Genomic DNA, 1,153,433 nt, shown 5'->3' with positions numbered 1-1,153,433 from the left:
AACTTTCTCCAGATGGTCAGAAATTGTAATTTTTTTATGTTTAATTTTTTGACTGTAAATGACTATTGCATGTGAATTATTACTTTTGCAACTAAAATAAGTGTGTTTAGAGTCATTTAAATGCCTGAAATTGGTCGAAATAGAAGCTTTTGAGTAGGAGAAAAAGTCTGTAAAAATGGCAATTTTGGTCACATTGAGGCGTTAAAAAGTGGTTAGTCAACATGAGGCTCAATCTAAATGACATTTTGAATGAATTTTTCTACAGTCCAAAAAATCCATTTTGTGATAAAAAACGGTGACCCGTGACCTGTCGAACTTTCTCCAGATGGTCGGAAATTGTAATTTTTTTATGTTTGTTTTTTTGACTGTAAATGACTATTGCATGTGAATTATCACTTTTGTAACTAAAATAAGTGTGTTTAGAGTCTTTTAAATGCCTGAAATTGTTCGAAATAGAAGCTTTTTAGTAGGAGAAAAAGTCTGTAAAAATGGCAATTTTGGTCACATGGAGGCTTTAAAAAGTAGTTATTCAACATGAGGCTCAATCCAAATGACATTTTGAATGAATTTTTCTACAGTCCAAAAAAATAATTTTCTGATGAAAAACGATGACCTGTCGAACTTTCTCCAGATGGTCAGAAATTGTAATTTTTTGACTGTAAATTACTATTGCATGTGAATTATCACTTTTGGAACTAAAATAAGTGTGTTTAGAGTCATTTTAATGCCTGAAATTTGTCGAAACAGAAGCTTTTGAGTAGGATAAAAAGTCTGTAAAAATGGCAATTTTGGTCAAATTGGGGCTTTAAAAAGTAGTTATTCAACATGAGGCTCAATCCAAATGACATTTTGAATACATTTTTCTACAGTCCAAAAAATCAATTTTCTGATGAAAAACAGTTCCCGTGACCTGTCGAACTTTCTCCAGATGGTCAGAAATTGTAATTTTTTTATGTTTAATTTTTGGACTGTAAATGACTATTGCATGTGAATTATCACTTTTGGAACAAAAAGAAGTGTGTTTAGTCATATTAATGCCTGAAATTGGTCAAAATAGAAGCTTCGGAGTAGGAGAAAAAGTCTGTAAAAATGGCAATTTTGGTCACATTGAGGCTTTAAAAAGTAGTTATTCAACATGAGGCACAATCCAAATGACATTTTGAATACATTTTTCTACAGTCCAAAAAAAACAATTTTCGGATGAAAAATGATGACCGTGACCTGTCGAACTTTCTCCAGATGGTCAGAAATTGTAATTTTTTTATGTTTAATTTTTTGACTGTAAATGACTATTGCATGTTAATTATCACTTTTGGAACTAAAATAAGTGTGTTTAGAGTCATTTAATTACCTGAAATTGGTCGAAACAGAAGCTTTTGAGTAGGAGAAAAAGTCTGTAAAAATGGCAATTTTGGTCAAATTGGGGCTTTAAAAAGTAGTTATTCAACATGAGACACAATCCAAATGACATTTTGAATACATTTTTCTAAAGTCAAAAAAATCAATTTTCTGATGAAAAACAGTGTCCCGTGACCTGTCGAACATTCTCCAGATGGTCAGAATTGGTAATTTTTTATTGTTTAAGTTTTTGACTGTAAATTACTATTACATGTCAATTATCACTTTTGTAACTAAAATAAGTGTGTTTAGAGTCATTTTAATGCCTGAAATTGGTAGAAATAGAAGCTTTTCAGTAGGAGAAAAAGTCTGTAAAAATGGCAATTTTGGTCACATTGAGGCTTTAAAAAGTAGTTATTCAACATGAGTCTCAATCCAAATGACATTTTGAATACATTTTTCTAAAGTCCAAAAAAACTATTTTCTGATGAAAAACGATCACCCGTGACCTGTCGAACTTTCTCCAGATGGTCAGAAATTGTAATTTTTTTATGTATAATTTTTTGACTGTAAAGGACTATTGCATGTGAATTATCACTTTTGTAACTAAAATAAGTGTGTTTAGAGTCATTTTAATGCCTGAAATTGGTCGAAATAGAAGCTTTTGAGTAGGATAAAAAGTCTGTAAAAATGGCAATTTTTGTCACATTGAGGCGTTAAAAAGTGGTTAGTCAACATGAGGCTCAATCCAAATGACATTTTGAATGAATTTTTCTACAGTCCAAAAAAATAATTTTCTGATAAAAAACGATGACCTGTCGAACTTTCTCCAGATGGTCAGAAATTGTAATTTTTTTAACTTTAATTTTTTGACTGTAAATGACTATTGCATGTGAATTATCACTTTTGGACCTAAAAGAAGTGTGTTTAAAATCATATTAATGCCTGAAATTGGTCAAAATAGAAGCTTCTGAGTAGGAGAAAAAGTCTGTAAAAATGGCAATTTTGGTCACATTGAGGCTTTAAAAAGTAGTTATTCAACATGAGGCACAATCCAAATGACATTTTGAATACATTTTTCTACAGTCCAAAAAAAACAATTTTCGGATGAAAAATGATGACCCGTGACCTGTCGAACATTCTCCAGATGGTCAGAATTGGTAATTTTTTATTGTTTAAGTTTTTGACTGTAATTGACTATTATATGTGAATTATCACTTTTGTAACTAAAATAAGTGTGTTTAGAGTCATTTTAATGCCTGAAATTGGTAGAAATAGAAGATTTTGAGTAGGAGAAAAAGTCTGTAAAAATGGCAATTTTGGTCACATTGAGGCTTTAAAAAGTAGTTATTCAACATGAGTCTCAATCCAAATGATATTTTGAATACATTTTTCTACAGTCCAAAAAATCCATTTTCTGATGAAAAACGGTGACCCGTGACCTGTCGAACTTTCTCCAGATGGTCAGAAATTGTAATTTTTTTATGTTTCATTTTTTGACTGTAAATGACTATTGCATGTGAATTATCACTTTTGTAACTAAAATAAGTTTGTTTAGAGTCATTTAAATGCCTGAAATTGGTCGAAATAGAAGCTTTTGAGTAGGAGAAAAAGTCTGTAAAAATGGCAATTTTGGTCAAATTGGGGCTTTAAAAAGTAGTTATTCAACATGAGGCTCAATCCAAATGACATTTTGAATGAATTTTTCTACAGTCCAAAAAATCCATTTTCTGATGAAAACAGTGACCCGTGACCTGTCGAACTTTCTCCAGATGGTCAGAAATTGTAATTTTTTTATGTATAATTTTTTGACTGTAAAGGACTATTGCATGTGAATTATCACTTTTGTAACTAAAATAAGTGTGTTTAGAGTCATTTTAATGCCTGAAATTGGTCGAAATAGAAGCTTTTGAGTAGGATAAAAAGTCTGTAAAAATGGCAATTTTTGTCACATTGAGGCGTTAAAAAGTGGTTAGTCAACATGAGGCTCAATCCAAATGACATTTTGAATGAATTTTTCTACAGTCCCAAAAAATAATTTTCTGATAAAAAACGATGACCTGTCGAACTTTCTCCAGATGGTCAGAAATTGTAATTTTTTTAACTTTAATTTTTTGACTGTAAATGACTATTGCATGTGAATTATCACTTTTGGACCTAAAAGAAGTGTGTTTAAAATCATATTAATGCCTGAAATTGGTCAAAATAGAAGCTTCTGAGTAGGAGAAAAAGTCTGTAAAAATGGCAATTTTGGTCACATTGAGGCTTTAAAAAGTAGTTATTCAACATGAGGCACAATCCAAATGACATTTTGAATACATTTTTCTACAGTCCAAAAAAAACAATTTTCGGATGAAAAATGATGACCCGTGACCTGTCGAACATTCTCCAGATGGTCAGAATTGGTAATTTTTTATTGTTTAAGTTTTTGACTGTAATTGACTATTATATGTGAATTATCACTTTTGTAACTAAAATAAGTGTGTTTAGAGTCATTTTAATGCCTGAAATTGGTAGAAATAGAAGATTTTGAGTAGGAGAAAAAGTCTGTAAAAATGGCAATTTTGGTCACATTGAGGCTTTAAAAAGTAGTTATTCAACATGAGTCTCAATCCAAATGATATTTTGAATACATTTTTCTACAGTCCAAAAAATCCATTTTCTGATGAAAAACGGTGACCCGTGACCTGTCGAACTTTCTCCAGATGGTCAGAAATTGTAATTTTTTTATGTTTCATTTTTTGACTGTAAATGACTATTGCATGTGAATTATCACTTTTGTAACTAAAATAAGTTTGTTTAGAGTCATTTAAATGCCTGAAATTGGTCGAAATAGAAGCTTTTGAGTAGGAGAAAAAGTCTGTAAAAATGGCAATTTTGGTCAAATTGGGGCTTTAAAAAGTAGTTATTCAACATGAGGCTCAATCCAAATGACATTTTGAATGAATTTTTCTACAGTCCAAAAAATCCATTTTCTGATGAAAACAGTGACCCGTGACCTGTCGAACTTTCTCCAGATGGTCAGAAATTGTAATTTTTTTATGTTTGATTTTTTGACTGTAAATGACTATTGCATGTGAATTATCACTTTTGTAGCTAAAATAAGTGTGTTTAGAGTCATTTTAATGCCTGAAATTTGTCGAAATAGAAGCTTTTGAGTAGGATAAAAAGTCTGTAAAAATGGCAATTTTGGTCAAATTGGGGCTTTAAAAAGTAGTTATTCAACATGAGGCTCAATCCAAATGACATTTTGAATACATTTTTCTACAGTCCAAAAAATCAATTTTCTGATGAAAAACAGTTCCCGTGACCTGTCGAACTTTCTCCAGATGGTCAGAAATTGTAATTTTTTTATGTTTAATTTTTGGACTGTAAATGACTATTGCATGTGAATTATCACTTTTGGAACAAAAAGAAGTGTGTTTAGTCATATTAATGCCTGAAATTGGTCAAAATAGAAGCTTCTGAGTAGGAGAAAAAGTCTGTAAAAATGGCAATTTTGGTCACATTGAGGCTTTAAAAAGTAGTTATTCAACATGAGGCACAATCCAAATGACATTTTGAATACATTTTTCTACAGTCCAAAAAAAACAATTTTCGGATGAAAAATGATGACCGTGACCTGTCGAACATTCTCCAGATGGTCAGAATTGGTAATTTTTTATTGTTTAAGTTTTTGACTGTAAATGACTATTGCATGTTAATTATCACTTTTGGAACTAAAATAAGTGTGTTTAGAGTCATTTATTTGCCTGAAATTGGTCGAAATAGAAGCTTTTGAGTAGGAGAAAAAGTCTGTAAAAATGGCAATTTTGGTCAAATTGGGGCTTTAAAAAGTAGTTATTTAACATGAGACACAATCCAAATGACATTTTGAATACATTTTTCTACAGTCCAAAAAATCAATTTTCTGATGAAAAACAGTGTCCCGTGACCTGTTGAACATTCTCCAGATGGTCAGAATTGGTAATTTTTTATTTATTTAAGTTTTTGACTGTAAATGACTATTACATGTCAATTATCACTTTTGTAACTAAAATAAGTGTGTTTAGAGTCATTTTAATGCCTGAAATTGGTAGAAATAGAAGCTTTTGAGTAGGAGAAAAAGTCTGTAAAAATGGCAATTTTGGTCACATGGAGGCTTTAAAAAGTAGTTATTCAACATGAGGCTCAATCCAAATGACATTTTGAATACATTTTTCTAAAGTCCAAAAAAACTATTTTCTGATGAAAAACGATCACCCGTGACCTGTCGAACTTTCCCCAGATGGTCAGAAATTGTAATTTTTTTATGTATAATTTTTTGACTGTAAATGACTATTGCATGTGAATTATCACTTTTGTAACTAAAATAAGTGTGTTTAGAGTCATTTTAATGCCTGAAATTTGTCAAAATAGAAGCTTTTGAGTAGGATAAAAAGTCTGTAAAAATGGCAATTTTGGTCACATTGAGGCGTTAAAAAGTGGTTAGTCAACATGAGGCTCAATCCAAATGACATTTTGAATGAATTTTTCTACAGTCCAAAAAAAAAATTTCTGATGAAAAACGATGACCTGTCGAACTTTCTCCAGATGGTCGGAAATTGTAATTTTTTTAACTTTAATTTTTTGACTGTAAATGACTATTGCATGTGAATTATCACTTTTGGAACTAAAATAAGTGTGTTTTAGAGTCATTTTAATGCCTGAAATTTGTCGAAATAGAAGCTTTTGAGTAGGATAAAAAGTCTGTAAAAATGGCAATTTTGGTCAAATTGGGGCTTTAAAAAGTAGTTATTCAACATGAGGCTGAATCCAAATGACATTTTGAATACATTTTTCTACAGTCCAAAAAATCAATTTTCTGATGAAAAACAGTTCCCGTGACCTGTCGAACTTTCTCCAGATGGTCAGAAATTTTAATTTTTTTATGTTTAATTTTTGGACTGTAAATGACTATTGCATGTGAATTATCACTTTTGGAACTAAAAGAAGTGTGTTTAGTCATATTAATGCCTGAAATTGGTCAAAATAGAAGCTTCTGAGTAGGAGAAAAAGTCTGTAAAAATGGCAATTTTGGTCACATTGAGGCTTTAAAAAGTAGTTATTCAACATGAGGCACAATCCAAATGACATTTTGAATTCATTTTTCTACAGTCCAAAAAAAACAATTTTCGGATGAAAAATGATGACCGTGACCTGTCGAACATTCTCCAGATGGTCAGAAATTGTAATTTTTTTTATATTTAATTTTTTGACTGTAAATGACTATTGCATGTTAATTATCACTTTTGGAACTAAAAAAGGTTTGTTTAGAATCATTTAAATGCCTGAAATTGGTCGAAATAGAAGCTTTTGAGTAGGAGAAAAAGTCTGTAAAAATGGCAATTTTGGTCACATTGAGGAGGTAAAAAGTGGTTAGTCAACATGAGGCTCAATCCAAATGACATTTTGAATGAATTTTGCTACAGTCCAAAAAATCAATTTTGTGATAAAAAACGGTGACCCGTGACCTGTCGAACTTTCTCCAGATGGTCGGAAATTGTAATTTTTTTATGTTTCATTTTTTGACTGTAAATGACTATTGCATGTGAATTATCACTTTTGTAACTAAAATAAGTGTGTTTAGAGTCTTTTAAATGCATGAAATTGTTCGAAATAGAAGCTTTTTAGTAGGAGAAAAAGTCTGTAAAAATGGCAATTTTGGTCACATGGAGGCTTTAAAAAGTAGTTATTCAACATGAGGCTCAATCCAAATGACATTTTGAATACATTTTTCTAAAGTCCAAAAAAACAATTTTCTGATGAAAAACGATCACCCGTGACCTGTCGAACTTTCTCCAGATGGTCAGAATTGGTAATTTTTTATTGTTTAAGTTTTTGACTGTAAATGACTATTACATGTGAATTATCACTTTTGTAACTAAAATAAGTGTGTTTAGAGTCTTTTTAATGCCTGAAATTGGTAGAAATAGAAGCTTCTGAGTAGGAGAAAAAGTCTGTAAAAATGGCAATTTTGGTCACATTGAGGCTTTAAAAAGTAGTTATTCAACATGAGTCTCAATCCAAATGATATTTTGAATACATTTTTCTACAGTCCAAAAAATCAATTTTCTGATGAAAAACGGTGACCCGTGACCTGTCGAACTTTCTCAAGATGGTCAGAAATTGTAATTTTTTTAACTTTAATTTTTTGACTGTTAATGACTATTGCATGTGAATTATCACTTTTGGAACTAAAATAAGTGTGTTTAGAGTCTTTTAATTGCCTGAAATTGGTCGAAATAGAAGCTTTTGAGTAGGAGAAAAAGTCTGTAAAAATGGCAATTTTGGTCAAATTGGGGCTTTAAAAAGTAGTTATTCAACATGAGACACAATCCAAATGACATTTTGAATACATTTTTCTAAAGTCAAGAAATCAATTTTCTGATGAAAAACAGTGTCCCGTGACCTGTCGAACATTCTCCAGATGGTCAGAATTGGTAATTTTTTATTGTTTAAGTTTTTGACTGTAAATGACTATTACATGTCAATTATCACTTTTGTAACTAAAATAAGTGTGTTTAGAGTCATTTTAATGCCTGAAATTGGTAGAAATAGAAGCTTTGAGTAGGAGAAAAAGTCTGTAAAAATGGCAATTTTGGTCACATTGAGGCTTTAAAAAGTAGTTATTCAACAAGAGTCTCAATCCAAATGATATTTTGAATACATTTTTCTACAGTCCAAAAAATCCATTTTCTGATGAAAAACGGTGACCCGTGACCTGTCGAACTTTCTCCAGATGGTCAGAAATTGTAATTTTTTTATATTTAATTTTTTGACTGTAAATGACTATTGCATGTTAATTATCACTTTTGGAACTAAAATAAGTTTGTTTAGAGTCATTTAAATGCCTGAAATTGGTCGAAATAGAAGCTTTTGAGTAGGAGAAAAAGTCTGTAAAAATGGCAATTTTGGTCACATTGAGGCGTTAAAAAGTGGTTAGTCAACATGAGGCTCAATCCAAATGACATTTTGAATGAATTTTTCTACAGTCCAAAAAATCCATTTTGTGATAAAAAGCGGTGACCTGTGACCTGTCGAACTTTCTCCAGATGGTCGGAAATTGTAATTTTTTTATGTTTGATTTTTTGACTGTAAATGACTATTGCATGTGAATTATCACTTTTGTAACTAAAATAAGTGTGTTTAGAGTCTTTTAAATGCCTGAAATTGTTCGAAATAGAAGCTTTTTAGTAGGAGAAAAAGTCTGTAAAAATGGCAATTTTGGTCACATGGAGGCTTTAAAAAGTAGTTATTCAACATGAGGCTCAATCCAAATGACATTTTGAATACATTTTTCTAAAGTCCAAAAAAACTATTTTCTGATGAAAAACGATCACCCGTGACCTGTCGAACTTTCTCCAGATGGTCAGAAATTGTGATTTTGTTATGTATAATTTTTTGACTGTAAATGACTATTGCATGTGAATTATCACTTTTGTAACTAAAATAAGTGTGTTTACAGTCTTTTAAATGCCTGAAATTGTTCAAAATAGAAGCTTTTTAGTAGGAGAAAAAGTCTGTAAAAATGGCAATTTTGGTCAAATTGGGGCTTTAAAAAGTAGTTATTCAACATGAGGCTCAAGCCAAATGACATTTTGAATACATTTTTCTACAGTCCAAAAAATCAATTTTCTGATGAAAAACAGTTCCCGTGACCTGTCGAACTTTCTCCAGAAGGTCAGAAATTGTAATTTTTTTATGTTTAATTTTTGGACTGTAAATGACTATTGCATGTGAATTATCACTTTTGGAACTAAAAGAAGTGTGTTTAGAGTCATATTAATGCCTGAAATTGGTCAAAATAGAAGCTTCTGAATAGGAGAAAAAGTCTGTAAAAATGGCAATTTTGGTCACATGGAGGCTTTAAAAAGTAGTTATTTAACATGAGGCTCAATCCAAATGACATTTTGAATAAATTTTTCTAAAGTCCAAAAAAACTATTTTCTGATGAAAAACGATCACCCGTGACCTGTCGAACTTTCTCCAGATGGTCAGAAATTGTAATTTTTTTATGTTTAATTTTTTGACTGTAAATGACTATTGCATGTGAATTATCAATTTTGTAACTAAAATAAGTGTGTTTAGAGTCTTTTAAATGCCTGAAATTGTTCAAAATAGAAGCTTTTTAGTAGGAGAAAAAGTCTGTAAAAATGGCAATTTTGGTCACATAGAGGCTTTAAAAAGTAGTAATTCAAGATGAGTCTCAATCCAAATGACATTTTGAATGAATTTTACTACAGTCCAAAAAAACTATTTTCTGATGAAAAACGATGATTTGTGACCTGTCGAACTTTCTCCAGATGGTCAGAAATTGTAATTTTTTTAAGTTTAATTTTTTGACTGTAAATGACTATTGCATGTGAATTATCACTTTTGGAACTAAAATAAGTTTGTTTAGAGTCATTTAAATGCCAGAAATTGGTCGAAATAGAAGCTTTTGAGTAGGAGAAAACGTCTGTAAAAATGGCTATTTTGTTCAAATTGGGGCTTTAAAAAGTAGTTATTCAACATGAGGCTCAATCCAAATGACATTTTGAATACGTTTTTTTACAGTCCAAAAAATCCATTTTCTGATGAAAAACGGTGACCCGTGACCATTCGAACTTTCTCCAGATGGTCAGAAATTGTAATTTTTTTATGTTAATTTTTTGACTGTAAATGACTATTGCATGTGAATTATCACTTTTGTAACTAAAATAAGTGTGTTTAGAGTCATTTAAATGCCTGAAATTGGTCGAAATAGATGCTTTTGAGTAGTAGAAAAAGTCTGTAAAAATGGCAATTTTGGTCAAATTGGGGCTTTAAAAAGTAGTTATTCAACATGAGACACAATCCAAATGACATTTTAAATACATTTTTCTACAGTCCAAAAAATCAATTTTCTTATGAAAAACGGTGACCCGTGACCTGTCGAACTTTCTCCAGATTGTCGGAAATTGTAATTTTTTTATGTTTAATTTTTTGACTGTAAATGACTATTGCATGTGAATTAGAACTCTTGGAACTAAAATAAGTGTGTTTAGAGTCATTTTAATGCCTGAAATTGGTCGAAATAGAAGCTTCTGAGTAGGAGAAAAAGTCTGTAAAAATGGCAATTTTGGTCACATTGAGGCTTTAAAAAATAGTTATTCAACATGAGGCACAATCCAAATGACATTTTGAATACATTTTTCTACAGTCCTACAAAACAATTTTCTGATGAAAAACAATGACCCGTGACCTGTCGAACTTTCTCCAGATGGTCAGAAATTGTAATTTTTTTCTGTTTAATTTTTTGACTGTAAATGACTATTGCATGTGAATTATCACTTTTGTAACTAAAATAAGTGTGTTTACAGTCTTTTAAATGCCTGAAATTGTTCAAAATAGAAGCTTTTTAGTAGGAGAAAAAGTCTGTAAAAATGGCAATTTTGGTCAAATTGGGGCTTTAAAAAGTAGTTATTCAACATGAGGCTCAAGCCAAATGACATTTTGAATACATTTTTCTACAGTCCAAAAAATCTATTTTTTGATGAAAAACAGTTCCCGTGACCTGTCGAACTTTCTCCAGATGGTCAGAAATTGTAATTTTTTTATGTTTAATTTTTTGACTGTAAATGACTATTGCATGTGAATTAGAACTCTTGGAACTAAAATAAGTGTGTTTAGAGTCATTTTAATGCCTGAATATGGTCGAAATAGAAGGTTCTCAGTAGGAGAAAAATTCTCTAAAAATGGCAATTTTGGGCACATTGAGGCGTTAAAAAGTGGTTAGTCAACATGAGGCTCAATCCAAATGACATTTTGAATGAATTTTTCTACAGTCCAAAAAAACAATTTTCTGATGAAAAACGATGACCCGTGACCTGTCGAACTTTCTCCAGATGGTCAGAAATTGTAATTTTTTTTACTTTCATTTTTTGACTGTAATTGACTATCGCATGTGAATTATCACTTTTGGAACTAAAATAAGTGTGTTTAGAGTCATTTTAATGCCTGAAATTTGTCGAAATAGAAGCTTCTGAGTAGGAGAAAAAGTCCGTAAAAATGGCAATTTTGGTCACATTGAGGCTTTAAAAAGTAGTTATTCAACATGAGTCTCAATCCAAATGACATTTTGAATACATTTTTCTACAGTTCAAAAAATCCATTTTCTGATGAAAAACGGTGACCCGTGACCTGTCGAACTTTCTCCAGATGGTCAGAAATTGTAATTTTTTTATGTTTAATTTTTTGACTGTAAATGACTATTGCATGTTAATTATCACTTTTGGAACTAAAGTAAGTTTGTTTAGAGTCATTTAAATGCCAGAAATTGGTCGAAATAGAAGCTTTTGAGTAGGAGAAAAAGTCTGTAAAAATGTCAATTTTGGTCAAATAGAGGCTTTAAAAAGTAGTTATTCAACATGAGTCTCAATCCAAATGACATTTTGAATACATTTTTCTAAATTCCCAAAAAACAATTTACTGATGAAAAACGATCACCCGTGACCTGTCGAACTTTCTCCAGATGGTCAGAAATTGCAATTTTTTTATGTTTAATTTTTTGACTGTAAATGACTATTGCATGTTAATTATCACTTTTGGAACTAAAGTAAGTTTGTTTAGAGTCATTTAAATGCCAGAAATTGGTCGAATTAGAAGCTTTTGAGTAGGAGAAAAAGTCTGTAAAAATGTCAATTTTGGTCAAATAGAGGCTTTAAAAAGTAGTTATTCAACATGAGTCTCAATCCAAATGACATTTTGAATACATTTTTCTAAAGTCCAAAAAAAACAATTTTCTGATGAAAAACAATGACCCGTGACCTGTCGAACTTTCTCCAGATGGTCAGAAATTGTAATATTTTTCTGTTTAATTTTTTGACTGTAAATGACTATTGCAAGTGAATTAGAACTCTTGGAACTAAAATAAGTGTGTTTAGAGTCATTTTAATGCCTGAAATTGGTCGAAATAGAAGGTTCTCAGTAGGAGAAAAAGTCTCTAAAAATGGCAATTTTGGTCACATGGAGGCTTTAAAAAGTAGTTATTCAACATGAGTCTCAATCCAAATGATATTTTGAATACATTTTTCTAAAGTCCAAAAAAACTATTTTCTGATGAAAAACGATCACCCGTGACCTGTCGAACTTTCTCCAGATGGTCAGAAATTGTAATTTTTTTATGTATAATTTTTTGACTGTAAAGGACTATTGCATGTGAATTATCACTTTTGTAACTAAAATAAGTGTGTTTAGAGTCATTTTAATGCCTGAAATTTGTCGAAATAGAAGCTTTTGAGTAGGATAAAAAGTCTGTAAAAATGGCAATTTTGGTCACATTGAGGCGTTAAAAAGTGGTTAGTCAACATGAGGCTCAATCCAAATGACATTTTGAATGAATTTTTCTACAGTCCAAAAAAATAATTTTCTGACAAAAAACGATGACCTGTCGAACTTTCTCCAGATGGTCAGAAATTGTAATTTTTTTAACTTTAATTTTTTGACTGTAAATGACTATTGCATGTGAATTATCACTTTTGGAACTAAAAGAAGTGTGTTTAAAATCATATTAATGCCTGAAATTGGTCAAAATAGAAGCTTCTGAGTAGGAGAAAAAGTCTGTAAAAATGGCAATTTTGGTCACATTGAGGCTTTAAAAAGTAGTTATTCAACATGAGGCACAATCCAAATGACATTTTGAATACATTTTTCTACAGTCCAAAAAAAACAATTTTCGGATGAAAAATGATGACCCGTGACCTGTCGAACATTCTCCAGATGGTCAGAATTGGTAATTTTTTATTGTTTAAGTTTTTGACTGTAATTGACTATTATATGTGAATTATCACTTTTGTAACTAAAATAAGTGTGTTTAGAGTCATTTTAATGCCTGAAATTGGTAGAAATAGAAGATTTTGAGTAGGAGAAAAAGTCTGTAAAAATGGCAATTTTGGTCACATTGAGGCTTTAAAAAGTAGTTATTCAACATGAGTCTCAATCCAAATGATATTTTGAATACATTTTTCTACAGTCCAAAAAATCCATTTTCTGATGAAAAACGGTGACCCGTGACCTGTCGAACTTTCTCCAGATGGTCAGAAATTGTAATTTTTTTATGTTTCATTTTTTGACTGTAAATGACTATTGCATGTGAATTATCACTTTTGTAACTAAAATAGGTTTGTTTAGAGTCATTTAAATGCCTGAAATTGGTCGAAATAGAAGCTTTTGAGTAGGAGAAAAAGTCTGTAAAAATGGCAATTTTGGTCAAATTGGGGCTTTAAAAAGTAGTTATTCAACATGAGGCTCAATCCAAATGACATTTTGAATGAATTTTTCTACAGTCCAAAAAATCCATTTTCTGATGAAAACAGTGACCCGTGACCTGTCGAACTTTCTCCAGATGGTCAGAAATTGTAATTTTTTTATGTTTGATTTTTTGACTGTAAATGACTATTGCATGTGAATTATCACTTTTGTAGCTAAAATAAGTGTGTTTAGAGTCATTTTAATGCCTGAAATTTGTCGAAATAGAAGCTTTTGAGTAGGATAAAAAGTCTGTAAAAAAGGCAATTTTGGTCACATTGAGGCGTTAAAAAGTGGTTAGTCAACATGAGGCTCAATCCAAATGACATTTTGAATGAATTTTTCTACAGTCCAAAAAAATAATTTTCTGATGAAAAACGATGACCTGTCGAACTTTCTCCAGATGGTCAGAAATTGTAATTTTTTTAACTTTCATTTTTTGACTGTAAATGACTATTGCATGTGAATTATCACTTTTGGAACTAAAATAAGTGTGTTTAGAGTCATTTTAATGCCTGAAATTTGTCGAAACAGAAGCTTTTGAGTAGGATAAAAAGTCTGTAAAAATGGCAATTTTGGTCAAATTGGGGATTTAAAAAGTAGTTATTCAACATGAGGCTCAATCCAAATGACATTTTGAATACATTTTTCTACAGTCCAAAAAATCAATTTTCTGATGAAAAACAGTTCCCGTGACCTGTCGAACTTTCTCCAGATGGTCAGAAATTGTAATTTTTTTATGTTTAATTTTTGGACTGTAAATGACTATTGCATGTGAATTATCACTTTTGGAACAAAAAGAAGTGTGTTTAGTCATATTAATGGCTGAAATTGGTCAAAATAGAAGCTTCTGAGTAGGAGAAAAAGTCTGTAAAAATGGCAATTTTGGTCACATTGAGGCTTTAAAAAGTAGTTATTCAACATGAGGCACAATCCAAATGACATTTTGAATACATTTTTCTACAGTCCAAAAAAAACAATTTTCGGATGAAAAATGATGACCGTGACCTGTCGAACATTCTCCAGATGGTCAGAATTGGTAATTTTTTATTGTTTAAGTTTTTGACTGTAAATGACTATTGCATGTTAATTATCACTTTTGGAACTAAAATAAGTGTGTTTAGAGTCATTTATTTGCCTGAAATTGGTCGAAATAGAAGCTTTTGAGTAGGAGAAAAAGTCTGTAAAAATGGCAATTTTGGTCAAATTGGGGCTTTAAAAAGTAGTTATTCAACATGAGACACAATCCAAATGACATTTTGAATACATTTTTCTACAGTCCAAAAAATCAATTTTCTGATGAAAAACAGTGTCCCGTGACCTGTTGAACATTCTCCAGATGGTCAGAAATTGTAATTTTTTTAACTTTCATTTTTTGACTGTAAATGACTATTGCATGTGAATTATCACTTTTGGAACTAAAATAAGTGTGTTTAGAGTCATTTTAATGCCTGAAATTTGTCGAAACAGAAGCTTTTGAGTAGGATAAAAAGTCTGTAAAAATGGCAATTTTGGTCAAATTGGGGATTTAAAAAGTAGTTATTCAACATGAGGCTCAATCCAAATGACATTTTGAATACATTTTTCTACAGTCCAAAAAATCAATTTTCTGATGAAAAACAGTTCCCGTGACCTGTCGAACTTTCTCCAGATGGTCAGAAATTGTAATTTTTTTATGTTTAATTTTTGGACTGTAAATGACTATTGCATGTGAATTATCACTTTTGGAACAAAAAGAAGTGTGTTTAGTCATATTAATGGCTGAAATTGGTCAAAATAGAAGCTTCTGAGTAGGAGAAAAAGTCTGTAAAAATGGCAATTTTGGTCACATTGAGGCTTTAAAAAGTAGTTATTCAACATGAGGCACAATCCAAATGACATTTTGAATACATTTTTCTACAGTCCAAAAAAAACAATTTTCGGATGAAAAATGATGACCGTGACCTGTCGAACATTCTCCAGATGGTCAGAATTGGTAATTTTTTATTGTTTAAGTTTTTGACTGTAAATGACTATTGCATGTTAATTATCACTTTTGGAACTAAAATAAGTGTGTTTAGAGTCATTTATTTGCCTGAAATTGGTCGAAATAGAAGCTTTTGAGTAGGAGAAAAAGTCTGTAAAAATGGCAATTTTGGTCAAATTGGGGCGTTTAAAAGTAGTTATTCAACATGAGACACAATCCAAATGACATTTTGAATACATTTTTCTACAGTCCAAAAAATCAATTTTCTGATGAAAAACAGTGTCCCGTGACCTGTTGAACATTCTCCAGATGGTCAGAATTGGTAATTTTTTATTGTTTAAGTTTTTGACTGTAAATGACTATTACATGTCAATTATCACTTTTGTAACTAAAATAAGTGTGTTTAGAGTCATTTTAATGCCTGAAATTGGTAGAAATAGAAGCTTTTGAGTAGGAGAAAAAGTCTGTAAAAATGGCAATTTTGGTCACATGGAGGCTTTAAAAAGTAGTTATTTAACATGAGGCTCAATCCAAATGACATTTTGAATAAATTTTTCTAAAGTCCAAAAAAACTATTTTCTGATGAAAAACGATCACCCGTGACCTGTCGAACTTTCTCCAGATGGTCAGAAATTGTAATTTTTTTATGTTTAATTTTTTGACTGTAAATGACTATTGCATGTGAATTATCAATTTTGTAACTAAAATAAGTGTGTTTAGAGTCTTTTAAATGCCTGAAATTGTTCAAAATAGAAGCTTTTTAGTAGGAGAAAAAGTCTGTAAAAATGGCAATTTTGGTCACATAGAGGCTTTAAAAAGTAGTAATTCAAGATGAGTCTCAATCCAAATGACATTTTGAATGAATTTTACTACAGTCCAAAAAAACTATTTTCTGATGAAAAACGATGATTTGTGACCTGTCGAACTTTCTCCAGATGGTCAGAAATTGTAATTTTTTTAAGTTTAATTTTTTGACTGTAAATGACTATTGCATGTGAATTATCACTTTTGGAACTAAAATAAGTTTGTTTAGAGTCATTTAAATGCCTGAAATTGGTCGAAATAGATGCTTTTGAGTAGTAGAAAAAGTCTGTAAAAATGGCAATTTTGGTCAAATTGGGGCTTTAAAAAGTAGTTATTCAACATGAGACACAATCCAAATGACATTTTAAATACATTTTTCTACAGTCCAAAAAATCAATTTTCTTATGAAAAACGGTGACCCGTGACCTGTCGAACTTTCTCCAGATTGTCGGAAATTGTAATTTTTTTATGTTTAATTTTTTGACTGTAAATGACTATTGCATGTGAATTAGAACTCTTGGAACTAAAATAAGTGTGTTTAGAGTCATTTTAATGCCTGAAATTGGTCGAAATAGAAGCTTCTGAGTAGGAGAAAAAGTCTGTAAAAATGGCAATTTTGGTCACATTGAGGCTTTAAAAAATAGTTATTCAACATGAGGCACAATCCAAATGACATTTTGAATACATTTTTCTACAGTCCTACAAAACAATTTTCTGATGAAAAACAATGACCCGTGACCTGTCGAACTTTCTCCAGATGGTCAGAAATTGTAATTTTTTTCTGTTTAATTTTTTGACTGTAAATGACTATTGCATGTGAATTATCACTTTTGTAACTAAAATAAGTGTGTTTACAGTCTTTTAAATGCCTGAAATTGTTCAAAATAGAAGCTTTTTAGTAGGAGAAAAAGTCTGTAAAAATGGCAATTTTGGTCAAATTGGGGCTTTAAAAAGTAGTTATTCAACATGAGGCTCAAGCCAAATGACATTTTGAATACATTTTTCTACAGTCCAAAAAATCTATTTTCTGATGAAAAACAGTTCCCGTGACCTGTCGAACTTTCTCCAGATGGTCAGAAATTGTAATTTTTTTATGTTTAATTTTTTGACTGTAAATGACTATTGCATGTGAATTAGAACTCTTGGAACTAAAATAAGTGTGTTTAGAGTCATTTTAATGCCTGAATATGGTCGAAATAGAAGGTTCTCAGTAGGAGAAAAATTCTCTAAAAATGGCAATTTTGGGCACATTGAGGCGTTAAAAAGTGGTTAGTCAACATGAGGCTCAATCCAAATGACATTTTGAATGAATTTTTCTACAGTCCAAAAAAACAATTTTCTGATGAAAAACGATGACCCGTGACCTGTCGAACTTTCTCCAGATGGTCAGAAATTGTAATTTTTTTTACTTTCATTTTTTGACTGTAATTGACTATCGCATGTGAATTATCACTTTTGGAACTAAAATAAGTGTGTTTAGAGTCATTTTAATGCCTGAAATTTGTCGAAATAGAAGCTTCTGAGTAGGAGAAAAAGTCCGTAAAAATGGCAATTTTGGTCACATTGAGGCTTTAAAAAGTAGTTATTCAACATGAGTCTCAATCCAAATGACATTTTGAATACATTTTTCTACAGTCCAAAAAATCCATTTTCTGATGAAAAACGGTGACCCGTGACCTGTCGAACTTTCTCCAGATGGTCAGAAATTGTAATTTTTTTATGTTTAATTTTTTGACTGTAAATGACTATTGCATGTTAATTATCACTTTTGGAACTAAAGTAAGTTTGTTTAGAGTCATTTAAATGCCAGAAATTGGTCGAAATAGAAGCTTTTGAGTAGGAGAAAAAGTCTGTAAAAATGTCAATTTTGGTCAAATAGAGGCTTTAAAAAGTAGTTATTCAACATGAGTCTCAATCCAAATGACATTTTGAATACATTTTTCTAAATTCCCAAAAAACAATTTACTGATGAAAAACGATCACCCGTGACCTGTCGAACTTTCTCCAGATGGTCAGAAATTGCAATTTTTTTATGTTTAATTTTTTGACTGTAAATGACTATTGCATGTTAATTATCACTTTTGGAACTAAAGTAAGTTTGTTTAGAGTCATTTAAATGCCAGAAATTGGTCGAATTAGAAGCTTTTGAGTAGGAGAAAAAGTCTGTAAAAATGTCAATTTTGGTCAAATAGAGGCTTTAAAAAGTAGTTATTCAACATGAGTCTCAATCCAAATGACATTTTGAATACATTTTTCTAAAGTCCAAAAAAAACAATTTTCTGATGAAAAACAATGACCCGTGACCTGTCGAACTTTCTCCAGATGGTCAGAAATTGTAATATTTTTCTGTTTAATTTTTTGACTGTAAATGACTATTGCAAGTGAATTAGAACTCTTGGAACTAAAATAAGTGTGTTTAGAGTCATTTTAATGCCTGAAATTGGTCGAAATAGAAGGTTCTCAGTAGGAGAAAAAGTCTCTAAAAATGGCAATTTTGGTCACATGGAGGCTTTAAAAAGTAGTTATTCAACATGAGTCTCAATCCAAATGATATTTTGAATACATTTTTCTAAAGTCCAAAAAAACTATTTTCTGATGAAAAACGATCACCCGTGACCTGTCGAACTTTCTCCAGATGGTCAGAAATTGTAATTTTTTTATGTATAATTTTTTGACTGTAAAGGACTATTGCATGTGAATTATCACTTTTGTAACTAAAATAAGTGTGTTTAGAGTCATTTTAATGCCTGAAATTTGTCGAAATAGAAGCTTTTGAGTAGGATAAAAAGTCTGTAAAAATGGCAATTTTGGTCACATTGAGGCGTTAAAAAGTGGTTAGTCAACATGAGGCTCAATCCAAATGACATTTTGAATGAATTTTTCTACAGTCCAAAAAAATAATTTTCTGACAAAAAACGATGACCTGTCGAACTTTCTCCAGATGGTCAGAAATTGTAATTTTTTTAACTTTAATTTTTTGACTGTAAATGACTATTGCATGTGAATTATCACTTTTGGAACTAAAAGAAGTGTGTTTAAAATCATATTAATGCCTGAAATTGGTCAAAATAGAAGCTTCTGAGTAGGAGAAAAAGTCTGTAAAAATGGCAATTTTGGTCACATTGAGGCTTTAAAAAGTAGTTATTCAACATGAGGCACAATCCAAATGACATTTTGAATACATTTTTCTACAGTCCAAAAAAAACAATTTTCGGATGAAAAATGATGACCCGTGACCTGTCGAACATTCTCCAGATGGTCAGAATTGGTAATTTTTTATTGTTTAAGTTTTTGACTGTAATTGACTATTATATGTGAATTATCACTTTTGTAACTAAAATAAGTGTGTTTAGAGTCATTTTAATGCCTGAAATTGGTAGAAATAGAAGATTTTGAGTAGGAGAAAAAGTCTGTAAAAATGGCAATTTTGGTCACATTGAGGCTTTAAAAAGTAGTTATTCAACATGAGTCTCAATCCAAATGATATTTTGAATACATTTTTCTACAGTCCAAAAAATCCATTTTCTGATGAAAAACGGTGACCCGTGACCTGTCGAACTTTCTCCAGATGGTCAGAAATTGTAATTTTTTTATGTTTCATTTTTTGACTGTAAATGACTATTGCATGTGAATTATCACTTTTGTAACTAAAATAGGTTTGTTTAGAGTCATTTAAATGCCTGAAATTGGTCGAAATAGAAGCTTTTGAGTAGGAGAAAAAGTCTGTAAAAATGGCAATTTTGGTCAAATTGGGGCTTTAAAAAGTAGTTATTCAACATGAGGCTCAATCCAAATGACATTTTGAATGAATTTTTCTACAGTCCAAAAAATCCATTTTCTGATGAAAACAGTGACCCGTGACCTGTCGAACTTTCTCCAGATGGTCAGAAATTGTAATTTTTTTATGTTTGATTTTTTGACTGTAAATGACTATTGCATGTGAATTATCACTTTTGTAGCTAAAATAAGTGTGTTTAGAGTCATTTTAATGCCTGAAATTTGTCGAAATAGAAGCTTTTGAGTAGGATAAAAAGTCTGTAAAAAAGGCAATTTTGGTCACATTGAGGCGTTAAAAAGTGGTTAGTCAACATGAGGCTCAATCCAAATGACATTTTGAATGAATTTTTCTACAGTCCAAAAAAATAATTTTCTGATGAAAAACGATGACCTGTCGAACTTTCTCCAGATGGTCAGAAATTGTAATTTTTTTAACTTTCATTTTTTGACTGTAAATGACTATTGCATGTGAATTATCACTTTTGGAACTAAAATAAGTGTGTTTAGAGTCATTTTAATGCCTGAAATTTGTCGAAACAGAAGCTTTTGAGTAGGATAAAAAGTCTGTAAAAATGGCAATTTTGGTCAAATTGGGGATTTAAAAAGTAGTTATTCAACATGAGGCTCAATGCAAATGACATTTTGAATACATTTTTCTACAGTCCAAAAAATCAATTTTCTGATGAAAAACAGTTCCCGTGACCTGTCGAACTTTCTCCAGATGGTCAGAAATTGTAATTTTTTTATGTTTAATTTTTGGACTGTAAATGACTATTGCATGTGAATTATCACTTTTGGAACAAAAAGAAGTGTGTTTAGTCATATTAATGGCTGAAATTGGTCAAAATAGAAGCTTCTGAGTAGGAGAAAAAGTCTGTAAAAATGGCAATTTTGGTCACATTGAGGCTTTAAAAAGTAGTTATTCAACATGAGGCACAATCCAAATGACATTTTGAATACATTTTTCTACAGTCCAAAAAAAACAATTTTCGGATGAAAAATGATGACCGTGACCTGTCGAACATTCTCCAGATGGTCAGAATTGGTAATTTTTTATTGTTTAAGTTTTTGACTGTAAATGACTATTGCATGTTAATTATCACTTTTGGAACTAAAATAAGTGTGTTTAGAGTCATTTATTTGCCTGAAATTGGTCGAAATAGAAGCTTTTGAGTAGGAGAAAAAGTCTGTAAAAATGGCAATTTTGGTCAAATTGGGGCGTTTAAAAGTAGTTATTCAACATGAGACACAATCCAAATGACATTTTGAATACATTTTTCTACAGTCCAAAAAATCAATTTTCTGATGAAAAACAGTGTCCCGTGACCTGTTGAACATTCTCCAGATGGTCAGAATTGGTAATTTTTTATTGTTTAAGTTTTTGACTGTAAATGACTATTACATGTCAATTATCACTTTTGTAACTAAAATAAGTGTGTTTAGAGTCATTTTAATGCCTGAAATTGGTAGAAATAGAAGCTTTTGAGTAGGAGAAAAAGTCTGTAAAAATGGCAATTTTGGTCACATGGAGGCTTTAAAAAGTAGTTATTTAACATGAGGCTCAATCCAAATGACATTTTGAATAAATTTTTCTAAAGTCCAAAAAAACTATTTTCTGATGAAAAACGATCACCCGTGACCTGTCGAACTTTCTCCAGATGGTCAGAAATTGTAATTTTTTTATGTTTAATTTTTTGACTGTAAATGACTATTGCATGTGAATTATCAATTTTGTAACTAAAATAAGTGTGTTTAGAGTCTTTTAAATGCCTGAAATTGTTCAAAATAGAAGCTTTTTAGTAGGAGAAAAAGTCTGTAAAAATGGCAATTTTGGTCACATAGAGGCTTTAAAAAGTAGTAATTCAAGATGAGTCTCAATCCAAATGACATTTTGAATGAATTTTACTACAGTCCAAAAAAACTATTTTCTGATGAAAAACGATGATTTGTGACCTGTCGAACTTTCTCCAGATGGTCAGAAATTGTAATTTTTTTAAGTTTAATTTTTTGACTGTAAATGACTATTGCATGTGAATTATCACTTTTGGAACTAAAATAAGTTTGTTTAGAGTCATTTAAATGCCTGAAATTGGTCGAAATAGATGCTTTTGAGTAGTAGAAAAAGTCTGTAAAAATGGCAATTTTGGTCAAATTGGGGCTTTAAAAAGTAGTTATTCAACATGAGACACAATCCAAATGACATTTTAAATACATTTTTCTACAGTCCAAAAAATCAATTTTCTTATGAAAAACGGTGACCCGTGACCTGTCGAACTTTCTCCAGATTGTCGGAAATTGTAATTTTTTTATGTTTAATTTTTTGACTGTAAATGACTATTGCATGTGAATTAGAACTCTTGGAACTAAAATAAGTGTGTTTAGAGTCATTTTAATGCCTGAAATTGGTCGAAATAGAAGCTTCTGAGTAGGAGAAAAAGTCTGTAAAAATGGCAATTTTGGTCACATTGAGGCTTTAAAAAATAGTTATTCAACATGAGGCACAATCCAAATGACATTTTGAATACATTTTTCTACAGTCCTACAAAACAATTTTCTGATGAAAAACAATGACCCGTGACCTGTCGAACTTTCTCCAGATGGTCAGAAATTGTAATTTTTTTCTGTTTAATTTTTTGACTGTAAATGACTATTGCATGTGAATTATCACTTTTGTAACTAAAATAAGTGTGTTTACAGTCTTTTAAATGCCTGAAATTGTTCAAAATAGAAGCTTTTTAGTAGGAGAAAAAGTCTGTAAAAATGGCAATTTTGGTCAAATTGGGGCTTTAAAAAGTAGTTATTCAACATGAGGCTCAAGCCAAATGACATTTTGAATACATTTTTCTACAGTCCAAAAAATCTATTTTCTGATGAAAAACAGTTCCCGTGACCTGTCGAACTTTCTCCAGATGGTCAGAAATTGTAATTTTTTTATGTTTAATTTTTTGACTGTAAATGACTATTGCATGTGAATTAGAACTCTTGGAACTAAAATAAGTGTGTTTAGAGTCATTTTAATGCCTGAATATGGTCGAAATAGAAGGTTCTCAGTAGGAGAAAAATTCTCTAAAAATGGCAATTTTGGGCACATTGAGGCGTTAAAAAGTGGTTAGTCAACATGAGGCTCAATCCAAATGACATTTTGAATGAATTTTTCTACAGTCCAAAAAAACAATTTTCTGATGAAAAACGATGACCCGTGACCTGTCGAACTTTCTCCAGATGGTCAGAAATTGTAATTTTTTTTACTTTCATTTTTTGACTGTAATTGACTATTGCATGTGAATTATCACTTTTGGAACTAAAATAAGTGTGTTTAGAGTCATTTTAATGCCTGAAATTTGTCGAAATAGAAGCTTCTGAGTAGGAGAAAAAGTCCGTAAAAATGGCAATTTTGGTCACATTGAGGCTTTAAAAAGTAGTTATTCAACATGAGTCTCAATCCAAATGACATTTTGAATACATTTTTCTACAGTCCAAAAAATCCATTTTCTGATGAAAAACGGTGACCCGTGACCTGTCGAACTTTCTCCAGATGGTCAGAAATTGTAATTTTTTTATGTTTAATTTTTTGACTGTAAATGACTATTGCATGTTAATTATCACTTTTGGAACTAAAGTAAGTTTGTTTAGAGTCATTTAAATGCCAGAAATTGGTCGAAATAGAAGCTTTTGAGTAGGAGAAAAAGTCTGTAAAAATGTCAATTTTGGTCAAATAGAGGCTTTAAAAAGTAGTTATTCAACATGAGTCTCAATCCAAATGACATTTTGAATACATTTTTCTAAATTCCCAAAAAACAATTTACTGATGAAAAACGATCACCCGTGACCTGTCGAACTTTCTCCAGATGGTCAGAAATTGCAATTTTTTTATGTTTAATTTTTTGACTGTAAATGACTATTGCATGTTAATTATCACTTTTGGAACTAAAGTAAGTTTGTTTAGAGTCATTTAAATGCCAGAAATTGGTCGAATTAGAAGCTTTTGAGTAGGAGAAAAAGTCTGTAAAAATGTCAATTTTGGTCAAATAGAGGCTTTAAAAAGTAGTTATTCAACATGAGTCTCAATCCAAATGACATTTTGAATACATTTTTCTAAAGTCCAAAAAAAACAATTTTCTGATGAAAAACAATGACCCGTGACCTGTCGAACTTTCTCCAGATGGTCAGAAATTGTAATATTTTTCTGTTTAATTTTTTGACTGTAAATGACTATTGCAAGTGAATTAGAACTCTTGGAACTAAAATAAGTGTGTTTAGAGTCATTTTAATGCCTGAAATTGGTCGAAATAGAAGGTTCTCAGTAGGAGAAAAAGTCTCTAAAAATGGCAATTTTGGTCACATGGAGGCTTTAAAAAGTAGTTATTCAACATGAGTCTCAATCCAAATGATATTTTGAATACATTTTTCTAAAGTCCAAAAAAACTATTTTCTGATGAAAAACGATCACCCGTGACCTGTCGAACTTTCTCCAGATGGTCAGAAATTGTAATTTTTTTATGTATAATTTTTTGACTGTAAAGGACTATTGCATGTGAATTATCACTTTTGTAACTAAAATAAGTGTGTTTAGAGTCATTTTAATGCCTGAAATTTGTCGAAATAGAAGCTTTTGAGTAGGATAAAAAGTCTGTAAAAATGGCAATTTTGGTCACATTGAGGCGTTAAAAAGTGGTTAGTCAACATGAGGCTCAATCCAAATGACATTTTGAATGAATTTTTCTACAGTCCAAAAAAATAATTTTCTGATAAAAAACGATGACCTGTCGAACTTTTTCCAGATGGTCAGAAATTGTAATTTTTTTAACTTTAATTTTTTGACTGTAAATGACTATTGCATGTGAATTATCACTTTTGGAACTAAAAGAAGTGTGTTTAAAATCATATTAATGCCTGAAATTGGTCAAAATAGAAGCTTCTGAGTAGGAGAAAAAGTCTGTAAAAATGGCAATTTTGGTCATATTGAGGCTTTAAAAAGTAGTTATTCAACATGAGGCACAATCCAAATGACATTTTGAATACATTTTTCTACAGTCCAAAAAAAACAATTTTCGGATGAAAAATGATGACCCGTGACCTGTCGAACATTCTCCAGATGGTCAGAATTGGTAATTTTTTATTGTTTAAGTTTTTGACTGTAATTGACTATTATATGTGAATTATCACTTTTGTAACTAAAATAAGTGTGTTTAGAGTCATTTTAATGCCTGAAATTGGTAGAAATAGAAGATTTTGAGTAGGAGAAAAAGTCTGTAAAAATGGCAATTTTGGTCACATTGAGGCTTTAAAAAGTAGTTATTCAACATGAGTCTCAATCCAAATGATATTTTGAATACATTTTTCTACAGTCCAAAAAATCCATTTTCTGATGAAAAACGGTGACCCGTGACCTGTCGAACTTTCTCCAGATGGTCAGAAATTGTAATTTTTTTATGTTTCATTTTTTGACTGTAAATGACTATTGCATGTGAATTATCACTTTTGTAACTAAAATAAGTTTGTTTAGAGTCATTTAAATGCCTGAAATTGGTCGAAATAGAAGCTTTTGAGTAGGAGAAAAAGTCTGTAAAAATGGCAATTTTGGTCAAATTGGGGCTTTAAAAAGTAGTTATTCAACATGAGGCTCAATCCAAATGACATTTTGAATGAATTTTTCTACAGTCCAAAAAATCCATTTTCTGATGAAAACAGTGACCCGTGACCTGTCGAACTTTCTCCAGATGGTCAGAAATTGTAATTTTTTTATGTTTGATTTTCTGACTGTAAATGACTATTGCATGTGAATTATCACTTTTGTAGCTAAAATAAGTGTGTTTAGAGTCATTTTAATGCCTGAAATTTGTCGAAATAGAAGCTTTTGAGTAGGATAAAAAGTCTGTAAAAAAGGCAATTTTGGTCACATTGAGGCGTTAAAAAGTGGTTAGTCAACATGAGGCTCAATCCAAATGACATTTTGAATGAATTTTTCTACAGTCCAAAAAAATAATTTTCTGATGAAAAACGATGACCTGTCGAACTTTCTCCAGATGGTCAGAAATTGTAATTTTTTTAACTTTCATTTTTTGACTGTAAATGACTATTGCATGTGAATTATCACTTTTGGAACTAAAATAAGTGTGTTTAGAGTCATTTTAATGCCTGAAATTTGTCGAAACAGAAGCTTTTGAGTAGGATAAAAAGTCTGTAAAAATGGCAATTTTGGTCAAATTGGGGATTTAAAAAGTAGTTATTCAACATGAGGCTCAATCCAAATGACATTTTGAATACATTTTTCTACAGTCCAAAAAATCAATTTTCTGATGAAAAACAGTTCCCGTGACCTGTCGAACTTTCTCCAGATGGTCAGAAATTGTAATTTTTTTATGTTTAATTTTTGGACTGTAAATGACTATTGCATGTGAATTATCACTTTTGGAACAAAAAGAAGTGTGTTTAGTCATATTAATGGCTGAAATTGGTCAAAATAGAAGCTTCTGAGTAGGAGAAAAAGTCTGTAAAAATGGCAATTTTGGTCACATTGAGGCTTTAAAAAGTAGTTATTCAACATGAGGCACAATCCAAATGACATTTTGAATACATTTTTCTACAGTCCAAAAAAAACAATTTTCGGATGAAAAATGATGACCGTGACCTGTCGAACATTCTCCAGATGGTCAGAATTGGTAATTTTTTATTGTTTAAGTTTTTGACTGTAAATGACTATTGCATGTTAATTATCACTTTTGGAACTAAAATAAGTGTGTTTAGAGTCATTTATTTGCCTGAAATTGGTCGAAATAGAAGCTTTTGAGTAGGAGAAAAAGTCTGTAAAAATGGCAATTTTGGTCAAATTGGGGCTTTAAAAAGTAGTTATTCAACATGAGACACAATCCAAATGACATTTTGAATACATTTTTCTACAGTCCAAAAAATCAATTTTCTGATGAAAAACAGTGTCCCGTGACCTGTTGAACATTCTCCAGATGGTCAGAATTGGTAATTTTTTATTGTTTAAGTTTTTGACTGTAAATGACTATTACATGTCAATTATCACTTTTGTAACTAAAATAAGTGTGTTTAGAGTCATTTTAATGCCTGAAATTGGTAGAAATAGAAGCTTTTGAGTAGGAGAAAAAGTCTGTAAAAATGGCAATTTTGGTCACATGGAGGCTTTAAAAAGTAGTTATTTAACATGAGGCTCAATCCAAATGACATTTTGAATAAATTTTTCTAAAGTCCAAAAAACTATTTTCTGATGAAAAACGATCACCCGTGACCTGTCGAACTTTCTCCAGATGGTCAGAAATTGTAATTTTTTTATGTTTAATTTTTTGACTGTAAATGACTATTGCATGTGAATTATCAATTTTGTAACTAAAATAAGTGTGTTTAGAGTCTTTTAAATGCCTGAAATTGTTCAAAATAGAAGCTTTTTAGTAGGAGAAAAAGTCTGTAAAAATGGCAATTTTGGTCACATAGAGGCTTTAAAAAGTAGTAATTCAAGATGAGTCTCAATCCAAATGATATTTTGAATGAATTTTACTACAGTCCAAAAAAACTATTTTCTGATGAAAAACGATGATTTGTGACCTGTCGAACTTTCTCCAGATGGTCAGAAATTGTAATTTTTTTATGTTTAATTTTTTGACTGTAAATGACTATTGCATGTGAATTAGAACTCTTGGAACTAAAATAAGTGTGTTTAGAGTCATTTTAATGCCTGAATATGGTCGAAATAGAAGGTTCTCAGTAGGAGAAAAATTCTCTAAAAATGGCAATTTTGGGCACATTGAGGCGTTAAAAAGTGGTTAGTCAACATGAGGCTCAATCCAAATGACATTTTGAATGAATTTTTCTACAGTCCAAAAAAACAATTTTCTGATGAAAAACGATGACCCGTGACCTGTCGAACTTTCTCCAGATGGTCAGAAATTGTAATTTTTTTTACTTTCATTTTTTGACTGTAATTGACTATCGCATGTGAATTATCACTTTTGGAACTAAAATAAGTGTGTTTAGAGTCATTTTAATGCCTGAAATTTGTCGAAATAGAAGCTTCTGAGTAGGAGAAAAAGTCCGTAAAAATGGCAATTTTGGTCACATTGAGGCTTTAAAAAGTAGTTATTCAACATGAGTCTCAATCCAAATGACATTTTGAATACATTTTTCTACAGTCCAAAAAATCCATTTTCTGATGAAAAACGGTGACCCGTGACCTGTCGAACTTTCTCCAGATGGTCAGAAATTGTAATTTTTTTATGTTTAATTTTTTGACTGTAAATGACTATTGCATGTGAATTATCACTTTTGGAACTAAAATAAGTTTGTTTAGAGTCATTTAAATGCCAGAAATTGGTCGAAATAGAAGCTTTTGAGTAGGAGAAAACGTCTGTAAAAATGGCTATTTTGTTCAAATTGGGGCTTTAAAAAGTAGTTATTCAACATGAGGCTCAATCCAAATGACATTTTGAATACGTTTTTCTACAGTCCAAAAAATCCATTTTCTGATGAAAAACGGTGACCCGTGACCATTCGAACTTTCTCCAGATGGTCAGAAATTGTAATTTTTTTATGTTAATTTTTTGACTGTAAATGACTATTGCATGTGAATTATCACTTTTGTAACTAAAATAAGTGTGTTTAGAGTCATTTAAATGCCTGAAATTGGTCGAAATAGATGCTTTTGAGTAGTAGAAAAAGTCTGTAAAAATGGCAATTTTGGTCAAATTGGGGCTTTAAAAAGTAGTTATTCAACATGAGACACAATCCAAATGACATTTTAAATACATTTTTCTACAGTCCAAAAAATCAATTTTCTTATGAAAAACGGTGACCCGTGACCTGTCGAACTTTCTCCAGATTGTCGGAAATTGTAATTTTTTTATGTTTAATTTTTTGACTGTAAATGACTATTGCATGTGAATTAGAACTCTTGGAACTAAAATAAGTGTGTTTAGAGTCATTTTAATGCCTGAAATTGGTCGAAATAGAAGCTTCTGAGTAGGAGAAAAAGTCTGTAAAAATGGCAATTTTGGTCACATTGAGGCTTTAAAAAATAGTTATTAAACATGAGGCACAATCCAAATGACATTTTGAATACATTTTTCTACAGTCCTACAAAACAATTTTCTGATGAAAAACAATGACCCGTGACCTGTCGAACTTTCTCCAGATGGTCAGAAATTGTAATTTTTTTCTGTTTAATTTTTTGACTGTAAATGACTATTGCATGTGAATTATCACTTTTGTAACTAAAATAAGTATGTTTACAGTCTTTTAAATGCCTGAAATTGTTCAAAATAGAAGCTTTTTAGTAGGAGAAAAAGTCTGTAAAAATGGCAATTTTGGTCAAATTGGGGCTTTAAAAAGTAGTTATTCAACATGAGGCTCAAGCCAAATGACATTTTGAATACATTTTTCTACAGTCCAAAAAATCTATTTTCTGATGAAAAACAGTTCCCGTGACCTGTCGAACTTTCTCCAGATGGTCAGAAATTGTAATTTTTTTATGTTTAATTTTTTGACGGTAAATGACTATTGCATGTGAATTAGAACTCTTGGAACTAAAATAAGTGTGTTTAGAGTCATTTTAATGCCTGAATATGGTCGAAATAGAAGGTTCTCAGTAGGAGAAAAATTCTCTAAAAATGGCAATTTTGGGCACATTGAGGCGTTAAAAAGTGGTTAGTCAACATGAGGCTCAATCCAAATGACATTTTGAATGAATTTTTCTACAGTCCAAAAAAACAATTTTCTGATGAAAAACGATGACCCGTGACCTGTCGAACTTTCTCCAGATGGTCAGAAATTGTAATTTTTTTTACTTTCATTTTTTGACTGTAATTGACTATTGCATGTGAATTATCACTTTTGGAACTAAAATAAGTGTGTTTAGAGTCATTTTAATGCCTGAAATTTATTTGTCGAAATAGAAGCTTCTGAGTAGGAGAAAAAGTCCGTAAAAATGGCAATTTTGGTCACATTGAGGCTTTAAAAAGTAGTTATTCAACATGAGTCTCAATCCAAATGACATTTTGAATACATTTTTCTACAGTCCAAAAAATCCATTTTCTGATGAAAAACGGTGACCCGTGACCTGTCGAACTTTCTCCAGATGGTCAGAAATTGTAATTTTTTTATGTTTAATTTTTTGACTGTAAATGACTATTGCATGTTAATTATCACTTTTGGAACTAAAGTAAGTTTGTTTAGAGTCATTTAAATGCCAGAAATTGGTCGAAATAGAAGCTTTTGAGTAGGAGAAAAAGTCTGTAAAAATGTCAATTTTGGTCAAATAGAGGCTTTAAAAAGTAGTTATTCAACATGAGTCTCAATCCAAATGACATTTTGAATACATTTTTCTAAATTCCCAAAAAACAATTTACTGATGAAAAACGATCACCCGTGACCTGTCGAACTTTCTCCAGATGGTCAGAAATTGCAATTTTTTTATGTTTAATTTTTTGACTGTAAATGACTATTGCATGTTAATTATCACTTTTGGAACTAAAGTAAGTTTGTTTAGAGTCATTTAAATGCCAGAAATTGGTCGAATTAGAAGCTTTTGAGTAGGAGAAAAAGTCTGTAAAAATGTCAATTTTGGTCAAATAGAGGCTTTAAAAAGTAGTTATTCAACATGAGTCTCAATCCAAATGACATTTTGAATACATTTTTCTAAAGTCCAAAAAAAACAATTTTCTGATGAAAAACAATGACCCGTGACCTGTCGAACTTTCTCCAGATGGTCAGAAATTGTAATATTTTTCTGTTTAATTTTTTGACTGTAAATGACTATTGCAAGTGAATTAGAACTCTTGGAACTAAAATAAGTGTGTTTAGAGTCATTTTAATGCCTGAAATTGGTCGAAATAGAAGGTTCTCAGTAGGAGAAAAAGTCTCTAAAAATGGCAATTTTGGTCACATGGAGGCTTTAAAAAGTAGTTATTCAACATGAGTCTCAATCCAAATGATATTTTGAATACATTTTTCTAAAGTCCAAAAAAACTATTTTCTGATGAAAAACGATCACCCGTGACCTGTCGAACTTTCTCCAGATGGTCAGAAATTGTAATTTTTTTATGTATAATTTTTTGACTGTAAAGGACTATTGCATGTGAATTATCACTTTTGTAACTAAAATAAGTGTGTTTAGAGTCATTTTAATGCCTGAAATTTGTCGAAATAGAAGCTTTTTAGGATAAAAAGTCTGTAAAAATGGCAATTTTGGTCACATTGAGGCGTTAAAAAGTGGTTAGTCAACATGAGGCTCAATCCAAATGACATTTTGAATGAATTTTTCTACAGTCCAAAAAAATAATTTTCTGATAAAAATCGATGACCTGTCGAACTTTCTCCAGATGGTCAGAAATTGTAATTTTTTTAACTTTAATTTTTTGACTGTAAATGACTATTGCATGTGAATTATCACTTTTGGAACTAAAAGAAGTGTGTTTAAAATCATATTAATGCCTGAAATTGGTCAAAATAGAAGCTTCTGAGTAGGAGAAAAAGTCTGTAAAAATGGCAATTTTGGTCACATTGAGGCTTTAAAAAGTAGTTATTCAACATGAGGCACAATCCAAATGACATTTTGAATACATTTTTCTACAGTCCAAAAAAAACAATTTTCGGATGAAAAATGATGACCCGTGACCTGTCGAACATTCTCCAGATGGTCTGAATTGGTAATTTTTTATTGTTTAAGTTTTTGACTGTAATTGACTATTATATGTGAATTATCACTTTTGTAACTAAAATAAGTGTGTTTAGAGTCATTTTAATGCCTGAAATTGGTAGAAATAGAAGATTTTGAGTAGGAGAAAAAGTCTGTAAAAATGGCAATTTTGGTCACATTGAGGCTTTAAAAAGTAGTTATTCAACATGAGTCTCAATCCAAATGATATTTTGAATACATTTTTCTACAGTCCAAAAAAACCATTTTCTGATGAAAAACGGTGACCCGTGACCTGTCGAACTTTCTCCAGATGGTCAGAAATTGTAATTTTTTTATGTTTCATTTTTTGACTGTAAATGACTATTGCATGTGAATTATCACTTTTGTAACTAAAATAAGTTTGTTTAGAGTCATTTAAATGCCTGAAATTGGTCGAAATAGAAGCTTTTGAGTAGGAGAAAAAGTCTGTAAAAATGGCAATTTTGGTCAAATTGGGGCTTTAAAAAGTAGTTATTCAACATGAGGCTCAATCCAAATGACATTTTGAATGAATTTTTCTACAGTCCAAAAAATCCATTTTCTGATGAAAACAGTGACCCGTGACCTGTCGAACTTTCTCCAGATGGTCAGAAATTGTAATTTTTTTATGTTTGATTTTTTGACTGTAAATGACTATTGCATGTGAATTATCACTTTTGTAGCTAAAATAAGTGTGTTTAGAGTCATTTTAATGCCTGAAATTTGTCGAAATAGAAGCTTTTGAGTAGGATAAAAAGTCTGTAAAAAAGGCAATTTTGGTCACATTGAGGCGTTAAAAAGTGGTTAGTCAACATGAGGCTCAATCCAAATGACATTTTGAATGAATTTTTCTACAGTCCAAAAAAATAATTTTCTGATGAAAAACGTTGACCTGTCGAACTTTCTCCAGGTGGTCAGAAATTGTAATTTTTTTAACTTTCATTTTTTGACTGTAAATGACTATTGCATGTGAATTATCACTTTTGGAACTAAAATAAGTGTGTTTAGAGTCATTTTAATGCCTGAAATTTGTCGAAACAGAAGCTTTTGAGTAGGATAAAAAGTCTGTAAAAATGGCAATTTTGGTCAAATTGGGGCTTTAAAAAGTAGTTATTCAACATGAGGCTCAATCCAAATGACATTTTGAATACATTTTTCTACAGCCCAAAAAATCAATTTTCTGATGAAAAACAGTTCCCGTGACCTGTCGAACTTTCTCCAGATGGTCAGAAATTGTAATTTTTTTATGTTTAATTTTTGGACTGTAAATGACTATTGCATGTGAATTATCACTTTTGGAACAAAAAGAAGTGTGTTTAGTCATATTAATGCCTGAAATTGGTCAAAATAGAAGCTTCTGAGTAGGAGAAAAAGTCTGTAAAAATGGCAATTTTGGTCACATTGAGGCTTTAAAAAGTAGTTATTCAACATGAGGCACAATCCAAATGACATTTTGAATACATTTTTCTACAGTCCAAAAAAAACAATTTTCGGATCAAAAATGATGACCGTGACCTGTCGAACATTCTCCAGATGGTCAGAATTGGTAATTTTTTATTGTTTAAGTTTTTGACTGTAAATGACTATTGCATGTTAATTATCACTTTTGGAACTAAAATAAGTGTGTTTAGAGTCATTTATTTGCCTGAAATTGGTCGAAATAGAAGCTTTTGAGTAGGAGAAAAAGTCTGTAAAAATGGCAATTTTGGTCAAATTGGGGCTTTAAAAAGTAGTTATTCAACATGAGACACAATCCAAATGACATTTTGAATACATTTTTCTACAGTCCAAAAAATCAATTTTCTGATGAAAAACAGTGTCCCGTGACCTGTTGAACATTCTCCAGATGGTCAGAATTGGTAATTTTTTATTGTTTAAGTTTTTGACTGTAAATGACTATTACATGTCAATTATCACTTTTGTAACTAAAATAAGTGTGTTTAGAGTCATTTTAATGCCTGAAATTGGTAGAAATAGAAGCTTTTGAGTAGGAGAAAAAGTCTGTAAAAATGGCAATTTTGGTCACATGGAGGCTTTAAAAAGTAGTTATTTAACATGAGGCTCAATCCAAATGACATTTTGAATAAATTTTTCTAAAGTCCAAAAAAACTATTTTCTGATGAAAAACGATCACCCGTGACCTGTCGAACTTTCTCCAGATGGTCAGAAATTGTAATTTTTTTATGTTTAATTTTTTGACTGTAAATGACTATTGCATGTGAATTATCAATTTTGTAACTAAAATAAGTGTGTTTAGAGTCTTTTAAATGCCTGAAATTGTTCAAAATAGAAGCTTTTTAGTAGGAGAAAAAGTCTGTAAAAATGGCAATTTTGGTCACATAGAGGCTTTAAAAAGTAGTAATTCAAGATGAGTCTCAATCCAAATGACATTTTGAATGAATTTTACTACAGTCCAAAAAAACTATTTTCTGATGAAAAACGATGATTTGTGACCTGTCGAACTTTCTCCAGATGGTCAGAAATTGTAATTTTTTTAAGTTTAATTTTTTGACTGTAAATGACTATTGCATGTGAATTATCACTTTTGGAACTAAAATAAGTTTGTTTAGAGTCATTTAAATGCCAGAAATTGGTCGAAATAGAAGCTTTTGAGTAGGAGAAAACGTCTGTAAAAATGGCTATTTTGTTCAAATTGGGGCTTTAAAAAGTAGTTATTCAACATGAGGCTCAATCCAAATGACATTTTGAATACGTTTTTCTACAGTCCAAAAAATCCATTTTCTGATGAAAAACGGTGACCCGTGACCATTCGAACTTTCTCCAGATGGTCAGAAATTGTAATTTTTTTATGTTAATTTTTTGACTGTAAATGACTATTGCATGTGAATTATCACTTTTGTAACTAAAATAAGTGTGTTTAGAGTCATTTAAATGCCTGAAATTGGTCGAAATAGATGCTTTTGAGTAGTAGAAAAAGTCTGTAAAAATGGCAATTTTGGTCAAATTGGGGCTTTAAAAAGTAGTTATTCAACATGAGACACAATCCAAATGACATTTTAAATACATTTTTCTACAGTCCAAAAAATCAATTTTCTTATGAAAAACGGTGACCCGTGACCTGTCGAACTTTCTCCAGATTGTCGGAAATTGTAATTTTTTTATGTTTAATTTTTTGACTGTAAATGACTATTGCATGTGAATTAGAACTCTTGGAACTAAAATAAGTGTGTTTAGAGTCATTTTAATGCCTGAAATTGGTCGAAATAGAAGCTTCTGAGTAGGAGAAAAAGTCTGTAAAAATGGCAATTTTGGTCACATTGAGGCTTTAAAAAATAGTTATTCAACATGAGGCACAATCCAAATGACATTTTGAATACATTTTTCTACAGTCCTACAAAACAATTTTCTGATGAAAAACAATGACCCGTGACCTGTCGAACTTTCTCCAGATGGTCAGAAATTGTAATTTTTTTCTGTTTAATTTTTTGACTGTAAATGACTATTGCATGTGAATTATCACTTTTGTAACTAAAATAAGTGTGTTTACAGTCTTTTAAATGCCTGAAATTGTTCAAAATAGAAGCTTTTTAGTAGGAGAAAAAGTCTGTAAAAATGGCAATTTTGGTCAAATTGGGGCTTTAAAAAGTAGTTATTCAACATGAGGCTCAAGCCAAATGACATTTTGAATACATTTTTCTACAGTCCAAAAAATCTATTTTCTGATGAAAAACAGTTCCCGTGACCTGTCGAACTTTCTCCAGATGGTCAGAAATTGTAATTTTTTTATGTTTAATTTTTTGACTGTAAATGACTATTGCATGTGAATTAGAACTCTTGGAACTAAAATAAGTGTGTTTAGAGTCATTTTAATGCCTGAATATGGTCGAAATAGAAGGTTCTCAGTAGGAGAAAAATTCTCTAAAAATGGCAATTTTGGGCACATTGAGGCGTTAAAAAGTGGTTAGTCAACATGAGGCTCAATCCAAATGACATTTTGAATGAATTTTTCTACAGTCCAAAAAAACAATTTTCTGATGAAAAACAATGACCCGTGACCTGTCGAACTTTCTCCAGATGGTCAGAAATTGTAATTTTTTTTACTTTCATTTTTTGACTGTAATTGACTATTGCATGTGAATTATCACTTTTGGAACTAAAATAAGTGTGTTTAGAGTCATTTTAATGCCTGAAATTTGTCGAAATAGAAGCTTCTGAGTAGGAGAAAAAGTCCGTAAAAATGGCAATTTTGGTCACATTGAGGCTTTAAAAAGTAGTTATTCAACATGAGTCTCAATCCAAATGACATTTTGAATACATTTTTCTACAGTCCAAAAAATCCATTTTCTGATGAAAAACGGTGAGCCGTGACCTGTCGAACTTTCTCCAGATGGTCAGAAATTGTAATTTTTTTATGTTTAATTTTTTGACTGTAAATGACTATTGCATGTTAATTATCACTTTTGGAACTAAAGTAAGTTTGTTTAGAGTCATTTAAATGCCAGAAATTGGTCGAAATAGAAGCTTTTGAGTAGGAGAAAAAGTCTGTAAAAATGTCAATTTTGGTCAAATAGAGGCTTTAAAAAGTAGTTATTCAACATGAGTCTCAATCCAAATGACATTTTGAATACATTTTTCTAAATTCCCAAAAAACAATTTACTCATGAAAAACGATCACCCGTGACCTGTCGAACTTTCTCCAGATGGTCAGAAATTGCAATTTTTTTATGTTTAATTTTTTGACTGTAAATGACTATTGCATGTTAATTATCACTTTTGGAACTAAAGTAAGTTTGTTTAGAGTCATTTAAATGCCAGAAATTGGTTGAATTAGAAGCTTTTGAGTAGGAGAAAAAGTCTGTAAAAATGTCAATTTTGGTCAAATAGAGGCTTTAAAAAGTAGTTATTCAACATGAGTCTCAATCCAAATGACATTTTGAATACATTTTTCTAAAGTCCAAAAAAAACAATTTTCTGATGAAAAACAATGACCCGTGACCTGTCGAACTTTCTCCAGATGGTCAGAAATTGTAATATTTTTCTGTTTAATTTTTTGACTGTAAATGACTATTGCAAGTGAATTAGAACTCTTGGAACTAAAATAAGTGTGTTTAGAGTCATTTTAATGCCTGAAATTGGTCGAAATAGAAGGTTCTCAGTAGGAGAAAAAGTCTCTAAAAATGGCAATTTTGGTCACATGGAGGCTTTAAAAAGTAGTTATTCAACATGAGTCTCAATCCAAATGATATTTTGAATACATTTTTCTAAAGTCCAAAAAAACTATTTTCTGATGAAAAACGATCACCCGTGACCTGTCGAACTTTCTCCAGATGGTCAGAAATTGTAATTTTTTTATGTATAATTTTTTGACTGTAAAGGACTATTGCATGTGAATTATCACTTTTGTAACTAAAATAAATGTGTTTAGAGTCATTTTAATGCCTGAAATTTGTCGAAATAGAAGCTTTTGTGTAGGATAAAAAGTCTGTAAAAATGGCAATTTTGGTCACATTGAGGCGTTAAAAAGTGGTTAGTCAACATGAGGCTCAATCCAAATGACATTTTGAATGAATTTTTCTACAGTCCAAAAAAATAATTTTCTGATAAAAAACGATGACCTGTCGAACTTTCTCCAGATGGTCAGAAATTGTAATTTTTTTAACTTTAATTTTTTGACTGTAAATGACTATTGCATGTGAATTATCACTTTTGGAACTAAAAGAAGTGTGTTTAAAATCATATTAATGCCTGAAATTGGTCAAAATAGAAGCTTCTGAGTAGGAGAAAAAGTCTGTAAAAATGGCAATTTTGGTCACATTGAGGATTTAAAAAGTAGTTATTCAACATGAGGCACAATCCAAATGACATTTTGAATACATTTTTCTACAGTCCAAAAAAAACAATTTTCGGATGAAAAATGATGACCCGTGACCTGTCGAACATTCTCCAGATGGTCAGAATTGGTAATTTTTTATTGTTTAAGTTTTTGACTGTAATTGACTATTATATGTGAATTATCACTTTTGTAACTAAAATAAGTGTGTTTAGAGTCATTTTAATGCCTGAAATTGGTAGAAATAGAAGATTTTGAGTAGGAGAAAAAGTCTGTAAAAATGGCAATTTTGGTCACATTGAGGCTTTAAAAAGTAGTTATTCAACATGAGTCTCAATCCAAATGATATTTTGAATACATTTTTCTACAGTCCAAAAAATCCATTTTCTGATGAAAAACGGTGACCCGTGACCTGTCGAACTTTCTCCAGATGGTCAGAAATTGTAATTTTTTTATGTTTCATTTTTTGACTGTAAATGACTATTGCATGTGAATTATCACTTTTGTAACTAAAATAAGTTTGTTTAGAGTCATTTAAATGCCTGAAATTGGTCGAAATAGAAGCTTTTGAGTAGGAGAAAAAGTCTGTAAAAATGGCAATTTTGGTCAAATTGGGGCTTTAAAAAGTAGTTATTCAACATGAGTCTCAATCCAAATGACATTTTGAATACATTTTTCTACAGTTTAAAAAATCCATTTTCTGATGAAAACAGTGACCCGTGACCTGTCGAACTTTCTCCAGATGGTCAGAAATTGTAATTTTTTTACGTTTAATTTTTTGACTGTAAATGACTATTGCATGTTAATTATCACTTTTGGAACTAAAATAAGTTTGTTTAGAGTCATTTAAATGCCAGAAATTGGTCGAAATAGAAGCTTTTGAGTAGGAGAAAACGTCTGTAAAAATGGCTTTTTCGGTCAAATTGGGGCTTTAAAAAGTAGTTATTCAACATGAGGCTCAATCCAAATGACATTTTGAATACGTTTTTCTACAGTCCAAAAAATCCATTTTCTGATGAAAAACGGTGACCCGTGACCATTCGAACTTTCTCCAGATGGTCAGAAATTGTAATTTTTTTATGTTAATTTTTTGACTGTAAATGACTATTGCATGTGAATTATCACTTTTGTAACTAAAATAAGTGTGTTTAGAGTCATTTAAATGCCTGAAATTGGTCGAAATAGATGCTTTTGAGTAGTAGAAAAAGTCTGTAAAAATGGCAATTTTGGTCAAATTGGGGCTTTAAAAAGTAGTTATTCAACATGAGACACAATCCAAATGACATTTTAAATACATTTTTCTACAGTCCAAAAAATCAATTTTCTTATGAAAAACGGTGACCCGTGACCTGTCGAACTTTCTCCAGATTGTCGGAAATTGTAATTTTTTTATGTTTAATTTTTTGACTGTAAATGACTATTGCATGTGAATTAGAACTCTTGGAACTAAAATAAGTGTGTTTAGAGTCATTTTAATGCCTGAAATTGGTCGAAATAGAAGCTTCTCAGTAGGAGAAAAAGTCTGTAAAAATGGCAATTTTGGTCACATTGAGGCTTTAAAAAATAGTTATTCAACATGAGGCACAATCCAAATGACATTTTGAATACATTTTTCTACAGTCCTACAAAACAATTTTCTGATGAAAAACAATGACCCGTGACCTGTCGAACTTTCTCCAGATGGTCAGAAATTGTAATTTTTTTCTGTTTAATTTTTTGACTGTAAATGACTATTGCATGTGAATTATCACTTTTGTAACTAAAATAAGTGTGTTTACAGTCTTTTAAATGCCTGAAATTGTTCAAAATAGAAGCTTTTTAGTAGGAGAAAAAGTCTGTAAAAATGGCAATTTTGGTCAAATTGGGGCTTTAAAAAGTAGTTATTCAACATGAGGCTCAAGCCAAATGACATTTTGAATACATTTTTCTACAGTCCAAAAAATCTATTTTCTGATGAAAAACAGTTCCCGTGACCTGTCGAACTTTCTCCAGATGGTCAGAAATTGTAATTTTTTTATGTTTAATTTTTTGACTGTAAATGACTATTGCATGTGAATTAGAACTCTTGGAACTAAAATAAGTGTGTTTAGAGTCATTTTAATGCCTGAATATGGTCGAAATAGAAGGTTCTCAGTAGGAGAAAAATTCTCTAAAAATGGCAATTTTGGGCACATTGAGGCGTTAAAAAGTGGTTAGTCAACATGAGGCTCAATCCAAATGACATTTTGAATGAATTTTTCTACAGTCCAAAAAAACAATTTTCTGATGAAAAACGATGACCCGTGACCTGTCGAACTTTCTCCAGATGGTCAGAAATTGTAATTTTTTTTACTTTCATTTTTTGACTGTAATTGACTATTGCATGTGAATTATCACTTTTGGAACTAAAATAAGTGTGTTTAGAGTCATTTTAATGCCTGAAATTTGTCGAAATAGAAGCTTCTGAGTAGGAGAAAAAGTCCGTAAAAATGGCAATTTTGGTCACATTGAGGCTTTAAAAAGTAGTTATTCAACATGAGTCTCAATCCAAATGACATTTTGAATACATTTTTCTACAGTCCAAAAAATCCATTTTCTGATGAAAAACGGTGACCCGTGACCTGTCGAACTTTCTCCAGATGGTCAGAAATTGTAATTTTTTTATGTTTAATTTTTTGACTGTAAATGACTATTGCATGTTAATTATCACTTTTGGAACTAAAGTAAGTTTGTTTAGAGTCATTTAAATGCCAGAAATTGGTCGAAATAGAAGCTTTTGAGTAGGAGAAAAAGTCTGTAAAAATGTCAATTTTGGTCAAATAGAGGCTTTAAAAAGTAGTTATTCAACATGAGTCTCAATCCAAATGACATTTTGAATACATTTTTCTAAATTCCCAAAAAACAATTTACTGATGAAAAACGATCACCCGTGACCTGTCGAACTTTCTCCAGATGGTCAGAAATTGCAATTTTTTTATGTTTAATTTTTTGACTGTAAATGACTATTGCATGTTAATTATCACTTTTGGAACTAAAGTAAGTTTGTTTAGAGTCATTTAAATGCCAGAAATTGGTCGAATTAGAAGCTTTTGAGTAGGAGAAAAAGTCTGTAAAAATGTCAATTTTGGTCAAATAGAGGCTTTAAAAAGTAGTTATTCAACATGAGTCTCAATCCAAATGACATTTTGAATACATTTTTCTAAAGTCCAAAAAAAACAATTTTCTGATGAAAAACAATGACCCGTGACCTGTCGAACTTTCTCCAGATGGTCAGAAATTGTAATATTTTTCTGTTTAATTTTTTGACTGTAAATGACTATTGCAAGTGAATTAGAACTCTTGGAACTAAAATAAGTGTGTTTAGAGTCATTTTAATGCCTGAAATTGGTCGAAATAGAAGGTTCTCAGTAGGAGAAAAAGTCTCTAAAAATGGCAATTTTGGTCACATGGAGGCTTTAAAAAGTAGTTATTCAACATGAGTCTCAATCCAAATGATATTTTGAATACATTTTTCTAAAGTCCAAAAAAACTATTTTCTGATGAAAAACGATCACCCGTGACCTGTCGAACTTTCTCGAGATGGTCAGAAATTGTAATTTTTTTATGTATAATTTTTTGACTGTAAAGGACTATTGCATGTGAATTATCACTTTTGTAACTAAAATAAGTGTGTTTAGAGTCATTTTAATGCCTGAAATTTGTCGAAATAGAAGCTTTTGAGTAGGATAAAAAGACTGTAAAAATGGCAATTTTGGTCACACTGAGGCTTTAAAAAGTAGTTATTCAACATGAGACACAATCCAAATGACATTTTGAATACATTTTTCTAAAGTAAAAAAAATCAATTTTCTGATGAAAAACAGTGTCCCGTGACCTGTTGAACATGCTCCAGATGGTCAGAATTGGTAATTTTTTATTGTTTAAGTTTTTGACTGTAAATGACTATTGTATGTGAATTATCACTTTTGTAACTAAAATAAGTGTGTTTAGAGTCTTTTTAATGCCTGAAATTGGTAGAAATAGAAGCTTCTGAGTAGGAGAAAAAGTCTGTAAAAATGGCAATTTTGGTCACATTGAGGCGTTAAAAAGTGGTTAGTCAACATGAGGCTCAATCCAAATGACATTTTGAATGAATTTTTCTACAGTCCAAAAAAATAATTTTCTGATAAAAAACGATGACCTGTCGAACTTTCTCCAGATGGTCAGAAATTGTAATTTTTTTAACTTTAATTTTTTGACTGTAAATGACTATTGCATGTGAATTATCACTTTTGGAACTAAAAGAAGTGTGTTTCAAATCATATTAATGCCTGAAATTGGTCAAAATAGAAGCTTCTGAGTAGGAGAAAAAGTCTGTAAAAATGGCAATTTTGGTCACATTGAGGATTTAAAAAGTAGTTATTCAACATGAGGCACAATCCAAATGACATTTTGAATACATTTTTCTACAGTCCAAAAAAAACAATTTTCGGATGAAAAATGATGACCCGTGACCTGTCGAACATTCTCCAGATGGTCAGAATTGGTAATTTTTTATTGTTTAAGTTTTTGACTGTAATTGACTATTATATGTGAATTATCACTTTTGTAACTAAAATAAGTGTGTTTAGAGTCATTTTAATGCCTGAAATTGGTAGAAATAGAAGATTTTGAGTAGGAGAAAAAGTCTGTAAAAATGGCAATTTTGGTCACATTGAGGCTTTAAAAAGTAGTTATTCAACATGAGTCTCAATCCAAATGATATTTTGAATACATTTTTCTACAGTCCAAAAAATCCATTTTCTGATGAAAAACGGTGACCCGTGACCTGTCGAACTTTCTCCAGATGGTCAGAAATTGTAATTTTTTTATGTTTCATTTTTTGACTGTAAATGACTATTGCATGTGAATTATCACTTTTGTAACTAAAATAAGTTTGTTTAGAGTCATTTAAATGCCTGAAATTGGTCGAAATAGAAGCTTTTGAGTAGGAGAAAAAGTCTGTAAAAATGGCAATTTTGGTCAAATTGGGGCTTTAAAAAGTAGTTATTCAACATGAGTCTCAATCCAAATGACATTTTGAATACATTTTTCTACAGTTTAAAAAATCCATTTTCTGATGAAAACAGTGACCCGTGACCTGTCGAACTTTCTCCAGATGGTCAGAAATTGTAATTTTTTTACGTTTAATTTTTTGACTGTAAATGACTATTGCATGTTAATTATCACTTTTGGAACTAAAATAAGTTTGTTTAGAGTCATTTAAATGCCAGAAATTGGTCGAAATAGAAGCTTTTGAGTAGGAGAAAACGTCTGTAAAAATGGCTTTTTCGGTCAAATTGGGGCTTTAAAAAGTAGTTATTCAACATGAGGCTCAATCCAAATGACATTTTGAATACGTTTTTCTACAGTCCAAAAAATCCATTTTCTGATGAAAAACGGTGACCCGTGACCATTCGAACTTTCTCCAGATGGTCAGAAATTGTAATTTTTTTATGTTAATTTTTTGACTGTAAATGACTATTGCATGTGAATTATCACTTTTGTAACTAAAATAAGTGTGTTTAGAGTCATTTAAATGCCTGAAATTGGTCGAAATAGATGCTTTTGAGTAGTAGAAAAAGTCTGTAAAAATGGCAATTTTGGTCAAATTGGGGCTTTAAAAAGTAGTTATTCAACATGAGACACAATCCAAATGACATTTTAAATACATTTTTCTACAGTCCAAAAAATCAATTTTCTTATGAAAAACGGTGACCCGTGACCTGTCGAACTTTCTCCAGATTGTCGGAAATTGTAATTTTTTTATGTTTAATTTTTTGACTGTAAATGACTATTGCATGTGAATTAGAACTCTTGGAACTAAAATAAGTGTGTTTAGAGTCATTTTAATGCCTGAAATTGGTCGAAATAGAAGCTTCTCAGTAGGAGAAAAAGTCTGTAAAGATGGCAATTTTGGTCACATTGAGGCTTTAAAAAATAGTTATTCAACATGAGGCACAATCCAAATGACATTTTGAATACATTTTTCTACAGTCCTACAAAACAATTTTCTGATGAAAAACAATGACCCGTGACCTGTCGAACTTTCTCCAGATGGTCAGAAATTGTAATTTTTTTCTGTTTAATTTTTTGACTGTAAATGACTATTGCATGTGAATTATCACTTTTGTAACTAAAATAAGTGTGTTTACAGTCTTTTAAATGCCTGAAATTGTTCAAAATAGAAGCTTTTTAGTAGGAGAAAAAGTCTGTAAAAATGGCAATTTTGGTCAAATTGGGGCTTTAAAAAGTAGTTATTCAACATGAGGCTCAAGCCAAATGACATTTTGAATACATTTTTCTACAGTCCAAAAAATCTATTTTCTGATGAAAAACAGTTCCCGTGACCTGTCGAACTTTCTCCAGATGGTCAGAAATTGTAATTTTTTTATGTTTAATTTTTTGACTGTAAATGACTATTGCATGTGAATTAGAACTCTTGGAACTAAAATAAGTGTGTTTAGAGTCATTTTAATGCCTGAATATGGTCGAAATAGAAGGTTCTCAGTAGGAGAAAAATTCTCTAAAAATGGCAATTTTGGGCACATTGAGGCGTTAAAAAGTGGTTAGTCAACATGAGGCTCAATCCAAATGACATTTTGAATGAATTTTTCTACAGTCCAAAAAAACAATTTTCTGATGAAAAACGATGACCCGTGACCTGTCGAACTTTCTCCAGATGGTCAGAAATTGTAATTTTTTTTACTTTCATTTTTTGACTGTAATTGACTATTGCATGTGAATTATCACTTTTGGAACTAAAATAAGTGTGTTTAGAGTCATTTTAATGCCTGAAATTTGTCGAAATAGAAGCTTCTGAGTAGGAGAAAAAGTCCGTAAAAATGGCAATTTTGGTCACATTGAGGCTTTAAAAAGTAGTTATTCAACATGAGTCTCAATCCAAATGACATTTTGAATACATTTTTCTACAGTCCAAAAAATCCATTTTCTGATGAAAAACGGTGACCCGTGACCTGTCGAACTTTCTCCAGATGGTCAGAAATTGTAATTTTTTTATGTTTAATTTTTTGACTGTAAATGACTATTGCATGTTAATTATCACTTTTGGAACTAAAGTAAGTTTGTTTAGAGTCATTTAAATGCCAGAAATTGGTCGAAATAGAAGCTTTTGAGTAGGAGAAAAAGTCTGTAAAAATGTCAATTTTGGTCAAATAGAGGCTTTAAAAAGTAGTTATTCAACATGAGTCTCAATCCAAATGACATTTTGAATACATTTTTCTAAAGTCCAAAAAAAACAATTTTCTGATGAAAAACAATGACCCGTGACCTGTCGAACTTTCTCCAGATGGTCAGAAATTGTAATATTTTTCTGTTTAATTTTTTGACTGTAAATGACTATTGCAAGTGAATTAGAACTCTTGGAACTAAAATAAGTGTGTTTAGAGTCATTTTAATGCCTGAAATTGGTCGAAATAGAAGGTTCTCAGTAGGAGAAAAAGTCTCTAAAAATGGCAATTTTGGTCACATGGAGGCTTTAAAAAGTAGTTATTCAACATGAGTCTCAATCCAAATGATATTTTGAATACATTTTTCTAAAGTCCAAAAAAACTATTTTCTGATGAAAAACGATCACCCGTGACCTGTCGAACTTTCTCCAGATGGTCAGAAATTGTAATTTTTTTATGTATAATTTTTTGACTGTAAAGGACTATTGCATGTGAATTATCACTTTTGTAACTAAAATAAGTGTGTTTAGAGTCATTTTAATGCCTGAAATTTGTCGAAATAGAAGCTTTTGAGTAGGATAAAAAGTCTGTAAAAATGGCAATTTTGGTCACATTGAGGCGTTAAAAAGTGGTTAGTCAACATGAGGCTCAATCCAAATGACATTTTGAATGAATTTTTCTACAGTCCAAAAAAATAATTTTCTGATAAAAAACGATGACCTGTCGAACTTTCTCCAGATGGTCAGAAATTGTAATTTTTTTAACTTTAATTTTTTGACTGTAAATGACTATTGCATGTGAATTATCACTTTTGGAACTAAAAGAAGTGTGTTTAAAATCATATTAATGCCTGAAATTGGTCAAAATAGAAGCTTCTGAGTAGGAGAAAAAGTCTGTAAAAATGGCAATTTTGGTCACATTGAGGCTTTAAAAAGTAGTTATTCAACATGAGTCTCAATCCAAATGATATTTTGAATACATTTTTCTACAGTCCAAAAAATCCATTTTCTGATGAAAAACGGTGACCCGTGACCTGTCGAACTTTCTCCAGATGGTCAGAATTGGTAATTTTTTATTGTTTAAGTTTTTGACTGTAATTGACTATTATATGTGAATTATCACTTTTGTAACTAAAATAAGTGTGTTTAGAGTCATTTTAATGCCTGAAATTGGTAGAAATAGAAGATTTTGAGTAGGAGAAAAAGTCTGTAAAAATGGCAATTTTGGTCACATTGAGGCTTTAAAAAGTAGTTATTCAACATGAGTCTCAATCCAAATGATATTTTGAATACATTTTTCTACAGTCCAAAAAATCCATTTTCTGATGAAAAACGGTGACCCGTGACCTGTCGAACTTTCTCCAGATGGTCAGAAATTGTAATTTTTTTATGTTTCATTTTTTGACTGTAAATGACTATTGCATGTGAATTATCACTTTTGTAACTAAAATAAGTTTGTTTAGAGTCATTTAAATGCCTGAAATTGGTCGAAATAGAAGCTTTTGAGTAGGAGAAAAAGTCTGTAAAAATGGCAATTTTGGTCAAATTGGGGCTTTAAAAAGTAGTTATTCAACATGAGGCTCAATCCAAATGACATTTTGAATGAATTTTTCTACAGTCCAAAAAATCCATTTTCTGATGAAAACAGTGACCCGTGACCTGTCGAACTTTCTCCAGATGGTCAGAAATTGTAATTTTTTTATGTTTGATTTTTTGACTGTAAATGACTATTGCATGTGAATTATCACTTTTGTAGCTAAAATAAGTGTGTTTAGAGTCATTTTAATGCCTGAAATTTGTCGAAATAGAAGCTTTTGAGTAGGATAAAAAGTCTGTAAAAAAGCCAATTTTGGTCACATTGAGGCGTTAAAAAGTGGTTAGTCAACATGAGGCTCAATCCAAATGACATTTTGAATGAATTTTTCTACAGTCCAAAAAAATAATTTTCTGATGAAAAACGATGACCTGTCGAACTTTCTCCAGATGGTCAGAAATTGTAATTTTTTTAACTTTCATTTTTTGACTGTAAATGACTATTGCATGTGAATTATCACTTTTGGAACTAAAATAAGTGTGTTTAGAGTCATTTTAATGCCTGAAATTTGTCGAAACAGAAGCTTTTGAGTAGGATAAAAAGTCTGTAAAAATGGCAATTTTGGTCAAATTGGGGCTTTAAAAAGTAGTTATTCAACATGAGGCTCAATCCAAATGACATTTTGAATACATTTTTCTACAGTCCAAAAAATAAATTTTCTGATAAAAACAGTTCCCGTGACCTGTCGAACTTTCTCCAGATGGTCAGAAATTGTAATTTTTTTATGTTTAATTTTTGGACTGTAAATGACTATTGCATGTGAATTATCACTTTTGGAACAAAAAGAAGTGTGTTTAGTCATATTAATGCCTGAAATTGGTCAAAATAGAAGCTTCTGAGTAGGAGAAAAAGTCTGTAAAAATGGCAATTTTGGTCACATTGAGGCTTTAAAAAGTAGTTATTCAACATGAGGCACAATCCAAATGACATTTTGAATACATTTTTCTACAGTCCAAAAAAAACAATTTTCGGATGAAAAATGATGACCGTGACCTGTCGAACATTCTCCAGATGGTCAGAATTGGTAATTTTTTATTGTTTAAGTTTTTGACTGTAAATGACTATTGCATGTTAATTATCACTTTTGGAACTAAAATAAGTGTGTTTAGAGTCATTTATTTGCTTGAAATTGGTCGAAATAGAAGCTTTTGAGTAGGAGAAAAAGTCTGTAAAAATGGCAATTTTGGTCAAATTGGGGCTTTAAAAAGTAGTTATTCAACATGAGACACAATCTAAATGACATTTTGAATACATTTTTCTACAGTCCAAAAAATCAATTTTCTGATGAAAAACAGTGTCCCGTGACCTGTTGAACATTCTCCAGATGGTCAGAATTGGTAATTTTTTATTGTTTAAGTTTTTGACTGTAAATGACTATTGCATGTTAATTATCACTTTTGGAACTAAAATAAGTGTGTTTAGAGTCATTTATTTGCCTGAAATTGGTCGAAATAGAAGCTTTTGAGTAGGAGAAAAAGTCTGTAAAAATGGCAATTTTGGTCAAATTGGGGCTTTAAAAAGTAGTTATTCAACATGAGACACAATCCAAATGACATTTTGAATACATTTTTCTACAGTCCAAAAAATCAGTTTTCTGATGAAAAACAGTGTCCCGTGACCTGTTGAACATTCTCCAGATGGTCAGAATTGGTAATTTTTTATTGTTTAAGTTTTTGACTGTAAATGACTATTACATGTCAATTATCACTTTTGTAACTAAAATAAGTGTGTTTAGAGTCATTTTAATGCCTGAAATTGGTAGAAATAGAAGCTTTTGAGTAGGAGAAAAAGTCTGTAAAAATGGCAATTTTGGTCACATGGAGGCTTTAAAAAGTAGTTATTCAACATGAGGCTCAATCCAAATGACATTTTGAATACATTTTTCTAAAGTCCAAAAAAACTATTTTCTGATGAAAAACGATCACCCGTGACCTGTCGAACTTTCCCCAGATGGTCAGAAATTGTAATTTTTTTATGTATAATTTTTTGACTGTAAATGACTATTGCATGTGAATTATCACTTTTGTAACTAAAATAAGTGTGTTTAGAGTCATTTTAATGCCTGAAATTTGTCGAAATAGAAGCTTTTGAGTAGGATAAAAAGTCTGTAAAAATGGCAATTTTGGTCACATTGAGGCGTTAAAAAGTGGTTAGTCAACATGAGGCTCAATCCAAATGACATTTTGAATGAATTTTTCTACAGTCCAAAAAAAAATTTTCTGATGAAAAACGATGACCTGTCGAACTTTCTCCAGATGGTCGGAAATTGTAATTTTTTTAACTTTAATTTTTTGACTGTAAATGACTATTGCATGTGAATTATCACTTTTGGATCTAAAATAAGTGTGTTTAGAGTCATTTTAATGCCTGAAATTTGTCGAAATAGAAGCTTTTGAGTAGGATAAAAAGTCTGTAAAAATGGCAATTTTGGTCAAATTGGGGCTTTAAAAAGTAGTTATTCAACATGAGGCTCAATCCAAATGACATTTTGAATACATTTTTCTACAGTCCAAAAAATCAATTTTCTGATGAAAAACAGTTCCCGTGACCTGTCGAACTTTCTCCAGATGGTCAGAAATTTTAATTTTTTTATGTTTAATTTTTGGACTGTAAATGACTATTGCATGTTAATTATCACTTTTGGAACTAAAAAAGGTTTGTTTAGAATCATTTAAATGCCTGAAATTGGTCGAAATAGAAGCTTTTGAGTAGGAGAAAAAGTCTGTAAAAATGGCAATTTTGGTCACATTGAGGAGGTAAAAAGTGGTTAGTCAACATGAGGCTCAATCCAAATGACATTTTGAATGAATTTTGCTACAGTCCAAAAAATCAATTTTGTGATAAAAAACGGTGACCCGTGACCTGTCGAACTTTCTCCAGATGGTCGGAAATTGTAATTTTTTTATGTTTCATTTTTTGACTGTAAATGACTATTGCATGTGAATTATCACTTTTGTAACTAAAATAAGTGTGTTTAGAGTCTTTTAAATGCATGAAATTGTTCGAAATAGAAGCTTTTTAGTAGGAGAAAAAGTCTGTAAAAATGGCAATTTTGGTCACATGGAGGCTTTAAAAAGTAGTTATTCAACATGAGGCTCAATCCAAATGACATTTTGAATACATTTTTCTAAAGTCCAAAAAAACAATTTTCTGATGAAAAACGATCACCCGTGACCTGTCGAACTTTCTCCAGATGGTCAGAATTGGTAATTTTTTATTGTTTAAGTTTTTGACTGTAAATGACTATTACATGTGAATTATCACTTTTGTAACTAAAATAAGTGTGTTTAGAGTCTTTTTAATGCCTGAAATTGGTAGAAATAGAAGCTTCTGAGTAGGAGAAAAAGTCTGTAAAAATGGCAATTTTGGTCACATTGAGGCTTTAAAAAGTAGTTATTCAACATGAGTCTCAATCCAAATGATATTTTGAATACATTTTTCTAAAGTCAAAAAAATCAATTTTCTGATGAAAAACAGTGTCCCGTGACCTGTCGAACATTCTCCAGATGGTCAGAATTGGTAATTTTTTATTGTTTAAGTTTTTGACTGTAAATGACTATTACATGTCAATTATCACTTTTGTAACTAAAATAAGTGTGTTTAGAGTCATTTTAATGCCTGAAATTGGTAGAAATAGAAGCTTTGAGTAGGAGAAAAAGTCTGTAAAAATGGCAATTTTGGTCACATTGAGGCTTTAAAAAGTAGTTATTCAACAAGAGTCTCAATCCAAATGATATTTTGAATACATTTTTCTACAGTCCAAAAAATCCATTTTCTGATGAAAAACGGTGACCCGTGACCTGTCGAACTTTCTCCAGATGGTCAGAAATTGTAATTTTTTTATATTTAATTTTTTGACTGTAAATGACTATTGCATGTTAATTATCACTTTTGGAACTAAAATAAGTTTGTTTAGAGTCTTTTAAATGCCTGAAATTGTTCAAAATAGAAGCTTTTTAGTAGGAGAAAAAGTCTGTAAAAATGGCAATTTTGGTCACATAGAGGCTTTAAAAAGTAGTAATTCAAGATGAGTCTCAATCCAAATGACATTTTGAATGAATTTTACTACAGTCCAAAAAAACTATTTTCTGATGAAAAACGATGATTTGTGACCTGTCGAACTTTCTCCAGATGGTCAGAAATTGTAATTTTTTTAAGTTTAATTTTTTGACTGTAAATGACTATTGCATGTGAATTATCACTTTTGGAACTAAAATAAGTTTGTTTAGAGTCATTTAAATGCCAGAAATTGGTCGAAATAGAAGCTTTTGAGTAGGAGAAAACGTCTGTAAAAATGGCTATTTTGTTCAAATTGGGGCTTTAAAAAGTAGTTATTCAACATGAGGCTCAATCCAAATGACATTTTGAATACGTTTTTCTACAGTCCAAAAAATCCATTTTCTGATGAAAAACGGTGACCCGTGACCATTCGAACTTTCTCCAGATGGTCAGAAATTGTAATTTTTTTATGTTAATTTTTTGACTGTAAATGACTATTGCATGTGAATTATCACTTTTGTAACTAAAATAAGTGTGTTTAGAGTCATTTAAATGCCTGAAATTGGTCGAAATAGATGCTTTTGAGTAGTAGAAAAAGTCTGTAAAAATGGCAATTTTGGTCAAATTGGGGCTTTAAAAAGTAGTTATTCAACATGAGTCTCAATCCAAATGACATTTTGAATACATTTTTCTACAGTTTAAAAAATCCATTTTCTGATGAAAAATGGTGACCCGTGACCTGTCGAACTTTCTCCAGATGGTCAGAAATTGTAATTTTTTTACGTTTAATTTTTTGACTGTAAATGACTATTGCATGTTAATTATCACTTTTGGAACTAAAATAAGTTTGTTTAGAGTCATTTAAATGCCAGAAATTGGTCGAAATAGAAGCTTTTGAGTAGGAGAAAACGTCTGTAAAAATGGCTTTTTCGGTCAAATTGGGGCTTTAAAAAGTAGTTATTCAACATGAGGCTCAATCCAAATGACATTTTGAATACGTTTTTCTACAGTCCAAAAAATCCATTTTCTGATGAAAAGCGGTGACCCGTGATCATTCGAACTTTCTCCAGATGGTCAGAAATTGTAATTTTTTTATGTTAATTTTTTGACTGTAAATGACTATTGCATGTGAATTATCACTTATGTAACTAAAATAAGTGTGTTTAGAGTCATTTAAATGCCTGAAATTGGTCGAAATAGATGCTTTTGAGTAGTAGAAAAAGTCTGTAAAAATGGCAATTTTGGTCACATTGGGGCTTTAAAAAGTAGTTATTCAACATGAGACACAATCCAAATGACATTTTAAATACATTTTTCTACAGTCCAAAAAATCAATTTTCTTATGAAAAACGGTGACCCTTGACCTGTCGAACTTTTTCCAGATTGTCGGAAATTGTAATTTTTTTATGTTTAATTTTTTGACTGTAAATGACTATTGCATGTGAATTAGAACTCTTGGAACTAAAATAAGTGTGTTTAGAGTCATTTTAATGCCTGAATATGGTCGAAATAGAAGGTTCTCAGTAGGAGAAAAATTCTCTAAAAATGGCAATTTTGGGCACATTGAGGCGTTAAAAAGTGGTTAGTCAACATGAGGCTCAATCCAAATGACATTTTGAATGAATTTTTCTACAGTCCAAAAAAACAATTTTCTGATGAAAAACGATGACCCGTGACCTGTGGAACTTTCTCCAGATGGTCAGAAATTGTAATTTTTTTTACTTTCATTTTTTGACTGTAATTGACTATTGCATGTGAATTATCACTTTTGGAACTAAAATAAGTGTGTTTAGAGTCATTTTAATGCCTGAAATTTGTCGAAATAGAAGCTTCTGAGTAGGAGAAAAAGTCCGTAAAAATGGCAATTTTGGTCACATTGAGGCTTTAAAAAGTAGTTATTCAACATGAGTCTCAATCCAAATGACATTTTGAATACATTTTTCTACAGTCCAAAAAATCCATTTTCTGATGAAAAACGGTGACCCGTGACCTGTCGAACTTTCTCCAGATGGTCAGAAATTGTAATTTTTTTATGTTTAATTTTTTGACTGTAAATGACTATTGCATGTTAATTATCACTTTTGGAACTAAAGTAAGTTTGTTTAGAGTCATTTAAATGCCAGAAATTGGTCGAAATAGAAGCTTTTGAGTAGGAGAAAAAGTCTGTAAAAATGTCAATTTTGGTCAAATAGAGGCTTTAAAAAGTAGTTATTCAACATGAGTCTCAATCCAAATGACATTTTGAATACATTTTTCTAAATTCCCAAAAAACAATTTACTGATGAAAAACGATCACCCGTGACCTGTCGAACTTTCTCCAGATGGTCAGAAATTGCAATTTTTTTATGTTTAATTTTTTGACTGTAAATGACTATTGCATGTTAATTATCACTTTTGGAACTAAAGTAAGTTTGTTTAGAGTCATTTAAATGCCAGAAATTGGTCGAATTAGAAGCTTTTGAGTAGGAGAAAAAGTCTGTAAAAATGTCAATTTTGGTCAAATAGAGGCTTTAAAAAGTAGTTATTCAACATGAGTCTCAATCCAAATGACATTTTGAATACATTTTTCTAAAGTCCAAAAAAACAATTTTCTGATGAAAAACGATCACCCGTGACCTGTCGAACTTTCTCCAGATGGTCAGAATTGGTAATTTTTTATTGTTTAAGTTTTTGACTGTAAATGACTATTACATGTGAATTATCACTTTTGTAACTAAAATAAGTGTGTTTAGAGTCTTTTTAATGCCTGAAATTGGTAGAAATAGAAGCTTCTGAGTAGGAGAAAAAGTCTGTAAAAATGGCAATTTTGGTCACATTGAGGCTTTAAAAAGTAGTTATTCAACATGAGTCTCAATCCAAATGATATTTTGAATACATTTTTCTAAAGTCAAAAAAATCAATTTTCTGATGAAAAACAGTGTCCCGTGACCTGTCGAACATTCTCCAGATGGTCAGAATTGGTAATTTTTTATTGTTTAAGTTTTTGACTGTAAATGACTATTACATGTCAATTATCACTTTTGTAACTAAAATAAGTGTGTTTAGAGTCATTTTAATGCCTGAAATTGGTAGAAATAGAAGCTTTGAGTAGGAGAAAAAGTCTGTAAAAATGGCAATTTTGGTCACATTGAGGCTTTAAAAAGTAGTTATTCAACAAGAGTCTCAATCCAAATGATATTTTGAATACATTTTTCTACAGTCCAAAAAATCCATTTTCTGATGAAAAACGGTGACCCGTGACCTGTCGAACTTTCTCCAGATGGTCAGAAATTGTAATTTTTTTATATTTAATTTTTTGACTGTAAATGACTATTGCATGTTAATTATCACTTTTGGAACTAAAATAAGTTTGTTTAGAGTCTTTTAAATGCCTGAAATTGTTCAAAATAGAAGCTTTTTAGTAGGAGAAAAAGTCTGTAAAAATGGCAATTTTGGTCACATAGAGGCTTTAAAAAGTAGTAATTCAAGATGAGTCTCAATCCAAATGACATTTTGAATGAATTTTACTACAGTCCAAAAAAACTATTTTCTGATGAAAAACGATGATTTGTGACCTGTCGAACTTTCTCCAGATGGTCAGAAATTGTAATTTTTTTAAGTTTAATTTTTTGACTGTAAATGACTATTGCATGTGAATTATCACTTTTGGAACTAAAATAAGTTTGTTTAGAGTCATTTAAATGCCAGAAATTGGTCGAAATAGAAGCTTTTGAGTAGGAGAAAACGTCTGTAAAAATGGCTATTTTGTTCAAATTGGGGCTTTAAAAAGTAGTTATTCAACATGAGGCTCAATCCAAATGACATTTTGAATACGTTTTTCTACAGTCCAAAAAATCCATTTTCTGATGAAAAACGGTGACCCGTGACCATTCGAACTTTCTCCAGATGGTCAGAAATTGTAATTTTTTTATGTTAATTTTTTGACTGTAAATGACTATTGCATGTGAATTATCACTTTTGTAACTAAAATAAGTGTGTTTAGAGTCATTTAAATGCCTGAAATTGGTCGAAATAGATGCTTTTGAGTAGTAGAAAAAGTCTGTAAAAATGGCAATTTTGGTCAAATTGGGGCTTTAAAAAGTAGTTATTCAACATGAGTCTCAATCCAAATGACATTTTGAATACATTTTTCTACAGTTTAAAAAATCCATTTTCTGATGAAAAATGGTGACCCGTGACCTGTCGAACTTTCTCCAGATGGTCAGAAATTGTAATTTTTTTACGTTTAATTTTTTGACTGTAAATGACTATTGCATGTTAATTATCACTTTTGGAACTAAAATAAGTTTGTTTAGAGTCATTTAAATGCCAGAAATTGGTCGAAATAGAAGCTTTTGAGTAGGAGAAAACGTCTGTAAAAATGGCTTTTTCGGTCAAATTGGGGCTTTAAAAAGTAGTTATTCAACATGAGGCTCAATCCAAATGACATTTTGAATACGTTTTTCTACAGTCCAAAAAATCCATTTTCTGATGAAAAGCGGTGACCCGTGATCATTCGAACTTTCTCCAGATGGTCAGAAATTGTAATTTTTTTATGTTAATTTTTTGACTGTAAATGACTATTGCATGTGAATTATCACTTATGTAACTAAAATAAGTGTGTTTAGAGTCATTTAAATGCCTGAAATTGGTCGAAATAGATGCTTTTGAGTAGTAGAAAAAGTCTGTAAAAATGGCAATTTTGGTCACATTGGGGCTTTAAAAAGTAGTTATTCAACATGAGACACAATCCAAATGACATTTTAAATACATTTTTCTACAGTCCAAAAAATCAATTTTCTTATGAAAAACGGTGACCCTTGACCTGTCGAACTTTTTCCAGATTGTCGGAAATTGTAATTTTTTTATGTTTAATTTTTTGACTGTAAATGACTATTGCATGTGAATTAGAACTCTTGGAACTAAAATAAGTGTGTTTAGAGTCATTTTAATGCCTGAATATGGTCGAAATAGAAGGTTCTCAGTAGGAGAAAAATTCTCTAAAAATGGCAATTTTGGGCACATTGAGGCGTTAAAAAGTGGTTAGTCAACATGAGGCTCAATCCAAATGACATTTTGAATGAATTTTTCTACAGTCCAAAAAAACAATTTTCTGATGAAAAACGATGACCCGTGACCTGTGGAACTTTCTCCAGATGGTCAGAAATTGTAATTTTTTTTACTTTCATTTTTTGACTGTAATTGACTATTGCATGTGAATTATCACTTTTGGAACTAAAATAAGTGTGTTTAGAGTCATTTTAATGCCTGAAATTTGTCGAAATAGAAGCTTCTGAGTAGGAGAAAAAGTCCGTAAAAATGGCAATTTTGGTCACATTGAGGCTTTAAAAAGTAGTTATTCAACATGAGTCTCAATCCAAATGACATTTTGAATACATTTTTCTACAGTCCAAAAAATCCATTTTCTGATGAAAAACGGTGACCCGTGACCTGTCGAACTTTCTCCAGATGGTCAGAAATTGTAATTTTTTTATGTTTAATTTTTTGACTGTAAATGACTATTGCATGTTAATTATCACTTTTGGAACTAAAGTAAGTTTGTTTAGAGTCATTTAAATGCCAGAAATTGGTCGAAATAGAAGCTTTTGAGTAGGAGAAAAAGTCTGTAAAAATGTCAATTTTGGTCAAATAGAGGCTTTAAAAAGTAGTTATTCAACATGAGTCTCAATCCAAATGACATTTTGAATACATTTTTCTAAATTCCCAAAAAACAATTTACTGATGAAAAACGATCACCCGTGACCTGTCGAACTTTCTCCAGATGGTCAGAAATTGCAATTTTTTTATGTTTAATTTTTTGACTGTAAATGACTATTGCATGTTAATTATCACTTTTGGAACTAAAGTAAGTTTGTTTAGAGTCATTTAAATGCCAGAAATTGGTCGAATTAGAAGCTTTTGAGTAGGAGAAAAAGTCTGTAAAAATGTCAATTTTGGTCAAATAGAGGCTTTAAAAAGTAGTTATTCAACATGAGTCTCAATCCAAATGACATTTTGAATACATTTTTCTAAAGTCCAAAAAAAACAATTTTCTGATGAAAAACAATGACCCGTGACCTGTCGAACTTTCTCCAGATGGTCAGAAATCGTAATTTTTTTTACTTTCATTTTTCGACTGTAAATGACTATTGCATGTGAATTATCACTTTTGGAACTAAAATAAGTGTGTTTAGAGTCATTTTAATGCCTGAAATTTGTCGAAATAGAAGCTTCTGAGTAGGAGAAAAAGTCCGTAAAAATGGCAATTTTGGTCACATTGAGGCTTTAAAAAGTAGTTATTCAACATGAGTCTCAATCCAAATGACATTTTGAATACATTTTTCTACAGTCCAAAAAATCCATTTTCTGATGAAAAACGGTGACCCGTGACCTGTCGAACTTTCTCCAGATGGTCAGAAATTGTAATTTTTTTATGTTTAATTTTTTGACTGTAAATGACTATTGCATGTTAATTATCACTTTTGGAACTAAAGTAAGTTTGTTTAGAGTCATTTAAATGCCAGAAATTGGTCAAAATAGAAGCTTTTGAGTAGGAGAAAAAGTCTGTAAAAATGTCAATTTTGGTCAAATAGAGGCTTTAAAAAGTAGTTATTCAACATGAGTCTCAATCCAAATGACATTTTGAATACATTTTTCTAAAGTCCCAAAAAACAATTTACTGATGAAAAACGATCACCCGTGACCTGTCGAACTTTCTCCAGATGGTCAGAAATTGCAATTTTTTTATGTTTAATTTTTTGACTGTAAATGACTATTGCATGTTAATTATCACTTTAGGAACTAAAGTAAGTTTGTTTAGAGTCATTTAAATGCCAGAAATTGGTCGAAATAGAAGCTTTTGAGTAGGAGAAAAAGTCTGTAAAAATGTCAATTTTGGTCAAATAGAGGCTTTAAAAAGTAGTTATTCAACATGAGTCTCAATCCAAATGACATTTTGAATACATTTTTCTAAAGTCCCAAAAAACAATTTTCTGATGAAAAACGATCACCCGTGACCTGTCGAACTTTCTCCAGATGGTCAGAAATTGCAATTTTTTTATGTTTAATTTTTTGACTGTAAATGACTATTGCATGTTAATTATCACTTTTGGAACTAAAATAAGTTTGTTTAGAGTCATTTAAATGCCAGAAATTGGTCGAAATAGAAGCTTTTGAGTAGGAGAAATAGTCTGTAAAAATGTCAATTTTGGTCAAATAGAGGCTTTAAAAAGTAGTTATTCAACATGAGTCTCAATCCAAATGACATTTTGAATACATTTTTCTAAAGTCCCAAAAAACTATTTTCTGATGAAAAACGATCACCCGTGACCTGTCGAACTTTCTCCAGATGGTCAGAAATTGTAATATTTTTATGTCTAATTTTTTGACTGTAAATGACTATTGCATGTGAATTAGAACTCTTGGAACAAAAATAAGTGTGTTTATAGTCATTTAAATACCTGTAATTGTTCGAAATAGAAGCTTTTGAGTAGGAGAAAAAGTCTGTAAAAATGGCAATTTTGGTCACATAGAGGCTTTAAAAAGTAGTAATTCAACATGAGTCTCAATCCAAATGACATTTTGAATGAATTTTACTACAGTCCAAAAAAACAATTTTCTGATGAAAAACGATGACCTGTCGAACTTTCTCCAGATGGTCAGAAATTGTAATTTTTTTAACTTTAATTTTTTGACTGTAAATGACTCTTGCATGTGAATTAGAAGTCTTGGAACTAGAAATAAGTGTGTTAAGAGTCATTTTAATGCCTGAAATTTGTCGAAATAGAAGCTTTTAAATAGGATAAAAAGTCTGTAAAAATGGCAATTTTGGTCACATTGAGGCTTTAAAAAATTAGTTATTCAACATGAGGCACAATCCAAATGACATTTTGAATACATTTTTCTACAGTACTAAAAAACAATTTTCTGATGAAAAACGATTACCCGTGACCTGTCGAACTTTCTCCAGATGGTCAGAAATTGTAATTTTTTTAAGTTACATTTTTTGACTGTAAATGACTATTGCATGTGAAATATCACTTTTGGAACTAAAATAAGTGTGTTTAGAGTCATTTAATGCCTGAAATTGGTTGAAATAGAAGCTTCTGAGTAGAAGAAAAAGTCTGTAAAAATGGCAATTTTGGTCAAATTGGGGCTTTAAAAAGTAGTTATTCAACATGAGACACAATCCAAATGACATTTTGAATACATTTTTCTAAAGTCCAAAAAATCAATTTTCTGATGAAGAACAGTGTCCCGTGACCTGTCGAACATTCTCCAGATGGTCAGAATTGGTAATTTTTTATTGTGTAAGTTTTTGACTGTAAATGACTATTGCATGTGAATTATCACTTTTGTAACTAAAATAAGTGTATTTAGAGTCATTTAAATGCCTGAAATTGGTTGAAATAGAAGCTTTTGAGTAGGAGAAAAAGTCTGTAAAAATGGCAGTTTTGGTCACATTGAGGCTTTAAAAAGCAGTAATTCAACATGAGTCTCAATCCAAATGACATTTTGTATACATTTTTCTACAGTCCAAAAAATCAATTTTCTAATGAAAAACAGTTCCCGTGACCTGTCGAACTTTCTCCAGATGGTCAGAAATTGTAATTTTTTTATGTTTAATTTTTTGACTGTCAATGACTATTGCATGTGAATTATCACTTTTGTAACTAAAATGTGTGTTTAGAGTCTTTTTAATGCCTGAAATTGGCAGAAATAGAAGGTTCTGATTAGGAGAAAAAGTCTGTAAAAATGGCAATTTTGGTCACATTGAGGCGTTAAAAAGTGGTTAGTCAACATGAGGCTCAATCCAAATGACATTTTGAATGAATTTTTCTACAGTCCAAAAAAACAATTTTCTGATGAAAAACGATGACCCGTGACCTGTCGAACTTTCTCCAGATGGTCAGAAATTGTAATTTTTTTTACTTTAATTTTTTTACTGTAAATGACTATTGCATGTGAATTATCACTTTTGTAACTAAAATAAGTGTGTTTAGAGTCATTTTAATGCCTGAAATTTGTCGAAATAGAAGCTCCTGAGTAGGAGAAAAAGTCTGTAAAAATGGCAATTTTGGTCACATTGAGGCTTTAAAAAGTAGTTATTCAACATGAGTCTCAATCCAAATGACATTTTGAATACATTTTTCTAAAGTCCCAAAAAACAATTTTCTGATGAAAAATGATCACCCGTGACCTGTCGAACTTTCTCCAGATGGTCAGAAATTGTAATTTTTTTATGTTTGATTTTTTGACTGTTAATGACTATTGCATGTGAATTAGAATTCTTGGAACAAAAATAAGTGTGTTTAGAGTCATTTAAATGCCTGTAATTGTTTGAAATAGAAGCTTCTGAGTAGGAGAAAAAGTCTGTAAAAATGGCAATTTTGGTCACATAGAGGCTTTAAAAAGTAGTATTTCAACATGAGTCTCAATCCAAATGACATTTTGAATGAATTTTACTACAGTCCAAAAAAACAATTTTCTGATGAAAAACGATGACCTGTCGAACTTTCTCCAGATGGTTAGAAATTGCTATTTTTTTAACTTTAATTTTTTGACTGTAAATGACTATTGCATGTGAATTATCACTTTTGGAACTAAAATAAGTTTGTTTAGAGTCATTTAAATGCCTGAAATTGGTCGAAATAGAAGCTTTTGAGTAGGATAAAAAGACTGTAAAAATGGAAATTTTGGACAAATTTTGGCTTTAAAAAGTAGTTATTCAACATGAGGCTTAATCCAAATGACATTTTGAATACATTTTTCTACAGTCCACAAAATCCATTTTCTGATGAAAAACAGTTCCCGTGACCTGTCGAACTTTCTCCAGATGGTCAGAAATTGTAATTTTTTTATGTTTAATTTTTGACTGTAAATGACTATTGCATGTTAATTATCACTTTTGGAACTAAAATAAGTTTGTTTAGAGTCATTTAAATGCCAGAAATTGGTCGAAATAGAAGCTTTTGAGCAGGAGAAAAAGTCTGTAAAAATGGCTATTTTGGTCAAATTGGGGCTTTAAAAAGTAGTTATTCAACATGAGGCTCAATCCAAAAGACATTTTGAATACTTTTTTCTACAGTCCAAAAAATCAATTTTCTGATGAAAAACGGTGACCCGTGACCTGTCGAACTTTCTCCAGATGGTCAGAAATTGTAATTTTTTTATGTTTAATTTTTTGACTGTCAATGACTATTGCATGTGAATTATCACTTTTGTAACCAAAATAAGTGTGTTTAGAGTCTTTTAAATGCCTGAAATTGTTCGAAATAGAAGCTTTTTAGTAGGAGAAAAAGTCTGTAAAAATGGCAATTTTGGTCACATGGAGGATTTAAAAAGTAGGTATTTAACATGAGGCTCAATCCAAATGACATTTTGAATACATTTGTCTAAAGTCAACAAAATCAATTTTCTGATGAAAAACAATGACCCGTGACCTGTCGAACTTTCTCCAGATGGTCAGAAATTGTAATTTTTTTAATTTTAATTTTTTGACTGTAAACGACTATTAGATGTGAATTAGAACTCTTGGAACAAAAATAGGTGTGTTTAGAGTCATTTAAATGCCTGTAATTGGTCGAAATAGAAGCTTCTGAGTAGGAGAAAAAGTCTGTAAAAATGTCAATTTTGGTCAAATAGAGGCTTTAAAAAGTAGTAATTCAACATGAGTCTCAATCCAAATGACATTTTGAATAAATTTTTCTAAAGTCCAAAAAAACAATTTTCTGATGAAAAACGATCACCCGTGACGTGTCAAACTTTCTCCAGATGGTCAGAAATTGTAAGTTTTTTATGTTTAATTTTTTGACTGTAAATGACTATTGCATGTGAATTATCACTTTTGTAACTAAAATAAGTGTGTTTAGAGTCTTTTAAATGCCTGAAATTGTTCAAAATAGAAGCTTTTTAGTAGGAGAAGAAGTCTGTAAAAATTGCAATTTTGGTCACATGGAGGCTTTAAAAAGTAGTAATTCAACACGAGTCGCAATCCAAATGACATTTTGAATGAATTTTTCTACAGTCCAAAAAAACTATTTTCTGATGAAAAATGATGATTCGTGACCTGTCGAACTTTCTCCAGATGGTCAGAAATTGTAATTTTTTTAAGTTTAAATTTTTTGACTGTAAATGACTATTGCATGTGAATTATCACTTTTGGAACTAAAATAATTGTGTTTAGAGTCATTTAATTGCCTGAAATTGGTCGAAATAGAAGCTTTTTGAGTAGGAGAAAAAGTCTGTAAAAATGGCAACTTTAGTCAAATTGGGGCTTTAAAAAGAAGTTATTCAACATGAGGCACAATCCAAATTACATTTTGAATACATTTTTCTAAAGTCAAAAAAATCTATTCTCTGATGAAAAACAGTGTCCCGTGACCTGTCGAACATTCTCCAGATGGTCAGAATTGGTAATTTTTTATTGTTTATGTTTTTGACTGTAAATGACTATTGCATGTTAATTATCACTTTTGGAACTAAAATAAGTGTGTTTAGAGTCATTTAATTGCCTGAAATTGGTCGAAATAGAAGCTTTTGAGTAGGAGAAAAAGTCTGTAAAAATGGCAATTTTGGTCAAATTGGGGCTTTAAAAAGTAGTTATTCAACATGAGTCTCAATCCAAATGATATTTTGAATACATTTTTCTACAGTCCAAAAAATCCATTTTCTGATGGAAAACGGTGACCCGTGACCTGTCGAACTTTGTCCAGATGGTCAGAAATTGTACTTTTTTTATGTTTAATTTTTTGACTGTAAATGACTATTGCATGTGAATTATCACTTTTGTAACTAAAATAAGTGTGTTTAGAGTCTTTTAAATGCCTGAAATTGTTCGAAATAGAAGCTTTTTAGTAGGAGATAAAGTCTGTAAAAATGGCAATTTTGGTCACATGGAGGCTTTAAAAAGTAGTTATTCAACATGAGGCTCAATCCAAATGACATTTTGAATAAATTTTTCTAAAGTCCAAAAAAACAATTTTCTGATGAAAAACGATCACCCGTGACCTGTCGAACTTTCTCCAGATGGTCAGAAATTGTAATTTTTTTATGTTGAATTTTTTGACTGTAAATGACTATTGCATGTGAATTAGAACTCTTGGAAAAAAAATAAGTGTGTTTAGAGTCTTTTAAATGCCTGAAATTGTTCGAAATAGAAGCTTTTTAGTAGGAGATAAAGTCTGTAAAAATGGCAATTTTGGTCACATAGAGGCTTTAAAAAGTAGTAATTCAACATGAGTCTCAATCCAAATGACATTTTGAATGAATTTTTCTACAGTCCAAAAAACAATTTTCTGATGAAAAACGATGACCTGTCGAACTTTCTCCAGATGGTCAGAAATTGTCATTTTTTTAACTTTAATTTTTTGACTGTAAATGACTATTGCATGTGAATTATCACTTTTGGAACTAAAATAAGTGTGTGTAGAGTCATTTTAATGCCTGAAATTTGACGAAATAGAAGCTTTTGAGTAGGATAAAAAGTCTGTAAAAATGGCAATTTTGGTCAAATTGGGGCTTAAAAAAGTAGTTATTCAACATGAGGCTCAATCCAAATGACATTTTGAATACATTTTTCTACAGTCCGAAAAATCAAATTTCTGATGAAAAACAGTTCCCGTGATCTGTCGAACTTTCTCCAGATGGTCAGAAATTGTAATTTTTTTATGTTTAATTTTTGGACTGTAAATGACTATTGCATGTGAATTATCACTTTTGGAACTAAAAGAAGTGTGTTTAGAGTCATATAATGCCTGAAATTGGTCAAAATAGAAGCTTCTGAGTAGGAGAAAAAGTCTGTAAAAATGGCAATTTTGGTCACATTGAGGCTTTAAAAAGTAGTTATTCAACATGAGGCACAATCCAAATGACATTTTGAATACATTTTTCTAAAGTCCAAAAAATCAATTTTCCGATGAAAAACAGTGTCCCGTGACCTGTCGAACATTCTCCAGATGGTCAGAATTGGTAATTTTTTATTGTTTAAGTTTTTGACTGTAAATGACTATTGCATGTTAATTATCACTTTTGGAACTAAAATAAGTGTGTTTAGAGTCATTTAATTGCCTGAAATTGGTCGAAATAGAAGCTTTTGAGTAGGAGAAAAAGTCTGTAAAAATGGCAATTTTGGTCAAATTGGGGCTTTAAAAAGTAGTTATTCAACATGAGGCTCAATCCAAATGACATTTTGAATACATTTTTCTACAGTCCACAAAATCCATTTTCTGATGGAAAACGGTGACCCGTGACCTGTCGAACTTTCTCCAGATGGTCAGAAATTGTAATTTTTTTATGTTTAATTTTTTGACTGTAAATGACTATTGCATGTGAATTAGAACTCTTGGAACAAAAATAAGTGTGTTTAGAGTCTTTTAAATGCCTGAAATTGTTCGAAATAGAAGCTTCTGAGTAGGAGAAAAAGTCTGTAAAAATGGCAATTTTGGTCACATAGAGGCTTTAAAAAGTAGTAATTCAACATGAGTCTCAATCCAAATGACATTTTGAATGAATTTTTCTACAGTCCAAAAAAACTATTTTCTGATGAAAAACGATGACCTGTCGAACTTTCTCCAGATGGTCAGAAATTGTCATTTTTTTAACTTTAATTTTTTGACTTTAAATGACAATTGCATGTGAATTATCACTTTTGGAACTAAAATAAGTGTGTTTAGAGTCATTTTAATGCCTGAAATTTGTCGAAATAGAAGCTTTTGAGTAGGATAAAAAGTCTGTAAAAATGGCAATTTTGGTCAAATTGGGGCTTTAAAAAGTAGTTATTCAACATGAGACACAATCCAAATGACATTTTTAATACATTTTTCTGCAGTCCAAAAAATCAATTTTCTGATGAAAAACGGTGACCCGTGACCTGTCGAACTTTCTCCAGATGGTCAGAAATTGTAATTTTTTTTATGTTTAATTTTTTGACTGTAAATGACTATTGCATGTGAATTAGAACTCTTGGAACTAAAATAAGTGTGTTTAAAGTCATTTTAATGCCTGAAATTGGTCGAAATAGAAGCTTCTGAGTAGGAGAAAAAGTCTGTAAAAATGGCAATTTTGGTCACATTGAGGCTTTAAAAAGTAGGTGTTTCACATGAGTCTCAATCCAAATGAAATTTTGAATACATTTTTCTACAGTCCAAAAAATCAATTTTCTGATGAAAAACGGTGACCCGTGACCTGTCGAACTTTCTCCAGATGGTCAGAAATTGTAAGTTTTTTTAGGTTTAAGTTTTTTTGACTGTAAATGACTATTGCATGTGAATCATCACTTTTGTAACTAAAATAAGTGTGTTTAGAGTCTTTTTAATGCCTGAAATTGGTAGAAATAGAAGCTTCTGAGTAGGAGAAAAAGTCTGTAAAAATGGCAATTTTGGTCACATTGAGACGTTAAAAAGTGGTTAGTCAACATGAGGCTCAATCCAAATGACATTTTGAAAGAATTTTTCTACATTCCAAAAAATCCATTTTCTGATGAAAACGGTGACCCGTGACCTGTCGAACTTTCTCCAGATGGTCAGAAATTGTAATTTTTTTATGTTTAATTCTTTGACTGTAAATTACTATTGCATGTGAATTATCACTTCGGCAACTAAAATAAGTGTGTTTAGAGTCATTTTAATGCCTGAAATTGGTCGAAATAGAAGCTTCTGAGTAGGATAAAAAGTCTGTAAAAATGGCAGTTTTGGTCACATTGAGGCTTTAAAAAGTAGTAATTCAACATGAGTCTCAATCCAAATGACATTTTGTATACATTTTTCTATAGTCCAAAAAATCCATTTTCTGATGAAAATTGGTGACCCGTGACCTGTCGAACTTACTCCAGATGGTCAGAAATTGTAATTTTTTTATGTTTAAGTTTTTGACTGTAAATGACTATTGCTTGTTAATTATCACTTTTGGAACTAAAATAAGTGTGTTTAGAGTCATTTAAATGCCTGAAATTGGTTGAAATAGAAGCTTCTGAGTAGGAGAAAAAGTCTGTAAAAATGGCAATTTTGGTCACATTGAGGCGTTAAAAAGTGGTTAGTCAACATGAGGCTCAATCCAAATGACATTTTGAATGAATTTTTTTACAGTCCAAAAAAACAATTTTCTGATGAAAAACAATGACCCGTGACCTGTCGAACTTTCACCAGATGGTCAGAAATTGTAATTTTTTTATGTTTAATTTTTTGACTGTAAATGACTATTGCATGTGAATTAGAACTCTTTGAACAAAAATAAGTGTGTTTAGAGTCATTTAAATGCCTGTAATTGGTCGAAATAGAAGCTTCCGAGTATGAGAAAAAGTCTGTAAAAATGGCAGTTTTGGTCACATTGAGGCTTTAAAAAGTAGTAATTCAACATGAGTCTCAATCCAAATGACATTTTGTATACATTTTTCTATAGTCCAAAAAATCCATTTTCTGATGAAAAACGGTGACCCGTGACCAGTCGAACTTTTTCCAGATGGTCAGAAATTGTAATTTTTTAATGTTTAATTTTTTGACTGTAAATGACTATTGCATGTTAATTATCACTTTTGGAACTAAAATAAGTGTGTTTAGAGTCATTTAAATGCCTATAATTGGTCGAAATAGATGCTTTTGAGTAGGAGAAAAAGACTGTAAAAATGGCAATTTTGGTCAAATTGGGGCTTTAAAAAGTTGCTATTCAACATGAGACACAATCCAAATGACATTTTGAATACATTTTTCTACATTCCAAAAAATCAATTATCTGATGAAAAACGGTGACCCGTGACCTGTCGAACATTCTCCAGACGGTCAGAATTGGTAATTTTTTATTGTTTAAGTTTTTGACTGTAAATGACTATTGCATGTTAATTATCACTTTTGGAACTAAAATAAGTGTGTTTAGAGTCATTTAATTGCCTGAAATTGGTCGAAATAGAAGCTTTTGAGTAGGAGAAAAAGTCTGTAAAAATGGCAATTTTGGTCAAATTGGGGCTTTAAAAAATAGTTATTCAATATGAGACACAATCCAAATGACATTTTCAATACATTTTTCTAAAGTAAAAAAAATCAATTTTCTGATGCAAAACGGTGACCCGTGACCTGTCGAACTTTCTCCAGATGGTCAGAAATTGTAATTTTTTTATGTTTAATTTTTTACTGTAAATGACTATTGCATGTTAATTATCACTTTTGGAACTAAAATAAGTTTGTTTAGAGTCATTTAAATGCCTGAAATTGGTCGAAATAGAAGCTTTTGAGTAGGAGAAAAAGTCTGTAAAAATGGCAATTTTGGTCAAATTGGGGCTTTAAAAAGTAGTTATTCAACATGAGGCTCAATCCAAATGACATGTTGAATACATTTTTCTACAGTCCACAAAATCCATTTTCTGATGGAAAACGGTGACCCGTGACCTGTCGAACTTTCTCCAGATGGTCAGAAATTGTAATTTTTTTATGTTTAATTTTTTGACTGTAAATGACTATTGCATGTGAATTAGAACTCTTGGAACAAAAACAAGTGTGTTTAGAGTCATTTAAATGCCTGTAATTGGTCGAAATAGAAGCTTCTGAGTAGGAGAAAAAGTCTGTAAAAATGGCAATTTTGGTCACATAGAGGCTTTAAAAAGTAGTAATTCAACATGAGTCTCAATCCAAATGGCATTTTGAATGAATTTTTCTACAGTCCAAAAAAACAATTTTCTGATGAAAAACGATGACCTGTCGAACTTTCTCCAGATGGTCAGAAATTTTCATTTTTTTTACTTTAATTTTTTGACTGTAAATGACTATTGCATGTGAATTATCACTTTTGGAACTAAAATAAGTGTGTTTAGAGTCTTTTTAATGCCTGAAATCGGCAGAAATAGAAGCTTCTCAGTAGGAGAAAAAGTCTGTAAAAATGGCAATTTTGTTCAAATTGGGGCTTTAAAAAGTAGTTATTCAACATGAGGCTCAATCCAAATGACATTTTGAATACATTTTTCTACAGTCCAAAAAATCAATTTTCTGATGAAAAACAGTTCCCGTGACCTGTCGAACATTCTCCAGATGGTCAGAATTGGTAATTTTTTATTGTTTAAGTTTTTTACTGTAAATGACTATTGTATGTGAATTATCACTTTTGTAACTAAAATAAGTATGTTTAGAGTCTTTTTAATGCCTGAAGTTGGTAGAAATAGAAGCTTCTGAGTAGGAGAAAAAGTCTGTAAAAATGGCAATTTTGGTCACATTGAGGCGTTAAAAAGTGGTTCGTCAACATGAGGCTCAATCCAAATGACATTTTGAATGAATTTTTCTACAGTCCAAAAAAACAATTTTCTGATGAAAAACAATGACCAGTGACCTGTGAAACTTTCACCAGATGGACAGAAATTGTAATTTTTTTATGTTTGATTTTTTGACTGTAAATGACTATTGCATGTGAATTATCACTTTTGTAACTAAAATAGGTGTGTTTAGAGTCTTTTAAATGCCTGAAATTGTTCGAAATAGAAGCTTTTTAGTAGGAGAAAAAGTCTGCAAAAATGGCAATTTTGGTCACATGGAGGCTTTAAAAAGAAGTTATTCAACATGAGGCTCAATCCAAATGACATTTTGAATACATTTTTCTAAAGTCCAAATAAACAATTTTCTGATGAAAAACGATGATTCGTGACCTGTCGAACTTTCTCCAGATGGTCAGAAATTGTAATTTTTTAAAGTTACATTTTTTGACTGTAAATGACTATTGCATGTGAATTATCACTTTTGGAACTAAAATAAGTGTGTTTAGAGTCATTTTAATGCCTGAAATTGGTCAAAATAGAAGCTTCTGAGTAGGAGAAAAAGACTGTAAAATTGCAATTTTGGTCACATTGAGGCTTTAAAAAGTAGTTATTCAACATGAGACACAATCCAAATGACATTTTGAATAAATTTTTCTAAAGTCAAAAAAATAAATTTTCTAATGAAAAACAGTGTCCCGTGACCTGTCGAACATTCACCAGATGGTCAGAATTGGTAATTTTTTATTGTTTACGTTTTTGACTGTAAATGACTATTGCATGTGAATTATCAATTTTGTAACTAAAATAAGTGTGTTTAGAGTCTTTTAAATGCCTGAAATTGTTCAAAATAGAAGCTTTTTAGTAGGAGAAGAAGTCTGTAAAAATTGCAATTTTGGTCACATGGAGGCTTTAAAAAGTAGTAATTCAACATGAGTCTCAATCCAAATGACATTTTGAATGAATTTTTCTACAGTCCAAAAAAACTATTTTCTGATGAAAAACGATGATTCGTGACCTGTCGAACTTTCTCCAGATGGTCATGAATTGTAATTTTTTTAAGTTAAATTTTTTGACTGTAAATGACTATTGCATGTGAATGATCACTTTTGGAACTAAAATAATTGTGTTTAGAGTCATTTTAATGCCTGAAATTGGTCAAAATAGAAGTTTCTGAGTAGTAGAAAAAGACTGTAAAAATTGCAATTTTGGTCACATTGAGGCTTTAAAAAGTAGTTATTCAACATGAGACACAATCCAAATGACATTTTGAATACATTTTTCTAAAGTCAAAAAAATAAATTTTCTGATGAAAAACAGTGTCCCGTGACCTGTCGAACATTCTCCAGATGGTCAGAATTGGTAATTTTTTATTGTTTAAGTTTTTTACTGTAAATGACTATTGTATGTGAATTATCACTTTTGTAACTAAAATAAGTGTGTTTAGAGTCTTTTTAATGCCTGAAATTGGTAGAAATAGAAGGTTCTGAGTAGGAGAAAAAGTATGCAAAAATGGCAATTTTGGTCACATTGAGGCGTTAAAAAGTGGTTAGTCAACATGAGGCTCAATCCAAATGACATTTTGAATGAATTTTTCTACAGTCCAAAAAAACAATTTTCTGATGAAAAACAATGACCAGTGACCTGTGAAACTTTCACCAGATGGTCAGAAATTGTAATTTTTTTATGTTTGATTTTTTGACTGTAAATGACAATTGCATGTGAATTATCACTTTTGTAACTAAAATAAGTGTGTTTAGAGTCTTTTAAATGCCTGAAATTGTTCGAAATAGAAGCTTTTTAGTAGGAGAAAAAGTCTGCAAAAATGGCACTTTTGGTCACATGGAGGCTTTAAAAAGAAGTTATTCAACATGAGGCTCAATCCAAATGACATTTTGAATAAATTTTTCTAAAGTCCAAAAAAAAAAATTTCTGATGAAAAACGATCACCCGTGACCTGTCGAACTTTCTCCGGATGGTCAGAAATTGTAATTTTTTTATGTTTAATTTTTTGACTGTAAATGACTATTGCATGTGAATTATCACTTTTGTAACTAAAATAAGTGTGTTTAGAGTCTTTTAAATGCCTGAAATTGTTCAAAATAGAAGCTTTTTAGTAGGAGAAAAAGTCTGTAAAAATGGCAATTTTGGTCAAATAGAGGCTTTAAAAAGTAGTAATTCAACATGAGTCTCAATCCAAATGACATTTTGAATTAATTTTTCTACAGTCCAAAAAAACAATTTTCTGATGAAAAACGATGACCCGTGACCTGTCGAACTTTCTCCAGATGGTCAGAAATTGTAATTTTTTTTACTTTATTTTTTGACTGTAAATGACTATTGCATGTGAATTATCACTTTTGGAACTAAAATAGGTGCGTTTAGAGTCATTTTAATGCCTGAAATTTGTCGAAATAGAAGCTTTTGAGTAGGATAAAAAATATGTAAAAATGGCAATTTTGGTCAAATTGGGGCTTTAAAAAGTAGTTATTCAACAAGAGGCTCAATCCAAATGCCATTTTGAAAACATTTTTCTACAGTCCAAAAAATGAATTTTCTGTTGAAAAACAATGACCTGTGACCTGTCAAACTTTCTCCAGATGTTCAGAAATTGTAATTTTTTAAAGTTAAATTTTTTGACTGTAAATGACTATTGCATGTGAATTATCACTTTTGGAACTAAAATAAGTGTGTTTAGAGTCATTTTAATGCCTGAAATTGGTCAAAATAGAAGCTTCTGAGTAGGAGAAAAAGACTGTAAAATTGCAATTTTGGTCACATTGAGGCTTTAAAAAGTAGTTATTCAACATGAGACACAATCCAAATGACATTTTGAATACATTTTTCTAAAGTCAAAAAAATAAATTTTCTAATGAAAAACAGTGTCCCGTGACCTGTCGAACATTCACCAGATGGTCAGAATTGGTAATTTTTTATTGTTTACGTTTTTGACTGTAAATGACTATTGCATGTGAATTATCAATTTTGTAACTAAAATAAGTGTGTTTAGAGTCTTTTAAATACCTGAAATTGTTCAAAATAGAAGCTTTTTAGTAGGAGAAGAAGTCTGTAAAAATTACAATTTTGGTCACATGGAGGCTTTAAAAAGTAGTAATTCAACATGAGTCTCAATCCAAATGACATTTTGAATGAATTTTTCTACAGTCCAAAAAAACTATTTTCTGATGAAAAACGATGATTCGTGACCTGTCGAACTTTCTCCAGATGGTCAGAAATTGTAATTTTTTTAAGTTTAATTTTTTGACTGTAAATGACTATTGCATGTGAATTATCACTTTTGGAACTAAAATAATTGTGTTTAGAGTCATTTTAATGCCTGAAATTGGTCAAAATAGAAGTTTCTGAGTAGTAGAAAAAGACTGTAAAAATTGCAATTTTGGTCACATTGAGGCTTTAAAAAGTAGTTATTCAAAATGAGACACAATCCAAATGACATTTTGAATACATTTTTCTAAAGTCAAAAAAATAAATTTTCTGATGTAAAACAGTGTCCCGTGACCTGTCGAACATTCTCCAGATGGTCAGAATTGGTAATTTTTTATTGTTTAAGTTTTTGACTGTAAATGACTATTGTATGTGAATTATCACTTTTGTAACTAAAATAAGTGTGTTTAGAGTCTTTTTAATGCCTGAAATTGGTAGAAATAGAAGGTTCTGAGTAGGAGAAAAAGTATGCAAAAATGGCAATTTTTGTCACATTGAGGCGTTAAAAAGTGGTTAGTCAACATGAGGCTCAATCCAAATGACATTTTGAATGAATTTTTCTACAGTCCAAAAAAACAATTTTCTGATGAAAAACAATGACCAGTGGAGTGACCTGTGAAACTTTCACCAGATGGTCAGAAATTGTAATTTTTTTATGTTCGATTTTTTGACTGTAAATGACAATTGCATGTGAATTATCACTTTTGTAACTAAAATAAGTGTGTTTAGAGTCATTTAAATGCCTGAAATTGGTCGAAATAGAAGCTTTTCAGTCGGAGAAAAAGTCTGTAAAAATGGCAATTTTGGTCACATTGAGGCGTTAAAAAGTAGTTATTCAACATGAGTCTCAATCCAAATGACATTTTGAATGAATTTTTCTACAGTCCAAAAAAACAATTTTCTGATGAAAAACGATGACCCGTGACCTGTCGAACTTTCTCCAGATGGTCAGAAATTGTAATTTTTTTAACTTTATTTTTTGACTGTAAATGACTATTGCATGTGAATTATCACTTTTGGAACTAAAATAGGTGCGTTTAGAGTCATTTTAATGCCTGAAATTTGTCGAAATAGAAGCTTTTGAGTAGGATAAAAAATCTGTAAAAATGGCAACTTTGGTCAAATTGGGGATTTAAAAAGTAGTTATTCAACAAGAGGCTCAATCCAAATGACATTTTGAAAACATTTTTCTACAGTCCAAAAAATCCATTTTCTGATGAAAAACGGTGACCCGTGACCTGTCGAACTTTCTCCAGATGGTCAGAAATTGTAATTTTTTATGTTTAATTTTTTGACTGTAAATGACTTTTGCATGTGAATTATCACTTTTGGAACTAAAATGAATGTGTTTAGAGTCATTTTAATGCCTGAAATTGGTCGAAATAGAAGCTTCTGAGTAGGAGAATAAGTCTGTGAAAATGACAATTTCGGTCACAATGAGGCTTTAAAAAGTAGTTATTCAACATGAGGCACAATCCAAATGACATTTTGAATACATTTTTCTACAGTCCAAAAAATCCATTTTCTGATGAAAAACGGTGACCCGTGACCTGTCGAACTTTCTCCAGATGGTCAGAAATTGTAATTTTTTTACGTTTAATTTTTTGACTGTAAATTACTATTGCATGTTAAATATCACTTTTGGAACTAAAATAAGTGTGTTTAGAGTCATTTTAATGCATGAAATTGGTCAAAATAGAAGCTTCTGAGTAGGATAAAAAGTCTGTAAAAATGGCAGTTTTGGTCACATTGAGGCTTTAAAAAGTAGTAATTCAACATAAGTCTCAATCCAAATGACATTTTGTATACATTTTTCTATAGTCCCAAAAATCAATTTTCTGATGAAAAACGGTGACCCGTGACCTGTCGAACTTTTTTCAGATGGTCAGAAATTGTAATTTTTTTATGTTTAATTTTTTGACTGTAAATGACTATTGCATGTTAATCATCACTTTTGGAACTAAAATAAGTGTGTTTAGAGTCTTTTTAATGCCTGAAATTGGCAGAAATAGAAGCTTCTGAGTAGGAGAAAAAGTCTGTAAAAATTGGCAATTTTGGTCACATTGAGGCTTTAAAAAGTAGTTATTTTACATGAGTCTCAATCCAAATGACATTTAGAATACATTTTTCTACAGTCCAAAAAATCAATTTTCTGATGAAAAACAGTTCCCGTGACCTGTCGAAATTTCTCCAGATGGTCAGAAATTGTAATTTGTGTATGTTTAATTTTTTGACTGTAAATGACTATTGCATGTGAATTATCACTTTTGGAACTAAAATAAGTGTGTTTAGAGTCTTTTTAATGCCTGAAATTGGCAGAAATAGAAGCTTCTCAGTAGGAGAAAAAGTCTGTAAAAATAGCAATTTTGGTCACATTGAGGCGTTAAAAAGTGGTTAGTCAACATGAGGCTCAATCCAAATGACATTTTGAATGAATTTTTCTACAGTCCAAAAAAACAATTTTCTGATGAAAAACAATGACCCGTGACCTGTCGAACTTTCACCAGATGGTCAGAAATTGTAATTTTTTTATGTTTAATTTTTTGACTGTAAATGACTATTGCATGTGAATTAGAACTCTTGGAACAAAAATAAGTGTGTTTAGAGTCATTTCAATGCCTGTAATTGGTCGAAATTGAAGCTTCCGAGTATGAGAAAAAGTCTGTAAAAATGGCAGTTTTGGTCACATTGAGGCTTTAAAAAGTAGTAATTCAACATGAGTCTCAATCCAAATGACATTTTGTATACATTTTTCTATAAACCAAAAAATCCATTTTCTGATGAAAAACGGTGACCCGTGACTTATCGAACTTTCTCCAGATGGTCAGAAATTGTAATTTTTTTATGTTCAATTTTTTGACTGTAAATGACTATTGCATGTTAATTATCACTTTTGGAACTAAAATAAGTTTGTTTAGAGTCATTTAAATGCCTGAAATTGGTCGAAATAGAAGCTTTTGAGTAGGAGAAAAAGTCTGTAAAAATGGCAATTTTGGTCAAATTGGGGCTTTAAAAAGTAGTTATTCAACATGAGGCTCAATCCAAATGACATTTTGAATACATTTTTCTAAAGTAAAAAAAATCTATTTTCTGATGAAAAACAGTGTCCCGTGACCTGTCGAACATGCTCCAGATGGTCAGAATTGGTAATTTTTTATTGTTTAAGTTTTTGACTGTAAATGACTATTGTATGTGAATTATCACTTTTGTAACTAAAATAAGTGTGTTTAGAGTCTTTTTAATGCCTGAAATTGGTAGAAATAGAAGCTTCTGAGTAGGAGAAAAAGTCTGTAAAAATGGCAATTTTGGTCACATTGAGACGTTAAAAAGTGGTTAGTCAACATGAGGCTCAATCCAAATGACATTTTGAATGAATTTTTCTACATTCCAAAAAATCCATTTTCTGATGAAAAATGGTGACCCGTGACCTGTCGAACTTTCTCCAGATGGTCAGAAATTGTAATTTTTTTATGTTTGATTTGTTGACTGTAAATGACTATTGCATGTGAATTATCACTTTTGCAACTAAAATAAGTGTGTTTAGAATCTTTTAAATGCCTGAAATTGTTCGAAATAGAAGCTTTTTAGTAGGAGAAAAAGTCTGCAAAAATGGCAATTTTGGTCACATTGAGGCTTTAAAAAGTAGTTATTCAACATGAGACTTAATCCAAATGACATTTTGAATACATTTTTCTAAAGTCAAAAAAATAAATTTTCTAATGAAAAACAGTGTCCCGTGACCTGTCGAACATTCACCAGATGGTCAGAATTGGTAATTTTTTATTGTTTACGTTTTTGACTGTAAATGACTATTGCATGTGAATTATCAATTTTGTAACTAAAATAAGTGTGTTTAGAGTCTTTTAAATGCCTGAAATTGTTCAAAATAGAAGTTTCTGAGTAGTAGAAAAAGACTGTAAAAATTGCAATTTTGGTCACATTGAGGCTTTAAAAAGTAGTTATTCAACATGAGACACAATCCAAATGATGAAAAACGATGATTCGTGACCTGTCGAACTTTCTCCAGATGGTCAGAAATTGTAATTTTTTTAAGTTTAATTTTTTGACTGTAAATGACTATTGCATGTGAATTATCACTTTTGGAACTAAAATAATTGTGTTTAGAGTCATTTTAATGCCTGAAATTGGTCAAAATAGAAGTTTCTGAGTAGTAGAAAAAGACTGTAAAAATTGCAATTTTGGTCACATTGAGGCTTTAAAAAGTAGTTATTCAACATGAGACACAATCCAAATGACATTTTGAATACATTTTTCTAAAATCAAAAAAATAAATTTTCTGATGAAAAACAGTGTCCCGTGACCTGTCGAACATTCTCCAGATGGTCAGAATTGGTAATTTTTTATTGTTTAAGTTTTTGACTGTAAATGACTATTGTATGTGAATTATCACTTTTGTAACTAAAATAAGTGTGTTTAGAGTCTTTTTAATGCCTGAAATTGGTAGAAATAGAAGGTTCTGAGTAGGAGAAAAAGTATGCAAAAATGGCAATTTTTGTCACATTGAGGCGTTAAAAAGTGGTTAGTCAACATGAGGCTCAATCCAAATGACATTTTGAATGAATTTTTCTACAGTCCAAAAAAACAATTTTCTGATGAAAAACAATGACCAGTGGAGTGACCTGTGAAACTTTCACCAGATGGTCAGAAATTGTAATTTTTTTATGTTCGATTTTTTGACTGTAAATGACAATTGCATGTGAATTATCACTTTTGTAACTAAAATAAGTGTGTTTAGAGTCTTTTAAATGCCTGAAATTGTTCGAAATAGAAGCTTTTTAGTAGGAGAAAAAGTCTGCAAAAATGGCAATTTTGGTCACATGGAGGCTTTAAAAAGAAGTTATTCAACATGAGGCTCAATCCAAATGACATTTTGAATAAATTTTTCTAAAGTCCAAAAAAACAATTTTCTGATGAAAAACGATCACCCGTGACCTGTCGAACTTTCTCCAGATGGTCAGAAATTGTAATTTTTTTATGTTTAATTTTTTGACTGTAAATGACTATTGCATGTGAATTATCACTTTTGTAACTAAAATAAGTGTGTTTAGAGTCTTTTAAATGCCTGAAATTGTTCAAAATAGAAGCTTTTTAGTAGGAGAAAAAGTCTGTAAAAATGGCAATTTTGGTCAAATAGAGGCTTTAAAAAGTAGTAATTCAACATGAGTCTCAATCCAAATGACATTTTGAATGAATTTTTCTACAGTCCAAAAAAACAATTTTCTGATGAAAAACGATGACCCGTGACCTGTCGAACTTTCTCCAGATGGTCAGAAATTGTAATTTTTTTAACTTTATTTTTTGACTGTAAATGACTATTGCATGTGAATTATCACTTTTGGAACTAAAATAGGTGCGTTTAGAGTCATTTTAATGCCTGAAATTTGTCGAAATAGAAGCTTTTGAGTAGGATAAAAAATATGTAAAAATGGCAATTTTGGTCAAATTGGGGCTTTAAAAAGTAGTTATTCAACAAGAGGCTCAATCCAAATGCCATTTTGAAAACATTTTTCTACAGTCCAAAAAATGAATTTTCTGTTGAAAAACAATGACCTGTGACCTGTCAAACTTTCTCCAGATGTTCAGAAATTGTAATTTTTTAATGTTTAATTATTTGACTGTAAATGACTATTGCATGTGAATTATCACTTTTGGAACTAAAATAAGTTTGTTTAGAGTCATTTTAATACCTGAAATTTGTCAAAATAGAAGCTTTTGAGTAGGATAAAAAATCTGTAAAAATGGCAACTTTGGTCAAATTGGGGCTTTAAAAAGTAGGTATTCAACAAGAGGCTCAATCCAAATGACATTTTGAAAACATTTTTCTACAGTCCAAAAAATCCATTTTCTGATGAAAAACGGTGACCCGTGACCTGTCGAACTTTCTCCAGATGGTCAGAAATTGTAATTTTTTATGTTTAATTTTTGGACTGTAAATGACTTTTGCATGTGAATTATCACTTTTGGAACTAAAATAAATGTGTTTAGAGTCATTTTAATGCCTGAAATTGGTCGAAATAGAAGCTTCTGAGTAGGAGAATAAGTCTGTGAAAATGGCAATTTCGGTCACAATGAGGCTTTAAAAAGTATTTATTCAACATGAGGCACAATCCAAATGACATTTTGAATACATTTTTCTACAGTCCAAAAAATCCATTTTCTGATGAAAAACGGTGACCCGTGACCTGTCGAACTTTCTCCAGATGGTCAGAAATTGTAATTTTTTTACGTTTAATTTTTTGACTGTAAATTACTATTGCATGTTAAATATCACTTTTGGAACTAAAATAAGTGTGTTTAGAGTCATTTTAATGCATGAAATTGGTCAAAATAGAAGCTTCTGAGTAGGATAAAAAGTCTGTAAAAATGGCAGTTTTGGTCACATTGAGGCTTTAAAAAGTAGTAATTCAACATAAGTCTCAATCCAAATGACATTTTGTATACATTTTTCTATAGTCCCAAAAATCAATTTTCTGATGAAAAACGGTGACCCGTGACCTGTCGAACTTTTTTCAGATGGTCAGAAATTGTAATTTTTTTATGTTTAATTTTTTGACTGTAAATGACTATTGCATGTTAATCATCACTTTTGGAACTAAAATAAGTGTGTTTAGAGTCTTTTTAATGCCTGAAATTGGCAGAAATCGAAGCTTCTGATTAGGAGAAAAAGTCTGTAAAAATTGGCAATTTTGGTCACATTGAGGCTTTAAAAAGTAGTTATTTTACATGAGTCTCAATCCAAATGACATTTAGAATACATTTTTCTACAGTCCAAAAAATCAATTTTCTGATGAAAAACAGTTCCCGTGACCTGTCGAAATTTCTCCAGATGGTCAGAAATTGTAATTTGTGTATGTTTAATTTTTTGACTGTAAATGACTATTGCATGTGAATTATCACTTTTGGAACTAAAATAAGTGTGTTTAGAGTCTTTTTAATGCCTAAAATTGGCAGAAATAGAAGCTTCTCAGTAGGAGAAAAAGTCTGTAAAAATAGCAATTTTGGTCACATTGAGGCGTTAAAAAGTGGTTAGTCAACATGAGGCTCAATCCAAATGACATTTTGAATGAATTTTTCTACAGTCCAAAAAAACAATTTTCTGATGAAAAACAATGACCCGTGACCTGTCGAACTTTCACCAGATGGTCAGAAATTGTAATTTTTTTATGTTTAATTTTTTGACTGTAAATGACTATTGCATGTGAATTAGAACTCTTGGAACAAAAATAAGTGTGTTTAGAGTCATTTCAATGCCTGTAATTGGTCGAAATTGAAGCTTCCGAGTATGAGAAAAAGTCTGTAAAAATGGCAGTTTTGGTCACATTGAGGCTTTAAAAAGTAGTAATTCAACATGAGTCTCAATCCAAATGACATTTTGTATACATTTTTCTATAAACCAAAAAATCCATTTTCTGATGAAAAACGGTGACCCGTGACTTATCGAACTTTCTCCAGATGGTCAGAAATTGTAATTTTTTTATGTTCAATTTTTTGACTGTAAATGACTAATGCATGTTAATTATCACTTTTGGAACTAAAATAAGTTTGTTTAGAGTCATTTAAATGCCTGAAATTGGTCGAAATAGAAGCTTTTGAGTAGGAGAAAAAGTCTGTAAAAATGGCAATTTTGGTCAAATTGGGGCTTTAAAAAGTAGTTATTCAACATGAGGCTCAATCCAAATGACATTTTGAATACATTTTTCTAAAGTAAAAAAAATCTATTTTCTGATGAAAAACAGTGTCCCGTGACCTGTCGAACATGCTCCAGATGGTCAGAATTGGTAATTTTTTATTGTTTAAGTTTTTGACTGTAAATGACTATTGTATGTGAATTATCACTTTTGTAACTAAAATAAGTGTGTTTAGAGTCTTTTTAATGCCTGAAATTGGTAGAAATAGAAGCTTCTGAGTAGGAGAAAAAGTCTGTAAAAATGGCAATTTTGGTCACATTGAGACGTTAAAAAGTGGTTAGTCAACATGAGGCTCAATCCAAATGACATTTTGAATGAATTTTTCTACATTCCAAAAAATCCATTTTCTGATGAAAAATGGTGACCCGTGACCTGTCGAACTTTCTCCAGATGGTCAGAAATTGTAATTTTTTTATGTTTGATTTTTTGACTGTAAATGACTATTGCATGTGAATTATCACTTTTGCAACTAAAATAAGTGTGTTTAGAATCTTTTAAATGCCTGAAATTGTTCGAAATAGAAGCTTTTTAGTAGGAGAAAAAGTCTGCAAAAATGGCAATTTTGGTCACATTGAGGCTTTAAAAAGTAGTTATTCAACATGAGACTTAATCCAAATGACATTTTGAATACATTTTTCTAAAGTCAAAAAAATAAATTTTCTAATGAAAAACAGTGTCCCGTGACCTGTCGAACATTCACCAGATGGTCAGAATTGGTAATTTTTTATTGTTTACGTTTTTGACTGTAAATGACTATTGCATGTGAATTATCAATTTTGTAACTAAAATAAGTGTGTTTAGAGTCTTTTAAATGCCTGAAATTGTTCAAAATAGAAGTTTCTGAGTAGTAGAAAAAGACTGTAAAAATTGCAATTTTGGTCACATTGAGGCTTTAAAAAGTAGTTATTCAACATGAGACACAATCCAAATGATGAAAAACGATGATTCGTGACCTGTCGAACTTTCTCCAGATGGTCAGAAATTGTAATTTTTTTAAGTTTAATTTTTTGACTGTAAATGACTATTGCATGTGAATTATCACTTTTGGAACTAAAATAATTGTGTTTAGAGTCATTTTAATGCCTGAAATTGGTCAAAATAGAAGTTTCTGAGTAGTAGAAAAAGACTGTAAAAATTGCAATTTTGGTCACATTGAGGCTTTAAAAAGTAGTTATTCAACATGAGACACAATCCAAATGACATTTTGAATACATTTTTCTAAAATCAAAAAAATAAATTTTCTGATGAAAAACAGTGTCCCGTGACCTGTCGAACATTCTCCAGATGGTCAGAATTGGTAATTTTTTATTGTTTAAGTTTTTGACTGTAAATGACTATTGTATGTGAATTATCACTTTTGTAACTAAAATAAGTGTGTTTAGAGTCTTTTTAATGCCTGAAATTGGTAGAAATAGAAGGTTCTGAGTAGGAGAAAAAGTATGCAAAAATGGCAATTTTTGTCACATTGAGGCGTTAAAAAGTGGTTAGTCAACATGAGGCTCAATCCAAATGACATTTTGAATGAATTTTTCTACAGTCCAAAAAAACAATTTTCTGATGAAAAACAATGACCAGTGGAGTGACCTGTGAAACTTTCACCAGATGGTCAGAAATTGTAATTTTTTTATGTTCGATTTTTTGACTGTAAATGACAATTGCATGTGAATTATCACTTTTGTAACTAAAATAAGTGTGTTTAGAGTCTTTTAAATGCCTGAAATTGTTCAAAATAGAAGCTTTTTAGTAGGAGAAGAAGTCTGTAAAAATTGCAATTTTGGTCACATGGAGGCTTTAAAAAGTAGTAATTCAACATGAGTCTCAATCCAAATGACATTTTGAATGAATTTTTCTACAGTCCAAAAAAACTATTTTCTGATGAAAAACGATGATTCGTGACCTGTCGAACTTTCTCCAGATGGTCAGAAATTGTAATTTTTTTATGTTTAATTTTTTGACTGTAAATGACTATTGCATGTGAATTATCACTTTTGTAACTAAAATAAGTGTGTTTAGAGTCTTTTAAATGCCTGAAATTGTTCAAAATAGAAGCTTTTTAGTAGGAGAAAAAGTCTGTAAAAATGGCAATTTTGGTCAAATAGAGGCTTTAAAAAGTAGTAATTCAACATGAGTCTCAATCCAAATGACATTTTGAATGAATTTTTCTACAGTCCAAAAAAACAATTTTCTGATGAAAAACGATGACCCGTGACCTGTCGAACTTTCTCCAGATGGTCAGAAATTGTAATTTTTTTAACTTTATTTTTTGACTGTAAATGACTATTGCATGTGAATTATCACTTTTGGAACTAAAATAGGTGCGTTTAGAGTCATTTTAATGCCTGAAATTTGTCGAAATAGAAGCTTTTGAGTAGGATAAAAAATATGTAAAAATGGCAATTTTGGTCAAATTGGGGCTTTAAAAAGTAGTTATTCAACAAGAGGCTCAATCCAAATGCCATTTTGAAAACATTTTTCTACAGTCCAAAAAATGAATTTTCTGTTGAAAAACAATGACCTGTGACCTGTCAAACTTTCTCCAGATGTTCAGAAATTGTAATTTTTTAATGTTTAATTATTTGACTGTAAATGACTATTGCATGTGAATTATCACTTTTGGAACTAAAATAAGTTTGTTTAGAGTCATTTTAATACCTGAAATTTGTCAAAATAGAAGCTTTTGAGTAGGATAAAAAATCTGTAAAAATGGCAACTTTGGTCAAATTGGGGCTTTAAAAAGTAGTTATTCAACAAGAGGCTCAATCCAAATGACATTTTGAAAACATTTTTCTACAGTCCAAAAAATCCATTTTCTGATGAAAAACGGTGACCCGTGACCTGTCGAACTTTCTCCAGATGGTCAGAAATTGTAATTTTTTATGTTTAATTTTTGGACTGTAAATGACTTTTGCATGTGAATTATCACTTTTGGAACTAAAATAAATGTGTTTAGAGTCATTTTAATGCCTGAAATTGGTCGAAATAGAAGCTTCTGAGTAGGATAAAAAATCTGTAAAAATGGCAACTTTGGTCAAATTGGGGCTTTAAAAAGTAGTTATTCAACATGAGGCACAATCCAAATGACATTTTGAATACATTTTTCTACAGTCCAAAAAATCCATTTTCTGATGAAAAACGGTGACCCGTGACCTGTCGAACTTTCTCCAGATGGTCAGAAATTGTAATTTTTTTACGTTTAATTTTTTGACTGTAAATTACTATTGCATGTTAAATATCACTTTTGGAACTAAAATAAGTGTGTTTAGAGTCATTTTAATGCATGAAATTGGTCAAAATAGAAGCTTCTGAGTAGGATAAAAAGTCTGTAAAAATGGCAGTTTTGGTCACATTGAGGCTTTAAAAAGTAGTAATTCAACATAAGTCTCAATCCAAATGACATTTTGTATACATTTTTCTATAGTCCCAAAAATCAATTTTCTGATGAAAAACGGTGACCCGTGACCTGTCGAACTTTTTTCAGATGGTCAGAAATTGTAATTTTTTTATGTTTAATTTTTTGACTGTAAATGACTATTGCATGTTAATCATCACTTTTGGAACTAAAATAAGTGTGTTTAGAGTCTTTTTAATGCCTGAAATTGGCAGAAATAGAAGCTTCTGAGTAGGAGAAAAAGTCTGTAAAAATTGGCAATTTTGGTCACATTGAGGCTTTAAAAAGTAGTTATTTTACATGAGTCTCAATCCAAATGACATTTAGAATACATTTTTCTACAGTCCAAAAAATCAATTTTCTGATGAAAAACAGTTCCCGTGACCTGTCGAAATTTCTCCAGATGGTCAGAAATTGTAATTTGTGTATGTTTAATTTTTTGACTGTAAATGACTATTGCATGTGAATTATCACTTTTGGAACTAAAATAAGTGTGTTTAGAGTCTTTTTAATGCCTAAAATTGGCAGAAATAGAAGCTTCTCAGTAGGAGAAAAAGTCTGTAAAAATAGCAATTTTGGTCACATTGAGGCGTTAAAAAGTGGTTAGTCAACATGAGGCTCAATCCAAATGACATTTTGAATGAATTTTTCTACAGTCCAAAAAAACAATTTTCTGATGAAAAACAATGACCCGTGACCTGTCGAACTTTCACCAGATGGTCAGAAATTGTAATTTTTTTATGTTTAATTTTTTGACTGTAAATGACTATTGCATGTGAATTAGAACTCTTGGAACAAAAATAAGTGTGTTTAGAGTCATTTCAATGCCTGTAATTGGTCGAAATTGAAGCTTCCGAGTATGAGAAAAAGTCTGTAAAAATGGCAGTTTTGGTCACATTGAGGCTTTAAAAAGTAGTAATTCAACATGAGTCTCAATCCAAATGACATTTTGTATACATTTTTCTATAAACCAAAAAATCCATTTTCTGATGAAAAACGGTGACCCGTGACTTATCGAACTTTCTCCAGATGGTCAGAAATTGTAATTTTTTTAAGTTTAATTTTTTGACTGTAAATGACTATTGCATGTGAATTATCACTTTTGGAACTAAAATAATTGTGTTTAGAGTCATTTTAATGCCTGAAATTGGTCAAAATAGAAGTTTCTGAGTAGTAGAAAAAGACTGTAAAAATTGCAATTTTGGTCACATTGAGGCTTTAAAAAGTAGTTATTCAACATGAGGCTCAATCCAAATGACATTTTGAATACATTTTTCTAAAGTCAAAAAAATAAATTTTCTAATGAAAAACAGTGTCCCGTGACCTGTCGAACATTCACCAGATGGTCAGAATTGGTAATTTTTTATTGTTTACGTTTTTGACTGTAAATGACTATTGCATGTGAATTATCAATTTTGTAACTAAAATAAGTGTGTTTAGAGTCTTTTAAATGCCTGAAATTGTTCAAAATAGAAGCTTTTTAGTAGGAGAAGAAGTCTGTAAAAATTGCAATTTTGGTCACATGGAGGCTTTAAAAAGTAGTAATTCAACATGAGTCTCAATCCAAATGACATTTTGAATGAATTTTTCTACAGTCCAAAAAAACTATTTTCTGATGAAAAACGATGATTCGTGACCTGTCGAACTTTCTCCAGATGGTCAGAAATTGTAATTTTTTTAAGTTTAATTTTTTGACTGTAAATGACTATTGCATGTGAATTATCACTTTTGGAACTAAAATAATTGTGTTTAGAGTCATTTTAATGCCTGAAATTGGTCAAAATAGAAGTTTCTGAGTAGTAGAAAAAGACTGTAAAAATTGCAATTTTGGTCACATTGAGGCTTTAAAAAGTAGTTATTCAACATGAGACACAATCCAAATGACATTTTGAATACATTTTTCTAAAGTCAAAAAAATAAATTTTCTGATGAAAAACAGTGTCCCGTGACCTGTCGAACATTCTCCAGATGGTCAGAATTGGTAATTTTTTATTGTTTAAGTTTTTGACTGTAAATGACTATTGTATGTGAATTATCACTTTTGTAACTAAAATAAGTGTGTTTAGAGTCTTTTTAATGCCTGAAATTGGTAGAAATAGAAGGTTCTGAGTAGGAGAAAAAGTATGCAAAAATGGCAATTTTTGTCACATTGAGGCGTTAAAAAGTGGTTAGTCAACATGAGGCTCAATCCAAATGACATTTTGAATGAATTTTTCTACAGTCCAAAAAAACAATTTTCTGATGAAAAACAATGACCAGTGGAGTGACCTGTGAAACTTTCACCAGATGGTCAGAAATTGTAATTTTTTTATGTTCGATTTTTTGACTGTAAATGACAATTGCATGTGAATTATCACTTTTGTAACTAAAATAAGTGTGTTTAGAGTCTTTTAAATGCCTGAAATTGTTCGAAATAGAAGCTTTTTAGTAGGAGAAAAAGTCTGCAAAAATGGCAATTTTGGTCAAATGGAGGCTTTAAAAAGAAGTTATTCAACATGAGGCTCAATCCAAATGACATTTTGAATAAAGTTTTCTAAAGTCCAAAAAAACAATTTTCTGATGAAAAACGATCACCCGTGACCTGTCGAACTTTCTCCAGATGGTCAGAAATTGTAATTTTTTTATGTTTAATTTTTTGACTGTAAATGACTATTGCATGTGAATTATCACTTTTGTAACTAAAATAAGTGTGTTTAGAGTCTTTTAAATGCCTGAAATTGTTCAAAATAGAAGCTTTTTAGTAGGAGAAAAAGTCTGTAAAAATGGCAATTTTGGTCAAATAGAGGCTTTAAAAAGTAGTAATTCAACATGAGTCTCAATCCAAATGACATTTTGAATGAATTTTTCTACAGTCCAAAAAAACAATTTTCTGATGAAAAACGATGACCCGTGACCTGTCGAACTTTCTCCAGATGGTCAGAAATTGTAATTTTTTTAACTTTATTTTTTTACTGTAAATGACTATTGCATGTGAATTATCACTTTTGGAACTAAAATAGGTGCGTTTAGAGTCATTTTAATGCCTGAAATTTGTCGAAATAGAAGCTTTTGAGTAGGATGAAAAATATGTAAAAATGGCAATTTTGGTCAAATTGGGGCTTTAAAAAGTAGTTATTCAACAAGAGGCTCAATCCAAATGCCATTTTGAAAACATTTTTCTACAGTCCAAAAAATGAATTTTCTGTTGAAAAACAATGACCTGTGACCTGTCAAACTTTCTCCAGATGTTCAGAAATTGTAATTTTTTAATGTTTAATTATTTGACTGTAAATGACTATTGCATGTGAATTATCACTTTTGGAACTAAAATAAGTTTGTTTAGAGTCATTTTAACACCTGAAATTTGTCAAAATAGAAGCTTTTGAGTAGGATAAAAAATCTGTAAAAATGGCAACTTTGGTCAAATTGGGGCTTTAAAAAGTAGTTATTCAACAAGAGGCTCAATCCAAATGACATTTTGAAAACATTTTTCTACAGTCCAAAAAATCCATTTTCTGATGAAAAACGGTGACCCGTGACCTGTCGAACTTTCTCCAGATGGTCAGAAATTGTAATTTTTTATATTTAATTTTTTGACTGTAAATGACTTTTGCATGTGAATTATCACTTTTGGAACTAAAATAAATGTGTTTAGAGTCATTTTAATGCCTGAAATTGGTCGAAATAGAAGCTTCTGAGTAGGAGAATAAGTCTGTGAAAATGGCAATTTCGGTCACAATGAGGCTTTAAAAAACTAGTTATTCAACATGAGGCACAATCCAAATGACATTTTGAATACATTTTTCTACAGTCCAAAAAATCCATTTTCTGATGAAAAACGGTGACCCGTGACCTGTCGAACTTTCTCCAGATGGTCAGAAATTGTAATTTTTTTACGTTTAATTTTTTGACTGTAAATTACTATTGCATGTTAAATATCACTTTTGGAACTAAAATAAGTGTGTTTGAGTCATTTTAATGCATGAAATTGGTCAAAATAGAAGCTTCTGAGTAGGATAAAAAGTCTGTAAAAATGGCAGTTTTGGTCACATTGAGGCTTTAAAAAGTAGTAATTCAACATAAGTCTCAATCCAAATGACATTTTGTATACATTTTTCTATAGTCCCAAAAATCAATTTTCTGATAAAAAACGGTGACCCGTGACCTGTCGAACTTTTTTCAGATGGTCAGAAATTGTAATTTTTTTATGTTTAATTTTTTGACTGTAAATGACTATTGCATGTTAATCATCACTTTTGGAACTAAAATAAGTGTGTTTAGAGTCTTTTTAATGCCTGAAATTGGCAGAAATAGAAGCTTCTGAGTAGGAGAAAAAGTCTGTAAAAATGGCAATTTTGGTCACATTGAGGCTTTAAAAAGTAGTTATTTTACATGAGTCTCAATCCAAATGACATTTAGAATACATTTTTCTACAGTCCAAAAAATCAATTTTCTGATGAAAAACAGTTCCCGTGACCTGTCGAAATTTCTCCAGATGGTCAGAAATTGTAATTTGTGTATGTTTAATTTTTTGACTGTAAATGACTATTGCATGTGAATTATCACTTTTGGAACTAAAATAAGTGTGTTTAGAGTCTTTTTAATGCCTGAAATTGGCAGAAATAGAAGCTTCTCAGTAGGAGAAAAAGTCTGTAAAAATAGCAATTTTGGTCACATTGAGGCGTTAAAAAGTGGTTAGTCAACATGAGGCTCAATCCAAATGACATTTTGAATGAATTTTTCTACAGTCCAAAAAAACAATTTTCTGATGAAAAACAATGACCCGTGACCTGTCGAACTTTCACCAGATGGTCAGAAATTGTAATTTTTTTATGTTTAATTTTTTGACTGTAAATGACTATTACATGTGAATTAGAACTCTTGGAACAAAAATAAGTGTGTTTAGAGTCATTTAAATGCCTGTAATTGGTCGAAATTGAAGCTTCCGAGTATGAGAAAAAGTCTGTAAAAATGGCAGTTTTGGTCACATTGAGGCTTTAAAAAGTAGTAATTCAACATGAGTCTCAATCCAAATGACATTTTGTATACATTTTTCTATAAACCAAAAAATCCATTTTCTGATGAAAAACGGTGACCCGTGACTTATCGAACTTTCTCCAGATGGTCAGAAATTGTAAATTTTTTTATGTTCAATTTTTTGACTGTAAATGACTATTGCATGTTAATTATCACTTTTGGAACTAAAATACGTTTGTTTAGAGTCATTTAAATGCCTGAAATTGGTCGAAATAGAAGCTTTTGAGTAGGAGAAAAAGTCTGTAAAAATGGCAATTTTGGTCAAATTGGGGCTTTAAAAAGTAGTTATTCAACATGAGGCTCAATCCAAATGACATTTTGAATACATTTTTCTAAAGTAAAAAAAATCTATTTTCTGATGAAAAACAGTGTCCCGTGACCTGTCGAACATGCTCCAGATGGTCAGAATTGGTAATTTTTTATTGTTTAAGTTTTTGACTGTAAATGACTATTGTATGTGAATTATCACTTTTGGAACTAAAATAAGTGTGTTTAGAGTCTTTTTAATGCCTGAAATTGGTAGAAATAGAAGCTTCTGAGTAGGAGAAAAAGTCTGTAAAAATGGCAATTTTGGTCACATTGAGACATTAAAAAGTGGTTAGTCAACATGAGGCTCAATCCAAATGACATTTTGAATGAATTTTTCTACATTCCAAAAAATCCATTTTCTGATGAAAAATGGTGACAAGTGACCTGTCGAACTTTCTCCAGATGGTCAGAAATTGTAATTTTTTTATGTTTGATTTTTTGACTGTAAATGACTATTGCATGTGAATTATCACTTTTGCAACTAAAATAAGTGTGTTTAGAATCTTTTAAATGCCTGAAATTGTTCGAAATAGAAGCTTTTTAGTAGGAGAAAAAGTCTGCAAAAATGGCAATTTTGGTCACATTGAGGCTTTAAAAAGTAGTTATTCAACATGAGACACAATCCAAATGACATTTTGAATACATTTTTCTAAAGTCAAAAAAATAAATTTTCTAATGAAAAACAGTGTCCCGTGACCTGTCGAACATTCACCAGATGGGCAGAATTGGTAATTTTTTATTGTTTACGTTTTTGACTGTAAATGACTATTGCATGTGAATTATCAATTTTGTAACTAAAATAAGTGTGTTTAGAGTCTTTTAAATGCCTGAAATTGTTCAAAATAGAAGCTTTTTAGTAGGAGAAGAAGTCTGTAAAAATTGCAATTTTGGTCACATGGAGGCTTTAAAAAGTAGTAATTCAACATGAGTCTCAATCCAAATGACATTTTGAATGAATTTTTCTACAGTCCAAAAAAACTATTTTCTGATGAAAAACGATGATTCGTGACCTGTCGAACTTTCTCCAGATGGTCAGAAATTGTAATTTTTTTAAGTTTAATTTTTTGACTGTAAATGACTATTGCATGTGAATTATCACTTTTGGAACTAAAATAATTGTGTTTAGAGTCATTTTAATGCCTGAAATTGGTCAAAATAGAAGTTTCTGAGTAGTAGAAAAAGACTGTAAAAATTGCAATTTTGGTCACATTGAGGCTTTAAAAAGTAGTTATTCAACATGAGACACAATCCAAATGACATTTTGAATACATTTTTCTAAAGTCAAAAAAATAAATTTTCTGATGAAAAACAGTGTCCCGTGACCTGTCGAACATTCTCCAGATGGTCAGAATTGGTAATTTTTTATTGTTTAAGTTTTTGACTGTAAATGACTATTGTATGTGAATTATCACTTTTGTAACTAAAATAAGTGTGTTTAGAGTCTTTTTAATGCCTGAAATTGGTAGAAATAGAAGGTTCTGAGTAGGAGAAAAAGTATGCAAAAATGGCAATTTTTGTCACATGGAGGCTTTAAAAAGTAGTAATTCAACATGAGTCTCAATCCAAATGACATTTTGAATGAATTTTTCTACAGTCCAAAAAAACTATTTTCTGATGAAAAACGATGATTCGTGACCTGTCGAACTTTCTCCAGATGGTCAGAAATTGTAATTTTTTTAAGTTTAATTTTTTGACTGTAAATGACTATTGCATGTGAATTATCACTTTTGGAACTAAAATAATTGTGTTTAGAGTCATTTTAATGCCTGAAATTGGTCAAAATAGAAGTTTCTGAGTAGTAGAAAAAGACTGTAAAAATTGCAATTTTGGTCACATTGAGGCTTTAAAAAGTAGTTATTCAACATGAGACACAATCCAAATGACATTTTGAATACATTTTTCTAAAGTCAAAAAAATAAATTTTCTGATGAAAAACAGTGTCCCGTGACCTGTCGAACATTCTCCAGATGGTCAGAATTGGTAATTTTTTATTGTTTAAGTTTTTGACTGTAAATGACTATTGTATGTGAATTATCACTTTTGTAACTAAAATAAGTGTGTTTAGAGTCTTTTTAATGCCTGAAATTGGTAGAAATAGAAGGTTCTGAGTAGGAGAAAAAGTATGCAAAAATGGCAATTTTTGTCACATTGAGGCGTTAAAAAGTGGTTAGTCAACATGAGGCTCAATCTAAATGACATTTTGAATGAATTTTTCTAAACTCCAAAAAAACAATTTTCTGATGAAAAACGATCACCCGTGACCTGTCGAACTTTCTCCAGATGGTCAGAAATTGTAATTTTTTTATGTTTAATTTTTTGACTGTAAATGACTATTGCATGTGAATTATCACTTTTGTAACTAAAATAAGTGTGTTTAGAGTCTTTTAAATGCCTGAAATTGTTCAAAATAGAAGCTTTTTAGTAGGAGAAAAAGTCTGTAAAAATGGCAATTTTGGTCAAATAGAGGCTTTAAAAAGTAGTAATTCAACATGAGTCTCAATCCAAATGACATTTTGAATGAATTTTCTACAGTCCAAAAAAACAATTTTCTGATGAAAAACGATGACCCGTGACCTGGCGAACTTTCTCCAGATGGTCAGAAATTGTAATTTTTTTAACTTTATTTTTTGACTGTAAATGACTATTGCATGTGAATAATCACTTTTGGAACTAAAATAGGTGCGTTTAGAGTAATTTTAATGCCTGAAATTTGTCGAAATAGAAGCTTTTGAGTAGGATAAAAAATCTGTAAAATTGGCAATTTTGGTCAAATTGGGGCTTTAAAAAGTAGTTATTCAACAAGAGGCTCAATCCAAATGCCATTTTGAAAACATTTTTCTACAGTCCAAAAAATGAATTTTCTGTTGAAAAACAATGACCTGTGACCTGTCAAACTTTCTCCAGATGTTCAGAAATTGTAATTTTTTAATGTTTAATTATTTGACTGTAAATGACTATTGCATGTGAATTATCACTTTTGGAACTAAAATAAGTTTGTTTAGAGTCATTTTAATACTTGAAATTTGTCAAAATAGAAGCTTTTGAGTAGGATAAAAAATCTGTAAAAATGGCAACTTTGGTCAAATTGGGGCTTTAAAAAGTAGTTATTCAACAAGAGGCTCAATCCAAATGACATTTTGAAAACATTTTTCTACAGTCCAAAAAATCCATTTTCTGATGAAAAACGGTGACCCGTGACCTGTCGAACTTTCTCCAGATGGTCAGAAATTGTAATTTTTTATGTTTAATTTTTTGACTGTAAATGACTTTTGCATGTGAATTATCACTTTTGGAACTAAAATAAATGTGTTTAGAGTCATTTTAATGCCTGAAATTGGTCGAAATAGAAGCTTCTGAGTAGGAGAATAAGTCTGTGAAAATGGCAATTTCGGTCACAATGAGGCTTTAAAAAATAGTTATTCAACATGAGGCACAATCCAAATGACATTTTGAATACATTTTTCTACAGTCCAAAAAATCCATTTTCTGATGAAAAACGGTGACCCGTGACCTGTCGAACTTTCTCCAGATGGTCAGAAATTGTAATTTTTTTACGTTTAATTTTTTGACTGTAAATTACTATTGCATGTTAAATATCACTTTTGGAACTAAATAAGTGTGTTTAGAGTCATTTTAATGCATGAAATTGGTCAAAATAGAAGCTTCTGAGTAGGATAAAAAGTCTGTAAAAATGGCAGTTTTGGTCACATTGAGGCTTTAAAAAGTAGTAATTCAACATAAGTCTCAATCCAAATGACATTTTGTATACATTTTTCTATAGTCCCAAAAATCAATTTTCTGATGAAAAACGGTGACCCGTGACCTGTCGAACTTTTTTCAGATGGTCAGAAATTGTAATTTTTTTATGTTTAATTTTTTGACTGTAAATGACTATTGCATGTGAATTATCACTTTTGTAACTAAAATAAGTGTGTTTAGAGTCTTTTAAATGCCTGAAATTGTTCAAAATAGAAGCTTTTTAGTAGGAGAAAAAGTCTGTAAAAATGGCAATTCTGGTCAAATAGTGGCTTTAAAAAGTAGTAATTCAACATGAGTCTCAATCCAAATGACATTTTGAATGAATTTTTCTACAGTCCAAAAAAACAATTTTCTGATGAAAAACGATGACCCGTGACCTGTCGAACTTTCTCCAGATGGTCAGAAATTGTAATTTTTTTAACTTTATTTTTTGACTGTAAATGACTATTGCATGTGAATTATCACTTTTGGAACTAAAATAGGTGCGTTTAGAGTCATTTTAATGCCTGAAATTTGTCGAAATAGAAGCTTTTGAGTAGGATAAAAAATATGTAAAAATGGCAATTTTGGTCAAATTGGGGCTTTAAAAAGTAGTTATTCAACAAGAGGCTCAATCCAAATGCCATTTTGAAAACATTTTTCTACAGTCCAAAAAATGAATTTTCTGTTGAAAAACAATGACCTGTGACCTGTCAAACTTTCTCCAGATGTTCAGAAATTGTAATTTTTTAAAGTTAAATTTTTTGACTGTAAATGACTATTGCATGTGAATTATCACTTTTGGAACTAAAATAAGTGTGTTTAGAGTCATTTTAATGCCTGAAATTGGTCAAAATAGAAGCTTCTGAGTAGGAGAAAAAGACTGTAAAATTGCAATTTTGGTCACATTGAGGCTTTAAAAAGTAGTTATTCAACATGAAACACAATCCAAATGACATTTTGAATACATTTTTCTAAAGTCAAAAAAATAAATTTTCTAATGAAAAACAGTGTCCCGTGACCTGTCGAACATTCACCAGATGGTCAGAATTGGTAATTTTTTATTGTTTACGTTTTTGACTGTAAATGACTATTGCATGTGAATTATCAATTTTGTAACTAAAATAAGTGTGTTTAGAGTCTTTTAAATGCCTGAAATTGTTCAAAATAGAAGCTTTTTAGTAGGAGAAGAAGTCTGTAAAAATTGCAATTCTGGTCACATGGAGGCTTTAAAAAATAGTAATTCAACATGAGTCTCAATCCAAATGACATTTTGAATGAATTTTTCTACAGTCCAAAAAAACTATTTTCTGATGAAAAACGATGATTCGTGACCTGTCGAACTTTCTCCAGATGGTCAGAAATTGTAATTTTTTTAAGTTTAATTTTTTGACTGTAAATGACTATTGCATGTGAATTATCACTTTTGGAACTAAAATAATTGTGTTTAGAGTCATTTTAATGCCTGAAATTGGTCAAAATAGAAGTTTCTGAGTAGTAGAAAAAGACTGTAAAAATTGCAATTTTGGTCACATTGAGGCTTTAAAAAGTAGTTATTCAACATGAGACACAATCCAAATGACATTTTGAATACATTTTTCTAAAGTCAAAAAAATAAATTTTCTGATGAAAAACAGTGTCCCGTGACCTGTCGAACATTCTCCAGATGGTCAGAATTGGTAATTTTTTATTGTTTAAGTTTTTGACTGTAAATGACTATTGTATGTGAATTATCACTTTTGTAACTAAAATAAGTGTGTTTAGAGTCTTTTTAATGCCTGAAATTGGTAGAAATAGAAGGTTCTGAGTAGGAGAAAAAGTATGCAAAAATGGCAATTTTGGTCACATTGAGGCGTTAAAAAGTGGTTAGTCAACATGAGGCTCAATCCAAATGACATTTTGAATGAATTTTTCTACAGTCCAAAAAAACAATTTTCTGATGAAATACAATGACCAGTGACCTGTGAAACTTTCACCAGATGGTCAGAAATTGTAATTTTTTTATGTTTGATTTTTTGACTGTAAATGACAATTGCATGTGAATTATCACTTTTGTAACTAAAATAAGTGTGTTTAGAGTCTTTTAAATGCCTGAAATTGTTCGAAATAGAAGCTTTTTAGTAGGAGAAAAAGTCTGCAAAAATGGCAATTTTGGTCACATGGAGGCTTTAAAAAGAAGTTATTCAACATGAGGCTCAATCCAAATGACATTTTGAATAAATTTTTCTAAAGTCCAAAAAAACAATTTTCTGATGAAAAACGATCACCCGTGATCTGTCGAACTTTCTCCAGATGGTCAGAAATTGTAATTTTTTTATGTTTAATTTTTTGACTGTAAATGACTATTGCATGTGAATTATCACTTTTGTAACTAAAATAAGTGTGTTTAGAGTCTTTTAAATGCCTGAAATTGTTCAAAATTGAAGCTTTTTAGTAGGAGAAAAAGTCTGTAAAAATGGCAATTTTGGTCAAATAGAGGCTTTAAAAAGTAGTAATTCAACATGAGTCTCAATCCAAATGACATTTTGAATGAATTTTTCTACAGTCCAAAAAAACAATTTTCTGATGAAAAACGATGACCCGTGACCTGTCGAACTTTCTCCAGATGGTCAGAAATTGTAATTTTTTTAACTTTATTTTTTGACTGTAAATGACTATTGCATGTGAATTATCACTTTTGGAACTAAAATAGGTGCGTTTAGAGTCATTTTAATGCCTGAAATTTGTCGAAATAGAAGCTTTTGAGTAGGATAAAAAATCTGTAAAAATGGCAATTTTGGTCAAATTGGGGCTTTAAAAAGTAGTTATTCAACAAGAGGCTCAATCCAAATGCCATTTTGAAAACATTTTTCTACAGTCCAAAAAATGAATTTTCTGTTGAAAAACAATGACCTGTGACCTGTCAAACTTTCTCCAGATGTTCAGAAATTGTAATTTTTTAATGTTTAATTATTTAACTGTAAATGACTATTGCATGTGAATTATCACTTTTGGAACTAAAATAAGTTTGTTTAGAGTCATTTTAATACCTGAAATTTGTCAAAATAGAAGCTTTTGAGTAGGATAAAAAATCTGTAAAAATGGCAACTTTGGTCAAATTGGGGCTTTAAAAAGTAGTTATTCAACAAGAGGCTCAATCCAAATGACATTTTGAAAACATTTTTCTACAGTCCAAAAAATCCATTTTCTGATGAAAAACGGTGACCCGTGACCTGTCGAACTTTCTCCAGATGGTCAGAAATTGTAATTTTTTTACGTTTAATTTTTTGACTGTAAATTACTATTGCATGTTAAATATCACTCTTGGAACTAAAATAAGTGTGTTTAGAGTCATTTTAATGCATGAAATTGGTCAAAATAGAAGCTTCTGAGTAGGATAAAAAGTCTGTAAAAATGGCAGTTTTGGTCACATTGAGGCTTTAAAAAGTAGTAATTCAACATAAGTCTCAATCCAAATGACATTTTGTATACATTTTTCTATAGTCCCAAAAATCAATTTTCTGATGAAAAACGGTGACCCGTGACCTGTCGAACTTTTTTCAGATGGTCAGAAATTGTAATTTTTTTATGTTTAATTTTTTGACTGTAAATGACTATTGCATGTTAATCATCACTTTTGGAACTAAAATAAGTGTGTTTAGAGTCTTTTTAATGCCTGAAATTGGCAGAAATAGAAGCTTCTGAGTAGGAGAAAAAGTCTGTAAAAATGGCAATTTTGGTCACATTGAGGCTTTAAAAAGTAGTTATTTTACATGAGTCTCAATCCAAATGACATTTAGAATACATTTTTCTACAGTCCAAAAAATAAATTTTCTGATGAAAAACAGTTCCCGTGACCTGTCGAAATTTCTCCAGATGGTCAGAAATTGTAATTTTTGTATGTTTAATTTTTTGACTGTAAATGACTATTGCATGTGAATTATCACTTTTGGAACTAAAATAAGTGTGTTTAGAGTCTTTTTAATGCCTGAAATTGGCAGAAATAGAAGCTTCTCAGTAGGAGAAAAAGTCTGTAAAAATAGCAATTTTGGTCACATTGAGGCATTAAAAAGGGGTTAGTCAACATGAGGCTCAATCCAAATGACATTTTGAATGAATTTTTCTACAGTCCAAAAAAACAATTTTCTGATGAAAAACAATGACCCGTGACCTGTCGAACTTTCACCAGATGGTCAGAAATTGTAATTTTTTTATGTTTAATTTTTTGACTGTAAATGACTATTGCATGTGAATTAGAACTTTTGGAACAAAAATAAGTGTGTTTAGAGTCATTTAAATGCCTGTAATTGGTCGAAATTGAAGCTTCCGAGTATGAGAAAAAGTCTGTAAAAATGGCAGTTTTGGTCACATTGAGGCTTTAAAAAGTAGTAATTCAACATGAGTCTCAATCCAAATGACATTTTGTATACATTTTTCTATAAACCAAAAAATCCATTTTCTGATGAAAAACGGTGACCCGTGACTTGTCGAACTTTCTCCAGATGGTCAGAAATTGTAATTTTTTTATGTTCAATTTTTTGACTGTAAATGACTATTGCATGTTAATTATCACTTTTGGGACTAAAATAAGTTTGTTTAGAGTCATTTAAATGCCTGAAATTGGTCGAAATAGAAGCTTTTGAGTAGGAGAAAAAGTCTGTAAAAATGGCAATTTTGGTCAAATTGGGGCTTTAAAAAGTAGTTATTCAACATGAGGCTCAATCCAAATGACATTTTGAATACATTTTTCTAAAGTAAAAAAAATCTATTTTCTGATGAAAAACAGTGTCCCGTGACCTGTCGAACATGCTCCAGATGGTCAGAATTGGTAATTTTTTATTGTTTAAGTTTTTGACTGTAAATGACTATTGTATGTGAATTATCACTTTTGTAACTAAAATAAGTGTGTTTAGAGTCATTTTAATGCCTGAAATTGGTAGAAATAGAAGCTTCTGAGAAGGAGAAAAAGTCTGTAAAAATGGCAATTTTGGTCAAATAGAGGCTTTAAAAAGTAGTAATTCAACATGAGTCTCAATCCACATGACATTTTGAAGGAATTTTTCTACAGTCCAAAAAAACAATTTTCTGATGAAAAACGATGACCCGTGACCTGTCGAACTTTCTCCAGATGGTCAGAAATTGTAATTTTTTTAACTTTATTTTTTGACTGTAAATGACTATTGCATGTGAATTATCACTTTTGTAACTAAAATAGGTGCGTTTAGAGTCATTTTAATGTCTGAAATTTGTCGAAATAGAAGCTTTTGAGTAGGATAAAAAATCTGTAAAAATGGCAATTTTGGTCAAATTGGGGCTTTAAAAAGTAGTTATTCAACAAGAGGCTCAATCCAAATGACATTTTGAAAACATTTTTCTACAGTCCAAAAAATCAATTTTCTGTTGAAAAACGATGACCTGTGACCTGTCAAACTTTCTCCAGATGTTCAGAAATTGTAATTTTTTAATGTTTAATTATTTGACTGTAAATGACTATTGCATGTGAATTATCACTTTTGGAACTAAAATAAGTTTGTTTAGAGTCATTTTAATACCTGAAATTTATCGAAATAGAAGCTTTTGAGTAGGATAACAAATCTGTAAAAATGGCAATTTTGGTCAAATTGGGGCTTTAAAAAGTAGTTATTCAACAAGAGGCTCAATCCAAATGAAATTTTGAAAACATTTTTCTACAGTCCAAAAAATCAATTTTCTGATGAAAAACGGTGACCCGTGACCTGTCGAACTTTCTCCAGATGGTCAGGAATTGTAATTTTTTATGTTTAATTTTTTGACTGTAAATGACTTTTGCATGTGAATTATCACTTTTGGAACTAAAATAAGTGTGTTTAGAGTCATTTTAATGCCTGAAATTGGTCGAAATAGAAGCTTCTGAGTAGGAGAAAGAGTCTGTAAAAATGGCAGTTTTGGTCACAATGAGGCTTTAAAAAATAGTTATTCAACATGAGGCACAATCCAAATGACATTTTGAATACATTTTTCTACAGTCCAAAAAATCCATTTTCTGATGAAAAACGGTGACGCGTGACCTGTCGAACTTTCTCCAGATGGTCAGAAATTGTAATTTTTTTACGTTAAATTTTTTGACTGTAAACGACTATTGCATGTTAATTATCACTTTTGGAACTAAAATAAGTGTGTTTAGAGTCATTTAACTGCCTGAAATTGGTCGAAATAGAAGCTTCTGAGTAGGAGAAAAAGTCTGTAAAAATGGCAATTTTGGTCACATTGAGGCTTTAAAAAGTGGGTATTTTACATTAGTCTCAATCCAAATGACATTTTGAATACATTTTTCTACAGTCCAAAAAATCAATTTTCTGATGAAAAACAGTTCCCGTGACCTGTCGAAATTTCTCCAGATGGTCAGAAATTGTAATTTTTTTATGTTTAATTTTTTGACTGTAAATGACTATTGCATGTGAATTATCACTTTTGGAACTAAAATAAGTGTGTTTAGAGTCTTTTTAATGCCTGAAATTGGCAGAAATAGAAGCTTCTCAGTAGGAGAAAAAGTTTGTAAAAATAGCAATTTTGGTCACATTGGGGCGTTAAAAAGTGTTTAGTCAACATGAGGCTCAATCCAAATGACATTTTGAATGAATTTTTCTACAGTCCAAAAAATCCATTTTCTGATGAAAAACGGTGACCCGTGACCTGTCGAACTTTCTCCAGATGGTCAGAAATTGTAATTTTTTTATGTTTCATTTTTTGACTGTAAATGACTATTGCATGTTAATTATCACTTTTGGAACTAAAATAAGTGTGTTTAGAGTCATTTAAATGCCTGTAATTGGTCGAAATAGAAGCTTCCGAGTATGAGAAAAAGTCTGTAAAAATGGCAGTTTTGGTCACATTGAGGCTTTAAAAAGTAGTAATTCAACATGAGTCTCAATCCAAATGGCATTTTGTATACATTTTTCTATAGTCCAAAAAATCCATTTTCTGATGAAAAACGGTGACCCGTGACCTGTCGAACTTTCTCCAGATGGTCAGAAATTGTAATTTTTTTATGTTTTATTTTTTTACTGTAAATGACTATTGCATGTTAATTATCACTTTTGGAACTAAAATAAGTGTGTTTAGAGTCATTTAAATGCCTGAAATTGGTCGAAATATATGCTTTTGAGTAGGAGAAAAAGTCTGTAAAAATGGCAATTTTGGTCAAATTGGGGCTTTAAAAAGTAGTTATTCAACATGAGACACAATCCAAATGACATTTTGAATACATTTTTCTAAAGTAAAAAAAATCTATTTTCTGATGAAAAACAGTGTCCCGTGACCTGTCTAACATGCTCCAGATGGTCAGAATTGGTAATTTTTTATTGTTTAAGTTTTTGACTGTAAATGACTATTGTATGTGAATTATCACTTTTGTAACTAAAATAAGTGTGTTTAGAGTCTTTTTAATGCCTGAAATTGGTAGAAATAGAAGCTTCCGAGTATGAGAAAAAGTCTGTAAAAATGGCAGTTTTGGTCACATTGAGGCTTTAAAAAGTAGTAATTCAACATGAGTCTCAATACAAATGACATTTTGAAGGAATTTTTCTACAGTCCAAAAAAACAATTTTATGATGAAAACCGCTGACCCGTTACCTGTCGAACTTTCTCCAGATGGTCAGAAATTGTAATTTTTTTAACTTTATTTTTTGACTGTAAATGACTATTGCATGTGAATTATCACTTTTGGAACTAAAATAGGTGCGTTTAGAGTCATTTTAATGCCTGAAATTGGTTGAAATAGAAGCTTTTGAGTAGGAGAAAAAGTCTGTAAAAATGGCAATTTTGGTCAAATTGGGGCTTTAAAAAGTAGTTATTCAACATGAGGCTCAATCCAAATGACATTTTGAATACATTTTTCTAAAGTAAAAAAAATCTATTTTCTGATGAAAAACAGTGTCCCGTGACCTGTCGAACATGCTCCAGATGGTCAGAATTGGTAATTTTTTATTGTTTAAGTTTTTGACTGTAAATGACTATTGTATGTGAATTATCACTTTTGTAACTAAAATAAGTGTGTTTAGAATTTTTTAAATGCCTGAAATTGTTCGAAATAGAAGCTTTTTAGTAGGAGAAAAAGTCTGCAAAAATAGCAATTTTGGTCACATTGAGACGTTAAAAAGTGGTTAGTCAACATGAGGCTCAATCCAAATGACATTTTGAATGAATTTTTCTACAGTCCAAAAAATCCATTTTCTGATGAAAAATGGTGACCCGTGACCTGTCGAACTTTCTCCAGATGGTCAGAAATTGTAATTTTTTTATGTTTGATTTTTTGACTGTAAATGCCTATTGCATGTGAATTATCACTTTTGTAACTAAAATAAGTGTGTAGAGAATTTTTTAAATGCCTGAAATTGTTCGAAATAGAAGCTTTTTAGTAGGAGAAAAAGTCTGCAAAAATGGCAATTTTGGTCACATGGAGGCTATAAAAAGAAGTTATTCAACATGAGGCTCAATCCAAATGACATTTTGAAAACATTTTTCTACAGTCCAAAAAATCCATTTTCTGTTGAAAAACGATGACCTGTGACCTGTCAAACTTTCTCCAGATGTTCAGAAATTATAATTTTTTAATGTTTAATTATTTGACTGTAAATGACTATTGGATGTGAATTATCACTTTTGGAACTAAAATAAGTTTGTTTAGAGTCATGTTAATACCTGAAATTTGTCGAAATAGAAGCTTTTGAGTAGGATAAAAAATCTGTAAAAATGGCAATTTTGGTCAAATTGGGGCTTTAAAAAGTAGTTATTCAACAAGAGGCTCAATCCAAATGACATTTTGAAAACATTTTTCTACAGTCCAAAAAATCCATTTTCTGATGAAAAACAGTGACCCGTGACCTGTCGAACTTTCTCCAGATGGTCAGAAATTGTAATTTTTTATGTGTAATTTTTTGACTGTAAATTACTATTGCATGTTAATTATCACTTCTGGAACTAAAATAAGTGTGTTTAGAGTCATTTTAATGCCTGAAATTGATCGAAATAGAAGCTTCTGAGTAGGAGAATAAGTCTGTGAAAATGGCAATTTCGGTCACAATGAGGCTTTAAAAAATAGTTATTCAACATGAGGCACAATCCAAATGACATTTTGAATACATTTTTCTACAGTCCAAAAAATCAATTTTCTGATGAAAAACGGTGACCCGTGACCTGTTGAACTTTCTCCAGATGGTCAGAAATTGTAATTTTTTTACGTTAAATTTTTTGACAGTAAATTACTATTGCATGTTAATTATCACTTCTGGAACTAAAATAAGTGTGTTTAGAGTCATTTTAATGCCTGAAATTGGTCGAAATAGAAGCTTCTGAGTAGGATAAAAAGTCCGTAAAAATGGCAGTTTTGGTCACATTGAGGCTTTAAAAAGTAGTAATTCAACATGAGTCTCAATCCAAATGACATTTTGTATACATTTTTCTATAGTCCAAAAAATCAATTTTCTGATGAAAAACGGTGACCCGTGACCTGTCGAACTTTCTCCAGATGGTCAGAAATTGTAATTTTTTTACGTTAAATTTTTTGACTGTAAATGACTATTGCATGTTAATTATCACTTTTGGAACTAAAATAAGTGTGTTTAGAGTCATTTTAATGCCTGAAATTGGTCGAAATAGAAGCTTCTGAGTAGGAGAAAGAGTCTGTAAAAATGGCAGTTTTGGTCACAATGAGGCTTTAAAAAATAGTTATTCAACATGAGGCACAAACCAAATGACATTTTGAATGAATTTTTCTACAGTCCAAAAAAACTATTTTCTGATGAAAAACGATGATTCGTGACCTGTCGAACTTTCTCCAGATGGTCAGAAATTGTAATTTTTTTAAGGCATTAAAATAATGCCTGAAATTGGTCGAAATAGAAGCTTCTGAGTAGGAGAATAAGTCTGTGAAAATGGCAATTTCGGTCACAATGATGCTTTAAAAAATAGTTATTCAACATGAGGCACAATCCAAATGACATTTTGAATACATTTTTCTACAGTCCAAAAAATCCATTTTCTGATGAAAAACAGTGACGCGTGACCTGTCGAACTTTCTCCAGATGGTCAGAAATTGTAATTTTTTTACGTTAAATTTTTCTACAGTCCTACAAAACAATTTTCTGATGAAAAACAATGACCCGTGACCTGTCGAACTTTCTCCAGATGGTCAGAAATTGTAATTTTTTTATGTTTCATTTTTTGACTGTAAATGACTATTGCATGTGAATTATCACTTTTATAACTAAAATAAGTGTGTTTAGAGTCTTTTAAATGCCTGAAATTGTTCAAAATAGAAGCTTTTTAGTAGGAGAAAAAGTCTGTAAAAATGGCAATTTTGGTCACATGGAGGCTTTAAAAAGTAGTCATTAAACATGAGTCTCAATCCAAATGAAATTTTGAAAGAATTTTACTACAGTCCAAAAAAACTATTTTCTGATGAAAAACGATGATTCGTGACCTGCCGAACTTTCTCCAGATGGTCAGAAATTGTAATTTTTTTAAGTTTAATTTTTTGACTGTAAATGACTATTGCATGTGAATTATCACTTTTGGAACTAAAATAAGTGTGTTTAGAGTCATTTTAATGCCTGAAATTGGTCGAAATAGAAGCTTCTGAGTAGGAGAAAGAGTCTGTAAAAATGGCAGTTTTGGTCACAATGAGGCTTTAAAAAATAGTTATTCAACATGAGGCACAATCCAAATGACATTTTGAATACATTTTTCTACAGTCCAAAAAATCCATTTTCTGATGAAAAACGGTGACCCGTGACCTGTCGAACTTTCTCCAGATGGTCAGAAATTGTAATTTTTTTATGTTTAATTTTTTGACTGTAAATGACTATTGCATGTGAATTATCACTTTTGGAACTAAAATAAGTGTGTTTAGAGTCTTTTTAATGCCTGAAATTGGCAGAAATAGAAGCTTCTCAGTAGGAGAAAAAGTCTGTAAAAATAGCAATTTTGGTCACATTGAGGCGTTAAAAAGTGTTTAGTCAACATGAGGCTCAATCCAAATGACATTTTGAATGATTTTTTCTACAGTCCAAAAAAACAATTTTCTGATGAAAAACAATGACCCGTGACCTGTCGAACTTTCACCAGATGGTCAGAAATTGTAATTTTTTTATGTTTAAGTTTTTGACTGTAAATGACTATTGCATGTTAATTATCACTTTTGGAACTAAAATAAGTGTGTTTAGAGTCATTTTAATGCCTGAAATTGGTCGAAATAGAAGCTTCTGAGTAGGAGAATAAGTCTGTGAAAATGGCAATTTCGGTCACAATGATGCTTTAAAAAATAGTTATTCAACATGAGGCACAATCCAAATGACATTTTGAATACATTTTTCTACAGTCCAAAAAATCCATTTTCTGATGAAAAACGGTGACGCGTGACCTGTCGAACTTTCTCCAGATGGTCAGAAATTGTAATTTTTTATTGCTTACGTTTTTGACTGTAAATGACTATTGCATGTGAATTATCACTTTTGTAACTAAAATAGGTGTTAGAGTCTTTTAAATGCCTGAAATTGTTCAAAATAGAAGCTTTTTAGTAGGAGAAGAAGTCTGTAAAAATTGCAATTTTGGTCACATGGAGGCTTTAAAAAGTAGTAATTCAACATGAGTCTCAATCCAAATGACATTTTGAATGAATTTTTCTACAGTCCAAAAAAACTATTTTCTGATGAAAAATGATGATTCGTGACCTGTCGAACTTTCTCCAGATGGTCAGAAATTGTAATTTTTTTAAGTTTAATTTTTTGTCTGTAAATGACTATTGCATGTGAATTATCACTTTTGGAACTAAAATAATTGTGTTTAGAGTCATTTTAATGCCTGAAATTGGTCAAAATAGAAGCTTCTGAGTAGGAGAAAAAGACTGTAAAAATGGCAATTTTTGTCACATTGAGGCTTTAAAAAATAGTTATTCAACATGAGGCACAATCCAAATGACATTTTGAATACATTTTTCTACAGTCCTACAAAACAATTTTCTGATGAAAAACAATGACCCGTGACCTGTCGAACTTTCTCCAGATGGTCAGAAATTGTAATTTTTTTATGTTTCATTTTTTGACTTTAAATGACTATTGCATGTGAATTATCACTTTTATAACTAAAATAAGTGTGTTTAAAGTCTTTTAAATGCCTGAAATTGTTCAAAATAGAAGCTTTTTAGTAGGAGAAAAAGTCTGTAAAAATGGTAATTTTGGTCACATGGAGGCTTTAAAAAGTAGTCATTAAACATGAGTCTCAATCCAAATGAAATTTTGAATGAATTTTACTACAGTCCAAAAAAACTATTTTCTGATGAAAAACGATGATTCGTGACCTGCCGAACTTTCTCCAGATGGTCAGAAATTGTAATTTTTTTAAGTTTAATTTTTTGACTGTAAATGACTATTGCATGTGAATTATCACTTTTGGAACTAAAATAAGTGTGTTTAGAGTCATTTTAATGCCTGAAAATGGTCAAAATAGAAGCTTCTGAGTAGGAGAAAAAGACTGTGAAAATGGCAATTTCGGTCACAATGAGGCTTTAAAAAGTAGTTATTCAACATGAGACACAATCCAAATGACATTTTGAATACATTTTTCTAAAGTAAAAAAAATCCATTTTCTGATGAAAAACGGTGACGCGTGACCTGTCGAACTTTCTCCAGATGGTCAGAAATTGTAATTTTTTTACGTTAAATTTTTTGACTGTAAATTACTATTGCATGTTAATTATCACTTTTGGAACTAAAATAAGTGTGTTTAGAGTCATTTTATTGCCTGAAATTGGTCGAAATAGAAGCTTCTGAGTAGGAGAAAGAGTCTGTAAAAATGGCAGTTTTGGTCACAATGAGGCTTTAAAAAATAGTTATTCAACATGAGGCACAATCCAAATGACATTTTGATTACATTTTTCTACAGTCCAAAAAATCAATTTTCTGATGAAAAACGGTGACGCGTGACCTGTCGAACTTTCTCCAGATGGTCAGAAATTGTGATTTTTTTACGTTAAATTTTTTGACTGTAAACGACTATTGCATGTTAATTATCACTTTTGGAACTAAAATAAGTGTGTTTAGAGTCTTTTTAATGCCTGAAATTGGCAGAAATAGAAGCTTCTCAGTAGGAGAAAAAGTCTGTAAAAATAGCAATTTTGGTCACATTGAGGCGTTAAAAAGTGTTTAGACAACATGAGGCTCAATCCAAATGACATTTTGAATGAATTTTTCTACAGTCCAAAAAATCCATTTTCTGATGAAAAACGGTGACCCGTGACCTGTCGAACTTTCTCCAGATGGTCAGAAATTGTAATTTTTTTATGTTTAATTTTTGGACTGTAAATGACTATTGCATGTTAATTATCACTTTTGGAACTAAAATAAGTGTGTTTAGAGTCATTTTAATGCCTGAAATTGGTCGAAATAGAAGCTTCTGAGTAGGAGAAAGAGTCTGTAAAAATGGCAGTTTTGGTCACAATGAGGCTTTAAAAAATAGTTATTCAACATGAGGCACAATCCAAATGACATTTTGAATACATTTTTCTACAGTCCAAAAAATCCATTTTCTGATGAAAAACGGTGACACGTGACCTGTCGAACTTTCTCCAGATGGTCAGAAATTGTAATTTTTTTACGTTAAATTTTTTGACTGTAAACGACTATTGCATGTTAATTATCACTTTTGGAACTAAAATAAGTGTGTTTAGAGTCTTTTAATGCCTGAAATTGGCAGAAATAGAAGCTTCTCAGTAGGAGAAAAAGTCTGTAAAAATAGCAATTTTTGTCACATTGAGGCGTTAAAAAGTGTTTAGTCAACATGAGGCTCAATCCAAATGACATTTTGAATGAATTTTTCTACAGTCCAAAAAATCCATTTTCTGATGAAAAACGGTGACCCGTGACCTGTCGAACTTTCTCCAGATGGTCAGAAATTGTAATTTTTTTACGTTAAATTTTTTGACAGTAAATTACTATTGCATGTTAATTATCACTTCTGGAACTAAAATAAGTGTGTTTAGAGTCATTTTAATGCCTGAAATTGGTCGAAATAGAAGCTTCTGAGTAGGATAAAAAGTCCGTAAAAATGGCAGTTTTGGTCACATTGAGGCTTTAAAAAGTAGTAATTCAACATGAGTCTTAATCCAAATGACATTTTGTATACATTTTTCTATAGTCCAAAAAATCAATTTTCTGATGAAAAACGGTGACCCGTGACCTGTCGAACTTTCTCCAGATGGTCAGAAATTGTAATTTTTTTATGTTTAATTTTTTGACTGTAAATGACTATTGCATGTGAATTTTCACTTTTGGAACTAAAATAAGTGTGTTTAGAGTCTTTTTAATGCCTGAAATTGGCAGAAATAGAAGCTTCTCAGTAGGAGAAAAAGTCTGTAAAAATAGCAATTTTGGTCACATTGAGGCGTTAAAAAGTGTTTAGTCAACATGAGGCTCAATCCAAATGACATTTTGAATGAGTTTTTCTACAGTCCAAAAAAACAATTTTCTGATGAAAAACAATGACCCGTGACCTGTCGAACATTCTCCAGATGGTCAGAATTGGTAATTTTTTATTGTTTAAGTTTTTGACTGTAAATGACTATTGCATGTGAATTCTCACTTTTGTAACTAAAATAAGTGTGTTTAGAGTAATTTTAATGCCTGAAATTGGTAGAAATAGAAGCTTCTGAGTAGGAGAAAAAGTCTGTAAAAATGGCAATTTTGGTCAAATTGGGGCTTTAAAAAGTAGTTATTCAACATGAGGCTCAATCCAAATGACATTTTGAATACATTTTTCTACAGTCCACAAAATCCATTTTCTGATGGAAAACGGTGACCCGTGACCTGTCGAACTTTCTCCAGATGGTCAGAAATTGTAATTTTTTTATGTTTAATTTTTTGACTGTAAATGACTATTGCATGTGAATTAGAACTCTTGGAACAAAAATAAGTGTGTTTAGAGTCTTTTAAATGCCAGAAATTGGTCGAAATAGAAGCTTTTGAGTAGGAGAAAAAGTCTGTAAAAATGGCTATTTTGGTCAAATTGGGGCTTTAAAAAGTAGTTATTCAACATGAGGCTCAATCCAAATGACATTTTGAATACATTTTTCTACAGTCCAAAAAATCCATTTTCTGATGAAAAACGGTGACCCGTGATCTGTCGAACTTTCTCCAGATGGTCAGAAATTGTAATTTTTTTATGTTCAATTTTTTGACTGTAAATGACTATTGCATGTTAATTATCACTTTTGGAACTAAAATAAGTTTGTTTAGAGTCATTTAAATGCCTGAAATTGGTCGAAATAGAAGCTTTTGAGTAGGAGAAAAAGTCTGTAAAAATGGCAATTTTGGTCAAATTGGGGCTTTAAAAAGTAGTTATTCAACATGAGACACAATCCAAATGAGATTTTGAATGAATTTTTCTACAGTCCAAAAAAACTATTTTCTGATGAAAAACGATGATTCGTGACCTGTCGAACTTTCTCCAGATGGTCAGAATTGGTAATTTTTTATTGCTTACGTTTTTGACTGTAAATGACTATTGCATGTGAATTATCACTTTTGTAACTAAAATAGGTGTTAGAGTCTTTTAAATGCCTGAAATTGTTCAAAATAGAAGCTTTTTAGTAGGAGAAGAAGTCTGTAAAAATTGCAATTTTGGTCACATGGAGGTTTTAAAAAGTAGTAATTCAACATGAGTCTCAATCCAAATGACATTTTGAATGAATTTTTCTACAGTCCAAAAAAACTATTTTCTGATGAAAAACGATGATTCGTGACCTGTCGAACTTTCTCCAGATGGTCAGAAATTGTAATTTTTTTAAGTTTAATTTTTTGTCTGTAAATGACTATGCATGTGAATTATCACTTTTGGAACTAAAATAATTGTGTTTAGAGTCATGTTAATGCCTGAAATTGGTCGAAATAGAAGCTTCTCAGTAGGAGAAAAAGTCTGTAAAAATGGCAATTTTGGTCACATTGAGGCTTTAAAAAGTAGTTATTTTACATGAGTCTCAATCCAAATGACATTTTGAATACATTTTTCTACAGTCCTACAAAACAATTTTCTGATGAAAAACAATGACCCGTGACCTGTCGAACTTTCTCCAGATGGTCAGAAATTGTAATTTTTTATGTTTAATTTTTTGACTGTAAATGACTATTGCATGTGAATTATCACTTTTATAACTAAAATAAGTGTGTTTAGAGTCTTTTAAATCCCTGAAATTGTTCAAAATAGAAGCTTTTTAGTAGGAGAAAAAGTCTGTAAAAATGGCAATTTTGGTCACATGGAGGCTTTAAAAAGTAGTCATTAAACATGAGTCTCAATCCAAATGAAATTTTGAATGAATTTTACTACAGTCCAAAAAAACTATTTTCTGATGAAAAACGATGATTCGTGACCTGTCGAACTTTCTCCAGATGGTCAGAAATTGTAATTTTTTTAAGTTTAATTTTTTGACTGTAAATGACTATTGCATGTGAATTATCACTTTTGGAACTAAAATAAGTGTGTTTAGAGTCATTTTAATGCCTGAAAATGGTCAAAATAGAAGCTTCTGAGTAGGAGAAAAAGACTGTAAAATTGCAATTTTAGTCACATTGAGGCTTTAAAAAGTAGTTATTCAACATGAGACACAATCCAAATGACATTTTGAATACATTTTTCTAAAGTAAAAAAAATCTATTTTCTGATGAAAAACAGTGTCCTGTGACCTGTTGAACATGCTCCAGATGGTCAGAATTGGTAATTTTTTATTGTTTGATTTTTTGACTGTAAATGACTATTGCATGTGAATTATCACTTTTGTAACTAAAATAAGTGTGTTTAGAGTCATTTTAATGCCTGAAATTGGTAGAAATAGAAGCTTCTGAGAAGGAGAAAAAGTCTGTAAAAATGGCAATTTTGGTCAAATAGAGGCTTTAATCCACATGACATTTTGAAGGAATTTTTCTACAGTCCAAAAAAACAATTTTCTGATGAAAAACGATGACCCGTGACCTGTCGAACTTTCTCCAGATGGTCAGAAATTGTAATTTTTTTAACTTTATTTTTTGACTGTAAATGACTATTGCATGTGAATTATCACTTTTGGAACTAAAATAAGTTTGTTTAGAGTCATTTTAATACCTGAAATTTGTCGAAATAGAAGCTTTTGAGTAGGATAAAAAATCTGTAAAAATGGCAATTTTGGTCAAATTGGGGCTTTAAAAATTCAACAAGAGGCTCAACAAGAGGCTCAATCCAAATGAAATTTTGAAAACCTTTTTCTACAGTCCAAAAAATCCATTTTCTGATGAAAAACGGTGACCCGTGACCTGTCGAACTTTCTCCAGATGGTCAGAAATTGTAATTTTTTATGTTTAATTTTTGGACTGTAAATGACTTTTGCATGTGAATTATCACTTTTGGAACTAAAATAAGTGTGTTTAGAGTCATTTTAATGCCTGAAATTGGTCGAAATAGAAGCTTCTGAGTAGGAGAATAAGTCTGTGAAAATGGCAATTTCGGTCACAATGAGGCTTTAAAAAATAGTTATTCAACATGAGGCACAATCCAAATGACATTTTGAATACATTTTTCTACAGTCCAAAAAATCCATTTTCTGATGAAAAACGGTGACGCGTGACCTGTCGAACTTTCTCCAGATGGTCAGAAATTGTAATTTTTTTACGTTAAATCTTTTGACTGTAAATTACTATTGCATGTTAATTATCACTTTTGGAACTAAAATAAGTGTGTTTAGAGTCATTTTAATGCCTGAAATTGGTCGAAATAGAAGCTTCTGAGTAGGAGAAAGAGTCTGTAAAAATGGCAGTTAAGTCACAATGAGGCTTTAAAAAATAGTTATTCAACATGAGGCACAATCCAAATGACATTTTGAATACATTTTTCTACAGTCCAAAAAATCCATTTTCTGATGAAAAACGGTGACGCGTGACCTGTCGAACTTTCTCCAGATGGTCAGAAATTGTAATTTTTTTACGTTAAATTTTTTGACAGTAAATTACTATTGCATGTTAATTATCACTTCTGGAACTAAAATAAGTGTGTTTAGAGTCATTTTAATGCCTGAAATTGGTCGAATTAGAAGCTTCTGAGTAGGATAAAAAGTCCGTAAAAATGGCAGTTTTGGTCACATTGAGGCTTTAAAAAGTAGTAATTCAACATGAGTCTTAATCCAAATGACATTTTGTATACATTTTTCTATAGTCCAAAAAATCAATTTTCTGATGAAAAACGGTGACCCGTGACCTGTCGAACTTTCTCCAGATGGTCAGAAATTGTAATTTTTTTATGTTTAATTTTTTGACTGTAAATGACTATTGCATGTGAATTTTCACTTTTGGAACTAAAATAAGTGTGTTTAGAGTCTTTTTAATGCCTGAAATTGGCAGAAATAGAAGCTTCTCAGTAGGAGAAAAAGTCTGTAAAAATAGCAATTTTGGTCACATTGAGGCGTTAAAAAGTGTTTAGTCAACATGAGGCTCAATCCAAATGACATTTTGAATGAGTTTTTCTACAGTCCAAAAAAACAATTTTCTGATGAAAAACAATGACCCGTGACCTGTCGAACATTCTCCAGATGGTCAGAATTGGTAATTTTTTATTGTTTAAGTTTTTGACTGTAAATGACTATTGCATGTGAATTCTCACTTTTGTAACTAAAATAAGTGTGTTTAGAGTAATTTTAATGCCTGAAATTGGTAGAAATAGAAGCTTCTGAGTAGGAGAAAAAGTCTGTAAAAATGGCAATTTTGGTCAAATTGGGGCTTTAAAAAGTAGTTATTCAACATGAGGCTCAATCCAAATGACATTTTGAATACATTTTTCTACAGTCCACAAAATCCATTTTCTGATGGAAAACGGTGACCCGTGACCTGTCGAACTTTCTCCAGATGGTCAGAAATTGTAATTTTTTTATGTTCAATTTTTTGACTGTAAATGACTATTGCATGTTAATTATCACTTTTGGAACTAAAATAAGTTTGTTTAGAGTCTTTTAAATGCCAGAAATTGGTCGAAATAGAAGCTTTTGAGTAGGAGAAAAAGTCTGTAAAAATGGCAATTTTGGTCAAATTGGGGCTTTAAAAAGTAGTTATTCAACATGAGACACAATCCAAATGAGATTTTGAATGAATTTTTCTACAGTCCAAAAAAACTATTTTCTGATGAAAAACGATGATTCGTGACCTGTCGAACTTTCTCCAGATGGTCAGAATTGGTAATTTTTTATTGCTTACGTTTTTGACTGTAAATGACTATTGCATGTGAATTATCACTTTTGTAACTAAAATAGGTGTTAGAGTCTTTTAAATGCCTGAAATTGTTCAAAATAGAAGCTTTTTAGTAGGAGAAGAAGTCTGTAAAAATTGCAATTTTGGTCACATGGAGGTTTTAAAAAGTAGTAATTCAACATGAGTCTCAATCCAAATGACATTTTGAATGAATTTTTCTACAGTCCAAAAAAACTATTTTCTGATGAAAAACGATGATTCGTGACCTGTCGAACTTTCTCCAGATGGTCAGAAATTGTAATTTTTTTAAGTTTAATTTTTTGTCTGTAAATGACTATTGCATGTGAAATATCACTTTTGGAACTAAAATAATTGTGTTTAGAGTCATTTTAATGCCTGAAATTGGTCAAAATAGAAGCTTCTGAGTAGGAGAAAAAGACTGTAAAAATGGCAATTTTTGTCACATTGAGGCTTTAAAAAATAGTTATTCAACATGAGGCACAATCCAAATGACATTTTGAATACATTTTTCTACAGTCCTACAAAACAATTTTCTGATGAAAAACAATGACCCGTGACCTGTCGAACTTTCTCCAGATGGTCAGAAATTGTAATTTATTTAAGTTTAATTTTTTGACTGTAAATGACTATGCATATGAATTATCACTTTTGGAACTAAAATAATTGTGTTTAGAGTCATGTTAATGCCTGAAATTGGTCGAAATAGAAGCTTCTCAGTAGGAGAAAAAGTCTGTAAAAATGGCAATTTTGGTCACATTGAGGCTTTAAAAAGTAGTTATTTTACATGAGTCTCAATCCAAATGACATTTTGAATACATTTTTCTACAGTCCTACAAAACAATTTTCTGATGAAAAACAATGACCCGTGACCTGTCGAACTTTCTCCAGATGGTCAGAAATTGTAATTTTTTTATGTTTAATTTTTTGACTGTAAATGACTATTGCATGTGAATTATCACTTTTATAACTAAAATAAGTGTGTTTAGAGTCTTTTAAATGCCTGAAATTGTTCAAAATAGAAGCTTTTTAGTAGGAGAAAAAGTCTGTAAAAATGGCAATTTTGGTCACATGGAGGCTTTAAAAAGTAGTCATTAAACATGAGTCTCAATCCAAATGAAATTTTGAATGAATTTTACTACAGTCCAAAAAAACTATTTTCTGATGAAAAACGATGATTCGTGACCTGTCGAACTTTCTCCAGATGGTCAGAAATTGTAATTTTTTTAAGTTTAATTTTTTGACTGTAAATGACTATTGCATGTGAATTATCACTTTTGGAACTAAAATAAGTGTGTTTAGAGTCATTTTAATGCCTGAAAATGGTCAAAATAGAAGCTTCTGAGTAGGAGAAAAAGACTGTAAAATTGCAATTTTAGTCACATTGAGGCTTTAAAAAGTAGTTATTCAACATGAGACACAATCCAAATGACATTTTGAATACATTTTTCTAAAGTAAAAAAAATCTATTTTCTGATGAAAAACAGTGTCCCGTGACCTGTTGAACATGCTCCAGATGGTCAGAATTGGTAATTTTTTATTGTTTGATTTTTTGACTGTAAATGACTATTGCATGTGAATTATCACTTTTGTAACTAAAATAAGTGTGTTTAGAGTCATTTTAATGCCTGAAATTGGTAGAAATAGAAGCTTCTGAGAAGGAGAAAAAGTCTGTAAAAATGGCAATTTTGGTCAAATAGAGGCTTTAATCCACATGACATTTTGAAGGAATTTTTCTACAGTCCAAAAAAACAATTTTCTGATGAAAAACGATGACCCGTGACCTGTCGAACTTTCTCCAGATGGTCAGAAATTGTAATTTTTTTAACTTTATTTTTTGACTGTAAATGACTATTGCATGTGAATTATCACTTTTGTAACTAAAATAGGAGCGTTTAGAGTCATTTTAATGTCTGAAATTTGTCGAAATAGAAGCTTTTGAGTAGGATAAAAAATCTGTAAAAATGGCAATTTTGGTCAAATTGGGGCTTTAAAAAGTAGTTATTCAACAAGAGGCTCAATCCAAATGACATTTTGAAAACATTTTTCTACAGTCCAAAAAATCAATTTTCTGTTGAAAAACGATGACCTGTGACCTGTCAAACTTTCTCCAGATGTTCAGAAATTGTAATTTTTTAATGTTTAATTATTTGACTGTAAATTACTATTGCATGTGAATTATCACTTTTGGAACTAAAATAAGTTTGTTTAGAGTCATTTTAATACCTGAAATTTGTCGAAATAGAAGCTTTTGAGTAGGATAAAAAATCTGTAAAAATGGCAATTTTGGTCAAATTGGGGCTTTAAAAATTCAACAAGAGGCTCAACAAGAGGCTCAATCCAAATGAAATTTTGAAAACCTTTTTCTACAGTCCAAAAAATCCATTTTCTGATGAAAAACGGTGACCCGTGACCTGTCGAACTTTCTCCAGATGGTCAGAAATTGTAATTTTTTATGTTTAATTTTTTGACTGTAAATGACTATTGCATGTGAATTATCACTTTTGTAACTAAAATAAGTGTGTTTAGAGTCTTTTAAATGCCTGAAATTGTTCAAAATAGAAGCTTTTTAGTAGGAGAAAAAGTCTGTAAAAATGGCAATTTTGGTCAAATAGAGGCTTTAAAAAGTAGTAATTCAACATGAGTCTCAATCCAAATGACATTTTGAATGAATTTTTCTACAGTCCAAAAAAACAATTTTCTGATGAAAAACGATGACCCGTGACCTGTCGAACTTTCTCCAGATGGTCAGAAATTGTAATTTTTTTAACTTTATTTTTTTACTGTAAATGACTATTGCATGTGAATTATCACTTTTGGAACTAAAATAGGTGCGTTTAGAGTCATTTTAATGCCTGAAATTTGTCGAAATAGAAGCTTTTGAGTAGGATGAAAAATATGTAAAAATGGCAATTTTGGTCAAATTGGGGCTTTAAAAAGTAGTTATTCAACAAGAGGCTCAATCCAAATGCCATTTTAAAAACATTTTTCTACAGTCCAAAAAATGAATTTTCTGTTGAAAAACAATGACCTGTGACCTGTCAAACTTTCTCCAGATGTTCAGAAATTGTAATTTTTTAATGTTTAATTATTTGACTGTAAATGACTATTGCATGTGAATTATCACTTTTGGAACTAAAATAAGTTTGTTTAGAGTCATTTTAACACCTGAAATTTGTCAAAATAGAAGCTTTTGAGTAGGATAAAAAATCTGTAAAAATGGCAACTTTGGTCAAATTGGGGCTTTAAAAAGTAGTTATTCAACAAGAGGCTCAATCCAAATGACATTTTGAAAACATTTTTCTACAGTCCAAAAAATCCATTTTCTGATGAAAAACGGTGACCCGTGACCTGTCGAACTTTCTCCAGATGGTCAGAAATTGTAATTTTTTATATTTAATTTTTTGACTGTAAATGACTTTTGCATGTGAATTATCACTTTTGGAACTAAAATAAATGTGTTTAGAGTCATTTTAATGCCTGAAATTGGTCGAAATAGAAGCTTCTGAGTAGGAGAATAAGTCTGTGAAAATGGCAATTTCGGTCACAATGAGGCTTTAAAAAACTAGTTATTCAACATGAGGCACAATCCAAATGACATTTTGAATACATTTTTCTACAGTCCAAAAAATCCATTTTCTGATGAAAAACGGTGACCCGTGACCTGTCGAACTTTCTCCAGATGGTCAGAAATTGTAATTTTTTTACGTTTAATTTTTTGACTGTAAATTACTATTGCATGTTAAATATCACTTTTGGAACTAAAATAAGTGTGTTTGAGTCATTTTAATGCATGAAATTGGTCAAAATAGAAGCTTCTGAGTAGGATAAAAAGTCTGTAAAAATGGCAGTTTTGGTCACATTGAGGCTTTAAAAAGTAGTAATTCAACATAAGTCTCAATCCAAATGACATTTTGTATACATTTTTCTATAGTCCCAAAAATCAATTTTCTGATAAAAAACGGTGACCCGTGACCTGTCGAACTTTTTTCAGATGGTCAGAAATTGTAATTTTTTTATGTTTAATTTTTTGACTGTAAATGACTATTGCATGTTAATCATCACTTTTGGAACTAAAATAAGTGTGTTTAGAGTCTTTTTAATGCCTGAAATTGGCAGAAATAGAAGCTTCTGAGTAGGAGAAAAAGTCTGTAAAAATGGCAATTTTGGTCACATTGAGGCTTTAAAAAGTAGTTATTTTACATGAGTCTCAATCCAAATGACATTTAGAATACATTTTTCTACAGTCCAAAAAATCAATTTTCTGATGAAAAACAGTTCCCGTGACCTGTCGAAATTTCTCCAGATGGTCAGAAATTGTAATTTGTGTATGTTTAATTTTTTGACTGTAAATGACTATTGCATGTGAATTATCACTTTTGGAACTAAAATAAGTGTGTTTAGAGTCTTTTTAATGCCTAAAATTGGCAGAAATAGAAGCTTCTCAGTAGGAGAAAAAGTCTGTAAAAATAGCAATTTTGGTCACATTGAGGCGTTAAAAAGTGGTTAGTCAACATGAGGCTCAATCCAAATGACATTTTGAATGAATTTTTCTACAGTCCAAAAAAACAATTTTCTGATGAAAAACAATGACCCGTGACCTGTCGAACTTTCACCAGATGGTCAGAAATTGTAATTTTTTTATGTTTAATTTTTTGACTGTAAATGACTATTGCATGTGAATTAGAACTCTTGGAACAAAAATAAGTGTGTTTAGAGTCATTTAAATGCCTGTAATTGGTCGAAATTGAAGCTTCCGAGTATGAGAAAAAGTCTGTAAAAATGGCAGTTTTGGTCACATTGAGGCTTTAAAAAGTAGTAATTCAACATGAGTCTCAATCCAAATGACATTTTGTATACATTTTTCTATAAACCAAAAAATCCATTTTCTGATGAAAAACGGTGACCCGTGACTTATCGAACTTTCTCCAGATGGTCAGAAATTGTAATTTTTTTATGTTCAATTTTTTGACTGTAAATGACTATTGCATGTTAATTATCACTTTTGGAACTAAAATACGTTTGTTTAGAGTCATTTAAATGCCTGAAATTGGTCGAAATAGAAGCTTTTGAGTAGGAGAAAAAGTCTGTAAAAATGGCAATTTTGGTCAAATTGGGGCTTTAAAAAGTAGTTATTCAACATGAGGCTCAATCCAAATGACATTTTGAATACATTTTTCTAAAGTAAAAAAAATCTATTTTCTGATGAAAAACAGTGTCCCGTGACCTGTCGAACATGCTCCAGATGGTCAGAATTGGTAATTTTTTATTGTTTAAGTTTTTGACTGTAAATGACTATTGTATGTGAATTATCACTTTTGGAACTAAAATAAGTGTGTTTAGAGTCTTTTTAATGCCTGAAATTGGTAGAAATAGAAGCTTCTGAGTAGGAGAAAAAGTCTGTAAAAATGGCAATTTTGGTCACATTGAGACATTAAAAAGTGGTTAGTCAACATGAGGCTCAATCCAAATGACATTTTGAATGAATTTTTCTACATTCCAAAAAATCCATTTTCTGATGAAAAATGGTGACAAGTGACCTGTCGAACTTTCTCCAGATGGTCAGAAATTGTAATTTTTTTATGTTTGATTTTTTGACTGTAAATGACTATTGCATGTGAATTATCACTTTTGCAACTAAAATAAGTGTGTTTAGAATCTTTTAAATGCCTGAAATTGTTCGAAATAGAAGCTTTTTAGTAGGAGAAAAAGTCTGCAAAAATGGCAATTTTGGTCACATTGAGGCTTTAAAAAGTAGTTATTCAACATGAGACACAATCCAAATGACATTTTGAATACATTTTTCTAAAGTCAAAAAAATAAATTTTCTAATGAAAAACAGTGTCCCGTGACCTGTCGAACATTCACCAGATGGTCAGAATTGGTAATTTTTTATTGTTTACGTTTTTGACTGTAAATGACTATTGCATGTGAATTATCAATTTTGTAACTAAAATAAGTGTGTTTAGAGTCTTTTAAATGCCTGAAATTGTTCAAAATAGAAGCTTTTTAGTAGGAGAAGAAGTCTGTAAAAATTGCAATTTTGGTCACATGGAGGCTTTAAAAAGTAGTAATTCAACATGAGTCTCAATCCAAATGACATTTTGAATGAATTTTTCTACAGTCCAAAAAAACTATTTTCTGATGAAAAACGATGATTCGTGACCTGTCGAACTTTCTCCAGATGGTCAGAAATTGTAATTTTTTTAAGTTTAATTTTTTGACTGTAAATGACTATTGCATGTGAATTATCACTTTTGGAACTAAAATAATTGTGTTTAGAGTCATTTTAATGCCTGAAATTGGTCAAAATAGAAGTTTCTGAGTAGTAGAAAAAGACTGTAAAAATTGCAATTTTGGTCACATTGAGGCTTTAAAAAGTAGTTATTCAACATGAGACACAATCCAAATGACATTTTGAATACATTTTTCTAAAGTCAAAAAAATAAATTTTCTGATGAAAAACAGTGTCCCGTGACCTGTCGAACATTCTCCAGATGGTCAGAATTGGTAATTTTTTATTGTTTAAGTTTTTGACTGTAAATGACTATTGTATGTGAATTATCACTTTTGTAACTAAAATAAGTGTGTTTAGAGTCTTTTTAATGCCTGAAATTGGTAGAAATAGAAGGTTCTGAGTAGGAGAAAAAGTATGCAAAAATGGCAATTTTTGTCACATGGAGGCTTTAAAAAGTAGTAATTCAACATGAGTCTCAATCCAAATGACATTTTGAATGAATTTTTCTACAGTCCAAAAAAACTATTTTCTGATGAAAAACGATGATTCGTGACCTGTCGAACTTTCTCCAGATGGTCAGAAATTGTAATTTTTTTAAGTTTAATTTTTTGACTGTAAATGACTATTGCATGTGAATTATCACTTTTGGAACTAAAATAATTGTGTTTAGTGTCATTTTAATGCCTGAAATTGGTCAAAATAGAAGTTTCTGAGTAGTAGAAAAAGACTGTAAAAATTGCAATTTTGGTCACATTGAGGCTTTAAAAAGTAGTTATTCAACATGAGACACAATCCAAATGACATTTTGAATACATTTTTCTAAAGTCAAAAAAATAAATTTTCTGATGAAAAACAGTGTCCCGTGACCTGTCGAACATTCTCCAGATGGTCAGAATTGGTAATTTTTTATTGTTTAAGTTTTTGACTGTAAATGACTATTGTATGTGAATTATCACTTTTGTAACTAAAATAAGTGTGTTTAGAGTCTTTTTAATGCCTGAAATTGGTAGAAATAGAAGGTTCTGAGTAGGAGAAAAAGTATGCAAAAATGGCAATTTTTGTCACATTGAGGCGTTAAAAAGTGGTTAGTCAACATGAGGCTCAATCTAAATGACATTTTGAATGAATTGTTCTAAACTCCAAAAAAACAATTTTCTGATGAAAAACGATCACCCGTGACCTGTCGAACTTTCTCCAGATGGTCAGAAATTGTAATTTTTTTATGTTTAATTTTTTGACTGTAAATGACTATTGCATGTGAATTATCACTTTTGTAACTAAAATAAGTGTGTTTAGAGTCTTTTAAATGCCTGAAATTGTTCAAAATAGAAGCTTTTTAGTAGGAGAAAAAGTCTGTAAAAATGGCAATTTTGGTCAAATAGAGGCTTTAAAAAGTAGTAATTCAACATGAGTCTCAATCCAAATGACATTTTGAATGAATTTTCTACAGTCCAAAAAAACAATTTTCTGATGAAAAACGATGACCCGTGACCTGGCGAACTTTCTCCAGATGGTCAGAAATTGTAATTTTTTTAACTTTATTTTTTGACTGTAAATGACTATTGCATGTGAATAATCACTTTTGGAACTAAAATAGGTGCGTTTAGAGTAATTTTAATGCCTGAAATTTGTCGAAATAGAAGCTTTTGAGTAGGATAAAAAATCTGTAAAATTGGCAATTTTGGTCAAATTGGGGCTTTAAAAAGTAGTTATTCAACAAGAGGCTCAATCCAAATGCCATTTTGAAAACATTTTTCTACAGTCCAAAAAATGAATTTTCTGTTGAAAAACAATGACCTGTGACCTGTCAAACTTTCTCCAGATGTTCAGAAATTGTAATTTTTTAATGTTTAATTATTTGACTGTAAATGACTATTGCATGTGAATTATCACTTTTGGAACTAAAATAAGTTTGTTTAGAGTCATTTTAATACCTGAAATTTGTCAAAATAGAAGCTTTTGAGTAGGATAAAAAATCTGTAAAAATGGCAACTTTGGTCAAATTGGGGCTTTAAAAAGTAGTTATTCAACAAGAGGCTCAATCCAAATGACATTTTGAAAACATTTTTCTACAGTCCAAAAAATCCATTTTCTGATGAAAAACGGTGACCCGTGACCTGTCGAACTTTCTCCAGATGGTCAGAAATTGTAATTTTTTATGTTTAATTTTTTGACTGTAAATGACTTTTGCATGTGAATTATCACTTTTGGAACTAAAATAAATGTGTTTAGAGTCATTTTAATGCCTGAAATTGGTCGAAATAGAAGCTTCTGAGTAGGAGAATAAGTCTGTGAAAATGGCAATTTCGGTCACAATGAGGCTTTAAAAAATAGTTATTCAACATGAGGCACAATCCAAATGACATTTTGAATACATTTTTCTACAGTCCAAAAAATCCATTTTCTGATGAAAAACGGTGACCCGTGACCTGTCGAACTTTCTCCAGATGGTCAGAAATTGTAATTTTTTTACGTTTAATTTTTTGACTGTAAATTACTATTGCATGTTAAATATCACTTTTGGAACTAAAATAAGTGTGTTTAGAGTCATTTTAATGCATGAAATTGGTCAAAATAGAAGCTTCTGAGTAGGATAAAAAGTCTGTAAAAATGGCAGTTTTGGTCACATTGAGGCTTTAAAAAGTAGTAATTCAACATAAGTCTCAATCCAAATGACATTTTGTATACATTTTTCTATAGTCCCAAAAATCAATTTTCTGATGAAAAACGGTGACCCGTGACCTGTCGAACTTTTTTCAGATGGTCAGAAATTGTAATTTTTTTATGTTTAATTTTTTGACTGTAAATGACTATTGCATGTGAATTATCACTTTTGTAACTAAAATAAGTGTGTTTAGAGTCTTTTAAATGCCTGAAATTGTTCAAAATAGAAGCTTTTTAGTAGGAGAAAAAGTCTGTAAAAATGGCAATTCTGGTCAAATAGAGGCTTTAAAAAGTAGTAATTCAACATGAGTCTCAATCCAAATGACATTTTGAATGAATTTTTCTACAGTCCAAAAAAACAATTTTCTGATGAAAAACGATGACCCGTGACCTGTCGAACTTTCTCCAGATGGTCAGAAATTGTAATTTTTTTAACTTTATTTTTTGACTGTAAATGACTATTGCATGTGAATTATCACTTTTGGAACTAAAATAGGTGCGTTTAGAGTCATTTTAATGCCTGAAATTTGTCGAAATAGAAGCTTTTGAGTAGGATAAAAAATATGTAAAAATGGCAATTTTGGTCAAATTGGGGCTTTAAAAAGTAGTTATTCAACAAGAGGCTCAATCCAAATGCCATTTTGAAAACATTTTTCTACAGTCCAAAAAATGAATTTTCTGTTGAAAAACAATGACCTGTGACCTGTCAAACTTTCTCCAGATGTTCAGAAATTGTAATTTTTTAAAGTTAAATTTTTTGACTGTAAATGACTATTGCATGTGAATTATCACTTTTGGAACTAAAATAAGTGTGTTTAGAGTCATTTTAATGCCTGAAATTGGTCAAAATAGAAGCTTCTGAGTAGGAGAAAAAGACTGTAAAATTGCAATTTTGGTCACATTGAGGCTTTAAAAAGTAGTTATTCAACATGAAACACAATCCAAATGACATTTTGAATACATTTTTCTAAAGTCAAAAAAATAAATTTTCTAATGAAAAACAGTGTCCCGTGACCTGTCGAACATTCACCAGATGGTCAGAATTGGTAATTTTTTATTGTTTACGTTTTTGACTGTAAATGACTATTGCATGTGAATTATCAATTTTGTAACTAAAATAAGTGTGTTTAGAGTCTTTTAAATGCCTGAAATTGTTCAAAATAGAAGCTTTTTAGTAGGAGAAGAAGTCTGTAAAAATTGCAATTCTGGTCACATGGAGGCTTTAAAAAATAGTAATTCAACATGAGTCTCAATCCAAATGACATTTTGAATGAATTTTTCTACAGTCCAAAAAAACTATTTTCTGATGAAAAACGATGATTCGTGACCTGTCGAACTTTCTCCAGATGGTCAGAAATTGTAATTTTTTTAAGTTTAATTTTTTGACTGTAAATGACTATTGCATGTGAATTATCACTTTTGGAACTAAAATAATTGTGTTTAGAGTCATTTTAATGCCTGAAATTGGTCAAAATAGAAGTTTCTGAGTAGTAGAAAAAGACTGTAAAAATTGCAATTTTGGTCACATTGAGGCTTTAAAAAGTAGTTATTCAACATGAGACACAATCCAAATGACATTTTGAATACATTTTTCTAAAGTCAAAAAAATAAATTTTCTGATGAAAAACAGTGTCCCGTGACCTGTCGAACATTCTCCAGATGGTCAGAATTGGTAATTTTTTATTGTTTAAGTTTTTGACTGTAAATGACTATTGTATGTGAATTATCACTTTTGTAACTAAAATAAGTGTGTTTAGAGTCTTTTTAATGCCTGAAATTGGTAGAAATAGAAGGTTCTGAGTAGGAGAAAAAGTATGCAAAAATGGCAATTTTGGTCACATTGAGGCGTTAAAAAGTGGTTAGTCAACATGAGGCTCAATCCAAATGACATTTTGAATGAATTTTTCTACAGTCCAAAAAAACAATTTTCTGATGAAATACAATGACCAGTGACCTGTGAAACTTTCACCAGATGGTCAGAAATTGTAATTTTTTTATGTTTGATTTTTTGACTGTAAATGACAATTGCATGTGAATTATCACTTTTGTAACTAAAATAAGTGTGTTTAGAGTCTTTTAAATGCCTGAAATTGTTCGAAATAGAAGCTTTTTAGTAGGAGAAAAAGTCTGCAAAAATGGCAATTTTGGTCACATGGAGGCTTTAAAAAGAAGTTATTCAACATGAGGCTCAATCCAAATGACATTTTGAATAAATTTTTCTAAAGTCCAAAAAAACAATTTTCTGATGAAAAACGATCACCCGTGATCTGTCGAACTTTCTCCAGATGGTCAGAAATTGTAATTTTTTTATGTTTAATTTTTTGACTGTAAATGACTATTGCATGTGAATTATCACTTTTGTAACTAAAATAAGTGTGTTTAGAGTCTTTTAAATGCCTGAAATTGTTCAAAATTGAAGCTTTTTAGTAGGAGAAAAAGTCTGTAAAAATGGCAATTTTGGTCAAATAGAGGCTTTAAAAAGTAGTAATTCAACATGAGTCTCAATCCAAATGACATTTTGAATGAATTTTTCTACAGTCCAAAAAAACAATTTTCTGATGAAAAACGATGACCCGTGACCTGTCGAACTTTCTCCAGATGGTCAGAAATTGTAATTTTTTTAACTTTATTTTTTGACTGTAAATGACTATTGCATGTGAATTATCACTTTTGGAACTAAAATAGGTGCGTTTAGAGTCATTTTAATGCCTGAAATTTGTCGAAATAGAAGCTTTTGAGTAGGATAAAAAATCTGTAAAAATGGCAATTTTGGTCAAATTGGGGCTTTAAAAAGTAGTTATTCAACAAGAGGCTCAATCCAAATGCCATTTTGAAAACATTTTTCTACAGTCCAAAAAATGAATTTTCTGTTGAAAAACAATGACCTGTGACCTGTCAAACTTTCTCCAGATGTTCAGAAATTGTAATTTTTTAATGTTTAATTATTTGACTGTAAATGACTATTGCATGTGAATTATCACTTTTGGAACTAAAATAAGTTTGTTTAGAGTCATTTTAATACCTGAAATTTGTCAAAATAGAAGCTTTTGAGTAGGATAAAAAATCTGTAAAAATGGCAACTTTGGTCAAATTGGGGCTTTAAAAAGTAGTTATTCAACAAGAGGCTCAATCCAAATGACATTTTGAAAACATTTTTCTACAGTCCAAAAAATCCATTTTCTGATGAAAAACGGTGACCCGTGACCTGTCGAACTTTCTCCAGATGGTCAGAAATTGTAATTTTTTTACGTTTAATTTTTTGACTGTAAATTACTATTGCATGTTAAATATCACTCTTGGAACTAAAATAAGTGTGTTTAGAGTCATTTTAATGCATGAAATTGGTCAAAATAGAAGCTTCTGAGTAGGATAAAAAGTCTGTAAAAATGGCAGTTTTGGTCACATTGAGGCTTTAAAAAGTAGTAATTCAACATAAGTCTCAATCCAAATGACATTTTGTATACATTTTTCTATAGTCCCAAAAATCAATTTTCTGATGAAAAACGGTGACCCGTGACCTGTCGAACTTTTTTCAGATGGTCAGAAATTGTAATTTTTTTATGTTTAATTTTTTTACTGTAAATGACTATTGCATGTTAATCATCACTTTTGGAACTAAAATAAGTGTGTTTAGAGTCTTTTTAATGCCTGAAATTGGCAGAAATAGAAGCTTCTGAGTAGGAGAAAAAGTCTGTAAAAATGGCAATTTTGGTCACATTGAGGCTTTAAAAAGTAGTTATTTTACATGAGTCTCAATCCAAATGACATTTAGAATACATTTTTCTACAGTCCAAAAAATAAATTTTCTGATGAAAAACAGTTCCCGTGACCTGTCGAAATTTCTCCAGATGGTCAGAAATTGTAATTTTTGTATGTTTAATTTTTTGACTGTAAATGACTATTGCATGTGAATTATCACTTTTGGAACTAAAATAAGTGTGTTTAGAGTCTTTTTAATGCCTGAAATTGGCAGAAATAGAAGCTTCTCAGTAGGAGAAAAAGTCTGTAAAAATAGCAATTTTGGTCACATTGAGGCATTAAAAAGGGGTTAGTCAACATGAGGCTCAATCCAAATGACATTTTGAATGAATTTTTCTACAGTCCAAAAAAACAATTTTCTGATGAAAAACAATGACCCGTGACCTGTCGAACTTTCACCAGATGGTCAGAAATTGTAATTTTTTTATGTTTAATTTTTTGACTGTAAATGACTATTGCATGTGAATTAGAACTTTTGGAACAAAAATAAGTGTGTTTAGAGTCATTTAAATGCCTGTAATTGGTCGAAATTGAAGCTTCCGAGTATGAGAAAAAGTCTGTAAAAATGGCAGTTTTGGTCACATTGAGGCTTTAAAAAGTAGTAATTCAACATGAGTCTCAATCCAAATGACATTTTGTATACATTTTTCTATAAACCAAAAAATCCATTTTCTGATGAAAAACGGTGACCCGTGACTTGTCGAACTTTCTCCAGATGGTCAGAAATTGTAATTTTTTTATGTTCAATTTTTTGACTGTAAATGACTATTGCATGTTAATTATCACTTTTGGGACTAAAATAAGTTTGTTTAGAGTCATTTAAATGCCTGAAATTGGTCGAAATAGAAGCTTTTGAGTAGGAGAAAAAGTCTGTAAAAATGGCAATTTTGGTCAAATTGGGGCTTTAAAAAGTAGTTATTCAACATGAGGCTCAATCCAAATGACATTTTGAATACATTTTTCTAAAGTAAAAAAAATCTATTTTCTGATGAAAAACAGTGTCCCGTGACCTGTCGAACATGCTCCAGATGGTCAGAATTGGTAATTTTTTATTGTTTAAGTTTTTGACTGTAAATGACTATTGTATGTGAATTATCACTTTTGTAACTAAAATAAGTGTGTTTAGAGTCATTTTAATGCCTGAAATTGGTAGAAATAGAAGCTTCTGAGAAGGAGAAAAAGTCTGTAAAAATGGCAATTTTGGTCAAATAGAGGCTTTAAAAAGTAGTAATTCAACATGAGTCTCAATCCACATGACATTTTGAAGGAATTTTTCTACAGTCCAAAAAAACAATTTTCTGATGAAAAACGATGACCCGTGACCTGTCGAACTTTCTCCAGATGGTCAGAAATTGTAATTTTTTTAACTTTATTTTTTGACTGTAAATGACTATTGCATGTGAATTATCACTTTTGTAACTAAAATAGGTGCGTTTAGAGTCATTTTAATGTCTGAAATTTGTCGAAATAGAAGCTTTTGAGTAGGATAAAAAATCTGTAAAAATGGCAATTTTGGTCAAATTGGGGCTTTAAAAAGTAGTTATTCAACAAGAGGCTCAATCCAAATGACATTTTGAAAACATTTTTCTACAGTCCAAAAAATCAATTTTCTGTTGAAAAACGATGACCTGTGACCTGTCAAACTTTCTCCAGATGTTCAGAAATTGTAATTTTTTAATGTTTAATTATTTGACTGTAAATGACTATTGCATGTGAATTATCACTTTTGGAACTAAAATAAGTTTGTTTAGAGTCATTTTAATACCTGAAATTTATCGAAATAGAAGCTTTTGAGTAGGATAACAAATCTGTAAAAATGGCAATTTTGGTCAAATTGGGGCTTTAAAAAGTAGTTATTCAACAAGAGGCTCAATCCAAATGAAATTTTGAAAACATTTTTCTACAGTCCAAAAAATCAATTTTCTGATGAAAAACGGTGACCCGTGACCTGTCGAACTTTCTCCAGATGGTCAGGAATTGTAATTTTTTATGTTTAATTTTTTGACTGTAAATGACTTTTGCATGTGAATTATCACTTTTGGAACTAAAATAAGTGTGTTTAGAGTCATTTTAATGCCTGAAATTGGTCGAAATAGAAGCTTCTGAGTAGGAGAAAGAGTCTGTAAAAATGGCAGTTTTGGTCACAATGAGGCTTTAAAAAATAGTTATTCAACATGAGGCACAATCCAAATGACATTTTGAATACATTTTTCTACAGTCCAAAAAATCCATTTTCTGATGAAAAACGGTGACGCGTGACCTGTCGAACTTTCTCCAGATGGTCAGAAATTGTAATTTTTTTACGTTAAATTTTTTGACTGTAAACGACTATTGCATGTTAATTATCACTTTTGGAACTAAAATAAGTGTGTTTAGAGTCATTTAACTGCCTGAAATTGGTCGAAATAGAAGCTTCTGAGTAGGAGAAAAAGTCTGTAAAAATGGCAATTTTGGTCACATTGAGGCTTTAAAAAGTGGGTATTTTACATTAGTCTCAATCCAAATGACATTTTGAATACATTTTTCTACAGTCCAAAAATCAATTTTCTGATGAAAAACAGTTCCCGTGACCTGTCGAAATTTCTCCAGATGGTCAGAAATTGTAATTTTTTTATGTTTAATTTTTTGACTGTAAATGACTATTGCATGTGAATTATCACTTTTGGAACTAAAATAAGTGTGTTTAGAGTCTTTTTAATGCCTGAAATTGGCAGAAATAGAAGCTTCTCAGTAGGAGAAAAAGTTTGTAAAAATAGCAATTTTGGTCACATTGGGGCGTTAAAAAGTGTTTAGTCAACATGAGGCTCAATCCAAATGACATTTTGAATGAATTTTTCTACAGTCCAAAAAATCCATTTTCTGATGAAAAACGGTGACCCGTGACCTGTCGAACTTTCTCCAGATGGTCAGAAATTGTAATTTTTTTATGTTTCATTTTTTGACTGTAAATGACTATTGCATGTTAATTATCACTTTTGGAACTAAAATAAGTGTGTTTAGAGTCATTTAAATGCCTGTAATTGGTCGAAATAGAAGCTTCCGAGTATGAGAAAAAGTCTGTAAAAATGGCAGTTTTGGTCACATTGAGGCTTTAAAAAGTAGTAATTCAACATGAGTCTCAATCCAAATGGCATTTTGTATACATTTTTCTATAGTCCAAAAAATCCATTTTCTGATGAAAAACGGTGACCCGTGACCTGTCGAACTTTCTCCAGATGGTCAGAAATTGTAATTTTTTTATGTTTTATTTTTTGACTGTAAATGACTATTGCATGTTAATTATCACTTTTGGAACTAAAATAAGTGTGTTTAGAGTCATTTACATGCCTGAAATTGGTCGAAATATATGCTTTTGAGTAGGAGAAAAAGTCTGTAAAAATGGCAATTTTGGTCAAATTGGGGCTTTAAAAAGTAGTTATTCAACATGAGACACAATCCAAATGACATTTTGAATACATTTTTCTAAAGTAAAAAAAATCTATTTTCTGATGAAAAACAGTGTCCCGTGACCTGTCGAACATGCTCCAGATGGTCAGAATTGGTAATTTTTTATTGTTTAAGTTTTTGACTGTAAATGACTATTGTATGTGAATTATCACTTTTGTAACTAAAATAAGTGTGTTTAGAGTCTTTTTAATGCCTGAAATTGGTAGAAATAGAAGCTTCCGAGTATGAGAAAAAGTCTGTAAAAATGGCAGTTTTGGTCACATTGAGGCTTTAAAAAGTAGTAATTCAACATGAGTCTCAATACAAATGACATTTTGAAGGAATTTTTCTACAGTCCAAAAAAACAATTTTATGATGAAAACCGCTGACCCGTTACCTGTCGAACTTTCTCCAGATGGTCAGAAATTGTAATTTTTTTAACTTTATTTTTTGACTGTAAATGACTATTGCATGTGAATTATCACTTTTGGAACTAAAATAGGTGCGTTTAGAGTCATTTTAATGCCTGAAATTGGTTGAAATAGAAGCTTTTGAGTAGAAGAAAAAGTCTGTAAAAATGGCAATTTTGGTCAAATTGGGGCTTTAAAAAGTAGTTATTCAACATGAGGCTCAATCCAAATGACATTTTGAATACATTTTTCTAAAGTAAAAAAAATCTATTTTCTGATGAAAAACAGTGTCCCGTGACCTGTCGAACATGCTCCAGATGGTCAGAATTGGTAATTTTTTATTGTTTAAGTTTTTGACTGTAAATGACTATTGTATGTGAATTATCACTTTTGTAACTAAAATAAGTGTGTTTAGAATTTTTTAAATGCCTGAAATTGTTCGAAATAGAAGCTTTTTAGTAGGAGAAAAAGTCTGCAAAAATAGCAATTTTGGTCACATTGAGACGTTAAAAAGTGGTTAGTCAACATGAGGCTCAATCCAAATGACATTTTGAATGAATTTTTCTACAGTCCAAAAAATCCATTTTCTGATGAAAAATGGTGACCCGTGACCTGTCGAACTTTCTCCAGATGGTCAAAAATTGTAATTTTTTTATGTTTGATTTTTTGACTGTAAATGCCTATTGCATGTGAATTATCACTTTTGTAACTAAAATAAGTGTGTTGAGAATTTTTTAAATGCCTGAAATTGTTCGAAATAGAAGCTTTTTAGTAGGAGAAAAAGTCTGCAAAAATGGCAATTTTGGTCACATGGAGGCTATAAAAAGAAGTTATTCAACATGAGGCTCAATCCAAATGACATTTTGAAAACATTTTTCTACAGTCCAAAAAATCAATTTTCTGTTGAAAAACGATGACCTGTGACCTGTCAAACTTTCTCCAGATGTTCAGAAATTGTAATTTTTTAATGTTTAATTATTTGACTGTAAATGACTATTGCATGTGAATTATCACTTTTGGAACTAAAATAAGTTTGTTTAGAGTCATTTTAATACCTGAAATTTGTCGAAATAGAAGCTTTTGAGTAGGATAAAAAATCTGTAAAAATGGCAATTTTGGTCAAATTGGGGCTTTAAAAAGTAGTTATTCAACAAGAGGCTCAATCCAAATGAAATTTTGAAAACATTTTTCTACAGTCCAAAAAATCCATTTTCTGATGAAAAACGGTGACCCGTGACCTGTCGAACTTTCTCCAGATGGTCAGGAATTGTAATTTTTTATGGTTAATTTTTTGACTGTAAATGACTTTTGCATGTGAATTATCACTTTTGGAACTAAAATAAGTGTGTTTAGAGTCATTTTAATGCCTGAAATTGGTCGAAATAGAAGCTTCTGAGTAGGAGAATAAGTCTGTGAAAATGGCAATTTCGGTCACAATGAGGCTTTAAAAAATAGTTATTCAACATGAGGCACAATCCAAATGACATTTTGAATACATTTTTCTACAGTCCAAAAAATCCATTTTCTGATGAAAAACGGTGACGCGTGACCTGTCGAACTTTCTCCAGATGGTCAGAAATTGTAATTTTTTTACGTTAAATTTTTTGACTGTAAATTACTATTGCATGTTAATTATCACTTTTGGAACTAAAATAAGTGTGTTTAGAGTCATTTTAATGCCTGAAATTGGTCGAAATAGAAGCTTCTGAGTAGGAGAAAGAGTCTGTAAAAATGGCAGTTTTGGTCACAATGAGGCTTTAAAAAATAGTTATTCAACATGAGGCACAATCCAAATGACATTTTGAATACATTTTTCTACAGTCCAAAAAATCCATTTTCTGATGAAAAACGGTGACGCGTGACCTGTCGAACTTTCTCCAGATGGTCAGAAATCGTAATTTTTTTACGTTAAATTTTTTGACTGTAAACGACTATTGCATGTTAATTATCACTTTTGGAACTAAAATAAGTGTGTTTAGAGTCATTTAACTGCCTGAAATTGGTCGAAATAGAAGCTTCTGAGTAGGAGAAAAAGTCTGTAAAAATGGCAATTTTGGTCACATTGAGGCTTTAAAAAGTGGGTATTTTACATTAGTCTCAATCCAAATGACATTTTGAATACATTTTTCTACAGTCCAAAAAATCAATTTTCTGATGAAAAACAGTTCCCGTGACCTGTCGAAATTTCTCCAGATGGTCAGAAATTGTAATTTTTTTATGTTTAATTTTTTGACTGTAAATGACTATTGCATGTGAATTATCACTTTTGGAACTAAAATAAGTGTGTTTAGAGTCTTTTTAATGCCTGAAATTGGCAGAAATAGAAGCTTCTCAGTAGGAGAAAAAGTCTGTAAAAATAGCAATTTTGGTCACATTGGGGCGTTAAAAAGTGTTTAGTCAACATGAGGCTCAATCCAAATGACATTTTGAATGAATTTTTCTACAGTCCAAAAAATCCATTTTCTGATGAAAAACGGTGACCCGTGACCTGTCGAACTTTCTCCAGATGGTCAGAAATTGTAATTTTTTTATGTTTCATTTTTTGACTGTAAATGACTATTGCATGTTAATTATCACTTTTGGAACTAAAATAAGTGTGTTTAGAGTCATTTAAATGCCTGTAATTGGTCGAAATAGAAGCTTCCGAGTATGAGAAAAAGTCTGTAAAAATGGCAGTTTTGGTCACATTGAGGCTTTAAAAAGTAGTAATTCAACATGAGTCTCAATCCAAATGGCATTTTGTATACATTTTTCTATAGTCCAAAAAATCCATTTTCTGATGAAAAACGGTGACCCGTGACCTGTCGAACTTTCTCCAGATGGTCAGAAATTGTAATTTTTTTATGTTTTATTTTTTTACTGTAAATGACTATTGCATGTTAATTATCACTTTTGGAACTAAAATAAGTGTGTTTAGAGTCATTTAAATGCCTGAAATTGGTCGAAATATATGCTTTTGAGTAGGAGAAAAAGTCTGTAAAAATGGCAATTTTGGTCAAATTGGGGCTTTAAAAAGTAGTTATTCAACATGAGACACAATCCAAATGACATTTTGAATACATTTTTCTAAAGTAAAAAAAATCTATTTTCTGATGAAAAACAGTGTCCCGTGACCTGTCGAACATGCTCCAGATGGTCAGAATTGGTAATTTTTGATTGTTTAAGTTTTTGACTGTAAATGACTATTGTATGTGAATTATCACTTTTGTAACTAAAATAAGTGTGTTTAGAGTCTTTTTAATGCCTGAAATTGGTAGAAATAGAAGCTTCCGAGTATGAGAAAAAGTCTGTAAAAATGGCAGTTTTGGTCACATTGAGGCTTTAAAAAGTAGTAATTCAACATGAGTCTCAATACAAATGACATTTTGAAGGAATTTTTCTACAGTCCAAAAAAACAATTTTATGATGAAAACCGCTGACCCGTTACCTGTCGAACTTTCTCCAGATGGTCAGAAATTGTAATTTTTTTAACTTTATTTTTTGACTGTAAATGACTATTGCATGTGAATTATCACTTTTGGAACTAAAATAGGTGCGTTTAGAGTCATTTTAATGCCTGAAATTGGTTGAAATAGAAGCTTTTGAGTAGGAGAAAAAGTCTGTAAAAATGGCAATTTTGGTCAAATTGGGGCTTTAAAAAGTAGTTATTCAACATGAGGCTCAATCCAAATGACATTTTGAATACATTTTTCTAAAGTAAAAAAAATCTATTTTCTGATGAAAAACAGTGTCCCGTGACCTGTCGAACATGCTCCAGATGGTCAGAATTGGTAATTTTTTATTGTTTAAGTTTTTGACTGTAAATGACTATTGTATGTGAATTATCACTTTTGTAACTAAAATAAGTGTGTTTAGAATTTTTTAAATGCCTGAAATTGTTCGAAATAGAAGCTTTTTAGTAGGAGAAAAAGTCTGCAAAAATAGCAATTTTGGTCACATTGAGACGTTAAAAAGTGGTTAGTCAACATGAGGCTCAATCCAAATGACATTTTGAATGAATTTTTCTACAGTCCAAAAAATCCATTTTCTGATGAAAAATGGTGACCCGTGACCTGTCGAACTTTCTCCAGATGGTCAGAAATTGTAATTTTTTTATGTTTGATTTTTTGACTGTAAATGCCTATTGCATGTGAATTATCACTTTTGTAACTAAAATAAGTGTGTAGAGAATTTTTTAAATGCCTGAAATTGTTCGAAATAGAAGCTTTTTAGTAGGAGAAAAAGTCTGCAAAAATGGCAATTTTGGTCACATGGAGGCTATAAAAAGAAGTTATTCAACATGAGGCTCAATCCAAATGACATTTTGAAAACATTTTTCTACAGTCCAAAAAATCCATTTTCTGTTGAAAAACGATGACCTGTGACCTGTCAAACTTTCTCCAGATGTTCAGAAATTATAATTTTTTAATGTTTAATTATTTGACTGTAAATGACTATTGGATGTGAATTATCACTTTTGGAACTAAAATAAGTTTGTTTAGAGTCATGTTAATACCTGAAATTTGTCGAAATAGAAGCTTTTGAGTAGGATAAAAAATCTGTAAAAATGGCAATTTTGGTCAAATTGGGGCTTTAAAAAGTAGTTATTCAACAAGAGGCTCAATCCAAATGACATTTTGAAAACATTTTTCTACAGTCCAAAAAATCCATTTTCTGATGAAAAACAGTGACCCGTGACCTGTCGAACTTTCTCCAGATGGTCAGAAATTGTAATTTTTTATGTGTAATTTTTTGACTGTAAATTACTATTGCATGTTAATTATCACTTCTGGAACTAAAATAAGTGTGTTTAGAGTCATTTTAATGCCTGAAATTGATCGAAATAGAAGCTTCTGAGTAGGAGAATAAGTCTGTGAAAATGGCAATTTCGGTCACAATGAGGCTTTAAAAAATAGTTATTCAACATGAGGCACAATCCAAATGACATTTTGAATACATTTTTCTACAGTCCAAAAAATCAATTTTCTGATGAAAAACGGTGACCCGTGACCTGTTGAACTTTCTCCAGATGGTCAGAAATTGTAATTTTTTTACGTTAAATTTTTTGACAGTAAATTACTATTGCATGTTAATTATCACTTCTGGAACTAAAATAAGTGTGTTTAGAGTCATTTTAATGCCTGAAATTGGTCGAAATAGAAGCTTCTGAGTAGGATAAAAAGTCCGTAAAAATGGCAGTTTTGGTCACATTGAGGCTTTAAAAAGTAGTAATTCAACATGAGTCTCAATCCAAATGACATTTTGTATACATTTTTCTATAGTCCAAAAAATCAATTTTCTGATGAAAAACGGTGACCCGTGACCTGTCGAACTTTCTCCAGATGGTCAGAAATTGTAATTTTTTTACGTTAAATTTTTTGACTGTAAATGACTATTGCATGTTAATTATCACTTTTGGAACTAAAATAAGTGTGTTTAGAGTCATTTTAATGCCTGAAATTGGTCGAAATAGAAGCTTCTGAGTAGGAGAAAGAGTCTGTAAAAATGGCAGTTTTGGTCACAATGAGGCTTTAAAAAATAGTTATTCAACATGAGGCACAAACCAAATGACATTTTGAATGAATTTTTCTACAGTCCAAAAAAACTATTTTCTGATGAAAAACGATGATTCGTGACCTGTCGAACTTTCTCCAGATGGTCAGAAATTGTAATTTTTTTAAGGCATTAAAATAATGCCTGAAATTGGTCGAAATAGAAGCTTCTGAGTAGGAGAATAAGTCTGTGAAAATGGCAATTTCGGTCACAATGATGCTTTAAAAAATAGTTATTCAACATGAGGCACAATCCAAATGACATTTTGAATACATTTTTCTACAGTCCAAAAAATCCATTTTCTGATGAAAAACAGTGACGCGTGACCTGTCGAACTTTCTCCAGATGGTCAGAAATTGTAATTTTTTTACGTTAAATTTTTCTACAGTCCTACAAAACAATTTTCTGATGAAAAACAATGACCCGTGACCTGTCGAACTTTCTCCAGATGGTCAGAAATTGTAATTTTTTTATGTTTCATTTTTTGACTGTAAATGACTATTGCATGTGAATTATCACTTTTATAACTAAAATAAGTGTGTTTAGAGTCTTTTAAATGCCTGAAATTGTTCAAAATAGAAGCTTTTTAGTAGGAGAAAAAGTCTGTAAAAATGGCAATTTTGGTCACATGGAGGCTTTAAAAAGTAGTCATTAAACATGAGTCTCAATCCAAATGAAATTTTGAAAGAATTTTACTACAGTCCAAAAAAACTATTTTCTGATGAAAAACGATGATTCGTGACCTGCCGAACTTTCTCCAGATGGTCAGAAATTGTAATTTTTTTAAGTTTAATTTTTTGACTGTAAATGACTATTGCATGTGAATTATCACTTTTGGAACTAAAATAAGTGTGTTTAGAGTCATTTTAATGCCTGAAATTGGTCGAAATAGAAGCTTCTGAGTAGGAGAAAGAGTCTGTAAAAATGGCAGTTTTGGTCACAATGAGGCTTTAAAAAATAGTTATTCAACATGAGGCACAATCCAAATGACATTTTGAATACATTTTTCTACAGTCCAAAAAATCCATTTTCTGATGAAAAACGGTGACCCGTGACCTGTCGAACTTTCTCCAGATGGTCAGAAATTGTAATTTTTTTATGTTTAATTTTTTGACTGTAAATGACTATTGCATGTGAATTATCACTTTTGGAACTAAAATAAGTGTGTTTAGAGTCTTTTTAATGCCTGAAATTGGCAGAAATAGAAGCTTCTCAGTAGGAGAAAAAGTCTGTAAAAATAGCAATTTTGGTCACATTGAGGCGTTAAAAAGTGTTTAGTCAACATGAGGCTCAATCCAAATGACATTTTGAATGATTTTTTCTACAGTCCAAAAAAACAATTTTCTGATGAAAAACAATGACCCGTGACCTGTCGAACTTTCACCAGATGGTCAGAAATTGTAATTTTTTTATGTTTAAGTTTTTGACTGTAAATGACTATTGCATGTTAATTATCACTTTTGGAACTAAAATAAGTGTGTTTAGAGTCATTTTAATGCCTGAAATTGGTCGAAATAGAAGCTTCTGAGTAGGAAATAAGTCTGTGAAAATGGCAATTTCGGTCACAATGATGCTTTAAAAAATAGTTATTCAACATGAGGCACAATCCAAATGACATTTTGAATACATTTTTCTACAGTCCAAAAAATCCATTTTCTGATGAAAAACGGTGACGCGTGACCTGTCGAACTTTCTCCAGATGGTCAGAAATTGTAATTTTTTATTGCTTACGTTTTTGACTGTAAATGACTATTGCATGTGAATTATCACTTTTGTAACTAAAATAGGTGTTAGAGTCTTTTAAATGCCTGAAATTGTTCAAAATAGAAGCTTTTTAGTAGGAGAAGAAGTCTGTAAAAATTGCAATTTTGGTCACATGGAGGCTTTAAAAAGTAGTAATTCAACATGAGTCTCAATCCAAATGACATTTTGAATGAATTTTTCTACAGTCCAAAAAAACTATTTTCTGATGAAAAATGATGATTCGTGACCTGTCGAACTTTCTCCAGATGGTCAGAAATTGTAATTTTTTTAAGTTTAATTTTTTGTCTGTAAATGACTATTGCATGTGAATTATCACTTTTGGAACTAAAATAATTGTGTTTAGAGTCATTTTAATGCCTGAAATTGGTCAAAATAGAAGCTTCTGAGTAGGAGAAAAAGACTGTAAAAATGGCAATTTTTGTCACATTGAGGCTTTAAAAAATAGTTATTCAACATGAGGCACAATCCAAATGACATTTTGAATACATTTTTCTACAGTCCTACAAAACAATTTTCTGATGAAAAACAATGACCCGTGACCTGTCGAACTTTCTCCAGATGGTCAGAAATTGTAATTTTTTTATGTTTCATTTTTTGACTGTAAATGACTATTGCATGTGAATTATCACTTTTATAACTAAAATAAGTGTGTTTAAAGTCTTTTAAATGCCTGAAATTGTTCAAAATAGAAGCTTTTTAGTAGGAGAAAAAGTCTGTAAAAATGGTAATTTTGGTCACATGGAGGCTTTAAAAAGTAGTCATTAAACATGAGTCTCAATCCAAATGAAATTTTGAATGAATTTTACTACAGTCCAAAAAAACTATTTTCTGATGAAAAACGATGATTCGTGACCTGCCGAACTTTCTCCAGATGGTCAGAAATTGTAATTTTTTTAAGTTTAATTTTTTGACTGTAAATGACTATTGCATGTGAATTATCACTTTTGGAACTAAAATAAGTGTGTTTAGAGTCATTTTAATGCCTGAAAATGGTCAAAATAGAAGCTTCTGAGTAGGAGAAAAAGACTGTGAAAATGGCAATTTCGGTCACAATGAGGCTTTAAAAAGTAGTTATTCAACATGAGACACAATCCAAATGACATTTTGAATACATTTTTCTAAAGTAAAAAAAATCCATTTTCTGATGAAAAACGGTGACGCGTGACCTGTCGAACTTTCTCCAGATGGTCAGAAATTGTAATTTTTTTACGTTAAATTTTTTGACTGTAAATTACTATTGCATGTTAATTATCACTTTTGGAACTAAAATAAGTGTGTTTAGAGTCATTTTAATGCCTGAAATTGGTCGAAATAGAAGCTTCTGAGTAGGAGAAAGAGTCTGTAAAAATGGCAGTTTTGGTCACAATGAGGCTTTAAAAAATAGTTATTCAACATGAGGCACAATCCAAATGACATTTTGATTACATTTTTCTACAGTCCAAAAAATCAATTTTCTGATGAAAAACGGTGACGCGTGACCTGTCGAACTTTCTCCAGATGGTCAGAAATTGTAATTTTTTTACGTTAAATTTTTTGACTGTAAACGACTATTGCATGTTAATTATCACTTTTGGAACTAAAATAAGTGTGTTTAGAGTCTTTTTAATGCCTGAAATTGGCAGAAATAGAAGCTTCTCAGTAGGAGAAAAAGTCTGTAAAAATAGCAATTTTGGTCACATTGAGGCGTTAAAAAGTGTTTAGACAACATGAGGCTCAATCCAAATGACATTTTGAATGAATTTTTCTACAGTCCAAAAAATCCATTTTCTGATGAAAAACGGTGACCCGTGACCTGTCGAACTTTCTCCAGATGGTCAGAAATTGTAATTTTTTTATGTTTAATTTTTGGACTGTAAATGACTATTGCATGTTAATTATCACTTTTGGAACTAAAATAAGTGTGTTTAGAGTCATTTTAATGCCTGAAATTGGTCGAAATAGAAGCTTCTGAGTAGGAGAAAGAGTCTGTAAAAATGGCAGTTTTGGTCACAATGAGGCTTTAAAAAATAGTTATTCAACATGAGGCACAATCCAAATGACATTTTGAATACATTTTTCTACAGTCCAAAAAATCCATTTTCTGATGAAAAACGGTGACGCGTGACCTGTCGAACTTTCTCCAGATGGTCAGAAATTGTAATTTTTTTACGTTAAATTTTTTGACTGTAAACGACTATTGCATGTTAATTATCACTTTTGGAACTAAAATAAGTGTGTTTAGAGTCTTTTAATGCCTGAAATTGGCAGAAATAGAAGCTTCTCAGTAGGAGAAAAAGTCTGTAAAAATAGCAATTTTTGTCACATTGAGGCGTTAAAAAGTGTTTAGTCAACATGAGGCTCAATCCAAATGACATTTTGAATGAATTTTTCTACAGTCCAAAAAATCCATTTTCTGATGAAAAACGGTGACCCGTGACCTGTCGAACTTTCTCCAGATGGTCAGAAATTGTAATTTTTTTACGTTAAATTTTTTGACAGTAAATTACTATTGCATGTTAATTATCACTTCTGGAACTAAAATAAGTGTGTTTAGAGTCATTTTAATGCCTGAAATTGGTCGAAATAGAAGCTTCTGAGTAGGATAAAAAGTCCGTAAAAATGGCAGTTTTGGTCACATTGAGGCTTTAAAAAGTAGTAATTCAACATGAGTCTTAATCCAAATGACATTTTGTATACATTTTTCTATAGTCCAAAAAATCAATTTTCTGATGAAAAACGGTGACCCGTGACCTGTCGAACTTTCTCCAGATGGTCAGAAATTGTAATTTTTTTATGTTTAATTTTTTGACTGTAAATGACTATTGCATGTGAATTTTCACTTTTGGAACTAAAATAAGTGTGTTTAGAGTCTTTTTAATGCCTGAAATTGGCAGAAATAGAAGCTTCTCAGTAGGAGAAAAAGTCTGTAAAAATAGCAATTTTGGTCACATTGAGGCGTTAAAAAGTGTTTAGTCAACATGAGGCTCAATCCAAATGACATTTTGAATGAGTTTTTCTACAGTCCAAAAAAACAATTTTCTGATGAAAAACAATGACCCGTGACCTGTCGAACATTCTCCAGATGGTCAGAATTGGTAATTTTTTATTGTTTAAGTTTTTGACTGTAAATGACTATTGCATGTGAATTCTCACTTTTGTAACTAAAATAAGTGTGTTTAGAGTAATTTTAATGCCTGAAATTGGTAGAAATAGAAGCTTCTGAGTAGGAGAAAAAGTCTGTAAAAATGGCAATTTTGGTCAAATTGGGGCTTTAAAAAGTAGTTATTCAACATGAGGCTCAATCCAAATGACATTTTGAATACATTTTTCTACAGTCCACAAAATCCATTTTCTGATGGAAAACGGTGACCCGTGACCTGTCGAACTTTCTCCAGATGGTCAGAAATTGTAATTTTTTTATGTTTAATTTTTTGACTGTAAATGACTATTGCATGTGAATTAGAACTCTTGGAACAAAAATAAGTGTGTTTAGAGTCTTTTAAATGCCAGAAATTGGTCGAAATAGAAGCTTTTGAGTAGGAGAAAAAGTCTGTAAAAATGGCTATTTTGGTCAAATTGGGGCTTTAAAAAGTAGTTATTCAACATGAGGCTCAATCCAAATGACATTTTGAATACATTTTTCTACAGTCCAAAAAATCCATTTTCTGATGAAAAACGGTGACCCGTGATCTGTCGAACTTTCTCCAGATGGTCAGAAATTGTAATTTTTTTATGTTCAATTTTTTGACTGTAAATGACTATTGCATGTTAATTATCACTTTTGGAACTAAAATAAGTTTGTTTAGAGTCATTTAAATGCCTGAAATTGGTCGAAATAGAAGCTTTTGAGTAGGAGAAAAAGTCTGTAAAAATGGCAATTTTGGTCAAATTGGGGCTTTAAAAAGTAGTTATTCAACATGAGACACAATCCAAATGAGATTTTGAATGAATTTTTCTACAGTCCAAAAAAACTATTTTCTGATGAAAAACGATGATTCGTGACCTGTCGAACTTTCTCCAGATGGTCAGAATTGGTAATTTTTTATTGCTTACGTTTTTGACTGTAAATGACTATTGCATGTGAATTATCACTTTTGTAACTAAAATAGGTGTTAGAGTCTTTTAAATGCCTGAAATTGTTCAAAATAGAAGCTTTTTAGTAGGAGAAGAAGTCTGTAAAAATTGCAATTTTGGTCACATGGAGGTTTTAAAAAGTAGTAATTCAACATGAGTCTCAATCCAAATGACATTTTGAATGAATTTTTCTACAGTCCAAAAAAACTATTTTCTGATGAAAAACGATGATTCGTGACCTGTCGAACTTTCTCCAGATGGTCAGAAATTGTAATTTTTTTAAGTTTAATTTTTTGTCTGTAAATGACTATGCATGTGAATTATCACTTTTGGAACTAAAATAATTGTGTTTAGAGTCATGTTAATGCCTGAAATTGGTCGAAATAGAAGCTTCTCAGTAGGAGAAAAAGTCTGTAAAAATGGCAATTTTGGTCACATTGAGGCTTTAAAAAGTAGTTATTTTACATGAGTCTCAATCCAAATGACATTTTGAATACATTTTTCTACAGTCCTACAAAACAATTTTCTGATGAAAAACAATGACCCGTGACCTGTCGAACTTTCTCCAGATGGTCAGAAATTGTAATTTTTTATGTTTAATTTTTTGACTGTAAATGACTATTGCATGTGAATTATCACTTTTATAACTAAAATAAGTGTGTTTAGAGTCTTTTAAATGCCTGAAATTGTTCAAAATAGAAGCTTTTTAGTAGGAGAAAAAGTCTGTAAAAATGGCAATTTTGGTCACATGGAGGCTTTAAAAAGTAGTCATTAAACATGAGTCTCAATCCAAATGAAATTTTGAATGAATTTTACTACAGTCCAAAAAAACTATTTTCTGATGAAAAACGATGATTCGTGACCTGTCGAACTTTCTCCAGATGGTCAGAAATTGTAATTTTTTTAAGTTTAATTTTTTGACTGTAAATGACTATTGCATGTGAATTATCACTTTTGGAACTAAAATAAGTGTGTTTAGAGTCATTTTAATGCCTGAAAATGGTCAAAATAGAAGCTTCTGAGTAGGAGAAAAAGACTGTAAAATTGCAATTTTAGTCACATTGAGGCTTTAAAAAGTAGTTATTCAACATGAGACACAATCCAAATGACATTTTGAATACATTTTTCTAAAGTAAAAAAAATCTATTTTCTGATGAAAAACAGTGTCCTGTGACCTGTTGAACATGCTCCAGATGGTCAGAATTGGTAATTTTTTATTGTTTGATTTTTTGACTGTAAATGACTATTGCATGTGAATTATCACTTTTGTAACTAAAATAAGTGTGTTTAGAGTCATTTTAATGCCTGAAATTGGTAGAAATAGAAGCTTCTGAGAAGGAGAAAAAGTCTGTAAAAATGGCAATTTTGGTCAAATAGAGGCTTTAATCCACATGACATTTTGAAGGAATTTTTCTACAGTCCAAAAAAACAATTTTCTGATGAAAAACGATGACCCGTGACCTGTCGAACTTTCTCCAGATGGTCAGAAATTGTAATTTTTTTAACTTTATTTTTTGACTGTAAATGACTATTGCATGTGAATTATCACTTTTGGAACTAAAATAAGTTTGTTTAGAGTCATTTTAATACCTGAAATTTGTCGAAATAGAAGCTTTTGAGTAGGATAAAAAATCTGTAAAAATGGCAATTTTGGTCAAATTGGGGCTTTAAAAATTCAACAAGAGGCTCAACAAGAGGCTCAATCCAAATGAAATTTTGAAAACCTTTTTCTACAGTCCAAAAAATCCATTTTCTGATGAAAAACGGTGACCCGTGACCTGTCGAACTTTCTCCAGATGGTCAGAAATTGTAATTTTTTATGTTTAATTTTTGGACTGTAAATGACTTTTGCATGTGAATTATCACTTTTGGAACTAAAATAAGTGTGTTTAGAGTCATTTTAATGCCTGAAATTGGTCGAAATAGAAGCTTCTGAGTAGGAGAATAAGTCTGTGAAAATGGCAATTTCGGTCACAATGAGGCTTTAAAAAATAGTTATTCAACATGAGGCACAATCCAAATGACATTTTGAATACATTTTTCTACAGTCCAAAAAATCCATTTTCTGATGAAAAACGGTGACGCGTGACCTGTCGAACTTTCTCCAGATGGTCAGAAATTGTAATTTTTTTACGTTAAATCTTTTGACTGTAAATTACTATTGCATGTTAATTATCACTTTTGGAACTAAAATAAGTGTGTTTAGAGTCATTTTAATGCCTGAAATTGGTCGAAATAGAAGCTTCTGAGTAGGAGAAAGAGTCTGTAAAAATGGCAGTTAAGTCACAATGAGGCTTTAAAAAATAGTTATTCAACATGAGGCACAATCCAAATGACATTTTGAATACATTTTTCTACAGTCCAAAAAATCCATTTTCTGATGAAAAACGGTGACGCGTGACCTGTCGAACTTTCTCCAGATGGTCAGAAATTGTAATTTTTTTACGTTAAATTTTTTGACAGTAAATTACTATTGCATGTTAATTATCACTTCTGGAACTAAAATAAGTGTGTTTAGAGTCATTTTAATGCCTGAAATTGGTCGAATTAGAAGCTTCTGAGTAGGATAAAAAGTCCGTAAAAATGGCAGTTTTGGTCACATTGAGGCTTTAAAAAGTAGTAATTCAACATGAGTCTTAATCCAAATGACATTTTGTATACATTTTTCTATAGTCCAAAAAATCAATTTTCTGATGAAAAACGGTGACCCGTGACCTGTCGAACTTTCTCCAGATGGTCAGAAATTGTAATTTTTTTATGTTTAATTTTTTGACTGTAAATGACTATTGCATGTGAATTTTCACTTTTGGAACTAAAATAAGTGTGTTTAGAGTCTTTTTAATGCCTGAAATTGGCAGAAATAGAAGCTTCTCAGTAGGAGAAAAAGTCTGTAAAAATAGCAATTTTGGTCACATTGAGGCGTTAAAAAGTGTTTAGTCAACATGAGGCTCAATCCAAATGACATTTTGAATGAGTTTTTCTACAGTCCAAAAAAACAATTTTCTGATGAAAAACAATGACCCGTGACCTGTCGAACATTCTCCAGATGGTCAGAATTGGTAATTTTTTATTGTTTAAGTTTTTGACTGTAAATGACTATTGCATGTGAATTCTCACTTTTGTAACTAAAATAAGTGTGTTTAGAGTAATTTTAATGCCTGAAATTGGTAGAAATAGAAGCTTCTGAGTAGGAGAAAAAGTCTGTAAAAATGGCAATTTTGGTCAAATTGGGGCTTTAAAAAGTAGTTATTCAACATGAGGCTCAATCCAAATGACATTTTGAATACATTTTTCTACAGTCCACAAAATCCATTTTCTGATGGAAAACGGTGACCCGTGACCTGTCGAACTTTCTCCAGATGGTCAGAAATTGTAATTTTTTTATGTTCAATTTTTTGACTGTAAATGACTATTGCATGTTAATTATCACTTTTGGAACTAAAATAAGTTTGTTTAGAGTCTTTTAAATGCCAGAAATTGGTCGAAATAGAAGCTTTTGAGTAGGAGAAAAAGTCTGTAAAAATGGCAATTTTGGTCAAATTGGGGCTTTAAAAAGTAGTTATTCAACATGAGACACAATCCAAATGAGATTTTGAATGAATTTTTCTACAGTCCAAAAAAACTATTTTCTGATGAAAAACGATGATTCGTGACCTGTCGAACTTTCTCCAGATGGTCAGAATTGGTAATTTTTTATTGCTTACGTTTTTGACTGTAAATGACTATTGCATGTGAATTATCACTTTTGTAACTAAAATAGGTGTTAGAGTCTTTTAAATGCCTGAAATTGTTCAAAATAGAAGCTTTTTAGTAGGAGAAGAAGTCTGTAAAAATTGCAATTTTGGTCACATGGAGGTTTTAAAAAGTAGTAATTCAACATGAGTCTCAATCCAAATGACATTTTGAATGAATTTTTCTACAGTCCAAAAAAACTATTTTCTGATGAAAAACGATGATTCGTGACCTGTCGAACTTTCTCCAGATGGTCAGAAATTGTAATTTTTTTAAGTTTAATTTTTTGTCTGTAAATGACTATTGCATGTGAAATATCACTTTTGGAACTAAAATAATTGTGTTTAGAGTCATTTTAATGCCTGAAATTGGTCAAAATAGAAGCTTCTGAGTAGGAGAAAAAGACTGTAAAAATGGCAATTTTTGTCACATTGAGGCTTTAAAAAATAGTTATTCAACATGAGGCACAATCCAAATGACATTTTGAATACATTTTTCTACAGTCCTACAAAACAATTTTCTGATGAAAAACAATGACCCGTGACCTGTCGAACTTTCTCCAGATGGTCAGAAATTGTAATTTTTTTAAGTTTAATTTTTTGACTGTAAATGACTATGCATATGAATTATCACTTTTGGAACTAAAATAATTGTGTTTAGAGTCATGTTAATGCCTGAAATTGGTCGAAATAGAAGCTTCTCAGTAGGAGAAAAAGTCTGTAAAAATGGCAATTTTGGTCACATTGAGGCTTTAAAAAGTAGTTATTTTACATGAGTCTCAATCCAAATGACATTTTGAATACATTTTTCTACAGTCCTACAAAACAATTTTCTGATGAAAAACAATGACCCGTGACCTGTCGAACTTTCTCCAGATGGTCAGAAATTGTAATTTTTTTATGTTTAATTTTTTGACTGTAAATGACTATTGCATGTGAATTATCACTTTTATAACTAAAATAAGTGTGTTTAGAGTCTTTTAAATGCCTGAAATTGTTCAAAATAGAAGCTTTTTAGTAGGAGAAAAAGTCTGTAAAAATGGCAATTTTGGTCACATGGAGGCTTTAAAAAGTAGTCATTAAACATGAGTCTCAATCCAAATGAAATTTTGAATGAATTTTACTACAGTCCAAAAAAACTATTTTCTGATGAAAAACGATGATTCGTGACCTGTCGAACTTTCTCCAGATGGTCAGAAATTGTAATTTTTTTAAGTTTAATTTTTTGACTGTAAATGACTATTGCATGTGAATTATCACTTTTGGAACTAAAATAAGTGTGTTTAGAGTAGGCCTGGGCAAAAATTTCGTTCCGTTCGCGGAAATTGCGATAATTTGACATTTTTGCGTTCCGCGGAGAGCGCGAAAATGTCAAAAATTCCGGTTTCCGCAGCTTGGCGATAATTTGTTTCTTGCTCGCGCTGTAAAATGATACATTCTCGCGCGCGCGCGATCGCCTTACCTGAATCCCTGCGTTCGCCGACAAGTTTTCTTGATCCGGTCGCGTTCTCCATGAGATGTTGTATTGTTTTTAGCCATTTGCGCTGTCTCGCGACAGTTCGCGCCCGCAGTGACGTCATGCGTCGCGCGATCACGTCTTTCTTCTCGCGATCATGCACCGCGAGAACAACTCAAAACAAGATGGCCGCGCCCGCAAGCAACCACATGGGTAAGTTGGCGACCCGCAACCATGCAGAAAATCTCGCGAACATGCCGGAAAAAACCTTCCGCATCTTCGCGATATTTCTGCTTGTTTGCGATAATTTTAAACATTCTCGCGATAATTTGCGAAGGTTAATTCCGCAAATTCCGCCCACCCCTAGTTTAGAGTCATTTTAATGCCTGAAAATGGTCAAAATAGAAGCTTCTGAGTAGGAGAAAAAGACTGTAAAATTGCAATTTTAGTCACATTGAGGCTTTAAAAAGTAGTTATTCAACATGAGACACAATCCAAATGACATTTTGAATACATTTTTCTAAAGTAAAAAAAATCTATTTTCTGATGAAAAACAGTGTCCCGTGACCTGTTGAACATGCTCCAGATGGTCAGAATTGGTAATTTTTTATTGTTTGATTTTTTGACTGTAAATGACTATTGCATGTGAATTATCACTTTTGTAACTAAAATAAGTGTGTTTAGAGTCATTTTAATGCCTGAAATTGGTAGAAATAGAAGCTTCTGAGAAGGAGAAAAAGTCTGTAAAAATGGCAATTTTGGTCAAATAGAGGCTTTAATCCACATGACATTTTGAAGGAATTTTTCTACAGTCCAAAAAAACAATTTTCTGATGAAAAACGATGACCCGTGACCTGTCGAACTTTCTCCAGATGGTCAGAAATTGTAATTTTTTTAACTTTATTTTTTGACTGTAAATGACTATTGCATGTGAATTATCACTTTTGTAACTAAAATAGGAGCGTTTAGAGTCATTTTAATGTCTGAAATTTGTCGAAATAGAAGCTTTTGAGTAGGATAAAAAATCTGTAAAAATGGCAATTTTGGTCAAATTGGGGCTTTAAAAAGTAGTTATTCAACAAGAGGCTCAATCCAAATGACATTTTGAAAACATTTTTCTACAGTCCAAAAAATCAATTTTCTGTTGAAAAACGATGACCTGTGACCTGTCAAACTTTCTCCAGATGTTCAGAAATTGTAATTTTTTAATGTTTAATTATTTGACTGTAAATTACTATTGCATGTGAATTATCACTTTTGGAACTAAAATAAGTTTGTTTAGAGTCATTTTAATACCTGAAATTTGTCGAAATAGAAGCTTTTGAGTAGGATAAAAAATCTGTAAAAATGGCAATTTTGGTCAAATTGGGGCTTTAAAAATTCAACAAGAGGCTCAACAAGAGGCTCAATCCAAATGAAATTTTGAAAACCTTTTTCTACAGTCCAAAAAATCCATTTTCTGATGAAAAACGGTGACCCGTGACCTGTCGAACTTTCTCCAGATGGTCAGAAATTGTAATTTTTTATGTTTAATTTTTTGACTGTAAATGACTTTTGCATGTGAATTATCACTTTTGGAACTAAAATAAGTGTGTTTAGAGTCATTTTAATGCCTGAAATTGGTCGAAATAGAAGCTTCTGAGTAGGAGAATAAGTCTGTGAAAATGGCAATTTCGGTCACAATGAGGCTTTAAAAAATAGTTATTCAACATGAGGCACAATCCAAATGACATTTTGAATACATTTTTCTACAGTCCAAAAAATCTATTTTCTGATGAAAAACGGTGACGCGTGACCTGTCGAACTTTCTCCAGATGGTCAGAAATTGTAATTTTTTTACGTTAAATTTTTTGACTGTAAATTACTATTGCATGTTAATTATCACTTTTGGAACTAAAATAAGTGTATTTAGAGTCATTTTAATGCCTGAAATTGGTCGAAATAGAAGCTTCTGAGTAGGAGAAAGAGTCTGTAAAAATGGCAGTTTTGGTCACAATGAGGCTTTAAAAAATAGTTATTCAACATGAGGCACAATCCAAATGACATTTTGAATACATTTTTCTACAGTCCAAAAAATCCATTTTCTGATGAAAAACGGTGACGCGTGACCTGTCGAACTTTCTCCAGATGGTCAGAAATTGTAATTTTTTTACGTTAAATTTTTTGACTGTAAACGACTATTGCATGTTAATTATCACTTTTGGAACTAAAATAAGTGTGTTTAGAGTCATTTAACTGCCTGAAATTTGTCGAAATAGAAGCTTCTGAGTAGGAGAAAAAGTCTGTAAAAATGGCAATTTTGGTCACATTGAGGCTTTAAAAAGTGGGTATTTTACATTAGTCTCAATCCAAATGACATTTTGAATACATTTTTCTACAGTCCAAAAGATCCATTTTCTGATGAAAAACAGTTCCCGTGACCTGTCGAAATTTCTCCAGATGGTCAGAAATTGTAATTTTTTTATGTTTAATTTTTTGACTGTAAATGACTATTGCATGTGAATTATCACTTTTGGAACTAAAATAAGTGTGTTTAGAGTCTTTTTAATGCCTGAAATTGGCAGAAATAGAAGCTTCTCAGTAGGAGAAAAAGTCTGTAAAAATAGCAATTTTGGTCACATTGAGGCGTTAAAAAGTGTTTAGTCAACATGAGGCTCAATCCAAATGACATTTTGAATGAATTTTTCTACAGTCCAAAAAATCCATTTTCTGATGAAAAACGGTGACCCGTGACCTGTCGAACTTTCTCCAGATGGTCAGAAATTGTAATTTTTTTATGTTTCATTTTTTGACTGTAAATGACTATTGCATGTTAATTATCACTTTTGGAACTAAAATAAGTGTGTTTAGAGTCATTTAAATGCCTGTAATTGGTCGAAATAGAAGCTTCCGAGTATGAGAAAAAGTCTGTAAAAATGGCAGTTTTGGTCACATTGAGACTTTAAAAAGTAGTAATTCAACATGAGTCTCAATCCAAATGGCATTTTGTATACATTTTTCTATAGTCCAAAAAATCCATTTTCTGATGAAAAACGGTGACCCGTGACCTGTCGAACTTTCTCCAGATGGTCAGAAATTGTAATTTTTTGATGTTTTATTTTTTGACTGTAAATGACTATTGCATGTTAATTATCACTTTTGGAACTAAAATAAGTGTGTTTAGAGTCATTTAAATGCCTGAAATTGGTCGAAATATATGCTTTTGAGTAGGAGAAAAAGTCTGTAAAAATGGCAATTTTGGTCAAATTGGGGCTTTAAAAAGTAGTTATTCAACATAAGACACAATCCAAATGACATTTTGAATACATTTTTCTAAAGTAAAAAAAATCTATTTTCTGATGAAAAACAGTGTCCCGTGACCTGTCGAACATGCTCCAGATGGTCAGAATTGGTAATTTTTTATTGTTTAAGTTTTTGACTGTAAATGACTATTGTATGTGAATTATCACTTTTGGAACTAAAATAAGTTTGTTTAGAGTCATTTAAATGCCAGAAATTGGTCGAAATAGAAGCTTTTGAGTAGGAGAAAAAGTCTGTAAAAATGGCAATTTTGGTCACATTGAGGCTTTAAAAATTAGTTATTCAACATGAGGCACAATCCAAATGACATTTTGAATACATTTTTCTACAGTCCTACAAAACAATTTTCTGATGAAAAACAATGACCCGTGACCTGTCGAACTTTCTCCAGATGGTCAGAAATTGTAATTTTTTTAACTTTATTTTTTGACTGTAAATGACTATTGCATGTGAATTATCACTTTTGTAACTAAAATAGGAGCGTTTAGAGTCATTTTAATGTCTGAAATTTGTCGAAATAGAAGCTTTTGAGTAGGATAAAAAATCTGTAAAAATGGCAATTTTGGTCAAATTGGGGCTTTAAAAAGTAGTTATTCAACAAGAGGCTCAATCCAAATGACATTTTGAAAACATTTTTCTACAGTCCAAAAAATCAATTTTCTGTTGAAAAACGATGACCTGTGACCTGTCAAACTTTCTCCAGATGTTCAGAAATTGTAATTTTTTAATGTTTAATTATTTGACTGTAAATTACTATTGCATGTGAATTATCACTTTTGGAACTAAAATAAGTTTGTTTAGAGTCATTTTAATACCTGAAATTTGTCGAAATAGAAGCTTTTGAGTAGGATAAAAAATCTGTAAAAATGGCAATTTTGGTCAAATTGGGGCTTTAAAAATTCAACAAGAGGCTCAACAAGAGGCTCAATCCAAATGAAATTTTGAAAACCTTTTTCTACAGTCCAAAAAATCCATTTTCTGATGAAAAACGGTGACCCGTGACCTGTCGAACTTTCTCCAGATGGTCAGAAATTGTAATTTTTTATGTTTAATTTTTTGACTGTAAATGACTTTTGCATGTGAATTATCACTTTTGGAACTAAAATAAGTGTGTTTAGAGTCATTTTAATGCCTGAAATTGGTCGAAATAGAAGCTTCTGAGTAGGAGAATAAGTCTGTGAAAATGGCAATTTCGGTCACAATGAGGCTTTAAAAAATAGTTATTCAACATGAGGCACAATCCAAATGACATTTTGAATACATTTTTCTACAGTCCAAAAAATCTATTTTCTGATGAAAAACGGTGACGCGTGACCTGTCGAACTTTCTCCAGATGGTCAGAAATTGTAATTTTTTTACGTTAAATTTTTTGACTGTAAATTACTATTGCATGTTAATTATCACTTTTGGAACTAAAATAAGTGTATTTAGAGTCATTTTAATGCCTGAAATTGGTCGAAATAGAAGCTTCTGAGTAGGAGAAAGAGTCTGTAAAAATGGCAGTTTTGGTCACAATGAGGCTTTAAAAAATAGTTATTCAACATGAGGCACAATCCAAATGACATTTTGAATACATTTTTCTACAGTCCAAAAAATCCATTTTCTGATGAAAAACGGTGACGCGTGACCTGTCGAACTTTCTCCAGATGGTCAGAAATTGTAATTTTTTTACGTTAAATTTTTTGACTGTAAACGACTATTGCATGTTAATTATCACTTTTGGAACTAAAATAAGTGTGTTTAGAGTCATTTAACTGCCTGAAATTTGTCGAAATAGAAGCTTCTGAGTAGGAGAAAAAGTCTGTAAAAATGGCAATTTTGGTCACATTGAGGCTTTAAAAAGTGGGTATTTTACATTAGTCTCAATCCAAATGACATTTTGAATACATTTTTCTACAGTCCAAAAGATCCATTTTCTGATGAAAAACAGTTCCCGTGACCTGTCGAAATTTCTCCAGATGGTCAGAAATTGTAATTTTTTTATGTTTAATTTTTTGACTGTAAATGACTATTGCATGTGAATTATCACTTTTGGAACTAAAATAAGTGTGTTTAGAGTCTTTTTAATGCCTGAAATTGGCAGAAATAGAAGCTTCTCAGTAGGAGAAAAAGTCTGTAAAAATAGCAATTTTGGTCACATTGAGGCGTTAAAAAGTGTTTAGTCAACATGAGGCTCAATCCAAATGACATTTTGAATGAATTTTTCTACAGTCCAAAAAATCCATTTTCTGATGAAAAACGGTGACCCGTGACCTGTCGAACTTTCTCCAGATGGTCAGAAATTGTAATTTTTTTATGTTTCATTTTTTGACTGTAAATGACTATTGCATGTTAATTATCACTTTTGGAACTAAAATAAGTGTGTTTAGAGTCATTTAAATGCCTGTAATTGGTCGAAATAGAAGCTTCCGAGTATGAGAAAAAGTCTGTAAAAATGGCAGTTTTGGTCACATTGAGACTTTAAAAAGTAGTAATTCAACATGAGTCTCAATCCACATGGCATTTTGTATACATTTTTCTATAGTCCAAAAAATCCATTTTCTGATGAAAAACGGTGACCCGTGACCTGTCGAACTTTCTCCAGATGGTCAGAAATTGTAATTTTTTGATGTTTTATTTTTTGACTGTAAATGACTATTGCATGTTAATTATCACTTTTGGAACTAAAATAAGTGTGTTTAGAGTCATTTAAATGCCTGAAATTGGTCGAAATATATGCTTTTGAGTAGGAGAAAAAGTCTGTAAAAATGGCAATTTTGGTCAAATTGGGGCTTTAAAAAGTAGTTATTCAACATAAGACACAATCCAAATGACATTTTGAATACATTTTTCTAAAGTAAAAAAAATCTATTTTCTGATGAAAAACAGTGTCCCGTGACCTGTCGAACATGCTCCAGATGGTCAGAATTGGTAATTTTTTATTGTTTAAGTTTTTGACTGTAAATGACTATTGTATGTGAATTATCACTTTTGGAACTAAAATAAGTTTGTTTAGAGTCATTTAAATGCCAGAAATTGGTCGAAATAGAAGCTTTTGAGTAGGAGAAAAAGTCTGTAAAAATGGCAATTTTGGTCACATTGAGGCTTTAAAAATTAGTTATTCAACATGAGGCACAATCCAAATGACATTTTGAATACATTTTTCTACAGTCCTACAAAACAATTTTCTGATGAAAAACAATGACCCGTGACCTGTCGAACTTTCTCCAGATGGTCAGAAATTGTAATTTTTTTAAGTTTAATTTTTTGACTGTAAATGACTATGCATGTGAATTATCACTTTTGGAACTAAAATAATTGTGTTTAGAGTCATTTTAATGCCTGAAATTGGTCGAAATAGAAGCTTCTGAGTAGGAGAAAAAGTCTGTAAAAATGGCAATTTTGGTCACATTGAGGCTTTAAAAAGTAGTTATTTTACATGAGTCTCAATCCAAATGACATTTTGAATACATTTTTCTACTGTCCAAAAAATCAATTTTCTAATGAAAAACAGTTCCCTTGACCTGTCGAAATTTCTCCAGATGGTCAGAAATTGTAATTTTTTTAAGTTTAATTTTTTGACTGTAAATGACTATGCATGTGAATTATCACTTTTGGAACTAAAATAAGTGTGTTTAGAGTCTTTTTAATGCCTGAAATTGGTAGAAATAGAAGCTTCTGAGTAGGAGAAAAAGTCTGTAAAAATGGCAATTTTGGTCACATTGGGGCTTTAAAAAGTTGTTATTCAACATCAGGCTCAATCCAAATGACATTTTGAATACATTTTTCTACAGTCCAAAAAATCTATTTCCTGATGAAAAACGGTGATCCGTGACCTGTCGAACTTTCTCCAGATGTTCTGAAATTGTAATTTTTTTATGTTTGATTTTTTGACTGTAAATGACTATTGCATGTTAATTATCACTTTTGGAACTAAAATAAGTGTGTTTAGAGTCTTTTAAATGCCTGGAATTGTTCGAAATAGAAGCTTTTTAGTAGGAGAAAAAGTCTGCAAAAATGGCAATTTTGGTCACATGGAGGTTTAAAAAGAAGTTATTCAACATGAGGCTCAATCCAAATGACATTTTGAATAAATTTTTCTAAAGTCCAAAAAAACAATTTTCTGATGAAAAACGATCACCCGTGACCTGTCGAACTTTCTCCAGATGGTCAGAAATTGTAATTTTTTTATGTTTAATTTTTTGACTGTAAATGACTATTGCATGTGAATTATCACTTTTGTAACTAAAATAAGTGTGTTTAGAGTTTTTTAAATGCCTGAAATTGTTCAAAATAGAAGCTTTTTAGTAGGAGAAAAAGTCTGTAAAAATGGCAATTTTGGTCACATGGAGGCTTTAAAAAGTAGTAATTCAACATGAGTCTCAATCCAAATGAAATTTTGAATGAATTTTACTACAGTCCAAAAAAACTATTTTCTGATGAAAAACGATGATTCGTGACCTGTCGAACTTTCTCCAGATGGTCAGAAATTGTAATTTTTTTAAGTTTAATTTTTTGACTGTAAATGACTATTGCATGTGAATTATCACTTTTGGAACTAAAATAAGTGTGTTTAGAGTCATTTTAATGCCTGAAATTGGTCAAAATAGAAGCTTCTGAGTAGGAGAAAAAGACTGTAAAATTGCAATTTTGGTCACATTGAGGCTTTAAAAAGTAGTTATTTAACATGAGACACAATCCAAATGACATTTTGAATACATTTTTCTAAAGTAAAAAAAATAAATTTTCTAATGAAAAACATTGTCCCGTGACCTGTCGAACATTCTCCAGATGGTCAGAATTGGTAATTTTTTATTGTTTACGTTTTTGACTCTAAATGACTATTGCATGTGAATTATCACTTTTGTAACTAAAATAAGTGTGTTTAGAGTCATTTTAATGCCTGAAATTGGTAGAAATAGAAGCTTCTGAGTAGGAGAAAAAGTCTGTAAAATTGCAATTTTGGTCACATTGAGGCTTTAAAAAATAGTTATTCAACATGAGGCACAATCCAAATGACATTTTGAATACATTTTTCTACAATCCTACAAAACAATTTTCTGATGAAAAACAATGACCCGTGACCTGTCGAACTTTCACCAGATGGTCAGAAATTGTAATTTTTTTATGTTTAATTTTTTTAATGTAAATGACTATTGCATGTGAATTAGAACTCTTGGAACAAAAATAAGTGTGTTTAGAGTCATTTAAATGCCTGTAATTGGTCGAAATAGAAGCTTCCAATACGAGAAAAAGTCTGTAAAAATGGCAGTTTTGGTCACATTGAGGCTTTAAAAATTAGTAATTCAACATGAGTCTCAATCCAAATGACATTTTGTATACATTTTTCTATAGTCCAAAAAATCAATTTTCTGATGAAAAACGGTGACCCGTGACCTGTCGAACTTTCTCCAGATGGTCAGAATTGGTAATTTTTTATTGTTTACGTTTTTGACTCTAAAGAACTATTGCATGTGAATTATCACTTTTGTAACTAAAATAAGTGTGTTTAGAGTCATTTTAATGCCTGAAATTGGTCGAAATAGATGCTTTTAAGTAGGAGAAAAAGTCTGTAAAAATGGTAATTTTGGTCAAATTGGGGCTTTAAAAAGTAGTTATTCAACATGAGACACAATCCAAATGACATTTTGAAAACATTTTTCTACAGTCCTAAAAAACAATTTTCTGATGAAAAACAATGACCCGTGACCTGTCGAACTTTCTCCAGATGGTCAGAAATTGTAATTGTTTTATGTTTAACTTTTTGACTGTAAATGACTATTGCATGTGAATTAGAACTCTTGGAACTAAAATAAGTGTGTTTAGAGTCATTTTAATGCCTGAAATTGGTCGAAATAGAAGCTTCTGAGTAGGAGAAAAAGTCTGTAAAAATGGCAATTTTGGTCACATTGAAGCTTTAAAAATAGTTATTCAACATGAGGCACAATCCAAATGACATTTTGAATACATTTTTCTACAGTCCTACAAAACAATTTTCTGATGAAAAACAATGACCCGTGACCTGTCGAACTTTCTCCAGATGGTCAGAAATTGTAATTTTTTTAAGTTTAATTTTTTGACTGTAAATGACTATGCATGTGAATTATCACTTTTGGAACTAAAATAAGTGTGTTTAGAGTCATTTTAATGCCTGAAATTGGTCGAAATAGAAGCTTTTGAGTAGGAGAAAAAGTCTGTAAAAATGGCAATTTTGGTCACATTGAGGCTTTAAAAAGTAGTTATTTTACATGAGTCTCAATCCAAATGACATTTTGAATACATTTTTCTACAGTCCAAAAAATCCATTTTCTAATGAAAAACAGTTCCCGTGACCTGTCAAAATTTCTCCAGATGGTCAGAAATTGTAATTTTTTTACGTTTAATTTTTTGACTGTAAATGACTATTCCATGTTAATTATCACTTTTGGAACTAAAATACGTTTGTTTAGAATCATTTAAATGCCAGAAATTGGTCGAAATAGAAGCTTTTGAGTAGGAGAAAAAGTCTGTAAAAATGGCAATTTTGGTCACATTGAGGCTTTAAAAAGTAGTTATTTTACATGAGTCTCAATCCAAATGACATTTTGAATACATTTTTCTACAGTCCAAAAAATCAATTTTCTGATGAAAAACGGTGACCCGTGACCTGTCAAACTTTCTCCAGATGGTCAGAAATTGCAATTTTTTTATGTTTGATTTTTTGACTGTAAATGACTATTGCATGTGAATTATCACTTTTGTAACTAAAATAAGTGTGTTTAGAGTCTTTTAAATGCCTGAAATTGTTCGAAATAGAAGCTTTTTAGTAGTAGAAAAAGTCTGTAAAAATGGCAATTTTGGTCACATGGAGGCTTTAAAAAGTAGTTATTCAACATGAGGCTCAATCCAAATGACATTTTGAATACATTTTTCTAAAGTCCAAAAAAACAATTTTCTGATGAAAAACGGTGACCCGTGACCTGTCGAATTTTCTCCAGATGGTCAGAAATTGTAATTTTTTTATGTTTAATTTTTTGACTTTAAATGACTATTGCATGTAAATTATCACTTTTGTAACTAAAATGTGTGTTTAGAGTCTTTTTAATGCCTGAAATTTGCAGAAATAGAAGGTTCTCAGTAGGAGAAAAAGTCTGTAAAAATGGCAATTTTGGTCACATTGAGGCGTTAAAAAGTGGTTAGTCAACATGAGGCTCAATCCAAATGACATTTTGAATGAATTTTTCTACAGTCCAAAAAAACTATTTTCTGATGAAAAACGATGACCTGTGACCTGTCGAACTGATGGTCAGAAATTGTAATTTTTTTAAGTTTAATTTTTTGAATGTAAATGACTATTGCATGTGAATTAGAACTCTTGGAACAAAAATAAGTGTGTTTAGAGTCATTTAAATGCCTGTAATTGGTCGAAATAGAAGCTTCCGAGTACGAGAAAAAGTCTGTAAAAATGCCAGTTTTGGTCACATTGAGGCTTTAAAAATTAGTAATTCAACATGAGTCTCAATCCAAATGACATTTTGTATACATATTTCTATAGTCCAAAAAATCCATTTTCTGATGAAAAACGGTGACCCGTGACCTGTCGAACTTTCTCCAGATGGTCAGAAATTGCAATTTTTTTATGTTTAATTTTTTGACTGTAAATGACTATTGCATGTTAATTATCACTTTTGGAACTAAAATAAGTGTGTTTAGAGTCATTTAAATGCCTGAAATTGGTCGAAATAGATGCTTTTGAGTAGGAGAAAAAGTCTGTAAAAATGGTAATTTTGGTCAAATTGGGGCTTTAAAAAGTAGTTATTCAACATGAGACACAATCCAAATGACATTTTGAATACATTTTTCTACAGTCCAAAAAATCCATTTTCTGATGAAAAACGGTGACCCGTGACCTGTCGAACTTTCTCCAGATGGTCAGAAATTGTAATTTTTTTATGTTTAATTTTTTGACTGTAAATGACTATTGCATGTGAATTAGAACTCTTGGAACTAAAATAAGTGTGTTTAGAGTCATTTTAATGCCTGAAATTGGTCGAAATAGAAGCTTCTGAGTAAGAGAAAAAGTCTGTAAAAATGGCAATTTTGATCACATTGAGGCGGTAAAAAGTGGTTAGTCAACATGAGGCTCAATCCAAATGACATTTTGAATGAATTTTTCTACAGTCCAAAAAATCAATTTTCTGATGAAAAACGGTGACCCGCGACCTGTCGAACTTTCTCCAGATGGTCAGAAATTGTAATTTTTTTAGGTTTAAGTTTTTTGACTGTAAATGACCATTGCATGTGAATTATCACTTTTGTAACTAAAATAAGTGTGTTTAGAGTCTTTTTAATGCCTGAAATTGGTAGAAATAGAAGCTTCTGAGTAGGAGAAAAAGTCTGTAAAAATGGCAATTTTGGTCACATTGAGGCGGTAAAAAGTGGTTAGTCAACATGAGGCTCAATCCAAATGACATTTTGAATGAATTTTTCTACAGTCCAAAAAATCAATTTTCTGATGAAAAACGGTGACCCGTGACCTGTCGAACTTTCTCCAGATGGTCAGAAATTGTAATTTTTTTAGGTTTAAGTTTTTTGACTGTAAATGACCATTGCATGTGAATTATCACTTTTGTAACTAAAATAATTGTATTTAGAGTGATTTTAATGCATGAAATTGGTCAAAATAGAAGCTTCTGAGTAGGAGAAAAAGACTGTAAAAATGGCAATTTTGGTCAAATTGGGGCTTTAAAAAGTAGTTATTCAACATGAGACACAATCCAAATGACATTTTCAATACATTTTTCTAAAGTCAAAAAAATTAATTTTCTGATGAAAAACAGTGTCCCGTGACCTGTCGAACTTTCTCCAGATGGTCAGAAATTGTAAATTTTTTATGTTTAATTTTTTGACTGTAAATGACTATTGCATGTGAATTAGAACTCTTGGAACTAAAATAAGTGTGATTAGAGTCATTTTAATGCCTGAAATTGGTCGAAATAGAAGCTTCTGAGTAGGAGAAAAAGTCTGTAAAAATGGCAATTTTGGTCACATTGAGGCTTTAAAAAATAGTTATTCAACATGAGGCACAATCCAAATGACATTTTGAATACATTTTTCTACAGTCCAAAAAATCCATTTTCTGATGAAAAACGGTGACCCGTGACCTGTCGAACTTTCTCCAGATGGTCAGAAATTGTAATTTTTTTACGTTTAATTTTTTTACTGTAAATGACTATTGCATGTGAATTATCACTTTTGGACCTAAAATAAGTGTGTTTAGAGTCATTTTAATGCCTGAAATTGGTCGAAATAGAAGCTTCTGAGTAGGAGAAAAAGTCTGTAAAAATGGCAATTTTGGTCACATTGAGGCTTTAAAAAGTAGTTATTTTACATGAGTCTCAATCCAAATGACATTTTGAATACATTTTTCTACAGTCCAAAAAATCCATTTTCTGATGAAAAACGGTGACCCGTGACCAGTCGAACTTTCTCCAGATGGTCAGAAATTGTAATTTTTTGATGTTTAATTTTTTGACTGTAAATGACTATTGCATGTTAATTATCACTTTTGGAACTAAAATAAGTGTGTTTAGAGTCATTTAAATGCCTATAATTGGTCGAAATAGATGCTTTTGAGTAGGAGAAAAAGTCTGTAAAAATGGTATTTTTGGTCAAATTGGGACTTTAAAAAGTAGTTATTCAACATGAGACACAATCCAAATGACATTTTGAATACATTTTTCTACAGTCCCAAAAATCCATTTTCTGTTGAAAAACGGTGACCCGTGACCTGACGAGCTTTCTCCAGATGGTCAGAAATTGTAATTTTTTTATGTTTAATTTTTTGACTGTAAATGACTATTGCATGTGAATTAGAACTCTTGGAACTAAAATAAGTGTGTTTAGAGTCATTTTAATGCCTGAAATTGGTCGAAATAGAAGCTTCTGAGGAGGAGAAAAAGTCTGTAAAAATGGCAATTTTGGTCACATTGGGGCTTTAAAAAGTAGTTATTCAACATGAGGCTCAATCCAAATGACATTTTAAATATATTTTTCTACAGTCCAAAAAATCAATTTTCTGCTGAAAAACGGTGACCCGAGACCTGTCGAACTTTCAACAGATTCAGAAATTGGAATTATTTATGTTTAATTTTTTGACTGTAAATGACTATTGCATGTGAATTTTGACTTTTGGAACTAAAATAAGTGTGTTTAGAGTCATTTGAATGCCTGAAATTGGTCGAAATAGAAGCTTCTGAGTAGGAGAAAAAGTCTGTAAAAATGGCAATTTTGGTCACATTGAGGCTTTAAAAAGTAGTTATTCAACATGAGGCACAATCCAAATGACATTTTGAATACATTTTTCTACAGTCCAAAAAAAACAATTTTCGGATGAAAAATGATGACCCGTGACCTGTCGAACATTCTCCAGATGGTCAGAAATTGTAATTTTTTTATGTTTAATTTTTGGACTGTAAATGACTATTGCATGTTAATTATCACTTTTGGAACTAAAATAAGTGTGTTTAGAGTAATTTAATTGCCTGAAATTGGTCGAAATAGAAGCTTTTGAGTAGGAGAAAAAGTCTGTAAAAATGGCAATTTTGGTCAAATTGGGGCTTTAAAAAGTAGTTATTCAACAAGAGACACAATCCAAATGACATTTTCAATACATTTTTCTAAAGTCAAAAAAATTTTCTGATGAAAAACAGTGTCCCGTGACCTGTTGAACATTCTCAAGATGGTCAGAATTGGTAATTTTTTATTGTTTAAGTTTTTGACTGTAAATGACTATTGCATGTGAATTCTCACTTTTGTAACTAAAATAAGTGTGTTTAGAGTCATTTTAATGCCTGAAATTGGTAGAAGTAGAAGCTTCTGAGTAGGAGAAAAAGTCTGTAAAAATGGCAATTTTGGTCACATTGAGGCTTTAAAAAGTAGTTATTCAACATGAGTCTCAATCCAAATGACATTTTGAATACATTTTTCTACAGTCCAAAAAATCAATTTTCTGATGAAAAACGGTGACCCGTGACCTGTCAAACTTTCTCCAGATGGTCAGAAATTGCAATTTTTTTATGTTTGATTTTTTGACTGTAAATGACTATTGCATGTGAATTATCACTTTTGTAACTAAAATAAGTGTGTTTAGAGTCTTTTAAATGCCTGAAATTGTTCGAAATAGAAGCTTTTTAGTAGTAGAAAAAGTCTGTAAAAATGGCAATTTTGGTCACATGGAGGCTTTAAAAAGTAGTTATTCAACATGAGGCTCAATCCAAATGACATTTTGAATACATTTTTCTAAAGTCCAAAAAAACAATTTTCTGATGAAAAACGATCACCCGTGACCTGTCGAATTTTCTCCAGATGGTCAGAAATTGTAATTTTTTTATGTTTAATTTTTTGACTTTAAATGACTATTGCATGTAAATTATCACTTTTGTAACTAAAATGTGTGTTTAGAGTCTTTTTAATGCCTGAAATTTGCAGAAATAGAAGGTTCTCAGTAGGAGAAAAAGTCTGTAAAAATGGCAATTTTGGTCACATTGAGGCGTTAAAAAGTGGTTAGTCAACATGAGGCTCAATCCAAATGACATTTTGAATGAATTTTTCTACAGTCCAAAAAAACTATTTTCTGATGAAAAACGATCACCCGTGACCTGTCGAATTTTCTCCAGATGGTCAGAAATTGTAATTTTTTTATGTTTAATTTTTTGACTTTAAATGACTATTGCATGTGAATTATCACTTTTGTAACTAAAATGTGTGTTTAGAGTCTTTTTAATGCCTGAAATTTGCAGAAATAGAAGGTTCTCAGTAGGAGAAAAAGTCTGTAAAAATGGCAATTTTGGTCACATTGAGGCGTTAAAAAGTGGTTAGTCAACATGAGGCTCAATCCAAGTGACATTTTGAATGAATTTTTCTACAGTCCAAAAAAACAATTTTCTGATGAAAAACGATGACCTGTGACCTGTCGAACGGATGGTCAGAAATTGTAATTTTTTTAAGTTTAATTTTTTGAATGTAAATGACTATTGCATGTGAATTAGAACTCTTGGAACAAAAATAAGTGTGTTTAGAGTAATTTAAATGCCTGTAATTGGTCGAAATAGAAGTTTCCGAGTACGAGAAAAAGTCTGTAAAAATGGCAGTTTTGGTCACATTGAGGCTTTAAAAATTAGTAATTCAACATGAGTCTCAATCCAAATGACATTTTGTATACATATTTCTATAGTCCAAAAAATCCATTTTCTGATGAAAAACGGTGACCCGTGAACTGTCGAACTTTCTCCAGATGGTCAGAAATTGCAATTTTTTTATGTTTAATTTTTTGACTGTAAATGACTATTGCATGTGAATTAGAACTCTTGGAACTAAAATAAGTGTGTTTAGAGTCATTTTAATGCCTGAAATTGGTCGAAATAGAAGCTTCTGAGTAGGAGAAAAAGTCTGTAAAAATGGCAATTTTGGTCACATTGAGGCTTTAAAAAGTAGTTATTCAACATGAGGCACAATCCAAATGACATTTTGAATATATTTTTCTACAGTCCAAAAAAAACAATTTTCGGATGAAAAATGATGACCCGTGACCTGTCGAACATTCTCCAGATGGTCAGAAATTGTAATTTTTTTATGTTTAATTTTTGGACTGTAAATGACTATTGCATGTTAATTATCACTTTTGGAACTAAAATAAGTGTGTTTAGAGAAATTTAATTGCCTGAAATTGGTCGAAATAGAAGCTTTTGAGTAGGAGAAAAAGTCTGTAAAAATGGCAATTTTGGTCAAATTGGGGCTTTAAAAAGTAGTTATTCAACAAGAGACACAATCCAAATGATATTTTCAATACATTTTTCTAAAGTCAAAAAAATCAATTTTCTGATGAAAAACAGTGTCCCGTGACCTGTTGAACATTCTCAAGATGGTCAGAATTGGTAATTTTTTATTGTTTAAGTTTTTGACTGTAAATGACTATTGCATGTGAATTCTCACTTTTGTAACTAAAATAAGTGTGTTTAGAGTCATTTTAATGCCTGAAATTGGTAGAAGTAGAAGCTTCTGAGTAGGAGAAAATGTCTGTAAAAATGGCAATTTTGGTCACATTGAGGCTTTAAAAAGTAGTTATTCAACATGAGTCTCAATCCAAATGACATTTTGAATACATTTTTCTACAGTCCAAAAAATCAATTTTCTGATGAAAATCGGTGACCCGTGACCTGTCGAACTTTCTCCAGATGGTCAGAAATTGTAATTTTTTTATGTTTAATTTTTTGACTGTAAATGGCTATTGCATGTGAATTAGAACTCTTGGAACAAAAATAAGTGTGTTTAGAGTCATTTAGATGCCTGTAATTGGTTGAAATAGAAGCTTCTGAGTAGGAGAAAAAGTCTGTAAAAATGGCAATTTTGGTCACATAGAGGCTTTAAAAAGTAGTAATTCAACATGGGTCTCAATCCAAATGACATTTTGAATGAATTTTTCTACACTCTAAAAAAACAATTTTCTGATGAAAAACGATAACCCGTGACCTGTCGAACTTTCTCCAGATGGTCAGAAATTGTAATTTTTTTTACTTTAATTTTTTGACTGTAAATGACTATGCATGTGAATTATCACTTTTGGAACTAAAATAAGTTTGTTTAGAGTCATTTTAATACCTGAAATTTGTCAAAATAGAAGCTTTTGAGTAGGAAAAAAAATCTGTAAAAATGGCAATTTTGGTCAAATTGGGGCTTTAAAAAGTAGTTATTCAACAAGAGGCTCAATCCAAATGACAATTTGAAAACATTTTTCTACAGTCCAAAAAATCAATTTTCTGATGAAAAATGGTGACCCGTGATCTGTCGAACTTTCTCCAGATGGTCAGAAATTGTAATTTTGTTATGTTTAATTTTTTGACTGTAAATGACTATTGCATGTGAATTCTTACTTTTGTAACTAAAATAAGTGTGTTTAGAGTCATTTTAATGCCTGAAATTGGTGAAAGTAGAAGCTTCTGAGTAGGAGAAAAAGTCTGTAAAAATGGCAATTTTGGTCACATTGAGGCTTTAAAAAGTAGTTATTCAACATGAGTCTCAATCCAAATGACATTTTGAATACATTTTTCTACAGTCCAAAAAATCCATTTTCTGATGAAAAACGGTGACCTGTGACCTGTCGAACTTTCTCCAGATGGTCAGAAATTGTAATTTTTTTATGTTTAATTTTTGGACTGTAAATGACTATTGCATGTGAATTATCACTTTTGGAACTAAAAGAAGTGTGTTTAGAGTCATATTAATGCCTGAAACTGGTCGAAATAGAAGCTTCTGAGTAGGAGAAAAAGTCTATAAAAATGGCAATTTTGGTCACATTGAGGCTTTAAAAAGTAGTTATTCAACATGAGACACAATCCAAATGACATTTTGAATACATTTTTCTAAAGTCAAAAAAATCTATTTTCTGATGAAAAACAGTGTCCCGTGACCTGTCGAACATTCTCCAGATGGTCAGAATTGGTAATTTTTTATTGTTTAAGTTTTTGACTGTAAATTACTATTGTATGTGAATTATTACTTTTGAAACTAAAATAGGTGTGTTTAGAGTCTTTTTAATGCCTGAAATTGGTAGAAATAGAAGCTTCTGAGTAGGAGAGAAAGTCTGTAAAAATGGGAATTTTGGTCACATTGAGGCGTTAAAAAGTGGTTAGTCAACATGAGGCTCAATCCAAATGACATTTTGAATGAATTTTTCTACAGTCCAAAAAAACAATTTTCTGATGAAAAACGATGACCAGTGACCTGTGAAACTTTTACCAGATGGTCAGAAATTGTAATTTTTTTATGTTTAATTTTTTGACTGTAAATGACTATTGCATGTGAATTGGAACTCATGGAACAAAAATAAGTGTGTTTAGAGTCATTTAAATGCCTGTAATTAGTCGAAATAGAAGCTTCTGAGTAGGAGAAAAAGTCTGTAAAAATGGCAATTTTGGTCACATAGAGGCTTTAAAAAGTAGTAATTCAACATGAGTCTCAATCCAAATGACATTTTGAATGAATTTTTCTACACTCCAAAAAAACAATTTTCTGATGAAAAACGATGACCCGTGACCTGTCGAACTTTCTCCAGATGGTCAGAAATTGTAATTTTTTTTACTTTAATTTTTTGACTGTAAATGACTATTGCATGTGAATTATCACTTTTGGAACTAAAATAAGTGTGTTTAGAGTCATTTAAATGCCTGAAATTGGTCGAAATAGATGCTTTTGAGTAGGAGAAAAAGTCTGTAAAAATGGTAATTTTGGTCAAATTGAGGCTTTAAAAAGTAGTTATTCAACATGAGACACAATCCAAATGACATTTTGAATACATTTTTCTACAGTCCAAAAAATCCATTTTCTGATGAAAAACGATGACCAGTGACCTGTGAAACTTTTACCAGATGGTCAGAAATTGTAATTTTTTTATGTTGAATTTTTGGACTGTAAATGACTATTGCATGTGAATTAGAACTCTTGGAACAAAAATAAGTGTGTTTAGAGTCATTTAAATGCCTGTAATTGGTTGAAATAGAAGCTTCTGAGTAGGAGAAAAAGTCTGTAAAAATGGCAATTTTGGTCACATAGAGGCTTTAAAAAGTAGTAATTCAACATGAGTCTCAATCCAAATGACATTTTGAATGAATTTTTCTACACTCCAAAAAAACAATTTTCTGATGAAAAACGATGACCCGTGACCTGTCGAACTTTCTCCAGATGGTCAGAAATTGTAATTTTTTTTACTTTAATTTTTTGACTGTAAATGACTATTGCATGTGAATTATCACTTTTGGAACTAAAATAAGTTTGTTTAGAGTCATTTAAATGCCTGAAATTGGTCGAAATAGATGCTTTTGAGTAGGAGAAAAAGTCTGTAAAAATGGTAATTTTGGTCAAATTGGGGCTTTAAAAAGTAGTTATTCAACATGAGACACAATCCAAATGACATTTTGAATACATTTTTCTACAGTCCAAAAAATCCATTTTCTGTTGAAAAACGGTGACCCGTGACCTGACGAACTTTCTCCAGATGGTCAGAAATTGTAATTTTTTTATCTTTAATTTTTTGACTGTAAATGACTATTGCATGTGAATTAGAACTCTTGGAACTAAAATAAGTGTGTTTAGAGTCATTTCAATGCCTGAAATTGGTCGAAATAGAAGCTTCTGAGTAGGAGAAAAAGTCTGTAAAAATGGTAATTTTGGTCACATTGAGGCTTTAAAAAGTAGTTATTCAACATGAGGCACAATCCAAATGACATTTTGAATACATTTTTCTACAGTCCAAAAAAAACAATTTTCGGATGAAAAATGATGACCCGTGACCTGTCGAACATTCTCCAGATGGTCAGAATTGGTCATTTTTTATTGTTTAAGTTTTTGACTGTAAATGACTATTGCATGTGAATTCTTACTTTTGTAACTAAAATAAGTGTGTTTAGAGTGATTTTAATGCCTGAAATTGGTGAAAGTAGAAGCTTCTGAGTAGGAGAAAAAGTCTGTAAAAATGGCAATTTTGGTCACATTGAGGCTTTAAAAAGTAGTTATTCAACATGAGGCTCAATCCAAATGACATTTTGAATACATTTTTCTACAGTCCAAAAAATCCATTTTCTGATGAAAAACGGTGACCTGTGACCTGTCGAACTTTCTCCAGATGGTCAGGAATTGTAATTTTTTTATGTTTAATTTTTTGACTGTAAATGGCTATTGCATGTTAATTATCACTTTTGGAACTAAAATAAGTTTGTTTAGAGTCATTTAAATGCCTGAAATTGGTCGAAATAGAAGCTTTTGAGTAGGAGAAAAAGTCTGTAAAAATGGCAATTTTGGTCAAATTGGGGCTTTAAAAAGTAGTTATTCAACATGAGGCTCAATCCAAATGACATTTTGAATAAATTTATCTAAAGTCCAAAAAAACAATTTTCTGATGAAAAACGATCACCCGTGACGTGTCAAACTTTCTCCAGATGGTCAGAAATTGTAATTTTTTTATGTTTAATTTTTTGACTGTAAATGACTATTGCATGTGAATTATCACTTTTGTAACTAAAATAAGTGTGTTTAGAGTCTTTTAAATGCCTGAAATTGTTCAAAATAGAAGCTTTTTAGTAGGAGAAGAAGTCTGTAAAAATTGCAATTTTGGTCACATGGAGGCTTTAAAAAGTAGTAATTCAACACGAGTCGCAATCCAAATAACATTTTGAATGAATTTTTCTACAGTCCAAAAAAACTATTTTCTGATGAAAAATGATGATTCGTGACCTGTCGAACTTTCTCCAGATGGTCAGAAATTGTAATTTTTTTAAGTTTAATTTTTTGACTGTAAATGACTATTGCATGTGAATTATCACTTTTGGAACTAAAATAATTGTGTTTAGAGTCATTTTAATGCCTGAAATTGGTCGAAATAGATGCTTTTGAGTAGGAGAAAAAGTCTGTAAAAATGGCAATTTTGGTCAAATTGGGGCTTTAAAAAGTAGTTATTCAACATGAGGCTCAATCCAAATGACATTTTGAAAACATTTTTCTACAGTCCAAAAAATCAATTTTCTGTTGAAAAACCATGACCTGTGACCTGTCAAACTTTCTCCAGATATTCAGAAATTGTAATTTTTTAATGTTTAATTATTTGACTGTAAATGACTATTGCATGTGAAGTATCACTTTTGGAACTAAAATAGGTGCGTTTAGAGTCATTTTAATGCCTGAAATTTGTCGAAATAGAAGCTTTTGAGTAGGATAAAAAATCTGTAAAAATGGCAATTTTGGTCAAATTGGGGCTTTAAAAAGTAGTTATTCAACAAGAGGCTCAATCCAAATGACATTTTGAAAACATTTTTCTACAGTCCAAAAAATCAATTTTCTGTTGAAAAATGATGACCTGTGACCTGTCAAACTTTCTCCAGATGTTCAGAAATTGTAATTTTTTAATGTTTAATTATTTGACTGTAAATGACTATTGCGTGTGAATTATCACTTTTGGAACTAAAATAAGTTTGTTTAGAGTAATTTTAATGCCTGAAATTTGTCGAAATAGAAGCTTTTGAGTAGGATAAAAAATCTGTAAAAATGGCAATTTTGGTCAAATTGGGGCTTTAAAAAGTAGTTATTCAACAAGAGGCTCAATCCAAATGACATTTTGAAAACATTTTTTTACAGTCCAAAAAATCCATTTTCTGATGAAAAACGGTGACCCGTGTCCTGTCGAACTTTCTCCAGATGGTCAGAAATTGTAATTTTTTTATGTTTAATTCTTTGACTGTAAATTACTATTGCATGTTAATTATCACTTTTGGAACTAAAATAAGTGTGTTTAGAGTCATTTTAATGCCTGAAATTGGTCGAAATAGAAGCTTCTGAGTAGGATAAAAAGTCTTTAAAAATGGCAGTTTTGGTCACATTGAGGCTTTCAAAAGTAGTAATTCAACATGAGTCTCAATCCAAATGACATTTTGTATACATTTTTCTATAGTCCAAAAAATCCATTTTCTGATGAAAATTGGTGATCCGTGACCTGTCGAACTTACTCCAGATGGTCAGAAATTGTAATTTTTTTATGTTTAATTTTTTGACTGTAAATGACTATTGCATGTTAATTATCACTTTCTAACGAAAAAAAGTGTGTTTAGAGTCATTTAAATGCCTGAAATTGGTCGAAATAGAAGCTTCTGAGTAGGAGAAAAAGTCTGTAAAAATGGCAATTTTGGTCACATTGAGGCTTTAAAAAGTAGTTATTTTACATGAGTCTCAATCCAAATGACATTTTGAATACATTTTTCTACAGTCCAAAAAATCAATTTTCTGATGAAAAACAGTTCCCGTGACCTGTCGGAATTTCTCCAGATGGTCAGAAATTGTAATTTTTTTATGTTTAATTTTTTGACTGTAAATGACTATTGCATGTGAATTATCACTTTTGGAACTAAAATAAGTGTGTTTAGAGTCTTTTTAATGCCTGAAATTGGCAGAAATAGAAGCTTCTCAGTAGGAGAAAAAGTCTGTAAACATGGCAATTTTGGTCACATTAATGCGTTAAAAAGTGGTTAGTCAACATGAGGCTCAATCCAAATGACATTTTGAATGAATTTTTCTACAGTTCAAAAAAACAATTTTCTGATGAAAAACAATGACTCGTGACCTGTCGAACTTTCACTAGATGGTCAGAAATTGTAATTTTTTTATGTTTAATTTTTTGACTGTAAATGACTATTGCATGTGAATTAGAACTCTTGGAACAAAAATAAGTGTGTTTAGAGTCATTTAAATGCCTGTAATTGGTCGAAATAGAAGCTTCCGAGTATCAGAAAAAGTCTGTAAAAATGGCAGTTTTGGTCACATTGAGGCTTTAAAAAGTAGTAATTCAACATGAGTCTCAATCCAAATGACATTTTGTATACATTTTTCTATAGTCCAAAAAATCCATTTTCTGATGAAAAACGGTGACCTGTGACCTGTCGAACTTTCTCCAGATGGTCAGAAATTGTAATTTTTTTATGTTTAAGTTTTTTGACTGTAAATGACTATTGCATGTTAATTATCACTTTTGGAACTAAAATAAGTGTGTTTAGAGTCATTTAAATGCCTGAAATTGGTCGAAATAGATGCTTTTGAGTAGGAGAAAAAGTCTGTAAAAATGGCAATTTTGTCAAATTGGGGCTTTAAAAAGTAGCTATTCAACATGAGACACAATCCAAATGACATTTTGAATACATTTTTCTACAGTCCAAAAAATCTATTTTCTGATGAAAAACGGTGACCCGTGACCTGTCGAACTTTCTCCAGATGGTCAGAAATTGTAATTTTTGTTATGTTTAATTTTTTGACTGTAAATGACTATTGCATGTGAATTATCACTTTTGGAACTAAAATAAGTGTGTTTAGAGTCTTTTTAATACCTGAAATTGGCAGAAATAGAAGCTTCTCAGTAGGAGAAAAAGTCTGTAAACATGGCAATTTTGGTCACATTAATGCGTTAAAAAGTGGTTAGTCAACATGAGGCTTAATCCAAATGACATTTTGAATGAAATTTTCTACAGTCCAAAAAAACAATTTTCTGATGAAAAACAATGACCCGTGACCTGTCGAACTTTCACCAGATGGTCAGAAATTGTAATTTTTTTATGTTTAATTTTTTGACTGTAAATGACTATTGCATGTGAATTAGAACTCTTGGAACAAAAATAAGTGTGTTTAGAGTCATTTAAATGCCTGTAATTGGTCGAAATAGAAGCTTCCGAGTATGAGAAAAAGTCTGTAAAAATGGCAGTTTTGGTCAAATTGAGGCTTTAAAAAGTAGTAATTCAACATGAGTCTCAATCCAAATGACATTTTGTATACATTTTTCTATAGTCCAAAAAATCCATTTTCTGATGAAAAACGGTGACCTGTGACCTGTCGAACTTTCTCCAGATGGTCAGAAATTGTAATTTTTTTATGTTTAAGTTTTTTTTACTGTAAATGACTATTGCATGTTAATTATCACTTTTGGAACTAAAATAAGTGTGTTTAGAGTCATTTAAATGCCTGTAATTGGTCGAAATAGATGCTTTTGAGTAGGAGAAAAAGTCTGTAAAATGGCAATTTTGGTCAAATTGGGGCTTTAAAAAGTAGCTATTCAACATGAGACACAATCCAAATGACATTTTGAATAAATTTTTCTACAGTCCAAAAAATCTATTTTCTGATGAAAAACGGTGACCCGTGACCTGTCGAACTTTCTCAAGATGGTCAGAAATTGTAATTTTTTTATGTTTAAGTTTTTTGACTGTAAATGACTATTGCATGTGAATTATCACTTTTGGAACTAAAATAAGTGTGTTTAGAGTCATTTGAATGCCTGAAATGGGTCGAAATAGAAGCTTCTGATTAGGAGAAAAAGTCTGTAAAAATGTCAATTTTGGTCACATTGAGGCTTTAAAAAGTAGTTATTCAACATGAGGCACAATCCAAATGACATTTTGAATACATTTTTCTACAGTCCAAAAAAAACATTTTTCGGATGAAAAATGATGACCCGTGACCTGTCGAACATTCTACAGAGGGTCAGATTGGTAATTTTTTATTGTTTAAGTTTTTGACTGTAAATGACTATTGCATGTTAATTATCACTTTTGGAACTAAAATAAGTGTGTTTAGAGTCATTTAATTGCCTCAAATTGGTCGAAATAGAAGCTTTTGAGTAGGAGAAAAAGTCTGTAAAAATGGCAATTTTGGTCAAATTGGGGCTTTAAAAAGTAGTTATTCAACATGAGACACAATCCAAATGACATTTTTAATACATTTTTCTAAAGTCAAAAAAATCAATTTTCTGATGAAAAACAGTGTCCCGTGACCTGTCGAACATTCTCCAGATGGTCAGAATTGGTAATTTTTTATTGTTTAAGTTTTTGACTGTAAATGACTATTGCATGTGAATTCTCACTTTTGTAACTAAAATAAGTGCGTTTAGAGTCATTTTAATGCCTGAAATTGGTAGAAATAGAAACTTCTGAGTAGGAGAAAATGTCTGTAAAAATGGCAATTTTGGTCACATTGAGGCTTTAAAAAGTAGTTATTCAACATGAGTCTCAATCCAAATGAAATTTTGAATACATTTTTCTACAGTCCAAAAAATCCATTTTCTGATGAAAAGCAGTTCCCGTGACCTGTCGAAATTTCTCCAGATGGTCAGAAATTGTAATTTTTTTATGTTTAATTTTTTGACTGTAAATGACTATTGCATGTGAATTATCACTTTTGGAACTAAAATAAGTGTGTTTAGAGTCATTTAATTGCCTCAAATTGGTCGAAATAGAAGCTTTTGAGTAGGAGAAAAAGTCTGTAAAAATGGCAATTTTGGTCAAATTGGGGCTTTAAAAAGTAGTTATTCAACATGAGACACAATCCAAATGACATTTTTAATACATTTTTCTAAAGTCAAAAAAATCAATTTTCTGATGAAAAACAGTGTCCCGTGACCTGTCGAACATTCTCCAGATGGTCAGAATTGGTAATTTTTTATTGTTTAAGTTTTTGACTGTAAATGACTATTGCATGTGAATTCTCACTTTTGTAACTAAAATAAGTGCGTTTAGAGTCATTTTAATGCCTGAAATTGGTAGAAATAGAAACTTCTGAGTAGGAGAAAATGTCTGTAAAAATGGCAATTTTGGTCACATTGAGGCTTTAAAAAGTAGTTATTCAACATGAGTCTCAATCCAAATGAAATTTTGAATACATTTTTCTACAGTCCAAAAAATCCATTTTCTGATGAAAAGCAGTGTCCCGTGACCTGTCGAAATTTCTCCAGATGGTCAGAAATTGTAATTTTTTTATGTTTAATTTTTGGACTGTAAATGACTATTGCATGTTAATTATCACTTTTGGAACTAAAATAAGTGTGTTTAGAGAAATTTAATTGCCTGAAATTGGTCGAAATAGAAGCTTTTGAGTAGGAGAAAAAGTCTGTAAAAATGGCAATTTTGGTCAAATTGGGGCTTTAAAAAGTAGTTATTCAACAAGAGACACAATCCAAATGATATTTTCAATACATTTTTCTAAAGTCAAAAAAATCAATTTTCTGATGAAAAACAGTGTCCCGTGACCTGTTGAACATTCTCAAGATGGTCAGAATTGGTAATTTTTTATTGTTTAAGTTTTTGACTGTAAATGACTATTGCATGTGAATTCTCACTTTTGTAACTAAAATAAGTGTGTTTAGAGTCATTTTAATGCCTGAAATTGGTAGAAGTAGAAGCTTCTGAGTAGGAGAAAAAGTCTGTAAAAATGGCAATTTTGGTCACATTGAGGCTTTAAAAAGTAGTTATTCAACATGAGTCTCAATCCAAATGACATTTTGAATATATTTTTCTACAGTCCAAAAAATCAATTTTCTGATGAAAAACGGTGACCCGTGACCTGTCGAACTTTCTCCAGATGGTCAGAAATTGTAATTTTTTTATGTTTAATTTTTTGACTGTAAATGGCTATTGCATGTGAATTAGAACTCTTGGAACAAAAAAAAGTGTGTTTAGAGTCATTTAGATGCCTGTAATTGGTTGAAATAGAAGCTTCTGAGTAGGAGAAAAAGTCTGTAAAAATGGCAATTTTGGTCACATAGAGGCTTTAAAAAGTAGTAATTCAACATGGGTCTCAATCCAAATGACATTTTGAATGAATTTTTCTACACTCCAAAAAAACAATTTTCTGATGAAAAACGATAACCCGTGACCTGTCGAACTTTCTCCAGATGGTCAGAAATTGTAATTTTTTTTACTTTAATTTTTTGACTGTAAATGACTATGCATGTGAATTATCACTTTTGGAACTAAAATAAGTTTGTTTAGAGTCATTTTAATACCTGAAATTTGTCAAAATAGAAGCTTTTGAGTAGGAAAAAAAATCTGTAAAAATGGCAATTTTGGTCAAATTGGGGCTTTAAAAAGTAGTTATTCAACAAGAGGCTCAATCCAAATGACAATTTGAAAACATTTTTCTACAGTCCAAAAAATCAATTTTCTGATGAAAAATGGTGACCCGTGATCTGTCGAACTTTCTCCAGATGGTCAGAAATTGTAATTTTGTTATGTTTAATTTTTTGACTGTAAATGACTATTGCATGTGAATTCTTACTTTTGTAACTAAAATAAGTGTGTTTAGAGTCATTTTAATGCCTGAAATTGGTGAAAGTAGAAGCTTCTGAGTAGGAGAAAAAGTCTGTAAAAATGGCAATTTTGGTCACATTGAGGCTTTAAAAAGTAGTTATTCAACATGAGTCTCAATCCAAATGACATTTTGAATACATTTTTCTACAGTCCAAAAAATCCATTTTCTGATGAAAAACGGTGACCTGTGACCTGTCGAACTTTCTCCAGATGGTCAGAAATTGTAATTTTTTTATGTTTAATTTTTGGACTGTAAATGACTATTGCATGTGAATTATCACTTTTGGAACTAAAAGAAGTGTGTTTAGAGTCATATTAATGCCTGAAACTGGTCGAAATAGAAGCTTCTGAGTAGGAGAAAAAGTCTATAAAAATGGCAATTTTGGTCACATTGAGGCTTTAAAAAGTAGTTATTCAACATGAGACACAATCCAAATGACATTTTGAATACATTTTTCTAAAGTCAAAAAAATCTATTTTCTGATGAAAAACAGTGTCCCGTGACCTGTCGAACATTCTCCAGATGGTCAGAATTGGTAATTTTTTATTGTTTAAGTTTTTGACTGTAAATTGCTATTGTATGTGAATTATCACTTTTGTAACTAAAATAGGTGTGTTTAGAGTCTTTTTAATGCCTGAAATTGGTAGAAATAGAAGCTTCTGAGTAGGAGAGAAAGTCTGTAAAAATGGGAATTTTGGTCACATTGAGGCGTTAAAAAGTGGTTAGTCAACATGAGGCTCAATCCAAATGACATTTTGAATGAATTTTTCTACAGTCCAAAAAAACAATTTTCTGATGAAAAACGATGACCAGTGACCTGTGAAACTTTTACCAGATGGTCAGAAATTGTAATTTTTTTATGTTTAATTTTTTGACTGTAAATGACTATTGCATGTGAATTGGAACTCATGGAACAAAAATAAGTGTGTTTAGAGTCATTTAAATGCCTGTAATTAGTCGAAATAGAAGCTTCTGAGTAGGAGAAAAAGTCTGTAAAAATGGCAATTTTGGTCACATAGAGGCTTTAAAAAGTAGTAATTCAACATGAGTCTCAATCCAAATGACATTTTGAATGAATTTTTCTACACTCCAAAAAAACAATTTTCTGATGAAAAACGATGACCCGTGACCTGTCGAACTTTCTCCAGATGGTCAGAAATTGTAATTTTTTTTACTTTAATTTTTTGACTGTAAATGACTATTGCATGTGAATTATCACTTTTGGAACTAAAATAAGTGTGTTTAGAGTCATTTAAATGCCTGAAATTGGTCGAAATAGATGCTTTTGAGTAGGAGAAAAAGTCTGTAAAAATGGTAATTTTGGTCAAATTGAGGCTTTAAAAAGTAGTTATTCAACATGAGACACAATCCAAATGACATTTTGAATACATTTTTCTACAGTCCAAAAAATCCATTTTCTGATGAAAAACGATGACCAGTGACCTGTGAAACTTTTACCAGATGGTCAGAAATTGTAATTTTTTTATGTTGAATTTTTGGACTGTAAATGACTATTGCATGTGAATTAGAACTCTTGGAACAAAAATAAGTGTGTTTAGAGTCATTTAAATGCCTGTAATTGGTTGAAATAGAAGCTTCTGAGTAGGAGAAAAAGTCTGTAAAAATGGCAATTTTGGTCACATAGAGGCTTTAAAAAGTAGTAATTCAACATGAGTCTCAATCCAAATGACATTTTGAATGAATTTTTCTACACTCCAAAAAAACAATTTTCTGATGAAAAACGATGACCCGTGACCTGTCGAACTTTCTCCAGATGGTCAGAAATTGTAATTTTTTTTACTTTAATTTTTTGACTGTAAATGACTATTGCATGTGAATTATCACTTTTGGAACTAAAATAAGTTTGTTTAGAGTCATTTAAATGCCTGAAATTGGTCGAAATAGATGCTTTTGAGTAGGAGAAAAAGTCTGTAAAAATGGTAATTTTGGTCAAATTGGGGCTTTAAAAAGTAGTTATTCAACATGAGACACAATCCAAATGACATTTTGAATACATTTTTCTACAGTCCAAAAAATCCATTTTCTGTTGAAAAACGGTGACCCGTGACCTGACGAACTTTCTCCAGATGGTCAGAAATTGTAATTTTTTTATCTTTAATTTTTTGACTGTAAATGACTATTGCATGTGAATTAGAACTCTTGGAACTAAAATAAGTGTGTTTAGAGTCATTTCAATGCCTGAAATTGGTCGAAATAGAAGCTTCTGAGTAGGAGAAAAAGTCTGTAAAAATGGTAATTTTGGTCACATTGAGGCTTTAAAAAGTAGTTATTCAACATGAGGCACAATCCAAATGACATTTTGAATACATTTTTCTACAGTCCAAAAAAAACAATTTTCGGATGAAAAATGATGACCCGTGACCTGTCGAACATTCTCCAGATGGTCAGAATTGGTCATTTTTTATTGTTTAAGTTTTTGACTGTAAATGACTATTGCATGTGAATTCTTACTTTTGTAACTAAAATAAGTGTGTTTAGAGTGATTTTAATGCCTGAAATTGGTGAAAGTAGAAGCTTCTGAGTAGGAGAAAAAGTCTGTAAAAATGGCAATTTTGGTCACATTGAGGCTTTAAAAAGTAGTTATTCAACATGAGGCTCAATCCAAATGACATTTTGAATACATTTTTCTACAGTCCAAAAAATCCATTTTCTGATGAAAAACGGTGACCTGTGACCTGTCGAACTTTCTCCAGATGGTCAGGAATTGTAATTTTTTTATGTTTAATTTTTTGACTGTAAATGGCTATTGCATGTTAATTATCACTTTTGGAACTAAAATAAGTTTGTTTAGAGTCATTTAAATGCCTGAAATTGGTCGAAATAGAAGCTTTTGAGTAGGAGAAAAAGTCTGTAAAAATGGCAATTTTGGTCAAATTGGGGCTTTAAAAAGTAGTTATTCAACATGAGGCTCAATCCAAATGACATTTTGAATAAATTTATCTAAAGTCCAAAAAAACAATTTTCTGATGAAAAACGATCACCCGTGACGTGTCAAACTTTCTCCAGATGGTCAGAAATTGTAATTTTTTTATGTTTAATTTTTTGACTGTAAATGACTATTGCATGTGAATTATCACTTTTGTAACTAAAATAAGTGTGTTTAGAGTCTTTTAAATGCCTGAAATTGTTCAAAATAGAAGCTTTTTAGTAGGAGAAGAAGTCTGTAAAAATTGCAATTTTGGTCACATGGAGGCTTTAAAAAGTAGTAATTCAACACGAGTCGCAATCCAAATAACATTTTGAATGAATTTTTCTACAGTCCAAAAAAACTATTTTCTGATGAAAAATGATGATTCGTGACCTGTCGAACTTTCTCCAGATGGTCAGAAATTGTAATTTTTTTAAGTTTAATTTTTTGACTGTAAATGACTATTGCATGTGAATTATCACTTTTGGAACTAAAATAATTGTGTTTAGAGTCATTTTAATGCCTGAAATTGGTCGAAATAGATGCTTTTGAGTAGGAGAAAAAGTCTGTAAAAATGGCAATTTTGGTCAAATTGGGGCTTTAAAAAGTAGTTATTCAACATGAGGCTCAATCCAAATGACATTTTGAAAACATTTTTCTACAGTCCAAAAAATCAATTTTCTGTTGAAAAACCATGACATGTGACCTGTCAAACTTTCTCCAGATATTCAGAAATTGTAATTTTTTAATGTTTAATTATTTGACTGTAAATGACTATTGCATGTGAAGTATCACTTTTGGAACTAAAATAGGTGCGTTTAGAGTCATTTTAATGCCTGAAATTTGTCGAAATAGAAGCTTTTGAGTAGGATAAAAAATCTGTAAAAATGGCAATTTTGGTCAAATTGGGGCTTTAAAAAGTAGTTATTCAACAAGAGGCTCAATCCAAATGACATTTTGAAAACATTTTTCTACAGTCCAAAAAATCAATTTTCTGTTGAAAAATGATGACCTGTGACCTGTCAAACTTTCTCCAGATGTTCAGAAATTGTAATTTTTTAATGTTTAATTATTTGACTGTAAATGACTATTGCTTGTGAATTATCACTTTTGGAACTAAAATAAGTTTGTTTAGAGTCATTTTAATGCCTGAAATTTGTCGAAATAGAAGCTTTTGAGTAGGATAAAAAATCTGTAAAAATGGCAATTTTGGTCAAATTGGGGCTTTAAAAAGTAGTTATTCAACAAGAGGCTCAATCCAAATGACATTTTGAAAACATTTTTTTACAGTCCAAAAAATCCATTTTCTGATGAAAAACGGTGACCCGTGTCCTGTCGAACTTTCTCCAGATGGTCAGAAATTGTAATTTTTTTATGTTTAATTCTTTGACTGTAAATTACTATTGCATGTTAATTATCACTTTTGGAACTAAAATAAGTGTGTTTAGAGTCATTTTAATGCCTGAAATTGGTCGAAATAGAAGCTTCTGAGTAGGATAAAAAGTCTTTAAAAATGGCAGTTTTGGTCACATTGAGGCTTTCAAAAGTAGTAATTCAACATGAGTCTCAATCCAAATGACATTTTGTATACATTTTTCTATAGTCCAAAAAATCCATTTTCTGATGAAAATTGGTGATCCGTGACCTGTCGAACTTACTCCAGATGGTCAGAAATTGTAATTTTTTTATGTGTAATTTTTTGACTGTAAATGACTATTGCATGTTAATTATCACTTTTGGAACGAAAAAAAGTGTGTTTAGAGTCATTTAAATGCCTGAAATTGGTCAAAATAGAAGCTTCTGAGTAGGAGAAAAAGTCTGTAAAAATGGCAATTTTGGTCACATTGAGGCTTTAAAAAGTAGTTATTTTACATGAGTCTCAATCCAAATGACATTTTGAATACATTTTTCTACAGTCCAAAAAATCAATTTTCTGATGAAAAACAGTTCCCGTGACCTGTCGGAATTTCTCCAGATGGTCAGAAATTGTAATTTTTTTATGTTTAATTTTTTGACTGTAAATGACTATTGCATGTGAATTATCACTTTTGGAACTAAAATAAGTGTGTTTAGAGTCTTTTTAATGCCTGAAATTGGCAGAAATAGAAGCTTCTCAGTAGGAGAAAAAGTCTGTAAACATGGCAATTTTGGTCACATTAATGCGTTAAAAAGTGGTTAGTCAACATGAGGCTCAATCCAAATGACATTTTGAATGAATTTTTCTACAGTTCAAAAAAACAATTTTCTGATGAAAAACAATGACCCGTGACCTGTCGAACTTTCACTAGATGGTCAGAAATTGTAATTTTTTTATGTTTAATTTTTTTACTGTAAATGACTATTGCATGTGAATTAGAACTCTTGGAACAAAAATAAGTGTGTTTAGAGTCATTTAAATGCCTGTAATTGGTCGAAATAGAAGCTTCCGAGTATGAGAAAAAGTCTGTAAAAATGGCAGTTTTGGTCACATTGAGGCTTTAAAAAGTAGTAATTCAACATGAGTCTCAATCCAAATGACATTTTGTATACATTTTTCTATAGTCCAAAAAATCCATTTTCTGATGAAAAACGGTGACCTGTGACCTGTCGAACTTTCTCCAGATGGTCAGAAATTGTAATTTTTTTATGTTTAAGTTTTTTGACTGTAAATGACTATTGCATGTTAATTATCACTTTTGGAACTAAAATAAGTGTGTTTAGAGTCATTTAAATGCCTGAAATTGGTCGAAATAGATGCTTTTGAGTAGGAGAAAAAGTCTGTAAAAATGGCAATTTTGGTCAAATTGGGGCTTTAAAAAGTAGCTATTCAACATGAGACACAATCCAAATGACATTTTGAATACATTTTTCTACAGTCCAAAAAATCTATTTTCTGATGAAAAACGGTGACCCGTGACCTGTCGAACTTTCTCCAGATGGTCAGAAATTGTAATTTTTGTTATGTTTAATTTTTTGACTGTAAATGACTATTGCATGTGAATTATCACTTTTGGAACTAAAATAAGTGTGTTTAGAGTCTTTTTAATGCCTGAAATTGGCAGAAATAGAAGCTTCTCAGTAGGAGAAAAAGTCTGTAAACATGGCAATTTTGGTCACATTAATGCGTTAAAAAGTGGTTAGTCAACATGAGGCTTAATCCAAATGACATTTTGAATGAAATTTTCTACAGTCCAAAAAAACAATTTTCTGATGAAAAACAATGACCCGTGACCTGTCGAACTTTCACCAGATGGTCAGAAATTGTAATTTTTTTATGTTTAATTTTTTGACTGTAAATGACTATTGCATGTGAATTAGAACTCTTGGAACAAAAATAAGTGTGTTTAGAGTCATTTAAATGCCTGTAATTGGTCGAAATAGAAGCTTCCGAGTATGAGAAAAAGTCTGTAAAAATGGCAGTTTTGGTCAAATTGAGGCTTTAAAAAGTAGTAATTCAACATGAGTCTCAATCCAAATGACATTTTGTATACATTTTTCTATAGTCCAAAAAATCCATTTTCTGATGAAAAACGGTGACCTGTGACCTGTCGAACTTTCTCCAGATGGTCAGAAATTGTAATTTTTTTATGTTTAAGTTTTTTTTACTGTAAATGACTATTGCATGTTAATTATCACTTTTGGAACTAAAATAAGTGTGTTTAGAGTCATTTAAATGCCTGTAATTGGTCGAAATAGATGCTTTTGAGTAGGAGAAAAAGTCTGTAAAATGGCAATTTTGGTCAAATTGGGGCTTTAAAAAGTAGCTATTCAACATGAGACACAATCCAAATGACATTTTGAATAAATTTTTGTACAGTCCAAAAAATCTATTTTCTGATGAAAAAAGGTGACCCGTGACCTGTCGAACTTTCTCAAGATGGTCAGAAATTGTAATTTTTTTATGTTTAAGTTTTTTGACTGTAAATGACTATTGCATGTGAATTATCACTTTTGGAACTAAAATAAGTGTGTTTAGAGTCATTTGAATGCCTGAAATGGGTCGAAATAGAAGCTTCTGATTAGGAGAAAAAGTCTGTAAAAATGTCAATTTTGGTCACATTGAGGCTTTAAAAAGTAGTTATTCAACATGAGGCACAATCCAAATGACATTTTGAATACATTTTTCTACAGTCCAAAAAAAACATTTTTCGGATGAAAAATGATGACCCGTGACCTGTCGAACATTCTACAGAGGGTCAGATTGGTAATTTTTTATTGTTTAAGTTTTTGACTGTAAATGACTATTGCATGTTAATTATCACTTTTGGAACTAAAATAAGTGTGTTTAGAGTCATTTAATTGCCTCAAATTGGTCGAAATAGAAGCTTTTGAGTAGGAGAAAAAGTCTGTAAAAATGGCAATTTTGGTCAAATTGGGGCTTTAAAAAGTAGTTATTCAACATGAGACACAATCCAAATGACATTTTTAATACATTTTTCTAAAGTCAAAAAAATCAATTTTCTGATGAAAAACAGTGTCCCGTGACCTGTCGAACATTCTCCAGATGGTCAGAATTGGTAATTTTTTATTGTTTAAGTTTTTGACTGTAAATGACTATTGCATGTGAATTCTCACTTTTGTAACTAAAATAAGTGCGTTTAGAGTCATTTTAATGCCTGAAATTGGTAGAAATAGAAACTTCTGAGTAGGAGAAAATGTCTGTAAAAATGGCAATTTTGGTCACATTGAGGCTTTAAAAAGTAGTTATTCAACATGAGTCTCAATCCAAATGAAATTTTGAATACATTTTTCTACAGTCCAAAAAATCCATTTTCTGATGAAAAGCAGTTCCCGTGACCTGTCGAAATTTCTCCAGATGGTCAGAAATTGTAATTTTTTTATGTTTAATTTTTTGACTGTAAATGACTATTGCATGTGAATTATCACTTTTGGAACTAAAATAAGTGTGTTTAGAGTCATTTAATTGCCTCAAATTGGTCGAAATAGAAGCTTTTGAGTAGGAGAAAAAGTCTGTAAAAATGGCAATTTTGGTCAAATTGGGGCTTTAAAAAGTAGTTATTCAACATGAGACACAATCCAAATGACATTTTTAATACATTTTTCTAAAGTCAAAAAAATCAATTTTCTGATGAAAAACAGTGTCCCGTGACCTGTCGAACATTCTCCAGATGGTCAGAATTGGTAATTTTTTATTGTTTAAGTTTTTGACTGTAAATGACTATTGCATGTGAATTCTCACTTTTGTAACTAAAATAAGTGCGTTTAGAGTCATTTTAATGCCTGAAATTGGTAGAAATAGAAACTTCTGAGTAGGAGAAAATGTCTGTAAAAATGGCAATTTTGGTCACATTGAGGCTTTAAAAAGTAGTTATTCAACATGAGTCTCAATCCAAATGAAATTTTGAATACATTTTTCTACAGTCCAAAAAATCCATTTTCTGATGAAAAGCAGTTCCCGTGACCTGTCGAAATTTCTCCAGATGGTCAGAAATTGTAATTTTTTTATGTTTAATTTTTTGACTGTAAATGACTATTGCATGTGAATTATCACTTTTGGAACTAAAATAAGTGTGTTTAGAGTCATTTAATTGCCTCAAATTGGTCGAAATAGAAGCTTTTGAGTAGGAGAAAAAGTCTGTAAAAATGGCAATTTTGCTCAAATTGGGGCTTTAAAAAGTAGTTATTCAACATGAGACACAATCCAAATGACATTTTTAATACATTTTTCTAAAGTCAAAAAAATCAATTTTCTGATGAAAAACAGTGTCCCGTGACCTGTCGAACATTCTCCAGATGGTCAGAATTGGTAATTTTTTATTGTTTAAGTTTTTGACTGTAAATGACTATTGCATGTGAATTCTCACTTTTGTAACTAAAATAAGTGCGTTTAGAGTCATTTTAATGCCTGAAATTGGTAGAAATAGAAACTTCTGAGTAGGAGAAAATGTCTGTAAAAATGGCAATTTTGGTCACATTGAGGCTTTAAAAAGTAGTTATTCAACATGAGTCTCAATCCAAATGAAATTTTGAATACATTTTTCTACAGTCCAAAAAATCCATTTTCTGATGAAAAGCAGTGTCCCGTGACCTGTCGAAATTTCTCCAGATGGTCAGAAATTGTAATTTTTTTATGTTTAATTTTTTGACTGTAAATGACTATTGCATGTGAATTATCACTTTTGGAACTAACATAAGTCTGTTTAGATTCTTTTTAATTCCTGAAATTGGCCGAAATAGAAGCTTCTCAGTAGGAGAAAAAGTCTGTAAAAATGGCAATTTTGGTCAAATTGGGGCTTTAAAAAGTAGTTATTCAACATGAGACACAATCCAAATGACATTTTCAATACATTTTTCCAAAGTCAAAAAAAACAATTTTCTGATGAAAAATAGTGTCCCGTGACCTGTCGAACATTCTCCAGATGGTCAGAATTGGTAATTTTTTATTGTTTAAGTTTTTGGCTGTAAATGACTATTGTATGTGAATTATCACTTTTGTAACTAAAATAAGTGTGTTAAGAGTCTTTTTAATGCCTGAAATTGGTAGAAATAGAAGCTTCTGAGTAGGAGAAAAAGTCTGTAAAAATGGCAATTTTGGTCACATAGAGGCTTTAAAAAGTAGTAATTCAACATGAGTCTCAATCCAAATGACATTTTGAATGAATTTTTCTACACTCCAAAAAAACAATTTTCTGATGAAAAACGATGACCTGTGACCTGTCGAACTTTCTCCAGATTGTCAGAAATTGTAATTTTTTTTACTTTAAATTTTTGACTGTAAATGACTATTGCATGTGAATTATCACTTTTGGAACTAAAATAAGTGTGTTTAGAGTCATTTTAATGCCTGAAATTTGTCGAAACAGAAGCTTCTGAGTAGGAGAAAAAGTCTGTAAAAATGGCAATTTTGGTCACATTGAGGCTTTAAAAAGTAGTTATTGAACATGAGTCTCAATCCAAATGACATTTTGAATACATTTTTCTACAGTCCAAAAAATCCATTTTCTGATGAAAAACGGTGACCTGTGACCTGTCGAACTTTCTCCAGATGGTCAGAAATTGTAATTTTTTTATGTTTAATCTTTGGACTGTAAATGACTATTGCATGTGAATTATCACTTTTGGAACTAAAAGAAGTGTGTTTAGAGTCATATTAATGCCTGAAATTGGTCGAAATAGAAGCTTCTGAGTAGGAGAAAAAGTCTGTAAAAATGGCAATTTTGGTCACATTGAGGCTTTAAAAAGTAGTTATTGAACATAAGTCTCAATCCAAATGACATTTTGAATACATTTTTCTAAAGTCCAAAAAAACAATTTTCTGATAAAAACGATCACCCGTGACGTGTCAAACTTTCTCCAGATGGTCAGAAATTGTAATTTTTTTATGTTTAATTTTTTGACTGTAAATGACTATTGCATGTGAATTATCACTTTTGTAACTAAAATAAGTGTGTTTAGAGTCTTTTAAATGCCTGAAATTGTTCGAAATAGAAGCTTTTTAGTAGGAGAAAAAGTCTGTAAAAATGGCAATTTTGGTCACATGGAGGCTTTAAAAAGTAGTTATTCAACATGAGGCTCAATCCAAATGACATTTTGAATACATTTTTCTAAAGTCCAAAAAAACAATTTTCTGATAAAAACGATCACCCGTGACGTGTCAAACTTTCTCCAGATGGTCAGAAATTGTAATTTTTTTATGTTTAATTTTTTGACTGTAAATGATTATTGCATGTTAATTATCACTTTTGGAACTAAAATAAGTGTGTTTAGAGTCATTTTAATGCCTGACATTAGTCGAAATAGAAGCTTCTGAGTAGGATAAAAAGTCTGTAAAAATTGCAATTTTGGTCACATGGAGGCTTTAAAAAGTAGTAATTCAACACGAGTCGCAATCCAAATGACATTTTGAATGAATTTTTCTACAGTCCCGAAAAACTATTTTCTGATGAAAAATGATGATTCGTGACCTGTCGAACTTTCTCCAGATGATCAGAAATTGTAATTTTTTTAAGTTTACTTTTTGACTGTAAATGACTATTGCATGTGAATTATCACTTTTGGAACTAAAATAGGTGCGTTTAGAGTCATTTTAATGCCTGAAATTTGTTGAAATAGAAGCTTTTGAGTAGGATAAAAAGTCTGTAAAAATGGCAATTTTGGTCAAATTGGGGCTTTAAAAAGTAGTTATTCAACAAGAGGCTCAATCCAAATGACATTTTGAAAACATTTTTCTACAGTCCAAAAAATCAATTTTCTGTTGAAAAATGATGATTAGTGACCTGTCGAACTTTCTCCAGATGGTCAGAAATTGTAATTTTTTTATGTTTAATTTTTTGACTGTAAATGACTATTGCATGTGAATTATCACTTTTGTAACTAAAATAAGTGTGTTTAGAGTCTTTTAAATGCCTGAAATTGTTCAAAATAGAAGCTTTTTAGTAGGAGAAGAAGTCTGTAAAAATTGCAATTTTGGTCACATGGAGGCTTTAAAAAGTAGTAATTCAACACGAGTCGCAATCCAAATGACATTTTGAATGAATTTTTCTACAGTCCAAAAAAACTTTTTTCTGATGAAAAATGATGATTAGTGACCTGTCGAACTTTCTCCAGATGGTCAGAAATTGTAATTTTTTTAAGTTTAATTTTTTGACTGTAAATGACTATTGCATGTGAATTATCACTTTTGGAACTAAAATAGGTGCGTTTAGAGTCATTTTAATGCCTGAAATTTGTCGAAATAGAAGCTTTTGAGTAGGATAAAAAATCTATAAAAATGGCAATTTTGGTCAAATTGGGGCTTTAAAAAGTAGTTATTCAACAAGAGGCTCAATCAAATGACATTTTGAAAACATTTTTCTACAGTCCAAAAAATCAATTTCCTGTTGAAAAATGATGACCTGTGACCTGTCAAACTTTCTCCAGATGTTCAGAAATTGTAATTTTTTAATGTTTAATTATTTGACTGTAAATGACTATTGCGTGTGAATTATCACTTTTGGAACTAAAATAAGTTTGTTTAGAGTCATTTTAATGCCTGAAATTTGTCGAAATAGAAGCTTTTGAGTAGGATAAAAAATCTGTAAAAATGGCAATTTTGGTCAAATTGGGGCTTTAAAAAGTAGTTATTCAACAAGAGGCTCAATCCAAATGACATTTTGAAAACATTTTTCTACTGTCCAAAAAATCCATTTTCTGATGAAAAACGGTGACCCGTGTCCTGTCGAACTTTCTCCAGATGGTCAGAAATTGTAATTTTTTTATGTTTAATTCTTTGACTGTAAATTACTATTGCATGTTAATTATCACTTTTGGAACTAAAATAAGTGTGTTTAGAGTCATTTTAATGCCTGAAATTGGTCGAAATAGAAGCTTCTGAGTAGGATAAAAAGTCTGTAAAAATGGCAGTTTTGGTCACATTGAGGCTTTAAAAAGTAGTAATTCAACATGAGTCTCAATCCAAATGACATTTTGTATACATTTTTCTATAGTCCAAAAAATCCATTTTCTGATGAAAATTGGTGATCCGTGACCTGTCGAACTTACTCCAGATGGTCAGAAATTGTAATTTTTTTATGTTTAATTTTTTGACTGTAAATGACTATTGCATGTTAATTATCACTTTTGGAACTAAAATAAGTGTGTTTAGAGTCTTTTTAATGCCTGAAATTGGCAGAAATAGAAGCTTCTCAGTAGGAGAAAAAGTCTGTAAACATGGCAATTTTGGTCACATTAATGCGTTAAAAAGTGGTTAGTCAACATGAGGCTCAATCCAAATGACATTTTGAATGAATTTTTCTACAGTTCAAAAAAACTATTTTCTGATGAAAAACAATGACCCGTGACCTGTCGAACTTTCACCAGATGGTCAGAAATTGTAATTTTTTTATGTTTAATTTTTTGACTGTAAATGACTATTGCATGTGAATTAGAACTCTTGGAACAAAAATAAGTGTGTTTAGAGTCATTTAAATGCCTGTAATTGGTCGAAATAGAAGCTTCCGAGTATGAGAAAAAGTCTGTAAAAATGGCAGTTTTGGTCACATTGAGGCTTTAAAAAGTAGTAATTCAACATGAGTCTCAATCCAAATGACATTTTGTATACATTTTTCTATAGTCCAAAAAATCCATTTTCTGATGAAAAACGGTGACCTGTGACCTGTCGAACTTTCTCCAGATGGTCAGAAATTGTAATTTTTTTATGTTTAAGTTTTTTGACTGTAAATGACTATTGCATGTTAATTATCACTTTTGGAACTAAAATAAGTGTGTTTAGAGTCATTTAAATGCCTGAAATTGGTCGAAATAGATGCTTTTGAGTAGGAGAAAAAGTCTGTAAAAATGGCAATTTTGGTCAAATTGGGGCTTTAAAAAGTAGCTATTCAACATGAGACACAATCCAAATGACATTTTGAATACATTTTTCTACAGTCCAAAAAATCTATTTTCTGATGAAAAACGGTGACCCGTGACCTGTCGAACTTTCTCCAGATGGTCAGAAATTGTAATTTTTTTATGTTTAATTTTTTGACTGTAAATGACTATTGCATGTGAATTATCACTTTTGGAACTAAAATAAGTGTGTTTAGAGTCTTTTTAATGCCTGAAATTGGCAGAAATAGAAGCTTCTCAGTAGGAGAAAAAGTCTGTAAACATGGCAATTTTGGTCACATTAATGCGTTAAAAAGTGGTTAGTCAACATGAGGCTCAATCCAAATGACATTTTGAATGAATTTTTCTACAGTTCAAAAAAACTATTTTCTGATGAAAAACAATGACCCGTGACCTGTCGAACTTTCACCAGATGGTCAGAAATTGTAATTTTTTTATGTTTAATTTTTTGACTGTAAATGACTATTGCATGTGAATTAGAACTCTTGGAACAAAAATAAGTGTGTTTAGAGTCATTTAAATGCCTGTAATTGGTCGAAATAGAAGCTTCCGAGTATGAGAAAAAGTCTGTAAAAATGGCAGTTTTGGTCACATTGAGGCTTTAAAAAGTAGTAATTCAACATGAGTCTCAATCCAAATGACATTTTGTATACATTTTTCTATAGTCCAAAAAATCCATTTTCTGATGAAAAACGGTGACCTGTGACCTGTCGAACTTTCTCCAGATGGTCAGAAATTGTAATTTTTTTATGTTTAAGTTTTTTGACTGTAAATGACTATTGCATGTTAATTATCACTTTTGGAACTAAAATAAGTGTGTTTAGAGTCATTTAAATGCCTGAAATTGGTCGAAATAGATGCTTTTGAGTAGGAGAAAAAGTCTGTAAAAATGGCAATTTTGGTCAAATTGGGGCTTTAAAAAGTAGCTATTCAACATGAGACACAATCCAAATGACATTTTGAATACATTTTTCTACAGTCCAAAAAATCTATTTTCTGATGAAAAACGGTGACCCGTGACCTGTCGAACTTTCTCCAGATGGTCAGAAATTGTAATTTTTTTATGTTTAATTTTTTGACTGTAAATGACTATTGCATGTGAATTATCACTTTTGGAACTAAAATAAGTGTGTTTAGAGTCTTTTTAATGCCTGAAATTGGCAGAAATAGAAGCTTCTCAGTAGGAGAAAAAGTCTGTAAACATGGCAATTTTGGTCACATTAATGCGTTAAAAAGTGGTTAGTCAACATGAGGCTTAATCCAAATGACATTTTGAATGAATTTTTCTACAGTCCAAAAAAACAATTTTCTGATGAAAAACAATGACCCGTGACCTGTCGAACTTTCACCAGATGGTCAGAAATTGAAATTTTTTTATGTTTAATTTTTTGACTGTAAATGACTATTGCATGTGAATTAGAACTCTTGGAACAAAAATAAGTGTGTTTAGAGTCATTTAAATGCCTGTAATTGGTCGAAATAGAAGCTTCCGAGTATGAGAAAAAGTCTGTAAAAATGGCAATTTTGGTCAAATTGGGGCTTTAAAAAGTAGCTATTCAACATGAGACACAATCCAAATGACATTTTGAATACATTTTTCTACAGTCCAAAAAATCTATTTTCTGATGAAAAGCGGTGACCCGTGACCTGTCGAACTTTCTCCAGATGGTCAGAAATTGTAATTTTTTTATGTTTAATTTTTTGACTGTAAATGACTTTTGCATGTGAATTATCACTTTTGGAACTAAAATAAGTGTGTTTAGAGTCATTTTAATGCCTGAAATGGGTCGAAATAGAAGCTTCTGATTAGGAGAAAAAGTCTGTAAAAATGTCAATTTTGGTCACATTGAGGCTTTAAAAAGTAGTTATTCAACATGAGGCACAATCCAAATGACATTTTGAATACATTTTTCTACAGTCCAAAAAAAACATTTTTCGGATGAAAAATGATGACCCGTGACCTGTCGAACATTCTACAGAGGGTCAGATTGGTAATTTTTTATTGTTTAAGTTTTTGACTGTAAATGACTATTGCATGTTAATTATCACTTTTGGAACTAAAATAAGTGTGTTTAGAGTCATTTAATTGCCTCAAATTGGTCGAAATAGAAGCTTTTGAGTAGGAGAAAAAGTCTGTAAAAATGGCAATTTTGGTCAAATTGGGGCTTTAAAAAGTGGTTATTCAACATGAGACACAATCCAAATGACATTTTTAATACTTTTTTCTAAAGTCAAAAAAATCAATTTTCTGATGAAAAACAGTGTCCCGTGACCTGTCGAACATTCTCCAGATGGTCAGAATTGGTAATTTTTTATTGTTTAAGTTTTTGACTGTAAATGACTATTGCATGTGAATTATCACTTTTGGAACTAAAAAAAGTGTGTTTAGAGTCTTTTTAATTCCTGAAATTGGCAGAAATAGAAGCTTCTCAGTAGGAGAAAAAGTCTGTAAAAATGGCAATTTTGGTCAAATTGGGGCTTTAAAAAGTTGTTATTCAACATGAGACACAATCCAAATGACATTTTCAACACATTTTTCTAAAGTCAAAAAAATCAATTTTCTGATGAAAAACAGTGTCCCGTGACCTGTCGAAATTTCTCCAGATGGTCAGAAATTGTAATTTTTTTATGTTTAATTTTTTGACTGTAAATGACTATTGCATGTGAATTATCACTTTTGGAACTAAAATAAGTCTGTTTAGATTCTTTTTAATTCCTGAAATTGGCAGAAATAGAAGCTTCTCAGTAGGAGAAAAAGTCTGTAAAAATGGCAATTTTGGTCAAATTGGGGCTTTAAAAAGTAGTTATTCAACATGAGACACAATCCAAATGACATTTTCAATACATTTTTCTAAAGTAAAAAAAAAACAATTTTCTGATGAAAAACAGTGTCCCGTGACCTGTCGAACATTCTCCAGATGGTCAGAATTGGTAATTTTTTATTGTTTAAGTTTTTGGCTGTAAATGACTATTGTATGTGAATTATCACTTTTGTAACTAAAATAAGTGTGTTAAGAGTCTTTTTAATGCCTGAAATTGGTAGAAATAGAAGCTTCTGAGTAGGAGAAAAAGTCTGTAAAAATGGCAATTTTGGTCACATAGAGGCTTTAAAAAGTAGTAATTCAACATGAGTCTCAATCCAAATGACATTTTGAATGAATTTTTCTACACTCCAAAAAAACAATTTTCTGATGAAAAACGATGACCCGTGACCTGTCGAACTTTCTCCAGATTGTCAGAAATTGTAATTTTTTTTACTTTAAATTTTTGACTGTAAATGACTATTGCATGTGAATTATCACTTTTGGAACTAAAATAAGTGTGTTTAGAGTCATTTTAATGCCTGAAATTTGTCGAAACAGAAGCTTCTGAGTAGGAGAAAAAGTCTGTAAAAATGGCAATTTTGGTCACATTGAGGCTTTAAAAAGTAGTTATTGAACATGAGTCTCAATCCAAATGACATTTTGAATACATTTTTCTACAGTCCAAAAAATCCATTTTCTGATGTAAAACAGTGTCCCGTGACCTGTCGAACATTCTCCAGATGGTCAGAATTGGTAATTGTTTTTACTTTAATTTTTTGACTGTAAATGACTATTGCATGTTAATTATCACTTTTGGAACTAAAATAAGTGTGTTTAGAGTCATTTAAATGCCTGAAATTGGTCGAAATAGAAGCTTCTGAGTAGGAGAAAAAGTCTGTAAAAATGGCAATTTTGGTCACATTGAGGCTTTAAAAAGTAGTTATTGAACATAAGTCTCAATCCAAATGACATTTTGAATACATTTTTCTAAAGTCCAAAAAAACAATTTTCTGATAAAAACGATCACCTGTGACGTGTCAAACTTTCTCCAGATGGTCAGAAAATGTAATTTTTTTATGTTTAATTTTTTGACTGTAAATGACTATTGCATGTGAATTATCACTTTTGTAACTAAAATAAGTGTGTTTAGAGTCTTTTAAATGCCTGAAATTGTTCGAAATAGAAGCTTTTTAGTAGGAGAAAAAGTCTGTAAAAATGGCAATTTTGGTCACATGGAGGCTTTAAAAAGTAGTTATTCAACATGAGGCTCAATCCAAATGACATTTTGAATACATTTTTCTAAAGTCCAAAAAAACAATTTTCTGTTGAAAAATGATGACCTGTGACCTGTCGAACTTTCTCCAGATGGTCAGAAATTGTAATTTTGTTATGTTTAATTTTTTGACTGTAAATTACTATTGCATGTGAATTATCACTTTTGTAACTAAAATAAGTGTGTTTAGAGTCTTTTAAATGCCTGAAATTGTTCAAAATAGAAGCTTTTTAGTAGGAGAAGAAGTCTGTAAAAATTGCAATTTTGGTCACATGGAGGCTTTAAAAAGTAGTAATTCAACACGAGTCGCAATCCAAATGACATTTTGAATGAATTTTTCTACAGTCCAAAAAAACTATTTTCTGATGAAAAATGATGATTAGTGACCTGTCGAACTTTCTCCAGATGGTCAGAAATTGTAATTTTTTTAAGTTTAATTTTTTGACTGTAAATGACTATTGCATGTGAATTATCACTTTTGGAACTAAAATAATTGTGTTTAGAGTCATTTAAATGCCTGTAATTGGTCGAAATAGAAGCTTCCGAGTATGAGAAAAAGTCTGTAAAAATGGCAATTTTGGTCAAATTGGGGCTTTAAAAAGTAGCTATTCAACATGAGACACAATCCAAATGACATTTTGAATACATTTTTCTACAGTCCAAAAAATCTATTTTCTGATGAAAAGCGGTGACCCGTGACCTGTCGAACTTTCTCCAGATGGTCAGAAATTGTAATTTTTTTATGTTTAAGTTTTTTGACTGTAAATGACTATTGCATGTGAATTATCACTTTTGGAACTAAAATAAGTGTGTTTAGAGTCATTTGAATGCCTGAAATGGGTCGAAATAGAAGCTTCTGATTAGGAGAAAAAGTCTGTAAAAATGTCAATTTTGGTCACATTGAGGCTTTAAAAAGTAGTTATTGAACATAAGTCTCAATCCAAATGACATTTTGAATACATTTTTCTAAAGTCCAAAAAAACAATTTTCTGATAAAAACGATCACCCGTGACGTGTCAAACTTTCTCCAGATGGTCAGAAATTGTAATTTTTTTATGTTTAATTTTTTGACTGTAAATGACTATTGCATGTGAATTATCACTTTTGGAACTAAAATAAGTGTGTTTAGAGTCTTTTTAATGCCTGAAATTGGCAGAAATAGAAGCTTCTCAGTAGGAGAAAAAGTCTGTAAACATGGCAATTTTGGTCACATTAATGCGTTAAAAAGTGGTTAGTCAACATGAGGCTTAATCCAAATGACATTTTGAATGAATTTTTCTACAGTCCAAAAAAACAATTTTCTGATGAAAAACAATGACCCGTGACCTGTCGAACTTTCACCAGATGGTCAGAAATTGAAATTTTTTTATGTTTAATTTTTTGACTGTAAATGACTATTGCATGTGAATTAGAACTCTTGGAACAAAAATAAGTGTGTTTAGAGTCATTTAAATGCCTGTAATTGGTCGAAATAGAAGCTTCCGAGTATGAGAAAAAGTCTGTAAAAATGGCAATTTTGGTCAAATTGGGGCTTTAAAAAGTAGCTATTCAACATGAGACACAATCCAAATGACATTTTGAATACATTTTTCTACAGTCCAAAAAATCTATTTTCTGATGAAAAGCGGTGACCCATGACCTGTCGAACTTTCTCCAGATGGTCAGAAATTGTAATTTTTTTATGTTTAAGTTTTTTGACTGTAAATGACTATTGCATGTGAATTATCACTTTTGGAACTAAAATAAGTGTGTTTAGAGTCATTTGAATGCCTGAAATGGGTCGAAATAGAAGCTTCTGATTAGGAGAAAAAGTCTGTAAAAATGTCAATTTTGGTCACCTTGAGGCTTTAAAAAGTAGTTATTCAACATGAGGCACAATCCAAATGACATTTTGAATACATTTTTCTACAGTCCAAAAAAAACATTTTTCGGATGAAAAATGATGACCCGTGACCTGTCGAACATTCTACAGAGGGTCAGATTGGTAATTTTTTATTGTTTAAGTTTTTGACTGTAAATGACTATTGCATGTTAATTATCACTTTTGGAACTAAAATAAGTGTGTTTAGAGTCATTTAATTGCCTCAAATTGGTCGAAATAGAAGCTTTTGAGTAGGAGAAAAAGTCTGTAAAAATGGCAATTTTGGTCAAATTGGGGCTTTAAAAAGTGGTTATTCAACATGAGACACAATCCAAATGACATTTTTAATACTTTTTTCTAAAGTCAAAAAAATCAATTTTCTGATGAAAAACAGTGTCCCGTGACCTGTCGAACATTCTCCAGATGGTCAGAATTGGTAATTTTTTATTGTTTAAGTTTTTGACTGTAAATGACTATTGCATGTGAATTCTCACTTTTGTAACTAAAATAAGTGCGTTTAGAGTCATTTTAATGCCTGAAATTGGTAGAAATAGAAACTTCTGAGTAGGAGAAAATGTCTGTAAAAATGGCAATTTTGGTCACATTGAGGCTTTAAAAAGTAGTTATTCAACATGAGTCTCAATCCAAATGAAATTTTGAATACATTTTTCTACAGTCCAAAAAATCCATTTTCTGATGAAAAGCAGTTCCCGTGACCTGTCGAAATTTCTCCAGATGGTCAGAAATTGTAATTTTTTTATGTTTAATTTTTTGACTGTAAATGACTATTGCATGTGAATTATCACTTTTGGAACTAAAAAAAGTGTGTTTAGAGTCTTTTTAATTCCTGAAATTGGCAGAAATAGAAGCTTCTCAGTAGGAGAAAAAGTCTGTAAAAATGGCAATTTTGGTCAAATTGGGGCTTTAAAAAGTAGTTATTCAACATGAGACACAATCCAAATGACATTTTCAATACATTTTTCTAAAGTCAAAAAAATCAATTTTCTGATGAAAAACAGTGTCCCGTGACCTGTCGAAATTTCTCCAGATGGTCAGAAATTGTAATTTTTTTATGTTTAATTTTTTGACTGTAAATGACTATTGCATGTGAATTATCACTTTTGGAACTAAAATAAGTCTGTTTAGATTCTTTTTAATTCCTGAAATTGGCAGAAATAGAAGCTTCTCAGTAGGAGAAAAAGTCTGTAAAAATGGCAATTTTGGTCAAATTGGGGCTTTAAAAAGTAGTTATTCAACATGAGACACAATCCAAATGACATTTTCAATACATTTTTCTAAAGTAAAAAAAAAACAATTTTCTGATGAAAAACAGTGTCCCGTGACCTGTCGAACATTCTCCAGATGGTCAGAATTGGTAATTTTTTATTGTTTAAGTTTTTGGCTGTAAATGACTATTGTATGTGAATTATCACTTTTGTAACTAAAATAAGTGTGTTAAGAGTCTTTTTAATGCCTGAAATTGGTAGAAATAGAAGCTTCTGAGTAGGAGAAAAAGTCTGTAAAAATGGCAATTTTGGTCACATAGAGGCTTTAAAAAGTAGTAATTTAACATGAGTCTCAATCCAAATGACATTTTGAATGAATTTTTCTACACTCCAAAAAAACAATTTTCTGATGAAAAACGATGACCCGTGACCTGTCGAACTTTCTCCAGATTGTCAGAAATTGTAATTTTTTTTACTTTAAATTTTTGACTGTAAATGACTATTGCATGTGAATTATCACTTTTGGAACTAAAATAAGTGTGTTTAGAGTCATTTTAATGCCTGAAATTTGTCGAAACAGAAGCTTCTGAGTAGGAGAAAAAGTCTGTAAAAATGGCAATTTTGGTCACATTGAGGCTTTAAAAAGTAGTTATTGAACATGAGTCTCAATCCAAATGACATTTTGAATACATTTTTCTACAGTCCAAAAAATCCATTTTCTGATGTAAAACAGTGTCCCGTGACCTGTCGAACATTCTCCAGATGGTCAGAATTGGTAATTGTTTTTACTTTAATTTTTTGACTGTAAATGACTATTGCATGTTAATTATCACTTTTGGAACTAAAATAAGTGTGTTTAGAGTCATTTAAATGCCTGAAATTGGTCGAAATAGAAGCTTCTGAGTAGGAGAAAAAGTCTGTAAAAATGGCAATTTTGGTCACATTGAGGCTTTAAAAAGTAGTTATTGAACATAAGTCTCAATCCAAATGACATTTTGAATACATTTTTCTAAAGTCCAAAAAAACAATTTTCTGATAAAAACGATCACCCGTGACGTGTCAAACTTTCTCCAGATGGTCAGAAAATGTAATTTTTTTATGTTTAATTTTTTGACTGTAAAAGACTATTGCATGTGAATTATCACTTTTGTAACTAAAATAAGTGTGTTTAGAGTCTTTTAAATGCCTGAAATTGTTCGAAATAGAAGCTTTTTAGTAGGAGAAAAAGTCTGTAAAAATGGCAATTTTGGTCACATGGAGGCTTTAAAAAGTAGTTATTCAACATGAGGCTCAATCCAAATGACATTTTGAATACATTTTTCTAAAGTCCAAAAAAACAATTTTCTGTTGAAAAATGATGACCTGTGACCTGTCGAACTTTCTCCAGATGGTCAGAAATTGTAATTTTTTTATGTTTAATTTTTTGACTGTAAATGACTATTGCATGTGAATTATCACTTTTGTAACTAAAATAAGTGTGTTTAGAGTCTTTTAAATGCCTGAAATTGTTCAAAATAGAAGCTTTTTAGTAGGAGAAGAAGTCTGTAAAAATTGCAATTTTGGTCACATGGAGGCTTTAAAAAGTAGTAATTCAACACGAGTCGCAATCCAAATGACATTTTGAATGAATTTTTCTACAGTCCAAAAAAACTATTTTCTGCTAAAAAATGATGATTAGTGACCTGTCGAACTTTCTCCAGATGGTCAGAAATTGTAATTTTTTTAAGTTTAATTTTTTGACTGTAAATGACTATTGCATGTGAATTATCACTTTTGGAACTAAAATAATTGTGTTTAGAGTCATTTAAATGCCTGTAATTGGTCGAAATAGAAGCTTCCGAGTATGAGAAAAAGTCTGTAAAAATGGCAATTTTGGTCAAATTGGGGCTTTAAAAAGTAGCTATTCAACATGAGACACAATCCAAATGACATTTTGAATACATTTTTCTACAGTCCAAAAAATCTATTTTCTGATGAAAAGCGGTGACCCGTGACCTGTCGAACTTTCTCCAGATGGTCAGAAATTGTAATTTTTTTATGTTTAAGTTTTTTGACTGTAAATGACTATTGCATGTGAATTATCACTTTTGGAACTAAAATAAGTGTGTTTAGAGTCATTTGAATGCCTGAAATGGGTCGAAATAGAAGCTTCTGATTAGGAGAAAAAGTCTGTAAAAATGTCAATTTTGGTCACATTGAGGCTTTAAAAAGTAGTTATTCAACATGAGGCACAATCCAAATGACATTTTGAATACATTTTTCTACAGTCCAAAAAAAACATTTTTCAGATGAAAAATGATGACCCGTGACCTGTCGAACATTCTACAGAGGGTCAGATTGGTAATTTTTTATTGTTTAAGTTTTTGACTGTAAATGACTATTGCATGTTAATTATCACTTTTGGAACTAAAATAAGTGTGTTTAGAGTCATTTAATTCCCTCAAATTGGTCGAAATAGAAGCTTTTGAGTAGGAGAAAAAGTCTGTAAAAATGGCAATTTTGGTCAAATTGGGGCTTTAAAAAGTAGTTATTCAACATGAGACACAATCCAAATGACATTTTTAATACTTTTTTCTAAAGTCAAAAAAATCAATTTTCTGATGAAAAACAGTGTCCCGTGACCTGTCGAACATTCTCCAGATGGTCAGAATTGGTAATTTTTTATTGTTTAAGTTTTTGACTGTAAATGACTATTGCATGTGAATTCTCACTTTTGTACCTAAAATAAGTGCGTTTAGAGTCATTTTAATGCCTGAAATTGGTAGAAATAGAAACTTCTGAGTAGGAGAAAATGTCTGTAAAAATGGCAATTTTGGTCACATTGAGGCTTTAAAAAGTAGTTATTCAACATGAGTCTCAATCCAAATGAAATTTTGAATACATTTTTCTACAGTCCAAAAAATCCATTTTCTGATGAAAAGCAGTTCCCGTGACCTGTCGAAATTTCTCCAGATGGTCAGAAATTGTAATTTTTTTATGTTTAATTTTTTGACTGTAAATGACTATTGCATGTGAATTATCACTTTTGGAACTAAAAAAAGTGTGTTTAGAGTCTTTTTAATTCCCGAAATTGGCAGAAATAGAAGCTTCTCAGTAGGAGAAAAAGTCTGTAAAAATGGCAATTTTGGTCAAATTGGGGCTTTAAAAAGTAGTTATTCAACATGAGTAACAATCCAAATGACATTTTCAATACATTTTTCTAAAGTCAAAAAAATCAATTTTCTGATGAAAAACAGTGTCCCGTGACCTGTCGAAATTTCTCCAGATGGTCAGAAATTGTAATTTTTTTATGTTTAATTTTTTGACTGTAAATGACTATTGCATGTGAATTATCACTTTTGGAACTAAAATAAGTCTGTTTAGATTCTTTTTAATTCCTGAAATTGGCAGAAATAGAAGCTTCTCAGTAGGAGAAAAAGTCTGTAAAAATGGCAATTTTGGTCAAATTGGGGCTTTAAAAAGTAGTTATTCAACATGAGACACAATCCAAATGACATTTTCAATACATTTTTCTAAAGTAAAAAAAAACAATTTTCTGATGAAAAACAGTGTCCCGTGACCTGTCGAACATTCTCCAGATGGTCAGAATTGGTAATTTTTTATTGTTTAAGTTTTTGGCTGTAAATGACTATTGTATGTGAATTATCACTTTTGTAACTAAAATAAGTGTGTTAAGAGTCTTTTTAATGCCTGAAATTGGTAGAAATAGAAGCTTCTGAGTAGGAGAAAAAGTCTGTAAAAATGGCAATTTTGGTCACATAGAGGCTTTAAAAAGTAGTAATTCAACATGAGTCTCAATCCAAATGACATTTTGAATGAATTTTTCTACACTCCAAAAAAACAATTTTCTGATGAAAAACGATGACCCGTGACCTGTCGAACTTTCTCCAGATTGTCAGAAATTGTAATTTTTTTTACTTTACATTTTTGACTGTAAATGACTATTGCATGTGAATTATCACTTTTGGAACTAAAATAAGTGTGTTTAGAGTCATTTTAATGCCTGAAATTTGTCGAAACAGAAGCTTCTGAGTAGGAGAAAAAGTCTGTAAAAATGGCAATTTTGGTCACATTGAGGCTTTAAAAAGTAGTTATTGAACATGAGTCTCAATCCAAATGACATTTTGAATACATTTTTCTACAGTCCAAAAAATCCATTTTCTGATGTAAAACAGTGTCCCGTGACCTGTCGAACATTCTCCAGATGGTCAGAATTGGTAATTGTTTTTACTTTAATTTTTTGACTGTAAATGACTATTGCATGTTAATTATCACTTTTGGAACTAAAATAAGTGTGTTTAGAGTCATTTAAATGCCTGAAATTGGTCGAAATAGAAGCTTCTGAGTAGGAGAAAAAGTCTGTAAAAATGGCAATTTTGGTCACATTGAGGCTTTAAAAAGTAGTTATTGAACATAAGTCTCAATCCAAATGACATTTTGAATACATTTTTCTAAAGTCCAAAAAAACAATTTTCTGATAAAAACGATCACCCGTGACGTGTCAAACTTTCTCCAGATGGTTCAGAAAATGTAATTTTTTTATGTTTAATTTTTTGACTGTAAATGACTATTGCATGTGAATTATCACTTTTGTAACTAAAATAAGTGTGTTTAGAGTCTTTTAAATGCCTGAAATTGTTCGAAATAGAAGCTTTTTAGTAGGAGAAAAAGTCTGTAAAAATGGCAATTTTGGTCACATGGAGGCTTTAAAAAGTAGTTATTCAACATGAGGCTCAATCCAAATGACATTTTGAATACATTTTTCTAAAGTCCAAAAAAACAATTTTCTGTTGAAAAATGATGACCTGTGACCTGTCGAACTTTCTCCAGATGGTCAGAAATTGTAATTTTTTTAACTTTATTTTTTGACTGTAAATGACTATTGCATGTGAATTATCACTTTTGGAACTCAAATAGGTGCGTTTAGAGTCATTTTAATGCCTGAAATTTGTCGAAATAGAAGCTTTTGAGTAGGATAAAAAATCTGTAAAAATGGCAATTTTGGTCAAATTGGGGCTTTAAAAAGTAGTTATTCAACAAGAGGCTCAATCCAAATGACATTTTGAAAACATTTTTCTACAGTCCAAAAAATCAATTTTCTGTTGAAAAATGATGACCTGTGACCTGTCAAACTTTCTCCAGATGTTCAGAAATTGTAATTTTTTAATGTTTAATTATTTGACTGTAAATGACTATTGCGTGTGAATTATCACTTTTGGAACTAAAATAAGTTTGTTTAGAGTCATTTTAATGCCTGAAATTTGTCGAAATAGAAGCTTTTGAGTAGGATAAAAAATCTGTAAAAATGGCAATTTTGGTCAAATTGGGGCTTTAAAAAGTAGTTATTCAACAAGAGGCTCAATCCAAATGACATTTTGAAAACATTTTTCTACAGTCCAAAAAATCAATTTTCTGATGAAAAACGGTGACCCGTGTCCTGTCGAACTTTCTCCAGATGGTCAGAAATTGTAATTTTTTTATGTTTAATTCTTTGACTGTAAATTACTATTGCATGTTAATTATCACTTTTGGAACTAAAATAAGTGTGTTTAGAGTCATTTTAATGCCTGAAATTGGTTGAAATAGAAGCTTCTGAGTAGGATAAAAAGTCTGTAAAAATGGCAGTTTTGGTCACATTGAGGCTTTAAAAAGTAGTAATTCAACATGAGTCTCAATCCAAATGACATTTTGTATAAATTTTTCTATAGTCCAAAAAATCCATTTTCTGATGAAAATTGGTGATCCGTGACCTGTCGAACTTACTCCAGATGGTCAGAAATTGTAATTTTTTTATGTTTAATTTTTTGACTGTAAATGACTATTGCATGTTAATTATCACTTTTGGAACTAAAAAAAGTGTGTTTAGAGTCATTTAAATGCCTGAAATTGGTCGAAATAGAAGCTTCTGAGTAGGAGAAAAAGTCTGTAAAAATGGCAATTTTGGTCACATTGAGGCTTTAAAAAGTAGTTATTTTACATGAGTCTCAATCCAAATGACATTTTGAATACATTTTTCTACAGTCCAAAAAATCATTTTTCTGATGAAAAACAGTTCCCGTGACCTGTCGAAATTTCTCCAGATGGTCAGAAATTGTAATTTTTTTATGTTTAATTTTTTGACTGTAAATGACTATTGCATGTGAATTATCACTTTTGGAACTAAAATAAGTGTGTTTAGAGTCTTTTTAATGCCTGAAATTGGCAGAAATAGAAGCTTCTCAGTAGGAGAAAAAGTCTGTAAACATGGCAATTTTGGTCACATTAATGCGTTAAAAAGTGGTTAGTCAACATGAGGCTTAATCCAAATGACATTTTGAATGAATTTTTCTACAGTCCAAAAAAACAATTTTCTGATGAAAAACAATGACCCGTGACCTGTCGAACTTTCACCAGATGGTCAGAAATTGTAATTTTTTTATGTTTAATTTTTTGACTGTAAATGACTATTGCATGTGAATTAGAACTCTTGGAACAAAAATAAGTGTGTTTAGAGTCATTTAAATGCCTGTAATTGGTCGAAATAGAAGCTTCCGAGTATGAGAAAAAGTCTGTAAAAATGGCAGTTTTGGTCACATTGAGACTTTAAAAAGTAGTAATTCAACATGAGTCTCAATCCAAATGACATTTTGTATACATTTTTCTATAGTCCAAAAAATCAATTTTCTGATGAAAAACGGTGACCTGTGACCTGTCGAACTTTCTCCAGATGGTCAGAAATTGTAATTTTTTTATGTTTAAGTTTTTTGACTGTAAATGACTATTGCATGTTAATTATCACTTTTGGAGCTAAAATAAGTGTGTTTAGAGTCATTTAAATGCCTGAAATTGGTCGAAATAGATGCTTTTGAGTAGGAGAAAAAGTCTGTAAAAATGGCAATTTTGGTCAAATTGGGGCTTTAAAAAGTAGCTATTCAACATGAGACACAATCCAAATGACATTTTGAATACATTTTTCTACAGTCCAAAAAATCTATTTTCTGATGAAAAACGGTGACCCGTGACCTGTCGAACTTTCTCCAGATGGTCAGAAATTGTAATTTTTTTATGTTTAAGTTTTTTGACTGTAAATGACTATTGCATGTGAATTATCACTTTTGGAACTAAAATAAGTGTGTTTAGAGTCATTTGAATGCCTGAAATGGGTCGAAATAGAAGCTTCTGATTAGGAGAAAAAGTCTGTAAAAATGTCAATTTTGGTCACATTGAGGCTTTAAAAAGTAGTTATTCAACATGAGGCACAATCCAAATGACATTTTGAATACATTTTTCTACAGTCCAAAAAAAACATTTTTCGGATGAAAAATGATGACCCGTGACCTGTCGAACATTCTACAGAGGGTCAGATTGGTAATTTTTTATTGTTTAAGTTTTTGACTGTAAATGACTATTGCATGTTAATTATCACTTTTGGAACTAAAATAAGTGTGTTTAGAGTCATTTAATTGCCTCAAATTGGTCGAAATAGAAGCTTTTGAGTAGGAGAAAAAGTCTGTAAAAATGGCAATTTTGGTCAAATTGGGGCTTTAAAAAGTAGTTATTCAACATGAGACACAATCCAAATGACATTTTCAATACATTTTTCTAAAGTCAAAAAAAACAATTTTCTGATGAAAAACAGTGTCCCGTGACCTGTCGAACATTCTCCAGATGGTCAGAATTGGTAATTTTTTATTGTTTAAGTTTTTGGCTGTAAATGACTATTGTATGTGAATTATCACTTTTGTAACTAAAATAAGTGTGTTAAGAGTCTTTTTAATGCCTGAAATTGGTAAAAATAGAAGCTTCTGAGTAGGAGAAAAAGTCTGTAAAAATGGCAATTTTGGTCACATAGAGGCTTTAAAAAGTAGTAATTCAACATGAGTCTCAATCCAAATGACATTTTGAATGAATTTTTCTACACTCCAAAAAAACAATTTTCTGATGAAAAACGGTGACCCGTGTCCTGTCGAACTTTCTCCAGATGGTCAGAAATTGTAATTTTTTTATGTTAAATTCTTTGACTGTAAATTACTATTGCATGTTAATTATCACTTTTGGAACTAAAATAAGTGTGTTTAGAGTCATTTTAATGCCTGAAATTGGTTGAAATAGAAGCTTCTGAGTAGGATAAAAAGTCTGTAAAAATGGCAGTTTTGGTCACATTGAGGCTTTAAAAAGTAGTAATTCAACGTGAGTCTCAATCCAAATGACATTTTGTATAAATTTTTCTATAGTCCAAAAAATCCATTTTCTGATGAAAATTGGTGATCCGTGACCTGTCGAACTTACTCCAGATGGTCAGAAATTGTAATTTTTTTATGTTTAATTTTTTGACTGTAAATGACTATTGCATGTTAATTATCACTTTTGGAACGAAAAAAAGTGTGTTTAGAGTCATTTAAATGCCTGAAATTGGTCGAAATAGAAGCTTCTGAGTAGGAGAAAAAGTCTGTAAAAATGGCAATTTTGGTCACATTGAGGCTTTAAAAAGTAGTTATTTTACATGAGTCTCAATCCAAATGACATTTTGAATACATTTTTCTACAGTCCAAAAAATCAATTTTCTGATGAAAAACAGTTCCCGTGACCTGTCGGAATTTCTCCAGATGGTCAGAAATTGTAATTTTTGTATGTTTAATTTTTTGACTGTAAATGACTATTGCATGTGAATTATCACTTTTGGAACTAAAATAAGTGTGTTTAGAGTCTTTTTAATGCCTGAAATTGGCAGAAATAGAAGCTTCTCAGTAGGAGAAAAAGTCTGTAAACATGGCAATTTTGGTCACATTAATGCGTTAAAAAGTGGTTAGTCAACATGAGGCTCAATCCAAATGACATTTTGAATGAATTTTTCTACAGTTCAAAAAAATAATTTTCTGATGAAAAACAATGACCCGTGACCTGTCGAACTTTCACCAGATGGTCAGAAATTGTAATTTTTTTATGTTTAATTTTTTGACTGTAAATGACTATTGCATGTGAATTAGAACTCTTGGAACAAAAATAAGTGTGTTTAGAGTCATTTAAATGCCTGTAATTGGTTGAAATAGAAGCTTCCGAGTATGAGAAAAAGTCTGTAAAAATGGCAGTTTTGGTCACATTGAGGCTTTAAAAAGTAGTAATTCAACATGAGTCTCAATCCAAATGACATTTTGTATACATTTTTCTATAGTCCAAAAAATCCATTTTCTGATGAAAAACGGTGACCTGTGACCTGTCGAACTTTCTCCAGATGGTCAGAAATTGTAATTTTTTTATGTTTAAGTTTTTTGACTGTAAATTACTATTGCATGTTAATTATCACTTTTGGAACTAAAATAAGTGTGTTTAGAGTCATTTAAATGCCTGAAATTGGTCGAAATAGATGCTTTTGAGTAGGAGAAAAAGTCTGTAAAAATGGCAATTTTGGTCAAATTGGGGCTTTAAAAAGTAGCTATTCAACATGAGACACAATCCAAATGACATTTTGAATACATTTTTCTACAGTCCAAAAAATCTATTTTCTGATGAAAAACGGTGACCCGTGACCTGTCGAACTTTCTCCAGATGGTCAGAAATTGTAATTTTTGTTATGTTTAATTTTTTGACTGTAAATGACTATTGCATGTGAATTATCACTTTTGGAACTAAAATAAGTGTGTTTAGAGTCTTTTTAATGCCTGAAATTGGCAGAAATAGAAGCTTCTCAGTAGGAGAAAAAGTCTGTAAACATGGCAATTTTGGTCACATTAATGCGTTAAAAAGTGGTTAGTCAACATGAGGCTTAATCCAAATGACATTTTGAATGAAATTTTCTACAGTCCAAAAAAACAATTTTCTGATGAAAAACAATGACCCGTGACCTGTCGAACTTTCACCAGATGGTCAGAAATTGTAATTTTTTTATGTTTAATTTTTTGACTGTAAATGACTATTGCATGTGAATTAGAACTCTTGGAACAAAAATAAGTGTGTTTAGAGTCATTTAAATGCCTGTAATTGGTCGAAATAGAAGCTTCCGAGTATGAGAAAAAGTCTGTAAAAATGGCAGTTTTGGTCAAATTGAGGCTTTAAAAAGTAGTAATTCAACATGAGTCTCAATCCAAATGACATTTTGTATACATTTTTCTATAGTCCAAAAAATCCATTTTCTGATGAAAAACGGTGACCTGTGACCTGTCGAACTTTCTCCAGATGGTCAGAAATTGTAATTTTTTTATGTTTAAGTTTTTTTTACTGTAAATGACTATTGCATGTTAATTTTCACTTTTGGAACTAAAATAAGTGTGTTTAGAGTCATTTAAATGCCTGAAATTGGTCGAAATAGATGCTTTTGAGTAGGAGAAAAAGTCTGTAAAATGGCAATTTTGGTCAAATTGGGGCTTTAAAAAGTAGCTATTCAACATGAGACACAATCCAAATGACATTTTGAATACATTTTTCTACAGTCCAAAAAATCTATTTTCTGATGAAAAACGGTGACCCGTGACCTGTCGAACTTTCTCAAGATGGTCAGAAATTGTAATTTTTTTATGTTTAAGTTTTTTGACTGTAAATGACTATTGCATGTGAATTATCACTTTTGGAACTAAAATAAGTGTGTTTAGAGTCATTTGAATGCCTGAAATGGGTCGAAATAGAAGCTTCTGATTAGGAGAAAAAGTCTGTAAAAATGTCAATTTTGGTCACATTGAGGCTTTAAAAAGTAGTTATTCAACATGAGGCACAATCCAAATGACATTTTGAATACATTTTTCTACAGTCCAAAAAAAACATTTTTCGGATGAAAAATGATGACCCGTGACCTGTCGAACATTCTACAGAGGGTCAGATTGGTAATTTTTTATTGTTTACGTTTTTGACTGTAAATGACTATTGCATGTTAATTATCACTTTTGGAACTAAAATAAGTGTGTTTAGAGTCATTTAATTGCCTCAAATTGGTCGAAATAGAAGCTTTTGAGTAGGAGAAAAAGTCTGTAAAAATGGCAATTTTGGTCAAATTGGGGCTTTAAAAAGTAGTTATTCAACATGAGACACAATCCAAATGACATTTTTAATACATTTTTCTAAAGTCAAAAAAATCAATTTTCTGATGAAAAACAGTGTCCCGTGACCTGTCGAACATTCTCCAGATGGTCAGAATTGGTAATTTTTTATTGTTTAAGTTTTTGACTGTAAATGACTATTGCATGTGAATTCTCACTTTTGTAACTAAAATAAGTGCGTTTAGAGTCATTTTAATGCCTGAAATTGGTAGAAATAGAAACTTCTGAGTAGGAGAAAATGTCTGTAAAAATGGCAATTTTGGTCACATTGAGGCTTTAAAAAGTAGTTATTCAACATGAGTCTCAATCCAAATGAAATTTTGAATACATTTTTCTACAGTCCAAAAAATCCATTTTCTGATGAAAAGCAGTTCCCGTGACCTGTCGAAATTTCTCCAGATGGTCAGAAATTGTAATTTTTTTATGTTTAATTTTTTGACTGTAAATGACTATTGCATGTGAATTATCACTTTTGGAACTAAAAAAAGTGTGTTTAGAGTCTTTTTAATTCCTGAAATTGGCAGAAATAGAAGCTTCTCAGTAGGAGAAAAAGTCTGTAAAAATGGCAATTTTGGTCAAATTGGGGCTTTAAAAAGTAGTTATTCAACATGAGACACAATCCAAATGACATTTTCAATACATTTTTCTAAAGTCAAAAAAATCAATTTTCTGATGAAAAACAGTGTCCCGTGACCTGTCGAAATTTCTCCAGATGGTCAGAAATTGTAATTTTTTTATGTTTAATTTTTTGACTGTAAATGACTATTGCATGTGAATTATCACTTTTGGAACTAACATAAGTCTGTTTAGATTCTTTTTAATTCCTGAAATTGGCCGAAATAGAAGCTTCTCAGTAGGAGAAAAAGTCTGTAAAAATGGCAATTTTGGTCAAATTGGGGCTTTAACCCCTTGCATGCCCGCCCCTTTCCCCGCCCAGTGCCGCGCCTTTCATTAGCGGGCGGAGTTCATGACGAGCTGGACTCGTCATGGGCACAGCGCCACCGCAGCCCATGACGAGTCCAGCTCGTCATGGGCATTGAAGGGGTTAAAAAGTAGTTATTCAACATGAGACACAATCCAAATGACATTTTCAATACATTTTTCCAAAGTCAAAAAAAACAATTTTCTGATGAAAAACAGTGTCCCGTGACCTGTCGAACATTCTCCAGATGGTCAGAATTGGTAATTTTTTATTGTTTAAGTTTTTGGCTGTAAATGACTATTGTATGTGAATTATCACTTTTGTAACTAAAATAAGTGTGTTAAGAGTCTTTTTAATGCCTGAAATTGGTAGAAATAGAAGCTTCTGAGTAGGAGAAAAAGTCTGTAAAAATGGCAATTTTGGTCACATAGAGGCTTTAAAAAGTAGTAATTCAACATGAGTCTCAATCCAAATGACATTTTGAATGAATTTTTCTACACTCCAAAAAAACAATTTTCTGATGAAAAACGATGACCCGTGACCTGTCGAACTTTCTCCAGATTGTCAGAAATTGTAATTTTTTTTACTTTAAATTTTTGACTGTAAATGACTATTGCATGTGAATTATCACTTTTGGAACTAAAATAAGTGTGTTTAGAGTCATTTTAATGCCTGAAATTGGTAGAAATAGAAGCTTCTGAGTAGGAGAAAAAGTCTGTAAAAATGGCAATTTTGGTCACATTGAGGCTTTAAAAAGTAGTTATTCAACATGCGTCTCAATCCAAATGACATTTTGAATACATTTTTCTACAGTCCAAAAAATCCATTTTCTAATGAAAAACGGTGACCCGTGACCTGTCGAACTTTCTCCAGATGGTCAGAAATTGTATTTTTTTTATGTTTAATTTTTTGACTGTAAATGACTATTGCATGTTAATTATCACTTTTGGAACTAAAATAAGTTTGTTTAAAGTCATTTAAATGCCTGAAATTGGTCGAAATAGAAACTTTTGAGTAGGAGAAAAAGTCTGTAAAAATGGCAATTTTGGTCAAATTGGGGCTTTAAAAAGTAGTTATTCAACATGAGGCTCAATCCAAATGACATTTTGAATACATTTTTCTACAGTCCACTAGGCCTGGGTGAAGCACTACGCTACGCTCGCGTAGTTTGCGAAGTTCGCGCTACTTCGCACTACGCGAACTGCACGTAGCACAGTGCGAACACGCGTAGCGTAGTGTTGCGTAGTGCTGCGGTCATTTTTTGCTTGCTCGCGGTCCTCAACGTCAAGTTGGCGACCGCGAGCAAGCAAAATGACATCCCGGCGAGACTTTTTCCTTGTTCGCGATCGCGAGCATGTAAAATAAACCTCCCGGCGAGATTCCCAACGCGAGGAGGTCAGGTTTCTCATTGCGAGGGGTCGCGTATGCTCGCGACTGCTCGCGATGAGAAACTACCAGTTCGCGTTGAGAAAGCTGCTGCTCGAGTAAAAATCTACTCGAGCAGCAGAAAACTACAGCTCGCACTGTGCAAGATGCCATTTTCAATGATTGCACAGTGCCGGTTGCTTGTCCGCACTGTGCAATCATTGAAAACAACATCTTGCACAGTGCGAACATGTTACTACGCAGTTCGCGAAGTGCTACGCGTAGCTCGTGTAGTGCGAACTTCACTTTGCGTAGCTTCGTGAAGTGCTACTTCGCGAACTACGCCACCCTTACAGTCCACAAAATCCATTTTCTGATGGAAAACGGTGACCCGTGACCTGTCGAACTTTCTCCAGATGGTCAGAAATTGTAATTTTTTTATGTTGAATTTTTTGACTCTAAATGACTATTGCATGTGAAATAGAACTCTTGGAACAAAAATAAGTGTGTTTAGAATCATTTAAATGCCTGTAATTGGTCGAAATAGAAGCTTCTGAGTAGGAGAAAAAGTCTGTAAAAATGGCAATTTTGGTCACATAGAGGCTTTAAAAAGTAGAAATTCAACATGAGTCTCAATCCAAATGGCATTTTGAATGAATTTTTCTACAGTCCAAAAAAACAATTTTCTGATGAAAAACGATGACCTGTCGAACTTTCTCCAGATGGTCAGAAATTGTAATTTTTTTTACTTTAATTTTTTGACTGTAAGTGACTATTGCATGTGAATTATCACTTTTGGAACTAAAAGAAGTGTGTTTAGAGTCATATTAATGCCTGAAATTGGTCGAAATAGAAGCTTCTGAGTAGGAGAAAAAGTCTATAAAAATGGCAATTTTGGTCACATTGAGGCTTTAAAAAGTAGTTATTCAACATGAGACACAATCCAAATGACATTTTGAATACATTTTTTGTAAAGTCAAAAAAATCTATTTTCTGATGAAAAACAGTGTCCCGTGACCTTTCGAACATTCTCCAGATGGTCAGAAATTGTAATTTTTTTATGTTTAATTTTTTGACTGTAAATGACTATTGCATGTGAATTATCACTTTTGGAACTAAAAGAAGTGTGTTTAGAGTCATATTAATGCCTGAAATTGGTCGAAATAGAAGCTTCTGAGTAGTAGAAAAAGTCTATAAAAATGGCAATTTTGGTCACATTGAGGCTTTAAAAAGTAGTTATTCAACATGAGACACAATCCAAATGACATTTTGAATACATTTTTGTAAAGTTAAAAAAATCTATTTTCTGATGAAAAACAGTGTCCCGTGACCTGTCGAACATTCTCCAGATGGTCAGAATTGGTAATTTTTTATTGTTTAAGTTTTTGGCTGTTAATGACTATTGTATGTGAATTATCACTTTTGTAACTAAAATAAGTGTGTTTAGAGTCTTTTTAATGCCTGAAATTGGTAGAAATAGAAGCTTCTGAGTAGGAGAAAAAGTCTGTAAAAATGGCAATTTTGGTCACATAGAGGCTTTAAAAAGTAGTAATTCAACATGAGTCTCAATCCAAATGACATTTTGAATGAATTTTTCTACACTCCAAAAAAACAATTTTCTGATGAAAAACGATGACCCGTGACCTGTCGAACTTTCTCGAGATGGTCAGAAATTGCAATTTTTTTATGTTTGATTTTTTGACTGTAAATGACTATTGCATGTGAATTATCACTTTTGTAACTAAAATAAGTGTGTTTAGAGTCTTTTAAATGCCTGAAATTGTTCAAAATAGAAGCTTTTTAGTGGGAGAAGAAGTTTGTAAAAATTGCAATTTTGGTCACATGGAGGCTTTAAAAAGTAGTAATTCAACACGAGTCGCAATCCAAATGACATTTTGAATGAATTTTTCTACAGTCCAAAAAAACTATTTTCTGATGAAAAATGATGATTCGTGACCTGTCGAACTTTCTCCAGATGGTCAGAAATTGTAATTTTTTTAAGTTTAATTTTTTGACTGTAATTGACTATTGCATGTGAATTATCACTTTTGGAACTAAAATAATTGTGTTTAGAGTCATTTTAATGCCTGAAATTGGTCAAAATAGAAGCTTCTGAGTAGGAGAAAAAGACTGTAAAAATGGCAATTTTGGTCAAATAGAGGCTTTAAAGAGTAGTAATTCAACATGAGACACAATCCAAATGACATTTTGAATGAATTTTTCTACAGTCCAAAAAAACAATTTTCTGATGAAAAACGATGACCCGTGACCTGTCAAACTTTCTCCAGATGGTCAGAAATTGTAATTTTTTTAACTTTATTTTTTGACTGTAAATGACTATTGCATGTGAATTATCACTTTTGGAACTAAAATAGGTGCGTTTAGAGTCATTTTAATGCCTGAAATTTGTCGAAATATAAGCTTTTGAGTATGATAAAAAATCTGTAAAAATGGCGATTTTGGTCAAATTGGGGCTTTAAAAAGTAGTTATTCAACAAGAGGCTCAATCCAAAAAACATTTTGAAAACATTTTTCTATAGTCCAAAAAATCCATTTTCTGTTGAAAAACGATGACCTGTGACCTGTCAAACTTTCTCCAGATGTTCAGAAATTGTAATTTTTTAATGTTTAATTATTTGACTGTAAATGACTATTGTATGTGAATTATCACTTTTGGAACTAAAATAATTGTGTTTAGAGTCATTTTAATGCCTGAAATTGGTCAAAATAGAAGCTTCTGAGTAGGAGAAAAAGACTGTAAAATTGGCAATTTTGGTCAAATAGAGGCTTTAAAAAGTAGTAATTCAACATGAGACACAATCCAAATGACATTTTGAATGCATTTTTCTACAGTCCAAAAAATCCATTTTCTGATGAAAAAAGGTGATCCGTGACCTGTCGAACTTTCTCCAGATGGTCAGAAATGATAATTTTTTTATATTTAATTTTCTGACTGTAAATGACTATTGCATGTGAATTATCACTTTTGGAACTAAAATAAGTTTGTTTAGAGTCATTTTAATACCTGAAATTTGTCGAAATAGAAGCTTTTGAGTAGGATAAAAAATCTGTAAAAATGGCAATTTTGGTCAAATTGGGGCTTTAAAAAGTAGTTATTCAACAAGAGGCTCAATCCAAATGACATTTTGAAAACATTTTTCTACAGTCCAAAAAATCCATTTTCTGATGAAAAACGGTGACCCGTGACCTGTCGAACTTTCTCCAGATGGTCAGAAATTGTAATTTTTTTATGTTTAATTTTTTGACTGTAAATGACTTTTGCATGTGAATTATCAGTTTTGGAACTAAAATAAGTGTGTTTAGAGTCATTTTAATGCCTGAAATTGGTCGAAATAGAAGCTTCTGAGTAGGAGAATAAGTCTGTGAAAATGGCAATTTTGGTCACAATGAGGCTTTAAAAAATAGTTATTCAACATGAGGCACAATCCAAATGACATTTTGTATACATTTTTCTACAGTCCAAAAAAACAATTTTCTGATGAAAAACGATGACCCGTGACCTGTCGAACTTTCTCCAGATGGTCAGAAATTGTAATTTTTTTAACTTTATTTTTTGACTGTAAATGACTATTGCATGTGAATTATCACTTTTGGAACTAAAATAGGTGCGTTTAGAGTCATTTTAATGCCTGAAATTTGTCGAAATAGAAGCTTTTGAGTATGATAAAAAATCTGTAAAAATGGCAATTTTGGTCAAATTGGGGCTTTAAAAAGTAGTTATTCAACATGAGTCTCAATCCAAATGACATTTTGTATACATTTTTCTATAGTCCAAAAAATCCATTTTCTGATGAAAAACGGTGACCCGTGACCTGTCCAACTTTCTCCAGATGGTCAGAAATTGTAATTTTTTTATGTTTAATTTTTTGACTGTAAATGACTATTGCATGTGAATTATCACTTTTGTAACTAAAATAAGTGTGTTTAGAGTCTTTTAAATGCCTGAAATTGTTCGAAATAGAAGCTTTTTAGTAGGAGAAAAAGTCTGTAAAGATGGCAATTTTGGTCACATGGAGGCTTTAAAAAGTAGTTATTCAACATGAGGCTCAATCCAAATGACATTTTGAATGAATTTTTCTACAGTCCAAAAAAACAATTTTCTGATGAAAAACGATCACCCGTGACGTGTCAAACTTTCTCCAGATGGTCAGAAATTGTAATTTTTTTAACTTTATTTTTTGACTGTAAATGACTATTGCATGTGAATTATCACTTTTGGAACTAAAATAATTGTGTTTAGAGTCATTTTAATGCCTGAAATTGGTCGAAATAGAAGCTTCTGAGTAGGAGAATAAGTCTGTGAAAATGGCAATTTTGGTCACAATTTGGCTTTAAAAAATAGTTATTCAACATGAGGCACAATCCAAATGACATTTTGAATACATTTTTCTACAGTCCAAAAACTCCATTTTCTGATGAAAAACGGTGACCCGTGGCCTGTCGAACTTTCTCCAGATGGTCAGAAATTGTAATTTTTTTACGTTTAATTTTTTGACTGTAAATTACTATTGCATGTTAATTATCACTTTTGGAACTAAAATAAGTGTGTTTAGAGTCATTTTAATGCCTGAAATGGTCGAAATAGAAGCTTCTGAGTAGGATAAAAAGTCTGTAAAAATGGCAGTTATGGTCACATTGAGGCTTTAAAAAGTAGTAATGCAACATGAGTCTCAATCCAAATTACATTTTGTATACATTTTTCTATAGTCCAAAAATTCCATTTTCTGATGAAAAACGGTGACCCGTGACCTATCGAACTTTCTCCAGATGGTCAGAAATTGTAATTTTTTTATGTTTAATTTTTTGACTGTAAATGACTATTGCATGTTAATTATCACTTTTGGAAATAAAATAAGTGTGTTTAGAGTCATTTAAATGCCTGAAATTGGTCGAAATAGAAGCTTCTGAGTAGGAGAAAAAGTCTGTAAAAATGGCAATTTTGGTCACATTGAGGCTTTAAAAAGTAGTTATTTACATGAGTCTCAATCCAAATGACATTTTGAATACATTTTTCTACAGTCCAAAAAATCAATTTTCTGATGAAAAACAGTTCCCGTGACCTGCCGAAATTTCTCCAGATGGTCAGAAATTGTAATTTTTTTATGTTTAATTTTTTGACTGTAAATGACTATTGCATGTGAATTATCACTTTTGGAACTAAAATAAGTGTGTTTAGAGTCTTTTTAATGCCTGAAATTGGCAAAAATAGAAGCTTCTCAGTAGGAGAAAAAGTCTGTAAAAATAGCAATTTTGGTCACATTGAGGCGTTAAAAAGTGGTTAGTCAACATGAGGCTCAATCTAAATAACATTTTGAATGAATTTTTCTACAGTCCAAAAAAACAGTTTTCTGATGAAAAACAATGACCCGTGACCTGTCGAACTTTCACCAGATGGTCAGAAATTGTAATTTTTTTATGTTTAATTTGTTGACTGTAAATGACTATTTTATGTGAATTAGAAATCTTGGAACAAAAATAAGTGTGTTTAGAGTCATTTAAATGCCTGTAATTGGTCGAAATAGAAGCTTCCGAGTATGAGAAAAAGTCTGTAAAAATGGCAGTTTTGGTCACATTGAGGCTTTAAAAAGTAGTAATTCAACATGAGTCTCAATCCAAATGACATTTTGTATACATTTTTCTATAGTCCAAAAAATCCATTTTCTGATGAAAAACGGTGACCTGTGACCTGTCGAACTTTCTCCAGATGGTCAGAAATTGTAATTTTTTTATGTTTAATTTTTTGACTGTAAATGACTATTGCATGTTAATTATCACTTTTGGAACTAAAATAAGTGTGTTTAGAGTCATTTAAATGCCTGAAATTGGTCGAAATAGAAGCTTCTGAGTAGGAGAAAAAGTCTGTAAAAATGGCAATTTTGGTCACATGAGGCTTTAAAAAGTAGTTATTTTACATGAGTCTCAATCCAAATGACATTTTGAATACATTTTTCTACAGTCCAAAAAATCAATTTTCTGATGAAAAACAGTTCCCGTGACCTGTCGAAATTTCTCCAGATGGTCAGAAATTGTAATTTTTTTATGTTTAATTTTTTGACTGTAAATGACTATTGCATGTGAATTATCACTTTTGGAACTAAAATAAGTGTGTTTAGAGTCTTTTTAATGCCTGAAATTGGCAGAAATAGAAGCTTCTCAGAAGGAGAAAAAGTCTGTAAAAATAGCAATTTTGGTCACATTGAGGCGTTAAAAAGTGGTTAGTCAACATGAGGCTCAATCTAAATGACATTTTGAATGAATTTTTCTACAGTCCAAAAAAACAATTTTCTGATGAAAAACAATGACCCGTGACCTGTCGAACTTTCACCAGATGGTCAGAAATTGTAATTTTTTCATGTTTAATTTTTTGACTGTAAATGACTATTGCATGTGAATTAGAACTCTTGGCTCAAAAATAAGTGTGTTTAGAGTCATTTAAATGCCTGTAATTGGTCGAAATAGAAGCTTCCGAGTATGAGAAAATGACTGTAAAAATGGCAGTTTTGGTCACATTGAGGCTTTAAAAAGTAGTAATTCAACATGAGTCTCAATCCAAATGACGTTTTGTATACATTTTTCTATAGTCCAAAAAATCCATTTTCTGATGAAAAACGGTAACCCATGACCTGTCGAACTTTCTCCAGATGGTCAGAAATTGTAATTTGTTTATGTTTAATTTTTTGACTGTAAATGACTATTGCACGTTAATTATCACTTTTGGAACTAAAATAAGTGTGTTTAGAGTCATTTAAATGCCTGAAATTGTTCGAAATAGATGCTTTTGAGTAGGAGAAAAAGTCTGTAAAAATGGCAATTTTGGTCAAATTGGGGCTTTAAAAAGGAGTTATTCAACATGAGACACAATCCAAATGACATTTTGAATACATTTTTCTACAGTCCAAAAAATCAATTTTCTGATGAAAAACGGTGACCCGTGACCTGTCGAACTTTCTCCAGATGGTCAGAAATTGTAATTTTTTTAGGTTTAAGTTTTTTGACTGTAAATGACTATTGCATGTGAATTATCACTTTTGGAACTAAAATAAGTGTGTTTAGAGTCATTTAATTGCCTGAAATTGGTCGAAATTGAAGCTTTTGAGTAGGAGAAAAAGTCTGTAAAAATGGCAATTTTGGTCAATTTGGGGCTTTAAAAAGTAGTAATTCAACATGAGTCTCAATCCAAATGACATTTTGAAAACATTTTTCTACAGTCCAAAAAATCCATTTTCTGTTGAAAAACGGTGACCCGTGACCTGTCGAACTTTCTCCAGATGGTCAGAAATTGTAATTTTTTTATGTTTAATTTTTTGACTGTAAATGACTTTTGCATGTGAATTATCACTTTTGGAACTAAAATAAGTGTGTTTAGAGTCATTTTAATGCCTGAAATTGGTCGAAATAGAAGCTTCTGAGTAGGAGAATAAGTCTGTGAAAATGGCAATTTTGGTCACAATGAGGCTTTAAAAAGTAGTAATTCAACATGAGTCTCAATCTAAATGACATTTTGTATACATTTTTCTATAGTCCAAAAAATCAATTCTCTGATGAAAAACGGTGACCCGTGACCTGTCGAACTTTCACCAGATGGTCAGAAATTGTAATTTTTTTATGTTTAATTTTTTGACTGTAAATGACTATTGCATGTGAATTAGAACTCTTGGAACAAAAATAAGTGTGTTTAGAGTTATTTAAATGACTGTAATTGGTCGAAATAGAAGCTTCCGAGTATGAGAAAATGTCTGTAAAAATGGCAGTTTTGGTCACATTGAGGCTTTAAAAAGTAGTAATTCAACATGAGTCTCAATCCAAATGACATTTTGTATACATTTTTCTATAGTCCAAAAAATCAATTCGCTGATGAAAAACATTGACCCGTGACCTGTCGAACTTTCTCCAGATGGTCAGAAATTGTAATTTTTTTATGTTTAATTTTTTGACTGTAAATGACTATTGCATGTTAATTATCACTTTTGGAACTAAAATAAGTGTGTTTAGAGTCATTTAAATGCCTGAAATTGGTCGAAATAGAAGCTTCTGAGTAGGAGAAAAAGTCTGTAAAAATGGCAATTTTGGTCACATTAAGGCTTTAAAAAGTAGTAATTCAACATGACTCTCAATCCAAATGACATTTTGTATACATTTTTCTATAGTCCAAAAAATCCATTTTCTGATGAAAAACGGTGACCCGTGACCTGTCGAACTTTCTCCAGATGGTCAGAAATTGTAATTTTTTTATGTTTAATTTTTTGACTGTAAATGACTATTGCATGTGAATTATCACTTTTGGAACTAAAATAATTGTGTTTAGAGTCATTTTAATGCCTGAAATTGGTCAAAATAGAAGCTTTTGAGTAGGAGAAAAAGACTGTAAAAATGGCAATTTTGGTCAAATAGAGGCTTTAAAAAATAGTAATTCAACATGAGACACAATCCAAATGACATTTTGAATGAATTTTTCTACAGTCCAAATAAACAATTTTCTGATGAAAAACGATGACCTGTGACCTTTCAAACTTTCTCCAGATGTTCAGAAATTGTAATTTTTTTATGTTTAATTTTTTGACTGTAAATGACTTTTGCATGTGAATTATCAGTTTTGGAACTAAAATAGGTGTGTTTAGAGTAATTTTAATGCCTGAAATTGGTCGAAATAGAAGCTTCTGAGTAGTAGAATAAGTCTGTGAAAATGGCAATTTTGGTCACAATGAGGCTTTAAAAAATAGTTATTCAACATGAGGCACAATCCAAATGACATTTTGAATACATTTTTCTACAGTCCAAAAAATCCATTTTCTGATGAAAAACGGTGACACGTGGCCTGTCGAACTTTCTCCAGATGGTCAGAAATTGTAATTTTTTTACGTTTAATTTTTTCACTGTAAATTACTATTGCATGTTAATTATCACTTTTGGAACTAAAATAAGTGTGTTTAGAGTCATTTTAATGCCTGAAATTGGTCGAAATAGAAGCTTCTGATTAGGATAAAAAGTCTGTAAAAATGGCAGTTTTGGTCACATTGAGGCTTTAAAAAGTAGTAATTCAACATGAGTCTCAATCCAAATGACATTTTGTATACATTTTTCTATAGTCCAAAAAATCAATTTTCTGATGAAAAACGGTGACCAGTGACCTGTCGAACTTTCTCCAGATGGTCAGAAATTGTAATTTTTTTATGTTTAATTTTTTGACTGTAAATGACTATTGCATGTTAATTATCACTTTTGGAACTAAAATAAGTGTGTTTAGAGTCATTTAAATGCCTGAAATTGGTCGAAATAGAAGCTTCTGAGTAGGAGAAAAAGTCTGTAAAAAATGGCAATTTTGGTCACATTGGGTCTTTAAAAAGTAATTATTCAACATGAGGCTCAATCCAAATTACATTTTGAATGCATTTTTCTACAGTCCAAAAAATCAATTTTCTGATGAAAAAAGGTGATCCGTGACCTGTCGAACTTTCTCCAGATGGTCAGAAATGATAATTTTTTTATATTTAATTTTTTGACTGTAAATGACTATTGCATGTGAATTATCACTTTTGGAACTAAAATAAGTTTGTTTAGAGTCATTTTAATACCTGAAATTTGTCGAAATAGAAGCTTTTGAGTAGTATAAAAAATCTGTAAAAATGGCAATTTTGGTCACATTGAGGCTTTAAAAAGAAGTTATTTTACATGAGTCTCAATCCGAATGACATTTTGAATACATTTTTCTACAGTCCAAAAAATCAATTTTCTGATGAAAAACAGTTCCCGTGACCTGTCGAAATTTCTCCAGATGGTCAGAAATTGTAATTTTTTTATGTTTAATTTTTTGACTGTAAATGACTATTGCATGTGAATTATCACTTTTGGAACTAAAATAAGTGTGTTTAGAGTCTTTTTAATGCCTGAAATTGGCAGAAATAGAAGCTTCTCAGTAGGAGAAAAAGTCTGTAAAAATAGCAATTTTGATCACATTGAGGCGTTAAAAAGTGGTTAGTCAACATGAGGCTCAATCTAAATGACATTTTGAATGAATTTTTCTACAGTCCAAAAAAACTATTTTCTGATGAAAAACAATGACCCGTGACCTGTCGAACTTTCACCAGATGGTCAGAAATTGTAATTTTTTTATGTTTAATTTTTTGACTGTAAATGACTATTGCATGTGAATTAGAACTCTTGGAACAAAAATAAGTGTGTTTAGAGTCATTTAAATGCCTGTAATTGGTCGAAATAGAAGCTTCCGAGTATGAGAAAATGTCTGTAAAAATGGCAGTTTTGGTCACATTGAGGCTTTAAAAAGTAGTAATTCAACATGAGTCTCAATCCAAATGACATTTTGTATACATTTTTCTATAGTCCAAAAAATCAATTCTCTGATGAAAAACATTGACCCGTGACCTGTCGAACTTTCTCCAGATGGTCAGAAATTGTAATTTTTTTATGTTTAATTTTTTGACTGTAAATGACTATTGCATGTTAATTATCACTTTTGGAACTAAAATAGGTGTGTTTAGAGTCATTTAAATGCCTGAAATTGGTCGAAATAGAAGCTTCTGAGTAGGAGAAAAAGTCTGTAAAAATGGCAATTTTGGTCACATTGAGGCTTTAAAAAGTAGTAATTCAACATGAGTCTCAATCCAAATGACATTTTGTATACATTTTTCTATAGTCCAAAAAATCCATTTTCTGATGAAAAACGGTGACCCGTGACCTGTCGAACTTTCTCCAGATGGTCAGAAATTGTAATTTTTTTATGTTTAATTTTTTGACTGTAAATGACTATTGCATGTTAATTATCACTTTTGGAACTAAAATAAGTGTGTTTAGAGTCATTTAAATGCCTGAAATTGGTCGAAATAGAAGCTTCTGAGTAGGAGAAAAAGTCTGTAAAAATGGCAAATTTGGTCACATTGAGGCTTTAAAAAGTAGTAATTCAACATGAGTCTCAATCCAAAAGACATTTTGTATACATTTTTCTATAGTCCAAAAAATCCATTTTCTGATGAAAAACGGTGACCCATGACCTGTCGAACTTTCTCCAGATGGTCAGAAATTGTAATTTGTTTATGTTTAATTTTTTGACTGTAAATGACTATTGCATGTTAATTATCACTTTTGGAACTAAAATAAGTGTGTTTAGAGTCATTTAAATGCCTGAAATTGGTCGAAATAGATGCTTTTGAGTAGGAGAAAAAGTCTGTAAAAATGGCAATTTTGGTCAAATTGGGGCTTTAAAAAGTAGTTATTCAACATGAGACACAATCCAAATGACATTTTGAATACATTTTTCTACAGTCCAAAAAATCCATTTTCTGATGAAAAACAGTGACCCGTGGCCTGTCGAACTTTCTCCAGATGGTCAGAAATTGTAATTTTTTTACGTTTAATTTTTTCACTGTAAATTACTATTGCATGTTAATTATCACTTTTGGAACCAAAATAAGTGTGTTTAGAGTCATTTTAATGCCTGAAATTGGTCGAAATAGAAGCTTCTGAGTAGGATAAAAAGTCTGTAAAAATGGCATTTTTGGTCACATTGAGGCTTTAAAAGTAGTAATTCAACATGAGTCTCAATCCAAATGACATTTTGTATACATTTTTCTATAGTCCAAAAAATCAATTTTCTGATAAAAAACGGTGACCAGTGACCTGTCGGACTTTCTCCAGATGGTCAGAAATTGTAATTTTTTTATGTTTAATTTTTTGACTGTAAATGACTATTGCATGTTAATTATCACTTTTGGAACTAAAATAAGTGTTTTTAGAGTCATTTAAATGCCTGAAATTGGTCGAAATAGAAGCTTCTGAGTAGGAGAAAAAGTCTGTAAAAATGGCAATTTTGGTCACATTGGGTCTTTAAAAAGTAATTATTCAACATGAGGCTCAATCCAAATGACATTTTGAATGCATTTTTCTACAGTCCAAAAAATCAATTTTCTGATGAAAAAAGGTGATCCGTGACCTGTCGAACTTTCTCCAGATGGTCAGAAATGATAATTTTTTTTATATTTAATTTTTTGACTGTAAATGACTATTGCATGTGAATTATCACTTTTGGAACTAAAATAAGTTTGTTTAGAGTCATTTTAATACCTGAAATTTGTCGAAATAGAAGTTTTGAGTAGTATAAAAAATCTGTAAAAATGGCAATTTTGGTCACATTGAGGCTTTAAAAAGAAGTTATTTTACATGAGTCTCAATCCAAATGACATTTTGAATACATTTTTCTACAGTCCAAAAAATCAATTTTCTGATGAAAAACAGTTCCCGTGACCTGTCGAAATTTCTCCAGATGGTCAGAAATTGTAATTTTTTTATGTTTAATTTTTTGACCGTAAATGACTATTGCATGTGAATTATCACTTTTGGAACTAAAATAAGTGTGTTTAGAGTCTTTTTAATGCCTGAAATTGGCAGAAATAGAAGCTTCTCAGTAGGAGAAAAAGTCTGTAAAAATAGCAATTTTGGTCACATTGAGGCGTTAAAAAGTGGTTAGTCAACATGAGGCTCAATCTAAATGACATTTTGAATAAAATTTTCTACAGTCCAAAAAAACAATTTTCTGATGAAAAACAATGACCCGTGACCTGTCGAACTTTCACCAGATGGTTAGAAATTGTAATTTTTTTATGTTTAATTTTTTGACTGTAAATGACTATTGCATGTGAATTAGAACTCTTGGAACAAAAATAAGTGTGTTTAGAGTCATTTAAATGCCTGTAATTGGTCGAAATAGAAGCTTCCGAGTATGAGAAAATGACTGTAAAAATGGCAGTTTTGGTCACATTGAGGCTTTAAAAAGTAGTAATTCAACATGAGTCTCAATCCAAAAGACATTTTGTAAACATTTTTCTATAGTCCAAAAAATCCATTTTCTGATGAAAAACGGTGACCCGTGACCTGTCGAACTTTCTCCAGATGGTCAGAAATTGTAATTTTTTTATGTTTAATTTTTTGACTGTAAATGACTATTGCATGTTAATTATCACTTTTGGAACTAAAATAGGTGTGTTTAGAGTCATTTAAATGCCTGAAATTGGTCGAAATAGAAGCTTCTGAGTAGGAGAAAAAGTCTGTAAAAATGGCAATTTTGGTCACATTGAGGCTTTAAAAAGTAGTAATTCAACATGAGTCTCAATCCAAATGACATTTTGTATACATTTTTCTATAGTCCAAAAAATCCATTTTCTGATGAAAAACGGTGACCCGTGACCTGTCGAACTTTCTCCAGATGGTCAGAAATTGTAATTTTTTTATGTTTAATTTTTTGACTGTAAATGACTATTGCATGTTAATTATCACTTTTGGAACTAAAATAAGTGTGTTTAGAGTCATTTAAATGCCTGAAATTGGTCGAAATAGAAGCTTCTGAGTAGGAGAAAAAGTCTGTAAAAATGGCAAATTTGGTCACATTGAGGCTTTAAAAAGTAGTAATTCAACATGAGTCTCAATCCAAAAGACATTTTGTATACATTTTTCTATAGTCCAAAAAATCCATTTTCTGATGAAAAACGGTGACCCATGACCTGTCGAACTTTCTCCAGATGGTCAGAAATTGTAATTTGTTTATGTTTAATTTTTTGACTGTAAATGACTATTGCATGTTAATTATCACTTTTGGAACTAAAATAAGTGTGTTTAGAGTCATTTAAATGCCTGAAATTGGTCGAAATAGATGCTTTTGAGTAGGAGAAAAAGTCTGTAAAAATGGCAATTTTGGTCAAATTGGGGCTTTAAAAAGTAGTTATTCAACATGAGACACAATCCAAATGACATTTTGAATACATTTTTCTACAGTCCAAAAAATCCATTTTCTGATGAAAAACAGTGACCCGTGGCCTGTCGAACTTTCTCCAGATGGTCAGAAATTGTAATTTTTTTACGTTTAATTTTTTCACTGTAAATTACTATTGCATGTTAATTATCACTTTTGGAACCAAAATAAGTGTGTTTAGAGTCATTTTAATGCCTGAAATTGGTCGAAATAGAAGCTTCTGAGTAGGATAAAAAGTCTGTAAAAATGGCATTTTTGGTCACATTGAGGCTTTAAAAGTAGTAATTCAACATGAGTCTCAATCCAAATGACATTTTGTATACATTTTTCTATAGTCCAAAAAATCAATTTTCTGATAAAAAACGGTGACCAGTGACCTGTCGGACTTTCTCCAGATGGTCAGAAATTGTAATTTTTTTATGTTTAATTTTTTGACTGTAAATGACTATTGCATGTTAATTATCACTTTTGGAACTAAAATAAGTGTTTTTAGAGTCATTTAAATGCCTGAAATTGGTCGAAATAGAAGCTTCTGAGTAGGAGAAAAAGTCTGTAAAAATGGCAATTTTGGTCACATTGGGTCTTTAAAAAGTAATTATTCAACATGAGGCTCAATCCAAATGACATTTTGAATGCATTTTTCTACAGTCCAAAAAATCAATTTTCTGATGAAAAAAGGTGATCCGTGACCTGTCGAACTTTCTCCAGATGGTCAGAAATGATAATTTTTTTTATATTTAATTTTTTGACTGTAAATGACTATTGCATGTGAATTATCACTTTTGGAACTAAAATAAGTTTGTTTAGAGTCATTTTAATACCTGAAATTTGTCGAAATAGAAGTTTTGAGTAGTATAAAAAATCTGTAAAAATGGCAATTTTGGTCACATTGAGGCTTTAAAAAGAAGTTATTTTACATGAGTCTCAATCCAAATGACATTTTGAATACATTTTTCTACAGTCCAAAAAATCAATTTTCTGATGAAAAACAGTTCCCGTGACCTGTCGAAATTTCTCCAGATGGTCAGAAATTGTAATTTTTTTATGTTTAATTTTTTGACCGTAAATGACTATTGCATGTGAATTATCACTTTTGGAACTAAAATAAGTGTGTTTAGAGTCTTTTTAATGCCTGAAATTGGCAGAAATAGAAGCTTCTCAGTAGGAGAAAAAGTCTGTAAAAATAGCAATTTTGGTCACATTGAGGCGTTAAAAAGTGGTTAGTCAACATGAGGCTCAATCTAAATGACATTTTGAATAAAATTTTCTACAGTCCAAAAAAACAATTTTCTGATGAAAAACAATGACCCGTGACCTGTCGAACTTTCACCAGATGGTTAGAAATTGTAATTTTTTTATGTTTAATTTTTTGACTGTAAATGACTATTGCATGTGAATTAGAACTCTTGGAACAAAAATAAGTGTGTTTAGAGTCATTTAAATGCCTGTAATTGGTCGAAATAGAAGCTTCCGAGTATGAGAAAATGACTGTAAAAATGGCAGTTTTGGTCACATTGAGGCTTTAAAAAGTAGTAATTCAACATGAGTCTCAATCCAAAAGACATTTTGTATACATTTTTCTATAGTCCAAAAAATCCATTTTCTGATGAAAAACGGTGACCCATGACCTTTCGAACTTTCTCCAGATGGTCAGAAATTGTAATTTGTTTATGTTTAATTTTTTGACTGTAAATGACTATTGCATGTTAATTATCACTTTTGGAACTAAAATAAGTGTGTTTAGAGTCATTTAAATGCCTGAAATTGGTCGAAATAGATGCTTTTGAGTAGGATAAAAAGTCTGTAAAAATGGCAGTTTTGGTCACATTGAGGCTTTAAAATGTAGTAATTCAACATGAGTCTCAATCCAAATGACATTTTGTATACATTTTTCTATAGTCCAAAAAATCAATTTTCTGATGAAAAACGGTGACCAGTGACCTGTCGAACTTTCTCCAGATGGTCAGAAATTGTAATTTTTTTATGTTTAATTTTTTGACTGTAAATGACTATTGCATGTGAATTATCACTTTTGGAACTAAAATAAGTGTGTTTAGAGTCTTTTTAATGCCTGAAATTGGCAGAAATAGAAGCTTCTCAGTAGGAGAAAAAGTCTGTAAAAATAGCAATTTTGGTCACATTGAGGCGTTAAAAAGTGGTTAGTCAACATGAGGCTCAATCCAAATGACATTTTCAATGCATTTTTCTACAGTCCAAAAAATCAATTTTCTGATGAAAAAAGGTGATCCGTGACCTGTCGAACTTTCTCCAGATGGTCAGAAATGATAATTTTTTTATATTTAATTTTTTGACTGTAAATGACTATTGCATGTGAATTATCACTTTTGGAACTAAAATAAGTTTGTTTAGAGTCATTTTAATACCTGAAATTTGTTGAAATAGAATCTTTTGAGTAGTATAAAAAATCTGTAAAAATGGCAATTTTGGTCACATTGAGGCTTTAAAAAGAAGTTATTTTACATGAGTCTCAATCCAAATGACATTTTGAATACATTTTTCTACAGTCCAAAAAATCAATTTTCTGATGAAAAACAGTTCCCGTGACCTGTCGAAATTTCTCCAGATGGTCAGAAATTGTAATTTTTTTATGTTTAATTTTTTGACTGTAAATGACTATTGCATGTGAATTATCACTTTTGGAACTAAAATAAGTGTGTTTAGAGTCTTTTTAATGCCTGAAATTGGCAGAAATAGAAGCTTCTCAGTAGGAGAAAAAGTCTGTAAAAATAGCAATTTTGGTCACATTGAGGCGTTAAAAAGTGGTTAGTCAACATGAGGCTCAATCTAAATGACATTTTCAATGAATTTTTCTACAGTCCAAAAAAACAATTTTCTGATGAAAAACAATGACCCGTGACCTGTCGAACTTTCACCAGATGGTCAGAAATTGTAATTTTTTTATGTTTAATTTTTTGACTGTAAATGACTATTGCATGTGAATTAGAACTCTTGGAACAAAAATAAGTGTGTTTAGAGTCATTTAAATGCCTGTAATTGGTCGAAATAGAAGCTTCCGAGTATGTGAAAATGTCTGTAAAAATGGCAGTTTTGGTCACATTGAGGCTTTAAAAAGTAGTAATTCAACATGAGTCTCAATCCAAATGACATTTTGTATACATTTTTCTATAGTCCAAAAAATCAAGTTTCTGATGAAAAACGGTGACCCGTGACCTGTCGAACTTTCTCCAGATGGTCAGAAATTGTAATTTTTTTATGTTTAATTTTTTGACTGTAAATGACTATTGCATGTGAATTATCACTTTTGGAACTAAAATAAGTGTGTTTAGAGTCATTTAAATGCCTGAAATTGGTCGAAATAGATGCTTTTGAGTAGGAGAAAAAGTCTGTAAAATGGCAATTTTGGTCAAATTGGGGCTTTAAAAAGTAGCTATTCAACATGAGACACAATCCAAATGACATTTTGAATACATTTTTCTACAGTCCAAAAAATCTATTTTCTGATGAAAAACGGTGACCCGTGACCTGTCGAACTTTCTCAAGATGGTCAGAAATTGTAATTTTTTTATGTTTAAGTTTTTTGACTGTAAATGACTATTGCATGTGAATTATCACTTTTGGAACTAAAATAAGTGTGTTTAGAGTCATTTGAATGCCTGAAATGGGTCGAAATAGAAGCTTCTGATTAGGAGAAAAAGTCTGTAAAAATGTCAATTTTGGTCACATTGAGGCTTTAAAAAGTAGTTATTCAACATGAGGCACAATCCAAATGACATTTTGAATACATTTTTCTACAGTCCAAAAAAAACATTTTTCGGATGAAAAATGATGACCCGTGACCTGTCGAACATTCTACAGAGGGTCAGATTGGTAATTTTTTATTGTTTACGTTTTTGACTGTAAATGACTATTGCATGTTAATTATCACTTTTGGAACTAAAATAAGTGTGTTTAGAGTCATTTAATTGCCTCAAATTGGTCGAAATAGAAGCTTTTGAGTAGGAGAAAAAGTCTGTAAAAATGGCAATTTTGGTCAAATTGGGGCTTTAAAAAGTAGTTATTCAACATGAGACACAATCCAAATGACATTTTTAATACATTTTTCTAAAGTCAAAAAAATCAATTTTCTGATGAAAAACAGTGTCCCGTGACCTGTCGAACATTCTCCAGATGGTCAGAATTGGTAATTTTTTATTGTTTAAGTTTTTGACTGTAAATGACTATTGCATGTGAATTCTCACTTTTGTAACTAAAATAAGTGCGTTTAGAGTCATTTTAATGCCTGAAATTGGTAGAAATAGAAACTTCTGAGTAGGAGAAAATGTCTGTAAAAATGGCAATTTTGGTCACATTGAGGCTTTAAAAAGTAGTTATTCAACATGAGTCTCAATCCAAATGAAATTTTGAATACATTTTTCTACAGTCCAAAAAATCCATTTTCTGATGAAAAGCAGTTCCCGTGACCTGTCGAAATTTCTCCAGATGGTCAGAAATTGTAATTTTTTTATGTTTAATTTTTTGACTGTAAATGACTATTGCATGTGAATTATCACTTTTGGAACTAAAAAAAGTGTGTTTAGAGTCTTTTTAATTCCTGAAATTGGCAGAAATAGAAGCTTCTCAGTAGGAGAAAAAGTCTGTAAAAATGGCAATTTTGGTCAAATTGGGGCTTTAAAAAGTAGTTATTCAACATGAGACACAATCCAAATGACATTTTCAATACATTTTTCTAAAGTCAAAAAAATCAATTTTCTGATGAAAAACAGTGTCCCGTGACCTGTCGAAATTTCTCCAGATGGTCAGAAATTGTAATTTTTTTATGTTTAATTTTTTGACTGTAAATGACTATTGCATGTGAATTATCACTTTTGGAACTAACATAAGTCTGTTTAGATTCTTTTTAATTCCTGAAATTGGCCGAAATAGAAGCTTCTCAGTAGGAGAAAAAGTCTGTAAAAATGGCAATTTTGGTCAAATTGGGGCTTTAACCCCTTGCATGCCCGCCCCTTTCCCCGCCCAGTGCCGCGCCTTTCATTAGCGGGCGGAGTTCATGACGAGCTGGACTCGTCATGGGCACAGCGCCACCGCAGCCCATGACGAGTCCAGCTCGTCATGGGCATTGAAGGGGTTAAAAAGTAGTTATTCAACATGAGACACAATCCAAATGACATTTTCAATACATTTTTCCAAAGTCAAAAAAAACAATTTTCTGATGAAAAACAGTGTCCCGTGACCTGTCGAACATTCTCCAGATGGTCAGAATTGGTAATTTTTTATTGTTTAAGTTTTTGGCTGTAAATGACTATTGTATGTGAATTATCACTTTTGTAACTAAAATAAGTGTGTTAAGAGTCTTTTTAATGCCTGAAATTGGTAGAAATAGAAGCTTCTGAGTAGGAGAAAAAGTCTGTAAAAATGGCAATTTTGGTCACATAGAGGCTTTAAAAAGTAGTAATTCAACATGAGTCTCAATCCAAATGACATTTTGAATGAATTTTTCTACACTCCAAAAAAACAATTTTCTGATGAAAAACGATGACCCGTGACCTGTCGAACTTTCTCCAGATTGTCAGAAATTGTAATTTTTTTTACTTTAAATTTTTGACTGTAAATGACTATTGCATGTGAATTATCACTTTTGGAACTAAAATAAGTGTGTTTAGAGTCATTTTAATGCCTGAAATTGGTAGAAATAGAAGCTTCTGAGTAGGAGAAAAAGTCTGTAAAAATGGCAATTTTGGTCACATTGAGGCTTTAAAAAGTAGTTATTCAACATGCGTCTCAATCCAAATGACATTTTGAATACATTTTTCTACAGTCCAAAAAATCCATTTTCTAATGAAAAACGGTGACCCGTGACCTGTCGAACTTTCTCCAGATGGTCAGAAATTGTATTTTTTTTATGTTTAATTTTTTGACTGTAAATGACTATTGCATGTTAATTATCACTTTTGGAACTAAAATAAGTTTGTTTAAAGTCATTTAAATGCCTGAAATTGGTCGAAATAGAAACTTTTGAGTAGGAGAAAAAGTCTGTAAAAATGGCAATTTTGGTCAAATTGGGGCTTTAAAAAGTAGTTATTCAACATGAGGCTCAATCCAAATGACATTTTGAATACATTTTTCTACAGTCCACTAGGCCTGGGCGAAGCACTACGCTACGCTCGCGTAGTTTGCGAAGTTCGCGCTACTTCGCACTACGCGAACTGCACGTAGCACAGTGCGAACACGCGTAGCGTAGTGTTGCGTAGTGCTGCGGTCATTTTTTGCTTGCTCGCGGTCCTCAACGTCAAGTTGGCGACCGCGAGCAAGCAAAATGACATCCCGGCGAGACTTTTTCCTTGTTCGCGATCGCGAGCATGTAAAATAAACCTCCCGGCGAGATTCCCAACGCGAGGAGGTCAGGTTTCTCATTGCGAGGGGTCGCGTATGCTCGCGACTGCTCGCGATGAGAAACTACCAGTTCGCGTTGAGAAAGCTGCTGCTCGAGTAAAAATCTACTCGAGCAGCAGAAAACTACAGCTCGCACTGTGCAAGATGCCATTTTCAATGATTGCACAGTGCCGGTTGCTTGTCCGCACTGTGCAATCATTGAAAACAACATCTTGCACAGTGCGAACATGTTACTACGCAGTTCGCGAAGTGCTACGCGTAGCTCGTGTAGTGCGAACTTCACTTTGCGTAGCTTCGTGAAGTGCTACTTCGCGAACTACGCCACCCTTACAGTCCACAAAATCCATTTTCTGATGGAAAACGGTGACCCGTGACCTGTCGAACTTTCTCCAGATGGTCAGAAATTGTAATTTTTTTATGTTTAATTTTTTGACTCTAAATGACTATTGCATGTGAAATAGAACTCTTGGAACAAAAATAAGTGTGTTTAGAATCATTTAAATGCCTGTAATTGGTCGAAATAGAAGCTTCTGAGTAGGAGAAAAAGTCTGTAAAAATGGCAATTTTGGTCACATAGAGGCTTTAAAAAGTAGAAATTCAACATGAGTCTCAATCCAAATGGCATTTTGAATGAATTTTTCTACAGTCCAAAAAAACAATTTTCTGATGAAAAACGATGACCTGTCGAACTTTCTCCAGATGGTCAGAAATTGTAATTTTTTTTACTTTAATTTTTTGACTGTAAGTGACTATTGCATGTGAATTATCACTTTTGGAACTAAAAGAAGTGTGTTTAGAGTCATATTAATGCCTGAAATTGGTCGAAATAGAAGCTTCTGAGTAGGAGAAAAAGTCTATAAAAATGGCAATTTTGGTCACATTGAGGCTTTAAAAAGTAGTTATTCAACATGAGACACAATCCAAATGACATTTTGAATACATTTTTGTAAAGTCAAAAAAATCTATTTTCTGATGAAAAACAGTGTCCCGTGACCTTTCGAACATTCTCCAGATGGTCAGAATTGGTCATTTTTTATTGTTTAAGTTTTTGACTGTAAATGACTATTGTATGTGAATTATCACGTTAGTAACTAAAATAAGTATGTTTAGAGTCTTTTTAATGCCTGAAATTGGTAGAAATAGAAGCTTCTGAGTAGGAGAAAAAGTCTGTAAAAATGGCAATTTTGGTCACATTGAGGCGTTAAAAAGTTGTTAGTCAACATGAGGCTCAATCCAAATGACATTTTGAATGAATTTTTCTACTGTCCAAAAAAACAATTTTCTGATGAAAAACGATGACCAGTGACCTGTGAAACTTTCACCAGATGGTCAGAAATTGTAATTTTTTTATGTTTAATTTTTTGACTGTAAATGACTATTGCATGTGAATTATCACTTTTGGAACTAAAAGAAGTGTGTTTAGAGTCATATTAATGCCTGAAATTGGTCGAAATAGAAGCTTCTGAGTAGTAGAAAAAGTCTATAAAAATGGCAATTTTGGTCACATTGAGGCTTTAAAAAGTAGTTATTCAACATGAGACACAATCCAAATGACATTTTGAATACATTTTTGTAAAGTTAAAAAAATCTATTTTCTGATGAAAAACAGTGTCCCGTGACCTGTCGAACATTCTCCAGATGGTCAGAATTGGTAATTTTTTATTGTTTAAGTTTTTGGCTGTTAATGACTATTGTATGTGAATTATCACTTTTGTAACTAAAATAAGTGTGTTTAGAGTCTTTTTAATGCCTGAAATTGGTAGAAATAGAAGCTTCTGAGTAGGAGAAAAAGTCTGTAAAAATGGCAATTTTGGTCACATAGAGGCTTTAAAAAGTAGTAATTCAACATGAGTCTCAATCCAAATGACATTTTGAATGAATTTTTCTACACTCCAAAAAAACAATTTTCTGATGAAAAACGATGACCCGTGACCTGTCGAACTTTCTCGAGATGGTCAGAAATTGCAATTTTTTTATGTTTGATTTTTTGACTGTAAATGACTATTGCATGTGAATTATCACTTTTGTAACTAAAATAAGTGTGTTTAGAGTCTTTTAAATGCCTGAAATTGTTCAAAATAGAAGCTTTTTAGTGGGAGAAGAAGTCTGTAAAAATTGCAATTTTGGTCACATGGAGGCTTTAAAAAGTAGTAATTCAACACGAGTCGCAATCCAAATGACATTTTGAATGAATTTTTCTACAGTCCAAAAAAACTATTTTCTGATGAAAAATGATGATTCGTGACCTGTCGAACTTTCTCCAGATGGTCAGAAATTGTAATTTTTTTAAGTTTAATTTTTTGACTGTAATTGACTATTGCATGTGAATTATCACTTTTGGAACTAAAATAATTGTGTTTAGAGTCATTTTAATGCCTGAAATTGGTCAAAATAGAAGCTTCTGAGTAGGAGAAAAAGACTGTAAAAATGGCAATTTTGGTCAAATAGAGGCTTTAAAGAGTAGTAATTCAACATGAGACACAATCCAAATGACATTTTGAATGAATTTTTCTACAGTCCAAAAAAACAATTTTCTGATGAAAAACGATGACCCGTGACCTGTCAAACTTTCTCCAGATGGTCAGAAATTGTAATTTTTTTAACTTTATTTTTTGACTGTAAATGACTATTGCATGTGAATTATCACTTTTGGAACTAAAATAGGTGCGTTTAGAGTCATTTTAATGCCTGAAATTTGTCGAAATATAAGCTTTTGAGTATGATAAAAAATCTGTAAAAATGGCGATTTTGGTCAAATTGGGGCTTTAAAAAGTAGTTATTCAACAAGAGGCTCAATCCAAAAAACATTTTGAAAACATTTTTCTATAGTCCAAAAAATCCATTTTCTGTTGAAAAACGATGACCTGTGACCTGTCAAACTTTCTCCAGATGTTCAGAAATTGTAATTTTTTAATGTTTAATTATTTGACTGTAAATGACTATTGTATGTGAATTATCACTTTTGGAACTAAAATAATTGTGTTTAGAGTCATTTTAATGCCTGAAATTGGTCAAAATAGAAGCTTCTGAGTAGGAGAAAAAGACTGTAAAATTGGCAATTTTGGTCAAATAGAGGCTTTAAAAAGTAGTAATTCAACATGAGACACAATCCAAATGACATTTTGAATGCATTTTTCTACAGTCCAAAAAATCCATTTTCTGATGAAAAAAGGTGATCCGTGACCTGTCGAACTTTCTCCAGATGGTCAGAAATGATAATTTTTTTATATTTAATTTTCTGACTGTAAATGACTATTGCATGTGAATTATCACTTTTGGAACTAAAATAAGTTTGTTTAGAGTCATTTTAATACCTGAAATTTGTCGAAATAGAAGCTTTTGAGTAGGATAAAAAATCTGTAAAAATGGCAATTTTGGTCAAATTGGGGCTTTAAAAAGTAGTTATTCAACAAGAGGCTCAATCCAAATGACATTTTGAAAACATTTTTCTACAGTCCAAAAAATCCATTTTCTGATGAAAAACGGTGACCCGTGACCTGTCGAACTTTCTCCAGATGGTCAGAAATTGTAATTTTTTTATGTTTAATTTTTTGACTGTAAATGACTTTTGCATGTGAATTATCAGTTTTGGAACTAAAATAAGTGTGTTTAGAGTCATTTTAATGCCTGAAATTGGTCGAAATAGAAGCTTCTGAGTAGGAGAATAAGTCTGTGAAAATGGCAATTTTGGTCACAATGAGGCTTTAAAAAATAGTTATTCAACATGAGGCACAATCCAAATGACATTTTGTATACATTTTTCTACAGTCCAAAAAAACAATTTTCTGATGAAAAACGATGACCCGTGACCTGTCGAACTTTCTCCAGATGGTCAGAAATTGTAATTTTTTTAACTTTATTTTTTGACTGTAAATGACTATTGCATGTGAATTATCACTTTTGGAACTAAAATAGGTGCGTTTAGAGTCATTTTAATGCCTGAAATTTGTCGAAATAGAAGCTTTTGAGTATGATAAAAAATCTGTAAAAATGGCAATTTTGGTCAAATTGGGGCTTTAAAAAGTAGTTATTCAACATGAGTCTCAATCCAAATGACATTTTGTATACATTTTTCTATAGTCCAAAAAATCCATTTTCTGATGAAAAACGGTGACCCGTGACCTGTCCAACTTTCTCCAGATGGTCAGAAATTGTAATTTTTTTATGTTTAATTTTTTGACTGTAAATGACTATTGCATGTGAATTATCACTTTTGTAACTAAAATAAGTGTGTTTAGAGTCTTTTAAATGCCTGAAATTGTTCGAAATAGAAGCTTTTTAGTAGGAGAAAAAGTCTGTAAAGATGGCAATTTTGGTCACATGGAGGCTTTAAAAAGTAGTTATTCAACATGAGGCTCAATCCAAATGACATTTTGAATGAATTTTTCTACAGTCCAAAAAAACAATTTTCTGATGAAAAACGATCACCCGTGACGTGTCAAACTTTCTCCAGATGGTCAGAAATTGTAATTTTTTTAACTTTATTTTTTGACTGTAAATGACTATTGCATGTGAATTATCACTTTTGGAACTAAAATAATTGTGTTTAGAGTCATTTTAATGCCTGAAATTGGTCGAAATAGAAGCTTCTGAGTAGGAGAATAAGTCTGTGAAAATGGCAATTTTGGTCACAATTTGGCTTTAAAAAATAGTTATTCAACATGAGGCACAATCCAAATGACATTTTGAATACATTTTTCTACAGTCCAAAAACTCCATTTTCTGATGAAAAACGGTGACCCGTGGCCTGTCGAACTTTCTCCAGATGGTCAGAAATTGTAATTTTTTTACGTTTAATTTTTTGACTGTAAATTACTATTGCATGTTAATTATCACTTTTGGAACTAAAATAAGTGTGTTTAGAGTCATTTTAATGCCTGAAATGGTCGAAATAGAAGCTTCTGAGTAGGATAAAAAGTCTGTAAAAATGGCAGTTATGGTCACATTGAGGCTTTAAAAAGTAGTAATGCAACATGAGTCTCAATCCAAATTACATTTTGTATACATTTTTCTATAGTCCAAAAATTCCATTTTCTGATGAAAAACGGTGACCCGTGACCTATCGAACTTTCTCCAGATGGTCAGAAATTGTAATTTTTTTATGTTTAATTTTTTGACTGTAAATGACTATTGCATGTTAATTATCACTTTTGGAAATAAAATAAGTGTGTTTAGAGTCATTTAAATGCCTGAAATTGGTCGAAATAGAAGCTTCTGAGTAGGAGAAAAAGTCTGTAAAAATGGCAATTTTGGTCACATTGAGGCTTTAAAAAGTAGTTATTTACATGAGTCTCAATCCAAATGACATTTTGAATACATTTTTCTACAGTCCAAAAAATCAATTTTCTGATGAAAAACAGTTCCCGTGACCTGCCGAAATTTCTCCAGATGGTCAGAAATTGTAATTTTTTTATGTTTAATTTTTTGACTGTAAATGACTATTGCATGTGAATTATCACTTTTGGAACTAAAATAAGTGTGTTTAGAGTCTTTTTAATGCCTGAAATTGGCAAAAATAGAAGCTTCTCAGTAGGAGAAAAAGTCTGTAAAAATAGCAATTTTGGTCACATTGAGGCGTTAAAAAGTGGTTAGTCAACATGAGGCTCAATCTAAATAACATTTTGAATGAATTTTTCTACAGTCCAAAAAAACAGTTTTCTGATGAAAAACAATGACCCGTGACCTGTCGAACTTTCACCAGATGGTCAGAAATTGTAATTTTTTTATGTTTAATTTGTTGACTGTAAATGACTATTTTATGTGAATTAGAAATCTTGGAACAAAAATAAGTGTGTTTAGAGTCATTTAAATGCCTGTAATTGGTCGAAATAGAAGCTTCCGAGTATGAGAAAAAGTCTGTAAAAATGGCAGTTTTGGTCACATTGAGGCTTTAAAAAGTAGTAATTCAACATGAGTCTCAATCCAAATGACATTTTGTATACATTTTTCTATAGTCCAAAAAATCCATTTTCTGATGAAAAACGGTGACCTGTGACCTGTCGAACTTTCTCCAGATGGTCAGAAATTGTAATTTTTTTATGTTTAATTTTTTGACTGTAAATGACTATTGCATGTTAATTATCACTTTTGGAACTAAAATAAGTGTGTTTAGAGTCATTTAAATGCCTGAAATTGGTCGAAATAGAAGCTTCTGAGTAGGAGAAAAAGTCTGTAAAAATGGCAATTTTGGTCACATGAGGCTTTAAAAAGTAGTTATTTTACATGAGTCTCAATCCAAATGACATTTTGAATACATTTTTCTACAGTCCAAAAAATCAATTTTCTGATGAAAAACAGTTCCCGTGACCTGTCGAAATTTCTCCAGATGGTCAGAAATTGTAATTTTTTTATGTTTAATTTTTTGACTGTAAATGACTATTGCATGTGAATTATCACTTTTGGAACTAAAATAAGTGTGTTTAGAGTCTTTTTAATGCCTGAAATTGGCAGAAATAGAAGCTTCTCAGAAGGAGAAAAAGTCTGTAAAAATAGCAATTTTGGTCACATTGAGGCGTTAAAAAGTGGTTAGTCAACATGAGGCTCAATCTAAATGACATTTTGAATGAATTTTTCTACAGTCCAAAAAAACAATTTTCTGATGAAAAACAATGACCCGTGACCTGTCGAACTTTCACCAGATGGTCAGAAATTGTAATTTTTTTATGTTTAATTTTTTGACTGTAAATGACTATTGCATGTGAATTAGAACTCTTGGCTCAAAAATAAGTGTGTTTAGAGTCATTTAAATGCCTGTAATTGGTCGAAATAGAAGCTTCCGAGTATGAGAAAATGACTGTAAAAATGGCAGTTTTGGTCACATTGAGGCTTTAAAAAGTAGTAATTCAACATGAGTCTCAATCCAAATGACGTTTTGTATACATTTTTCTATAGTCCAAAAAATCCATTTTCTGATGAAAAACGGTGACCCATGACCTGTCGAACTTTCTCCAGATGGTCAGAAATTGTAATTTGTTTATGTTTAATTTTTTGACTGTAAATGACTATTGCACGTTAATTATCACTTTTGGAACTAAAATAAGTGTGTTTAGAGTCATTTAAATGCCTGAAATTGTTCGAAATAGATGCTTTTGAGTAGGAGAAAAAGTCTGTAAAAATGGCAATTTTGGTCAAATTGGGGCTTTAAAAAGGAGTTATTCAACATGAGACACAATCCAAATGACATTTTGAATACATTTTTCTACAGTCCAAAAAATCAATTTTCTGATGAAAAACGGTGACCCGTGACCTGTCGAACTTTCTCCAGATGGTCAGAAATTGTAATTTTTTTAGGTTTAAGTTTTTTGACTGTAAATGACTATTGCATGTGAATTATCACTTTTGGAACTAAAATAAGTGTGTTTAGAGTCATTTAATTGCCTGAAATTGGTCGAAATTGAAGCTTTTGAGTAGGAGAAAAAGTCTGTAAAAATGGCAATTTTGGTCAATTTGGGGCTTTAAAAAGTAGTAATTCAACATGAGTCTCAATCCAAATGACATTTTGAAAACATTTTTCTACAGTCCAAAAAATCCATTTTCTGTTGAAAAACGGTGACCCGTGACCTGTCGAACTTTCTCCAGATGGTCAGAAATTGTAATTTTTTTATGTTTAATTTTTTGACTGTAAATGACTTTTGCATGTGAATTATCACTTTTGGAACTAAAATAAGTGTGTTTAGAGTCATTTTAATGCCTGAAATTGGTCGAAATAGAAGCTTCTGAGTAGGAGAATAAGTCTGTGAAAATGGCAATTTTGGTCACAATGAGGCTTTAAAAAGTAGTAATTCAACATGAGTCTCAATCTAAATGACATTTTGTATACATTTTTCTATAGTCCAAAAAATCAATTCTCTGATGAAAAACGGTGACCCGTGACCTGTCGAACTTTCTTCAGATGGTCAGAAATTGTAATTTTTTTATGTTTAATTTTTTGACTGTAAATGACTATTGCATGTTAATTATCACTTTTGGAACTAAAATAAGTGTGTTTAGAGTCATTTAAATGCCTGAAATTGGTCGAAATAGAAGCTTCTGAGTAGGAGAAAAAGTCTGTAAAAATGGCAATTTTGGTCACATTGAGGCTTTAAAAAGTAGTTATTTAACATGAGTCTCAATCTAAATGACATTTTGAATACATTTTTCTACAGTCCAAAAAATCAATTTTCTGATGAAAAACAGTTCCCGTGACCTGTCGAAATTTCTCCAGATGGTCAGAAATTGTAATTTTTTTATGTTTAATTTTTTGACTGTAAATGACTATTGCATGTTAATTATCACTTTTGGAACTAAAATAAGTGTGTTTAGAGTCATTTAAATGCCTGAAATTGGTCGAAATAGAAGCTTCTGAGTAGGAGAAAAAGTCTGTAAAAATGGCAATTTTGGTCACATTGAGGCTTTAAAAAGTAGTTATTTTACATGAGTCTCAATCTAAATGACATTTTGAATACATTTTTCTACAGTCCAAAAAATCAATTTTCTGATGAAAAACAGTTCCCGTGACCTGTCGAAATTTCTCCAGATGGTCAGAAATTGTAATTTTTTTATGTTTAATTTTTTGACTGTAAATGACTATTGCATGTGAATTATCACTTTTGGAACTAAAATAAGTGTGTTTAGAGTCTTTTTAATGCCTGAAATTGGCAGAAATAGAAGCTTCTCAGTAGGAGAAAAAGTCTGTAAAAATAGCAATTTTGGTCACATTGAGGCGTTAAAAAGTGATTAGTCAACATGAGGCTCAATCTAAATGACATTTTTTTATGAATTTTTCTACAGTCCAAAAAAACAATTTTCTGATGAAAAACAATGACCCGTGACCTGTCGAACTTTCACCAGATGGTCAGAAATTGTAATTTTTTTATGTTTAATTTTTTGACTGTAAATGACTATTGCATGTGAATTATCACTTTTGGAACTAAAATAAGTGTGTTTAGAGTCTTTTTAATGCCTGAAATTGGCAGAAATAGAAGCTTCTCAGTAGGAGAAAAAGTCTGTAAAAATAGCAATTTTGGTCACATTGAGGCGTTAAAAAGTGGTTAGTCAACATGAGGCTCAATCTAAATGACATTTTTTTATAAATTTTTCTACAGTCCAAAAAAACAATTTTCTGATGAAAAACAATGACCCGTGACCTGTCGAACTTTCACCAGATGGTCAGAAATTGTAATTTTTTTATGTTTAATTTTTTGACTGTAAATGACTATTGCATGTGAATTAGAACTCTTGGCTCTAAAATAAGTGTGTTTAGAGTCATTTAAATGCCTGTAATTGGTCGAAATAGAAGCTTCCGAGTATGAGAAAATGACTGTAAAAATGGCAGTTTTGGTCACATTGAGGCTTTAAAAAGTAGTAATTCAACATGAGTCTCAATCCAAATGACGTTTTGTATACATTTTTCTATAGTCCAAAAAATCAATTTTCTGATGAAAAACGGTGACCCGTGACCTGTCGAACTTTCTCCAGATGGTCAGAAATTGTAATTTTTTTAGGTTTAAGTTTTTTGACTGTAAATGACTATTGCATGTGAATTATCACTTTTGGAACTAAAATAAGTGTGTTTAGAGTCATTTAATTGCCTGAAATTGGTCGAAATAGAAGCTTTTGAGTAGGAGAAAAAGTCTGTAAAAATGGCAATTTTGGTCAAATTGGGGCTTTAAAAAGTAGTAATTCAACATGAGTCTCAATCCAAATGACATTTTGGAAAAAAAATTCTACAGTCCAAAAAATCCATTTTCTGTTGAAAAACGGTGACCCGTGGCCTGTCGAACTTTCTCCAGATGGTCAAAAATTGTAATTTTTTTACGTTTAATTTTTTGACTGTAAATTACTAGTACATGTTAATTATCACTTTTGGAACTAAAATAAGTGTGTTTAGAGTCATTTTAATGCCTGAAATTGGTCGAAATAGAAGCTTCTGAGTAGGATAAAAAGTCTGTAAAAATGGCAGTTTTGGTCACATTGAGGCTTTAAAAAGTAGTAATTCAACATGAGTCTCAATCCAAATGACATTTTGTATACATTTTTCTATAGTCCAAAAAATCAATTCTCTGATGAAAAACGGTGACCCGTGACCTGTCGAACTTTCTCCAGATGGTCAGAAATTGTAATTTTTTTATGTTTAATTTTTTGACTGTAAATGACTATTGCATGTTAATTATCACTTTTGGAACTAAAATAAGTGCGTTTAGAGTCATTTAAATGCCTGAAATTGGTCGAAATAGAAGCTTCTGAGTAGGAGAAAAAGTCTGTAAAAATGGCAATTTTGGTCACATTGAGGCTTTAAAAAGTAGTTATTTTACATGAGTCTCAATCCAAATGACATTTTGAATACATTTTTCTACAGTCCAAAAAATCAATTTTCTGATGAAAAACGGTGACCCGTGGCCTGTCGAACTTTCTCCAGATGGTCAGAAATTGTAATTTTTTTAACTTTATTTTTTGACTGTAAATGACTATTGCATGTGAATTATCACTTTTGGAACTAAAATAGGTGCGTTTAGAGTCATTTTAATGCCTGAAATTTGTCGAAAACGAAGCTTTTGAGTAGGATAAAAAGTCTGTAAAAATTGCAATTTTGGTCACATTGAGGCTTTAAAAAGTAGTAATTCAACATGAGTCTCAATCCAAATGACATTTTGTATACATTTTTCTATAGTCCAAAAAAACCATTTTCTGATGAAAAACGGTGACCCGTGACCTGTCGAACTTTCTATAGATGGTCAGAAATTGTAATTTTTTTATGTTTAATTTTTTGACTGTAAATGACTATTGCATGTTAATTATCACTTTTGGAACTAAAATAAGTGTGTTTAGAGTCATTTAAATGCCTGAAATTGGTCGAAATAGAAGCTTCTGAGTAGGAGAAAAAGTCTGTAAAAATGGCAATTTTGGTCACATTGAGGCTTTAAAAAGTAGTTTTTTTACATGAGTCTCAATCCAAATGACATTTTGAATACATTTTTCTACAGTCCAAAAAATCAATTTTCTGATGAAAAACAGTTCCCGTGACCTGTCGAAATTTCTCCAGATGGTCAGAAATTGTAATTTTTTTATGTTTCATTTTTTGACTGTAAATGACTATTGCATGTGAATTATCACTTTTGGAACTAAAATAAGTGTGTTTAGAGTCTTTTTAATGCCTGAAATTGGCAGAAATAGAAGCTTCTCAGTAGGAGAAAAAGTCTGTAAAAATAGCAATTTTGGTCACATTGAGGCGTTAAAAAGTGGTTAGTCAACATGAGGCTCAATCTAAATGACATTTTGAATGAATTTTTCTACAGTCCAAAAAAACAATTTTCTGATGAAAAACAATGACCCGTGACCTGTCGAACTTTCACCAGATGGTCAGAAATTGTAATTTTTTTATGTTTAATTTTTTGACTGTAAATGACTATTGCATGTGAATTAGAACTCTTGGAACAAAAATAAGTGTGTTTAGAGTCATTTAAATGCCTGTAATTGGTCGAAATAGAATCTTCCGAGTATGAGAAAATGACTGTAAAAATGGCAGTTTTGCTCACATTGAGGCTTTAAAAAGTAGTAATTCAACATGAGTCTCAATCCAAATGACATTTTGTATACATTTTTCTACAGTCCAAAAAATCAATTTTCTGATGAAAAACAGTTCCCGTGACCTGTCGAAATTTCTCCAGATGGTCAGAAATTGTAATTTTTTTAAGTTTAATTTTTTGACTGTAATTGACTATTGCATGTGAATTATCACTTTTGGAACTAAAATAATTGTGTTTAGAGTCATTTTAATGCCTGAAATTGGTCAAAATAGAAGCTTCTGAGTAGGAGAAAAAGACTGTAAAAATGGCATTTTTGGTCACATTAAGGCTTTAAAAAGTAGTAATTCAACATGACTCTCAATCCAAATGACATTTTGTATACATTTTTCTATAGTCCAAAAAATCCATTTTCTGATGAAAAACGGTGACCCGTGACCTGTCGAACTTTCTCCAGATGGTCAGAAATTGTAATTTTTTTATGTTTAATTTTTTGACTGTAAATGACTATTGCATGTGAATTATCACTTTTGGAACTAAAATAATTGTGTTTAGAGTCATTTTAATGCCTGAAATTGGTCAAAATAGAAGCTTTTGAGTAGGAGAAAAAGACTGTAAAAATGGCAATTTTGGTCAAATAGAGGCTTTAAAAAATAGTAATTCAACATGAGACACAATCCAAAGGACATTTTGAATGAATTTTTCTACAGTCCAAAAAAACAATTTTCTGATGAAAAACGGTGACCCGTGACCTGTCGAACTTTCTCGAGATGGTCAGAAATTGTCATTTTTTTATGTTTAATTTTTTGACTGTAAATGACTATTGCATGTGAATTATCACTTTTGGAACTAAAATAATTCTGTTTAGAGTCATTTTAATGCCTGAAATTGGTCAAAATATAAGCTTTTGAGTAGGAGAAAAAGACTGTAAAAATGGCAATTTTGGTCAAATAGAGACTTTAAAAAGTAGTAATTCAACATGAGACACAATCCAAATGACATTTTGAATGAATTTTTCTACAGTCCAAAAAAACAATTTTCTGATGAAAAACGATGACCTGTGACCTTTCAAACTTTCTCCAGATGTTCAGAAATTGTAATTTTTTTATGTTTAATTTTTTGACTGTAAATGACTTTTGCATGTGAATTATCAGTTTTGGAACTAAAATAGGTGTGTTTAGAGTAATTTTAATGCCTGAAATTGGTCGAAATAGAAGCTTCTGAGTAGTAGAATAAGTCTGTGAAAATGGCAATTTTGGTCACAATGAGGCTTTAAAAAATAGTTATTCAACATGAGGCACAATCCAAATGACATTTTGAATACATTTTTCTACAGTCCAAAAAATCCATTTTCTGATGAAAAACGGTGACACGTGGCCTGTCGAACTTTCTCCAGATGGTCAGAAATTGTAATTTTTTTACGTTTAATTTTTTCATTGTAAATTACTATTGCATGTTAATTATCACTTTTGGAACTAAAATAAGTGTGTTTAGAGTCATTTTAATGCCTGAAATTGGTCGAAATAGAAGCTTCTGAGTAGGAGAAAAAGTCTGTAAAAATGGCAATTTTGGTCACATTGAGGCTTTAAAAAATAGTTATTCAACATGAGGCACAATCCAAATGACATTTTTAATACATTTTTCTATAGTCCAAAAAATCAATTTTCTGATGAAAAACGGTGACCAGTGACCTGTCGAACTTTCTCCAGATGGTCAGAAATTGTAATTTTTTTATGTTTAATTTTTTGACTGTAAATGACTATTGCATGTTAATTATCACTTTTGGAACTAAAATAAGTGTGTTTAGAGTCATTTAAATGCCTGAAAGTGGTCGAAATAGAAGCTTCTGAGTAGGAGAAAAAGTCTGTAAAAATGGCAATTTTGGTCACATTGGGTCTTTAAAAAGTAATTATTCAACATGCGGCTCAATCCAAATTACATTTTGAATGCATTTTTCTACAGTCCAAAAAATCAATTTTCTGATGAAAAAAGGTGATCCGTGACCTGTCGAACTTTCTCCAGATGGTCAGAAATGATAATTTTTTTATATTTAATTTTTTGACTGTAAATGACTATTGCATGTGAATTATCACTTTTGGAACTAAAATAAGTTTGTTTAGAGTCATTTTAATACCTGAAATTTGTCGAAATAGAAGCTTTTGAGTAGTATAAAAAATCTGTAAAAATGGCAATTTTGGTCACATTGAGGCTTTAAAAAGTAGTTATTTTACATGAGTCTCAATCCGAATGACATTTTGAATACATTTTTCTACAGTCCAAAAAATCAATTTTCTGATGAAAAACAGTTCCCGTGACCTGTCGAAATTTCTCCAGATGGTCAGAAATTGTAATTTTTTTATGTTTAATTTTTTGACTGTAAATGACTATTGCATGTGAATTATCACTTTTGGAACTAAAATAAGTGTGTTTAGAGTCTTTTTAATGCCTGAAATTGGCAGAAATAGAAGCTTCTCAGTAGGAGAAAAAGTCTGTAAAAATAGCAATTTTGGTCACATTGAGGCGTTAAAAAGTGGTTAGTCAACATGAGGCTCAATCTAAATGACATTTTGAATGAATTTTTCTACAGTCCAAAAAAACAATTTTCTGATGAAAAACAATGACCCGTGTCCTGTCGAACTTTCACCAGATGGTCAGAAATTGTAATTTTTTTATGTTTAATTTTTTGACTGTAAATGACTATTGCATGTGAATTAGAACTCTTGGAACAAAAATAAGTGTGTTTAGAGTTATTTAAATGACTGTAATTGGTCGAAATAGAAGCTTCCGAGTATGAGAAAATGTCTGTAAAAATGGCAGTTTTGGTCACATTGAGGCTTTAAAAAGTAGTAATTCAACATGAGTCTCAATCCAAATGACATTTTGTATACATTTTTCTATAGTCCAAAAAATCAATTCGCTGATGAAAAACATTGACCCGTGACCTGTCGAACTTTCTCCAGATGGTCAGAAATTGTAATTTTTTTATGTTTAATTTTTTGACTGTAAATGACTATTGCATGTTAATTATCACTTTTGGAACTAAAATAAGTGTGTTTAGAGTCATTTAAATGCCTGAAATTGGTCGAAATAGAAGCTTCTGAGTAGGAGAAAAAGTCTGTAAAAATGGCAATTTTGGTCACATTAAGGCTTTAAAAAGTAGTAATTCAACATGACTCTCAATCCAAATGACATTTTGTATACATTTTTCTATAGTCCAAAAAATCCATTTTCTGATGAAAAACGGTGACCCGTGACCTGTCGAACTTTCTCCAGATGGTCAGAAATTGTAATTTTTTTATGTTTAATTTTTTGACTGTAAATGACTATTGCATGTGAATTATCACTTTTGGAACTAAAATAATTGTGTTTAGAGTCATTTTAATGCCTGAAATTGGTCAAAATAGAAGCTTTTGAGTAGGAGAAAAAGACTGTAAAAATGGCAATTTTGGTCAAATAGAGGCTTTAAAAAATAGTAATTCAACATGAGACACAATCCAAATGACATTTTGAATGAATTTTTCTACAGTCCAAATAAACAATTTTCTGATGAAAAACGATGACCTGTGACCTTTCAAACTTTCTCCAGATGTTCAGAAATTGTAATTTTTTTATGTTTAATTTTTTGACTGTAAATGACTTTTGCATGTGAATTATCAGTTTTGGAACTAAAATAGGTGTGTTTAGAGTAATTTTAATGCCTGAAATTGGTCGAAATAGAAGCTTCTGAGTAGTAGAATAAGTCTGTGAAAATGGCAATTTTGGTCACAATGAGGCTTTAAAAAATAGTTATTCAACATGAGGCACAATCCAAATGACATTTTGAATACATTTTTCTACAGTCCAAAAAATCCATTTTCTGATGAAAAACGGTGACACGTGGCCTGTCGAACTTTCTCCAGATGGTCAGAAATTGTAATTTTTTTACGTTTAATTTTTTCACTGTAAATTACTATTGCATGTTAATTATCACTTTTGGAACTAAAATAAGTGTGTTTAGAGTCATTTTAATGCCTGAAATTGGTCGAAATAGAAGCTTCTGATTAGGATAAAAAGTCTGTAAAAATGGCAGTTTTGGTCACATTGAGGCTTTAAAAAGTAGTAATTCAACATGAGTCTCAATCCAAATGACATTTTGTATACATTTTTCTATAGTCCAAAAAATCAATTTTCTGATGAAAAACGGTGACCAGTGACCTGTCGAACTTTCTCCAGATGGTCAGAAATTGTAATTTTTTTATGTTTAATTTTTTGACTGTAAATGACTATTGCATGTTAATTATCACTTTTGGAACTAAAATAAGTGTGTTTAGAGTCATTTAAATGCCTGAAATTGGTCGAAATAGAAGCTTCTGAGTAGGAGAAAAAGTCTGTAAAAAATGGCAATTTTGGTCACATTGGGTCTTTAAAAAGTAATTATTCAACATGAGGCTCAATCCAAATTACATTTTGAATGCATTTTTCTACAGTCCAAAAAATCAATTTTCTGATGAAAAAAGGTGATCCGTGACCTGTCGAACTTTCTCCAGATGGTCAGAAATGATAATTTTTTTATATTTAATTTTTTGACTGTAAATGACTATTGCATGTGAATTATCACTTTTGGAACTAAAATAAGTTTGTTTAGAGTCATTTTAATACCTGAAATTTGTCGAAATAGAAGCTTTTGAGTAGTATAAAAAATCTGTAAAAATGGCAATTTTGGTCACATTGAGGCTTTAAAAAGAAGTTATTTTACATGAGTCTCAATCCGAATGACATTTTGAATACATTTTTCTACAGTCCAAAAAATCAATTTTCTGATGAAAAACAGTTCCCGTGACCTGTCGAAATTTCTCCAGATGGTCAGAAATTGTAATTTTTTTATGTTTAATTTTTTGACTGTAAATGACTATTGCATGTGAATTATCACTTTTGGAACTAAAATAAGTGTGTTTAGAGTCTTTTTAATGCCTGAAATTGGCAGAAATAGAAGCTTCTCAGTAGGAGAAAAAGTCTGTAAAAATAGCAATTTTGATCACATTGAGGCGTTAAAAAGTGGTTAGTCAACATGAGGCTCAATCTAAATGACATTTTGAATGAATTTTTCTACAGTCCAAAAAAACTATTTTCTGATGAAAAACAATGACCCGTGACCTGTCGAACTTTCACCAGATGGTCAGAAATTGTAATTTTTTTATGTTTAATTTTTTGACTGTAAATGACTATTGCATGTGAATTAGAACTCTTGGAACAAAAATAAGTGTGTTTAGAGTCATTTAAATGCCTGTAATTGGTCGAAATAGAAGCTTCCGAGTATGAGAAAATGTCTGTAAAAATGGCAGTTTTGGTCACATTGAGGCTTTAAAAAGTAGTAATTCAACATGAGTCTCAATCCAAATGACATTTTGTATACATTTTTCTATAGTCCAAAAAATCAATTCTCTGATGAAAAACATTGACCCGTGACCTGTCGAACTTTCTCCAGATGGTCAGAAATTGTAATTTTTTTATGTTTAATTTTTTGACTGTAAATGACTATTGCATGTTAATTATCACTTTTGGAACTAAAATAGGTGTGTTTAGAGTCATTTAAATGCCTGAAATTGGTCGAAATAGAAGCTTCTGAGTAGGAGAAAAAGTCTGTAAAAATGGCAATTTTGGTCACATTGAGGCTTTAAAAAGTAGTAATTCAACATGAGTCTCAATCCAAATGACATTTTGTATACATTTTTCTATAGTCCAAAAAATCCATTTTCTGATGAAAAACGGTGACCCGTGACCTGTCGAACTTTCTCCAGATGGTCAGAAATTGTAATTTTTTTATGTTTAATTTTTTGACTGTAAATGACTATTGCATGTTAATTATCACTTTTGGAACTAAAATAAGTGTGTTTAGAGTCATTTAAATGCCTGAAATTGGTCGAAATAGAAGCTTCTGAGTAGGAGAAAAAGTCTGTAAAAATGGCAAATTTGGTCACATTGAGGCTTTAAAAAGTAGTAATTCAACATGAGTCTCAATCCAAAAGACATTTTGTATACATTTTTCTATAGTCCAAAAAATCCATTTTCTGATGAAAAACGGTGACCCATGACCTGTCGAACTTTCTCCAGATGGTCAGAAATTGTAATTTGTTTATGTTTAATTTTTTGACTGTAAATGACTATAGCATGTTAATTATCACTTTTGGAACTAAAATAAGTGTGTTTAGAGTCATTTAAATGCCTGAAATTGGTCGAAATAGATGCTTTTGAGTAGGAGAAAAAGTCTGTAAAAATGGCAATTTTGGTCAAATTGGGGCTTTAAAAAGTAGTTATTCAACATGAGACACAATCCAAATGACATTTTGAATACATTTTTCTACAGTCCAAAAAATCCATTTTCTGATGAAAAACAGTGACCCGTGGCCTGTCGAACTTTCTCCAGATGGTCAGAAATTGTAATTTTTTTACGTTTAATTTTTTCACTGTAAATTACTATTGCATGTTAATTATCACTTTTGGAACCAAAATAAGTGTGTTTAGAGTCATTTTAATGCCTGAAATTGGTCGAAATAGAAGCTTCTGAGTAGGATAAAAAGTCTGTAAAAATGGCATTTTTGGTCACATTGAGGCTTTAAAAGTAGTAATTCAACATGAGTCTCAATCCAAATGACATTTTGTATACATTTTTCTATAGTCCAAAAAATCAATTTTCTGATAAAAAACGGTGACCAGTGACCTGTCGGACTTTCTCCAGATGGTCAGAAATTGTAATTTTTTTATGTTTAATTTTTTGACTGTAAATGACTATTGCATGTTAATTATCACTTTTGGAACTAAAATAAGTGTTTTTAGAGTCATTTAAATGCCTGAAATTGGTCGAAATAGAAGCTTCTGAGTAGGAGAAAAAGTCTGTAAAAATGGCAATTTTGGTCACATTGGGTCTTTAAAAAGTAATTATTCAACATGAGGCTCAATCCAAATGACATTTTGAATGCATTTTTCTACAGTCCAAAAAATCAATTTTCTGATGAAAAAAGGTGATCCGTGACCTGTCGAACTTTCTCCAGATGGTCAGAAATGATAATTTTTTTTATATTTAATTTTTTGACTGTAAATGACTATTGCATGTGAATTATCACTTTTGGAACTAAAATAAGTTTGTTTAGAGTCATTTTAATACCTGAAATTTGTCGAAATAGAAGTTTTGAGTAGTATAAAAAATCTGTAAAAATGGCAATTTTGGTCACATTGAGGCTTTAAAAAGAAGTTATTTTACATGAGTCTCAATCCAAATGACATTTTGAATACATTTTTCTACAGTCCAAAAAATCAATTTTCTGATGAAAAACAGTTCCCGTGACCTGTCGAAATTTCTCCAGATGGTCAGAAATTGTAATTTTTTTATGTTTAATTTTTTGACCGTAAATGACTATTGCATGTGAATTATCACTTTTGGAACTAAAATAAGTGTGTTTAGAGTCTTTTTAATGCCTGAAATTGGCAGAAATAGAAGCTTCTCAGTAGGAGAAAAAGTCTGTAAAAATAGCAATTTTGGTCACATTGAGGCGTTAAAAAGTGGTTAGTCAACATGAGGCTCAATCTAAATGACATTTTGAATAAAATTTTCTACAGTCCAAAAAAACAATTTTCTGATGAAAAACAATGACCCGTGACCTGTCGAACTTTCACCAGATGGTTAGAAATTGTAATTTTTTTATGTTTAATTTTTTGACTGTAAATGACTATTGCATGTGAATTAGAACTCTTGGAACAAAAATAAGTGTGTTTAGAGTCATTTAAATGCCTGTAATTGGTCGAAATAGAAGCTTCCGAGTATGAGAAAATGACTGTAAAAATGGCAGTTTTGGTCACATTGAGGCTTTAAAAAGTAGTAATTCAACATGAGTCTCAATCCAAAAGACATTTTGTAAACATTTTTCTATAGTCCAAAAAATCCATTTTCTGATGAAAAACGGTGACCCGTGACCTGTCGAACTTTCTCCAGATGGTCAGAAATTGTAATTTTTTTATGTTTAATTTTTTGACTGTAAATGACTATTGCATGTTAATTATCACTTTTGGAACTAAAATAGGTGTGTTTAGAGTCATTTAAATGCCTGAAATTGGTCGAAATAGAAGCTTCTGAGTAGGAGAAAAAGTCTGTAAAAATGGCAATTTTGGTCACATTGAGGCTTTAAAAAGTAGTAATTCAACATGAGTCTCAATCCAAATGACATTTTGTATACATTTTTCTATAGTCCAAAAAATCCATTTTCTGATGAAAAACGGTGACCCGTGACCTGTCGAACTTTCTCCAGATGGTCAGAAATTGTAATTTTTTTATGTTTAATTTTTTGACTGTAAATGACTATTGCATGTTAATTATCACTTTTGGAACTAAAATAAGTGTGTTTAGAGTCATTTAAATGCCTGAAATTGGTCGAAATAGAAGCTTCTGAGTAGGAGAAAAAGTCTGTAAAAATGGCAAATTTGGTCACATTGAGGCTTTAAAAAGTAGTAATTCAACATGAGTCTCAATCCAAAAGACATTTTGTATACATTTTTCTATAGTCCAAAAAATCCATTTTCTGATGAAAAACGGTGACCCATGACCTGTCGAACTTTCTCCAGATGGTCAGAAATTGTAATTTGTTTATGTTTAATTTTTTGACTGTAAATGACTATTGCATGTTAATTATCACTTTTGGAACTAAAATAAGTGTGTTTAGAGTCATTTAAATGCCTGAAATTGGTCGAAATAGATGCTTTTGAGTAGGAGAAAAAGTCTGTAAAAATGGCAATTTTGGTCAAATTGGGGCTTTAAAAAGTAGTTATTCAACATGAGACACAATCCAAATGACATTTTGAATACATTTTTCTACAGTCCAAAAAATCCATTTTCTGATGAAAAACAGTGACCCGTGGCCTGTCGAACTTTCTCCAGATGGTCAGAAATTGTAATTTTTTTACGTTTAATTTTTTCACTGTAAATTACTATTGCATGTTAATTATCACTTTTGGAACCAAAATAAGTGTGTTTAGAGTCATTTTAATGCCTGAAATTGGTCGAAATAGAAGCTTCTGAGTAGGATAAAAAGTCTGTAAAAATGGCATTTTTGGTCACATTGAGGCTTTAAAAGTAGTAATTCAACATGAGTCTCAATCCAAATGACATTTTGTATACATTTTTCTATAGTCCAAAAAATCAATTTTCTGATAAAAAACGGTGACCAGTGACCTGTCGGACTTTCTCCAGATGGTCAGAAATTGTAATTTTTTTATGTTTAATTTTTTGACTGTAAATGACTATTGCATGTTAATTATCACTTTTGGAACTAAAATAAGTGTTTTTAGAGTCATTTAAATGCCTGAAATTGGTCGAAATAGAAGCTTCTGAGTAGGAGAAAAAGTCTGTAAAAATGGCAATTTTGGTCACATTGGGTCTTTAAAAAGTAATTATTCAACATGAGGCTCAATCCAAATGACATTTTGAATGCATTTTTCTACAGTCCAAAAAATCAATTTTCTGATGAAAAAAGGTGATCCGTGACCTGTCGAACTTTCTCCAGATGGTCAGAAATGATAATTTTTTTTATATTTAATTTTTTGACTGTAAATGACTATTGCATGTGAATTATCACTTTTGGAACTAAAATAAGTTTGTTTAGAGTCATTTTAATACCTGAAATTTGTCGAAATAGAAGTTTTGAGTAGTATAAAAAATCTGTAAAAATGGCAATTTTGGTCACATTGAGGCTTTAAAAAGAAGTTATTTTACATGAGTCTCAATCCAAATGACATTTTGAATACATTTTTCTACAGTCCAAAAAATCAATTTTCTGATGAAAAACAGTTCCCGTGACCTGTCGAAATTTCTCCAGATGGTCAGAAATTGTAATTTTTTTATGTTTAATTTTTTGACCGTAAATGACTATTGCATGTGAATTATCACTTTTGGAACTAAAATAAGTGTGTTTAGAGTCTTTTTAATGCCTGAAATTGGCAGAAATAGAAGCTTCTCAGTAGGAGAAAAAGTCTGTAAAAATAGCAATTTTGGTCACATTGAGGCGTTAAAAAGTGGTTAGTCAACATGAGGCTCAATCTAAATGACATTTTGAATAAAATTTTCTACAGTCCAAAAAAACAATTTTCTGATGAAAAACAATGACCCGTGACCTGTCGAACTTTCACCAGATGGTTAGAAATTGTAATTTTTTTATGTTTAATTTTTTGACTGTAAATTACTATTGCATGTGAATTAGAACTCTTGGAACAAAAATAAGTGTGTTTAGAGTCATTTAAATGCCTGTAATTGGTCGAAATAGAAGCTTCCGAGTATGAGAAAATGACTGTAAAAATGGCAGTTTTGGTCACATTGAGGCTTTAAAAAGTAGTAATTCAACATGAGTCTCAATCCAAAAGACATTTTGTATACATTTTTCTATAGTCCAAAAAATCCATTTTCTGGTGAAAAACGGTGACCCATGACCTTTCGAACTTTCTCCAGATGGTCAGAAATTGTAATTTGTTTATGTTTAATTTTTTGACTGTAAATGACTATTGCATGTTAATTATCACTTTTGGAACTAAAATAAGTGTGTTTAGAGTCATTTAAATGCCTGAAATTGGTCGAAATAGATGCTTTTGAGTAGGATAAAAAGTCTGTAAAAATGGCAGTTTTGGTCACATTGAGGCTTTAAAATGTAGTAATTCAACATGAGTCTCAATCCAAATGACATTTTGTATACATTTTTCTATAGTCCAAAAAATCAATTTTCTGATGAAAAACGGTGACCAGTGACCTGTCGAACTTTCTCCAGATGGTCAGAAATTGTAATTTTTTTATGTTTAATTTTTTGACTGTAAATGACTATTGCATGTGAATTATCACTTTTGGAACTAAAATAAGTGTGTTTAGAGTCTTTTTAATGCCTGAAATTGGCAGAAATAGAAGCTTCTCAGTAGGAGAAAAAGTCTGTAAAAATAGCAATTTTGGTCACATTGAGGCGTTAAAAAGTGGTTAGTCAACATGAGGCTCAATCCAAATGACATTTTCAATGCATTTTTCTACAGTCCAAAAAATCAATTTTCTGATGAAAAAAGGTGATCCGTGACCTGTCGAACTTTCTCCAGATGGTCAGAAATGATAATTTTTTTATATTTAATTTTTTGACTGTAAATGACTATTGCATGTGAATTATCACTTTTGGAACTAAAATAAGTTTGTTTAGAGTCATTTTAATACCTGAAATTTGTTGAAATAGAATCTTTTGAGTAGTATAAAAAATCTGTAAAAATGGCAATTTTGGTCACATTGAGGCTTTAAAAAGAAGTTATTTTACATGAGTCTCAATCCAAATGACATTTTGAATACATTTTTCTACAGTCCAAAAAATCAATTTTCTGATGAAAAACAGTTCCCGTGACCTGTCGAAATTTCTCCAGATGGTCAGAAATTGTAATTTTTTTATGTTTAATTTTTTGACTGTAAATGACTATTGCATGTGAATTATCACTTTTGGAACTAAAATAAGTGTGTTTAGAGTCTTTTTAATGCCTGAAATTGGCAGAAATAGAAGCTTCTCAGTAGGAGAAAAAGTCTGTAAAAATAGCAATTTTGGTCACATTGAGGCGTTAAAAAGTGGTTAGTCAACATGAGGCTCAATCTAAATGACATTTTCAATGAATTTTTCTACAGTCCAAAAAAACAATTTTCTGATGAAAAACAATGACCCGTGACCTGTCGAACTTTCACCAGATGGTCAGAAATTGTAATTTTTTTATGTTTAATTTTTTGACTGTAAATGACTATTGCATGTGAATTAGAACTCTTGGAACAAAAATAAGTGTGTTTAGAGTCATTTAAATGCCTGTAATTGGTCGAAATAGAAGCTTCCGAGTATGTGAAAATGTCTGTAAAAATGGCAGTTTTGGTCACATTGAGGCTTTAAAAAGTAGTAATTCAACATGAGTCTCAATCCAAATGACATTTTGTATACATTTTTCTATAGTCCAAAAAATCAAGTTTCTGATGAAAAACGGTGACCCGTGACCTGTCGAACTTTCTCCAGATGGTCAGAAATTGTAATTTTTTTATGTTTAATTTTTTGACTGTAAATGACTATTGCATGTGAATTATCACTTTTGGAACTAAAATAATTGTGTTTAGAGTCATTTTAATGCCTGAAATTGGTCAAAATAGAAGCTTCTGAGTAGGAGTAAAAGTCTGTAAAAATGGCAATTTTGGTCACATTGAGGCTTTAAAAAGTAGTAATTCAACATGAGTCTCAATCCAAATGACATTTTGTATATATTTTTCTATAGTCCAAAAAATCCATTTTCTGATGAAAAACGGTGACCCGTGACCTGTCGAACTTTCTCCAGATGGTCAGAAATTGTAATTTTTTTATGTTTAATTTTTTGACTGTAAATGACTATTGCATGTGAATTATCACTTTTGGAACTAAAATAATTGTGTTTAGAGTCATTTTAATGCCTGAAATTGGTCAAAATAGAAGCTTTTGAGTAGGAGAAAAAGACTGTAAAAATGGCAATTTTGGTCAAATAGAGGCTTTAAAAAATAGTAATTCAACATGAGACACAATCCAAAGGACATTTTGAATGAATTTTTCTACAGTCCAAAAAAACAATTTTCTGATGAAAAACGATGACCCGTGACCTGCCGAACTTTCTCCAGATGGTCAGAAATTGTAATTTTTTTAACTTTATTTTTTGACTGTAAATGACTATTGCATGTGAATTATCACTTTTGGAACTAAAATAGGTGCGTTTAGAGTCATTTTAATGCCTGAAATTTGTCGAAAACGAAGCTTTTGAGTAGGATAAAAAATCTGTAAAAATTGCAATTTTGGTCAAATTGGGGCTTTAAAAAGTAGTTATTCAACAAGAGGCTCAATCCAAATGACATTTTGAAAACATTTTTCTACAGTGCAAAAAATCAATTTTCTGTTGAAAAACGATGACCCGTGGCCTGTCGAACTTTCTCCAGATGGTCAGAAATTGTAATTTTTTTACGTTTAATTTTTTCACTGTAAATTACTATTGCATGTTAATTATCACTTTTGGAACTAAAATAAGTGTGTTAGGAGTCATTTTAATGCCTGAAATTGGTCGAAATAGAAGCTTCTAAGTAGGATAAAAAGTCTGTAAAAATGGCAGTTTTGGTCACCTTGAGGCTTTAAAGAGTAGTAATTCAACATGAGTCTCAATCCAAATGACATTTTGTATACATTTTTCTACAGTCCAAAAAATAAATTTTCTGATGAAAAACAGTTCCCGTGACCTGTCGAAATTTCTCCAGATGGTCAGAAATTGTAATTTTTTTATGTTTAATTTTTTGACTGTAAATGACTATTGCATGTGAATTATCACTTTTGGAACTAAAATAAGTGTGTTTAGAGTCTTTTTAATGCCTGAAATTGGCAGAAATAGAAGCTTCTCAGTAGGAGAAAAAGTCTGTAAAAATAGCAATTTTGGTCACATTGAGGCGTTAAAAAGTGGTTAGTCAACATGAGGCTCAATCTAAATGACATTTTGAATAAAATTTTCTACAGTCCAAAAAAACAATTTTCTGATGAAAAACAATGACCCGTGACCTGTCGAACTTTCACCAGATGGTTAGAAATTGTAATTTTTTTATGTTTAATTTTTTGACTGTAAATGACTATTGCATGTGAATTAGAAATCTTGGAACAAAAATAAGTGTGTTTAGAGTCATTTAAATGCCTGTAATTGGTCGAAATAGAAGCTTCCGAGTATGAGAAAATGACTGTAAAAATGGCAGTTTTGGTCACATTGAGGCTTTAAAAAGTAGTAATTCAACATGAGTCTCAATCCAAAAGACATTTTGTATACATTTTTCTATAGTCCAAAAAATCCATTTTCTGATGAAAAACGGTGACCCATGACCTGTCGAACTTTCTCCAGATGGTCAGAAATTGTAATTTGTTTATGTTTAATTTTTTGACTGTAAATGACTATTGCATGTTAATTATCACTTTTGGAACTAAAACAAGTGTGTTTAAAGTCATTTAAATGCCTGAAATTGGTCGAAATAGATGCTTTTGAGTAGGAGAAAAAGTCTGTAAAAATGGCAATTTTGGTCAAATTGGGGCTTTAAACAGTAGTTATTCAACATGAGACACAATCCAAATGACATTTTGAATACATTTTTCTACAGCCCAAAAAATCAATTTTCTGATGAAAAACGGTGACCCGTGACCTGTCGAACTTTCTCCAGATGGTCAGAAATTGTAATTTTTTTAGGTTTAAGTTTTTTGACTATAAATGACTATTGCATGTGAATTATCACTTTTGGAACTAAAATAAGTGTGTTTAGAGTCATTTAATTGCCTGAAATTGGTCGAAATAGAAGCTTCTGAGTAGTAGAATAAGTCTGTGAAAATGGCAATTTTGGTCACAATGAGGCTTTAAAAAATAGTTATTAAACATGAGGCACAATCCAAATGACATTTTGAATACATTTTTCTACAGTCCAAAAAATCCATTTTCTGATGAAAAACAGTGACCCGTGGCCTGTCGAACTTTCTCCAGATGGTCAGAAATTGTAATTTTTTTACGTTTAATTTTTTCACTGTAAATTACTATTGCATGTTAATTATCACTTTTGGAACCAAAATAAGTGTGTTTAGAGTCATTTTAATGCCTGAAATTGGTCGAAATAGAAGCTTCTGAGTAGGATAAAAAGTCTGTAAAAATGGCAGTTTTGGTCACATTGAGGCTTTAAAAAGTAGTAATTCAACATGAGTCTCAATCCAAATGATATTTTGTATACATTTTTCTATAGTCCAAAAAATCAATTTTCTGATGAAAAACGGTGACCAGTGACCTGTCGAACTTTCTCCAGATGGTCAGAAATTGTAATTTTTTTATGTTTAATTTTTTGACTGTAAATGACTATTGCATGTTAATTATCACTTTTGGAACTAAAATAAGTGTTTTTAGAGTCATTTAAATGCCTGAAATTGGTCGAAATAGAAGCTTCTGAGTAGGAGAAAAAGTCTGTAAAAATGGCAATTTTGGTCACATTGGGTCTTTAAAAAGTAATTATTCAACATGAGGCTCAATCCAAATGACATTTTGAATGCATTTTTCTACAGTCCAAAAAATCAATTTTCTGATGAAAAAAGGTCATCCGTGACCTGTCGAACTTTCTCCAGATGGTCAGAAATGATAATTTTTTTATATTTAATTTTTTGACTGTAAATGACTATTGCATGTGAATTATCACTTTTGGAACTAAAATAAGTTTGTTTAGAGTCATTTTAATACCTGAAATTTGTCTAAATAGAAGCTTTTGAGTAGTATAAAAAATCTGTAAAAATGGCAATTTTGGCCACATTGAGGCTTTAAAAAGTAGTTATTTTACATGAGTCTCAATCCAAATGACATTTTGAATACATTTTTCTACAGTCAGAAAAATCAATTTTCTAATGAAAAACAGTTCCCGTGACCTGTCGAAATTTCTCCAGATGGTCAGAAATTGTAATTTTTTTATGTTTAATTTTTTGACTGTAAATGACTATTGCATGTGAATTATCACTTTTGGAACTAAAATAAGTGTGTTTAGAGTCTTTTTAATGCCTGAAATTGGCAGAAATAGAAGCTTCTCAGTAGGAGAAAAAGTCTGTAAAAATAGCAATTTTGGTCACATTGAGGCGTTAAAAAGTGGTTAGTCAACATGAGGCTCAATCTAAATGACATTTTGAATGAATGTTTCTACAGTCCAAAAAAACAATTTTCTGATGAAGAACAATGACCCGTGACCTGTCGAACTTTCACCAGATGGTCAGAAATTGTAATTTTTTTATGTTTAATTTTTTGACTGTAAATGACTATTGCATGTGAATTAGAACTCTTGGAACAAAAATAAGTGTGTTTAGAGTCATTTAAATGCCTGTAATTGGTCGAAATAGAAGCTTCCGAGTATGTGAAAATGTCTGTAAAAATGGCAGTTTTGGTCACATTGAGGCTTTAAAAAGTAGTTATTCAACATGAGTCTCAATCCAAATTACATTTTGTATACATTTTTCTATAGTCCAAAAAATCCATTTTCTGATGAAAAACGGTGACCCGTGACCTGTCGAACTTCCTCCAGATGGTCAGAAATTTTAATTTTTTTATGTTTAATTTTTTACTGTAAATGACTATTGCATGTGAATTATCACTTTTGGAACTAAAATAATTGTGTTTAGAGTCATTTTAATGCCTGAAATTGGTCAAAATAGATGCTTCTGAGTAGGAGAAAAAGACTGTAAAAATGGCAATTTTGGTCAAATAGAGGCTTTAAAAAATAGTAATTCAACATGAGACACAATCCAAATGACATTTTGAATGAATTTTTCTACAGTCCAAAAAAACAATTTTCTGATGAAAAACGATGACCCGTGACCTGTCAAACTTTCTCCAGATGGTCAGAAATTGTAATTTTTTTAACTTTATTTTTTGACTGTAAATGACTATTGCATGTGAATTATCACTTTTGGAACTAAAATAGGTGCGTTTAGAGTCATTTTAATGCCTGAAATTTGTCGAAAACGAAGCTTTTGAGTAGGATAAAAAATCTATAAAAATTGCAATTTTGGTCAAATTGGGGCTTTAAAAAGTAGTTATTCAACAAGAGGCTCAATCCAAATGACATTTTGAAAACATTTTTCTACAGTCCAAAAAATCAATTTTCTGTTGAAAAACGATGACCCGTGGCCTGTCGAACTTTCTCCAGATGGTCAGAAATTGTAATTTTTTTACGTTTAATTTTTTCACTGTAAATTACTATTGCATGTTAATTATCACTTTTGGAACTAAAATAAGTGTGTTTAGAGTCATTTTAATGCCTGAAATTGGTCGAAATCGAAGCTTCTGAGTAGGAGAAAAAGTCTGTAAAATGGCAATTTTGGTCACATTGAGGCTTTAAAAAGTAGTTATTTTACATGAGTCTCAATCCAAATGACATTTTGAATACATTTTTCTACAGTCCAAAAAATCAATTTTCTGATGAAAAACAGTTCCTGTGACCTGTCGAAATTTCTCCAGATGGTCAGAAATTGTAATTTTTTTATGTTTAATTTTTTGACTGTAAATGACTATTGCATGTGAATTATCACTTTTGGAACTAAAATAAGTGTGTTTAGAGTCTTTTTAATGCCTGAAATTGGCAGAAATAGAAGCTTCTCAGTAGGAGAAAAAGTCTGTAAAAATAGCAATTTTGGTCACATTGAGGCGTTAAAAAGTGGTTAGTCAACATGAGGCTCAATCTAAAGGACATTTTGAATGAATTTTTCTACAGTCCAAAAAAACAGTTTTCTGATGAAAAACAATGACCCGTGACCTGTCGAACTTTCACCAGATGGTTAGAAATTGTAATTTTTTTATGTTTAATTTTTTGACTGTAAATGACTATTGCATATGAATTAGAACTCTTGGAACAAAAATAAGTGTGTTTAGAGTCATTTAAATGCCTGAAATTGGTCGAAATAGAAGCTTCCGAGTATGAGAAAATGACTGTAAAAATGGCAGTTTTGGTCACATTGAGGCTTTAAAAAGTAGTAATTCAACATGAGTCTCAATCCAAATGACATTTTGTATACATTTTTCTATAGTCCAAAAAATCAATTTTCTGATGAAAAACGGTGACCAGTGACCTGTCGAACTTTCTCCAGATGGTCAGAAATTGTAATTTTTTTATGTTTAATTTTTTGACTGTAAATGACGATTGCATGTTAATTATCACTTTTGGAACTAAAATAAGTGTTTTAGAGTCATTTAAATGCCTGAAATTGGTCGAAATAGAAGCTTCTGAGTAGGAGAAAAAGTCTGTAAAAATGGCAATTTTGGTCACATTGGGTCTTTAAAAAGTAATTATTCAACATGAGGCTCAATCCAAATGACATTTTGAATGCATTTTTCTACAGTCCAAAAAATCAATTTTCTGATGAAAAAAGGTCATCCGTGACCTGTCGAACTTTCTCCAGATGGTCAGAAATGATAATTTTTTTATATTTAATTTTTTGACTGTAAATGACTATTGCATGTGAATTATCACTTTTGGAACTAAAATAAGTTTGTTTAGAGTCATTTTAATACCTGAAATTTGTCTAAATAGAAGCTTTTGAGTAGTATAAAAAATCTGTAAAAATGGCAATTTTGGCCACATTGAGGCTTTAAAAAGTAGTTATTTTACATGAGTCTCAATCCAAATGACATTTTGAATACATTTTTCTACAGTCAGAAAAATCAATTTTCTAATGAAAAACAGTTCCCGTGACCTGTCGAAATTTCTCCAGATGGTCAGAAATTGTAATTTTTTTATGTTTAATTTTTTGACTGTAAATGACTATTGCATGTGAATTATCACTTTTGGAACTAAAATAAGTGTGTTTAGAGTCTTTTTAATGCCTGAAATTGGCAGAAATAGAAGCTTCTCAGTAGGAGAAAAAGTCTGTAAAAATAGCAATTTTGGTCACATTGAGGCGTTAAAAAGTGGTTAGTCAACATGAGGCTCAATCTAAATGACATTTTGAATGAATGTTTCTACAGTCCAAAAAAACAATTTTCTGATGAAGAACAATGACCCGTGACCTGTCGAACTTTCACCAGATGGTCAGAAATTGTAATTTTTTTATGTTTAATTTTTTGACTGTAAATGACTATTGCATGTGAATTAGAACTCTTGGAACAAAAATAAGTGTGTTTAGAGTCATTTAAATGCCTGTAATTGGTCGAAATAGAAGCTTCCGAGTATGTGAAAATGTCTGTAAAAATGGCAGTTTTGGTCACATTGAGGCTTTAAAAAGTAGTTATTCAACATGAGTCTCAATCCAAATTACATTTTGTATACATTTTTCTATAGTCCAAAAAATCCATTTTCTGATGAAAAACGGTGACCCGTGACCTGTCAAACTTCCTCCAGATGGTCAGAAATTTTAATTTTTTTATGTTTAATTTTTTACTGTAAATGACTATTGCATGTGAATTATCACTTTTGGAACTAAAATAATTGTGTTTAGAGTCATTTTAATGCCTGAAATTGGTCAAAATAGATGCTTCTGAGTAGGAGAAAAAGACTGTAAAAATGGCAATTTTGGTCAAATAGAGGCTTTAAAAAATAGTAATTCAACATGAGACACAATCCAAATGACATTTTGAATGAATTTTTCTACAGTCCAAAAAAACAATTTTCTGATGAAAAACGATGACCCGTGACCTGTCAAACTTTCTCCAGATGGTCAGAAATTGTAATTTTTTTAACTTTATTTTTTGACTGTAAATGACTATTGCATGTGAATTATCACTTTTGGAACTAAAATAGGTGCGTTTAGAGTCATTTTAATGCCTGAAATTTGTCGAAAACGAAGCTTTTGAGTAGGATAAAAAATCTATAAAAATTGCAATTTTGGTCAAATTGGGGCTTTAAAAAGTAGTTATTCAACAAGAGGCTCAATCCAAATGACATTTTGAAAACATTTTTCTACAGTCCAAAAAATCAATTTTCTGTTGAAAAACGATGACCCGTGGCCTGTCGAACTTTCTCCAGATGGTCAGAAATTGTAATTTTTTTACGTTTAATTTTTTCACTGTAAATTACTATTGCATGTTAATTATCACTTTTGGAACTAAAATAAGTGTGTTTAGAGTCATTTTAATGCCTGAAATTGGTCGAAATCGAAGCTTCTGAGTAGGAGAAAAAGTCTGTAAAATGGCAATTTTGGTCACATTGAGGCTTTAAAAAGTAGTTATTTTACATGAGTCTCAATCCAAATGACATTTTGAATACATTTTTCTACAGTCCAAAAAATCAATTTTCTGATGAAAAACAGTTCCTGTGACCTGTCGAAATTTCTCCAGATGGTCAGAAATTGTAATTTTTTTATGTTTAATTTTTTGACTGTAAATGACTATTGCATGTGAATTATCACTTTTGGAACTAAAATAAGTGTGTTTAGAGTCTTTTTAATGCCTGAAATTGGCAGAAATAGAAGCTTCTCAGTAGGAGAAAAAGTCTGTAAAAATAGCAATTTTGGTCACATTGAGGCGTTAAAAAGTGGTTAGTCAACATGAGGCTCAATCTAAAGGACATTTTGAATGAATTTTTCTACAGTCCAAAAAAACAGTTTTCTGATGAAAAACAATGACCCGTGACCTGTCGAACTTTCACCAGATGGTTAGAAATTGTAATTTTTTTATGTTTAATTTTTTGACTGTAAATGACTATTGCATATGAATTAGAACTCTTGGAACAAAAATAAGTGTGTTTAGAGTCATTTAAATGCCTGAAATTGGTCCAAATAGAAGCTTCCGAGTATGAGAAAATGACTGTAAAAATGGCAGTTTTGGTCACATTGAGGCTTTAAAAAGTAGTAATTCAACATGAGTCTCAATCCAAATGACATTTTGTATACATTTTTCTATAGTCCAAAAAATCAATTTTCTGATGAAAAACGGTGACCAGTGACCTGTCGAACTTTCTCCAGATGGTCAGAAATTGTAATTTTTTTATGTTTAATTTTTTGACTGTAAATGACGATTGCATGTTAATTATCACTTTTGGAACTAAAATAAGTGTTTTAGAGTCATTTAAATGCCTGAAATTGGTCGAAATAGAAGCTTCTGAGTAGGAGAAAAAGTCTGTAAAAATGGCAATTTTGGTCACATTGGGTCTTTAAAAAGTAATTATTCAACATGAGGCTCAATCCAAATGACATTTTGAATGCATTTTTCTACAGTCCAAAAAATCAATTTTCTGATGAAAAAAGGTGATCCGTGACCTGTCGAACTTTCTCCAGATGGTCAGAAATGATAATTTTTTTATATTTAATTTTTTGACTGTAAATGACTATTGCATGTGAATTATCACTTTTGGAACTAAAATAAGTTTGTTTAGAGTCATTTTAATACCTGAAATTTGTCGAAATAGAAGCTTTTGAGTAGTATAAAAAATCTGTAAAAATGGCAATTTTGGTCACATTGAGGCTTTAAAAAGTAGTTATTTTACATGAGTCTCAATCCAAATGACATTTTGAATACATTTTTCTACAGTCAGAAAAATCAATTTTCTGATGAAAAACAGTTCCCGTGACCTGTCGAAATTTCTCCAGATGGTCAGAAATTGTAATTTTTTTATGTTTAATTTTTTGACTGTAAATGACTATTGCATGTGAATTATCACTTTTGGAACTAAAATAAGTGTGTTTAGAGTCTTTTTAATGCCTGAAATTGGCAGAAATAGAAGCTTCTCAGTAGGAGAAAAAGTCTGTAAAAATAGCAATTTTGGTCACATTGAGGCGTTAAAAAGTGGTTAGTCAACATGAGGCTCAATCTAAATGACATTTTGAATGAATTTTTCTACAGTCCAAAAAAACAATTTTCTGATGAAAAACAATGACCCGTGACCTGTCGAACTTTCACCAGATGGTCAGAAATTGTAATTTTTTTATGTTTAATTTTTTGACTGTAAATGACTATTGCATGTGAATTAGAACTCTTGGAACAAAAATAAGTGTGTTTAGAGTCATTTAAATGCCTGTAATTGGTCGAAATAGAAGCTTCCGAGTATGTGAAAATGTCTGTAAAAATGGCGGTTTTGGTCACATTGAGGCTTTAAAAAGTAGTAATTCAACATGAGTCTCAATCCAAATGACATTTTGTATACATTTTTCTATAGTCCAAAAAATCCATTTTCTGATGAAAAACGGTGACCCGTGACCTGTCGAACTTTCTCCAGATGGTCAGAAATTGTAATTTTTTTATGTTTAATTTTTTTACTGTAAATGACTATTGCATGTGAATTATCATTTTTGGAACTAAAATAATTGTGTTTAGAGTCATTTTAATGCCTGAAATTGGTCAAAATAGAAGCTTCTGAGTAGGAGAAAAAGACTGTAAAAATGGCAATTTTGGTCTAATAGAGGCTTTAAAAAATAGTAATTCAACATGAGACACAATCCAAATGACATTTTGAATGAATTTTTCTACAGTCCAAAAAAACAATTTTCTGATGAAAAACGATGACCTGTCGAACTTTCTCCAGATGGTCAGAAATTGTAATTTTTTTACGTTTAATTTTTTCACTGTAAATTACTATTGCATGTTAATTATCACTTTTGGAACTAAAATAAGTGTGTTTAGAGTCATTTTAATGCCTGAAATTGGTCGAAATCGAAGCTTCTGAGTAGGAGAAAAAGTCTGTAAAAATGGCAATTTTGGTCACATTGAGGCTTTAAAAAGTAGTTATTTTACATGAGTCTCAATCCAAATGACATTTTGAATACATTTTTCTACAGTCCAAAAAATCAATTTTCTGATGAAAAACAGTTCCTGTGACATGTCGAAATTTCTCCAGATGGTCAGAAATTGTCATTTTTTTATGTTTAATTTTTTGACTGTAAATGACTATTGCATGTGAATTATCACTTTTGGAACTAAAATAAGTGTGTTTAGAGTCTTTTTAATGCCTGAAATTGGCAGAAATAGAAGCTTCTCAGTAGGAGAAAAAGTCTGTAAAAATAGCAATTTTGGTCACATTGAGGCGTTAAAAAGTGGTTAGTCAACATGAGGCTCAATCTAAAGGACATTTTGAATGAATTTTTCTACAGTCCAAAAAAACAGTTTTCTGATGAAAAACAATGACCCGTGACCTGTCGAACTTTCACCAGATGGTTAGAAATTGTAATTTTTTTATGTTTAATTTTTTGACTGTAAATGACTATTGCATGTGAATTAGAACTCTTGGAACACAAATAAGTGTGTTTAGAGTCATTTAAATGCCTGAAATTGGTCGAAATAGAAGCTTCCGAGTATGAGAAAATGACTGTAAAAATGGCAGTTTTGGTCACATTGAGGCTTTAAATAGTAGTAGTTATTCAACATGAGTCTCAATCCAAATGACATTTTGTTTACATTTTTCTATAGTCCAAAAAATCCATTTTCTGATGAAAAACGGTGACCCGTGACCTGTCGAACTTTCTCCAGATGGTCAGAAATTGTAATTTGTTTATGTTTAATTTTTTGACTGTAAATGACTATTGCATGTTAATTATCACTTTTGGAACTAAAATAAGTGTGTTTAGAGTCATTTAAATGCCTGAAATTGGTCGAAATAGATGCTTTTGAGTAGGAGAAAAAGTCTGTAAAAATGGCAATTTTGGTCAAATTGGGGCTTTAAAAAGTAGTTATTCAACATGAGACACAATCCAAATGACATTTTGAATACATTTTTCTACAGTCCAAAAAATCTATTTTCTGATGAAAAACGGTGACCCGTGACCTGTCGAACTTTCTCCAGATGGTCAGAAATTGTAATTTTTTTAGGTTTAAGTTTTTTGACTGTAAATGACTATTGCATGTGAATTATCACTTTTGGAACTAAAATAAGTGTGTTTAGAGTCATTTAATTGCCTGAAATTGGTCGAAATAGAAGCTTCTGAGTAGTAGAATAAGTCTATGAAAATGGCAATTTTGGTCACAATGAGGCTTTAAAAAATAGTTATTCAACATGAGGCACAATCCAAATGACATTTTGAATACATTTTTCTACAGTCCAAAAAATCCATTTTCTGATGAAAAACAGTGACCCGTGGCCTGTCGAACTTTCTCCAGATGGTCGGAAATTGTAATTTTTTTATGTTTAATTTTTTGACTGTAAATGACTATTGCATGTTAATTATCACTTTTGGAACTAAAATAAGTGTGTTTAGAGTCATTTAAATGCCTGAAATTGGTCGAAATAGAAGCTTCTGAGTAGGAGAAAAAGTCTGTAAAAATGGCAATTTTGGTCACATTGGGTCTTTAAAAAGTAATTATTCAACATGAGGCTCAATCCAAATGACATTTTGAATGCATTTTTCTACAGTCCAAAAAATCAATTTTCTGATGAAAAAAGGAGATCCATGACCTGTCGAACTTTCTCCAGATGGTCAGAAATGATAATTTTTTTATATTTAATTTTTTGACTGTAAATGACTATTGCATGTGAATTATCACTTTTGGAACTAAAATAAGTTTGTTTAGAGTCATTTTAATACCTGAAATTTGTCGAAATAGAAGCTTTTGAGTAGTATAAAAAATCTGTAAAAATGGCAATTTTGGTCACATTGAGGCTTTAAAAAGTAGTTATTTTACATGAGTCTCAATCCAAATGACATTTTGAATACATTTTTCTACAGTCCAAAAAATCAATTTTCTGATGAAAAACAGTTCCCGTGACCTGTCGAAATTTCTCCAGATGGTCAGAAATTGTAATTTTTTTATGTTTAATTTTTTGACTGTAAATGACTATTGCATGTGAATTATCACTTTTGGAACTAAAATAAGTGTGTTTAGAGTCTTTTTAATGCCTGAAATTGGCAGAAATAGAAGCTTCTCAGTAGGAGAAAAAGTCTGTAAAAATAGCAATTTTGGTCACATTGAGGCGTTAAAAAGTGGTTAGTCAACATGAGGCTCAATCTAAATGACATTTTGAATGAATTTTTCTACAGTCCAAAAAAACAATTTTCTGATGAAAAACAATGACCCGTGACCTGTCGAACTTTCACCAGATGGTCAGAAATTGCAATTTTTTTATGTTTAATTTTTTGACTGTAAATGACTATTGCATGTGAATTAGAACTCTTGGAACAAAAATAAGTGTGTTTAGAGTCATTTAAATGCCTGTAATTGGTCGAAATAGAAGCTTCCAAGTATGAGAAAATGTCTGTAAAAATGGCAGTTTTGGTCACATTGAGGCTTTAAAAAGTAGTAATTCAACATGAGTCTCAATCCAAATGACATTTTGTATACATTTTTCTATAGTCCAAAAAATCCATTTTCAGATGAAAAACGGTGACCCGTGACCTTTCGAACTTTCTCCAGATGGTCAGAAATTGTAATTTTTGTATGTTTAATTTTTTTACTGTAAATGACTATTGCATGTGAATTATCATTTTTGGAACTAAAATAATTGTGTTTAGAGTCATTTTAATGCCTGAAATTGGTCAAAATAGAAGCTTCTGAGTAGGAGAAAAAGACTGTAAAAATGGCAATTTTGTTCAAATAGAGGCTTTAAAAAATAGTAATTCAACATGAGACACAATCCAAATGACATTTTGAATTAATTTTTCTACAGTCCAAAAAAACAATTTTCTGATGAAAAACGATGACCTGTCGAACTTTCTCCAGATGGTCAGAAATTGTAATTTTTTTAACTTTATTTTTTGACTGTAAATGACTATTGCATGTGAATGATCACTTTTGGAACTAAAATAAGTGCGTTTAGAGTCATTTTAATGCCTGAAATTTGTCGAAAACGAAGCTTTTGAGTAGGATAAAAAATCTGTAAAAATTGCAATTTTGGTCAAATTGGGGCTTTAAAAAGTAGTTATTCAACAAGAGGCTCAATCCAAATGACATTTTGAAAACATTTTTCTACAGTCCAAAAAATCAATTTTCTGTTGAAAAACGATGACCCGTGGCCTGTCGAACTTTCTCCAGATGGTCAGAAATTGTAATTTTTTTACGTTTAATTTTTTCACTGTAAATTACTATTGCAGGTTAATTATCACTTTTGGAACTAAAATAAGTGTGTTTAGAGTCATTTTAATGCCCGAAATTGGTCGAAATAGAAGCTTCTGAGTAGGAGAAAAAGTCTGTAAAAATGGCAATTTTGGTTACATTGAGGCTTTAAAAAGTAGTTATTTTACATGAGTCTCAATCCAAATGACATTTTGAATACATTTTTCTACAGTCCAAAAAATCTATTTTCTGATGAAAAACAGTTCCCGTGACCTGTCGAAATTTCTCCAGATGGTCAGAAATTGTAATTTTTTTATGTTTAATTTTTTGACTGTAAATGACTATTGCATGTGAATTATCACTTTTGGAACTAAAATAAGTGTGTTTAGAGTCTTTTTAATGCCTGAAATTGGCAGAAATAGAAGCTTCTCAGTAGGAGAAAAAGTCTGTAAAAATAGCAATTTTGGTCACATTGAGGCGTTAAAAAGTGGTTAGTCAACATGAGGCTCAATCTAAATGACATTTTGAATGAATTTTTCTACAGTCCAAAAAAAACAATTTTCTGATGAAAAACAATGACCCGTGACCTGTCGAACTTTCACCAGATGGTTAGAAATTGTAATTTTTTTATGTTTAATTTTTTGACTGTAAATGACTATTGCATGTGAATTAGAACTCTTGGAACAAAAATAAGTGTGTTTAGAGTCATTTAAATGCCTGAAATTGGTCGAAATAGAAGCTTCCGAGTATGAGAAAATGACTGTAAAAATGGCAGTTTTGGTCACATTGAGGCTTTAAATAGTAGTAATTCAACATGAGTCTCAATCCAAATGACATTTTGTATACATTCTTCTATAGTCCAAAAAATCAATTTTCTGATGAAAAACGGTGACCCGTGACCTGTCGAACTTTCTCCAGATGGTCAGAAATTGTAATTTGTTTATGTTTAATTTTTTGACTGTAAATGACTATTGCATGTTAATTATCACTTTTGGAACTAAAATAAGTGTGTTTAGAGTCATTTAAATGCCTGAAATTGGTCGAAATAGATGCTTTTGAGTAGGAGAAAAAGTCTGTAAAAATGGCAATTTTGGTCAAATTGGGGCTTTAAAAAGTAGTTATTCAACATGAGACACAATCCAAATGACATTTTGAATACATTTTTCTACAGTCCAAAAAATCAATTTTCTGATGAAAAACGGTGACCCGTGACCTGTCGAACTTTCTCCAGATGGTCAGAAATTGTAATTTTTTTAGGTTTAAGTTTTTTGACTGTAAATGACTATTGCATGTGAATTATCACTTTTGGAACTAAAATAAGTGTGTTTAGAGTCATTTAATTGCCTGAAATTGGTCGAAATAGAAGCTTCTGAGTAGTAGAATAAGTCTGTGAAAATGGCAATTTTGGTCACAATGAGGCTTTAAAAAATAGTTATTCAACATGAGGCACAATCCAAATGACATTTTGAATACATTTTTCTACAGTCCAAAAAATCCATTTTCTGATGAAAAACAGTGACCCGTGGCCTGTCGAACTTTCTCCAGATGGTCAGAAATTGTAATTTTTTTACGTTTAATTTTTTCACTGTAAATTACTATTGCATGTTAATTATCACTTTTGGAACTAAAACAAGTGTGTTTAGAGTCATTTTAATGCCTGAAATTGGTCGAAATAGAAGCTTCTGAGAGGATAAAAAGTCTGTAAAAATGGCAATTTTGGTCACATTGGGTCTTTAAAAAGTAATTATTCAACATGAGGCTCAATCCAAATGACATTTTGAATGCATTTTTCTACAGTCCAAAAAATCAATTTTCTGATGAAAAAAGGTGATCCATGACCTGTCGAACTTTCTCCAGATGGTCAGAAATGATAATTTTTTTATATTTAATTTTTTGACTGTAAATGACTATTGCATGTGAATGATCACATTTGGAACTAAAATAAGTTTGTTTAGAGTCATTTTAATACCTGAAATTTGTCGAAATAGAAGCTTTTGAGTAGTATAAAAAATCTGTAAAAATGGCAATTTTGGTCACATTGAGGCTTTAAAAAGTAGTTATTTTACATGAGTCTCAATCCAAATGACATTTTGAATACATTTTTCTACAGTCCAAAAAATCAATTTTCTGATGAAAAACAGTTCCCGTGACCTGTCGAAATTTCTCCAGATGGTCAGAAATTGTAATTTTTTTATGTTTAATTTTTTGACTGTAAATGACTATTGCATGTGAATTATCACTTTTGGAACTAAAATAAGTGTGTTTAGAGTCTTTTTAATGCCTGAAATTGGCAGAAATAGAAGCTTCTCAGTAGGAGAAAAAGTCTGTAAAAATAGCAATTTTGGTCACATTGAGGCGTTAAAAAGTGGTTAGTCAACATGAGGCTCAATCTAAAGGACATTTTGAATGAATTTTTCTACAGTCCAAAAAAACAATTTTCTGATGAAAAACAATGACCCGTGACCTGTCGAACTTTCACCAGATGGTCAGAAATTGTAATTTTTTTACTTTTAATTTTTTGACTGTAAATGACTATTGCATGTGAATTAGAACTCTTGGAACAAAAATAAGTGTGTTTAGAGTCATTTAAATGCCTGTAATTGGTCGAAATAGAAGCTTCCGAGTATGAGAAAATGTCTGTAAAAATGGCAGTTTTGGTCACATTGAGGCTTTAAAAAGTAGTAATTCAACATGAGTCTCAATCCAAATGATATTTTGTATACATTTTTCTATAGTCCAAAAAATCCATTTTCTGATGAAAAACGGTGACCCGTGACCTGTCGAACTTTCTCCAGATGGTCAGAATTTGTAATTTTTTTATGTTTAATTTTTTGACTGTAAATGACTATTGCATGTGAATTATCACTTTTGGAACTAAAATAATTGTGTTTAGAGTCATTTTAATGCCTGAAATTGGTCAAAATATAAGCTTCAGAGTAGGAGAAAAAGACTGTAAAAATGGCAATTTTGGTCAAATAGAGGCTTTAAAAAGTAGTAATTCAACATGAGACACAATCCAAATGACATTTTGAATAATTTTTCTACAGTCCAAAAAAACAATTTTCTGATGAAAAACGATGATCCGTGACCTGTCGAACTTTCTCCAGATGGTCAGAAATTGTAATTTTTTTTACTTTATTTTTTGACTGTAAATGACTATTGTATGTGAATTATCACTTTTGGAACTAAAATAGGTGCGTTTAGAGTCATTTTAATGCCTGAAATTCGTCGAAATAGAAGCTTTTGAGTAGGATAAAAAATCTGTAAAATTTGCAATTTTGGTAATATTGGGGCTTTAAAAAGTAGTTATTCAACAAGAGGCTCAATCCAAATGACATTTGAAAACATTTTTCTACAGTCTAAAAAATCAATTTTCTGTTGAAAAACGATGACCTGTGACCTGTCAAACTTTCTCCAGATGTTCAGAAATTGTAATTTTTTTATGTTTTATTTTTTGACTGTAAATGACTTTTGCATGTGAATTATCAGTTTTGGAACTAAAATAGGTGTGTTTAGAGTCATTTTAATGCCTGAAATTGGTCGAAATAGAAGCTTCTGAGTAGGAGAATAAGTCTGTGAAAATGGCAATTTTGGTCACAATGAGGCTTTAAAAAATAGTTATTCAACATGAGTCTCAATCCAAATGACATTTTGAATACATTTTTCTACAGTCCAAAAAATCAATTTTCTGATGAAAAACGGTGACCAGTGACCTGTCGAACTTTCTCCAGATGGTCAGAAATTGTAATTTTTTTATGTTTAATTTTTTGACTGTAAATGACTATTGCATGTTAATTATCACTTTTGGAACTAAAATAAGTGTGTTTAGAGTCATTTAAATGCCTGAAATTGGTCGAAATAGAAGCTTCTGAGTAGGAGAAAAAGTCTGTAAAAATGGCAATTTTGGTCACATTGGGTCTTTAAAAAGTAATTATTCAACATGAGGCTCAATCCAAATGACATTTTGAATGCATTTTTCTACAGTCCAAAAAATCAATTTTCTGATGAAAAAAGGTGATCCATGACCTGTCGAACTTTCTCCAGATGGTCAGAAATGATAATTTTTTTATATTTAATTTTTTGACTGTAAATGACTATTGCATGTGAATGATCACTTTTGGAACTAAAATAAGTTTGTTTAGAGTCATTTTAATACCTGAAATTTGTCGAAATAGAAGCTTTTGAGTAGTATAAAAAATCTGTAAAAATGGCAATTTTGGTCACATTGAGGCTTTAAAAAGTAGTTATTTTACATGAGTCTCAATCCAAATGACATTTTGAATACATTTTTCTACAGTCCAAAAAATCAATTTTCTGATGAAAAACAGTTCCCGTGACCTGTCGAAATTTCTCCAGATGGTCAGAAATTGTAATTTTTTTATGTTTAATTTTTTGACTGTAAATGACTATTGCATGTGAATTATCACTTTTGGAACTAAAATAAGTGTGTTTAGAGTCTTTTTAATGCCTGAAATTGGCAGAAATAGAAGCTTCTCAGTAGGAGACAAAGTCTGTAAAAATAGCAATTTTGGTCACATTGAGGCGTTAATAAGTGGTTAGTCAACATGAGGCTCAATCTAAATGACATTTTGAATGAATTTTTCTACAGTCCAAAAAAACAATTTTCTGATGAAAAACAATGACCCGTGACCTGTCGAACTTTCACCAGATGGTCAGAAATTGTAATTTTTTTACGTTTAATTTTTTGACTGTAAATGACTATTGCATGTGAATTAGAACTCTTGGAACAAAAATAAGTGTGTTTAGAGTCATTTAAATGCCTGTAATTGGTCGAAATAGAAGCTTCCGAGTATGAGAAAATGTCTGTAAAAATGGCAGTTTTGGTCACATTGAGGCTTTAAAAAGTAGTAATTCAACATGAGTCTCAATCCAAATGACATTTTGTATACATTTTTCTATAGTCCAAAAAATCCATTTTCTGATGAAAAACGGTGACCCGTGACCTGTCGAACTTTCTCCAGATGGTCAGAAATTGTAATTTTTTTATGTTTAATTTTTTGACTGTAAATGACTATTGCATGTGAATTATCACTTTTGGAACTAAAATAAGTGTGTTTAGAGTCATTTTAATGCCCGAAATTGGTCGAAATAGAAGCTTCTGAGTAGGAGAAAAGGTCTGTAAAAATGGCAATTTTGGTTACATTGAGGCTTTAAAAAGTAGTTATTTTACATGAGTCTCAATCCAAATGACATTTTGAATACATTTTTCTACAGTCCAAAAAATCTATTTTCTGATGAAAAACAGTTCCCGTGACCTGTCGAAATTTCTCCAGATGGTCAGAAATTGTAATTTTTTTATGTTTAATTTTTTGACTGTAAATGACTATTGCATGTGAATTATCACTTTTGGAACTAAAATAAGTGTGTTTAGAGTCTTTTTAATGCCTGAAATTGGCAGAAATAGAAGCTTCTCAGTAGGAGAAAAAGTCTGTAAAAATAGCAATTTTGGTCACATTGAGGCGTTAAAAAGTGGTTAGTCAACATGAGGCTCAATCTAAATGACATTTTGAATGAATTTTTCTACAGTCCAAAAAAACAATTTTCTGATGAAAAACAATGACCCGTGACCTGTCGAACTTTCACCAGATGGTTAGAAATTGTAATTTTTTTATGTTTAATTTTTTGACTGTAAATGACTATTGCATGTGAATTAGAACTCTTGGAACAAAAATAAGTGTGTTTAGAGTCATTTAAATGCCTGAAATTGGTCGAAATAGAAGCTTCCGAGTATGAGAAAATGACTGTAAAAATGGCAGTTTTGGTCACATTGAGGCTTTAAATAGTAGTAATTCAACATGAGTCTCAATCCAAATGACATTTTGTATACATTCTTCTATAGTCCAAAAAATCAATTTTCTGATGAAAAACGGTGACCCGTGACCTGTCGAACTTTCTCCAGATGGTCAGAAATTGTAATTTGTTTATGTTTAATTTTTTGACTGTAAATGACTATTGCATGTTAATTATCACTTTTGGAACTAAAATAAGTGTGTTTAGAGTCATTTAAATGCCTGAAATTGGTCGAAATAGATGCTTTTGAGTAGGAGAAAAAGTCTGTAAAAATGGCAATTTTGGTCAAATTGGGGCTTTAAAAAGTAGTTATTCAACATGAGACACAATCCAAATGACATTTTGAATACATTTTTCTACAGTCCAAAAAATCAATTTTCTGATGAAAAACGGTGACCCGTGACCTGTCGAACTTTCTCCAGATGGTCAGAAATTGTAATTTTTTTAGGTTTAAGTTTTTTGACTGTAAATGACTATTGCATGTGAATTATCACCTTTGGAACTAAAATAAGTGTGTTTAGAGTCATTTAATTGCCTGAAATTGGTCGAAATAGAAGCTTCTGAGTAGTAGAATAAGTCTGTGAAAATGGCAATTTTGGTCACAATGAGGCTTTAAAAAATAGTTATTCAACATGAGGCACAATCCAAATGACATTTTGAATACATTTTTCTACAGTCCAAAAAATCCATTTTCTGATGAAAAACAGTGACCCGTGGCCTGTCGAACTTTCTCCAGATGGTCAGAAATTGTAATTTTTTTACGTTTAATTTTTTCACTGTAAATTACTATTGCATGTTAATTATCACTTTTGGAACTAAAACAAGTGTGTTTAGAGTCATTTTAATGCCTGAAATTGGTCGAAATAGAAGCTTCTGAGAGGATAAAAAGTCTGTAAAAATGGCAATTTTGGTCACATTGGGTCTTTAAAAAGTAATTATTCAACATGAGGCTCAATCCAAATGACATTTTGAATGCATTTTTCTACAGTCCAAAAAATCAATTTTCTGATGAAAAAAGGTGATCCATGACCTGTCGAACTTTCTCCAGATGGTCAGAAATGATAATTTTTTTATATTTAATTTTTTGACTGTAAATGACTATTGCATGTGAATGATCACATTTGGAACTAAAATAAGTTTGTTTAGAGTCATTTTAATACCTGAAATTTGTCGAAATAGAAGCTTTTGAGTAGTATAAAAAATCTGTAAAAATGGCAATTTTGGTCACATTGAGGCTTTAAAAAGTAGTTATTTTACATGAGTCTCAATCCAAATGACATTTTGAATACATTTTTCTACAGTCCAAAAAATCAATTTTCTGATGAAAAACAGTTCCCGTGACCTGTCGAAATTTCTCCAGATGGTCAGAAATTGTAATTTTTTTATGTTTAATTTTTTGACTGTAAATGACTATTGCATGTGAATTATCACTTTTGGAACTAAAATAAGTGTGTTTAGAGTCTTTTTAATGCCTGAAATTGGCAGAAATAGAAGCTTCTCAGTAGGAGAAAAAGTCTGTAAAAATAGCAATTTTGGTCACATTGAGGCGTTAAAAAGTGGTTAGTCAACATGAGGCTCAATCTAAAGGACATTTTGAATGAATTTTTCTACAGTCCAAAAAAACAATTTTCTGATGAAAAACAATGACCCGTGACCTGTCGAACTTTCACCAGATGGTCAGAAATTGTAATTTTTTTACTTTTAATTTTTTGACTGTAAATGACTATTGCATGTGAATTAGAACTCTTGGAACAAAAATAAGTGTGTTTAGAGTCATTTAAATGCCTGTAATTGGTCGAAATAGAAGCTTCCGAGTATGAGAAAATGTCTGTAAAAATGGCAGTTTTGGTCACATTGAGGCTTTAAAAAGTAGTAATTCAACATGAGTCTCAATCCAAATGATATTTTGTATACATTTTTCTATAGTCCAAAAAATCCATTTTCTGATGAAAAACGGTGACCCGTGACCTGTCGAACTTTCTCCAGATGGTCAGAATTTGTAATTTTTTTATGTTTAATTTTTTGACTGTAAATGACTATTGCATGTGAATTATCACTTTTGGAACTAAAATAATTGTGTTTAGAGTCATTTTAATGCCTGAAATTGGTCAAAATATAAGCTTCTGAGTAGGAGAAAAAGACTGTAAAAATGGCAATTTTGGTCAAATAGAGGCTTTAAAAAGTAGTAATTCAACATGAGACACAATCCAAATGACATTTTGAATAATTTTTCTACAGTCCAAAAAAACAATTTTCTGATGAAAAACGGTGACCAGTGACCTGTCGAACTTTCTCCAGATGGTCAGAAATTGTAATTTTTTTTACTTTTTTTTTTGACTGTAAATGACTATTGTATGTGAATTATCACTTTTGGAACTAAAATAGGTGCGTTTAGAGTCATTTTAATGCCTGAAATTCGTCGAAATAGAAGCTTTTGAGTAGGATAAAAAATCTGTAAAATTTGCAATTTTGGTCATATTGGGGCTTTAAAAAGTAGTTATTCAACAAGAGGCTCAATCCAAATGACATTTGAAAACATTTTTCTACAGTCTAAAAAATCAATTTTCTGTTGAAAAACGATGACCTGTGACCTGTCAAACTTTCTCCAGATGTTCAGAAATTGTAATTTTTTTATGTTTTATTTTTTGACTGTAAATGACTTTTGCATGTGAATTATCAGTTTTGGAACTAAAATAGGTGTGTTTAGAGTCATTTTAATGCCTGAAATTGGTCGAAATAGAAGCTTCTGAGTAGGAGAATAAGTCTGTGAAAATGGCAATTTTGGTCACAATGAGGCTTTAAAAAATAGTTATTCAACATGAGTCTCAATCCAAATGACATTTTGTATACATTTTTCTATAGTCCAAAAAATCAATTTTCTGATGAAAAACGGTGACCAGTGACCTGTCGAACTTTCTCCAGATGGTCAGAAATTGTAATTTTTTTATGTTTAATTTTTTGACTGTAAATGACTATTGCATGTTAATTATCACTTTTGGAACTAAAATAAGTGTGTTTAGAGTCATTTAAATGCCTGAAATTGGTCGAAATAGAAGCTTCTGAGTAGGAGAAAAAGTCTGTAAAAATGGCAATTTTGGTCACATTGGGTCTTTAAAAAGTAATTATTCAACATGAGGCTCAATCCAAATGACATTTTGAATGCATTTTTCTACAGTCCAAAAAATCAATTTTCTGATGAAAAAAGGTGATCCATGACCTGTCGAACTTTCTCCAGATGGTCAGAAATGATAATTTTTTTATATTTAATTTTTTGACTGTAAATGACTATTGCATGTGAATGATCACTTTTGGAACTAAAATAAGTTTGTTTAGAGTCATTTTAATACCTGAAATTTGTCGAAATAGAAGCTTTTGAGTAGTATAAAAAATCTGTAAAAATGGCAATTTTGGTCACATTGAGGCTTTAAAAAGTAGTTATTTTACATGAGTCTCAATCCAAATGACATTTTGAATACATTTTTCTACAGTCCAAAAAATCAATTTTCTGATGAAAAACAGTTCCCGTGACCTGTCGAAATTTCTCCAGATGGTCAGAAATTGTAATTATTTTATGTTTAATTTTTTGACTGTAAATGACTATTGCATGTGAATTATCACTTTTGGAACTAAAATAAGTGTGTTTAGAGTCTTTTTAATGCCTGAAATTGGCAGAAATAGAAGCTTCTCAGTAGGAGACAAAGTCTGTAAAAATAGCAATTTTGGTCACATTGAGGCGTTAAAAAGTGGTTAGTCAACATGAGGCTCAATCTAAATGACATTTTGAATGAATTTTTCTACAGTCCAAAAAAACAATTTTCTGATGAAAAACAATGACCCGTGACCTGTCGAACTTTCACCAGATGGTCAGAAATTGTAATTTTTTTACGTTTAATTTTTTGACTGTAAATGACTATTGCATGTGAATTAGAACTCTTGGAACAAAAATAAGTGTGTTTAGAGTCATTTAAATGCCTGTAATTGGTCGAAATAGAAGCTTCCGAGTATGAGAAAATGTCTGTAAAAATGGCAGTTTTGGTCACATTGAGGCTTTAAAAAGTAGTAATTCAACATGAGTCTCAATCCAAATGACATTTTGTATACATTTTTCTATAGTCCAAAAAATCCATTTTCTGATGAAAAACGGTGACCCGTGACCTGTCGAACTTTCTCCAGATGGTCAGAAATTGTAATTTTTTTATGTTTAATTTTTTGACTGTAAATGACTATTGCATGTGAATTATCACTTTTGGAACTAAAATAATTGTGTTTAGAGTTATTTTAATGCCTGAAATTGGTCAAAATATAAGCTTCTGAGTAGGAGAAAAAGACTGTAAAAATGGCAATTTTGGTCAAATGAGGCTTTAAAAAGTAGTAATTCAACATGAGACACAATCCAAATGACATTTTGAATTAATTTTTCTACAGTCCAAAAAAACAATTTTCTGATGAAAAACGATGATCCGTGACCTGTCGAACTTTCTCCAGATGGTCAGAAATTGTAATTTTTTTTACTTTTTTTTTTGACTGTAAATGACTATTGTATGTGAATTATCACTTTTGGAACTAAAATAGGTGCGTTTAGAGTCATTTTAATGCCTGAAATTCGTCGAAATGGAAGCTTTTGAGTAGGATAAAAAATCTGTAAAATTTGCAATTTTGGTCATATTGGGGCTTTAAAAAGTAGTTATTCAACAAGAGGCTCAATCCAAATGACATTTGAAAACATTTTTCTACAGTCTAAAAAATCAATTTTCTGTTGAAAAACGATGACCTGTGACCTGTCAAACTTTCTCCAGATGTTCAGAAATTGTAATTTTTTTATGTTTTATTTTTTGACTGTAAATGACTTTTGCATGTGAATTATCAGTTTTGGAACTAAAATAGGTGTGTTTAGAGTCATTTTAATGCCTGAAATTGGTCGAAATAGAAGCTTCTGAGTAGGAGAATAAGTCTGTGAAAATGGCAATTTTGGTCACAATGAGGCTTTAAAAAATAGTTATTCAACATGAGTCTCAATCCAAATGACATTTTGTATACATTTTTCTATAGTCCAAAAAATCAATTTTCTGATGAAAAACGGTGACCAGTGACCTGTCGAACTTTCTCCAGATGGTCAGAAATTGTAATTTTTTTATGTTTAATTTTTTGACTGTAAATGACTATTGCATGTTAATTATCACTTTTGGAACTAAAATAAGTGTGTTTAGAGTCATTTAAATGCCTGAAATTGGTCGAAATAGAAGCTTCTGAGTAGGAGAAAAAGTCTGTAAAAATGGCAATTTTGGTCACATTGGGTCTTTAAAAAGTAATTATTCAACATGAGGCTCAATCCAAATGACATTTTGAATGCATTTTTCTACAGTCCAAAAAATCAATTTTCTGATGAAAAAAGGTGATCCATGACCTGTCGAACTTTCTCCAGATGGTCAGAAATGATAATTTTTTTATATTTAATTTTTTGACTGTTATTGACTATTGCATGTGAATGATCACTTTTGGAACTAAAATAAGTTTGTTTAGAGTCATTTTAATACCTGAAATTTGTCGAAATAGAAGCTTTTGAGTAGTATAAAAAATCTGTAAAAATGGCAATTTTGGTCACATTGAGGCTTTAAAAAGTAGTTATTTTACATGAGTCTCAATCCAAATGACATTTTGAATACATTTTTCTACAGTCCAAAAAATCAATTTTCTGATGAAAAACAGTTCCCGTGACCTGTCGAAATTTCTCCAGATGGTCAGAAATTGTAATTTTTTTATGTTTAATTTTTTGACTGTAAATGACTATTGCATGTGAATTATCACTTTTGGAACTAAAATAAGTGTGTTTAGAGTCTTTTTAATGCCTGAAATTGGCAGAAATAGAAGCTTCTCAGTAGGAGACAAAGGTGCCGATCACGATCCGGTAAAAAATTCCCCCGTGCGACTCGTATCGGGTCTTTTTACCGTACGAATCGTACAAATGCCGTACGAACTGGCAATCACGATTCGCATGGTAAAAAGTCCATACGACCCGCACCGGGAATCATTCCCCACACGTCCTCGGGTCGGAAAATGTGTCCGACACGTCCTCGGACGATTTACCTTACAAACGTAAAAATCCAAGTCCGACCGAGGAATCACGATCCATCCCGTGCGTCCGAGCCTACAACCGTATGGAAAAAACACCGTCCGCACCGAACACCAATAGCAACCATGGAGACATGTGCCCGCATACGCGCCCAACACTCCCCCCAGCCCCCGTACGTCCGACACGTACCCCCCGTATATGTATACCCCCACCCGTCTATGTACACCCCAGTACGTTCCAGTCGTACCCCCACCCCAGTACGTGTCGTACCACCGTCAATGTACACCCCCCCACCCCTGTACGTGTCGTACCACCGTCAATGTACACCCCCCCACCCCTGTACGTGTCGTACCACCGTCCATGTACACCCCAGTACGTTCCAGTCGTACCCCCACCCCAGTACGTGTCGTACCACCGTCAATGTACACCCCCCCACCCCTGTACGTGTCGTACCACCGTCCATGTACACCCCAGTACGTTCCAGTCGTACCCCCACCCCAGTATGTTCCTGGCGCACCCCCAACACAACCTCCTAAGTACGGAGCGCACCCCATGCCCCAACATCACAACCGCATGTACGAGTCGTACAAAGCCACACACAAGGACCAAATCGTACAACCAAATGGCCCATGTACACACCGTACACACGCTCAAAACGCACGTACAAACCGGCGTACTGCTGCTAAGAGGGCCTGTGTATGTTCCCCAATCACTGTGGGAGTGCTGCCGTATGTGTACCCATCGTGATGGCGAGCGTACAGGCATTTGTACGGTCCGTACCACAACGAGTACGCATACGCGTGCAGAACCATAGTGATAGTGAGCGTACACGCATTTGTACGGTCCGTACCACAACGAGTACGCATACGCGTGCAGACCCATAGTGATAGTGAGCGTACAGGCATTTGTACGGTCCGTACCACAACGAGTACGCATACGCGTGCAGAACCATAGTGATAGTGAGCGTACACGCATTTGTACGGTCCGTACCACAACGAGTACGCATACGCGTGCAGACCCATAGTGATAGTGAGCGTACAGGCATTTGTACGGTCCGTACCACAACGAGTACGCATACGCGTGCAGACCCATAGTGATAGTGAGCGTACAGGCATTTGTACGGTCCGTACCACTACGGGTACGCATACGCGTGCAGAACCATAGTGATAGTGAGCGTACATGCGAGTGTACGGCCCTCTCACTATGGGTCTGCACGCGTATGCGTACTCGTTGTGGTACGGACCGTACACTCGCATCTACGCTCACTATCACTATGGTTCTGCACGCGTATGCGTACACGTAGTGGTACGGACCGTACACTCGCATCTACGCTCACTATCACTATGGGTCTGCACGCGTATGCGTACACGTAGTGGTACGGACCGTACACTCGCATGTACGCTCACTATCACTACGGGTACACAGACCCATAGTGATAGTGAGCGTACAGGCATTTGTACGGTCCGTACCACTACGTGTACGCATACGCGTGCAGACCCATAGTGATTTTGAACGTAGGCATGCATGTACGGGCCGTTGCCATGCATTTGGGGTGCCCTAGGGCCCGGAAACGCACCGTACCTGTGTGTGATTCTCCTAATTACATAGGGGACAAGTATTAAGGCCTACATGCATGCTGGTTGTCATGGCGACCAGGTTCAAATTTCGATTTTGTTCTGGAAGGTGCACAGCAGAAGTCAGTTGGAATTCTTCTACTTTGTTGCAATGTGTTTGTGGGGCTGACATCATGCAGGAGAATGAAACCGATAGAGAACCCACAGACTGCTAGGTTTGAAGGGATTGGTGGAAACATAGGATGCAAATGTGAGTGACCAATCACTCTGTACTCCTGTGCATGAGACTGGGCAGAAGGCCACATATAAGGCAGCCAGGTCCCATGAGGGATTACTTGCCTGCACATCTTTGCATTTGTCGACCAAGCTGCTGCTACTGATTCCCTGGAACCATGTCAAGGGCTGTGGAGAGGACACAGCCATTCACCCTGGAGGAGAACATGGCTCTGCTGGATGTGATCCTCCCACAGTACCCCATGCTGTATGGGCGACCAGGGTATCAGGTGAGTGCATAGGCCACTGCCACAGACTGTCCCTATGTTGTGACTGTGTCTTCAGGCATTGTGACCCGGTGTGACACACATGCCATGTACTGTCGGGGGGGTACCAGGGGGGGGGTGCCTGATGTCTCCCAGCAGTGCCCTGAGACAGGAGGGGTGTGTGCAGAGTCCTCCCAGCAGTGCCCTGAGACAGGAGGGGTGGGTGTGATGCACAGTGTGAGCCTTGATCATTGATTGTGACATTGCCATCATTCCACCTGAGTACCCACTATGGCACGTACTGCCTTTTCCCTCACCAGAGGATGATGTCCCTATGACAGAGGTGCAATGCGTCGGCTGCATTACATGCCATGTAGTAACCAGCTATTATGTTCACATATGTCTCTCTGTGACATGTGGCTGGTGTATTGATGTGGTGTCACTTGTACTTCCTCACAGGTAGGCGCCTCTGCCAAGGAGCAGATCTGGCTGACCGCCGTCAGTGCCGTGAGGCGTGTGGATGGTCGGAGGCGGAGCCTGTCCCAGGTGAGGAAACGCTGGCAGGATATCCGGTGCTGGACGCGGAGGATTGCACGGCTCCTGCTGGGGGACTCACCTGAGAGCCACAAGAACCGCGGCCGCCGCCGTCTGACCCACCTCCACAGGCGTGTGCTGCCGGTGGTCTTTCCAGACCTGGAGAGGCGCTTAGAGGCGATGCAGCAGGCGGAAGGGGGTAGGTACATGTGCGTTTGTTGTGTGTCACCGGCATTTGTAAGGGCACAGTGGCATTAATTCACTGGCAGGGTTTAAAGGTGCTGTGCCCATCCAGTTTGCCCAAGTGTAGCGCTGCGCCCCTGCCACCCTTCCCCTCCTTGCAATGTGTTCCCTGGTCTGTGTGTAGTCACTCCTTCACAAGGTAATGTAGGCTGGCGCTTTGTCCACGAGAACAATGACTGTAGCATCATGGGTGGTGGTGGTGGGTAACAGGTTGTGGGACCTTGCCTGTGAACTGTCAAGTTCACTGCATGTGGGTTCCATGTCAGTTGGCACTGATGCTGGCTCCAGACATGGGAGTTGGTCTCTCATGTGTCATGCCTTACAGCGCGCATGTCCTATGTAGTGGCCTGTGACATGATGTGCATGAGTGTGCGCTACGCATAGTGCAGGGATGGTGACGTGTGTAGCAGTCATTCCCATTCAGTAGCATGTAGTTGCGTGCCCAATACTGTCCCCTGGGGCACCTTATCCTCAGTGTTGTTTGTGTCATCATCAACGTGGACACTCTCACTGTCTACAGCGTAGGTTGTGCTCTGTGCCATTGTCCCCTGTCACCATGTATATAGACGTGCTATTATGTACAGGTGTCCACTGTGCAGCCTGACCTGATTGTCCCTCTTCATACTCACAGTTGCCAGTGCCTGTGTGTCTTGTTATACTCATCTGAGGATGGGCACTGGTACCTCATTATTTGTACAGGCGCACCTTTGCTGTTTTGCGTCCAATCTTGCCTTTTGCCTGCCACTGTGTTTATCACCCAGACTATGAGATGTTGGTGCCACCTGTGTCTCAGCAATTAGCATCGTGTGGGGGTTGCTTGGGGCGGGCAATGCCTATGTGTCAAATCCTGATTCCTAATTGCTGGGTCTGGACAGTGTGTGATGTTACTGGACACACACGCAAGGTGCAGTGACCGAGTTATGTTGGGCATGTTTGCAGCATTACCTATGCAGCATGTGTCTCAAGTTCATGGATATTGTCCCTGGTCATAGGTATTTTCACAAACGCTGTGTGGTGCAGAGGCAGTGCAGGATTGTCCCCAGGGCCTGGGTGCTATGTCAGACTCCGTTTCCTGTCATCAGCTATTGTCTCATGCTCTCCATGGTATTTCAGTGGCATGGTGGCTCAACCAACTGTGTTTCATGCCCTACATCGGTACCTTGTTTTGCAGATGTTAGGGATCTGCCTCTTCAGGCTATGCAATGTTGACTATGTAGATTGGACTCATGTGACAGATGTGTACAGGTGTCTGATTAATTTCTGTCTCTCCACCCTGCCCACAGCATCGTCGGGGGACACAGAGGGAGACATGGACACGGACCAGGCGGAGGGACCGAGCACCAGTGGCAGCCGTGACATCGGGGCTGGCACATCGAGTGGGACAGAGGCGGAGGATAGTGTGGCCGAGGACCTGTCGACTGGCACATCAGACTACGAAGCTGACAGGTCCGAGGAGGATGTCTCAGGGTTGGCGGAGGCTGCACCAGCAGCTGACAGTGGAACAACACCTGCCACCGCCCCCTCAGTTCCCACCAACCGCCTCCCACTTGCTCGTGTCCCTTCCCAGCGTGCCCGGTCACCGCATGTCTCCTTCCTGCCAGGCACCGCACCCCCTGCCCCTGTCTCCACTGCTGCCGCCAATGCTGAGTCTATGGACATCCAGCGGCAAATGCAGGTTGGTCAGGCTGCGATCCTGAATGTCCTCCATTCCCACGGGAAAACCCTCACCAACATCGAGGCATTCTTGGAGGGCATTCATTCTTTGCAGGCTGACCAACGCAACTTGCTGAGGTCCCTAGACTCCACACTGACTGCAGCAGTGGGTCTCCTGCAGCGCGACCTCCCCCCACCTACCCCTGCCCCATCCACACTTCCCACTTCCATGCCTGTCCCACGTACACCCAGACGTCGGCATGCACCCACCACAACAGACACAGGCACCACACCAGCAGGGAAGGTCCACCGCACTCCTCCTGACACGCACACACAGGGTGAGATAGGCACACCCACTGGGTCGGGGGGCAAACGTGTGACACGCAGCCAGAGTGGGAGTCTGCATTCCACACAATCCACTCCCTCCAAATCCCCTCCCCTCAGCTCTCCTGGCCACATCTCCCCCAAGGACTCCTTCATGGCCGCTCTGTCCCTGAGCCCCACAGTTACGCCACCACGCAAGCGGTCAAGGAAGTCCTCGGTCAGGGTGGTTGAGTCTCCCCCCCTGTCTCCACCCTCCCCCGGTGGCGCTGCAACCCATCCCTCTGAACCCCCCCCCTCCTTGGGGCCTGAGGTCACTTCGGGTGCAGGGGACTCCCTGGAGGACCTTGCTAAGGTGTGTAGTGCCATCCTGGCCTCCGCCTTTGGCCATGACACACCCCCTGTGGTTGAGTCCTCCATCCCTGCACCCACAACGCCGCCCCTTTGCCCTGATGTCCCTGCGGTGCCTGTTGCTTCCCCCCCCCCCGATGCCCTCACCAGTATGGAAGACGATGGCATTTGACTGTGCAGGCAAGGTAGGGGACACACATCCCACTGTGTCCCCCATGCAGCTGGGAATAATTGACTGCCCTATGGCCTTTGTTGACTTTGAACTGCCGTTGATCCACGGACATTGTGCTCATGCTGATTAAAGCTTTATTTTTTTTTTCATCATCACACTCCTGCTATGGTGGTATTGGTGTTGGTGGGGCTGCTACATTGTTTTGGGTGGTGTTTAAGGCTTTGGGTGTGTGGGATTTGTAGTAGTGTTCTGCTCTTTGGGGCCACCCTAGGATCTGTGTGCCATCACAAGGTGTTGGCTAACTTCCTTAGGTCATGTCAGCAGTTACTGCATGGTTCAATTGTCCCAGGGTGTATTCCTTCCTCTGTGTACCCAGTTTCTTCCCTGCAGGGTGTTCCCAATGTTTAGCGCAGAGCTGTGTCTACATGAGCTGTGTGTGTGACGGAGCCCTTCTACTTTGGCCATGCATGCATGGCCATGTCTCCACCTGCAACAATCGTGGCATCCTTGGTGATCACTGTACTTGTGTGTGGAGTCAGTTGACATGAGTTCATGGGGACATGTTCCCTTGTAGGCAGTATGGATGTGGGTAATTGTGGCATCACACACATGTGTTACACCCCTCCTGGGTGTGGACACTGCTGGGAGGACTCTGCACCCACCCCTCCTGGGTCTGGACACTGCTGGGAGGACTCTGCACACACCCCTCCTGGGTCTGGACACTGCTGGGAGGACTCTGCACACACCCCTCCTGTCTCTGGGCACTGCTGGGAGGACTCTGCACCCACCCCTCCTGGGTCTGGACACTGCTGGGAGGACTCTGCACACACCCCTCCTGTCTCTGGGCACTGCTGGGAGTGATGGGCACCCACCCCTCCTGTCTCAGGGCACTGCTGGGTGGACTCTGCACACACACCTCCGATTTCTGGATATGTGCGCTTGGCACATACACGGTGGGGTTACGCACACTGCATTAGAGGTGAGGGTACGAGTCTACTGACACTGGTGTGGTGGGGGTACGCTCCGTACGTCCGCGGGTGGGGGTACGGGTCGTACTTACACTGTTGGGCTGGGGGTACGCTCCGTGCGTCCGCGGGTGGGGGTACGGGTCGTACTTACACTGTTGGGCTGGGGGTACGCTCCGTGCGTCCGCGGGTGGGGGTACGGGTCGTACTTACACTGTTGGGCTGGGGGTACGCTCCGTGCGTCCGCGGGTGGGGGTACGGGTCGTACTTACACTGTTGGGCTGGGGGTACGCTCCGTACGTCCGCGGGTGGGGGTACGGGTCGTACTTACACTGTTGGGCTGGGGGTACGCTCCGTGCGTCCGCGGGTGGGGGTACGGGTCGTACTTACACTGTTGGGCTGGGGGTACGCTCCGTGCGTCCGCGGGTGGGGGTACGGGTCGTACTTACACTGTTGGGCTGGGGGTACGCTCCGTACGTCCGCGGGTGGGGGTACGGGTCGTACTTACACTGTTGGGCTGGGGGTACGCTCCGTGCGTCCGCGGGTGGGGGTACGGGTCGTACTTACACTGTTGGGCTGGGGGTACGCTCCGTGCGTCCGCGGGTGGGGGTACGGGTCGTACTTACACTGTTGGGCTGGGGGTACGCTCCGTACGTCCGCGGGTGGGGGTACGGGTCGTACTTACACTGTTGGGCTGGGGGTACGCTCCGTGCGTCCGCGGGTGGGGGTACGGGTCGTACTTACACTGTTGGGCTGGGGGTACGCTCCGTACGTCCGCGGGTGTGGGTACGGGTCGTACTTACACTGTTGGGCAGGGGGGTACGCTCCGTACGTCCGCGGGTGGGGGTACGGGTCATACTTACACTGTTGGGCTGGGGGTACGCTCCGTGCGTCCGCGGGTGGGGGTACGGGTCGTACTTACACTGTTGGGCTGGGGGTACGCTCCGTACGTCCGCGGGTGGGGGTACGGGTCGTACTTACACTGTTGGGCTGGGGGTACGCTCCGTACGTCCGCGGGTGTGGGTACGGGTCGTACTTACACTGTTGGGCAGGGGGGTACGCTCCTTGCATTCGTGGGTGGGGGTTCGAGTCGTACTTACACTGTTGGCATGGGGGGTACGCTCCTTGCATACGGGGTGGGGGTAGGGTCCGTACATATCCGTCCCCACGCTATGTGATGTTTGTGCGGCCCGTACCCAGGCCTTTGCCACGTGGGTGCGATCCGTCCCGCCATTGTTGGGGTGACGTGTGTGGGCGTGGTCCGACTCGTACCCATGCTCTTCAGGCGTGGGTACGGGACGTACCTGTCTGGTTGTGTTGCCGGTTCGCGTGGTGACGGACTTCCGTTGTGGCGGTCGCTGGCTTATCAGGACACGCCCCCACCCCCTCGTGGTGACCAGGGCATGGGAGTCAGGTATGTCCAGGCCATGTGTGGTGTGTCACTCATGTGGTTGTTTTGTGGCCTGCCCTGGTCGTGCCACCCCCACCCCACCCCACTTTCCCCCCTCCCTTAGTTATTCTGACCTTCTGCGGCGTCTGCGTCGTAACCTGTAGAGGAGGTGTACTGCTATGAGGGCAGGGATGACTCGTAGGTTCGGGTCCATGTCTGTCCGTCGCGTACTGGTACTCCTTGCTCGCGTCGTCCTGTCGCGTACGGGTCCTCCTTGATCGCGTCGTCCTGTCGTGTACGGGTCCTCCTTGGTGGCGTCGTCCTGTGTGTCCGTCACGTACTGGTCCTCCTTGTTCGCGTCGCCGTCTGTCCGTCGCGTACTGGTGGTCCTTGTTCGCGTCGTCCTGATTTCCCGGCAGTTTTTGGCTGCCGCAAAATATTCACCGTGCGGGGTGACGTCGGTGCGAATCGTGATTCCTGGGTCGTGAATGGCTGGCTGCGTGCGTCCCGACGTCAGGTCGGCGCTTTCCCGGATCGCATTGGTAGGTGTTTTTTGTTCGGTCGGTCTTTTTTACGATTCGTACGGTAATGGTGTACCCGTGCGAATCGTAATTCCATGTTTGTATATTTTGACGACCGGGTACGCGTCGGACGGAGAATATGCTCCGTCCGACGGTTCGTACCCGGTTTTTGCCGGATCGTGATCGGCACCAAAGTCTGTAAAAATAGCAATTTTGGTCACATTGAGGCGTTAAAAAGTGGTTAGTCAACATGAGGCTCAATCTAAATGACATTTTGAATGAATTTTTCTACAGTCCAAAAAAACAATTTTCTGATGAAAAACAATGACCCGTGACCTGTCGAACTTTCACCAGATGGTCAGAAATTGTAATTTTTTTACGTTTAATTTTTTGACTGTAAATGACTATTGCATGTGAATTAGAACTCTTGGAACAAAAATAAGTGTGTTTAGAGTCATTTAAATGCCTGTAATTGGTCGAAATAGAAGCTTCCGAGTATGAGAAAATGTCTGTAAAAATGGCAGTTTTGGTCACATTGAGGCTTTAAAAAGTAGTAATTCAACATGAGTCTCAATCCAAATGACATTTTGTATACATTTTTCTATAGTCCAAAAACTCCATTTTCTGATGAAAAACGGTGACCCGTGACCTGTCGAACTTTCTCCAGATGGTCAGAAATTGTAATTTTTTTATGTTTAATTTTTTGACTGTAAATGACTATTGCATGTGAATTATCACTTTTGGAACTAAAATAAGTGTGTTTAGAGTCATTTTAATGCCTGAAATTGGTCGAAATAGAAGCTTCTGAGTAGGATAAAAAGTCTGTAAAAATTGCAGTTTTGGTCACATTGAGGCTTTAAAAAGTAGTAATTCAACATGAGTCTCAATCCAAATGACATTTTGTATACATTTTTCTATAGTCCAAAAAATCCATTTTCAGATGAAAAACAGTGACCCGTGACCTTTCGAACTTTCTCCAGATGGTCAGAAATTGTAATTTTTTTTACTTTATTTTTTGACTGTAAATGACTATTGTATGTGAATTATCACTTTTGGAACTAAAATAGGTGCGTTTAGAGTCATTTTAATGCCTGAAATTCGTCGAAATAGAAGCTTTTGAGTAGGATAAAAAATCTGTAAAATTTGCAATTTTGGTCAAATTGGGGCTTTAAAAAGTAGTTATTCAACAAGAGGCTCAATCCAAATGACATTTTGAAAACATTTTTCTACAGTCCAAAAAATCAATTTTCTGTTGAAAAACGATGACCCGTGGCCTGTCGAACTTTCTCCAGATGGTCAGAAATTGTAATTTTTTTATGTTTAAGTTTTTTGACTGTAAATGACTTTTGCATGTGAATTATCAGTTTTGGAACTAAAATAGGTGTGTTTAGAGTCATTTTAATGCCTGAAATTGGTCGAAATAGAAGCTTCTGAGTAGGAGAATAAGTCTGTGAAAATGGCAATTTTGGTCACAATGAGGCTTTAAAAAATAGTTATTCAACATGAGGCTCAATCCAAATGACATTTTGAATGCATTTTTCTACAGTCCAAAAAATCAATTTTCTGATGAAAAAAGGTGATCCGTGACCTGTCGAACTTTCTCCAGATGGTCAGAAATGATAATGTTTTTATATTTAATTTTTTGACTGTAAATGACTATTGCATGTGAATTATCACTTTTGGAACTAAAATAAGTGTGTTTAGAGTCATTTTAATGCCTGAAATTGGTCGAAATAGAAGCTTCTGAGAAGGAGAATAAGTCTGTGAAAATGGCAATTTTGGTCACAATGAGGCTTTAAAAAATAGTTATTCAACATGAGGCACAATCCAAATGACATTTTGAATACATTTTTCTACAGTCCAAAAAATCAATTTTCTGATGAAAAACGGTGACCCGTGGCCTGTCGAACTTTCTCCAGATGGTCAGAAATTGTAATTTTTTTACGTTTAATTTTTTGACTGTAAATTACTATTACATGTTAATTATCACTTTTGGAACAAAAATAAGTGTGTTTAGAGTCATTTAAATGCCTGTAATTGGTCGAAATAGAAGCTTCCGAGTATGAGAAAATGTCTGTAAAAATGGCAGTTTTGGTCACATTGAGGCTTTAAAAAGTAGTAATTCAACATGAGTCTCAGTCCAAATGACATTTTATATACATTTTTCTATAGTCCAAAAAATCCATTTTCTGATGAAAAACGGTGACCCGTGACCTGTCGAACTTTCTCCAGATGGTCAGAATTTGTAATTTTTTTATGTTTAATTTTTTGACTGTAAATGACTATTGCATGTGAATTATCACTTTTGGAACTAAAATAATTGTGTTTAGAGTCATTTTAATGCCTGAAATTGGTCAAAATATAAGCTTCTGAGTAGGAGAAAAAGACTGTAAAAATGGCAATTTTGGTCAAATAGAGGCTTTAAAAAGTAGTAATTCAACATGAGACACAATCCAAATGACATTTTGAATAATTTTTCTACAGTCCAAAAAAACAATTTTCTGATGAAAAACGATGATCCGTGACCTGTCGAACTTTCTCCAGATGTTCAGAAATTGTAATTTTTTTATGTTTTATTTTTTGACTGTAAATGACTTTTGCATGTGAATTATCACTTTTGGAACTAAAATAAGTGTGTTTAGAGTCATTTTAATGCCTGAAATTGGTCGAAATAGAAGCTTCTGAGAAGGAGAATAAGTCTGTGAAAATGGCAATTTTGGTCACAATGAGGCTTTAAAAAATAGTTATTCAACATGAGGCACAATCCAAATGACATTTTGAATACATTTTTCTACAGTCCAAAAAATCCATTTTCTGATGAAAAACGGTGACCCGTGGCCTGTCGAACTTTCTCCAGATGGTCAGAAATTGTAATTTTTTTACGTTTAATTTTTTGACTGTAAATTACTATTACATGTTAATTATCACTTTTGGAACTAAAATAAGTGTGTTTAGAGTCATTTTAATGCCTGAAATTGGTCGAAATAGAAGCTTCTGAGTTGGATAAAAAGTCTGTATAAATGGCAGTTTTGGTCACATTGAGGCTTTAAAAAGTAGTAATTCAACATGAGTCTCAATCCAAATGACATTTTGTATATATTTTTCTATAGTCCAAAAAATCAAGTCTCTGATGAAAAACGGTGACCCGTGACCTGTCGAACTTTCTCCAGATGGTCAGAAATTGTAATTTTTTTATGTTTAATTTTTTGACTGTAAATGACTATTGCATGTTAATTATCACTTTTGGAACTAAAATAAGTGTGTTTAGAGTCAGTTAAATGCCTGAAATTGGTCGAAATAGAAGCTTCTGAGTAGGAGAAAAAGTCTGTAAAAATGGCAATTTTGGTCACATTGAGGCTTTAAAAAGTAGTTATTTTACATGAGTCTCAATCCAAATGACATTTTGAATACATTTTTCTACAGTCCAAAAAATCAATTTTCTGATGAAAAACAGTTCCCGAGACCTGTGGAAATTTCTCCAGATGGTCAGAAATTGTAATTTTTTTATGTTTAATTTTTTTGACTGTAAATGACTATTGCATGTGAATTATCACTTTTGGAACTAAAATAAGTGTGTTTAGAGTCTTTTTAATGCCTGAAATTGGCAGAAATAGAAGCTTCTCAGTAGGAGAAAAAGTCTGTAAAAATAGCAATTTTGGTCACATTGAGGCGTTAAAAAGTGGTTAGTCAACATGAGGCTCAATCTAAATGACATTTTGAATGAATTTTTCTACAGTCCAAAAAAACAATTTTCTGATGAAAAACAATGACCCGTGACCTGTCGAACTTTCACCAGATGGTCAGAAATTGTAATTTTTTTACGTTTAGATTTTTGACTGTAAATGACTATTGCATGTGAATTAGAACTCTTGGAACAAAAATAAGTGTGTTTAGAGTCATTTAAATGCCTGTAATTGGTCGAAATAGAAGCTTCCGAGTATGAGAAAATGACTGTAAAAATGGCAGTTTTGGTCACATTGAGGCTTTAAAAAGTAGTAATTCAACATGAGTCTCAATCCAAATGACATTTTGTATACATTTTTCTATAGTCCAAAAAATCCATTTTCTGATGAAAAATGGTGACCCGTGACCTGTCGAACTTTCTCCAGATGGTCAGAAATTATAATTTTTTTATGTTTAATTTTTTGACTGTAAATGACTATTGCATGTGAATTATCACTTTTGGAACTAAAATAATTGTGTTTAGAGTCATTTTAATGCCTGAAATTGGTCAAAATATAAGCTTCTGAGTAGGAGAAAAAGACTGTAAAAATGGCAATTTTGGTCAAATAGAGGCTTTAAAAAGTAGTAATTCAACATGAGACACAATCCAAATGACATTTTGAATTAATTTTTCTACAGTCCAAAAAAACAATTTTCTGATGAAAAACGATGATCCGTGACCTGTCGAACTTTCTCCAGATGGTCAGAAATTGTAATTTTTTTAACTTTATTTTTTGACTGTAAATGACTATCGCATGTGAATTATCACTTTTGGAACTAAAATAGGTGCGTTTAGAGTCATTTTAATGCCTGAAATTTGTCGAAATAGAAGCTTTTGAGTAGGATAAAAAATCTGTAAAAATTGCAATTGTGGTCAAATTGGGGCTTTAAAAAGTAGTTATTCAACAAGAGGCTCAATCCAAATGACATTTTGAAAACATTTTTCTACAGTCTAAATAATCAATTTTCTGTTGAAAAGCGATGACCTGTGACCTGTCAAACTTTCTCCAGATGTTCAGAAATTGTAATTTTTTTATGTTTAATTTTTTGACTGTAAATGACTTTTGCATGTGAATTATCAGTTTTGGAACTAAAATAGGTGTGTTTAGAGTCATTTTAATGCCTGAAATTGGTCGAAATAGAAGCTTCTGAGTAGGAGAATAAGTCTGTGAAAATGGCAATTTTGGTCACAATGAGGCTTTAAAAAATAGTTATTCAACATGAGGCTCAATCCAAATGACATTTTGAATGCATTTTTCTACAGTCCAAAAAATCAATTTTCTGATGAAAAAAGGTGATCCGTGACCTGTCGAACTTTCTCCAGATGGTCAGAAATGATAATGTTTTTATATTTAATTTTTTGACTGTAAATGACTATTGCATGTGAATTATCACTTTTGGAACAAAAATAAGTGTGTTTAGAGTCATTTAAATGCCTGTAATTGGTCGAAATAGAAGCTTCCGAGTATGAGAAAATGTCTGTAAAAATGGCAGTTTTGGTCACATTGAGGCTTTAAAAAGTAGTAATTCAACATGAGTCTCAATCCAAATGACATTTTGTATACATTTTTCTATAGTCCAAAAAATCCATTTTCAGATGAAAAACGGTGACCCGTGACCTTTCGAACTTTCTCCAGATGGTGAGAAATTGTAATTTTTTTATGTTTAATTTTTTGACTGTAAATGACTATTGCATGTGAATTATCACTTTTGGAACTAAAATAATTGTGTTTAGAGTCATTTTAATGCCTGAAATTGGTCAAAAAAGAAGCTTCTGAGTAGGAGAAAAAGACTGTAAAAATGGCAATTTTGGTCAAATAGAGGCTTTAAAAAATAGTAATTCAACATGAGACACAATCCAAATGACATTTTGAATGAATTTTTCTACAGTCCAAAAAAACAATTTTCTGATGAAAAACGATGACCCGTGACCTGTCGAACTTTCTCCAGATGGTCAGAAATTGTAATTTTTTTAACTTTATTTTTTGACTGTAAATGACTATTGCATGTGAATTATCACATTTGGAACTAAAATAGGTGCGTTTAGAGTCATTTTAATGCCTGAAATTTGTCGAAAACGAAGCTTTTGAGTAGGATTAAAAATCTATAAAAATTGCAATTTTGGTCAAATTGGGGCTTTAAAAAGTAGTTATTCAACAAGAGGCTCAATCCAAATGACATTTTGAAAACATTTTTCTACAGTCCAAAAAATCAATTTTCTGTTGAAAAACGATGACCCGTGGCCTGTCGAACTTTCTCCAGATGGTCAGAAATTGTAATTTTTTTATGTTTAATTTTTTGACTGTAAATGACTTTTGCATGTGAATTATCAGTTTTGGAACTAAAATAGGTGTGTTTAGAGTCATTTTAATGCCTGAAATTGGTCGAAATAGAAGCTTCTGAGTAGGAGAATAAGTCTGTGAAAATGGCAATTTTGGTCACAATGAGGCTTTAAAAAATAGTTATTCAACATGAGGCTCAATCCAAATGACATTTTGAATGCATTTTTCTACAGTCCAAAAAATCAATTTTCTGATGAAAAAAGGTGATCCGTGACCTGTCGAACTTTCTCCAGATGGTCAGAAATGATAATGTTTTTATATTTAATTTTTTGACTGTAAATGACTATTGCATGTGAATTATCACTTCTGGAACTAAAATAAGTGTGTTTAGAGTCATTTTAATGCCTGAAATTGGTCGAAATAGAAGCTTCTGAGTAGGAGAATAAGTCTGTGAAAATGGCAATTTTGGTCACAATGAGGCTTTAAAAAATAGTTATTCAACATGAGGCACAATCCAAATGACATTTTGAATACATTTTTCTACAGTCCAAAAAATCCATTTTCAGATGAAAAACGGTGACCCGTGGCCTGTCGAACTTTCTCCAGATGGTCAGAAATTGTAATTTTATTACGTTTAATTTTTTGACTGTAAATTACTATTACATGTTAATTATCACTTTTGGAACTAAAATAAGTGTGTTTAGAGTCATTTTAATGCCTGAAATTGGTCGAAATAGAAGCTTCTGAGTAGGATAAAAAGTCTGTAAAAATGGCAGTTTTGGTCACATTGAGGCTTTAAAAAGTAGTAATTCAACATGAGTCTCAATCCAAATGGCATTTTGTATACATTTTTCTATAGTCCAAAAAATCAATTCTCTGATGAAAAACGGTGACCCGTGACCTGTCGAACTTTCTCCAGATGGTCAGAAATTGTAATTTTTTTATGTTTAATTTTTTGACTGTAAATGACTATTGCATGTTAATTATCACTTTTGGAACTAAAATAAGTGTGTTTAGAGTCATTTAAATGCCTGAAATTGGTTGAAATAGAAGCTTCTGAGTAGGAGAAAAAGTCTGTAAAAATGGCAATTTTGGTCACATTGAGGCTTTAAAAAGTAGTTATTTTACATGAGTCTCAATCCAAATGACATTTTGAATACATTTTTCTACAGTCCAAAAAATCAATTTTCTGATGAAAAACAGTTCCCGTGACCTGTCGAAATTTCTCCAGATGGTCAGAAATTGTAATTTTTTTATGTTTAATTTTTTGACTGTAAATGACTATTGCATGTGAATTATCACTTTTGGAACTAAAATAAGTGTGTTTAGAGTCTTTTTAATGCCTGAAATTAAAAGAAATAGAAGCTTCTCAGTAGGAGAAAAAGTCTGTAAAAATAGCAATTTTGGTCACATTGAGGCGTTAAAAAGGGGTTAGTCAACATGAGGCTCAATCTAAATGACATTTTGAATGAATTTTTCTACAGTCCAAAAAAACAATTTTCTGATGAAAAACAATGACCCTTGACCTGTCGAACTTTCACCAGATGGTCAGAAATTGTAATTTTTTTACGTTTAATTTTTTGTCTGTAAATGACTATTGCATGTGAATTAGAACTCTTGGTACAAAAATAAGTGTGTTTAGAGTCATTTAAATGCCTGTAATTGGTTGAAATAGAAGCTTCCGAGTATGAGAAAATGTCTGTAAAAATGGCAGTTTTGGTCACATTGAGGCTTTAAAAAGTAGTAATTCAACATGAGTCTCAATCCAAATGACATTTTGTATACATTTTTCTATAGTCCAAAAAATCCATTTTCTGATGAAAAACGGTGACCCGTGACCTGTCGAACTTTCTCCAGATGGTCAGAAATTGTAATTTTTTTATGTTTAATTTTTTGACTGTAAATAACTATTGCATGTGAATTATCACTTTTGGAACTAAAATAATTGTGTTTAGAGTCATTTTAATGCCTGAAATTGGTCAAAATATAAGCTTCTGAGTAGGAGAAAAAGACTGTAAAAATGGCAATTTTGGTCAAATAGAGGCTTTAAAAAGTAGTAATTCAACATGAGACACAATCCAAATGACATTTTGAATTAATTTTTCTACAGTCCAAAAAAACAATTTTCTGATGAAAAACGATGATCCGTGACCTGTCGAACTTTCTCCAGATGGTCAGAAATTGTAATTTTTTTAACTTTCTTTTTTGACTGTAAATGACTATTGCATGTGAATTATCACTTTTGGAACTAAAATAGGTGCGTTTAGAGTCATTTTAATGCCTGAAATTTGTCGAAATAGAAGCTTTTGAGTAGGATAAAAAATCTGTAAAAATTGCAATTTTGGTCAAATTGGGGATTTAAAAAGTAGTTATTCAACAAGAGGCTCAATCCAAATGACATTTTGAAAACATTTTTCTACAGTCTAAAAAATAAATTTTCTGTTGAAAAACGATGACCTGTGACCTGTCAAACTTTCTCCAGATGTTCAGAAATTGTAATTTTTTTATGTTTAATTTTTTGACTGTAAATGACTTTTGCATGTGAATTATCAGTTTTGGAACTAAAATAGGTGTGTTTAGAGTCATTTTAATGCCTGAAATTGGTCGAAATAGAAGCTTCTGAGTAGGAGAATAAGTCTGTGAAAATGGCAATTTTGGTCACAATGAGGCTTTAAAAAATAGTTATTCAACATGAGGCTCAATCCAAATGACATTTTGAATGCATTTTTCCACAGTCCAAAAAATCAATTTTCTGATGAAAAAAGGTGATCCGTGACCTGTCGAACTTTCTCCAGATGGTCAGAAATGATAATGTTTTTATATTTAATTTTTTGACTGTAAATGACTATTGCATGTGAATTATCACTTTTGGAACTAAAATAAGTTTGTTTAGAGTCATTTTAATACCTGAAATTTGTCGAAATAGAAGCTTTTGAGTAGGATACAAAATCTGTAAAAATGGCAATTTTGGTCACATTGAGGCTTTAAAAAGTAGTTATTTTACATGAGTCTCAATCCAAATGACATTTTAAATACATTTTTCTACAGTCCAAAAAATCAATTTTCTGATGAAAAACAGTTCCCGTGACCTGTCGAAATTTCTCCAGATGGTCAGAAATTGTAATTTTTGTATGTTTAATTTTTTGACTGTAAATGACTATTGCATGTGAATTATCACTTTTGGAACTAAAATAAGTGTGTTTAGAGTCTTTTTAATGCCTGAAATTGGCAGAAATAGAAGCTTCTCAGTGGAGAAAAAGTCTGTAAAAATAGCAATTTTGGTCACATTGAGGCGTTAAAAAGTGGTTAGTCAACATGAGACTCAATCTAAATGACATTTTGAATGAATTTTTCTACAGTCCAAAAAAACAATTTTCTGATGAAAAACAATGACCCGTGACCTGTCGAACTTTCACCAGATGGTCAGAAATTGAAATTTTTTTATGTTTAATTTGTTGACTGTAAATGACTATTGCATGTGAATTAGAACTCTTGGAACAAAAATAAGTGTGTTTAGAGTCATTTAAATGCCTGTAATTGGTCGAAATAGAACCTTCCGAGTATGAGAAAATGTCTGTAAAAATGGCAGTTTTGGTCACATTGAGGCTTTAAAAAGTAGTAATTCAACATGAGTCTCAATCCAAATGACATTTTGTATACATTTTTCTATAGTCCAAAAAATCCATTTTCTGATGAAAAACGGTGACCCGTGACCTTTCGAACTTTCTCCAGATGGTCAGAAATTGTCATTTTTTTATGTTTAATTTTTTGACTGTAAATGACTATTGCATGTGAATTATCACTTTTGGAACTAAAATAATTGTGTTTAGAGTCATTTTAATGCCTGAAATTGGTCAAAATTGAAGCTTCTGAGTAGGAGAAAAAGACTGTAAAAATGGCAATTTTGGTCAAATAGAGGCTTTAAAAAATAGTAATTCAACATGAGACACAATCCAAATGACATTTTGAATGAATTTTTCTACAGTCCAAAAAAACAATTTTCTGATGAAAAACGATGACCCGTGACCTGTCGAACTTTCTCCAGATGGTCAGAAATTGTAATTTTTTTAACTTTATTTTTTGACTGTAAATGACTATTGCATGTGAATTATCACTTTTGGAACTAAAATAGGTGCGTTTAGAGTCATTTTAATGCCTGAAATTTGTCGAAAACGAAGCTTTTGAGTAGGATTAAAAATCTGTAAAAATTGCAATTTTGGTCAAATTGGGGCTTTAAAAAGTAGTTATTCAACAAGAGGCTCAATCCAAATGACATTTTGAAAACATTTTTCTACAGTCCAAAAAATCAATTTTCTGTTGAAAAACGATGACCCGTGGCCTGTCGAACTTTCTCCAGATGGTCAGAAATTGTAATTTTTTTACGTTTAATTTTTTCACTGTAAATTACTATTGCATGTTAATTATCACTTTTGGAACTAAAATAAGTGTGTTTAGAGTCATTTTAATGCCTGAAATTGGTCGAAATAGAAGCTTCTGAGTAGGATAAAAAGTCTGTAAAAATGGCAGTTTTGGTCACATTGAGGCTTTAAAAAGTAGTAATTCAACATGAGTCTCAATCCAAATGACATTTTGTATACATTTTTCTATAGTCCAAAAAATCCATTTTCAGATGAAAAACGGTGACCAGTGACCTGTCGAACTTTCTCCAGATGGTCAGAAATTGTAATTTTTTTATGTTTAATTTTTTGACTGTAAATGACTTTTGCATGAGAATTATCAGTTTTGGAACTAAAATAGGTGCGTTTAGAGTCATTTTAATGCCTGAAATTTGTCGAAAACGAAGCTTTTGAGTAGGATTAAAAATCTGTAAAAATTGCAATTTTGGTCAAATTGGGGCTTTAAAAAGTAGTTATTCAACAAGAGGCTCAATCCAAATGACATTTTGAAAACATTTTTCTACAGTCCAAAAAATCAATTTTCTGTTGAAAAACGATGACCCGTGGCCTGTCGAACTTTCTCCAGATGGTCAGAAATTGTAATTTTTTTACGTTTAATTTTTTCACTGTAAATTACTATTGCATGTTAATTATCACTTTTGGAACTAAAATAAGTGTGTTTAGAGTCATTTTAATGCCTGAAATTGGTCGAAATAGAAGCTTCTGAGTAGGATAAAAAGTCTGTAAAAATGGCAGTTTTGGTCACATTGAGGCTTTAAAAAGTAGTAATTCAACATGAGTCTCAATCCAAATGACATTTTGTATACATTTTTCTATAGTCCAAAAAATCCATTTTCAGATGAAAAACGGTGACCAGTGACCTGTCGAACTTTCTCCAGATGGTCAGAAATTGTAATTTTTTTATGTTTAATTTTTTGACTGTAAATGACTTTTGCATGAGAATTATCAGTTTTGGAACTAAAATAAGTGTGTTTAGAGTCATTTTAATGCCTGAAATTGGTCGAAATAGAAGCTTCTGAGTAGGAGAATAAGTCTGTGAAAATGGCAATTTTGGTCACAATGAGGCTTTAAAAAATAGTTATTCAACATGAGGCACAATCCAAATGACATTTTGTATACATTTTTCTACAGTCCAAAAAATCCCTTTTCTGATGAAAAACGGTGACCCGTGGCCTGTCGAACTTTCTCCAGATGGTCAGAAATTGTAATTTTTTTACGTTTAATTTTTTGACTGTAAATTACTATTGCATGTTAATTATCACTTTTGGAACTAAAATAAGTGTGTTTAGAGTCATTTTAATGGCTGAAATTGGTCGAAATAGAAGCTTCTGAGTAGGATAAAAAGTCTGTAAAATGGCAGTTTTGGTCACATTGAGGCTTTAAAAAGTAGTAATTCAACATGAGTCTCAATCCAAATTACATTTTGTATACATTTTTCTATAGTCCAAAAAATCCATTTTCTGATGAAAAACGGTGACCCGTGACCTGTCGAACTTTCTCCAGATGGTCAGAAATTGTAATTTTTTTACGTTTAATTTTTTGACTGTAAATTACTATTGCATGTTAATTATCACTTTTGGAACTAAAATAAGTGTGTTTAGAGTCATTTAAATGCCTGAAATTGGTTGAAATAGAAGCTTCTCAGTAGGAGAAAAAGTCTGTAAAAATAGCAATTCTGGTCACATTGAGGCGTTAAAAAGTGGTTAGTCAACATGAGGCTCAATCTAAATGACATTTTGAATGAATTTTTCTACAGTCCAAAAAACCAATTTTCTGATGAAAAACAATGACCCGTGACCTGTCGAACTTTCACCAGATGGTCAGAAATTGTAATTTTTTATGTTTAATTTTTTGACTGTAAATGACTATTGCATGTGAATTAGAACTCTTGGAACAAAAATAAGTGTGTTTAGAGTCATTTAAATGCCTATAATTGGTCAAAATAGAAGCTTCCGAGTATGAGAAAATGACTGTAAAAATGGCAATTTTGGTCACATTGAGGCTTTAAAAAGTAGTTATTTTACATGAGTCTCAATCCAAATGACATTTTGAATACATTTTTCTACAGTCCAAAAAATCAATTTTCTGATGAAAAACAGTTCCCGTGACCTGTCGAACTTTCTCCAGATGGTCAGAAATTGTAATTTTTTTAACTTTATTTTTTGACTGTAAATGACTATTGCATGTGAATTATCACTTTTGGAACTAAAATGGGTGCGTTTAGAGTCATTTTAATGCCTGAAATGTGTCGAAATAGAAGCTTTTGAGTAGGATAAAAAATCTGTAAAAATTGCAATTTTGGTCAAATTGGGGCTTTAAAAAGTAGTTATTCAACAAGAGGCTCAATCCAAATGACATTTTGAAAACATTTTTCTACAGTCCAAAAAATCAATTTTCTGTTGAAAAACGATGACCTGTGACCTGTCAAACTTTCTCCAGATGTTCAGAAATTGAAATTTTTTTATGTTTAATTTTTTGACTGTAAATGACTTTTGCATGTGAATTATCAGTTTTGGAACTAAAATAAGTGTGTTTAGAGTCATTTTAATGCCTGAAATTGGTCGAAATAGAAGCTTCTGAGTAGGAGAATAAGTCTGTGAAAATGGCAATTTTGGTCACAATGAGGCTTTAAAAAATAGTTATTCAACATGAGGCACAATCCAAATGACATTTTGAATACATTTTTCTACAGTCCAAAAAATCCACTTTCTGATGAAAAACGGTGACCAGTGGCCTGTCGAACTTTCTCCAGATGGTCAGAAATTGTAATTTTTTTATGTTTAATTTTTTGACTGTAAATGACTATTGCATGTGAATTATCACTTTTGGAACTAAAATAATTGTGTTTAGAGTCATTTTAATGCCTGAAATTGGTCAAAATAGGAGGTTCTGAGTAGGAGAAAAAGACTGTAAAAATGGCAATTTTGGTCAAATAGAGGCTTTAAAAAATAGTAATTCAACATGAGACACAATCCAAATGACATTTTGAATGAATTTTTCTACAGTCCAAAAAAACAATTTTCTGATGAAAAACGATGACCCGTGACCTGTCGAACTTTCTCCAGATGGTCAGAAATTGTAATTTTTTTAACTTTATTTTTTGACTGTAAATGACTATTGCATGTGAATTATCACATTTGGAACTAAAATAGGTGCGTTTAGAGTCATTTTAATGCCTGAAATTTGTCGAAAACGAAGCTTTTGAGTAGGATTAAAAATCTGTAAAAATTGCAATTTTGGTCAAATTGGGGCTTTAAAAAGTAGTTATTCAACAAGAGGCTCAATCCAAATGACATTTTGAAAACATTTTTCTACAGTCCAAAAAATCAATTTTCTGTTGAAAAACGATGACCCGTGGCCTGTCGAACTTTCTCCAGATGGTCAGAAATTGTAATTTTTTTATGTTTAATTTTTTGACTGTAAATGACTTTTGCATGTGAATTATCAGTTTTGGAACTAAAATAGGTGTGTTTAGAGTCATTTTAATGCCTGAAATTGGTCGAAATAGAAGCTTCTGAGTAGGAGAATAAGTCTGTGAAAATGGCAATTTTGGTCACAATGAGGCTTTAAAAAATAGTTATTCAACATGAGGCTCAATCCAAATGACATTTTGAATGCATTTTTCTACAGTCCAAAAAATCAATTTTCTGATGAAAAAAGGTGATCCGTGACCTGTCGAACTTTCTCCAGATGGTCAGAAATGATAATGTTTTTATATTTAATTTTTTGACTGTAAATGACTATTGCATGTGAATTATCACTTCTGGAACTAAAATAAGTGTGTTTAGAGTCATTTTAATGCCTGAAATTGGTCGAAATAGAAGCTTCTGAGTAGGAGAATAAGTCTGTGAAAATGGCAATTTTGGTCACAATGAGGCTTTAAAAAATAGTTATTCAACATGAGGCACAATCCAAATGACATTTTGAATACATTTTTCTACAGTCCAAAAAATCCATTTTCAGATGAAAAACGGTGACCCGTGGCCTGTCGAACTTTCTCCAGATGGTCAGAAATTGTAATTTTATTACGTTTAATTTTTTGACTGTAAATTACTATTACATGTTAATTATCACTTTTGGAACTAAAATAAGTGTGTTTAGAGTCATTTTAATGCCTGAAATTGGTCGAAATAGAAGCTTCTGAGTAGGATAAAAAGTCTGTAAAAATGGCAGTTTTGGTCACATTGAGGCTTTAAAAAGTAGTAATTCAACATGAGTCTCAATCCAAATGACATTTTGTATACATTTTTCTATAGTCCAAAAAATCAATTTTCAGATGAAAAACGGTGACCCGTGACCTGTCAAACTTCCTCCAGATGGTCAGAAATTGTAATTTTATTACGTTTAATTTTTTGACTGTAAATTACTATTACATGTTAATTATCACTTTTGGAACTAAAATAAGTGTGTTTAGAGTCATTTTAATGCCTGAAATTGGTCGAAATAGAAGCTTCTGAGTAGGATAAAAAGTCTGTAAAAATTGCAGTTTTGGTCACATTGAGGCTTTAAAAAGTAGTAATTCAACATGAGTCTCAATCCAAATGACATTTTGTATACATTTTTCTATAGTCCAAAAAATCCATTTTCAGATGAAAAACAGTGACCCGTGACCTTTCGAACTTTCTCCAGATGGTCAGAAATTGTAATTTTTTTATGTTTAATTTTTTGACTGTAAATGACTATTGCATGTGAATGATCACTTTTGGAACTAAAATAATTGTGTTTAGAGTCATTTTAATGCCTGAAATTGGTCAAAATAGAAGCTTCTGAGTAGGAGAAAAAGACTGTAAAAATGGCAATTTTGGTCAAATAGAGGCTTTAAAAAATAGTAATTCAACATGAGACACAATCCAAATGACATTTTGAATGAATTTTTCTACAGTCCAAAAAAACAATTTTCTGATGAAAAACGATGACCCGTGACCTGTCGAACTTTCTCCAGATGGTCAGAAATTGTAATTTTTTTAACTTTATTTTTTGACTGTAAATGACTATTGCATGTGAATTATCACTTTTGGAACTAAAATAGGTGCGTTTAGAGTCATTTTAATGCCTGAAATTTGTCGAAAACGAAGCTTTCGAGTAGGATTAAAAACCTGTAAAAATTGCAATTTTGGTCAAATTGGGGCTTTAAAAAGTAGTTATTCAACAAGAGGCTCAATCCAAATGACATTTTGAAAACATTTTTCTACAGTCCAAAAAATCAATTTTCTGTTGAAAAACGATGACCCGTGGCCTGTCGAACTTTCTCCAGATGGTCAGAAATTGTAATTTTTTTATGTTTAATTTTTTGACTGTAAATGACTTTTGCATGTGAATTATCAGTTTTGGAACTAAAATAGGTGTGTTTAGAGTCATTTTAATGCCTGAAATTGGTCGAAATAGAAGCTTCTGAGTAGGAGAATAAGTCTGTGAAAATGGCAATTTTGGTCACAATGAGGCTTTAAAAAATAGTTATTCAACATAAGGCTCAATCCAAATGACATTTTGAATGCATTTTTCTACAGTCCAAAAAATCAATTTTCTGATGAAAAAAGGTGATCCGTGACCTGTCAAACTTTCTCCAGATGGTCAGAAATGATAATGTTTTTATATTTAAGTTTTTTGACTGTAAATGACTATTGCATGTGAATTATCACTTTTGGAACTAAAATAAGTGTGTTTAGAGTCATTTTAATGCCTGAAATTGGTCGAAATAGAAGCTTCTGAGTAGGAGAATAAGTCTGTGAAAATGGCAATTTTGGTCACATGGAGGCTTTAAAAAATAGTTATTCAACATGAGGCACAATCCAAATGACATTTTGAATACATTTTTCTACAGTCCAAAAAATCCATTTTCTGATGAAAAACGGTGACCCGTGGCCTGTCGAACTTTCTCCAGATGGTCAGAAATTGTAATTTTTTTAACTTTATTTTTTGACTGTAAATGACTATTGCATGTGAATTATCACTTTTGGAACTAAAATAGGTGCTTTTAGAGTCATTTTAATGCCTGAAATTTGTCGAAATAGAATCTTCTGAGTAGGATAAAAAGTCTGTAAAAATGGCAGTTTTGGTCACATTGAGGCTTTAAAAAGTAGTAATTCAACATGAGTCTCAATCCAAATGACATTTTGTATACATTTTTCTATAGTCCAAAAAATCAATTCTCTGATGAAAAACGGTGACCCGTGACCTGTCGAACTTTCTCCAGATGGTCAGAAATTGTAATTTTTTTATGTTTAATTTTTTGACTGTAAATGACTATTGCATGTTAATTATCACTTTTGGAACTAAAATAAGTGTGTTTAGAGTCATTTAAATGCCTGAAATTGGTTGAAATAGAAGCTTCTGAGTAGGAGAAAAAGTCTGTAAAAATGGCAATTTTGGTCACATTGAGGCTTTAAAAAGTAGTTATTTTACATGAGTCTCAATCCAAATGACATTTTGAATACATTTTTCTACAGTCCAAAAAATCAATTTTCTGATGAAAAACAGTTCCCGTGACCTGTCGAAATTTCTCCAGATGGTCAGAAATTGTAATTTTTTTATGTTTAATTTTTTGACTGTAAATGACTATTGCATGTGAATTATCACTTTTGGAACTAAAATAAGTGTGTTTAGAGTCTTTTTAATGCCTGAAATTGGCAGAAATAGAAGCTTCTCAGTAGGAGAAAAAGTCTGTAAAAATAGCAATTTTGGTCACATTGAGGCGTTAAAAAGGGGTTAGTCAACATGAGGCTCAATCTAAATGACATTTTGAATGAATTTTTCTACAGTCCAAAAAAACAATTTTCTGATGAAAAACAATGACCCTTGACCTGTCGAACTTTCACCAGATGGTCAGAAATTGTAATTTTTTTACGTTTAATTTTTTGTCTGTAAATGACTATTGCATGTGAATTAGAACTCTTGGAACAAAAATAAGTGTGTTTAGAGTCATTTAAATGCCTGTAATTGGTTGAAATAGAAGCTTCCGAGTATGAGAAAATGTCTGTAAAAATGGCAGTTTTGGTCACATTGAGGCTTTAAAAAGTAGTAATTCAACATGAGTCTCAATCCAAATGACATTTTGTATACATTTTTCTATAGTCCAAAAAATCCATTTTCTGATGAAAAACGGTGACCCGTGACCTGTCGAACTTTCTCCAGATGGTCAGAAATTGTAATTTTTTTATGTTTAATTTTTTGACTGTAAATAACTATTGCATGTGAATTATCACTTTTGGAACTAAAATAATTGTGTTTAGAGTCATTTTAATGCCTGAAATTGGTCAAAATATAAGCTTCTGAGTAGGAGAAAAAGACTGTAAAAATGGCAATTTTGGTCAAATAGAGGCTTTAAAAAGTAGTAATTCAACATGAGACACAATCCAAATGACATTTTGAATTAATTTTTCTACAGTCCAAAAAAACAATTTTCTGATGAAAAACGATGATCCGTGACCTGTCGAACTTTCTCCAGATGGTCAGAAATTGTAATTTTTTTAACTTTCTTTTTTGACTGTAAATGACTATTGAATGTGAATTATCACTTTTGGAACTAAAATAGGTGCGTTTAGAGTCATTTTAATGCCTGAAATTTGTCGAAATAGAAGCTTTTGAGTAGGATAAAAAATCTGTAAAAATTGCAATTTTGGTCAAATTGGGGCTTTAAAAAGTAGTTATTCAACAAGAGGCTCAATCCAAATGACATTTTGAAAACATTTTTCTACAGTCTAAAAAATCAATTTTCTGTTGAAAAACGATGACCTGTGACCTGTCAAACTTTCTCCAGATGTTCAGAAATTGTAATTTTTTTATGTTTAATTTTTTGACTGTAAATGACTTTTGCATGTGAATTATCAGTTTTGGAACTAAAATAGGTGTGTTTAGAGTCATTTTAATGCCTGAAATTGGTCGAAATAGAAGCTTCTGAGTAGGAGAATAAGTCTGTGAAAATGGCAATTTTGGTCACAATGAGGCTTTAAAAAATAGTTATTCAACATGAGGCTCAATCCAAATGACATTTTGAATGCATTTTTCTACAGTCCAAAAAAACAATTTTCTGATGAAAAACAATGACCCGTGACCTGTCGAACTTTCACCAGATGGTCAGAAATTGTAATTTTTTGATGTTTAATTTTTTGACTGTAAATGACTTTTGCATGTGAATTATCACTTTTGGAACTAAAATAAGTGTGTTTAGAGTCATTTTAATGCCTGAAATTGGTCGAAATAGAAGCTTCTGAGTAGGATAAAAAGTCTGTAAAAATGGCAGTTTTGGTCACATTGAGGCTTTAAAAAGTAGTAATTCAACATGAGTCTCAATCCAAATGACATTTTGTATACATTTTTCTATAGTCCAAAAAATCAATTTTCTGATGAAAAACGGTGACCCGTGACCTGTCGAACTTTCTCCAGATGGTCAGAAATTGTAATTTTTTTAGGTTTAAGTTTTTTGACTGTAAATGACTATTGCATGTGAATTATCACTTTTGGAACTAAAATAAGTGTGTTTAGAATCATTTAATTGCCTGAAATTGGTCGAAATAGAAGCTTTTGAGTAGGAGAAAAAGTATGTAAAAATGGCAATTTTGGTCAAATTGGGGCTTTAAAAAGTAGTAATTCAACACGAGTCTCAATCCAAATTACATTTTGAAAACATTTTTCTACAGTCCAAAAAATCAATTTTCTGTTGATAAACAGTGACCCGTGACCTGTCGATCTTTTTCCAGATGGTCAGAAATTGTAATTTTTTTATGTTTAATTTTTTGACTGTAAATGACTTTTGCATGTGAATTATCAATTTATTGAACTAAAATAAGTGTGTTTAGAGTCATTTTAATGCCTGAAATTGGTCGAAATAGAAGCTTCTGAGTAGGATAAAAAGTCTGTCAAAATGGCAGTTTTGGTCACATTGAGGCTTTAAAAAGTAGTAATTCAACATGAGTCTCAATCCAAATGACATTTTGAATACATTTTTCTACAGTCCAAAAAATCCATTTTCTGATGAAAAACTTTGACCCGTGACCTGTCGAACTTTCTCCAGATGGTCAGAAATTGTAATTTTTGTATGTTTATTTTTTTGACTGTAAATGACTATTGCATGTGAATTATCACTTTTGGAACTAAAATAAGTGTGTTTAGAGTCTTTTTAATGCCTGAAATTGGCAGAAATAGAAGCTTCTCAGTAGGAGAAAAAGTCTGTAAAAATAGCAATTTTGGTCACATTGAGGCGTTAAAAAGTGGTTAGTCAACATGAGGCTCAATCTAAATGACATTTTGAATGAATTTTTCTACAGTCCAAAAAAACAATTTTCTGATGAAAAACAATGACCGGTGACCTGTCGAACTTTCACCAGATGGTCAGAAATTGTAATATTTTATGTTTAATTTTTTGACTGTAAATGACTATTGCATGTGAATTATCACTTTTGGAACTAAAATAAGTGTGTTTAGAGTCATTTTAATGCCTGAAATTGGTCGAAATAGAAGCTTCTGAGTAGGATAAAAAGTCTGTAAAAATGGCAGTTTTGGTCACATTGAGGCTTTAAAAAGTAGTAATTCAACATGAGTCTCAATCCAAATGACATTTTGTATACATTTTTCTATAGTCCAAAAAATCAATTTTCTGATGAAAAACGGTGACCCGTGACCTGTCGAACTTTCTCCAGATGGTCAGAAATTGTAATTTTTTTAGGTTTAAGTTTTTTGACTGTAAATGACTATTGCATGTGAATTATCACTTTTGGAACTAAAATAAGTGTGTTTAGAATCATTTAATTGCCTGACATTGGTCGAAATAGAAGCTTTTGAGTAGGAGAAAAAGTCTGTAAAAATGGCAATTTTGGTCAAATTGGGGCTTTAAAAAGTAGTAATTCAACACGAGTCTCAATCCAAATGACATTTTGAAAACATTTTTCTACAGTCCAAAAAATCAATTTTCTGTTGATAAAGAGTGACCCGTGACCTGTCGAACTTTCTCCAGATGGTCAGAAATTGTAATTTTTTTACGTTTAATTTTTTGACTGTAAATTACTATTGCATGTTAATTATCACTTTTGGAACTAAAATAAGTGTGTTTAGAGTCATTTTAATGCCTGAAATTGGTGGAAATAGAAGCTTCTGAGTAGGATAAAAAGTCTGTCAAAATGGCAGTTTTGGTCACATTGAGGCTTTAAAAAGTAGTAATTCAACATGAGTCTCAATCCAAATGACATTTTGAATACATTTTTCTACAGTCCAAAAAATCCATTTTCTGATGAAAAACTTTGACCCGTGACCTGTCGAACTTTCTCCAGATGGTCAGAAATTGTAATTTTTGTATGTTTATTTTTTTGACTGTAAATGACTATTGCATGTGAATTATCACTTTTGGAACTAAAATAAGTGTGTTTAGAGTCTTTTTAATGCCTGAAATTGGCAGAAATAGAAGCTTCTCAGTAGGAGAAAAAGTCTGTAAAAATAGCAATTTTGGTCACATTGAGGCGTTAAAAAGTGGTTAGTCAACATGAGGCTCAATCTAAATGACATTTTGAATGAATTTTTCTACAGTCCAAAAAAACAATTTTCTGATGAAAAACAATGACCGGTGTTAGATCTGGGGGTCTCTAGTTGGCAGGGTAGGTACCACTGTCCAAGTAGGGACCCTTGCTTCTAGTCAGGGAAAGGGGGATACACTGTTAAGATAACCCCTGCTCACCCTCTAGGTAGCTTGGCCTGAGCAGTCTAGGCTATCAAAGGCAATGTGTAAAGTATTTGTACCAACACTCACAGTAACACAGTGAAAACACCACAGATTTACTCCACACCAGTTTTAGAAAAATAATGTAACTTTACTAAAAACTTCACAAGACCAAATACTACAGACAAACCAACATATAATTCAAAAAGGTTACTTTAAGGATAGTTCAAGAGTTTGCAGAAAGTACTCCAGGATGTCAAAGTCAGTGTCCTGCACAATGCGACTCTCAATGCACAAAATGCGACACTTTCGTGCCCAACAGTACCTGTAGTTGCGATAAGGTTTCCAAAAGCTAGAACAAGGAAGATGGCAAAGGCGATGCGATGCTCCTGAGATCCTGGGGAGGCTTTGCAGCAGCCCTGCTTCACGCAGCAGAGGTGGATGCGCCGGCTCCGATCTGTAGGGGGAGGATGCGATACCTTTGGCCTTCGTTGCGTAGGTTTCTTAGGGGGAAGCTTCACGCACAGGTTCGATGCGACACTCTTTGATGTGGTGCGATGCGTGGCGCAGCGTTGCCTTCCGGCGCCGCAACTCTCGATGCGCCACGGAACGGGACTCTGCGTCGACGCACGCAGCGATTGGAGACTTTTCACGCACCGGCAGTGGTGCGGCCCGCAAACTGGTTCTGCGACAACCCTCGCAATGGCAGGAAGCTTCACGCTTCGGGACGATGCTCGACGCACTCGGCGATGCGGAGACCCTGCGTGTTGCGATGGTGCCGCGATGAAATTTTCCACGCACTCTCGTCCTGCGACACGCAATCGGATGATGCGTTGGGTACCAGTCACTCTTGTTCACGCTTCTGCTTCCCAGCTCCCAAACACAGCAAAGCGACCTCCTGAAGCCCCAAGACTGGGCAAGCACTCCAAGGCAGGTCAGAACTCTCTCAGCAGAGTTCCAGGGGAGCTGGTGGTGAAGTCCTTTTGTTCCTGGGACTTCTTAACAGGGAGCCAGCTCTTCTCAGGCCCTTGGAGATCAGAATCAAAAGAAGGGGACACAGCAAAATCCTTCCCCTCTCCTTGGCAGCAAAGCAAAACAGCAAGCAGGCAGTCTTCTCCTCTTCAGTTTCTTCCAGCTTTCTCCTTGGCAGAGGTTTCTTCTTAGTTCCAAAGTGATCTAAAGTTTTAGGTGTCTGGGGTCCTCTTCTTATACCCCTCCAAGTCTTTGTCTCTCTTTGTTCCAGTGGGGGGATTCCCCTGCTCAAACCGGTTCCTGGGTGTGCTCTGCTCTGGAGCACCTGGTTCCTTTCAGAGTGAGGGGCAGGGTCGTTAGACGCTCAGCAGGAGGTGGAGCCTTCTTTGTGCTAGCAGAGGCAGAGTCCTCAGCCTGGCCAGCAGGGGATGGAGCCAGCTTTGTGTTTGTCAGGGGCAGCCCTATTCAGACCCAGGGACTACTCCTCCCACCCATCTAAAGCAGATCTCCCTATTCACCCTGCTGCTGACTCATCCAGGCTCCTGGAGCCACCTAGCACATCACCTGACACCAGTCAGCCAACCAGCACACAGGCACACAGGAAGGTTAAACAGGAGAATAGCTACTTTCTAAAAAGTGCTATTCCCACACAGTGAATTTAAAAACCATCTTGCTAAAAAGATGTATAATTAAATTCTGAACACAGAGATACCAAACTTGGATTTTCTATCTTGCCCCTATGGGAAGATAGGCATGTAAACAGCCTTCCCCATTCTATCCTATGGGCAAGATAGCCTCTCAGCAGTGAAAAACGAAAATGGCTGTACTTCACTACCAGGGCATGTTACACACCTCAGTACATGCCCTACCTTTCAGATACACTGCACCCAGCCCAGGGGGGTACCTAGGGCCACCATAGGGATGCCTGACATGTACAGAAAGGGAAGGATAAGGCCTGGTCAGTGGGTGCACTGGCCAGGTCGACATGGCAGTCCTGGACTGCACATAGGCACTGCAAGCAGGCCTAAGACATCATTTTAGCGCTACTCCTGTGGGTGGCACAATCAGTGCTGCAGCCCACTAGTAGCATTTGAATCACCAGCCCTGGCACACGCAGTGCACTTTACTAGGGGCTAACAGGTGAAACAAATATCCCAATCATGGATAACCAATCAATACAACAATTTACCAAGGGAGCACTTGCACTTTGACACTGATCAGCAGTGGCAAAGTGCCCAAAGCATCTAAACCAGCAAAATCGAAATCCAGCATAGCATCAAAAATACAGGAGGTAGAGGCAAAAAGTCAGGGGTAACCACGCCAAAGATGCCAGGTCTAACACGTGTCCCCTCCAGCTGAAAGTGGGGAGAACTACCCACCCTCTTGGGAGTTCTCATCGCTAAGGCGGAAAAACCTGGACAGACCATCAGCGTTGGCGTGTTCTGTACCGGGGCGGTGTTCCACCGTAAAGTCCATCCCCTGTAGGGAAATGGACCACCTCAACAGCTTAGGATTCTCACCCCTCATCTGCATCAACCATCTGAGGGGCCTGTGGTCCGTCTGAACCCGGAAGTGAGTCCCAAACAAGTAGGGTCTCAGCTTCTTCAGCGCCCAGACCACAGCAAAAGCTTCCCTTTCAATCGCACTCCACCTCTGTTCCCTGGGAAGTAGCCTCCTGCTAATGAAAGCTACAGGTTGGTCCAAGTCCTCATCGTTTAGTTGTGAGAGCACCGCTCCCACTCCATGCTCAGAAGCGTCTGTCTGCACTATGAATTCCTTGGAGAAGTCAGGCGCCTTGAGTACAGGTGCTGTACACATGGCCTCCTTCAGGGCATCAAAAGCTTCTTGGCAGGCACTGGTCCAAATCACTTTCTTCGGTAACTTCTTGGAAGTTAGTTCTGTCAAGGGAGCCACAATGGTGCCATACCCCTTGACAAAACGGCGATAGTACCCGGTGAGTCCTAAGAAGGCTCTCACCGCTGTCTGGGTTTTGGGGGGTTCCCAAGCCCGGATGGTATCTATCTTGGCTTGTAGGGGCGCCACCTGGCCGCTTCCTACCTGGTGTCCCAAATACACCACCGAACCCTGCCCTATCTGGCACTTACTGGCCTTGATAGTGAGGCCTGCACTATGCAGAGCCTTCAACACTGCGCAGAGGTGTTGCAAGTGTTCTTCCCAAGTGGAGCTGAACACAGCGATGTCATCCAGATATGCGGCGCTGAATTGCTCCAGCCCGGACAGTACCTGGTTGACCAGTCTCTGGAATGTGGCAGGGGCGTTCTTCAACCCAAAGGGCATGACACGGAACTGGAAGTGCCCCTCTGGCGTTGAAAACGCAGACCTCTCCTTGGCCCCATCAGTTAAGGCAATCTGCCAGTACCCAGACGTTAAATCAAACGTACTGAGGTAGTTGGCAGCTCCCAACCGATCCACGAGCTCATCAGCTCTGGGGATGGGGTGTGCGTCAGTCTTCGTGACAGCATTGAGCCCACGGTAGTCCACACAAAACCTAAGTTCTGGAGTGGCACCTGGCGCAGCAGCTTTCGGTACAAGTACCACTGGGCTAGCCCAGGGGCTGCTGGAGGGCTCAATCACCCCTAGCTCCAACATCTTCGAAACCTCCTTCTTGATGCTGGCCCTGACCTTGTCAGCCACCCGGTAAAACTTCTGTTTCACAGGCATGCTATCTCCCGTGTCCACGTCATGGACACACCAGTTGGTGATACCGGGGGTCAGGGAGAACAGAGATGCAAACTGACCCAACACATGGCGACAGTCCCTCTGCTGTTCTGGGGTCAGGGTGGGCGAGAGGACCACTCCATCCACTGACCCATCTTGCTCCTTAGCTGCCAGGAGGTCAGGAAGAGGATCGCTATCCTCCTCCATCCCTGCATCTGTAGCCAGTAGCATTGTTATTTCAGACCTCTCAAAATGGGGTTTGAGGCGGTTCACGTGTAGGACCCTCATGGGGTTCCTGGGAGATCGCAAGTTGACCAGGTAGGTCACCTCACTCTTGCGCTCCACCACCTCATATGGCCCAGTCCACTTGTCCTGGAGCGCGCAAGGCTCCACTGGCGCCATCACCCACACCATCTGCCCAGGTTGAAATTCCATCAGAGTGGTATGTTGGTCATACCACCTCTTCATCTCATCCTGGCTGGCTTCCAGGTTCGCCTGAGCGAGGGCCCGGAAGCGCTGTGTCTGGTTGCGGATGGCCAGCACATAGCTGAACACATCCTGAGGGGTTTTCCCCGGGGATTTCTCCCAACCCTCCTTCACCAGACTGAGAGGTCCTCTAACAGGGTGCCCGTACAAAAGCTCAAAGGGACTGAACCCTAGAGACTTTTGTGGTACCTCCCTGTAGGCAAATAATAGGCATGGCAAAAAGACGTCCCACTTCCGTCTCATGGGCTCTGTCAGCCCCATGATCATGCCTTTCAGGGTCCGGTTGAACCTTTCAACCAACCCATTTCCTTGAGGGTGGTAAGGAGTGGTGAACTTATAAGTTACCCCACACTCCTCCCACAGAGACTTCATATACCTGGAGATGAAGTTGGTACCCCGGTCAGATACCACCTCCTTGGGGAAACCCACACGGGAAAAGATCCCCATCAACGCACGGCCCACCACCGGGGCTGTGGTTGTCCTGAGAGGGATAGCCTCCGGGTACCGGGTGGCATGATCCACCAGGACCAGGATGAACCTGTTGCCTAAGGCGGTCCTGGGGTCCAGTGGCCCCACAATATCTATTCCCACCCGCTCGAAAGGGGTGCTCACTACCGGAAAAGGCTGGAGAGGGCCTTTGCATTTTCCTCCAGCCTTGCCGCTTGCCTGGCAAGTCTGGCATGATTTACAAAAGGAAGCGACGTCCGTCTTCATCCCGGGCCAGTAAAAGTGGGTGGCAAGCCTTTGTCGGGTCTTGTCCTGCCCGAGATGTCCTGCAAGCGGCACGTCGTGAGCCAGACCCAGTAGGAAGTCTCTGAACCCTGCGGGTACCACCAGGGTACGTGATCCACTGGGCTCAGCAAACCTAGGCTCACTGTACAATAAGTCATTCTCCCAGTAGAGAAAAAAGTTCTTCGGATCAGCACCTGCTGCCTGGTCTGCAGCCTGGTGCCGCAGACCTTCAAGGGTAGGGCATGTCTTCTGCGCACGGCAGAACTCCTCTCTGGAGGGACCACCCTCTTGCTGCCAATGGGTCAGCTCAGGTATGTCTCCCAGCTCAGCGACCTGTTCCCCTGTAGGCTCCAGGGCATCCCCCGTAGGTTCTGCTCCTTCCTGGACCGTGGGAACAGCGGGGGTGGACGCACCACGCCCCTTGCCCTTCCTCTTTCTGGCAGGGACCTGGGCCACTGTTTCAGGCTCCAGGTCTGCTTCACAACCCTGTCTGGCTGCCATGGATCGGGTGGTCACACAGACCCACTCAGGCAAACCCAACATCTCCAAATGAGCCTGGCGTTCCACCTCCTTCCACGGGGAACTCTCCAGGTCATTACCTAGCAGACAGTCTACTGGCATGGATGGACTCACAACAACTTTGAGAGGACCTGAGACCCCCCCCCACTCAAAGGGAACATGTGCTACCTTGCAAAGGCGCACAGAGTTGTCAGCTGACACTACTGGGTGAAGTACGTCTGGAATGATCAGCTCCTCAGGGACCCACTGACACCTGACCGTAGTCACACTGGCTCCAGTGTCCCTGAGAGCCTCCACCCTCCTCCCATTGATGGTCACCCACTGCCTGTACTTCTTAGTGTTATCAGGGACAGGGGTTTCCTGGACCATCTCTGTGTCTCCTAAAGAGACAAGGGACATAACTGCTAAACCCTCCAAATCACTAGAAATTAAATCCCCCCCAAAAGCTACACTAGCTATCCCCGGTGTTGGAGCACCAGTGGGTGCCTGGGATTTCTTGGGACACACAGGAGACTTGTGACCCAATTCCTGACAGTGATAACACTTAATGGGACCCTTGTTATCCGACCTGCCCTTAGGGGGCCAGGTTGGTTTGGGTTTGGACTTGGGGGGCTGGGACTGGTTACCCTGGGAACTATTTTGGGGCCCTTGTGAGAACTCCTTTTGGTTACCCTTGTCCCCCCCACTCTTCTGCTGGGGACCCTGCCCACCTTTGGCAACGGTACCCACAATTCCTCTGTGGACCCTGGTACTGGTCCAGCGGTCCGCCTCCTTAGCAAGCTCAATGGGGTCCGTCAACTTGCTATCTAAAAGATGCTGGCGCAGCTCTGGAACACATAGACTACTCAAGTGCTCCCAACTAATTAAATGTAACAACCCCTTATAATCAGTTACCTTGCTGCCCTTCATCCAACCTTCCAGTGCCCGCGAGTACAGATTCACACACTCCATCCAAGTCTCAGACTCTTTCTTCTTGGAATTTCTAAACTGCAGTCTATACTGCTCTGGAGTAAGTCCATACCTGAGACATAGGGCCTCCTTCATATTGGGATAGGTCATGGCACCTGCTAATTCTAAGGGCTCTAGAGCACTCCTCCCAGAAGCCTCAAAATGTTTCCACAGGCCCGCCCCCCAATGCTGTTCAGGCACCCCATTCATCCTCAATGCAATTTCATACGATGTGAACCAGGCATAGATATCCTCACTCCTATTGTAATTCTGTACTAAATCTTTGGGGATATATACTTTACCCCCCTGCACTGGCTGTGTGCTGCCACCATTTGAACCGGACTCCACCTGCTTGGCCTTGATGTCCAGTTCTCTCATGCTCACTTCATGAGCCAGAAGCAATTTCTTCTCTTCCAAGGCACGGGCATTCTTGCTCTCCTCCGCCGCCTTGTCCTTCTCTACTTCCAATTGCTTCATTTTCATTTTCATCATTTCCATTTCATGGTTTCTCACCCTTTGATTCTCCTCCAGCTCCTCTGGCGTGAGCCCCCTACTGGAATGGGAGCTGCTAGCCCTTGAGACTGGTCTGCCCACAGGCAGATCTTGGGGAACAAAACCCTCCTCTTCATTTGCATCACTTTCCTCTTGGGCCTCCCACCAGGCCTTCAGGACTCTTTGTAGCACATCTTTTCTAGCTCCGCTTTTAAAAGAGCAACCACGGTCTTTGCAGAATTGCTTGAGATCTTCAACTTTGTATGAATATAAATCCGCAATGGAAAACTCCAATTCTGCCTTCTCGCTTGTTGCCACCTGAGACATGATGCTCTTGAAGAGTTACTCAAAAATAGAATCAAAAATATAGTATGTGGTTGTCTATTGGTCTGCACTTAAACTAGTGATGTACACCAATTACTGTGGGTCAAGTACAAATACAAGTTCAATCCTTACCGCTGACCACCAATGTTAGATCTGGGGGTCTCTAGTTGGCAGGGTAGGTACCACTGTCCAAGTAGGGACCCTTGCTTCTAGTCAGGGAAAGGGGGATACACTGTTAAGATAACCCCTGCTCACCCTCTAGGTAGCTTGGCCTGAGCAGTCTAGGCTATCAAAGGCAATGTGTAAAGTATTTGTACCAACACTCACAGTAACACAGTGAAAACACCACAGATTTACTCCACACCAGTTTTAGAAAAATAATGTATCTTTACTAAAAACTTCACAAGACCAAATACTACAGACAAACCAACATATAATTCAAAAAGGTTACTTTAAGGATAGTTCAAGAGTTTGCAGAAAGTACTCCAGGATGTCAAAGTCAGTGTCCTGCACAATGCGACTCTCAATGCACAAAATGCGACACTTTCGTGCCCAACAGTACCTGTAGTTGCGATAAGGTTCCCAAAAGCTAGAACAAGGAAGATGGCAAAGGCGATGCGATGCTCCTGAGATCCTGGGGAGGCTTTGCAGCAGCCCTGCTTCACGCAGCAGAGGTGGATGCGCCGGCTCCGATCTGTAGGGGGAGGATGCGATACCTTTGGCCTTCGTTGCGTAGGTTTCTTAGGGGGAAGCTTCACGCACAGGTTCGATGCGACACTCTTCGATGTGGTGCGATGCGTGGCGCAGCGTTGCCTTCCGGCGCCGCAACTCTCGATGCGCCACGGAACGGGACTCTGCGTCGACGCACGCAGCGATTGGAGACTTTTCACGCACCGGCAGTGGTGCGGCCCGCAAACTGGTTCTGCGACAACCCTCGCAATGGCAGGAAGCTTCACGCTTCGGGACGATGCTCGACGCACTCGGCGATGCGGAGACCCTGCGTGTTGCGATGGTGCCGCGATGAAATTTTCCACGCACTCTCGTCCTGCGACACGCAATCGGATGATGCGTTGGGTACCAGTCACTCTTGTTCACGCTTCTGCTTCCCAGCTCCCAAACACAGCAAAGCGACGTCCTGAAGCCCCAAGAATGGGCAAGCACTCCAAGGCAGGTCAGAACTCTCTCAGCAGAGTTCCAGGGGAGCTGGTGGTGAAGTCCTTTTGTTCCTGGGACTTCTTAACAGGGAGCCAGCTCTTCTCAGGCCCTTGGAGATCAGAATCAAAAGAAGGGGACACAGCAAAGTCCTTCCCCTCTCCTTGGCAGCAAAGCAAAACAGCAAGCAGGCAGTCTTCTCCTCTTCAGTTTCTTCCAGCTTTCTCCTTGGCAGAGGTTTCTTCTTAGTTCCAAAGTGATCTAAAGTTTTAGGTGTCTGGGGTCCTCTTCTTATACCCCTCCAAGTCTTTGTCTCTCTTTGTTCCAGTGGGGGGATTCCCCTGCTCAAACCGGTTCCTGGGTGTGCTCTGCTCTGGAGCACCTGGTTCCTTTCAGAGTGAGGGGCAGGGTCGTTAGACGCTCAGCAGGAGGTGGAGCCTTCTTTGTACCAGCAGAGGCAGAGTCCTCAGCCTGGCCAGCAGGGGGTGGAGCCAGCTTTGTGTTTGTCAGGGGCAGCCCTATTCAGACCCAGGGACTACTCCTCCCACCCATCTAAAGCAGATCTCCCTATTCACCCTGCTGCTGACTCATCCAGGCTCCTGGAGCCACCTAGCACATCACCTGACACCAGTCAGCCAACCAGCACACAGGCACACAGGAAGGTTAAACAGGAGAATAGCTACTTTCTAAAAAGTGCTATTCCCACACAGTGAATTTAAAAACCATCTTGCTAAAAAGATGTATAATTAAATTCTGAACACAGAGATACCAAACTTGGATTTTCTATCTTGCCCCTATGGGAAGATAGGCATGTAAACAGCCTTCCCCATTCTATCCTATGGGCAAGATAGCCTCTCAGCAGTGAAAAACGAAAATGGCTGTACTTCACTACCAGGGCATGTTACACACCTCAGTACATGCCCTACCTTTCAGATACACTGCACCCAGCCCAGGGGGGTACCTAGGGCCACCATAGGGATGCCTGACATGTACAGAAAGGGAAGGATAAGGCCTGGTCAGTGGGTGCACTGGCCAGGTCGACATGGCAGTCCTGGACTGCACATAGGCACTGCAAGCAGGCCTAAGACATCATTTTAGCGCTACTCCTGTGGGTGGCACAATCAGTGCTGCAGCCCACTAGTAGCATTTGAATCACCAGCCCTGGCACACGCAGTGCACTTTACTAGGGGCTAACAGGTGAAACAAATATCCCAATCATGGATAACCAATCAATACAACAATTTACCAAGGGAGCACTTGCACTTTGACACTGATCAGCAGTGGCAAAGTGCCCAAAGCATCTAAACCAGCAAAATCGAAATCCAGCATAGCATCAAAAATACAGGAGGTAGAGGCAAAAAGTCAGGGGTAACCACGCCAAAGATGCCAGGTCTAACAACCGGTGACCTGTCGAACTTTCACCAGATGGTCAGAAATTGTAATTTTTTATGTTTAATTTTTTTGACTGTAAATGACTATTGCATGTGAATTAGAACTCTTGGAACAAAAATAAGTGTTTAGAGTCATTTAAATGCCTGTAATTGGTCAAAATAGAAGCTTCCGAGTATGAGAAAATGACTGTAAAAATGGCAATTTTGGTCACATTGAGGCTTTAAAAAGTAGTTATTTTACATAAGTCTCAATCCAAATGACATTTTGAATACATTTTTCTACAGTCCAAAAAATCAATTTTCTGATGAAAAACAGTTCCCGTGACCTGTCGAACTTTCTCCAGATGGTCAGAAATTGTAATTTTTTTAACTTTATTTTTTGACTGTAAATGACTATTGCATGTGAATTATCACTTTTGGAACTAAAATAGGTGCGTTTAGAGTCATTTTAATGCCTGAAATGTGTCGAAATAGAAGCTTTTGAGTAGGATAAAAAATCTGTAAAATTTGCTATTTTGGTCAAATTGGGGCTTTAAAAAGTCGTTATTCAACAAGAGGCTCAATCCAAATGACATTTTGAAAACATTTTTCTACAGTCCAAAAAATCAATTTTCTGTTGAAAAACGATGACCTGTGACCTGTCAAACTTTCTCCAGATGTTCAGAAATTGTAATTTTTTTATGTTTAATTTTTTGACTGTAAATGACTTTTGCATGTGAATTATCAGTTTTGGAACTAAAATAAGTGTGTTTAGAGTCATTTTAATGCCTGAAATTGGTCGAAATAGAAGCTTCTGAGTAGGAGAATAAGTCTGTGAAAATGGCAATTTTGGTCACAATGAGGCTTTAAAAAATAGTTATTCAACATGAGGCACAATCCAAATGACATTTTGAATACATTTTTCGACAGTCCAAAAAATCCATTTTCTGATGAAAAACGGTGACCCGTGGCCTGTCGAACTTTCTCTAGATGGTCAGAAATTGTAATTTTTTTACGTTTAATTTTTTCACTGTAAATTACTATTGCATGTTAATTATCACTTTTGGAACTAAAATAAGTGTGTTTAGAGTCATTTTAATGCCTGAAATTGGTCGAAATAGAAGCTTCTGAGTAGGATAAAAAGTCTGTAAAAATGGCAGTTTTGGTCACATTGAGGCTTTAAAAAGTAGTAATTCAACATGAGTCTCAATCCAAATGACATTTTGTATACATTTTTCTATAGTCCAAAAAATCCATTTTCTGATGAAAAACGGTGACCAGTGACCTGTCGAACTTTCTCCAGATGGTCAGAAATTGTAATTTTTTTATGTTTAATTTTTTGACTGTAAATGACTATTGCATGTGAATTATCAGTTTTGGAACTAAAATAAGTGTGTTTAGAGTCATTTTAATGCCTGAAATTGGTCGAAATAGAAGCTTCTGAGTTAGGAGAATAAGTCTGTGATAATGGCAATTTTGGTCACAATGAGGCTTTAAAAAATAGTTATTCAACATGAGGCACAATCCAAATGACATTTTGAATACATTTTTCTACAGTCCAAAAAATCCATTTTCTGATGAAAAACGGTGACCCGTGGCCTGTCGAACTTTCTCCAGATGGTCAGAAATTGTAATTTTTTTACGTTTAATTTTTTCACTGTAAATTACTATTGCATGTTAATTATCACTTTTGGAACTAAAATAAGTGTGTTTAGAGTCATTTTAATGCCTGAAATTGGTCAAAATAGAAGCTTCTGAGTAGGATAAAAAGTCTGTAAAAATGGCAGTTTTGGTCACATTGAGGCTTTAAAAAGTAGTAATTCAACATGAGTCTCAATCCAAATGACATTTTGTATACATTTTTCTATAGTCCAAAAAATCCATTTTCTGATGAAAAACGGTGACCAGTGACCTGTCGAACTTTCTCCAGATGGTCAGAAATTGTAATTTTTTTATGTTGAATTTTTTGACTGTAAATGACTATTGCATGTTAATTATCACTTTTGGAACTAAAATAAGTGTGTTGAGAGTCATTTTAATACCTGAAATTTGTCGAAATAGAAGCTTTTGAGTAGGATAAAAAATCTGTAAAAATGGCAATTTTGGTCAAATTGGGTCTTTAAAAAGTAATTATTCAACATGAGGCTCAATCCAAATGACATTTTGAATGCATTTTTCTACAGTCCAAAAAATCAATTTTCTGATGAAAAAATTTGATCCGTGACCTGTCGAACTTTCTCCAGATGGTCAGAAATGATAAATTTTTTTATATTTAATTTTTTGACTGTAAATGACTATTGCATGTGAATTATCACTTTTGGAACTAAAATAAGTTTGTTTAGAGTCATTTTAATACCTGAAATTTGTCGAAATAGAAGCTTTTGAGTAGGATAAACAATCTGTAAAAATGGCAATTTTGGTCAAATTGGGGCTTTAAAAAGTAGTTATTCAACAAGAGGCTCAATCCAAATGACATTTTGAAAACATTTTTCTACAGTCCAAAAAATCAATTTTCTGATGAAAAACGGTGATCCGTGACCTGTTGAACTTTCTGCAGATGGTCAGAAATTGTAATTTTTTATGTTTAATTTTTTGACTGTAAATGAGTTTTGCATGTGAATTATCACTTTTGGAACTAAAATAAGTGTGTTTAGAGTCATTTTAGCATGAAATTGGTCGAAATAGAAGCTTCTGAGTAGGAGAATAAGTCTGTGAAAATGGCAATTTTGGTCACAATGAGGCTTTAAAAAATAGTTATTCAACATGAGGCACAATCCAAATGACATTTTGTATACATTTTACTACAGTCCAAAAAATCCCTTTTCTGATGAAAAACGGTCACCCGTGGCCTGTCGAACTTTCTCCAGATGGTCAGAAATTGTAATTTTTTTACGTTTAATTTTTTGACTGTAAATTACTATTGCATGTTAATTATCACTTTTGGAACTAAAATAAGTGTGTTTAGAGTCATTTAAATGCCTGAAATTGGTCGAAATAGAAGCTTCTGAGTAGGAGAAAAAGTCTGTAAAAATGGCAGTTTTGGTCACATTGAGGCTTTAAAAAGTAGTTATTTTACATGAGTCTCAATCCAAATGACATTTTGAATACATTTTTCTACAGTCCAAAAAATCAATTTTCTGATGAAAAACAGTTCCCGTGACGTGTCGAAATTTCTCCAGATGGTCAGAAATTGTAATTTTTTTATGTTTAATTTTTTGACTGTAAATGACTATTGCATGTGAATTATCACTTTTGGAACTAAAATAAGTGTGTTTAGAGTCTTTTTAATGCCTGAAATTGGCAGAAATAGAAGCTTCTCAGTAGGAGAAAAAGACTGTAAAAATAGCAATTTTGGTCACATTGAGGCATTAAAAAGTGGTTAGTCATCATGAGGCTCAATCTATATGACATTTTGAATGAATTTTTCTACAGTCCAAAAAAACAATTTTCTGATGAAAAACAATGACCCGTGACCTGTCGAACTTTCACCAGATGGTCAGAAATTGTAATTTTTTTATGTTTAATTTTTTGACTGTAAATGACTATTGCATGTGAATTAGAACTTTTGGAACAAAAATAAGTGTGTTTAGAGTCATTTAAATGCCTGTAATTGGTCAAAATAGAAGCTTCCGAGTATGAGAAAATGACTGTAAAAATGGCAGTTTTGGTCACATTGAGGCTTTAAAAAGTAGTAATTCAACATGAGTCTCAATCCAAATGACATTTTGTATACATTTTTCTATAGTCCAAAAAATCCATTTTCTGAGGAAAAACGGTGACCCGTGACCTGTCGAACTTTCTCCAGATGGTCAGAAATTGTAATTTTTTTACGTTTAATTTTTTCACTGTAAATTACTATTGCATGTTAATTATCACTTTTGGAACTAAAATAAGTGTGTTTAGAGTCATTTTAATGCCTGAAATTGGTCGAAATAGAAGCTTCTGAGTAGGATAAAAAGTCTGTAAAAATGGCAGTTTTGGTCACATTGAGGCTTTAAAAAGTAGTAATTCAACATGAGTCTCAATCCAAATGACATTTTGTATACATTTTTCTATAGTCCAAAAAATCCATTTTCTGATGAAAAACGGTGACGAGTGACCTGTCGAACTTTCTCCAGATGGTCAGAAATTGCAATTTTTTTATGTTGAATTTTTTGACTGTAAATGACTATTGCATGTTAATTATCACTTTTGGAACTAAAATAAGTGTGTTGAGAGTCATTTTAATACCTGAAATTTGTCGAAATAGAAGCTTTTGAGTAGGGTAAAAAATCTGTAAAAATGGCAATTTTGGTCAAATTGGGTCTTTAAAAAGTAATTATTCAACATGAGGCTCAATCCAAATGACATTTTGAATGCATTTTTCTACAGTCCAAAACATCAATTTTCTGATGAAAAAAGGTGATCCGTGACCTGTCGAACTTTCTCCAGATGGTCAGAAATGATAAATTTTTTTATATTTAATTTTTTGACTGTAAATGACTATTGCATGTGAAATATCACTTTTGGAACTAAAATAAGTTTGTTTAGAGTAATTTTAATACCTGAAATTTGTCGAAATAGAAGCTTTTGAGTAGGATAAAAAATCTGTAAAAATGGCAATTTTGGTCAAATTGGGGCTTTAAAAAGTAGTTATTCAACAAGAGGCTCAATCCAAATGACATTTTGAAAACATTTTTCTACAGTCCAAAAAATCCATTTTCTGATGAAAAACGGTGACCCGTGACCTGTCGAACTTTCTGCAGATGGTCAGAAATTGTAATTTTTTATGTTTAATTTTTTGACTGTAAATGAGTTTTGCATGTGAATTATCACTTTTGGAACTAAAATAAGTGTGTTTAGAGTCATTTTAATGCCTGAAATTGGTCGAAATAGAAGCTTCTGAGTAGGAGAATAAGTCTGTGAAAATGGCAATTTTGGTCACAATGAGGCTTTAAAAAATAGTTATTCAACATGAGGCACAATCCAAATGACATTTTGTATACATTTTACTACAGTCCAAAAAATCCCTTTTCTGATGAAAAACGGTCACCCGTGGCCTGTCGAACTTTCTCCAGATGGTCAGAAATTGTAATTTTTTTACGTTTAATTTTTTGACTGTAAATTACTATTGCATGTTAATTATCACTTTTAGAACTAAAATAAGTGTGTTTAGAGTCATTTAAATGCCTGAAATTGGTCGAAATAGAAGCTTCTGAGTAGGAGAAAAAGTCTGTAAAATCAGCAATTTTGGTCACATTGAGGCTTTAAAAAGTAGTTATTTTACATGAGTCTCAATCCAAATGACATTTTGAATACATTTTTCTACAGTCCAAAAAATCAATTTTCTGATGAAAAACAGTTCCCGTGACCTGTCGAAATTTCTCCAGATGGTCAGAAATTGTAATTTTTTTATGTTTAATTTTTTGACTGTAAATGACTATTGCATGTGAATTATCACTTTTGGAACTAAAATAAGTGTGTTTAGAGTCTTTTTAATGCCTGAAATTGGCAGAAATAGAAGCTTCTCAGTAGGAGAAAAAGTCTGTAAAAATAGCAATTTTGGTCACATTGAGGCATTAAAAAGTGGTTAGTCAACATGAGGCTCAATCTAAATGACATTTTGAATGAATTTTTCTACAGTCCAAAAAAACAATTTTCTGATGAAAAACAATGACCCGTGACCTGTCGAACTTTCACCAGATGGTCAGAAATTGTAATTTTTTTATGTTTAATTTTTTGACTGTAAATGACTATTGCATGTGAATTAGAACTTTTGGATCAAAAATAAGTGTGTTTAGAGTCATTTAAATGCCTGTAATTGGTCAAAATAGAAGCTTCCGAGTATGAGAAAATGACTGTAAAAATGGCAGTTTTGGTCACATTGAGGCTTTAAAAAGTAGTAATTCAACATGAGTCTCAATCCAAATGACCTTTTGTATACATTTTTCTATAGTCCAAAAAATCCATTTTCTGATGAAAAACGGTGACCCGTGACCTGTCGAACTTTCTCCAGATGGTCAGAAATTGTAATTTTTTTTACTTTAAATTTTTGACTGTAAATGACTATTGCATGTGAATTATCACTTTTGGAACTAAAATAAGTGTGTTTAGAGTCTTTTTAATGCCTGAAATTGGCAGAAATAGAAGCTTCTGAGTAGGATAAAAAGTCTGTAAAAATAGCAATTTTGGTCACATTGAGGCGTTAAAAAGTGGTTAGTCAACATGAGGCTCAATTTAAATGACATTTTGAATGAATTTTTCTACAGTCCAAAAAAACAATTTTCTGATGAAAAACAATGACCCGTGACCTGTCGAACTTTCACCAGATGGTCAGAAATTATAATTTTTTTATGTTTAATTTTTTGACTGTAAATGACTATTGCATGTGAATTAGAAATTTTGGAACACAAATAAGTGTGTTTAGAGTCATTTAAATGCCTGTAATTGGTCAAAATAGAAGCTTTCGAGTATGAGAAAATGACTGTAAAAATGGCAGTTTTGGTCACATTGAGGCTTTAAAAAGTAGTAATTCAACATGAGTCTCAATCCAAATGACATTTTGTATACATTTTTCTATAGTCCAAAAAATCCATTTTCTGATGAAAAACGGTGACCCGTGACCTGTCGAACTTTCTCCAGATGGTCAGAAATTGTAATTTTTTTATGTTTAATTTTTTGACTGTAGATGACTATTGCATGTGAATTAGAACTCTTGGACAAAAATAAGTGTGTTTAGAGTCATTTAAATGCCTGTAATTGGTCAAAATAGAAGCTTCTGAGTAGGAGAAAAAGTCTGTAAAAATGGCAGTTTTGGTCACATTGGGGCTTTAAAAAGTAGTTATTCAACAAGAGGCTCAATCCAAATGACATTTTGAAAACATTTTTCTACAGTGCAAAAAATCAATTTTCTGTTGAAAAACGATGACCCGTGGCCTGTCGAACTTTCTCCAGATGGTCAGAAATTGTAATTTTTTTACGTTTAATTTTTTCACTGTAAATTACTATTGCATGTTAAATATCACTTTTGGAACTAAAATAAGTGTGTTTAGACTCATTTTAATGCCTGAAATTGGTCGAAATAGAAGCTTCTGAGTAGGATAAAAAGTCTGTAAAAATGGCAGTTTTGGTCACATTGAGGCTTTAAAAAGTAGTAATTCAACATGAGTCTCAATCCAAATGACATTTTGTATACATTTTTCTATAGTCCAAAAAATCAATTTTCTTTTGAAAAACGATGACCTGTGACCTGTCAAACTTTCTCTAGATGTTCAGAAATTGTAATTTTTTTATGTTTAATTTTTTGATTGTAAATGAGTTTTGCATGTGAATTATCACTTTTGGAACTAAAATAAGGGTGTTTAGAGTCATTTTAATGCCTGAAATTGGTCGAATTAGAAGCTTCTGAGTAGGAGAATAAGTCTGTGAAAATGGCAATTTTGGTCACAATGAGGCTTTAAAAAATAGTTATTCAACATGAGGCACAATCCAAATGACAATTGGTATACATTTTACTACAGTCCAAAAAATCCCTTTTCTGATGAAAAACGGTCACCCGTGGCCTGTCGAACTTTCTCCAGATGGTCAGAAATTGTAATTTTTTTACGTTTAATTTTTTGACTGTAAATGACTATTGCATGTGAAATATCACTTTTGGAACTAAAATAAGTTTGTTTAGAGTCATTTTAATACCTGAAATTTGTCGAAATAGAAGCTTTTGAGTAGGATAAAAAATCTGTAAAAATGGCAATTTTGGTCAAATTGGGGCTTTAAAAAGTAGTTATTCAACAAGAGGCTCAATCCAAATGACATTTTGAAAACATTTTTCTACAGTCCAAAAAATCCATTTTCTGATGAAAAACGGTGACCCGTGACCTGTCGAACTTTCTGCAGATGGTCAGAAATTGTAATTTTTTATGTTTAATTTTTTGACTGTAAATGAGTTTTGCATGTGAATTATCACTTTTGGAACTAAAATAAGTGTGTTTAGAGTCATTTTAATGCCTGAAATTGGTCGAAATAGAAGCTTCTGAGTAGGAGAATAAGTCTGTGAAAATGGCAATTTTGGTCACAATGAGGCTTTAAAAAATAGTTATTCAACATGAGGCACAATCCAAATGACATTTTGTATACATTTTACTACAGTCCAAAAAATCCCTTTTCTGATGAAAAACGGTCACCCGTGGCCTGTCGAACTTTCTCCAGATGGTCAGAAATTGTAATTTTTTTACGTTTAATTTTTTGACTGTAAATTACTATTGCATGTTAATTATCACTTTTAGAACTAAAATAAGTGTGTTTAGAGTCATTTAAATGCCTGAAATTGGTCGAAATAGAAGCTTCTGAGTAGGAGAAAAAGTCTGTAAAATCGGCAATTTTGGTCACATTGAGGCTTTAAAAAGTAGTTATTTTACATGAGTCTCAATCCAAATGACATTTTGAATACATTTTTCTACAGTCCAAAAAATCAATTTTCTGATGAAAAACAGTTCCCGTGACCTGTCGAAATTTCTCCAGATGGTCAGAAATTGTAATTTTTTTATGTTTAATTTTTTGACTGTAAATGACTATTGCATGTGAATTATCACTTTTGGAACTAAAATAAGTGTGTTTAGAGTCTTTTTAATGCCTGAAATTGGCAGAAATAGAAGCTTCTCAGTAGGAGGAAAAGTCTGTAAAAATAGCAATTTTGGTCACATTGAGGCATTAAAAAGTGGTTAGTCAACATGAGGCTCAATCTAAATGACATTTTGAATGAATTTTTCTACAGTCCAAAAAAACAATTTTCTGATGAAAAACAATGACCCGTGACCTGTCGAACTTTCACCAGATGGTCAGAAATTGTAATTTTTTTATGTTTAATTTTTTGACTGTAAATGACTATTGCATGTGAATTAGAACTTTTGGATCAAAAATAAGTGTGTTTAGAGTCATTTAAATGCCTGTAATTGGTCAAAATAGAAGCTTCCGAGTATGAGAAAATGACTGTAAAAATGGCAGTTTTGGTCACATTGAGGCTTTAAAAAGTAGTAATTCAACATGAGTCTCAATCCAAATGACATTTTGTATACATTTTTCTATAGTCCAAAAAATCCATTTTCTGATGAAAAACGGTGACCCGTGACCTGTCGAACTTTCTCCAGATGGTCAGAAATTGTAATTTTTTTTACTTTAAATTTTTGACTGTAAATGACTATTGCATGTGAATTATCACTTTTGGAACTAAAATAAGTGTGTTTAGAGTCTTTTTAATGCCTGAAATTGGCAGAAATAGAAGCTTCTGAGTAGGATAAAAAGTCTGTAAAAATAGCAATTTTGGTCACATTGAGGCGTTAAAAAGTGGTTAGTCAACATGAGGCTCAATCTAAATGACATTTTGAATGAATTTTTCTACAGTCCAAAAAAACAATTTTCCGATGAAAAACAATGACCCGTGACCTGTCGAACTTTCACCAGATGGTCAGAAATTATAATTTTTTTATGTTTAATTTTTTGACTGTAAATGACTATTGCATGTGAATTAGAAATTTTGGAACACAAATAAGTGTGTTTAGAGTCATTTAAATGCCTGTAATTGGTCAAAATAGAAGCTTTCGAGTATGAGAAAATGACTGTAAAAATGGCAGTTTTGGTCACATTGAGGCTTTAAAAAGTAGCAATTCAACATGAGTCTCAATCCAAATGACATTTTGTATACATTTTTCTATAGTCCAAAAAATCCATTTTCTGATGAAAAACGGTGACCCGTGACCTGTCGAACTTTCTCCAGATGGTCAGAAATTGTAATTTTTTTATGTTTAATTTTTTGACTGTAGATGACTATTGCATGTGAATTAGAACTCTTGGACAAAAATAAGTGTGTTTAGAGTCATTTAAATGCCTGTAATTGGTCAAAATAGAAGCTTCTGAGTAGGAGAAAAAGTCTGTAAAAATGGCAGTTTTGGTCACATTGGGGCTTTAAAAAGTAGTTATTCAACAAGAGGCTCAATCCAAATGACATTTTGAAAACATTTTTCTACAGTGCAAAAAATCAATTTTCTGTTGAAAAACGATGACCCGTGGCCTGTCGAACTTTCTCCAGATGGTCAGAAATTGTAATTTTTTTACGTTTAATTTTTTCACTGTAAATTACTATTGCATGTTAATTATCACTTTTGGAACTAAAATAAGTGTGTTTAGACTCATTTTAATGCCTGAAATTGGTCGAAATAGAAGCGTCTGAGTAGGATAAAAAGTCTGTAAAAATGGCAGTTTTGGTCACATTGAGGCTTTAAAAAGTAGTAATTCAACATGAGTCTCAATCCAAATGACATTTTGTATACATTTTTCTATAGTCCAAAAAATCAATTTTCTTTTGAAAAACGATGACCTGTGACCTGTCAAACTTTCTCCAGATGTTCAGAAATTGTAATTTTTTTATGTTTAATTTTTTGACTGTAAATGACTTTTGCATGTGAATTATCAGTTTTGGAACTAAAATAAGTGTGTTTAGAGTCATTTTAATGCCTGAAATTGGTCGAAATAGAAGCTTCTGAGTAGGAGAATAAGTCTGTGAAAATGGCAATTTTGGTCACAATGAGGCTTTAAAAAATAGTTATTCAACATGAGGCACAATCCAAATGACATTTTGAATACATTTTTCTACAGTCCAAAAAATCCATTTTCTGATGAAAAACGGTGACCCGTGGCCTGTCGAACTTTCTCCAGATGGTCAGAAATTGTAATTTTTTTACGTTTAAGTGTTTTCACTGTAAATTACTATTGCATGTTAGTTATCACTTTTGGAACTAAAATAAGTGTGTTTAGAGTCATTTTAATGCCTGAAATTGGTCAAAATAGAAGCTTCTGAGTAGGATAAAAAGTCTGTAAAAATGGCAGTTTTGGTCACATTGAGGCTTTAAAAAGTAGTAATTCAACATGAGTCTCCATCCAAATGACATTTTGTATACATTTTTCTATAGTCCAAAAAATCCATTTTCTGATGAAAAACGGTGACCAGTGACCTGTCGAACTTTCTCCAGATGGTCAGAAATTGTAATTTTTTTATGTTGAATTTTTTGACTGTAAATGACTATTGCATGTTAATTATCACTTTTGGAACTAAAATAAGTGTGTTGAGAGTCATTTTAATACCTGAAATTTGTCGAAATAGAAGCTTTTGAGTAGGATAAAAAATCTGTAAAAATGGCAATTTTGGTCAAATTGGGTCTTTAAAAAGTAATTATTCAACATGAGGCTCAATCCAAATGACATTTTGAATGCATTTTTCTACAGTCCAAAAAATCAATTTTCTGATGAAAAAAGGTGATCCGTGACCTGTCGAACTTTCTCCAGATGGTCAGAAATGATAAATTTTTTTATATTTAATTTTTTGACTGTAAATGACTATTGCATGTGAATTATCACTTTTGGAACTAAAATAAGTTTGTTTAGAGTCATTTTATTACCTGAAATTTGTCGAAATAGAAGCTTTTGAGTAGGATAAAAAATCTGTAAAAATGGCAATTTTGGTCAAATTGGGGCTTTAAAAAGTAGTTATTCAACAAGAGGCTCAATCCAAATGACATTTTGAAAACATTTTTCTACAGTCCAAAAAATCCATTTTCTGATGAAAAACGGTGACCCGTGACCTGTTGAACTTTCTGCAGATGGTCAGAAATTGTAATTTTTTATGTTTAATTTTTTGACTGTAAATGAGTTTTGCATGTGAATTATCACTTTTGGAACTAAAATAAGTGTGTTTAGAGTCATTTTAGCCTGAAATTGGTCGAAATAGAAGCTTCTGAGTAGGAGAATAAGTCTGTGAAAATGGCAATTTTGGTCACAATGAGGCTTTAAAAAATAGTTATTCAACATGAGGCACAATCCAAATGACATTTTGTATACATTTTACTACAGTCCAAAAAATCCCTTTTCTGATGAAAAACGGTCACCCGTGGCCTGTCGAACTTTCTCCAGATGGTCAGAAATTGTAATTTTTTTACGTTTAATTTTTTGACTGTAAATTACTATTGCATGTTAATTATCACTTTTGGAACTAAAATAAGTGTGTTTAGAGTCATTTAAATGCCTGAAATTGGTCGAAATAGAAGCTTCTGAGTAGGAGAAAAAGTCTGTAAAAATGGCAGTTTTGGTCACATTGAGGCTTTAAAAAGTAGTTATTTTACATGAGTCTCAATCCAAATGACATTTTGAATACATTTTTCTACAGTCCAAAAAATCAATTTTCTGATGAAAAACAGTTCCCGTGACCTGTCGAAATTTCTCCAGATGGTCAGAAATTGTAATTTTTTTATGTTTAATTTTTTGACTGTAAATGACTATTGCATGTGAATTATCACTTTTGGAACTAAAATAAGTGTGTTTAGAGTCTTTTTAATGCCTGAAATTGGCAGAAATAGAAGCTTCTCAGTAGGAGAAAAAGTCTGTAAAAATAGCAATTTTGGTCACATTGAGGCATTAAAAAGTGGTTAGTCATCATGAGGCTCAATCTATATGACATTTTGAATGAATTTTTCTACAGTCCAAAAAAACAATTTTCTGATGAAAAACAATGACCCGTGACCTGTCGAACTTTCACCAGATGGTCAGAAATTGTAATTTTTTTATGTTTAATTTTTTGACTGTAAATGACTATTGCATGTGAATTGGAACTTTTGGAACAAAAATAAGTGTGTTTAGAGTCATTTAAATGCCTGTAATTGGTCAAAATAGAAGCTTCCGAGTATGAGAAAATGACTGTAAAAATGGCAGTTTTGGTCACATTGAGGCTTTAAAAAGTAGTAATTCAACATGAGTCTCAATCCAAATGACATTTTGTATACATTTTTCTATAGTCCAAAAAATCCATTTTCTGATGAAAAACGGTGACCCGTGACCTGTCGAACTTTCTCCAGATGGTCAGAAATTGTAATTTTTTTTACTTTAAATTTTTGACTGTAAATGACTATTGCATGTGAATTATCACTTTTGGAACTAAAATAAGTGTGTTTAGAGTCTTTTTAATGCCTGAAATTGGCAGAAATAGAAGCTTCTCAGTAGGAGAAAAAGTCTGTAAAAATAGCAATTTTGGTCACATTGAGGCGTTAAAAAGTGGTTAGTCAACATGAGGCTCAATCTAAATGACATTTTGAATGAATTTTTCTACAGTCCAAAAAAACAATTTTCTGATGAAAAACAATGACCCGTGACCTGTCGAACTTTCACCAGATGGTCAGAAATTATAATTTTTTTATGTTTAATTTTTTGACTGTAAATGACTATTGCATGTGAATTAGAACTTTTGGAACACAAATAAGTGTGTTTAGAGTCATTTAAATGCCTGTAATTGGTCAAAATAGAAGCTTCCGAGTATGAGAAAATGACTGTAAAAATGGCAGTTTTGGTCACATTGAGGCTTTAAAAAGTAGTAATTCAACATGAGTCTCAATCCAAATGACATTTTGTATAAATTTTTCTATAGTCCAAAAAATCCATTTTCTGATGAAAAACGGTGACCAGTGACCTGTCGAACTTTCTCCAGATGGTCAGAAATTGTAATTTTTTAATGTTGAATTTTTTGACTGTAAATGACTATTGCATGTTAATTATCACTTTTGGAACTAAAATAAGTGTGTTGAGAGTCATTTTAATACCTGAAATTTGTCGAAATAGAAGCTTTTGAGTAGGATAAAAAATCTGTAAAAATGGCAATTTTGGTCAAATTGGGTCTTTAAAAAGTAATTATTCAACATGAGGCTCAATCCAAATGACATTTTGAATGCATTTTTCTACAGTCCAAAAAATCAATTTTCTGATGAAAAAAGGTGATCCGTGACCTGTCGAACTTTCTCCAGATGGTCAGAAATGATAAATTTTTTTATATTTAATTTTTTGACTGTAAATGACTATTGCATGTGAAATATCACTTTTGGAACTAAAATAAGTTTGTTTAGAGTCATTTTAATACCTGAAATTTGTCGAAATAAAAGCTTTTGAGTAGGATAAAAAATCTGTAAAAATGGCAATTTTGGTCAAATTGGGGCTTTAAAAAGTAGTTATTCAACAAGAGGCTCAATCCAAATGACATTTTGAAAACATTTTTCTACAGTCCAAAAAATCCATTTTCTGATGAAAAACGGTGACCCGTGACCTGTCGAACTTTCTGCAGATGGTCAGAAATTGTAATTTTTTATGTTTAATTTTTTGACTGTAAATGAGTTTTGCATGTGAATTATCACTTTTGGAACTAAAATAAGTGTGTTTAGAGTCATTTTAATGCCTGAAATTGGTCGAAATAGAAGCTTCTGAGTAGGAGAATAAGTCTGTGAAAATGGCAATTTTGGTCACAATGAGGCTTTAAAAAATAGTTATTCAACATGAGGCACAATCCAAATGACATTTTGTATACATTTTACTACAGTCCAAAAAATCCCTTTTCTGATGAAAAACGGTCACCCGTGGCCTGTCGAACTTTCTCCAGATGGTCAGAAATTGTAATTTTTTTACGTTTAATTTTTTGACTGTAAATTACTATTGCATGTTAATTATCACTTTTGGAACTAAAATAAGTGTGTTTAGAGTCATTTAAATGCCTGAAATTGGTCGAAATAGAAGCTTCTGAGTAGGAGAAAAAGTCTGTAAAATCGGCAATTTTGGTCACATTGAGGCTTTAAAAAGTAGTTATTTTACATGAGTCTCAATCCAAATGACATTTTGAATACATTTTTCTACAGTCCAAAAAATCAATTTTCTGATGAAAAACGGTGACCCGTGACCTGTCGAACTTTCTCCAGATGGTCAGAAATTGTAATTTTTTTATGTTTAATTTTTTGACTGTAGATGACTATTGCATGTGAATTAGAACTCTTGGACAAAAATAAGTGTGTTTAGAGTCATTTAAATGCCTGTAATTGGTCAAAATAAAAGCTTCTGAGTAGGAGAAAAAGTCTGTAAAAATGGCAGTTTTGGTCACATTGGGGCTTTAAAAAGTAGTTATTCAACAAGAGGCTCAATCCAAATGACATTTTGAAAACATTTTTCTACAGTGCAAAAAATCAATTTTCTGTTGAAAAACGATGACCCGTGGCCTGTCGAACTTTCTCCAGATGGTCAGAAATTGTAATTTTTTTACGTTTAATTTTTTCACTGTAAATTACTATTGCATGTTAATTATCACTTTTGGAACTAAAATAAGTGTGTTTAGAGTCATTTTAATGCCTGAAATTGGTCGAAATAGAAGCTTCTGAGTAGGATAAAAGTCTGTAAAAATGGCAGTTTTGGTCACATTGAGGCTTTAAAAAGTAGTAATTCAACATGAGTCTCAATCCAAATGACATTTTGTATACATTTTTCTATAGTCCAAAAAATCAATTTTCTTTTGAAAAACGATGACCTGTGACCTGTCAAACTTTCTCCAGATGTTCAGAAATTGTAATTTTTTTATGTTTAATTTTTTGACTGTAAATGACTTTTGCATGTTAATTATCAGTTTTGGAACTAAAATAAGTGTGTTTAGAGTCATTTAAATGCCTGTAATTGGTCGAAATAGAAGCTTCCGAGTATTAGAAAAAGTCTGTAAAAATGGCAGTTTTGGTCACATTGAGACTTTAAAAAGTAGTAATTCAACATGAGTCTCAATCCAAATGAAATTTTGAATACATTTTTCTACAGTCCAAAAAAACCATTTTCTGATGAAAAACGGTGACCCGTGACCTGTCGAACTTTCTCCAGATGGTCAGAAATTGTAATTTTTTTATGTTTAATTTTTGGACTGTAAATGACTATTGCATGTTAATTATCACTTTTGGAACTAAAATAAGTTTGTTTAGAGTCATTTAAATGCCTGAAATTGGTCGAAATAGAAGCTTTTGAGTAGGAGAAAAAGTATGTAAAAATGGCAATTTTGGTCAAATTGGGGCTTTAAAAAGTAGTTATTCAACATGAGGCTCAATCCAAATGACATTTTGAATACATTTTTCTACAGTCCACAAAATCCTTTTTCTGATGGAAAATGGTGACCCGTGACCTGTCGAACTTTCTCCAGATGGTCAGAAATTGTAATTTTTTTTATGTTTAATTTTTTGACTGTAAATGACTATTGCATGTGAATTAGAACTCTTGGAACAAAAATAAGTGTGTTTAGAGTCATTTAAATGCCTGTAATTGGTCGAAATAGAAGCTTCTGAGTAGGAGAAAAAGTCTGTAAAAATGGCAATTTTGGTCACATAGAGGCTTTAAAAAGTAGTAATTCAACATGAGTCTCAATCCAAATGGCATTTTGAATGAATTTTTCTACAGTCCCAAAAAACAATTTTCTGATGAAAAACGATGACCTGTCGAACTTTCTCCAGATGGTCAGAAATTTTAATTTTTTTTACTTTAATTTTTTGACTGTAAATAACTATTGCATGTGAATTATCACTTTTGGAACTAAAATAAGTGTGTTTAGAGTCATTTTAATGCCTGAAATTTGTCGAAATAGAAGCTTTTGAGTAGGATAAAAAGTCTGTAAAAATGGCAATTTTGGTCAAATTGGGGCTTTAAAAAGTAGTTATTCAACATGAGACATAATCCAAATGACATTTTGAATACATTTTTCTACAGTCCAAAAAATCAATTTTCTGATGAAAAACAGTTCCCGTGACCTGTCAAACTTTCTCCAGATGGTCAGAAATTGTAATTTTTTTATGTTTAATTTTTGGACTGTAAATGACTATTGCATGTGAATTATCACTTTTGGAACTAAAAGAAATGTGTTTAGAGTCATATTAATGCCTGAAATTGGTCGAAATAGAAGCTTCTGAGTAGGAGAAAAAGTCTATAAAAATGGCAATTTTGGTCAATTTGAGGCTTTAAAAAGTAGTTATTCAACATGAGACACAATCCAAATGACATTTTGAATACATTTTTGTAAAGTAAAAAAAATCTATTTTCTGATGAAAACAGTGTCCCGTGACCTGTCGAACATTCTCCAGATGGTCAGAATTGGTAATTTTTTATTGTTTAAGTTTTTGGCTGTAAATGACTATTGTATGTGAATGATCACTTTTGTAACTAAAATAAGTGTGTTTAGAGTCTTTTTAATGTCTGAAATTGGTAGAAATAGAAGCTTCTGAGTAGGAGAAAAAGTCTGTAAAAATGGCAATTTTGGTCACATAGAGGCTTTAAAAAGTAGTTATTGAACATGAGTCTCAATCCAAATGACATTTTGAATACATTTTTCTACAGTCCAAAAAATCCATTTTCTAATGAAAAACGGTGACTCGTGACCTGTCGAACTATCTCCAGATGGTCAGAAATTGCAATTTTTTTATGTTTGATTTTTTGACTGTAAATGACTATTGCATGTGAATTATCACTTTTGTAACTAAAATAAGTGTGTTTAGAGTCTTTTAAATGCCTGAAATTGTTCGAAATAGAAGCTTTTTAGTAGGAGAAAAAGTCTGTAAATATGGCAATTTTGGTCACATGGAGGCTTTAAAAAGTAGTTATTTAACATGAGGCTCAATCCAAATGACATTTTGAATAAATTTTTCTAAAGTCCAAAAAAACAATTTTCTGATGAAAAACGATCACCCGTGGCCTGTCAAACTTTCTCCAGATGGTCAGAAATTGTAATTTTTTTTATGTTTAATTTTTTGACTGTAAATGACTATTGCATGTGATTTATCACTTTTGTAACTAAAATAAGTGTGTTTAGAGTCTTTTAAATGCCTGAGATTGTTCAAAATAGAAGCTTTTCAGTAGGAGAAGAAGTCTGTAAAAATTGCAATTTTGGTCACATAGAGGCTTTAAAAAGTAGTAATTCAACATGAGTCGCAATCCAAATGACATTTTGAATGAATTTTTCTACAGTCCAAAAAAACTATTTTCTGATGAAAAATGATGATTCGTGACCTGTCGAACTTTCTCCAGATGGTCAGAAATTGTAATTTTTTTAAGTTTAATTTTTTGACTGTAAATGACTATTGCATTTGAATTATCACTTTTGGAACTAAAATAATTGTGTTTAGAGTCATTTTAATGCCTGAAATTGGTCAAAATAGAAGCTTCTGAGTAGGAGAAAAAGACTCTAAAAATGGCAATTTTGGTCACATTGAGGCTTTAAAAAGTAGTTATTCAACATGAGACACAATCCAAATGACATTTTGAATGAATTTTTCTACAGTCCAAAAAAACAATTTTCTGATGAAAAACGATGACCCCTGACCTGTCGAACTTTCTCCAGATGGTCTGAAATTGTAATTTTTTTAAGTTTAATTTTTTGACTGTAAATGACTATTGCATTTGAATTATCACTTTTGGAACTAAAATAATTGTGTTTAGAGTCATTTTAATGCCTGAAATTGGTCAAAATAGAAGCTTCTGAGTAGGAGAAAAAGACTCTAAAAATGGAAATTTTGGTCAAATTGGGGCTTTAAAAAGTAGTTATTCAACAAGAGGCTCAATCCAAATGACATTTTGAAAACATTTTTCTACAGTCCAAAAAATCTATTTTCCGATGAAAAACGGTGACCCGTGACCTGTCGAACTTTCTCCAGATGGTCAGAAATTGTAATTTTTTTATGTTGAATTTTTTGACTGTAAATGACTTTTGCATGTGAATTAGAACTCTTGGAACTAAAATAAGTGTGTTTAGAGTCATTTTAATGCCTGAAATTGGTCGAAATAGAAGCTTCTGAGTAGGAGAAAAAGTCTGTGAAAATGGCAATTTTGGTCACATTGAGGCTTTAAAAAATAGTTATTCAACATGAGGCACAATCCAAATAACATTTTGAATACATTTTTCTACAGTCCAAAAAAATCAATTTTCTGATGAAAAACGGTGACCCGTGACCTGTCGAACTTTCTCCAGATGGTCAGAAATTGTAAATTTTTTTATGTTTAAGTTTTTTGACTGTAAATGACTATTGCATGTGAATTATCACTTTTGGAACTAAAATAAGTGTGTTTAGAGTCATTTGAATGCCTGAAATTGGTCGAAATAGAAGCTTCTGAGTAGGATAAAAAGTCTGTAATAATGGCAGTTTTGATCACATTGAGGCTTTAAAAAGTAGTAATTCAACATGAGTCTCAATCCAAATGACATTTTGTATACATTTTTCTATAGTCCAAATAATCCATTTTCTGATGAAAACAGTGACCCGTGACCTGTCGAACTTTCTCCAGATGGTCAGAAATTGTAATTTTTTTATGTTTAATTTTTTGACGGTAAATGACTATTGCATGTTAATTATCACTTTTGGAACTAAAATAAGTGTGTTTAGAGTCATTTAAATGCCTGAAATTGGTTGAAATAGAAGCTTCTGAGTAGGAGAAAAAGTCTGTAAAAATTGCAATTTTGGTCACATTGAGGCTTAAAAAAGTAGTTTTTTTACATGAGTCTCAATCCAAATGACATTTTGAATACATTTTTCTACAGTCCAAAAAATCAATTTTCTGATGAAAAACAGTTCCCGTGACCTGTCGAAATTTCTCCACATGGTCAGAAATTGTAATTTTTTTATGTATAATTTTTTGACTGTAAATGACTATTGCATGTGAATTATCACTTTTGGAACTAAAATAAGTGTGTTTAGAGTCTTTTTAATGCCTGAAATTGGCAGAAATAGAAGCTTCTCAGTAGGAGAAAAAGTCTGTAAAAATTGCAATTTTGGTCACATTGAGGCGTTAAAAAGTGGTTAGTCAACATGAGGCTCAATCCAAATGACATTTTGAATGAATTTTTCTACAGTCCCAAAAAAAAATTTCTGATGAAAAACAATGACCCGTGACCTGTCGAACTTTCACCAGATGGTCAGAAATTGTAATTTTTTTATGTTTAATTTTTTGACTGTAAATGACTATTGCATGTGAATTAGAACTCTTGGAACAAAAATAAGTGTGTTTAGAGTCATTTAAATGCCTGTAATTGGTCGAAATAGAAGCTTCCGAGTATGAGAAAAAGTCTGTAAAAATGGCAGTTTTGGTCACATTGAGGCTTTAAAAAGTAGTAATTCAACATGAGTCTCAATCCAAATGACATTTTGTATACATTTTTCTATAGTCCAAAAAATCCATTATCTGATGAAAAACGGTGACCCGTGACCTGTCGAACTTTCTCCAGATGGTCAGAAATCGTAATTTTTTTATGTTACATTTTTTGACTGTAAATGACTATTGCATGTGAATTAGAACTCTTGGAACTAAAATAAGTGTGTTTAGAGTCATATTAATGCCTGAAATTGGTCAAAATAGAAGCTTCTGAGTACGAGAAAAAGTCTGTAAAAATGGCAATTTTGGTCACATAGAGGCTTTAAAAAGTAGTAATTGAACATGAGTCTCAATACAAATGACATTTTGAATGAATTTTTCTACAGTCCAAAAAAACAATTTTCTGATGAAAAACGATGACCCGTGACCTGTCGAACTTTCTCCAGATGGTCAGAAATTGTCATTTTTTTAGCTTTAATTTTTTGACTGTAAATGACTATTGCATGTGAACTATCACTTTTGGAACTAAAATAAGTGTGTTTAGAGTCATTTTAATGCCTGAAATTTGTCGAAATAGAAGCTTTTGAGTAGGATAAACAGTCTGTAAAAATGGCATTTTGGTCAAATTGGGCCTTTAAAAAGGAGTTATTCAACATGAGGCTCAATCCTAAAGACATTTTGAATACATTTTTCTACAGTCCAAAAAATCAATTTTCTGATGAAAAACAGTTCCCGTGACCTGTCGAACTTTCTCCAGATGGTCAGAAATTGTAATTTTATTATGTTTAATTTTTTGACTGTAAGTGACTATTGCATGTGAATTATCACTTTTGGAACTAAATAAGTGTATTTAGAGTCATTTTAATGCCTGAAATTGGTCGAAATAGAAGCTTCTGAGTAGGAGAAAAAGTCTGTAAAAATGGCAATTTTAGTCACATTGAGGCGTTCAAAAAGTGGTTAGTCAACATGATTCTCAATCCAAATGACATTTTGAATGAATTTTTCTACAGTACCAAAAAACATTTTTCTGATGAAAAGCGATGACCCGTGACCTGTCGAACTTTCACCAGATGGTCAGAAATTGTAATTTTTTTATGTTTAATTTTTTGACTGTAAATGACTATTGCATGTGAATTTGAACTCTTGGCACAAAAATAAGTGTGTTTAGAGTCATTTAAATGCCTGTAATTGGTCGAAATAGAAGCTTCTGAGTAGGAGAAAAAGTCTGTAAAAATAGCAATTTTGGTCAAATAGAGGCTTTAAAAAGTAGTAATTCAACATGAGTCTCAATCCAAATGACATTTTGAATGAATTTTTCTACAGTCCAAAAAAACAATTTTCTGATGAAAAACGATGACCCGTGACCTGTCGAACTTTCTCCAGGTGGTCAGAAATTGTAATTTTTTTAGGTTTAATTTTTTGACTGTAAATGACTTTAGCATGTGAATTATCACTTTTGTAACTAAAATAAGTGTTTAGAGTCATTTAAATGCCTGAAATTGGTTGAAATAGAAGCTTTTGAGTAGGATAAAAAGTCTGTAATAATGGCAGTTTTGATCACATTGAGGCTTTAAAAAGTAGTAATTCATCATGAGTCTCAATCCAATTGACATTTTGTATACATTTTTCTATAGTCCAAAAAATCAATTTTCTGATGAAAAACGGTGACCCGTGACCTGTCGAACTTTCTCCAGATGGTCAGAAATTGTAATTTTTGTATGTTTAATTTTTTGACGGTAAATAACTATTGCATGTTAATTATCACTTTTGGAACTAAAATAAGTGTGTTTAGAGTCATTTAAATGCCTGAAATTGGTTGAAATAGAAGCTTCTGAGTAGGAGAAAAAGTCTGTAAAAATGGCAATTTTGGTCACATTGAGGCTTTAAAAAGTAGTTTTTTTACATGAGTCTCAATCCAAATGACATTTTGAGTACATTTTTCTACAGTCCAAAAAATCAATTTTCTGATGAAAAACAGTTCCCGTGACCTGTCGAAATTTCTCCACATGGTCAGAAATTGTAATTTTTTTATGTTTAATTTTTTGACTGTAAATGACCATTGCATGTGAATTATCACTTTTGGAACTAAAATAGGTGTGTTTAGAGTCTTTTTAATGCCTGAAATTGGCAGAAATAGAAGCTTCTCAGTAGGAGAAAAAGGCTGTAAAAATGGCAATTTTGGTCACATTGAGGCGTTAAAAAGTGGTTAGTCAACATGAGGCTCAATCCAAATGACATTTTGAATGAATTTTTCTACAGTCCAAAAAAACAATTTTCTGATGAAAAACAATGACCCGTGACCTGTCCAACTTTCACTAGATGGTCAGAAATTGTAATTTTTTTATGTTTAATTTTTTGACTGTAAATGACTATTGCATGTGAATTAGAACTCTTGGAACAAAAATAAGTGTGTTTAGAGTCATTTAAATGCCTGTAATTGGTCGAAATAGAAGCTTCCGAGTATGAGAAAAAGTCTGTAAAAATGGCAGTTTTGGTCACATTGAGGCTTTAAAAAGTAGTAATTCAACATGAGTCTCAATCCAAATGACATTTTGTATACATTTTTCTATAGTCCAAAAAATCCATTATCTGATGAAAAACGGTGACCCGTGACCTGTCGAACTTTCTCCAGATGGTCAGAAATCGTAATTTTTTTATGTTAAATTTTTTGACTGTAAATGACTATTGCATGTGAATTAGAACTCTTGGAACTAAAATAAGTGTGTTTAGAGTCATATTAATGCCTGAAATTGGTCAAAATAGAAGCTTCTGAGTACGAGAAAAAGTCTGTAAAAATGGCAATTTTGGTCACATAGAGGCTTTAAAAAGTAGTAATTGAACATGAGTCTCAATACAAATGACATTTTGAATGAATTTTTCTACAGTCCAAAAAAACAATTTTCTGATGAAAAACGATGACCCGTGACCTGTCGAACTTTCTCCAGATGGTCAGAAATTGTCATTTTTTTAGCTTTAATTTTTTGACTGTAAATGACTATTGCATGTGAATTATCACTTTTGGAACTAAAATAAGTGTGTTTAGAGTCATTTTAATGCCTGAAATTTGTCGAAATAGAAGCTTTTGAGTAGGATAAACAGTCTGTAAAAATGGCAATTTTGGTCAAATTGGGCCTTTAAAAAGGAGTTATTCAACATGAGGCTCAATCCTAAAGACATTTTGAATACATTTTTCTATAGTCCAAAAAATCAATTTTCTGATGAAAAACAGTTCCCGTGACCTGTCGAACTTTCTCCAGATGGTCAGAAATTGTAATTTTATTATGTTTAATTTTTTGACTGTAAGTGACTATTGCATGTGAATTATCACTTTTGGAACTAAATAAGTGTATTTAGAGTCATTTTAATGCCTGAAATTGGTCGAAATAGAAGCTTCTGAGTAGGAGAAAAAGTCTGTAAAAATGGCAATTTTGGTCACATTGAGGCGTTCAAAAAGTGGTTAGTCAACATATTTCTCAATCCAAATGACATTTTGAATGAATTTTTCTACAGTACCAAAAAACATTTTTCTGATGAAAAGCGATGACCCGTGACCTGTCGAACTTTCACCAGATGGTCAGAAATTGTAATTTTTTTATGTTTAATTTTTTGACTGTAAATGACTATTGCGTGTGAATTTGAACTCTTGGCACAAAAATAAGTGTGTTTAGAGTCATTTAAATGCCTGTAATTGGTCGAAATAGAAGCTTCTGAGTAGGAGAAAAAGTCTGTAAAAATGGCAATTTTGGTCAAATAGAGGCTTTAAAAAGTAGTAATTCAACATGAGTCTCAATCCAAATGACATTTTGAATGAATTTTTCTACAGTCCAAAAAAACAATTTTCTGATGAAAAACGATGACCCGTGACCTGTCGAACTTTCTCCAGGTGGTCAGAAATTGTAATTTTTTTAGGTTTAATTTTTTGACTGTAAATGACTTTAGCATGTGAATTATCACTTTTGTAACTAAAATAAGTGTTTAGAGTCATTTAAATGCCTGAAATTGGTCGAAATAGAAGCTTTTGAGTAGGATAAAAAGTCTGTAATAATGGCAGTTTTGATCACATTGAGGCTTTAAAAAGTAGTAATTCAACATGAGTCTCAATCCAAATGACATTTTGTATACATTTTTCTATAGTCCAAAAAATCAATTTTCTGATGAAAAACAGTTCCCGTGACCTGTCGAAATTTCTCCAGATGGTCAGAAATTGTAATTTTTTTATGTTTAATTTTTTGACGGTAAATAACTATTGCATGTTAATTATCACTTTTGGAACTAAAATAAGTGTGTTTAGAGTCATTTAAATGCCTGAAATTGGTTGAAATAGAAGCTTCTGAGTAGGAGAAAAAGTCTGTAAAAATGGCAATTTTGGTCACATTGAGGCTTTAAAAAGTAGTTTTTTTACATGAGTCTCAATCCAAATGACATTTTGAGTACATTTTTCTACAGTCCAAAAAATCAATTTTCTGATGAAAAACAGTTCCCGTGACCTGTCGAAATTTCTCCACATGGTCAGAAATTGTAATTTTTTTATGTTTAATTTTTTGACTGTAAATGACCATTGCATGTGAATTATCACTTTTGGAACTAAAATAAGTGTGTTTAGAGTCTTTTTAATGCCTGAAATTGGCAGAAATAGAATCTTCTCAGTAGGAGAAAAAGTCTGTAAAAATGGCAATTTTGGTCACATTGAGGCGTTAAAAAGTGGTTAGTCAACATGAGGCTCAATCCAAATGACATTTTGAATGAATTTTTCTACAGTCCAAAAAAACAATTTTCTGATGAAAAACAATGACCCGTGACCTGTCGAACTTTCACTAGATGGTCAGAAATTGTAATTTTTTTATGTTTAATTTTTTGACTGTAAATGACTATTGCATGTGAATTAGAACTCTTGGAACAAAAATAAGTGTGTTTAGAGTCATTTAAATGCCTGTAATTGGTCGAAATAGAAGCTTCCGAGTATGAGAAAAAGTCTGTAAAAATGGCAGTTTTGGTCACATTGAGGCTTTAAAAAGTAGTAATTCAACATGAGTGTCAATCTAAATGACATTTTGTATACATTTTTCTATAGTCCAAAAAATCCATTATCTGATGAAAAACGGTGACCCGTGACCTGTCGAACTTTCTCCAGATGGTCAGAAATTGTAATTTTTTTATGTTTAATTTTTTGACTGTAAATGACTATTGCATGTTAATTATCACTTTTGGAAATAAAATAAGTGTGTTTAGAGTCATTTAAATGCCTGAAATTGGTCGAAATAGATGCTTTTGAGTAGGAGAAAAAGTCTGTAAAAATGGCAATTTTGGTCAAATTGGGGCTTTAAAAAGTAGTTATTCAACATGAGACACAATCCAAATGACATTTTGAATACATTTTTCTACAGTCCAAAAAATCCATTTTCTGATGAAAAACGGTGACCCGTGACCTGTCGAACTTTCTCCAGATGGTCAGAAATTGTAATTTTTTTATGTTTAATTTTTTGACTGTAAATGACTATTGCATGTGAATTATCACTTTTGGAACTAAAATAAGTGTGTTTACAGTCATTTTAATGCCTGAAATTTGTCGAAATAGAAGCTTTTGAGTAGGATAAAAAGTCTGTAAAAATGGCAATTTTGGTCAAATTGGGGCTTTAAAAAGTAGTTATTCAACATGAGGCTCAATCCTAATGACATTTTTAATACATTTTTCTACAGTCCAAAAAATCAATTTTCTGATAAAAAACAGTTCCCGTGACCTGTCGAACTTTCTCCAGATGGTCAGAAATTGTAATTTTATTCTGTTTAATTTTTTGACTGTAAGTGACTATTGCATGTGAATTATCACTTTTGGAACTAAATACGTGTATTTAGAGTCATTTTAATGCCTGAAATTGGTCGAAATAGAATCTTCTGAGTAGGAGAAAAAGTCTGTAAAAATGGCAATTTTGGTCACATTGAGGCTTTAAAAAGTAGTAATTCAACATGAGTCTCAATCCAAATGACATTTTGAAAGAATTTTTCTACAGTCCAAAAAAACAATTTTCTGATGAAAAACGATGACCCGTGACCTGTCGAACTTTCTCCAGATGGTCAGAAATTGTCATTTTTTTGGTTTTAATTTTTTGACTGTAAATGACTATTGCATGTGAATTATCACTTTTGGAACTAAATAAGTGTATTTAGAGTCATTTTAATGCCTGAAATTTGTTGAAATAGAAGCTTTTGAGTAGGATAAAAAGTCTGTAAAAATGGCAATTTTGGTCACATTGAGGCTTTAAAAAGTAGTTAATTTACATGAGTCTCAATCCAAATGAAATTTTGAATACATTTTTCTACAGTCCAAAAAATCCATTTTCTGATGAAAAACGGTGACCCGTGACCTGTCGAACATTCTACAGATGGTCAGATTGGTAATTTTTTATTGTTAGACCTGGAATCATTGGCATGAGTCTCTCCTCCATTTTTTTCTGTTTGCCTCCTCTGTTTACGATGTTTTTGCTGGTTTATTGCTTTGGGCACTGTGCCACTGCTGATCAGTGCCACAGTGCAAGTGCTCCCTATGGTAAATTGTTACATTGATTGGTGTTACCATGATTGGCTTGGTTGACTTACTGTTCAGTCCCTAGTCTAGTGCACTGCGGGTGCCAAGGGCATGTAAGTTAACTGCTGCTGGTGGGCTTGCAGCACTGGTTGTGCCACCCACAGAAGTAGCTTGTAAAATGTGTCTCAGGCCTGCCACCGCAGCGCCTGCGTGCAGTCCCTGACTGCCATGTCGACTTGGCAAGGAAACCTACTTGCCAGTCTCTAAACCTTCACTTTGCCACATTTCAGACACCTCTATGGTAAGCCCTAGGGCTGGGTGCATTGTGGGTAAAAGGTAGGTCATGCCCTGATGTGTGTGGCATGACCTAATAGTGAATTACAGCCATTTTCGTTTTTCACTATTGAAGGGCTACCTGCCTCCAATAGGCCAGACTGGGCAGACTGATTATTAACTCCATTATAATCTATCTGACTCAGGGAGCATGGTAGCAGGTCGAGTTTAGTATCCCTGAACTCAGAATTTAATAACACACCCTTTAGGATGGATGGTTTTTAGATTCTGTGTTTGAAAATAGCCCTTTTAGAAAGTGGCTATTTTCTTGTCCAACTATCCACCGGTCTCTGCTGGTTTGGTGTGTGGGTCAGGGGCTGGGTGGCTCCAGAGGTCTGAATGAATCAGTGTGGGGTGAATGAGGCATTTACACATAGAGTGAGGGAAGAGTAGCCTGCCCTGCCTGACACAATACTGGCTCCACCTCCTGCTGGGCGACTGATAGCCCTGCTCCTGCCAGTGACAATACTGGCTCCGCCTCCTGATGGGCGGCTGAGGACTCTGCCCTGCTCAGTGAATAGGCCAGGTGCCTCTGCCTGGCAACACCCACAACGAACCTGAGATGGGGGGAATTTCCCTGCTTGGACAAAGGGAACAAAGGAGAAAAGGGGTATAAGAGAAGGACCCCTGAACCAAAGACTCAGATCACTTCTGACAAGGAAACCTGTACCAAGGACAAGAAGCCTGCTGATCTAAGGACTTGCCTCCCCTTTCTGCCAGAGTGCTGTTTTGCTGTGGAGGAACCTGAAAGCTGCTTCTTTATTTTTGCCAAGGAACAAGGAGAGAGGAACTTGGTGTGTACTCTCTGAACACTTGCTAGGAAATCTCCAAGGGCTGGAAGAGTGGCAGTCTCCTGTTGAAGTCACAGGGCCAAAGGACTTCACAATCTGCTGAATTGCTGAATTGCTGGAAAGTGTTGTTTCCAGTACACAAGGGAAAATCTGCAGTCTCGACGCCGCCGACGCCGCCGAATCCATCTCGACATCGTGAGTAACGGCTCCAGTGTCCCGAGCCTTCGACGCCGGCCGCCGGACCCGATCGATGCCAGCAGCAACGCCAGTGAGCAGTGGGTATCGGCCCCGGCTCCAAGTGACCCCGTCTCGACGCCGGTATCGACGCCAGTGAGGAGTGATTATCGGCTCCACCTCCAAGCAACCCCGTCCCGACGCCGCTGCTGATCGCATCGACTCGACGCCCTTCTCGACGCCGTGAGCGCTGCTCCGGCCCGACATCCCTTGACGCCGCTGCAGATTGACCCGACTCCGAGGCACGATCGACGCCGACCTCGACGCCGACATCTCGACGCCGTGGATCATCGTTTTCTTCATTTCTCAAGGTACTGTACTTGTGGGGTCTGTTGCAACTCCAGGCTCGACGTAGCGCTCCTCGCGGTCGACGCTGAACCTTGGGAATCCTGTAGACTCGACGTCGTGTGACTCCTGTGGGGGTCACATTGTTGCCAAAGAACTGTGTTTCAGGAGAATACTTAATTTTGTGCTAAAGAACTATTTGCCAAGAAGAAACCTTATTTGAACTATCATTTTTCCTTCCAAAGAGTATTTATTAAGACTGTGGTATATTTTTGTCGTTATTTGGTCTTGTGCTAAGCCGTATATAAAAATACTATTTTTATAATAACTTCTGTGTCGTGTCCATCTGTAGTGTATTCACTTTATTACTGTATGTGGTCCTGAATGCTTAACACACTGCCTCTGAGATAAGCCTGTCTGCTCTGCCAAGCTACCAAGGGGGTAGCAGGGGTTATCTGAGTGTGTAATCCCCTTTCCCTGACTAGAGTTGGTTGGTCCCTATTTGTCAGAAGTGTATACCTCTGCCAACTAGAGACGGCCGGTTCTAACATTGGTGGTCAGCGGTGAGGATTGAACTTTGCATTTATGACTCATGTGCAGTGATTAGTGTATGCTACATAGTGAAAGCAGACCATAACGCAGCCACAATCTGTTTTGGTAGGATATTCTATTTTTGTTCTCCGCTTTCCTGGAGCTTATTTTTTAAACACTGCCAGTTTTGACCATGGAGAATGCCGGAGCTGCTACACCTGTGGAGATTGTTGTGGGGGAATTTGATAAGGAGAAGATAGATTCCTACACGCTAAAAGATCTAAAAGGATTTTGCAAGCAGTTTAAAGTTCCTACCACAGGTGTCACAAAGAAAGATGGCTTCCTCAAAGCGCTGAAGGCCTGGTTAGAGGCCAGAAATCCCTCTGATCCGGTGGTGGTACCGGAAGAAGAGGAAGAGGAAGAGCCCACAGGTGGGCCAGTGTCATCTCCAGGCAGTAGTGCGTCCTCTAGGAGCCTTTCCCCTGAAGAATTAGAAGACAGGGAGAGGGAGAGGGGGTACAAGTTAGAAATGGCAAAACTTAAATTAGGAGGGCAGTTGGAATTAGAAAAAGCCAAGAGCCTGAGAGAAGCTGAAATGGAGAGCAAAAGATTAGATTTTGAGAGAGAGAAGTTAGCATTTGAACGTGAGAAGATGTTGAGGGAGATGGAACTTAAAGAAAAGAGTTTAGAGTTGAATCCCTCTGGTGGCAGCGCTCCATCTGTGCCTGCAGAAAGTAGGTTTTATTTTCCTAAAGATGTGATCAAAGATTACAGTACGAATGAAGATATTAGCCAATGGTTTAAAGCGTATGAGTTAGCATTGTTGGCCCACCGGGTCCCTGAGAAAGATTGGGGAACGGGGTTGTGGAGCCGCTTTACAAATGAAGGGAGAGATACCTTGTTGACATGCCTGAAGAGGAAAGGGCGTCTTATACTCATATGAAAAATGCTTTAATGCTGAGATATGGCTTAACCCCAGAAAAGTTCCGACAAACCTTTAGAGAATGTAAGAAGTTGCCTGGTACTACGTGGGTTGAATATGTGTCTTTGTTTTGCAGAGCCATGGATGGTTGGATAAAGGGTAGCAAGGTTGATAGTTATGATGCTCTTTATGATTTGTTTGCTTGGGAGCACTTGTCTAATAACTGTTTTCCAGAGCTACGCCAGCACCTTGTTGATAGCAAGATATCTAACCCTAGAAAACTTGCTGAGGAGGCGGACCGCTGGGTCAGTACCAGGGTCCACAAGGGTACAGTGGGAGACTCAGCCAAAGGTGGGCAGGGTCCCCAGCAGAAGAGTGGGGGGGACAGGGGTAAACAGAGGGAGTTCCAGAAAGGGCCCCAAAGTAATCCCCAAGGGAACCAAGGGAAGGGTTCCCAGCCTCCCCCTGGAAAGAAGCCAGAGGCCCCGACAGGTAAACCTGTTCCAAGGGGCCCCATGACCTGCTATGTTTGTAAGCAGGTGGGACACCGTTATTATGATCCCCAGTGTCCCATGAAGGATTCCAATGCACCGCCGCGTGCACCCCCGCCAGGTAGCGAGTGTAGCCCTGGGAGGGAATGAGATGGGTGCCCCCGGTGGGTGGGGTCCCGCAGAAATGTCCCTGGTCTCTTTAGGAGACGTGGAAATGGTCCCTCCAACCCCTCTGCCTAGTAACACTAAGAAATATAGGCAGTGGGTGACCATTAATGGCCATAGGGTGGAAGCTCTCAGAGACACCGGAGCAAGTGTGACAGCTGTCAAGTGTCACTTGGTGTCCAGAGAGCAGGTGGTCCCTCATGCATTCTACCCCGTTGTAGCTGCTGACAACTCACAGAGTCAGTGTGAGGTAGCTCAAGTTCCTTTTGAGTGAGGGGGGGTCTCAGGTACTCTTCAGGTTGCTGTGAGGCCCGCCATGCCTGTTGATTGTCTCCTGGGCAATGATTTGGAGGACTCCCCTTGGGCTAAGGTGGAGAGAAAATCGCATCTGGAAATGTTGGGTCTGCCTGAGTGGGTGTGTGCGACCACCCGGTCCATGTCAGTGAGTAAGGGTGTTGATGGGGCCCTGGAGCCTGAAAGTATGGCCCAGGTCCCAACCGTGAAGAGAAGAGGCAGGGGGCGCGGGAAACCGTCCCCCATCGTTCCCGCGGTCCAGGAGGGAGCAGACCCTGAGGGGGATGCCCTGGAACCGACAGGAGAACAAGTGGCCGAACTGGGAGACGTGCCCGAGCTGACCCATTGGCAGCAGGATGGTGGTCCCTCCAGGGAGGAATTTTGTGCTGAACAGAAAGTGTGCCCTTCTCTTGTGGGTATGAGGCAGCAGGCCTCAGCCCAAACGACAGGTGATCAGTCAGGATCACATTGGATTTACTGGGAGAACGACCTCCTGTATAGCGAGCCTAAGGCTGCTGAGCCTGGGTCAGCCCGTGTGCTGGTGGTACCCCAGCGCTTCAGAGCCTTCCTACTGGGGTTGGCTCATGACGTTGCGTTAGCTGGACATCTGGGGCAGGACAAGACCTATGACAGGCTTGTCACCCATTTTTATTGGCCCCAGATGAGAAGGGATTCAGATATCCATTGTAGGACCTGTCAAACTTGCCAGGCAAGTGGGAAAAGTGGGTGGAAGCAGAAGGCTCCCCTCCAACCTTTTCCCGTCGTCAGTACCCCCTTTGAGCGAGTGGGAATTGACATTGTGGGGCCACTGGACCCCAAGACAGCCATGGGCAACAGGTTTATCCTGGTCTTGGTGGACCATGCAACCCGGTACCCGGAAGCCATCCCTCTCCGCACAGTGACGGCCCCCGTGGTGGGACGGGCACTGATGGGTGTTTTCTCCCGCATGGGGTTCCCCAGAGAGGTGGTGTCAGACCGGGGCACCAACTTCATTTCTAATTATATGAAGTCCCTGTGGAAGGAGTGTGGGGTAACCCTCAAGTTTACCACTCCTTACCACCCTCAAGGTAATGGGCTGGTTGAGAGATTCAACCGGACCCTCAAAGGCATGATCATGGGTCTTGAAGAACCAATGAAGCGTAAATGGGACGTCCTCTTGCCATGCCTGCTGTTTGCTTACCGTGAGGTGCCACAGAAGTCTCTAGGGTTCAGCCCATTTGAGCTTTTGTATGGTCACCCGGTAAGAGGACCTTTGAGTCTGGTTAAAGAAGGCTGGGAGCAATCTCCCAGGAAACCTCCCCAGGATGTATATAGCTACATGCTGGCCTTTAGGAACCAGACTCGGCGCTTCAGAGATCTTGCTCAGGCAAATCTGGAGGCCAGCCAGGAAGAGATGAAGCGCTGGTACGATCAGAATGCCACTCTGGTTGAGCTTCAACCTGGTCAGAAAGTTTGGGTCATGGCCCCTGTGGAACCTTGTGCGCTCAAGGACAGGTGGACTGGACCATTTGAGGTTGTGGAGAAAAAGAGCGATGTCACCTACTTGGTGGACTTGAAATCTCCCAGGAACCCCTTAAGGGTCCTGCATGTCAACCGGTTAAAGCCCCACTTAGAAAGGTCCGAAGTGGGCATGCGCCTTGCCACAGATGCTGGGATGGAGGAGGAGAGTGAGCCTCTTCCTGACCTCCTGTGTGCAAAAGAGAAAGATGGGTCAGTGGATGGTGTTGTCCTCTCTGACACACTGACCCCTGAGCAGCAGCAAGATTGTCGCCATCTGTTGGTACAATTCCCTGATCTGTTTTCCTTAATCCCTGGTGTCACTCAGTGGTGTGTCCACGATGTGGACACTGGGGACAGCACTCCTGTGAGGCACAAGGCCTACAGGGTGACTGAAAAGGTCAGAGCATATATCAAGGAGGAGGTCTCCAAGATGTTTGCCTTAGGGGTGGTTGAGTCCTCTAGCAGTCCTTGGGCCAGCCCAGTGGTCTTGGTCCCAAAGGCTGCAGCGCCTGGTGCTTCACCAGAACTTCGGTTCTGTGTGGATTACCGAGGACTCAATTCGGTCACCAAGACTGACACGCACCCCATCCCCAGAGCTGATGAGCTCATCGATCGGTTGGGGGCTGCCCGGTACCTTAGTACGTTTGATCTAACGTCTGGGTACTGGCAGATCGCCTTGACTGATGGGGCAAAGGAGAGGTCTGCATTCTCCACACCAGATCGGCACTACCAGTTCCGGGTGATGCCCTTTGGAATGAAGAATGCCCCTGCCACATTCCAGATGTTGGTTAACCAGGTATTGGCCAGGCTGGAAGATTTCAGCTCCGCCTACCTGGACGATATAGCAGTGTTCAGCGCCAGCTGGGAGGAACACTTGCGCCACCTCCAGGAAGTGTTGTTGGCCCTGCGCAGAGCAGGCCTCACAATCAAGGCCAGTAAGTGCCAGATTGGGCAGGGTTCAGTGGTGTACTTGGGGCACCAAGTAGGGAGCGGCAAGGTGGCCCCCCTGCAACCCAAGATAGATACCATCCTGGCTTGGGAACCGCCCAAAACCCAGACTCAGGTGAGAGCCTTCTTGGGTCTCACGGGTTACTACAGGAGGTTTGTCAAGGGGTATGGCAACATTGTGCACCCCTTGACCTCGCTGACTTCCAGGAAGCAGCCGAGACTTGTGATCTGGACTGACGCCTGTCAGAACGCCTTTGACACCCTGAAAACTGCAATGTGTACAGCACCGGTCCTCCAGGCACCCGACTTTTCAAAAGAATTCATTGTCCAGACAGACGCTTCAGAGCATGGTGTGGGGGCTGTTCTAGCACAGATGAATGAGGAGGGCCGAGACTTACCTGTAGCCTTCATCAGCCGGAGGTTACTTCCCAGGGAACAAAGGTGGAGTGCGATAGAGCGTGAGGCATTTGCTGTGGTCTGGGCGCTGAAGAAGCTAAGACCCTACCTGTTTGGGACTCACTTCCGGGTTCAGACAGACCACAGGCCCCTCAGATGGTTAATGCAGATGAGGGGTGAGAACCCAAAGCTGTTGAGGTGGTCCATTTCCCTACAGGGGATGGACTTTACGGTGGAGCACCGCCCTGGTACAGATCACACCAATGCTGATGGTCTGTCCAGGTTTTTCCGCCTTAGTGATGAGGACTCCCTGGGTGAAGGGTAGTTCTCCCCACATTTCAGCTGGAGGGGACACGTGTTAGACCTGGCATCATTGGCATGAGTCTCTCCTCCATTTTTTTCTATTTGCCTCCTCTGTTTACGATGTTTTTGCTGGTTTATTGCTTTGGGCACTCTGCCACTGCTGATCAGTGCCACAGTGCAAGTGCTCCCTATGTTAAATTGTTACATTGATTGGTGTTACCATGATTGGCTTGGTTGACTTACTGTTCAGTCCCTAGTCTAGTGCACTGCGGGTGCCAAGGGCATGTAAGTTAACTGCTGCTGGTGGGCTTGCAGCACTGGTTGTGCCACCCACAGAAGCAGCTTGTAAAATGTGTCCCTGACTGCCATGTCGACTTGGCAAGGAAACCTACTTGCCAGTCTCTAAACCTTCACTTTGCCACATTTCAGACACCTCTATGGTAAGCCCTAGGGCTGGGTGCATTGTGGGTAAAAGGTAGGTCATGCCCTGATGTGTGTGGCATGACCTAATAGTGAATTACAGCCATTTTCGTTTTTCACTATTGAAGGGCTACCTGCCTCCAATAGGCCAGACTGGGCAGACTGATTATTAACTCCATTATAATCTATCTGACTCAGGGAGCATGGTAGCAGGTCGAGTTTAGTATCCCTGAACTCAGAATTTAATAACACACCCTTTAGGATGGATGGTTTTTAGATTCTGTGTTTGAAAATAGCCCTTTTAGAAAGTGGCTATTTTCTTGTCCAACTATCCACCGGTCTCTGCTGGTTTGGTGTGTGTGTCAGGGGCTGGGTGGCTCCAGAGGTCTGAATGAGTCAGTGTGGGGTGAATGAGGCATTTACACATAGAGTGAGGGAAGAGTAGCCTGCCCTGCCTGACACAATACTGGCTCCACCTCCTGCTGGGCGACTGATAGCCCTGCTCCTGCCAGTGACAATACTGGCTCCGCCTCCTGATGGGCGGCTGAGGACTCTGCCCTGCTCAGTGAATAGGCCAGGTGCCTCTGCCTGGCAACACCCACAACGAACCTGAGATGGGGGGAATTTCCCTGCTTGGACAAAGGGAACAAAGGAGAAAAGGGGTATAAGAGAAGGACCCCTGAACCAAAGACTCAGATCACTTCTGACAAGGAAACCTGTACCAAGGACAAGAAGCCTGCTGATCTAAGGTCTTGCCTCCCCTTTCTGCCAGAGTGCTGTTTTGCTGTGGAGGAACCTGAAAAACGATGACCTGTGACCTGTCCAACTTTAACCAGATGGTCAGAAATTGTAATTTTTTTATGTTTAATTTTTTGACTGTAAATGACTATTGCATGTGAATTAGAACTCTTGGAACCAAAATAAGTGTGTTTAGAGTCATTTAAATGCCTGTAATTGGTCGAAATAGAAGCTTCTGAGTAGGAGAAAAAGTCTGTAAAAATGGCAATTTTGGTCAAATAGAGGCTTTAAAAAGTAGTAATTCAACATGAGTCTCAATCCAAATGACATTTTGAATGAATTTTTCTACAGTCCAAAAAAACAATTTTCTGATGAAAAACGATGACCCGTGACCTGTCGAACTTTCTCCAGATGGTCAGAAATTGTAATTTTTTTATGTTTAATTTTTTTACTGTAAATGACTATTGCATATGAATTATCACTTTTGTAACTAAAATACGTGTGTTTAGAGTCATTTAAATGCCTGAAATTGGTCGAAATAGATGCTTTTGAGTAGGAGAAAAAGTCTGTAAAAATGGCAATTTTGGTCAAATTGGGGCTTTAAAAAGTAGTTATTCAACATGAGACACAATCCAAATGACATTTTGAATACATTTGTCTACAGTCCAAAAAAATCCATTTTCTGATGAAAAACGGTGACCTGTCGAACTTTCTCCAGATGGTCAGAAATTGTCATTTTTGTATGTTTAATTTTTTACTGTAAATGACTATTGCATGTTAATTATCACTTTTGGAACTAAAATAAGTTTGTTTAGAGTCATTTAAATGCCGAAATTGGTCGAAATAGAAGCTTTTTAGTCGGAGAAAAAGTCTGTAAAAATGGCAATTTTGGTCACATAGAGGCTTTAAAAAGTAGTAATTCAACATGAGTCTCAATCCAAATGACATTTTGTATACATTCTTCTATAGTCTAAAAAATCCATTTTCTGATGAAAAACGGTGATCCGTGACCGGTCGAACTTTCTCCAGATGGTCAGAAATTGTAATTTTTTTATGTTTAATTTTTTGACTGTAAATGACTATTGCATGTGAATTATCACTTTTGGAACTAAAATAAGTTTGTTTAGAGTCATTTAAATGCCGAAATTGGTCGAAATAGAAGCTTTTTAGTCGGAGAAAAAGTCTGTAAAAATGGCAATTTTGGTCACATAGAGGCTTTAAAAAGTAGTAATTCAACATGAGTCTCAATCCACATGACATTTTGAATGAATTTTTCTACAGTCCAAAAAAACAATTTTCTGATGAAAAATGATGACCCTTGACCTGTCGAACTTTCTCCAGATGGTCAGAAATTGTAATTTTTTTAACTTTAATTTTTTGACTGTAAATGACTATTGCATGTGAATTATCACTTTTGGAACTAAAATAATTTTGTTTAGAGTCATTTAAATGCCGAAATTGGTCGAAATAGAAGCTTTTTAGTAGGAGAAAAAGTCTGTAAAAATGGCAATTTTGGTCACATGGAGGCTTTAAAAAGTAGTTATTTAACATGAGGCTCAATCCAAATGACATGTTAAATACATTTTTCTACAGTCCAAAAAAACAATTTTCTGATGAAAAACGATGATTCGTGACCTGTCGAACTTTCTCTAGATGGTCAGAAATTGTATTTTTTTTAAGTTTAATTTTTTGACTGTAAATGACTATTGCATGTGAATTATCACTTTTGGAACTAAAATAAGTGTGTTTAGAGTCATTTTAATGCCTGAAATTGGTCAAAATTGAAGCTTCTGAGTAGGAGAAAAAGACTGTAAAAATGGCAATTTTGGTCACATTGAGGCTTTAAAAAGTAGTTATTCAAAATGAGTCTCAATCCAAATGACATTTTGAATACATTTTTCTACAGTCCAAAAAATCCATTTTCTGATGAAAACGGTGACCCGTGACCTGTCGAACTTTCTCCAGATGGTCAGAAATTGTAATTTTTTTATGTTTAATTTTTTGACTGTAAATGACTATTGCATGTTAATTATCACTTTTGGAACTAAAATAAGTTTGTTTAGAGTCAATTAAATGCCAGAAATTGGTCGAAATAGAAGCTTTTGAGTAGGAGAAAAAGTCTGTAAAAATGGCTATTTTGGTCAAATTGGGGCTTTAAAAAGTAGTTATTCAACATGAGGCTCAATCCAAATGACATTTTGAATACATTTTTCTACAGTCCAAAAAATCCATTTTCTGATGAAAAACGGTGACCCGTGACCTGTCGAACTTTCTCCAGATTGTCAGAAATTGTAATTTTTTTATGTTTAATTTTTTGACTGTAAATGACTATTGCATGTGAATTATCACTTTTGTAACTAAAATAAGTGTGTTTAGAGTCTTTTAAATGCCTGAAATTGTTCGAAATAAAAGCTTTTTAGTAGGAGAAAAAGTCTGTAAAAATGGCAATTTTGGTCACATGGAGGCTTTAAAAAGTAGTTATTTAACATGAGGCTCAATCCAAATGACATTTTGAATACATTTTTCTAAAGTCAACAAAAATCAATTTTCTGATGAAAAACAGTGTCCCGTGACCTGTCGAACATTCTCCAGATGGTCAGAATTGGTAATTTTTCATTGTTTAAGTTTTTGACTGTAAATGACTATTGCATGTGAATTATCACTTTTATAACTAAAATAAGTGTGCATAGAGTCTTTTTAATGCCTGAAATTAGTAGAAATAGAAGATTCTGAGTAGGAGAAAAAGTCTGTAAAAATGGCAATTTTAGTCAAATAGAGGCTTTAAAAAGTAGTAATTCAACATGAGTCTCAATCCAAATGACATTTTCAATGAATTTTTCTACAGTCCAAAAAAACAATTTTCTGATGAAAAACGATGACCCGTGACCTGTCGAACTTCCTCCAGATGGTCAGAAATTGTAATTTTTTTATCTTTAATTTTTTTACTGTAAATGACTATTGCATGTGAATTATCACTTTTGGAACTAAAATAAGTGTGTTTAGAGTCATTTTAATGCCTGAAATTTGTCGAAATAGAAGCTTTTGAGTAGGATAAAAAATCTGTAAAAATTGTAATTTTGGTCAAATTGGGGCTTTAAAAAGTAATTATTCAACAAGAGGCTCAATCCAAATGACATTTTGAATACATTTTTCTACAGTCCAAAAAATAAATTTTCTGATGAAAAACAGTCCCCTGTGACCTGTCGAACTTTCTCCAGATGGTCGGAAATTGTAATTTTTTTATGTTTACTTTTTTGACTGTAAATGACTATTGCATATGAATTATCACTTTTGTAACTAAAATACGTGTGTTTAGAGTCATTTAAATGCCTGAAATTGGTCGAAATAGATGCTTTTGAGTAGGAGAAAAAGTCTGTAAAAATGGCAATTTTGGTCAAATTGGGGCTTTAAAAAGTAGTTATTCAACATGAGACACACTCCAAATGACATTTTGAATACATTTTTCTACAGTCCAAAAAATCCATTTTCTGATGAAAAACGGTGACCCGTGACCTGTCGAACTTTCTCCAGATGGTCAGAAATTGTAATTTTTTTATGTTTAATTTTTTGATTGTAAATGACTATTGCATGTGAATTATCACTTTTGGAACTAAAATAAGTTTGTTTAGAGTCATTTAAATGCCGAAATTGGTCGAAATAGAAGCTTTTTAGTCGGAGAAAAAGTCTGTAAAAATGGCAATTTTGGTCACATAGAGGCGTTAAAAAGTAGTAATTCAACATGAGTCTCAATCCAAATGACATTTTGAATAAATTTTTCTACAGTCCAGAAAAACAATTTTCTGATGAAAAATGATGACCCGTGACCTGTTGAACTTTCTCCAGATGGTCAGAAATTGTAATTTTTTTAACTTTAATTTTTTGACTGTAAATGACTATTGCGTGTGAATTATCACTTTTGGAACTAAAATAAGTTTGTTTAGAGTCATTTAAATGCCGAAATTGGTCGAAATAGAAGCTTTTGAGTAGGAGAAAAAGTCTGTAAAAATGGCAATTTTGGTCAAATTGGGGCTTTAAAAAGTAGTTATTCAACATGAGGCTCAATCCAAATGACATTTTTAATACATTTTTCTAGTCTAAAAAATCAATTTTCTGATGAAAAACGGTGACCCGTGACCTGTCAAACTTTCTCCAGATTGTCAGAAATTGTATTTTTTTTAACTTTAATGTTTTGACTGTAAATGACTATTGCATGTGAATTATCACTTTTGGAACTAAAATAAGTTTGTTTAGAGTCATTTAAATGCCTGAAATTGGTCGAAATAGAAGCTTTTCAGTCGGAGAAAAAGTCTGTAAAAATGGCAATTTTGGTCACATTGAGGCGTTAAAAAGTAGTTATTCAACATGAGGCTCAATCCAAATGACATTTTGAATGAATTTTTCTACAGTCCAAAAAAACAATTTTCTGATGAAAAACGATGACCCGTGACCTGTCGAACTTTCTCCAGATGGTCAGAAATTGTAATTTTTTTAACTTTAATTTTTTGACTGTAAATGACTATTACATGTGAATTATCACTTTTGGAACTAAAATAAGTGTGTTTAGAGTCATTTTAATGCCTGAAATTGGTCGAAATAGAAGCTTCTGAGTAGGAGAAAAAGTCTGTAAAAATGGCAATTTTGGACACATTGAGGTATTAAAAAGTAGTTATTCAACATGAGTCTCAATCAAAATGAAATTTTGAATACATTTTTCTACAGTCCAAAAAATCCATTTTCTGATGAAAAATGGTGACCCGTGACCCGTCGAACTTTCTCCAGATGGTCAGAAATTGTAAGTTTTTTTATCTTTAATTTTTTGACTGTAAATGACTATTGCATGTTAATTATCGCTTTTGGAACTAAAATAAGTGTGTTTAGAGTCATAATGCCTGAAATTGGTAGAAATAGAAGCTTCTGAGTAGGAGAAAAAGTCTGTAAAAATGGCAATTTTGGTCACATTGAGGCATTAAAGAATAGTTATTCAACATGAGTCTCAATCCAAATGACATTTTGAATACATTTTTCTACAGTCCAAAAAAACTATTTTCGGATGAAAAATGATGACCCGTGACCTGTCGAACATTCTCTAGATGGTCAGAATTGGTAATTTTTTTGTTGTGTAAGTTTTTGACTGTAAATGACTATTGCATGTTAATTATCACTTTTGGAACTAAAATAAGTGAGTTTAGAGTCATTTAAATGCCTGAAATTGGTCGAAATAGATGCTTTTGAGTAGAAGAAAAAGTCTGTAAAAATGGCAATTTTGGTCAAATTTTGGCTTTAAAAAATAGTTATTCAACATGAGACACAATCCAAATGACATTTTGAATACATTTTTCTACAGTCCAAAAAATCCATTTTCTGATGAAAACTGGTGACCCGTGACCTGTCGAACTTTCGCCAGATGGTCAGAAATTGTAATTTTTTTATGTTAAATTTTTTGACTGTAAATGACTATTGCATGTGAATTAGAACTCTTGGAACTAAAATAAGTGTGTTTATAGTCATTTTAATGCCTGAAATTGGTCAAAATAGAAGCTTCTGAGTACCAGAAAAAGTCTGTAAAAATGGCAATTTTGGTCACATAGAGTCTTTAAAAAGTAGTAATTCAACATGAGTCTCAATCCAAATGACATTTTGAATGAATTTTTCTACAGTCCAAAAAAACAATTTTCTGATGAAAAACGATGACCCGTGACCTGTCGAACTTTCTCCAGATGGTCAGAAATTGTAATTTTTTTTGCTTTAATTTTTTGACTGTAAATGACTATTGCATGTGAATTATCACTTTTGGAACTAAAATAAGTGTGTTTAGAGTCATTTTAATGCCTGAAATTGGTCGAAATAGAAGCTTCTGAGTAGGAGAAAAAGTCTGTAAAAATGGCAATTTTGGTCACATTGAGGGTTTAAAAAGTAGTTATTAAACATGAGGCAAAATCCAAATGACATTTTGAATAAATTTTTCTACAGTCCAAAAAAACAATTTTCGGATGATAAATGATGACCCGTGACCTGTCGAACATTCTCCAGATGGTCAGAATTGGTAATTTTTTATTGTGTAAGTTTTTGACTGTAAATGACTATTGCATGTGAATTATCACTTTTGTAACTAAAATAAGTGCGTTAAGAGCCATTTAAATGCCTGAAATGGGTCGAAATAGAAGCTTTTGAGTAGGAGAAAAAGTCTGTAAAAATGGCAGTTTTGGTCCCATTGAGGCTTTAAAAAGTAGTAATTCAACATGAGTCTCAATCCAAATGACGTTTTGTATACATTTGTCTACAGTCCAAAAAAATCAATTTTCTGATGAAAAACGGTGACCTGTCGAACTTTCTCCAGATGGTCAGAAATTGTAATTTTTGTATGTTTAATTTTTTTACTGTAAATGACTATTGCATGTTAATTATCACTTTTGGAACTAAAATACGTGTGTTTAGAGTCATTTTAATGCCTGAAATTGGTCGAAATAGAAGCTTCTGAGTAGGATAAAAAGTCCGTAAAAATGGCAGTTTTGGTCACATTGAGGCTTTAAAAAGTAGTAATTCAACATGAGTCTCAATCCAAATGACATTTTGTATACATTCTTCTATAGTCCAAAAAATCCATTTTCTGATGAAAAACGGTGACCCGTGACCTGTCGAACTTTCTCCAGATGGTCAGAAATTGTAATTTTTTCATGTTTAATTTTTGACTGTAAATGACTATTGCATGTGAATTATCACTTTTGGAACTAAAAGAAGTGTGTTTAGAGTCATATTAATACCTGAAATTGGTCAAAATAGAAGCTTCTGAGTAGGAGAAAAAGTCTATAAAAATGGCAATTTTGGTCACATTGAGGCGTTAAAAAGTGGTTATTCAACATGAGGCTCAATCCAAATGACATTTTGAATGAATTTTTTTACAGTCCAAAAAAACAATTTTCTGATGAAAAACGATGACTGTGAAAATTTCACCAGATGGTCAGAAATTGTAATTTTTTTATGTTTAATTTTTTGACTGTAAATGACTATTGCATGTGAATTAGAACTCTTGGAACAAAAATAAGTGTGTTTAGAGTCATTTAAATGCCTGTAATTGGTCGAAATAGAAGCTTCTGAGTAGGAGAAAAAGTCTGTAAAAATGGCAATTTTAATCACATAGAGGCTTTAAAAAGTAGTAATTCAACATGAGTCTCAATCCAAATGACATTTTGAATTAATTTTTCTGCACTCCAAAAAAAGAATTTTCTGATGAAAAACGATGACCCGTGACCTGTCGAACTTTCTCCAGATGGTCAGAAATTGTAATTTTTTTGACTTTAATTTTTTAACTGTAAATGACTATTGCATGTGAATTATCACTTTTGGAACTAAAATAAGTGTGTTTAGAGTCATTTTAATGCCTGAAATTGGTCGAAATAGAAGCTTCTGAGTAGGAGAAAAAGTCTGTAAAAATAGCAATTTTAGACACATTGAGGTATTAAAAAGTAGTTATTCAACATGAGTCACAATCCAAATGAAATTTTTAATACATTTTTCTACAGTCCAAAAAATCCATTTTCTGATGAAAAATGGTGACCCGTGACCTGTCGAACTTTCTCCAGATGGTCAGAAATTGTAAGTTTTTTTATCTTTAATTGTTTGACTGTAAATGACTATTGCAGGTTAATTATCACTTTTGGAACTAAAATAAGTGTGTTTAGAGTCATTTTAATGCCTGAAATTGGTAGAAATAGAAACTTCTGAGTAGGAGAAAAAGTCTGTAAAAATGGCAATTTTGGTCACATTGAGGCGTTAAAAAGTAGTTATTCAACATGAGTCTCAATCCAAATGACATTTTGAATACATTTTTCTACAGTCCCAAAAAACTATTTTCGGATGAAAAATGATGACCCGTGACCTGTCGAACATTCTCTAGATGGTCAGAATTGGTAATTTTTTTGTTGTGTAAGTTTTTAACTGTAAATGACTATTGCATGTTAATTATCACTTTTGGAACTGAAATAAGTGTGTTTAGAGTCATTTAAATGCCTGAAATGGGTCAAAATAGAAGCTTTTGAGTAGGAGAAAAAGTCTGTAAAAATGGCAGTTTTGGTCCCATTGAGGCTTTAAAAAGTAGTAATTCAACATGATTCTCAATCCAAATGACGTTTTGTATACATTTGTCTACAGTCCAAAAAAATCCATTTTCTGATGAAAAACGGTGACCTGTCGAACTTTCTCCAGATGGTCAGAAATTGTAATTTTTGTATGTTTAATTTTTTTACTGTAAATGACTATTGCATGTTAATTATCACTTTTGGAACTAAAATATGTGTGTTTAGAGTCATTTGAATGCCTGAAATTGGTCGAAATAGAAGCTTCTGAGTAGGATAAAAAGTCTGTAAAAATGGCAGTTTTGGTCACATTGAGGCTTTAAAAAGTAGTAATTCAAAATGAGTCTCAATACAAATGACATTTTGTATACATTCTTCTATAGTCCAAAAAATCAATTTTCTGATGAAAAACAATGACCCGTGACCTGTCGAACTTTCTCCAGATGGTCAGAAATTGTAATTTTTTTATGTTTAATTTTTTGACTGTAAATGACTGTTGCATGTGAATTAGAACTCTTGGAACTAAAATAAGTGTGTTTATAGTCATTTTAATGCCTGAAATTGGTCGAAATAGATGCTTTTGAGTAGAAGAAAAAGTCTGTAAAAATGGCAATTTCGGTCAAATTTTGGCTTTAAAAAATAGTTATTCAACATGAGACACAATCCAAATGACATTTTGAATACATTTTTCTACAGTCCAAAAAATCCATTTTCTGATGAAAAACGGTGACCCGTGACCTGTCGAACTTTCGCCAGATGGTCAGAAATTGTAATTTTTTTATGTTAAATTTTTTGACTGTAAATGACTATTGCATGTGAATTAGAACTCTTGGAACTAAAATAAGTGTGTTTATAGTCATTTTAATGCCTGAAATTGGTCAAAATAGAAGCTTCTGAGTACCAGAAAAAGTCTGTAAAAATGGCAATTTTGGTCACATAGAGTCTTTAAAAAGTAGTAATTCAACATGAGTCTCAATCCAAATGACATTTTCAATGAATTTTTCTACAGTCCAAAAAAACAATTTTCTGATGAAAAACGATGACCCGTGACCTGTCGAACTTCCTCCAGATGGTCAGAAATTGTAATTTTTTTATCTTTAATTTTTTTACTGTAAATGACTATTGCATGTGAATTATCACTTTTGGAACTAAAATAAGTGTGTTTAGAGTCATTTTAATGCCTGAAATTTGTCGAAATAGAAGCTTTTGAGTAGGATAAAAAATCTGTAAAAATTGTAATTTTGGTCAAATTGGGGCTTTAAAAAGTAATTATTCAACAAGAGGCTCAATCCAAATGACATTTTGAATACATTTTTCTACAGTCCAAAAAATAAATTTTCTGATGAAAAACAGTCCCCTGTGACCTGTCGAACTTTCTCCAGATGGTCGGAAATTGTGATTTTTTTATGTTTACTTTTTTGACTGTAAATGACTATTGCATATGAATTATCACTTTTGTAACTAAAATACGTGTGTTTAGAGTCATTTAAATGCCTGAAATTGGTCGAAATAGATGCTTTTGAGTAGGAGAAAAAGTCTGTAAAAATGGCAATTTTGGTCAAATTGGGGCTTTAAAAAGTAGTTATTCAACATGAGACACACTCCAAATGACATTTTGAATACATTTTTCTACAGTCCAAAAAATCCATTTTCTGATGAAAAACGGTGACCCGTGACCTGTCGAACTTTCTCCAGATGGTCAGAAATTGTAATTTTTTTATGTTTAATTTTTTGATTGTAAATGACTATTGCATGTGAATTATCACTTTTGGAACTAAAATAAGTTTGTTTAGAGTCATTTAAATGCCGAAATTGGTCGAAATAGAAGCTTTTTAGTCGGAGAAAAAGTCTGTAAAAATGGCAATTTTGGTCACATAGAGGCGTTAAAAAGTAGTAATTCAACATGAGTCTCAATCCAAATGACATTTTGAATAAATTTTTCTACAGTCCAGAAAAACAATTTTCTGATGAAAAATGATGACCCGTGACCTGTTGAACTTTCTCCAGATGGTCAGAAATTGTAATTTTTTTAACTTTAATTTTTTGACTGTAAATGACTATTGCGTGTGAATTATCACTTTTGGAACTAAAATAAGTTTGTTTAGAGTCATTTAAATGCCGAAATTGGTCGAAATAGAAGCTTTTGAGTAGGAGAAAAAGTCTGTAAAAATGGCAATTTTGGTCAAATTGGGGCTTTAAAAAGTAGTTATTCAACATGAGGCTCAATCCAAATGACATTTTTAATACATTTTTCTAGTCTAAAAAATCAATTTTCTGATGAAAAACGGTGACCCGTGACCTGTCAAACTTTCTCCAGATTGTCAGAAATTGTATTTTTTTTAACTTTAATGTTTTGACTGTAAATGACTATTGCATGTGAATTATCACTTTTGGAACTAAAATAAGTTTGTTTAGAGTCATTTAAATGCCTGAAATTGGTCGAAATAGAAGCTTTTCAGTCGGAGAAAAAGTCTGTAAAAATGGCAATTTTGGTCACATTGAGGCGTTAAAAAGTAGTTATTCAACATGAGGCTCAATCCAAATGACATTTTGAATGAATTTTTCTACAGTCCAAAAAAACAATTTTCTGATGAAAAACGATGACCCGTGACCTGTCGAACTTTCTCCAGATGGTCAGAAATTGTAATTTTTTTAACTTTAATTTTTTGACTGTAAATGACTATTACATGTGAATTATCACTTTTGGAACTAAAATAAGTGTGTTTAGAGTCATTTTAATGCCTGAAATTGGTCGAAATAGAAGCTTCTGAGTAGGAGAAAAAGTCTGTAAAAATGGCAATTTTGGACACATTGAGGTATTAAAAAGTAGTTATTCAACATGAGTCTCAATCAAAATGAAATTTTGAATACATTTTTCTACAGTCCAAAAAATCCATTTTCTGATGAAAAATGGTGACCCGTGACCCGTCGAACTTTCTCCAGATGGTCAGAAATTGTAAGTTTTTTTATCTTTAATTTTTTGACTGTAAATGACTATTGCATGTTAATTATCGCTTTTGGAACTAAAATAAGTGTGTTTAGAGTCATAATGCCTGAAATTGGTAGAAATAGAAGCTTCTGAGTAGGAGAAAAAGTCTGTAAAAATGGCAATTTTGGTCACATTGAGGCATTAAAGAATAGTTATTCAACATGAGTCTCAATCCAAATGACATTTTGAATACATTTTTCTACAGTCCAAAAAAACTATTTTCGGATGAAAAATGATGACCCGTGACCTGTCGAACATTCTCTAGATGGTCAGAATTGGTAATTTTTTTGTTGTGTAAGTTTTTGACTGTAAATGACTATTGCATGTTAATTATCACTTTTGGAACTAAAATAAGTGAGTTTAGAGTCATTTAAATGCCTGAAATTGGTCGAAATAGATGCTTTTGAGTAGAAGAAAAAGTCTGTAAAAATGGCAATTTTGGTCAAATTTTGGCTTTAAAAAATAGTTATTCAACATGAGACACAATCCAAATGACATTTTGAATACATTTTTCTACAGTCCAAAAAATCCATTTTCTGATGAAAACTGGTGACCCGTGACCTGTCGAACTTTCGCCAGATGGTCAGAAATTGTAATTTTTTTATGTTAAATTTTTTGACTGTAAATGACTATTGCATGTGAATTAGAACTCTTGGAACTAAAATAAGTGTGTTTATAGTCATTTTAATGCCTGAAATTGGTCAAAATAGAAGCTTCTGAGTACCAGAAAAAGTCTGTAAAAATGGCAATTTTGGTCACATAGAGTCTTTAAAAAGTAGTAATTCAACATGAGTCTCAATCCAAATGACATTTTGAATGAATTTTTCTACAGTCCAAAAAAACAATTTTCTGATGAAAAACGATGACCCGTGACCTGTCGAACTTTCTCCAGATGGTCAGAAATTGTAATTTTTTTTGCTTTAATTTTTTGACTGTAAATGACTATTGCATGTGAATTATCACTTTTGGAACTAAAATAAGTGTGTTTAGAGTCATTTTAATGCCTGAAATTGGTCGAAATAGAAGCTTCTGAGTAGGAGAAAAAGTCTGTAAAAATGGCAATTTTGGTCACATTGAGGGTTTAAAAAGTAGTTATTAAACATGAGGCAAAATCCAAATGACATTTTGAATAAATTTTTCTACAGTCCAAAAAAACAATTTTCGGATGATAAATGATGACCCGTGACCTGTCGAACATTCTCCAGATGGTCAGAATTGGTAATTTTTTATTGTGTAAGTTTTTGACTGTAAATGACTATTGCATGTGAATTATCACTTTTGTAACTAAAATAAGTGCGTTAAGAGCCATTTAAATGCCTGAAATGGGTCGAAATAGAAGCTTTTGAGTAGGAGAAAAAGTCTGTAAAAATGGCAGTTTTGGTCCCATTGAGGCTTTAAAAAGTAGTAATTCAACATGAGTCTCAATCCAAATGACGTTTTGTATACATTTGTCTACAGTCCAAAAAAATCAATTTTCTGATGAAAAACGGTGACCTGTCGAACTTTCTCCAGATGGTCAGAAATTGTAATTTTTGTATGTTTAATTTTTTTACTGTAAATGACTATTGCATGTTAATTATCACTTTTGGAACTAAAATACGTGTGTTTAGAGTCATTTTAATGCCTGAAATTGGTCGAAATAGAAGCTTCTGAGTAGGATAAAAAGTCCGTAAAAATGGCAGTTTTGGTCACATTGAGGCTTTAAAAAGTAGTAATTCAACATGAGTCTCAATCCAAATGACATTTTGTATACATTCTTCTATAGTCCAAAAAATCCATTTTCTGATGAAAAACGGTGACCCGTGACCTGTCGAACTTTCTCCAGATGGTCAGAAATTGTAATTTTTTTATGTTTAATTTTTGACTGTAAATGACTATTGCATGTGAATTATCACTTTTGGAACTAAAAGAAGTGTGTTTAGAGTCATATTAATACCTGAAATTGGTCAAAATAGAAGCTTCTGAGTAGGAGAAAAAGTCTATAAAAATGGCAATTTTGGTCACATTGAGGCGTTAAAAAGTGGTTATTCAACATGAGGCTCAATCCAAATGACATTTTGAATGAATTTTTTTACAGTCCAAAAAAACAATTTTCTGATGAAAAACGATGACTGTGAAAATTTCACCAGATGGTCAGAAATTGTAATTTTTTTATGTTTAATTTTTTGACTGTAAATGACTATTGCATGTGAATTAGAACTCTTGGAACAAAAATAAGTGTGTTTAGAGTCATTTAAATGCCTGTAATTGGTCGAAATAGAAGCTTCTGAGTAGGAGAAAAAGTCTGTAAAAATGGCAATTTTAATCACATAGAGGCTTTAAAAAGTAGTAATTCAACATGAGTCTCAATCCAAATGACATTTTGAATTAATTTTTCTGCACTCCAAAAAAAGAATTTTCTGATGAAAAACGATGACCCGTGACCTGTCGAACTTTCTCCAGATGGTCAGAAATTGTAATTTTTTTGACTTTAATTTTTTAACTGTAAATGACTATTGCATGTGAATTATCACTTTTGGAACTAAAATAAGTGTGTTTAGAGTCATTTTAATGCCTGAAATTGGTCGAAATAGAAGCTTCTGAGTAGGAGAAAAAGTCTGTAAAAATAGCAATTTTAGACACATTGAGGTATTAAAAAGTAGTTATTCAACATGAGTCACAATCCAAATGAAATTTTTAATACATTTTTCTACAGTCCAAAAAATCCATTTTCTGATGAAAAATGGTGACCCGTGACGTGTCGAACTTTCTCCAGATGGTCAGAAATTGTAAGTTTTTTTATCTTTAATTGTTTGACTGTAAATGACTATTGCAGGTTAATTATCACTTTTGGAACTAAAATAAGTGTGTTTAGAGTCATTTTAATGCCTGAAATTGGTAGAAATAGAAACTTCTGAGTAGGAGAAAAAGTCTGTAAAAATGGCAATTTTGGTCACATTGAGGCGTTAAAAAGTAGTTATTCAACATGAGTCTCAATCCAAATGACATTTTGAATACATTTTTCTACAGTCCCAAAAAACTATTTTCGGATGAAAAATGATGACCCGTGACCTGTCGAACATTCTCTAGATGGTCAGAATTGGTAATTTTTTTGTTGTGTAAGTTTTTAACTGTAAATGACTATTGCATGTTAATTATCACTTTTGGAACTGAAATAAGTGTGTTTAGAGTCATTTAAATGCCTGAAATGGGTCAAAATAGAAGCTTTTGAGTAGGAGAAAAAGTCTGTAAAAATGGCAGTTTTGGTCCCATTGAGGCTTTAAAAAGTAGTAATTCAACATGATTCTCAATCCAAATGACGTTTTGTATACATTTGTCTACAGTCCAAAAAAATCCATTTTCTGATGAAAAACGGTGACCTGTCGAACTTTCTCCAGATGGTCAGAAATTGTAATTTTTGTATGTTTAATTTTTTTACTGTAAATGACTATTGCATGTTAATTATCACTTTTGGAACTAAAATATGTGTGTTTAGAGTCATTTGAATGCCTGAAATTGGTCGAAATAGAAGCTTCTGAGTAGGATAAAAAGTCTGTAAAAATGGCAGTTTTGGTCACATTGAGGCTTTAAAAAGTAGTAATTCAAAATGAGTCTCAATACAAATGACATTTTGTATACATTCTTCTATAGTCCAAAAAATCAATTTTCTGATGAAAAACAATGACCCGTGACCTGTCGAACTTTCTCCAGATGGTCAGAAATTGTAATTTTTTTATGTTTAATTTTTTGACTGTAAATGACTGTTGCATGTGAATTAGAACTCTTGGAACTAAAATAAGTGTGTTTATAGTCATTTTAATGCCTGAAATTGGTCGAAATAGATGCTTTTGAGTAGAAGAAAAAGTCTGTAAAAATGGCAATTTCGGTCAAATTTTGGCTTTAAAAAATAGTTATTCAACATGAGACACAATCCAAATGACATTTTGAATACATTTTTCTACAGTCCAAAAAATCCATTTTCTGATGAAAAACGGTGACCCGTGACCTGTCGAACTTTCGCCAGATGGTCAGAAATTGTAATTTTTTTATGTTAAATTTTTTGACTGTAAATGACTATTGCATGTGAATTAGAACTCTTGGAACTAAAATAAGTGTGTTTATAGTCATTTTAATGCCTGAAATTGGTCAAAATAGAAGCTTCTGAGTACCAGAAAAAGTCTGTAAAAATGGCAATTTTGGTCACATAGAGTCTTTAAAAAGTAGTAATTCAACATGAGTCTCAATCCAAATGACATTTTGAATGAATTTTTCTACAGTCCAAAAAAACAATTTTCTGATGAAAAACGATGACCCGTGACCTGTCGAACTTTCTCCAGATGGTCAGAAATTGTAATTTTTTTTGCTTTAATTTTTTGACTGTAAATGACTATTGCATGTGAATTATCACTTTTGGAACTAAAATAAGTGTGTTTAGAGTCATTTTAATGCCTGAAATTGGTCGAAATAGAAGCTTCTGAGTAGGAGAAAAAGTCTGTAAAAATGGCAATTTTGGTCACATTGAGGGTTTAAAAAGTAGTTATTAAACATGAGGCAAAATCCAAATGACATTTTGAATAAATTTTTCTACAGTCCAAAAAAACAATTTTCGGATGATAAATGATGACCCGTGACCTGTCGAACATTCTCCAGATGGTCAGAATTGGTAATTTTTTATTGTGTAAGTTTTTGACTGTAAATGACTATTGCATGTGAATTATCACTTTTGTAACTAAAATAAGTGCGTTAAGAGCCATTTAAATGCCTGAAATGGGTCGAAATAGAAGCTTTTGAGTAGGAGAAAAAGTCTGTAAAAATGGCAGTTTTGGTCCCATTGAGGCTTTAAAAAGTAGTAATTCAACATGAGTCTCAATCCAAATGACGTTTTGTATACATTTGTCTACAGTCCAAAAAAATCCATTTTCTGATGAAAAACGGTGACCTGTCGAACTTTCTCCAGATGGTCAGAAATTGTAATTTTTGTATGTTTAATTTTTTTACTGTAAATGACTATTGCATGTTAATTATCACTTTTGGAACTAAAATACGTGTGTTTAGAGTCATTTTAATGCCTGAAATTGGTCGAAATAGAAGCTTCTGAGTAGGATAAAAAGTCCGTAAAAATGGCAGTTTTGGTCACATTGAGGCTTTAAAAAGTAGTAATTCAACATGAGTCTCAATCCAAATGACATTTTGTATACATTCTTCTATAGTCCAAAAAATCCATTTTCTGATGAAAAACGGTGACCCGTGACCTGTCGAACTTTCTCCAGATGGTCAGAAATTGTAATTTTTTTATGTTTAATTTTTGACTGTAAATGACTATTGCATGTGAATTATCACTTTTGGAACTAAAAGAAGTGTGTTTAGAGTCATATTAATACCTGAAATTGGTCAAAATAGAAGCTTCTGAGTAGGAGAAAAAGTCTATAAAAATGGCAATTTTGGTCACATTGAGGCGTTAAAAAGTGGTTATTCAACATGAGGCTCAATCCAAATGACATTTTGAATGAATTTTTTTACAGTCCAAAAAAACAATTTTCTGATGAAAAACGATGACTGTGAAAATTTCACCAGATGGTCAGAAATTGTAATTTTTTTATGTTTAATTTTTTGACTGTAAATGACTATTGCATGTGAATTAGAACTCTTGGAACAAAAATAAGTGTGTTTAGAGTCATTTAAATGCCTGTAATTGGTCGAAATAGAAGCTTCTGAGTAGGAGAAAAAGTCTGTAAAAATGGCAATTTTAATCACATAGAGGCTTTAAAAAGTAGTAATTCAACATGAGTCTCAATCCAAATGACATTTTGAATTAATTTTTCTGCACTCCAAAAAAAGAATTTTCTGATGAAAAACGATGACCCGTGACCTGTCGAACTTTCTCCAGATGGTCAGAAATTGTAATTTTTTTGACTTTAATTTTTTAACTGTAAATGACTATTGCATGTGAATTATCACTTTTGGAACTAAAATAAGTGTGTTTAGAGTCATTTTAATGCCTGAAATTGGTCGAAATAGAAGCTTCTGAGTAGGAGAAAAAGTCTGTAAAAATAGCAATTTTAGACACATTGAGGTATTAAAAAGTAGTTATTCAACATGAGTCACAATCCAAATGAAATTTTTAATACATTTTTCTACAGTCCAAAAAATCCATTTTCTGATGAAAAATGGTGACCCGTGACCTGTCGAACTTTCTCCAGATGGTCAGAAATTGTAAGTTTTTTTATCTTTAATTGTTTGACTGTAAATGACTATTGCAGGTTAATTATCACTTTTGGAACTAAAATAAGTGTGTTTAGAGTCATTTTAATGCCTGAAATTGGTAGAAATAGAAACTTCTGAGTAGGAGAAAAAGTCTGTAAAAATGGCAATTTTGGTCACATTGAGGCGTTAAAAAGTAGTTATTCAACATGAGTCTCAATCCAAATGACATTTTGAATACATTTTTCTACAGTCCCAAAAAACTATTTTCGGATGAAAAATGATGACCCGTGACCTGTCGAACATTCTCTAGATGGTCAGAATTGGTAATTTTTTTGTTGTGTAAGTTTTTAACTGTAAATGACTATTGCATGTTAATTATCACTTTTGGAACTGAAATAAGTGTGTTTAGAGTCATTTAAATGCCTGAAATGGGTCAAAATAGAAGCTTTTGAGTAGGAGAAAAAGTCTGTAAAAATGGCAGTTTTGGTCCCATTGAGGCTTTAAAAAGTAGTAATTCAACATGATTCTCAATCCAAATGACGTTTTGTATACATTTGTCTACAGTCCAAAAAAATCCATTTTCTGATGAAAAACGGTGACCTGTCGAACTTTCTCCAGATGGTCAGAAATTGTAATTTTTGTATGTTTAATTTTTTTACTGTAAATGACTATTGCATGTTAATTATCACTTTTGGAACTAAAATATGTGTGTTTAGAGTCATTTGAATGCCTGAAATTGGTCGAAATAGAAGCTTCTGAGTAGGATAAAAAGTCTGTAAAAATGGCAGTTTTGGTCACATTGAGGCTTTAAAAAGTAGTAATTCAAAATGAGTCTCAATACAAATGACATTTTGTATACATTCTTCTATAGTCCAAAAAATCAATTTTCTGATGAAAAACAATGACCCGTGACCTGTCGAACTTTCTCCAGATGGTCAGAAATTGTAATTTTTTTATGTTTAATTTTTTGACTGTAAATGACTGTTGCATGTGAATTAGAACTCTTGGAACTAAAATAAGTGTGTTTATAGTCATTTTAATGCCTGAAATTGGTCGAAATAGATGCTTTTGAGTAGAAGAAAAAGTCTGTAAAAATGGCAATTTCGGTCAAATTTTGGCTTTAAAAAATAGTTATTCAACATGAGACACAATCCAAATGACATTTTGAATACATTTTTCTACAGTCCAAAAAATCCATTTTCTGATGAAAAACGGTGACCCGTGACCTGTCGAACTTTCGCCAGATGGTCAGAAATTGTAATTTTTTTATGTTAAATTTTTTGACTGTAAATGACTATTGCATGTGAATTAGAACTCTTGGAACTAAAATAAGTGTGTTTATAGTCATTTTAATGCCTGAAATTGGTCAAAATAGAAGCTTCTGAGTACCAGAAAAAGTCTGTAAAAATGGCAATTTTGGTCACATAGAGTCTTTAAAAAGTAGTAATTCAACATGAGTCTCAATCCAAATGACATTTTGAATGAATTTTTCTACAGTCCAAAAAAACAATTTTCTGATGAAAAACGATGACCCGTGACCTGTCGAACTTTCTCCAGATGGTCAGAAATTGTAATTTTTTTTGCTTTAATTTTTTGACTGTAAATGACTATTGCATGTGAATTATCACTTTTGGAACTAAAATAAGTGTGTTTAGAGTCATTTTAATGCCTGAAATTGGTCGAAATAGAAGCTTCTGAGTAGGAGAAAAAGTCTGTAAAAATGGCAATTTTGGTCACATTGAGGGTTTAAAAAGTAGTTATTAAACATGAGGCAAAATCCAAATGACATTTTGAATAAATTTTTCTACAGTCCAAAAAAACAATTTTCGGATGATAAATGATGACCCGTGACCTGTCGAACATTCTCCAGATGGTCAGAATTGGTAATTTTTTATTGTGTAAGTTTTTGACTGTAAATGACTATTGCATGTGAATTATCACTTTTGTAACTAAAATAAGTGCGTTAAGAGCCATTTAAATGCCTGAAATGGGTCGAAATAGAAGCTTTTGAGTAGGAGAAAAAGTCTGTAAAAATGGCAGTTTTGGTCCCATTGAGGCTTTAAAAAGTAGTAATTCAACATGAGTCTCAATCCAAATGACGTTTTGTATACATTTGTCTACAGTCCAAAAAAATCCATTTTCTGATGAAAAACGGTGACCTGTCGAACTTTCTCCAGATGGTCAGAAATTGTAATTTTTGTATGTTTAATTTTTTTACTGTAAATGACTATTGCATGTTAATTATCACTTTTGGAACTAAAATACGTGTGTTTAGAGTCATTTTAATGCCTGAAATTGGTCGAAATAGAAGCTTCTGAGTAGGATAAAAAGTCCGTAAAAATGGCAGTTTTGGTCACATTGAGGCTTTAAAAAGTAGTAATTCAACATGAGTCTCAATCCAAATGACATTTTGTATACATTCTTCTATAGTCCAAAAAATCCATTTTCTGATGAAAAACGGTGACCCGTGACCTGTCGAACTTTCTCCAGATGGTCAGAAATTGTAATTTTTTTATGTTTAATTTTTGACTGTAAATGACTATTGCATGTGAATTATCACTTTTGGAACTAAAAGAAGTGTGTTTAGAGTCATATTAATACCTGAAATTGGTCAAAATAGAAGCTTCTGAGTAGGAGAAAAAGTCTATAAAAATGGCAATTTTGGTCACATTGAGGCGTTAAAAAGTGGTTATTCAACATGAGGCTCAATCCAAATGACATTTTGAATGAATTTTTTTACAGTCCAAAAAAACAATTTTCTGATGAAAAACGATGACTGTGAAAATTTCACCAGATGGTCAGAAATTGTAATTTTTTTATGTTTAATTTTTTGACTGTAAATGACTATTGCATGTGAATTAGAACTCTTGGAACAAAAATAAGTGTGTTTAGAGTCATTTAAATGCCTGTAATTGGTCGAAATAGAAGCTTCTGAGTAGGAGAAAAAGTCTGTAAAAATGGCAATTTTAATCACATAGAGGCTTTAAAAAGTAGTAATTCAACATGAGTCTCAATCCAAATGACATTTTGAATTAATTTTTCTGCACTCCAAAAAAAGAATTTTCTGATGAAAAACGATGACCCGTGACCTGTCGAACTTTCTCCAGATGGTCAGAAATTGTAATTTTTTTGACTTTAATTTTTTAACTGTAAATGACTATTGCATGTGAATTATCACTTTTGGAACTAAAATAAGTGTGTTTAGAGTCATTTTAATGCCTGAAATTGGTCGAAATAGAAGCTTCTGAGTAGGAGAAAAAGTCTGTAAAAATAGCAATTTTAGACACATTGAGGTATTAAAAAGTAGTTATTCAACATGAGTCACAATCCAAATGAAATTTTTAATACATTTTTCTACAGTCCAAAAAATCCATTTTCTGATGAAAAATGGTGACCCGTGACCTGTCGAACTTTCTCCAGATGGTCAGAAATTGTAAGTTTTTTTATCTTTAATTGTTTGACTGTAAATGACTATTGCAGGTTAATTATCACTTTTGGAACTAAAATAAGTGTGTTTAGAGTCATTTTAATGCCTGAAATTGGTAGAAATAGAAACTTCTGAGTAGGAGAAAAAGTCTGTAAAAATGGCAATTTTGGTCACATTGAGGCGTTAAAAAGTAGTTATTCAACATGAGTCTCAATCCAAATGACATTTTGAATACATTTTTCTACAGTCCCAAAAAACTATTTTCGGATGAAAAATGATGACCCGTGACCTGTCGAACATTCTCTAGATGGTCAGAATTGGTAATTTTTTTGTTGTGTAAGTTTTTAACTGTAAATGACTATTGCATGTTAATTATCACTTTTGGAACTGAAATAAGTGTGTTTAGAGTCATTTAAATGCCTGAAATGGGTCAAAATAGAAGCTTTTGAGTAGGAGAAAAAGTCTGTAAAAATGGCAGTTTTGGTCCCATTGAGGCTTTAAAAAGTAGTAATTCAACATGATTCTCAATCCAAATGACGTTTTGTATACATTTGTCTACAGTCCAAAAAAATCCATTTTCTGATGAAAAACGGTGACCTGTCGAACTTTCTCCAGATGGTCAGAAATTGTAATTTTTGTATGTTTAATTTTTTTACTGTAAATGACTATTGCATGTTAATTATCACTTTTGGAACTAAAATATGTGTGTTTGGAGTCATTTTAATGCCTGAAATTGGTCGAAATAGAAGCTTCTGAGTAGGATAAAAAGTCTGTAAAAATGGCAGTTTTGGTCACATTGAGGCTTTAAAAAGTAGTAATTCAAAATGAGTCTCAATACAAATGACATTTTGTATACATTCTTCTATAGTCCAAAAAATCAATTTTCTGATGAAAAACAATGACCCGTGACCTGTCGAACTTTCTCCAGATGGTCAGAAATTGTAATTTTTTTATGTTTAATTTTTTGACTGTAAATGACTGTTGCATGTGAATTAGAACTCTTGGAACTAAAATAAGTGTGTTTATAGTCATTTTAATGCCTGAAATTGGTCGAAATAGATGCTTTTGAGTAGAAGAAAAAGTCTGTAAAAATGGCAATTTCGGTCAAATTTTGGCTTTAAAAAATAGTTATTCAACATGAGACACAATCCAAATGACATTTTGAATACATTTTTCTACAGTCCAAAAAATCCATTTTCTGATGAAAAACGGTGACCCGTGACCTGTCGAACTTTCGCCAGATGGTCAGAAATTGTAATTTTTTTATGTTAAATTTTTTGACTGTAAATGACTATTGCATGTGAATTAGAACTCTTGGAACTAAAATAAGTGTGTTTATAGTCATTTTAATGCCTGAAATTGGTCAAAATAGAAGCTTCTGAGTACCAGAAAAAGTCTGTAAAAATGGCAATTTTGGTCACATAGAGTCTTTAAAAAGTAGTAATTCAACATGAGTCTCAATCCAAATGACATTTTGAATGAATTTTTCTACAGTCCAAAAAAACAATTTTCTGATGAAAAACGATGACCCGTGACCTGTCGAACTTTCTCCAGATGGTCAGAAATTGTAATTTTTTTTGCTTTAATTTTTTGACTGTAAATGACTATTGCATGTGAATTATCACTTTTGGAACTAAAATAAGTGTGTTTAGAGTCATTTTAATGCCTGAAATTGGTCGAAATAGAAGCTTCTGAGTAGGAGAAAAAGTCTGTAAAAATGGCAATTTTGGTCACATTGAGGGTTTAAAAAGTAGTTATTAAACATGAGGCAAAATCCAAATGACATTTTGAATAAATTTTTCTACAGTCCAAAAAAACAATTTTCGGATGATAAATAATGACCCGTGACCTGTCGAACATTCTCCAGATGGTCAGAATTGGTAATTTTTTATTGTGTAAGTTTTTGACTGTAAATGACTATTGCATGTGAATTATCACTTTTGTAACTAAAATAAGTGCGTTAAGAGTCATTTAAATGCCTGAAATGGGTCGAAATAGAAGCTTTTGAGTAGGAGAAAAAGTCTGTAAAAATGGCAGTTTTGGTCCCATTGAGGCTTTAAAAAGTAGTAATTCAACATGAGTCTCAATCCAAATGACGTTTTGTATACATTTGTCTACAGTCCAAAAAAATCCATTTTCTGATGAAAAACGGTGACCTGTCGAACTTTCTCCAGATGGTCAGAAATTGTAATTTTTGTATGTTTAATTTTTTTACTGTAAATGACTATTGCATGTTAATTATCACTTTTGGAACTAAAATACGTGTGTTTAGAGTCATTTTAATGCCTGAAATTGGTCGAAATAGAAGCTTCTGAGTAGGATAAAAAGTCCGTAAAAATGGCAGTTTTGGTCACATTGAGGCTTTAAAAAGTAGTAATTCAACATGAGTCTCAATCCAAATGACATTTTGTATACATTCTTCTATAGTCCAAAAAATCCATTTTCTGATGAAAAACGGTGACCCGTGACCTGTCGAACTTTCTCCAGATGGTCAGAAATTGTAATTTTTTTATGTTTAATTTTTGACTGTAAATGACTATTGCATGTGAATTATCACTTTTGGAACTAAAAGAAGTGTGTTTAGAGTCATATTAATACCTGAAATTGGTCAAAATAGAAGCTTCTGAGTAGGAGAAAAAGTCTATAAAAATGGCAATTTTGGTCACATTGAGGCGTTAAAAAGTGGTTATTCAACATGAGGCTCAATCCAAATGACATTTTGAATGAATTTTTTTACAGTCCAAAAAAACAATTTTCTGATGAAAAACGATGACTGTGAAAATTTCACCAGATGGTCAGAAATTGTAATTTTTTTATGTTTAATTTTTTGACTGTAAATGACTATTGCATGTGAATTAGAACTCTTGGAACAAAAATAAGTGTGTTTAGAGTCATTTAAATGCCTGTAATTGGTCGAAATAGAAGCTTCTGAGTAGGAGAAAAAGTCTGTAAAAATGGCAATTTTAATCACATAGAGGCTTTAAAAAGTAGTAATTCAACATGAGTCTCAATCCAAATGACATTTTGAATTAATTTTTCTGCACTCCAAAAAAAGAATTTTCTGATGAAAAACGATGACCCGTGACCTGTCGAACTTTCTCCAGATGGTCAGAAATTGTAATTATTTTGACTTTAATTTTTTTAACTGTAAATGACTATTGCATGTGAATTATCACTTTTGGAACTAAAATAAGTGTGTTTAGAGTCATTTTAATGCCTGAAATTGGTCGAAATAGAAGCTTCTGGGTAGGAGAAAAAGTCTGTAAAAATAGCAATTTTAGACACATTGAGGTATTAACCTAAGAAGTGCCACGGGCCGATCTAATCGGCCCTGTGTTAAAACTGAATGTGCTCGGGCCGATCTGATCGGCCTTGAGCTCTGCCCTCTAGTGGAAAGAATTTTTATCAGCCTGCGTTTCATGAATTCTTTCTGTATTTGTTTCTACCAATTTATAACCCTTTCTGTTATTACTGGGATTCAGCTCCAGTTATGTGCTTTCCCCTAACAGACAAAAAAGAGCCTCCAAAAAGCACTGTTCACGCTCCACTTCAGTGTTTATTTGGTCTTACAGTGCTTAGCTACGGGAGTCAGCATTTGTTGCTTACAAGCCCCGGGGACCCGTTTTTTCAATTGTTTCTTGCATTTTCCTAGCCCCGGTAGGTCTCAGGGCCCTTTCCGCCATGCTCTGCATGTTCAAAAATAAGGGAGCAATGAAGAAACGGACTCAAAATATGCTCCCCGGGAGTTTGTACATATACTTGAAATTCAGCCCGCATATGCTTCAGCTCACCTGTAGAGGGAGCTGAACTGTATGACTCAGCAAGAACGACATGCTCGAGTAGAGCGTCAAAGGAGAAAAACATCCCGGCGGCATAACTTGTTCCAGAAAAATTCAGATAAAGTCATTTGAGCAGCAAAACAAAGACTGAATACCAGGTATGTTTTGATGAGCAAATGCTCCACAGATTACGATTGCTTCCTCGTTATTTTGAAATTAAAACCATTGCTTCAGCGATCCTCATGTCTGTTCTGTACTGTAATTTTCCGAATGAGTGACAGAGTGACGAAATTCCCTAACATTTTTCTTTTCGAAACTACTTAGGTGCATTTTTTACTGTTGCACTTTTTCCCATACGTGTGTTGCTGGATTGAACACTTCCGCTCAATGTGCACCAGGTACAAACACTGTCATTTCTTGCTAAGTGAAAAAAACTGATTTGCATATTTATCTTGCTACAGCAAATATGTGTACACACGATCGATAACCATACTATAATCTTGCAGGGACCAGCCGAGACTGAAGAGCAATGATGAACGTTGCCACGTTTTATACATGTTACTTACTCTATGAAGTGAATTTAGCTAGCACAAATGCAGCTTCAGAAACAACCTGACTACAGGCGTCATTTTAGAACAACAAACTGTGGTTTACTTGCCTCGTTTGGTGTTATTTTTCACTCACAGGCAAAAGCATGAACCCAGAGCACCAGATGGGGGTGGGGAACAGTTCACACAGCTATTGGCTACCGGAGTCTGCCCTGCAGCCTTAGAGACAGTGCAGCACGTGGCTTTGTCACATCATGGCTTTTGCTCGGGCCCCACACACAGCCTAAGTCCCGTATGACCAGGTATTGTACAGTTCTTCGTTGATAGCCTTGTTTTATAAGAACGTGTGGCTGAGGCATTCTCTGAGGTTTAGGGGGGAGGGAGGTCAGATTCAAAACTTTAGTGTCTGGAAAGCCTTTGCTGGGAGTTATTCGTTTTAGTTGTGTATGCTTTGAAAACAGCACGCAAAGTTCACTACTGTGCTAATACGTTTTTATTAGATTTTTGGGGATAGTACCAGATGATCTGCCCCTCAAGCAGCTGTTCTCCAAGTGCAAATGGACAATGGTTTATATTTTCAAAATGCAGTTTGCAGCATGTCGTCTTTATTGGTGGTTGCATAAAGCTCTGCAGGGTTGAAAGTATGAGAATGGGGTATGCTAGGTCTTTGGAACACTTTCCTACAAATAAAACTGGGAATGTGGTCAATACTTGGCAGCATGCAATTTACAAAGGAACTGCAAATTAAATGTAATGAACATTTTTAATTATGGGCATCTTTTCTTTCTAAAATATTCGGAATGAAACTTTCAGTGGATCTATAAAGGCCTTGAGACATATGCTGCTGGGGAAATGGTGAAGATGAATTCTGCAGCATGTAACACACAAAAATCTTTTTTCTGCAGACTTTTCAAGACTTTTGCTTACATAATTAAATTATTGATACGTTTGTGTTTGCCTAATGCGGGTTTTGATTGCCCCCCCAGTATGCACAGCAACCCCAAACTCAGCACGTTTCTCAAACCGAGCTCCTATTTGTGTACATGCTGACTGACTGCTGTCCCCAGGCCCTGCTTTCCCATCTTCAAAAATCACACGAGGGGACAGCAGCTTTGCTAATATTTCCAAGTCCATGCATAATGTGCTGTTGAAGTATAGTCTTTTTTTCGAATTCTGGTACTTGCAGTCTTGTTTTGTTCCAAAATAAAACAAGACTGCAAGTCCCTCTATTCATAGAAAACGAGCATTTGCAATGCAATAGGTCTCGCATTTGTCGGAGTTGGAGCTATTTGTATTGTAAATGGCAATGTGGTTTATTTATGTTTTTCTTTGCTGTGGAGTGATTATTATTTAAAGGAAAAAAGCATGTTTTACTGATGAAGTGGAGCCAGATTCGTAAGACAGGCAGGCATTTCATGTGTAACCCTGTTTGAAACTAGGGGTGGGCGGAATTTGCGGAATTAACCTTCGCAAATTATCGCGAGAATGTTTAAAATTATCGCAAACAAGCAGAAATATCGCGAAGATGCGGAAGTTTTTTTCCGGCATGTTCGCGCGATTTTCTGCATGGTTGCGGGTCGCCAACTTACCCATGTGGCTGCTTGCGGGCGCGGCCATCTTGTTTTGAGTTGTTCTCGCGGTGCATGATCGCGAGAAGAAAGACGTGATCGCGCGACGCATGACGTCACTGCGGGCGCGAACTGTCGCGAGACAGCGCAAATGGCTAAAAACAATACAACATCTCATGGAGAACGCGACCGGATCAAGAAAACTTGTCGGCGAACGCAGGGATTCAGGTAAGGCGATCGCGCGCGCGCGAGAATGTATCATTTTACAGCGCGAGCAAGAAACAAATTATCGCCAAGCTGCGGAAACCGGAATTTTTGACATTTTCGCGCTCTCCGTGGAACGCAAAAATGTCAAAATATCGCAATTTCCGCGAACGGAACGAAATTTTTGCCCAGGCCTATTTGAAACCCCACCTTAGGGAATTTATACTCTCCGTTGGGCACAAGATACGTACCATATTCCAGACAGGTCCTCCTCATGCTCCCAGAATGCAAATTCACCATAAATGCTGAATCAGGAGCTTTAAGGTATGTCCCTTAACAACTGAGCACTGGCCTCAGTTCTCACCACCAAGTGTGGTACCAAAAAGTGCAGCGCAATATTATAAAGCGCTTAGCTGCACTGCATCATAAGTACAGCCATTTAGGACCGCAAACAACACCGACCCTTGACAAAAGCCATCTTGTATAGCGCCCTGATGTACAGCAGCAAAGCGTGCAGCGCCCGCCATGCTACTAAGCGGTACACGTCACATCAGCAAACACAAAGTGCAGCGCTACATGGCACAGTGTCTGTGCGTACCCAGCGTAAATTGTGGCACAGCGGTGTTCAGCAGCTTAATGTGCACCAACAAACGTTACAGCGTGCAGAAACATGTCGTGTAAGAATGCAGGTGAGGTTCGCTGCTCCGTGTGATCCTGTGAGCTTCCTTTCAGCACCACATCGATGATATGCCCAAGCTGGATTTAGGGAGAAGCCGATCCTATCTGTCAGGTTACACCGCAGGGTCGTTTGATCAGTTTAGTTAAGCTAGCACGTTCCCCACAGCGCTCTGGTGCAAGTGTGCAAAATTTTACTTGGCCACATCTCAAAAGTCCACACAGTACATGCACCATTAGTCCACAAAATAAAAGAATGCATTTACACTACCCAGGAAAACCAGTTAGGGTTAGGGTGACCAGATTCCCAAAACAAACAAGCAGCCGTGGGGCCGCGAAAGTGATCGCGATCAAACATCAAAGCGGCCGTGAAAGTAATTGCGGCGCACGCACACCCACGCACATGCACTGTAGCTCTAGGCTGGCCTGGTAGCACTTTTTGGAGCCCTCTCAATAAGTCTCGCCAGACCAGCGCATGCGCTGGGTCAGGCGAGACTTAAAAAGTGTGGAAAAAGCAGGCTATCACACATAGACCAGAAATCTTGGCTGCTATGGCGACAGAAGGGGGTAGGAAAGAACATACCAGCCTTGCAGTCTGGAGCCTGGTCATGCCCCCCGCAACTCCATGCCTGCACTGCACCTCCAAGTAAGTTTCACAGATGCTGGAGGTCTTTGAAGCCAGCTGTGTTTCCTGTGGTGTCCAGAGAGGTGTGGGTTGCATGGATTCCCCAACGTTTTCTTACTCAGAATACCCTACAAATGTGTAATGTTGAATAAAAACACTAAATTTCCTTGCATTTTTGTGACGTAAATGACAGGAATGTGAATGGATCCACAAATTTTCTACCAGCCAACGCTCCCCCACTTGTCCCGATAAAAAATCTACCCCTCTTGTGTGCCTGTGCCTATTGCCTTCGACAGGAATGGATCACACAGCAGTGTGTTTAGAATGGTCAACAATGCTTTCATATTTGGGACTGTCCTGGAGGGAGAATGGCAACTTAACTTCTGTCAACAATCCTGTCTCTTCAGTTTAATTATCTACAGTGGGATCTCAGCATCTACGATTCCAAGCATTTGCCCCCTTAACAATACATTCAGTTATTGCTTTATTTACACAGCTTTCTGTAAATGCAGTGATAATTGAAAGACTCAACATCTTTTATTGTTGTGAAGACAATGGTAGCTGTTGACTACTAGCACTTAATTGTTAACATCATTTTTTTTCTTTACATGGTGGAAACCATACCATGATGGTGGTGGCTGTACTGGAGGTGAATTGAATAAGAACCTGATCAAACACGATGCCCTGCATGCAAGACTGTTGGCCTTTGCCGTAAAGGTGTCATTAAGGTAAGTCGGTGACTAGAAGGTATACCAAATCAGTGGACCTCCTGGGGGTCCAAAAAAAGCATCTTGGTATATTTTCTAGGAATCCGAATCTATAACCTACTCTTTTCAAATGATTAGCATAGGATCAGGTTATAGGCATACCTTATGTTTTTGCAGGTGAACCACTAAACATGGCAACATAGACACAGAGTTAGCTTAGCATCAGTTTATTGAATCAATATTTGCCTTCCACCAATGCCCTCACTGTGGTGCATTTGCTGTCATGAGACCCACAGCACTACTTTGTATAGTTGGTTCAAGGCAACCTCACTACTGTTTTGTGTCTTCTGGCTCTGCCATGAATGTTTAGAACAGGGACAGGTTGTAGGTACACTCTCTCTCTTTTTCCCCTTCTAGGTGGACCAGGCGCTTCGACAACCATCAACTACACATGTTTAGACTAGGGAAAGCTTGTAGGTACATGCTTTGCAGCTTGCCTTGAGCTAATGCCCTCAGAGAGGTGCGTTTGCTGCCAGCAAAGCCACAGCACCACTTTGTACAGTTGGTTCAAGGCAACCTCGCTCTTGTTGTGTGTCTCCTGGCTCTGCCAAGAATGTTATTATTTTAACATATCTTTATTGCCAGTTCACAACATACATTCCAATCATATCTTCATAGCACTCAGCGTTTAAATGGCTTAACGATTGTCTCACCAGTCGGCCTTTTCTGTTTTCGCATGACAGAGTGGGATCTAGTGGAGTAGAGAGTCAATCATGATTCCGTGCTTTGAGTTAGTGCACTCAGTTTTACCTGACCTAAATAAACACGATCCCTGGCACAAGTACTTTTTGAGCTCTGTTCTGCAACCCTCAAGTGTTTCTGTCTAATCTTGCATGCCAGTGGTTCTAGGATTAGTGCAAAGAGCATTGGCGACAGTGGGCAGCCTTGTCTGGTGCCGCGTTTTATCTCTATGGGGTTGGATGTGGAGCCATTTATTCTTACCCGAGCCTTGGGAACTGAGTACAATAGCGATATCCATTTTAGGAATTGTTCTGGAAATCCCATCGTGCGGAGGGTGGTGAACATAAAATCCCATTCCATTGAGTCGAATGCCTTGCGGCGTCTAACAGAGCCGCGGCCGCTGGCGTGTTTGGGTCTAATTGATGGTATAGTGCAAAAATGGTATCAATGTTGTGGGTGGTTGACCGTGTTGGCATAAAGCCTGCCTGGTCAGGCAGCACCAGATTACAGAGGAGAGGTTGTATTCTGTTCGCTATTATTTTTTGCAAATATCTTAGCGTCTATGTTTATCAGGGATAAGGGTCTATATGATTCACACTCATTGGGGTCCTTGCCCGGCTTCGGGAGTGCTATCAGGAGTGCCTCATTTAAGGAGGACGGGAGTGTGCCCTCCTCATAAGCGTCTTCAAGCATTTCAGCAAAATGTGGAATCAGTAGGTCACAATATTCTTTATAAAATTCACCCGGAAGACCATCCAGTCCCGGCGCTTTATTGTTGGGCAGTGAATTGATGGCATCTATTATTTCGTCGCGGGTGATATGATGGCAAAGGTTATTCTTGGTGGGCGTCTGATAGCCAAGCCAGCGCCAAGTCATCGAGATAATCCTGAATTTCTGCCGTGGAAGACTTGCTCTGGGCAGTATACAGATTGGTATAAAACTTAGTGAAGCAATCTAATATGGTTGGGGTGTCGTAGACTGTTTGATGCTGTGTGTCCTGAATCTGTGTAATGTACGTAGAGGTGTGGCCGGGTCTGATTTTTGAATGACAGCGCTCTGCCAGGTCTCCCCCCTTCCCTATAGTTTCTGGCGATGTACTTGCGCAAAATGTGTTTAATCTCATTCTCTGCAAGTGCATTATATGTGTCGATCTGTGTTCTAATATGGGCCAATAATGTTGTATCTTGTGTGTTTTCAAATTCTTGTTCCAGTCTGACAATTTCAGCTTCCATCCTATCTAATTGTCCCTGTATATCCTTCAATATTCCTGCGTGCTTCCCAATGCAGTGGCCCCGTATAGTAACTTTAAATGCTTCCCACAGTGTTCTAGTGCTCTGTACTGAGCCTGCGTTATTTTTTTAAAAATCTATTATTGCGTGACGTAGCTCTTCCCTGAATACCTGGTCTTGTAATGCCGTTGGCCTCAACCTCCACGTGAATTGTCTTGGAGTGTGTGTTGGGATTTGCAGTGTGAGGATGACTGGGGCATGGTCCGAAAGCGTTTTAGGTGCGTGTGTAATTGCCGTTGTCCACGTACATGCAACTCGGGATATCAGCCAATAATCAAGCCTGGACCATGTGAGATATGTTGAGGAGATGCACGTCCCTTCTTTACGGTCTGGATTCCTGACTCTCCATATATCCACCATGTCCCAATCACCCATCCCGTCTCTTAGGACTTTTGCGATTGTTTACCATATCTATCTTTCCCAGTTGACCTGTCCAGTGTGGGGTCTAGGCATGTATTAAAGTCCCCACCCCAGAGAATAGCTCCGGGATGGAGGTTGCGTAATTGCATCCAGATGTGTGCGTAAAAAGCAGGGTCATCAGTATTCGGGCCCTATACATTTACAATTGTTAACACCGTGCCCCCAAAGCAGCCTTGTACTATAACATATCGCCCTTGGTCGTCTTTGATAGATTTAATGAGCGTGAAGGGTGTATTACGTTTGATCCATATAAGTACCCCCCTCGCGTAGGAGAAGTAGGACGACGCCAACCTATATGTGGCCCATCTGGCCCCTATTCGTGTCTCTCTTAACTCTGTCAGATGTGTCTCCTGTAAACAGGCAACATCTATTTTACGCCTGTCCAGGTATGCTAGTACCTTACGAATTTTCCGTGGGTCATGCAGTCCTCTAACATTCCATGTTAAGAGCGTCAGTGGTCTGTGCTGCTGCGAAGCGTCAGCCATCGGCCGGTATTCCGCCATCAGCCTGGTGCGAGTGTCTATGGTGTATGAAAGTGTCCCTCACGCGTCCGTCTGTTATAGTGCCACCATCTGGATTTTTTTGCTTACCCCTCTTCCCCCCCACCCACTCCACCTCCCTTTCCCTAGTGGAGCCATACCCAATAGTAACATTTAACATCTCCATAGAGATAAACAAAAAAGAAAAAACAACCTAACAATTGGTGTGGTGCACACGTAGGGGTCAGAGTTGCCCACCTGTTTCTTGTGACTAGGCCACATGGGTTCCGCCCTGACATACATCCTATAAATTCCAACACTGTACTGTAGTTCTAAGCAGTTTTGCGAGAGAGCACCCTCCTGCGAATGTCAGTGAATTCTGCCCGCAGCCAAACAGTGATAAACATGACAGCTTGAAGAGCAAAGGTATAACTGTTTACAATTAACTTATCTGATCCATCAGTCCGTGGGCCATCTATGTGTTAGCAATGTTCAGTCCTTGCCCCATGGGATGAGTCCGCCCCACATTCAGGCAATTCGCCGTTGCAGCCCACTTGTGTTCATTAGATCGTGATCACTCCACATCTGATGTAGCAGACTGATCCCCATGGTCTCCTCTGGGTGATCTTCTTCTTGGTCCCAGCGTATCCCTCTGCTGCGCGAACTTCACCACCTCCGATGGTTCAGCAAAGATCCGAGTTTTACCATCCACTGTGAGCTTTAGTCTGGCCGGATATAGCATGGTGTACGGAATATTCAATTCTCTCAATTTCTGTTTCGCTGTGGAGAATTTTTTTCGCGCTTCCTGTAGCGATGCCGTGAAATCTGGATAGATGGAGATATCCATGCCTTCGTAAGATAACTCGCGTCTCTGTCTCTGTAATTTAATATCTTGGTGATATTTAGCCTTAGTCTGGAGTCAAGAGGAGGTTTGGGTCCCAGCGATCTGTGGGCTCTCTCCACAATAAATACCTCAGAGAACATCTCCAGACCCAGTAGGGATACGAGCAGCTGCTCCACATAGTGTTCCATTTGGCCCGTATTTGTCGTCTCTGAAACTCCCATTAAGCGGAGGTTACTCCTTCGGGACCGAGCCTCCAAGTCTTTCATCTTTGCCGTTATGACCGCCAGTTGCTTCTCCATCTTCGACTGTTTCGCTTCCATCTGCACCTGTCCGTCTTTGGCTTCAGATATTCGCCGCTTCGCGTCGTCAAGTCTTTCCGTGTGTTTATCCATACGCTCCGACATCCTGTCTACTCTATACGTCAAGGAGTGAATTTTCCCATCTATGTTCGACAGTGCCGTTTGAATTGTGGTGAACATGGTTTGGATGTCATCGTTCGTCACCCCACCTGTTGCTCCCATTGTTGATTGTGGCGTTGTCTGCACAGCAGCACTTTGGTCCTGATGTTTCTTCGTGTGATCAAAGGTGATTTTGGGCTGGGTGCGATCTGTTTTACCCATTTTACGATATGTGGTTAACCTTACCCACAGGGATATTGGTAGCTGCGACCCCAGGTGGGAGGCGATTTAATTTAGGACTCTCCGTCCAGTCTGTAGTGAGTCGATGAGCTCTGCGTTTTATGACGTTCAGGTCCAGTGCGTGTGTGTAGTTCAAATCACTATGCCGTGACAGCACTGCGGGTTCCGGTAGGCAGATGGAAGTGCCAATTCACACGGGGGTTTTACAGGGATTCTCTGGGCCTTGTTTTACTGACCAATATCTCAAATTGTCGGGGGGTGTGTCTTGCTGGTGTAGTCTTCCGCCTCTGTCTCTTGGCCCCACACTAACGTCAGTCTGCCCCCAGTTATATTTGCACGGACTCAGCCTCTTACTTGTGCCACCCTTGTGTTCTATCAGTCAGTTGACTCTTGTTGGAAAGAGAAATGCTGACACGTGCTTAGTGGCTCAGCTGAGTGGGGAGGGGACGGTCCAGGGTTCCCCCCCTCCGAGTCCAGCCGACCTCAAGGACTGTGTTCCTCTGTACCTCCACCGTAGATCACGCCCAAAGGGTATTCATTCACATAATTATGTGCAGGCACATCCAGGCAGTCAGTGTCCCCGTTGACCTGGCCCCGAGGCCGCCACAGCAAGTAATCCCAGCTTGCAGTCGAATCGGACCTGTGCCCTTCTTTTCATTGACTCAGTGTGGCCTTCTAGCGAGGTCGCTCCTCCCTGTGTCTCTCTCACCTCAATTCACGCACAGGAAGCCGCTTATACACTACCCGGTGTCCTTCAGCCGTCAGTGCTGTGCAGCGGTAGGTTAGATTGTGCCCCCGATCTTTAACTTTAAAAAGTCCACTTACCACGCCTCTAGCAGGTCTCCAGCACGCAGCAGGCCGCAATAAATCTTCCGCCGCCCTCCCTGAGCACTGTGTACAGCGCCAGTCTTCACGTTCAAATTCCACCCGTGTGCCAGGCGGTCTAGGCCCGGAATCGCGGCTTCAGCGGGTCTTACTGTCTCCCAGGGCCGCGCTGCACGCTGTACGTCACGGCAAGTCCTTTCACCTCGTCTCGTGGCTCCGCTTTCGCTTTCTATCGGAGGGGCGCAGCTATTAGGTCTTCGTTGCAGGCCACCACCACCGTTTTTGGTGCCGGACGTCACTCCTCCGCGGGCTTCATCTCCTCAGCTCTCTTTCACCTAGGGTGCAGTCTCATGCAGATAGCGTTGAAAGGATCGGTTTGAAGGATATTTGGGCTTGCGCGAGGAGCTCGCTTAACAAGCGGCCATCGCGCTCCAAGGCTAGCTCCGCCCCCCACCTTTGCTTGATTCTTATCTGGATATGGATGACAATGTTTTCAACTCGGCTAAGGGTGGCATTGAATTGACATAGAGATTGTGTTGTACAACTGCATTGCCCTACCTTCACAGAGCAAGACTATTTCTGTCTCAGCCTCTGAAGGCTGTCTCAGATGATAAGGCCACCTGTGAACTCTTATGTACCTGAAGCAAACTACTTTACCAATCGGTCCAGGGTGATGTTCAATCTGTTTATGGACGTTTTTTGTGGGAATTGTGACATGTTGCCTGGTGTGGGTGCTTTTTGACACCTGCAGGGAGTTGCATACCTGACTGCTATATTGGATGATATTAAGCAAATTAGAGGGGAGGTGAATAACCTGTCTAAAACCTGGGCATTTAACAGTATTGCAAAGAAAGGGTTCTCTGTAGGGATAAATCAAGCAATTCATTTGTCAACAATATTCAACTTGTAGGTATGTCTAAAGCAGTGGGATCTATGGGTGTCAGTGCACATTGGTGTTTGATTGTAGGCATAAGGGAATGGCCCAATGAAAAGGTGTCATCCTCAATCATACTTTGTGTCATTTTGGAAAGTTGGGAAAGTCCTAGAAAAAATAAAGATGCCTTTAAGTTCTGTGTATAACTTGTCACATTTGCAAGTGCTTCAAATACAGAGGTCAAATGTCTGGCTATCTCTTCTGACAAATTGCTGCAGAATTGGTGTTTACATTTCTTTCTCTGACTGCAAAGTGAAAGGAGTTTTCAAAGTGAATTATGTGAAAAAGTGTAGGAAGCTGGCTCCGTATGTGATATTGCCACTAGGTGATAATACCATGCAGAGAGTCCAAGGGGTCTCCAAGTGTACAGGGCTCAATGTTGAACCCAAAATACTCTATTAGTGGTAGTGTTAGCAAGCAGCATTAGGCCTAACACAGAGGACTGTAAAACATGGATTGCACAACCGTGATCAATAAAGGACATATGACTCAAAAAGGAGATCCACAACAATTTTAGAAAATATACTTTGTTTGTATTTTATTTTAAGACTAAGATCTTCACAATCAGGTAAGTACGTTTATAAATAAAAATACTTTTCACTTTCATAAGTTGACAGAATATTTTCAGAACAGTTCAATATCCTATGGTGAAAACAATATAGCAGTAAAACAGGTAAGTACCACATTTGTAGTTTCACTCTTCGGGACCAAAGGTCAGCTAGGGCAAAGGGTAAGGAGAGTACCAAAACTGCACCACTAGTGGCACAGGGGCGGCTGGGAAAGCAAAAGACACACAATTGATGGACGGAATGCAGAACAAATCAAAACATTCACCCCAGTCAAGAGATCTGGGTTAAATCCATCATTATTTTGCTCACCATGCCACCCCGGTTTAGACCTGGCCATATGCAAATCAGTCTTGACCCTGTGCCTCATGGGAACAGTCCAGCCTGAACTGCTGGCGGGTGCAGAGGTCAAAGTCGGAGCTTGGCCCAATGCTTTCCCATGGAGACTGGGAGTGCCTAGAGCCACACTGCTTGCAGATAAGTAGATCGGTTGCAGGTGCCAAGCTTTGGGGGTTAGCTCAAGCACAGGGGGGCTTCAAAGCAGAACCAAACATACACCGCCAGGGGCACAGGGGTGGCCAAGTGCAGGGTGCCAATTAAGCGCCAGGCGCCCAATGCTTCTCAATGGAGTTTCTTCTTTTGACAAAAAGTTTACAGGAGTGGTACTGGAGGTTGCATGCGAGAGACCAATGATTGCAGAGGTAAGTAGAGGTGTAGGGGGTCATAGGGGCAGGAAGGATCCTGCCGTAATGCATTGACATTTCATGACTTAGAAAAGTGTAATTAGAGGTCAAAGGTCAACAGAGATGATCCCCCGACACCAATTAAACCAATGAAAATGCAAGTATTTATCAAGACAATTACAACAATGCAACACTAGTAACAAATGATCCAAGGGTAGTGCAATAACGACCTTGATACACCTAAACAAGTATAATTAGAGGTCAAAGGTCAAAAAGCCTAACCTCCTCCAACACAGTAACTAAGGAGGATGTAGGTACTCATAATTACAATTACAATAATGCCTCACTTGTAATAAATGATCTAACAGTAATGGATTAATGACCATGAAACACTTAGAACAGTGTAAATAGAGGTCAAAGGTCAAATTGCATGACCCCCTCCCACCAATTTAATGAACAAAAATGTAAGTACTTATCATTACAATTCAACAACTGCAACACTTGTAAACAATGGTCTCACCATAATGGAATAAACACCTTAAAACACCTACAATGATGGCAAATAGAGGTCAAAGGTCAAATATTACGACCTCTACAATAATTTGAAAAAGGAAACAAATAGTACTTTGCATGTTGAGTCCAATAATGTCACACTTCTTAAAATTGATCCAAGGGTAACAGAATAAAGAGAAAAAAGGTTAAAAAAGATGTGTATTTAGGGGTCAAAGGTCACGTTTGTTCACCTCTCATAAAATTTGACTAGTTGACCTGTGAGACCAGACAATGACCTTTCCGAAGATACCTCACTTTGCAAAAACAAGTTCACTGTTACAAAGATATATCCTTTGTACACTTGCAGGAGCTACCATATAGGGTCAAAGGTCAAGGACTGTGACCTTCAGGAGTTATATGCATGAAATCATATGCCAACTATTCACAAAATATGCATCACTACTGTGCATAAAAGTCAGAAAATACATTTTGAGGTGTTGAACAAATGTCCAATAACAAGACTAAGATCATTATATGAAAAACATCAACAGACGAAACAGCATGTCGGCCATTTTGCAGCATGTAAAGTGCTGTGAAAGGCAGCAAAAATATGTATTTTCATATATTTACTAACAGTAGTCTCTGAAACATCCATTTTACTTCTGCGAACCAATTCTGCTAGGCTTATATAAGTTTAGATTCTGCACAACAATAGAAAAACATGAAAAATGTATGTGCCATATATCTATGTCATTGTATGACAAAGAGCCATAAAAAACACAAAAACAAAATTTAAATCAAAATCTGTCCTATTACCAGGTGAGCAAACAGACTAATAAATATTTCTGCGTGTCTGCTTTTGGAAAACACTATTTTTTTTATTACCCTACCAACGCGGTCATTTACTCTTATCATTTTCACAGTCACCTGGTGGCCATCTTGAATTGTGTCATGTGACTGCAGGGTGTTTTATAAATGTAAGTTTTATATATGAATAAATAGTACAAGAAGTACTGAAACCAAAAATATATAGTTTCCCAACATTATGATCATAATTACACAAACTACAGCATGTTGAAGCAAAGCACTCCAAAAAGTCATTGGGCAGTAATATGGTTAAAAAGTAGTTATTCAACATGAGTCACAATCCAAATGAAATTTTTAATACATTTTTCTACAGTCCAAAAAATCCATTTTCTGATGAAAAATGGTGACCCGTGACCTGTCGAACTTTCTCCAGATGGTCAGAAATTGTAAGTTTTTTTATCTTTAATTGTTTGACTGTAAATGACTATTGCAGGTTAATTATCACTTTTGGAACTAAAATAAGTGTGTTTAGAGTCATTTTAATGCCTGAAATTGGTAGAAATAGAAACTTCTGAGTAGGAGAAAAAGTCTGTAAAAATGGCAATTTTGGTCACATTGAGGCGTTAAAAAGTAGTTATTCAACATGAGTCTCAATCCAAATGACATTTTGAATACATTTTTCTACAGTCCCAAAAAACTATTTTCGGATGAAAAATGATGACCCGTGACCTGTCGAACATTCTCTAGATGGTCAGAATTGGTAATTTTTTTGTTGTGTAAGTTTTTAACTGTAAATGACTATTGCATGTTAATTATCACTTTTGGAACTGAAATAAGTGTGTTTAGAGTCATTTAAATGCCTGAAATGGGTCAAAATAGAAGCTTTTGAGTAGGAGAAAAAGTCTGTAAAAATGGCAGTTTTGGTCCCATTGAGGCTTTAAAAAGTAGTAATTCAACATGATTCTCAATCCAAATGACGTTTTGTATACATTTGTCTACAGTCCAAAAAAATCCATTTTCTGATGAAAAACGGTGACCTGTCGAACTTTCTTCAGATGGTCAGAAATTGTAATTTTTGTATGTTTAATTTTTTTACTGTAAATGACTATTGCATGTTAATTATCACTTTTGGAACTAAAATATGTGTGTTTAGAGTCATTTTAATGCCTGAAATTGGTCGAAATAGAAGCTTCTGAGTAGGATAAAAAGTCTGTAAAAATGGCAGTTTTGGTCACATTGAGGCTTTAAAAAGTAGTAATTCAAAATGAGTCTCAATACAAATGACATTTTGTATACATTCTTCTATAGTCCAAAAAATCAATTTTCTGATGAAAAACAATGACCCGTGACCTGTCGAACTTTCTCCAGATGGCCAGAAATTGTAATTTTTTTATGTTTAATTTTTTGACTGTAAATGACTATTGCATGTGAATTATCACTTTTGGAACTAAAATAAGTGTGTTTAGAGTCATTTTAATGCCTGAAATTTGTCGAAATAGAAGCGTTTGAGTAGGATAAAAAGTCTGTAAAAATGGCAATTTTGGTCAAATTGGGGCTTTAAAAAGTAGTTATTCAACATGAGGCTCAATCCAAATGACATTTTGAATACATTTTTCTACAGTCCAAAAAATCAATTTTCTGATGAAAAACAGTTCCCGTGACCTGTCGAACTTTCTCCAGATGGTCAGAAATTGTAATTTTTTTATGTTTAATTTTTGGACTGTAAATGACTATTGCATGTGAATTATCACTTTTGGAACTAAAAGAAGTGTGTTTAGAGTCATATTAATGCCTGAAATTGGTCAAAATAGAAGCTTCTGAGTAGGAGAAAAAGTCTATAAAAATGGCAATTTTGGTCACATTGAGGCTTTAAAAAGTAGTTATTCAACATGAGACACAATCCAAATGACATTTTGAATACATTTTTGTAAAGTCAAAAAAATCTATTTTCTGATGAAAAACAGTGTCCTGTGACCTGTCGAACATTCTCCAGATGGTCAGAATTGGTAATTTTTTATTGTTTAAGTTTTTGACTGTAAATGACTATTGTATGTGAATTATCACTTTTGTAACTAAAATAGGTGTGTTTAGAGTCTTTTTAATGCCTGAAATTGGTAGAAATAGAAGCTTCTGAGTAGGAGAAAAAGTCTGTAAAAATGGCAATTTTGGTCACATTGAGGTGTTAAAAAGTGGTTATTCAACATGAGGCTCAATCCAAATGACATTTTGAATGAATTTTTCTACAGTCCAAAAAAACAATTTTCTGATGAAAAACGATGACTGTGAAACTTTCACCAGATGGTCAGAAATTGTAATTTTTTTATGTTTAATTTTTTGACTGTAAATGACTATTGCATGTGAATTAGAACTCTTGGAACAACAATAAGTGTGTTTAGAGTCATTTAAATGCCTGTAATTGGTCAAAATAGAAGCTTCTGAGTAGGAGAAAAAGTCTGTAAAAATGGCAATTTTGGTCACATAGAGGCTTTAAAAAGTAGTAATTCAACATGAGTCTCAATCCAAATGACATTTTGAATTAAGTTTTCTACACTCCAAAAAAACAATTTTGTGATGAAAAACGATGACCCGTGACCTGTCGTACTTTCTCCAGATGGTCAGAAATTGTAATTTTTTTTACTTTAATTTTTTAACTGTAAATGACTATTGCATGTGAATTATCACTTTTGGAACTAAAATAAGTGTGTTTAGAGTCATTTTAATGCCTGAAATTGGTCGAAATAGAAGCTTCTGAGTAGGAGAAAAAGTCTGTAAAAATGGCAATTTTAGACACATTGAGGTATTAAAAAGTAGTTATTCAACATGAGTCTCAATCCAAATGAAATTTTTAATACATTTTTCTACAGTCCAAAAAATCCATTTTCTGATGAAAAATTGTGACCCGTGACCTGTCGAACTTTCTCCAGATGGTCAGAAATTGTAAGTTTTTTTATCTTTAATTTTTTGACTGTAAATGACTATTGCATGTTAATTATCACTTTTGGAACTAACATAAGTGTGTTTAGAGTCATTTTAATGCCTGAAATTGGTCGAAATAGAAGCTTCTGAGTAGGAGAAAAAGTCTGTAAAAATGGCAATTTTGGTCACATTGAGGGTTTAAAAAGTAGTTATTAAACACGAGGCAAAATCCAAATGACATTTTGAATAAATTTTTCTACAGTCCAAAAAACAATTTTCGGATGAAAAATGATGACCCGTGACCTGTCAAACATTCTCCAGATGGTCAGAATTGGTAATTTTTTATTGTGTACGTTTTTGACTGTAAATGACTATTGCATGTGAATTATCACTTTTGTAACTAAAATAAGTGCGTTTAGAGTCATTTTAATGCCTGAAATTGGTCGAAATAGAAGCTTTTGAGTAGGAGAAAAAGTCTGTAAAAATGGCAGTTTTGGTCCCATTGAGGCTTTAAAAAGTAGTAATTCAACATGAGTCTCAATCCAAATGACGTTTTGTATACATTTGTCTACAGTCCAAAAAATCCATTTTCTGATGAAAAACGGTGACCCGTGACCTGTCGAACTTTCTCCAGATGGTCAGATATTGTAATCTTTGTATGTTTAATTTTTTGACTGTAAATGACTATTGCATGTTAATTATCACTTTTGGAACTAAAATACGTGTGTTTAGAGTCATTTTAATGCCTGAAATTGGTCGAAATAGAAGCTTCTGAGTAGGAGAAAAAGTCTGTAAAAATGGCAATTTTGGTGACATTGAGGCTTTAAAAAATAGTTATTCAACATGAGGCACAATCCAAATGACATTTTGAATACATTTTTCTACAGTCCAAAAAATCCATTTTCTGATGAAAAACGGTGACCCGTGACCTGTCGAACTTTCTCCAGATGGTCAGAAATTGTAATTTTTTTACGTTTAATTTTTTTACTGTAAATGACTATTGCATGTTAATTATCACTTTTGGAACTAAAATAAGTGTGTTTAGAGTCATTTTAATGCCTGAAATTAGTCGAAATAGAAGCTTCTGAGTAGGATAAAAAGTCTGTAAAAATGGCAGTTTTGGTCACATTGAGGCTTTAAAAAGTAGTAATTCAACATGAGTCTCAATCCAAATGACATTTTGTATACATTCTTCTATAGTCCAAAAAATCCATTTTCTGATGAAAAACGGTGACCCGTGACCTGTCGAACTTTCTCCAGATGGTCAGAAATTGTAATTTTTTTATGTTTAATTTTTTGACTGTAAATGACTATTGCATGTGAATTATCACTTTTGTAACTAAAATAAGTGTGTTTAGAGTCTTTTTAATGCCTGAAATTGGTAGAAATAGAAGCTTCTGAGTAGGAGAAAAAGTCTGTAAAAATGGCAATTTTGGTCACATAGAGGCTTTAAAAAGAAGTAATTCAACATAAGTCTCAATCCAAATGGCATTTTGAATGAATTTTTCTACAGTCCAAAAAACAATTTTCTGATGAAAAACGATGACCTGTCGAACTTTCTACAGATGGTCAGAAATTGTAATTTTTTTTACTTTAATTTTTTGACTGTAAATGACTATTGCATGTGAATTATCACTTTTGGAACTAAAATAGGTGTGTTTAGAGTCATTTTAATGCCTGAAATTTGTCAAAATAGAAGCTTTTGAGTAGGATAAAAAGTCTGTAAAAATGGCAATTTTGGTCAAATTGGGGCTTTAAAAAGTAGTTATTCAACATGAGGCTCAATCCAAATGACATTTTGAATACATTTTTCTACAGTCCAAAAAATCAATTTTCTGATGAAAAACAGTTCCCGTGACCTGTCGAACTTTCTCCAGATGGTCAGAAATTGTAATTTTTTAATGTTTAATTTTTTGAATGTAAATGACTATTGCATGTGAATTATCACTTTTGAAACTAAAAGAAGTGTGTTTAGAGTCATATTAATGCCTGAAATTGGTCAAAATAGAAGCTTCTGAGTAGGAGAAAAAGTCTATAAAAATGGCAATTTTGGTCACATTGAGGCTTTAAAAAGTAGATATTCAACATGAGACACAATCCAAATGACATTTTGAATACATTTTTGTAAAGTCAAAAAAATCTATTTTCTGATGAAAAACAGTGTCCCGTGACCTGTCGAACATTCTCCAGATGGTCAGAACTGGTAATTTTTTATTGTTTAAGTTTTTGACTGTAAATGACTATTGTATGTGAATTATCACTTTAGTAACTAAAATAAGTGTGTTTAGAGTCTTTTTAAAGCCTGAAATTGGTAGAAATAGAAGCTTCTGAGTAGGAGAAAAAGTCTGTAAAAATGGCAATTTTGGTCACATTGAGGCTTTAAAAAGTAGTTATTCAACATGAGTCTCAATCCAAATGACATTTTGTATACATTTTTCTATAGTCCAAAAAATCCATTTTTTGATGAAAAACGGTGACCCGTGACCTGTCGAACTTTCTCCAGATGGTCAGAAATTATAAATTTTTTTACTTTAATTTTTTAACTGTAAATTACTATTGCATGTGAATTATCACTTTTGGAACTAAAATAAGTGTGTTTAGAGTCATTTTAATGCCTGAAATTGGTCGAAATAGAAGCTTCTGAGTAGGAGAAAAAGTCTGTAAAAATGGCAATTTTGGACACATTGAGGTATTAAAAAGTAGTTATTCAACATGAGTCTCAATCCAAATGAAATTTTGAATACATTTTTCTACAGTCCAAAAAATCAATTTTCTGATGAAAAATGGTGACCCGTGACCTGTCAAACTTTCTCCAGATGGTCAGAAATTGTACGTTTTTTTATCTTTAATTTTTTGGCTGTAAATGACTATTGCATGTTAATTATCACTTTTGGAACTAAAATAAGTGTGTTTAGAGTCATTTAAATGCCTGAAATTGGTCGAAATAGATGCTTTTAGTAGGAGAAAAAGTCTGTAAAAATGGCAATTTTGGTCAAATTGGGGCTTTAAAAAGTAGTTATTCAACATGAGACACAATCCAAATTACATTTTGAATACATTTTTCTACAGTCCAAAAAATCCATTTTCTGATGAAAAACGGTGACCCGTGACCTGTCGAACTTTCTCCAGATGGTCAGAAATTGTAATTTTTTTATGTTTAAGTTTTTTGACTGTAAATGACTATTGCATGTGAATTAGAACTCTTGGAACTAAAACAAGTGTGTTTATAGTCATTATAATGCCTGAAATTGGTCAAAATAGAAGCTTCTGAGTACGAACAAAAGTCTGTAAAAATGGCAATTTTGGTCACATAGAGGCTTTAAAAAGTAGTAATTCAACATGAGTCTCAATCCAAATGACATTTTGAATGAATTTTTCTACAGTCCAAAAAAACAATTTTCTGATGAAAAACGATGACCCGTGACCTGTCAAACTTTCTCCAGATGGTCAGAAATTGTCATTTTTTTATGTTTAATTTTTTGACTGTAAATGACTATTGCATGTGAATTAGAACTCTTGGAACTAAAATAAGCGTGTTTATAGTCATTTTAATGCCTGAAATTGGTCAAAATAGAAGCTTCTGAGTACGATAAAAAGTCTGTAAAAATGGCAATTTTAGTCACATAGAGGCTTTAAAAAGTAGTAATTCAACATGAGTCTCAATCCAAATGACATTTTGAATGAATTTTTTCTACAGTCCAAAAAAACAATTTTCTGATGAAAAACGATGACCTGGCGAACTTTCTCCAGATGGTCAGAAATTGTCATTTTTTTTGCTTTAATTTTTTGACTGTAAATGACTATTGCATGTGAATTATCACTTTTGGAACTAAAATAAGTGTGTTTAGAGTCATTTTAATGCCTGAAATTGGTCGAAATAGAAGCTTCTGAGTAGGAGAAAAAGTCTGTAAAAATGGCAATTTTGGTCACATTGAGGGTTTAAAAAGTAGTTATTAAACATGAGGCAAAATCCAAATGACATTTTGAATACATTTTTCTACAGTCGAAAAAAACAATTTTCGGATGAAAAATGATGACCCGTGACCTGTCGAACATTCTCCAGATGGTCAGAATTGGTAATTTTTTATTGTGTAAGTTTTTGACTGTAAATGACTATTGCATGTGAATTATCACTTTTGTAACTAAAATAAGTGCGTTTAGAGTCATTTAAATGCCTGAAATTGGTCAAAATAGAAGCTTTTGAGTAGGAGAAAAAGTCTGTAAAAATGGCAGTTTTGGTCCCATTGAGGCTTTAAAAAGTAGTAATTCAACATGAGTCTCAATCCAAATGATGTTTTGTATACATTTGTCTACAGTCCAAAAAAATCCATTTTCTGATGAAAAACGGTGACCTGTCGAACTTTCTCCAGATGGTCAGAAATTGTAATTTTTGAATGTTTAATTTTTTGACTGTAAATGACTATTGCATGTTAATTATCAATTTTGGAACTAAAATACGTGTGTTTAGAGTCATTTTAATGCCTGAAATTGGTAGAAATAGAAGCTTCTGAGTAGGAGAAAGAGTCTGTAAAAATGGCTATTTTAGTCACATTGAGGCGTTAAAAAGTAGTTATTCAACATGAGTCTCAATCCAAATGACATTTTGAATACATTTTTCTACAGTCCAAAAAAACTATTTTCAGATGAAAAACGATGACCCGTGACCTGTCGAACATTCTCTAGATGGTCAGAATTGGTAATTTTTTTGTTGTGTAAGTTTTTGACTGTAAATGACTATTGCATGTTAATTATCACTTTTGGAACTAAAATAAGTGTGTTTAGAGTCATTTAAATGCCTGAAATTGGTCGAAATAGATGCTTTTGAGTAGGAGAAAAAGTCTGTAAAAATGGCAATTTTGGTCAAATTGGGGCTTTAAAAAGTAGTTATTCAACATGAGACACAATCCAAATGACATTTTGAATACATTTTTCTACAGTCCAAAAAATCCATTTTCTGATGAAAAACGGTGACCCGTGACCTGTCGAACTTTCTCCAGATGGTCAGAAATTGTCATTTTTTTAGCTTTAATTTTTTGACTGTAAATGACTATTGCATGTGAATTATCACTTTTGGAACTAAAATAAGTGTGTTTAGAGTCATTTTAATGCCTGAAATTGGTCGAAATAGAAGCTTCTGAGTAGGAGAAAAAGTCTGTAAAAATGGCAATTTTGGTCACATTGAGGGTTTAAAAAGTAGTTATTAAACATGAGGCAAAATCCAAATGACATTTTGAATACATTTTTCTACAGTCGAAAAAAACAATTTTCGGATGAAAAATGATGACCCGTGACCTGTCGAACATTCTCCAGATGGTCAGAATTGGTAATTTTTTATTGTGTAAGTTTTTGACTGTAAATGACTATTGCATGTGAATTATCACTTTTGTAACTAAAATAAGTGCGTTTAGAGTCATTTAAATGCCTGAAATTAGTCAAAATAGAAGCTTTTGAGTAGGAGAAAAAGTCTGTAAAAATGGCAGTTTTGGTCCCATTGAGGCTTTAAAAAGTAGTAATTCAACATGAGTCTCAATCCAAATGATGTTTTGTATACATTTGTCTACAGTCCAAAAAAATCCATTTTCTGATGAAAAACGGTGACCTGTCGAACTTTCTCCAGATGGTCAGAAATTGTAATTTTTGTATGTTTAATTTTTTGACTGTAAATGACTATTGCATGTTAATTATCAATTTTGGAACTAAAATACGTGTGTTTAGAGTCATTTTAATGCCTGAAATTGGTAGAAATAGAAGCTTCTGAGTAGGAGAAAGAGTCTGTAAAAATGGCTATTTTAGTCACATTGAGGCGTTAAAAAGTAGTTATTCAACATGAGTCTCAATCCAAATGACATTTTGAATACATTTTTCTACAGTCCAAAAAAACTATTTTCAGATGAAAAATGATGACCCGTGACCTGTCGAACATTCTCTAGATGGTCAGAATTGGTAATTTTTTGTTGTGTAAGTTTTTGACTGTAAATGACTATTGCATGTTAATTATCACTTTTGGAACTAAAATAAGTGTGTTTAGAGTCATTTAAATGCCTGAAATTGGTCGAAATAGATGCTTTTGAGTAGGAGAAAAAGTCTGTAAAAATGGCAATTTTGGTCAAATTGGGGCTTTAAAAAGTAGTTATTCAACATGAGACACAATCCAAATGACATTTTGAATACATTTTTCTACAGTCCAAAAAATCCATTTTCTGATGAAAAACGGTGACCCGTGACCTGTCGAACTTTCTCCAGATGGTCAGAAATTGTCATTTTTTTAGCTTTAATTTTTTGACTGTAAATGACTATTGCATGTGAATTATCACTTTTGGAACTAAAATAAGTGTGTTTAGTGTCATTTTAATGCCTGAAATTGGTCGAAATAGAAGCTTCTGAGTAGGAGAAAAAGTCTGTAAAAATGAAAATTTTGGTCACATTGAGGGTTTAAAAAGTAGTTATTAAACATGAGGCAAAATCCAAATGACATTTTGAATACATTTTTCTACAGTCCAAAAAATCAATTTTCTGATGAAAAATGGTGACCCGTGACCTGTCGAACTTTCTCCAGATGGTCAGAAATTGTAATTTTTTTATGTTTAATTTTTTGACTGTAAATGACTATTGCATGTGAATTAGAACTCTTGGAACTAAAATAAGTGTGTTTATAGTCATTTTAATGCCTGAAATTGGTGAAAATAGAAGCTTCTGAGTACGAGAAAAAGTCTGTAAAAATGGCAATTTTGGTCACATAGAGGCTTTAAAAAGTAGTAATTCAACATGAGTCTCAATCCAAATGACATTTTGAATGAATTTTTCTACAGTCCAAAAAAACAATTTTCTGATGAAAAACGATGACCCGTGACCTGTCGAACTTTCTCCATATGGTCAGAAATTGTCATTTTTATAGCTGTTATTTTTTGACTGTAAATGACTATTGCATGTGAATTATCACTTTTGGAACTAAAATAAGTGTGTTTAGAGTCATTTTAATGCCTGAAATTGGTCGAAATAGAAGCTTCTGAGTAGGAGAATAAGTTTGTAAAAGTGGCAATTTTGGTCACATTGAGGCTTTAAAAAGTAGTTATAGAACATGAGTCTCAATCCAAATGACATTTTGAATACATTTTTCTACAGTCCAAAAAATCCATTTTCTGATGAAAAACGGTGACCCGTGACCTGTCGAACTTTCTCCAGATGGTCAGAAATTGTCATTTTTTTTGCTTTAATTTTTTGACTGTAAATGACTATTGCATGTGAATTATCACTTTTGGAACTAAAATAAGTGTGTTTAGAGTCATTTTAATGCCTGAAATTGGTCGAAATAGAAGCTTCTGAGTAGGAGAAAAAGTCTGTAAAAATGGCAATTTTGGTCACATTGAGGGTTTAAAAAGTAGTTATTAAACATGAGGCAAAATCCAAATGACATTTTGAATACATTTTTCTACAGTCGAAAAAAACAATTTTCGGATGAAAAATGATGACCCGTGACCTGTCGAACATTCTCCAGATGGTCAGAATTGGTAATTTTTTATTGTGTAAGTTTTTGACTGTAAATGACTATTGCATGTGAATTATCACTTTTGTAACTAAAATAAGTGCGTTTAGAGTCATTTAAATGCCTGAAATTGGTCAAAATAGAAGCTTTTGAGTAGGAGAAAAAGTCTGTAAAAATGGCAGTTTTGGTCCCATTGAGGCTTTAAAAAGTAGTAATTCAACATGAGTCTCAATCCAAATGATGTTTTGTATACATTTGTCTACAGTCCAAAAAAATCCATTTTCTGATGAAAAACGGTGACCTGTCGAACTTTCTCCAGATGGTCAGAAATTGTAATTTTTGTATGTTTAATTTTTTGACTGTAAATGACTATTGCATGTTAATTATCAATTTTGGAACTAAAATACGTGTGTTTAGAGTCATTTTAATGCCTGAAATTGGTAGAAATAGAAGCTTCTGAGTAGGAGAAAGAGTCTGTAAAAATGGCTATTTTAGTCACATTGAGGCGTTAAAAAGTAGTTATTCAACATGAGTCTCAATCCAAATGACATTTTGAATACATTTTTCTACAGTCCAAAAAAACTATTTTCAGATGAAAAATGATGACTCGTGACCTGTCGAACATTCTCTAGATGGTCAGAATTGGTAATTTTTTTGTTGTGTAAGTTTTTGACTGTAAATGACTATTGCATGTTAATTATCACTTTTGGAACTAAAATAAGTGTGTTTAGAGTCATTTAAATGCCTGAAATTGGTCGAAATAGATGCTTTTGAGTAGGAGAAAAAGTCTGTAAAAATGGCAATTTTGGTCAAATTGGGGCTTTAAAAAGTAGTTATTCAACATGAGACACAATCCAAATGACATTTTGAATACATTTTTCTACAGTCCAAAAAATCCATTTTCTGATGAAAAACGGTGACCCGTGACCTGTCGAACTTTCTCCAGATGGTCAGAAATTGTCATTTTTTTAGCTTTAATTTTTTGACTGTAAATGACTATTGCATGTGAATTATCACTTTTGGAACTAAAATAAGTGTGTTTAGAGTCATTTTAATGCCTGAAATTGGTCGAAATAGAAGCTTCTGAGTAGGAGAAAAAGTCTGTAAAAATGAAAATTTTGGTCACATTGAGGGTTTAAAAAGTAGTTATTAAACATGAGGCAAAATCCAAATGACATTTTGAATACATTTTTCTACAGTCCAAAAAATCCATTTTCTGATGAAAAATGGTGACCCGTGACCTGTCGAACTTTCTCCAGATGGTCAGAAATTGTAATTTTTTTATGTTTAATTTTTTGACTGTAAATGACTATTGCATGTGAATTAGAACTCTTGGAACTAAAATAAGTGTGTTTATAGTCATTTTAATGCCTGAAATTGGTCAAAATAGAAGCTTCTGAGTACGAGAAAAAGTCTGTAAAAATGGCAATTTTGGTCACATAGAGGCTTTAAAAAGTAGTAATTCAACATGAGTCTCAATCCAAATGACATTTTGAATGAATTTTTCTACAGTCCAAAAAAACAATTTTCTGATGAAAAACGATGACCCGTGACCTGTCGAACTTTCTCCATATGGTCAGAAATTGTCATTTTTATAGCTGTTATTTTTTGACTGTAAATGACTATTGCATGTGAATTATCACTTTTGGAACTAAAATAAGTGTGTTTAGAGTCATTTTAATGCCTGAAATTGGTCGAAATAGAAGCTTCTGAGTAGGAGAATAAGTTTGTAAAAGTGGCAATTTTGGTCACATTGAGGCTTTAAAAAGTAGTTATTGAACATGAGTCTCAATCCAAATGACATTTTGAATACATTTTTCTACAGTCCAAAAAATCCATTTTCTGATGAAAAACGGTGACCCGTGACCTGTCGAACTTTCTCCAGATGGTCAGAAATTGTAATTTTTTTATGTTTAATTTTTTGACTGTAAATGACTATTGCATGTGAATTATCACTTTTGGAACTAAAATAAGTGTGTTTAGAGTCATTTTAATGCCTGAAATTGGTCGAAATAGAAGCTTCTGAGTAGGAGAAAAAGTCTGTAAAAATGGCAATTTTGGTCACATTGAGGGTTTAAAAAGTAGTTATTAAACATGAGGCAAAATCCAAATGACATTTTGAATAAATTTTTCTACAGTCAAAAAAAACAATTTTCGGATGAAAAATGATGACCCGTGACCTGTCAAACATTCTCCAGATGGTCAGAATTGGTAATTTTTTATTGTGTAAGTTTTTGACTGTAAATGACTATTGCATGTGAATTATCACTTTTGTAACTAAAATAAGTGCGTTTAGAGTCATTTAAATGCCTGAAATTGGTCGAAATAGAAGCTTTTGAGTAGGAGAAAAAGTCTGTAAAAATGGCAGTTTTGGTCCCATTGAGGCTTTAAAAAGTAGTAATTCAACATGAGTCTCAATCCAAATGACGTTTTGTATACATTTGTCTACAGTCCAAAAAATCCATTTTCTGATGAAAAACGGTGACCCGTGACCTGTCGAACTTTCTCCAGATGGTCAGAAATTGCAATTTTTGTATGTTTAATTTTTTGACTGTAAATGACTATTGCATGTTAATTATCACTTTTGGAACTAAAATACGTGTGTTTAGAGTCATTTTAATGCCTGAAATTGGTCGAAATAGAAGCTTCTGAGTAGAAGAAAAAGTCTGTAAAAATGGCAATTTTGGTCACATTGAGGCTTTAAAAAATAGTTATTCAACATGAGGCACAATCCAAATGACATTTTGAATACATTTTTCTACAGTCCAAAAAATCCATTTTCTGATGAAAAACGGTGACCCGTGACCTGTCGAACTTTCTCCAGATGGTCAGAAATTGTAATTTTTTTACGTTTAATTTTTTTACTGTAAATGACTATTGCATGTTAATTATCACTTTTGGAACTAAAATAAGTGTGCTAGAGTCATTTTAATGCCTGAAATTAGTCGAAATAGAAGCTTCTGAGTAGGATAAAAAGTCTGTAAAAATGGCAGTTTTGGTCACATTGAGGCTTTAAAAAGTAGTAATTCAACATGAGTCTCAATCCAAATGACATTTTGTATACATTCTTCTATAGTCCAAAAAATCCATTTTCTGATGAAAAACGGTGACCCGTGACCTGTCGAACTTTATCCAGATGGTCAAAAATTGTAATTTTTTTATGTTTAATATTTTGACTGTAAATGACTATTGCATGTGAATTATCACTTTTGTAACTAAAATAAGTGTGTTTGGAGTCTTTTTAATGCCTGAAATTGGTAGAAATAGAAGCTTCTGAGTAGGAGAAAAAGTCTGTAAAAATGGCAATTTTGGTCACATTGAGGCGTTAAAAAGTGGTTAGTCAACATGAGGCTCAATCCAAATGACATTTTGAATGAATTTTTCCACAGTCCAAAAAAACAATTTTCTGATGAAAAACATTGACCAGTGACCTGTGAAACTTTCACCAGATGGTCAGAAATTGTAATTTTTTTATGTTTAATTTTTTGACTGTAAATGACTATTGCATGTGAATTAGAACTCTTGGAACTAAAATAAGTGTGTTTATAGTCATTTAAATGCCTGTAATTGGTCGAAATAGAAGCTTCCGAGTACGAGAAAAAGTCTGTAAAAATGGCAATTTTGGTCACATAGAGGCTTTAAAAAGTAGTAATTCAACATGAGTCTCAATTCAAATGACATTTTGAATGAAATTTTCTACAGTCCAAAAAATTAATTTTCTGATGAAAAACGATGACCCGTGACCTGTCGGACTTTCTCCAGATGGTCAGAAATTGTCATTTTTTTAGCTTTAATTTTTTGACTGTAAATGACTATTGCATGTGAATTATCACTTTTGGAACTAAAATAAGTGTGTTTAGAGTCATTTTAATGCCTGAAATTGGTCGAAATAGAAGCTTCTGAGTAGGAGAAAAAGTCTGTAAAAATGAAAATTTTGGTCACATTGAGGGTTTAAAAAGTAGTTATTAAACATGAGGCAAAATCCAAATGAAATTTTGAATACATTTTTCTACAGTCCAAAAAAACAATTTTCAGATGAAAAATGATGACCCGTGACCTGTCGAACATTCTCCAGATGGTCAGAATTGGAAAATGTTTATTGTGTAAGTTTTTGACTGTAAATGACTATTGCATGTGAATTATCACTTTTGTAACTAAAATAAGTGTGTTTAGAGTCATTTAAATGCCTGAAATTGGTCGAAATAGATGCTTTTGAGTAGGAGAAAAAGTCTGTAAAAATGGTAATTTTGGTCAAATTGGGGCTTTAAAAAGTAGTAATTCAACATGAGTATCAATCCAAATGACGTTTTGTATACATTTGTCTACAGTCCAAAAAAATCCATTTTCTGATGAAAAACGGTGACCTGTCAAACTTTCTCCAGATGGTCAGAAATTGTAATTTTTGTATGTTTAATTTTTTGACTGTAAATGACTATTGCATGTTAATTATCACTTTTGGAACTAAAATACGTGTGTTTAGAGTCATTTCAATGCCTGAAATTGGTCAAAATAGAAGCTTCTGAGTACGAGAAAAAGTCTGTAAAAATGGCAATTTTGGTCACATAGAGGCTTTAAAAAGTAGTAATTCAACATGAGTCTCAATCCAAATGACATTTTGAATACATTTTTCTACAGTCCAAAAAATCCATTTTCTGATGAAAAACGGTGACCCGTGACCTGTCGAACTTTCTCCAGATGGTCAGAAATTGAAATTTTTTTTATGTTTAATTTTTTGACTGTAAATGACTATTGCATGTGAATTATCACTTTTGGAACTAAAATAAGTGTGTTTATAGTCATTTTAATGCCTGAAATTGGTCAAAATAGAAGCTTCTGAGTACGAGAAAAAGTCTGTAAAAATGGCAATTTTGGTCACATAGAGGCTTTAAAAAGTAGTAATTCAACATGAGTCTCAATCCAAATGACATTTTGAATGAATTGTTCTACAGTCCAAAAAAACAATTTTCTGATGAAAAACGATGACCCGTGACCTGTCGAACTTTCTCCAGATGGTCAGAAATTGTCATTTTTTTAGCTGTTATTTTTTGACTGTAAATGACTATTGCATGTGAATTATCACTTTTGGAACTAAAATAAGTGTGTTTAGAGTCATTTTAATGCCTGAAATTGGTCGAAATAGAAGCTTCTGAGTAGGAGAAAAAGTCTGTAAAAATGGCAATTTTGGTCACATTGAGGGTTTAAAAAGTAGTTATTAAATATGAGGCAAAATCCAAATGACATTTTGAATACATTTTTCTACAGTCGAAAAAAACAGTTTTCGGATGAAAAATGATGACCCGTGACCTGTCGAACATTCTCCAGATGGTCAGAATTGGTAATTTTTTATTGTGTAAGTTTTTGACTGTAAATGACTATTGCATGTGAATTATCACTTTTGTAACTAAAATAAGTGCGTTTAGAGTCATTTAAATGCCTGAAATTGGTCGAAATAGAAGCTTTTGAGTAGGAGAAAAAGTCTGTAAAAATGGCAGTTTTGGTCCCATTGAGGCCTTAAAAAGTAGTAATTCAACATGAGTATCAATCCAAATGACGTTTTGTATACATTTGTCTACAGTCCAAAAAAATTCATTTTCTGATAAAAAACGGTGACCTGTCAAACTTTCTCCAGATGGTCAGAAATTGTAATTTTTGTATGTTTAATTTTTTGACTGTAGATGACTATTGCATGTTAATTATCACTTTTGGAACTAAAATACGTGTGTTTAGAGTCATTTCAATGCCTGAAATTGGTCGAAATAGAAGCTTCTGAGTAGGAGAAAAAGTCTGTAAAAATGGCAATTTTGGTCACATTGAGGCTTTAAAAAATAGTTATTCAACATGAGGCACAATCCAAATGACATTTTGAATACATTTTTCTACAGTCCAAAAAATCCATTTTCTGATGAAAAACGGTGACCCGTGACCTGTCGAACTTTCTCCAGATGGTCAGAAATTGAAATTTTTTTTATGTTTAATTTTTTGACTGTAAATGACTATTGCATGTAAATTATCACTTTTGGAACTAAAATAAGTGTGTTTAGAGTCATATTAATGCCTGAAATTGGTCAAAATAGAAGCTTCTGAGTAGGAGAAAAAGTCTATAAAAATGGCAATTTTGGTCACATTGAGGCTTTAAAAAGTAGTTATTCAACATGAGACACAATCCAAATGACATTTTGAATACATTTTTGTAAAGTCAAAAAAATCTATTTTCTGATGAAAAACAGTGTCCTGTGACCTGTCGAACATTCTCCAGATGGTCAGAATTGGTAATTTTTTATTGTTTAAGTTTTTGACTGTAAGTGACTATTGTATGTGAATTATCACTTTTGTAACTAAAATAAGTGTGTTTAGAGTCTTTTTAATGCCTGAAATTGGTAGAAATAGAAGCTTCTGAGTAGGAGAAAAAGTCTGTAAAAATGGCAATTTTGGTCAAATAGAGGCTTTAAAAAGTAGTAATTCAACATGAGTCTCAATCCAAATGACATTTTGAATTAATTTTTCTACACTCCAAAAAAACAATTTTGTGATGAAAAACGATGACCCGTGACCTGTCGTACTTTCTCCAGATGGTCAGAAATTGTAATTTTTTTTACTTTAATTTTTTAACTGTAAATGACTATTGCATGTGAATTATCACTTTTGGAACTAAAATAAGTGTGTTTAGAGTCATTTTAATGCCTGAAATTGGTCGAAATAGAAGCTTCTGAGTAGGAGAAAAAGTCTGTAAAAATGGCAATTTTAGACACATTGAGGTATTAAAAAGTAGTTATTCAACATGAGTCTCAATCCAAATGAAATTTTTAATACATTTTTCTACAGTCCAAAAAAACAATTTTCAGATGAAAAATGATGACCCGTGACCTGTCGAACATTCTCCAGATGGTCAGAATTGGTAAATTTTTATTGTGTAAGTTTTTGACTGTAAATGACTATTGCATGTGAATTATCACTTTTGTAACTAAAATAAGTGTGTTTAGAGTCATTTAAATGCCTGAAATTGGTCGAAATAGATGCTTTTGAGTAGGAGAAAAAGTCTGTAAAAATGGCAATTTTGGTCAAATTGGGGCTTTAAAAAGTAATTATTCAACATGAGACACAATCCAAATGACATTTTGAATACATTTTTCTACAGTCCAAAAAATCCATTTTCTGATGAAAAATGGTGACCCGTGACCTGTCGAACTTTCTCCAGATGGTCAGAAATTGTAATTTTTTTATGTTTAATTTTTTGACTGTAAATGACTATTGCATGTGAATTAGAACTCTTGGAACTAAAATAAGCGTGTTTATAGTCATTTTAATGCCTGAAATTGGTCAAAATAGAAGCTTCTGAGTACGAGAAAAAGTCTGTAAAAATGTCAATTTTAGTCACATAGAGGCTTTAAAAAGTAGTAATTCAACATGAGTCTCAATCCAAATGACATTTTGAATGAATTTTTTCTACAGTCCAAAAAAACAATTTTCTGATGAAAAACGATGACCTGTCGAACTTTCTCCAGATGGTCAGAAATTGTCATTTTTTTTGCTTTAATTTTTTGACTGTAAATGACTATTGCATGTGAATTATCACTTTTGGAACTAAAATAAGTGTGTTTAGAGTCATTTTAATGCCTGAAATTGGTCGAAATAGAAGCTTCTGAGTAGGAGAAAAAGTCTGTAAAAATGGCAATTTTGGTCACATTGAGGGTTTAAAAAGTAGTTATTAAACATGAGGCAAAATCCAAATGACATTTTGAATACATTTTTCTACAGTCGAAAAAAACAATTTTCGGATGAAAAATGATGACCCGTGACCTGTCGAACATTCTCCAGATGGTCAGAATTGGTAATTTTTTATTGTGTAAGTTTTTGACTGTAAATGACTAGTGCATGTGAATTATCACTTTTGTAACTAAAATAAGTGCGTTTAGAGTCATTTAAATGCCTGAAATTGGTCGAAATAGAAGCTTTTGAGTAGGAGAAAAAGTCTGTAAAAATGGCAATTTTGGTCAAATTGGGGCTTTAAAAAGTAATTATTCAACATGAGACACAATCCAAATGACATTTTGAATACATTTTTCTACAGTCCAAAAAATCCATTTTCTGATGAAAAATGGTGACCCGTGACCTGTCGAACTTTCTCCAGATGGTCAGAAATTGTAATTTTTTTATGTTTAATTTTTTGACTGTAAATGACTATTGCATGTGAATTAGAACTCTTGGAACAAAAATAAGTGTGTTTAGAGTCATTTAAATGCCTGTAATTGGTCGAAATAGAAGCTTCCGAGTATGAGAAAAAGTCTGTAAAAATGGCAGTTTTGGTCACATTGAGGCTTTAAAAAGTAGTAATTCAACATGAGTCTCAATCCAAATGAAATTTTGAATACATTTTTCTACAGTCCAAAAAATCCATTTTCTGATGAAAAATGGTGACCCGTGACCTGTCGAACTTTCTCCAGATGGTCAGAAATTGTACGTTTTTTTATCTTTTTTTTTTTTTTAAATTTGTTTATTCAAGTCAGCAAGTAAATGACAATACAGTTATAGGTGCTCCAAGCTTCCGCTTCTGCGGGCTGTGTCGGAACAGATCAAGTACTGTAAATCAATGTGAATGCAATATTCGGTTTTCATATTACACCCATATACATTTTTACATAAACAAAACTAACACAAACTCCGGTACAGATGGAAATCAGCAGCGCACAAACAGTTTACACGTGGCAATTCAGGAGTGAAGTCTACAAAGGGGGCACCCTATATCAAGTGGCACACAGCAGTGACGAACCTTAGTATGTATCGGACCCAGGTATGACGCGACCCACGTGGTCCCAGCCATATCCCCCACTGGCCCATTGTCCGGCCCGGCAAGGCGAAACACCTTACCCCTCCCACCTCCCCGTCTCAATGCATGCACACCTAGTCAGCCACCGGCAGCTGTAAATTAGGCTAGAGCCCAGCATACTAGGCCAACACCACCCGACCCCCAGCCCCCTCAACCCATGTCATCTGAAACTGCCCCTGCCAGGGAACGTGGAGAGTCGGGGGAACCCGCCCCCTCCCGGGTCCACTGCAGAAAGGGCTCCCAGATGTCCCTCGGACGGGAAGCGGTCGGCATCGTCTCCCAGTAACATTCCAGCTGTGCATTACCATACGTAACATCTTTCACCCATTCTGTAAATTTAGGCACGGATTTACGGCCCCAGCGCACCGCCACTTGCCGTTTAGCATAAAGGAGCAGTAGCGCGTGTAGTTTCCTGGTCTTTGGTGGGGTAGCTTGGACACATCCCAACAGCCCCAGAAGTGGCGTCGGCGTGTCGGTTCTGTGAAGGATTTGATTGACGGCCGTGAAGATATTCACCCAGTATTCCTCCAGGCGCGGGCAGCTCCATGCCACATGCAGGAAAGTGGCCCGCTCGGCCCCACACTTCCAGCAGGTGTCATCCTCCCTCAGGCCCATACGGTGCAGCGATCGCGGTGTGCGATAGTACCTGTGTAAGAACTTGAAATGCACCAGGCGCAACCTGTAATTAGGGGATAGTTCCTTCAATTGCCCACAACAAAAGGCCCATTGCTCTTCAGACAAAGGGGTCTCTAGATCCTCGTTCCACGCAGTGAGCGAGGTAGGTACCACGACAGGGGCCTGCTCTTGCATACAGTTGTAGAGCCGGGACACCAGTTTTTTGGGGGAAGCTCTCGAGAGTAGGTTTTGTAATGCCTGGAGTTGTGGGGGTTCCTCCGGGAATTGAGGCCACAGCGTTTTGCAGGATTCTCTTAGCTGGTGTAGGGTAAAGAGATCACTAAAGGTCCCCTGTGAGTCAGACTCACCCTCCACTGGAACCCCGAAGGTGCCCTCCGGGTAAATGTCAGCAAAGGTGTGCAGCATTTTTCCTCTGACCACCACGGCCCCCCCTCTGTCAAGCAGGCAGGGAAGCAAAGGGTTGCCCCTCAGGGGGGCGGCCGGTGCATACAGGAGGGGAAGTCGCGCCCGCCGTTTCAGATCCCGCCATGTCCAGCGAAGCAAGGCTACCGTGTCCACATCCCCGGAGGGGCGGGACGGCTTTCCGTATACTGCCACACTCAGGGGTAAAGGAGCAGCGGCCGCCGTCTCCACTGCAATATGCGGTTGGTAAGGTGTGGGGAACACCCAGAAGTGCAGAAACTGCGCCTGCGCGCAGAGCGCATATAATGCCATGTCTGGGGCCCCCAGTCCGCCCTGTTGCAACGGGAGAGTAAGCAGGAGGATCGAGCCTGGCCTCCAGCCCAAACCAGCGTCAACAGAAGTGACCGCACCCGTGTGTGGAAATGCGTCGTCAGGGGCAAGGGTACATTCACGAATAGGTATAAAAACTTAGGAAGGACCACCATTTTTACGAGGGCGATCCGCGCAACCAGAGACAGGGGGAGCCTATCCAGAGTTCAACTTTCCCTTCCAGCCAGTCTACTGCCCTGCCGAAATTCAGCAACCACAAGTCGTTCAGGCTACGGCTGATCCAGACCCCCAGGTATTTGACCGAGTCTGTTTCCCAGCGCAGGGGATAGTCTGAGGTCACCTCCAATGTGGCATCCGTCAGGGGGAACGCGACCGACTTGGACCAGTTAATCGCCACACCGGCCAATCCCTCGAACCACACGAATTCCCTCAGAAGTGGGCTCAGGTTCTCGGCGGGATTGGTGACATATAACGTCACATCGTCTGCGTACAGGGAGATCAGCAGGCTGCGAGAGCTGAAGCCTATACCCCGGGCGGTATGGTGCTGGCGGACCCGAGCCGCCAGAGGCTCCATGGCAATGGCAAAAAGTAGAGGGGACAGAGGGCACCCCTGCCTGGTCCCGCGTGATATGCCAAAAGGCTGGGAGATCAGCCCATTCACCCGCACCCGTGCTCTTGGAGCGGCATACAGGGGCCGAATCAGGTTTATGAAGAGGGGACTAAATCCCATTCTCCCGAGAATCCTAAAAAGGTAGGGCCACTCTAGCGAGTCAAACGCTTTCGTTGCGTCTAGGAAAACGACCGCCGCCTGTACAGAGGGGTGTAGGTGGTGTAGTACTGAGAATATTGTTCGCAAATTGTGGGACGTGGCGCGGCCGGGGATAAACCCCGATTGATCGGGCAGCGCCACCATCGGTAACAAGGGTTGAAGCCTGTCTGCAATCAGTTTAGCGTAGATTTTGACGTCTACGTTAATAAGGGAGAGCGGACGGTACGAGTCCAGCAGTTGGCTATCCTTGTCCGGTTTCAGCAGCGTGATTATGAGTGCCTCTCGCATCGAGTCCGGCAGGGAACCAGTCTCCTGGGCCTCCGCAAATACCGAGAGGAGCCTGGGGGCAAGTTCATCAACGTATGTTTTATAGAAGGTGGTGGTCAGGCCGTCCGGGCCAGGGGCTTTATGCGCGGGCATGCTCTTTATCACTTGCGCCACATCCCGGGCAGTGAACGGGACATCCATGTAGCGGCGGTGGTGGTCGCTAAACCAAACAAGGGCGATCGAGTCGAGGAAGGCATCTAGGGACTGAGGAACTGTAGTCTGTCTAGAAGTGTACAGGGATGAGTAGAACTGGGCAAAAGCAGTCAGGACTGCGTCGTGCCCTAGCCGGAGCTCACCCCCCACGTCCTGTATGGAGGCTATGAAGTGGGACTGCGCACGCGGGGAAATCAGCCGCGCCAGGGTCCTGCTAGGTCTATCCCCCTCCCCGTACCGACGGGCCTCCTCCTGCTTACCCAGGAATTTGACCTCACGCTGCACCTCGGTTTCGAACTCTAGGAGCTTGGCCTTCATTTGGGCCGCCAGTGAAGGCGACGGGTCAGCACAGAATCGTACCTCTAAGTCCCGTAGCTCCCTCTCCAATCTGCTCAGGATCCCGCGGATGGTCTTGAGAACCCCGGCCTGTCTGGAAATACACTGGCCTCGGATCACCGCCTTAAATGCGTCCCAGAGGGACGCCTCGGTAGCCACTGACCCCGTGTTGGTTCCAAAATACTTCACAATGTCCTCCCTGATTTCTTCGGTGAAAGCAGAGTCTGTGAGTGCGTGCTGGGGTAGCCGCCAGGAGAACGCGCGGGTAGGGGCATCAGGTACGCGGATCCCTAGCAAGCAGGGGGCGTGATCCGATAGTGACCGTGCTTGAATGTCCACCTCAACACCCCAGGTCGCCACTTCCGGCGAGACCAGCCAGTAATCCAGTCGGGACCATGCCGCATGCTGGCTCGTTATGCAAGTCCCCACAGCATCAGCGGGGTGCCTATCTCTCCATACATCCGACAGCAATCCCTCGGCCATGATATCGAAAATGGCTTGTCGCGCTCTGATGTGGGTTGGCCCACCCGCCCCCCTACGGTCCATTGCGTCCACCAGTGCCACATTAAAATCCCCGCCTAGAATAATAGTGGAACAGTCCCGTAACACAATCTGAGCCCACAGGTCCCTGAAGAAGCCGGGGTCATCAATGTTAGGTCCGTACACTGCAGCCAATACAATCTCCCTCCCCTGCAGCACCCCGTGTGTGATAACATAGCGGCCTTCCTTGTCCAATACAGTGTGATGTTCCTTCCAATCCAGCCCGGCCCATATGAGTATGGCCACCCCTCTGGCATAATTCGAATAGACAGCGTAGTACACACCTGCCCAACGTGAGTGTTTCAGCCTGTGTGAGGGAGTGGAGGAAAGGTGCGTCTCCTGCAGAAAGCAGATATCTATCTTGTGTCGGGCGAGATACCCCTGCATTAGCCTAGCCTTTTTGTAGTCCCCAAGCCCTCTAACGTTCCACGTCAATAACCTAACGGTCGTCATCCCATCAGTCATGTGATGTCTCTACGCCCTCGCCCCTGCACTGTATCACCAACACAGTGTATAGCCCGTGCCCTGTGTGTGTCCTCAGTGTGTTAAAATGCCAAAAATCATATCCATCGTACCATAACATGTTAAACTGTAACGAACCCAACTTCCCCCGCCGCCCTCCACCCTCACCAACCCCCCAATCAGGTTGTGACCGATCCCCACCATGTACACGCAAAACATATGTGCACATGTTACCCGCAAACAATGGGAGATACCCCATGGGGCGTGGTGCTCCAGACGTACTCCCCCGCTTTCACAGGGTGGCTACACCATAAGCAACCCAGAACACATCCGAGTCCCTTGTCCTGTCGAGGAGTTCCAGTTCTGGAGTTAAATCGCACATACTAGGGATAGGCCTCCCTCGGCACCCCGGAACCACGAATCCGGCCCACAGGTGCAATCACCGGCGGGAAGAAGACAACCCATCCCGCAGAACCCACAATGAACAGCATGGGTGGCCCCAGCCGCCTACTCACGTCCCGGTCAGTCATTGTCACTCAGGCGATCGTCTATCATCTCCGCACGTGGCGACGTGCGTCTAGCCGCAGCTCCGCCGAGCCGCTTAGCGAACTTCAACGCCTCCTTTGCCTCAGTGAAGTAGTGAGTGGTGCCTTCGTATGTCACCTTCAGCTTGGCTGGATATAACAGTGCATATGGGATGGTAGCCTGTAGGAGCAGCTTTTTGGCAGGCAGAAATTCTTTCCGGGCAGCCTGCACCAGAGGAGTGAAATCCGGGTAAAAGGAGATGTGGTTACCTTTATGTTCGATTTTCCCCTTTTCACGTGCAAGGCGTAAGATAAGGTCTCTGTCTTGAAAGTTCAGGATCTTAGCCAGGATCGGGCGCGGCGCCGCCCCCACTGGCGGCTTCTTCTCCAGCGACCGGTGTGCCCTCTCAACCGCGAACATCGGGGAAAGCGCCGGATCAAAGAGCTCGTGGAGCAGCTCCGACACATAGAGCTCCATCTTGCCCATGTTCGTCGTTTCCGGGATGCCAGTGATGCGAATTTTGGATCTGCGGGACCTGGCCTCTAAATCATCAGTCTTGGCCCTTAGGAATGCCAGTTCCTTATCCACAAACGTGAGGTGTTGTTTGGTCTCCCGTCTGAACTCACAGCATTCAGTGCGTTCGTTCTCCAGGCTGTCGAGTCGTGACTCGTGCGAGTCCACCTGTTGCTTAACTGATTCCAGCTGTGAGGCCATGGCGTCCAGTTTTGCATCAATACTCTTCAGGCTCGACCTCACCTCGAGCATCAGCGCGCGGTATTCACTTTCAGGCCCCGACCCCTGCGAGGAAGATTCCGCCGCCTCCTGGTCCGCTGCCTGCTGCTTGGCCTGGCGTTTGTGTTCAAATGTGAGCCGGGACTGTTTCGCCTCGTTCTTCCCTCCCATGGCGACTGGCCTGTCACGGACCCCTGTAAGGAGGTGTCCGCTGAGGCAGTCCGGTATGGCAGCGTATCCCAGACAGCGCCCCTCGCGCCGGGGTCAACCCTCGGGGTGCAGCCTCCCCGCCTCCTCTACACCCCTATGGCCTCAGATCGGTTGGGGCATAGCGAGTAATCGCGCCCGCCAGCCGGGCCCCGTCTGCCCCCTTTTCGCCGGGCAGCGCGGGTGTGGCGCGATGGGCCTCGTGCAGTCCAACTGTCTCTCACCTGTGGCGCCGCATATAATCTCTCTGCCGTCCCCTCCTTTTCCGCAGGTGTCCACAGGAGCTCGACTGTCCCGGCTCAGCCGCCCCCGGCGCGATCAAGCCGCGTCCTCAAGCCGCCAGTCTCCGGGTCTGGCACAGGAACGATGCAGCACGCGAAGGCAGCACCGTGGCCCCTCGCAGTTCCAATCGCCCACGGGCCGCCCTCAGCAGAGCCAGCGAAAGCCTATAGCGTGTGTCCAGCAGTCACCACAGCGCCAGCCCCATCCGCAGGTCATCCAGCACAGGTCGTCGCCCACCCCCACAGCAAGTGTGTAGGGGCGCGGGCCAAGCTATAGTCCAGTGCCCACCAGGTGCCGCGCAGGTCAGTCTCTCGGCCGCCTCCTCCGGTGTTCACAAGATGGCGCCCGCGCCGCCCGGGTGCCCTCCTTCCTCGGTCGGGCGCAGGCCGGCCCGGCAGCGCTCCACACAGCGCGGCAGACGGGGCACAGCGGCCGGGTCCCCAGATGGTTCCGCTTCTGCTGCGACGGACTCCTCCCCTCCACCCTCTCCAGGTCCGAGGGAGCAGCCGGCCGCTTCACCCCAGGCCCGCACAGCCCCGGCCTCACGCAGCCGCAGCCAGCCGCCTCCGACCCTCTCAGCAGCGGGCTCTCACCAGAGGATCCACGCGGGCGGGGAGGACAGGGGCACAGCTCGGCTCCGCGGCTTCCAGCTGCCGACAGACGATAGACGGCAGCGCTGCTCGATGTGCGACACCCTCCGGTGCAGAAAACGGGACTTTTCACGTGCTTGGGTAGGATTATTTCAGGATTTATTTGTGCAGCCGGCGGAGCTCGCTCACAGAGCGGCCATTTCGCTGCCCGGTTGGCCACGCCCCCACGTTTTTTTATCTTTAATTTTTTGGCTGTAAATGACTATTGCATGTTAATTATCACTTTTGGAACTAAAATAGGTGTGTTTAGAGTCATTTAAATGCCTGAAATTGGTCGAAATAGATGCTTTTGAGTAGGAGAAAAAGTCTGTAAAAATGGCAATTTTGGTCAAATTGGGGCTTTAAAAAGTAGTTATTCAACATGAGACACAATCCAAATGACATTTTGAATACATTTTTCTACAGTCCAAAAAATCCATTTTCTGATGAAAAACGGTGACCCGTGACCTGTCGAACTTTCTCCAGATGGTCAGAAATTGTAATTTTTTTATGTTTAAGTTTTTTGACTGTAAATGACTATTGCATGTGAATTATCACTTTTGGAACTAAAATAGGTGTGTTTAGAGTCATTTTAATGCCTGAAATTTGTCGAAATAGAAGCTTTTGAGTAGGATAAAAAGTCTGTAAAAATGGCAATTTTGGTCAAATTGGGGCTTTAAAAAGTAGTTATTCAACATGAGGCTCAATCCAAATGACATTTTGAATGCATTTTTCTACAGTCCAAAAAATCAATTTTCTGATGAAAAACAGTTCCCGTGACCTGTCGAACTTTCTCCAGATGGTCAGAAATTGTAATTTTTTTATGTTTAATTTTTGGACTGTAAATGACTATTGCATGTGAATTATCACTTTTGAAACTAAAAGAAGTGTGTTTAGAGTCATATTAATGCCTGAAATTGGTCAAAATAGAAGCTTCTGAGTAGGAGAAAAAGTCTATAAAAATGGTAATATTTGGTCACATTGAGGCTTTAAAAAGTAGTTATTCAACATGAGACACAATCCAAATGACATTTTGAATACATTTTTGTAAAGTCAAAAAAATCTATTTTCTGATGAAAAACAGTGTCCCGTGACCTGTCGAACATTCTCCAGATGGTCAGAACTGGTAATTTTTTATTGTTTAAGTTTTTGACTGTAAATGACTATTGTATGTGAATTATCACTTTTGTAACTAAAATAAGTGTGTTTGGAGTCTTTTTAATGCCTGAAATTGGTAGAAATAGAAGCTTCTGAGTAGGAGAAAAAGTCTGTAAAAATGGCAATTTTGGTCACATTGAGGCGTTAAAAAGTGGTTAGTCAACATGAGGCTCAATCCAAATGACATTTTGAATGAAATTTTCTACAGTCCAAAAAAACAATTTTCTGATGAAAAACATTGACCAGTGACCTGTGAAACTTTCACCAGATGGTCAGAAATTGTAATTTTTTTATGTTTAATTTTTTGACTGTAAATGACTATTGCATGTGAATTAGAACTCTTGGAACAAAAATAAGTGTGTTTAGAGTCATTTAAATGCCTGTAATTGGTCGAAATAGAAGCTTCCGAGTATGAGAAAAAGTCTGTAAAAATGGCAGTTTTGGTCACATTGAGGCTTTAAAAAGTAGTAATTCAACATGAGTCTCAATCCAAATGAAATTTTGAATACATTTTTCTACAGTCCAAAAAATCCATTTTCTGATGAAAAATGGTGACCCGTGACCTGTCGAACTTTCTCCAGATGGTCAGAAATTGTACGTTTTTTTATCTTTAATTTTTTGGCTGTAAATGACTATTGCATGTTAATTATCACTTTTGGAACTAAAATAGGTGTGTTTAGAGTCATTTAAATGCCTGAAATTGGTCGAAATAGATGCTTTTGAGTAGGAGAAAAAGTCTGTAAAAATGGCAATTTTGGTCAAATTGGGGCTTTAAAAAGTAGTTATTCAACATGAGACACAATCCAAATGACATTTTGAATACATTTTTCTACAGTCCAAAAAATCCATTTTCTGATGAAAAACGGTGACCCGTGACCTGTCGAACTTTCTCCAGATGGTCAGAAATTGTAAATTTTTATGTTTAAGTTTTTTGACTGTAAATGACTATTGCATGTGAATTAGAACTCTTGGAACTAAAACAAGTGTGGTTTATAGTCATTATAATGCCTGAAATTGGTCAAAATAGAAGCTTCTGAGTACGAGAAAAAGTCTGTAAAAATGGCAATTTTGGTCACATAGAGGCTTTAAAAAAAAGTAATTCAACATGAGTCTCAATCCAAATGACATTTTGAATGAATTTTTCACCAGTCCAAAAAAACAATTTTCTGATGAAAAACGATGACCCGTGGCCTGTCGAACTTTCTCCAGATGGTCAGAAATTGTCATTTTTTTAGCTGTAATTTTTTGACTGTAAATGACTATTGCATTTGAATTATCACTTTTGGAACTAAAATAAGTGTGTTTAGAGTCATTTTAATGCCTGAAATTGGTCGAAATAGAAGCTTCTGAGTAGGAGAAAAAGTCTGTAAAAATGGCAATTTTGGTCACATTGAGGGTTTAAAAAGTAGTTATTAAACATGAGGCAAAATCCAAATGACATTTTGAATACATTTTTCTACAGTCGAAAAAAACAATTTTCGGATGAAAAATGATGACCCGTGACCTGTCGAACATTCTCCAGATGGTCAGAATTGGTAATTTTTTATTGTGTAAGTTTTTGACTGTAAATGACTATTGCATGTGAATTATCACTTTTGTAACTAAAATAAGTGCGTTTAGAGTCATTTAAATGCCTGAAATTGGTCGAAATAGAAGCTTTTGAGTAGGAGAAAAAGTCTGTAAAAATGGCAGTTTTGGTCCCATTGAGGCTTTAAAAAGTAGTAATTCAACATGAGTCTCAATCCAAATGACGTTTTGTATACATTTGTCTACAGTCCAAAAAAATCCATTTTCTGATGAAAAACGGTGACCTGTCGAACTTTCTCCAGATGGTCAGAAATTGTAATTTTTGTATGTTTAATTTTTTGACTGTAAATGACTATTGCATGTTAATTATCACTTTTGGAACTAAAATACGTGTGTTTAGAGTCATTTTAATGCCTGAAATTGGTAGAAATAGAAGCTTCTGAGTAGGAGAAAGAGTCTGTAAAAATGGCTATTTTGGTCACATTGAGGCGTTAAAAAGTAGTTATTCAACATGAGTCTCAATCCAAATGACATTTTGAATACATTTTTCTACAGTCCAAAAAAACTATTTTCGGATGAAAAATGATGACCCGTGACCTGTCGAACATTCTCTAGATGGTCAGAATTGGTAAATTTTTTTGTTGTGTAAGTTTTTGACTGTAAATGACTATTGCATGTTAATTATCACTTTTGGAACTAAAATAAGTGTGTTTAGAGTCATTTAAATGCCTGAAATTGGTCGAAATAGATGCTTTTGAGTAGGAGAAAAAGTCTGTAAAAATGGCAATTTTGGTCAAATTGGGGCTTTAAAAAGTAGTTATTCAACATGAGACACAATCCAAATAACATTTTGAATACATTTTTCTACAGTCCAAAAAATCCATTTTCTGATGAAAAACGGTGACCCGTGACCTGTCGAACTTTCTCCAGATGGTCAGAAATTGTAATTTTTTTATGTTTAATTTTTTGACTGTAAATGACTATTGCATGTAAATTAGAACTCTTGGAACTAAAATAAGTGTATTTATAGTCATTTTAATGCCTGAAATTGGTCAAAATAGAAGCTTCTGAGTACGAGAAAAAGTCTGTAAAAATGGCAATTTTGGTCACATAGAGGCTTTAAAAAGTAGTAATTCAACATGAGTCTCAATTCAAATGACATTTTGAATGAAATTTTCTACAGTCCAAAAAAACAATTTTCTGATGAAAAACGATGACCCGTGACCTGTCGAACTTTCTCCAGATGGTCAGAAATTGTCATTTTTTTAGCTTTAATTTTTTGACTGTAAATGACTATTGCATGTGAATTATCACTTTTGGAACTAAAATAAGTGTGTTTAGAGTCATTTTAATGCCTGAAATTGGTCGAAATAGAAGCTTCTGAGTAGGAGAAAAAGTCTGTAAAAATGAAAATTTTGGTCACATTGAGGGTTTAAAAAGTAGTTATTAAACATGAGGCAAAATCCAAATGAAATTTTGAATACATTTTTCTACAGTCCAAAAAAACAATTTTCAGATGAAAAATGATGACCCGTGACCTGTCGAACATTCTCCAGATGGTCAGAATTGGAAAATGTTTATTGTGTAAGTTTTTGACTGTAAATGACTATTGCATGTGAATTATCACTTTTGTAACTAAAATAAGTGTGTTTAGAGTCATTTAAATGCCTGAAATTGGTCGAAATAGATGCTTTTGAGTAGGAGAAAAAGTCTGTAAAAATGGTAATTTTGGTCAAATTGGGGCTTTAAAAAGTAGTTATTCAACATGAGACACAATCCAAATGACATTTTGAATACATTTTTCTACAGTCCAAAAAATCAATTTTCTGATGAAAAATGGTGACCCGTGACCTGTCGAACTTTCTCCAGATGGTCAGAAATTGTAATTTTTTTATGTTTAATTTTTTGACTGTAAATGACTATTGCATGTGAATTAGAACTCTTGGAACTAAAATAAGTGTGTTTATAGTCATTTTAATGCCTGAAATTGGTCAAAATAGAAGCTTCTGAGTACGAGAAAAAGTCTGTAAAAATGGCAATTTTGGTCACATAGAGGCTTTAAAAAGTAGTAATTCAACATGAGTCTCAATTCAAATGACATTTTGAATGAAATTTTCTACAGTCCAAAAAAACAATTTTCTGATGAAAAACGATGACCCGTGACCTGTCGAACTTTCTCCAGATGGTCAGAAATTGTCATTTTTTTAGCTTTAATTTTTTGACTGTAAATGACTATTGCATGTGAATTATCACTTTTGGAACTAAAATAAGTGTGTTTAGAGTCATTTTAATGCCTGAAATTGGTCGAAATAGAAGCTTCTGAGTAGGAGAAAAAGTCTGTAAAAATGAAAATTTTGGTCACATTGAGGGTTTAAAAAGTAGTTATTAAACATGAGGCAAAATCCAAATGAAATTTTGAATACATTTTTCTACAGTCCAAAAAAACAATTTTCAGATGAAAAATGATGACCCGTGACCTGTCGAACATTCTCCAGATGGTCAGAATTGGAAAATGTTTATTGTGTAAGTTTTTGACTGTAAATGACTATTGCATGTGAATTATCACTTTTGTAACTAAAATAAGTGTGTTTAGAGTCATTTAAATGCCTGAAATTGGTCGAAATAGATGCTTTTGAGTAGGAGAAAAAGTCTGTAAAAATGGTAATTTTGGTCAAATTGGGGCTTTAAAAAGTAGTTATTCAACATGAGACACAATCCAAATGACATTTTGAATACATTTTTCTACAGTCCAAAAAATCAATTTTCTGATGAAAAATGGTGACCCGTGACCTGTCGAACTTTCTCCAGATGGTCAGAAATTGTAATTTTTTTATGTTTAATTTTTTGACTGTAAATGACTATTGCATGTGAATTAGAACTCTTGGAACTAAAATAAGTGTGTTTATAGTCATTTTAATGCCTGAAATTGGTCAAAATAGAAGCTTCTGAGTACGAGAAAAAGTCTGTAAAAATGGCAATTTTGGTCACATAGAGGCTTTAAAAAGTAGTAATTCAACATGAGTCTCAATCCAAATGACATTTTGAATGAATTTTTCTACAGTCCAAAAAAACAATTTTCTGATGAAAAACGATGACCCGTGACCTGTCGAACTTTCTCCAGATGGTCAGAAATTGTCATTTTTTTAGCTGTTATTTTTTGACTGTAAGTGACTATTGCATGTGAATTATCACTTTTGGAACTAAAATAAGTGTGTTTAGAGTCATTTTAATGCCTGAAATTGGTCGAAATAGAAGCTTCTGAGTAGGAGAAAAAGTCTGTAAAAATGGCAATTTTGGTCACATTGAGGGTTTAAAAAGTAGTTATTAAATATGAGGCAAAATCCAAATGACATTTTGAATACATTTTTCTACAGTCGAAAAAAACAGTTTTCGGATGAAAAATGATGACCCGTGACCTGTCGAACATTCTCCAGATGGTCAGAATTGGTAATTTTTTAATGTGTAAGTTTTTGACTGTAAATGACTATTGCATGTGAATTATCACTTTTGTAACTAAAATAAGTGTGTTTGGAGTCTTTTTAATGCCTGAAATTGGTAGAAATAGAAGCTTCTGAGTAGGAGAAAAAGTCTGTAAAAATGGCAATTTTGGTCACATTGAGGCGTTAAAAAGTGGTTAGTCAACATGAGGCTCAATCCAAATGACATTTTGAATGAATTTTTCTACAGTCCAAAAAAACAATTTTTTGATGAAAAACATTGACCAGTGACCTGTGAAACTTTCACCAGATGGTCAGAAATTGTAATTTTTTTATGTTTAATTTTTTGACTGTAAATGACTATTGCATGTGAATTAGAACTCTTGGAACAAAAATAAGTGTGTTTACAGTCATTTAAATGCCTGTAATTGGTCGAAATAGAAGCTTCCGAGTATGAGAAAAAGTCTGTAAAAATGGCAGTTTTGGTCACATTGAGGCTTTAAAAAGTAGTAATTCAACATGAGTCTCAATCCAAATGAAATTTTGAATACATTTTTCTACAGTCCAAAAAATCCATTTTCTGATGAAAAATGGTGACCCGTGACCTGTCGAACTTTCTCCAGATGGTCAGAAATTGTACGTTTTTTTATCTTTAATTTTTTGGCTGTAAATGACTATTGCATGTTAATTATCACTTTTGGAACTAAAATAAGTGTGTTTAGAATCATTTAAATGCCTGAAATTGGTCGAAATAGATGCTTTTGAGTAGGAGAAAAAGTCTGTAAAAATGGCAATTTTGGTCAAATTGGGGCTTTAAAAAGTAGTTATTCAACATGAGACACAATCCAAATGACATTTTGAATACATTTTTCTACAGTCCAAAAAATCCATTTTCTGATGAAAAACGGTGACCCGTGACCTGTCGAACTTTCTCCAGATGGTCAGAAATTGTAAATTTTTATGTTTAAGTTTTTTGACTGTAAATGACTATTGCATGTGAATTAGAACTCTTGGAACTAAAACAAGTGTGTTTATAGTCATTATAATGCCTGAAATTGGTCAAAATAGAAGCTTCTGCGTACGAGAAAAAGTCTGTAAAAATGGCAATTTTGGTCACATAGAGGCTTTAAAAAAAAGTAATTCAACATGAGTCTCAATCCAAATGACATTTTGAATGAATTTTTCACCAGTCCAAAAAAACAATTTTCTGATGAAAAACGATGACCCGTGACCTGTCAAACTTTCTCCAGATGGTCAGAAATTGTCATTTTTTTAGCTGTAATTTTTTGACTGTAAATGACTATTGCATTTGAATTATCACTTTTGGAACTAAAATAAGTGTGTTTAGAGTCATTTTAATGCCTGAAATTGGTCGAAATAGAAGCTTCTGAGTAGGAGAAAAAGTCTGTAAAAATGGCAATTTTGGTCACATTGAGGGTTTAAAAAGTAGTTATTAAACATGAGGCAAAATCCAAATGACATTTTGAATACATTTTTCTACAGTCGAAAAAAACAATTTTCGGATGAAAAATGATGACCCGTGACCTGTCGAACATTCTCCAGATGGTCAGAATTGGTAATTTTTTATTGTGTAAGTTTTTGACTGTAAATGACTATTGCATGTGAATTATCACTTTTGTAACTAAAATAAGTGTGTTTAGAGTCATTTAAATGCCTGAAATTGGTCGAAATAGATGCTTTTGAGTAGGAGAAAAAGTCTGTAAAAATGGTAATTTTGGTCAAATTGGGGCTTTAAAAAGTAGTTATTCAACATGAGACACAATCCAAATGACATTTTGAATACATTTTTCTACAGTCCAAAAAATCAATTTTCTGATGAAAAATGGTGACCCGTGACCTGTCGAACTTTCTCCAGATGGTCAGAAATTGTAATTTTTTTATGTTTAATTTTTTGACTGTAAATGACTATTGCATGTGAATTAGAACTCTTGGAACTAAAATAAGTGTGTTTATAGTCATTTTAATGCCTGAAATTGGTCAAAATAGAAGCTTCTGAGTACGAGAAAAAGTCTGTAAAAATGGCAATTTTGGTCACATAGAGGCTTTAAAAAGTAGTAATTCAACATGAGTCTCAATCCAAATGACATTTTGAATGAATTTTTCTACAGTCCAAAAAAACAATTTTCTGATGAAAAACGATGACCCGTGACCTGTCGAACTTTCTCCAGATGGTCAGAAATTGTCATTTTTTTAGCTGTTATTTTTTGACTGTAAATGACTATTGCATGTGAATTATCACTTTTGGAACTAAAATAAGTGTGTTTAGAGTCATTTTAATGCCTGAAATTGGTCGAAATAGAAGCTTCTGAGTAGGAGAAAAAGTCTGTAAAAATGGCAATTTTGGTCACATTGAGGGTTTAAAAAGTAGTTATTAAATATGAGGCAAAATCCAAATGACATTTTGAATACATTTTCTACAGTCGAAAAAAACAGTTTTCGGATGAAAAATGATGACCCGTGACCTGTCGAACATTCTCCAGATGGTCAGAATTGGTAATTTTTTATTGTGTAAGTTTTTGACTGTAAATGACTATTGCATGTGAATTATCACTTTTGTAACTAAAATAAGTGTGTTTGGAGGCTTTTTAATGGCTGAAATTGGTAGAAATAGAAGCTTCTGAGTAGGAGAAAAAGTCTGTAAAAATGGCAATTTTGGTCACATTGAGGCGTTAAAAAGTGGTTAGTCAACATGAGGCTCAATCCAAATGACATTTTGAATGAATTTTTCTACAGTCCAAAAAAACAATTTTTTGATGAAAAACATTGACCAGTGACCTGTGAAACTTTCACCAGATGGTCAGAAATTGTAATTTTTTTATGTTTAATTTTTTGACTGTAAATGACTATTGCATGTGAATTAGAACTCTTGGAACAAAAATAAGTGTGTTTACAGTCATTTAAATGCCTGTAATTGGTCGAAATAGAAGCTTCCGAGTATGAGAAAAAGTCTGTAAAAATGGCAGTTTTGGTCACATTGAGGCTTTAAAAAGTAGTAATTCAACATGAGTCTCAATCCAAATGAAATTTTGAATACATTTTTCTACAGTCCAAAAAATCCATTTTCTGATGAAAAATGGTGACCCGTGACCTGTCGAACTTTCTCCAGATGGTCAGAAATTGTACGTTTTTTTATCTTTAATTTTTTGGCTGTAAATGACTATTGCATGTTAATTATCACTTTTGGAACTAAAATAAGTGTGTTTAGAATCATTTAAATGCCTGAAATTGGTCGAAATAGATGCTTTTGAGTAGGAGAAAAAGTCTGTAAAAATGGCAATTTTGGTCAAATTGGGGCTTTAAAAAGTAGTTATTCAACATGAGACACAATCCAAATGACATTTTGAATACATTTTTCTACAGTCCAAAAAATCCATTTTCTGATGAAAAACGGTGACCCGTGACCTGTCGAACTTTCTCCAGATGGTCAGAAATTGTAAATTTTTATGTTTAAGTTTTTTGACTGTAAATGACTATTGCATGTGAATTAGAACTCTTGGAACTAAAACAAGTGTGTTTATAGTCATTATAATGCCTGAAATTGGTCAAAATAGAAGCTTCTGAGTACGAGAAAAAGTCTGTAAAAATGGCAATTTTGGTCACATAGAGGCTTTAAAAAAAAGTAATTCAACATGAGTCTCAATCCAAATGACATTTTGAATGAATTTTTCACCAGTCCAAAAAAACAATTTTCTGATGAAAAACGATGACCCGTGACCTGTCGAACTTTCTCCAGATGGTCAGAAATTGTCATTTTTTTAGCTGTAATTTTTTGACTGTAAATGACTATTGCATTTGAATTATCACTTTTGGAACTAAAATAAGTGTGTTTAGAGTCATTTTAATGCCTGAAATTGGTCGAAATAGAAGCTTCTGAGTAGGAGAAAAAGTCTGTAAAAATGGCAATTTTGGTCACATTGAGGGTTTAAAAAGTAGTTATTAAACATGAGGCAAAATCCAAATGACATTTTGAATACATTTTTCTACAGTCGAAAAAAACAATTTTCGGATGAAAAATGATGACCCGTGACCTGTCGAACATTCTCCAGATGGTCAGAATTGGTAATTTTTTATTGTGTAAGTTTTTGACTGTAAATGACTATTGCATGTGAATTATCACTTTTGTAACTAAAATAAGTGCGTTTAGAGTCATTTAAATGCCTGAAATTGGTCGAAATAGAAGCTTTTGAGTAGGAGAAAAAGTCTGTAAAAATGGCAGTTTTGGTCCCATTGAGGCTTTAAAAAGTAGTAATTCAACATGAGTCTCAATCCAAATGACGTTTTGTATACATTTGTCTACAGTCCAAAAAAATCCATTTTCTGATGAAAAACGGTGACCTGTCGAACTTTCTCCAGATGGTCAGAAATTGTAATTTTTGCATGTTTAATTTTTTGACTGTAAATGACTATTGCAGGTTAATTATCACTTTTGGAACTAAAATACGTGTGTTTAGAGTCATTTTAATGCCTGAAATTGGTAGAAATAGAAGCTTCTGAGTAGGAGAAAGAGTCTGTAAAAATGGCTATTTTGGTCACATTGAGGCGTTAAAAAGTAGTTATTCAACATGAGTCTCAATCCAAATGACATTTTGAATACATTTTTCTACAGTCCAAAAAAACTATTTTCGGATGAAAAATGATGACCCGTGACCTGTCGAACATTCTCTAGACGGTCAGAATTGGTAAATTTTTTTGTTGTGTAAGTTTTTGACTGTAAATGACTATTGCATGTTAATTATCACTTTTGGAACTAAAATAAGTGTGTTTAGAGTCATTTAAATGCCTGAAATTGGTCGAAATAGATGCTTTTGAGTAGGAGAAAAAGTCTGTAAAAATGGCAATTTTGGTCAAATTGGGGCTTTAAAAAGTAGTTATTCAACATGAGACACAATCCAAATGACATTTTGAATACATTTTTCTACAGTCCAAAAAATCCATTTTCTGATGAAAAACGGTGACCCGTGACCTGTCGAACTTTCTCCAGATGGTCAGAAATTGTAATTTTTTTATGTTTAATTTTTTGACTGTAAATGACTATTGCATGTGAATTAGAACTCTTGGAACTAAAATAAGTGTGTTTATAGTCATTTTAATGCCTGAAATTGGTCAAAATAGAAGCTTCTGAGTACGAGAAAAAGTCTGTAAAAATGGCAATTTTGGTCACATAGAGGCTTTAAAAAGTAGTAATTCAACATGAGTCTCAATTCAAATGACATTTTGAATGAATTTTTCTACAGTCCAAAAAAACAATTTTCTGATGAAAAACGATGACCTGTGACCTGTCAAACTTTCTCCAGATGGTCAGAAATTGTCATTTTTTTAGCTGTTATTTTTTGACTGTAAATGACTATTGCATGTGAATTATCACTTTTGGAACTAAAATAAGTGTGTTTAGAGTCATTTTAATGCCTGAAATTGGTCGAAATAGAAGCCCCTGAGTAGGAGAAAAAGTCTGTAAAAATGGCAATTTTGGTCACATTGAGGGTTTAAAAAGTAGTTATTAAATATGAGGCAAAATCCAAATGACATTTTGAATACATTTTTCTACAGTCGAAAAAAACAGTTTTCGGATGAAAAATGATGACCCGTGACCTGTCGAACATTCTCCAGATGGTCAGAATTGGTAATTTTTTATTGTGTAAGTTTTTGACTGTAAATGACTATTGCATGTGAATTATCACTTTTGTAACTAAAATAAGTGCGTTTAGAGTCATTTAAATGCCTGAAATTGGTCGAAATAGAAGCTTTTGAGTAGGAGAAAAAGTCTGTAAAAATGGCAGTTTTGGTCCCATTGAGGCCTTAAAAAGTAGTAATTCAACATGAGTATCAATCCAAATGACGTTTTGTATACATTTGTCTACAGTCCAAAAAAATCAATTTTCTGATGAAAAACGGTGACCTGTCAAACTTTCTCCAGATGGTCAGAAATTGTAATTTTTGTATGTTTAATTTTTTGACTGTAAATGACTATTGCATGTTAATTATCACTTTTGGAACTAAAATACGTGTGTTTAGAGTCATTTTAATGCCTGAAATTGGTCGAAATAGAAGCTTCTGAGTAGGAGAAAAAGTCTGTAAAAATGGCAATTTTGGTCACATAGAGGCTTTAAAAAGTAGTAATTCAACATGAGGCACAATCCAAATGACATTTTGAATACATTTTTCTACAGTCCAAAAAATCCATTTTCTGATGAAAAACGGTGACCCGTGACCTGTCGAACTTTCTCCAGATGGTCAGAAATTGAAAATTTTTTTATGTTTAATTTTTTGACTGTAAATGACTATTGCATGTGAATTATCACTTTTGGAACTAAAATAAGTGTGTTTAGAGTCATTTTAATGCCTGAAATTTGTCGAAATAGAAGCTTTTGAGTAGGATAAAAAGTCTGTAAAAATGGCAATTTTGGTCAAAATGGTGCTTTAAAAAGTAGTTATTCAACATGAGGCTCAATCCAAATGACATTTTGAATACATTTTTCTACAGTCCAAAAAATCAATTTTCTGATGAAAAACAGTTCCCGTGACCTGTCGAACTTTCTCCAGATGGTCAGAAATTGTAATTTTTTTATGTTTAATTTTTGGACTGTAAATGACTATTGCATGTGAATTATCACTTTTGGAACTAAAAGAAGTGTGTTTAGAGTCATATTAATGCCTGAAATTGGTCAAAATAGAAGCTTCTGAGTAGGAGAAAAAGTCTATAAAAATGGCAATTTTGGTCACATTGAGGCTTTAAAAAGTAGTTATTCAACATGAGACACAATCCAAATGACATTTTGAATACATTTTTGTAAAGTCAAAAAAATCTATTTTCTGATGAAAAACAGTGTCCCGTGACCTGTCGAACATTCTCCAGATGGTCAGAATTGGTAATTTTTTATTGTTTAAGTTTTTGACTGTAAATGACTATTGTATGTGAATTATCACTTTTGTAACTAAAATAAGTGTGTTTAGAGTCTTTTTAATGCCTGAAATTGGTAGAAATAGAAGCTTCTGAGTAGGAGAAAAAGTCTGTAAAAATGGCAATTTTGGTCACATTGAGGCGTTAAAAAGTGGTTATTCAACATGAGGCTCAATCCAAATGACATTTTGAATGAATTTTTCTACAGTCCAAAAAAACAATTTTCTGGTGAAAAACGATGACTGTGAAACTTTCACCAGATGGTCAGAAATTGTAATTTTTTTATGTTTAATTTTTTGACTGTAAATGACTATTGCATGTGAATTAGAACTCTTGGAACAAAAATAAGTGTGTTTAGAGTCATTTAAATGCCTGTAATTGGTCAAAATAGAAGCTTCTGAGTAGGAGAAAAAGTCTGTAAAAATGGCAATTTTGGTCACATAGAGGCTTTAAAAAGTAGTAATTCAACATGAGTCTCAATCCAAATGACATTTTGAATTAATTTTTCTACACTCCAAAAAAACAATTTTGTGATGAAAAACGATGACCCGTGACCTGTCGTACTTTCTCCAGATGGTCAGAAATTGTAATTTTTTTTACTTTAATTTTTTAACTGTAAATGACTATTGCATGTGAATTATCACTTTTGGAACTAAAATAAGTGTGTTTAGAGTCATTTTAATGCCTGAAATTGGTCGAAATAGAAGCTTCTGAGTAGGAGAAAAAGTCTGTAAAAATGGCAATTTTAGACACATTGAGGTATTAAAAAGTAGTTATTCAACATGAGTCTCAATCCAAATGAAATTTTAAATACATTTTTCTACAGTCCAAAAAAACAATTTTCAGATGAAAAATGATGACCCGTGACCTGTCGAACATTCTCCAGATGGTCAGAATTGGTAATTTTTTATTGTGTAAGTTTTTGACTGTAAATGACTAGTGCATGTGAATTATCACTTTTGTAACTAAAATAAGTGCGTTTAGAGTCATTTAAATGCCTGAAATTGGTCGAAATAGAAGCTTTTGAGTAGGAGAAAAAGTCTGTAAAAATGGCAATTTTGGTCAAATTGGGGCTTTAAAAAGTAATTATTCAACATGAGACACAATCCAAATGACATTTTGAATACATTTTTCTACAGTCCAAAAAATCCATTTTCTGATGAAAAATGGTGACCCGTGACCTGTCAAACTTTCTCCAGATGGTCAGAAATTGTAATTTTTTTATGTTTAATTTTTTGACTGTAAATGACTATTGCATGTGAATTAGAACTCTTGGAACAAAAATAAGTGTGTTTAGAGTCATTTAAATGCCTGTAATTGGTCGAAATAGAAGCTTCCGAGTATGAGAAAAAGTCTGTAAAAATGGCAGTTTTGGTCACATTGAGGCTTTAAAAAGTAGTAATTCAACATGAGTCTCAATCCAAATGAAATTTTGAATACATTTTTCTACAGTCCAAAAAATCCATTTTCTGATGAAAAATGGTGACCCGTGACCTGTCGAACTTTCTCCAGATGGTCAGAAATTGAACGTTTTTTTATCTTTAATTTTTTGGCTGTAAATGACTATTGCATGTTAATTATCACTTTTGGAACTAAAATAAGTGTGTTTAGAGTCATTTAAATGCCTGAAATTGGTCGAAATAGATGCTTTTGAGTAGGAGAAAAAGTCTGTAAAAATGGCAATTTTGGTCAAATTGGGGCTTTAAAAAGTAGTTATTCAACATGAGACACAATCCAAATGACATTTTGAATACATTTTTCTACAGTCCAAAAAATCCATTTTCTGATGAAAAACGGTGACCCGTGACCTGTCGAACTTTCTCCAGATGGTCAGCAATTGTAATTTTTTTATGTTTAAGTTTTTTGACTGTAAATGACTATTGCATGTGAATTAGAACTCTTGGAACTAAAACAAGTGTGTTTATAGTCATTATAATGCCTGAAATTGGTCAAAATAGAAGCTTCTGAGTACGAGAAAATGTCTGTAAAAATGGCAATTTTGGTCACATAGAGGCTTTAAAAAAAAGTAATTCAACATGAGCCTCAATCCAAATGACATTTTGAATGAATTTTTCACCAGTCCAAAAAAACAATTTTCTGATGAAAAACGATGACCCGTGACCTGTCGAACTTTCTCCAGATGGTCAGAAATTGTCATTTTTTTAGCTGTAATTTTTTGACTGTAAATGACTATTGCATTTGAATTATCACTTTTGGAACTAAAATAAGTGTGTTTAGAGTCATTTTAATGCCTGAAATTGGTCGAAATAGAAGCTTCTGAGTAGGAGAAAAAGTCTGTAAAAATGGCAATTTTGGTCACATTGAGGGTTTAAAAAGTAGTTATTAAACATGAGGCAAAATCCAAATGACATTTTGAATACATTTTTCTACAGTCGAAAAAAACTATTTTCGGATGAAAAATGATGACCCGTGACCTGTCGAACATTCTCCAGATGGTCAGAATTGGTAATTTTTTATTGTGTACGTTTTTGACTGTAAATGACTATTGCATGTGAATTATCACTTTTGTAACTAAAATAAGTGCGTTTAGAGTCATTTAAATGCCTGAAATTGGTCGAAATAGAAGCTTTTGAGTAGGAGAAAAAGTCTGTAAAAATGGCAGTTTTGGTCCCATTGAGGCTTTAAAAAGTAGTAATTCAACATGAGTCTCAATCCAAATGACGTTTTGTATACATTTGTCTACAGTCCAAAAAAAATCCATTTTCTGATGAAAAACGGTGACCTGTCGAACTTTCTCCAGATGGTCAGAAATTGTAATTTTTGTATGTTTAATTTTTTGACTGTAAATGACTATTGCATGTTAATTATCACTTTTGGAACTAAAATACGTGTGTTTAGAGTCATTTTAATGCCTGAAATTGGTAGAAATAGAAGCTTCTGAGTAGGAGAAAGAGTCTGTAAAAATGGCTATTTTGGTCACATTGAGGCGTTAAAAAGTAGTTATTCAACATGAGTCTCAATCCAAATGACATTTTGAATACATTTTTCTACAGTCCAAAAAAACTATTTTCGGATGAAAAATGATGACCCGTGACCTGTCGAACATTCTCTAGATGGTCAGAATTGGTAAATTTTTTTGTTGTGTAAGTTTTTGACTGTAAATGACTATTGCATGTTAATTATCACTTTTGGAACTAAAATAAGTGTGTTTAGAGTCATTTAAATGCCTGCAATTGGTCAAAATAGATGCTTTTGAGTAGGAGAAAAAGTCTGTAAAAATGGCAATTTTGGTCAAATTGGGGCTTTAAAAAGTAGTTATTCAACATGAGACACAATCCAAATGACATTTTCAATACATTTTTCTACAGTCCAAAAAATCCATTTTCTGATGAAAAACGGTGACCCGTGACCTGTCGAACTTTCTCCAGATGGTCAGAAATTGTAATTTTTTATGTTTAATTTTTTGACTGTAAATGACTATTGCATGTGAATTAGAACTCTTGGAACTAAAATAAGTGTGTTTATAGTCATTTTAATGCCTGAAATTGGTCAAAATAGAAGCTTCTGAGTACGAGAAAAAGTCTGTAAAAATGGCAATTTTGGTCACATAGAGGCTTTAAAAAGTAGTAATTCAACATGAGTCTCAATTCAAATGACATTTTGAATACATTTTTCTACAGTCCAAAAAATCAATTTTCTGATGAAAAACGGTGTCCCGTGACCTGTCGAACTTTCTCCAGATGGTCAGAAATTGTAATTTTTTTACGTTTAATTTTTTTACTGTAAATGACTATTGCATGTTAATTATCACTTTTGGAACTAAAATAAGTGTGTTTAGAGTCATTTTAATGCCTGAAATTAGTCGAAATAGAAGCTTCTGAGTAGGATAAAAAGTCTGTAAAAATGGCAGTTTTGGTCACATTGAGGCTTTAAAAAGTAGTAATTCAACATGAGTCTCAATCCAAATGACATTTTGTATACATTCTTCTATAGTCCAAAAATTCAATTTTCTGATGAAAAACGGTGACCCGTGACCTGTCGAACTTTCTCCAGATGGTCAGAAATTGTAATTTTTTTATGTTTAATTTTTTGACTGTAGATGACTATTGCATGTGAATTAGAACTCTTGGAACTAAAATAAGCGTGTTTATAGTCATTTTAATGCCTGAAATTGGTCAAAATAGAAGCTTCTGAGTAGGAGAAAAAGTCTGTAAAAATGGCAATTTTGGTCACATAGAGGCTTTAAAAAGTTCTATTTCAACATGAGTCTCAATCCAAATGACATTTTGAATTAATTTTTCTACACTCCAAAAAAACAATTTTGTGATGAAAAACGATGACCCGTGACCTGTCGTACTTTCTCCAGATGGTCAGAAATTGTAATTTTTTTTACTTTAATTTTTTAACTGTAAATGACTATTGCATGTGAATTATCACTTTTGGAACTAAAATAAGTGTGTTTAGAGTCATTTAAATGCCTGAAATTGGTCGAAATAGATGCTTTTGAGTAGGAGAAAAAGTCTGTAAAAATGGCAATTTTGGTCAAATTGGGGCTTTAAAAAGTAGTTATTCAACATGAGACACAATCCAAATGACATTTTGAATACATTTTTCTACAGTCCAAAAAATCCATTTTCTGATGAAAAACGGTGACCCGTGACCTGTCGAACTTTCTCCAGATGGTCAGAAATTGTAATTTTTTTATGTTTAATTTTTTGACTGTAAATGACTATTGCATGTGAATTGGAACTCTTGGAACTAAAATAAGCGTGTTTATAGTCATTTTAATGCCTGAAATTGGTCAAAATAGAAGCTTCTGAGTACGAGAAAAAGTCTGTAAAAATGGCAATTTTGGTCACATAGAGGCTTTAAAAAGTAGTAATTCAACATGAGTCTCAATCCAAATGACATTTTGAATGAATTTTTCTACAGTCCAAAAAAACAATTTTCTGATGAAAAACGATGACCCGTGACCTGTCAAACTTTCTCCAGATGGTCAGAAATTGTCATTTTTTTAGCTGTAATTTTTTGACTGTAAATGACTATTGCATGTTAATTATCACTTTTGGAACTAAAATAAGTGTGTTTAGAGTCATTTTAATGCCTGAAATTGGTCGAAATAGAAGCTTCTGAGTAGGAGAAAAAGTCTGTAAAAATGGCAATTTTGGTCACATTGAGGGTTTAAAAAGTAGTTATTAAACATGAGGCAAAATCCAAATGACATTTTGAATACATTTTTCTACAGTCGAAAAAAACAATTTTCGGATGAAAAATGATGACCCGTGACCTGTCGAACATTCTCCAGATGGTCAGAATTGGTAATTTTTTATTGTGTAAGTTTTTGACTATAAATGACTATTGCATGTGAATTATCACTTTTGTAACTAAACTAAGTGCGTTTAGAGTCATTTAAATGCCTGAAATTGGTCGAAATAGAAGCTTTTGAGTAGGAGAAAAAGTCTGTAAAAATGGCAGTTTTGGTCCCATTGAGGCTTTAAAAAGTAGTAATTCAACATGAGTCTCAATCCAAATGACGTTTTGTATACATTTGTCTACAGTCCAAAAAAATCCATTTTCTGATGAAAAACGGTGACCTGTCGAACTTTCTCCAGATGGTCAGAAATTGTAATTTTTGTATGTTTAATTTTTTGACTGTAAATGACTATTGCATGTTAATTATCACTTTTGCAACAAAAATACGTGTGTTTAGAGTCATTTTAATGCCTGAAATTGGTCGAAATAGAAGCTTCTGAGTAGGAGAAAAAGTCTGTAAAAATGGCAGTTTTGGTCCCATTGAGGCCTTAAAAAGTAGTAATTCAACATGAGTCTCAATCCAAATGACGTTTTGTATACATTTGTCTACAGTCCAAAAAAATCCATTTTCTGATGAAAAACGGTGACTTGTCGAACTTTCTCCAGATGGTCTGAAATTGTAATTTTTGTATGTTAAATTTTTGGACTGTAAATGACTATTGCATGTTAATTATCACTTTTGGAACTAAAATACGTGTGTTTAGAGTCATTTTAATGCCTGAAATTGGTCGAAATAGAAGCTTCTGAGTAGGAGAAAAAGTCTGTAAAAATGGCAGTTTTGGTCCCATTGAGGCCTTAAAAAGTAGTAATTCAACATGAGTCTCAATCCAAATGACGTTTTGTATACATTTGTCTACAGTCCAAAAAAATCCATTTTCTGATGAAAAACGGTGACTTGTCGAACTTTCTCCAGATGGTCTGAAATTGTAATTTTTGTATGTTTAAATTTTTTGACTGTAAATGACTATTGCATGTTAATTATCACTTTTGGAACTAAAATAAGTGTGTTTAGAGTCATTTTAATGCCTGAAATTGGTAGAAATAAAAGCTGAGTAGGAGAAAAAGTCTGTAAAAATGGCAATTTTGGTCACATTGAGGCGTTAAACAGTAGTTATTCAACATGAGTCTCAATCCAAATGACATTTTGAATACATTTTTCTACAGTCCAAAAAAACTATTTTCGGATTAAAAATGATGACCCGTGACCTGTCGAACATTCTCTAGATGGTCAGAATTGGTAATTTTTTTGTTGTGTAAGTTTTTGACTGTAAATGACTATTGCATGTTAATTATCACTTTTGGAACTAAAATAAGTGTGTTTAGAGTCATTTAAATGCCTGAAATTGGTCGAAATAGATGCTTTTGAGTAGGAGAAAAAGTCTGTAAAAATGGCAATTTTGGTCAAATTGGGGCTTTAAAAAGTAGTTATTCAACATGAGACACAATCCAAATGACATTTTGAATACATTTTTCTACAGTCCAAAAAATCCATTTTCTGATGAAAAACGGTGACCCGTGACCTGTCGAACTTTCTCCAGATGGTCAGAAATTGTAATTTTTTTATGTTTAATTTTTTTACTGTAAATGACTATTGCATGTGAATTAGAACTCTTGGAACTAAAATAATTGTGTTTATAGTCATTTTAATGCCTGAAATTGGTCAAAATAGAAGCTTCTGAGTACGAGAAAAAGTCTGTAAAAATGGCAATTTTGGTCACATAGAGGCTTTAAAAAGTAGTAATTCAACATGAGTCTCAATTCAAATGACATTTTGAATGAAATTTTCTACAGTCCAAAAAAACAATTTTCTGATGAAAAACGATGACCCGTGACCTGTCGAACTTTCTGCAGATGGTCAGAAATTGTCATTTTTTTAGCTTTAAGTTTTTTGACTGTTAATGACTATTGCATGTGAATTATCACTTTTGGAACTAAAATAAGTGTGTTTAGAGTCCTTTTAATGCCTGAAATTGGTAGAAATAGATGTTTCTGAGTAGGAGAAAAAGTCTGTAAAAATGGCAGTTTTGGTCCCATTGAGGCTTTAAAGAGTAGTAATTCAACATGAGTCTCAATCCAAATGACGTTTTGAATACATTTTTCTACAGTCCAAAAAATCAATTTTCTGATGAAAAACGGTGACCCGTGACCTGTCGAACTTTCTCCAGATGGTCAGAAATTGTAATTTTTTTACGTTTAATTTTTTTACTGTAGATGACTATTGCATGTGAATTAGAACTCTTGGACAAAAATAAGTGTGTTTAGAGTCATTTAAATGCCTGTAATTGGTCAAAATAGAAGCTTCTGAGTAGGAGAAAAAGTCTGTAAAAATGGCAATTTTGGTCACATAGAGGCTTTAAAAAGTAGTATTTCAACATGAGTCTCAATCCAAATGACATTTTGAATTAATTTTTCTACACTCCAAAAAAACAATTTTGTGATGAAAAACGATGACCCGTGACCTGTCGTACTTTCCCCAGATGGTCAGAAATAGTAATTTGTTTTACTTTAATTTTTTAACTGTAAATGATTATTGCATGTGAATTATCACTTTTGGAACTAATATAAGTGTGTTTAGAGTCATTTAAATGCCTGAAATTGGTCGAAATAGATGCTTTTGAGTAGGAGAAAAAGTCTGTAAAAATGGCAATTTTGGTCAAATTGGGGCTTTAAAAAGTAGTTATTCAACATGAGACACAATCCAAATGACATTTTGAATACATTTTTCTACAGTCCAAAAAATCAATTTTCTGATGAAAAACGGTGACCCGTGACCTGTCGAACTTTCTCCAGATGGTCAGAAATTGTAATTTTTTTATGTTTAATTTTTTGACTGTAAATGACTATTGCATGTGAATTAGAACTCTTGGAACTAAAATAAGCGTGTTTAGAGTCATTTTAATGCCTGAAATTGGTCGAAATAGAAGCTTCTGAGTAGGAGAAAAAGTCTGTAAAAATGGCAATTTTGGTCACATTAAGGCTTTAAAAAGTAGTAATTCAACATGAGTCTCAATCCAAATGACGTTTTGTATACATTTGTCTACAGTCCAAAAAAATCCATTTTCTGATGAAAAACGGTGACCTGTCGAACTTTCTCCAGATGGTCAGAAATTGTAATTTTTGTATGTTTAATTTTTTGACTGTAAATGACTATTGCATGTTAATTATCACTTTTGCAACAAAAATACGTGTGTTTAGAGTCATTTTAATGCCTGAAATTGGTCGAAATAGAAGCTTCTGAGTAGGAGAAAAAGTCTGTAAAAATGGCAGTTTTGGTCCCATTGAGGCCTTAAAAAGTAGTAATTCAACATGAGTCTCAATCCAAATGATGTTTTGTATACATTTGTCTACAGTCCAAAAAAATCCATTTTCTGATGAAAAACGGTGACTTGTCGAACTTTCTCCAGATGGTCTGAAATTGTAATTTTTGTATGTTAAATTTTTTGACTGTAAATGACTATTGCATGTTAATTATCACTTTTGGAACTAAAATACGTGTGTTTAGAGTCATTTTAATGCCTGAAATTGGTCGAAATAGAAGCTTCTGAGTAGGAGAAAAACTCTGTAAAAATGGCAATTTTGGTCACATTGAGGCTTTAAAAAATAGTTATTCAACATGAGGCACAATCCAAATGACATTTTGAATACATTTTTCTACAGTCCAAAAAATCCATTTTCTGATGAAAAACGGTGAACCGTGACCTGTCGAACTTTCTCCAGATGGTCAGAAATTGTAATTTTTTTATGTTTAATTTTTTTACTGTAAATGACTATTGCATGTTAATTATCACTTTTGGAACTAAAATAAGTGTGTTTAGAGTCATTTTAATGCCTGAAATTGGTAGAAATAAAAGCTGAGTAGGAGAAAAAGTCTGTAAAAATGGCAATTTTGGTCACATTGAGGTGTTAAACAGTAGTTATTCAACATGAGTCTCAATCCAAATGACATTTTGAATACATTTTTCTACAGTCCAAAAAAACTATTTTCGGATTAAAAATGATGACCCGTGACCTGTCGAACATTCTCTAGATGGTCAGAATTGGTAATTTATTTGTTGTGTAAGTGTTTGACTGTAAATGACTATTGCATGTTAATTATCACTTTTGGAACTAAAATAAGTGTGTTTAGAGTCATTTAAATGCCTGAAATTGGTCGAAATAGATGCTTTTGAGTAGGAGAAAAAGTCTGTAAAAATGGCAATTTTGGTCAAATTGGGGCTTTAAAAAGTAGTTATTCAACATGAGACACAATCCAAATGACATTTTGAATACATTTTTCTACAGTCCAAAAAATCCATTTTCTGATGAAAAACGGTGACCCGTGACCTGTCGAACTTTCTCCAGATGGTCAGAAATTGTAATTTTTTTATGTTTAATTTTTTTACTGTAAATGACTATTGCATGTGAATTAGAACTCTTGGAACTAAAATAATTGTGTTTATAGTCATTTTAATGCCTGAAATTGGTCAAAATAGAAGCTTCTGAGTACGAGAAAAAGTCTGTAAAAATGGCAATTTTGGTCACATAGAGGCTTTAAAAAGTAGTAATTCAACATGAGTCTCAATTCAAATGACATTTTGAATGAAATTTTCTACAGTCCAAAAAAACAATTTTCTGATGAAAAACGATGACCCGTGACCTGTCGAACTTTCTGCAGATGGTCAGAAATTGTCATTTTTTTAGCTTTAAGTTTTTTGACTGTTAATGACTATTGCATGTGAATTATCACTTTTGGAACTAAAATAAGTGTGTTTAGAGTCCTTTTAATGCCTGAAATTGGTAGAAATAGATGTTTCTGAGTAGGAGAAAAAGTCTGTAAAAATGGCAGTTTTGGTCCCATTGAGGCTTTAAAGAGTAGTAATTCAACATGAGTCTCAATCCAAATGACGTTTTGAATACATTTTTCTACAGTCCAAAAAATCAATTTTCTGATGAAAAACGGTGACCCGTGACCTGTCGAACTTTCTCCAGATGGTCAGAAATTGTAATTTTTTTACGTTTAATTTTTTTACTGTAGATGACTATTGCATGTGAATTAGAACTCTTGGACAAAAATAAGTGTGTTTAGAGTCATTTAAATGCCTGTAATTGGTCAAAATAGAAGCTTCTGAGTAGGAGAAAAAGTCTGTAAAAATGGCAATTTTGGTCACATAGAGGCTTTAAAAAGTAGTATTTCAACATGAGTCTCAATCCAAATGACATTTTGAATTAATTTTTCTACACTCCAAAAAAACAATTTTGTGATGAAAAACGATGACCCGTGACCTGTCGTACTTTCCCCAGATGGTCAGAAATAGTAATTTTTTTTACTTTAATTTTTTAACTGTAAATGACTATTGCATGTGAATTATCACTTTTGGAACTAATATAAGTGTGCTTAGAGTCATTTAAATGCCTGAAATTGGTCGAAATAGATGCTTTTGAGTAGGAGAAAAAGTCTGTAAAAATGGCAATTTTGGTCAAATTGGGGCTTTAAAAAGTAGTTATTCAACATGAGACACAATCCAAATGACATTTTGAATACATTTTTCTACAGTCGAAAAAAACAATTTTCGGATGAAAAATGATGACCCGTGACCTGTCGAACATTCTCCAGATGGTCAGAATTGGTAATTTTTTATTGTGTAAGTTTTTGACTATAAATGACTATTGCATGTGAATTATCACTTTTGTAACTAAACTAAGTGCGTTTAGAGTCATTTAAATGCCTGAAATTGGTCGAAATAGAAGCTTTTGAGTAGGAGAAAAAGTCTGTAAAAATGGCAGTTTTGGTCCCATTGAGGCTTTAAAAAGTAGTAATTCAACATGAGTCTCAATCCAAATGACGTTTTGTATACATTTGTCTACAGTCCAAAAAAATCCATTTTCTGATGAAAAACGGTGACCTGTCGAACTTTCTCCAGATGGTCAGAAATTGTAATTTTTGTATGTTTAATTTTTTGACTGTAAATGACTATTGCATGTTAATTATCACTTTTGCAACAAAAATACGTGTGTTTAGAGTCATTTTAATGCCTGAAATTGGTCGAAATAGAAGCTTCTGAGTAGGAGAAAAAGTCTGTAAAAATGGCAGTTTTGGTCCCATTGAGGCCTTAAAAAGTAGTAATTCAACATGAGTCTCAATCCAAATGACGTTTTGTATACATTTGTCTACAGTCCAAAAAAATCCATTTTCTGATGAAAAACGGTGACTTGTCGAACTTTCTCCAGATGGTCTGAAATTGTAATTTTTGTATGTTAAATTTTTGGACTGTAAATGACTATTGCATGTTAATTATCACTTTTGGAACTAAAATACGTGTGTTTAGAGTCATTTTAATGCCTGAAATTGGTCGAAATAGAAGCTTCTGAGTAGGAGAAAAAGTCTGTAAAAATGGCAGTTTTGGTCCCATTGAGGCCTTAAAAAGTAGTAATTCAACATGAGTCTCAATCCAAATGACGTTTTGTATACATTTGTCTACAGTCCAAAAAAATCCATTTTCTGATGAAAAACTGTGACTTGTCGAACTTTCTCCAGATGGTCTGAAATTGTAATTTTTGTATGTTTAAATTTTTTGACTGTAAATGACTATTGCATGTTAATTATCACTTTTGGAACTAAAATAAGTGTGTTTAGAGTCATTTTAATGCCTGAAATTGGTAGAAATAAAAGCTGAGTAGGAGAAAAAGTCTGTAAAAATGGCAATTTTGGTCACATTGAGGCGTTAAACAGTAGTTATTCAACATGAGTCTCAATCCAAATGACATTTTGAATACATTTTTCTACAGTCCAAAAAAACTATTTTCGGATTAAAAATGATGACCCGTGACCTGTCGAACATTCTCTAGATGGTCAGAATTGGTAATTTTTTTGTTGTGTAAGTTTTTGACTGTAAATGACTATTGCATGTTAATTATCACTTTTGGAACTAAAATAAGTGTGTTTAGAGTCATTTAAATGCCTGAAATTGGTCGAAATAGATGCTTTTGAGTAGGAGAAAAAGTCTGTAAAAATGGCAATTTTGGTCAAATTGGGGCTTTAAAAAGTAGTTATTCAACATGAGACACAATCCAAATGACATTTTGAATACATTTTTCTACAGTCCAAAAAATCCATTTTCTGATGAAAAACGGTGACCCGTGACCTGTCGAACTTTCTCCAGATGGTCAGAAATTGTAATTTTTTTATGTTTAATTTTTTTACTGTAAATGACTATTGCATGTGAATTAGAACTCTTGGAACTAAAATAATTGTGTTTATAGTCATTTTAATGCCTGAAATTGGTCAAAATAGAAGCTTCTGAGTACGAGAAAAAGTCTGTAAAAATGGCAATTTTGGTCACATAGAGGCTTTAAAAAGTAGTAATTCAACATGAGTCTCAATTCAAATGACATTTTGAATGAAATTTTCTACAGTCCAAAAAAACAATTTTCTGATGAAAAACGATGACCCGTGACCTGTCGAACTTTCTGCAGATGGTCAGAAATTGTCATTTTTTTAGCTTTAAGTTTTTTGACTGTTAATGACTATTGCATGTGAATTATCACTTTTGGAACTAAAATAAGTGTGTTTAGAGTCCTTTTAATGCCTGAAATTGGTAGAAATAGATGTTTCTGAGTAGGAGAAAAAGTCTGTAAAAATGGCAGTTTTGGTCCCATTGAGGCTTTAAAGAGTAGTAATTCAACATGAGTCTCAATCCAAATGACGTTTTGAATACATTTTTCTACAGTCCAAAAAATCAATTTTCTGATGAAAAACGGTGACCCGTGACCTGTCGAACTTTCTCCAGATGGTCAGAAATTGTAATTTTTTTACGTTTAATTTTTTTACTGTAGATGACTATTGCATGTGAATTAGAACTCTTGGACAAAAATAAGTGTGTTTAGAGTCATTTAAATGCCTGTAATTGGTCAAAATAGAAGCTTCTGAGTAGGAGAAAAAGTCTGTAAAAATGGCAATTTTGGTCACATAGAGGCTTTAAAAAGTAGTATTTCAACATGAGTCTCAATCCAAATGACATTTTGAATTAATTTTTCTACACTCCAAAAAAACAATTTTGTGATGAAAAACGATGACCCGTGACCTGTCGTACTTTCCCCAGATGGTCAGAAATAGTAATTTTTTTTACTTTAATTTTTTAACTGTAAATGACTATTGCATGTGAATTATCACTTTTGGAACTAATATAAGTGTGTTTAGAGTCATTTAAATGCCTGAAATTGGTCGAAATAGATGCTTTTGAGTAGGAGAAAAAGTCTGTAAAAATGGCAATTTTGGTCAAATTGGGGCTTTAAAAAGTAGTTATTCAACATGAGACACAATCCAAATGACATTTTGAATACATTTTTCTACAGTCCAAAAAATCAATTTTCTGATGAAAAACGGTGACCCGTGACCTGTCGAACTTTCTCCAGATGGTCAGAAATTGTAATTTTTTTATGTTTAATTTTTTGACTGTAAATGACTATTGCATGTGAATTAGAACTCTTGGAACTAAAATAAGCGTGTTTAGAGTCATTTTAATGCCTGAAATTGGTCGAAATAGAAGCTTCTGAGTAGGAGAAAAAGTCTGTAAAAATGGCAATTTTGGTCACATTAAGGCTTTAAAAAGTAGTAATTCAACATGAGTCTCAATCCAAATGACGTTTTGTATACATTTGTCTACAGTCCAAAAAAATCCATTTTCTGATGAAAAACGGTGACCTGTCGAACTTTCTCCAGATGGTCAGAAATTGTAATTTTTGTATGTTTAATTTTTTGACTGTAAATGACTATTGCATGTTAATTATCACTTTTGCAACAAAAATACGTGTGTTTAGAGTCATTTTAATGCCTGAAATTGGTCGAAATAGAAGCTTCTGAGTAGGAGAAAAAGTCTGTAAAAATGGCAGTTTTGGTCACATTGAGGCTTTAAAAAATAGTTATTCAACATGAGGCACAATCCAAATGACATTTTGAATACATTTTTCTACAGTCCAAAAAATCCATTTTCTGATGAAAAACGGTGAACCGTGACCTGTCGAACTTTCTCCAGATGGTCAGAAATTGTAATTTTTTTATGTTTAATTTTTTTACTGTAAATGACTATTGCATGTTAATTATCACTTTTGGAACTAAAATAAGTGTGTTTAGAGTCATTTTAATGCCTGAAATTGGTAGAAATAAAAGCTGAGTAGGAGAAAAAGTCTGTAAAAATGGCAATTTTGGTCACATTGAGGTGTTAAACAGTAGTTATTCAACATGAGTCTCAATCCAAATGACATTTTGAATACATTTTTCTACAGTCCAAAAAAACTATTTTCGGATTAAAAATGATGACCCGTGACCTGTCGAACATTCTCTAGATGGTCAGAATTGGTAATTTATTTGTTGTGTAAGTGTTTGACTGTAAATGACTATTGCATGTTAATTATCACTTTTGGAACTAAAATAAGTGTGTTTAGAGTCATTTAAATGCCTGAAATTGGTCGAAATAGATGCTTTTGAGTAGGAGAAAAAGTCTGTAAAAATGGCAATTTTGGTCAAATTGGGGCTTTAAAAAGTAGTTATTCAACATGAGACACAATCCAAATGACATTTTGAATACATTTTTCTACAGTCCAAAAAATCCATTTTCTGATGAAAAACGGTGACCCGTGACCTGTCGAACTTTCTCCAGATGGTCAGAAATTGTAATTTTTTTATGTTTAATTTTTTTACTGTAAATGACTATTGCATGTGAATTAGAACTCTTGGAACTAAAATAATTGTGTTTATAGTCATTTTAATGCCTGAAATTGGTCAAAATAGAAGCTTCTGAGTACGAGAAAAAGTCTGTAAAAATGGCAATTTTGGTCACATAGAGGCTTTAAAAAGTAGTAATTCAACATGAGTCTCAATTCAAATGACATTTTGAATGAAATTTTCTACAGTCCAAAAAAACAATTTTCTGATGAAAAACGATGACCCGTGACCTGTCGAACTTTCTGCAGATGGTCAGAAATTGTCATTTTTTTAGCTTTAAGTTTTTTGACTGTTAATGACTATTGCATGTGAATTATCACTTTTGGAACTAAAATAAGTGTGTTTAGAGTCCTTTTAATGCCTGAAATTGGTAGAAATAGATGTTTCTGAGTAGGAGAAAAAGTCTGTAAAAATGGCAGTTTTGGTCCCATTGAGGCTTTAAAGAGTAGTAATTCAACATGAGTCTCAATCCAAATGACGTTTTGAATACATTTTTCTACAGTCCAAAAAATCAATTTTCTGATGAAAAACGGTGACCCGTGACCTGTCGAACTTTCTCCAGATGGTCAGAAATTGTAATTTTTTTACGTTTAATTTTTTTACTGTAGATGACTATTGCATGTGAATTAGAACTCTTGGACAAAAATAAGTGTGTTTAGAGTCATTTAAATGCCTGTAATTGGTCAAAATAGAAGCTTCTGAGTAGGAGAAAAAGTCTGTAAAAATGGCAATTTTGGTCACATAGAGGCTTTAAAAAGTAGTATTTCAACATGAGTCTCAATCCAAATGACATTTTGAATTAATTTTTCTACACTCCAAAAAAACAATTTTGTGATGAAAAACGATGACCCGTGACCTGTCGTACTTTCCCCAGATGGTCAGAAATAGTAATTTTTTTTACTTTAATTTTTTAACTGTAAATGACTATTGCATGTGAATTATCACTTTTGGAACTAATATAAGTGTGTTTAGAGTCATTTAAATGCCTGAAATTGGTCGAAATAGATGCTTTTGAGTAGGAGAAAAAGTCTGTAAAAATGGCAATTTTGGTCAAATTGGGGCTTTAAAAAGTAGTTATTCAACATGAGACACAATCCAAATGACATTTTGAATACATTTTTCTACAGTCCAAAAAATCAATTTTCTGATGAAAAACGGTGACCCGTGACCTGTCGAACTTTCTCCAGATGGTCAGAAATTGTAATTTTTTTATGTTTAATTTTTTGACTGTAAATGACTATTGCATGTGAATTAGAACTCTTGGAACTAAAATAAGCGTGTTTAGAGTCATTTTAATGCCTGAAATTGGTCGAAATAGAAGCTTCTGAGTAGGAGAAAAAGTCTGTAAAAATGGCAATTTTGGTCACATTAAGGCTTTAAAAAGTAGTAATTCAACATGAGTCTCAATCCAAATGACGTTTTGTATACATTTGTCTACAGTCCAAAAAAATCCATTTTCTGATGAAAAACGGTGACCTGTCGAACTTTCTCCAGATGGTCAGAAATTGTAATTTTTGTATGTTTAATTTTTTGACTGTAAATGACTATTGCATGTTAATTATCACTTTTGCAACAAAAATACGTGTGTTTAGAGTCATTTTAATGCCTGAAATTGGTCGAAATAGAAGCTTCTGAGTAGGAGAAAAAGTCTGTAAAAATGGCAGTTTTGGTCCCATTGAGGCCTTAAAAAGTAGTAATTCAACATGAGTCTCAATCCAAATGACGTTTTGTATACATTTGTCTACAGTCCAAAAAAATCCATTTTCTGATGAAAAACGGTGACTTGTCGAACTTTCTCCAGATGGTCTGAAATTGTAATTTTTGTATGTTAAATTTTTTGACTGTAAATGACTATTGCATGTTAATTATCACTTTTGGAACTAAAATACGTGTGTTTAGAGTCATTTTAATGCCTGAAATTGGTCGAAATAGAAGCTTCTGAGTAGGAGAAAAACTCTGTAAAAATGGCAATTTTGGTCACATTGAGGCTTTAAAAAATAGTTATTCAACATGAGGCACAATCCAAATGACATTTTGAATACATTTTTCTACAGTCCAAAAAATCCATTTTCTGATGAAAAACGGTGAACCGTGACCTGTCGAACTTTCTCCAGATGGTCAGAAATTGTAATTTTTTTATGTTTAATTTTTTTACTGTAAATGACTATTGCATGTTAATTATCACTTTTGGAACTAAAATAAGTGTGTTTAGAGTCATTTTAATGCCTGAAATTGGTAGAAATAAAAGCTGAGTAGGAGAAAAAGTCTGTAAAAATGGCAATTTTGGTCACATTGAGGTGTTAAACAGTAGTTATTCAACATGAGTCTCAATCCAAATGACATTTTGAATACATTTTTCTACAGTCCAAAAAAACTATTTTCGGATTAAAAATGATGACCCGTGACCTGTCGAACATTCTCTAGATGGTCAGAATTGGTAATTTATTTGTTGTGTAAGTGTTTGACTGTAAATGACTATTGCATGTTAATTATCACTTTTGGAACTAAAATAAGTGTGTTTAGAGTCATTTAAATGCCTGAAATTGGTCGAAATAGATGCTTTTGAGTAGGAGAAAAAGTCTGTAAAAATGGCAATTTTGGTCAAATTGGGGCTTTAAAAAGTAGTTATTCAACATGAGACACAATCCAAATGACATTTTGAATACATTTTTCTACAGTCCAAAAAATCCATTTTCTGATGAAAAACGGTGACCCGTGACCTGTCGAACTTTCTCCAGATGGTCAGAAATTGTAATTTTTTTATGTTTAATTTTTTTACTGTAAATGACTATTGCATGTGAATTAGAACTCTTGGAACTAAAATAATTGTGTTTATAGTCATTTTAATGCCTGAAATTGGTCAAAATAGAAGCTTCTGAGTACGAGAAAAAGTCTGTAAAAATGGCAATTTTGGTCACATAGAGGCTTTAAAAAGTAGTAATTCAACATGAGTCTCAATTCAAATGACATTTTGAATGAAATTTTCTACAGTCCAAAAAAACAATTTTCTGATGAAAAACGATGACCCGTGACCTGTCGAACTTTCTGCAGATGGTCAGAAATTGTCATTTTTTTAGCTTTAAGTTTTTTGACTGTTAATGACTATTGCATGTGAATTATCACTTTTGGAACTAAAATAAGTGTGTTTAGATTCCTTTTAATGCCTGAAATTGGTAGAAATAGATGTTTCTGAGTAGGAGAAAAAGTCTGTAAAAATGGCAGTTTTGGTCCCATTGAGGCTTTAAAAAGTAGTAATTCAACATGAGTCTCAATCCAAATGACGTTTTGAATACATTTTTCTACAGTCCAAAAAATCAATTTTCTGATGAAAAACGGTGACCTGTGACCTGTCGAACTTTCTCCAGATGGTCAGAAATTGTAATTTTTTTACGTTTAATTTTTTTACTGTAGATGACTATTGCATGTGAATTAGAACTCTTGGGCAAAAATAAGTGTGTTTAGAGTCATTTAAATGCCTGTAATTGGTCAAAATAGAAGCTTCTGAGTAGGAGAAAAAGTCTGTAAAAATGGCAATTTTGGTCACATAGAGGCTTTAAAAAGTAGTATTTCAACATGAGTCTCAATCCAAATGACATTTTGAATTAATTTTTCTACACTCCAAAAAAACAATTTTGTGATGAAAAACGATGACCCGTGACCTGTCGTACTTTCTCCAGATGGTCAGAAATAGTAATTTTTTTTACTTTAATTTTTTAACTGTAAATGACTATTGCATGTGAATTATCACTTTTGGAACTAATATAAGTGTGTTTAGAGTCATTTAAATGCCTGAAATTGGTCGAAATAGATGCTTTTGAGTAGGAGAAAAAGTCTGTAAAAATGGCAGTTTTGGTCCCATTGAGGCTTTAAAAAGTAGTAATTCAACATGAGTCTCAATCCAAATGACGTTTTGAATACATTTTTCTACAGTCCAAAAAATCAATTTTCTGATGAAAAACGGTGACCCGTGACCTGTCGAACTTTCTCCAGATGGTCAGAAATTGTAATTTTTTTATGTTTAATTTTTTGACTGTATATGACTATTGCATGTGAATTAGAACTCTTGGAACTAAAATAAGCGTGTTTAGAGTCATTTTAATGCCTGAAATTGGTCGAAATAGAAGCTTCTGAGTAGGAGAAAAAGTCTGTAAAAATGGCAATTTTGGTCACATTAAGGCTTTAAAAAGTAGTAATTCAACATGAGTCTCAATCCAAATGACGTTTTGTATACATTTGTCTACAGTCCAAAAAAATCCATTTTCTGATGAAAAACGGTGACCTGTCGAACTTTCTCCAGATGGTCAGAAATTGTAATTTTTGTATGTTTAATTTTTTGACTGTAAATGACTATTGCATGTTAATTATCAATTTTGGAACTAAAATACGTGTGTTTAGAGTCATTTTAATGCCTGAAATTGGTAGAAATAAAAGCTGAGTAGGAGAAAAAGTCTGTAAAAATGGCAATTTTGGTCACATTGAGGCGTTAAACAGTAGTTATTCAACATGAGTCTCAATCCAAATGACATTTTGAATACATTTTTCTACAGTCCAAAAAAACTATTTTCGGATTAAAAATGATGACCCGTGACCTGTCGAACATTCTCTAGATGGTCAGAATTGGTAATTTTTTTGTTGTGTAAGTTTTTGACTGTAAATGACTATTGCATGTTAATTATCACTTTTGGAACTAAAATAAGTGTGTTTAGAGTCATTTAAATGCCTGAAATTGGTCGAAATAGATGCTTTTGAGTAGGAGAAAAAGTCTGTAAAAATGGCAATTTTGGTCAAATTGGGGATTTAAAAAGTAGTTATTCAACATGAGACACAATCCAAATGACATTTTGAATACATTTTTCTACAGTCCAAAAAATCCATTTTCTGATGAAAAACGGTGACCCGTGACCTGTCGAACTTTCTCCAGATGGTCAGAAATTGTAATTTTTTTATGTTTAATTTTTTGACTGTAAATGACTATTGCATGTGAATTGGAACTCTTGGAACTAAAATAAGCGTGTTTATAGTCATTTTAATGCCTGAAATTGGTCAAAATAGAAGCTTCTGAGTACGAGAAAAAGTCTGTAAAAATGGCAATTTTGGTCACATAGAGGCTTTAAAAAGTAGTAATTCAACATGAGTCTCAATCCAAATGACATTTTGAATGAATTTTTCTACAGTCCAAAAAAACAATTTTCTGATGAAAAACGATGACCCGTGACCTGTCGAACTTTCTCCAGATGGTCAGAAATTGTCATTTTTTTAGCTGTAATTTTTTGACTGTAAATGACTATTGCATGTTAATTATAACTTTTGGAACTAAAATAAGTGTGTTTAGAGTCATTTTAATGCCTGAAATTGGTCGAAATAGAAGCTTCTGAGTAGGAGAAAAAGTCTGTAAAAATGGCAATTTTGGTCACATTGAGGGTTTAAAAAGTAGTTATTAAACATGAGGCAAAATCCAAATGACATTTTGAATACATTTTTCTACAGTCGAAAAAAACAATTTTCGGATGAAAAATGATGACCCGTGACCTGTCGAACATTCTCCAGATGGTCAGAATTGGTAATTTTTTATTGTGTAAGTTTTTGACTATAAATGACTATTGCATGTGAATTATCACTTTTGTAACTAAACTAAGTGCGTTTAGAGTCATTTAAATGCCTGAAATTGGTCGAAATAGAAGCTTTTGAGTAGGAGAAAAAGTCTGTAAAAATGGCAGTTTTGGTCCCATTGAGGCTTTAAAAAGTAGTAATTCAACATGAGTCTCAATCCAAATGACGTTTTGTATACATTTGTCTACAGTCCAAAAAAATCCATTTTCTGATGAAAAACGGTGACCTGTCGAACTTTCTCCAGATGGTCAGAAATTGTAATTTTTGTATGTTTAATTTTTTGACTGTAAATGACTATTGCATGTTAATTATCACTTTTGCAACAAAAATACGTGTGTTTAGAGTCATTTTAATGCCTGAAATTGGTCGAAATAGAAGCTTCTGAGTAGGAGAAAAAGTCTGTAAAAATGGCAGTTTTGGTCCCATTGAGGCCTTAAAAAGTAGTAATTCAACATGAGTCTCAATCCAAATGACGTTTTGTATACATTTGTCTACAGTCCAAAAAAATCCATTTTCTGATGAAAAACGGTGACTTGTCGAACTTTCTCCAGATGGTCTGAAATTGTAATTTTTGTATGTTAAATTTTTTGACTGTAAATGACTATTGCATGTTAATTATCACTTTTGGAACTAAAATACGTGTGTTTAGAGTCATTTTAATGCCTGAAATTGGTCGAAATAGAAGCTTCTGAGTAGGAGAAAAACTCTGTAAAAATGGCAATTTTGGTCACATTGAGGCTTTAAAAAATAGTTATTCAACATGAGGCACAATCCAAATGACATTTTGAATACATTTTTCTACAGTCCACAAAATCCATTTTCTGATGAAAAACGGTCAACCGTGACCTGTCGAACTTTCTCCAGATGGTCAGAAATTGTAATTTTTTTACGTTTAATTTTTTTACTGTAAATGACTATTGCATGTTAATTATCACTTTTGGAACTAAAATAAGTGTGTTTAGAGTCATTTTAATGCCTGAAATTGGTAGAAATAAAAGCTGAGTAGGAGAAAAAGTCTGTAAAAATGGCAATTTTGGTCACATTGAGGCGTTAAACAGTAGTTATTCAACATGAGTCTCAATCCAAATGACATTTTGAAAACATTTTTCTACAGTCCAAAAAAACTATTTTCGGATTAAAAATGATGACCCGTGACCTGTCGAACATTCTCTAGATGGTCAGAATTGGTAATTTTTTTGTTGTGTAAGTTTTTGACTGTAAATGACTATTGCATGTTAATTATCACTTTTGGAACTAAAATAAGTGTGTTTAGAGTCATTTAAATGCCTGAAATTGGTCGAAATAGAAGCTTTTGAGTAGGAGAAAAAGTCTGTAAAAATGGCAGTTTTGGTCCCATTGAGGCTTTAAAAAGTAGTAATTCAACATGAGTCTCAATCCAAATGACGTTTTGTATACATTTGTCTACAGTCCAAAAAAATCCATTTTCTGATGAAAAACGGTGACCTGTCGAACTTTCTCCAGATGGTCAGAAATTGTAATTTTTGTATGTTTAATTTTTTGACTGTAAATGACTATTGCATGTTAATTATCACTTTTGCAACAAAAATACGTGTGTTTAGAGTCATTTTAATGCCTGAAATTGGTCGAAATAGAAGCTTCTGAGTAGGAGAAAAAGTCTGTAAAAATGGCAGTTTTGGTCCCATTGAGGCCTTAAAAAGTAGTAATTCAACATGAGTCTCAATCCAAATGACGTTTTGTATACATTTGTCTACAGTCCAAAAAAATCCATTTTCTGATGAAAAACGGTGACTTGTCGAACTTTCTCCAGATGGTCTGAAATTGTAATTTTTGTATGTTAAATTTTTTGACTGTAAATGACTATTGCATGTTAATTATCACTTTTGGAACTAAAATACGTGTGTTTAGAGTCATTTTAATGCCTGAAATTGGTCGAAATAGAAGCTTCTGAGTAGGAGAAAAACTCTGTAAAAATGGCAATTTTGGTCACATTGAGGCTTTAAAAAATAGTTATTCAACATGAGGCACAATCCAAATGACATTTTGAATACATTTTTCTACAGTCCACAAAATCCATTTTCTGATGAAAAACGGTCAACCGTGACCTGTCGAACTTTCTCCAGATGGTCAGAAATTGTAATTTTTTTACGTTTAATTTTTTTACTGTAAATGACTATTGCATGTTAATTATCACTTTTGGAACTAAAATAAGTGTGTTTAGAGTCATTTTAATGCCTGAAATTGGTAGAAATAAAAGCTGAGTAGGAGAAAAAGTCTGTAAAAATGGCAATTTTGGTCACATTGAGGCGTTAAACAGTAGTTATTCAACATGAGTCTCAATCCAAATGACATTTTGAAAACATTTTTCTACAGTCCAAAAAAACTATTTTCGGATTAAAAATGATGACCCGTGACCTGTCGAACATTCTCTAGATGGTCAGAATTGGTAATTTTTTTGTTGTGTAAGTTTTTGACTGTAAATGACTATTGCATGTTAATTATCACTTTTGGAACTAAAATAAGTGTGTTTAGAGTCATTTAAATGCCTGAAATTGGTCGAAATAGATGCTTTTGAGTAGGAGAAAAAGTCTGTAAAAATGGCAATTTTGGTCAAATTGGGGCTTTAAAAAGTAGTTATTCAACATGAGACACAATCCAAATGACATTTTGAATACATTTTTCTACAGTCCAAAAAATCCATTTTCTGATGAAAAACGGTGACCCGTGACCTGTCGAACTTTCTCCAGATGGTCAGAAATTGTAATTTTTTTATGTTTAATTTTTTTACTGTAAATGACTATTGCATGTGAATTAGAACTCTTGGAACTAAAATAATTGTGTTTATAGTCATTTTAATGCCTGAAATTGGTCAAAATAGAAGCTTCTGAGTACGAGAAAAAGTCTGTAAAAATGGCAATTTTGGTCACATAGAGGCTTTAAAAAGTAGTAATTCAACATGAGTCTCAATTCAAATGACATTTTGAATGAAATTTTCTACAGTCCAAAAAAACAATTTTCTGATGAAAAACGATGACCCGTGACCTGTCGAACTTTCTGCAGATGGTCAGAAATTGTCATTTTTTTAGCTTTAAGTTTTTTGACTGTTAATGACTATTGCATGTGAATTATCACTTTTGGAACTAAAATAAGTGTGTTTAGAGTCCTTTTAATGCCTGAAATTGGTAGAAATAGATGTTTCTGAGTAGGAGAAAAAGTCTGTAAAAATGGCAGTTTTGGTCCCATTGAGGCTTTAAAAAGTAGTAATTCAACATGAGTCTCAATCCAAATGACGTTTTGAATACATTTTTCTACAGTCCAAAAAATCAATTTTCTGATGAAAAACGGTGACCCGTGACCTGTCGAACTTTCTCCAGATGGTCAGAAATTGTAATTTTTTTACGTTTAATTTTTTTACTGTAGATGACTATTGCATGTGAATTAGAACTCTTGGACAAAAATAAGTGTGTTTAGAGTCATTTAAATGCCTGTAATTGGTCAAAATAGAAGCTTCTGAGTAGGAGAAAAAGTCTGTAAAAATGGCAATTTTGGTCACATAGAGGCTTTAAAAAGTAGTATTTCAACATGAGTCTCAATCCAAATGACATTTTGAATTAATTTTTCTACACTCCAAAAAAACAATTTTGTGATGAAAAACGATGACCCGTGACCTGTCGTACTTTCTCCAGATGGTCAGAAATAGTAATTTTTTTTACTTTAATTTTTTAACTGTAAATGACTATTGCATGTGAATTATCACTTTTGGAACTAATATAAGTGTGTTTAGAGTCATTTAAATGCCTGAAATTGGTCGAAATAGATGCTTTTGAGTAGGAGAAAAAGTCTGTAAAAATGGCAATTTTGGTCAAATTGGGGCTTTAAAAAGTAGTTATTCAACATGAGACACAATCCAAATGACATTTTGAATACATTTTTCTACAGTCCAAAAAATCAATTTTCTGATGAAAAACGGTGACCCGTGACCTGTCGAACTTTCTCCAGATGGTCAGAAATTGTAATTTTTTTATGTTTAATTTTTTGACTGTAAATGACTATTGCATGTGAATTAGAACTCTTGGAACTAAAATAAGCGTGTTTAGAGTCATTTTAATGCCTGAAATTGGTCGAAATAGAAGCTTCTGAGTAGGAGAAAAAGTCTGTAAAAATGGCAATTTTGGTCACATTAAGGCTTTAAAAAGTAGTAATTCAACATGAGTCTCAATCCAAATGACGTTTTGTATACATTTGTCTACAGTCCAAAAAAATCCATTTTCTGATGAAAAACGGTGACCTGTCGAACTTTCTCCAGATGGTCAGAAATTGTAATTTTTGTATGTTTAATTTTTTGACTGTAAATGACTATTGCATGTTAATTATCACTTTTGCAACAAAAATACGTGTGTTTAGAGTCATTTTAATGCCTGAAATTGGTCGAAATAGAAGCTTCTGAGTAGGAGAAAAAGTCTGTAAAAATGGCAGTTTTGGTCCCATTGAGGCCTTAAAAAGTAGTAATTCAACATGAGTCTCAATCCAAATGACGTTTTGTATACATTTGTCTACAGTCCAAAAAAATCCATTTTCTGATGAAAAACGGTGACTTGTCGAACTTTCTCCAGATGGTCTGAAATTGTAATTTTTGTATGTTAAATTTTTTGACTGTAAATGACTATTGCATGTTAATTATCACTTTTGGAACTAAAATACGTGTGTTTAGAGTCATTTTAATGCCTGAAATTGGTCGAAATAGAAGCTTCTGAGTAGGAGAAAAACTCTGTAAAAATGGCAATTTTGGTCACATTGAGGCTTTAAAAAATAGTTATTCAACATGAGGCACAATCCAAATGACATTTTGAATACATTTTTCTACAGTCCAAAAAATCCATTTTCTGATGAAAAACGGTGAACCGTGACCTGTCGAACTTTCTCCAGATGGTCAGAAATTGTAATTTTTTTATGTTTAATTTTTTTACTGTAAATGACTATTGCATGTTAATTATCACTTTTGGAACTAAAATAAGTGTGTTTAGAGTCATTTTAATGCCTGAAATTGGTAGAAATAAAAGCTGAGTAGGAGAAAAAGTCTGTAAAAATGGCAATTTTGGTCACATTGAGGCGTTAAACAGTAGTTATTCAACATGAGTCTCAATCCAAATGACATTTTGAATACATTTTTCTACAGTCCAAAAAAACTATTTTCGGATTAAAAATGATGACCCGTGACCTGTCGAACATTCTCTAGATGGTCAGAATTGGTAATTTATTTGTTGTGTAAGTGTTTGACTGTAAATGACTATTGCATGTTAATTATCACTTTTGGAACTAAAATAAGTGTGTTTAGAGTCATTTAAATGCCTGAAATTGGTCGAAATAGATGCTTTTGAGTAGGAGAAAAAGTCTGTAAAAATGGCAATTTTGGTCAAATTGGGGCTTTAAAAAGTAGTTATTCAACATGAGACACAATCCAAATGACATTTTGAATACATTTTTCTACAGTCCAAAAAATCCATTTTCTGATGAAAAACGGTGACCCGTGACCTGTCGAACTTTCTCCAGATGGTCAGAAATTGTAATTTTTTTATGTTTAATTTTTTTACTGTAAATGACTATTGCATGTGAATTAGAACTCTTGGAACTAAAATAATTGTGTTTATTGTCATTTTAATGCCTGAAATTGGTCAAAATAGAAGCTTCTGAGTACGAGAAAAAGTCTGTAAAAATGGCAATTTTGGTCACATAGAGGCTTTAAAAAGTAGTAATTCAACATGAGTCTCAATTCAAATGACATTTTGAATGAAATTTTCTACAGTCCAAAAAAACAATTTTCTGATGAAAAACGATGACCCGTGACCTGTCGAACTTTCTGCAGATGGTCAGAAATTGTCATTTTTTTAGCTTTAAGTTTTTTGACTGTTAATGACTATTGCATGTGAATTATCACTTTTGGAACTAAAATAAGTGTGTTTAGAGTCCTTTTAATGCCTGAAATTGGTAGAAATAGATGTTTCTGAGTAGGAGAAAAAGTCTGTAAAAATGGCAGTTTTGGTCCCATTGAGGCTTTAAAAAGTAGTAATTCAACATGAGTCTCAATCCAAATGACGTTTTGAATACATTTTTCTACAGTCCAAAAAATCAATTTTCTGATGAAAAACGGTGACCTGTGACCTGTCGAACTTTCTCCAGATGGTCAGAAATTGTAATTTTTTTACGTTTAATTTTTTTACTGTAGATGACTATTGCATGTGAATTAGAACTCTTGGACACAAATAAGTGTGTTTAGAGTCATTTAAATGCCTGTAATTGGTCAAAATAGAAGCTTCTGAGTAGGAGAAAAAGTCTGTAAAAATGGCAATTTTGGTCACATAGAGGCTTTAAAAAGTAGTATTTCAACATGAGTCTCAATCCAAATGACATTTTGAATTAATTTTTCTACACTCCAAAAAAACAATTTTGTGATGAAAAACGATGACCCGTGACCTGTCGTACTTTCTCCAGATGGTCAGAAATAGTAATTTTTTTTACTTTAATTTTTTAACTGTAAATGACTATTGCATGTGAATTATCACTTTTGGAACTAATATAAGTGTGTTTAGAGTCATTTAAATGCCTGAAATTGGTCGAAATAGATGCTTTTGAGTAGGAGAAAAAGTCTGTAAAAATGGCAATTTTGGTCAAATTGGGGCTTTAAAAAGTAGTTATTCAACATGAGACACAATCCAAATGACATTTTGAATACATTTTTCTACAGTCCAAAAAATCAATTTTCTGATGAAAAACGGTGACCCGTGACCTGTCGAACTTTCTCCAGATGGTCAGAAATTGTAATTTTTTTATGTTTAATTTTTTGACTGTAAATGACTATTGCATGTGAATTAGAACTCTTGGAACTAAAATAAGCGTGTTTAGAGTCATTTTAATGCCTGAAATTGGTCGAAATAGAAGCTTCTGAGTAGGAGAAAAAGTCTGTAAAAATGGCAATTTTGGTCACATTAAGGCTTTAAAAAGTAGTAATTCAACATGAGTCTCAATCCAAATGACGTTTTGTATACATTTGTCTACAGTCCAAAAAAATCAATTTTCTGATGAAAAACGGTGACCTGTCGAACTTTCTCCAGATGGTCAGAAATTGTAATTTTTGTATGTTTAATTTTTTGACTGTAAATGACTATTGCATGTTAATTATCACTTTTGCAACAAAAATACGTGTGTTTAGAGTCATTTTAATGCCTGAAATTGGTCGAAATAGAAGCTTCTGAGTAGGAGAAAAAGTCTGTAAAAATGGCAGTTTTGGTCCCATTGAGGCCTTAAAAAGTAGTAATTCAACATGAGTCTCAATCCAAATAACGTTTTGTATACATTTGTCTACAGTCCAAAAAAATCCATTTTCTGATGAAAAACGGTGACTTGTCGAACTTTCTCCAGATGGTCTGAAATTGTAATTTTTGTATGTTAAATTTTTTGACTGTAAATGACTATTGCATGTTAATTATCACTTTTGGAACTAAAATACGTGTGTTTAGAGTCATTTTAATGCCTGAAATTGGTCGAAATAGAAGCTTCTGAGTAGGAGAAAAACTCTGTAAAAATGGCAATTTTGGTCACATTGAGGCTTTAAAAAATAGTTATTCAACATGAGGCACAATCCAAATGACATTTTGAATACATTTTTCTACACTCCAAAAAATCCATTTTCTGATGAAAAACGGTGAACCGTGACCTGTCGAACTTTCTCCAGATGGTCAGAAATTGTAATTTTTTTACGTTTAATTTTTTTACTGTAAATGACTATTGCATGTTAATTATCACTTTTGGAACTAAAATAAGTGTGTTTAGAGTCATTTTAATGCCTGAAATTGGTAGAAATAAAAGCTGAGTAGGAGAAAAAGTCTGTAAAAATGGCAATTTTGGTCACATTGAGGCGTTAAACAGTAGTTATTCAACATGAGTCTCAATCCAAATGACATTTTGAATACATTTTTCTACAGTCCAAAAAAACTATTTTCGGATTAAAAATGATGACCCGTGACCTGTCGAACATTCTCTAGATGGTCAGAATTGGTAATTTTTTTGTTGTGTAAGTGTTTGACTGTAAATGACTATTGCATGTGAATTATCACTTTTGGAACTAAAATAAGTGTGTTTAGAGTCATTTAAATGCCTGAAATTGGTCGAAATAGATGCTTTTGAGTAGGAGAAAAAGTCTGTAAAAATGGCAATTTTGGTCAAATTGGGGCTTTAAAAAGTAGTTATTCAACATGAGACACAATCCAAATGACATTTTGAATACATTTTTCTACAGTCCAAAAAATCCATTTTCTGATGAAAAACGGTGACCCGTGACCTGTCGAACTTTCTCCAGATGGTCAGAAATTGTAATTTTTTTATGTTTAATTTTTTGACTGTAAATGACTATTGCATGTGAATTAGAACTCTTGGAACTAAAATAAGCGTGTTTAGAGTCATTTTAATGCCTGAAATTGGTCGAAATAGAAGCTTCTGAGTAGGAGAAAAAGTCTGTAAAAATGGCAATTTTGGTCACATTAAGGCTTTAAAAAGTAGTTATTCAACATGAGTCTCAATCCAAATGACATTTTGAATACATTTGTCTACAGTCCCAAAAAATCCATTTTCTGATGAAAAACGGTGACCTGTCGAACTTTCTCCAGACGGTCAGAAATTGTAATTTTTTTATGTTTAATTTTTTGACTGTAAATGACTATTGCATGTTAATTATCACTTTTGGAACTAAAATAAGTGTGTTTAGAGTCATTTAAATGCCTGAAATTGGTCAAAATAGAAGCTTCTGAGTACGAGAAAAAGTCTGTAAAAATGGCAATTTTGGTCACATAGAGGCTTTAAAAAGTAGTAATTCAACATGAGTCTCAATTCAAATGACATTTTGAATGAAATTTTCTACAGTCCAAAAAAACAATTTTCTGATGAAAAACGGTGACCTGTCGAACTTTCTCCAGATGGTCAGAAATTGTCATTTTTTTTGCTTTAATTTTTTGACTGTAAATGACTATTGCATGTTAATTATCACTTTTGGAACTAAAATAAGTGTGTTTAGAGTCATTTTAATGCCTGAAATTGGTCGAAATAGAAGCTTCTGAGTAGGAGAAAAAGTCTGTAAAAATGGCAATTTTGGTCACATTGAGGGTTTAAAAAGTAGTTATTAAACATGAGGCAAAATCCAAATGACATTTTGAATACATTTTTCTACAGTCCAAAAAAACAATTTTCGGATGAAAAATGATGACCCGTGACCTGTCGAACATTCTCCAGATGGTCAGAATTGGTAATTTTTTATTGTGTAAGTTTTTGACTGTAAATGACTATTGCATGTGAATTATCACTTTTGTACCTAAAATAAGTGCGTTTAGAGTCATTTAAATGCCTGAAATTGGTCGAAATGGAAGCTTTTGAGTAGGAGAAAAAGTCTGTAAAAATGGCAGTTTTGGTCCCATTGAGGCTTTAAAAAGTAGTAATTCAACATGAGTCTCAATCCAAATGACGTTTTGAATACATTTTTCTACAGTCCAAAAAATCAATTTTCTGATGAAAAACGGTGACCCGTGACCTGTCGAACTTTCTCCAGATGGTCAGAAATTGTAATTTTTTTATGTTTAATTTTTTGACTGTAAATGACTATTGCATGTTAATTATCACTTTTGGAACAAAAATACGTGTGTTTAGAGTCATTTTAATGCCTGAAATTGGTCGAAATAGAAGCTTCTGAGTAGGAGAAAAAGTCTGTAAAAATGGCAGTTTTGGTCCCATTGAGGCCTTAAAAAGTAGTAATTCAACATGAGTCTCAATCCAAATGACGTTTTGTATACATTTGTCTACAGTCCAAAAAAATCAATTTTCTGATGAAAAACGGTGACTTGTCGAACTTTCTCCAGATGGTCTGAAATTGTAATTTTTGTATGTTTAAATTTTTTGACTGTAAATGACTATTGCATGTTAATTATCACTTTTGGAACTAAAATACGTGTGTTTAGAGTCATTTTAATGCCTGAAATTGGTAGAAATAGAAGCTGAGTAGGAGAAATGTCTGTAAAAATGGCAATTTTGGTCACATTGAGGCGTTAAAAAGTAGTTATTCAACATGAGTCTCAATCCAAATGACATTTTGAATACATTTTTCTACAGTCCAAAAAAACTATTTTCGGATTAAAAATGATGACCCGTGACCTGTCGAACATTCTCTAGATGGTCAGAATTGGTAATTTTTTTGTTGTGTAAGTTTTTGACTGTAAATGACTATTGCATGTTAATTATCACTTTTGGAACTAAAATAAGTGTGTTTAGAGTCATTTAAATGCCTGAAATTGGTCGAAATAGATGCTTTTGAGTAGGAGAAAAAGTCTGTAAAAATGGCAATTTTGGTCAAATTGGGGCTTTAAAAAGTAGTTATTCAACATGAGACACAATCCAAATGACATTTTGAATACATTTTTCTACAGTCCAAAAAATCCATTTTCTGATGAAAAACGGTGACCCGTGACCTGTCGAACTTTCTCCAGATGGTCAGAAATTGTAATTTTTTTATGTTTAATTTTTTGACTGTAAATGACTATTGCATGTGAATTAGAACTCTTGGAACTAAAATAATTGTGTTTATAGTCATTTTAATGCCTGAAATTGGTCAAAATAGAAGCTTCTGAGTACGAGAAAAAGTCTGTAAAAATGGCAATTTTGGTCACATAGAGGCTTTAAAAAGTAGTAATTCAACATGAGTCTCAATTCAAATGACATTTTGAATGAAATTTTCTACAGTCCAAAAAAACAATTTTCTGATGAAAAACGATGACCCGTAACCTGTCGAACTTTCTGCAGATGGTCAGAAATTGTCATTTTTTTAGCTTTAATTTTTTGACTGTTAATGACTATTGCATGTGAATTATCACTTTTGGAACTAAAATAAGTGTGTTTAGAGTCATTTTAATGCCTGAAATTGGTAGAAATAGAAGCTTCTGAGTAGGAGAAAAAGTCTGTAAAAATGGCAATTTTGGTCACATTGAGGCGTTAAAAAGTAGTTATTCAACATGAGTCTCAATCCAAATGACATTTTGAATACATTTGTCTACAGTCCAAAAAAATCCATTTTCTGATGAAAAACGGTGACCTGTCGAACTTTCTCCAGATGGTCAGAAATTGTAATTTTTGTATGTTTAATTTTTTGACTGTAAATGACTATTGCATGTTAATTATCACTTTTGGAACAAAAATACGTGTGTTTAGAGTCATTTTAATGCCTGAAATTGGTCGAAATAGAAGCTTCTGAGTAGGAGAAAAAGTCTGTAAAAATTGCAGTTTTGGTCCCATTGAGGCCTTAAAAAGTAGTAATTCAACATGAGTCTCAATCCAAATGACGTTTTGTATACATTTGTCTACAGTCCAAAAAAATCCATTTTCTGATGAAAAACGGTGACTTGTCGAACTTTCTCCAGATGGTCTGAAATTGTAATTTTTGTATGTTTAAATTTTTTGACTGTAAATGACTATTGCATGTTAATTATCACTTTTGGAACTAAAATACGTGTGTTTAGAGTCATTTTAATGCCTGAAATTGGTAGAAATAGAAGCTGAGTAGGAGAAATGTCTGTAAAAATGGCAATTTTGGTCACATTGAGGCGTTAAAAAGTAGTTATTCAACATGAGTCTCAATCCAAATGACATTTTGAATTAATTTTTCTACACTCCAAAAAAACAATTTTGTGATGAAAAACGATGACCCGTGACCTGTCGTACTTTCTCCAGATGGTCAGAAATAGTAATTTTTTTTACTTTAATTTTTTAACTGTAAATGACTATTGCATGTGAATTATCACTTTTGGAACTAAAATAAGTGTGTTTAGAGTCATTTAAATGCCTGAAATTGGTCGAAATAGATGCTTTTGAGTAGGAGAAAAAGTCTGTAAAAATGGCAATTTTGGTCAAATTGGGGCTTTAAAAAGTAGTTATTCAACATGAGACACAATCCAAATGACATTTTGAATACATTTTTCTACAGTCCAAAAAATCCATTTTCTGATGAAAAACGGTGACCCGTGACCTGTCGAACTTTCTCCAGATGGTCAGAAATTGTAATTTTTTTATGTTTAATTTTTTGACTGTAAATGACTATTGCATGTGAATTAGAACTCTTGGAACTAAAATAAGCGTGTTTAGAGTCATTTTAATGCCTGAAATTGGTCGAAATAGAAGCTTCTGAGTAGGAGAAAAAGTCTGTAAAAATGGCAATTTTGGTCACATTAAGGCTTTAAAAAGTAGTTATTCAACATGAGTCTCAATCCAAATGACATTTTGAATACATTTGTCTACAGTCCAAAAAAATCCATTTTCGGATGAAAAACGGTGACCTGTCGAACTTTCTCCAGACGGTCAGAAATTGTAATTTTTTTATGTTTAATTTTTTGACTGTAAATGACTATTGCATGTTAATTATCACTTTTGGAACTAAAATAAGTGTGTTTAGAGTCATTTAAATGCCTGAAATTGGTCAAAATAGAAGCTTCTGAGTACTAGAAAAAGTCTGTAAAAATGGCAATTTTGGTCACATAGAGGCTTTAAAAAGTAGTAATTCAACATGAGTCTCAATTCAAATGACATTTTGAATGAAATTTTCTACAGTCCAAAAAAACAATTTTCTGATGAAAAACGGTGACCTGTCGAACTTTCTCCAGATGGTTAGAAATTGTCATTTTTTTAGCTTTAATTTTTTGACTGTAAATGACTATTGCATGTGAATTATCAATTTTGGAACTAAAATAGGTGTGTTTAGAGTCATTTTAATGCCTGAAATTGGTCGAAATAGAAGCTTCTGAGTAGGAGAAAAAGTCTGTAAAAATGGCAATTTTGGTCACATTGAGGGTTTAAAAAGTAGTTATTAAACATGAGGCAAAATCCAAATGACATTTTGAATACATTTTTCTACAGTCCAAAAAAACAATTTTCGGATGAAAAATGATGACCCGTGACCTGTCGAACATTCTCCAGATGGTCAGAATTGGTAATTTTTTATTGTGTAAGTTTTTGACTGTAAATGACTATTGCATGTGAATTATCACTTTTGTACCTAAAATAAGTGCGTTTAGAGTCATTTAAATGCCTGAAATTGGTCGAAATGGAAGCTTTTGAGTAGGAGAAAAAGTCTGTAAAAATGGCAGTTTTGGTCCCATTGAGGCTTTAAAAAGTAGTAATTCAACATGAGTCTCAATCCAAATGACGTTTTGAATACATTTTTCTACAGTCCAAAAAATCAATTTTCTGATGAAAAACGGTGACCCGTGACCTGTCGAACTTTCTCCAGATGGTCAGAAATTGTAATTTTTTTATGTTTAATTTTTTGACTGTAAATGACTATTGCATGTTAATTATCACTTTTGGAACAAAAATACGTGTGTTTAGAGTCATTTTAATGCCTGAAATTGGTCGAAATAGAAGCTTCTGAGTAGGAGAAAAAGTCTGTAAAAATGGCAGTTTTGGTCCCATTGAGGCCTTAAAAAGTAGTAATTCAACATGAGTCTCAATCCAAATGACGTTTTGTATACATTTGTCTACAGTCCAAAAAAATCCATTTTCTGATGAAAAACGGTGACTTGTCGAACTTTCTCCAGATGGTCTGAAATTGTAATTTTTGTATGTTTAAATTTTTTGACTGTAAATGACTATTGCATGTTAATTATCACTTTTGGAACTAAAATACGTGTGTTTAGAGTCATTTTAATGCCTGAAATTGGTAGAAATAGAAGCTGAGTAGGAGAAATGTCTGTAAAAATGGCAATTTTGGTCACATTGAGGCGTTAAAAAGTAGTTATTCAACATGAGTCTCAATCCAAATGACATTTTGAATACATTTTTCTACAGTCCAAAAAAACTATTTTCGGATTAAAAATGATGACCCGTGACCTGTCGAACATTCTCTAGATGGTCAGAATTGGTAATTTTTTTGTTGTGTAAGTTTTTGACTGTAAATGACTATTGCATGTTAATTATCACTTTTGGAACTAAAATAAGTGTGTTTAGAGTCATTTAAATGCCTGAAATTGGTCGAAATAGATGCTTTTGAGTAGGAGAAAAAGTCTGTAAAAATGGCAATTTTGGTCAAATTGGGGCTTTAAAAAGTAGTTATTCAACATGAGACACAATCCAAATGACATTTTGAATACATTTTTCTACAGTCCAAAAAATCCATTTTCTGATGAAAAACGGTGACCCGTGACCTGTCGAACTTTCTCCAGATGGTCAGAAATTGTAATTTTTTTATGTTTAATTTTTTGACTGTAAATGACTATTGCATGTGAATTAGAACTCTTGGAACTAAAATAATTGTGTTTATAGTCATTTTAATGCCTGAAATTGGTCAAAATAGAAGCTTCTGAGTACGAGAAAAAGTCTGTAAAAATGGCAATTTTGGTCACATAGAGGCTTTAAAAAGTAGTAATTCAACATGAGTCTCAATTCAAATGACATTTTGAATGAAATTTTCTACAGTCCAAAAAAACAATTTTCTGATGAAAAACGATGACCCGTAACCTGTCGAACTTTCTGCAGATGGTCAGAAATTGTCATTTTTTTAGCTTTAATTTTTTGACTGTTAATGACTATTGCATGTGAATTATCACTTTTGGAACTAAAATAAGTGTGTTTAGAGTCATTTTAATGCCTGAAATTGGTAGAAATAGAAGCTTCTGAGTAGGAGAAAAAGTCTGTAAAAATGGCAATTTTGGTCACATTGAGGCGTTAAAAAGTAGTTATTCAACATGAGTCTCAATCCAAATGACATTTTGAATACATTTGTCTACAGTCCAAAAAAATCCATTTTCTGATGAAAAACGGTGACCTGTCGAACTTTCTCCAGATGGTCAGAAATTGTAATTTTTGTATGTTTAATTTTTTGACTGTAAATGACTATTGCATGTTAATTATCACTTTTGGAACAAAAATACGTGTGTTTAGAGTCATTTTAATGCCTGAAATTGGTCGAAATAGAAGCTTCTGAGTAGGAGAAAAAGTCTGTAAAAATGGCAGTTTTGGTCCCATTGAGGCCTTAAAAAGTAGTAATTCAACATGAGTCTCAATCCAAATGACGTTTTGTATACATTTGTCTACAGTCCAAAAAAATCCATTTTCTGATGAAAAACGGTGACTTGTCGAACTTTCTCCAGATGGTCTGAAATTGTAATTTTTGTATGTTTAAATTTTTTGACTGTAAATGACTATTGCATGTTAATTATCACTTTTGGAACTAAAATACGTGTGTTTAGAGTCATTTTAATGCCTGAAATTGGTAGAAATAGAAGCTGAGTAGGAGAAATGTCTGTAAAAATGGCAATTTTGGTCACATTGAGGCGTTAAAAAGTAGTTATTCAACATGAGTCTCAATCCAAATGACATTTTGAATACATTTTTCTACAGTCCAAAAAAACTATTTTCGGATTAAAAATGATGACCCGTGACCTGTCGAACATTCTCTAGATGGTCAGAATTGATAATTTTTTTGTTGTGTAAGTTTTTGACTGTAAATGACTATTGCATGTTAATTATCACTTTTGGAACTAAAATAAGTGTGTTTAGAGTCATTTAAATGCCTGAAATTGGTCGAAATAGATGCTTTTGAGTAGGAGAAAAAGTCTGTAAAAATGGCAATTTTGGTCAAATTGGGGCTTTAAAAAGTAGTTATTCAACATGAGACACAATCCAAATGACATTTTGAATACATTTTTCTACAGTCCAAAAAATCCATTTTCTGATGAAAAACGGTGACCCGTGACCTGTCGAACTTTCTCCAGATGGTCAGAAATTGTAATTTTTTTATGTTTAATTTTTTGACTGTAAATGACTATTGCATGTGAATTAGAACTCTTGGAACTAAAATAATTGTGTTTATAGTCATTTTAATGCCTGAAATTGGTCAAAATAGAAGCTTCTGAGTACGAGAAAAAGTCTGTAAAAATGGCAATTTTGGTAACATAGAGGCTTTAAAAAGTAGTAATTCAACATGAGTCTCAATTCAAATGACATTTTGAATGAAATTTTCTACAGTCCAAAAAAACAATTTTCTGATGAAAAACGATGACCCGTAACCTGTCGAACTTTCTGCAGATGGTCAGAAATTGTCATTTTTTTAGCTTTAATTTTTTGACTGTTAATGACTATTGCATGTGAATTATCACTTTTGGAACTAAAATAAGTGTGTTTAGAGTCATTTTAATGCCTGAAATTGGTAGAAATAGAAGCTTCTGAGTAGGAGAAAAAGTCTGTAAAAATGGCAATTTTGGTCACATTGAGGCGTTAAAAAGTAGTTATTCAACATGAGTCTCAATCCAAATGACATTTTGAATACATTTGTCTACAGTCCAAAAAAATCCATTTTCTGATGAAAAACGGTGACCTGTCGAACTTTCTCCAGATGGTCAGAAATTGTAATTTTTGTATGTTTAATTTGTTAACTGTAAATGACTATTGCATGTTAATTATCACTTTTGGAACTAAAATACGTGTGTTTAGAGTCATTTTAATGCCTGAAATTGGTCGAAATAGAAGCTTCTGAGTAGGAGAAAAAGTCTGTAAAAATGGCAATTTTGGTCACATTGAGGCTTTAAAAAATAGTTATTCAACATGAGGCACAATCCAAATGACATTTTGAATACATTTTTCTACAGTCCAAAAAATCAATTTTCAGATGAAAAACGGTGACCCGTGACCTGTCGAACTTTCTCCAGATGGTCAGAAATTGTAATTTTTTTACGTTTAATTTTTTTACTGTAAATGACTATTGCATGTTAATTATGACTTTTGGAACTAAAATAAGTGTGTTTAGAGTCATTTTAATGCCTGACATTAGTCGAAATAGAAGCTTCTGAGTAGGATAAAAAGTCTGTAAAAATGCCAGTTTTGGTCACATTGAGGCTTTAAAAAGTAGTAATTCAACATGAGTCTCAATCCGAATGACATTTTGTATACATTCTTCTATAGTCCAAAAAATCAATTTTCTGATGAAAAACGGTGACCCGTGACTTGTCGAACTTTCTCCAGATGGTCAGAAATTGTAATTTTTTTATGTTTAATTTTTTGACTGTAGATGACTATTGCATGTGAATTAGAACTCTTGGACAAAAATAAGTGTGTTTAGAGTCATTTAAATGCCTGTAATTGGTCAAAATAGAAGCTTCTGAGTAGGAGAAAAAGTCTGTAAAAATGGCAATTTTGGTCACATAGAGGCTTTAAAAAGTAGTATTTCAACATGAGTCTCAATCCAAATGACATTTTGAATTAATTTTTCTACACTCCAAAAAAACAATTTTGTGATGAAAAACGATGACCCGTGACCTGTCGTACTTTCTCCAGATGGACAGAAATAGTAATTTTTTTTACTTTAATTTTTTAACAGTAAATGACTATTGCATGTGAATTATCACTTTTGGAACTAAAATAAGCGTGTTTAGAGTCATTTAAATGCCTGAAATTGGTCGAAATAGATGCTTTTGAGTAGGAGAAAAAGTCTGTAAAAATGGCAATTTTGGTCAAATTGGGGCTTTAAAAAGTAGTTATTCAACATGAGACACAATCCAAATGACATTTTGAATACATTTTTCTACAGTCCAAAAAATCCATTTTCTGATGAAAAACGGTGACCCGTGACCTGTCGAACTTTCTCCAGATGGTCAGAAATTGTAATTTTTTCATGTTTAATTTTTTGACTGTAAATGACTATTGCATGTGAATTAGAACTCTTGGTACTAAAATAAGCGTGTTTATAGTCATTTTAATGCCTGAAATTGGTCAAAATAGAAGCTTCTGAGTACGAGAAAAAGTCTGTAAAAATGGCAATTTTGGTCACATAGAGGCTTTAAAAAGTAGTAATTCAACATGAGTCTCAATCCAAATGACATTTTGAATGAATTTTTCTACAGTCCAAAAAAACAATTTTCTGATGAAAAACAATGACCCGTGACCTGTCAAACTTTCTCCAGATGGTCAGAAATTGTCATTTTTTTAGCTTTAATTTTTTGACTGTTAATTACTATTGCATGTGAATTATCAATTTTGGAACTAAAATAGGTGTGTTTAAAGTCATTTTAATGCCTGAAATTGGTAGAAATAGAAGCTGAGTAGGAGAAAAAGTCTGTAAAAATGCAATTTTGGTCACATTGAGGCGTTAAAAAGTAGTTATTCAACATGAGTCTCAATCCCAATGACATTTTGAATACATTTTTCTACAGTCCAAAAAATCTATTTTCGGATTAAAAATGATGACCCGTGACCTGTCGAACATTCTCTAGATGGTCAGAATTGGTAATTTTTTTGTTGTGTAAGTTTTTGACTGTAAATGACTATTGCATGTTAACTATCACTTTTGGAACTAAAATAAGTGTGTTTAGAGTCATTTAAATGCCTGAAATTGGTCGAAATAGATGCTTTTGAGTAGGAGAAAAAGTCTGTAAAAAATGGCAATTTTGGTCAAATTGGGGCTTTAAAAAGTAGTTATTCAACATGAGACACAATCCAAATGACATTTTGAATACATTTTTCTACAGTCCAAAAAATCCATTTTCTGATGAAAAACGGTGACCCGTGACCTGTCGAACTTTCTCCAGATGGTCAGAAATTGTAATTTTTTTATGTTTAATTTTTTGACTGTAAATGACTATTGCATGTGAATTAGAACTCTTGGAACTAAAATAATTGTGTTTATATTCATTTTAATGCCTGAAATTGGTCAAAATAGAAGCTTCTGAGTACGAGAAAAAGTCTGTAAAAATGGCAATTTTGGTCACATAGAGGCTTTAAAAAGTAGTAATTCAACATGAGTCTCAATTCAAATGACATTTTGAATGAAATTTTCTACAGTCCAAAAAAACAATTTTCTGATGAAAAACGATGACCCGTGACCTGTCGAACTTTCTGCAGATGGTCAGAAATTGTCATTTTTTTAGCTTTAATTTTTTGACTGTTAATGACTATTGCATGTGAATTATCACTTTTGGAACTAAAATAAGTGTGTTTAGAGTCATTTTAATGCCTGAAATTGGTTGAAATAGAAGCTTCTGAGTAGGAGAAAAAGTCTGTAAAAATGGCAATTTTGGTCACATTGAGGCTTTAAAAAGTAGTTATTCAACATGAGTCTCAATCCAAATGACATTTTGAATACATTTGTCTACAGTCCAAAAAAATCCATTTTCTGATGAAAAACGGTGACCTGTCGAACTTTCTCCAGATGGTCAGAAATTGTAATTTTTGTGTGTTTAATTTTTTGACTGTAAATGACTATTGCATGTTAATTATCACTTTTGGAACAAAAATACGTGTGTTTAGAGTCATTTTAATGCCTGAAATTGGTCGAAATAGAAGCTTCTGAGTAGGAGAAAAAGTCTGTAAAAATGGCAGTTTTGGTCCCATTGAGGCCTTAAAAAGTAGTAATTCAACATGAGTCTCAATCCAAATGACGTTTTGTATACATTTGTCTACAGTCCAAAAAAATCCATTTTCTGATGAAAAACGGTGACTTGTCGAACTTTCTCCAGATGGTCTGAAATTGTAATTTTTGTATGTTTAAATTTTTTGACTGTAAATGACTATTGCATGTTAATTATCACTTTTGGAACTAAAATACGTGTGTTTAGAGTCATTTTAATGCCTGAAATTGGTAGAAATAGAAGCTGAGTAGGAGAAATGTCTGTAAAAATGGCAATTTTGGTCACATTGAGGCGTTAAAAAGTAGTTATTCAACATGAGTCTCAATCCAAATGACATTTTGAATACATTTTTCTACAGTCCAAAAAAACTATTTTCGGATTAAAAATGATGACCCGTGACCTGTCGAACATTCTCTAGATGGTCAGAATTGGTAATTTTTTTGTTGTGTAAGTTTTTGACTGTAAATGACTATTGCATGTTAATTATCACTTTTGGAACTAAAATAAGTGTGTTTAGAGTCATTTAAATGCCTGAAATTGGTCGAAATAGATGCTTTTGAGTAGGAGAAAAAGTCTGTAAAAATGGCAATTTTGGTCAAATTGGGGCTTTAAAAAGTAGTTATTCAACATGAGACACAATACAAATGACATTTTGAATACATTTTTCTACAGTCCAAAAAATCCATTTTCTGATGAAAAACGGTGACCCGTGACCTGTCGAACTTTCTCCAGATGGTCAGAAATTGTAATTTTTTTATGTTTAATTTTTTGACTGTAAATGACTATTGCATGTGAATTAGAACTCTTGGAACTAAAATAATTGTGTTTATAGTCATTTTAATGCCTGAAATTGGTCAAAATAGAAGCTTCTGAGTACGAGAAAAAGTCTGTAAAAATGGCAATTTTGGTCACATAGAGGCTTTAAAAAGTAGTAATTCAACATGAGTCTCAATTCAAATGACATTTTGAATGAAATTTTCTACAGTCCAAAAAAACAATTTTCTGATGAAAAACGATGACCCGTAACCTGTCGAACTTTCTGCAGATGGTCAGAAATTGTCATTTTTTTAGCTTTAATTTTTTGACTGTTAATGACTATTGCATGTGAATTATCACTTTTGGAACTAAAATAAGTGTGTTTAGAGTCATTTTAATGCCTGAAATTGGTAGAAATAGAAGCTTCTGAGTAGGAGAAAAAGTCTGTAAAAATGGCAATTTTGGTCACATTGAGGCGTTAAAAAGTAGTTATTCAACATGAGTCTCAATCCAAATGACATTTTGAATACATTTGTCTACAGTCCAAAAAAATCCATTTTCTGATGAAAAACGGTGACCTGTCGAACTTTCTCCAGATGGTCAGAAATTGTAATTTTTTTACGTTTAATTTTTTTACTGTAAATGACTATTGCATGTTAATGATGACTTTTGGAACTAAAATACGTGTGTTTAGAGTCATTTTAATGCCTGACATTAGTCGAAATAGAAGCTTCTGAGTAGGATAAAAAGTCTGTAAAAATGCCAGTTTTGGTCACATTGAGGCTTTAAAAAGTAGTAATTCAACATGAGTCTCAATCCAAATGACATTTTGTATACATTCTTCTATAGTCCAAAAAATCAATTTTCTGATGAAAAACGGTGACCCGTGACTTGTCGAACTTTCTCCAGATGGTCAGAAATTGTAATTTTTTTATGTTTAATTTTTTGACTGTAGATGACTATTGCATGTGAATTAGAACTCTTGGACAAAAATAAGTGTGTTTAGAGTCATTTAAATGCCTGTAATTGGTCAAAATAGAAGCTTCTGAGTAGGAGAAAAAGTCTGTAAAAATGGCAATTTTGGTCACATAGAGGCTTTAAAAAGTAGTATTTCAACATGAGTCTCAATCCAAATGACATTTTGAATTAATTTTTCTACACTCCAAAAAAACAATTTTGTGATGAAAAACGATGACCCGTGACCTGTCGTACTTTCTCCAGATGGTCAGAAATAGTAATTTTTTTTACTTTAATTTTTTAACAGTAAATGACTATTGCATGTGAATTATCACTTTTGGAACTAAAATAAGCGTGTTTAGAGTCATTTAAATGCCTGAAATTGGTCGAAATAGATGCTTTTGAGTAGGAGAAAAAGTCTGTAAAAATGGCAATTTTGGTCAAATTGGGGCTTTAAAAAGTAGTTATTCAACATGAGACACAATCCAAATGACATTTTGAATACATTTTTCTACAGTCCAAAAAATCCATTTTCTGATGAAAAACGGTGACCCGTGACCTGTCGAACTTTCTCCAGATGGTCAGAAATTGTAATTTTTTCATGTTTAATTTTTTGACTGTAAATGACTATTGCATGTGAATTAGAACTCTTGGTACTAAAATAAGCGTGTTTATAGTCATTTTAATGCCTGAAATTGGTCAAAATAGAAGCTTCTGAGTACGAGAAAAAGTCTGTAAAAATGGCAATTTTGGTCACATAGAGGCTTTAAAAAGTAGTAATTCAACATGAGTCTCAATCCAAATGACATTTTGAATGAATTTTTCTACAGTCCAAAAAAACAATTTTCTGATGAAAAACAATGACCCGTGACCTGTCAAACTTTCTCCAGATGGTCAGAAATTGTCATTTTTTTAGCTTTAATTTTTTGACTGTTAATTACTATTGCATGTGAATTATCAATTTTGGAACTAAAATAGGTGTGTTTAAAGTCATTTTAATGCCTGAAATTGGTAGAAATAGAAGCTGAGTAGGAGAAAAAGTCTGTAAAAATGCAATTTTGGTCACATTGAGGCGTTAAAAAGTAGTTATTCAACATGAGTCTCAATCCCAATGACATTTTGAATACATTTTTCTACAGTCCAAAAAATCTATTTTCGGATTAAAAATGATGACCCGTGACCTGTCGAACATTCTCTAGATGGTCAGAATTGGTAATTTTTTTGTTGTGTAAGTTTTTGACTGTAAATGACTATTGCATGTTAACTATCACTTTTGGAACTAAAATAAGTGTGTTTAGAGTCATTTAAATGCCTGAAATTGGTCGAAATAGATGCTTTTGAGTAGGAGAAAAAGTCTGTAAAAATGGCAATTTTGGTCAAATTGGGGCTTTAAAAAGTAGTTATTCAACATGAGACACAATCCAAATGACATTTTGAATACATTTTTCTACAGTCCAAAAAATCCATTTTCTGATGAAAAACGGTGACCCGTGACCTGTCGAACTTTCTCCAGATGGTCAGAAATTGTAATTTTTTTATGTTTAATTTTTTGACTGTAAATGACTATTGCATGTGAATTAGAACTCTTGGAACTAAAATAATTGTGTTTATATTCATTTTAATGCCTGAAATTGGTCAAAATAGAAGCTTCTGAGTACGAGAAAAAGTCTGTAAAAATGGCAATTTTGGTCACATAGAGGCTTTAAAAAGTAGTAATTCAACATGAGTCTCAATTCAAATGACATTTTGAATGAAATTTTCTACAGTCCAAAAAAACAATTTTCTGATGAAAAACGATGACCCGTGACCTGTCGAACTTTCTGCAGATGGTCAGAAATTGTCATTTTTTTAGCTTTAATTTTTTGACTGTTAATGACTATTGCATGTGAATTATCACTTTTGGAACTAAAATAAGTGTGTTTAGAGTCATTTTAATGCCTGAAATTGGTTGAAATAGAAGCTTCTGAGTAGGAGAAAAAGTCTGTAAAAATGGCAATTTTGGTCACATTGAGGCTTTAAAAAGTAGTTATTCAACATGAGTCTCAATCCAAATGACATTTTGAATACATTTGTCTACAGTCCAAAAAAATCCATTTTCTGATGAAAAACGGTGACCTGTCGAACTTTCTCCAGATGGTCAGAAATTGTAATTTTTGTGTGTTTAATTTTTTGACTGTAAATGACTATTGCATGTTAATTATCACTTTTGGAACAAAAATACGTGTGTTTAGAGTCATTTTAATGCCTGAAATTGGTCGAAATAGAAGCTTCTGAGTAGGAGAAAAAGTCTGTAAAAATGGCAGTTTTGGTCCCATTGAGGCCTTAAAAAGTAGTAATTCAACATGAGTCTCAATCCAAATGACGTTTTGTATACATTTGTCTACAGTCCAAAAAAATCCATTTTCTGATGAAAAACGGTGACTTGTCGAACTTTCTCCAGATGGTCTGAAATTGTAATTTTTGTATGTTTAAATTTTTTGACTGTAAATGACTATTGCATGTTAATTATCACTTTTGGAACTAAAATACGTGTGTTTAGAGTCATTTTAATGCCTGAAATTGGTCGAAATAGAAGCTTCTGAGTAGGAGAAAAAGTCTGTAAAAATGGCAATTTTGGTCACATTGAGGGCGAGGCTTTAAAAAATAGTTATTCAACATGAGGCACAATCCAAATGACATTTTGAATACATTTTTCTACAGTCCAAAAAATCCATTTTCTGATGAAAAACGGTGAACCGTGACCTGTCGACCTTTCTCCAGGTGGTCAGAAATTGTAATTTTTTTACGTTTAATTTTTTTACTGTAAATGACTATTGCATGTTAATTATCACTTTTGGAACTAAAATAAGTGTGTTTAGAGTCATTTTAATGCCTGAAATTGGTAGAAATAGAAGCTGAGTAGGAGAAAAAGTCTGTAAAAATGGCAATTTTGGTCAAATTGGGGCTTTAAAAAGTAGTTATTCAACATGAGACACAATCCAAATGACATTTTGAATACATTTTTCTACAGTCCAAAAAATCCATTTTCTGATGAAAAACGGTGACCCGTGACCTGTCGAACATTCTCTAGATGGTCAGAATTGGTAATTTTTTTGTTGTGTAAGTTTTTGACTGTAAATGTCTATTGCATGTTAATTATCACTTTTGGAACTAAAATAAGTGTGTTTAGAGTCATTCAAATGCCTGCAATTGGTCGAAATAGATGCTTTTGAGTAGGAGAAAAAGTCTGTAAAAATGGCAATTTTGGTCAAATTGGGGCTTTAAAAAGTAGTTATTCAACATGAGACACAATCCAAATGACATTTTGAATACATTTTTCTACAGTCCAAAAAATCCATTTTCTGATGAAAAACGGTGACCCGTGACCTGTCGAACTTTCTCCAGATGGTCAGAAATTGTAATTTTTTTATGTTTAATTTTTTGACTGTAAATGACTATTGCATGTGAATTAGAACTCTTGGAACTAAAATAATTGTGTTTATATTCATTTTAATGCCTGAAATTGGTCAAAATAGAAGCTTCTGAGTACGAGAAAAAGTCTGTAAAAATGGCAATTTTGGTCACATAGAGGTTTAAAAAGTAGTAATTCAACATGAGTCTCAATTCAAATGACATTTTGAATGAAATTTTCTACAGTCCAAAAACACAATTTTCTGATGAAAAACGATGACCCGTGACCTGTCGAACTTTCTGCAGATGGTCAGAAATTGTCATTTTTTTAGCTTTAATTTTTTGACTGTTAATGACTATTGCATGTGAATTATCACTTTTGGAACTAAAATAAGTGTGTTTAGAGTCATTTTAATGCCTGAAATTGGTCGAAATAGAAGCTTCTGAGTAGGAGAAAAAGTCTGTAAAAATGGCAATTTTGGTCACATTGAGGCTTTAAAAAGCAGTTATTCAACATGAGTCTCAATCCAAATGACATTTTGAATACATTTGTCTACAGTCCAAAAAAATCCATTTTCTGATGAAAAACGGTGACCTGTCGAACTTTCTCCAGATGGTCAGAAATTGTAATTTTTGTGTGTTTAATTTTTTGACTGTAAATGACTATTGCATGTTAATTATCACTTTTGGAACAAAAATACGTGTGTTTAGAGTCATTTTAATGCCTGAAATTGGTCGAAATAGAAGCTTCTGAGTAGGAGAAAAAGTCTGTAAAAATGGCAGTTTTGGTCCCATTGAGGCCTTAAAAAGTAGTAATTCAACATGAGTCTCAATCCAAATGACGTTTTGTATACATTTGTCTACAGTCCAAAAAAATCCATTTTCTGATGAAAAACGGTGACTTGTCGAACTTTCTCCAGATGGTCTGAAATTGTAATTTTTGTATGTTTAAATTTTTTGACTGTAAATGACTATTGCATGCTAATTATCACTTTTGGAACTAAAATACGTGTGTTTAGAGTCATTTTAATGCCTGAAATTGGTCGAAATAGAAGCTTCTGAGTAGGAGAAAAAGTCTGTAAAAATGGCAATTTTGGTCACATTGAGGGCGAGGCTTTAAAAAATAGTTATTCAACATGAGGCACAATCCAAATGACATTTTGAATAAATTTTTCTACAGTCCAAAAAATCCATTTTCTGATGAAAAACGGTGAACCGTGACCTGTCGAACTTTCTCCAGATGGTCAGAAATTGTAATTTTTTTACGTTTAATTTTTTTACTGTAAATGACTATTGCATGTTAATTATCACTTTTGGAACTAAAATAAGTGTGTTTAGAGTCATTTTAATGCCTGAAATTGGTAGAAATAGAAGCTGAGTAGGAGAAAAAGTCTGTAAAAATGGCAATTTTGGTCACATTGAGGCGTTAAAATGTAGTTATTCAACATGAGTCTCAATCCAAATGACATTTTGAATACATTTTTCTACAGTCCAAAAAAACTATTTTCGGATTAAAAATGATGACCCGTGACCTGTCGAACATTCTCTAGATGGTCAGAATTGGTAATTTTTTTATGTTTAATTTTTTGACTGTAAATGACTATTGCATGTGAATTAGAACTCTTGGAACTAAAATAATAGTGTTTATAGTCATTTTAATGCCTGAAATTGGTCAAAATAGAAGCTTCTGAGTAGGAGAAAAAGTCTGTAAAAATGGCAATTTTGGTCACATAGAGGCTTTAAAAAGTAGTATTTCAACATGAGTCTCAATCCAAATGACATTTTGAATTAATTTTTCTACACTCCAAAAAAACTATTTTGTGATGAAAAACGATGACCCGTGACCTGTCGTACTTTCTCCAGATGGTCAGAAATAGTAATTTTTTTTACTTTAATTTTTTAACAGTAAATGACTATTGCATGTGAATTATCACTTTTGGAACTAAAATAAGTGTGTTTAGAGTCATTTAAATGCCTGAAATTGGTCGAAATAGATGCTTTTGAGTAGGAGAAAAAGTCTGTAAAAATGGCAATTTTGGTCAAATTGGGGCTTTAAAAAGTAGTTATTCAACATGAGACACAATCCAAATGACATTTTGAATACATTTTTCTACAGTCCAAAAAATCCATTTTCTGATGAAAAACGGTGACCCGTGACCTGTCGAACTTTCTCCAGATGGTCAGAAATTGTAATTTTTTTATGTTTAATTTTTTGACTGTAAATGACTATTGCATGTGAATTAGAACTCTTGGAACTAAAATAAGCGTGTTTATAGTCATTTTAATGCCTGAAATTGGTCAAAATAGAAGCTTCTGAGTACGAGAAAAAGTCTGTAAAAATGGCAATTTTGGTCACATAGAGGCTTTAAAAAGTAGTAATTCAACATGAGTCTCAATCCAAATGACATTTTGAATGAATTTTTCTACAGTCCAAAAAAACAATTTTCTGATGAAAAACGATGACCCGTGACCTGTCGAACTTTCTCCAGATGGTCAGAAATTGTCATTTTTTTAGCTTTAATTTTTTGACTGTAAATGACTATTGCATGTGAATTATCAATTTTGGAACTAAAATAGGTGTGTTTAGAGTCTTTTTAATGCCTGAAATTGGTAGAAATAGAAGCTGAGTAGGAGAAAAAGTCTGTAAAAATGGCAATTTTGGTCACATTGAGGCGTTAAAAAGTAGTTATTCAACATGAGTCTCAATCCAAATGACATTTTGAATACATTTTTCTACAGTCCAAAAAAACTATTTTCGGATTAAAAATGATGACCCGTGACCTGTCGAACATTCTCTAGATGGTCAGAATTGGTAATTTTTTTGTTGTGTAAGTTTTTGACTGTAAATGACTATTGCATGTTAATTATCACTTTTGGAACTAAAATAAGTGTGTTTAGAGTCATTTAAATGCCTGAAATTGGTCGAAATAGATGCTTTTGAGTAGGAGAAAAAGTCTGTAAAAATGGCAATTTTGGTCAAATTGGGGCTTTAAAAAGTAGTTATTCAACATGAGACACAATCCAAATGACATTTTGAATACATTTTTCTACAGTCCAAAAAATCCATTTTCTGATGAAAAACGGTGACCCGTGACCTGTCGAACTTTCTCAAGATGGTCAGAAATTGTAATTTTTTTATGTTTAATTTTTTGACTGTAAATGACTATTGCATGTGAATTAGAACTCTTGGAACTAAAATAATTGTGTTTATAGTCATTTTAATGCCTGAAATTGGTCAAAATAGAAGCTTCTGAGTACGAGAAAAAGTCTGTAAAAATGGCAATTTTGGTCACATAGAGGCTTTAAAAAGTAGTAATTCAACATGAGTCTCAATTCAAATGACATTTTGAATGAAATTTTCTACAGTCCAAAAAAACAATTTTCTGATGAAAAACGATGACCCGTGACCTGTCGAACTTTCTGCAGATGGTCAGAAATTGTCATTTTTTTAGCTTTAATTTTTTGACTGTTAATGACTATTGCATGTGAATTATCACTTGTGGAACTAAAATAAGTGTGTTTAGAGTCATTTTAATGCCTGAAATTGGTAGAAATAGAAGCTTCTGAGTAGGAGAAAAAGTCTGTAAAAATGGCAATTTTGGTCACATTGAGGCGATAAAAAGTAGTTATTCAACATGAGTCTCAATCCAAATGACATTTTGAATACATTTGTCTACAGTCCAAAAAAATCCATTTTCTGATGAAAAACGGTGACCTGTCGAACTTTCTCCAGATGGTCAGAAATTGTAATTTTTGTATGTTTAATTTTTTAACTGTAAATGACTATTGCATGTTAATTATCACTTTTGGAACTAAAATACGTGTGTTTAGAGTCATTTTAATGCCTGAAATTGGTCGAAATAGAAGCTTCTGAGTAGGAGAAAAAGTCTGTAAAAATGGCAATTTTGGTCACATTGAGGCTTTAAAAAATAGTTATTCAACATGAGGCACAATCCAAATGACATTTTGAATACATTTTTCTACAGTCCAAAAAATCAATTTTCAGATGAAAAACGGTGACCCGTGACCTGTCGAACTTTCTCCAGATGGTCAGAAATTGTAATTTTTTTACGTTTAGATTTTTTACTGTAAATGACTATTGCATGTTAATTATGACTTTTGGAACTAAAATAAGTGTGTTTAGAGTCATTTTAATGCCTGACATTAGTCGAAATAGAAGCTTCTGAGTAGGATAAAAAGTCTGTAAAAATGCCAGTTTTGGTCACATTGAGGCTTTAAAAAGTAGTAATTCAACATGAGTCTCAATCCAAATGACATTTTGTATACATTCTTCTATAGTCCAAAAAATCAATTTTCTGATGAAAAACGGTGACCCGTGACCTGTCGAACTTTCTCCAGATGGTCAGAAATTGTAATTTTTTTATGTTTAATTTTTTGACTGTAGATGACTATTGCATGTGAATTAGAACTCTTGGACAAAAATAAGTGTGTTTAGAGTCATTTAAATGCCTGTAATTGGTCAAAATAGAAGCTTCTGAGTAGGAGAAAAAGTCTGTAAAAATGGCAATTTTGGTCACATAGAGGCTTTAAAAAGTAGTATTTCAACATGAGTCTCAATCCAAATGACATTTTGAATTAATTTTTCTACACTCCAAAAAAACAATTTTGTGATGAAAAACGATGACCCGTGACCTGTCGTACTTTCTCCAGATGGTCAGAAATAGTAATTTTTTTTACTTTAATTTTTTAACAGTAAATGACTATTGCATGTGAATTATCACTTTTGGAACTAAAATAAGTGTGTTTAGAGTCATTTAAATGCCTGAAATTGGTCGAAATAGATGCTTTTGAGTAGGAGAAAAAGTTTGTAAAAATGGCAATTTTGGTCAAATTGGGGCTTTAAAAAGTAGTTATTCAACATGAGACACAATCCAAATGACATTTTGAATACATTTTTCTACAGTCCAAAAAATCCATTTTCTGATGAAAAACGGTGACCCGTGACCTGTCGAACTTTCTCCAGATGGTCAGAAATTGTAATTTTTTTATGTTTAATTTTTTGACTGTAAATGACTATTGCATGTGAATTATCAATTTTGGAACTAAAATAGGTGTGTTTAGAGTCTTTTTAATGCCTGAAATTGGTAGAAATAGAAGCTGAGTAGGAGAAAAAGTCTGTAAAAATGGCAATTTTGGTCACATTGAGGCGTTAAAAAGTAGTTATTCAACATGAGTCTCAATCCAAATGACATTTTGAATACATTTTTCTACAGTCCAAAAAAACTATTTTCGGATTAAAAATGATGACCCGTGACCTGTCGAACATTCTCTAGATGGTCAGAATTGGTAATTTTTTTGTTGTGTAAGTTTTTGACTGTAAATGACTATTGCATGTTAATTATCACTTTTGGAACTAAAATAAGTGTGTTTAGAGTCATTTAAATGCCTGAAATTGGTCGAAATAGATGCTTTTGAGTAGGAGAAAAAGTCTGTAAAAATGGCAATTTTGGTCAAATTGGGGCTTTAAAAAGTAGTTATTCAACATGAGACACAATCCAAATGACATTTTGAATACATTTTTCTACAGTCCAAAAAATCCATTTTCTGATGAAAAACGGTGACCCGTGACCTGTCGAACTTTCTCCAGATGGTCAGAAATTGTAATTTTTTTATGTTTAATTTTTTGACTGTAAATGACTATTGCATGTGAATTAGAACTCTTGGAACTAAAATAATTGTGTTTATAGTCATTTTAATGCCTGAAATTGGTCAAAATAGAAGCTTCTGAGTACGAGAAAAAGTCTGTAAAAATGGCAATTTTGGTCACATAGAGGCTTTAAAAAGTAGTAATTCAACATGAGTCTCAATTCAAATGACATTTTGAATGAAATTTTCTACAGTCCAAAAAAACAATTTTCTGATGAAAAACGATGACCCGTGACCTGTCGAACTTTCTGCAGATGGTCAGAAATTGTCATTTTTTTAGCTTTAATTTTTTGACTGTTAATGACTATTGCATGTGAATTATCACTTGTGGAACTAAAATAAGTGTGTTTAGAGTCATTTTAATGCCTGAAATTGGTAGAAATAGAAGCTTCTGAGTAGGAGAAAAAGTCTGTAAAAATGGCAATTTTGGTCACATTGAGGCGATAAAAAGTAGTTATTCAACATGAGTCTCAATCCAAATGACATTTTGAATACATTTGTCTACAGTCCAAAAAAATCCATTTTCTGATGAAAAACGGTGACCTGTCGAACTTTCTCCAGATGGTCAGAAATTGTAATTTTTGTATGTTTAATTTTTTAACTGTAAATGACTATTGCATGTTAATTATCACTTTTAGAACTAAAATACGTGTGTTTAGAGTCATTTTAATGCCTGAAATTGGTCGAAATAGAAGCTTCTGAGTAGGAGAAAAAGTCTGTAAAAATGGCAATTTTGGTCACATTGAGGCTTTAAAAAATAGTTATTCAACATGAGGCACAATCCAAATGACATTTTGAATACATTTTTCTACAGTCCAAAAAATCAATTTTCAGATGAAAAACGGTGACCCGTGACCTGTCGAACTTTCTCCAGATGGTCAGAAATTGTAATTTTTTTACGTTTAATTTTTTGACTGTAGATGACTATTGCATGTGAATTAGAACTCTTGGACAAAAATAAGTGTGTTTAGAGTCATTTAAATGCCTGTAATTGGTCAAAATAGAAGCTTCTGAGTAGGAGAAAAAGTCTGTAAAAATGGCAATTTTGGTCACATAGAGGCTTTAAAAAGTAGTATTTCAACATGAGTCTCAATCCAAATGACATTTTGAATTAATTTTTCTACACTCCAAAAAAACAATTTTGTGATGAAAAACGATGACCCGTGACCTGTCGTACTTTCTCCAGATGGTCAGAAATAGTAATTTTTTTTACTTTAATTTTTTAACAGTAAATGACTATTGCATGTGAATTATCACTTTTGGAACTAAAATAAGTGTGTTTAGAGTCATTTAAATGCCTGAAATTGGTCGAAATAGATGCTTTTGAGTAGGAGAAAAAGTTTGTAAAAATGGCAATTTTGGTCAAATTGGGGCTTTAAAAAGTAGTTATTCAACATGAGACACAATCCAAATGACATTTTGAATACATTTTTCTACAGTCCAAAAAATCCATTTTCTGATGAAAAACGGTGACCCGTGACCTGTCGAACTTTCTCCAGATGGTCAGAAATTGTAATTTTTTTATGTTTAATTTTTTGACTGTAAATGACTATTGCATGTGAATTAGAACTCTTGGAACTAAAATAAGCGTGTTTATAGTCTTTTAAATGCCTGAAATTGTTCAAAATAGAAGCTTTTTAGTAGGAGAAAAAGTCTGTAAAAATGGCAATTTTGGTCACATAGAGGCTTTAAAAAGTAGTAATTCAACATGAGTCTCAATCAAAATGACAGTTTGAATGAATTTTTCTACAGTCCAAAAAAACAATTTTCTGATGAAAAACGATGACCCGTGACCTGTCGAACTTTCTCCAGATGGTCAGAAATTGTCATTTTTTTAGCTTTAATTTTTTGACTGTAAATGACTATTGCATGTGAATTATCAATTTTGGAACTAAAATAGGTGTGTTTAGAGTCATTTTAATGCCTGAAATTGGTCGAAATAGAAGCTTTTGAGTAGGAGAAAAAGTCTGTAAAAATGGCAATTTTGGTCACATTGAGGGTTTAAAAAGTAGTTATTAAACATGAGGCAAAATCCAAATGACATTTTGAATAAATTTTTCTACAGTCCAAAAAAACAATTTTCGGATGAAAAATGATGACCCGTGACCTGTCGAACATTCTCCAGATGGTCAGAATTGGTAATTTTTTATTGTGTAAGTTTTTGACTGTAAATGACTATTGCATGTGAATTATCACTTTTGTAACTAAAATAAGTGCGTTTAGAGTCATTTAAATGCCTGAAATTGGTCGAAATAGAAGCTTTTGAGTAGGAGAAAAAGTCTGTAAAAATGGCAGTTTTGGTCCCATTGAGGCTTTAAAAAGTAGTAATTCAACATGAGTCTCAATCCAAATGACGTTTTGAATAAATTTTTCTACTGTCCAAAAAATCAATTTTCTGATGAAAAACGGTGACCCGTGACCTGTCGAACTTTCTCCAGATGGTCAGAAATTGTAATTTTTTTACGTTTAATTTTTTTACTGTAAATGACTATTGCATGTTAATTATCACTTTTGGAACTAAAATAAGTGTGTTTAGAGTCATTTTAATGCCTGAAATTAGTCGAAATAGAAGCTTCTGAGTAGGATAAAAAGTCTGTAAAAATGGCAGTTTTGGTCACATTGAGGCTTTAAAAAGTAGTAATTCAACATGAGTCTCAATCCAAATGACATTTTGTATACATTCTTCTATAGTCCAAAAAAATCAATTTTCTGATGAAAAACGGTGACCCGTGACCTGTCGAACTTTCTCCAGATGGTCAGAAATTGTAATTTTTTTATGCTTAATTTTTTGACTGTAAATGACTATTGCATGTGAATTAGAACTCTTGGAACTAAAATAAGCGTGTTTATAGTCATTTTAATGCCTGAAATTGGTCAAAATAGAAGCTTCTGAGTACGAGAAAAAGTCTGTAAAAATGGCAATTTTGGTCACATAGAGGCTTTAAAAAGTAGTAATTCAACATGAGTCTCAATCCAAATGACATTTTGAATGAATTTTTCTACAGTCCAAAAAAACAATTTTCTGATGAAAAACGATGACCCGTGACCTGTCGAACTTTCTCCAGATGGTCAGAAATTGTCATTTTTTTAGCTTTAATTTTTTGACTGTAAATGACTATTGCATGTGAATTATCAATTTTGGAACTAAAATAGGTGTGTTTAGAGTCATTTTAATGCCTGAAATTGGTCGAAATAGAAGCTTCTGAGTAGGAGAAAAAGTCTGTAAAAATGGCAATTTTGGTCACATTGAGGGTTTAAAAAGTAGTTATTAAACATGAGGCAAAATCCAAATGACATTTTGAATAAATTTTTCTACAGTCCAAAAAAACAATTTTCGGATGAAAAACGATGACCCGTGACCTGTCGAACATTCACCAGATGGTCTGAATTAGTAATTTTTTATTGTGTAAGTTTTTGACTGTAAATGACTATTGCATGTGAATTATCACTTTTGTAACTAAAATAAGTGTGTTTAGAGTCATTTAAATGCCTGAAATTGGTCGAAATAGAAGCTTTTGAGTAGGAGAAAAAGTCTGTAAAAATGGCAGTTTTGGTCCCATTGAGGCTTTAAAAAGTAGTAATTCAACATGAGTCTCAATCCAAATGGCGTTTTGTATACATTTGTCTACAGTCCAAAAAAATCCATTTTCTGATGAAAAACGGTGACCTGTCGAACTTTCTCCAGATGGTCAGAAATTGTAATTTTTTTATGTTTAATTTTTTAACTGTAAATGACTATTGCATGTTAATTATCACTTTTGGAACAAAAATACGTGTGTTTAGAGTCATTTTAATGCCTGAAATTGGTCGAAATAGAAGCTTCTGAGTAGGAGAAAAAGTCTGTAAAAATGGCAATTTTGGTCACATTGAGGCTTTAAAAAATAGTTATTCAACATGAGGCACAATCCAAATGACATTTTGAATACATTTTTCTACAGTCCAAAAAATCAATTTTCTGATGAAAAACGGTGACCCGTGACCTGTCGAACTTTCTCCAGATGGTCAGAAATTGTAATTTCTTTACGTTTAAATTTTTTTACTGTAAATGACTATTGCATGTTAATTATCACTTTTGGAACTAAAATAAGTGTGTTTAGAGTCATTTTAATGCCTGAAATTAGTCGAAATAGAAGCTTCTGAGTAGGATAAAAAGTCTGTAAAAATGGCAGTTTTGGTCATATTGAGGCTTTAAAAAGTAGTAATTCAACATGAGTCTCAATCCAAATGACATTTTGTATACATTCTTCTATAGTCCAAAAAATTCATTTTCTGATGAAAAACGGTGACCCGTGACCTGCGGAACTTTCTCCAGATGGTCAGAAATTGTAATTTTTTTATGTTTAATTTTTTGACTGTAAATGACTATTGCATGTGAATTATCACTTTTGTAACTAAAATAAGTGTGTTTAGAGTCTTTTTAATGCCTGAAATTGGTAGAAATAGAAGCTTCTGAGTAGGAGAAAAAGTCTGTAAAAATGGCAATTTTGGTCACATAGAGGCTTTAAAAAGAAGTAATTCAACATGAGTCTCAATCCAAATGGCATTTTGAATGAATTTTTCTACAGTCCAAAAAACAATTTTCTGATGAAAAACGATGACCTGTCGAACTTTCTATAGATGGTCAGAAATTGTAATTTTTTTTACTTTAATTTTTTGACTGTAAATGACTATTGCATGTGAATTATCACTTTTGGAACTAAAATAGGTGTGTTTAGAGTCATTTTAATGCCTGAAATTTGTCGAAATAGAAGCTTTTGAGTAGGATAAAAAGTCTGTAAAAATGGCAATTTTGGTCAAATTGGGGCTTTAAAAAGTAGTTTTTCAACATGAGGCTCAATCCAAATGACATTTTGAATACATTTTTCTACAGTCCAAAAAATCAATTTTCTGATGAAAAACAGTTCCCGTGACCTGTCGAACTTTCTCCAGATGGTCAGAAATTGTAATTTTTTTTACTTTAATTTTTTAACTGTAAATGACTATTGCATGTGAATTATCACTTTTGGAACTAAAATAAGTGTGTTTAGAGTCATTTTAATGCCTGAAATTGGTCGAAATGGAAGCTTCTGAGTAGGAGAAAAAGTCTGTAAAAATGGCAATTTTGGACACATTGAGGTATTAAAAAGTAGTTCTTCAACATGAGTCTCAATCCAAATGAAATTTTGAATACATTTTTCTACAGTCCAAAAAGTCAATTTTCTGATGAAAAATGGTGACCCGTGACCTGTCGAACTTTCTCCAGATGGTCAGAAATTGTACGTTTTTTTATCTTTAATTTTTTGGCTGTAAATGACTATTGCATGTTAATTATCACTTTTGGAACTAAAATAAGTGTGTTTAGAGTCATTTAAATGCCTGAAATTGGTCGAAATAGATGCTTTTGAGTAGGAGAAAAAGTCTGTAAAAATGGCAATTTTGGTCACATAGAGGCTTTAAAAAGTAGTAATTCAACATGAGTCTCAATCCAAATGACATTTTGAATGAATTTTTCTACAGTCCAAAAAAACAATTTTCTGATGAAAAACGATGACCCGTGCGTGACCTGTCGAACTTTCTCCAGATGGTCAGAAATTGTCATTTTTTTAGCTGTAATTTTTTGACTGTAAATGAGTATTGCATGTGAATTATCACTTTTGGAACTAAAATAAGTGTGTTTAGAGTCATTTTAATGCCTGAAATTGGTCGAAATAGAAGCTTCTGAGTAGGAGAAAAAGTCAGTAAAAATGGCAATTTTGGTCACATTGAGGGTTTAAAAAGTAGTTATTAAACATGAGGCAAAATCCAAATGACATTTTGAATACATTTTTCTACAGTCGAAAAAAACAATTTTCGGATGAAAAATGATGACCCGTGACCTGTCGAACATTCTCCAGATGGTCAGAATTGGTAATTTTTTATTGTGTAAGTTTTTGACTATAAATGACTATTGCATGTGAATTATCACTTTTGTAACTAAAATAAGTGCGTTTAGAGTCATTTAAATGCCTGAAATTGGTCGAAATAGAAGCTTTTGAGTTGGAGAAAAAGTCTGTAAAAATGGCAGTTTTGGTCCCATTGAGGCTTTAAAAAGTAGTAATTCAACATGAGTCTCAATCCAAATGACGTTTTGTATACATTTGTCTACAGTCCAGAAAAATCAATTTTCTGATGAAAAAAGGTGACCTGTCGAACTTTCTCCGGACGGTCAGAAATTGTAATTTTTGTATGTTTAATTTTTTGACTGTAAATGACTATTGCATGTTAATTATCACTTTTGGAACAAAAATACGTGTGTTTAGAGTCATTTTAATGCCTGAAATTGGTCGAAATAGAAGCTTCTGAGTAGGAGAAAAAGTCTGTAAAAATGGCAATTTTGGTCACATTGAGGCTTTAAAAAATAGTTATTCAACATGAGGCACAATCCAAATGACATTTTGAATACATTTTTCTACAGTCCAAAAAATCTATTTTCTGGTGAAAAACGGTGACCCGTGACCTGTCGAACTTTCTCCAGATGGTCAGAAATTGTAATTTTTTTACGTTTAATTTTTTTACTGTAAATGTCTATTGCATGTTAATTATCGCTTTTGGAACTAAAATAAGTGTGTTTAGAGTCATTTTAATGCCTGAAATTGGTAGAAATAGAAGCTTCTGAGTAGGAGAAAAAGTCTGTAAAAATGGCTATTTTGGTCACATTGAGGCGTTAAAAAGTAGTTATTCAACATGAGTCTCAATCCAAATGACATTTTGAATACATTTTTCTACAGTCCAAAAAAACTATTTTCGGATGAAAAATGATGACCCGTGACCTGTCGAACATTCTCTAGATGGTCAGAATTGGTAATTTTTTTGTTGTGTAAGTTTTTGATTGTAAATGACTATTGCATGTTAATTATCACTTTTGGAACTAAAATAAGTGTGTTTAGAGTCATTTAAATGCCTGAAATTGGTCGAAATAGATGCTTTTGAGTAGGAGAAAAAGTCTGTAAAAATGGCAAATTTGGTCAAATTGGGGCTTTAAAAAGTAGTTATTCAACATGAGACACAATCCAAATGACATTTTGAATACATTTTTCTACAGTCCAAAAAAATCCATTTTCTGATGAAAAACGATGACCCGTGACCTGTCGAACTTTCTCCAGATGGTCAGAAATTGTAATTTTTTTATGTTTAATTTTTTGACTGTAAATGACTATTGCATGTGAATTAGAACTCTTGGAACTAAAATAAGTGTGTTTATAGTCATTTTAATGCCTGAAATTGGTCAAAATAGAAGCTTCTGAGTACGAGAAAAAGTCTGTAAAAATGGCAATTTTGGTCACATAGAGGCTTTAAAAAGTAGTAATTCAACATGAGTCTCAATCCAAATGACATTTTGAATGAATTTTTCTACAGTCCAAAAAAACAATTTTCTGATGAAAAACGATGACCCGTGACCTGTCGAACTTTCTCCAGATGGTCAGAAATTGTCATTTTTTTAGCTGTAATTTTTTGACTGTAAATGACTATTGCATGTGAATTATCACTTTTGGAACTAAAATAAGTGCGTTTAGAGTCATTTAAATGCCTGAAATTGGTCGAAATAGAAGCTTTTGAGTAGGAGAAAAAGTCTGTAAAAATGGCAGTTTTGGTCCCATTGAGGCCTTAAAAAGTAGTAATTCAACATGAGTCTCAATCCAAATGACGTTTGGTATACATTTGTCTACAGTCCAAAAAAATCAATTTTCTGATGAAAAACGGTGACCTGTCGAACTTTCTCCAGATGGTCAGAAATAGTAATTTTTGTATGTTTAATTTTTTGACTGTAAATGACTATTCCATGTTAATTATCACTTTTGGAACTAAAATACGTGTGTTTAGAGTCATTTTAATGCCTGAAATTGGTCGAAATAGAAGCTTCTGAGTAGGAGAAAAAGTCTGTAAAAATGGCAATTTTGGTCACATTGAGGCGTTAAAAAGTAGTTATTCAACATGAGTCTCAATCCAAATGACATTTTTTGAATACATTTTTCTACAGTCCAAAAAAACTATTTTCGGATGAAAAATGATGACCCGTGACCTGTCGAACATTCTCTAGATGGTCAGAATTGGTAATTTTTTTGTTGTGTAAGTTTTTGACTGTAAATGACTATTGCATGTTAATTATTACTTTTGGAACTAAAATAAGTGTGTTTAGAGTCATTTAAATGCCTGAAATTGGTCGAAATAGATGCTTTTGAGTAGGAGAAAAAGTCTGTAAAAATGGCAATTTTGGTCAAATTGGGGCTTTAAAAAGTAGTTATTCAACATGAGACACAATCCAAATGACATTTTGAGTACATTTTTCTACAGTCCAAAAAATCCATTTTCTGATGAAAAACGGTGACCCGTGACCTGTCGAACTTTCTCCAGATGGTCAGAAATTGTAATTTTTTTATGTTTAATTTTTTGACTGTAAATGACTATTGCATGTGAATTAGAACTCTTGGAACTAAAATAAGTCTGTTTATAGTCAGTTTAATGCCTGAAATTGGTCAAAATAGAAACTTCTGAGTACGAGAAAAAGTCTGTAAAAATGGCAATTTTGGTCACATAGAGGCTTTAAAAAGTAGTAATTCAACATGAGTCTCAATCCAAATGACATTTTGAATGAATTTTTCTACAGTCCAAAAAAACAATTTTCTGATGAAAAACGATGACCCGTGACCTGTCGAACTTTCTCCAGATGGTCAGAAATTGTAATTTTTTTAGCTTTAATTTTTTGACCTTAAATGACTATTGCATGTGAATTATCACTTTTGGAACTAAAATAAGTGTGTTTAGAGTCATTTTAATGCCTGAAATTGGTCGAAATAGAAGCTTCTGAGTAGGAGAAAAAGTCTGTAAAAATGGCAATTTTGGTCACATTGAGGGTTTAAAAAGTAGTTATTAAACATGAGGCAAAATCCGAATGACATTTTGAATACATTTTTCTACAGTCGAAAAAAACAATTTTCGGATGAAAAATGATGACCCGTGACCTGTCGAACATTCTCCAGATGGTCAGAATTGGTAATTTTTTATTGTGTAAGTTTTTGACTGTAAATGACTATTGCATGTGAATTATCACTTTTGTAACTAAAATAAGTGCGTTTAGAGTCATTTAAATGCCTGAAATTGGTCGAAATAGAAGCTTTTGAGTAGGAGAAAAAGTCTGTAAAAATGGCAGTTTTGGTCCCATTGAGGCCTTAAAAAGTAGTAATTCAACATGAGTCTCAATCCAAATGACGTTTTGTATACATTTGTCTACAGTCCAAAAAAATCCATTTTCTGATGAAAAACGGTGACCTGTCGAACTTTCTCCAGATGGTCTGAAATTGTAATTTTTTATGTTTAATTTTTTGACTGTAAATGACTATTGCATGTTAATTATCACTTTTGGAACTAAAATACGTGTGTTTAGAGTCATTTTAATGCCTGAAATTGGTCGAAATAGAAGCTTCTGTGTAGGAGAAAAAGTCTGTAAAAATGGCAATTTTGGTCACATTGAGGCTTTAAAAAATAGTTATTCAACATGAGGCACAATCCAAATGACATTTTGAATACATTTTTCTAGAGTCCAAAAAATCCATTTTCTGATGAAAAACGGTGACCCGTGACCTGTCGAACTTTCTCCAGATGGTCAGAAATTGTAATTTTTTTACGTTTAATTTTTTTACTGTAAATGACTATTGCATGTTAATTATCACTTTTGGAACTAAAATAAGTGTGTTTAGAGTCATTTTAATGCCTGAAATTGGTAGAAATAGAAGCTTCTGAGTAGGAGAAAAAGTCTGTAAAAATAGCAATTTTGGTCACATTGAGGCGTTAAAAAGTAGTTATTCAACATGAGTCTCAATCCAAATGACATTTTGAATACATTTTTCTACAGTCCAAAAAAACTATTTTCGGATTAAAAATGATGACCCGTGACCTGTCGAACATTCTCTAGATGGTCAGAATTGGTAATTTTTTTGTTGTGTAAGTTTTTGACTGTAAATGACTATTGCATGTTAATTATCACTTTTGGAACTAAAATAAGTGTGTTTAGAGTCATTTAAATGCCTGAAATTGGTCGAAATAGATGCTTTTGAGTAGGAGAAAAAGTCTGTAAAAATGGCAATTTTGGTCAAATTGGGGCTTTAAAAAGTAGTTATTCAACATGAGACACAATCCAAATGACATTTTGAATACATTTTTCTACAGTCCAAAAAATCCATTTTCTTATGAAAAACGGTGACCCGTGACCTGTCGAACTTTCTCCAGATGGTCAGAAATTGTAATTTTTTTATGTTTAATTTTTTGACTGTAAATGACTATTGCATGTGAATTAGAACTCTTGGAACTAAATAATTGTGTTTATAGTCATTTTAATGCCTGAAATTGGTCAAAATAGAAGCTTCTGAGTACGAGAAAAAGTCTGTAAAAATGGCAATTTTGGTCACATAGAGGCTTTAAAAAGTAGTAATTCAACATGAGACACAATCCAAACGACATTTTGAATACATTTTTCTACAGTCCAAAAAAACAATTTTCTGATGAAAAACGGTGACCCGTGACCTGTCGAACTTTCTGCAGATGGTCAGAAATTGTCATTTTTTTAGCTTTAATTTTTTGACTGTTAATGACTATTGCATGTGAATTATCACTTTTGGAACTAAAATAAGTGTGTTGAGAGTCATTTTAATGCCTGAAATTGGTAGAAATAGAAGCTTCTGAGTAGGAGAAAAAGTCTGTAAAAATGGCAATTTTGGTCACATTGAGGCGTTAAAAAGTAGTTATTCAACATGAGTCTCAATCCAAATGACATTTTGAATACATTTGTCTACAGTCCAAAAAAATCCATTTCCTGATGAAAAACGGTGACCTGTCGAACTTTCTCCAGATGGTCAGAAATTGTAATTTTTTTATGTTTAATTTTTTGACTGTAAATGACTATTGCATGTGAATTAGAACTCTTGGAACTAAAATAAGTGTGTTTATAGTCATTTTAATGCCTGAAATTGGTCGAAATAAAAGCTTCTGAGTAGGAGAAAAAGTCTGTAAAAATGGCAATTTTGGTCACATTGAGGCGTTAAAAAGTAGTTATTCAACATGAGTCTCAATCCAAATGACATTTTTTGAATACATTTTTCTACAGTCGAAAAAAACAATTTTCGGATGAAAAATGATGACCCGTGACCTGTCGAACATTCTCCAGATGGTCAGAATTGGTAATTTTTTATAGTGTAAGTTTTTGACTGTAAATGACTATTGCATGTGAATTATCACTTTTGTAACTAAAATAAGTGCGTTTAGAGTTATTTAAATGCCTGAAATTGGTCGAAATAGAAGCTTTTGAGTAGGAGAAAAAGTCTGTAAAAATGGCAGTTTTGGTCCCATTGAGGCCTTAAAAAGTAGTAATTCAACATGAGTCTCAATCCAAATGACGTTTTGTATACATTTGTCTACAGTCCAAAAAAATCCATTTTCTGATGAAAAACGGTGACCTGTCGAACTTTCTCCAGATGGTCTGAAATTGTAATTTTTTATGTTTAATTTTTTGACTGTAAATGACTATTGCATGTTAATTATCACTTTTGGAACTAAAATACGTGTGTTTAGAGTCATTTTAATGCCTGAAATTGGTCGAAATAGAAGCTTCTGTGTAGGAGAAAAAGTCTGTAAAAATGGCAATTTTGGTCACATTGAGGCTTTAAAAAATAGTTATTCAACATGAGGCACAATCCAAATGACATTTTGAATACATTTTTCTACAGTCCAAAAAATCCATTTTCTGATGAAAAACGGTGACCCGTGACCTGTCGAACTTTCTCCAGATGGTCAGAAATTGTAATTTTTTTACGTTTAATTTTTTTACTGTAAATGACTATTGCATGTTAATTATCACTTTTGGAACTAAAATAAGTGTGTTTAGAGTCATTTTAATGCCTGAAATTGGTAGAAATAGAAGCTTCTGAGTAGGAGAAAAAGTCTGTAAAAATAGCAATTTTGGTCACATTGAGGCGTTAAAAAGTAGTTATTCAACATGAGTCTCAATCCAAATGACATTTTGAATACATTTTTCTACAGTCCAAAAAAACTATTTTCGGATGAAAAATGATGACCCGTGACCTGTCGAACATTCTCTAGATGGTCAGAATTGGTAATTTTTTTGTTGTGTAAGTTTTTGACTGTAAATGACTATTGCATGTTAATTATCACTTTTGGAACTAAAATAAGTGTGTTTAGAGTCATTTAAATGCCTGAAATTGGTCGAAATAGATGCTTTTGAGTAGGAGAAAAAGTCTGTAAAAATGGCAATTTTGGTCAAATTGGGGCTTTAAAAAGTAGTTATTCAACATGAGACACAATCCAAATGACATTTTGAGTACATTTTTCTACAGTCCAAAAAATCCATTTTCTGATGAAAAAGGGTGACCCGTGACCTGTCGAACTTTCTCCAGATGGTCAGAAATTGTAATTTTTTTATGTTTAATTTTTTGACTGTAAATGACTATTGCATGTGAATTAGAACTCTTGGAACTAAAATAAGTCTGTTTATAGTCATTTTAATGCCTGAAATTGGTCAAAATAGAAACTTCTGAGTACGAGAAAAAGTCTGTAAAAATGGCAATTTTGGTCACATAGAGGCTTTAAAAAGTAGTAATTCAACATGAGTCTCAATCCAAATGACATTTTGAATGAATTTTTCTACAGTCCAAAAAAACAATTTTCTGATGAAAAACGATGACCCGTGACCTGTCGAACTTTCTCCAGATGGTCAGAAATTGTAATTTTTTTAGCTTTAATTTTTTGACCTTAAATGACTATTGCATGTGAATTATCACTTTTGGAACTAAAATAAGTGTGTTTAGAGTCATTTTAATGCCTGAAATTGGTCGAAATAGAAGCTTCTGAGTAGGAGAAAAAGTCTGTAAAAATGGCAATTTTGGTCACATTGAGGGTTTAAAAAGTAGTTATTAAACATGAGGCAAAATCCGAATGACATTTTGAATACATTTTTCTACAGTCGAAAAAAACAATTTTCGGATGAAAAATGATGACCCGTGACCTGTCGAACATTCTCCAGATGGTCAGAATTGGTCATTTTTTATTGTGTAAGTTTTTGACTGTAAATGACTATTGCATGTGAATTATCACTTTTGTAACTAAAATAAGTGCGTTTAGAGTCATTTAAATGCCTGAAATTGGTCGAAATAGAAGCTTTTGAGTAGGAGAAAAAGTCTGTAAAAATGGCAGTTTTGGTCCCATTGAGGCCTTAAAAAGTAGTAATTCAACATGAGTCTCAATCCAAATGACGTTTTGTATACATTTGTCTACAGTCCAAAAAAATCCATTTTCTGATGAAAAACGGTGACCTGTCGAACTTTCTCCAGATGGTCTGAAATTGTAATTTTTTATGTTTAATTTTTTGACTGTAAATGACTATTGCATGTTAATTATCACTTTTGGAACTAAAATACGTGTGTTTAGAGTCATTTTAATGCCTGAAATTGGTCGAAATAGAAGCTTCTGTGTAGGAGAAAAAGTCTGTAAAAATGGCAATTTTGGTCACATTGAGGCTTTAAAAAATAGTTATTCAACATGAGGCACAATCCAAATGACATTTTGAATACATTTTTCTACAGTCCAAAAAATCCATTTTCTGATGAAAAACGGTGACCCGTGACCTGTCGAACTTTCTCCAGATGGTCAGAAATTGTAATTTTTTTACGTTTAATTTTTTTACTGTAAATGACTATTGCATGTTAATTATCACTTTTGGAACTAAAATAAGTGTGTTTAGAGTCATTTTAATGCCTGAAATTGGTAGAAATAGAAGCTTCTGAGTAGGAGAAAAAGTCTGTAAAAATAGCAATTTTGGTCACATTGAGGCGTTAAAAAGTAGTTATTCAACATGAGTCTCAATCCAAATGACATTTTGAATACATTTTTCTACAGTCCCAAAAAACTATTTTCGGATTAAAAATGATGACCCGTGACCTGTCGAACATTCTCTAGATGGTCAGAATTGGTAATTTTTTTGTTGTGTAAGTTTTTGACTGTAAATGACTATTGCATGTTAATTATCACTTTTGGAACTAAAATAAGTGTGTTTAGAGTCATTTAAATGCCTGAAATTGGTCGAAATAGATGCTTTTGAGTAGGAGAAAAAGTCTGTAAAAATGGCAATTTTGGTCAAATTGGGGCTTTAAAAAGTAGTTATTCAACATGAGACACAATCCAAATGACATTTTGAATACATTTTTCTACAGTCCAAAAAATCCATTTTCTTATGAAAAACGGTGACCCATGACCTGTCGAACTTTCTCCAGATGGTCAGAAATTGTAATTTTTTTATGTTTAATTTTTTGACTGTAAATGACTATTGCATGTGAATTAGAACTCTTGGAACTAAATAATTGTGTTTATAGTCATTTTAATGCCTGAAATTGGTCAAAATAGAAGCTTCTGAGTACGAGAAAAAGTCTGTAAAAATGGCAATTTTGGTCACATAGAGGCTTTAAAAAGTAGTAATTCAACATGATTCTCAATTCAAATGACATTTTGAATGAAATTTTCTACAGTCCAAAAAAACAATTTTCATGATGAAAAACGATGACCCGTGACCTGTCGAACTTTCTGCAGATGGTCAGAAATTGTCATTTTTTTAGCTTTAATTTTTTGACTGTTAATGACTATTGCATGTGAATTATCACTTTTGGAACTAAAATAAGTGTGTTTAGAGTCATTTTAATGCCTGAAATTGGTAGAAATAGAAGCTTCTGAGTAGGAGAAAAAGTCTGTAAAAATGGCAATTTTGGTCACATTGAGGGTTGAAAAAGTAGTTATTCAACATGAGACACAATCCAAACGACATTTTGAATACATTTTTCTACAGTCCAAAAAAACAATTTTCTGATGAAAATCGGTGACCCGTGACCTGTCGAACTTTCTGCAGATGGTCAGAAATTGTCATTTTTTTAGCTTTCATTTTTTGACTGTTAATGACTATTGCATGTGAATTATCACTTTTGGAACTAAAATAAGTGTGTTGAGAGTCATTTTAATGCCTGAAATTGGTAGAAATAGAAGCTTCTGAGTAGGAGAAAAAGTCTGTAAAAATGGCAATTTTGGTCACATTGAGGCGTTAAAAAGTAGTTATTCAACATGAGTCTCAATCCAAATGACATTTTGAATACATTTGTCTACAGTCCAAAAAAATCCATTTCCTGATGAAAAACGGTGACCTGTCGAACTTTCTCCAGATGGTCAGAAATTGTAATTTTTTTATGTTTAATTTTTTGACTGTAAATGACTATTGCATGTGAATTAGAACTCTTGGAACTAAAATAAGTGTGTTTATAGTCATTTTAATGCCTGAAATTGGTCAAAATAGAAGCTTCTGAGTACGAGAAAAAGTCTGTAAAAATGGCAATTTTGGTCACATAGAGGCTTTAAAAAGTAGTAATTCAACATGAGTCTCAATCCAAATGACATTTTGAATGAATTATTCTACAGTCCAAAAAAACAATTTTCTGATGAAAAACGATGACCCGTGACCTGTCGAACTTTCTCCAGATGGTCAGAAATTGTCATTTTTTTAGCTGTAATTTTTTGACTGTAAATGACTATTGCATGTGAATTATCACTTTTGGAACTAAAATAAGTGCGTTTAGAGTCATTTAAATGCCTGAAATTGGTCGAAATAGAAGCTTTTGAGTAGGAGAAAAAGTCTGTAAAAATGGCAGTTTTGGTCCCATTGAGGCCTTAAAAAGTAGTAATTCAACATGAGTCTCAATCCAAATGACGTTTGGTATACATTTGTCTACAGTCCAAAAAAATCCATTTTCTGATGAAAAACGGTGACCTGTCGAACTTTCTCCAGATGGTCAGAAATAGTAATTTTTGTATGTTTAATTTTTTGACTGTAAATGACTATTCCATGTTAATTATCACTTTTGGAACTAAAATACGTGTGTTTAGAGTCATTTTAATGCCTGAAATTGGTCGAAATAGAAGCTTCTGAGTAGGAAAAAGTCTGTAAAAATGGCAATTTTGGTCACATTGAGGCGTTAAAAAGTAGTTATTCAACATGAGTCTCAATCCAAATGACATTTTTTGAATACATTTTTCTACAGTCCAAAAAAACTATTTTCGGATGAAAAATGATGACCCGTGACCTGTCGAGCATTCTCTAGATGGTCAGAATTGTTAATTTTTTTGTTGTGTAAGTTTTTGACTGTAAATGACTATTGCATGTTAATTATCACTTTTGGAACTAAAATAAGTGTGTTTAGAGTCATTTAAATGCCTGAAATTGGTCGAAATAGATGCTTTTGAGTAGGAGAAAAAGTCTGTAAAAATGGCAATTTTGGTCAAATTGGGGCTTTAAAAAGTAGTTATTCAACATGAGACACAATCCAAATGACATTTTGAGTACATTTTTCTACAGTCCAAAAAATCCATTTTCTGATGAAAAACGGTGACCCGTGACCTGTCGAACTTTCTCCAGATGGTCAGAAATTGTAATTTTTTTATGTTTAATTTTTTGACTGTAAATGACTATTGCATGTGAATTAGAACTCTTGGAACTAAAATAAGTCTGTTTATAGTCATTTTAATGCCTGAAATTGGTCAAAATAGAAACTTCTGAGTACGAGAAAAAGTCTGTAAAAATGGCAATTTTGGTCACATAGAGGCTTTAAAAAGTAGTAATTCAACATGAGTCTCAATCCAAATGACATTTTGAATGAATTTTTCTACAGTCCAAAAAAACAATTTTCTGATGAAAAACGATGACCCGTGACCTGTCGAACTTTCTCCAGATGGTCAGAAATTGTAATTTTTTTAGCTTTAATTTTTTTACCTTAAATGACTATTGCATGTGAATTATCACTTTTGGAACTAAAATAAGTGTGTTTAGAGTCATTTTAATGCCTGAAATTGGTCGAAATAGAAGCTTCTGAGTAGGAGAAAAAGTCTGTAAAAATGGCAATTTTGGTCACATTGAGGGTTTAAAAAGTAGTTATTAAACATGAGGCAAAATCCGAATGACATTTTGAATACATTTTTCTACAGTCGAAAAAAACAATTTTCGGATGAAAAATGATGACCCGTGACCTGTCGAACATTCTCCAGATGGTCAGAATTGGTAATTTTTTATTGTGTAAGTTTTTGACTGTAAATGACTATTGCATGTGAATTATCACTTTTGTAACTAAAATAAGTGCGTTTAGAGTCATTTAAATGCCTGAAATTGGTCGAAATAGAAGCTTTTGAGTAGGAGAAAAAGTCTGTAAAAATGGCAGTTTTGGTCCCATTGAGGCCTTAAAAAGTAGTAATTCAACATGAGTCTCAATCCAAATGACGTTTTGTATACATTTGTCTACAGTCCAAAAAAATCCATTTTCTGATGAAAAACGGTGACCTGTCGAACTTTCTCCAGATGGTCTGAAATTGTAATTTTTTATGTTTAATTTTTTGACTGTAAATGACTATTGCATGTTAATTATCACTTTTGGAACTAAAATACGTGTGTTTAGAGTCATTTTAATGCCTGAAATTGGTCGAAATAGAAGCTTCTGTGTAGGAGGAAAAAGTCTGTAAAAATGGCAATTTTGGTCACATTGAGGCTTTAAAAAATAGTTATTGAACATGAGGCACAATCCAAATGACATTTTGAATACATTTTTCTACAGTCCAAAAAATCCATTTTCTGATGAAAAACGGTGACCCGTGACCTGTCGAACTTTCTCCAGATGGTCAGAAATTGTAAGTTTCTTTATTTTTAATTGTTTGACTGTAAATGACTATTGCATGTTAATTATCACTTTTGGAACTAAAATAAGTGTGTTTAGAGTCTTTTTAATGCCTGAAATTGGTAGAAATAGAAGCTTCTGAGTAGGAGAAAAAGTCTGTAAAAATGGCAATTTTGGTCACATTGAGGGTTTAAAAAGTAGTTATTAAACATGAGGCAAAATCCAAATGACATTTTGAATAAATTTTTCTACAGTCCAAAAAAACAATTTTCGGATGAAAAATGATGACCCGTGACCTGTCGAACATTCTCCAGATGGTCAGAATTGGTAATTTTTTATTGTGTACGTTTTTGACTGTAAATGACTATTGCATGTGAATTATCACTTTTGTAACTAAAATAAGTGCGTTTAGAGTCATTTAAATGCCTGAAATTGGTCGAAATAGAAGCTTTTGAGTAGGAGAAAAAGTCTGTAAAAATGGCAGTTTTGGTCCCATAGAGGCTTTAAAAAGTAGTAATTCAACATGAGTCTCAATCCAAATGACGTTTTGTATACATTTGTCTACAGTCCAAAAAAATCCATTTTCTGATGAAAAACGGTGACCTGTCGAACTTTCTCCAGAAGGTCAGAAATTGTAATTTTTGTATGTTTAATTTTTTGACTGTAAATGACTATTGCATGTTAATTATCACTTTTGGAACTAAAATACGTGTGTTTAGAGTCATTTTAATGCCTGAAATTGGTCAAAATAGAAGCTTCTGAGTAGGAGAAAAAGTCTGTAAAAATGGCAATTTTGGTCACATTGAGGCTTTAAAAAATAGTCATTCAACATGAGGCACAATCCAAATGACATTTTGAATACATTTTTCTACAGTCCAAAAAATCCATTTTCTGATGAAAAACGGTGACCCGTGACCTGTCGAACTTTCTCCAGATGGTCAGAAATTGTAATTTTTTTACGTTTAATTTTTTTACTGTAAATGACTATTGCATGTTAATTATCACTTTTGGAACTAAAATAAGTGTGTTTAGAGTCATTTTAATGCCTGAAATTAGTCGAAATAGAAGCTTCTGAGTAGGATAAAAAGTCTGTAAAAATGGCAGTTTTGGTCACATTGAGGCTTTAAAAAGTAGTAATTCAACATGAGTCTCAACCCAAATGACATTTTGTATACATTCTTCTATAGTCCAAAAAATCCATTTTCTGATGAAAAACGGTGACCCGTGACCTGTCGAACTTTCTCCAGATGGTCAGGAATTGTAATTTTTTTATGTTAAATTTTTTGACTGTAAATGACTATTGCATGTGAATTATCACTTTTGTAACTAAAATAAGTGTGTTTAGAGTCTTTTTAATGCCTGAAATTGGTAGAAATAGAAGCTTCTGAGTAGGAGAAAAAGTCTGTAAAAATGGCAATTTTGGTCACATAGAGGCTTTAAAAAGTAGTAATTCAACATGAGTCTCAATCCAAATGGCATTTTGAATGAATTTTTCTACAGTCCAAAAAACAATTTTCTGATGAAAAACGATGACCTGTCGAACTTTCTCCAGATGGTCAGAAATTGTAATTTTTTTTACTTTAATTTTTTGACTGTAAATGACTATTGCATGTGAATTATCACTTTTGGAACTAAAATAAGTGTGTTTAGAGTCATTTTAATGCTTGAAATTTGTCGAAATAGAAGCTTTTGAGTAGGATAAAAAGTCTGTAAAAATGGCAATTTTGGTCAAATTGGGGCTTTAAAAAGTAGTTATTCAACATGAGGCTCAATCCAAATGACATTTTGAATACATTTTTCTACAGTCCAAAAAAATCAATTTTCTGATGAAAAACAGTTCCTGTGACCTGTCGAACTTTCTCCAGATGGTCAGAAATTGTAATTTTTTTATGTTTAATTTTTGGACTGTAAATGACTATTGCATGTGAATTATCACTTTTGGAACTAAAAGAAGTGTGTTTAGAGTCTTTTTAATGCCTGAAATTGGTCGAAATAGAAGCTTCTGAGTAGGAGAAAAAGTCTGTAAAAATGGCAATTTTGGTCACATTGAGGCGTTAAAAAGTGGTTAGTCAACATGAGGCTCAATCCAAATGACATTTTGAATGAATTTTTCTACAGTACAAAAAAACTATTTTCTGATGAAAAACAATAACCCGTGACCTGTCAAACTTTCTCCAGATGGTCAGAAATTGTAATTTTTTTATGTTTAATTTTTTGACTGTAAATGACTATTGCATGTGAATTATCACTTTTGTAACTAAAATAAGTGTGTTTAGAGTCTTTTAAATGCCTGAAATTGTTCGAAATAGAAGCTTTTCAGTAGGAGAAAAAGTCTGTAAAAATGGCAATTTTGGTCACATGGAGGCTTTAAAAAGTAGTTATTCAACATGAGGCTCAATCCAAATGACATTTTGAATAAATTTTTCTAAAGTCCAAAAAAACAATTTTCTGATGAAAAACAATAACCCGTGACCTGTCAAACTTTCTCCAGATGGTCAGAAATTGTAATTTTTTTATGTTTAATTTTTTGACTGTAAATGACTATTGCAGGTGAATTATCAGTTTTGTAACTAAAATAAGTGTGTTTAGAGTCTTTTAAATGCCTGAAATTGTTCAAAATAGAAGCTTTTTAGTAGGAGAAGAAGTCTGTAAAAATGGCAATTTTGGTCACATGGAGGCTTTAAAAAGTAGTAATTCAACATGAGTCTCAATCCGAATGACATTTTGATTGAATTTTTCTACAGTCCAAAAAAACTATTTTCTGATGAAAAATGATGATTCGTGACCTGTCGAACTTTCTCCAGATGGTCAGAAATTGTAATTTTTTTAAGTTAAATTTTTTGACTGTAAATGACTATTGCATGTGAATTATCACTTTTGGAACTAAAATAATTGTGTTTAGAGTCATTTTAATGCCTGAAATTTGTCGAAATAGAAGCTTCTGAGTAGGAGAAAAAGAATGTAAAAATGGCAATTTTGGTCACATTGAGGCTTTAAAAAGTAGTTATTCAACATGAGTCTCAATCCAAATGACATTTTGAATACATTTTTCTATAGTCCAAAAAATCAATTTTCTGATGAAAAACAGTGTCCCGTGACCTGTCGAACTTTCTCCAGATGGTCAGAAATTGTAATTTTTTTATGTTTAAGTTATTGACTGTAAATGACTATTGCATGTTAATTATCACTTTTGGAACTTAAATAAGTGTGTTTAGAGTCATTTAATGCTTAAAATTGGTCGAAAATGAAGCTTCTGAGTAGGAGAAAAAGTCTGTAAAAATGGCAATTCTGGTCAAATTGAGGCTTTAAAAAGTAGTAATTCAACATGAGTCTCAATCCAAATGAAATTTTGAATATATTTTTCTACAGTACAAAAAATCAATTTTCTGATGAAAAACGGTGACTCGTGACCTGTCGAACTTTCTCCAGATGGTCAGAAATTGTAATTTTTTTATGTTTAATTTTTTGACTGTAAATGACTATTGCATGTTAATTATCACTTTTGGAACTAAAATAAGTTTGTTTAGAGTCATTTAAATGCCTGAAATTGGTCGAAATAGAAGCTTCTGAGTAGGAGAAAAAGTCTGTAAAAATGGCAATTTTGGTCAAATTGGGGCTTTAAAAAGTAGTTATTCAACATGAGGCTCAATCCAAATGACATTTTGAATACATTTTTCCAAAGGCAAAAAAATCCATTGTCTTATGAAAAACAGTGTCCCGTGACCTCTCGAACTTTCTCCAGATGGTCAGAATTGTAACTAAAATAAGTGTGTTTAGAGTAATTTTAATGCCTCAAATTGGTCGAAATAGATGCTTCTGAGTAGGAGAAAAAGTCTGTAAAAATGGCAATTTTGGTCACATTGAGGCTTTAAAAAGTATATATTCAACATGAGTCTCAATCCAAATGACATTTTGAATACATTTTCCTACAGTCCAAAAAATCAATTTTCTGATGAAAAACGGTGACCCGTGACCTGTCGAACTTTCTCCAGATGGTCAGAAATTGTAATTTTTTTATGTTTAGTTTTTTGGCTGTAAATGACTATTGCATGTTAATTATCACTGTTGGAACTAAAATAAGTGTGTTTAGAGTCATTTTAATGCCTGAAATTGATCGAAATAGAAGCTTTTGAGTAGGAGAAAAAGTCTGTAAAAATGGCAATTTTGGTCACATTGAGGCTTTAAAAAGTAGTTATTCAACATGAGACACAGTCCAAATGACATTTTGAATACATTTTTCTAAAGTAAAAAAAATCAATTTTCTGATGAAAAATAGTGTCCCGTGACCTGTCGAACTTTCTCCAGATGGTCAGAATTGTTAATTTTTTATTGTTTAAGTTTTTGACTGTAAATGACTATTGCATGTGAATTATCACTTTTGTAACTAAAATAAGTGTGTTTAGAGTCCTTTTAATGCCTGAAATTGGTAGAAATAGATGTTTCTGAGTAGGAGAAAAAGTCTGTAAAAATGGCAGTTTTGGTCACATTGAGGCTTTAAAAAGTAGTAATTCAACATGAGTCTCAATCCAAATGACATTTTGTATACATTTTTCTACAGTCCAAAAAAATCAATTTTCTGAAGAAAAACGCTGACCTGTCGAACTTTCTCCAGATTGTCAGAAATTGTAATTTTTTTATGTTTAATTGTTTGACTGTAAATGACTATTGCATGTTAATTATCACTTTTGGAACTAAAATAAGTGTGTTTAGAGTCATTTAAATGCCTGAAATTGGTCGAAATAGAAGTTTTTGAGTAGGAGAAAAAGTCTGTAAAAATGGCAATTTTGGTCACATTGAGGCTTTAAAAAGTAGTTATTCAACATGAGTCTCAATCCAAATGAAATTTTGAATACATTTTTCTACAGTCCAAAAAATCCATTTTCTGATGAAAAACGGTGACCCGTGACCTGTCGAACTTTCTCCAGATGGTCAGAAATTGTAATTTTTTTATGTTTAATTTTTTGACTGTAAATGACTATTGCATGTTAATTATCACTTTTGGAACTAAAGTAAGTTTGTTTAGAGTCATTTAAATGCCTGAAATTGGTCGAAATAGAAGCTTTTGAGTAGGAGAAAAAGTCTGTAAAAATGCTAATTTTGGTCAAATTGGGGCTTTAAAAAGTAGTTATTCAACATGAGTCACAATGCAAATGACATTTTGAATACATTTTTCTACAGTCCAAAAAATCCATTTTCTGATGAAAAACAGTGTCCCGTGACCTGTCGAACTTTCTCCAGATGTTCTGAAATTGTAAGTTTTTTTATGTTTAATTTTTTGACTGTAAATGACTAATGCATGTGAATTATTACTTTTGCAACTAAAATAAGTGTGTTTAGAGTCATTTAAATGCCTGAAATTGGTCGAAATAGAAGCTTTTGAGTAGGAGAAAAAGTCTGTAAAAATGGCAATTTTGGTCAAATTGGGGCTTTAAAAAGTAGTTATTCAACATGAGTCACAATCCAAATGACATTTTGAATACATTTTTCTACAGTCCAAAAAATCCATTTTCTGATGAAAAACAGTGTCCCGTGACCTGTCGAACTTTCTCCAGATGGTCAGAAATTGTAATTTTTTTATGTTTAATTTTTTTTATGTAAATGACTATTGCATGTGAATTATCACTTTTGAAACTAAAATAAGTGTGTTTAGAGTAATTTTAATGCCTGAAATTGGTCGAAATAGATGGTTCTGAGTAGGAGAAAAAGTCTGTAAAAATGGCAATTTTGGTCACATTGAGGCTTTAAAAAGTAGATATTCAACATGAGTCTCAATCCAAATGACATTTTGAATACATTTTCCTGCAGTCCAAAAAATCAATTTTCTGATGAAAAACGGTGACCCGTGACCTGTCGAACTTTCTCCAGATGGTCAGAAATTGTAATTTTTTTATGTTTAATTTTTTGACTGTAAATGACTATTGCATGTTAATTATCACTTTTGGAACTAAAGTAAGTTTGTTTAGAGTCATTTAAATGCCTGAAATTGGTCGAAATAGAAGCTTTTGAGTAGGAGAAAAAGTCTGTAAAAATGCTAATTTTGGTCAAATTGGGGCTTTAAAAAGTAGTTATTTAACATGAGGCTCAATCCAAATGACATTTTGAATACATTTTTCCAAAGGCAAAAAAATGAATTTTCAGATGAAAAACAGTGTCCCGTGACCTGTCGAACTTTCTCCAGATGGTCAGAATTGGTAATTGTTTTTACTTTAATTTTTTGACTGTAAATGACTATTGCATGTTAATTATCACTTTTGGAACTAAAATAAGTTTGTTTAGAGTCATTTAAATGCCTGAAATTGGTCGAAATAGAAGCTTCTGAGTAGGAGAAAAAGTCTGTAAAAATGGCAATTTTGGTCAAATTGGGGCTTTAAAAAGTAGTTATTCAACATGAGGCTCAATCCAAATGACATTTTGAATACATTTTTCCAAAGGCAAAAAAATCCATTGTCTTATGAAAAACAGTGTCCCGTGACCTCTCGAACTTTCTCCAGATGGTCAGAATTGTAACTAAAATAAGTGTGTTTAGAGTAATTTTAATGCCTCAAATTGGTCGAAATAGATGCTTCTGAGTAGGAGAAAAAGTCTGTAAAAATGGCAATTTTGGTCACATTGAAGCTTTAAAAAGTATATATTCAACATGAGTCTCAATCCAAATGACATTTTGAATACATTTTTCTACAGTCCAAAAAATCAATTTTCTGATGAAAAACAGTGTCCCGTGACCTGTCGAACTTTCTCCAGATGTTCTGAAATTGTAATTTTTTTATGTTAAATTTTTTGACTGTAAATGACTAATGCATGTGAATTATTACTTTTGCAACTAAAATAAGTGTGTTTAGAGTCATTTAAATGCCTGAAATTGGTCGAAATAGAAGCTTTTGAGTAGGAGAAAAAGTCTGTAAAAATGGCAATTTTGGTCAAATTGGGGCTTTAAAAAGTAGTTATTCAACATGAGTCACAATCCAAATGACATTTTGAATACATTTTTCTACAGTCCAAAAAATCCATTTTCTGATGAAAAACAGTGTCCCGTGACCTGTCGAACTTTCTCCAGATGGTCAGAAATTGTAATTTTTTTATGTTTAATTTTTTTTATGTAAATGACTATTGCATGTGAATTATCACTTTTAAAACTAAAATAAGTGTGTTTAGAGTAATTTTAATGCCTGAAATTGGTCGAAATAGATGGTTCTGAGTAGGAGAAAAAGTCTGTAAAAATGGCAATTTTGGTCACATTGAGGCTTTAAAAAGTAGATATTCAACATGAGTCTCAATCCAAATGACATTTTGAATACATTTTCCTGCAGTCCAAAAAATCAATTTTCTGATGAAAAACGGTGACCCGTGACCTGTCGAACTTTCTCCAGATGGTCAGAAATTGTAATTTTTTTATGTTTAATTTTTTGACTGTAAATGACTATTGCATGTTAATTATCACTTTTGGAACTAAAGTACGTTTGTTTAGAGTCATTTAAATGCCTGAAATTGGTCGAAATAGAAGCTTTTGAGTAGGAGAAAAAGTCTGTAAAAATGCTAATTTTGGTCAAATTGGGGCTTTAAAAAGTAGTTATTCAACATGAGGCTCAATCCAAATGACATTTTGAATACATTTTTCCAAAGGCAAAAAAATCCATTGTCTTATGAAAAACAGTGTCCCGTGACCTCTCGAACTTTCTCCAGATGGTCAGAATTGTAACTAAAATAAGTGTGTTTAGAGTAATTTTAATGCCTCAAATTGGTCGAAATAGATGCTTCTGAGTAGGAGAAAAAGTCTGTAAAAATGGCAATTTTGGTCACATTGAGGCTTTAAAAAGTATATATTCAACATGAGTCTCAATCCAAATGACATTTTGAATACATTTTCCTACAGTCCAAAAAATCAATTTTCTGATGAAAAACGGTGACCCGTGACCTGTCGAACTTTCTCCAGATGGTCAGAAATAGTAATTTTTTTATGTTTAATTTTTTGGCTGTAAATGACTATTGCATGTTAATTATCACTGTTGGAACTAAAATAAGTGTGTTTAGAGTCATTTTAATGCCTGAAATTGATCGAAATAGAAGCTTCTGAGTAGGAGAAAAAGTCTGTAAAAATGGCAATTTTGGTCACATTGAGGCTTTAAAAAGTAGTAATTCAACATGAGGCACAATCCAAATGACATTTTGAATACATTTTTCTACAGTCCAAAAAATCCATTTTCTGATGAAAAACGGTGACCCGTGACCTGTCGAACTTTCTCCAGATGGTCAGAAATTGTAATTTTTTTACGTTTAAGTTTTTTTACTGTAAATGACTATTGCATGTTAATTATCACTTTTGTAACTAAAATAAGTGTGTTTAGAGTCCTTTTAATGCCTGAAATTGGTAGAAATAGAAGTTTCTGAGTAGGAGAAAAAGTCTGTAAAAATGGCAGTTTTGGTCACATAGAGGCTTTAAAAAGTAGTAATTCAACATGAGTCTCAATCCAAATGGCATTTTGAATGAATTTTTCTACAGTCCAAAAAACAATTTTCTGATGAAAAACGATGACCTGTCGAACTTTCTCCAGATGGTCAGAAATTGTAATTTTTTTTACTTTAATTTTTTGACTGTAAATGACTATTGCATGTGAATTATCACTTTTGGAACTAAAATAAGTGTGTTTAGAGTCATTTTAATGCCTGAAATTTGTCGAAATAGAAGCTTTTGAGTAGGATAAAAAGTCTGTAAAAATGGCAATTTTGGTCAAATTGGGGCTTTAAAAGGTAGTTATTCAACATGAGGCTCAATCCAAATGACATTTTGAATACATTTTTCTACAGTCCAAAAAAATCAATTTTCTGATGAAAAACAGTTCCTGTGACCTGTCGAACTTTCTCCAGATGGTCAGAAATTGTAATTTTTTTATGTTTAATTTTTGGACTGTAAATGACTATTGCATGTGAATTATCACTTTTGGAACTAAAAGAAGTGTGTTTAGAGTCTTTTTAATGCCTGAAATTGGTCGAAATAGAAGCTTCTGAGTAGGAGAAAAAGTCTGTAAAAATGGCAATTTTGGTCACATTGAGGCGTTAAAAAGTGGTTAGTCAACATGAGGCTCAATCCAAATGACATTTTGAATGAATTTTCCTACAGTCCTAAAAATCAATTTTCTGATGAAAAACGGTGACCCGTGACCTGTCGAACTTTCTCCAGATGGTCAGAAATTTTAATTTTTTTATGTTTAATTTTTTGACTGTAAATGACTATAGTATGTGAATTAGAACTCTTGGAACAAAAATAAGTGTGTTTAGAGTCATTTAAATGCCTGTAATTGGTCGAAATAGAAGCTTCTGAGTAGGAGAAAAAGTCTGTAAAAATGCTAATTTTGGTCAAATTGGGGCTTTAAAAAGTAGTTATTCAACATGAGTCTCAATCCAAATGACATTTTGAATGAATTTTTTTACACTCCAAAAAAACAATTTTCTGATGAAAAACGATGACCCGTGACCTGTCGAACTTTCTCCAGATGGTCAGAAATTGTAATTTTTTTTACTTTAATTTTTTGACTGTAAATGAGTATTGCATGTGAATTATCACTTTTGTAACTAAAATAAGTGTGTTTAGAGTCTTTTAAATGCCTGAAATTGTTCGAAATAGAAGCTTTTTAGTAGGAGAAAAAGTCTGTAAAAATGGCAATTTTGGTCACATGGAGGCTTTAAAAAGTAGTTATTCAACATGAGGCTCAATCCAAATGACATTTTGAATAAAATTTTCTAAAGTCCAAAAAAACAATTTTCTGATGAAAAACAATAACCCGTGACCTGTCAAACTTTCTCCAGATGGTCAGAAATTGTAATTTTTTTATGTTTAATTTTTTGACTGTCAATGACTATTGCATGTGAATTATCAGTTTTGTAACTAAAATAAGTGTGTTTAGAGTCTTTTAAATGCCTGAAATTGTTCAAAATAGAAGCTTTTTAGTAGGAGAAGAAGTCTGTAAAAATGGCAATTTTGGTCACATGGAGGCTTTAAAAAGTAGTAATTCAACATGAGTCTCAATCCAAATGACATTTTGATTGAATTTTTCTACAGTCCAAAAAAACTATTTTCTGATGAAAAATGATGATTCGTGACCTGTCGAACTTTCTCCAGATGGTCAGAAATTGTAATTTTTTTATGTTTAATTTTTGGACTGTAAATGACTATTGCATGTGAATTATCACTTTTGGAACTAAAAGAAGTGTGTTTAGAGTCTTTTTAATGCCTGAAATTGGTCGAAATAGAAGCTTCTGAGTAGGAGAAAAAGTCTGTAAAAATGGCAATTTTGGTCACATTGAGGCGTTAAAAAGTGGTTAGTCAACATGAGGCTCAATCCAAATGACATTTTGAATGAATTTTTCTACAGTCCAAAAAAATTATTTTCTGATGAAAAACGATGACCAGTGACCTGTGAAACTTTCACCAGATGGTCAGAAATTGTAATTTTTTTATGTTTAATTTTTTGACTGTAAATGACTATAGTATGTGAATTAGAACTCTTGGAACAAAAATAAGTGTGTTTAGAGTCATTTAAATGCCTGTAATTGGTCGAAATAGAAGCTTCTGAGTAGGAGAAAAAGTCTGTAAAAATGGCAATTTTGGTCACATAGAGGCTTTAAAAAGTAGTAATTCAACATGAGTCTCAATCCAAATGACATTTTGAATGAATTTTTTTACACTCCAAAAAAACAATTTTCTGATGAAAAACGATGACCCGTGACCTGTCGAACTTTCTCCAGATGGTCAGAAATTGTAATTTTTTTTACTTTAATTTTTTAACTGTAAATGACTATTGCATGTGAATTATCACTTTTGGAACTAAAATAAGTGTGTTTAGAGTCATTTTAATGCCTGAAATTTGTCGAAATAGAAGCTTCTGAGTAGGAGAAAAAGAATGTAAAAATGGCAATTTTGGTCACATTGAGGCTTTAAAAAGTAGTTATTCAACATGAGTCTCAATCTAAATGACATTTTGAATACATTTTTCTACAGTCCAAAAAATCAATTTTCTGATGAAAAACAATAACCCGTGACCTGTCAAACTTTCTCCAGATGGTCAGAAATTGTAATTTTTTTTTTGTTTAATTTTTTGACTGTAAATGACTATTGCATGTGAATTATCACTTTTGTAACTAAAATAAGTGTGTTTAGAGTCTTTTAAATGCCTGAAATTGTTCGAAATAGAAGCTTTTTAGTAGGAGAAAAAGTCTGTAAAAATGGCAATTTTGGTAACATGGAGGCTTTAAAAAGTAGTTATTCAACATGAGGCTCAATCCAAATGACATTTTGAATAAAATTTTCTAAAGTCCAAAAAAACAATTTTCTGATGAAAAACAATAACCCGTGACCTGTCAAACTTTCTCCAGATGGTCAGAAATTGTAATTTTTTTATGTTTAATTTTTTGACTGTAAATGACTTTTGCATGTGAATTATCAGTTTTGTAACTAAAATAAGTGTGTTTAGAGTCTTTTAAATGCCTGAAATTGTTCAAAATAGAAGCTTTTTAGTAGGAGAAGAAGTCTGTAAAAATGGCAATTTTGGTCACATGGCGGCTTTAAAAAGTAGTAATTCAACATGAGTCTCAATCCAAATGACATTTTGATTGAATTTTTCTACAGTCCAAAAAAACTATTTTCTGATGAAAAATGATGATTCGTGACCTGTCGAACTTTCTCCAGATGGTCAGAAATTGTAATTTTTTTAAGTTAAATTTTTTGACTGTAAATGACTATTGCATGTGAATTATCACTTTTGGAACTAAAATAATTGTGTTTAGAGTCATTTTAATGCCTGAAATTTGTCGAAATAGAAGCTTCTGAGTAGGAGAAAAAGAATGTAAAAATGGCAATTTTGGTCACATTGAGGCTTTAAAAAGTAGTTATTCAACATGAGTCTCAATCCAAATGACATTTTGAATACATTTTTCTACAGTCCAAAAAATCCATTTTCTGATGAAAAACAGTGTCCCGTGACCTGTCGAACTTTCTCCAGATGGTCAGAAATTGTAATTTTTTTATGTTTAAGTTATTGACTGTAAATGACTATTGCATGTTAATTATCACTTTTGGAACTTAAATAAGTGTGTTTAGAGTCATTTAATGCTTGAAATTGGTCGAAATAGAAGCTTCTGAGTAGGAGAAAAAGTCTGTAAAAATGGCAATTCTGGTCACATTGAGGCTTTAAAAAGTAGTTATTCAACATGAGTCTCAATCCAAATGAAATTTTGAATACATTTTTCTACAGTACAAAAAATCAATTTTCTGATGAAAAACGATGACTCGTGACCTGTCGAACTTTCTCCAGATGGTCAGAAATTGTAATTTTTTTATGTTTAATTTTTTGACTGTAAATGACTATTGCATGTTAATTATCACTTTTGGAACTAAAATAAGTTTGTTTAGAGTCATTTAAATGCCTGAAATTGGTCGAAATAGAAGCTTCTGAGTAGGAGAAAAAGTCTGTAAAAATGGCAATTTTGGTCAAATTGGGGCTTTAAAAAGTAGTTATTCAACATGAGGCTCAATCCAAATGACATTTTGAATACATTTTTCCAAAGGCAAAAAAATCCATTGTCTTATGAAAAACAGTGTCCCGTGACCTTTCGAACTTTCTCCAGATGGTCAGAATTGTAACTAAAATAAGTGTGTTTAGAGTAATTTTAATGCCTCAAATTGGTCGAAATAGATGCTTCTGAGTAGGAGAAAAAGTATATAAAAATGGCAATTTTGGTCACATTGAGGCTTTAAAAAGTATATATTCAACATGAGTCTCAATCCAAATGACATTTTGAATACATTTTCCTACAGTCCAAAAAATCAATTTTCTGATGAAAAACGGTGACCCGTGACCTGTCGAACTTTCTCCAGATGGTCAGAAATTGTAATTTTTTTATGTTTAATTTTTTGGCTGTAAATGACTATTGCATGTTAATTATCACTTTTGGAACTAAAATAAGTGTGTTTAGAGTCATTTAAATGCCTGAAATTGGTCGAAATAGAAGTTTTTGAGTAGGAGAAAAAGTCTGTAAAAATGGCAATTTTGGTCACATTGAGGCTTTAAAAAGTAGTTATTCAACATGAGTCTCAATCCAAATGAAATTTTGAATACATTTTTCTACAGTCCAAAAAATCCATTTTCTGATGAAAAACGGTGACCCGTGACCTGTCGAACTTTCTCCAGATAGTCAGAAATTGTAATTTTTTTATGTTTAATTTTTTTACTGTAAATGACTATTGCATGTTAATTATCACTTTTGGAACTAAAGTAAGTTTGTTTAGAGTCATTTAAATGCCTGAAATTGGTCGAAATAGAAGCTTTTGAGTAGGAGAAAAAGTCTGTAAAAATGCTAATTTTGGTCAAATTGGGGCTTTAAAAAGTAGTTATTCAACATGAGTCACAATGCAAATGACATTTTGAATACATTTTTCTACAGTCCAAAAAATCCGTTTTCTGATGAAAAACAGTGTCCCGTGACCTGTCGAACTTTCTCCAGATGTTCTGAAATTGTAATTTTTTTATGTTTAATTTTTTGACTGTAAATGACTAATGCATGTGAATTATTACTTTTGCAACTAAAATAAGTGTGTTTAGAGTCATTTAAATGCCTGAAATTGGTCGAAATAGAAGCTTTTGAGTAGGAGAAAAAGTCTGTAAAAATGGCAATTTTGGTCAAATTGGGGCTTTAAAAAGTAGTTATTCAACATGAGTCACAATCCAAATGACATTTTGAATACATTTTTCTACAGTCCAAAAAATCCATTTTCTGATGAAAAACAGTGTCCCGTGACCTGTCGAACTTTCTCCAGATGGTCAGAAATTGTAATTTTTTTATGTTTAATTTTTTTTATGTAAATGACTGTTGCATGTGAATTATCACTTTTGAAACTAAAATAAGTGTGTTTAGAGTAATTTTAATGCCTGAAATTGGTCGAAATAGATGGTTCTGAGTAGGAGAAAAAGTCTGTAAAAATGGCAATTTTGGTCACATTGAGGCTTTAAAAAGTAGATATTCAACATGAGTCTCAATCCAAATGACATTTTGAATACATTTTCCTGCAGTCCAAAAAATCAATTTTCTGATGAAAAACGGTGACCCGTGACCTGTCGAACTTTCTCCAGATGGTCAGAAATTGTAATTTTTTTATGTTTAATTTTTTGACTGTAAATGACTATTGCATGTTAATTATCACTTTTGGAACTAAAGTAAGTTTGTTTAGAGTCATTTAAATGCCTGAAATTGGTCGAAATAGAAGCTTTTGAGTAGGAGAAAAAGTCTGTAAAAATGCTAATTTTGGTCAAATTGGGGCTTTAAAAAGTAGTTATTCAACATGAGTCACAATGCAAATTACATTTTGAATACATTTTTCTACAGTCCAAAAAATCCATTTTCTGATGAAAAACAGTGTCCCGTGACCTGTCGAACTTTCTCCAGATGTTCTGAAATTGTAATTTTTTTATGTTTAATTTTTTGACTGTAAATGACTATTGCATGTTAATTATCACTTTTGGAACTAAAGTAAGTTTGTTTAGAGTCATTTAAATGCCTGAAATTGGTCGAAATAGAAGCTTTTGAGTAGGAGAAAAAGTCTGTAAAAATGCTAATTTTGGTCAAATTGGGGCTTTAAAAAGTAGTTATTCAACATGAGTCACAATGCAAATGACATTTTGAATACATTTTTCTACAGTCCAAAAAATCCATTTTCTGATGAAAAACAGTGTCCCGTGACCTGTCGAACTTTCTCCAGATGTTCTGAAATTGTAATTTTTTTATGTTTAATTTTTTGACTGTAAATGACTAATGCATGTGAATTATTACTTTTGCAACTAAAATAAGTGTGTTTAGAGTCATTTAAATGCCTGAAATTGGTCGAAATAGAAGCTTTTGAGTAGGAGAAAAAGTCTGTAAAAATGGCAATTTTGGTCAAATTGGGGCTTTAAAAAGTAGTTATTCAACATGAGTCACAATCCAAATGACATTTGAATACATTTCTCTACAGTCCAAAAAATCCATTTTCTGATGAAAAACAGTGTCCCGTGACCTGTCGAACTTTCTCCAGATGGTCAGAAATTTTAATTTTTTTATGTTTAATTTTTTTTATGTAAATGACTATTGCATGTGAATTATCACTTTTGAAACTAAAATAAGTGTGTTTAGAGTCATTTAATGCTTGAAATTGGTCGAAATAGAAGCTTCTGAGTAGGAGAAAAAGTCTGTAAAAATAGCAATTTTGGTCACATTGAGGCTTTAAAAAGTAGTTATTCAACATGAGTCTCAATCCAAATGAAATTTTGGATACATTTTTCTACAGTCCAAAAAATCCATTTTCTGATGAAAAACGGTGACTCGTGACCTGTCGAACTTTCTCCAGACGGTCAGAAATTGTAATTTTTTTATGTTTATTTTTTTGACTGTAAATGACTATTGCATGTGAATTATCACGTTTGTAACTAAAATAAGTGTGTTTAGAGTCATTTAAATGCCTGAAATTGGTCGAAATAGAAGCTTTTGAGTAGGAGAAAAAGTCTGTAAAAATGCTAATTTTGGTCAAATTGGGGCTTTAAAAAGTAGTTATTCAACATGAGTCACAATGCAAATGACATTTTGAATACAGTTTTTCTACAGTCCAAAAAATCCATTTTCTGATGAAAAACAGTGTCCCGTGACCTGTCGAACTTTCTCCAGATGTTCTGAAATTGTAATTTTTTTATGTTTAATTTTTTGACTGTAAATGACTATTGCATGTTAATTATCACTTTTGGAACTAAAGTAAGTTTGTTTAGAGTCATTTAAATGCCTGAAATTGGTCGAAATAGAAGCTTTTGAGTAGGAGAAAAAGTCTGTAAAAATGCTAATTTTGGTCAAATTGGGGCTTTAAAAAGTAGTTATTCAACATGAGTCACAATGCAAATGACATTTTGGATACATTTTTCTACAGTCCAAAAAATCCATTTTCTGATGAAAAACAGTGTCCCGTGACCTGTCGAACTTTCTCCAGATGTTCTGAAATTGTAATTTTTTTATGTTTAATTTTTTGACTGTAAATGACTAATGCATGTGAATTATTACTTTTGCAACTAAAATAAGTGTGTTTAGAGTCATTTAAATGCCTGAAATTTGTCGAAATAGAAGCTTTTGAGTAGGAGAAAAAGTCTGTAAAAATGGCAATTTTGGTCAAATTGGGGCTTTAAAAAGTAGTTATTCAACATGAGTCACAATCCAAATGACATTTTGAATACATTTCTCTACAGTCCAAAAAATCCATTTTCTGATGAAAAACAGTGTCCCGTGACCTGTCGAACTTTCTCCAGATGGTCAGAAATTTTACTTTTTTTATGTTTAATTTTTTTTATGTAAATGACTATTGCATGTGAATTATCACTTTTGAAACTAAAATAAGTGTGTTTAGAGTCATTTAATGCTTGAAATTGGTCGAAATAGAAGCTTCTGAGTAGGAGAAAAAGTCTGTAAAAATGGCAATTTTGGTCACATTGAGGCTTTAAAAAGTAGTTATTCAACATGAGTCTCAATCCAAATGAAATTTTGGATACATTTTTCTACAGTCCAAAAAATCCATTTTCTGATGAAAAACGGTGACTCGTGACCTGTCGAACTTTCTCCAGACGGTCAGAAATTGTAATTTTTTTATGTTTATTTTTTTGACTGTAAATGACTATTGCATGTTAATTATCACTTTTCAAACTAAAATAAGTGTGTTTAGAGTCATTTAAATGCCTGAAATTGGTCGAAATAGAAGCTTTTGAGTAGGAGAAAAAGTCTGTAAAAATGGCAATTTTGGTCACATTGAGGCTTTAAAAAGTAGTTATTCAACATGAGGCACAATCCAAATGACATTTTGAATATATTTTTCTACAGTCCAAAAAATCAATTTTCTGATAAAAAACGGTGACTCGTGACCTGTCGAACTTTCTCCAGACGGTCAGAAATTGTAATTTTTTTATGTTTATTTTTTTGACTGTAAATGACTATTGCATGTTAATTATCACTTTTCAAACTAAAATAAGTGTGTTTAGAGTCATTTAAATGCCTGAAATTGGTCGAAATAGAAGCTTTTGAGTAGGAGAAAAAGTCTGTAAAAATGCTAATTTTGGTCAAATTGGGGCTTTAAAAAGTAGTTATTCAACATGAGGCTCAATCCAAATGACATTTTGAATACATTTTTCCAAAGGCAAAAAAATGAATTTTCAGATGTAAAACAGTGTCCCGTGACCTGTCGAACTTTCTCCAGATGGTCAGAATTGGTAATTGTTTTTACTGTAATTTTTTGACTGTAAATGACTATTGCATGTGAATTATCACTTTTGGAACTAAAATAAGGGTGTTTAGAGTCATTTTAATGCCTGAAATTGATTGAAATAGAAGCTTCTGAGTAGGAGAAAAAGTCTGTCAAAATGGCAATTTTGGTCACATTGAGGCTTTAAAAAGTAGTTATTCAACATGAGACACAGTCCAAATGACATTTTGAATACATTTTTCTAAAGTCAAAAAAATCAATTTTCTGATGAAAAATAGTGTCCCATGACCTGTCGAACTTTCTCCAGATGGTCAGAATTGGTAATTTTTTATTGTTTAAGTTTTTGACTGTAAATGACTATTGCATGTGACTTATCACTTTTGTAACTAAAATAAATGTGTTTAGAGTCATTTTAATGCCTGAAATTGGTAGAAATAGAAGCTTCTGAGTAGGAGAAAAAGTCTGTAAAAATGGCAATTTTGGTCACATTGAGGCTTTAAAAAGTAGTTATTCAACATGAGTCTCAATCCAAATGACATTTTGAATACATTTTTTTACAGTCCAAAAAATCCATTTTCTGATGAAAAACGGTGACTCGTGACCTGTCGAACTTTCTCCAGATGGTCAGAAATTGTAATTTTTTTAAGTTAAATTTTTTGACTGTAAATGACTATTGCATGTGAATTATCACTTTTGGAACTAAAATAAGTGTGTTTAGAGTCATTTAATGCTTGAAATTGGTCGAAATAGAAGCTTCTAAGTAGGAGAAAAAGTCTGTAAAAATGGCAATTTTGGTCACATTGAGGCTTTAAAAAGTAGTTATTCAACATGAGTCTCAATCCAAATGAAATTTTGGATACATTTTTCTACAGTCCAAAAAATCAATTTTCTGATGAAAAACGGTGACTCGTGACCTGTCGAACTTTCTCCAGACGGTCAGAAATTGTAATTTTTTTATGTTTAATTTTTTGACTGTAAATGACTATTGCATGTTAATTATCACTTTTGGAACTAAAATAAGTTTGTTTAGAGTCATTTAAATGCCTGAAATTGGTCGAAATAGAAGCTTTTGAGTAGGAGAAAAAGTCTGTAAAAATGCTAATTTTGGTCAAATTGGGGCTTTAAAAAGTAGTAATTCAACATGAGTCTCAATCCAAATGACATTTTGTATACATTTTTCTACAGTCTAAAAAAATCAATTTTCTGAAGAAAAACGCTGACCTGTCGAACTTTCTCCAGATTGTCAGAAATTGTAATTTTTTTATGTTTAATTTTTTGACTGTAAATGACTATTGCATGTTAATTATCACTTTTGGAACTAAAATAAGTGTGTTTAGAGTCATTTAAATGCCTGAAATTTGTCGAAATAGAAGCTTTTGAGTAGGAGAAAAAGTCTGTAAAAATGGCTATTTTGGTCACATTGAGGCTTTAAAAAGTAGTTATTCAACATGAGGCACAATCCAAATGACATTTTGAATACATTTTTCTACAGTCCAAAAAATCCATTTTCTGATAAAAAACGGTGACTCGTGACCTGTCGAACTTTCTCCAGATGGTCAGAAATTGTAATTTTTTTATGTTTAATTTTTTGACTGTAAATGACTATTGCATGTGAATTATCACTTTTGGAACTAAAATAAGTGTGTTTAGAGTCATTTTAATGCCTGAAATTGATTGAAATAGAAGCGTCTGAGTAGGAGAAAAAGTCTGTAAAAATGGCAATTTTGGTCACATTGAGGCTTTAAAAAGTAGTTATTCAACATGAGTCTCAATCCAAATGAAATTTTGGATACATTTTTCAACAGTCCAAAAAATCCATTTTCTGATGAAAAACGGTGACTCGTGACCTGTCGAACTTTCTCCAGACGGTCAGAAATTGTAATTTTTTTATGTTTATTTTTTTGACTGTAAATGACTATTGCATGTTAATTATCACTTTTGGAACTAAAATAAGTGTGTTTAGAGTCATTTAAATGCCTGAAATTGGTCGAAATAGAAGCTTTTGAGTAGGAGAAAAAGTCTGTAAAAATAGCAATTTTGGTCACATTGAGGCTTTAAAAAGTAGTTATTCAACATGAGGCACAATCCAAATGACATTTTGAATACATTTTTCTACAGTCCAAAAAATCCATTTTCTGATAAAAAACGGTGACTCGTGACCTGTCGAACTTTCTCCAGATTGTCAGAAATTGTAATTTTTTTATGTTTAATTTTTTGACTGTAAATGACTATTGCATGTTAATTATCACTTTTGGAACTAAAATAAGTGTGTTTAGAGTCATTTAAATGCCTGAAATTTGTCGAAATAGAAGCTTTTGAGTAGGAGAAAAAGTCTGTAAAAATGGCTATTTTGGTCACATTGAGGCTTTAAAAAGTAGTTATTCAACATGAGGCACAATCCAAATGACATTTTGAATACATTTTTCTACAGTCCAAAAAATCCATTTTCTGATAAAAAACGGTGACTCGTGACCGGTCGAACTTTCTCCAGATGGTCAGAAATTGTAATTTTTTTATGTTTAATTTTTTGACTGTAAATGACTATTGCATGTGAATTATCACTTTTGGAACTAAAATAAGTGTGTTTAGAGTCATTTTAATGCCTGAAATTGATTGAAATAGAAGCTTCTGAGTAGGAGAAAAAGTCTGTAAAAATGGCAATTTTGGTCACATTGAGGCTTTAAAAAGTAGTTATTCAACATGAGTCTCAATCCAAATGACATTTTTAATACATTTTTTTACAGTCCAAAAAATCCATTTTCTGATGAAAAACGGTGACTCGTGACCTGTCGAACTTTCTCCAGATGGTCAGAAATTGTAATTTTTTTAAGTTACATTTTTTGACTGTAAATGACTATTGCATGTGAATTATCAGTTTTGGAACTAAAATAAGTGTGTTTAGAGTCATTTAATGCTTGAAATTGGTCGAAATAGAAGCTTCTGAGTAGGAGAAAAAGTCTGTAAAAATGGCAATTTTGGTCACATTGAGGCTTTAAAAAGTAGTTATTCAACATGAGTCTCAATCCAAATGAAATTTTGGATACATTTTTCTACAGTCCAAAAAATCCATTTTCTGATGAAAAACGGTGACTCGTGACCTGTCGAACTTTCTCCAGACGGTCAGAAATTGTAATTTTTTTATGTTTATTTTTTTGACTGTAAATGACTATTGCATGTTAATTATCACTTTTGGAACTAAAATAAGTGTGTTTAGAGTCATTTAAATGCCTGAAATTGGTCGAAATAGAAGCTTTTGAGTAGGAGAAAAAGTCTGTAAAAATGGCAATTTTGGTCACATTGAGGCTTTAAAAAGTAGTTATTCAACATGAGGCACAATCCAAATGACATTTTGAATACATTTTTCTAGAGTCCAAAAAATCAATTTTCTGATAAAAAACGGTGACTCGTGACCTGTCGAACTTTCTCCAGATGGTCAGAAATTGTAATTTTTTTTATGTTTAATTTTTTGACTGTAAATGACTATTGCATGTTAATTATCACTTTTGGAACTAAAGTAAGTTTGTTTAGAGTCATTTAAATGCCTGAAATGGGTCGAAATAGAAGCTTTTGAGTAGGAGAAAAAGTCTGTAAAAATGCTAATTTTGGTCAAATTGGGGCTTTAAAAAGTAGTTATTCAACATGAGGCTCAATCCAAATGACATTTTGAATACATTTTTCCAAAGGCAAAAAAATGAATTTTCAGATGAAAAACAGTGTCCCATGACCTGTCGAACTTTCTCCAGATGGTCAGAATTGGTAATTGTTTTTACTTTAATTTTTTGACTGTAAATGACTATTGCATGTGAATTATCACTTTTGTAACTAAAATAAATGTGTTTAGAGTAATTTTAATGCCTGAAATTGGTAGAAATAGAAGCTTCTGAGTAGGAGAAAAAGTCTGTAAAAATGCCAATTTTGGTCACATTGAGGCTTTAAAAAGTAGTTATTCAACATGAGTCTCAATCCAAATGACATTTTGAATACATTTTTTTACAGTCCAAAAAATCTATTTTTTGATGAAAAACGGTGACTCCTGACCTGTCGAACTTTCTCCAGATGGTCAGAAATTGTAATTTTTTTAAGTTAAATTTTTTGACTGTAAATGACTATTGCATGTGAATTATCACTTTTGGAACTAAAATAAGTGTGTTTAGAGTCATTTTAATGCCTGAAATTGATTGAAATAGAAGCTTCTGAGTAGGAGAAAAAGTCTGTAAAAATGGCAATTTTGGTCACATTGAGGCTTTAAAAAGTAGTTATTCAACATGAGTCTCAATCCAAATGAAATTTTGGATACATTTTTCAACAGTTCAAAAAATCCATTTTCTGATGAAAAACGGTGACTCGTGACCTGTCGAACTTTCTCCAGACGGTCAGAAATTGTAATTTTTTTATGTTTATTTTTTTGACTGTAAATGACTATTGCATGTTAATTATCACTTTTGGAACTAAAATAAGTGTGTTTAGAGTCATTTAAATGCCTGAAATTGGTTGAAATAGAAGCTTTTGAGTAGGAGAAAAAGTCTGTAAAAATGGCAATTTTGGTCACATTGAGGCTTTAAAAAGTAGTTATTCAACATGAGGCACAATCCAAATGACATTTTGAATACATTTTTCTACAGTCCAAAAAATCCATTTTCTGATAAAAAACGGTGACTCGTGACCTGTCGAACTTTCTCCAGATTGTCAGAAATTGTAATTTTTTTATGTTTAATTTTTTGACTGTAAATGACTATTGCATGTTAATTATCACTTTTGGAACTAAAATAAGTGTGTTTAGAGTCATTTAAATGCCTGAAATTTGTCGAAATAGAAGCTTTTGAGTAGGAGAAAAAGTCTGTAAAAATGGCTATTTTGGTCACATTGAGGCTTTAAAAAGTAGTTATTCAACATGAGGCACAATCCAAATGACATTTTGAATACATTTTTCTACAGTCCAAAAAATCCATTTTCTGATAAAAAACGGTGACTCGTGACCGGTCAAACTTTCTCCAGATGGTCAGAAATTGTAATTTTTTTATGTTTAATTTTTTGACTGTAAATGACTATTGCATGTGAATTATCACTTTTGGAACTAAAATAAGTGTGTTTAGAGTCATTTAAATGCCTGAAATTTGTCGAAATAGAAGCTTTTGAGTAGGAGAAAAAGTCTGTAAAAATGGCTATTTTGGTCACATTGAGGCTTTAAAAAGTAGTTATTCAACATGAGGCACAATCCAAATGACATTTTGAATACATTTTTCTACAGTCCAAAAAATCCATTTTCTGATAAAAAACGGTGACTCGTGACCGGTCAAACTTTCTCCAGATGGTCAGAAATTGTAATTTTTTTATGTTTAATTTTTTGACTGTAAATGACTATTGCATGTGAATTATCACTTTTGGAACTAAAATAAGTGTGTTTAGAGTCATTTTAATGCCTGAAATTGATTGAAATAGAAGCTTCTGAGTAGGAGAAAAAGTCTGTAAAAATGGCAATTTTGGTCACATTGAGGCTTTAAAAAGTAGTTATTCAACATGAGTCTCAATCCAAATGACATTTTGAATAAATTTTTTTACAGTCCAAAAAATCCATTTTCTGATGAAAAACGGTGACTCGTGACCTGTCGAACTTTCTCCAGATGGTCAGAAATTGTAATTTTTTTAAGTTAAATTTTTTGACTGTAAATGACTATTGCATGTGAATTATCACTTTTGGAACTAAAATAAGTGTGTTTAGAGTCATTTAATGCTTGAAATTGGTCGAAATAGAAGCTTCTGAGTAGGAGAAAAAGTCTGTAAAAATGGCAATTTTGGTCACATTGAGGCTTTAAAAAGTAGTTATTCAACATGAGTCTCAATCCAAATGAAATTTTGGATACATTTTTCTACAGTCCAAAAAATCCATTTTCTGATGAAAAACGGTGACTCGTGACCTGTCGAACTTTCTCCAGACGGTCAGAAATTGTAATTTTTTTATGTTTATTTTTTTGACTGTAAATGACTATTGCATGTTAATTATCACTTTTGGAACTAAAATAAGTGTGTTTAGAGTCATTTAAATGCCTGAAATTGGTCGAAATAGAAGCTTTTGAGTAGGAGAAAAAGTCTGTAAAAATGGCAATTTTGGTCACATTGAGGCTTTAAAAAGTAGTTATTCAACATGAGGCACAATCCAAATGACATTTTGAATACATTTTTCTACAGTCCAAAAAATCAATTTTCTGATAAAAAACGGTGACTCGTGACCTGTCGAACTTTCTCCAGATGGTCAGAAATTGTAATTTTTTTTATGTTTAATTTTTTGACTGTAAATGACTATTGCATGTTAATTATCACTTTTGGAACTAAAGTAAGTTTGTTTAGAGTCATTTAAATGCCTGAAATTGGTCGAAATAGAAGCTTTTGAGTAGGAGAAAAAGTCTGTAAAAATGCTAATTTTGGTCAAATTGGGGCTTTAAAAAGTAGTTATTCAACATGAGGCTCAATCCAAATGACATTTTGAATGAATTTTTTTACACTCCAAAAAAACAATTTTCTGATGAAAAACGATGACCCGTGACCTGTCGAACTTTCTCCAGATGGTCAGAAATTGTAATTTTTTTTACTTTAATTTTTTAACTGTAAATGACTATTGCATGTGAATTATCACTTTTGGAACTAAAATAAGTGTGTTTAGAGTCATTTTAATGCCTGAAATTTGTCGAAATAGAAGCTTCTGAGTAGGAGAAAAAGAATGTAAAAATGGCAATTTTGGTCACATTGAGGCTTTAAAAAGTAGTTATTCAACATGAGTCTCAATCTAAATGACATTTTGAATACATTTTTCTACAGTCCAAAAAATCAATTTTCTGATGAAAAACAATAACCCGTGACCTGTCAAACTTTCTCCAGATGGTCAGAAATTGTAATTTTTTTATGTTTAATTTTTTGACTGTAAATGACTATTGCATGTGAATTATCAGTTTTGTAACTAAAATAAGTGTGTTTAGAGTCTTTTAAATGCCTGAAATTGTTCAAAATAGAAGCTTTTTAGTAGGAGAAGAAGTATGTAAAAATGGCAATTTTGGTCACATGGAGGCTTTAAAAAGTAGTAATTCAACATGAGTCTCAATCCAAATGACATTTTGATTGAATTTTTCTACAGTCCAAAAAAACTATTTTCTGATGAAAAATGATGATTCGTGACCTGTCGAACTTTCTCCAGATGGTCAGAAATTGTAATTTTTTTAAGTTAAATTTTTTGACTGTAAATGACTATTGCATGTGAATTATCACTTTTGGAACTAAAATAATTGTGTTTAGAGTCATTTTAATGCCTGAAATTTGTCGAAATAGAAGCTTCTGAGTAGGAGAAAAAGAATGTAAAAATGGCAATTTTGGTCACATTGAGGCTTTAAAAAGTAGTTATTCAACATGAGTCTCAATCCAAATGACATTTTGAATTCATTTTTCTACAGTCCAAAAAATCCATTTTCTGATGAAAAACAGTGTCCCGTGACCTGTCGAACTTTCTCCAGATGGTCAGAAATTGTAATTTTTTTATGTTTAAGTTATTGACTGTAAATGACTATTGCATGTTAATTATCACTTTTGGAACTTAAATAAGTGTGTTTAGAGTCATTTAATGCTTGAAATTGGTCGAAATAGAAGCTTCTGAGTAGGAGAAAAAGTCTGTAAAAATGGCAATTCTGGTCACATTGAGGCTTTAAAAAGTAGTTATTCAACATGAGTCTCAATCCAAATGAAATTTTGAATACATTTTTCTACAGTACAAAAAATCAATTTTCTGATGAAAAACGATGACTCGTGACCTGTCGAACTTTCTCCAGATGGTCAGAAATTGTAATTTTTTTATGTTTAATTTTTTGACTGTAAATGACTATTGCATGTTAATTATCACTTTTGGAACTAAAATAAGTTTGTTTAGAGTCATTTAAATGCCTGAAATTGGTCGAAATAGAAGCTTCTGAGTAGGAGAAAAAGTCTGTAAAAATGGCAATTTTGGTCAAATTGGGGCTTTAAAAAGTAGTTATTCAACATGAGGCTCAATCCAAATGACATTTTGAATACATTTTTCCAAAGGCAAAAAAATCCATTGTCTTATGAAAAACAGTGTCCCGTGACCTTTCGAACTTTCTCCAGATGGTCAGAATTGTAACTAAAATAAGTGTGTTTAGAGTAATTTTAATGCCTCAAATTGGTCGAAATAGATGCTTCTGAGTAGGAGAAAAAGTATATAAAAATGGCAATTTTGGTCACATTGAGGCTTTAAAAAGTATATATTCAACATGAGTCTCAATCCAAATGACATTTTGAATACATTTTCCTACAGTCCAAAAAATCAATTTTCTGATGAAAAACGGTGACCCGTGACCTGTCGAACTTTCTCCAGATGGTCAGAAATTGTAATTTTTTTATGTTTAATTTTTTGGCTGTAAATGACTATTGCATGTTAATTATCACTTTTGGAACTAAAATAAGTGTGTTTAGAGTCATTTAAATGCCTGAAATTGGTCGAAATAGAAGTTTTTGAGTAGGAGAAAAAGTCTGTAAAAATGGCAATTTTGGTCACATTGAGGCTTTAAAAAGTAGTTATTCAACATGAGTCTCAATCCAAATGAAATTTTGAATACATTTTTCTACAGTCCAAAAAATCCATTTTCTGATGAAAAACGGTGACCCGTGACCTGTCGAACTTTCTCCAGATGGTCAGAAATTGTAATTTTTTTATGTTTAATTTTTTTACTGTAAATGACTATTGCATGTTAATTATCACTTTTGGAACTAAAGTAAGTTTGTTTAGAGTCATTTAAATGCCTGAAATTGGTCGAAATAGAAGCTTTTGAGTAGGAGAAAAAGTCTGTAAAAATGCTAATTTTGGTCAAATTGGGGCTTTAAAAAGTAGTTATTCAACATGAGTCACAATGCAAATGACATTTTGAATACATTTTTCTACAGTCCAAAAAATCCATTTTCTGATGAAAAACAGTGTCCCGTGACCTGTCGAACTTTCTCCAGATGTTCTGAAATTGTAATTTTTTTATGTTTAATTTTTTGACTGTAAATGACTAATGCATGTGAATTATTACTTTTGCAACTAAAATAAGTGTGTTTAGAGTCATTTAAATGCCTGAAATTGGTCGAAATAGAAGCTTTTGAGTAGGAGAAAAAGTCTGTAAAAATGGCAATTTTGGTCAAATTGGGGCTTTAAAAAGTAGTTATTCAACATGAGTCACAATCCAAATGACATTTTGAATACATTTTTCTACAGTCCAAAAAATCCATTTTCTGATGAAAAACAGTGTCCCGTGACCTGTCGAACTTTCTCCAGATGGTCAGAAATTGTAATTTTTTTATGTTTAATTTTTTTTATGTAAATGACTATTGCATGTGAATTATCACTTTTGAAACTAAAATAAGTGTGTTTAGAGTAATTTTAATGCCTGAAATTGGTCGAAATAGATGGTTCTGAGTAGGAGAAAAAGTCTGTAAAAATGGCAATTTTGGTCACATTGAGGCTTTAAAAAGTAGATATTCAACATGAGTCTCAATCCAAATGACATTTTGAATACATTTTCCTGCAGTCCAAAAAATCAATTTTCTGATGAAAAACGGTGACCCGTGACCTGTCGAACTTTCTCCAGATGGTCAGAAATTGTAATTTTTTTATGTTTAATTTTTTGACTGTAAATGACTATTGCATGTTAATTATCACTTTTGGAACTAAAGTAAGTTTGTTTAGAGTCATTTAAATGCCTGAAATTGGTCGAAATAGAAGCTTTTGAGTAGGAGAAAAAGTCTGTAAAAATGCTAATTTTGGTCAAATTGGGGCTTTAAAAAGTAGTTATTCAACATGAGTCACAATGCAAATGACATTTTGAATACATTTTTCTACAGTCCAAAAAATCAATTTTCTGATGAAAAACAGTGTCCCGTGACCTGTCGAACTTTCTCCAGATGTTCTGAAATTGTAATTTTTTTATGTTTCATTTTTTGACTGTAAATGACTATTGCATGTTAATTATCACTTTTGGAACTAAAGTAAGTTTGTTTAGAGTCATTTAAATGCCTGAAATTGGTCGAAATAGAAGCTTTTGAGTAGGAGAAAAAGTCTGTAAAAATGCTAATTTTGGTCAAATTGGGGCTTTAAAAAGTAGTTATTCAACATGAGTCACAATGCAAATGACATTTTGAATACATTTTTCTACAGTCCAAAAAATCCATTTTCTGATGAAAAACAGTGTCCCGTGACCTGTCGAACTTTCTCCAGATGTTCTGAAATTGTAATTTTTTTATGTTTAATTTTTTGACTGTAAATGACTAATGCATGTGAATTATTACTTTTGCAACTAAAATAAGTGTGTTTAGAGTCATTTAAATGCCTGAAATTGGTCGAAATAGAAGCTTTTGAGTAGGAGAAAAAGTCTGTAAAAATGGCAATTTTGGTCAAATTGGGGCTTTAAAAAGTAGTTATTCAACATGAGTCACAATCCAAATGACATTTGAATACATTTCTCTACAGTCCAAAAAATCCATTTTCTGATGAAAAACAGTGTCCCGTGACCTGTCGAACTTTCTCCAGATGGTCAGAAATTTTAATTTTTTTATGTTTAATTTTTTTTATGTAAATGACTATTGCATGTGAATTATCACTTTTGAAACTAAAATAAGTGTGTTTAGAGTCATTTAATGCTTGAAATTGGTCGAAATAGAAGCTTCTGAGTAGGAGAAAAAGTCTGTAAAAATAGCAATTTTGGTCACATTAAGGCTTTAAAAAGTAGTTATTCAACATGAGTCTCAATCCAAATGAAATTTTGGATACATTTTTCTACAGTCCAAAAAATCCATTTTCTGATGAAAAACGGTGACTCGTGACCTGTCGAACTTTCTCCAGACGGTCAGAAATTGTAATTTTTTTATGTTTAATTTTTTGACTGTAAATGACTATTGCATGTTAATTATCACTTTTGGAACTAAAGTAAGTTTGTTTAGAGTCATTTAAATGCCTGAAATTGGTCGAAATAGAAGCTTTTGAGTAGGAGAAAAAGTCTGTAAAAATGCTAATTTTGGTCAAATTGGGGCTTTAAAAAGTAGTTATTCAACATGAGTCACAATGCAAATGACATTTTGAATACATTTTTCTACAGTCCAAAAAATCAATTTTCTGATGAAAAACAGTGTCCCGTGACCTGTCGAACTTTCTCCAGATGTTCTGAAATTGTAATTTTTTTATGTATAATTTTTTGACTGTAAATGACTAATGCATGTGAATTATTACTTTTGCAACTAAAATAAGTGTGTTTAGAGTCATTTAAATGCCTGAAATTGGTCGAAATAGAAGCTTTTGAGTAGGAGAAAAAGTCTGTAAAAATGGCAATTTTGGTCAAATTGGGGCTTTAAAAAGTAGTTATTCAACATGAGTCACAATCCAAATGACATTTTGAATACATTTCTCTACAGTCCAAAAAATCCATTTTCTGATGAAAAACAGTGTCCCGTGACCTGTCGAACTTTCTCCAGATGGTCAGAAATTTTAATTTTTTTATGTTTAATTTTTTTTATGTAAATGACTATTGCATGTGAATTATCACTTTTGAAACTAAAATAAGTGTGTTTAGAGTCATTTAATGCTTGAAATTGGTCGAAATAGAAGCTTCTGAGTAGGAGAAAAAGTCTGTAAAAATGGCAATTTTGGTCACATTGAGGCTTTAAAAAGTAGTTATTCAACATGAGTCTCAATCCAAATGAAATTTTGGATACATTTTTCTACAGTCCAAAAAATCCATTTTCTGATGAAAAACGGTGACTCGTGACCTGTCGAACTTTCTCCAGACGGTCAGAAATTGTAATTTTTTTATGTTTATTTTTTTGACTGTAAATGACTATTGCATGTTAATTATCACTTTTCAAACTAAAATAAGTGTGTTTAGAGTCATTTAAATGCCTGAAATTGGTCGAAATAGAAGCTTTTGAGTAGGAGAAAAAGTCTGTAAAAATGGCAATTTTGGTCACATTGAGGCTTTAAAAAGTAGTTATTCAACATGAGGCACAATCCAAATGACATTTTGAATATATTTTTCTACAGTCCAAAAAATCAATTTTCTGATAAAAAACGGTGACTCGTGACCTGTCGAACTTTCTCCAGACGGTCAGAAATTGTAATTTTTTTATGTTTATTTTTTTGACTGTAAATGACTATTGCATGTTAATTATCACTTTTCAAACTAAAATAAGTGTGTTTAGAGTCATTTAAATGCCTGAAATTGGTCGAAATAGAAGCTTTTGAGTAGGAGAAAAAGTCTGTAAAAATGCTAATTTTGGTCAAATTGGGGCTTTAAAAAGTAGTTATTCAACATGAGGCTCAATCCAAATGACATTTTGAATACATTTTTCCAAAGGCAAAAAAATGAATTTTCAGATGTAAAACAGTGTCCCGTGACCTGTCGAACTTTCTCCAGATGGTCAGAATTGGTAATTGTTTTTACTGTAATTTTTTGACTGTAAATGACTATTGCATGTGAATTATCACTTTTGGAACTAAAATAAGGGTGTTTAGAGTCATTTTAATGCCTGAAATTGATTGAAATAGAAGCTTCTGAGTAGGAGAAAAAGTCTGTCAAAATGGCAATTTTGGTCACATTGAGGCTTTAAAAAGTAGTTATTCAACATGAGACACAGTCCAAATGACATTTTGAATACATTTTTCTAAAGTCAAAAAAATCAATTTTCTGATGAAAAATAGTGTCCCATGACCTGTCGAACTTTCTCCAGATGGTCAGAATTGGTAATTTTTTATTGTTTAAGTTTTTGACTGTAAATGACTATTGCATGTGACTTATCACTTTTGTAACTAAAATAAATGTGTTTAGAGTTATTTTAATGCCTGAAATTGGTAGAAATAGAAGCTTCTGAGTAGGAGAAAAAGTCTGTAAAAATGGCAATTTTGGTCACATTGAGGCTTTAAAAAGTAGTTATTCAACATGAGTCTCAATCCAAATGACATTTTGAATACATTTTTTTACAGTCCAAAAAATCCATTTTCTGATGAAAAACGGTGACTCGTGACCTGTCGAACTTTCTCCAGATGGTCAGAAATTGTAATTTTTTTATGTTAACTTTTTTGACTGTAAATGACTATTGCATGTGAATTATCACTTTTGGAACTAAAATAAGTGTGTTTAGAGTCATTTAATGCTTGAAATTGGTCGAAATAGAAGCTTCTAAGTAGGAGAAAAAGTCTGTAAAAATGGCAATTTTGGTCACATTGAGGCTTTAAAAAGTAGTTATTCAACATGAGTCTCAATCCAAATGAAATTTTGGATACATTTTTCTACAGTCCAAAAAATCAATTTTCTGATGAAAAACGGTGACTCGTGACCTGTCGAACTTTCTCCAGACGGTCAGAAATTGTAATTTTTTTATGTTTAATTTTTTGACTGTAAATGACTATTGCATGTTAATTATCACTTTTGGAACTAAAATAAGTTTGTTTAGAGTCATTTAAATGCCTGAAATTGGTCGAAATAGAAGCTTTTGAGTAGGAGAAAAAGTCTGTAAAAATGCTAATTTTGGTCAAATTGGGGCTTTAAAAAGTAGTAATTCAACATGAGTCTCAATCCAAATGACATTTTGTATACATTTTTCTACAGTCTAAAAAAATCAATTTTCTGAAGAAAAACGCTGACCTGTCGAACTTTCTCCAGATTGTCAGAAATTGTAATTTTTTTATGTTTAATTTTTTGACTGTAAATGACTATTGCATGTTAATTATCACTTTTGGAACTAAAATAAGTGTGTTTAGAGTCATTTAAATGCCTGAAATTTGTCGAAATAGAAGCTTTTGAGTAGGAGAAAAAGTCTGTAAAAATGGCTATTTTGGTCACATTGAGGCTTTAAAAAGTAGTTATTCAACATGAGGCACAATCCAAATGACATTTTGAATACATTTTTCTACAGTCCAAAAAATCAATTTTCTGATAAAAAACGGTGACTCGTGACCTGTCGAACTTTCTCCAGATGGTCAGAAATTGTAATTTTTTTATGTTTAATTTTTTGACTGTAAATGACTATTGCATGTGAATTATCACTTTTGGAACTAAAATAAGTGTGTTTAGAGTCATTTAAATGCCTGAAATTTGTCGAAATAGAAGCTTTTGAGTAGGAGAAAAAGTCTGTAAAAATGGCTATTTTGGTCACATTGAGGCTTTAAAAAGTAGTTATTCAACATGAGGCACAATCCAAATGACATTTTGAATACATTTTTCTACAGTCCAAAAAATCCATTTTCTGATAAAAAACGGTGACTCGTGACCGGTCGAACTTTCTCCAGATGGTCAGAAATTGTAATTTTTTTATGTTTAATTTTTTGACTGTAAATGACTATTGCATGTGAATTATCACTTTTGGAACTAAAATAAGTGTGTTTAGAGTCATTTTAATGCCTGAAATTGATTGAAATAGAAGCTTTTGAGTAGGAGAAAAAGTCTGTAAAAATGGCAATTTTGGTCACATTGAGGCTTTAAAAAGTAGTTATTCAACATGAGTCTCAATCCAAATGACATTTTGAATACATTTTTTTACAGTCCAAAAAATCCATTTTCTGATGAAAAACGGTGACTCGTGACCTGTCGAACTTTCTCCAGATGGTCAGAAATTGTAATTTTTTTAAGTTAAATTTTTTGACTGTAAATGACTATTGCATGTGAATTATCACTTTTGGAACTAAAATAAGTGTGTTTAGAGTCATTTAATGCTTGAAATTGGTCGAAATAGAAGCTTCTGAGTAGGAGAAAAAGTCTGTAAAAATGGCAATTTTGGTCACATTGAGGCTTTAAAAAGTAGTTATTCAACATGAGTCTCAATCCAAATGAAATTTTGGATACATTTTTCTACAGTCCAAAAAATCCATTTTCTGATGAAAAACGGTGACTCGTGACCTGTCGAACTTTCTCCAGACGGTCAGAAATTGTAATTTTTTTATGTTTATTTTTTTGACTGTAAATGACTATTGCATGTTAATTATCACTTTTGGAACTAAAATAAGTGTGTTTAGAGTCATTTAAATGCCTGAAATTGGTCGAAATAGAAGCTTTTGAGTAGGAGAAAAAGTCTGTAAAAATGGCAATTTTGGTCACATTGAGGCTTTAAAAAGTAGTTATTCAACATGAGGCACAATCCAAATGACATTTTGAATACATTTTTCTAGAGTCCAAAAAATCAATTTTCTGATAAAAAACGGTGACTCGTGACCTGTCGAACTTTCTCCAGATGGTCAGAAATTGTAATTTTTTTTATGTTTAATTTTTTGACTGTAAATGACTATTGCATGTTAATTATCACTTTTGGAACTAAAGTAAGTTTGTTTAGAGTCATTTAAATGCCTGAAATTGGTCGAAATAGAAGCTTTTGAGTAGGAGAAAAAGTCTGTAAAAATGCTAATTTTGGTCAAATTGGGGCTTTAAAAAGTAGTTATTCAACATGAGGCTCAATCCAAATGACATTTTGAATACATTTTTCCAAAGGCAAAAAAATGAATTTTCAGATGAAAAACAGTGTCCCGTGACCTGTCGAACTTTCTCCAGATGGTCAGAATTGGTAATTGTTTTTACTTTAATTTTTTGACTGTAAATGACTATTGCATGTGAATTATCACTTTTGTAACTAAAATAAATGTGTTTAGAGTAATTTTAATGCCTGAAATTGGTAGAAATAGAAGCTTCTGAGTAGGAGAAAAAGTCTGTAAAAATGGCAATTTTGGTCACATTGAGGCTTTAAAAAGTAGTTATTCAACATGAGTCTCAATCCAAATGACATTTTGAATACATTTTTTTACAGTCCAAAAAATCCATTTTTTGATGAAAAACGGTGACTCGTGACCTGTCGAACTTTCTCCAGATGGTCAGAAATTGTAATTTTTTTAAGTTAAATTTTTTGACTGTAAATGACTATTGCATGTGAATTATCACTTTTGGAACTAAAATAAGTGTGTTTAGAGTCATTTTAATGCCTGAAATTGATTGAAATAGAAGCTTCTGAGTAGGAGAAAAAGTCTGTAAAAATGGCAATTTTGGTCACATTGAGGCTTTAAAAAGTAGTTATTCAACATGAGTCTCAATCCAAATGAAATTTTGGATACATTTTTCAACAGTCCAAAAAATCCATTTTCTGATGAAAAACGGTGACTCGTGACCTGTCGAACTTTCTCCAGACGGTCAGAAATTGTAATTTTTTTATGTTTATTTTTTTGACTGTAAATGACTATCGCATGTTAATTATCACTTTTGGAACTAAAATAAGTGTGTTTAGAGTCATTTAAATGCCTGAAATTGGTTGAAATAGAAGCTTTTGAGTAGGAGAAAAAGTCTGTAAAAATGGCAATTTTGGTCACATTGAGGCTTTAAAAAGTAGTTATTCAACATGAGGCACAATCCAAATGACATTTTGAATACATTTTTCTACAGTCCAAAAAATCCATTTTCTGATAAAAAACGGTGACTCGTGACCTGTCGAACTTTCTCCAGATTGTCAGAAATTGTAATTTTTTTATGTTTAATTTTTTGACTGTAAATGACTATTGCATGTTAATTATCACTTTTGGAACTAAAATAAGTGTGTTTAGAGTCATTTAAATGCCTGAAATTTGTCGAAATAGAAGCTTTTGAGTAGGAGAAAAAGTCTGTAAAAATGGCTATTTTGGTCACATTGAGGCTTTAAAAAGTAGTTATTCAACATGAGGCACAATCCAAATGACATTTTGAATACATTTTTCTACAGTCCAAAAAATCCATTTTCTGATAAAAAACGGTGACTCGTGACCGGTCAAACTTTCTCCAGATGGTCAGAAATTGTAATTTTTTTATGTTTAATTTTTTGACTGTAAATGACTATTGCATGTGAATTATCACTTTTGGAACTAAAATAAGTGTGTTTAGAGTCATTTAAATGCCTGAAATTTGTCGAAATAGAAGCTTTTGAGTAGGAGAAAAAGTCTGTAAAAATGGCTATTTTGGTCACATTGAGGCTTTAAAAAGTAGTTATTCAACATGAGGCACAATCCAAATGACATTTTGAATACATTTTTCTACAGTCCAAAAAATCCATTTTCTGATAAAAAACGGTGACTCGTGACCGGTCAAACTTTCTCCAGATGGTCAGAAATTGTAATTTTTTTATGTTTAATTTTTTGACTGTAAATGACTATTGCATGTGAATTATCACTTTTGGAACTAAAATAAGTGTGTTTAGAGTCATTTTAATGCCTGAAATTGATTGAAATAGAAGCTTCTGAGTAGGAGAAAAAGTCTGTAAAAATGGCAATTTTGGTCACATTGAGGCTTTAAAAAGTAGTTATTCAACATGAGTCTCAATCCAAATGACATTTTGAATAAATTTTTTTACAGTCCAAAAAATCCATTTTCTGATGAAAAACGGTGACTCGTGACCTGTCGAACTTTCTCCAGATGGTCAGAAATTGTAATTTTTTTAAGTTAAATTTTTTGACTGTAAATGACTATTGCATGTGAATTATCACTTTTGGAACTAAAATAAGTGTGTTTAGAGTCATTTAATGCTTGAAATTGGTCGAAATAGAAGCTTCTGAGTAGGAGAAAAAGTCTGTAAAAATGGCAATTTTGGTCACATTGAGGCTTTAAAAAGTAGTTATTCAACATGAGTCTCAATCCAAATGAAATTTTGGATACATTTTTCTACAGTCCAAAAAATCCATTTTCTGATGAAAAACGGTGACTCGTGACCTGTCGAACTTTCTCCAGACGGTCAGAAATTGTAATTTTTTTATGTTTATTTTTTTGACTGTAAATGACTATTGCATGTTAATTATCACTTTTGGAACTAAAATAAGTGTGTTTAGAGTCATTTAAATGCCTGAAATTGGTCGAAATAGAAGCTTTTGAGTAGGAGAAAAAGTCTGTAAAAATGGCAATTTTGGTCACATTGAGGCTTTAAAAAGTAGTTATTCAACATGAGGCACAATCCAAATGACATTTTGAATACATTTTTCTACAGTCCAAAAAATCAATTTTCTGATAAAAAACGGTGACTCGTGACCTGTCGAACTTTCTCCAGATGGTCAGAAATTGTAATTTTTTTTATGTTTAATTTTTTGACTGTAAATGACTATTGCATGTTAATTATCACTTTTGGAACTAAAGTAAGTTTGTTTAGAGTCATTCAAATGCCTGAAATTGGTCGAAATAGAAGCTTTTGAGTAGGAGAAAAAGTCTGTAAAAATGCTAATTTTGGTCAAATTGGGGCTTTAAAAAGTAGTTATTCAACATGAGGCTCAATCCAAATGACATTTTGAATACATTTTTCCAAAGGCAAAAAAATGAATTTTCAGATGAAAAACAGTGTCCCGTGACCTGTCGAACTTTCTCCAGATGGTCAGAATTGGTAATTGTTTTTACTTTAATTTTTTGACTGTAAATGACTATTGCATGTGAATTATCACTTTTGTAACTAAAATAAATGTGTTTAGAGTAATTTTAATGCCTGAAATTGGTAGAAATAGAAGCTTCTGAGTAGGAGAAAAAGTCTGTAAAAATGGCAATTTTGGTCACATTGAGGCTTTAAAAAGTAGTTATTCAACATGAGTCTCAATCCAAATGACATTTTGAATAAATTTTTTTACAGTCCAAAAAATCCATTTTCTGATGAAAAACGGTGACTCGTGACCTGTCGAACTTTCTCCAAATGGTCAGAAATTGTAATTTTTTTAAGTTAAATTTTTTGACTGTAAATGACTATTGCATGTGAATTATCACTTTTGGAACTAAAATAAGTGTGTTTAGAGTCATTTAATGCTTGAAATTGGTCGAAATAGAAGTTTCTAAGTAGGAGAAAAAGTCTGTAAAAATGGCAATTTTGGTCACATTGAGGCTTTAAAAAGTAGTTATTCAACATGAGTCTCAATCCAAATGAAATTTTGGATAAATTTTTCTACAGTCCAAAAAATCAATTTTCTGATGAAAAACGGTGACTCGTGACCTGTCGAACTTTCTCCAGACGGTCAGAAATTGTATTTTTTTTATGTTTAATTATTTGACTGTAAATGACTATTGCATGTTAATTATCACTTTTGGAACTAAAATAAGTTTGTTTAGAGTCATTTAAATGCCTGAAATTGGTCGAAATAGAAGCTTTTGAGTAGGAGAAAAAGTCTGTAAAAATGGCAATTTTGGTCAAATTGGGGCTTTAAAAAGTAGTTATTCAACATGAGGCTCAATCCAAATGACATTTTGTATACATTTTTCTACAGTCTAAAAAAATCAATTTTCTGAAGAAAAACGCTGACCTGTCGAACTTTCTCCAGATTGTCAGAAATTGTAATTTTTTTATGTTTAATTTTTTGACTGTAAATGACTATTGCATGTTAATTATCACTTTTGGAACTAAAATAAGTGTGTTTAGAGTCATTTAAATGCCTGAAATTTGTCGAAATAGAAGCTTTTGAGTAGGAGAAAAAGTCTGTAAAAATGGCAATTTTGGTCAAATTGGGGCTTTAAAAAGTAGTTATTCAACATGAGGCTCAATCCAAATGACATTTTGAATACATTTTTCTAAAGTCAAAAAATCAATTTTCTGATGAAAAATAGTGTCCTATGACCTGTCGAACTTTCTCCAGATGGTCAGAATTGGTAATTTTTTATTGTTTACGTTTTTGACTGTAAATGACTATTGCATGTTAATTATCAGTTTTGGAACTAAAGTAAGTTTGTTTAGAGTCATTTAAATGCCTGAAATTGGTCGAAATAGAAGCTTTTGAGTAGGAGAAAAAGTCTGTAAAAATGCTAATTTTGGTCAAATTGGGGCTTTAAAAAGTAGTTATTCAACATGAGGCTCAATCCAAATGACATTTTGAATACATTTTTCCAAAGGCAAAAAAATGAATTTTCAGATGAAAAACAGTGTCCCGTGACCTGTCGAACTTTCTCCAGATGGTCAGAATTGGTAATTGTTTTTACTTTAATTTTTTGACTGTGAATGACTATTGCATGTGAATTATCACTTTAGGAACTAAAATAAGTGTGTTTAGAGTAATTTTAATGCCTGAAATTGGTCGAAATAGAAGCTTTTGAGTAGGAGAAAAAGTCTGTAAAAATGCTAATTTTGGTCAAATTGGGGCTTTAAAAAGTAGTAATTCAACATGAGTCTCAATCCAAATGACATTTTGTATACATTTTTCTACAGTCTAAAAAAATCAATTTTCTGAAGAAAAACGCTGACCTGTCGAACTTTCTCCAGATTGTCAGAAATTGTAATTTTTTTATGTTTAATTTTTTGACTGTAAATGACTATTGCATGTTAATTATCACTTTTGGAACTAAAATAAGTGTGTTTAGAGTCATTTAAATGCCTGAAATTTGTCGAAATAGAAGCTTTTGAGTAGGAGAAAAAGTCTGTAAAAATGGCTATTTTGGTCACATTGAGGCTTTAAAAAGTAGTTATTCAACATGAGGCACAATCCAAATGACATTTTGAATACATTTTTCTACAGTCCAAAAAATCCATTTTCTGATAAAAAACGGTGACTCGTGACCTGTCGAACTTTCTCCAGATGGTCAGAAATTGTAATTTTTTTATGTTTAATTTTTCGACTGTAAATGACTATTGCATGTGAATTATCACTTTTGGAACTAAAATAAGTGTGTTTAGAGTCATTTTAATGCCTGAAATTGATTGAAATAGAAGCTTCTGAGTAGGAGAAAAAGCCTGTAAAAATGGCAATTTTGGTCACATTGAGGCTTTAAAAAGTAGTTATTCAACATGAGTCTCAATCCAAATGACATTTTGAATACATTTTTTTACAGTCCAAAAAATCCATTTTCTGATGAAAAACGGTGACTCGTGACCTGTCGAACTTTCTCCAGATGGTCAGAAATTGTAATTTTTTTAAGTTAAATTTTTTGACTGTAAATGACTATTGCATGTGAATTATCACTTTTGGAACTAAAATAAGTGTGTTTAGAGTCATTTAATGCTTGAAATTGGTCGAAATAGAAGCTTCTGAGTAGGGGAAAAAGTCTGTAAAAATGGCAATTTTGGTCACATTGAGGCTTTAAAAAGTAGTTATTCAACATGAGTCTCAATCCAAATGAAATTTTGGATACATTTTTCTACAGTCCAAAAAATCCATTTTCTGATGAAAAACGGTGACTCGTGACCTGTCGAACTTTCTCCAGACGGTCAGAAATTGTAATTTTTTTATGTTTATTTTTTTGACTGTAAATGACTATTGCATGTTAATTATCACTTTTGGAACTAAAATAAGTGTGTTTAGAGTCATTTAAATGCCTGAAATTGGTCGAAATAGAAGCTTTTGAGTAGGAGAAAAAGTCTGTAAAAATGGCAATTTTGGTCACATTGAGGCTTTAAAAAGTAGTTATTCAACATGAGTCTCAATCCAAATGACATTTTGTATACATTTTTCTACAGTCTAAAAAAATCAATTTTCTGAAGAAAAACGCTGACCTGTCGAACTTTCTCCAGATTGTCAGAAATTGTAATTTTTTTATGTTTAATTTTTTGACTGTAAATGACTATTGCATGGTAATTATCACTTTTGGAACTAAAATAAGTGTGTTTAGAGTCATTTAAATGCCTGAAATTTGTCGAAATAGAAGCTTTTGAGTAGGAGAAAAAGTCTGTAAAAATGGCAATTTTGGTCAAATTGGGGCTTTAAAAAGTAGTTATTCAACATGAGGCTCAATCCAAATGACATTTTGAATACATTTTTCTAAAGTCAAAAAAATCAATTTTCTGATGAAAAGTAGTGTCCTATGACCTGTCGAACTTTCTCCAGATGGTCAGAATTGGTAATTTTTTATTGTTTACGTTTTTGACTGTAAATGACTATTGCATGTTAATTATCACTTTTGGAACTAAAGTAAGTTTGTTTAGAGTCATTTAAATGCCTGAAATTGGTCGAAATAGAAGCTTTTGAGTAGGAGAAAAAGTCTGTAAAAATGCTAATTTTGGACAAATTGGGGCTTTAAAAAGTAGTTATTCAACATGAGGCTCAATCCAAATGACATTTTGAATACATTTTTCCAAAGGCAAAAAAATGAATTTTCAGATGAAAAACAGTGTCCCGTGACCTGTCGAACTTTCTCCAGATGGTCAGAATTGGTAATTGTTTTTACTTTAATTTTTTGACTGTGAATGACTATTGCATGTGAATTATCACTTTAGGAACTAAAATAAGTGTGTTTAGAGTAATTTTAATGCCTGAAATTGGACGAAATAGAAGCTTTTGAGTAGGAGAAAAAGTCTGTAAAAATGCTAATTTTGGTCAAATTGGGGCTTTAAAAAGTAGTAATTCAACATGAGTCTCAATCCAAATGACATTTTGTATACATTTTTCTACAGTCTAAAAAAATCAATTTTCTGAAGAAAAACGCTGACCTTTCGAACTTTCTCCAGATTGTCAGAAATTGTAATTTTTTTATGTTTAATTTTTTGACTGTAAATGACTATTGCATGTTAATTATCACTTTTGGAACTAAAATAAGTGTGTTTAGAGTCATTTAAATGCCTGAAATTTGTCGAAATAGAAGCTTTTGAGTAGGAGAAAAAGTCTGTAAAAATGGCTATTTTGGTCACATTGAGGCTTTAAAAAGTAGTTATTCAACATGAGGCACAATCCAAATGACATTTTGAATACATTTTTCTACAGTCCAAAAAATCCATTTTCTGATAAAAAACGGTGACTCGTGACCTGTCGAACTTTCTCCAGATGGTCAGAAATTGTAATTCTTTTATGTTTGATTTTTTGACTGTAAATGACTATTGCATGTTAATTATCACTTTTGGAACGAAAGTAAGTTTGTTTAGAGTCATTTAAATGCCTGAAATTGGTCGAAATAGAAGCTTTTGAGTAGGAGAAAAAGTCTGTAAAAATGCTAATTTTGGTCAAATTGGGGCTTTAAAAAGTAGTTATTCAACATGAGGCTCAATCCAAATGACATTTTGAATACATTTTTTTACAGTCCAAAAAATCCATTTTCTGATGAAAAACGGTGACTCGTGACCTGTCGAACTTTCTCCAGATGGTCAGAAATTGTAATTTTTTTAAGTTAAATTTTTTGACTGTAAATGACTATTGCATGTGAATTATCACTTTTGGAACTAAAATAAGTGTGTTTAGAGTCATTTAATGCTTGAAATTGGTCGAAATAGAAGCTTCTGAGTAGGAGAAAAAGTCTGTAAAAATGGCAATTTTGGTCACATTGAGGCTTTAAAAAGTAGTTATTCAACATGAGTCTCAATCCAAATGACATTTTGAATACATTTTTCTACAGTCCAAAAAATCCATTTTCTGATGAAAAACGGTGACTCGTGACCTGTCGAACTTTCTCCAAATGGTCAGAAATTGTAATTTTTTTAAGTTAAATTTTTTGACTGTAAATGACTATTGCATGTGAATTATCACTTTTGGAACTAAAATAAGTGTGTTTAGAGTCATTTAATGCTTGAAATTGGTCGAAATAGAAGCTTCTAAGTAGGAGAAAAAGTCTGTAAAAATGGCAATTTTGGTCACATTGAGGCTTTAAAAAGTAGTTATTCAACATGAGTCTCAATCCAAATGAAATTTTGGATAAATTTTTCTACAGTCCAAAAAATCAATTTTCTGATGAAAAACGGTGACTCGTGACCTGTCGAACTTTCTCCAGACGGTCAGAAATTGTATTTTTTTTAAGTTTAATTATTTGACTGTAAATGACTATTGCATGTTAATTATCACTTTTGGAACTAAAATAAGTTTGTTTAGAGTCATTTAAATGCCTGAAATTGGTCGAAATAGAAGCTTTTGAGTAGGAGAAAAAGTCTGTAAAAATGGCAATTTTGGTCAAATTGGGGCTTTAAAAAGTAGTTATTCAACATGAGGCTCAATCCAAATGACATTTTGTATACATTTTTCTACAGTCTAAAAAAATCAATTTTCTGAAGAAAAACGCTGACCTGTCGAACTTTCTCCAGATTGTCAGAAATTGTAATTTTTTTATGTTTAATTTTTTGACTGTAAATGACTGTTGCATGTTAATTATCACTTTTGGAACTAAAATAAGTGTGTTTAGAGTCATTTAAATGCCTGAAATTTGTCGAAATAGAAGCTTTTGAGTAGGAGAAAAAGTCTGTAAAAATGGCAATTTTGGTCAAATTGGGGCTTTAAAAAGTAGTTATTCAACATGAGGCTCAATCCAAATGACATTTTGAATACATTTTTTTACAGTCCAAAAAATCCATTTTCTGATGAAAAACGGTGACTCGTGACCTGTCGAACTTTCTCCAGATGGTCAGAAATTGTAATTTTTTTAAGTTAAATTTTTTGACTGTAAATGACTATTGCATGTGAATTATCACTTTTGGAACTAAAATAAGTGTGTTTAGAGTCATTTAATGCTTGAAATTGGTCGAAATAGAAGCTTCTGAGTACGAGAAAAAGTCTGTAAAAATTGCAATTTTGGTCACATTGAGGCTTTAAAAAGTAGTTATTCAACATGAGTCTCAATCCAAATGACATTTTGAATACATTTTTCTACAGTCCAAAAAATCCATTTTCTGATGAAAAACGGTGACTCGTGACCTGTCGAACTTTCTCCAGACGGTCAGAAATTGTAATTTTTTTATGTTTAATTTTTTGACTGTAAATGACTATTGCATGTTAATTATCACTTTTGGAACTAAAATACGTTTGTTTAGAGTCATTTAAATGCCTGAAATTGGTTGAAATAGAAGCTTCTGAGTAGGAGAAAAAGTCTGTAAAAATGGCAATTTTGGTCAAATTGGGGCTTTAAAAAGTAGTTATTCAACATGAGGCTCAATCCAAATGACATTTTGAATACATTTTTCTAAAGTCAAAAAAATCAATTTTCTGATGAAAAATAGTGTCCCATGACCTGTTGAACTTTCTCCAGATGGTCAGAATTGGTAATTTTTTATTGTTTAAGTTTTTGACTGTAAATGACTATTGCATGTGAATTATCACTTTTGTAACTAAAATAAATGTGTTTAGAGTCATTTTAATGCCTGAAATTGGTAGAAATAGAAGCTTCTGAGTAGGAGAAAAAGTCTGTAAAAATGGCAGTTTTGGTCACATTGAGGCTTTAAAAAGTAGTATTTCAACATGAGTCTCAATCCAAATGACATTTTGTATACATTTTTCTACAGTCCAAATAAATCAATTTTTTGAAGAAAAACGCTGACCTGTCGAACTTTCTCCAGATTGTCAGAAATTGTAATTTTTTTATGTTTAATTTTTTGACTGTAAATGACTATTGCATGTTAATTATCACTTTTGGAACTGAAGTAAGTTTGTTTAGAGTCATTTAAATGCCTGAAATTGGTCGAAATAGAAGCTTTTGAGTAGGAGAAAAAGTCTGTAAAAATGCTAATTTTGGTCACATTGAGGCTTTAAAAAGTAGTTATTCAACATGAGACACAGTCCAAATGATATTTTGAATACATTTTTCTAAAGTCAAAAAAATCAATTTTCTGATAAAAAATAGTGTCCCATGACCTGTCGAACTTTCTCCAGATGGTCAGAATTGGTAAGTTTTTATTGTTTAAGTTTTTGACTGTAAATGACTCTTGCATGTGAATTATCACTTTTGTAACTAAAATAAATGTGTTTAGAGTCATTTTAATGCCTGAAATTGGTAGACATAGAAGCTTCTGAGAAGGAGAAAAAGTCTGTAAAAATGGCAATTTTGGTCACATTGAGGCTTTAAAAAGTAGTTATTCAACATGAGGCACAATCCAAATGACATTTTGAATACATTTTTCTACAGTACTAAAAAACAATTTTCTGATAAAAACGAATGACTCGTGACCTGTTAAACTTTCTACAGATGGTCAGAAATTGTAATTTTTTTATGTTTAATTTTTTGACTGTAAATGACTATTGCATGTGAATTATCACTTTTGGAACTAAAATAAGTGTGATTAGAGTCATTTTAATGCCTGAAATTGATCGAAATAGAAGCTTCTGAGTAGGAGAAAAAGTCTGTAAAAATGGCAATTTTGGTCACATTGAGGCTTTAAAAAGTAGTTATTCAATATGAGTCTCAATCCAATTGACATTTTGAATACATTTTTTTACAGTCCAAAAAATCCATTTTCTGATGAAAAATGGTGACTCGTGACCTGTCGAACTTTCTCCAGATGGTCAGAAATTGTAATTTTTTTAAGTTAAATTTTTTGACTGTAAATGACTATTGCATGTGAATTATCACTTTTGGAACTAAAATAAGTGTGTTTAGAGTCATTTAATGCTTGAAATTGGTCGAAATAGAAGCTTTTGAGTAGGAGAAAAAGTCTGTAAAAATGGCAATTTTGGTCACATTGAGGCTTTAAAAAGTAGTTATTCAACATGAGTCTCAATCCAAATGAAATTTTGGATACATTTTTCTACAGTCCAAAAAATCCATTTTCTGATGAAAAACGGTGACTCGTGACCTGTCGAACTTTCTCCAGACGGTCAGAAATTGTAATTTTTTTATGTTTATTTTTTTGACTGTAAATGACTATTGCATGTTAATTATCACTTTTGGAACTAAAATAAGTGTGTTTAGAGTCATTTAAATGCCTGAAATTGGTCGAAATAGAAGCTTTGGAGTAGGAGAAAAAGTCTGTAAAAATGGCAATTTTGGTCACATTGAGGCTTTAAAAAGTAGTTATTCAACATGAGGCACAATCCAAATGACATTTTGAATACATTTTTCTACAGTCCAAAAAATCAATTTTCTGATAAAAAACGGTGACTCGTGACCTGTCGAACTTTCTCCAGATGGTCAGAAATTGTAATTTTTTTTATGTTTAATTTTTTGACTGTAAATGACTATTGCATGTTAATTATCACTTTTGGAACTGAAGTAAGTTTGTTTAGAGTCATTTAAATGCCTGAAATTGGTCGAAATAGAAGCTTTTGAGTAGGAGAAAAAGTCTGTAAAAATGCTAATTTTGGTCAAATTGGGGCTTTAAAAAGTAGTTATTCAACATGAGGCTCAATCCAAATGACATTTTGAATACATTTGTCCAAAGGCAAAAAAATGAATTTTCAGATGAAAAACAGTGTCCCGTGACCTGTCGAACTTTCTCCAGATGGTCAGAATTGGTAATTGTTTTTACTTTAATTTTTTGACTGTGAATGACTATTGCATGTGAATTATCACTTTAGGAACTAAAATAAGTGTGTTTAGAGTAATTTTAATGCCTGAAATTGGTCGAAATAGAAGCTTTTGAGTAGGAGAAAAAGTCTGTAAAAATGCTAATTTTGGTCAAATTGGGGCTTTAAAAAGTAGTAATTCAACATGAGTCTCAATCCAAATGACATTTTGTATACATTTTTCTACAGTCTAAAAAAATCAATTTTCTGAAGAAAAACGCTGACCTGTCGAACTTTCTCCAGATTGTCAGAAATTGTAATTTTTTTATGTTTAATTTTTTGACTGTAAATGACTATTGCATGTTAATTATCACTTTTGGAACTAAAATAAGTGTGTTTAGAGTCATTTAAATGCCTGAAATTTGTCGAAATAGAAGCTTTTGAGTAGGAGAAAAAGTCTGTAAAAATGGCTATTTTGGTCACATTGAGGCTTTAAAAAGTAGTTATTCAACATGAGGCACAATCCAAATGACATTTTGAATACATTTTTCTACAGTCCAAAAAATCAATTTTCTGATAAAAAACGGTGACTCGTGACCTGTCGAACTTTCTCCAGATGGTCAGAAATTGTAATTTTTTTATGTTTAATTTTTTGACTGTAAATGACTATTGCATGTGAATTATCACTTTTGGAACTAAAATAAGTGTGTTTAGAGTCATTTTAATGCCTGAAATTGATTGAAATAGAAGCTTCTGAGTAGGAGAAAAAGTCTGTAAAAATGGCAATTTTGGTCACATTGAGGCTTTAAAAAGTAGTTATTCAATATGAGTCTCAATCCAATTGACATTTTGAATACATTTTTTTACAGTCCAAAAAATCCATTTTCTGATGAAAAATGGTGACTCGTGACCTGTCGAACTTTCTCCAGATGGTCAGAAATTGTAATTTTTTTAAGTTAAATTTTTTGACTGTAAATGACTATTGCATGTGAATTATCACTTTTGGAACTAAAATAAGTGTGTTTAGAGTCATTTAATGCTTGAAATTGGTCGAAATAGAAGCTTCTGAGTAGGAGAAAAAGTCTGTAAAAATGGCAATTTTGGTCACATTGAGGCTTTAAAAAGTAGTTATTCAACATGAGGCACAATCCAAATGACATTTTGAATACATTTTTCTACAGTCCAAAAAATCAATTTTCTGATAAAAAACGGTGACTCGTGACCTGTCGAACTTTCTCCAGATGGTCAGAAATTGTAATTTTTTTTATGTTTAATTTTATGACTGTAAATGACTATTGCATGTTAATTATCACTTTTGGAACTGAAGTAAGTTTGTTTAGAGTCATTTAAATGCCTGAAATTGGTCGAAATAGAAGCTTTTGAGAAGGAGAAAAAGTCTGTAAAAATGCTAATTTTGGTCAAATTGGGGCTTTAAAAAGTAGTTATTCAACATGAGGCTCAATCCAAATGACATTTTGAATACATTTTTCCAAAGGCAAAAAAATGAATTTTCAGATGAAAAACAGTGTCCCGTGACCTGTCGAACTTTCTCCAGATGGTCAGAATTGGTAATTGTTTTTACTTTAATTTTTTGACTGTAAATGACTATTGCATGTGAATTATCACTTTTGGAACTAAAATAAGTGTGTTTAGAGTCATTTTAATGCCTGAAATTGATTGAAATAGAAGCTTCTGAGTAGGAGAAAAAGTCTGTAAAAATGGCAATTTTGGTCACATTGAGGCTTTAAAAAGTAGTTATTCAACATGAGACACAGTCCAAATGACATTTTGAATACATTTTTCTAAAGTCAAAAAAATCAATTTTCTGATGAAAAATAGTGTCCCATGACCTGTCGAACTTTCTCCAGATGGTCAGAATTGGTAATTTTTTATTGTTTAAGTTTTTGACTGTAAATGACTATTGCATGTGAATTATCACTTTTGTAACTAAAATAAATGTGTTTAGAGTCATTTTAATGCCTGAAATTGGTAGAAATAGAAGCTTCTGAGTAGGAGAAAAAGTCTGTAAAAATGGCAATTTTGGTCACATTGAGTCTTTAAAAAGTAGTTATTCAACATGAGTCTCAATCCAAATGACATTTTGAATACATTTTTTTACAGTCCAAAAAATCTATTTTCTGATGAAAAACGGTGACTCGTGACCTGTCGAACTTTCTCCAGATGGTCAGAAATTGTAATTTTTTTAAGTTAAATTTTTTGACTGTAAATGACTATTGCATGTGAATTATCACTTTTGGAACTAAAATAAGTGTGTTTAGAGTCATTTAATGCTGAAATTGGTCGAAATAGAAGCTTCTAAGTATGAGAATAAGTCTGTAAAAATGGCAATTTTGGTCACATTGAGGCTTTAAAAAGTAGTTATTCAACATGAGTCTCAATCCAAATGAAATTTTGGATAAATTTTTCTACAGTCCAAAAAATCAATTTTCTGATGAAAAACGGTGACTCGTGACCTGTCGAACTTTCTCCAGACGGTCAGAAATTGTAATTTTTTTATGTTTAATTATTTGACTGTAAATGACTATTGCATGTTAATTATCACTTTTGGAACTAAAATAAGTTTGTTTAGAGTCATTTAAATGCCTGAAATTGGTCGAAATAGAAGCTTTTGAGTAGGAGAAAAAGTCTGTAAAAATGGCAATTGTGGTCAAATTGGGGCTTTAAAAAGTAGTTATTCAACATGAGGCTCAATCCAAATGACATTTTGAATACATTTTTCTAAAGTCAAAAAAATCAATTTTCTGATGAAAAATAGTGTCCCATGACCTGTCGAACTTTCTCCAGATGGTCAGAATTGGTAATTTTTTATTGTTTACGTTTTTGACTGTAAATGACTATTGCATGTTAATTATCACTTTTGGAACTAAAGTAAGTTTGTTTAGAGTCATTTAAATGCCTGAAATTGGTCGAAATAGAAGCTTTTGAGTAGGAGAAAAAGTCTGTAAAAATGCTAATTTTGGTCAAATTGGGGCTTTAAAAAGTAGTTATTCAACATGAGGCTCAATCCAAATGACATTTTGAATACATTTTTCCAAAGGCAAAAAAATGAATTTTCAGATGAAAAACAGTGTCCCGTGACCTGTCGAACTTTCTCCAGATGGTCAGAATTGGTAATTGTTTTTACTTTAATTTTTTGACTGTGAATGACTATTGCATGTGAATTATCACTTTAGGAACTAAAATAAGTGTGTTTAGAGTAATTTTAATGCCTGAAATTGGTCGAAATAGAAGCTTTTGAGTAGGAGAAAAAGTCTGTAAAAATGCTAATTTTGGTCAAATTGGGGCTTTAAAAAGTAGTAATTCAACATGAGTCTCAATCCAAATGACATTTTGTATACATTTTTCTACAGTACTAAAAAACAATTTTCTGATAAAAACGAATGACTCGTGACCTGTTAAACTTTCTACAGATGGTCAGAAATTGTAATTTTTTTATGTTTAATTTTTTGACTGTAAATGACTATTGCATGTTAATTATCACTTTTGGAACTAAAATAAGTGTGTTTAGAGTCATTTAAATGCCTGAAATTGGTCGAAATAGAAGCTTTGGAGTAGGAGAAAAAGTCTGTAAAAATGGCAATTTTGGTCACATTGAGGCTTTAAAAAGTAGTTATTCAACATGAGGCACAATCCAAATGACATTTTGAATACATTTTTCTACAGTACTAAAAAACAATTTTCTGATAAAAACGAATGACTCGTGACCTGTTAAACTTTCTACAGATGGTCAGAAATTGTAATTTTTTTATGTTTAATTTTTTGACTGTAAATGACTATTGCATGTGAATTATCACTTTTGGAACTAAAATAAGTGTGATTAGAGTCATTTTAATGCCTGAAATTGATCGAAATAGAAGCTTCTGAGTAGGAGAAAAAGTCTGTAAAAATGGCAATTTTGGTCACATTGAGGCTTTAAAAAGTAGTTATTCAATATGAGTCTCAATCCAATTGACATTTTGAATACATTTTTTTACAGTCCAAAAAATCCATTTTCTGATGAAAAATGGTGACTCGTGACCTGTCGAACTTTCTCCAGATGGTCAGAAATTGTAATTTTTTTAAGTTAAATTTTTTGACTGTAAATGACTATTGCATGTGAATTATCACTTTTGGAACTAAAATAAGTGTGTTTAGAGTCATTTAATGCTTGAAATTGGTCGAAATAGAAGCTTTTGAGTAGGAGAAAAAGTCTGTAAAAATGGCAATTTTGGTCACATTGAGGCTTTAAAAAGTAGTTATTCAACATGAGTCTCAATCCAAATGAAATTTTGGATACATTTTTCTACAGTCCAAAAAATCCATTTTCTGATGAAAAACGGTGACTCGTGACCTGTCGAACTTTCTCCAGACGGTCAGAAATTGTAATTTTTTTATGTTTATTTTTTTGACTGTAAATGACTATTGCATGTTAATTATCACTTTTGGAACTAAAATAAGTGTGTTTAGAGTCATTTAAATGCCTGAAATTGGTCGAAATAGAAGCTTTGGAGTAGGAGAAAAAGTCTGTAAAAATGGCAATTTTGGTCACATTGAGGCTTTAAAAAGTAGTTATTCAACATGAGGCACAATCCAAATGACATTTTGAATACATTTTTCTACAGTCCAAAAAATCAATTTTCTGATAAAAAACGGTGACTCGTGACCTGTCGAACTTTCTCCAGATGGTCAGAAATTGTAATTTTTTTTATGTTTAATTTTTTGACTGTAAATGACTATTGCATGTTAATTATCACTTTTGGAACTGAAGTAAGTTTGTTTAGAGTCATTTAAATGCCTGAAATTGGTCGAAATAGAAGCTTTTGAGTAGGAGAAAAAGTCTGTAAAAATGCTAATTTTGGTCAAATTGGGGCTTTAAAAAGTAGTTATTCAACATGAGGCTCAATCCAAATGACATTTTGAATACATTTGTCCAAAGGCAAAAAAATGAATTTTCAGATGAAAAACAGTGTCCCGTGACCTGTCGAACTTTCTCCAGATGGTCAGAATTGGTAATTGTTTTTACTTTAATTTTTTGACTGTGAATGACTATTGCATGTGAATTATCACTTTAGGAACTAAAATAAATGTGTTTAGAGTAATTTTAATGCCTGAAATTGGTCGAAATAGAAGCTTTTGAGTAGGAGAAAAAGTCTGTAAAAATGCTAATTTTGGTCAAATTGGGGCTTTAAAAAGTAGTAATTCAACATGAGTCTCAATCCAAATGACATTTTGTATACATTTTTCTACAGTCTAAAAAAATCAATTTTCTGAAGAAAAACGCTGACCTGTCGAACTTTCTCCAGATTGTCAGAAATTGTAATTTTTTTATGTTTAATTTTTTGACTGTAAATGACTATTGCATGTTAATTATCACTTTTGGAACTAAAATAAGTGTGTTTAGAGTCATTTAAATGCCTGAAATTTGTCGAAATAGAAGCTTTTGAGTAGGAGAAAAAGTCTGTAAAAATGGCTATTTTGGTCACATTGAGGCTTTAAAAAGTAGTTATTCAACATGAGGCACAATCCAAATGACATTTTGAATACATTTTTCTACAGTCCAAAAAATCAATTTTCTGATAAAAAACGGTGACTCGTGACCTGTCGAACTTTCTCCAGATGGTCAGAAATTGTAATTTTTTTATGTTTAATTTTTTGACTGTAAATGACTATTGCATGTGAATTATCACTTTTGGAACTAAAATAAGTGTGTTTAGAGTCATTTTAATGCCTGAAATTGATTGAAATAGAAGCTTCTGAGTAGGAGAAAAAGTCTGTAAAAATGGCAATTTTGGTCACATTGAGGCTTTAAAAAGTAGTTATTCAATATGAGTCTCAATCCAATTGACATTTTGAATACATTTTTTTACAGTCCAAAAAATCCATTTTCTGATGAAAAATGGTGACTCGTGACCTGTCGAACTTTCTCCAGATGGTCAGAAATTGTAATTTTTTTAAGTTAAATTTTTTGACTGTAAATGACTATTGCATGTGAATTATCACTTTTGGAACTAAAATAAGTGTGTTTAGAGTCATTTAATGCTTGAAATTGGTCGAAATAGAAGCTTCTGAGTAGGAGAAAAAGTCTGTAAAAATGGCAATTTTGGTCACATTGAGGCTTTAAAAAGTAGTTATTCAACATGAGTCTCAATCCAAATGAAATTTTGGATACATTTTTCTACAGTCCAAAAAATCCATTTTCTGATGAAAAACGGTGACTCGTGACCTGTCGAACTTTCTCCAGACGGTCAGAAATTGTAATTTTTTTATGTTTATTTTTTTGACTGTAAATGACTATTGCATGTTAATTATCACTTTTGGAACTAAAATAAGTGTGTTTAGAGTCATTTAAATGCCTGAAATTGGTCGAAATAGAAGCTTTGGAGTAGGAGAAAAAGTCTGTAAAAATGGCAATTTTGGTCACATTGAGGCTTTAAAAAGTAGTTATTCAACATGAGGCACAATCCAAATGACATTTTGAATACATTTTTCTACAGTCCAAAAAATCAATTTTCTGATAAAAAACGGTGACTCGTGACCTGTCGAACTTTCTCCAGATGGTCAGAAATTGTAATTTTTTTTATGTTTAATTTTATGACTGTAAATGACTATTGCATGTTAATTATCACTTTTGGAACTGAAGTAAGTTTGTTTAGAGTCATTTAAATGCCTGAAATTGGTCGAAATAGAAGCTTTTGAGAAGGAGAAAAAGTCTGTAAAAATGCTAATTTTGGTCAAATTGGGGCTTTAAAAAGTAGTTATTCAACATGAGGCTCAATCCAAATGACATTTTGAATACATTTTTCCAAAGGCAAAAAAATGAATTTTCAGATGAAAAACAGTGTCCCGTGACCTGTCGAACTTTCTCCAGATGGTCAGAATTGGTAATTGTTTTTACTTTAATTTTTTGACTGTAAATGACTATTGCATGTGAATTATCACTTTTGGAACTAAAATAAGTGTGTTTAGAGTCATTTTAATGCCTGAAATTGATTGAAATAGAAGCTTCTGAGTAGGAGAAAAAGTCTGTAAAAATGGCAATTTTGGTCACATTGAGGCTTTAAAAAGTAGTTATTCAACATGAGACACAGTCCAAATGACATTTTGAATACATTTTTCTAAAGTCAAAAAAATCAATTTTCTGATGAAAAATAGTGTCCCATGACCTGTCGAACTTTCTCCAGATGGTCAGAATTGGTAATTTTTTATTGTTTAAGTTTTTGACTGTAAATGACTATTGCATGTGAATTATCACTTTTGTAACTAAAATAAATGTGTTTAGAGTCATTTTAATGCCTGAAATTGGTAGAAATAGAAGCTTCTGAGTAGGAGAAAAAGTCTGTAAAAATGGCAATTTTGGTCACATTGAGTCTTTAAAAAGTAGTTATTCAACATGAGTCTCAATCCAAATGACATTTTGAATACATTTTTTTACAGTCCAAAAAATCTATTTTCTGATGAAAAACGGTGACTCGTGACCTGTCGAACTTTCTCCAGATGGTCAGAAATTGTAATTTTTTTAAGTTAAATTTTTTGACTGTAAATGACTATTGCATGTGAATTATCACTTTTGGAACTAAAATAAGTGTGTTTAGAGTCATTTAATGCTGAAATTGGTCGAAATAGAAGCTTCTAAGTATGAGAATAAGTCTGTAAAAATGGCAATTTTGGTCACATTGAGGCTTTAAAAAGTAGTTATTCAACATGAGTCTCAATCCAAATGAAATTTTGGATAAATTTTTCTACAGTCCAAAAAATCAATTTTCTGATGAAAAACGGTGACTCGTGACCTGTCGAACTTTCTCCAGACGGTCAGAAATTGTAATTTTTTTATGTTTAATTATTTGACTGTAAATGACTATTGCATGTTAATTATCACTTTTGGAACTAAAATAAGTTTGTTTAGAGTCATTTAAATGCCTGAAATTGGTCGAAATAGAAGCTTTTGAGTAGGAGAAAAAGTCTGTAAAAATGGCAATTGTGGTCAAATTGGGGCTTTAAAAAGTAGTTATTCAACATGAGGCTCAATCCAAATGACATTTTGAATACATTTTTCTAAAGTCAAAAAAATCAATTTTCTGATGAAAAATAGTGTCCCATGACCTGTCGAACTTTCTCCAGATGGTCAGAATTGGTAATTTTTTATTGTTTACGTTTTTGACTGTAAATGACTATTGCATGTTAATTATCACTTTTGGAACTAAAGTAAGTTTGTTTAGAGTCATTTAAATGCCTGAAATTGGTCGAAATAGAAGCTTTTGAGTAGGAGAAAAAGTCTGTAAAAATGCTAATTTTGGTCAAATTGGGGCTTTAAAAAGTAGTTATTCAACATGAGGCTCAATCCAAATGACATTTTGAATACATTTTTCCAAAGGCAAAAAAATGAATTTTCAGATGAAAAACAGTGTCCCGTGACCTGTCGAACTTTCTCCAGATGGTCAGAATTGGTAATTGTTTTTACTTTAATTTTTTGACTGTGAATGACTATTGCATGTGAATTATCACTTTAGGAACTAAAATAAGTGTGTTTAGAGTAATTTTAATGCCTGAAATTGGTCGAAATAGAAGCTTTTGAGTAGGAGAAAAAGTCTGTAAAAATGCTAATTTTGGTCAAATTGGGGCTTTAAAAAGTAGTAATTCAACATGAGTCTCAATCCAAATGACATTTTGTATACATTTTTCTACAGTCTAAAAAAATCAATTTTCTGAAGAAAAACGCTGACCTGTCGAACTTTCTCCAGATTGTCAGAAATTGTAATTTTTTTATGTTTAATTTTTTGACTGTAAATGACTATTGCATGTTAATTATCACTTTTGGAACTAAAATAAGTGTGTTTAGAGTCATTTAAATGCCTGAAATTTGTCGAAATAGAAGCTTTTGAGTAGGAGAAAAAGTCTGTAAAAATGGCTATTTTGGTCACATTGAGGCTTTAAAAAGTAGTTATTCAACATGAGGCACAATCCAAATGACATTTTGAATACATTTTTCTACAGTCCAAAAAATCCATTTTCTGATAAAAAACGGTGACTCGTGACCTGTCGAACTTTCTCCAGATGGTCAGAAATTGTAATTTTTTTTATGTTTAATTTTTTGACTGTAAATGACTATTGCATGTTAATTATCACTTTTGGAACTAAAGTAAGTTTGTTTAGAGTCATTTAAATGCCTGAAATTGGTCGAAATAGAAGCTTTTGAGTAGGAGAAAAAGTCTGTAAAAATGCTAATTTTGGTCAAATTGGGGCTTTAAAAAGTAGTTATTCAACATGAGGCTCAATCCAAATGACATTTTGAATACATTTTTCCAAAGGCAAAAAAATGAATTTTCAGATGAAAAACAGTGTCCCGTGACCTGTCGAACTTTCTCCAGATGGTCAGAATTGGTAATTGTTTTTACTTTAATTTTTTGACTGTGAATGACTATTGCATGTGAATTATCACTTTAGGAACTAAAATAAGTGTGTTTAGAGTAATTTTAATGCCTGAAATTGGACGAAATAGAAGCTTTTGAGTAGGAGAAAAAGTCTGTAAAAATGGCTATTTTGGTCACATTGAGGCTTTAAAAAGTAGTTATTCAACATGAGGCACAATCCAAATGACATTTTGAATACATTTTTCTACAGTCGAAAAAATCCATTTTCTGATAAAAAAACGGTGACTCGTGACCTGTCGAACTTTCTCCAGATGGTCAGAAATTGTAATTTTTTTATGTTTAATTTTTTGACTGTAAATGACTATTGCATGTTAATTATCACTTTTGGAACTAAAATAAGTGTGTTTAGAGTCATTTAAATGCCTGAAATTTGTCGAAATAGAAGCTTTTGAGTAGGAGAAAAAGTCTGTAAAAATGGCAATTTTGGTCAAATTGGGGCTTTAAAAAGTAGTTATTCAACATGAGGCTCAATCCAAATGACATTTTGAATACATTTTTCTAAAGTCAAAAAAATCAATTTTCTGATGAAAAATAGTGTCCTATGACCTGTCGAACTTTCTCCAGATGGTCAGAATTGGTAATTTTTTATTGTTTACGTTTTTGACTGTAAATGACTATTGCATGTTAACTATCACTTTTGGAACTAAAGTAAGTTTGTTTAGAGTCATTTAAATGCCTGAAATTGGTCGAAATAGAAGCTTTTGAGTAGGAGAAAAAGTCTGTAAAAATGCTAATTTTGGTCAAATTGGGGCTTTAAAAAGTAGTTATTCAACATGAGGCTCAATCCAAATGACATTTTGAATACATTTTTTTACAGTCCAAAAAATCCATTTTCTGATGAAAAACGGTGACTCGTGACCTGTCGAACTTTCTCCAGATGGTCAGAAATTGTAATTTTTTTAAGTTAAATTTTTTGACTGTAAATGACTATTGCATGTGAATTATCACTTTTGGAACTAAAATAAGTGTGTTTAGAGCCATTTAATGCTTGAAATTGGTCGAAATAGAAGCTTCTGAGTAGGAGAAAAAGTCTGTAAAAATGGCAATTTTGGTCACATTGAGGCTTTAAAAAGTAGTTATTCAACATGAGTCTCAATCCAAATGAAATTTTGGATACATTTTTCTACAGTCCAAAAAATCCATTTTCTGATGAAAAACGGTGACTCGTGACCTGTCGAACTTTCTCCAGACGGTCAGAAATTGTAATTTTTTTATGTTTAATTTTTTGACTGTAAATGACTATTGCATGTTAATTATCACTTTTGGAACTAAAATAAGTTTGTTTAGAGTCATTTAAATGCCTGAAATTGGTTGAAATAGAAGCTTTTGAGTAGGAGAAAAAGTCTGTAAAAATGGCAATTTTGGTCAAATTGGGGCTTTAAAAAGTAGTTATTCAACATGAGGCTCAATCCAAATGACATTTTGAATACATTTTTCTAAAGTCAAAAAAATCAATTTTCTGATGAAAAATAGTGTCCCATGACCTGTTGAACTTTCTCCAGATGGTCAGAATTGGTAATTTTTTATTGTTTAAGTTTTTGACTGTAAATGACTATTGCATGTGAATTATCACTTTTGTAACTAAAATAAGTGTGTTTAAAGTCATTTAATGCTTGAAATTGGTCGAAATAAAAGCTTCTGAGTAGGAGAAAAAGTCTGTAAAAATGGCAATTTTGGTCACATTGAGGCTTTAAAAAGTAGTTATTCAACATGAGTCTCAATCCAAATGAAATTTTGAATACATTTTTCTACAGTCCAAAAGATCAATTTTCTGATGAAAAACGGTGACTCGTGACCTGTCGAACTTTCTCCAGATGGTCAGAAATTGTAATTTTTTTATGTTTAATTTTTTGACTGAAAATGACTATTGCATGTGAATTATTACTTTTGCAACTAAAATAAGTGTGTTTAGAGTCATTTAAATGCCTGAAATTGGTTGAAATAGAAGCTTTTGAGTAGGAGAAAAAGTCTGTAAAAATGGCAATTTTGGTCAAATTGGGGCTTTAAAAAGTAGTTATTCAACATGAGTCACAATCCAAATGACATTTTGAATACATTTTTCTACAGTCTAAAAAATCCATTTTCTGATGAAAAACAGTGTCCCATGACCTGTCGAACTTTCTCCAGATGGTCAGAAATTGTAATTTTTTTATGTTTAATTTTTTTTATGTAAATGACTATTGCATGTGAATTATCACTTTTGAAACTAAAATAAGTGTGTTTAGAGTAATTTTAATGCCTGAAATTGGTCGAAATAGATGGTTCTGAGTAGGAGAAAAAGTCTGTAAAAATGGCAATTTTGGTCACATTGAGGCTTTAAAAAGTAGATATTTAACAACAGTCTCAATCCAAATGACATTTTGAATACATTTTCCTACAGTCCAAAAAATAAATTTTCTGATGAAAAACGGTGACCCGTGACCTGTCGAACTTTCTCCAGATGGTCAGAAAGTGTAATTTTTTTATGTTTAAGTTTTTTGACTGTAAATGACTATTGCATGTTAATTATCACTTTTGGAACTTAAATAAGTGTGTTTAGAGTCATTTTAAAGCCTGGAATTGATCAAAATAGAAGCTTCTGAGTAGGAGAAAAAGTCTGTAAAAATGGCAATTTTGGTCACATTGAGGCTTTAAAAAGTAATTATTCAACATAAGGCACAATCCAAATGACATTTTGAATACATTTTTCTACAGTACTAAAAAACAATTTTCTGATGAAAACAAATGACTCGTGACCTGTTAAACTTTCTACAGATGGTCAGAAATTGTAATTTTTTTATGTTTAATTTTTTGACTGAAAATGACTATTGCATGTTAATTATCACTTTTGGAACTAAAGTAAGTTTGTTTAGAGTCATTGAAATGCCTGAAATTGGTCGAAATAGAAGCTTTTGAGTAGGAGAAAAAGTCTGTAAAAACGCTAATTTTGGTCAAATTGGGGCTTTAAAAAGTAGTTATTCAACATGAGGCTCAATCCAAATGACATTTTGAATACATTTTTCCAAAGGCAAAAAAATGAATTTTCTGATGAAAAACAGTGTCCCGTGACCTGTCGAACTTTCTCCAGATGGTCAGAAATTGTAATTTTTTTATGTTTATTTTTTTTTATGTAAATGACTATTGCATGTGAATTATCACTTTTGAAACTAAAATAAGTGTGATTAGAGTCATTTTAATGCCTGAAATTGGTAGAAATAGAAGCTTCTGAGTAGGAGAAAAAGTCTGTAAAAATGGCAATTTTGGTCACATTGAGGCTTTAAAAAGTAGTTATTCAACATGAGACACAGTCCAAATGACATTTTGAATACATTTTTCTAAAGTCAAAAAAATCAATTTTCTGATGAAAAATAGTGTCCCATGACCTGTCGAACTTTCTCCAGATGGTCAGAATTGGTAATTTTTTATTGTTTAAGTTTTTCACTGTAAATGACTATTGCATGTGAATTATCACTTTTGTAACTAAAATAAGTGTGTTTAGAGTCATTTAATGCTTGAAATTGGTAGAAATAGAAGCTTCTGAGTAGGGGAAAAAGTCTGTAAAAATGGCAATTTTGGTCACATTGAGGCTTTAAAAAGTAGTTATTCAACATGAGTCTCAATCCAAATGACATTTTGAATACATTTTTTTACAGTCCAAAAAATCCATTTTCTGATGAAAAACGGTGACTCGTGACCTGTCGAACTTTCTCCAGATGGTCAGAAATTGTAATTTTTTTAAGTTAAATTTTTTGACTGTAAATGACTATTGCATGTGAATTATCACTTTTGGAACTACAATAAGTGTGTTTAGAGTCATTTAATGCTTGAAATTGGTCGAAATAGAAGCTTCTGAGTAGGAGAAAAAGTCTGTAAAAATTGCAATTTTGGTCACATTGAGGCTTTAAAAAGTAGTTATTCAACATGAGTCTCAATCCAAATGACATTTTGAATACATTTTTCTACAGTCCAAAAAATCCATTTTCTGATGAAAAACGGTGACTCGTGACCTGTCGAACTTTCTCCAGACGGTCAGAAATTGTAATTTTTTTATGTTTAATTTTTTGACTGTAAATGACTATTGCATGTTAATTATCACTTTTGGAACTAAAATACGTTTGTTTAGAGTCATTTAAATGCCTGAAATTGGTTGAAATAGAAGCTTCTGAGTAGGAGAAAAAGTCTGTAAAAATGGCAATTTTGGTCAAATTGGGGCTTTAAAAAGTAGTTATTCAACATGAGGCTCAATCCAAATGACATTTTGAATACATTTTTCTAAAGTCAAAAAAATCAATTTTCTGATGAAAAATAGTGTCCCATGACCTGTTGAACTTTCTCCAGATGGTCAGAATTGGTAATTTTTTATTGTTTAATTTTTTGACTGTAAATGACTATTACATGTTAATTATCACTTTTGGAACTGAAGTAAGTTTGTTTAGAGTCATTTAAATGCCTGAAATTGGTCGAAATAGAAGCTTTTGAGTAGGAGAAAAAGTCTGTAAAAATTCTAATTTTGGTCACATTGAGGCTTTAAAAAGTAGTTATTCAACATGAGACACAGTCCAAATGATATTTTGAATACATTTTTCTAAAGTCAAAAAAATCAATTTTCTGATAAAAAATAGTGTCCCATGACCTGTCGAACTTTCTCCAGATGGTCAGAATTGGTAATTTTTTATTGTTTAAGTTTTTGACTGTAAATGACTCTTGCATGTGAATTATCACTTTTGTAACTAAAATAAATGTGTTTAGAGTCATTTTAATGCCTGAAATTGGTAGACATAGAAGCTTCTGAGAAGGAGAAAAAGTCTGTAAAAATGGCAATTTTGGTCACATTGAGGCTTTAAAAAGTAGTTATTCAACATGAGGCACAATCCAAATGACATTTTGAATACATTTTTCTACAGTACTAAAAAACAATTTTCTGATAAAAACGAATGACTCGTGACCTGTTAAACTTTCTACAGATGGTCAGAAATTGTAATTTTTTTATGTTTAATTTTTTGACTGTAAATGACTATTGCATGTGAATTATCACTTTTGGAACTAAAATAAGTGTGATTAGAGTCATTTTAATGCCTGAAATTGATCGAAATAGAAGCTTCTGAGTAGGAGAAAAAGTCTGTAAAAATGGCAATTTTGGTCACATTGAGGCTTTAAAAAGTAGTTATTCAATATGAGTCTCAATCCAATTGACATTTTGAATACATTTTTTTACAGTCCAAAAAATCCATTTTCTGATGAAAAATGGTGACTCGTGACCTGTCGAACTTTCTCCAGATGGTCAGAAATTGTAATTTTTTTAAGTTACATTTTTTGACTGTAAATGACTATTGCATGTGAATTATCACTTTTGGAACTAAAATAAGTGTGTTTAGAGTCATTTAATGCTTGAAATTGGTCGAAATAGAAGCTTCTGAGTAGGAGAAAAAGTCTGTAAAAATGGCAATTTTGGTCACATTGAGGCTTTAAAAAGTAGTTATTCAACATGAGTCTCAATCCAAATGAAATTTTGGATACATTTTTCTACAGTCCAAAAAATCCATTTTCTGATGAAAAACGGTGACTCGTGACCTGTCGAACTTTCTCCAGACGGTCAGAAATTGTAATTTTTTTATGTTTATTTTTTTGACTGTAAATGACTATTGCATGTTAATTATCACTTTTGGAACTAAAATAAGTGTGTTTAGAGTCATTTAAATGCCTGAAATTGGTCGAAATAGAAGCTTTGGAGTAGGAGAAAAAGTCTGTAAAAATGGCAATTTTGGTCACATTGAGGCTTTAAAAAGTAGTTATTCAACATGAGGCACAATCCAAATGACATTTTGAATACATTTTTCTACAGTCCAAAAAATCAATTTTCTGATAAAAAACGGTGACTCGTGACCTGTCGAACTTTCTCCAGATGGTCAGAAATTGTAATTTTTTTTATGTTTAATTTTTTGACTGTAAATGACTATTGCATGTTAATTATCACTTTTGGAACTGAAGTAAGTTTGTTTAGAGTCATTTAAATGCCTGAAATTGGTCGAAATAGAAGCTTTTGAGTAGGAGAAAAAGTCTGTAAAAATGCTAATTTTGGTCAAATTGGGGCTTTAAAAAGTAGTTATTCAACATGAGGCTCAATCCAAATGACATTTTGAATACATTTGTCCAAAGGCAAAAAAATGAATTTTCAGATGAAAAACAGTGTCCCGTGACCTGTCGAACTTTCTCCAGATGGTCAGAATTGGTAATTGTTTTTACTTTAATTTTTTGACTGTGAATGACTATTGCATGTGAATTATCACTTTAGGAACTAAAATAAGTGTGTTTAGAGTAATTTTAATGCCTGAAATTGGTCGAAATAGAAGCTTTTGAGTAGGAGAAAAAGTCTGTAAAAATGCTAATTTTGGTCAAATTGGGGCTTTAAAAAGTAGTAATTCAACATGAGTCTCAATCCAAATGACATTTTGTATACATTTTTCTACAGTCTAAAAAAATCAATTTTCTGAAGAAAAACGCTGACCTGTCGAACTTTCTCCAGATTGTCAGAAATTGTAATTTTTTTATGTTTAATTTTTTGACTGTAAATGACTATTGCATGTTAATTATCACTTTTGGAACTAAAATAAGTGTGTTTAGAGTCATTTAAATGCCTGAAATTTGTCGAAATAGAAGCTTTTGAGTAGGAGAAAAAGTCTGTAAAAATGGCTATTTTGGTCACATTGAGGCTTTAAAAAGTAGTTATTCAACATGAGGCACAATCCAAATGACATTTTGAATACATTTTTCTACAGTCCAAAAAATCAATTTTCTGATAAAAAACGGTGACTCGTGACCTGTCGAACTTTCTCCAGATGGTCAGAAATTGTAATTTTTTTATGTTTAATTTTTTGACTATAAATGACTATTGCATGTGAATTATCACTTTTGGAACTAAAATAAGTGTGTTTAGAGTCATTTTAATGCCTGAAATTGATTGAAATAGAAGCTTCTGAGTAGGAGAAAAAGTCTGTAAAAATGGCAATTTTGGTCACATTCAGGCTTTAAAAAGTAGTTATTCAATATGAGTCTCAATCCAATTGACATTTTGAATACATTTTTTTACAGTCCAAAAAATCCATTTTCTGATGAAAAATGGTGACTCGTGACCTGTCGAACTTTCTCCAGATGGTCAGAAATTGTAATTTTTTTAAGTTAAATTTTTTGACTGTAAATGACTATTGCATGTGAATTATCACTTTTGGAACTAAAATAAGTGTGTTTAGAGTCATTTAATGCTTGAAATTGGTCGAAATAGAAGCTTTGGAGTAGGAGAAAAAGTCTGTAAAAATGGCAATTTTGGTCACATTGAGGCTTTAAAAAGTAGTTATTCAACATGAGGCACAATCCAAATGACATTTTGAATACATTTTTCTACAGTCCAAAAAATCAATTTTCTGATAAAAAACGGTGACTCGTGACCTGTCGAACTTTCTCCAGATGGTCAGAAATTGTAATTTTTTTTATGTTAAATTTTTGACTGTAAATGACTATTGCATGTTAATTATCACTTTTGGAACTGAAGTAAGTTTGTTTAGAGTCATTTAAATGCCTGAAATTGGTCGAAATAGAAGCTTTTGAGAAGGAGAAAAAGTCTGTAAAAATGCTAATTTTGGTCAAATTGGGGCTTTAAAAAGTAGTTATTCAACATGAGGCTCAATCCAAATGACATTTTGAATACATTTTTCCAAAGGCAAAAAAATGAATTTTCAGATGAAAAACAGTGTCCCGTGACCTGTCGAACTTTCTCCAGATGGTCAGAATTGGTAATTGTTTTTACTTTAATTTTTTGACTGTAAATGACTATTGCATGTGAATTATCACTTTTGGAACTAAAATAAGTGTGTTTAGAGTCATTTTAATGCCTGAAATTGATTGAAATAGAAGCTTCTGAGTAGGAGAAAAAGTCTGTAAAAATGGCAATTTTGGTCACATTGAGGCTTTAAAAAGTAGTTATTCAACATGAGACACAGTCCAAATGACATTTTGAATACATTTTTCTAAAGTCAAAAAAATCAATTTTCTGATGAAAAATAGTGTCCCATGACCTGTCGAACTTTCTCCAGATGGTCAGAATTGGTAATTTTTTATTGTTTAAGTTTTTGACTGTAAATGACTATTGCATGTGAATTATCACTTTTGTAACTAAAATAAATGTGTTTAGAGTCATTTTAATGCCTGAAATTGGTAGAAATAGAAGCTTCTGAGTAGGAGAAAAAGTCTGTAAAAATGGCAATTTTGGTCACATTGAGTCTTTAAAAAGTAGTTATTCAACATGAGTCTCAATCCAAATGACATTTTGAATACATTTTTTTACAGTCCAAAAAATCTATTTTCTGATGAAAAACGGTGACTCGTGACCTGTCGAACTTTCTCCAGATGGTCAGAAATTGTAATTTTTTTAAGTTAAATTTTTTGACTGTAAATGACTATTGCATGTGAATTATCACTTTTGGAACTAAAATAAGTGTGTTTAGAGTCATTTAATGCTTGAAATTGGTCGAAATAGAAGCTTCTAAGTATGAGAATAAGTCTGTAAAAATGGCAATTTTGGTCACATTGAGGCTTTAAAAAGTAGTTATTCAACATGAGTCTCAATCCAAATGAAATTTTGGATAAATTTTTCTACAGTCCAAAAAATCAATTTTCTGATGAAAAACGGTGACTCGTGACCTGTCGAACTTTCTCCAGACGGTCAGAAATTGTAATTTTTTTATGTTTAATTATTTGACTGTAAATGACTATTGCATGTTAATTATCACTTTTGGAACTAAAATAAGTTTGTTTAGAGTCATTTAAATGCCTGAAATTGGTCGAAATAGAAGCTTTTGAGTAGGAGAAAAAGTCTGTAAAAATGGCAATTGTGGTCAAATTGGGGCTTTAAAAAGTAGTTATTCAACATGAGGCTCAATCCAAATGACATTTTGAATACATTTTTCTAAAGTCAAAAAAATCAATTTTCTGATGAAAAATAGTGTCCCATGACCTGTCGAACTTTCTCCAGATGGTCAGAATTGGTAATTTTTTATTGTTTACGTTTTTGACTGTAAATGACTATTGCATGTTAATTATCACTTTTGGAACTAAAGTAAGTTTGTTTAGAGTCATTTAAATGCCTGAAATTGGTCGAAATAGAAGCTTTTGAGTAGGAGAAAAAGTCTGTAAAAATGCTAATTTTGGTCAAATTGGGGCTTTAAAAAGTAGTTATTCAACATGAGGCTCAATCCAAATGACATTTTGAATACATTTTTCCAAAGGCAAAAAAATGAATTTTCAGATGAAAAACAGTGTCCCGTGACCTGTCGAACTTTCTCCAGATGGTCAGAATTGGTAATTGTTTTTACTTTAATTTTTTGACTGTGAATGACTATTGCATGTGAATTATCACTTTAGGAACTAAAATAAGTGTGTTTAGAGTAATTTTAATGCCTGAAATTGGTCGAAATAGAAGCTTTTGAGTAGGAGAAAAAGTCTGTAAAAATGCTAATTTTGGTCAAATTGGGGCTTTAAAAAGTAGTAATTCAACATGAGTCTCAATCCAAATGACATTTTGTATACATTTTTCTACAGTCTAAAAAAATCAATTTTCTGAAGAAAAACGCTGACCTGTCGAACTTTCTCCAGATTGTCAGAAATTGTAATTTTTTTATGTTTAATTTTTTGACTGTAAATGACTATTGCATGTTAATTATCACTTTTGGAACTAAAATAAGTGTGTTTAGAGTCATTTAAATGCCTGAAATTTGTCGAAATAGAAGCTTTTGAGTAGGAGAAAAAGTCTGTAAAAATGGCTATTTTGGTCACATTGAGGCTTTAAAAAGTAGTTATTCAACATGAGGCACAATCCAAATAACATTTTGAATACATTTTTCTACAGTCCAAAAAATCCATTTTCTGATAAAAAACGGTGACTCGTGACCTGTCGAACTTTCTCCAGATGGTCAGAAATTGTAATTTTTTTTATGTTTAATTTTTTGACTGTAAATGACTATTGCATGTTAATTATCACTTTTGGAACTAAAGTAAGTTTGTTTAGAGTCATTTAAATGCCTGAAATTGGTCGAAATAGAAGCTTTTGAGTAGGAGAAAAAGTCTGTAAAAATGCTAATTTTGGTCAAATTGGGGCTTTAAAAAGTAGTTATTCAACATGAGGCTCAATCCAAATGACATTTTGAATACATTTTTCCAAAGGCAAAAAAATGAATTTTCAGATGAAAAACAGTGTCCCGTGACCTGTCGAACCTTCTCCAGATGGTCAGAATTGGTAATTGTTTTTACTTTAATTTTTTGACTGTGAATGACTATTGCATGTGAATTATCACTTTAGGAACTAAAATAAGTGTGTTTAGAGTAATTTTAATGCCTGAAATTGGACGAAATAGAAGCTTTTGAGTAGGAGAAAAAGTCTGTAAAAATGGCTATTTTGGTCACATTGAGGCTTTAAAAAGTAGTTATTCAACATGAGGCACAATCCAAATGACATTTTGAATACATTTTTCTACAGTCCAAAAAATCCATTTTCTGATAAAAAATCGGTGACTCGTGACCTGTCGAACTTTCTCCAGATGGTCAGAAATTGTAATTTTTTTATGTTTAATTTTTTGACTGTAAATGACTATTGCATGTTAATTATCACTTTTGGAACTAAAATAAGTGTGTTTAGAGTCATTTAAATGCCTGAAATTTGTCGAAATAGAAGCTTTTGAGTAGGAGAAAAAGTCTGTAAAAATGGCAATTTTGGTCAAATTGGGGCTTTAAAAAGTAGTTATTCAACATGAGGCTCAATCCAAATGACATTTTGAATACATTTTTCTAAAGTCAAAAAAATCAATTTTCTGATGAAAAATAGTGTCCTATGACCTGTCGAACTTTCTCCAGATGGTCAGAATTGGTAATTTTTTATTGTTTACGTTTTTGACTGTAAATGACTATTGCATGTTAACTATCACTTTTGGAACTAAAGTAAGTTTGTTTAGAGTCATTTAAATGCCTGAAATTGGTCGAAATAGAAGCTTTTGAGTAGGAGAAAAAGTCTGTAAAAATGCTAATTTTGGTCAAATTGGGGCTTTAAAAAGTAGTTATTCAACATGAGGCTCAATCCAAATGACATTTTGAATACATTTTTTTACAGTCCAAAAAATCCATTTTCTGATGAAAAACGGTGACTCGTGACCTGTCGAACTTTCTCCAGATGGTCAGAAATTGTAATTTTTTTAAGTTAAATTTTTTGACTGTAAATGACTATTGCATGTGAATTATCACTTTTGGAACTAAAATAAGTGTGTTTAGAGCCATTTAATGCTTGAAATTGGTCGAAATAGAAGCTTCTGAGTAGGAGAAAAAGTCTGTAAAAATGGCAATTTTGGTCACATTGAGGCTTTAAAAAGTAGTTATTCAACATGAGTCTCAATCCAAATGAAATTTTGGATACATTTTTCTACAGTCCAAAAAATCCATTTTCTGATGAAAAACGGTGACTCGTGACCTGTCGAACTTTCTCCAGACGGTCAGAAATTGTAATTTTTTTATGTTTAATTTTTTGATTGTAAATGACTATTGCATGTTAATTATCACTTTTGGAACTAAAATAAGTTTGTTTAGAGTCATTTAAATGCCTGAAATTGGTTGAAATAGAAGCTTTTGAGTAGGAGAAAAAGTCTGTAAAAATGGCAATTTTGGTCAAATTGGGGCTTTAAAAAGTAGTTATTCAACATGAGGCTCAATCCAAATGACATTTTGAATACATTTTTCTAAAGTCAGAAAAATCAATTTTCTGATGAAAAATAGTGTCCCATGACCTGTTGAACTTTCTCCAGATGGTCAGAATTGGTAATTTTTTATTGTTTAAGTTTTTGACTGTAAATGACTATTGCATGTGAATTATCACTTTTGTAACTAAAATAAGTGTGTTTAGAGTCATTTAATGCTTGAAATTGGTCGAAATAAAAGCTTCTGAGTAGGAGAAAAAGTCTGTAAAAATGGCAATTTTGGTCACATTGAGGCTTTAAAAAGTAGTTATTCAACATGAGTCTCAATCCAAATGAAATTTTGAATACATTTTTCTACAGTCCAAAAGATCAATTTTCTGATGAAAAACGGTGACTCGTGACCTGTCGAACTTTCTCCAGATGGTCAGAAATTGTAATTTTTTTATGTTTAATTTTTTGACTGAAAATGACTATTGCATGTGAATTATTACTTTTGCAACTAAAATAAGTGTGTTTAGAGTCATTTAAATGCCTGAAATTGGTTGAAATAGAAGCTTTTGAGTAGGAGAAAAAGTCTGTAAAAATGGCAATTTTGGTCAAATTGGGGCTTTAAAAAGTAGTTATTCAACATGAGTCACAATCCAAATGACATTTTGAATACATTTTTCTACAGTCTAAAAAATCCATTTTCTGATGAAAAACAGTGTCCCATGACCTGTCGAACTTTCTCCAGATGGTCAGAAATTGTAATTTTTTTATGTTTAATTTTTTTTATGTAAATGACTATTGCATGTGAATTATCACTTTTGAAACTAAAATAAGTGTGTTTAGAGTAATTTTAATGCCTGAAATTGGTCGAAATAGATGGTTCTGAGTAGGAGAAAAAGTCTGTAAAAATGGCAATTTTGGTCACATTGAGGCTTTAAAAAGTAGATATTTAACAACAGTCTCAATCCAAATGACATTTTGAATACATTTTCCTACAGTCCAAAAAATAAATTTTCTGATGAAAAACGGTGACCCGTGACCTGTCGAACTTTCTCCAGATGGTCAGAAATTGTAATTTTTTTAAGTTAAATTTTTTGACTGTAAATGACTATTGCATGTGAATTATCACTTTTGGAACTAAAATAAGTGTGTTTAGAGTCATTTAATGCTTGAAATTGGTCAAAATAGAAGCTTCTGAGTAGGAGAAAAAGTCTGTAAAAATGGCAATTTTGGTCACATTGAGGCTTTAAAAAGTAGTTATTCAACATGAGTCTCAATCCAAATGAAATTTTGGATAAATTTTTCTACAGTCCAAAAAATCCATTTTCTGATGAAAAACGGTGACTCGTGACCTGTCGAACTTTCTCCAGACGGTCAGAAATTGTAATTTTTTTATGTTTAATTTTTTGACTGTAAATCACTATTGCATGTTAATTATCACTTTTGGAACTAAAATAAGTTTGTTTAGAGTCATTTAAATGCCTGAAATTGGTCGAAATAGAAGCTTTTGAGTAGGAGAAAAAGTCTGTAAAAATGGCAATTTTGGTCAAATTGGGGCTTTAAAAAGTAGTTATTCAACATGAGGCTCAATCCAAATGACATTTTGAATACATTTTTCTAAAGTCAAAAAAATCAATTTTCTGATGAAAAATAGTGTCCCATGACCTGTTGAACTTTCTCCAGATGGTCAGAATTGGTAATTTTTTATTGTTTAAGTTTTTGACTGTAAATGACTATTGCATGTGAATTATCACTTTTGTAACTAAAATAAATGTGTTTAGAGTCATTTTAATGCCTGAAATTGGTAGAAATAGAAGCTTCTGAGTAGGAGAAAAAGTCTGTAAAAATGGCAGTTTTGGTCACATTGAGGCTTTAAAAAGTAGTAATTCAACATGAGTCTCAATCCAAATGACATTTAGTATACATTTTTCTACAGTCCAAAAAAATCAATTTTCTGAAGAAAAACGCTGACCTGTCGAACTTTCTCCAGATTGTCAGAAATTGTAATTTTTTTATGTTTAATTTTTTGACTGTAAATGACTATTGCATGTTAATTATCACTTTTGGAACTAAAATAAGTATGTTTAGAGTCATTTAAATGCCTGAAATTGGTCGAAAGAGAAGCTTTTGAGTAGGAGAAAAAGTCTGTAAAAATGGCAATTTTGGTCACATTGAGGCTTTAAAAAGTAGTTATTCAACATGAGGCACAATCCAAATGACATTTTGAATACATTTTTCTACAGTCCAAAAAATCCATTTTCTGATAAAAAACGGTGACTCGTGACCTGTCGAACTTTCTCCAGATGGTCAGAAATTGTAATTTTTTTATGTTTAATTTTTTGACTGTAAATGACTATTGCATGTTAATTATCACTTTTGTAACTAAAGTAAGTTTGTTTAGAGTCATTTAAATGCCTGAAATTGGTCGAAATAGAAGCTTTTGAGTAGGAGAAAAAGTCTGTAAAAATGCTAATTTTGGTCAAATTGGGGCTTTTAAAAGTAGTTATTCAACATGAGGCTCAATCCAAATGACATTTTGAATACATTTTTCCAAAGGCAAAAAAATGAATTTTCAGATGAAAAACAGTGTCCCGTGACCTGTCGAACTTTCTCCAGATGGTCAGAATTGGTAATTGTTTTTACTTTAATTTTTTGACTGTAAATGACTATTGCATGTGAATTATCACTTTTGGAACTAAAATAAGTGTGTTTAGAGTCATTTTAATGCCTGAAATTGATTGAAATAGAAGCTTCTGAGTAGGAGAAAAAGTCTGTAAAAATGGCAATTTTGGTCACATTGAGGCTTTAAAAAGTAGTTATTCAACATGAGACACAGTCCAAATGACATTTTGAATACATTTTTCTAAAGTAAAAAAAATCAATTTTCTGATGAAAAATAGTGTCCCATGACCTGTCGAACTTTCTCCAGATGGTCAGAATTGGTAATTTTTTATTGTTTAAGTTTTTCACTGTAAATGACTATTGCATGTGAATTATCACTTTTGTAACTAAAATAAATGTGTTTAGAGTCATTTTAATGCCTGAAATTGGTAGAAATAGAAGCTTCTGAGTAGGAGAAAAAGTCTGTAAAAATGGCAATTTTGGTCACATTGAGGCTTTAAAAAGTAGTTATTCAACATGACTCTCAATCCAAATGAAATTTTGGATACATTTTTCTACAGTCCAAAAAATCAATTTTCTGATGAAAAACGGTGACTTGTGACCTGTCGAACTTTCTCCAGACGGTCAGAAATTGTAATTTTTTTATGTTTAATTTTTTGACTGTAAATGACTATTGCATGTTAATTATCACTTTTGGAACTAAAATAAGTTTGTTTAGAGTCATTTAAATGCCTGAAATTGGTCGAAATAGAAGCTTTTGAGTAGGAGAAAAAGTCTGTAAAAATGGCAATTTTGGTCAAATTGGGGCTTTAAAAAGTAGTTATTCAACATGAGGCTCAATCCAAAGGACATTTTGAATACATTTTTCCAAAGGCAAAAAAATAAATTTCCTGATGAAAAACAGTGTCCCGTGACCTGTCGAACTTTCTCCAGATGTTCTGAAATTGTAATTTTTTTATGTTTAATTTTTTGACTGTAAATGACTAATGCATGTGAATTATTACTTTTGCAACTAAAATAAGTGTGTTTAGAGTCATTTAAATGCCTGAAATTGGTCGAAATAGAAGCTTTTGAGTAGGAGAAAAAGTCTGTAAAAATGGCAATTTTGGTCACATTGAGGCTTTAAAAAGTAGATATTCAACATGAGTCTCAATCCAAATGACATTTTGAATACATTTTCCTACAGTCCAAAAAATCAATTTTCTGATGAAAAACGGTGACTCGTGACCTGTCGAACTTTCTCCAGATGGTCAGTAATTTTAATTTTTTTATGTTTAAGTTTTTTGACTGTAAATGACTATTGCATGTTAATTATCACTTTTGGAACTTAAATAAGTGTGTTTAGAGTCATTTTAATGCCTGGAATAGATCGAAATAGAAGCTTCTGAGTAGGAGAAAAAGTCTGTAAAAATGGCAATTTTGGTCACATTGAGGCTTTAAAAAGTAGTTATTCAACATGAGGCACAATCCAAATGACATTTTGAATACATTTTTCTACAGTACTAAAAAACAATTTTCTGATGAAAACGAATGACTCGTGACCTGTCGAACTTTCTCCAGATGGTCAGAAATTGTAATTTTTTTATGTTTAATTTTTTGACTGTAAATGACTATTGCATGTGAATTATTACTTTTGCAACTAAAATAAGTGTGTTTAGAGTCATTTAAATGCCTGAAATTGGTCGAAATAGAAGCTTTTGAGTAGGAGAAAAAGTCTGTAAAAATGGCAATTTTGGTCAAATTGGGGCTTTAAAAAGTAGTTATTCAACATCAGTCACAATCCAAATGACATTTTGAATACATTTTTCTACAGTCTAAAAAATCCATTTTCTGATGAAAAACAGTGTCCCGTGACCTGTCGAACTTTCTCCAGATAGTCAGAAATTGTAATTTTTTTATGTTTAATTTTTTTTATGTAAATGACTATTGCATGTGAATTATCACTTTTGAAACTAAAATAGGTGTGTTTAGAGTAATTTTAATGCCTGAAATTGGTCGAAATAGATGGTTCTGAGTAGGAGAAAAAGTCTGTAAAAATGGCAATTTTGGTCACATTGAGGCTTTAAAAAGTAGATATTCAACAACAGTCCCAATCCAAATGACATTTTGAATACATTTTCCTACAGTCCGAAAAATCAATTTTCTGATGAAAAACGGTGACCCGTGACCTGTCGAACTTTCTCCAGATGGTCAGAAATTGTAATTTTTTTATGTTTAATTTTTTGACTGTAAATGACTATTGCATGTTAATTATCACTTTTGGAACTAAAATAAGTTTGTTTAGAGTCATTTAAATGCCTGAAATTGGTCGAAATAGAAGCTTTTGAGTAGGAGAAAAAGTCTGTAAAAATGGCAATTTTGGTCACAATGAGGCTTTAAAAGGTAGTTATTCAACATGAGGCACAATCCAAATGACATTTTGAATACATTTTTCTACAGTACTAAAAAACAATTTTCTGATGAAAACGAATGACTCGTGACCTGTTAAACTTTCTACAGATGGTCAGAAATTGTAATTTTTTATGTTTAATTTTTTGTCTGTAAATGACTATTGCATGTGAATTATCACTTTTGGAACTAAAATAAGTGTGATTAGAGTCATTTTAATGCCTGAAATTGATCGAAATAGAAGCTTCTGAGTAGGAGAAAAAGTCTGTAAAAATGGCAATTTTGGTCACATTGAGGCTTTAAAAAGTAGTTATTCAACATGAGACACAGTCCAAATGACATTTTGAATACATTTTTCTACAGTACTAAAAAACAATTTTCTGATGAAAACGAATGACTCGTGACCTGTTAAACTTTCTACAGATGGTCAGAAATTGTAATTTTTTATGTTTAATTTTTTGTCTGTAAATGACTATTGCATGTGAATTATCACTTTTGGAACTAAAATAAGTGTGATTAGAGTCATTTTAATGCCTGAAATTGATCGAAATAGAAGCTTCTGAGTAGGAGAAAAAGTCTGTAAAAATGGCAATTTTGGTCACATTGAGGCTTTAAAAAGTAGTTATTCAACATGAGACACAGTCCAAATGACATTTTGAATACATTTTTCTAAAGTCAAAAAAATCAATTTTCTGATGAAAAATAGTGTCCCATGACCTGTCGAACTTTCTCCAGATGGTCAGAATTGGTAATTTTTTATTGTTTAAGTTTTTCACTGTAAATGACTATTGCATGTGAATTATCACTTTTGTAACTAAAATAAATGTGTTTAGAGTCATTTTAATGCCTGAAATTGGTAGAAATAGAAGCTTCTGAGTAGGAGAAAAAGTCTGTAAAAATGGCAATTTTGGTCACATTGAGGCTTTAAAAAGTAGTTATTCAACATGAGTCTCAATCCAAATGAAATTTTGGATAAATTTTTCTACAGTCCAAAAAATCAATTTTCTGATGAAAAACGGTGACTCGTGACCTGTCGAACTTTCTCCAGATGGTCAGAAATTGTAATTTTTTTAAGTTAAATTTTTTGACTGTAAATGACTATTGCATGTGAATTATCACTTTTGGAACTAAAATAAGTTTGTTTAGAGTCATTTAAATGCCTGAAATTGGTCGAAATAGAAGCTTTTGAGTAGGAGAAAAAGTCTGTAAAAATGGCAATTTTGGTCAAATTGGGGCTTTAAAAAGTAGTTATTCAACATGAGGCTCAATCCAAAGGACATTTTGAATACATTTTTCCAAAGGCAAAAAAATAAATTTCCTGATGAAAAACAGTGTCCCGTGAACTGTCGAACTTTCTCCAGATGTTCTGAAATTGTAATTTTTTTATGTTTAATTTTTTGTCTGTAAATGACTAATGCATGTGAATTATTACTTTTGCAACTAAAATAAGTGTGTTTAGAGTCATTTAAATGCCTGAAATTGGTCGAAATAGAAGCTTTTGAGTAGGAGAAAAAGTCTGTAAAAATGGCAATTTTGGTCACATTGAGGCTTTAAAAAGTAGATATTCAACATGAGTCTCAATCCAAATGACATTTTGAATACATTTTCCTACAGTCCAAAAAATCAATTTTCTGATGAAAAACGGTGACTCGTGACCTGTCGAACTTTCTCCAGATGGTCAGTAATTTTAATTTTTTTATGTTTAAGTTTTTTGACTGTAAATGACTATTGCATGTTAATTATCACTTTTGGAACTTAAATAAGTGTGTTTAGAGTCATTTTAATGCCTGGAATAGATCGAAATAGAAGCTTCTGAGTAGGAGAAAAAGTCTGTAAAAATGGCAATTTTGGTCACATTGAGGCTTTAAAAAGTAGTTATTCAACATGAGGCACAATCCAAATGACATTTTGAATACATTTTTCTACAGTACTAAAAAACAATTTTCTGATGAAAACGAATGACTCGTGACCTGTCGAACTTTCTCCAGATGGTCAGAAATTGTAATTTTTTTATGTTTAATTTTTTGACTGTAAACGACTATTGCATGTGAATTATTACTTTTGCAACTAAAATAAGTGTGTTTAGAGTCATTTAAATGCCTGAAATTGGTCGAAATAGAAGCTTTTTAGTAGGAGAAAAAGTCTGTAAAAATGGCAATTTTGGTCAAATTGGGGCTTTAAAAAGTAGTTATTCAACATCAGTCACAATCCAAATGACATTTTGAATACATTTTTCTACAGTCTAAAAAATCCATTTTCTGATGAAAAACAGTGTCCCGTGACCTGTCGAACTTTCTCCAGATAGTCAGAAATTGTAATTTTTTTATGTTTAATTTTTTTTATGTAAATGACTATTGCATGTGAATTATCACTTTTGAAACTAAAATAGGTGTGTTTAGAGTAATTTTAATGCCTGAAATTGGTCGAAATAGATGGTTCTGAGTAGGAGAAAAAGTCTGTAAAAATGGCAATTTTGGTCACATTGAGGCTTTAAAAAGTAGATATTCAACAACAGTCTCAATCCAAATGACATTTTGAATACATTTTCCTACATTCCGAAAAATCAATTTTCTGATGAAAAACGGTGACCCGTGACCTGTCGAACTTTCTCCAGATGGTCAGAAATTGTAATTTTTTTATGTTTAATTTTTTGACTGTAAATGACTATTGCATGTTAATTATCACTTTTGGAACTAAAATAAGTTTGTTTAGAGTCATTTAAATGCCTGAAATTGGTCGAAATAGAAGCTTTTGAGTAGGAGAAAAAGTCTGTAAAAATGGCAATTTTGGTCACAATGAGGCTTTAAAAGGTAGTTATTCAACATGAGGCACAATCCAAATGACATTTTGAATACATTTTTCTACAGTACTAAAAAACAATTTTCTGATGAAAACGAATGACTCGTGACCTGTTAAACTTTCTACAGATGGTCAGAAATTGTAATTTTTTTATGTTTAATTTTTTGACTGTAAATGACTATTGCATGTAAATTATTACTTTTGCAACTAAAATAGGTGTGTTTAGAGTCATTTAAATGCCTGAAATTGGTCGAAATAGAAGCTTTTGAGTAGGAGAGAAAGTCTGTAAAAATGGCAATTTTGGTCAAATTGGGGCTTTAAAAAGTAGTTATTCAACATCAGTCACAATCCAAATGACATTTTGAATACATTTTTCTACAGTCTAAAAAATCCATTTTCTGATGAAAAACAGTGTCCCGTGACCTGTCGAACTTTCTCCAGATAGTCAGAAATTGTAATTTTTTTATGTTTAATTTTTTTTATGTAAATGACTATTGCATGTGAATTATCACTTTTGAAACTAAAATAAGTGTGTTTAGAGTAATTTTAATGCCTGAAATTGGTCGAAATAGATGGTTCTGAGTAGGAGAAAAAGTCTGTAAAAATGGCAATTTTGGTCACATTGAGGCTTTAAAAAGTAGATATTCAACATGAGGCACAATCCAAATGACATTTTGAATACATTTTCCTACAGTCCAAAAAATCAATTTTCTGATGAAAAACGGTGACCCGTGACCTGTCGAACTTTCTCCAGATGGTCAGAAATTGTAATTTTTTTATGTTTAATTTTTTGACTGTAAATCACTATTGCATGTTAATTATCACTTTTGGAACTAAAATAAGTTTGTTTAGAGTCATTTAAATGCCTGAAATTGGTCGAAATAGAAGCTTTTGAGTAGGAGAAAAAGTCTGTAAAAATGGCAATTTTGGTCACATTGAGGCTTTAAAAAGTAGTTATTCAACATGAGGCACAATCCAAATGACATTTTGAATACATTTTTCTACAGTACTAAAAAACTATTTTCTGATGAAAACGAATGACTCGTGACCTGTTAAACTTTCTACAGATGGTCAGAAATTGTACTTTTTTTATGTTTAATTTTTTGACTGTAACTGACTATTGCATGTGAATTATCACTTTTGTAACTAAAATAAATGTGTTTAGAGTCATTTTAATGCCTGAAATTGGTAGAAATAGAAGCTTCTGAGTAGGAGAAAAAGTCTGTAAAAATGGCAATTTTGGTCACATTGAGGCTTTAAAAAGTAGTTATTCAACATGAGTCTCAATCCAAATGACATTTTGAATACATTTTTCTACAGTCCAAAAAATCCATTTTCTGATGAAAAATGATGACCCGTGACCTGTTGAACTTTCTCCAGATGGTCAGAAATTATAATTTTTTTAAGTTAAATTTTTTGACTGTAAATGACTATTGCATGTGAATTATCACTTTTGGAACTAAAATAAGTGTGTTTAGAGTCATTTAATGCTTGAAATTGGTCGAAATAAAAGCTTCTGAGTAGGAGAAAAAGTCTGTAAAAATGGCAATTTTGGTCACATTGAGGCTTTAAAAAGTAGTTATTCAACATGAGTCTCAATCCAAATGAAATTTTGAATAAAATTTTCTACAGTCCAAAAAATCAATTTTCTGATGAAAAACGGTGACTCGTGACCTGTCGAACTTTCTCCAGATGGTCAGAAATTGTAATTTTTTTATGTTTAATTTTTTGACTGTAAATGACTATTGCATGTGAATTATTACTTTTGCAACTAAAATAAGTGTGTTTAGAGTCATTTAAATGCCTGAAATTGGTAGAAATAGAAGCTTTTGAGTAGGAGAAAAAGTCTGTAAAAATGGCAATTTTGGTCAAATTGGGGCTTTAAAAAGTAGTTATTCAACATCAGTCACAATCCAAATGACATTTTGAATACATTTTTCTACAGTCTAAAAAATCCATTTTCTGATGAAAAACAGTGTCCCGTGACCTGTCGAACTTTCTCCAGATAGTCAGAAATTGTAATTTTTTTATGTTTAATTTTTTTTATGTAAATGACTATTGCATGTGAATTATCACTTTTGAAACTAAAATAAGTGTGTTTAGAGTAATTTTAATGCCTGAAATTGGTCGAAATAGATGGTTCTGAGTAGGAGAAAAAGTCTGTAAAAATGGCAATTTTGGTCACATTGAGGCTTTACAAAGTAGATATTCAACAACAGTCTCAATCCAAATGACATTTTGAATACATTTTCCTACAGTCCAAAAAATCCATTTTCTGATGAAAAACGGTGACCCGTGACCTGTCGAACTTTCTCCAGATGGTCAGAAATTGTAATTTTTTTATGTTTAATTTTTTGACTGTAAATGACTATTGCATGTTAATTATCACTTTTGGAACTAAAATAAGTGTGTTTAGAGTCATTTAAATGCCTGAAATTGGTCGAAATAGAAGCTTTTGAGTAGGAGAAAAAGTCTGTAAAAATGGCAATTTTGGTCACATTGAGGCTTTAAAAAGTAGTTATTCAACATGAGGCACAATCCAAATGACATTTTGAATACATTTTTCTACAGTACTAAAAAACAATTTTCTGATGAAAACGAATGACTCGTGACGTGTTAAACTTTCTACAGATGGTCAGAAATTGTAATTTTTTATGTTTAATTTTTTGTCTGTAAATGACTCTTGCATGTGAATTATCACTTTTGGAACTAAAATAAGTGTGATTAGAGTCATTTTAATGCCTGAAATTGATCGAAATAGAAGCTTCTGAGTAGGAGAAAAAGTCTGTAAAAATGGCAATTTTGGTCACATTGAGGCTTTAAAAAGTAGTTATTCAACATGAGACACAGTCCAAATGACATTTTGAATACATTTTTCTACAGTACTAAAAAACAATTTTCTGGTGAAAACGAATGACTCGTGACCTGTTAAACTTTCTACAGATGGTCAGAAATTGTAATTTTTTTATGTTTAATTTTTTGACTGTAACTGACTATTGCATGTGAATTATCACTTTTGTAAATAAAATAAATGTGTTTAGAGTCATTTTAATGCCTGAAATTGGTAGAAATAGAAGCTTCTGAGTAGGAGAAAAAGTCTGTAAAAATGGCAATTTTGGTCACATTGAGGCTTTAAAAAGTAGTTATTCAACATGAGTCTCAATCCAAATGACATTTTGAATACATTTTTCTACAGTCCAAAAAATCCATTTTCTGATGAAAAACGATGACCCGTGACCTGTTGAACTTTCTCCAGATGGTCAGAAATTGTAATTTTTTTAAGATAAATTTTTTGACTGTAAATGACTATTGCATGTGAATTATCACTTTTGGAACTAAAATAAGTGTGTTTAGAGTTATTTAATGCTTGAAATTGGTCGAAATAAAAGCTTCTGAGTAGGAGAAAAAGTCTGTAAAAATGGCAATTTTGGTCACATTGAGGCTTTAAAAAGTAGTTATTCAACATGAGTCTCAATCCAAATGAAATTTTGAATAAATTTTTCTACAGTCCAAAAAATCAATTTTCTGATGAAAAACGGTGACTCGTGACCTGTCGAACTTTCTCCAGATGGTCAGAAATTGTAATTATTTTATGTTTAATTTTTTGACTGTAAATGACTATTGCATGTGAATTATTACTTTTGCAACTAAAATAAGTGTGTTTAGAGTCATTTAAATGCCTGAAATTGGTCGAAATAGAAGCTTTTGAGTAGGAGAGAAAGTCTGTAAAAATGGCAATTTTGGTCACATTGGGGCTTTAAAAAGTAGTTATTCAACATGAGTCACAATCCAAATGACATTTTGAATACATTTTTCTAAAGTCTAAAAAATCCATTTTCTGATGAAAAACAGTGTCCCGTGACCTGTCGAACTTTCTCCAGATGGTCAGAAATTGTAATTTTTTTATGTTTAATTTTTTTTATGTAAATGACTATTGCATGTGAATTATCACTTTTGAAAATAAAATAAGTGTGTTTAGAGTAATTTTAATGCCTGAAATTGGTCGAAATAGATGGTTCTGAGTAGGAGAAAAAGTCTGTAAAAATGGCAATTTTGGTCACATTGAGGCTTTAAAAAGTAGATATTCAACAACAGTCTCAATCCAAATGACATTTTGAATACATTTTCCTACAGTCCAAAAAATCAATTTTCTGATGAAAAACGGTGACCCGTGACCTGTCGAACTTTCTCCAGATGGTCAGAAATTGTAATTTTTTTATGTTTAAGTTTTTTGACTGTAAATGACTATTGCATGTTAATTATCACTTTTGGAACTTAAATAAGTGTGTTTAGAGTCATTTTAATGCCTGGAATTGATTGAAATAGAAGCTTCTGAGTAGGAGAAAAAGTCTGTAAAAATGGCAATTTTGGTCACATTGAGGCTTTAAAAAGTAATTATTCAACATAAGGCACAATCCAAATGACATTTTGAATACATTTTTCTACAGTACTAAAAAACAATTTTCTGATGAAAACGAATGACTCGTGACCTGTTAAACTTTCTACAAATGGTCAGAAATTGTAATTTTTTTATGTTTAATTTTTTGACTGTAAATGACTATTGCATGTTAATTATCACTTTTGGAACTAAAATAAGTTTGTTTAGAGTCATTTAAAGGCCTGAAATTGGTCGAAATAGAAGCTTTTGAGTAGGAGAATAAGTCTGTAAAAATGGCAATTTTGGTCAAATTGGGGCTTTAAAAAGTAGTTATTCAACATGAGTCACAATCCAAAGGACATTTTGAATACATTTTTCCAAAGGCAAAAAAATCAATTTTCTGATGAAAAACAGTGTCCCGTGACCTGTCGAACTTTCTCCAGATGTTCTGAAATTGTAATTTTTTTATGTTTAATTTTTTGACTGTAAATGACTAATGCATGTGAATTATTACTTTTGCAACTAAAATAAGTGTGTTTAGAGTCATTTAAATGCCTGAAATTGGTCGAAATAGAAGCTTTTGAGTAGGAGAAAAAGTCTGTAAAAATGGCAATTTTGGTCAAATTGGGGCTTTAAAAAGTAGTTATTCAACATGAGTCACAATCCAAATGACATTTTGAATACATTTTTCTACAGTCCAAAAAATCTATTTTCTGATGAAAAACAGTGTCCCGTGACCTGTCGAACTTTCTCCAGAGAGTCAGAAATTGTAATTTTTTTATGTTTAATTTTTTTTATGTAAATGACTATTGCATGTGAATTATCACTTTTGAAACTAAAATAAGTGTGTTTAGAGTCATTTTAATGCCTGGAATTGATCGAAATAGAAGCTTCTGAGTAGGAGAAAAAGTCTGTAAAAATGGCAATTTTGGTCACATTGAGGCTTTAAAAAGTAGTTATTCAACATGAGGCACAATCCAAATGACATTTTGAATACATTTTTCTACAGTACTAAAAAACAATTTTCTGATGAAAACGAATGACTCGTGACCTGTTAAACTTTCTACAGATAGTCAGAAATTGTAATTTTTTTATGTTTAATTTTTTGACTGTAAAGGACTATTGCATGTGAATTATCACTTTTGGAACTAAAATAAGTGTGTTTAGAGTCATTTAATGCTTGAAATTGGTAGAAATAGAAGCTTCTGAGTAGGAGAAAAAGTCTGTAAAAATGGCAATTTTGGTCACATTGAGGCTTTAAAAAGTAGTTATTCAACATGAGTCTCAATCCAAATGAAATTTTGAATACATTTTTCTACAGTCCAAAAAATCAATTTTCTGATGAAAAACGGTGACTCGTGACCTGTCGAACTTTCTCCAGATGGCCAGAAATTGTAAGTTTTTTTAAGTTAAATTTTTTGACTGTAAATGACTATTGCATGTTAATTATCACTTTTGGAACTAAAATAAGTGTGTTTAGAGTCATTTAAATGCCTGAAATTGGTCGAAATAGAAGCTTTTGAGTAGGAGAAAAAGTCTGTAAAAATGGCAATTTTGGTCAAATTGGGGCTTTAAAAAGTAGTTATTCAACCTGAGTCACAATCCAAATGACATTTTGAATACATTTTTCTACAGTCCAAAAAATCTATTTTCTGATGAAAAACAGTGTCCCGTGACCTGTCGAACTTTCTCCAGATAGTCAGTAATTGTAATTTTTTTATATTTAATTTTTTTTATGTAAATGACTATTGCATGCGAATTATCACTTTTGAAACTAAAATAAGTGTGTTTAGAGTAATTTTAATGCCTGAAATTGGTCGAAATAGATGGTTCTGAGTAGGAGAAAAAGTCTGTAAATATGGCAATTTTGGTCACATTGAGGCTTTAAAAAGTAGATATTCAACATGAGTCTCAATCCAAATGACATTTTGAATACATTTTCCTACAGTCCAAAAAATCAATTTTCTGATGAAAAACGGTGACCCGTGACCTGTCGAACTTTCTCCAGATGGCCAGAAATTGTAAGTTTTTTTAAGTTAAATTTTTTGACTGTAAATGACTATTGCATGTTAATTATCACTTTTGGAACTAAAATAAGTGTGTTTAGAGTCATTTAAATGCCTGAAATTGGTCGAAATAGAAGCTTTTGAGTAGGAGAAAAAGTCTGTAAAAATGGCAATTTTGGTCAAATTGGGGCTTTAAAAAGTAGTTATTCAACCTGAGTCACAATCCAAATGACATTTTGAATACATTTTTCTACAGTCCAAAAAATCTATTTTCTGATGAAAAACAGTGTCCCGTGACCTGTCGAACTTTCTCCAGATAGTCAGTAATTGTAATTTTTTTATATTTAATTTTTTTTATGTAAATGACTATTGCATGCGAATTATCACTTTTGAAACTAAAATAAGTGTGTTTAGAGTAATTTTAATGCCTGAAATTGGTCGAAATAGATGGTTCTGAGTAGGAGAAAAAGTCTGTAAATATGGCAATTTTGGTCACATTGAGGCTTTAAAAAGTAGATATTCAACATGAGTCTCAATCCAAATGACATTTTGAATACATTTTCCTACAGTCCAAAAAATCAATTTTCTGATGAAAAACGGTGACCCGTGACCTGTCGAACTTTCTCCAGATGGTCAGAAATTGTAATTTTTTTAAGTTAAATTTTTTGACTGTAAATGACTATTGCATTTTATTTATCACTTTTGGAACTTAAATAAGTGTGTTTAGAGTAATTTAATGCCTGGAATTGATCGAAATAGAAGCTTCTGAGTAGGAGAAAAAGTCTGTAAAAATGGCAATTTTGGTCACATTGAGGCTTTAAAAAGTAGTTATTCAACATGAGGCTCAATCTAAATGACATTTTGAATACATTTTTCCAAAGGCAAAAAAATGAATTTTCTGATGAAAAACAGTGTCCCGTGACCTGTCGAACTTTCTCCAGATGGTCACAATTGGTAATTGTTTTTACTTTAATTTTTTGACTGTAAATGACTATTGCATGTGAATTATCACTTTTGGAACTAAAATAAGTGTGTTTAGAGTCATTTAAATGCCTGAAATTGGTCGAAATAGAAGCTTCTGAGTAGGAGAAAAAGTCTGTAAAAATGGCAATTTTGGTCACATTGAGGCTTTAAAAAGTAGTTATTCAACATGAGGCACAATCCAAATGACATTTTGAATACATTTTTCTAAAGTACTAAAAAACAATTTTCTGATGAAAAACGATGACCCGTGACCTGTCGAACTTTCTCCAGATGGTCAGAAATTGTAAGTTTTTTTAAGTTACATTTTTTGACTGTAAATGACTATTGCATGTGAATTATCACTTTTGGAACTAAAATAAGTGTGTTTAGAGTCATTTAATGCTTGAAATTGGTCGAAATAGAAGCTTCTGAGTAGGAGAAAAAGTCTGTAAAAATGGTAATTTTGGTCACATTGAGGCTTTAAAAAGTAGTTATTCAACATGAGACACAGTCCAAATGACATTTTGAATACATTTTTCTAAAGTCAAAAAAATAAATTTTCTGATGAAAAATAGTGTCCCATGACCTGTCGAACTTTCTCCAGATGGTCAGAATTGGTAATTTTTTATTGTTTCAGTTTTTGACTGTAAATGACTATTGCATGTAAATTATCACTTTTGTAACTAAAATAAATGTGTTTAGAGTCATTTTAATGCCTGAAATTGGTAGAAATAGAAGCTTCTGAATAGGAGAAAAAGTCTGTAAAAATGGCAATTTTGGTCACATTGAGGCTTTAAAAAGTAGTTATTCAACATGAGGCACAATCCAAATGACATTTTGAATACATTTTTCTACAGTACTAAAAAACAATTTTCTGATGAAAACGAATGACTCGTGACGTGTTAAACTTTCTACAGATGGTCAGAAATTGTAATTTTTTATGTTTAATTTTTTGTCTGTAAATGACTCTTGCATGTGAATTATCACTTTTGGAACTAAAATAAGTGTGATTAGAGTCATTTTAATGCCTGAAATTGATCGAAATAGAAGCTTCTGAGTAGGAGAAAAAGTCTGTAAAAATGGCAATTTTGGTCACATTGAGGCTTTAAAAAGTAGTTATTCAACATGAGACACAGTCCAAATGACATTTTGAATACATTTTTCTACAGTACTAAAAAACAATTTTCTGGTGAAAACGAATGACTCGTGACCTGTTAAACTTTCTACAGATGGTCAGAAATTGTAATTTTTTTATGTTTAATTTTTTGACTGTAACTGACTATTGCATGTGAATTATCACTTTTGTAAATAAAATAAATGTGTTTAGAGTCATTTTAATGCCTGAAATTGGTAGAAATAGAAGCTTCTGAGTAGGAGAAAAAGTCTGTAAAAATGGCAATTTTGGTCACATTGAGGCTTTAAAAAGTAGTTATTCAACATGAGTCTCAATCCAAATGACATTTTGAATACATTTTTCTACAGTCCAAAAAATCCATTTTCTGATGAAAAACGATGACCCGTGACCTGTTGAACTTTCTCCAGATGGTCAGAAATTGTAATTTTTTTAAGTTAAATTTTTTGACTGTAAATGACTATTGCATGTGAATTATCACTTTTGGAACTAAAATAAGTGTGTTTAGAGTTATTTAATGCTTGAAATTGGTCGAAATAAAAGCTTCTGAGTAGGAGAAAAAGTCTGTAAAAATGGCAATTTTGGTCACATTGAGGCTTTAAAAAGTAGTTATTCAACATGAGTCTCAATCCAAATGAAATTTTGAATAAATTTTTCTACAGTCCAAAAAATCAATTTTCTGATGAAAAACGGTGACTCGTGACCTGTCGAACTTTCTCCAGATGGTCAGAAATTGTACTTATTTTATGTTTAATTTTTTGACTGTAAATGACTATTGCATGTGAATTATTACTTTTGCAACTAAAATAAGTGTGTTTAGAGTCATTTAAATGCCTGAAATTGGTCGAAATAGAAGCTTTTGAGTAGGAGAGAAAGTCTGTAAAAATGGCAATTTTGGTCACATTGGGGCTTTAAAAAGTAGTTATTCAACATGAGTCACAATCCAAATGACATTTTGAATACATTTTTCTAAAGTCTAAAAAATCCATTTTCTGATGAAAAACAGTGTCCCGTGACCTGTCGAACTTTCTCCAGATGGTCAGAAATTGTAATTTTTTTATGTTTAATTTTTTTTATGTAAATGACTATTGCATGTGAATTATCACTTTTGAAAATAAAATAAGTGTGTTTAGAGTCATTTTAATGCCTGAAATTGATCGAAATAGAAGCTTCTGAGTAGATGAAAAAGTCTGTAAAAATGGCAACTTTGGTCACATTGAGGCTTTAAAAAGTAGATATTCAACAAGAGGCACAATCCAAATGACATTTTGAATACATTTTTCTACAGTACTAAAAAACTATTTTCTGATGAAAAACGATGACCCGTGACCTGTCGAACTTTCTCCAGATGGTCAGAAATTGTAATTTTTTTAAGTTACATTTTTTGACTGTAAATGACTATTGCATGTGAATTATCACTTTTAGAACTAAAATAAGTGTGTTTAGAGTCATTTTAATGCCTGAAATTGATTGAAATAGAAGCTTCTGAGTAGGAGAAAAAGTCTGTAAAAATGGCAATTTTGGTCACATTGAGGCTTTAAAAAGTAGTTATTCAACATGAGGCACAATCCAAATGACATTTTGAATACATTTTTCTACAGTACTAAAAAACAATTTTCTGATGAAAAACGATGACCCGTGATCTGTCGAACTTTCTCCAGATGGTCAGAAATTGTAATTTTTTTAAGTTACATTTTTTGACTGTAAATGACTATTGCATGTGAATTATCACTTTTGGAACTAAAATAGGTGTGTTTAGAGTCATTTAATGCTTGAAATTGGTCGAAATAGAAGCTTCTGAGTAGGAGAAAAAGTCTGTAAAAATGGCAATTTTGGTCACATTGAGGCTTTAAAAAGTAGATATTCAACATGAGTCTCAATCCAAATGACATTTTGAATACATTTTCCTACAGTCCAAAAAATCCATTTTCTGATGAAAAACGGTGACCCGTGACCTGTCGAACTTTCTCCAGATGGTCAGAAATTGTAATTTGTTTAAGTTACATTTTTTGACTGTAAATGACTAGTGCATGTGAATTATCACTTTTGGAACTAAAATAAGTGTGTTTAGAGTCATTTAATGCTTGAAATTGGTCGAAATAGACGCTTCTGAGTAGGAGAAAAAGTCTGTAAAAATGGCAATTTTGGTCAAATTGGGGCTTTAAAAAGTAGTTATTCAACATGAGACACAATCCAAATGACATTTTGAATTCATTTTTCTAAAGTCCAAAAAATCAATTTTCTGATGAAGAACAGTGTCCCGTGACCTGTCGAACATTCTCCAGATGGTCAGAATTGGTAATTTTTTATTGTGTAAGTTTTTGACTGTAAATGACTATTGCATGTGAATTATCACTTTTGGAACTAAAATAAGTGTGTTTAGAGTAATTTTAATGCCTGAAATTGGTCGAAATAGATGCTTCTGAGTAGGAGAAAAAATCTGTAAATATGGCAATTTTGGTCACATTGATGCTTTAAAAAGTAGATATTCAACATGAGTCTCAATCCAAATGACATTTTGAATACATTTTTCTACAGTACTAAAAAACAATTTTCTGATGAAAAACGATGACCCGTGACCTGTTGAACTTTCTCCAGATGGTCAGAAATTGTAATTTTTTTGAGTTAAATTTTTTGACTGTAAATGACTATTGCATGTGAATTATCACTTTTGGAACTAAAATAAGTGTGTTTAGAGTCATTTAATGCTTGAAATTGGTCGAAATAGAAGCTTCTGAGTATTAGAAAAAGTCTGTAAAAATGGCAATTTTGGTCACATTGAGGCTTTAAAAAGTAGTTATTCAACATGAGTCTCAATCCAAATGAAATTTTGAATACATTTTTCTACAGTCCAAAAAATCCATTTTCTGATGAAAAACGGTGACTCGTGACCTGTCGAACTTTCTCCAGATGGTCAGAAATTGTAATTTTTTTATGTTTAATTTTTTGACTGTAAATGACTATTGCATGTTAATTATCACTTTTGGAACTAAAGTAAGTTTGTTTAGAGTCATTTAAATGCCTGAAATTGGTCGAAATAGAAGCTTTTGAGTAGGAGTTAAAGTCTGTAAAAATGGCAATTTTGGTCAAATTGGGGCTTTAAAAAGTAGTTATTCAACATGAGGCTCAATCCAAATGACATTTTGAATACATTTTTCCAAAGGCAAAAAAATGAATTTTCTGATGAAAAACAGTGTCCCGTGACCTGTCGAACTTTCTCCAGATGGTCACAATTGGTAATTGTTTTTACTTTAATTTTTTGACTGTAAATGACTATTGCATGTGAATTATCACTTTTGGAACTAAAATAAGTGTGTTTAGAGTCATTTTAATGCCTGAAATTGGTCGAAATAGAAGCTTCTGAGTAGGAGAAAAAGTCTGTAAAAATGGCAATTTTGGTCACATTGAGGCTTTAAAAAGTAGTTATTTAACATGAGACACAGTCCAAATGACATTTTGAATACATTTTTCTAAAGTAAAAAAAAATCAATTTTCTGATGAAAAACGGTGACCTGTCGAACTTTCTCCAGATGGTCAGAAATTGTAATTTTTTTATGTTTAATTTTTTGACTGTAAATGACTATTGAATGTTAATTATCACTTTTGGAACTAAAATAAGTGTGTTTAGAGTCATTTTAATGCCTGAAATTGATCGAAATAGAAGCTTCTGAGTAGGAGAAAAAGTCTGTAAAAATGGCAATTTTGGTCAAATTGGGGCTTTAAAAAGTAGTTATTCAACATGAGTCACAATCCAAATGACATTTTGAATACATTTTTCTACAGTCTAAAAAATCCATTTTCTGATGAAAAACAGTGTCCCATGACCTGTCGAACTTTCTCCAGATGGTCAGAAATTGTAATTTTTTTATGTTTAATTTTTTTTATGTAAATGACTATTGCATGTGAATTATCACTTTTGAAACTAAAATAAGTGTGTTTAGAGTAATTTTAATGCCTGAAATTGGTCGAAATAGATGGTTCTGAGTAGGAGAAAAAGTCTGTAAAAATGGCAATTTTGGTCACATTGAGGCTTTAAAAAGTAGATATTTAACAACAGTCTCAATCCAAATGACATTTTGAATACATTTTCCTACAGTCCAAAAAATAAATTTTCTGATGAAAAACGGTGACCCGTGACCTGTCGAACTTTCTCCAGATGGTCAGAAATTGTAATTTTTTTAAGTTACATTTTTTGACTGTAAATGACTATTGCATGTGAATTATCACTTTTGGAACTAAAATAAGTGTGTTTAAAGTCATTTAATGCTTGAAAGTGGTCGAAATAGAAGCTTCTGAGTCGGAGAAAAAGTCTGTAAAAATGGCAATTTTGGTCAAATTGGGGCTTTAAAAAGTAGTTATTCAACATGAGACACAATCCAAATGACATTTTGAATACATTTTTCTAAAGTCCAAAAAATCAATTTTCTGATGAAGAACAGTGTCCCGTGACATGTCGAACATTCTCCAGATGGTCAGAATTGGTAATTTTTTATTGTGTAAGTTTTTGACTGTAAATGACTATTGCATGTGAATTATCACTTTTGTAACTGAAATAAGTTGTGTTTAGAGTCATTTAAATGCCTGAAATTGGTTGAAATAGAAGCTTTTGAGTAGGAGAAAAAGTCTGTAAAAATGGCAGTTTTGGTCACATTGAGGCTTTAAAAAGCAGTAATTCAACATGAGTCTCAATCCAAATGACATTTTGTATACATTTTTCTACAGTCCAAAAAAATCAATTTTCTGAAGAAAAACGCTGACCTGTCGAACTTTCTCCAGATGGTCAGAAATTGAAATTTTTTAATGTTTAATTTTTTGACTGTAAATGACTATTGCATGTTAATTATCACTTTTGGAACTAAAATAAGTGTGTTTAGAGTCATTTAAATGCCTGAAATTGGTCGAAATAGAAGCTTTTGAGTAGGAGAAAAAGTCTGTAAAAATGGCAATTTTGGTCAAATTGGGGCTTTAAAAAGTAGTTATTCAACATGAGTCACAATCCAAATGACATTTTGAATACATTTTTCTACAGTCCAAAAAATCCATTTTCTGATGAAAAACAGTGTCCCGTGACCTGTCGAACTTTCTCCAGATGGTCAGAAATTGTAATTTTTTTATGTTTAAGTTTTTTGACTGTAAATGACTATTGCATGTTAATTATCACTTTTGGAACTTAAATAAGTGTGTTTAGAGTCATTTAATGCCTGGAATTGATCGAAATAGAAGCTTCTGAGTAGGAGAAAAAGTCTGTAAAAATAGCAATTTTAGTCACATTGAGGCTTTAAAAAGTAGTTATTCAACATGAGGCACAATCCAAATGACATTTTGAATACATTTTTCTACAGTACTAAAAAACAATTTGCTGATGAAAAACGATGACACGTGACCTGCTGAACTTTCTCCAGATGGTCAGAAATTGTAATTTTTTTAAGTTAAATTTTTTGACTGTAAATGACTATTGCATGTGAATTATCACTTTTGGAACTAAAATAAGTGTGTTTAGAGTCATTTAATGCTTGAAATTGGTCGAAATAGAAGCTTCTGAGTAGGAGAAAAAGTCTGTAAAAATGGCAATTTTGGTCACATTGAGGCTTTAAAAAGTAGTTATTCAACATGAGTCTCAATCCAAATGAAATTTTGAATACATTTTTCTACAGTCCAAAAAATCCATTTTCTGATGAAAAACGGTGACTCGTGACCTGTCGAACTTACTCCAGATGGTCAGAAATTGTAATTTTTTTATGTTTAATTTTTTGACTGTGAATGACTATTGCATGTTAATTATCACTTTGGGAACTAAAGTAAGTTTGTTTAGAGTCATTTAAATGCCTGAAATTGGTCGAAATAGAAGCTTCTGAGTAGGAGAAAAAGTCTGTAAAAATGCTAATTTTGGTCAAATTGGGGCTTTAAAAAGTTGTTATTCAACATGAGGCTCAATCCAAATGACATTTTGAATACATTTTTCCAAAGGCAAAAAAATGAATTTTCTGATGAAAAACAGTGTCCCGTGACCTGTCGAACTTTCTCCAGATGGTCAGAATTGGTAATTGTTTTTACTTTAATTTTTTGACTGTAAATGACTATTGCATGTGAATTATCACTTTTGGAACTAAAATAAGTGTGTTTAGAGTCATTTTAATGCCTGAAATTGATCGAAATAGAAGCTTCTGAGTAGATGAAAAAGTCTGTAAAAATGGCAACTTTGGTCACATTGAGGCTTTAAAAAGTAGTTATTCAACAAGAGGCACAATCCAAATGACATTTTGAATACATTTTTCTACAGTACTAAAAAACTATTTTCTGATGAAAAACGATGACCCGTGACCTGTCGAACTTTCTCCAGATGGTCAGAAATTGTAATTTTTTTAAGTTACATTTTTTGACTGTAAATGACTATTGCATGTGAATTATCACTTTTAGAACTAAAATAAGTGTGTTTAGAGTCATTTTAATGCCTGAAATTGATTGAAATAGAAGCTTCTGAGTAGGAGAAAAAGTCTGTAAAAATGGCAATTTTGGTCACATTGAGGCTTTAAAAAGTAGTTATTCAACATGAGGCACAATCCAAATGACATTTTGAATACATTTTTCTACAGTACTAAAAAACAATTTTCTGATGAAAAACGATGACCCGTGATCTGTCGAACTTTCTCCAGATGGTCAGAAATTGTAATTTTTTTAAGTTACATTTTTTGACTGTAAATGACTATTGCATGTGAATTATCACTTTTGGAACTAAAATAGGTGTGTTTAGAGTCATTTAATGCTTGAAATTGGTCGAAATAGAAGCTTCTGAGTAGGAGAAAAAGTCTGTAAAAATGGCAATTTTGGTCACATTGAGGCTTTAAAAAGTAGATATTCAACATGAGTCTCAATCCAAATGACATTTTGAATACATTTTCCTACAGTCCAAAAAATCCATTTTCTGATGAAAAACGGTGACCCGTGACCTGTCGAACTTTCTCCAGATGGTCAGAAATTGTAATTTGTTTAAGTTACATTTTTTGACTGTAAATGACTAGTGCATGTGAATTATCACTTTTGGAACTAAAATAAGTGTGTTTAGAGTCATTTAATGCTTGAAATTGGTCGAAATAGACGCTTCTGAGTAGGAGAAAAAGTCTGTAAAAATGGCAATTTTGGTCAAATTGGGGCTTTAAAAAGTAGTTATTCAACATGAGACACAATCCAAATGACATTTTGAATTCATTTTTCTAAAGTCCAAAAAATCAATTTTCTGATGAAGAACAGTGTCCCGTGACCTGTCGAACATTCTCCAGATGGTCAGAAATTGTAATTTTTTTGAGTTAAATTTTTTGACTGTAAATGACTATTGCATGTGAATTATCACTTTTGGAACTAAAATAAGTGTGTTTAGAGTCATTTAATGCTTGAAATTGGTCGAAATAGAAGCTTCTGAGTATTAGAAAAAGTCTGTAAAAATGGCAATTTTGGTCACATTGAGGCTTTAAAAAGTAGTTATTCAACATGAGTCTCAATCCAAATGAAATTTTGAATACATTTTTCTACAGTCCAAAAAATCCATTTTCTGATGAAAAACGGTGACTCGTGACCTGTCGAACTTTCTCCAGATGGTCAGAAATTGTAATTTTTTTATGTTTAATTTTTTGACTGTAAATGACTATTGCATGTTAATTATCACTTTTGGAACTAAAGTAAGTTTGTTTAGAGTCATTTAAATGCCTGAAATTGGTCGAAATAGAAGCTTTTGAGTAGGAGTTAAAGTCTGTAAAAATGGCAATTTTGGTCAAATTGGGGCTTTAAAAAGTAGTTATTCAACATGAGGCTCAATCCAAATGACATTTTGAATACATTTTTCCAAAGGCAAAAAAATGAATTTTCTGATGAAAAACAGTGTCCCGTGACCTGTCGAACTTTCTCCAGATGGTCACAATTGGTAATTGTTTTTACTTTAATTTTTTGACTGTAAATGACTATTGCATGTGAATTATCACTTTTGGAACTAAAATAAGTGTGTTTAGAGTCATTTTAATGCCTGAAATTGGTCGAAATAGAAGCTTCTGAGTAGGAGAAAAAGTCTGTAAAAATGGCAATTTTGGTCACATTGAGGCTTTAAAAAGTAGTTATTTAACATGAGACACAGTCCAAATGACATTTTGAATACATTTTTCTAAAGTAAAAAAAAATCAATTTTCTGATGAAAAACGGTGACCTGTCGAACTTTCTCCAGATGGTCAGAAATTGTAATTTTTTTATGTTTAATTTTTTGACTGTAAATGACTATTGAATGTTAATTATCACTTTTGGAACTAAAATAAGTGTGTTTAGAGTCATTTTAATGCCTGAAATTGATCGAAATAGAAGCTTCTGAGTAGGAGAAAAAGTCTGTAAAAAGGGCAATTTTGGTCACATTGAGGCTTTAAAAAGTAGTGATTCAACATGAGGCACAATCCAAATGACATTTTGAATACATTTTTCTACAGTAGTAAAAAACAATTTTCTGATGAAAAACGATGACCCGTGACCTGTCGAACTTTCTCCAGATGGTCAGAAATTGTAATTTTTTTAAGTTACATTTTTTGACTGTAAATGACTATTGCATGTGAATTATCACTTTTGGAACTAAAATAAGTGTGTTTAAAGTCATTTAATGCTTGAAAGTGGTCGAAATAGAAGCTTCTGAGTCGGAGAAAAAGTCTGTAAAAATGGCAATTTTGGTCAAATTGGGGCTTTAAAAAGTAGTTATTCAACATGAGACACAATCCAAATGACATTTTGAATACATTTTTCTAAAGTCCAAAAAATCAATTTTCTGATGAAGAACAGTGTCCCGTGACATGTCGAACATTCTCCAGATGGTCAGAATTGGTAATTTTTTATTGTGTAAGTTTTTGACTGTAAATGACTATTGCATGTGAATTATCACTTTTGTAACTGAAATAAGTTGTGTTTAGAGTCATTTAAATGCCTGAAATTGGTTGAAATAGAAGCTTCTGAGTAGGAGAAAAAGTCTGTAAAAATGGCAGTTTTGGTCACATTGAGGCTTTAAAAAGCAGTAATTCAACATGAGTCTTAATCCAAATGACATTTTGTATACATTTTTCTACAGTCCAAAAAAATCAATTTTCTGAAGAAAAACGCTGACCTGTCGAACTTTCTCCAGATGGTCAGAAATTGAAATTTTTTTATGTTTAATTTTTTGACTGTAAATGACTATTGCATGTTAATTATCACTTTTGGAACTAAAATAAGTGTGTTTAGAGTCATTTAAATGCCTGAAATTGGTCGAAATAGAAGCTTTTGAGTAGGAGAAAAAGTCTGTAAAAATGGCAATTTTGGTCAAATTGGGGCTTTAAAAAGTAGTTATTCAACATGAGTCACAATCCAAATGACATTTTGAATACATTTTTCTACAGTCCAAAAAATCCATTTTCTGATGAAAAACAGTGTCCCGTGACCTGTCGAACTTTCTCCAGATGGTCAGAAATTGTAATTTTTTTATGTTAAATTTTTTAATGTAAATAACTATTGCATGTGAATTATCACTTTTGGAACTAAAATAAGTGTGTTTCGAGTAATTTTAATGCCTGAAATTGGTCGAAATAGATGCTTCTGAGTAGGAGAAAAAATCTGTAAAAATGGCAATTTTGGTCACATTGAGGCTTTAAAAAGTAGTTATTCAACATGAGTCTCAATCCAAATGACATTTTGAATACATTTTCCTACAGTCCAAAAAATCAATTTTCTGATAACAAACGGTGACCCGTGACCTGCTGAACTTTCTCCAGATGGTCAGAAATTGTAATTTTTTTATGTTTAAGTTTTTTGACTGTAAATGACTATTGCATGTTAATTATCACTTTTGGAACTTAAATAAGTGTGTTTAGAGTCATTTAATGCCTGGAATTGATCGAAATAGAAGCTTCTGAGTAGGAGAAAAAGTCTGTAAAAATAGCAATTTTAGTCACATTGAGGCTTTAAAAAGTAGTTATTCAACATGAGGCACAATCCAAATGACATTTTGAATACATTTTTCTACAGTACTAAAAAACAATTTGCTGATGAAAAACGATGACACGTGACCTGCTGAACTTTCTCCAGATGGTCAGAAATTGTAATTTTTTTAAGTTAAATTTTTTGACTGTAAATGACTATTGCATGTGAATTATCACTTTTGAGACTAAAATAAGTGTGTTTAGAGTCATTTAATGCTTGAAATTGGTCGAAATAGAAGCTTCTGAGTAGGAGAAAAAGTCTGTAAAAATGGCAATTTTGGTCACATTGAGGCTTTAAAAAGTAGTTATTCAACATGAGTCTCAATCCAAATGAAATTTTGAATACATTTTTCTACAGTCCAAAAAATCCATTTTCTGATGAAAAACGGTGACTCGTGACCTGTCGAACTTACTCCAGATGGTCAGAAATTGTAATTTTTTTATGTTTAATTTTTTGACTGTGAATGACTATTGCATGTTAATTATCACTTTGGGAACTAAAGTAAGTTTGTTTAGAGTCATTTAAATGCCTGAAATTGGTCAAAATAGAAGCTTCTGAGTAGGAGAAAAAGTCTGTAAAAATGCTAATTTTGGTCAAATTGGGGCTTTAAAAAGTTGTTATTCAACATGAGGCTCAATCCAAATGACATTTTGAATACATTTTTCCAAAGGCAAAAAAATGAATTTTCTCATGAAAAATAGTGTCCCATGACCTGTCGAACTTTCTCCAGATGGTCAGAATTGGTAATTTTTTATTGTTTCAGTTTTTGACTGTAAATGACTATTGCATGTGAATTATCACTTTTGGGACTAAAATAGGTGTGTTCAGAGTCATTTAATGCTTGAAATTGGTCGAAATAGAAGCTTCTGAGTAGGAGAAAAAGTCTGTAAAATTGGCAATTTTGGTCACATTGAGGCTTTAAAAAGTAGTTATTCAACATGAGACACAGTCCAAATGACATTTTGAATACATTTTTATAAAGTCAAAAAAATCAATTTTCTGATGAAAAATAGTGTCCCATGACCTGTCGAACTTTCTCCAGATGGTCAGAATTGGTAATTTTTTATTGTTTCAGTTTTTGACTGTAAATGACTATTGCATGTGAATTATCACTTTTGTAACTAAAACAAATGTGTTTAGAGTCATTTTAATGCCTGAAATTGGTAGAAATAGAAGCTTCTGAATAGGAGAAAAAGTCTGTAAAAATGGCAATTTTGGTCACATTGAGGCATTAAAAAGTAGTTATTCAACATGAGTCTCAATCTAAATGACATTTTGAATACATTTTTATACAGTCCAAAAAATCCATTTTCTGTTGAAAAACGGTGACTCGTGACCTGTCGAACTTTCTCCAGATGGTCAGAATTGGTAATTTTTTATTGTTTCAGTTTTTGACTGTAAATGACTATTGCATGTGAATTATCACTTTTGGGACTAAAATAGGTGTGTTTAGAGTCATTTAATGCTTGAAATTGGTCGAAATAGAAGCTTCTGAGTAGGAGAAAAAGTCTGTAAAAATGGCAATTTTGGTCACATTGAGGCTTTAAAAAGTAGTTATTCAACATGAGACACAGTCCAAATGACATTTTGAATACATTTTTATAAAGTCAAAAAAATCAATTTTCTGATAAAAAATAGTGTCCCATGACCTGTCGAACTTTCTCCAGATGGTCAGAATTGGTAATTTTTTATTGTTTCAGTTTTTGACTGTAAATGACTATTGCATGTGAATTATCACTTTTGGGACTAAAATAGGTGTGTTTAGAGTCATTTAATGCTTGAAATTGGTCGAAATAGAAGCTTCTGAGTAGGAGAAAAAGTCTGTAAAAATGGCAATTTTGGTCACATTGAGGCTTTAAAAAGTAGTTATTCAACATGAGACACAGTCCAAATGACATTTTGAATACATTTTTATAAAGTCAAAAAAATCAATTTTCTGATAAAAAATAGTGTCCCATGACCTGTCGAACTTTCTCCAGATGGTCAGAATTGGTAATTTTTTATTGTTTCAGTTTTTGACTGTAAATGACTATTGCATGTGAATTATCACTTTTGGGACTAAAATAGGTGTGTTTAGAGTCATTTAAATGCCTGAAATTGGTCGAAATAGAAGCTTTTGAGTAGGAGAAAAAGTCTGTAAAAATGGCAATTTTGGTCAAATTGGGGCTTTAAAAAGTAGTTATTCAACATGAGTCACAATCAAAATGACATTTTGAATACATTTTTCTACAGTCCAAAAAATCCATTTTCTGATGAAAAACAGTGTCCTGTGACCTGTCGAACTTTCTCCAGATGGTCAGAAATTGTAATTTTTTTATGTTTAATTTTTTTAATGTAAATAACTATTGCATGTGAATTATCACTTTTGGAACTAAAATAAGTGTGTTTCGAGTAATTTTAATGCCTGAAATTGGTCGAAATAGATGCTTCTGAGTAGGAGAAAATGTCTGTAAAAATGGCAATTTTGGTCACATTGAGGCTTTAAAAAGTAGATATTCAACATGAGTCTCAATCCAAATGATATTTTGAATACATTTTCCTACAGTCCAAAAAAATCAATTTTCTGATGAAAAACGGTGACCCGTGACCTGTCGAACTTTCTCCAGATGGTCAGAAATTGTAATTTTTTTATGTTTAATTGTGGACTGTAAATGACTATTGCATGTTAATTATCACTTTTGGAACTAACATAAGTGTGTTTAGAGTCATTTAAATGCCTGAAATTGGTCGAAATAGAAGCTTTTGAGTAGGAGAAAAAGTCTGTAAAAATGGCAATTTTGGTCAAATTGGGGCTTTAAAAAGTAGTTATTCAACATGAGTCACAATCAAAATGACATTTTGAATACATTTTTCTACAGTCCAAAAAATCCATTTTCTGATGAAAAACAGTGTCCTGTGACCTGTCGAACTTTCTCCAGATGGTCAGAAATTGTAATTTTTTTATGTTTAATTTTTTTAATGTAAATAACTATTGCATGTGAATTATCACTTTTGGAACTAAAATAAGTGTGTTTCGAGTAATTTTAATGCCTGAAATTGGTCGAAATAGATGCTTCTGAGTAGGAGAAAAAATCTGTAAAAATGGCAATTTTGGTCACATTGAGGCTTTAAAAAGTAGTTATTCAACATGAGGCTCAATCCAAATGACATTTTTAATATATTTTCCTACAGTCCAAAAAATCCATTTTCTGATGAAAAACAGTGACCCGTGACCTGTCGAACTTTCTCCAGATTTTCTGAAATTGTAATTTTTTTATGTTTAATTTTTTGACTGTAAATGACTAATGCATGTGAACTATTACTTTTGCAACTAAAATAAGTGTGTTTAGAGTCATTTAAATGCCTGAAATTGGTCCAAATAGAAGCTTTTGAGTAGGAGAAAAAGTCTGTAAAAATAGCAATTTTGGTCAAATTGGGGCTTTAAAAAGTAGTTATTCAACATGAGGCACAATCCAAATGACATTTTGAATACATTTTCCTACAGTCCAAAAAATCAATTTTCTGATGACAAACGGTGACCCGTGACCTGTCGAACTTTCTCCAGATGGTCAGAAATTGTAATTTTTTTATGTTTAAGTTTTTTGACTGTAAATGACTATTGCATGTTAATTATCACTTTTGGAACTTAAATAAGTGTGTTTAGAGTCATTTAATGCCTGGAATTGATCGAAATAGAAGCTTCTGAGTAGGAGAAAAAGTCTGTAAAAATAGCAATTTTAGTCACATTGAGGCTTTAAAAAGTAGTTATTCAACATGAGGCACAATCCAAATGACATTTTGAATACATTTTTCTACAGTACTACAAAACAATTTTCTGATGAAAAACGATGACCCGTGACCTGTTGAACTTTCTCCAGATGGTCAGAAATTGTAATTTTTTTAAGTTACATTTTTTGACTGTAAATGACTATTGCATGTGAATTATCACTTTTGGAACTAAAATAAGTGTGTTTAGAGTCATTTAATGCTTGAAATTTGTCGAAATAGAAGCTTCTGAGTAGGAGAAAAAGTCTGTAAAAATGGCAATTTTGGTCACATTGAGGCTTTAAAAAGTAGGTATTCAACATGAGTCTCAATCCAAATGAAATTTTGAATACATTTTTCTACAGTCCAAAAAATCCATTTTCTGATGAAAAACGGTGACTCGTGACCTGTCGAACTTTCTCCAGATGGTCAGAATTGGTAATTTTTTATTGTTTCAGTTTTTGACTGTAAATGACTATTGCATGTGAATTATCACTTTTGGGACTAAAATAGGTGTGTTTAGAGTCATTTAATGCTTGAAATTGGTCGAAATAGAAGCTTCTGAGTAGGAGAAAAAGTCTGTAAAAATGGCAATTTTGGTCAAATTGGGGCTTTAAAAAGTAGTTATTCAACATGAGGCTCAATCCAAATGACATTTTGAATACATTTTTCCAAAGGCAAAAAAATGAATTTTCTGATGAAAAACAGTGTCCCGTGACCTGTTGCACTTTCTCCAGATGGTCAGAATTGGTAATTGTTTTTACTTTAATTTTTTGACTGTAAATGACTATTGCATGTGAATTATCACTTTTGGAACTAAAATAAGTGTGTTTAGAGTCATTTTAATGCCTGCAATTGATCGAAATAGAAGCTTCTGAGTAGATGAAAAAGTCTGTAAAAATGGCAATTTTGGTCACATTGAGGCTTTAAAAAGTAGTTATTCAACATGAGGCACAATCCAAATGACATTTTGAATACATTTTTCTACAGTACTAAAAAACAATTTTCTGATGAAAAACGATGACCCGTGATCTGTCGAACTTTCTCCAGATGGTCAGAAATTGTAATTTTTTTAAGTTACATTTTTTGACTGTAAATGACTATTGCATGTGAATTATCACTTTTGGAACAAAAATAAGTGTGTTTAGAGTCATTTAATGCTTGAAATTGGTCGAAATAGAAGCTTCTGAGTAGGAGAAAAAGTCTGTAAAAATGGCAATTTTGGTCACATTGAGGCTTTAAAAAGTAGTTATTCAACATGAGTCTCAATCCAAATGAAATTTTGAATACATTTTTCTACAGTCCACAAAATCCATTTTCTGATGGAAAACGGTGACTCGTGACCTGTCGAACTTTCTCCAGGTGGTCAGAAATTGTAATTTTTTTAAGTTAAATTTTTTGACTGTAAATGACTATTGCATGTGAATTATCACTTTTGGAACTAAAATAAGTGTGTTTAGAGTAATTTTAATGCCTGAAATTGGTCGAAATAGATGCTTCTGAGTAGGAGAAAAAGTCTGTAAAAACTGGCAATTTTGGTCACATTGAGGCTTTAAAAAGTAGATATTCAACATGAGTCTCAATCCAAATGACATTTTGAATACATTTTCCTACAGTCCAAAAAATCCATTTTCTGATTAAAAACGGTGACCCGTGACCTGTCGAACTTTCTCCAGATGGTCAGAAATTGTAATTTTTTTATGTTTAAGTTTTTTGACTGTAAATGACTATTGCATGTTAATTATCACTTTTGGAACTAAAATAAGTGTGTTTAGAGTCATTTTAATGCCTGAAATTGATCGAAATAGAAGCTTCTGAGTAGGAGAAAAAGTCTGTAAAAAGGGCAATTTTGGTCACATTGAGGCTTTAAAAAGTAGTTATTCAACATGAGGCACAATCCAAATGAAATTTTGGATACATTTTTCTACAGTCCAAAAAAATCAATTTTTTGAAGAAAAACGCTGACCTGTCGAACTTTCTCCAGATTGTCAGAAATTGTAATTTTTTTATGTTTAATTTTTTGACAGTAAATGACTATTGCATGTTAATTATCACTTTTGGAACTAAAGTAAGTTTGTTTAGAGTCATTTAAATGCCTGAAATTGGTCGAAATAGAAGCTTTTGAGTAGGAGAAAAAGTCTGTAAAAATGGCAATTTTGGTCAAATTGGGGCTTTAAAAAGTAGTTATTCAACATGAGGCTCAATCCAAATGACATTTTGAATACATTTTTCCAAAGGCAAAAAAATGAATTTTCTGATGAAAAACAGTGTCCCGTGACCTGTTGCACTTTCTCCAGATGGTCAGAATTGGTAATTGTTTTTACTTTAATTTTTTGACTGTAAATGACTATTGCATGTGAATTATCACTTTTGGAACTAAAATAAGTGTGTTTAGAGTCATTTTAATGCCTGCAATTGATCGAAATAGAAGCTTCTGAGTAGATGAAAAAGTCTGTAAAAATGGCAATTTTGGTCACATTGAGGCTTTAAAAAGTAGTTATTCAACATGAGGCACAATCCAAATGACATTTTGAATACATTTTTCTACAGTACTAAAAAACAATTTTCTGATGAAAAACGATGACCCGTGATCTGTCGAACTTTCTCCAGATGGTCAGAAATTGTAATTTTTTTAAGTTACATTTTTTGACTGTAAATGACTATTGCATGTGAATTATCACTTTTGGAACTAAAATAAGTGTGTTTAGAGTCATTTAATGCTTGAAATTGGTCGAAATAGAAGCTTCTGAGTAGGAGAAAAAGTCTGTAAAAATGGCAATTTTGGTCACATTGAGGCTTTAAAAAGTAGTTATTCAACATGAGTCTCAATCCAAATGAAATTTTGAATACATTTTTCTACAGTCCACAAAATCCATTTTCTGATGGAAAACGGTGACTCGTGACCTGTCGAACTTTCTCCAGGTGGTCAGAAATTGTAATTTTTTTAAGTTAAATTTTTTGACTGTAAATGACTATTGCATGTGAATTATCACTTTTGGAACTAAAATAAGTGTGTTTAGAGTAATTTTAATGCCTGAAATTGGTCGAAATAGATGCTTCTGAGTAGGAGAAAAAGTCTGTAAAAACTGGCAATTTTGGTCACATTGAGGCTTTAAAAAGTAGATATTCAACATGAGTCTCAATCCAAATGACATTTTGAATACATTTTCCTACAGTCCAAAAAATCCATTTTCTGATTAAAAACGGTGACCCGTGACCTGTCGAACTTTCTCCAGATGGTCAGAAATTGTAATTTTTTTATGTTTAAGTTTTTTGACTGTAAATGACTATTGCATGTTAATTATCACTTTTGGAACTAAAATAAGTGTGTTTAGAGTCATTTTAATGCCTGAAATTGATCGAAATAGAAGCTTCTGAGTAGGAGAAAAAGGCTGTAAAAAGGGCAATTTTGGTCACATTGAGGCTTTAAAAAGTAGTTATTCAACATGAGGCACAATCCAAATGACATTTTGAACACATTTTTCTACAGTACTAAAAAACAATTTTCTGATGAAAAACGATGACCCGTGACCTGTCGAACTTTCTCCAGATGGTCAGAAATTGTAATTTTTTTAAGTTACATTTTTTGACTGTAAATGACTATTGCATGTGAATTATCACTTTTGGAACTAAAATAAGTGTGTTTAGAGTCATTTAATGCTTGAAAGTGGTCGAAATAGAAGCTTCTGAGTAGGAGAAAAAGTCTGTAAAAATGGCAATTTTGGTCAAATTGGGGCTTTAAAAAGTAGTTATTCAACATGAGACACAATCCAAATGACATTTTGAATTCATTTTTCTAAAGTCCAAAAAATCAATTTTCTGATGAAGAACAGTGTCCCGTGACCTGTCGAACATTCTCCAGATGGTCAGAATTGGTAATTTTTTATTGTGTAAGTTTTTGACTGTAAATGACTATTGCATGTGAATTATCACTTTTGTAACTAAAATAAGTGTGTTTAGAGTCATTTAAATGCCTGAAATTGGTTGAAATAGAAGCTTTTGAGTAGGAGAAAAAGTCTGTAAAAATGGCAGTTTTGGTCACATTGAGGCTTTAAAAAGCAGTAATTCAACATGAGTCTCAATCCAAATGACATTTTCTATAAATTTTTCTACAGTCCAAAAAAATCAATTTTCCGAAGAAAAACGCTGACCTGTCGAACTTTCTCCAGATGGTCAGAAATTGAAATTTTTTTATGTTTAATTTTTTGACTGTAAATGACTATTGCATGTTAATTATCACTTTTGTAACTAAAATAAGTGTGTTTAGAGTCATTTAAATGCCTGAAATTGGTCGAAATAGAAGCTTTTGAGTAGGAGAAAAAGTCTGTAAAAATGGCAATTTTGGTCAAATTGGGGCTTTAAAAAGTAGTTATTCAACATGAGTCACAATCAAAATGACATTTTGAATACATTTTTCTACAGTCCAAAAAATCCATTTTCTGATGAAAAACAGTGTCCCGTGACCTGTCGAACTTTCTCCAGATGGTCAGAAATTGTAATTTTTTTATGTTTAATTTTTTTAATGTAAATAACTATTGCATGTGAATTATCACTTTTGGAACTAAAATAAGTGTGTTTCGAGTAATTTTAATGCCTGAAATTGGTCGAAATAGATGCTTCTGAGTAGGAGAAAAAATCTGTAAAAATGGCAATTTTGGTCACATTGAGGCTTTAAAAAGTAGTTATTCAACATGAGGCTCAATCCAAATGACATTTTGAATACATTTTCCTACAGTCCAAAAAATCAATTTTCTGATGAAAAACAGTGACCCGTGACCTGTCGAACTTTCTCCAGATTTTCTGAAATTGTAATTTTTTTATGTTTAATTTTTTGACTGTAAATGACTAATGCATGTGAACTATTACTTTTGCAACTAAAATAAGTGTGTTTAGAGTCATTTAAATGCCTGAAATTGGTCCAAATAGAAGCTTTTGAGTAGGAGAAAAAGTCTGTAAAAATGGCAATTTTGGTCAAATTGGGGCTTTAAAAAGTAGTTATTCAACATGAGTCTCAATCCAAATGACATTTTGAATACATTTTCCTACAGTCCAAAAAATCAATTTTCTGATGACAAACGGTGACCCGTGAACTGTCGAACTTTCTCCAGATGGTCAGAAATTGTAATTTTTTTATGTTTAAGTTTTTTGACTGTAAATGACTATTGCATGTTAATTATCACTTTTGGAACTTAAATAAGTGTGTTTAGAGTCATTTAATGCCTGGAATTGATCGAAATAGAAGCTTCTGAGTAGGAGAAAAAGTCTGTAAAAATGGCAATTTTGGTCACATTGAGACTTTAAAAAGTAGTTATTCAACATGAGTCTCAATCCAAATTAAATTTTGAATACATTTTTCTACAGTACTAAAAAAACATTTTCTGATGAAAAACGATGACCCGTGACCTGTCGAACTTTCTCCAGATGGTCAGAAATTGTAATTTTTTTATGTTTAAGTTTTTTGACTGTAAATGACTATTGCATGTTAATTATCACTTTTGGAACTTAAATAAGTGTGTTTAGAGTCATTTAATGCCTGGAATTGATCGAAATAGAAGCTTCTGAGTAGGAGAAAAAGTCTGTAAAAATGGCAATTTTGGTCACATTGAGGCTTTAAAAAGTAGTTATTCAACATGAGTCTCAATCCAAATTAAATGTTGAATACATTTTTCTACAGTCCAAAAAATCCATTTTCTGATGAAAAACGGTGACTCGTGACCGGTCGAACTTTCTCCAGATGGTCAGAAATTGTAATTTTTTTATGTTTAATTTTTTGACTGTACATGACTATTGCATGTTAATTATCACTTTGGGAACTAAAGTAAGTTTGTTTAGAGTCATTTAAATGCCTGAAATTGGTCGAAATAGAAGCTTTTGAGTAGGAGAAAAAGTCTGTAAAAATGCTAATTTTGGTCAAATTGGGGCTTTAAAAAGTTGTTATTCAACATGAGGCTCAATCCAAATGACATTTTGAATACATTTTTCCAAAGGCAAAAAAATGAATTTTCTGATGAAAAATAGTGTCCCATGACCTGTCGAACTTTCTCCAGATGGTCAGAATTGGTAATTTTTTATTGTTTCAGTTTTTGACTGTAAATGACTATTGCATGTGAATTATCGCTTTTGGGACTAAAATAGGTGTGTTTAGAGTCATTTAATGCTTGAAATTGGTCGAAATAGAAGCTTCTGAGTAGGAGAAAAAGTCTGGAAAAATGGCAATTTTGGTCACATTGAGGCTTTAAAAAGTAGTTATTCAACATGAGACACAGTCCAAATGACATTTTGAATACATTTTTATAAAGTCAAAAAAATCAATTTTCTGATGAAAAATAGTGTCCCATGACCTGTCGAACTTTCTCCAGATGGTCAGAATTGGTAATTTTTTATTGTTTCAGTTTTTGACTGTAAATGACTATTGCATGTGAATTATCACTTTTGTAACTAAAATAAATGTGTTTAGAGTCATTTTAATGCCTGAGATTGGTAGAAATAGAAGCTTCTGAATAGGAGAAAAAGTCTGTAAAAATGGCAATTTTGGTCACATTGAGGCATTAAAAAGTAGTTATTCAACATGAGTCTCAATCTAAATGACATTTTGAATACATTTTTATACAGTCCAAAAAATCCATTTTCTGTTGAAAAACAGTGACTCGTGACCTGTCGAACTTTCTCCAGATGGTCAGAATTGGTAATTTTTTATTGTTTCAGTTTTTGACTGTAAATGACTACTGCATGTGAATTATCACTTTTGGGACTAAAATAGGTGTGTTTAGAGTCATTTAATGCTTGAAATTGGTCGAAATAGAAGCTTCTGAGTAGGAGAAAAAGTCTGTAAAAATGGCAATTTTGGTCACATTGAGGCTTTAAAAAGTAGTTATTCAACATGAGACACAGTCCAAATGACATTTTGAATACATTTTTATAAAGTCAAAAAAATCAATTTTCTGATGAAAAATAGTGTCCCATGACCTGTCGAACTTTCTCCAGATGGTCAGAATTGGTAATTTTTTATTGTTTCAGTTTTTGACTGTAAATGACTATTGCATGTGAATTATCACTTTTGTAACTAAAATAAATGTGTTTAGAGTCATTTTAATGCCTGAAATTGGTAGAAATAGAAGCTTCTGAATAGGAGAAAAAGTCTGTAAAAATGGCAATTTTGGTCACATTGAGGCTTTAAAAAGTAGTTATTCAACATGAGTCTCAATCTAAATGACATTTTGAATACATTTTTATACAGTCCAAAAAATCCATTTTCTGTTGAAAAACGGTGACTCGTGACCTGTCGAACTTTCTCCAGATGGTCGGAAATTGTAATTTTTTTATTTTAATTTTTTGACTGTAAATGACTATTGCATGTTAATTATCACTTTTGGAACTAAAGTACGTTTGTTTAGAGTCATTTAAATGCCTGAAATTGGTCGAAATAGAAGCTTTTGAGTAGGAGAAAAAGTCTGTAAAAATGGCAATTTTGGTCACATTGAGGCTTTAAAAAGTAGTTATTCAACATGAGGCTCAATCCAAATGACATTTTGAATACAGTTTTCCAAAGGCAAAAAAATGAATTTTCTGATGAAAAATAGTGTCCCATGACCTGTCGAACTTTCTCCAGATGGTCAGAATTGGTAATTTTTTATTGTTTCAGTTTTTGACTGTAAATGACTATTGCATGTGAATTATCACTTTTGGGACTAAAATAGGTGTGTTTAGAGTCATTTAATGCTTGAAATTGGACGAAATAGAAGCTTCTGAGTAGGAGAAAAAGTCTGTAAAAATGGCAATTTTGGTCACATTGAGGCTTTAAAAAGTAGTTATTCAACATGAGACACAGTCCAAATGACATTTTGAATACATTTTTATAAAGTCAAAAAAATCAATTTTCTGATGAAAAATAGTGTCCCATGACCTGTCGAACTTTCTCCAGATGGTCAGAATTGGTAATTTTTTATTGTTTCAGTTTTTGACTGTAAATGACTATTGCATGTGAATTATCACTTTTGGGACTAAAATAGGTGTGTTTAGAGTCATTTAATGCTTGAAATTGGTTGAAATAGAAGCTTCTGAGTAGGAGAAAAAGTCTGTAAAAATGGCAATTTTGGTCACATTGAGGCTTTAAAAAGTAGTTATTCAACATGAGTCTCAATCTAAATGACATTTTGAATACATTTTTATACAGTCCAAAAAATCCATTTTCTGTTGAAAAACGGTGACTCGTGACCTGTCGAACTTTCTCCAGATGGTCGGAAATTGTAATTTTTTTATGTTTAATTTTTTGACTGTAAATGACTATTGCATGTTAATTATCACTTTTGGAACTAAAGTAAGTTTGTTTAGAGTCATTTAAATGCCTGAAATTGGTCGAAATAGAAGCTTTTGAGTAGGAGAAAAAGTCTGTAAAAATGGCAATTTTGGTCAAATTGGGGCTTTAAAAAGTAGTTATTCAACATGAGGCTCAATCCAAATGACATTTTGAATACATTTTTCCAAAGGCAAAAAAATGAATTTTCTGATGAAAAACAGTGTCCCGTGACCTGTCGAACTTTCTCCAGATGGTCAGAATTGGTAATTTTTTGACTGTAAATGACTATTGCATGTTAATTATCACTTTTGGAACTAAAGTAAGTTTGTTTAGAGTCATTTAAATGCCTGCAATTGATCGAAATAGAAGCTTCTGAGTAGATGAAAAAGTCTGTAAAAATGGCAATTTTGGTCACATTGAGGCTTTAAAAAGTAGTTATTCAACATGAGACACAATCCAAATGACATTTTGAATACATTTTTCTACAGTCCAAAAAATCCATTTTCTGATGAAAAACAGTGTCCCGTGACCTGTCGAACTTTCTCCAGATGGTCAGAAATTGTAATTTTTTTATGTTTAATTTTTTTAATGTAAATAACTATTGCATGTGAATTATCACTTTTGGAACTAAAGTACGTTTGTTTAGAGTCATTTAAATGCCTGAAATTGGTCGAAATAGAAGCTTTTGAGTAGGAGAAAAAGTCTGTAAAAATGGCAATTTTGGTCAAATTGGGGCTTTAAAAAGTTGTTATTCAACATGAGGCTCAATCCAAATGACATTTTGAATACATTTTTCCAAAGGCAAAAAAATGAATTTTCTGATGAAAAATAGTGTCCCATGACCTGTCGAACTTTCTCCAGATGGTCAGAATTGGTAATTTTTTATTGTTTCAGTTTTTGACTGTAAATGACTATTGCATGTGAATTATCACTTTTGGGACTAAAATAGGTGTGTTTAGAGTCATTTAATGCTTGAAATTGGTCGAAATAGAAGCTTCTGAGTAGGAGAAAAAGTCTGTAAAAATGGCAATTTTGGTCACATTGAGGCTTTAAAAAGTAGTTATTCAACATGAGACACAGTCCAAATGACATTTTGAATACATTTTTATAAAGTCAAAAAAATCAATTTTCTGATGAAAAATAGTGTCCCATGACCTGTCGAACTTTCTCCAGATGGTCAGAATTGGTAATTTTTTATTGTTTCAGTTTTTGACTGTAAATGACTATTGCATGTGAATTATCACTTTTGTAACTAAAATAAATGTGTTTAGAGTCATTTTAATGCCTGAAATTGGTAGAAATAGAAGCTTCTGAATAGGAGAAAAAGTCTGTAAAAATGGCAATTTTGGTCACATTGAGGCATTAAAAAGTAGTTATTCAACATGAGTCTCAATCTAAATGACATTTTGAATAAATTTTTATACAGTCCAAAAAATCCATTTTCTGTTGAAAAACGGTGACTCGTGACCTGTCGAACTTTCTCCAGATGGTCAGAATTGGTAATTTTTTATTGTTTCAGTTTTTGACTGTAAATGACTATTGCATGTGAATTATCACTTTTGGGACTAAAATAGGTGTGTTTAGAGTCATTTAATGCTTGAAATTGGTCGAAATAGAAGCTTCTGAGTAGGAGAAAAAGTCTGTAAAAATGGCAATTTTGGTCACATTGAGGCTTTAAAAAGTAGTTATTCAACATGAGACACAGTCCAAATGACATTTTGAATACATTTTTATAAAGTCAAAAAAATCAATTTTCTGATGAAAAATAGTGTCCCATGACCTGTCGAACTTTCTCCAGATGGTCAGAATTGGTAATTTTTTATTGTTTCAGTTTTTGACTGTAAATGACTATTGCATGTGAATTATCACTTTTGTAACTAAAATAAATGTGTTTAGAGTCATTTTAATGCCTGAAATTGGTAGAAATAGAAGCTTCTGAATAGGAGAAAAAGTCTGTAAAAATGGCAATTTTGGTCACATTGAGGCTTTAAAAAGTAGTTATTCAACATGAGTCTCAATCTAAATGACATTTTGAATACATTTTTATACAGTCCAAAAAATCCATTTTCTGTTGAAAAACGGTGACTCGTGACCTGTCGAACTTTCTCCAGATGGTCGGAAATTGTAATTTTTTTATGTTTAATTTTTTGACTGTAAATGACTATTGCATGTTAATTATCACTTTTGGAACTAAAGTAAGTTTGTTTAGAGTCATTTAAATGCCTGAAATTGGTCGAAATAGAAGCTTTTGAGTAGGAGAAAAAGTCTGTAAAAATGGCAATTTTGGTCAAATTGGGGCTTTAAAAAGTAGTTATTCAACATGAGGCTCAATCCAAATGACATTTTGAATACATTTTTCCAAAGGCAAAAAAATTAATTTTCTGATGAAAAACAGTGTCCCGTGACCTGTCGAACTTTCTCCAGATGGTCAGAATTGGTAATTGTTTTTACTTTAATTTTTTGACTGTAAATGACTATTGCATGTGAATTATCACTTTTGGAACTAAAATAAGTGTGTTTAGAGTCATTTTAATGCCTGCAATTGATCGAAATAGAAGCTTCTGAGTAGATGAAAAAGTCTGTAAAAATGGCAATTTTGGTCACATTGAGGCTTTAAAAAGTAGTTATTCAACATGAGGCACAATCCAAATGACATTTTGAATACATTTTTCTACAGTACTAAAAAACAATTTTCTGATGAAAAACGATGACCCGTGATCTGTCGAACTTTCTCCAGATGGTCAGAAATTGTAATTTTTTTAAGTTACATTTTTTGACTGTAAATGACTATTGCATGTGAATTATCACTTTTGGAACTAAAATAAGTGTGTTTAGAGTCATTTAATGCTTGAAATTGGTCGAAATAGAAGCTTTTGAGTAGGCGAAAAAGTCTGTAAAAATGGCAGTTTTGGTCACATTGAGGCTTTAAAAAGCAGTAATTCAACATGAGTCTCAATCCAAATGACATTTTGAATACATTTTTCTACAGTCCAAAAAATCAATTTTCTGATGAAAAACAGTGTCCCGTGACCTGTCGAACTTTCTCCAGATGGTCAGAAAATGTAATTTTTTTATACCTAATTTTTTTAATGTAAATGACTATTGCATGTGAATTATCACTTTTGGAACTAAAATAAGTGTGTTTAGAGTAATTTTAATGCCTGAAATTGGTCAAAATAGATGCTTCTGAGTAGGAGAAAAAATCTGTAAAAATGGCAATTTTGGTCACATTGAGGCTTTAAAAAGTAGATATTCAACATGAGTCTCAATCCAAATGAAATTTTGAATACATTTTTCTACAGTCCAAAAAATCAATTTTCTGATGAAAATCGGTGACTCGTGACCTGTCGAACTTTCTCCAGATGGTCAGAAATTGTAATTTTTTTATGTTTAATTTTTTGACTGTAAATGACTATTGCATGTAAATTATCATTTTTGGAACTAAAGTAAGTTTGTTTAGAGTCATTTAAATGCCTGAAATTGGTCGAAATAGAAGCTTCTGAGTAGGAGAAAAAGTCTGTAAAAATTGCAATTTTGGTCACATTGAGGCTTTAAGAAGTAGTTATTCAACATGAGTCTCAATCCAAATGAAATTTTGAATACATTTTTCTACAGTCCAAAAAATCTATTTTCTGATGAAAAACGGTGACTCGTGACCTGTCGAACTTTCTCCAGATGGTCAGAAATTGTAATTTTTTTATGTTTAATTTTTTGACTGTAAATGACTATTGCATGTTAATTATCACTTTGGGAACTAAAGTAAGTTTGTTTAGAGTCATTTAAATGCCTGAAATTGGTCGAAATAGAAGCTTTTGAGTAGGAGAAAAAGTCTGTAAAAATGCTAATTTTGGTCAAATTGGGGCTTTAAAAATTAGTTATTCAACATGAGGCACAATCCAAATGACATTTTGAATACATTTTTCTACAGTACTAAAAAACAATTTTCTGATGAAAAACGATGACCCGTGACCTGTCGAACTTTCTCCAGATGGTCAGAAATTGTAATTTTTTTAAGTTACATTTTTTGACTGTAAATGACTATTGCATGTGAATTATCACTTTTGGAACTAAAATAAGTGTGTTTAGAGTCATTTAATGCTTGAAATTGGTCGAAAGAAGCTTCTGAGTAGGAGAAAAAGTCTGTAAAAATGGCAATTTTGGTCACATTGAGGCTTTAAAAAGTAGTTATTCAACATGAGACACAGTCCAAATGACATTTTGAATACATTTTTCTACAGTCCAAAAAACCAATTTTCTGATGAAAAACAGTGTCCCGTGACCTGTCGAACTTTCTCCAGATGGTCAGAAATTGTAATTTTTTTATGTTTAATTTTTTTAATGTAAATGACTATTGCATGTGAATTATCACTTTTGGAACTAAAATAAGTGTGTTTCGAGTAATTTTAATGCCTGAAATTGGTCGAAATAGATGCTTCTGAGTAGGAGAAAAAATCTGTAAAAATGGCAATTTTGGTCACATTGAGGCTTTAAAAAGTAGTTATTCAACATGAGGCACAATCCAAATGACATTTTGAATACATTTTTCTACAGTACTAAAAAACAATTTTCTGATGAAAAACGATGACCCGTGGCCTGTTGAACTTTCTCCAGATTGTCAGAAATTGTAATTTTTTTAAGTTACATTTTTTGACTGTAAATGACTATTGCATGTGAATTATCACTTTTGGAACTAAAATAAGTGTGTTTAGAGTCATTTAATGCTTGAAATTGGTCGAAATAGAAGCTTCTGAGTAGGAGAAAAAGTCTGTAAAAATGGCAATTTTGGTCACATTGAGGCTTTAAAAAGTAGTTATTCAACATGAGGCACAATCCAAATGACATTTTGAATACATTTTTCTACAGTACTAAAAAACAATTTTCTGATGAAAAACGATGACCCGTGACCTGTTGAACTTTCTCCAGATGGTCAGAATTGGTAATTGTTTTTACTTTAATTTTTTGACTGTAAATGACTATTGCATGTGAATTATCACTTTTGGAACTAAAATAAGTGTGTTTAGAGTCATTTTAATGCCTGGAATTGATCGAAATAGAAGCTTCTGAGTAGGAGAAAAAGTCTGTAAAAATGGCAATTTTGGTCACATTGAGGCTTTAAAAAGTAGTTATTCAACATGAGGCACAATCCAAATGATATTTTGAATACATTTTTCTACAGTACTAAAAAACAATTTTCTGATGAAAAACGATGACCCGTGACCTGTTGAACTTTCTCCAGATGGTCAGAAATTGTAATTTTTTTAAGTTAAATTTTTTGACTGTAAATGACTATTGCATGTGAATTATCACTTTTGGAACTAAAGTAAGTTTGTTTAGAGTCATTTAAATGCCTGAAATTGGTCGAAATAGAAGCTTTTGAGTAGGAGAAAAAGTCTGTAAAAATGGCAATTTTGGTCAAATTGGGGCTTTAAAAAGTAGTTATTCAACATGAGGCTCAATCCAAATGACATTTTGAATACATTTTTCCAAAGGCAAAAAAATGAATTTTCTGATGAAAAACAGTGTCCCGTGACCTGTCGAACTTTCTCCAGATGGTCAGAATTGGTAATTGTTTTTACTTTAAGTTTTTGACTGTAAATGACTATTGCATGTGAATTATCACTTTTGGAACTAAAATAAGTGTGTTTAGAGTCATTTTAATGCCTGGAATTGATCGAAATAGAAGCTTCTGAGTAGGAGAAAAAGTCTGTAAAAATGGCAATTTTGGTCACATTGAGGCTTTAAAAAGTAGTTATTCAACATGAGGCACAATCCAAATGACATTTTGAATACATTTTTCTACAGTACTAAAAAACAATTTTCTGATGAAAAACGATGACCCGTGACCTGTCGAACTTTCTCCAGATGGTCAGAAACTGTAATTTTTTTAAGTTACATTTTTTGACTGTAAAATGACTATTGCATGTGAATTATCACTTTTGGAACTAAAATAAGTGTGTTTAGACTCATTTAATGCTTGAAATTGGTCGAAATAGAAGCTTCTGAGTAGGAGAAAAAGTCTGTAAAAATGGCAATTTTGGTCAAATTGGGGCTTTAAAAAGTAGTTATTCAACATGAGACACAATCCAAATGACATTTTGAATACATTTTTCTAAAGTCCAAAAAATCAATTTTCTGATGAAGAACAGTGTCCCGTGACCTGTCGAACATTCTCCAGATGGTCAGAATTGGTAATTTTTTATTGTGTAAGTTTTTGACTGTAAATGACTATTGCATGTGAATTATCAGTTTTGTAACTAAAATAAGTGTGTTTAGAGTCATTTAAATGCCTGAAATTGGTCGAAATAGAAGCTTTTGAGTAGGAGAAAAAGTCTGTAAAAATGGCAGTTTTGGTCACATTGAGGCTTTAAAAAGTAGTTATTCAACATGAGGCACAATCCAAATGATATTTTGAATAAATTTTTCTACAGTACTAAAAAACAATTTTCTGATGAAAAACGATGACCCATGACCTGTTGAACTTTCTCCAGATGGTCAGAAATTGTAATTTTTTTAAGTTAAATTTTTTGACTGTAAATGACTATTGCATGTGAATTATCACTTTTGGAACTAAAGTAAGTTTGTTTAGAGTCATTTAAATGCCTGAAATTGGTCGAAATAGAAGCTTTTGAGTAGGAGAAAAAGTCTGTAAAAATGGCAATTTTGGTCAAATTGGGGCTTTAAAAAGTAGTTATTCAACATGAGGCTCAATCCAAATGACATTTTGAATACATTTTTCCAAAGGCAAAAAAATCAATTTTCTGATGAAGATCAGTGTCCCGTGACCTGTCGAACATTCTCCAGATGGTCAGAATTGGTAATTTTTTATTGTGTAAGTTTTTGACTGTAAATGACTATTGCATGTGAATTATCACTTTTGGAACTAAAAGAAGTGTGTTTAGAGTCATTTTAATGCCTGGAATTGATCGAAATAGAAGCTTCTGAGTAGGAGAAAAAGTCTGTAAAAATGGCAATTTTGGTCACATTGAGGCTTTAAAAAGTAGTTATTCAACATGAGGCACAATCCAAATGACATTTTGAATACATTTTTCTACAGTACTAAAAAACAATTTTCTGATGAAAAACGATGACCCGTGACCTGTCGAACTTTCTCCAGATGGTCAGAAACTGTAATTTTTTTAAGTTACATTTTTTGACTGTAAAATGACTATTGCATGTGAATTATCACTTTTGGAACTAAAATAAGTGTGTTTAGAGTCATTTAATGCTTGAAATTGGTCGAAATAGAAGCTTCTGAGTAGGAGAAAAAGTCTGTAAAAATGGCAATTTTGGTCAAATTGGGGCTTTAAAAAGTAGTTATTCAACATGAGACACAATCCAAATGACATTTTGAATACATTTTTCTAAAGTCCAAAAAATCAATTTTCTGATGAAGATCAGTGTCCCGTGACCTGTCGAACATTCTCCAGATGGTCAGAATTGGTAATTTTTTATTGTGTAAGTTTTTGACTGTAAATGACTATTGCATGTGAATTATCAGTTTTGTAACTAAAATAAGTGTGTTTAGAGTCATTTAAATGCCTGAAATTGGTCGAAATAGAAGCTTTTGAGTAGGAGAAAAAGTCTGTAAAAATGGCAGTTTTGGTCAAATTGGGGCTTTAAAAAGTAGTTATTCAACATGAGACACAATCCAAATGACATTTTGTATACATTTTTCTACAGTCCAAAAAAATCAATTTTCTGAAGAAAAACGCTGACCTGTCGAACTTTCTCTAGATGGTCAGAAATTGAAATTTTTTTATGTTTAATTTTTTGACTGTAAATGACTATTTCATGTTAATTATCACTTTTGGAACTAAAATAAGTGTGTTTAGAGTCATTTAAATGCCTGAAATTGGTCGAAATAGAAGCTTTTGAGTAGGAGAAAAAGTCTGTAAAAATGGCAATTTTGGTCAAATTGGGGCTTTAAAAAGTAGTTATTCAACATGAGTCACAATCCAAATGACATTTTGAATACATTTTTCTACAGTCCAAAAAACCAATTTTCTGATGAAAAACAGTGTCCCGTGACCTGTCGAACTTTCTCCAGATGGTCAGAAATTGTAATTTTTTTATGTTTAATTTTTTTAATGTAAATGACTATTGCATGTGAATTATCACTTTTGGAACTAAAATAAGTGTGTTTCGAGTAATTTTAATGCCTGAAATTGGTCGAAATAGATGCTTCTGAGTAGGAGAAAAAATCTGTAAAAATGGCAATTTTGGTCACATTGAGGCTTTAAAAAGTAGTTATTCAACATGAGGCACAATCCAAATGACATTTTGAATACATTTTTCTACAGTACTAAAAAACAATTTTCTGATGAAAAACGATGACCCGTGACCTGTCGAACTTTCTCCAGATGGTCAGAATTGGTAATTGTTTTTACTTTAATTTTTTGACTGTAAATGACTATTGCATGTGAATTATCACTTTTGGAACTAAAATAAGTGTGTTTAGAGTCATTTTAATGCCTGGAATTGATCGAAATAGAAGCTTCTGAGTAGGAGAAAAAGTCTGTAAAAATGGCAATTTTGGTCACATTGAGGCTTTAAAAAGTAGTTATTCAACATGAGGCAAAATCCTAATGACATTTTGAATACATTTTTCTACAGTACTAAAAATCCATTTTCGGATGAAAAACGATGACCCGTGACCTGTCGAACTTTCTCCAGATGGTCAGAATTGGAAATTTTTTAATATTTTGTATTTTGACTGTAAATGACTATTGCATGTGAATTATCACTTTTGGAACTAAACTAAATGTGTGTTTGAAGTCAATGTAATGCCTGAAATTGGTCAAAATAGAAGCTTCTGAGTAGGAGAAATAGTCTGTAAAAATGGCAATTTTGGTTACATTGAGGCTTTAAGATGTAGTTATTCAACATGAGGCACAATCCAAATGACATTTTGAATACATTTTTCTACAGTCCAAAAAATAATTTTTCTGATTAAAAACGATGACCCGTGACCTGTTGAACTTTCTCCAGATGGTCAGAAATTGTAATTTTTTTATGTTTAATTTTTTTAATGTAAATGACTATTGCATGTGAATCATCACTTTTGGAACTAAAATAAGCGTGTTCCGAGTAATTTTAATGCCTGAAATTGGTCGAAATAGATGCTTCTGAGTAGGAGAAAAAATCTGTAAAAATGGCAATTTTGGTCACATTGAGGCTTTAAAAAGTAGTTATTCAACATGAGGCACAATCCAAATGACATTTTGAATACATTTTTCTACAGTACTAAAAAACAATTTTCTGATGAAAAACGATGACCCGTGACCTGTTGAACTTTCTCCAGATGGTCAGAATTGGTAATTGTTTTTACTTTAATTTTTTGACTGTAAATGACTATTGCATGTGAATGATTACTTTTGGAACTAAAATAAGTGTGTTTAGAGTCATTTTAATGCCTGGAATTGATCGAAATAGAAGCTTCTGAGTAGGAGAAAAAGTCTGTAAAAATGGCAATTTTGGTCACATTGAGGCTTTAAAAAGTAGTTATTCAACATGAGGCTCAAACCAAATGTCATTTTGAATACATTTTTCCAAAGGCAAAAAAATGAATTTTCTGATGAAAAACAGTGTCCCGTGACCTGTCGAACTTTCTCCAGATGGTCAGAATTGGTAATTGTTTTTACTTTAATTTTTTGACTGTAAATGACTATTGCATGTGAATTATCACTTTTGGAACTAAAATAAGTGTGTTTAGAGTCATTTTAATGCCTGGAATTGATCAAAATAGAAGCTTCTGAGTAGGAGAAAAAGTCTATAAAAATGGCAATTTTGGTCACATTGAGGCTTTAAAAAGTAGTTATTCAACATGAGGCACAATCCAAATGACATTTTGAATACATTTTTCTACAGTACTAAAAATCTATTTTCGGATGAAAAACGATGACCCGTGACCTGTCGAACTTTCTCCAGATGGTCAGAATTGGAAATTTTTTAATATTTTGTATTTTGACTGTAAATGACTATTGCATGTGAATTATCACTTTTGGAACTAAAATAAGTGTGTTTAGAGTCAATGTAATGCCTGAAATTGGTCAAAATAGAAGCTTCTGAGTAGGAGAAATAGTCTGTAAAAATGGCAATTTTGGTCACATTGAGGCTTTAAGATGTAGTTATTCAACATGAGGCACAATCCAAATGACATTTTGAATACATTTTTCTACAGTCCAAAAAAAAACTTTCTGATGAAAAACGATGACCCGTGACCTGTTGAACTTTCTCCAGATGGTCAGAAATTGTAATTTTTTTAAGTTACATTTTTTGACTGTAAATGACTATTGCATGTGAATTATCACTTTTGGAACTAAAATAAGTGTGTTTAGAGTCATTTAATGCTTCAAGTGGTCGAAATAGAAGCTTCTGAGTAGGAGAAAAAGTCTGTAAAAATGGCAATTTTGGTCACATTGAGGCTTTAAAAAGTAGTTATTTAACATGAGGCACAATCCAAATGACATTTTGAATACATTTTTCTACAGTACTAAAAAACAATTTTCTGATGAAAAACGATGACCCGTGACCTGTCGAACTTTCTCCAGATGGTCAGAAATTGTAATTTTTTAGGTTACATTTTTTGACTGTAAGTGACTATTGCATGTTAATTATCACTTTTGGAACTAAAATAAGTGTGTTTAGAGTCATTTTAATGCCTGAAATTGATCGAAATAGAAGCTTCTGAGTAGGAGAAAAAGTCTGTAAAAAGGGCAATTTTGGTCACATTGAGGCTTTAAAAAGTAGTTATTCAACATGAGGCACAATCCAAATGACATTTTGAATACATTTTTCTACAGTACTAAAAACAATTTTCTGATGAAAAACGATGACCCGTGACCTGTCGAACTTTCTCCAGATGGTCAGAAATTGTAATTTTTTTAAGTTACATTTTTTGACTGTAAATGACTATTGCATGTAAATTATCACTTTTGGAACTAAAATAAGTGTGTTTAGAGTCATTTAATGCTTGAAATTGGTCGAAATAGAAGCTTCTGAGTAGGAGAAAAAGTCTGTAAAAATGGCAATTTTGGTCAAATTGGGGCTTCAAAAAGTAGTTATTCAACATGAGACACAATCCAAATGACATTTTGAATTCATTTTTCTAAAGTCCAAAAAATCAATTTTCTGATGAAGAACAGTGTCCCGTGACCTGTCGAACATTCCCCAGATGGTCAGAATTGGTAATTTTTTATTGTGTAAGTTTTGACTGTAAATGACTATTGCATGTGAATTATCACTTTTGTAAATAAAATAAGTGTGTTTAGAGTCATTTAAATGCCTGAAATTGGTCGAAATAGAAGCTTTTGAGTAGGAGAAAAAGTCTGTAAAAATTGCAGTTTTGGTCACATTGAGGCTTTAAAAAGCAGTAATTCAACATGAGTCTCAATCCAAATGACATTTTGAATACATTTTTCTACATTCCAAAAAATCCATTTTCTGATAAAAAACAGTGTCCCGTGACCTGTCGAACTTTCTCCAGATGGTCAGAAATTGTAATTTTTTTATGTTTAATTTTTTTGATGTAAATGACTATTGCATGTGAATTATCACTTTTGGAACTAAAATAAGTGTGTTTAGAGTAATTTTAATGCCTGAAATTGGTCGAAATAGATGCTTCTGATTGGAAGAGAAAATCTGTAAAAATGGCAATTTTGGTCACATTGAGGCTATAAAAAGTAGATATTCAACATGAGTCTCAATCCAAATGACATTTTGAATGCATTTTCCTACAGCCCAAAAAATCCATTTTCTGATGAAAAACAGTGACCCGTGACCTGTCGAACTTTCTCCAGATGGTCAGAAATTGTAATTTTTTTATGTTTAATTTTTTTAATATAAATGACTATTGCATGTGAATTATCACTTTTGGAACTAAAATAAGTGTGTTTAGAGTAATTTTAATGCCTGAAATTGGTCGAAATAGATGCTTCTGAGTAGGAGAAAAAATCTGTAAAAATGGCAATTTTGGTCACATTGAGGCTTTAAAAAGTAGTTATTCAACATGAGGCACAATTCAAATGACATTTTGAATACATTTTTCTACAGTACTAAAAAACAATTTTCTGATGAAAAACGATGACCCGTGACCTGTTGAACTTTCTCCAGATGGTCAGAAATTGTATTTTTTTTAAGTTAAATTTTTTGACTGTAAATGACTATTGCATGTGAATTATGACTTTTGGAACTAAAATAAGTGTGTTTAGAGTCATTTAATGCTTGAAATTGGTCGAAATAGAAGCTTCTGAGTAGGAGAAAAAGTCTGTAAAAATGGCAATTTTGGTCACATTGAGGCTTTAAAAAGTAGTTATTCAACATGAGTCTCAATCCAAATGAAATTTTGAATACATTTTTCTACAGTCCAAAAAATCAATTTTCTGATGAAAATCGGTGACTCGTGACCTGTCGAACTTTCTCCAGATGGTCAGAATTGGTAATTGTTTTTACTTTAATTTTTTGTCTGTAAATGACTATTGCATGTGAATTATCACTTTTGGAACTAAAATAAGTGTGTTTAGAGTCATTTAATGCTTGAAATTGGTCGAAATAGAAGCTTCTGAGTAGGAGAAAAAGTCTGTAAAAATGGCAATTTTGGTCACATTGAGGCTTTAAAAAGTAGTTATTCAACATGAGGCACAATCCAAATGACATTTTGAATACATTTTTCTACAGTACTAAAAAACAATTTTCTGATGAAAAACGATGACCCGTGACCTGTCGAACTTTCTCCAGATGGTCAGAAATTGTAATTTTTTTAAGTTACATTTTTTGACTGTAAATGACTATTGCATGTGAATTATCACTTTTGGAACTAAAATAAGTGTGTTTAGAGTCATTTAATGCTTGAAATTGGTCGAAATAGAAGCTTCTGAGTAGGAGAAAAAGTCTGTAAAAATGGCAATTTTGGTCAAATTGGGGCTTTAAAAAGTAGTTATTCAACATGAGACACAATCCAAATGACATTTTGAATACATTTTTCTAAAGTCCAAAAAATCCATTTTCTGATGAAGAACAGTGTCCCGTGACCTGTCGCACATTCTCCAGATGGTCAGAATTGGTAATTTTTTATTGTGTAAGTTTTTGACTGTAAATGACTATTTCATGTGAATTATCACTTTTGTAACTAAAATAAGTGTGTTTAGAGTCATTTAAATGCCTGAAATTGGTCGAAATAGAAGCTTTTGAGTAGGAGAAAAAGTATGTAAAAATGGCAGTTTTGGTCACATTGAGGCTTTAAAAAGCAGTAATTCAACATGAGTCTCAATCCAAATGACATTTTGTATACATTTTTCTACAGTCCAAAAAAATCAATTTTCTGAAGAAAAACGCTGACCTGTCGAACTTTCTCCAGATGGTCAGAAATTGAAATTTTTTTATGTTTAATTTTTTGACTGTAAATGACTATTTCATGTTAATTATCACTTTTGGAACTAAAATAAGTGTGTTTAGAGTCATTTAAATGCCTGAAATTGGTCGAAATAGAAGCTTTTGAGTAGAAGAAAAAGTCTGTAAAAATGGCAATTTTGGTCAAATTGGGGCTTTAAAAAGTAGTTATTCAACATGAGTCACAATCCAAATGACATTTTGAATACATTTTTCTACAGTCCAAAAAACCAATTTTCTGATGAAAAACAGTGTCCCGTGACCTGTCGAACTTTCTCCAGATGGTCAGAAATTGTAATTTTTTTATGTTTAATTTTTTTAATTTAAATGACTATTGCATGTGAATTATCACTTTTGGAACTAAAATAAGTGTGTTCCGAGTAATTTTAATGCCTGAAATTGGTCGAAATAGATGCTTCTGAGTAGGAGAAAAAATCTGTAAAAATGGCAATTTTGGTCACATTGAGGCTTTAAAAAGTAGTTATTCAACATGAGGCACAATCCAAATGACATTTTGAATACATTTTTCTACAGTACTAAAAAACAATTTTCTGATGAAAAACGATGACCCGTGACCTGTTGAACTTTCTCCAGATGGTCAGAATTGGTAATTGTTTTTACTTTAATTTTTTGACTGTAAATGACTATTTCATGTGAATGATTACTTTTGGAACTAAAATAAGTGTGTTTAGAGTCATTTTAATGCCTGGAATTGATCGAAATAGAAGCTTCTGAGTAGGAGAAAAAGTCTGTAAAAATGGCAATTTTGGTCACATTGAGGCTTTAAAAAGTAGTTATTCAACATGAGGCTCAATCCAAATGACATTTTGAATGCATTTTTCCAAAGGCAAAAAAATGAATTTTCTGATGAAAAACAGTGTCCCGTGACCTGTCGAACTTTCTCCAGATGGTCAGAATTGGTAATTGTTTTTACTTAAATTTTTTGACTGTAAATGACTATTGCATGTGAATTATCACTTTTGGAACTAAAATAAGTGTGTTTAGAGTCATTTTAATGCCTGGAATTGATCAAAATAGAAGCTTCTGAGTAGGAGAAAAAGTCTATAAAAATGGCAATTTTGGTCACATTGAGGCTTTAAAAAGTAGTTATTCAACATGAGGCACAATCCAAATGACATTTTGAATACATTTTTCTACAGTACTAAAAATCCATTTTCGGATGAAAAACGATGACCCGTGACCTGTCGAACTTTCTCCAGATGGTCAGAATTGGAAAATTTTTTATATTTTGTATTTTGACTGTAAATGACTATTGCATGTGAATTATCACTTTTGGAACTAAAATATGTGTGTTTAGAGTCAATGTAATGCCTGAAATTGGTCAAAATAGAAGCTTCTGAGTAGGAGAAATAGTCTGTAAAAATGGCAATTTTGGTCACATTGAGGCTTTAAGATGTAGTTATTCAACATGAGGCACAATCCAAATGACATTTTGAATACATTTTTCTACAGTCCAAAAAAAAAAATTTCTGATGAAAAACGATGACCCGTGACCTGTTGAACTTTCTCCAGATGGTCAGAAATTGTAATTTTATTAAGTTACATTTTTTGACTGTAAATGACTATTGCATGTGAATTATCACTTTTGGAACTAAAATAAGTGTGTTTAGAGTCATTTAATGCTTGAAATTGGTCGAAATAGAAGCTTCTGAGTAGGAGAAAAAGTCTGTAAAAATGGCAATTTTGGTCACATTGAGGCTTTAAAAAGTAGTCATTCAACATGAGACACAGTCCAAATGACATTTTGAATACATTTTTCTACAGTACTAAAAAACAATTTTCTGATGAAAAACGATGACCCGTGACCTGTCGAACTTTCTCCAGATGGTCAGAAATTGTAATTTTTTAGGTTACATTTTTTGACTGTAAGTGACTATTGCATGTTAATTATCACTTTTGGAACTAAAATAAGTGTGTTTAGAGTCATTTTAATGCCTGAAATTGATCGAAATAGAAGCTTCTGAGTAGGAGAAAAAGTCTGTAAAAAGGGCAATTTTGGTCACATTGAGGCTTTAAAAAGTAGTTATTCAACATGAGGCACAATCCAAATGACATTTTGAATACATTTTTCTACAGTACTAAAAACAATTTTCTGATGAAAAACGATGACCCGTGACCTGTCGAACTTTCTCCAGATGGTCAGAAATTGTAATTTTTTTAAGTTACATTTTTTGACTGTAAATGACTATTGCATGTAAATTATCACTTTTGGAACTAAAATAAGTGTGTTTAGAGTCATTTAATGCTTGAAATTGGTCGAAATAGAAGCTTCTGAGTAGGAGAAAAAGTCTGTAAAAATGGTAATTTTGGTCAAATTGGGGCTTCAAAAAGTAGTTATTCAACATGAGACACAATCCAAATGACATTTTGAATTCATTTTTCTAAAGTCCAAAAAATCAATTTTCTGATGAAGAACAGTGTCCCGTGACCTGTCGAACATTCTCCAGATGGTCAGAATTGGTAACTTTTTTATTGTGTAAGTTTTGACTGTAAATGACTATTGCATGTGAATTATCACTTTTGTAAATAAATTAAGTGTGTTTAGAGTCATTTAAATGCCTGAAATTGGTCGAAATAGAAGCTTTTGAGTAGGAGAAAAAGTCTGTAAAAATGGCAGTTTTGGTCACATTGAGGCTTTAAAAAGCAGTAATTCAACATGAGTCTCAATCCAAATGACATTTTGAATACATTTTTCTACATTCCAAAAAATCAATTTTCTGATAAAAAACAGTGTCCCGTGACCTGTCGAACTTTCTCCAGATGGTCAGAAATTGTAATTTTTTTATGTTTAATTTTTTTGATGTAAATGACTATTGCATGTGAATTATCACTTTTGGAACTAAAATAAGTGTGTTTAGAGTAATTTTAATGCCTGAAATTGGTCGAAATAGATGCTTCTGATTGGAAGAGAAAATCTGTAAAAATGGCAATTTTGGTCACATTGAGGCTTTAAAAAGTAGATATTCAACATGAGTCTCAATCCAAATGACATTTTGAATGCATTTTCCTACAGCCCAAAAAATCCATTTTCTGATGAAAAACAGTGACCCGTGACCTGTCGAACTTTCTCCAGATGGTCAGAAATTGTAATTTTTTTATGTTTAATTTTTTTAATGTAAATGACTATTGCATGTGAATTATCACTTTTGGAACTAAAATAAGTGTGTTTAGAGTAATTTTAATGCCTGAAATTGGTCGAAATAGATGCTTCTGAGTAGGAGAAAAAATCTGTAAAAATGGCAATTTTGGTCACATTGAGGCTTTAAAAAGTAGTTATTCAACATGAGGCACAATCCAAATGACATTTTGAATACATTTTTCTACAGTACTAAAAAACAATTTTCTGATGAAAAACGATGACCCGTGACCTGTTGAACTTTCTCCAGATGGTCAGAAATTGTATTTTTTTTAAGTTAAATTTTTTGACTGTAAATGACTATTGCATGTGAATTATCACTTTTGGAACTAAAATAAGTGTGTTTAGAGTCATTTAATGCTTGAAATTGGTCGAAATAGAAGCTTCTGAGTAGGAGAAAAAGTCTGTAAAAATGGCAATTTTGGTCACATTGAGGCTTTAAAAAGTAGTTATTCACCATGAGTCTCAATCCAAATGAAATTTTGAATACATTTTTCTACAGTCCAAAAAATCAATTTTCTGATGAAAATCGGTGACTCGTGACCTGTCGAACTTTCTCCAGATGGTCAGAATTGGTAATTGTTTTTACTTTAATTTTTTGTCTGTAAATGACTATTGCATGTGAATTATCACTTTTGGAACTAAAATAAGTGTGTTTAGAGTCATTTAATGCTTGAAATTGGTCAAAATAGAAGCTTCTGAGTAGGAGAAAAAGTCTGTTAAAATGGCAATTTTGGTCACATTGAGGCTTTAAAAAGTAGTTATTCAACATGAGGCACAATCCAAATGACATTTTGAATACATTTTTCTACAGTACTAAAAAACAATTTTCTGATGAAAAACGATGACCCGTGACCTGTCGAACTTTCTCCAGATGGTCAGAAATTGTAATTTTTTTAGGTTACATTTTTTGACTGTAAATGACTATTGCATGTTAATTATCACTTTTGGAACTAAAATAAGTGTGTTTAGAGTCATTTTAATGCCTGAAATTGATCGAAATAGAAGCTTCTGAGTAGGAGAAAAAGTCTGTAAAAAGGGCAATTTTGGTCACATTGAGGCTTTAAAAAGTAGTTATTCAACATGAGGCACAAGCCAAATGACATTTTGAATACATTTTTCCAAAGGCAAAAAAATGAATTTTCTGATGAAAAACAGTGTCCCGTGACCTGTCGAACTTTCTCCAGATGGTCAGAATTGGTAATTGTTTTTACTTTAATTTTTTGACTGTAAATGACTATTGCATGTGAATTATCACTTTTGGAACTAAAATAAGTGTGTTTAGAGTCATTTTAATGCCTGGAATTGATCAAAATAGAAGCTTCTGAGTAGGAGAAAAAGTCTATAAAAATGGCAATTTTGGTCACATTGAGGCTTTAAAAAGTAGTTATTCAACATGAGGCACAATCCAAATGACATTTTGAATACATTTTTCTACAGTACTAAAAATCCATTTTCGGATGAAAAACGATGACCCGTGACCTGTCGAACTTTCTCCAGATGGTCAGAATTGGAAATTTTTTAATATTTTGTATTTTGACTGTAAATGACTATTGCATGTGAATTATCACGTTTGGAACTAAAATAAGTGTGTTTAGAGTCAATGTAATGCCTGAAATTGGTCAAAATAGAAGCTTCTGAGTAGGAGAAATAGTCTGTAAAAATGGCAAATTTGGTCACATTGAGGCTTTAAGATGTAGTTATTCAACATGAGGCACAATCCAAATGACATTTTGAATACATTTTTCTACAGTCCAAAAAAAAAAATTTCTGATGAAAAACGATGACCCGTGACCTGTCGAACTTTCTCCAGATGGTCAGAAATTGTAATTTTTTAGGTTACATTTTTTGACTGTAAGTGACTATTGCATGTTAATTATTACCTTTGGAACTAAAATAAGTGTGTTTAGAATCATTTTAATGCCTGAAATTGATCGAAATAGAAGCTTCTGAGTAGGAGAAAAAGTCTGTAAAAAGGGCAATTTTGGTCACATTGAGGCTTTAAAAAGTAGTTATTCAACATGAGGCACAATCCAAATGACATTTTGAATACATTTTTCTACAGTACTAAAAACAATTTTCTGATGAAAAACGATGACCCGTGACCTGTCGAACTTTCTCCAGATGGTCAGAAATTGTAATTTTTTTAAGTTACATTTTTTGACTGTAAATGACTATTGCATGTAAATTATCACTTTTGGAACTAAAATAAGTGTGTTTAGAGTCATTTAATGCTTGAAATTGGTCGAAATAGAAGCTTCTGAGTAGGAGAAAAAGTCTGTAAAAATGGCAATTTTGGTCAAATTGGGGCTTCAAAAAGTAGTTATTCAACATGAGACACAATCCAAATGACATTTTGAATTCATTTTTCTAAAGTCCAAAAAATCAATTTTCTGATGAAGAACAGTGTCCCGTGACCTGTCGAACATTCTCCAGATGGTCAGAATTGGTACTTTTTTATTGTGTAAGTTTTTGACTGTAAATGACTATTGCATGTGAATTATCACTTTTGTAACTAAAATAAGTGTGTTTAGAGTCTTTTTAATGCCTGAAATTGGTCGAAATAGAAGCTTTTGAGTAGGAGAAAAAGTCTGTAAAAAGGGCAGTTTTGGTCACATTGAGGCTTTAAAAAGCAGTAATTCAACATGAGTCTCAATCCAAATGACATTTTGTATACATTTTTCTACAGTCCAAAAAAATCAATTTTCTGAAGAAAAACGCTGACCTGTCGAACTTTCTCCAGATGGTCAGAAATTGAAATTTTTTTATGTTTAATTTTTTGACTGTAAATGACTATTGCATGTTAATTATCACTTTTGGAACTAAAATAAGTGTGTTTAGAGTCATTTAAATGCATGAAATTGGTCGAAATAGAAGCTTTTGAGTAGGAGAAAAAGTCTGTAAAAATGGCAATTTTGGTCAAAATGGGGCTTTAAAAAGAAGTTATTCAACATGAGTCACAATCCAAATGACATTTTGAATACATTTTTCTACAGTCCAAAAAATCCATTTTCTGATGAAAAACAGTGTCCCGTGACCTGTCGAACTTTCTCCAGATGGTCAGAAATTGTAATTTTTTTATGTTTAATTTTTTTAATGTAAATGACTATTGCATGTGAATTATCACTTTTGGAACTAAAATAAGTGTGTTTAGAGTAATTTTAATGCCTGAAATTGGTCGAAATAGATGCTTCTGAGTAGGAGAAAAAATCTGTAAAAATGGCAATTTTGGTCACATTGAGGCTTTAAAAAGTAGATATTCAACATGAGTCTCAATCCAAATTACATTTTGAATACATTTTCCTACAGTCCAAAAAATCCATTTTCTGATGAAAAACAGTGACCCGTGACCTGTCGAACTTTCTCCAGATGGTCAGAAATTGTAATTCTTTTATGTTTAAGTTTTTTGACTGTAAATGACTATTGCATGTTAATTATCACTTTTGGAACTAAAATAAGTGTGTTTAGAGTCATTTTAATGCCTGGCTTGATCGAAATAGAAGCTTCTGAGTATGAGAAAACGTCTGTAAAAATGGCAATTTTGGTCACATTGAGGCTTTAAAAAGTAGTTATTCAACATGAGGCACAATCCAAATGACATTTTGAATACATTTTTCTACAGTACTAAAAAACAATTTTCTGATGAAAAACGATTACCCATGACCTGTCGAACTTTCTCCAGATGGTCAGAAATTGTAATTTTTTTAAGTTACATTTTTTGACTGTAAATGACTATTGCATGTGAATTATCACTTTTGGAACTAAAATAAGTGTGTTTAGAGTCATTTAATGCTTGAAATTGGTCGAAATAGAAGCTTCTGAGTAGGAGAAAAAGTCTGTAAAAATGGCAATTTTGGTCAAATTGGGGCTTTAAAAAGTAGTTATTCAACATGAGACACAATCCAAATGACATTTTGAATACATTTTTCTAAAGTCCAAAAAATCAATTTTCTGATGAAGAACAGTGTCCCGTGACCTGTCGAACATTCTCCAGATGGTCAGAATTGGTAATTTTTTATTGTGTAAGTTTTTGACTGTAAATGACTATTGCATGTGAATTATCACTTTTGTAACTAAAATAAGTGTGTTTAGAGTCATTTAATGTCTGAAATTGGTCGAAATAGAAGCTTTTGAGTAGGAGAAAAAGTCTGTAAAAATGGCAGTTTTGGTCACATTGAGGCTTTAAAAAGCAGTAATTCAACATGAGTCTCAATCCAAATGACATTTTGTATACATTTTTCTACAGTCCAAAAAAATCAATTTTCTGAAGAAAAACGCTGACCTGTCGAACTTTCTCCAGATGGTCAGAAATTGAAATTTTTTTATGTTTAATTTTTTGACTGTAAATGACTATTGCATGTTAATTATCACTTTTGGAACTAAAATAAGTGTGTTTAGAGTCATTTAAATGCCTGAAATTGGTCGAAATAGAAGCTTTTGAGTAGGAGAAAAAGTCTGTAAAAATGGCAATTTTGGTCAAATTGGGGCTTTAAAAAGTAGTTATTCAACATGAGTCTCAATCCAAATGACATTTTGAATACATTTTCCTACAGTCCAAAAAATCCATTTTCTGATGAAAAACAGTGACCCGTGACCTGACGAACTTTCTCCAGATGGTCAGAAATTGTAATTCTTTTATGTTTAAGTTTTTTAATGTAAATGACTATTGCATGTGAATTATCACTTTTGGAACTAAAATAAGTGTGTTTAGAGTAATTTTAATGCCTGAAATTGGTCGAAATAGATGCTTCTGAGTAGGAGAAAAAATCTGTAAAAATGGCAATTTTGGTCACATTGAGGCTTTAAAAAGTAGATATTCAACATGAGTCTCAATCCAAATGACATTTTGAATACATTTTCCTACAGTCCAAAAAATCCATTTTCTGATGAAAAACAGTGTCCCGTGACCTGTCGAACATTCTCCAGATGGTCAGAATTGGTAATTTTTTATTGTGTAAGTTTTTGACTGTAAATGACTATTGCATGTGAATTATCACTTTTGTAACTAAAATAAGTGTGTTTAGAGTCATTTAATGTCTGAAATTGGTCGAAATAGAAGCTTTTGAGTAGGAGAAAAAGTCTGTAAAAATGGCAGTTTTGGTCACATTGAGGCTTTAAAAAGCAGTAATTCAACATGAGTCTCAATCCAAATGACATTTTGTATACATTTTTATACAGTCCAAAAAAATCAATTTTCTGAAGAAAAACGCTGACCTGTCGAACTTTCTCCAGATGGTCAGAAATTGAAATTTTTTTATGTTTAATTTTTTGACTGTAAATGACTATTGCATGTTAATTATCACTTTTGGAACTAAAATAAGAGTGTTTAGAGTCATTTAAATGCCTGAAATTGGTCGAAATAGAAGCTTTTGAGTAGGAGAAAAAGTCTGTAAAAATGGCAGTTTTGGTCACATTGAGGCTTTAAAAAGCAGTAATTCAACATGAGTCTCAATCCAAATGACATTTTGTATACATTTTTCTACAGTCCAAAAAATCCATTTTCTGATGAAAAACAGTGTCCCGTGACCTGTCGAACATTCTCCAGATGGTCAGAATTGGTAATTTTTTATTGTGTAAGTTTTTGACTGTAAATGACTATTGCATGTGAATTATCACTTTTGTAACTAAAATAAGTGTGTTTAGAGTAATTTTAATGCCTGAAATTGGTCGAAATAGAAGCTTTTGAGTAGGAGAAAAAGTCTGTAAAAATGCTAATTTTGGTCACATTGAGTCTTTAAAAAGTAGATATTCAACATGAGTGTCAATCCAAATACCATTTTGAATACATTTTTCTACAGTCCAAAAAATCCATTTTCTGATGAAAAACGGTGACCCGAGACCTGTCGAACTTTCTCCAGATGGTCAGAAATTGTAATTTTTTTAAGTTAAATATTTTGACTGTAAATGACTATTGCATGTGAATTATCACTTTTGGAACTAAAATAAGTGTGTTTAGAGTCATTTAATGCTTGAAATTGGTCGAAATAGAAGCTTCTGAGTAGGAGAAAAAGTCTGTAAAAATGGCAATTTTGGTCACATTGAGGCTTTAAAAAGTTGTTATTCAACATGAGTCTCAATCCAAATGAAATTTTGAATACATTTTTCTACAGTCCAAAAAATCCATTTTCTGATGAAAATCGGTGACTCGTGACCTGTCGAACTTTCTCCAGATGGTCAGAAATTGTAATTTTTTTATGTTTAATTTTTTGACTGTAAATGACTATTGCATATTAATTATCACTTTTGGAACTAAAGTAAGTTTGTTTAGAGTCATTTAAATGCCTGAAATTGGTCGAAATAGAAGCTTTTGAGTAGGAGAAAAAGTCTGTAAAAATGGCAATTTTGGTCAAATTGGGGCTTTAAAAAGTAGTTATTCAACATGAGGCTCAATCCAAATGACATTTTGAATACATTTTTCCAAAGGCAAAAAAATGAATTTTCTGATGAAAAACAGTGTCCCGTGACCTGTCGAACTTTCTCCAGATGGTCAGAATTGGTAATTGTTTTTACTTTAATTTTTTGACTGTAAATGACTATTGCATGTTAATTATCACTTTTGGAACTAAAATAAGTGTGTTTAGAGTCATTTTAATGCCTGAAATTGATCGAAATAGAAGCTTCTGAGTAGGAGAAAAAGTCTGTAAAAATGGCAATTTTGGTCACATTGAGGCTTTAAAAAGTAGTTATTCAACATGAGGCACAATCCAAATGACATTTTGAATGCATTTTTCTACAGTACTAAAAAACAATTTTCTGATGAAAAACGATGACCCGTGACCTGTCGAACTTTCTCCAGATGGTCAGAAATTGTAATTTTTTTAAGTTACATTTTTTCACTGTAAATGACTATTGCATGTGAATTATCACTTTTGGAACTAAAATAGGTGTGTTTAGAGTCATTTAATGCTTGAAATTGGTCGAAAGAAGCTTCTGAGTAGGAGAAAAAGTCTGTAAAGATGGCAATTTTGGTCAAATTGGGGCTTTAAAAAGTAGTTATTCAACATGAGACACAATCCAAATGACATTTTGAATACATTTTTCTAAAGTCCAAAAAATCAATTTTCTGATGAAGAACAGTGTCCTGTGACCTGTCGAACATTCTCCTGATGGTCAGAATTGGAATTTTTTTATTGTGTAATTTTTTGACATTAAATGACTATTGCATGTGAATTATCACTTTTGTAACTAAAATAAGTGTGTTTAGAGTCATTTAAATGTCTGAAATTGGTCGAAATAGAAGCTTTTGAGTAGGAGAAAAAGTCTGTAAAAATGGCAGTTTTGGTCACATTGAGGCTTTAAAAAGTAGTAATTCAACACGAGTCTCAATCCAAATGACATTTTGTATACATTTTTCTACAGCCCCAAAAAATCAATTTTCTGATGAAAAACGGTGACCTGTCGAACTTTCTCCAGATGGTCAGAAATTGTAATTATTTTATGTTTAATTTTTTGACTGTAAATGACTATTGCATGTTAATTTATCACTTTTGGAACTAAAATAAGTGTGTTTAGAGTCATTCAAATGTCTGAAATTGGTTGAAATAGAAGCTTTTGAGTAGGAGAAAAAGTCTGTAAAAATGGCAATTTTGGTCAAATTGGGGCTTTAAAAAGTAGTTATTCAACATGAGACACAATCCAAATGACATTTTGAATACATTTTTCTAGAGTCCAAAAAATCCATTTTCTGATGAAAAACAGTGTCCCGTGACCTGTCAAACTTTCTCCAGATGGTCAGAAATTGTAATTTTTTTATGTTTAATTTTTTGAATGTAAATGACTATTGCATGTGAATTATCACTTTTAGAACTAAAATAAGTGTGTTTAGAGTAATTTTAATGCCTGAAATTGGTCGAAATAGATGCTTCTGAGTAGGAGAAAAAGTCTGTAAAAATGGCAATTTTGGTCACAATGAGGCTTTAAATAGTAGATATTCAACATGAGTGTCAATTTATATGACATTTTGAATACATTTTTCTACAGTCCAAAAAATCCATTTTCTGATGAAAAACGGTGACCCGAGACCTGTCGAACTTTCTCCAGATGGTCAGAAATTGTAATTTTTTTAAGTTAAATTTTTTGACTGTAAATGACTATTGCATGTGAATTATCACTTTTGGAACTAAAATAGTGTGTTTAGAGTCATTTTAATGCCTGAAATTGATCGAAATAGAAGCTTCTGAGTAGGAGAAAAAGTCTGTAAATATGGCAATTTGGTCACATTGAGGCTTTAAAAAGTAGTTATTCAACATGAGGCACAATCCAAATGACATTTTAAATACATTTTTCTACAGTACTAAAAAATATTTTCTGATGAAAAACTATGACCCGTGACCTGTCGAACTTTCTCCAGATGGTCAGAAATTGTAATTTTTTTAAGTTACATTTTTTGACTGTAAATGACTATTGCATGTGAATTATCACTTTTGGAACTAAAATAAGTGTGTTTAGAGTCATTTTAATGCCTGAAATTGATCGAAATAGAAGCTTCTGAGTAGGAGAAAAAGTCTGTAAAAATGGCAATTTGGTCACATTGAGGCTTTAAAAAGTAGTTATTCAACATGAGGCACAATCCAAATGACATTTTGAATGCATTTTTCTACAGTACTAAAAAACAATTTTCTGATGAAAAACGATGACCCGTGACCTGTCGAACTTTCTCCAGATGGTCAGAAATTGTAATTTTTTTAAGTTACATTTTTTCACTGTAAATGACTATTGCATGTGAATTATCACTTTTGGAACTAAAATAGGTGTGTTTAGAGTCATTTAATGCTTGAAATTGGTCGAAAGAAGCTTCTGAGTAGGAGAAAAAGTCTGTAAAAATGGCAATTTTAGTCAAATTGGGGCTTTAAAAAGTAGTTATTCAACATGAGACACAATCCAAATGACATTTTGAATACATTTTTCTAAAGTCCAAAAAATCAATTTTCTGATGAAGAACAGTGTCCTGTGACCTGTCGAACATTCTCCAGATGGTCAGAATTGGAATTTTTTTATTGTGTAATTTTTTGACTTTAAATGACTATTGCATGTGAATTATCACTTTTGTAACTAAAATAAGTGTGTTTAGAGTCATATAAATGTCTGAAATTGGTTGAAATAGAAGCTTTTGAGTAGGAGAAAAAGTCTGTAAAAATGGCAGTTTTGGTCACATTGAGGCTTTAAAAAGTAGTAATTCAACATGAGTCTCAATCCAAATGACATTTTGTATACATTTTTCTACAGCCCCAAAAAATCAATTTTCTGATGAAAAACGGTGACCTGTCGAACTTTCTCCAGATGGTCAGAAATTGTAATTTTTTTATGTTTAATTTTTTGACTGTAAATGACTATTGCATGTTAATTATCACTTTTGGAACTAAAATAAGTGTGTTTAGAGTCATTTAAATGTCTGAAATTGGTTGAAATAGAAGCTTTTGAGTAGGAGAAAAAGTCTGTAAAAATGGCAATTTTGGTCAAATTGGGGCTTTAAAAAGTAGTAATTCAACATGAGACACAATCCAAATGACATTTTGAATACATTTTTCTACAGTCCAAAAAATCAATTTTCTGATGAAAAACAGTGTCCCGTGACCTGTCAAACTTTCTCCAGATGGTCAGAAATTGTAATTTTTTTATGTTTAATTTTTTGAATGTAAATGACTCTTGCATGTGAATTATCACTTTTGGAACTAAAATAAGTGTGTTTAGAGTAATTTTAATGCCTGAAATTGGTCGAAATAGATGCTTCTTAGTAGGAGAAAAAGTCTGTAAAAATGGCAATTTTGGTCACATTGAGGCTTTAAATAGTAGATATTCAACATGAGTGTCAATTTATATGACATTTTGAATACATTTTTCTACAGTCCAAAAAATCCATTTTCTGATGAAAAACGGTGACCCGAGACCTGTCGAACTTTCTCCAGATGGTCAGAAATTGTAATTTTTTTAAGTTAAATTTTTTGACTGTAAATGACTATTGCATGTGAATTATCACTTTTGGAACTAAAATAGTGTGTTTAGAGTCATTTTAATGCCTGAAATTGATCGCAATAGAAGCTTCTGAGTAGGCGAAAAAGTCAGTAAAAATGGCAATTTGGTCACATTGAGGTTTTAAAAAGTAGTTATTCAACATGAGGCACAATCCAAATGACATTTTAAATACATTTTTCTACAGTACTAAAAAACTATTTTCTGATGAAAAACGATGACCCGTGACCTGTCGAACTTTCTCCAGATGGTCAGAAATTGTAATTTTTTTAAGTTACATTTCTTGACTGTAAATGACTATTGCTTGTGAATTATCACTTTTGGAACTAAAATAAGTGTGTTTAGAGTCATTTAATGCCTGAAATTGGTCGAAATAGAAGCTTCTGAGTAGGAGAAAAAGTCTGTAAAAATGGCAATTTTGGTCACATTGAGGCTTTAAAAAGTAGTTATTCAACATGAGACACAGTTCAAATGACATTTTGAATACATTTTTCTAAAGTCAAAAAAATCAATTTTCTGATGAAAAATAGTGTCCCATGACCTGTCGAACTTTCTCCAGATGGTCAGAATTGGTATTTTGTTATTGTTTAAGTTTTTGACTGTAAACGACTATTGCATGTGAATTATCACTTTTGTAACTAAAATAAATGTGTTTAGAGTCATTTTAATGCCTGAAATTGGTAGAAATAGAAGCTTCTGAGTAGGAGAAAAAGTCTGTAAAAATGGCAATTTTGGTCACATTGAGGCTTTAAAAAGTAGTTATTCAACATGAGCCTCAATCCAAATGACATTTTGAGTACATTTTTCTACAGTCCAAAAAATCCATTTTTTGATGAAAAACGGTGACCTGTCGAACTTTCTCCAGATGGTCAGAAATTGTAATTTTTTTATGTTTAATTTTTTGACTGTAAATGACTATTGCATGTTAATTATCACTTTTGGAACTAAAATAAGTGTGTTTAGAGTCATTTAAATGTCTGAAATTGGTTGAAATAGAAGCTTTTGAGTAGGAGAAAAAGTCTGTAAAAATGGCAATTTTGGTCAAATTGGGGCTTTAAAAAGTAGTAATTCAACATGAGACACAATCCAAATGACATTTTGAATACATTTTTCTACAGTCCAAAAAATCAATTTTCTGATGAAAAACAGTGTCCCGTGACCTGTCAAACTTTCTCCAGATGGTCAGAAATTGTAATTTTTTTATGTTTAATTTTTTGAATGTAAATGACTCTTGCATGTGAATTATCACTTTTGGAACTAAAATAAGTGTGTTTAGAGTAATTTTAATGCCTGAAATTGGTCGAAATAGATGCTTCTTAGTAGGAGAAAAAGTCTGTAAAAATGGCAATTTTGGTCACATTGAGGCTTTAAATAGTAGATATTCAACATGAGTGTCAATTTATATGACATTTTGAATACATTTTTCTACAGTCCAAAAAATCCATTTTCTGATGAAAAACGGTGACCCGAGACCTGTCGAACTTTCTCCAGATGGTCAGAAATTGTAATTTTTTTAAGTTAAATTTTTTGACTGTAAATGACTATTGCATGTGAATTATCACTTTTGGAACTAAAATAGTATGTTTAGAGTCATTTTAATGCCTGAAATTGATCGAAATAGAAGCTTCTGAATAGGAGAAAAAGTCTGTAAAAATGGCAATTTTGGTCACATTGAGGCTTTAAAAAGTAGTTATTCAACATGAGGCACAATCCAAATGACATTTTGAATACATTTTTCTACAGTACTAAAAAACTATTTTCTGATGAAAAACTATGACCCGTGACCTGTCGAACTTTCTCCAGATGGTCAGAAATTGTAATTTTTTTAAGTTACATTTCTTGACTGTAAATGACTATTGCTTGTGAATTATCACTTTTGGAACTAAAATAAGTGTGTTTAGAGTCATTTAATGCCTGAAATTGGTCGAAATAGAAGCTTCTGAGTAGGAGAAAAAGTCTGTAAAAATGGCAATTTTGGTCACATTGAGGCTTTAAAAAGTAGTTATTCAACATGAGACACAGTTCAAATGACATTTTGAATACATTTTTCTAAAGTCAAAAAAATCAATTTTCTGATGAAAAATAGTGTCCCATGACCTGTCGAACTTTCTCCAGATGGTCAGAATTGGTATTTTGTTATTGTTTAAGTTTTTGACTGTAAACGACTATTGCATGTGAATTATCACTTTTGTAACTAAAATAAATGTGTTTAGAGTCATTTTAATGCCTGAAATTGGTAGAAATAGAAGCTTCTGAGTAGGAGAAAAAGTCTGTAAAAATGGCAATTTTGGTCACATTGAGGCTTTAAAAAGTAGTTATTCAACATGAGCCTCAATCCAAATGACATTTTGAGTACATTTTTCTACAGTCCAAAAAATCCATTTTTTGATGAAAAACAGTGTCCCGTGACCTGTCGAACTTTCTCCAGATGGTCAGAATTGGTAATTGTTTTTACTTTAATTTTTTGACTGTAAATGACTATTGCATGTTAATTATCACTTTTGGAACTAAAATAAGTGTGTTTAGAGTCATTTAAATGCCTGAAATTGGTCGAAATAGAAGCTTTTGAGTAGGAGAAAAAGTCTGTAAAAATGGCAATGTTGGTCAAATTGGGGCTTTAAAAAGTAGTTATTCAACATGAGACACAATCCAAATGACATTTTGAATACATTTTTCTAAAGTCCAAAAAATCAATTTTCTGATGAAGAACAGTGTCCCGTGACCTGTCGAACATTCTCCAGATGGTCAAAATTGGTAATTTTTTATTGTGTACGTTTTTGACTGTAAATGACTATTGCATGTGAATTATCACTTTTGTAACTAAAATAAGTGTGTTTAGAGTCATTTAAATGCCTGAAATTGGTCGAAATAGAAGCTTTTGAGTAGGAGAAAAAGTCTGTAAAAAGGGCAGTTTTGGTCACATTGAGGCTTTAAAAAGTAGTAATTCAACATGAGTCTCAATCCAAATGACATTTTGTATACATTTTTCTACAGTCCCAAAAAATCAATTTTCTGATGAAAAACAGTGACCTGTCGAACTTTCTCCAGATGGTCAGAAATTGTAATATTTTTATGTTTAATTTTTTGACTGTAAATGACTATTGCATGTTCATTATCACTTTTGGAACTAAAATAAGTGTGTTTAGAGTCATTTAAATGCCTGAAATTGGTCAAAATAGAAGCTTTTGAGTAGGAGAAAAAGTCTGTAAAAATGGCAATTTTGGTCACATTGAGGCTTTAAAAAGTAGTTATTCAACATGAGGCACAATCCAAATGACATTTTGAATACATTTTTCTACAGTACTAAAAAAACATTTTCTGATGAAAAACGATGACCCGTGACCTGTTGAACTTTCTCCAGATGGTCAGAAATTGTAATTTTTTTAAGTTACATTTTTTGACTGTAAATGACTATTGCATGTGAATTATCACTTTTGTAACTAAAATAAGTGTGTTTAGAGTCATTTAATGCTTGAAATTGGTCGAAATAGAAGCTTCTGAGTAGGAGAAAAAGTCTGTAAAAATGGCAATTTTGGTCACATTGAGGCTTTAAAAAGTAGTTATTCAACATGAGTCTCAATCCAAATGACATTTTGAATACATTTTTCTACAGTCCAAAAAAATGCATTTTCTGATGAAAAACGGTGTCCCGTGACCTGTCGAACTTTCTCCAGATGGTCAGAAATTGTAATTTTTTTAAGTTAAATTTTTTGACTGTAAATGACTATTGCATGTGAATTATCACTTTTGGAACTAAAATAAGTGTGTTTAGAGTCATTTAATGCTTGAAATTGGTTGAAATAGAAGCTTCTGAGTAGGAGAAAAAGTCTGTAAAAATGGCAATTTTGGTCACATTGAGGCTTTAAAAAGTAGTTATTCAACATGAGTCTCAATCCAAATGAAATTTTGAATACATTTTTCTACAGTCCAAAAAATCCATTTTCTGATGAAAAACGGTGACCCGAGACCTGTCGAACTTTCTCCAGATGGTCAGAAATTGTAATTTTTTTAAGTTAAATTTTTTGACTGTAAATGACTATTGCATGTGAATTATCACTTTTGGAACTAAAATAGTGTGTTTAGAGTCATTTTAATGCCTGAAATTGATCGAAATAGAAGCTTCTGAGTAGGAGAAAAAGTCTATAAAAATGGCAATTTGGTCACATTGAGGTTTTAAAAAGTAGTTATTCAACATGAGGCACAATCCAAATGACATTTTAAATACATTTTTCTACAGTACTAAAAAATAAAATAATTTTCTGATGAAAAACTATGACCCGTGACCTGTCGAACTTTCTCCAAATGGTCAGAAATTGTAATTTTTTTAAGTTACATTTTTTGACTGTAAATGACTATTGCATGTGAATTATCACTTTTGGAACTAAAATAAGTGTGTTTAGAGTCATTTTAATGCCTGAAATTGATCGAAATAGAAGCTTCTGAGTAGGAGAAAAAGTCTGTAAAAATGGCAATTTTGGTCACATTGAGGCTTTAAAAAGTAGTTATTCAACATGAGCCTCAATCCAAATGACATTTTGAGTACATTTTTCTACAGTCCAAAAAATCCATTTTTTGATGAAAAACGGTGACTCGTGACCTGTCGAACTTTCTCCAGATGGTCAGAAATTGTAATTTTTTTAAGTTAAATTTTTTGACTGTAAATGACTATTGCATGTTAATTATCACTTTTGGAACTAAAATAAGTGTGTTTAGAGTCATTTAAATGCCTGAAATTGGTCGAAATAGAAGCTTTTGAGTAGGAGAAAAAGTCTGTAAAAATGGCAATGTTGGTCAAATTGGGGCTTTAAAAAGTAGTTATTCAACATGAGACACAATCCAAATGACATTTTGAATACATTTTTCTAAAGTCCAAAAAATCAATTTTCTGATGAAGATCAGTGTCCCGTGACCTGTCGAACATTCTCCAGATGGTCAGAATTGGTAATTTTTTATTGTGTACGTTTTTGACTGTAAATGACTATTGCATGTGAATTATCACTTTTGTAACTAAAATAAGTGTGTTCAGAGTCATTTAAATGCCTGAAATTGGTCGAAATAGAAGCTTTTGAGTAGGAGAAAAAGTCTGTAAAAATGGCAGTTTTGGTCACATTGAGGCTTTAAAAAGTAGTAATTCAACATGAGTCTCAATCCAAATGACATTTTGTATACATTTTTCTATAGTCCCAAAAAATCAATTTTCTGATGAAAAACAGTGACCTGTCGAACTTTCTCCAGATGGTCCGAAATTGTAATTTTTTTATGTTTAATTTTTTGACTGTAAATGACTATTGCATGTTCATTATCACTTTTGGAACTAAAATAAGTGTGTTTAGAGTCATTTAAATGCCTGAAATTGGTCGAAATAGAAGCTTTTGAGTAGGAGAAAAAGGCTGTAAAAATGGCAATTTTGGTCAAATTGGTGCTTTAAAAAGTAGTTATTCAACATGAGACACAATCCAAATGACATTTTGAATAAATTTTTCTACAGTCCAAAAAATCAATTTTCTGATGAAAAACAGTGTCCCGTGACCTGTCGAACATTCTCCAAATGGTCAGAATTGGTAATTTTTTATTGTTTAAGTTTTTGACTGTAAATGACTATTGCATGTGAGTTATTACTTTTGGAACTAAAATAAGTATGTTTAGAGTCATTTAAATGCCTGAAATTGGTCGAAATAGAAGCTTCTGAGTAGGAGAAAAAGTCTGTAAAAATGGCAATTTTGGTCACATTGAGGCTTTAAAAAGTAGATATTCAACATGAGTGTCAATCCAAATGACATTTTGAATACATTTTTCTACAGTCCAAAAAATCCATTTTCTGATGAAAAACGGTGACCTGTCGAACCTTCTCCAGATGGTCAGAAATTGTAATTTTTTTATGTTTAATTTTTGGACTGTAAATGACTATTGCATGTTAATTATCACTTTTGGAACTAAAATAACTGTGTTTAGAGTCATTTAAATGCCTGAAATTGGTCGAAATAGAAGCTTCTGAGTAGGAGAAAAAGTCTGTAAAAATGGCAATTTTGGTCACATTGAGGCTTTAAAAAGTAGTTATTCAACATGAGGCACAATCCAAATGACATTTTGAATACATTTTTCTACAGTACTAAAAAAACATTTTCTGATGAAAAACGATGACCCGTGACCTGTTGAACTTTCTCCAGATGGTCAGAAATTGTAATTTTTTTAAGTTACATTTTTTGACTGTAAATGACTATTGCATGTAAATTATCACTTTTGTAACTAAAATAGGTGTGTTTAGAGTCATTTAATGCTTGAAATTGGTCGAAATAGAAGCTTCTGAGTAGGAGAAAAAGTCTGTAAAAATGGCAATTTTGGTCACATTGAGGCTTTAAAAAGTAGTTATTCAACATGAGACACAGTCCAAATGACATTTTGAATACATTTTTCTACAGTCCAAAAAATTGCATTTTCTGATGAAAAACGGTGACCTGTCGAACTTTCTCCAGATGGTCAGAAATTGTAATTTTTTTATGTTTAATTTTTTGACTGTAAATGACTATTGCATGTTAATTATCACTTTTGGAACTAAAATAAGTGTGTTTAGAGTCATTTAAATGCCTGAAATTGGTCGAAATAGAAGATTTTGAGTAGGAGAAAAAGTCTGTAAAAATGGCAATTTTGGTCAAATTGGGGCTTTAAAAAGTAGTTATTCAACATGAGACACAATCCAAATGACATTTTAAATACATTTTTCTAAAGTCCAAAAAATCAATTTTCTGATGAAGAACAGTGTCCCGTGACCTGTCGAACATTCTCCAGATGGTCAGAATTGGTAATTTTTTATTGTGTAAGTTTTTGACTGTAAATGACTATTGCATGTGAATTATCACTTTTGTAACTAAAATAAGTGTGTTTAGAGTCATTTAAATGCCTGAAATTGGTTGAAATAGAAGCTTTTGAGTAGGAGAAAAAGTCTGTAAAAATGGCAGTTTTGGTCACATTGAGGCTTTAAAAAGTAGTAATTCAACATGAGTCTCAATCCAAATGACAGTTTGTATACATTTTTCTACAGTCCCAAAAAATCAATTTTCTGATGAAAAACGGTGACCTGTGCAACTTTCTCCAGATGGTCAGAAATTGTAATTTTTTTATGTTTAATTTTTTGACTGTAAATGACTATTGCATGTGAATTATCACTTTTGTAACCAAAATAAGTGTGTTCAGAGTCATTTAAATGCCTGAAATTGGTTGAAATAGAAGCTTTTGAGTAGGAGAAAAAGTCTGTAAAAATGGCAATTTTGGTCACATTGAGGCTTTAAAAAGTAGTTATTAAACATGAGTCTCAATCCAAATTAAATTTTGAATACATTTTTCTACAGTCCAAAAAATCCATTTTCTGATGAAAAACAGTGACTCGTGACCTGTCGAACTTTCTCCAGATGGTCAGAAATTGTAATTTTATTAAGTTAAATTTTTTGACTGTAAATGACTATTGCATGTGAATTATCACTTTTGGAACTAAAATAAGTGTGTTTAGAGTCCTTTAATGCTTGAAATTGGTTGAAATAGAAGCTTCTGAGTAGGAGAAAAAGTCTGTAAAAATGGCAATTTTGGTCACATTGAGGCTTTAAAAAGTAGTTATTCAACATGAGTCTCAATCCAAATGAAATTTTGAATACATTTTTCTACAGTCCAAAAAATCCATTTTCTGATGATAAACAGTGTCCCGTGACCTGTCGAACTTTCTCCAGATGGTCAGAAATTGTAATTTTTTTATGTTTAATTTTTTGAATGTAAATGACTATTGCATGTGAATTATCACTTTTGGAACTAAAATAAGTGTGTTTAGAGTCATTTAAATGCCTGAAATTGGTCGAAATAGAAGCTTTTGAGTAGGAGAAAAAGTCTGTAAAAATGGCAATTTTGGTCAAATTGGGGCTTTAAAAAGTAGTTATTCAACATGCGGCTCAATCCAAATGACATTTTGAATACATTTTTCTAAAGGCAAAAAAATCAATTTTCTGATGAAAAACAGTGTCCCGTGACCTGTCGAACTTTCTCCAGATGGTCAGAATTGTTACAAAAAAATAAGTTTGTTTAGAGTAATTTTAATGCCTGAAATTGGTCGAAATAGAAGCTTCTGAGTAGGAGAAAATGTCTGTAAAAATGGCAATTTTGGTCACATTGAGGCTTTAAAAAGTAGATATTCAACATGAGTGTCAATCCAAATGACATTTTGAATACATTTTTCTACAGTCCAAAAAATCAATTTTCTGATGAAAAACGGTGACCCGAGACCTGTCGAACTTTCGCCAGATGGTCAAGAAATTGTAATTTTTTTAAATTACATTTTTTGACTGTAAATGACTATTGCATGTGAATTATCACTTTTGGAACTAAAATAAGTGTGTTTAGAGTCATTTAATGCTTGAAATTGGTCGAAATAGAAGCTTCTGAGTAGGAGAAAAAGTCTGTAAAAATGCAATTGTGGTCACATTGAGGCTTTAAAAAGTAGTCATTCAACATAAGACACAGTCCAAATGACATTTTGAATACATTTTTCTAAAGTCAAAAAAATCAATTTTCTGATGAAAAATAGTGTCCCGTGACCTGTCGAACTTTCTCCAGATGGTCAGAATTGGTAATTTTTTATTGTTTAAGTTTTTGACTGTAAATGACTATTGCATGTGAATTATCACTTTTGTAACTAAAATAAGTGTGTTTAGAGTCATTTTAATGCCTGAAATTGGTAGAAATAGAAGCTTCTGAGTAGGAGAAAAAGTCTGTAAAAATGGCAATTTTGGTCACATTGAGGCTTTAAAAAGTAGTTATTCAACATAAGTCTCAATCCAAATGAAATTTTGAATACATTTTTCTACAGTCCAAAAAATCCATTTTCTGATGAAAAACAGTGACTCGTGACCTGTCGAACTTTCTCCAGATGATCAGAAATTGTAATTTTTTTATGTTTAATTTTTTGACTGTAAATGACTATTGCATGTTAATTATCACTTTTGGAACTCAAATAAGTTTGTTTAGAGTCATTTAAATGCCTGAAATTGGTCGAAATAGAAGCTTTTGAGTAGGAGAAAAAGTCTGTAAAAATGGCAATTTTGGTCAAATTGGGGCTTTAAAAAGTAGTTATTCAACATGAGGCTCAATCCAAATGACATTTTGAATACATTTTTCCAAAGGCAAAAAAATCAATTTTCTGATGAAAAACAGTGTCCCGTGACCTGTCGAACTTTCTCCAGATGGTCAGAAATTGTAATTTTTTTAAGTTACATTTTTTGACTGTAAATGACTATTGCATGTGAATTATCACTTTTGGAACTAAAATAAGTGTGTTTAGAGTCATTTAATGCTTGAAATTGGTTGAAATAGAAGCTTCTGAGTAGGAGAAAAAGTCTGTAAAAATGGCAATTTTGGTCACATTGAGGCTTTAAAAAGTAGTTATTCAACATGAGTCTCAATCCAAATGAAATTTTGAATACATTTTTCTACAGTCCAAAAAATCCATTTTCTGATGAAAAACAGTGACTCGTGACCTGTCGAACTTTCTCCAGATGGTCAAAAATTGTAATTTTTTTATGTTTAATTTTTTGACTGTAAATGACTATTGCATGTTAATTATCACTTTTGGAACTAAAATAAGTTTGTTTAGAGTCATTTAAATGCCTGAAATTGGTCGAAATAGAAGCTTTTGAGTAGGAGAAAAAGTCTGTAAAAATGGCAATTTTGGTCAAATTGGGGCTTTAAAAAGTAGTTATTCAACATGAGGCTCAATCCAAATGACATTTTGAATACATTTTTCCAAAGGCAAAAAAATCAATTTTCTGATGAAAAACAGTGTCCCGTGACCTGTCGAACTTTCTCCAGATGGTCAGAATTGTAACTAAAATAAGTGTGTTTAGAGTAATTTTAATGCCTGAAATTGGTCGAAATAGATGCTTCTGAGTAGGAGAAAATGTCTGTAAAAATGGCAATTTTGGTCACATTGTGGCTTTAAAAAGTAGATATTCAACATGAGTCTCAATCCAAATGATATTTTGAATACATTTTTCTACAGTCCAAAAAATCCATTTTCTCATGAAAAACAGTGACTCATGACCTGTCGAACTTTCTCCAGATGGTCAAAAATTGTAATTTTTTTATGTTGAATTTTTTGACTGTAAATGACTATTGCATGTTAATTATCACTTTTGGAACTAAAATAAGTGTGTTTAGAGTCATTTAAATGTCTGAAATTGGTCAAAATAGAAGCTTTTGAGTAGGAGAAAAAGTCTGTAAAAATGGCAATTTTGGTCAAATTGGGGCTTTAAAAAGCAGTTATTCAACATGAGACACAATCCAAATAACATTTTGAATACATTTTTCTACAGTACAAAAAATCAATTTTCTGATGATAAACAGTGTCCCGTGACCTGTCGAACTTTCTCCAGATGGTCAGAAATTGTAAATTTTTTATGTTTAATTTTTTTAATGTAAATGACTATTGCATGTTAATTATCACTTTTGGAACTAAAATGAGTGTGTTTAGAGTAATTTTAATGCCTGAAATTGGTCGAAATAGATGCTTCTGAGTAGGAGAAAAAATCTGTAAAAATGGCAATTTTGGTCACATTGAGGCTTTAAAAAGTAGATTTTCAACATGAGTCTCAATCCAAATGACATTTTGAATACATTTTCCTACAGTCCAAAAAATCCATTTTCTGATGAAAAACAGTGACCCGTGACCTGTCGAACTTTCTCCAGATGGTCAGAAATTGTAATTTTTTTATGTTTAATTTTTTGACTGTAAATGACTATTGCATGTTAATTATCACTTTTGGAACTAAAATAAGTTTGTTTAGAGTCATTTAAATGCTTGAAATTGGTCGAAATAGAAGCTTTTGAGTAGGAGAAAAAGTCTGTAAAAATGGCAATTTAGGTCAAATTGGGGCTTTAAAAAGTAGTTATTCAACATGAGGCTCAATCCAAATGACATTTTGAATACATTTTTCCAAAGGCAAAAAAATCAATTTTCTGATGAAAAACAGTGTTCCGTGACCTGTCGAACTTTCTCCAGATGGTCAGAATTGTAACTAAAATAAGTGTGTTTAGAGTAATTTTAATGCCTGAAATTGGTCGAAATAGATGCTTCTGAGTAGGAGAAAATGTCTGTAAAAATGGCAATTTTGGTCACATTGTGGCTTTAAAAAGTAGATATTCAACATGAGTCTCAATCCAAATGATATTTTGAATACATTTTTCTACAGTCCAAAAAATCCATTTTCTCATGAAAAACAGTGACTCATGACCTGTCGAACTTTCTCCAGATGGTCAAAAATTGTAATTTTTTTATGTTGAATTTTTTGACTGTAAATGACTATTGCATGTTAATTATCACTTTTGGAACTAAAATAAGTGTGTTTAGAGTCATTTAAATGTCTGAAATTGGTCGAAATAGAAGCTTTTGAGTAGGAGAAAAAGTCTGTAAAAATGGCAATTTTGGTCAAATTGGGGCTTTAAAAAGTAGTTATTCAACATGAGACACAATCCAAATAACATTTTGAATACATTTTTCTACAGTACAAAAAATCAATTTTCTGATGATAAACAGTGTCCCGTGACCTGTCGAACTTTCTCCAGATGGTCAGAAATTGTAATTTTTTTATGTTTAATTTTTTTAATGTAAATGACTATTGCATGTTAATTATCACTTTTGGAACTAAAATAAGTGTGTTTAGAGTAATTTTAATGCCTGAAATTGGTCGAAATAGATGCTTCTGAGTAGGAGAAAAAATCTGTAAAAATGGCAATTTTGGTCACATTGAGGCTTTAAAAAGTAGATTTTCAACATGAGTCTCAATCCAAATGACATTTTGAATACATTTTCCTACAGTCCAAAAAATCCATTTTCTGATGAAAAACAGTGACCCGTGACCTGTCGAACTTTCTCCAGATGGTCAGAAATTGTAATTTTTTTATGTTTAATTTTTTGACTGTAAATGACTATTGCATGTTAATTATCACTTTTGGAACTAAAATAAGTTTGTTTAGAGTCATTTAAATGCTTGAAATTGGTCGAAATAGAAGCTTTTGAGTAGGAGAAAAAGTCTGTAAAAATGGCAATTTTGGTCAAATTGGGGCTTTAAAAAGTAGTTATTCAACATGAGGCTCAATAAAATGACATTTTGAATACATTTTTCCAAAGGCAAAAAAATCAATTTTCTGATGAAAAACAGTGTCCCGTGACCTGTCGAACTTTCTCCAGATGGTCAGAATTGTAACTAAAATAAGTGTGTTTAGAGTCATTTAAATGCCTGAAATTGGTCGAAATAGAAGCTTTTGAGTAGGAGAAAAAGTCTGTAAAAATGGCAATTTTGGTCAAATTGGGGCTTTAAAAAGAAGTTATTCAACATGAGACACAATCCAAATAACATTTTGAATACATTTTTCTACAGTACAAAAAATCAATTTTCTGATGATAAACAGTGTCCCGTGACCTGTCGAACTTTCTCCAGATGGTCAGAAATTGTAATTTTTTTATGTTTAATTTTTTGAATGTAAATGACTATTGCATGTGAATTAACACTTTTGGAACTAAAATAGGTGTGTTTAGAGTAATTTTAATGCCTGAAATTGGTCGAAATAGATGCTTCTGAGTAGGAGAAAAAGTCTGTAAAAATGGCAATTGTGGTCACATTGAGGCTTTAAAAAGTAGTCATTCAACATGAGACACAGTCCAAATGACATTTTGAATACATTTTTCTAAAGTCAAAAAAATCAATTTTCTGATGAAAAATAGTGTCCCGTGACCTGTCGAACTTTCTCCAGATGGTCAGAATTGGTAATTTTTTATTGTTTAAGTTTTTGACTGTAAATGACTATTGCATGTGAATTATCACTTTTGTAACTAAAATAAGTGTGTTTAGAGTAATTTTAATGCCTGAAATTGGTCGAAATAGATGCTTCTGAGTAGGAGAAAATGTCTGTAAAAATGGCAATTTTGGTCACATTGTGGCTTTAAAAAGTAGATATTCAACATGAGTCTCAATCCAAATGATATTTTGAATACATTTTTCTACAGTCCAAAAAATCCATTTTCTCATGAAAAACAGTGACTCATGACCTGTCGAACTTTCTCCAGATGGTCAAAAATTGTAATTTTTTTATGTTGAATTTTTTGATTGTAAATGACTATTGCATGTTAATTATCACTTTTGGAACTAAAATAAGTGTGTTTAGAGTCATTTAAATGTCTGAAATTGGTCAAAATAGAAGCTTTTGAGTAGGAGAAAAAGTCTGTAAAAATGGCAATTTTGGTCAAATTGGGGCTTTAAAAAGCAGTTATTCAACATGAGACACAATCCAAATAACATTTTGAATACATTTTTCTACAGTACAAAAAATCAATTTTCTGATGATAAACAGTGTCCCGTGACCTGTCGAACTTTCTCCAGATGGTCAGAAATTGTAAATTTTTTATGTTTAATTTTTTTAATGTAAATGACTATTGCATGTTAATTATCACTTTTGGAACTAAAATGAGTGTGTTTAGAGTAATTTTAATGCCTGAAATTGGTCGAAATAGATGCTTCTGAGTAGGAGAAAAAATCTGTAAAAATGGCAATTTTGGTCACATTGAGGCTTTAAAAAGTAGATTTTCAACATGAGTCTCAATCCAAATGACATTTTGAATACATTTTCCTACAGTCCAAAAAATCCATTTTCTGATGAAAAACAGTGACCCGTGACCTGTCGAACTTTCTCCAGATGGTCAGAAATTGTAATTTTTTTATGTTTAATTTTTTGACTGTAAATGACTATTGCATGTTAATTATCACTTTTGGAACTAAAATAAGTTTGTTTAGAGTCATTTAAATGCTTGAAATTGGTCGAAATAGAAGCTTTTGAGTAGGAGAAAAAGTCTGTAAAAATGGCAATTTAGGTCAAATTGGGGCTTTAAAAAGTAGTTATTCAACATGAGGCTCAATCCAAATGACATTTTGAATACATTTTTCCAAAGGCAAAAAAATCAATTTTCTGATGAAAAACAGTGTTCCGTGACCTGTCGAACTTTCTCCAGATGGTCAGAATTGTAACTAAAATAAGTGTGTTTAGAGTAATTTTAATGCCTGAAATTGGTCGAAATAGATGCTTCTGAGTAGGAGAAAATGTCTGTAAAAATGGCAATTTTGGTCACATTGTGGCTTTAAAAAGTAGATATTCAACATGAGTCTCAATCCAAATGATATTTTGAATACATTTTTCTACAGTCCAAAAAATCCATTTTCTCATGAAAAACAGTGACTCATGACCTGTCGAACTTTCTCCAGATGGTCAAAAATTGTAATTTTTTTATGTTGAATTTTTTGACTGTAAATGACTATTGCATGTTAATTATCACTTTTGGAACTAAAATAAGTGTGTTTAGAGTCATTTAAATGTCTGAAATTGGTCGAAATAGAAGCTTTTGAGTAGGAGAAAAAGTCTGTAAAAATGGCAATTTTGGTCAAATTGGGGCTTTAAAAAGTAGTTATTCAACATGAGACACAATCCAAATAACATTTTGAATACATTTTTCTACAGTACAAAAAATCAATTTTCTGATGATAAACAGTGTCCCGTGACCTGTCGAACTTTCTCCAGATGGTCAGAAATTGTAATTTTTTTATGTTTAATTTTTTTAATGTAAATGACTATTGCATGTTAATTATCACTTTTGGAACTAAAATAAGTGTGTTTAGAGTAATTTTAATGCCTGAAATTGGTCGAAATAGATGCTTCTGAGTAGGAGAAAAAATCTGTAAAAATGGCAATTTTGGTCACATTGAGGCTTTAAAAAGTAGATTTTCAACATGAGTCTCAATCCAAATGACATTTTGAATACATTTTCCTACAGTCCAAAAAATCCATTTTCTGATGAAAAACAGTGACCCGTGACCTGTCGAACTTTCTCCAGATGGTCAGAAATTGTAATTTTTTTATGTTTAATTTTTTGACTGTAAATGACTATTGCATGTTAATTATCACTTTTGGAACTAAAATAAGTTTGTTTAGAGTCATTTAAATGCTTGAAATTGGTCGAAATAGAAGCTTTTGAGTAGGAGAAAAAGTCTGTAAAAATGGCAATTTTGGTCAAATTGGGGCTTTAAAAAGTAGTTATTCAACATGAGGCTCAATAAAATGACATTTTGAATACATTTTTCCAAAGGCAAAAAAATCAATTTTCTGATGAAAAACAGTGTCCCGTGACCTGTCGAACTTTCTCCAGATGGTCAGAATTGTAACTAAAATAAGTGTGTTTAGAGTCATTTAAATGCCTGAAATTGGTCGAAATAGAAGCTTTTGAGTAGGAGAAAAAGTCTGTAAAAATGGCAATTTTGGTCAAATTGGGGCTTTAAAAAGAAGTTATTCAACATGAGACACAATCCAAATAACATTTTGAATACATTTTTCTACAGTACAAAAAATCAATTTTCTGATGATAAACAGTGTCCCGTGACCTGTCGAACTTTCTCCAGATGGTCAGAAATTGTAATTTTTTTATGTTTAATTTTTTGAATGTAAATGACTATTGCATGTGAATTAACACTTTTGGAACTAAAATAGGTGTGTTTAGAGTAATTTTAATGCCTGAAATTGGTCGAAATAGATGCTTCTGAGTAGGAGAAAAAGTCTGTAAAAATGGCAATTGTGGTCACATTGAGGCTTTAAAAAGTAGTCATTCAACATGAGACACAGTCCAAATGACATTTTGAATACATTTTTCTAAAGTCAAAAAAATCAATTTTCTGATGAAAAATAGTGTCCCGTGACCTGTCGAACTTTCTCCAGATGGTCAGAATTGGTAATTTTTTATTGTTTAAGTTTTTGACTGTAAATGACTATTGCATGTGAATTATCACTTTTGTAACTAAAATAAGTGTGTTTAGAGTCATTTTAATGCCTGAAATTGGTAGAAATAGAAGCTTCTGAGTAGGAGAAAAAGTCTGTAAAAATGGCAATTTTGGTCACATTGATGCTTTAAAAAGTAGTTATTCAACATGAGTCTCAATCCAAATGAAATTTTGAATACATTTTTCTACAGTCCAAAAAATCCATTTTCTGATGAAAAACAGTGACTCGTGACCTGTCGAACTTTCTCCAGATGATCAGAAATTGTAATTTTTTTATGTTTAATTTTTTGACTGTAAATGACTATTGCATGTTAATTATCACTTTTGGAACTAAAATAAGTTTGTTTAGAGTCATTTAAATGGCTGAAATTGGTCGAAATAGAAGCTTTTGAGTAGGAGAAAAAGTCTGTAAAAATGGCAATTTTGGTCAAATTGGGGCTTTAAAAAGTAGTTATTCAACATGAGGCTCAATCCAAATGACATTTTGAATACATTTTTCTAAAGGCAAAAAAATCAATTTTCTGATGAAAAACAGTGTCCCGTGACCTGTCGAACTTTCTCCAGATGGTCAGAATTGTAAGTAAAATAAGTGTGTTTAGAGTAATTTTAATGCCTGAAATTGGTCAAAATAGAAGCTTCTGAGTAGCAGAAAAAGTCTGTAAAAATGGCAATTGTGGTCACATTGAGGCTTTAAAAAGTAGTCATTCAACATGAGACACAGTCCAAATGACATTTTGAATAAATTTTTCTAAAGTCAAAAAAATCAATTTTCTGATGAAAAATAGTGTCCCGTGACCTGTCGAACTTTCTCCAGATGGTCAGAATTGGTAATTTTTTATTGTTTAAGTTTTTGACTGTAAATGACTATTGCATATGAATTATTACGTTTGTAACTAAAATAAGTGTGTTTAGAGTCATTTTAATGCCTGAAATTGGTAGAAATAGAAGCTTCTGAGTAGGAGAAAAAGTCTGTAAAAATGGCAATTTTGGTCACATTGAGGCTTTAAAAAGTAGTTATTCAACATGAGTCTCAATCCAAATGAAATTTTGAATACATTTTTCTACAGTCCAAAAAATCCATTTTCTGATGAAAAACAGTGACTCGTGACCTGTCGAACTTTCTCCAGATGATCAGAAATTGTAATTTTTTTATGTTTAATTTTTTGACTGTAAATGACTATTGCATGTTAATTATCACTTTTGGAACTAAAATAAGTTTGTTTAGAGTCATTTAAATGCCTGAAATTGGTCGAAATAGAAGCTTTTGAGTAGGAGAAAAAGTCTGTAAAAATGGCAATTTTGGTCAAATTGGGGCTTTAAAAAGTAGTTATTCAACATGAGGCTCAATCCAAATAACATTTTGAATACATTTTTCTAAAGGCAAAAAAATCAATTTTCTGATGAAAAACAGTGTCCCGTGACCTGTCGAACTTTCTCCAGATGGTCAGAATTGTAACTAAAATAAGTGTGTTTAGAGTAATTTTAATGCCTGAAATTGGTCAAAATAGAAGCTTCTGAGTAGCTGAAAAAGTCTTTAAAAATGGCAATTTTGGTCACATTGAGGCTTTAAAAAGTAGATATTCAACATGAGTGTCAATCCAAATGACATTTTGAATACATTTTTCTACAGTCCAAAAAATCAATTTTCTGATGAAAAACGGTGACCCGAGACCTGTCGAACTTTCGCCAGATGGTCAGAAATTGTAATTTTTTTAAATTAAATTTTTTGACTGTAAATGACTATTGCATGTGAATTATCACTTTTGGAACTAAAATAAGTGTGTTTAGAGTCATTTAATGCTTGAAATTGGTCGAAATAGAAGCTTCTGAGTAGGAGAAAAAGTCTGTAAAAATGGCAATTGTGGTCACATTGAGGCTTTAAAAAGTAGTCATTCAACATGAGACACAGTCCAAATGACATTTTGAATACATTTTTCTAAAGTAAAAAAAATCAATTTTCTGATGAAAAACAGTGACTCGTGACCTGTCGAACTTTCTCTATATGGTCAAAAATTGTAATTTTTTTATGTTTAATTTTTTTCATGTAAATGACTATTGCATGTGAATTATCACTTTTGTAACTAAAATAAGTGTGTTTAGAGTCATTTTAATGCCTGAAATTGGGAGAAATAGAAGCTTCTGAGTAGGAGAAAAAGTCTGTAAAAATGGCAATTTTGGTCACATTGAGGCTTTAAAAAGTAGTTATTCAACATGAGTCTCAATCCAAATGAAATTTTGAATACATTTTTCTACAGTCCAAAAAATCAATTTTCTGATGAAAAACAGTGACTCGTGACCTGTCGAACTTTCTCCAGATGATCAGAAATTGTAATTTTTTTATGTTTAATTTTTTGACTGTAAATGACTATTGCATGTTAATTATCACTTTTGGAACTAAAATAAGTTTGTTTAGAGTCATTTAAATGCCTGAAATTGGTCGAAATAGAAGCTTTTGAGTAGGAGAAAAAGTCTGTAAAAATGGCAATTTTGGTCAAATTGGGGCTTTAAAAAGTAGTTATTCAACATGAGGCTCAATCCAAATGACATTTTGAATACATTTTTCTAAAGGCAAAAAAATCAATTTTCTGATGAAAAACAGTGTCCCGTGACCTGTCGAACTTTCTCCAGATGGTCAGAATTGTTACAAAAAAATAAGTGTGTTTAGAGTAATTTTAATGCCTGAAATTGGTCGAAATAGAAGCTTCTGAGTAGGAGAAAATGTCTGTAAAAATGGCAATTTTGGTCACATTGAGGCTTTAAAAAGTAGATATTCAACATGAGTGTCAATCCAAATGACATTTTGAATACATTTTTCTACAGTCCAAAAAATCAATTTTCTGATGAAAAACGGTGACCCGAGACCTGTCGAACTTTCGCCAGATGGTCAAGAAATTGTAATTTTTTTAAATTACATTTTTTGACTGTAAATGACTATTGCATGTGAATTATCACTTTTGGAACTAAAATAAGTGTGTTTAGAGTCATTTAATGCTTGAAATTGGTCGAAATAGAAGCTTCTGAGTAGGAGAAAAAGTCTGTAAAAATGCAATTGTGGTCACATTGAGGCTTTAAAAAGTAGTCATTCAACATAAGACACAGTCCAAATGACATTTTGAATACATTTTTCTAAAGTCAAAAAAATCAATTTTCTGATGAAAAATAGTGTCCCGTGACCTGTCGAACTTTCTCCAGATGGTCAGAATTGGTAATTTTTTATTGTTTAAGTTTTTGACTGTAAATGACTATTGCATGTGAATTATCACTTTTGTAACTAAAATAAGTGTGTTTAGAGTCATTTTAATGCCTGAAATTAGTAGAAATAGAAGCTTCTGAGTAGGAGAAAAAGTCTGTAAAAATGGCAATTTTGGTCACATTGAGGCTTTAAAAAGTAGTTATTCAACATAAGTCTCAATCCTAATGAAATTTTGAATACATTTTTCTACAGTCCAAAAAATCCATTTTCTGATGAAAAACAGTGACTCGTGACCTGTCGAACTTTCTCCAGATGATCAGAAATTGTAATTTTTTTATGTTTAATTTTTTGACTGTAAATGACTATTGCATGTTAATTATCACTTTTGGAACTCAAATAAGTTTGTTTAGAGTCATTTAAATGTCTGAAATTGGTCGAAATAGAAGCTTTTGAGTAGGAGAAAAAGTCTGTAAAAATGGCAATTTTGGTCAAATTGGGGCTTTAAAAAGCAGTTATTCAACATGAGACACAATCCAAATAACATTTTGAATACATTTTTCTACAGTACAAAAAATCAATTTTCTGATGATAAACAGTGTCCCGTGACCTGTCGAACTTTCTCCAGATGGTCAGAAATTGTAATTTTTTTATGTTTAATTTTTTTAATGTAAATGACTATTGCATGTGAATTATCACTTTTGTAACTAAAATAAGTGTGTTTAGAGTCATTTTAATGCCTGAAATTGGTAGAAATAGAAGCTTCTGAGTAGGAGAAAAAGTCTGTAAAAATGGCAATTTTGGTCACATTGAGGCTTTAAAAAGTAGTTATTCAACATGAGTCTCAATCCAAATGAAATTTTGAATACATTTTTCTACAGTCCAAAAAATCCATTTTCTGATGAAAAACAGTGACTCGTGACCTGTCGAACTTTCTCCAGATGATCAGAAATTGTAATTTTTTTATGTTTAATTTTTTGACTGTAAATGACTATTGCATGTTAATTATCACTTTTGGAACTAAAATAAGTTTGTTTAGAGTCATTTAAATGGCTGAAATTGGTCGAAATAGAAGCTTTTGAGTAGGAGAAAAAGTCTGTAAAAATGGCAATTTTGGTCAAATTGGGGCTTTAAAAAGTAGTTATTCAACATGAGGCTCAATCCAAATGACATTTTGAATACATTTTTCTAAAGGCAAAAAAATCAATTTTCTGATGAAAAACAGTGTCCCGTGACCTGTCGAACTTTCTCCAGATGGTCAGAATTGTAACTAAAATAAGTGTGTTTAGAGTAATTTTAATGCCTGAAATTGGTCAAAATAGAAGCTTCTGAGTAGCAGAAAAAGTCTGTAAAAATGGCAATTGTGGTCACATTGAGGCTTTAAAAAGTAGTCATTCAACATGAGACACAGTCGAAATGACATTTTGAATAAATTTTTCTAAAGTCAAAAAAATCAATTTTCTGATGAAAAATAGTGTCCCGTGACCTGTCGAACTTTCTCCAGATGGTCAGAATTGGTAATTTTTTATTGTTTAAGTTTTTGACTGTAAATGACTATTGCATGTGAATTATTACGTTTGTAACTAAAATAAGTGTGTTTAGAGTCATTTTAATGCCTGAAATTGGTAGAAATAGAAGCTTCTGAGTAGGAGAAAAAGTCTGTAAAAATGGCAATTTTGGTCACATTGAGGCTTTAAAAAGTAGTTATTCAACATGAGTCTCAATCCAAATGAAATTTTGAATACATTTTTCTACAGTCCAAAAAATCCATTTTCTGATGAAAAACAGTGACTCGTGACCTGTCGAACTTTCTCCAGATGATCAGAAATTGTAATTTTTTTATGTTTAATTTTTTGACTGTAAATGACTATTGCATGTTAATTATCACTTTTGGAACTAAAATAAGTTTGTTTAGAGTCATTTAAATGGCTGAAATTGGTCGAAATAGAAGCTTTTGAGTAGGAGAAAAAGTCTGTAAAAATGGCAATTTTGGTCAAATTGGGGCTTTAAAAAGTAGTTATTCAACATGAGGCTCAATCCAAATGACATTTTGAATACATTTTTCTAAAGGCAAAAAAATCAATTTTCTGATGAAAAACAGTGTCCCGTGACCTGTCGAACTTTCTCCAGATGGTCAGAATTGTAACTAAAATAAGTGTGTTTAGAGTAATTTTAATGCCTGAAATTGGTCAAAATAGAAGCTTCTGAGTAGCAGAAAAAGTCTGTAAAAATGGCAATTGTGGTCACATTGAGGCTTTAAAAAGTAGTCATTCAACATGAGACACAGTCGAAATGACATTTTGAATAAATTTTTCTAAAGTCAAAAAAATCAATTTTCTGATGAAAAATAGTGTCCCGTGACCTGTCGAACTTTCTCCAGATGGTCAGAATTGGTAATTTTTTATTGTTTAAGTTTTTGACTGTAAATGACTATTGCATGTGAATTATTACGTTTGTAACTAAAATAAGTGTGTTTAGAGTCATTTTAATGCCTGAAATTGGTAGAAATAGAAGCTTCTGAGTAGGAGAAAAAGTCTGTAAAAATGGCAATTTTGGTCACATTGAGGCTTTAAAAAGTAGTTATTCAACATGAGTCTCAATCCAAATGAAATTTTGAATACATTTTTCTACAGTCCAAAAAATCCATTTTCTGATGAAAAACAGTGACTCGTGACCTGTCGAACTTTCTCCAGATGATCAGAAATTGTAATTTTTTTATGTTTAATTTTTTGACTGTAAATGACTATTGCATGTTAATTATCACTTTTGGAACTAAAATAAGTTTGTTTAGAGTCATTTAAATGCCTGAAATTGGTCGAAATAGAAGCTTTTGAGTAGGAGAAAAAGTCTGTAAAAATGGCAATTTTGGTCAAATTGGGGCTTTAAAAAGTAGTTATTCAACATGAGGCTCAATCCAAATAACATTTTGAATACATTTTTCTAAAGGCAAAAAAATCAATTTTCTGATGAAAAACAGTGTCCCGTGACCTGTCGAACTTTCTCCAGATGGTCAGAATTGTAACTAAAATAAGTGTGTTTAGAGTAATTTTTTATTGCCTGAAATTGGTCAAAATAGAAGCTTCTGAGTAGCTGAAAAAGTCTTTAAAAATGGCAATTTTGGTCACATTGAGGCTTTAAAAAGTAGATATTCAACATGAGTGTCAATCCAAATGACATTTTGAATACATTTTTCTACAGTCCAAAAAATCAATTTTCTGATGAAAAACGGTGACCCGAGACCTGTCGAACTTTCGCCAGATGGTCAGAAATTGTAATTTTTTTAAATTAAATTTTTTGACTGTAAATGACTATTGCATGTGAATTATCACTTTTGGAACTAAAATAAGTGTGTTTAGAGTCATTTAATGCTTGAAATTGGTCGAAATAGAAGCTTCTGAGTAGGAGAAAAAGTCTGTAAAAATGGCAATTGTGGTCACATTGAGGCTTTAAAAAGTAGTCATTCAACATGAGACACAGTCCAAATGACATTTTGAATACATTTTTCTAAAGTAAAAAAAATCAATTTTCTGATGAAAAACAGTGACTCGTGACCTGTCGAACTTTCTCTATATGGTCAAAAATTGTAATTTTTTTATGTTTAATTTTTTTCATGTAAATGACTATTGCATGTGAATTATCACTTTTGTAACTAAAATAAGTGTGTTTAGAGTCATTTTAATGCCTGAAATTGGGAGAAATAGAAGCTTCTGAGTAGGAGAAAAAGTCTGTAAAAATGGCAATTTTGGTCACATTGAGGCTTTAAAAAGTAGTTATTCAACATGAGTCTCAATCCAAATGAAATTTTGAATACATTTTTCTACAGTCCAAAAAATCAATTTTCTGATGAAAAACAGTGACTCGTGACCTGTCGAACTTTCTCCAGATGATCAGAAATTGTAATTTTTTTATGTTTAATTTTTTGACTGTAAATGACTATTGCATGTTAATTATCACTTTTGGAACTAAAATAAGTTTGTTTAGAGTCATTTAAATGCCTGAAATTGGTCGAAATAGAAGCTTTTGAGTAGGAGAAAAAGTCTGTAAAAATGGCAATTTTGGTCAAATTGGGGCTTTAAAAAGTAGTTATTCAACATGAGGCTCAATCCAAATGACATTTTGAATACATTTTTCTAAAGGCAAAAAAATCAATTTTCTGATGAAAAACAGTGTCCCGTGACCTGTCGAACTTTCTCCAGATGGTCAGAATTGTTACAAAAAAATAAGTGTGTTTAGAGTAATTTTAATGCCTGAAATTGGTCGAAATAGAAGCTTCTGAGTAGGAGAAAATGTCTGTAAAAATGGCAATTTTGGTCACATTGAGGCTTTAAAAAGTAGATATTCAACATGAGTGTCAATCCAAATGACATTTTGAATACATTTTTCTACAGTCCAAAAAATCAATTTTCTGATGAAAAACGGTGACCCGAGACCTGTCGAACTTTCGCCAGATGGTCAAGAAATTGTAATTTTTTTAAATTACATTTTTTGACTGTAAATGACTATTGCATGTGAATTATCACTTTTGGAACTAAAATAAGTGTGTTTAGAGTCATTTAATGCTTGAAATTGGTCGAAATAGAAGCTTCTGAGTAGGAGAAAAAGTCTGTAAAAATGCAATTGTGGTCACATTGAGGCTTTAAAAAGTAGTCATTCAACATAAGACACAGTCCAAATGACATTTTGAATACATTTTTCTAAAGTCAAAAAAATCAATTTTCTGATGAAAAATAGTGTCCCGTGACCTGTCGAACTTTCTCCAGATGGTCAGAATTGGTAATTTTTTATTGTTTAAGTTTTTGACTGTAAATGACTATTGCATGTGAATTATCACTTTTGTAACTAAAATAAGTGTGTTTAGAGTCATTTTAATGCCTGAAATTGGTAGAAATAGAAGCTTCTGAGTAGGAGAAAAAGTCTGTAAAAATGGCAATTTTGGTCACATTGAGGCTTTAAAAAGTAGTTATTCAACATAAGTCTCAATCCTAATGAAATTTTGAATACATTTTTCTACAGTCCAAAAAATCCATTTTCTGATGAAGAACAGTGACTCGTGACCTGTCGAACTTTCTCCAGATGATCAGAAATTGTAATTTTTTTATGTTTAATTTTTTGACTGTAAATGACTATTGCATGTTAATTATCACTTTTGGAACTCAAATAAGTTTGTTTAGAGTCATTTAAATGTCTGAAATTGGTCGAAATAGAAGCTTTTGAGTAGGAGAAAAAGTCTGTAAAAATGGCAATTTTGGTCAAATTGGGGCTTTAAAAAGCAGTTATTCAACATGAGACACAATCCAAATAACATTTTGAATACATTTTTCTACAGTACAAAAAATCAATTTTCTGATGATAAACAGTGTCCCGTGACCTGTCGAACTTTCTCCAGATGGTCAGAAATTGTAATTTTTTTATGTTTAATTTTTTTAATGTAAATGACTATTGCATGTGAATTATCACTTTTGTAACTAAAATAAGTGTGTTTAGAGTCATTTTAATGCCTGAAATTGGTAGAAATAGAAGCTTCTGAGTAGGAGAAAAAGTCTGTAAAAATGGCAATTTTGGTCACATTGAGGCTTTAAAAAGTAGTTATTCAACATGAGTCTCAATCCAAATGAAATTTTGAATACATTTTTCTACAGTCCAAAAAATCCATTTTCTGATGAAAAACAGTGACTCGTGACCTGTCGAACTTTCTCCAGATGATCAGAAATTGTAATTTTTTTATGTTTAATTTTTTGACTGTAAATGACTATTGCATGTTAATTATCACTTTTGGAACTAAAATAAGTTTGTTTAGAGTCATTTAAATGGCTGAAATTGGTCGAAATAGAAGCTTTTGAGTAGGAGAAAAAGTCTGTAAAAATGGCAATTTTGGTCAAATTGGGGCTTTAAAAAGTAGTTATTCAACATGAGGCTCAATCCAAATGACATTTTGAATACATTTTTCTAAAGGCAAAAAAATCAATTTTCTGATGAAAAACAGTGTCCCGTGACCTGTCGAACTTTCTCCAGATGGTCAGAATTGTAACTAAAATAAGTGTGTTTAGAGTAATTTTAATGCCTGAAATTGGTCAAAATAGAAGCTTCTGAGTAGCAGAAAAAGTCTGTAAAAATGGCAATTGTGGTCACATTGAGGCTTTAAAAAGTAGTCATTCAACATGAGACACAGTCCAAATGACATTTTGAATACATTTTTCTAAAGTCAAAAAAATCAATTTTCTGATGAAAAATAGTGTCCCGTGACCTGTCGAACTTTCTCCAGATGGTCAGAATTGGTAATTTTTTATTGTTTAAGTTTTTGACTGTAAATGACTATTGCATGTGAATTATTACGTTTGTAACTAAAATAAGTGTGTTTAGAGTCATTTTAATGCCTGAAATTGGTAGAAATAGAAGCTTCTGAGTAGGAGAAAGAGTCTGTAAAAATGGCAATTTTGGTCACATTGAGGCTTTAAAAAGTAGTTATTCAACATGAGTCTCAATCCAAATGAAATTTTGAATACATTTTTCTACAGTCCAAAAAATCCATTTTCTGATGAAAAACAGTGACTCGTGACCTGTCGAACTTTCTCCAGATGATCAGAAATTGTAATTTTTTTATGATTAATTTTTTGACTGTAAATGACTATTGCATGTTAATTATCACTTTTGGAACTAAAATAAGTTTGTTTAGAGTCATTTAAATGCCTGAAATTGGTCGAAATAGAAGCTTTTGAGTAGGAGAAAAAGTCTGTAAAAATGGCAATTTTGGTCAAATTGGGGCTTTAAAAAGTAGTTATTCAACATGAGGCTCAATCCAAATGACATTTTGAATACATTTTTCTAAAGGCAAAAAAATCAATTTTCTGATGAAAAACAGTGTCCCGTGACCTGTCGAACTTTCTCCAGATGGTCAGAATTGTAACTAAAATAAGTGTGTTTAGAGTAATTTTAATGCCTGAAATTGGTCAAAATAGAAGCTTCTGAGTAGCTGAAAAAGTCTTTAAAAATGGCAATTTTGGTCACATTGAGGCTTTAAAAAGTAGATATTCAACATGAGTGTCAATCCAAATGACATTTTGAATACATTTTTCTACAGTCCAAAAAATCAATTTTCTGATGAAAAACGGTGACCCGAGACCTGTCGAACTTTCGCCAGATGGTCAGAAATTGTAATTTTTTTAAATTAAATTTTTTGACTGTAAATGACTATTGCATGTGAATTATCACTTTTGGAACTAAAATAAGTGTGTTTAGAGTCATTTAATGCTTGAAATTGGTCGAAATAGAAGCTTCTGAGTAGGAGAAAAAGTCTGTAAAAATGGCAATTGTGGTCACATTGAGGCTTTAAAAAGTAGTCATTCAACATGAGACACAGTCCAAATGACACTTTGAATACATTTTTCTAAAGTAAAAAAAATCAATTTTCTGATGAAAAATAGTGTCCCGTGACCTGTCGAACTTTCTCCAGATGGTCAGAATTGGTAATTTTTTATTGTTTAAGTTTTTGACTGTAAATGACTATTGCATGTGAATTATCACTTTTGTAACTAAAATAAGTGGGTTTAGAGTCATTTTAATGCCTGAAATTGGTTGAAATAGAAGCTTTTGAGTAGGAGAAAAAGTCTGTAAAAATGGCAGTTTTGGTCACATTGAGGCTTTAAAAAGTAGTAATTCAACATGAGTCTCAATCCAAATGACATTTTGTATACATTTTTCTACAGTCCCAAAAAATCAATTTTCTGATGAAAAACGGTCACCTGTCGAACTTTCTCCAGATGGTCAGAAATTGTAATTTTTTTATGTTTAATTTTTTGACTGTAAATGACTATTGCATGTTCATTATCACTTTTGGAACTAAAATAGGTTTGTTTAGAGTCATTTAAATGCCTGAAATTGGTCGAAATAGAAGCTTTTGAGTAGGAGAAAAAGTCTGTAAAAATGGCAATTTTGGTCAAATTGGGGCTTTAAAAAGTAGTTATTCAACATGAGGCTCAATCCAAATGACATTTTGAATACATTTTTCTACAGTCCAAAAAATCCATTTTCTGATGAAAAACAGTGACTCATGACCTGTCGAACTTTCTCCAGATGATCAAAAATTGTAATTTTTTTATGTTTAATTGTTTGACTGTAAATGACTATTGCATGTTAATTATCACTTTTGGAACTAAAATAAGTGTGTTTAGAGTCATTTAAATGCCTGAAATTGGTCGAAATAGAAGCTTTTGAGTAGGAGAAAAAGTCTGTAAAAATGGCAATTTTGGTCAAATTGGGGCTTTAAAAAGTAGTTATTCAACATGAGACACAATCCAAATAACATTTTGAATACATTTTTCAACAGTACAAAAAATCAATTTTCTGATGATAAACAGTGTCCCGTGACCTGTCGAACTTTCTCCAGATGGTCAGAAATTGTAATTTTTTTATGTTTAATTTTTTTAATGTAAATGACTATTGCATCTTAATTATCACTTTTGGAACTAAAATAAGTGTGTTTAGAGTAATTTTAATGCCTGAAATTGGTCGAAATAGATGCTTCTGAGTAGGAGAAAAAGTCTGTAAAAATGGCAATTTTGGTCACATTGAGTCTTTAAAAAGTAGATATTCAACATGAGTGTCAATCCAAATACCATTTTGAATACATTTTTCTACAGTCCAAAAAATCCATTTTCTGATGAAAAACGGTGACCCGAGACCTGTCGAACTTTCTCCAGATGGTCAGAAATTGTAATTTTTTTAAGTTAAATATTTTGACTGTAAATGACTATTGCATGTGAATTATCACTTTTGGAACTAAAATAAGTGTGTTTAGAGTCATTTAATGCTTGAAATTGGTCGAAATAGAAGCTTTTGAGTAGGAGAAAAAGTCTGTAAAAATGGCAATTTTGGTCAAATTGGGGCTTTAAAAAGCAGTTATTCAACATGAGGCTCAATCCAAATGACATTTTGAATACATTTTTCCAAAGGCAAAAAAATCAATTTTCTGATGAAAAACAGTGTCCCGTGACCTGTCGAACTTTCTCCAGATGGTCAGAATTGTAACTAAAATAAGTGTGTTTAGAGTAATTTTAATGCCTGAAATTGGTCGAAATAGATGCTTCTGAGTAGGAGAAAATGTCTGTAAAAATGGCTATTTTGGTCACATTGAGGCTTTAAAAAGTATATATTCAACATGAGTCTCAATCCAAATGATATTTTGAATACATTTTTCTACAGTCCAAAAAATCCATTTTCTGATGAAAAACAGTGACTCGTGACCTGTCGAACTTTCTCCAGATGGTCAAAAATTGTAATTTTTTTATGTTTAATTTTTTGACTGTAAATGACTATTGCATGTTAATTATCACTTTTGGAACTAAAATAAGTGTGTTTAGAGTCATTTAAATGCCTGAAATTGGTCGAAATAGAAGCTTTTGAGTAGGAGAAAAAGTCTGTAAAAATGGCAATTTTGGTCAAATTGGGGCTTTAAAAAGTAGTTATTCAACATGAGTCTCAATCCAAATGAAATTTTGAATACATTTTTCTACAGTCCAAAAAATCCATTTTCTGATGAAAAACAGTGACTCGTGACCTGTCGAACTTTCTCCAGATGATCAGAAATTGTAATTTTTTTATGTTTAATTTTTTGACTGTAAATGACTATTGCATGTTAATTATCACTTTTGGAACTAAAATAAGTTTGTTTAGAGTCATTTAAATGGCTGAAATTGGTCGAAATAGAAGCTTTTGAGTAGGAGAAAAAGTCTGTAAAAATGGCAATTTTGGTCAAATTGGGGCTTTAAAAAGTAGTTATTCAACATGAGGCTCAATCCAAATGACATTTTGAATACATTTTTCTAAAGGCAAAAAAATCAATTTTCTGATGAAAAACAGTGTCCCGTGACCTGTCGAACTTTCTCCAGATGGTCAGAATTGTAAGTAAAATAAGTGTGTTTAGAGTAATTTTAATGCCTGAAATTGGTCAAAATAGAAGCTTCTGAGTAGCAGAAAAAGTCTGTAAAAATGGCAATTGTGGTCACATTGAGGCTTTAAAAAGTAGTCATTCAACATGAGACACAGTCCAAATGACATTTTGAATAAATTTTTCTAAAGTCAAAAAAATCAATTTTCTGATGAAAAATAGTGTCCCGTGACCTGTCGAACTTTCTCCAGATGGTCAGAATTGGTAATTTTTTATTGTTTAAGTTTTTGACTGTAAATGACTATTGCATGTGAATTATTACGTTTGTAACTAAAATAAGTGTGTTTAGAGTCATTTTAATGCCTGAAATTGGTAGAAATAGAAGCTTCTGAGTAGGAGAAAAAGTCTGTAAAAATGGCAATTTTGGTCACATTGAGGCTTTAAAAAGTAGTTATTCAACATGAGTCTCAATCCAAATGAAATTTTGAATACATTTTTCTACAGTCCAAAAAATCCATTTTCTGATGAAAAACAGTGACTCGTGACCTGTCGAACTTTCTCCAGATGATCAGAAATTGTAATTTTTGTATGTTTAATTTTTTGACTGTAAATGACTATTGCATGTTAATTATCACTTTTGGAACTAAAATAAGTTTGTTTAGAGTCATTTAAATGCCTGAAATTGGTCGAAATAGAAGCTTTTGAGTAGGAGAAAAAGTCTGTAAAAATGGCAATTTTGGTCAAATTGGGGCTTTAAAAAGTAGTTATTCAACATGAGGCTCAATCCAAATAACATTTTGAATACATTTTTCTAAAGGCAAAAAAATCAATTTTCTGATGAAAAACAGTGTCCCGTGACCTGTCGAACTTTCTCCAGATGGTCAGAATTGTAACTAAAATAAGTGTGTTTAGAGTAATTTTAATGCCTGAAATTGGTCAAAATAGAAGCTTCTGAGTAGCTGAAAAAGTCTTTAAAAATGGCAATTTTGGTCACATTGAGGCTTTAAAAAGTAGATATTCAACATGAGTGTCAATCCAAATGACATTTTGAATACATTTTTCTACAGTCCAAAAAATCAATTTTCTGATGAAAAACGGTGACCCGAGACCTGTCGAACTTTCGCCAGATGGTCAGAAATTGTAATTTTTTTAAATTAAATTTTTTGACTGTAAATGACTATTGCATGTGAATTATCACTTTTGGAACTAAAATAAGTGTGTTTAGAGTCATTTAATGCTTGAAATTGGTCGAAATAGAAGCTTCTGAGTAGGAGAAAAAGTCTGTAAAAATGGCAATTGTGGTCACATTGAGGCTTTAAAAAGTAGTCATTCAACATGAGACACAGTCCAAATGACATTTTGAATACATTTTTCTAAAGTAAAAAAAATCAATTTTCTGATGAAAAACAGTGACTCGTGACCTGTCGAACTTTCTCTATATGGTCAAAAATTGTAATTTTTTTATGTTTAATTTTTTTCATGTAAATGACTATTGCATGTGAATTATCACTTTTGTAACTAAAATAAGTGTGTTTAGAGTCATTTTAATGCCTGAAATTGGTAGAAATAGAAGCTTCTGAGTAGGAGAAAAAGTCTGTAAAAATGGCAATTTTGGTCACATTGAGGCTTTAAAAAGTAGTTATTCAACATGAGTCTCAATCCAAATGAAATTTTGAATACATTTTTCTACAGTCCAAAAAATCCATTTTCTGATGAAAAACAGTGACTCGTGACCTGTCGAACTTTCTCCAGATGATCAGAAATTGTAATTTTTTTATGTTTAATTTTTTGACTGTAAATGACTATTGCATGTTAATTATCACTTTTGGAACTAAAATAAGTTTGTTTAGAGTCATTTAAATGCCTGAAATTGGTCGAAATAGAAGCTTTTGAGTAGGAGAAAAAGTCTGTAAAAATGGCAATTTTGGTCAAATTGGGGCTTTAAAAAGTAGTTATTCAACATGAGGCTCAATCCAAATGACATTTTGAATACATTTTTCTAAAGGCAAAAAAATCAATTTTCTGATGAAAAACAGTGTCCCGTGACCTGTCGAACTTTCTCCAGATGGTCAGAATTGTTACAAAAAAATAAGTGTGTTTAGAGTAATTTTAATGCCTGAAATTGGTCGAAATAGAAGCTTCTGAGTAGGAGAAAATGTCTGTAAAAATGGCAATTTTGGTCACATTGAGGCTTTAAAAAGTAGATATTCAACATGAGTGTCAATCCAAATGACATTTTGAATACATTTTTCTACAGTCCAAAAAATCAATTTTCTGATGAAAAACGGTGACCCGAGACCTGTCGAACTTTCGCCAGATGGTCAAGAAATTGTAATTTTTTTAAATTACATTTTTTGACTGTAAATGACTATTGCATGTGAATTATCACTTTTGGAACTAAAATAAGTGTGTTTAGAGTCATTTAATGCTTGAAATTGGTCGAAATAGAAGCTTCTGAGTAGGAGAAAAAGTCTGTAAAAATGCAATTGTGGTCACATTGAGGCTTTAAAAAGTAGTCATTCAACATAAGACACAGTCCAAATGACATTTTGAATACATTTTTCTAAAGTCAAAAAAATCAATTTTCTGATGAAAAATAGTGTCCCGTGACCTGTCGAACTTTCTCCAGATGGTCAGAATTGGTAATTTTTTATTGTTTAAGTTTTTGACTGTAAATGACTATTGCATGTGAATTATCACTTTTGTAACTAAAATAAGTGTGTTTAGAGTCATTTTAATGCCTGAAATTGGTAGAAATAGAAGCTTCTGAGTAGGAGAAAAAGTCTGTAAAAATGGCAATTTTGGTCACATTGAGGCTTTAAAAAGTAGTTATTCAACATAAGTCTCAATCCTAATGAAATTTTGAATACATTTTTCTACAGTCCAAAAAATCCATTTTCTGATGAAAAACAGTGACTCGTGACCTGTCGAACTTTCTCCAGATGATCAGAAATTGTAATTTTTTTATGTTTAATTTTTTGACTGTAAATGACTATTGCATGTTAATTATCACTTTTGGAACTCAAATAAGTTTGTTTAGAGTCATTTAAATGTCTGAAATTGGTCGAAATAGAAGCTTTTGAGTAGGAGAAAAAGTCTGTAAAAATGGCAATTTTGGTCAAATTGGGGCTTTAAAAAGCAGTTATTCAACATGAGACACAATCCAAATAACATTTTGAATACATTTTTCTACAGTACAAAAAATCAATTTTCTGATGATAAACAGTGTCCCGTGACCTGTCGAACTTTCTCCAGATGGTCAGAAATTGTAATTTTTTTATGTTTAATTTTTTTAATGTAAATGACTATTGCATGTGAATTATCACTTTTGTAACTAAAATAAGTGTGTTTAGAGTCATTTTAATGCCTGAAATTGGTAGAAATAGAAGCTTCTGAGTAGGAGAAAAAGTCTGTAAAAATGGCAATTTTGGTCACATTGAGGCTTTAAAAAGTAGTTATTCAACATGAGTCTCAATCCAAATGAAATTTTGAATACATTTTTCTACAGTCCAAAAAATCCATTTTCTGATGAAAAACAGTGACTCGTGACCTGTCGAACTTTCTCCAGATGATCAGAAATTGTAATTTTTTTATGTTTAATTTTTTGACTGTAAATGACTATTGCATGTTAATTATCACTTTTGGAACTAAAATAAGTTTGTTTAGAGTCATTTAAATGGCTGAAATTGGTCGAAATAGAAGCTTTTGAGTAGGAGAAAAAGTCTGTAAAAATGGCAATTTTGGTCAAATTGGGGCTTTAAAAAGTAGTTATTCAACATGAGGCTCAATCCAAATGACATTTTGAATACATTTTTCTAAAGGCAAAAAAATCAATTTTCTGATGAAAAACAGTGTCCCGTGACCTGTCGAACTTTCTCCAGATGGTCAGAATTGTAACTAAAATAAGTGTGTTTAGAGTAATTTTAATGCCTGAAATTGGTCAAAATAGAAGCTTCTGAGTAGCAGAAAAAGTCTGTAAAAATGGCAATTGTGGTCACATTGAGGCTTTAAAAAGTAGTCATTCAACATGAGACACAGTCCAAATGACATTTTGAATACATTTTTCTAAAGTCAAAAAAATCAATTTTCTGATGAAAAATAGTGTCCCGTGACCTGTCGAACTTTCTCCAGATGGTCAGAATTGGTAATTTTTTATTGTTTAAGTTTTTGACTGTAAATGACTATTGCATGTGAATTATTACGTTTGTAACTAAAATAAGTGTGTTTAGAGTCATTTTAATGCCTGAAATTGGTAGAAATAGAAGCTTCTGAGTAGGAGAAAGAGTCTGTAAAAATGGCAATTTTGGTCACATTGAGGCTTTAAAAAGTAGTTATTCAACATGAGTCTCAATCCAAATGAAATTTTGAATACATTTTTCTACAGTCCAAAAAATCCATTTTCTGATGAAAAACAGTGACTCGTGACCTGTCGAACTTTCTCCAGATGATCAGAAATTGTAATTTTTTTATGATTAATTTTTTGACTGTAAATGACTATTGCATGTTAATTATCACTTTTGGAACTAAAATAAGTTTGTTTAGAGTCATTTAAATGCCTGAAATTGGTCGAAATAGAAGCTTTTGAGTAGGAGAAAAAGTCTGTAAAAATGGCAATTTTGGTCAAATTGGGGCTTTAAAAAGTAGTTATTCAACATGAGGCTCAATCCAAATGACATTTTGAATACATTTTTCTAAAGGCAAAAAAATCAATTTTCTGATGAAAAACAGTGTCCCGTGACCTGTCGAACTTTCTCCAGATGGTCAGAATTGTAACTAAAATAAGTGTGTTTAGAGTAATTTTAATGCCTGAAATTGGTCAAAATAGAAGCTTCTGAGTAGCTGAAAAAGTCTTTAAAAATGGCAATTTTGGTCACATTGAGGCTTTAAAAAGTAGATATTCAACATGAGTGTCAATCCAAATGACATTTTGAATACATTTTTCTACAGTCCAAAAAATCAATTTTCTGATGAAAAACGGTGACCCGAGACCTGTCGAACTTTCGCCAGATGGTCAGAAATTGTAATTTTTTTAAATTAAATTTTTTGACTGTAAATGACTATTGCATGTGAATTATCACTTTTGGAACTAAAATAAGTGTGTTTAGAGTCATTTAATGCTTGAAATTGGTCGAAATAGAAGCTTCTGAGTAGGAGAAAAAGTCTGTAAAAATGGCAATTGTGGTCACATTGAGGCTTTAAAAAGTAGTCATTCAACATGAGACACAGTCCAAATGACACTTTGAATACATTTTTCTAAAGTAAAAAAAATCAATTTTCTGATGAAAAATAGTGTCCCGTGACCTGTCGAACTTTCTCCAGATGGTCAGAATTGGTAATTTTTTATTGTTTAAGTTTTTGACTGTAAATGACTATTGCATGTGAATTATCACTTTTGTAACTAAAATAAGTGGGTTTAGAGTCATTTTAATGCCTGAAATTGGTTGAAATAGAAGCTTTTGAGTAGGAGAAAAAGTCTGTAAAAATGGCAGTTTTGGTCACATTGAGGCTTTAAAAAGTAGTAATTCAACATGAGTCTCAATCCAAATGACATTTTGTATACATTTTTCTACAGTCCCAAAAAATCAATTTTCTGATGAAAAACGGTCACCTGTCGAACTTTCTCCAGATGGTCAGAAATTGTAATTTTTTTATGTTTAATTTTTTGACTGTAAATGACTATTGCATGTTCATTATCACTTTTGGAACTAAAATAGGTTTGTTTAGAGTCATTTAAATGCCTGAAATTGGTCGAAATAGAAGCTTTTGAGTAGGAGAAAAAGTCTGTAAAAATGGCAATTTTGGTCAAATTGGGGCTTTAAAAAGTAGTTATTCAACATGAGGCTCAATCCAAATGACATTTTGAATACATTTTTCTACAGTCCAAAAAATCCATTTTCTGATGAAAAACAGTGACTCATGACCTGTCGAACTTTCTCCAGATGATCAAAAATTGTAATTTTTTTATGTTTAATTGTTTGACTGTAAATGACTATTGCATGTTAATTATCACTTTTGGAACTAAAATAAGTGTGTTTAGAGTCATTTAAATGCCTGAAATTGGTCGAAATAGAAGCTTTTGAGTAGGAGAAAAAGTCTGTAAAAATGGCAATTTTGGTCAAATTGGGGCTTTAAAAAGTAGTTATTCAACATGAGACACAATCCAAATAACATTTTGAATACATTTTTCAACAGTACAAAAAATCAATTTTCTGATGATAAACAGTGTCCCGTGACCTGTCGAACTTTCTCCAGATGGTCAGAAATTGTAATTTTTTTATGTTTAATTTTTTTAATGTAAATGACTATTGCATCTTAATTATCACTTTTGGAACTAAAATAAGTGTGTTTAGAGTAATTTTAATGCCTGAAATTGGTCGAAATAGATGCTTCTGAGTAGGAGAAAAAGTCTGTAAAAATGGCAATTTTGGTCACATTGAGTCTTTAAAAAGTAGATATTCAACATGAGTGTCAATCCAAATACCATTTTGAATACATTTTTCTACAGTCCAAAAAATCCATTTTCTGATGAAAAACGGTGACCCGAGACCTGTCGAACTTTCTCCAGATGGTCAGAAATTGTAATTTTTTTAAGTTAAATATTTTGACTGTAAATGACTATTGCATGTGAATTATCACTTTTGGAACTAAAATAAGTGTGTTTAGAGTCATTTAATGCTTGAAATTGGTCGAAATAGAAGCTTTTGAGTAGGAGAAAAAGTCTGTAAAAATGGCAATTTTGGTCAAATTGGGGCTTTAAAAAGCAGTTATTCAACATGAGGCTCAATCCAAATGACATTTTGAATACATTTTTCCAAAGGCAAAAAAATCAATTTTCTGATGAAAAACAGTGTCCCGTGACCTGTCGAACTTTCTCCAGATGGTCAGAATTGTAACTAAAATAAGTGTGTTTAGAGTAATTTTAATGCCTGAAATTGGTCGAAATAGATGCTTCTGAGTAGGAGAAAATGTCTGTAAAAATGGCTATTTTGGTCACATTGAGGCTTTAAAAAGTATATATTTAACATGAGTCTCAATCCAAATGATATTTTGAATACATTTTTCTACAGTCCAAAAAATCCATTTTCTGATGAAAAACAGTGACTCGTGACCTGTCGAACTTTCTCCAGATGGTCAAAAATTGTAATTTTTTTATGTTTAATTTTTTGACTGTAAATGACTATTGCATGTTAATTATCACTTTTGGAACTAAAATAAGTGTGTTTAGAGTCATTTAAATGCCTGAAATTGGTCGAAATAGAAGCTTTTGAGTAGGAGAAAAAGTCTGTAAAAATGGCAATTTTGGTCAAATTGGGGCTTTAAAAAGTAGTTATTCAACATGAGTCTCAATCCAAATGAAATTTTGAATACATTTTTCTACAGTCCAAAAAATCCATTTTCTGATGAAAAACAGTGACTCGTGACCTGTCGAACTTTCTCCAGATGATCAGAAATTGTAATTTTTTTATGTTTAATTTTTTGACTGTAAATGACTATTGCATGTTAATTATCACTTTTGGAACTAAAATAAGTTTGTTTAGAGTCATTTAAATGGCTGAAATTGGTCGAAATAGAAGCTTTTGAGTAGGAGAAAAAGTCTGTAAAAATGGCAATTTTGGTCAAATTGGGGCTTTAAAAAGTAGTTATTCAACATGAGGCTCAATCCAAATGACATTTTGAATACATTTTTCTAAAGGCAAAAAAATCAATTTTCTGATGAAAAACAGTGTCCCGTGACCTGTCGAACTTTCTCCAGATGGTCAGAATTGTAAGTAAAATAAGTGTGTTTAGAGTAATTTTAATGCCTGAAATTGGTCAAAATAGAAGCTTCTGAGTAGCAGAAAAAGTCTGTAAAAATGGCAATTGTGGTCACATTGAGGCTTTAAAAAGTAGTCATTCAACATGAGACACAGTCCAAATGACATTTTGAATAAATTTTTCTAAAGTCAAAAAAATCAATTTTCTGATGAAAAATAGTGTCCCGTGACCTGTCGAACTTTCTCCAGATGGTCAGAATTGGTAATTTTTTATTGTTTAAGTTTTTGACTGTAAATGACTATTGCATGTGAATTATTACGTTTGTAACTAAAATAAGTGTGTTTAGAGTCATTTTAATGCCTGAAATTGGTAGAAATAGAAGCTTCTGAGTAGGAGAAAAAGTCTGTAAAAATGGCAATTTTGGTCACATTGAGGCTTTAAAAAGTAGTTATTCAACATGAGTCTCAATCCAAATGAAATTTTGAATACATTTTTCTACAGTCCAAAAAATCCATTTTCTGATGAAAAACAGTGACTCGTGACCTGTCGAACTTTCTCCAGATGATCAGAAATTGTAATTTTTTTATGTTTAATTTTTTGACTGTAAATGACTATTGCATGTTAATTATCACTTTTGGAACTAAAATAAGTTTGTTTAGAGTCATTTAAATGCCTGAAATTGGTCGAAATAGAAGCTTTTGAGTAGGAGAAAAAGTCTGTAAAAATGGCAATTTTGGTCAAATTGGGGCTTTAAAAAGTAGTTATTCAACATGAGGCTCAATCCAAATAACATTTTGAATACATTTTTCTAAAGGCAAAAAAATCAATTTTCTGATGAAAAACAGTGTCCCGTGACCTGTCGAACTTTCTCCAGATGGTCAGAATTGTAACTAAAATAAGTGTGTTTAGAGTAATTTTAATGCCTGAAATTGGTCAAAATAGAAGCTTCTGAGTAGCTGAAAAAGTCTTTAAAAATGGCAATTTTGGTCACATTGAGGCTTTAAAAAGTAGATATTCAACATGAGTGTCAATCCAAATGACATTTTGAATACATTTTTCTACAGTCCAAAAAATCAATTTTCTGATGAAAAACGGTGACCCGAGACCTGTCGAACTTTCGCCAGATGGTCAGAAATTGTAATTTTTTTAAATTAAATTTTTTGACTGTAAATGACTATTGCATGTGAATTATCACTTTTGGAACTAAAATAAGTGTGTTTAGAGTCATTTAATGCTTGAAATTGGTCGAAATAGAAGCTTCTGAGTAGGAGAAAAAGTCTGTAAAAATGGCAATTGTGGTCACATTGAGGCTTTAAAAAGTAGTCATTCAACATGAGACACAGTCCAAATGACATTTTGAATACATTTTTCTAAAGTAAAAAAAATCAATTTTCTGATGAAAAACAGTGACTCGTGACCTGTCGAACTTTCTCTATATGGTCAAAAATTGTAATTTTTTTATGTTTAATTTTTTTCATGTAAATGACTATTGCATGTGAATTATCACTTTTGTAACTAAAATAAGTGTGTTTAGAGTCATTTTAATGCCTGAAATTGGTAGAAATAGAAGCTTCTGAGTAGGAGAAAAAGTCTGTAAAAATGGCAATTTTGGTCACATTGAGGCTTTAAAAAGTAGTTATTCAACATGAGTCTCAATCCAAATGAAATTTTGAATACATTTTTCTACAGTCCAAAAAATCCATTTTCTGATGAAAAACAGTGACTCGTGACCTGTCGAACTTTCTCCAGATGATCAGAAATTGTAATTTTTTTATGTTTAATTTTTTGACTGTAAATGACTATTGCATGTTAATTATCACTTTTGGAACTAAAATAAGTTTGTTTAGAGTCATTTAAATGCCTGAAATTGGTCGAAATAGAAGCTTTTGAGTAGGAGAAAAAGTCTGTAAAAATGGCAATTTTGGTCAAATTGGGGCTTTAAAAAGTAGTTATTCAACATGAGGCTCAATCCAAATGACATTTTGAATACATTTTTCTAAAGGCAAAAAAATCAATTTTCTGATGAAAAACAGTGTCCCGTGACCTGTCGAACTTTCTCCAGATGGTCAGAATTGTTACAAAAAAATAAGTGTGTTTAGAGTAATTTTAATGCCTGAAATTGGTCGAAATAGAAGCTTCTGAGTAGGAGAAAATGTCTGTAAAAATGGCAATTTTGGTCACATTGAGGCTTTAAAAAGTAGATATTCAACATGAGTGTCAATCCAAATGACATTTTGAATACATTTTTCTACAGTCCAAAAAATCAATTTTCTGATGAAAAACGGTGACCCGAGACCTGTCGAACTTTCGCCAGATGGTCAAGAAATTGTAATTTTTTTAAATTACATTTTTTGACTGTAAATGACTATTGCATGTGAATTATCACTTTTGGAACTAAAATAAGTGTGTTTAGAGTCATTTAATGCTTGAAATTGGTCGAAATAGAAGCTTCTGAGTAGGAGAAAAAGTCTGTAAAAATGCAATTGTGGTCACATTGAGGCTTTAAAAAGTAGTCATTCAACATAAGACACAGTCCAAATGACATTTTGAATACATTTTTCTAAAGTCAAAAAAATCAATTTTCTGATGAAAAATAGTGTCCCGTGACCTGTCGAACTTTCTCCAGATGGTCAGAATTGGTAATTTTTTATTGTTTAAGTTTTTGACTGTAAATGACTATTGCATGTGAATTATCACTTTTGTAACTAAAATAAGTGTGTTTAGAGTCATTTTAATGCCTGAAATTGGTAGAAATAGAAGCTTCTGAGTAGGAGAAAAAGTCTGTAAAAATGGCAATTTTGGTCACATTGAGGCTTTAAAAAGTAGTTATTCAACATAAGTCTCAATCCTAATGAAATTTTGAATACATTTTTCTACAGTCCAAAAAATCCATTTTCTGATGAAAAACAGTGACTCGTGACCTGTCGAACTTTCTCCAGATGATCAGAAATTGTAATTTTTTTATGTTTAATTTTTTGACTGTAAATGACTATTGCATGTTAATTATCACTTTTGGAACTCAAATAAGTTTGTTTAGAGTCATTTAAATGTCTGAAATTGGTCGAAATAGAAGCTTTTGAGTAGGAGAAAAAGTCTGTAAAAATGGCAATTTTGGTCAAATTGGGGCTTTAAAAAGCAGTTATTCAACATGAGACACAGTCCAAATAACATTTTGAATACATTTTTCTACAGTACAAAAAATCAATTTTCTGATGATAAACAGTGTCCCGTGACCTGTCGAACTTTCTCCAGATGGTCAGAAATTGTAATTTTTTTATGTTTAATTTTTTTAATGTAAATGACTATTGCATGTGAATTATCACTTTTGTAACTAAAATAAGTGTGTTTAGAGTCATTTTAATGCCTGAAATTGGTAGAAATAGAAGCTTCTGAGTAGGAGAAAAAGTCTGTAAAAATGGCAATTTTGGTCACATTGAGGCTTTAAAAAGTAGTTATTCAACATGAGTCTCAATCCAAATGAAATTTTGAATACATTTTTCTACAGTCCAAAAAATCCATTTTCTGATGAAAAACAGTGACTCGTGACCTGTCGAACTTTCTCCAGATGATCAGAAATTGTAATTTTTTTATGTTTAATTTTTTGACTGTAAATGACTATTGCATGTTAATTATCACTTTTGGAACTAAAATAAGTTTGTTTAGAGTCATTTAAATGGCTGAAATTGGTCGAAATAGAAGCTTTTGAGTAGGAGAAAAAGTCTGTAAAAATGGCAATTTTGGTCAAATTGGGGCTTTAAAAAGTAGTTATTCAACATGAGGCTCAATCCAAATGACATTTTGAATACATTTTTCTAAAGGCAAAAAAATCAATTTTCTGATGAAAAACAGTGTCCCGTGACCTGTCGAACTTTCTCCAGATGGTCAGAATTGTAACTAAAATAAGTGTGTTTAGAGTAATTTTAATGCCTGAAATTGGTCAAAATAGAAGCTTCTGAGTAGCAGAAAAAGTCTGTAAAAATGGCAATTGTGGTCACATTGAGGCTTTAAAAAGTAGTCATTCAACATGAGACACAGTCCAAATGACATTTTGAATAAATTTTTCTAAAGTCAAAAAAATCAATTTTCTGATGAAAAATAGTGTCCCGTGACCTGTCGAACTTTCTCCAGATGGTCAGAATTGGTAATTTTTTATTGTTTAAGTTTTTGACTGTAAATGACTATTGCATGTGAATTATTACGTTTGTAACTAAAATAAGTGTGTTTAGAGTCATTTTAATGCCTGAAATTGGTAGAAATAGAAGCTTCTGAGTAGGAGAAAGAGTCTGGAAAAATGGCAATTTTGGTCACATTGAGGCTTTAAAAAGTAGTTATTCAACATGAGTCTCAATCCAAATGAAATTTTGAATACATTTTTCGACAGTCCAAAAAATCCATTTTCTGATGAAAAACAGTGACTCGTGACCTGTCGAACTTTCTCCAGATGATCAGAAATTGTAATTTTTTTATGATTAATTTTTTGACTGTAAATGACTATTGCATGTTAATTATCACTTTTGGAACTAAAATAAGTTTGTTTAGAGTCATTTAAATGCCTGAAATTGGTCGAAATAGAAGCTTTTGAGTAGGAGAAAAAGTCTGTAAAAATGGCAATTTTGGTCAAATTGGGGCTTTAAAAAGTAGTTATTCAACATGAGGCTCAATCCAAATGACATTTTGAATACATTTTTCTAAAGGCAAAAAAATCAATTTTCTGATGAAAAACAGTGTCCCGTGACCTGTCGAACTTTCTCCAGATGGTCAGAATTGTAACTAAAATAAGTGTGTTTAGAGTAATTTTAATGCCTGAAATTGGTCAAAATAGAAGCTTCTGAGTAGCTGAAAAAGTCTTTAAAAATGGCAATTTTGGTCACATTGAGGCTTTAAAAAGTAGATATTCAACATGAGTGTCAATCCAAATGACATTTTGAATACATTTTTCTACAGTCCAAAAAATCAATTTTCTGATGAAAAACGGTGACCCGAGACCTGTCGAACTTTCGCCAGATGGTCAGAAATTGTAATTTTTTTAAATTAAATTTTTTGACTGTAAATGACTATTGCATGTGAATTATCACTTTTGGAACTAAAATAAGTGTGTTTAGAGTCATTTAATGCTTGAAATTGGTCGAAATAGAAGCTTCTGAGTAGGAGAAAAAGTCTGTAAAAATGGCAATTGTGGTCACATTGAGGCTTTAAAAAGTAGTCATTCAACATGAGACACAGTCCAAATGACACTTTGAATACATTTTTCTAAAGTAAAAAAAATCAATTTTCTGATGAAAAATAGTGTCCCGTGACCTGTCGAACTTTCTCCAGATGGTCAGAATTGGTAATTTTTTATTGTTTAAGTTTTTGACTGTAAATGACTATTGCATGTGAATTATCACTTTTGTAACTAAAATAAGTGGGTTTAGAGTCATTTTAATGCCTGAAATTGGTTGAAATAGAAGCTTTTGAGTAGGAGAAAAAGTCTGTAAAAATGGCAGTTTTGGTCACATTGAGGCTTTAAAAAGTAGTAATTCAACATGAGTCTCAATCCAAATGACATTTTGTATACATTTTTCTACAGTCCCAAAAAATCAATTTTCTGATGAAAAACGGTCACCTGTCGAACTTTCTCCAGATGGTCAGAAATTGTAATTTTTTTATGTTTAATTTTTTGACTGTAAATGACTATTGCATGTTCATTATCACTTTTGGAACTAAAATAGGTTTGTTTAGAGTCATTTAAATGCCTGAAATTGGTCGAAATAGAAGCTTTTGAGTAGGAGAAAAAGTCTGTAAAAATGGCAATTTTGGTCAAATTGGGGCTTTAAAAAGTAGTTATTCAACATGAGGCTCAATCCAAATGACATTTTGAATACATTTTTCTACAGTCCAAAAAATCCATTTTCTGATGAAAAACAGTGACTCATGACCTGTCGAACTTTCTCCAGATGATCAAAAATTGTAATTTTTTTATGTTTAATTGTTTGACTGTAAATGACTATTGCATGTTAATTATCACTTTTGGAACTAAAATAAGTGTGTTTAGAGTCATTTAAATGCCTGAAATTGGTCGAAATAGAAGCTTTTGAGTAGGAGAAAAAGTCTGTAAAAATGGCAATTTTGGTCAAATTGGGGCTTTAAAAAGTAGTTATTCAACATGAGACACAATCCAAATAACATTTTGAATACATTTTTCAACAGTACAAAAAATCAATTTTCTGATGATAAACAGTGTCCCGTGACCTGTCGAACTTTCTCCAGATGGTCAGAAATTGTAATTTTTTTATGTTTAATTTTTTTAATGTAAATGACTATTGCATCTTAATTATCACTTTTGGAACTAAAATAAGTGTGTTTAGAGTAATTTTAATGCCTGAAATTGGTCGAAATAGATGCTTCTGAGTAGGAGAAAAAGTCTGTAAAAATGGCAATTTTGGTCACATTGAGTCTTTAAAAAGTAGATATTCAACATGAGTGTCAATCCAAATACCATTTTGAATACATTTTTCTACAGTCCAAAAAATCCATTTTCTGATGAAAAACGGTGACCCGAGACCTGTCGAACTTTCTCCAGATGGTCAGAAATTGTAATTTTTTTAAGTTAAATATTTTGACTGTAAATGACTATTGCATGTGAATTATCACTTTTGGAACTAAAATAAGTGTGTTTAGAGTCATTTAATGCTTGAAATTGGTCGAAATAGAAGCTTTTGAGTAGGAGAAAAAGTCTGTAAAAATGGCAATTTTGGTCAAATTGGGGCTTTAAAAAGCAGTTATTCAACATGAGGCTCAATCCAAATGACATTTTGAATACATTTTTCCAAAGGCAAAAAAATCAATTTTCTGATGAAAAACAGTGTCCCGTGACCTGTCGAACTTTCTCCAGATGGTCAGAATTGTAACTAAAATAAGTGTGTTTAGAGTAATTTTAATGCCTGAAATTGGTCGAAATAGATGCTTCTGAGTAGGAGAAAATGTCTGTAAAAATGGCTATTTTGGTCACATTGAGGCTTTAAAAAGTATATATTCAACATGAGTCTCAATCCAAATGATATTTTGAATACATTTTTCTACAGTCCAAAAAATCCATTTTCTGATGAAAAACAGTGACTCGTGACCTGTCGAACTTTCTCCAGATGGTCAAAAATTGTAATTTTTTTATGTTTAATTTTTTGACTGTAAATGACTATTGCATGTTAATTATCACTTTTGGAACTAAAATAAGTGTGTTTAGAGTCATTTAAATGCCTGAAATTGGTCGAAATAGAAGCTTTTGAGTAGGAGAAAAAGTCTGTAAAAATGGCAATTTTGGTCAAATTGGGGCTTTAAAAAGTAGTTATTCAACATGAGACACAATCCAAATAAAATTTTGAATACATTTTTCTACAGTACAAAAAATCAATTTTCTGATGATAAACAGTGTCCCGTGACCTGTCGAACTTTCTCCAGATGGTCAGAAATTGTAATTTTTTTATGTTTAATTTTTTTAATGTAAATGACTATTGCATGTGAATTAACACTTTTGGAACTAAAATAGGTGTGTTTAGAGTAATTTTAATGCCTGAAATTGGTCGAAATAGATGCTTCTGAGTAGGAGAAAAAGTCTGTAAAAATGGCAATTGTGGTCACATTGAGGCTTTAAAAAGTAGTCATTCAACATGAGACACAGTCCAAATGACATTTTGAATAAATTTTTCTAAAGTCAAAAAAATCAATTTTCTGATGAAAAATAGTGTCCCGTGACCTGTCGAACTTTCTCCAGATGGTCAGAATTGGTAATTTTTTATTGTTTAAGTTTTTGACTGTAAATGACTATTGCATGTGAATTATCACTTTTGTAACTAAAATAAGTGTGTTTAGAGTCATTTTAATGCCTGAAATTGGTAGAAATAGAAGCTTCTGAGTAGGAGAAAAAGTCTGTAAAAATGGCAATTTTGGTCACATTGAGGCTTTAAAAAGTAGTTATTCAACATGAGTCTCAATCCAAATGAAATTTTGAATACATTTTTCTACAGTCCAAAAAATCCATTTTCTGATGAAAAATAGTGACTCGTGACCTGTCGAACTTTCTCCAGATGATCAGAAATTGTAATTTTTTTATGTTTAATTTTTTGACTGTAAATGACTATTGCATGTTAATTATCATTTTTGGAACTAAAATAAGTTTGTTTAGAGTCATTTAAATGGCTGAAATTGGTCGAAATAGAAGCTTTTGAGTAGGAGAAAAAGTCTGTAAAAATGGCAATTTTGGTCAAATTGGGGCTTTAAAAAGTAGTTATTCAACATGAGGCTCAATCCAAATGACATTTTGAATACATTTTTCTAAAGGCAAAAAAATCAATTTTCTGATGAAAAACAGTGTTCCGTGACCTGTCGAACTTTCTCCAGATGGTCAGAATTGTAACTAAAATAAGTGTGTTTAGAGTAATTTTAATGCCTGAAATTGGTCAAAATAGAAGCTTCTGAGTAGCAGAAAAAGTCTGTAAAAATGGCAATTGTGGTCACATTGAGGCTTTAAAAAGTAGTCATTCAACATGAGACACAGTCCAAATGACATTTTGAATACATTTTTCTGAAGGCAAAAAAATCAATTTTCTGATGAAAAATAGTGTCCCGTGACCTGTCGAACTTTCTCCAGATGGTCAGAATTGGTAATTTTTTATTGTTTAAGTTTTTGACTGTAAATGACTATTGCATGTGAATTATTACGTTTGTAACTAAAATAAGTGTGTTTAGAGTCATTTTAATGCCTGAAATTGGTAGAAATAGAAGCTTCTGAGTAGGAGAAAAAGTCTGTAAAAATGGCAATTTTGGTCACATTGAGGCTTTAAAAAGTAGTTATTCAACATGAGTCTCAATCCAAATGAAATTTTGAATACATTTTTCTACAGTCCAAAAAATCCATTTTCTGATGAAAAACAGTGACTCGTGACCTGTCGAACTTTCTCCAGATGATCAGAAATTGTAATTTTTTTATGTTTAATTTTTTGACTGTAAATGACTATTGCATGTTAATTATCACTTTTGGAACTAAAATAAGTTTGTTTAGAGTCATTTAAATGCCTGAAATTGGTCGAAATAGAAGCTTTTGAGTAGGAGAAAAAGTCTGTAAAAATGGCAATTTTGGTCAAATTGGGGCTTTAAAAAGTAGTTATTCAACATGAGGCTCAATCCAAATAACATTTTGAATACATTTTTCTAAAGGCAAAAAAATCAATTTTCTGATGAAAAACAGTGTCCCGTGACCTGTCGAACTTTCTCCAGATGGTCAGAATTGTAACGAAAATAAGTGTGTTTAGAGTAATTTTAATGCCTGAAATTGGTCAAAATAGAAGCTTCTGAGTAGCTGAAAAAGTCTTTAAAAATGGCAATTTTGGTCACATTGAGGCTTTAAAAAGTAGATATTCAACATGAGTGTCAATCCAAATGACATTTTGAATACATTTTTCTACAGTCCAAAAAATCAATTTTCTGATGAAAAACGGTGACCCGAGACCTGTCGAACTTTCGCCAGATGGTCAGAAATTGTAATTTTTTTAAATTAAATTTTTTGACTGTAAATGACTATTGCATGTGAATTATCACTTTTGGAACTAAAATAAGTGTGTTTAGAGTCATTTAATGCTTGAAATTGGTCGAAATAGAAGCTTCTGAGTAGGAGAAAAAGTCTGTAAAAATGGCAATTGTGGTCACATTGAGGCTTTAAAAAGTAGTCATTCAACATGAGACACAGTCCAAATGACATTTTGAATACATTTTTCTAAAGTAAAAAAAATCAATTTTCTGATGAAAAACAGTGACTCGTGACCTGTCGAACTTTCTCTATATGGTCAAAAATTGTAATTTTTTTATGTTTAATTTTTTTCATGTAAATGACTATTGCATGTGAATTATCACTTTTGTAACTAAAATAAGTGTGTTTAGAGTCATTTTAATGCCTGAAATTGGTAGAAATAGAAGCTTCTGAGTAGGAGAAAAAGTCTGTAAAAATGGCAATTTTGGTCACATTGAGGCTTTAAAAAGTAGTTATTCAACATGAGTCTCAATCCAAATGAAATTTTGAATACATTTTTCTACAGTCCAAAAAATCCATTTTCTGATGAAAAACAGTGACTCGTGACCTGTCGAACTTTCTCCAGATGATCAGAAATTGTAATTTTTTTATGTTTAATTTTTTGACTGTAAATGACTATTGCATGTTAATTATCACTTTTGGAACTAAAATAAGTTTGTTTAGAGTCATTTAAATGCCTGAAATTGGTCGAAATAGAAGCTTTTGAGTAGGAGAAAAAGTCTGTAAAAATGGCAATTTTGGTCAAATTGGGGCTTTAAAAAGTAGTTATTCAACATGAGGCTCAATCCAAATGACATTTTGAATACATTTTTCTAAAGGCAAAAAAATCAATTTTCTGATGAAAAACAGTGTCCCGTGACCTGTCGAACTTTCTCCAGATGGTCAGAATTGTTACAAAAAAATAAGTGTGTTTAGAGTAATTTTAATGCCTGAAATTGGTCGAAATAGAAGCTTCTGAGTAGGAGAAAATGTCTGTAAAAATGGCAATTTTGGTCACATTGAGGCTTTAAAAAGTAGATATTCAACATGAGTGTCAATCCAAATGACATTTTGAATACATTTTTCTACAGTCCAAAAAATCAATTTTCTGATGAAAAACGGTGACCCGAGACCTGTCGAACTTTCGCCAGATGGTCAAGAAATTGTAATTTTTTTAAATTACATTTTTTGACTGTAAATGACTATTGCATGTGAATTATCACTTTTGGAACTAAAATAAGTGTGTTTAGAGTCATTTAATGCTTGAAATTGGTCGAAATAGAAGCTTCTGAGTAGGAGAAAAAGTCTGTAAAAATGGCAATTGTGGTCACATTGAGGCTTTAAAAAGTAGTCATTCAACATGAGACACAGTCCAAATGACATTTTGAATACATTTTTCTAAAGTAAATAAAATCAATTTTCTGATGAAAAATAGTGTCCCGTGACCTGTCGAACTTTCTCCAGATGGTCAGAATTGGTAATTTTTTATTGTTTAAGTTTTTGACTGTAAATGACTATTGCATGTGAATTATCACTTTTGTAACTAAAATAAGTGTGTTTAGAGTCATTTTAATGCCTGAAATTGGTAGAAATAGAAGCTTTTGAGTAGTTGAAAAAGTCTGTAAAAATGGCAATTTTGGTCACATTGAGGCTTTAAAAAGTAGTTATTCAACATAAGTCTCAATCCAAATGAAATTTTGAATACATTTTTCTACAGTCCAAAAAATCCATTTTCTGATGAAAAACAGTGACTCGTGACCTGTCGAACTTTCTCCAGATGATCAGAAATTGTAATTTTTTTATGTTTAATTTTTTGACTGTAAATGACTATTGCATGTTAATTATCACTTTTGGAACTCAAATAAGTTTGTTTAGAGTCATTTAAATGCCTGAAATTGGTCGAAATAGAAGCTTTTGAGTAGGAGAAAAAGTCTGTAAAAATGGCAATTTTGGTCAAATTGGGGCTTTAAAAAGTAGTTATTCAACATGAGGCTCAATCCAAATGACATTTTGAATACATTTTTCCAAAGGCAAAAAAATCAATTTTCTGATGAAAAACAGTGTCCCGTGACCTGTCGAACTTTCTCCAGATGGTCAGAATTGTAACTAAAATAAGTGTGTTTAGAGTCATTTAAATGCCTGAAATTGGTTGAAATAGAAGCTTTTGAGTAGGAGAAAAAGTCTGTAAAAATGGCAGTTTTGGTCACATTGAGGCTTTAAAAAGTAGTAATTCAACATGAGTCTCAATCCAAATGACATTTTGTATACATTTTTCTACAGTCCCAAAAAATCAATTTTCTGATGAAAAACGGTCACCTGTCGAACTTTCTCCCGATGGTCAGAAATTGTAATTTTTTTATGTTTAATTTTTTGACTGTAAATGACTATTGCATGTTCATTATCACTTTTGGAACTAAAATAGGTTTGTTTAGAGTCATTTAAATGCCTGAAATTGGTCGAAATAGAAGCTTTTGAGTAGGAGAAAAAGTCTGTAAAAATGGCAATTTTGGTCAAATTGGGGCTTTAAAAAGTAGTTATTCAACATGAGGCTCAATCCAAATGACATTTTGAATACATTTTTCCAAAGGCAAAAAAATAAATTTTCTGATGAAAAACAGTGTCCCGTGACCTGTCGAACTTTCTCCAGATGGTCAGAATTGTAACTAAAATAAGTGTGTTTAGAGTAATTTTAATGCCTGAAATTGGTCGAAATAGAAGCTTCTGAGTAGGAGAAAAAGTCTGTAAAAATGGCAATTTTGGTCACATTGAGGCTTTAAAAAGTAGATATTCAACATGAGTGTCAATCCAAATGACATTTTGAATACATTTTTCCAAAGGCAAAAAAATCAATTTTCTGATGAAAAACAGTGTCCCGTGACCTGTCGAACTTTCTCCAGATGGTCAGAATTGTAACTAAAATAAGCGTGTTTAGAGTCATTTAAATGCCTGAAATTGGTTGAAATAGAAGCTTTTGAGTAGGAGAAAAAGTCTGTAAAAATGGCAGTTTTGGTCAAATTGCGGCTTTAAAAAGTAGTAATTCAACATGAGTCTCAATCCAAATGACATTTTGTATACATTTTTCTACAGTCCCAAAAAATCAATTTTCTGATGAAAAACGGTCACCTGTCGAACTTTCTCCAGATGGTCAGAAATTATAATTTTTTTATGTTTAATTTTTTGACTGTAAATGACTATTGCATGTTAATTATCACTTTTGGAACTAAAATAAGTTTGTTTAGAGTCATTTAAATGCCTGAAATTGGTCGAAATAGAAGCTTTTGAGTAGGAGAAAAAGTCTGTAAAAATGGCAATTTTGGTCAAATTGGGGCTTTAAAAAGTAGTTATTCAACATGAGGCTCAATCCAAATGACATTTTGAATACATTTTTCCAAAGGCAAAAAAATCAATTTTCTGATGAAAAACAGTGTCCCGTGACCTGTCGAACTTTCTCCAGATGGTCAGAATTGGTAATTTTTTATTGTTTAAGTTTTTGACTGTAAATGACTATTGCATGTGAATTATCACTTTTGTAACTAAAATAAGTGTGTTTAGAGTCATTTAAATGCCTGAAATTGGTAGAAATAGAAGCTTCTGAGTAGGAGAAAAAGTCTGTAAAAATGGCAATTTTGGTCACATTGAGGCTTTAAAAAGTAGTTATTCAACATGAGGCACAATCCAAATGACATTTTGAATCAATTTTTCTACAGTCCAAAAAATAATTTTTCTGATGAAAAACAGTGACTCGTGACCTGTCGAACTTTCTCCAGATGGTCAGAAATTATAATTTTTTTATGTTTAATTTTTTGACTGTAAATGACTATTGCATGTTAATTATCACTTTTGGAACTAAAATAAGTTTGTTTAGAGTCATTTAAATGCCTGAAATTGGTCGAAATAGAAGCTTTTGAGTAGGAGAAAAAGTCTGTAAAAATGGCAATTTTGGTCAAATTGGGGCTTTAAAAAGTAGTTATTCAACATGAGGCTCAATCCAAATGACCTTTTGAATACATTTTTCCAAAGGCAAAAAAATCAATTTTCTGATGAAAAACAGTGTCCCGTGACCTGTCGAACTTTCTCCAGATGGTCAGAATTGTAACTAAAATAAGTGTGTTTAGAGTAATTTTAATGCCTGAAATTGGTCAAAATAGAAGCTTCTGAGTAGCTGAAAAAGTCTTTAAAAATGGCAATTTTGGTCACATTGAGGCTTTAAAAAGTAGATATTCAACATGAGTGTCAATCCAAATGACATTTTGAATACATTTTTCTACAGTCCAAAAAATCAATTTTCTGATGAAAAACGGTGACCCGAGACCTGTCGAACTTTCGCCAGATGGTCAGAAATTGTAATTTTTTTAAATTAAATTTTTTGACTGTAAATGACTATTGCATGTGAATTATCACTTTTGGAACTAAAATAAGTGTGTTTAGAGTCATTTAATGCTTGAAATTGGTCGAAATAGAAGCTTCTGAGTAGGAGAAAAAGTCTGTAAAAATGGCAATTGTGGTCACATTGAGGCTTTAAAAAGTAGTCATTCAACATGAGACACAGTCCAAATGACACTTTGAATACATTTTTCTAAAGTAAAAAAAATCAATTTTCTGATGAAAAATAGTGTCCCGTGACCTGTCGAACTTTCTCCAGATGGTCAGAATTGGTAATTTTTTATTGTTTAAGTTTTTGACTGTAAATGACTATTGCATGTGAATTATCACTTTGTAACTAAAATAAGTGTGTTTAGAGTCATTTTAATGCCTGAAATTGGTCGAAATAGATGCTTCTGAGGAGGAGAAAAAGTCTGTAAAAATGGCAATTTTGGTCACATTGAGGCTTTAAAAAGTAGTTATTCAACATGAGACACAGTCCAAATGACATTTTGAATAAATGTTTCTAAAGTAAAAAAAATCAATTTTCTGATGAAAAATAGTGTCCCGTGACCTGTCAAACTTTCTCCAGATGGTCAGAATTGGTAATTTTTTATTGTGTAAGTTTTTGACTGTAAATGACTTTTGCATGTGAATTATCACTTTTGTAACTAAAATAAGTGTGTTTAGAGTCATTTAAATGCCTGAAATTGGTCGAAATAGAAGCTTTTGAGTAGGAGAAAAAGTCTGTAAAAATGGCAGTTTTGGTCACATTGAGGCTTTAAAAAGTAGTAATTCAACATGAGTCTCAATCCAAATGACATTTTGTATACATTTTTCTACAGTCCAAAAAATCCATTTTCTGATGAAAAACAGTGACCTGTCGAACTTTCTCCAGATGGTCAGAAATTGTAATTTTTTTATGTTTAATTTTTTGACTGTAAATGACTATTGCATGTTAATTATCACTTTTGGAACTAAAATAAGTGTGTTTAGAGTCATTTAAATTCCTGAAATTGGTCGAAATAGAAGCTTTTGAGTAGGAGAAAAAGTCTGTAAAAATGGCAATTTTGGTCAAATTGGGGCTTTAAAAAGTAGTTATTCAACATGAGACACAATCCAAATGACATTTTGAATAAATTTTTCTACAGTCCAAAAAATCCATTTTCTGATGAAAAACAGTGTCCCGTGACCTGTCGAACTTTCTCCAGATGGTCAGAAATTGTAATTTTTTTAATTTAAATTTTTTGACTGTAAATGACTATTGCATGTGAATTATCACTTTTGGAACTAAAATAAGTGTGTTTAGAGTCATTTAATGCTTGAAATTGGTCGAAATAGAAGCTTCTGAGTAGTAGAAAAAGTCTGTAAAAATGGCAATTTTGGTCACATTGAGGCTTTAAAAAGTAGTTATTCAACATGAGTCTCAATCCAAATGAAATTTTGAATACATTTTTCTACAGTCCAAAAAATCCATTTTCTGATGAAAAACAGTGACTCGTGACCTGTCGAACTTTCTCCAGATGGTCAAAAATTGTAATTTTTTTATGTTTAATTTTTTGACTGTAAATGACTATTGCATGTTAATTATCACTTTTGGAACTAAAATAAGTTTGTTTAGAGTCATTTAAATGCCTGAAATTGGTCGAAATAGAAGCTTTTGAGTAGGAGAAAAAGTCTGTAAAAATGGCAATTTTGGTCAAATTGGGGCTTTAAAAAGTAGGTATTCAACATGAGGATCAATCCAAATGACATTTTGAATACATTTTTACAAAGGCAAAAAAATCAATTTTCTGATGAAAAACAGTGTCCCGCGACCTGTCGAACTTTCTCCAGATGGTCAGAATTGTAACTAAAATAAGTGTGTTTAGAGTCATTTAAATGCCTGAAATTGGTCGAAATAGAAGCTTTTGAGTAGGAGAAAAAGTCTGTAAAAATGGCAATTTTGGTCAAATTGGGGCTTTAAAAAGTAGTTATTTAACATGAGACACAATCCAAATGACATTTTGAATACATTTTTCGACAGTACAAAAAATCCATTTTCGGATGATAAACAGTGTCCCGTGACCTGTCGAACTTTCTCCAGATGGTCAGAAATTGTAATTTTTTTAAGTTACATTTTTTGACTGTAAATGACTATTGCATGTGAATTAACACTTTGGGAACTAAAATAGGTGTGTTTAGAGTAATTTTAATGCCTGAAATTGGTCGAAATAGATGCTTCTGAGTAGGAGAAAAAGTCTGTAAAAATGGCAATTTTGGTCACATTGAGGCTATAAAAAGTACATATTCAACATGAGTGTCAATCCAAATGACATTTTGAATACATTTTTCTACAGTCCAAAAAATCCATTTTCTGATGAAAAACGGTGACCCGAGACCTGTTGAACTTTCTCCAGATGGTCAGAAATTGTAATTTTTTAAAGTTACATTTTTTGACTGTAAATGACTATTGCATGTGAATTATCACTTTTGGAACTAAAATAAGTGTGTTTAGAGTCATTTAATGCTTGAAATTGGTCAAAATAGAAGCTTCTGAGTAGGAGAAAAAGTCTGTAAAAATGGCAATTGTGGTCACATTGAGGCTTTAAAAAGTAGTCATTCAACATGAGACACAGTCCAAATGACATTTTGAATAAATTTTTCTAAAGTCAAAAAGAATCAATTTTCTGATGAAAAATAGTGTCCCGTGACCAGTCGAACTTTCTCCAGATGGTCAGAATTGGTAATTTTTTATTGTTTAAGTTTTTGACTGTAAATGACTATTGCATGTGAATTATCACTTTGTAACTAAAATAAGTGTGTTTAGAGTCATTTTAATGCCTGAAATTGGTCGAAATAGATGCTTCTGAGGAGGAGAAAAAGTCTGTAAAAATGGCAATTTTGGTCACATTGAGGCTTTAAAAAGTAGTTATTCAACATGAGTCACAATCCAAATGAAATTTTGAATACATTTTTCTACAGTCCAAAAAATCAATTTTCTGATGAAAAACAGTGACTCGTGACCTGTCGAACTTTCTCCAGATGGTCAGAAATTGTAATTTTTATATGTTTAATTTTTTGACTGTAAATGACTATTGCATGTTAATTATCACTTTTGGAACTAAAATAAGTGTGTTTAGAGTCATTTAATGCTTGAAATTGGTCGAAAGAAGCTTCTGAGTAGGAGAAAAAGTCTGTAAAAATGGCAATGTTGGTCAAATTGGTGCTTTAAATAGTAGTTATTCAACATGAGGCTCAATCCAAATGACATTTTGAATACATTTTTCCAAAGGCAAAAAAATCAATTTTCTGATGAAAAACAGTGTCCCGTGACCTGTCGACTTTTCTCCAGATGGTCAGAATTGTAACTAAAATAAGTGTGTTTAGAGTAATTTAAATGCCTGAAATTGATCAAAATAGAAGCTTCTGAGTAGGAGAAAAAGTCTGTAAAAATGGCAATTTTGGTCACATTGAGGCTTTAAAAAGTAGTTAGTCAACATGAGGCACAATCCAAATGACATTTTGAATACATTTTTCTACAGTACTAAAAAAACATTTTCTGATGAAAAACGATGACCCGTGACCTGTCGAACTTTCTCCAGATGGTCAGAAATTGTAATTTTTTTAAGTTACATTTTTTGACTGTAAATGACTATTGCATGTGAATTATCCTTTTGTAACTAAAATAGGTGTGTTTAGAGTCATTTAATGCTTGAAATTGGTCGAAATAGAAGCTTCTGAGTAGGAGAAAAAGTCTGTAAAAATGGCAATTTTGGTCACATTGAGGCTTTAAAAAGTATTTATTCAACATGAGACACAGTCCAAATGACATTTTGAATAAATGTTTCTAAAGTAAAAAAAAATCAATTTTCTGATGAAAAATAGTGTCCCGTGACCTGTCGAACTTTCTCCAGATGGTCAGAATTGGTAATTTTTTATTGTGTAAGTTTTTGACTGTAAATGACTATTGCGTGTGAATTATCACTTTTGTAACTAAAATAAGTTTGTTTAGAGTCATTTAAATGCCTGAAATTGGTCGAAATAGAAGCTTTTGAGTAGGAGAAAAAGTCTGTAAAAATGGCAGTTTTGGTCACATTGAGGCTTTAAAAAGTAGTAATTCAACATGAGTCTCAATCCAAATGACATTTTGTATACATCTTTCTACAGTCCAAAAAAAACCATTTTCTGATGAAAAACGGTGACCTGTCGAACTTTCTCCAGATGGTCAGAAATTGTAATTTTTTTATGTTAAATTTTTTTAATGTAAATGACTATTGCATGTGAATTATCACTTTTGGAACTAAAATAATTGTGTTTAGAGTAATTTTAATGCCTGAAATTGGTCGAAATAGATGCTTCTGAGTAGGAGAAAAAGTCTGTAAAAATGGCAATTTTGGTCACATTGAGGCTTTAAAAAGTAGATATTCAACATGAGTGTCAATCCGAATAACATTTTGAATACATTTTTCTACAGTCCAAAAAATCCATTTTCTGATGAAAAACGGTGACCCGAGACCTGTCGAACTTTCTCCAGATGGTCAGAAATTGTAATTTTTTTAAGTTAAATTTTTTGACTGTAAATGACTATTGCATGTGAATTATCACTTTTGGAACTAAAATAAGTGTGTTTAGAGTCATTTAATGATTGAAATTGGTCTAAATAGAAGCTTCTGAGTAGGAGAAAAAGTCTGTAAAAATGGCAATTTTGGTCACATTGAGGCTTTAAAAAGTAGTTATTCAACATGAGACACAGTCCGAATGACATTTTGAATACATTTTTCTAAAGTCAAAAAAATCAATTTTCTGATGAAAAATAGTGTCCCGTGACCTGTCGAACATTCTCCAGATGGTCAGAATTGGTAATTTTTTATTGTGTAAGTTTTTGACTGTAAATGACTATTGCATGTGAATTATCACTTTTGTAACTAAAATAAGTGTGTTTAGAGTCATTTAAATGCCTGAAATTGGTCGAAATAGAAGCTTTTGAGTAGGAGAAAAAGTCTGTAAAAATGGCAGTTTTGGTCACATTGAGGCTTTAAAAAGTAGTAATTCAACATGAGTCTCAATCCAAATGACATTTTGTATACATTTTTCTACAGTCCAAAAAATCAATTTTCTGATGAAAAACAGTGTCCCGTGACCTGTCGAACTTTCTCCAGATGGTCAGAATTGTAACTAAAATAAGTGTGTTTAGAGTAATTTTAATGCCTGAAATTGGTCGAAATAGATGCTTCTGAGTAGGAGAAAATGTCTGTAAAAATGGCAATTTTGGTCACATTGAGGCTTTAAAAAGTAGATATTCAACATGAGTCTCAATCCAAATGATATTTTGAATACATTTTCGTACAGTCCAAAAAAATCAATTTTCTGATGAAAAACGGTGACCCCGTGACCTGTCGAACTTTCTCCAGATGGTCAGAAATTGTAATTTTTTTATGTTTAATTTTTTGACTGTAAATGACTATTGCATGTTAATTATCACTTTTGGAACTAACATAAGTGTGTTTAGATTCATTTAAATGCCTGAAATTGGTCGAAATAGAAGCTTTTGAGTAGGAGAAAAAGTCTGTAAAAATGGCAATTTTGGTCAAATTGGGGCTTTAAAAAGTAGTTATTCAACATGAGACACAATCCAAATGACATTTTGAATACATTTTTCGACAGTACAAAAAATCAATTTTCGGATGATAAACAGTGTCCCGTGACCTGTCGAACTTTCTCCAGATGGTCAGAAATTGTAATTTTTTTATGTTTAATTTTTTGAATGTAAATGACTATTGCATGTGAATTAACACTTTTGGAACTAAAATAGGTGTGTTTAGAGTAATTTTAATGCCTGAAATTGGTTGAAATAGATGCTTCTGAGTAGGAGGAAAAGTCTGTAAAAATGGCAATTTTGGTCACATTGAGGCTTTAAAAAGTAGATATTCAACATGAGTGTCAATCCAAATGACATTTTGTATACATTTTTCTACAGTCCAAAAAATCCATTTTCTGATGAAAAACGGTGACCCTAGACCTGTCGAACTTTCTCCAGATGGTCAGAAATTGTAATTTTTTTAAGTTAAATTTTTTGACTGTAAATCACTATTGCATGTGAATTATCACTTTTGGAACTAAAATAAGTGTGTTTAGAGTCATTTAATGCTTGAAATTGGTCAAAATAGAAGCTTCTGAGTAGGAGAAAAAGTCTGTAAAAATGGCAATTGTGGTCACATTGAGGCTTTAAAAAGTAGTCATTCAACATGAGACACAGTCCAAATGACATTTTGAATAAATTTTTCTACAGTCCAAAAAATCAATTTTCTGATGAAAAACAGTGTCCCGTGACCTGTCGAACTTTCTCCAGATGGTCAGAATTGTAACTAAAATAAGTGTGTTTAGAGTAATTTTAATGCCTGAAATTGGTCGAAATAGATGCTTCTGAGTAGGAGAAAATGTCTGTAAAAATGGCAATTTTGGTCACATTGAGGCTTTAAAAAGTAGATATTCAACATGAGTCTCAATCCAAATGATATTTTGAATACATTTTCCTACAGTCCAAAAAAATCAATTTTCTGATGAAAAACGGTGACCCCGTGACCTGTCGAACTTTCTCCAGATGGTCAGAAATTGTAATTTTTTTATGTTTAATTTTTTGACTGTAAATGACTATTGCATGTTAATTATCACTTTTGGAACTAACATAAGTGTGTTTAGAGTCATTTAAATGCCTGAAATTGGTCGAAATAGAAGCTTTTGAGAAGGAGAAAAAGTCTGTAAAAATGGCAATTTTGGTCAAATTGGGGCTTTAAAAAGTAGTTATTCAACATGAGACACAATCCAAATGACATTTTGAATACATTTTTCGACAGTACAAAAAATCCATTTTCGGATGATAAACAGTGTCCCGTGACCTGTCGAACTTTCTCCAGATGGTCAGAAATTGTAATTTTTTTATGTTTAATTTTTTGAATGTAAATGACTATTGCATGTGAATTAACACTTTTGGAACTAAAATAGGTGTGTTTAGAGTAATTTTAATGCCTGAAATTGGTCGAAATAGATGCTTCTGAGTAGGAGAAAAAGTCTGTAAAAATGGCAATTTTGGTCACATTGAGGCATTAAAAAGTAGATATTCAACATGAGTGTCAATCCAAATGACATTTTGAATACATTTTTCTACAGTCCAAAAAATCCATTTTCTGATGAAAAACGGTGACCCTAGACCTGTCGAACTTTCTCCAGATGGTCAGAAATTGTAATTTTTTTAAGTTAAATTTTTTGACTGTAAATCACTATTGCATGTGAATTATCACTTTTGGAACTAAAATAAGTGTGTTTAGAGTCATTTAATGCTTGAAATTGGTCAAAATAGAAGCTTCTGAGTAGGAGAAAAAGTCTGTAAAAATGGCAATTGTGGTCACATTGAGGCTTTAAAAAGTAGTCATTCAACATGAGACACAGTCCAAATGACATTTTGAATACATTTTTCTAAAGTCAAAAAGAATCAATTTTCTGATGAAAAATAGTGTCCCGTGACCAGTCGAACTTTCTCCAGATGGTCAGAATTGGTAATTTTTTATTGTTTAAGTTTTTGACTGTAAATGACTATTGCATGCGAATTATCACTTTGTAACTAAAATAAGTGTGTTTAGAGTCATTTTAATGCCATGAAATTGGTAGAAATAGAAGCTTCTGAGTAGGAGAAAAAGTCTGTAAAAATGGCAATTTTGGTCACATTGAGGTTTTAAAAAGTAGTTATTCAACATGAGTCTCAATCCAAATGAAATTTTGAATACATTTTTCTACAGTCCAAAAAATCAATTTTCTGATGAAAAACAGTGACTCGTGACCTGTCGAACTTTCTCCAGATGGTCAGAAATTGTAATTTTTTTATGTTTAATTTTTTGACTGTAAATGACTATTGCATGTTAATTATCACTTTTGGAACTAAAATAAGTTTGTTTAGAGTCATTTAAATGCCTGAAATTGGTCAAAATAGAAGCTTCTGAGTAGGAGAAAAAGTCTGTAAAAATGGCAATTGTGGTCACATTGAGGCTTTAAAAAGTAGTCATTCAACATGAGACACAGTCCAAATGACATTTTGAATACATTTTTCTAAAGTCAAAAAAATCAATTTTCTGATGAAAAATAGTGTCCCGTGACCAGTCGAACTTTCTCCAGATGGTCAGAATTGGTAATTTTTTATTGTTTAAGTTTTTGACTGTAAATGACTATTGCATGTGAATTATCACTTTGTAACTAAAATAAGTGTGTTTAGAGTCATTTTAATGCCTGAAATTGGTAGAAATAGAAGCTTCTGAGTAGGAGAAAAAGTCTGTAAAAATGGCAATTTTGGTCAAATTGGTGCTTTAAATAGTAGTTATTCAACATGAGGCTCAATCCAAATGACATTTTGAATACATTTTTCCAAAGTCAAAAAAATCAATTTTCTGATGAAAAACAGTGTCCCGTGACCTGTCGAATTTTCTCCAGATGGTCAGAATTGTAACTAAAATAAGTGTGTTTAGAGTAATTTAAATGCCTGAAATTGATCAAAATAGATGCTTCTGAGTAGGAGAAAAAGTCTGTAAAAATGGCAATTTTGGTCACATTGAGGCTTTAAAAAGTAGTTAGTCAACATGAGGCACAATCCAAATGACATTTTGAATACATTTTTCTACAGTACTAAAAAAACATTTTCTGATGAAAAACGATGACCCGTGACCTGTCGAACTTTCTCCAGATGGTCAGAAATTGTAATTTTTTTAAGTTACATTTTTTGACTGTAAATGACTATTGCATGTGAATTATCCTTTTGTAACTAAAATAGGTGTGTTTAGAGTCATTTAATGCTTGAAATTGGTCGAAATAGAAGCTTCTGAGTAGGAGAAAAAGTCTGTAAAAATGGCAATTTTGGTCACATTGAGGCTTTAAAAAGTATTTATTCAACATGAGACACAGTCCAAATGACATTTTGAATAAATGTTTCTAAAGTAAAAAAAAATCAATTTTCTGATGAAAAATAGTGTCCCGTGACCTGTCGAACTTTCTCCAGATGGTCAGAATTGGTAATTTTTTATTGTGTAAGTTTTTGACTGTAAATGACTATTGCGTGTGAATTATCACTTTTGTAACTAAAATAAGTTTGTTTAGAGTCATTTAAATGCCTGAAATTGGTCGAAATAGAAGCTTTTGAGTAGGAGAAAAAGTCTGTAAAAATGGCAGTTTTGGTCACATTGAGGCTTTAAAAAGTAGTAATTCAACATGAGTCTCAATCCAAATGACATTTTGTATACATTTTTCTACAGTCCAAAAAAATCCATTTTCTGATGAAAAACGGTGACCTGTCGAACTTTCTCCAGATGGTCAGAAATTGTAATTTTTTTATGTTTAAGTTTTTTGACTGTAAATGACTATTGCATGTTAATTATCACTTTTGGAACTAAAATAAGTGTGTTTAGAGTCATTTAAATGCCTGAAATTGGTCGAAATAGAAGCTTTTGAGTAGGAGAAAAAGTCTGTAAAAATGGCAATTTTGGTCAAATTGGGGCTTTAAAAAGTAGTTATTCAACATGAGACACAATCCAAATGACATTTTGAATACATTTTTCTACAGTCCAAAAAATCAATTTTCTGATGAAAAACAGTGTCCCGTGACCTGTCGAACTTTCTCCAGATAGTCAGAAATTGAAATTTTTTTATGTTTAATTTTTTGAATGTAAATGACTATTGCATGTGAATTATCACTTTTGGAACTAAAATAAGTGTGTTTAGAGTAATTTAAATGCCTGAAATTGGTCGAAATAAATGCTTCTGAGTAGGAGAAAAAGTCTGTAAAAATGGCAATTTTGGTCACATTGAGGCTTTAAAAAGTAGATATTCAACATGAGTCTCAATCCAAATGACATTTTGAATACATTTTTCTACAGTCCAAAAAATACATTTTCTAATGAAAAACGGTGACCCGAGACCTGTCGAACTTTCTCCAGATGGTCAGAAATTGTAATTTTTTTAAGTTAAATTTTTTGACTGTAAATGACTATTGCATGTGAATTATCACTTTTGGAACTAAAATAAGTGTGTTTAGAGTCATTTAATGCTTGAAATTGGTCGAAATAGAAGCTTCTGAGTAGGAGAAAAAGTCTGTAAAAATGGCAATTTTGGTCACATTGAGGCTTTAAAAAGTAGTTATTCAACATGAGACACAGTCCAAATGACATTTTGAATACATTTTTCTAAAGTCAAAAAAATCAATTTTCTGATGAAAAATAGTGTCCCGTGATCTGTCGAACTTTCTTCAGATGGTCAGAATTGGTAATTTTTTATTGTTTAAGTTTTTGACTGTAAATGACTATTGCATGTGAATTATCACTTTTGTAACTAAAATAAGTGTGTTTAAAGTCATTTTAATGTCTGAAATTTGTAGAAATAGAAGCTTCTGAGTAGGAGAAAAAGTCTGTAAAAATGGCAATTTTGGTCACATTGAGGCTTTAAAAAGTAGATATTCAACATGAGTCTCAATCCAAATGACATTTTGAATACATTTTTCTACAGTCCAAAAAATCAATTTTCTGATGAAAAACAGTGACTCGTGACCTGTCGAACTTTCTCCAGATGGTCAGAAATTGTAATTTTTTTATGTTTAATTTTTGGACTGTAAATGACTATTGCATGTTAATTATCACTATTGGAAGTAAAATAAGTGTGTTTAGTGTCATTTTAATGCCTGAAATTGATCGAAATAGAAGCTTCTGAGTAGGAGAAAAAGTCTGTAAAAATGGCAATTTTGGTCACATTGAGGCTTTAAAAAGTAGTTATTCAACATGAGGCACAATCCAAATGACATTTTAAATACATTTTTCTACAGTACTAAAAAATAATTTTCTGATGAAAAACAGTGACTCGTGACCAGTCGAACTTTCTCCAGATGGTCAGAAATTGTAATTTTTTTAAGTTACATTTTTTGACTGTAAATGACTATTGCATGTTAATTATCACTTTTGGAACTAACATAAGTGTGTTTAGAGTCATTTAAATGCCTGAAATTGGTCGAAATAGAAGCTTTTGAGTAGGAGAAAAAGTCTGTAAAAATGTCAATTTTGGTCAAATTGGGGCTTTAAAAAGTAGTTATTCAACATGAGACACAATCCAAATGACATTTTGAATACATTTTTCCACAGTAAAAAAAATCCATTTTCTGATGATAAACAGTGTCCGGTGACCTGTCGAACTTTCTCAAGATGGTCAGAAATTGTAATTTTTTTATGTTTAATTTTTTGAATGTACATGACTATTGCATGTGAATTAACACTTTTGGAACTAAAATAGGTGTGTTCAGAGTCATTTAATGCTTGAAATTGGTCGAAATAGAAGCTTCTGAGTAGGAGAAAAAGTCTGTAAAAATGGCAATTTTGGTCAAATTGGGGCTTTAAAAAGTAGTTATTCAACATGAGGCTCAATCCAAATGACATTTTGAATACATTTTTTCAAAGGCAAAAAAATGAATTTTCTGATGAAAAACAGTGTCCCGTGACCTGTCGAACTTTCTCCAGACGGTCAGAATTGGTAATTGTTTTTACTTTAATTTTTTGACTGTAAATGACTATTGCATGTGAATTATCACTTTTGGAACTAAAATAGTGTGTTTAGAGTCATTATAATGCCTGAAATTGATCGAAATAGAAGCTTCTGAGTAGGAGAAAAAGTCTGTAAAAATGGCAATTGTGGTCACATTGAGGCTTTAAAAAGTAGTCATTCAACATGAGACACAGTCCAAATGACATTTTGAATAAATTTTTCTAAAGTCAAAAAATTCAATTTTCTGATGAAAAATAGTGTCCCGTGACCTGTCGAACTTTCTCCAGATGGTCAGAATTGGTAATTGTTTTTACTTTAATTTTTTGACTGTAAATGACTATTGCATGTGAATTATCACTTTTGGAACTAAAATAAGTGTGTTTAGAGTCCTTTTAATGCCTGAAATTGGTCGAAATAGAAGCTTCTGAGTAGGAGAAAAAGTCTGTAAAAATTGCAATTTTGGTCACATTGAGGCTTTAAAAAGTAGTTATTCAGCATGAGACACAGTCCAAATGACATTTTGAATACATTTTTCTAAAGTCAAAAAAATCAATTTTCTGATGAAAAATAGTGTCCCATGACCTGTCGAACTTTCTCCAGATGGTCAGAAATTGTAATTTTTTTAAGTTAAATTTTTTGACTGTAAATTACTATTGCATGTGAATTATCACTTTTGGAACTAAAATAAGTGTGTTTAGAGTCATTTAATGCTTGAACTTGGTCGAAATAGAAGCTTCTGAGTAGGAGAAAAAGTCTGTAAAAATGGCAATTTTGGTCACATTGAGGCTTTAAAAAGTAGTTATTCAACATGAGTTTCAATCCAAATGAAATTTTGAATAAACTTTTCTACAGTCCAAAAAATCCATTTTCTGATGAAAAACGGTGACTCGTGACCTGTCAAACTTTCTCCAGATGGTCAGAAATTGTAATTTTTTTATGTTTAATTTTTTGACTGTAAATGACTATTGCATGTTAATTATCACTTTTGGAACTAAAATAAGTTTGTTTAGAGTCATTTAAATGCCTGAAATTGGTCGAAATAGAATCTTTTGAGTAGGAGAAAAAGTCTGTAAAAATGGCAATTTTGGTCAAATGGGGGCGTTAAAAAGTAGTCATTCAACATGAGGCTCAATCCAAATGACATTTTGAATACATTTTTCCAAAGGCAAAAAAATCGATTTTCTGATGAAAAACAGTGTCCCGTGACCTGTCGAACTTTCTCCAGATGGTCAGAATTGTAACTAAAATAAGTGTGTTTAGAGTAATTTTAATGCCTGAAATTGGTCGAAATAGATGCTTCTGAGTAGGAGAAAAAGTCTGTAAAAATGGCAATTTTGGTCACTTTGAGGCTTTAAAAAGTAGATATTCAACATGAGTCTCAATCCAAATGACATTTTGAATACATTTTCCTACAGTCCAAAAAATCCATTTTCTGATGAAAAACGGTGACCCGTGACCTTTCGAACTTTCTCCAGATGGTCAGAAATTGTAATTTTTTTAAGTTACAGTTTTTGACTGTAAATGACTATTGCATGTGAATTATCACTTTTGGAACTAAAATAAGTGTGTTTAGAGTCATTTAATGCTTGAAATTGGTCGAAATAGAAGCTTCTGAGTAGGAGAAAAAGTCTGTAAAAATGGCAATTTTGGTCACATTGAGGCTTTAAAAAGTAGTTATTCAACATGAGTTTCAATCCAAATGAAATTTTGAATAAACTTTTCTACAGTCCAAAAAATCCATTTTCTGATGAAAAACGGTGACTCGTGACCTGTCAAACTTTCTCCAGATGGTCAGAAATTGTAATTTTTTTATGTTTAATTTTTTGACTGTAAATGACTATTGCATGTTAATTATCACTTTTGGAACTAAAATAAGTTTGTTTAGAGTCATTTAAATGCCTGAAATTGGTCGAAATAGAATCTTTTGAGTAGGAGAAAAAGTCTGTAAAAATGGCAATTTTGGTCACATTGAGGCTTTAAAAAGTAGTTATTCAACATGAGGCACAATCCAAATGACATTTTAAATACATTTTTCTACAGTACTAAAAAATAATTTTCTGATGAAAAACAGTGACTCGTGACCAGTCGAACTTTCTCCAGATGGTCAGAAATTGTAATTTTTTTAAGTTACATTTTTTGACTGTAAATGACTATTGCATGTTAATTATCACTTTTGGAACTAACATAAGTGTGTTTAGAGTCATTTAAATGCCTGAAATTGGTTGAAATAGAAGCTTTTGAGTAGGAGAAAAAGTCTGTAAAAATGTCAATTTTGGTCAAATTGGGGCTTTAAAAAGTAGTTATTCAACATGAGACACAATCCAAATGACATTTTGAATACATTTTTCCACAGTAAAAAAAATCCATTTTCTGATGATAAACAGTGTCCGGTGACCTGTCGAACTTTCTCAAGATGGTCAGAAATTGTAATTTTTTTATGTTTAATTTTTTGAATGTACATGACTATTGCATGTGAATTAACACTTTTGGAACTAAAATAGGTGTGTTCAGAGTCATTTAATGCTTGAAATTGGTCGAAATAGAAGCTTCTGAGTAGGAGAAAAAGTCTGTAAAAATGGCAATTTTGGTCAAATTGGGGCTTTAAAAAGTAGTTATTCAACATGAGGCTCAATCCAAATGACATTTTGAATACATTTTTTCAAAGGCAAAAAAATGAATTTTCTGATGAAAAACAGTGTCCCGTGACCTGTCGAACTTTCTCCAGACGGTCAGAATTGGTAATTGTTTTTACTTTAATTTTTTGACTGTAAATGACTATTGCATGTGAATTATCACTTTTGGAACTAAAATAGTGTGTTTAGAGTCATTATAATGCCTGAAATTGATCGAAATAGAAGCTTCTGAGTAGGAGAAAAAGTCTGTAAAAATGGCAATTGTGGTCACATTGAGGCTTTAAAAAGTAGTCATTCAACATGAGACACAGTCCAAATGACATTTTGAATAAATTTTTCTAAAGTCAAAAAATTCAATTTTCTGATGAAAAATAGTGTCCCGTGACCTGTCGAACTTTCTCCAGATGGTCAGAATTGGTAATTGTTTTTACTTTAATTTTTTGACTGTAAATGACTATTGCATGTGAATTATCACTTTTGGAACTAAAATAAGTGTGTTTAGAGTCCTTTTAATGCCTGAAATTGGTCGAAATAGAAGCTTCTGAGTAGGAGAAAAAGTCTGTAAAAATTGCAATTTTGGTCACATTGAGGCTTTAAAAAGTAGTTATTCAGCATGAGACACAGTCCAAATGACATTTTGAATACATTTTTCTAAAGTCAAAAAAATCAATTTTCTGATGAAAAATAGTGTCCCATGACCTGTCGAACTTTCTCCAGATGGTCAGAAATTGTAATTTTTTTAAGTTAAATTTTTTGACTGTAAATTACTATTGCATGTGAATTATCACTTTTGGAACTAAAATAAGTGTGTTTAGAGTCATTTAATGCTTGAACTTGGTCGAAATAGAAGCTTCTGAGTAGGAGAAAAAGTCTGTAAAAATGGCAATTTTGGTCACATTGAGGCTTTAAAAAGTAGTTATTCAACATGAGTTTCAATCCAAATGAAATTTTGAATAAACTTTTCTACAGTCCAAAAAATCCATTTTCTGATGAAAAACGGTGACTCGTGACCTGTCAAACTTTCTCCAGATGGTCAGAAATTGTAATTTTTTTATGTTTAATTTTTTGACTGTAAATGACTATTGCATGTTAATTATCACTTTTGGAACTAAAATAAGTTTGTTTAGAGTCATTTAAATGCCTGAAATTGGTCGAAATAGAATCTTTTGAGTAGGAGAAAAAGTCTGTAAAAATGGCAATTTTGGTCAAATGGGGGCGTTAAAAAGTAGTCATTCAACATGAGGCTCAATCCAAATGACATTTTGAATACATTTTTCCAAAGGCAAAAAAATCGATTTTCTGATGAAAAACAGTGTCCCGTGACCTGTCGAACTTTCTCCAGATGGTCAGAATTGTAACTAAAATAAGTGTGTTTAGAGTAATTTTAATGCCTGAAATTGGTCGAAATAGATGCTTCTGAGTAGGAGAAAAAGTCTGTAAAAATGGCAATTTTGGTCACTTTGAGGCTTTAAAAAGTAGATATTCAACATGAGTCTCAATCCAAATGACATTTTGAATACATTTTCCTACAGTCCAAAAAATCCATTTTCTGATGAAAAACGGTGACCCGTGACCTTTCGAACTTTCTCCAGATGGTCAGAAATTGTAATTTTTTTAAGTTACAGTTTTTGACTGTAAATGACTATTGCATGTGAATTATCACTTTTGGAACTAAAATAAGTGTGTTTAGAGTCATTTAATGCTTGAAATTGGTCGAAATAGAAGCTTCTGAGTAGGAGAAAAAGTCTGTAAAAATGGCAATTTTGGTCACATTGAGGCTTTAAAAAGTAGTTATTCAACATGAGTTTCAATCCAAATGAAATTTTGAATAAACTTTTCTACAGTCCAAAAAATCCATTTTCTGATGAAAAACGGTGACTCGTGACCTGTCAAACTTTCTCCAGATGGTCAGAAATTGTAATTTTTTTATGTTTAATTTTTTGACTGTAAATGACTATTGCATGTTAATTATCACTTTTGGAACTAAAATAAGTTTGTTTAGAGTCATTTAAATGCCTGAAATTGGTCGAAATAGAATCTTTTGAGTAGGAGAAAAAGTCTGTAAAAATGGCAATTTTGGTCAAATGGGGGCGTTAAAAAGTAGTCATTCAACATGAGGCTCAATCCAAATGACATTTTGAATACATTTTTCCAAAGGCAAAAAAATCGATTTTCTGATGAAAAACAGTGTCCCGTGATTTGTCGAACTTTCTCCAGATGGTCAGAATTGTAACTAAAATAAGTGTGTTTAGAGTAATTTTAATGCCTGAAATTGGTCGAAATAGATGCTTCTGAGTAGGAGAAAAAGTCTGTAAAAATGGCAATTTTGGTCACTTTGAGGCTTTAAAAAGTAGATAGTCAACATGAGTCTCAATCCAAATGACATTTTGAATACATTTTCCTACAGTCCAAAAAATCCATTTTCTGATGAAAAACGGTGACCCGTGACCTTTCGAACTTTCTCCAGATGGTCAGAAATTGTAATTTTTTTAAGTTACAGTTTTTGACTGTAAATGACTATTGCATGTGAATTATCACTTTTGGAACTAAAATAAGTGTGTTTAGAGTCATTTAATGCTTGAAATTGGTCGAAATAGAAGCTTCTGAGTAGGAGAAAAAGTCTGTAAAAATGGCAATTTTGGTCACATTGAGGCTTTAAAAAGTAGTAATTTAACATGAGACACAGTCCAAATGACATTTTGAATACATTTTTCTAAACTCAAAAAAATCAATTTTCTGATGAAAAATAGTGTCCCATGACCTGTCAAACTTTCTCCAGATGGTCAGAATTTGTAATTTTTTATTGTTTAAGTTTTTGACTGTAAATGACTATTGCATGTGAATTATCACTTTTGTCACTAAAATAAGTGTGTTTAGAGTCATTTTAATGCCTGAAATTGGTCGAAATAGAAGCTTTTGAGTAGGAGAAAAAGTCTGTAAAAATGGCAATTTTGGTCAAATTGGGGCTTTAAAAAGTAGTTATTCAACATGAGGCTCAATCCAAATGACATTTTGAATACATTTTTCCAAAGGCAAAAAAATCAATTTTCTGATGAAAAACAGTGTCCCGTGACCTGTCAAACTTTCTCCAGATGGTCAGAATTGTAACTAAAATAAGTGTGTTTAGAGTAATTTTAATGCCTGAAATTGGTCGAAATAAATGCTTCTGAGTAGGAGAAAAAGTCTGTAAAAATGGCAATTTTGGTCACATTGAGGCTTTAAAAAGTAGATATTCAACATGAGTCTCAATCCAAATGACATTTAGAATACATTTTCCTACAGTCCAAAAAAATCCATTTTCTGATGAAAAACAGTGACCCGTGACCTGTTGAACTTTCTCCAGATGGTCAGAAATTGTAATTTTTTTATGTTTAATTTTTTGACTGTAAATGACTATTGCATGTTAATTATCACTTTTGGAACTAAAATAAGTGTGTTTAGGGTCATTTAAATGCCTGAAATTGGTCGAAATAGAAGCTTTTGAGTAGGAGAAAAAGTCTGTAAAAATGGCAATTTTGGTCACATTGAGGCTTTAAAAAGTAGTTATTCAACATGAGGCACAATCCAAATGGCATTTTGAATACATTTTTCTACAGTACTAAAAAAACATTTTCTGATGAAAAACGATGACCCGTGACCTGTCGAACTTTCTCCAGATGGTCAGAAATTGTAATTTTTGTAAGTTACATTTTTTGACTGTAAATGACTATTGCATGTGAATTATCACTTTTGTAACTAAAATAGGTGTGTTTAGAGTCATTTAATGCTTGAAATTGGTCGAAATAAAAGCTTCTGAGTAGGAGAAAAAGTCTGTAAAAATGGCAATTTTGGTCACATTGAGGCTTTAAAAAGCAGTTATTCAACATGAGTGTCAATCCAAATGACATTTTGAATACATTTTTCTACAGTACAAAAAACCAATTTTCTGATGAAAAACGGTGACCCGAGACCTGTCGAACTTTCTCCAGATGGTCAGAAATTGTAATTTTTTTAAGCTACATTTTTTGACTGTAAATGACTATTGCATGTGAATTATCACTTTTGGAACTAAAATAAGTGTGTTTAGAGTCATTTAATGCTTGAAATTGGTCGAAATAGAAGCTTCTGAGTAGGAAAAAAAGTCTGTAAAATTGGCAATTGTGGTCACATTGAGGCTTTAAAAAGTAGTCATTCAACATGAGACACAGTCCAAATGACATTTTGAATAAATTTTTCTAAAGTCAAAAAATCAATTTTCTGATGAAAAATAGTGTCCCGTGACCTGTCGAACTTTCTCCAGATGGTCAGAATTGGTAATTGTTTTTACTTTAATTTTTTGACTGTAAATGACTATTGCATGTGAATTATCACTTTTGGAACTAAAATAAGTGTGTTTAGAGTCATTTTAATGCCTGAAATTGGTCGAAATAGAAGCTTCTGAGTAGGAGAAAAAGTCTGTAAAAATTGCAATTTTGGTCACATTGAGGCTTTAAAAAGTAGTTATTCAACATGAGACACAGTCCAAATGACATTTTGAATACATTTTTCTAAAGTCAAAAAAATCAATTTTCTGATGAAAAATAGTGTCCCATGACCTGTCGAACTTTCTCCAGATGGTCAGAAATTGTAATTTTTTTAAGTTTAATTTTTTGACTGTAAATGACTATTGCATGTTAATTATCACTTTTGGAACTAAAATAAGTTTGTTTAGAGTCATTTAAATGCCTGAAATTGGTCGAAATAGAATCTTTTGAGTAGGAGAAAAAGTCTGTAAAAATGGCAATTTTGGTCAAATGGGGGCTTTAAAAAGTAGTTATTCAACATGAGGCTCAATCCAAATGACATTTTGAATACATTTTTCCAAAGGCAAAAAAATCGATTTTCTGATGAAAAACAGTGTCCCGTGACCTGTCGAACTTTCTCCAGATGGTCAGAATTGTAACTAAAATAAGTGTGTTTAGAGTCATTTTAATGCCTGAAATTGGTCGAAATAGAAGCTTCTGAGTAGGAGAAAAAGTCTGTAAAAATTGCAATTTTGGTCACATTGAGGCTTTAAAAAGTAGTTATTCAACATGAGACACAGTCCAAATGACATTTTGAATACATTTTTCTAAAGTCAAAAAAATCAATTTTCTGATGAAAAATAGTGTCCCATGACCTGTCGAACTTTCTCCAGATGGTCAGAAATTGTAATTTTTTTAAGTTTAATTTTTTGACTGTAAATGACTATTGCATGTTAATTATCACTTTTGGAACTAAAATAAGTTTGTTTAGAGTCATTTAAATGCCTGAAATTGGTCGAAATAGAATCTTTTGAGTAGGAGAAAAAGTCTGTAAAAATGGCAATTTTGGTCACATTGAGGCTTTAAAAAGTAGATATTCAACATGAGTCTCAATCCAAATGATATTTTGAATATTTTTTCCTACAGTCCAAAAAAATCAATTTTCCGATGAAAAACGGTGACCCCGTGACCTGTCGAACTTTCTCCAGATGGTCAGAAATTGTAATTTTTTTATGTTCAATTTTTTTAATGTAAATGACTATTGCATGTGAATTATCACTTTTGGAACTAAAATAAGTGTGTTTAGAGTCATTTAATGATTGAAATTGGTCGAAATAGAAGCTTCTGAGTAGGAGAAAAAGTCTGTAAAAATGGCAATTTTGGTCACATTGAGGCTTTAAAAAGTAGTTATTCAACATGAGACACAGTCCGAATGACATTTTGAATACATTTTTCTAAAGTCAAAAAAATCAATTTTCTGATGAAAAATAGTGTCCCGTGACCTGTCTAACATTCTCCAGATGGTCAGAATTGGTAATTTTTTATTGTGTAAGTTTTTGACTGTAAATGACTATTGCATGTGAATTATCACTTTTGTAACTAAAATAAGTGTGTTTAGAGTCATTTAAATGCCTGAAATTGGTCGAAATAGAAGCTTTTGAGTAGGAGAAAAAGTCTGTAAAAATGGCAGTTTTGGTCACATTGAGGCTTTAAAAAGTAGTAATTCAACATGAGTCTCAATCCAAATGACATTTTGTATACATTTTTCTACAGTCCAAAAAATCAATTTTCTGATGAAAAACAGTGTCCCGTGACCTGTCGAACTTTCTCCAGATAGTCAGAAATTGTAATTTTTTTATGTTTAATTTTTTGAATGTAAATGACTATTGCATGTGAATTATCACTTTTGGAACTAAAATAAGTGTGTTTAGAGTAATTTAAATGCCTGAAATTGGTCCAAATAAATGCTTCTGAGTAGGAGAAAAAGTCTGTAAAAATGGCAATTTTGGTCACATTGAGGCTTTAAAAAGTAGATATTCAACATGAGTCTCAATCCAAATGACATTTTGAATACATTTTTCTACAGTCCAAAAAATCCATTTTCTAATGAAAAACGGTGACCCGAGACCTGTCGAACTTTCTCCAGATGGTCAGAAATTGTAATTTTTTTAAGTTAAATTTTTTGACTGTAAATGACTATTGCATGTGAATTATCACTTTTGGAACTAAAATAAGTGTGTTTAGAGTCATTTAATGCTTGAAATTGGTCGAAATAGAAGCTTCTGAGTAGGAGAAAAAGTCTGTAAAAATGGCAATTTTGGTCACATTGAGGCTTTAAAAAGTAGTTATTCAACATGAGACACAGTCCAAATGACATTTTGAATACATTTTTCTAAAGTCAAAAAAATCAATTTTCTGATGAAAAATAGTGTCCCGTGATCTGTCGAACTTTCTTCAGATGGTCAGAATTGGTAATTTTTAATTGTTGAAGTTTTTGACTGTAAATGACTATTGCATGTGAATTATCACTTTTGTAACTAAAATAAGTGTGTTTAGAGTCATTTTAATGCCTGAAATTTGTAGAAATAGAAGCTTCTGAGTAGGAGAAAAAGTCTGTAAAAATGGCAATTTTGGTCACATTGAGGCTTTAAAAAGTAGATATTCAACATGAGTCTCAATCCAAATGACATTTTGAATACATTTTTCTACAGTCCAAAAAATCAATTTTCTGATGAAAAACAGTGACTCGTGAGCTGTCGAACTTTCTCCAGATGGTCAGAAATTGTAATTTTTTTCATGTTTAATTTTTGGACTGTAAATGACTATTGCATGTTAATTATCACTATTGGAAGTAAAATAAGTGTGTTTAGAGTCATTTTAATGCCTGAAATTGATCGAAATAGAAGCTTCTGAGTAGGAGAAAAAGTCTGTAAAAATGGCAATTTTGGTCACATTGAGGCTTTAAAAAGTAGTTATTCAACATGAGGCACAATCCAAATGACATTTTAAATACATTTTTCCACAGTACAAAAAATCAATTTTCTGATGATAAACAGTGTCCCGTGACCTGTCGAACTTTCTCCAGATGGTCAGAAATTGTAATTTTTTTATGTTTAATTTTTTGAATGTACATGACTATTGCATGTGAATTAACACTTTTGGAACTAAAATAGGTGTGTTTAGAGTCATTTAATGCTTGAAATTGGTCGAAATAGAAGCTTCTGAGTAGGAGAAAAAGTCTGTAAAAATGGCAATTTTGGTCAAATTGGGGCTTTAAAAAGTAGTTATTCAACATGAGGCTCAATCCAAATGACATTTTGAATACATTTTTTCAAAGGCAAAAAAATGAATTTTCTGATGAAAAACAGTGTCCCGTGACCTGTCGAACTTTCTCCAGATGGTCAGAATTGGTAATTGTTTTTACTTTAATTTTTTGACTGTAAATGACTATTGCATGTGAATTATCACTTTTGGAACTAAAATAGTGTGTTTAGAGTCATTTTAATGCCTGAAATTGATCGAAATAGAAGCTTCTGAGTAGGAGAAAAAGTCTGTAAAAATGGCAATTTTGGTCACATTGAGGCTTTAAAAAGTAGTTATTCAACATGAGTCTCAATCCAAATGACATTTTGAATACATTTTCCTACAGTCCAAAAAAATCCATTTTCTGATGAAAAACAGTGTCCCGTGACCTGTCGAACTTTCTCCAGATGGTCAGAATTGTAACTAAAATACGTGTGTTTAGAGTAATTTTAATGCCTGAAATTGGTCGAAATAGATGCTTCTGAGTAGGAGAAAAAGTCTGTAAAAATGGCAATTTTGGTCACATTGAGGCTTTAAAAAGTAGTTATTCAACATGAGGCACAATCCAAATGACATTTTGAATACATTTTTCTACAGTACTAAAAAAACATTTTCTGATGAAAAACGATGACCCGTGACCTGTCGAACTTTCTCCAGATGGTCAGAAATTTAAATTTTTTTAAGTTACATTTTTTGACTGTAAATGACTATTGCATGTTAATTATCACTTATGGAACTAACATAAGTGTGTTTAGAGTCATTTAAATGCCTGAAATTGGTCGAAATAGAAGCTTTTGAGTAGGAGAAAAAGTCTGTAAAAATGGCAATTTTGCTCAAATTGGGGCTTTAAAAAGTAGTTATTCAACATGAGACACAATCCAAATGACATTTTGAATACATTTTTCCACAGTACAAAAAATCCATTTTCTGATGATAAACAGTGTCCCGTGACCTGTCGAACTTTCTCCAGATGGTCAGAAATTGTAATTTTTTTATGTTTAATTTTTTGAATGTAAATGACTATTGCATGTGAATTAACACTTTTGGAACTAAAATAGGTGTGTTTAGAGTCATTTAATGCTTGAAATTGGTCAAAATAGAAGCTTCTGAGTAGGAGAAAAAGTCTGTAAAAATGGCAATTTTGGTCAAATTGGGGCTTTAAAAAGTAGTTATTCAACATGAGGCTCAATCCAAATGACATTTTGAATACATTTTTCCAAAGGCAAAAAAATGAATTTTCTGATGAAAAACAGTGTCCCGTGACCTGTCGAACTTTCTCCAGATGGTCAGAATTGGTAATTGTTTTTACTTTAATTTTTTGACTGTAAATGACTATTGCATGTGAATTATCACTTTTGGAACTAAAATAAGTGTGTTTAGAGTCATTTTAATGCCTGAAATTGGTCGAAATAGAAGCTTCTGAGTAGGAGAAAAAGTCTGTAAAAATTGCAATTTTGGTCGCATTGAGGCTTTAAAAAGTAGTTATTCAACATGAGACACAGTCCAAATGACATTTTGAATACATTTTTCTAAAGTCAAAAAAATCAATTTTCTGATGAAAAATAGTGTCCCATGACCTGTCCAACTCTCTCCAGATGGTCAGAAATTGTAATTTTTTTAAGTTAAATTTTTTGACTGTAAATTACTATTGCATGTGAATTATCACTTTTGGAACTAAAATAAGTGTGTTTAGAGTCATTTAATGCTTGAAATTGGTCGAAATAGAAGCTTCTGAGTAGGAGAAAAAGTCTGTAAAAATGGCAATTTTGGTCACATTGAGGCTTTAAAAAGTAGTTATTCAACATGAGTTTCAATCCAAATGAAATTTTGAATAAATTTTTCTACAGTCCAAAAAATCCATTTTCTGATGAAAAACGGTGATTCGTGACCTGTCAAACTTTCTCCAGATGGTCAGAAATTGTAATTTTTTTATGTTTAATTTTTTGACTGTAAATGACTATTGCATGTTAATTATCACTTTTGGAACTAAAATAAGTTTGTTTAGAGTCATTTAAATGCCTGAAATTGGTCGAAATAGAATCTTTTGAGTAGGAGAAAAAGTCTGTAAAAATGGCAATTTTGGTCAAATGGGGTCTTTAAAAAGTAGTTATTCAACATGAAGCTCAATCCAAATGACATTTTGAATACATTTTTCCAAAGGCAAAAAAATCGATTTTCTGATGAAAAACAGTGTCCCGTGACCTGTCGAACTTTCTCCAGATGGTCAGAATTGTAACTAAAATAAGTGTGTTTAGAGTAATTTTAATGCCTGAAATTGGTCGAAATAGATGCTTCTGAGTAGGAGAAAAAGTCTGTAAAAATGGCAATTTTGGTCACATTGAGGCTTTAAAAAGTAGTTATTCAACATGAGACACAGTCCAAATGACATTTTGAATACATTTTTCTAAAGTCAAAAAAATCAATTTTCTGATGAAAAATAGTGTCCCGTGATCTGTCGAACTTTCTTCAGATGGTCAGAATTGGTAATTTTTAATTGTTGAAGTTTTTGACTGTAAATGACTATTGCATGTGAATTATCACTTTTGTAACTAAAATAAGTGTGTTTAGAGTCATTTTAATGCCTGAAATTTGTAGAAATAGAAGCTTCTGAGTAGGAGAAAAAGTCTGTAAAAATGGCAATTTTGGTCACATTGAGGATTTAAAAAGTAGATATTCAACATGAGTCTCAATCCAAATGACATTTTGAATACATTTTTCTACAGTCCAAAAAATCAATTTTCTGATGAAAAACAGTGACTCGTGAGCTGTCGAACTTTCTCCAGATGGTCAGAAATTGTAATTTTTTTCATGTTTAATTTTTGGACTGTAAATGACTATTGCATGTTAATTATCACTATTGGAAGTAAAATAAGTGTGTTTAGAGTCATTTTAATGCCTGAAATTGATCGAAATAGAAGCTTCTGAGTAGGAGAAAAAGTCTGTAAAAATGGCAATTTTGGTCACATTGAGGCTTTAAAAAGTAGTTATTCAACATGAGGCACAATCCAAATGACATTTTAAATACATTTTTCCACAGTACAAAAAATCCATTTTCTGATGATAAACAGTGTCCCGTGACCTGTCGAACTTTCTCCAGATGGTCAGAAATTGTAATTTTTTTATGTTTAATTTTTTGAATGTACATGACTATTGCATGTGAATTAACACTTTTGGAACTAAAATAGGTGTGTTTAGAGTCATTTAATGCTTGAAATTGGTCGAAATAGAAGCTTCTGAGTAGGAGAAAAAGTCTGTAAAAATGGCAATTTTGGTCAAATTGGGGCTTTAAAAAGTAGTTATTCAACATGAGGCTCAATCCAAATGACATTTTGAATACATTTTTTCAAAGGCAAAAAAATGAATTTTCTGATGAAAAACAGTGTCCCGTGACCTGTCGAACTTTCTCCAGATGGTCAGAATTGGTAATTGTTTTTACTTTAATTTTTTGACTGTAAATGACTATTGCATGTGAATTATCACTTTTGGAACTAAAATAGTGTGTTTAGAGTCATTTTAATGCCTGAAATTGATCGAAATAGAAGCTTCTGAGTAGGAGAAAAAGTCTGTAAAAATGGCAATTTTGGTCACATTGAGGCTTTAAAAAGTAGTTATTCAACATGAGTCTCAATCCAAATGACATTTTGAATACATTTTCCTACAGTCCAAAAAAATCCATTTTCTGATGAAAAACAGTGTCCCGTGACCTGTCGAACTTTCTCCAGATGGTCAGAATTGTAACTAAAATACGTGTGTTTAGAGTAATTTTAATGCCTGAAATTGGTCGAAATAGATGCTTCTGAGTAGGAGAAAAAGTCTGTAAAAATGGCAATTTTGGTCACATTGAGGCTTTAAAAAGTAGTTATTCAACATGAGGCACAATCCAAATGACATTTTGAATACATTTTTCTACAGTACTAAAAAAACATTTTCTGATGAAAAACGATGACCCGTGACCTGTCGAACTTTCTCCAGATGGTCAGAAATTTTAATTTTTTTAAGTTACATTTTTTGACTGTAAATGACTATTGCATGTTAATTATCACTTATGGAACTAACATAAGTGTGTTTAGAGTCATTTAAATGCCTGAAATTGGTCGAAATAGAAGCTTTTGAGTAGGAGAAAAAGTCTGTAAAAATGGCAATTTTGCTCAAATTGGGGCTTTAAAAAGTAGTTATTCAACATGAGACACAATCCAAATGACATTTTGAATACATTTTTCCACAGTACAAAAAATCCATTTTCTGATGATAAACAGTGTCCCGTGACCTGTCGAACTTTCTCCAGATGGTCAGAAATTGTAATTTTTTTATGTTTAATTTTTTGAATGTAAATGACTATTGCATGTGAATTAACACTTTTGGAACTAAAATAGGTGTGTTTAGAGTCATTTAATGCTTGAAATTGGTCAAAATAGAAGCTTCTGAGTAGGAGAAAAAGTCTGTAAAAATGGCAATTTTGGTCAAATTGGGGCTTTAAAAAGTAGTTATTCAACATGAGGCTCAATCCAAATGACATTTTGAATACATTTTTCCAAAGGCAAAAAAATGAATTTTCTGATGAAAAACAGTGTCCCGTGACCTGTCGAACTTTCTCCAGATGGTCAGAATTGGTAATTGTTTTTACTTTAATTTTTTGACTGTAAATGACTATTGCATGTGAATTATCACTTTTGGAACTAAAATAAGTGTGTTTAGAGTCATTTTAATGCCTGAAATTGGTCGAAATAGAAGCTTCTGAGTAGGAGAAAAAGTCTGTAAAAATTGCAATTTTGGTCGCATTGAGGCTTTAAAAAGTAGTTATTCAACATGAGACACAGTCCAAATGACATTTTGAATACATTTTTCTAAAGTCAAAAAAATCAATTTTCTGATGAAAAATAGTGTCCCATGACCTGTCCAACTCTCTCCAGATGGTCAGAAATTGTAATTTTTTTAAGTTAAATTTTTTGACTGTAAATTACTATTGCATGTGAATTATCACTTTTGGAACTAAAATAAGTGTGTTTAGAGTCATTTAATGCTTGAAATTGGTCGAAATAGAAGCTTCTGAGTAGGAGAAAAAGTCTGTAAAAATGGCAATTTTGGTCACATTGAGGCTTTAAAAAGTAGTTATTCAACATGAGTTTCAATCCAAATGAAATTTTGAATAAATTTTTCTACAGTCCAAAAAATCCATTTTCTGATGAAAAACGGTGATTCGTGACCTGTCAAACTTTCTCCAGATGGTCAGAAATTGTAATTTTTTTATGTTTAATTTTTTGACTGTAAATGACTATTGCATGTTAATTATCACTTTTGGAACTAAAATAAGTTTGTTTAGAGTCATTTAAATGCCTGAAATTGGTCGAAATAGAATCTTTTGAGTAGGAGAAAAAGTCTGTAAAAATGGCAATTTTGGTCAAATGGGGTCTTTAAAAAGTAGTTATTCAACATGAAGCTCAATCCAAATGACATTTTGAATACATTTTTCCAAAGGCAAAAAAATCGATTTTCTGATGAAAAACAGTGTCCCGTGACCTGTCGAACTTTCTCCAGATGGTCAGAATTGTAACTAAAATAAGTGTGTTTAGAGTAATTTTAATGCCTGAAATTGGTCGAAATAGATGCTTCTGAGTAGGAGAAAAAGTCTGTAAAAATGGCAATTTTGGTCACATTGAGGCTTTAAAAAGTAGTTATTCAACATGAGACACAGTCCAAATGACATTTTGAATACATTTTTCTAAAGTCAAAAAAATCAATTTTCTGATGAAAAATAGTGTCCCGTGATCTGTCGAACTTTCTTCAGATGGTCAGAATTGGTAATTTTTAATTGTTGAAGTTTTTGACTGTAAATGACTATTGCATGTGAATTATCACTTTTGTAACTAAAATAAGTGTGTTTAGAGTCATTTTAATGCCTGAAATTTGTAGAAATAGAAGCTTCTGAGTAGGAGAAAAAGTCTGTAAAAATGGCAATTTTGGTCACATTGAGGCTTTAAAAAGTAGATATTCAACATGAGTCTCAATCCAAATGACATTTTGAATACATTTTTCTACAGTCCAAAAAATCAATTTTCTGATGAAAAACAGTGACTCGTGAGCTGTCGAACTTTCTCCAGATGGTCAGAAATTGTAATTTTTTTCATGTTTAATTTTTGGACTGTAAATGACTATTGCATGTTAATTATCACTATTGGAAGTAAAATAAGTGTGTTTAGAGTCATTTTAATGCCTGAAATTGATCGAAATAGAAGCTTCTGAGTAGGAGAAAAAGTCTGTAAAAATGGCAATTTTGGTCACATTGAGGCTTTAAAAAGTAGTTATTCAACATGAGGCACAATCCAAATGACATTTTAAATACATTTTTCCACAGTACAAAAAATCCATTTTCTGATGATAAACAGTGTCCCGTGACCTGTCGAACTTTCTCCAGATGGTCAGAAATTGTAATTTTTTTATGTTTAATTTTTTGAATGTACATGACTATTGCATGTGAATTAACACTTTTGGAACTAAAATAGGTGTGTTTAGAGTCATTTAATGCTTGAAATTGGTCGAAATAGAAGCTTCTGAGTAGGAGAAAAAGTCTGTAAAAATGGCAATTTTGGTCAAATTGGGGCTTTAAAAAGTAGTTATTCAACATGAGGCTCAATCCAAATGACATTTTGAATACATTTTTTCAAAGGCAAAAAAATGAATTTTCTGATGAAAAACAGTGTCCCGTGACCTGTCGAACTTTCTCCAGATGGTCAGAATTGGTAATTGTTTTTACTTTAATTTTTTGACTGTAAATGACTATTGCATGTGAATTATCACTTTTGGAACTAAAATAGTGTGTTTAGAGTCATTTTAATGCCTGAAATTGATCGAAATAGAAGCTTCTGAGTAGGAGAAAAAGTCTGTAAAAATGGCAATTTTGGTCACATTGAGGCTTTAAAAAGTAGTTATTCAACATGAGTCTCAATCCAAATGACATTTTGAATACATTTTCCTACAGTCCAAAAAAATCCATTTTCTGATGAAAAACAGTGTCCCGTGACCTGTCGAACTTTTTCCAGATGGTCAGAATTGTAACTAAAATACGTGTGTTTAGAGTAATTTTAATGCCTGAAATTGGTCGAAATAGATGCTTCTGAGTAGGAGAAAAAGTCTGTAAAAATGGCAATTTTGGTCACATTGAGGCTTTAAAAAGTAGTTATTCAACATGAGGCACAATCCAAATGACATTTTGAATACATTTTTCTACAGTACTAAAAAAACATTTTCTGATGAAAAACGATGACCCGTGACCTGTCGAACTTTCTCCAGATGGTCAGAAATTTTAATTTTTTTAAGTTACATTTTTTGACTGTAAATGACTATTGCATGTTAATTATCACTTATGGAACTAACATAAGTGTGTTTAGAGTCATTTAAATGCCTGAAATTGGTCGAAATAGAAGCTTTTGAGTAGGAGAAAAAGTCTGTAAAAATGGCAATTTTGCTCAAATTGGGGCTTTAAAAAGTAGTTATTCAACATGAGACACAATCCAAATGACATTTTGAATACATTTTTCCACAGTACAAAAAATCTATTTTCTGATGATAAACAGTGTCCCGTGACCTGTCGAACTTTCTCCAGATGGTCAGAAATTGTAATTTTTTTATGTTTAATTTTTTGAATGTAAATGACTATTGCATGTGAATTAACACTTTTGGAACTAAAATAGGTGTGTTTAGAGTCATTTAATGCTTGAAATTGGTCAAAATAGAAGCTTCTGAGTAGGAGAAAAAGTCTGTAAAAATGGCAATTTTGGTCAAATTGGGGCTTTAAAAAGTAGTTATTCAACATGAGGCTCAATCCAAATGACATTTTGAATACATTTTTCCAAAGGCAAAAAAATGAATTTTCTGATGAAAAACAGTGTCCCGTGACCTGTCGAACTTTCTCCAGATGGTCAGAATTGGTAATTGTTTTTACTTTAATTTTTTGACTGTAAATGACTATTGCATGTGAATTATCACTTTTGGAACTAAAATAAGTGTGTTTAGAGTCATTTTAATGCCTGAAATTGGTCGAAATAGAAGCTTCTGAGTAGGAGAAAAAGTCTGTAAAAATTGCAATTTTGGTCGCATTGAGGCTTTAAAAAGTAGTTATTCAACATGAGACACAGTCCAAATGACATTTTGAATACATTTTTCTAAAGTCAAAAAAATCAATTTTCTGATGAAAAATAGTGTCCCATGACCTGTCCAACTTTCTCCAGATGGTCAGAAATTGTAATTTTTTTAAGTTAAATTTTTTGACTGTAAATTACTATTGCATGTGAATTATCACTTTTGGAACTAAAATAAGTGTGTTTAGAGTCATTTAATGCTTGAAATTGGTCGAAATAGAAGCTTCTGAGTAGGAGAAAAAGTCTGTAAAAATGGCAATTTTGGTCACATTGAGGCTTTAAAAAGTAGTTATTCAACATGAGTTTCAATCCAAATGAAATTTTGAATAAATTTTTCTACAGTCCAAAAAATCCATTTTCTGATGAAAAACGGTGACTCGTGACCTGTCAAACTTTCTCCAGATGGTCAGAAATTGTAATTTTTTTATGTTTAATTTTTTGACTGTAAATGACTATTGCATGTTAATTATCACTTTTGGAACTAAAATAAGTTTGTTTAGAGTCATTTAAATGCCTGAAATTGGTCGAAATAGAATCTTTTGAGTAGGAGAAAAAGTCTGTAAAAATGGCAATTTTGGTCAAATGGGGTCTTTAAAAAGTAGTTATTCAACATGAGGCTCAATCCAAATGACATTTTGAATACATTTTTCCAAAGGCAAAAAAATCGATTTTCTGATGAAAAACAGTGTCCCGTGACCTGTCGAACTTTCTCCAGATGGTCAGAATTGTAACTAAAATAAGTGTGTTTAGAGTAATTTTAATGCCTGAAATTGGTCGAAATAGATGCTTCTGAGTAGGAGAAAAAGTCTGTAAAAATGGCAATTTTGGTCACATTGAGGCTTTAAAAAGTAGATATTCAACATGAGTCTCAATCCAAATAACATTTTGAATACATTTTCCTACAGTCCAAAAAATCCATTTTCTGATGAAAAACGGTGACCCGTGACCTTTCGAACTTTCTCCAGATGGTCAGAAATTGTAATTTTTTTAAGTTACAGTTTTTGACTGTAAATGACTATTGCATGTGAATTATCACTTTTGGAACTAAAATAAGTGTGTTTAGAGTCATTTAATGCTTGAAATTGGTTGAAATAGAAGCTTCTGAGTAGGAGAAAAAGTCTGTAAAAATGGCAATTTTGGTCACATTGAGGCTTTAAAAAGTAGTAATTTAACATGAGACACAGTCCAAATGACATTTTGAATACATTTTTCTAAACTCAAAAAAATCAATTTTCTGATGAAAAATAGTGTCCCATGACCTGTCGAACTTTCTCCAGATGGTCAGAATTTGTAATTTTTTATTGTTTAAGTTTTTGACTGTAAATGACTATTACATGTGAATTATCACTTTTGTAACTAAAATAAATGTGTTTAGAGTCATTTTAATGCCTGAAATTGGTAGAAATAGAAGCTTCTGAGTAGGAGAAAAAGTCTGAAAAAATGGCAATTTTGGTCACATTGAGGCTTTAAAAAGTAGTTATTCAACATGAGTCTCAATCCAAATGACATTTTGAATATATTTTTCTAAGGTAAAAAAAATCAATTTTCTGATGAAAAATAGTGTCCCGTGACCTGTCGAACTTTCTCCAGATGGTCAGAATTGGTAATTTTTTATTGTTTAAGTTTTTGACTGTAAATGACTATTGCATGTGAATTATCACTTTTGTCACTAAAATAAGTGTGTTTAGAGTCATTTTAATGCCTGAAATTGGTCGAAATAGAAGCTTTTGAGTAGGAGAAAAAGTCTGTAAAAATGGCAGTTTTGGTCACATTGAGGCTTTAAAAAGTAGTAATTCAACATGAGTCTCAATCCAAATGACATTTTGTATACATTTTTCTACAGTCCAAAAAAATCAATTTTCTGAAGAAAAACGCTGACCTGTCGAACTTTCCCCAGATGGTCAGAAATTGTAATTTTTTTATGTTTAATTTTTTGACTGTAAATGACTATTGCATGTTAATTATCACTTTTGGAACTAAAATAAGTGTGTTTAGAGTCATTTAAATGCCTGAAATTGGTCGAAATAGAAGCTTTTGAGTAGGAGAAAAAGTCTGTAAAAATGGCAATTTTGGTCAAATTGGGGCTTTAAAAAGTAGTTATTCAACATGAGGCTCAATCCAAATGACATTTTGAATACATTTTTCCAAAGTCAAAAAAATCAATTTTCTGATGAAAAACAGTGTCCCGTGACCTGTCAAACTTTCTCCAGATGGTCAGAATTGTAACTAAAATAAGTGTGTTTAGAGTAATTTTAATGCCTGAAATTGGTCGAAATAAATGCTTCTGAGTAGGAGAAAAAGTCTGTAAAAATGGCAATTTTGGTCACATTGAGGCTTTAAAAAGTAGATATTCAACATGAGTCTCAATCCAAATGACATTTTGAATACATTTTCCTACAGTCCAAAAAAATCCATTTTCTGATGAAAAACGGTGACCCGTGACCTGTTGAACTTTCTCCAGATGGTCAGAAATTGTAATTTTTTTATGTTTAATTTTTTGACTGTAAATGACTATTGCATGTTAATTAACACTTTTGGAACTAAAATACGTGTGTTTAGAGTCATTTTAATGCCTGAAATTGATCGAAATAGAAGCTTCTGAGTAGGAGAAAAAGTCTGTAAAAATGGCAATTTTGGTCACATTGAGGCTTTAAAAAGTAGTTATTCAACATGAGGCACAATCCAAATGGCATTTTGAATACATTTTTCTACAGTACTGAAAAAACATTATCTGATGAAAAACGATGACCCGTGACCTGTCGAACTTTCTCCAGATGGTCAGAAATTGTAATTTTTGTAAGTTACATTTTTTGACTGTAAATGACTATTGCATGTGAATTATCACTTTTGTAACTAAAATAGGTGTGTTTAGAGTCATTCAATGCTTGAAATTGGTCGAAATAAAAGCTTCTGAGTAGGAGAAAAAGTCTGTAAAAATGGCAATTTTGGTCACATTGAGGCTTTAAAAAGTAGTTATTCAACATGAGACACAGTCCAAATGACATTTTGAATACATTTTTCTAAAGTAAAAAAAAATCAATTTTCTGATGAAAAATAGTGTCCCGTGACCTATCGAACTTTCTCCAGATGGTCAGAATTGGTAATTTTTTATTGTGTAAGTTTTTGACTGTAAATGACTATTGCATGTGAATTATCACTTTTGTAACTAAAATAAGTGTGTTTAGAGTCATTTAAATGCCTGAAATTGGTCGAAATAGAAGCTTTTGAGTAGGAGAAAAATTCTGTAAAAATGGCAGTTTTTGTCACATTGAGGCTTTAAAAAGTAGTTATTCAACATGAGACACAGTCCAAATGACATTTTGAATACATTTTTCTAAAGTCAAAAAAATCAATTTTCTGATGAAAAATAGTGTCCCATGACCTGTCGAACTTTCTCCAGATGGTCAGAAATAGTAATTTTTTTAAGTTAAATTTTTTGACTGTAAATTACTATTGCATGTGAATTATCACTTTTGGAACTAAAATAAGTGTGTTTAGAGTCATTTAATGCTTGAAATTGGTCGAAATAGAAGCTTCTGAGTAGGAGAAAAAGTCTGTAAAAATGGCAATTTTGGTCACATTGAGGCTTTAAAAAGTAGTTATTCAACATGAGGCACAATCCAAATGACATTTTGAATACATTTTTCCAAAGGCAAAAAAATCAATTTTCCGATGAAAAACAGTGTCCCGTGACCTGTCGAACTTTCTCCAGATGGTCAGAATTGTAACTAAAATAAGTGTGTTTAAAATAATTTTAATGCCTGAAATTGGTCGAAATAGATGCTTCTGAGTAGGAGAAAATGTCTGTAAAAATGGCAATTTTGGTCACATTGAGGCTTTAAAAAGTAGATATTCAACATGAGTCTCAATCCAAATGATATTTTGAATACATTTTCCTACAGTCCAAAAAAAATCAATTTTCTGATGAAAAACGGTGACCCGTGACCTGTCGAACTTTCTCCAGATGGTCAGAAATTGTAATTTTTTTATGTTTAATTTTTTGACTGTAAATGACTATTGAGTGTTAATTATCACTTTTGGAACTAACATAAGTGTGTTTAGAGTCATTTAAATGCCTGAAATTGGTCGAAATAGAAGCTTTGAGTAGGAGAAAAAGTCTGTAAAAATGGCAATTTTGGTCAAATTGGGGCTTTAAAAAGTAGTTATTCAATATGAGACACAATCCAAATGACATTTTGAATACATTTTTCTACAGTACAAAAAATCAATTTTCTGATGATAAACAGTGTCCCGTGACCTGTCGAACTTTCTCCAGATGGTCAGAAATTGTAATTTTTTTATGTTTAATTTTTTGAATGTAAATGACTATTGCATGTTAATTATCACTTTTGGAACTAAAATAAGTGTGTTTAGAGTCATTTAAATGCCTGAAATTGGTCGAAATAGAAGCTTTTGAGTAGGAGAAAAAGTCTGTAAAAATGGCAATTTTGGTCAAATTGGGGCTTTAAAAAGTAGTTATTCAACATGAGGCTCAATCCAAATGACATTTTGAATACATTTTTCCAAAGTCAAAAAAATCAATTTTCTGATGAAAAACAGTGTCCCGTGACCTGTCAAACTTTCTCCAGATGGTCAGAATTGTAACTAAAATAAGTGTGTTTAGAGTAATTTTAATGCCTGAAATTGGTCGAAATAAATGCTTCTGAGTAGGAGAAAAAGTCTGTAAAAATGGCAATTTTGGTCACATTGAGGCTTTAAAAAGTAGATATTCAACATGAGTCTCAATCCAAATGACATTTTGAATACATTTTCCTACAGTCCAAAAAAATCCATTTTCTGATGAAAAATGGTGACCCGTGACCTGTTGAACTTTCTCCAGATGGTCAGAAATTGTAATTTTTTTATGTTTAATTTTTTGACTGTAAATGACTATTGCATGTTAATTAACACTTTTGGAACTAAAATAAGTGTGTTTAGAGTCATTTTAATGCCTGAAATTGATCGAAATAGAAGCTTCTGAGTAGGAGAAAAAGTCTGTAAAAATGGCAATTTTGGTCACATTGAGGCTTTAAAAAGTAGTTATTCAACATGAGGCACAATCCAAATGGCATTTTGAATACATTTTTCTACAGTACTGAAAAAACATTATCTGATGAAAAACGATGACCTGTGACCTGTCGAACTTTCTCCAGATGGTCAGAAATTGTAATTTTTGTAAGTTACATTTTTTGACTGTAGATGACTATTGCATGTGAATTATCACTTTTGTAACTAAAATAGGTGTGTTTAGAGTCATTCAATGCTTGAAATTGGTCGAAATAAAAGCTTCTGAGTAGGAGAAAAAGTCTGTAAAAATGGCAATTTTGGTCACATTGAGGCTTTAAAAAGTAGTTATTCAACATGAGACACAGTCCAAATGACATTTTGAATACATTTTTCTAAAGTAAAAAAAAATCAATTTTCTGATGAAAAATAGTGTCCCGTGACCTGTCGAACTTTCTCCAGATGGTCAGAATTGGTAATTTTTTATTGTGTAAGTTTTTGACTGTAAATGACTATTGCATGTGAATTATCACTTTTGTAACTAAAATAAGTGTGTTTAGAGTCATTTAAATGCCTGAAATTGGTCGAAATAGAAGCTTTTGAGTAGGAGAAAAATTCTGTAAAAATGGCAGTTTTTGTCACATTAAGGCTTTAAAAAGTAGTTATTCAACATGAGACACAGTCCAAATGACATTTTGAATACATTTTTCTAAAGTCAAAAAAATCAATTTTCTGATGAAAAATAGTGTCCCATGACCTGTCGAACTTTCTCCAGATGGTCAGAAATTGTAATTTTTTTAAGTTAAATTTTTTGACTGTAAATTACTATTGCATGTGAATTATCACTTTTGGAACTAAAATAAGTGTGTTTAGAGTCATTTAATGCTTGAAATTGGTCGAAATAGAAGCTTCTGAGTAGGAGAAAAAGTCTGTAAAAATGGCAATTTTGGTCACATTTTGAATACATTTTTCAACAGTCCAAAAAATCCATTTTCTGATGAAAAATAGTGTCCCGTGACCTGTCGAACTTTCTCCAGATGGTCAGAATTGGTAATTTTTTATTGTGTAATTTTTTTACTGTAAATGACTATTGCATGTTAATTATCACTTTTGGAACTAAAATAAGTTTGTTTAGAGTCATTTTAATGCCTGAAATTCATCGAAATAGAAGCTTCTGAGTAGGAGAAAAAGTCTGTAAAAATGGCAATTTTGGTCACATTGAGGCTTTAAAAAGTAGTTATTCAACATGAGGCACAATCCAAATGACATTTTGAATACATTTTTCCAAAGGCAAAAAAATCAATTTTCCGATGAAAAACAGTGTCCCGTGACCTGTCGAACTTTCTCCAGATGGTCAGAATTGTAACTAAAATAAGTGTGTTTAAAATAATTTTAATGCCTGAAATTGGTCGAAATAGATGCTTCTGAGTAGGAGAAAATGTCTGTAAAAATGGCAATTTTGGTCACATTGAGGCTTTAAAAAGTAGATATTCAACATGAGTCTCAATCCAAATGATATTTTGAATACATTTTCCTACAGTCCAAAAAAAATCAATTTTCTGATGAAAAACGGTGACCCGTGACCTGTCGAACTTTCTCCAGATGGTCAGAAATTGTAATTTTTTTATGTTTAATTTTTTGACTGTAAATGACTATTGAGTGTTAATTATCACTTTTGGAACTAAAATAATTGTGTTTAGAGTCATTTAAATGCCTGAAATTGGTCGAAATAGAAGCTTTTGAGTAGGAGAAAAAGTCTGTAAAAATGGCAATTTTGGTCAAATTGGGGCTTTAAAAAGTAGTTATTCAATATGAGACACAATTCAAATGACATTTTGAATACATTTTTCTACAGTACAAAAAATCAATTTTCTGATGATAAACAGTGTCCCGTGACCTGTCGAACTTTCTCCAGATGGTCAGAAATTGTAATTTTTTTATGTTTAATTTTTTGAATGTAAATGACTATTGCATGTTAATTATCACTTTTGGAACTAAAATAAGTGTGTTGAGAGTCATTTTAATACCTGAAATTTGTCGAAATAGAAGCTTTTGAGTAGGATAAAAAATCTGTAAAAATGGCAATTTTGGTCAAATTGGGTCTTTAAAAAGTAATTATTCAACATGAGGCTCAATCCAAATGACATTTTGAATGCATTTTTCTACAGTCCAAAAAATCAATTTTCTGATGAAAAACGGTGACCCGAGACCTGTCGAACTTTGTCCAGATGGTCAGAATTGTAACTAAAATAAGTGTGTTTAGAGTAATTTTAATGCCTGAAATTGGTCGAAATAGAAGCTTTTGAGTAGGAGAAAAAGTCTGTAAAAATGGCAATATTGGTCACATTGAGGATTTAAAAAGTAGATATTCAACATGAGTGTCAATCCAAATGACATTTTGAATACATTTTTCTACAGTCCAAAAAATCAATTTTCTGATGAAAAACGGTGACTCGAACTTTTGCCAGATGGTCAGAAATTGTAATTTTTTTAAATTAAATTTTTTGACTGTAAATGACTATTGCATGTGAATTATCACTTTTGGAACTAAAATAAGTGTGCTTAGAGTCATTTAATGCTTGAAATTGGTCGAAATAGAAGCTTCTGAGTAGGAGAAAAAGTCTGTAAAAATGGCAATTGTGGTCACATTGAGGCTTTAAAAAGTAGTCATTCAACATGAGACACAGTCCAAATGACATTTTGAATAAATTTTTCTAAAGTCAAAAAAATCAATTTTCTGATGAAAAATAGTGTCCCATGACCTGTCGAACTTTCTCCAGATGGTCAGAAATTGTAAATTTTTAAGTTAAATTTTTTGACTGTAAATTACTATTGCATGTGAATTATCACTTTTGGAACTAAAATAAGTGTGTTTAGAGTCATTTAATGCTTGAAATTGGTCGAAATAGAAGCTTCTGAGTAGGAGAAAAAGTCTGTAAAAATGGCAATTTTGGTCACATTGAGGCTTTAAAAAGTAGTTATTCAACATGAGTTTCAATCCAAATGAAATTTTGAATACATTTTTCCAAAGGCAAAAAAATCAATTTTCTGATGAAAAACAGTGTCCCGTGACCTGTCGAACTTTCTCCAGATGGTCAGAATTGTAACTAAAATAAGTGTGTTTAGAGTAATTTTAATGCCTGAAATTGGTCGAAATAGAAGCTTTTGAGTAGGAGAAAAAGTCTGTAAAAATGGCAATTTTGGTCACATTGAGGCTTTAAAAAGTAGATATTCAACATGAGTGTCAATCCAAATGACATTTTGAATACATTTTTCTACAGTCCAAAAAATCAATTTTCTGATGAAAAACGGTGACCCGAGACCTGTCGAACTTTCGCCAGATGGTCAGAAATTGTAATTTTTTTAAATTACATTTTTTGACTGTAAATGACTATTGCATGTGAATTATCACTTTTGGAACTAAAATAAGTGTGTTTAGAGTCATTTAATGCTTGAAATTGGTCGAAATAGAAGCTTCTGAGTAGCAGAAAAAGTCTGTAAAAATGGCAATTGTGGGCACATTGAGGCTTTAAAAAGTAGTCATTCAACATGAGACACAGTCCAAATGACATTTTGAATACATTTTTCTAAAGTCAAAAAATTCAATTTTCTGATGAAAAATAGTGTCCCGTGACCTGTCGAACTTTCTCCAGATGGTCAGAATTGGTAATTTTTTATTGTTTAAGTTTTTGACTGTAAATGACTATTGCATATGAATTATCACTTTTGTAACTAAAATAAGTGTGTTTAGAGTCATTTAAATGCCTGAAATTGGTAGAAATAGAAGCTTCTGAGTAGGAGAAAAAGTCTGTAAAAATGGCAATTTTGGTCACATTGAGGCTTTAAAAAGTAGTTATTCAATATGAGTCTCAATCCAAATGAAATTTTGAATACATTTTTCTACAGTACAAAAAATCAATTTTCTGATGATAAACACTGTCCCGTGACCTGTCGAACTTTCTCCAGATGGTCAGAATTGTAACTAAAATAAGGGTGTTTAGAGTAATTTTAATGCCTGAAATTGGTCGAAATAGAAGCTTCTGAGTAGGAGAAAAAGTCTGTAAAAATGGCAATTTTGGTCACATTGAGGCTTTAAAAAGTAGATATTCAACATGAGTGTCAATCCAAATGACATTTTGAATACATTTTTCTACAGTCCACAAAATCAATTTTCTGATGAAAAACGGTGACCCGAGACCTGTCGAACTTTCGCCAGATGGTCAGAAATTGTAATTTTTTTAACTTTATTTTTTTACTGTAAATGACTATTGCATGTGAATTATCACTTTTGGAACTAAAATAGGTGCGTTTAGAGTAATTTTAATGCTCGAAATTGGTCGAAATAGATGCTTCTGAGTAGGAGAAAAAGTCTGTAAAAATGGCAATTTTGGTCACATTGAGGCTTTAAAAAGTAGATATTCAACATGAGTGTCAATCCAAATGACATTTTGAATACATTTTTCTACAGTCCAAAAAATCCATTTTCTGATGAAAAACGGTGACCCGAGACCTGTCGAACTTTCTCCAGATGGTCAGAAATTGTAATTTTTTTAAGTTAAATTTTTTGACTGTAAATGACTATTGCATGTGAATTATCACTTTTGGAACTAAAATAAGTGTGTTTAGAGTCATTTCATGCTTGAAATTGTTCGAAATAGAAGCTTCTGAGTAGGAGAAAAAGTCTGTAAAAATGGCAATTTTGGTCACATTGAGGCTTTAAAAAGTAGTTATTCAACATGAGACACAGTCCAAATGACATTTTGAATACATTTTTCTACAGTACAAAAAATCAATTTTCTGATGATAAACAGTGTCCCGTGACCTGTCGAACTTTCTCCAGATGGTCAGAAATTGTAATTTTTTTATGTTTAATTTTTTTAATGTAAATGACTATTGCATGTGAATTAACACTTTTGGAACTAAAATAGGTGTGTTTAGAGTAATTTTAATGCCTGAAATTGGTCGAAATAGATGCTTCTGAGTAGGAGAAAAAGTCTGTAAAAATGGCAATTTTGGTCACATTGAGGCTTTAAAAAGTAGATATTCAACATGAGTGTCAATCCAAATGACATTTTGAATACATTTTTCTACAGTCCAAAAAATCAATTTTCTGATGAAAAACGGTGACCCGAGACCTGTCGAACTTTCTCCAGATGGTCAGAAATTGTAATTTTTTTAAGTTAAATTTTTTGACTGTAAATGACTATTGCATGTGAATTATCATTCTTGGAACTAAAATAAATGTGTTTAGAGTCATTTAATGCTTGAAATTGGTCGAAATAGAAGCTTCTGAGTAGGAGAAAAAGTCTGTAAAAATGGCAATTGTGGTCACATTGAGGCTTTAAAAAGTAGTCATTCAACATGAGACACAGTCCAAATGACATTTTGAATAAATTTTTCTAAAGTCAAAAAAATCAATTTTCTGATGAAAAATAGTGTCCCGTGACCTGTCGAACTTTCTCCAGATGGTCAGAATTGGTAATTTTTTATTGTTTAAGTTTTTGACTGTAAATGACTATTGCATGTGAATTATCACTTTTGTAACTAAAATAAGTGTGTTTAGAGTAATTTTAATGCCTGAAATTGGTCGAAATAGAAGCTTTTGAGTAGGAGAAAAAGTCTGTAAAAATGGCAATTTTGGTCAAATTGGGGCTTTAAAAAGTAGTTATTCAACATGAGGCTCAATCCAAATGACATTTTGAATACATTTTTCCAAAGGCAAAAAAATCAATTTTCTGATGAAAAACAGTGTCCCGTGACCTGTCGAACTTTCTCCAGATGGTCAGAATTGTAACTAAAATAAGTGTGTTTAGAGTAATTTTAATGCCTGAAATTGGTCGAAATAGATGCTTCTGAGTAGGAGAAAAAGTCTGTAAAAATGGCAATTTTGGTCACATTGAGGCTTTAAAAAGTAGATATTCAACATGAGTGTCAATCCAAATGACATTTTGAATACATTTTTCTACAGTCCAAAAAATCAATTTTCTGATGAAAAATGGTGACCCGAGACCTGTCGAACTTTCGCCAGATGGTCAGAAATTGTAATTTTTTTAAATTAAATTTTTTGACTGTAAATGACTATTGCATGTGAATTATCACTTTTGGAACTAAAATAAGTGTGTTTAGAGTCATTTAATGCTTGAAATTGTTCGAAATAGAAGCTTCTGAGTAGGAGAAAAAGTCTGTAAAAATGGCAATTTTGGTCACATTGAGGCTTTAAAAAGTAGTTATTCAACATGAGACACAGTCCAAATTACATTTTGAATACATTTTTCTAAAGTCAAAAAAATCAATTTTCTGATGAAAAATAGTGTCCCGTGACCTGTCGAACTTTCTCCAGATGGTCAGAATTGGTAATTTTTTATTGTTTAAGTTTTTGACTGTAAATGACTATTGCATGTGAATTATCACTTTTGTAACTAAAATAGGTGTGTTTAGAGTCATTTAAATGCCTGAAATTGGTAGAAATAGAAGCTTCTGAGTAGGAGAAAAAGTCTGTAAAAATGGCAATTTTGGTCACATTGAGGCTTTAAAAAGTAGTTATTCAATATGAGTCTCAATCCAAATAAAATTTTGAATACATTTTTCTACAGTACAAAAAATCAATTTTCTGATGATAAACAGTGTCCCGTGACCTGTCCAACTTTCTCCAGATGGTCAGAAATTGTAATTTTTTTATGTTTAATTTTTTGAATGTAAATGACTATTGCATGTGAATTAACACTTTTGGAACTAAAATAGGTGTGTTTAGAGTAATTTTAATGCCTGAAATTGGTCGAAATAGATGCTTCTGAGTAGGAGAAAAAGTCTGTAAAAATGGCAATTTTGGTCACATTCAGGCTTTAAAAAGTAGATATTCAACATGAGTGTCAATCCAAATGACATTTTGAATACATTTTTCTACAGTCCAAAAAATCAATTTTCTGATGAAAAACGGTGACCCGAGACCTGTCGAACTTTCTCCAGATGGTCAAAAATTGTAATTTTTTATTGTTGAAGTTTTTGACTGTAAATGACTATTGCATGTGAATTATCACTTTTGTAACTAAAATAAGTGTGTTTAGAGTAATTTTAATGCCTGAAATTGGTCGAAATAGAAGCTTTTGAGTAGGAGAAAAAGTCTGTAAAAATGGCAATTTTGGTCAAATTGGGGCTTTAAAAAGTAGTTATTCAACATGAGGCTCAATCCAAATGACATTTTGAATGCATTTTTCCAAATGCAAAAAACTCAATTTTCTGATGAAAAACAGTGTCCCGTGACCTGTCGAACTTTCTCCAGATGGTCAGAATTGTAACTAAAATAAGTGTGTTTAGAGTAATTTTAATGCCTGAAATTGGTCGAAATAGAAGCTTCTGAGTAGGAGAAAAAGTCTGTAAAAATGGCAATTTTGGTCACATTGAGGCTTTAAAAAGTAGATATTCAACATGAGTGTCAATCCAAATGACATTTTGAATACATTTTTCTACAGTCCAAAAAATCAATTTTCTGATGAAAAACGGTGACCCGAGACCTGTCGAACTTTCGCCAGATGGTCAGAAATTGTAATTTTTTTAAATTAAATTTTTTGACTGTAAATGACTATTGCATGTGAATTATCACTTTTGTAACTAAAATAAGTGTGTTTAGAGTCATTTTAATGCCTGAAATTGGTAGAAATAGGAGCTTCTGAGTAGGAGAAAAAGTCTGTAAAAATGGCAATTTTGGTCACATTGAGGCTTTAAAAAGTAGTTATTCAACATGAGTCTCAATCCAAATGAAATTTTGAATACATTTTTCTACAGTCCAAAAAATCCATTTTCTGATGAAAAACAGTGACTCGTGACCTGTCGAACTTTCTCCAGATGATCAGAAATTGTAATTTTTTTATGTTTAATTTTTTGACTGTAAATGACTATTGCATGTTAATTATCACTTTTGGAACTAAAATAAGTTTGTTTAGAGTCATTTAAATGCCTGAAATTGGTCGAAATAGAAGCTTTTGAGTAGGAGAAAAAGTCTGTAAAAATGGCAATTTTGGTCAAATTGGGGCTTTAAAAAGTAGTTATTCAACATGAGGCTCAATCCAAATGACATTTTGAATACATTTTTCCAAAGGCAAAAAAATCAATTTTCTGATGAAAAACAGTGTCCCGTGACCTGTCGAACTTTCTCCAGATTGTCAGAATTGTAACTAAAATAAGTGTGTTTAGAGTCATTTTAATGCCTGAAATTGGTAGAAATAGGAGCTTCTGGGTAGGAGAAAAAGTCTGTAAAAATGGCAATTTTGGTCACATTGAGGTTTTAAAAAGTAGTTATTCAACATGAGTCTCAATCCAAATGAAATTTTGAATACATTTTTCTACAGTCCAAAAAATCCATTTTCTGATGAAAAACAGTGACTCGTGACCTGTCGAACTTTCTCCAGATGATCAGAAATTGTAATTTTTTTATGTTTAATTTTTTGACTGTAAATGACTATTGCATGTTAATTATCACTTTTGGAACTAAAATAAGTTTGTTTAGAGTCATTTAAATGCCTGAAATTGGTTGAAATAGAAGCTTTTGAGTAGGAGAAAAAGTCTGTAAAAATGGCAGTTTTGGTCACATTGATGCTTTAAAAAGTAGTAATTCAACATGAGTCTCAATCCAAATGACATTTTGTATACATTTTTCTACAGTCCCAAAAAATCAATTTTCTGATGAAAAACGGTCACCTGTCGAACTTTCTCCAGATGGTCAGAAATTGTAATTTTTTTATGTTTAATTTTTTGACTGTAAATGACTATTGCATGTTCATTATCACTTTTGGAACTAAAATAAGTTTGTTTAGAGTCATTTAAATGCCTGAAATTTGTCGAAATAGAAGCTTTTGAGTAGGAGAAAAAGTCTGTAAAAATGGCAATTTTGGTCAAATTGGGGCTTTAAAAAGTAGTTATTCAACATGAGGCTCAATCCAAATGACATTTTGAATACATTTTTCCAAAGGCAAAAAAATCAATTTTCTGATGAAAAACAGTGTCCCGTGACCTGTCGAACTTTCTCCAGATGGTCAGAATTGTAACTAAAAAAAGTGTTTAGAGTAATTTTAATGCCTGAAATTGGTTGAAATAGAAGCTTCTGAGTAGGAGAAAAAGTCTGTAAAAATGGCAATTGTGGTCACATTGAGGCTTTAAAAAGAAGTCATTCAACATGAGACACAGTCCAAATGACATTTTGAATAAATTTTTCTAAAGTCAAAAAAATCAATTTTCTGATGAAAAATAGTGTCCCGTGACCTGTCGAACTTTCTCCAGATGGTCAGAATTGGTAATTTTTTATTGTTTAAGTTTTTGACTGTAAATGACTATTGCATGTGAATTATCACTTTTGTAACTAAAATAAGTGTGTTTAGAGTAATTTTAATGCCTGAAATTGGTCGAAATAGAAGCTTTTGAGTAGGAGAAAAAGTCTGTAAAAATGGCAATTTTGGTCAAATTGGGGCTTTAAAAAGTAGTTATTCAACATGAGGCTCAATCCAAATGACATTTTGAATACATTTTTCCAAAGGCAAAAAAATCAATTTTCTGATGAAAAACAGTGTCCCGTGACCTGTCGAACTTTCTCCAGATGGTCAGAATTGTAACTAAAATAAGTGTGTTTAGAGTAATTTTAATGCCTGAAATTGGTCGAAATAGATGCTTCTGAGTAGGAGAAAAAGTCTGTAAAAATGGCAATTTTGGTCACATTGAGGCTTTAAAAAGTAGATATTCAACATGAGTGTCAATCCAAATGACATTTTGAATACATTTTTCTACAGTCCAAAAAATCAATTTTCTGATGAAAAATGGTGACCCGAGACCTGTCGAACTTTCGCCAGATGGTCAGAAATTGTAATTTTTTTAAATTAAATTTTTTGACTGTAAATGACTATTGCATGTGAATTATCACTTTTGGAACTAAAATAAGTGTGTTTAGAGTCATTTAATGCTTGAAATTGTTCGAAATAGAAGCTTCTGAGTAGGAGAAAAAGTCTGTAAAAATGCCAATTTTGGTCACATTGAGGCTTTAAAAAGTAGTTATTCAACATGAGACACAGTCCAAATGACATTTTGAATACATTTTTCTAAAGTCAAAAAAATCAATTTTCTGATGAAAAATAGTGTCCCGTGACCTGTCGAACTTTCTCCAGATGGTCAGAATTGGTAATTTTTTATTGTTTAAGTTTTTGACTGTAAATGACTATTGCATGTGAATTATCACTTTTGTAACTAAAATAAGTGTGTTTAGAGTCATTTAAATGCCTGAAATTGGTAGAAATAGAAGCTTCTGAGTAGGAGAAAAAGTCTGTAAAAATGTCAATTTTGGTCACATTGAGGCTTTAAAAAGTAGTTATTCAATATGAGTCTCAATCCAAATAAAATTTTGAATACATTTTTCTACAGTACAAAAAATCAATTTTCTGATGATAAACAGTGTCCAGTGACCTGTCGAACTTTCTCCAGATGGTCAGAAATTGTAATTTTTTTATGTTTAATTTTTTGAATGTAAATGACTATTGCATGTGAATTAACACTTTTGGAACTAAAATAGGTGTGTTTAGAGTAATTTTAATGCCTGAAATTGGTCGAAATAGATGCTTCTGAGTAGGAGAAAAAGTCTGTAAAAATGGCAATTTTGGTCACATTCAGGCTTTAAAAAGTAGATATTCAACATGAGTGTCAATCCAAATGACATTTTGAATACATTTTTCTACAGTCCAAAAAATCAATTTTCTGATGAAAAACGGTGACCCGAGACCTGTCGAACTTTCTCCAGATGGTCAAAAATTGTAATTTTTTATTGTTTAAGTTTTTGACTGTAAATGACTATTGCATGTGAATTATCACTTTTGTAACTAAAATAAGTGTGTTTAGAGTAATTTTAATGCCTGAAATTGGTCGAAATAGAAGCTTTTGAGTAGGAGAAAAAGTCTGTAAAAATGGCAATTTTGGTCAAATTGGGGCTTTAAAAAGTAGTTATTCAACATGAGGCTCAATCCAAATGACATTTTGAATGCATTTTTCCAAAGGCAAAAAAATCAATTTTCTGATGAAAAACAGTGTCCCGTGACCTGTCGAACTTTCTCCAGATGGTCAGAATTGTAACTAAAATAAGTGTGTTTAGAGTAATTTTAATGCCTGAAATTGGTCGAAATAGAAGCTTCTGAGTAGGAGAAAAAGTCTGTAAAAATGGCAATTTTGGTCACATTGAGGCTTTAAAAAGTAGATATTCAACATGAGTGTCAATCCAAATGACATTTTGAATACATTTTTCTACAGTCCAAAAAATCAATTTTCTGATGAAAAACGGTGACCCGAGACCTGTCGAACTTTCGCCAGATGGTCAGAAATTGTAATTTTTTTAAATTAAATTTTTTGACTGTAAATGACTATTGCATGTGAATTATCACTTTTGTAACTAAAATAAGTGTGTTTAGAGTCATTTTAATGCCTGAAATTGGTAGAAATAGGAGCTTCTGAGTAGGAGAAAAAGTCTGTAAAAATGGCAATTTTGGTCACATTGAGGCTTTAAAAAGTAGTTATTCAACATGAGTCTCAATCCAAATGAAATTTTGAATACATTTTTCTACAGTCCAAAAAATCCATTTTCTGATGAAAAACAGTGACTCGTGACCTGTCGAACTTTCTCCAGATGATCAGAAATTGTAATTTTTTTATGTTTAATTTTTTGACTGTAAATGACTATTGCATGTTAATTATCACTTTTGGAACTAAAATAAGTTTGTTTAGAGTCATTTAAATGCCTGAAATTGGTCGAAATAGAAGCTTTTGAGTAGGAGAAAAAGTCTGTAAAAATGGCAATTTTGGTCAAATTGGGGCTTTAAAAAGTAGTTATTCAACATGAGGCTCAATCCAAATGACATTTTGAATACATGTTTCCAAAGGCAAAAAAATCAATTTTCTGATGAAAAACAGTGTCCCGTGACCTGTCGAACTTTCTCCAGATTGTCAGAATTGTAACTAAAATAAGTGTGTTTAGAGTCATTTAAATGCCTGAAATTGGTTGAAATAGAAGCTTTTGAGTAGGAGAAAAAGTCTGTAAAAATGGCAGTTTTGGTCACATTGAGGCTTTAAAAAGTAGTAATTCAACATGAGTCTCAATCCAAATGACATTTTGTATACATTTTTCTACAGTCCCAAAAAATCAATTTTCTGATGAAAAACGGTCACCTGTCGAACTTTCTCCAGATGGTCAGAAATTGTAATTTTTTTATGTTTAATTTTTTGACTGTAAATGACTATTGCATGTTCATTATCACTTTTGGAACTAAAATAAGTTTGTTTAGAGTCATTTAAATGCCTGAAATTGGTCGAAATAGTAGCTTTTGAGTAGGAGAAAAAGTCTGTAAAAATGGCAATTTTGGTCAAATTGGGGCTTTAAAAAGTAGTTATTCAACATGAGGCTCAATCCAAATGACATTTTGAATACATTTTTCCAAAGGCAAAAAAATCAATTTTCTGATGAAAAACAGTGTCCCGTGACCTGTCGAACTTTCTCCAGATGGTCAGAATTGTAACTAAAAAAAGTGTTTAGAGTAATTTTAATGCCTGAAATTGGTCGAAATAGAAGCTTCTGAGTAGGAGAAAAAGTCTGTAAAAATGGCAATTGTGGTCACATTGAGGCTTTAAAAAGTAGTCATTCAACATGAGACACAGTCCAAATGACATTTTGAATAAATTTTTCTAAAGTCAAAAAAATCAATTTTCTGATGAAAAATAGTGTCCCGTGACCTGTCGAACTTTCTCCAGATGGTCAGAATTGGTAATTTTTTATTGTTTAAGTTTTTGACTATAAATGACTATTGCATGTGAATTATCACTTTTGTAACTAAAATAAGTGTGTTTAGAGTAATTTTAATGCCTGAAATTGGTCGAAATAGAAGCTTTTGAGTAGGAGAAAAAGTCTGTAAAAATGGCAATTTTGGTCAAATTGGGGCTTTAAAAAGTAGTTATTCAACATGAGGCTCAATCCAAATGACATTTTGAATACATTTTTCCAAAGGCAAAAAAATCAATTTTCTGATGAAAAACAGTGTCCCGTGACCTGTCGAACTTTCTCCAGATGGTCAGAATTGTAACTAAAATAAGTGTGTTTAGAGTAATTTTAATGCCTGAAATTGGTCGAAATAGATGCTTCTGAGTAGGAGAAAAAGTCTGTAAAAATGGCAATTTTGGTCACATTGAGGCTTTAAAAAGTAGATATTCAACATGAGTGTCAATCCAAATGACATTTTGAATACATTTTTCTACAGTCCAAAAAATCAATTTTCTGATGAAAAATGGTGACCCGAGACCTGTCGAACTTTCGCCAGATGGTCAGAAATTGTAATTTTTTTAAATTAAATTTTTTGACTGTAAATGACTATTGCATGTGAATTATCACTTTTGGAACTAAAATAAGTGTGTTTAGAGTCATTTAATGCTTGAAATTGTTCGAAATAGAAGCTTCTGAGTAGGAGAAAAAGTCTGTAAAAATGGCAATTTTGGTCACATTGAGGCTTTAAAAAGTAGTTATTCAACATGAGACACAGTCCAAATGACATTTTGAATACATTTTTCTAAAGTCAAAAAAAATCAATTTTCTGATGAAAAATAGTGTCCTGTGACCTGTCGAACTTTCTCCAGATGGTCAGAATTGGTAATTTTTTATTGTTTAAGTTTTTGACTGTAAATGACTATTGCATGTGAATTATCACTTTTGTAACTAAAATAAGTGTGTTTAGAGTCATTTAAATGCCTGAAATTGGTCGAAATAGAAGCTTCTGAGTAGGAGAAAAAGTCTGTAAAAATGTCAATTTTGGTCACATTGAGGCTTTAAAAAGTAGTTATTCAATATGAGTCTCAATCCAAATAAAATTTTGAATACATTTTTCTACAGTACAAAAAATCAATTTTCTGATGATAAACAGTGTCCCGTGACCTGTCGAACTTTCTCCAGATGGTCAGAAATTGTAATTTTTTTATGTTTAATTTTTTGAATGTAAATGACTATTGCATGTGAATTAACACTTTTGGAACTAAAATAGGTGTGTTTAGAGTAATTTTAATGCCTGAAATTGGTCGAAATAGATGCTTCTGAGTAGGAGAAAAAGTCTGTAAAAATGGCAATTTTGGTCACATTCAGGCTTTAAAAAGTAGATATTCAACATGAGTGTCAATCCAAATGACATTTTGAATACATTTTTCTACAGTCCAAAAAATCAATTTTCTGATGAAAAACGGTGACCCGAGACCTGTCGAACTTTCTCCAGATGGTCAAAAATTGTAATTTTTTATTGTTTAAGTTTTTGACTGTAAATGACTATTGCATGTGAATTATCACTTTTGTAACTAAAATAAGTGTGTTTAGAGTAATTTTAATGCCTGAAATTGGTCGAAATAGAAGCTTTTGAGTAGGAGAAAAAGTCTGTAAAAATGGCAATTTTGGTCAAATTGGGGCTTTAAAAAGTAGTTATTCAACATGAGGCTCAATCCAAATGACATTTTGAATGCATTTTTCCAAAGGCAAAAAAATCAATTTTCTGATGAAAAACAGTGTCCCGTGACCTGTCGAACTTTCTCCAGATGGTCAGAATTGTAACTAAAATAAGTGTGTTTAGAGTAATTTTAATGCCTGAAATTGGTCGAAATAGAAGCTTCTGAGTAGGAGAAAAAGTCTGTAAAAATGGCAATTTTGGTCACATTGAGGCTTTAAAAAGTAGATATTCAACATGAGTGTCAATCCAAATGACATTTTGAATACATTTTTCTACAGTCCCAAAAATCAATTTTCTGATGAAAAACGGTGACCCGAGACCTGTCGAACTTTCGCCAGATGGTCAGAAATTGTAATTTTTTTAAATTAAATTTTTTGACTGTAAATGACTATTGCATGTGAATTATCACTTTTGTAACTAAAATAAGTGTGGTTAGAGTCATTTTAATGCCTGAAATTGGTAGAAATAGGAGCTTCTGAGTAGGAGAAAAAGTCTGTAAAAATGGCAATTTTGGTCACATTGAGGCTTTAAAAAGTAGGTATTCAACATGAGTCTCAATCCAAATGAAATTTTGAATACATTTTTCTACAGTCCAAAAAATCCATTTTCTGATGAAAAACAGTGACTCGTGACCTGTCGAACTTTCTCCAGATGATCAGAAATTGTAATTTTTTTATGTTTAATTTTTTGACTGTAAATGACTATTGCATGTTAATTATCACTTTTGGAACTAAAATAAGTTTGTTTAGAGTCATTTAAATGCCTGAAATTGGTCGAAATAGAAGCTTTTGAGTAGGAGAAAAAGTCTGTAAAAATGGCAATTTTGGTCAAATTGGGGCTTTAAAAAGTAGTTATTCAACATGAGGCTCAATCCAAATGACATTTTGAATACATGTTTCCAAAGGCAAAAAAATCAATTTTCTGATGAAAAACAGTGTCCCGTGACCTGTCGAACTTTCTCCAGATTGTCAGAATTGTAACTAAAATAAGTGTTTAGAGTCATTTAAATGCCTGAAATTGGTTGAAATAGAAGCTTTTGAGTAGGAGAAAAAGTCTGTAAAAATGGCAGTTTTGGTCACATTGAGGCTTTAAAAAGTAGTAATTCAACATGAGTCTCAATCCAAATGACATTTTGTATACATTTTTCTACAGTCCCAAAAAATCAATTTTCTGATGAAAAACGGTCACCTGTCGAACTTTCTCCAGATGGTCAGAAATTGTAATTTTTTTATGTTTAATTTTTTGACTGTAAATGACTATTGCATGTTCATTATCACTTTTGGAACTAAAATAAGTTTGTTTAGAGTCATTTAAATGCCTGAAATTGGTCGAAATAGAAGCTTTTGAGTAGGAGAAAAAGTCTGTAAAAATGGCAATTTTGGTCAAATTGGGGCTTTAAAAAGTAGTTATTCAACATGAGGCTCAATCCAAATGACATTTTGAATACATTTTTCCAAAGGCAAAAAAATCAATTTTCTGATGAAAAACAGTGTCCCGTGACCTGTCGAACTTTCTCCAGATGGTCAGAATTGTAACTAAAAAAAGTGTTTAGAGTAATTTTAATGCCTGAAATTGGTCGAAATAGAAGCTTCTGAGTAGGAGAAAAAGTCTGTAAAAATGGCAATTTTGGTCACATTGAGGCTTTAAAAAGTAGATATTCAACATGAGTGTCAATCCAAATGACATTTTGAATACATTTTTCTACAGTCCAAAAAATCAATTTTCTCATGAAAAACGGTGACCCGAGACCTGTCGAACTTTCGCCAGATGGTCAGAAATTGTAATTTTTTTAAATTAAATTTTTTGACTGTAAATGACTATTGCATGTGAATTATCACTTTTGTAACTAAAATAAGTGTGTTTAGAGTCATTTTAATGCCTGAAATTGGTAGAAATAGGAGCTTCTGAGTAGGAGAAAAAGTCTGTAAAAATGGCAATTTTGGTCACATTGAGGCTTTAAAAAGTAGTTATTCAACATGAGTCTCAATCCAAATGAAATTTTGAATACATTTTTCTACAGTCCAAAAAATCCATTTTCTGATGAAAAACAGTGACTCGTGACCTGTCGAACTTTCTCCAGATGATCAGAAATTGTAATTTTTTTATGTTTAATTTTTTGACTGTAAATGACTATTGCATGTTAATTATCACTTTTGGAACTAAAATAAGTTTGTTTAGAGTCATTTAAATGCCTGAAATTGGTCGAAATAGAAGCTTTTGAGTAGGAGAAAAAGTCTGTAAAAATGGCAATTTTGGTCAAATTGGGGCTTTAAAAAGTAGTTATTCAACATGAGGCTCAATCCAAATGACATTTTGAATATATTTTTCCAAAGGCAAAAAAATCAATTTTCTGATGAAAAACAGTGTCCCGTGACCTGTCGAACTTTCTCCAGATTGTCAGAATTGTAACTAAAATAAGTGTGTTTAGAGTCATTTTAATGCCTGAAATTGGTAGAAATAGGAGCTTCTGAGTAGGAGAAAAAGTCTGTAAAAATGGCAATTTTGGTCACATTGAGGCTTTAAAAAGTAGTTATTCAACATGAGTCTCAATCCAAATGAAATTTTGAATACATTTTTCTACAGTCCAAAAAATCCATTTTCTGATGAAAAACAGTGACTCGTGACCTGTCGAACTTTCTCCAGATGATCAGAAATTGTAATTTTTTTATGTTTAATTTTTTGACTGTAAATGACTATTGCATGTTAATTATCACTTTTGGAACTAAAATAAGTTTGTTTAGAGTCATTTAAATGCCTGAAATTGGTTGAAATAGAAGCTTTTGAGTAGGAGAAAAAGTCTGTAAAAATGGCAGTTTTGGTCACATTGAGGCTTTAAAAAGTAGTAATTCAACATGAGTCTCAATCCAAATGACATTTTGTATACATTTTTCTACAGTCCCAAAAAATCAATTTTCTGATGAAAAATGGTCACCTGTCGAACTTTCTCCAGATGGTCAGAAATTGTAATTTTTTTATGTTTAATTTTTTGACTGTAAATGACTATTGCATGTTCATTATCACTTTTGGAACTAAAATAAGTTTGTTTAGAGTCATTTAAATGCCTGAAATTGGTCGAAATAGAAGCTTTTGAGTAGGAGAAAAAGTCTGTAAAAATGGCAATTTTGGTCAAATTGGGGCTTTAAAAAGTAGTTATTCAACATGAGGCTCAATCCAAATGACATTTTGAATACATTTTTCCAAAGGCAAAAAAATCAATTTTCTGATGAAAAACAGTGTCCCGTGACCTGTCGAACTTTCTCCAGATGGTCAGAATTGAAACTAAAATAAGTGTGTTTAGAGTAATTTTAATGCCTGAAATTGGTCGAAATAGATGCTTCTGAGTAGGAGAAAAAGTCTGTAAAAATGGCAATTTTGGTCACATTGAGGCTTTAAAAAGTAGATATTCAACATGAGTGTCAATCCAAATGACATTTTGAATACATTTTTCTACAGTCCAAAAAATCAATTTTCTGATGAAAAATGGTGACCCGAGACCTGTCGAACTTTCGCCAGATGGTCAGAAATTGTAATTTTTTTAAATTAAATTTTTTGACTGTAAATGACTATTGCATGTGAATTATCACTTTTGGAACTAAAATAAGTGTGTTTAGAGTCATTTAATGCTTGAAATTGTTCGAAATAGAAGCTTCTGAGTAGGAGAAAAAGTCTGTAAAAATGGCAATTTTGGTCACATTGAGGCTTTAAAATGTAGTTATTCAACATGAGACACAGTCCAAATGACATTTTGAATACATTTTTCTAAAGTCAAAAAAATCAATTTTCTGATGAAAAATAGTGTCCCGTGACCTGTCGAACTTTCTCCAGATGGTCAGAATTGGTAATTTTTTATTGTTTAAGTTTTTGACTGTAAATGACTATTGCATGTGAATTATCACTTTTGTAACTAAAATAAGTGTGTTTAGAGTAATTTTAATGCCTGAAATTGGTCGAAATAGAAGCTTTTGAGTAGGAGAAAAAGTCTGTAAAAATGGCAATTTTGGTCAAATTGGGGCTTTAAAAAGTAGTTATTCAACATGAGGCTCAATCCAAATGACATTTTGAATGCATTTTTCCAAAGGCAAAAAAATCAATTTTCTGATGAAAAACAGTGTCCCGTGACCTGTCGAACTTTCTCCAGATGGTCAGAATTGTAACTAAAATAAGTGTGTTTAGAGTCATTTAATGCTTGAAATTGGTCGAAATAGAAGCTTCTGAGTAGGAGAAAAAGTCTGTAAAAATGGCAATTTTGGTCACATTGAGGCTTTAAAAAGTAGATATTCAACATGAGTGTCAATCCAAATGACATTTTGAATACATTTTTCTACAGTCCAAAAAATCAATTTTCTGATGAAAAACGGTGACCCGAGACCTGTCGAACTTTCGCCAGATGGTCAGAAATTGTAATTTTTTTAAATTACATTTTTTGACTGTAAATGACTATTGCATGTGAATTATCACTTTTGTAACTAAAATAAGTGTGTTTAGAGTCATTTTAATGCCTGAAATTGGTAGAAATAGGAGCTTCTGAGTAGGAGAAAAAGTCTGTAAAAATGGCAATTTTGGTCACATTGAGGCTTTAAAAAGTAGTTATTCAACATGAGTCTCAATCCAAATGAAATTTTGAATACATTTTTCTACAGTCCAAAAAATCCATTTTCTGATGAAAAACAGTGACTCGTGACCTGTCGAACTTTCTCCAGATGATCAGAAATTGTAATTTTTTTATGTTTAATTTTTTGACTGTAAATGACTATTGCATGTTAATTATCACTTTTGGAACTAAAATAAGTTTGTTTAGAGTCATTTAAATGCCTGAAATTGGTCGAAATAGAAGCTTTTGAGTAGGAGAAAAAGTCTGTAAAAATGGCAATTTTGGTCAAATTGGGGCTTTAAAAAGTAGTTATTCAACATGAGGCTCAATCCAAATGACATTTTGAATATATTTTTCCAAAGGCAAAAAAATCAATTTTCTGATGAAAAACAGTGTCCCGTGACCTGTCAAACTTTCTCCAGATTGTCAGAATTGTAACTAAAATAAGTGTGTTTAGAGTCATTTAAATGCCTGAAATTGGTTGAAATAGAAGCTTTTGAGTAGGAGAAAAAGTCTGTAAAAATGGCAGTTTTGGTCACATTGAGGCTTTAAAAAGTAGTAATTCAACATGGGTCTCAATCCAAATGACATTTTGTATACATTTTTCTACAGTCCCAAAAAATCAATTTTCTGATGAAAAACGGTCACCTGTCGAACTTTCTCCAGATGGTCAGAAATAGTAATTTTTTTATGTTTAATTTTTTGACTGTAAATGACTATTGCATGTTCATTATCACTTTTGGAACTAAAATAAGTTTGTTTAGAGTCATTTAAATGCCTGAAATTGGTCGAAATAGAAGCTTTTGAGTAGGAGAAAAAGTCTGTAAAAATGGCAATTTTGGTCAAATTGGGGCTTTAAAAAGTAGTTATTCAACATGAGGCTCAATCCAAATGACATTTTGAATACATTTTTCCAAAGGCAAAAAATCAATTTTCTCATGAAAAACGGTGACCCGAGACCTGTCGAACTTTCGCCAGATTGTCAGAAATTGTAAATTTTTTAAATTAAATTTTTTGACTGTAAATGACTATTGCATGTGAATTATCACTTTTGGAACTAAATAAGTGTGTTTAGAGTCATTTAATGCTTGAAATTGTTCGAAATAGAAGCTTCTGAGTAGGAGAAAAAGTCTATAAAAATGGCAATTTTGGTCACATTGAGGCTTTAAAAAGTAGTTATTCAATATGAGTCTCAATCCAAATGACATTTTGAATACATTTTTCTAAAGTCAAAAAAATCAATTTTCTGATGAAAAATAGTGTCCCGTGACCTGTCGAACTTTCTCCAGATGGTCAGAATTGGTAATTTTTTATTGTTTAAGTTTTTGACTGTAAATGACTATTGCATGTGAATTATCACTTTTGTAACTAAAATAAGTGTGTTTAGAGTCATTTAAATGCCTATAATTGGTAGAAATAGAAGCTTCTGAGTAGGAGAAAAAGTCTGTAAAAATGGCAATTTTGGTCACATTGAGGCTTTAAAAAGTAGTTATTCAATATGAGTCTCAATCCAAATGAAATTTTGAATACATTTTTCTACAGTCCAAAAAATCCATTTTCTGATGAAAAACAGTGACTCGTGACCTGTCGAACTTTCTCCAGATGGTCAGAAATTGTAATTTTTTTATGTTTAATTTTTTGACTGTAAATGACTATTGCATGTTAATTATCACTTTTGGAACTAAAATAAGTTTGTTTAGAGTCATTTAAATGCCTGAAATTGGTCGAAATAGAAGCTTTTGAGTAGGAGAAAAAGTCTGTAAAAATGGCAATTTTGGTCACATTGAGGCTTTAAAAAGTAGTTATTCAACATGAGGCTCAATCCAAATGACATTTTGAATACATTTTTTCAAAGGCAAAAAAATCAATTTTCTGATGAAAAACAGTGTCCCGTGACCTGTCGAACTTTCTCCAGATGGTCAGAATTGTAACTAAAATAAGTGTGTTTCGAGTAATTTTAATGCCTGAAATTGGTCGAAATAGATGCTTCTGAGTAGGAGAAAAAGTCTGTAAAAATGGCAATTTGGTCACATTGAGGCTTTAAAAAGTAGATATTCAACATGAGTCTCAATCCAAATGACATTTTGAATACATTTTCCTACAGTCCAAAAAAAACCATTTTCTGATGAAAAACGGTGACCCGTGACCTGTCAAACTTTCTCCAGATGGTCAGAAATTGTAATTTTTTTATGTTTAATTTTTGGACTGTAAATGACTATTGCATGTTAATTATCACTTTTGGAACTAAAATAACTGTGTTTAGAGTCATTTAAATGCCTGAAATTGGTCGAAATAGAAGCTTCTGAGTAGGAGAAAAAGTCTGTAAAAACGGCAATTGTGGTCACATTGAGGCTTTAAAAAGTAGTCATTCAACATGAGACACAGTCCAAATGACATTTTGAATACATTTTTCTAAAGTCAAAAAAATCAATTTTCTGATGAAAATTAGTGTCCCGTGACCTGTCGAACTTTCGCCAGATGGTCAGAATTGGTAATTTTTTATTGTTTAAGTTTTTGACTGTAAATGACTATTGCATGTGAATTATCACTTTTGTAACTAAAATAAGTGTGTTTAGAGTCATTTTAATGCCTGAAATTTGAAGAAATAGAAGCTTCTGAGTAGGAGAAAAAGTCTGTAAAAATGGCAATTTTGGTCACATTGAGGCTTTAAAAAGTAGTTATTCAACATGAGTCTCAATCCAAATGAAATTTTGAATACATTTTTCTACAGTCCAAAAAATCCATTTTCTGATGAAAAACAGTGACTCGTGACCTGTCGAACTTTCTCAAGATGATCAGAAATTGTAATTTTTTTATGTTTAATTTTTTGACTGTAAATGACTATTGCATGTTAATTATCACTTTTGGAACTAAAATAAGTTTGTTTAGAGTCATTTAAATGCCTGAAATTGGTTGAAATAGAAGCTTTTGAGTAGGAGAAAAAGTCTGTAAAAATGGCAATTTTGATCAAATTGGGGCTTTAAAAAGTAGTTATTCAACATGAGGCTCAATCCAAATGACATTTTGAATACATTTTTCTAAAGTCAAAAAAATCAATTTTCTGATGAAAAATAGTGTCCCGTGACCTGTCGAACTTTCTCCAGATGGTCAGAATTGGTAATTTTTTATTGTTTAAGTTTTTGACTGTAAATGACTATTGCATGTTGATTATCACTTTTGGAACTAAAATAAGTTTGTTTAGAGTCATTTAAATGCCTGAAATTGGTTGAAATAGAAGCTTTTGAGTAGGAGAAAAAGTCTGTAAAAATGGCAATTTTGATCAAATTGGGGCTTTAAAAAGTAGTTATTCAACATGAGGCTCAATCCAAATGATATTTTGAATACATTTTTCCAAAGGCAAAAAAATCAATTTTCTGATGAAAAACAGTGTCCCGAGACCTGTCGAACTTTCTCCAGATGGTCAGAATTGTAACTAAAATAAGTGTGTTTAGAGTAATTTTAATGCCTGAAATTGGTCGAAATAGAAGCTTCTGAGTAGGAGAAAAAGTCTGTAAAAATGGCAATTTTGGTCACATTGAGGCTTTAAAAAGTAGATATTCAACATGAGTGTCAATCCAAATGACATTTTGAATACATTTTTCTACAGTCCAAAAAATAAATTTTCTGATGAAAAACGGTGACCCGAGACCTGTCGAACTTTCGCCAGATGGTCAGAAATTGTAATTTTTTTAAATTAAATTTTTTGACTGTAAATGACTATTGCATGTGAATTATCACTTTTGGAACTAAATAAGTGTGTTTAGAGTCATTTAATGCTTGAAATTGTTCGAAATAGAAGCTTCTGAGTAGGAGAAAAAGTCTGTAAAAATGGCAATTTTGGTCACATTGAGGCTTTAAAAAGTAGTTATTCAACATGAGACACAGTCCAAATGACATTTTGAATACATTTTTCTAAAGTCAAAAAAATCAATTTTCTGATGAAAAATAGTGTCCCGTGACCTGTCGAACTTTCTCCAGATGGTCAGAATTGGTAATTTTTTATTGTTTAAGTTTTTGACTGTAAATGACTATTGCATGTGAATTATCACTTTTGTAACTAAAATAAGTGTGTTTAGAGTCATTTAAATGCCTGAAATTGGTAGAAATAGAAGCTTCTGAGTAGGAAAAAAAGTCTGTAAAAATGGCAATTTTGGTCACATTGAGGCTTTAAAAAGTAGTAATTCAACATGAGTCTCAATCCAAATGACATTTTGTATACATTTTTCTTACAGTCCCAAAAAATCAATTTTCTGATGAAAAACGGTGACCTGTGCAACTTTCTCCAGATGGTCAGAAATTGTAATTTTTTTAAGTTAAATTTTTTGACTGTAAATGACTATTGCATGTGAATTATTTCTTTTGGAACTAAAATAAGTGTGTTTAGAGTCATTTAATGCTTGAAATTGGTTGAAATAGAAGCTTCTGAGTAGGAGAAAAAGTCTGTAAAAATGGCAATTTTGGTCACATTGAGGCTTTAAAAAGTAGTTATTCAACATGAGTCTCAATCCAAATGAAATTTTGAATACATTTTTCTACAGTCCAAAAAATCCATTTTCTGATGAAAAACAGTGACTCGTGACCTGTCGAACTTTCTCCAGATGGTCAAAAATTGTAATTTTTTTATGTTTAATTTTTTGACTGTAAATGACTATTGCATGTTAATTATCACTTTTGGAACTAAAATAAGTTTGTTTAGAGTCATTTAAATGCCTGAAATTGGTCGAAATAGAAGCTTTTGAGTAGGAGAAAAAGTCTGTAAAAATGGCAATTTTGGTCAAATTGGGGCTTTAAAAAGTAGTTATTCAACATGAGGCTCAATCCAAATGACATTTTGAATACATTTTTCCAAAGGCAAAAAAATCAATTTTCTGATGAAAAACAGTGTCCCGTGACCTGTCGAACTTTCTCCAGATGGTCAGAATTGTAACTAAAATAAGTGTGTTTAGAGTAATTTTAATGCCTGAAATTGGTCAAAATAGATGCTTCTGAGTAGGAGAAAAAGTCTGTAAAAATGGCAATTTTGGTCACATTGAGGCGTTAAAAAGTGGAACTTTCTCCAGATGGTCAGAAATTGTAATTTTTTTAAGTTACATTTTTTGACTGTAAATGACAATTGCATGTGAAGTATCACTTTTGTAACTAAAATAAGTGTGTTTAGAGCAGAGGTCTTCAAACTTTTGGATGCCGAGACCCCCCTGTCAACATTTTGAGGCGTAAGGACCCCCTCCTGACAAAAATGTCTAAACCTGTTGACTAAATCGCGTGGGATGAAAATGTAAATGAGGTTATGTGATGCCGCGTATTTTGGGATAGCATTGCTTCATTATTTTGACATTTGTTACACACAGTAACGCTGAGGAAAGATTTCACCCAATCAGTATCCATTTATAACCAAAATACAGCAATTATCATCAGAAAGATTTCAAGTCAACCTTTGTGAAGGCCCTTCCACTCTGCAGGAATACGTGCTGCCACATTAGAGGCTCACCTGACCCTGGACGGGAGTAGCGGGGGTCCCTTAAAACCCTGGGGGTCTTGTGCAGAGTTAAGCAGTTTACCCATGCAGCTTTCCTCTCACCCCCTCCCTCCCTTCCATCCCTCTCTCCTATCCTAACCCCGGATCCCTCTCTCACTTTGCAGGCCATTTTCTTTCACCCCTTTTTACAACTTCTGAATTCTCCCCATTCAACCTCTCACTTCACCTTTAATCACCTCTTGCCATTTTGTCTTTTCACTGTCCTCATCTCTAACAGTCTCTCACATTTATCTCATGGCCTCTCTGGCCCTGTCACCTCCCGTGCCCCTCAGCACTTCTCATTCACCTCGTCTCTCCATTCAAATTTTTGTCTATTTGTATCTTACACCTCTGCAGTCCCCCCATTCCTCTTTCACATCTCCCCTTTGTTCTAACAGTAGCCCTCACCTTTGGATTACACTCACTTCTTGTGTGTCCAGACTTCTCTTCGGCAATTCACATTTCTACTCATACCCTCTCATCACCAAGCATACGGGTTGGACCCGTATGCTCCTCTCGGCAGGTGCCACTCTGCTTATTGTTTCCTAATTCAAGAAGGCATGAATTGTCTGTCTCGCTGTTTTGGTGCAGGCCGCACAGTTATGGAACGTGCACCCTCCTTTGCTTCGCTCCACCAAGAATCTATTATCCTTTAGGAAGATATAAAAACCTTTCTCTATGCTCTGTAGGTTACCCCATTTGGCTGGTTCTCCTTCTCCTTCTATGTGTTTCTCATTTGCCTTCAGGCAGTAGATGGTTTTTAGTCCCAGGACATCTTTTTGTAACAGTAGTGCACTACAAATGTAAATAATAATAGGCAGAAGCAGGGGAGCCACTAGACCAGAACTTCAGGGGGGGGGGGCTAACACTCCCAGTCAGGGCTGGTCCTAACGCTGGTCGCACCTGGTGCATCAATCTTTTTAGATGCCTCACCCCCGTTTCCTCCTTCTCCATGAATTTCTTCACTGCCACTCACCAACAATGCACCGCATCTCTCTATAGCACCTTTCTGACAAACATTTCATTTTTTATAGCACTACTCATAGTTTACTCACACTCATTTCTGGGATCTGCATGGTACATATTCTTTTTAGCAGGCACATTAACCCTCTGCACTGTGTGGGTGACAAGAGTGCCCATGTGAGTGCACGGTGAGCGATGCAACAGTGAGAGTAGGACAAGAGGAGTGACTGCAGGGTGAGTGAGGTGGCGTATGAATTTGGGTGCGGATGCAAGTTCAGAATGGGATGAATGAATGTATGATTACTGATGGGCTTGTTTGAGTGAGTTGCAAATTGAGTAGTGAGGGGGACAGGTGATTGAAGTGTCACATGAGTGCAGGATGAGTAGTGTACTCGTGTGACTGCAGGTTGAGGTATAGGGTGAGCAGCACAAGTGCATTGTGAGTGCAGAGTGATCACTGTGAGTGCAAGGTGAGCGGGTGAATGGTGCAAGTGTATGGTGATCAGTGTGAGTGCATTGTGATCGCTGTGGGTGCAGGGTGAGCGTGAAAATGAAGGGCGAGAATGAGGAATGAGTTGTCTGAATGCGGGTGCATTCCCAGACCCATGAAGTAACTCCGCATGTTATTGCGTAGAGTTTAAGATCTAAGTTAAACTATTGCGGCATTAATCGGGGATCGAGGGTGAAGGAAATAAATAATGTGCTGATCCTGTAACAAACTTCCAGTCCTATGGTTAGGGTTGCCAGCAGATTATTTTGATGGCCCAGTCGGTACAAAAAAAAGAAGTCACCTAAAGCGGTATTTTCAGCACTAATCTGTGCATACTTCCAACAGCAAATATAAATAGAAAGCACGTTTAATTGTGTTCTAGGGCTGCCTCAATGATCCATGACTGATAATTAAAGAGAACAAAGACAGAAAAGTCACATAACGAATGCATACATACTTTTTTATTTCTAAGTCTATTTAGTACCAAGAGGAGATCTTTGCAGGCTCTTTAAACAAAATACGGCAGGCATTTTTCTTTTGGCAAACCTACTTTGTATTCCTTTCCTTGAATGCATTCTCACACTACAGCAGTAAATGTAAAATACAAATGAAAGGAATAGGCTGAGTGGGGACCCAGGGGGTACTGGAACCAGGAAAACAACCTAAGCCTCTGTAACCAGTTTGCAAAGGCATGTACAAATGCAAATGGTCTTTAAAGACCTGTGAAAAACACAGGGGGTGCCGGAGATAAGACTCCAGACACTGCCCAGCTGAGCCCCCAGCAGCTCAAGTTTCACTGCAGCAGCCCGGGCTGAGACACAGGACGGGGGAAGAGGTGGAGGGGGGCTGAAGCCCTTGGGCCTGGGCAGAAGTGTGACTGGGAAGGCGCGACCCCCTTTGCATCACTCCACGGCCCCCCTGGGGGTCGCGCCCCACAGTTTGAAGACCCCTGGTTTAGAGTCATTTAATGCTTGAAATTGGTCGAAATAGAAGCTTCTGAGTAGGAGAAAAAGTCTGTAAAAATGGCAATTTTGGTCACATTGAGGCTTTAAAAAGTAGTTATTCAACATGAGACACAGTCCAAATGACATTTTGAATACATTTTTCTACAGTCCAAAAAAATGCATTTTCTGATGAAAAACGGTGACCTGTCGAACTTTCTCCAGATGGTCAGAAATTGTAATTTTTTTATGTTTAATTTTTTGACTGTAAATGACTATTGCATGTTGATTATCACTTTTGGAACTAAAATAAGTATGTTTAGAGTCATTTAAATGCCTGAAATTGGTCGAAATAGAAGCTTTTGAGTAGGAGAAAAAGTCTGTAAAAATGGCAATTTTGGTCAAATTGGGGCTTTAAAAAGTAGTTATTCAACATGAGACACAATCCAAATGACATTTTAAATACATTTTTCTAAAGTCCAAAAAATCAATTTTCTGATGAAGAACAGTGTCCCGGGACCTGTCGAACATTCTCCAGATGGTCAGAATTTGTAATTTTTTATTGTGTAAGTTTTTGACTGTAAATGACTATTGCATGTGAATTATCACTTTTGTAACTAAAATAAGTGTGTTTAGAGTAATTTTAATGCCTGAAATTGGTCGAAATAGATGCTTCTGAGTAGGAGAAAAAGTCTGTAAAAATGGCAATTTGGTCACATTGAGGCTTTAAAAAGTAGATATTCAACATGAGTCTCAATCCAAATGACATTTTGAATACATTTTCCTACAGTCCAAAAAAAACCATTTTCTGATGAAAAACGGTGACCCGTGACCTGTCAAACTTTCTCCAGATGGTCAGAAATTGTAATTTTTTTATGTTTAATTTTTGGACTGTAAATGACTATTGCATGTTAATTATCACTTTTGGAACTAAAATAACTGTGTTTAGAGTCATTTAAATGCCTGAAATTGGTCGAAATAGAAGCTTCTGAGTAGGAGAAAAAGTCTGTAAAAATGGCAATTTTGGTCACATTGAGGCGTTAAAAAGTGGTTATTCAACATGAGGCACAATCCAAATGACATTTTGAATACATTTTTCTACAGTACTAAAAAAACATTTTCTGATGAAAAACGATGACCCGTGACCTGTTGAACTTTCTCCAGATGGTCAGAAATTGTAATTTTTTTAAGTTACATTTTTTGACTGTAAATGACTATTGCATGTGAAGTATCACTTTTGTAACTAAAATAAGTGTGTTTAGAGTCATTTAATGCTTGAAATTGGTCGAAATAGAAGCTTCTGAGTAGGAGAAAAAGTCTGTAAAAATGGCAGTTTTCGTCACATTGAGGCTTTAAAAAGTAGTAATTCAACATGAGTCTCAATCCAAATGACATTTTGTATACATTTTTCTACAGTCCCAAAAAATCAATTTTCTGATGAAAAACGGTGACCTGTGCAACTTTCTCCAGATGGTCAGAAATTGTAATTTTTTTAAGTTACATTTTTTGACTGTAAATGACTATTGCATGTGAATTATCACTTTTGGAACTAAAATAAGTGTGTTTAGAGTCATTTAATGCTTGAAATTGGTTGAAATAGAAGCTTCTGAGTAGGAGAAAAAGTCTGTAAAAATGGCAATTTTGGTCACATTGAGGCTTTAAAAAGTAGTTATTCAACATGAGTCTCAATCCAAATGAAATTTTGAATACATTTTTCTACAGTCCCAAAAATCCATTTTCTGATGAAAAACAGTGACTCGTGACCTGTCGAACTTTCTCCAGATGGTCAAAAATTGTAATTTTTTTATGTTTAATTTTTTGACTGTAAATGACTATTGCATGTTAATTATCACTTTTGGAACTAAAATAAGTTTGTTTAGAGTCATTTAAATGCCTGAAATTGGTCGAAATAGAAGCTTTTGAGTAGGAGAAAAAGTCTGTAAAAATGGCAATTTTGGTCAAATTGGGGCTTTAAAAAGTAGTTATTCAACATGAGGCTCAATCCAAATGACATTTTGAATACATTTTTCCAAAGGCAAAAAAATCAATTTTCTGATGAAAAACAGTGTCCCGTGACCTGTCGAACTTTCTCCAGATGGTCAGAATTGTAACTAAAATAAGTGTGTTTAGAGTAATTTTAATGCCTGAAATTGGTCGAAATAGATGCTTCTGAGTAGGAGAAAATGTCTGTAAAAATGGCAATTTTGGTCACATTGAGGCTTTAAAAAGTAGATATTCAACATGAGTCTCAATCCAAATGATATTTTGAATACATTTTCCTACAGTCCAAAAAAAATCAATTTTCTGATGAAAAACGGTGACCCGTGACCTGTCGAACTTTCTCCAGATGGTCAGAAATTGTAATTTTTTTATGTTTAATTTTTTGACTGTAAATGACTATTGCATGTTAATTATCACTTTTGGAACTAACATAAGTGTGTTTAGAGTCATTTAAATGCCTGAAATTGGTCGAAATAGAAGCTTTTGAGTAGGAGAAAAAGTCTGTAAAAATGGCAATTTTGGTCAAATTGGGGCTTTAAAAAGTAGTTATTCAACACGAGACACAATCCAAATGACATTTTGAATACATTTTTCTACAGAACAAAAAATCAATTTTCTGATGATAAACAGTGTCCCGTGACCTGTCGAACTTTCTCCAGATGGTCAGAAATTGTAATTTTTTTATGTTTAATTTTTTGAATGTAAATGACTATTGCATGTGAATTAACACTTTTGGAACTAAAATAGGTGTGTTTAGAGTAATTTTAATGCCTGAAATTGGTCGAAATAGATGCTTCTGAGTAGGAGAAAAAGTCTGTAAAAATGGCAATTTTGGTCACATTGAGGCTTTAAATGTAGATATTCAACATGAGTGTCAATCCAAATGACATTTTGAATACATTTTTCTACAGTCCAAAAAATCAATTTTCTGATGAAAAACGGTGACCCGAGACCTGTCGAACTTTCTCCAGATGGTCAGAAATTGTAATTTTTTTAAGTTAAATTTTTTGACTGTAAATGACTATTGCATGTGAATTATCACTTTTGGAACTAAAATAAGTGTGTTTAGAGTCATTTAATGCTTGAAATTGGTAGAAATAGAAGCTTCTGAGTAGGAGAAAAAGTCTGTAAAAATGGCAATTGTGGTCACATTGAGGCTTTAAAAAGTAGTCATTCAACATGAGACACAGTCCAAATGACATTTTGAATACATTTTTCTAAAGTCAAAAAAATCAATTTTCTGATGAAAAATAGTGTCCCATGACCTGTCGAACATTCTCCAGATGGTCAGAATTGATAATTTTTTATTGTGTAAGTTTTTGACTGTAAATGACTATTGCATGTGAATTATCACTTTTGTAACTAAAATAAGTGTGTTTAGAGTAATTTAAATGCCTGAAATTGGTCGAAATAGATGCTTCTGAGTAGGAGAAAAAGTCTGTAAAAATGGCAATTTTGGTCACATTGAGGCTTTAAATGTAGATATTCAACATGAGTGTCAATCCAAATGACATTTTGAATACATTTTTCTACAGTCCAAAAAATCAATTTTCTGATGAAAAACGGTGACCCGAGACCTGTCGAACTTTCTCCAGATGGTCAGAAATTGTAATTTTTTTAAGTTACATTTTTTGACTGTAAATGACTATTGCATGTTAATTATCACTTTTGGAACTAAAATAAGTGTGTTTAGAGTCATTTAATGCTTGAAATTGGTCGAAAGAAGCTTCTGAGTAGGAGAAAAAGTCTGTAAAAATGGCAATTTTGGTCACATTGAGGCTTTAAAAAGTAGTTATTCAACATGAGACACAGTCCAAATGACATTTTGAATAAATTTTTCTAAAGTCAAAAAAATCAATTTTCTGATGAAAAATAGTGTCCCGTGACCTGTCGAACTTTCTCCAGATGGTCAGAATTGGTAATTTTTTATTGTTTAAGTTTTTGACTGTAAATGACTATTGCATGTGAATTATCACTTTTGTAACTAAAATAAGTGTGTTTAGAGTCATTTTAATGCCTGAAATTGGTAGAAATAGAAGCTTCTGAGTAGGAGAAAAAGTCTGTAAAAATGGCAATTTTGGTCACATTGAGGCTTTAAAAAGTAGTTATTCAACATGAGACACAATCCAAATGACATTTTGAATACATTTTTCCACAGTACAAAAAATCCATTTTCTGATGATAAACAGTGTCCCGTGACCTGTCGAACTTTCTCCAGATGGTCAGAAATTGTAATTTTTTTATGTTTAATTTTTTGAATGTAAATGACTATTGCATGTGAATTAACACTTTTGGAACTAAAATAAGTGTGTTTAGAGTCATTTAAATGCCTGAAATTGGTCGAAATAGAAGCTTTTGAGTAGGAGAAAAAGTCTGTAAAAATGGCAATTTTGGTCAAATTGGGGCTTTAAAAAGTAGTTATTCAACATGAGGCTCAATCCAAATGACATTTTCAATAAATGTTTCCAAAGGCAAAAAAATCAATTTTCTGATGAAAAACAGTGTCCCGTGACCTGTCGAACTTTCTCGAGATGGTCAGAATTGTAACTAAAATAAGTGTGTTCAGAGTAATTTTAATGCCTGAAATTGGTCGAAATAGATGCTTCTGAGTAGGAGAAAATGTATGTAAAAATGGCAATTTTGGTCACATTGAGGCTTTAAAAAGTAGATATTCAACATGAGTCTCAATCCAAATGATATTTTGAATACATTTTCCTACAGTTCAAAAAAAATCAATTTTCTGATGAAAAACGGTGACCCGTGACCTGTCGAACTTTCTCCAGATGGTCAGAAATTGTAATTTTTTTATGTTTAATTTTTTGACTGTAAATGACTATTGCATGTTAATTATCACTTTTGGAACTAACATAAGTGTGTTTAGAGTCATTTAAATGCCTGAAATTGGTCGAAATAGAAGCTTTTGAGTAGGAGAAAAAGTCTGTAAAAATGGCAATTGTGGTCAAATTGGGGCTTTAAAAAGTAGTTATTCAACACGAGACACAATCCAAATGACATTTTGAATACATTTTTCTAAAGTCAAAAAAAACAATTTTCTGATGAAAAATAGTGTCCCGTGACCTGTCGAACTTTCTCCAGATGGTCAGAATTGGTAATTTTTTATTGTTTAAGTTTTTGACTGTAAATGACTATTGCATGTGAATTATCACTTTGTAACTAAAATAAGTGTGTTCAGAGTAATTTTAATGCCTGAAATTGGTCGAAATAGATGCTTCTGAGTAGGAGAAAATGTATGTAAAAATGGCAATTTTGGTCACATTGAGGCTTTAAAAAGTAGATATTCAACATGAGGCACAATCCAAATGACATTTTGAATACATTTTTCCACAGTACAAAAAATCCATTTTCTGATGATAAACAGTGTCCCGTGACCTGTCGAACTTTCTCCAGATGGTCAGAAATTGTAATTTTTTTATGTTTAATTTTTTGAATATAAATGACTATTGCATGTGAATTAACACTTTTGGAACTAAAATAGGTGTGTTTAGCGTAATTTTAATGCCTGAAATTGGTCGAAATAGATGCTTCTGAGTAGGAGAAAAAGTCTGTAAAAATGGCAATTTTGGTCACATTGAGGCTTTAAAAAGTAGATATTCAACATGAGTCTCAATCCAAATGACATTTTGAATACATTTTCCTACAGTCCAAAAAAATCCATTTTCTGATGAAAAACGGTGACCCGTGACCTGTCAAACTTTCTCCAGATGGTCAGAAATTGTAATTTGTTTATGTTTAATTTTTGGACTGTAAATGACTATTGCATGTTAATTATCACTTTTGGAACTAAAATAACTGTGTTTAGAGTCATTTAAATGCCTGAAATAGGTCAAAATAGAAGCTTCTGAGTAGGAGAAAAAGTCTGTAAAAATGGCAATTTTGGTCACATTGAGGCTTTAAAAAGTAGTTATTCAACATGAGGCACAATCCAAATGACATTTTGCGTACATTTTTCTACAGTACTAACAAAAAACTTTCTGATGAAAAACGATGACCCGTGACCTGTTGAACTTTCTCCAGATGGTCTGAAATTGTAATTTTTTTAAGTTACATTTTTTGACTGTAAATGACTATTGCATGGGAATCACTTTTGTAACTAAAATAAGTGTGTTTAGAGTCATTTAATGCTTGAAATTGGTTGAAATAGAAGCTTCTAAGTAGGAGAAAAAGTCTGTAAAAATGGCAATTTTGGTCACATTGAGGCTTTAAAAAGTAGTTATTCAACATGAGTCTTCATCCAAATGAAATTTTGAATACATTTTTCTACAGTCCAAAAAATCCATTTTCTGATGAAAAACAGTGACTCGTGACCTGTCGAACTTTCTCCAGATGGTCAAAAATTGTAACTTTTTTATGTTTAATTTTTTGACTGTAAATGACTATTGCATGTTAATTTATTACTTTTGGAACTAAAATAAGTTTGTTTAGAGTCATTTAAATGCCTGAAATTGGTCGAAATAGAAGCTTTTGAGTAGGAGAAAAAGTCTGTAAAAATGGCAATTTTGGTCAAATTGGGGCTTTAAAAATTAGTTATTCAACATGAGGCTCAATCCAAATGACATTTTGAATACATTTTTCCAAAGGCAAAAAATCAATTTTCTGATGATAAACAGTGTCCCGTGACCTGTCGAACTTTCTCCAGATGGTCAGAAATTGTAATTTTTTTATGTTTAATTTTTTGAATGTAAATGACGATTGCATGTGAATTAACACTTTTGGAACTAAAATAGGTGTGTTTAGAGTAATTTTAATGCCTGAAATTGGTCGAAATAGATGCTTCTGAGTAGGAGAAAAAGTCTGTAAAAATGGCAATTTTGGTCACATTGAGGCTTTAAATGTAGATATTCAACATGAGTCTCAATCCAAATGACATTTTGAAAACATTTTTCTACAGTCCAAAAAATCAATTTTCTGATGAAAAACGGTGACCCGAGACCTGTCGAACTTTCTCCAGATGGTCAGAAATTGTAATTTTTTTAAGTTACATTTTTTGACTGTAAATGACTATTGCATGTGAATTATCACTTTTGGAACTAAAATAAGTGTGTTTAGAGTCATTTTAATGCCTGAAATTGGTAGAAATAGAAGCTTCTGAGTAGGAGAAAAAGTCTGTAAAAATGGCAATTTTGGTCACATTGAGGCTTTCAAAAGTAGTTATTCAACATGAGTCTCAATACAAATGAAACACTTACTTTAGCAGACTGGAGGGCATCATCAGCAGCTTCATATGGGGGTATAAGAAAGCACGGCGGGCGATATCTTTGCTCAAACTCCCCTATGACCAAGGTGGACTCGGGCTACCAGACTTTAAATTATATTATTGGGCTGCTTTTTTAACTCGTTTTCGTAGCCTACTTATTTCTGACAAATGTCTTTATTTTCACAAATTTACATTAGGGGATGACGCTACTATGTTTCTGTACAGACTTAATGACCCCAACTACTTTAAACGAGTACGGTTCAAGACGATTCGGGACACAGTGAGCATCTGGCGATCTATTCTTGTTAGGAATAACATCTCCCTATTTCACACCAAAACACCACTCTGGTATAACCCAGGGTTGCCAGGTGTATTTCACGATCTAGCTACTTCTATGCTCTCGGATAATGGCATAAATAATTTGGGAGATTTGTATGACCATACTGGATTTTTTGATTTTGAAAAGTTAAAGATGATGAATAAAGTACCAGAAAGGGCGTGGTTTAAATATAATCAGATCAAGGATTATATTACCCATAGAATAGGCCTTGATAGTATATCTGAATCCGAAATCTGGAGCTGTATGTATAGGGATTCTGACAAGGCACTGATCAGGTGTGGTTATAAGACTTTCTCTATCTTAAATAAGGATGATATTAGTAAGGTGGCAGAAAAGTGGAGCACAAAGTTGGGTGTGAATGTAACATCAGACTTAATAACATCCTCATTAAATAGCCTAAATAATGCAGTTCAATCATCTAGTCTGAAGTTACAGCTGTTTAAAACTGTGTTTCAATTGTATTACTCACCAGACAGGATACTAAAATGGGCTTTTAATAATGATCTGAACGATCCGAATGACCGTACAAAATGTCCTAAATGTGCACTTAAGGGGGCAAATATTGTTCACATGTTTTTTTTATGCCCCGAGCTATCCATTTTCTGGAAGGATGTATTTGGTGTTATCTCGACTAAATTGGCTAGGCCCATTATACTTACGCCATTGGATATTTTGATCGGAGTTGTTGGGGTAAAAAATAGATCTCGTGATTTGATGAATATACTTTTCACATGTGCTAGATTAACTATTGCCAGGGCCTGGATACAAAGCCATCCCCCCACGGTCATGGAATGGTGGCTTCTGGTTAAAGACATTTACGATATGGAAAACACTTTAGCGATGACTAAGGGACTGAGGTAAAAACGAAAGATACAGGAAATTTGGGGAGTAATTATGTCTTAACAATTTAACGGAAATATTGCTTTTCAGTACTGTTTTTGATTGATGCTTTATCTTATATGAGTTAACTGACATTGTTTATATATGTAGCTGATGTTACTCATGATGCTAATAAAAAATTAAAAAAAAAAAAAAAAAATACAAATGAAATTTTGAATACATTTTTCTACAGTCCAAAAAATCCATTTTCTGATGAAAAACAGTGACTCGTGACCTGTCGAACTTTCTCCAGATGGTCAAAAATTGTAATTTTTTTATGTTTAATTTTTTGACTGTAAATGACTATTGCATGTTAATTATCACTTTTGGAACTAAAATAAGTTTGTTTAGAGTCATTTAAATGCCTGAAATTGGTCGAAATAGAAGCTTTTGAGTAGGAGAAAAAGTCTGTAAAAATGGCAATTTTGGTCAAATTGGGGCTTTAAAAAGTAGTTATTCAACATGAGGCTCAATCCAAATGACATTTTGAATACATTTTTCCAAAGGCAAAAAAATCAATTTTCTGATGAAAAACAGTGTCCCGTGACCTGTCGAACTTTCTCCAGATGGTCAGAATTGTAACTAAAATAAGTGTGTTTAGAGTAATTTTAATGCCTGAAATTGGTCGAAATAGATGCTTCTGAGTAGGAGAAAATGTCTGTAAAAATGGCAATTTTGGTCACATTGAGGCTTTAAAAAGTAGATATTCAACATGAGTGTCAATCCAAATGACATTTTGAATACATTTTTCTACAGTCCAAAAAATCCATTTTCTGATGAAAAACGGTGACCCGAGACCTGTCGAACTTTCTCCAGATGGTCAGAAATTGTAATTTTTTTAAGTTACATTTTTTGACTGTAAATGACTATTGCATGTGAATTATCACTTTTGGAACTAAAATAAGTGTGTTTAGAGTCATTTAATGCTTGAAATTGGTCGAAATAGAAGCTTCTGAGAAGGAGAAAAAGTCTGTAAAAATGGCAATTGTGGTCACATTGAGGCTTTAAAAAGTAGTCATTCAACATGAGACACAGTCCAAATGACATTTTGAATACATTTTTCCATAGGCAAAAAAATCAATTTTCTGATGAAAAACAGTGTCCCGTGACCTGTCGAACTTTCTCCAGATGGTCAGAATTGTAACTAAAATAAGTGTGTTTAGAGTAATTTTAATGCCTGAAATTGGTCGAAATAGATGCTTCTGAGTAGGAGAAAATGTCTGTAAAAATGGCAATTTTGGTCACATTGAGGCTTTAAAAAGTAGATATTCAACAAGAGTCTCAATCCAAATGATATTTTGAATACATTTTCCTACAGTCCAAAAAAATCAATTTTCTGATGAAAAACGGTGACCCGTGACCTGTCGAACTTTCTCCAGATGGTCAGAAATTGTAATTATTTTATGTATAATTTTTTGATTTGACTGTAAATGACTATTGCATGTTAATTATCACTTTTGGAACTAACATAAGTGTGTTTAGAGTCATTTAAATGCCTGAAATTGGTCGAAATAGAAGCTTTTGAGTAGGAGAAAAAGTCTGTAAAAATGGCAATTTTGGTCAAATTGGGGTTTTAAAAAGTAGTTATTCAACATGAGACACAATCCAAATGACATTTTGAATACATTTTCCACAGTACAAAAAATCAATTTTCTGATGATAAACAGTGTCCCGTGACCTGTCAAACTTTCTCCAGATGGTCAGAATTGTAACTAAAATAAGTGTGTTTAGAGTAATTTTAATGCCTGAAATTGGTCGAAATAGATGCTTCTGAGTAGGAGAAAATGTCTGTAAAAATGGCAATTTTGGTCACATTGAGGCTTTAAAAAGTAGATATTCAACAAGAGTTTCAATCCAAATGATATTTTGAATACATTTTCCTACAGTCCAAAAAAATCAATTTTCTGATGAAAAACGGTGACCCGTGACCTGTCGAACTTTCTCCAGATGGTCAGAAATTGTAATTTTTTTATGTTTAATTTTTTGAATGTAAATGACTATTGCATGTGAATTAACACTTTTGGAACTAAAATAGGTGTGTTTAGAGTAATTTTAATGCCTGAAATTGGTCGAAATAGATGCTTCTGAGTGGGAGAAAAAGTCTGTAAAAATGGCAATTTTGGTCACATTGAGGCTTTAAAAAGTAGATATTCAACATGAGTGTCAATCCAAATGACATTTTGAATACATTTTTCTACAGTCCAAAAAATCCATTTTCTGATGAAAAACGGTGACCCGAGACCTGTCGAACTTTCTCCAGATGGTCAGAAATTGTAATTTTTTTAAGTTACATTTTATGACTGTAAATGACTATTGCATGTGAATTATCACTTTTGGAACTAAAATAAGTGTGTTTAGAGTCATTTAATGCTTGAAATTGGTCGAAATAGAAGCTTCTGAGTAGGAGAAAAAGTCTGTAAAAATGGCAATTGTGGTCACATTGAGGCTTTAAAAAGTAGTCATTCAACATGAGACACAGTCCAAATGACATTTTGAATAAATTTTTCTACAGTCCAAAAAATCCATTTTCTGATGAAAAACGGTGACCCGAGACCTGTCGAACTTTCTCCAGATGGTCAGAAATTGTAATTTTTTTAAGTTACATTTTATGACTGTAAATGACTATTGCATGTGAATTATCACTTTTGGAACTAAAATAAGTGTGTTTAGAGTCATTTAATGCTTGAAATTGGTCGAAATAGAAGCTTCTGAGTAGGAGAAAAAGTCTGTAAAAATGGCAATTGTGGTCACATTGAGGCTTTAAAAAGTAGTAATTCAACATGAGTCTCAATCCAAATGACATTTTGAATACATTTTTCCAAAGGCAAAAATATCAATTTTCTGATGAAAAACAGTGTCCCGTGACCTGTCGAACTTTCTCCAGATGGTCAGAATTGTAACTAAAATAAGTGTGTTTAGAGTAATTTAAATGCCTGAAATTGATCGAAATGGAAGCTTCTGAGTAGGAGAAAAAGTCTGTAAAAATGGCAATTTTGGTCACATTGAGGCTTTAAAAAGTAGTTATTCAACATGAGGCACAATCCAAATGACATTTTGAATACATTTTTCTACAGTACTAAAAAAACATTTTCTGATGAAAAACGATGACCCGTGACCTGTCGAACTTTCTCCAGATGGTCAGAAATTGTAATTTTTTTAAGTTACATTTTTTGACTGTAAATGACTATTGCATGTGAATTATCACTTTTGTAACTAAAATAGGTGTGTTTAGAGTCATTTAAATGCCTGAAATTGGTCGAAATAGAAGCTTTTGAGTAGGAGAAAAAGTCTGTAAAAATGGCAGTTTTGGTCACATTGAGGCTTTAAAAAGTAGTAATTCAACATGAGTCTCAATCCAAATGAGATTTTGTATACATTTTTCTACAGTCCAAAAAAATCCATTTTCTGATGAAAAACGGTGACCTGTCGAACTTTCTGCAGATGGTCAGAAATTGTAATTTTTTTATGTTTAATTTTTTGACTTTAAATGACTATTGCATGTTAATTATCACTTTTGGAACTAACATAAGTGTGTTTAGAGTCATTTAAATGCCTGAAATTGGTCGAAATAGAAGCTTTTGAGTAGGAGAAAAAGTCTGTAAAAATGGCAATTTTGGTCAAATTGGGGCTTTAAAAAGTAGTTATTCAACACGAGACACAATCCAAATGACATTTTGAATACATATTTCTACAGTACAAAAAATCAATTTTCTGATGATAAACAGTGTCCCGTGACCTGTCGAACTTTCTCCAGATGGTCAGAAATTGTAATTTTTTTATGTTTAATTTTTTGAATGTAAATGACTATTGCATGTGAATTAACACTTTTGGAACTAAAATAGGTGTGTTTAGAGTAATTTTAATGCCTGAAATTGGTCGAAATAGATGCTTCTGAGTAGGAGAAAAAGTCTCTAAAAATGGCAATTTTGGTCACATTGAGGCTTTAAATGTAGATATTCAACATGAGTGTCAATCAAAATGACATTTTGAATACATTTTTCCACAGTCCAAAAAATCAATTTTCTGATGAAAAACGGTGACCCGAGACCTGTCGAACTTTCTCCAGATGGTCAGAAATTGTAATTTTTTTAAGTTAAATTTTTTGACTGTAAATGACTATTGCATGTGAATTATCACTTTTGGAACTAAAATAAGTGTGTTTAGAGTCATTTAATGCTTGAAATTGGTAGAAATAGAAGCTTCTGAGTAGGAGAAAAAGTCTGTAAAAATGGCAATTGTGGTCACATTGAGGCTTTAAAAAGTAGTCATTCAACATGAGACACAGTCCAAATGACATTTTGAATACATTTTTCTAAAGTCAAAAAAATCAATTTTCTGATGAAAAATAGTGTCCCATGACCTGTCGAACATTCTCCAGATGGTCAGAATTGGTAATTTTTTATTGTGTAAGTTTTTGACTGTAAATGACTATTGCATGTGAATTATCACTTTTGTAACTAAAATAAGTGTGTTTAGAGTAATTTAAATGCCTGAAATTGGTCGAAATAGATGCTTCTGAGTAGGAGAAAAAGTCTGTAAAAATGGCAATTTTGGTCACATTGAGGCTTTAAATGTAGATATTCAACATGAGTGTCAATCCAAATGACATTTTGAATACATTTTTTTACAGTCCAAAAAATCAATTTTCTGATGAAAAACGGTGACCCGAGACCTGTCGAACTTTCTCCAGATGGTCAGAAATTGTAATTTTTTTAAGTTACATTTTTTGACTGTAAATGACTATTGCATGTGAATTATCACTTTTGGAACTAAAATAAGTGTGTTTAGAGTCATTTAATGCTTGAAATTGGTCGAAATAGAAGCTTCTGAGAAGGAGAAAAAGTCTGTAAAAATGGCAATTGTGGTCACATTGAGGCTTTAAAAAGTAGTCATTCAACATGAGACACAGTCCAAATGACATTTTGAATACATTTTTCCAAAGGCAAAAAAATCAATTTTCTGATGAAAAACAGTGTCCCGTGACCTGTCGAACTTTCTCCAGATGGTCAGAATTGTAACTAAAATAAGTGTGTTTAGAGTAATTTTAATGCCTGAAATTGGTCGAAATAGATGCTTCTGAGTAGGAGAAAATGTCTGTAAAAATGGCAATTTTGGTCACATTGAGGCTTTAAAAAGTAGATATTCAACAAGAGTCTCAATCCAAATGATATTTTGAATACATTTTCCTACAGTCCCAAAAAATCAATTTTCTGATGAAAAACGGTGAGCCGTGACCTGTCGAACTTTCTCCAGATGGTCAGAAATTGTAATTTTTTTATGTTTAATTTTTTGACTGTAAATGACTATTGCATGTTAATTATCACTTTTGGAACTAACATAAGTGTGTTTAGAGTCATTTAAATGCCTGAAATTGGTCGAAATAGAAGCTTTTGAGTAGGAGAAAAAGTCTGTAAAAATGGCAATTTTGGTCAAATTGGGGTTTTAAAAAGTAGTTATTCAACATGAGACACAATCCAAATGACATTTTGAATACATTTTTCCACAGTACAAAAAATCAATTTTCTGATGATAAACAGTGTCCCGTGACCTGTCAAACTTTCTCCAGATGGTCAGAATTGTAACTAAAATAAGTGTGTTTAGAGTAATTTTAATGCCTGAAATTGGTCAAAATAGATGCTTCTGAGTAGGAGAAAAAGTCTGTAAAAATGGCAATTTTGGTCACATTGAGGCGTTAAAAAGTGGTTATTCAACATGAGGCACAGTCCAAATGACATTTTGAATACATTTTTCTACAGTACTAAAAAAACATTTTCTGATGAAAAACGATGACCCGTGACCTGTCGAACTTTCTCCAGATGGTCAGAAATTGTAATTTTTTTAAGTTACATTTTTTGACTGTAAATGACTATTGCATGTGAATTATCACTTTTGTAACTAAAATAGGTGTGTTTAGAGTCATTTAAATGCCTGAAATTGGTCGAAATAGAAGCTTTTGAGTAGGAGAAAAAGTCTGTAAAAATGGCAGTTTTGGTCACATTGAGGCTTTAAAAAGTAGTAATTCAACATGAGTCTCAATCCAAATGAGATTTTGTATACATTTTTCTACAGTCCAAAAAAATCCATTTTCTGATGAAAAACGGTGACCTGTCGAACTTTCTGCAGATGGTCAGAAATTGTAATTTTTTTATGTTTAATTTTTTGACTTTAAATGACTATTGCATGTTAATTATCACTTTTGGAACTAACATAAGTGTGTTTAGAGTCATTTAAATGCCTGAAATTGGTCGAAATAGAAGCTTTTGAGTAGGAGAAAAAGTCTGTAAAAATGGCAATTTTGGTCAAATTGGGGCTTTAAAAAGTAGTTATTCAACACGAGACACAATCCAAATGACATTTTGAATACATATTTCTACAGTACAAAAAATCAATTTTCTGATGATAAACAGTGTCCCGTGACCTGTCGAACTTTCTCCAGATGGTCAGAAATTGTAATTTTTTTATGTTTAATTTTTTGAATGTAAATGACTATTGCATGTGAATTAACACTTTTGGAACTAAAATAGGTGTGTTTAGAGTAATTTTAATGCCTGAAATTGGTCGAAATAGATGCTTCTGAGTAGGAGAAAAAGTCTGTAAAAATGGCAATTTTGGTGACATTGAGGCTTTAAATGTAGATATTCAACATGAGTGTCAATCAAAATGACATTTTGAATACATTTTTCTACAGTCCAAAAAATCAATTTTCTGATGAAAAACGGTGACCCGAGACCTGTCGAACTTTCTCCAGATGGTCAGAAATTGTAATTTTTTTAAGTTAAATTTTTTGACTGTAAATGACTATTGCATGTGAATTATCACTTTTGGAACTAAAATAAGTGTGTTTAGAGTCATTTAATGCTTGAAATTGGTAGAAATAGAAGCTTCTGAGTAGGAGAAAAAGTCTGTAAAAATGGCAATTGTGGTCACATTGAGGCTTTAAAAAGTAGTCATTCAACATGAGACACAGTCCAAATGACATTTTGAATACATTTTTCTAAAGTCAAAAAAATCAATTTTCTGATGAAAAATAGTGTCCCATGACCTGTCGAACATTCTCCAGATGGTCAGAATTGGTAATTTTTTATTGTGTAAGTTTTTGACTGTAAATGACTATTGCATGTGAATTATCACTTTTGTAACTAAAATAAGTGTGTTTAGAGTAATTTAAATGCCTGAAATTGGTCGAAATAGATGCTTCTGAGTAGGAGAAAAAGTCTGTAAAAATGGCAATTTTGGTCACATTGAGGCTTTAAATGTAGATATTCAACATGAGTGTCAATCCAAATGACATTTTGAATACATTTTTTTACAGTCCAAAAAATCAATTTTCTGATGAAAAACGGTGACCCGAGACCTGTCGAACTTTCTCCAGATGGTCAGAAATTGTAATTTTTTTAAGTTACATTTTTTGACTGTAAATGACTATTGCATGTGAATTATCACTTTTGGAACTAAAATAAGTGTGTTTAGAGTCATTTAATGCTTGAAATTGGTCGAAATAGAAGCTTCTGAGAAGGAGAAAAAGTCTGTAAAAATGGCAATTGTGGTCACATTGAGGCTTTAAAAAGTAGTCATTCAACATGAGACACAGTCCAAATGACATTTTGAATACATTTTTCCAAAGGCAAAAAAATCAATTTTCTGATGAAAAACAGTGTCCCGTGACCTGTCGAACTTTCTCCAGATGGTCAGAATTGTAACTAAAATAAGTGTGTTTAGAGTAATTTTAATGCCTGAAATTGGTCGAAATAGATGCTTCTGAGTAGGAGAAAATGTCTGTAAAAATGGCAATTTTGGTCACATTGAGGCTTTAAAAAGTAGATATTCAACAAGAGTGTCAATCCAAATGATATTTTGAATACATTTTCCTACAGTCCCAAAAAATCAATTTTCTGATGAAAAACGGTGAGCCGTGACCTGTCGAACTTTCTCCAGATGGTCAGAAATTGTAATTTTTTTATGTTTAATTTTTTGACTGTAAATGACTATTGCATGTTAATTATCACTTTTGGAACTAAAATAAGTGTGTTTAGAGTCATTTAATGCTTGAAATTGGTCGAAAGAAGCTTCTGAGTAGGAGAAAAAGTCTGTAAAAATGGCAATTTTGGTCACATTGAGGCTTTAAAAAGTAGTTATTCAACATGAGACACAGTCCAAATGACATTTTGAATAAATTTTTCTAAAGTCAAAAAAATCAATTTTCTGATGAAAAATAGTGTCCCGTGACCTGTCGAACTTTCTCCAGATGGTCAGAATTGGTAATTTTTTATTGTTTAAGTTTTTGACTGTAAATGACTATTGCATGTGAATTATCACTTTTGTAACTAAAATAAGTGTGTTTAGAGTCATTTTAATGCCTGAAATTGGTAGAAATAGAAGCTTCTGAGTAGGAGAAAAAGTCTGTAAAAATGGCAATTTTGGTCACATTGAGGCTTTAAAAAGTAGTTATTCAACATGAGACACAATCCAAATGACATTTTGAATACATTTTTCCACAGTACAAAAAATCCATTTTCTGATGATAAACAGTGTCCCGTGACCTGTCGAACTTTCTCCAGATGGTCAGAAATTGTAATTTTTTTATGTTTAATTTTTTGAATGTAAATGACTATTGCATGTGAATTAACACTTTTGGACCTAAAATAAGTGTGTTTAGAGTCATTTAAATGCCTGAAATTGGTCGAAATAGAAGCTTTTGAGTAGGAGAAAAAGTCTGTAAAAATGGCAATTTTGGTCAAATTGGGGCTTTAAAAAGTAGTTATTCAACATGAGGCTCAATCCAAATGACATTTTCAATAAATGTTTCCAAAGGCAAAAAAATCAATTTTCTGATGAAAAACAGTGTCCCGTGACCTGTCGAACTTTCTCGAGATGGTCAGAATTGTAACTAAAATAAGTGTGTTCAGAGTAATTTTAATGCCTGAAATTGGTCGAAATAGATGCTTCTGAGTAGGAGAAAATATATGTAAAAATGGCAATTTTGGTCACATTGAGGCTTTAAAAAGTAGATATTCAACATGAGTCTCAATCCAAATGATATTTTGAATACATTTTCCTACAGTTCAAAAAAAATCAATTTTCTGATGAAAAACGGTGACCCGTGACCTGTCGAACTTTCTCCAGATGGTCAGAAATTGTAATTTTTTTATGTTTAATTTTTTGACTGTAAATGACTATTGCATGTTAATTATCACTTTTGGAACTAACATAAGTGTGTTTAGAGTCATTTAAATGCCTGAAATTGGTCGAAATAGAAGCTTTTGAGTAGGAGAAAAAGTCTGTAAAAATGGCAATTGTGGTCAAATTGGGGCTTTAAAAAGTAGTTATTCAACACGAGACACAATCCAAATGACATTTTGAATACATTTTTCTAAAGTCAAAAAAATCAATTTTCTGATGAAAAATAGTGTCCCGTGACCTGTCGAACTTTCTCCAGATGGTCAGAATTGGTAATTTTTTATTGTTTAAGTTTTTGACTGTAAATGACTATTGCATGTGAATTATCACTTTGTAACTAAAATAAGTGTGTTCAGAGTAATTTTAATGCCTGAAATTGGTCGAAATAGATGCTTCTGAGTAGGAGAAAATGTATGTAAAAATGGCAATTTTGGTCACATTGAGGCTTTAAAAAGTAGATATTCAACATGAGGCACAATCCAAATGACATTTTGAATACATTTTTCCACAGTACAAAAAATCCATTTTCTGATGATAAACAGTGTCCCGTGACCTGTCGAACTTTCTCCAGATGGTCAGAAATTGTAATTTTTTTATGTTTAATTTTTTGAATATAAATGACTATTGCATGTGAATTAACACTTTTGGAACTAAAATAGGTGTGTTTAGAGTAATTTTAATGCCTGAAATTGGTCGAAATAGATGCTTCTGAGTAGGAGAAAAAGTCTGTAAAAATGGCAATTTTGGTCACATTGAGGCTTTAAAAAGTAGATATTCAACATGAGTCTCAATCCAAATGACATTTTGAATACATTTTCCTACAGTCCAAAAAAATCCATTTTCTGATGAAAAACGGTGACCCGTGACCTGTCAAACTTTCTCCAGATGGTCAGAAATTGTAATTTGTTTATGTTTAATTTTTGGACTGTAAATGACTATTGCATGTTAATTATCACTTTTGGAACTAAAATAACTGTGTTTAGAGTCATTTAAATGCCTGAAATAGGTCAAAATAGAAGCTTCTGAGTAGGAGAAAAAGTCTGTAAAAATGGCAATTTTGGTCACATTGAGGCTTTAAAAAGTAGTTATTCAACATGAGGCACAATCCAAATGACATTTTGCGTACATTTTTCTACAGTACTAACAAAAAACTTTCTGATGAAAAACGATGACCCGTGACCTGTTGAACTTTCTCCAGATGGTCTGAAATTGTAATTTTTTTAAGTTACATTTTTTGACTGTAAATGACTATTGCATGGGAATCACTTTTGTAACTAAAATAAGTGTGTTTAGAGTCATTTAATGCTTGAAATTGGTTGAAATAGAAGCTTCTAAGTAGGAGAAAAAGTCTGTAAAAATGGCAATTTTGGTCACATTGAGGCTTTAAAAAGTAGTTATTCAACATGAGTCTTCATCCAAATGAAATTTTGAATACATTTTTCTACAGTCCAAAAAATCCATTTTCTGATGAAAAACAGTGACTCGTGACCTGTCGAACTTTCTCCAGATGGTCAAAAATTGTAACTTTTTTATGTTTAATTTTTTGACTGTAAATGACTATTGCATGTTAATTTATTACTTTTGGAACTAAAATAAGTTTGTTTAGAGTCATTTAAATGCCTGAAATTGGTCGAAATAGAAGCTTTTGAGTAGGAGAAAAAGTCTGTAAAAATGGCAATTTTGGTCAAATTGGGGCTTTAAAAATTAGTTATTCAACATGAGGCTCAATCCAAATGACATTTTGAATACATTTTTCCAAAGGCAAAAAATCAATTTTCTGATGATAAACAGTGTCCCGTGACCTGTCGAACTTTCTCCAGATGGTCAGAAATTGTAATTTTTTTATGTTTAATTTTTTGAATGTAAATGACGATTGCATGTGAATTAACACTTTTGGAACTAAAATAGGTGTGTTTAGAGTAATTTTAATGCCTGAAATTGGTCGAAATAGATGCTTCTGAGTAGGAGAAAAAGTCTGTAAAAATGGCAATTTTGGTCACATTGAGGCTTTAAATGTAGATATTCAACATGAGTCTCAATCCAAATGACATTTTGAAAACATTTTTCTACAGTCCAAAAAATCAATTTTCTGATGAAAAACGGTGACCCGAGACCTGTCGAACTTTCTCCAGATGGTCAGAAATTGTAATTTTTTTAAGTTACATTTTTTGACTGTAAATGACTATTGCATGTGAATTATCACTTTTGGAACTAAAATAAGTGTGTTTAGAGTCATTTTAATGCCTGAAATTGGTAGAAATAGAAGCTTCTGAGTAGGAGAAAAAGTCTGTAAAAATGGCAATTTTGGTCACATTGAGGCTTTCAAAAGTAGTTATTCAACATGAGTCTCAATACAAATGAAACACTTACTTTAGCAGACTGGAGGGCATCATCAGCAGCTTCATATGGGGGTATAAGAAAGCACGGCGGGCGATATCTTTGCTCAAACTCCCCTATGACCAAGGTGGACTCGGGCTACCAGACTTTAAATTATATTATTGGGCTGCTTTTTTAACTCGTTTTCGTAGCCTACTTATTTCTGACAAATGTCTTTATTTTCACAAATTTACATTAGGGGATGACGCTACTATGTTTCTGTACAGACTTAATGACCCCAACTACTTTAAACGAGTACGGTTCAAGACGATTCGGGACACAGTGAGCATCTGGCGATCTATTCTTGTTAGGAATAACATCTCCCTATTTCACACCAAAACACCACTCTGGTATAACCCAGGGTTGCCAGGTGTTTTTCACGATCTAGCTACTTCTATGCTCTCGGATAATGGCATAAATAATTTGGGAGATTTGTATGACCATACTGGATTTTTTGATTTTGAAAAGTTAAAGATGATGAATAAAGTACCAGAAAGGGCGTGGTTTAAATATAATCAGATCAAGGATTATATTACCCATAGAATAGGCCTTGATAGTATATCTGAATCCGAAATCTGGAGCTGTATGTATAGGGATTCTGACAAGGCACTGATCAGGTGTGGTTATAAGACTTTCTCTATCTTAAATAAGGATGATATTAGTAAGGTGGCAGAAAAGTGGAGCACAAAGTTGGGTGTGAATGTAACATCAGACTTAATAACTTCCTCATTAAATAGCCTAAATAATGCAGTTCAATCATCTAGTCTGAAGTTACAGCTGTTTAAAACTGTGTTTCAATTGTATTACTCACCAGACAGGATACTAAAATGGGCTTTTAATAATGATCTGAACGATCCGAATGACCGTACAAAATGTCCTAAATGTGCACTTAAGGGGGCAAATATTGTTCACATGTTTTTTTTATGCCCCGAGCTATCCATTTTCTGGAAGGATGTAGTTGGTGTTATCTCGACTAAATTGGCTAGGCCCATTATACTTACGCCATTGGATATTTTGATCGGAGTTGTTGGGGTAAAAAATAGATCTCGTGATTTGATGAATATACTTTTCACATGTGCTAGATTAACTATTGCCAGGGCCTGGATACAAAGCCATCCCCCCACGGTCATGGAATGGTGGCTTCTGGTTAAAGACATTTACGATATGGAAAACACTTTAGCGATGACTAAGGGACTGAGGCAAAAACGAAAGATACAGGAAATTTGGGGAGTAATTATGTCTTAACAATTTAACGGAAATATTGCTTTTCAGTACTGTTTTTGATTGATGCTTTATCTTATATGAGTTAACTGACTTTGTTTATATATGTAGCTGATGTTACTCATGATGCTAATAAAAAATTAAAAAAAAAAAAAAAAAATACAAATGAAATTTTGAATACATTTTTCTACAGTCCAAAAAATCCATTTTCTGATGAAAAACAGTGACTCGTGACCTGTCGAACTTTCTCCAGATGGTCAAAAATTGTAATTTTTTTATGTTTAATTTTTTGACTGTAAATGACTATTGCATGTTAATTATCACTTTTGGAACTAAAATAAGTTTGTTTAGAGTCATTTAAATGCCTGAAATTGGTCGAAATAGAAGCTTTTGAGTAGGAGAAAAAGTCTGTAAAAATGGCAATTTTGGTCAAATTGGGGCTTTAAAAAGTAGTTATTCAACATGAGGCTCAATCCAAATGACATTTTGAATAAATTTTTCCAAAGGCAAAAAAATCAATTTTCTGATGAAAAACAGTGTCCCGTGACCTGTCGAACTTTCTCCAGATGGTCAGAATTGTAACTAAAATAAGTGTGTTTAGAGTAATTTTAATGCCTGAAATTGGTCGAAATAGATGCTTCTGAGTAGGAGAAAATGTCTGTAAAAATGGCAATTTTGGTCACATTGAGGCTTTAAAAAGTAGATATTCAACATGAGTGTCAATCCAAATGACATTTTGAATACATTTTTCTACAGTCCAAAAAATCCATTTTCTGATGAAAAACGGTGACCCGAGACCTGTCGAACTTTCTCCAGATGGTCAGAAATTGTAATTTTTTTAAGTTACATTTTTTGACTGTAAATGACTATTGCATGTGAATTATCACTTTTGGAACTAAAATAAGTGTGTTTAGAGTCATTTAATGCTTGAAATTGGTCGAAATAGAAGCTTCTGAGAAGGAGAAAAAGTCTGTAAAAATGGCAATTGTGGTCACATTGAGGCTTTAAAAAGTAGTCATTCAACATGAGACACAGTCCAAATGACATTTTGAATACATTTTTCCAAAGGCAAAAAAATCAATTTTCTGATGAAAAACAGTGTCCCGTGACCTGTCGAACTTTCTCCAGATGGTCAGAATTGTAACTAAAATAAGTGTGTTTAGAGTAATTTTAATGCCTGAAATTGGTCGAAATAGATGCTTCTGAGTAGGAGAAAATGTCTGTAAAAATGGCAATTTTGGTCACATTGAGGCTTTAAAAAGTAGATATTCAACAAGAGTCTCAATCCAAATGATATTTTGAATACATTTTCCTACAGTCCAAAAAAATCAATTTTCTGATGAAAAACGGTGACCCGTGACCTGTCGAACTTTCTCCAGATGGTCAGAAATTGTAATTATTTTATGTATAATTTTTTGACTGTAAATGACTATTGCATGTTAATTATCACTTTTGGAACTAACATAAGTGTGTTTAGAGTCATTTAAATGCCTGAAATTGGTCGAAATAGAAGCTTTTGAGTAGGAGAAAAAGTCTGTAAAAATGGCAATTTTGGTCAAATTGGGGTTTTAAAAAGTAGTTATTCAACATGAGACACAATCCAAATGACATTTTGAATACATTTTCCACAGTACAAAAAATCAATTTTCTGATGATAAACAGTGTCCCGTGACCTGTCAAACTTTCTCCAGATGGTCAGAATTGTAACTAAAATAAGTGTGTTTAGAGTAATTTTAATGCCTGAAATTGGTCGAAATAGATGCTTCTGAGTAGGAGAAAATGTCTGTAAAAATGGCAATTTTGGTCACATTGAGGCTTTAAAAAGTAGATATTCAACAAGAGTTTCAATCCAAATGATATTTTGAATACATTTTCCTACAGTCCAAAAAAATCAATTTTCTGATGAAAAACGGTGACCCGTGACCTGTCGAACTTTCTCCAGATGGTCAGAAATTGTAATTTTTTTATGTTTAATTTTTTGAATGTAAATGACTATTGCATGTGAATTAACACTTTTGGAACTAAAATAGGTGTGTTTAGAGTAATTTTAATGCCTGAAATTGGTCGAAATAGATGCTTCTGAGTGGGAGAAAAAGTCTGTAAAAATGGCAATTTTGGTCACATTGAGGCTTTAAAAAGTAGATATTCAACATGAGTGTCAATCCAAATGACATTTTGAATACATTTTTCTACAGTCCAAAAAATCCATTTTCTGATGAAAAACGGTGACCCGAGACCTGTCGAACTTTCTCCAGATGGTCAGAAATTGTAATTTTTTTAAGTTACATTTTATGACTGTAAATGACTATTGCATGTGAATTATCACTTTTGGAACTAAAATAAGTGTGTTTAGAGTCATTTAATGCTTGAAATTGGTCGAAATAGAAGCTTCTGAGTAGGAGAAAAAGTCTGTAAAAATGGCAATTGTGGTCACATTGAGGCTTTAAAAAGTAGTCATTCAACATGAGACACAGTCCAAATGACATTTTGAATAAATTTTTCTACAGTCCAAAAAGTCCATTTTCTGATGAAAAACGGTGACCCGAGACCTGTCGAACTTTCTCCAGATGGTCAGAAATTGTAATTTTTTTAAGTTACATTTTATGACTGTAAATGACTATTGCATGTGAATTATCACTTTTGGAACTAAAATAAGTGTGTTTAGAGTCATTTAATGCTTGAAATTGGTCGAAATAGAAGCTTCTGAGTAGGAGAAAAAGTCTGTAAAAATGGCAATTGTGGTCACATTGAGGCTTTAAAAAGTAGTAATTCAACATGAGTCTCAATCCAAATGACATTTTGAATACATTTTTCCAAAGGCAAAAATATCAATTTTCTGATGAAAAACAGTGTCCCGTGACCTGTCGAACTTTCTCCAGATGGTCAGAATTGTAACTAAAATAAGTGTGTTTAGAGTAATTTAAATGCCTGAAATTGATCGAAATGGAAGCTTCTGAGTAGGAGAAAAAGTCTGTAAAAATGGCAATTTTGGTCACATTGAGGCTTTAAAAAGTAGTTATTCAACATGAGGCACAATCCAAATGACATTTTGAATACATTTTTCTACAGTACTAAAAAAACATTTTCTGATGAAAAACGATGACCCGTGACCTGTCGAACTTTCTCCAGATGGTCAGAAATTGTAATTTTTTTAAGTTACATTTTTTGACTGTAAATGACTATTGCATGTGAATTATCACTTTTGTAACTAAAATAGGTGTGTTTAGAGTCATTTAAATGCCTGAAATTGGTCGAAATAGAAGCTTTTGAGTAGGAGAAAAAGTCTGTAAAAATGGCAGTTTTGGTCACATTGAGGCTTTAAAAAGTAGTAATTCAACATGAGTCTCAATCCAAATGAGATTTTGTATACATTTTTCTACAGTCCAAAAAAATCCATTTTCTGATGAAAAACGGTGACCTGTCGAACTTTCTGCAGATGGTCAGAAATTGTAATTTTTTTATGTTTAATTTTTTGACTTTAAATGACTATTGCATGTTAATTATCACTTTTGGAACTAACATAAGTGTGTTTAGAGTCATTTAAATGCCTGAAATTGGTCGAAATAGAAGCTTTTGAGTAGGAGAAAAAGTCTGTAAAAATGGCAATTTTGGTCAAATTGGGGCTTTAAAAAGTAGTTATTCAACACGAGACACAATCCAAATGACATTTTGAATACATATTTCTACAGTACAAAAAATCAATTTTCTGATGATAAACAGTGTCCCGTGACCTGTCGAACTTTCTCCAGATGGTCAGAAATTGTAATTTTTTTATGTTTAATTTTTTGAATGTAAATGACTATTGCATGTGAATTAACACTTTTGGAACTAAAATAGGTGTGTTTAGAGTAATTTTAATGCCTGAAATTGGTCGAAATAGATGCTTCTGAGTGGGAGAAAAAGTCTGTAAAAATGGCAATTTTGGTCACATTGAGGCTTTAAAAAGTAGATATTCAACATGAGTGTCAATCCAAATGACATTTTGAATACATTTTTCTACAGTCCAAAAAATCCATTTTCTGATGAAAAACGGTGACCCGAGACCTGTCGAACTTTCTCCAGATGGTCAGAAATTGTAATTTTTTTAAGTTACATTTTATGACTGTAAATGACTATTGCATGTGAATTATCACTTTTGGAACTAAAATAAGTGTGTTTAGAGTCATTTAATGCTTGAAATTGGTCGAAATAGAAGCTTCTGAGTAGGAGAAAAAGTCTGTAAAAATGGCAATTGTGGTCACATTGAGGCTTTAAAAAGTAGTCATTCAACATGAGACACAGTCCAAATGACATTTTGAATAAATTTTTCTACAGTCCAAAAAATCCATTTTCTGATGAAAAACGGTGACCCGAGACCTGTCGAACTTTCTCCAGATGGTCAGAAATTGTAATTTTTTTAAGTTACATTTTATGACTGTAAATGACTATTGCATGTGAATTATCACTTTTGGAACTAAAATAAGTGTGTTTAGAGTCATTTAATGCTTGAAATTGGTCGAAATAGAAGCTTCTGAGTAGGAGAAAAAGTCTGTAAAAATGGCAATTGTGGTCACATTGAGGCTTTAAAAAGTAGTAATTCAACATGAGTCTCAATCCAAATGACATTTTGAATACATTTTTCCAAAGGCAAAAATATCAATTTTCTGATGAAAAACAGTGTCCCGTGACCTGTCGAACTTTCTCCAGATGGTCAGAATTGTAACTAAAATAAGTGTGTTTAGAGTAATTTAAATGCCTGAAATTGATCGAAATGGAAGCTTCTGAGTAGGAGAAAAAGTCTGTAAAAATGGCAATTTTGGTCACATTGAGGCTTTAAAAAGTAGTTATTCAACATGAGGCACAATCCAAATGACATTTTGAATACATTTTTCTACAGTACTAAAAAAACATTTTCTGATGAAAAACGATGACCCGTGACCTGTCGAACTTTCTCCAGATGGTCAGAAATTGTAATTTTTTTAAGTTACATTTTTTGACTGTAAATGACTATTGCATGTGAATTATCACTTTTGTAACTAAAATAGGTGTGTTTAGAGTCATTTAAATGCCTGAAATTGGTCGAAATAGAAGCTTTTGAGTAGGAGAAAAAGTCTGTAAAAATGGCAGTTTTGGTCACATTGAGGCTTTAAAAAGTAGTAATTCAACATGAGTCTCAATCCAAATGAGATTTTGTATACATTTTTCTACAGTCCAAAAAAATCCATTTTCTGATGAAAAACGGTGACCTGTCGAACTTTCTGCAGATGGTCAGAAATTGTAATTTTTTTATGTTTAATTTTTTGACTTTAAATGACTATTGCATGTTAATTATCACTTTTGGAACTAACATAAGTGTGTTTAGAGTCATTTAAATGCCTGAAATTGGTCGAAATAGAAGCTTTTGAGTAGGAGAAAAAGTCTGTAAAAATGGCAATTTTGGTCAAATTGGGGCTTTAAAAAGTAGTTATTCAACACGAGACACAATCCAAATGACATTTTGAATACATATTTCTACAGTACAAAAAATCAATTTTCTGATGATAAACAGTGTCCCGTGACCTATCGAACTTTCTCCAGATGGTCAGAAATTGTAATTTTTTTATGTTTAATTTTTTGAATGTAAATGACTATTGCATGTGAATTAACACTTTTGGAACTAAAATAGGTGTGTTTAGAGTAATTTTAATGCCTGAAATTGGTCGAAATAGATGCTTCTGAGTAGGAGAAAAAGTCTCTAAAAATGGCAATTTTGGTCACATTGAGGCTTTAAATGTAGATATTCAACATGAGTGTCAATCAAAATGACATTTTGAATACATTTTTCTACAGTCCAAAAAATCAATTTTCTGATGAAAAACGGTGACCCGAGACCTGTCGAACTTTCTCCAGATGGTCAGAAATTGTAATTTTTTTAAGTTAAATTTTTTGACTGTAAATGACTATTGCATGTGAATTATCACTTTTGGAACTAAAATAAGTGTGTTTAGAGTCATTTAATGCTTGAAATTGGTAGAAATAGAAGCTTCTGAGTAGGAGAAAAAGTCTGTAAAAATGGCAATTGTGGTCACATTGAGGCTTTAAAAAGTAGTCATTCAACATGAGACACAGTCCAAATGACATTTTGAATACATTTTTCTAAAGTCAAAAAAATCAATTTTCTGATGAAAAATAGTGTCCCATGACCTGTCGAACATTCTCCAGATGGTCAGAATTGGTAATTTTTTATTGTGTAAGTTTTTGACTGTAAATGACTATTGCATGTGAATTATCACTTTTGTAACTAAAATAAGTGTGTTTAGAGTAATTTAAATGCCTGAAATTGGTCGAAATAGATGCTTCTGAGTAGGAGAAAAAGTCTGTAAAAATGGCAATTTTGGTCACATTGAGGCTTTAAATGTAGATATTCAACATGAGTGTCAATCCAAATGACATTTTGAATACATTTTTTTACAGTCCAAAAAATCAATTTTCTGATGAAAAACGGTGACCCGAGACCTGTCGAACTTTCTCCAGATGGTCAGAAATTGTAATTTTTTTAAGTTACATTTTTTGACTGTAAATGACTATTGCATGTGAATTATCACTTTTGGAACTAAAATAAGTGTGTTTAGAGTCATTTAATGCTTGAAATTGGTCGAAATAGAAGCTTCTGAGAAGGAGAAAAAGTCTGTAAAAATGGCAATTGTGGTCACATTGAGGCTTTAAAAAGTAGTCATTCAACATGAGACACAGTCCAAATGACATTTTGAATACATTTTTCCAAAGGCAAAAAAATCAATTTTCTGATGAAAAACAGTGTCCCGTGACCTGTCGAACTTTCTCCAGATGGTCAGAATTGTAACTAAAATAAGTGTGTTTAGAGTAATTTTAATGCCTGAAATTGGTCGAAATAGATGCTTCTGAGTAGGAGAAAATGTCTGTAAAAATGGCAATTTTGGTCACATTGAGGCTTTAAAAAGTAGATATTCAACAAGAGTCTCAATCCAAATGATATTTTGAATACATTTTCCTACAGTCCCAAAAAATCAATTTTCTGATGAAAAACGGTGAGCCGTGACCTGTCGAACTTTCTCCAGATGGTCAGAAATTGTAATTTTTTTATGTTTAATTTTTTGACTGTAAATGACTATTGCATGTTAATTATCACTTTTGGAACTAACATAAGTGTGTTTAGAGTCATTTAAATGCCTGAAATTGGTCGAAATAGAAGCTTTTGAGTAGGAGAAAAAGTCTGTAAAAATGGCAATTTTGGTCAAATTGGGGTTTTAAAAAGTAGTTATTCAACATGAGACACAATCCAAATGACATTTTGAATACATTTTTCCACAGTACAAAAAATCAATTTTCTGATGATAAACAGTGTCCCGTGACCTGTCAAACTTTCTCCAGATGGTCAGAATTGTAACTAAAATAAGTGTGTTTAGAGTAATTTTAATGCCTGAAATTGGTCAAAATAGATGCTTCTGAGTAGGAGAAAAAGTCTGTAAAATGGCAATTTTGGTCACATTGAGGCGTTAAAAAGTGGTTATTCAACATGAGGCACAGTCCAAATGACATTTTGAATACATTTTTCTACAGTACTAAAAAAACATTTTCTGATGAAAAACGATGACCCGTGACCTGTCGAACTTTCTCCAGATGGTCAGAAATTGTAATTTTTTTAAGTTACATTTTTTGACTGTAAATGACTATTGCATGTGAATTATCACTTTTGTAACTAAAATAGGTGTGTTTAGAGTCATTTAAATGCCTGAAATTGGTCGAAATAGAAGCTTTTGAGTAGGAGAAAAAGTCTGTAAAAATGGCAGTTTTGGTCACATTGAGGCTTTAAAAAGTAGTAATTCAACATGAGTCTCAATCCAAATGAGATTTTGTATACATTTTTCTACAGTCCAAAAAAATCCATTTTCTGATGAAAAACGGTGACCTGTCGAACTTTCTGCAGATGGTCAGAAATTGTAATTTTTTTATGTTTAATTTTTTGACTTTAAATGACTATTGCATGTTAATTATCACTTTTGGAACTAACATAAGTGTGTTTAGAGTCATTTAAATGCCTGAAATTGGTCGAAATAGAAGCTTTTGAGTAGGAGAAAAAGTCTGTAAAAATGGCAATTTTGGTCAAATTGGGGCTTTAAAAAGTAGTTATTCAACACGAGACACAATCCAAATGACATTTTGAATACATATTTCTACAGTACAAAAAATCAATTTTCTGATGATAAACAGTGTCCCGTGACCTGTCGAACTTTCTCCAGATGGTCAGAAATTGTAATTTTTTTATGTTTAATTTTTTGAATGTAAATGACTATTGCATGTGAATTAACACTTTTGGAACTAAAATAGGTGTGTTTAGAGTAATTTTAATGCCTGAAATTGGTCGAAATAGATGCTTCTGAGTAGGAGAAAAAGTCTGTAAAAATGGCAATTTTGGTGACATTGAGGCTTTAAATGTAGATATTCAACATGAGTGTCAATCAAAATGACATTTTGAATACATTTTTCTACAGTCCAAAAAATCAATTTTCTGATGAAAAACGGTGACCCGAGACCTGTCGAACTTTCTCCAGATGGTCAGAAATTGTAATTTTTTTAAGTTAAATTTTTTGACTGTAAATGACTATTGCATGTGAATTATCACTTTTGGAACTAAAATAAGTGTGTTTAGAGTCATTTAATGCTTGAAATTGGTAGAAATAGAAGCTTCTGAGTAGGAGAAAAAGTCTGTAAAAATGGCAATTGTGGTCACATTGAGGCTTTAAAAAGTAGTCATTCAACATGAGACACAGTCCAAATGACATTTTGAATACATTTTTCTAAAGTCAAAAAAATCAATTTTCTGATGAAAAATAGTGTCCCATGACCTGTCGAACATTCTCCAGATGGTCAGAATTGGTAATTTTTTATTGTGTAAGTTTTTGACTGTAAATGACTATTGCATGTGAATTATCACTTTTGTAACTAAAATAAGTGTGTTTAGAGTAATTTAAATGCCTGAAATTGGTCGAAATAGATGCTTCTGAGTAGGAGAAAAAGTCTGTAAAAATGGCAATTTTGGTCACATTGAGGCTTTAAATGTAGATATTCAACATGAGTGTCAATCCAAATGACATTTTGAATACATTTTTTTACAGTCCAAAAAATCAATTTTCTGATGAAAAACGGTGACCCGAGACCTGTCGAACTTTCTCCAGATGGTCAGAAATTGTAATTTTTTTAAGTTACATTTTTTGACTGTAAATGACTATTGCATGTGAATTATCACTTTTGGAACTAAAATAAGTGTGTTTAGAGTCATTTAATGCTTGAAATTGGTCGAAATAGAAGCTTCTGAGAAGGAGAAAAAGTCTGTAAAAATGGCAATTGTGGTCACATTGAGGCTTTAAAAAGTAGTCATTCAACATGAGACACAGTCCAAATGACATTTTGAATACATTTTTCCAAAGGCAAAAAAATCAATTTTCTGATGAAAAACAGTGTCCCGTGACCTGTCGAACTTTCTCCAGATGGTCAGAATTGTAACTAAAATAAGTGTGTTTAGAGTAATTTTAATGCCTGAAATTGGTCGAAATAGATGCTTCTGAGTAGGAGAAAATGTCTGTAAAAATGGCAATTTTGGTCACATTGAGGCTTTAAAAAGTAGATATTCAACAAGAGTCTCAATCCAAATGATGTTTTGAATACATTTTCCTACAGTCCCAAAAAATCAATTTTCTGATGAAAAACGGTGAGCCGTGACCTGTCGAACTTTCTCCAGATGGTCAGAAATTGTAATTTTTTTATGTTTAATTTTTTGACTGTAAATGACTATTGCATGTTAATTATCACTTTTGGAACTAACATAAGTGTGTTTAGAGTCATTTAAATGCCTGAAATTGGTCGAAATAGAAGCTTTTGAGTAGGAGAAAAAGTCTGTAAAAATGGCAATTTTGGTCAAATTGGGGTTTTAAAAAGTAGTTATTCAACATGAGACACAATCCAAATGACATTTTGAATACATTTTTCCACAGTACAAAAAATCAATTTTCTGATGATAAACAGTGTCCCGTGACCTGTCAAACTTTCTCCAGATGGTCAGAATTGTAACTAAAATAAGTGTGTTTAGAGTAATTTTAATGCCTGAAATTGGTCGAAATAGATGCTTCTGAGTAGGAGAAAATGTCTGTAAAAATGGCAATTTTGGTCACATTGAGGCTTTAAAAAGTAGATATTCAACAAGAGTCTCAATCCAAATGATATTTTGAATACATTTTCCTACAGTCCAAAAAAATCAATTTTCTGATGAAAAACGGTGACCCGTGACCTGTCGAACTTTCTCCAGATGGTCAGAAATTGTAATTTTTTTATGTTTAATTTTTTGAATGTAAATGACTATTGCATGTGAATTAACACTTTTGGAACTAAAATAGGTGTGTTTAGAGTAATTTTAATGCCTGAAATTGGTCGAAATAGATGCTTCTGAGTAGGAGAAAAAGTCTGTAAAAATGGCAATTTTGGTCACATTGAGGCTTTAAAAAGTAGATATTCAACATGAGTGTCAATCCAAATGACATTTTGAATACATTTTTCTACAGTCCAAAAAATCCATTTTCTGATGAAAAACGGTGACCCGAGACCTGTCGAACTTTCTCCAGATGGTCAGAAATTGTAATTTTTTTTATGTTAAATTTTATGACTGTAAATGACTATTGCATGTGAATTATCACTTTTGGAACTAAAATAAGTGTGTTTAGAGTCATTTAATGCTTGAAATTGGTCGAAATAGAAGCTTCTGAGTAGGAGAAAAAGTCTGTAAAAATGGCAATTGTGGTCACATTGAGGCTTTAAAAAGTAGTCATTCAACATGAGACACAGTCCAAATGACATTTTGAATAAATTTTTCTAAAGTCAAAAAAATCAATTTTCTGATGAAAAATAGTGTCCCGTGACCAGTCGAACTTTCTCCAGATGGTCAGAATTGGTAATTTTTTATTGTTTAAGTTTTTGACTGTAAATGACTATTGCATGTGAATTATCACTTTGTAACTAAAATAAGTGTGTTTAGAGTCATTTTAATGCCTGAAATTGGTAGAAATAGATGCTTCTGAGTAGGAGAAAAAGTCTGTAAAAATGGCAATGTTGGTCACATTGAGGCTTTAAAAAGTAGTTATTCAACATGAGTCTCAATCCAAATGAAATTTTGAATACATTTTTCTACAGTCCAAAAAATCCATTTTCTGATGAAAAACAGTGACTCGTGACCTGTCGAACTTTCTCCAGATGGTCAGAAATTGTAATTTTTTTATGTTTAATTTTTTGACTTTAAATGACTATTGCATGTTAATTATCACTTTTGGAACTAAAATAAGTTTGTTTAGAGTCATTTAAATGCCTGAAATTGGTCGAAATAGTAGCTTTTGAGTAGGAGAAAAAGTCTGTAAAAATGGCAATTTTGGTCAAATTGGTGCTTTAAATAGTAGTTATTCAACATGAGGCTCAATCCAAATGACATTTTGAATACATTTTTCCAAAGGCAAAAATATCAATTTTCTGATGAAAAACAGTGTCCCGTGACCTGTCGAACTTTCTCCAGATGGTCAGAATTGTAACTAAAATAAGTGTGTTTAGAGTAATTTAAATGCCTGAAATTGATCGAAATAGAAGCTTCTGAGTAGGAGAAAAAGTCTGTAAAAATGGCAATTTTGGTCACATTGAGGCTTTAAAAAGTAGTTATTCAACATGAGGCACAATCCAAATGACATTTTGAATACATTTTTCTACAGTACTAAAAAAACATTTTCTGATGAAAAACGATGACCCATGACCTGTCGAACTTTCTCCAGATGGTCGGAAATTGTAATTTTTTTAAGTTACATTTTTTGACTGTAAATGACTATTGCATGTGAATTATCACTTTTGGAACTAAAATAATTGTGTTTAGAGTCATTTAAATGCCTGAAATTGGTCGAAATAGAAGCTTTTGAGTAGGAGAAAAAGTCTGTAAAAATGGCAGTTTTGGTCACATTGAGGCTTTAAAAAGTAGTAATTCAACATGAGTCTCAATCCAAATGAGATTTTGTATACATTTTTCTACAGTCCAAAAAAATCCATTTTCTGATGAAAAACGGTGACCTGTCGAACTTTCTGCAGATGGTCAGAAATTGTAATTTTTTTATGTTTAATTTTTTGACTGTAAATGACTATTGCATGTTAATTATCACTTTTGGAACTAAAATAAGTTTGTTTAGAGTCATTTAAATGCCTGAAATTGGTCGAAATAGAAGCTTTTGAGTAGGAGAAAAAGTCTGTAAAAATGGCAATTTTCGTCAAATTGGGGCTTTAAAAAGTAGTTATTCAACATGAGGCTCAATCCAAATGACATTTTGAATACATTTTTCCAAAGGCAAAAAAATCAATTTTCTGATGAAAAACAGTGTCCCGTGACCTGTCGAACTTTCTCCAGATGGTCAGAATTGTAACTAAAATAAGTGTGTTTAGATTAATTTTAATGCCTGAAATTGGTCGAAATAGATGCTTCTGAGTAGGAGAAAATGTCTGTAAAAATGGCAATTTTGGTCACATTGAGGCTTTAAAAAGTAGATATTCAACATGAGTCTCAATCCAAATGATATTTTGAATACATTTTCCTACAGTCCAAAAAAAATCAATTTTCTGATGAAAAACGGTGACCCATGACCTGTCGAACTTTCTCCAGATGGTCAGAAATTGTAATTTTTTTATGTATAATTTTTTGACTGTAAATGACTATTGCATGTTAATTATCACTTTTGGAACTAACATAAGTGTGTTTAGAGTCATTTAAATGCCTGAAATTGGTCGAAATAGAAGCTTTTGAGTAGGAGAAAAAGTCTGTAAAAATGGCAATTTTGGTCAAATTGGGGCTTTAAAAAGTAGTTATTCAACACGAGACACAATCCAAATGACATTTTGAATACATATTTCTACAGTACAAAAAATCAATTTTCTGATGATAAACAGTGTCCCGTGACCTGTCGAACTTTCTCCAGATGGTCAGAAATTGTAATTTTTTTATGTTTAATTTTTTGAATGTAAATGACTATTGCATGTGAATTAACACTTTTGGAACTAAAATAGGTGTGTTAGAGTAATTTTAATGCCTGAAATTGGTCGAAATAGAAGCTTCTGAGTAGGAGAAAAAGTCTGTAAAAATGGCAATTGTGGTCACATTGAGGCTTTAAAAAGTAGTCATTCAACATGAGACACAGTCCAAATGACATTTTGAATAAATTTTTCTAAAGTCAAAAAAATCAATTTTCTGATGAAAAATAGTGTCCCGTGACCTGTCGAACTTTCTCCAGATGGTCAGAATTGGTAATTTTTTATTGTTTAAGTTTTTGACTGTAAATGACTATTGCATGTGAATTATCACTTTTGTAACTAAAATACGTGTGTTTAGAGTCATTTTAATGCCTGAAATTGGTAGAAATAGAAGCTTCTGAGTAGGAGAAAAAGTCTGTAAAAATGGCAATTTTGGTCACATTGAGGCTTTCAAAAGTAGTTATTCAACATGAGTCTCAATCCAAATGAAATTTTGAATACATTTTTCTACAGTCCAAAAAATCCATTTTCTGATGAAAAACAGTGACTCGTGACCTGTCGAACTTTCTCCAGATGGTCAAAAATTGTAATTTTTTTATGTTTAATTTTTTGACTGTAAATGACTATTGCATGTTAATTATCACTTTTGGAACTAAAATACGTTTGTTTAGAGTCATTTAAATGCCTGAAATTGGTCGAAATAGAAGCTTTTGAGTAGGAGAAAAAGTCTGTATAAATGGCAATTTTGGTCAAATTGGGGCTTTAAAAAGTAGTTATTCAACACGAGGCTCAATCCAAATGACATTTTGAATACATTTTTCCAAAGGCAAAAAAATCAATTTTCTGATGAAAAACAGTGTCCCGTGACCTGTCGAACTTTCTCCAGATGGTCAGAATTGTAACTAAAATAAGTGTGTTTAGAGTAATTTTAATGCCTGAAATTGGTCGAAATAGATGCTTCTGAGTAGGAGAAAATGTCTGTAAAAATGGCAATTTTGGTCACATTGAGGCTTTAAAAAGTAGATATTCAACATGAGTCTCAATCCAAATGATATTTTGAATACATTTTCCTACAGTCCAAAAAAATCAATTTTCTGATGAAAAACGGTGACCCGTGACCTGTCGAACTTTCTCCAGATGGTCAGAAATTGTAATTTTTTTATGTTTAATTGTTTGACTGTAAATGACTATTGCATGTTAATTATCACTTTTGGAACTAACATAAGTGTGTTTAGAGTCATTTAAATGCCTGAAATTGGTCGAAATAGAAGCTTTTGAGTAGGAGAAAAAGTCTGTAAAAATGGCAATTTTGGTCAAATTGGGGCTTTAAAAAGTAGTTATTCAACATGAGACACAATCCAAATGACATTTTGAATACATTTTTCCACAGTACAAAAAATCCATTTTCTGAAGATAAACAGTGTCCCGTGACCTGTCAAACTTTCTCCAGATGGTCAGAAATTGTAATTTTTTTATGTTTAATTTTTTTAATGTAAATGACTATTGCATGTGAATTAACACTTTTGGAACTAAAATAGGTGTGTTTAGAGTAATTTTAATGCCTGAAATTGGTCGAAATAGATGCTTCTGAGTAGGAGAAAAAGTCTGTAAAAATGGCAATTTTGGTCACATTGAGGCTTTAAAAAGTAGATATTCAACATGAGTGTCAATCCAAATGACATTTTGAATACATTTTTCTACAGTCCAAAAAATCCATTTTCTGATGAAAAACTGTGACCCGAGACCTGTCGAACTTTCTCCAGATGGTCAGAAATTGCAATTTTTTTAAGTTAAATTTTATGACTGTAAATGACTATTGCATGTGAATTATCACTTTTGGAACTAAAATAAGTGTGTTTAGAGTCATTTAATGCTTGAAATTGGTCGAAATAGAAGCTTCTGAGTAGGAGAAAAAGTCTGTAAAAATGGCAATTGTGGTCACATTGAGGCTTTAAAAAGTAGTCATTCAACATGAGACACAGTCCAAATGACATTTTGAATAAATTTTTCTAAAGTAAAAAAAATCAATTTTCTGATGAAAAATAGTGTCCCGTGACCAGTCGAACTTTCTCCAGATGGTCAGAATTGGTAATTTTTTATTGTTTAAGTTTTTGACTGTAAATGACTATTGCATGTGAATTATCACTTTGTAACTAAAATAAGTGTGTTTAGAGTCATTTTAATGCCTGAAATTGGTAGAAATAGATGCTTCTGAGTAGGAGAAAAAGTCTGTAAAAATGGCAATTTTGGTCACATTGAGGCTTTAAAAAGTAGTTATTCAACATGAGTCTCAATCCAAATGAAATTTTGAATACATTTTTCCACAGTCCAAAAAATCAATTTTCCGATGAAAAACAGTGACTCGTGACCTGTCGAACTTTCTCCAGATGGTCAGAATTGTAACTAAAATAAGTGTGTTTAGAGTAATTTTAATGCCTGAAATTGGTCGAAATAGATGCTTCTGAGTAGGAGAAAATGTCTGTAAAAATGGCAATTTTGGTCACATTGAGGCTTTAAAAAGTAGATATTCAACATGAGTCTCAATCCAAATGATATTTTGAATACATTTTCCTACAGTCCAAAAAAATCAATTTTCTGATGAAAAACGGTGACCCGTGACCTGTCGAACTTTCTCCAGATGGTCAGAAATTGTAATTTTTTTATGTTTAATTGTTTGACTGTAAATGACTATTGCATGTTAATTATCACTTTTGGAACTAACATAAGTGTGTTTAGAGTCATTTAAATGCCTGAAATTGGTCGAAATAGAAGCTTTTGAGTAGGAGAAAAAGTCTGTAAAAATGGCAATTTTGGTCAAATTGGGGCTTTAAAAAGTAGTTATTCAACATGAGACACAATCCAAATGACATTTTGAATACATTTTTCCACAGTACAAAAAATCCATTTTCTGAAGATAAACAGTGTCCCGTGACCTGTCAAACTTTCTCCAGATGGTCAGAAATTGTAATTTTTTTATGTTTAATTTTTTTAATGTAAATGACTATTGCATGTGAATTAACACTTTTGGAACTAAAATAGGTGTGTTTAGAGTAATTTTAATGCCTGAAATTGGTCGAAATAGATGCTTCTGAGTAGGAGAAAAAGTCTGTAAAAATGGCAATTTTGGTCACATTGAGGCTTTAAAAAGTAGATATTCAACATGAGTGTCAATCCAAATGACATTTTGAATACATTTTTCTACAGTCCAAAAAATCCATTTTCTGATGAAAAACTGTGACCCGAGACCTGTCGAACTTTCTCCAGATGGTCAGAAATTGCAATTTTTTTAAGTTAAATTTTATGACTGTAAATGACTATTGCATGTGAATTATCACTTTTGGAACTAAAATAAGTGTGTTTAGAGTCATTTAATGCTTGAAATTGGTCGAAATAGAAGCTTCTGAGTAGGAGAAAAAGTCTGTAAAAATGGCAATTGTGGTCACATTGAGGCTTTAAAAAGTAGTCATTCAACACGAGACACAGTCCAAATGACATTTTGAATAAATTTTTCTAAAGTAAAAAAAATCAATTTTCTGATGAAAAATAGTGTCCCGTGACCAGTCGAACTTTCTCCAGATGGTCAGAATTGGTAATTTTTTATTGTTTAAGTTTTTGACTGTAAATGACTATTGCATGTGAATTATCACTTTGTAACTAAAATAAGTGTGTTTAGAGTCATTTTAATGCCTGAAATTGGTAGAAATAGATGCTTCTGAGTAGGAGAAAAAGTCTGTAAAAATGGCAATTTTGGTCACATTGAGGCTTTAAAAAGTAGTTATTCAACATGAGTCTCAATCCAAATGAAATTTTGAATACATTTTTCTACAGTCCAAAAATCCATTTTCCGATGAAAAACAGTGACTCGTGACCTGTCGAACTTTCTCCAGATGGTCAGAAATTGTAATTTTTTTATGTTTAATTTTTTGACTGTAAATGACTATTGCATGTTAATTATCACTTTTGGAACTAAAATAAGTTTGTTTAGAGTCATTTAAATGCCTGAAATTGGTCGAAATAGTAGCTTTTGAGTAGGAGAAAAAGTCTGTAAAAATGGCAATTTTGGTCAAATTGGTGCTTTAAATAGTAGTCATTCAACATGAGGCTCAATCCAAATGACATTTTGAATACATTTTTCCAAAGGCAAAAATATCAATTTTCTGATGAAAAACAGTGTCCCGTGACCTGTCGAACTTTCTCCAGATGGTCAGAATTGTAACTAAAATAAGTGTGTTTAGAGTAATTTAAATGCCTGAAATTGATCGAAATAGAAGCTTCTGAGTAGGAGAAAAAGTCTGTAAAAATGGCAATTTTGGTCACATTGAGGCTTTAAAAAGTAGTTATTCAACATGAGGCACAATCCAAATGACATTTTGAATACATTTTTCTACAGTACTAAAAAAACATTTTCTGATGAAAAACGATGACTCGTGACCTGTCGAACTTTCTCCAGATGGTCAGAAATTGTAATTTTTTTAAGTTACATTTTTTGACTGTAAATGACTATTGCATGTGAATTATCACTTTTGTAACTAAAATAGGTGTGTTTAGAGTCATTTAAATGCCTGAAATTGGTCGAAATAGAAGCTTTTGAGTAGGAGAAAAAGTCTGTAAAAATGGCAGTTTTGGTCACATTGAGGCTTTAAAAAGTAGTAATTCAACATGAGTCTCAATCCAAATGAGATTTTGTATACATTTTTCTACAGTCCAAAAAAATCCATTTTCTGATGAAAAACGGTGACCTGTCGAACTTTCTGCAGATGGTCAGAAATTGTAATTTTTTTATGTTTAATTTTTTGACTGTAAATGACTATTGCATGTTAATTATCACTTTTGGAACTAAAATAAGTTTGTTTAGAGTCATTTAAATGCCTGAAATTGGTCGAAATAGAAGCTTTTGAGTAGGAGAAAAAGTCTGTAAAAATGGCAATTTTGGTCAAATTGGGGCTTTAAAAAGTAGTTATTCAACATGAGGCTCAATCCAAATGACATTTTGAATACATTTTTCCAAAGGCAAAAAAAATCAATTTTCTGATGAAAAACAGTGTCCCGTGACCTGTTGAACTTTCTCCAGATGGTCAGAATTGTAACTAAAATAAGTGTGTTTAGAGTAATTTTAATGCCTGAAATTGGTCGAAATAGATGCTTCTGAATAGGAGAAAATGTCTGTAAAAATGGCAATTTTGGTCACATTGAGGCTTTAAAAAGTAGATATTCAACATGAGTCTCAATCCAAATGATATTTTGAATACATTTTCCTACAGTCCAAAAAAAATCAATTTTCTGATGAAAAACGGTGACCCATGACCTGTCGAACTTTCTCCAGATGGTCAGAAATTGTAATTTTTTTATGTTTAATTTTTTGACTGTAAATGACTATTGCATGTTAATTATCACTTTTGGAACTAACATAAGTGTGTTTAGAGTCATTTAAATGCCTGAAATTGGTCGAAATAGAAGCTTTTGAGTAGGAGAAAAAGTCTGTAAAAATGGCAATTTTGGTCAAATTGGGGCTTTAAAAAGTAGTTATTCAACACGAGACACAATCCAAATGACATTTTGAATACATATTTCTACAGTACAAAAAATCAATTTTCTGATGATAAACAGTGTCCCGTGACCTGTCGAACTTTCTCCAGATGGTCAGAAATTGTAATTTTTTTATGTTTAATTTTTTGAATGTAAATGACTATTGCATGTGAATTAACACTTTTGGAACTAAAATAGGTGTGTTTAGAGTAATTTTAATGCCTGAAATTGGTCGAAATAGATGCTTCTGAGTAGGAGAAAACGTCTGTAAAAATGGCAATTTTGGTCACATTGAGGCTTTAAAAGTAGATATTCAACATGAGTGTCAATCCAAATGACATTTTGAATACATTTTTCTACAGTCCAAAAAATCAATTTTCTGATGAAAAACGGTGACCCGAGACCTGTCGAACTTTCTCCAGATGGTCAGAAATTGTAATTTTTTTAAGTTAAATGTTTTGACTGTAAATGACTATTGCATGTGAATTATCACTTTTGGAACTAAAATAAGTGTGTTTAGAGTCATTTAATGCTTGAAATTGGTAGAAATAGAAGCTTCTGAGTAGGAGAAAAAGTCTGTAAAAATGGCAATTGTGGTCACATTGAGGCTTTAAAAAGTAGTCATTCAACATGAGACACAGTCCAAATGACATTTTGAATACATTTTTCTAAAGTCAAAAAAATCAATTTTCTGATGAAAAATAGTGTCCCATGACCTGTCGAACATTCTCCAGATGGTCAGAATTGGTAATTTTTTATTGTGTAAGTTTTTGACTGTAAATGACTATTGCATGTGAATTATCACTTTTGTAACTAAAATAAGTGTGTTTAGAGTAATTTAAATGCCTGAAATTGGTCGAAATAGATGCTTCTGAGTAGGAGAAAAAGTCTGTAAAAATGGCAATTTTGGTCACATTGAGGCTTTAAATGTAGATATTCAACATGAGTGTCAATCCAAATGACATTTTGAATACATTTTTCTACAGTCCAAAAAATCAATTTTCTGATGAAAAACGGTGACCCGAGACCTGTCGAACTTTCTCCAGATGGTCAGAAATTGTAATTTTTTTAAGTTACATTTTTTGACTGTAAATGACTATTGCATGTGAATTATCACTTTTGGAACTAAAATAAGTGTGTTTAGAGTCATTTAATGCTTGAAATTGGTCGAAATAGAAGCTTCTGAGAAGGAGAAAAAGTCTGTAAAAATGGCAATTGTGGTCACATTGAGGCTTTAAAAAGTAGTCATTCAACATGAGACACAGTCCAAATGACATTTTGAAAACATTTTTCCAAAGGCAAAAAAATCAATTTTCTGATGAAAAACAGTGTCCCGTGACCTGTCGAACTTTCTCCAGATGGTCAGAATTGTAACTAAAATAAGTGTGTTTAGAGTAATTTTAATGCCTGAAATTGGTCGAAATAGATGCTTCTGAGTAGGAGAAAATGTCTGTAAAAATGGCAATTTTGGTCACATTGAGGCTTTAAAAAGTAGATATTCAACAAGAGTCTCAATCCAAATGATATTTTGAATACATTTTCCTACAGTCCAAAAAAATCAATTTTCTGATGAAAAACGGTGACCCGTGACCTGTCGAACTTTCTCCAGATGGTCAGAAATTGTAATTTTTTTATGTTTAATTTTTTGACTGTAAATGACTATTGCATGTTAATTATCACTTTTGGAACTAACATAAGTGTGTTTAGAGTCATTTAAATGCCTGAAATTGGTCGAAATGGAAGCTTTTGAGTAGGAGAAAAAGTCTGTAAAAATGGCAATTTTGGTCAAATTGGGGTTTTAAAAAGTAGTTATTCAACATGAGACACAATCCAAATGACATTTTGAATACATTTTTCCACAGTACAAAAAATCAATTTTCTGATGATAAACAGTGTCCCGTGACCTGTCAAACTTTCTCCAGATGGTCAGAATTGTAACTAAAATAAGTGTGTTTAGAGTAATTTTAATGCCTGAAATTGGTCGAAATAGATGCTTCTGAGTAGGAGAAAATGTCTGTAAAAATGGCAATTTTGGTCACATTGAGGCTTTAAAAAGTAGATATTCAACAAGAGTCTCAATCCAAATGATATTTTGAATACATTTTCCTACAGTCCAAAAAAATCAATTTTCTGATGAAAAACGGTGACCCGTGACCTGTCGAACTTTCTCCAGATGGTCAGAAATTGTAATTTTTTTATGTTTAAGTTTTTTTTATGTAAATGACTATTGCATGTGAATTAACACTTTTGGAACTAAAATAGGTGTGTTTAGAGTAATTTTAATGCCTGAAATTGGTCGAAATAGATGCTTCTGAGTAGGAGAAAAAGTCTGTAAAAATGGCAATTTTGGTCACATTGAGGCTTTAAAAAGTAGATATTCAACAAGAGTCTCAATCCAAATGATATTTTGAATACATTTTCCTACAGTCCAAAAAAATCAATTTTCTGATGAAAAACGGTGACCCGTGACCTGTCGAACTTTCTCCAGATGGTCAGAAATTGTAATTTTTTTATGTTTAATTTTTTGACTGTAAATGACTATTGCATGTTAATTATCACTTTTGGAACTAACATAAGTGTGTTTAGAGTCATTTAAATGCCTGAAATTGGTCGAAATAGAAGCTTTTGAGTAGGAGAAAAAGTCTGTAAAAATGGCAATTTTGGTCAAATTGGGGTTTTAAAAAGTAGTTATTCAACATGAGACACAATCCAAATGACATTTTGAATACATTTTTCCACAGTACAAAAAATCAATTTTCTGATGATAAACAGTGTCCCGTGACCTGTCAAACTTTCTCCAGATGGTCAGAATTGTAACTAAAATAAGTGTGTTTAGAGTAATTTTAATGCCTGAAATTGGTCGAAATAGATGCTTCTGAGTAGGAGAAAATGTCTGTAAAAATGGCAATTTTGGTCACATTGAGGCTTTAAAAAGTAGATATTCAACAAGAGTCTCAATCCAAATGATATTTTGAATACATTTTCCTACAGTCCAAAAAAATCAATTTTCTGATGAAAAACGGTGACCCGTGACCTGTCGAACTTTCTCCAGATGGTCAGAAATTGTAATTTTTTTATGTTTAAGTTTTTTTTATGTAAATGACTATTGCATGTGAATTAACACTTTTGGAACTAAAATAGGTGTGTTTAGAGTAATTTTAATGCCTGAAATTGGTCGAAATAGATGCTTCTGAGTAGGAGAAAAAGTCTGTAAAAATGGCAATTTTGGTCACATTGAGGCTTTAAAAAGTAGATATTCAACATGAGTGTCAATCCAAATGACATTTTGAATACATTTTTCTACAGTCCAAAAAATCCATTTTCTGATGAAAAACGGTGACCCGAGACCTGTCGAACTTTCTCCAGATGGTCAGAAATTGTAATTTTTTTAAGTTAAATTTTATGACTGTAAATGACTATTGCATGTGAATTATCACTTTTGGAACTAAAATAAGTGTGTTTAGAGTCATTCAATGCTTGAAATTGGTCGAAATAAAAGCTTCTGAGTAGGAGAAAAAGTCTGTAAAAATGGCAATTGTGGTCACATTGAGGCTTTAAAAAGTAGTCATTCAACATGAGACACAGTCCAAATGACATTTTGAATAAATTTTTCTAAAGTCAAAAAAATCAATTTTCTGATGAAAAATAGTGTCCCGTGACCAGTCGAACTTTCTCCAGATGGTCAGAATTGGTAATTTTTTATTGTTTACGTTTTTGACTGTAAATGACTATTGCATGTGAATTATCACTTTGTAACTAAAATAAGTGTGTTTAGAGTCATTTTAATGCCTGAAATTGGTAGAAATAGATGCTTCTGAGTAGGAGAAAAAGTCTGTAAAAATGGCAATTTTGGTCACATTGAGGCTTTAAAAAGTAGTTATTCAACATGAGTCTCAATCCAAATGAAATTTTGAATACATTTTTCTACAGTCCAAAAAATCCATTTTCTGATGAAAAACAGTGACTCGTGACCTGTCGAACTTTCTCCAGATGGTCAGAAATTGTAATTTTTTTATGTTTTATTTTTTGACTGTAAATGACTATTGCATGTTATTTATCACTTTTGGAACTAAAATAAGTTTGTTTAGAGTCATTTAAATGCCTGAAATTGGTCGAAATAGTAGCTTTTGAGTAGGAGAAAAAGTCTGTAAAAATGGCAATTTTGGTCAAATTGGTGCTTTAAATAGTAGTTATTCAACATGAGGCTCAATCCAAATGACATTTTGAATACATTTTTCCAAAGGCAAAAATATCAATTTTCTGATGAAAAACAGTGTCCCGTGACCTGTCGAACTTTCTCCAGATGGTCAGAATTGTAACTAAAATAAGTGTGTTTAGAGTAATTTAAATGCCTGAAATTGATCGAAATAGAAGCTTCTGAGTAGGAGAAAAAGTCTGTAAAAATGGCAATTTTGGTCACATTGAGGCTTTAAAAAGTAGTTATTCAACATGAGGCACAATCCAAATGACATTTTGAATACATTTTTCTACAGTACTAAAAAAACATTTTCTGATGAAAAACGATGACCCGTGACCTGTCGAACTTTCTCCAGATGGTCAGAAATTGTAATTTTTTTAAGTTACATTTTTTGACTGTAAATGACTATTGCATGTGAATTATCACTTTTGGAACTAAAATAATTGTGTTTAGAGTCATTTAAATGCCTGAAATTGGTCGAAATAGAAGCTTTTGAGTAGGAGAAAAAGTCTGTAAAAATGGCAGTTTTGGTCACATTGAGGCTTTAAAAAGTAGTAATTCAACATGAGTCTCAATCCAAATGAGATTTTGTATACATTTTTCTACAGTCCAAAAAAATCAATTTTCTGATGAAAAACGGTGACCTGTCGAACTTTCTGCAGATGGTCAGAAATTGTAATTTTTTTATGTTTAATTTTTTGACTGTAAATGACTATTGCATGTTAATTATCACTTTTGGAACTAAAATAAGTTTGTTTAGAGTCATTTAAATGCCTGAAATTGGTCGAAATAGAAGCTTTTGAGTAGGAGAAAAAGTCTGTAAAAATGGCAATTTTGGTCAAATTGGGGCTTTAAAAAGTAGTTATTCAACACGAGACACAATCCAAATGACATTTTGAATACATATTTCTACAGTACAAAAAATCAATTTTCTGATGATAAACAGTGTCCCATGACCTGTCGAACTTTCTCCAGATGGTCAGAAATTGTAATTTTTTTATGTTTAATTTTTTGAATGTAAATGACTATTGCATGTGAATTAACACTTTTGGAACTAAAATAGGTGTGTTAGAGTAATTTTAATGCCTGAAATTGGTCGAAATAGATGCTTCTGAGTAGGAGAAAAAGTCTGTAAAAATGGCAATTTTGGTCACATTGAGGCTTTAAATGTAGATATTCAACATGAGTGTCAATCCAAATGACATTTTGAATACATTTTTCTACAGTCCAAAAAATCAATTTTCTGATGAAAAACGGTGACCCGAGACCTGTCGAACTTTCTCCAGATGGTCAGAAATTGTAATTTTTTTAAGTTACATTTTTTGACTGTAAATGACTATTGCATGTGAATTATCACTTTTGGAACTAAAATAAGTGTGTTTAGAGTCATTTAATGCTTGAAATTGGTCGAAATAGAAGCTTCTGAGAAGGAGAAAAAGTCTGTAAAAATGGCAATTGTGGTCACATTGAGGCTTTAAAAAGTAGTCATTCAACATGAGACACAGTCCAAATGACATTTTGAATAAATTTTTCTAAAGTCAAAAAAATCAATTTTCTGATGAAAAATAGTGTCCCGTGACCTGTCGAACTTTCTCCAGATGGTCAGAATTGGTAATTTTTTATTGTTTAAGTTTTTGACTGTAAATGACTATTGCATGTGAATTATCACTTTTGTAACTAAAATACGTGTGTTTAGAGTCATTTTAATGCCTGAAATTGGTAGAAATAGATGCTTCTGAGTAGGAGAAAAAGTCTGTAAAAATGGCAATTTTGGTCACATTGAGGCTTTCAAAAGTAGTTATTCAACATGAGTCTCAATCCAAATGAAATTTTGAATACATTTTTCTACAGTCCAAAAAATCCATTTTCTGATGAAAAACAGTGACTCGTGACCTGTCGAACTTTCTCCAGATGGTCAAAAATTGTAATTTTTTTATGTTTAATTTTTTGACTGTAAATGACTATTGCATGTTAATTATCACTTTTGGAACTAAAATAAGTTTGTTTAGAGTCATTTAAATGCCTGAAATTGGTCGAAATAGAAGCTTTTGAGTAGGAGAAAAAGTCTGTAAAAATGGCAATTTTGGTCAAATTGGGGCTTTAAAAAGTAGTTATTCAACACGAGGCTCAATCCAAATGACATTTTGAATACATTTTTCCAAAGGCAAAAAAATCAATTTTCTGATGAAAAACAGTGTCCCGTGACCTGTCGAACTTTCTCCAGATGGTCAGAATTGTAACTAAAATAAGTGTGTTTAGAGTAATTTTAATGCCTGAAATTGGTCGAAATAGATGCTTCTGAGTAGGAGAAAATGTCTGTAAAAATGGCAATTTTGGTCACATTGAGGCTTTAAAAAGTAGATATTCAACATGAGTCTCAATCCAAATGATATTTTGAATACATTTTCCTACAGTCCAAAAAAATCAATTTTCTGATGAAAAACGGTGACCCGTGACCTGTCGAACTTTCTCCAGATGGTCAGAAATTGTAATTTTTTTATGTTTAATTTTTTGACTGTAAATGACTATTGCATGTTAATTATCACTTTTGGAACTAACATAAGTGTGTTTAGAGTCATTTAAATGCCTGAAATTGGTCGAAATAGAAGCTTTTGAGTAGGAGAAAAAGTCTGTAAAAATGGCAATTTTGGTCAAATTGGGGCTTTAAAAAGTAGTTATTCAACATGAGACACAATCCAAATGACATTTTGAATACATTTTTCCACAGTACAAAAAATCCATTTTCTGAAGATAAACAGTGTCCCGTGACCTGTCAAACTTTCTCCAGATGGTCAGAAATTGTAATTTTTTTATGTTTAATTTTTTTAATGTAAATGACTATTGCATGTGAATTAACACTTTTGGAACTAAAATAGGTGTGTTTAGAGTAATTTTAATGCCTGAAATTGGTCGAAATAGATGCTTCTGAGTAGGAGAAAAAGTCTGTAAAAATGGCAATTTTGGTCACATTGAGGCTTTAAAAAGTAGATATTCAACATGAGTGTCAATCCAAATGACATTTTGAATACATTTTTCTACAGTCCAAAAAATCCATTTTCTGATGAAAAACTGTGACCCGAGACCTGTCGAACTTTCTCCAGATGGTCAGAAATTGCAATTTTTTTAAGTTAAATTTTATGACTGTAAATGACTATTGCATGTGAATTATCACTTTTGGAACTAAAATAAGTGTGTTTAGAGTCATTTAATGCTTGAAATTGGTCGAAATAGAAGCTTCTGAGTAGGAGAAAAAGTCTGTAAAAATGGCAATTGTGGTCACATTGAGGCTTTAAAAAGTAGTCATTCAACATGAGACACAGTCCAAATGACATTTTGAATACATTTTTCTACAGTCCAAAAAATCCATTTTCTGATGAAAAACAGTGACTCGTGACCTGTTGAACTTTCTCCAGATGGTCAGAAATTGTAATTTTTTTATGTTTAATTTTTTGACTGTAAATGACTATTGCATATTAATTATCACTTTTGGAACTAAAATAAGTTTGTTTAGAGTCATTTAAATGCCTGAAATTGGTCGAAATAGTAGCTTTTGAGTAGGAGAAAAAGTCTGTAAAAATGGCAATTTTGGTCAAATTGGTGCTTTAAATAGAAGTTATTTAACATGAGGCTCAATCCAAATGACATTTTGAATACATTTTTTCAAAGGCAAAAAAATCAATTTTCTGATGAAAAACAGTGTCCCGTGACCTGTCGAACTTTCTCCAGATGGTCAGAATTGTAACTAAAATAAGTTTGTTTAGAGTAATTTTAATGCCTGAAATTGGTCGAAATAGATGCTTCTGAGTAGGAGAAAAAGTCTGTAAAAATGGCAATTTTGGTCACATTGAGGCTTTAAAAAGTAGTTATTCCACATGAGGCACAATCCAAATGACATTTTGAATACATTTTTCTACAGTACTAAAAAAACATTTTCTGATGAAAAACGATGACCCGTGACCTGTCGAACTTTCTCCAGATGGTCAGAAATTGTAATTTTTTTAAGTTTAATTTTTTGACTGTAAATGACTATTGCATGTTAATTATCAATTTTGGAACTAAAATAAGTGTGTTTAGAGTCATTTAAATGCCTGAAATTGGCCGAAATAGAAGCTTTTGAGTAGGAGAAAAAGTCTGTAAAAATGGCAATTTTGGTCAAATTGGGGCTTTAAAAAGTAGTTATTCAACATGAGACACAATCCAAATGACATTTTGAATACATTTTTCTACAGTCCAAAAAATCCATTTTCTGATGAAAAACAGTGTCCCGTGACCTGTCGAACTTTCTCCAGATGGTCAGAAATTGTAATTTTTTTATGTTAAATTTTTTTAATGTAAATGACTATTGCATGTGAATTATCACTTTTGGAACTAAAATAAGTGTGTTTAGAGTAATTTTAATGCCTGAAATTGGTCGAAATAGATGCTTCTGAGTAGGAGAAAAAGTCTGTAAAAATGGCAATTTTGGTCACATTGAGTCTTTAAAAAGTAGATATTCAACATGAGTGTCAATCCAAATAACATTTTGAATACATTTTTCTACAGTCCAAAAAATCCATTTTCTGATGAAAAACGGTGACCCGAGACCTGTCGAACTTTCTCCAGATGGTCAGAAATTGTAATTTTTTTAAGTTAAATATTTTGACTGTAAATGACTATTGCATGTGAATTATCACTTTTGGAACTAAAATAAGTGTGTTTAGAGTCATTTATTGCTTGAAATTGGTCGAAATAGAAGCTTCTGAGTAGGAGAAAAAGTCTGTAAAAATGGCAATTTTGGTCACATTGAGGCTTTAAAAAGTAGTTATTCAACATGAGACACAGTCCAAATGACATTTTGAATACATTTTTCTAAAGTCAAAAAAATCAATTTTCTGATGAAAAATAGTGTCCCATGACCTGTCGAACATTCTCCAGATGGTCAGAATTGGTAATTTTTTATTGTGTAAGTTTTTGACTGTAAATGACTATTGCATGTGAATTATCACTTTTGTAACTAAAATAAGTGTGTTTAGAGTCATTTAAATGCCTGAAATTGGTCGAAATAGAAGCTTTTGAGTAGGAGAAAAAGTCTGTAAAAATGGCAATTGTGGTCAAATTGGGGCTTTAAAAAGTAGTTATTCAACACGAGACACAATCCAAATGACATTTTGTATACATTTTTCTATAGTCCAAAAAAATCCATTTTCTGATGAAAAACGGTGACCTGTCGAACTTTCTCCAGATGGTCAGAAATTGTAATTTTTTTATGTTTAATTTTTTGACTGTAAATGACTATTGCATGTTAATTAACACTTTTGGAACTAAAATAAGTGTGTTTAGAGTCATTTAAATGCCTGAAATTGGCCGAAATAGAAGCTTTTGAGTAGGAGAAAAAGTCTGTAAAAATGGCAATTTTGGTCAAATTGGGGCTTTAAAAAGTAGTTATTCAACATGAGACACAATCCAAATGACATTTTGAATACATTTTTCTACAGTCCAAAAAATCCATTTTCTGATGAAAAACGGTGACCCGAGACCTGTCGAACTTTCTCCAGATGGTCAGAAATTGTAATTTTTTTAAGTTAAATTTTTTGACTGTAAATGACTATTGCATGTGAATTATCACTTTTGGAACTAAAATAAGTGTGTTTAGAGTCATTTAATGCTTGAAATTGGTCGAAATAGAAGCTTCTGAGTAGGAGAAAAAGTCTGTAAAAATGGCAATTTTGGTCACATTGAGGCTTTAAAAAGTAGTTATTCAACATGAGACACAGTCCAAATGACATTTTGAATACATTTTTCTAAAGTCAAATAAATCAATTTTCTGATGAAAAATAGTGTCCCCTGACCTGTCGAACATTCTCCAGATGGTCAGAATTGGTAATTTTTTATTGTGTAAGTTTTTGACTGTAAATTACTATTGCATGTGAATTATCACTTTTGTAACTAAAATAAGTGTGTTTAGAGTCATTTAAATGCCTGAAATTGGTCGAAATAGAAGCTTTTGAGTAGGAGAAAAAGTCTGTAAAAATGGAATTTTGCTCAAATTGGGGCTTTAAAAAGTAGTTATTCAACATGAGGCTCAATCCAAATGACATTTTGAATACATTTTTCCAAAGGTAAAAAAATCAATTTTCCGATGAAAAACAGTGTCCCGTGACCTGTCGAACTTTCTCCAGATGGTCAGAATTGTAACTAAAATAAGTGTGTTTAGAGTAATTTTAATGCCTGAAATTGGTCGAAATAGATGCTTCTGAGTAGGAGAAAAAGTCTGTAAAAATGGCAATTTTGGTCACATTGAGGCTTTAAAAAGTAGATATTCAACATGAGTCTCAATCCAAATGACATTTTGAATACATTTTCCTACAGTCCAAAAAAATCCATTTTCTGATGAAAAACGGTGACCCGTGACCTGTCGAACTTTCTCCAGATGGTCAGAAATTGTAATTTTTTTATGTTTAATTTTTGGACTGTAAATGACTATTGCATGTTAATTATCACTTTTGGAAGTAAAATAAGTGTGTTTAGAGTCATTTTAATGCCTGAAATTGATCGAAATAGAAGCTTCTGAGTAGGAGAAAAAGTCTGTAAAAATGGCAATTTTGGTCACATTGAGGCTTTAAAAAGTAGTTATTCAACATGAGGCACAATCCAAATGACATTTTGAATACATTTTTCTACAGTACTAAAAAAACATTTTCTGATGAAAAACGATGACCCGTGACCTGTCGAACTTTCTCCAGATGGTCAGAAATTGTAATTTTTTTAAGTTACATTTTTTGACTGTAAATGACTATTGCATGTGAATCATCACTTTTGGAACTAAAATAAGTGTGTTTAGAGTCATTTAATGCTTGAAATTGGTCGAAATAGAAGCTTCTGAGTAGGAGAAAAAGTCTGTAAAAATGGCAATTGTGGTCACATTGAGGCTTTAAAAAGTAGTCATTCAACATGAGACACAGTCCAAATGACATTTTGAATAAATTTTTCTAAAGTCAAAAAAATAAATTTTCTGATGAAAAATAGTGTCCCGTGACCAGTCGAACTTTCTCCAGATGGTCAGAATTGGTAATTTTTTATTGTTTAAGTTTTTGACTGTAAATGACTATTGCATGTGAATTATCACTTTGTAACTAAAATAAGTGTGTTTAGAGTCATTTTAATGCCTGAAATTGGTAGAAATAGATGCTTCTGAGTAGGAGAAAAAGTCTGTAAAAATGGCAATTTTGGTCACATTGAGGCTTTAAAAAGTAGATATTCAACATGAGTCTCAATCCAAATGATATTTTGAATACATTTTCCTACAGTCCCAAAAAAATCAATTTTCTGATGAAAAACGGTGACCCGTGACCTGTCGAACTTTCTCCAGATGGTCAGAAATTGTAATTTTTTTATGTTTAATTTTTTGACTGTAAATGACTATTGCAAGTTAATTATCACTTTTGGAACTAAAATAAGTTTGTTTAGAGTCATTTAAATGCCTGAAATTGGTCGAAATAGAAGCTTTTGAGTAGGAGAAAAAGTCTGTAAAAATGGCAATTTTGGTCAAATTGGTGCTTTAAATAGTAGTTATTCAACATGAGTCTCAATCCAAATGAAATTTTGAATACATTTTTCTACAGTCCAAAAAATCCATTTTCTGATGAAAAACAGTGACTCGTGACCTGTCGAACTTTCTCCAGATGGTCAGAAATTGTAATTTTTTTATGTTTAATTTTTTGACTGTAAATGACTATTGCATGTTAATTATCACTTTTGGAACTAAAATAAGTTTGTTTAGAGTCATTTAAATGCCTGAAATTGATCGAAATAGAAGCTTCTGAGTAGGAGAAAAAGTCTGTAAAAATGGCAATTTTGGTCACATTGAGGCTTTAAAAAGTAGTTATTCAACATGAGGCACAATCCAAATGACATTTTGAATACATTTTTCTACAGTACTAAAAAAACATTTTCTGATAAAAAACGATGACCCGTGACCTGTCGAACTTTCTCCAGATGGTCAGAAATTGTACTTTTTTGAAGTTACATTTTTTGACTGTAAATGACTATTGCATGTGAATTATCACTTTTGTAACTTAAATAGGTGTGTTTAGAGTCATTTAAATGCCTGAAATTGGTCGAAATAGAAGCTTTTGAGTAGGAGAAAAAGTCTGTAAAAATGGCAGTTTTGGTCACATTGAGGCTTTAAAAAGTAGTAATTCAACATGAGTCTCAATCCAAATGACATTTTGTATACATTTTTCTATAGTCCAAAAAAATCCATTTTCTGATGAAAAACGGTGACCTGTCGAACTTTCTCCAGATGGTCAGAAATTGTAATTTTTTTACGTTTAATTTTTTGACTGTAAATGACTATTGCACGTTAATTATCAATTTTGGAACTAAAATAAGTGTGTTTAGAGTCATTTAAATGCCTGAAATTGGCCGAAATAGAAGCTTTTGAGTAGGAGAAAAAGTCTGTAAAAATGGAATTTTGCTCAAATTGGGGCTTTAAAAAGTAGTTATTCAACATGAGGCTCAATCCAAATGACATTTTGAATACATTTTTCCAAAGGCAAAAAAATGAATTTTCTGATGAAAAACAGTGTCCCGTGACCTGTTGCACTTTCTCCAGATGGTCAGAATTGGTAATTGTTTTTACTTTAATTTTTTGACTGTAAATGACTATTGCATGTGAATTATCACTTTTGGAACTAAAATAAGTGTGTTTAGAGTCATTTTAATGCCTGCAATTGATCGAAATAGAAGCTTTTGAGTAGGAGAAAAAGTCTGTAAAAATGGCAATTTTGGTCAAATTGAGGCTTTAAAAAGTAGTCATTCAACATGAGACACAGTCCAAATGACATTTTGAATAAATTTTTCTAAAGTCAAAAAAATCAATTTTCTGATGAAAAATAGTGTCCCGTGACCTGTCGAACTTTCTCCAGATGGTCAGAATTGGTAATTTTTTATTGTTTAAGTTTTTGACTGTAAATGACTATTGCATGTGAATTATCACTTTTGGAACTAACATAAGTGTGTTTAGAGTCATTTAAATGCCTGAAATTGGTCGAAATAGAAGCTTTTGAGTAGGAGAAAAAGTCTGTAAAAATGGCAGTTTTGGTCACATTGAGGCTTTAAAAAGTAGTAATTCAACATGAGTCTCAATCCAAATGACATTTTGTATACATTTTTCTATAGTCCAAAAAAATCCATTTTCTGATGAAAAACGGTGACCTGTCGAACTTTCTCCAGATGGTCAGAAATTGTAATTTTTTTATGTTTAATTTTTTGACTGTAAATGACTATTGCACGTTAATTATCAATTTTGGAACTAAAATAAGTGTGTTTAGAGTCATTTAAATGCCTGAAATTGGCCGAAATAGAAGCTTTTGAGTAGGAGAAAAAGTCTGTAAAAAAGGCAATTTTGGTCAAATTGGGGCTTTAAAAAGTAGTTATTCAACATGAGACACAATCCAAATGACATTTTGAATACATTTTTCTACAATCCAAAAAATCCATTTTCTGATGAAAAACAGTGTCCCGTGACCTGTCGAACTTTCTCCAGATGGTCAGAAATTGTAATTTTTTTATGTTAAATTTTTTGAATGTAAATGACTATTGCATGTGAATTATCACTTTTGGAACTAAAATAAGTGTGTTTTGAGTAATTTTAATGCCTGAAATTGGTCGAAATAGATGCTTCTGAGTAGGAGAAAAAGTCTGTAAAAATGGCAATTTTGGTCACATTGAGTCTTTAAAAAGTAGATATTCAACATGAGTGTCAATCCAAATAACATTTTGAATACATTTTTCTACAGTCCAAAAAATCCATTTTCTGATGAAAAACGGTGACCCGAGACCTGTCGAACTTTCTCCAGATGGTCAGAAATTGTAATTTTTTTAAGTTAAATATTTTGACTGTAAATGACTATTGCATGTGAATTATCACTTTTGGAACTAAAATAAGTGTGTTTAGAGTCATTTATTGCTTGAAATTGGTCGAAATAGAAGCTTCTGAGTAGGAGAAAAAGTCTGTAAAAATGGCAATTTTGGTCACATTGAGGCTTTAAAAAGTAGTTATTCAACATGAGACACAGTCCAAATGACATTTTGAATACATTTTTCTAAAGTCAAAAAAATCAATTTTCTGATGAAAAATAGTGTCCCATGACCTGTCGAACATTCTCCAGATGGTCAGAATTGGTAATTTTTTATTGTGTAAGTTTTTGACTGTAAATGACTATTGCATGTGAATTATCACTTTTGTAACTAAAATAAGTGTGTTTAGAGTCATTTAAATGCCTGAAATTGGTCGAAATAGAAGCTTTTGAGTAGGAGAAAAAGTCTGTAAAAATGTCAATTGTGGTCAAATTGGGGCTTTAAAAAGTAGTTATTCAACACGAGACACAATCCAAATGACATTTTGTATACATTTTTCTATAGTCCAAAAAAATCCATTTTCTGATGAAAAACGGTGACCTGTCGAACTTTCTCCAGATGGTCAGAAATTGTAAATTTTTTATGTTTAATTTTTTGACTGTAAATGACTATTGCATGTTAATTATCACTTTTGGAACTAAAATAAGTGTGTTTAGAGTCATTTAAATGCCTGAAATTGGCCGAAATAGAAGCTTTTGAGTAGGAGAAAAAGTCAGTAAAAATGGCAATTTTGGTCAAATTGAGGCTTTAAAAAGTAGTCATTCAACATGAGACACAGTCCAAATGACATTTTGAATAAATTTTTCTAAAGTCAAAAAAATCAATTTTCTGATGAAAAATAGTGTCCCGTGACCTGTCGAACTTTCTCCAGATGGTCAGAATTGGTAATTTTTTATTGTTTAAGTTTTTGACTGTAAATGACTATTGCATGTGAATTATCACTTTTGTAACTAAAATACGTGTGTTTAGAGTCATTTTAATGCCTGAAATTGGTAGAAATAGAAGCTTCTGAGTAGGAGAAAAAGTCTGTAAAAATGGCAATTTTGGTCACATTGAGGCTTTCAAAAGTAGTTATTCAACATGAGTCTCAATCCAAATGAAATTTTGAATACATTTTTCTACAGTCCAAAAAATCCATTTTCTGATGAAAAACAGTGACTCGTGACCTGTCGAACTTTCTCCAGATGGTCACAAATTGTAATTTTTTTATGTTTAATTTTTTGACTGTAAATGACTATTGCATGTTAATTATCACTTTTGGAACTAAAATAAGTGTGTTTAGAGTCATTTAATGCTTGAAATTGGTCGAAATAGAAGCTTCTGAGTAGGAGAAAAAGTCTGTAAAAATGGCAATTTTGGTCACATTGAGGCTTTAAAAAGTAGTTATTCAACATGAGACACAGTCCAAATGACATTTTGAATACATTTTTCTAAAGTCAAATAAATCAATTTTCTGATGAAAAATAGTGTCCCCTGACCTGTCGAACATTCTCCAGATGGTCAGAATTGGTAATTTTTTATTGTGTAAGTTTTTGACTGTAAATTACTATTGCATGTGAATTATCACTTTTGTAACTAAAATAAGTGTGTTTAGAGTCATTTAAATGCCTGAAATTGGTCGAAATAGAAGCTTTTGAGTAGGAGAAAAAGTCTGTAAAAATGGAATTTTGCTCAAATTGGGGCTTTAAAAAGTAGTTATTCAACATGAGGCTCAATCCAAATGACATTTTGAATACATTTTTCCAAAGGTAAAAAAATCAATTTTCCGATGAAAAACAGTGTCCCGTGACCTGTCGAACTTTCTCCAGATGGTCAGAATTGTAACTAAAATAAGTGTGTTTAGAGTAATTTTAATGCCTGAAATTGGTCGAAATAGATGCTTCTGAGTAGGAGAAAAAGTCTGTAAAAATGGCAATTTTGGTCACATTGAGGCTTTAAAAAGTAGATATTCAACATGAGTCTCAATCCAAATGACATTTTGAATACATTTTCCTACAGTCCAAAAAAATCCATTTTCTGATGAAAAACGGTGACCCGTGACCTGTCGAACTTTCTCCAGATGGTCAGAAATTGTAATTTTTTTATGTTTAATTTTTGGACTGTAAATGACTATTGCATGTTAATTATCACTTTTGGAAGTAAAATAAGTGTGTTTAGAGTCATTTTAATGCCTGAAATTGATCGAAATAGAAGCTTCTGAGTAGGAGAAAAAGTCTGTAAAAATGGCAATTTTGGTCACATTGAGGCTTTAAAAAGTAGTTATTCAACATGAGGCACAATCCAAATGACATTTTGAATACATTTTTCTACAGTACTAAAAAAACATTTTCTGATGAAAAACGATGACCCGTGACCTGTCGAACTTTCTCCAGATGGTCAGAAATTGTAATTTTTTTAAGTTACATTTTTTGACTGTAAATGACTATTGCATGTGAATCATCACTTTTGGAACTAAAATAAGTGTGTTTAGAGTCATTTAATGCTTGAAATTGGTCGAAATAGAAGCTTCTGAGTAGGAGATAAAGTCTGTAAAAATGGCAATTGTGGTCACATTGAGGCTTTAAAAAGTAGTCATTCAACATGAGACACAGTCCAAATGACATTTTGAATAAATTTTTCTAAAGTCAAAAAAATAAATTTTCTGATGAAAAATAGTGTCCCGTGACCAGTCGAACTTTCTCCAGATGGTCAGAATTGGTAATTTTTTATTGTTTAAGTTTTTGACTGTAAATGACTATTGCATGTGAATTATCACTTTGTAACTAAAATAAGTGTGTTTAGAGTCATTTTAATGCCTGAAATTGGTAGAAATAGATGCTTCTGAGTAGGAGAAAAAGTCTGTAAAAATGGCAATTTTGGTCACATTGAGGCTTTAAAAAGTAGATATTCAACATGAGTCTCAATCCAAATGATATTTTGAATACATTTTCCTACAGTCCCAAAAAAATCAATTTTCTGATGAAAAACGGTGACCCGTGACCTGTCGAACTTTCTCCAGATGGTCAGAAATTGTAATTTTTTTATGTTTAATTTTTTGACTGTAAATGACTATTGCAAGTTAATTATCACTTTTGGAACTAAAATAAGTTTGTTTAGAGTCATTTAAATGCCTGAAATTGGTCGAAATAGAAGCTTTTGAGTAGGAGAAAAAGTCTGTAAAAATGGCAATTTTGGTCAAATTGGTGCTTTAAATAGTAGTTATTCAACATGAGTCTCAATCCAAATGAAATTTTGAATACATTTTTCTACAGTCCAAAAAATCCATTTTCTGATGAAAAACAGTGACTCGTGACCTGTCGAACTTTCTCCAGATGGTCAGAAATTGTAATTTTTTTATGTTTAATTTTTTGACTGTAAATGACTATTGCATGTTAATTATCACTTTTGGAACTAAAATAAGTTTGTTTAGAGTCATTTAAATGCCTGAAATTGATCGAAATAGAAGCTTCTGAGTAGGAGAAAAAGTCTGTAAAAATGGCAATTTTGGTCACATTGAGGCTTTAAAAAGTAGTTATTCAACATGAGGCACAATCCAAATGACATTTTGAATACATTTTTCTACAGTACTAAAAAAACATTTTCTGATAAAAAACGATGACCCGTGACCTGTCGAACTTTCTCCAGATGGTCAGAAATTGTACTTTTTTGAAGTTACATTTTTTGACTGTAAATGACTATTGCATGTGAATTATCACTTTTGTAACTTAAATAGGTGTGTTTAGAGTCATTTAAATGCCTGAAATTGGTCGAAATAGAAGCTTTTGAGTAGGAGAAAAAGTCTGTAAAAATGGCAGTTTTGGTCACATTGAGGCTTTAAAAAGTAGTAATTCAACATGAGTCTCAATCCAAATGACATTTTGTATACATTTTTCTATAGTCCAAAAAAATCCATTTTCTGATGAAAAACGGTGACCTGTCGAACTTTCTCCAGATGGTCAGAAATTGTAATTTTTTTATGTTTAATTTTTTGACTGTAAATGACTATTGCACGTTAATTATCAATTTTGGAACTAAAATAAGTGTGTTTAGAGTCATTTAAATGCCTGAAATTGGCCGAAATAGAAGCTTTTGAGTAGGAGAAAAAGTCTGTAAAAATGGCAATTTTGGTCAAATTGGGGCTTTAAAAAGTAGTTATTCAACATGAGACACAATCCAAATGACATTTTGAATACATTTTTCTACAGTCCAAAAAATCAATTTTCTGATGAAAAACAGTGTCCCGTGACCTGTCGAACTTTCTCCAGATGGTCAGAAATTGTAATTTTTTTATGTTAAATTTTTTGAATGTAAATGACTATTGCATGTGAATTATCACTTTTGGAACTAAAATAAGTGTGTTTTGAGTAATTTTAATGCCTGAAATTGGTCGAAATAGATGCTTCTGAGTAGGAGAAAAAGTCTGTAAAAATGGCAATTTTGGTCACATTGAGTCTTTAAAAAGTAGATATTCAACATGAGTGTCAATCCAAATAACATTTTGAATACATTTTTCTACAGTCCAAAAAATCCATTTTCTGATGAAAAACGGTGACCCGAGACCTGTCGAACTTTCTCCAGATGGTCAGAAATTGTAATTTTTTTAAGTTAAATATTTTGACTGTAAATGACTATTGCATGTGAATTATCACTTTTGGAACTAAAATAAGTGTGTTTAGAGTCATTTATTGCTTGAAATTGGTCGAAATAGAAGCTTCTGAGTAGGAGAAAAAGTCTGTAAAAATGGCAATGTTGATCACATTGAGGCTTTAAAAAGTAGTTATTCAACATGAGACACAGTCCAAATGACATTTTGAATACATTTTTCTAAAGTCAAAAAAATCAATTTTCTGATGAAAAATAGTGTCCCATGACCTGTCGAACATTCTCCAGATGGTCAGAATTGGTAATTTTTTATTGTGTAAGTTTTTGACTGTAAATGACTATTGCATGTGAATTATCACTTTTGTAACTAAAATAAGTGTGTTTAGAGTCATTTAAATGCCTGAAATTGGTCGAAATAGAAGCTTTTGAGTAGGAGAAAAAGTCTGTAAAAATGGCAATTGTGGTCAAATTGGGGCTTTAAAAAGTAGTTATTCAACACGAGACACAATCCAAATGACATTTTGTATACATTTTTCTATAGTCCAAAAAAATCCATTTTCTGATGAAAAACGGTGACCTGTCGAACTTTCTCCAGATGGTCAGAAATTGTAATTTTTTTATGTTTAATTTTTTGACTGTAAATGACTATTGCATGTTAATTATCACTTTTGGAAATAAATAAGTGTGTTTAGAGTCATTTAAATGCCTGAAATTGGCCGAAATAGAAGCTTTTGAGTAGGAGAAAAAGTCTGTAAAAATGGCAATTTTGGTCAAATTGGGGCTTTAAAAAGTAGTTATTCAACATGAGACACAATCCAAATGACTTTTTGAATACATTTTTCTACAGTCCAAAAAATCCATTTTCTGATGAAAAACAGTGTCCCGTGACCTGTCGAACTTTCTCCAGATGGTCAGAAATTGTAAATTTTTTATGTTAAATTTTTTGAATGTAAATGACTATTGCATGTGAATTATCACTTTTGTAACTAAAATAAGTGTGTTTAGAGTCATTTAAATGCCTGAAATTGGCCGAAATAGAAGCTTTTGAGTAGGAGAAAAAGTCTGTAAAAATGGCAATTTTGGTCAAATTGAGGCTTTAAAAAGTAGTCATTCAACATGAGACACAGTCCAAATGACATTTTGAATAAATTTTTCTAAAGTCAAAAAAATCAATTTTCTGATGAAAAATAGTGTCCCGTGACCTGTCGAACTTTCTCCAGATGGTCAGAATTGGTAATTTTTTATTGTTTAAGTTTTTGACTGTAAATGACTATTGCATGTGAATTATCACTTTTGGAACTAACATAAGTGTGTTTAGAGTCATTTAAATGCCTGAAATTGGTCGAAATAGAAGCTTTTGAGTAGGAGAAAAAGTCTGTAAAAATGGCAGTTTTGGTCACATTGAGGCTTTAAAAAGTAGTAATTCAACATGAGTCTCAATCCAAATGACATTTTGTATACATTTTTCTATAGTCCAAAAAAATCCATTTTCTGATGAAAAACGGTGACCTGTCGAACTTTCTCCAGATGGTCAGAAATTGTAATTTTTTTATGTTTAATTTTTTGACTGTAAATGACTATTGCACGTTAATTATCAATTTTGGAACTAAAATAAGTGTGTTTAGAGTCATTTAAATGCCTGAAATTGGCCGAAATAGAAGCTTTTGAGTAGGAGAAAAAGTCTGTAAAAATGGCAATTTTGGTCAAATTGGGGCTTTAAAAAGTAGTTATTCAACATGAGACACAATCCAAATGACATTTTGAATACATTTTTCTACAGTCCAAAAAATCCATTTTCTGATGAAAAACAGTGTCCCGTGACCTGTCGAACTTTCTCCAGATGGTCAGAAATTGTAATTTTTTTATGTTAAATTTTTTGAATGTAAATGACTATTGCATGTGAATTATCACTTTTGGAACTAAAATAAGTGTGTTTTGAGTAATTTTAATGCCTGAAATTGGTCGAAATAGATGCTTCTGAGTAGGAGAAAAAGTCTGTAAAAATGGCAATTTTGGTCACATTGAGTCTTTAAAAAGTAGATATTCAACATGAGTGTCAATCCAAATAACATTTTGAATACATTTTTCTACAGTCCAAAAAATCCATTTTCTGATGAAAAACGGTGACCCGAGACCTGTCGAACTTTCTCCAGATGGTCAGAAATTGTAATTTTTTTAAGTTAAATATTTTGACTGTAAATGACTATTGCATGTGAATTATCACTTTTGGAACTAAAATAAGTGTGTTTAGAGTCATTTATTGCTTGAAATTGGTCGAAATAGAAGCTTCTGAGTAGGAGAAAAAGTCTGTAAAAATGGCAATGTTGGTCACATTGAGGCTTTAAAAAGTAGTTATTCAACATGAGACACAGTCCAAATGACATTTTGAATACATTTTTCTAAAGTCAAAAAAATCAATTTTCTGATGAAAAATAGTGTCCCATGACCTGTCGAACATTCTCCAGATGGTCAGAATTGGTAATTTTTTATTGTGTAAGTTTTTGACTGTAAATGACTATTGCATGTGAATTATCACTTTTGTAACTAAAATAAGTGTGTTTAGAGTCATTTAAATGCCTGAAATTGGTCGAAATAGAAGCTTTTGAGTAGGAGAAAAAGTCTGTAAAAATGGCAATTGTGGTCAAATTGGGGCTTTAAAAAGTAGTTATTCAACACGAGACACAATCCAAATGACATTTTGTATACATTTTTCTATAGTCCAAAAAAATCCATTTTCTGATGAAAAACGGTGACCTGTCGAACTTTCTCCAGATGGTCAGAAATTGTAATTTTTTTATGTTTAATTTTTTGACTGTAAATGACTATTGCATGTTAATTATCACTTTTGGAACTAAAATAAGTGTGTTTAGAGTCATTTAAATGCCTGAAATTGGCCGAAATAGAAGCTTTTGAGTAGGAGAAAAAGTCTGTAAAAATGGCAATTTTGGTCAAATTGGGGCTTTAAAAAGTAGTTATTCAACATGAGACACAATCCAAATGACTTTTTGAATACATTTTTCTACAGTCCAAAAAATCCATTTTCTGATGAAAAACAGTGTCCCGTGACCTGTCGAACTTTCTCCAGATGGTCAGAAATTGTAAATTTTTTATGTTAAATTTTTTGAATGTAAATGACTATTGCATGTGAATTATCACTTTTGTAACTAAAATAAGTGTGTTTAGAGTCATTTAAATGCCTGAAATTGGCCGAAATAGAAGCTTTTGAGTAGGAGAAAAAGTCTGTAAAAATGGCAATTTTGGTCAAATTGAGGCTTTAAAAAGTAGTCATTCAACATGAGACACAGTCCAAATGACATTTTGAATAAATTTTTCTAAAGTCAAAAAAATCAATTTTCTGATGAAAAATAGTGTCCCGTGACCTGTCGAACTTTCTCCAGATGGTCAGAATTGGTAATTTTTTATTGTTTAAGTTTTTGACTGTAAATGACTATTGCATGTGAATTATCACTTTTGGAACTAACATAAGTGTGTTTAGAGTCATTTAAATGCCTGAAATTGGTCGAAATAGAAGCTTTTGAGTAGGAGAAAAAGTCTGTAAAAATGGCAGTTTTGGTCACATTGAGGCTTTAAAAAGTAGTAATTCAACATGAGTCTCAATCCAAATGACATTTTGTATACATTTTTCTATAGTCCAAAAAAATCCATTTTCTGATGAAAAACGGTGACCTGTCGAACTTTCTCCAGATGGTCAGAAATTGTAATTTTTTTATGTTTAATTTTTTGACTGTAAATGACTATTGCACGTTAATTATCAATTTTGGAACTAAAATAAGTGTGTTTAGAGTCATTTAAATGCCTGAAATTGGCCGAAATAGAAGCTTTTGAGTAGGAGAAAAAGTCTGTAAAAATGGCAATTTTGGTCAAATTGGGGCTTTAAAAAGTAGTTATTCAACATGAGACACAATCCAAATGACATTTTGAATACATTTTTCTACAGTCCAAAAAATCCATTTTCTGATGAAAAACAGTGTCCCGTGACCTGTCGAACTTTCTCCAGATGGTCAGAAATTGTAATTTTTTTATGTTAAATTTTTTGAATGTAAATGACTATTGCATGTGAATTATCACTTTTGGAACTAAAATAAGTGTGTTTTGAGTAATTTGAATGCCTGAAATTGGTCGAAATAGATGCTTCTGAGTAGGAGAAAAAGTCTGTAAAAATGGCAATTTTGGTCACATTGAGTCTTTAAAAAGTAGATATTCAACATGAGTGTCAATCCAAATAACATTTTGAATACATTTTTCTACAGTCCAAAAAATCCATTTTCTGATGAAAAACGGTGACCCGAGACCTGTCGAACTTTCTCCAGATGGTCAGAAATTGTAATTTTTTTAAGTTAAATATTTTGACTGTAAATGACTATTGCATGTGAATTATCACTTTTGGAACTAAAATAAGTGTGTTTAGAGTCATTTATTGCTTGAAATTGGTCGAAATAGAAGCTTCTGAGTAGGAGAAAAAGTCTGTAAAAATGGCAATTTTGGTCACATTGAGGCTTTAAAAAGTAGTTATTCAACATGAGACACAGTCCAAATGACATTTTGAATACATTTTTCTAAAGTCAAAAAAATCAATTTTCTGATGAAAAATAGTGTCCCATGACCTGTCGAACATTCTCCAGATGGTCAGAATTGGTAATTTTTTATTGTGTAAGTTTTTGACTGTAAATGACTATTGCATGTGAATTATCACTTTTGTAACTAAAATAAGTGTGTTTAGAGTCATTTAAATGCCTGAAATTGGTCGAAATAGAAGCTTTTGAGTAGGAGAAAAAGTCTGTAAAAATGTCAATTGTGGTCAAATTGGGGCTTTAAAAAGTAGTTATTCAACACGAGACACAATCCAAATGACATTTTGTATACATTTTTCTATAGTCCAAAAAAATCCATTTTCTGATGAAAAACGGTGACCTGTCGAACTTTCTCCAGATGGTCAGAAATTGTAAATTTTTTATGTTTAATTTTTTGACTGTAAATGACTATTGCATGTTAATTATCACTTTTGGAACTAAAATAAGTGTGTTTAGAGTCATTTAAATGCCTGAAATTGGCCGAAATAGAAGCTTTTGAGTAGGAGAAAAAGTCAGTAAAAATGGCAATTTTGGTCAAATTGAGGCTTTAAAAAGTAGTCATTCAACATGAGACACAGTCCAAATGACATTTTGAATAAATTTTTCTAAAGTCAAAAAAATCAATTTTCTGATGAAAAATAGTGTCCCGTGACCTGTCGAACTTTCTCCAGATGGTCAGAATTGGTAATTTTTTATTGTTTAAGTTTTTGACTGTAAATGACTATTGCATGTGAATTATCACTTTTGTAACTAAAATACGTGTGTTTAGAGTCATTTTAATGCCTGAAATTGGTAGAAATAGAAGCTTCTGAGTAGGAGAAAAAGTCTGTAAAAATGGCAATTTTGGTCACATTGAGGCTTTCAAAAGTAGTTATTCAACATGAGTCTCAATCCAAATGAAATTTTGAATACATTTTTCTACAGTCCAAAAAATCCATTTTCTGATGAAAAACAGTGACTCGTGACCTGTCGAACTTTCTCCAGATGGTCACAAATTGTAATTTTTTTATGTTTAATTTTTTGACTGTAAATGACTATTGCATGTTAATTATCACTTTTGGAACTAAAATAAGTTTGTTTAGAGTCATTTAAGTGCCTGAAATTGGTCGAAATAGAAGCTTTTGAGTAGGAGAAAAAGTCTGTAAAAATGTCAATTTTGGTCAAATTGGGGCTTTAAAAAGTAGTTATTCAACATGAGGCTCAATCCAAATGACATTTTGAATACATTTTTCCAAAGGCAAAAAAATCAATTTTCCGATGAAAAACAGTGTCCTGTGACCTGTCGAACTTTCTCCAGATGGTCAGAATTGTAACTAAAATAAGTGTGTTTAGAGTCATTTAATGCTTGAAATTGGTCGAAATAGAAGCTTCTGAGTAGGAGAAAAAGTCTGTAAAAATGGCAATTTTGGTCACATTGAGGCTTTAAAAAGTAGTTATTCAACATGAGACACAGTCCAAATGACATTTTGAAAACATTTTTCTAAAGTCAAAAAAATCAATTTTCTGATGAAAAATAGTGTCCCGTGACCTGTCGAACATTCTCCAGATGGTCAGAATTGGTAATTTTTTATTGTGTAAGTTTTTCACTGTAAATGACTATTGCATGTGAATTATCACTTTTGTAACTAAAATAAGTGTGTTTAGAGTCATTTAAATGCCTGAAATTGGTCGAAATAGAAGCTTTTGAGTAGGAGAAAAAGTCTGTAAAAATGGCAGTTTTGGTGACATTGAGGCTTTAAAAAGTAGTAATTCAACATGAGTCTCAATCCAAATGACATTTTGTATACATTTTTCTACAGTCCAAAAAATCAATTTTCTGATGAAAAGCAGTGTCCTGTGACCTGTCGAACTTTCTCCAGATGGTCAGAAATTGTAATTTTTTTATGTTTAATTTTTTGAATGTAAATGACTATTGCATGTGAATTATCACTTTTGGAACTAAAATAAGTGTGTTTAGAGTAATTTAAATGCCTGAAATTGGTCGAAATAGATGCTTCTGAGTAGGAGAAAAAGTCTGTAAAAATGGCAATTTTGGTCACATTGAGGCTTTAAAAAGTAGATATTCAACATGAGTGTCAATCCAAATGACATTTTGAATACATTTTTCTACAGTCCAAAAAATCCAATTTCTAATGAAAAACGGTGACCCGAGACCTGTCGAACTTTCTCCAGATGGTCAGAAATTGTAATTTTTTTAAGTTAAATTTTTTGACTGTAAATGACTATTGCATGTGAATTATCACTTTTGGAACTAAAATAAGTGTGTTTAGAGTCATTTAATGCTTGAAATTGGTCGAAATAGAAGCTTCTGAGTAGGAGAAAAAGTCTGTAAAAATGGCAATTTTGGTCACATTGAGGCTTTGAAAAGTAGTTATTCAACATGAGACACAGTCCAAATGACATTTTGAATACATTTTTCTAAAGTCAAAAAAATCAATTTTCTGATGAAAAATAGTGTCCCGTGACCTGTCGAACATTCTCCAGATGGTCAGAATTGGTAATTTTTTATTGTGTAAGTTTTTGACTGTAAATGACTATTGCATGTGAATTATCACTTTTGTAACTAAAATAAGTGTGTTTAGAGTCATTTAAATGCCTGAAATTGGTCGAAATAGAAGCTTTTGAGTAGGAGAAAAAGTCTGTAAAAATGGCAGTTTTGGTCACATTGAGGCTTTAAAAAGTAGTAATTCAACATGAGTCTCAATCCAAATGACATTTTGTATACATTTTTCTACAGTCCAAAAAATCAATTTTCTGATGAAAAACAGTGTCCCATGACCTGTCGAACTTTCTCAAGATGGTCAGAAATTGTAATTTTTTTATGTTTAATTTTTTGAATGTAAATGACTATTGCATGTGAATTATCACTTTTGGAACTAAAATAAGTGTGTTTAGAGTAATTTAAATGCCTGAAATTGGTCGAAATAGATGCTTCTGAGTAGGAGAAAAAGTCTGTAAAAATGGCAATTTTGGTCACATTGAGGCTTTAAAAAGTAGATATTCAACATGAGTGTCAATCCAAATGACATTCTGAATACATTTTTCTACAGTCCAAAAAATCCATTTTCTAATGAAAAACGGTGACCCGAGACCTGTCGAACTTTCTCCAGATGGTCAGAAATTGTAATTTTTTTAAGTTAAATTTTTTGACTGTAAATGACTATTGCATGTGAATTATCACTTTTGGAACTAAAATAAGTGTGTTTAGAGTCATTTAATGCTTGAAATTGGTCGAAATAGAAGCTTCTGAGTAGGAGAAAAAGTCTGTAAAAATGGCAATTTTGGTCACATTGAGGCTTTGAAAAGTAGTTATTCAACATGAGACACAGTCCAAATGACATTTTGAATACATTTTTCTAAAGTCAAAAAAATCAATTTTCTGATGAAAAATAGTGTCCCGTGACCTGTCGAACATTCTCCAGATGGTCAGAATTGGTAATTTTTTATTGTGTAAGTTTTTGACTGTAAATGAATATTGCATGTGAATTATCACTTTTGTAACTAAAATAAGTGTGTTTAGAGTCATTTAAATGCCTGAAATTGGTCGAAATAGAAGCTTTTGAGTAGGAGAAAAAGTCTGTAAAAATGGCAGTTTTGGTCACATTGAGGCTTTAAAAAGTAGTAATTCAACATGAGTCTCAATCCAAATGACATTTTGTATACATTTTTCTACAGTCCAAAAAATCAATTTTCTGATGAAAAACAGTGTCCCATGACCTGTCGAACTTTCTCAAGATGGTCAGAAATTGTAATTTTTTTATGTTTAATTTTTTGAATGTAAATGACTATTGCATGTGAATTATCACTTTTGGAACTAAAATAAGTGTGTTTAGAGTAATTTAAATGCCTGAAATTGGTCGAAATAGATGCTTCTGAGTAGGAGAAAAAGTCTGTAAAAATGGCAATTTTGGTCACATTGAGGCTTTAAAAAGTAGATATTCAACATGAGTGTCAATCCAAATGACATTTTGAATACATTTTTCTACAGTCCAAAAAATTCATTTTCTAATGAAAAACGGTGACCCGAGACCTGTCGAACTTTCTCCAGATGGTCAGAAATTGTAATTTTTTTAAGTTAAATTTTTTGACTGTAAATGACTATTGCATGTGAATTATCACTTTTGGAACTAAAATAAGTGTGTTTAGAGTCATTTAATGCTTGAAATTGGTCGAAATAGAAGCTTCTGAGTAGGAGAAAAAGTCTGTAAAAATGGCAATTTTGGTCACATTGAGGCTTTAAAAAGTAGTTATTCAACATGAGACACAGTCCAAATGACATTTTGAATACATTTTTCTAAAGTCAAAAAAATCAATTTTCTGATGAAAAATAGTGTCCCGTGATCTGTCGAACATTCTCCAGATGGTCAGAATTGGTAATTTTTTATTGTGTAAGTTTTTGACTGTAAATGACTATTGCATGTGAATTATCACTTTTGTAACTAAAATAAGTGTGTTTAGAGTCATTTAAATGCCTGAAATTGGTCGAAATAGAAGCTTTTGAGTAGGAGAAAAAGTCTGTAAAAATGGCAGTTTTGGTCACATTGAGGCTTTAAAAAGTAGTAATTCAACATGAGTCTCAATCCAAATGACATTTTGTATACATTTTTCTACAGTCCAAAAAATCAATTTTCTGATGAAAAACAGTGTCCCGTGACCTGTCAAACTTTCTCAAGATGGTCAGAAATTGTAATTTTTTTATGTTTAATTTTTTGAATGTAAATGACTATTGCATGTGAATTATCACTTTTGGAACTAAAATAAGTGTGTTTAGAGTAATTTAAATGCCTGAAATTGGTCGAAATAGATGCTTCTGAGTAGGAGAAAAAGTCTGTAAAAATGGCAATTTTGGTCACATTGAGGCTTTAAAAAGTAGATATTCAACATGAGTGTCAATCCAAATGACATTTTGAATACATTTTTCTACAGTCCAAAAAATCCATTTTCTAATGAAAAACGGTGACCCGAGACCTGTCGAACTTTCTCCAGATGGTCAGAAATTGTAATTTTTTTAAGTTAAATTTTTTGACTGTAAATGACTATTGCATGTGAATTATCACTTTTGGAACTAAAATAAGTGTGTTTAGAGTCATTTAATGCTTGAAATTGGTCGAAATAGAAGCTTCTGAGTAGGAGAAAAAGTCTGTAAAAATGGCAATTTTGGTCACATTGAGGCTTTGAAAAGTAGTTATTCAACATGAGACACAGTCCAAATGACATTTTGAATACATTTTTCTAAAGTCAAAAAAATCAATTTTCTGATGAAAAATAGTGTCCCGTGACCTGTCGAACATTCTCCAGATGGTCAGAATTGGTAATTTTTTATTGTGTAAGTTTTTGACTGTAAATGACTATTGCATGTGAATTATCACTTTTGTAACTAAAATAAGTGTGTTTAGAGTCATTTAAATGCCTGAAATTGGTCGAAATAGAAGCTTTTGAGTAGGAGAAAAAGTCTGTAAAAATGGCAGTTTTGGTCACATTGAGGCTTTAAAAAGTAGTAATTCAACATGAGTCTCAATCCAAATGACATTTTGTATACATTTTTCTACAGTCCAAAAAATCAATTTTCTGATGAAAAACAGTGTCCCATGACCTGTCGAACTTTCTCAAGATGGTCAGAAATTGTAATTTTTTTATGTTTAATTTTTTGAATGTAAATGACTATTGCATGTGAATTATCACTTTTGGAACTAAAATAAGTGTGTTTAGAGTAATTTAAATGCCTGAAATTGGTCGAAATAGATGCTTCTGAGTAGGAGAAAAAGTCTGTAAAAATGGCAATTTTGGTCACATTGAGGCTTTAAAAAGTAGATATTCAACATGAGTGTCAATCCAAATGACATTTTGAATACATTTTTCTACAGTCCAAAAAATCCATTTTCTAATGAAAAACGGTGACCCGAGACCTGTCGAACTTTCTCCAGATGGTCAGAAATTGTAATTTTTTTAAGTTAAATTTTTTGACTGTAAATGACTATTGCATGTGAATTATCACTTTTGGAACTAAAATAAGTGTGTTTAGAGTCATTTAATGCTTGAAATTGGTCGAAATAGAAGCTTCTGAGTAGGAGAAAAAGTCTGTAAAAATGGCAATTTTGGTCACATTGAGGCTTTAAAAAGTAGTTATTCAACATGAGACACAGTCCAAATGACATTTTGAATACATTTTTCTAAAGTCAAAAAAATCAATTTTCTGATGAAAAATAGTGTCCCGTGATCTGTCGAACATTCTCCAGATGGTCAGAATTGGTAATTTTTTATTGTGTAAGTTTTTGACTGTAAATGACTATTGCATGTGAATTATCACTTTTGTAACTAAAATAAGTGTGTTTAGAGTCATTTAAATGCCTGAAATTGGTCGAAATAGAAGCTTTTGAGTAGGAGAAAAAGTCTGTAAAAATGGCAGTTTTGGTCACATTGAGGCTTTAAAAAGTAGTAATTCAACATGAGTCTCAATCCAAATGACATTTTGTATACATTTTCCTACAGTCCAAAAAATCAATTTTCTGATGAAAAACAGTGTCCCATGACCTGTCGAACTTTCTCAAGATGGTCAGAAATTGTAATTTTTTTATGTTTAATTTTTTGAATGTAAATGACTATTGCATGTGAATTATCACTTTTGGAACTAAAATAAGTGTGTTTAGAGTAATTTAAATGCCTGAAATTGGTCGAAATAGATGCTTCTGAGTAGGAGAAAAGTCTGTAAAAATGGCAATTTTGGTCACATTGAGGCTTTAAAAAGTAGATATTCAACATGAGTGTCAATCCAAATGACATTTTGAATACATTTTTCTACAGTCCAAAAAATCCATTTTCTAATGAAAAACGGTGACCCGAGACCTGTCGAACTTTCTCCAGATGGTCAGAAATTGTAATTTTTTTAAGTTAAATTTTTTGACTGTGAATGACTATTGCATGTGAATTATCACTTTTGGAACTAAAATAAGTGTGTTTAGAGTCATTTAAATGCCTGAAATTGGTCGAAATAGAAGCTTTTGAGTAGGAGAAAAAGTCTGTAAAAATGGCAGTTTTGGTGACATTGAGGCTTTAAAAAGTAGTAATTCAACATGAGTCTCAATCCAAATGACATTTTGTATACATTTTTCTACAGTCCAAAAAATCAATTTTCTGATGAAAAACAGTGTCCCATGACCTGTCGAACTTTCTCAAGATGGTCAGAAATTGTAATTTTTTTATGTTTAATTTTTTGAATGTAAATTACTATTGCATGTGAATTATCACTTTTGGAACTAAAATAAGTGTGTTTAGAGTAATTTAAATGCCTGAAATTGGTCGAAATAGATGCTTCTGAGTAGGAGAAAAAGTCTGTAAAAATGGCAATTTTGGTCACATTGAGGCTTTAAAAAGTAAATATTCAACATGAGTGTCAATCCAAATGACATTTTAAATACATTTTTCTACAGTCCAAAAAATTCATTTTCTAATGAAAAACGGTGACCCGAGACCTGTCGAACTTTCTCCAGATGGTCAGAAATTGTAAATTTTTTTAAGTTAAATTTTTTGACTGTAAATGACTATTGCATGTGAATTATCACTTTTGGAACTAAAATAAGTGTGTTTAGAGTCATTTAATGCTTGAAATTGGTCGAAATAGAAGCTTCTGAGTAGGAGAAAAAGTCTGTAAAAATGGCAATTTTGGTCACATTGAGGCTTTAAAAAGTAGTTATTCAACATGAGACACAGTCCAAATGACATTTTGAAAACATTTTTCTAAAGTCAAAAAAATCAATTTTCTGATGAAAAATAGTGTCCCGTGACCTGTCGAACATTCTCCAGATGGTCAGAATTGGTAATTTTTTATTGTGTAAGTTTTTCACTGTAAATGACTATTGCATGTGAATTATCACTTTTGTAACTAAAATAAGTGTGTTTAGAGTCATTTAAATGCCTGAAATTGGTCGAAATAGAAGCTTTTGAGTAGGAGAAAAAGTCTGTAAAAATGGCAGTTTTGGTGACATTGAGGCTTTAAAAAGTAGTAATTCAACATGAGTCTCAATCCAAATGACATTTTGTATACATTTTTCTACAGTCCAAAAAATCAATTTTCTGATGAAAAGCAGTATCCTGTGACCTGTCGAACTTTCTCCAGATGGTCAGAAATTGTAATTTTTTTATGTTTAATTTTTTTAATGTTAATGACTATTGCATGTGAATTATAACTTTTGGAACTAAAATAAGTGTGTTTAGAGTCATTTTATTGCCTGAAATTGGTCGAAATAGATGCTTCTGAGTTCGAGAAAAAGTCTGTAAAAATGGCAATTTTGGTCACATTGGGTCTTTAAAAAGTAGATATTCAACATTGGTGTCAATCCAAATGACATTTTGAATACATTTTTCTACAGTCCAAAAAATCCATTTTCTAATGAAAAACGGTGACCCGAGACCTGTCGAACTTTCTCCAGATGGTCAGAAATTGTAAATTTTTTTAAGTTAAATTTTTTGACTGTAAATGACTATTGCATGTGAATTATCACTTTTAGAACTAAAATAAGTGTGTTTAGAGTCATTTAATGCTTGAAATTGGTCGAAATAGAAGCTTCTGAGTAGGAGAAAAAGTCTGTAAAAATGGCAATTTTGGTCACATTGAGGCTTTAAAAAGTAGTTATTCAACATGAGACACAGTCCAAATGACATTTTGAAAACATTTTTCTAAAGTCAAAAAAATCAATTTTCTGATGAAAAATAGTGTCCCGTGACCTGTCGAACATTCTCCAGATGGTCAGAATTGGTAATTTTTTATTGTGTAAGTTTTTCACTGTAAATGACTATTGCATGTGAATTATCACTTTTGTAACTAAAATAAGTGTGTTTAGAGTCATTTAAATGCCTGAAATTGGTCGAAATAGAAGCTTTTGAGTAGGAGAAAAAGTCTGTAAAAATGGCAGTTTTGGTGACATTGAGGCTTTAAAAAGTAGTAATTCAACATGAGTCTCAATCCAAATGACATTTTGTATACATTTTTCTACAGTCCAAAAAATCAATTTTCTGATGAAAAGCAGTGTCCTGTGACCTGTCGAACTTTCTCCAGATGGTCAGAAATTGTAATTTTTTTATGTTTAATTTTTTTAATGTTAATGACTATTGCATGTGAATTATCACTTTTGGAACTAAAATAAGTGTGTTTAGAGTCATTTTATTGCCTGAAATTGGTCGAAATAGATGCTTCTGAGTTCGAGAAAAAGTCTGTAAAAATGGCAATTTTGGTCACATTGGGGCTTTAAAAAGTAGATATTCAACATGAGTGTCAATCCAAATGACATTTTGAATACATTTTTCTACAGTCCAAAAAATCCATTTTCTAATGAAAAACGGTGACCCGTGACCTGTCGAACTTTCTCCAGATGGTCAGAAATTGTAATTTTTTTAAGTTACATTTTTTGACTGTAAATGACTATTGCATGTGAATTATCACTTTTGTAACTAAAATAAGTGTGTTTAGAGTCATTTAAATGCCTGAAATTGGTCGAAATAGAAGCTTTTGAGTAGGAGAAAAAGTCTGTAAAAATGGCAGTTTTGGTCACATTGAGGCTTTAAAAAGTAGTAATTCAACATGAGTCTCAATCCAAATGACATTTTGTATACATTTTTCTACAGTCCAAAAAATCAATTTTCTGATGAAAAACAGTGTACCGTGACCTGTCGAACTTTCTCAAGATGGTCAGAAATAGTAATTTTTTTATGTTTAGTTTTTTGAATGTAAATGACTATTGCATGTGAATTATCACTTTTGGAACTAAAATAAGTGTGTTTAGAGTAATTTAAATGCCTGAAATTGGTCGAAATAGATGCTTCTGAGTAGGAGAAAAAGTCTGTAAAAATGGCAATTTTGGTCACATTGTGGCTTTAAAAAGTAGATATTCAACATGAGTGTCAATCCAAATGACATTTTGAATACATTTTTCTACAGTCCAAAAAATCCATTTTCTAATGAAAAACGGTGACCCGAGACCTGTCGAACTTTCTCCAGATGGTCAGAAATTGTAATTTTTTTAAGTTAAATTTTTTGACTGTAAATGACTATTGCATGTGAATTATCACTTTTGGAACTAAAATAAGTGTGTTTAGAGTCATTTAATGCTTGAAATTGGTCGAAATAGAAGCTTCCGAGTAGGAGAAAAAGTCTGTAAAAATGGCAATTTTGGTCACATTGAGGCTTTGAAAAGTAGTAATTCAACATGAGTCTCAATCCAAATGACATTTTGTATACATTTTTCTACAGTCCAAAAAATCAATTTTCTGATGAAAAACAGTGTCCCATGACCTGTCGAACTTTCTCAAGATGGTCAGAAATTGTAATTTTTTTATGTTTAATTTTTTGAATGTAAATGACTATTGCATGTGAATTATCACTTTTGGAACTAAAATAAGTGTGTTTAGAGTAATTTAAATGCCTGAAATTGGTCGAAATAGATGCTTCTGAGTAGGAGAAAAAGTCTGTAAAAATGGCAATTTTGGTCACATTGAGGCTTTAAAAAGTAGATATTCAACATGAGTGTCAATCCAAATGACATTTTGAATACATTTTTCTACAGTCCAAAAAATCCATTTTCTAATGAAAAACGGTGACCCGAGACCTGTCGAACTTTCTCCAGATGGTCAGAAATTGTAATTTTTTTAAGTTAAATTTTTTGACTGTAAATGACTATTGCATGTGAATTATCACTTTTGGAACTAAAATAAGTGTGTTTAGAGTCATTTAATGCTTGAAATTGGTCGAAATAGAAGCTTCTGAGTAGGAGAAAAAGTCTGTAAAAATGGCAATTTTGGTCACATTGAGGCTTTAAAAAGTAGTTATTCAACATGAGACACAGTCCAAATGACATTTTGAATACATTTTTCTAAAGTCAAAAAAATCAATTTTCTGATGAAAAATAGTGTCCCGTGATCTGTCGAACATTCTCCAGATGGTCAGAATTGGTAATTTTTTATTGTGTAAGTTTTTGACTGTAAATGACTATTGCATGTGAATTATCACTTTTGTAACTAAAATAAGTGTGTTTAGAGTCATTTAAATGCCTGAAATTGGTCGAAATAGAAGCTTTTGAGTAGGAGAAAAAGTCTGTAAAAATGGCAGTTTTGGTCACATTGAGGCTTTAAAAAGTAGTAATTCAACATGAGTCTCAATCCAAATGACATTTTGTATACATTTTCCTACAGTCCAAAAAATCAATTTTCTGATGAAAAACAGTGTCCCATGACCTGTCGAACTTTCTCAAGATGGTCAGAAATTGTAATTTTTTTATGTTTAATTTTTTGAATGTAAATGACTATTGCATGTGAATTATCACTTTTGGAACTAAAATAAGTGTGTTTAGAGTAATTTAAATGCCTGAAATTGGTCGAAATAGATGCTTCTGAGTAGGAGAAAAGTCTGTAAAAATGGCAATTTTGGTCACATTGAGGCTTTAAAAAGTAGATATTCAACATGAGTGTCAATCCAAATGACATTTTGAATACATTTTTCTACAGTCCAAAAAATCCATTTTCTAATGAAAAACGGTGACCCGAGACCTGTCGAACTTTCTCCAGATGGTCAGAAATTGTAATTTTTTTAAGTTAAATTTTTTGACTGTAAATGACTATTGCATGTGAATTATCACTTTTGGAACTAAAATAAGTGTGTTTAGAGTCATTTAAATGCCTGAAATTGGTCGAAATAGAAGCTTTTGAGTAGGAGAAAAAGTCTGTAAAAATGGCAGTTTTGGTCACATTGAGGCTTTAAAAAGTAGTAATTCAACATGAGTCTCAATCCAAATGACATTTTGTATACATTTTTCTACAGTCCAAAAAATCAATTTTCTGATGAAAAACAGTGTCCCATGACCTGTCGAACTTTCTCAAGATGGTCAGAAATTGTAATTTTTTTATGTTTAATTTTTTGAATGTAAATTACTATTGCATGTGAATTATCACTTTTGGAACTAAAATAAGTGTGTTTAGAGTAATTTAAATGCCTGAAATTGGTCGAAATAGATGCTTCTGAGTAGGAGAAAAAGTCTGTAAAAATGGCAATTTTGGTCACATTGAGGCTTTAAAAAGTAAATATTCAACATGAGTGTCAATCCAAATGACATTTTAAATACATTTTTCTACAGTCCAAAAAATTCATTTTCTAATGAAAAACGGTGACCCGAGACCTGTCGAACTTTCTCCAGATGGTCAGAAATTGTAAATTTTTTTAAGTTAAATTTTTTGACTGTAAATGACTATTGCATGTGAATTATCACTTTTGGAACTAAAATAAGTGTGTTTAGAGTCATTTAATGCTTGAAATTGGTCGAAATAGAAGCTTCTGAGTAGGAGAAAAAGTCTGTAAAAATGGCAATTTTGGTCACATTGAGGCTTTGAAAAGTAGTTATTCAACATGAGACACAGTCCAAATGACATTTTGAAAACATTTTTCTAAAGTCAAAAAAATCAATTTTCTGATGAAAAATAGTGTCCCGTGACCTGTCGAACATTCTCCAGATGGTCAGAATTGGTAATTTTTTATTGTGTAAGTTTTTCACTGTAAATGACTATTGCATGTGAATTATCACTTTTGTAACTAAAATAAGTGTGTTTAGAGTCATTTAAATGCCTGAAATTGGTCGAAATAGAAGCTTTTGAGTAGGAGAAAAAGTCTGTAAAAATGGCAGTTTTGGTGACATTGAGGCTTTAAAAAGTAGTAATTCAACATGAGTCTCAATCCAAATGACATTTTGTATACATTTTTCTACAGTCCAAAAAATCAATTTTCTGATGAAAAGCAGTGTCCTGTGACCTGTCGAACTTTCTCCAGATGGTCAGAAATTGTAATTTTTTTATGTTTAATTTTTTTAATGTTAATGACTATTGCATGTGAATTATCACTTTTGGAACTAAAATAAGTGTGTTTAGAGTCATTTTATTGCCTGAAATTGGTCGAAATAGATGCTTCTGAGTTCGAGAAAAAGTCTGTAAAAATGGCAATTTTGGTCACATTGGGGCTTTAAAAAGTAGATATTCAACATGAGTGTCAATCCAAATGACATTTTGAATACATTTTTCTACAGTCCAAAAAATCCATTTTCTAATGAAAAACGGTGACCCGAGACCTGTCGAACTTTCTCCAGATGGTCAGAAATTGTAAATTTTTTTAAGTTAAATTTTTTGACTGTAAATGACTATTGCATGTGAATTATCACTTTTAGAACTAAAATAAGTGTGTTTAGAGTCATTTAATGCTTGAAATTGGTCGAAATAGAAGCTTCTGAGTAGGAGAAAAAGTCTGTAAAAATGGCAATTTTGGTCACATTGAGGCTTTAAAAAGTAGTTATTCAACATGAGACACAGTCCAAATGACATTTTGAATACATTTTTCTAAAGTCAAAAAAATCAATTTTCTGATGAAAAATAGTGTCCCGTGATCTGTCGAACATTCTCCAGATGGTCAGAATTGGTAATTTTTTATTGTGTAAGTTTTTGACTGTAAATGACTATTGCATGTGAATTATCACTTTTGTAACTAAAATAAGTGTGTTTAGAGTCATTTAAATGCCTGAAATTGGTCGAAATAGAAGCTTTTGAGTAGGAGAAAAAGTCTGTAAAAATGGCAGTTTTGGTCACATTGAGGCTTTAAAAAGTAGTAATTCAACATGAGTCTCAATCCAAATGACATTTTGTATACATTTTTCTACAGTCCAAAAAATCAATTTTCTGATGAAAAACAGTGTCCCGTGACCTGTCAAACTTTCTCAAGATGGTCAGAAATTGTAATTTTTTTATGTTTAATTTTTTGAATGTAAATGACTATTGCATGTGAATTATCACTTTTGGAACTAAAATAAGTGTGTTTAGAGTAATTTAAATGCCTGAAATTGGTCGAAATAGATGCTTCTGAGTAGGAGAAAAAGTCTGTAAAAATGGCAATTTTGGACACATTGAGGCTTTAAAAAGTAGATATTCAACATGAGTGTCAATCCAAATGACATTTTGAATACATTTTTCTACAGTCCAAAAAATCCATTTTCTAATGAAAAACGGTGACCCGAGACCTGTCGAACTTTCTCCAGATGGTCAGAAATTGTAATTTTTTTAAGTTAAATTTTTTGACTGTAAATGACTATTGCATGTGAATTATCACTTTTGGAACTAAAATAAGTGTGTTTAGAGTCATTTAATGCTTGAAATTGGTCGAAATAGAAGCTTCTGAGTAGGAGAAAAAGTCTGTAAAAATGGCAATTTTGGTCACATTGAGGCTTTAAAAAGTAGTTATTCAACATGAGACACAGTCCAAATGACATTTTGAATACATTTTTCTAAAGTCAAAAAAATCAATTTTCTGATGAAAAATAGTGTCCCGTGATCTGTCGAACATTCTCCAGATGGTCAGAATTGGTAATTTTTTATTGTGTAAGTTTTTGACTGTAAATGACTATTGCATGTGAATTATCACTTTTGTAACTAAAATAAGTGTGTTTAGAGTCATTTAAATGCCTGAAATTGGTCGAAATAGAAGCTTTTGAGTAGGAGAAAAAGTCTGTAAAAATGGCAGTTTTGGTCACATTGAGGCTTTAAAAAGTAGTAATTCAACATGAGTCTCAATCCAAATGACATTTTGTATACATTTTCCTACAGTCCAAAAAATCAATTTTCTGATGAAAAACAGTGTCCCATGACCTGTCGAACTTTCTCAAGATGGTCAGAAATTGTAATTTTTTTATGTTTAATTTTTTGAATGTAAATGACTATTGCATGTGAATTATCACTTTTGGAACTAAAATAAGTGTGTTTAGAGTAATTTAAATGCCTGAAATTGGTCGAAATAGATGCTTCTGAGTAGGAGAAAAGTCTGTAAAAATGGCAATTTTGGTCACATTGAGGCTTTAAAAAGTAGATATTCAACATGAGTGTCAATCCAAATGACATTTTGAATACATTTTTCTACAGTCCAAAAAATCCATTTTCTAATGAAAAACGGTGACCCGAGACCTGTCGAACTTTCTCCAGATGGTCAGAAATTGTAATTTTTTTAAGTTAAATTTTTTGACTGTAAATGACTATTGCATGTGAATTATCACTTTTGGAACTAAAATAAGTGTGTTTAGAGTCATTTAAATGCCTGAAATTGGTCGAAATAGAAGCTTTTGAGTAGGAGAAAAAGTCTGTAAAAATGGCAGTTTTGGTCACATTGAGGCTTTAAAAAGTAGTAATTCAACATGAGTCTCAATCCAAATGACATTTTGTATACATTTTTCTACAGTCCAAAAAATCAATTTTCTGATGAAAAACAGTGTCCCATGACCTGTCGAACTTTCTCAAGATGGTCAGAAATTGTAATTTTTTTATGTTTAATTTTTTGAATGTAAATTACTATTGCATGTGAATTATCACTTTTGGAACTAAAATAAGTGTGTTTAGAGTAATTTAAATGCCTGAAATTGGTCGAAATAGATGCTTCTGAGTAGGAGAAAAAGTCTGTAAAAATGGCAATTTTGGTCACATTGAGGCTTTAAAAAGTAAATATTCAACATGAGTGTCAATCCAAATGACATTTTAAATACATTTTTCTACAGTCCAAAAAATTCATTTTCTAATGAAAAACGGTGACCCGAGACCTGTCGAACTTTCTCCAGATGGTCAGAAATTGTAAATTTTTTTAAGTTAAATTTTTTGACTGTAAATGACTATTGCATGTGAATTATCACTTTTGGAACTAAAATAAGTGTGTTTAGAGTCATTTAATGCTTGAAATTGGTCGAAATAGAAGCTTCTGAGTAGGAGAAAAAGTCTGTAAAAATGGCAATTTTGGTCACATTGAGGCTTTAAAAAGTAGTTATTCAACATGAGACACAGTCCAAATGACATTTTGAAAACATTTTTCTAAAGTCAAAAAAATCAATTTTCTGATGAAAAATAGTGTCCCGTGACCTGTCGAACATTCTCCAGATGGTCAGAATTGGTAATTTTTTATTGTGTAAGTTTTTCACTGTAAATGACTATTGCATGTGAATTATCACTTTTGTAACTAAAATAAGTGTGTTTAGAGTCATTTAAATGCCTGAAATTGGTCGAAATAGAAGCTTTTGAGTAGGAGAAAAAGTCTGTAAAAATGGCAGTTTTGGTGACATTGAGGCTTTAAAAAGTAGTAATTCAACATGAGTCTCAATCCAAATGACATTTTGTATACATTTTTCTACAGTCCAAAAAATCAATTTTCTGATGAAAAGCAGTGTCCTGTGACCTGTCGAACTTTCTCCAGATGGTCAGAAATTGTAATTTTTTTATGTTTAATTTTTTTAATGTTAATGACTATTGCATGTGAATTATAACTTTTGGAACTAAAATAAGTGTGTTTAGAGTCATTTTATTGCCTGAAATTGGTCGAAATAGATGCTTCTGAGTTCGAGAAAAAGTCTGTAAAAATGGCAATTTTGGTCACATTGGGGCTTTAAAAAGTAGATATTCAACATTGGTGTCAATCCAAATGACATTTTGAATACATTTTTCTACAGTCCAAAAAATCCATTTTCTAATGAAAAACGGTGACCCGAGACCTGTCGAACTTTCTCCAGATGGTCAGAAATTGTAAATTTTTTTAAGTTAAATTTTTTGACTGTAAATGACTATTGCATGTGAATTATCACTTTTAGAACTAAAATAAGTGTGTTTAGAGTCATTTAATGCTTGAAATTGGTCGAAATAGAAGCTTCTGAGTAGGAGAAAAAGTCTGTAAAAATGGCAATTTTGGTCACATTGAGGCTTTAAAAAGTAGTTATTCAACATGAGACACAGTCCAAATGACATTTTGAAAACATTTTTCTAAAGTCAAAAAAATCAATTTTCTGATGAAAAATAGTGTCCCGTGACCTGTCGAACATTCTCCAGATGGTCAGAATTGGTAATTTTTTATTGTGTAAGTTTTTCACTGTAAATGACTATTGCATGTGAATTATCACTTTTGTAACTAAAATAAGTGTGTTTAGAGTCATTTAAATGCCTGAAATTGGTCGAAATAGAAGCTTTTGAGTAGGAGAAAAAGTCTGTAAAAATGGCAGTTTTGGTGACATTGAGGCTTTAAAAAGTAGTAATTCAACATGAGTCTCAATCCAAATGACATTTTGTATACATTTTTCTACAGTCCAAAAAATCAATTTTCTGATGAAAAGCAGTGTCCTGTGACCTGTCGAACTTTCTCCAGATGGTCAGAAATTGTAATTTTTTTATGTTTAATTTTTTTAATGTTAATGACTATTGCATGTGAATTATCACTTTTGGAACTAAAATAAGTGTGTTTAGAGTCATTTTATTGCCTGAAATTGGTCGAAATAGATGCTTCTGAGTTCGAGAAAAAGTCTGTAAAAATGGCAATTTTGGTCACATTGGGGCTTTAAAAAGTAGATATTCAACATGAGTGTCAATCCAAATGACATTTTGAATACATTTTTCTACAGTCCAAAAAATCCATTTTCTAATGAAAAACGGTGACCCGTGACCTGTCGAACTTTCTCCAGATGGTCAGAAATTGTAATTTTTTTAAGTTACATTTTTTGACTGTAAATGACTATTGCATGTGAATTATCACTTTTGTAACTAAAATAAGTGTGTTTAGAGTCATTTAAATGCCTGAAATTGGTCGAAATAGAAGCTTTTGAGTAGGAGAAAAAGTCTGTAAAAATGGCAGTTTTGGTCACATTGAGGCTTTAAAAAGTAGTAATTCAACATGAGTCTCAATCCAAATGACATTTTGTATACATTTTTCTACAGTCCAAAAAATCAATTTTCTGATGAAAAACAGTGTACCGTGACCTGTCGAACTTTCTCAAGATGGTCAGAAATAGTAATTTTTTTATGTTTAGTTTTTTGAATGTAAATGACTATTGCATGTGAATTATCACTTTTGGAACTAAAATAAGTGTGTTTAGAGTAATTTAAATGCCTGAAATTGGTCGAAATAGATGCTTCTGAGTAGGAGAAAAAGTCTGTAAAAATGGCAATTTTGGTCACATTGTGGCTTTAAAAAGTAGATATTCAACATGAGTGTCAATCCAAATGACATTTTGAATACATTTTTCTACAGTCCAAAAAATCAATTTTCTAATGAAAAACGGTGACCCGAGACCTGTCGAACTTTCTCCAGATGGTCAGAAATTGTAATTTTTTTAAGTTAAATTTTTTGACTGTAAATGACTATTGCATGTGAATTATCACTTTTGGAACTAAAATAAGTGTGTTTAGAGTCATTTAATGCTTGAAATTGGTCGAAATAGAAGCTTCCGAGTAGGAGAAAAAGTCTGTAAAAATGGCAATTTTGGTCACATTGAGGCTTTGAAAAGTAGTAATTCAACATGAGTCTCAATCCAAATGACATTTTGTATACATTTTTCTACAGTCCAAAAAATCAATTTTCTGATGAAAAACAGTGTCCCATGACCTGTCGAACTTTCTCAAGATGGTCAGAAATTGTAATTTTTTTATGTTTAATTTTTTGAATGTAAATGACTATTGCATGTGAATTATCACTTTTGGAACTAAAATAAGTGTGTTTAGAGTAATTTAAATGCCTGAAATTGGTCGAAATAGATGCTTCTGAGTAGGAGAAAAAGTCTGTAAAAATGGCAATTTTGGTCACATTGAGGCTTTAAAAAGTAGATATTCAACATGAGTGTCAATCCAAATGACATTTTGAATACTTTTTTCTACAGTCCAAAAAATCCATTTTCTAATGAAAAACGGTGACCCGAGACCTGTCGAACTTTCTCCAGATGGTCAGAAATTGTAATTTTTTTAAGTTAAATTTTTTGACTGTAAATGACTATTGCATGTGAATTATCACTTTTGGAACTAAAATAAGTGTGTTTAGAGTCATTTAATGCTTGAAATTGGTCGAAATAGAAGCTTCTGAGTAGGAGAAAAAGTCTGTAAAAATGGCAATTTTGGTCACATTGAGGCTTTAAAAAGTAGTTATTCAACATGAGACACAGTCCAAATGACATTTTGAATACATTTTTCTAAAGTCAAAAAAATCAATTTTCTGATGAAAAATAGTGTCCCGTGATCTGTCGAACATTCTCCAGATGGTCAGAATTGGTAATTTTTTATTGTGTAAGTTTTTGACTGTAAATGACTATTGCATGTGAATTATCACTTTTGTAACTAAAATAAGTGTGTTTAGAGTCATTTAAATGCCTGAAATTGGTCGAAATAGAAGCTTTTGAGTAGGAGAAAAAGTCTGTAAAAATGGCAGTTTTGGTCACATTGAGGCTTTAAAAAGTAGTAATTCAACATGAGTCTCAATCCAAATGACATTTTGTATACATTTTCCTACAGTCCAAAAAATCAATTTTCTGATGAAAAACAGTGTCCCATGACCTGTCGAACTTTCTCAAGATGGTCAGAAATTGTAATTTTTTTATGTTTAATTTTTTGAATGTAAATGACTATTGCATGTGAATTATCACTTTTGGAACTAAAATAAGTGTGTTTAGAGTAATTTAAATGCCTGAAATTGGTCGAAATAGATGCTTCTGAGTAGGAGAAAAGTCTGTAAAAATGGCAATTTTGGTCACATTGAGGCTTTAAAAAGTAGATATTCAACATGAGTGTCAATCCAAATGACATTTTGAATACATTTTTCTACAGTCCAAAAAATCCATTTTCTAATGAAAAACGGTGACCCGAGACCTGTCGAACTTTCTCCAGATGGTCAGAAATTGTAATTTTTTTAAGTTAAATTTTTTGACTGTAAATGACTATTGCATGTGAATTATCACTTTTGGAACTAAAATAAGTGTGTTTAGAGTAATTTAAATGCCTGAAATTGGTCGAAATAGATGCTTCTGAGTAGGAGAAAAGTCTGTAAAAATGGCAATTTTGGTCACATTGAGGCTTTAAAAAGTAGTAATTCAACATGAGTCTCAATCCAAATGACATTTTGTATACATTTTTCTACAGTCCAAAAAATCAATTTTCTGATGAAAAGCAGTGTCCTGTGACCTGTCGAACTTTCTCCAGATGGTCAGAAATTGTAATTTTTTTATGTTTAATTTTTTTAATGTTAATGACTATTGCATGTGAATTATCACTTTTGGAACTAAAATAAGTGTGTTTAGAGTCATTTTATTGCCTGAAATTGGTCGAAATAGATGCTTCTGAGTTCGAGAAAAAGTCTGTAAAAATGGCAATTTTGGTCACATTGGGGCTTTAAAAAGTAGATATTCAACATGAGTGTCAATCCAAATGACATTTTGAATACATTTTTCTACAGTCCAAAAAATCCATTTTCTAATGAAAAACGGTGACCCGTGACCTGTCGAACTTTCTCCAGATGGTCAGAAATTGTAATTTTTTTAAGTTACATTTTTTGACTGTAAATGACTATTGCATGTGAATTATCACTTTTGTAACTAAAATAAGTGTGTTTAGAGTCATTTAAATGCCTGAAATTGGTCGAAATAGAAGCTTTTGAGTAGGAGAAAAAGTCTGTAAAAATGGCAGTTTTGGTCACATTGAGGCTTTAAAAAGTAGTAATTCAACATGAGTCTCAATCCAAATGACATTTTGTATACATTTTTCTACAGTCCAAAAAATCAATTTTCTGATGAAAAACAGTGTACCGTGACCTGTCGAACTTTCTCAAGATGGTCAGAAATAGTAATTTTTTTATGTTTAGTTTTTTGAATGTAAATGACTATTGCATGTGAATTATCACTTTTGGAACTAAAATAAGTGTGTTTAGAGTAATTTAAATGCCTGAAATTGGTCGAAATAGATGCTTCTGAGTAGGAGAAAAAGTCTGTAAAAATGGCAATTTTGGTCACATTGTGGCTTTAAAAAGTAGATATTCAACATGAGTGTCAATCCAAATGACATTTTGAATACATTTTTCTACAGTCCAAAAAATCAATTTTCTAATGAAAAACGGTGACCCGAGACCTGTCGAACTTTCTCCAGATGGTCAGAAATTGTAATTTTTTTAAGTTAAATTTTTTGACTGTAAATGACTATTGCATGTGAATTATCACTTTTGGAACTAAAATAAGTGTGTTTAGAGTCATTTAATGCTTGAAATTGGTCGAAATAGAAGCTTCCGAGTAGGAGAAAAAGTCTGTAAAAATGGCAATTTTGGTCACATTGAGGCTTTGAAAAGTAGTAATTCAACATGAGTCTCAATCCAAATGACATTTTGTATACATTTTTCTACAGTCCAAAAAATCAATTTTCTGATGAAAAACAGTGTCCCATGACCTGTCGAACTTTCTCAAGATGGTCAGAAATTGTAATTTTTTTATGTTTAATTTTTTGAATGTAAATGACTATTGCATGTGAATTATCACTTTTGGAACTAAAATAAGTGTGTTTAGAGTAATTTAAATGCCTGAAATTGGTCGAAATAGATGCTTCTGAGTAGGAGAAAAAGTCTGTAAAAATGGCAATTTTGGTCACATTGAGGCTTTAAAAAGTAGATATTCAACATGAGTGTCAATCCAAATGACATTTTGAATACTTTTTTCTACAGTCCAAAAAATCCATTTTCTAATGAAAAACGGTGACCCGAGACCTGTCGAACTTTCTCCAGATGGTCAGAAATTGTAATTTTTTTAAGTTAAATTTTTTGACTGTAAATGACTATTGCATGTGAATTATCACTTTTGGAACTAAAATAAGTGTGTTTAGAGTCATTTAATGCTTGAAATTGGTCGAAATAGAAGCTTCTGAGTAGGAGAAAAAGTCTGTAAAAATGGCAATTTTGGTCACATTGAGGCTTTAAAAAGTAGTTATTCAACATGAGACACAGTCCAAATGACATTTTGAATACATTTTTCTAAAGTCAAAAAAATCAATTTTCTGATGAAAAATAGTGTCCCGTGATCTGTCGAACATTCTCCAGATGGTCAGAATTGGTAATTTTTTATTGTGTAAGTTTTTGACTGTAAATGACTATTGCATGTGAATTATCACTTTTGTAACTAAAATAAGTGTGTTTAGAGTCATTTAAATGCCTGAAATTGGTCGAAATAGAAGCTTTTGAGTAGGAGAAAAAGTCTGTAAAAATGGCAGTTTTGGTCACATTGAGGCTTTAAAAAGTAGTAATTCAACATGAGTCTCAATCCAAATGACATTTTGTATACATTTTCCTACAGTCCAAAAAATCAATTTTCTGATGAAAAACAGTGTCCCATGACCTGTCGAACTTTCTCAAGATGGTCAGAAATTGTAATTTTTTTATGTTTAATTTTTTGAATGTAAATGACTATTGCATGGGAATTATCACTTTTGGAACTAAAATAAGTGTGTTTAGAGTAATTTAAATGCCTGAAATTGGTCGAAATAGATGCTTCTGAGTAGGAGAAAAGTCTGTAAAAATGGCAATTTTGGTCACATTGAGGCTTTAAAAAGTAGATATTCAACATGAGTGTCAATCCAAATGACATTTTGAATACATTTTTCTACAGTCCAAAAAATCCATTTTCTAATGAAAAACGGTGACCCGAGACCTGTCGAACTTTCTCCAGATGGTCAGAAATTGTAATTTTTTTAAGTTAAATTTTTTGACTGTAAATGACTATTGCATGTGAATTATCACTTTTGGAACTAAAATAAGTGTGTTTAGAGTCATTTAAATGCCTGAAATTGGTCGAAATAGAAGCTTTTGAGTAGGAGAAAAAGTCTGTAAAAATGGCAGTTTTGGTCACATTGAGGCTTTAAAAAGTAGTAATTCAACATGAGTCTCAATCCAAATGACATTTTGTATACATTTTTCTACAGTCCAAAAAATCAATTTTCTGATGAAAAACAGTGTCCCATGACCTGTCGAACTTTCTCAAGATGGTCAGAAATTGTAATTTTTTTATGTTTAATTTTTTGAATGTAAATTACTATTGCATGTGAATTATCACTTTTGGAACTAAAATAAGTGTGTTTAGAGTAATTTAAATGCCTGAAATTGGTCGAAATAGATGCTTCTGAGTAGGAGAAAAAGTCTGTAAAAATGGCAATTTTGGTCACATTGAGGCTTTAAAAAGTAAATATTCAACATGAGTGTCAATCCAAATGACATTTTAAATACATTTTTCTACAGTCCAAAAAATTCATTTTCTAATGAAAAACGGTGACCCGAGACCTGTCGAACTTTCTCCAGATGGTCAGAAATTGTAAATTTTTTTAAGTTAAATTTTTTGACTGTAAATGACTATTGCATGTGAATTATCACTTTTGGAACTAAAATAAGTGTGTTTAGAGTCATTTAATGCTTGAAATTGGTCGAAATAGAAGCTTCTGAGTAGGAGAAAAAGTCTGTAAAAATGGCAATTTTGGTCACATTGAGGCTTTAAAAAGTAGTTATTCAACATGAGACACAGTCCAAATGACATTTTGAAAACATTTTTCTAAAGTCAAAAAAATCAATTTTCTGATGAAAAATAGTGTCCCGTGACCTGTCGAACATTCTCCAGATGGTCAGAATTGGTAATTTTTTATTGTGTAAGTTTTTCACTGTAAATGACTATTGCATGTGAATTATCACTTTTGTAACTAAAATAAGTGTGTTTAGAGTCATTTAAATGCCTGAAATTGGTCGAAATAGAAGCTTTTGAGTAGGAGAAAAAGTCTGTAAAAATGGCAGTTTTGGTGACATTGAGGCTTTAAAAAGTAGTAATTCAACATGAGTCTCAATCCAAATGACATTTTGTATACATTTTTCTACAGTCCAAAAAATCAATTTTCTGATGAAAAGCAGTGTCCTGTGACCTGTCGAACTTTCTCCAGATGGTCAGAAATTGTAATTTTTTTATGTTTAATTTTTTTAATGTTAATGACTATTGCATGTGAATTATCACTTTTGGAACTAAAATAAGTGGGTTTAGAGTCATTTTATTGCCTGAAATTGGTCGAAATAGATGCTTCTGAGTTCGAGAAAAAGTCTGTAAAAATGGCAATTTTGGTCACATTGGGGCTTTAAAAAGTAGATATTCAACATGAGTGTCAATCCAAATGACATTTTGAATACATTTTTCTACAGTCCAAAAAATCCATTTTCTAATGAAAAACGGTGACCCGAGACCTGTCGAACTTTCTCCAGATGGTCAGAAATTGTAAATTTTTTTAAGTTAAATTTTTTGACTGTAAATGACTATTGCATGTGAATTATCACTTTTAGAACTAAAATAAGTGTGTTTAGAGTCATTTAATGCTTGAAATTGGTCGAAATAGAAGCTTCTGAGTAGGAGAAAAAGTCTGTAAAAATGGCAATTTTGGTCACATTGAGGCTTTAAAAAGTAGTTATTCAACATGAGACACAGTCCAAATGACATTTTGAAAACATTTTTCTAAAGTCAAAAAAATCCATTTTCTGATGAAAAATAGTGTCCCGTGACCTGTCGAACATTCTCCAGATGGTCAGAATTGGTAATTTTTTATTGTGTAAGTTTTTCACTGTAAATGACTATTGCATGTGAATTATCACTTTTGTAACTAAAATAAGTGTGTTTAGAGTCATTTAAATGCCTGAAATTGGTCGAAATAGAAGCTTTTGAGTAGGAGAAAAAGTCTGTAAAAATGGCAGTTTTGGTGACATTGAGGCTTTAAAAAGTAGTAATTCAACATGAGTCTCAATCCAAATGACATTTTGTATACATTTTTCTACAGTCCAAAAAATCAATTTTCTGATGAAAAGCAGTGTCCTGTGACCTGTCGAACTTTCTCCAGATGGTCAGAAATTGTAATTTTTTTATGTTTAATTTTTTTAATGTTAATGACTATTGCATGTGAATTATCACTTTTGGAACTAAAATAAGTGTGTTTAGAGTCATTTTATTGCCTGAAATTGGTCGAAATAGATGCTTCTGAGTTCGAGAAAAAGTCTGTAAAAATGGCAATTTTGGTCACATTGGGGCTTTAAAAAGTAGATATTCAACATGAGTGTCAATCCAAATGACATTTTGAATACATTTTTCTACAGTCCAAAAAATCCATTTTCTAATGAAAAACGGTGACCCGTGACCTGTCGAACTTTCTCCAGATGGTCAGAAATTGTAATTTTTTTAAGTTAAATTTTTTGACTGTAAATGACTATTGCATGTGAATTATCACTTTTGTAACTAAAATAAGTGTGTTTAGAGTCATTTAATGCCTGAAATTGGTCGAAATAGAAGCTTTTGAGTAGGAGAAAAAGTCTGTAAAAATGGCAGTTTTGGTGACATTGAGGCTTTAAAAAGTAGTAATTCAACATGAGTCTCAATCCAAATGACATTTTGTATACATTTTTCTACAGTCCAAAAAATCAATTTTCTGATGAAAAGCAGTGTCCTGTGACCTGTCGAACTTTCTCCAGATGGTCAGAAATTGTAATTTTTTTATGTTTAATTTTTTTAATGTTAATGACTATTGCATGTGAATTATCACTTTTGGAACTAAAATAAGTGTGTTTAGAGTCATTTTATTGCCTGAAATTGGTCGAAATAGATGCTTCTGAGTTCGAGAAAAAGTCTGTAAAAATGGCAATTTTGGTCACATTGGGGCTTTAAAAAGTAGATATTCAACATGAGTGTCAATCCAAATGACATTTTGAATACATTTTTCTACAGTCCAAAAAATCCATTTTCTAATGAAAAACGGTGACCCGTGACCTGTCGAACTTTCTCCAGATGGTCAGAAATTGTAATTTTTTTAAGTTAAATTTTTTGACTGTAAATGACTATTGCATGTGAATTATCACTTTTGGAACTAAAATAAGTGTGTTTAGAGTCATTTAATGCTTGAAATTGGTCGAAATAGAAGCTTCCGAGTAGGAGAAAAAGTCTGTAAAAATGGCAATTTTGGTCACATTGAGGCTTTGAAAAGTAGTTATTCAACATGAGACACAGTCCAAATGACATTTTGAATACATTTTTCTAAAGTCAAAAAAATCAATTTTCTGATGAAAAATAGTGTCCCGTGACCTGTCGAACATTCTCCAGATGGTCAGAATTGGTAATTTTTTATTGTGTAAGTTTTTGACTGTAAATGACTATTGCATGTGAATTATCACTTTTGTAACTAAAATAAGTGTGTTTAGAGTCATTTAAATGCCTGAAATTGGTCGAAATAGAAGCTTTTGAGTAGGAGAAAAAGTCTGTAAAAATGGCAGTTTTGGTCACATTGAGGCTTTAAAAAGTAGTAATTCAACATGAGTCTCAATCCAAATGACATTTTGTATACATTTTTCTACAGTCCAAAAAATCAATTTTCTGATGAAAAACAGTGTCCCATGACCTGTCGAACTTTCTCAAGATGGTCAGAAATTGTAATTTTTTTATGTTTAATTTTTTGAATGTAAATGACTATTGCATGTGAATTATCACTTTTGGAACTAAAATAAGTGTGTTTAGAGTAATTTAAATGCCTGAAATTGGTCGAAATAGATGCTTCTGAGTAGGAGAAAAAGTCTGTAAAAATGGCAATTTTGGTCACATTGAGGCTTTAAAAAGTAGATATTCAACATGAGTGTCAATCCAAATGACATTTTGAATACATTTTTCTACAGTCCAAAAAATCCATTTTCTAATGAAAAACGGTGACCCGAGACCTGTCGAACTTTCTCCAGATGGTCAGAAATTGTAATTTTTTTAAGTTAAATTTTTTGACTGTAAATGACTATTGCATGTGAATTATCACTTTTGGAACTAAAATAAGTGTGTTTAGAGTCATTTAATGCTTGAAATTGGTCGAAATAGAAGCTTCTGAGTAGGAGAAAAAGTCTGTAAAAATGGCAATTTTGGTCACATTGAGGCTTTAAAAAGTAGTTATTCAACATGAGACACAGTCCAAATGACATTTTGAATACATTTTTCTAAAGTCAAAAAAATCAATTTTCTGATGAAAAATAGTGTCCCGTGATCTGTCGAACATTCTCCAGATGGTCAGAATTGGTAATTTTTTATTGTGTAAGTTTTTGACTGTAAATGACTATTGCATGTGAATTATCACTTTTGTAACTAAAATAAGTGTGTTTAGAGTCATTTAAATGCCTGAAATTGGTCGAAATAGAAGCTTTTGAGTAGGAGAAAAAGTCTGTAAAAATGGCAGTTTTGGTCACATTGAGGCTTTAAAAAGTAGTAATTCAACATGAGTCTCAATCCAAATGACATTTTGTATACATTTTTCTACAGTCCAAAAAATCAATTTTCTGATGAAAAACAGTGTACCGTGACCTGTCGAACTTTCTCAAGATGGTCAGAAATTGTAATTTTTTTATGTTTAATTTTTTGAATGTAAATGACTATTGCATGTGAATTATCACTTTTGGAACTAAAATAAGTGTGTTTAGAGTAATTTAAATGCCTGAAATTGGTCGAAATAGATGCTTCTGAGTAGGAGAAAAAGTCTGTAAAAATGGCAATTTTGGTCACATTGAGGCTTTAAAAAGTAGATATTCAACATGAGTGTCAATCCAAATGACATTTTGAATACATTTTTCTACAGTCCAAAAAATCCATTTTCTAATGAAAAACGGTGACCCGAGACCTGTCGAACTTTCTCCAGATGGTCAGAAATTGTAATTTTTTTAAGTTAAATTTTTTGACTGTAAATGACTATTGCATGTGAATTATCACTTTTGGAACTAAAATAAGTGTGTTTAGAGTCATTTAATGCTTGAAATTGGTCGAAATAGAAGCTTCTGAGTAGGAGAAAAAGTCTGTAAAAATGGCAATTTTGGTCACATTGAGGCTTTGAAAAGTAGTTATTCAACATGAGACACAGTCCAAATGACATTTTGAATACATTTTTCTAAAGTCAAAAAAATCAATTTTCTGATGAAAAATAGTGTCCCGTGACCTGTCGAACATTCTCCAGATGGTCAGAATTGGTAATTTTTTATTGTGTAAGTTTTTGACTGTAAATGACTATTGCATGTGAATTATCACTTTTGTAACTAAAATAAGTGTGTTTAGAGTCATTTAAATGCCTGAAATTGGTCGAAATAGAAGCTTTTGAGTAGGAGAAAAAGTCTGTAAAAATGGCAGTTTTGGTCACATTGAGGCTTTAAAAAGTAGTAATTCAACATGAGTCTCAATCCAAATGACATTTTGTATACATTTTTCTACAGTCCAAAAAATCAATTTTCTGATGAAAAACAGTGTCCCATGACCTGTCGAACTTTCTCAAGATGGTCAGAAATTGTAATTTTTTTATGTTTAATTTTTTGAATGTAAATGACTATTGCATGTGAATTATCACTTTTGGAACTAAAATAAGTGTGTTTAGAGTAATTTAAATGCCTGAAATTGGTCGAAATAGATGCTTCTGAGTAGGAGAAAAAGTCTGTAAAAATGGCAATTTTGGTCACATTGAGGCTTTAAAAAGTAGATATTCAACATGAGTGTCAATCCAAATGACATTTTGAATACATTTTTCTACAGTCCAAAAAATCCATTTTCTAATGAAAAACGGTGACCCGAGACCTGTCGAACTTTCCCCAGATGGTCAGAAATTGTAATTTTTTTAAGTTAAATTTTTTGACTGTAAATGACTATTGCATGTGAATTATCACTTTTGGAACTAAAATAAGTGTGTTTAGAGTCATTTAAATGCCTGAAATTGGTCGAAATAGAAGCTTTTGAGTAGGAGAAAAAGTCTGTAAAAATGGCAGTTTTGGTCACATTGAGGCTTTAAAAAGTAGTAATTCAACATGAGTCTCAATGCAAATGACATTTTGTATACATTTTTCTACAGTCCAAAAAATCAATTTTCTGATGAAAAACAGTGTCCCATGACCTGTCGAACTTTCTCAAGATGGTCAGAAATTGTAATTTTTTTATGTTTAATTTTTTGAATGTAAATGACTATTGCATGTGAATTATCACTTTTGGAACTAAAATAAGTGTGTTTAGAGTCATTTAAATGCCTGAAATTGGTCGAAATAGAAGCTTTTGAGTAGGAGAAAAAGTCTGTAAAAATGGCAGTTTTGGTCACATTGAGGCTTTAAAAAGTAGTAATTCAACATGAGTCTCAATCCAAATGACATTTTGTATACATTTTTCTACAGTCCAAAAAATCAATTTTCTGATGAAAAACAGTGTCCCATGACCTGTCAAACTTTCTCAAGATGGTCAGAAATTGTAATTTTTTTATGTTTAATTTTTTGAATGTAAATGACTATTGCATGTGAATTATCACTTTTGGAACTAAAATAAGTGTGTTTAGAGTCATTTAAATGCCTGAAATTGGTCGAAATAGAAGCTTTTGAGTAGGAGAAAAAGTCTGTAAAAATGGCAGTTTTGGTCACATTGAGGCTTTAAAAAGTAGTAATTCAACATGAGTCTCAATCCAAATGACATTTTGTATACATTTTTCTACAGTCCAAAAAATCAATTTTCTGATGAAAAACAGTGTCCCATGACCTGTCGAACTTTCTCAAGATGGTCAGAAATTGTAATTTTTTTATGTTTAATTTTTTGAATGTAAATTACTATTGCATGTGAATTATCACTTTTGGAACTAAAATAAGTGTGTTTAGAGTAATTTAAATGCCTGAAATTGGTCGAAATAGATGCTTCTGAGTAGGAGAAAAAGTCTGTAAAAATGGCAATTTTGGTCACATTGAGGCTTTAAAAAGTAAATATTCAACATGAGTGTCAATCCAAATGACATTTTGAATACATTTTTCTACAGTCCAAAAAATTCATTTTCTAATGAAAAACGGTGACCCGAGACCTGTCGAACTTTCTCCAGATGGTCAGAAATTGTAATTTTTTTAAGTTAAATTTTTTGACTGTAAATGACTATTGCATGTGAATTATCACTTTTGGAACTAAAATAAGTGTGTTTAGAGTCATTTAATGCTTGAAATTGGTCGAAATAGAAGCTTCTGAGTAGGAGAAAAAGTCTGTAAAAATGGCAATTTTGGTCACATTGAGGCTTTAAAAAGTAGTTATTCAACATGAGACACAGTCCAAATGACATTTTGAAAACATTTTTCTAAAGTCAAAAAAATCAATTTTCTGATGAAAAATAGTGTCCCGTGACCTGTCGAACATTCTCCAGATGGTCAGAATTGGTAATTTTTTATTGTGTAAGTTTTTGACTGTAAATGACTATTGCATGTGAATTATCACTTTTGTAACTAAAATAAGTGTGTTTAGAGTCATTTAAATGCCTGAAATTGGTCGAAATAGAAGCTTTTGAGTAGGAGAAAAAGTATGTAAAAATGGCAGTTTTGGTCACATTGAGGCTTTAAAAAGTAGTAATTCAACATGAGTCTCAATCCAAATGACATTTTGTATACATTTTTCTACAGTCCAAAAAATCAATTTTCTGATGATAAACAGTGTCCCATGACCTGTCGAACTTTCTCAAGATGGTCAGAAATTGTAATTTTTTTATGTTTAATTTTTTGAATGTAAATGACTATTGCATGTGAATTATCACTTTTGGAACTAAAATAAGTGTGTTTAGAGTAATTTAAATGCCTGAAATTGGTCGAAATAGATGCTTCTGAGTAGGAGAAAAAGTCTGTAAAAATGGCAATTTTGGTCACATTGAGGCTTTAAAAAGTAGATATTCAACATGAGTGTCAATCCAAATGACATTTTGAATACATTTTTCTACAGTCCAAAAAATCCATTTTCTAATGAAAAACGGTGACCCGAGACCTGTCGAACTTTCTCCAGATGGTCAGAAATTGTAATTTTTTTAAGTTAAATTTTTTGACTGTAAATGACTATTGCATGCGAATTATCACTTTTGGAACTAAAATAAGTGTGTTTAGAGTCATTTAATGCTTGAAATTGGTCGAAATAGAAGCTTCTGAGTAGGAGAAAAAGTCTGTAAAAATGGCAATTTTGGTCACATTGAGGCTTTAAAAAGTAGTTATTCAACATGAGACACAGTCCAAATGACATTTTGAATACATTTTTCTAAAGTCAAAAAAATCAATTTTCTGATGAAAAATAGTGTCCCGTGATCTGTCGAACATTCTCCAGATGGTCAGAATTGGTAATTTTTTATTGTGTAAGTTTTTGACTGTAAATGACTATTGCATGTGAATTATCACTTTTGTAACTAAAATAAGTGTGTTTAGAGTCATTTAAATGCCTGAAATTGGTCGAAATAGAAGCTTTTGAGTAGGAGAAAAAGTCTGTAAAAATGGCAGTTTTGGTCACATTGAGGCTTTAAAAAGTAGTAATTCAACATGAGTCTCAATCCAAATGACATTTTGTATACATTTTTCTGCAGTCCAAAAAAATCAATATTCTGATGAAAAACAGTGTCCCGTGACCTGTCAAACTTTCTCAAGATGGTCAGAAATTGTAATTTTTTTATGTTTAATTTTTTGAATGTAAATGACTATTGCATGTGAATTATCACTTTTGGAACTAAAATAAGTGTGTTTAGAGTAATTTAAATGCCTGAAATTGGTCGAAATAGATGCTTCTGAGTTCGAGAAAAAGTCTGTAAAAATGGCAATTTTGGTCACATTGAGGCTTTAAAAAGTAGATATTCAACATGAGTGTCAATCCAAATGACATTTTGAATACATTTTTCTACAGTCCAAAAAATCCATTTTCTAATGAAAAACGGTGACCCGAGACCTGTCGAACTTTCTCCAGATGGTCAGAAATTGTAATTTTTTTAAGTTAAATTTTTTGACTGTAAATGACTATTGCTTGTGAATTATCACTTTTGGAACTAAAATAAGTGTGTTTAGAGTCATTTAATGCTTGAAATTGGTCGAAATAGAAGCTTCTGAGTAGGAGAAAAAGTCTGTAAAAATGGCAATTTTGGTCACATTGAGTCTTTAAAAAGTAGTTATTCAACATGAGACACAGTCCAAATGACATTTTGAATACATTTTTCTAAAGTCAAAAAAATCAGTTTTCTGATGAAAAATAGTGTCCCGTGATCTGTCGAACTTTCTTCAGATGGTCAGAATTGTAACTAAAATAAGTGTGTTTAGAGTCATTTTAATGCCTGAAATTTGTAGAAATAGAAGCTTCTGAGTAGGAGAAAAAGTCTGTAAAAATGGCAATTTTGGTCACTTTGAGGCTTTAAAAAGTAGTTATTCAATATGAGTCTCAATCCAAATGAAATTTTGAATACATTTTTCTACAGTCCAAAAAATCCATTTTCTGATGAAAAACAGTGACTCGTGACCTGTCGAACTTTCTCCAGATGGTCACAAATTGTAATTTTTTTATGTTTAATTTTTTGACTGTAAATGACTATTGCATGTTAATTATCACTTTTGGAACTAAAATAAGTTTGTTTAGAGTCAATTAAATGCCTGAAATTGGTCGAAATAGAAGCTTTTGAGTAGGAGAAAAAGTCTGTAAAAATGGCAATTTTGGTCAAATTGGGGCTTTAAAAAGTAGTTATTCAACATGAGGCTCAATCCACATGACATTTTGAATACATTTTTCCAAAGGCAAAAAAATCAATTTTCCGATGAAAAACAGTGTCCCGTGACCTGTCGAACTTTCTCCAGATGGTCAGAATTGTAACTAAAATAAGTGTGTTTAGAGACATTTAATGCTTGAAATTGGTCGAAATAGAAGCTTCTGAGTAGGAGAAAAAGTCTGTAAAAATGGCAATTTTGGTCACATTGAGGCTTTAAAAAGTAGTTATTCAACATGAGACACAATCCAAATGACATTTTGAAAACATTTTTCTAAAGTCAAAAAAATCAATTTTCTGATGAAAAATAGTGTCCCGTGACCTGTCGAACATTCTCCAGATGGTCAGAATTGGTAATTTTTTATTGTGTAAGTTTTTCACTGTAAATGACTATTGCATGTGAATTATCACTTTTGTAACTAAAATAAGTGTGTTTAGAGTCATTTAAATGCCTGAAATTGGTCGAAATAGAAGCTTTTGAGTAGGAGAAAAAGTCTGTAAAAATGGCAGTTTTGGTGACATTGAGGCTTTAAAAAGTAGTAATTCAACATGAGTCTCAATCCAAATGACATTTTGTATACATTTTTCTACAGTCCAAAAAATCAATTTTCTGATGAAAAACAGTGTTTCGTGACCTGTCGAACTTTCTCCAGATGGTCAGAAATTGTAATTTTTTTATGTTTAATTTTTTTAATGTTAATGACTATTGCATGTGAATTATCACTTTTGGAACTAAAATAAGTGTGTTTAGAGTCATTTTAATGCCTGAAATTGGTCGAAATAGATGCTTCTGAGTAGGAGAAAAAGTCTGTAAAAATGGCAATTTTGGTCACATTGGGGCTTTAAAAAGTAGATATTCAACATGAGTGTCAATCCAAATGACATTTTGAATACATTTTTCTACAGTCCAAAAAATCCATTTTCTGATGAAAAACGGTGACCTGTCGAACTTTCTTCAGATGGTCAGAAATTGTCAATTTTTTATGTTTAATTTTTTGATTGTAAATGACTATTGCATGTTAATTATCACTTTTGGAACTAAAATAAGTGTGTTTAGAGTTATTTAAATGCCTGAAATTGGTCGAAATAGAAGCTTTTGAGTAGGAGAAAAAGTCTGTAAAAATGGCAGTTTTGGTCACATTGAGGCTTTAAAAAGTAGTAATTCAACATGAGTCTCAATCCAAATGACATTTTGTATACATTTTTCTACAGTCCAAAAAATCAATTTTCTGATGAAAAACAGTGTCCCATGACCTGTCGAACTTTCTCAAGATGGTCAGAAATTGTAATTTTTTTATGTTTAATTTTTTGAATGTAAATGACTATTGCATGTGAATTATCACTTTTGGAACTAAAATAAGTGTGTTTAGAGTAATTTAAATGCCTGAAATTGGTCGAAATAGATGCTTCTGAGTAGGAGAAAAAGTCTGTAAAAATGGCAATTTTGGTCACATTGAGGCTTTAAAAAGTAGATATTCAACATGAGTGTCAATCCAAATGACATTTTGAATACATTTTTCTACAGTCCAAAAAATCCATTTTCTAATGAAAAACGGTGACCCGAGACCTGTCGAACTTTCTCCAGATGGTCAGAAATTGTAATTTTTTTAAGTTAAATTTTTTGACTGTAAATGACTATTGCATGTGAATTATCACTTTTGGAACTAAAATAAGTGTGTTTAGAGTCATTTAATGCTTGAAATTGGTCGAAATAGAAGCTTCTGAGTAGGAGAAAAAGTCTGTAAAAATGGCAATTTTGGTCACATTGAGGTTTTAAAAAGTAGTTGTTCAACATGAGACACAGTCCAAATGACATTTTGAATACATTTTTCTAAAGTCAAAAAAATCAATTTTCTGATGAAAAATAGTGTCCCGTGATCTGTCGAACATTCTCCAGATGGTCAGAATTGGTAATTTTTTATTGTGTAAGTTTTTGACTGTAAATGACTATTGCATGTGAATTATCACTTTTGTAACTAAAATAAGTGTGTTTAGAGTCATTTAAATGCCTGAAATTGGTCGAAATAGAAGCTTTTGAGTAGGAGAAAAAGTCTGTAAAAATGGCAGTTTTGGTCACATTGAGGCTTTAAAAAGTAGTAATTCAACATGAGTCTCAATCCAAATGACATTTTGTATACATTTTTCCACAGTCCAAAAAATCAATTTTCTGATGAAAAACAGTGTCCCGTGACCTGTCAAACTTTCTCAAGATGGTCAGAAATTGTAATTTTTTTATGTTTAATTTTTTGAATGTAAATGACTATTGCATGTGAATTATCACTTTTGGAACTAAAATAAGTGTGTTTAGAGTAATTTAAATGCCTGAAATTGGTCGAAATAGATGCTTCTGAGTTCGAGAAAAAGTCTGTAAAAATGGCAATTTTGGTCACATTGAGGCTTTAAAAAGTAGATATTCAACATGAGTGTCAATCCAAATGACATTTTGAATACATTTTTCTACAGTCCAAAAAATCCATTTTCTAATGAAAAACGGTGACCCGAGACCTGTCGAACTTTCTCCAGATGGTCAGAAATTGTAATTTTTTTAAGTAAAATTTTTTGACTGTAAATGACTATTGCTTGTGAATTATCACTTTTGGAACTAAAATAAGTGTGTTTAGAGTCATTTAATGCTTGAAATTGGTCGAAATAGAAGCTTTTGAGTAGGAGAAAAAGTCTGTAAAAATGGCAATTTTGGTCACATTGAGGCTTTAAAAAGTAGTTATTCAACATGAGACACAGTCCAAATGACATTTTGAAAACATTTTTCTAAAGTCAAAAAAATCAGTTTTCTGATGAAAAATAGTGTCCCGTGATCTGTCGAACTTTCTTCAGATGGTCAGAATTGTAACTAAAATAAGTGTGTTTAGTCATTTTAATGCCTGAAATTTGTAGAAATAGAAGCTTCTGAGTAGGAGAAAAAGTCTGTAAAAATGGCAATTTTGGTCACATTGAGGCTTTAAAAAGTAGTTATTCAATATGAGTCTCAATCCAAATGAAATTTTGAATACATTTTTCTACAGTCCAAAAAATCCATTTTCTGATGAAAAACAGTGACTCGTGACCTGTCGAACTTTCTCCAGATGGTCACAAATTGTAATTTTTTTATGTTTAATTTTTTGACTGTAAATGACTATTGCATGTTAATTATCACTTTTGGAACTAAAATAAGTTTGTTTAGAGTCAATTAAATGCCTGAAATTGGTCGAAATAGAAGCTTTTGAGTAGGAGAAAAAGTCTGTAAAAATGGCAATTTTGGTCAAATTGGGGCTTTAAAAAGTAGTTATTCAACATGAGGCTCAATCCACATGACATTTTGAATACATTTTTCCAAAGGCAAAAAAATCAATTTTCCGATGAAAAACAGTGTCCCGTGACCTGTCGAACTTTCTCCAGATGGTCAGAATTGTAACTAAAATAAGTGTGTTTAGAGTCATTTAATGCTTGAAATTGGTCGAAATAGAAGCTTCTGAGTAGGAGAAAAAGTCTGTAAAAATGGCAATTTTGGTCACATTGAGGCTTTAAAAAGTAGTTATTCAACATGAGACACAGTCCAAATGACATTTTGAAAACATTTTTCTAAAGTCAAAAAAATCAATTTTCTGATGAAAAATAGTGTCCCGTGACCTGTCGAACATTCTCCAGATGGTCAGAATTGGTAATTTTTTATTGTGTAAGTTTTTCACTGTAAATGACTATTGCATGTGAATTATCACTTTTGTAACTAAAATAAGTGTGTTTAGAGTCATTTAAATGCCTGAATTTGGTCGAAATAGAAGCTTTTGAGTAGGAGAAAAAGTCTGAAAAAATGGCAGTTTTGGTCACATTGAGGCTTTAAAAAGTAGTAATTCAACATGAGTCTCAATCCAAATGACATTTTGTATACATTTTTCTACAGTCCAAAAAATCAATTTTCTGATGAAAAACAGTGTCCCGTGACCTGTCGAACTTTCTCAAGATGGTCAGAAATTGTAATTTTTTTATGTTTAATTTTTTGAATGTAAATGACTATTGCATGTGAATTATCACTTTTGGAACTACAATAAGTGTGTTTAGAGTAATTTAAATGCCTGAAATTGGTCGAAATAGATGCTTCTGAGTAGGAGAAAAAGTCTGTAAAAATGGCAATTTTGGTCACATTGAGGCTTTAAAAAGTAGTAATTCAACATGAGTCTCAATCCAAATGACATTTTGTATACATTTTTCTACAGTCCAAAAAAATCCATTTTCTGATGAAAAACGGTGACATGTCGAACTTTCTCCAGATGGTCAGAAATTGTCAATTTTTTATGTTTAATTTTTTGATTGTAAATGACTATTGCATGTTAATTATCACTTTTGGAACTAAAATAAGTGTGTTTAGAGTCATTTAAATGCCTGAAATTGGTCGAAATAGAAGCTTTTGAGTAGGAGAAAAAGTCTGTAAAAATGGCAATTTTGGTCAAATTGGGGCTTTAAAAAGTAGTTATTCAACATGAGACACAATCCAAATGACATTTTGAATACATTTTTCTACAGTCCAAAAAATCCATTTTCTGATGAAAAACAGTGTCCCGTGACCTGTCGAACTTTCTCCAGATGGTCAGAAATTGTAATTTTTTTATGTTAAATTTTTTTAATGTAAATGACTATTGCATGTGAATTATCACTTTTGGAACTAAAATAAGTGTGTTTAGAGTAATTTTAATGCCTGAAATTGGTCGAAATAGATGCTTCTGAGTAGGAGAAAAAGTCTGTAAAAATGGCAATTTTGGTCACATTGAGGCTTTAAAAAGTAGATATTCAACATGAGTGTCAATCCAAATAACATTTTGAATACATTTTTCTACAGTCCAAAAAATCCATTTTCTGATGAAAAACGGTGACCCGAGACCTGTCGAACTTTCTCCAGGTGGTCAGAAATTGTAATTTTTTTAAGTTAAATTTTTTGACTGTAAATGACTATTGCATGTGAATTATCACTTTTGGAACTAAAACAAGTGTGTTTAGAGTCATTTAATGCTTGAAATTGGTCGAAATAGAAGCTTCTGAGTAGGAGAAAAAGTCTGTAAAAATGGCAATTTTGGTCAAATTGGGGCTTTAAAAAGTAGTTATTCAACATGAGGCTCAATCCAAATGACATTTTGAATACATTTTCCAAAGGCAAAAAAATCAATTTTCCGATGAAAAACAGTGTCCCGTGACCTGTCGAACTTTCTCCAGATGGTCAGAATTGTAACTAAAATAAGTGTGTTTAGAGTAATTTTAATGCCTGAAATTGGTCGAAATAGATGCTTCTGAGTAGGAGAAAAAGTCTGTAAAAATGGCAATTTTGGTCACATTAAGGCTTTAAAAAGTAGTAATTCAACATGAGTCTCAATCCAAATGACATTTTGTATACATTTTTCTACAGTCCAAAAAAATCCATTTTCTGATGAAAAACGGTGACCTGTCGAACTTTCTCCAGATGGTCAGAAATTGTCAATTTTTTATGTTTAATTTTTTGATTGTAAATGACTATTGCATGTTAATTATCACTTTTGGAACTAAAATAAGTGTGTTTAGAGTCATTTAAATGCCTGAAATTGGTCGAAATAGAAGCTTTTGAGTAGGAGAAAAAGTCTGTAAAAATGGCAATTTTGGTCAAATTGGGGCTTTAAAAAGTAGTTATTCAACATGAGACACAATCCAAATGACATTTTGAATACATTTTTCTACAGTCCAAAAAATCCATTTTCTGATGAAAAACAGTGTCCCGTGACCTGTCGAACTTTCTCCAGATGGTCAGAAATTGTAATTTTTTTATGTTTAATTTTTTGAATGTAAATGACTATTGCATGTGAATTATCACTTTTGGAACTAAAATAAGTGTGTTTAGAGTAATTTAAATGCCTGAAATTGGTCGAAATAGATGCTTCTGAGTTCGAGAAAAAGTCTGTAAAAATGGCAATTTTGGTCACATTGAGGCTTTAAAAAGTAGATATTCAACATGAGTGTCAATCCAAATGACATTTTGAATACATTTTTCTACAGTCCAAAAAATCCATTTTCTAATGAAAAACGGTGACCCGAGACCTGTCGAACTTTCTCCAGATGGTCAGAAATTGTAATTTTTTTAAGTTAAATTTTTTGACTGTAAATGACTATTGCTTGTGAATTATCACTTTTGGAACTAAAATAAGTGTGTTTAGAGTCATTTAATGCTTGAAATTGGTCGAAATAGAAGCTTCTGAGTAGGAGAAAAAGTCTGTAAAAATGGCAATTTTGGTCACATTGAGGCTTTAAAAAGTAGTTATTCAACATGAGACACAGTCCAAATGACATTTTGAATACATTTTTCTAAAGTCAAAAAAATCAATTTTCTGATGAAAAATAGTGTCCCGTGATCTGTCGAACATTCTCCAGATGGTCAGAATTGGTAATTTTTTATTGTGTAAGTTTTTGACTGTAAATGACTATTGCATGTGAATTATCACTTTTGTAACTAAAATAAGTGTGTTTAGAGTCATTTAAATGCCTGAAATTGGTCGAAATAGAAGCTTTTGAGTAGGAGAAAAAGTCTGTAAAAATGGCAGTTTTGGTCACATTGAGGCTTTAAAAAGTAGTAATTCAACATGAGTCTCAATCCAAATGACATTTTGTATACATTTTTCTGCAGTCCAAAAAAATCAATATTCTGATGAAAAACAGTGTCCCGTGACCTGTCAAACTTTCTCAAGATGGTCAGAAATTGTAATTTTTTTATGTTTAATTTTTTGAATGTAAATGACTATTGCATGTGAATTATCACTTTTGGAACTAAAATAAGTGTGTTTAGAGTAATTTAAATGCCTGAAATTGGTCGAAATAGATGCTTCTGAGTTCGAGAAAAAGTCTGTAAAAATGGCAATTTTGGTCACATTGAGGCTTTAAAAAGTAGATATTCAACATGAGTGTCAATCCAAATGACATTTTGAATACATTTTTCTACAGTCCAAAAAATCCATTTTCTAATGAAAAACGGTGACCCGAGACCTGTCGAACTTTCTCCAGATGGTCAGAAATTGTAATTTTTTTAAGTTAAATTTTTTGACTGTAAATGACTATTGCTTGTGAATTATCACTTTTGGAACTAAAATAAGTGTGTTTAGAGTCATTTAATGCTTGAAATTGGTCGAAATAGAAGCTTGTGAGTAGGAGAAAAAGTCTGTAAAAATGGCAATTTTGGTCACATTGAGTCTTTAAAAAGTAGTTATTCAACATGAGACACAGTCCAAATGACATTTTGAATACATTTTTCTAAAGTCAAAAAAATCAGTTTTCTGATGAAAAATAGTGTCCCGTGATCTGTCGAACTTTCTTCAGATGGTCAGAATTGTAACTAAAATAAGTGTGTTTAGAGTCATTTTAATGCCTGAAATTTGTAGAAATAGAAGCTTCTGAGTAGGAGAAAAAGTCTGTAAAAATGGCAATTTTGGTCACTTTGAGGCTTTAAAAAGTAGTTATTCAATATGAGTCTCAATCCAAATGAAATTTTGAATACATTTTTCTACAGTCCAAAAAATCCATTTTCTGATGAAAAACAGTGACTCGTGACCTGTCGAACTTTCTCCAGATGGTCACAAATTGTAATTTTTTTATGTTTAATTTTTTGACTGTAAATGACTATTGCATGTTAATTATCACTTTTGGAACTAAAATAAGTTTGTTTAGAGTCAATTAAATGCCTGAAATTGGTCGAAATAGAAGCTTTTGAGTAGGAGAAAAAGTCTGTAAAAATGGCAATTTTGGTCAAATTGGGGCTTTAAAAAGTAGTTATTCAACATGAGGCTCAATCCACATGACATTTTGAATACATTTTTCCAAAGGCAAAAAAATCAATTTTCCGATGAAAAACAGTGTCCCGTGACCTGTCGAACTTTCTCCAGATGGTCAGAATTGTAACTAAAATAAGTGTGTTTAGAGACATTTAATGCTTGAAATTGGTCGAAATAGAAGCTTCTGAGTAGGAGAAAAAGTCTGTAAAAATGGCAATTTTGGTCACATTGAGGCTTTAAAAAGTAGTTATTCAACATGAGACACAATCCAAATGACATTTTGAAAACATTTTTCTAAAGTCAAAAAAATCAATTTTCTGATGAAAAATAGTGTCCCGTGACCTGTCGAACATTCTCCAGATGGTCAGAATTGGTAATTTTTTATTGTGTAAGTTTTTCACTGTAAATGACTATTGCATGTGAATTATCACTTTTGTAACTAAAATAAGTGTGTTTAGAGTCATTTAAATGCCTGAAATTGGTCGAAATAGAAGCTTTTGAGTAGGAGAAAAAGTCTGTAAAAATGGCAGTTTTGGTGACATTGAGGCTTTAAAAAGTAGTAATTCAACATGAGTCTCAATCCAAATGACATTTTGTATACATTTTTCTACAGTCCAAAAAATCAATTTTCTGATGAAAAACAGTGTTTCGTGACCTGTCGAACTTTCTCCAGATGGTCAGAAATTGTAATTTTTTTATGTTTAATTTTTTTAATGTTAATGACTATTGCATGTGAATTATCACTTTTGGAACTAAAATAAGTGTGTTTAGAGTCATTTTAATGCCTGAAATTGGTCGAAATAGATGCTTCTGAGTAGGAGAAAAAGTCTGTAAAAATGGCAATTTTGGTCACATTGGGGCTTTAAAAAGTAGATATTCAACATGAGTGTCAATCCAAATGACATTTTGAATACATTTTTCTACAGTCCAAAAAATCCATTTTCTGATGAAAAACGGTGACCTGTCGAACTTTCTTCAGATGGTCAGAAATTGTCAATTTTTTATGTTTAATTTTTTGATTGTAAATGACTATTGCATGTTAATTATCACTTTTGGAACTAAAATAAGTGTGTTTAGAGTTATTTAAATGCCTGAAATTGGTCGAAATAGAAGCTTTTGAGTAGGAGAAAAAGTCTGTAAAAATGGCAGTTTTGGTCACATTGAGGCTTTAAAAAGTAGTAATTCAACATGAGTCTCAATCCAAATGACATTTTGTATACATTTTTCTACAGTCCAAAAAATCAATTTTCTGATGAAAAACAGTGTCCCATGACCTGTCGAACTTTCTCAAGATGGTCAGAAATTGTAATTTTTTTATGTTTAATTTTTTGAATGTAAATGACTATTGCATGTGAATTATCACTTTTGGAACTAAAATAAGTGTGTTTAGAGTAATTTAAATGCCTGAAATTGGTCGAAATAGATGCTTCTGAGTAGGAGAAAAAGTCTGTAAAAATGGCAATTTTGGTCACATTGAGGCTTTAAAAAGTAGATATTCAACATGAGTGTCAATCCAAATGACATTTTGAATACATTTTTCTACAGTCCAAAAAATCCATTTTCTAATGAAAAACGGTGACCCGAGACCTGTCGAACTTTCTCCAGATGGTCAGAAATTGTAATTTTTTTAAGTTAAATTTTTTGACTGTAAATGACTATTGCATGTGAATTATCACTTTTGGAACTAAAATAAGTGTGTTTAGAGTCATTTAATGCTTGAAATTGGTCGAAATAGAAGCTTCTGAGTAGGAGAAAAAGTCTGTAAAAATGGCAATTTTGGTCACATTGAGGTTTTAAAAAGTAGTTGTTCAACATGAGACACAGTCCAAATGACATTTTGAATACATTTTTCTAAAGTCAAAAAAATCAATTTTCTGATGAAAAATAGTGTCCCGTGATCTGTCGAACATTCTCCAGATGGTCAGAATTGGTAATTTTTTATTGTGTAAGTTTTTGACTGTAAATGACTATTGCATGTGAATTATCACTTTTGTAACTAAAATAAGTGTGTTTAGAGTCATTTAAATGCCTGAAATTGGTCGAAATAGAAGCTTTTGAGTAGGAGAAAAAGTCTGTAAAAATGGCAGTTTTGGTCACATTGAGGCTTTAAAAAGTAGTAATTCAACATGAGTCTCAATCCAAATGACATTTTGTATACATTTTTCTACAGTCCAAAAAATCAATTTTCTGATGAAAAACAGTGTCCCGTGACCTGTCAAACTTTCTCAAGATGGTCAGAAATTGTAATTTTTTTATGTTTAATTTTTTGAATGTAAATGACTATTGCATGTGAATTATCACTTTTGGAACTAAAATAAGTGTGTTTAGAGTAATTTAAATGCCTGAAATTGGTCGAAATAGATGCTTCTGAGTTCGAGAAAAAGTCTGTAAAAATGGCAATTTTGGTCACATTGAGGCTTTAAAAAGTAGATATTCAACATGAGTGTCAATCCAAATGACATTTTGAATACATTTTTCTACAGTCCAAAAAATCCATTTTCTAATGAAAAACGGTGACCCGAGACCTGTCGAACTTTCTCCAGATGGTCAGAAATTGTAATTTTTTTAAGTAAAATTTTTTGACTGTAAATGACTATTGCTTGTGAATTATCACTTTTGGAACTAAAATAAGTGTGTTTAGAGTCATTTAATGCTTGAAATTGGTCGAAATAGAAGCTTCTGAGTAGGAGAAAAAGTCTGTAAAAATGGCAATTTTGGTCACATTGAGGCTTTAAAAAGTAGTTATTCAACATGAGACACAGTCCAAATGACATTTTGAAAACATTTTTCTAAAGTCAAAAAAATCAGTTTTCTGATGAAAAATAGTGTCCCGTGATCTGTCGAACTTTCTTCAGATGGTCAGAATTGTAACTAAAATAAGTGTGTTTAGTCATTTTAATGCCTGAAATTTGTAGAAATAGAAGCTTCTGAGTAGGAGAAAAAGTCTGTAAAAATGGCAATTTTGGTCACATTGAGGCTTTAAAAAGTAGTTATTCAATATGAGTCTCAATCCAAATGAAATTTTGAATACATTTTTCTACAGTCCAAAAAATCCATTTTCTGATGAAAAACAGTGACTCGTGACCTGTCGAACTTTCTCCAGATGGTCACAAATTGTAATTTTTTTATGTTTAATTTTTTGACTGTAAATGACTATTGCATGTTAATTATCACTTTTGGAACTAAAATAAGTTTGTTTAGAGTCAATTAAATGCCTGAAATTGGTCGAAATAGAAGCTTTTGAGTAGGAGAAAAAGTCTGTAAAAATGGCAATTTTGGTCAAATTGGGGCTTTAAAAAGTAGTTATTCAACATGAGGCTCAATCCACATGACATTTTGAATACATTTTTCCAAAGGCAAAAAAATCAATTTTCCGATGAAAAACAGTGTCCCGTGACCTGTCGAACTTTCTCCAGACGGTCAGAATTGTAACTAAAATAAGTGTGTTTAGAGTCATTTAATGCTTGAAATTGGTCGAAATAGAAGCTTCTGAGTAGGAGAAAAAGTCTGTAAAAATGGCAATTTTGGTCACATTGAGGCTTTAAAAAGTAGTTATTCAACATGAGACACAGTCCAAATGACATTTTGAAAACATTTTTCTAAAGTCAAAAAAATCAATTTTCTGATGAAAAATAGTGTCCCGTGACCTGTCGAACATTCTCCAGATGGTCAGAATTGGTAATTTTTTATTGTGTAAGTTTTTCACTGTAAATGACTATTGCATGTGAATTATCACTTTTGTAACTAAAATAAGTGTGTTTAGAGTCATTTAAATGCCTGAATTTGGTCGAAATAGAAGCTTTTGAGTAGGAGAAAAAGTCTGTAAAAATGGCAGTTTTGGTCACATTGAGGCTTTAAAAAGTAGTAATTCAACATGAGTCTCAATCCAAATGACATTTTGTATACATTTTTCTACAGTCCAAAAAATCAATTTTCTGATGAAAAACAGTGTCCCGTGACCTGTCGAACTTTCTCAAGATGGTCAGAAATTGTAATTTTTTTATGTTTAATTTTTTGAATGTAAATGACTATTGCATGTGAATTATCACTTTTGGAACTACAATAAGTGTGTTTAGAGTAATTTAAATGCCTGAAATTGGTCGAAATAGATGCTTCTGAGTAGGAGAAAAAGTCTGTAAAAATGGCAATTTTGGTCACATTGAGGCTTTAAAAAGTAGTAATTCAACATGAGTCTCAATCCAAATGACATTTTGTATACATTTTTCTACAGTCCAAAAAAATCCATTTTCTGATGAAAAACGGTGACATGTCGAACTTTCTCCAGATAGTCAGAAATTGTCAATTTTTTATGTTTAATTTTTTGATTGTAAATGACTATTGCATGTTAATTATCACTTTTGGAACTAAAATAAGTGTGTTTAGAGTCATTTAAATGCCTGAAATTGGTCGAAATAGAAGCTTTTGAGTAGGAGAAAAAGTCTGTAAAAATGGCAATTTTGGTCAAATTGGGGCTTTAAAAAGTAGTTATTCAACATGAGACACAATCCAAATGACATTTTGAATACATTTTTCTACAGTCCAAAAAATCCATTTTCTGATGAAAAACAGTGTCCCGTGACCTGTCGAACTTTCTCCAGATGGTCAGAAATTGTAATTTTTTTATGTTAAATTTTTTTAATGTAAATGACTATTGCATGTGAATTATCACTTTTGGAACTAAAATAAGTGTGTTTAGAGTAATTTTAATGCCTGAAATTGGTCGAAATAGATGCTTCTGAGTAGGAGAAAAAGTCTGTAAAAATGGCAATTTTGGTCACATTGAGGCTTTAAAAAGTAAATATTCAACATGAGTGTCAATCCAAATAACATTTTGAATACATTTTTCTACAGTCCAAAAAATCCATTTTCTGATGAAAAACGGTGACCCGAGACCTGTCGAACTTTCTCCAGGTGGTCAGAAATTGTAATTTTTTTAAGTTAAATTTTTTGACTGTAAATGACTATTGCATGTGAATTATCACTTTTGGAACTAAAATAAGTGTGTTTAGAGTCATTTAATGCTTGAAATTGGTCGAAATAGAAGCTTCTGAGTAGGAGAAAAAGTCTGTAAAAATGGCAATTTTGGTCAAATTGGGGCTTTAAAAAGTAGTTATTCAACATGAGGCTCAATCCAAATGACATTTTGAATACATTTTCCAAAGGCAAAAAAATCAATTTTCCGATGAAAAACAGTGTCCCGTGACCTGTCGAACTTTCTCCAGATGGTCAGAATTGTAACTAAAATAAGTGTGTTTAGAGTAATTTTAATGCCTGAAATTGGTCGAAATAGATGCTTCTGAGTAGGAGAAAAAGTCTGTAAAAATGGCAATTTTGGTCACATTAAGGCTTTAAAAAGTAGTAATTCAACATGAGTCTCAATCCAAATGACATTTTGTATACATTTTTCTACAGTCCAAAAAAATCCATTTTCTGATGAAAAACGGTGACCTGTCGAACTTTCTCCAGATGGTCAGAAATTGTCAATTTTGTATGTTTAATTTTTTGATTGTAAATGACTATTGCATGTTAATTATCACTTTTGGAACTAAAATAAGTGTGTTTAGAGTCATTTAAATGCCTGAAATTGGTCGAAATAGAAGCTTTTGAGTAGGAGAAAAAGTCTGTAAAAATGGCAATTTTGGTCAAATTGGGGCTTTAAAAAGTAGTTATTCAACATGAGACACAATCCAAATGACATTTTGAATACATTTTTCTACAGTCCAAAAAATCCATTTTCTGATGAAAAACAGTGTCCCGTGACCTGTCGAACTTTCTCCAGATGGTCAGAAATTGTAATTTTTTTATGTTTAATTTTTTGAATGTAAATGACTATTGCATGTGAATTATCACTTTTGGAACTAAAATAAGTGTGTTTAGAGTAATTTAAATGCCTGAAATTGGTCGAAATAGATGCTTCTGAGTTCGAGAAAAAGTCTGTAAAAATGGCAATTTTGGTCACATTGAGGCTTTAAAACGTAGATATTCAACATGAGTGTCAATCCAAATGACATTTTGAATACATTTTTCTACAGTCCAAAAAATCCATTTTCTAATGAAAAACGGTGACCCGAGACCTGTCGAACTTTCTCCAGATGGTCAGAAATTGTAATTTTTTTAAGTTAAATTTTTTGACTGTAAATGACTATTGCTTGTGAATTATCACTTTTGGAACTAAAATAAGTGTGTTTAGAGTCATTTAATGCTTGAAATTGGTCGAAATAGAAGCTTCTGAGTAGGAGAAAAAGTCTGTAAAAATGGCAATTTTGGTCACATTGAGGCTTTAAAAAGTAGTTATTCAACATGAGACACAGTCCAAATGACATTTTGAAAACATTTTTCTAAAGTCAAAAAAATCAGTTTTCTGATGAAAAATAGTGTCCCGTGATCTGTCGAACTTTCTTCAGATGGTCAGAATTGTAACTAAAATAAGTGTGTTTAGAGTCATTTTAATGCCTGAAATTTGTAGAAATAGAAGCTTCTGAGTAGGAGAAAAAGTCTGTAAAAATGGCAATTTTGGTCACATTGAGGCTTTAAAAAGTAGCTATTCAATATGAGTCTCAATCCAAATGAAATTTTGAATACATTTTTCTACAGTCCAAAAAATCCATTTTCTGATGAAAAACAGTGACTCGTGACCTGTCGAACTTTCTCCAAATGGTCACAAATTGTAATTTTTTTATGTTTAATTTTTTGACTGTAAATGACTATTGCATGTTAATTATCACTTTTGGAACTAAAATAAGTTTGTTTAGAGTCAATTAAATGCCTGAAATTGGTCGAAATAGAAGCTTTTGAGTAGGAGAAAAAGTCTGTAAAAATGGCAATTTTGGTCAAATTGGGGCTTTAAAAAGTAGTTATTCAACATGAGGCTCAATCCACATGACATTTTGAATACATTTTTCCAAAGGCAAAAAAATCAATTTTCCGATGAAAAACAGTGTCCCGTGACCTGTCGAACTTTCTCCAGATGGTCAGAATTGTAACTAAAATAAGTGTGTTTAGAGTCATTTAATGCTTGAAATTGGTCGAAATAGAAGCTTCTGAGTAGGAGAAAAAGTCTGTAAAAATGGCAATTTTGGTCACATTGAGGCTTTAAAAAGTAGTTATTCAACATGAGACACAGTCCAAATGACATTTTGAAAACATTTTTCTAAAGTCAAAAAAATCAATTTTCTGATGAAAAATAGTGTCCCGTGACCTGTCGAACATTCTCCAGATGGTCAGAATTGGTAATTTTTTATTGTGTAAGTTTTTCACTGTAAATGACTATTGCATGTGAATTATCACTTTTGGAACTAAAATAAGTGTGTTTAGAGTAATTTAAATGCCTGAAATTGGTCGAAATAGATGCTTCTGAGTAGGAGAAAAAGTCTGTAAAAATGGCAATTTTGGTCACATTGAGGCTTTAAAAAGTAGATATTCAACATGAGTGTCAATCCAAATGAAATTTTGAATACATTTTTCTACAGTCCAAAAAATCCATTTTCTGATGAAAAACAGTGACTCGTGACCTGTCGAACTTTCTCCAGATGGTCAGAAATTGTAATTTTTTTATGTTTAATTTTTTGACTGTAAATGACTATTGCATGTTAATTATCACTTTTGGAACTAAAATAAGTTTGTTTAGAGTCATTTAAATGCCTGAAATTGGTCGAAATAGAAGCTTTTGAGTAGGAGAAAAAGTCTGTAAAAATGGCAATTTTGGTCAAATTGGGGCTTTAAAAAGTAGTTATTCAACATGAGGCTCAATCCAAATGACATTTTGAATACATTTTTCCAAAGGCAAAAAAATCAATTTTCCGATGAAAAACAGTGTCCCGTGACCTGTCGAACTTTCTCCAGATGGTCAGAATTGTAACTAAAATAAGAGTGTTTAGAGTAATTTTAATGCCTGAAATTGGTCGAAATAGATGCTTCTGAGTAGGAGAAAAAGTCTGTAAAAATGGCAATTTTGGTCACATTGAGGCTTTAAAAAGTAGTAATTCAACATGAGTCTCAATCCAAATGACATTTTGTATACATTTTTCTACAGTCCAAAAAAATCCATTTTCTGATGAAAAACGGTGACCTGTCGAACTTTCTCCAGATGGTCAGAAATTGTCAATTTTTTATGTTTAATTTTTTAATTGTAAATGACTATTGCATGTTAATTATCACTTTTGGAACTAAAATAAGTGTGTTTAGAGTCATTTAAATGCCTGAAATTGGTCGAAATAGAAGCTTTTGAGTAGGAGAAAAAGTCTGTAAAAATGGCAATTTTGGTCAAATTGGGGCTTTAAAAAGTAGTTATTCAACATGAGACACAATCCAAATGACATTTTGAATACATTTTTCTACAGTCCAAAAAATCCATTTTCTGATGAAAAACAGTGTCCCGTGACCTGTCGAACTTTCTCCAGATGGTCAGAAATTGTAATTTTTTTATGTTAATTTTTTTTAATGTAAATGACTATTGCATGTGAATTATCACTTTTGGAACTAAAATAAGTGTGTTTAGAGTCATTTAATGCTTGAAATTGGTCGAAATAGAAGCTTCTGAGTAGGAGAAAAAGTCTGTAAAAATGGCAATTTTGGTCAAATTGGGGCTTTAAAAAGTAGTTATTCAACATGAGGCTCAATCCAAATGACATTTTGAATACATTTTCCAAAGGCAAAAAAATCAATTTTCCGATGAAAAACAGTGTCCCGTGACCTGTCGAACTTTCTCCAGATGGTCAGAATTGTAACTAAAATAAGTGTGTTTAGAGTAATTTTAATGCCTGAAATTGGTCGAAATAGATGCTTCTGAGTAGGAGAAAAAGTCTGTAAAAATGGCAATTTTGGTCACATTGAGGCTTTAAAAAGTAGATATTCAACATGAGTGTCAATCAAAATGACATTTTGAATACATTTTTCTACAGTCCAAAAAATCCATTTTCTAATGAAAAACAGTGACCCGAGACCTGTCGAACTTTCTCCAGATGGTCAGAAATTGTAATTTTTTTAAGTTAAATTTTTTGACTGTAAATGACTATTGCATGTGAATTATCACTTTTGTAACTAAAATAAGTGTGTTTAGAGTCATTTAAATGCCTGAAATTGGTCGAAATAGAAGCTTTTGAGTAGGAGAAAAAGTCTGTAAAAATGGCAGTTTTGGTCACATTGAGGCTTTAAAAAGTAGTAATTCAACATGAGTCTCAATCCAAATGACATTTTGTATACATTTTTCTACAGTCCAAAAAATCAATTTTCTGATGAAAAACAGTGTCCCATGACCTGTCGAACTTTCTCAAGATGGTCAGAAATTGTAATTTTTTTATGTTTAATTTTTTGAATGTAAATGACTATTGCATGTGAATTATCACTTTTGGAACTAAAATAAGTGTGTTTAGAGTAATTTAAATGCCTGAAATTGGTCGAAATAGATGCTTCTGAGTAGGAGAAAAAGTCTGTAAAAATGGCAATTTTGGTCACATTGAGGCTTTAAAAAGTAGATATTCAACATGAGTGTCAATCCAAATGACATTTTGAATACATTTTTCTACAGTCCAAAAAATCCATTTTCTAATGAAAAACGGTGACCCGAGACCTGTCGAACTTTCTCCAGATGGTCAGAAATTGTAATTTTTTTAAGTTAAATTTTTTGACTGTAAATGACTATTGCATGTGAATTATCACTTTTGGAACTAAAATAAGTGTGTTTAGAGTCATTTAATGCTTGAAATTGGTCGAAATAGAAGCTTCTGAGTAGGAGAAAAAGTCTGTAAAAATGGCAATTTTGGTCACATTGAGGCTTTAAAAAGTAGTTATTCAACATGAGACACAGTCCAAATGACATTTTGAATACATTTTTCTAAAGTCAAAAAAATCAATTTTCTGATGAAAAATAGTGTCCCGTGATCTGTCGAACATTCTCCAGATGGTCAGAATTGGTAATTTTTTATTGTGTAAGTTTTTGACTGTAAATGACTATTGCATGTGAATTATCACTTTTGTAACTAAAATAAGTGTGTTTAGAGTCATTTAAATGCCTGAAATTGGTCGAAATAGAAGCTTTTGAGTAGGAGAAAAAGTCTGTAAAAATGGCAGTTTTGGTCACATTGAGGCTTTAAAAAGTAGTAATTCAACATGAGTCTCAATCCAAATGACATTTTGTATACATTTTTCTACAGTCCAAAGAATCAATTTTCTGATGAAAAACAGTGTCCCGTGACCTGTCAAACTTTCTCAAGATGGTCAGAAATTGTAATTTTTTTATGTTTAATTTTTTGAATGTAAATGACTATTGCATGTGAATTATCACTTTTGGAACTAAAATAAGTGTGTTTAGAGTAATTTAAATGCCTGAAATTGGTCGAAATAGATGCTTCTGAGTTCGAGAAAAAGTCTGTAAAAATGGCAATTTTGGTCACATTGAGGCTTTAAAAAGTAGATATTCAACATGAGTGTCAATCCAAATGACATTTTGAATACATTTTTCTACAGTCCAAAAAATCCATTTTCTAATGAAAAACGGTGACCCGAGACCTGTCGAACTTTCTCCAGATGGTCAGAAATTGTAATTTTTTTAAGTTACATTTTTTGACTGTAAATGACTATTGCTTGTGAATTATCACTTTTGGAACTAAAATAAGTGTGTTTAGAGTCATTTAATGCTTGAAATTGGTCGAAATGGAAGCTTCTGAGTAGGAGAAAAAGTCTGTAAAAATGGCAATTTTGGTCACATTGAGTCTTTAAAAAGTAGTTATTCAACATGAGACACAGTCGAAATGACATTTTGAATACATTTTTCTAAAGTCAAAAAAATCAGTTTTCTGATGAAAAATAGTGTCCCGTGATCTGTCGAACTTTCTTCAGATGGTCAGAATTGTAACTAAAATAAGTGTGTTTAGAGTCATTTTAATGCCTGAAATTTGTAGAAATAGAAGCTTCTGAGTAGGAGAAAAAGTCTGTAAAAATGGCAATTTTGGTCACATTGAGGCTTTAAAAAGTAGTTATTCAATATGAGTCTCAATCCAAATGAAATTTTGAATACATTTTTCTACAGTCCCAAAAATCCATTTTCTGATGAAAAACAGTGACTCGTGACCTGTCGAACTTTCTCCAGATGGTCACAAATTGTAATTTTTTTATGTTTAATTTTTTGACTGTAAATGACTATTGCATGTTAATTATCACTTTTGGAACTAAAATAAGTTTGTTTAGAGTCAATTAAATGCCTGAAATTGGTCGAAATAGAAGCTTTTGAGTAGGAGAAAAAGTCTGTAAAAATGGCAATTTTGGTCAAATTGGGGCTTTAAAAAGTAGTTATTCAACATGAGGCTCAATCCACATGACATTTTGAATACATTTTTCCAAAGGCAAAAAAATCAATTTTCCGATGAAAAACAGTGTCCCGTGACCTGTCGAACTTTCTCCAGATGGTCAGAATTGTAACTAAAATAAGTGTGTTTAGAGTCATTTAATGCTTGAAATTGGTCGAAATAGAAGCTTCTGAGTAGGAGAAAAAGTCTGTAAAAATGGCAATTTTGGTCACATTGAGGCTTTAAAAAGTAGTTATTCAACATGAGACACAATCCAAATGACATTTTGAAAACATTTTTCTAAAGTCAAAAAAATCAATTTTCTGATGAAAAATAGTGTCCCGTGACCTGTCGAACATTCTCCAGATGGTCAGAATTGGTAATTTTTTATTGTGTAAGTTTTTCACTGTAAATGACTATTGCATGTGAATTATCACTTTTGTAACTAAAATAAGTGTGTTTAGAGTCATTTAAATGCCTGAAATTGGTCGAAATAGAAGCTTTTGAGTAGGAGAAAAAGTCTGTAAAAATGGCAGTTTTGGTGACATTGAGGCTTTAAAAAGTAGTAATTCAACATGAGTCTCAATCCAAATGACATTTTGTATACATTTTTCTACAGTCCAAAAAATCAATTTTCTGATGAAAAACAGTGTTTCGTGACCTGTCGAACTTTCTCCAGATGGTCAGAAATTGTAATTTTTTTATGTTTAATTTTTTTAATGTTAATGACTATTGCATGTGAATTATCACTTTTGGAACTAAAATAAGTGTGTTTAGAGTCATTTTAATGCCTGAAATTGGTCGAAATAGATGCTTCTGAGTAGGAGAAAAAGTCTGTAAAAATGGCAATTTTGGTCACATTGGGGCTTTAAAAAGTAGATATTCAACATGAGTGTCAATCCAAATGACATTTTGAATACATTTTTCTACAGTCCAAAAAATCCATTTTCTGATGAAAAACGGTGACCTGTCGAACTTTCTTCAGATGGTCAGAAATTGTCAATTTTTTATGTTTAATTTTTTGAATGTAAATGACTATTGCATGTGAATTATCACTTTTGGAACTAAAATAAGTGTGTTTAGAGTAATTTAAATGCCTGAAATTGGTCGAAATAGATGCTTCTGAGTAGGAGAAAAAGTCTGTAAAAATGGCAATTTTGGTCACATTGAGGCTTTAAAAAGTAGATATTCAACATGAGTGTCAATCCAAATGACATTTTGAATACATTTTTCTACAGTCCAAAAAATCCATTTTCTAATGAAAAACGGTGACCCGAGACCTGTCGAACTTTCTCCAGATGGTCAGAAATTGTAATTTTTTTAAGTTAAATTTTTTGACTGTAAATGACTATTGCATGTGAATTATCACTTTTGGAACTAAAATAAGTGTGTTTAGAGTCATTTAATGCTTGAAATTGGTCGAAATAGAAGCTTCTGAGTAGGAGAAAAAGTCTGTAAAAATGGCAATTTTGGTCACATTGAGGCTTTAAAAAGTAGTTATTCAACATGAGACACAGTCCAAATGACATTTTGAATACATTTTTCTAAAGTCAAAAAAATCAATTTTCTGATGAAAAATAGTGTCCCGTGATCTGTCGAACATTCTCCAGATGGTCAGAATTGGTAATTTTTTATTGTGTAAGTTTTTGACTGTAAATGACTATTGCATGTGAATTATCACTTTTGTAACTAAAATAAGTGTGTTTAGAGTCATTTAAATGCCTGAAATTGGTCGAAATAGAAGCTTTTGAGTAGGAGAAAAAGTCTGTAAAAATGGCAGTTTTGGTCACATTGAGGCTTTAAAAAGTAGTAATTCAACATGAGTCTCAATCCAAATGACATTTTGTATACATTTTTCTACAGTCCAAAAAATCAATTTTCTGATGAAAAACAGTGTCCCGTGACCTGTCAAACTTTCTCAAGATGGTCAGAAATTGTAATTTTTTTATGTTTAATTTTTTGAATGTAAATGACTATTGCATGTGAATTATCACTTTTGGAACTAAAATAAGTGTGTTTAGAGTAATTTAAATGCCTGAAATTGGTCGAAATAGATGCTTCTGAGTTCGAGAAAAAGTCTGTAAAAATGGCAATTTTGGTCACATTGAGGCTTTAAAAAGTAGATATTCAACATGAGTGTCAATCCAAATGACATTTTGAATACATTTTTCTACAGTCCAAAAAATCCATTTTCTAATGAAAAACGGTGACCCGAGACCTGTCGAACTTTCTCCAGATGGTCAGAAATTGTAATTTTTTTAAGTTAAATTTTTTGACTGTAAATGACTATTGCTTGTGAATTATCACTTTTGGAACTAAAATAAGTGTGTTTAGAGTCATTTAATGCTTGAAATTGGTCGAAATAGAAGCTTCTGAGTAGGAGAAAAAGTCTGTAAAAATGGCAATTTTGGTCACATTGAGGCTTTAAAAAGTAGTTATTCAACATGAGACACAGTCCAAATGACATTTTGAAAACATTTTTCTAAAGTCAAAAAAATCAGTTTTCTGATGAAAAATAGTGTCCCGTGATCTGTCGAACTTTCTTCAGATGGTCAGAATTGTAACTAAAATAAGTGTGTTTAGAGTCATTTTAATGCCTGAAATCTGTAGAAATAGAAGCTTCTGAGTAGGAGAAAAAGTCTGTAAAAATGGCAATTTTGGTCACATTGAGGCTTTAAAAAGTAGTTATTCAATATGAGTCTCAATCCAAATGAAATTTTGAATACATTTTTCTACAGTCCAAAAAATCCATTTTCTGATGAAAAACAGTGACTCGTGACCTGTCGAACTTTCTCCAGATGGTCACAAATTGTAATTTTTTTATGTTTAATTTTTTGACTGTAAATGACTATTGCATGTTAATTATCACTTTTGGAACTAAAATAAGTTTGTTTAGAGTCAATTAAATGCCTGAAATTGGTCGAAATAGAAGCTTTTGAGTAGGAGAAAAAGTCTGTAAAAATGGCAATTTTGGTCAAATTGGGGCTTTAAAAAGTAGTTATTCAACATGAGGCTCAATCCACATGACATTTTGAATACATTTTTCCAAAGGCAAAAAAATAAATTTTCCGATGAAAAACAGTGTCCCGTGACCTGTCGAACTTTCTCCAGATGGTCAGAATTGTAACTAAAATAAGTGTGTTTAGAGTCATTTAATGCTTGAAATTGGTCGAAATAGAAGCTTCTGAGTAGGAGAAAAAGTCTGTAAAAATGGCAATTTTGGTCACATTGAGGCTTTAAAAAGTAGTTATTCAACATGAGACACAGTCCAAATGACATTTTGAAAACATTTTTCTAAAGTCAAAAAAATCAATTTTCTGATGAAAAATAGTGTCCCGTGACCTGTCGAACATTCTCCAGATGGTCAGAATTGGTAATTTTTTATTGTGTAAGTTTTTCACTGTAAATGACTATTGCATGTGAATTATCACTTTTGTAACTAAAATAAGTGTGTTTAGAGTCATTTAAATGCCTGAATTTGGTCGAAATAGAAGCTTTTGAGTAGGAGAAAAAGTCTGTAAAAATGGCAGTTTTGGTCACATTGAGGCTTTAAAAAGTAGTAATTCAACATGAGTCTCAATCCAAATGACATTTTGTATACATTTTTCTACAGTCCAAAAAATCAATTTTCTGATGAAAAACAGTGTCCCGTGACCTGTCGAACTTTCTCAAGATGGTCAGAAATTGTAATTTTTTTATGTTTAATTTTTTGAATGTAAATGACTATTGCATGTGAATTATCACTTTTGGAACTAAAATAAGTGTGTTTAGAGTAATTTAAATGCCTGAAATTGGTCGAAATAGATGCTTCTGAGTAGGAGAATAAGTCTGTAAAAATGGCAATTTTGGTCACATTGAGGCTTTAAAAAGTAGTAATTCAACATGAGTCTCAATCCAAATGACATTTTGTATACATTTTTCTACAGTCCAAAAAAATCCATTTTCTGATGAAAAACGGTGACCTGTCGAACTTTCTCCAGATGGTCAGAAATTGTCAATTTTTTATGTTTAATTTTTTGATTGTAAATGACTATTGCATGTTAATTATCACTTTTGGAACTAAAATAAGTGTGTTTAGAGTCATTTAAATGCCTGAAATTGGTCGAAATAGAAGCTTTTGAGTAGGAGAAAAAGTCTGTAAAAATGGCAATTTTGGTCAAATTGGGGCTTTAAAAAGTAGTTATTCAACATGAGACACAATCCAAATGACATTTTGAATACATTTTTCTACAGTCCAAAAAATCCATTTTCTGATGAAAAACAGTGTCCCGTGACCTGTCGAACTTTCTCAAGATGGTCAGAAATTGTAATTTTTTTATGTTTAATTTTTTGAATGTAAATGACTATTGCATGTGAATTATCACTTTTGGAACTAAAATAAGTGTGTTTAGAGTAATTTAAATGCCTGAAATTGGTCGAAATAGATGCTTCTGAGTAGGAGAAAAAGTCTGTAAAAATGGCAATTTTGGTCACATTGAGGCTTTAAAAAGTAGATATTCAACATGAGTGTCAATCCAAATGACATTTTGAATACATTTTTCTACAGTCCAAAAAATCCATTTTCTAATGAAAAACGGTGACCCGAGACCTGTCGAACTTTCTCCAGATGGTCAGAAATTGTAATTTTTTTAAGTTAAATTTTTTGACTGTAAATGACTATTGCTTGTGAATTATCACTTTTGGAACTAAAATAAGTGTGTTTAGAGTCATTTAATGCTTGAAATTGGTCGAAATAGAAGCTTCTGAGTAGGAGAAAAAGTCTGTAAAAATGGCAATTTTGGTCACATTGAGGCTTTAAAAAGTAGTTATCCAACATGAGACACAGTCCAAATGACATTTTGAAAACATTTTTCTAAAGTCAAAAAAATCAGTTTTCTGATGAAAAATAGTGTCCCGTGATCTGTCGAACTTTCTTCAGATGGTCAGAATTGTAACTAAAATAAGTGTGTTTAGAGTCATTTTAATGCCTGAAATTTGTAGAAATAGAAGCTTCTGAGTAGGAGAAAAAGTCTGTAAAAATGGCAATTTTGGTCACATTGAGGCTTTAAAAAGTAGTTATTCAATATGAGTCTCAATCCAAATGAAATTTTGAATACATTTTTCTACAGTCCAAAAAATCCATTTTCTGATGAAAAACAGTGACTCGTGACCTGTCGAACTTTCTCCAGATGGTCACAAATTGTAATTTTTTTATGTTTAATTTTTTGACTGTAAATGACTATTGCATGTTAATTATCACTTTTGGAACTAAAATAAGTTTGTTTAGAGTCAATTAAATGCCTGAAATTGGTCGAAATAGAAGCTTTTGAGTAGGAGAAAAAGTCTGTAAAAATGGCAATTTTGGTCAAATTGGGGCTTTAAAAAGTAGTTATTCAACATGAGGCTCAATCCACATGACATTTTGAATACATTTTTCCAAAGGCAAAAAAATCAATTTTCCGATGAAAAACAGTGTCCCGTGACCTGTCGAACTTTCTCCAGATGGTCAGAATTGTAACTAAAATAAGTGTGTTTAGAGTCATTTAATGCTTGAAATTGGTCGAAATAGAAGCTTCTGAGTAGGAGAAAAAGTCTGTAAAAATGGCAATTTGGTCACATTGAGGCTTTAAAAAGTAGTTATTCAACATGAGACACAGTCCAAATGACATTTTGAAAACATTTTTCTAAAGTCAAAAAAATCAATTTTCTGATGAAAAATAGTGTCCCGTGACCTGTCGAACATTCTCCAGATGGTCAGAATTGGTAATTTTTTATTGTGTAAGTTTTTCACTGTAAATGACCATTGCATGTGAATTATCACTTTTGGAACTAAAATAAGTGTGTTTAGAGTAATTTAAATGCCTGAAATTGGTCGAAATAGATGCTTCTGAGTAGGAGAAAAAGTCTGTAAAAATGGCAATTTTGGTCACATTGAGGCTTTAAAAAGTAGATATTCAACATGAGTGTCAATCCAAATGAAATTTTGAATACATTTTTCTACAGTCCAAAAAATCCATTTTCTGATGAAAAACAGTGACTCGTGACCTGTCGAACTTTCTCCAGATGGTCAGAAATTGTAATTTTTTTATGTTTAATTTTTTGACTGTAAATGACTATTGCATGTTAATTATCACTTTTGGAACTAAAATAAGTTTGTTTAGAGTCATTTAAATGCCTGAAATTGGTCGAAATAGAAGCTTTTGAGTAGGAGAAAAAGTCTGTAAAAATGGCAATTTTGGTCAAATTGGGGCTTTAAAAAGTAGTTATTCAACATGAGGCTCAATCCAAATGACATTTTGAATACATTTTCCAAAGGCAAAAAAATCAATTTTCCGATGAAAAACAGTGTCCCGTGACCTGTCGAACTTTCTCCAGATGGTCAGAATTGTAACTAAAATAAGTGTGTTTAGAGTAATTTTAATGCCTGAAATTGGTCGAAATAGATTCTTCTGAGTAGGAGAAAAAGTCTGTAAAAATGGCAATTTTGGTCACATTAAGGCTTTAAAAAGTAGTAATTCAACATGAGTCTCAATCCAAATGATATTTTGTATACATTTTTCTACAGTCCAAAAAAATCCATTTTCTGATGAAAAACGGTGACCTGTCGAACTTTCTCCAGATGGTCAGAAATTGTCAATTTTTTATGTTTAATTTTTTGATTGTAAATGACTATTGCATGTTAATTATCACTTTTGGAACTAAAATAAGTGTGTTTAGAGTCATTTAAATGCCTGAAATTGGTCGAAATAGAAGCTTTTGAGTAGGAGAAAAAGTCTGTAAAAATGGCAATTTTGGTCAAATTGGGGCTTTAAAAAGTAGTTATTCAACATGAGACACAATCCAAATGACATTTTGAATACATTTTTCTACAGTCCAAAAAATCCATTTTCTGATGAAAAACAGTGTCCCGTGACCTGTCGAACTTTCTCCAGATGGTCAGAAATTGTAATTTTTTTATGTTTAATTTTTTTAATGTAAATGACTATTGCATGTGAATTATCACTTTTGGAACTAAAATAAGTGTGTTTAGAGTAATTTAAATGCCTGAAATTGGTCGAAATAGATGCTTCTGAGTTCGAGAAAAAGTCTGTAAAAATGGCAATTTTGGTCACATTGAGGCTTTAAAAAGTAGATATTCAACATGAGTGTCAATCCAAATGACATTTTGAATACATTTTTCTACAGTCCAAAAAATCCATTTTCTAATGAAAAACGGTGACCCGAGACCTGTCGAACTTTCTCCAGATGGTCAGAAATTGTAATTTTTTTAAGTTAAATTTTTTGACTGTAAATGACTATTGCTTGTGAATTATCACTTTTGGAACTAAAATAAGTGTGTTTAGAGTCATTTAATGCTTGAAATTGGTCGAAATAGAAGCTTCTGAGTAGGAGAAAAAGTCTGTAAAAATGGCAATTTTGGTCACATTGAGGCTTTAAAAAGTAGTTATTCAACATGAGACACAGTCCAAATGACATTTTGAAAACATTTTTCTAAAGTCAAAAAAATCAGTTTTCTGATGAAAAATAGTGTCCCGTGATCTGTCGAACTTTCTTCAGATGGTCAGAATTGTAACTAAAATAAGTGTGTTTAGAGTCATTTTAATGCCTGAAATTTGTAGAAATAGAAGCTTCTGAGTAGGAGAAAAAGTCTGTAAAAATGGCAATTTTGGTCACATTGAGGCTTTAAAAAGTAGTTATTCAATATGAGTCTCAATCCAAATGAAATTTTGAATACATTTTTCTACAGTCCAAAAAATCCATTTTCTGATGAAAAACAGTGACTCGTGACCTGTCGAACTTTCTCCAGATGGTCACAAATTGTAATTTTTTTATGTTTAATTTTTTGACTGTAAATGACTATTGCATGTTAATTATCACTTTTGGAACTAAAATAAGTTTGTTTAGAGTCAATTAAATGCCTGAAATTGGTCGAAATAGAAGCTTTTGAGTAGGAGAAAAAGTCTGTAAAAATGGCAATTTTGGTCAAATTGGGGCTTTAAAAAGTAGTTATTCAACATGAGGCTCAATCCACATGACATTTTGAATACATTTTTCCAAAGGCAAAAAAATCAATTTTCCGATGAAAAACAGTGTCCCGTGACCTGTCGAACTTTCTCCAGATGGTCAGAATTGTAACTAAAATAAGTGTGTTTAGAGTCATTTAATGCTTGAAATTGGTCGAAATAGAAGCTTCTGAGTAGGAGAAAAAGTCTGTAAAAATGGCAATTTTGGTCACATTGAGGCTTTAAAAAGTAGTTATTCAACATGAGACACAGTCCAAATGACATTTTGAAAACATTTTTCTAAAGTCAAAAAAATCAATTTTCTGATGAAAAATAGTGTCCCGTGACCTGTCGAACATTCTCCAGATGGTCAGAATTGGTAATTTTTTATTGTGTAAGTTTTTCACTGTAAATGACTATTGCATGTGAATTATCACTTTTGTAACTAAAATAAGTGTGTTTAGAGTCATTTAAATGCCTGAATTTGGTCGAAATAGAAGCTTTTGAGTAGGAGAAAAAGTCTGTAAAAATGGCAGTTTTGGTCACATTGAGGCTTTAAAAAGTAGTAATTCAACATGAGTCTCAATCCAAATGACATTTTGTATACATTTTTCTACAGTCCAAAAAATCAATTTTCTGATGAAAAACAGTGTCCCGTGACCTGTCGAACTTTCTCAAGATGGTCAGAAATTGTAATTTTTTTATGTTTAATTTTTTGAATGTAAATGACTATTGCATGTGAGTTATCACTTTTGGAACTAAAATAAGTGTGTTTAGAGTAATTTAAATGCCTGAAATTGGTCGAAATAGATGCTTCTGAGTAGGAGAAAAAGTCTGTAAAAATGGCAATTTTGGTCACATTGAGGCTTTAAAAAGTAGATATTCAACATGAGTGTCAATCCAAATGAAATTTTGAATACATTTTTCTACAGTCCAAAAAATCCATTTTCTGATGAAAAACAGTGACTCGTGACCTGTCGAACTTTCTCCAGATGGTCAGAAATTGTAATTTTTTTATGTTTAATTTTTTGACTGTAAATGACTATTGCATGTTAATTATCACTTTTGGAACTAAAATAAGTTTGTTTAGAGTCATTTAAATGCCTGAAATTGGTCGAAATAGAAGCTTTTGAGTAGGAGAAAAAGTCTGTAAAAATGGCAATTTTGGTCAAATTGGGGCTTTAAAAAGTAGTTATTCAACATGAGGCTCAATCCAAATGACATTTTGAATACATTTTTCCAAAGGCAAAAAAATCAATTTTCCGATGAAAAACATGTCCCGTGACCTGTCGAACTTTCTCCAGATGGTCAGAATTGTAACTAAAATAAGAGTGTTTAGAGTAATTTTAATGCCTGAAATTGGTCGAAATAGATGCTTCTGAGTAGGAGAAAAAGTCTGTAAAAATGGCAATTTTGGTCACATTGAGGCTTTAAAAAGTAGTAATTCAACATGAGTCTCAATCCAAATGACATTTTGTATACATTTTTCTACAGTCCAAAAAAATCCATTTTCTGATGAAAAACGGTGACCTGTCGAACTTTCTCCAGATGGTCAGAAATTGTCAATTTTTTATGTTTAATTTTTTGATTGTAAATGACTATTGCATGTTAATTATCACTTTTGGAACTAAAATAAGTGTGTTTAGAGTCATTTAAATGCCTGAAATTGGTCGAAATAGAAGCTTTTGAGTAGGAGAAAAAGTCTGTAAAAATGGCAATTTTGGTCAAATTGGGGCTTTAAAAAGTAGTTATTCAACATGAGACACAATCCAAATGACATTTTGAATACATTTTTCTACAGTCCAAAAACTCCATTTTCTGATGAAAAACAGTGTCCCGTGACCTGTCGAACTTTCTCCAGATGGTCAGAAATTGTAATTTTTTTATGTTAAATTTTTTTAATGTAAATGACTATTGCATGTGAATTATCACTTTTGGAACTAAAATAAGTGTGTTTAGAGTAATTTTAATGCCTGAAATTGGTCGAAATAGATGCTTCTGAGTAGGAGAAAAAGTCTGTAAAAATGGCAATTTTGGTCACATTGAGGCTTTAAAAAGTAGATATTCAACATGAGTGTCAATCCAAATAACATTTTGAATACATTTTTCTACAGTCCAAAAAATCCATTTTCTGATGAAAAACGGTGACCCGAGACCTGTCGAACTTTCTCCAGGTGGTCAGAAATTGTAATTTTTTTAAGTTAAATTTTTTGACTGTAAATGACTATTGCATGTGAATTATCACTTTTGGAACTAAAATAAGTGTGTTTAGAGTCATTTAATGCTTGAAATTGGTCGAAATAGAAGCTTCTGAGTAGGAGAAAAAGTCTGTAAAAATGGCAATTTTGGTCAAATTGGGGCTTTAAAAAGTAGTTATTCAACATGAGGCTCAATCCAAATGACATTTTGAATACATTTTCCAAAGGCAAAAAAATCAATTTTCCGATGAAAAACAGTGTCCCGTGACCTGTCGAACTTTCTCCAGATGGTCAGAATTGTAACTAAAATAAGTGTGTTTAGAGTAATTTTAATGCCTGAAATTGGTCGAAATAGATTCTTCTGAGTAGGAGAAAAAGTCTGTAAAAATGGCAATTTTGGTCACATTAAGGCTTTAAAAAGTAGTAATTCAACATGAGTCTCAATCCAAATGACATTTTGTATACATTTTTCTACAGTCCAAAAAAATCCATTTTCTGATGAAAAACGGTGACCTGTCGAACTTTCTCCAGATGGTCAGAAATTGTCAATTTTTTATGTTTAATTTTTTGATTGTAAATGACTATTGCATGTTAATTATCACTTTTGGAACTAAAATAAGTGTGTTTAGAGTCATTTAAATGCCTGAAATTGGTCGAAATAGAAGCTTTTGAGTAGGAGAAAAAGTCTGTAAAAATGGCAATTTTGGTCAAATTGGGGCTTTAAAAAGTAGTTATTCAACATGAGACACAATCCAAATGACATTTTGAATACATTTTTCTACAGTCCAAAAAATCCATTTTCTGATGAAAAACAGTGTCCCGTGACCTGTCGAACTTTCTCCAGATGGTCAGAAATTGTAATTTTTTTATGTTTAATTTTTTGAATGTAAATGACTATTGCATGTGAATTATCACTTTTGGAACTAAAATAAGTGTGTTTAGAGTAATTTAAATGCCTGAAATTGGTCGAAATAGATGCTTCTGAGTTCGAGAAAAAGTCTGTAAAAATGGCAATTTTGGTCACATTGAGGCTTTAAAAAGTAGATATTCAACATGAGTGTCAATCCAAATGACATTTTGAATACATTTTTCTACAGTCCAAAAAATCCATTTTCTAATGAAAAACGGTGACCCGAGACCTGTCGAACTTTCTCCAGATGGTCAGAAATTGTATTTTTTTAAGTTAAATTTTTTGACTGTAAATGACTATTGCTTGTGAATTATCACTTTTGGAACTAAAATAAGTGTGTTTAGAGTCATTTAATGCTTGAAATTGGTCGAAATAGAAGCTTCTGAGTAGGAGAAAAAGTCTGTAAAAATGGCAATTTTGGTCACATTGAGGCTTTAAAAAGTAGTTATTCAACATGAGACACAGTCCAAATGACATTTTGAAAACATTTTTCTAAAGTCAAAAAAATCAGTTTTCTGATGAAAAATAGTGTCCCGTGATCTGTCGAACTTTCTTCAGATGGTCAGAATTGTAACTAAAATAAGTGTGTTTAGAGTCATTTTAATGCCTGAAATTTGTAGAAATAGAAGCTTCTGAGTAGGAGAAAAAGTCTGTAAAAATGGCAATTTTGGTCAAATTGGGGCTTTAAAAAGTAGTTATTCAACATGAGGCTCAATCCACATGACATTTTGAATACATTTTTCCAAAGGCAAAAAAATCAATTTTCCGATGAAAAACAGTGTCCCGTGACCTGTCGAACTTTCTCCAGATGGTCAGAATTGTAACTAAAATAAGTGTGTTTAGAGTCATTTAATGCTTGAAATTGGTCGAAATAGAAGCTTCTGAGTAGGAGAAAAAGTCTGTAAAAATGGCAATTTTGGTCACATTGAGGCTTTAAAAAGTAGTTATTCAACATGAGACACAGTCCAAATGACATTTTGAAAACATTTTTCTAAAGTCAAAAAAATCAATTTTCTGATGAAAAATAGTGTCCCGTGACCTGTCGAACATTCTCCAGATGGTCAGAATTGGTAATTTTTTATTGTGTAAGTTTTTCACTGTAAATGACTATTGCATGTGAATTATCACTTTTGTAACTAAAATAAGTGTGTTTAGAGTCATTTAAATGCCTGAATTTGGTCGAAATAGAAGCTTTTGAGTAGGAGAAAAAGTCTGTAAAAATGGCAGTTTTGGTCACATTGAGGCTTTAAAAAGTAGTAATTCAACATGAGTCTCAATCCAAATGACATTTTGTATACATTTTTCTACAGTCCAAAAAATCAATTTTCTGATGAAAAACAGTGTCCCGTGACCTGTCGAACTTTCTCAAGATGGTCAGAAATTGTAATTTTTTTATGTTTAATTTTTTGAATGTAAATGACTATTGCATGTGAGTTATCACTTTTGGAACTAAAATAAGTGTGTTTAGAGTAATTTAAATGCCTGAAATTGGTCGAAATAGATGCTTCTGAGTAGGAGAAAAAGTCTGTAAAAATGGCAATTTTGGTCACATTGAGGCTTTAAAAAGTAGATATTCAACATGAGTGTCAATCCAAATGAAATTTTGAATACATTTTTCTACAGTCCAAAAAATCCATTTTCTGATGAAAAACAGTGACTCGTGACCTGTCGAACTTTCTCCAGATGGTCAGAAATTGTAATTTTTTTATGTTTAATTTTTTGACTGTAAATGACTATTGCATGTTAATTATCACTTTTGGAACTAAAATAAGTTTGTTTAGAGTCATTTAAATGCCTGAAATTGGTCGAAATAGAAGCTTTTGAGTAGGAGAAAAAGTCTGTAAAAATGGCAATTTTGGTCAAATTGGGGCTTTAAAAAGTAGTTATTCAACATGAGGCTCAATCCAAATGACATTTTGAATACATTTTTCCAAAGGCAAAAAAATCAATTTTCCGATGAAAAACAGTGTCCCGTGACCTGTCGAACTTTCTCCAGATGGTCAGAATTGTAACTAAAATAAGAGTGTTTAGAGTAATTTTAATGCCTGAAATTGGTCGAAATAGATGCTTCTGAGTAGGAGAAAAAGTCTGTAAAAATGGCAATTTTGGTCACATTGAGGCTTTAAAAAGTAGTTATTCAACATGAGTCTCAATCCAAATGACATTTTGTATACATTTTTCTACAGTCCAAAAAAATCCATTTTCTGATGAAAAACGGTGACCTGTCGAACTTTCTCCAGATGGTCAGAAATTGTCAATTTTTTATGTTAAATTTTTTTAATGTAAATGACTATTGCATGTGAATTATCACTTTTGGAACTAAAATAAGTGTGTTTAGAGTAATTTTAATGCCTGAAATTGGTCGAAATAGATGCTTCTGAGTAGGAGAAAAAGTCTGTAAAAATGGCAATTTTGGTCACATTGAGGCTTTAAAAAGTAGATATTCAACATGAGTGTCAATCCAAATAACATTTTGAATACATTTTTCTACAGTCCAAAAAATCCATTTTCTGATGAAAAACGGTGACCCGAGACCTGTCGAACTTTCTCCAGGTGGTCAGAAATTGTAATTTTTTTAAGTTAAATTTTTTGACTGTAAATGACTATTGCATGTGAATTATCACTTTTGGAACTAAAATAAGTGTGTTTAGAGTCATTTAATGCTTGAAATTGGTCGAAATAGAAGCTTCTGAGTAGGAGAAAAAGTCTGTAAAAATGGCAATTTTGGTCAAATTGGGGCTTTAAAAAGTAGTTATTCAACATGAGGCTCAATCCAAATGACATTTTGAATACATTTTCCAAAGGCAAAAAAATCAATTTTCCGATGAAAAACAGTGTCCCGTGACCTGTCGAACTTTCTCCAGATGGTCAGAATTGTAACTAAAATAAGTGTGTTTAGAGTAATTTTAATGCCTGAAATTGGTCGAAATAGATGCTTCTGAGTAGGAGAAAAAGTCTGTAAAAATGGCAATTTTGGTCACATTAAGGCTTTAAAAAGTAGTTATTCAACATGAGTCTCAATCCAAATGACATTTTGTATACATTTTTCTACAGTCCAAAAAAATCCATTTTCTGATGAAAAACGGTGACCTGTCGAACTTTCTCCAGATGGTCAGAAATTGTCAATTTTTTATGTTTAATTTTTTGATTGTAAATGACTATTGCATGTTAATTATCACTTTTGGAACTAAAATAAGTGTGTTTAGAGTCATTTAAATGCCTGAAATTGGTCGAAATAGAAGCTTTTGAGTAGGAGAAAAAGTCTGTAAAAATGGCAATTTTGGTCAAATTGGGGCTTTAAAAAGTAGTTATTCAACATGAGACACAATCCAAATGACATTTTGAATACATTTTTCTACAGTCCAAAAAATCCATTTTCTGATGAAAAACAGTGTCCCGTGACCTGTCGAACTTTCTCCAGATGGTCAGAAATTGTAATTTTTTATGTTAAATTTTTTTAATGTAAATGACTATTGCATGTGAATTATCACTTTTGGAACTAAAATAAGTGTGTTTAGAGTAATTTTAATGCCTGAAATTGGTCGAAATAGATGCTTCTGAGTAGGAGAAAAAGTCTGTAAAAATGGCAATTTTGGTCACATTGAGGCTTTAAAAAGTAGATATTCAACATGAGTGTCAATCCAAATAACATTTTGAATACATTTTTCTACAGTCCAAAAAATCCATTTTCTGATGAAAAACGGTGACCCGAGACCTGTCGAACTTTCTCCAGGTGGTCAGAAATTGTAATTTTTTTAAGTTAAATTTTTTGACTGTAAATGACTATTGCATGTGAATTATCACTTTTGGAACTAAAATAAGTGTGTTTAGAGTCATTTAATGCTTGAAATTGGTCGAAATAGAAGCTTCTGAGTAGGAGAAAAAGTCTGTAAAAATGGCAATTTTGGTCAAATTGGGGCTTTAAAAAGTAGTTATTCAACATGAGGCTCAATCCAAATGACATTTTGAATACATTTTCCAAAGGCAAAAAAATCAATTTTCCGATGAAAAACAGTGTCCCGTGACCTGTCGAACTTTCTCCAGATGGTCAGAATTGTAACTAAAATAAGTGTGTTTAGAGTAATTTTAATGCCTGAAATTGGTCGAAATAGATGCTTCTGAGTAGGAGAAAAAGTCTGTAAAAATGGCAATTTTGGTCACATTGAGGCTTTAAAAAGTAGATATTCAACATGAGTGTCAATCCAAATGACATTTTGAATACATTTTTCTACAGTCCAAAAAATCCATTTTCTAATGAAAAACGGTGACCCGAGACCTGTCGAACTTTCTCCAGATGGTCAGAAATTGTAATTTTTTTAAGTTAAATTTTTTGACTGTAAATGACTATTGCTTGTGAATTATCACTTTTGGAACTAAAATAAGTGTGTTTAGAGTCATTTAATGCTTGAAATTGGTCGAAATAGAAGCTTCTGAGTAGGAGAAAAAGTCTGTAAAAATGGCAATTTTGGTCACATTGAGGCTTTAAAAAGTAGTTATCCAACATGAGACACAGTCCAAATGACATTTTGAAAACATTTTTCTAAAGTCAAAAAAATCAGTTTTCTGATGAAAAATAGTGTCCCGTGATCTGTCGAACTTTCTTCAGATGGTCAGAATTGTAACTAAAATAAGTGTGTTTAGAGTCATTTTAATGCCTGAAATTTGTAGAAATAGAAGCTTCTGAGTAGGAGAAAAAGTCTGTAAAAATGGCAATTTTGGTCACATTGAGGCTTTAAAAAGTAGTTATTCAATATGAGTCTCAATCCAAATGAAATTTTGAATACATTTTTCTACAGTCCAAAAAATCCATTTTCTGATGAAAAACAGTGACTCGTGACCTGTCGAACTTTCTCCAGATGGTCACAAATTGTAATTTTTTTATGTTTAATTTTTTGACTGTAAATGACTATTGCATGTTAATTATCACTTTTGGAACTAAAATAAGTTTGTTTAGAGTCAATTAAATGCCTGAAATTGGTCGAAATAGAAGCTTTTGAGTAGGAGAAAAAGTCTGTAAAAATGGCAATTTTGGTCAAATTGGGGCTTTAAAAAGTAGTTATTCAACATGAGGCTCAATCCACATGACATTTTGAATACATTTTTCCAAAGGCAAAAAAATCAATTTTCCGATGAAAAACAGTGTCCCGTGACCTGTCGAACTTTCTCCAGATGGTCAGAATTGTAACTAAAATAAGTGTGTTTAGAGTCATTTAATGCTTGAAATTGGTCGAAATAGAAGCTTCTGAGTAGGAGAAAAAGTCTGTAAAAATGGCAATTTGGTCACATTGAGGCTTTAAAAAGTAGTTATTCAACATGAGACACAGTCCAAATGACATTTTGAAAACATTTTTCTAAAGTCAAAAAAATCAATTTTCTGATGAAAAATAGTGTCCCGTGACCTGTCGAACATTCTCCAGATGGTCAGAATTGGTAATTTTTTATTGTGTAAGTTTTTCACTGTAAATGACCATTGCATGTGAATTATCACTTTTGGAACTAAAATAAGTGTGTTTAGAGTAATTTAAATGCCTGAAATTGGTCGAAATAGATGCTTCTGAGTAGGAGAAAAAGTCTGTAAAAATGGCAATTTTGGTCACATTGAGGCTTTAAAAAGTAGATATTCAACATGAGTGTCAATCCAAATGAAATTTTGAATACATTTTTCTACAGTCCAAAAAATCCATTTTCTGATGAAAAACAGTGACTCGTGACCTGTCGAACTTTCTCCAGATGGTCAGAAATTGTAATTTTTTTATGTTTAATTTTTTGACTGTAAATGACTATTGCATGTTAATTATCACTTTTGGAACTAAAATAAGTTTGTTTAGAGTCATTTAAATGCCTGAAATTGGTCGAAATAGAAGCTTTTGAGTAGGAGAAAAAGTCTGTAAAAATGGCAATTTTGGTCAAATTGGGGCTTTAAAAAGTAGTTATTCAACATGAGGCTCAATCCAAATGACATTTTGAATACATTTTCCAAAGGCAAAAAAATCAATTTTCCGATGAAAAACAGTGTCCCGTGACCTGTCGAACTTTCTCCAGATGGTCAGAATTGTAACTAAAATAAGTGTGTTTAGAGTAATTTTAATGCCTGAAATTGGTCGAAATAGATTCTTCTGAGTAGGAGAAAAAGTCTGTAAAAATGGCAATTTTGGTCACATTAAGGCTTTAAAAAGTAGTAATTCAACATGAGTCTCAATCCAAATGATATTTTGTATACATTTTTCTACAGTCCAAAAAAATCCATTTTCTGATGAAAAACGGTGACCTGTCGAACTTTCTCCAGATGGTCAGAAATTGTCAATTTTTTATGTTTAATTTTTTGATTGTAAATGACTATTGCATGTTAATTATCACTTTTGGAACTAAAATAAGTGTGTTTAGAGTCATTTAAATGCCTGAAATTGGTCGAAATAGAAGCTTTTGAGTAGGAGAAAAAGTCTGTAAAAATGGCAATTTTGGTCAAATTGGGGCTTTAAAAAGTAGTTATTCAACATGAGACACAATCCAAATGACATTTTGAATACATTTTTCTACAGTCCAAAAAATCCATTTTCTGATGAAAAACAGTGTCCCGTGACCTGTCGAACTTTCTCCAGATGGTCAGAAATTGTAATTTTTTTATGTTTAATTTTTTTAATGTAAATGACTATTGCATGTGAATTATCACTTTTGGAACTAAAATAAGTGTGTTTAGAGTAATTTAAATGCCTGAAATTGGTCGAAATAGATGCTTCTGAGTTCGAGAAAAAGTCTGTAAAAATGGCAATTTTGGTCACATTGAGGCTTTAAAAAGTAGATATTCAACATGAGTGTCAATCCAAATGACATTTTGAATACATTTTTCTACAGTCCAAAAAATCCATTTTCTAATGAAAAACGGTGACCCGAGACCTGTCGAACTTTCTCCAGATGGTCAGAAATTGTAATTTTTTTAAGTTAAATTTTTTGACTGTAAATGACTATTGCTTGTGAATTATCACTTTTGGAACTAAAATAAGTGTGTTTAGAGTCATTTAATGCTTGAAATTGGTCGAAATAGAAGCTTCTGAGTAGGAGAAAAAGTCTGTAAAAATGGCAATTTTGGTCACATTGAGGCTTTAAAAAGTAGTTATTCAACATGAGACACAGTCCAAATGACATTTTGAAAACATTTTTCTAAAGTCAAAAAAATCAGTTTTCTGATGAAAAATAGTGTCCCGTGATCTGTCGAACTTTCTTCAGATGGTCAGAATTGTAACTAAAATAAGTGTGTTTAGAGTCATTTTAATGCCTGAAATTTGTAGAAATAGAAGCTTCTGAGTAGGAGAAAAAGTCTGTAAAAATGGCAATTTTGGTCACATTGAGGCTTTAAAAAGTAGTTATTCAATATGAGTCTCAATCCAAATGAAATTTTGAATACATTTTTCTACAGTCCAAAAAATCCATTTTCTGATGAAAAACAGTGACTCGTGACCTGTCGAACTTTCTCCAGATGGTCACAAATTGTAATTTTTTTATGTTTAATTTTTTGACTGTAAATGACTATTGCATGTTAATTATCACTTTTGGAACTAAAATAAGTTTGTTTAGAGTCAATTAAATGCCTGAAATTGGTCGAAATAGAAGCTTTTGAGTAGGAGAAAAAGTCTGTAAAAATGGCAATTTTGGTCAAATTGGGGCTTTAAAAAGTAGTTATTCAACATGAGGCTCAATCCACATGACATTTTGAATACATTTTTCCAAAGGCAAAAAAATCAATTTTCCGATGAAAAACAGTGTCCCGTGACCTGTCGAACTTTCTCCAGATGGTCAGAATTGTAACTAAAATAAGTGTGTTTAGAGTCATTTAATGCTTGAAATTGGTCGAAATAGAAGCTTCTGAGTAGGAGAAAAAGTCTGTAAAAATGGCAATTTTGGTCACATTGAGGCTTTAAAAAGTAGTTATTCAACATGAGACACAGTCCAAATGACATTTTGAAAACATTTTTCTAAAGTCAAAAAAATCAATTTTCTGATGAAAAATAGTGTCCCGTGACCTGTCGAACATTCTCCAGATGGTCAGAATTGGTAATTTTTTATTGTGTAAGTTTTTCACTGTAAATGACTATTGCATGTGAATTATCACTTTTGTAACTAAAATAAGTGTGTTTAGAGTCATTTAAATGCCTGAATTTGGTCGAAATAGAAGCTTTTGAGTAGGAGAAAAAGTCTGTAAAAATGGCAGTTTTGGTCACATTGAGGCTTTAAAAAGTAGTAATTCAACATGAGTCTCAATCCAAATGACATTTTGTATACATTTTTCTACAGTCCAAAAAATCAATTTTCTGATGAAAAACAGTGTCCCGTGACCTGTCGAACTTTCTCAAGATGGTCAGAAATTGTAATTTTTTTATGTTTAATTTTTTGAATGTAAATGACTATTGCATGTGAGTTATCACTTTTGGAACTAAAATAAGTGTGTTTAGAGTAATTTAAATGCCTGAAATTGGTCGAAATAGATGCTTCTGAGTAGGAGAAAAAGTCTGTAAAAATGGCAATTTTGGTCACATTGAGGCTTTAAAAAGTAGATATTCAACATGAGTGTCAATCCAAATGAAATTTTGAATACATTTTTCTACAGTCCAAAAAATCCATTTTCTGATGAAAAACAGTGACTCGTGACCTGTCGAACTTTCTCCAGATGGTCAGAAATTGTAATTTTTTTATGTTTAATTTTTTGACTGTAAATGACTATTGCATGTTAATTATCACTTTTGGAACTAAAATAAGTTTGTTTAGAGTCATTTAAATGCCTGAAATTGGTCGAAATAGAAGCTTTTGAGTAGGAGAAAAAGTCTGTAAAAATGGCAATTTTGGTCAAATTGGGGCTTTAAAAAGTAGTTATTCAACATGAGGCTCAATCCAAATGACATTTTGAATACATTTTTCCAAAGGCAAAAAAATCAATTTTCCGATGAAAAACATGTCCCGTGACCTGTCGAACTTTCTCCAGATGGTCAGAATTGTAACTAAAATAAGAGTGTTTAGAGTAATTTTAATGCCTGAAATTGGTCGAAATAGATGCTTCTGAGTAGGAGAAAAAGTCTGTAAAAATGGCAATTTTGGTCACATTGAGGCTTTAAAAAGTAGTAATTCAACATGAGTCTCAATCCAAATGACATTTTGTATACATTTTTCTACAGTCCAAAAAAATCCATTTTCTGATGAAAAACGGTGACCTGTCGAACTTTCTCCAGATGGTCAGAAATTGTCAATTTTTTATGTTTAATTTTTTGATTGTAAATGACTATTGCATGTTAATTATCACTTTTGGAACTAAAATAAGTGTGTTTAGAGTCATTTAAATGCCTGAAATTGGTCGAAATAGAAGCTTTTGAGTAGGAGAAAAAGTCTGTAAAAATGGCAATTTTGGTCAAATTGGGGCTTTAAAAAGTAGTTATTCAACATGAGACACAATCCAAATGACATTTTGAATACATTTTTCTACAGTCCAAAAACTCCATTTTCTGATGAAAAACAGTGTCCCGTGACCTGTCGAACTTTCTCCAGATGGTCAGAAATTGTAATTTTTTTATGTTAAATTTTTTTAATGTAAATGACTATTGCATGTGAATTATCACTTTTGGAACTAAAATAAGTGTGTTTAGAGTAATTTTAATGCCTGAAATTGGTCGAAATAGATGCTTCTGAGTAGGAGAAAAAGTCTGTAAAAATGGCAATTTTGGTCACATTGAGGCTTTAAAAAGTAGATATTCAACATGAGTGTCAATCCAAATAACATTTTGAATACATTTTTCTACAGTCCAAAAAATCCATTTTCTGATGAAAAACGGTGACCCGAGACCTGTCGAACTTTCTCCAGGTGGTCAGAAATTGTAATTTTTTTAAGTTAAATTTTTTGACTGTAAATGACTATTGCATGTGAATTATCACTTTTGGAACTAAAATAAGTGTGTTTAGAGTCATTTAATGCTTGAAATTGGTCGAAATAGAAGCTTCTGAGTAGGAGAAAAAGTCTGTAAAAATGGCAATTTTGGTCAAATTGGGGCTTTAAAAAGTAGTTATTCAACATGAGGCTCAATCCAAATGACATTTTGAATACATTTTCCAAAGGCAAAAAAATCAATTTTCCGATGAAAAACAGTGTCCCGTGACCTGTCGAACTTTCTCCAGATGGTCAGAATTGTAACTAAAATAAGTGTGTTTAGAGTAATTTTAATGCCTGAAATTGGTCGAAATAGATTCTTCTGAGTAGGAGAAAAAGTCTGTAAAAATGGCAATTTTGGTCACATTAAGGCTTTAAAAAGTAGTAATTCAACATGAGTCTCAATCCAAATGACATTTTGTATACATTTTTCTACAGTCCAAAAAAATCCATTTTCTGATGAAAAACGGTGACCTGTCGAACTTTCTCCAGATGGTCAGAAATTGTCAATTTTTTATGTTTAATTTTTTGATTGTAAATGACTATTGCATGTTAATTATCACTTTTGGAACTAAAATAAGTGTGTTTAGAGTCATTTAAATGCCTGAAATTGGTCGAAATAGAAGCTTTTGAGTAGGAGAAAAAGTCTGTAAAAATGGCAATTTTGGTCAAATTGGGGCTTTAAAAAGTAGTTATTCAACATGAGACACAATCCAAATGACATTTTGAATACATTTTTCTACAGTCCAAAAAATCCATTTTCTGATGAAAAACAGTGTCCCGTGACCTGTCGAACTTTCTCCAGATGGTCAGAAATTGTAATTTTTTTATGTTTAATTTTTTGAATGTAAATGACTATTGCATGTGAATTATCACTTTTGGAACTAAAATAAGTGTGTTTAGAGTAATTTAAATGCCTGAAATTGGTCGAAATAGATGCTTCTGAGTTCGAGAAAAAGTCTGTAAAAATGGCAATTTTGGTCACATTGAGGCTTTAAAAAGTAGATATTCAACATGAGTGTCAATCCAAATGACATTTTGAATACATTTTTCTACAGTCCAAAAAATCCATTTTCTAATGAAAAACGGTGACCCGAGACCTGTCGAACTTTCTCCAGATGGTCAGAAATTGTATTTTTTTAAGTTAAATTTTTTGACTGTAAATGACTATTGCTTGTGAATTATCACTTTTGGAACTAAAATAAGTGTGTTTAGAGTCATTTAATGCTTGAAATTGGTCGAAATAGAAGCTTCTGAGTAGGAGAAAAAGTCTGTAAAAATGGCAATTTTGGTCACATTGAGGCTTTAAAAAGTAGTTATTCAACATGAGACACAGTCCAAATGACATTTTGAAAACATTTTTCTAAAGTCAAAAAAATCAGTTTTCTGATGAAAAATAGTGTCCCGTGATCTGTCGAACTTTCTTCAGATGGTCAGAATTGTAACTAAAATAAGTGTGTTTAGAGTCATTTTAATGCCTGAAATTTGTAGAAATAGAAGCTTCTGAGTAGGAGAAAAAGTCTGTAAAAATGGCAATTTTGGTCAAATTGGGGCTTTAAAAAGTAGTTATTCAACATGAGGCTCAATCCACATGACATTTTGAATACATTTTTCCAAAGGCAAAAAAATCAATTTTCCGATGAAAAACAGTGTCCCGTGACCTGTCGAACTTTCTCCAGATGGTCAGAATTGTAACTAAAATAGGTGTGTTTAGAGTCATTTAATGCTTGAAATTGGTCGAAATAGAAGCTTCTGAGTAGGAGAAAAAGTCTGTAAAAATGGCAATTTTGGTCACATTGAGGCTTTAAAAAGTAGTTATTCAACATGAGACACAGTCCAAATGACATTTTGAAAACATTTTTCTAAAGTCAAAAAAATCAATTTTCTGATGAAAAATAGTGTCCCGTGACCTGTCGAACATTCTCCAGATGGTCAGAATTGGTAATTTTTTATTGTGTAAGTTTTTCACTGTAAATGACTATTGCATGTGAATTATCACTTTTGTAACTAAAATAAGTGTGTTTAGAGTCATTTAAATGCCTGAATTTGGTCGAAATAGAAGCTTTTGAGTAGGAGAAAAAGTCTGTAAAAATGGCAGTTTTGGTCACATTGAGGCTTTAAAAAGTAGTAATTCAACATGAGTCTCAATCCAAATGACATTTTGTATACATTTTTCTACAGTCCAAAAAATCAATTTTCTGATGAAAAACAGTGTCCCGTGACCTGTCGAACTTTCTCAAGATGGTCAGAAATTGTAATTTTTTTATGTTTAATTTTTTGAATGTAAATGACTATTGCATGTGAGTTATCACTTTTGGAACTAAAATAAGTGTGTTTAGAGTAATTTAAATGCCTGAAATTGGTCGAAATAGATGCTTCTGAGTAGGAGAAAAAGTCTGTAAAAATGGCAATTTTGGTCACATTGAGGCTTTAAAAAGTAGATATTCAACATGAGTGTCAATCCAAATGAAATTTTGAATACATTTTTCTACAGTCCAAAAAATCCATTTTCTGATGAAAAACAGTGACTCGTGACCTGTCGAACTTTCTCCAGATGGTCAGAAATTGTAATTTTTTTATGTTTAATTTTTTGACTGTAAATGACTATTGCATGTTAATTATCACTTTTGGAACTAAAATAAGTTTGTTTAGAGTCATTTAAATGCCTGAAATTGGTCGAAATAGAAGCTTTTGAGTAGGAGAAAAAGTCTGTAAAAATGGCAATTTTGGTCAAATTGGGGCTTTAAAAAGTAGTTATTCAACATGAGGCTCAATCCAAATGACATTTTGAATACATTTTTCCAAAGGCAAAAAAATCAATTTTCCGATGAAAAACAGTGTCCCGTGACCTGTCGAACTTTCTCCAGATGGTCAGAATTGTAACTAAAATAAGAGTGTTTAGAGTAATTTTAATGCCTGAAATTGGTCGAAATAGATGCTTCTGAGTAGGAGAAAAAGTCTGTAAAAATGGCAATTTTGGTCACATTGAGGCTTTAAAAAGTAGTTATTCAACATGAGTCTCAATCCAAATGACATTTTGTATACATTTTTCTACAGTCCAAAAAAATCCATTTTCTGATGAAAAACGGTGACCTGTCGAACTTTCTCCAGATGGTCAGAAATTGTCAATTTTTTATGTTAAATTTTTTTAATGTAAATGACTATTGCATGTGAATTATCACTTTTGGAACTAAAATAAGTGTGTTTAGAGTAATTTTAATGCCTGAAATTGGTCGAAATAGATGCTTCTGAGTAGGAGAAAAAGTCTGTAAAAATGGCAATTTTGGTCACATTGAGGCTTTAAAAAGTAGATATTCAACATGAGTGTCAATCCAAATAACATTTTGAATACATTTTTCTACAGTCCAAAAAATCCATTTTCTGATGAAAAACGGTGACCCGAGACCTGTCGAACTTTCTCCAGGTGGTCAGAAATTGTAATTTTTTTAAGTTAAATTTTTTGACTGTAAATGACTATTGCATGTGAATTATCACTTTTGGAACTAAAATAAGTGTGTTTAGAGTCATTTAATGCTTGAAATTGGTCGAAATAGAAGCTTCTGAGTAGGAGAAAAAGTCTGTAAAAATGGCAATTTTGGTCAAATTGGGGCTTTAAAAAGTAGTTATTCAACATGAGGCTCAATCCAAATGACATTTTGAATACATTTTCCAAAGGCAAAAAAATCAATTTTCCGATGAAAAACAGTGTCCCGTGACCTGTCGAACTTTCTCCAGATGGTCAGAATTGTAACTAAAATAAGTGTGTTTAGAGTAATTTTAATGCCTGAAATTGGTCGAAATAGATGCTTCTGAGTAGGAGAAAAAGTCTGTAAAAATGGCAATTTTGGTCACATTAAGGCTTTAAAAAGTAGTTATTCAACATGAGTCTCAATCCAAATGACATTTTGTATACATTTTTCTACAGTCCAAAAAAATCCATTTTCTGATGAAAAACGGTGACCTGTCGAACTTTCTCCAGATGGTCAGAAATTGTCAATTTTTTATGTTTAATTTTTTGATTGTAAATGACTATTGCATGTTAATTATCACTTTTGGAACTAAAATAAGTGTGTTTAGAGTCATTTAAATGCCTGAAATTGGTCGAAATAGAAGCTTTTGAGTAGGAGAAAAAGTCTGTAAAAATGGCAATTTTGGTCAAATTGGGGCTTTAAAAAGTAGTTATTCAACATGAGACACAATCCAAATGACATTTTGAATACATTTTTCTACAGTCCAAAAAATCCATTTTCTGATGAAAAACAGTGTCCCGTGACCTGTCGAACTTTCTCCAGATGGTCAGAAATTGTAATTTTTTATGTTAAATTTTTTTAATGTAAATGACTATTGCATGTGAATTATCACTTTTGGAACTAAAATAAGTGTGTTTAGAGTAATTTTAATGCCTGAAATTGGTCGAAATAGATGCTTCTGAGTAGGAGAAAAAGTCTGTAAAAATGGCAATTTTGGTCACATTGAGGCTTTAAAAAGTAGATATTCAACATGAGTGTCAATCCAAATAACATTTTGAATACATTTTTCTACAGTCCAAAAAATCCATTTTCTGATGAAAAACGGTGACCCGAGACCTGTCGAACTTTCTCCAGGTGGTCAGAAATTGTAATTTTTTTAAGTTAAATTTTTTGACTGTAAATGACTATTGCATGTGAATTATCACTTTTGGAACTAAAATAAGTGTGTTTAGAGTCATTTAATGCTTGAAATTGGTCGAAATAGAAGCTTCTGAGTAGGAGAAAAAGTCTGTAAAAATGGCAATTTTGGTCAAATTGGGGCTTTAAAAAGTAGTTATTCAACATGAGGCTCAATCCAAATGACATTTTGAATACATTTTCCAAAGGCAAAAAAATCAATTTTCCGATGAAAAACAGTGTCCCGTGACCTGTCGAACTTTCTCCAGATGGTCAGAATTGTAACTAAAATAAGTGTGTTTAGAGTAATTTTAATGCCTGAAATTGGTCGAAATAGATGCTTCTGAGTAGGAGAAAAAGTCTGTAAAAATGGCAATTTTGGTCACATTAAGGCTTTAAAAAGTAGTTATTCAACATGAGTCTCAATCCAAATGACATTTTGTATACATTTTTCTACAGTCCAAAAAAATCCATTTTCTGATGAAAAACGGTGACCTGTCGAACTTTCTCCAGATGGTCAGAAATTGTCAATTTTTTATGTTTAATTTTTTGATTGTAAATGACTATTGCATGTTAATTATCACTTTTGGAACTAAAATAAGTGTGTTTAGAGTCATTTAAATGCCTGAAATTGGTCGAAATAGAAGCTTTTGAGTAGGAGAAAAAGTCTGTAAAAATGGCAATTTTGGTCAAATTGGGGCTTTAAAAAGTAGTTATTCAACATGAGGCACAATCCAAATGACATTTTGAATACATTTTTCTACAGTCCAAAAAATCCATTTTCTGATGAAAAACAGTGTCCCGTGACCTGTCGAACTTTCTCCAGATGGTCAGAAATTGTAATTTTTTTATGTTAAATTTTTTTAATGTAAATGACTATTGCATGTGAATTATCACTTTTGGAACTAAAATAAGTGTTTTTAGAGTAATTTTAATGCCTGAAATTGGTCGAAATAGATGCTTCTGAGTAAGAGAAAAAGTCTGTAAAAATGGCAATTTTGGTCACATTGAGGCTTTAAAAAGTAGATATTCAACATGAGTGTCAATCCAAATAACATTTTGAATACATTTTTCTACAGTCCAAAAAATCCATTTTCTGATGAAAAACGGTGACCCGAGACCTGTCGAACTTTCTCCAGATGGTCAGAAATTGTAATTTTTTTAAGTTAAATTTTTTGACTGTAAATGACTATTGCATGTGAATTATCACTTTTGGAACTAAAATAAGTGTGTTTAGAGTCATTTAATGCTTTAAATTGGTCGAAATAGAAGCTTCTGAGTAGGAGAAAAGTCTGTAAAAATGGCAATTTTGGTCACATTGAGGCTTTGAAAAGTAGTTATTCAACATGAGACACAGTCCAAATGACATTTTGAATATATTTTTCTAAAGTCAAAAAAATCAATTTTCTGATGAAAAATAGTGTCCCGTGACCTGTCGAACATTCTCCAGATGGTCAGAATTGGTAATTTTTTATTGTGCAAGTTTTTGACTGTAAATGACTATTGCATGTGAATTATCACTTTTGTAACTAAAATAAATGTGTTTAGAGTCATTTAAATGCCTGAATTTGGTCGAAATAGAAGCTTTTGAGTAGGAGAAAAAGTCTGTAAAAATGGCAGTTTTGGTCACATTGAGGCTTTAAAAAGTAGTAATTCAACATGAGTCTCAATCCAAATGACATTTTGTATACATTTTTCTACAGTCCAAAAAATCAATTTTCTGATGAAAAACAGTGTCCCGTGACCTGTCGAACTTTCTCAAGATGGTCAGAAATTGTAATTTTTTTATGTTTAATTTTTTGAATGTAAATGACTATTGCATGTGAATTATCCCTTTTGGAACTAAAATAAGTGTGTTTAGAGTAATTTAAATGCCTGAAATTGGTCGAAATAGATGCTTCTGAGTAGGAGAAAAAGTCTGTAAAAATGGCAATTTTGGTCACATTGAGGCTTTAAAAAGTAGATATTCAACATGAGTGTCAATCCAAATGACATTTTGAATACATTTTTCTACAGTCCAAAAAATCCATTTTCTGATGAAAAATGGTGACCCGAGACCTGTCGAACTTTCTCCAGATGGTCAGAAATTGTAATTTTTTTAAGTTAAATTTTTTGACTGTAAATGACTATTGCATGTGAATTATCACTTTTGGAACTAAAATAAGTGTGTTTAGAGTCATTTAATGCTTGAAATTGGTCGAAATAGAAGCTTCTGAGTAGGAGAAAAAGTCTGTAAAAATGGCAATTTTGGTCAAATTGGGGCTTTAAAAAGTAGTTATTCAACATGAGGCTCAATCCAAATGACATTTTGAATACATTTTTCCAAAGGCAAAAAAATCAATTTTCCGATGAAAAACAGTGTCCCGTGACCTGTCGAACTTTCTCCAGATGGTCAGAATTGTAACTAAAATAAGTGTGTTTAGAGTAATTTTAATGCCTGAAATTGGTCGAAATAGATGCTTCTGAGTAGGAGAAAAAGTCTGTAAAAATGGCAATTTTGGTCACATTGAGGCTTTAAAAAGTAGTAATTCAACATGAGTCTCAATCCAAATGACATTTTGTATACATTTTTCTACAGTCCAAAAAAATCCATTTTCTGATGAAAAACGGTGACCTGTCGAACTTTCTCCAGATGGTCAGAAATTGTCAATTTTTTATGTTTAATTTTTTGATTGTAAATGACTATTGCATGTTAATTATCACTTTTGGAACTAAAATAAGTGTGTTTAGAGTCATTTAAATGCCTGAAATTGGTCGAAATAGAAGCTTCTGAGTAGGAGAAAAAGTCTGTAAAAATGGCAATTTTGGTCACATTGAGGCTTTAAAAAGTAGTTATTCAATATGAGTCTCAATCCAAATGAAATTTTGAATACATTTTTCTACAGTCCAAAAAATCCATTTTCTGATGAAAAACAGTGACTCGTGACCTGTCGAACTTTCTCCAGATGGTCAGAAATTGTAATTTTTTTATGTTTAATTTTTTGACTGTAAATGACTATTGCATGTGAATTATCACTTTTGGAACTAAAATAAGTGTGTTTAGAGTCATTTAATGCTTGAAATTGGTCGAAATAGAAGCTTCTGAGAAGGAGAAAAAGTCTGTAAAAATGGCAATTTTGGTCACATTGAGGCTTTAAAAAGTAGTTATTCAACATGAGACACAGTCCAAATGACATTTTGAATACATTTTTCTAAAGTCAAAAAAATCAATTTTCTGATGAAAAATAGTGTCCCGTGACCTGTCGAACTTTCTCCAGATGGTCAGAATTGTAACTAAAATAAGAGTGTTTAGAGTATTTTTAATGCCTGAAATTGGTCGAAATAGATGCTTCTGAGTAGGAGAAAAAGTCTGTAAAAATGGCAATTTTGGTCACATTGAGGCTTTAAAAAGTAGTAATTCAACATGAGTCTCAATCCAAATGACATTTTGTATACATTTTTCTACAGTCCAAAAAAATCCATTTTCTGATGAAAAACGGTGACCTGTCGAACTTTCTCCAGATGGTCAGAAATTGTCAATTTTTTATGTTTAATTTTTTGATTGTAAATGACTATTGCATGTTAATTATCACTTTTGGAACTAAAATAAGTGTGTTTAGAGTCATTTAAATGCCTGAAATTGGTCAAAATAGAAGCTTTTGAGTAGGAGAAAAAGTCTGTAAAAATGGCAATTTTGGTCAAATTGGGGCTTTAAAAAGTAGTTATTCAACATGAGACACAATCCAAATGACATTTTGAATACATTTTTCTACAGTCCAAAAAATCCATTTTCTGATGAAAAACAGTGTCCCGTGACCTGTCGAACTTTCTCCAGATGGTCAGAAATTGTAATTTTTTTATGTTAATTTTTTTTAATGTAAATGACTATTGCATGTGAATTATCACTTTTGTAACTAAAATAAGTGTGTTTAGAGTCATTTAAATGCCTGAATTTGGTCGAAATAGAAGCTTTTGAGTAGGAGAAAAAGTCTGTAAAAATGGCAGTTTTGGTCACATTGAGGCTTTAAAAAGTAGTAATTCAACATGAGTCTCAATCCAAATGACATTTTGTATACATTTTTCTACAGTCCAAAAAATCAATTTTCTGATGAAAAATAGTGTCCCGTGACCTGTCGAACATTCTCCAGATGGTCAGAATTGGTAATTTTTTATTGTGTAAGTTTTTGACTGTAAATGACTATTGCATGTGAATTATCACTTTTGTAACTAAAATAAGTGTGTTTAGAGTCATTTAAATGCCTGAATTTGGTCGAAATAGAAGCTTTTGAGTAGGAGAAAAAGTCTGTAAAAATGGCAGTTTTGGTCACATTGAGGCTTTAAAAAGTAGTAATTCAACATGAGTCTCAATCCAAATGACATTTTGTATACATTTTTCTACAGTCCAAAAAATCAATTTTCTGATGAAAAACAGTGTCCCGTGACCTGTCGAACTTTCTCAAGATGGTCAGAAATTGTAATTTTTTTATGTTTAATTTTTTGAATGTAAATGACTATTGCATGTGAATTATCCCTTTTGGAACTAAAATAAGTGTGTTTAGAGTAATTTAAATGCCTGAAATTGGTCGAAATAGATGCTTCTGAGTAGGAGAAAAAGTCTGTAAAAATGGCAATTTTGGTCACATTGAGGCTTTAAAAAGTAGATATTCAACATGAGTGTCAATCCAAATGACATTTTGAATACATTTTTCTACAGTCCAAAAAAATCCATTTTCTGATGAAAAACGGTGACCTGTCGAACTTTCTCCAGATGGTCAGAAATTGTCAATTTTTTATGTTTAATTTTTTGATTGTAAATGACTATTGCATGTTAATTATCACTTTTGGAACTAAAATAAGTGTGTTTAGAGTCATTTAAATGCCTGAAATTGGTCGAAATAGAAGCTTCTGAGTAGGAGAAAAAGTCTGTAAAAATGGCAATTTTGGTCACATTGAGGCTTTAAAAAGTAGTTATTCAATATGAGTCTCAATCCAAATGAAATTTTGAATACATTTTTCTACAGTCCAAAAAATCCATTTTCTGATGAAAAACAGTGACTCGTGACCTGTCGAACTTTCTCCAGATGGTCAGAAATTGTAATTTTTTTATGTTTAATTTTTTGACTGTAAATGACTATTGCATGTGAATTATCACTTTTGGAACTAAAATAAGTGTGTTTAGAGTCATTTAATGCTTGAAATTGGTCGAAATAGAAGCTTCTGAGAAGGAGAAAAAGTCTGTAAAAATGGCAATTTTGGTCACATTGAGGCTTTAAAAAGTAGTTATTCAACATGAGACACAGTCCAAATGACATTTTGAATACATTTTTCTAAAGTCAAAAAAATCAATTTTCTGATGAAAAATAGTGTCCCGTGACCTGTCGAACTTTCTCCAGATGGTCAGAATTGTAACTAAAATAAGAGTGTTTAGAGTATTTTTAATGCCTGAAATTGGTCGAAATAGATGCTTCTGAGTAGGAGAAAAAGTCTGTAAAAATGGCAATTTTGGTCACATTGAGGCTTTAAAAAGTAGTAATTCAACATGAGTCTCAATCCAAATGACATTTTGTATACATTTTTCTACAGTCCAAAAAAATCCATTTTCTGATGAAAAACGGTGACCTGTCGAACTTTCTCCAGATGGTCAGAAATTGTCAATTTTTTATGTTTAATTTTTTGATTGTAAATGACTATTGCATGTTAATTATCACTTTTGGAACTAAAATAAGTGTGTTTAGAGTCATTTAAATGCCTGAAATTGGTCCAAATAGAAGCTTTTGAGTAGGAGAAAAAGTCTGTAAAAATGGCAATTTTGGTCAAATTGGGGCTTTAAAAAGAAGTTATTCAACATGAGACACAATCCAAATGACATTTTGAATACATTTTTCTACAGTCCAAAAAATCAATTTTCTGATGAAAAACAGTGTCCCGTGACCTGTCGAACTTTCTCCAGATGGTCAGAAATTGTAATTTTTTTATGTTAATTTTTTTTAATGTAAATGACTATTGCATGTGAATTATCACTTTTGGAACTAAAATAAGTGTTTTTAGAGTAATTTTAATGCCTGAAATTGGTCGAAATAGATGCTTCTGAGTAGGAGAAAAAGTCTGTAAAAATGGCAATTTTGGTCACATTGAGGCTTTAAAAGTAGATATTCAACATGAGTGTCAATCCAAATAACATTTTGAATACATTTTTCTACAGTCCAAAAAATCCATTTTCTGATGAAAAACGGTGACCCGAGACCTGTCGAACTTTCTCCAGATGGTCAGAAATTGTAATTTTTTTAAGTTAAATTTTTTGACTGTAAATGACTATTGCATGTGAATTATCACTTTTGGAACTAAAATAAGTGTGTTTAGAGTCATTTAATGCTTGAAATTGGTCGAAATAGAAGCTTCTGAGTAGGAGAAAAAGTCTGTAAAAATGGCAATTTTGGTCAAATTGGGGCTTTAAAAAGTAGTTATTCAACATGAGGCTCAATCCAAATGACATTTTGAATACATTTTTCTAAAGTCAAAAAAATCAATTTTCTGATGAAAAATAGTGTCCCGTGACCTGTCGAACTTTCTCCAGATGGTCAGAATTGTAACTAAAATAAGAGTGTTTAGAGTATTTTTAATGCCTGAAATTGGTCGAAATAGATGCTTCTGAGTAGGAGAAAAAGTCTGTAAAAATGGCAATTTTGGTCACATTGAGGCTTTAAAAAGTAGTAATTCAACATGAGTCTCAATCCAAATGACATTTTGTATACATTTTTCTACAGTCCAAAAAAATCCATTTTCTGATGAAAAACGGTGACCTGTCGAACTTTCTCCAGATGGTCAGAAATTGTCAATTTTTTATGTTTAATTTTTTGATTGTAAATGACTATTGCATGTTAATTATCACTTTTGGAACTAAAATAAGTGTGTTTAGAGTCATTTAAATGCCTGAAATTGGTCAAAATAGAAGCTTTTGAGTAGGAGAAAAAGTCTGTAAAAATGGCAATTTTGGTCAAATTGGGGCTTTAAAAAGTAGTTATTCAACATGAGACACAATCCAAATGACATTTTGAATACATTTTTCTACAGTCCAAAAAATCCATTTTCTGATGAAAAACAGTGTCCCGTGACCTGTCGAACTTTCTCCAGATGGTCAGAAATTGTAATTTTTTTATGTTAATTTTTTTTAATGTAAATGACTATTGCATGTGAATTATCACTTTTGTAACTAAAATAAGTGTGTTTAGAGTCATTTAAATGCCTGAATTTGGTCGAAATAGAAGCTTTTGAGTAGGAGAAAAAGTCTGTAAAAATGGCAGTTTTGGTCACATTGAGGCTTTAAAAAGTAGTAATTCAACATGAGTCTCAATCCAAATGACATTTTGTATACATTTTTCTACAGTCCAAAAAATCAATTTTCTGATGAAAAATAGTGTCCCGTGACCTGTCGAACATTCTCCAGATGGTCAGAATTGGTAATTTTTTATTGTGTAAGTTTTTGACTGTAAATGACTATTGCATGTGAATTATCACTTTTGTAACTAAAATAAGTGTGTTTAGAGTCATTTAAATGCCTGAATTTGGTCGAAATAGAAGCTTTTGAGTAGGAGAAAAAGTCTGTAAAAATGGCAGTTTTGGTCACATTGAGGCTTTAAAAAGTAGTAATTCAACATGAGTCTCAATCCAAATGACATTTTGTATACATTTTTCTACAGTCCAAAAAATCAATTTTCTGATGAAAAACAGTGTCCCGTGACCTGTCGAACTTTCTCAAGATGGTCAGAAATTGTAATTTTTTTATGTTTAATTTTTTTAATGTAAATGACTATTGCATGTGAATTATCCCTTTTGGAACTAAAATAAGCGTGTTTAGAGTAATTTAAATGCCTGAAATTGGTCGAAATAGATGCTTCTGAGTAGGAGAAAAAGTCTGTAAAAATGGCAATTTTGGTCACATTGAGGCTTTAAAAAGTAGATATTCAACATGAGTGTCAATCCAAATAACATTTTGAATACATTTTTCTACAGTCCAAAAAATCCATTTTCTGATGAAAAACGGTGACCCGAGACCTGTCGAACTTTCTCCAGATGGTCAGAAATTGTAATTTTTTAAGTTAAATTTTTTGACTGTAAATGACTATTGCATGTGAATTATCACTTTTGGAACTAAAATAAGTGTGTTTAGAGTCATTTAATGCTTGAAATTGGTCGAAATAGAAGCTTCTGAGTAGGAGAAAAAGTCTGTAAAAATGGCAATTTTGGTCAAATTGGGGCTTTAAAAAGTAGTTATTCAACATGAGGCTCAATCCAAATGACATTTTGAATACATTTTTCCAAAGGCAAAAAAATCAATTTTCCGATGAAAAACAGTGTCCCGTGACCTGTCGAACTTTCTCCAGATGGTCAGAATTGTAACTAAAATAAGTGTGTTTAGAGTAATTTTAATGCCTGAAATTGGTCGAAATAGATGCTTCTGAGTAGGAGAAAAAGTCTGTAAAAATGGCAATTTTGGTCACATTGAGGCTTTAAAAAGTAGTTATTCAACATGAGACACAGTCCAAATGACATTTTGAATACATTTTTCTAAAGTCAAAAAAATCAATTTTCTGATGAAAAATAGTGTCCCGTGACCTGTCGAACTTTCTCCAGATGGTCAGAATTGTAACTAAAATAAGAGTGTTTAGAGTAATTTTAATGCCTGAAATTGGTCGAAATAGATGCTTCTGAGTAGGAGAAAAAGTCTGTAAAAATGGCAATTTTGGTCACATTGAGGCTTTAAAAAGTAGTAATTCAACATGAGTCTCAATCCAAATGACATTTTGTATACATTTTTCTACAGTCCAAAAAAATCAATTTTCTGATGAAAAACGGTGACCTGTCGAACTTTCTCCAGATGGTCAGAAATTGTCAATTTTTTATGTTTAATTTTTTGATTGTAAATGACTATTGCATGTTAATTATCACTTTTGGAACTAAAATAAGTGTGTTTAGAGTCATTTAAATGCCTGAAATTGGTCGAAATAGAAGCTTTTGAGTAGGAGAAAAAGTCTGTAAAAATGGCAATTTTGGTCAAATTGGGGCTTTAAAAAGTAGTTATTCAACATGAGACACAATCCAAATGACATTTTGAATACATTTTTCTACAGTCCAAAAAATCCATTTTCTGATGAAAAACAGTGTCCCGTGACCCGTCGAACTTTCTCAAGATGGTCAGAAATTGTAATTTTTTTATGTTTAATTTTTTGAATGTAAATGACTATTGCATGTGAATTATCACTTTTGGAACTAAAATAAGTGTGTTTAGAGTAATTTAAATGCCTGAAATTGGTCGAAATAGATGCTTCTGAGTAGGAGAAAAAGTCTGTAAAAATGGCAATTTTGGTCACATTGAGGCTTTAAAAAGTAGTAATTCAACATGAGTCTCAATCCAAATGACATTTTGTATACATTTTTCTACAGTCCAAAAAATCCATTTTCTGATGAAAAACGGTGACCCGAGACCTGTCGAACTTTCTCCAGATGGTCAGAAATTGTAATTTTTTTAAGTTAAATTTTTGACTGTAAATGACTATTGCATGTGAATTATCACTTTTGGAACTAAAATAAGTGTGTTTAGAGTCATTTAATGCTTGAAATTGGTCGAAATAGAAGCTTTTGAGTAGGAGAAAAAGTCTGTAAAAATGGCAGTTTTGGTCACATTGAGGCTTTAAAAAGTAGTAATTCAACATGAGTCTCAATCCAAATGACATTTTGTATACATTTTTCTACAGTCCAAAAAATCAATTTTCTGATGAAAAACAGTGTCCCGTGACCTGTCGAACTTTCTCAAGATGGTCAGAAATTGTAATTTTTTTATGTTTAATTTTTTGAATGTAAATGACTATTGCATGTGAATTATCCCTTTTGGAACTAAAATAAGTGTGTTTAGAGTAATTTAAATGCCTGAAATTGGTCGAAATAGATGCTTCTGAGTAGGAGAAAAAGTCTGTAAAAATGGCAATTTTGGTCACATTGAGGCTTTAAAAAGTAGATATTCAACATGAGTGTCAATCCAAATGACATTTTGAATACATTTTTCTACAGTCCAAAAAATCCATTTTCTGATGAAAAATGGTGACCCGAGACCTGTCGAACTTTCTCCAGATGGTCAGAAATTGTAATTTTTTTAAGTTAAATTTTTTGACTGTAAATGACTATTGCATGTGAATTATCACTTTTGGAACTAAAATAAGTGTGTTTAGAGTCATTTAATGCTTGAAATTGGTCGAAATAGAAGCTTCTGAGTAGGAGAAAAAGTCTGTAAAAATGGCAATTTTGGTCAAATTGGGGCTTTAAAAAGTAGTTATTCAACATGAGGCTCAATCCAAATGACATTTTGAATACATTTTTCCAAAGGCAAGAAAATCAATTTTCCGATGAAAAACAGTGTCCCGTGACCTGTCGAACTTTCTCCAGATGGTCAGAATTGTAACTAAAATAAGTGTGTTTAGAGTAATTTTAATGCCTGAAATTGGTCGAAATAGATGCTTCTGAGTAGGAGAAAATGTCTGTAAAAATGGCAATTTTGGTCACATTGAGGCTTTAAAAAGTAGTAATTCAACATGAGTCTCAATCCAAATGACATTTTGTATACATTTTTCTACAGTCCCAAAAAATCCATTTTCTGATGAAAAACGGTGACCTGTCGAACTTTCTCCAGATGGTCAGAAATTGTCAATTTTTTATGTTTAATTTTTTGATTGTAAATGACTATTGCATGTTAATTATCACTTTTGGAACTAAAATAAGTGTGTTTAGAGTCATTTAAATGCCTGAAATTGGTCGAAATAGAAGCTTTTGAGTAGGAGAAAAAGTCTGTAAAAATGGCAATTTTGGTCAAATTGGGGCTTTAAAAAGTAGTTATTCAACATGAGACACAATCCAAATGACATTTTTAATACATTTTTCTACAGTCCAAAAAATCCATTTTCTGATGAAAAACAGTGTCCCGTGACCTGTCAAACTTTCTCCAGATGGTCAGAAATTGTAATTTTTTTATGTTAAATTTTTTTAATGTAAATGACTATTGCATGTGAATTATCACTTTTGGAACTAAAATAAGTGTGTTTAGAGTAATTTTAATGCCTGAAATTGGTCGAAATAGATGCTTCTGAGAAGGAGAAAAAGTCTGTAAAAATGGCAATTTTGGTCACATTGAGGCTTTAAAAAATAGATATTCAACATGAGTGTCAATCCAAATAACATTTTGAAAACATTTTTCTATAGTCCAAAAAATCCATTTTCTGATGAAAAACGGTGACCCGAGACCTGTCGAACTTTCTCCAGATGGTCAGAAATTGTAATTTTTTTAAGTTAAATTTTTTGACTGTAAATGACTATTGCATGTGAATTATCACTTTTGGATCTAAAATAAGTGTGTTTAGAGTCATTTAATGCTTGAAATTGGTCGAAATAGAAGCTTCTGAGTAGGAGAAAAAGTGTGTAAAAATGGCAATTTCGGTCACATTGAGGCTTTGAAAAGTAGTTATTCAACATGAGACACAGTCCAAATGACATTTTGAATATATTTTTCTAAAGTCAAAAAAATCAATTTTCTGATGAAAAATAGTGTCCCGTGACCTGTCGAACATTCTCCAGATGGTCAGAATTGGTAATTTTTTATTGTGTAAGTTTTTGACTGTAAATGACTATTGCATGTGAATTATCACTTTTGTAACTAAAATAAGTGTGTTTAGAGTCATTTAAATGCCTGAATTTGGTCGAAATAGAAGCTTTTGAGTAGGAGAAAAAGTCTGTAACAATGGCAGTTTTGGTCACATTGAGGCTTTAAAAAGTAGTAATTCAACATGAGTCTCAATCCAAATGACATTTTGTATACATTTTTCTACAGTCCAAAAAATCAATTTTCTGATGAAAAACAGTGTCCCGTGACCTGTCGAACTTTCTCAAGATGGTCAGAAATTGTAATTTTTTTATGTTTAATTTTTTGAATGTAAATGACTATTGCATGTGAATTATCACTTTTGGAACTAAAATAAGTGTGTTTAGAGTAATTTAAATGCCTGAAATTGGTCGAAATAGATGCTTCTGAGTAGGAGAAAAAGTCTGTAAAAATGGCAATTTTGGTCACATTGAGGCTTTAAAAAGTAGATATTCAACATGAGTGTCAATCCAAATGACATTTTGAATACATTTTTCTACAGTCCAAAAAATCCATTTTCTAATGAAAAACGGTGACCCGAGACCTGTCGAACTTTCTCCAGATGGTCAGAAATTGTAATTTTTTTAAGTTACATTTTTTGACTGTAAATGACTATTGCATGTGAATTATCACTTTTGGAACTAAAATAAGTGTGTTTAGAGTCATTTAATGCTTGAAATTGGTCGAAATAGAAGCTTCTGAGTAGGAGAAAAAGTCTGTAAAAATGGCAATTTTGGTCAAATTGGGGCTTTAAAAAGTAGTTATTCAACATGAGGCTCAATCCAAATGACATTTTGAATACATTTTTCCAAAGGCAAAAAAATCAATTTTCCGATGAAAAACAGTGTCCCGTGACCTGTCGAACTTTCTCCAGATGGTCAGAATTGTAACTAAAATAAGTGTGTTTAGAGTAATTTTAATGCCTGAAATTGGTCGAAATAGATGCTTCTGAGTAGGAGAAAAAGTCTGTAAAAATGGCAATTTTGGTCACATTGAGGCTTTAAAAAGTAGTAATTCAACATGAGTCTCAATCCAAATGACATTTTGTATACATTTTTCTACAGTCCAAAAAAATCCATTTTCTGATGAAAAACGGTGACCTGTCGAACTTTCTCCAGATGGTCAGAAATTGTCAATTTTTTATGTTTAATTTTTTGATTGTAAATGACTATTGCATGTTAATTATCACTTTTGGAACTAAAATAAGTGTGTTTAGAGTCATTTAAATGCCTGAAATTGGTCGAAATAGAAGCTTTTGAGTAGGAGAAAAAGTCTGTAAAAATGGCAATTTTGGTCAAATTGGGGCTTTAAAAAGTAGTTATTCAACATGGGACACAATCCAAATGACATTTTGAATACATTTTTCTACAGTCCAAAAAATCCATTTTCTGATGAAAAACAGTGTCCCGTGACCTGTCGAACTTTCTCCAGATGGTCAGAAATTGTAATTTTTTTATGTTAATTTTTTTTAATGTAAATGACTATTGCATGTGAATTATCACTTTTGGAACTAAAATAAGTGTTTTTAGAGTAATTTTAATGCCTGAAATTGGTCGAAATAGATGCTTCTGAGTAGGAGAAAAAGTCTGTAAAAATGGCAATTTTGGTCACATTGAGGCTTTAAAAAGTAGATATTCAACATGAGTGTCAATCCAAATAACATTTTGAATACATTTTTCTACAGTCCAAAAAATCCATTTTCTGATGAAAAACGGTGACCCGAGACCTGTCGAACTTTCTCCAGATGGTCAGAAATTGTAATTTTTTTAAGTTAAATTTTTTGACTGTAAATGACTATTGCATGTGAATTATCACTTTTGGAACTAAAATAAGTGTGTTTAGAGTCATTTAATGCTTGAAATTGGTCGAAATAGAAGCTTCTGAGTAGGAGAAAAAGTCTGTAAAAATGGCAATTTTGGTCACATTGAGGCTTTGAAAAGTAGTTATTCAACATGAGACACAGTCCAAATGACATTTTGAATATATTTTTCTAAAGTCAAAAAAATCAATTTTCTGATGAAAAATAGTGTCCCGTGACCTGTCGAACATTTTCCAGATGGTCAGAATTGGTAATTTTTTATTGTGTAAGTTTTTGACTGTAAATGACTATTGCATGTGAATTATCACTTTTGTAACTAAAATAAGTGTGTTTAGAGTCATTTAAATGCCTGAATTTGGTCGAAATAGAAGCTTTTGAGTAGGAGAAAAAGTCTGTACAAATGGCAGTTTTGGTCACATTGAGGCTTTAAAAAGTAGTAATTCAACATGAGTCTCAATCCAAATGACATTTTGTATACATTTTTCTACAGTCCAAAAAATCAATTTTCTGATGAAAAACAGTGTCCCGTGACCTGTCGAACTTTCTCAAGATGGTCAGAAATTGTAATTTTTTTATGTTTAATTTTTTGAATGTAAATTACTATTGCATGTGAATTATCACTTTTGGAACTAAAATAAGTGTGTTTAGAGTAATTTAAATGCCTGAAATTGGTCGAAATAGATGCTTCTTAATAGGAGAAAAAGTCTGTAAAAATGGCAATTTTGGTCACATTGAGGCTTTAAAAAGTAGATATTCAACATGAGTGTCAATCCAAATGACATTTTGAATACATTTTTCTACAGTCCAAAAAATCCATTTTCTGATGAAAAACGGTGACCCGAGACCTGTCGAACTTTCTCCAGATGGTCAGAAATTGTCAATTTTTTATGTTTAATTTTTTGATTGTAAATGACTATTGCATGTTAATTATCACTTTTGGAACTAAAATAAGTGTGTTTAGAGTCATTTAAATGCCTGAAATTGGTCGAAATAGAAGCTTTTGAGTAGGAGAAAAAGTCTGTAAAAATGGCAATTTTGGTCAAATTGGGGCTTTAAAAAGTAGTTATTCAACATGAGACACAATCCAAATGACATTTTTAATACATTTTTCTACAGTCCAAAAAATCCATTTTCTGATGAAAAACAGTGTCCCGTGACCTGTCAAACTTTCTCCAGATGGTCAGAAATTGTAATTTTTTTAAGTTAAATTTTTTGACTGTAAATGACTATTGCATGTGAATTATCACTTTTGGAACTAAAATAAGTGTGTTTAGAGTCATTTAATGCTTGAAATTGGTCGAAATAGAAGCTTCTGAGTAGGAGAAAAAGTCTGTAAAAATGGCAATTTTGGTCAAATTGGGGCTTTAAAAAGTAGTTATTCAACATGAGGCTCAATCCAAATGACATTTTGAATACATTTTTCCAAAGGCAAAAAAATCAATTTTCCGATGAAAAACAGTGTCCCGTGACCTGTCGAACTTTCTCCAGATGGTCAGAATTGTAACTAAAATAAGTGTGTTTAGAGTAATTTTAATGCCTGAAATTGGTCGAAATAGATGCTTCTGAGTAGGAGAAAAAGTCTGTAAAAATGGCAATTTTGGTCACATTGAGGCTTTAAAAAGTAGTTATTCAACATGAGACACAGTCCAAATGACATTTTGAATACATTTTTCTAAAGTCAAAAAAATCAATTTTCTGATGAAAAATAGTGTCCCGTGACCTGTCGAACTTTCTCCAGATGGTCAGAATTGTAACTAAAATAAGAGTGTTTAGAGTAATTTTAATGCCTGAAATTGGTCGAAATAGATGCTTCTGAGTAGGAGAAAAAGTCTGTAAAAATGGCAATTTTGGTCACATTGAGGCTTTAAAAAGTAGTAATTCAACATGAGTCTCAATCCAAATGACATTTTGTATACATTTTTCTACAGTCCAAAAAAATCAATTTTCTGATGAAAAACGGTGACCTGTCGAACTTTCTCCAGATGGTCAGAAATTGTCAATTTTTTATGTTTAATTTTTTGATTGTAAATGACTATTGCATGTTAATTATCACTTTTGGAACTAAAATAAGTGTGTTTAGAGTCATTTAAATGCCTGAAATTGGTCGAAATAGAAGCTTTTGAGTAGGAGAAAAAGTCTGTAAAAATGGCAATTTTGGTCAAATTGGGGCTTTAAAAAGTAGTTATTCAACATGAGACACAATCCAAATGACATTTTGAATACATTTTTCTACAGTCCAAAAAATCCATTTTCTGATGAAAAACAGTGTCCCGTGACCCGTCGAACTTTCTCAAGATGGTCAGAAATTGTAATTTTTTTATGTTTAATTTTTTGAATGTAAATGACTATTGCATGTGAATTATCACTTTTGGAACTAAAATAAGTGTGTTTAGAGTAATTTAAATGCCTGAAATTGGTCGAAATAGATGCTTCTGAGTAGGAGAAAAAGTCTGTAAAAATGGCAATTTTGGTCACATTGAGGCTTTAAAAAGTAGATATTCAACATGAGTGTCAATCCAAATGAAATTTTGAATACATTTTTCTACAGTCCAAAAAATCCATTTTCTGATGAAAAACAGTGACTCGTGACCTGTCGAACTTTCTCCAGATGGTCAGAAATTGTAATTTTTTTATGTTTAATTTTTTGACTGTAAATGACTATTGCATGTTAATTATCACTTTTGGAACTAAAATAAGTTTGTTTAGAGTCATTTAAATGCCTGAATTTGGTCGAAATAGAAGCTTCTGAGTAGGAGAAAAAGTCTGTAAATATGGCAATTTTGGTCACATTGAGGCTTTAAAAAGTAGTTATTCAATATGAGTCTCAATCCAAATGAAATTTTGAATACATTTTTCTACAGTCCAAAAAATCCATTTTCTGATGAAAAACAGTGACTCGTGACCTGTCGAACTTTCTCCAGATGGTCAGAAATTGTAATTTTTTTATGTTTAATTTTTTTAATGTAAATGACTATTGCATGATAATTATCACTTTTGGAACTAAAATAAGTTTGTTTAGAGTCATTTAAATGCCTGAAATTGGTCGAAATAGAAGCTTTTGAGTAGGAGAAAAAGTCTGTAAAAATGGCAATTTTGTTCAAATTGGGGCTTTAAAAAGTAGTTATTCAACATGAGGCTCAATCCAAATGACATTTTGAATACATTTTTCCAAAGGCAAAAAAATCAATTTTCCGATGAAAAACAGTGTCCCGTGACCTGTCGAACTTTCTCCAGATGGTCAGAATTGTAACTAAAATAAGTGTGTTTAGAGTAATTTTAATGCCTGAAATTGGTTGAAATAGATGCTTCTGAGTAGGAGAAAAAGTCTGTAAAAATGGCAATTTTGGTCACATTGAGGCTTTAAAAAGTAGATATTCAACATGAGTCTCAATCCAAATGACATTTTGAATACAATTTCCTACAGTCCAAAATAATCCATTTTCTGATGAAAAACGGTGACCCGTGACCTGTTGAACTTTCTCCAGATGGTCAGAAATTGTAATTTTTTTATGTTTAATTTTTTGGACTGTAAATGACTATTGCATGTTAATTATCACTTTTGGAAGTAAAATAAGTGTGTTTAGAGTCATTTTAATGCCTGAAATTGATCGAAATAGAAGCTTCTGAGTAGGAGAAAAAGTCTGTAAAAATGGCAATTTTTGTCACATTGAGGCTTTAAAAAGTAGTTATTCAACATGAGGCACAATCCAAATGACATTTTGAATACATTTTTCTACAGTACTAAAAAAACATTTTCTGATGAAAAACGATGACCCGTGACCTGTCGAACTTTCTCCAGATGGTCAGAAATTGTAATTTTTTTAAGTTACATTTTTTGACTGTAAATGACTATTGCATGTTAATTATCACTTTTGGAACTAACATAAGTGTGTTTAGAGTCATTTAAATGCCTGAAATTGGTCGAAATAGAAGCTTTTGAGTAGGAGAAAAAGTCTGTAAAAATGGCAATTTTGGTCAAATTGGGGCTTTAAAAAATAGTTATTCAACATGAGACACAATCCAAATGACATTTTGAATACATTTTTCCACAGTACAAAAAATCCATTTTCTGATGATAAACAGTGTCCCGTGACCTGTCGAACTTTCTCCAGATGGTCAGAAATTGTAATTTTTTTATGTTTAATTTTTTGAATGTAAATTACTATTGCATGTGAATTAACACTTTTGGAACTAAAATAAGTGTGTTTAGAGTCATTTAATGCTTGAAATTGGTCGAAATAGAAGCTTCTGAGTAGGAGAAAAAGTCTGTAAAAATGGCAATTTTGGTCACATTGAGGCTTTAAAAAGTAGTTATTCAACATGAGGCACAATCCAAATGACATTTTGAATACATTTTTCTACAGTCCAAAAAATCCATTTTCTGATGAAAAACGGTGACCCGAGACCTGTCGAACTTTCTCCAGATGGTCAGAAATTGTAATTTTTTTAAGTTACATTTTTTGACTGTAAATGACTATTGCATGTGAATTATCACTTTTGGAACTAAAATAAGTGTGTTTAGAGTCATTTAATGCTTGAAATTGGTCGAAATAGAAGCTTCTGAGTAGGAGAAAAAGTCTGTAAAAATGGCAATTGTGGTCACATTGAGGCTTTAAAAAGTAGTCATTCAACATGAGACACAGTCCAAATGACATTTTGAATACATTTTTCTAAAGTCGAAAAAATCAATTTTCTGATGAAAAATAGTGTCCCGTGACCTGTCGAACTTTCTCCAGATGGTCAGAATTGGTAATTTTTTATTGTTTAAGTTTTTGACTGTAAATGACTATTGCATGTGAATTATCACTTTTGTAACTAAAATAAGTGTGTTTAGAGTCATTTTAATGCCTGAAATTGGTAGAAATAGAAGCTTCTGAGTAGGAGAAAAAGTCTTTAAAAATGGCAATTTTGGTCACATTGAGGCTTTAAAAAGTAGTTATTCAACATGAGTCTTAATCCAAATGAAATTTTGAATACATTTTTCTACAGTCCAAAAAATCAATTTTCTGATGAAAAACAGTGACTCGTGACCTGTCGAACTTTCTCCAGATGGTCAGAAAATGTAATTTTTTTATGTTTAATTTTTTGACTGTGAATGACTATTGCATGTTAATGATCACTTTTGGAACTAAAAAAAGTTTGTTTAGAGTCATTTAAATGCCTGAAATTGGTCGAAATAGAAGCTTTTGAGTAGGAGAAAAAGTCTGTAAAAATGGCAATTTTGGTCAAATTGGTGCTTTATATAGTAGTTATTCAACATGAGGCTCAATCCAAATGACATTTTGAATACATTTTTCCAAAGGCAAAAAAATCAATTTTCTGATGAAAAACAGTGTCCCGTGACCTGTCGAACTTTCTCCAGATGGTCAGAATTGTAACTAAAATAAGTGTGTTTAGAGTAATTTAAATGCCTGAAATTGATCGAAATAGAAGCTTTTGAGTAGGAGAAAAAGTCTGTAAAAATGGCAGTTTTGGTCACATTGAGGCTTTAAAATGTAGTAATTCAACATGAGTCTCAATCCAAATGACATTTTGTATACATTTTTCTACAGTCCAAAAAAATCCATTTTCTGATGAAAAACGGTGTCCCGTGACCTGTCGAACTTTCTCCAGATGGTCAGAAATTGTAATTTTTTTAAGTAACATTTTTTGACTGTAAATGACTATTGCATGTGAATTATCACTTTTGGAACTAAAATAAGTGTGTTTAGAGTCATTTAATGCTTGAAATTGGTCGAAATAGAAGCTTCTGAGTAGGAGAAAAAGTCTGTAAAAATGGCAATTTTGGTCACATTGAGGCTTTAAAAAGTAGTTATTCAACATGAGACACAGTCCAAATGACATTTTGAATACATTTTTCTAAAGTCAAAAAAATCAATTTTCTGATGAAAAATAGTGTCCCGTGACCTGTCGAACATTCTCCAGATGGTCAGAATTGGTGATTTTTTATTGTGTACGTTTTTGACTGTAAATGACTATTGCATGTGAATTATCACTTTTGGAACTAAAATATGTGTGTTTAGAGTAATTTAAATGCCTGAAATTGGTCAAAATAGATGCTTCTGAGTAGGAGAAAAAGTCTGTAAAAATGGCAATTTTGGTCACATTGAGGCTTTAAAAAGTAGTTATTCAACATGAGGCACAATCCAAATGACATTTTGAATACATTTTTCAACAGTACTAAAAAAACATTTTCTGATGAAAAACGATGACCCGTGACCTGTCAAACTTTCTGCAGATGGTCAGAAATTGTAATTTTTTTAAGTTAGATTTTTTAACTGTAAATGACTATTGCATGTTAATTATCACTTTTGGAACTAACATAAGTGTGTTTAGAGTCATTTAAATGCCTGAAATTGGTCGAAATAGAAGCTTTTGAGTAGGAGAAAAAGTCTGTAAAAATGGCAATTTTGGTCAAATTGGGGCTTTAAAAAGTAGTTATTCAACATGAGACACAGTCCAAATGACATTTTGAATACATTTTTCTAAAGTCAAAAAAATCAATTTTCTGATGAAAAATAGTGTCCCGTGACCTGTCGAACATTCTCCAGATGGTCAGAATTGGTAATTTTTTATTGTGTAAGTTTTTGACTGTAAATGACTATTGCATGTGAATTATCACTTTTGTAACTAAAATAAGTGTGTTTAGAGTCATTTAAATGCCTGAATTTGGTCGAAATAGAAGCTTCTGAGTAGGAGAAAAAGTCTGTAAAAATGGCAATTTTGGTCACATTGAGGCTTTAAAAAGTAGTTATTCAATATGAGTCTCAATCCAAATGACATTTTGAATCCATTTTTCCAAAGGCAAAAAAATCAATTTTCCGATGAAAAACAGTGTCCCGTGACCTGTCGAACTTTCTCCAGATGGTCAGAAATTGTAATTTTTTTAAGTTACATTTTTTGACTGTAAATGACTATTGCATGTTAATTATCACTTTTGGAACTAACATAAGTGTGTTTAGAGTCATTTAAATGCCTGAAATTGGTCGAAATAGAAGCTTTTGAGTAGGAGAAAAAGTCTGTAAAAATGGCAATTTTGGTCAAATTGGGGCTTTAAAAAATAGTTATTCAACATGAGACACAATCCAAATGACATTTTGAATACATTTTTCCACAGTACAAAAAATCCATTTTCTGATGATAAACAGTGTCCCGTGACCTGTCGAACTTTCTCCAGATGTTCAGAAATTGTAATTTTTTTATGTTTAATTTTTTGAATGTAAATGACTATTGCATGTGAATTAACACTTTTGGAACTAAAATAGGTGTGTTTAGAGTAATTTTAATGCCTGAAATTGGTCGAAATAGATGCTTCTGAGGAGAAAAAGTCTCTAAAAATGGCAATTTTGGTCACATTGAGGCTTTAAAAAGTAGATATTCAACATGAGTGTCAATCCAAATGACATTTTGAATACATTTTTCTACAGTCCAAAAAATCCATTTTCTGATGAAAAACAGTGACTCGTGACCTGTCGAACTTTCTCCAGATGGTCAGAAATTGTAATTTTTTTATGTTTAATTTTTTGAATGTAAATGACTATTGCATGTTAATTATCACTTTTGGAACTAAAATAAGTTTGTTTAGAGTCATTTAAATGCCTGAAATTGGTCGAAATAGAAGCTTTTGAGTAGGAGAAAAAGTCTGTAAAAATGGCAATTTTGTTCAAATTGGGGCTTTAAAAAGTAGTTATTCAACATGAGGCTCAATCCAAATGACATTTTGAATACATTTTTCCAAAGGCAAAAAAATCAATTTTCCGATGAAAAACAGTGTCCCGTGACCTGTCGAACTTTCTCCAGATGGTCAGAATTGTAACTAAAATAAGTGTGTTTAGAGTAATTTTAATGCCTGAAATTGGTCGAAATAGATTCTTCTGAGTAGGAGAAAAAGTCTGTAAAAATGGCAATTTTGGTCACATTGAGGCTTTAAAAAGTAGATATTCAACATGAGTCTCAATCCAAATGACATTTTGAATACATTTTCCTACAGTCCAAAAAAATCCATTTTCTGATGAAAAACGGTGACCCGTGACCTGTCGAACTTTCTCCAGATGGTCAGAAATTGTAATTTTTTTATGTTTAATTTTTGGACTGTAAATGACTATTGCATGTGAATTATCACTTTTGGAACTAAAATAAGTGTGTTTAGAGTCATTTAATGCTTGAAATTGGTCGAAATAGAAGCTTCTGAGTAGGAGAAAAAGTCTGTAAAAATGGCAATTGTGGTCACATTGAGGCTTTGAAAAGTAGTCATTCAACATGAGACACAGTCCAAATGACATTTTGAATAAATTTTTCTAAAGTCGAAAAAATCAATTTTCTGATGAAAAATAGTGTCCCGTGACCTGTCGAACTTTCTCCAGATGGTCAGAATTGGTAATTTTTTATTGTTTAAGTTTTTGACTGTAAATGACTATTGCATGTGAATTATCACTTTTGTAACTCAAATAAGTGTGTTTAGAGTCATTTTAATGCCTGAAATTGGTAGAAATAGAAGCTTCTGAGTAGGAGAAAAAGTCTTTAAAAATGGCAATTTTGGTCACATTGAGGCTTTAAAAAGTAGTTATTCAACATGAGTCTCAATCCAAATGAAATTTTGAATACATTTTTCTACAGTCCAAAAAATCCATTTTCTGATGAAAAACAGTGACTCGTGACCTGTCGAACTTTCTCCAGATGGTCAGAAAATGTAATTTTTTTATGTTTAATTTTTTGACTGTGAATGACTATTGCATGTTAATGATCACTTTTGGAACTAAAAAAAGTTTGTTTAGAGTCATTTTAATGCCTGAAATTGGTCGAAATAGAAGCTTCTGACTAGGAGAAAAAGTCTGTAAAAATGGCAATTTTGGTCACATTGAGGCTTTAAAAAGTAGTTATTCAACATGAGACACAGTCCAAATGACATTTTGAATACATTTTTCTAAAGTCAAAAAAATCAATTTTCTGATGAAAAATAGTGTCCCGTGACCTGTCGAACATTCTCCAGATGGTCAGAATTGGTAATTTTTTATTGTGTAAGTTTTTGACTGTAAATGACTATTGCATGTGAATTATCACTTTTGTAACTAAAATAAGTGTGTTTAGAGTCATTTAAATGCCTGAGATTGGTCGAAATAGAAGCTTTTGAGTAGGAGAAAAAGTCTGTAAAAATGGCAATTTTGGTCACATTGAGGCTTTAAAAAGTAGATATTCAACATGAGTCTCAATCCAAATGACATTTTGTATACATTTTTCTACAGTCCAAAAAATCAATTTTCTGTTGAAAAACAGTGTCCCATGACCTGTCGAACTTTCTCCAGATGGTCAGAAATTGTAATTTTTTTATGTTTAATTTTTTGAATGTAAATGACTATTGCATGTGAATTATCACTTTTGGAACTAAAATAAGTGTGTTTAGAGTAATTTAAATGCCTGAAATTGGTTGAAATAGATGCTTCTGAGTAGGAGAAAAAGTCTGTAAAAATGGCAATTTTGGTCACATTGAGGCTTTAAAAAGTAGTTATTCAACATGAGACACAGTCCAAATGACATTTTGAATACATTTTTCTAAAGTCAAAAAAATCAATTTTCTGATGAAAAATAGTGTCCCGTGACCTGTCGAACATTCTCCAGATGGTCAGAATTGGTAATTTTTTATTGTGTAAGTTTTTGACTGTAAATGACTATTGCATGTGAATTATCACTTTTGTAACTAAAATAAGTGTGTTTAGAGTCATTTAAATGCCTGAGATTGGTCGAAATAGAAGCTTTTGAGTAGGAGAAAAAGTCTGTAAAAATGGCAATTTTGGTCACATTGAGGCTTTAAAAAGTAGATATTCAACATGAGTCTCAATCCAAATGACATTTTGTATACATTTTTCTACAGTCCAAAAAATCAATTTTCTGTTGAAAAACAGTGTCCCATGACCTGTCGAACTTTCTCCAGATGGTCAGAAATTGTAATTTTTTTATGTTTAATTTTTTGAATGTAAATGACTATTGCATGTGAATTATCACTTTTGGAACTAAAATAAGTGTGTTTAGAGTAATTTAAATGCCTGAAATTGGTTGAAATAGATGCTTCTGAGTAGGAGAAAAAGTCTGTAAAAATGGCAATTTTGGTCACATTGAGGCTTTAAAAAGTAGTTATTCAACATGAGGCACAATCCAAATGACATTTTGAATACATTTTTCAACAGTACTAAAAAAACATTTTCTGATGAAAAACGATGACCCGTGACCTGTCAAACTTTCTCCAGATGGTCAGAAATTGTAATTTTTTTAAGTTACATTTTTTAACTGTAAATGACTATTGCATGTTAATTATCACTTTTGGAACTAACATAAGTGTGTTTAGAGTCATTTAAATGCCTGAAATTGGTCGAAATAGAAGCTTTTGAGTAGGAGAAAAAGTCTGTAAAAATGGCAATTTTGGTCAAATTGGGGCTTTAAAAAGTAGTTATTCAACATGAGACACAGTCCAAATGACATTTTGAATACATTTTTCTAAAGTCAAAAAAATCAATTTTCTGATGAAAAATAGTGTCCCGTGACCTGTCGAACATTCTCCAGATGGTCAGAATTGGTAATTTTTTATTGTGTAAGTTTTGGACTGTAAATGACTATTGCATGTGAATTATCACTTTTGTAACTAAAATAAGTGTGTTTAGAGTCATTTAAATGCCTGAATTTGGTCGAAATAGAAGCTTTTGAGTAGGAGAAAAAGTCTGTAAAAATGGCAGTTTTGGTCACATTGAGGCTTTAAAAAGTAGTAATTCAACATGAGTCTCAATCCAAATGACATTTTGTATACATTTTTCTACAGTCCAAAAAATCAATTTTCTGATGAAAAACAGTGTCCCGTGACCTGTCGAACTTTCTCAAGATGGTCAGAAATTGTAATTTTTTTATGTTTAATTTTTTGAATGTAAATGACTATTGCATGTGAATTATCACTTTTGGAACTAAAATAAGTGTGTTTAGAGTAATTTAAATGCCTGAAATTGGTCGAAATAGATGCTTCTGAGTAGGAGAAAAAGTCTGTAAAAATGGCAATTTTGGTCACATTGAGGCTTTAAAAAGTAGATATTCAACATGAGTGTCAATCCAAATGACATTTTGAATACATTTTTCTACAGTCCAAAAAAATCCATTTTCTGATGAAAAACGGTGACCTGTCGAACTTTCTCCAGATGGTCAGAAATTGTAATTTTTTTATGTTTAATTTTTTGAATGTAAATGACTATTGCATGTGAATTATCACTTTTGGAACTAAAATAAGTGTGTTTAGAGTCATTTAATGCTTGAAATTGGTCGAAATAGAAGCTTCTGAGTAGGAGAAAAAGTCTGTAAAAATGGCAATTTTGGTCACATTGAGGCTTTAAAAAGTAGTTATTCAACATGAGACACAGTCCAAATGACATTTTGAATACATTTTTCTAAAGTCAAAAAAATCAATTTTCTGATGAAAAATAGTGTCCCGTGATCTGTCAAACTTTCTCCAGATGGTCAGAATTGTAACTAAAATAAATGTCTTTAGAGTAATTTAAATGCCTGAATTTGGTCGAAATAGAAGCTTTTGAGTAGGAGAAAAAGTCTGTAAAAATGGCAGTTTTGGTCACATTGAGGCTTTAAAAAGTAGTAATTCAACATGAGTCTCAATCCAAATGACATTTTGTATACATTTTTCTACAGTCCAAAAAATCAATTTTCTGATGAAAAACAGTGTCCCGTGACCTGTCGAACTTTCTCAAGATGGTCAGAAATTGTAATTTTTTTATGTTTAATTTTTTGAATGTAAATGACTATTGCATGTGAATTATCACTTTTGGAACTAAAATAAGTGTGTTTAGAGTACTTTAAATGCCTGAAATTGGTCGAAATAGATGCTTCTGAGTAGGAGAAAAAGTCTGTAAAAATGGCAATTTTGGTCACATTGAGGCTTTAAAAATTAGATATTCAACATGAGTGTCAATCCAAATGACATTTTGAATACATTTTTCTACAGTCCAAAAAATCCATTTTCTAATGAAAAACGGTGACCCGAGACCTGTCGAACTTTCTCCAGATGGTCAGAAATTGTAATTTTTTTAAGTTAAATTTTTTGACTGTAAATGACTATTGCATGTGAATTATCACTTTTGGAACTAAAATAAGTGTGTTTAGAGTCATTTAATGCTTGAAATTGGTCGAAATAGAAGCTTCTGAGTAGGAGAAAAAGTCTGTAAAAATGGCAATTTTGGTCACATTGAGGCTTTAAAAAGTAGTTATTCAACATGAGACACAGTCCAAATGACATTTTGAATACATTTTTCTAAAGTAAAAAAAATCAATTTTCTGATGAAATATAGTGTCCCGTGATCTGTCGAACATTCTCCAGATGGTCAGAATTGGTAATTTTTTATTGTGTAAGTTTTTGACTGTAAATGACTATTGCATGTGAATTATCACTTTTGTAACTAAAATAAGTGTGTTTAGAGTCATTTAAATGCCTGAAATTGGTCGAAATAGAAGCTTTTGAGTAGGAGAAAAAGTCTGTAAAAATGGCAGTTTTGGTCACATTGAGGCTTTAAAAAGTAGTAATTCAACATGAGTCTCAATCCAAAAGACATTTTGTATACATTTTTCTACAGTCCAAAAAATCAATTTTCTGATGAAAAACAGTGTACCGTGACCTGTCGAACTTTCTCAAGATGGTCAGAATTTGTAATTTTTTTATGTTTAATTTTTTGAATGTAAATGACTATTGCATGTGAATTATCACTTTTGGAACTAAAATAGGTGTGTTTTGAGTAATTTAAATGCCTGAAATTGGTCGAAATAGATGCTTCTGAGTAGGAGAAAAAGTCTGTAAAAATGGCAATTTTGGTCACATTGAGGCTTTAAAAAGTAGATATTCAACATGAGTGTCAATCCAAATGACATTTTGAATACATTTTTCTACAGTCCAAAAAATCCATTTTCTAATGAAAAACGGTGACCCGAGACCTGTCAAACTTTCTCCAGATGGTCAGAAATTGTAATTTTTTTAAGTTAAATTTTTTGACTGTAAATGACTATTGCATGTGAATTATCACTTTTGGAACTAAAATAAGTGTGTTTAGAGTAATTTAATGCTTGAAATTGGTCGAAATAGAAGCTTCTGAGTAGGAGAAAAAGTCTGTAAAAATGGCAATTTTGGTCACATTGAGGCTTTAAAAAGTAGTTATTCAACATGAGACACAGTCCAAATGACATTTTGAATACATTTTTCTACAGTAAAAAAAATCAGTTTTCTGATGAAATATAGTGTCCCGTGATCTGTCGAACATTCTCCAGATGGTCAGAATTGGTAATTTTTTATTGTGTAAGTTTTTGACTGTAAATGACTATTGCATGTGAATTATCACTTTTGTAACTAAAATAAGTGTGTTTAGAGTCATTTAAATGCCTGAAATTGGTCGAAATAGAAGCTTTTGAGTAGGAGAAAAAGTCTGTAAAAATGGAATTTTTGGTCACATTGAGGCTTTAAAAAGTAGTAATTCAACATGAGTCTCAATCCAAATGACATTTTGTATACATTTTTCTACAGTCCAAAAAATCAATTTTCTGATGAAAAACAGTGTACCGTGACCTGTCGAACTTTCTCAAGATGGTCAGAAATTGTAATTTTTTTATGTTTAATTTTTTGAATGTAAATGACTATTGCATGTGAATTATCACTTTTGGAACTAAAATAAGTGTGTTTAGAGTAATTTAAATGCCTGAAATTGGTCGAAATAGATGCTTCTGAGTAGGAGAAAAAGTCTGTAAAAATGGCAATTTTGGTCACATTGAGGCTTTAAAAAGTAGATATTCAACATGAGTGTCAATCCAAATGACATTTTGAATACATTTTTCTACAGTCCAAAAAATCCATTTTCTAATGAAAAACGGTGACCCGAGACCTGTCGAACTTTCTCCAGATGGTCAGAAATTGTAATTTTTTTAAGTTAAATTTTTTGACTGTAAATGACTATTGCATGTGAATTATCACTTTTGGAACTAAAATAAGTGTGTTTAGAGTCATTTAATGCTTGAAATTGGTCGAAATAGAAGCTTCTGAGTAGGAGAAAAAGTCTGTAAAAATGGCAATTTTGGTCACATTGAGGCTTTAAAAAGTAGTTATTCAACATGAGACACAGTCCAAATGACATTTTGAATACATTTTTCTAAAGTCAAAAAAATCAATTTTCTGATGAAAAATAGTGTCCCGTGATCTGTCGAACTTTCTCCAGATGGTCAGAATTGTAACTAAAATAAGTGTGTTTAGAGTAATTTTAATGCCTGAAATTGGTCGAAATAGATGCTTCTGAGTAGGAGAAAAAGTCTGTAAAAATGGCAATTTTGGTCACATTGAGGCTTTAAAAAGTAGATATTCAACATGAGTGTCAATCCAAATGACATTTTGAATACATTTTTCTACAGTCCAAAAAATCCATTTTCTAATGAAAAACGGTGACCCGAGACCTGTCGAACTTTCTCCAGATGGTCAGAAATTGTAATTTTTTTAAGTTAAATTTTTTGACTGTAAATGACTATTGCATGTGAATTATCACTTTTGGAACTGAAATAAGTGTGTTTAGAGTCATTTAATGCTTGAAATTGGTCGAAATAGAAGCTTCTGAGTAGGAGAAAAAGTCTGTAAAAATGGCAATTTTGGTCACATTGAGGCTTTAAAAAGTAGTTATTCAACATGAGACACAGTCCAAATGACATTTTGAATACATTTTTCTGAAGTAAAAAAAATCAATTTTCTGATGAAATATAGTGTCCCGTGATCTGTCGAACATTCTCCAGATGGTCAGAATTGGTAATTTTTTATTGTGTAAGTTTTTGACTGTAAATGACTATTGCATGTGAATTATCACTTTTGTAACTAAAATAAGTGTGTTTAGAGTCATTTAAATGCCTGAAATTGGTCGAAATAGAAGCTTTTGAGTAGGAGAAAAAGTCTGTAAAAATGGCAGTTTTGGTCACATTGAGGCTTTAAAAAGTAGTAATTCAACATGAGTCTCAATCCAAATGACATTTTGTATACATTTTTCTACAGTCCAAAAAATCAATTTTCTGATGAAAAACAGTGTACCGTGACCTGTCGAACTTTCTCAAGATGGTCAGAAATTGTAATTTTTTATTGTGTAAGTTTTTGACTGTAAATGACTATTGCATGTGAATTATCACTTTTGTAACTAAAATAAGTGTGTTTAGAGTCATTTAAATGCCTGAAATTGGTCGAAATAGAAGCTTTTGAGTAGGAGAAAAAGTCTGTAAAAATGGCAGTTTTGGTCACATTGAGGCTTTAAAAAGTAGTAATTCAACATGAGTCTCAATCCAAATGACATTTTGTATACATTTTTCTACAGTCCAAAAAATCAATTTTCTGATGAAAAACAGTGTACCGTGACCTGTCGAACTTTCTCAAGATGGTCAGAAATTGTAATTTTTTTATGTTTAATTTTTTGAATGTAAATGACTATTGCATGTGAATTATCACTTTTGGAACTAAAATAAGTGTGTTTAGAGTAATTTAAATGCCTGAAATTGGTCGAAATAGATGCTTCTGCGTAGGAGAAAAAGTCTGTAAAAATGGCAATTTTGGTCACATTGAGGCTTTAAAAAGTAGATATTCAACATGAGTGTCAATCCAAATGACATTTTGAATACATTTTTCTACAGTCCAAAAAATCCATTTTCTAATGAAAAACGGTGACCCGAGACCTGTCGAACTTTCTCCAGATGGTCAGAAATTGTCATTTTTTTAAGTTAAATTTTTTGACTGTAAATGACTATTGCATGTGAATTATCACTTTTGGAACTAAAATAAGTGTGTTTAGAGTCATTTAATGCTTGAAATTGGTCGAAATAGAAGCTTCTGAGTAGGAGAAAAAGTCTGTAAAAATGGCAATTTTGGTCACATTGAGGCTTTAAAAAGTAGTTATTCAACATGAGACACAGTCCAAATGACATTTTGAATACATTTTTCTAAAGTCAAAAAAATCAATTTTCTGATGAAAAATAGTGTCCCGTGATCTGTCGAACTTTCTCCAGATGGTCAGAATTGTAACTAAAATAAGTGTGTTTAGAGTAATTTTAATGCCTGAAATTGGTCGAAATAGATGCTTCTGAGTAGGAGAAAAAGTCTGTAAAAATGGCAATTTTGGTCACATTGAGGCTTTAAAAAGTAGATATTCAACATGAGTGTCAATCCAAATGACATTTTGAATACATTTTTCTACAGTCCAAAAAATCCATTTTCTAATGAAAAACGGTGACCCGAGACCTGTCGAACTTTCTCCAGATGGTCAGAAATAGTAATTTTTTTAAGTTAAATTTTTTGACTGTAAATGACTATTGCATGTGAATTATCACTTTTGGAACTAAAATAAGTGTGTTTAGAGTCATTTAATGCTTGAAATTGGTCGAAATAGAAGCTTCTGAGTAGGAGAAAAAGTCTGTAAAAATGGCAATTTTGGTCACATTGAGGCTTTAAAAAGTAGTTATTCAACATGAGACACAGTCCAAATGACATTTTGAATACATTTTTCTAAAGTCAAAAAAATCAATTTTCTGATGAAAAATAGTGTCCCGTGATCTGTCGAACTTTCTCCAGATGGTCAGAATTGTAACTAAAATAAGTGTGTTTAGAGTAATTTTAATGCCTGAAATTGGTCGAAATAGATGCTTCTGAGTAGGAGAAAAAGTCTGTAAAAATGGCAATTTTGGTCACATTGAGGCTTTAAAAAGTAGATATTCAACATGAGTGTCAATCCAAATGACATTTTGAATACATTTTTCTACAGTCCAAAAAATCCATTTTCTAATGAAAAACGGTGACCCGAGACCTGTCGAACTTTCTCCAGATGGTCAGAAATTGTAATTTTTTTAAGTTAAATTTTTTGACTGTAAATGACTATTGCATGTGGATTATCACTTTTGGAACTAAAATAAGTGTGTTTAGAGTCATTTAATGCTTGAAATTGGTCGAAATAGAAGCTTCTGAGTAGGAGAAAAAGTCTGTAAAAATGGCAATTTTGGTCACATTGAGGCTTTAAAAAGTAGTTATTCAACATGAGACACAGTCCAAATGACATTTTGAATACATTTTTCTAAAGTCAAAAAAATTAATTTTCTGATGAAAAATAGTGTCCCGTGATCTGTCGAACTTTCTTCAGATGGTCAGAATTGGTAATTTTTTATTGTTTAAGTTTCTGACTGTAAATGACTATTGCATGTGAATTATCACTTTTGTAACTAAAATAAATGTGTTTAGAGTCATTTTAATGCCTGAAATTTGTAGAAATAGAAGCTTCTGAGTAGGAGAAAAAGTCTGTAAAAATGGCAATTTTGGTCACATTGAGGCTTTAAAAAGTAGTTATTCAATATGAGTCTCAATCCAAATGAAATTTTGAATACATTTTTCTACAGTCCAAAAAATCCATTTTCTGATGAAAAACAGTGACTCGTGACCTGTCGAACTTTCTCCAGATGGTCAGAAATTGTAATTTTTTTATGTTTAATTTTTTGAATGTAAATGACTATTGCATGTTAATTATCACTTTTGGAACTAAAATAAGTTTGTTTAGAGTCATTTAAATGCCTGAAATCGGTCGAAATAGAAGCTTTTGAGTAGGAGAAAAAGTCTGTAAAAATGGCAATTTTGGTCAAATTGGGGCTTTAAAAAGTAGTTATTCAACATGAGGCTCAATCCAAATGACATTTTGAATACATTTTTCCAAAGGCAAAAAAATCAATTTTCCGATGAAAAACAGTGTCCCGTGACCTGTCGAACTTTCTCCAGATGGTCAGAATTGTAACTAAAATAAGTGTGTTTAGAGTAATTTTAATGCCTGAAATTGGTCGAAATAGATGCTTCTGAGCAGGAGAAAAAGTCTGTAAAAATGGCAATTTTGGTCACATTGAGGCTTTAAAAAGTAGATATTCAACATGAGTCTCAATCCAAATGACATTTTGAATACATTTTCCTACAGTCCAAAAAATTCCATTTTCTGATGAAAAACGGTGACCCGTGACCTGTCGAACTTTCTCCAGATGGTCAGAAATTGTAATTTTTTTATGTTTAATTTTTGGACTGTAAATGACTATTGCATGTTAATTATCACTTTTGGAAGTAAAATAAGTGTGTTTAGAGTCATTTTAATGCCTGAAATTGATCGAAATAGAAGCTTCTGAGTAGGAGAAAAAGTCTGTAAAAATGGCAATTTTGGTCACATTGAGGCTTTAAAAAGTAGGTATTCAACATGAGGCACAATCCAAATGACATTTTGAATACATTTTTCTACAGTACTAAAAAAACATTTTCTGATGAAAAACGATGACCCGTGACCTGTCGAACTTTCTCCAGATGGTCAGAAATTGTAATTTTTTTAAGTTACATTTTTTGACTGTAAATGACTATTACATGTTAATTATCACTTTTGGAACTAACATAAGTGTGTTTAGAGTCAGTTAAATGCCTGAAATTGGTCGAAATAGAAGCTTTTGAGTAGGAGAAAAAGTCTGTAAAAATGGCAATTTTGGTCAAATTGGGGCTTTAAAAAATAGTTATTCAACATGAGACACAATCCAAATGACATTTTGAATACATTTTTCCACAGTACAAAAAATCCATTTTCTGATGATAAACAGTGTCCACAGTGTCCCGTGACCTGTCGAACTTTCTCCAGATGGTCAGAAATTGTAATTTTTTTATGTTTAATTTTTTGAATGTAAATGACTATTGCATGTGTATTAACACTTTTGGAACTAAAATAGGTGTGTTTAGAGTAATTTTAATGCCTGAAATTGGTCGAAATAGATGCTTCTGAGTAGGAGAAAAAGTCTCTAAAAATGGCAATTTTGGTCACATTGAGGCTTTAAAAAGTAGATATTCAACATGAGTGTCAATCCAAATGACATTTTGAATACATTTTTCTACAGTCCAAAAAATCCATTTTCTGATGAAAAACGGTGACCCGAGACCTGTCGAACTTTCTCCAGATGGTCAGAAATTGTAATTTTTTTAAGTTAAATTTTTTGACTGTAAATGACTATTGCATGTGAATTATCACTTTTGGAACTAAAATAAGTGTGTTTAGAGTCATTTAATGCTTGAAATTGGTCGAAATAGAAGCTTCTGAGTAGGAGAAAAAGTCTGTAAAAATGGCAATTGTGGTCACATTGAGGCTTTAAAAAGTAGTCATTCAACATGAGACACAGTCCAAATGACATTTTGAATAAATTTTTCTAAAGTCGAAAAAATCAATTTTCTGATGAAAAATAGTGTCCCGTGACCTGTCGAACTTTCTCCAGATGGTCAGAATTGGTAATTTTTTATTTTTTAAGTTTTTGACTGTAAATGACTATTGCATGTGAATTATCACTTTTGTAACTAAAATAAGTGTGTTTAGAGTCATTTTAATGCCTGAAATTGGTAGAAATAGAAGCTTCTGAGTAGGAGAAAAAGTCTTTAAAAATGGCAGTTTTGGTCACATTGAGGCTTTAAAAAGTAGTTATTCAACATGAGTCTCAATCCAAATGACATTTTGTATACATTTTTCTACAGTCCAAAAAAATCCATTTTCTGATGAAAAACGGTGTCCCGTGACCTGTCGAACTTTCTCCAGATGGTCAGAAATTGTAATTTTTTTATGTTAAATTTTTTGTATGTAAATGACTATTGCATGTGAATTATCACTTTTGTAACTAAAATAAGTGTGTTTAGAGTCATTTTAATGCCTGAAATTGGTCGAAATAGAAGCTTCTGAGTAGGAGAAAAAGTCTGTAAAAATGGCAATTTTGGTCACATTGAGGCTTTAAAAAGTAGATATTCAACATGAGTGCCAATCCAAATAACATTTTGAATACATTTATCTACAGTCCAAAAAATCCATTTTCTGATGAAAAACGGTGACCCGAGACCTGTCGAACTTTCTCCAGATGGTCAGAAATTGTAATTTTTTTAAGATAAATTTTTTGACTGTAAATGACTATTGCATGTGAATTATCACTTTTGGAACTAAAATAAGTGTGTTTAGAGTCATTTAATGCTTGAAATTGGTCGAAATAGAAGCTTCTGAGTAGGAGAAAAAGTCTGTAAAAATGGCAATTTTGGTCACATTGAGGCTTTAAAAAGTAGTTATTCAACATGAGACACAGTCCAAATGACATTTTGAATACATTTTTCTAAAGTCAAAAAAATCAATTTTCTGATGAAAAATAGTGTCCCGTGACCTGTCGAACATTCTCCAGATGGTCAGAATTGGTAATTTTTTATTGTGTAAGTTTTTGACTGTAAATGACTATTGCATGTGAATTATCACTTTTGTAACTAAAATAAGTGTGTTTAGAGTCATTTAAATGCCTGAGATTGGTCGAAATAGAAGCTTTTGAGTAGGAGAAAAAGTCTGTAAAAATGGCAATTTTGGTCACATTGAGGCTTTAAAAAGTAGATATTCAACATGAGTCTCAATCCAAATGACATTTTGTATACATTTTTCTACAGTCCAAAAAATCAATTTTCTGATGAAAAACAGTGTCCCATGACCTGTCGAACTTTCTCCAGATGGTCAGAAATTGTAATTTTTTAATGTTTAATTTTTTGAATGTAAATGACTATTGCATGTGAATTATCACTTTTGGAACTAAAATAAGTGTGTTTAGAGTAATTTTAATGCCTGAAATTAGTCGAAATAGATGCTTCTGAGTAGGAGAAAAAGTCTGTAAAAATGGCAATTTTGGTCACATTGAGGCTTTAAAAAGTAGATATTCAACATGAGTGTCAATCCAAATGACATTTTGAATACATTTTTCTACAGTCCAAAAAAACCATTTTCTGATGAAAAACGGTGACCCGAGACCTGTCAAACTTTCTCCAGATGGTCAGGAATTGTAATTTTTTTAAGTTACATTTTTTGACTGTAAATGACTATTGCATGTGAATTATCACTTTTGGAACTAAAATAAGTGTGTTTAGAGTCATTTAATGCTTGAAATTGGTCGAAATAGAAGCTTCTGAGTAGGAGAAAAAGTCTGTAAAAATGGCAATTTTGGTCACATTGAGGCTTTAAAAAGTAGTTATTCAACATGAGACACAGTCCAAATGACATTTTAAATACATTTTTCTAAAGTCAAAAAAATCAATTTTCTGATGAAAAATAGTGTCCCGTGACCTGTCGAACTTTCTCCAGATGGTCAGAATTGGTAATTTTTTATTGTTTAAGTTTTTGACTGGTAATGACTATTGCATGTGAATTATCACTTTTGTAACTAAAATAAGTGTGTTTAGAGTCATTTTAGTGCCTGAAATTGGTAGAAATAGAAGCTTCTGAGTAGGAGAAAAAGTCTGTAAAAATGGCAATTTTGGTCACATTGAGGCTTTAAAAAGTAGTTATTCAACATGAGTCTCAATCCAAATGAAAGTGTGAATACATTTTTCTATAGTCCAAAAAATCCATTTTCTGATGAAAAACAGTGACTCGTGACCTGTCGAACTTTCTCCAGATGGTCAGAAATTGTAATTTTTTTATGTTTATTTTTTTACTGTAAATGACTATTGCATGTTAATTATCACTTTTGGAACTAAAATAAGTTTGTTTAGAGTCAATTAAATGCCTGAAATTGGTCGAAATAGAAGCTTCTGAGTAGGAGAAAAAGTCTGTAAAAATGGCAATTTTGGTCACATTGAGGCTTTAAAAAGTAGATATTCAACATGAGTCTCAATCCAAATGACATTTTGAATACATTTTCCTACAGTCCAAAAAAATCTATTTTCTGATGAAAAACGGTGACCCGTGACCTGTCGAACTTTCTCCAGATGGTCAGATATTGTAATTTTTTTAAGTTTAATTTTTTGAATGTAAATGACTATTACATGTGAATTATCACTTTTGGAACTAAAATAGGTGTGTTTAGAGTAATTTTAATGCCTGAAATTGGTCGAAATAGATGCTTCTGAGTAGGAGAAAAAGTCTGTAAAAATGGCAATTTTGGTCACATTGAGGCTTTAAAAAGTAGATATTCAACATGAGTGTCAATCCAAATGACATTTTGAATACATTTTTCTACAGTCCAAAAAATCCATTTTCTAATGAAAAACGATGACCCGTGACCTGTCGAACTTTCTCCAGATAATCAGAAATTGTAATTTTTTTAAGTTACATTTTTTGACTGTAAATGACTATTGCATGTGAATTATCACTTTTGTAACTAAAATAAGTGTGTTTAGAGTCATTTAATGCTTGAAATTGGTCGAAATAGAAGCTTCTGAGTAGGAGAAAAAGTCTGTAAAAATGGCAATTTTGGTCACATTGAGGCTTTAAAAAGTATTTATTCAACATGAGAGACAGTCCAAATGACATTTTGAATAAATGTTTCTAAAGTAAAAAAAATCAATTTTCTGATGAAAAATAGTGTCCCGTGACCTGTCGAACTTTCTCCAGATAGTCAGAATTGGTAATTTTTTATTGTGTAAGTTTTTGACTGTAAATGACTATTGCGTGTGAATTATCACTTTTGTAACTAAAAAAAGTGTGTTTGAGTCATTTAAATGCCTGAAATTGGTCGAAATAGAAGCTTTTGAGAAGGAGAAAAAGTCTGTAAAAATGGCAGTTTTGGTCACATTGAGGCTTTAAAAAGTAGTAATTCAACATGAGTCTCAATCCAAATGACATTTTATATACATTTTTCTACAGTCCAAAAAAATCCATTTTCTGATGAAAAACGGTGACCTGTCGAACTTTCTCCAGATGGTCAGAAATTGTAATTTTTTTATGTTTGATTTTTTGACTGTAAATGACTATTGCATGTTAATTATCACTTTTGGAACTAAAATAAGTGTGTTTAGAGTCATTTAAATGCCTGAAATTGGTCGCAATAGAAGCTTTTGAGTAGGAGAAAAAGTCTGTAAAAATGGCAATTTTGGTCAAATTGGGGCTTCAAAAAGTAGTTATTCAACATGAGACACAATCCAAATGACATTTTGAATACATTTTTCTACAGTCCAAAAAATCAATTTTCTGATGAAAAACAGTGTCCCGTGACCTGTCGAACTTTCTCCAGATGGTCAGAAATTGTAATTTTTTTATGTTAAATTTTTTGACTGTAAATGACTATTGCATGTGAATTATCACTTTTGGAACTAAAATAAGTGTGTTTAGAGTCATTTAATGCTTGAAATTGGTCGAAATAGAAGCTTCTGAGTAGGAGAAAAAGTCTGTAAAAATGGCAATTTTGGTCACATTGAGGCTTTAAAAAGTAGTTATTCAACATGAGACACAGTCCAAATGACATTTTGAATACATTTTTCTAAAGTCAAAAAAATCAATTTTCTGATGAAAAATAGTGTCCCGTGACCTGTCGAACATTCACCAGATGGTCAGAATTGGTAATTTTTTATTGTGTAAGTTTTTGACTGTAAATGACTATTGCATGTGAATTATCACTTTTGTAACTAAAATAAGTGTGTTTAGAGTCATTTTAGTGCCTGAAATTGGTAGAAATAGAAGCTTCTGAGTAGGAGAAAAAGTCTGTAAAAATGGCAATTTTGGTCACATTGAGGCTTTAAAAAGTAGTTATTCAACATGAGTCTCAATCCAAATGAAAGTGTGAATACATTTTTCTATAGTCCAAAAAATCCATTTTCTGATGAAAAACAGTGACTCGTGACCTGTCGAACTTTCTCCAGATGGTCAGAAATTGTAATTTTTTTATGTTTATTTTTTTACTGTAAATGACTATTGCATGTTAATTATCACTTTTGGAACTAAAATAAGTTTGTTTAGAGTCATTTAAATGCCTGAAATTGGTCGAAATAGAAGCTTTTGAGTAGGAGAAAAAGTCTGTAAAAATGGCAATTTTGGTCAAATTGGGGCTTTAAAAAGTAGTTATTCAACATGAGGCTCAATCCAAATGACATTTTGAATACATTTTTCCAAAGGCAAAAAAATCAATTTTCTGATGAAAAACAGTGTCCCGTGACCTGTCGAACTTTCTCCAGATGGTCAGAATTGTAACTAAAATAAGTGTGTTTAGAGTAATTTTAATGCATGAAATTGGTTGAAATAGATGCTTCTGAGTAGGAGAAAAAGTCTGTAAAAATGGCAATTTTGGTCACATTGAGGCTTTAAAAAGTAGATATTCAACATGAGTGTCAATCCAAATGACATTTTGAATACATTTTTCTACAGTCCAAAAAATCCATTTTCTAATGAAAAACGATGACCCGTGACCTGTCGAACTTTCTCCAGATAATCAGAAATTGTAATTTTTTTAAGTTACATTTTTTGACTGTAAATGACTATTGCATGTGAATTATCACTTTTGTAACTAAAATAAGTGTGTTTAGAGTCATTTAATGCTTGAAATTGGTCGAAATAGAAGCTTCTGAGTAGGAGAAAAAGTCTGTAAAAATGGCAATTTTGGTCACATTGAGGCTTTAAAAAGTATTTATTCAACATGAGAGACAGTCCAAATGACATTTTGAATAAATGTTTCTAAAGTAAAAAAAATAAATTTTCTGATGAAAAATAGTGTCCCGTGACCTGTCGAACTTTCTCCAGATAGTCAGAATTGGTAATTTTTTATTGTGTAAGTTTTTGACTGTAAATGACTATTGCGTGTGAATTATCACTTTTGTAACTAAAATAAGTGTGTTTAGAGTCATTTAAATGCCTGAAATTGGTCGAAATAGAAGCTTTTGAGTAGGAGAAAAAGTCTGTAAAAATGGCAGTTTTGGTCACATTGAGGCTTTAAAAAGTAGTAATTCAACATGAGTCTCAATCCAAATGACATTTTATATACATTTTTCTACAGTCCAAAAAATAAATTTTCTGATGAAAAACAGTGTCCCGTGACCTGTCGAACTTTCTCCAGATGGTCAGAAATTGTAATTTTTTTATGTTTGATTTTTTGACTGTAAATGACTATTGCATGTTAATTATCACTTTTGGAACTAAAATAAGTGTGTTTAGAGTCATTTAAATGCCTGAAATTGGTCGCAATAGAAGCTTTTGAGTAGGAGAAAAAGTCTGTAAAAATGGCAATTTTGGTCAAATTGGGGCTTTAAAAAGTAGTTATTCAACATGAGACACAATCCAAATGACATTTTGAATACATTTTTCTACAGTCCAAAAAATCAATTTTCTGATGAAAAACAGTGTCCCATGACCTGTCGAACTTTCTCCAGATGGTCAGAAATTGTAATTTTTTTAAGTTAAATTTTTTGACTGTAAATGACTATTGCATGTGAATTATCACTTTTGGAACTAAAATAAGTGTGTTTAGAGTCATTTAATGCTTGAAATTGGTCGAAATAGAAGCTTCTGAGTAGGAGAAAAAGTCTGTAAAAATGGCAATTTTGGTCACATTGAGGCTTTAAAAAGTAGTTATTCAACATGAGACACAGTCCAAATGACATTTAGAATACATTTTTCTAAAGTCAAAAAAATCAATTTTCTGATGAAAAATAGTGTCCCGTGACCTGTCGAACATTCTCCAGATGGTCAGAATTGGTAATTTTTTATTGTGTAAGTTTTTGACTGTAAATGACTATTGCATGTGAATTATCACTTTTGTAACTAAAATAAGTGTGTTTAGAGTCATTTAAATGCCTGAAATTGGTCGAAATAGAAGCTTTTGAGTAGGAGAAAAAGTCTGTAAAAATGGCAGTTTTGGTCACATTGAGGCTTTAAAAAGTAGTAATTCAACATGAGTCTCAATCCAAATGACATTTTGTATACATTTTTCTACAGTCCAAAAAATCAATTTTCTGATGAAAAACAGTGTCCCGTGACCTGTCGAACTTTCTCCAGATGGTCAGAAATTGTAATTTTTTTATGTTTAATTTTTTGAATGTAAATGACTATTGCATGTGAATTATCACTTTTGGAACTAAAATAAGTGTGTTTAGAGTAATTTAAATGCCTGAAATTGGTCGAAATAGATGCTTCTGAGTAGGAGAAAAAGTCTGTAAAAATGGCAATTTTGGTCACATTGAGGCTTTAAAAAGTAGATATTCAACATGAGTGTCAATCCAAATGACATTTTGAATACATTTTTCTACAGTCCAAAAAATCCATTTTCTAATGAAAAACGGTGACCCGAGACCTGTCGAACTTTCTCCAGATGGTCAGAAATTGTAATTTTTTAAAGTTAAATTTTTTGACTGTAAATGACTATTGCATGTGAAATATCACTTTTGGAACTAAAATAAGTGTGTTTAGAGTCATTTAATGCTTGAAATTGGTCGAAATAGAAGCTTCTGAGTAGGAGAAAAAGTCTGTAAAAATGGCAATTTTGGTCACATTGAGGCTTTAAAAAGTAGTTATTCAACATGAGACACAGTCCAAATGACATTTTGAATACATTTTTCTAAAGTCAAAAAAATCAATTTTCTGATGAAAAATAGTGTCCCGTGATCTGTCGAACTTTCTTCAGATGGTCAGAATTGGTAATTTTTTATTGTTTAAGTTTTTGACTGTAAATGACTATTGCATGTGAATTATCACTTTTGTAACTAAAATAAGTGTGTTTAGAGTCATTTTAATGCCTGAAATTTGTAGAAATAGAAGCTTCTGAGTAGGAGAAAAAGTCTGTAAAAATGGCAATTTTGGTCACATTGAGGCGTTAAAAAGTAGTTATTCAATATGAGTCTCAATCCAAATGAAATTTTGAATACATTTTTCTACAGTCCAAAAAATCCATTTTCTGATGAAAAACAGTGACTCGTGACCTGTCGAACTTTCTCCAGATGGTCAGAAATTATAATTTTTTTATGTTTAATTTTTTGACTGTAAATGACTATTGCATGTTAATTATCACTTTTGGAACTAAAATAAGTTTGTTTAGAGTCATTTAAATGCCTGAAATTGGTCGAAATAGAAGCTTTTGAGTAGGAGAAAAAGTCTGTAAAAATGGCAATTTTGGTCAAATTGGGGCTTTAAAAAGTAGTTATTCAACATGAGGCTCAATCCAAATGACATTTTGAATACATTTTTCCAAAGGCAAAAAAATCAATTTTCCGATGAAAAACAGTGTCCCGTGACCTGTCGAACTTTCTCCAGATGGTCAGAATTGTAACTAAAATAAGTGTGTTTAGAGTAATTTTAATGCCTGAAATTGGTCGAAATAGATGCTTCTGAGTAGGAGAAAAAGTCTGTAAAAATGGCAATTTTGGTCACATTGAGGCTTTAAAAAGTAGATATTCAACATGAGTCTCAATCCAAATGACATTTTGAATACATTTTCCTACAGTCCAAAAAAATCCATTTTCTGATGAAAAACGGTGACCCGTGACCTGTCGAACTTTCTCCAGATGGTCAGAAATTGTAATTTTTTTATGTTTAATTTTTGGACTGTAAATGACTATTGCATGTTAATTATCACTTTTGGAAGTAAAATAAGAGTGTTTAGAGTCATTTTAATGCCTGAAATTGATCGAAATAGAAGCTTCTGAGTAGAAGAAAAAGTCTGTAAAAATGGCAATTTTGGTCACATTGAGGCTTTAAAAAGTAGTTATTCAACATGAGGCACAATCCAAATGACATTTTGAATACATTTTCCTACAGTCCAAAAAAATCCATTTTCTGATGAAAAACGGTGACCCGTGACCTGTCAAACTTTCTCCAGATGGTCAGAAATTGTAATTTTTTTAAGTTACAATTTTTTGACTGTAAATGACTATTGCATGTTAATTATCACTTTTGGAACTAACATAAGTGTGTTTAGAGTCATTTAAATGCCTGAAATTGGTCGAAATAGAAGCTTTTGAGTAGGAGAAAAAGTCTGTAAAAATGGCAATTTTGGTCAAATTGGGGCTTTAAAAAGTAGTTATTCAACATGAGACACAATCCAAATGACATATTGAATACATTTTTCTACAGTCCAAAAAATCCATTTTCTGATGAAAAACAGTGTCCCGTGACCTGTCGAACTTTCTCCAGATGGTCAGAAATTGTAATTTTTGTATGTTTAATTTTTTTAATGTAAATGACTATTGCATGTGAATTATCACTTTTGGAACTAAAATAGGTGTGTTTAGAGTAATTTTAATGCCTGAAATTGGTCGAAATAGATGCTTCTGAGTAGGAGAAAAAGTCTGTAAAAATGGCAATTTTGGCACATTGAGGCTTTAAAAAGTAGATATTCAACATGAGTGTCAATCCAAATGACATTTTGAATACATTTTTCTATAGTCCAAAAAATCTTTTTTCTGATGAAAAACGGTGACCCGAGACCTGTCAAACTTTCTCCAGATGGTCAGAAATTGTAATTTTTTAAAGTTAAATTTTTTGACTGTAAATGACTATTGCATGTGAATTATCACTTTTGGAACTAAAATAAGTGTGTTTAGAGTCATTTAATGCTTGAAATTGGTTGAAATAGAAGCTTCTGAGTAGGAGAAAAAGTCTGTAAAAATGGCAGTTTTGGTCACATTGAGGCTTTAAAAAGTAGTTATTCAACATGAGACACAGTCCAAATGACATTTTGAATAAATTTTTCTAAAGTCAAAAAAAAAAAAATTCTGATGAAAAATAGTGTCCCGTGACCTGTCGAACTTTCTCCAGATGGTCAGAATTGGTAATTTTTTATTGTTTAAGTATTTGACTGTAAATGACTATTGCATGTGAATTATCACTTTTGTAACTAAAATAAGTGTGTTTAGAGTCATTTTAATGCCTGAAATTGGTAGAAATAGAAGCTTCTGAGTAGGAGAAAAAGTCTGTAAAAATGGCAATTTTGGTCACATTGAGGCTTTAAAAAGTAGTTATTCAACATGAGTCTCAATCCAAATGAAATTTTGAATACAATTTTCTACAGTCCAAAAAATCCATTTTCTGATGAAAAACAGTGACTAGTGACCTGTCGAACTTTCTCCAGATGGTCAGAAATTGTAATTTTTTATTTTGTTAATTTTTTTTAATGTAAATGACTATTGCATGTTAATTATCACTTTTGGAACTAAAATAAGTTTGTTTAGAGTCATTTAAATGCCTGAAATTGGTCGAAATAGAAGCTTTTGAGTAGGAGAAAAAGTCTGTAAAAATGGCAATTTTGGTCAAATTGGGGCTTTAATAAGTAGTTATTCAACATGAGGCTCAATCCAAATGACATTTTGAATACATTTTTCCGAAGGCAAAAAAATCAATTTTCTTATGAAAAACAGTGTCCCGTGACCTGTCGAACTTTCTCCAGATGGTCAGAATTGTAACTAAAATAGGTGTGTTTAGAGTAATTTTAATGCCTGAAATTGGTCGAAATAGATGCTTCTGAGTAGGAGAAAAAGTATGTAAAAATGGCAATTTTGGTCACATTGAGGCTTTAAAAAGTAGATATTCAACATGAGTCTCAATCCAAATGACATTTTGAATACATCTTCCTACAGTCCAAAAAAATCCATTTTCTGATGAAAAACGGTGACCCGTGACCTGTCGAACTTTCTCCAGATGGTCAGAAATTGTAATTTTTTTATGTTTAATTTTTTGAATGTAAATGACTATTGCATGTGAATTATCACTTTTGGAACTAAAATAAGTGTGTTTAGAGTCATTTAATGCTTGAAATTGGTCGAAATAGAAGCTTCTGAGTAGGAGAAAAAGTCTGTAAAAATGGCAATTTTGGTCACATTGAGGCTTTAAAAAGTAGTTATTCAACATGAGACACAGTCCAAATGACATTTTGAATACATTTTTCTAAAGTCAAAAAAATCAATTTTCTGATGAAAAATAGTGTCCCGTGATCTGTCAAACTTTCTCCAGATGGTCAGAATTGTAACTAAAATAAATGTCTTTAGAGTAATTTAAATGCCTGAATTTGGTCGAAATAGAAGCTTTTGAGTAGGAGAAAAAGTCTGTAAAAATGGCAGTTTTGGTCACATTGAGGCTTTAAAAAGTAGTAATTCAACATGAGTCTCAATCCAAATGACATTTTGTATACATTTTTCTACAGTCCAAAAAATCAATTTTCTGATGAAAAACAGTGTCCCGTGACCTGTCGAACTTTCTCAAGATGGTCAGAAATTGTAATTTTTTTATGTTTAATTTTTTGAATGTAAATGACTATTGCATGTGAATTATCACTTTTGGAACTAAAATAAGTGTGTTTAGAGTACTTTAAATGCCTGAAATTGGTCGAAATAGATGCTTCTGAGTAGGAGAAAAAGTCTGTAAAAATGGCAATTTTGGTCACATTGAGGCTTTAAAAATTAGATATTCAACATGAGTGTCAATCCAAATGACATTTTGAATACATTTTTCTACAGTCCAAAAAATCCATTTTCTAATGAAAAACGGTGACCCGAGACCTGTCGAACTTTCTCCAGATGGTCAGAAATTGTAATTTTTTTAAGTTAAATTTTTTGACTGTAAATGACTATTGCATGTGAATTATCACTTTTGGAACTAAAATAAGTGTGTTTAGAGTCATTTAATGCTTGAAATTGGTCGAAATAGAAGCTTCTGAGTAGGAGAAAAAGTCTGTAAAAATGGCAATTTTGGTCACATTGAGGCTTTAAAAAGTATTTATTCAACATGAGAGACAGTCCAAATGACATTTTGAATAAATGTTTCTAAAGTAAAAAAAATCAATTTTCTGATGAAAAATAGTGTCCCGTGACCTGTCGAACTTTCTCCAGATAGTCAGAATTGGTAATTTTTTATTGTGTAAGTTTTTGACTGTAAATGACTATTGCGTGTGAATTATCACTTTTGTAACTAAAATAAGTGTGTTTAGAGTCATTTAAATGCCTGAAATTGGTCGAAATAGAAGCTTTTGAGTAGGAGAAAAAGTCTGTAAAAATGGCAGTTTTGGTCACATTGAGGCTTTAAAAAGTAGTAATTCAACATGAGTCTCAATCCAAATGACATTTTATATACATTTTTCTACAGTCCAAAAAAATCCATTTTCTGATGAAAAACGGTGACCTGTCGAACTTTCTCCAGATGGTCAGAAATTGTAATTTTTTTATGTTTGATTTTTTGACTGTAAATGACTATTGCATGTTAATTATCACTTTTGGAACTAAAATAAGTGTGTTTAGAGTCATTTAAATGCCTGAAATTGGTCGCAATAGAAGCTTTTGAGTAGGAGAAAAAGTCTGTAAAAATGGCAATTTTGGTCAAATTGGGGCTTTAAAAAGTAGTTATTCAACATGAGACACAATCCAAATGACATTTTGAATACATTTTTCTACAGTCCAAAAAATCAATTTTCTGATGAAAAACAGTGTCCCGTGACCTGTCGAACTTTCTCCAGATGGTCAGAAATTGTAATTTTTTTATGTTTGATTTTTTGACTGTAAATGACTATTGCATGTTAATTATCACTTTTGGAACTAAAATAAGTGTGTTTAGAGTCATTTAAATGCCTGAAATTGGTCGCAATAGAAGCTTTTGAGTAGGAGAAAAAGTCTGTAAAAATGGCAATTTTGGTCAAATTGGGGCTTTAAAAAGTAGTTATTCAACATGAGACACAATCCAAATGACATTTTGAATACATTTTTCTACAGTCCAAAAAATCAATTTTCTGATGAAAAACAGTGTCCCGTGACCTGTCGAACTTTCTCCAGATGGTCAGAATTGTAACTAAAATAGGTGTGTTTAGAGTAATTTTAATGCCTGAAATTGGTCGAAATAGATGCTTCTGAGTAGGAGAAAAAGTATGTAAAAATGGCAATTTTGGTCACATTGAGGCTTTAAAAAGTAGATATTCAACATGAGTCTCAATCCAAATGACATTTTGAATACATCTTCATACAGTCCAAAAAAATCCATTTTCTGATGAAAAACGGTGACCCGTGACCTGTCGAACTTTCTCCAGATGGTCAGAAATTGTAATTTTTTTATGTTTAATTTTTTGACTGTAAATGACTATTGCATGTTAATTATCACTTTTGGAACTAACGTAAGTTTGTTTAGAGTCATTTAAATGCCTGAAATTGGTCGAAAAAGAAGCTTTTGAGTAGGAGAAAAAGTCTGTAAAAATGGCAATTTTGGTCAAATTGGGGCTTTAAAAAGTAGTTATTCAACATGAGTGTCAATCCAAATGACATTTTGAATACATTTTTCTACAGTCCAAAAAACCCATTTTCTGATGAAAAACGGTGACCCGAGACCTGTCAAACTTTCTCCAGATGGTCAGAAATTGTAATTTTTTTAAGTTACATTTTTTGACTGTAAATGACTATTGCATGTGAATTATCACTTTTGTAACTAAAATAAGTGTGTTTAGAGTCATTTAATGCTTGAAATTGGTCGAAATAGAAGCTTCTGAGTAGGAGAAAAAGTCTGTAAAAATGGCAATTTTGGTCACATTGAGGCTTTAAAAAGTATTTATTCAACATGAGAGACAGTCCAAATGACATTTTGAATAAATGTTTCTAAAGTAAAAAAAATCAATTTTCTGATGAAAAATAGTGTCCCGTGACCTGTCGAACTTTCTCCAGATAGTCAGAATTGGTAATTTTTTATTGTGTAAGTTTTTGACTGTAAATGACTATTGCGTGTGAATTATCACTTTTGTAACTAAAATAAGTGTGTTTAGAGTCATTTAAATGCCTGAAATTGGTCGAAATAGAAGCTTTTGAGTAGGAGAAAAAGTTTGTAAAAATGGCAGTTTTGGTCACATTGAGGCTTTAAAAAGTAGTAATTCAACATGAGTCTCAATCCAAATGACATTTTATATACATTTTTCTACAGTCCAAAAAAATCCATTTTCTGATGAAAAACGGTGACCTGTCGAACTTTCTCCAGATGGTCAGAAATTGTAATTTTTTTATGTTTGATTTTTTGACTGTAAATGACTATTGCATGTTAATTATCACTTTTGGAACTAAAATAAGTGTGTTTAGAGTCATTTAAATGCCTGAAATTGGTCGCAATAGAAGCTTTTGAGTAGGAGAAAAAGTCTGTAAAAATGGCAATTTTGGTCAAATTGGGGCTTTAAAAAGTAGTTATTCAACATGAGACACAATCCAAATGACATTTTGAATACATTTTTCTACAGTCCAAAAAATCAATTTTCTGATGAAAAACAGTGTCCCGTGACCTGTCGAACTTTCTCCAGATGGTCAGAAATTGTAATTTTTTTATGTTAAATTTTTTGAATGTAAATGACTGTTGCGTGTGAATTATCACTTTTGGAACTAAAATAAGTGTGTTTAGAGTAATTTTAATGCCTGAAATTGGTCGAAATAGATGCTTCTGAGTAGGAGAAAAAGTCTGTAAAAATGGCAATTTTGGTCACATTGAGGCTTTAAAAAGTAGATATTCAACATGAGTGTCAATCCAAATAACATTTTGAATACATTTTTCTACAGTCCAAAAAATCCATTTTCTGATGAAAAACGGTGACCCGAGACCTGTCGAACTTTCTCCAGATGGTCAGAAATTGTAATTTTTTTAAGTTAAATTTTTTGACTGTAAATGACTATTGCATGTGAATTATCACTTTTGGAACTAAAATAAGTGTGTTTAGAGTCATTTAATGCTTGAAATTGGTCGAAATAGAAGCTTCTGAGTAGGAGAAAAAGTCTGTAAAAATGGCAATTTTGGTCACATTGAGGCTTTAAAAAGTAGTTATTCAACATGAGACACAGTCCAAATGACATTTTGAATACATTTTTCTAAAGTCAAAAAAATCAATTTTCTGATGAAAAATAGTGTCCCGTGACCTGTCGAACATTCTCCAGATGGTCAGAATTGGTAATTTTTTATTGTGTAAGTTTTTGACTGTAAATGACTATTGCATGTGAATTATCACTTTTGTAACTAAAATAAGTGTGTTTAGAGTCATTTTAGTGCCTGAAATTGGTAGAAATAGAAGCTTCTGAGTAGGAGAAAAAGTCTGTAAAAATGGCAATTTTGGTCACATTGAGGCTTTAAAAAGTAGTTATTCAACATGAGTCTCAATCCAAATGAAAGTGTGAATACATTTTTCTATAGTCCAAAAAATCCATTTTCTGATGAAAAACAGTGACTCGTGACCTGTCGAACTTTCTCCAGATGGTCAGAAATTGTAATTTTTTTATGTTTATTTTATTACTGTAAATGACTATTGCATGTTAATTATCACTTTTGGAACTAAAATAAGTTTGTTTAGAGTCATTTAAATGCCTGAAATTGGTCGAAATAGAAGCTTTTGAGTAGGAGAAAAAGTCTGTAAAAATGGCAATTTTGGTCAAATTGGGGCTGTAAAAGTAGTTATTCAACATGAGGCTCAATCCAAATGACATTTTGAATACATTTTTCCAAAGGCAAAAAAATCAATTTTCTGATGAAAAACAGTGTCCCGTGACCTGTCGAACTTTCTCCAGATGGTCAGAATTGTAACTAAAATAAGTGTGTTTAGAGTAATTTTAATGCCTGAAATTGGTCGAAATAGATGCTTCTGAGTAGGAGAAAAAGTCTGTAAAAATGGCAATTTTGGTCACATTGAGGCTTTAAAAAGTAGATATTCAACATGAGTGTCCATCCAAATAACATTTTGAATACATTTTTCTACAGTCCAAAAAATCCATTTTCTGATGAAAAACGGTGACCCGAGACCTGTCGAACTTTCTCCAGATGGTCAGAAATTGTAATTTTTTTAAGTTAAATTTTTTGACTGTAAATGACTATTGCATGTGAATTATCACTTTTGGAACTAAAATAAGTGTGTTTAGAGTCATTTAATGCTTGAAATTGGTCGAAATAGAAGCTTCTGAGAAGGAGAAAAAGTCTGTAAAAATGGCAATTTTGGTCACATTGAGGCTTTAAAAAGTAGTTATTCAACATGAGACACAGTCCAAATGACATTTTGAATACATTTTTCTAAAGTCAAAAAAATCAATTTTCTGATGAAAAATAGTGTCCCGTGACCTGTCGAACTTTCTCCAGATGGTCAGAATTGTAACTAAAATAAGAGTGTTTAGAGTATTTTTAATGCCTGAAATTGGTCGAAATAGATGCTTCTGAGTAGGAGAAAAAGTCTGTAAAAATGGCAATTTTGGTCACATTGAGGCTTTAAAAAGTAGTAATTCAACATGAGTCTCAATCCAAATGACATTTTGTATACATTTTTCTACAGTCCAAAAAAATCCATTTTCTGATGAAAAACGGTGACCTGTCGAACTTTCTCCAGATGGTCAGAAATTGTCAATTTTTTATGTTTAATTTTTTGATTGTAAATGACTATTGCATGTTAATTATCACTTTTGGAACTAAAATAAGTGTGTTTAGAGTCATTTAAATGCCTGAAATTGGTCGAAATAGAAGCTTTTGAGTAGGAGAAAAAGTCTGTAAAAATGGCAGTTTTGGTCACATTGAGGCTTTAAAAAGTAGTAATTCAACATGAGTCTCAATCCAAATGACATTTTATATACATTTTTCTACAGTCCAAAAAAATCCATTTTCTGATGAAAAACGGTGACCTGTCGAACTTTCTCCAGATGGTCAGAAATTGTAATTTTTTTATGTTTGATTTTTTGACTGTAAATGACTATTGCATGTTAATTATCACTTTTGGAACTAAAATAAGTGTGTTTAGAGTCATTTAAATGCCTGAAATTGGTCGCAATAGAAGCTTTTGAGTAGGAGAAAAAGTCTGTAAAAATGGCAATTTTGGTCAAATTGGGGCTTTAAAAAGTAGTTATTCAACATGAGACACAATCCAAATGACATTTTGAATACATTTTTCTACAGTCCAAAAAATCAATTTTCTGATGAAAAACAGTGTCCCGTGACCTGTCGAACTTTCTCCAGATGGTCAGAAATTGTAATTTTTTTATGTTAAATTTTTTGAATGTAAATGACTGTTGCATGTGAATTATCACTTTTGGAACTAAAATAAGTGTGTTTAGAGTAATTTTAATGCCTGAAATTGGTCGAAATAGATGCTTCTGAGTAGGAGAAAAAGTCTGTAAAAATGGCAATTTTGGTCACATTGAGGCTTTAAAAAGTAGATATTCAACATGAGTGTCAATCCAAATAACATTTTGAATACATTTTTCTACAGTCCAAAAAATCCATTTTCTGATGAAAAACGGTGACCCGAGACCTGTCGAACTTTCTCCAGATGGTCAGAAATTGTAATTTTTTTAAGTTAAATTTTTTGACTGTAAATGACTATTGCATGTGAATTATCACTTTTGGAACTAAAATAAGTGTGTTTAGAGTCATTTAATGCTTGAAATTGGTCGAAATAGAAGCTTCTGTGTAGGAGAAAAAGTCTGTAAAAATGGCAATTTTGGTCACATTGAGGCTTTAAAAAGTAGTTATTCAACATGAGACACAGTCCAAATGACATTTTGAATACATTTTTCTAAAGTCAAAAATATCAATTTTCTGATGAAAAATAGTGTCCCGTGACCTGTCGAACATTCTCCAGATGGTCAGAATTGGTAATTTTTTATTGTGTAAGTTTTTGACTGTAAATGACTATTGCATGTGAATTATCACTTTTGTAACTAAAATAAGTGTGTTTAGAGTCATTTAAATGCCTGAAATTGGTCGAAATAGAAGCTTTTGAGTAGGAGAAAAAGTCTGTAAAAATGGCAGTTTTGGTCACATTGAGGCTTTAAAAAGTAGTAATTCAACATGAGTCTCAATCCAAATGACATTTTGTATACATTTTTCTACAGTCCAAAAAATCAATTTTCTGATGAAAAACAGTGTCCCGTGACCTGTCGAACTTTCTCCAGATGGTCAGAAATTGTAATTTTTTTATGTTTAATTTTTTGAATGTAAATGACTATTGCATGTGAATTATCACTTTTGGAACTAAAATAAGTGTGTTTAGAGTAATTTAAATGCCTGAAATTGGTCGAAATAGATGCTTCTGAGTAGGAGAAAAAGTCTGTAAAAATGGCAATTTTGGTCACATTGAGGCTTTAAAAAGTAGATATTCAACATGAGTGTCAATCCAAATGACATTTTGAATACATTTTTCTACAGTCCAAAAAATCCATTTTCTAATGAAAAACGGTGACCCGAGACCTGTCGAACTTTCTCCAGATGGTCAGAAATTGTAATTTTTTTAAGTTAAATTTTTTGACTGTAAATGACTATTGCATGTGAAATATCACTTTTGGAACTAAAATAAGTGTGTTCAGAGTCATTTAATGCTTGAAATTGGTCGAAATAGAAGCTTCTGAGTAGGAGAAAAAGTCTGTAAAAATGGCAATTTTGGTCACATTGAGGCTTTAAAAAGTAGTTATTCAACATGAGACACAGTCCAAATGACATTTTGAATACATTTTTCTAAAGTCAAAAAAATCAATTTTCTGATGAAAAATAGTGTCCCGTGATCTGTCGAACTTTCTTCAGATGGTCAGAATTGGTAATTTTTTATTGTTTAAGTTTTTGACTGTAAATGACTATTGCATGTGAATTATCACTTTTGTAACTAAAATAAGTGTGTTTAGAGTCATTTTAATGCCTGAAATTTGTAGAAATAGAAGCTTCTGAGTAGGAGAAAAAGTCTGTAAAAATGGCAATTTTGGTCACATTGAGGCGTTAAAAAGTAGTTATTCAATATGAGTCTCAATCCAAATGAAATTTTGAATACATTTTTCTACAGTCCAAAAAATCCATTTTCTGATGAAAAACAGTGACTCGTGACCTGTCGAACTTTCTCCAGATGGTCAGAAATTATAATTTTTTTATGTTTAATTTTTTGACTGTAAATGACTATTGCATGTTAATTATCACTTTTGGAACTAAAATAAGTTTATTTAGAGTCATTTAAATGCCTGAAATTGGTCGAAATAGAAGCTTTTGAGTAGGAGAAAAAGTCTGTAAAAATGGCAATTTTGGTCAAATTGGGGCTTTAAAAAGTAGTTATTCAACATGAGGCTCAATCCAAATGACATTTTGAATACATTTTTCCAAAGGCAAAAAAATCAATTTTCCGATGAAAAACAGTGTCCCGTGACCTGTCGAACTTTCTCCAGATGGTCAGAATTGTAACTAAAATAAGTGTGTTTAGAGTAATTTTAATGCCTGAAATTGGTCGAAATAGATGCTTCTGAGTAGGAGAAAAAGTCTGTAAAAATGGCAATTTTGGTCACATTGAGGCTTTAAAAAGTAGATATTCAACATGAGTCTCAATCCAAATGACATTTTGAATACATTTTCCTACAGTCCAAAAAAATCCATTTTCTGATGAAAAACGGTGACCCGTGACCTGTCGAACTTTCTCCAGATGGTCAGAAATTGTAATTTTTTTATGTTTAATTTTTGGACTGTAAATGACTATTGCATGTTAATTATCACTTTTGGAAGTAAAATAAGAGTGTTTAGAGTCATTTTAATGCCTGAAATTGATCGAAATAGAAGCTTCTGAGTAGAAGAAAAAGTCTGTAAAAATGGCAATTTTGGTCACATTGAGGCTTTAAAAAGTAGTTATTCAACATGAGGCACAATCCAAATGACATTTTGAATACATTTTTATACAGTACTAAAAAAACATTTTCTGATGAAAAACGATGACCCGTGACCTGTCAAACTTTCTCCAGATGGTCAGAAATTGTAATTTTTTTAAGTTACATTTTTTGACTGTAAATGACTATTGCATGTTAATTATCACTTTTGGAACTAACATAAGTGTGTTTAGAGTCATTTAAATGCCTGAAATTGGTCGAAATAGAAGCTTTTGAGTAGGAGAAAAAGTCTGTAAAAATGGCAATTTTGGTCAAATTGGGGCTTTAAAAAGTAGTTATTCAACATGAGACACAATCCAAATGACATATTGAATACATTTTTCTACAGTCCAAAAAATCCATTTTCTGATGAAAAACAGTGTCCCGTGACCTGTCGAACTTTCTCCAGATGGTCAGAAATTGTAATTTTTTTATGATTAATTTTTTTAATGTAAATGACTATTGCATGTGAATTATCACTTTTGGAACTAAAATAGGTGTGTTTAGAGTAATTTTAATGCCTGAAATTGGTCGAAATAGATGCTTCTGAGTAGGAGAAAAAGTCTGTAAAAATGGCAATTTTGGCACATTGAGGCTTTAAAAAGTAGATATTCAACATGAGTGTCAATCCAAATGACATTTTGAATACATTTTTCTATAGTCCAAAAAATCTTTTTTCTGATGAAAAACGGTGACCCGAGACCTGTCAAACTTTCTCCAGATGGTCAGAAATTGTAATTTTTTAAAGTTAAATTTTTTGACTGTAAATGACTATTGCATGTGAATTATCACTTTTGGAACTAAAATAAGTGTGTTTAGAGTCATTTAATGCTTGAAATTGGTTGAAATAGAAGCTTCTGAGTAGGAGAAAAAGTCTGTAAAAATGGCAGATTTGGTCACATTGAGGCTTTAAAAAGTAGTTATTCAACATGAGACACAGTCCAAATGACATTTTGAATACATTTTTCTAAAGTCAAAAAAAAAAAAATTCTGATGAAAAATAGTGTCCCGTGACCTGTCGAACTTTCTCCAGATGGTCAGAATTGGTAATTTTTTATTGTTTAAGTATTTGACTGTAAATGACTATTGCATGTGAATTATCACTTTTGTAACTAAAATAAGTGTGTTTAGAGTCATTTTAATGCCTGAAATTGGTAGAAATAGAAGCTTCTGAGTAGGAGAAAAAGTCTGTAAAAATGGCAATTTTCGTCACATTGAGGCTTTAAAAAGTAGTTATTCAACATGAGTCTCAATCCAAATGAAATTTTGAATACAATTTTTTACAGTCCAAAAAATCCATTTTCTGATGAAAAACAGTGACTAGTGACCTGTCGAACTTTCTCCAGATGGTCAGAAATTGTAATTTTTTATTTTGTTATTTTTTTTTAATGTAAATGACTATTGCATGTTAATTATCACTTTTGGAACTAAAATAAGTTTGTTTAGAGTCATTTAAATGCCTGAAATTGGTCGAAATAGAAGCTTTTGAGTAGGAGAAAAAGTCTGTAAAAATGGCAATTTTGGTCAAATTGGGGCTTTAATAAGTAGTTATTCAACATGAGGCTCAATCCAAATGACATTTTGAATACATTTTTCCGAAGGCAAAAAAATCAATTTTCTTATGAAAAACAGTGTCCCGTGACCTGTCGAACTTTCTCCAGATGGTCAGAATTGTAACTAAAATAAGTGTGTTTAGAGTAATTTTAATGCCTGAAATTGGTCGAAATAGATGCTTCTGAGTAGGAGAAAAAGTATGTAAAAATGGCAATTTTGGTCACATTGAGGCTTTAAAAAGTAGATATTCAACATGAGTCTCAATCCAAATGACATTTTGAATACATCTTCCTACAGTCCAAAAAAATCCATTTTCTGATGAAAAACGGTGACCCGTGACCTGTCGAACTTTCTCCAGATGGTCAGAAATTGTAATTTTTTTATGTTTAATTTTTTGACTGTAAATGACTATTGCATGTTAATTATCACTTTTGAAACTAACATAAGTGTGTTTAGAGTCATTTAAATGCCTGAAATTGGTCGAAATAGAAGCTTTTGAGTAGGAGAAAAAGTCTGTAAAAATGGCAATTTTGGTCAAATTGGGGCTTTAAAAAGTAGTTATTCAACATGAGACACAATCCAAATGACATTTTAAATACATTTTTCTACAGTCCAAAAAATCTATTTTCTGATGAAAAACAGTGTCCCGTGACCTGTCGAACTTTCTCCAGATGATCAGAAATTTTAATTTTTTTTAATGGTGAATTTTTTGAATGTAAATGACTATTGCATGTGAATTATCACTTTTGGAACTAAAATAAGTGTGTTTAGAGTAATTTTAATGCCTGAAATTAGTCGAAATAGATGCTTCTGAGTAGGAGAAAAAGTCTGTAAAAATGGCAATTTTGGTCACATTGAGGCTTTAAAAAGTAGATATTCAACATGAGTGTCAATCCAAATGACATTTTGAATACATTTTTCTATAGTCCAGAAAATCCATTTTCTGATGAAAAACAGTGACTCGTGACCTGTCGAACTTTCTCCAGATGGTCAGAAATTGTAATTTTTTTATGTTTAATTTTTTTACTGTAAATGACTATTGCATGTTAATTATCACTTTTGGAACTAAAATAAGTTTGTTTAGAGTCATTTAAATGCCTGAAATTGGTCGAAATAGAAGCTTTTGAGTAGGAGAAAAAGTCTGTAAAAATGGCAATTTTGGTCAAATTGGGGCTTTAAAAAGTAGTTATTCAACATGAGGCTCAATCCAAATGACATTTTGAATACATTTTTCCAAAGGCAAAAAAAATCAATTTTCTGATGAAAAACAGTGTCCCGTGACCTGTCGAACTTTCTCCAGATGGTCAGAATTGTAACTAAAATAAGTGTGTTTAGAGTAATTTTAATGCCTGAAATTGGTCGAAATAGATGCTTCTGAGTAGGAGAAAAAGTCTGTAAAAATGGCAATTTTGGTCACATTGAGGCTTTAAAAAGTAGATATTCAACATGAGTCTCAATCCAAATGACATTTTGAATACATTTTCCTACAGTCCAAAAAAATCTATTTTCTGATGAAAAACGGTGACCCGTGACCTGTCGAACTTTCTCCAGATGGTCAGATATTGTAATTTTTTTAAGTTTAATTTTTTGAATGTAAATGACTATTACATGTGAATTATCACTTTTGGAACTAAAATAGGTGTGTTTAGAGTAATTTTAATGCCTGAAATTGGTCGAAATAGATGCTTCTGAGTAGGAGAAAAAGTCTGTAAAAATGGCAATTTTGGTCACATTGAGGCTTTAAAAAGTAGATATTCAACATGAGTGTCAATCCAAATGACATTTTGAATACATTTTTCTACAGTCCAAAAAATCCATTTTCTAATGAAAAACGATGACCCGTGACCTGTCGAACTTTCTCCAGATAATCAGAAATTGTAATTTTTTTAAGTTACATTTTTTGACTGTAAATGACTATTGCATGTGAATTATCACTTTTGTAACTAAAATAAGTGTGTTTAGAGTCATTTAATGCTTGAAATTGGTCGAAATAGAAGCTTCTGAGTAGGAGAAAAAGTCTGTAAAAATGGCAATTTTGGTCACATTGAGGCTTTAAAAAGTATTTATTCAACATGAGAGACAGTCCAAATGACATTTTGAATAAATGTTTCTAAAGTAAAAAAAAACAATTTTCTGATGAAAAATAGTGTCCCGTGACCTGTCGAACTTTCTCCAGATAGTCAGAATTGGTAATTTTTTATTGTGTAAGTTTTTGACTGTAAATGACTATTGCGTGTGAATTATCACTTTTGTAACTAAAATAAGTGTGTTTAGAGTCATTTAAATGCCTGAAATTGGTCGAAATAGAAGCTTTTGAGTAGGAGAAAAAGTCTGTAAAAATGGCAGTTTTGGTCACATTGAGGCTTTAAAAAGTAGTAATTCAACATGAGTCTCAATCCAAATGACATTTTGTATACATTTTTCTACAGTCCAAAAAAATCCATTTTCTGATGAAAAACGGTGACCTGTCGAACTTTCTCCAGATGGTCAGAAATTGTAATTTTTTTATGTTTGATTTTTTGACTGTAAATGACTATTGCATGTTAATTATCACTTTTGGAACTAAAATAAGTGTGTTTAGAGTCATTTAAATGCCTGAAATTGGTCGCAATAGAAGCTTTTGAGTAGGAGAAAAAGTCTGTAAAAATGGCAATTTTGGTCAAATTGGGGCTTTAAAAAGTAGTTATTCAACATGAGACACAATCCAAATGACATTTTGAATATATTTTTCTACAGTCCAAAAAATCAATTTTCTGATGAAAAACAGTGTCCCGTGACCTGTCGAACTTTCTCCAGATGGTCAGAAATTGTAATTTTTTTATGTTACATTTTTTTAATGTAAATGACTATTGCATGTGAATTATCACTTTTGGAACTAAAATAAGTGTGTTTAGAGTAATTTTAATGCCTGAAATTGGTCGAAATAGATGCTTCTGAGTAGGAGAAAAAGTCTGTAAAAATGGCAATTTTGGTCACATTGAGGCTTTAAAAAGTAGATATTCAACATGAGTGTCAATCCAAATGACATTTTGAATACATTTTTCTACAGTCCAAAAAATCCATTTTCTAATGAAAAACGGTGACCCGAAACCTGTCGAACTTTCTCCAGATGGTCAGAAATTGTAATTTTTTTAAGTTACATTTTTTGACTGTAAATGACTATTGCATGTGAAATATCACTTTTGGAACTAAAATAAGTGTGTTTAGAGTCATTTAATGCTTGAAATTGGTCGAAATAGAAGCTTCTGAGTAGGAGAAAAAGTCTGTAAAAATGGCAATTTTGGTCACATTGAGGCTTTAAAAAGTAGTTATTCAACATGAGACACAGTCCAAATGACATTTTGAATACATTTTTCTAAAGTCAAAAAAATCAATTTTCTGATGAAAAATAGTGTCCCGTGACCTGTCGAACTTTCTCCAGATGGTCAGAATTGGTAATTTTTTATTGTGTAAGTTTTTGACTGGTAATGACTATTGCATGTGAATTATCACTTTTGTAACTAAAATAAGTGTGTTTAGAGTCATTTTAGTGCCTGAAATTGGTAGAAATAGAAGCTTCTGAGTAGGAGAAAAAGTCTGTAAAAATGGCAATTTTGGTCACATTGAGGCTTTAAAAAGTAGTTATTCAACATGAGTCTCAATCCAAATGAAATTGTGAATACATTTTTCTATAGTCCAAAAAATCCATTTTCTGATGAAAAACAGTGACTCGTGACCTGTCGAACTTTCTCCAGATGGTCAGAAATTGTAATTTTTTTATGTTTATTTTTTACTGTAAATGACTATTGCATGTTAATTATCACTTTTGGAACTAAAATAAGTTTGTTTAGAGTCATTTAAATGCCTGAAATTGGTCGAAATAGAAGCTTTTGAGTAGGAGAAAAAGTCTGTAAAAATGGCAATTTGGTCAAATTGGGGCTTTAAAAAGTAGTTATTCAACATGAGGCTCAATCCAAATGACATTTTGAATACATTTTTCCAAAGGCAAAAAAATCAATTTTCTGATGAAAAACAGTGTCCCGTGACCTGTCGAACTTTCTCCAGATGGTCAGAATTGTAACTAAAATAAGTGTGTTTAGAGTAATTTTAATGCCTGAAATTGGTCGAAATAGATGCTTCTGAGTAGGAGAAAAAGTCTGTAAAAATGGAAATTTTGGTCACATTGAGGCTTTAAAAAGTAGATATTCAACATGAGTCTCAATCCAAATGACATTTTGAATACATTTTCCTACAGTCCAAAAAATCTATTTTCTGATGAAAAACGGTGACCCGTGACCTGTCGAACTTTCTCCAGATGGTCAGATATTGTAATTTTTTTAAGTTTAATTTTTTGAATGTAAATGACTATTACATGTGAATTATCACTTTTGGAACTAAAATAGGTGTGTTTAGAGTAATTTTAATGCCTGAAATTGGTCGAAATAGATGCTTCTGAGTAGGAGAAAAAGTCTGTAAAAATGGCAATTTTGGTCACATTGAGGCTTTAAAAAGTAGATATTCAACATGAGTGTCAATCCAAATGACATTTTGAATACATTTTTCTACAGTCCAAAAAATCCATTTTCTAATGAAAAACGATGACCCGTGACCTGTCGAACTTTCTCCAGATAATCAGAAATTGTAATTTTTTTAAGTTACATTTTTTGACTGTAAATGACTATTGCATGTGAATTATCACTTTTGTAACTAAAATAAGTGTGTTTAGAGTCATTTAATGCTTGAAATTGGTCGAAATAGAAGCTTCTGAGTAGGAGAAAAAGTCTGTAAAAATGGCAATTTTGGTCACATTGAGGCTTTAAAAAGTATTTATTCAACATGAGAGACAGTCCAAATGACATTTTGAATAAATGTATCTAAAGTAAAAAAAATCAATTTTCTGATGAAAAATAGTGTCCCGTGACCTGTCGAACTTTCTCCAGATGGTCAGAAATTATAATTTTTTTATGTTTAATTTTTTGACTGTAAATGACTATTGCATGTTAATTATCACTTTTGGAACTAAAATAAGTTTGTTTAGAGTCATTTAAATGCCTGAAATTGGTCGAAATAGAAGCTTTTGAGTAGGAGAAAAAGTCTGTAAAAATGGCAATTTTGGTCAAATTGGGGCTTTAAAAAGTAGTTATTCAACATGAGGCTCAATCCAAATGACATTTTGAATACATTTTTCCAAAGGCAAAAAAATCAATTTTCCGATGAAAAACAGTGTCCCGTGACCTGTCGAACTTTCTCCAGATGGTCAGAATTGTAACTAAAATAAGTGTGTTTAGAGTAATTTTAATGCCTGAAATTGGTCGAAATAGATGCTTCTGAGTAGGAGAAAAAGTCTGTAAAAATGGCAATTTTGGTCACATTGAGGCTTTAAAAAGTAGATATTCAACATGAGTCTCAATCCAAATGACATTTTGAATACATTTTCCTACAGTCCAAAAAAATCCATTTTCTGATGAAAAACGGTGACCCGTGACCTGTCGAACTTTCTCCAGATGGTCAGAAATTGTAATTTTTTTATGTTTAATTTTTGGACTGTAAATGACTATTGCATGTTAATTATCACTTTTGGAAGTAAAATAAGAGTGTTTAGAGTCATTTTAATGCCTGAAATTGATCGAAATAGAAGCTTCTGAGTAGAAGAAAAAGTCTGTAAAAATGGCAATTTTGGTCACATTGAGGCTTTAAAAAGTAGTTATTCAACATGAGGCACAATCCAAATGACATTTTGAATACATTTTTATACAGTACTAAAAAAACATTTTCTGATGAAAAACGATGACCCGTGACCTGTCAAACTTTCTCCAGATGGTCAGAAATTGTAATTTTTTTAAGTTACATTTTTTGACTGTAAATGACTATTGCATGTTAATTATCACTTTTGGAACTAACATAAGTGTGTTTAGAGTCATTTAAATGCCTGAAATTGGTCGAAATAGAAGCTTTTGAGTAGGAGAAAAAGTCTGTAAAAATGGCAATTTTGGTCAAATTGGGGCTTTAAAAAGTAGTTATTCAACATGAGACACAATCCAAATGACATATTGAATACATTTTTCTACAGTCCAAAAAATCCATTTTCTGATGAAAAACAGTGTCCCGTGACCTGTCGAACTTTCTCCAGATGGTCAGAAATTGTAATTTTTTTATGATTAATTTTTTTAATGTAAATGACTATTGCATGTGAATTATCACTTTTGGAACTAAAATAGGTGTGTTTAGAGTAATTTTAATGCCTGAAATTGGTCGAAATAGATGCTTCTGAGTAGGAGAAAAAGTCTGTAAAAATGGCAATTTTGGCACATTGAGGCTTTAAAAAGTAGATATTCAACATGAGTGTCAATCCAAATGACATTTTGAATACATTTTTCTATAGTCCAAAAAATCTTTTTTCTGATGAAAAACGGTGACCCGAGACCTGTCAAACTTTCTCCAGATGGTCAGAAATTGTAATTTTTTAAAGTTAAATTTTTTGACTGTAAATGACTATTGCATGTGAATTATCACTTTTGGAACTAAAATAAGTGTGTTTAGAGTCATTTAATGCTTGAAATTGGTTGAAATAGAAGCTTCTGAGTAGGAGAAAAAGTCTGTAAAAATGGCAGATTTGGTCACATTGAGGCTTTAAAAAGTAGTTATTCAACATGAGACACAGTCCAAATGACATTTTGAATACATTTTTCTAAAGTCAAAAAAAAAAAAATTCTGATGAAAAATAGTGTCCCGTGACCTGTCGAACTTTCTCCAGATGGTCAGAATTGGTAATTTTTTATTGTTTAAGTATTTGACTGTAAATGACTATTGCATGTGAATTATCACTTTTGTAACTAAAATAAGTGTGTTTAGAGTCATTTTAATGCCTGAAATTGGTAGAAATAGAAGCTTCTGAGTAGGAGAAAAAGTCTGTAAAAATGGCAATTTTCGTCACATTGAGGCTTTAAAAAGTAGTTATTCAACATGAGTCTCAATCCAAATGAAATTTTGAATACAATTTTTTACAGTCCAAAAAATCCATTTTCTGATGAAAAACAGTGACTAGTGACCTGTCGAACTTTCTCCAGATGGTCAGAAATTGTAATTTTTTATTTTGTTATTTTTTTTTAATGTAAATGACTATTGCATGTTAATTATCACTTTTGGAACTAAAATAAGTTTGTTTAGAGTCATTTAAATGCCTGAAATTGGTCGAAATAGAAGCTTTTGAGTAGGAGAAAAAGTCTGTAAAAATGGCAATTTTGGTCAAATTGGGGCTTTAATAAGTAGTTATTCAACATGAGGCTCAATCCAAATGACATTTTGAATACATTTTTCCGAAGGCAAAAAAATCAATTTTCTTATGAAAAACAGTGTCCCGTGACCTGTCGAACTTTCTCCAGATGGTCAGAATTGTAACTAAAATAAGTGTGTTTAGAGTAATTTTAATGCCTGAAATTGGTCGAAATAGATGCTTCTGAGTAGGAGAAAAAGTATGTAAAAATGGCAATTTTGGTCACATTGAGGCTTTAAAAAGTAGATATTCAACATGAGTCTCAATCCAAATGACATTTTGAATACATCTTCCTACAGTCCAAAAAAATCCATTTTCTGATGAAAAACGGTGACCCGTGACCTGTCGAACTTTCTCCAGATGGTCAGAAATTGTAATTTTTTTATGTTTAATTTTTTGACTGTAAATGACTATTGCATGTTAATTATCACTTTTGAAACTAACATAAGTGTGTTTAGAGTCATTTAAATGCCTGAAATTGGTCGAAATAGAAGCTTTTGAGTAGGAGAAAAAGTCTGTAAAAATGGCAATTTTGGTCAAATTGGGGCTTTAAAAAGTAGTTATTCAACATGAGACACAATCCAAATGACATTTTAAATACATTTTTCTACAGTCCAAAAAATCTATTTTCTGATGAAAAACAGTGTCCCGTGACCTGTCGAACTTTCTCCAGATGATCAGAAATTTTAATTTTTTTTAATGGTGAATTTTTTGAATGTAAATGACTATTGCATGTGAATTATCACTTTTGGAACTAAAATAAGTGTGTTTAGAGTAATTTTAATGCCTGAAATTAGTCGAAATAGATGCTTCTGAGTAGGAGAAAAAGTCTGTAAAAATGGCAATTTTGGTCACATTGAGGCTTTAAAAAGTAGATATTCAACATGAGTGTCAATCCAAATGACATTTTGAATACATTTTTCTATAGTCCAGAAAATCCATTTTCTGATGAAAAACAGTGACTCGTGACCTGTCGAACTTTCTCCAGATGGTCAGAAATTGTAATTTTTTTATGTTTAATTTTTTTACTGTAAATGACTATTGCATGTTAATTATCACTTTTGGAACTAAAATAAGTTTGTTTAGAGTCATTTAAATGCCTGAAATTGGTCGAAATAGAAGCTTTTGAGTAGGAGAAAAAGTCTGTAAAAATGGCAATTTTGGTCAAATTGGGGCTTTAAAAAGTAGTTATTCAACATGAGGCTCAATCCAAATGACATTTTGAATACATTTTTCCAAAGGCAAAAAAAATCAATTTTCTGATGAAAAACAGTGTCCCGTGACCTGTCGAACTTTCTCCAGATGGTCAGAATTGTAACTAAAATAAGTGTGTTTAGAGTAATTTTAATGCCTGAAATTGGTCGAAATAGATGCTTCTGAGTAGGAGAAAAAGTCTGTAAAAATGGCAATTTTGGTCACATTGAGGCTTTAAAAAGTAGATATTCAACATGAGTCTCAATCCAAATGACATTTTGAATACATTTTCCTACAGTCCAAAAAAATCTATTTTCTGATGAAAAACGGTGACCCGTGACCTGTCGAACTTTCTCCAGATGGTCAGATATTGTAATTTTTTTAAGTTTAATTTTTTGAATGTAAATGACTATTACATGTGAATTATCACTTTTGGAACTAAAATAGGTGTGTTTAGAGTAATTTTAATGCCTGAAATTGGTCGAAATAGATGCTTCTGAGTAGGAGAAAAAGTCTGTAAAAATGGCAATTTTGGTCACATTGAGGCTTTAAAAAGTAGATATTCAACATGAGTGTCAATCCAAATGACATTTTGAATACATTTTTCTACAGTCCAAAAAATCCATTTTCTAATGAAAAACGATGACCCGTGACCTGTCGAACTTTCTCCAGATAATCAGAAATTGTAATTTTTTTAAGTTACATTTTTTGACTGTAAATGACTATTGCATGTGAATTATCACTTTTGTAACTAAAATAAGTGTGTTTAGAGTCATTTAATGCTTGAAATTGGTCGAAATAGAAGCTTCTGAGTAGGAGAAAAAGTCTGTAAAAATGGCAATTTTGGTCACATTGAGGCTTTAAAAAGTATTTATTCAACATGAGAGACAGTCCAAATGACATTTTGAATAAATGTTTCTAAAGTAAAAAAAAACAATTTTCTGATGAAAAATAGTGTCCCGTGACCTGTCGAACTTTCTCCAGATAGTCAGAATTGGTAATTTTTTATTGTGTAAGTTTTTGACTGTAAATGACTATTGCGTGTGAATTATCACTTTTGTAACTAAAATAAGTGTGTTTAGAGTCATTTAAATGCCTGAAATTGGTCGAAATAGAAGCTTTTGAGTAGGAGAAAAAGTCTGTAAAAATGGCAGTTTTGGTCACATTGAGGCTTTAAAAAGTAGTAATTCAACATGAGTCTCAATCCAAATGACATTTTGTATACATTTTTCTACAGTCCAAAAAAATCCATTTTCTGATGAAAAACGGTGACCTGTCGAACTTTCTCCAGATGGTCAGAAATTGTAATTTTTTTATGTTTGATTTTTTGACTGTAAATGACTATTGCATGTTAATTATCACTTTTGGAACTAAAATAAGTGTGTTTAGAGTCATTTAAATGCCTGAAATTGGTCGCAATAGAAGCTTTTGAGTAGGAGAAAAAGTCTGTAAAAATGGCAATTTTGGTCAAATTGGGGCTTTAAAAAGTAGTTATTCAACATGAGACACAATCCAAATGACATTTTGAATATATTTTTCTACAGTCCAAAAAATCAATTTTCTGATGAAAAACAGTGTCCCGTGACCTGTCGAACTTTCTCCAGATGGTCAGAAATTGTAATTTTTTTATGTTACATTTTTTTAATGTAAATGACTATTGCATGTGAATTATCACTTTTGGAACTAAAATAAGTGTGTTTAGAGTAATTTTAATGCCTGAAATTGGTCGAAATAGATGCTTCTGAGTAGGAGAAAAAGTCTGTAAAAATGGCAATTTTGGTCACATTGAGGCTTTAAAAAGTAGATATTCAACATGAGTGTCAATCCAAATGACATTTTGAATACATTTTTCTACAGTCCAAAAAATCCATTTTCTAATGAAAAACGGTGACCCGAAACCTGTCGAACTTTCTCCAGATGGTCAGAAATTGTAATTTTTTTAAGTTACATTTTTTGACTGTAAATGACTATTGCATGTGAAATATCACTTTTGGAACTAAAATAAGTGTGTTTAGAGTCATTTAATGCTTGAAATTGGTCGAAATAGAAGCTTCTGAGTAGGAGAAAAAGTCTGTAAAAATGGCAATTTTGGTCACATTGAGGCTTTAAAAAGTAGTTATTCAACATGAGACACAGTCCAAATGACATTTTGAATACATTTTTCTAAAGTCAAAAAAATCAATTTTCTGATGAAAAATAGTGTCCCGTGACCTGTCGAACTTTCTCCAGATGGTCAGAATTGGTAATTTTTTATTGTGTAAGTTTTTGACTGGTAATGACTATTGCATGTGAATTATCACTTTTGTAACTAAAATAAGTGTGTTTAGAGTCATTTTAGTGCCTGAAATTGGTAGAAATAGAAGCTTCTGAGTAGGAGAAAAAGTCTGTAAAAATGGCAATTTTGGTCACATTGAGGCTTTAAAAACTAGTTATTCAACATGAGTCTCAATCCAAATGAAATTGTGAATACATTTTTCTATAGTCCAAAAAATCCATTTTCTGATGAAAAACAGTGACTCGTGACCTGTCGAACTTTCTCCAGATGGTCAGAAATTGTAATTTTTTTATGTTTATTTTTTACTGTAAATGACTATTGCATGTTAATTATCACTTTTGGAACTAAAATAAGTTTGTTTAGAGTCATTTAAATGCCTGAAATTGGTCGAAATAGAAGCTTTTGAGTAGGAGAAAAAGTCTGTAAAAATGGCAATTTGGTCAAATTGGGGCTTTAAAAAGTAGTTATTCAACATGAGGCTCAATCCAAATGACATTTTGAATACATTTTTCCAAAGGCAAAAAAATCAATTTTCTGATGAAAAACAGTGTCCCGTGACCTGTCGAACTTTCTCCAGATGGTCAGAATTGTAACTAAAATAAGTGTGTTTAGAGTAATTTTAATGCCTGAAATTGGTCGAAATAGATGCTTCTGAGTAGGAGAAAAAGTCTGTAAAAATGGAAATTTTGGTCACATTGAGGCTTTAAAAAGTAGATATTCAACATGAGTCTCAATCCAAATGACATTTTGAATACATTTTCCTACAGTCCAAAAAATCTATTTTCTGATGAAAAACGGTGACCCGTGACCTGTCGAACTTTCTCCAGATGGTCAGATATTGTAATTTTTTTAAGTTTAATTTTTTGAATGTAAATGACTATTACATGTGAATTATCACTTTTGGAACTAAAATAGGTGTGTTTAGAGTAATTTTAATGCCTGAAATTGGTCGAAATAGATGCTTCTGAGTAGGAGAAAAAGTCTGTAAAAATGGCAATTTTGGTCACATTGAGGCTTTAAAAAGTAGATATTCAACATGAGTGTCAATCCAAATGACATTTTGAATACATTTTTCTACAGTCCAAAAAATCCATTTTCTAATGAAAAACGATGACCCGTGACCTGTCGAACTTTCTCCAGATAATCAGAAATTGTAATTTTTTTAAGTTACATTTTTTGACTGTAAATGACTATTGCATGTGAATTATCACTTTTGTAACTAAAATAAGTGTGTTTAGAGTCATTTAATGCTTGAAATTGGTCGAAATAGAAGCTTCTGAGTAGGAGAAAAAGTCTGTAAAAATGGCAATTTTGGTCACATTGAGGCTTTAAAAAGTATTTATTCAACATGAGAGACAGTCCAAATGACATTTTGAATAAATGTATCTAAAGTAAAAAAAATCAATTTTCTGATGAAAAATAGTGTCCCGTGACCTGTCGAACTTTCTCCAGATAGTCAGAATTGGTAATTTTTTATTGTGTAAGTTTTTGACTGTAAATGACTATTGCGTGTGAATTATCACTTTTGTAACTAAAATAAGTGTGTTTAGAGTCATTTAAATGCCTGAAATTGGTCGAAATAGAAGCTTTTGAGTAGGAGAAAAAGTCTGAAAAATGGCAGTTTTGGTCACATTGAGGCTTTAAAACGTATTTATTCAACATGAGAGACAGTCCAAATGACATTTTGAATAAATGTTTCTAAAGTAAAAAAAATCAATTTTCTGATGAAAAATAGTGTCCTGTGACCTGTCGAACTTTCTCCAGATAGTCAGAATTGGTAATTTTTTATTGTGTAAGTTTTTGACTGTAAATGACTATTGCGTGTGAATTATCACTTTTGTAACTAAAATAAGTGTGTTTAGAGTCATTTAAATGCCTGAAATTGGTCGAAATAGAAGCTTTTGAGTAGGAGAAAAAGTCTGTAAAAATGGCAGTTTTGGTCACATTGAGGCTTTAAAAAGTAGTAATTCAACATGAGTCTCAATCCAAATGACATTTTGTATACATTTTTCTACAGTCCAAAAAAATCCATTTTCTGATGAAAAACGGTGACCTGTCGAACTTTCTCCAGATGGTCAGAAATTGTAATTTTTTTATGTTTGATTTTTTGACTGTAAATGACTATTGCATGTTAATTATCACTTTTGGAACTAAAATAAGTGTGTTTAGAGTCATTTAAATGCCTGAAATTGGTCGCAATAGAAGCTTTTGAGTAGGAGAAAAAGTCTGTAAAAATGGCAATTTTGGTCAAATTGGGGCTTTAAAAAGTAGTTATTCAACATGAGACACAATCCAAATGACATTTTGAATACATTTTTCTACAGTCCAAAAAATCAATTTTCTGATGAAAAACAGTGTCCCGTGACCTGTCGAACTTTCTCCAGATGGTCAGAAATTGTAATTTTTTTATGTTAAATTTTTTGAATGTAAATGACTATTGCATGTGAATTATCACTTTTGGAACTAAAATAAGTGTGTTTAGAGTAATTTTAATGCCTGAAATTGGTCGAAATAGATGCTTCTGAGTAGGAGAAAAAGTCTGTAAAAATGGCAATTTTGGTCACATTGAGGCTTTAAAAAGTAGATATTCAACATGAGTGTCAATCCAAATAACATTTTTAATACATTTTTCTACAGTCCAAAAAATCCATTTTCTGATGAAAAACGGTGACCCGAGACCTGTCGAACTTTCTCCAGATGGTCAGAAATTGTAATTTTTTTAAGTTAAATTTTTTGACTGTAAATGACTATTGCATGTGAATTATCACTTTTGGAACTAAAATAAGTGTGTTTAGAGTCATTTAATGCTTGAAATTGGTCGAAATAGAAGCTTCTGAGTAGGAGAAAAAGTCTGTAAAAATGGCAATTTTGGTCACATTGAGGCTTTAAAAAGTAGTTATTCAACATGAGACACAGTCCAAATGACATTTTGAATACATTTTTCTAAAGTCAAAAAAATCAATTTTCTGATGAAAAATAGTGTCCCGTGACCTGTCGAACATTCTCCAGATGGTCAGAATTGGTAATTTTTTATTGTGTAAGTTTTTGACTGTAAATGACTATTGCATGTGAATTATCACTTTTGTAACTAACATAAGTGTGTTTAGAGTCATTTAAATGCCTGAAATTGGTCGAAATAGAAGCTTTTGAGTAGGAGAAAAAGTCTGTAAAAATGGCAGTTTTGGTCACATTGAGGCTTTAAAAAGTAGTAATTCAACATGAGTCTCAATCTAAATGACATTTTGTATACATTTTTCTACAGTCCAAAAAATCAATTTTCTGATGAAAAACAGTGTCCCGTGACCTGTCGAACTTTCTCCAGATGGTCAGAAATTGTAATTTTTTTATGTTTAATTTTTTTAATGTAAATGACTATTGCATGTGAATTATCACTTTTGGAACTAAAATAAGTGTGTTTAGAGTAATTTAAATGCCTGAAATTGGTCGAAATAGATGCTTCTGAGTAGGAGAAAAAGTCTGTAAAAATGGCAATTTTGGTCACATTGAGGCTTTAAAAAGTAGATATTCAACATGAGTGTCAATGCAAATGACATTTTGAATACATTTTTCTACAGTCCAAAAAATCCATTTTCTAATGAAAAACGGTGACCCGAGACCTGTCGAACTTTCTCCAGATGGTCAGAAATTGTAATTTTTTTAAGTTAAATTTTTTGACTGTAAATGACTATTGCATGTGAAATATCACTTTTGGAACTAAAATAAGTGTGTTTAGAGTCATTTAATGCTTGAAATTGGTCGAAATAGAAGCTTCTGAGTAGGAGAAAAAGTCTGTAAAAATGGCAATTTTGGTCACATTGAGGCTTTAAAAAGTAGTTATTCAACATGAGACACAGTCCAAATGACATTTTGAATACATTTTTCTAAAGTCAAAAAAATCAATTTTCTGATGAAAAACAGTGACTCGTGACCTGTCGAACTTTCTCCAGATGGTCAGAAATTATAATTTTTTTATGTTTAATTTTTTGACTGTAAATGACTATTGCATGTTAATTATCACTTTTGGAACTAAAATAAGTTTGTTTAGAGTCATTTAAATGCCTGAAATTGGTCGAAATAGAAGCTTTTGAGTAGGAGAAAAAGTCTGTAAAAATGGCATTTTTGGTCAAATTGGGGCTTTAAAAAGTAGTTATTCAACATGAGGCTCAATCCAAATGACATTTTGAATACATTTTTCCAAAGGCAAAAAAATCAATTTTGCGATGAAAAACAGTGTCCCGTGACCTGTCGAACTTTCTCCAGATGGTCAGAATTGTAACTAAAATAACTGTGTTTAGAGTAATTTTAATGCCTGAAATTGGTCGAAATAGATGCTTCTGAGTAGGAGAAAAAGTCTGTAAAAATGGCAATTTTGGTCACATTGAGGCTTTAAAAAGTAGTTATTCAACATGAGTCTCAATCCAAATGAAATTGTGAATACATTTTTCTATAGTCCAAAAAATCCATTTTCTGATGAAAAACAGTGACTCGTGACCTGTCGAACTTTCTCCAGATGGTCAGAAATTGTAATTTTTTTATGTTTATTTTTTTACTGTAAATGACTATTGCATGTTAATTATCACTTTTGGAACTAAAATAAGTTTGTTTAGAGTCATTTAAATGCCTGAAATTGGTCGAAATAGAAGCTTCTGAGTAGGAGAAAAAGTCTGTAAAAATGGCAGTTTTGGTCACATTGAGGCTTTAAAAAGTAGTAATTCAACATGAGTCTCAATCTAAATGACATTTTGTATACATTTTTCTACAGTCCAAAAAATCAATTTTCTGATGAAAAACAGTGTCCCGTTACCTGTCGAACTTTCTCCAGATGGTCAGAAATTGTAATTTTTTTATGTTTAATTTTTTGAATGTAAATGACTATTGCATGTGAATTATCACTTTTAGTACTAAAATAAGTGTGTTTAGAGTAATTTAAATGCCTGAAATTGGTCAAAATAGATGCTTCTGAGTAGGAGAAAAAGTCTGTAAAAATGGCAATTTTGGTCACATTGAGGCTTTAAAAAGTAGATATTCAACATGAGTGTCAATCCAAATAACATTTTTAATACATTTTTCTACAGTCCAAAAAATCCATTTTCTGATGAAAAACGGTGACCCGAGACCTGTCGAACTTTCTCCAGATGGTCAGAAATTGTAATTTTTTTAAGTTAAATTTTTTGACTGTAAATGACTATTGCATGTGAATTATCACTTTTGGAACTAAAATAAGTGTGTTTAGAGTCATTTAATGCTTGAAATTGGTCGAAATAGAAGCTTCTGAGTAGGAGAAAAAGTCTGTAAAAATGGCAATTTTGGTCACATTGAGGCTTTAAAAAGTAGTTATTCAACATGAGACACAGTCCAAATGACATTTTGAATACATTTTTCTAAAGTCAAAAAAATCAATTTTCTGATGAAAAATAGTGTCCCGTGACCTGTCGAACATTCTCCAGATGGTCAGAATTGGTAATTTTTTATTGTGTAAGTTTTTGACTGTAAATGACTATTGCATGTGAATTATCACTTTTGTAACTAACATAAGTGTGTTTAGAGTCATTTAAATGCCTGAAATTGGTCGAAATAGAAGCTTTTGAGTAGGAGAAAAAGTCTGTAAAAATGGCAGTTTTGGTCACATTGAGGCTTTAAAAAGTAGTAATTCAACATGAGTCTCAATCTAAATGACATTTTGTATACATTTTTCTACAGTCCAAAAAATCAATTTTCTGATGAAAAACAGTGTCCCGTGACCTGTCGAACTTTCTCCAGATGGTCAGAAATTGTAATTTTTTTATGTTTAATTTTTTGAATGTAAATGACTATTGCATGTGAATTATCACTTTTGGAACTAAAATAAGTGTGTTTAGAGTAATTTAAATGCCTGAAATTGGTCGAAATAGATGCTTCTGAGTAGGAGAAAAAGTCTGTAAAAATGGCAATTTTGGTCACATTGAGGCTTTAAAAAGTAGATATTCAACATGAGTGTCAATGCAAATGACATTTTGAATACATTTTTCTACAGTCCAAAAAATCCATTTTCTAATGAAAAACGGTGACCCGAGACCTGTCGAACTTTCTCCAGATGGTCAGAAATTGTAATTTTTTTAAGTTAAATTTTTTGACTGTAAATGACTATTGCATGTGAAATATCACTTTTGGAACTAAAATAAGTGTGTTTAGAGTCATTTAATGCTTGAAATTGGTCGAAATAGAAGCTTCTGAGTAGGAGAAAAAGTCTGTAAAAATGGCAATTTTGGTCACATTGAGGCTTTAAAAAGTAGTTATTCAACATGAGACACAGTCCAAATGACATTTTGAATACATTTTTCTAAAGTCAAAAAAATCAATTTTCTGATGAAAAACAGTGACTCGTGACCTGTCGAACTTTCTCCAGATGGTCAGAAATTATAATTTTTTTATGTTTAATTTTTTGACTGTAAATGACTATTGCATGTTAATTATCACTTTTGGAACTAAAATAAGTTTGTTTAGAGTCATTTAAATGCCTGAAATTGGTCGAAATAGAAGCTTTTGAGTAGGAGAAAAAGTCTGTAAAAATGGCATTTTTGGTCAAATTGGGGCTTTAAAAAGTAGTTATTCAACATGAGGCTCAATCCAAATGACATTTTGAATACATTTTTCCAAAGGCAAAAAAATCAATTTTGCGATGAAAAACAGTGTCCCGTGACCTGTCGAACTTTCTCCAGATGGTCAGAATTGTAACTAAAATAACTGTGTTTAGAGTAATTTTAATGCCTGAAATTGGTCGAAATAGATGCTTCTGAGTAGGAGAAAAAGTCTGTAAAAATGGCAATTTTGGTCACATTGAGGCTTTAAAAAGTAGTTATTCAACATGAGTCTCAATCCAAATGAAATTGTGAATACATTTTTCTATAGTCCAAAAAATCCATTTTCTGATGAAAAACAGTGACTCGTGACCTGTCGAACTTTCTCCAGATGGTCAGAAATTGTAATTTTTTTATGTTTATTTTTTTACTGTAAATGACTATTGCATGTTAATTATCACTTTTGGAACTAAAATAAGTTTGTTTAGAGTCATTTAAATGCCTGAAATTGGTCGAAATAGAAGCTTCTGAGTAGGAGAAAAAGTCTGTAAAAATGGCAGTTTTGGTCACATTGAGGCTTTAAAAAGTAGTAATTCAACATGAGTCTCAATCTAAATGACATTTTGTATACATTTTTCTACAGTCCAAAAAATCAATTTTCTGATGAAAAACAGTGTCCCGTGACCTGTCGAACTTTCTCCAGATGGTCAGAAATTGTAATTTTTTTATGTTTAATTTTTTGAATGTAAATGACTATTGCATGTGAATTATCACTTTTGGAACTAAAATAAGTGTGTTTAGAGTAATTTAAATGCCTGAAATTGGTCGAAATAGATGCTTCTGAGTAGGAGAAAAAGTCTGTAAAAATGGCAATTTTGGTCACATTGAGGCTTTAAAAAGTAGATATTCAACATGAGTGTCAATGCAAATGACATTTTGAATACATTTTTCTACAGTCCAAAAAATCCATTTTCTAATGAAAAACGGTGACCCGAGACCTGTCGAACTTTCTCCAGATGGTCAGAAATTGTAATTTTTTTAAGTTAAATTTTTTGACTGTAAATGACTATTGCATGTGAAATATCACTTTTGGAACTAAAATAAGTGTGTTTAGAGTCATTTAATGCTTGAAATTGGTCGAAATAGAAGCTTCTGAGTAGGAGAAAAAGTCTGTAAAAATGGCAATTTTGGTCACATTGAGGCGTTAAAAATTAGTTATTCAATATGAGTCTCAATCCAAATGAAATTTTGAATACATTTTTCTACAGTCCAAAAAATCAATTTTCTGATGAAAAACAGTGACTCGTGACCTGTCGAACTTTCTCCAGATGGTCAGAAATTATAATTTTTTTATGTTTAATTTTTTGACTGTAAATGACTATTGCATGTTAATTATCACTTTTGGAACTAAAATAAGTTTGTTTAGAGTCATTTAAATGCCTGAAATTCGTCGAAATAGAAGCTTTTGAGTAGGAGAAAAAGTCTGTAAAAATGGCATTTTTGGTCAAATTGGGGCTTTAAAAAGTAGTTAATCAACATGAGACACAGTCCAAATGACATTTTGAATACATTTTTCTAAAGTCAAAAAAATCAATTTTCTGATGAAAAATAGTGTCCCGTGACCTGTCGAACATTCTCCAGATGGGCAGAATTGGTAATTTTTTATTGTGTAAGTTTTTGACTGTAAATGACTATTGCATGTGAATTATCACTTTTGTAACTAAAATAAGTGTGTTTAGAGTCATTTAAATGCCTGAAATTGGTCGAAATAGAAGCTTTTGAGTAGGAGAAAAAGTCTGTAAAAATGGCAGTTTTGGTCACATTGAGGCTTTAAAAAGTAGTAATTCAACATGAGTCTCAATCTAAATGACATTTTGTATACATTTTTCTACAGTCCAAAAAATCAATTTTCTGATGAAAAACAGTGTCCCGTGACCTGTCGAACTTTCTCCAGATGGTCAGAAATTGTAATTTTTTTATGTTTAATTTTTTGAATGTAAATGACTATTGCATGTGAATTATCACTTTTGGAACTAAAATAAGTGTGTTTAGAGTCATTTAATGCTTGAAATTGGTCGAAATAGAAGCTTTTGAGTAGGAGAAAAAGTCTGTAAAAATGGCAATTTTGGTCACATTGAGGCTTTAAAAAGTAGTTATTCAACATGAGACACAGTCCAAATGACATTTTGAATACATTTTTCTAAAGTCAAAAAAATCAATTTTCTGATGAAAAATAGTGTCCCGTGATCTGTCGAACTTTCTTCAGATGGTCAGAATTGGTAATTTTTTATTGTTTAAGTTTTTGACTGTAAATGACTATTGCATGTGAATTATCACTTTTGTAACTAAAATAAGTGTGTTTAGAGTCATTTTAATGCCTGAAATTTGTAGAAATAGAAGCTTCTGAGTAGGAGAAAAAGTCTGTAAAATTGGCAATTTTGGTCACATTGAGGCGTTAAAAAGTAGTTATTCAATATGAGTCTCAATCCAAATGAAATTTTGAATACATTTTTCTACAGTCCAAAAAATCAATTTTCTGATGAAAAACAGTGACTCGTGACCTGTCGAACTTTCTCCAGATGGTCAGAAATTATAATTTTTTTATGTTCAATTTTTTGACTGTAAATGACTATTGCATGTTAATTATCACTTTTGGAACTAAAATAAGTTTGTTTAGAGTCATTTAAATGCCTGAAATTGGTCGAAATAGAAGCTTTTGAGTAGGAGAAAAAGTCTGTAAAAATGGCAATTTTGGTCAAATTGGGGCTTTAAAAAGTAGTTATTCAACATGAGGCTCAATCCAAATGACATTTTGAATACATTTTTCCAAAGGCAAAAAAATCAATTTTCCGATGAAAAACAGTGTCCCGTGACCTGTCGAACTTTCTCCAGATGGTCAGAATTGTAACTAAAATAAGTGTGTTTAGAGTAATTTTAATGCCTGAAATTGGTCGAAATAGATGCTTCTGAGTAGGAGAAAAAGTCTGTAAAAATGGCAATTTTGGTCACATTGAGGCTTTAAAAAGTAGATATTCAACATGAGACTCAATCCAAATGACATTTTGAATACATTTTCCTACAGTCCAAAAAAATCCATTTTCTGATGAAAAACGGTGACCCGTGACCTGTCGAACTTTCTCCAGATGGTCAGAAATTGTAATTTTTTTATGTTTCATTTTTGGACTGTAAATGACTATTGCATGTTAATTATCACTTTTGGAAGTAAAATAAGAGTGTTTAGAGTCATTTTAATGCCTGAAATTGATCGAAATAGAAGCTTCTGAGTAGAAGAAAAAGTCTGTAAAAATGGCAATTTTGGTCACATTGAGGCTTTAAAAAGTAGTTATTCAACATGAGGCACAATCCAAATGACATTTTGAATACATTTTTATACAGTACTAAAAAAACATTTTCTGATGAAAAACGATGACCCGTGACCTGTCAAACTTTCTCCAGATGGTCAGAAATTGTAATTTTTTTTAGTTACATTTTTTGACTGTAAATGACTATTGCATGTTAATTATCACTTTTGGAACTAACATAAGTGTGTTTAGAGTCATTTAAATGCCTGAAATTGGTCGAAGTAGAAGCTTTTGAGTAGGAGAAAAAGTCTGTAAAAATGGCAATTTTGGTCAAATTGGGGCTTTAAAAAGTAGTTATTCAACATGAGGCTCAATCCAAATGACATTTTGAATACATTTTTCCAAAGGCAAAAAAATCAATTTTCTGATGAAAAACAGTGTCCCGTGACATGTCGAACTTTCTCCAGATGGTCAGAATTGTAACTAAAATAAATGTGTTTAGAGTAATTTTAATGCCTGAAATTGGTCGAAATAGATGCTTCTGAGTAGGAGAAAAAGTCTGTAAAAATGGCAATTTTGGTCACATTGAGGCTTTAAAAAGTAGATATTCAACATGAGTGTCAATCCAAATGACATTTTGAATACATTTTTCTATAGTCCAAAAAATCCATTTTCTGATGAAAAAAGGTGACGCGAGACCTGTCAAACTTTCTCCAGATGGTCAGAAATTGTGATTTTTTTAAGTTAAATTTTTTGACTGTAAATGACTATTGCATGTGAATTATCACTTTTGGAACTAAAATAAGTGTGTTTAGAGTCATTTAAATGCCTGAAATTGGTCGCAATAGAAGCTTTTGAGTAGGAGAAAAAGTCTGTAAAAATGGCAATTTTGGTCAAATTGGGGCTTTAAAAAGTAGTTATTCAACATGAGACACAATCCAAATGACATTTTGAATACATTTTTCTACAGTCCAAAAAATCAATTTTCTGATGAAAAACAGTGTCCCGTGACCTGTCGAACTTTCTCCAGATGGTCAGAAATTGTAATTTTTTTATGTTAAATTTTTTGAATGTAAATGACTATTGCATGTGAATTATCACTTTTGGAACTAAAATAAGTGTGTTTAGAGTAATTTTAATGCCTTAAATTGGTCGAAATAGATGCTTCTGAGTAGGAGAAAAAGTCTGTAAAAATGGCAATTTTGGTGACATTGAGGCTTTAAAAAGTAGATATTCAACATGAGTGTCAATCCAAATAACATTTTTAATACATTTTTCTACAGTCCAAAAAATCCATTTTCTGATGAAAAACGGTGACCCGAGACCTGTCGAACTTTCTCCAGATGGTCAGAAATTGTAATTTTTTTAAGTTAAATTTTTTGACTGTAAATGACTATTGCATGTGAATTATCACTTTTGGAACTAAAATAAGTGTGTTTAGAGTCATTTAATGCTTGAAATTGGTCGAAATAGAAGCTTCTGAGTAGGAGAAAAAGTCTGTAAAAATGGCAATTTTGGTCACATTGAGGCTTTAAAAAGTAGTTATTCAACATGAGACACAGTCCAAATGACATTTTGAATACATTTTTCTAAAGTCAAAAAAATCAATTTTCTGATGAAAAATAGTGTCCCGTGACCTGTCGAACATTCTCCAGATGGTCAGAATTGGTAATTTTTTATTGTGTAAGTTTTTGACTGTAAATGACTATTGCATGTGAATTATCACTTTTGTAACTAACATAAGTGTGTTTAGAGTCATTTAAATGCCTGAAATTGGTCGAAATAGAAGCTTTTGAGTAGGAGAAAAAGTCTGTAAAAATGGCAGTTTTGGTCACATTGAGGCTTTAAAAAGTAGTAATTCAACATGAGTCTCAATCTAAATGACATTTTGTATACATTTTTCTACAGTCCAAAAAATCAATTTTCTGATGAAAAACAGTGTCCCGTGACCTGTCGAACTTTCTCCAGATGGTCAGAAATTGTAATTTTTTTATGTTTAATTTTTTGAATGTAAATGACTATTGCATGTGAATTATCACTTTTGGAACTAAAATAAGTGTGTTTAGAGTAATTTAAATGCCTGAAATTGGTCGAAATAGATGCTTCTGAGTAGGAGAAAAAGTCTGTAAAAATGGCAATTTTGGTCACATTGAGGCTTTAAAAAGTAGATATTCAACATGAGTGTCAATGCAAATGACATTTTGAATACATTTTTCTACAGTCCAAAAAATCCATTTTCTAATGAAAAACGGTGACCCGAGACCTGTCGAACTTTCTCCAGATGGTCAGAAATTGTAATTTTTTTAAGTTAAATTTTTTGACTGTAAATGACTATTGCATGTGAAATATCACTTTTGGAACTAAAATAAGTGTGTTTAGAGTCATTTAATGCTTGAAATTGGTCGAAATAGAAGCTTCTGAGTAGGAGAAAAAGTCTGTAAAAATGGCAATTTTGGTCACATTGAGGCTTTAAAAAGTAGTTATTCAACATGAGACACAGTCCAAATGACATTTTGAATACATTTTTCTAAAGTCAAAAAAATCAATTTTCTGATGAAAAATAGTGTCCCGTGATCTGTCGAACTTTCTTCAGATGGTCAGAATTGGTAATTTTTTATTGTTTAAGTTTTTGACTGTAAATGACTATTGCATGTGAATTATCACTTTTGTAACTAAAATAAGTGTGTTTAGAGTCATTTTAATGCCTGAAATTTGTAGAAATAGAAGCTTCTGAGTAGGAGAAAAAGTCTGTAAAATTGGCAATTTTGGTCACATTGAGGCGTTAAAAAGTAGTTATTCAATATGAGTCTCAATCCAAATGAAATTTTGAATACATTTTTCTACAGTCCAAAAAATCAATTTTCTGATGAAAAACAGTGACTCGTGACCTGTCGAACTTTCTCCAGATGGTCAGAAATTATAATTTTTTTATGTTTAATTTTTTGACTGTAAATGACTATTGCATGTTAATTATCACTTTTGGAACTAAAATAAGTTTGTTTAGAGTCATTTAAATGCCTGAAATTGGTCGAAATAGAAGCTTTTGAGTAGGAGAAAAAGTCTGTAAAAATGGCATTTTTGGTCAAATTGGGGCTTTAAAAAGTAGTTATTCAACATGAGGCTCAATCCAAATGACATTTTGAATACATTTTTCCAAAGGCAAAAAAATCAATTTTGCGATGAAAAACAGTGTCCCGTGACCTGTCGAACTTTCTCCAGATGGTCAGAATTGTAACTAAAATAACTGTGTTTAGAGTAATTTTAATGCCTGAAATTTGTAGAAATAGAAGCTTCTGAGTAGGAGAAAAAGTCTGTAAAATTGGCAATTTTGGTCACATTGAGGCTTTAAAAAGTAGATATTCAACATGAGTCTCAATCCAAATGACATTTTGAATACATTTTCCTACAGTCCAAAAAAATCTATTTTCTGATGAAAAACGGTGACCCGTGACCTGTCGAACTTTCTCCAGATGGTCAGATATTGTAATTTTTTTAAGTTTAATTTTTTGAATGTAAATGACTATTACATGTGAATTATCACTTTTGGAACTAAAATAGGTGTGTTTAGAGTAATTTTAATGCCTGAAATTGGTCGAAATAGATGCTTCTGAGTAGGAGAAAAAGTCTGTAAAAATGGCAATTTTGGTCACATTGAGGCTTTAAAAAGTAGATATTCAACATGAGTGTCAATCCAAATGACATTTTGAATACATTTTTCTACAGTCCAAAAAATCCATTTTCTAATGAAAAACGATGACCCGTGACCTGTCGAACTTTCTCCAGATAATCAGAAATTGTAATTTTTTTAAGTTACATTTTTTGACTGTAAATGACTATTGCATGTGAATTATCACTTTTGTAACTAAAATAAGTGTGTTTAGAGTCATTTAATGCTTGAAATTGGTCGAAATAGAAGCTTCTGAGTAGGAGAAAAAGTCTGTAAAAATGGCAATTTTGGTCACATTGAGGCTTTAAAAAGTATTTATTCAACATGAGAGACAGTCCAAATGACATTTTGAATAAATGTTTCTAAAGTAAAAAAAATCAATTTTCTGATGAAAAATAGTGTCCTGTGACCTGTCGAACTTTCTCCAGATAGTCAGAATTGGTAATTTTTTATTGTGTAAGTTTTTGACTGTAAATGACTATTGCGTGTGAATTATCACTTTTGTAACTAAAATAAGTGTGTTTAGAGTCATTTAAATGCCTGAAATTGGTCGAAATAGAAGCTTTTGAGTAGGAGAAAAAGTCTGTAAAAATGGCAGTTTTGGTCACATTGAGGCTTTAAAAAGTAGTAATTCAACATGAGTCTCAATCCAAATGACATTTTGTATACATTTTTCTACAGTCCAAAAAAATCCATTTTCTGATGAAAAACGGTGACCTGTCGAACTTTCTCCAGATGGTCAGAAATTGTAATTTTTTTATGTTTGATTTTTTGACTGTAAATGACTATTGCATGTTAATTATCACTTTTGGAACTAAAATAAGTGTGTTTAGAGTCATTTAAATGCCTGAAATTGGTCGCAATAGAAGCTTTTGAGTAGGAGAAAAAGTCTGTAAAAATGGCAATTTTGGTCAAATTGGGGCTTTAAAAAGTAGTTATTCAACATGAGACACAATCCAAATGACATTTTGAATACATTTTTCTACAGTCCAAAAAATCAATTTTCTGATGAAAAACAGTGTCCCGTGACCTGTCGAACTTTCTCCAGATGGTCAGAAATTGTAATTTTTTTATGTTAAATTTTTTGAATGTAAATGACTATTGCATGTGAATTATCACTTTTGGAACTAAAATAAGTGTGTTTAGAGTAATTTTAATGCCTGAAATTGGTCGAAATAGATGCTTCTGAGTAGGAGAAAAAGTCTGTAAAAATGGCAATTTTGGTCACATTGAGGCTTTAAAAAGTAGATATTCAACATGAGTGTCAATCCAAATAACATTTTGAACACATTTTTCTACAGTCCAAAAAATCCATTTTCTGATGAAAAACGGTGACCCGAGACCTGTCGAACTTTCTCCAGATGGTCAGAAATTGTAATTTTTTTAAGTTAAATTTTTTGACTGTAAATGACTATTGCGTGTGAATTATCACTTTTGGAACTAAAATAAGTGTGTTTAGAGTCATTTAATGCTTGAAATTGGTCGAAATAGAAGCTTCTGAGTAGGAGAAAAAGTCTGTAAAAATGGCAATTTTGGTCACATTGAGGCTTTAAAAAGTAGTTAATCAACATGAGACACAGTCCAAATGACATTTTGAATACATTTTTCTAAAGTCAAAAAAATCAATTTTCTGATGAAAAATAGTGTCCCGTGACCTGTCGAACATTCTCCAGATGGTCAGAATTGGTAATTTTTTATTGTGTAAGTTTTTGACTGTAAATGACTATTGCATGTGAATTATCACTTTTGTAACTAAAATAAGTGTGTTTAGAGTCATTTAAATGCCTGAAATTGGTCGAAATAGAAGCTTTTGAGTAGGAGAAAAAGTCTGTAAAAATGGCAGTTTTGGTCACATTGAGGCTTTAAAAAGTAGTAATTCAACATGAGTCTCAATCTAAATGACATTTTGTATACATTTTTCTACAGTCCAAAAAATCAATTTTCTGATGAAAAACAGTGTCCCGTGACCTGTCGAACTTTCTCCAGATGGTCAGAATTGTAACTAAAATAACTGTGTTTAGAGTAATTTTAATGCCTGAAATTGGTCGAAATAGATGCTTCTGAGTAGGAGAAAAAGTCTGTAAAAATGGCAATTTTGGTCACATTGAGGCTTTAAAAAGTAGTTATTCAACATGAGTCTCAATCCAAATGAAATTGTGAATACATTTTTCTATAGTCCAAAAAATCCATTTTCTGATGAAAAACAGTGACTCGTGACCTGTCGAACTTTCTCCAGATGGTCAGAAATTGTAATTTTTTTATGTTTATTTTTTTACTGTAAATGACTATTGCATGTTAATTATCACTTTTGGAACTAAAATAAGTTTGTTTAGAGTCATTTAAATGCCTGAAATTGGTCGAAATAGAAGCTTCTGAGTAGGAGAAAAAGTCTGTAAAAATGGCAATTTTGGTCACATTGAGGCTTTAAAAAGTAGATATTCAACATGAGTCTCAATCCAAATGACATTTTGAATACATTTTCCTACAGTCCAAAAAAATCTATTTTCTGATGAAAAACGGTGACCCGTGACCTGTCGAACTTTCTCCAGATGGTCAGATATTGTAATTTTTTTAAGTTAAATTTTTTGAATGTAAATGACTATTACATGTGAATTATCACTTTTGGAACTAAAATAGGTGTGTTTAGAGTAATTTTAATGCCTGAAATTGGTCGAAATAGATGCTTCTGAGTAGGAGAAAAAGTCTGTAAAAATGGCAATTTTGGTCACATTGAGGCTTTAAAAAGTAGATATTCAACATGAGTGTCAATCCAAATGACATTTTGAATACATTTTTCTACAGTCCAAAAAATCCATTTTCTAATGAAAAACGATGACCCGTGACCTGTCGAACTTTCTCCAGATAATCAGAAATTGTAATTTTTTTAAGTTACATTTTTTGACTGTAAATGACTATTGCATGTGAATTATCACTTTTGTAACTAAAATAAGTGTGTTTAGAGTCATTTAATGCTTGAAATTGGTCGAAATAGAAGCTTCTGAGTAGGAGAAAAAGTCTGTAAAAATGGCAATTTTGGTCACATTGAGGCTTTAAAAAGTATTTATTCAACATGAGAGACAGTCCAAATGACATTTTGAATAAATGTTTCTAAAGTAAAAAAAATCAATTTTCTGATGAAAAATAGTGTCCTGTGACCTGTCGAACTTTCTCCAGATAGTCAGAATTGGTAATTTTTTATTGTGTAAGTTTTTGACTGTAAATGACTATTGCGTGTGAATTATCACTTTTGTAACTAAAATAAGTGTGTTTAGAGTCATTTAAATGCCTGAAATTGGTCGAAATAGAAGCTTTTGAGTAGGAGAAAAAGTCTGTAAAAATGGCAGTTTTGGTCACATTGAGGCTTTAAAAAGTAGTAATTCAACATGAGTCTCAATCCAAATGACATTTTGAATACATTTTTCTACAGTCCAAAAAATCAATTTTCTGATGAAAAACGGTGACCTGTCGAACTTTCTCCAGATGGTCAGAAATTGTAATTTTTTTATGTTTGATTTTTTGACTGTAAATGACTATTGCATGTTAATTATCACTTTTGGAACTAAAATAAGTGTGTTTAGAGTCATTTAAATGCCTGAAATTGGTCGCAATAGAAGCTTTTGAGTAGGAGAAAAAGTCTGTAAAAATGGCAATTTTGGTCAAATTGGGGCTTTAAAAAGTAGTTATTCAACATGAGACACAATCCAAATGACATTTTGAATACATTTTTCTACAGTCCAAAAAATCAATTTTCTGATGAAAAACAGTGTCCCGTGACCTGTCGAACTTTCTCCAGATGGTCAGAAATTGTAATTTTTTTATGTTAAATTTTTTGAATGTAAATGACTATTGCATGTGAATTATCACTTTTGGAACTAAAATAAGTGTGTTTAGAGTAATTTTAATGCCTGAAATTGGTCGAAATAGATGCTTCTGAGTAGGAGAAAAAGTCTGTAAAAATGGCAATTTTGGTCACATTGAGGCTTTAAAAAGTAGATATTCAACATGAGTGTCAATCCAAATAACATTTTGAACACATTTTTCTACAGTCCAAAAAATCCATTTTCTGATGAAAAACGGTGACCCGAGACCTGTCGAACTTTCTCCAGATGGTCAGAAATTGTAATTTTTTTAAGTTAAATTTTTTGACTGTAAATGACTATTGCATGTGAATTATCACTTTTGGAACTAAAATAAGTGTGTTTAGAGTCATTTAATGCTTGAAATTGGTCGAAATAGAAGCTTCTGAGTAGGAGAAAAAGTCTGTAAAAATGGCAATTTTGGTCACATTGAGGCTTTAAAAAGTAGTTAATCAACATGAGACACAGTCCAAATGACATTTTGAATACATTTTTCTAAAGTCAAAAAAATCAATTTTCTGATGAAAAATAGTGTCCCGTGACCTGTCGAACATTCTCCAGATGGTCAGAATTGGTAATTTTTTATTGTGTAAGTTTTTGACTGTAAATGACTATTGCATGTGAATTATCACTTTTGTAACTAAAATAAGTGTGTTTAGAGTCATTTAAATGCCTGAAATTGGTCGAAATAGAAGCTTTTGAGTAGGAGAAAAAGTCTGTAAAAATGGCAGTTTTGGTCACATTGAGGCTTTAAAAAGTAGTAATTCAACATGAGTCTCAATCTAAATGACATTTTGTATACATTTTTCTACAGTCCAAAAAATCAATTTTCTGATGAAAAACAGTGTCCCGTGACCTGTCGAACTTTCTCCAGATGGTCAGAAATTGTAATTTTTTTATGTTTAATTTTTTGAATGTAAATGACTATTGCATGTGAATTATCACTTTTGGAACTAAAATAAGTGTGTTTAGAGTAATTTAAATGCCTGAAATTGGTCGAAATAGATGCTTCTGAGTAGGAGAAAAAGTCTGTAAAAATGGCAATTTTGGTCACATTGAGGCTTTAAAAAGTAGATATTCAACATGAGTGTAAATCCAAATGACATTTTGAATACATTTTTCTACAGTCCAAAAAATCCATTTTCTAATGAAAAACGGTGACCCGAGACCTGTCGAACTTTCTCCAGATGGTCAGAAATTGTAATTTTTTTAAGTTAAATTTTTTGACTGTAAATGACTATTGCATGTGAAATATCACTTTTGGAACTAAAATAAGTGTGTTTAGAGTCATTTAATGCTTGAAATTGGTCGAAATAGAAGCTTTTGAGTAGGAGAAAAAGTCTGTAAAAATGGCAATTTTGGTCACATTGAGGCTTTAAAAAGTAGTTATTCAACATGAGACACAGTCCAAATGACATTTTGAATACATTTTTCTAAAGTCAAAAAAATCAATTTTCTGATGAAAAATAGTGTCCCGTGATCTGTCGAACTTTCTTCAGATGGTCAGAATTGGTAATTTTTTATTGTTTAAGGTTTTGACTGTAAATGACTATTGCATGTGAATTATCACTTTTGTAACTAAAATAAGTGTGTTTAGAGTCATTTTAATGCCTGAAATTTGTAGAAATAGAAGCTTCTGAGTAGGAGAAAAAGTCTGTAAAATTGGCAATTTTGGTCACATTGAGGCGTTAAAAAGTAGTTATTCAATATGAGTCTCAATCCAAATGAAATTTTGAATACATTTTTCTACAGTCCAAAAAATCAATTTTCTGATGAAAAACAGTGACTCGTGACCTGTCGAACTTTCTCCAGATGGTCAGAAATTATAATTTTTTTATGTTTAATTTTTTGACTGTAAATGACTATTGCATGTTAATTATCACTTTTGGAACTAAAATAAGTTTGTTTAGAGTCATTTAAATGCCTGAAATTGGTCGAAATAGAAGCTTTTGAGTAGGAGAAAAAGTCTGTAAAAATGGCAATTTTGGTCAAATTGGGGCTTTAAAAAGTAGTTATTCAACATGAGGCTCAATCCAAATGACATTTTGAATACATTTTTCCAAAGGCAAAAAAATCAATTTTCCGATGAAAAACAGTGTCCCGTGACCTGTCGAACTTTCTCCAGATGGTCAGAATTGTAACTAAAATAAGTGTGTTTAGAGTAATTTTAATGCCTGAAATTGGTCGAAATAGATGCTTCTGAGTAGGAGAAAAAGTCTGTAAAAATGGCAATTTTGGTCACATTGAGGCTTTAAAAAGTAGATATTCAACATGAGACTCAATCCAAATGACATTTTGAATACATTTTCCTACAGTCCAAAAAAATCCATTTTCTGATGAAAAACGGTGACCCGTGACCTGTCGAACTTTCTCCAGATGGTCAGAAATTGTAATTTTTTTATGTTTCATTTTTGGACTGTAAATGACTATTGCATGTTAATTATCACTTTTGGAAGTAAAATAAGAGTGTTTAGAGTCATTTTAATGCCTGGAATTGATCGAAATAGAAGCTTCTGAGTAGAAGAAAAAGTCTGTAAAAATGGCAATTTTGGTCACATTGAGGCTTTAAAAAGTAGTTATTCAACATGAGGCACAATCCAAATGACATTTTGAATACATTTTTATACAGTACTAAAAAAACATTTTCTGATGAAAAACGATGACCCGTGACCTGTCAAACTTTCTCCAGATGGTCAGAAATTGTAATTTTTTTAAGTTAAATTTTTTGACTGTAAATGACTATTGCATGTGAATTATCACTTTTGGAACTAAAATAAGTGTGTTTAGAGTCATTTAATGCTTGAAATTGGTCGAAATAGAAGCTTTTGAGTAGGAGAAAAAGTCTGTAAAAATGGCAATTTTGGTCACATTGAGGCTTTAAAAAGTAGTTATTCAACATGAGACACAGTCCAAATGACATTTTGAATACATTTTTCTAAAGTCAAAAAAATCAATTTTCTGATGAAAAATAGTGTCCCGTGATCTGTCGAACTTTCTTCAGATGGTCAGAATTGGTAATTTTTTATTGTTTAAGTTTTTGACTGTAAATGACTATTGCATGTGAATTATCACTTTTGTAACTAAAATAAGTGTGTTTAGAGTCATTTTAATGCCTGAAATTTGTAGAAATAGAAGCTTCTGAGTAGGAGAAAAAGTCTGTAAAATTGGCAATTTTGGTCACATTGAGGCGTTAAAAAGTAGTTATTCAATATGAGTCTCAATCCAAATGAAATTTTGAATACATTTTTCTACAGTCCAAAAAATCAATTTTCTGATGAAAAACAGTGACTCGTGACCTGTCGAACTTTCTCCAGATGGTCAGAAATTATAATTTTTTTATGTTTAATTTTTTGACTGTAAATGACTATTGCATGTTAATTATCACTTTTGGAACTAAAATAAGTTTGTTTAGAGTCATTTAAATGCCTGAAATTGGTCGAAATAGAAGCTTTTGAGTAGGAGAAAAAGTCTGTAAAAATGGCAATTTTGGTCAAATTGGGGCTTTAAAAAGTAGTTATTCAACATGAGGCTCAATCCAAATGACATTTTGAATACATTTTTCCAAAGGCAAAAAAATCAATTTTCCGATGAAAAACAGTGTCCCGTGACCTGTCGAACTTTCTCCAGATGGTCAGAATTGTAACTAAAATAAGTGTGTTTAGAGTAATTTTAATGCCTGAAATTGGTCGAAATAGATGCTTCTGAGTAGGAGAAAAAGTCTGTAAAAATGGCAATTTTGGTCACATTGAGGCTTTAAAAAGTAGATATTCAACATGAGACTCAATCCAAATGACATTTTGAATACATTTTCCTACAGTCCAAAAAAATCCATTTTCTGATGAAAAACGGTGACCCGTGACCTGTCGAACTTTCTCCAGATGGTCAGAAATTGTAATTTTTTTATGTTTCATTTTTGGACTGTAAATGACTATTGCATGTTAATTATCACTTTTGGAAGTAAAATAAGAGTGTTTAGAGTCATTTTAATGCCTGAAATTGATCGAAATAGAAGCTTCTGAGTAGAAGAAAAAGTCTGTAAAAATGGCAATTTTGGTCACATTGAGGCTTTAAAAAGTAGTTATAAAACATGAGGCACAATCCAAATGACATTTTGAATACATTTTTATACAGTACTAAAAAAACATTTTCTGATGAAAAACGATGACCCGTGACCTGTCAAACTTTCTCCAGATGGTCAGAAATTGTAATTTTTTTAAGTTACATTTTTTGACTGTAAATGACTATTGCATGTTAATTATCACTTTTGGAACTAACATAAGTGTGTTTAGAGTCATTTAAATGCCTGAAATTGGTCGAAATAGAAGCTTTTGAGTAGGAGAAAAAGTCTGTAAAAATGGCAATTTTGGTCAAATTGGGGCTTTAAAAAGTAGTTATTCAACATGAGGCTCAATCCAAATGACATTTTGAATACATTTTTCCAAAGGCAAAAAAATCAATTTTCTGATGAAAAACAGTGTCCCGTGACATGTCGAACTTTCTCCAGATGGTCAGAATTGTAACTAAAATAAATGTGTTTAGAGTAATTTTAATGCCTAAAAATTGGTCGAAATAGATGCTTCTGAGTAGGAGAAAAAGTCTGTAAAAATGGCAATTTTGGTCACATTGAGGCTTTAAAAAGTAGATATTCAACATGAGTGTCAATCCAAATGACATTTTGAATACATTTTTCTATAGTCCAAAAAAACCATTTTCTGATGAAAAAAGGTGACGCGAGACCTGTCAAACTTTCTCCAGATGGTCAGAAATTGTAATTTTTTTAAGTTAAATTTTTTGACTGTAAATGACTATTGCATGTGAATTATCACTTTTGGAACTAAAATAAGTGTGTTTAGAGTCATTTAATGCTTGAAATTGGTCGAAATAGAAGCTTCTGAGTAGGAGAAAAAGTCTGTAAAAATGGCAATTTTGGTCACATTAAGGCTTTAAAAAGTAGTTATTCAACATGAGACACAGTCCAAATGACATTTTGAATAAATTTTTCTAAAGTCAAAAAAAATAATTTTCTGATGAAAAATAGTGTCCTGTGACCTGTCGAACTTTCTCCAGATGGTCAGAATTGGTAATTTTTTATTGTTTAAGTTTTTGACTGTAAATGACTATTGCATGTGAATTATCACTTTTGTAACTAAAATAAGTGTGTTTAGAGTCATTTTAGTGCCTGAAATTGGTAGAAATAGAAGCTTCTGAGTAGGAGGAAAAGTCTGTAAAAATGGCAATTTTGGTCACATTGAGGCTTTAAAAAGTAGATATTCAACATGAGTCTCAATCCAAATGACATTTTGAATACATCTTCCTACAGTCCAAAAAAATCAATTTTCTGATGAAAAACGGTGACCCGTGACCTGTCGAACTTTCTCCAGATGGTCAGAAATTGTAATTTTTTTAAGGTAAATTTTTTGACTGTAAATGACTATTGCATGTGAATTATCACTTTTGGAACTAAAATAAGTGTGTTTAGAGTCATTTAATGCTTGAAATTGGTCGAAATAGAAGCTTCTGAGTAGGAGAAAAAGTCTGTAAAAATGTCAATTTTGGTCACATTGAGGCTTTAAAAAGTAGTTATTCAACATGAGACACAATCCAAATGACATTTTGAATACATTTTTCTAAAGTCAAAAAAATCAATTTTCTGATGAAAAATAGTGTCCCGTGATCTGTCGAACTTTCTCCAGATGGTCAGAATTGTAAGTAAAATAAGTGTGTTTAGAGTAATTTTAATGCCTGAAATTGGTCGAAATAGAAGCTTTTGAGTAGGAGAAAAAGTCTGTAAAAATGGCAATTTTGGTCAAATTGGGGCTTTAAAAAATAGTTATTCAACATGAGACACAATCCAAATGACATTTTGAATACATTTTTCCACAGTACAAAAAATCCATTTTCTGATGATAAACAGTGTCCCGTGACCTGTCAAACTTTCTCCAGATGGTCAGAAATTGTAATTTTTTTATGTTTAATTTTTTGAATGTAAATGACTATTGCATGTGAATTAACACTTTTGGAACTAAAATAGGTGTGTTTAGAGTAATTTTAATGCCTGAAATTGGTCGAAATAGATGCTTCTGAGTAGGAGAAAAAGTCTGTAAAAATGGCAATTTTGGTCACATTGAGGCTTTAAAAAGTAGATATTCAACATGAGTGTCAATCCAAATGACATTTTGAATACATTTTTCTATAGTCCAAAAAATCTTTTTTCTGATGAAAAACGGTGACCCGAGACCTGTCAAACTTTCTCCAGATGGTCAGAAATTGTAATTTTTTTAAGTAAAATTTTTTGACTGTAAATGACTATTGCATGTGAATTATCACTTTTGGAACTAAAATAAGTGTGTTTAGAGTCATTTAATGCTTGAAATTGGTTGAAATAGAAGCTTCTGAGTAGGAGAAAAAGTCTGTAAAAATGGCAGTTTTGGTCACATTGAGGCTTTAAAAAGTAGTTATTCAACATGAGACACAGTCCAAATGACATTTTGAATACATTTTTCTAAAGTCAAAAAAAATAATTTTCTGATGAAAAATAGTGTCCCGTGACCTGTCGAACTTTCTCCAGATGGTCAAAATTGGTAATTTTTTATTGTTTAAGTATTTGACTGTAAATGACTATTGCATGTGAATTATCACTTTTGTAACTAAAATAAGTGTGTTTAGAGTCATTTTAATGCCTGAAATTGGTAGAAATAGAAGCTTCTGAGTAGGAGAAAAAGTCTGTAAAAATGGCAATTTTGGTCACATTGAGGCTTTAAAAAGTAGTTATTCAACATGAGGCTCAATCCAAATGACATTTTGAATACATTTTTCCGAAGGCAAAAAAATCAATTTTCTTATAAAAAACAGTGTCCCGTGACCTGTCGAACTTTCTCCAGATGGTCAGAATTGTAACTAAAATAAGTGTGTTTAGAGTAATTTTAATGCCTGAAATTGGTCGAAATAGATGCTTCTGAGTAGGAGAAAAAGTATGTAAAAATGGCAATTTTGGTCACATTGAGGCTTTAAAAAGTAGATATTCAACATGAGTCTCAATCCAAATGACATTTTGAATACATCTTCCTACAGTCCAAAAAAAATCCATTTTCTGATGAAAAACGGTGACCCGTGACCTGTCGAACTTTCTCCAGATGGTCAGAAATTGTAATTTTTTTATGTTTAATTTTTTGACTGTAAATGACTATTGCATGTTAATTATCACTTTTGGAACTAACATAAGTGTGTTTAGAGTCATTTAAATGCCTGAAATTGGTCGAAATAGAAGCTTTTGAGTAGGAGAAAAAGTCTGTAAAAATGGCAATTTTGGTCAAATTGGGGCTTTAAAAAGTAGTTATTCAACATGAGACACAATCCAAATGACATTTTGAATACATTTTTCTACAGTCCAAAAAATCCATTTTCTGATGAAAAACAGTGTCCCGTGACCTGTCGAACTTCCTCCAGATGGTCAGAAATTTTAATTTTTTTTAATGGTGAATTTTTTTAATGTAAATGACTATTGCATGTGAATTATCACTTTTGGAACTAAAATAAGTGTGTTTAGAGTAATTTTAATGCCTGAAATTAGTCGAAAAAGATGCTTCTGAGTAGGAGAAAAAGTCTGTAAAAATGGCAATTTTGGTCACATTGAGGCTTTAAAAAGTAGATATTCAACATGAGTGTCAATCCAAATGACATTTTGAATACATTTTTCTACAGTCCAAAAAATCCATTTTCTGATGAAAAACGGTGACCCGAGACCTGTCGAACTTTCTCCAGATGGTCAGAAATTGTAATTTTTTAAGTTAAATTTTTTGACTGTAAATGACTATTGCATGTGAATTATCACTTTTGGAACTAAAATAAGTGTGTTTAGAGTCATTTAATGCTTGAAATTGGTCGAAATAGAAGCTTCTGAGTAGGAGAAAAAGTCTGTAAAAATGGCAATTTTGGTCACATTGAGGCTTTAAAAAGTAGATATTCAACATGAGTGTCAATCCAAATGACATTTTGAATACATTTTTCTACAGTCCAAAAAATCCATTTTCTGATGAAAAACGGTGACCCGAGACCTGTCGAACTTTCTCCAGATGGTCAGAAATTGTAATTTTTTTAAGTTAAATTTTTTGACTGTAAATGACTATTGCATGTGAATTATCACTTTTGGAACTAAAATAAGTGTGTTTAGAGTCATTTAATGCTTGAAATTGGTCGAAATAGAAGCTTCTGAGTAGGAGAAAAAGTCTGTAAAAATGGCAATTTTGGTCACATTGAGGCTTTAAAAAGTAGTTATTCAACATGAGACACAATCCAAATGACATTTTGAATACATTTTTCTAAAGTCAAAAAAATCAATTTTCTGATGAAAAATAGTGTCCCGTGATCTGTCGAACTTTCTCCAAATGGTCAGAATTGTAACTAAAATAAGTGTGTTTAGAGTAATTTTAATGCCTGAAATTGGTCGAAATAGATGCTTCTGAGTAGGTGAAAAAGTCTGTAAAAATGGCAATTTTGGTCACATTGAGGCTTTATAAAGTAGTTATTCAACATGAGGCACAATCCAAATGACATTTTGAATACATTTTTCTACAGTACTAAAAAAACATTTTCTGATGAAAAACGATGATCCGTGACCCGTCGAACTTTCTCCAGATGGTCAGAAATTGTAATTTTTTAAAGTTACATTTTTTGACTGTAAATGACTATTGCATGTTAATTATCACTTTTGGAACTAACATAAGTGTGTTTAGAGTCATTTAAATGCCTGAAATTGGTCGAAATAGAAGCTTTTGAGTAGGAGAAAAAGTCTGTAAAAATGGCAATTTTGGTCAAATTGGGGCTTTAAAAAATAGTTATTCAACATGAGACACAATCCAAATGACATTTTGAATACATTTTTCCACAGTACAAAAAATCCATTTTCTGATGATAAACAGTGTCCCGTGACCTGTCGAACTTTCTCCAGATGGTCAGAAATTGTAATTTTTTTATGTTTAATTTTTTGAATGTAAATGACTATTGCATGTGAATTAACACTTTTGGAACTAAAATAGGTGTGTTTAGAGTAATTTTAATGCCTGAAATTGGTCGAAATAGATGCTTCTGAGTAGGAGAAAAAGTCTGTAAAAATGGCAATTTTGGTCACATTGAGGCTTTAAAAAGTAGATATTCAACATGAGTGTCAATCCAAATGACATTTTGAATACATTTTTCTACAGTCCAAAAAATCCATTTTCTGATGAAAAACGGTGACCCGAGACCTGTCGAACTTTCTCCAGATGGTCAGAAATTGTAATTTTTTTAAGTTAAATTTTTTGACTGTAAATGACTATTGCATGTGAATTATCACTTTTGGAACTAAAATAAGTGTGTTTAGAGTCATTTAATGCTTGAAATTGGTCGAAATAGAAGCTTCTGAGTAGGAGAAAAAGTCTGTAAAAATGGCAATTGTGGTCACATTGAGGCTTTAAAAAGTAGTCATTCAACATGGGACACAGTCCAAATGACATTTTGAATAAATTTTTCAAAAGTCAAAAAAATCAATTTTCTGATGAAAAATAGTGTCCCGTGACCTGTCGAACTTTCTCCAGATGGTCAGAATTGGTAATTTTTTATTGTTTAAGTTTTTGACTGTAAATGACTATTGCATGTGAATTATCACTTTTGTAACTAAAATAAGTGTGTTTAGAGTCGTTTTAATGCCTGAAATTGGTAGAAATAGAAGCTTCTGAGTAGGAGAAAAAGTCTGTAAAAATGGCAATTTTGGTCACATTGAGGCTTTAAAAAGTAGTTATTCAACATGAGTCTCAATCCAAATGAAATTTTGAATACATTTTTCTACAGTCCAAAAAATCCATTTTCTGATGAAAAACAGTGACTCGTGACCTGTCGAACTTTCTCCAGATGGTCAGAAAATGTAATTTTTTTACGTTTAATTTTTGGACTGTAAATGACTATTGCATGTTAATTATCACTTTTGGAAGTAAAATAAGTGTGTTTAGAGTCATTTTAATGCCTGAAATTGATCGAAATAGAAGCTTCTGAGTAGGAGAAAAAGTCTGTAAAAATGGCAATTTTGGTCACATTGAGGCTTTAAAAAGTAGTTATTCAACATGAGGCACAATCCAAATGACATTTTGAATAAATTTTTCTACAGTACTAAAAAAACATTTTCTGATGAAAAACGATGACCCGTGACCTGTCAAACTTTCTCCAGATGGTCAGAAATTGTAATTTTTTTATGTTTAATTTTTTGACTGTAAATGACTATTGCATGTTAATTATCACTTTTGGAACTAACATAAGTGTGTTTAGAGTCATTTAAATGCCTGAAATTGGTCGAAATAGAAGCTTTTGAGTAGGAGAAAAAGTCTGTAAAAAGGGCAATTTTGGTCAAATTGGGGCTTTAAAAAGTAGTTATTCAACATGAGACACAATCCAAATGACATTTTGAATACATTTTTCTACAGTCCAAAAAATCCATTTTCTGATGAAAAACAGTGTCCCGTGACCTGTCGAACTTTCTCCAGATGGTCAGAATTGGTAATTTTTTATTGTTTAAGTTTTTGACTGGTAATGACTATTGCATGTGAATTATCACTTTTGTAACTAAAATACGTGTGTTTAGAGTCATTTTAGTGCCTGAAATTGGTAGAAATAGAAGCTTCTGAGTAGGAGAAAAAGTCTGTAAAAATGGCAATTTTGGTCACATTGAGGCTTTAAAAAGTAGTTATTCAACATGAGTCTCAATCCAAATGAAATTGTGAATACATTTTTCTATAGTCCAAAAAATCCATTTTCTGATGAAAAACAGTGACTCGTGACCTGTCGAACTTTCTCCAGATGGTCAGAAATTGTGATTTTTTTATGTTTATTTTTTTACTGTAAATTACTATTGCATGTTAATTATCACTTTTGGAACTAAAATAAGTTTGTTTAGAGTCATTTAAATGCCTGAAATTGGTCGAAATAGAAGCTTTTGAGTAGGAGAAAAAGTCTGTAAAAATGGCAATTTTGGTCAAATTGGGGCTTTAAAAAGTAGTTATTCAACATGAGGCTGAATCCAAATGATATTTTGAATACATTTTTCCAAAGGCAAAAAAATCAATTTTCTTTTGAAAAACAGTGTCCTGTGACCTGTCGAACTTTCTCCAGATGGTCAGAATTGTAACTAAAATAAGTGTGTTTAGAGTAATTTTAATGCCTGAAATTGGTCGAAATAGATGCTTCTGAGTAGGAGAAAAAGTATGTAAAAATGGCAATTTTGATCACATTGAGGCTTTAAAAAGTAGATATTCAACATGAGTCTCAATCCAAATGACATTTTGAATACATCTTCCTACAGTCCAAAAAAATCCATTTTCTGATGAAAAACGGTGACCCGTGACCTGTCGAACTTTCTCCAGATGGTCAGAAATTGTAATTTTTTTATGTTTAATTTTTTGACTGTAAATGACTATTGCATGTTAATTATCACTTTTGGAACTAACATAAGTGTGTTTAGAGTCATTTAAATGCCTGAAATTGGTCGAAATAGAAGCTTTTGAGTAGGAGAAAAAGTCTGTAAAAATGGCAATTTTGGTCAAATTGGGGCTTTAAAAAGTAGTTATTCAACATGAGACACAATCCAAATGACATTTTGAATACATTTTTCTACAGTCCAAAAAATCCATTTTCTGATGAAAAACATTGTCCCGTGACATGTCGAACTTTCTCCAGATGGTCAGAATTGGTAATTTTTTATTGTTTAAGTTTTTGACTGGTAATGACTATTGCATGTGAATTATCACTTTTGTAACTAAAATACGTGTGTTTAGAGTCATTTTAGTGCCTGAAATTGGTAGAAATAGAAGCTTCTGAGTAGGAGAAAAAGTCTGTAAAAATGGCAATTTTGGTCACATTGAGGCTTTAAAAAGTAGTTATTCAACATGAGACACAGTCCAAATGACATTTTGAATAAATTTTTCTAAAGTAAAAAAAAATAATTTTCTGATGAAAAATAGTGTCCCGTGACCTGTCGAACTTTCTCCAGATGGTTGGAATTGGTAATTTTTTATTGTTTAAGTTTTTGACTGTAAATGACTATTGCATGTGAATTATCACTTTTGTAACTAAAATAAGTGTGTTTAGAGTCATTTTAGTGCCTGAAATTGGTAGAAATAGAAGCTTCTGAGTAGGAGAAAAAGTCTGTAAAAATGGCAATTTTGGTCACATTGAGGCTTTAAAAAGTAGTTATTCAACATGAGTCTCAATCCAAATGAAATTGTGAATACATTTTTCTATAGTCCAAAAAATCCATTTTCTGATGAAAAACAGTGACTCGTGACCTGTCGAACTTTCTCCAGATGGTCAGAAATTGTGATTTTTTTATGTTTATTTTTTTACTGTAAATTACTATTGCATGTTAATTATCACTTTTGGAACTAAAATAAGTTTGTTTAGAGTCATTTAAATGCCTGAAATTGGTCGAAATAGAAGCTTTTGAGTAGGAGAAAAAGTCTGTAAAAATGGCAATTTTGGTCAAATTGGGGCTTTAAAAAGTAGTTATTCAACATGAGGCTGAATCCAAATGATATTTTGAATACATTTTTCCAAAGGCAAAAAAATCAATTTTCTTTTGAAAAACAGTGTCCTGTGACCTGTCGAACTTTCTCCAGATGGTCAGAATTGTAACTAAAATAAGTGTGTTTAGAGTAATTTTAATGCCTGAAATTGGTCGAAATAGATGCTTCTGAGTAGGAGAAAAAGTATGTAAAAATGGCAATTTTGATCACATTGAGGCTTTAAAAAGTAGATATTCAACATGAGTCTCAATCCAAATGACATTTTGAATACATCTTCCTACAGTCCAAAAAAATCCATTTTCTGATGAAAAACGGTGACCCGTGACCTGTCGAACTTTCTCCAGATGGTCAGAAATTGTAATTTTTTTATGTTTAATTTTTTGACTGTAAATGACTATTGCATGTTAATTATCACTTTTGGAACTAACATAAGTGTGTTTAGAGTCATTTAAATGCCTGAAATTGGTCGAAATAGAAGCTTTTGAGTAGGAGAAAAAGTCTGTAAAAATGGCAATTTTGGTCAAATTGGGGCTTTAAAAAGTAGTTATTCAACATGAGACACAATCCAAATGACATTTTGAATACATTTTTCTACAGTCCAAAAAATCCATTTTCTGATGAAAAACATTGTCCCGTGACATGTCGAACTTTCTCCAGATGGTCAGAAATGTTAATTTTTTTTAATGGTGAATTTTTTTAATGTAAATGACTATTGCATGTGAATTATCACTTTTGGAACTAAAATAAGTGTGTTTAGAGTAATTTTAATGCCTGAAATTAGTCGAAATAGATGCTTCTGAGTAGGAGAAAAAGTCTGTAAAAATGGCAATTTTGGTCACATTGAGGCTTTAAAAAGTAGATATTCAACATGAGTGTCAATCCAAATGACATTTTGAATACATTTTTCTACAGTCCAAAAAACCCATTTTCTGATGAAAAACGGTGACCCGAGACCTGTCAAACTTTCTCCAGATGGTCAGAAATTTTAATTTTTTTTAATGGTGAATTTTTTGAATGTAAATGACTATTGCATGTGAATTATCACTTTTGGAACTAAAATAAGTGTGTTTAGAGTCATTTAATGCTTGAAATTGGTCGAAATAGAAGCTTCTGAGTAGGAGAAAAAGTCTGTAAAAATGGCAATTTTGGTCACATTGAGGCTTTAAAAAGTAGTTATTCAACATGAGACACAGTCCAAATGACATTTTAAATACATTTTTCTAAAGTCAAAAAAATCAATTTTCTGATGAAAAATAGTGTCCCGTGACCTGTCGAACGTTCTCCAGATGGTCAGAATTGGTAATTTTTTATTGTTTAAGTTTTTGACTGGTAATGACTATTGCATGTGAATTATCACTTTTGTAACTAAAATAAGTGTGTTTAGAGTCATTGTAGTGCCTGAAATTGGTAGAAATAGAAGCTTCTGAGTAGGGGAAAAAGTCTGTAAAAATGGCAATTTTGTCACATTGAGGCTTTAAAAAGTAGTTATTCAACATGAGTCTCAATCCAAATGAAATTGTGAATACATTTTTCTATAGTCCAAAAAATCCATTTTCTGATGAAAAACAGTGACTCGTGACCTGTCGAACTTTCTCCAGATGGTCAGAAATTGTAATTTTTTTATGTTTATTTTTTTACTGTAAATGACTATTGCATGTTAATTATCACTTTTGGAACTAAAATAAGTTTGTTTAGAGTCATTTAAATGCCTGAAATTGGTCGAAATAGAAGCTTTTGAGTAGGAGAAAAAGTCTGTAAAAATGGCAATTTTGGTCACATTGAGGCTTTAAAAAGTAGATATTCAACATGAGTCTCAATCCAAATGACATTTTGAATACATTTTCCTACAGTCCAAAAAAATCAATTTTCTGATGAAAAACGGTGACCCGTGACCTGTCGAACTTTCTCCAAATGGTCAGATATTGTAATTTTTTTAAGTTTAATTTTTTGAATGTAAATGACTATTGCATGTGAATTATCACTTTTGGAACTAAAATAGGAGTGTTTAGAGTAATTTTATTGCCTGAAATTGGTCGAAATAGATGCTTCTGAGTAGGAGAAAAAGTCTGTAAAAATGGCAATTTTGGTCACATTGAGGCTTTAAAAAGTAGATATTCAACATGAGTGTCAATCCAAATGACATTTTGAATACATTTTTCTATAGTCCAAAAAATCCATTTTCTGATGAAAAAAGGTGACCCGAGACCTGTCAAACTTTCTCCAGATGGTCAGAAATTGTAATTTTTTTAAGTTAAATTTTTTGACTGTAAATGACTATTGCATGTGAATTATCACTTTTGCAACTAAAATAAGTGTGTTTAGAGTCATTTAATGCTTGAAATTGGTCGAAATAGAAGCTTCTGAGTAGGAGAAAAAGTCTGTAAAAATGGCAATTTTGGTCACATTGAGGCTTTAAAAAGTAGTTATTCAACATGAGACACAGTCCAAATGACATTTTGAATAAATTTTTCTAAAGTAAAAAAAAATAATTTTCTGATGAAAAATAGTGTCCCGTGACCTGTCGAACTTTCTCCAGATGGTTGGAATTGGTAATTTTTTATTGTTTAAGTTTTTGACTGTAAATGACTATTGCATGTGAATTATCACTTTTGTAACTAAAATAAGTGTGTTTAGAGTCATTTTAGTGCCTGAAATTGGTAGAAATAGAAGCTTCTGAGTAGGAGAAAAAGTCTGTAAAAATGGCAATTTTGGTCACATTGAGGCTTTAAAAAGTAGTTATTCAACATGAGTCTCAATCCAAATGAAATTTTGAATACATTTTTCTACAGTCCAAAAAATCCATTTTCTGATGAAAAACAGTGACTCGTGACCTGTCGAACTTTCTCCAGATGGTCAGAAATTGTAATTTTTTTATGTTTAATTTTTTGACTGTAAATGACTATTGCATGTTAATTATCACTTTTGGAACTAACATAAGTGTGTTTAGAGTCATTTAAATGCCAGAAATTGGTCGAAATAGAAGCTTTTGAGTAGGAGAAAAAGTCTGTAAAAAGGGAAATTTTGGTCAAATTGGGGCTTTAAAAAGTAGTTATTCAACATGAGACACAATCCAAATGACATTTTGAATACATTTTTCTACAGTCCAAAAAATCCATTTTCTGATGAAAAACAGTGACTCGTGACCTGTCGAACTTTCTCCAGATGGTCAGAAATTGTAATTTTTTTATGTTTAATTTTTTGACTGTAAATGACTATTGCATGTTAATTATCACTTTTGGAACTAAAATAAGTGTGTTTAGAGTAATTTTAATGCCTGATATTGGTCGAAATAGAAGCTTCTGAGTAGGAGAAAAAGTCTGTAAAAATGGCAATTTTGGTCACATTGAGGCTTTAAAAAGTAGATATTCAACATGAGAGTCAATCCAAATGACATTTTGAATACATTTTTCTACAGTCCAAAAAATCAATTTTCTGATGAAAAACGGTGACCCGAGACCTGTCGAACTTTCTCCAGATGGTCAGAAATTGTAATTTTTTTAAGTTAAATTTTTTGACTGTAAATGACTATTGCATGTGAATTATCACTTTTGGAACTAAAATAAGTGTGTTTAGAGTCATTTAATGCTTGAAATTGGTCGAAATAGAAGCTTCTGAGTAGGAGAAAAAGTCTGTAAAAATGTCAATTTTGGTCACATTGAGGCTTTAAAAAGTAGTTATTCAACATGAGACACAATCCAAATGACATTTTGAATACATTTTTCTAAAGTCAAAAAAATCAATTTTCTGATGAAAAATAGTGTCCCGTGATCTGTCGAACTTTCTCCAGATGGTCAGAATTGTAACTAAAATAAGTGTGTTTAGAGTAATTTTAATGCCTGAAATTGGTCGAAATAGATGCTTCTGAGTAGGAGAAAAAGTCTGTAAAAATGGCAATTTTGGTCACATTGAGGCTTTAAAAAGTAGTTATTCAACATGAGGCACAATCCAAATGACATTTTGAATACATTTTTCTACAGTACTAAAAAAACATTTTCTGATGAAAAACGATGACCCGTGACCCGTCGAACTTTCTCCAGATGGTCAGAAATTGTAATTTTTTTAAGTTACATTTTTTGACTGTAAATGACTATTGCATGTTAATTATCACTTTTGGAACTAACATAAGTGTGTTTAGAGTCATTTAAATGCCTGAAATTGGTCGAAATAGAAGCTTTTGAGTAGGAGAAAAAGTCTGTAAAAATGGCAATTTTGGTCACATTGAGGCTTTAAAAAGTAGTTATTCAACATGAGACACAGTCCAAATGACATTTTGAATACATTTTTCCACAGTACAAAAAATCCATTTTCTGATGATAAACAGTGTCCCGTGACCTGTCGAACTTTCTCCAGATGGTCAGAAATTGTAATTTTTTTATGTTTAATTTTTTTTATGTAAATGACTATTGCATGTGAATTAACACTTTTGGAACTAAAATAGGTGTGTTTAGAGTAATTTTAATGCCTGAAATTTTTCGAAATAGATGCTTCTGAGTAGGAGAAAAAGTCTGTAAAAATGGCAATTTTGGTCACATTGAGGCTTTAAAAAGTAGTTATTCAACATGAGTCTCAATCCAAATGAAATTTTGAATACATTTTTCTACAGTCCAAAAAATCCATTTTCTGATGAAAAACAGTGACTCGTGACCTGTCGAACTTTCTCCAGATGGTCAGAAAATGTAATTTTTTTATGTTTAATTTTTGGACTGTAAATGACTATTGCATGTTAATTATCTCTTTTGGAAGTAAAATAAGTGTGTTTAGAGTCATTTTAATGCCTGAAATTGATCGAAATAGAAGCTTCTGAGCAGGAGAAAAAGTCTGTAAAAATGGCAATTTTGGTCACATTGAGGCTTTAAAAAGTAGTTATTCAACATGAGGCACAATCCAAATGACATTTTGAATACATTTTTCTACAGTACTAAAAAAACATTTTCTGATGAAAAACGATGACCCGTGACCTGTCAAACTTTCTCCAGATGGTCAGAAATTGAAATTTTTTTAAGTTACATTGTTTGACTGTAAATGACTATTGCATGTTAATTATCACTTTTGGAACTAACATAAGTGTGTTTAGAGTCATTTAAATGCCTGAAATTGGTCGAAATAGAAGCTTTTGAGTAGGAGAAAAAGTCTGTAAAAATGGCAATTTTGGTCAAATTGGGGCTTTAAAAAGTAGTTATTCAACATGAGACACAATCCAAATGACATATTGAATACATTTTTCTACAGTTCAAAAAATCCATTTTCTGATGAAAAACAGTGTCCCGTGACCTGTCGAACTTTCTCCAGATGGTCAGAAATTGTAATTTTTTTATGTTTAATTTTTTGAATGTAAATGACTATTGCATGTGAATTATCACTTTTGGAACTAAATAGGTGTGTTTAGAGTAATTTTAATGCCTGAAATTGGTCGAAATAGATGCTTCTGAGTAGGAGAAAAAGTCTGTAAAAATGGCAATTTTGGTCACATTGAGGCTTTAAAAAGTAGATGTTCAACATGAGTGTCAATCCAAATGACATTTTGAATACATTTTTCTATAGTCCAAAAAATCTTTTTTCTGATGAAAAACGGTGACCCGAGACCTGTCAAACTTTCTCCAGATGGTCAGAAATTGTAATTTTTTTAAGTTAAATTTTTTGACTGTAAATGACTATTGCATGTGAATTATCACTTTTGGAACTAAAATAAGTGTGTTTAGAGTCATTTAATGCTTGAAATTGGTTGAAATAGAAGCTTCTGAGTAGGAGAAAAAGTCTGTAAAAATGGCAGTTTTGGTCACATTGAGGCTTTAAAAAGTAGTTATTCAACATGAGACACAGTCCAAATGACATTTTGAATACATTTTTCTAAAGTCAAAAAAAATAATTTTCTGATGAAAAATAGTGTCCTGTGACCTATCGAACTTTCTCCAGATGGTCAAAATTGGTAATTTTTTATTGTTTAAGTATTTGACTGTAAATGACTATTGCATGTGAATTATCACTTTTGTAACTAAAATAAGTGTGTTTAGAGTCATTTTAATGCCTGAAATTGGTAGAAATAGAAGCTTCTGAGTAGGAGAAAAAGTCTGTAAAAATGGCAATTTTGGTCACATTGAGGCTTTAAAAAGTAGTTATTCAACATGAGACACAATCCAAATGACATTTTGAATACATTTTTCTACAGTCCAAAAAATCCATTTTCTGATGAAAAACAGTGTCCCGTGACCTGTCGAACTTTCTCCAGATGGTCAGAAATTTTAATTTTTTTTAATGGTGAATTTTTTGAATGTAAATGACTATTGCATGTGAATTATCACTTTTGGAACTAAAATAAGTGTGTTTAGAGTAATTTTAATGCCTGATATTGGTCGAAATAGATGCTTCTGAGTAGGGGAAAAAGTCTGTAAAAATGGCAATTTTGGTCACATTGAGGCTTTAAAAAGTAGTTATTCAACATGAGTCTCAATCCAAATGAAATTTTGAATACATTTTTCTACAGTCCAAAAAATCAATTTTCTGATGAAAAACAGTGACTCGTGACCTGTCGAACTTTCTCCAGATGGTCAGAAAATGTAATTTTTTTATGTTTAATTTTTGGACTGTAAATGACTATTGCATGTTAATTATCACTTTTGGAAGTAAAATAAGTGTGTTTAGAGTCATTTTAATGCCTGAAATTGATCGAAATAGAAGCTTCTGAGCAGGAGAAAAAGTCTGTAAAAATGGCAATTTTGGTCACATTGAGGCTTTAAAAAGTAGTTATTCAACATGAGGCACAATCCAAATGACATTTTGAATACATTTTTCTACAGTACTAAAAAAACATTTTCTGATGAAAAACAATGACCCGTGACCTGTCAAACTTTCTCCAGATGGTCAGAAATTGTAATTTTTTTAAGTTACATTGTTTGACTGTAAATGACTATTGCATGTTAATTATCACTTTTGGAACTAACATAAGTGTGTTTAGAGTCATTTAAATGCCTGAAATTGGTCGAAATAGAAGCTTTTGAGTAGGAGAAAAAGTCTGTAAAAATGGCAATTTTGGTCAAATTGGGGCTTTAAAAAGTAGTTATTCAACATGAGACACAATCCAAATGACATATTGAATACATTTTTCTACAGTTCAAAAAATCCATTTTCTGATGAAAAACAGTGTCCCGTGACCTGTCAAACTTTCTCCAGATGGTCAGAAATTGTAATTTTTTTATGTTTAATTTTTTAAATGTAAATGACTATTGCATGTGAATTATCACTTTTGGAATTAAGTAGGTGTGTTTAGAGTCATTTTAATGCCTGAAATTGGTCGAAATAGATGCTTCTGAGTAGGAGAAAAAGTCTGTAAAAATGGCAATTTTGGTCACATTGAGGCTTTAAAAAGTAGATGTTCAACATGAGTGTCAATCCAAATGACATTTTGAATACATTTTTCTATAGTCCAAAAAATCTTTTTTCTGATGAAAAACGGTGACCCGAGACCTGTCAAACTTTCTCCAGATGGTCAGAAATTGTAATTTTTTTAAGTTAAATTTTTTGACTGTAAATGACTATTGCATGTGAATTATCACTTTTGGAACTAAAATAAGTGTGTTTAGAGTCATTTAATGCTTGAAATTGGTTGAAATAGAAGCTTCTGAGTAGGAGAAAAAGTCTGTAAAAATGGCAGTTTTGGTCACATTGAGGCTTTAAAAAGTAGTTATTCAACATGAGACACAGTCCAAATGACATTTTGAATACATTTTTCTAAAGTAAAAAAAAATAATTTTCTGATGAAAAATAGTGTCCTGTGACCTGTCGAACTTTCTCCAGATGGTCAAAATTGGTAATTTTTTATTGTTTAAGTATTTGACTGTAAATGACTATTGCATGTGAATTATCACTTTTGTAACTAAAATAAGTGTGTTTAGAGTCATTTTAATGCCTGAAATTGGTAGAAATAGAAGCTTCTGAGTAGGAGAAAAAGTCTGTAAAAATGGCAATTTTGGTCACATTGAGGCTTTAAAAAGTAGTTATTCAACATGAGGCTCAATCCAAATGACATTTTGAATACATCTTCCTACAGTCCAAAAAAATCAATTTTCTGATGAAAAACGGTGACCCGTGACCTGTCGAACTTTCTCCAGATGGTCAGAAATTGTAATTTTTTTATGTTTAATTTTTTGACTGTAAATGACTATTGCATGTTAATTATCACTTTTGGAACTAAAATAAGTGTGTTTAGAGTAATTTTAATGCCTGATATTGGTCGAAATAGAAGCTTCTGAGTAGGAGAAAAAGTCTGTAAAAATGGCAATTTTGGTCACATTGAGGCTTTAAAAAGTAGATATTCAACATGAGAGTCAATCCAAATGACATTTTGAATACATTTTTCTACAGTCCAAAAAATCAATTTTCTGATGAAAAACGGTGACCCGAGACCTGTCGAACTTTCTCCAGATGGTCAGAAATTGTAATTTTTTTAAGTTAAATTTTTTGACTGTAAATGACTATTGCATGTGAATTATCACTTTTGGAACTAAAATAAGTGTGTTTAGAGTCATTTAATGCTTGAAATTGGTCGAAATAGAAGCTTCTGAGTAGGAGAAAAAGTCTGTAAAAATGTCAATTTTGGTCACATTGAGGCTTTAAAAAGTAGTTATTCAACATGAGACACAATCCAAATGACATTTTGAATACATTTTTCTAAAGTCAAAAAAATCAATTTTCTGATGAAAAATAGTGTCCCGTGATCTGTCGAACTTTCTCCAGATGGTCAGAATTGTAACTAAAATAAGTGTGTTTAGAGTAATTTTAATGCCTGAAATTGGTCGAAATAGATGCTTCTGAGTAGGAGAAAAAGTCTGTAAAAATGGCAATTTTGGTCACATTGAGGCTTTAAAAAGTAGTTATTCAACATGAGGCACAATCCAAATGACATTTTGAATACATTTTTCTACAGTACTAAAAAAACATTTTCTGATGAAAAACGATGACCCGTGACCCGTCGAACTTTCTCCAGATGGTCAGAAATTGTAATTTTTTTAAGTTACATTTTTTGACTGTAAATGACTATTGCATGTTAATTATCACTTTTGGAACTAACATAAGTGTGTTTAGAGTCATTTAAATGCCTGAAATTGGTCGAAATAGAAGCTTTTGAGTAGGAGAAAAAGTCTGTAAAAATGGCAATTTTGGTCACATTGAGGCTTTAAAAAGTAGTTATTCAACATGAGACACAGTCCAAATGACATTTTGAATACATTTTTCCACAGTACAAAAAATCCATTTTCTGATGATAAACAGTGTCCCGTGACCTGTCGAACTTTCTCCAGATGGTCAGAAATTGTAATTTTTTTATGTTTAATTTTTTTTATGTAAATGACTATTGCATGTGAATTAACACTTTTGGAACTAAAATAGGTGTGTTTAGAGTAATTTTAATGCCTGAAATTTTTCGAAATAGATGCTTCTGAGTAGGAGAAAAAGTCTGTAAAAATGGCAATTTTGGTCACATTGAGGCTTTAAAAAGTAGTTATTCAACATGAGTCTCAATCCAAATGAAATTTTGAATACATTTTTCTACAGTCCAAAAAATCCATTTTCTGATGAAAAACAGTGACTCGTGACCTGTCGAACTTTCTCCAGATGGTCAGAAAATGTAATTTTTTTATGTTTAATTTTTGGACTGTAAATGACTATTGCATGTTAATTATCTCTTTTGGAAGTAAAATAAGTGTGTTTAGAGTCATTTTAATGCCTGAAATTGATCGAAATAGAAGCTTCTGAGCAGGAGAAAAAGTCTGTAAAAATGGCAATTTTGGTCACATTGAGGCTTTAAAAAGTAGTTATTCAACATGAGGCACAATCCAAATGACATTTTGAATACATTTTTCTACAGTACTAAAAAAACATTTTCTGATGAAAAACGATGACCCGTGACCTGTCAAACTTTCTCCAGATGGTCAGAAATTGAAATTTTTTTAAGTTACATTGTTTGACTGTAAATGACTATTGCATGTTAATTATCACTTTTGGAACTAACATAAGTGTGTTTAGAGTCATTTAAATGCCTGAAATTGGTCGAAATAGAAGCTTTTGAGTAGGAGAAAAAGTCTGTAAAAATGGCAATTTTGGTCAAATTGGGGCTTTAAAAAGTAGTTATTCAACATGAGACACAATCCAAATGACATATTGAATACATTTTTCTACAGTTCAAAAAATCCATTTTCTGATGAAAAACAGTGTCCCGTGACCTGTCGAACTTTCTCCAGATGGTCAGAAATTGTAATTTTTTTATGTTTAATTTTTTGAATGTAAATGACTATTGCATGTGAATTATCACTTTTGGAACTAAATAGGTGTGTTTAGAGTAATTTTAATGCCTGAAATTGGTCGAAATAGATGCTTCTGAGTAGGAGAAAAAGTCTGTAAAAATGGCAATTTTGGTCACATTGAGGCTTTAAAAAGTAGATGTTCAACATGAGTGTCAATCCAAATGACATTTTGAATACATTTTTCTATAGTCCAAAAAATCTTTTTTCTGATGAAAAACGGTGACCCGAGACCTGTCAAACTTTCTCCAGATGGTCAGAAATTGTAATTTTTTTAAGTTAAATTTTTTGACTGTAAATGACTATTGCATGTGAATTATCACTTTTGGAACTAAAATAAGTGTGTTTAGAGTCATTTAATGCTTGAAATTGGTTGAAATAGAAGCTTCTGAGTAGGAGAAAAAGTCTGTAAAAATGGCAGTTTTGGTCACATTGAGGCTTTAAAAAGTAGTTATTCAACATGAGACACAGTCCAAATGACATTTTGAATACATTTTTCTAAAGTCAAAAAAAATAATTTTCTGATGAAAAATAGTGTCCTGTGACCTATCGAACTTTCTCCAGATGGTCAAAATTGGTAATTTTTTATTGTTTAAGTATTTGACTGTAAATGACTATTGCATGTGAATTATCACTTTTGTAACTAAAATAAGTGTGTTTAGAGTCATTTTAATGCCTGAAATTGGTAGAAATAGAAGCTTCTGAGTAGGAGAAAAAGTCTGTAAAAATGGCAATTTTGGTCACATTGAGGCTTTAAAAAGTAGTTATTCAACATGAGACACAATCCAAATGACATTTTGAATACATTTTTCTACAGTCCAAAAAATCCATTTTCTGATGAAAAACAGTGTCCCGTGACCTGTCGAACTTTCTCCAGATGGTCAGAAATTTTAATTTTTTTTAATGGTGAATTTTTTGAATGTAAATGACTATTGCATGTGAATTATCACTTTTGGAACTAAAATAAGTGTGTTTAGAGTAATTTTAATGCCTGATATTGGTCGAAATAGATGCTTCTGAGTAGGGGAAAAAGTCTGTAAAAATGGCAATTTTGGTCACATTGAGGCTTTAAAAAGTAGTTATTCAACATGAGTCTCAATCCAAATGAAATTTTGAATACATTTTTCTACAGTCCAAAAAATCAATTTTCTGATGAAAAACAGTGACTCGTGACCTGTCGAACTTTCTCCAGATGGTCAGAAAATGTAATTTTTTTATGTTTAATTTTTGGACTGTAAATGACTATTGCATGTTAATTATCACTTTTGGAAGTAAAATAAGTGTGTTTAGAGTCATTTTAATGCCTGAAATTGATCGAAATAGAAGCTTCTGAGCAGGAGAAAAAGTCTGTAAAAATGGCAATTTTGGTCACATTGAGGCTTTAAAAAGTAGTTATTCAACATGAGGCACAATCCAAATGACATTTTGAATACATTTTTCTACAGTACTAAAAAAACATTTTCTGATGAAAAACAATGACCCGTGACCTGTCAAACTTTCTCCAGATGGTCAGAAATTGTAATTTTTTTAAGTTACATTGTTTGACTGTAAATGACTATTGCATGTTAATTATCACTTTTGGAACTAACATAAGTGTGTTTAGAGTCATTTAAATGCCTGAAATTGGTCGAAATAGAAGCTTTTGAGTAGGAGAAAAAGTCTGTAAAAATGGCAATTTTGGTCAAATTGGGGCTTTAAAAAGTAGTTATTCAACATGAGACACAATCCAAATGACATATTGAATACATTTTTCTACAGTTCAAAAAATCCATTTTCTGATGAAAAACAGTGTCCCGTGACCTGTCAAACTTTCTCCAGATGGTCAGAAATTGTAATTTTTTTATGTTTAATTTTTTAAATGTAAATGACTATTGCATGTGAATTATCACTTTTGGAATTAAGTAGGTGTGTTTAGAGTCATTTTAATGCCTGAAATTGGTCGAAATAGATGCTTCTGAGTAGGAGAAAAAGTCTGTAAAAATGGCAATTTTGGTCACATTGAGGCTTTAAAAAGTAGATGTTCAACATGAGTGTCAATCCAAATGACATTTTGAATACATTTTTCTATAGTCCAAAAAATCTTTTTTCTGATGAAAAACGGTGACCCGAGACCTGTCAAACTTTCTCCAGATGGTCAGAAATTGTAATTTTTTTAAGTTAAATTTTTTGACTGTAAATGACTATTGCATGTGAATTATCACTTTTGGAACTAAAATAAGTGTGTTTAGAGTCATTTAATGCTTGAAATTGGTTGAAATAGAAGCTTCTGAGTAGGAGAAAAAGTCTGTAAAAATGGCAGTTTTGGTCACATTGAGGCTTTAAAAAGTAGTTATTCAACATGAGACACAGTCCAAATGACATTTTGAATACATTTTTCTAAAGTCAAAAAAAATAATTTTCTGATGAAAAATAGTGTCCTGTGACCTGTCGAACTTTCTCCAGATGGTCAAAATTGGTAATTTTTTATTGTTTAAGTATTTGACTGTAAATGACTATTGCATGTGAATTATCACTTTTGTAACTAAAATAAGTGTGTTTAGAGTCATTTTAATGCCTGAAATTGGTAGAAATAGAAGCTTCTGAGTAGGAGAAAAAGTCTGTAAAAATGGCAATTTTGGTCACATTGAGGCTTTAAAAAGTAGTTATTCAACATGAGGCTCAATCCAAATGACATTTTGAATACATTTTTCTACAGTCCAAAAAATCCATTTTCTGATGAAAAACAGTGACTAGTGACCTGTCGAACTTTCTCCAGATGGTCAGAAATTGTAATTTTTTTATGTTTAATTTTTTGAATGTAAATGACTATTGCATGTTAATTATCACTTTTGGAACTAAAATAAGTTTGTTTAGAGTCATTTAAATGCCTGAAATTGGTCGAAATAGAAGCTTTTGAGCAGGAGAAAAAGTCTGTAAAAATGGCAATTTTGGTCAAATTGGGGCTTTAAAAAGTAGTTATTCAACATGAGGCTCAATCCAAATGACATTTTGAATACATTTTTCCGAAGGCAAAAAAATCAATTTTCTTATGAAAAACAGTGTCCCGTGACCTGTCGAACTTTCTCCAGATGGTCAGAATTGTAACTAAAATAAGTGTGTTTAGAGTAATTTTAATGCCTGAAATTGGTCGAAATAGATGCTTCTAAGTAGGAGAAAAAGTATGTAAAAATGGCAATTTTGGTCACATTGAGGCCTTAAAAAGTAGATATTCAACATGAGTCTCAATCCAAATGACATTTTGAATACATCTTCCTACAGTCCAAAAAAATCCATTTTCTGATGAAAAACGGTGTCCCGTGACCTGTCGAACTTTCTCCAGATGGTCAGAATTGTAACTAAAATAAGTGTGTTTAGAGTAATTTTAATGCCTGAAATTGGTCGAAATAGATGCTTCTGAGTAGGAGAAAAAGTCTGTAAAAATGGCAATTTTGGTCACATTGAGGCTTTAAAAAGTAGTTATTCAACATGAGACACAGTCCAAATGACATTTTAAATACATTTTTCTAAAGTAAAAAAAATCAATTTTCTGATGAAAAATAGTGTCCCGTGACCTGTTGAACTTTCTCCAGATGGTCAGAATTGTAACTAAAATAAGTGTGTTTAGAGTAGTTTTAATGCCTGAAATTGGTCGAAATAGATGCTTCTGAGTAGGAGAAAAAGTCTGTAAAAATGGCAATTTTGGTCACATTGAGGCTTTAAAAAGTAGATATTCAACATGAGTCTCAATCCAAATGACATTTTGAATACATCTTCCTACAGTCCAAAAAAAATCAATTTTCTGATGAAAAACGGTGACCCGTGACCTGTCGAACTTTCTCCAGATGGTCAGAAATTGTAATTTTTTTATGTTTAATTTTTTGACTGTAAATGACTATTGCATGTTAATTATCACTTTTGGAACTAACATAAGTGTGTTTAGAGTCATTTAAATGCCAGAAATTGGTTGAAATAGAAGCTTTTGAGTAGGAGAAAAAGTCTGTAAAAATGGCAATTTTGGTCAAATTGGGGCTTTAAAAAGTAGTTATTCAACATGAGACACAATCCAAATGACATTTTGAATACATTTTTCTACAGTCCAAAAAATCCATTTTCTGATGAAAAACAGCGTCCCGTGACCTGTCGAACTTTCTCCAGATGGTCAGAAATTTTAATTTTTTTTAATGGTGAATTTTTTGAATGTAAATGACTATTGCATGTGAATTATCACTTTTGGAACTAAAATAAGTGTGTTTAGAGTAATTTTAATGCCTGATATTGGTCGAAATAGAAGCTTCTGAGTAGGAGAAAAAGTCTGTAAAAATGGCAATTTTGGTCACATTGAGGCTTTAAAAAGTAGATATTCAACATGAGTCTCAATCCAAATGACATTTTGAATACATTTTCCTACAGTCCAAAAAAATCAATTTGCTGATGAAAAACGGTGACCCGTGACCTGTCGAACTTTCTCCAGATGGTCAGATATTGTAATTTTTTTAAGTTTAATTTTTTGAATGTAAATGACTATTGCATGTGAATTATCACTTTTGGAACTAAAATAAGTGTGTTTAGAGTCATTTTAGTGCCTGAAATTGGTAGAAATAGAAGCTTCCGAGTAGGAGAAAAAGTCTGTAAAAATGGCAATTTTGGTCACATTGAGGCTTTAAAAAGTAGTTATTCAACATGAGTCTCAATCCAAATGACATTTTGAATACATTTTTACAAAGGCAAAAAAATCAATTTTCTTATGAAAAACAGTGTCCCGTGACCTGTCGAACTTTCTCCAGATGGTCAGAATTGTAACTAAAATAAGTGTGTTTAGAGTAGTTTTAATGCCTGAAATTGGTCGAAATAGATGCTTCTGAGTAGGAGAAAAAGTCTGTAAAAATGGCAATTTTGGTCACATTGAGGCTTTAAAAAGTAGATATTCAACATGAGTCTCAATCCAAATGACATTTTGAATACATCTTCCTACAGTCCCAAAAAATCCATTTTCTGATGAAAAACGGTGACCCGTGACCTGTCGAACTTTCTCCAGATGGTCAGAAATTGTAATTTTTTTATGTTTAATTTTTTGACTGTAAATGACTATTGCATGTTAATTATCACTTTTGGAACTAACATAAGTGTGTTTAGAGTCATTTAAATGCCTGAAATTGGTCGAAATAGAAGCTTTTGAGTAGGAGAAAAAGTCTGTAAAAATGGCAATTTTGGTCAAATTGGGGCTTTAAAAAGTAGTTATTCAACATGAGACACAATCCAAATGACATTTTGAATACATTTTTCTACAGTCCAAAAAATCCATTTTCTGATGAAAAACAGCGTCCCGTGACCTGTCGAACTTTCTCCAGATGGTCAGAAATTTTAATTTTTTTTAATGGTGAATTTTTTGAATGTAAATGACTATTGCATGTGAATTATCACTTTTGGAACTAAAATAAGTGTGTTTAGAGTAATTTTAATGCCTGAAATTAGTCGAAATAGATGCTTCTGAGTAGGAGAAAAAGTCTGTAAAAATGGCAATTTTGGTCACATTGAGGCTTTAAAAAGTAGATATTCAACATGAGTGTCAATCCAAATGACATTTTGAATACATTTTTCTACAGTCCAAAAAACCCATTTTCTGATGAAAAACGGTGACCCGAGACCTGTCAAACTTTCTCCAGATGGTCAGAAATTGTAATTTTTTTAAGTTACATTTTTTGACTGTAAATGACTATTGCATGTGAATTATCACTTTTGGAACTAAAATAAGTGTGTTTAGAGTCATTTAATGCTTATAATTGGTCGAAATAGAAGCTTCTGAGTAGGAGAAAAAGTCTGTAAAAATGGCAATTTTGGTCACATTGAGGCTTTAAAAAGTAGTTATTCAACATGAGACACAGTCCAAATGACATTTTAAATACATTTTTCTAAAGTCAAAAAAATCAATTTTCTGATGAAAAATAGTGTCCCGTGACCTGTCGAACTTTCTCCAGATGGTCAGAATTGGTAATTTTTTATTGTTTAAGTTTTTGACTGGTAATGACTATTGCATGTGAATTATCACTTTTGTAACTAAAATAAGTGTGTTTAGAGTCATTTTAGTGCCTGAAATTGGTAGAAATAGAAGCTTCTGAGTAGGAGAAAAAGTCTGTAAAAATGGCAATTTTGTCACATTGAGGCTTTAAAAAGTAGTTATTCAACATGAGTCTCAATCCAAATGAAATTGTGAATACATTTTTCTATAGTCCAAAAAATCCATTTTCTGATGAAAAACAGTGACTCGTGACCTGTCGAACTTTCTCCAGATGGTCAGAAATTGTAATTTTTTTATGTTTATTTTTTTACTGTAAATGACTATTGCATGTTAATTATCACTTTTGGAACTAAAATAAGTTTGTTTAGAGTCATTTAAATGCCTGAAATTGGTCGAAATAGAAGCTTTTGAGTAGGAGAAAAAGTCTGTAAAAATGGCAATTTTGGTCAAATTGGGGCTTTAAAAAGTAGTTATTCAACATGAGGCTCAATCCAAATGACATTTTGAATACATTTTTCCAAAGGCAAAAAAATCAATTTTCTGATGATAAACAGTGTCCCGTGACCTGTCGAACTTTCTCCAGATGGTCAGAATTGTAACTAAAATAAGTGTGTTTAGAGTAATTTTAATGCCTGAAATTGGTCGAAATAGATGCTTCTGAGTAGGAGAAAAAGTCTGTAAAAATGGCAATTTTGGTCACATTGAGGCTTTAAAAAGTAGATATTCAACATGAGTGTCAATCCAAATGACATTTTGAATACATTTTTCTATAGTCCAAAAAATCCATTTTCTGATGAAAAAAGGTGACCCGAGACCTGTCAAACTTTCTCCAGATGGTCAGAATTGGTAATTTTTTATTGTTTAAGTTTTTGACTGGTAATGACTATTGCATGTGAATTATCACTTTTGTAACTAAAATAAGTGTGTTTAGAGTCATTTTAGTGCCTGAAATTGGTAGAAATAGAAGCTTCTGAGTAGGAGAAAAAGTCTGTAAAAATGGCAATTTTGTCACATTGAGGCTTTAAAAAGTAGTTATTCAACATGAGTCTCAATCCAAATGAAATTGTGAATACATTTTTCTATAGTCCAAAAAATCCATTTTCTGATGAAAAACAGTGACTCGTGACCTGTCGAACTTTCTCCAGATGGTCAGAAATTGTAATTTTTTTATGTTTATTTTTTTACTGTAAATGACTATTGCATGTTAATTATCACTTTTGGAACTAAAATAAGTTTGTTTAGAGTCATTTAAATGCCTGAAATTGGTCGAAATAGAAGCTTTTGAGTAGGAGAAAAAGTCTGTAAAAATGGCAATTTTGGTCAAATTGGGGCTTTAAAAAGTAGTTATTCAACATGAGGCTCAATCCAAATGACATTTTGAATACATTTTTCCAAAGGCAAAAAAATCAATTTTCTGATGATAAACAGTGTCCCGTGACCTGTCGAACTTTCTCCAGATGGTCACTTTTGCAACTAAAATAAGTGTGTTTACAGTCATTTAATGCTTGAAATTGGTCGAAATAGAAGCTTCTGAGTAGGAGAAAAAGTCTGTAAAAATGGCAATTTTGGTCACATTGAGGCTTTAAAAACTAGTTATTCAACATGAGACACAGTCCAAATCACATTTTGAATAAATTTTTCTAAAGTAAAAAAAAATAATTTTCTGATGAAAAATAGTGTCCCGTGACCTGTCGAACTTTCTCCAGATGGTCAGAATTGGTAATTTTTTATTGTTTAAGTTTTTGACTGTAAATGACTATTGCATGTGAATTATCACTTTTGTAACTAAAATAAGTGTGTTTAGAGTCATTTTAGTGCCTGAAATTGGTAGAAATAGAAGCTTCTGAGTAGGAGAAAAAGTCTGTAAAAATGGCAATTTTGGTCACATTGAGGCTTTAAAAAGTAGTTATTCAACATGAGTCTCAATCCAAATGAAATTTTGAATACATTTTTCTACAGTCCAAAAAATCCATTTTCTGATGAAAAACAGTGACTCGTGACCTGTCGAACTTTCTCCAGATGGTCAGAAATTGTAATTTTTTTATGTTTAATTTTTTGACTGTAAATGACTATTGCATGTTAATTATCACTTTTGGAACTAAAATAAGTTTGTTTAGAGTCATTTAAATCCCTGAAATTGGTCGAAATAGAAGCTTTTGAGTAGGAGAAAAAGTCTGTAAAAATGGCAATTTTGGTCAAATTGGGGCTTTAAAAAGTAGTTATTCAACATGAGGCTCAATCCAAATGACATTTTGAATACATTTTTCCAAAGGCAAAAAAATCAATTTTCTTATGAAAAACAGTGTCCCGTGACCTGTCGAACTTTCTCCAGATGGTCAGAATTGTAACTAAAATAAGTGTGTTTAGAGTAGTTTTAATGCCTGAAATTGGTCGAAATAGATGCTTCTGAGTAGGAGAAAAAGTCTGTAAAAATGGCAATTTTGGTCACATTGAGGCTTTAAAAAGTAGATATTCAACATGAGTCTCAATCCAAATGACATTTTGAATACATCTTCCTACAGTCCAAAAAAATCAATTTTCTGATGAAAAACGGTGACCCGTGACCTGTCGAACTTTCTCCAGATGGTCAGAAATTGTAATTTTTTTATGTTTAATTTTTTGACTGTAAATGACTATTGCATGTTAATTATCACTTTTGGAACTAACATAAGTGTGTTTAGAGTCATTTAAATGCCAGAAATTGGTCGAAATAGAAGCTTTTGAGTAGGAGAAAAAGTCTGTAAAAATGGCAATTTTGGTCAAATTGGGGCTTTAAAAAGTAGTTATTCAACATGAGACACAATCCAAATGACATTTTGAATACATTTTTCTACAGTCCAAAAAATCCATTTTCTGATGAAAAACAGTGTCCCGTGACCTGTCGAACTTTCTCCAGATGGTCAGAAATTTTAATTTTTTTTAATGGTGAATTTTTTTAATGTAAATGACTATTGCATGTGAATTATCACTTTTGGAACTAAAATAAGTGTGTTTAGAGTAATTTTAATGCCTGATATTGGTCGAAATAGATGCTTCTGAGTAGGAGAAAAAGTCTGTAAAATTGGCAATTTTGGTCACATTGAGGCTTTAAAAAGTAGATATTCAACATGAGTGTCATTTCAAATGACATTTTGAATACATTTTTCTACAGTCCAAAAAATCAATTTTCTGATGAAAAACGGTGACCCGAGACCTGTCGAACTTTCTCCAGATGGTCAGAAATTGTAATTTTTTTAAGTAAAATTTTTTGACTGTAAATGACTATTGCATGTGAATTATCACTTTTGGAACTAACATAAGTGTGTTTAGAGTAATTTAAATGCCTGAAATTGGTCGAAATAGAAGCTTTGAGTTGGAGAAAAAGTCTGTAAAAATGGCAATTTTGGTCAAATTGGGGCTTTAAAAAGTAGTTATTCAACATGAGGCTCAATCCAAATGACATTTTGAATACATTTTTCCAAAGGCAAAAAAATCAATTTTCCGATGAAAAACAGTGTCCCGTGACCTGTCGAACTTTCTCCAGATGGTCAGAATTGTAACTAAAATAAGTGTGTTTAGAGTAATTTTAATGCCTGAAATTGGTCGAAATAGAAGCTTTTTAGTAGGAGAAAAATTCTGTAAAAATGGCAATTTTGGTCAAATTGGGGCTTTAAAAAGTAGTTATTCAACATGAGACACAATCCAAATGACATTTTGAATACATTTTTCAACAGTCCAAAAAATCCATTTTCTGATGAAAAACAGTGTCCCGTGACCTGTTGAACTTTCTCCAGATGGTCAGAAATTGTAATTTTTTTATGTTAATTTTTTTTAATGTAAATGACTATTGCATGTGAATTATCACTTTTGGAACTAAAATAAGTGTGTTTAGAGTCATTTAATGCTTGAAATTGGTCGAAATAGAAGCTTCTGAGTAGGAGAAAAAGTCTGTAAAAATGGCAATTTTGGTCACATTGAGGCTTTAAAAAGTAGTTATTCAACATGAGACACAGTCCAAATGACATTTTGAATACATTTTTCTAAAGTCAAAAAAATCAATTTTCTGATGTAAAATAGTGTCCCGTGATCTGTCGAACTTTCTCCAGATGGTCAGAATTGTAACTAAAATAAGTGTGTTTAGAGTAATTTTAATGCCTGAAATTGGTCGAAATAGATGCTTCTGAGTAGGAGAAAAAGTCTGGAAAAATGGCAATTTTGGTCACATTGAGGCTTTAAAAAGTAGATATTCAACATGAGTGTCAATCCAAATGACATCTTGAATACATTTTTCTACAGTCCAAAAAATCCATTTTCTAATGAAAAACGGTGACCCGAGACCTGTCGAACTTTCTCCAGATGGTCAGAAATTGTAATTTTTTTAAGTTAAATTTTTTGACTGTAAATGACTATTGCATGTGGATTATCACTTTTGGAACTAAAATAAGTGTGTTTAGAGTCATTTAATGCTTGAAATTGGTCGAAATAGAAGCTTCTGAGTAGGAGAAAAAGTCTGTAAAAATGGCAATTTTGGTCACATTGAGGCTTTAAAAAGTAGTTATTCAACATGAGACACAGTCCAAATGACATTTTGAATACATTTTTCTAAAGCCAAAAAAATTAATTTTCTGATGAAAAATAGTGTCCCGTGATCTGTCGAACTTTCTTCAGATGGTCAGAATTGGTAATTTTTTATTGTTTAAGTTTTTGACTGTAAATGACTATTGCATGTGAATTATCACTTTTGTAACTAAAATAAGTGTGTTTAGAGTCATTTTAATGCCTGAAATTTGTAGAAATAGAAGCTTCTGAGTAGGAGAAAAAGTCTGTAAAAATGGCAATTTTGGTCACATTGAGGCTTTAAAAAGTAGTTATTCAATATGAGTCTCAATCCAAATGAAATTTTGAATACATTTTTCTACAGTCCAAAAAATCCATTTTCTGATGAAAAACAGTGACTCGTGACCTGTCGAACTTTCTCCAGATGGTCAGAAATTGTAATTTTTTTATGTTTAATTTTTTGACTGTAAATGACTATTGCATGTTAATTATCACTTTTGGAACTAAAATAAGTTTGTTTAGAGTCATTTAAATGCCTGAAATTGGTCGAAATAGAAGCTTTTGAGTAGGAGAAAAAGTCTGTAAAAATGGCAATTTTGGTCAAATTGGGGCTTTAAAAAGTAGTTATTCAACATGAGGCTCAATCCAAATGACATTTTGAATACATTTTTCCAAAGGCAAAAAAATCAATTTTCCGATGAAAAACAGTGTCCCGTGACCTGTCGAACTTTCTCCAGATGGTCAGAATTGTAACTAAAATAAGTGTGTTTAGAGTAATTTTAATGCCTGAAATTGGTCGAAATAGATGCTTTTGAGTAGGAGAAAAAGTCTGTACAAATGGCAATTTTGGTCACATTGAGGCTTTAAAAAGTAGTTATTCAACATGAGGCACAATCAAAATGACATGTTGAATACATTTTTCTACAGTACTAAAAAAACATTTTCTGATGAAAAACGATGACCCGTGACCTGTCGAACTTTCTCCAGATGGTCAGAAATTGTAATTTTTTTAAGTTACATTTTTTGACTGTAAATGACTATTGCATGTTAATTATCACTTTTGGAACTAACATAAGTGTGTTTAGAGTCAGTTAAATGCCTGAAATTGGTCGAAATAGAAGCTTTTGAGTAGGAGAAAAAGTCTGTAAAAATGCCAATTTTGGTCAAATTGGGGCTTTAAAAAATAGTTATTCAACATGAGACACAATCCAAATGACATTTTGAATACATTTTTCTAAAGTCAAAAAAATCAATTTTCTGATGAAAAATAGTGTCCCGTGACCTGTCGAACTTTCTCCAGATGGTCAGAAATTGTAATTTTTTTATGTTTAATTTTTTGAATGTAAATGACTATTGCATGTGAATTAACACTTTTGGAACTAAAATAGGTGTGTTTAGAGTAATTTTAATGCCTGAAATTGGTCGAAATAGATGCTTCTGAGTAGGAGAAAAAGTCTGTAAAAATGGCAATTTTGGTCACATTGAGGCTTTAAAAAGTAGATATTCAACATGAGTGTCAATCCAAATGACATTTTGAATACATTTTTCTACAGTCCAAAAAATCCATTTTCTGATGAAAAACGGTGACCCGAGACCTGTCGAACTTTCTCCAGATGGTCAGAAATTGTAATTTTTTTAAGTTAAATTTTTTGACTGTAAATGACTATTGCATGTGAATTATCAATTTTGGAACTAAAATAAGTGTGTTTAGAGTCATTTAATGCTTGAAATTGGTCGAAATAGAAGCTTCTGAGTAGGAGAAAAAGTCTGTAAAAATGGCAATTGTGGTCACATTGAGGCTTTAAAAAGTAGTCATTCAACATGAGACACAGTCCAAATGACATTTTGAATACATTTTTCTAAAGTCAAAAAAATCAATTTTCTGATGAAAAATAGTGTCCCGTGACCTGTCAAACTTTCTCCAGATGGTCAGAATTGGTAATTTTTTATTGTTTAAGTTTTTGACTGTAAATGACTATTGCATGTGAATTATCACTTTTGTAACTAAAATAAGTGTGTTTAGAGTCATTTTAATGCCTGAAATTGGTAGAAATAGAAGCTTCTGAGTAGGAGAAAAAGTCTGTAAAAATGGCAATTTTGGTCACATTGAGGCTTTAAAAAGTGGTCATTCAACATGAGGCAAAATACAATTGAGATTTTGAATAATTTTTTGTAGACTCCAAAAGATACATTTTCTGATGAAAAACGATGACCCTGGACCTGTAGAACTTTCTCCTGATGGCCAGGAAAGGTGACATTTTAATGTTTAATCTTTTGACTGTAAATAACTATGATCACTTTTGGAAATAAAATAAGGCAAAATCCAATAGGCATTTTGAATAATTTTTTTAGTACCAAAAATAAATTTTCTGTTACAAAACGATGATTCCGGACCTGTCGCACTTTCTCCAGATGGTCAGTAATGCTGAAATTTTAATGTTCAATCTTTTGACTGTAAATAACTATTTCATGTGAATTATCACTTTTGGAACTAAAATAAGTGTGTTTAGAGTCATTTTCCTGCCTAAAATCAGTGAAAATAGAAGGTTCTGAGTAGGAGGAAAAGTCTGTAAAAATGGCAATTTTGGTCAGTGTGAGACTTTAAAAAGTGGTTATTCAACATGAGGCAAAATCCAATTGACATTTTGAATCATTTTTTGTAGAGTCTAAAAAATCAATTTTGTATTGAAAAATGATGACCCCGGATCTGTCGCACTTTCTCCAGATGGTCAGTAATGGTGAAATTTTAATGTTCAATCTTTTAACTGTAAATAACGATTTCACGTGAATTATCTCTTTTGGAACTAAAATAAGTGTGTTTAGAGTCAATTTCCTGCCAGAAATCAGTGAAAATAGAAGCTTCTGAGTAGGAGAAAAAGTCTATAATAATAGCAATTTTGGTCACTGTGATGCTTTAAAAAATGGTTATTCAACATGAGGCACAATCCAATCGACATTTCGAATTATTTTTTGTAGAGTCCAAAAGATACATTTTCTGATGAAAAACGATGACCCCGGCCCTGTAGAACTTTCTACTGTTGGTCAGGAATGGTGACATTTTAATGTTTAATCTTTTGACTGTAAATAACTATTTCATGAGAATGATCACTTTTGGAACTAAAATACGTGTGTTTAAAGTCATTTTCCTGCCTGAAATCAGTGAAAATAGAAGGTTCTGAGTAGGAGGAAAAGTTTGTAAAAATGGCAATTTTAGTCACTGTGAGGCTTTAAAAAGTGGTTATTCAACATGAGGCAAAATCCAATTAACATTTTGAATCATTTTTTGTAGTGTCTAAAAAATCAATTTTGTGTTGAAAAACGATGACCCCGGATCTATCGCACTTTCTACAGATGGTCAGTAATGGTGTAATTTGAATGTTCAATCTTTTAACTGTAAATAACGATTTCACGTGAATTATCTCTATTGGAGCTAAAATAACTGTGTTTAGATTCATTTTCCTGCCCGAAATCAGTGAAAATAGAAGCTTCTGAGTAGGAGAAAAAGTCTATAATAATGGCAATTTTGGTCACTGTGATGCGTTAAAAAATGGTTATTCAACATGAGGCACAATCCAATCGACATTTTGAATCATTTTTTGTAGAGTCCAAAAGATACATTTTCTAATAAAAAACGATGACCCCGGACCTGTAGAACTTTCGCCTGATGGCCAGGAATGGTGACATTTTAATGTTTAATCTTTTGACTGTAAATAACTATTTCATTAGAATGATCACTTTTGGAAATAAAATACGTGTGTTTAGAGTAATTTTCCTGCCTGAAATCAGTGAAAATAGAAGGTTCTGAGTAGGAGGAAAAGTCTGTAAAAATGGCAATTTTGGTCAGTGTGAGGCTTTAAAAAATGGTCTTTCAACATGAGGCAAAATCCAATTGGCATTTTAAATCATTTTTTTGTACCAAAAAGCAATTTTCTTTTGAAAAACGATGACCCCCGGACCTGTCGCACTGTCCCCAGATGGTCAATATTGATTACATTTTAATGTTTAATCTTTTGACTGTAAATAACTAATGCATGTGAATTATCAGTTTTGGAACTAAAATAAGTGTGTTGTGAGTCATTTTGCTGCCCGAAATCAGTGAAAATAGAAGGTTCTGAGTAGGAGGAAATGTCTATAAAAATGGCAATTTTAGTCACTGTGACACTTTAAAAAGTTATTATTCAACAATAGGCAGAATCCAATTGACATTTTGAATAATTTTTTTTAGTACAAAAAATAAATTTTCTGTTGAAAAACGATGGCCCCGGACCTGTAGAACTTTCTCCTGATGGTCAGGAATGGTGACATTTTAATGTTTAATCTTTTGACTGTAAATAACTATTTTATGAGAATAATCCCTTTTGGAAATAAAATAATTTTGTTTAGAGTCATTTTCCTGCCTGAAATCAGAGAAAAATTGAAGGTTCTGAGTAGGAGGAAAAGTCTGTAAATATGGCAATTTTGATCACTGTGAGGCTTTAAAAAGTGGTTATTCAACATGAGGCAAAATTCAATTGAGATTTTGAATAATTTTTTTTAGTACAAAAAAGAAATTTTCTGTTACAAAACGATGATTTCGGACCTGTCACACTTTCTCCAGATTGTCAGTAATGTTGAAATTTTAATGTTTAATCTTTTATTTGTAAATAACTATTTCATGTGAATTATCATTTTTGGAACTAAAATAAGTATGTTTAGAGTCATTTTCCTGCCTGAAATCACTGAAAATAGAAGCTTCTGAGTAGGAGGAAAAGTGTATAAAAATGGCAATTTTAGTCACTGTGAGACTTTAAAAAGTGGTTATTCAACATGAGGCAAAATCCAATTGACATTTTGAATCATATTTTGTAGAGTCTAAAAAATCAATTATGTGTTGAAAAACGATGACCCCGGATCTATCGCACTTTCTCCAGATGGTCAGTAATGGTGAAATTTTAATGTTCAATCTTTTAACTGTAAATAACGATTTCACGTGAATTATCTCTTTTGGAACTAAAATAAGTGTGTTTAGATTCATTTTCCTGCCTGAAATCAGTGAAAATAGAAGCTTCTGAGTAGGAGAAAAAGTCTATAATAATGGCAATTTTGGTCACTGTGAGGCTTTAAAGAATGGATATTCAACATGAGGCACAATCCAATCGACATTTTGAATCATTTTTTGTAGAGTCCAAAAGATACTTTTTCTGATGAAAAACGATGACCCCGGACCTGTAGAACTTTCTCCTGATGGCCAGGAATGGTGACATTTTAATGTTTAATCTTTTGACTGTAAATAACTATTTCATGAGAATGATCACTTTTTGAAATAAAATAAGTGTGTTTAGAGTCATTTTCCTGCCTGAAATCAGTGAAAATAGAAGGTTCTGAGTAGGAAGAAAAGTCTGTAAAAATGGCAATTTTGGTCAGTGTGAGGCTTTAAAAAGTGGTCTTTCAATATGAGGCAAAATCCAATTGGCATTTTGAATCATTTTTTTAGTACCAAAAAGCATTTTTCTTTTGAAAAAACGATGACCCCCGGACCTGTCGCACTTTCTCCAGGTGGTCAATATTGATTACATTTTAATGTTTAATCTTTTGACTGTAAATAACTAATGCATGTGAATTATCAGTTTTGGAACTAAAATAAGTGTGTTGTGAGCCATTTTGCTGCCCGAAATCAGTGAAAATAGTAGGTTCTGAGTAGGAGGAAATGTCCATAAAAATTGCAATTTTAGTCACTGTGACACTTTAAAAAGTTATTATTCAACATGAGGAAAAATCCAATTGACATTTTTAATCTTTTTTTTTAGTACAAAAAAGACATTTTCTGTTGAAAAACGATGACCCCAGACCTGTCGCACTTTCTCCAGATGGTCAGTAATGCTGAAATTTTAATGTTTAATCGTTTGACTGTAAATAACTATTTCATGTGAATTTTCACTTTTGGAACTAAAATGAGTGTGTTTAGAATAATTTTCCTGCCCAAAATCAGTGATAATAATAGTTTCTGAGTAGGTGGAAAAGTCTGTAAAAATGGCAATTTTGGTCACTGTGAGGCTTTAAAAAGTTGCTATTCAGCATGAGGCTCGATCCAGTTGACATTTTGAATCATTTTTTGTAGAGTTCAAAAAATCAATTTTTTGATAAAAAGCGATGAGCCAGGACCTGTCAAACTTTCTTGAGATGGTCAGTATTGATTACATTTTAATGTTTAATCTTTTGACTGTAAATAACTATTTCATGACAATTATCACTTTTGAAACTAAAAAAAAGTGTATTTTGAGTCAATTTTCTGCCTGAAATCAGTGAAAACAGAAGGTTCTGAGTAGGAGGAAAAGTCTGTAAAAATGGTAATTTTGGGCACTGGAACACTTTAAAAAGTGGTTATTTAACATGAGGCAAAATCCAATTGACATTTTGAATCATTTTTTTTAGAACAAAAAATCAATTTTGTGTTGAAAAACCGATGACCCCGACCTGTCGCACTTTCTCCAGATGGTCAATAATGCTGAAATTTTAATGTTCAATATTTTGACTGTAAATAACTATTTCATGTGAATTATCACTTTTGTAACTAAAATAACTGTGTTTAGAGTCCTTTTCCTGCCCGAAATCAGTGAAAATAGAAGCTTCTGAGTAGGAGGAAAAGTCTTTAAATATGGCAATTTGGATCACTGTGAGACTTTAAAAAGTGGTTATTCAACATGAGGCAAAATCCAATTGAGATTTTGAAGAATTTTTTTTAGTACAAAAAAGAAATTTTCTGTTACAAAACGATGATTCCGGACCTGTCGCACTTTCTGCAGATTGTCAGTAATGTTGAAATTTTAATGTTTAATCTTTTATTCCTAAATAACTATTTCATGTGAATTATCACTTTTGGAACTAAAATAAGTATGTTTAGAGTCATTTTCCTGCCTGAAATCACTGAAAATAGAAGCTTCTGAGTAGGAGGAAAAGTGTGTAAAAATGGCAATTTTACTCACTGTGAGGCTTTAAAAAGTGGTTATTCAACATGAGGCAAAATCCAATTGACATTTTGAATCATTTTTTGTAGAGTCTAAAAAATCAATTTTTTGTGTTGAAAAACGATGACCCCGGATCTATCGCACTTTCTCCAGATGGTCAGTAATAGTAAAATTTTAATGTTCATCTTTTAACTGTAAATAACGATTTCACGTGAATTATCTCTTTTGGAACTAAAATAAGTGTGTTTAGATTCATTTTCCTGCCCGAAATCAGTGAAAATAGAAGTCTATAATAATGGCAATTTTGGTCACTGTGAGGCTTTGATAAATGGATATTCAACATGAGGCACAATCCAATCGACATTTTGAATCATTTTTTGGAGAGTCCAAAAGATACATTTTCTGATGAAAAACGATGACCCCAGACCTGTAGAACTTTCTCCTGATGGCCAGGAATGGTGACATTTTAATGTTTAATCTTTTGACTGTAAATAACTATTTCATGAGAATGTTCACTTTTGGAAATAAAATAAGTGTGTTTAGAGTCATTTTCCTGCCTGAAATCAGTGAAAATAGAAGGTTCTGATTAGGAGGAAAAGTTTGTAAAAATTGCAATTTTGGTCAGTGTGAGGCTTTAAAAAGTGGTCTTTCAACATGAGGCAAAATCCAATTGGCATTTTGAATAATTTTTTTAGTACCAAAAAGCATTTTTCTTTTGAAAAACAATGACCCCCGGACCAGTCGCACTGTCCCCAGATGGTCAATATTGATTACATTTTAAGGTTTAATCTTTTGACTGTAAATAACTAATGCATGTGAATTATCAGTTTTTGAACTAAAATAAGTGTGTTGTGAGTCATTTTGCTGCCCGAAATCAGTGAAAATAGAAGGTTCTGAGTAGGAGGAAATGTCTATAAAAATGGCAATTTTAGTCACTGTGACACTTTAAAAAGTTATTATTCAACATGAGGCAAAATCCAATTGACATTTTGAATAATTTTCTTTAGTACAAAAAAGAAATTTTCTGTTGAAAAACGATGACCCTGGACCTGTAGAACTTTCTCCTGATGGTCAGGAATGGTGACATTTTAATGTTTAATCTTTTGACTGTAAATAACTATTTCATGAGAATGATCACTTTTGGAACTAAAATAAGTATGTTTAGAGTCATTTTCCTGCCTGAAATCAGTGAAAATAGAAGGTTCTGAGTAGGAGGAAAAGTCTGTAAAATGGCAATTTTGGTCAGGGATCTGGGTGCACCGAGATGCGGAATTAGTATTGAGGTATAATTATGGAGCCACAATAGACTGCATAGAAACACAAATAACCAGGTGGATCGCACTGCCTTTATCATTAGCTGACAGAATATCATTAATAAAGATGGTACTGTTACCCAAACTATTATATCTTTTCATTAATATACCAATAAAACCACCAGCCCCAATTTTTAAACGGATACGATCTAATCTCAGCAGGTTGATGTGGACCGGGAAGCAGGCTCTCATCAGTCTTTGCACCATGTCTCTTCCGTATGAGTCGGGAGGTTTTGCAGTCCCGGATATCCATTTATACTATTTATGCGCACAGGCACAATACGCACACTATTGGTATCACCCGGTGAGATATGTGCCACACTTAGCAGTGGAAGAAGGGGATGCAGATCCAATACCACTATCTAGCATAGTTACACACACTCGACATCACCTATCACTGCGAGAAATAAACACAGTGCGGACGACATCGGAAGCCTGGCACGGCATTAGCCAAAAAGCGGGCAAAACCCCGATATATGCCCCAAATCTGCCATTGGCTCATCACCCCGAACTATCAGTAACACAAGAAAAAAATAGCATTAAGATCCTAGAACAAATAGGGATAACACGGATGGGTGATCTGTACCAGGATGGCCTTTTCATCTCCTTAGATGACCTGTCCTACATTAGCAATCAGACTTTGCTATTCAGATTTATTTATCACAGATTGAGGGCAGCCATAAGGGAACTGTACCCCACATTTCCAGTGGAGCCCCTCACTCTAAAGCCATTGCAGATGTTGATAGCCACGCCCACTCATACTAACATTATATCAAGACTATATAAGCTTATTCAAGCGGAAATTGGGACACAAACACATAATGCCCGGGACTGCTGGAACAAACTTTTAGACTCCCCCCTGACGGATGAAGACTGGGTGTCATGCTGTGCACTAATTACGCTTCTTACACCTAGCGGCAATCTCCGCATTAACCACTACCAGTATATTCATCAAGCCTACTACACTCCAGCCAAATTACATAAATATGGGCAACGGGACGATGCGTGATGTAAGAGATGTGGGGCTGATCAGGTGGACTTCGCACACCTAGCATGAAATTGTGATAAGATAAAAAAATATTGGGAACTTGTGACTCACCATTTGGGTATGTTGATCTCCTGTACATTAGTATGCACACCACAGTTATGTTTATCGGGGTTGAATATAGCTGGGAAATCGATGGAAAAGAAATTACCGCCATACTGCTGCTCTTGGCAAAACGTAGGGTGGCAATGAACTGGGACAGTAAACTAACCCCCACATTGGCGAATTGGATACAAGTTGCTGCATACTGCAGAGACAATTTTGTATTATATGCTGAGGAACTGACAACTATGTCAAAATCATCAGATATATGGGAGCCACTTACAGTATACCTGCGTGACCACCCTAACTTACTCCAAGAGAATCGCTGACTTGACTCTTGCATTGTATATATGATGTTTATGTGCCGATGACCGCTCCACTGTGCGTTATTGGGTAATGTGTTTTATAGATCCTTACAATGTATTATTTCTGCAAAACTGTCCTGGATGTGACGACTGTTATGTACGTTTATCAGAAAATTCAATAAAAAATAAATTAAAAAATGACTGTTGGAAGTGAATTATCACTTTTGGAACTAAAATTGGTGTGTTTAGAGTCATTTTACTGCCTGAAATTTTAAAAAAAAGAAGCTTCTGAGTAGGAGGAAAAGTCTCGAATAAGGGCAATTTTAGACAGCTTTATAAGTAGTTATTCAACGTGAGGCACGATCCAATTGACAATTTGAATAATTTTTTGTACGGTCCAAAAACCAATTTTCTGATGAAAAACTTTGACACCGGGTCTGTTGAACTTTCTCCAGATTGTCAGTAATGTTGATTTTTTAATGTTTAATCTTTTCACTGTAAATAAATGTTGGAATTGAATGATCACTTTTGGACCTAAAATTGCTGTGTTTGGAGTAATGTTCCTGTCTGAAATTGGTTAAAATAGGAGCTTCTGAGTAGGAGAAAAAGTCTGTAACATGGCAATTGTAGAAACTGTGAGGCTTTAAAAAGTGGTTATTCAACATGAGGCACAATCTAATTGATATTTTGAATAATTTTTTGTACAGTCCTGAAAATCAATTTTCTGATGAAAAACGATGACCTGTCGAACTTTCTCCAGATGGTCAGGAATGGTGACATTTTAATGTTTAATCTTTTGATTGTAAATAACTATTTCATGAGAATGATCACTTTTGGAACTAAAATACATGTGTTTAGAGTCAGTTCCCTTCCTGAAATCAGTGAAAATAGAAGGTTGTCAGTAGGAAGAAAAGTCTGTAAAAATGCCAATTTTGGTCAGTGTGATGCTTTTAAAAAGTGGTTATTCAACATGAGGCAAAATCCAATTTGCATTTTTGATATTTGTTTTAGTACAAAAAAGTAATTTTCTGTTGAAAAACAATGACCTGTCCAGATGGTCAATATTGATGACATTTTAATGTTTAATCGTTTGACTGTAAATAACTATTTCATGTGAATTATCACTTTTGAAACTAAAATAAGTGTGTTTAGAGTCATTTTCCTGCCTGAAATCAGTGAAAATAGAAGGTTCTGAGTAGGAGGAAAAGTCTGTAAAAATGGCAAATTGGGTCACTGTGAGGCTTTAAAAAGTGGTTATTCTACATGAGACACGATCCAATTGATATTTTAATCATTTTTTGTAGGGTTCAAAAAAATCAATTTTCTAATGAAAAACGATGACCCTGGATCTGGCGAACTTTCTCCAGATGGTCAGAAATGGTGAAATTTTATTGTTTACTCGTTTGACTGTAAATAACTATTTCATGTGAATTTTCACTTTTGGCACTAATATGAGTGTGTTTAGAGTAATTTTCCTGCCCGAAATCAGTGAAAATAGAAATTTCTGAGTAGGTGGCAAAGACTGTAAAAATTGCAATTTTGGTCACTGTGAGGCTTTAAAAAGTGGTTATTCAACACGAGGCACGATCCAATTGACATTTTGAATCATTTTTTGTAGAGTTCAAAAAATCTATTTTCTGATAAAAAGCGATGAGCCAGGACCTGTCAAACTTTCTCGAGATGGTCAGTATTGATTACATTTTAATGTTTAATCTTTTGACTGTAAATAACTATTGCATGTAAATTATCACTTTTGGAACTAAAATAAGTGTGTTTAGAGTCAGTTTCCTGCCTGAAATCAATAAAAATAGAAGCTTCTGAGTAGGAGGAACAGTCTGTAAAAATGGCAATTTTGTTCACTGTGAGGCTTTAAAAAGTGGTTATTCAACATGAGGCAAAATCCAATTGACATTTTGAATAATTTTTTTTAGTACAAAAAATTAATTTTCTGTTACAAAACGATGATTCCGGACCTCTCGCCTTTCTCCAGATTGTCAGTAATGGTGAAATTTAAATTTTCAATCTTTTGACTGTAAATAACTGTTTCATGTGAATTATCACTTTTGGAACTAAAATAAGTGTGTTTAGAATCATTTTCCTGCCTGAAATCAGTGAAAATAGAAGGTTCTGAGTAGGAGGAAAAGTCTGTAAAAATGGCAATTTTGGTCAGTGTGAGGCTTTAAAAAGTGAATATTCAACATGAGGCAAAATCCAATTGACATTTTGAATACATTTTTTTAGTACAAAAAAGAAATTTTCTGTTACAAAACGATGATTCCGGACCTCTCGCACTTTCTCCAGATTGTCAGTAATGGTGACATTTAAATTGTCAATCTTTTGACTGTAAATATCTATTTCATGTGAATTATCACTTTTGGAACTAAAATAAGTGTGTTTAGAATCATTTTCCTCCCTGAAATCAGTGAAAATGGAAGTGTGCATATATTGTTTCTGTGCCAACTTCAATCCACAAACATATAATTTTAAAAGTACAACATATACTTAACAAGTCCCACCAGGCGAGTAGGCAGAAAATTGAATTGCCACCCACTTTGTCACTCAGGAATAAATATCCCCAAAAGTAATTGATCTCAACACTTACCATTCAAGTGCCCATGGTCTTAGCTCCCCTTAGTCCAATGCTTGACAATGATGGTTATTACAGCTGTACAATTTAAGTTACGTGCAAAACTGCACATCTGCCAGTGATAGTTTTCTACTTAATACCCTACCTAATTTAAATCAGGATGTCTTTCCAACATTTTATTTTTGTCCTCCAGTTCCATGTGCCTCGTCTACTTTTTCAATTCATACCTCACTTTGGTCCATTCCTTAAATATTTCATTTTCCTTCTAGCTTTCTGCCCTTCTCATTTCATGTTCTTATTTTCTTTAGCTGCCTCTCAATTTATCAATCGACTCAACTTTGGTGTGTCCTGTCCGATAATCCTCCTCCAACCCCTCCATTGCCCCTTCATACCATCCTACATTACCTTTCATTTTTCTTGCATTCATCCAATCTTTCTTTGACTTCTTTCATTCCCTTGTTCTTCCATTTATCACTCAGTTCAACATCAAATCTTAATTGTCAGCTGTCCAACTTACTTACTCTAATTCCTTTTGTGATCATATAAATTTATATTTGTACTAAGATGTGTATTACCTACACCATTTTCCAAGCTTAAGCCTTTCCATACCACACCCTCCTTTTAGTAAACTATGACCTGTGTTGCATGTGTACTTAAGTTCAATCTTGCTTGAATTGCCTTTCCTTCTCCACTCATTCTGTCTGTTATCAATCTGTCCTGCTGTTGCAATATCTTTGTAACTAGCAAAAGTTGATACTTCAATGAATCATAATTCCTGTTTTTGGTCACATGTCAAAATCCCATTGTTGCACAATCGTAGCCTAATATTGAATGCTTCCAGTGTTGTCAATTTTCTCCTTTGGCCTTCCAATGACAGTCCAGCCACAGATAACTCTAAAGAATGGGATGTAAAACACATCTGCCCCAATCTCCCATGTACAATCTGGTATAGCGTGTGCTAGCCTATGCCTTGCCGTTAGACATGTTGAAATTCAATAAGACATTGTGAGCCACAGGAACCAGTCTCTTGGGATGAGGGACTGTTATCTAGCATGATGCTATGATGGATGGCACGGCCATTTTCCTACATGGTTATATCAAGAAATTGCAAATACCAATAGGTAAGCATTAAGGCATCCCACTACAAAGGACATCACACCATTTGCAAATGGCAACATTGTCTTCCATGGACAATTTGATACCCCTCAACATTAAAGATAATTGGAGACCACAACCTCACCATACACATCCAATGTAGTGCATCTTTGTCACAGTGTGCACGTGCTGTGCTACCTTACATAATCTCAGCTGAGGATACAGAAGCATAGGGGTCATCCTCATCTACACCATGATTAGTACCTGGAACCTGTATCCGATATTGTAAGAGGGAGTAACTCTACTTACATTGCAAGGTTTGTGACATATGTACTACATAACCAAATGTCAGATCCAGACAACAAGATTACACATCAACAATGTGGCAATGGAGGCAGCTCAGTCAGGCAAATATATAATTTATTCATTATTTTGCCCCCGAAATAACATGGAGGTTAGGTATGTTAAAGTAAAGCACATACCAATACATAGCTCAGCATCAGGTTAGCTCAGCCGTCTACACAATCAGTGATATACAGTGGCAGACCAAACAACATGAGGAACCATGTGCATATCCATATATATTGTCCAGGACATTTATGTAATCACAATTCATATATCTATTACTACACAAGGGGGCGTGGCTTGGCTGAGCAGCAAGATGGCCACCTTCTGAAGAGGCTCTGCTGGCCGGGCACATCGTCCTGCATCATCCTTTGCAAAACGGAGGTCCAGCATCTGTTGCCCTACTGTGCTTAATTGAGCGCATGACGTGGCACAAATCCATGCCTTCATCGAACTGAAAGTCGAAAGGGTGAGGTAGCTGCATACATCGTGCAGCGGAGAGCCCTCGAGGCCGAGACGGGCCTGAGTGGTGGCATCTGCAAAATGGCCTTCCTGTCCTGGGCTGCCCTGTACAACCACTAAAGCAATTATTGCGCCATCCATGAGGCACAATCCTTCCCTGTCCCAACTGCTGCTGTGGGGAAAGTCACCGGGTGGATTTGCGTGGCCGTGACGGCCACAGAGAAGTGCCGCTGATATACACCGCGGCCTGAAGGCTGCCATGACCAAGTGAGGGTCACTGCAGTCCCCACCTGCTAACGACATCGGCGATCACCGGTGGCCTACCGGGCCGGTCTGCATAGACCTCGTATGCCCTGCTCGTACCTTTGGGCTGAGGTAGCATACATTGCCTAAGGTGCTGTCAGCCGTGACGGAGAGCCGAGGAGGAGCTGACTTCGGCCGCTGCTGGGCCTAGTGGATCTGGGACCTGACTGCTCTGCGGGAGCGGCTACTGTGAAAGAAAACACAGCAAATCCCTGAGACCTGGTCTTGAAGTCCTGTGAGTAGGCCGGTAGGCCCCATTCCCTTATTCCATGAGTTGGGTGGAGGGAGCCCTGCCTCCTGGGGCGGTTACTGGTGGGGGACCACTGCGGGCCACAGGCTGCGCACATACCCGGGGCTGGGTGTGGAAAGTGTGGGCCCTGGAAAACAGCGATGCGGGGCTCGGTGCTGGTGCACTGGAGGTGCCGGTTTGGGGCGCGGTTTGGCACTCTAGGTGAGGACGTGCTGCTGTCACCTCTGGGGTTGCTACGATCCGTACCTCCCCTCGGGGGTATTACTCCGGCAACCCCGCTCTGGCCCATTGAGTGCTGCTTGACCAGACAGTGGGCCAAGTGCTTAGCAGGCAAGAGTAGTGCCAGGTCACCTGCTCTTGCGGCCATTGACTCCTGTGCCTGAGGTCCAGCGGGGTCCCAGTGTGTGCCACAGCGACTGGCCGTCTGGCCGCTAACACACCTTGTCATGGGGAAAAATGACCCCAAACAATCCAAACTGCCCTTCGAAAACAAGCGCACAACCTGTGCTGGGGACGCAGGCCCTGAGCCTGATGGTGAACCTTCTCAGACAGGTGACAAACAGGAAGACGACTTGAGCGCCATTATGTTGGAGGTGCGCTCCAAACTCAGATCCATGGACTCCCAACGTGACACTTTAACGGCAAGTCTCGATACAGTAAAGTGCCAAGTGAATGCTCATGAATCCCAGTTAGACGTCCTGGAGAACCGTGCAGAAGAAGCCCATGAGTATCAGTTGGAATCCAAAGAGTACCTCCTAAACATGGAATGAGTTCTTACATTAATAAAGGCAAAAAATGAATATGTGGAAGCGCGCTCTTGGCCCAATAATCTATGCATCGCTGGAATTCCAGACACTACAGCAATTCCCTCTCTGCAGTCTTTGCAATTGAACATGCACACCGCTCGCTTGGCCCTAAACCACTTGTTGGGCGTAAACCCAGACCTATCATCACGTGAGTACTAAACTGCCGCGACAGAGACTCAATCTTGAAAGCAGTAAGAGAACATGGCCCTACAACGCACCAAGGCAACCGCATATCTATCTTCCCGGACTCTACTCCCATGGTTCAGGCTGCACATAAAGAGTTCTTACCTGCAAAACACCTTCTTCAACGCACTGAAATATCCTATGCGATGCTCTATCCGGCAAAGCTCTAGATATCCCATGACTTCCAAGCACACTTTTTCACTGACGCTAATTCAGCTCTTAAATTCGCCAAACATATTTTCCCGGGTCTGTCCTCCCCCTGGATGGCCCTGGCTGTGGAGGCAAGAGATAGACTAAGTGACAACGATTGAGCATGGGACCATAACCCCAGGACACACTGCACTATGTACTCTATCCCAATTGCACCGCTGTTTCCCTTTTCTGTTTTCCAGTAGCCTAGTCCCCATCATCAATATAATAATTGTTCTTGTTTTGCACTCTTCAACCGTCCTCCTGCACTGATAAGTACGCCCGGCCACCCTGCCTTCAGTGCAGGGCAGTTTGCCGGCAACTCATGCCCCCGCAGGGAGATCTCCCAGGGCTCATTTGGTCCCTTATTGATTTGGGAATGTTTGGGCGGGGGGAGGTAGTGGGTTCTCAACCAAGTTGGGGGTTGGAGTGGGAGGGGGAGGTGCTTGATTTTAAGCATGTTAAGTTAGCAAGTTACAGGCAATACTAGGTCATGCACTCTCTACGCCTTTCTGTGCACTACAAGACACAGCTTTCACTATCTACAGCAATGCACAAGTCTAAAAGCTGCGCTACATTCAACACATTTAGCAGACCGCTTACCAGATACTAGTGGTTACCTCATCACGCTATTCATCACATTGTATGGCTGAAGTATCATTCCTAACTTGGAACATAAGAGGTCTAAATAACTACAGAAAGGCAAGACTCATTCACGCTTATTTGATTAGACACAAAACAGATATCTGTTTCCTTCAAGAAACACATCTCATGCACGCCGCAGACCCCAAGCTATACAATAGGTACTCAGGGGAGATACATTCCGCCACATATTCCAACTATGCCTGAAGCACTGCAATATTGATTCGTCCAAATGTGGGCTGGACCACTATTGAATCCTGTGTCAACCCTGACGGTTGTTGCATACTGTTGAAAGGCATGCTTCACACAACACCACTGATCCTAGTGGCCATCTATGGTCATAACACTGATGACCCTGCCCTCTTTGAAACCATTTGGACCAAGATAACTTTACTTGGAGATGACACAATTATCTGGGAGGAGACTTCAAAGCATGCAAGACTCACTGTACCGAGTAGGCACATCTAGGCAGCTGCACGTTAAAACTACAGAAGTACTCAACACCATGGCAGTGGAACATGGCCTTATAGATGTCTGGCGCTTATGGCACCCAGATACTCGGGAGGGTACGTGTATTTCTTCCTGTCTCTATGCCTCATCTCGGCTGGATTTCTGGCTGGTCACCCAGGACATAGCCTCCTGGACCACTAACATCAAACACACACCACATACACTGTCTGACCAGTCCCCTGTTCAGCTAAATTGGACCATACCGCTATCTAAGCCGTGTGCCTTTAGTTGGCACCTACTACCGCACGCATTGCGCGACTCCATATTCCATGAGGAGGTCCATGAGGAGCTTCAGCAATACTTCACTACCAATGTCAAATATGTTGATTCCCCCTCCACACTCTGGGAAGCCTTTAAAGCTGTAATATGGGAGGTCTGCATCAGGGGTGCTGAAATCCATACGATCCACTCTGGACCAAATAGAGAAGGAAATACAACAGGCGGAAACATTATACTTCCAAACAGGCTTAAAGTCGCACCTCGCCACCATTCATAGTAAAATCTCGGAGTACGATGACAAACCGGTTCACGAAACAAATTTTCTTGGTAGGAATGCCAAAGCCTGCACATACAGAGAGGGGGGTCGCCCAGGTAAAGTCCTGGTCTGCACACTCAAACAACACAGCGCATCTGCTTATATTACTGAGTTCTTGGAAGATGACTCCAGCTCTGCACGTGGACAGTCGGCCACCCTAGACAGAATGAAAATATTTTAGGAATCCCTATACAGTGCGACCCAAACCCACCCGCATGCGGAATTGCAGTCCTACCTAGACTCAGTCGAGCTGATCTGGCTGACGAATATCTAGACATACCATTCACCAAAGAGGACATCATTCAGGTCATTAACAGCCTTCCTGGATACAAAGCTCCCGGCCTAGACGGCCTTTCAGCCACTTTTTATAATTCCTATGCTACAGAACTGGCCCCTCAATTATTAGAAGTATATCAAGAGTCCCTTGAAATTGGCCACCTTTACTCCGGTGATGCGTGAGGCTGGGATCGTGACAATCCTGAAGCCAGATAAACTGGCAAACAAGTGTGATTCCTTGCCAGAGCAATTCCTATCGCCCGTTTTCCCTTATTAACATTGACACGAAAATACTGGCCAAATTGATCACAAACAGAATGCAGTCACTCTTGCCCATCATCTCCAAATAGGATAAATCCAGCTTCATTCCTGGCAGATCCACCTCCCACCACCTGCATACTTTTTTCTCTATACTTCATCAGTTAGACCCTAACCTACCAGAGCTTTCTGCATTTTTAGATGCTATGAAAGCATTTGATTCCCTTGAGTCACCGTATCTTTTTACTATACTCCCCAGGATTGGCATTAGACCTAATTTCTTTAAACTAATCCACCTACTATATACTAACCCGACTACAAGACTTAAGGTGAATAATTTGCTGTTGGAGCCTGTTCCTGTGACCCGAGGCACTAGGCAGGGATGCCCTTCGTCTCCTTTATTATTCGCTATAGCTATGGAGCCTCTCGCTGCCAGGATGCGCCAACACCACACAGCCAGGGGACTTGGCCTCACAGATAGGGCTTGATCATATCAACATATGCTAATGATATTACACTATACATCAAGGAGCCCGCTGCAAATCTTAACCCCGCGCTATGGGAAATCCTCCTAACCGGATGCATGTCAGGTGTACAGGTTAACCAGTCCAAATCGACCGTCCTCGCCTTAAAACCATCTCCAACTTAATTGAACCTTGACTTCCCGTTCACTTGGGCAGATCCAGCAGTCAAATACCTTGGGATATGGCTCTCTGGCGAGATTCAGGATATCTAGAGTCTGAATTAGGGCCACCTTATCACCTGGCTGGAGGGCAGGATTCCCTTTTGGACCAAACTACCGCTGTCACTTGCTGGCAGGACACCACTCGCTAAAATGATCATAATGCCCAAGTTCCTATATCTCTTTGCCAAACTTCCCATTTCCCTCACACAGGCCTTTTTCAGACGATTACGCTCTCTTTTAATCTCTCTGGTCTGGGCGGATAAACAACCCCGCATCTCCTGGGAGGTCCTGACAATACCATTAACACAAGGGGCTCTGGGGGCGCAGGACTTTGAACTCCACACTCTGAGTGCTCAGGCCCAATACCTCCACTACTGGGTCCACCCCATACCATTTAAACCCCATGTAGCGGTGGAGAGGGATGTCACTTTCCCAGCTCCTCTACCAGCTGCTATCTATTACATCTACAAAAGGCACAATGCTGAAATTAAAACTTATGCTGGGCTTGGGATGGACTTCGACGTCGGGTGCAATTACCACAGCTTTACCACCATCCACGCCCCTAGCCCACCACCCAAGCTTCACTCCAATACAGGATGTCGGCTCTATACAAAGAGCCCGACGAATTGGGCTATCCACTTTTGCTGGACTGTATCTGGCGGAGGAGTTTATGCCTCGGCCAGAAAACCTGGAAGATGTGCGTGTCCCCCCTTGGAACTCCTACTTTACCACCAACTCAGGGCTAACTGCCGACAAATGCACAGTTCATTTCCCACTGCACCTATGCCCCTGCTTCAGTTGGAAAACATATTAGAGAACCCCTCGCCCAAAAAGCTTGTAACCTGCGTTTATAACATTACACAGCAGACCAGCCCAATCTCGACTCCAAACGCTCTGACGCAGTGGTCCTTAGACTTAGACCCACCACCCACAGACAAACAATGGGCCTATTGCTGCACTCAACTCAAGCGCCTCTCTGCAAATTATAAACTGCGGCTCATACACTTCAAATACTTACACTGATTATATTGTACGCCAGTGCAACTACAGAAAACGGACTGCGCCAGAATGATGCATGCTAGCATTGCCCTGATACACAAGCCACCTTTCTACACTTGTCATAGAGCTGCGGCCCCATTTAATTGTTTTGGGACAGGGTGTTTGACATTATTCATGAAGTGATGGGCTTCCAGCATGCCCACAGCCCCCTCACTATCATTCTAGGCCACATTGCTGACACCCTCCACGCGTGGGACGCCTGTCAGCCATGATGTTCCTCCTGGCCAAGCGACACATTGCAATACATTGGGGATCACCCCATGCACCCAACATCAACAAGTGGATAAAAGACGTGACGTATTGCCAGGAGATGATAGCAGCGTACTGGGAGCTGATGCCTACTACATCACGTCCCAAAGACATTTGGGCACCGTTCAATGCATGGGCGGCAGCAGACACCTAATCCACTCCTGACATGTCTGAATATCCGATCAATACAATATGTTACACACGTGAAGAAAACACTGTAGCGTCTTCACTTCCCTGTGTTCTAAATCAAATTCCCTCTTATTGAAAGTGTCTTAAAGCTGCAACGTAACACTTACCTGGACACACCACGACTGCTGTGCCTTGTTGCTGTCATGTGATTATTTGAATATGCTAACTTGTTCTCCACATGTACTTCAGATATGACCGAATGTGACCTGTTTGTTATCTTTTTGTTTCGTTTGAAAATGATAAATAAAGTTTAAAAAAACTATAACTACACAATGAGAAACCAAACCATCCCTGTTGTGAACTCTGTGTCCCATACGTCTTTCCCATGGGCAAGAGGAGAGATCACATTACACACTACTATGAGCAAGCAAATGAATCACAAACACTAGTACTGAAATAGTCACGCTCAAAATGCTGCTTAGCATTACAAATCAAAGAAACATATCACATACAATGTACACAACAGTCAAATAATTGAAAGAAATGTAATCACACTAGCTTTCATCCAAAAAGCCAGACTGTGCAGTAAGGTTCACCCTCATACACACAACACATCTCCTATTAAAACTAAAAACAACATCTCTAAGGGCATATTGTGTGTGTCATAGTGCTAATCAGCACTGCTGGTGCCAGGGAAACCACACAATAAATGGATAACAAATAGTGTTAAAGATATGGCATATACTGGCACCAATGTGTCTTGCCTCGCAGTGTATTCAGTCTACTTGTCCAATATTTCTGTGTAGCCTCCATACATATATATGTATGGCGTCCCAAAAGTAGCCAGTGTGCACCAACATGTGTAGATAAAAACTCACATGGTCAATTACATCCACTTTCATATCCATGTCTAACACATTGAAACTTGTACATCTAGAACAAAAATATAACTACATTTTGTACCAAATGGAAGTAACTCCTGCAGCTACTACCATGTGTTAAGTGATCATAAGGATGAGTGAAACATTTTTTTAAAGGAACCCATGCATCCAAAAAAGTGAGCCATGCGAGACAAGTGTCATTAAGTACACTTCAACATTGTTGAGGGGTCACATCCTAAAAGTTGTTTGCACTTTGCTGACTATAACACTATGTAGGTATCACAGAGAACTGTTAAAAATGGCAGTGCAGTAATGTGTATGCTGTTAGCAGTTGGCAAGTTAATAGCATAGATGCAGTTTAATTGCATGTACACCATTGTGTGCAAGGTGGATGTAGAATGCTGTTCATTGGACACTTTGGTGCCGATCACGATCCGGTAAAAAAATTCCCCGTACGACTCGTATCCGTTCTTTTTACCGTACGAATCGTAGAAGTGCCGTACAAACTGCCAATTACGATTCGCATGGGAAAAAGTCCATACGAATCGCATTGGGAATTATTCCCCACACGTCCTCGGGTCGGAAAATGTCTCCGACACGTCCCCGGACGATTTACTGTACAAATGTGAAAAGTGAAGTCCGACCGCGGAATTACGATCCATCCCGTGCGTCCGATGTTACAACCGTATGGAAAAAACACCGTCCGCACCGAACTCCCATAGCAACCATGGAGACATGTGCCCGCATACGCGCCCAACACTCCCCCCAGCCCTCCTATGTACGAGTCGAATCCCCACCCGTGTATGTACACCCGTGTATGTACGACCCGTACCCTCACCCACGTACGTATGGAGCGTACCCCCACCCCAACAGTGTATGTACGACCCGTACCCCCACCCCAACTGTGTATGTACGGACCGTACCCTCACCCGCGTACGTATGGAGCGTACCCCCACCCCAACAGTGTATACCCCCACCCCAACCGTGTATGTACGACCCGTATCCTCACCCGCGTACGTATGGAGCGTACCCCCACCCCAACAGTGTATGTACGACCCGTACACCCACCCCAACCGTGTATGTACGGACCGTACCCTCACCTGCGTACGTATGGAGCGTACCCCCACCCCAACAGTGTATGTACGACCCGTACCCCCACCCCAACCATGTATGTACGACCCGTACCCTCACCCGCGTACGTATGGAGCATACCCCCACCCCAACAGTGTATGTACGACCCGTACCCCCACCCCAACCGTGTATGTACGACCCGTGCCCTCACCCGCATACGTATGGAGCGTACCCCCACCCCAACAGTGTATGTACGACCCGTACCCCCAACCCAACAGTGTATGTATGACCCGTACCCCCACCCCAACCGTGTATGTACGACCCGTACCCTCACCCGCGTACGTATGGAGCGTACCCCCACCCCAACAGTGTACGTACGACCCGTACCCTCACCCGCGTATGCATGGAGCGTACCCCCACCCCAACCGTGTATGTACGACCCGTACCCTCACCCGCATACGTATGGAGCGTACCCCCACCCCAACAGTGTATGTACGACCCGTACCCTCACCGCGTATACATGGAGCGTACCCCCACCCCAACCATGTATGTACGGACCGTACCCCCACCCCAACCGTGTATGTACAACCCGTACCCTCACCCGCGTACGTATGGAGCGTACCCCCACCCCAACAGTGTATGTACGACCCGTACCCCCACCCCAACCGTGTATGTACGACCCGTACCCTCACCCGCGTACGTATGGAGCGTACCCCCACCCCAACAGTGTATGTACGACCCGTACCCCCACCCCAACCGTGTATGTATGACCTGTACCCTCACCCGCGTATGTATGGAGCGTACCCCCACCCCAACAGTGTATGTACGACCCGTACCCTCACCCGCGTATGCATGGAGCGTACCCCCACCTCAACCGTGTATGTACGACCCGTACCCTCACCCGCGTATGTATGGAGCGTACCCCCACCCCAACAGTGTATGTACGACCCGTACCCTCACCCGCGTATGCATGGAGCGTACCCCCACCCCAACCGTGTATGTACGGACCGTACCCCCACCCCAACCGTGTATGTACGACCCGTACCCTCACCCGCGTACGTATGGAGCGTACCCCCACCCCAACAGTGTATGTACGACACGTACCCCCACCCGCGTATGCATGGAGCGTACCCCCACCCCAACATTCTAAGTACGGAGCGCACCCCAGGCCCCAACACCAGCACCTTCACACAACATCGCGCATGTACGAGTCGTACCAAGCCAGACACAAGGACAGCACTGTACACCAAAATTCCCGAAGTACACACCGTACACACACTAAAACGCACGTACACAACCAGGACAAAGCAAAACAACACAAGAATACACCATTCGAATGGCATGAAGCCACAAAACATGTCCAACAAGCACAAAAACAACACATTCACTGACCTGCAACTGCCAAAATCCCAAACAGAGGCCCAAAACACAACCACTCCTTATAACACACCCACCCAAACTTCAAACACAGCCACACCCACCAATGGACCAATAAAAAGGGCCCACACACACAAACCATGAGCCTTTGCAACAGACTCACTGCTGCCAGACCCCACAGACAACCTACAGCACCATACTAGAACCATTACTACACCTTACACTTGCACACCTTCACACACACACCTTCAAAAACACCCCCTCATCACATTCACACACACACCTGCACAACCACACCCTCACACCCACAACCATCCACACCCCCCATCCACACCCACACCCCTCACCATGCCCACTAACAAGAATCCAAAGTTCACTAGCAGCGAGTTGGAGGTCCTTGTCGACGAAATCCTCAGAGTCGAGCCACACCTCTTTGGAACATTGGTCAGACAGACCTGCATGACCGAAAAAACAGCCATGTGGCAGAGGATTGTTGATGCTGTGAATGCTGTTGCGGCCACCAGAAGGACCAGGCATGAATGCCAAGCCAGGTGGTACGATCTGCGGAGGAGGGTCCGAGCCAAAATGACCGACGACCACAACCAGGCCAACGTCACTGGAGGAGGGCCGCCCCGCAGAACCGTACACTACCATCCCTGGGAGGAGAGGGTGATGGCCATACTGCCGGTGGTGTCAGTGGACGGATTAGACGGACTGCGAGACCCGGGTGAGTACACAAACAACTCACCTCACATGGGGGAACGTCATCCACAACCAAACTCACAAACAGGCACGCAACCACCCCAAGCTATCACATGACTCAACCACACTCCATGAACACGCACATGCCACTGGCGCCACCATGCCCCATGCATCCAGCTGGACAATGCAAAGTCACAGGCCACAGAAAACAACAACACAAGACACGGTAAGGCGGGTGGCGGGAGTGTGGGCCACAAAAATCACATAGTGCAACTCAGAAGCAGACAACAATGCCCCCTGCCCATATGGCCTAGGTCACAGCCAGACAAACAGTGTGTCCCCACACAGGAAATACTTGCCAGCAAATGGCGGACGCCTTGCATTAAGACATGGGGGTGACGGCACATATTTGCACATGACAGCAGCTAATGAACAGCCAACACTGTGAATGAGTGGCAGCACACACCGCCACAGCAGCAGCGCAGACACAGACACTACACCCAATGGGTGCCTGCAGATCAGAAACAAACTCACATGACCAAGCCAAGGGCCAGTCAAAGATCTGCAAAAAGTGTGTGCCTAGGAAGCTTGGCTGAGGTGACAGAGGGTGACACACAGAGGGAGGGAGAGGGGGACAGAGAGGGAGTGAGAAAGGGACACACAGGGAGACCAATTCAGCCTTGGGGGGTGTGGGAATGTCTGCTCGTCAGCAGGTGGACTGCGTGCATGTAGACAAGGGTGGCCAGTGCCTGAATCCCCCCTCTTCTCCATGGCAAAACACTGGGCCATGTCTCAACCTGTGCACGAGCACAACGCCAGCCACCTGCATTATCTAAGTGTGTGGAACAACTCCATGTGCCCACGTACAGTGCAACACGGAAGGCGCCAATGCATGGCTCGCCACACCTGCTCACTCCACTGCTGACTGCAGTCACAATTGACGCAGCAAGTAAGACTGTGCCACACATAGGTAAAGTCGCAAAAGCTGTGGCCAAGGGACATACACATGCACAAGTGCACTGTGAGTGGAATGCAAGACATATCCAAATTCCCAGAGGAAATGTGCCAACTTAGAAACCAATGAAACATGGATGTTGCATGGAACAAAATTAACATTGTCTCTCTCACACACAGGTCAACGTCGTGGATCACCCCCCAACACTGGGGGGAAAGACTCACAGGACCCGGCTCGGCGGGATGACGGACCCACCGGCAGCGAGGACTCTCACCACTCTGTGGACGAACCCGACCCCGACCAACCTGGCCCCTCTGGTGTCCAACCACCTGCAGCAACTGCGTCAGGTACAACTGGGCCAACCACCACCCCCACTCCTGCCACATTCCAGGAGACACCCAGGATCCCTGCCCCACCACCACAATGCAGCCAGGCTGGCCAGGAGGGACACTGTGTACCGGGCACCCAGGAGGAGGCAGGCGACAACGCCAATGCCACCCCTCAGGGGTCCCGGAGACCCAATGTGCCCACAAGGGCAGGCCAGGCGCAAGTGGGCAGGGGTGGTGGGAGTGGAGGACGGCGGAGGCGCGAGCCTGACCAGTTGGCTGCGGAACGGGTATATTCCCATGTCAGAAACATCCTGGAGACATACCGGCAGGACACCACGGGTATGGCCCAGGTTGTGTCCATCCTCGAGGAGATCAAGACCCAGCAGGCCTAGCAACTTGCGGAGCAACATGCCTGTCTACTGCGACACCAAGGGCGGATGGAGGACAGACAGGCTGAGCTTGTGACGGTGTTCAGGGGAAATCACAGTACACTCCGTCGGATAGCCGACAACATGGGCAACCCTCCCTGTGCCATCAGGCGTAGAACATCACCACCCACAGGAAGGGATCAGGAGGAGGAGGAGGAGACATCCGACGGAGCATCCCAAACATCGTCACGGCCTGCTTCTGAGGGTCCCCGCAGGAGGGCGGGTCGTCCACGGAAAAGACCGTGAGGGTCAGCGCAACAGCACCATCTCCCAGGACACCTGGCCTGGCACCTGGCCCACTGGACCAACAGCAGCAGAGCAGCAAAAGACATTCTCTGCCACATGGACTTGCTGGTCACTGTCTGACCAATGTTGACAAAGACTGTGGCATGGACTCTGAGGATTTCAAATGGCAAGGACACCAACTCCCCTAGTGAACTTCGGATTCCACACACCCGGAAAGCCTCTCATGTCATACCCCGCCCCGTACCCCAATCAAAATAAAAAGTTACACCATAAAGAGAAGATGCCTACATTTTGCATTATTACCTTACATGTGTCTTGTAAAGTCTAACCATGCCTGAGTTCTCATTTGACTTCAACCATCCACACCCTGGGGCCTGAGTCTGGCACAGGACACACATGGGTCAAATTGTATTAGGCAAGACAGACATGGAGCACCATACACACCCGTGATGGGCCCAACCAGCTGAGGGGGTGGCCGCACAACCGTGCCGACAGACATTTTGAGTACAGCGACAGCCATGCGCAGAGGTCAGGGATCATGTGGAGTGTCCTGTGGGGCACCCAGGTATGTGTGGACAGGTGGCAGAACCATGTCCTGCAAGCTTGAGTCAGGTGGATGCAGAGAATGGTGGCCTGGCCAACGTTGGATGCATGGGGATGGCACATGTCTCAATACCCACACAGTCATGGACATCATGCACAATACACAGTCTAATCCCACACAAACAGCTTGCATCTTGCTACTCTACACATAGACACATAGCCACTATCACGGAAAACCATGCCAGACATGCCGGATGCACCGTGGCAACACACCAGCATTGACTGAGAAGAGGCACCTTTGAGGCATAGGGACACCTTTATTAGTCATGTATTCGGGATTGCAGAGGCAAGTGTCGGCTAACAGCTAAACACCCCCTGCTGCTCACGGAGAGACTGCCATACACCATTGATGCGCTGATGTGGAAGTCCCACACCATGTCAAGCCAATGCAAACCGTATGTGTCCGAGGGCAGTGTAACACACATTGATGCCATCATCACAATCCACAATCCCATCACTGATGACAGTCAACAAGTCTGACCATCTATTCAGGTGTACCCAGCTGCATGTCATGTGTCCCATGGTGATGCGACATGTCTGCAGAGGAACCAAACATCGACAGGGGCAGTGTGCACACATCGTAAACAACTGCCACACCCAATACACCCCTGATGCATCCCTTACCCTAAGGAGACTTCCAACCTTGTCCGTGCGTGTAACGCTGAGTCAGCACACGATGACATGTCCATGAGGAATAGCAGTGCCACAACAATGCAACCAGCAGACGGCATGCGCAAGTACCTGGGGATGAGAGACACACAAGAAGTCAGCCACAAAAAGCACAGCCACTTGCATGTGCATGTACTCGACACATGTAAGGATGACAACATGCTAGGTCACAATTATGACTGTGGAAATACACATCACTGGCATCATCACTCCAGTGACACATCCACACACACCTCTGACTCACGTGCCATACATGCAGATGGACACACACATCGCAACACATGCCACACGGGGACCAATGCATGCACACACAGACACTGGTACTCACCACTAAGCAAAGAAGTCGCGTATGAGCCGAGTCCGGATGTCCTCTTGCGGAACCACATCCTCCACATCACTAGCCCCATTGCCAAGACCTTGGTCCTCCACGGGTGGATGGTCCTGATCATCTTGATCCAGGATGAGTGGCACAGCTTTCTCAACTGCCATGTTGTGCAGCATGCAGCACACCATGAAGATTTTGCAGACCTTTGCCGGGGCATATGGGAGGGCGCCGCCGGTCTTGTGGAGGCATCTGAATCGGCTCTTCAGGAGGCCAAATGTCCTCTCTATCACTCGCCTTGTCCGGCCATGGGCGGTATTGTAGCGGAGCTGGGCCGGCGTGATGGGGTTGCGGAGAGGTGTGATCAGCCATGGCATGTTGGGATAGCCAGCGTCCCCTACATGGAAAGCACATGGACATAAGTAGGACAGGAGAAGCGGTCGTGCTGGAAGTCTACGCAAAATACAGGACAGACAGAGTGTACCCACCAACAACACATGCTCGTTCGTTGCGCAGCTGCGTCATCATTTCAGGCACCCTGCTACGCCTCATGATGTAGGCATCGTGTGCTGATCCTGGAAAACGAGCACAGACATGTGAAATCACCATGTTGGACAGACACACCACAAGGGCATTGATGGAGTGGTAGTGCTTGCGATTCCTGTACGCTACCTCCTGTGCCTGTGGTGGTACCAAAGCCACATGTGTCCCATCTATGGACCCAATGACATGGGGCATCCCTCCCAGGGCATAGAATCCACGCTTGACCCCAGTCAACATTTCAGGGGTTGGGAAATGGATGAACTCATCCAGGTGAAGCAACATGGCCTCTAAGAAATCATGCAGCACACGGCAGAACATGCTCTGGGACATGCCACCAACATGAGCAATGGTATTTTGAAAGGTACCCGTGGCTAGAAAATGTAGGGCTGCCATTACCTTCAGCTTGGGTGTCAGTGCCGTAGGATACCTCTGCAGCGGTTGCAGGTGTGGTGCCAGCCTCGCCATCAACTCCACAATCAACGGTTGGGGGAAGCGGTAGCACCGGATACAGTCATTTTCCCGCATGTCAGCCAAGTCCGGAATTGCTCGGGGAAGAGGCGGCGCTCTGCAGTAATTTGGAAGTGACAAGGAAGAGTGAGTGCACTACAACAACAATTTTTTGGTGCTGAGCACTTGTTAATCTGTCAATACACATATGCGACATACGGAATCAGGTATGTGCCACATGCCAGGGACACGTATGGCTGCCAGGTGACACTCCTACCAAGACCCAGCTACACACGGAGATTGTGAACCTCCACATGCCATGGCATGGGATTAGCTGTGTCCCAGTGTAAGTGAACAGCCAGACGCAACACAGGAGTGACATACATCAACACATCAGCAGAAGTAGGATGTCGATTGCAGAGACTGGTAGCGGAACACTAGAGCCACAGGTCACATGACATTACACTAGGACAGCCCACACACCTTGCCAATAAGGTGTACATGTAATGACTCACCACACATTCATAGAGAGGATGCAGACATGTCCTTGTTACGCTACTCAATGTCCCATGCATACATACGCACCTCACATCCGATACCACATGTGGCCTGGTGTGCGTAACAGTGTGCCATGTCCATCTACACACAGACACATGTTGTTTGCTGCAACAGCTGATGCTTTTGAGGGAGCACCAACATCAAGCTAATGGTAACACCCCACACATACATGACATAGTCACATCGTGCTCCATGGGTAGTCACATGTCTGGTGTGGTAACCCCTGTAGCGGGCATCAGGGGATACTTGCGTGTGTAGTTGACTGTGCCATGCCAGTGACGCTCATCCCAAGTGTGCAGTACGACATGCACACATGTCAAAGGAGTTAAGGGCATGCCTGGCACACATTGCACCGTCACACATAACATCTGTACACATCTCATCATACATCTGGTGCCTTCTCAACTCAGGAGTAATGTGCCACATCACAGCCTTTCACACCTGTGCCCCACACATGTAGTACTGCCCAGACAATGCCTTGATGTCCATCCATGGACAAGTATGTCAGCCCTAATCCTTCCTGTGTGCTGCCTGTCACCACTGTGATGTGTGAAAGGCACCGTACATTCGCTCAGAGGGCCTGTGTACGTTCCCTATCACTATGGGAGTGCTGCCGTATGTGTACCCATAGTGATAGTGAGCGTACAGGCGTGTGTACGGTCCGTACCACTATGGGTGTTCTCGCGTATGCGTACTCATAGTGGTACGGACCGTACACACGCCTGTACGCTCACTATCACTATGGGTGTTCTCGCGTATGCGTACTCATAGTGGTACGGACCGTACACGCGTGCGTGCGCTCACTATCACTATGGGTACGCATACGCGAGCACACCCATGGTGATACAAACCGTACACACGCCTGTACGGGCCGTTGCTATACATTTGTGGTGCCCTAGGGCCCCGGTACGCACCGTACCTGTGTGTGAAACTCGAAATTACATAGGGGACACATGAGGGACAAGTATAAAGGCCTACATGCATGCTGGTTGTCATGGAGACCAAGTTTAAAGTTTGAATTTTTTTCAGCAGGTGCACAGCAGTAGTCAATTTGAATGAATCTACTTTGTTGCAATGTGGTTCTGGAGTTGACATCATGCTCAAGAAAAAAACACAATAAGAACCCACTGACTGTGCTAGGTTTGAAGGGATTGGAGGAAACATAGGATGCAAATGTGAGTGACCAATCACTCTGTACTCCTGTGCATGAAACAGGCCAGCAAGGCAGATATAAGGCAGCCAGGTCCCATGAGGGAGCACTTGCCTGCACATCTTTGGATTCGACGACCCAGCTGCTGCTACTGATTCCCTGGAACCATGTCAAGGTCTGTGGAGAGGTCACAGCCTTTCACCCTGGAGGAGAACCTGGCTTTGCTGGATGTGATCCTCCCACAGTACCCCCTGCTGTATGGGCGACCAGGGTATCAGGTGAGTGCAGAGTCTACTGGCACAGACTGTGTCCCTTGTTTGTGACTGTGACTTCTGGCATTGTGTCCAGGTGTGACACACATGCTATGTACTGTAGGGAGGTCCCAGGGGGGGGAATGCCTGATGTCTCCCAGCCAGTGCATGCTGTGGTGCATGTCTGCCGTCCTCACTTGCATTGTGTTTACTGTGACAATCACTGCATGGTGCATGCCACATTCTGCCTGTCTTGTCCTCCTGGGAATGTAGCCTCTACAGTCCTCACTTTATTATGTGGTCAGCCCAGTGTGACAGGTGACTGTACCCACAGATGTGTGTTAGTTCTGTGTACCTGTGCTGAGAGTGTCCACATGATGTGTTCGTACCCTGGACATCGGTGTGTGTGTAAGTCCCCTGTCATGTGGGTGGGTGCATATGTGGAGTGTGGCACCCGGGCTGCATGAGGGATGGATATACCCTGCCCATGTGATGTGAGCAAGGAGCAGTGCTGTGTGTCTGACGTGCAGAGCCAACCCCACACCTGTGAGCCCCCTCCCCCGTCTAGTGGCACATGTGCAGAGTGAGGTTTGTCGCTGCATTTGGCAATGGTAGGTGAATGTCCTGTGCCTGTGTGTGTCTGTGTACTCTGCTGCGGTAGCGTCAGTGGCCTGTGGCATGTGACTGCTTAGAGGGGCTGCACATTATCCTGGTGTACCTTCTGATGCACAGTGTGAGCCTGGATCATTAATTGTGTCGTTGCCCTCATTCCACCTGTGTACTTTCAATGGCATGTACTGCTTTTGCCCTTCCCCAGAGGATCATGTCCCTATGACAAAGGTGCAATGCGTTGGATGCATAATATGCCTTGTTGTAAACAGCAAATTTGTTCTAATATGTGTCTCTGTGACATGTGCCAGGTGTATTGATGTAGTGTCACTGGTTCATCCTCACAGGTAGGCGCCTCTGCCAAGAAGCAGATATGGATGAACGCCGTCAGTGCCGTGAGGAGGACGGAGGGTCGCAAGCAGCGCCTGGCCCAGGTGAGGAAACGCTGGCAGGATATCCGGTGCTGGACGCGGAGGATCGCACGGGTCCTGATGGGGGACTCACCTGAGACCCATATGAACCGCGGGCGCCGCCGTGTGACCCACATCCACAAGCGTGTGCTGGCGGTGGTATTTCCAGACTTGGACAGGTGCTTACAGGAGAAGCAGCAGCAGTAAGGGTGTAGGTACATGTGTGTTTGTTGTGTGTCACCAGCATTTGTAAGTGCACAGTTGCATGGATACACTGCCAGGGTTTAAAGGTGCTGTGCAGATCCAGTTACCCACAGTATAGCGGTGCTCTCCTGCCTCCCTTCCCCTCCTTGCAATGTGTTCCCTGGTCTGTGTGTAGTCACTCCTTCACAAGGTAATGTAGGCTGGCACTTTCTCCACGTGAACTATGCCTGTAGCATCATGTGTGGGGGTGGTGTGTAACAGGTTTTGGGACCTTGCCTGTGCCCTGTCCAGTTCAGTACATGTGGGTTCCATGTCAGTTGGCACTGATGCTGAGTCCAGACATGGGAGTTAGTCTCTCAAGTGTCATGCCTTACAGCACGCATGTCCTATGTTGTGGCCTGTGACATGATGTGCATGAGTGTGCGATACGCATAGTGCAGGGATGGTGGCGTGTGTTGCAGTAATTCCCATTCAGGACCATGGAGTTGTGTGGCCACTACTGTCCCCTAGGGCATATTTTCCTAGGTGTCATGTGTGTCATCACAAAACGTGGACACTCTCAGTGTCTACAGCATAGGTTGTGCTCTGTGCCATTGTCCCCTGGCACCATGTATATTGACGTAAAATGTAGTACAAGTGTCCACTGTACAGCCTGACCTGATTTTCCTTGTTCATACTCACGGTGGCCAGTGCCTGTGTGTCTTGTCACAATCATCTGATGATGACCATTTGTACATGATTATTTGGACAGGCGCACCTTGGGTATTTGGCGTCCAATCTTGCATTTATGCAGCCCCTGTGTATTTCACCCAGACTAAGAGATGTAAGTTCTTCCTGTGTCTCAACAAATTGTCTCATGTAGGGGGTGGTTGGTGCGGGCAAAGCCTACATGTCAAATCCTGATGTCTCCTTGCTAGGTCTGGCCAGTGTGTGATGTTTGTCTGGACATACACTCAAGGTGCAGTGAGCCAGTCATGTTGTGCATGTTTTCAGTATTACCAATGCAGCATGTGCCTCAAGTTCATGGATATGGTCCCTGCTTATCCCTATTTTCGGCAACTCTGTGTGGTGCAGATGCAGTGCTGGATTGTCGCCAGGGAATGGCTCCTCTGTCAAACTCCATTTCATGTCATTTGCTATTGTGTCATGCTCTCCATGGTTTTTCAGTGGCATGGTGGGTCAACCAACTGTGTGTTGCATGCCCTACATCTGTACCTTGTTTTGTAGATGTTACTGATCTTTCTTTTCAGGCTATGCACTGTAACCCATGTAGATTGGACTCATGTGACATATGTATACAGGTGTATGATTAATTGCTGTCTCTTCACCTTGCCCACAGCATCGTCGGGGGACACGGAGGGAGACATGAGCACAGACGGAGCGGAGGGACCGAGCACCAGTGCCAGCGTTGACATCGTGGCTGGCACATTGAGTGGAACTGAGGCAGAGGAGAGTGAGGCAGAGGACCTGTCCACTGGCACGACAGAATATGAAGCTGACGGGTCCGAGGATGATCTCTCCGAGTGGGCGGAGGCTGCACCAGCAGCTGACAGCAGCACAACATCTCAGCCCGCCCCCTCCATTGCCATCAGCCGCCTCCCACTTGCTCATGTCCCTTCCCAGCGTGCCCGGTCACCACATGTCTCCTTCCTGCCAGGCACCGCACCCCCTGCCCCTGTCTCCACTGCTGCCGCCAATGCCGAGTCTGTGGACATCCAGCGGCAGTTGCAGGTTGGTCAGGCTGCGATGCTTAATGTCCTCCATGGCCACAGCCAAGTGCTGAACAACATGGAGGCATACTTGGAGGGCATTTTTTCATCGCAGGCTGACCAACGCAACTTGCTGAGGTCCATTGACTCGACACTGACTGCAGCAGTGGGTCTCCTGCAGCGCTACGTCCAACCCCGTACCCCTGACCCATCCACACTTCCCACTCCCATGCCTGTCCCACGTACACCCAGACGTCAGCATGCACCCACCACAACAGACACAGGCACCACACCAGCAGGGAAGGTCATACGCACACCTCCTGGCACGCACACACAGGGTGAAGTAGGCACACCCACTGGGTCAGGGGGAAAACGTAAGTCACGCAGCCAGAGTGGGAGTCCGCATTCTACCAAATCCACTCCCTCCAAATCCCCTCCCCTCAGCTCTCCTGGCCACATATCCGGCAAAGGCCGCTCTGTCCCTGAGCCCCACTGTGACACCACCCCGCAAGCGGTCAAGGGAGTCCCCGGTCAGGGTGGTTGAGTCCCCCCCCTGTCCACACCCTCCCCCAGTGGCGCTGCAACCCATCCCTCCGCCCCCCCCCTCCTTGGGGCCTGTGGTTCCTTCGGGTGCAGGGGAGTCGCTGGAGGACCTTGCTAAGGTGTGCAGCACCATCCTGGCCTCCGCCTTTGGCCCTGCCCCACCCCCTGTGGTGGAGTCCTCCATCCCTGCACCCACGACGCCTACCCTTCGCCCTCATGTCCCTGCGGTGCCTGGTCCTTCCCCACCACATGATGCCCTCCCCGCTCTGGAAGACGAAGGAGTCTGACTGTGCAGGCAAGCTAGGGGACACGCGTCCCACTGTGTCCCCCACCTGGATTGGAACTTTGGATTGCCCTATGGGCATTGTACTTTTTGAACTTTCAAGGGACATACATATTTTTGGAGCTGATTAAAGCAATTTATTTTTCCTTAGTACACTAAGGAAAAATAAATCTGTCTGGTATTGCTGTTGGTCGACTTGCCCCATTATTTTGGGTGGTGATTATGTGTTGGGTGTGTGGGAATTGTCGTCTAGTGCTGGTCATAGGGTGGATCCTGGTATCTGTGTGCCATCACAAGCTGTTGGCTACATAACTTTGTTCATGTAAGCAGTTACTGCATGGTGACATCGTCCCAAGGTGTGTTCCTTCCTCTGTGTAACCTGACTCGTTAGACTTGGCCCATGCATGCTGAGCGATGTCTCCACCTGCATCATTCGTGGCGTCCTTGGTGGTCACTGTACTTGTGTATGTAGACTGTTGCCATGACTTCATGTGTACATGTATTCTTTTTGGCGCTATGCATGTGTATACTCCCAGCCTCGCACACATGTGGTACATGTACTGCAGGATCTTTGTGCACCTGACTGACATTTGTGGGCATTGGATCTGTGGTACTCCACCCTTTTCTTTGCAGGGGCACTGCTGTGAGTGTTAGGCACCCACCCCTCCTGTGTCTGGGCACTGCTGGGAGGACTCTGCACCCACCCCTCCTGCGTCTGGGCACTGCTGGGAGGACTCTACACCCACCCCTCCTGTCTCTGGGCACTGCTGGGAGTGATAGGCACACACCCCTCCTGTGTCTGGGCACTGCTGGGAGGACTCTGCACACACCACTCTTGTGACTGGGCACTGCTGGGAGGGCTCTACACCCACCCCTCCTGCGTCTGGGCACTGCTGGGAGGACTCTGCACCCTCCCCTCCTGTCTCTGGGCACTGCTGGGAGTGATAGGCACACACCCCTCCTGTGTCTGGGCACTGCTGGGAGTGATAGGCACACACCCCTCCTGTGTCTGGGCACTGCTGGGAGGACTCTGCACACACCACTCTTGTGACTGGGCACTGCTGGGAGGACTCTGCACACACCCCTCCTGCGTCTGGGCACTGCTGGGAGGACTCTGCACCCACCCCTCCTGCGTCTGGGCAATGCTGGGAGGACTCTGCACACACCACTCTTGTGACTGGGCACTGCTGGGAGGACTCTACACCCACCCCTCCTGTCTCTGTGCACTGCTGGGAGGACTCTGCACCCACCCCTCCTGCGTCTGGGCACTGCTGGGAGTGATAGGCACACACCCCTCCTGTGTCTGGGCACTGCTGGGAGGACTCTGCACACACCACTCTTGTGACTGGGCACTGCTGGGAGGACTCTGCACACACCACTCTTGTGACTGGGCACTGCTGGGAGGACTCTGCACCCACCCCTCCTGCGTCTGGGCACTGCTGGGAGGACTCTACACCCACCCCTCCTGTCTCTGGGCACTGCTGGGAGTGATAGGCACACACCCCTCCTGTGTCTGGGCACTGCTGGGAGTGATAGGCACACACCCCTCCTGTGTCTGGGCACTGCTGGGAGGACTCTGCACACACCACTCTTGTGACTGGGCACTGCTGGGAGGACTCTGCACACACCCCTCCTGCGTCTGGGCACTGCTGGGAGGACTCTGCACCCACCCCTCCTGCGTCTGGGCAATGCTGGGAGGACTCTGCACACACCACTCTTGTGACTGGGCACTGCTGGGAGGACTCTACACCCACCCCTCCTGTCTCTGTGCACTGCTGGGAGGACTCTGCACCCACCCCTCCTGCGTCTGGGCACTGCTGGGAGTGATAGGCACACACCCCTCCTGTGTCTGGGCACTGCTGGGAGGACTCTGCACACACCACTCTTGTGACTGGGCACTGCTGGGAGGACTCTGCACACACCACTCTTGTGACTGGGCACTGCTGGGAGGACTCTGCACCCACCCCTCCTGCGTCTGGGCACTGCTGGGAGGACTCTACACCCACCCCTCCTGTCTCTGGGCACTGCTGGGAGTGATAGGCACACACCCCTCCTGTGTCTGGGCACTGCTGGGAGAACTCTGCACACACCACTCTTGTGACTGGGCACTGCTGGGAGGACTCTACACCCACCCCTCCTGCGTCTGGGCACTGCTGAGAGGACTCTGCACCCACCCCTCCTGTCTCTGGGCACTGCTGGGAGTGATAGGCACACACCCCTCCTGTGTCTGGGCACTGCTGGGAGGACTCTGCACACACCACTCTTGTGACTGGGCACTGCTGGGAGGACTCTGCACCCACCCCTCCTGTGTCTGGGCACTGCTGGGAGGACTCTGCACCCACCCCTCCTGCGTCTGGGCACTGCTGGGAGGACTCTACACCCACCCCTCCTGTCTCTGGGCACTGCTGGGAGTGATAGGCACACACCACTCTTGTGACTGGTCACTGCTGGGAGGACTCTGCACACACCACTCTTGTGACTGGGCACTGCTGGGAGGACTCTGCACCCACCCCTCCTGCGTCTGGGCACTGCTGGGAGGACTCTACACCCACCCCTCCTGTCTCTGGGCACTGCTGGGAGTGATAGGCACACACCCCTCCTGTGTCTGGGCACTGCTGGGAGGACTCTGCACACACCACTCTTGTGACTGGGCACTGCTGGGAGGACTCTACACCCACCCCTCCTGCGTCTGGGCACTGCTGGGAGGACTCTGCACCCACCCCTCCTGTCTGGGCACTGCTGGGAGTGATAGGCACACACCCCTCCTGTGTCTGGGCACTGCTGGGAGGACTCTGCACACACCACTCTTGTGACTGGGCACTGCTGGGAGGACTCTGCACCCACCCCTCCTGCATCTGGGCACTGCTGGGAGGACTCTACACCCACCCCTCCTGTCTCTGGGCACTGCTAGGAGTGACAGGCACACACCCCTCCTGTGTCTGGGCACTGCTGGGAGGACTCTGCCCACACCACTCTTGTGACTGGGCACTGCTGGGAGGACTCTACACCCACCCCTCCTGTCTCTGGGCACTGCTGGGAGTGATAGGCACACACCCCTCCTGTGTCTGGGCACTGCTGGGAGGACTCTGCACACACCACTCTTGTGACTGGGCACTGCTGGGAGGACTCTACACCCACCCCTCCTGTCTCTGGGCACTGCTGGGAGTGATAGGCACACACCCCTCCTGTGTCTGGGCACTGCTGGGAGGACTCTGCACACACCACTCTTGTGACTGGGCACTGCTGGGAGGGCTCTACACCCACCCCTCCTGCGTCTGGGCACTGCTGGGAGGACTCTGCACCCTCCCCTCCTGTCTCTGGGCACTGCTGGGAGTGATAGGCACACACCCCTCCTGTGTCTGGGCACTGCTGGGAGTGATAGGCACACACCCCTCATGTGTCTGGGCACTGCTGGGAGGACTCTGCACACACCACTCTTGTGACTGGGCACTGCTGGGAGGACTCTGTACACACCCCTCCTGCGTCTGGGCACTGCTGGGAGGACTCTGCACCCACCCCTCCTGCGTCTGGGCAATGCTGGGAGGACTCTGCACACACCACTCTTGTGACTGGGCACTGCTGGGAGGACTCTACACCCACCCCTCCTGTCTCTGTGCACTGCTGGGAGGACTCTGCACCCACCCCTCCTGCGTCTGGGCACTGCTGGGAGTGATAGGCACACACCCCTCCTGTGTCTGGGCACTGCTGGGAGGACTCTGCACACACCACTCTTGTGACTGGGCACTGCTGGGAGGACTCTGCACACACCACTCTTGTGACTGGGCACTGCTGGGAGGACTCTGCACCCACCCCTCCTGCGTCTGGGCACTGCTGGGAGGACTCTACACCCACCCCTCCTGTCTCTGGGCACTGCTGGGAGTGATAGGCACACACCCCTCCTGTGTCTGGGCACTGCTGGGAGAACTCTGCACACACCACTCTTGTGACTGGGCACTGCTGGGAGGACTCTACACCCACCCCTCCTGCGTCTGGGCACTGCTGAGAGGACTCTGCACCCACCCCTCCTGTCTCTGGGCACTGCTGGGAGTGATAGGCACACACCCCTCCTGTGTCTGGGCACTGCTGGGAGGACTCTGCACACACCACTCTTGTGACTGGGCACTGCTGGGAGGACTCTGCACCCACCCCTCCTGTGTCTGGGCACTGCTGGGAGGACTCTGCACCCACCCCTCCTGCGTCTGGGCACTGCTGGGAGAACTCTACACCCACCCCTCCTGTCTCTGGGCACTGCTGGGAGTGATAGGCACACACCACTCTTGTGACTGGTCACTGCTGGGAGGACTCTGCACACACCACTCTTGTGACTGGGCACTGCTGGGAGGACTCTGCACCCACCCCTCCTGCGTCTGGGCACTGCTGGGAGGACTCTACACCCACCCCTCCTGTCTCTGGGCACTGCTGGGAGTGATAGGCACACACCCCTCCTGTGTCTGGGCACTGCTGGGAGGACTCTGCACACACCACTCTTGTGACTGGGCACTGCTGGGAGGACTCTACACCCACCCCTCCTGCGTCTGGGCACTGCTGGGAGGACTCTGCACCCACCCCTCCTGTCGCTGGGCACTGCTGGGAGTGATAGGCACACACCCCTCCTGTGTCTGGGCACTGCTGGGAGGACTCTGCACACACCACTCTTGTGACTGGGCACTGCTGGGAGGACTCTGCACCCACCCCTCCTGCATCTGGGCACTGCTGGGAGGACTCTACACCCACCCCTCCTGTCTATGGGCACTGCTAGGAGTGACAGACACACACCCCTCCTGTGTCTGGGCACTGCTGGGAGGACTCTGCCCACACCACTCTTGTGACTGGGCACTGCTGGGAGGACTCTACACCCACCCCTCCTGTCTCTGGGCACTGCTGGGAGTGATAGGCACACACCCCTCCTGTGTCTGGGCACTGCTGGGAGGACTCTGCACACACCACTCTTGTGACTGGGCACTGCTGGGAGGACTCTACACCCACCCCTCCTGTCTCTGGGCACTGCTGGGAGGACTCTGCACCCACCCCTCCTGTGTCTGGGCACTGCTGGGAGGACTCTGCACACACCCCTCCTATTTCAGGATATGTACGCTTAGAACATACACGGGTGTGGGTTTGCTCCATGCATACGAGGTGGGGGTACGGTCCGTACATACACGGTTGGGGTGGGGGTACGCTCCATACGTACGCGTGTGAGGGTACGGGTTGTACTTACACTGTTGGGGTGGGGGTACGCTCCATACGTACGCGGGTGAGGGTACGGGTCGTACTTACACTGTTGGGGTGGGGGGTACGCTCCATACGTACGCGGGTGAGGGTATGGGTCGTACTTACACTGTTGGGGTGGGGGTACGCTCCATACGTACGTGGGTGTGGGTACGGGTCGTACTTACACTGTTGGGGTGGGGGGTACGCTCCATATGTATGCGGGTGAGGGTACGGGTCGTACTTACACTGTTGGGGTGGGGGTACGCTCCATACGTACGCGGGTGTGGGTACGGGTCGTACTTACACTGTTGGGGTGGGGGGTACGCTCCATACGTACGCGTGTGAGGGTACGGGTCGTACTTACACTGTTGGGATGGGGGTACGCTCCATACGTACGCGGGTGAGGGTACAGGTCGTACTTACACTGTTGGGGTTGGGGGTACGCTCCATACGTACGCGGGTGTGGGTACGGGTCGTACTTACACTGTTGGGGTGGTGGGTACGCTCCATACGTACGCGTGTGAGGGTACGGGTCATACTTACACTGTTGGGGTGGGGGTACGCTCCATACGTACGCGGGTGAGGGTACGGGTCGTACTTACACTGTTGGGGTGGGGGTACGCTCCATACGTACGCGGGTGAGGGTACGGGTCGTACTTACACTGTTGGGGTGGGGGGTACGCTCCATACATACACGGGTGAGGGTACGAGTCGTACTTACACTGTTGGGGTTGGGGGTACGCTCCATGCATACGGGGGTGGGGGTACGGTCCGTACATATCCGTCCCCACGCTATGTGATGCTTGTGCGGGCCGTACCCAGGCCTTTGCCACGTGGGTACAGCCGTCCCGCCATTGTTGGGGTGACGTAGGTGTGGGCGTGGTACGACTCATACCCACGCTCTTAAGGCGTGGGTACGGGACGTACCTGTATTGTTGTGTTGCCGGTTCGCGTTGTCAAGCACTTCCGTTGTGGCGGACGCTGGCTTTGCTGGACATGCCCCCACCCCCTCGTAGTGACCAGGGCCTGGGGGTCAGGTATGTCCAGGGCATGTGTGCTGTGTGACTTTGGTGGGGGTTTTGTGGCCTGCCCTTGGTCCTGCCCCCCCCCCTTTCCCCCCTCCCTTTGTTGTTCTGACCTTCTGCGGCGTCTGCGTCGTAACCTGTAGAGGAGGTCGACTGCTATGAGGGCCGGGATGACACGTAGGTTCGGGTCCATGTCTGTCCATCGCGTGCAGGTACTCCTTGTTCGCGTCGTCCTGATTTCCCGGCAGTTTTTGGCTGCCGGAAAATATTCACCGTGCGGGATGACGTCGGTGCGAATCGTAATTCCTGGTTCGTGAATGGCAGGCTGCGTGCGTCCCGACGTCACGTCGGCGCTTTCCCGGATCACATTTGTATGTTTATTTTAGTCGGTCGGGGTTTTGTACGATTCGTGCGGAAATGGTATTTCCGTGCGAATCGTAATTCCATGTTTGTATATTTTTTAGACCGGGTACGCGTCGGACGGAGAATATGCTCCGTCCGACGGTTCGTACCCGGTTTTTACAGGATAGTGATCGGCACCTAAGTCAAATAATGTAATTCTGAAACACATCATGATAAGAGAATTTTTTTACCTTTTCTCCATTTTCTGTTTCAGCTGACCAAAGCTATGTGCTAATGCCATGGGTGATGACACCAATCAAAATTATACACACCCACAGGCACAGAGGGACTACAAGGTGGCACTGGGCCACACCAGGGCCACAGTCGAAAGGACATTTATAGTGCTGAAATTCATGTTTCAGTCCCTGGACATTTTAGGTGGAAGGCTCCTGTATACCCTGGGCTTAGTATGCAAAATAATACCTGCATGTTGCAGGCTCCACAACATTTCTGTTGGGAGTAGTACATCTCTGTCTAATGACATAGAAGAGATGCAAAATCCTGATGATTGGGTGGAGGAAGAAGTGGATCAGAGCCAAACTTCTACTTCTGAAGCAGCAAGTTTGAGGAGGGATGCAATAATCAACAATTCATTCACACAATGTCACCTCAAATTTAGTTTTTACATATAGCTTTGCACCAATATTTTTACGTTAAGATGTATTATAATAAATAATACTTTGACCAATACCTTGTATGCTTGGCTTTTGAAATTAGAAGGTGAACAATCAGGAAAACTGGAGTAGTCTAACTAATAGTGTCACACAGAGCGATCACCATGCAGAGTATATGACACTAACTAAACAATGAGCTGGAATGTTAAAATTCTTTGTGCATCTGAAGTACAGAATGCAGATTGACCATCATTGTGAAAAATGATGTGCTTGTAGTGTTGTGCCCAAGGCACATCAAGTCCATCTACGAATAAGAGATTAGAAGTCAAGACAGGATCTCTGACAAAATTTCGAAGGTCAGAAATTCGACCTACAAAAATATCACAACAAAAATATCGATGTCAAGAATATCGACATCCTATCTACAACATGGTAAGTACAAAAATATCGAAAATAAAATATCGATGTCAAAAATATCGTTTTTAAAAATATCGGGTTTTTTAGGTTACAAAAAATATGTAAAATAAACATAATAATACTTATAAATAAAATAAACATAATTAAATATATTTCATGATGTAAAAAATAATAATTAATCAATATAATTTAATAAAAAAATAATTAAACATATACATATAGGTGCCGATTACGATCCGGTAAAAAAATTCCCCGTATGACTCGTATCCGGTCTTTTTACCGTATGAATCGTACAAGTGCCGTACAAACTGCCAATCACGATTCGCATGGGAAAAAGTCCATACGAATCGCATTGGGAATTATTCCCCACACGTCCTCGGGTCGGAAAATGTGTCCGACACGTCCACGGACAATTTACCGTACAAATGTGAAAAGTGAAGTCCGACCGCGGAATTACGATCCATCCTGTGCGTCCGATGTTACAACCGTATGGAAAAAACACCGTCCGCACCGAACTCCCATAGCAACCATGGAGACATGTGCCCGCATACGCGCCCGACACTCCCCTCAGCCCTCCTATGTACGAGTGGAATCCCCCCCAGCCCCCGTATGTACGCGCCGACCCCCCCCAGCCCCCGTATGTACACGCCGACCCCCCCCAGCCCCCGTACGTTCGAGTCGTACCCCCGTGTATGTACACCCGTGTACGTGTCGAACCCCCCGTGTATGTACACCCGTGTACGTGTTGTACCCCCCGTGTATGTACACCCGTGTACGTGTCGTACCCCCCTGTGTATGTACACCCGTGTACGTGTCGTACCCCCCGTGTATGTACACACGGGTGTACATACACGGGGGTACGACACGTACACGGGTGTACATACACGGGGGGAGTCGACATGGGTGTACATACACGGGGGGTACGACTTGAACGTACGGGGGCTGGGGGGGGTCGGCGCGTACATGCGGGGCCTGGGGAGGTCGGCGCGTACATACGGGGGCTGGGGGGGGTCGGCGCGTTCATACGGGGGCTGAGGGGGTTCGGCGCGTACATACGGGGGCTGGGGGGGTCGGCGCGTACATACGGGGGCGGGGGGGTCGGCGCGTAAATACGGGGGCTGGGGGGGTCGGTGCGTACATACGGGGGCTGGGGGGGTCGGCACGTACATGCGGGGGCTGGGGGGGGTACGGCGCGTACCGGGCCACCTACTCTGGTCGTTTCGCCGCGTACTTCGCTTTTCCGGCACTTTTTGGGTGCCGTGAAAATATTGCCGGCCGGACTGCTGTCGGTTCGAATCCTACTTCCTGGGTCGTGAAACGCTGCCTGAAAGCATCCCGACGTCACGTCGCAGCATTCCCCGATCACATTCGTATGTATATTTTCGTCGGTCGGTGTTTTTTACGATTCGTACGGAAATGGTGTTTCCGTGCGAATCGTAATTCCATGTTTGTAAAGTTTTACAACCGGGTACGAGTCGGACGGAGAAAACGCTCCGACCGACGGTTCGTACCCGGTTTTTACCGGATCGTAATCGGCACCTCAATATATAATATATATACTTACTTAATAATGTTTTTATAATTATTTTAATAAATTATTAATTATTTAAAAATATTAAAAATTGCAAAAACATTACACACATAAAAAAATAACATAAATAAAAATTAAATAATTATATATAACAAATTAAAAAAATTACATTTAATTTAAATATTGTTAAAATTAACTATATACTACATTAGCTAAAATAATAAACAAAATATTAAATAGCAGAGACAATACAACTACTACTCCAGCTCCAAAAAACAACAGAAAGGAAAATTTTGGATAGCGGAGGGCTAAAAATTACTATATCCACTCCAGATAGTGTAACAGTAGGGAAAGTGTTGGATAACGTAGAGGTATAAATTATTATTCCAACTCCAGTGAGTGCAACAGTAAGGAAAGTGTTGGAGAGCGTAGGGGTAAAAATAACTATTCCAACTCCAAAGAGTGCAACAGTAGGGAAAGTGTTGGATGGCGTAGGGGTAAAAATTAGTATTCCCACTCCAGACAGTGCAACCGTAGGGAAAATGTTGGATGGCGTAGGGGTAAAAATTCCAATTCCCACTCCATACAGTGCAACAGTAGGGAAAGTGTTGGATAACGTAAGGGTAAAAATTACTATTCCAACTCCAGGGAGTGCAACAGTAGAGAAAGTGTTGGATTTCGTAGGGATAAAAATTACTATTCCCACTCCAGACAGTGCAACAGTACGGAAAGTGTTGGATAGCATAGGGGTAAAAATTACTATTCCAACTCCAGAGAGTGCAACAGTAGGGAAAGTGTTGGATAGCGTAGGGGTAAAAATTACTATTCCAACTCCAGAGAGTGCAACAGTAGGGAAAGTGTTGGATAGCGTAGGGGTAAAAATTACTATTCTAACTCCAGAGAGTGCAACAGTAGGGAAAGTGTTGGATAGCTTAGAAATTAAAAATAACACACTTATAAATACAAAGAAGTTTCTGAATAGTGTGGTCAGGGAAAATAACCTAAGTAACCATTTTCGCTCAGTAAAATCCTCAAGCTTAACTGATAATTTTCTGGATGTAAAATCCGTTTAAAGCTTTGAGTCTGCGATTGATTTAATCCAACCAACACTAGCCAAGAAACTGTATCTACAGTTTAGATATGGTACACTGCCATTTTTCTCTGTATCCGATAGGTGGAAGGGGGGAGCTGTACGACCCTGCCCAGGCTGCACTACTGAGGATGAAACCCTGGTCCATGTCATCTTATTTTGTCCTGCTTATGCTTTTATCAGGAAGCCATGGATAATACAGTTGTGTAAGAACCTGGGCATAAAACATTATTTGGCCTTTTTTAGGATACTAAAAACAGACACTAATCCACTAATTGTCTGTACAGTAGCCAAATTCCTACATTTAATGTGGATTGTTCGAAGGAATTTGATCAATAATGTTATTTTAACTTAAGACTAGCCAAATCGAATTCAAGAGAGCAAGAAATATTTTAGTTTTTTTTAGGATTGTATTGTTATGATAACTTTTTAAATCATGGAATTATTTATATTTTTAACGGATTGATTCTTTTTAAATCATGTAATGTTGTGTAACTGCATCCATGAATCGGATTGTCTGTTTTCTCGTTTTGTTTTTTTTGCTATGTGCTTTTATGGTAAATTCAACCGCAATAAAGCTATTTGAATTAAATTGAATTGAATTGAATTGAAATACAATAATTCTTTAAAATGATTAATAATGTAATTATTAAATAACTCAAAATTACTTACAAATACCAATAGATATTTATTAAAAACATAACTACCAATAAATAATTAATTAGCAATAAATTATTAATAAATACCAATAAATAATAATTAACGAATATTAATTACCAATTAAAAAATATTGAACAATTACATTTTTTATACCAAAAAATAATTATCAAACTTTAATTACCAATTAAAAAATATTACACAATTACATATTTTTTATACCAAAAATAATAATTATTATACGTTAATTACCAATTAATAATTACTTATTAATATATTAATTAGAAATATCAATAAATAATATTTAAACATATCTAATAACAAAATTGATTATTAATCAACAATAACCCAATTTTCATAACCAAAATATTATAATTTAAAATATTTACCAATTAATAATTAATCTCCAATTATTTAATTATCAATACCCAGCAACAAATGTAATAATTACTTAATTAGATTTCAATTACTTCCAACACTATTCCCCTATAAATGCACGAAACTCTCAAATAATAAAATAATGCAGTTAACATAATTATCAATTAATCAATTAATAAAAACTAAATACCAATTAATAAAAATTAATTATCAATTAATACTTAATTAACACAAATATAATTATCAATACCAATAAATAAATAAAAATATTACTTAATTACAATTAAATTACTTCCCAACCTATTCCCCTATAAACCCACAACCCGCTACAGAATTTAAATGCAAAAATTATTTTAAATTAATTTATAATTCCTAAAAATTTATATTTATTTCATATAATTAAATTACTTCCCACCCTAATCCCCTATAAACCCACAACCCGCTACAGAATTTAAACGCAAAAATTATTTAAAATTAATTTATAATTCCCAAAAATGTATTATTAAATTCATATAATTAAATGACTTCCCACCCTATTCCCCTATAAACCCACAACTCGCTACGGTACTAAAACACAAAATTAACTTAAAAAAAACATTATTAACACATAAAAATTGTTTACATATATTTTAAAACCAGTTGAACACTTAACAAAAAATAATTAACACATACATATTACATACATAATAAAATACATAGCAATATTATACATATCGATATTAGTGACATCGATATTAGTAACATCGATATATTTCATATCGATATTACTAACTTCGATATTACTAACATCGATATAAAAAAAATCGATATTACTTACCTTAGGGTCGATATTCTGTCCATCGATATTCTTGACATCGATTATCTGTCCCTTCGATATTCTAGACTCGATATTATTGTAGGTCGAAATTAAATTTTCGATATTTAGACTGCTCACCGTCAAGACAATATGCGTATGATTAATCAATGTAACTGAGGCCAGCCACTCAGTCATATCATTCTAGAAAAGCATCAAAAGTTCTGCAAGTTGTGCTTAACTGTCCAAATCCAAACCAATGTCACACCCAGTAACTGTAGTGGACTGGTGTGGCAAGGATAAAATGGACAATGTGGCGTAAAGTCATGTTGAGTTCCTTCGCACAAACCTGTGTAAATGGTCATGTAATTTACTCCACCTTAGCAAATACTACAATGAGATTCAGTTGATAAAATTTGCATTGTATGCAGTCATTAAAATCTTCATCACAAGTAGTGAATGCTTGTTGTACGGGTTACTGCATGTCTCAACCCCATGACAGTGGTATACACCGTACTGCAATAGGGTATGTAAGCCCCATATATAGACATACATACAACCAATGGAAACCAGTATGACTACGACTAATGCATGCATTGCCTATCAAACAATGTTAAATATGGTGTTGCATTATTGTGTGAAGGTGTGAATGTTGACAGCCTATTTTGTCTTGGCTCAAAACACATCAGATAAAAGCAAGTCACATACACAACACAGGTCACATGCCACAGCCGTAGAGTGGTACTAGGAATGCAATAGCATGAAATATGGTACATTTGCAGATCGACTATCACTTAGCAGCAAAAGTTTGTCCGCATTTTACTTAAATGTTAATTTTTCCATTCCTGCTATATAAAACCAAAGTCATAAGAAAAGACAGGTACCACCTATATAATTCCAGGTCCAAGAGGAGGGGGAAACAACAGTAACTAAGGAAAAACCTCTATGCTGACCTACATTGCTTTACTACTTTCACACACATACATTTTGCTCTTCATCAGTGTTAGACCTGGCACCTTTGCGTGAGTCTCCCTTCCACTTTTTGTCGCTGTGCCTCAAGTGTTTTGCTGGTGTTAGCTGCTCAGAGCGCTGTGCCACTGCCAACCAGTGCCACAGTGCAAGTGCTCGCTATTTAAATATATATGTTGGTTGGATTTCATGATTGGCTTATTTGGTTTACTGTCAGACCCCAGTAAAGTGCACCAGGAGTGCCCAGGGCTGGTAAATACAAATGCCGCTGGTGGGCTTGCAGCACTGGTTATGCCACGCACAGAAGCGGCCTGGTAAAGTGTGTCTAAGGTCTGCCACTGCAGAACCTGCGTGCAGTCTGGTACTGTCATGCTGACTGGCAAGTGCACCCACTTGCCAGTCCCTAAACCTTCCCTTAACTTCAGGTGAGTCACCTCTATGGTAGGCCCAAGGGCAGGGTGCATTGTAAGCATAAGGTAGGACAAGCCCTGATGTGTGTGGCATGTCCTAATAGTGAATTACAGCCATTTTCGTTTTTCACTATTGTAAGGCTACCCTGTTCTCATAGGCCGGAATGGGCTGTTGGAATTGTTACATCCTATGATCCTAACAGACCCAGGGAACATGGTAGAAAATCGAGTTTAGTATGCCTGAGCTCAGAATAATAAAATACATCTGTTAGCAAGGTTTATTTTAATGTTCTGTGTTTGCAAACGCCACTTTTAGAAAGATGGCCTTTGCTTGCCTAACCATTTCAGCCCGCCTCTGCGCTGATGTGTATCTGCTGTCTGGGTTGTGTGAGTGACAGGGCTGGGGAATCCCAGAGGGGCAGGGCTCGCTAGCCTGGTGGTGAATAGAGAGATTGACATATAGATGGGTGGGAGGAGTACACAGTACACCTGGACTCTGAATAGGGCTGTGGTCTGCCACCACAATGCTGGCTCCACCCCCTGTGGAGCATCTGAAGACTCTGCCATGCACACTGAAAGAAGAATCCTGCATCATGTCAACAAAGTGCTCAGAAAACGGACCGAACTAGGCAAGGGCCCCCCTGGCCTGCAAGAACAAAAGAAATGGTGTATAAATGTAGGAGCCCTGCTCCTAAGAAACTAGATCCTGTCCTGCCAAGAAGAAACCTCTGTCCGACGAGAAGGAACTGGGAAAGCTGCATGGAGGAGTACTGTCCCTGACCTGGGGGATTGGCCTGCAGTGGTTGCCTTGCTGCTGAAGAAGAGGAAGAAAAGACCAAAGAAACTTTTATTTGACTTGTGCTGAAGATCTCCAAGGGCTTGTGAGTGAGCTTGCTCCCTGAACGAAGTCCCAGGACCAGTGGACTTCACCGCCGTGAGAGCGCACCGGAAAACGGACCGTTTTCCCCGTAATCCTGAAGCGAACTGCTGTGTATGCCTCGACGATCGAAGCGTACCCCCCCTGGAAGCCTGCACCAAGCTGTCCGGCCTGAACAAAGTGACTAAGGTCCCTCTACGAGCCGTAGCTCGCACCGCAAAGGAAGGTATTGTCCGGCCTGTGCAACGCGACTAACAGGCCCCTACTAGCCGTAGCTCGCACCATAACGGACGGACTGCGATCCATTCTTGCTTCCATCCCCTACGAACCGTACTGCCCAGCGTACGCTCCTTTTTCCTGCTTTGGGAAGGCTGCGGTGCGTACGGTAGTCACGTACATCTCCCCTGAGCAGAGCATACTGTTCGCTTGTGTTCAGCACTTCAAATCAAGATTGCCGATCTCATGGTACAGCGCGAACGCCGTGACGAACATTGAAAGCACCGTACCTACGCACCGTCCCCTGAAGCCCTGCACACCCAAGGTCCAACACACCGTAGTACGCACCGCACCAGGAGGACAACACACCGTACATCGTGCTTGATGTCAGCGCAGCATCCGTGACAAACTCACCAGAAGATAAAGGTACTGTGCCTGTTCGCACCGTAGGGTGTACGCTTCATCCTGAAGCGCCTACAGTGCGTGTGAGACCCGTTCCCAAGCAGTTTTTACCACGTACGAAGCGTATGGAAAGGAACGAAGCACACAGAACTGTAAAACTACGCTACACCCAAGAACTCTTTGTCTAATAAGTATTGTGGGCCGTTTAAACGTTATCTGGTCTTGTGCTAAGCCTAATCTATATATATAAAGTACTATTTTTTATATATCCCAGTGTGGAGTCCATTTGTGGGGTTGTCACTAAGTTACTGTGTGTGTGTTTACAAATGCTTAACCTAAACGCTCTGAGATAGGCCTTGTCTGCTCGCGCCAAGCTACCTAGAGGGTGAGCAGGGGTTATTGTTGGAGTGTAACCCCTTACCCTTACTGGAGGAAAGGTTCCCTGCTTGACACAAGTACCTACCTGTGCCAACCAGAGAAAACAGATTCTAACATTGGTGGTCAGTGGTGAGGATTCTGAATTTGCATTTGTAATACATATACAGTGATGGGTGAACACCACATAGTGAAGGCAGACCAATAGCGCAACCACATACTTTTTTAATTTTCGTTTTGCTGGAAATCGCCATTTTCTAAGAAATCATGCCTGGTTCAGTCGTTGTGGAGAGAGCAGCATCTGTAGTCTCTGAAATTGAAGATTTTGAATGGGAAGAGGAGAGACTAGAGAGCTACACCAAGGCCCAGCTGAAGGGCTTCTGTAAAAAGTTAAAAGTCCCCATTGTTGGATGTAAGCTCAAGGCAGATCTACTCAAGGCGCTGAGGGCCTGGACTGAGTCAAGATCACATGAGGAGGCAGAAATAATTGAACCAGCAGGAATCGTCCATAGTTTTGGCAGAGGCCTGTCGCCAGAAGAGTTGGCAGACAGGAAAGAAACCAGGATGCATGAAATGGAAATGGCAACACTTAAATTGAATGGGCAACTGGAGCTGGAGAGCAAAAAGCTGGTTCTGGAAGAGAGAAGAATCCAAATGGAGCATGAAATGAAGTTGAGGGAATTAGACCTAAAGGCTAAGAGTGTAGAGTCTACTCCCTCTTGTGGCAGCACACCGTCAGTGCAGACAGAATCAAGGGTATACATACCAAAGGATGGGGTAAAAGAGATTTTTAAGAATGATGACATAGGGCAGTGGTTCAAAGCCTATTAGGTAGCCATGTCTTCCCACCGGGTCCCTGAGAAGGATTGGGGAGCGGGGTTGTGGGGACGGTTCCTTAGTGGGGGGCGGGACACACTGCTATATTTGCCATCAGATGATTATAATTCTTACCCCCATATGAAAACAGCTTTGATGACTAGGTATGGGTTGACCCCTGAGTTGTATAGGCAAAGGTTCAGGGGTTGCACAAAGATTCCAAACAGTACGTATGTTGAGTATGTAACTTTTTTTTGCAGAGCCCTGTATGGTTGCGTGAAGGGTAGCAAGGTTGATGATTTTCAAGGGCTTCTTGATTTAATGGCATGGGAGCACTTGTCTAGTAATTGTTTTCCTGAGCTACGCCAGCACCTGATTGATAGTAGGCTGACTAACCCTAGAAAGCTTGCTGAGGAGGCGGACCGCTGGGTCAGTACCAGGGTCCACAAGGGTCCAATGGAGATTCCGTCAAAGGTGGGCAGGGTCCCCAGCAGAAGAGTGGGGGGGGGACAGGGGTAACCAGAGGGAGTTCCCAAAAAGGCCCCAAAGTAATCCCCAAGAGAACCAAGGGAAAGGTTCTCAGCCTCCCCCACCCCAGAAACCGATCAGAGCCCCCACAGGTCCACCTGTTCAAAAGGGGCCCATAAAATGTTACAAGTGTGGTACCACCGGGCATTTTGCCTCTGATTTAAAGTGTCTTTTGTATTGTAAACCAGCACCCACTGGTGCTCCACCCCGGCAGATGGCTAGTGTAGCCTTGGGGGAGGAGATGGCAGTCCAAGGTGGGTGGGGTCCCGCAGAGATGTCCCTTGTCTCATTAGGAGACTGTGAGATGGTCCCCCAAACCCAACTGCCTGATAACACTAAGAAATACAGGCAGTGGGTGACCATTAATGGCCGTAGGGTGGAAGCTCTAAGAGATACAGGAGCCAGTGTGACAGCTGTCAAATGCCACCTGGTGTCTCAAGAGCAGGTTGTCCCAGGAGCATTCTATCCAGTTGTTGCCGCTGACAACACAAAGAGTCACTGCAAGGTGGCTCAGGTTCCCTTAGAGTGGGGGGGGTCTCTGGTACTCTTCAGGTAGCTGTGAGGCCCGCCATGCCAGTTGGCTGTCTGTTAGGGAACGATTTGGAGAGCTCACCTTGGGCTAAGGTGGAGCGGTGTGTTCACCTGGAGATGTTGAGTATGCCGGATTGGGCGTGTGTCACCACACGGTCCATGGCAGCAAGTAGAGGTGCTCAAGAGGTCCTGGAGCCTGAGAGGGAGGCCCAGGAACTGGCCTTAGAGAGAAGAGGCAGGGGGCCCGGAAAATCGGCCCCCGAAGTTCCCACGGCCCAGGAGGAAGCAGACCTTGAGGGGGATGCCCTGGAGCCTACTGGGGAACAGATAGCTGAACTGGGGGACCTGTCTGAGCTGACCCATTTGCAGCAGGAAGGAGGCCCCTCCAGGGAGGACTTTTGTAAAGCACAGAAAGAATGCCCTTCTCTCGTGGGTGTGCGGCAGCAGGCTGCAGACCAGGCCACAGGTGATCAGTCTGGGTCACATTTAATTTACTGGGAGAACAACGTCCTATATACAGACCCTAAGGTTTCTGAGCCTGGGTCAGCCTGTGCGCTGGTGGTACCCCAGGACTTCAGAGCCTTCCTAATGGGGCTGGCTCACGATGTGCCATTGGCAGGACATTTGGGGCAGGACAAGACCTTTGAAAGGCTTGTCACCCACTTTTATTGGCCCCAAATGCGCAGGAGTTCAGACACTCACTGCAGGACCTGTCAGACTTGCCAGGCAAGTGGAAAGAGTGGGAGGAAGCAGAAGGCTCCTCTCCAGCCATTCCCTGTGGTCGGTACCCCATTCCAGCGAGTGGGGATTGACATTGTGGGGCCACTGGACCCCAGGACAGCCATGGGCAACAGGTTTATCCTGGTCCTGGTGGACCATGCCACCCGGTACCCAGAAGGCATCCCTCTGAGGACAGTGACGACGCCCGTGGTGGGACGTGCACTGATGGGAATTTTCTCCAGAGTGGGATTCCCTCTAGAGGTGGTGTCTGACCGAGATACCAATTTCATATCCAAGTATATGAAATCCCTTTGGCATGAGTGTGGTGTAACCTACAAGTTCACCACACCTTACCACCCCCAAGGAAACGGGTTGGTTGAGAGATTCAACCGTACCCTCAAGGGCATGATAATGGGTCTGGAAGAACCCATGAGGCGTAAGCGGGACGTCCTCTTGCCATGCCTTCTCTGTGCGTACCGTGAGGTGCCACAGAAGTCTCTAGGGTTCAGCCCCTTTGAGCTCCTGTATGGCCACCCAGTGAGAGGATCTCTAAGTCTAGTGAAGGAAGGCTGGGAGCAATCTCCCAGGAAACCTCCCCAGAATGTATATAGCTACATGCTGGCCTTCAGGAATCAGGCTAGGCGATTCAGGCAACTTGCTGAGGCAAATCTGGAAGCCAGCCAGGAGGAGATGAAGCGGTGGTACGACCAGAATGCCACTCTGGTAGAGCTTCAGCCTGGACAGAAGGTGTGGGTCTAAGCCCCCGTGGAGCCTTGTGCACTCCAGGATAAGTGTACCGGTCCCTTTGAGGTTGTGGAGCGGAAGAGTCCTGTTACCTATTTGGTGGACTTGCGGTCTCCAAGGAACCCCTTAAGGGTCCTTCATGTCAACCGCCTCAAGCCCCACTTGGAGAGGTCCCAAGTGGGCATGCTCTTGGCAACAGATGCTGGGATGGAAGAGGAGACCAAGCCTCTTCCTGACCTCCTGTCAGCCCAGGAGCAAGTTGGGTCAGTGGATGGTGTCATCCTCTCTTCCGCCCTGGCCCCTTAGTAACAGAATGATTGTCGCCAGCTGCTGGGACAATTTTCTGATCTGTTTTCCCTGGTTACCGGTGTCACTGATTGGGGCGGTCATGATGTGGACGCTGGGGATAGTACACCTGTGAGGCACAAGGCCTACGGGGTATGTGACAGGGTGAGGGCATGCATCAAGGAAGAGGTCGCCAAGATGTTTGCACTCGGGGTCATTGAGTCCTCCAACAGTCCTTGGGCCAGCCCAGTGGTCTTGATCCCAAAGGCTGCAGCGCCGGGAGCCACACTCGAACTCCGGTTCTGTGTGGACTACAGAGGACTCAATTTAGTCACCAGGACTGATGCACACCCCATCCCCAGAGCTGATGAGCTCATAGATCGGCTAGGGGCTGCCAACTACCTCAGCACGTTTGATTTAACGTCTGGGTACTGGCAGATCGCCTTGACCGATGGGGCCAAAGAGAGGTCAGCATTTTCCACCCCAGATGGGCACTACCAGTTCCGGGTTATGCCCTTTGGGATGAAGAATGCCCCTGCCACCTTCCAGAGGTTGGTCAACCAGGTGTTGGCTGGACTGGATTCGTTCAGTGCTCCCTACCTGGATGACATTGCAGTGTTCAACTCCACTTGGGAGGAACACCTGCGCCACCTCTGGGAAGTGTTGATGGCGCTGCAGAGGGCAGGCCTCACGATCAAGGCGAGTAAGTGCCAGATCGGGCAGGGTTCTGTGGTTGACTTGGGGCACCAGGTTGGGAGCGGCCAGGTGGTGCCCCTTCAACCCAAGATAGAAACCATCCTGAATTGGGAGTCGCCCAAAACCCAGACAGAGGTGAGAGCCTTCCTAGGTCTCACCGGGTACTACAGGAGGTTTGTCAAGAGTTATGGCAACATTGTTGCCCCCTTGACAACACTGACTTCTAGGAAGCAGCCCAGGAAAGTGATTTGGACTGACACCTGTCAGAAAGCTTTTGAGGCCCTGAAAGCTATGTGCACGGCGCCCGTGCTCTTGGCTCCCAACTTCTCCAAAGAGTTTATCTTTCAGACAGACGCTTCAGAGCATGGTGTGGGGGCTGTTCTTTCACAGATTAATGAAGACGGCCTAGATCAACCTGTAGCCTTCCTTAGCAGGAGGTTACTTCCACAGGAACAGAGATGGAGTGCTATTGAGCGTGAGGCATTTGCTGTGGTCTGGGCACTGAAGAGGCTAAGACCCTACCTGTTTGGGTCTCACTTCCAGGTTCAGACAGACCACAGGCCCCTCAGATGGTTGATGCATATGAGGGGTGAGAATCCTAAGCTGTTGAGGTGGTCCATTTCCCTACAGGGGTTGGATTTCACGGTGAACATCGCCCTGGTACAGATCACGCCAATGCTGACGGTCTGTCCAGATTTTTCCGCCTTAGTGATGAGGAACTCCCTGGGGTAGGGTAGTTCTCCCCACATTTCAGCTGGAGGGGACACGTGTTAGACCTGGCACCTTGGCATGAGTCTCCCTTCCACTTTTTGTCGCTGTGCCTCATGTGTTTTGCTGGTGTTAGCTGCTCAAAGGGCTGTGCCACTGCCAACCAGTGCCACATTGCAAGTGCTCCCTATTTAAAATGTATATGTTGGTTGGATTCCATGATTGGCTTATTTGGTTTACTATCAGACCCCAGTACAGTGCACCAGGAGTGCCCAGGGCTGGTAAATACAAATGCCGCTGGTGGGCTTGCAGCACTGGTTGTGCCACCCACAGAAGTGACCTGGTAAAGAGTGTCTAAGGTCTGCCACTGCAGAACCTGTGTGCAGCCTGGTACTGTCATGCTGACTGGCAAGTGCACCCACTTGCCAGTCCCTAAACCTTCCCTTAACTTCAGGTTAGTCACCCCTATGGTAGGCCCAAGGGCAGTGTGCATTGTAAGCATAAGGTAGGACAAGCCCTGATGTGTGTGGCATGTCCTAATAGTGAATTACAGCCATTTTCTTTTTTCACTATTGTAAGGCCACCCTGTTCTCATAGGCCAGAATGGGCTGTTGGAATTGTTACATCCTATGATCCTAACAGACCCAGGGAACATGGTAGAAAATCGAGTTTAGTATGCCTGAACTCGGAATAATAAAATACATCTGTTAGCAAGGTTTATTTTAATGTTCTGTGTTTGCAAACGCCACTTTTAGAAAGATGGCCTTTGCTTGCCTAACCATTTCAGCCCGCCTCTGCGCTGATGTGTATCTGCTGTCTGACTTGTGTGAGTGACAGGGCTGGGGAATCCCAGAGGGGCAGGGCTAGGTAGCCTGGTGGTGAATAGAGAGATTGACATATAGATGGGTGGGAGGAGTACACCTGGACTCTGAATAGGGCTGTGCTCTGCCACCACAATGCTGACTCAACCCCCTGTCGAGCGTCTGAAGACTCTGCCCTGCACACTGAAAGAAGAAGCCTGCATCATGTCAACAAAGTGCTCAGAAACCGGACCGAACTAGGCAAGGGCCCTCCTGGCCTGCAAGAACAAAAGAAATGGTGTATAAATGTAGGAGCCCTGCTCCTAAGAAACTAGATCCTGTCCTGCCAAGAAGAAACCTCTGTCCGACGAAAAGGAACTGGGAAAGCTGCATGGAGGAGTACTGTCCCTGACCTGGGGGATTGGCCTGCAGTGGTTGACTTGCTGCTGAAGAAGAGGAAGAAAAGACCAAAGAAACTTTTATTTGACTTGTGCTGAAGATCTCCAAGGGCTTGTGAGTGACCTTGCCCCCTGAACGAAGTCCCAGGACCAGTGGACTTCACCGCCATGAGAGCGCACCGGAAAACGGACCGTTTTCCCCGTAATCCTGAAGCGAACGGCTGTGTATGCCTCGACGATCGAAGCGACCCCCCCTGGAAGCCTGCACCGCAAAGGAAGGTATCGTCCGGCCTGAGCAACGCGACTAACAGGCCCCTACGAGCCGTAGCTTGCACCGTAACGGAAGGACTGCGACCCGTACTTGCTTCCATCCCCTACGAACCATACTGCCCAGCGTACACTCCTTTCCCCTGCTTTGGGAAGGCTGCGGTGCGTACGGTAGTCGCGTACGTCTCCCCTGAGCCAAGCGTACTGTTCGCTTGTGTCCAGCACTTCAAATCAAGATTTCCGATCTCATGGTACAGCGCGAACGCCACGACGAACATTGAAAGCACCGTACCTACGCACCGTCCCCATAAGCCCTGCACACCCAAGGTCCAACGTACCGTAGTACGCACCGCACCAGGAGGACAACGCACCGTACATCTCACTTGATGTCAGCACAGCATCCGTGACAAACTCACCAGAAGATAAAGGTACTGTGCCTCTTCGCACCGTAGGGTGTACGCTTCATCCCGAAGCACCTACAGTGCATGTGAGACCCATTCCCAAGCAGTTTTTACCGCATACGAAGCTTACGGAACGGAACGAAGTGCACAGAACTGTAAAACTACTCTAAACCCAAGAACTCTTTGTCTAATAATTATTGTGGGCCGTTTAAACGTTTTCTGGTCTTGTGCTAAGCCTACTCTATATATATAAAGTACTATTTTTTATATATCCCAGTGTGGAGTCCATTTGTGGGGTTGTCACTAAGTTACTGTGTGTGTGTTTACAAATGCTTAACCTAAACGCTCTGAGAGCCAAGCTACCTAGAGGGTGAGCAGGGGTTATTGTTGGAGTGTAACCCCTTACCCTGACTGGAGGAAAGGTTCCCTGCTTGACACAAGTACCTACCTCTGCCAACCAGAGAACCCGGATTCTAACAATCATGTAGTGATGACTTGAAATGTGCAGTAAAGTACCCCTTCCTGCTTAAAAAGTCTAGCACAATGCAAAATACTGCTAATTTGTGTGTTGCAGATATAAATATGGATAAGTTGAGCACATGACCTGTTGATTAGTGAATGTTTGAACTTACAGGTTCATCCAAATGCCTCCGACTTAGAGTTGTTAGAACAGATTTAGGCACAGACTTGCTCATCAGGTTTTGGGTCATAAAATATAGCTACTTTATTTCTATACCCACAATTGAATGTATTGCCTGACCCTTTGCTGTAGTGCACTGCAGTGGTAAGGGCCATATTAACAAGGTTGCTCAAGCCATCCTATTTTGCACTGCATCACTTTTCAAATTATTACACCAGCAGTGCACACACAAAACCACTTTCAGCATTGGTATTTTGAAATTGTTAACAGACATCCAAGTATGGTAGTTCAGCAGTAGACTGAAAACTCAGGGGTTTATTTACAAGCCCTTTGCACCGATGGTGCATCACTTTTTCCCATTTTAAAAGTGACACACAGGTGGCCTAAGGGCCTTGTAAATAGCCCCCTAGAGTCTGATGTGCTTGTGGCATGAAGAAATACAAGACCTGGCAGTCTCTGACATACAAGTGATGTAGGTTTGGTGTTTTCTGACACTCCGCTGTTAATAGGTGGTTGAGCAAGGTTTGTTGTGACTGACATTCTCAAATTCTAGTCACAAGATAATCATCTATTGTTATAAGATTGTCTCATACTCCGCAATCCTGCATTGAGCATGTGTTGTGTGTCAGTCAGTCAATTGACATCCTTTCATCTAGGCAACATGAAATGGCACATCTTTGACATTTTTTTATATTTTGCATGTAGATGACTTCAATACTGAACATGACACATGCAGCTATTTCTTGTGTTCCAGCTGGCCCTCCATTATTCACCCAAGGGGACGTTGATGCCTTCAGTGACCCCACACGCCACTGGTGTGTGCCGTTGTCCATGTATTTTGCTTTCTAAAAATGAGTGTTTGTGATGATTGGTTTGGTATGTTGTTGATCCCACTCTGGGTGCCCATGACATGGACATCCCCTCTCCAATGATGATGCATCATCATGAGAAGATGTTGAGGCATATTTAAAATGAAGTGAAGGAGCGAGCATTCACCTTCTTGTCTTAACTCAGTCCTTTGCCACTTCTTAAACCCAGACATGCACAGTACTTACTGAAATACGTCTCAATCTTGCATTTCGCCCTGTGCTGGTGCAAAAGTAGCCGCCTAGCGATAAAGCAGGCACTCTTGCACCATTGTGCAAGGGTGCCTGCGTAGGTGCTAGGCAGCAAAAGATGGCACAGTTGTATTTGAAAAATGCAGGAGTGCCCCTTACAATAGCGCATTCCTTGCTTCCATGCTTTACACGTTGGAGCAGATTGTCAACTAAATTTCCATGGCACCACCCTACACCAGTCTTCTCAAAGGATGTCTCCATGCATTTTTTTACACTGATGTACAGTACTATGGTACCCATTGGGTCCATCCTTCAACTTGGCAATTGATGCTGTGACCTGATGGTGCTTTGCGAGAACTTAATACTGTGTGAAATAGTTGCACCATGTATCTGCAATGGGTGTAGTGTTGTGGATTCAACTGCAACTTCTTTTTCATCTCCCAAGGAAATATGCCTTCTTGGTAGTGTAGCATGTGTACATGGCACCATTAGTACATGTTGTATGACTAGAGATGAAATAATAACCATGGTGCAGGCTGTGGAAGCTCTAGGATTATGCAAATCTTGTGAAGCTCCTGTCCCACTTTCACCGTGTCTATATGTGCAAATCATGTATGTTACTTCAGCCTCTGCATCTCTGTTTCACAATGTACATAAAGGCAATAATATGCTAGAGGGATGTTGGTGAAGTGTATGACCAGAAAGGGAATCAATGTACACACTGATATGATGTAGAAGTCAGTGAGGATCAGAGCATTGCAGCTACACTTGTCAGTGACAATTATACTTACAATGAGCAAGTCTCATACACAAGATGGGATCTGTTGTACATGACAATGTTTGATGAGTGGTCTAACCCAGACGTTCAACTAGCTGGATTAAGGAAACACAAGGTTTGTACATTTGTGATGTGCCCAACAACACTTTCCACCATTTTTCCCTTGTGTTACAACTAGCTGCCTTGTTACATACATGTACTCACATGTTTCAAGTAGATGCATGCAGCGTGAATCCTGGATATGTAGCTGTGGAGACATATCCAACTATGTTGTGCTTTGAGGCATTAAGTTGGGTGACTGTTGTATAGGAGTAACATTTTGGTGCTTACTAGTATTTCCCTATTACAACCAGTTCATCCTATGAGTTTGGGAAAATGTCATGCCCTGGGTCTGCATTGGGCCTGTAACTCAGTCTCCTTCAGTACATTTCATTGGTAGACTCTGCTTACGTTTGTGTCAATGTCCTATTTCAAGTTAGGTGACCTTCCACTGATACTGTTGGACTCTGTCATTGGTATGTGCCATAACAAATATTAATCTTCCAGTATCATTTTCATGTTATGAGCTGAGTTTTGCTTCACATGTGACTTGTAGATCATGCTTCATGTTACAAACCATTTATTAGAGTGTAAATGCATGTTGTTGTACACTTGAGTGTTGAAAAATCTTGCTTAACTGTGTTCTTTTTCTTGTTTCTTACATCTTGCCATGTGTGTTTTTCATTACAGACAACATGTTACCTGAGGCTGCCAAAATATTTAAAATGAGAAAGGAGAGGTACATGCATATCTGCTGAGTAGCCAAGGGCTACCATTGTGTGGAGCAGAGGTACTATGAGGAGAGGGCAGCAGGACCCTAGAATGCCTTCGCCTAGAGTGCCCCAAAACCAGCCGGACAAAGTGGTGTGCTTTCAGGCACCAGAGGGACAGACACAACCTGCCTAGCACATCTGGTGCACAACAGTCAACCCTATATTCTGTATAATCAACAGTTGTCCAACATTATGTACCTGCCTCACCTGCTCAACCTCACGCACCAACGTCAGCTGGCCAATTTTCTGCTCCGGCACCACCTGACCCACCACCTGCAGTTGCCCAACCAGCTGCCCAAGCCCCACCTGCCACATAGAGACAGGTTACTGCTTTCACCTTGGATGACCAACTTATACTGTTGAACCTAAATGTAGAGGTAGCCACTTTGGAACAACAAATGGCGGGGGTGGTCAACCACCAAAGGACATTAAGGGAGCCCTGGGGATCCCTCTCTGAGACTGTTGGGTTTGGACAAAACCCCTTGTACAGTCCCCCTAATCCTTTTTTTTAACTGGATTCATTTTCATATGTTGTTCAATGTAGAGATACCTGTAAGTTTAGGTTAGTGATAGGTGTAGTTAAAGTTTTACATTAGTTTAGAGTTTTACTTGGTGTTTTGGGTTCCGTTTCCTTTTCCTTTGGGTGGGAAGGTAATGTTTTTGTTCATGTTTCAATAAATGAACATATATTTCTATCCTAACAAAATATATATTTGTTTAGGAAATATGTTTAGGTAGTGTATGTTTAGGTTTAGTTGTCTTTGTCCTGTCTTCACATGTGCCTTAAGGAGGAAGGGGGTTGATGTTTAATATATGTTGTTATGTGTATAGGTTAAGATATGGAAATTTAGGTTATTGTTTAGGAGAATAAGCATAAGGCAGAATACTGTAGGTCAGGGCAGAATCTTTACATTGTACATGTATGTTTAGTTTAGGTACTTAATTGTTTATAATAAAGTTATAGTGTTTTCTAATGTGCGGTGTCAATAATGTTTAATGTGAATCAGCGAGCTTTTGAGTTAGTATTTTATGAAATTTGGATAATTTGCACTAATGTTTTTTGGATCCAAAAATGTGAGAAAGGTCATCATCTTGGGTCAGTCTAATGTCATACTGCCTCTTGATTGAGACTATCATACATGCATGATTTGTAGGATAGAAAAGGTTAGTTCTGTCCTTGCGTGGGGACAGTGTGCTCAACACAATATAGGCATTGAGCTCCCACATCGTTGTTTCCCAGATGTAGGTATATTGGGTGGTACTTAGATGCCTGCGTCTTGAACTATGACAATCACTACTTTTGCTTATCACCCCAAAGAGCTGTTTCAAATGGTTGACATGTTTTCACATTATACTTTTGGATGGACTGGTTTGTGTATATACTTTGATGGGACATTGACAGTTTATCAATGTAGTGGTCCACTTGCTTTTGCAGTCAATGTTTTTGAGCCGTTTTTGCATATTTACAACTACAGTGGTGTAGGGCAGCGTTAGGGCAAGAAGGCTAATCCTGCGTTCCTATACTATAGAAGTACAGGACTGTGCTGTGGTAAGACCTTACAGCACAGCACTGCTTTTCTCTATGGACGTGTGTAATGTATAGCTGCATTGTGCAAATGCACGCACTCTTGCATCCTAGTGCAAGGGAGCCTGCATTGTGGAAATGTTTGACTATGTGCTGGAAGGTTCCCCCTGCTGCACATAAACTGCCATTCATGGTGTTTGCAGTCTATATGTGTACTGCAAAATGTTGCACACATAGATATATCCAAAAAGTTTTAGTCACACAGTATTTCTCCTCGTTCTGCCCCATTTGTGCATCATCCTTGGAAATATGGTGAATAGTCTATCTAAGTGTGTTTTGACTGACCACCCATCACAACACCCATTGTCCACCACATTGACACTAAGCGGTCGATTCCGATCCGGGTCGGACAGCTCTCCGAGAGCTGTTCGTAGCATTACCTTGCGACCGACCCGTACTCGGTCCGTCCAGTTGATGAAGTACGATGCGCATAACTGCCAAAAATCCGACCGACACGTAGGCTGTGATTCAAGCTTCATTCTCCGTCCAAGCCGTAACTCCTAACACCCAACTGAGTCGCCCGGAAGCAGTATCCATGGCAGTTTCCGCCCGGACAAGTACGATGCGTACTTCCTATGCGCCGGACGGGTCACCACCTACGGCACGTCACAGCATCTGGAAAAGAAGCATATCAAGTACAATTCGCGCCATAAATCAATCCACGGCTACAAGATGGACCAGTTTGCAATGGGTACGAGACGGTGGAACAAGCAGCGTGTACGAGATGAACACATCATGAATCCCATTGCGCAGGTCATACCAGTACTCTACATCTATGACCGGATCAGGAACAGACGCGGACGTCGCAGATGGTAAGTCAGACACCCACCACAAAAACAAATGACACGTACCCACAAACTGTCACACACACACAGGAGATCCATATCCTGGCCACTAACAACAGGCCACCATAGGGGTTGTATGGCCAGTACCACTACCACCCCCACCCATAGGGCTCATGTTGAGCATCACTACTGCCACCCCCACCCATAGGAGACCTGCTGCCCAGCACTCCTGCCTCCCCCACCCATAGGGGACCTGTTGCCCAATCAATCAATCAATCAATCATGGTATTTATAAAGCGCACTACATACCCATGAGGGCCTCAAGGTGCTGGAGGGGGGGAGGCTGCTACTGTTCGAAGAGCCAGGTCTTGAGACGTCTCCTGAAGGTTAGGAGGTCTTCAGTCTGCCACAGGTGGATGGAGAGGGTGTTCCATGTCTTGGCGGAGAGGTGGGAGAATGATCTGCCGCCGGCGGTCACTCTTTAGATGCGGGAGACGGTGGCGAGGGCGTGGTCTGTGGAGCAGAGCTGGCGGGTGGGGGTGTAGAGGCTAAGTCGGCTGTTGAGGTACGCTGGTCCGGTGTTGTGGAGTGCCTTGTGTGAGTGGGTGAGGAGCTTGAAGGTTATCCTCTTGTTGATGGGGAGCCAGTGCAGGTCTCTCAGGTGGGGTGTGATGTGGCTGCGGTGGGGGATGTCGAGGATCAGGCGGGTGGAGGCATTCTGGATATGTTGGATCCGTTTCAGGAGTTTGGCTGGGGCTCCTGCATAGAGTATGTTGCCGTAGTCCAGTCTACTGCTGACGAGGGCCTGGGAGACCGTCCTTCTCATTTCGGTGGGGATCCACTTGAAGATCCTGTGAAGCATGCGGAGGGTGTTGAAGCAGGAGGAGGAGACAGCGTTGACCTTTTTTCGTCATGGAGAGGGTGGAGTCGAGGATGACCCCTAGGTTGCGTGTGTGGTCAGTGGGAGTGGGGGGTGCTCCTAGTGCAGTCAGCCACCAGGAGTCGTCTCAGGCAGAGGGGGTGGGTCTGAGGATGAGGACCTCTGTCTTGTCCGAATTCAGCTTCAGTCGGCTGTTTCTCATCCAGTCGGCGATGGCCTGCATTTCTTCCTTCCTTCCATCACTTATGCCACCCCCACCCATAGGGCTAATGTTGCCCATCACTCCTGCTAGCCCCACCCATAGGGCTTATGTTGCCCCTCACTACTGCCACCCCCACCCATAGTGACTATGTTGCCCATCACTACTGCCACCCCCACCCATAGGGTTTATGTTGCCCCTCACTACTGCCACCCCCACCCACAGGGACTATGTTGCCATCACTCCTGCCTCCCCCACCCATAGGGCTTATGTTGTCTATCACTACTGCCACACCCACCAATAGGGGACCTGTTACCCAGCACTACTGCCACACCCACCAATAGGGGACCTGTTGCCCAGCACTACTGCCACCCCCACCCATAGGGTATGTATGTATGTATGTATGTATGTGTGTTCTTATATAGCGCTTGACTTACCCTTGGGCATCTCGGCGCTTGCATTGGGAACCCGTCCTGGCTTTTTCCCTGTGAGATAACCCGTACTGGGCATCACCAAGGTGAAAGCCAGGCATCCCGCCGCGGGGGGGGCCGTAGTGGAGATTAAGCAAGCTATTGCCCAGAGTTGCAGAGTGTGAACCCATGATTCGAGTAGGCACCGAAGTGAGAATTATCGAGTCCGTGGACACTTGGGCTCAGACCCTGCCGCGTCCGGAATTGAAACCTGGTCCCGGGTCTGACCTCTGCTTCAGGGTATGCCTTCTCTTACCAGTGAGCCACACTTCTCCATAGGGGACCTGTTGCCCACCACTACTGCCACCCCCACCCATAGGGGACCTGTTGTCCAGCACTACTGCCACCCCCACCCATAGGGCTTATGTTGCACATCACTACTGCCACCCCCACCCATATGGCTAATGTTGCCCATCATTACTGCCACCCCCACCCATAGGGGACCTGTTGCCCCTCACTACTGCCACCCCCACCCACAGGGACTATGTTGCCCATCACTCCTGCCACCCCCACCCATAGGGCTTATGTTGCCCATCACTACTGCCACCCCCACCCATAGGGGACCTGTTGCCCAGCACTACTGCCACCCCACCCATAGGGGACCTGTTGTCCATCACTGCTGCCACCCCCACCCACAGGAGACTTGTTGCCCAGCATTCCAGCATTGTGGTGATGGGGTCCAAAACCCTCCTCATCACAGTGACCAAAAGGTAAGTGTCATCATGGACAAAGCTGCAAATGCCAAACAGCATGTATGATTTCTGGTCCCAACACATGAAACCCTTTTGGGATAAAGTAGTGGTTGTGTCCCATACCCACAGAGATGTGGTGAGGCTAACAGTGCTGTGATAACCTAACATACTCTCGGCCATGTACAGACAAGCACCATCCATGGGGGCAGAAAATGCATACAGTGTGCAATGACACAAAAGCAGAAGTGACCATCACAAAGCATACACATCTCGGAAATAGACACTCAAATCAAAACATCCTGTGTAGACTGTAGGTGTCAGGTCATAAACTCCCATTCCATGCCAGCAATGGCACCTAACAACCAGGATGAATGTGCACAATGATGTGATATGACTCACAGGGACAGCAGGGTAAATCACAAAAACAACATCCAGACAATGGCCCACAACAGCAATACCAATGCACTGGTGCATATGCACAAACACAAACATGCAACCTCACACTGCACATCTGACACAACATGTGTGTGTATGTCTCAGTATCCGCAGGCAACTACACACACATGAGGGGGGCTGAACCACAGTGACACAGATGTGGACACAGTGCCATACAAAAGTAAAACATCAATGGGCCCCCCCTTAGTGGGCAATCAGGCATTGTGAGATGAAAGGGAGCACAACAGACACATGTGACACAAGCTGGAATGAACAGCAGATAACACAGCAAGAGACTGACACACAGCAGCTCTACCCCCAGGGACAAGACATTGGGGTGACACAAGCATGCATGACACCTCCACTGTGCTGACAAAGGTAGATGCCGTACAAACTGTGAACCCCAGGCATGTGTCCTGTTCCACAAATGTACATCACACCTACACAAGCACAAATCACTCAGCATGGCCCGTAATCCATGGACAAACGGAAGCTAGGGGCCCATCCATGCAAACATTTACATCAGTCCACCCTCAACACCACACACCCTGAACTGCACCAATGTGCATCTGTGAAGCCCACATGGACAGGTAACATTGCACATGCACCCATGACAAACACAGTAATGTTGGGAGGAACTAAGGTGCACAGACTCATCACATAATGCCAGTTTACAACCCTGACAGACATACTGCACAGTATGCGGTACATGGCCATGACATCAAAGCTCACGTAACCTGCAGAATACCTGCCACAGTCCCAGGACAATGCAGAAGCCATTGAGAACCACAAGGCACACATGCTGACACCTGCAAACATTGCATCCCTGAACCGCACAAGTGGGATCAGTCACACACACATACACATATCTCAATCACTGAAAGGTACCACCTAGGGACAACTACATGATATTGCGAACAAACAAGTGCCTTGGGGACCCCTGACTGTGTCCCATCTGCGTCTGACAACATCATCACCACTCAGAACTGACAAATCCCAATGATGAAACACAAATTAACAGTAGTGTGTCATGCACCCACACATCTGGTAGCCCGTGGCAAAGTTGTGGGATGAACACAGTACCACTCAGCAAGCATCAACCACAGGAACATATCAAGGGAACACTGCCTGTGTATGAAAAGGGATGTGGACACACACAGACATGCTCACACAACACACACCATGGGCCCAGGCAATGTCACAGAACAACACCCTTACGTGAGGGGGCTCCACTCCTGTGGAAGCTCAGCTGTGCCAAACATAGCCCCAGCAGGTCTCAGTCATGTGAGCAGAACACTTGGTCAGTCAGCCATCAGTTACCACACAATGAAGGCTCTGATCACAACAGCCTGGGTACGGCACTGTCCCTTAAGTTATCTGCACATACTCAATACATATGTCCAGCAAGTTGTACAGAGGACCCAGTTGCTCCTACACCAATGATTCCCACACTTACATGTCCAGTGGAGATGCGCCCACAGTCAGGGAAATAGACACATTGGACAATGGGAAGCACATCATATGTGCATGTGTGTAAGCCACAGATGTGACCATGCAAATGAAATGTTTACAGAGTGTCCACTAATTATTAATCATGATACACCCATTTAGCTGCAAAGGATGATATGGATAACGATCAGAATAGGATACACCTTTCATGGACCACATGGAGTACCTCACATCAACACCTCAGTATTCAACATTTGAAATACAGCATTACAACTGCAAGTACATGCTAAACATCATCAACATAATGTACAGTAAATCAAATTCACAAGGATAAAGAATAAAGCTTTATTCAGCAGATGAAAAATTAAAAGTCTGTTCAGAACAAAGGCCAATGGCCAGTCCATTATCAAATGATAAGAAGTGAAATTGAGTGACAACCGTCACATGTTGCTTGCCTGCACTGGTAAGGACAGGGGACATCCCCTCGGAGGGGCATACATGAGGGCAGGCCAGGCACCACAGGGACAGGATCAGGGTGCAGCAGAAGGAGGCAGTCTAGGGGTGGTGGATGCAGCAGAGTCACTGGCAACTGCAGTGGAGCTGACTGAAGTAGTGGGTGCAGTCACAACTGTGGGGCACAAGTCAGATGGGGTGGGTGACGGCACAACTGCAGTGGGCAGGTCAAATGGAGTGGACTGGGTCCCCACTGCAGTGCCCAAGTCAGACGGGGTGGTCGTGGACTCCACTGCAATGCCTAACTCTATGGGAGTGGAATGGGGTTCAGGTGAGGTCGGCAGGACAGAGGGGGGACACGGTCCCCACATCAGTGGCACTAATTGTCTGACCAGGGGTGGAAGAGCAAATGGTAGGGGGGGAGGGCCTCATCATTTTGGGGCTGGTGTATCTATGGGTGGGGGAACCTGGGGCAGGGTGTGGCGGAGGAACCTCTGGAGTGGTGGCCTGGGGTATGGAGGACGGAGACTTCACGGTGGGGCTGCGGGGCAGGGGTGGGGTCTTACCCTTCCGGCTCCGGGGGGACTTGCGGGTGGGGGCCTCAGTCTGACTGCTCCTGGGGGAGGGTGTCCGGGTGTGAGGGGCACTCCCTCTGTGTGTGGGGACTTCCTCTTCCCCTTGTAAGATGGATCTGCTGGGTTGGTGGGGAAGAGGCCAAGGTCAGAGAGGAAGAGCTTCTGTGGAGATGGGGTTGCAGATGAGGCAAGGGAAGGGGGCTGGGAGGGAGAGGTATCGGAGGACTGCGGAGTGGTTGTGGATGAATGTGTGTGTGTCTGCAAACCATCCCCTGTGAGTGTGGTATCAGTCCCCTGCACTTGCTTGTGTGCACGTCTAGACCTTGGTTTGGGTGTTTGTGTGCTGCCCGTGTCTGTCGCTTTGTGAGAATGTGCAGGTGTGTGTGTGCTTGGGACAGGTAGGGTGCTAGGAATTGTGGGTGGTGCAGGGGTAGGAGGGGAGCGGGCCTGTTGGAGGAAGGACACTGCTGCCGTCAGGGAGGAAGCCATGGACTGATTGGTCCTCTGTAGGGCAGACATGCCCGATAAAATGCCCTCCATGAATGACACCAGTTGTGTCAACAGACTGGTGTGTGCATGGAGGACACTCAGCATTGATGTCTGCCCTACATGGATCTGTCTGAGTAAGTCCACAGACTCCTTACTCAGGGCAGCAGAGGACACAGGGGCAGGGGGTGCGGTGCCTGGCACCAAGGGAGCCTCCACGGACCTCTGGGACAGGAGCCGATGAGATGGTGGTGATGGTGGTGGTGGGGGCGGTGGCGGGGACAGCCTCACTACCTGGGGTTTGGTGGCTGCTGACACCCGCCTCCACAAGGGAGTCATCCTCTGAGCTGCTGTGGCCCTCAGCTGGGGTGGATGGTGCTGAGGACTCCACGGTGTGGCTCCACTCACCCTCTGTGCCACTGGGTCCCTCGACTCCTCGCATTCTGTCCCAGTCAGGCTCTGTGGCTCCTCCTGGTCCGTGGAGCTGTTCCCTCCTGTGGTCGTGGATGTATCTGGATAGAAATAGGAAAAAAGAGAACAACATCAGTCACCTGCACTGACTGCACACACCACAGTGAGTACATCACATCACATGGCAAACCCTGGCATCATCAGCTGAACACTGCTCAAAGTGCCCACACTGTTTAGAATAAGCCAATTGTCATTCGCACCATAAACCATGGAACTCATATCCCTCCTGGACCTGTACCCATATGTATGTTGCATGTTGGATGCTAATACCCCAATGTGCTTACATATACCACCCACACATTTGTTGGACATGCAAGTGAACATGTAGGAGTATGTCACTATACACACAGCACATCTCTTGCCACTGACTCAGTACAGGTGTCCGGATGAAGGGATGGGCAGAGACTCATTTCACATGCTTGTGATGCATGCCAGTAACACACACTATGATGTTCTCATGTCCTGATAGTCAATGCCACAATGGGGTGCATGGAGCACACTTGAACACAATGCAGGATCACTCATAGCAAGTTAAATGCCATGGCACTGGCATGCATGGAAAGTCAGTCAACACTGTCTCCTGTCACAGGGGCAGGGCATCCAGACAACAACAGTATGCACTGTGGCACAATCATAGCTCAGGGGTAAAGCAAACTCTGCAGCTGACAAGTGCACTTGCCCATCCCCTCCAAACAACATATCCCGGACCCAAAAGACCCCACATCATACAAATCAGACATATGAGTCTCTGTGTACACAACTCTCTGTACATTAGCACATCACAGTCTTCTGTGCATGTAACCCAGCTGCCTAAAGTGCACAGTTGCATACACCATTGTGCACTGTCAAATGATCACACACCTATATGTCACACAGGTCTTGTCTCTCATGGTCACATCTCAGATGTCCTGCTGACCCTCAAACTCATGAACACCACAGTTGTATATAACAGGAAGCCACACCACAATGACACAGAGGCTGACACCTGAAGGCACATGTCACTAAGCACAACCTGTAAGTTGATACACAGGAGTGGGATTACAGAATTTTCTAAATGCCCTTGAGTAGGCACGACTGCCCAGGTCTACGTGAAACAGTGTTTAGCCATGGACAGAAGTCAGGTGGCTAAGCAAGTGTGACACACTTGATATACATAATCCTGAGGCACACAAAATGGAGTCCCGTGCTGCATGGGTTTGTTTGAAATACCCTAGCCACATGTGGCGAGTCAGACCAGCAATTGGAACACATATCAAGGGCACACACAGATCACATTTCAGATCTCAGGCATTGGGTAAACAATTGACCCACCCATGAAACACACAACAGAGTCACGGGAACAGATGCTGTCCGGAAGCTGAAGCATAGCTGACTGCAGGGACACAGTGCCCTAGTGACACAAGCAACAGACTGTAGGGGCCACACCTGTGGATCAGATGAGGAGGGTACATCACACAATTGAGGGACATGAGAATTAGACTACAAGACCTACGTAATGTGGAAGTGTGACCAGGCCAAAAGACTGCAACTAGCATGTCAGACACAGTACACAGATTAGGCATGGACTTACCCCCTCCTTGCTGCTGTCTGCCCTTCAGCTGCCCATCCAGGTCCGGGAAGACTACCGCCAGTATACGGAGCATGTGGGGGGTCAGGGTCCGGTGTCCGTCCCTCCTGCGAGGAGGTGACAGCTTCAGCTGGACCCTTGCGATCCTCCGGGTCCAGCCCCGAAGGTCCTGCCACCTCTTCTGGCAGTTGCGGATCCGGCGCTTGTAGCCCCCTACCAATCGAACGGCCCGGGTGATGGTCAGCCATATCTCCTGCTTCTGGTGGGCATCAACCTGTGAGGATGACAAAGTTAAAAGTCCATTAACACACACGCCCCATATTTGTGCTGCACACAGTTGGATATACATGTCATCATCACAAAGGAAAATGAGTGACACAGGTTGTGCACCCATGGAAAAGGACAAATGCCCTGCATGTCTGACATGTTAACAATGCCTGGGAAGTTTAAGCTGGCACAAATGCACCTTAGCCGCAGAACACCTGTTCAATACATGTACCTACACACTTTGGGGGATGAAAGTACTCAGGGCCCGATTCACAGAACTAACTTAAGACAAAATCCTAAACTTACTACCATTTTCGTATTCACAGAAGAATCTTACTCATTTTGGTATTCACAGAAGACACTTACTCACTTCGGTATTCACAGAAGTTAGGAGTCCTAACTTTAGGACTCCTAAAGGCCTTCTGTGAATACTGAAAGTCTTAAAATTAGGATTTTTCTCAGTTTAGGAGTCCTAAAGTTAGGACTCTTAACTTTACTACAACTAAACTGAGAAAAATCCTAATTTGAGGCTTTCGGTATTCACAGAAGGCATTTAGGAGTCTTAAAGTTAGGAGTCCTAACTTTACTACTGCTAAATTGAGAAAAATCCTAATTTTAAGACTTTCGGTATTCACAGAAGGCATTTAGGAGTCCTAAAGTTAGGGGTCCTAACTATACTACTACTAAACTCAGAAAAATCCTAATTTTAAGACTTTCGACAGAAATGAGTAAGTGCCTTCTGTGAATACCAAAATGAGTAAGTGCCTTCTGTGAATACCAAAATAGTAGTAAGTTTAGGATTGTGTCTTAAGTTAGTTCTGTGAATTGGGCCCTCAGTGAGTATGCTTGCCACTGGTGTACACACTGCTAGTACTGCTAGTCAGACAACATGCATAATTAGGAAGGCAGTGGAATGCACACTCACCTGCTCCCCTGGTTTCCCACACAGCTTGCTGTACTGTGGAAGGTGCCCATCCAGCAGGGCCTGGTTCTCCTCCTCAGTGAAGGCTGGGGCCCTCTCCAGAGTATGTGCCACAGCAGTAGCCAGAGGATGCAGAGACAGCAGCCGTGGTAGCAGGGATATGGTCCAGTAGCATGCAGTGCAGGCAAGTGTGCTCCCTGGGGGACGGTCAGCCTTATATCTGTGCTGCAGAGGCAGACTCTGTGCCATGTGTCCCCAGTGATAGGTCCGCAAAACACACAAGATGATGGACGGAATGTTGCACAATGGCAAAACATTCACCCCAGTCACAGATCTGGGTTTAATCCATCGAATGTATGACATTGTTCTGCATTCTGTCCATCAACTGTTGTGTTTGCATTTGTCACCCCGAGTGGGACGGGTATGCTCAGACGTGAGTCCCGTGCTCTCCATGCCACTGGAATCAAGCTATCCTGGCTGAAGAGGGGTGAAACCCCGAAAAGTGTCCTAGGATGCTTGGTTCCAGTCCAGGGAGGACCTGGCTTGGCAGTTCGGGCTGGACTGTTCCCATGAGGCACAGGGTCAAGACTGATTTGGATATGGCTGGGTTCAAACTGGAATTGCATGGTGAGCAAAAAAACGATGGATTTAGGCCCAGATCTCTGTACTGGGGTGAATGTATGACATTGTTCTGCATTCTGTCCATCAACTGTTGTGTTTGCATTTGTCACCCCGAGTGGGACGGGTATGCTCAGACGTGAGTCCCGTGCTCTCCATGCCACTGGAATCAAGCTATCCTGGCTGAAGAGGGGTGAAACCCCGAAACCGGTCCTAGGATGCTTGGTTCCAGTCCAGGGAGGACCTGGCTTGGCAGTTCGGGCTGGACTGTTCCCATGAGGCACAGGGTCAAGACTGATTTGGATATGGCTGGGTTCAAACTGGAATGGCATGGTGAGCAAAAAAACGATGGATTTAGGCCCAGATCTCTGTACTGGGGTGAATGTATGACATTGTTCTGCATTCTGTCAATCAACTGTTGTGTTTGCCCCAGTGATAGGTCCAACACGGTTGCATTCTATGAATCTGGCAAATCCATGGAAATGTACGACTCGTACACGTCTTCCGCATCGTTCAAATCTTCACCTCCATAAAACCCTATGAATTGCAACATTGTTGTAGGCATCCAACTGAATTTCCATCGGACAACTCGTACAAGTTTTGAATCTGCATCCGTCTCCATGACAGTCCAGAGCCAATGGGTGTGCCCGACTCGGTCAATTGACTGTACAACGAGTATTTTGAAAATACACATGCACCCGTCTCCATATGATTCAATGGCCAAGGCTTACGCCTGTCTCGGACTATGCCTGCCCAAAACGCATGCATGATAGTCACCGCGTTGGACCTCATTGCAGTCAATGGCAAAGCGAATGCTCGGCTCGGACATGAACCTTGCAATGCGTACGCATTGTCACCCACGTCAGACCTCATTGCAGTCACTGGCAAAGCGTACGCACGGCTCGGCCATGAACCGTGCAATGCTTACGCATTGTCACCCGCGTCAGACCTCATTGCAGTCAATGGCAAAGCGTACGCACGTCTCGGTCATGAACCTTGCAATGCGTACGCATTGTCACCCATGTCAGGCCTCATTGCAGTCAATGGCAAAGCGTATGCAAGGCTCAGACATGAACCTTGCAATGCGTACGCATTGTCACCCATGTCGGACCTCATTGCAGTCAATGGCAAAGTGTACGCACGGCTCAGACATGAACCTTGCAATGTGTATGCATTGTCACCCGAGTCGGGCCTCATTGCAGTCAATGGCAAAGCGTACGCACGGCTCGGACATGAACCTTGCGGTGCGTACTCATTATCACCCGCGTCTGGCCTCATTGCAGTCAATGGCAAAGCGTACGCACGGCTCGGACATGAACCGTGCAATGCGTGCGCATTGTCACCCGCGTCGGACCTCATTGCAGTCAATGGCAAAGCATACGCACGGCTCGGACATGAACCTCGCAATGCGTACGCATTTTCACCTGCTTCGGGCCTCATCGCAGTCAATGGCAAAGTGTACACACGGCTCGGAAATGAACCTTGGTATGCGTACGCATTGTCACCCGCGTCAAGCCTCATTGCAGTCAATGGCAAAGCGTACACACGGCTCGGACATAAACCATGCAATGCGTACGCATTGTCACCCGCGTCGGACCTCATTGGTGTGACTATTTGACGTCTTCAACACACAATTACTTGTGCCACAGCAGTAGCCAGAGGATGCAGAGACAGCAGCCGTGGTAGCAGGGATGTGGTCCAGTAGCATGTAGTGTAGGTAAGTGAGCTCCCTGGGGGACAGCCAGCCTTATATCTGTGCTGCAGAGGCAGACTCTGTGCCATGTGTCCCCAGTGATAGGTCCAACATCGTTGCATTCTATGAATCTGGCAAATCCATGGAAATGTACGACTCGTACACGTCTTCCGCATCGTTCAAATCTTCACCTCCATAAAACCCTAGGAATTGCAACATTGTTGTAGGCATCCAACCGAATTTCCATCGGACAACTCGTACAAGTTTTGAATCTGCATCCGTCTCCATGACAGTCCAGAGCCAATGGGTGCGCCCGACTCGGTCAACTGACTGTACAACGAGTATTTTGAAAGTACACATGCACCCGTCTCCATACGATTCAATGGCCAAGGCATACGCCTGTCTTGGACCATGCCTGCCCAACACGCAGGCATGATAGTCACCGCGTCGGACCTCATTGCAGTCAATGGCAATCAATCAATCAATCAATGTACTTGTAAAGCGCACTACTTACCCGTGAGGGTCTCAAGGCGCTGAGGGGTGGGGGGGTGCCGCTACTGCTCGAAGAGCCAGGTCTTGAGGAGTCTTCTGAAGGCGAGTAGGTCTTGGGTCTGTCGTAGGTGGGTTGGGAGGGTGTTCCAGGTTCTGGCGGCGAGGTAAGAGAAGGATCTTCCACCGGCGGTCGTACGTTGGATGCGGGAGACATCTGCAAGTGCGAGGCTGGCGGAGCGGAGCTGGTAGGTGGGGGTGTAGAAGCTGAGTCTGCTGTTCAGGTAGGCTGGTCCGGCGTTGTGGAGTGGAATGGCAAAGTGAACGCTCGGCTTGAACATGAACCTTGCAATGCGTACGCATTGTCACCCACATCAGACCTCATTGCAGTCAATGGCAAAGCGTACGCACGGCTCGGCCATGAACCGTGCAATGCTTATGCATTGTCACCTGTGTCGGACCTCATTGCAGTCAATGGCAAAGCGTACGCACGTCTCGGTCATGAACCTTGCAATGCGTACGCATTGTCACCCGTGTCAGGCCTCATTGCAGTCAATGGCAAAGCGTACGCATGGCTCGGACATGAACCTTGCAATGCGTACGCATTGTCACCCACGTCGGACCTCATTGCAGTCAATTGCAAAGCGTACACATGGCTCGGACATGAACCGTGCAATGCGTACGCATTGTCACCCGCGTCGGACCTCATTGGTGTGACTATTTGACGTCTTCAACACACAATTACTTGCCAGGGACACATGTGCACACCTACCACACTACAGCATTGGCCACACAGTGCCCCATGGTATGTAAGGCTGCATTCCCTGTGTGATGGGGGGCAACATTTGGTTTGTTGGGTGGCACTTTTGTGCTGCCACTCCCAGGCTGTGCACGTGTTCATGGGGACAGAATCCTTTGTGTGTTTTGCACATTACCACTGTGATGTGCACCTGTACAGTTATGGGCATGAGTCATGGACACAGTTGCAGGTTGGATATGTTTGGGACATGTCACATACACCCTGAGTCCTGGGGGTGATGGCATGTCGTCACAGTGAGACCTGTAGCCACAATTCTGATGTACACCCACAGTCTATGTGCATGTTGTGTCTCAGATGTGGCTGATCAAATGTGCCCAATGGGAGACAGTCTCCACATCCATGTGGTTTGTGCAGCAACCTTGATGTTGTGTGTGTGTCTAAGAGACGTACATGTAGGGCCTGCAGAGACAACAGTGGCCACTACCTGTGGGTCTCACGGTTGCCTTGTGGCGTGTACGTGATACGCCATGTCATGCCAGTGTCGATGTGGCAATACAGGGAACCTGGGTATCTGCATGGCAAAGATCTGTGATGCCTGGGAGACATCAGGCCTCACTTGTCACTGTGGTGTGTGTTTGTAACGTCACAGCAGTACATAGGTAGGGTGACACAGCCCAATGATTGGCCATTGCACTACATGGGACTTACGTGGACATGTGGACTTGAGATGTGAGGAGATGTCCATGTAGGTGAAATGTGTCCATGCCCAACAGCACACACCTCAGTACATTGTGTATTGTCATGATGTATCATGTGATATTTTGCTTAGTCATGGCCACATAGGTGGATGAACCGACAATCTTCCTTTGTGCATCTCTGTTCTGCAGGGCACCAGAAGTCCATAGACTGTTCTCAGACCTTGAAACCATGCAGGAACGTGACTGCATCCGACGGTACCGCTTCACCAGACCACTGATTGAGGAGTTGGCGGAGCAGTTGGTGCCACATCTGCTACCTGGCCGGACATACCCTACAGGACTGACCCCAGAGGTGAAGGTGATGGCAGCCCTGCACTTCTTTGCTACTGGTACCTTCCAGTACACTGTGGCTACTGCTGGTGGTATGTCGCAAACAATGTTTAATCGTGTGCGACGCGATGTCTTGGAGGGGATGTTGCATTTCCTTGACCTGTACATCAAGTTCCCTAGCCCAGCTCAACTTCCTGAGATAAAGGATGTCTTTTATACACTGGGGGGGATGCCGAACGTCATCGGATCTATTGATGGTACACATGTGGCCCTGATACCATCTCAGGCACATGAGCAGGAATACCGGAACAGGAAACATTTCCACTCCATCAATGCTCTGGTGGTATGTCTTGCAGACATGTGTATCACACATGTGTGTGCATGTTTCCCCGGTTCTGAACACGATGCCTACATCATGAGGAGTAGTCGCATTGCAATGCTGATGTAACAGATGCCAGACCAGCGTGCCTGGCTTGTCGGTGTGTACTGACTGTTTACCACTGTGTGTGTTTGGCAATGTTGTATTCCGCACTCCTACAAAACTCAGCTAATTGTTCAATTGTCTGTGTGTAGGTGTCTCCGGATACCCCAACATGCCATGGTTGCTGACACCACTCAGGAACCCTGTGAGAACAGCCAAGATGCGCTACAATGAGGCACATGGTCGGAGCAGGAGGGTGATTTTGCGTACATTTGGTCTCCTGAAAAGCCGCTCCCGCTGCCTGGACAAGACCGGAGGGGCCCTCCCATATGACCCTGCAAAGGTGTGCAAAATGATCCTTGTATGCTGCATGCTACACAACATGGCAGTGCGGAAGAAGGTGCTTCTCATCCAGGATGACGTTGACCGACCTCCGCCACCTGTAGAGGATCCCGGCCTGGGACACAATGCCACTGATGATTATGATGAGGGTGACGTCCGCACACAGCTCATCAACAACTTCTTCACCTGAATGTGAGTTTACAGGGTTGTTATGTCAATGTATGGAGTTAGCCTGAAATGTGTTGTGGCTGCTCTATTGCTGTCTGAGTGTGTCTGTGTGCCACTTGACTGGATACATGCAGTGATGTGTCCATTCAGCTGGTCTGTACTCCACAATAGTGTAGTACTGCTAACTTGTTTCTGTGTAGGTTTCTTGTGACATGTTTTTTGCATGTGTATTGCATTTCTCTCCTGTTCTGCTGTGCTTTTGACTGTGTCCCGTGTCTGTCCTTCCCATGATACTTTGCCTGTTGTTTGGTCAACACTAACCCCCAACACCCAGAATCCAACACCAGTGTGGGAGTAGTCAATTGCCATTAAGTGATGTGCCACACACCCCTGGACTTCAATTCTCAGACAGTCTGTGACCGTGTGTCCACCGTAACGTACAATTGCCTTGCAACTATTTTAGAATAAACATGTTGCTGTTGTGAAATGAACCTGTGCTATGCTTTGTTAGGTCCGTTGTATGTCTTCCCACATCTGAGTGACATTTGCTTACCTCACTTGTGGACTTGTTACCACTGACTGTGGATAGGTGTTGTGTCTGTGCATACCAATGTGTTTCAGGTCAACATCATTGTGTGGGTTGAGTAACATGGCCATGGTGAGTATGTGCTGAGGTGCCATAGTGGTGTGTCTCCCTCACGTGTCACATCACCATGACTCACATAATGGTGGTCACATTGTTGTAGTATTTGGCATGCACTGTGTTGTTTAGAAGATCAACATCTCCATGACACATGACAAGTTGGAATCACAACAGAGGCAAGTATTGTGTACTGGTGAGTTTATCTACGAACATGTGTGAGGATAGTGCACAGGATGGTGGGTGCTGTACATTGGGTTTTGAATCCAAAGTTCACAGTAGAGTTGGAAGTGTTGGTAGATGAAATGTCCAGAGTAAAGTCCACAGTTATCTGCTACATTGGACCAACATGAACCCTCCATGTCATGTGGGCAAGTTGTGTCCGATCGGACAAGATGAACGTGTTGAGCACAAAGAACATTGTCCAGAACAGGTTTAGAGGACCTTGGGGATGTGCAGGGACAGCTGCCTCTCACATGTCCTTCTTCGGACGACCTCTCTTCTTCTTGGGGGGGATCCTCAGGTGCAGGCCTCTGTGGTGCAGGGGACCCTCCGCCAGAGTCCTCCTCCCTCCCTGTGGCACTGGCAGATGGTGTGGCAGCAGACGTTGTGGTCAGACAGGGAGGTGTGGACATGTTTGTGCTGATCTAGCAGAGGCATTGTAGTATGTCCCGATGCACCACAGTAAGTGCATCCCACTTTGCCTCCATGCAGGCATGGTGGACAGCCTGCTCCTGTTGTATGTCCTTGAGGATCCCCACTACCTGGCCAAATCCTCCGGTGCCATCCTGGTACGCATCTATGATGCGTGCCAGTTGGGGGTCATCATGCAGTCCAGACCCCTCTGCAAGGCACGCACTCTGCCTCCCACCCCTCCCAGCACCCCTATCCACACGGGCAGGACCAGCGGCGGCACGCACAGGTGACACTGGGTCCCCTTGGGTGGTGTTGCTGGTAGTGTTGGCTGAAGCTTCCGGGGGGTCCTGTGTCCCTGTGCTGTCGGTGTTCTGTGGGCTTGGTCTGTCCGTGTTGGCGAGGGTACCCTGTCTGTTTCCAGATGCTGGAGGCGTGGGTACAGGGGGTGCAGATGTTGGTGCTGCTGGTGCTGCATGATGACTCACACCAGAGGTGCCATGTTGGTCGACGTCATCCGAAGAGGACAGTGAGAGAGTCAGACCAGAGAGCTCTGTGTCCACCAGAGTCTGGGACTGGGAATCCTCTTCATTTGGTGCTGTGTCCCCAGCACCACCTGTGTTTGGAGGTGTTAGACCTGGCACCTTGGCGTGAGTCTCCCTTCCACTTTTTGTTGCTGTGCCTCATGTGTTTTGCTGGTGTTAGCTGCTCAGAGCACTGTGCCACTGCCAACCAGTGCCACAGTGCCAGTGCTCCCTGTATAAAATGTATATGTTGGTTGGATTCCATTATTGGCTTATTTGGTTTACTGTCAGACCCCAGTAAAGTGCACCAGGAGTACCCAGGGCTTGTAAATCCAAATGCTGCTAGTGGGCTTGCAGCACTGGTTGTGCCACCCACAGAAACAGCCTTGTAAAATGTGTCTAAGTTCTGCCATTGCAGAACCTGCGTGCCGTCTGGTACTGTCATGCTGACTGGGCAAGTGCACCCACTTGCCAGTCCCTAAAACCTTCCCTTTACTTCATGTGAGTCACCCCTATGGTAGGCCCAAGGGCAGGGTGCATTGAAAGCACAAGGTAGGACAAGCCCTGATGTGTGTGTCATGTCCTAATAGTGAGTTACAGCCATTTTCATTTTTCACTATTGCAAGGCTACCTGTTCTCATAGGCCAGAATTAGCTGTTAGAATTGTTACATTCTATGATCCTAACAGACCCAGGGAACATGCTACAAATTCGAGTTTAGGATGCCTGAACTAAGAATAATAAAATACATCTTTCAATAAAGTTTATTTTAATATTCTGTGTTTGCAAATGCCGCTTTTAGAAAGCTGGTATTTGCTTGCCTAACCATTTCAGCTGCTATGATGTGTATCTGCTGTCTGGTTTCTGTGAGTGACAGGACTGGGGGATTCCAGAGGGCAGGGCTAGGTAGCCTGGTGGTGAATAGAGAGATTTACATCCAGATGGGTGGGAGGAGTGCACCTGGACTCTGAATCGGGCTGTGCTCTGCCACCACAATGCTGGCTCCACCTCCTGTGGAGCGTCTGATGTCTCTGCCCTGCACCCTGAATGGAAAGTCAAAGACATGTCAACAAAGTGCTCAGGAACTGGTTCTGGCTGGGCAAAGGCCCCTCTACCCCAGAGGAACAAAGGAATTAGGGGTATAAGTATTGGGACCCTGCTCCCAAGAAATTAGAACCTGCTTGACAAGAAGAAACCTCTGCTTGAAGAGAAGGAACTGGGAAAGCTGTAAGGAGGAGTACTGTCCCTGACCTGGGATATTGGCCTGCAGTGGTTGCCTTGCTGCTGAAGGAGAGGAGGAAGACTACAAAAAGACTTTGTTTCAACTTGTGCTTAAAAGATCTCCAAGGGCCTGAGTAGGGCTGGTCTCCTGTTAAGAAGTAACCCCGGGCGTAGCACTACGCTTCGCCCACGTAGTGTACGTAGCGCTGCCTTCTTCGCACTTTCCGAAGTAGGCGAAGCAGGGCAGTGCTACGCACACGCCGAGGGCGAAGCGTAGCTGCCTGCCACCTGCCACCCACCTCCCGCCTGCCCTCCTTTTAATAATATCAGCAATGAAAAATAAATTAAAGTAAAGCGACTTACCGTAAGCGCGGCGTCTCCGGGGCTCCCTCTTTCTCGTTTCTAATTTCTTCTGGCAAATGCGCATGCGCGGACACCCGCGCATGCGCATTTCTTGCGAGAAATGCGCATGCGCGGGCGTCCGCGCATGCGCATTTGTCAGAAGAGATTAGAAACGAAGAAGAGGGAGCCCCGGAGACGCCGCGCTTACGGTAAGTCGCTTTACTTTAATTTATCTTACATTGCTGATATTATTTAAAAGGAGGGCGGGCGGGAGGTGGGTGGCACGTAGTGGGGCTACGCGAAGCGCGTAGTGTGCGTAGATTTGGGCACACTACGTGCTGCTTCACGTAGCCCCACTACGCCCACTACGCCCACCCTTATTAAGAAGTCCCAGGAACAAAAGGACTTCACCCCCAGCTTCCCCCTGAACTCTGCTGTTTGAGTTCTGCCCTTCCTAGAGTGCTGGATCCAATTGTGGGGCCTATGGAAGTTGTGCCTGCTGTTGGGAAGCTGACCAAGAAGAAAGAAGCCAAGGATCTCCACTTTTTCACGCACAGCCGGCTTAGCGAGAAAATTTCCGTCACACCGCTTGTTAGCGTGCAGTATTTTATCGCTGCGAACATCGTCGCCGAGCCTGCTGCTGCTGAGCCAGTTCATCACTGGTGAAATCGTCGCCCCGCTCGTTAGCAGGCCGAATTTGATTGCTGCGGACATCGTCGCAGAGCCAGCCAAGATCCCCGCTCCGCTCGTTAGCGGGCAGAATTCTATCGCTGCGAACATCGTCGCAGAGCCTGCCGGTGCTGGGTGAAATCGTCACAGAGCCAGCCAAGATCATCACACCGCTCGTTAGCGTGTCGAATTTTATCACTGCGAATATCGTCGCAGAGCCAACCAAGATCATCGCTGCTGAAATTGCCGCCCCGCTCGTTAGCGGGGCCGAATTTTGTCACATCTTGCCTTAGCGAGTAGATTTCTACCGGAAAAGCTACGCCTTGAAATCCATACAAATATCGCATCACTCTCCATACAGATCGGATTCGTCGCCCACGCCTGCTACATGCCGCAGGGTTGTCGCATCGTCTCCCCAGGGTCTCAGGACTGACGCCGTTGCTTGTTTTTTGACGCCTGAGCGCCGCCAAGAACTTTTATCGCATCACCAGGTACTGTTGGCTAAAAGTGAAGCTAAGGTGGATGATTTTGTTGCTAAACTCAGAACTCTTTTTGAAACCATATTCTTGAACTGTGAATGTCATTTTTGTCGTTATTTGTAGGCCTGGGCCAAAATTCCGTTCTGCTCGTGGAAATTTCGATAATTTGGCATTTTCACGTTCCGCGGAAAGCGTGAAAATGTGAAAATTTCCGCAATCTGCATCTTACCGGTAATTTTTTTCTTGCTCGCGCTGTAAAAAAATACATTCTTGCGTGCGCGCGATCGCCTTACCTGAATCCCCGCGTTCGCCGACAAGTTTTCCCGACCCGGTCGCGTTCTCCACGAGATGTTGGAGTGTTGGTAGCCATTTTGCGCTGTCACGCGACAGTTCACGCCCGCATTAACGTCATTTGTCGCGCGATCACATCATTTGTCGCACGATCACGTCTTTCTTCTCACGATCATGCACCGCGAGAGTATGAGAAGATTGAGATCTCGAACACGTCATTCTCCACCGCGAGCGAGAGCGTGAGGATGCGGGCACGTCTAATCGAACGCGAAAAGGAGAAAGAGACCCCAAACACGTCATATCCAACGCGACAGGGAGCAAGAGAATGCAATCAAGTCATTTTGGACACGCCATCGACATCCGGCGGAAGTAATGTGAAGCTCGAGAACTCGAACATGTAAAATTTCAATTTGGAGAAGAATATCAGCTCTAGCAGCATGAACCCTTCTGCAAATGATGATTTTGGATGAAAACAACTCCTCAGATTGACATTTGGCTGTCCTTTTTTGTGCAAGGAGTCCTTTTCTAAAAAGGTGGGTAGAGGGAGGAAGTGACACAGAATCTCCAACTTCCTGTTCCTGTCCAGTAGGCTCCGCCCAGTGCTTTGTCCATCTCCTGCTCATCCTGCCTTTGGATTTTGAGCTAGAAAGATCACTCTTTTTGTCTGCTGCATCATTGCAATTGGATTTGAGAATTTTTGAATTGGATATTTTACAAGTAAGTGGTTGTTGTGTCTGTTTGATTGGGGGCAATGCAGTTGTTGTAACTACAATTTATTTTTGGTAACTATCATCATTCCTTTTTTTAAAAATGTTGTGGGTAGTAGTAGTCAGTAGTAGGCCCGAGCTAGTCATGGCCTCATGCGTGTGTGCATGATGAAGCAACTGTTCCTTTGGTGTTTTTTTAATGTATTTCATTTTCAAGCATCATTTAGGGCCTGGATGGCATTGGAATTAGTTGGAAAATGTGTTTTTTTGGGGTGGGCTTTCTGATGTTGTTGGGCCTGGCCATGTGGCTGGTGGCCATTTGAATCCTAGGCCTGCAAGCTTGCCTGGCCTTGTCTGCCAACAGGCCTGCTTTCATCCAGTTGGATCAGAGCAGGTAGCCACAGCTTTATTAATCAAGTGTTTTCGGTGTGGTCTGTTGAATTTAGACATTATTTAGGGCATGGATGGCATTGGATTGAGTTGGGGAAGTGTGTTTTTTGGGTGGGCTTTCTGCTGTTGTTGGGCCTGGCCATGTGGCTGGTGGCCATTTTGAAGCCTAGGCCTGCAAGTTTGCCTGGCCTTGTCTGCCAACAGGCCTGCTTTCATCCAGTAGGATCAGAGCAGGTAGCCACAGCTTTATTAATCAAGTGTTTTGTTGTGTGTGGTCTGTTGAATTTAGACATCATTTAGGGCATGGATGGCATTGGATTGAGTTGGGGAAGTGTGTTTTTTTTGTAATGGGCTTTCTGATGTTGTTGGGCCTGGCCATGTGGCTGGTGGCCATTTTGAAGCCTAGGCCTGCAAGTTTGCCTGGCCTTGTCTGCCAACAGGCCTGCTTTCATCCAGTAGGATCAGAGCAGGTAGCCACAGCTTTATTAATCAAGTGTTTTGTTGTGTGTGGTCTGTTGAATTTAGACATCATTTAGGGCATGGATGGCATTGGATTGAGTTGGGGAAGTGTGTTTTTTTTGTGATGGGCTTTCTGATGTTGTTGGGCCTGGCCATGTGGCTGGTGGCCATTTTGAAGCCTAGGCCTGCAAGCTTGCCTGGCCTTGTCTGCCAACAGGCCTGCTTTCATCCAGTAGGATCAGAGCAGGTAGCCACAGCTTTATTAATCAAGTGTTTTCTGTGTGGTCTGTTGCATTTAGACATCATTTAGGGCATGGATGGCATTGGATTGAGTTGGGGAAGTGTGTTTTTTTAGGGTGGGCTTTCTGATGTTGGTTGTCTTAAAGACATTCTTTTGTTGTGTGTGTCTGGTGTGTGTTGGTGTGCAATGCATGCACCCTGCAGCAGACCTTTTTGGGGCCTGTAAATGTTCGTATTTGCATTTTGTTGCATTAAAAAGACAGAGCAGTGTGCTTTAGCATGCATCCTTTACCTGGCTTTTATAGGCCTTTTGTCAGCTCCTGGTGTTTCCCAGGCCCCCTGCTTGTTTGTGATTTGTGAGTGTCCATGTGGCTGGTGGCCTTTTTTGTGTTGGGAGTTATTACTGTCCTGCTTTTGACATATAGGCCTGCGTGGTTTTCCTATTGGCTTACTGCTTCCATCCATCCACCCCCTTTGCCAGCAGAGGCTCAATGGATGCTGAGATGCTCAAATCATTTTATGGCAAATAGGGTCCACCCCACTTCCATTACATTTTTATTTTGGTGGTTCTTATTAACTTTCCTATCCTTCCTGAGAGTGTAGTGTGTGACTGTACACAGTAGTATAACATAGCCCTTGTTGAAAAAAAGCCCTAAATGGCTAGACTATCTTTTGTTTGTACTAGTACAGTACTAAGTAACTGAACCACAACAACAAATGCAATATTTCACTGATGTTCTTCTCCTGGCTTATTTGCTTTTAGGTGCACAAAAAGCCAGAGGGGGAGGTGTCATCAGCATCACCCGGCTACCCGTTGTACTGCCAGCCAGACAGAAGTCCTGCTGCGCATCACGTCCACGTGTGACCAGAACCTGTTTTGCATCTGCATCCTGCCTGACATCTGAAGAAGATGGCCCCAAAGAAAGGTACCAGGTCCAGTACCAAGAAAGTTGCCGGTGAGAAGAAGGAACAGAAAAAGGAAGCGCCATTAACCACGACTGGTGGTGTGCCGGCCAATGTTTTTTTTTGGCACCAAAAAAGTTACGCCTGCAGCAGCGTTGTCCAGGAACCAAGCTGGGAGCAGCACCTCAGCACCAGCGGCCCAACCCCACCAACCTAGGCCCAAGGGCTTTAGTGTCGCAGAGGTAGCCAGTCTACTAATGAGCAGCGATGTTGAAATGTCATTATCGCAAAGTAGTACACAATCAACGTAGGGGCAAACTCAGAAGATAAGTGTGTAGCCGCAACAAGAACAGCAGCAGCCGCAACAAGAACAGCAGCAGCCGCAACAAGAACAGCAGCAGCCGCAACAGCCCACCATAGTAGTTGTTGCTCTTGACGTAGGGGCATTTCAGGAAATCAAGCTTCCTGCAGACAAAGTGGAGCAAAGTCAAACCACTGTTTCAGAAGATCTCTTGTCTTCCAGACCACCAGCAAGGAAAAGGAGGCTTAGTCCATCATCTTCTTCTTAAAGCTCCGCTTCTGATGATCGTGATGCCACTTGGCACCCACCAGCTCAGTCTGAGAGTGATATATGCCACAAGACAATGCTTCTGAAAAGGAAGGTCCCAGAAGAACTTAGAGTTATTGAGGTAGATGTAGAAGAGGGGGTGATGTTGATGAAGACGAGCCAGTCATCACGCACATTACTCCCACCCCAAAGGGATTGGAGACCAACATTCTCACCCTATCCAGAAAGGCTGCTACTGAGCGAGATGTAGCACGGATATCACCAACACAGGTAACACCACCACTACCTCCAGCTGCCATATTTTCCAATATTCTAAATCACAAGAGCGACCCTTATGTCCCTGTGAACCGGGTAAGTACAATGTACTACAAAACAACGTTCACAAGGAACTGATTTGAAAATAATCATCTGTTACATACAACATCAATGGTTGCTTTTGAGTTAATCTCGCACATGTAAGTCAAGAACAATAAAGGGTAAAAATTAAATAAGACCAAATCAATAATAAACACAGTAAGCCTACACACGACCCTTTTGAATTATTGAAATCTACCAAGCCTCAGCCGAGGTCTTTATTTAATATACACTTTTTTAAATCACATATAAAAACATTTTATATATACACAATACCTCTCTTTCTTACATTCACAGTGCAAAGTGAGCCCCAGTGAAAAGAACCATAACCTTTTATAATGTGACAAAACAAGAAAAACAGGAATGTGGAAGGTTATTGGAAAAATTATTATAAGGACAGTTTATATACAATATACAATAATTCAGTCAAGGCTGTCTCTTATTTTGTTGTCGATGGCGTTTCGACCCACTTTTAAATACCGGGTCTCATCAGGACTGTATTTCTGGGGACAGTGTAAAACATACAGTCGTCCGTATAGGATCCAGTATGCATAAAGATGTGGCGGATGAAAAATTACATCCAAACTTGGGCTTTTTATTCCTCCAAGGATAGGGGTCAAATAGTACACCCGATATTTAGGGAGATTCAGACTGCTGTTTCAACACTTATATTCTAATTTCAGAAGAGAGGAACAAGTCTCCTTCTATCAGTGATGATACTGCTGTATACCCGAGCAGCGGCGCTCACCCATTCGTGGCCCCTAGGTCAATACGTATTCCTCCGTGTGATGTCCGTAGAGGAATCAATCTCGCTAGCCATATTTTCCAAGGCCCGGCAGGAACCTACATCCAGCTCAACCATCTCAGTAGGTAGTGGTAGTAAAAGTCACAGTCTAGGTGCACAGGCTCACATTCCAAGCACACCCTCCAGTTCATCTGGTATTGAAAGTGGCACATCCAGCAGTGCCAGAAAGTTCTCCTCCCCAGTTTGGGACTTCTTTTCTGTTAGCACCAAGGAGGAGAACGTTGCTCTATGCTCAATTTGTCGACAAGGTGTTCGGCGGGGTAAACTTGGTATAAACTATGGTGCCGAAGGCCAAGCAAGTCATCTCAGAATACACCACACTATCTGGTGGGAGAATCACCTACTTCAGTTAAAAGAAAGTAGAAAAACTCAACCCATTGAAGTTGGTCAGGAAGAATCAGGGAGTGATATTATTGCGGTGGACGGTGAAGAAGAGGGAGGTATTTCTAGCCCTGTCCCCAGTAGTGCAGTGGTACCGCCCACATCCAACTCAATAACATCTGAGTGGCACCGCAGTAAGAGCCATACTCAGAGTCAGGCTGAGACACCAAGGCGACCGAGTACCGCAATAAGACAAACTGTGACATTGAGCCTAAGTGGGTTAATGAAATCAGCACCACAAAGGAAAGTAATCCAGCCTACCATTGAGAGCATGCTTAGGTTGGAGGGGCAGTTCCAACGCAACCACCCAATGGCACGGTTGTACAATGCGAAGCTGGCTAAAATGTTAGCGCTGGACCTTCTTCCTTTTTCATTTGTGGAAGAGGTGGGTTTCCTTGAATTTGTGTCAGCCATCTGCCCTAAATGGAAGGTTCCCAGCCGGTCCTATTTCGCAAGAATTACTGTTCCGGCACTACATCATGATGTACTGGAATTGGTTGGACAAGATTTGCAGCAGAGTGCTGTTCACAATATCCACCTGACAACAGACATGTGGACCAGTTGCCAAGCCACAGATTACATGTGCATCACTGCACACTTGGTCTCTTTTGTGGGGGTTAGAGATAAGCTATCTGCACAAGGTGCTGTTGACACAGCTGCGATTTTTAAAGGTACTCGGAAACATGCAACTGTAGCCATGTTCGCCATGGAGAAATCTCATATGGCTGTAAACATTTTGCAAGAGTTTCGCAGCAAGGTTTTTGAATGGCTGTGCCCATGAGGGCTTAGTATGGGTTTTGTTGGCACAGACAATGGCAGTAATGTACTTAAGGCCATGGATCTTGGTTCCTATTTCAGGGTTCCGTGTTTGGCGCACTGCATAAACATTATAGTTCAAGACTTTCTGAGAAAAGAACCCATAGTCAGCAACTTACTGGCCATCTGCCAAAGAATATGCACTCATTTCAGCCATTCTTTTGAAGCTCGGAAGCAGCTGAGGATCATCCAACGTCAAAATGGGATGCCAGTCAAGGCGCTCATCCAGGAGGTGGCAACACGTTGGAACTCAATGTATTACATGCTTGATCGTCTGTATGAGCAGTACAGGTCACTCCATGAATATGTCTGGAAAAGAGGGGATGCTACTGTTAAAGGCATGAACCTTGAGATGGAGCAATGGAGCCTAATTAAATGCCTGCCTGAGATGCTTCGTCCTTTTGATGTCTTCACACGTGAAGTCAGCAAGGAGGACTGTACAATGGGCCAAGCTATCCCATTATTGCAAATACTAGAGCATCAGCTGAAGAAGGTTTCTGAATCATACAAAGGTGTAGAGGACAAAAGGGAAGCCTATGACTTGGTGGAGAGCTTAACCCGTCGCTTAGCTGAAAATACAAGGATAGAAAATAAGATTTTGTCACAAGAACATTACATTTGTGCCACAATTCTGGATCCACGTGCAAAATTTGGACTGAAGACATTCTTTGCCTTTTCAGAGATTGATGTTGCCCACTACAAACCTTGTATAGCTGAGGCAGCCAGTAAGTTGGAAAATGAACGGCTGCTAATTAAAAGCCCGCAAGATCAACCCACAAGAAGTACTGCAGCAGGGCATGCAGGATCAAGTGCAGCTTTGTCGGCTGAGGGCAGTGCGTTTGGATCACAACACTCACCATCACTATCGACAACAGCAACAATAACTGGATCATTAGGCCCTGTAGAATCGTTAGACGATTGGTATGTACAGTTAGGCTTTAATAAGCACACTGCTGATGCACAGAGAAAAGAGCCCGAAAGCTTACCAGCAGCACCCCTGAACATTGAGCGGATGGTCCAGGCCTTTCTGGATGACCCAACAGAGGTGTACATTGATCAAAACCCATTGCAGTATTGGTATAGGAAAAGGTCTGAATGGCCACTGCTCACAGGCTGGCGATAAGCTATCTGGCTTGCCATGTCGCAAGTGTCTCTTCCGAACGTGTTTTCAGTGCTGCTGGTTCCATTGTAACATTGAGAAGGACCAGTCTCTCACCCAAAAACGTGGAGAGGTTAACAATGATCAAAATGAATCAGCACTTCATACCACCGATTTACACAATACATGAAACAATGGAGGAAGATGAGGACAGCGGTTCCGTTTACGGAAGTAGTGTGTCACATCATGATTACCTACTACTGGCTGACCCCCCAGAGTTTGAGGACGAGCTATACTTCCCTGACTGACAATTAGGCTTGCACTTACTGTCTTCCTCCGTTTTTTCCCCCTTTATTTGTGTGTCTGTCGTTCCGGTTACATCATCATTTGATCTTTATTTCAACATTTTTTCAGTCATAAAAAATTACAGTTAAAACAGTTAAAAAATGTATAAAACCACAAAAGATAAAATAAACATTTCATAAAATCAGATTAGCAAGCAGGATATGCAATCATGATATACAATCACCCCTGGGTGCCGCTGTGATGAGAGAACATCTCTTGGACCACATAGCTAGCAGGAACTTTGAGAGTGCGAAAACTATGTGCGGTGAAGTGTCAGTTTTAAGGACTCTCATTGCAACAAAACATTTATCAAAGCCCATGTTCCTGCACAAGGGTACCAACCAGTACTTTCTGGCTTTTCTGTAGGCAGGGCAAAAAAAGAGCATGTGTAGTTCATCCTCCTTAATCGCACCACATCCAGGGCAAGAGTTGCTCATTGGTGCAGACCACTTACTTGTGAATGCCCTTAGTGGTAGTGTTGCGAATCTCCATTGGATGTATAACTTCCTAGCTCCAACTGGGTAAATGAAATTCAAGAACTCCTCGAAAGCATATGAGTGTTTAAGTGTTAAAAAAGTTGTTGTCAGAGGGCAAGCTTTGGAGTCATGCAACCATATATTTTGTTTGCAGTCCATGAAGGACTTCGCAAGCGTTTTGCATGAAACCCCCCTGCATGCCTGTTCTGGCTCATACCAGAGGTCCGATAATCCCATTTTCCCCAGTTCCTTTTTCACAAATGCAAGCCTGGGGATTTTCGCTGCACTACCATGGTTCAACACATCCTTTAATTCAAGCCTATAATTGGACAGTTCTGGAGTTATCCATAGCCTGCGCCAAAACCGAAGAGGTTTCAGAGCTAGCTCATCCTGGATAAAACTCAGTCCTAAGTCCAATCTCAGCGGAAGGAGGGGTGTACTTTGGGGGAGTGGAAGTAGCTGCCTCATAAACTTGTTCTCTACATTAAGAATTTCGGGCCTACAGGTGTACCCCCAGAGTTCCCACCATAAAGAGCCGATGCCCTCGCCTTCACTTTGTAAATCTCCAGTGCGGGGCTCACTGGCTTGATTGTAGATGTATTAGACATTTTGAGGATGCCGCCCACTAATTGGGAGAGTTTAAGTTGTGATTTCGCCTGTTGGGGGCCCCAGGAAAGATTTTCGTTGATCGTTACCCCTAGATATTAAAAAGTCTGTACCCTCTCAAGTCTAACCGAACCCAGAACTGGTGTTGGGCGGGCCGATGCCGGGGGGGCTGAAAATCATAAATTTAGTCTTACCAGCATTGATTTCTAGTCCGCGGCATCTGCAAAAGTCTGTAAAGCCATCCAACACTCGTTGGATCCCCAAAGGGGACTTGGAAAGCAGGAGGGTATCGTCGGCAAACATTATCGCCTGCACCCTCCTGCCTGCCAATCTGGGTGCATCGTTATTGGGAACCGCGTCCAGATGCGATATAACGCCATTCACATAGAGGCAGAACAGGGTTGGTGCCAAAACGCACCCCTGCCTGACCCCCCTGCAAACTGGAAACCAGGACGACAGCACCCCCTCCCTCCCACATCTGACCTGTGCATAGTTTTGTGCATGTAGCCTAATCAGCACCGTCAGTATTGCGTTGGGAACTCCCATTTCCAAAAGCGACGCCCACAGTTTGGCCCTGGGTACTAAATCGAACGCGGACCGGAGGTCCACAAAGACCATGTAGAGGCTGCCACCCTCTAGAGTTACCGTCTTCCAGAATAACATTATAAGACGGAAAATATGGTCCATGGTCGATGTGTTCCTCCTAAATCCGGCCTGATAAGGACTGAGGATATCATACTCCTCGATCCACTCCTGTAAGCGGTCCAGGATTAGACGGGAGAAGATTTTTTGGGGAATGTCAATGAGGCTAATAGGCCTGTAGTTGGTTGGAAGCAGAAGAGAGCCCTTCTTGAAGATTGGGACAATCTCTGCTCCCAGCCAAGTACCAGGTACCTCCATACCTCTCAGAATTGCGTTGAGAAGGGCACATAGGTAAGGGACCCAGATCGCCGGTTGATCCCTAAATAAATCACCGGGGAGTCTATATAAGCCGGGAGCCTTACCCATGGCCAACTTCCCTATGGCAGTGGAGACCTCCTCCACTGTACACTCATGGTCATCTTGTACCCCCAAGCTAGATGTGTGTGCCAGTGGACTTTCTAGACCTGTGACTGCCGCATATAAGGTCTTGAAATGGAGCTCCCAGACCCCCGCCTCAATATTGGGTTCTATTGCAGATCTAGGCTCTCCTGACCCCGTGCTAACTATTGCCCAAAATCTGCGTTCATCTCTCATGTCCAATGAGGAGGAAAGGTTGGACCATTTCTCCATATCCCACTCCTCCCTAGCGAGATTCATTGTTTCTTTGTATTGTGATCTTAGGGTGCGAATTTTGTCTCTCCCATCTTTAAGGGCCACAATAAGCTCTGATTTTACCTTCCTGCATGAGGCATTATACCATGTGGATACAGGCACCCTGCGCCTCCTATTAAACCCAGGGGGGTTAAAAAATTCCGCTAAACAGGCTACTAAGCCCTGATGCACACACTGCATGTTATCATTAAAGTCTAGTGCCAGAGGCTAGGAGATCAGAGAGCCCACCTTCGTAAAATAGGGTAAAATTGAGCTATATAATTTAGGCAGTGCGTCTCGTAATACCACCAGTCTCTCCCACTTGACTCTGCGTCTATTATTCGTTATGGTCAGACCTTCGACCACGTCCGGGCCAGATTCCTTTTCATTTGCTCTAGGCCGTGGGCACTCTATCCTCAGGCTTAGTGCGTTATGGTCGCTGTCCACCCTAGGCATTACCACGAAGTCAACAACCTTCGACCATAAGCATGTCTCCACCATAATATAGTCTAGTCTTGATTTGTGACCCCTCTTATTGAAGGTACACCTTGACGGGGTATCAGATGGCGTACGACCATTACAGGCCCTGATAGAGTTGTTCAAAGTTAGGGTTGTGATCTGGATGGCCAGTGGGGACCAGGACTTCGGATATGGGGACTGGCATGGCGGGATTCCCCAGTGTTCGTCCTCCCCATCAGAACTCCCTCATTTAAGCCACGGAGTGGCTCATAGTGACAGTTTAGGTCCCCTACGACCAGATAATGTATATCCCTGCTAAGGGAACCAAGGAAGGATGACAACTCTTCAATTGTTTTGGACTCATTTGACACACTTGTCGGCCGTGAGTAAACATTCACGATGGCAAGTTTGTAGGGGGTTGGCCAGGACAAGAGAAGGCGCTGAATGTCATCAGAGTAAGTCGGGATGATCTCGCCCGAGCAGCCCAGATGTAGCCCAACCCAGATTGTAAGGCCCCCTGATGGGCGTCCCTTTCCTCCCCACCGTGCGGCGATATTAAATGCCGCAAAGCCCACTCTATGTTGATCCTCCCTGGCCCAAGTTTCTTGGAATAAACATATATCGCTATTGTCCACAAAAGTACCCCACTCCGGACAAGCTAATTTATTTGGTAAGCCTGCCACATTCCATGACAATATAGACATGCATTTTGTGTTCCGCACACTAGGACAAGTACTGTCGGGCAAGATATCGTCTCTCCCTAGGGGATTATCATGACTGGTGGTAGCTAAGGATGATTCTGGTAGGTGATCATCAACTACGCTGCCCAATGCAGATATAACACCACTCCTAATACTACCTATTAAGGGGTTCTGAGCTCCTGTCGGCTCACATACCTGGTCTCTCTCCACCACAACCGGGCCATCCCCGGCAGCCTCATCATGAGTCAGAACCTCATCCTGCATATCCTGCCCAGCCAAAGTCAGTCAGTCGACCTGGTCCAGGACGCTGAACCTATTGTAACATGGGATCTGATTCTGGGCAGATGGGTGGTGGCCATGCCTGTTTACCCCTCCCCACTCGACAGTGTGATGCGAGCGACCAGGCTTCGTCTGGGTCTCTCAGTTGATTGCTAGGATAGAAATAGGAAAGAGGCCTAACTTCAATTTTTGTGCCTGTGCTAACTGAGCTCCATTTGCATATGTGGTCTACGATATTTTGGTCCCTAAAATTGACCAGAACACAATCGCCAATTAAAGTTTTGGGTGTGCGCCCTACCCATCCCACCCTTCGGACCATAGATATTTCAGTAGTCATGTGTGGGGGAAGGGGTCTATGCATGTTAAGCCAATGTATGGCTTTGTTTTTCAAAGAAATGTAAGATTCAACATTCGGCATACTAATTTCTGGGACCCCTGTTAAAACAATTAGATAGGGACTCACTTCTTGTGGCAGTTCCACTGTGGGCTCAATTCGAGGTCTCTTACTTATACCTGTATCTATACCTGTAACTACAGTGGCCCGCCCTTTGTGTGAGGTAGTACTGAACTGTGACCCTCCTACACTGCCGGACACTGTATGCTGGGCAGCCCTGGGTCCCACTCCCAGTTTATAAGATGATGCGTTTGCTCCCCCGTGGAAGCAATGTGATTAACAACAGCTTGTTGTGTCACAGAGGTGGGAGGATTGTCGTGCGTCACAGCCCCCCCAACTAGGATCGACAAATTCGATTTGCCCTGAGCCAATGCATTATTAGTCAGATTATTTAGGGTACCCACTATTACTTGTTCAAAGTTAGATAGTTGCCTTTCAATATTGGCAAGTCTCTCTTCTAGTGGACGTAGTGTGGCACCCAGGAGTGCAGTGATTTTCATGCATAAGGAGTCCTCCCATGTCGGTGGTTCTTCCCTGGATAGACCTGCACCTGACAGAGTATCACCTCCAGAGCTTCCCAAATGCAAGGTTTTTTTTCCGATGCAACAACTGTCATTTGTGCCTCAGCATCCTTTGGGCTTGGGCTTGGGCTTGATGGAGTTAAGTTTTTGCTGTGGCCTTTAGCTGATTTGGCTGCCCTAGCTCCCGCCTTATTTGCAGTTGGCTGTCTCTTCTTAGGAATAGTACCCATACGATTACCCTGATGCTTGCGGGTATTAGGTCTTTCTGGGGTTTTAATCGAGGTGGGGGCATCCAATTGCACTGAAAAGTCCTGCTGGATCAAGTGAGCAGGGGAGGTAGTTTCCGCTGCTCCCTGAGTAGGTGATTGGATTTGGACGGTTAATAGGGAGTTGTCAATATTCACATCCCTTGCAACCTCGGGTGTGCGAGCGTTCGCAAAATGCCCCAATGAGGATCTTTTGGCCATAGCAAGATCCTGTGACACCGTATGTTCCATTAGCACAATACCCTGATCAATCACTGAATTGGCTCTCAAGATAAAATTGTCCAAAGTTCCTGTGAGTTTGTTGTTGTGGGCTTTAATTCTAGACTCCCGTGCGGCCATATTACAAACGTACTTTAAAAAAACAATTTTTTTTTAAAACTGTTTCCTCCACCAGAGGTACTTACTGGTAGCTACAGCTGGTTCCAGGGATGGCGTAAGAAGGCTGGCCCAGTCCGGTCCGGTCTCCACCGGGCTACAACTTTACCACACGTCCGGGTGGTGGGCGAGAAGAGGACGCAACGTCGCCGCGCGGGCTGCTGGTCCTCACAGTTCTCGCAGTCCCGCAGTCCTCGCAGTCCCGCCGGTGTCTCAATATCAGTGCTTTGCTTTGCCCCAGAAAATCCTCCTGCCTCCTTAGCCCGCAAGTCTCCTCCTTGCCTTGCCTTGCCTCGCCTTGCTGAGCGGAGCAGTAGTTCTGCACTTTGGGAATCACTAGCGGCCCCTGCTGCGTTCGAGGCTCACTCGCGGCCCCTGCTGTGCTCGAGGCTCACTCACGCCCCTGCCAAATTCGCGAATCATTTGCAGCCCCTGCCCCGTTCGAAGTTCTCTCACGGCCCCTGCCGCGTTCGGGGAAACACTTGCGGCCCCTGCCGCGATCGGGAATCACTCGTGGCCCCTGCTGTGTTTGAGGCTCACTTGCAGCCCCTGCCGTGTTTGAGGTTCACTCGCGGCCCCTGCCGCGTTTGAGGTTCCATTCCTCCTACCTCCTGGCTCCAACCTCAGGCTCTGTACCTCCTTCACCCTTTCACCACTCCGGCCTCCTTAGCCTGCAGCCTGCCTCCGTGAAAGCTCTAGGCGTTTTTCCTGTTGCTTGACTCTCTGCACCATTCACGCCTCAACAACTGGCACCTCCTGTTGGTACAATGCTGGTCCGTAAGAGAAGCTGACAGCTGTGCCTCTTCACCCTCCACAGCCTGCGCCTCTACGACCTTTTCAGCTGCTATCTGCAGCTTGCAGCCTCTCCACCTTTAACCTTCTGCCAGCAGCATCTCATGCCGCCCGACTGCCGGTTCGGAAAAAAAAAAGAAACAAATGTCGCGGCGAGTTCCGAAAACGCAGTGTTTCAGCCGGACCTCGCAGTGGGCCGCCAACAGAAGCTCCCTATTTTTCACAGGGGCCGCCAGCCGGACCTCTGTGCTTACTACGCCGAGACTCTGAAACGCAGAGACTCCATTTTGGGGGGCGGGGCAAACGGACACTTACTAGTTATGACGGGATAAGCTATCTGGCTTGCCAAGTCGCAAGTGTCTCTTCCGAAAGTGTTTTCAGTGCTGCTGGTTCCATTGTAACATTGAGAAGGACCAGTCTCTCGCCCAAAAACGTGGAGAGGTTAACAATGATCAAAATGAATCAGCTCTTCATACAGCCGAATTACACAATACATGAAACAATGGAGGAAGATGAGGACAGCGGCTCAGGTGACGGAAGTAGTGTGTCACATCATGATTACCTACTACTGGCTGACCCCCCAGAGTTTGAGGACGAGCTATACTTCCCTGACAATTAGGCTTGCACTTACTGTCTGCCTCCCTTTTTTCCCCCTTTATTTGTGTGTCTGTCGTTCCGGTTACAAACTTGTGAATCACCACAAATCCATTACCACCGTATTCTACTCTTCTTATTTAATATATAAGTTTCAGGTGTCTGCAATTTGACAGTACAGTCCTCCGAATCCAGCTCCTCCGCTCCATCATACTGAATCTCCCGCCCAAATCCATTGCCCTCATGAATGATGATTGGATGATGGTAAATAGAAGAAAAAACTTAAAACTTTCCTAGTCCCGCCAAAAGAAGTGGAGCATGAATCAGATGACTACTATAGCTATCCTCCTTTAAGAGCCGAGAGAGACTGCCCATTAACTGAAAATAAGATGGAACAGGTAATGATTGATACCATGCATTGGACGCAGAGTCGCAGACTTAGTGATTTTGTTGTGTTTGTTGTGCATGAAGTTATGTAATTGTGCACTAATCATCTTTCTACAGTACACACTAAACTTAACTCAAGGTGAATTTTCGCCTTCTTGCAAATAAGACATTTGTACATCTCCTGCAGCTTGGTGATACATTGCTTTTAATTCAATACAGGAAGGGTACTCACTCAATCTGCGCTATGAGTATGATTGACACAACAGCACCGTCCATGATGATGATGGCGAAATAGACGGCCTGTTAACTTAAGATGAGAAGGAACAGGTAATGACAATTAATGGCATGCATTGGACACCTGACTCTGAGCGATTGGTGTTTGTGTTTTCTTTGTTTGTTTGTTGTGCACAAAGTGAAGTCAAAGTGTACTAGTAATCTATCTTTCTGTACACACTAAAGACTGACTCAAGAAAAGAAAAAAACAAGACAATTGTAAAATATACTCTTAGAAAAACAGTAAGACAAGTTAATTATTATTACACATAGTGGCATGGTAGAGTAGCACTATAAAGCACAGTAGTACATAACATTTTAAATCTCGCCCGTCCTTCTTCCTTCCACCCGTCTTTCACTTTTTAGTTGAACAGTGCACCAGGTGCTCTTCTCCATAAAACTTTCAAAGCGGAGTTGAAATCAGATAGATGAGGCCATTGGTTACTCAATACTCCCGCTCCTATGCCAATTAAAGGGATTCTAGTCTTCTAGTTCACTCTTCGAACGTTCACAACAACTCATACTTACTTAGGACATCGGATTGCGTGTGGACTTTGTCCACCCGCCATCCTCACACTGAAAAGGGTAGAGGTCCCGTGGGGACAATTAGGAGGATGCGTCCGGCACAGTGGCTGGCGCATCCTGTTTTTTTTACATTCTGGTTGGCGGTGCCGAAAGCAATGCTAAAAATACATGTTGTGCTGCTTTACCATGCACAACATGACAGGCCCCGCGCGGAGCCTGTCACGTTTTGCTTTGAAAGGCGGGGGGGTACCATAACATAGGTACCCTCCATGGGGGCCTCCAAGCATAGTCTGCAATGTCTGCATGCCTTTCCGTGGCAGACGGCAATGCCGCCACGCAAAGGCATTCCAAAATGCAGATTATATGGCTGGCGGTGTGTTCAGAGAGATACCACCTCCATATTGAACCCTTTTCCACCTGGTCGACATGTGGGGGGTCTGACTCTTTTCTACAGGGATGGCAGGAGGTTTGCCCCTGCGGTGTCAACGGTGAATACCGCCGGCCCGGCGGGGGCAATACGCCCGCCATCCTAATGGGGCCCTAAGTCTCAACAGTACAGTATACATACTGTACACCCTTGCAGTGAGTGTACTGTCAACAATAGTTAAGGATTATGAATCTAACTTACCACCGCCAGCCACTGGTGCTGCCACTCCCCCTACCGCTCCATCGTCGGTATCTGCAGCAACTGCCGCATCCTCTCCCTCCGCGTCGCCTTCGCTGGCCCCGGCAATGGTGGTCGGTAGTGCGCCTAGAAAACAATACACATTTATTAGGCGTCATATACACCTCCCCCTATTGATCAGTAGCAAGATTGAAAAATGAGTTAATACTAACATACATCACTAGGACAAATCAGGTAGTAGTAGAGTAGACACTAATAGTTATATTAGGGCGCCTTGATGCCCTTTGGGCTAAGTTTTTTGCGCGTTATAAATTTAATTTCATTCATTCATTCATATATGGTCCCCCCTAGGGTCATTCTAGCCTTTGCTTAGTTAGTCCGAGTCATGCAACCATTTTACCTTTGTGTCTTTTGATTTTGCACATGTGACGTTACCTTGCAGCTTTTTGTATAAGACACATTTGAGCCCACATGACCTGCCTCACACTGCTACTGTCTACGTGCTGCGTACAAGCGGTCAACAAAAAAATTAACAAGCAACTTTTTTATGAAGTACTGGTGTACTGTTAGTCCATATTGCGTATCCAAATGCTTCAATTTTTGGCACGGCTGAGAAATGCTTGCAAGTTGCAATATACTAACGCGCACCGTTTCATTTTTCGCATTACAGACGGAATATTCCCTTCTACGAACCAGAGCTTTGCAGAGCTTATGAATGATGCAATATCTACCAGTACTAGGTTATTCTAAGGTGAGGGGTCCCTTCAGAGATCTTCATTTATAAATTTATATAAACTAAATTCCTAGGGGATGGTGGTGCTGCCTGTTCAGTTATCATGATTTAATTCCCAACTGTAAGTAAGTGTAACAATGTTTATTGCTTTAATGTTATTGATTTTCCGGTTGGTGCTGCATTATATAATAGAACAATGTACAGAGCTTCTCAATTCAAAATAAACATTTTGAACTTACATAGAATTGGTGGTATGTGGTGTGGACTAACTTACACGAGTGAGCAAATTAAAGGAAGGGTGTGCATGTACATTGCTTCCACGACTGAGAGGTTGGGTGTGTTATGTTATGTTCTGGGTTGTCTACTTGTTGGGTATCTTGGGGGGAGGGTTCGGAGACCTAATAGTTATGACAAGACAGTACTATAGTCGAGCAGGGGATTGTGGTGGGTTCTGAATTTCTGATTGAGTTGTGTGAGGAAGGTCCAACCTACCATCACCAACATCCTATTTTCTTGTGCAAAGGTCTGTATGTGCAAGATCCCTACAAAAGTAGTAGTATGTCCTATAGGCTATCATATAAAAATAGTAATAAATCTGGTTGGGCATTTGTTGCTGTGAATTGTCAAAGCCTCAAGATTAACAAAGACTCAAGATCAATAAGACTAGAAGTAGTACAAGAGGACGACCCAAAGGACTGGACTCAATTGCTAGAGCTACTGGTGAATCTGAGTTTTATTACAACCTTTCAAATAAAGAGTGGCACTGGCCAACTGGGCAAGCTTAGCTACTACAGTACAGACAGACTGATAGTAGTAGTAGTACAGAGAGTCATCATAGCAGAGGCAGGGATAACAAGATTTTTGAAACCGTACAGATCGAAGGATAATTGTTGGTAAAAAATAGCATTGGGAAACTGAAACAATAGTTTGTGAACAATATGGTGCAGTAAAAGTTATGGAATAAGAAATATTATTAAAAACAAGAAGACTTACTGGGGCCAGCAGAGGAGCCCTCGTTGGTGTCCTCCTGGTGGTGGTGTTCTGACTGGTGTCCTGCCGACTGCCCACTCCCTGTCTGTCTGCCCCTGGGTGCTGATGAACAGGAAAGATATAAGAAAGAGACAAACATTGATGGATGGTGTCAAACAAATACAATATTTTTAAAGAACGGTCAAAAACACTTATGTAAACAACAATTGCAATAACTAAATTGACCAATCTCATCTGGTCAACAAGTAGTATCGGGGGATTCACTGATCGACTACCTAAGTTACTATTTATCAACAGTAATCCAGTCTTCCATTCTGATTCCAGAATACTAAGTTACAACTAAGCCTAAGTACGACGTACCACCCGACCTAGCCCACCTATTCCAGGCATGCCAATTGTACATTAAGTATGCATTTCCACTTCTTTTATTCCTCAACAATGCATATGGTCAAATGGAGGACACAAAACTACATTTTTTGTATACACCAAATTTTGGGTTGATTGATTGATGCTGATGTTCTGCTAGTGCTAAACCAATTACCACCACTCATTGAACAAACTAGAAATGGTTCTAATAAAGACTGGCGTACTAGCAGCAAGTTACGTAACTGAGGGGGCATCATGCATACCACTAACAAATTAGAAACTCATACAAAGTACCTAAACCTAAGTATCAATCCACCCCTATCTCTTAGTGACAGGACAAAGTAAGGAGTGGACTAGAGTCACTGTAGCATTACGTAACTTAATTTCTCTAAAATAAACTCTTACAGAATCACGCTAAGCGAGCGCAAACGCAAAGTTGTAAACAAGTAAGATTAGTAGTAGCGCAGAGGAGCACCTGTGTCATAATCACAGAAGAATTTTAAATGTAATTAACCTGGAATGTAAGTTGCAACATTCTAGCTGGCTGAAAGAAAAAAAAGATATTCACAATATATAAAACAGAGCAGAAGAACAGACACAAAGTAGTAATAATTAAATAGTTACTCACCAAGACCCGGGACCCCCACTCCTAGCAGGTCCAGCAGGTCCTGCTCACGGTCCAGGATGTCGGACCACCGGTGCGTCAACTGCGTCTGGGTGCGCCAGACCCCAGAGCAGCGCAACACTGCCTGGCGCACCTTCCCCCACCGCTGTCAACGCTCCTGTAGGCCGTACCCGGACCCAGGCCAGTGTTGAGAGGAGGTGGCGCTGCACAAAAAAAATGAGTGCAGCCAACTCCACAACCCCAAATAAGGCCCGTGCCTGCACCCCTTGTGGGCGCCGCCTTCCGCAAGGAAGGCGGTCGCGACTCTGGCTGCGACAACGAGCCCTACCCTTTGACATGGTTCTGGGACGGGGCGGGAAAGAAAAGGTAATAAAATTAAAGAAGTAAAAGAAATAAATAGCAGGCAATAGAAAGAGTGAAAAAGTAGCTAAAAAACAAAAAAAAAGTAGACAAAAAACAAAAATATAGAAGCAGGAAAATAGTTAGAGAAATAATAAATAAGAAAGATAAAAAAAAGTGGCTTCAAACAAAGGATTGAAAAGATGCAGGGAGGATTCAAAATCAGGCCCCAGAACCATGCAATAGAGTGAAAAACAAGATGGCCGCGCCCATTGCGACCATGTGCGCAAGTTCGCGCGATATTTTCTCCCCGAGCAAGCAAAAAGCAACGCGATCAAGTAAAAGCATTCGCGTACAGGAAATATCTACCGCGAACAGGCGCGAACATGCACTGCTCGACCCGGAACAGGAAGTAAGCATCGCGAGAGGGCGGGACAAGTGAAAACAAGATGGCCGCGACCGTGAGCAACCACATGGGTAAGTTGGCGAGCCGCGATCACACAAAAAATACCGCAAACAAGCGGGAAAAAAACTTCTGCGTGTTCGCGATATTTCCGGCGTGTTTGCGGAGATTTTCAACATTTTCGCGATAGTTTGCGAAAGAGAATTTCGCAAATTCTGCCCACCCCTAGTTATTTGGTCTTGTGCTAAGTCTTTACATAAAAGATCACTATTTTTGATATGAATCTAGCGTGGTGTCCATTTGTGGTGTTGTCACTGAGTTACTGTATATGGTCACAAATGCTTAACCTATAACGCATCTGAGATAAGTCTTGTCTGCTCGCGCCAAGCTACCTAGAGGGTGAGCAGGGGTTATTTTAAGAGGGTAATCCCCTTATCCTGACTAGAGGAGAGGGTCCCTGCTTGTCACAAGTACCTACCTGTGCCAACCAGAGCCTCCCAAATCTAACAGGAGGAGACACACAATGTAAGTTAGGTTTCTACAGGTATCAATGATTCACAAACATGACATTTTCATCTGTGCGAATGGATGCCTGCCTGTACACTGCTTTGTTGCGGGTTGTCACGGACAGAGATTGATATTGTTGTTGCGCATTGCTGAGCCAAAATGAAACATTTCAATGTGCATTTTGAAGTATGTGCATGCCCAGTTCATGGATAGATTTGTCTGTACATGACCATTAATACTTAAGAGCCATCACGTTGCTGTCACAGGTGTGTCATCCCTGTACACATGTGAGCTTTAAAAAGGACATACGTGCTATTCCACTGGGGATATGTTGTACTATTGGGGCATGTGTGGTAGCAGATTTTGCTAGTCTTTGTGTGCCACATTGATGTATTGGTACGACATAGTCACAGTCCGGTATGCCTGTGATCTCTTTGGAGGAAGTGTTTTTTTCCAGTGTTCCTAGTTCCCATCTCATTTCATACAAGTGATGATGTCACCATCGTTAATGAGTCTGGTGCTGAGTTTTGTATGTGCATATGTGATTTCACTTGTCAATGTTCTCCATGGTGACATGGATTGGGCAAGGTAGCACTCTGGCTTTTCAATGCTCGTATGTGTTGCAGTTTGGCTGCTGTGAGTAGCATGTCTCCTCCAATGCAGTCCAGGTTAGACGTTGTGTCTACAGTGTCTATGTCAGTGAGTGGTGTGTTGTTTGAAGGATGCATATGTTTCAGCACGATGTAGGAGTGGAATGCAGCTCACAACAGCACCGAGTGTGAATGCAAACATGCTATGGTGTCGGCTATATTGGTGTGTCCATTCCATTCACTGTCAGATGTCCCCTGTCAATGATGTATATGTGAGTTCCTGTGTGTATTGTGCAATGTACCATATATGGCTCTCCACACTTGTCATCTGCAAGACACACCTCCCCAGCCCAGCCGGGGGCACCTCTGGACACTGCATCCCCAGACAATGAGTTTGAACATATGGTTGCAATGGCTCTGTGTGCGACTGGGTTTTGTTTGGCCAGTGCATATGTGTGATTGTCAGCCACATCATTTCGCAGGTCAAGTGTCAGACATCTTGTCAGTCCCTTCCCACTCCCTGCGAGGCGAGCATGGTTCAGTGTGAGCTTGCTGGGCCATGTAGGTGGCTGAGGATTGTCTGTGACTGCAACTCCCATCAGGTTCGTGGCTACACCCCCCTTCCCAGCATGCCCATACTCCCTTCCTCTTAACTCTGCTTCCCTGAGAGGGGGTGTGACAGCAATGGCAAGATGGCTGACTGTGCAGTCCTGGTGTTTGTTGCTGCCCAGTTCCCAGCATGGCTTTGTGCTCCCCACAACAGAGCCAAGTGTAAGACATTCTGTCAGTCCATTCCCACTCCCTGTGAGACAAGCATGGTTCAGTGTGAGCTTGCTGGGCCATGTGGGTGGCTGGGGATTGTCTGTGACTGCAACCCCCATGAGGCTCTTGGCTACACCCCCCTTCCCAGCATGCCCATACTCCCTTCCTCTTGACTCTGCTTCCCTGTGAGGGGGTGTGACAGCAATGGCAAGATGGCTGACTGTGCAGTCCTGGTGTTTGTTGCTGCCCAGTTCCCAGCATGGCATTGTGCTCCCCACAACAGAGCCTAGTGTCAGACATCCTGTCAGTCCCTTCCCACTCCCTGTGAGGCAAGCATGGTTCAGTGTGAGCTTGCTGGGCCATGTGGGTGGCTGGGGATTGTCTGTGACTGCAACTCCCATCAGGCTCTTGGCTACACCCCCCTTCCCAGCATGCCCATACTCCCTTCCTCTTGACTCTGCTTCCCTGTGAGGGGGTGTGACAGCAAGGCAAGATGGCTGACTGTGAAATCCTGGTGTTTGTTTGGCTACAAGTCCAAAGAGAGCCCCTGTGCTTCACACAGCAGCACCCAGTACGGTGTATCTTTTGCTGATATTTCACTGAGGTGTGGGTCAATGCATTCAACCCGGTGAGTTGTGTGGAGTTTGTTTTGAGGTGGGGGTGTGTCTCCACATGCTGATAAGTATGGTCAGAGCTGTCATTCCTCCTTCCCACCTGGCCAGACATCCCACTATGAAACGTGCTTCCATTGGAGGGCGTGCAAGTTGTCTTTCAGGATGTCAGTCAGTGGTGTCCTGCTTCGGATTTGCGCACAACCCCTACCAGGGCCTTGTGCTCCCCACAGCAGGACACAGTGTCAGACATCTTGTCAGTCATTTTCCACTCCCTGTGATGTGTGCATGTTTCTGAGAGATCTTGATGGGCCAATTGGGAGGGGGAGCATTATCTGTGACTACAAACCCCATCATGCTTTTGGCTACACTCACTTTACCTGAACACCCACTATTCCTTCCTGTCAGTCAGCTGCACTGTGAGGTAGTGTGTTTGTGTTGGCAAACTGTCTGACAGTGTTTATTTGGCTTTGTGCCACTACCTTGCTTTATTTGTTGGTAGGTTTGTACATGTCATGACACAGTTCCAAGTCACTATGAGATGGCAGGTATTGTGTTTGTCTGACTAGCATAGACATCTTGGGATGATTATCTATTGGTTACTGTGGCTTTGCTAACGGTGCATGGTTTCACTGTCCCCTTGCCACACAATATTGAGTATGTTGGTTGTGTACTCACCAGGCTCTGGTATGTCTGCTAGACCATGGATGCTCTCTTGTGGTAAGATGTCCCGCACCTTCTCCTCCCAGGTCCTGAAGTAGACTGGTTTGGCAGGAGGGCTACCTCCAGTGCACTAACTCAAGGCATGATCTTTCTCGATGAGTTTCTTGGCCCTCCTGTGCACGTCATGCGACCTGTTCTGGATATCGTCCTTTCTGCACCTAGTTTGTGCTTGTGCGTTCACCTTGTCCACAATCCTCGCCCACATCTTGGTTTTCTGTGACATGGGGGTCCTTTGGACCAATGTACCAAACAAATGTGGCTCTACTCTGATGATCTCGTCTACCAGCACTTCTAACTCATCATCTGTGAACTTTGGATTCTTCTTTGGGGGCATGGTGATGGGTGGTGGTGGTGAGTGATGTGTGTGTGAGGGTGCAAGTGAGGGTGGGTTAGTGTTGGTTTTGCTAGCTGTGTGTGTGTGCTTTTGGTGATGTGCTAATGGTGTGTGAGTTGTGTGATGGTGAGTTGTGAGTGTGTCTGTGTTTGCGGTGTGATGGTGTTTGCTACTGGCTGGTGTCTCCTATTTGCAAAGGATCAAGGTAATGATTGATGTCCTTTATATAAGTGGACTTGTGGTTGTGTCTTTGTCCCGGGTTTTTTTTTTTTTTATATTCATTGGCTTTGTCATTGCTTGTTTGGTCCTTTTTTTGTCTTTTTTCCTTTGGGTTTTCTAGGCATGAAGGAGACGCTGATGTTGGCTCGTGCGGGCTTCTCCGCCTCGTTCACGCTGACTTTCTTCTGTGTTTCATACGCGTCGGACGTGGAGATCTCTATTGCATGGGCTCCCTGTTTTCTGTGAGTGTCGGTCATGCGGCTTGGGCTCCGTGCGAGTCGGTCTGGGTTTACATGCATTGCATCATACTGCGCGGATTGGACATCGAGGGTACGTGTCGGTCGGTTTCATTTCGGGTATGTGTCAGTCGGTGCAACTCGCGCCAGTTTTCCGGCTGAATCACTGTTTTCCTTACGGCTCGGTCGTACGGCTTGTATTCCATACGTGTCGGTTGTAATTCACACACTTTGAATTGTACTGCACAGGTCGTACTGCGCCGGTCCGTGTCGGTCGGTACGATTTGCGGCCGGAATCAGCCCCTAAGTATAGGGTCAAAGTGTGCCTTATTAGCAAGGCGCTGTTAAGCCACTTCAAGTTGCTTTGTGTGCCTTGAATTGTAATCCAAGGCCCTATCACCACCTGAACATTGGTAAAAGTTAAGTTTGAGTGGTAATAGGGCCATGGAAATTTGAGCCGTTGTGTCATTCACACATGTTCTGTCATCTCACTGCCTATCAAGGACCCACACTCTGCAGACCCCATTTTTGGAATGTACTTTGTATTTGTTGTACTGGCTACACTGCTTAGACACTGCTGACAGAACTCCAGTTTGATGGTCACAGACAACACAAGTCAAGCAAATGAAAGTGCATTTATTTACATGTCCAGTTTGATGGTCACAGTCAACACAAGTCAAGCAAATGAAAGTGTATTTATTTACATTTGAAAGTAGGAATTGTCACACTGGACCAGTTATTTTGACAACATCCCCAAAATTGATTTTGTACATACATAGCCAGGGGATGTCCAGACAGAGTCCTTGTGGGGGAACATGTCATGAGAAATGTAGAGGAATCAGAAATCTTCAGTCAGGAGGATGATTGCAGTGTCCTTGAGGATCAATGGCCACATTGACAGTCCATAAAATGTCTAAAGTGAGCGTAGCATAGTCAATATGAGGACAGTAGTTGGTGATGTTCCCAGCCATGATGCTAAGCACAGGGCTAAGTAGAACATGCCCATTTGACACATAATAATGCTACCACTGGCTTCTTTCTATGAAAGATGTGCCATCCACATATTCCTCCTCTGATGTGTGTGGTGTCTCCTTTGAGGGTGATGTTGGATTAGAGGCAGCCCAGGGAGACACAGACACATCACGGGCAGAAGATGTGAATGCTGTACGTACAGCAGCATTCATCTGTGGCAACAGATTAGGCATCACTGCCGCAAGGATGAGCTGCAGGTCTTGCAGGACTCCAGCAACATCACAGTGGTAGGCAGCCATGGCAGTCATGTGGGAATCCTGCTTCCGCTCCATGGTCTTCAAGATCTTTCCAATTGCCCCCAACTCTTTGGCCACATTACTGGTGCTACTTTGGCAGGACTCCAGCAACATTACGGGGATAGGCAGACAAGGCAGCCATGTGGGAATCCTGCTTCCTTCCTCTCCATAATCTCCAAGACCTTTCTAATTTCCCCCAACTCTGGCCACATCTCTGGTGCCACTTTGCAGGACAGTTGTTGTTGCCTCTGCATCATGACACCAGTGATGTCAACCAGGGACTGCTGGAGGCCATGGAGCGGACTGTAGGTGCAAATGATAGCAGCTGAGTTGTCCCTATTGGGACTGAGGTACCCTCGGATCCCCTCTAGTTTGGCTGCCAAGGTCTCCAACCCTGCTCACACCTACTCTGCCATCTCACGCTGGACTCCTACCACATTGCATTGAAATTGTATCTGTGGGTCCCCTGAGTCCAGGTTTGTGGCCGTGTTTGTAGATGGTGCCTGCTGGATATTTGGCAGGGCATATGGAGATGCCACACTGATGCTGGATTTCCCTGGGTCCAGAGATTGGCTGCCTACCGAGTTGAGCAGCTTTTGGAGGGTGTCACGGTTGATGGTTCTTCATCAACATCATCTTCATAGTTGATGAGTGGAACAAGCTACTGACCAGGAGGTGACATTTCTTCCTCATACATGACACTTTCCATTCACCTGTGATACATGGTACACCTGTTACACGCAGCTTTGTATGTCAATTTACAATGTCCATGAATGTTAGATTTTAGCTGTTTATGTTTTGGACATTTGCCCTGTATGACAACAGTGAGTGATATCCATATATATATATATATATATCTATATATATATATATATATATATATATATATTATCTACTGGCGGTCGCCAGTAGATAGTTATAGTTAGGACCGTGTTTCCATAGGAAATCTGAAAATTTTATTTTGAATAACGTTGACGCCAGTTGACGGATCCTCGCGAAATTTTCAAAACTAATGGGGCGCTCAGCTCCTACCCTGGAAGTCTCGGGGTGATTCGTCAAGCGGGGGCTGAGAAAAAAGGGGAGGTCCCAAAACGTGTTTTCCCCTTGCATTTTCCCATAGGACCTTTAGTTGAAGGTACAGCCCAAACGGCTGAACAGAATTACTTGAAATTTGGCAAAGAGGTAGTGCTCAGGTCAGGCATGTGCCTTTTGCTTAAATGGTGTAAATCCGTTCAGTAGTTCCTGAGAAAATCAAAAGTAAAATCACATATATATCTGGGCGGAGCCTAACCACACATCTCATCGTGAGATCTGATTGGCTGTCAGCACTTCATCCAAGAAGTGTTGGCAGCCATCTTGGGACCAATATACATGATAGCACCTCATTAAAAAGCATTGCAGTTAATAGAAGGTTTTAAGACTTTAGTTACATTATAAATCATTTGTTGATGGTACCATACTCATTTTAGGAATTGTTGTGTGTTCTAAGGTGATTTTACCATGTGAAAAATCCTTCTGCTGTGATATCATGAATCATGTTTGAGAGAAAACTATTTTCTCATGCTTTTCCCACAGAGGTTTTCGAAGGTGATCTATAAGCTAACTGAGAGCATATTTTCTGTATATTCACATTATCTTTCTCAGTCATGTGAGAATGAAGTCTGACATTCTCAGTAAAACATGTACATCCAACAAGGGCAGAGACTGTCAGTTGATTCCTTTGTGTTCTACTGCAGCTTCCCAGAGTGTTCTAAAGAACAACTAGAGCGCTTACTGTCTTACTTATGACAAAAGTATGGCACACCTGAAGCCATCTTGATTGGAATAAACTGGTAACACTTAAAACATTTAATTTAAGAAGGAACACAATGAGGGGGTTCATTTTGCCATAGAAATTATGATTAGTGCTGAAGAAAGAAAAATTAGGGCACATTTTGAGTGACTTCTCAAATCCTCCTCTATTTCATTAAAAAATTCTGATATGCAGACTGAAACATGCACTTTTAATACCAGCTGCAGACTTCCGTGGTGAGCAGTAGCTTTACTACTGTGATCTAATGAGCAACTAGAGTGCTAACATTCAGAATTTATGGCAAATCTGTGACATATCTGAATACCTTCTTGATGGAATCAAAGTAAAAAACTGAAAGCATTTCCTACTGAGGAGACTGCAGTAAATGAGGAAATTGGGAAACTTCATAACAAATAAATCTCCCAAGATGGCCACCAGACACAAAAGAGCCTAAATGCAGCACAAATATCACCCAGATGTATCCCACATGTAGCCCAATGACAGAAGTGTGCAAAACACTTATTTTTTGTGTATTTGCAGTTTTATATAGTGCAGACTTTTCAGGTATTGGAATGCTTTACATGAGCATTGGTTACATCACACAAGATCAAATTCATTTTGGTTGTAGACATGGGGAGATTAAGTGATTTGACCACAATCACAGAATGTTGAGCTGAAGCAGAAACTCCAACCTGGTTCCCCAGTTGCAAAGTCTGCAGCTCTGGAAGTAACACCACATCCTCTCCCCTAGGTGCAACATTTAATCAAGTGGTCAACTGGATAAAAAAACATAAAGATTACAAATAATTTAAAAGTTCTTTGTCGCTATTTGAAAACTCAGAAAATATGTCCTCATTTTAGTTTTTTAGAGCAGTAACCATAATTTTGATGCAAATAAGACCCTCTCATATATGTAATTTCTAAAGGAAATACTCTAGGTATTACAGTTTTGATTACATCAAGATGACGTCAGGCGTTCCACACTTTTGTAATAAATATAGAATGTTAGCAATCTAGTTGTTCATTGGGATACTGTTGAGAGGCAGAGGCCAGGGGCACGGACTCTGAAAATTGAAGGCAGGTAGGAGAGTGCAGAGGCAACAATTTGACCACACTGGGCAGGAAGGAAGGGCAGTGGCAGCACAACAGACTATGGAGGGCAGTGGAAAGGGGGGCAGGGGCAACAAACCAACAATACAGGACTGGCAAGAGAGGCTGTGGCAATATAATAGACCATTGTGGGCAGAAGGAAGAGGCAGTGGTAGTACAACCATACATGCCAACAGACCCGTTTCAGCCAGGAAACGTCCAATGTTTTTAAGCTCAAATGGGCTTTATTTGATCTGTCTCCTGTCTACAATCTCCTCTTTTTCAATGTAACTCAAAGGGGAAAATCAATACCCCAGTTTTTTTCAAAATCTCCCTCTTACCAAGTTCAAAATGTTCGCAAGTATGGTAGATTGAATCGTGGTAGGCAGGAGGAATTGGGGTAGGGACATGGTCTCGGATAACAGAGGACAGGAGGGATATGGAGAGGTGCACCAAACTGACCCTAGAGGGCAGACATCAGGGTTTGCAGCAGCATAATATACCACACAGGGCATGCGGGACGGGAGTGCAGCACAACAATCCATAGAAAGCAATAGGGAGGGGACAGGACCATGCACATGGACAACAGAGAACAGATGGGAAAGAGGCAATGGTAGCTAGCTGACCAAAATGGACAGACAGGAGAGAAAGCTGCAGCATAACAGACCATAAAGGGCAGGAGGGACTGATCAGGGGCACTACAATGGAACAGACAAGCCAGGAGGGAGGGAATAGGGGTCTGCACATGGAAACAGAAGGCTGGGGGCAAGGTGGCAGGGCAGGAGCAGCAAGATGACCATGGAGGTCAGGCAGGAAGGGCACTAGAAACAAGACACACCATGGAGAGCAACAATGAGACTATGGTGGCATACACACGGACCATGGAGGGAAGGTGGGAGGGGCCATGGCAGCACAGAAGACCAAGCATGGCAAGCGGGAGGGTTAGTGCCAGCACAATGGCTATGATAGGCAAGAAGGAGGGTGCAGGGGCATGCACAAAGGACCATGGAGGATAGAAGGGAGGGTCAGGACCTGGGCACAGACAAGAGAGTTCAGGGGAAGGGGCCTCACAACAGACCGCGCGGGGCAGGCAGGAGGAGCAGTTGCAGCACAACAGATCAGGGAGGGCAGAAGGGTGTGGCAGTAAAATGGACCATGGAGGACAGGAGGAAGGGGATAGGGGCATGGCATGTGGACAGGCAGGGTGGAGGTGACAGGGACAGGTTACAGTCATCTGACAATGCTAGGCAGGTGGGAGGGGAGTGGCAGCTCAACAGAACACTCAGAGTAGATAGGAGTGGCAGGTCCATGGAACATAGTGGGCAAAAAGGATGGAGCAGGGGCATGCACAAAGACATCGGTGGGCAGGGGGAAGGAGAATAGGGGCAGCAAGCTAAGCACTGAGGCTAAGCAGGAGGTCAATGATGGGCCATATAATTGGGCAATGGAGGGCAGGAGGAGTGGACTGGTACATCATGCTAAATGGAGGGTAGTGGCAGCACATCAGACCATGCATGGCAGGAGGGAGGAGGCTAGTCCATGGATTCAGACAACAGAGGATAGGGAGGAGGTGGATGGGGCAGCAAGCTAACTGTTCAGAGAAGGTGGGTATTAGGAACTTTATTGTTTTTAAAATGTGTGTCTGTGCGAACTACTTAAAATATGAACAAGTATGCAGCATAATCTCACTTTTATTCAGGAAGAAGAGGACGTTTGTGACTGTGACTCCGGGCTCACTTGGCAGAAACACCCGCTGACCCTCCACCCCCATCGCAAAATGTAATGCCCGTGAAAAGGGTAGGTGGACGCAGTGTTATATAGAACATAGTCCTGAGATCACAATTGAAAATGAAAACTAGATGTAGTATATGGTATAAACTATGCACCAAAAAGTGTGATATAAGATGAACCGGGCGTGAAATATAATATGCAATACATTGTGCGCAATGACAGATTCATTGGAGAGCGCGAGATAGCACAGGCACTAGCGCGTGCTATGCGATATGCGCCTTGGAGTGTATTATGCACAGGGCAGTGTTGTGTAACATAACTAGTCTCCAAAGTTGTAATATAAAATATGTGCTGGGGAGTGTAACATTGCATATGCACTGTGACAAAGATATGGATCCCAGATTGTAATATGTATGGCATAGTGCTGTGCGTTATAACATACACATCGAGAAGGCACGTTAGATGGGGCAATATAACCTGTGCGAAGGCAAGTGTGGCATGACATATTCACGGGGTGGTGTTACAGTGCACATGGGCTAGAGAGTGTCATAGCATACGCACTAGCTGGTGGAATACAACACAGAGGTGTGAGGCAATCGGCGGGCACTGGTGTGTGTAACACAGCATTGGGCTCAGCCAGGAGCACGCTGTGACTCTCAAGTGAGGTTCGTCTCCTTTCCAGAGAGTAAAATAAAAAGTATTACACATTCGGCGGTGGATGTGTTTTTTATTAACCGTGAGGGGGGTTTCTTGCATAGTTTGGTCGAATTTTTGTCGAATCCCCTTTGAATGGCTTGGTGTGCGTGTATATTAAATGTGCCCGTCAATAGCTACCCATGTTTGTATAAATAAACAACAAGGGTGTCTACTTGGAGAGTACCCACCGGCGGGGGCGCCGGGATTAGGCACGGTAGGGCGTCAGACACGTCAGAGCTTCACTAGCGGTGTAAATACATTCCATGTGGATTCATTCTATGCATAGTCGCCTTTTAATGAATATCACGCAAATCGTCATGGTGATAGGTACATACGGTTTGTCCAACATGTCCTAGGTGTTTCTATAAATATATATATTTTTAAAATAATAAAAAACAAAGGCCGGCCCTGGGGGATGGGGTCCCCGGAGCCATAAGTGGCCTGAGGAGGGGGGCAACGCAGCCCCCTCCTAAAGAATTTAAATTAAAAAAAGGCCATGACCCGGGGGGTTGGGGTCCCCGGGGCCGATTAAGGCCTTGGGAGGGACAAATTTATTTTTTTCAACAAAAAAATTAGGGTGCAGGCCATGGGGGATAGGGTCCCCAGGGCCAGTAAATTAGAAAAAGAAGGGGGGCCACACAGCCCTCCTTCTTAAAAAAATAAAATAAATAAAAGACCGGCATCGCGCTGGAGGCCACGCCCCCTCCTTGCAGCACTCTGCAAACGTGCCCCCTGGCCAGTTGTAAGTTGGGGAATTAATTCCCCTTCAATACTGAGGGTCCCTGAGGGCCAACTAGCCCAACAGGTATCTCCAGTGTGCGCCAGGGAGCTGCGTTGCAGACAGGTGTTCTGAGGCCACGCCCCTTTTTACACCTCTATGCAACGCAGCTCTGTGGCGCTTACTGGAGGTACCTAGTGGGCTAGTTTGCCCCAGGGACCCTTAGGATTCAAGGGGACTTAATCTCTTAACTTAGCACGGCCACAGTGCGCGTTTACACAGTGGTGAAGGGAGGGGACGGGGCCTGAGGTGACGTGTGCAAACACGCCCTGTGGCGCGTTTTAAGTTGGGGAAATAATTCCCTTTCAATCCTGAGGGACCCTGGGGGCCAACTAACCCACCAGGTGCTTCCAGTAAGTGCCACTGCTCTGCGTTGCAGAGAGGTGGTGCAGGCCGTGCCCCTTTTTACACCTCTCTGCAATGGCGCTTACTGGACGTACCTAGTGGGCTATTTTGCCCCTAGGGATCCTCAGGATTCAAGGGGACTTAATCTCCCAACTTACAAAATGGCCACAGTGCATGTTTACACAGTGGGGAAGGAAGGGGACGGGGCCTGAGGTGACGTGTGCAAACACGCCCTATGGCGCTTTTTATGTTGGGGAAATAATTCCCCTTCAATCCTGAGGGCTCCTGGGGGCTAACTAGCCCACCAGGTGCTTACAGTAAGCGCCACTGAGCTGCATTGCAGAGAGGTGGTCCAGGCCATGCCACTTTTTACACCTCTCGGCAACACAGCTCTGTGGCGCATACTGGAGGTACCTAGTGGGCAAGTTGGACCATAGGGACCCTCAGGATTCAAATTAACTTAATCTCCCAACTAAAAACGGCCACAGGGCGTGTTTACACAGTGGTGAAGGGAGGGGACGGGGCCTGAGTTAACATGTGCAAACAAGCCCTGTGGCGCGTTTTAAGTTGGGGAAATAGTTCCCCTTCAATCCTGAGGGCCCTGGGGGCTAACTAGCCCACAAGGTGCTTCCAGTAAGCGCCACTGAGCTGCGTTGCAGAGAGGTGGTCCAGGCTGTACCACTTTTTACACCTCTCTGCAACGCAGCTCTGTGGCGCATACTGGAGGTACCTAGTGGGCTAGTTGGACCCTAGGGACCCTCAGGATTCAAATGAACTTAATCTCCCAACTAAAAACCGGCCACAGGCCGTGTTTAGACAGTGGTGAAGGGAGGGGACGGGGCCTGAGTTAACGTGTGCAAACAAGCTCTTTGGCGCGTTTTAAGTTGGGGAAATAATTCCCCGTCAAACCTGAGGGACCCTGGGGGCCAACTAGCCCACCAGGTGTTTCCAGTAAGCACCACTCCGCTGCGTTGCGGAGAGGTGGTCTAGGCCGTGCCCCTTTTTACATCTCTCTGCAACGCAGCTCTGTGGCGCTTACTGGAGGTACCTAGTGGTCTAGTTCGACCCTAGGGACCCTCAAGATTCAAGGGGACTTAATCTCCCAACTTAAAACGGCCACAGGGCGTGTTTACACAGTGGGGCAGTGAGGGGACGGGGCCTGAGGTGACTTGTGCAAACACACCCTGTGGCCCGTTTTAAGAGGTAGTTTTAATCCCCTGCCCTATTATATACTAGGGGCTTACAGAGGAGGTCATGCTGATCACAGGGGGACCCCAACGCATAGTGTTCCCTAGTGTATGTAGGTGTTTTCACTGTATTCTGAGTGTCTTTTAACATAGCACTGGCTCTAGGACTGGTTAGTCAGACTCAGTTACCACCAGTATCCGTCTAAAAAAGTTGAGGGTACAGGATGATTTTGCAACAAGGCTTCTTTCTGCTCTTCTGTTTGTTCTTTCTGCACGTTATCCTTCTTCCTGCACTTTTCTTCGTCTTTGAGGACTTCTGTTGCATTTTTCTGCATTTCTTTTTTTTCTTTCTGTGCGTTTTTTCTTCTTTCTTCACATGTCCTATCTCTGTATGCATAGTTAGAAATTAGCATTTAAAAAACCTTTGAAATTCACTGAAAAAACCATAAGTTTCAGGCACATTATAGTTAGGAATTAGCATTTAAAAAACCTTAGAAATTCACTGAAAAAACCATAGGTTTCAGGGGCGTTATAGTTAGCTGGACTTTTCACTCATACAAAACCATAGAAATTCCCCAGTTATAGTTAGTTCAGCTAACTATAACTCGCGCGCCCGCAATGCACTGCTGATGACATCACATATTACATCAATCATGACATGGTCAGTGACATCACTCATGACATCACTGATGACATCTCAAATGACATCACTAATGACATCACTGATGCCATCATCCTTGTGATAGAATGGCAGACCTCCTCTTCCCCTAATATAACCTTTGATACACACATTCAAAAATAGAAACTACAATGTTCAAAACAATGGACATCCCAATACCAGTTACAACAACCTATTCAGTAATTCTAAGACCCACATACACATCCACTAATTCACCAACAGTCCTATACAATCACTCATACATGTACTCACTCATCATATGTACTCACACACCTATAAATCCTGTTACACAACGCCACTCATCCATAGAGTTACTCACACACATAGTCACTCATGCTAATAAAGAATCAAACATCCATTTACTTGCATATACAGTTATACACACACCACCACACTTACTTCTACAGAAACTTACAGATACTTAGTCTTTTAAACAATCACTTATAGAAACACATACTTATTCATACAGGAACTCTTTCAAACTCTCACTCTCGCAAATACTCACTTATATACACCAATAGTCACATATACTAGTTTAAAACATATGTAGTTACTCATAAAGACACTATTGAGACAGTCTATCACTCACTAACACACCCATGCACACACTCATCCACCCATACAGTCCTGCAAACATGCTGTCTTCAACACATACAAACAGTGAGTCACTCATTCATGCACCTATGCACTACGTAATACCCCCCACCGAACCATACAGACACTCAGACACTCATACTGATACTCAAAAAACCAACTAATAACCTATATAGACACTCATGTAGCTACTCACCAACCCATTCAGCCACTTATACAAAAAGTGAGAGACTGATACAGATATTAACACATTTAAACATTACTCACTAAGCCATGTATTCACTAAGATACACTTAATCAGTCAGTTATACAATCATTTTTTCAAAAACAAATCATCCATTTAGACACTTATATACCCATTTATTCTTCCATCGACCTTGAGATATACATATATAAAACATATGTAATTTTCAGAAAAACACACATTCACTGGATGATGTCATCAGTGATGTCATTTGAGATGTCATCAGTGATGTCATGAGTGATGTCACTGACCATGTCATGAGTGATGTAATATGTGACGTCATCAGCAGTGCATTGCGGGCACGCGAGTTATAGTTAGCTGAACTAACTATAACAGGGGAATTTCAATGGTTTTGTACGAGTGAAAAGTCCAGCTAACTATAACGCCCCTGAAACCTATGGTTTTTTCAGTGAATATATATATATATATATATATATATTCACTGAAAAAACCATAGGTTTCAGGCACGTTATAGTTAGGAATTAGCATTTAAAAAACCTTAGAAATTCACTGAAAAAACCATAGGTTTCAGGGGCGTTATAGTTAGCTGGACTTTTCACTCGTACAAAACGATTGAAATTCCCCCGTTATAGTAAGTTCAGCTAACTATAACTCTGTAAAAAAAAAAACGGCGAAATGCGCGCATGGTGCGTGCATCCTATCGCGTTGAATGCACGGATCCTCTCGCGGTGGGTTCGCGGATCCACTGCAACGTTTTTTGAAAAACGACAAGAAATCATTGGTTATATGACAACTTTTACACTGAAAGGTAGGGTGTATATTTCTGTTTTTTAAAGGTATGATTGTTATTGGTTAACAAAAACAGATTGTAAGGAACATAATATATGATAAGCTGATATGTTGAAAAGTCAAGCACACTTCCTGTCTTGTGTAGGAACATTGTGTGCTGAACTTGTGACCTGTGAGCTCAGTGCAGTGTTCCATGACCTGTTTCTATGGTAACAGGCAGAAGGCAGATTGGGGGAAGGGTTGAAATGTATTTCAGTTAGAAAGGGTTGAAATGTTTAACCAATAGAAATGTATGTTTGCTTTTGAGTTTATGTGCGAAGGATTGTGATTTGATGTTTACATGTATATGTGTGGAAAATAAAAGGGAAACTTTTTCATTCTTTGCTTTTGCTGAGAGGTGCACAGTGCAGAGATTCTGTAAAAGAAATTATGGTGAGTGATTTATATACTTCCAAATCTACAAAAGAACTTGAAAGATGATTTATTTAATTGTTAGGGGATGTATGTAGACTATTTTTGATTTTAATCAGACTACTGTATTTTTCATGCTAAAGTGTAGGGAGTACTTTTTTTCTCTACAGTGTGTGTGCATGTAGAAACCATTCTGTGATAAGCATTTGTGTTTTTCATGTGTTTGTAAACATATAACTGTGCAGTTTTTATATTTTGGTAGAATTAGAAACCAGTCATTGTTTATGAATTTGTGAAATTAGTTATGTTATGTTTCTATACTAAAATGTAGTACTACTTCTAGATGAAGAAATGTGTTTTGATATAGTGCAAGGGATAGTGTTGTTTGTCTAGAATCACACAGTGAGTCTGTGTGCATTTGGGAACCACTGTGAGAGAAGCATTTGCTGACAGCTAACTGTTTTAACTTGTCATGTTGTGAAGTTTTAGTAGCATTAGAAGACAGTTATGCTTATGATTTGATTAAATGAGTCAGGCTTAGACAGGAAAGTGCAGTCCTGAAATATGTAGATTGTGTTCAGTCCCCTTACCAGTTGCACTGTAGTGAATGAGTTTTGGTAAACTCCTAGGGATAGTGGTGCATGTCTAGAATCACAGTGTGAGTTAGTGTGTATTTGGGATCAGTGTGAGAGAAGCATTTGGTGATATCATGTATTTGCTTACAGATAACTTTTTTAAAACCTGTCATGTTGTGAAGTTTTAGTAGCATTAGAATCCAGTCTTTGGTTATGCGTTGATTAAATGAGTCATGCTTAGACACTGATGTGCTATACTTAAATATGTAGATTGTGTTCAGTACCATTAACTCTTCTAGACTAGTGAATGAGTTTTGGTAAACTCCTAGTATGGTGTTGATTGTCTAAAATCACACTGTGAGTCTGGTGTGCATTTGGGTAAGGATTGTGAGAGAAGCATTTGGTAACATCGTGTATTTACTGACAGATAACTTTTTTTAAAACCTGTCATGTTGTCAAGTTTTAGTAGCATTAGAAGCCAGTCTTTGCTTATGCGTTGATTAAATTAGTCAGGCATTGACATTAAAGTGTAGTCGTAAAATATGTAGATTGTGTGCAGTTCCTTTACCACTTCCACTGTAGTGAATGAGTTTTAGTAAACTCCTAGGGATAGTGTTGCTTGTCTACAATCACACTGTGAGTCTGTGTGCATTTGGGAACCACTGTGAGAGAAGTGTTTGGTAACATCGTGTATTTGCTGTCAGATAAGTGTTGTAAAACATGTCATGTTGTCAAGTTTTAGTAGCATTAGAAGACAGTTATGGCTTATGCTTTCATTATATGAGTCAGGCATTGTCAGTAAATTGCAGTTCTGAAATATGTAGATTGTGTGCAGTTCCCTTACCTCTTGCATTGTAGTGAAGGAGTTTTGTTAAACTCATAGGGTTAGTGCTGCTTGTCTAGAGTCACACTGTGAGTTAGTGTGTATTTGGGATCACTGTGAGAGAAGCATTTGGTAACATCATGTATTTGCTGACAGATAACTGTTTTAAAACCTGTCATGTTGTGAAGTTTTAGTAGGATTAGAATCCAGTCTCTGCTTATGCGTTGATTAAATGAGTCATGTTTTGACGCTGATGTGGTGTACTTTTAATATGTAGATTGTGTGCAGTACCATTAACTCTTCCAGAGTAGTGAATGAGTTTTGGTAAACTCCTAGGGATAGTGTTGTTTGTCTAGAATCACACTGTGAGTCTGTGTGCATTTGGGAACCACTGTGAGAGAAGTGTTTGGTAACATCGTGTATTTGCTGTCAGATAAGTGTTGTAAAACATGTTATGTTGTCAAGTTTTAGTAGCATTAGAAGACAGTTATGGCTTATGCTTTCATTATATCAGTCAGGCATTGACAGTAAATTGCAGTTGTGAAATATGTAGATTGTGTGCAGTTAGAACTAACTATAACAGGGGAATTTCTAGGGTTTTGTACGAGGGACATGTCCAGCTAACTATAACACCCCTGAAACCTATGTTTTTTTTAGTGAATTTCTAAGGTTTTTTAAATGCCAATTCCTAACTATAACGCCCCTGAAACCTTTGGTTTTTTTCAGTGATATATATATATATACAAGCCCATACTGCTACTGGTACATCATCTATTCAGACCTTCCTGTGGTGCTGTGTGCTTCACCTTATTTACAATAGACTGCTAAGCTACTTCCCGTGGCTCAATGCCATATTGTGGATAAGGCCCCCTTACACACTACATGTTGTGTGTAAGTGTTGGTGCTGTGTTTTGAGGTGGACATTCCGCTGCATCCCCATTGATGTTGCCACTGCTACCTATTTACAAGTGTGGCATAAAGTGGAGGCACTTGAGACAACGGATACAGGGATTTACACATGGAAAAGTCAAGGAGAGGTGTTTTGAGGTATTTTCGAGATGTGTGCATGCTTGGTGATGCTCACTTCTGCTGTTGTGTCATTGTATGCTGTGTGCATTGTCAGCCCCCATGTGTGGTGCTTGTCTGCACATGGCCGAGAGTGTTATGTTTTCACAGCACTGTTAGCCTCACCACATCTCTGTGTGTATGGAACACAACCACTAGTTTGCCCCAGAAGTGTTTGATGTGTTGGGAGCAGGGATCATACATGCTGTTTGTTATTTGCAGCTTTGACCATGATGACACTTACCTTTTGGTCAATTTGGTCCCCATCACCACAATGCTCCACATCTGCTGCATTTTGTGAGCCCCCACTTAACTTCTGCTCTACACCGTGAGGGGGTGTTCTTTTTACATTGCCACAGTGCTATGGTGATGCTTGCCTTGTGTATGTCACACTCATGTGTTGGTCACACATGTGCTGTTACTTACATTGTATGCTCGTAGCCATAATCACTGTTGTGGGCATTTGTCACAGACTACACACTGTTGTCATGATGTCATTGGAGATGTATTTTGTGGACATACCTGATGTTTGCGTATGCTGGATGTGTTGCGCATCACCCATCCTATGGCTGGGGGTGGCAGGGGTGATGGGCAACATAAGCACTATGGGTGTGAGTGGCAGGGGTGATGGGCAACAGGTCCCCTGTGAGTGGGGGTGGCAGGGGTGATGGGCAACATAAGCCCTGTGAGTGGGGGTGGCAGGGGTGTTGGGCAACAGGTCCTTTGTGAGTGGGAGTGGCAGGGGTGATGGGCAACATAAGCCCTGTGAGTGAGGGTGGCAGGGGTGATAGGCAACAGGTCCCCTGTGAGTGGGGATGGCAGGGGTGATTGGCAACATAAGCCCTGTGAGTGGGGGTGGCAGGGGTGATGGGCAACATAAGCCCTGTGAGTGGGGTTGGCAGGGGTGATGGGCAACAGGTCCCCTGTGAGTGGGGGTGGCAGGGGTGATGGGCAACATAAGCCCTGTGAGTGGGGGTGGCAGGGGTGATGGGCAACATACGCCCTGTGAGTGGGGGTGGCAGGGGTGATGGGCAACATAGTCCCTATGGGTGGGGGTGGCAGTAATGATGGGCAACAGGTCCCCTGTGAGTGGGGGTGGCAGGGGTGATGGGCAACAGGTCCCCTGTGAGTGGGGGTGGCAGGGGTGATGGGCAACATAAGCCCTGTGAGTGGGGGTGGCAGGGGTGGTGGGCAACATAGTCCCTATGGGTGGGGGTGGCAGTGGTGATGGGCAACATAAGCCCTATGGCTGGGGGTGGCAGAGGTGATGGGCAACAGGTCCCCTGTGAGTGGGGGTGGCAGGGGTGATGGGCAATATAAGCCCTATGACTGGGGTGGCTGGGGTGATGGGCAACATAAGCCCTGTGAGTGGGGGTGGCAGGGGTGATGGGCAACAGGTCCCCTGTGAGTGGGGGTGGCAAGGGTGATGGGCAACATAAGCCCTGTGAGTGGGGGTGGCAGGTGTGATGGGCAACATACGCCCTGTGAGTGGGGGTGGCAGGGGTGATGGGCAACATAGTCCCTATGGGTGGGGGTGGCAGTAATGATGGGCAACAGGTCCCCTGTGAGTGGGGGTGGCAGGGGTGATGGGCAACAGGTCCCCTGTGAGTGGGGGTGGCAGGGGTGATGGGCAACATAAGCCCTGTGAGTGGGGGTGGCAGGGGTGATGGGCAACATAGTCCCTATGGGTGGGGATGGAAGTAGTGATGGGCAACATGAGCCCTATGGCTGGGGGTGGCAGAGGTGATGGGCAACAGGTCCCCTGTGAGTGGGGGTGGCAGGGGTGATGGGCAATATAAGCCCTATGGCTGGGGTGGCTGGGGTGATGGGCAACATAAGCCCTGTGAGTGGGGGTGGCAGGGGTGATGGGCAACATACAGCCTCATGCATCAAGCAAAAATCCAGTCGGTAAAATACCGAATCGCTAATAACACCCGTTAGCGAATAAAAAAAAACGATTTCCAATGCATGAATCCAAAATGTGAGCCAATAAAGAATCGCAAAAAAAATCCGGTAAAATACCGAATCGCAAATAACCAAAAAGCAAAATTACCGAATCGCTAAATACAGAATTAGCAGATACCGAAATCACTATTAGCTCCCAGAAAGTGCCAATGGCAAATAACGAATCACACCCCAATGCAACAAAAGTCGCAAATAACGGAAACCCCAAAAATCGCTATTTTGCTTGAGCTAAATAAGGGGAATCAGAACCTGGAGGTAAAGTAAAAAAAAAGTCATGTGAATAAAAAAAAACACTTTCAACATGTGCAACTGATTGTGACAATCACCAAACCCTTAAATGTGGCCCAGGAGACCCTGTTGGCTACCACAAAATGGCAGCCCTCTACGTGCTTGCAAGGAGGATGCGTATCAATGCAGCAGGACAGCGCAGGAGAAGGGTCCAGGAGAGAGTTTTCAGACTGCGCATCACCTTGCTCGGGCAGAATGAGGATGAGGTGTACGAGAAGTATCGACTCAATCGTGCCATGATCATGCGCCTCATTGCAGACCTGGAACCATTACTGCAGCACCAGACACACCGGACCAATGCAATCCCTGCGCACGTCCAGGTCCTATGCAGCCTGCACCTACTGGCCTCAGGGAGTTTCCAGGGGGTAATTGCGGTAGCCGGAGGCGTATCGCAAAGCGCACTCTCACGCTTCTTCAAGAAATACCTAGATGCCATGCTCGTATGTGTTGCAGTTTGGCTGCTGTGAGTAGCATGTCTCCTCCAATGCAGTCCAGGTTAGACGTTGTGTCTACAGTGTCTATGTCAGTGAGTGGTGTGTTGTGTGAAGGATGCATATGTTTCAGCACGATGTAGGAGTGGAATGCAGCTCACAACAGCACCGAGTGTGAATGCAAACATGCTATGGTGTCGGCTATATTGGTGTGTCCATTCCATTCACTGTCAGATGTCCCCTGTCAATGATGTATATGTGAGTTCCTGTGTGTATTGTGCAATGTACCATATATGGCTCTCCACACTTGTCATCTGCAAGACACACCTCCCCAGCCCAGCTGGGGGCACCTCTGGACACTGCATCCCCAGACAATGAGTTTGAACATATGGTTGCAATGGCTCTGTGTGCGACTGGGTTTTGTTTGGCCAGTGCATATGTGTGATTGTCAGCCACATCATTTCGCAGGCCAAGTGTCAGACATCTTGTCAGTCCCTTCCCACTCCCTGCGAGGCGAGCATGGTTCAGTGTGAGCTTGCTGGGCCATGTAGGTGGCTGAGGATTGTCTGTGACTGCAACTCCCATCAGGTTCGTGGCTACACCCCCCTTCCCAGCATGCCCATACTCCCTTCCTCTTAACTCTGCTTCCCTGAGAGGGGGTGTGACAGCAATGGCAAGATGGCTGACTGTGCAGTCCTGGTGTTTGTTGCTGCCCAGTTCCCAGCATGGCTTTGTGCTCCCCACAACAGAGCCCAGTGTAAGACATTCTGTCAGTCCATTCCCACTCCCTGTGAGACAAGCATGGTTCAGTGTGAGCTTGCTGGGCCATGTGGGTGGCTGGGGATTGTCTGTGACTGCAACCCCCATGAGGCTCTTGGCTACACCCCCCTTCCCAGCATGCCCATACTCCCTTCCTCTTGACTCTGCTTCCCTGTGAGGGGGTGTGACAGCAATGGCAAGATGGCTGACTGTGCAGTCCTGGTGTTTGTTGCTGCCCAGTTCCCAGCATGGCATTGTGCTCCCCACAACAGAGCCTAGTGTCAGACATCCTGTCAGTCCCTTCCCACTCCCTGTGAGGCAAGCATGGTTCAGTGTGAGCTTGCTGGGCCATGTGGGTGGCTGGGGATTGTCTGTGACTGCAACTCCCATCAGGCTCTTGGCTACACCCCCCTTCCCAGCATGTCCATACTCCCTTCCTCTTGACTCTGCTTCCCTGTGAGGGGGTGTGACAGCAAGGCAAGATGGCTGACTGTGAAATCCTGGTGTTTGTTTGGCTACAAGTCCAAAGAGAGCCCCTGTGCTTCACACAGCAGCACCCAGTACGGTGTATCTTTTGCTGATATTTCACTGAGGTGTGGGTCAATGCATTCAACCCGGTGAGTTGTGTGGAGTTTGTGTTGAGGTGGGGGTGTGTCTCCACATGCTGATAAGTATGGTCAGAGCTGTCATTCCTCCTTCCCACCTGGCCAGACATCCCACCATGAAACGTGCTTCCATTGGAGGGCGTGCAAGTTGTCTTTCAGGATGTCAGTCAGTGGTGTCCTGCTTCTGATTTGCCCACAACCCCTACCAGGGCCTTGTGCTCCCCACAGCAGGACACAGTGTCAGACATCTTGTCAGTCATTTTCCACTCCCTGTGATGTGTGCATGTTTCTGAGAGATATTGATGGGCCAATTGGGAGGGGGAGCATTATCTGTGACTACAAACCCCATCATGCTTTTGGCTACACTCACTTTACCTGAATACCCACTATTCCTTCCTGTCAGTCAGCTGCACTGTGAGGTAGTGTGTTTGTGTTGGCAAACTGTCTGACAGTGTTTATTTGGCTTTGTGCCACTACCTTGCTTTATTTGTTGGTAGGTTTGTACATGTCATGACACAGTTCCAAGTCACTATGAGATGGCAGGTATTGTGTTTGTCTGACTAGCATAGACATCTTGGGATGATTATCTATTGGTTACTGTGGCTTTGCTAACGGTGCATGGTTTCACTGTCCCCTTGCCACACAATATTGAGTATGTTGGTTGTGTACTCACCAGGCTCTGGTATGTCTGCTAGACCATGGATGCTCTCTTGTGGTAAGATGTCCCGCACCTTCTCCTCCCAGGTCCTGAAGTAGACTGGTTTGGCAGGAGGGCTACCTCCAGTGCACTAACTCAAGGCATGATCTTTCTCGATGAGTTTCTTGGCCCTCCTGTGCACGTCATGCGACCTGTTCTGGATATCGTCCTTTCTGCACCTAGTTTGTGCTTGTGCGTTCACCTTGTGCACAATCCTCGCCCACATCTTGGTTTTCTGTGACATGGGGGTCCTTTGGACCAATGTACCAAACAAATGTGGCTCTACTCTGATGATCTCGTCTACCAGCACTTCTAACTCATCATCTGTGAACTTTGGATTCTTCTTTGGGGGCATGGTGATGGGTGGTGGTGGTGAGTGATGTGTGTGTGAGGGTGCAAGTGAGGGTGGGTTAGTGTTGGTTTTGCTAGCTGTGTGTGTGTGCTTTTGGTGATGTGCTAATGGTGTGTGAGTTGTGTGATGGTGAGTTGTGAGTGTGTCTGTGTTTGCGGTGTGATGGTGTTTGCTACTGGCTGTTGTCTCCTATTTGCAAAGGATCAAGGTAATGATTGATGTCCTTTATATAAGTGGACTTGTGGTTGTGTCTTTGTCCCGTTTTTTTTTTTTTTTATATTCATTGGCTTTGTCATTGCTTGTTTGGTCCTTTTTTTGTCTTTTTTCCTTTGGGTTTTCTAGGCATGAAGGAGACGCTGATGTTGGCTCGTGCGGGCTTCTCCGCCTCGTTCACGCTGACTTTCTTCTGTGTTTCATACGCGTCGGACGTGGAGATCTCTATTGCATGGGCTCCCTGTTTTCTGTGAGTGTCGGTCATGCGGCTTGGGCTCCGTGCGAGTCGGTCTGGGTTTACATGCATTGCATCATACTGCGCGGATTGGACATCGAGGGTACGTGTCGGTCGGTTTCATTTCGGGTATGTGTCAGTCGGTGCAACTCGCGCCGGTTTTCCGGCTGAATCACTGTTTTCCCTACGGCTCGGTCATACGGCTTGTATTCCATACGTGTCGGTTGTAATTCACACACTTTGCATTGTACTGCACAGATCGTACTGCGCCGGTCCGTGTCGGTCGGTACGATTTGCGGCCGGAATCCGCCCCTAAGTATAGGGTCAAAGTGTGCCTTATTAGCAAGGCGTTGTTAAGCCACTTCAAGTTGCTTTGTGTGCCTTGAATTGTAATCCAAGGCCCTATCACCACCTGAACATTGGTAAAAGTTAAGTTTGAGTGGTAATAGGGCCATGGAAATTTGAGCCGTTGTGTCATTCACACATGTTCTGTCATCTCACTGCCTATCAAGGACCCACACTCTGCAGACCCCATTTTTGGAATGTACTTTGTATTTGTTGTACTGGCTACACTGCTTAGACACTGCTGACAGAACTCCAGTTTGATGGTCACAGACAACACAAGTCAAGCAAATGAAAGTGCATTTATTTACATGTCCAGTTTGATGGTCACAGTCAACACAAGTCTAGCAAATGAAAGTGTATTTATTTACATTTGAAAGTAGGAATTGTCACACTGGACCAGTTATTTTGACAACATCCCCAAAATTGATTTTGTACATACATAGCCAGGGGATGTCCAGACAGAGTCCTTGTGGGGGAACATGTCATGAGAAATGTTGAGGAATCAGAAATCTTCAGTCAGGAGGATGATTGCAGTGTCCTTGAGGATCAATGGCCACATTGACAGTCCATAAAATGTCTAAAGTGAGCGTAGCATAGTCAATATGAGGACAGTAGTTGGTGATGTTCCCAGCCATGATGCTAAGCACAGGGCTAAGCAGAACATGCCCATTTGACACATAAGAATGCTACCACTGGCTTCTTTCTATGAAAGATGTGCCATCCACATATTCCTCCTCTGATGTGTGTGGTGTCTCCTTTGAGGGTGATGTTGGATTAGAGGCAGCCCAGGGAGACACAGACACATCACGGGCAGAAGATGTGAATGCTGTACGTACAGCAGCATTCATCTGTGGCAACAGATTAGGCATCACTGCCGCAAGGATGAGCTGCAGGGCTCGCAGGACTCCAGCAACATCACAGTGGTAGGCAGCCATGGCAGTCATGTGGGAATCCTGCTTCCGCTCCATGGTCTTCAAGATCTTTCCAATTGCCCCCAACTCTTTGGCCACATTACTGGTGCTACTTTGGCAGGACTCCAGCAACATTACGGGGATAGGCAGACAAGGCAGCCATGTGGGAATCCTGCTTCCTTCCTCTCCATAATCTCCAAGACCTTTCTAATTTCCCCCAACTCTGGCCACATCTCTGGTGCCACTTTGCAGGACAGTTGTTGTTGCCTCTGCATCATGACACCAGTGATGTCAACCAGGGACTGCTGGAGGCCATGGAGCGGACTGTAGGTGCAAATGATAGCAGCTGAGTTGTCCCTATTGGGACTGAGGTACCCTCGGATCCCCTCTAGTTTGGCTGCCAAGGTCTCCAACCCTGCTCACACCTACTCTGCCATCTCACGCTGGACTCCTACCACATTGCATTGAAATTGTATCTGTGGGTCCCCTGAGTCCAGGTTTGTGGCCGTGTTTGTAGATGGTGCCTGCTGGATATTTGGCAGGGCATATGGAGATGCCACACTGATGCTGGATTTCCCTGGGTCCAGAGATTGGCTGCCTACCGAGTTGAGCAGCTTTTGGAGGGTGTCACGGTTGATGGTTCTTCATCAACATCATCTTCATAGTTGATGAGTGGAACAAGCTACTGACCAGGAGGTGACATTTCTTCCTCATACATGACACTTTCCATTCACCTGTGATACATGGTACACCTGTTACACGCAGCTTTGTATGTCAATTTACAATGTCCATGAATGTTAGATTTTAGCTGTTTATGTTTTGGACATTTGCCCTGTATGACAACAGTGAGTGATATCCATATATATATATATATTCAATGAAAAAACCATAGGTTTCACACACGTTATAGTTAGGAATTAGCATTTAAAAAACCTTAGAAATTCAATGAAAAAACCAAAGGTTTCACACACGTTATAGTTAGCTGGACATTTTACTCGTAAAAAACCATTGAAATTCCCCCGTTATAGTTAGTTAAGCTAACTATAACTCGCGCGCCCGCAATGCACTGCTGATGACGTCACATATTACATCACTCATGACATGGTCAGTGACATCACTCATGACATCACTGATGACATCTCAAATGACATCACTGATTACATCACTGATGACATCATCCCGTGAATGTGTGTTTTTCTGAAAATTAAATATGTTTTATATATGTATATCTCAAGGTCGATGGAAGAATAAATGGGTATATAAGTGTCTAAATGGATGATATGTTTTTGAAAAATTGATTGTGTAACTGACTGATTAGGTGTATCATAGTGAATACATGGCTTAGTGAGTAATGTTTAAATATGTATATATCTGTATCAGTCTCTCACTTTGTGTATAAGTGGCTGCATGGGTTGGTGAGCAGCTACATGGGTGTCTATATAGGTTATTAGTTGTTTTTTTGAGTATGAGTCTGAGTATCTGTATGGTTCGGTGGGGGGTATTACGTAGTGCATAGGTGCATGAATGAGTGACTCACTGTTTGTATGTGTTGAAGATAGTATGTATGCAGGACTGCATGGGTGGATGAGTGTGTGTATGGGTGTGTTAGTGAGTGAATGACTGTCTCTACAGTGTCTTTATGAGTAACTACATATGTTTTAAACTAGTATATGTGACTATTGGTGTATATAAGTGAGTATATGTGAGAGTGAGAGATTGAAAGAGTTCCTGTGTGAATAAGTATGTGTTTCTATAAGTGATTGTTTAAAAGACTAAGTATGTGCAAGTTTCCGTAGAAGTAAGTGTGGTGGTGTGTGTATAACTGTATATGCAAGTAAATGGATGTTTGATTCTTTATTAGCATGAGTGACTATGTGTGTGAGTAACTCTACGGATGAGTAGCATTGTGTAACAGGATGTATAGGTGTATGAGTACATATGATGAGTGAGTACATGTATGAGTGACTGTATAGGACTGTTGGTGAATGAGTGGATGTGTATGTGGATCTTAGAATTACTGAAGAGGTTGTTGTAACTGGTATTGGTATGTCCTTTGTTTTGAAAATTGTAGTCTCTATTTATAAATGTGTGTATCAAAGGTTATATTAGGGTGAGAGGAGGTCTGCCACTCTATCACAAGGATGATGTCATCAGTGATGTCATCAGTGATGTCATTTGAGATGTCATCAGTGATGTCATGAGTGATGTCACTGACCATGTCATGAGTGATGTAATATGTGACGTCATCTGCAGTGCATTGCGGGCGCGCGAGTTATAGTTAGCTTAACTAACTATAACGGGGGAATTTCAATGGTTTTTTACGAGTAAAATGTCCAGCTAACTATAACGTGTGTGAAACCTTTGGTTTTTTCATTGAATTTCTAAGGTTTTTTAAATGCTAATTCCTAACTATAACGTGTGTGAAACCTATGGTTTTTTCATTGAATTAGCAAGGTTTTTTAAATGCTAATTTTTTTTTTTTCTTCTATTTTTTTAAACATATTTTTAATTTAATGTTCTAACCTTTTATAAAGACTATGGTTAAATTATTAAAATTCTTTAATATGTTTTTTTAAATATATTTCATAAAATAAACATGTTATAATTTTTTGCAGTTCATTTTTTCCTTTTTTTTTAGTACGCGTACCGTAAGCTTACGGTAAGCGTACGGTTTACGCAACGCCCGTAATTTATCTACGCTGTTTGCGTATAGTTACGCAATTTGCGTAGCCGCGCGTACTCCGCGTGGGACGCGTACGCTACACGCGCACGTTACGTTGAAGTGTCGGGTAGTGACTGTTATGCGCATGCGCGCAAGCGCGTGTCTTTTTTACGCGCATGCGCACTTTTGCCGTAAGCGTACCGTAAGCGTACCGTAAGCGTACGGTAGGTCATGTGATCATGAAACACAACTTTTGATTGGTTGAAACTACTTTCAGTTCTAGAACTCTTCTACACCACACCCATTCCTCTCATTTCTGCTTGTGATCCCTTAGGAGAAGGAGCTGGGTTGTCTTTGTGATACGATGGCAGACCAGCAGAGCCCTTCTGAGAGTGAGGCTAGCACTAGCAGCACTACCTTGAGGCAGAGAGCGAGGAAACAAAAGACTTCTTATGTATGGGATTATTTTACTTTTCCTGAAGGCCAGCAAAAGGTAAATGCACCCTTAGTAACTTGTAGGCTGTGTAAGCGTGTACTTTCAAGAGGTAATCCTGACAGGAAGTATTCCTTTGGGAATCATACCATGATGAGGCACCTCAAGGATGTACACAAGAGGACACATGCTCGACTTACTGGAGGTAACCCTTCAGTAAGTGAACCAAGCACATCCACAGCAGCTCAGCCTGGACCATCATCTGCAGGGCTGACTCCTTCTTCTGCAGGTCAGGTGAGCCCTTCATCTGTGGGGGGAGCATCTCCTTTTGCTGGCCCTCTGGAAATTAACCCTCGGTTTGCGAGGGTTGAAGTACGGTGCGCCCATTGTCACGATCTAATTACTTATAGGGAGACCAGTGTTTCCCTAGTGAACAGTAAAATAGATCAGCACACTTGTCGTACCGTCTAATATTCCCAATCTTTCTTTCCTCTGTCCCTGCATGAACACAACGGCTCTTTTAAGAGCCAACCTTACCTTTCATCTATTTTTTATATATGTTTTTAAAAACTTTTTTTTTTTTTTTTTTTACCGTACGCGTACGGTGCGCGTAATTTTTTTTTTTTTTTTTAAAAAAACACTAAAAATCAATTATCACATTACAAGGTCCTTGAGAGACTACAATTATTATTATTGACTTACCATACCCACTCAAAAAAATATTTATTCATTTGTTTTAAAAAAAAATTGCTTTAAAAATGGTTCTAGTTTTCGAAAATTTTCTATATCAATCTGAAAAAAAAGAAAAAAGTATTAATATTTTAAAAACATTTTATAATACAGTACACATATTTACATATTTTTCAAAAAATATGTTTGCCTTATTTTTGCTGTTTTCAGAATATATTGCATTTCACTATAAATTGTGAAAGCAATTGCATTCATCATTTTACAGCGGGCAAAAAAAAATAACAATCTCAAAGATTGTATTAAAAAAGCCCAGAATCTCTTTTTACTTAAACTTAACATTATAGAAATTCATAATATTCTAAAAAAATATCATCTAATACCAATACTTATTTCTTTAAAATACCGTCTGATATGTTTGTTTCAGAAGTATAATCACAATATTATATCTCAAATAACTCCACAATACATCTGATTCCATTTCCTTTAGGCCAAATAGTAATTTTAAAATTTTTTTTGGATTAAATTTCCAACGGTAATCCAATAAAATTCTAAAGTTTAATCTGTCCAGATCTCACCGATTCTCTGTAACATTTTGGTTCACGAAAATTTTTTGAATAATTTATTAAGTCCACAATAGAATTGGTTACTTTTCCGCATGGCCAAATAGTAATTTTTAAAATCATTTTTGAAAAAATTTCCAATGGCACTCCAATAACATTCCAAAATTTAAATTGTGCAGATGTAACCGATTATCTCTAAATTATTGGTTTTTGAAAGTTTCATTAAAAATTAAAAAAGTCCACATTACAATTGGTTATCTTTCCATTAGGCCAAATGATAATTTAAAAAATCTTTTTTTTAGAAAATTCCAATGGTAATCCAGTAAAATGGTAAAATTATTTTGTCCAGATCTTGCCAAGTCTCTCTAAAATTTAGGTTTCAGGAAGATTAGATAGGAATTTGCTAAATCAAAAGGCAAACGTTGTTTGAAAATCAATTGGGAATCATTACACAGTGTCCAGCCTTTTTCACATTTAAGATAAACTGTGTAATGTCCAGAAGTAACAGTAGGTCCATCATGGAAAATTATTGCAACAGTTACAAAAGTTTTTCCTGAAATTGATAATTGCTGTCCTGTAAACTTCTTTATTAAAGTATCCAATTTTGAACCATCAGCTCTACATCGTTGCATCATTAAAATTACATACTGTCCGTATTCCTTTAAAATTAATGTTGAAAACATGTCAGATTTACACTCACCGCATTTCATGCTATGATTAGCATCTTTAACTAATTTTGCAAAAGTGACTGTTTTACTCTCTGGCAATGTCAAATAAATAAACCTTTCATTATCAACATTAGAGCCACATATATTATAACAGTTTTCACAACTATGTTCCCATTTATAAGAGAGACCAAATAAAATATCAATTGCAACTTCTTCTACTTCCAGTACTTGAAGAAAATACATCAAAAATTCGTGTGCATCTTGCTGTTCATTTTGAGAAAACTGTGTTCGTCCTGAACATATATCTAAAAGTTTTCTAATTTCAGTAGCACTTTCTATTTGAGTTTTATCTTTACTCAGCTTTTGAAAAAGGAGACTCAGCTCAGAACAGAATCTTTTTCCCTGATTTACTATTATCTGGTCTTGCAAACTTTCCAGATAAAATGCAACATTCAGCACTACATTTGCGTAGCAGTTGACACCAGAGCTATTTTCAAAATGACATCCTACAACCTGTTCTTCATTTTCCTTTTTCTTTTTGCTTGCAATTACATCACTCCTCTTTTTTTTCCTCTTCTCTACATCTTCATTACAGATATTCTCATTTTTTCTTTTACGAGAAACTACACGTTTCTCCAACACAGGATACTGACCTAAATGAGGAGCATAGCTTCTTCTTAATCTATTATACTCCTTTACACAGTTTGTATCAGCACTAACTTTTGAATCATCAAAGTCTATCATGAATAAACCTGATAATGTTTTCACTCGTGACAAAGCAACATATGCCATACCTTCTTTGAACACAGTTGAACCAATGTTCACAAATGCACAATCTACAGTCAATCCTTGAGACTTGTGAATAGTTACAGCATATGCTAGAGAAAACGGAAACTGCTTCCTACGTACATATAAGTCTTTCACAAGCATGAAACGAACTGTACAACGACAAATATCTTTAACTTCTTCTATCTGATCAAATTTTATTTTTAAACATTCAATTCCATCTTTTTTCTGATAATTAATAAAACCCACAACTCTTCCCATAGCTCCATTAACTAAACCTTTTTCAACATCCAAATTTCTTCTTAAAAATACTCTACAGTTCATGCAAACATATAGATTTTTTTCTAATCCAGCTGTTTTGGAGATGTTCTTCTCTAGTGAGTCCAATTTATTTTTCAGTTTGCCTGTTACTGTTACAGCAATTCTTCCATCCTCAATTTTGTCCACTGCTTCCAATTTCCTGATCTCTTCCTTTTCCAATTTCAAAAGCTCCTCATTAAATATTGAGCATTCACGTAGAGTTGGCATTAAGCAGATGACACTTTTGTTTTCTGCAATGTTCTTGTATATTTTCTCTGCAACTATTTCTTCCTTTGGAAATAAATTATGTAGCAGCCGACTCTGTAATGCTTTTTTGCCAACTTCTGTGAGTAGTCCAATTCTGATATCTTTCAGAATACTTCCATATTCTTCATCGCTTGCTTGCCTCATATTAGTAGTAAGTTCCTTGTACTCAAAGAAGGACCAAATATTTGTATTTCCGATGCTTCCCAATGACTTCTTTGTGTCTTCATGTGTGACAGTATTAAACACTGGTTGTCCTTTAACTGGAGTAAGTTGCAAAAGATCTCCAAAAACTATGACGTGTTTTCCACCAAATAACATGTCATAGTCTGTCTTCAAAATTTGCTGCATTCTTAAATGCACAAAGGCAAGCATTAAGTTTGATACCATGCTCACCTCATCAATAATGAGAACTTGCATCTTCTTCAATACTCTTGAAACTTCCAAGGATGCTTCTCCAGTTAGCTTGTTGTATTGTATTTTGTTCTCATGCTCCACTGGTAACATTAGCAAACGATGTAAAGTGATTCCTTTATGTTATATGCTGCTAACCCAGTTGGAGCAGTAACCACACAAGACAAAGTAGAATCTGTTTTTTGCTGTAGGTAGCTTCTGATGACTTTTATAAGGAAACGTTTTCCAGTTCCAGCTTGTCCGCTTACATACATCCTGATTGGATGAAATGATGTGCATGAGCACTCTTTTTTTTCATGTAGAAATCCGTGATCAATTTTGTTTCTGATCTCTTCATAAATTTGTTGCTGCTCTTGATTCAGTTGTCTTTCCAAATTTTCTAAGTCTATAAATTCTTCATGAGCTTTATTCATAGCCGTTTCCACTTCATTCATGGCTATTGATGCTTCATTTTCAACGATTGGTTGTCCTAGGGGATCTTGACTGAGTGTTCCTGAACTTTGGCTGTCCTGAGAACTGTCTCTAGCTATTTCTGCTGCAATTGTAGTTTCCTGTTCAATTTCTTCATTTAACATTTGCAGATAACTTGAGAATGTACTGCATTGTATGCTGTCTTTGCAAGCATTAAAAGAATCTTCATAGCTTTGAAATTCTCCCAGTAGTTCATCCTCTGTACGCCATGGTTTAAACAACTGTAAAAGAGCCAAGTAGTAAAATTCCTTCTTGTCAGTAGTGTCGCAACTCAGCTTCCTGTGATTTATCAAACTTCCTTTTGTTTGCTTCACCAAACATCCTTCCTCACCAACGACTTTATATTTTCCATTGTTGATGTCTTCTGCGGCTTTCCGTGAATAAATGTAGTTCTGCAGCACTTCATAGAGACACATGTTCTCCAGATGTTGACTTCTCTTGGGATAATATGTGTCCAACATGTTTGATTTCAAAATATCTGTACTTTCTGGGTCATTCTCGGCCAAATATTCAATTTCTCCAACAGATTTCAGTACCCGATTTCTCATTGCTGCAAGGCCTAAACTTGCCCAAATTATTCTTCTTGACTTCGAGTAGAGACTTGCAGAAGATAACCTATCTGAACATTCGTAGGATCCAATTTCTCGATGCGATAACATCTTCAAACTGAAACTGTACAGCTTCTTACTGACAGTCTTCTCGTGAGAAATCTCTTCCCACATTTCCTTCAATTCTGTTTTTTCTGATTTCGTAATGTAAGACGTTACATATCGAGCAACAGCAATGGAATTGTCAGCTACATACTGTATATCCATGTTAGCGTTCCACATGGAAAAAATGACTGGGTTGTAGTCATTTATATTTTTTGATTCTTCTTTTCTTTTTAGGTTGTAGGTATTCTTAGGTGATTTTCTTGTGATAGTATGTCTCACAGCTGACATAAAACTGTTGACTCTTCCATTTGAAAGAACAGGTCTAGGAAATCCAAATCGACATTTAGTGTAGTATTTATCTTTGCTCTTGTATTTCCGTTGACAGTATTTTCCACACCGATGACTTTGGAAACGTAAAACTTGCTCCTTTAACTTTTTCTCTTCTGTGCTTTTTGGTATAGCACATGTTGCATATTCTTCAATGAAAGATAACACTGCTTCATCAGTATCTGTTCCAAACTTTGGGGCATCCTTGATCCACAACAGCATATGAATATGAGGAGCACCTCTTGCCTGGTACTCTTTTCTCCAAAAGAAATCTACTACTTCTCCAAGAGGTGGATTTTTTTTATTGCAGATGAAGGACATCATAGCCTCAAATCTATGATTGAAATATCTGCAAACATTAACCGGATCCAATGAGCACAGTTCTCCTGCTGTCTTGTATTCGATGTTTTTAATGTTTGAATTTGCCTCTCGTAGAAAATCCAGTAAATCATCCCAAGCGTACTCCGCACAGCTTAGGGTAACGAACCATGTTGGTGTTCCTAAATTGCGTAACATGCATTTTAGTTCACCATGGCGTCGGTACCAATATTCATTTGTCCCACGCTGACAAGCCATCAGATTGATCAGTTGTGTTTCCAAATGATCATCTCGGTGCTGCACTTTCTCCATAAAATCCTTAGCAGACACATTTTGTAAATGTACTCCACTTTTTAAAATGTGATTTACTGCATAAGACAGTGCAGACAAGTCGCTTTCAAATAAAAGATGGAACAAATAAGGAATACTTTGTCGAAATCTGGGATCTTCAGCATATAGTCTTGTAGTCCGATACTCAGAAGCTGGAATCTGTTCTGGACGTTCATCGTATCGTCCTCCTTTTCCTTTAGGAAACAGCTGGGGAAAACATCGAGCTTCCAAGCTCTCCTCCCATACACTCACGGGAGTTCCTTTTGCTTTCTTCATCTGAAAGAGATCAATATTATCTCCCATAACTTCTTTTGAATGAAGAGGATGTATGCTAAAATGTTCATAAATTTCTTCTTCCTTTGACTTGTCCACTTTTTCAATTTGTCCAGTTGGTGTTTCTGTGTCTTCTTGTAAATCTTCTTCTTCTTCTTCTTCTATATAAATTGATTCATACCATTTGTTATTCCTTTTCAAATACAAATTTGCTCTTTGTACTTTCCGCACATCTACCAGCTCCTGCCAAATCTTCTTATTCTTTGTAGGTACACCATTAACCCGAATAACTAATGGTTCAGTTTCCAAAGTATCCGCATCAATAGTTTCCATATTTTTTTTCAAATCCAAGGGCAAATACACCACTCTTCCTTTTAAACCTCTCAGTAAATCAGAAGGAGGTAATTTACCAGTTTTGGGCTCCATACGTACTATGGTCTGGAACGGATGAACACATTGAATGAGTATAGACTCATATGTATTTAATTCAGAAAGTTCAGCAGGAATAGCATCCAATTCTAAATTATTATGTACAGCTCTGGTCGGCATTCTATTTTCCTCTAACTTGTTGTAACAGTATTTACAAATACGCTGATCTTCACCCAAATCAAAACAATTTTCTAGAAATATATATGTGGCAAAATCCTTCCACTTATAATTATCTTCATTTTCACTCTTTCTGTAGAGATCAACATTCCTAGTTTGTTTTCTATAATGAGTTCTGCGGCAACAAATACAAGTAAAATTTGGTCTTTCATTAGAGACTATTGCAAATTTTGTTATGTGATCATTAAATGTGTTACTTACAGAGGGTTCTACATTCTCTTCCACTTCTTCCTCATTTACTGTGTCCTTCTCTGCACTGTTTTGTTCAGGACCAAAGTAACAAAACTGAATTTCATCAACAACCTTCTCTACATCTGATACCGTTCCTCGGAACAGAGCCCTATTCAATTCATTTAACTTTATTGCTGGACTTTTGGCAAAATACAACCGTCTCACAAACTTTCTCATTTCAGTATGATGAACAGCCAGCATCCTAAAATGATGGAAAACACTATTGCACACTTTTCTAGATAGACAAGCCAGAGAATGACCCTGCAAACCAGTATTCTCTCTCACTCTGCATGGATCCAGACTTTGAAGCACCTTAATCTTCTGTTTTATACTTTTTTTACTATATTCTCTTAGAAACTCTCGAAATTTGTCAATAGATTCCTGACGCACAGTGCAAATACTACTACAATTCCAAGTGTACACTGGGGCTTTAGGACGTCTCCCCATAGCCTCATCTGCCATCACTTGTACCTCATCTCTTGGAACCATTATCTCCTTCTCCATTATGCAACCATTTTTTACTTCGTAAGAACGACCTCTGGTGTCAACTGCATGCAGCAAACTATTACTTTGAAAATAGCTCTCTTCATTAAAAAAAGGTTCACTACTTGAACTATGCATCCACTTTCCTAAAAACACTTTACAAAAGTTTGTTCTGTTCACTACTCTTTTCCTTTTGCTATGTGATTTCAGTACATTAACCATTTTGTCTAATGTACGCATCCTATTCAAAATTAAAATGAATAGTTTCCTTTTTAATTCTAATGCCTTTGCTGCAATGGCTTCTATTTCTTTTTTTCTTTTATAAAACTTTGTCTTTTTCTTATATTTCTTCACATCCTTCATCAAATTGGACATAACTCTTCTCTGAAACATTTTTCTACGTATCTCTTTAAACGCAGTTTTTCTATTTATATAAATCTTTTCAGTTGCTGAAGGTATATTTGCATTAACTAAATTGTCAATTTTATCCTCTCGTTTTTTGTTCAAAACATCCTTTCGAGTACAGACATTTTGTACATTTTTCATTCTTTTGAATATATTTTTTATATATAGTTTTTTCTGCTTACCAGAAGATTTTTTCTTTTTCCCAACATGAGCATCTTCTACTAACTTTGGTCCTCTAGTTGTCTTCAAATAAAGGTTTTTTTTGTGCGTTTTTTGAACTCTGGATTTTGTAGGCATCTTAAATTTTGTCCACTGCTCTTCAGCAATACCTGAAAAAAACTAAAAAAAAATTCCTTTATTTTATTTAAATATATTACTACATTTCTTTTCACAATAGTCACAAAACGTAATTTCTTTGCCAATTTGAATGCACACTTACTGCTCTTTTTTTTTGGCAAGTTAAAATCACTTTTACAGACTGACACATTATGAAACCACTTTTCAGTTTTTTTAAAAAGCCCATGTCCAGACTGCTTTTTCAGACCACCACCATGTGTATCCTGGGTGACTGCCTACACTCCAGCAAGGGCAACCAGCCTTAGTGATGCTGCATGTATTTGCATTACAGACTGAAACCTGAAAACCCCACTCGCTTGTAAATACTGTGCATGATTCCACATGGCAAGCAGCTGGGTGTGTGCTAAGAGTCTGCTTCTTCCCCCAAAAAATCGCTCCCCCTTTTTCCTACTAATGCAACTGTGAAATCACCAGAGCAAAACGCAATAAATCTCTGCCTGTAATTCCTATTTGCACACAGAGTCATGTTTTCACATTAGTCCCAAAACGAAATTTCTTTGCCAATTTGATTGCACACTTACTGCTCTTTTTTTTTGGCAAGTGAAAATCACTTTTACAGACTGACACATTATGAAACCACTTTTCAGTTTTTTTAAAAAGCCCATGTCCAGACTGCTTTTTCAGACCACCACCATGTGTATCCTCGGTGACTACCTACACTCCAGCAAGGGCAACCAGCCTTAGTGATGCTGAATGTATTTGCATTACAGACTGAAACCTGAAAACCCCACTCGCTTCTAAATACTGTGCATGATTATACATGGAAAGGAGCTGGGTGTGTGCTAAGAGTCTGCTTCTTCCCCCAAAAAATCGCTCCCCCTTTTTCCTACTAATGCAACTGTGAAATCACCAAAGCAAAACGCAATAAATCTCTGCCTGTAATTCCTATTTCCACACAGAGTCATGTTTTCACATTAGTCCCAAAACGAAATTTCTTTGCCAATTTGAATGCACACTTACTGCACTTTTTTTTTCGCAAGTTAAAATCACTTTTACAGACTAACACATTATGAAACCACTTTTCAGTTTTTTTAAAAAGCCCATGACCAGACTGCTTTTTCAGACCACCACCATGTGTATCCTGGGTGACTGCCTACATACCAGCAAGGGCAACCAGCCTTAGTGATGCTGAATGTATTTGCATTACAGACTGAAACCTGAAAACCCCACTCGCTTCTAAATACTGTGCATGATTATACATGGAAAGGAGCTGGGTGTGTGCTAAGAGTCTGCTTCTTCCCCCAAAAAATCGCTCCCCCTTTTTCCTACTAATGCAACTGTGAAATCACCAGAGCAAAACGCAATAAATCTCTGCCTGTAATTCCTATTTCCACACAGAGTCATGTTTTCACATTAGTCCCAAAACGAAATTTCTTTGCCAATTTGAATGCACACTTACTGCTCTTTTTTTTTCGCAAGTTAAAATCACTTTTACAGACTAACACATTATGAAACCACTTTTCAGTTTTTTTAAAAAGCCCATGACCAGACTGCTTTTTCAGACCACCACCATGTGTATCCTCAGTGACTGCCTACACTCCAGCAAGGGCAACCAGCCTTAGTGATGCTGAATGTATTTGCATTACAGACTGAAACCTGAAAACCCCACTCGCTTGTAAATACTGTGCATGATTATACATGGCAAGCAGCTGGGTGTGTGCTAAGAGTCTGCTTCTGCACCAAAAAATCGCTCCCCCTTTTTCCTACTAATGCAACTGTGAAATCACCAGAGCAAAACGCAATAAATCTCTGCCTGTAATTCCTATTTGCACACAGAGTCATGTTTTCACATTAGTCCCAAAACGAAATTTCTTTGCCAATTTGATTGCACACTTACTGCTCTTTTTTTTTGGCAAGTGAAAATCACTTTTACAGACTGACACATTATGAAACCACTTTTCAGTTTTTTTAAAAAGCCCATGTCCAGACTGCTTTTTCAGACCACCACCATGTGTATCCTGGGTGACTGCCTACACTCCAGCAAGGGCAACCAGCCTTAGTGATGCTGCATGTATTTGCATTACAGACTGAAACCTGAAAACCCCACTCGCTTGTAAATACTGTGCATGATTCCACATGGCAAGCAGCTGGGTGTGTGCTAAGAGTCTGCTTCTTCCCCCAAAAAATCGCTCCCCCTTTTTCCTACTAATGCAACTGTGAAATCACCAGAGCAAAACGCAATAAATCTCTGCCTGTAATTCCTATTTGCACACAGAGTCATGTTTTCACATTAGTCCCAAAACGAAATTTCTTTGCCAATTTGATTGCACACTTACTGCTCTTTTTTTTTGGCAAGTGAAAATCACTTTTACAGACTGACACATTATGAAACCACTTTTCAGTTTTTTTAAAAAGCCCATGTCCAGACTGCTTTTTCAGACCACCACCATGTGTATCCTCGGTGACTACCTACACTCCAGCAAGGGCAACCAGCCTTAGTGATGCTGAATGTATTTGCATTACAGACTGAAACCTGAAAACCCCACTCGCTTCTAAATACTGTGCATGATTATACATGGAAAGGAGCTGGGTGTGTGCTAAGAGTCTGCTTCTTCCCCCAAAAAATCGCTCCCCCTTTTTCCTACTAATGCATCTGTGAAATCACCAAAGCAAAACGCAATAAATCTCTGCCTGTAATTCCTATTTCCACACAGAGTCATGTTTTCACATTAGTCCCAAAACGAAATTTCTTTGCCAATTTGAATGCACACTTACTGCACTTTTTTTTTCGCAAGTTAAAATCACTTTTACAGACTAACACATTATGAAACCACTTTTCAGTTTTTTTAAAAAGCCCATGACCAGACTGCTTTTTCAGACCACCACCATGTGTATCCTGGGTGACTGCCTACATACCAGCAAGGGCAACCAGCCTTAGTGATGCTGAATGTATTTGCATTACAGACTGAAACCTGAAAACCCCACTCGCTTCTAAATACTGTGCATGATTATACATGGAAAGGAGCTGGGTGTGTGCTAAGAGTCTGCTTCTTCCCCCAAAAAATCGCTCCCCCTTTTTCCTACTAATGCAACTGTGAAATCACCAGAGCAAAACGCAATAAATCTCTGCCTGTAATTCCTATTTCCACACAGAGTCATGTTTTCACATTAGTCCCAAAACGAAATTTCTTTGCCAATTTGAATGCACACTTACTGCTCTTTTTTTTTCGCAAGTTAAAATCACTTTTACAGACTAACACATTATGAAACCACTTTTCAGTTTTTTTAAAAAGCCCATGACCAGACTGCTTTTTCAGACCACCACCATGTGTATCCTCAGTGACTGCCTACACTCCAGCAAGGGCAACCAGCCTTAGTGATGCTGAATGTATTTGCATTACAGACTGAAACCTGAAAACCCCACTCGCTTGTAAATACTGTGCATGATTATACATGGCAAGCAGCTGGGTGTGTGCTAAGAGTCTGCTTCTGCACCAAAAAATCGCTCCCCCTTTTTCCTACTAATGCAACTGTGAAATCACCAGAGCAAAACGCAATAAATCTCTGCCTGTAATTCCTATTTGCACACAGAGTCATGTTTTCACATTAGTCCCAAAACGAAATTTCTTTGCCAATTTGATTGCACACTTACTGCTCTTTTTTTTTGGCAAGTGAAAATCACTTTTACAGACTGACACATTATGAAACCACTTTTCAGTTTTTTTAAAAAGCCCATGTCCAGACTGCTTTTTCAGACCACCACCATGTGTATCCTCGGTGACTGCCTACACTCCAGCAAGGGCAACCAGCCTTAGTAATGCTGAATGTATTTGCATTACAGACTGAAACCTCAAAACCCCACTCGCTTCTAAATACTGTGCATGATTATACATGGAAAGGAGCTGGGTGTGTGCTAAGAGTCTGCTTCTTCCCCCAAAAAATCGCTCCCTCTTTTTCCTACTAATGCTACTGTGAAATCACCAGAGCAAAACGCAATAAATCTCTGCCTGTAATTCCTATTTGCACACAGAGTCATGTTTTCACATTAGTCCCAAAACGAAATTTCTATGCCAATTTAAATGCACACTTACTGCTCTTTTTTTTTGGCAAGTGAAAATCACTTTTACAGACTGACACATTATGAATCCACTTTTTAGATTTTTTTAATTGCACATGTCCAGACTGCTTTTTCAGACCACCACCATGTGTATCCTCGGTGACTGCCTACACTCCAGCAAGGGCAACCAGCCTTAGTGATGCTGAATGTATTTGCATTACTGACTGCAACCTGAAAACCCCACTCACTTGTAAATACTGTGCATGATTATACATGGCAAGCAGCTGGGTGTGTGCTAAGAGTCTGCTTCTTCCCCCAAAAAATCGCTCCCCCTTTTTCCTACTAATGCTACTGTGAAATCACCAGAGCAAAACGCAATAAATCTCTGCCTGTAATTCCTATTTCCACACAGAGTCATGTTTTCACATTAGTCCCAAAACGAAATTTCTTTGCCAATTTGAATGCACACTTACTGCTCTTTTTTTTTGGCAAGTGAAAATCACTTTTACAGACTGACACATTATGAATCCACTTTTTTGATTTTTGTATCCTCGGTGACTGCCTACACTCCAGCAAGGGCAACCAGCCTTAGTGATGCTGAATGTATTTGCATTACTGACTGCAACCTCAAACCCTTAAAGTATTCCTTATTTTTACCAGTACACCTTAATTTATCATGAAAAAATAGTCTATATTATTTTACATGTTCCTCACATTTAAATTTCTCCCAAAACAGAAAATAATAAACACAACTTCTACAAAAGGAATTCCAATTCTATTATTCATTTCTTAATTTACCATATACATCCCCTCTCTAACTCTAAACTCACCTTTAAAATTAGTTAGTTGTGAAAGAAATGTGGCACTCAAACAGCAGATTATCAGAGCCAGGATCTCTGTTCTCTACACCTCTCTCCTCTCAGCAGAACCAGATAATGGCAAACTTTCCCTCTATTTTTCCACACATATACATGTAAGTTTCAAATCTCAGTGCTTCCCCCTTTTTTTCAAATGTAATCACACATTTCTATTGGTTGAAAACCAACCCTTTTCCAAAAGTACCCTGCCCCCAACTTGAGTTCTGCCTAGTACCCTTCCCCCAACTTGACTTCTGCCTGCTACCATAGCAACAGCTCATGGAACACTGCTGTGTGGAGTTAGGTCAGAAGTTCGCCACACAATGTTTCAATTCCACAGAGCAAGAGTGCTTGACTTTTCAAACCTAACAGCAAATCCATAGTACTGTTCTTTGGTAACACATTTTTTTGTACCAATACAAAACATGCTTCTATTAATTTACACATACAGCCTAGTTTTTATTCTAGAATGGTATGAAACAGCCAATCAGTTCTTTTTGTTTTGAAAAAAATATGTATGCCTCCATTTCCAAACTGTCTTTCTTTTCATATTGCCATTCTACTGAAAGACACCTCCTGAGTGCATCCAGTTCTCCTTTGAAGATGTTCACAGTGTGGATTGTAGGGCACAGCTATGTCTTCTGGAGTGAAAAGTTTGCAGAGAAAACAGGTATGTTGAGAGACCTTGCTTTGCCAAATGTAGACATTAAATGGATTGGTCAGAGAGGGTTAAAGTGGCACCAATTGATGCCATTGGTGAAATCCTTCATGCAAATCCAACACCCTGACCTCATAATAGTGCACTGTGGTGGCAATGACCTAGGCACTTTGACTGGGGTAGGTCTGGAAATGCTTATGAAGGACACCTTTGCACAACTGTTTTCACTTTTCCCTAAAACTGCCTTTGTGTTTTCCAACATATGCCAAAGGCAAAAATGGAACTGGTCCAATCATTTCTGTCCGCAAATTGACAAAGCAAGAAAGCACGTCAACAAATCTGTTTCTGCTTTCCTCCGTGACTATGGTATGGGTGCCATTTACCACAACAACTTGCGTTATGACATGCAAGACATTTATAGAGGAGATGGTGTGCACTTCAATGATGAAGGGAACAGAGTCTTCCTCTTGAACCTTAGACTCTGCATCGGTACTTACTTGTAGGTACCACTTAAAAAATCACTTCATAAACACAACGGCTCTTTTTAGAGCTCCCTAATATCTAAACTCTTAAATCTGCATTTCATTTCTTTTTTAATTTATTTTTTCTTCCGTACGCTTACCGTAAGCTTACCGTACGCGTACCCCGTGATTTTTTTAAAAATCAATAAATGTTTTCTTTGTACTTTACAGTCCTTCTTTGACCCCCTCACAAATGTAAGGGGGTCTGTAACTCTCCTCCTTGCCCCCTTTTCTTGTTTTCACTCTTTTTTTTTCTGAGTGAAACACACAAAATGGCGGCCGCCGCTTCCTGGTTTCGGCCGATTCGAATGTTTACTAAGATCTAACAGCCAATCAGAATCGCGCTCGCGCACGCCACCGTACGCGTACGGTAAGCTTTCGGTACGCGTACCGTAAGCTGGCTCAGATATATATATTGATTTAAAGGCTATTTTCTCAGAATCTACTGAACAGATTTACACCAAACCTACAAAAGGCACTTCCTTGACCTAGGGACTACCTCTCTACCAAATTTCTAGTAATTCTGTTCAGCCGTTCGGGCTGTAGCCCTGTCTAAAGGTCCTATGGAAAAATGCATGGGAAAAACGCGTTTTGGGACCCCCCTTTTATCTCAGCCCCCGCTTGACGAATCCCCCCGAGACTTTCAGGGTAGGAGCGGAGCGTTGCGCCCCACCTATTTTGAGAAATTCGCGAGGATTCGTCGACCGGCGCCAAAGTTATTCAAAATAGAATGTTGAGGATTTCCTATGGAAAAGGGGTCCTAACTATAACTACCTACTGGCGACCGCCAGTAGGTAATATATATATATATATATATATATATATATATATATATATATATATATATATTATCTACTGGCGGTCGCCAGTAGATAGTTATAGTTAGGACCGTGTTTCCATAGGAAATCTGAAAATTCTATTTTGAATAACTTTGACGCCAGTTGACGGATCCTCGCGAAATTTTCAAAACTAATGGGGCGCTCAGCTCCTACCCTGGAAGTCTCGGGGTGATTCGTCAAGCGGGGGCTGAGAAAAAAGGGGAGGTCCCAAAACGTGTTTTCCCCTTGCATTTTCCCATAGGACCTTTAGTCGAAGGTACAGCCCGAACGGCTGAACAGAATTACTTGATATTTGGTAAAGAGGTAGTGCTCAGGTCAGGCATGTGCCTTTTGCTTAAATGGTGTAAATCCGTTCAGTAGTTCCTGAGAAAATCAAAAGTAAAATCACATATATATCTGGGCGGAGCCTAACCACACATCTCATCGTGAGATCTGATTGGCTGTCAGCACTTCATCCAAGAAGTGTTGGCAGCCATCTTGGGACCAATATACATGATAGCACCTCATTAAAAAGCATTGCAGTTAATAGAAGGTTTTAAGACTTTAGTTACATTATAAATCATTTGTTGATGGTACCATACTCATTTTAGGAATTGTGGTGTGTTCTAAGGTGATTTTACCATGTGAAAAATCCTTCTGCTGTGATATCATGAATCATGTTTGAGAGAAAACTATTTTCTCATGCTTTTCCCACAGAGGTTTGGAAGGTGATCTATAAGCTAACTGAGAGCATATTTTCTGTATATTCACATTATCTTTCTCAGTCATGTGAGAATGAAGTCTGACATTCTCAGTAAAACATGTACATCCAACAAGGGCAGAGACTGTCAGTTGATTCCTTTGTGTTCTACTGCAGCTTCCCAGAGTGTTCTAAAGAACAACTAGAGCGCTTACTGTCTTACTTATGACAAAAGTATGGCACACCTGAAGCCATCTTGATTGGAATAAACTGGTAACACTTAAAACATTTAATTTAAGAAGGAACTCAATGTGGGGGTTCATTTTGCCATAGAAATTATGATTAGTGCTGAAGAAAGAAAAATTAGGGCACATTTTGAGTGACTTCTCAAATCCTCCTCTATTTCATTAAAAAATTCTGATATGCAGACTGAAACATGCACTTTTAATACCAGCTGCAGACTTCCGTGGTGAGCAGTAGCTTTACTACTGTGATCTAATGAGCAACTAGAGTGCTAACATTCAGAATTTATGGCAAATCTGTGACATATCTGAATACCTTCTTGATGGAATCAAAGTAAAAAACTGAAAGCATTTCCTACTGAGGAGACTGCAGTAAATGAGGAAATTGGGAAACTTCATAACAAATAAATCTCCCAAGATGGCCACCAGACACAAAAGAGCCTAAATGCAGCACAAATATCACCCAGATGTATCCCACATGTAGCCCAATGACAGAAGTGTGCAAAACACTTATTTTTTGTGTATTTGCAGTTTTATATAGTGCAGACTTTTCAGGTATTGGAATGCTTTACATGAGCATTGGTTACATCACACAAGATCAAATTCATTTTGGTTGTAGACATGGGGAGATTAAGTGATTTGACCACAATCACAGAATGTTGAGCTGAAGCAGAAACTCCAACCTGGTTTCCCAGTTGCAAAGTCTGCAGCTCTGGAAGTAACACCACATCCTCTCCCCTAGGTGCAACATTTAATCAAGTGGTCAACTGGATAAAAAAACCTAAAGATTACAAATAATTTAAAAGTTCTTTGTCGCTATTTGAAAACTCAGAAAATATGTCCTCATTTTAGTTTTTTAGAGCAGTAACCATAATTTTGATGCAAATAAGACCCTCTCATATATGTAATTTCTAAAGGAAATACTCTAGGTATTACAGTTTTGATTACATCAAGATGACGTCAGGCGTTCCACACTTTTGTAATAAATATAGAATGTTAGCAATCTAGTTGTTCATTGGGATACTGTTGAGAGGCAGAGGCCAGGGGCACGGACTCTGAAAATTGAAGGCAGGTAGGAGAGTGCAGAGGCAACAATTTGCCCACACTGGGCAGGAAGGAAGGGCAGTGGCAGCACAACAGACTATGGAGGGCAGTGGAAAGGGGGGCAGGGGCAACAAACCAACAATACAGGACTGGCAAGAGAGGCTGTGGCAATATAATAGACCATTGTGGGCAGAAGGAAGAGGCAGTGGTAGTACAACCATACATGCCAACAGACCCGTTTCAGCCAGGAAACGTCCAATGTTTTTAAGCTCAAATGGGCTTTATTTGATTTGTCTCCTGTCTACAATCTCCTCTTTTTCAATGTAACTCAAAGGGGAAAATCAATACCCCAGTTTTTTTCAAAATCTCCCTCTTACCAAGTTCAAAATGTTCGCAAGTATGGTAGATTGAATCGTGGTAGGCAGGAGGAATTGGGGTAGGGACATGGTCTCGGATAACAGAGGACAGGAGGGATATGGAGAGGTGCACCAAACTGACCCTACAGGGCAGACATCAGGGTTTGCAGCAGCACAATATACCACACAGGGCATGCGGGACGGGAGTGCAGCACAACAATCCATAGAAAGCAATAGGGAGGGGACAGGACCATGCACATGGACAACAGAGAACAGATGGGAAAGAGGCAATGGTAGCTAGCTGACCAAAATGGACAGACAGGAGAGAAAGCTGCAGCATAACAGACCATAAAGGGCAGGAGGGACTGATCAGGGGCATTACAATGGAACAGACAAGCCAGGAGGGAGGGAATAGGGGTCTGCACATGGAAAGAGAGGGCTGGGGGCAAGGTGGCAGGGCAGGAGCAGCAAGATGACCATGGAGGTCAGGCAGGAAGGGCACTAGAAACAAGACACACCATGGAGAGCAACAATGAGACTATGGTGGCATACACACGGACCATGGAGGGAAGGTGGGAGGGACCATGGCAGCACAGAAGACCAAGCATGGCAAGCGGGAGGGTTAGTGCCAGCACAATGGCTATGATGGGCAAGAAGGAGGGTGCAGGGGCATGCACAAAGGACCATGGAGGATAGAAGGGAGGGTCAGGACCTGGGCACAGACAAGAGAGTTCAGGGGAAGGGGCCTCACAACAGACCGCGCGGGGCAAGGCAGGAGGAGCAGTTGCAGCACAACAGATCAGGGAGGGCAGAAGGGTGTGGCAGTAAAATAGACCATGGAGGACAGGAGGAAGGGGATAGGGGCATGGCATGTGGACAGGCAGGGTGGAGGTGACAGGGACAGGTTACAGTCATCTGACAATGCTAGGCAGGTGGGAGGGGAGTGGCAGCTCAACAGAACACTCAGAGTAGATAGGAGTGGCAGGTCCATGGAACATAGTGGGCAAAAAGGATGGAGCAGGGGCATGCACAAAGGACCATGGAGGATAGAAGGGAGGGTCAGGACCTGGGCACAGACAAGAGAGTTCAGGGGAAGGGGCCTCACAACAGACCGCGCGGGGCAGGCAGGAGGAGCAGTTGCAGCACAACAGATCAGGGAGGCAGGGGGAAGGAGAATAGGGGCAGCAAGCTAAGCACAGAGGCTAAGCAGGAGGTCAATGATGGGCCATATAATTGGGCAATGGAGGGCAGGAGGAGTGGACTGGTACATCATGCTAAATGGAGGGTAGTGGCAGCACATCAGACCATGCATGGCAGGAGGGAGGAGGCTAGTCCATGGATTCAGACAACAGAGGATAGGGAGGAGGTGGATGGGGCAGCAAGCTAACTGTTCAGAGAAGGTGGGTATTAGGAACTTTATTGTTTTTAAAATGTGTGTCTGTGCGAACTACTTAAAATATGAACAAGTATGCAGCATAATCTCACTTTTATTCAGGAAGAAGAGGACGTTTGTGACTGTGACTCCGGGCTCACTTGGCAGAAACACCCGCTGACCCTCCACCCCCATCGCAAAATGTAATGCCCGTGAAAAGGGTAGGTGGACGCAGTGTTATATAGAACATAGTCCTGAGATCACAATTGAAAATGAAAACTAGATGTAGTATATGGTATAAACTATGCACCAAAAAGTGTGATATAAGATGAACCGGGCGTGAAATATAATATGCAATACATTGTGCGCAATGACAGATTCATTGGAGAGCGCGAGATAGCACAGGCACTAGCGCGTGCTATGCGATATGCGCCTTGGAGTGTATTATGCACAGGGCAGTGTTGTGTAACATAACTAGTCTCCAAAGTTGTAATATAAAATATGTGCTGGGGAGTGTAACATTGCATATGCACTGTGACAAAGATATGGATCCCAGATTGTAATATGTATGGCATAGTGCTGTGCGTTATAACATACACATCGAGAAGGCACGCTAGATGGGGCAATATAACCTGTGCGAAGGCAAGTGTGGCATGACATATTCACGGGGTGGTGTTACAGTGCACATGGGCTAGAGAGTGTCATAGCATACGCACTAGCTGGTGGAATACAACACAGAGGTGTGAGGCAATCGGCGGGCACTGGTGGGTGTAACACAGCATTGGGCTCAGCCAGGAGCACGCTGTGACTCTCAAGTGAGGTTCGTCTCCTTTCCAGAGAGTAAAATAAAAAGTATTACACATTCGGCGGTGGATGTGTTTTTTATTAACCGTGAGGGGGGTTTCTTGCATAGTTTGGTCGAATTTTTGTCGAATCCCCTTTGAATGGCTTGGTGTGCGTGTATATTAAATGTGCCCGTCAATAGCTACCCATGTTTGTATAAATAAACAACAAGGGTGTCTACTTGGAGAGTACCCACCGGCGGGGGCGCCGGGATTAGGCACGGTAGGGCGTCAGACACGTCAGAGCTTCACTAACGGTGTAAATACATTCCAAGTGGATTCATTCTATGCATAGTCGCCTTTTAATGAATATCACGCAAATCGTCATGGTGATAGGTACATACGGTTTGTCCAACATGTCCTAGGTGTTTCTATAAATATATATATTTTTAAAATAATAAAAAACAAAGGCCGGCCCTGGGGGATGGGGTCCCCGGAGCCATAAGTGGCCTGAGGAGGGGGGCAACGCAGCCCCCTCCTAAAGAATTTAAATTAAAAAAAGACCATGACCCGGGGGGTTGGGGTCCCCGGGGCCGATTAAGGCCTTGGGAGGGACAAATTTATTTTTTTCAACAAAAAAAATTAGGGTGCAGGCCCTGGGGGATAGGGTCCCCAGGGCCAGTAAATTAGAAAAAGAAGGGGGGCCACACAGCCCTCCTTCTTAAAAAAATAAAATAAATAAAAGACCGGCATCGCGCTGGAGGCCACGCCCCCTCCTTGCAGCACTCTGCAAACGTGCCCCCTGGCCAGTTGTAAGTTGGGGAATTAATTCCCCTTCAATACTGAGGGTCCCTGAGGGCCAACTAGCCCAACAGGTATCTCCAGTGTGCGCCAGGGAGCTGCGTTGCAGACAGGTGTTCTGAGGCCACGCCCCTTTTTACACCTCTATGCAACGCAGCTCTGTGGCGCTTACTGGAGGTACCTAGTGGGCTAGTTTGCCCCAGGGACCCTTAGGATTCAAGGGGACTTAATCTCTTAACTTAGCACGGCCACAGTGCGCGTTTACACAGTGGTGAAGGGAGGGGACGGGGCCTGAGGTGACGTGTGCAAACACGCCCTGTGGCGCGTTTTAAGTTGGGGAAATAATTCCCTTTCAATCCTGAGGGACCCTGGGTGCCAACTAACCCACCAGGTGCTTCCAGTAAGTGCCACTGCTCTGCGTTGCAGAGAGGTGGTGCAGGCCATGCCCCTTTTTACACCTCTCTGCAATGGCGCTTACTGGACGTACCTAGTGGGCTATTTTGCCCCTAGGGATCCTCAGGATTCAAGGGGACTTAATCTCCCAACTTACAAAATGGCCACAGGGCATGTTTACACAGTGGGGAAGGAAGGGGACGGGGCCTGAGGTGGCGTGTGCAAACAAGCCCTATGGCGCTTTTTATGTTGGGGAAATAATTCCCCTTCAATCCTGAGGGCCCCTGGGGGCTAACTAGCCCACCAGGTGCTTCCAGTAAGCGCCACTGAGCTGCATTGCAGAGAGGTGGTCCAGGCCGTGCCACTTTTTACACCTCTCGGCAACACAGCTCTGTGGCGCATACTGGAGGTACCTAGTGGGCAAGTTGGACCATAGGGACCCTCAGGATTCAAATTAACTTAATCTCCCAACTAAAAACGGCCACAGGGCGTGTTTACACAGTGGTGAAGGGAGGGGACGGGGCCTGAGTTAACATGTGCAAACAAGCCCTGTGGCGCGTTTTAAGTTGGGGAAATAATTCCCCTTCAATCCTGAGGGCCCTGGGGGCTAACTAGCCCACAAGGTGCTTCCAGTAAGCGCCACTGAGCTGCGTTGCAGAGAGGTGGTCCAGGCCGTACCACTTTTTACACCTCTCTGCAACGCAGCTCTGTGGCGCATACTGGAGGTACCTAGTGGGCTAGTTGGACCCTAGGGACCCTCAGGATTCAAATGAACTTAATCTCCCAACTAAAAACCGGCCACAGGCCGTGTTTAGACAGTGGTGAAGGGAGGGGACGGGGCCTGAGTTAACGTGTGCAAACAAGCCCTTTGGCGCGTTTTAAGTTGGGGAAATAATTCCCCGTCAAACCTGAGGGACCCTGGGGGCCAACTAGCCCACCAGGTGTTTCCAGTAAGCACCACTCCGCTGCGTTGCGGAGAGGTGGTCTAGGCCATGCCCCTTTTTACATCTCTCTGCAACGCAGCTCTGTGGCGCTTACTGGAGGTACCTAGTGGTCTAGTTCGACCCTAGGGACCCTCAAGATTCAAGGGGACTTAATCTCCCAACTTAAAACGGCCACAGGGCGTGTTTACACAGTGGGGCAGTGAGGGGACGGGGCCTGAGGTGACTTGTGCAAACACACCCTGTGGCGCGTTTTAAGAGGTAGTTTTAATCCCCTGCCCTATTATATACTAGGGGCTTACAGAGGAGGTCATGCTGATCACAGGGGGACCCCAACGCATAGTGTTCCCTAGTGTATGTAGGTGTTTTCACTGTATTCCGAGTGTCTTTTAACATAGCACTGGCTCTAGGACTGGTTAGTCAGACTCAGTTACCACCAGTATCCGTCTAAAAAAGTTGAGGGTACAGGATGATTTTGCAACAAGGCTTCTTTCTGCTCTTCTGTTTGTTCTTTCTGCACGTTATCCTTCTTCCTGCACTTTTCTTCATCTTTGAGGACTTCTGTTGCATTTTTCTGCATTTCTTTTTTTTCTTTCTGTGCGTTTTTTCTTCTTTCTTCACATGTCCTATCTCTGTATGCATAGTTAGAAATTAGCATTTAAAAAACCTTTGAAATTCACTGAAAAAACCATAAGTTTCAGGCACATTATAGTTAGGAATTAGCATTTAAAAAACCTTAGAAATTCACTGAAAAAACCATAGGTTTCAGGGGCGTTATAGTTAGCTGGACTTTTCACTCATACAAAACCATAGAAATTCCCCAGTTATAGTTAGTTCAGCTAACTATAACTCGCGCGCCCGCAATGCACTGCTGATGACGTCACATATTACATCACTCATGACATGGTCAGTGACATCACTCATGACATCACTGATGACATCTCAAATGACATCACTAATGACATCACTGATGCCATCATCCTTGTGATAGAATGGCAGACCTCCTCTTCCCCTAATATAACCTTTGATACACACATTCAAAAATAGAAACTACAATGTTCAAAACAATGGACATCCCAATACCAGTTACAACAACCTATTCAGTAATTCTAAGACCCACATACACATCCACTCATTCACCAACAGTCCTATACAATCACTCATACATGTACTCACTCATCATATGTACTCACACACCTATAAATCCTGTTACACAACGCCACTCATCCATAGAGTTACTCACACACATAGTCACTCATGCTAATAAAGAATAAAACATCCATTTACTTGCATATACAGTTATACACACACCACCACACTTACTTCTACAGAAACTTACAGATACTTAGTCTTTTAAACAATCACTTATAGAAACACATACTTATTCATACAGGAACGCTTTCAAACTGTCACTCTCGCAAATACTCACTTATATACACCAATAGTCACATATACTAGTTTAAAACATATGTAGTTACTCATAAAGACACTATTGAGACAGTCTATCACTCACTAACACACCCATGCACACACTCATCCACCCATACAGTCCTGCACACATGCTGTCTTCAACACATACAAACAGTGAGTCACTCATTCATGCACCTATGCACTACGTAATACCCCCCACCGAACCATACAGACACCCATACTGATACTCAAAAAACCAACTAATAACCTATATAGACACTCATGTAGCTACTCACGAACCCATTCAGCCACTTATACACAAAGTGAGGTTTCAGCACGTTATAGTTAGGAATTAGCATTTAAAAAACCTTAGAAATTCACTGAAAAAACCATAGGTTTCAGGGGCGTTATAGTTAGCTGGACTTTTCACTCGTACAAAACGATTGAAATTCCCCCGTTATAGTAAGTTCAGCTAACTATAACTCTGTAAAAAAAAAAAGGCGAAATGCGCGCATGGTGCGTGCATCCTATCGCGTTGAATGCACGGATCCTCTCGCGGTGGGTTCGCGGATCCACTGCAACGTTTTTTGAAAAACGACAAGAAATCATTGGTTATATGACAACTTTTTACACTGAAAGGTAGGGTGTATATTTCTGTTTTTTAAAGGTATGATTGTTATTGGTTAACAAAAACAGATTGTAAGGAACATAATATATGATAAGCTGATATGTTGAAAAGTCAAGCACACTTCCTGTCTTGTGTAGGAACATTGTGTGCTGAACTTGTGACCTGTGAGCTCAGTGCAGTGTTCCATGACCTGTTTCTATGGTAACAGGCAGAAGGCAGATTGGGGGAAGGGTTGAAATGTATTTCAGTTAGAAAGGGTTGAAATGTTTAACCAATAGAAATGTATGTTTGCTTTTGAGTTTATGTGCGAAGGATTGTGATTTGATGTTTACATGTATATGTGTGGAAAATAAAAAGGAAACTTTTTCATTCTTTGCTTTTGCTGAGAGGTGCACAGTGCAGAGATTCTGTAAAAGAAATTATGGTGAGTGATTTATATACTTCCAAATCTACAAAAGAACTTGAAAGATGAGTTATTTAATTGTTAGGGGATGTATGTAGACTATTTTTGATTTTAATCAGACTACTGTATTTTTCATGCTAAAGTGTAGGGAGTACTTTTTTTCTCTACAGTGTGTGTGCATGTAGAAACCATTCTGTGATAAGCATTTGTGTTTTTCATGTGTTTGTAAACAGATAACTGTGCAGTTTTTATATTTTGGTAGAATTAGAAACCAGTCATTGTTTATGAATTTGTGAAATGAGTTATGTTATGTTTCTATACTAAAATGTAGTACTACTTCTAGATGAAGAAATGTGTTTTGATATAGTGCAAGGGATAGTGTTGTTTGTCTAGAATCACACAGTGAGTCTGTGTGCATTTGGGAACCACTGTGAGAGAAGCATTTGCTGACAGCTAACTGTTTTAACTTGTCATGTTGTGAAGTTTTAGTAGCATTAGAAGACAGTTATGCTTATGATTTGATTAAATGAGTCAGGCTTAGACAGGAAAGTGCAGTCCTGAAATATGTAGATTGTGTTCAGTTCCCTTACCAGTTGCACTGTAGTGAATGAGTTTTGGTAAACTCCTAGGGATAGTGGTGCATGTCTAGAATCACAGTGTGAGTTAGTGTGTATTTGGGATCAGTGTGAGAGAAGCATTTGGTGATATCATGTATTTGCTTACAGATAACTTTTTTAAAACCTGTCATGTTGTGAAGTTTTAGTAGCATTAGAATCCAGTCTTTGGTTATGCGTTGATTAAATGAGTCATGCTTTGACACTGATGTGCTATACTTAAATATGTAGATTGTATTCAGTACCATTAACTCTTCTAGACTAGTGAATGAGTTTTGGTAAACTCCTAGGATGGTGTTGATTGTCTAAAATCACACTGTGAGTCTGTGTGCATTTGGGTAAGGATTGTGAGAGAAGCATTTGGTAACATCGTGTATTTACTGACAGATAACTTTTTTTAAAACCTGTCATGTTGTCAAGTTTTAGTAGCATTAGAAGCCATTCTTTGCTTATGCGTTGATTAAATTAGTCAGGCATTGACATTAAAGTGTAGTCGTAAAATATGTAGATTGTGTGCAGTTCCTTTACCACTTCCACTGTAGTGAATGAGTTTTGGTAAACTCCTAGGGATAGTGTTGCTTGTCTACAATCACACTGTGAGTCTGTGTGCATTTGGGAACCACTGTGAGAGAAGTGTATGGTAACATCGTGTATTTGCTGACAGATAAGTGTTGTAAAACATGTCATGTTGTCAAGTTTTAGTAGCATTAGAAGACAGTTATGGCTTATGCTTTCATTATATGAGTCAGGCATTGTCAGTAAATTGCAGTTCTGAAATATGTAGATTGTGTGCAGTTCCCTTACCACTTGCATTGTAGTGAAGGAGTTTTGTTAAACTCATAGGGTTAGTGCTGCTTGTCTAGAATCACACTGTGAGTTAGTGTGTATTTGGGATCACTGTGAGAGAAGCATTTGGTAACATCATGTATTTGCTGACAGATAACTGTTTTAAAACCTGTCATGTTGTGAAGTTTTAGTAGGATTAGAATCCAGTCTCTGCTTATGCGTTGATTAAATGAGTCATGTTTTGACGCTGATGTGGTGTACTTTTAATATGTAGATTGTGTGCAGTACCATTAACTCTTCCAGAGTAATGAATGAGTTTTGGTAAACTCCTAGGGATAGTGTTGTTTGTCTAGAATCACACTGTGAGTCTGTGTGCATTTGGGAACCACTGTGAGAGAAGTGTTTGGTAACATCGTGTATTTGCTGACAGATAAGTGTTGTAAAACATGTTATGTTGTCAAGTTTTAGTAGCATTAGAAGACAGTTATGGCTTATGCTTTCATTATATCAGTCAGGCATTGACAGTAAATTGCAGTTGTGAAATATGTAGATTGTGTGCAGTTAGAACTAACTATAACAGGGGAATTTCTAGGGTTTTGTACGAGGGAAATGTCCAGCTAACTATAACACCCCTGAAACCTATGTTTTTTTTAGTGAATTTCTAAGGTTTTTTAAATGCCAATTCCTAACTATAACGCCCCTGAAACCTTTGGTTTTTTTCAGTGATATATATATATATATACAAGCCCATACTGCTACTGGTACATCATCTATTCAGACCTTCCTGTGGTGCTGTGTGCTTCACCTTATTTACAATAGACTGCTAAGCTACTTCCCGTGGCTCAATGCCATATTGTGGATAAGGCCCCCTTACACACTACATGTTGTGTGTAAGTGTTGGTGCTGTGTTTTGAGGTGGACATTCCGCTGCATCCCCATTGATGTTGCCACTGCTACCTATTTACAAGTGTGGCATAAAGTGGAGGCACTTGAGACAACGGATACAGGGATTTACACATGGAAAAGTCAAGGAGAGGTGTTTTGAGGTATTTTCGAGATGTGTGCATGCTTGGTGATGCTCACTTCTGCTGTTGTGTCATTGTATGCTGTGTGCATTGTCAGCCCCCATGTGTGGTGCTTGTCTGCACATGGCCGAGAGTGTTATGTTTTCACAGCACTGTTAGCCTCACCACATCTCTGTGTGTATGGAACACAACCACTAGATTGCCCCAGAGGTGTTTGATGTGTTGGGAGCAGGGATCATACATGCTGTTTGTTATTTGCAGCTTTGACCATGATGACACTTACCTTTTGGTCAATTTGGTCCCCATCACCACAATGCTCCACATCTGCTGCATTTTGTGAGCCCCCACTTAACTTCTGCTCTACACCGTGAGGGGGTGTTCTTTTTACATTGCCACAGTGCTATGGTGATGCTTGCCTTGTGTATGTCACACTCATGTGTTGGTCACACATGTGCTGTTACTTACATTGTATGCTCGTAGCCATAATCACTGTTGTGGGCATTTGTCACAGACTACACACTGTTGTCATGATGTCATTGGAGATGTATTTTGTGGACATACCTGATGTTTACGTATGCTGGATGTGTTGCGCATCACCCATCCTATGGCTGGGGGTGGCAGGGGTGATGGGCAACATAAGCACTATGGGTGTGAGTGGCAGGGGTGATGGGCAACAGGTCCCCTGTGAGTGGGGGTGGCAGGGGTGATGGGCAACATAAGCCCTGTGAGTGGGGGTGGCAGGGGTGTTGGGCAACAGGTCCTTTGTGAGTGGGAGTGGCAGGGGTGATGGGCAACATAAGCCCTGTGAGTGAGGGTGGCAGGGGTGATAGGCAACAGGTCCCCTGTGAGTGGGGATGGCAGGGGTGATTGGCAACATAAGCCCTGTGAGTGGGGGTGGCAGGGGTGATGGGCAACATAAGCCCTGTGAGTGGGGTTGGCAGGGGTGATGGGCAACAGGTCCCCTGTAAGTGGGGGTGGCAGGGGTGATGGGCAACATAAGCCCTGTGAGTGGGGGTGGCAGGGGTGATGGGCAACATACGCCCTGTGAGTGGGGGTGGCAGGGGTGATGGGCAACATAGTCCCTATGGGTGGGGGTGGAAGTAATGATGGGCAACAGGTCCCCTGTGAGTGGGGGTGGCAGGGGTGATGGGCAACAGGTCCCCTGTGAGTGGGGGTGGCAGGGGTGATGGGCAACATAAGCCCTGTGAGTGGGGGTGGCAGGGGTGGTGGGCAACATAGTCCCTATGGGTGGGGGTGGCAGTGGTGATGGGCAACATAAGCCCTATGTCTGGGGGTGGCAGAGGTGATGGGCAACAGGTCCCCTGTGAGTGGGGGTGGCAGGGGTGATGGGCAATATAAGCCCTATGACTGGGGTGGCTGGGGTGATGGGCAACATAAGCCCTGTGAGTGGGGGTGGCAGGGGTGATGGGCAACAGGTCCCCTGTGAGTGGGGGTGGCAAGGGCGATGGGCAACATAAGCCCTGTGAGTGGGGGTGGCAGGTGTGATGGGCAACATACGCCCTGTGAGTGGGGGTGGCAGGGGTGATGGGCAACATAGTCCCTATGGGTGGGGGTGGCAGTAATGATGGGCAACAGGTCCCCTGTGAGTGGGGGTGGCAGGGGTGATGGGCAACAGGTCCCCTGTGAGTGGGGGTGGCAGGGGTGATGGGCAACATAAGCCCTGTGAGTGGGGGTGAGAGTTAAGTACACAGGGGTAACCCTTTAACCCAAGGAACCTGGGCCTCGTAAATATATATGAACAATGGTTCATGGGCAATATAAGCCCTATGGCTGGGGTGGCTGGGGTGATGGGCAACATAAGCCCTGTGAGTGGGGGTGGCAGGGGTGATGGGCAACATACAGCCTCATGCATCAAGCAAAAATCCAGTCGGTAAAATACCGAATCGCTAATAACACCCGTTAGCGAATAAAAAAAACCGATTTCCAATGCATGAACCCAAAATGTGAGCCAATAACGAATCGCAAAAAAAATCCGGTAAAATACCGAATCGCAAATAACCAAAAAGCAAAATTACCGAATCGCTAAATACAGAATTAGCAGATACCGAAATCACTATTAGCTCCCGGAAAGTGCCAATGGCAAATAACGAATCACACCCCAATGCAACAAAAGTCGCAAATAACGGAAACCCCAAAAATCGCTATTTTGCTTGAGCTAAATAAGGGGAATCAGAACCTGGAGGTAAAGTTAAAAAAAAGTCATGTGAATAAAAAAAAACACTTTCAACATGTGCAACTGATTGTGCCAATCACCAAACCCTTAAATGTGGCCTAGGAGACCCTGTTGGCTACCACAAAATGGCAGCCCTCTACGTGCTTGCAAGGAGGATGCGTATCAATGCAGCAGGACAGCGCAGGAGAAGGGTCCAGGAGAGAGTTTTCAGACTGCGCATCACCTTGCTCGGGCAGAATGAGGACGAGGTGTACGAGAAGTATCGACTCAATCGTGCCATGATCATGCGCCTCATTGCAGACCTGGAACCATTACTGCAGCACCAGACACACCGGACCAATGCAATCCCTGCGCACGTCCAGGTCCTATGCAGCCTGCACCTACTGGCCTCAGGGAGTTTCCAGGGGGTAATTGCGGTAGCCGGAGGCGTATCGCAAAGCGCACTCTCACGCTTCTTCAAGAAATACCTAGATGCCATGCTCGTATGTGTTGCCGTTTGGCTGCTGTGAGTAGCATGTCTCCTCCAATGCAGTCCAGGTTAGACGTTGTGTCTACAGTGTCTATGTCAGTGAGTGGTGTGTTGTGTGAAGGATGCATATGTTTCAGCACGATGTAGGAGTGGAATGCAGCTCACAACAGCACCGAGTGTGAATGCAGACATGCTATGGTGTCGGCTATATTGGTTTGTCCATTCCATTCACTGTCAGATGTCCCCTGTCAATGATGTATATGTGAGTTCCTGTGTGTATTGTGCAATGTACCATATATGGCTCTCCACACTTGTCATCTGCAAGACACACCTCCCCAGCCCAGCCGGGGGCACCTCTGGACACTGCATCCCCAGACAATGAGTTTGAACATATGGTTGCAATGGCTCTGTGTGCGACTGGGTTTTGTTTGGCCAGTGCATATGTGTGATTGTCAGCCACATCATTTCGCAGGCCAAGTGTCAGACATCTTGTCAGTCCCTTCCCACTCCCTGCGAGGCGAGCATGGTTCAGTGTGAGCTTGCTGGGCCATGTAGGTGGCTGAGGATTGTCTGTGACTGCAACTCCCATCAGGTTCGTGGCTACACCCCCCTTCCCAGCATGCCCATACTCCCTTCCTCTTAACTCTGCTTCCCTGAGAGGGGGTGTGACAGCAATGGCAAGATGGCTGACTGTGCAGTCCTGGTGTTTGTTGCTGCCCAGTTCCCAGCATGGCTTTGTGCTCCCCACAACAGAGCCCAGTGTAAGACATTCTGTCAGTCCATTCCCACTCCCTGTGAGACAAGCATGGTTCAGTGTGAGCTTGCTGGGCCATGTGGGTGGCTGGGGATTGTCTGTGACTGCAACCCCCATGAGGCTCTTGGCTACACCCCCCTTCCCAGCATGCCCATACTCCCTTCCTCTTGACTCTGCTTCCCTGTGAGGGGGTGTGACAGCAATGGCAAGATGGCTGACTGTGCAGTCCTGGTGTTTGTTGCTGCCCAGTTCCCAGCATGGCATTGTGCTCCCCACAACAGAGCCTAGTGTCAGACATCCTGTCAGTCCCTTCCCACTCCCTGTGAGGCAAGCATGGTTCAGTGTGAGCTTCCTGGGCCATGTGGGTGGCTGGGGATTGTCTGTGACTGCAACTCCCATCAGGCTCTTGGCTACACCCCCCTTCCCAGCATGCCCATACTCCCTTCCTCTTGACTCTGCTTCCCTGTGAGGGGGTGTGACAGCAAGGCAAGATGGCTGACTGTGAAATCCTGGTGTTTGTTTGGCTACAAGTCCAAAGAGAGCCCCTGTGCTTCACACAGCAGCACCCAGTACGGTGTATCTTTTGCTGATATTTCACTGAGGTGTGGGTCAATGCATTCAACCCGGTGAGTTGTGTGGAGTTTGTGTTGAGGTGGGGGTGTGTCTCCACATGCTGATAAGTATGGTCAGAGCTGTCATTCCTCCTTCCCACCTGGCCAGACATCCCACCATGAAACGTGCTTCCATTGGAGGGCGTGCAAGTTGTCTTTCAGGATGTCAGTCAGTGGTGTCCTGCTTCTGATTTGCGCACAACCCCTACCAGGGCCTTGTGCTCCCCACAGCAGGACACAGTGTCAGACATCTTGTCAGTCATTTTCCACTCCCTGTGATGTGTGCATGTTTCTGAGAGATCTTGATGGGCCAATTGGGAGGGGGAGCATTATCTGTGACTACAAACCCCATCATGCTTTTGGCTACACTCACTTTACCTGAATACCCACTGTTCCTTCCTGTCAGTCAGCTGCACTGTGAGGTAGTGTGCTTGTGTTGGCAAACTGTCTGACAGTGTTTATTTGGCTTTGTGCCACTACCTTGCTTTATTTGTTGGTAGGTTTGTACATGTCATGACACAGTTCCAAGTCACTATGAGATGGCAGGTATTGTGTTTGTCTGACTAGCATAGACATCTTGGGATGATTATCTATTGGTTACTGTGGCTTTGCTAACGGTGCATGGTTTCACTGTCCCCTTGCCACACAATACTGAGTATGTTGGTTGTGTACTCACCAGGCTCTGGTATGTCTGCTAGACCATGGATGCACTCTTGTGGTAAGATGTCCCGCACCTTCTCCTCCCAGGTCCTGAAGTAGACTGGTTTGGCAGGAGGGCTACCTCCAGTGCACTAACTCAAGGCATGATCTTTCTCGATGAGTTTCTTGGCCCTCCTGTGCACGTCATGCGACCTGTTCTGGATATCGTCCTTTCTGCACCTAGTTTGTGCTTGTGCGTTCACCTTGTCCACAATCCTCGCCCACATCTTGGTTTTCTGTGACATGGGGGTCCTTTGGACCAATGTACCAAACAAATGTGGCTCTACTCTGATGATCTCGTCTACCAGCACTTCTAACTCATCATCTGTGAACTTTGGATTCTTCTTTGGGGGCATGGTGATGGGTGGTGGTGGTGAGTGATGTGTGTGTGAGGGTGCAAGTGAGGGTGGGTTAGTGTTGGTTTTGCTAGCTGTGTGTGTGTGTTTTTGGTGATGTGCTAATGGTGTGTGAGTTGTGTGATGGTGAGTTGTGAGTGTGTCTGTGTTTGCGGTGTGATGGTGTTTGCTACTGGCTGTTGTCTCCTATTTGCAAAGGATCAAGGTAATGATTGATGTCCTTTATATAAGTGGACTTGTGGTTGTGTCTTTGTCCCGGGTTTGTTTTTTTTTTTATATTCATTGGCTTTGTCATTGCTTGTTTGGTCCTTTTTTTGTCTTTTTTCCTTTGGGTTTTCTAGGCATGAAGGAGACGCTGATGTTGGCTCGTGCGGGTTTCTCCGCCTCGTTCACGCTGACTTTCTTCTGTGTTTCATACGCGTCGGACGTGGAGATCTCTATTGCATGGGCTCCCTGTTTTCTGTGAGTGTCGGTCATGCGGCTTGGGCTCCGTGCGAGTCGGTCTGGGTTTACATGCATTGCATCATACTGCGTGGATTGGACATCGAGGGTACGTGTCGGTCGGTTTCATTTCGGGTATGTGTCAGTCGGTGCAACTCGCGCCGGTTTTCCGGCTGAATCACTGTTTTCCCTACGGCTCGGTCGTACGGCTTGTATTCCATACGTGTCGGTTGTAATTCACACACTTTGCATTGTACTGCACAGGTCGTACTGCGCCGGTCCGTGTCGGTCGGTACGATTTGCGGCCGGAATCCGCCCCTAAGTATAGGGTCAAAGTGTGCCTTATTAGCAAGGCGCTGTTAAGCCACTTCAAGTTGCTTTGTGTGCCTTGAATTGTAATCCAAGGCCCTATCACCACCTGAACATTGGTAAAAGTTAAGTTTGAGTGGTAATAGGGCCATGGAAATTTGAGCCGTTGTGTCATTCACACATGTTCTGTCATCTCACTGCCTATCAAGGACCCACACTCTGCAGACCCCATTTTTGGAATGTACTTTGTATTTGTTGTACTGGCTACACTGCTTAGACACTGCTGACAGAACTCCAGTTTGATGGTCACAGACAACACAAGTCAAGCAAATGAAAGTGCATTTATTTACATGTCCAGTTTGATGGTCACAGTCAACACAAGTCAAGCAAATGAAAGTGTATTTATTTACATTTGAAAGTAGGAATTGTCACACTGGACCAGTTATTTTGACAACATCCCCAAAATTGATTTTGTACATACATAGCCAGGGGATGTCCAGACAGAGTCCTTGTGGGGGAACATGTCATGAGAAATGTAGAGGAATCAGAAATCTTCAGTCAGGAGGATGATTGCAGTGTCCTTGAGGATCAATGGCCACATTGACAGTCCATAAAATGTCTAAAGTGAGCGTAGCATAGTCAATATGAGGACAGTAGTTGGTGATGTTCCCAGCCATGATGCTAAGCACAGGGCTAAGCAGAACATGCCCATTTGACACATACGAATGCTACCACTGGCTTCTTTCTATGAAAGATGTGCCATCCACATATTCCTCCTCTGATGTGTGTGGTGTCTCCTTTGAGGGTGATGTTGGATTAGAGGCAGCCCAGGGAGACACAGACACATCACGGGCAGAAGATGTGAATGCTGTACGTACAGCAGCATTCATCTGTGGCAACAGATTAGGCATCACTGCCGCAAGGATGAGCTGCAGGGCTTGCAGGACTCCAGCAACATCACAGTGGTAGGCAGCCATGGCAGTCATGTGGGAATCCTGCTTCCGCTCCATGGTCTTCAATATCTTTCCAATTGCCCCCAACTCTTTGGCCACATTACTGGTGCTACTTTGGCAGGACTCCAGCAACATTACGGGGATAGGCAGACAAGGCAGACATGTGGGAATCCTGCTTCCTTCCTCTCCATAATCTCCAAGACCTTTCTAATTTCCCCCAACTCTGGCCACATCTCTGGTGCCACTTTGCAGGACAGTTGTTGTTGCCTCTGCATCATGACACCAGTGATGTCAACCAGGGGCTGCTGGAGGCCATGGAGCGGACTGTAGGTGCAAATGATAGCAGCTGAGTTGTCCCTATTGGGACTGAGGTACCCTCGGATCCCCTCTAGTTTGGCTGCCAAGGTCTCCAACCCTGCTCACACCTACTCTGCCATCTCACGCTGGACTCCTACCACATTGCATTGAAATTGTAACTGTGGGTCCCCTGAGTCCAGGTTTGTGGCCGTGTTTGTAGATGGTGCCTGCTGGATATTTGGCAGGGCATATGGCGATGCCACACTGATGCTGGATTTCCCTGGGTCCAGAGATTGGCTGCCTACCGAGTTGAGCAGCTTTTGGAGGGTGTCACGGTTGATGGTTCTTCATCAACATCATCTTCATAGTTGATGAGTGGAACAAGCTACTGACCAGGAGGTGACATTTCTTCCTCATACATGACACTTTCCATTCACCTGTGATACATGGTACACCTGTTACACGCAGCTTTGTATGTCAATTTACAATGTCCATGAATGTTAGATTTTAGCTGTTTATGTTTTGGACATTTGCCCTGTATGACAACAGTGAGTGATATCCATATATATATATATATATATATATATATATATATATATATATATATATATATATATTACCTACTGGCGGTCGCCAGTAGGTAGTTATAGTTAGGACCACGTTTCCATAGGAAAACCTCAACATTCTATTTTGAATAACTTTGGCGCCGGTCGACGAATCCTCGCGAATTTCTCAAAATAGGTGGGGCGCTACGCTCCGCTCCTACCCTGAAAGTCTCGGGGGGATCCGTCAAGCGGGGGCTGAGATAAAAGGGGGGTCCCAAAACGCGTTTTTCCCATGCATTTTTCCATAGGACCTTTAGAACGAGCTACAGCCCGAATGGCTGAACAGAATTACTCAAAATTTGGCAGAGAGGTAGTCCCTAGGTCAAGGAAGTGCCTTTTGTAGGTCTGGTGTAAATCTGTTCAGTATTTCCGGAGAAAATAGCATTTAAAAGCATATATATATATATATGCGCGCAGGGTGCGCGCACCGTGCGAGCACCGTGCGAGCACCCTAACGTGCGCGAGCGTAATTCTGATTGGTGGTTACATGTTAGTCAACGTTCGAATCGGTCGAAATCAGGAAGTGTCGGCCGCCATTTTGTTTGTTTTCAGTGCGAGAGTGAAAAAGGAAGGTGGCGAACGTGAAAAGGGGGCAGGGTAGAGAGTTCCTGACCCCCTAGCCTTTGTCAGGGGGTCCCTGAAGGACCCCGAAGGCAAAAAAAAAATTTTTTTTTTTTAAAAATCGCGGGGGTGCGCGCACAGTGCGCGCACCCTGAAAAACACAAAAAAAAATTTTTTTTTTTTGCAAAAAAAAAAATAAATAATTCGCAGGGTGAAAACCAAAAAAAAAAATAATAATAATTTTTAATACGTAGTTTATTGTAAAATAAATATATAAAAAATAATACATAAATAAATTAGCATTTAAAAAACCGTACAAATTCACTGAAAAAACCATAGGTTTCACACACGTTATAGTTAGGAATTAGCATTTAAAAAACCTTGCTAATTCACTGAAAAAACCATAGGTTTCACACATGTTATAGTTAGCTGGACATTTTACTGATAAAAAACCAATGAAATTCCCCCGTTATAGTTACTGTAGGCAACTATAACTCACGCGACCGTAATCCTCTGCTGATGACATATGTGTCTTTATGAAAAAAGAATATTTGTAATATATGTATAGCTAAAATTTAATGGAAGAAGACATGGGCAAATAAGTGTCTAAATACAGTATTAGCATCAGCAGAGGATTGCGGTCGCGTGAGTTATAGTTGCCTACAGTAACTATAACGGGGGAATTTCATTGGTTTTTTATCAGTAAAATGTCCAGCTAACTATAACATGTGTGAAACCTATGGTTTTTTCAGTGAATATATATATATATATATATTGTGTGATCAAGGGAGTGGTCCCGAAACGCGTTACGCGAAGAATAAATACCCAAGCCGGATGGCTGAAAAGCATCTCCAGTGTCGGTGTCTGATTTTGATAAGAAGTCGGATTTGGTTGGAATATATATATATATATATATATATATATATATATATATATATATATATATATTATCTACTGGCGGTCGCCAGTAGATAGTTATAGTTAGGACCGTGTTTCCATAGGAAATCTGAAAATTCTATTTTGAATAACTTTGGCGCCGGTTGACGAATCCTCGTGAAATTTTCAAAACTAATGGGGCGCTCCGCTCAGCTCCTACCCTGAAAGTCTCGGGGTGAT

Source organism: Triturus cristatus, chromosome 8 (genome assembly GCF_964204655.1).
Source record: "Triturus cristatus chromosome 8, aTriCri1.1, whole genome shotgun sequence".
Taxonomy (NCBI): Eukaryota; Metazoa; Chordata; class Amphibia; order Caudata; family Salamandridae; genus Triturus; species Triturus cristatus.
Note: the sequence above shows the minus strand (reverse complement) of the source record.